Source organism: Lithobates pipiens, unplaced genomic scaffold (genome assembly GCF_037356315.1).
Source record: "Lithobates pipiens isolate NorthernLeopardFrog02 unplaced genomic scaffold, aLitPip1_a1.2 Scaffold_8, whole genome shotgun sequence".
NCBI lineage: Eukaryota > Metazoa > Chordata > Amphibia > Anura > Ranidae > Lithobates > Lithobates pipiens.
Genome location: NW_027507903.1, coordinates 241,282,826 through 242,230,325, shown reverse-complemented (window position 1 = coordinate 242,230,325; position 947,500 = coordinate 241,282,826). Strand labels below are relative to the sequence as shown.

At 42.7% G+C, this 947,500-nt stretch overlaps 3 protein-coding genes across 8 annotated transcripts; all 3 read right to left on the bottom strand.

Annotated features, from left to right (window-relative positions):
* Positions 1-91,229: 91,229 nt before the first annotated feature.
* Positions 91,230-287,844, bottom strand: PTPRB (protein tyrosine phosphatase receptor type B). 2 transcript variants are annotated; one of them, XM_077468731.1, is made up of 34 exons: positions 287,705-287,844; positions 273,302-273,691; positions 247,870-248,156; positions 208,066-208,336; positions 193,137-193,415; positions 192,278-192,535; positions 189,503-189,766; positions 188,027-188,293; positions 183,808-184,068; positions 175,553-175,819; positions 170,679-170,942; positions 165,152-165,415; positions 164,791-165,054; positions 162,863-163,126; positions 161,030-161,299; positions 159,746-160,009; positions 156,451-156,714; positions 153,990-154,271; positions 150,367-150,645; positions 149,695-149,844; positions 144,584-144,827; positions 138,748-138,854; positions 136,940-137,045; positions 134,855-134,938; positions 133,658-133,675; positions 133,487-133,568; positions 132,799-132,889; positions 131,336-131,412; positions 126,308-126,442; positions 115,612-115,734; positions 112,925-113,088; positions 107,954-108,089; positions 98,753-98,873; positions 91,230-98,666 (listed from the first exon to the last, which is right to left on the bottom strand). In XM_077468731.1, the coding sequence occupies exons 1-34, from the start codon at positions 287,769-287,771 to the stop codon at positions 98,644-98,646; spliced, it is 6,687 nt and encodes a 2,228-aa protein (XP_077324857.1). In that variant the 5' UTR covers positions 287,772-287,844; the 3' UTR covers positions 91,230-98,643. The 2 variants fall into 2 exon arrangements, with proteins under 2 accessions (XP_077324857.1, XP_077324858.1); XM_077468732.1 differs by lacking the exons at positions 247,870-248,156; positions 273,302-273,691; positions 287,705-287,844 and adding an exon at positions 208,843-210,015.
* Positions 287,845-292,883: 5,039 nt separating this feature from the next.
* Positions 292,884-597,606, bottom strand: PTPRR (protein tyrosine phosphatase receptor type R). 5 transcript variants are annotated; one of them, XM_077468720.1, is made up of 14 exons: positions 597,422-597,606; positions 563,419-563,723; positions 496,537-496,650; positions 483,690-483,845; positions 447,828-447,938; positions 418,672-418,931; positions 371,760-371,946; positions 368,336-368,420; positions 363,770-363,849; positions 357,195-357,332; positions 348,773-348,883; positions 346,447-346,604; positions 325,368-325,481; positions 292,884-295,769 (listed from the first exon to the last, which is right to left on the bottom strand). In XM_077468720.1, exons 1-14 carry the CDS (start codon positions 597,477-597,479, stop codon positions 295,676-295,678), a joined length of 1,971 nt encoding a protein of 656 aa, XP_077324846.1. In that variant the 5' UTR covers positions 597,480-597,606; the 3' UTR covers positions 292,884-295,675. The 5 variants fall into 5 exon arrangements, with proteins under 5 accessions (XP_077324846.1, XP_077324847.1, XP_077324848.1 ...); XM_077468721.1 differs by lacking the exons at positions 563,419-563,723; positions 597,422-597,606 and adding an exon at positions 501,660-501,778; XM_077468722.1 differs by lacking the exons at positions 563,419-563,723; positions 597,422-597,606 and adding an exon at positions 501,570-501,697.
* A 75,383-nt stretch (positions 597,607-672,989) lies between these two features.
* Positions 672,990-720,531, bottom strand: TSPAN8 (tetraspanin 8). The gene is made up of 8 exons (XM_077468642.1): positions 720,372-720,531; positions 705,056-705,118; positions 698,368-698,499; positions 694,643-694,717; positions 694,467-694,562; positions 693,518-693,634; positions 683,562-683,645; positions 672,990-676,931 (listed from the first exon to the last, which is right to left on the bottom strand). Exons 1-8 carry the CDS (start codon positions 720,429-720,431, stop codon positions 676,878-676,880), a joined length of 681 nt encoding a protein of 226 aa, XP_077324768.1. The 5' UTR covers positions 720,432-720,531; the 3' UTR covers positions 672,990-676,877.
* Positions 720,532-947,500: the final 226,969 nt, after the last annotated feature.

The window sequence follows — 947,500 nt, the reverse complement described above, 5'->3', positions numbered from 1 at the left end:
ATGTTATCATCTTTATATTGGAGCTTATTGCAGTATGGTGTGTTGTTCTGATCAACCTTTGAATTTGTTCAGATGTGAAATTATAACCGATCTCTTTCCCATTCTCTAATAAAATAGGGCACTCAGAACAAATTTATACATTCGGGACAACATGTGGCCCGTCTCCGGTTTGTTAGCACACTATAATTCGAAATTCGTAAGCGGGTTCACTGTCCTTATCTGATACTTCCATTTACTAATCAAATCCGTCCTTTGACGGTATCTCCATGTGGCCATTGGTATTTCCCATAGAGCCAAAATTAACTCTGCCAAGGGTAACAATTTCCCCTACGGGGCCACTCTAGCACGATTACCCTTTCGGTCCATTCCCTATTAATCAAAACTTCCCTTCTCTTCCCCAGGGGGAACCAGGGGAATCCTTTCAATGGTGTCATAGGGGATATGGGGCGATAAACTTTCCAGTATTATTCATTCTATCCTATATGGATAGTATTCTTGTTAGTGGTAATACCCATTCTGATAAACCCCTATAAGAGGCCTGGATCCACGGGGCTCCTGCCAGGTTCCTACCTGATAGTGTCTTCTCCAAAGGCACCCAAAGTTTGCTGACAGTCATGACTCCAGATCATAATACGCACCAGGGCCATGTTTATATAGTACATTGCGATGTCTGGAAGCCCGACTCCCCCCTCCCATTTACGTCTCCTCAAAACCTCATATGCCAGCCTGGGGTGCTTGTATCCCCACGCAAACGGCATAAATGCCATTCATATCTGTTGTATGTAAAACTTAATTCTAGGAATTATACTCCTTTTAAGAGCGTTTACCCTGCCCAACCATGTCAATATAACTTTTTCATCTCTGCAAGTCTTTTAATATAGATACCACCAGGGGTCCATAATTAAGATAAGGTCATATAGGTATTTTACATCCAGAGAAATATGAATCCCCAAATAGGATATAGAATCAAAGCGCCAGACAAAAGGAAAGGATTGTTGCAGAGTGGCTGTCATCCCTGAAGGAACATGGCTCGGCATCAGCACCGACTTCTCAATGTTTATTTTAAAATTGGATATATAACCAAATTTACTTATTTCTAACATCCATTCGATCAGGGATTCTTCAGGAGAGGAAAGATATATAATAATAAATCATCTGTGTAAGCTGAGATCTTGTGTTCCATTGATCCAATACAGATCCCTCTGATCTTCCTATTTCCCCTAATCGTACACAGAAAGGGCTCCAGCACCATAGCAAATAGAGACCGTGGACACCCCTGCCTAGTCCCATTCCTTATCTCAAAATTATCTGATAATCTTCCATTAACTTTAACCCTTGCTCTGGGATCCATGTATAGTGCCATCACCCAACCCAAGCACGGTGCACTCTGTCTATTTCGATCTTACCTGGGACCGATGTCCCCAGAATTGACTGGAACAGGCTGATCACTTTTGGAAACAGTTCAGCGGTTTTTTTTCAGTCACTTCCCTTATACGTATATTCTGCCTACTGCCTACAGTCTCTATTTTCATGACTATCCATCTGATCCAACAGAGAATTCAACTCATCTTCATGATATTTTGTCATATCTTGAATATCAGCCACTGTGTCTCAATGCTCCTATATCCTCCCTTAACCCCTCCGCAGCCTGTTTACATGTTGTTTCAACAGCAGTTATAAGTAACTGAATATCTATCTTTGTTGGGAGTGCTCTTAAATGTTCTCTTAAATCCCAATCCACGATTAACTCTGGTTGAGATATAATTGTAAGGCATTGCGACTGTGGGGTGAATGGCCTCAACCAGGTGTTAAATTACCCCTTCCAAAGCCAGCTGCTCCTCGGCCATGTGCAGAAGGATCATGACTGGCCATCCTCGGTCCTCACTTCAAGTCAGGGGAGCCATACTTCCTTCCCTCCTGGACCGGTGTCGTCTTTGCCGTACACCCGTGGTCCATGCTCTGCGCAGTCATGTAGGCTCTGAGCCCGTTTGCCTGGCTCTTTCCACAGCTGATGGAAGCCCACCATGCTACCTCTGCCTGTCTTCCTGGAGCCCGGGGATCACAGCGCGCTCAATCAGCATGTCTGTTTATGCCACGCCACCAGTTTATATAATTGAGCCCAGATCTGAGTGATCAGCCCCAGCAAGCAGCTCACAAAACATTCAGGGGAATTCAAAACCTTTCTGATGGCACTTTTCTGTTTCTGGTAACTTTCTGTGCATAATTTAATTTCAGGCAAGCATTTGAGCCAGTCAAATTCAAGTAGTTCTTACTATCGCCGCTTTAAGAAACTGTTGCTATGGTAGCAACAAATTCTTAAACGTTTAGTTCACAGATAAAAATGTAAAGGTAAACTAATGCTGGACACCGTCTAAGTTCCTGCTGTGCTTACCTCCAGGGTTGCTGAGCTGTCAGGACCCTGGAAGCTGGCCCTGTGGTCCGGAGGTTTAAAATCCCTAATCTTCTCCCTCCACTGCATGTAGCACTTTTGGGACAGACCAATTCTAATTGGTCACCACCATCACAGTGAATCAATCTGGTCTCACCCCAAATGCACTGCATGGGGAAGAGGAGGAAGAGTGTGGGTTTCAAATTATTGGACTGCTGAACTGACTGGAGGGGTGCTGACAGCTCAGCAACCCCAGAGGAAAGTATAGTGGGAAGGGTGTTCAGTGTTCACTTTTTTTTATTTTTATTCTTTCTGTAAAGGTGAACCAACTCTTTAAACAATTACTGTACCACTAGTTCAGATTAGGAAACTGGTGAGTGGCCAGTGTCTGTGCTGAAGGTAGTCCTTTTATATTACCACTTCTCATACAGTGCTGTACATTGGACACCTTCCCAGGTTTTGCACTGCAATTCTGACAGGTACTCTGCTCATGCACTGTTTACTCAATACAAACCCATATATCGAGAAATATACAGTGCTCGGCATACAGTGCATCTGGAAAGTATCATTCCAAAATAGATTAAATTCATTATTTTCCTCACAATTCTTCAAACAATACCCCATGATGACTACGTGAAAGAAATTGCAAATTTATTAAAAATGAAAAACGGGAAAAAAAATCCCATGTACATAAGTATTCACAGCCTTTGCTCAATACTTTGTTGAAGCACCTTTGGCACCAATTACAGCCTTTAAGTTTTTTTTGAGTATGTGTCATGTACCTGGTATCAGAGCCCAACAGCAGAAAGAGACCTCTCTTACAGCCCTGGCTCAGGGACCACTGGGGTTACAACAGTGGTTATGAGAGCGCAGTGAGGTAGGAGTGCCTTTAAGATTCTTAGTAGCTGATACAGGTGAGTAGAGATGACCTACCGGAAGAACTGGACTGTAGAAGCAGTTGGAGGCGGTGGGTCATGACCCCTGGATACTGGCGGAGACAGGATCAGGAACAGACTGGAGCAGGGTGAGACAACCCGGGTCAGCACGGGTAACGGGTAGTTAATACAGCAGGCAAAGAGTAGTCAGCAGACAGGCAGGGGTTTGGCAACAGGAGATCAACAGATTCAGATATAGCAGGGTCAAGGCAGGCCAGGTCAGCATAGGAGAAGGTAGCAGTAGTCAAATGGAGCCACTTCAGGTAATTACAACAGGTACAGGATCAGACTCCGGTAAAGCTGCAGATCAGACAGCACTGTACTAGAGCAGCTGCTGTTCTTTTAAAGGGGCACTGGCGCCAAGGCGAGTTAGCGCACGCCTGCCGCGTGTCTCTGCACACGTACATGCGCTGCTGCCCGGAACGGCGCATTCTCGTAGGAACATGTGTGCGCACGCCCAAGCATCTGCCTTGCCACAGGGTATCCCTGACAGTATGATGCTACAAGCTTGGCACACATATTTTTGGGCAGTTTCTCCCATTCTTTTTTGCAAGACCTTTCAGGCTCCATCAGATTGGATGGGGCGCATTGGTGCACAGCCATTTTCAGATCTCTCCAGAGATTTTTCAATCAGGTTCAAGTCTGGGCTCTGGCTGGGCCACTCAAGGACATTTACAGAGTTGTCCCGTAGCCACTCCTTTATTATCATGGCTGTGTGCTTATGGTCGTTGTCCTGTTGGAAGATGAACCTTCACCCCAGTCTAAGGTCTAGAGGGCTCTGGAGCAAGTTTACATCAAGGAGGTCTCTGTACATTGCTACATTTAGCTTCCCTCGATCCTGACTAGTCTCCCAGTTTCTGCCCCTGAAAAACATCCCCACAGCATGATGCTGCCAAAACCATGCTTCACTGTAGGAATGGTATTGACCAGGTGATGAGCAGTGCCTATTTCCCCCCAGACATGGTGCTTGCCATTCAGGCCAAAGAGTTCAATCTATGTTTCATCAGACCAGAGAATTGTGTTTCTCATAGACTGAGAGTCCTTCAGGTGCCTTTTGGCACACCCCAGGTGGGCTGTCATATGCCTTTTACAGAGTAGTGGCTTCTCTACCATACAAGCCTGATTGGTGGAGTGCTGCAGAGATGGATGTTCTTCTGGAAGGTTCTCCTCTCTCCACAGAGAAACGCTGGAGCTTTGTCAGAGTGATCATAGGGTTCTTGGTCACCTCCCTGACTAAGGCCCTTCTCCCCTGATTGCTCAGTTTACCCGGACCGCACGCTCCAGGAAGATTACTGGTGCTTCCAAACTTGTTGCATTTACAGATGATGGAGGCCACTGTGCTCATTGGGGCTTTCAATTCTGCAGAAAGTTTTCTGTACCCTTCCCCAGATCTGTGCCTCAATACAATCCTGTCGCAGAGATCTACAGACAATTCCTCGGTCTTCATGGCTTGGTTTGTGCCCTGACATGCTCTGTTAACTATGGAACTTTATATAGACAGGTGTATGACTTTCTAAATCATGTCCAGTCAACTGAATTTACCACAGGTGAACTCCAATTGTGGAAACATCTTAAGGATGATCAGGGGAAAACAGGATGCACATGAGCTAAATTTTGAGTGTCATGGCAAAGACTGTGACGATTTATGTACAGTGCCTTGCAAAAGTTTTTACCCCCTTGGCTTTTTACCTATTTTGTTACATTACAGCCTTTAGTTCAATGTTTTTGTAATCTGAATTATATATGATGGATACGAACACAATAGTCTGAGTCAAAGTTAGTGACGTAAAATTAGAAACCTATATACATAAAACTGTTTTTCAGAAATTAAAAACTGATAATTGGCATGTGTGTATGCATTCACCCCCTTGTTATAAAGCCCAAAAAAGCTCTGGTGCAACCAATTGCCTTCAGAGGTCACATAATTAGTCAAACGATGTCCACCTGTGTGCAATGTAAGTGTCACATGATCTGTCATTACCTATACACACATTTTTGAAAGGCCCCAGAGGCTGCAATACCTAAGCAAGAGGCACCACTAACCAAACATTGCCATGAAGACCAAGGAACTCTCCAAACAAGTAAGGGACAATGTTGTTGAGAAGTACATGTCAGGTGTAGGTTATAAAAAGAATATCCAAATCTTTGATGATCCCTAGGAGCACCATCAAATCTATCATAACCAAATGTAAAGAACAAGGCACATTAGCAAACCTGCCAAGAGACGGCCGCAAAAACTCACAGACTTGGCAAGGAGGGCATTAATCAGAGAGGCAGCACAGGGACCTAAGATAACCCTGGAGGAGCTGCAGAGTTCCACAGCAGAGACTGGAGTATATGTACATCGGATGACAGTAAGCTGCAGGCTCCATGGAGTTGGGCTTTATGGCAGAGTGGCCAGAAGAAAGCCATTACTTTCAGCAAAAAACAAAATGGCGCATTTTGAGTTTGTGAAAAGGCATGTCGGAGACTCCCAAAATGTATGGAGGAAGGTGCTCTGGTCTGATGAGACTAAAATTAAACTTTTTGGCCATCAAAGAAAATGCTATGTCTGGCGCAAACCCAACACATCACACCACCCAAAGAACACCATTCCCACAGCGACACATGGTGGTGGCAGCATCATGCTGTGGTGATGTTTTTCAGCAGTGGGGACTGGGAATCTGGTCAGAGTTGAGGGAAAGATGGATGGTGCTAAATACAGGGATATTCTTGAGCAAAACCTGTACCACTCTGTGTGTGATTTGAGGCCAGGACAGAGGTTCACCTTCTAGCAGGACAATGACCCCAAACATACTGCTAAAGTAACACTTGAGTGGTTTAAGAGGAAACATGTAAATGTGTTTGAATGGCCTAGTCAAAGCCCAGACCTCAATCCAATAAAAATTTTTGGTCAGACTTAAAGATGGCGGTTCACAAGTGCAAACCATCCAACTTGAAGGAGCTGGGGCAGTTTTGCAAGGAGGAATGGGCAAGAATCCCAGTGGTAAGATGTGGCAAGCTTCTAGAAACTTATCCAAAGCGACTTGAGCTGTGATAGCCACAAAAGGTGGCTTTATAAAGTATTGACTTTAGGGGGGTGAATAGTTAAGCACGTTGAATTTTTCTGTTATTTTGTCCTATTTGTTGTTTGCTTCACAATAAAAAAAAAAATCTTCAAAGTTGTGGGAATGTTTCTGTAAATATAATGATGCAAATCCTCAAACAATCCGTTAATTCCAGGTTGTGTGCAACAAAACATGAAAAATGCCAAGGGGGGTGAATACTTTTGCAAGGCACTGTACATGTGATATTATTTTTATTTTTAAGATATTTGCAAAGATTTCAAACTTCTTTCATTTGTCATTATGGGGTATTGTTTGTAGAATTTTGAGGAAAATAATGAATTTAATCCATTTTATGGAATAAGGCTGTAACATAACAAAATATAGAAAAAGTGAAGTGATGTGGATTTGTTTCCGCATGCACTGTAAATGAGTACACATCTTTTGAAAAATAAGATTTTAATCAATATCTCAATAAACATAAGACCAATTTCCAAAATTTTGACAAAACTGAGTTTTATAGAACATTTGTTTAGCTCATTACATGAAAGTAAGATTAATAAACTTAGATTACTAAATCTTCAGATTTACACAAATTAGTTTATGCAAAAATGAATACACCTCATAACAAAAACTACTACATTACTACTACTACTATTACATGAAATGAGTTTATGCACAATCTCAAGGCATCTAAAATAAAAAAAAATAAAAAAAAGTGATTTGCTGTACAAGCTGTTTGTACAGAAGTTGATCTACCGATGGGCTTCTGTACAACCGGTCTGTTGGATTTTTTTTATACTCAAGTCAGTGTTGATGGGGGAATTTACGCACTATGCCTTTGTATTCTGGCGGAGCTGATCTGTGTACTCTGACATCAGGGATGTCTCCCTGCTGTCAGAATACAAAGGCACAGCTAGGACATTCCCTCATTCACATCGAATGTGTACCCTGATCTTTCTTTACATTGCCATCTGCTGCATTTAGTGTGATGCAGTCTGATTCCCTGTGATTTTTACAGTCCCTAAACTCTGAGCCATGTGGCTTCTGACTTGTCAAAGTTTTTGTGTTTCAGTGTCTTTGGCATTCTATGTTCCCTATTCTTCACAATGCTATGCTTCAACAGTCCTGTGTCTTGATGTTTTTGCCCCTCCCAACTAAGCTTCACCCCTTTGACTAAGCCCCACCCTTTGAAGGAAGTGTGGCATAGCTAATACAAACGGCTGCACCACAGTTGTACTTGTTCAGGACACAGCATATGAAATTATTTTGCTGCACTGTCATATTCTTAGCACAAGTGTACTAAATCTCTTTGTGTTGCAAATAAGAACTACTTGAATTTGTTGCACACATTCGTATAAAAAATGAAAATGTTGCAGGGTTTGGTGCAAAGCTTATTATGACATACATACCGCCAGAAATGTGTCTCAAACTACAAATTTTTTAATTCAAAAGGGGTATATAAATTGGATTGTATTTTTAATTTTTAATTAACTTTGCATTGACTACAACTTCAGTCATTGACTAGCAATCCTTCAGTGGCAATTCAAAACCTGCAATCCACTTCACTTCCATGGTTTGCTACTGGTTACATTAGTGTACTGGTTAAGGCTTTCTATAGACCCCTTTTTAGTCCAGTTTCTTATCAGGAAGTAGATTCCTTAACCCAGTCATTGTGCTACAAAAGAAAGACAAACTAAAGTTATGGAGCTCAAAATCAGAACAGCATATGTTGGCACAAACTTCAATTTACAACTATTAAAAAACACATAAAAAGATTACTTTTAATTTACTTTTCTTCTATAGTAGGTTTCAGTTTTAACAGCTAAATATGGGAAAAGTTTGTGTAAACATATCCCATATCGGTCACAGTGGGATACAGAAAAAACACATAAAGCAATTTAGATTTGCACTTTGCATTGAGATTAGAAGTATATTTCTGAACATATGTTTCTTTCTGCAGTGAATATAATGTGTGGCTTGTATGGATGAGCTGTGAAATATCTGTGAAATGTCTCCCTTATACCTCAATGCTCGGGTAATTTTCATCAAACTGTCAATTGAAAGTGAGTTTTGTTGAAATTTCACCAAAAAATAAAGTTCACAGAAATTTTACTACTCATCCCTGGCTTATATTTAAAAATACGGCTGTGCCTATTAATGGCATAGAAAAAAAGATTCTAGATTATCACATTAACGTTGACAGCCAGTTACCAGAATACAATATGCCGATAAGCCAAGGTAGGCTGGTGATTCCTTAGACCCAGATCTAGTGGAACATCATAATGATTTTCTGTGACTGCAGTTGGGAATAGAATATCATTTTTTTTCCAGTCATTCATACCAGCAGTTCTTTTCCCTTACTACTCTCAGGTGTCCTTTTCTGCTTTGTGAGCGCCTCAGACTATAAAGGCATCCATAACACTATAAAGACCGAAGCTCTACCATGTAATGAATGTCTTTTGTAGACATTGTCATTTAGAGAATGGATGATGCATTGAAAGGATCAAGGAAAGTGACTAATGCTACAGTATATAATTTTGGTGGAACATATTCATTTAGTATTATTTGTGCTTTCTGGGAACATATTGAACACAGCAGACAAGTGACATTTCACCTGGAACATGTTACAGAGAGACCTTAGCCTACCTAAAAGGGTCATCGATCTTTAATTATATTTCATACCAAGTATTGACTTTTGCCAGAAACCTTAACTATCCAGTGTTTTCTTTGTTTCTTCCAAAAACAACAGTTAAAGGGGTCAAAAGAAAATAATTTTGCTCTTGCGCATTGTCTTAACAGCTAGTACAGTGTTTCGTTTAGATGCTAGTTGCTAAGCAACCAAGGGAAACATTCAATGTCGCTTTGTTGTCTCTGAAAATGTAGAGGAAATTGTCACCTCCGGGCTTTATCTTCTTGATGGAGTGAAAATGATATTTCAGCTTCACGTTCACAACCCTAGTTCTGTGTCATGCAAAGCTGGCTTTGCGATATAACCCTGTGAATCCTCTACTTTATCAACACAAATTCATTCTATTTTCACAGAAATGTTAATATGCATATAGCCGGAGTTTTTCTAAATCCTGATTAACAAAATCCTTTCTAGCCTTTCAGCTGAATCTTCAGTGAAGTGAATTAGGTTAACTTGTTCACTGCCAGATGTTACTCAAGCACACAGGAAATCAGGCCTGCTGGACATCTAGCAGATTAAATGAGTATTGAAAAAAGTCTACTGTATATCCTTCAGCTGGTGCACTTAAATTGAAGTGTTTGTGGAAAGAACTCATTCTTTCTCATTTTCCACTGCCTCAAGTATGACAATAAATGCATACAGTCAACAATAAAATAGGTTTATACAAAAAGCATGTCATTTAGCACGTTTGTACAAGAAGTACTATCCCATGGGGGTTCTTAAATTGCAGGCAGAATGCATTCACAGGTGTGAATGCACCCTAAGTTGCAGCCTGAATGGAACTAAGATGGGATATCAAACTGTTCCCAAATATACAGGGTTTGTACAAAATTATGGAAACACCATGTAAAGGAACACAGTCGTTTCTTTATAGAAAGTTACACTGAATATTGGAAACCTTCTGGAAAGGGGTTAGGACTATAATGGAAAAATTCACAAATTATCTGATTTCAGAGGATCATAGATCAATCCTGAGACCTATTGAATGCAGCTAGTAGCCGCATATTTGCAACATTGAAGACAATCTCCCCTCCCACAATCCCCATGTGGCTCAAGAGGAGATGAGAAGTTTGAAAGACCTTATGGTGATTGTGGCTCCTGCACTAATAGGAGTATTGAATAGACTGATTGAAATAAAACAAATGCTGCACACACCATATGAGCCAAACCAAATCTCATATAAAGTGCATAAGTGATAAGTATAAATGGTGCTGCGCTTCTGCCGTGAGAGTAAACGTAGGACACCGGAAGTGACGTAGCACGCACAAGGGGACCGCTCAGCGTTTGTTTATGTGCAATTGTCTCCTTCATGTTTGTGAGTAGCTTGTATTTTTAATAAATTTGTTTGTTGGAAAAAAATACTATACTATGGCTGGCTCCCTATCTGTTCTTTGAGTATCCTCCCCCAGTCACCACGGACATTGTGGGCTGCTATTAGAGAAACTGGATGGTGGTTTGTGTGTCTCCTCCCTTCCATCCATCTTAGGAGTTGCTATTCATGCTGTTTACCTTACAGCTGTAAGGTAATTGTGTAATCCACACATTAGTTGGTGAACACTTGGATGTTTTTTGGCACTGGGTTTGGCACGGTTGAACTACCTTCAGCAATCACTCAAGAACTGTTTATTGTTTGTTATATAAGAGTTTTCTTGCACTTTATATGACACTGTGTGTCCTCTATATTTATTGGGATATATATCACGGTATATATTTCACATTATATCTAATTTATAGTTGTAATTTATTTAATCACTCTGTGCACTTTATATTTATCTTTTTTGCACGTTTGCACTATATATATATATATATATATATATATATATATATATATATATATATATATATATATATATATATATATATATATATATATATATATATATTGTTTACATACATTAATTCTTGGGATTTTTAGAATACGTATATCGTTAGAGGTATTATGTAATTTTTGTACTGTATTCTAATTCAGGCTAGATGCGATTTTTTTGACTCTTTCAAATTTTTACTCTCACGGCAGAAGTGCAGCTCCATTGAAAGACCTTATCCTTCAAAAACAAACAAGAAATAGAATGAAAAACATGATTTTGTTGGAATGACTTCTTGAAAGAGAGGAAAGCCCTATGTGATATCTAGAATATAGCATCCCCTCCTCCATTGCAGAATCTCCCGCCATTTCCACTCACCCCCCTCTTCCAATTCCTACATTTCATCCTCAGCTGTCCACTTAAAGTATGGTATTGCACAGAGTACCCTTGCCCTACTTTTCTGGCATCCACCTGCCAGTGCTTTCAGCTTCTCCTCTTCTGTGTGTGCCCCCATAGCAAGCTGTATGCTATGGGGCACATGTGTGAGTGCGCTTCTTAGCCTGGATGTATGCATCCATAGACACACACAATGTGACTGCAACAGGAGCCAATGGCTCCTCTTGTGAGAGTAGGGAGTGAAAAGAGACCAGAGGCAGCCAGAGATTACGGTAAAAAGGTTTTACATTTAGAGGCACTTTGATCCTCTACCCACTGACAGTTCTTAAAATGTCTGAGAGCTGTAGCCTCCTCCTTCTTCTCCACCCCCATTTATCCTTTACTAGATCTCTTTCGCTCATATGAACCCTCAGTTTACAAGCACTTTAATCCCAATCATTAATTAATGTAAACTAGAGACCATAGCCTCCGACATGAGCTCCATCACAAAAAGGGTGCCCTACTAACAATCCTGATATACTTTAGGTAAATCGCTAAAGATTGCCATATACTATGAAATAATTATCTTGTTTCTAAGTGCATTGATAGAATGTTGTGTTGTTTCTATAGTCTTGTAATTAGTACCTTACATTTAGTTATTGTCATTATTCAGAGATATTAGATTGAACACCAATGGTTCTGTCAGAGGCTCATACGCACAAGCCCCATTTAGCTGCTTGCTCAGAGCAGCTTTGCCCAACAAAGTCCCAAAGTATAGACAAGTCACTTTGCCTTATGTTCTATTTCTTCGGTTCTTCTACACTGAAAAAAAAAGTAGGACATGTTGCATTTTTACACAGCACATTGTGAATCACTATATTGCATCACCAGTGCTGCTGTGCATTGAGAATTGTTGAGTTTAGTAAAGTTTAATAAAAAAAAAGAAAATCACAAACACTGAGATATGTTGTACAAAGTTTGTATTATGGATCCTCAATTTTAGTAGAGAACTATAAGCAGCCTGATTGATCATCACTTTTAGGCCTAGACTGCCTAGAATAAAATTATAGTTATTGTATATACACCAAGGGGTATAACATAAACTCTTCTGACTTGTTTTTGCAAAACTATTGACTTAATCATAGTTTGTTAAAAGGTAGACTGCCATGCACATACCTTATGCCACTCATATAAATATTCTGCATCTCTCTCATGCTTCAAAACATTTCCTATTGGTCCACTGGGTGATGTAAACCTGTATATAGAAGCTGTTACTGTTGACCTTCTGAAAATGCTAAAAAAGCAACAATGGCAGCTGCTCTGAAATGGCTGACTGTCATTCTGACTTTCTTGCGGCAGTACTTTAAATCACTGACATTCTCAATCTCTATACTTGTTATGGGTCACTGACTTAGTAAATATTAAAGCTATGCATAAAACAATCATCTATCATTTTCAGGAGGAGACCAGCAATGGAAGCCCTGTGTGTTTGTAAATTTGGATATTTATGACAAAGTGACAGAATTTGCATATAGCCTACCCCATCAGATCTCCTTCCTTCCCACTGTCTGTCTAAATGTTTGTGCCGACTAGTGTCAGAACTTAGACAGAGTAAAGTCATGGCACCCCCCCACGTAACAGTGTTCGGACCTGGTGATTGTCTGCTCAGCCCCTCACATAAAGAAAGTCTTGAGCCCTCTCTTACCCATAAGCCTTCACTCTGTTAGCATGGGCTCCAGCCGTGCTTAGATGTGGCAAGAGAGGGTAACTATACTTTTGTGGGGGGTGGGCTATGTGCAGACACTGTTACTTTGCCCTAAATGATTAATACATTTTTTATGAAACGAAGAATCCCCTTTAGAGTCTAGGTGTGTTTTGAATCTCTATACACGATGATCTCAGTCAGCCTTTCTCAACCAAGGTTTCGTAGAACCCTAGGGTTTCTCTGTAGATTGTGTGACAAACAGCTCCTGTCAGTTGTGGATGGAGTGTGTCTGCCACATAGGATTTTGCAGTTTATCTGATAAATGGGGACACTGAAAAGTCTGTAACATGATGCAGGGGGTTAAGCACTGGCTACACGTTGTTCCCCACCTGGGGTATAATTTGTCTTTTTATTATTAAATAAAACCACGCTAAAAATAAATCCTAACAAAGCAGCAACCCTCCTGCGAGATATACACAGTAAATGGATATTGTATTAAATAGAGTTTAGCGCAGCTCTATTTATTACTATATATTTGTCTTTTCCCTGGGTTATTCAGTTGTTGCCAGGAAAGGATGCAAGCAGGCTGTAATGAAACATGTCGGCACGTCTGAAGCAGACCCAGTGTGGTCTCATTTTGGTTTTCAACTGCGATTATCATCTCTGCAAGGGAACTTCTTGCTTTGTGTTTTGTTGCAACGCTGACCAATAAACGTGGGCAGGAAGCCCTCAAACCCACTTGACACTTGATTTACTTTTCCGTGCACTGTCTGCTTGAAGCTGAACCCCACTGTTTCTAGGGATTCTGTAATGATCAGAGGGTAGGATCGCCTGGAACTGTAAACTCAAGATCTAGCAGGCCAATGGAACAACTAAACAGGTGTACTCGGGTACTGGTCCTTACAGATGCAGGAGCAGTGTGACCGCATGCATATGGAGGCATGCCAGAGTCCAAGGATATAAGAATCTATCTTGCCTTCACCAATTGGAGGTGTATGTTGCACTGCGAGGCAGCCCCCGGTTGCTGCTCTCTAGCACGCCTGTGCAGGCACAGTGCAACCAAATGGCACACTGGAAGGGCACGGGGTACACACAGGAGACAAGAAACCAAGGAGAACTATTCAAGCTAACTAGGAAGGGACACCAGGGAAGAGGATGCAGGGAGCAAGCGAAAATTTAGGAGAGATGGGGATGCTGAGCAACTGTGCAGAGAGAGACTCAACAAGCTGGCAAGGGCTACAGGTAAACAACAAGAAAAAAATGCTGACAGACACACACAGCAACAGGAAATAAAGGAATACAATGGACAGAAACTCAAGAGAATATAACTGCACAGGGGGAAACACTGAAAAATAGGATCAAACAACGCAGCAAATTGTTTGTCCTGAGACATTTGAGAAGCATCTAGTCAAGTCAATTGATGATGGTAATGATATGTGGCAAACATGTGTTGTGACAATAGTGTTGGTTGATCCCGCAGTGATGCTGGGGGTAAGGAAGAGCTCCAGAAGAACAATCCCAGTGGTGCAGCTGAGAAAGTCTGTTCCATATTAACCTACTGTTTGAATTTCCAGTGCTTGCTCCAATCTAGTGCCCTTGTCAAGTGTGTTGCTAGGTGGTAGAAGCAAGCATCTGGCAACGCCATTCCTTCCTCTGCCTTAATGCTTTTTTTTTTATTACACTGAGCAAAATTATAAATGCAACAGTTTTGTGTTTGCTCCTATTTATCATGAGCTGAACTCAAAGATCTACGACTTTTTCTATGTACACAAAAGGCCTATTTCTCGCAAATATTCACAAATCTGTCTAAATCTGTGTTAGTGAGCACTTCTTTTTTACCAAGATAATCCATTCACCTCACAGGTGTGGCATATCAAGATGCTGATTTGAAAGCATTAGTATTGCACAGATGTCCCTTAGGCTGGCCACAATAAAGACCCACTCTAAAATGTGCATTCTTACTGTATTGCGGGCAGCCACCCCCTCTATGACTAATGGATAAATCCATGAATAGCATACCATGGCCACTGCTGCTACCCCCTATTCAGGCATCCAGCCCCCTTTTGGACGCTGGGCGCCTGAATTACAGCGGTCGGGGTGTATTTTTGCAGCACCTGATTAAAGCCATAGGCTCTAATAGGCTTCAAAAAAGGTGGACTCGGAGTGCAAAGCATTGCACTTGGAGTCCACCCAGGTGTGTTAGAAAAGTGAATGAATATTTGCTTTTCTAACACTGAACCGCTTCACCACCAATCAGGAAGTGCAAGTCTGTTACCCGTCATCTGATTGGCTGAAAGGACAGGCGCTGCTATTGGACGGAGGAGGGGAGGAGACACATGGCAGACACAGGTCGCCGCTTTCTGACCTGCTGCAAGGTCCCACAGCTCACCGCTGTCACCTGCTGCCTGACCTGCCACCAAGATAGGGTAAGTGCCGGTCAGACGGCAAGCGGGCGGGGGGGGGGGGTCACAGTGGTAGCATTTGATAGGCACAGTGGCAGCATTTGATGGGGCACAGTGGCTGCAATTAATGGGCACAGTGGCGGCATTTGATGGGCAAAGTGGCAGCATTTTATGGGCACAGTGGCTACATTTGATGGGCACAGTTTCTGCAATTGATGGCATAGTGGCTGCATTTGATGAGCACAGTGGCTGCTATTGATGGGCACAGTGGCTACAATTGATGGCACAGTGGCTGCATTTGATGGTCCCAATGAGTCTGCAATTTGTTTTTTTTCAGAATTTTTCAGTTTCTTTGCGCCCCCCCCCCAAAAAATTGTGAGCACAGTTTTACTTCCCTCCCCTAAAAGATTTCAGTTTGTTTTTCAATTGAGTTGTACAATTTATAGGTCACAAAGATATCCTGAAATTATTTATCTTTGTCTCATTTTTTTTTTACATCACAGAAACCTGAGTGTGTAGACTTTTTATATCCATTGTAGTGTTAAAAGCAATATCTCAGCAGAAAATGTCTATCACAATTTGCCTATTTTGACACTAAACCAGCTGATAATTTTATTGCACTGTAGTATTAAAGACATTTGCTCTGTGAATTCTATTCCTTGCTTTGGTGCCATCCAAAATCATAATTTAATATAAGTTTCAGAGGCTATGATTATAGAGGAACTGCAGGCTGCTCACATAATTTGTAACAAAAAACATCTTTGCCATTCTGAAGCTTCTTTCCAATCACTTTGCATATTATTTTATATATACTGTGATTGTGTACTTGCCATATATGCTGCAGAAATCCCCCTCCACTGAGTCTGGCTGCATCTATTTTAACTGTGGGCAGCGGAAGCTGCTGCCTGTTCACTTCCTGGATTTACACAGACACACAGGGGCACACCTCCAGCTCTGCAGCTCTCATTGGCCCTCTTATGACTCACCCCCCTTCCTTCCTTTCGACCAGAGTGAGAGCGAGAGCTGTGCATAATGTCATAAGCCTAGGCTAATGACCAGACAAGAAACAGGAAATTGTTATGGATGATATGTTTTTTTTAAATGCAACTCTATGGTGCATCTCTGTTGTACTTCTTCCTGTGTGGTGTTTCCTGTTCCTGCTGGGTCCTTCACTAAACGTGGCTTCTGTACAGTAAGGGCTTGTGCTGTCTCTTTACATATATCACAACAACATACGGAGATTTCTTGGGTTTGTTACATACCTAGCAAAATTCCTGCCACACTTATCTGAGGTGTGTGAGCCATTAAGGCGACTTTTGGACAAAGATGCAGTTTGGCACTGGCTTCCCAAGCATGACTGGGCAGTAGAGGATATAAAACGCTTGGTCACCTCTGCCCCAGTGTTAAAATACTATGATGTCGCAAAGCCTGTTATGATACAAAGTGACTCCAGTAAAAATGGTCTAGGTTGTTGCCTTTTGTAGAAAGGTCAGCTAGTTGCATATGGGTCCAAAGCTCTTTCCTCAGCTGAGCAAGACCATGCTCAAATTAAGGAATGTTTAAGCAATGCATTTGCTTTCCAGCATTTCCATTATTATCTTTATGGACTGGATTCAATTACAGCTGAAACTGATCACAAACCTCTGATAGCCATATTCAAAAAGCCCCTTTTGTGTGCTCCCAAGTGTTTGCAGAGCATGTCGCTTACATTGCAGCAGTACAACCTCAATATCGTCTATAAGCCAGGATGTGAAATGTATATCAGTGATACCCAGAGCAGAGCTACGTCAGATAACGGGAACAAAATTTCTTTGCTGATATCAATCAAGCAGACTATCTTAATGTCACAGATCAGCGACTACATCAACTCATACAGCACACTGACAGTGATGCAACTTTGCAAGCTTTGAAATCTATTGTTTTGAGTGGGTGGCCAGGTGAAAAAGAGGCAATACCTGGAATTGTAAGGGAATACTGGTCCTTTAGAGATGAGATTAGCATACAAACGGTATCTTGTACAAAGGTCCAAAGGTCATCGTGCCAAAGTCACTGAGAGCAGAGATGCTATTACGCATACACTCCAGCCATATTGGTAGTGAAGCATTCTACAGACAAGCTTGTGAGACTCTTTACTGGCCCAACATGCATGGCGAAATCAAAGACTTTATGAGTAATTGTCACACCTGCAACGGTTATATGCCCATTTACAACAAAAAGAAACCATGATGTCACATGAGATACCTACACATCCGTGGCAGATTATCAGTATGGACTTATTCAACAACGCAGGCAAGGAATACCTGCTATTAGTTGATCATTATTCAGACTTCTGGGAAATAGACCTTCTTCCTGACTTATCAACTAAAGCTACAATTAAGAGGTGCAAAGCTCAGTTTGCATGTCATGGCCAACCAGATACAGTGATCTCCAACAATGGCCCTCAGTTTTGCAAGCCTACAATTCACTGAATGGGAGTTTGAGCATGTTATTTCCTCACCACATCATCCACAAGCTAAAGGCAAAGCTGAATCAGCTGTAAAGATTGTTAAAAATGTATGCAAGAAAGCACAAAGTAATGGTAAAGACCCATGGGAGCCCATTTTACATTGGAGAAACACTCTGACTGAAGGTATGGATAGTAGTCTGGCACAAAGACCGATGTCAAGGAGATTAAAGAACCTCCTTAACAGTAGAAAATAGGCTGCTTGAACCCTCTGTCATACAAGGTGTTACAGAAAAGTTAAGGATTAAGAGACAAGTGTCAAAGGCACGATATGACACTTCGGCCAGCGATTTGCCAGAATTGAATATTGGGGAACGAATCCATATGAAACCATTAACTGGACTGAACAGCCGTTGGAGAATAGGTACATGCCTACAAAAGGTTGCACCATGCTCCTATCTTGTGGATGTTGAAGGATCTCTCTATCGCTGCAATCAAGTGGATTTGAGAGTGGCAGTCTGAATCTCACCCAGTATCACAAGGACATACTCACCCATTGACAGTAAGGCATGTAGAGAGGCCTCATGCCAACGGCAAATGCAGTTCTGGGCAAGCAAGTATACCCAACAGCTGTCAAGCACAGAGCATACCAGTATGTGATGAGAGGAGCCTAGTAACTTCAGAGAGGGCTAAAAGAATCTTTGCACAAGGGCCAGTCTTCATCCGTAGTGGTAGATGTTCAAAACCACCTATGAGACTTAACCTATAGAATGTGTAATTGCTTTGTCTCTTTTGAATTTCAGAGGCCTAGAGGCGATTCAGTTCGCATTGTGCGCTATACAAGTATTTCATTCATTCATTCATTCAATGTTCATTTATTAACACTAAAAGGGGAGATGTTATGGATGATATGTATCTTTAAATGCAACTCTATGGTGCATCTCTGTTGTACTTCTTCCTGTGTGGTGTTTCCTGTTTCTTCTGGGTCATTCGGTAAACATGGCTTCTGTACAGTAATGGCTTGTGCTGTCTCTTTACATATATCACATCAAACAGAAGTGGGCTGTATAAGGTATTTTCTGGCAGAAAAAAATGTTTACTATCCAAAGTTAAAACAACAAGGGCAGAAGATTTAATAGATGGAAAGTTGAAAAAATGACTGAAGATCCACTTTAAGACTGTGTTGTTGGTTAAAACAGATCTTACCCCTTGATATAATACAATGGATTCTTGATTTATACTAAGCAGTCTGGGCCTGGAAGTGCAGATTACTTGGAATCTTTTGTACATAATGTGAAGGAACTACAAATGTGCACACAGTGCAACATTTGTAACATAAATGTATGATATGGATAAACTGTCATCTTGTTTTATGCTTTGTTGCATTAGTCTCATCAGTGAACGATGATACCCGATTCATTGCTTATGGACTACTGCAATTTGCATACTCTGTGCCTAAATAAGACGACTGTAGTACAAATGAATGTATTAATGCTAATCCTACAGTAATCCAATCATTATAGATTGCCTTCACATTCTCATGAAGCAAAAAAAAAAAAAATGTATAACAGACAAATGATATAAAACAAAATTATGGAAAAATATACAATTCTACCACACACCCAAAAAAACTAGGTCTAGTTATACAACATATCAGGCCAATGCACCCAAAACAGCCCAAATCCAGGCAAAGGTTCTTTTAAAATTTTGGAGAGTGGGGAATAGTTAAATTATATATTAGGATTCAGTTTCTGTCTGTTACTACACCTTTGAGATTTTACCTAACTTTCTATGCCTATGTGATGAAAAATGGTGGTGGGGGGGGGGGGGGGGGGGTATTTGTGTCACTGAAACAGTAAGGTGGCGGCAGAATTATTATTATTTTTTTAAATATGTTTTTGTTTGTGTCTCTTTTGCCACGTACACATGATCAAACAATCCGGTGGAAAAGTCCGCCGGACAATCCCCCCGTGTGTGGGCTCCGGGAGACTTTTTTTACCCAAAAGTCCAGCGGACTAAGAAAGTAGTTTTGCACCAAAATATGTCCGCCGGACTCGCAGTCCCAGCTACCTGGAGCCGCGCTCAAAATGAAGGACTTTCCTCCGTGTGTGTGGGCAAGTCCATTCATTTCAAAAGTACGGCAGATAATCTGGCAGACTAAGTCACGTGTGTGGGCAGGCCCGCTCGTTCGGACAGTCCGGCGGACTTTATGGCGGTTTGTCCGCCAGACTAAGTCCGCCGGATAGTCTAATCGTGTGTACACGGCATTTGGGAGAAATTCCCCATAAACTGTACATGCTACACAAGCTTAGCATCATGTAAAGTACAGGACATCCTGTTATTGTTTTAACCGCTTGCCGATGGTTAAACATTTTTAACCAAGGAATGCATTAAGTTAAAATATGTTTAAACTTTAGAATCACTTTAAGCTTTGACAAAACACCTGGAAGCTGATTGGTTTCTATACAGTGCTGCATCAGGTTTTGCACTCTTCATTTTTAGTAAATCAACCTCTTAGTTTGTTTAGGCATTGTGTATCGTAAACAATTGTCATGTTTTTTTCCCCCTCTTAAATAATGTTTTCACCATTTTGTCACTTTTTATTTTTTACATCTCACCCCTATCTTCTCCAGCCTATTTTAGCCACTTCCTTTCTACTATGGCTGTGCGCCATTGTTCAGAATTGCATTTGCACCAGATCTGTGGTGCACACAGATCTGGGGCAGCTGTGCATGGTAGCCAATCAAATTCTAACATCAGCTTGTTCAATTAAGCTTTGACATTAAAACCTGGAAGCTGATTGGTTTGTATGCAAAGCTGGACCAGCTTTTGTATAATACAGTTTTAGTTAATAACCCCCAAGGTGACAATACTATGGACTGTCTATGTAGTAGGCTGTTTTCACTCTACACCCTATGCTCTAGAAAGAGGACCTTTATGGCAGGATCACCAGGTATTTGGTTTTTTTTAAACTCATGAAATGGCACTAAAATGTTAAAAGGAGATTTTGGTTATTGGGTTTATACCTACTTTAAAGTGGTTGCACACCCTGTACAACCACTTTTACCTACAGGTAAGCCTATATTAAGGCTTACCTGTGGAGGTGTCCAAAACTATTTAGGTATTGGAATGATATACTCAAGGAAATTAATAGTACCTTTGGGACCAAGCTGGACATGGATGCCACATTATGTCTGATGGGTAAAATAGAAAATAATAGTATATCTAAAAATATCAAGACGGCTGTAATAAGAGGCTTATTTCAAGCACGAAAATTAATTGCTCAAAATTGGCAATCTGTAAAGCCCCCAACAATGGGGGAATGGGGGAGGGTCATCGTTGCTAATGTATGGAGGGAAAAAGTGGTATTTACAAGACGGAAGACATTAGATAAATTCTTAAAAATGTGGACGCCATGGCTGGATAAAGTGGGGTGCCCATTATAGAGGTGAAGGGAGATTATAAAGAAAGTGTGAGGAGAGATTTAAAGTGAGATATAGCGAGGACTGGGATGGGAAGATAGGTGGTAGAGAGTGGGTAATTAATAAACATTACCTTTTTGTCTCTGAAAATTCAAACAACTAATAACGTGATAGACAGGGAAGTCTAGTTTAGGTTGCATGGGAAAGTGGGAGGGGGTAACAGGGAGGGGGGGTTTAAAAGAGGGAATTGGCACTAAATGCAGGAAGGAAAATATGATAGGTGCAGCACATAAATTATGGTTCGCCATCCCTATTCAAGGGATTATTTCCTGATATGCTGATTTGATTGATTTGCTCCCAGCATCAGTCGAGGGAGGATGGGCAAAGAGTCGAGAGGCTACTATAAGCTATAGAGGGTCTGCCCGACTCCTTCGACTGATGAGGGGAGGCAAAAATGGCATGGTTAAATGTTCCTTTTTCTGTATGTATTTGATCAAATTGTATGAGCCTCTGGAGAGGCGTTGTACTTGTATTATATGTATGAAAGAAAGAAAAATATAATAAAAAGAAAGTAGTTAAAAAAAAGGCTTACCTGTAGGTGCTGGAAATATCTCCTAAACCTCCACGGTTTAGGAGATATTTACAAAAAAGCTGCACACCGATGTCTACTGCGCATGCGCACTTTAGAAAGGGCAGATCAGGCCATTTCTAAAGGGGTCATGCCTTGACTGGCGGCTCTTGTGTGCATGCGTGGGAGTGACGTCATGAGACTCCGGCCAGACACAGTGCCAGAGTTCGTGGTCCCGGAAGGAAGAGGGATGAAGATGGACACCCGCTGCTAGTGGGGACATCGGTGACATCGCAGGCTTCTGTTTCAGGTAAGTGACATATAATGGGCTACTATGCAATGCATAGTAGCCCATTATGCTTTACCTTTGCAGGGAAATTAAGAGGAAGTAAAGCCCATCAGAGTTTACTTCCTCTTTAACACTAAAGTTTAGGTATAGCAATTTTTACATAGGTACATTGGAACAGCTTGAAGCTTTAAGAAAGTGCAAAGTGTTGCCTGAGTGGTGTCTGGGCAGAGTGATCACAATGCAGCAGGGCAGCCGCCATCGGACCTCACTGTAATAGCCGTGCCTACTACAGTGATTACCAACTTCCACAGGGATCCCACAGCTATGGCACAAAATCAACCAATTTAACTACGCAAAAATACCCATACCTAAACTTCAGCTTTAATGCTTATGTTATTTTAATAATTTTCTTCACACGAATAGAGCTTTCTTTTGGGGGTATTTAATCATTACAAACGAAAAAAAAAGAAAAAAGACTGAAAATTTTGAGGGAAAAAAAAAGTTTTTCTAAGTTTTCTGTCAGTAAATTTTGTAAATAAGTAATTTTTCTCCTTCACCGATGTGCGCTGATGAGGCAGAACTGAGGGGCACTGATAGTCTGCACTTATGGGCACTGATTAGGTGGCAATAATATGCCGCACTGATAGACACTGATAGGCGACACTGGTGGGCACCACTGTTAGGCGGCACTTGTGGGCACTGATAGGCAGAACGGATAGGCAGCACTGATGAGCAGGCACTGAAAGGCGGCACTGATTGGTGGAACTAATGGGCACTGCAGTGGCTTTCCTGTAATCAGGGCACTGCTGATCAGCGCCCTGATTACCTGCCCTGCTCTCTCCTGCTGACCGGTCCTCCTCACCACACACTATTGAGGAAAGTCGATTAACGGCACTTCCACATTTACATGTGACCGGCTGTGATTGGACACAGCCGATCACATGGTTAAAGAGCCGTGTCATCGGCTCTTTACAGAGATCAGGGTCACGCTGTGTCCTAGGAACATGGTGCTGCTATGATCGAAGTGATGTGCGCCCCTGCGGGCACGCGAGAGTGGCTTTTCTGGGACGCTGTCATATGACGTCCTCCCAGAACAAGAGCTGCAGCAAGTGGTAAAATGAACAAACAATGCACACTCTTTAAACACATTTATATTTTGCTTGCCCCGTGTCAAGTTAGGATAGTCTATGCTCGAATGCTAGATTATGGCTTCTGGAAATAACAGTGTCTGCAGTGTGGTCATTGGCCCCTACTGTAATACTACATGGGGGAAGGGGGCTGTTAAAGTGGATGCAAAGGCTGAAGGTTTTTTACCTTCATGCACTCATGCATGAAGGTAAAAAATCTTGTGTGCTGCTCTCCCTACAGCCTCCGCTAATACTACCCGATCCTGATCAGTGGTGGCTGGTGCTCAAAATTTTTGAGGGGGCGCAAACAAACTGACTGGAGAGAGGGGGCGGCACCCTTATGGATACACTGCCATTGATCCTGATCCAGAGCTGTGCATGGGAGCCTTGGCCCTCCCAGGTATCCCTCTCATAATTGGCTGAGACAGAGTAGCAGGAGCCATTGGTGGGGGGTGGTGCCAAGCCATGGTCTGTTTTTCTCATAGAAGCCAAAAAATCAGAAGCTGGTGTCACTTTAAGAATGACTGTGGCTTGTGCGTTAATGTGTGTTGTGACAAATGTGCATTTTACTGTGTGTTACTGCAATGCCTAAATGTAAATGTGCACTCAAGCTTTGTTCTTCAAGATTGGATTGAAGGATTAGAGCTCCCACCTTGTTGTATACAGTATGGTAAATCAGTACGAGGGTCCTGCAACTAGCATTTTGAGGAGGAGAGGTCAGCTCAGCAATAAAATCCTCTATATTCTCTTAGCACACATTTTTTTTTCAACAAAAATTTGGGTACCTACAGTATATATAATGGTCCTATATTATCCATGTTTATAAACCATCACCAAACTGTCACCATCAAATGGATCAGCGCATATGCAAACAACATACTGTGCATGCTTATCAGTGTCAGCACGTTTATAAAAATGTATTTTCATTATTTTGCCTTTCTTTTTATTTTTCACCTTTTTCTCTCTGCATGACGTTTGCAAATGCCATATTTGCTAGGATGTCTCTGAGCAGTGACATTTATAAAGGTCATGTCAAAGATGGCAGTTGTAAGCTGCCGTACATGCCTCCATCACTTATACTATGATATGCACAACGCTCCATCCTGGCCTGTTAGTCCTCAGAAAAAGGTGCTTGGTGCTAAACACTTTTAATGCGGAGTATAAAAATAGTGAGGAATAATTTATAAAAACATCAGGAATTTTCATATTGATTTCTTTTTGGTTATGAAATGGTTTATAGTGAGTGTGCATGGGTGTGGTAATATTGATAGAAGAAATATGTCTGTGAAGGATCCTTTTTACCCAGGTCATGGTCTCTACCTATTGGTAGTTATGCACATTTAAGTTGGCTTGTTCACTACTCATCAAACTATCTTCCTCAGAGGGTCAGGATCATACCCCAGCATTAAAAACCACATGGGTAACTCAGTCACATCACTTCAATAACTATTGAATGTGTTAACCACTTCAATACAGGACATTTATACACCCTTCCTGCTCAGACCAATTTTTAGCTTTCAGCGCTCTCACACTTTGAATGCCAATTACTCAGTCATGCCACACTGTACCCAAACAAACTGTACCCATGCAACACTGAACCCAACAAAATTTTTATCATTTTTTTCATACAAATAGAGATTTCTTTTGGTGGTATTTAATCACCACTGGGTTTTTTATTTTTTGCGACATAAGTGAAAAAAGAGCAAAAATATTAAAAAAATATTTTTTTTTTTTGTTTCTATGATAAAATTTTGAAAATAAGTCATTTTTGTTCATAAATTTTGGCCAACATTTATACTGCTACATCTCTTTGGTAAAAATAACCCAAATTTGTGGATATTATTTCGTCTCTGTGAACGTGAGTCTACAAGCTATGATGCAAATCATTGAAAATTGATCACACCTGATGCACTGATGGCCTATCTCATTTCTGGAGGCCCTGAAATATCAGGAAAGTACAAATACCCCCCAAATTACCCCTTTTTAAAAAGTAGACAGTCAAAGGTGTTTAGTAAGAGGCATGGTGTGTTTTTGGAAGTTGTCTTTCTTTCCCACAATTCTTGGGAATATTAATAATTTTTTTTTTCACAAAATTGTCATAATGACAAGTTATTTCTCACGCACAGCATATGCATACTTCCAATTACACCCAAAATACATTCTGCTACTCCTTAGTATGGCAATACCACATTTGTGGGACTTTTACGCAGCCTGGCCACACAGAGAGGTCCAACATGCAGGGGGCACCATCAGGGGTTCTAGGAGCATAAATTACACCTCTAATTTCCTAACAACCTATTACATTTTGTGAAGGCCCTGGAGCACCAGGACAGTGGAATTACCCACAGAATTACCCCTCTTTGGAAAGAAAACACCCCAACGTCTATTCTATGAGGCAGAATGTGTCTTTTGAACTGTTCATTTTTTACCATAAGTCTTCTTAAAACATGGAAAAAAAATGAAAAGTGAAAGTGGTCAGTTTATGAGATATTTCTTACTCAAAGCATCTATATAGCAAAAATGACACCCCAAAACACATTCTGCTACTCCTCCTGAATATGGCGATAAAACATGTGTGAGACTTTTACACAGCCTGGTCACATACAGAGGCCCAATGTCCAAGGAGCACTGTCAGGCATTTTTGGAGCATAAGTTACACCTCTAATTTCCTAATGACCTATCACACCTTTAAAGCACCAGGACAATGGAATTACCCATAAAATGACCCCATTTTGGAAAACAAACACCCCAATGTATATTCTATGAAGCATTATGAGTTTTTTGAATGGTTAATTTTTTTACATAAGTCTTCAGAAAATGTGGAAAGAAAATGAAAATATATATATATATATATTTTTTTTTACACAAAGTTGTCAATTTATAAGATATTTCTAACACATAGCATGTATATAGCAAAAATGACACCCCAAAACACATTCTGCTCCTCCTGAGTATGGCGATACCACATGTGTGAGACTTTTACACAGCCAGTCCACATACAAAGGCTCAACATTGAAGTAGTACCTTCAGGGGTTCTAGGAGCATAAATGACACATCTCATTTCATTTCTACCTATCACAGTTTTGAAGATACAGAACAGTAGAATTACCCACAAAATGACACCATTTTAGAAAGCAAACACCCCAACGTATATTCTGTGAGGCATGGGCTGGAGATAGATGCTCGGGTATTCTGATGGCCTTGGTCAAAAGGTACTCGGGTACTCTGATGGGCTGGTGACAGGTACTCGGTTACTCTGATGGGCTGGTGACCAGGTACTCGGGTACTCTGATGGGTAGTGACAGGTACTTAGATGGGCAGTGACAGGTACCCAGATGGGCTATGACAGGTACTCAGGTACTCAGATGGGCTGTGACAGGTACTCAGGTACTCAGATGGGCTGTGACAGGTAATCAGATGAATTGTGACAGATACTCAGATGGACTGTGACAGGTGCTCAAGTACCTGTGTACTCAAATTAACTGTGACAGGTACTTAGGTGGACTGTGACGGGTACTCAGATGGACTGTGAAAGGTACTCGGGTACTCAGATGGACTGTGACAGGAATTCAGGTACTCGGATGGACTGTGACAGGTACATTGGGTACTCAGGTACTCAGATGAACTGTGACAAGTACTCAGATGGACTGTGACAGGTACATCGGGTACTTGAGTACTCAGATAAACTGTGACGGGTACTCAAGTACTCGGGTACTCAGATGGGCTGTGACAGGTACTCGGGTACTCAGATGAACTGTGACAGGTACTCGGGTACTCGGATAAACTGTGACAGGTACTTGGGTACTCAGATGAACTGTGACAGGTACTCAGGTACACAGATGGGCTGTGACAGGTACTCAGATACTCAGATGGGCTATGACACCTAATCAGGTACTCGGGTACTCAGATAGGCTGTGACAGGTACTCGGGTACTCAGATGGGCTGTGACCAGTACTCGGGTACTCAGATGGACTGTGACAGGTACTCAGGTACTTGGGTACTTAGATGAACTGTGACAGGTACTTGGATTCTCAGATGGACGGTGACAGGTATTCGGGTACTCAGATGGACTGTGACGGGTGCTTGGGTACTTAAATGGACTGTGGTAGGTACTCAGATGGACTGTGACAGGTACATCGGGTAATCAGGTACTCTGATGAACTGTGACAGGTACTAAGGTTCTCGGGTACTCAGATGGGCTTTGACAGGTACTTGGGTACTCAGATGGGCTGTCACAGGTACTCGGGTACTCAGATGGGCTGTCACAGGTACTCGGGTACTCAGATGAACTGTGACAGGTATTCGGGTACTCAGATGGACTGTGACAGGTACTCGGGTACTCAGATGAACTGTGACAGGTACTCAGATGAACTGTGTTAGGTACTCAGGTACTTGGGTACTCAGATGAACTGTGACAGGTACTCGGGTACTCAGATATACTGTGACAGGTACTCGGGTACTCAGATGAACTGTGGCAGGTACTCAGGTACTTGGGTACTCAGATGGGCTGTGACAGGTGCTCGTGTACTCAGATGGGCTATGACCGGTACTCGGGTACTCAAATGGGCTGTGACAGGTACTCGGGTACTCAGATGGGCTGTGACAGGTACTCAGGTACTCAGATGAACTGTGACAGGTATTCAGGTACTCAGATGGACTGTGACAGGTACTCGGGTACTCAGATGAACTGTGACAGGTACTCAGATGAACTGTGACAGGTACTCAGGTTCTCGGGTACTCAGATGGGCTTTGACAGGTACTTGGGTACTCAAATGGGCTTTGACAGGTACTTGGGTACTCAGATGGGCTGTGACAGGTACTCGGGTACTCAGATGGATTGTGACAGGTACTCGGGTATTCAGATGAACTGTGACAGGTACTCAGATGAACTGTGTTAGGTACTCAGGTACTCAGGTACTCAGATGAACTGGGACAGGTACTCGGGTACTCAGATATACTGTGACAGGTACTCGGGTACTCAGATATACTGTGACAGGTACTCGGGTACTCAGATGAACTGTGGCAGGTACTCAGGTACTTGGGTACTCAGATGGGCTGTGACAGGTGCTCATGTACTCAGATGGGCTATGGCCGGTACTCGGGTACTCAAATGGGCTGTGACAGGTACTCGGGTACTCAGATGGGCTGTGACAGGTACTCGGGTTCTCAGATGGGCTGTGACAGGTACTGGGGTTAAAAAAGAGGGTAATATCCACTCTTGGTAAAGACAGCATGCAGCAGCTGAACACTATAACCCAGATATAAGGTATAAATAAATGTGTAGAAAAAAGTGCAGCTCTACAATATATGAAGAAAGTTGTTGGGCACAACTTACAAAAAAGTGCAAATTAGAGACCATATAATGTGAACAGTGTTACCATAAATCACATACAAAACAAAAAAATGCTAAATACTGGCAAAAACTTGCATAAATCGCATATAAACCAAGAAATTGCTGAATACTGCAAATAAATAAAACTTGCATAGATCAAGCAAAACTAAGGAATATACAAGACCAAAAGATATATGGAGAGTGCTACAATAAAAGTGCAAAAAATATGATGAGAAAAAATAAATATATAGTTAATATCTAAAGGAAGTCCATAAAAGTGACTAAAAAATCTTCATATGAATATGTGACTTGGTGTGATTGCTTAACCTCGTGATACCCGTCACCTCTAGTAAAAGGAAGGCTTACCAGACCGCCAGAAACCCCCTTACTCAGGGTGGTCAAAGAGCGCAAATTGGATCACAGTTCCCCAGAAATTAACTCCAGATCTCCTGGTCCTCCTTGATCTCCTGGGCATCTCTTGTCAATGACCTCTGTGTCCCGGATGGTCTCTCAATCATGGTAAGTATCCCAAGTCAAAAGTTTGTGCACATCTTGTAAAAAAGATATGATACTTCAAATAATGTGATATTGTCTCATCAAAAAGATTTATTAGAGTAAATGATACAGATGCTGTTTGGAAGCTTCCACAAGTCTCCAATTAGCTTAAAAACAGGTTTAAAACAGAGTTGCTAGCAAGTAAAAAGTCCTGTATACAGACATTTAAAAAGTGATTGCTCATGCGCAGAACGTGTGGGTGTGACTACCCAACGATCGTTTCGTCAACAACTGACGTCATCAGGGGTACGTCCACACACCTTCGCTGACCCTCTAAATACCTGTGACAGGTACTCAGGTACTCAAATGGGCTGTGACAGGTACTCGGGTACTCAGATGGCCTGTGACAGGTACTCAGGTACTCAAATGGCCTGTGACAAGTACTTTGATGGGTGGTGACAGACCCTCTTTATTGGGGGGGGGCAATCAATGTGTGTTGTGTACACTGTGAGCTGTAACGAGATGCTACCGCAATCTCCTTCTCACACACGATCCATGTGTAAGGAGGAGAACCCGGTAACATCTCGTTACCGTGGTTTGTTGACATTCTGAGACTGGCTATGATTGGACACAGCCGGTCATGTGATAAAGAGCCAATTTCATTGGCTCTTTACTGTGATCGGGGTTGGGCTGTGTCAGGGTGACAAGCCTCATCCCCGAACGCCTCTCTGTGCGCGCCCTAGCGGCGCACACGAGCGCCGTGCACATGGGCAGTACATGTGACCGGCTGTGATTGGACACAGCCGGTCACGTGGTAAAGAGCCGTTTTTACAGGGATCTGGGATGAGCCGAGGGACACATCTCATCCCCGATCACCATACTGCGGCCCGCAGGAGTGGCAAGAAACCGAGGATGTCATTTGATGCTCACCCAGCATGGGAGATCCCATCTGCAGACCTCATATGACTATAGCCTAGTATTGAAGTGGTTAAAGCAGATATATACTGTTCAAGAACATAGTCGAAGATCTGAAAGTTTGTGAAATGTACAAACACCATGGCAACATGAAGTCTTGATATGGGTGTTAAGTGTTTGAGTTACATTACACAAGGTGTGAACTATCAAGTTGTCAGGGTAAAGATGTTAAAACTACATTATATGAGGGTGGCAGTGGTGTCAAAGGGGTTGATGGTCACTTTCTTCCAAACTATTTGAGCTCTTAATCTAAACCAGGGCTCTCCAAACCGCGGCCCTCCAGCTGTTGTGGAACGACACGTCCCATGAGGCATTGCAAAACTCTGACATTCACAGACATGACTAGGCATGATGGCAGTTGTAGTTCCTGAACAACTGGAGGACCATAGTTTGGAGATCCCTGGTCTAAACCATGCACATCACTGTCCCTGAAATGTCTCTTTACCTTAAAGAAGCATTAAACCCAAAAGCAAACATTTATTATATTGTAGCTTGTCAATTCTTAGATGCAATGTCTGCATTAGATTTCATTTTTAAGTTTTCATAAAAATAATTAACATTTTAAAAACTGCACAAGCTTTTTTTAATACCTACTTGAGCCTCTTCACTGCATAGACCATTTTCTGGAAAAGATGGCTTAACTTTTAAGCTATAAGGCTGCTGCAGAGTTTACCCTCTTATGTTGGGCCAACTGCTTGTTGAGAAGTTGTTTTGTCTCAGGTCTTTGCGTTGCTCACTACACTGGAATACATATGTCAGGTATCTGCTTAGATCTCTTCTATGTGGTTGTTGGACCTTTTGAATGTACAGTGCCTTGCAAAAGTATTCACCCCCTTGGCTTTTTACCTATTTTGTTACATTGCAGCCTTTAGTTCAATGTTTTCTTTATCTGAATTATATGTGATGGATCAGAACACAATAGTCTAAGTTGAGGAAGTAAAATTAGAAAAATATATACATAAAACTATTCTTCAGAATAAAAAGACTGATAATTGGCATGTGCGTATGTATTCACCCCCTTTGTTATGAAGCCCATAAAAAGCTCTGGTACAACCAATTACCTTCAGAAGTCACATAATTAGTGAAATGATGTCCACCTGTGTGCAATCTAAGTGTCATATGATCTGTCATTACATATACATATCTTTTTGAAAGGCCCCAGAGGCTGCAACACCTAAGCAAGAGGCACCAATAACCAAACACTGTCATGAAGACCAAGGAACTCTCCAAATAAGTAAGGGACAATGAAAAGCAAAGAGGGAGGGACTTTGGGACTTTGAACAAAATTACAGCCTGGTAAGGTCCTGTATTTCCATCCCTGTCAATATGACTGTAAACAAGCAAGCAGGCCAGGAGCTAGCAAGCAAGAAGGTGCAATAATTGGTGGGTTAATAAACTGTTTAATAAGTCACATACAGTAGTAAAATACACATTCCTATTAACACTTGGCAAGACAATTGGAATGAGTAATAGCACTGATATACAGTGGTTAACATACAAAATACTAATATCATATGGCAAGGCTGATAGAATAGGTAATAAAACTGGTGAAAAAACATTGCTAGGTAAAAATAAGGGGCCACCAATATCAGAGTAGGTAAACATATATTGCACAGTAGTGCCTGCATGATCTCTGGCCTCAATATTCCTGTAATGATGGATATTCCATACACATAGTAAAATATACCACTCTCTGCCTTTCAACTTCAACCATCGAATCTTAGTGAGTACTTTGATTCTCCAGGGGGTTCATCTGCCTCTCCTGTACTCATGTTAATCATTTTGACTCATTATACTATCTTAAATTACAGAAATATGGCGTGTCCGCTCCCGATGAGTGGTCCAGAACCACGAAATGCGTCGAGCTACTAGCTACCCTTCATTCACCAATTTTGTTTATGGATTATCCCTCATTACAGGAATATTGAGGCCAGAGATTATGCAGGCATTACTGTGAAATATATGTTTACCTGACTTATTAAACAGTTTATTAACCCACCAATTATTGTTTTGCAAAACCATGCACTTCATTTAGTCCCCCATACCCCCCCCCCCCCTTCTTGCTCACTAGCTCCTTGCCTGCTTGCTTGTTTACAGTCACGTAAGGGACAATGTTGTTGAGAAGTACAAGTCAGGGTTAGGTTATAAAACAATATCCAAATCTTTGATGATCCCTAGGAGCACCATCAGATCTATCATAACCAAATGGAAAGAACATGGCTCAACAACAAACCTGCCCAGAGACGGCCGCACGCCAAAACTCACAGACCGGGGAGGAGGGCATTAATCAGAGAGGCAGCACAGAGACCTAAGGTGACCCTGGAGGAGCTGCAGAGTTCCACAGCAGAGACTGGAGTATATGTACATAGGAAGACAATAAGCCATAGAGTTGGGCTTTATGGGAGAGTGGCCAGAAGAAAGCCATTACTTTCAGCACAAAAGAAAATGGCACGTTTTTAGATTGCAAAAGGGCATGTTGAAGACTCCCAAAATGTATGGAGGAAGGTGCTCTGGTCTGATGAGACTAAAATTTTACTTTTTGGCCATCAAGAAAACTCTATGTCTGGTGCAAACCCAACATATCACATCATCCAAAGAACACCATCCCCACAGTGATACGTGTTGCTGGGTTTAAAAATGAAAGGGATATGATTGAAAATGTAGATTTCTATGCTGACTGGATCTGAAATAAAGAAAAATTTATGCCAGTTAAAAAAAATTATCACATTTTAATGATTTCCAAGATGCTATTAAAAACAGCATACGCTAGGAATTTTAAATAGGGAAGGCATAGCAGTCTGGTCTTTCAGGACACAATGGGGTTGATTTGATAAAAGTAGAGGGAAGGTGCACTTTGCAAGAGAATTTTCCCCAAAGCTTACTGAAGCTCTGCTGACTCTTCACAGCAGGAGGTGCTATATAGAGATCATATACAGTCTATCACTGCTGGCCTTACATGGATTAATTAACCAGTTCCCGACCGGCACATGCCGATGTACGTCGGCAGAACGGCACGGGCAGGCATATTGGCGTACAGGTATGTCCATTTTTAAATGCCCCCCTGCCATCGCATGCGTGCCGCCGGCGGCACGCTTGCGTGCCGGTCAAGACCCCCGTGAGTCCGGTTACGGGGCCCGCGGACTCGATCGCCGCGGGGATACCCGCGATCGTCTCACGGGGCGGCTGAACTGCCTAGCAACAATTGACGCTGATCTCTGCTCCATGTGATTGGAGCAGAGATCAGTGTTCACTAACACAAAGCCCATCCCCCCACAGTTAGTAATACACCCCTAGGAACACTTAACCACTACACTGCCAACCCCCGGTTAACCCCTTTACTGCCAGTGTAATTTACACAGGAATCAATGCATTTGTATAGCATAGATTGCTGTATAAATGACAATGGTCCCAAAAATGTGTCAAAAATGTCTGATGTGTCCGCCACAATGTCGCAGTCACAATAAAAATCGCTGATCGCCGCCATTACTAGTAAAAAAAAAAATATTAATAAAAATGCCATAAAACTATCCCCTATTTTATAAACGCTATAACTTTTGCGCAAACCAATCAATAATCGCTTATTGCGTTTTTTTTTACCAAAAATATGTAGAAGGCCTAAACTGAGGGAAAAAAATGTTTTTTTTATATATTTTTGGGGGATATTTATTATAACAAAAAAGTAAAAAATTATGCGTTTTTTTCAAAATTGTCACTCTATTTTTGTTTATAGCACAAAAAATAAAAACCGCAGGGGTGATCAAATACCCCAAAAGAAAGCTCTATTTGTGGGAAAAAAAGGGCACCAATTTTGTTGGGAGCCACGTCGCACGACCGCACAATTGTCAGTTAAAGCGACGCAGTGCCGAATCGCAAAAAGTGGTCGGGTCTTAAGCCAGCAAAATGGTCCGGTCTGAAAACGGTTAAGAACAGTCACATAACATTTTATTATTCTTATCTCAAAAGTGCACATTTTCATTAAAATCTGTTCTTCAGAATAAATTGATGTCTAGGCAAACTCTGAGCACCTTTACCAAAGCGATCGTTTTGTTTTCAGGGCTGATTAATACACATCTACCCTTAGGCCGCGTACACACGCGCGGACTGTTCGCCCAACTTTGTCCGCTGAACAGTGTTTGGGCAGACAGTCCGCTCGTGTGTGGGCTTTCAGCGGACAGTTTCAGCGGACAGTTTGACGAACAAGGTTTTACGGAATTTCCGAAAAACTGTCCGCTGAAACCTTGTTTCAGCGAACAGTCCGCTCGTGTGTAGGCTTGTTCATCAAACTAAGTTCCGCGCATGCTCAGAAAGGATTTACATGCCGAAAGTTATAATGCAGTGTATAGGACGTCGTATTTTTCGTCCCGTCGTACGTGCCGTTCACGTCATCGCGCACGGTTTCAGCAAACTGTTCGTCCGTCGTGTGTGGCCATGTCCGTCCATGCTAATTTTGAGCGGACTGTTTGCCGAAACTGTTTGACGGACAAAGTTGGGCGAACAGTCCGCGCGTGTGTACGCGGCCTTACTGTCTGCTGCAATTGTTGCCTCTTTCTTTATGACTATACAAGCCATTCTGTATTGGACTACTGCCATCTATCAACATGCTAAAATGCATTTTGGAGAAGTTATACTATCCTTTACTGCCATTTTTGAACATGATTAACTTTGCTGTCCTTTAAGAAAGATCTGTTCTTTATAAGGTTTCCCAAATATGTCAACCTGAAGACAAGAAGCATAGGGATCTATTTAGAGTAGAACTATCTGAATGACATTTTGTTTGTCGAAGCATTATTATAAATAATTACCATTTAGCATATACATTTTTTTAAATAAAATGAATAACGGTGGAAAAAGCCTGCGGGTTCTGGTTTGTCACAGAGGTGTCCGTCAATGATATTATGATTCCGTTGGGAAAAATCCTTACTAGAAAGACTTTCTTGGTAAAAATATATCGATATTTTAGACAACAATGGTGGTTACTGTGTTCATCCAGTCATCCTGATGTCCCTCAAGTAGACTTATGATGGGGCTCCTTCGAACATTGAGAGTGGTCATTCCATCACCTGCTTTGAGACACAAATAATCTCCACAAGTGATCATTCAAGGGTGCGTACATCATTTGTGTACGTTCACTTGCAACCTCCCAGATGTAAAGTAAATTACATAACCTTATTTGACACAAGGGCTTTCCCACATTTCCTCTTTTTCCCTTTTCTGTGGCTTTTCCTGTTTGTCTTAGTTTTTTGCACTCCGAGAACCATAACAAAAGATATACACTCACCGGACACTTTATTGGGTACACCTCGTTAGTACCGAGTTGGACCCTTTTTTGCCTTCAGAACTGCCTTAATTCTTCATGGCATAGATTCAACAAGGTGTTGGAAACATTCCTCAGAGATTTTTGGTCCATATTGACATGATAGCATCATGCAGTTGCTGCACATCCATGATGTGACTCTCCCAATCCACCAAATCCCAAAGATGCTCTATTGGATTGAGTTCTGGTGACTGTGGAGGCCATTGGAGTACAGTGAACTCATTGTCATGTTCAAGAAAGCAGTTTGAGATGATTTGAGCTTTGTGACATGGTGCATCCTGCTGGAAGTAGCCATCAGAAGATGAGTACACTGTAGTCATAAAGGGGTGGACATGGTCAGCAACAATACTCGGGTAGAATGTGGCGTTTAGACGATGCTCAATTGGTACTAAGGGGCCCAAAGTGTGCCAAGAAAATAGCCCCCACACCATTACACCACCACTCTGAACTGTTGATACAAGGCAGGATGGATCCATGCTTTTATGTTGTTTACACCAAATTCTGACCCTACCATTTGAATGTTGCAGCTGAAATTGAGACTTAATGGACCAAACAACATTTTTCCAATCTTCTATTGTCCAATTTTGGTGAACCTGTGTAAATCGTAGCCTCAGTTTCCTGTTCTTTTTTGACAGGAGTGGCACCCGGTGTGGTCTTCTACTGCTGTAGCGGCACCTGCTTCAAGGTTCGGTGTGTTTTGTGTTCAGAGATGGTATTCTGCGTACCTTGGTTGTAACAAGTGGTTATTTGATTTACTGTTGCCTTTCTATCATCTGGAACCAGTCTGCCCATTCTCCTCCGAATTCTGACATCAGCACAGCATTTTCCTCCACACAACTACTGCTCACTGTATGTTTTCTCTTTTTCTGACAATTCTCTGTAAACTCTAGAGATGGTTGTGCGTGAAAATCCCAGTAGATCAGCAGTTTTTGAAATACTTAGACCAGCCTGTCTGGCAGCAACAACCATGCCATGTTCATAGTCACTTAAATCCCCTTTCTTACCCATTCTGATGCTGGGTTTGAACTTCAGCAAGTCGACTTCACCACGTCTATATCCCTAAATGCATTGAGTTGCTGCTATGTGATTGGATGATTACCAATTTATGTAACAATAGTGCAGCGCTAAAAAATAAAAGTGCATTTGAGCGAATACAAACAAATACGCAGACAATTAATTATAGATAAACAATAATAATTGTGAATAAAGTTTGAAGACACATATGCAAAATTACATTTGAATAAAGTGCAATTGTGCAAACAAAAAGTTCATATAAAGCTGGATTCCATCAAAGAAAGTCCCATGGGAGAAAGGAGTGTTTGGAAATGACAATCATACACTTGACGGCTTGACACCCATCACCATAATCAAAAATGACTGACTTACTGGAAAGCCAGCGACCTCTCTTACTCAGAGGTCACACAGCGCTTGGTTGGATCTCTGATCCACTGAGAAAGAAATCCAGACATTCCTCTCCTATGGGCGTGGATGGTATACACCAGGAGGTTCACAGCAACTCAGGATACAGGATGCAGTATTAGGAAGCCTCGATAGCAGAATGTTTAGGAGACAAAAGGACTCCACATAGTGTGATACTGTCTCAATATCCGGTTTATTAAACAGTACACTTACATAAAAGTCCAAGCTATGATCATGTCACAATCAACAGATCAGACAGATGAATTCCTTGTGACTTTCGGGCAGCGATCACGCAGGCACAGCAGCATGTGTACGTAACTTTCCCTTCAACTTCAGCAAGTCGTCTTCACCATGTCTAGATGCCTAAATGCATTGAGTCAATGCCATGTCTGATTAACATTTTGTGTTACCAAGCAATTGAACAGGTGTACATAATAATGTGGCCAGTGAGTGTATATTTTAGACCAGGCTCTGATCCTCTGGTGGGCATAGGTTGTGCAAATACATTTTAATAAGAGATGATACCTACATAAATAAATATGTTAACTTATTTACCTGATTATGGTAAAATTTAGCCATGTTAAATAAAATGCTATTATAAAACAGAAATCACAAAATTCAAAAGGAAATATAGAAATAAACAATTCAGTGTTCTAACTAGAGACAAGCCAATACTTCTGGATTTGGTTTGTGGCTTGTCAAAACCAATGTAAAGTCTGAAAATTGCAAACTTAAATCCATACCCCACTGTAGTCTAATGGGGAAGGAGCAGGGGGTGAATCTTAAAATTCAGTTCTTGCAATTTTGAAGCCTAATATGCAAAATATTGTCAAAAAAGAGTGTTTATAACTCCTCCTGAAGCCCACAAAGCAGCTATTTTTGTTGGGGATGCTAATGCACCCTTCTCCTCCTCTTCAAGGCCGCAAAGCAGAACATTTTCCTCCTTCTCCTCTGCAAGGGTGTAAAGCAGCCATTTGTTTTTACTGTTTTGCTCATACACTTTTCCTTGTTCTCATTAAGGGTTCAGAGCAGCCACGTTTTTTACTCAACTGCTCATGCACCCTTTTCCTCCTCCTTAAGGGTACAGAGAAGTCACTTTTTTTTACTGTACTGTTTATGCGTCCTTTTCCTTCGTCTCCTTCTCTTCAAGAGCACAAAGCATCCCGTGCCATTTTAATGCTGCTCCAGCTCCTACACTTCAGCTAATTCCAACTGGCTATGAGTCAACTGATATCTTTGTGCTATCCCTAGGGCCTATTCACAGACCTCTGCAGTGCTGTGGTAGAAGCGAAAGATAAACATTTTCCCAAATCACTCTGCCCAGTGTCTTGATGCCAGCTTTGCCAAACACCTTTTTAAAGCTTGTGTTGTGGCCTATTCTACACCTCAATGTTAGGTAGTTTGTCACCATTATTTTGCCCAGAAGGCCATACTCTAGCCACCATTTCTTTGTACAGGAAATCATCCCTGTCCTCCACCAGCATGTGGAATTCCATGAGGCACTAGAGAAAGTTAAGGAGGAATATGAGGGAGAGTAAGGTTGGGGTGCTGGTGGTGAGGAGCAGGAGGGGGGTTGGGGTGCTGGCGGTGAAGAAGAGGAGGATTGGCAATGGGGAAGAAAATGTTGGCAGTGAGGCTAAAAGAGGAATGTTTCACCCTTCCCCAATCAAAGGGGAAAATCCAGAGGATCTACTGTCATTTGGCCAATCCAGCAGCAATGAGGAAGGGCAGGCCTAAGAAAAAATTAGGTGTACAACCCTAAAGCCATAAGGTGCTAGCTCCTCTGCAAATCACAGGAAAAGCTGCTCTTTTTTTGAAGCTTGCCAGCGCATACTCATGTGGCAAAGTTGTGTTCACTGAAGTACCACATATTTATCACTCCTATTGCCATATTTGCCATTAAATATATTTATGAAGTACAGCAAGGCCTGAAGTCGGAGACATTGTTTTTTGCACATGAAGGTAGTATGTTTTTTTAGGGGTTTTCAACAGTAGGTACAGATTAAAAAATTTTTTTATTACTACCTTTTTTTATTTAATTTTTTTATTTTTTACCTTGGTATGCCATTCCTGCCTTAGTAAAGAAAGAATTGCAGTGCAATCTGAGTACTCCCTTAACCAAAAAAAAAAAAAAAAGACCTAGGTCTGTACATTACCTTGTCCCTATGTAAAAAAAGGCTGCTCTTCCACAATACAGGGGGAAGGGCAGGCATCAGGAAATGAAATAGGGAAATTCTAAATCAGGGTATACAGGGTATTTATTTTTTCATTCAACCAGCCATTGGCTACAATCGCTGATTAAGTTCTGGTTTTCCAGCATGACCATTCAATAGAAGCTGAAAGTCAGCCAGTTCCTGTTGAATTGGACAATTTTGGTTATGTGTACACCCTGTTTAAGAATGTGGGAAGGGCCAGCAGCAGTCAAAAGATAAGCATTGGATTCTGCAGCCTTAGGCTACTCGCCATTCCCCAAATCTTCCTTTATGGTTGCACATGTAAGAGATGGCGTGGAGAGGCTCTAAGGAGCTGTTTTTTTACCTTACCAATGGTGAGGGAGCTAGTGAAGCGGCTGATAAACCAGTTCTCTTTTAAATTCTCCCAGGCGCAGGCCTGCAAGTGCTGCTAATGCACCCTTTCCTTCTTCCCCCGTAAGGGTGCATATCAGCAATTTTTTTGGACTCATAATGTGCCCTTTTTCTTCTCTGTATCCTCCTCAAGGCTGCATATCAGCTATTTCTTTTAACTGCTAGTGAAACGTTTTCCCACTCCTCTTCAAGAGGATTCTAATCTGCCCTTTTTTGTGGCCATTACTACCACAGTAGAAGCCATTATATGACCACAAGGTCTAAGGCCATTGCAATTTTTTTACAGAGTAGGTTATCCCTAGATTTCAGCAGCGCATGGAATGCCATGAGGAAGCTGATGGGCAAAGGAGGAATATGAGGAAGAGGAGTGTTGGAGTGCCGACATTTTAGGAAGAGTTTTGTGGTCCTAAAAATGAGGTGGAGCAATTTTTTTGGGAGGAGAGACTTTTAGGTGGACATTTCACCCATCACCCATCACCCGATTTAGAGTATCTGGGAAAAATCCACACTCTGAGAATGCAGCTGCTGAAACAGGGCAAAGGCCTTTGTCTGCAGCAAATCACCACACACATGTAGGGTACAGTTGTGAGCACCAAAGCACTACATATTTACTCTCCACCCCATTGCCAGAACTGAAATCATTAGGAAATCCCCTTTATTAATGCGGAACTACACTGAACCTGAGCAAAACAAACCAAAAACACAATTTAAGTCATTTTTAACCACTTGCCGCCCACCATATAGCAGAATGACGCCAATCGGCGGCTCTCCCTGTCATGGGGGGGTCTTTGCTGATAATAATCACATTGATTATCAGCACAGCCCCCATCAAAAGGTGCCAAACAGTGCCCAACACCTGCCAGCCTGTCCCCATAATAAATGCCTCTCAGTGCCCCATCAAAGTGCCAATCAGTGCCACTCAGTAATTCCTGTCAGTAGCTCCTCATGAGTGCTGCCTATCCAGTGCCACCTATCAGTGCCCATCAGTGCCGCCTATCAGTGCCCATCAGTTTTTTTTTTAATTGACGTTCTTTTTTTGTTTATAGCGCAAAAAGTAAAAACTACAGAGGTGATCAAATACCACGAAAAGAAAGCTCTATTTGTGGGAAGAAAATGATAAAAATTTAGTGTGGGTACAGTGTTGGATGTCCGCTCAATTGTCATTCAAAATGCGACAGCTCTGAAAGCTAAAAATTTTCCTGGGCAGGAAGGGGGGAAAATGCCTGGTATGGAAGTGGTTAATATTCAAAGCAAACTCACCCATCCACCCATGTCTCCATGCTATATATGCTAAACACACCCCTAGCATCCGTGGCCATCTTGAGTAAGGGCAGATGATTCATGTAGTGTATACCTCCTGGAATTCATCTGCCCTTTGCTTATGCATGCAGGCGGGGGGGGGGGGGCGATGAGAAAACCCCTCCTCCCCTCCCTAAGGCACCTGAGATGTATGATATAATTTGCCTAAGCCTGGAAAGCAGGAAGTAACTGAAGAAATGTAACTGAAGAAAAAAGTTTAACACAAGTAAATATGATATACTTTCCTATGTATTTACTAATGCCAGTAGCACAAGGATTAAAAAAAAGTCACTGTTGATTGAGAGAGTGAAGTTTAGCTTTAAATAAGGTCTGGCAGGCCTAACGTGAGAGGCCGAGGTTCTGCATGCGAGGTAGTAGTTTTATTTTATTTATTTATTTATTTATTTTTAAACAGTATTTTTTTATTCATCTCTTGTATTTTAAGGCCTTCTCTATATGTCAACCCCTCTGTTAAAGGATGGCAGTGCAGCATATATACTTTTAGAAAAAGAAAGCCCACCCGATATAAAAAATAAAAAATAATTTCCTTGCAAGATAAAGCCACCAGCTTAGACACTGCAATGGCTACAAGAAGTTCTCTTGGCGCTATCTGCACATGTTCCTCTGTTCTAAATAAGTGTTTTGATTTGGCCTTAACTGCATCCCTGGACAGTTCATTCAATGTGGAGGGTATTGATAGCATAATGGAAAAGATATACACTGACATTTCTAAAGAGCTGGAAATCTCACGCAAAAAAACTGATGAAAAGAGAAGAGGAAATAATAAACACATACATCAGATTTGTAGCAGATCAATGAAGAGCTTTGTCTTTATTGAAACTGTCAAATCAAAGTATTTATGCAATTGTTAATTCTGAAAAAATATTGTACAGTGGATCAATAAAAATCACAACGTACATGATTTAATGGCAGCCAATTAAGAAAACAATTAAAAGACTAAAAGGTCAATTGTGGTGGAAACTGCTAGTACGCAGCAACTTGTCAGAGTCAGATGAATACAATGAAACTGCGCATAGCCCATTGCCTCGCAGAAAGAAAAAACTGGCAGAGGCACAATTACATACCTCCCAGCTTTTTGAGATGCGAACGAGGGACACCTATTACCAAAGTATGTAGGCACGCCCCCTGTCATGCCCCCTTAAAGGAGAATTATACGAAAAAATAGGTTAAACCAGCAAGGGCTTTTTTTACCCTTACTATTCCTTTATATTGGCTTTTGAAGTTCACAAATGCAACAATTTCCAAATTGGATGAAAGGTTTAGCGCTGTAAAGCACTATTTGAAAGATAAAGAGTGCGTTTTATATACAACTATAATTATCAGACCAAAATGAGGGACAAATGAGAATAAAAGAGGAACAGAGGTACTTTCCAAATCAGGGACAGTCCCTCGAAATCAGGGACAGTTGGGGAGCTATGCAATTTGCTACAAGGCATGCCACATTTTAGGTGAGAGTAGCGAGAGATATGTTTCTAATAGATTAAAATGCCAGTTCCTGAAGTGCAGAAAGAACCATATTGCCACAGAAGAATGGAAAGTGGATTCTCTATGGTATCTGCATGTTGGAGAAGGTTTAAGCCATTAAATGGCCGTGGCACAGATCTTCACCAGAGTACCCTGCATGAAGTGTGACCATCTTGTTATTGTTTCTTCTCACTTACGATCACATTTCCTGAATTCATGGTAGATCTTTTTCTTCTGCCACAGATGTGTATACCAATGGAATGATTTTGCTATGGCTCTGCGTCAGTAACAAAAATATTCCCCTCAAAACAAATGGAACTCTAAATCTAAAGTGAATTGATGTGGGTGCCTAAACAAAAGATTTTCTATCCAGCTTTGTTGTGGGGATTGCATTGAGGCCAAGCAGATCAAAGCTCATGAATACTTTCTGATTGCCAAAGCAGACTTGACTCCTTTGCCTGACAAGGATGAAGAGTATTGGAATGCATCTAGAACTAAATATAATAATAAGTGCTGTATGTATTGCAATATACACGTACAATTCGTTTTATGTATTTTTTATTTTATACTTTTCTATTATAAAAGGATTATATCTTCATATTTTTTAGTGAATCCTCAATGTTGCAAAAAAAAGTTAGTTCCTCCTCTGCTTTGCATTTTGGGTCTAGATGTATACAGGGTGGGGGTGTTTCGTCACATATGGTGACCCATCACATTTGGCTACCCGCTGGACTGCGCATATGCAACGCTGCCATATGCGTTCCAACACTGTGGCGATCTGCGCTTGCGCAGAATTTTGTGCCCACACCCCTGAGTCCAGGTTCAAGCCCCACCATCCAAGTGGACATAGAGTTAGATCATAATTATGCCGAGAGAAGCGAGGCCGTGCCTGAAGCGTGGCGAGGGGCTTTGTGTTGGAACGCATATGGCGCGTTTGCGCACTCCAGCGGGTAGCAAAATGTGATGGGTAGCCGAATGTGACATGACAGGGGCTTGGGGTATTCCAGTAAGAATAGCCTGTTTGCCCTTACTTAAATTTATCAACCATCAGTTATGAATTCTCAGCGATTCAGGGCAAAGTGACAGGTTCTGCTCTGTTTAACTGTCAGAGCTATGGTTCTTAAACTCTGTTTTGGTCAGTGTTGAAGTTTACACAGGGTTAATCCTATGCTCTTCTCCCTCAAGTAACAGTGTTTGAGCTTGGGGATTGGCCTTGCATCCTGGGAGGAAGGGGAGAATGGCACATGCTCTTGCATTTTTCAGAAGTGTCATGTTTTTTTTTTCCACTACTCTAACTGATGAGTGGTTAAGGTGAGTATTGAACATTGGGGCTTTCAAGAGAACCTGTTACTTTGCCCTACAGACTCTCTTTATCGAAACAGATTAAAAATGTAATAATAGTATACCTGAACCAGCTTGGGTCAGGTCAGGTGACCTTTTTAGAGGAATTGATTATGTAATATCAATATGAAAAGTCTATTGGGGAGTGATGTTAGCCCTTGTACACACGGTCGGAGATTCCGACAACCAAATCCGTCGGATTTTGTCCGACGGATTTTGTCCGACGGATCTTGTCCGAAACTGTTGCATACACACGGCCCGACAAAGTTGTCAGAAAATCCGATCGTTCAGAACGTGATGACGTAATTTAGTTACGATGGGACTACGTTCAGGCTAGTAGCCAATAGCTTTGATGTAGGAATTTGATCTGAGCATGCGTGGCACTTTGTCCGATCGGAATTCTCTACACATGATCGGAGTATGTCCGATCGGAGCAGTTTGTCGGAAAATATTTCCGGCAAGTTGGAAAATTTGGTCCGACGGATATTCAGACGGAAACAGTCCGATGCAAACCACACACAGTCGGAATATCCGACAAAACGCTCCGATCGGACACATTCCGTCGGAATCTCCGATTGTGTGTACAAGGGCTTAGACTTTCCAGGCAGAGCCAAAGTTTGGGTAGCTGTGCCGCAGGTATGGAGCAAGCCCCATCTGGTCCATGATTCAAATGATAACTAATCAATTTTTAGTGTCTCCCTAACTCTTATTTATAGTGTGCAAGAAGAATATTGACATTTAGTTCAGTCTTCAGAATAGGTCAATTTTAACATTCGATTCATTTATATTTGTACCAAAGCGATCTATACATCTGTGGCACACAATGAGTTGTTTAAATAAATATGCAATTCATCATGCTGATCATGGCTTGCAAACATTTTTTTATTGCCTGGTGTAAAAGACAAGCCCTTGAAATTCCACAAAAAGCTTTCCTTTATTATTATAATCAAATAGCAGCTTTCATAGGCCACTCCTACCTCGGATCATTCGACATCCCTGCATATGTCATATGACCCTAGAGCAAGTGTTATGTGATCACAGCGTCAGATTTCTTGAAGCCAATATTAGGATGTCGCTGTATCATAACTGCCTATATCCTAGCAACCGAATGAAAAATGAGACACAACCAGCACGCTTACACAAGCATTTAAGAAAATTGCAGGAAACAATGGAAAAAGCATTAAAGGATATCATTTGTTAAATTAGTTACAGGAATAGGTGCTCAATCGCAGCAACAGTGTGTTTGAAAATGAAATTAGTGCAAGAGATTAAGAAGCCAAAGGGCCTTCTATTCTTATGTAAGAAGTAAATGTGAGGGTGGATGCACAATGGGTCCATTATGCAGAATAATAGCGGAGAGGAGGGACGCTAAAGGCAATATTCTGTAACTACTTTGCATCTGTTGTAGATGAAATGACATAAGGCAAGTGGGAAGAACACAATGTCAAAATAACATTGGTGTATGTGTCTACCTTTGCTGATCTTCCCTTTATTAGAATGCAGCAAGCTTTAATAATAAATGTCTATCAAAATATATCTGTGGAAGAGAATGTATTCCCTTACTATTTTCATTCTGACCATTGTTTCTTTGCTTAAAGTAGAACTCCAGCCAAAACATTTTGTTTTTGTTTTGAATGGAGCAGGCAGAACTTAAGAACTCTGTAAGGTTTTTTTTATTGCTGTCTGCATTTGAGGCTGGGAATTTTTCCTGTGTGAGTAAGGGAAAATCTAAAATGTTACAGTCATCAATCAAACAGGAGTAGAGGGGACATCCTTTGCAATCCTGGCAACATCTGTTCTAGTGACAACTGTCAAAGGTGGAATTCTCTATCACTTTCGGTTTATGTTTCTGGGACAGGAAGTGAGGATAATTCTCCCCTGTCGGGACTGAGACATCAATACAAGCCTGGCAGAGGTTCTAACTCTACTTTGTAAAAAGAAAAATGATCACACCCCCCCCCCCCCCCCCCCGAAATAACAGAGGTGTCACAAACCAGTACTCATAAAATGATGCTATGCTTCCATTTTCTGTTCTACATCATTGTGATCCAGAACACAGCACATGTAGTAAGAGGACAAGGAATGCTAGCTAATCATGATGCTGTACTTTTTAGGTTAGGACATGCAACAGTTAATTAATAGTAGCCATTAAAAAAAAAAAAAAAAAAGCACCAAAGCACTATAAATAATTCATTTAAAATAAATACCCTGCACCCCCCCCCCCATGGGAAATTCAAAAATTCATAGTAACTTACTACAGTGGTGTATTCATATGTATATTTGAATATCACATGGAGAATATTGATTTTTAACTGAATTATTTATAGTAGTGTTTGTTTGTTTTGGTTTATTGAATATCTATAAGATATTTTTACAGCTGCTCATTGGTGGGATTTAGTTGTATTTTCTAGTGCAGATTTTTTTTTTGGTTTCATAAGTAGTAGCCATGCAAGAATGACAATCCACATTTGTGTACATAACTGAGAGGCATAGTTCTTTATTAAAATAATAATTCATGATAACATTAACAATGTAATTTTGGGGGACCCCTATACCATTTTTTTTGTTCATCATTCCATCAGACCTAGAGGAAAGAATTTTAACAGCTCCTCATGCATTTTTTTTCCCTTTTTTTTTACACATTTATACTGACATTCACCTGTCAGTCAGGAATCCCGGACTGGCAGCTGAAAATACTTGACTAGGATGAGTCACTGGTTGTTAGGATGCTGGCAGGTGCCAACTCCCTACCAACCAAGAGGAAGCTGTCACAAGTGGCAGTGATAATTTGACCACTGCTAAATGTTTCACTTCACACCACACCTAGAGGTTCGTTAGGCCAAACACCCATTAATTTCACCGTTTGCACTGTATTTTCCATAACCTACACACAATGCTAAGGTCTCCTTCATATTATTTCCCCAGCTGGTCAAAGGATTTTAACCTATAGTATTAGGATATTTTCTCTATTGATGAATGCTGACTCTAAAGGTTGAATGTTTTTTAGATATTTTGCTTTTTGGACCGAACTTTAGGGACCGTTCCATTCGCCAGTGAAGTCAACAAGGAAACTATTACAAATATTATAAATGTTGAGACTAGGGATGAGCCGAACACCCCCAGGTTCAGTTCGCACCAGAACATGCGAACAGACAAAATATTTGTGCGAACATGCGAACAACTGTTAAAGTTTATGTGACACGAACATGAAAAATCAAAAGTACTAATTTTAAAAGCTTATATTCAAGTTATTGCCATAAAAAGTGTTTGGGGACCCGGGTCCTGTCCCAGGGGACATGTAAGAATGCAAAAAAAAGTTTTAAAAACGGACGGTTTTTTAAGGAGCAGTGATTTTAATAATGCTTAAAGTGAAACAATAAAAATTAAATATCGTGCCTGGGGGGTCCCCTTAGTCTGCCTGTAAAGTAACGCCTTTTTCCTATGTTCATAACAGTCGCGCAGCAAAATGACATTTGAAAAATGTCATTTAAAATTGCTCGCAGCTATAATGTATTGCCAGCAATATACATAAAAAATCATTGAAAAACATGGCGTGGGTTCCCCCCAGTCCATTACCAGGCCATTCAGGTCTAGTATGGATAGTAAGGGGATCCCCGCACCAAAAAAAAAAATGGTGTGGGGGTCCCCCCTAAAATCCATACCAGGCCCTTACCAGGTCTGGTATGGATTTTAAGGGTAACCCCACACCAAAATGGAAAAAAAAATGGTGTGGGGGGTCCCCCCAAAATCGATACCAGATCCTTAGTCGAGCACGCAACCTGGCAGGCTGCATGGGAAAAGGGGGAGATGAGAGAGCATCTCCTTCCTGAATCGTACCAGGCCACATACCCTTACCATGGGCCTCATCCCCACAACCCTTTTCTGGTGGTTGTGGGGGTCTGTGGGCGGGGGACTTATGGGAATCTGGAAGCCTCCTTTAACAAGGAGGCCCCCAGATCCTGCCCCCCCATGTGAATGGGTACCCTACCCATTCACCAAAGTGTCAAAAAAGTAAACATTACCATATATACTATATATATATATATATATATATATATATATATATATATATATATATATATATATATATATATATATATCAAATACAATGCCTGCACGCCACTAACTAAACTGCCTAATATCTCTTCATTCATTACAATATACGGTCGCCATGTAAGCAGCAGCTTTATATAGTGTGGAGTGTGGACTTAGCTCCCTGAACCATGATTGGCCAAAGGTACCCTGCCTTTGGCCAATTATAGCTCTCTCAGCAGAGCACGCTGTGATTGGCCAAAGCATGCAGGTCAGGGGCATGCTTTGGCCAATTATCATACAGCAATGCACTGCGATCTGGCAGTGCATTTTGGGGTGTTCCGCGGCACTCTAATTTCCCACGAATAGCCCATATGTTCACTTGCATTCGACTCAAACCGAGGGCTAATCCCTACTTGAGACGTTCGCAAAGCAATTTTTTGATAAATAGAGCCCCTAGTCTGTATAGCAAAGATGACAGTACAGAAGAAGCTACACTCTGATGTTCTACTATATCGGGGACACAAAATTATTTGTCCCCATTTGGATATTTTTCGAATATTAAGGTTTATTTAGGAATAACTTTAGTTAAGGCTCCTGATGATGTCTGTCTTTTGCTTTTACATGAAAGTAATGGAGCACTTAGGCATGTACAGTATATGTTTTGGTCTCAAAGTACTAAGGACTCCATGCTCTCACAGCTGAGTTGCATGATTATGAATACCTATTAACCTAGATGGAACAACAAGCTTTGGGCAAACAAGCATTTCATATAAAGGATACAGTGGCTGCATTCAAGAAGAGATTTGTCAGTTTACTAGAAGGAACACAAGCCAAAAGCATTTCATGGTTTCTCAGGCATAGTAGAAGTGTTTTTTATGTAATTTGATTGTTAGAATCTTTATCTCCAATATATGTTCACTTTAAAATACTAAAAGCATATCAAATTATTTGTAGCCAACAGGAGTTTGTACTAAAGGTGAAAACATTTTTGGCATGTACATAAAATACCTGTTTATCTTTCCTGAAATACAGTCTCTTTCACTTTCTGTAAGCTGAAAGGCAACAGAAACAAAGTTATTTCTCCCTTTTCTTCCCAGAAATTCACTGTGTAATGGAGATGAACAAAGGCAGACATCTTTGAAGTCAAACCTATGTGAAAACCATGGTTTCCTCTATAGATAGCATGGGGAAGTGAGTGGAGACATGGGATTGTACATACACACAAAACAACAAAAAAATAAAAAATAAAACACCAGATATATGAATGTAGAAAAGATTTGGCCACGGTGATTTATTAGACTTTAAATGAAACTTTAACTTGAACTTTTATTAACTTATAAACCCTACTCATAGACACCAAACAACCAACAATCTTAGTCGTCTTCAGGACTCAAGCACCATAAATCAAAGAGAATTGATCATCTCAAATCATGTGTACCACTGTCCACCCACTAAGTTGGTGACATAACCCAACCACCAGGCTTTTCCAAAGCCTGAAAATCAAACAGAAGTGGCCATCATAAATCTCATCAAACACTGTTCACCCACAAAGCAGGCAATATTACTACCAATGAGGATAAACCAGGACAGGGTAGGCGGTTAAGATGCGCTCAGCTTACTGTTGTGGATAAAACTTCTACAGGCCCTTACTCATAGTTCTGTGTAGGTAAAGGAGTCAGTCACTATTCCATTGATTAGTTGTGTCTCACCCTGGTTAGCACAGCTACATCCCCTGTCATCTTCTCCCTAGCAACTCTAGACACCCTAAAAGAATAATAAAGAGCAAGCAGACCAAACCAAATTCCTACCTTTCATATATTCGATATACTATACTGTAAAATGAATTCAAATAAAGTTGTTAAAGAAAGAAATAGGATGATAAGGGGACCTCTTTATTTTGTGGCCCTGTCAGTAAGGGGTGCATTTTTTTTTAAATTGCGTTGCTATTCTTTAAGTAAAACTGTGTGTAGGTTTGCTCTGTGTGAATGCCAGCAAAATCAAATGTTGCTAGGTTTTTTTTTCTACAGGCCACATTTTTCTAATTGAAAAGAATAGCAAGAATTGAGAAAATATCTTGTTATGGCCACTAAACAAAGCCGATTATCATAGGAAAGAAATACTTGTAATTGTTATTGTCATCTCCATCTTGTGGCCAAAATGCAGTATTTTCCTGATTCATGCTATTCTGAAAGAAAAACATCCACCCTAGAGAGAAAACAGCCTGGTAACATTTGATTTTGCCATTATTCCACAGAATGAACGTAAATGCAGTGTCCTAAGGGGAATAGTGATATTAGGGTATTAGGGTACATCTCCAGAGAGATGCTACAGTTTGGTTTTTGTATTTTGTTATGTCTGTTGTATGTACATCTTGTAGACGCTACACGTCTTTTTTTACTCATCTACATGTCTAAATTTGTAACCATTTAATAAAAAATTTTTTTTACATAAACACAGTGTGGGTGGCCTTTCAAAATCCCAATTAGGGGGTTATTTTTCTATGTTCAGTCCACCAGTAGAGGGTGCACTTGTTACAATATATTTTTTACTGTTTTTAATACATTTTATATAGATTCTATATTATATACTTTTTGATTTAACATAAGTGGTGAAATTTTGTTCATTTGGTTCTAGAACCATGTATTGACTTTTTGGTACAATATTTAAAATGATTACTAAGGATGGAAGTGGATGGGATATCCAATTTGTGGCTGTATATACAGATGACGTCAGATGTTACTGACAAAATGCGCCAGGTCGTAGGGCACGTGATAGTGATACGTCATTTCCGCTAAGTGGAACGCAGGTGGAATGCAAACGGCATACCTGCATGCTTTTTGATTTGGGCAAAGTGTTTTTACTATGCTTTCTGCCGATGCTTCTTATGGAATAAAGGGATTTTTATACTACGCAATGAGGAGCCCTTTGTTCTTGTTATCTTTTAACTATATGACCAATTGTTGGAGTATATAGTGCTGTGGACTAGTCTACCTTTAGAAGGCACACTTCCATTGGTATCTGCGCTTGATCTGACCACCTGTAATAGGTGCCAATCTACTCTGATCGATCTTTGGAGCATATTGGGTTGTGGACCAGTCTCCCTTCATAAGGCATACTTTTATTGGTATCTGCGCCTGGTTTGACTACCTGTAATGGGTGTCAGCTCCCTCTGGTGAGTAGATTGTTTGCCTGGTGGTGGTGGAAGACGTTTTCTCACCCAGATCACAGGGATTCTCATCACTCACATTGATAGAAGATTTATGGTGGTGGTTCACGGACACTTACTGTATTTATTGGCGTATAATACCCTGAAAATTGGGTGTAAATAGCATGTGCATGTTATATACTGATACTTCAATATTAGCTGCCTCGGAGGGGACAGGGAGGGGGGTGGGATGGGCGCCGTCAGATTACATACAGTGAGAATCTTCTGTTTACTAGGCGGCCTCTGTAATAGGAAGTCCCATCTCCTCTGCCCCTTTTGGACCATGTTCTGTCTATCATAGGAGATTCTCACTGTATGTAATTTCTCGGCACTTGTACCGCCCCCTCCCTGTCCCTTTTAGGCTGCAGATGGGCATTGATCAGGCTGCATTGATGGCAATGGTGAGGCTGCATTGATGTGGACTGATGAGGCTGCATTGATGGCACTTGTGAGGCTGCAGATGGGCATTCATCAAGCTGCATTGATGGCAATGGTGAGGCTGCAGATGGGCGCTGACCCTTATTTTGCTTCAAAGTTCCTTATTTAAAATGTAAAAAAAAATTCCTGAAACTTCCCTCTTAAAATGAATGTGCGTGTTATATGCCGATAAATACAGTAATTACATAGTTACATAGTTAGTCAGGTTGAAAAAAGACACAAGTCCATCCAGTTCAAGCACAAAAAAAATTATAATAACAATATCATACTATCCCATATACCCAATTCTATACCCAGAGTTGATCCAGAGGAAGGCGAAAAACCCCAGCAGAGCATGATCCAATTTGCTAAAGCAGGGGAAAAAATTCCTGATCCCCGAGAATCAGATTTTCCCTGGATCAACTTTACCTATAAATGTTAGTACCCAGTTATATTATGTACATTTAAGAAATAATCCAGGCCTTTCTTGAAGCAATCTACTGAGCTGGCCAGAACCACCTCTGGAGGGAATTTGATTTCAAATTTCTTTGGAAATTATATGGACATTTATTTTAGTGTTTTAGCATATATGTTTCTTATGAATTTCACTTATGTTTTTTTTTGCATTTTTTGGTATGTATATTTCAGTACTTAGAGCCCCGTGTGAAATTTATTTGATTTCTTTAACACATTATTAGACTTTTGGTCTCACTACCAGCTGCTCCCAAAAAGTTATTGAACACTTATTCATGTTGATTATTGTCCAGGGTGCACAGCTTATAGGTTTTTCCTATTGTTTTCATTATATGCAGCATTGCCAGGTAAAAAAAAAAAAGGGGAAACATCTAAAAAAGCAAAAACAATTGCAATCATCACATCTAAGGGCTTGCAAGCTGCAACATGTTACATGTTTGTCTTTGAGTTTAGATATGCTTTAAGTGTAAGATATATTGCTGCACATAATATCTTATCTTCATGTTGTTAAACTGATGAAAACATTTGATTTAGGTTTAATTATGATACTGTAAGGATTAAGGGGTGTCTAAACAAAATGGTTATGTCTTACTAAATACATGTATTTTTTTATCCTTCTCTTTAAAATAAGGATTCGTCATCTATTGTCACGTACTCATCAAGAAGAGGCCGCATCAGCCCTAAAAAGCAGTCTACGCCCAGAAGATTGTCTTATCAGCTGATAACACCCGGAGAATTGTCTTTCCTTTGCAAAAATGTTTTTTTTTTTACATTTGCTGATGTTTGCTCTTTTCTGTCTATAAAAGATGTAATAAAGAAGCCTCAGAGCCACAGTCAGTCAGAGACAGTCAGAGTTAACGACGGACTTCTGAGCAGAAATACTGAATAATATCTCTGTGTCTCTTTGCTTGGATAAGAACTCTAACTAACAATTGGGAAACGGTAACATAACCTGACAAATAGGTGACTTGTTGAGGTCACACCTAACATTTCTGGCGCCGCGAATAGGGACTCGCTGAAGAAACTACAAGAGGCGAACGAACATAAGGACGGAACGAAATGGTCGGGCACATCAAGAACCACAGACAAATCCTGCGCAGGTAAGAAAAGCTTTATTTTCTTATAAACTCTGTGCTTCTTAGATTTGTGCCCACCTGATCTGTCTGAATTGTTCTTCAGGTAAAAACCAACCTCTGTAGTAAGCGGGTCTTGAACTTAATATTTTGGCTTATGTTACCGTTGTTTCTTGTCTGTCTACTTGTCATCTGTCTGTTGTGAATGAGATAAGCCCTGTTTGTATGGTGTGAATTGAAACATATATCATCCCAATGGGTAACGGAATGCGCCCTTAACTCGTAAGAGTACTTTGGGGGTCCGACACTTAAGTTTGATATACGCTTTTTGATTCATGAGCCTAAAAACGGGTTGAAAGTATAAGTCCTGACTGCCTCAATAAAGCAGGAATAAGAAACGAATGCTGAGAGATTCCATGGTAATGGGACGGAAATAAGGTCTCCACAAAGTCCCGGAGACCTAGTCATATGTGTTTGGCCACCAAAAGGGAATGCTTGTATATGTTGTAGCTGTCAGTCTGGTCATAATATTTGTCAGTTGGCTAGCATATAAGGTAATTCGATTTCAGAAATCTCATCCAGGAGAGGTTTTTAGTATTTTGGCACCCTAGGAGGAGAAGGCAACGAGACACTTAGTAAGTGATCCAAACGCCACCTAGGCAGGACTGTCAAAATGGGCCAGACACATGGTAAACCCCAGGAGGAATCTCAGAAATGTTATGCTGTTAAAGACATAATTACAATGTTGTATGGGAAGGATAAGGCACAGGGCACGAATAGGATTCTCAAGAAATTGGGGATGGATGGAGAAAATGGATTAAGTGTAGAAGGTTGGGAAGAAATAAAGAAAGACAGACAGGGAGAGATATTGCAGAACAGATGGGTATCACAAATACAATGTTTAATTAAGGTTTCCAACAGGGCTGAAGAGGAGGGATGGGAGTATTGTCAGGAAAAGGGTGGATGGGATATGAAGGTCCGACACAAAAGTCTTCCTTCTGCTCCCGGCGATAGGGTAAATACGGGAGGTACTCCACCTCCTTATAACACTACCACACCAGGTAGCGAAAGACCAAAACTTTATCCTTCCTTAAGAGGAAGAGGATGGGTATGCCGAGTATGCGGTATCCAGAACCCAGACTGGGCACAGGAATGTGTGCATTGCGGCGCTCAAAGACCAGAGCCCGTAGCTCCAGTCCATAGTCGGACTAGGGTAATACAAGTAAAAAGGTCCAAATGCGGGTCAAGCAGGACAGCCACCTACAGTGACCCGACAAGTCGTTCTGAGGACATGGACACCTTGGTCGGCTGACACTCTTATGGCATTAATACAGAATGCTCCTGATCCCGTAGCAAAACCTGCCGCATTCTGTAGATTCGTGACACAATTACTAGACACACATGAAGCAACTTGGCAAGATGGGGAAGATATATGTAGACATAAAATGACACTAACAATGTTTAAACAATTCATGACTAAACTTACCCCACTTAGACCGAATGGGGATCCTACCACAGATCCACCAGGAGTACACCCCCGTCATATAGACTCTAGACCCCTGTTTATAGCTCAGTTACGAGAATTTTGCCAAGGGAAACAGCAGGAAAGGGGTTCGACAGCGCCCATAAAACAGGCCCCAGGTCAGACTGTTACAGAATTTTACCTCAACATGGAAAGCATGATGGCTGACGAAGGTCTAGATTTAGCCTTACCCGTCACCATTAGGGCTTTCAATCGACAGTTTATGGAAGGACTAGTACCCCAAATAGGTGACAAACTGAAGGCATGTACTCCCGAATGGAGAGCCATACGGGACAGAGGAACATTGTTGCAGAAAGCACAAGGCATAGAGGCTGATTTAGCAGAAACTAAACCCAGAAGGACACCGGGAGTTAACACTGTTGCCCGGGTCAATGAAGGAGGGAATTCCTCCCGTAAACCTCTTACCTGTTATTACTGCAACAAGGTGGGACATATAAAAAGAGACTGTAGGAAAAGGATAAAAGACGAACAGGAAGGAAACACGGACAGAGACACGAGGGACTACAGACAGAGGCGTACCAATGATAGGGACGATCCGACCGCATGACTTGCCCCAGTCCTAGCTGAATCAGAGAACAAAATGCTCCACATGTTGATGAAGGTGGAAGGTAAACATATTCCTTGTTTGGTTGACACAGGAGCATCACGCAGCTTATTATCTGATTCAGTAGTCCCTCCACACACGACGTCCCGTGACACCATACCCATAAGTGGTTATGACGGTCTTTTGTCCGATGCCCCACTGACTAAACCTTAAAAGGTAAAAATAGGGAGAATGGCTACCGCCTGACACTTGTGTATTGTTGCAATATGTAGATGACCTATTGTTATGTTGTCCGGATAACGATACTTGTTTAAAAGCCACTCTATCATTGTTACAATTCCTGGCTGAAAAAGGGTGCAAGGTGAATAGAACTAAGTTACAGGTATGTCAGAAAAAGGTTGTCTTTTTGGGCCACTGTATATCCCAGGGTACTCGACATCTCACTGAAGACCGAGTCCAGGCCATAAGACAAATGAATATCCCACGCAACTTTAAGCAACTTCGTATGTTTCTGGGAATGGTGTCATATTGTAGACAATGGATACCACATGCCAGTTCTCTGATGCAGCCATTATATGATTGCTTGAAAATAGTACCCTATGTACTCACAGAAGCAGGTCATGAATCTTTTAGCACCTTAAAAAGGTTACTAATTTCGGCACCTGCGATCGGGATCCCTGATTATACCAAAACATTTCATTTGTACATTGCTGAAAGCACGGGACACGCAACAGGGGTGTTGACACAACAACACATCAAACAAAGGCCGGTAGCATACTTCTCGGCGGCTCTCGATCCTGTCTCTAGAGGATCACTGTCCTGTGTACGAGCAGTTGCAGCAGTGTCAATTATCATTGACAAATCCTCAGAAATTGTCTTAGACAATCCTGTAGTGGTACATACCACACATGACATACACGCCATCTTATCACAGGTCCAACCAAAACACATATCAATGGCAAGGCAGCTGCGTCTACAATGCACTTTGCTCCTACCCCCCAATGTTACCTTTCAGCGATGCACTTCTTTTAACTTAGCACAGCTTTTACCATTACAGACAGATTTGACAGGGGGGAGTAATGATGATAATGGTGTAGATACAGCACAAGATACTCAGGATTCTGACACACTTTCATTTCATGACATAACATCTGATGAACACGATTGTTTTCAACTTATGGAACAAGAAACCACGGGGTTCCCACATGTCACAGACATACCCATTGCAAATGCAGAACACACACTGTACATAGATGGTAGTAGATTTGCCGATGACAAAGGTAAATATCACACAGGTTATGCTGTGGTAACGGACACACAGGTAATTGAGGCAAAGTCACTACCAGCACACATGTCGGCACAAGAAGCGGAACTAACCGCTCTAGAGAAAGCCCTAGAACACTTGGAGGGACAAGAAGGGAACATTTACACTGATTCCGCATACGCCTACGGTGTGGCACATGATTATGGCCACATATGGAAAGCTAGAGGTTACCTTACAGCAGCAGGCACACCTGTTAAACATGGTGAAGGAATCAAAAGAGTCCTGAACAATCTTCAAAAGGTTATAAGAGTAGCCATCATGAAGATAGCGGCACACACGAGCGCAAAAACAACTGAGGCAAAAGGAAACGCATTTGCAGATTTAACTGCAAAGAAGGCAGCTCTAGGGGAAGTAAGCCCTGAGACCTTAGCCACGGTACAGGTGAGTATGCCCGAAACCACATGGCAGCAGCTAATGGAACTACAGGAACAAGCAGGGGCTATTGAGAAGGACCGTTGGGTTAAGGAGGGAGCTGCACAAGGCCTTGACAATGTATGGAGAGAAGGAGACAAAATATGTCTACCCGGTTCTCTATACCCAGCAATGGCAGCGGCTGTTCACTTACCCACTCATGTCAGCTCCAATTCTATGTATAGGATTGTAAGCCAAGGATGGCTAGCCCCTGGATTCAGTAGTACTGCAAGGAACTACTGTGCTGCATGCCAAATCTGTCTGATTAATAACCCAGGACAGAGAGTGAAAACCCCACGTAAACATCAGGTCCGGGCCCAATATCCCTTTCAGAGACTGCAGATTGACTACATACAAATGCCTAAGAGCGGCCCCTTTGAATTTGTTCTCGTGTGCATCTGCCTATTTTCAGGCTGGTCCGAAAGTTATCCTGTGAAATCAGCTACGGCAAAAGCCACCGCCAAGAAACTGATTACTGAGCTGATACCTAGGTTTGGTCTCCCAGAAACAATAGAATCAGATAGGGGGACACATTTCACGGGAGAAATAATGCAAAATGTGATGGCAATGTTAGGGGTTCAACAAAGTTTTCATACTCCTTACCACCCACAGAGTTCAGGATCAGTAGAAAGAGTAAATGGTACAATCAAGCTGAAAATACAAAAAGCTATGCAGGAGTTGAACAAACCATGGCCTGAGTGCCTAGCTTTAGCTTTGTTCTCTATTAGGTACACCCCAACAGGAAAAACAGGGTTATCCCCATATGAAATACTGTTTGGAAGTGCACCTAGATTAGGTTTATATTTTCCTCAAAGTATGCAATTACAATGTGATAGTTTAACTACGTATGTAATACAGTTGCAACAGCGTCTGACTAAAATCCACAAGAGTGTGTATTCTTCTCTTCCAGACCCTAATTCTGTCACAGGTACACACGATCTACAACCAGGAGACTATGTGTATGTAAAGAAACATACCAGAAAGACACTGGAACCAAGGTTTGAAGGTCCTTTCCAGGTGCTATTGATTACAGCAACCTCAGTGAAATTGGAAGGGAAACCTACCTGGATCCACGCTTCTCATTGTAAAAAGGAGCCAGTTGGCAAATGACAACATGTATCTTTTTATTGTTTCAGTAATTCTGGCTAATAGTTTGGTTACCTCACAGAATAAAATACACAAGGATGAAGGATTTTCTAAAAAAATGTTATTACTGAAGTTTAAATATGCTTATGCCCAGAAGTCAGGATATGAGAAATGTTGGATTTGTAGCAAATTACACCCCAGCACAGCAAGTATACCACTGATGGCAGTTCCTATAAACTATACTGATCTTGCTAACAGTAGCATTAACATAATTAAAACAAATACCAATGAGACAGTAATGTTTAAGTCGAATGGTCTCGCCTTTTTCCCCTGATTGGTGTTTCAACTTAGGGAACACAACGGGAGGAAATGGAGAATGCCAAGACAGCAAGTTTAATTTGTCCATTGTCGTATTAAATGGAAGCTTCTACCCCAGTAATTCCAGCACACACCAGACATTATCTGACTTCCTCACTAACATTGTGGATAATAATGTTAGGTGGTTAGTATCCAACTTATCCCTCTATGGATACACCTCTCGTTATAGAAATGATATCAGTTCAAGATCAGTAGCTCTAGGAAATAATATATACATCTGTTGTGAGGATAAATGTTATACTTGGATACCTAGAAAAGCTCAGGGATGGTGCTACCTCGCAAGTTTAGTACCAGTAATGGGAGTAGTAGGTGATGAACGAGGTGATCACCTATTAGAAGCTAGCATGCATCCTAGATATCCCCTCAGGTATCGTAGTAAAAGAGAAATATTCCTGAAGAAGGACATGGCATGGGCTTGGTTCCCGTCCTGGACAGGATGGGGTATAGACTTAATGAAAAGACTAAATAACTATACAGGAATTATTAATGATGTTTTGGAGAAAAACTCTGATGATATTACTAAGTTAAATCTGGAGACCAGAGCCATCAGACAACAATTAGAATTACATGAATTAGCAATTGAAAGTATGAGTGCAGCACTGACAGGACTCTGTGAAACTACTGAGGACTATGAGTGCTGTACTTGGATACATAACACCAGTATTGAGGTACCTGATTATTATGACATCATTGCACAACACCGTACGGAAGTAAAGAATTTACAAGAGAAGGCCCGAAATATTGGTCGCGACTGGGATCCGTTTGGTGGAACTTTTAGTTTCTCAGGGTTATTCTCTTGGGTTAAGAAGGCAGCAATGACGATTATAGTGGTGCTCTTATTCGTATTTTTCTTTTATGCATGCTTTAAGTTGTTTATGTGCTTTTGCAAGAAAGCCAAGGTAAATGCTGCGGAAAAGATGGAACTTTTGTGAAGATAGGTAGATTTAGTTTCTTGACATCACCCATCTGTCAGAAAAGCCACTCTTCCTGAATTTTAGATGTTGGTACTGTCCAGGGGGATGGGTGTATACCCCTCTGACAACTCGCGGTCAGGGAGAGTACTCTGGATATAGGCTGACTAGAACTTGTTCAGGTGGACCCAGGGCAAGAGGGAGGGGTGATGTCAAAGGGGGAAATGTAAGGATTAAGGGGTGTCTAAACAAAATGGTTGACCTTATGTCTTACTAAATACATGTATTTTTTTATCCTTCTCTTTAAAATAAGGATTCGTCATCTATTGTCACGTACTCATCAAGAAGAGGCCGCATCAGCCCTAAAAAGCAGTCTACGCCCAGAAGATTGTCTTATCAGCTGATAACACCCGGAGAATTGTCTTTCCTTTGCAAAAATGTTTTTTTTTTTACATTTGCTGATGTTTGCTCTTTTCTGTCTATAAAAGATGTAATAAAGAAGCCTCAGAGCCACAGTCAGTCAGAGACAGTCAGAGTTAACGACGGACTTCTGAGCAGAAATACTGAATAATATCTCTGTGTCTCTTTGCTTGGATAAGAACTCTAACTAACAATTGGGAAACGGTAACATAACCTGACAAATAGGTGACTTGTTGAGGTCACACCTAACAATACCTACATAGACATAATACCTATTACGCTACTGGCGTTTTGCCCCTGGTGTGAATGGCAGATTCCTGCTGCTGCCATCCGCGCCAGGGCAAAATACCTGTGCAAATGTAGCCTTAATCATCATCTTAGTTTTTATAGTCCAGTTCCTTCTTATTATAAAATTTGTATAGCAATATTGCTATTCAAAACTGAGTTTGATGACAGTGGTTACAAAATGCAGCTGTGTCTCCAGAAGGCTGTTTTGTTTATGTGCATCTAGAAAAGTTAGTAAACCATTCCATTGACTCAGTTGCATTATGTAGAAAGTAGGCATAATTGTGTTTAAAGTTTCACCACAATACAGTCGTACAATGGATAGTACAAGGCCTGTAGGCATAAGAGAACAGGGTGGGCAACAAAGATGTACAAAATTGCTGCCCTACCCTGACAGAGTAATTTTTTCCCCAAAAGGTGGAGTTTTACTTTAAGTCGTTTTTGAACAATGTATTCTAAATTCTGGATTCTGCAGTAGAAACAAGAGAAAAAGGAAAGTGCGAGGAGTAGGATCTGTAACCGGTACCAGTATGGGTACATCACAAGGATGGTGATAATTAAAAAACATTATTTTTTCTCTTTTTCAAATAAGTTAAATATTGGATTCTGTCTCTGTTAAAAAAAATATATTGGATTCTGTAATGTAACCCTGTTACAAATACTAGACGTTTCTATTTTATATGAAGGGGGAATTGTTATTTGTTTGATGGGACAAATGATTGTTAAATATATTTTTTTGTCACAAAGTGCATTCCCCGGTAAAGATTGCTGCTTGCTTAACTTTAACATCAACATCAACATTAACACGACTGACACCAAAGATAGTCTGCTTTGTCTGTCATCTTTTTTTTTTGTTCTTCCATATCAAGCAGGAAAACAGCACTGTCTAATTGAGCAATTACCTCTGGTCTAGGTCAACAAAGCTGTTTCATCTTTTCCAGCACTAAATGGTGATGTCATAGACAGACAGACCTTCTCTATGTAATATAGTTCGACTTTTAAATCCCCTTCAGTGGCAGGTTTTTCTTTTTTTTTTTTTTTAGAGAATTCATGTTTAACGTAGAATGTCATTATCCAATTTTTAAAGTCAAATTTATTAAGATACAGGTTTTAACACAATTTATTCTTACCAGCATAATGCTATGCAAAATATATAAAAAAGTGAAATTTGGATATCATTTGCACTAAAAAATGTCTGTTTGCACAAACTATGATTATCCAATGGTTCTTGCTGATACTATGATACCTAACTAATCATAGGTTCACTTTTCAATACCAAGTCACAATCACACACACACACACACACAGATTAATAGCGGGGGTCAAAGCATTTGATTTCAAACCATAGGAATACAAATAGGAGTGCTAGACCAAAACCAGATAAAAGAGTACAGGATCATTTTAATTGGTGGTAAAAAAAAGTCATATAAAAACAGCCAAGACATTTTGTGACAACATCGATTCCCCTTCATCAGCGCTATATAAAAAAACATAAAAAATAGTCATAATGATTTCTATAGGTTCGTCATTATGACTATGGGGGTTATTTACGAAAGGAAAATCCACTTTGCACTGCAAGTGCACTTGAAAGTGCACTTAAAGTGCACTTGGAAGTAAAGTCGCGGTAGATCCGAGGGGGGCATGCAAGGAAAATAAAAAACAGAATTTTAGCTTGAACATGATTGGTTGATAAAATCAGCAGAGCTTCCCCTCATTTCAGATGTACCCCTTAGATTTAGAGCAACTGCACTTCCAAGTGCACTTGCAGTGCAAAGTGGATTTTCCTTTCGTAAATAGCCCCCAATGTTTTTTGTTTATTCTTGTAGCCCTGATGAAGGGAGAGTGTTGCTGCCACTGAAACGCGGAAATGCCACTGAAATGCGGAAATGAGGTATCACGTGCCCTACAACCATTTTGTCAGTAACATCTGACATCATCAGGAGTCATGTGGTTGGATGCATCATTTCCTTTATACGTTATACGTTATATATATATATATATATATACGTTATATTTGCAGCCACTTCACTCAAAAAGCAACAATGCAGGTATGATGACTTTTTCTCCCAAAAGTGGCCTTTTACCACTCCGTTCAGTACCGACCACAGGAAAATCTATATATGCAAAGAATAAAGCATGCTACAGTGCATTACCAGGCCAATTAAACAATTTGTTTATTAAAACAGCACAGTATGTCCTGCTAATGCACTATAGCGTGCTTTACTCTTTGCATATATGGGGTTTCCTGTGGTTATCACCATTGGTGGCTTGTCCATAAAGGGTGTATGGGCACCGCCTCCCCTAGCCATGCATCCGGGCCCCTGATCTACATATCAGTGGTGCTGGGCTATGGATTCCAATGCGGGGTGGCCACCCAGTTTTGTGGCCATAGCGAATAAATTTTCGTCATTTTCACATTAAATCCCTGCAAATCAGGAGGCAGGTCAGACTGTGAGACCTGTTTCCCAATTGGCCAAAGCATCAGGTGATCCTGTTGGATGCCTAGTGCCTTGGCAGAAGAGGAGACACGCGGCAGAGGAAGGCGCTGGAGGAGATGACACTGGAGCCGCCACGGCCATTGCCCGCACTTCAGGAGAGGAGGAGAGGACACCACAACCCCATGGGTAAGTGCTGGACTGCCGGGGGGTGTTTGAGTGCTGTGCCACACTGCCAGGGGGGAGGGGCGTTCTTTGTTTGCTTCCCCCCCAAAACATGAACCCAAAAGCCGCCATTGGTTGGCACTGGACTGGACAGAGTGGCAAAAGGCCACTTTTGGGAGAAAGCCATCATACCTGAATTGTTACTTTTTGAATGAAGTGGCTGAAAATATCCAGCAGATGACAAGCATACAGGGTATGACTAAGGCCTTATAGGCTGAAACGCATTAACTGACTTAATCTGCATTTGTTCACTGTGACTATTCAATAAAATTAAGAAATTTTAAGAGCAACAACCAGAGTACGGATCATTTTTTCCACATTACTCTACTCAGCCAGCAACTGTGGATCGAGTACCTGGGAGCTCTGCTATCTATGTGTTGTATGGATAGTAGCACTGACTTTTCTGTTTATACTTTGGACAAGCACACATGACCTCAAAATTTTATAAAGTCACATTTTTTGGTAAGCAGTGTGCTCTGTTTTGGTGATGTTACACTGAAGTTGGTGCAAGCAGCTTGCCGTGGATCTGCAAAGTTTATCAGGGCACAATTTTATTGGACTTTTTATATCAAATGCATATTTTATGCATATTATTTATTGCATTAGCACTTTGGAACGTGCATGTATTAATTATTCTTTGTTTATTTCTTTGAGTCCCATCCTCCTAGCAGAGCTCCTGTTTGGGGTCAGGGTGGTAGAAGGATGGTGGGGGCACGAAAATGCACCTTTGCCTATGTACACAAAAATCCCGGCATCAGTCCTGCCTGTATGTTGCAGATGCTTTTTAAATTCTACCTTATCCTATATGTCCTTGATAACTTAAGCCTCTTTCCACTTGTTTGGTACAATAAACGATAAAGACTCCTCTTTAAAGCTGGGACTCTATAATTATGCATTGTATTACACTGTGTACCAGGCAAGCTTCTAAAAATAATATCTGTAAATTATCATAACCAAGTAGATGGTGCCAAAGATCATGGAGTGAACTTGAGAATGTGTTGTAGTTATGCCAGCTTTCAGAATTTACATTATAACGATTAGAGTCATGTCTGTGAATGAAAGTGGCCTCAATTAACTAGTTAGCCCAGTGACGGGCACATCATTTCAAGATGTATTTCAATTCCTGATCTCTGACTTCTCTTGAAATGTTTTCGTTATCCATAAAGCTGGTGTTTAAAAAGTGTTAACTTTAAAGCAAGCCTGTACTTTGCAGGCACAGAGCAAAGCAAGAAGTTTGCTTTAACTTCCCTATCCCAGCAGCACATTCTCACCCACCCTTCACCACCCGTTCAACTCCTGATCTGTTGACCACTGGAAGAAAAGAAAGGAAGCTCTGTATAAGTACTGAGTCAGTCTAATCAGAGCTTACACAGGGCTGGGGTCTCTGTCCCTGGCCCCATTGTGCTGGGCCAATCACATTGTCCCAGGGTTGTCACATGAGAAGAAAGAGGAGTGAGTCACATGCTCCCTGGGGTACCATTGGACTTTGACATATGCCATGGTTTTCCCCTTCAAGTAAGCTTCTCCCTTTAGAGACCCCCAGCCTGGCCTGAGCAGTATTCTCCAGCTGCAATTCCACATACCCACCACAGGCCTTACAGCAGTATGTCCCACAGAAGTTCACATCAGTTACTGGGAGACATTCCCAATAGTGGTTAGGAGGAGGAAGAGTTCACAAGTAGAAAGCCTTTTCAGTGCTTTACTTGAGCAATCAGTGAATTCCATATTATTATTATTATACAGGATTTATATAGCACCAACAGTTTACACAGTGCTTTACAATATAAAAGAGAGAGAATACAGTTGTAATACAATAATATACAAGAGGATTAAGAGGGCCCTGCTCAGAAGAGCTTACAATGTAATAATTCCATACTTACATGCTTCAGTCAACTTGGTCCCAAGTGATGCCAGATCATAAACTATAGTTGGTGATATTAATTCATTTTTGTACTAAACTTGAGCTCTGAAAGATGTGCCCATGAAGGCAGGCAGAGGGCAAAGGACTGGTTACCAGTATTGATCAAATTGTATAAAAACAATTACAGGGCCTTAAATCAATCAAAAGTCTAATAATATAGATTCATCCATTGGGATGGGGTACCTCCGCAACTGGGGACACTCTGCTAAACAAAAACAAAAGATCGTGGGAAAGCTATAGTAGCTATCCCACAGAAAAGAAGTTGCATAAAGAGGACCAAACACGGTTTGACTGTATCAAAATGAAAATAAATATAAATGACTTTATTGAAAAATTGGATAAATATCAAAACATGGCAGGCACATACAGCCAACACCTCCAAAAAACAAATAAAAAGTTTAAAAAGAGTGGACAACTTTGTCACATAATTAGCACAGCAGGGCCCCTTCCACACATGCAAGCATTCCACGGTAAACCACAAAAGTACTTCCAGGTATCAAAGCAGAGGGAAGGCTGGCTAGGGGTTATCTGGAATCATAACTATACTTGCCTCTTACGTGGCTATTGTATACTGGGGACACCACTGGCTCCACAACTACCCTGGGAAAATCCAATAAGTCCGTCACACTATGCCTAAGTATAACTATAGGAAGTATATAAACAATTGGCTCGGAGTACATAGCCTGGCTGCAGGCTGCATCAGACTAAGCCCTTGTACACACGATTGGAGATTCTGACGGAATGTGTCCGATCGGAGCGTTTTGTTGGATATTCCGTCTGTGTGTGGTCTGCATCGGACTGTTTCCGTCGGAATATCCGTCGGACCAAATTTTCCAACTTGCCGGAAATATTTTCCGACAAAATGCTCCGATCGGACATACTCCGATCATGTGTAGAGAATTCTGATCGGACAAAGTGCCACGCATGCTCAGATCAAATTCCTACATCAAAGCTATTGGCTACTAGCCTTAACGTAGTCCCATCGTAACGAAATTACGTCATCACGTTCTGAAAGATCCGATTTTCCGACAACTTTGTCCGACCGTGTGTATGCAACAGTTTCGGACAAGATCCGTCTGACAAAATCTGACGGATTTGGTTGTCGAAATCTCCGTCCGTGTGTACAAGGGCTGAGACAGAATTGACACTGAGTATATCTCTCAAAATTAATAGCGTATCTGTCCATAATTGTGTATTCCCTCCCAGGGGCAGACTGGCAACTCATAGGGCCCCCGGGCAATAGGAGATTATGGGGCCCCCGGGCAATAGGAGAAGATGATGGGGCCCCTGGGCAATAGGAGATTATGGGGGGCCCTCAGGCAATAGATTATGGGGCCACACAGTATACACACACACACACACACACACATACAGTATACACACTATCACACAATATACAAACACAGTATATACACACAGAATACATATACTGAAAAGGTACTGGAGAGACGGGGCAGCTATACTCTTGGGATTTTTAAAAAACACTGATTTTTACATACTGTCCCTGGTTTTATTGAGGCTGGTAACCCTGATGGGGCCCCTTAGTGGCATGGGGCCCTCGGGCAGTGCCCGAGTGCCCGAATGGTCAGTCTGCCCCTGTTCCCTCCATAGTTCTTCATATTAGATCATATGGCTAGTCATTCGAACTGCCCAACATGTGGATGGTGATATGACATTCAGTCCTCATCCCAAGTCGATAGACGTTATTTGCAGTAAACCACTTGACGTCTCTTCATGCCTATAAGTCGCTGTATGGAAACTTTTTGGATAGTTATCACAGACACAAACTGACAGATTTTATATGACAGATGAGGACCTTGATCCCACCCTGAATGAACCAACTTGAATGACCACTACAGCAGAGTTCACTATATGGCAATTCTAGCAGTATCTTGAACTGATACATGAGGTATATATGTAATGACAGGGTTGCCCGGAAGCTCACACCACTCCATGGTACTGGCTCTCTGTATTTGTCTGTTCCTCTGATCATTTGCCAATATGCAGTGACTACAGATCGCTGTAGTAATGGCGGCCCGTATAGAGAGGTTCAGGTGCCACTGTCCGTATCCATGTCACTCTTTACACTGTGGAGTGTGTGTGCTCTGGAGGCTCTGCCAAAGCACAGCTTGTAACCATCTAGGTATGCTGAGACCGCATGTCAAACAACGCCGGTCCAATGGTACACATGGTGGAACACAGCGTTCAGCTCCGCTACCTTTGTCAATGCATTTCGCATACACCCACGTATGCTTCCTCAGGACGTGCGAACACTCCCTGGTCACACTATTTAAAGGAGGAGAATGCCTGTTTCCGTACCAACCTTTCTGAAGCATTTGTTTAGAGCCATGTAGTGGTAATATAGCAAAACCAATATATATATATACAGTATATATATATATATATATATATATATATATATATATATATATATATATCCAAAGGGTGAGGTGCACGCCGGTCACAATAGATCGTGTATCGCAATCAAGCCTTTCCACAGGCTTAAATATAGAGAAAGTTCAAATGGGATTGCTGCACAAAAATTCTTAAGAAATTTTGTGCAGCAATCCCATTTGAACTTTCTCTCTCTATATATATACTGTATATACATGTAAGAAACAGTTTAGACTTGTTATTTAAACAATCATTCATTCAATTATATTTACACATCTGGGAAATTTCTTGGCGCAATTTATCATAGAGATTTGATCATTTTTAATTACCCTCTATTTTTTCCTACTTAAACATTAATTTGTCCCTGGGGTAACTAGATTTCTACATTACCCCAATACCTATGAGTAAACTGGATCAAGGTTAAGGAACACTTTGAAGCTCATTTAATTATTTACCCCTTTAGGTACTAAAGATCCCGGATTTTTCCTTTCTCATTAATATTGTAATAAAATCGCCTTGTTAATTTCAGGGCAAAGAATCCCTTTACCTTGAGTCCCCTTGGTTGTCCATTGTGGTACTCTGCAAAGTGCAATCTAATGGGATTTTCCTCCTTCAAATTGATACTCTTTATGTACTCACCAACTCTGATGGGTAATTGATGTTTAGTTTTACCCACGTATATTTTGTTACAAGGGCACTCCAAGATGTACAGTATCTGCGTAGTAGCACAATTAATATACTGCTTAATATAGTATTTATTCATGCCATCAGAGACAGCGAACACCCAAGAACAATCAAAATACCTACACATTGCACGATAACCACATGGGTACATCCCCTTTAATTCTGGAAGATCTGTTAGCCAGTTTTTATTTGATGTCCTCACAAACTCAGATTGGACTAGTGTATCATTCAAATTACTTGCTCGTTTAGCTACAAGAAAAGACCTTGGGCCCACTATGGTTTTCAAATCACTGGACTGTGTATGTATGTGCCAATGGTTTTGTAGGATTTTTCCCACTTCTTCCCACTAAGCTACAAACTTAGTGATGATCCTCACCGGACCATCTGGGACTTCTGCTGAAGTCCCTCTGGTTTTGAGAAGGACACCTCTGATTTTTTCCCCTGCAATTTTTTTGGGTTACCAGTATTGCCCTTAATCTTCCAACCACTGATCTTTCCCATTTCTGACTTACCAAAGCTTGCTTTTGCACTGTGTCTCTGTATGGGGGCAGCCATCTTGGTAGAACCAGGGCTTTGCTTCCCCATATCAGAACATCCAACGAAGAAGAACAGTGAGCAGAAAAGTAGTGATATCTCCAAATCTTGTGAGTCTAGCAATAAGAGGCAGCAGTGCTTTATATCTCACACAACAGATATACAGCTATGAGATTGTAGACACTGGAGTGCCTAGGCACCCTCCCATACCAGGAAGTGCTCTGCTATTTTCAAAAGGAATTCCAGACAAGGTATATTTGCCAAGGATATTGCTTAGTCACATTTAACATTTTTAAATGCCCCTATAACATGAAAAATCCTAATTATTTTGAGTTCAGTTCCACTTTAATTGTGAGATATAACAAGGCAATACATTCTTTTTTTTTAATACTTTATTTGTGTCAGTTTTATAGAAGCACTTATGTTGATAGTCCAATAGAGGACATTCCAGAAGGTTCAGTGCCAGTCTGACACTGGATACTTGCCCAGTATAGTCACTTTCAACTGAAACGATCTCCATGTCGTATCCAATTATTATTATTTTTTTAATTATTGTATCACAACATTTTCACTTGGCTGAGAAAGAGAGAGCATATACGGTTATAAACAAGTTACATACTTTGTTTAATTAGAAATAGTAAAATGAGTCAGAAATGGGAAAAATGCAAAATATTTGAATTTATACTAATTAAACCACTGTTAAGGAGCCTCATCATCAATACATTTCAAGTATACAATTTTATTCAGTGTCCGAACCTATGTTTACATTGCTGATAACGTGACGTATCATTAAATTATTAGATAATAGCAGCTGCAGGGTTTTTATAGTGAGATATTACACATCTAAAGCTCAGTATACAACATTTTAAAAAGTCAATGTCATCACTTCATCATGAAATAAAATGGAAAATAAATATTATCCAAAGGTGGTTACGGATTCCCTCTATTTATTTCATATATGTATTAATTTGTCTATTCCTATAGTTAGCTAGTCTACTAAAACTCTGATAATGATACTGTTGCTAGCACAATAATATAAGATTAGCTATGAAAACAAACACACTGCTTAATAAAACAACATCTTATTTATTTCCCAAGAAAATAGAAAAAATGCTAACATGAAAATACTATATAGCATATAACAAAAGAACATCAAAGATACTTATCGCAAGGTTGTCCCCTTGACACGGTCTCATCAGCTGGGTTTAAGATAGTAACAGAGAGAGCTTTCAGGCACGAGCCAAGAGTGGAAAATTGTCGATTTCCCTTCTGTGTGCACTTCACATTACACATTCATTCTGACTCACTTGTAACCACACCCCACTAGCCAGCACATCTAGACTTTTGAGGAATCAAAATATTTACGGAGCAGTCCTCCTCAATTTATGATATTACTGTCCGTCCTGCTGTATTGGCCTCTAGGGGCAGCATTGTCCATGTATCATGTCTATGTGCCCTGGGTCCTGTTGATACTTTGTAACCCACCTTCATCAATCATCCGGGCAGCCATGGCCCACTTTGCAGCTTGCTTGCAAAGTGCTATCACACCAGTCAATCAGGAGCCAAGCTTTTGTTCAGCTTTCAGATGAAGATTCTGATATACTACAAAGATTTAATGTGCAACTTGTTACATTCCAGACAGCCACCAAGAATGCAGAGGCTTGGTATAGCCATAGTTCATATTTCAAACACCTCTTGTATTATGAAATAAAACATGTTGCCTTTCAACACATCATGACAATGGGAAGCATAATTTCTTCTTGTTCCAGTGGCTAAAAATTGTTGCTGCATGGCCCTGGGGAAAACTAACACATCTTTCCCTTCTGCCCCATGCCTTTAAATAAGAGGTACAGAAAGGTAAAAAAAAAGTATCAAGCTTACAAATGGGCTTTAAACTGGCCAACAGACTTAGTGCCCACCAGCATTATATTATGACACTTAAAATACTTTTTAAAGCTGAACTCCAACCTTCCCTACAGTTTTGCACAGTTTTAAAAGCTCCTTTCCTGCACTGAAAATGCTTACTCTGGTTTCCGTGCACACTGTGAGCTTCTCACAGTATGCATTGAAAGCTACAGCTATTCAGGTATAGCCTACCTCATTCCCTGGTTGGAGGATATCCAGAATTATCCTGTCCCTTCCTTCCTAGACTTACCTGGCTCACCCAAAAATGGGTGTCACCTAGGGTGGTATGCATGCATTTACAGCCAGCCTAGGAATGCCCACTCCTGTAGACTGACATCTAGCTATTAAGAAATTTTTTAATTTGCATAAATACTCCTACCAGCCATGATCTGCCAGCATTGTGTAGACAAGCAAATAAATCCAATGATGACATCACTGGGTCTTAACCACTTCCCGACCAGCGCACGACGATGTACGTCGACAGAATGGCACGGGCAGGCATATTGGCGTACAGGTATGTCCAATATTCAATGCCGCCCTGCCATCGGGAGCGCGCCGGCGGCGGCGCGCTCCCGCGCTGGTCGGGACCCCCGTGAGTCCCGTCACGGGACCCGCGGACTCGATCGCCGCGGGCATCCCCGCGATCGTCTCACGGAGCGGCCGAATGGAGGAAATGCCGTGTAAACAGCATTTCTCCATTCTGCCTAGCAACTAGTGACGCTGATCTCTGCTCCATGTGATTGGAGCAGAGATCAGTGTTCACTAAATGAAAGCCCAACCCCTCCACAGTTAGTAAATGTCCGATGGGTCCCCCACAATGTCGCAGTCACAATAAAAATCGCTGATCGCCGCCATTACTAGTAAAAAAAAATAATAAAAAATTATTAATAAAAATTCTATAAAACTATCCCTATTTTGTAAATGCTATAACTTTTGTGCAAACCAATCAATAATCGCTTATTGCGATTTTTTTTACCAAAAATATGTAGAAGAATACGTATCAGCCTAAACTGAGGGAAAAAAATGTTTTTTTTTATATATTTTTGGGGGATATTTATTACAACAAAAAGTAAAAAATAATGTGTTTTTTTCAAAATTGTCACTCTATTTTTGTTTATAGCGCAAAAAATAAAAACCGCAGGGGTGATCAAATACCACCAAAAGAAAGCTCTATTTGTGGGGAAAAAAGGACGTCAATTTTGTTTGGGAGCCATGTCGCACGACCGCGCAATTGTCGGTTAAAGCGACGCAGTGCCGAATCGCAAAAAGTGGTCTGGTCTTTGACCAGCAAAATGGTCCGGTCTGCAAGTGGTTAAACATGGTATGTTGATAATAGGTATGTTGTTTACTGACCCAGAAAATCTTATTTTATATCTTTTTTTCTCCCAGTATTCCCCTCTATTCAGGCATGGGACCTTTGACCCGTAATAATATAGATCTCCCTCTCTGCGCATACGAATATCTTATACCGTCACTTAAGGTTCAGGGCTCTCTATTAAAAAATGTATGCAGACACAAGTTCAGTGTAATAAATACACCTTATTACAGATACACCATTTTCATAACAAGCACTCATCTAGAATTTTATCTTTAGACACTCGAATTTGGGAACATTATTGCAAGATACCTAGCAGGAACAAGGGGATTTCTTGGTTTTACTCTTACCTTCAGTATGAGTCAGAACTATCCAAAACAGCTCAAATGTTAAGCTGGGAAAATTATTTTCATTTACAATTCTCATTGATTGAATGGCAGTCTGCTATTTTTCACAATTATCATAATACCCACTGCACTATCTGCTGGGACCTACCTCTTAAATTTCTCCACAGGAGCTACTTAACAACCTACAAATGATCTAAGATGTGTCCGTATTATTGACCCTTATGTTGGAGGCAGTGTGGAGCTATAGGTAACATTTGTCATGTTTTGTGGGACTGTAGGAGTAGCCACAGCTTTTGGCACTCAGTATTTACCTTTATATCTTCTGGGTTAATGGATTTCTACTCTACCCTTCTCCCCATTACTAGGCTTAACCATCAACACCATCCCAGCACAGTTGTGAACAGTGGTTAGTCATATACTAATTGCAGCCATACACTATATTGTCAAATGTATTGGGACACCTGCCTTTACATGCACATGAACCTTAAAGTGGTTGTAAACCCTTACAAACCACTTTGACCTACAGGTAAGCCTAGATTAAGGCTTACCTGTAGGTCCAAGAAATATCTCCTAAACCTATACGGTTTAGGAGATATTTGCCCGAAGACAGGCACCGGGTCGGCTCCCGTGCGCATGCGCGGGAGTGACGTCATCGAAGCTTCGCCAAATGACAGCGGCAGAGCTGCGAGACCCCACGAGAAGATGGATGCGCTGGACTACAAGGGACAGCGGTGACTTCGCTGGCTCCTGTGTCAGGTAAGTGACACATAATGGACTGCTATGCGATGCATAGTAGTCCATTATGCTTTGCCTTTGCAGGGAATGAAAGAGGAAGTAAACCCATCAGGGTTTACTTCCTCTTTAATGGTATCCCATTTTAGTCCGTAGGGTTCAATATTGAGTTGGCCCACCCTTTGCAGCTAACAGTGCACAAAGCAAGGTCCATAAAGACATGGTTGAGTGAGCTTGGGGTGGAGGAACTGGCTGACTGACTGGCCTGAGTCCTGACCTCAACTCGGTAGAACACCTTTGGAATGAATTAGAGTGGAGACTGCGAGCCAGACCTTCTCGTCCAACATGAGTGCCTGACCTCACAAATGTGCTTTTGAAAGAATAGTCAAACATTCCCATAGACACACTCTTAAACCTAGTGGACAGCCTTCCCAGAAGAGTTGAAGCTGTTATAGCGGCAAAGGGTGGGCCAAATCAATATTGAACCCTACGGACTAAGACTGGGATGCCAATAAAGTTAATGTATGTGTAAAGGCAGGCATCCCATTACTTTTGACAATATAGTGTATGACTATTACTGGCCACTGGAAATCCACAAAAGCTCCTAAACTTCCAGAAGTGGTTAATAAATGAAATATCTAGTATGAATATGAAAAACTCCCCTTAGCACCTCTGGAGGCTTTTCAGGCTAAATGGTCAATCTGGTCACAGGTGCCAATTTCTCTTTCTCGGGTTTGTAGTGTTCCATGATATATTCTGCAAATGAAGTATCCTTAAGGTGGAGATCGATTTTAATTTGTAGTGGAAATATTTCAGTTTTTTTTTATGTTCTTTTGTTGTTCCTTGTCTGTATGGTGTGCAAGCTTTTTTTGTTTTTCGAATGTTCCTTGCACGCACCTGTACAGTCCAAACTTGGTAGTTCACTATTAGAAGTGCTCTTCTTCTTTTTTTTTCTTTTTGAACACCATATGATTATCCTTTTTTCGTTTTGTAAACTAGATTTATAGTCACCTTGGAAAGTAACATGTGCACAATAACAGGCGAGATGTGATTTGTGAATTGTATTTCAGATGTTACGATGTAAATGTTTGATATTCTGATAACTACTTTTTGATAATTGCATGGTGCATGGTCAATAAAAAATTTGAACAAAAACAGAAATGTTTAAAAAAAAATAAAAAATGTCATTAGCGTGTTGGCGAGGAGGAGGGGTGGCACCAGGGAAGGGGCAAAATATAGGCAGATTAAACTTCAGCTCTATTAGTCATAAATCATTTTAAAGTAAATGCAGATGCTTATTTATTCACACATGGATGTGGTCTGTTTATAAAATGTCATCATGTATATTTTACCATTTTTATGTGACATATGAGCTCTGGCATCTCCTATTTGTAAAGTTGCTTTGGGCAATTTCGCTGCTCATTTTCAACATATTTCAACAAGAGTGGAAATAATCCATTGAAAGTTCTTTTGTGAGTAGATTTGAAAAACCCCAGGAGGAAGAGACTGGAGATAAATCTTTTCTCAGTGTGACCATTTTCCTATTGTTTTTTTGCTGCATTTTACACCTGCAATTGGACACTGCAGCTTCCCTGTAATAGCAATCCTAAATTTGAAAACCAGTTGGCAGTCTTTATAATTATGGAACCATTTTGTGAATGTAGAAAGACATTCAATGTTTTATTTAAAGTGTATTTTTGCATGAGGAGGGCTTCGAATCGCTGGCAAGTTTTTAACTGCTCTCTGGAGTTCTGTTAGAGATGTTTCCTTTTACTTACTACCCTGCAACAGTTTCATCAGACAGAAAGTGAAAAAAGAACCTGAAATGGGAAAATAGAAATAACAAGTGGTTGCAAACCTCAGACATGAAATATGAAAAAAGCACATCCGTTTATAGCGCTTACTTGTCTTAACTAAGAGAACTAAGTGCAATTTCTGTCTGCTGCTTTGTTCCTCTGCTATCTGCATGAGTCACTCATTACAAGTTTTTTCTGTCACCAACAGAAAAAAGGTGACAGGGGAGGGATCTCCAGCTGATTGGCAGCCTAAGCTCTGCTCCTGTGGGCTGTGTGGAAGGGGGTGTGTCCCTTCCCTCCACTCAGCTGTCAGAGCTCTCCTCACTAAGCCCTTCAGAGTGTAGTTTCAGCTCTCCATCCCCTTTTTTCTGACAGCTTAGACTGTATAAATTCTCAACTTTGAGCAGATGTAGAGAAAATAAGACTGCAGATAAACCTACTTATGTAGAAGGATTTATTTCATCTTTGTGTATTACCTGAGGCCAGTCAATTTATTGGGTATATGTGAGGATTTACAACCACTTTAAGGGGCTTTATACATCCCCTGCTACACTAAAAAAAAATTACCCCCACTTCTGGTTGGATAAAACCGTTGTCACTGGTACAGAAAGTTGTGGGAAATCTAACAGAGTTCAAAATAAAATAAAACCTGACTGACATTTTAATCTTTTCCCCATATAAACGAATCTAAACTAAAAAAAAAAAAAGTTTTGGCTAGTGCAAAATCAGGCTCACTTCTGCATAGAAACCAGTCAGCTTCCAAACTCAGCTTGTTCAATTACAGCAGTTGTAAAGTCTCAAGGTTTTTCACCTTAATGCATTCTATTTTTTCTATTTTTTCTTTGTGCTGCAGCTGGCCCCCAGGGCCCCCTACCTGAACCGATCTTTCCAACGAACAGAATGAGCCCAGCAGCTTCTCATTGGATAGACTGATAGCAGTATGAGCCATTGGCTCCCGCTGCTGTCAATCAAATCCAGTCACGCTGTGGGGGGGGCGGGCCAAGTCCTGCATCTGTGTCAATGGATGCAGAAGGAAAGACTCAGGAGCTCGCCCGCAAGAGTGCCCCCATGGGAAGAGGCTCTCCATGGGGGTACTCGAGAAGAGGAGGGACCAGTAGCGCTGGTGGGGGGCCCCAGAAAAGGAGGATCGGAGTGGCTTGATGCAAGACCCTTGCACAGAACAGGTATGTATAAAGTGTTTGTTATTTTAAACAAAAAGAAAACAAAACTTTACAATCACTTTAAGCCTTGGCAATAAAACCTGGAAGCTGATTCTATGCAGAAGTGAGCCTGATTTTGTCCTCTCCATCTTTAGTAAATAAACTCTATTATCTTTAAATCATGACACAATCAGTCTTATGCCCCGTACACATGATCAGACTTTGAAAACCGTGGAAGGTTGTTGGCTCAAACTTGTCTTGCATACACACAGTCACACAAATGTTGGCCAACAATTATGAACGTAGTGACGTACTAGACGTACTATGTGGTTTTTCAGCTCTTTAGCGCCACACTCTGGGGTCCTTCTGCTAATTTCACGTTAGTCCTTGGTATGTTCATCTCCGGCTGTTTGGCGCTAGTTAGTACAATCCCTATCTGCACAATCTGAGTTTCACTTCCCAAGCAGAGTAGAGCTTACGAAAGGTGTTTCTTCTTAAAATTCAAAAAGCTGAAAACATTCTTTGCACTGCACTTATCTGCAGTAAAATTGCATTGGATTAAACTTCTGTGCCGCTGCTATCAATCACAGCCAGTTAGCCAATGAGGAGGGTCGGGGTGAGCCACAACTCTGTGTGTGAATGGATACACAGAGCTGTGGCTTGGGAATGAGCCTGCTTGAGTCCCCCCATTGCAAGCCTCTTGCTGTGGGGGCAGGAGGGGGACCGAGAAGAGGACGATCGGGGCTGCTCTGTGCAAAACAACTGCACAGAGCAGGTGAGTATGACATGCTCATTATAAAAAAAAAAAAGAAAGCCTTTGTTATCACGTTGAACTGGATTTTTTTGTTCACATTCATTGCATTTAAGCTGGCCCAGTGCACCAAAGTTTCTACTCTGCTCTGCAAAATGTCCAATACTTATTTGTTTATTGCATTCTTCATATGGTTTGGACAAACATAGTTGGAGGAGGGCTACAGACTCACATCTGGTCACTGACCAAATAAAGAGAAATAAGGCATGCCATACATTACTCTTTTTTTTTCTTTTTTTCCAACCAGCGGGTTGAACGAAAAACAATGGGCCCATTCTCACATGCACATATTCAATGTGAATGGGGGAATCCTCCCCGCTGTGGTATTGTAATCTGACAGCAAGGTACCTTCCCCGCAGGCAGAATACAATGATCAGTGTTGCTGGCTATAGCCAGCGGCACTGATAGTTTGGGAAAAGCCTGACTGGCTGGTTGTACACAGGTTGATTAATAGATAAACCTATATACAGCCAGCTAGCCCATACATGGATTAAAATTCGGCCGGTCCCTGCTGAACCAGCCAAACTATGATCCATGTATGACCGACTTATGATATGCCTGTGCTCACATACAAAGACTTTACACATATAGTGTATATCACACATCAGGTGATAAAGTGGTGTGACCACATGTTAACGCTGAAAATTCAGAAACAACCCTTTGAATGCTAGTATACACCATTAAACAAGAAATCTGGATATGAGCACAGGGTTTATGCAGATGAGGAGGGAGGTGTTGGTGAGAAATAGAGGGGAGGTCTGTGTAATGCCAAACCCAAACAAAATGTACGTCCTTTTTTCCCCACAAATAGAGCTTTCTTTTGGTGGTATTTGATCACCTCTGCGGTTTTTATTTTTTTCGCTATAAAGAAGACTGACAATTTTGAAAAAAAAACACAATATCTTTTACTTTTTGCTATAATAAATACCCCAAAATTGAAAAAAATAAAATAATAAGCGTATATTGATTAGTGTTTCGCAAAAGTTATAGCGTCTACAAACTAGGGGATAGACACATTTTTGGGACCATTGACATTTATACAGAGATCAGTGCTATAAAAATGCACTGATTACTGTGTAAATGTCACTGGCAGGGAAGAAGTTAGCACTAGGGGGCATCCGCATCAGCTCCAGGGACACACTGCAGGCGCGCGCCTCCTACAGCATCTTAAAGGGCCGACGTACAGCTACGACGGCCTGCCCAGGGGAGCCATCCTGTCGCAGTATAACTGTAAAATAATACTTTCTACAATCAGTTTTGAACTTTCCTCTGGTTGGTTTGGGGTCATGTCTTTTGTCCATCAGTGCTGCCACTGATGGACAAACGTTTTCCAACTTGTCCATTTGACAGAAATTAACCTAATGATGATCGATGTTTTGGTCCATCCATGGTTAGCGTTAGGGTCAGCATTTTTGTTAATAAGGAAAATTTGAATTGCAGTCAATGAAAAGTTTGTACCACTGAAATTTGTATGATTTGTAGCTCAGTCGCAGAGCAAATGACTTTTTGCAGTATTTTAGTAGCCACTCATATTATCCAATCCAGCTGGTAAAGATCATGGGACACCAGTGATTTGTAGCTGCTTAATAGTGAGCTACAGCAGCAACACTGTAGTCATCTATAGATCACCAGAAGAAAAACACAGAGAGATTTGTAGCTGCTACAAAGTTGCTAGTGTGACATGCAGTTTACACTCTTTGTAAATCAATTTTAGATTTACCAAAAACGATGTAATATGAGGACCTACTTAGTGCCGGTTCACACAGGGGCGACTCAGATCCCACTTCAAGTCGCCCCAAGTCACCTCAGGTCGCACAACATGTAGAAATCAATGTAAGTGAATGAGAGCTGTCTTAATGCACACTACTGAAGTCGCTCCGACTTCAGAAAAGGTTCCTGTACTACTTCAATCCGACTTGTAGGCGACTGGTACCCATTGATTTCAATGGAGGTCGCCTCCAAGTCGGATTTCCGTCTATACGGATGCGACTCTCAGAGAATTATCAGCTCTCAAAAGGAGTTCCCCCCTGAGAGCTCATTCTCTGATTGGCCACGGCAAGTCGCCTGGCCTGGGGTGACTTAAAGTAGTGTTGTAAGTCGTGTCCAAGTCACGTCCAAGTCGCATCCAAGTCGCGTCCAAGTCACATCCAAGTCACGTCCAAGTCACGTCCAAGTCACGTCCAAGTTGCCTCCAAAAGTCGTGTTGCCCCTGTGTGAACCGAGCCTTACACTATCCAATCAATCTGTATCCAATTAATCAGGCCCTTGCACCAAATTTTTGTTGGTAGATTTAAAGGAGTTTGTACAATCAGATTGTAAGGTATGTGGTGAGCCTTAGGGTCGGTTCACACTGCAGGCGCGGCGAGGCGTCTCCGACTTGCCTCGCCGCGACCTGCGGCGACCTCAGCGGCGACTTGCAGAGGACTTCTGTAAAGAAGTCAATGCAAGTCGCCCCCGAAGTCGCCCAGAAGTAGTACAGGAACCTTTTTTCTGAGTCGGAGCGACTCGAGTCGCTCCTCTCAGAACGGTTCCATTGTACAGAACGGGGGCGACTTGCGGGAGCGAGGCGAGGCGAGTCGTGTCGCCTCGCATCGCCCGCTGTGTGAACCGGCCCTTAGGGTCAGGATACGGGGGGGGGGGGGTTGAAAGCCCCTTGCTGATAATATGTGTGCAAGACCTGTTTTCAGGCCTCCGAATCTTTGCATTCTTAAAGTGTTTGTAGGGGCAGAAGGTTTTTTATCTTAATGGATTCTGTCCATTAAGATAAAAAGCCTTCTGTGTGCAGCAGCCCCCCTAATACTCACTTGAGCCCCATCTCGATCCAGCAATATTGCACGCGAGACTAGGCTTTCTGGGACTCTCCTCCTCCTTGGCTGAGACAGCAGCGAAGCACCATTGGTTCCCTGTGCTGTCAATAAAAGCCAATGAGCCAATGAGGAGCGAGAAGGGGGGGCAAGCCATGGCTCTATGTCTGAATGGGCACAGGGAGCTGTGGCTCGGCTTAGGTACCCCCATAGCAAGCTGCTTGCTGGGGGGGCACTCAGCAGGAGGGAGGGGCCAGGAGCACTGAAGAGGGACCCAAGAAGAGGAGGATCTGGGCCACTGTGCAAAAGCAACTGCACAGAGCAGATAAGTATACCATGTTTGTTATTTTTAACCAAAAAACAAAAACAAAACTTTATTATCACTTTAAGGAATATTTGGTACCCACCTTGAAGATCATTGCTTCATCATTTTACACAGTGATTTATAGGTGTACAGAATGTGTCAGTTATATGATTTACAGCTCATTACTCTACAAATTACACTTTTACAGTTGGCAATATTTTCTTTTTCTTTCCCATATTTTCAAGCCATCTTGCCAAGGTTATTGCAGGCTTAATATAGTTTTCCTTTGGCAGGCTTTGATCATTCATCTCACCTGCAATATACAACCTATATAATTATCCAGCAGCATTCATTTCTGACACCTAAGGTTAACATAGCTACTAAAATGTTTATATTTAAATGAATGTATATACATTTTAAATAGGCTGTTGGGGTACTTTTCCCTCCCCCTGTCACTATTGATGGGGAACTATTTTATCCCTGTGACATAAATCATGGGGCACTATTCCTCCCTCTGACACCATTGATGGGGCACTATTCCATGAGGCACAATTGCACCCACTGACACCAACAATAAAACACCATTCCTCCTACTGACACCAACAAAGTGTACCATTCCTTCTGCTGAAACATACAATAAAAAGCATTACCCCTCTCCCACTGGCCACAGACCTCAGGTGATTTTTTACTCCCACTGCCCAACAATTTAGGGAACGTATTTACTCTGATGACCAATCTTGGGGAATTGTTTAGAACATTTTCTTTTCCCACTGGCCACATCTTAACCTTCCTAAAATATTAAAGACAATAAACTGGCCCTTTCGTTAGAAGGTCTGAGGATCGCTGGTCTAACCCCATAATTCATAATGAACCCCATAATTAATAATTCTTGTTCAAATATTTTATTGGAGAGGAGGTGAACAGAATTCAATGAACATGTCATAGAAAAATTAGTGGTACAAGAGGAATGGCACAATCAAAATGTAATTAACATGTCACAGTGGAACACAGTAAAAAGATTGGTGTAATCATCCTTCTTTAGAAATAGGGAGAAAACAATCTTAACAATAGCACAATGTGGATAAAAATTGCTTTAGAATAGCATGGTTAAGGTTTGTTGAGCCAATGCCACGGCCATGGGTTTGAACCCAGTTTAACTGAGTAGCATAATCATTTGGAACAGTAGTGTATGTAGGCCAGGGAGAGAGGTTATTGTAAGGGCATATTTTGGTTGTTTTCAGCCCTAAGTATCGGGGTGGGCTTGTGTTGTATCGTCAATGGCGATCTGGGGGACAATTGGGTATGAACTATATAACAGTTGTGATAAGCCATGAGAGTGATGAGAGAGACATGCGGAAGGGTAGTAAGTACAGAGGAGAGGAGTAGAGGTGGTGAATCATGAAAGAGTGAGAGAATAGGGGAAGAGGATGCAATCCCCGGGGGAGACTGGGTCATCTTAGGGGGTGGTGTGTACATTGCTCCTCGCTTGTACATGGAAGCCTCTATGGAAGAAGTGTATTGTCAAATTTGGAGGGTAAATAGTGTTCAACCCAAGGGCTCCAGAGATTTTTTTCATATTTAGGGATCCTATCCAACAGTCCACTTCTATTTTAGCATGAATCATAGCTTGTGTGATCCTGTTTTGGGCTAGAATACAGAGAGTGGCGATTTTCCAGGCTCTTGCCACTGTTTGCTTGGTTTTGTAACCTGGAGGGATGATTGGAACTGTTGGTGTTTGATGGTCGTGGTTTTATGTTTAGAAGTGCCACTGTGGGGTCTGGAGCAATGTGCGTATCAAACAGCTTAGAAAGGATGCAGAAGATAGCCCAGAAAACTTGGCATGCCCACAATATATGCAAGTGTGTGCCCAGGGAGTCGAAGCCCCGAAAGCACTGGGAATAGTATTGTGGCAGAAATGTAGATATCCTGGCCATAATTCATAATCCACTCTGCCCTGGTGCTCTCTCAGTTGAGGATTCTCTGGGAAGCTGCGAAGTTCACCTGTGCCTGTAAATGGATTTCATGGGAATATCTCTGTGTTGGGGAGAGTTCTTTGGAGCCATGTACAGTAGTAGACACTTATTATTGTCTTATACTTATATATTGTCTTGTAGAGATCAAAATTTCTTGTAGGAGCTGTGATCTCTTTTGTAAAGGAATCATCATGTTCAGGTCAATTTGCCTGAGTACCTGAGTTGTTAAAATATTTAACGTCACATAAATGCAAACAATTTTAGGTTGCGCGTTAAACTTACGGATATTCTATTGTACATACATGGGTAAATAAGCCTTTATATTACAGTAAACAGAGTCAGATGAGGTGAATTTCAGTTCTATTCAAGACCTCCAGAGTGAAAGCTTAGAAAAGATGACAGATGAAGCTCAGTGGTATTTAACACAATGTTATGATTGCACCACAAAATCCAATCTCTTCAGCTGAGTTGTCATTGGATTTTACAGTGACGATGACCTGCCATAGTTTCTGGAAATATCATTCCGCATCAGACTGCTGTGCACTTAATGAGAACCATGAACCAGAATAACAGCGATATTCATATAAACTTGTCTGAACACAGCCGGGTTAATCATCGTGTCAAGTAATTATTCAGGCAACCTTTACTTATTGTTGTTGTAATAACTAAGTGACAGTTTTTCGGGATACATTTTAGAATTTGCAGATAAGTTCAAAACTTTAAAGGTGAAGTCAGACTACATAAAAAGAAAATCTTCTATATTGAAGCAAATTAGTGGCATATTTAGTGAACAGAAAGTGATTAGTTGGCTGCTGATTTCCTGCTGCTTTACAATTGAATAACTATTAGATTGCTTTCCATATTAAAAGACACATTTGGCCCCCCATACCATTGCCAGATTGAATCCCATTATACACCTTGTATCTGGATTTTCATTGTTTAATGGGACGTCGAGGTCTCAGTCATTTTTATAAATGAGTCAATGAATGCTACAGCTGCCAGACCCAATCTGATTTAGCCATATAATTTATTTTAAAGAATTTGCACACTGAGGAGTTTAGCCTTAATCCTTTAACACCAGGCTAGGTACCCCTTTAAAAAAAAAAAAATCTGAATTTCACATAAGCACTGTGATTTATTGTTACAGTGATCATCTGATCAATAGTCAGTCTCACTGGCTATAATCATTGGCGGGGACCAAGAGCTGTCTTTCACAGTTTGGTCTCTGTGCTGAAAGCGTGCAGTGAGTGTGCACTAAGCACACAAACACTGGTTGCCCAGCAACACATATGTGCAGAGTGTTGGGGTCATTGCCCTTTTTCTTGCCACCGCACATATGTGGTAGGTCAGTGGTCTCCAAACTGTGGCCCAGGGGCTGGATACAGCCCTTTGCTTGCTATTATCCGTCCTTTGGGGCATTATTATCCCCCCCACTACTGTCAATAACAGTGAGGTATAGGTCCTGCAACTGACACCAACAATGGGGCACTAGTCCTCTCACTGACACCAACTATTACACACTATTCCTCCCATTGATGCCAATAATGGGGCATCATTTCTACCATTGATACCAACAATGGGGCACTATTCCTTCCACTGATACAAAGGATTGGACACTATTCCTCCCACTGACACCAACAATGGGACACTATTCTTCCCACTGATACCTATGATTGGAACTATTTCTCCCACTGACACTGACAAAGGGGCACCATTCCTCTCCCTGACACCAACAACAGGGCTCTATTCCTTCCACTGATACCAACTATGGCACACTATCCCTCCCATTGATACCAATAATGGGGCACTATTTTTCCCATTGACACCAACAATGGGGCACTATTCCTTCCACTGATACTGATGATTGGGCACTATTCCTCTCACTGACACCAATGATGGGGCACTATTCTTCCTACTGACATCCACAATGGGACACTATTCCTCCCATTGATACCAACACACAGGCAGTATTACTCGCCCTATTACCAATCATGGGGCATTGTTTAATCTCATTGACATTTTCTTCTCCCACTGGCCACAGTTCGACCCTCCTAAAGTTTGAAGGACAGTAAACTGGCTCTTTCTTTTTTAGAAAGTTTGTGCTAGGTGATCATAAAGCAGTTAAAGTAGATTTAAAGTCAAAGCATCATTACTCAGTCTTCCTTCAGTATGTGGCAGTGTTGTCGGCAGACACACACATTAATGCTGTGTGCCACTCTACTCTGCCCACAGGCCAGTGCTGCATGTTTTAAAAAAAAATCTAGCAGCAATATCTGTAGGGAGCAGGAAGGATAAAGGATTAGGAATTATTATAGGAATATGAAATTTGGTTTTAAGATCCTCATTTGCCTTCATAGACATTTTCTTTCTCTATCCACCCTTTTATCTAAATGTGCAAGGCAAAGGGATGGCTTTTGTAGGCAATCTAGGCAGGCAAATGTTCCTAGATCCACCTGCTTTTTTTTATCAAAGTCAGCTTGCCATTTACTTATATTCACTTTTCTAGTATATTTTCAAAAGTGTGCGCCCCATAAAGAGGTATGAGTATTTTTACTGTGCTGAGTAGGGCTGCAATAATATAGATGACCTGCTTGGCACATGTTAACCAGTCTGGAGTGGTGGTGCCTAAAAGACTTTCCTTTTCCTTCCAAGCACCAAACCAGACACGTTGGCTTTTACACTTTTAGATGCTGTAGGATTTTTACCTCTGTCCTTTTTGCACTTTTTTTAAAATTGTATTTTATTGTAAGTTATACAGAGTAATAAAAGTACAAAGTTTAACAGTTGATCAACATATGAGTAGACATGTGATAAGCAGGTTATCGTATTAATAGAAGGTATACAGAAGACATTTAAGAATCAGTTGAGTACATCTAACAAAGGTTTAGCAATTAAAGGTAAACGTTTGTTTTGTGTTGTTTTTGACAGGTATTTGAGCAAAGCTATGGTCAATTGTGTGTGGACAAGGCATTAGGGTTTCAGATATGTGGTAGGGCATTCATTGGATGTAGGCATTTAGGATGTTTGAGCCAAAGATTCCAGTGCTTTTGGAATTTAGGAATTTGGCATACATAAATTCCATCAGGCAGTGTTTATTCAGAAGAGCAATTAGCTCTAGGGGGGTGGGGGTTTTCCAATTTTTGGCAATAGCTAGTTGAGTAGCAATAAATATGTGGGAGATGACCGTGTGGGAAGGTCGGGCCATAAATCCATGTCCAGACCCAATAGTACCATTTGAGGTGTTATGGATACAGGAGTTGGTAGAATGGAGATGAGGAGTTTAGAGAGCATAGTAGTGGGGTCCCTGGGGTCCCACAGTTTCTCTAACAGAGATTGGTGGAGGTTGGATAGAGGTGAGTTTAGTTGGTGTGAGGTACCAGTTGTGAAATAACATTTGGACAGTTTCCCAATGTAGCACATATCTTGAGATTTTAAAAGGTGCTTGAAGTGAGTGGTACTATTGTTGGGAGGTGTAGGAGCATTCTAGTAGCTTTTCTCATTTTAACATCCCTGGGGTCATAGAAGTGTGGCAGGTATCAGTGATGAGTCTGTAGAAAAATGAGATCCCACGCCGATAAGGAGCATTTAGGTTGAAAAATCTTGTCAGATGCCATGGTAATAGGTTTTTGGACCATTTTACTTTAGATAGGATTGAGTGTGCCCTGAGGTATTTGAAAAAATCTTTAGCTCCAATATGCCGGGTGGTCTGTAGTTGTTGGAAGGACATGAGTGTGTGTGGCCTTCATATAGGTTTCCACTAATTGAGAAGCCTGTGGTGATCCAGTCAGAAAAATTGATGTTAGGTGTAAGAGTGTGCAGTGCTTCCAGAGGTATATGTGAGAGTAGACATAACAGGATGCCTTTAGAAGATTGTATAGTGGCTTTTCATGTCTTGATGGTATTGACAGTGTCAATGAATGAGTGATTCTCTTGGTATTGCAGGAGGAGGGCACTGAGAATCTGTTTGGGATGGGCGGTGAGTGCTGCGCTTTCTATTTGAAACCAGGTGGTTTGTTGCATGGGGTTCAACCAGACTTTGGCCTGGTCGAAAATTGTTGCTTTATAATATGCTAGGATGCCTGGTGTTCCCATCCGTCCAGAAGTGACGGGTTTGCATAGGGTGTTGCTTTTAAGACGATTTTCCACCCCAGATGAAAGTTGTTATGATAGACTGTAGATGCAATAGTTGTTTTTTGAGAAAGGGTATTGGCATAGTTTGGAACATATATAAGGCATGAGGGAGAAGATACATGTTGGCGAGGGCAATTTTACCTGCCCCGGAGACTGGGGTGTGTTGAAGGTCTTGCAAAGTTTTTTGAAGCTTAGATAACAGATTATTAAAGTTGATAGTTAGTAAACGTGAGGATGGGGTGACTAGTTGTATGCCCAAGTATGTGAGGATGGAGTTAGGGGTCCACAAGAAAGATGTCCGGACAGTGATGTCAGCTTTGGTGCATTGGTCAATGCCTATACCTAACATGTTAGATTTGGAGAAGTTAATTTTATATAAGGAGGCCCTACTAAATAAGTCTAAAGTGTGAAGGAGTGCAGAGAGTGAATTAATAGGGTCAGTCAGAGAGATGATGACATCTTCAGGGTAGAGGCATATTTTATGTGTTTTATCTCCGGTCATAATTCCTGATATGAGAGGGTCGTCACAGAAGGATTGGGCTAGGGGTTCCATGACAAGGGCTAATATTAAGGATGAAAGTGGACACCCTTGGCGTGTCCCATTAGAAATGTAGAAGGGGTCTGAGAGTAGTCCAGAAGTCATTACCCTGGCGCTGGGAGAGGAGTAGACGGAGAGTATTCCTTACAGGATAGTCCCGGAGAAGCCGGATTTCCATAAGACCGCTGTCAATTAGGACCAGTCCACCCTGTCAAACGCCTTCTCTACATCGAGAGAGATGAGCATAGCAGGTGTTTGATGATCATCCACCCACTGTAGTAGATCGATAAATCTGCGGGTACCGTCCGCTGCTTGTCTGACAGCCACAAAACCCACCTGGTCGATATGCACTAGTTGTGGGATAATGTTAGAAAGCCATGTAGCTAAGAGTTTGGCATATAGTTTAGTGTCAGCGTTTAGTAGGGAGATGGGTCTATAGCTGGCAGGCTCATCGGTTGGTTTGGCCGGTTTTGGGATAGTGGCATTAGTGGCATAAGTTGAAGGAGTGACATAGATGTGGGGTAAGGAGCTTAGAGAAGGTTTTATAGTACTCATTGCTGAACCCGTGAGGGCCTGGAGCTTTATGAAGTGGTAGGGCGGCAATGTCTGTTTCTACTTCTGATGGGGAGAATGGAGTTGACAGGTGATGTAACTGGTCCTGTGATAGTGGGGGAAGGTGTATGTCTTTCAGGAAGTTATCTATGTCAGCGGAGGAGGGTGGTGGGGTGGAATTGGTTAGATTTTATAATATAGAGTACTAGGAGCGGAATTGATCTGCAATGTCTTTAGGATTGGTAAGTCATGTACCGACATGGTCAGTAAGGTATGGGACTATAGTTTGTGTTAGTTTGCGTTTAAGTTGCCTGGCTAGAGATGCTCCAGGTTTGTTGTGTTGTGAATAGGATTGTAGGCGGAGGCGTTTAAGGTGGTAGTTAAAGTTTGTGTGGAGGTGGGCACTGAGAGCTTTTCTAGTTGTATGTAGGTCAGAGCTAAGCAGGGGGGAGGGTTGAAGTTTCTTTTTTTTTTTTTTGAATATGCGTATTTGCTCTAGAAGTTTGTTTATGGTGGTATTGTATTTTTTTTCTCGTGGGCCCCCATCTTAATCAGGAGGCCTCTGATGTAGACCTTGTGGGCATTCCACAGTGTGGTGGGGTTGTTTATAGACCCGACATTGGTTGTAAAATACTGTTGCAGTTCAGTAATAGAGATATTAAGACCTCCAGATGGCGGCATTTAGAATTATGAATCTGCCCTCAGGGTCTATTTCAGTGTGAAATGGTTGGAAGTTAACCGAGGAGTGTATGGCGATCATAACCCCCGCTTTTATCTTGGTGGAGTTGGTGAAGTAACATTGTGGGTATTGTTTGTGGGTACAGGAGGGGGGTTTGCTGTATGCATAATATGTCAGAAGTTTGGGCTAATGATTCCTTCCATAATTAATTTTGTTTATAAGCAGAATTTAAGCCTTTTGCGTTGATGGAAGTAAAGGTGATAGACATCTTGGCTAGTATTTAGTGGGAGTATAGGGATTACGCTTTCAGTTGTCGCACACAGATAGATGTAAGAGGTGTTAGACCTGTAATAGTATTTTTATATATATATATATATATATATATATATATATATATATATATATGTGTGAAAAACAACAAAAGAACTGTAACGTGATTGGCACTTTTTCCTTCTTGGGGGGAAAGAGTAAGGAGCACAGTCGGTATTACGCTCATCAGGGACAATTGTTGAGATGAGAGAATGCAGGCTTGTTTGTTAAAAAATTTCAGGGGGCACCTTGTGCCTCGAAGACCTAGGAAGTTTTTACCTGTGGGTGGTAGCAGAGGTGTTGCGCTGATATCCTGGGTTTGTGTTAATGGTCGCAGAAGTAGAGGGTCAAGCGGTGGTGAGGTAATTAATTAATGCAATTAATTAATGCAATTAATGCAGTTAAGCATTCGTTCGATTCCATCTTTAGGTGTGAAGATGTTGGTGTTTTGGTTCTGGTATGTGACTTCTCTCTGATCATTTATGTGACTTGTACAATGTTGAGTGATCTTTCTTCTGAAGTCATATGCCTGAGGAAGGGTCCCTATGCGGTCCCAAAATGTTGCCTTTCTATGTGATCAAAAAAGAATAAACAAACTTTGCACTATTTAACAAGCTTTTCAGTTTGCTGGAGGCATATTTCATCTATATTGTACATTAGTGGGTGATCCCTCCTGTTTTTGATCATTTATGTGATTTGTACAGTGTTGGGAAAATTGCTCTGATGTTTTAAATGACTTGTTGGTGTGATCTCTCTTCTCTCTGATCATTGATATGACTTGTAGAATCTCAGGGTAATCTCCGTGATCATTTATATGATTTGTGCAATGTCTGAATAATTGGTTCTCTATCTGATAATGTATTTAACTTAATGTCAATGTAAGCACTCTTCTCTCTGATTATTATGTGAATTCTGCAATGTCATACTCTGAATGGTCTAAATTTATCAGTGGTGTATCCCAAGGTTCAGTGTTGGAACCCTTACATTTGTATATATTTATAAATGATATAGTGTCTGGGATTAAAAGTACTATTTCAGTGTTTGCAGATGACACCAAGCTATGCAGTGGAATAAGGTCCTTACAGGATACCCCCAATTAACAAGCCAACCTCAATGCACTGTTTAATTGGGCAAGTGTGTGGCAAATGAGGTTTAATGTTGATAAATGTGAAATTATGCACTTGGGGGCTAAAAACATGCATGCATCATACAAACTAGGAGGAGAACAGCTGGGGGAGTCAATGGCAGAGAAAGATCTGGGTGTTCTGGTAGATCATAAGCTTAATAATAGCATGCAGTGTCAAACCGTGGTTTCCAACAAGCAAAATCCTTTCATGTATTAAGAGAGGTATGGACTGCAGAGAGAGAGAGAGAGAGAGAGCTATCATTTTGCCCCTGTGCAAATCATTCACCTCATCTGGAATATGCAGTTCAGTTTTAGGCACCAGTTTACAAAAAGGATATTGGGGAACTGGAGAAAGTGCTGAGAAGGGCAAACAAACTGATAAGAGGCATGGAGGAGCTCAGCTATGAGGAAAGATTAGCTGAATTATTTCTCTCTTGAAAAGTGGAAGTTAAGGGGGGATAAACATGTATAAATACATAAGTGGTCCATATAGTAACTTGGTGTTGAGTTATTCACTTTAAGGTCATCGCAGAGGACAAGGGGGCTCTCTTTACATCTAGAGGAAAAGAGATTTAATCTTCTTCACAGTAAGCCCTTGTACACACGATCTGAGATTCCGCCGGAATGTGTCTGATCGGAGCGTTTTGTTGGATATTCCGACTGTGTGTGGTCTGCATCGGACTGTTTCCGTCGGAATATCCGTCGGACCAAATTTTCCAACTTGCCAGAAATATTTTCTGACAAAATGCTCCGATCGGACATACTCCGATCATGTGTAGAGAATTTCCGATCGGACAAAGTGCCACGCATGCTCAGATCAAATTCCTACATCAAAGCTATTGGCTACTAGCCTGAACGTAGTCCCATTGTAACAAAATTATGTCATCACGTTCCGAACGATCGGATTTTCCGACAACTTTGTCCGACCGTGTGTATGCAACAGTTTCGGACAAGAGCCGTCGGACAAAATCCAACAGATTTGGTTGTCGGAATCTCCGACCATGTGTACAAGGGCTAAGAGCTGTGAACATGTGGACTAGACTTCCTCAAGAGCTGGCTCTGCCCAGCTCAGTAGATTGTTTTTTAAAAAGACCTGGATTCTTTCCTAGATACATATTATATAACGGGATACTAATACCTATGAGTAAACTTGATCCAGGCAATATCTGATTGCCTTTTGGGGGATTAGGAAGTATATTTTCCCCCTGCTGGAGCAAATTGCATCATGCTTTATTGTTTTGTTTCCTTCTTCTTGATTAACTGTGGGTATAGGATTGTGTTTACAGGATTGTATATTTTTTTCCTTCTATTAGTTGAGCTGGATGGACTTGTGTATGTTTTCAACCAGATTAACTATGTAACTATGTAATGTCAGGGTGATCTTTCACCTATCTGATCATTTATCTATCTGACTTGTACAATTTTGGGATTGTGATTTCTCTACTCTCTGATTACTTAACGACTTATACTATAATGTGGTGATCGCTCTTCTATCTAATTATTTATATAACTTATACAATTTTGGGGTGATCTCTCTTTTCTTTTATCATTATGTGACTTGTACAATGATCTCTTTTCTATCTGATCATTTATATGATGTGTACATTTTTTGGGGTTATTGTTTTTTATTTTGATCATTTGTGTAACTTGAAAAATTTTGGGGCTGAACTCCTTTCTCTACAAATTTGTATATGACTTGTACAATGTTTGCTCTTCTCTTTGATCATTTATATGACTTAAAAATGTTGAGGTTATCTCTCTTCTGCCTGATCATTTATGTGACTTATGCAACGTTGGGGTGATTTCTCTTCTCTCTGATCATTATTTTTTTGGCTTGTGCAATGCTAGGGAGCCTTCTTCTATCTAACCATTTATATGACTTGTACATAGTCAGAGTGATCTTTTTTCTCTCCAATCATTGATATGACGCACAATCTCGGGGTGATCTCTCTGTTTATCTGACAATTTCTATGATAATGTCAGGGATATTGCTTCTTTATCATTTAAATGACTTGTATAATCTCAGGGCAATCTCCTCTCTATGATGAACATTTATATGATTTGTATATTGTTGGAGTGATTGCACCTCTCTCTGATCTTTTATGGGACTTGTAAAATGTTGGTATTATTGTTCTTCTCTCTTTTCCCGTATGTGAATTGTACAATGTCAAAGTGATCTTTTTTCTCTCTGATCATTGATATGACACGCACAATCTCGGGGTGATCTCTGTCTATCTAAAAATCTCTGTGACAATATTGGGGATATTGCTGTTTTATAATTTAAATGACTTGTACAATCTCAGGGCAACCTTCCCTCTCTCTGATCATTTATATTATATGTGCAATGCTGGTATTATTACTCTTCTCTCTGATTGCGTATGTGACTTGTACAATGTCAAGGTGATCTTTCTTCTATCTGGTCATTTTTGTGACTTCTGCAATATCTGTTTTAATGCTTTTCTCACTGATCATTTATGTGACTTGTACAATGTTGGAGTGATTATTCTATCTGATCAAATTTATGACTTGTACAATGTTGGAGTGATCTCTCTCCTCTCTGATCATATATGTTTTTTACATTGTTGGGTTGATTTACCTTCTCTATAATCTGTTATGGGACTTTTACAATGTCAGGTTGATCTCTTTTCTATCTAATCCTTTATATGCTCCAATGCCAGGGTGACTGTTCTTTCTATTAATTTATGTGATATGTGTAATGTTGGGCTGATCTCTCATCTCCGATCATTTATATGACTTGTACAACATTCAGAATTTGATCATTCTTCTCTCATCTTTTCTGACTTGTACAAAGTTAGGGTGGTCTCTCTTCTCTATGATCATTGATATGACCTGTACAATATCAAGGTGATCACTCTTGACAATGCCGTCTCATTATTATTCTTCTTTCAGCTCAGTGTTAGTTAAAATGGTCATCTGTATTCACTACATGATAAGACTACACTTATACAGTAGATGCAAGCATAAACACACAGCGGACAACCTAATGTGAAGCTTATATCACTTTTATTGGTATTGAATGATACATGCAAACAGAGAGTTACTGTATGTAAACGATTTACACATGGAGTAAAAAAACACATAATATTTCTTATTACATTGTAACTGAAATAGCAGAACTGTCCAATAACACAGTATTGAACTCCCATGTTATATACAAACTGGAAATGTTGCAACAAGTATAAACACAACAAACCAAAAAAGCTTAAAAATATTCTCATTGTGCTTGGTTTCCACTTTTGTGAAAGAAGAAAAGAAGACCATTGCTACATTTGAAACGGGATTAGGAATATGATAATTCTGGATTATTTACCCCAAGTTCTCAAGACAGAAAGATAAGTGCAGCATTAACATACAAATCTGTTAAACAGTGGAGGAGTAATACTACGTTTCTCCTAATTTGATAAAAAAAAGTTTGACTTAGGTACATATATTCAAGTAGAGTTTTACATCAAATGTTTCCATAAACCCAAGAGGCATCTGTCTTGAAATAAAAATAACTCAACTCTTTTCATGTATAAGTATAGGAATGTGCTTTATTATTGGGATCATTGCTAAATCTCCAATGTATTAAAAATGATAAAATGGTAAATGCTGTTTTTTTCTTTTATTGCAGCTGTTGGGCATTATGTATAAACAAGCGCAACCTGATCACTGCTGAATATTTATTGTGCCCACACCTTGATCCCAACAGAGACCTTTTTTGAACGAAGCTTGAAAGAGGTCAATAATAATTGTCAAATACCACTTTTTTGGTGTCCATAAGTGATTTAAAACATTTGTAAGTTTTATGTGAAAACCATTTTGTGTTGCATTACTTATCATATTTGTACCCAGAAATTATTATCATTAGGCATTGACTTGAGAAGATGCTGAGCTCTGGATGAAGGGCTATGCATTTGAAACTATGCAAGGGTTAATTTTTTTTCTTAATTTTGCCTAACACTGTTGATCCAGTATTAGAAATCCAAATTCCTACTTCCCAGACCTGGTAAGACTAGAATTAAAGTAAACTTTTATGCTCAGTTAAAGGCCCACTCCTTCCAAAACCACTAACTCATGAGTGGACACTGGTCTGCAGAATCAACAAGTAGAATTTGATATTATTTGTGCCCTTTAGATGAGAACTATTCCTGTTGGTATTATATATTTTTTCCCTTTCCTGGACCCAATCTAAAATTAAAAAGCTATCATAATATTAGGCATATCACACTGACCATATCAGAAGACTAATAAATCTAGAGATATGGACAGCTGAATTATCTGTAAATCTTGACTTACCAGTAAGAGTCAAAGGGCAAATAGACAGTTCACTTTGCAATGTGAGTTGCACTTTGCCAGGGAATTTCTCCAAAGCCTTGTGAATGCAGTGACATTTTATTTTGCAAAGAATACCCAATCACATGCAAAGAAACAAAAACAAATTTTTGCATACACATGATTGGATTATGGACATCAGCAGAGCTTCACTTCATTCACTAAACTCTGGGATAAAATCCTCTTGCAAAAGAAACAGTCTGTTTGATTTTAGTAAATCAACCCCTATGTCTCCATATGGGTCAGTGATGCTGCCCATCTGAATAAAAGACTAGTAGAAACACTTACAAGTCAGGAAGGGAAATGTGAAATTTGAATTAAGAGAAGGCAAGTTGTGTATATAACTTCACCTTCCTATATCTCTGCATCATTTTTACATGCAATTACCGCTGAAAGCAAGCTCTGATTATCTATTTTTGCTGGGTTTGTAATCCAAAGTTTTTGACAAATTTACTTAGAAAGTAAAGGAGAATCCAACAGAGAGAATAACATAATGCAATTATCACCACTAATTGGGCGATCTGGGAATTCAGACACATGATCTTACCATTTCAGCTGTTTGGTACCAAACAGCTAAAAAAGAGCCAATGGATGACTGAAAACACTAGCATACATCCATAGCTAAATATAATTTTGAAGGCTCCTTTGATGTCCCACCTAAATTAATTTTATATAGATATACAATAGTGAAAACACCTTCACAGTGATAGAAAACAATAATATAATTAAAGTCTTAACACCCTTTGCAGTATGGTGTTTGGCAGTTGACTGGAAACTCTATTAACATTAAATTCTGTATTTATCAAATACACTGTTTTTATGTAACTGTATTTATTAATGCATATTAAAAATATAAGTGATATTTAAATAAATATGATTAAATATAATTTAAAAGCAAATGGTTGCTACAGTAAATCACTTAAAGCTACATATCAAACTCACATGTAACAAGTTTTAGAGCTCCTGTCTTGTAATTCTGAGGCTATATACTATTTCACTCATCCTTTTTTAACAGAAGTAGACATCAAACAACATACAGAATTGGTACTAACTAAAGTGCATACGATGTTGCAAGCAGTCTTATGCAGAGACTCTGTAGGTTATGATAGGCTTAAGCCTGGTACACACTGGGTTGAACAAAAACAAAATCTCAGCTCTAGCCACTGTACTAATGATACAACGTTACTACAATGATCTCCCTCACTGAGCTGTTGTGTTCTGACATGGGGGATGCCCCCCCTGCCAGAACACTCTGATCAGAGCTCTCTGCCAGCGCTCTCAGAGCTAAGGCTGTTAATCATAGGCTGTGCATTTTGAAGCACCACTAATCGGGTGCTTAAAAAAAACATCCCTGCCGATGTAATTCAGGCGCCCGGCATCCTGAAAGGGGCTGGACGCCTGCATAGGGGGTTGGCCATGGCGGCCGTGGATAGATTCATGCTATGCATGACTCTATCCATGATACATATAGGGGGTGGCGTGGATGGAGGGCTTATGTAGTAGTTTAGTGCAGTGAACAAAGGTGTGGTGCATCACACTGACCAAGGGAAATTACATTGTTCCATGCATGCTACACCTTTGACATGCTTTTCTTTGTTGGGATGCACCTTACATCCCGACTTATTGCCGTACAATTAATAAGGACCCATGTGTTACGGAAGTTGCTTTGTGAGCTGTACTGTTGCATCCAGTGTAATTGTTCTTCATGCTAAATGGACTCATTAAAGTAGGATCAATGGTTATTAGAAAATCAGGGACTCATAGAATGGACACCATGTGCTTGAGGCTACAGTAATTAACCTATAAATCAAGGCCGTCTATTTAGATAATGCATCAGAAGCAATACACCGAACTGTGGCTGTACATTTATGTTTTATGGCAATTTAAAAAATTATCACCCTAATTTTTTACCTAATTTTAATAATATTAGGACCTGTTTTATAGAATTCAGTTTACTCTGGCTTGTTGCATTTGCCGTTTACTGCTATAACTATTGCACAAAGTAGCATAACAACAAATACATACATATGTAACCCTTCCATGCATCTAAGGCGTGTAAAGCCTTTGTAGAAGCTCTCTGTTAGCAGTCACTGAACCAGGATGCTCATTTAACTAGTAAATAATGTGCGGAGTGCTGACCATTAGGCAATGAATATCCTAATTACCATGGTAACCAAATCTCCAACACATTTAACAAACCTTTGCTGGAAAAAGCTCATATGTATGACCCAGATTCAATCTCTAGTGTTCTGTATGCCATTTAATGTGTCAGGATGAGCGAATGAGTGAATTTAAGGTCATTAAAAAAAAACCTTCGATAATATATTACATAGCTTTATTAGGCTATACTTTAATACAAAAATATCTTTAGTATAAATCTGTATAGCAGATATAAAGCTCTTTATAAAGCTGTTGATACAAACATACACAGTTAATAAAAAACATTCATTTTCTTTTAGAATGCTGCAATTAATGACATAAATCAAAATGTCAAAGTGCTATATTTTACATTGTGAAGTCAATACCATAACATGTAAGCACATGCTTAATATCTACATATTACACATTATAGAAATGTTATATTTGTAGCTTGGTGACTAAATGCTACAAAACACATTGGCTAATGTCATAATGCTTTACCATTATTAATTATCAGCACCATTTCTTAGGTGCCAGCAATATATATCAAATCTCCCATGTTAAATTTGAAATGATACTAAGTTTTATATAGCTTATATTGAAGTTCTATGATCCGCTTTGGTCACTTAATTCCTCAAACCCACAATACAATGGCAGTATTCCTTTATAGGACTAATAAGCCTAAAATACAAGTTTCCATAAAGTAAATGTTTGCAGCGATATATGGAGACCACCATAGCTCTATCTGAACATGCTAGACGCTTGTTTATCACATTGGTCCTCCGATCTCAATACTTTGAGTCACTGCCCTGGAACACATATCTAAACAAGGAATTATTACTTCTTTGGCTTTCTTGATCTGCAAACTTGTTCCATGACATTGATTCACAAAGCAATAAAGCCAATGGGTGTACAAAATTGTCAGGCAATTAGCATTCCCAAAAAGGTGTAAGCAATGAGAGACTCTTATTTCTTTCATTTAGGCTGCTTTCAAAAGGAGTAGTTTTTAAAGTGATTTTACAGGCATTTTTGATGTGAACCAGTTTGAAGGTAGTCAAAGGCCGCGTACACACGGGCGGATTGTCTGCCCAACTTAGTCCGCTGAACAGTGTTTCAGCGGACAATCCGCTCGTGTGTGGGCTTCAGCGGACTTTTTCAGCGGATTATCTGACGAACAAAGTCTTACGGAATTTCCGTAAGACAGTCTGTCCAAACTTGGTTTCAGCGGACAGTCCGCTCGTGAGTAGGCTAGTTCGACAGACTAAGTTTGGCGCATGCTTAGAAAGGATTTACACGGCGAAGGTTGCATTGCAGTGTATTGGACGTCAAATTTTTCGTCCCCTCGTACGTGCCTTACACGTCATCGTGCAAGCTTTCAGCGGACTGTCTGCTCATCGTGTGTGGTCAAGTCCGTTCATGCAAATTTTGAACGGACTGTCTGTCGGATTGTCTGACGAACTTAGTTGGCCAGACAATCCGCCCGTGTGTACGCGGCCTTAGACAGAAGGGTTAGTAATACAAACCCCAGTATGTATGTAAAAGACCTTATGCTTGTAATTCATTGAAGATATTATTCCTATGTTATATACCAATTTAGGCTGAAGGAGATTTGTCAGTGGCATTTGACAGTATTCATTATTACTCTGCTTAACAGTAAGTGTGTTGAGAAAATACTTCCTTACAGGGCCACCTTTACCATATATTTCTGGGTAATGGTAAACTTGTGTTTAATGTCCAATAAGTTCTTCAATTCAAAGTTGTATTTTAGGATTACTGTCCTTTCATCTGAAAACATTATTTAGTAAACTTATTGCATTAGTAAACTCCTACCATTAGTAAATCCCCAAAGGTGCAGCATCTACAGAAAATAGTTATGTTTTAGGAGTTAAGGAGATTGGGGATGGGAAGTTAACACAGCAGGGGAAAGGTATGTTGGTGAAAAGCGTCAAATCCAAAGCCCTGATTCACCAAGCTGCACTAACACCTACCCTAACATTGCTTAAAGAGGTTGTAAACCTCAGAAAAAAACAAAAAACAAAAAAACATGCAAGACAAAGGCATAACTAGCTCATTATGAAATACTTACCTTAGAAGGATGCCCTGAATCGGCACCGGCACACCAAGTACACAGCCGATATCTTTCAGTTGCTTCTGGGTTTGCTGGCTCCAGCGCTGTGATTGTCTGGAGCCACGATGACGTTACTCCTGCGCATGCACGTGGGAGCCGCCGGTCACAGCACAGGCCGTTTCTTCAGTGCGCATGCGCCGATGACAACGACAGCAGCGTATATAGTGAATATCTCCTAAACTGTGCAAGTTTAGGACATATTTACAGTACCTGCAGGTAGGCCTTATTACAGGCTTTCCTGTCGGTACAAGTGGTGCAACAAAGTTTACAACCACTTTAAGGCTTGCTAAAGTGACCTCTCAAAAAATATTACTGTATATCTTTTTGAAGTCTGCTTAGCAAATTTAGGTGCCACCACAGTTGATGAGTTGGACTTAAAGTATAATTAAAGGCAAAACTTTTTTTTAGTTTTGGACAGAATGGAAAGGGGTTATTTTTTTTATTTCAGGTACTTATATAGTACTGTCAATTTACACAGCGCTTTACATATATATTGTACATTCACATCGGTCCCTGCCTTCAAGGAGCTTACAATCTAAGGTCCCTAACTCACATACATACACATACTAGGGCCAATTTAGACAGGAGCCAATTAACCTACCAGCATGTTTTTGAAGTGTGGGAGGAAACCCACGCAGGCACAGGGAGCAAATGCAAACTCCAAGCAGGTAGTGCTGTGGTTGGGTTTCAAACCCACAACCCTAGTGCTGCTAGGCGGAAGTGCTAACCACTTAGCCACTGTGCTGCTCAGGACTAGAACACTAGCCATTTTTTATTGCTGTCTGTGCCCCCTCCCCCCCCTCCTTAAAGAGATTCACCCTCTCTTTTTGTCCTGTTTACCATTATCACTGAAAGTGAAAGTAAAAGAAATTCACACATTTTGGGTTGTCCCTAGAAAAGTAATAGTGGAAAATCTTCCAATAGGGACACTAGTTCTGATGACCTAGCGGTCCCCAAGAAATTCCCTGCATTTTCAGAGATTTCCTCTCACTTCCTGTTTGACTATGGGTCAGGAAGGGACAGGGGTTATAACCCTATTTTACTCTATCCAAAATAATACAAAAAAAAAGTTTTGCCAATAAGAGACTTAAACACTTTTTTTCGTTCCCACTACACCTTCTTGAGGTTATTATATTGCTTCACCTACTTGGCAGGTAGTTGTAACTGTAACTAGCTGTGCACGTTACAAATGCTATGCCCCAAATTTTGACATACAACCCCCAATGTGCATAAAAGCCATTCAGCGTAATGTAAAATGCCCAGTAAGCATCAATAATGCATGGAATGGTATAAGTATTAAGGCAAGGTAGTGTTTTACATTTTTAAATGAGATCAATCCTGTGTTTATCCATAAAACACATTTTTCATTTAAATGGAAACACGTAAGTGCCATGGCATCCTTTTTTATAAGGTATGCTCACTATATATTTTTTTTATCATTTTAAAAATATTGTTCCTAGCCAAAGGCTGTTTGAAAGATGTGATTAAATAATATATGCATTGCTGAGATGTCAATGTTCAAATATTTCCGACACATTGACCCAATATAAAGCTTCATTCATTACAATGACAGATTTTTTATCCCTAACATCAGTTTTAACTGGAAAATAAAAACATTCTGTAGCAGTATTAGTTAAACTGTCTATAAACAAATACATATATTTACATATTTTATGAGGACGTAATGTACAGTTAAATTACATATACCTTACAAAATAGCCAAGCGAATAAATTACAGAAGACAGACAACATGGCTGGCGATACATAGTGCTCTAGAACATGTAGCTTGAGTCAGATTTTAACAGAGGACTTTAGGGATTTAATGTCTTGCATATACATTCTCTGTAAGAGAAAACAATTTAGTGAATATCTAGAAGAATAAAATATATATATGTATATATTTTCTTATTTACAGTTGAAACACTCACCTCTGTGATATTCTGGATTCACATTCTCGTATATTGGGAATAAAGGGTTGTCCTGTTCATTGCGCAGCTTTCTGGCTCTCAACACATCTCGCATGCACTGATGTAGATACAAATACTGACACTGGGAAGAAGAATATAAGGCATACTATTTTATTAGAGACATGAAATACTTTCAGTATATAATAATGTCAAAATTGTTTGAGTATATAAATAGCTTTCAATAAACCAATTCTTAACTAATAGTGTGTTGGCTTACACTGGAAAGCATCGGTTCCCCTTCCCCCCTTCACTTACTGATGTTTTGTTATTTTTCATATTTATATTTCATTATTGTATTACCCTGTTATTTTCATTTTTATACTTCCTGTAAACCTATTCCTCCTGAAGAAGCGGTTGTTATCTGCAAAACATGTAATGGAGTTGGTCTATGCTCATTGTCGACCTACTGTATCTCCTTTTCCATCTTGGAGGTGATTAAGTGTCAGTGCAACACATGTATAAACCCTTTCAATGTCACTGTATGCTAATCAAAATTCCTGTATTTTTGTATGTTAATATCTTGTCCTTTGATACATATATATTTTTTTATATAAATAAAAACGTATATTTTACTTCATGTGTACTTGTGCTGGGTATCAAGAAAGTCCATTCTTCGTTTCCTTGGAGACTATTATGGGTAATGTCTCCCTTTCTTGCTTTACATATTACTAGGATGAAGGTACCCCCCTATGGTATATGATTTCAATCCCCTAAGAGGCCTTGCTCTTGTTTACTCATAACTAAGAGATTAATAATGAAAAAATGAACCCAATGTTATCACTGTGTCTTAAAAGAAATCTCTTATAAAAACTGTATGTTAGCATTGCTGACTTTTTTTCTTGAAAATGCTAGTTATTTGTCTGTTATGCTGATCACGTAGCATCATTACCAGGAACAAATCTACCAATCAATGTGATGTTTTCGCCAATTACATTTACTACATAACTGTGGTGACTGGCCAGCTAGTGGTTAACCACATAGTTTAAAAAAAAAAATTATAATTGGACAGTGCAATTCCTGGGAATAAAGAGACATAAAACCTTATGACATTCACATTGGGCAAAGAGATGATTTAGCTGATTTGCACTTGGCAATGTTTGGTTGATCTATTTCTCCTCCACACTAAGGGCAGAAACAAAAGCAAAGGTAGGCAGTGCTATGTCAGACCAGAAAACCCTTTTCCTATTTGCAATACATATTGTAGGGTCTCCAAAACTTTTGATCATCTCCAGAAACAAGTCACATTTTCTGCACTGTGTAACAAAGTGTACTAGCCTGTAATACCCCTTTAAAATATCTTTTATATTATTTTTAAGACAGATAGAGCTTTCTTTTGGTAGCATTTAGTAACTGCTAGACTTTTTTGATGTTTTGTTATGCAAATGATAAAAATACAGAAAAATGTGAACAAAATAACTATTTTCTCTTCTCTGTATCAATAAAAGTATAAAGTAAAAATGCCAGGACAGTACAAAATCCCCCCCAATACCTCTCCTGTGCCAATTTTTTGGGGAAATTAAAAACAATGTGTTGGTATTGAGGTGGTTCAAACTTGAATCATGGTAATTGTGCACTAGATACATAAAATGCACAGGTTACACACAGTATAATGGGGGGGGGGGGGGGGGTAGAGTTAATGTACAGGTCACATACAGTGAGAGTGTGGAGAAGAAGAGGATAATGTAAGATGTGCAGGATAAGAAGGATGAATAGGTCACTGCAGAGACAGCATGGAGATTAAACAAACCCAGAACGACTGCTTCTGAAAAAGAACTACTGCTTCTGAAAAAGAACTACTAAATAATTTGGGTGGCACAGTGGTGTAATGGGTAGCACTCTCACCTAGCAGTAAAAAGGGTCGCTGGTTTGAATCCAGACCACGACACTACCGGCCTGGAGTTTGCAATGTACAGGGATAGGGATGGACTGGTGTCTTTATTCAACCTTATTAACTATGTAACTATGTAATTACTATGAATGTTTCATTAACTCATTCATTAGTACCTCCTTCCTCCCCATCCTCCATTCTAAGAGGAAAGGGAGGGCTTACTGATGTAAACACTATATTGTTTACATTGGCGGTCACTGTGATTGGTCATAACCATGATCACATTGTACAGAGCTCATAAGATCAGCTCTGCACACAGTGTCTGTCAACTGCTATTTATAAACGACGCTGCGTATATAAATCTACCACTTTGCCACTTAGTAGGTAAGAGGTTAAAGAAATATCACCTGATATTATGTTGAAACATAAGCATCAGAAACCATGTCGTTAAAGAACAAGGCATTTCAGAGCATAAACTACAAGCTTTGCAGTTTGACTACATTTTACATATGGCCACCTACCCTCTCACAGAAAAGATGTCCATAAAAGATAAAATAATAGTTTTTTGATGGAGGAATTTTTGCACCCTTTTGTGCATAAGGCCAGATGCATCAATATAAACTTTCACTTTAAATTGTCATTTTTTTAATGTGTCTTGCATTGTGAAGAAGTTATCAAATGTGCACCGACTTTATTTCTATGTGCTCTTTCTGATTCTTAGATGTTTTTATTTGTAATAATGTACAGACTACAAGCATTGCTGTGTTTCCTGTCTGACAGCTGATAAACTTCCGTCTCCATTATACAAAGGAACAAATAGATTGGAGTGGTGGTTAGATTACAGCCAGAGTGCTGATATTCTTCTTCGTACGTAAGAATGACTATCATCTCTCAGCCAGTCCCAATTCATGTCAGCCATTGACAGCTAGCATTTGTAACCTTGTACAGAAGAATGATTTTAAAAGGAAAAGTTGTATTGGGAAAGTTGTACCCAGGTAGAAATAATAAAAAAGAAAACATATCCACAATGACGGAAGAAGATATTTGTTTCTTATTGTTGAACTAAAGTTGTAGCAGACTATTTCTCTTGATCCATTACCCTCTAACCAGCCCCATCAGTTTAAGTCTAGATTATAGATTGTAAATTGTACAATCTATCTGGTAGGTATTAGTTACTGCAAAGGGAAAATGTGATGGTACTATAAAGAATGTACCTACTATTACAAATGGAAAACATAGTTCTGATAAACCCCTTGTTTCAAATAGAAAGCCTCATCTTTCATTCCCTGATATTGAATTTATGCTTAAATGCCCTTCATTTACATACAAAAAGGTAAACTTTTTTTAAAAAAGGTTGGTAATTTAAAAGCTACATTTTGGAAGTAGGTAAAATTAGATGAGATAAGACAACTTCTGGCTTCTGGAGTCTTGGGTCCTTTCAGGCCAATGGTGTCAATTCCAATTAGTAGGGATTTGGAAGAGAATGGAATAAATGTCATATTTGTGACATCTGTGTCTGTTCAGTCTTTTCCTGCATCTTGTTATGGACCCGCGTTAGATCTATGTGCAAGCACATATAAGTGGATGTGTGTCCATTTACATCCGTTTACTTCCGATCTGTCACATATAGGTTTGATAAGATGGAAAAGGAATCAAACCTTTTCTGTTTTGTTTTTTTCAGACCTAAATGGACTCGAAGGTTTTACTGTATTGGATTTTGATTCCTGTGTGGGATCAATGCTCCTGATCAAAGTATAAAACACAGAGAAAAACATACATACTGCCACTTATACCAGCCTTTGTTTATCCTTCTTCAAAAATCAAACAAAAACTGCGAAATTTCCCCGCTTATAATCAATTTAAAGTGGTTGTAAATCCTTTCATATACCCAGTGTCCTTGGGTGATATACAGAGATGAAACAAATCCTTCTACATAAACTTTATCTGTCTATCGCCAACCCTCTCTGCTCTACAACCGTTCAAAGTCCAGAATTTATAAGCTTCTCTGGGAATTCAGGAAAAAGGGGGTGGAGAGCTGAAATTACACTCTGCAGAGCTCAGCGAGGAGAGTTCTGAGAGCCGATTGGAGGGAAGGGACACACCCCCCTCCACACAGCACACAGGAACAGAGCTGAGGCTGTCAATTTGCTGGAGGTCCATCCCTGTCACCATTTTTCTCTTGGTGTCAGGAAAAAATTGCCAGAAATGGTTCATGCTGCTAGCAGAGGAACGAAGCAGCAGACAGAAATGACACTTAGCGCTTTTAATTGAGACAAGTACACACTATAGAGGGATATGCTGTCTTCATATTTCATGTCTGAGATTTACAACCACTTTAAGGGAAAATGAGGGACTCACTTCTATCAATCTCATTAAGATGGTGTCCTCAAAACTAAGTAGTAGCTACACCAACAAAGGATGGAAAACTCCCTAATGAGTCAACCATCTAAAGAAGTTCCATATGAGAACAGCTGTGGTTTTTCCAACAAGTAAACTTTATAACAAAATAACACAATCAAACAAAAAATAATGGATACATAGCAAAATAAACTTCCACCATTCACCATAAAAACAAGTGACAACGTTGTCAAATGTGGTACCAATGCCCAGGCTTTTTTTTATCTTTCTGCAAGATGTGGAAGCCATCATTGTCCCAAATTGGTTAAATCACCTCTGTCCTACTAAAATATGCCGTGACACCTAGGACTTCTCTAAAGAAAAACTGACACTCGTTCCTGTATTTTCTGTGGAATCTATCCAATGTTTTCTCTGCCAAACCCCAGTGTGATTTATTACAATACAAAATGTTCTAAGTGTTACTTGCATAAAATTTGCTTCCATTTAACAGTTAATAATATAGTGAAATTGCTTGATTTGCATTGACGCCATTACAATGCATGGTAAATGAATACCTTCTCGATGCAATGATACTCAATTGTATTGTTAATGTACAAAAACATTCTCTAAAATTAACTTAGTTATACCATTATAACACAGAAAATAGAATTTTCTTCTAGACTTAAATATAAAGAGTGTAAAATTCTCAGGAAGAAATGTTTGTGTGATGGTTGGGGTAAGATGTGTTATTATAGAAAAGTGCACTGTGCCTGGGAATACTGAATGACACTCCACTTTTCTAGATATCTTTTTGTGTGCTAAAGCTGAATATTTATGCAGAGTGGAAGAAGACAAAGTTAAAATGTAAGCTGTTGATAGAGAAGATGTTTGCACAATAAATTGGGAAAAATGGTTCATTAATCAGTTATGTAACAAAAGGGAGGTAATGTATACTGATATTAGATGGTACTTTATTCATGTAATTGATAGAACAGCCTAACATTCTGAAAGTGTTAGCAGATGAAGAAAATGACTAAGCTGTGATCAGAGATGTAGCCATGGCGTTATCAGTTTTGTCTGCATACAAAATATAATTGCATTTATTCAAAAAGCTATTTATTCTGTAATGGCATTCTCCAAATTAAAGCCCAACTCCAGTAAAAAACGTTTGAACAGAATGATGAAGGACTAGAACCCCTGTCGGGTTTCTATTGATCAAATGATAAAGTGCTGGCTCTTTTGCTGTTAAAGTGGTTGTAAAGGCAGAAGTTTTTTTTTATCTTAACTACTTTGATACAAGGCATTTTTAACTCCTCCCTGCTCAGGCCGTTTTTCAGCGATGTCGTACTTTAAATGACAATTGCGCAGTTATGCTACACTGTACCCAGTTTTCTTCACAAAAATAGAGCTTTCTTTTCGTGGTATTTAATCACCACTGTTTTTTTTATTTTTTGCTAAGAAAACAAAAAAAAACCTCAAAAAGTTTTTTTCTCCTTCACTGATGTGCGCTGATGGGGCTGCACTGATGAGGTGGCACTGAAGGGCACTGATGGGGTGCCACTGATGAGGAGGCACTAATGTGTAGCACTGATGGGCACTGATAGGTGGCATTGATATGCAGCACAAATGAGCACTGATAGAAGCACGGATGGGCACTGATAGGCACTGATAGGTGGCACTGATGGGTGGCACTGATGGGAACTGATGTACAGCACTAATGGGCACTAATGGGCGGCACTGATGGGCAGACACCGATGGTCACTGAAAGGCAGCTCTGATTGGCATACTGATGGGCACAGATTGGTCTCAGTGATCAGCACAGACTGGTGTCACTAATGGGCACAGACTGGTGTCACTGATGGGCACAGACTGGTGTCACTGATGGGCACAGAGTGGCATCACTAAAGGCGCACTGCTAGGGCTGCATTGTAATCAGGGCACTGATGATCAGTGCCCTGATTACCTTTACAAATTTTCCCTGTGAGGAGATACCGCTGATTGGCTCTCCTCTCCTCAGACTCTGTCAGTGTGAGGCAAGGAGAGCCGATAAATGGTACTTCCTTGTTTACATGTGATCGGCTGTGACTGGACACAGCTGATCACTTGGGCAAAGAGCCGCAGCTCTTTTCAGAAATCGGGGTCGCACTGTGTCCCAGGAACACAGCGCCCTCAATCGCTGCATGCCTCCGCAGGCATGCAATCTTGACTAAACTGGGTGCTGTCATATGACGCAGAGCCACACTACTCTGCTCTGCCATCATTTGATGGTGGGTGGGCGTGGTTAATGCATTCTATGCGCTAAGATAAAAACCTTCTGTGTGCAGCAGTCCTCCTCAGCCCCCCTAATACTTACCTGAGCCCAGGGGTGGACTGACTATTCGGGTACTTGGGCACTGTCCGTGGGCCCGGGATCAGTAGGGGGCCCCATGAGAGGCTCTCCCCATCCTCAGAGGTGCCCACAGCTTTACTCTTAAGGAAGAAGAAGTTTGAGGCAGGAGGAGGCAGTGAACCATGATGCTGTGGCTCATGGCGGTGGCTACTGCAGCATTGGGAGAGGTGTGACTTCTGCTGGCTGGGATAAGATGGTTGGCAGAGCCATGGGGATGAAGTCAGCCACTTCGGCCACTTCTCCTCCCAAGGGGGTCAGTGGAGGGGCGGGGCCATGGGGGGGATAGCAAGTCTGTGCTGAAGAGAGGCAACAGAGTCACCAAGTAGCAACCTACCTTGTATGCAGGTCAGTGATCACCAGGCTGCCAGAAGCTTAGTGTCTTTTTTCTATATTAGACAGTATGCAATAGCCGGTGTGATAGTGACTGTGCTCATACACTAGGTGCTATATTACCGATATATACAGTAACACTGATATCTGTACACTGAGTGACACTTAGTGTACAGATATCAATGTTATATATAGATAATAGCACTCAGTGTACCAAGGGCAGACTGACCATTCAGGCACTAGGGCACTGCAATGGTCTGGGGCCTGGGCCCACAGGAGGGTGCAGACAACAGGGAGAGGGGGACAATTGCAGGACAATACCCAATGTCTGTGTCTTTCCCTGCAGTGGCCGAAAGCTGGCTTCTCTCTCTCCCTCCCCCTGCCTTTCAGCTGCTGTAAGGTGAGACACAAACACAGGGCACCGTTCTACTGCACAAATTCCCCTTTCTGCCCTGCCTATATCTGATATATCTGTGCGCCCACCTGTGTGCCCGGGCCCCCCTCCCACAGTTCTGCTGGCCTACCTGTTCCACCAGTTGCTGCAGATAAACAGGGGGATGTGTCAGGAAGTGATCGGTAGAAGGGGCCAGTACATATGTCTTGAACCAGGCGCTTCCTTTAGTGAATGGACACAGTATGTGGTACTGATCACTCTTGAGTCCATTCATAACTGAGGCATGGTAAAATGTGTTTACTATACTTCAGTTTATGAATGAACAGGAGCCTCTGTCTCCTGTTCATTCATCTGCACTGCAGCTGAGGCTACAGAGAAAGGAATTGAAGAAATCCCTGTCTTCGGTTTCTTTCTCTGCCTTGGAGGTGACCCCCTGGCTCATACAGTGTAAATAAGCAGTTTGCTGGAGCTGTCTGTTACTCAATGTAGATGCAGCGGCTGTATAAACACAGCCGCAGGTCCTAATTTGATAAATGTGGTTTGGCCTCAAAATGCACACTATCTGTGTTGGGGGACATACACATTAGGAGCTGTGTTATACAGCTGCTGCATCCCTATAACATAAACTGCCTGCACACAGCAATAGCCACATTAAAATAAACACTGATTCACACTATACAGGCCACATCACCCAATGTGAATGAGCCCCAAGACCCCCTCCACACACAGAATTTTATTTATTATCTCAATACAGCTTTACCTTTTAGATTTAGCAGAAATTTAGTAAGTTATGTTTGTGTTCGCAAATAATATTATTAGTGTATTTTTACTGAAAACATGATTTTGATGTTTTCAGGGGGGGCCTGTCAGGTAGGTTGCATATAGCCCCATGATTTCTAACAGCAGCCCTGGCGCCCCATGAGCAGGGCCATCTTTTCACAGGGGCACCCCTGGGCACAGCCCCTGCAGTCTCCCCCCACCAACAGGCAGGCCCTTGTACTACATATGAAGAAGAAAAGAGCAGCTGTACAATCCAGGGAAAAAAGCCATATGTCCATAAAATTTGCAGCATGACCACATGGTACACAATGGCTCAGCAAATACACTTCACGCTCCTGTGCTTAGTCATTTCAGCAATAGAGCAATGATTAAGCACAGGAGTGTGAAATGCAATTGCTGAACCATTGTGTACAGTGTGGTCATGCTGCACATTTTATGGTCATGAACAAAAGTATTTGCTTTTATCCCTGGATTGTGCCGCCACTCTTTTCTTCTTCATATGCTGATCTGGTCACGGACCAGGCAGGCACCTGGGTCTATACAACAGCTAGGGGGGTTGCCTTGGAGCAGTATGTATCCAATACAGTCTTCCCTTGCACTACATAGTTAAAGGTAAATCTAAAGGATATTGAACAGCAAAAATTGTATAATATATGACCATCTTTAGTTGTAGTCATGTGCACTGGTCTATACACTGTACATAACCCATAGTCCATCTTGGGAGCAAACAAGAGAAGATGGTTATGTTCAAAAATACAATGGCACCATAGAGAGCCAACATAGCCACACACCAACAGGAAGCTGGATCACAGCAGCAAAAAAATAAAATAATAATAATAATTTAGAGATTTGGTAGCGGCTGAGAGCAATAGAATGTGTTTTTGAGGTAGAAATACATTCTTGCATAGAATTAAAGTTAACTCACTGTTTAAATACTATAGAATTGCTGAGAACACTAAAGGCTGGATTCAAGCCTCTGATTACAATATACTATTGCATTATTTCATTTTTTTCCTTTTCATTCAATTTAACCCACCAGGTCCTATGCATAGATAATTCATAATGTATACCTTGAATGAGAATGCTGTGCTTTGCCAGGCTTACCTCAGTCTGGACCATGTGAACACGGTGAAGCCGGAGATCATACACTGCCCCATAAATGTCCACTGAGTCTTTTGTATCAATTTGCTGAAGAATCCTGTCCAGAGCAATGAAGGTCCCTGTTCTGCCAACACCAGCACTGCAAACAGATCAATGAACATTAAACCTTCAATTAAATTATCAGGATATAATGTAATTCTAGATTCTATGCTATTTGGGTTTAATCTGTCTCTTTACTATACAATACAGTACATGTTATGTCAAAGCGGGACTATACTCACCTGTTCTCCAGCATTGAGATCCCCCAGCCACTGACATCTTCAGCTTGGTGGCTTCCAGGTATTGATCCCTAAACATTTTAATTGTCCAGACTGAGTTGGTTTCACTCCCGTGCATGAGCAGGAGTTTAGTCACTCGGTATTGCTGAAATTCTACACTGAGCTTCACTGTAATGCAGAAGAGACATGAGGGGGTATTTACTAAAGGCAAATCCACTTTGAATTACAAGTGGAAACTACAAGTGCAAAGTGCACTTGAAATTGCACTGAAAGTGCATTTGGAAGTGCTGTCGCTGTAGATCCGAGGGGGACATGCAAGGAAAATAAAAATCAGCATTTTAGCTTGCACATGAAGGGATAATAAAATCAACAGAGCTTCCCCTTATTTCAGATCTACCCCTTAGATTTGCAGTGACTGCACTTTCAAGTGTACTTCCAGTGCAATTTCAAGTGCACTTTGTACTTGTAGTTTGCACTTGTAGTGCAAAGTGAATTTGCCTTTCGTAAATAACCCCCATAGAAGGTTTCTTCTGCATTAAAAATCCTCCTTCCGCAATTTCTACTTTTTTCATTAAAGTTCCAAGGTAACAAATTGTGGGTAATGTATCAAGTACATTAGACAGTTATGACAGTTTGAAAAATCAGTTTTTTTGCTTAGTTGCAACCCCTGTACCTGTAATCCTGGGCAGAACGTTAATACCGATTTGCACAGGTCTGTAACAGCATGATTACTAGAGATAAAGCTCACATTACAAACAGATTGTACATTCTCCAGTAGACCTACCAACAATTATGTAGTGCAAGGATCTGCCTGACTCTACAAATTGAGAGTGTAAGTTTGTCCTCATATTTAATACAGTAGTTTCAATAAATTTAAATTTGATTTTGATTCTACGTTAAGATTGTAAAATGTATGATGAGATTAAGATTTACATCAAGATGGGATTTTCCTTTAAAAAAATTATTAAAGTCAGATTTTATTCTGTCACTAGAGCAGCAGAGAGGGTATGGGGTGGAATGGGGTGGAGTGGGGTGGCCGGTGGGGGTTATGAATGAAGCTGACAAATTGTAATAGATCAGTCTTGTATCTGACACATGTGCATCAAATGTTTACAGGTAACTAAAAATATAAAAGATCAATTTATAAACTTGCAAATATTCAGTAAAAAATTAGTTAAAAAACCATACGTGCTTCCCTTGGATTGCTCACCAATTATGGCACTAACTACATTTGTTGTCTCTGGTAATTACAGCATAGTGATCGTTATCGAGTTTTATATCTAATTGGCATAAACAGAAGTTTATGAAATCTCATCAAGATGGCTGAGCAAGCTACCAGATATTTCTCTTGAGGCTTTATTGTCAGTTCCGTAAGTCCTTGTACAATTCATTTCTATAGCAGTGCCTAACCTTAATGACAGATGTCAGTGATGATACATGTTGTCCAGGACACACTATTCAGACATTGCTAAACTTATATGGCTGTGTGACACCTCCTGTAATTGACAGAGTTTGACATTTCTCTTCTTAGAGGGAGAAATAACATACTAACATGTTATACAGTGAAATGCACCATTACGAGGTTTTGTACGTGCCTTGTGTCCGTTAGAGCAATAATGTTTATGTAATGGTACTGGTTAATTAAGAAATACCGAGGATCAAGTACAGATGTGCTTAGCATAATTAAGATAAAAGATCTCATGAACATTTATTCCCCAATAATACAACTAAAGGACTTGGAGGTTCAATATTAGGGAAAATGAGACAAAGAGTTCTAATTCTAAGCCCCTGTACACACGGTCGGACATTCTGCCAACCAAATGTGTCGGATTTTGTCCGTCGAATTTTGCCTGTCGGATCTTGTCTGAAACTGTTGCATACACACGGTCGGACTAAGTTGTCGAAAATCCGATCATTCAGAACGTGATGACGTAATTTCGTTCCGATGGGACTACGTTCAGGCTAGTAGCCAATAGCTTTGATGTAGGAATTTGATCTGAGCATGCGTGGCACTTGGTCCAATCAAAATTCTCTATACATGATCGGAGTATGTCTGATCGAACCAGTTGGTCGGAAAATATTTCCAACAAGTTGGAAAATTGGGTCCGACGGATATTCCGACGGAATCAGTCCGATGCATACCACACACAGTCGGATTATCCGACAACACGGTCCGATAGGACACATTCAGACGGATTCTCCGACCGTGTGTACAAGGGCTTAGTGTATGTATAATCAATGTATTTTTTTTTAATGGAGCGGGGAAGGATTATAACCCCTATCACATTTGTGTTGTTGTCTTTGACCCCCTGATTCACAAACTGAATCAAAGACTGAGTGGTTTCGCCCTTCTATTTTTCCTGGTGACCACCATTATTGAGTGAGAATTTTTTTTAAATCTTAGCCCTTGTACACACGGTTGGACATTCCGACGGAAAATGTCCAATCAGACCGCGTTGTCGGATAATCCGACTGTGTGTGGGCTTTATCTGACTTTTTCCGGCAGAATGTCCGACCCACAAAGTTTGAGAGCTGGATATAAAATTTTCCGACAACATGATCTGATTGGACTTTCTCCAAACTAAGCCCTTGTACACACGGTCGGAGAATCCGTCGGAATGTGTCCTATCGGACCGTGTTGTTGGATAATCCGACTGTGTGTGGTATGCATTGGACTGTTTCCGTTGGAATATCCGTCGGACCAAATTTTACAACATGTTGGAAATATTTTCCAACCAACTGGTCCGATAGAACATACTCCGTTCATGTGTAGAGAATTCCGAACGGACAAAGTGCCACGCATGCTCAGATCAAATTACGAGACCAAAGCTATTGGCTACTAGCCTGTACGTGGTCCCATCGTAACTAAATAACGTCATCACGTTACGAACGATCAGATTTTCCGACAACTTTGTCCGACCGTGTGTATGCAACACCAGTTTCAGACAAAATCCATCGGAAAAAATCAGACGGATTTTGTTGTCGGAATGTCCGACCGTGTGTACAAGGGCTTAGAGTTATCAGTAGAACAAGAGGTGATTGTCAGTCTTACATTGGTGATGCCAGTTCGAGTGACAACTGTCTGAAAAAAATTCCCTTCACTTTGTGGAGATTCTCCATTGCATCTCTGGGACAGGAAATTAAGAAAAACTCCCAAATAGCATACAGTCAGCAAAAACCTAACATGGGTTCTTAGGTCGTTTGTGCTTTATAAAAAAAAATGTTTTGGTAATACGTAGTCTGATGCTGTAAGTGTATTACTAGTAACCCATCGCAACCAACTAAAATTATCTCTACTGGAGTCATACCAGATTAAGATGAACCTTGAATGGTTTATATAGGTTTCTGAATGTCAGAAGCCGAAAACTATTGAGTAAGACCAAAAGAATCGTGGCAGTCCTGAACTGTTTGAAACTGTTTTACTTACCTACCTGTCAGGAAGCTAATACAGCTAGAGCTCATTCTCATGCAGCTAATTCTTGTTTTTGCACAGCTAATGCTCATTCCCAAGCAAATAATGCTTGCGCACTTGTACCAGCACACAGACAAGCTTGGGATAATATCCAACGTGCACTGACACGTAGGCACATTTCTGTGCAGTCCACATGCATTGGTGCCAATCTGCCTATTTAAAGGAGATCCTGGTGTGTGCTAATCTCTGGATGTTTTTCAGCTTTCCTGTAACCTGTGTTCCTGTGTTCCTGCTTGCTGACTGATCTTCTGTGGATTCTGGATACTGACCTTGGCTTGCCTCTCACTATTCTCTGCCTGCTTCCCTGGTACTGATCTCAGCTTGTCTCTGACCATTCTCTGCCTGCTTCCCTGGTACTGACCTTGGCCTGGTCCAGGACTCTGTTCTTCCTTATTCCCTGTTACTGACCTTGGCCTGCTCCTGGATTTTTCTCTGCCTGATTCCCTCATACTGAATTTGGCCTGCTATTTGACTTTGTTTTGCCTGCTTCTTGTACATGCTGCTGCCTCACTGTGTATGACCCTGGCTCACCTTGACTACTTGTCTATCTGTGGTAATCACCTGCTACCATGCTATCATCACCAGTGCTTCTTTGAAACTTGTACCTCTGTCACCACATTCAGCGGTACTTGGACCAGAGCCTCAAGGAAACCCTCTCTTCGACCTCCAACCATGTTACATGAAACCCCTCAATTCGACTATTCCTTAGTGCAGGATACATAGAGGTATCCATGTTATGCCTGTTACACTTTTAGAATATATGACTATTATAATGATTGTTTTCAACTGCTTTATACTTTGTCATCTCTGTGCTTTCAGTTGTGATTGAGATTGACTTTTGATTGTCAAAAAGCCTAATTCTTTCTTAAAAATTGGTGGCATGAACTGATTGCTATGTAAGGACCATAGAGCATTTACTGTTACTTGACTCAAGCAGTATTGAATTTTAGGGGTTCATTTACCAATACTGGAGATTACAAAATCTGGTGCAGCTGTGCATGGTAGCCAATCAGCTTTTAACTTCAGCTTGTTCAAAAAACCTGTAAGCTAGGTGATTTTCATGCAAAGCTTCGCCAGATTTTTCACTCTCCAGTTTTAGTAAATCAACCCCTTAGTGTTTTTTCTACAAAACCTGTTTTACTGTCTAAAACTACAGATCTCTACAAATGTTTGTTCTATGTGCCTATGAGACACGTTCTAGAAGTGACATAATTTTAGCCATACCTGCAATGTACCACCGTAGGACCAGTTCCTGGAGTTCTGTTTATATAATCTCTGACTGTCCTCACAAACTGAATCAAAGACTGGGTGGTTTCAGGGACTCCATGATCAGGCCACACGGTGTAATGAAAATGCCGAACCAGCCTGGCAGCATCAAGTTGATCTTCCTGTAAAAAAAACAAGAAATAAATTATATACTGTCAAAGTAAGGGGTTTTCATATATAAACCACTATAGACAGGACAAGACCTTTTTTATACAACTGCTCATTGGCATTAACATTGTTTCGTTCAAATATTGAAACGAGCATTGTTAATTTTGTACTGAAATTATTCAGTGAGCAATTCATTTGATTAAATAACTCTATTCAATGCATTGTCAGTGTGTTGTTCTTCTCTACATTTGTACACCAGTTCTTGAACACAGAAACAACCTTGTTGAATTCTTTTATAACATCATGTCAAGACAATTCTGAAAAGGTTCTAATCCTCAATGGATGATTAGAAGAGATCACATATTTTTAGAAAGTTTGTAGAGTGAGTTTGCATTGATGGACAGTAACAATTATGTCTATTATTAAAAAGCAGAACTTCTGGCTGGTTTTCAAGAGACATGATAAAAACCATCTCTATCAACAGAACAACCATCCCAGAACCGGGTTGTAGGGCCTTTGACATTATCTGTCTTACACAAATTTTGACCTTTTAACATCTCTACCCAATACCTCTACCCAACAACTGATAACAATTTACATCTTTAGCAACTTAAATCGAGGAACTAACACCCACATAGACATCCTGACTATAACTAGAAAAGGTTGGTCATACGACTTTCACACCTCCCATCCTATGCTTAGACATTCAACTTCTACCCGATTCCCTGGCAGTTAGATTAAGGTGTTTAAGATGTGGATGTAAATGCTGGGATATCTTCCTGACACTCACTGGAACTGAAGAAGTAGCTTAGTTAAACTGTGGACGGTTTTCAACATTATAGGACAAGTCTAGATGAATCTGACTAACTACTACTATTTCTTTGGTTTAAAAACTAAGCAGCATAAGGACTGCATTTATTATGACCTACAAATGTGTGCATGTCATTTGTCAACACTGGAGGGCAAAGAATGTGTCTGTGTTGCCAATAGCACAATAGCCAATGGCACTTATACCACCTTCCTGCCCAGGCCAATTTTCAGCTTTAAGTACTGTTAAACTCCGAATGACAATTGTGCAGTCATGCAACACTGTACCCAAACAACATTGTTATCATTTTTTCACACAAATAGAGCTTTCTTTTGGTGGTACTTAATTACCACTGAATTTTTTATTTGCTAAATAAATTAATAATGACTGAAAATTTTGGGAAAAAAAACCCAAAAACGTTTTCATAGTTTGTTATAACATTTTGCAAATGGGTAATTTTTCTCCTTCAGTGATATGCGCTGATGAGGCTGCCCTAATGGGCACTCATAGGCTGCACTGATGAGGTGGAACTGATGGGCATTGATGAGCACTGATTACGAGGTGGCACTGATGAGGCTGCACTTGTAGGTGGCACTGGGGGGTACTGATAGGCGGCCCTGATGGACACTGATGGGTGGCATTGATAGGTGACACTGATGAGGAAGCACTGAGGGGCACTGATTGGCAGCACTGGTGGGGACAGATTGGCAGTACTGGTGGGCAATATTGGGACTGCGCTGATAATCAGGAGATTGATAATCAGCCCTGATTATGAGTTTACATGTCCCTTTTACACAAGCCACTAATCAGCTCTCTTCTCCTCTCGCTGTCAGCATGGGGAAAGGAGTGCCAATAACCAGCTCCTATTTAGATCCATGATCAGCTGTGATTGGACACAACTGATTACGTGATAAAGAGATGCTGATTGGCTCTTTTCTTCAACCTGTGATCAGCAGTGTCCTCCAGACACTGCAATGACAGAGCGTGCCGCCTGCGCCTCGCAGTGGGCACGATTGCGGCACGCGTCCCAGAACTAGCCGGTCGCTCTGTAACCGTCATTTGGCTATAGTGCAGTTGGCAGCTAGTTAAACACTAATATTCAGAGAAATTGTACCTTTTTAACAGCCTTAGATGTATTAGCTCTGGGGGATTTATGGGAATAACACCAAACTAAACAAAAAGGGAATTGTCCCAATACATTTTATATTGGTTTGTTTGCAAGAATGAATATATGTATATAGTGTGCTTACATCCTTGGGATGTATTTCAATTGTATCCACATAATGATAAAATTCTCTACGAAGCATAAACGAAAATTGGACCCTAAGCAAAGTTTTCAGTACTGCCACATTATTTGTGATTGCTGCAATGTATAATTTTTCATAGCAGCAGGTTGTTTGTCAGGTATAACTTTCCTTCAGGCACAGTCGTGCTGTCATAGCTAAATGCCACACTGCGAACATGGCCGCCACCCCATCAATCAATCTTTTTTAGTAAGTCCTTGAGTAGATTGTGCATTTCAGAAAAAAAGCAGCCTGACCTTTTGCTAAGTATTAGGTCCACCCTTGTTGCAGCCAAAGGAACAGATCATCAATACAGAAAAGTTTTGCAAAAAATAGAATTACATATTGTGTATTCCAGCATCGATTTTAAGTGCTTGATAAATGAGACTGAGTAGCAGCAGAAACTTTCACAGTGTTTAATCTCAATATAAGGGAAAACAGCTTACACTGCAGATTTTGAATTCTCTTATTGTCCATTCGGGTAGTACAGATTCTGACAGCATTTGAACTATGAGGTCTCCGTAATATAAGGAATCTTGATCAAAAGGCCAGTAATGATCACATTTTACCTGTAGAGAGAGAAGAATTATTAACTGGTCACATATGTGTGTTTTACAAAGTAATGGCATAGTTCAACAACACTGTCAATGTAAAACAAAGAACATTGCATGGAGTCGTGCCATAGTCATGCAATCATAAGATTAAGATGCACATCTATTTGCGGTTTAAGAGTTACTAATACTGTTCATGTACATATATGAGTGTATTCATACAAACATTTATTATTTGTTATTGTATTATTGAAGCTGAACTCCAGCTTTTGTTACACCAAGTTGACCCAAATGAACAATGTCCCTCACTAACAGCACTGGATGTGCTGTATAAACTGTAGCCGTGGCTATATACAGCATACAGCACTGTGTTCTGGTTGTGTGCTGAGACCTTCCTGTCTCATACCTGGGACACAAAAGAGTCTTAGTCATTCATAGAAAGCGATGTATTCTAACAGTGAATACAAAGCTTCCTCTGATTGGCTGAGCCTGAGGTTGTGACATCATCAGCCTGCCACTCTGACTCAGCCAATCAGAAGAAGCTTTGTATTCATTGCTAGAATACATTTATTTCTATGAATGGCTGAGTGCTGCTCAGACAGACTCTATTGTGTTCCAGGTTTGAAACAGGAAGGTCTCAGCACAGAGTACAGCACACCGGGCTGTATGCTGTATGTAGCCTCTGCTACATACAGTTTATACAGCGCATCCAGCAGCCTTAAATGGCCCAAACGAACTGTGTAAAGTGTAACAGAAGCTAAAGTTCAGCTTTAAAGTGATTCTAAAGGAAATAAAAAACAAACAAACATATACTTACCTGCTCTATCCAATAGCTTATTGCTATAGGGGCACTCAAGCAGGCTCCTTCCCAAGCCGCACTCTGTGTGTCACACACAAAAGCGTGGCTTAGGCCTGACCCAAGATTTTTCCTCGCTGGCTTACTGGCTGTGATTGACAGCAGCAGGAGCCAATGGACCCCGCTGCTATGTGAGCCAGTGAGGAGAGAGAGATCCGGGAGAGCCATCGCTCTCATGCACATCGCTGGATCGAGGTGGGGCTCAGGTTACTATAAGGAGGGGGCTAGGAGTGGGAGCTGCACCCAAAAGATGAATTAAAGCGGTGATCCAGCCTAATTTTATTTTTTTAAGTCAGCAGCTATAAACACTGTAGCTGCTGAATTTTAATAAGGACACTTACCTGTCCAGGGAGCCCACGATGTCGGCCCTCCGAGGCCGATCCGTCCATCGGATCGGGTGCTGGAGCCGCTATTCAAACTAAGGGAAACAGGCAGTGGAGCCTTGCAGCTTCACTGCCCGTTTCCTACTGCGCATGTGTGAGTCGTGCGGTGCTTTGAGAATGGCCGGCAGACACACACAGGTCCCAGAAGACAGTGCTCCTCTATTTCCCAGAAGACAGCGCAAGGAGGACGAGAATGGCACAGGCGTTTCCGGTAAGTAAAAAAATGTTTTTTTGAAATGTTTTTTAATGTATTTTTAGGAGCCTGTTTATGTAATTTTTTTTTTTTAGGGTGGACCTCCGCTTTAAGATAAAAAAAACTTCAGTCTTTAGAACCATTTTAACAATTCTACATTGCCATTCAATTTATGTTTTTAGGCATTTAGGTAAAAGGAAACATCAATACAGTTATTCTACAGCACAGAATGTTTGTTGTCTCCCTGTAATACCAGCTTAAATTGTATGTAAACCTTAACAATAACCAATGTAACAATGCATATACCATAGCTGTGGGATACCTCTAGAGATTGAAAATTACTTAAGTAAACACCACTACTCCAGTGGTCTCAACTAGTTTCTGGGTCCTGTGCCAACAACTTGACACAAGTGTCTTTCACAGAATCCTTTGCATTTCCTCACTGAATGCAAAGCATTCTCTGATTGGATGGGGTGGAGAGCGAGACATCACTGCCCTGCCTCTCCTTTTGATCCAATCATAGAACAGTTTGATTGCATTGAGAAAATGTGTTCACAATGCTACAGAGCTGCCACTTGGAATGGGACATGGAAACCACTGGTAACATGGAAACCACAATGGAAATATCACTGAAGTAGCATTGTCTACTTCAGTCTTTTCAGCTTCTAGAGCAGGGATATGCAATTAGCAGACCTCCAGCTGTTGCAGAACTACAAGTCCCATGAGGCATAGCAAGGCTCTGACAGCCACAAGCATGACTCCCAGAGGCAGAGGCATGATGGGACTTGTAGTTTTGCAACAGCGGGAGGTCCACTAATTGCATATCCCCATTCTAGAGGGATCCCACAGATATGGTATATATATATATATATATATATATATATATATATATATATATATATAGTTACATTGGTCCATGCTGGACTTATGTAACTATGTAAACAATGCCATACCTGGAATTTATATTTAACAAAAGTTCTACAACAAAACATTCTATAAGCATTCCTTTTTGCAAAATGTAAGAAACGCTGCAGTTATTTTATATATTTGTTGTTTACTGCTAATATAAGATTAAAAGAAACCAAATAATAGATTAACTGCTTACTGACCAGCCGCTGTCATTATACTGCGTGAGGTCAGCACAATCCCCGCAAGCCGTTGTAGCTTTAAGTCGACTGCTTTAAGCGGGATAGCAGGTGCACATGCCCACTGCACTGCGGGGGGAGGGGGGCAATGCTCATGGCCGACGGTCGCGATCACAGTCAGCCATGACGATCGCAAGCACGAGAGGCAGAACAGGGACGTGTGTGTGTAAACACACAAATCCCTGTTCTGTTCTGTGAGAAGAGACAGATCTTGAGTTCCTAATAGCTAGGAATCACGATCTGACATCCCCTCTAGTCAGTCCCCTCCCCCTACAATTAGTCAGTCCCCTCCCCCATACAGTCAGGGAACACGGTTAACCCCTTGATCGCCCCCTAGTGTTAACCCCTTCCCTGCCAGTGACATTTATACAGTAATCAGTGCATTTTTATAGCACTGATCGTTGTATAATTGTAATTGTCCCAAAAATGTGTCAAAAGTGTATGATGTGTCCACCATAAGGTCGCAGTTATGATAAAAATCGCTGATCGCCGCCATTACTAGTAAGAAAAAAATAATAATAAAAATGTCATAAATCTATCCCCTATTTTGTAGATGCTATAACATTTGCGCAAACCAATTAATATATGCTTATTGTGATTTTTTATTACCAAAAATATGTAGAAGAATACATATCGGCCTAAACTGAGAAAAAAAATGTGCTTTTTTAAAAAAAAAATTGGGATATTTATTATAGCAAAAAGTACAAAATGTTGTGTTTTTTTTCAAAATGTGTTGCTCTTTTTTTGTTTATAGTGCAAAAAATAAAAACCTCAGAGATGATCAAATACCACCAAAAGAAAGCTCTATTCGTGGGAAAAAAAGACGACAAATTTGTTTGGGTACAGCGTCAAACGACTCTTTCAGTTAAGCGACGTAATGTCGTATCGCAAAAAATGCTCTGGTCATTGAGCAGCCAAATCTTCTGGGGCTGAAGTGGTGAATATACTAGAAAGCACAGGGTACAGTATAGCACAAACAGCATGCCAATATAATCGAGATACTGCAATGCAGTTTTACTTTTCTCTTTCTCTAGCTGTTCCATTTTTCCACCTCTAGAACACTCAGCTCTGTGACAAACTAAAAATAAACTTTCAGTAATAAAAAATGTACATTTAAAATTTCAGGACTGAAACCAAGTTATTTATGAGAGCCTTTTATTTAATTGCTTTTCTGTCCAATGACAGGTCTTCTGAAAACCGAACTGTCATTTTGGCAAAGAGGCAAACATATCAAATCTCAAACACTTTCTTTTTAGTAATGATTACAATAGGCAATGATGATCTGAAAAATGCAGCAGCCTGTAGCAATCAATCACAAGACCATAACAGTAAAATTGAAGTAGAACTCCAAGAATGATCTTTTTTTCAAACTTACATTGGTTCAGCTTGACTCAATGTAATTATCCACATCTATTAACTGGGAGGGCCAATAGGAATGCTGAAAATCACTGTAGTAGCCCAAGCTACATATAATGCTGCGATATAATGGATCCTGCTCCAGCAGCTTCCACGTTGCACACTGAATACAGGGAGTCACTCACTTTGCACTTCCACCACTTATAGAATGTCTTGTATTTTTTTTCCAATGAATGCTAAATATTATCAAAAATCCACATACATCTACTGTTGTTGTTGGGCTGCTACATACAGTTACAAAATAAAGTAAACGCTAACACCAGCCATGTACCCTCAAAAATACCCTTTATTATACAAAATATAGAATATAAAAAATATACAGGTATATCTATACCCATTAAAACCACCCACCATGCTTTTCCAAACTCCTAGAATTGCTCTTGGTATAACTAAAGTGACTACACTGACAATATATCCCATCAGGGCACCTGGAACCTAGTGCCCTAGTGCCCAATGAAGATAACATATATACCAAAGTGCATCAAAAACAAAATTGAAACATTGGATCCAGCTTGATGTCTATGGGGTAACCTAGGTTAATCCAAATACTCTGTACAGAATACAAGATATTCTCTGAATGGATTGGACCAGGTGGAGAGGAGGGCCAAATGACATCATGATCTATACCTCGCTGAATCAGATAATGCCTTGTATTCATTGAAAATAATAGAAGGAGTTCTCTGAATGGCAGCAATGCCAAGTGCGTGACCTCTTATGGTCACTGTTCAGAGGGGAAACCGCTGAAGCAGCACCAGAAGATCACGACTATTACTGTATGTACCGTGGAATACTACAGTGATTTACAGCATCCCCGGTGAATCTCTAAACATCAAATATAGATATTTACTTGAGCCAAGGTACACTAACACAAAGATCATTCCTGGACTTCAACTTTAAGTTCAGTTCATTTTTAAGGATTACTTTTCATGTTATCATTGATTTTTGCACTGCCTTACTGAATAAGCTGGTTGTATGCAACCTTTCAAGCTGCAGATTAGAACTAATCTTTGACAAAAAAAGTCCAAGAATTATAGGCACAATAAAGCTTTCTGTTTTGTTATAAGGAGTTGCTGCTGGATTCTAGTAAATGATGACGCCGCGCATGGATGGGTGCCATTATAACATACACCATAAAAGCTGCAGCTGAATTGGCGGTATATTGATCCCTTTTTTTCTCAAACCTTTGAGAGCAAAGCTGTTCACATTAAAGGGTATGCTAAGCCATAGTTTTGAATAGAGTGGGACAGGATGACAATTCCTTTGAGGTCTTTTACTACTATGGTATGGCTTTATTAGAGAGATTTACTTTTGTTTTCTGTTTGGCTTGTAATAGTTTTGCCAGAAAGGAAGTGAGGGCAAATCTGAGCAGAGACAGACAGAAATAGAAATGTGACAGGGGTTCTAGCCCTTCCCTTATCTACTAAAAACAAGCATTTTTATTTATTTCTATGTTGCTATTGGAGATTTCTTCTTACTTTCTGTCTGGGAAAAAAGGTTGGGCTGAAAGTGAGGGGAAATCTTTTGGAGACCAGACCTGTATTGCCTTTCCAACTCTATCTAAAACATGGTGTTTGTTGGACATACACTTGAAGCTCCAAATGTTGGTTATGGGCTGGTATATAGAATGTTGCTGACTACTTGCAACAATTAAAGTGTATAAAACTGCAGTAATAAGTACTTAAATGTACCCAAAATTGCTATTATCACATTAAACTACTGTCCAACATGTTATACAATTATACCACATATTAAAACTGATCATTCCCTTTTCCACTGGCAACAAAAAACAAAGCTGTAAAGTACCCTTTTCAACCTTTTTACCCTAGAGCAAGAATATGCAATTAGCGGACCTCCAGCTGTTGCAGACCTACAAGTCCCATGAGGCATAGCAAGACTCTGACAGCCAAAGCATGACACCCAGAGACAGAGGCATGATGGGACTTGTAGTTTTGCAACAGCTGGAGGTCTGCTAATTGCATATTCCTGCCCTAGAGCAATGGTTCTCAACTCCTGTCCCCAGGACCCACTAACAGGCCAGGTTTGCAAGATAACTGAAATACATCACAGGTGATATCATTTGCTGCTCAATGATTGCAGTATTCTAGTTTGCATCTCCCCAAGGTAATACTTAAAATCTGGCCTGTTAGTGGGTCCTGAGGACAGGGGTTGAGAACCACTGCCCTAGAGGAACCCTTGAAAAAAATGTTCAGGTCTTGAGGAACCCCTACTAAAACCAATTAATTTGTGGTCAGTGTCCAAACCTTAGAGTAGTGATTGGAATACCTCCCTTACTGACAGCTAAAAAGATCACTGGTGTCATACCTCTGACTCTTCCAAGTGATGTTGGCCACCAAACTATGCAGACATTATCAAATGGGAGGTCAGTCAGCCACAGTTCAAGGAAAACTCCAAAGGGACCCTGGTTGAGAATGACTGCAATTATCCATCTAGGCAATGTGGGAAGGCTGAGGTCGTTTCTAGTGGCGTGATATGTTTAAAGATGATCACATATCTGGGCATCGGACAATCTCAAAGAGTCATCTGCCCTTCTATGACCATGCCACCAAAGCAAATCTGACAAAGTTATCATAACACTTGTAATGAGAATGTAGGGCAGTTGTATGCAACTAAGCTGGAAGACATACTGGAATATATATATATATATATAGTGACAATATAAACGTATAATTCCCACATCAGTATAAATCACTACAGTTTATAAATTTGCATTGAAATACTTATATGAACCCTGACTGCTTGTAAAATGGTTTCAGGTAGATTAGTTAGGTAACTGCCACTAATTATTCTATGTGCATTAATAAGAAAACCAATAGAAGCAAACAAATCAAAGTTATTTAAACAGTTATAAAAACTTCTGTGCTTTCTTGCATATTATGCTGTGAACAATTTTTCAAAGGTTAACATGACCTTTAAAATTCCATTTTTTTCATCGTTCCTTTCTACTTGCCAGCTAAAGATACATGATAAATTATTTTAGACTGATACTTATTTTTAATGTTAAAAGTAGGCTTATTTTTATGATTCCTGTGAATGCTGTTTTTCATTTTGTGGATTTATCTCTCATTAACATCCCAATGATATGCCACCAAGCTTCTCATAACTGGATAGTTACTGAGACAAAACCAAGCAGCAAAGCAATCACCAATCTCAAAGGGCTATATTATTTTAATGAAAGGATCTTGTTTATCTATGTTCAATTGCTCTGACATCTGCTAAGTGGAAAAACTTTCCTTTACTGGAGTTTATTTATTATTTTTACTCCTTATGTTTATCACACTGACAGTGCTAATATTTATGCTTGCAATTTATTTGCTTCATTTCTCAGTAGAGTCTTTGGTTTCTTTCTCTGGCACTTAATGAAACCTTCCCAAGCCTCTTGACCCTGTTGGTGCATTATGGCTCCATAGGACTCCTGTATTATGAATGTATTAAATCAGCCTCTATTTTAGTAGCAGGTCACGTGGTCATTTTCTTCTCTAGATCTCCATGCAAAATGTCTGTAGAGCTCTACTTACAAGGAAACGACAATGATACAACACAATCTAAAACTGTGCTTATAATATCACAAAATGTTTCTTTGTACAGTCTTCTTGAAATACTAATTATCATGAGCACCAAAAATGAAAGAAATGTATGTTTCCTGTAAAAGAATTTACATCAGCAGTGATTCAACAACACCGTGATTACATTTCTTTATTCTTTTATTACATTACAATGTGTGGACAGTTTCAGTGCACTAATAATTGGGAACAGCATACTACATACATCCTTAGATGGATCACGCATCAATTTCTCCAAAAACATACAGGTAAACTATGGTGTGGTTTTAGAGTAAAAGGCTATATGTTGCTCATAATACTCTTAAGCAGTGATCATTATTGTTATATACCGTATTTATCGGCGTATAACACGCACTTTTTTCCCCTTAAAATCAGGGGAAAATCGCGGGTGCGTGTTATACGCCGATCCTCCGCGATTTCTGATCGATTTTTGGGCTCTGGGCGGCTTTCGCCCGCCTTCGGCCCTTCTCACAGCTTTCGGCTGCCTTCGGCCCTTCTCGGTGGCTTTCGGCCACCTTCGACCATTCTCGGCGGCCGAAAACCACCGAGAAGGGCCGAGAGCGGTCGAAAGCCACCGAGTAAGGCCGAAGGCAACCGAAAGCCGCCGAGTAGGGCCGAAGGCAGCCAAAAGCCGCCGAGTACGGCCGAAAGCGGCGCCATTTAAAAAAATAAATGCTAGCATCACTGAGGGGACAACGATGCACAAGGCTGCAATGATGGACAGGCTGCATGACGGACAGGCTGCAATGGCAGACAGGCTGCATTGACAAGGCTGCAATGACAAGGCTGCAATGACAAGGCTGCAATGATGGACAGGCTGCATGACAAGGCTGCAATGATGGACAGGCTGCATAACAAGGCTGCAATGATGGACAGGCTGCATGACAAGGCTGCAAATGACACTGACAAGGCTTCAGATGGACACTGATAAGGCTGCATTGATGGGCATTTAAATGTAAGTTTTTTTTTCCTTAAATTTCCCTCCTAAAAGTTTTTTCCTTAAAATTCCCTCCTAAACTCGGGGTGTATGTTATACGACGGCGCGTGTTATACACCGATAAATACAGTAATTCTTTCACATGGGGCTGTCTAACTGCAGTGTGTACTTCCCAGTATTTCAATGCACCCAGGAGGGACAGGTGCAGCATGCAGCCCCGCTGCAGGCAGCCTGTCAAAGCCTAAGGCAGGCTGCGGCTGGAGGGGGCTGCATAGTGGTACTGGTGTTTAAGGCCTTGGATTGTTCAGGGATCAGGTTCTGGGAACAAGGGTCTACAGGAACCTCTTCCAGGAACCGGCAGGGCCCTAAACGCTATTACCACTAGGTACACTGCTCAACCTCGTCCAGCTGCAGCCTGGCATAAGATTTGACAGGCTGCTTTTAGCAGGGTTGGACGCTGCTCAACCTGTCCCTCCTGGGTGCAATAAATTGTCAGGAGGAACGTAAGGGGGCTAGGAGATGATAGTTTTAGGCTTGTCCTGGGGTAATTTAGCAATAGTAGATTGTACTGTGATATATAATGATAAATGAAGAATATTTGGAGTTTAATTCATACATGTTATTGGCTAACCTACATTTTTATAGTTGTAGTTCAGCTTTCAATGAACATGAGACTCACTGATCTCAAGGGTTTACATGTTTTACTACACAATACTCCTTAAACCAATTTCTCCAGGTTCAGTTTTAGGGCCAATGGCATAATAGAATATATAATCAGTGTGGTCATTTACTAGGTTAGTACCCCCATTGCATATCTTTCTTTACTCCAGCAGTTCTATAAATATTCTTGCAGGACTACTCCTGTATCATTACGCATCAGCATAACTGTTCCATGTCGTATATGCTTGGTTCAAATAATAGGTTTAGAGGAAATCATTAGGCTTAATGGAGGGAAGCTAGAAGCAGTGAACATTTTTACATATGAAATCTTAACATGATTTTGCTAATCAGGTAATTATACTGTCGTATTAGGATTAGAAAAATTCTGTGGGCTGTCATAAAAGATTTTTCCTTATTTTGTGTGGTATCCATTGAATAGTAAACAGCTGTGTAAGCACAGCATTATTCACTAATAATTGCCCATATTTAAATTTGAACTAATCCCAAAACAGTTCATGCCATGCCTTGAATGATAATCATTACAGTTACTAGTGTGGTTATGTTAGTTTACATCCAAACTGCCAAGACATCAAATGACTGGTATAGCTGGTCATATATGCAGAACCCTGGCATTTGTATATCACACAGATGCTAAGATGGTAGCTAACTTAGCTATAAAGAATAGGAGAGCTTAGTTCCGCCTCAAGTGCAGTGACCCATAGTAACCAATCAGATTACATGTACCGGTCTGACTTCAGCAATGTAAATACTGATTAGTCAGTTGTAATTAAGAATCATCACCTTTTGTAAAGCCACAACTTTTTTTCAGTTTTGGAGTAGGATAAGGTTAGAGCCTCTATCAGTGTGTCCTTTGGGTATTTTAGCAAATGAAATGATGAAAAATCTTTCCAATGCAGACACAGTTAAAAACACATTTTAGGTAGAGCAGACAAGGGTTAGAAATGATTTGTTGTTGTTGTTTGTGTTTGTGTTTCTTTCTTAAAGACAACTATTCCCCCTATTTATAGGCATCAAAGGGCCACGAAGGGAAGACAAATCTCCCCAAGGGCCCCTTCCCACTACTGCGTTACAGTAATGCCCATGTTACAGCACCTTTACACCTTTGTGGCAGTGCTGCAAAGCACTACCATTCAAAAGAGACACAGCAGGTATGATTTTTGTCCATAGCGGTGTATTAGGCAACTCAAATAAATGAATGGGCTGCCCTAGCGCAATAAACTTTAAAAGCAAGGCACCACACCACTGTTGTGAATGGGCCCTTATGGGTTAACAGACAGGAAAAAAAAAACAAGATATTAACTCTTCTTCCACTCTATGACAAAGCAGCAAAAAAAATAAAAATAGGCTTTAATAAGATAGTTTGAGCTAAATCTAGATAAAAATGAAATCTTCCACTTACCCGTCCTTTTTCAACACACTGTGTCACCATTACAGTGTTATGGACATTTTGTTCCCAAACCATTTTCCAGAAATCATCCTTGGTACCAGGAAGAGGCCCTTGCGTAGCAATATACTCTCTGCGAAAGTTATTACCCTACAAAGAGTAAATTAAACTTTTCTATTACAAGAATGGCAACATGAAATGTAAGACATTATAAGTCTATTTTATGTGCAGCCTTTTTTGAAGTAGGTTTAGCGCACATAATTTTAGTGAATGGTATTTAATTTTTTACATAATGCAATCAATGCATGGAATATAAATTATCCTGCTTTGTAACATATTGCAGCAGCCTTGAAGCATCATACAGTAAACCTCATTATTTATAAGCTTGTGGAATCACAGTCAATGTGTCTGTAGCGAGGGTGAAGGCAATATAATATTTCCACTTGGTCTGCTACTTTGAAATGCTATGAGAAACAGGGCAGGGGGCGTATTTGGGTTGATCTACTAAAGGCAAATATGCTGTTAAATTTGCTAATTTACCCTTAGTTTAGTGATCTTAGTGAAAAATTCCCTTTGCAAAGAATAGAAGAATACCCAATGGCATGAAAGAATACACAATGATGTGCATGTGCTTGGAAGGTGAAAGTCAGCAGATTTTTACCTCCTTCACTAAGCTAAGGAAAAATTCCCTTGCAAAGTGCGCATTTGCATTAAGTAAATCAACCCCCAGAACGAATATGCAGACAAGCAAAGTTGGAAAAACATCCAGATCACGGACTCAAAGGGGTTAATATACTAAATTAGAAAGGTGAATGCTCATCTACAGAGCTTCCAACCTGACACGATCTGATAGGTACACGGCATTCTGCTCCTGGTTAACACTCTGATGACACTCATATGATATATAAGCAAAGCCTTAGCTCAGGTAAATGTAATCAGAAAGGGGGGAAAAGATCAGGAGCAGAGTATTGTGTACATACTAGAATGGGTCATATTGGGGGGAGGTCTGCACTTATTTTGGTGAGGATGGTAAACTTGGGTTTGCTTTGAACATCCAATGTCAATGCCTCATAGGCAAAGGGAATTTAAAAAAGAGCATTTTCATTGCATGACTGAAGTAAATGGAGATTTGCCTTATTCATTAAGCTAAATAAGCATTTACTTTGCAGAGTATAAATCCTCTGCTTCTTTAAATCAACCCCAAAATACTGAAGCAGGGTCTGCATGACAGCCAGACAATTAGCATTTAGTATCTAGCAATTACCATGACACTTATCATGAACCTTTCATATAATGCAAGGACTGAATGGTTAGATCAAGTGATCAGGTATGTTATCCACATGGTTAACATAATAATACTTCATGAGATAAAATATCAGAGATAGAGCAAGAGAGAGAAAGCCCTGTATAATAATACAACAAATCTCAGTAATAAACAGCTACAATATGGTACTGTACATTAATCACAAGCAAAATAAGCACCATACTAATTAATTCAATCATTCACATTCTCTTTATAAATATCTTAGGTGGTTCTTCTCTTGGTAGGGGAAATAATTATTCCGCCAAAAGTCATAGATTTAAATCTGAGAATATAAACTAAGCAGTGAACAATTCATAAAACATAAAGTACAATTAAAGCAGCAAAGCTTTTATGAAAATCAAATAAACATTCAAGCCAAGGGAGGAAAACATGAAAAAAATGAAACATGCTTATAAATGTAGTAAGCAATATAATGTGTATACTCACTACGGAAAAATACATCGTAAGGCTATTGTGAGTTATATGAGAAATAGTTGACATACTGTATGAATAGGAGGTAGTATTTAGTCTCATTCCACTGGACTTGTTCTTGTAATGTTGAAAACATATCACAGCAGGTATCATAGTCACCAAGTCACTATGTGTTCATTGTCTAAGAATAGGAAATATATGAAAGTTGTGAACTCCCTATTCTAATGACATAACCCTGTACCTTGATGTCAGGCAGTCTGCATAGACGTTAATAGTTTCCTTTACATGGCTGAAGGTGTAAATGGTTGTCACCATCCAACAAAGGAGAGAAGCAGAAGACACAGACGAATACAGTCATCCTAGGTGTACCTGGAAGGTTAGAATACCACAGAAGGTGCTTTAACAAACATTACATCCCTGTGTCTTTCAAACCCAGCACTTCACTGAAAGAGAAGATTTTTTATTTTTATTTTTGAAAGCCGATGGCGTGCAAAGCACACTCAAAAACTTCACCCGGTGCCAAAAAAATGTGCACACACATAGGGAGTGAAACACAAAAAAGTGCAAGGGGTACACAAGCCCTCTAAAATCTGAGGGCCTTGCCCTGAATCCCCCAGGGCATTAGGCTCCTGACAGGGACAAGGGTACTTAAAACATGGTCTATCTGGCCGAAACCAGACAGGCCACTTTTTCTGGAAGGTCTGCCGAAACAGACCTACCCAAGTACTAGGTAGGGCTCCCCCGAAGGGAGATCCCAGAAGAGAGAGGGCGAACTAAGCCAGAAGGCCATGTCCACCCCCTCTCAAGACTTTCAGGACAGGCCCGAGGACCTGCAACCCTACTGAAAGAGAAGATTGTGCATCCAAATGACCCAACACTGAAACACAAGTGAAGTAACGTGATATGTGCAGTGCTGTGTAGTGAGGAATGCAAAGAACTGTACATTGGGGAGACAAAACAATCTTTGCAGAAATGGATGACCAAACATAGGTGGGCAAATTCTACAAGTCAGGATTTAGCAGATTTCCTAATCATAAAAGTGGTTGTAAACCTGAGGTATAAAATCTAAACAAAGCACATCATTCTTTAGTGTGTACTTGTCTCTCTCCAAAGCTCTAAGTGGGATTTCTCTCTGGTGTCTTGTTCTTCTGTTATCTGCATGAGTCACTTCTGATGACTTTTCTCTGATACCAAGAGAAAAAAGGTGATGGGGAGGAGAGCTCCAGCTGACAGTCACAGTTGTGCATGTTTTTCATGTAGTGTGAGGAGGGGGGAGTGTCCCTTCCCTCCAATCAGGGCTCAGAGTTCTTCTCCCTTAGCTGAGCAGTTTGTGAATTCAGAACCCCGCCCACTGCTTTGTGCTACTGGAAGATGCTGGCAGATCCTGTGTAAACTGTGTTTTTTGTAGAAGGCTGTAAAGGACATGGGGTTGCAGATAAACAGGTACAATCTATGTAGGAGGATTTGTTGTATCCCTGCATATCACCTGAGGTCAGTCACTTCACTGGGTATGTGTAAAGGATTTTAACCACTTTAAGGAAAAGGGGGACTCTTTCAAGGACAATGAGATTTGGTTTGCACCCCTAAACTGGGGTGGTGGCCTTCGACACCATCTGCCTTCCAAATATAATTGTATTTGATATCTCTACCCCTGGTAATGACAAAATTCACATCTTCAGCCATGTAAATCGAATGATTAATAGATACGCAGACTTCCTGACAACAAGGGGGAGGATTATATAATTAGAACACGGTGGTCCCACAACTTTCACACCTCCCATCCTGTAGTTGAAATCAACATCTACCTTGATGCTGTCCCTGGTGAATAAATTAGAGTCACTGTGCTACCTGTGTGGATAGAAATGCTGGGTATGTTCCTGACACTGACACTGAAACTGAAGAAGCTCAATTGAATATGACTAACTACTATTAGCTAATCTAAACAAATAAAATATTTTAAACCACGCAGTGTATTGAAAAGACTGGAAACATTGGTACAATTATCTGTTGAATAAATAAGAACAGAGGAAACATTATTGAAATAGGCAGTGAAGGAGCAGAGAAAGGATATATTTAAAAAAGCAGAACTAAAGTCAGTATATTTAGCTTCTCTCTAGCATCCCAAGTCCATGAAGAGTCCCTCGCTGGCATCTCTTCGTATGCCAGTCTTCAGCCCTCTTCATTGGCAAGCCCAGGATGACATAACTCCTGAGCATGTGCAGGAGTCAGTCATCCTGGCATGCGGGGCCCTTACTGCTAAAGTATGCTGAGTTATGCATGTGCAGTTCAGTTTACATGCTGGGGAATACTGCGAGCAGGCAGTTAGGTGTATTTTATTGCAGAACAGACATTGCATGTCTCTTCTGCAATAAATAGCCTTCCGGGTGGCAAGTGTTATACAAATGCCTTCAGTTCTGCTTTAAAAGAGAGATACACAAGAGGCAGGTGTACAGAAATGAGACAGTCACTACCCAGTGCAGGGTAAGGTCTGATAACCAAGGAACTTAGAATGTTGCTACCACTCTTGCTCTGGTCCTCAGCCTACAAGATAATATTGATTCCAAAACTATGCACAGTAATCCATCAAAACAAGTAAATCCTGGTTACTTTCCATGTTAACTAAATTTTTCAGATTTTTTGCTTATTTGGCAGTTGGCTTGCTTTGCTTAGAGAATGGGCCTGGCCATATACTAATGAATTATTTAGGCTAATTAAATCATGAGATTTCTTTGGGTAAACGTAAACAGCAAAACAACAAGAGTCATGTAAAAAGAACACATTTGTCTTCAGGGTTAATATGCTAGATATTTACACTATATGGCCAAATCTTTGTGGACACCTGACCATCCCAACTGTATGAACTTGTTGGACATTCTGTTCAAAAAACATAGGCTGATCCCCCTTCACAGGTATAACCTCAACTCTTCCTGAAAGGCTCACCAGCCAAAATAGCATTTTTCTGATATCGGGTACTGATGTTGGACAAGAAGACCAGCCTTGCAGTCAAAGTTCTATTAATCTCAAAGGTGTTTAATAGGGTTGGCATCAGGCTCGGTGCAGGCCACTCAAGGTCCTCTAACAAAGGTGCACAGTCATGGAAAGGGTCTTCACCAAATTTTGTGTCACAGGGTTTGAAGTTCACAATTGTCTAAAATGTCTTTGCTATAGCATTAACAGTGTTCTTTGGTAAAAACAGCTGAACTCAATATTTTGGATTGGTGTTCACATACTTTGACTATATAATGTTTAAGTAAAGGCAGTATCAATTGAGGTAAGTCAGTATTCTGAAAAATGAAAGTGCTACTTACTGGAGTGTAGCTGGCATTAATATAGTCTGAGCATGGGTCATCATCAACATTGGAAAGTTTTACTCTTGTAAAATCATCTATTGAAAAAACATAGTTTTTTTATGATGGGTTGAGAGCACAAGTTTGATTTACAATGCCTTTGTTTAACACATAAAGGTAATATATAAACTATAATGGTAACAACCCTAATTATGATTACTGTAATGAACACTTGAAAACATGTCCTTTAAAAGCAGCAGGTTTCTGAATTCAGACTGCACTACATTTAAAAAAAGCTTAGGAGATCAGAGCTGCTTAGTGACCTTTCACCAGCAGCTAATCAGCGGAGTATTAACAGTATGACTCCTACTGATCTTTGCAGCTCACTTTGGGGAGGGCTTTAAAATATGAATATACAGTATTAACAAACATTTATATACCGTCACAGTTTTTGATTAAATATATTTTGTCAGCGTTATACATGTGATAGTTACATAGTTACATAGTTAGTCAGGTTGAAAAGTCCATCCAGCTCAACCATAAAAAATAAATAAATAAATAAATAAATAAAAGAAAACCTATAAATGTTAGTACCCAGTTATATTATGTACATTTAGAAAAGAATCCAGGCCTTTCATAAAGAAATCTACTGAGTTGGCCAGAAACCACCTCTGGAGGGAGTCTATTCTACATTTTCACAGCTCTTACTGTGAAGAAACCTTTCTGTATTTGGAGATGAAATCTCTTTTTCTCTAGACGTAAAGAGTGCCCCCTTGTCCTCAGTGTTGACCATAAAGTGAATAACTCAACACCAAGTTCATTATATGGACCCCTTATATATTTGTACATGTTGATCATATCCCCCTTAATCTCCTCTTCTCAAGAGTGAATAAATTCAGTTCCTCTAATCTTTCCTCATAGCTGAGCTCCTTCATGCCTCTTATCAGTTTGGTTGTCCTTCTCTGCACTCTCTTCAGTTCCCCGATATCTTTTTTGAGAACTGGTGCCCAAAACTGAACGGCATATTCCAGATGAGGTCTTACTAATGATTTGTACAGGGGCAAAATGATATCTCTCTCTCCGGAGTACATACCTCTCTTAATACAGGAAAGGACTTTGCTCGCTTTGGAAACCGAAGCTTGGCATTGCATGCTATTATTGAGCTTATGATCTACCAAAACCCCCAGATCCTTCTCCACCATGATTCCCCCAGTTGTACTCCCCCTAGTATGTATGATGTGTGATCTGTTATTGCAACACTGTGTCATACAATAATTGTAATATTATATCATGCAATTAACATCCTGAAATCAGTAATAAAAATAAGAGTAAAATATATAGACTTGATCATTTTGGATATGTTTTAAATGAAATCAGCAAAAGTAATGACAGAATCAAATGTATATGTGTCTATGCCTGCACTTGTTTATGTATGGCATTCCAAACGCAGTGGAGTGATGTTACAGGCCAGCAAAAATACTCACAAGGAAGTATATTGTTGTATCGATTTTTCCCTCTGTTCTCTGGTAAAAGTGCTATGTCAAAAGATTGGTTTCGACCAACATCTTTGAGGTCCTGAGTAGACAAAAGCAATGAAACGCATTTAACTTCTAATTGATTTGTTGCAGCATAGCAGTGTATTGTAGTGATTACTAAGGATGCTATTTTAAAAAGGAAAAAAAAATCACCATTTGGTAACACTATAATTTATTTATTCAATACATTTCAACTCTGAAGCAGAGAGCAATGGAAAACCTTTTCTTTGCAGACAACATCTGAATGCTTCCTGCTTGGCCAAGTTGCACTATGTGTTGTACTATGCGTCTCTTTTTACTCCCTGTTTGGATACAGTGTTGTCACACTATGAGAACTGTATACTGGACATGGCTAAACCTATTTCCGATCCTGCCCCAACCATTGCAACTTTCACCACCCTTGCTTCACACACCTACCTACAAGGCATTCTTGCAACTGTAAACAATGCTCATTATGTGGCAATATATATCTATTGCTTAACATTTTCACTCTTTCTTTTATAAGAAGGATGAGTAACCAAAACAATTTTAAAATGTTAAAATAAATAGCACGTAACTTTCTATGTACATTTCAAATAATTGTGATGTGAACAGTGACTTCAAATGACAGCTTAGTGTTTCTATCTGGAGGACTTACCTCATATTCCTGGGAAAGCAAATAGTTGGAGTCTGCTTGAAGCTTGGTGAAATGGGCTTCAAACTGGTTTGCTTTGACTGGGCTAAAATGTAATTCAAGAAGTAAAGTAAGATATAAAAAATATCATCTATAAACATTCTAAATTGTCCACATATTACATAGGGCTTTTACCTTGAACTTCTCTTGTTCCTACAAAAACAAAATAGGTGAACACATTGTTAGCAAAAGTATGATGACCTACACACAACAGTAACTAAAACGACACATTCCTAGACTTCATTCTTTCAGTTGCTAAGAAAACAAGTGCAATAAAGTGGAAATATCTTGTCTATAGGATTTCTTTAGAGACAGGTACAGAATGAATGGATTTAGTAAAAACTGACCAGGATCTTTCCCACCTTCCCTGGGGAGTTTCCCAAAACTCCCCAGCCTTTCTAATCCTGTTTGATCCATCTAAAACACAATTAAAATGTTTGCATTTTACATGCTTTTTTTTTAAGGAACATTTTTATAAGGCTGCTGTAAAGTCCATTATTTAGTGTGTTGTCAGAACACTGAACGAATAAAGAGCAGTACATGCTTTGTAGTAGTCATAATGAGGCAGTAAATGTGCTTCTGGTGCTTTTTACAGTGCTGAACATAAGATTTAACACATGTCAAATCACCAGTGCTCAATGCTGGCAGATAGAAAATATGTGTTTAATTTTTTACTATATTTGTTAATATATTCTTTTCTCTTTCTTTTATATAATATTACAATTTTGTGTATAATATGGTGTCGGTGCAAGTAATGTACCTATAAAATGGCTCCTTAGCCAGGATCTCCCATTGGGGAGATCTTTGCTCCCTCATTTGGGATCCCATTGAGGAATGAGAAGGAGACCTAACACATGTCACTGGACATGTGTTAGGTCTCTTTTGTAAGTTGAATATAGAATGTTGATTTTTTTTAAGCAGCATATTTTTGTTTTAACCGTATTATGATACCTAGATGTACTTCCACAGGACTCCCTAAACCAGTTTACCAGGGAACGTTTGACAACCTACTTGCCCACAATAAGAGGAGAGGTAGGTTGTGCACAATCCTCTTGGCACCACTACGAAGTTAGCAGAGTGAAGATGACACATCTTCTGCATACTTCAGTAATCCTTGCCTTGAAAAGTTTTCTATACCCGCTTCTTTAGATGCACTTGTTTTGTAATTTTAATTAGCTTAGTGCCCTTTCATTTACAGCACTTTTATAGACTAACGGTATATTATTATAATGCTGAAGCAATAATGGATTTTCTTTGCATTTTGAAAACCTATTAAAATTCCCTCAAATCTAAAAATAATGCCATGGCATAGGTAAGCAAAGGACATCTTACCCTTTATGTCCTACGTTTAGATGTATAGATGATGTCCTTTCTCTGCGCACATTCAGATGTGCATGCATTTGATCCTGATCATAGCTGGAATACAAGAAAGGAATGATGTATTCTGTACGCTCATGACACAAAAGAAATTACTGTATGCTATGCACCTATGACATTTGTATAACATGTAGGTTACCGGTGAATAGAAAACCTCTTCACATCCAGATCCCGCAAATTATCTTTCAAGTCTTACAATTCCCATTGCTTCTTTTCAAACCCCATCGGGCTGGTCTCGGAGCTGCCTGCTCCCTTTGTGAACATTACTTTTATTGTTCATTACAAAAAAAACAGATACAGGTACTGGCTTCTATTGTACTGTTCAAGTGAAACAAAGAAATAGGGCAGCAACACATAAGTGTACTCCACAAGCAAAAGTGGGTACACAGCATTTATTCCCACCTGAATTTATAATGGTTAAATTATAGTGCATCATAGTTTTTTTACGTGGTAATATTGAGCAATGGTAGATGAAGGCATGCCAGTGAGAAATAAAATATTTTTTTAATGGTAAAAAGGCTACTTTCACTGTTGCAGCAATATCTCTAATAATACAGGTCCTGTTGTGGAAAGGACTCATTACTTTTTTTTTGTGGGTATACAGGAGCTTTTCAGGGTTCTGGAAAGTTCATGTGTTCCCACTGATTAGTTACTTTAGAGTGTAGAGTTTACTTCATTCATAATTCAAATTTTTTCTTGATCAAACATTTTATTAAAGAATAGAATTGGTTTACAAATACCAAGAACAAAGGGGAAGAGTCTCAACAATAGAAATTGTGAAACAGAGCGCACAGTAACACATTATGAAGATTAGGACGCAGCCCTTAAAGCATGTAGGCTCCAAAGGTGAAGCTAACAAAGGCATCATAAAACATCTTATTACATACAGTTGCAGTGAGGCAAAATAGAACCAAACAATGTGATGGTGCATAAGATATAAGTTCTGATGGTTTGGGGTTCACTGAGAAGCAAACTCAATGTGATGCTAAGGAAAAAGGGAGGTAGCTGGGGGTAGAGATTGGGGACTCCATTGCTAGAAACAATAAAGGTGGGGAGGTGGTTGTCACCCTATGGAGGAACAGTGGTTTTTGAGGAGTAGTCACAGATGGTGGCCAAGCAGACTTAAATGAGCTAGCAAGCCTATATATATATATATATATATATGTGTGTGATAGGTTCCTATGTCCAACAGAATTTTAAAGGTCTGGGGGATAGAAGAGAGAAAGGGGGGGGGGGTAGAAAGCAAAAGACAGGGGAAGAGGAAAGAATGTGCCAGTGAGATAAGGGAGGATAGAGGGCAATCCCGGGGGGGGGGGGGGGTTACAGTAAAGGGAGCCTTGAAAGAAGGGTTCTGGCTTGTAATAAAGAGTATAATCGGGGGATAGTAATGTAGCATCAAAATAAGCTGGGAGGTGATCCCCTACCCAGGGTTTCCATAGATTTTCTTATTTCTTGACCTTATCGATCAGAATTGCTTCACCCTTTGGCATGGATCATGGCTCTAGTAATTCTATTCTTAGCTTCCACAATGCTAAGGTAAGGGGTATAGCCTTGGCTATAGCAGTAGTTTTTTTAGCAGTAGTGACCTGGAGTAGAGGTTTGAGTTGTTGTTAAGTCACAGCTGATGATTTTTTCATAATTCCCCTTTTAATCTACCACAGGCTGGCAGTTATGCTGGAAGACCACAAAAGGGTTGATTTATTAAAGACACATAGTTTCTTCACTTTGCAAGTGAAAATGCACTTTGCTAGGTGATTTGACCCACATCAGTTAATGTGGTGAAGGTTCAAAGAATAGCCAATCACACACAAGGAAAATATAACAACAGCATTTTTCTTTCACATGATTGGATGATGGAAGTCAGAAGAGCTTTACCTCATTCACTAATTTCTGGGACAAATTCCCTTGTAAAATGCAACTTCCCTTGCAAAATGAACAAATTATTTGCCTTTATTAAATCAACCACAAAAGTATTTATTCATTCAGAAATATGCAAATGATATAACGATCTTCTTCTGATATGATTGCTGGGATACTTACACTCTTCTGCACCTCTGACGACAAATCAGTAATGATGTGACTCCAATTAGAACAACAATGAGGAATAAACCGGCACTCACACCTTCTATGACTCCAACAAGAGGTTCTGTAAACACAAGTGTCTGAGAATTATATTTGTTCCTCCAAGAGTGTGTTTTGTGTGTGTTCCCTGAAATTTGCTCAGCATTAGCAGTACATTACAGACAGGTGCCCTTAGATTCTTACATTTCAATAACCTTTATTTCCAGTGTTGTCAAAACAGGGCCTAACAAAATAAATGTCATATCTAATATTCTGGGGCCAAAAAATATATTTGGGGAGTGCGTTTGCCAATTCACAAGATTTCTTACATAATTTACTTTTTTTTTATTTTTTATTTCTGCTTAAAGTATATCTAATGCAAAATTTTTTTGGATACAGTAGGGGATGGGTAAAACAGCCGCCTGTGCCCTATTGGGGACACTCTCTTGACTTCCTGTCCTATAGCTATTAAAAGAAATGAAAGGAAGTCTCTTCAAATTGAAGACTAAGCCCTTGTACACACGGTCGGAGATTTCCACAACCAAATCCGCTGGATTCTGCCCGTCGGATTTTATCCGTCGGATCTTGTCCGAAACTGTTGCATACACACGGTCGGACAAAGTTGGCGAAAAATCCGATCTTTCAGAACGTGATGACGTAATTTCGTTACGATGGGACTACATTCAGGCTAGTAGCCAATAGCTTGGATGTAGGAATTTGATCTGAGCATGCGTGGCACTTTGTCCGATCAAAATGCTCTACACATGATCGGATTAGGTCCGACTGGCCCAGTTGGTCGGGAAATATTTCCAACATGTTGGAAAATTGGGTCCGACGGAGATTCGGACGGAATCAGTCCGATGCATACCACACACCGTCGGATTATCCGACGAGACGGTCCGATGGGACACATTCCGACGGATTCTCCGACCTTAAGACTGTTGTCAACTAAACAAGTGTTCCTTGTTGGAAGATTTTCTCTTTATTATTGTTCTGAGGACTACTCAAATATTTTGTAAAGTATTTGTTGCCTGGACAAGAAAAGGATAAATTTCCCAAGTGGAGACACAGATACCAACAACAACTTGAGAGGCTCTAACCCTTTCACATCCTATCAAAAAATAAAAATAGAAAACAAGGTTTTAGGTTTATATACACTTCAAGGTGATGCTATGAAGAAAGAGAAGGGAGACATAGAATGATTTTCAAAGTGGGTAATCATGGCATCAAATAACTGCATTGGGCTACATTTGGTCTATCAATTAATCCTTAACTAATATCAAAATAGACTGCACACCAAATACCGTCCCTACAAATTGACAACATAGGTAATCCAGTCTATTGATTTGCAAACAGTGACCCTGATTTACTAAAGGAGTACAGCATGTTCACTTTCAAAGTGCATTTTTACTTATCTTAATATATAAGGTAAACAAAGTGAAAAATACCTTTGCAAAATATACCAAATCCTGTGCAAAAAATAAAAAGGATTTTTGTTTGCACGTAATTAGATAATTAAAGTCAGCACAACCTCATCTTATTCACTAAGGTAGGTGCAAATTCAATATGCAAGCATACAATTCACTTTAGCTAAGAAAATTTGGTAAAAAAAAAAAAAAAATGTCATTCTCTTTGCGCATGATTGGGATTTTTGCAAAAAGTGAATTTTCGATTTCTTTGACCTCATCCACTAAGATAAGTGAAAATTCACTTTGCAATCTTAACATTTAATTTGAAAGTGAATTTGCTCTATGCCTTCTATAAATCAACCCCACCGACCATCTCACCTGCTTCTGTTGTGATGGGCAATGAGAAGAAAGTATCTGTAAACAAGGGCTCTGAGAACTCCTTTAGATCATCAGAAAAGAGCTGTGTAAAGGCTCTGATACTAATCCTATAAAACAATAAAAAGAAAACATCGCTGCATAAAATATTTATCTTATGCTTTTTAAGAATGACTCAAAGTTAATTTGAAAAGGAAAAACTCTGTTATACGTAACATCAGTCATATAACAAAATTAAGTCAGTCCATCATCATTTTTAACAAACAAAAGACAAATACATGTATAATTACTATCTAAACTGAAAATACATTACTGTCATTGCACCTTGAAGTTAAAGTGATTGTAAAATTCAACATTAAAAAAACAAAAAAAATCAAAACATGCTATACTTACCTGCTCTGTGCAATGGCATTGTACAGGGTGGCCCCACACCCCCCTTTCTGGGGTCTCCCAGAAGTGCTATCGGCTCCTCCTCTTCTAAGTGTGCCCCCATATGAAACCACTTCCTATGGGGGCGCATCTGCAGGCTCGCTCCTGAGCTGGGCTGTCTGAATCTATTAACACACAGCTCCTGGCTCACAGAATTTGATTGACAGCAGCATGAGGCAATGGCTGCTGCCTCAGTGAGCAATAGGGAGTAGGGAGCCACTGCATACGAGCATAGTGCCAAATCACGAAAGGACTCCTCAAGTAAGTACGGGGGTGGGGTGGGGGGAGAGGAATATAAAAACTGGGACATCTTTTACTCTAATGTAGGGAATACATTATCGTAAAAAGAAAATCCAGCCTTTAGAACCAGTTTAATCTGTCACAAATGTAAACGCTTGTCTGTGAAGCCTCAACTGGGCATGTTTTGCAGTTGGGAAAATTAAGTGCCACTTAATAGGGTGGGCAGGCGGGAAGGTGTTAATTATATGAATTAAAAAGAAGCTTCAGTCAATTCTGCAAAAATTTAAAGTCAGCAGCTACAAGAACGGCAGCTGCTGAATTCTAATAAACAGACACTCACCAGTCCAAGGATCCAGCGTCCCCTTACCCATCTTTGGTTAAGGTGACGCTGCTACTGGCATTTTAACTGTGGGCAGCCAACTCTAACTCCTTGCAGCTTCACAGCTGGCTGCCCAACGCACATGCGTGAGCTATGCTGTGCTTTGTGACTGGTCCCACAGCCTTCTGGGACTTGTGGCATGTTCTGTAAGGTTGAGGGCAGGAAGGGAGGAGGAGAACTTACAGTGGATCTGCCGCGGTGATCTGACCGTAAGTGGAAACAGGTACCTGTCAAAACCAGGTAGCCACACCCCCCCAAAAATATTCTATATATATATATTTATATATAAATATTCTAGCAGGGGAGGGAGGAGGAAAAGTGTAACTTTCCCTTTTGGGTGAACTTCCATCTAAAATACGTAGAGTTATCATAATACAATATTTTATTTATAATAGTGGTCTTTTAATCACTGAAACCTAACTTTATTCATGTAAAGTTTACCTTTTGCACAGATGCAAACTAAAGTTGAAAAACCAAACACAAGTCAACTAAGTTCAGCCAGTAGTTTTAAAAAAAGTGGTATTTGTTGATCACTGCGTTGCAGTATTTTTTTTACAAATTCTCAAAAAACCAAAAGGAACACTTTGGAGGACAAGTGCATATGTTCTCTGTGCATGGCACAAACAATAAAAACAGAAGTGTGCTATTTTGTCAGAATTTTGGCAATGCTTTCATTGCGGTAGGAACATCTAATTTACTTGGAAATGCAGTTAGAAGCTGACAGATTTTGCAGTACAGAAAAAAAAGGTTGCTGATGATGTATTTATTGTCTTTAGAACATTTCATGCATCTGTTAATATAATATACCACTGTATGTGAATGGATCAAAACATGTTTAACAGACTTTTTTCATTAGTGAAGAACCAATATACAAAAAAAAAAAAAACAATGAACATATTAATGTTTTACTTTAAATTGGGTTTTAAATTGAAACTATGAAGTGTAACACCTCCCCTTGTAGCCCACTGACAGGTTCATGTAACTACTAGGGCTCTCCCTGTCTATTGCCTTGCTTACCTCTTCACTAGGGATGGGCCGAACACCCCCCCCCCCCCCCAGTTAGGTTCTCACCAGAACATACAAACAGGAAAAAAATGTGTATGAACATGTGAACCCTATTAAAGTCTATGGGGCACGAACATGAAAAATCTAAAGTGCTAATCTTAAAGGCTTATATCCAAGTTATTGCCCTAAATAGTGTACGAGGGCCCGGATACTGCCCCAGGGGACATGTATCAATTTTTTCAGGAACAGTGATTTTAAGAATGCTTAAAGTGAAATATCAAAAATGAAATATTCCTTTAAATATTGTGCCTGGGGGGTCACCTTAGTCTGCCTTGAAATTGCCACATCTGTCTGATGTGTTATACAGTCCCACAGCAAAATGACATTTCTAAAGGAAAACATGTAATCTAAAATTGCTTGAGGCTGTAATGTATTGCCTGCTCCCCGAATATATAGATAAAAATCAAGGAAAAAAACGGCATGGGTCCCCCCTGCCAGTCCATACCAGACCCTCTGGGTCTGGTCTGGAAATTAAGGGGAACTCCAGGCCAAAATGTAAAGAAAAACAGTGTGGGTCTTCCCCCCAAAATCCATACCGGACCCTTATCCGAGCATGCAGCCTGGGGAACAGCAGGATGGGAGGGAAAGCGAGCTCCCCCCAAACCATACCAAGCCACATGCCCTCAACATGGGGAGGGTGCTTATATATATATATATATATATATATATATATATATATATATATATAAATATATATCTATATATATATATATATATATATATATATATATATATATATATATATATACTAAACTGCCCTTAACGTTCTCTCAATCAGCTAACATTCTCTCAATCATTACACTATACACGGCCACTGTGTAAGCAGCCTTATATAGTGTTGGGTGGGGACTTAGCCCCCTGAGCCATGATTGGCTAAAGGAACCCTGCCGTTGGCCAATTATGGCTACCTCTCACAGCAAAGTGCGCGGTGATAAGCCAAAGCATGCAGGTAAGGTCTCGCAGTGCATTATGGGGCATTCCACGGCGCTCAAATTTGCCAAGAGTGCCCCATAATGTTCGCTGAACGGGTGAACACTCCCCCATGTTCAAGTCGAACTTAAGTTCGGCTCGAACATCAGGCCCATCCCTACTCTCCACCTCTCAACTACAGCAGTAAAAAAAATCCATTTGTAAGCGTCAGGTCGCTCTCCTTGGAGCTCACACAGGACTAAGGACTCTCTTACTGCCCTCTTGTGACTGCAGTGGTGGTTGATGGTGATTGGCTCCTCAGGCACACAGTGCTCTGTTGTGGGAGGGAGTTTAGTGAGTCACATGTTCCATAGGGAAAGTAAGTACATCAGGGAAGGGGAGCAGTTAAGTGAACCTGTTCATGGTCAAAGTACAGGTACATTTAAAGATCTGTGGGGTCACTTTGCTAGGACCACTGGTGATCAACTGTCTCCTTTAACCACTTTCAGACCGGACCATTTTGCTGGTCAAAGACCAGACCACTTTTTGCGATTCGGCACTGCGTCGCTTTAACTGACAATTGCGCGGTCGTGCGACGTGGCTCCCAAACAAAATTGACGTCCTTTTTTCCCACAAATAGAGCTTTCTTTTGGTGGTATTTGATCACCCCTGCGGTTTTTATTTTCTGCGCTATAAACAAAAATAGAGTGACAATTTTGAAAAAAACGCATTATTTTTTACTTTTTGTTATAATAAATATCCCCCAAAAATATATAGAAAAACATTTTTTTCCCTCAGTTTAGGCTGATACGTATTCTTCTACATATTTTTGGTAAAAAAAAATCGCAATAAGCGATTATTGATTTGTTTGCGCAAAAGTTATAGCGTTTACAAAATAGGGATAGTTTTATAGCATTTTTATTAATAATTTTTTATTATTTTTTTTTACTAGTAATGGTGGCGATCAGCGATTTTTATTGTGACTGCGACATTGTGGGGGACCCATCGGACATTTTTGACACATTTTTGGGACCATTGTCATTTATACAGTAATTGTGGGGGACCCATCGGACATTTTTGACACATTTTTGGGACCATTGTCATTTATACAGTAATCACTGCTATATAAATGCAGTGATTCCTGTGTAAATGACACTGGCAGTGAAAGGGTTAACCAGTGGGTGGCAGTGTAGGGGTTAAGTGTTCCTAGGGGTGTGTTACTAACTGTGGGGGGGTTGGGCTTTCATTTAGTGAACACTGATCTCTGCTCCAATCACATGGAGCAGAGATCAGCGTCACTAGTTGCTAGGCAGAATGGAGAAATGCTGTTTACACGGCATTTCCTCCATTCAGCCGTCCCGTGAGACGATCACGGGGATGCCCGCGACGATCGAGTCCGCGGGTCCCGACCAGCGCGGGAGCGTGCCGCCGGCGGCGCGCTCCCGATGGCAGGGCGGCATTGAAGATTGGACGTACATGTACGCCAATATGCCTGCCCGTGCCATTCTGTCGACGTACATCGTCGTGCGCTGGTTGGGAAGTGGTTAAAGAACAGCTCTGAGATTACAGGTATGCCTGTAATTGACTGGTCTGCTTTAGCACCATGCCAAACTGTTTGAAAATAAATTTTTGCAATAGATCCAATTTATTTCAGATGTTTTCTGTTTATTTGTAAAAATGAAAAAAACTATTCTAAAATCTGATAAAATACCTCCAAAAAAAGCTCTATTTGTGTGAAAAAAAGGGCAAAAATCTCTTTTGGGTACAGTGTTGCATGATCGCGCAATTGTCATTCAAAGTGCGACAACACTGAATACTGGAAATTGGCCTTGGCAGGAGGGGGTGAAAGTGCCCTGTATTGAAATGCTTTAAAAGACTAATCATGTATAAATCAGGTTCCCACCCACTCCATGAAATTGTGGAACTTTGATAGCCAACCTAATAATTTAGCCCAAATGTCCTGGTATGCTGATCATGTGATGTATTATGTCATCAACCTCCCTCCCCTTTATATATACCCTTTTTTTGGTGCCTGATTTTTTTTTATGTGTGGCTTCAATGGCTGTAAAGGCAACATGGAAACAGGAAGCAACCCGTATGCCATTTTAACAATACCAATAATGAATGGTCCAGAATGAACACTGCACTGTGAATGCAGATAATGTGAGGGTCAGGCAGTGGCAGTAAAAACTACAGTATATAATTTTAATAAGTGGAAAAGAAATAAAATTTGCAGATTACTTGCAGATAGCATTTTAATGTAACCATAATGCAAGTTCCTCGACTTTGTCCTGGAGATACAGGAGTATTATGAAAGCAGCTGAGACATCCATAAGTTACATGTGCATATGCTTTTACGGGACGAGTGCAATGTACGGAGTACAACCCACAGTGCATAAAATCTAATTTTATTGTTCAGAGTTCTCCAAAGTGATATGGGCTCTTACTATTTACAAATGCTTTTTGTTTCCACAAACTAATGTAATAATTTTCCTTGCACATCTAAGATGATAATCATTTGTATTTCAGCTTCGAGCCTACATAAAATGACTGAAAAAAGCATAGAGTGTTGTTCAATGCATGTTTGATTCTTCATTGTGGAACAAGGGGCTAAAGAAAACCTATCTGCCTACAAAAATCATTTTGCCTCATTTGTTTTTTCTTCCAGTGTTAATGATGCCCAATGTATGAAGCACAAACAGTGGACATTTCAATCAACATTTTTATATGCTAGCTTAGTGAGTTAATGAACTGTTGGAAATACAATTTCCAATATGGTTTACAATAGATGCAGGTAGCTCCTTCTACTGTTCTCACCTGTAGGATGTCCTTGGCTTTAATGGGCCATCACAGAATTTCATTTGATTGTCCTCACACTTTCCTCCCAAGATTTCCATTTCCCCACCCAGCTTTATTCTGACAGGTTGGATATTGTAGTCGGCAGTTTCCGCACATTTGCTTCCAAAGTAGTTTGTCTGATAGACTGTAATGGAGTTGTTCTTTTTGTAATCGGTATATGTTGGCAGGGGGTGAATTGGCTCTGGCTTCACATTTTCATTGCCTGTGACAGGTAGAATAATCCAGACGATCTATTAGCGTTCATTTACTCTATCACATAGCACATCACAAACTACCAGCTAAAGATATCACTCTCGTCATAATAGTACTGTTCCACGTCCTTCACACAAAGCTGCTGTCTGCAAAGTGTGCTAAAATTGCATTAATTTAGCACCTTCTATGTGTTAGGACAAATGCAAATAATTTCCAGGAAATGACGGCAAATGCAGTAGTCAAAAAAACATTTGCAATTTAATATACAGTACAGCCTTTCGGATGACAAAAAAATGCTATACTTACTGTCACAGCTAATACTAATTACATATTTATCTTAGTACTTAGTGACTATCCTCTCAAATGTCATATATTTGCTAAGTACTTTTGGCATTTGAGAATTCAGACTGAATACCGATATTTGACAAATGTTATACTTTGAAAGGTATTTCCTAAATGTGTTTATGCAATTCACTGTGAGCTGAGAAGAGGTGACTAAGCAAGGATATCTGATTAGCACGTTCTAGTAAGTTTAAGGACTTGAGAATTTTGCAACTTCATAAACTTTTTAAATACAAACTTTAATGGAGCTAATGCTTTGAGAATTGTTGTTCGGTAAATCAATTTTGTAAAGACTGACTCATATGTAGGTCTATTGTTTTACAATTTGAGGTTGATTTACTAAAGGAATGGATTACTTAGCGAAATGAATGATCATTTTGAAACACATTTTTGAAAAGCAATTATAATTTGCTTAGTAATTAAATTAAAAATGTGTTCACTTCCATTATCCAATTATGCGGAAAATGCTGCTCTTTTTTTTCCCTTAAACATTAACCACTTGCCGACCGCCGCAAGACGATATACGTCGGCAGAATGGCACGGGCAGGCATATGGGCGTATATATAAGTCCCTGCCTGCCCGCGGGTGGGGGGCCCGATCGGGCCCCCCCCCGGTGCCTGCGGCGGTCGGCATTCCTTCGAGAGCGATCCGGGATGAGGGGGCGGCCATTCATTCATGGCCACCCCCTCGCGATCGCTCTCGACGAATGGAAATCCTCCGTGACATCACTTCCTCTCCTGTAATGTAAACACAGGAGAGGAAGTGATGTATTCTCTCCTCCGTGTCGGTATTTTTCGTTCCGGCACCGAGGAGAGAGGTTCGGTGAGTTGCACCAACACACCACACATACAGTAGAACATGCCAGGCACACTCACACCCCCCCTTTACCCCCCGATCACCCCCCCAATTACCCCTGCCCCCCCAGTCACAGTGACACCAATTGCTTTTTTTTTTTTTTTTTTTTTTTTTTTGAATTGGTGTCATTTGTGACTGTAATAACTGTTAGGGCAGTTAGGGTTAGCCCCCTTTAGTTCTAATGTACCCCCCTAACCCCCCCAATAAAGGTTTAACCCCGTGATCACCCCCCGTCGCCAGTGTCACTAAGGCTGGGTTCACATTGCAGCGGTTTGAGAACGGATGTGATTCGCACCGCACTGCAGTGCAAATCACATCCGATCTCTGTGCGATTCGAGTTCAGCCATACAGATAGTATGGCTGAATTCGTGTCGCACCCGCCGCACCCGCCGCAAACTCGCACGGGACCCTTTTTTTGGTCCGCAGCAGAATCGGATCGCATGGGTGTTCACACCATGCGATCCGAGTTTGCAGATCGCACTGCGATATGCGAACTGATCTGGGGGTGTCATTATTTCACTGACACTCCCAGCAGTTCGCATAGGGCAGTGTGAACTGCCGCCGGGAGGCATGCGATGCGGGAACCCGCCGCGGATTCGTGGCGTTCCCGCATCGCTCCAGTGTGAACCCAGCCTAATAAGCGATCATTTTTCTGATCGCTGTATTAGTGTCACAGGTGACGCTAGTTAGGCAGGTAGGTATTTAGGTTCGCCGCAACTTTTTATAGCGCCAGGGACCCCCATATACTACCGCATAAAGCCCCCTGATTGCCCCCTAGTTAACCCTTTCACCAGTGATCACCATATAACTGTTACAGGTGACGCTGGTTGGTTAGTTATTTTTTTATATTTTCAGGGCACCCGCCATTTATTACCTAATAAAGGTTTAACCTTTATTTATATATAAATTTAGGGGTGTCTACTTTCCAAAATGGGGTCATTTGGGGGGGGTTTGTGCCATCTTGGCATTTTATGGCCTTCAAAACTGTAACGCCCTTAGAAAGCCTGAAGGCGGTGCTTGGTTTTCGGGGCCCCGTACGCGGCTAGGCTCCCAAAAAGTCCCACATATGTGGTATCCCCGTACTCAGGAGAAGCAGCAGAATTTATTTTGGGGTGTCATTTCACATATGCCCATGGCATGCGTGAGCAATATATCATTTAGTGACAACTTTGTGAAAAAAAAAAAAAAAAAGTTTGTAATTTTCCCGCAACTTGTGGCAAAATATAAAATATTCCATGGACTCAACATGCCTCTCAGCAAATAGCTTGGGGTGTCTACTTTCTAAAATGGGGTCATTTGTGGGGGTTTTGTGCCATCTTGGCATTTTATGGCCTTCAAAACTGTAATAGGTAGTGAGGAGTGAAGTCAAATATTTACGCCCTTAGAAAACCTGAAGGCGGTTCTTGGTTTTCGGGGCCCCGTACGTGGCTAGGCTCCCAAAAAGTCCCACATATGTGGTATCCCCGTACTCAGGAGAAGCAGCAGAATTTATTTTGGGGTGTCATTTCACATATGCCCATAGCATGTGTGAGCAATATATCATTTAGTGACAACTTTGTGAAAAAAAAATAAAAAAAAATTAAAGTTTGTAATTTTCCCGCAACTTGTGGCAAAATATAAAATATTCCATGGACTCAAAATGCCTCTCAGCAAATAGCTTGGGGTGTCTACTTTCTAAAATGGGGTCATTTGTGGGGGTTTTGTGCCATCTTGGCATTTTATGGCCTTCAAAACTGTAATAGGTAGTGAGGAGTGAAGTCAAATATTTACGCCCTTAGAAAACCTGAAGGCGGTTCTTCGCTTTCGGGGCCCCGTACGCGGCTAGGCTCCCAAAAAATCCCACACGTGTGGTATCCCCGTACTCAGGAGAAGCAGCAGAATTTATTTTGGGGTGTCATTTCACATATGCCCATAGCATGTGTGAGCAATATATCATTTAGTGACAACTTTGTGTAAAAAAAAAAAAAAAATTATTTTTTTGTCATTATTCAATCGCTTGAGGCAAAAAAATAAAATATTCGATGGGCTCAACATGCCACTTATCAATTTCCTTAGGGGGTCTACTTTCCAAAATGGGGTCATTTGGGGGGGTTTTGTACTGCCCTGCCATTTTAGCACCTCAAGAACTGAGATAGGCAGTCGTAAACTAAAAGCTGCGTAAATTCCAGAAAACGTACCTTAGTTTGTAGATGTGACAACTTTTGCGCAAACCAATAAATATACAGTTATTGACTTTTTTTTTACCAAAGACATGTGGCTGAATACATTTTGGCCTAAATGTATGACTAAAATTGAATTTATTGGATTTTTCTAATAACAAAAAGTAGAAAATATCATTTTTTTTCAAAATTTGCGGTCTTTTTCCATTTATATCGCAAAAAATAAAAATCGCAGAGGCAATCAAATACCATCAAAAGAAAGCTCTATTTGTGGGAAGAAAAGGACGCAAATTTTGTTTGGGTACAACATTGCATGACCGCGCAATTACCAGTTAAAGCAGCGCAGTGCCAAATTGTAAAAAGACCTCTGGTCATTTACCAGCAAAATGGTCCGGTCTGAAAGTGGTTAAAGTCAACAAAAATATGGTGACATATTTATTAACCTAAGCAAACATTCACTTTTCTAAGACTAGGTTCATAATACAGCAATCCAATTTTGATCTAATTTTCAGTGTGACTCTGTAGTGAGACTTGGTTTGATTTTGGATGTGGTTTGCATGTACTATATTCCATTCCCCCAACAAATTAAATTCAGAATACTTACAACAACTTACAAAGTCATCCACAACCCGACTCCCAGCTACATCACTAACCTAGTCTCAGAATACTAACCTAATCGTTCTCTTCGTTCCTCCCAAGACCTCCTGCTCTCTAGCCCCCTTGTCACCTGCTCCCATGCCCCCTTTCAGAACTTTTCCAGTACCTCTCCTATCCTATGGAACTCCCTACCCCATGTCCGATTATCTTTTACTCGGTTTGATTTTAGACGATCCCTGAAAACTCTCCTCTACAGAGAAGCCTATCCTACCCACTGTACTTTAATTTTCTCCATCAGCTCATCCCCCACAGTTATTACCTTTTGTATCACTTGACCCTCCCTTCTAGATTGTAAGATCTAATGAGCAGATTTCTCTGATTCCTCTTGTATTGAATTGTATTGTAACTGTACTGTCTGCCCTCATACTGTAAAGCACTGCGCAAACTGTTGGCGCTATATAAAGCCTGTTAAATAATAATAATACTACTTATAGGGCCAAAATTGTGCTGGAATCGCACCAAAGTAGTACAGGAATCTTTTCCAAAATTGCGTTGTCTTGAGTTGCATTGATGTGAATGGGCATAAATAAAAACAATGTCTTTCCATTGTCCTGTGATTCAGTGTGACTGAAATTGCACTTGTGTGAACCAGGCCCAAATGAACATCTATTACTCCTTTAGCAATCAACATTTTTTATCAGTTTGGATACCTTTAACACCCCTATACCATTCCATATTGCTACGTTAGGACTCTTTCTAAGCACTAATCTAAATACCAGAAGAAAATGGTTTAAAGTCATGACTAAGCTACCCAGATATCTTTGACAAATGCATTAAATAAAACAGACAGGACTGGAAGTTATATTTAGAGTATCACTTGAAGCTTTACGTATAAATTGTTTTGCAAAGGCAATAGAGGTTTACCATCTGCTTCTGACACAATCACGGTGAAGTATTTGACAGCTCCATTGGTGTCACTGAACCAGCTGCAATTAAAGCTGAAGTGAATTGATGACTTGCTAATAAAAGTATCTATTTTATTCACTCTAATATGGACAGGTGGTGTCGGAGGTCCTGAAAGAAAAAACAAACAAACAGAAAAAAATCTTTTAGTTTGGAACTACTAAACTAGTGGCAGACTTTTTGTATTGCCAAATTCTATGTACATACAGTCTGAATTTTACAGCATATATGGCTTTTATTTTATATATAGTATATGCTCTGACAAAGCTGTGCTTAATGTAGGGGCTTTTATGGTGCGAGAAATTGCATTGCAGAATTAAATTCATATGTTGTATATCAAAAAGCACATTCAATATAGAGAACAGCAATCAGGCACATAAGTATATGTCTTTCCATAGTGAATGTATACGTGAATGACTTTTTAGTAGTTTATATAGACGTTTTATTTGAACAGAACCAGAACAAGAGTTCTCTATTACAGCTGGATGTATTACATGCAATGACTCGGCATTAACTATAGGTATATGCAAAATGTATTTTAACAACAAATATGACCTCCATATAATATAACCGTGTACCTGTTTTTATTTATGTTCCATAGGAATTTAGTTGTTTTCAGATCACAGTACTTACGATCAATCATAGTTATTGTGCTCTCCTCCACCATCTGGCTGATCATGTCTGCCGAGTGCACTTTGATGGACACTACGTATCTTTTGTGTGGTTCAAGGTGCATGATTGTGAGTGTTGACCTGTGTTTTCCAATTCTTTTTGAGTATTCCACCACATCAGAGCCATTCTTTTTGTACTCTATGTTATATGCATCAAAATCAGAATCTGGGGGTGTCCATGAACAGGAGATGGCAGTGGAATTCTGAGGCCGGCAATGAAGATGTTGTATCCTGTCAGGTTCTATGAAGAAATGTAATTTGTTGTGATTATTGAATAATATAGTTCCACTATGAAATCACATACCTGTTTACATTTTTTTCGTCACAAAGTTTCACAATAATATAAATAAGTGTTTTCAACATATACTAAATTGTTGATCCAGTAACTTCTTCCTCAATGCTTGCAAAAGTTCAATTTTAAGATGACCTTACTGCTACGCAATAGGGTTGATTTACTACAAGCAAATCAGATGGATGTTCACTTTGTAAGGGAATTTTCACTTTGCCAGGGAATTTACCTTTAGCTTAGCGAATTAGGTGAAGTTCTATTGACTTCCATCATCCAATCATGTGCAAACAAATATAATTTTCTAAAATTTTCCTTGCACACGATTGGGCATTCTTTGAGATAAGAGAAAATTCCCTTGCACAGTGAACAGCCTATTTGACTTTAGTACATCACTTTTTGGTTACTTTAGTCCCTCCTCACCATAACTTTCTCTCTGATCCTCAAAGTCTGCACCATACTGGTGACTGGTAAGTGCAGTGTATTGAAGTCAATACACTAATATATTGCCAAGAAGATGGCCCACAGGCCTGAAACAGCTGTATGCAGTATGAAACTAATGGCTTTATAATAGTAGGCTGTATATACAGGATGTTATTGAAAGTACAGCTAGCCAATGGGGCAAAAATGAATGATTTGCATATCTTTGCCCACTATCCTGAAATGAGGAATAGTTATACCATTATTGTTAGGATATGTGGTTGAAAAAGAAATATATATATATATATATATATATATATATATATATATAATCTGTTCTAAGAAGGCTCTACTGTACTACACAATGGCTCAACAGAGTTTGCTTGTTTTATTTAGCACCTCCTTACTATATCTTTCTAGGTTTATACTTTCTCTTACAAGTTAGACAGGAAATAATGTTGATACAGTAGGCAGTTTATTACACCACTAAGGTAGTGCTGTCAAAGACCCTAGACTGGGCAAATTAGCACAAAACCAGACCTAAAACCTTTAACCGCTTAAGGACCGCCTCACGCTTATGTACGCCAGCAAAATGGCACGGCTGGGCACAAGAACGTACAGGTACATTGCCTTTTAGGTGCCCAGCCGTGGGTTGCGAGTGCGCCGCCGGCGGCGCACTCGCGACCAGGTCATGAGCTCCAGGGCCTAAACTGAGGAAAAACATTTTTTTTAATATATTTTTGGGGGATATTTATTAAAGCAAAATGTAAAAAAGAATGCTTTTTTTCAAAATTGTCGCTCTTTTTTTGTTTATAGCGAAAAAAATAAAAACCGCAGGGGTGATCAAATACCACCAAAAGAAAGCTCTATTTGTGGGGGAAAAAAGGACAACAATTTTGTTTTGGAGCCACATTGCACGACCGCACAATTGTCAGTTAAAGTGATGCAGTGCCGAATCGCAAAAAGGGGCTTGGTCTTTTAGCTGGAAAATGGTCCGGGCCTTAAGTGGTTAAAATGATGCTGGGTACTTATAGGTAATTAGCTAATTTATCCTCAGGTTTCCCGGTAATAATAAAAGACAAGTGGAATGGGAACTCCAGAGAAATATATATATATCTATACAAAGCAAAAACCGATATATTGGCACTCTCAGGTCTTGCAGACAGCTTTTTTTATTGTCAATGTCTTGACAAAGCTCAGTCCATCTTTCTCAAGACACTACAACATGGAGGTTGGTTTGTTCCTGCCTGTAAAACACCATGGTAAACACCAGGCAGGGATGGACCACCCTCCATATTTTAGTGTCTTGAGAAATATGGACTGAGCTCTGTGGAAACATTGACAATAAAATGCTATTGCTTTGATTTATCTAATTTGTAGGTATTGTACGTGCCTCTATACCTGTTTTAAGTATGTGTAAATATGTATATGTATATAAATATGTATATATATATGTGTATATATATATATATGTGTGTGTGTGTGTGTGTGTGTGTGTGCCAAGATAAATATAGAAGGATCTTTTACTTTTATAGCATCCATATTTATTATTTCATATAGTTTTAAAATATAGTTTTAAAATCAGTACCTGCAATCAGTAAAAGGGCATGCTCAAATCTGAGCCTAATTCATGGGTAAACTCATCCAATTTCAATTTGATATGCCCTTAAATCTAAAATATGATGTGTTAAATAAAATTGCATCTATGAAACAATTTTCCCATATAAAAAACTTCATATTAGGTGACTAAAACAGGGGTGCCCAACCTTTTGCAGAGCAAGGGCCACTTAAGCGACTTGGTAACCGGTCGTGGGCCACAATGAGCAGAGCAGGTGGATGACCGGTCCGTGCAGAGTGGACATGCACACAGCCCACTCTACTCTATGGGTCTTCCAATCCACCCTAATGGAAGGGGATTGATTCCCTTCTGTTTTTTTTTTGTTTTTTTTTAGCGAATCAGATTGGAGGTAGACGGGTGTAAAAGGACACAAATCTGTTTACATCTGCCGTTTCATAGAGGTGAATGGAGGGTTCGATTGAGTTGGATCGATTGTGTGAAAGGGGCCTTTCACACTAATGCAGCGCAGTGCACCTGTGTCTTTCCTGCGGGTTAGCTACACTTTTCCCTAGACTTCTATTATATCCTGCAGGTATGGTGCACTTCCTGAAAGCTCACCAAACACGCAGGTAATAATAGAAGTCTATGTCACGAATCAGTTTGCAAGCAGTCCAGTAACCACTGCGCAGATATGCCCATATATACACTGCAATTTTAGTAATAGACTGACCTTTAATAACAGTCTTCCATTCAGGTATCGTCTGCTCTTGCTGTCCCCGGCAGAGTACATTTGGTATCACTCCACCTGTGGCAAGAGGCGGCGCTATACAGGAAGCATCAACTTATACAGCTCTGCTCCACAGCTGCTTGCTTTGCCGGCTTCATTAACAACACAGATGGTCTGGGATGGGGGGTCTGCAACCCATGATCTGGGCTTGCCAATCTGCCATCCCACAGAAGTAGGTCACGGGCCACATCAGAGGGCTCCGCTGGCCACATGTGGCCCCAGGGCCACTGGTTGGGCACCCCTGGACTAAAACAACAGCTTGATTGCTTTTGCTGTTCTAAGATGATTTCTCAATTATCAGCAACCATATGCAAACACTACTTTGGTTTTCATAATTATTCAAATGCATAACATCAGACCTGATAGAGTAAACACAGTCTTGGCCATGGCTTACTCACAGCTGACCTGTGCAACTGCAAAGACCTTCAGGTAAGAAAAAATGCCTTCATATGACTGAGCTGAACCGATCTGAACTACGAAACACATACATAACAATCATTGTCATTTTATGTACATTTGTTTTATATGACTCACTAGTTCTTACGGAGCCAACAGCGGCCTGACTAAAAGTCTTCTTTACATTTCCACTGACACTTTTCACACTGAATTCATATAGGCGCCCAGGTTTTAGGCCAGTAACAATTCGTCCATATGACTTTCCAGTGCTGTAAGGGTTAAATATCACCAGGGGGTCAGTAGGTGTCCACTGAAGTTCAAAGTCATCATAGTCGGTCCAGTCTGGAGGGCCTTGCCAATGAATGGAAACAGAAGTATTCTTAACATCGGTAAAGGACACCAAATTTGGTGCTTGAGGAGCTAGGTAGATAAAAGCAAATGCAAAAATATTGGTTTCTATGTCATAAAGCAACATTGTTAATTTCTCTTTATTACTGAGTTACAGTGCCTTGAAAAAGTATTCACACCCCTTGAAATTTCCACATTTTGTCATGTTACAACCAAAAACGTAAATGTATTTTATTGGGATTTGATGTGATAGACCAACACAAAGTGACACAGAATTGTGAAGTGGAAGAAAAATGATAAATGGTTTTACATTTTTTTTTACAAATAAATATGTGAAAAGTATTGTGTACTTTTTCAAGGCAGTGTATGTAGGTATGGCATATATGTCATTTCACTTTCAGACTATAATCGTCTTAGAGTTACTAATCCAATAAAAATTAAGAGACTCATTAATTTGAAGAAAGAAGTTCAATAACTCCTACAGAGTTAAAATGTTCCAACTTGTAAACAATTTCCTTGATATAATTTGACCGTAATAGTGACCAAACTGTATGTAATACATACAGTAATACTTTCATCGTGGAGCTAGCTAGTGTTTCTAACCAAATGTACTGTAATAGTTAATTTCTGTGACCTTTTTAGGCCTATTTTTAAAAGCACAGAGCAAAACTAAGTATGTGTATGTAAGAAGTTTCATAACTTAACTTGACCCTCCCTCCTAGATTGTAAGCAGGGCCCTCTGATTCCCCCTGTCTTGAATTGTATTGTATTGTAATAAAGTGCTGTGTAAACAGTCAGCGCTATATAAATCCTGTATAATAAAAATAATAATAATAATAACAAATATGGGAAATAAAATCCTATGGTTGAGCATATGCCTAAAGAAAATTAGGTGCTTTATAGGTTACAGGACCAGCAAGTGTTTTTTTAAATTGTGTATTTAAAGTACAAATACTGATAATATTACAATGCAAATGGATAGTGCAAATAAACAATATGTTCTGAGTACAGAGACATTTCATTCAGAAGTGCAATAATTAGATGTGTTATGTGTCTGTGCTCTCATAAGGGCAGCAAGTATTTGACTCAAAAAGTACTTGTAAGTTTATGATTCCTTATTATGAATAAAAGGCTATGATGCCTATAAACCATAGGGAGGACATACATGATTGGATGTGGATGGTGTAATCCTCCCATGGTGCTTTTGTATTGTGCCAATGATTGGTGTTGCCTGCTATAGATGGCGGGAATGATTGTTCGGGAAAAACCCAGCAAGCTGGTTGTACGCAAGTCATTAGATAGATCAGCTTGTGTGCAACCAGCTATTCCATACATGGATGGAAATGTGGGCAGTCCCTGCTGAGTCACGCTAATTTTGATCCATGTATCGAATTTACACTGATGACAAACTTCGACTGAGCAGCTGGGTGGAAAATTGTCAGCCAAACAATTTCTGCATCCAATCAGATAGTCACTCTTTGGGTATTCAGACAGCCATGGTTGCCGGCTCTCTGACTACAACAGTGAGTATGGAGATACAGCTTGGATGTAGAAATCTATGCCTGTATGGCTAGCCTTAGGCCAGTTTAAATATTTTCTATGGATTCAGCATTCAATTGCAAATGTTTTTTGTCAGTTGAAGGCCTCAGATCAGCAAGGTGCAACATTTAAAACATTAAATACAGTGATGCCATGCAGACATGATTGCAATTTTGTTTTTGTCAATATGAAGTAGTTTTATGGCACCATTATCAGGGTAGAGATGGGTAAATTATGAAATCCATTCTCCATAGCGGGGCCTATATCTTGCTCTGCTTGGCAAATATTTGATATGCTGGGAATGAACCATCTCAATATATAGCAAGTTGTATGCCACCTGAACCAGTTTGATTATCTATTAAGAAAAAATGTGTATACACAACTTAGCTTGCACAGGCAGCATGTGGCTAAACTTGCATTAAACTCTGAGCCCTGGTTTGAAATATCGCTGTAGACACTAAATGCATTGATTTTTTTATAATTTCCACAAATTTTTGTGTTTTTCTTCTAGCATCCTTACACAATTTAAAAACATACAGGTAGGTAGATTGGCTTCTTCTCAGGTGTATATGTGTGTGTTTGTAGGTCCTTGAATTGCAGAGGACAGGTATTTAAGGTAACTGTTCTATGTACAGATAGATGAATTGGTGGTACATAACACTGCAAGAAAATAAATATATAGAATAATATTAAACAATTATGTAAGAAGTACCTGTTCTTGCATCTGCTGTAGCCTTATTAGACAAATCACCGCTGTGAGTCAATATGACCAATTTGTATATTCTCCCAGGAACCAGCTTTTGAAAATGATATTCACTAAGGTCAGTGCCTTGTAACTTTTCTTTCTGAGTGCCGTTAGGATTATGCAGTATCAGTTCATACACAGCCACATCTCCTAAAGCTAGATTCCATGTAAACCACAGGCTATCAGAAGTATTTCTGTTTGATGCTTGAAGAGATGTCACGGGGGCTGGAACTGGTAAAAAACACATCATAAATAGAATGTATATAGGACAAAGTAGTCAGTTAAAGGTTTTCTTTTTTGTCTTCTGGTATTTCAATATTCCATCTGCTCAATAACTAAAGCCATTTTGATTTATATGAAAGGGACTCTTTCTGAAAGCGATTTTTGCCATAATTATTATGTAATTATTACCGGTAAGTCTTTTTGGCATGAAACATATAATAATAAAAGTTGCCGACTGATCTTACCATTGATATTCAGTTCAAATTCACTGAACTGTGAAAATATTTATAAAGAGACCTCTAGACTAAATGCAATACTGTAGCTGTTTATGTCTTTTTTTGTTGTTTTTGGAATGCTTCTGGTAATAAAAAGTAATTCTGCATAAATAGCCTGGCCTGTTGCAGAAATAAAGTCAGTCTTTGATGATATCTTTAATTTTTACAAAGCAGTTCAATACAAGTTTAAGACTCGAATAAGGTACAAGTGAAATTCATTTTTAAAATCCCAGTTAGGTATTTGATCAGCTCAACATTTCTGTACCAAAATGCTGTGATGTGGACTGTGGTATGAATTGGCATAAGAAGTAGACACGTGCACACTGAAATATTTTGTTTCGGAATTTTGTTTTTGTCTGAAAAATAAATTTATTTAGTTACTCCCGAAATTCGTTTTTATTTATTTTGTTTTCCGTTAAAAATTGCATGCATCCAAAAATCCAAATAAATTAAGGTCGAATCTGTCATTGAAGGCTTATGGTGTCTGTCGAGTGTTCAAAGAAGATTCGACGGAGCAGCTAAACTGTATGACTCCATATAGTTTAGCTGCTCCGTCGAATCTTCTTAGAACTTTTGACAGACACCATAAGCCAAAGATTCTACGTTTGTATGTTTTTCACTGCTTTGTCGAATCTTTGTCGTTCATGTTGAATGTATATAGTTAAAACAAAAATTGGACTGGTGATAGTGATCACTGATCAGACAGGTAACAAGATAGGGTATATAGAATCTATATAGTATTTCAATCTATAATATAGATTCGGTAATAATAAATCCCCCCCCCCCCCACAACACGGGCAGCCTCTGAAGCTATCACAACACTAGCAACACTAGTATCACTATCAGGTTCACAATACTAACACAATAGCAGCAGATTATTATGAAAAAGTTAAGTTGAACTGTAGCTTGCTTCACTTTTGTTCTGCTGCTGTGCTTATGCAAAATTACTAAATAATTCTGGTTCTCTGACAAACGGACCAGCCAAGATTGACTGTCTTCTGAAATGATTCAGTGTGTGTGTCTCTCTCTGCTAGCAATCGTAAGTGAAAGTAAGTTGGCTGTATGCCTGTACTTAGTTCTAGCTATTTTACTGCTTCTCCTCTTTGGTTACAATCAGCCAATAACATTCATCATCATCATTATTTTTATTTTAGTTCGCCCACCCAATTCCAGCATCTTTTCTCTCTCTGTCAAATCTTTTCTCTCTCTGTCGAATCTTTTCTCTCTGTCGAATATTTTCTCTCTATGTAGGATAATCCTGGACTAATAGAGGTAAGGTTAGGCACATTCGACCACAGGTTCGATAGACAAAGATTGTTATTGTCAGCGTCATGTCGAATCTCCTATCTGTATTGAAATGTTGTTACAACGAAAACGAAAATAAAGCATTCATTTATGTCGGATCTTTCGTTTTTCGGATTCTGCACTTTCGTTATTGTTTGTTAAAACAATAATGAAAATACCTGAAATTCGGACAAAAATGCATTTGGATGAAAACAAATGCACATGTCTAATAAGAAGGTGAGTATTGGCCCAGTAGTTTAGGTGACAGTTAAATATCAGTTGATAGATTAGGTGATGATTTAGCCTTTGATGTTAATAGTTAATTTAGAGTTAGACTTTGAAGCTGAATTACTAATGGAGTTGGGAATGTTTACTCTGTAATTTTTTGTGAATATTCACTTCAGTTATCCAATTATGTGAAAAACAAATTTCTATTCATACATAGTTACATAAAGACACCAGTCCATCTAGTTCAACCTGAGTGAGTGTGGGTGCGTTTTTACAATTATCCCTATTTTTATTTAAGGTACCCATATAGTGCTGTCAATTTACGAAGTGCTCCACACATGCATCGCACACTCACATTGATCCCTACCCTCAAGGAGCCCACAATCCAAGGTCCCCAACTCACAAGGCAATTAACCTACCAGCATGTCTTTGGAATGTGGGAGGAGGCTGGAGTGCCCAGAGGAGGCCCACGCAGGCACAGGGAGAACATGCAAACTCCAGGTAGGTAGTGTTGCGGTTGGGATTTGAACCAGCTACCCTTTTTACTACTAGGCAAGAGTGCTACCCACTACACCACTGTGCCACCCCGATGTCCCAAAGGAACTTATTCCTTTGGACACCCAATTATGTGCAGATGAAATACATAAACAGGAATTTTCTGTTTATATGAATAGATAAATGAAATGAATATTCACACAATTAACTAGTTAAAATTACTTAATTCCTTCAGTAAACCAGCTTTCTAGTGCCAGGATTAGGGAGTTAAATGTAACTGTTAGGTTAACGGTTGAGGTCAGGGCAAAGGTAAAGGTTATGGAATAAAGAATATTCTAACCAAACTCCATTCAAAATGTTTTTTGTTTTTGTTTAGCCTTGTTCAGAATATGTCATGGTTCATACTGGTGTGTTTTCCTGCCAGGACAGGAAGTGATGGGAAATTACAATGATGACACAGATTTTAACAAAACCCTCTTTATTGTATTACGGGGATATGTGTGTTAAAGCCTATGCCAGGGTTGTATTACTTTATGTGACTTTCTGTTCTGGTGAAAACGATTCCACTTATTTCACAACAAAATGTTATCTTTGCATCTAATGTCTATTGGCCAAAATAGTTTGAAGCACTGCAAATGAATATGCCTTATTCGCCCCTATTATTTAATTTCTGTATTTTATCCTTGGTAATTGTATTATGTGCTACATAACTAAATAAGGAAAGCGAATACATGCATGTCCTGGCATACAATCATTACCTGTCCTCCCGTGGACTGAAGACTCGTTAGTCAGAGATCCACTATGAGTAACTATGACCATTTTGTAAAGGCGACCTGGCAGCAGTCCCTGAAAGGAGCAGTGTTGTAAAACTTGGTTTCCAGACTTCCTGTCATGCAGTGTATTGTCTGGGTTGTACAGGAAAATATCATAAGAGTCCAGTTCTCCCTCTGAGCTTGCCCACGTAAATGACAAACTGTCTGTGCTGTTCCCTGTGATCTTTAGATTGGTCACGGCAGCCGGAACTGAAAAATACATTAATAAAAGGAACAAAAGTGAATATAAGGCCAAAATACTTGAAGTAGCACTAAACTGAAGTTATACCAGCTAGAATATCTACCTATGATGATCTTATCATATCAATACCACAGAAAGATCCATGACAGTTTCTTAAAACATCTAATGGTTCAGAAGGTACAGTATAGTGCAACTAGTAATGTTTATATGCAAAGTTATTTTATTTATAGCAACTTAATTCCAACTAACTTTAGTCAAACCAAAGAAATGTGAAAGCCATTGTCACTGTTTAATGCGTTTTATAAGGCTGAACTCCAAGCAGGAAAGTAAACAAATGAAATACATAAATGGGAGCTGTTTTCCCTGACAAATTATTTGTATTTGTCTACTCATTCGTAAAATGTTATACATCCCTGCTACACTATACAGCCAAGCTGGTAACCTGACTTTCTCTACAACTAGTTCCCCTCACTTCCCCCCAGCCTGTAATTAGACAAATGAAGAGCAGCATTTAACTGATGAGGTCATCATTCTGCTCTCTCTTGTCAGCATGTTCTTTGCTAACACATGTACATTCAGCACATCTGCTTGGCTCAGAGCTCGAATCCTTGATCTCTACTCTATAAGATAATTACAGAAGGGTCATAACAAGCTAGTTTAGGTACTTACAATAGCTGTATTTAAATACATTTCATTTTTTTTATGATGAGCACATATTTGCATGCAATGGTGTTTTTTATATCTTCCTGAAAGTCATGATTAAATAGGCCTAATAGAAGGTTAGTTAGTAAGTTAACAGATAAATAAGATTTGTTTCAACTTGGTTGGTGATTAATTGCTTTTGACTAATGCGTATTTATATTGTGTTAAAAAACAAACAGTTTAGACAGCCTCTGGCATTCCTAATTATATGTACATGTTGTGATGAATTATTAGACTTGCACGCTCTGAATGAGTCTGCATTGTGTTCCTCTAAACTGTTCTAGTTTGTAGGTGAAGCCTATAGCCCTTGCCAAACATCTGTTTACCTGTTCTTCCTGCTGTTTCTTCTGCTGTACTGAAAAGACCGCCGCTGACTGTGAACACTCGGATCTTGTACATTTTTCCTGGAACAAGCTCTTCAAACTTATAGGATTTGGTATTAGCTGGCACAGATTTGTTATTTATTAAAACTCCCTTATCAGTAAGAAGAAGAAGATCATATCTGTCTGCAATGCCTTGTGCACTCTGCCAGCTTGCCATCAGCAAGTGACTATTGTACAAATTGTCGACTGCCAGTCTGTGAACTGTGGCTGGTACTGGAAAAAAAAAACACCTGCATGTCACACTGAATTCACTATTGGTACATTTTAATACAAAATTCTAATAGCATAGTTGAATACATCTAGCTATAAGTTACAATACGAATAGGCCAATACAGAGTGCATATATGGTTGTCACAAAGAGTAGCTTAAATAAATAAATACATGTAATAAATAAAAAAGGTACAAGAAAAACCTGCCTAACATTTAAAGACAGAAAAAAGATCAACACTTTTATTTCTTTATGGTAATGCCTGTATATACTGTATATAAATAAACATATATTGTTATACAGTTTATCATGTTGGAGAACAACTCCTCTTGGCATCTTGAAATTATCAGATTGATTAACCCTAAGCCCTTGTACACACGATCGGAGATTCTGATGGGATGTGTCCGATTGGAGCGTTTTGTCTGATATTCCGACTGTGTGTGGTCTGCATCGGACTGTTTATGTCGGAATATCCGTCGGACCAAATTTTCCAACTTGCCGGAAATATTTTATGACAAAATGCTCCGATCGGACATACTCCGATCATGTGTAGAGAATTTCCGATCGGACAAAGTGCCACGCATGCTCAGATCAAATTCCTACATCAAAGCTATTGGCTACTAGCCGGAACGTATTCCCATCGTAACGAAATTACGTCATCACGTTCTGAAAGATCGGATTTTCCAACAACTTTGTCCGACCGTGTGTATGCAACAGTTTTGGACAAGATCCTTCGGACAAAATCCGACTGACAAAATCAGACGGATTTGTTTGTCGGAATGTCCGACCGTGTGTACAAGGGCAAACTGTGATTTGATTGCGACAAAACACATTTGCAGATTCCACCAAAACTGAGATTTGATCTAGAACAGATGTTTGCAGGTTCCACCAAGTTCGAAATGTGATACATATACACTTGTAGGTTCCACAAAACACATTTAACTCTGTTCAAACAAATTTTCAGGGACAGTCAAAACTGATATTTGATCTAGATGAAAAACATATGTAGGCACTGTAATCCACTATGCAAAGTAATCCCCTTAGCCCCTTGTGAATTGACCTGATAAAGTGAACCTTTGGACCATTTTCCAATTCACCTCCGCTAATAGGAATTTGCTATTTAACTGAATGACTTAAGTACGATTTCTAATCAGTTAATCATAATTACATAATATAGCCAATAGGAACTAGTTATACCTCCAGATGGTTGAGGGATGTGATTATAAAGACATTGAAGGAATCCCTCCCAATATTTCCTAAGCTGCCATTCATATACTTACTATGGGTTTTCTCATAGACTTAGTACTCAGTAGGGAAGATTATTAACAAAAAAGCACTTTATTGGCTTTTAAGCATCCTACTAAAATGTAATTGATTTTCAAATTTTTCTCATCTTTGTTTTTACCATTGCATTTTGTTTTGAGCATAATACATTTTAAACATGTGTTTCAGCATCAATTTTGACTATATTGCTGTATGTTAAGTATATTAAATTGTGACTTGTTTTTACTGTGGTAAGTGCGTGTTATCGGTACAGACTTCTTATAAAACAAAATGTTTGGTCTTACTTGTTCTCCCAAATGCTGTCAAGTTTTTGTGCAAACCTCCACTGTTTGTCTGTACAACAATCCTGTATTGCTCTCCTGGGTCAAGATTGTTGAAGGTGTGTTCATAGATGTGCTTGGATATAGTGTGAGACTCTATCTGGTAGTTCTGGCAGAAAATGGTCACAGTATAAGAATCAACATCTCCACCTCCAGGAGTCCAGTTTACTTTCAGGCTGTTTGTTGTTCCATGTGGTGAAATGTGAATGCTCTTTACGGCACTTGGAACTAAGATAAAGCAAAGAACATATTTGGGTATTTACAACGCACATTTCACAAAAAGAGAGTAGAATTTGAGGATGCATCACTAGATAGATCTTTAGTTTGACCTAATTTAGAATACTGGGGTTTATTTACTAGGACTGGAGAGTGCAAAATATGGTACATCTGTGCATGGTAGCCAATTAGCTTCTAACTTCAGCTTATCCAATTAAGCTTTGAGAATAAAACCTGGAAGCTGATTGGTTGCTATGCAGACCTGCACCATATGTTGTACTCTTCAGTTTTAGTAAATCAACTCCACTGTGTCCAGTTCTGAAGACCTCACTTATAAAAAATATTGATGCGATAAAAAAAGTCCAGAGAAAGACAACAAAAATGGTGAAAGGTCTGAGGGATAAAATATATCAGGAGAGACGTCAGGAATGTAATACATATAGTTTGGAGCAAAGAAGGGAAAGGGGAGACATGATTGAAACCTTTACATCCATAAAGGAGGTAAATAAGATTCAGGAGAGCAGTATTATCAAAATGGTGCCAAGGTCAAGAAGACGGAACATGACTGAAACAAGGAGGAAAGTTCAAAACTAATCTTAGAAAGTATTACTTGACTGAAAGAGTAGCTGATACTGAATAGATATCCAGAAGAGGTAGGGAGTCAGTCAACAGTAAGTGGACTCAAATATGCTAGGGACAAGCATAGATCTCTACTCAGACATTAAAAAACAAAACAAAAAAAATCATATTCAATATAAACAAAAACATTTGGCAGACTCAATGGAGCACCCTTGGTTTCATCCCTTTGAGAATCATTAAATAGTCTTACTGTAGATATTTTCATTCATTGTTGTAATTACTTGAGCACACTGATAATAAAAAGCAAAACTCCTGGGTGGTGAATGTGGTTGTCATATTATAAGATAATTATGTCTTTTGCTATGAATATTGAATGGAATTTTTAATGCCTTAGTTGTGAGTTGGAAGTAATAGGTTGTAACCCCCACATTTTAGATGCTGATATCATACAATATATTGGATCCAGATCTTTGACGTGATATGTTGCACCCAGACACTGATATATTATTATACATTATCTCACCTAATCTAGCATAACAACTAAAGGTCCTATCTAGAATATTCATAGTACTAATACCTATACATTCATGTTATCTGTATTAGTTCTGACTGTCACAGAGACAATAATGGTGAAAGTGGGAGATGAAAGCATTTACAGGGCACTGTAAGGTTCCAGAAGGATGGCCTCTAATGTAAGGCACATGTCAATAGGCTTTTGCTTGCTTTAACCTGTTTTGCATTCCCATACAAGTCTTGGGCAATGCAAAATCCACTTGAAGCAATTTGAATGCAGGTCAGAAGCTGGTAAAATAGAGATCAAATTCCCAACATAAGCCCAAAGGCAGGTGATCCAGATTCTAAGAAGCTCTATTGTCTCGATGAGCTGGAGACAGTAATCAGCATCTTTAATTGTATTTATTTTCTATATTGATATTTATTTTTCTTCATATAATTTGTTATAGCTTTTCTATTACAGAATCAGTGTGTTATTTTGTTATCAATCTTGTTTTAGTGCCTGTCTCTCATTTTATACTACAGTATACATTATATGATATACGGCTAATAATAAGAGAAGTTGGTCTGTAGAAAGTTTCTACCTGTTAATCCCTCCACAAATGTTGATCTCTGTGCATCACCACTGAAGGTGAGCACAACGATTTTGTAGAGACGACCAGGGATGAGAGAAGTGAAACGGTATTCAGCAGCTGTGTTACTCAGTGTAATGGATGGAAGCACCTTCATGTCATTGTATAGGAGCTGGACTTCATAGCTATCAACATCTCCATCAGCACTTGACCAGGTTACATGGAGCTCCTCACTGCTTCTGCTGGCAAGGGTGAGCTTTTTTACAGCTTCTGGAACTAAGGAACAATTCTATTTAATACATTAACATGGTAATGGAGTCACACAATAATTACATGTTTGTATTGATGTTTAGAAAGATGTCATTATACTTACAAGTCCTGCCATTTGCTCCAGCACTGGCCTCGTACTTTCCACTCTTAGTGCTAACAGTTATGCTGTACAGTCGGCCTGGCACCAGAATCGAGAATTCACATTCATTCTCTGATTTGGAGACATTTTTGATATTAATAAAGCCATTGTTGTTTTTAATGGTCACTTGGTATTGATCAAAATCTCCAGTGGCTCGTAGCCAAGATGCTTTGAGGTAGTCACTCCTGGCTGCATTGCTCACTGTTAGCCCCTGCACAGCAGAAGGAACTGAAAAAAAATAAAGCAAGATTTATAGTTGTATTTGATGGACTTGTGTCTTTTTTTACCTAGCTGACTATGTAGTAATACATTTAATTTAAAAAGATATTACTTTAACCTTTTTTGTAGCTATTGACTTTTACGTTTTGGTAACCTGTCTGAAGCCACTCTTTAAGTCTAAAAGAAGAATTCTGGGTATAACCTTCATTTTTTTTAATCAGATAATTTTTTATTGCCATTCTTTTTCCAAACGTACATGGCAAGAGAACAAGGGATTCAATCATTACATAGAATCATATATGTGGAACACTACGATCAATCAAAATATATAAAAGCAGCAGAAGGATTGGCATATATAAGATAAACCACAATCCCTCCTTCTCTTCTCCTTTCCTTACTTTTAAACAACCAAGATGGGAGAACAACAAACAAAAAAAAAGGTAAAACCATACCCCACAAAAAAGGGGGTGTGTACACTGTATCGCTGCGATTTTTTGCAGCAAAATGAAGCACAAACAGTTAAACAGCCTCTATATGTCTGGGTATCATAGGGACATCATTATTTTTACAGCGCTGAGTAATCTTCTAAAGGTTATTATGTCATGAAACTGTGAACTACATCACCCACTACTACTTTACAGCAAATCAGAGGAGACTCTACCTCCAAGGATTCTATTCTGGACTAGAGATAATGGGGCCAGCCCAGGAGTGTCTAACCAGGCATCCCAGATTTGTTCAAATTTTTTTGGACCCCCCCCATGTTAATAGACTAATTTCTCCCTTAACAGAACCATATTAACAGCAGCAACCCATTCTCCATGAGTGGGAGGTGTCATAGAGAGCAACTTCTGCACTCGACAATAAACAGTACTCTAAGGATAGCTAGGTACGTCCGTAGCGTGTATAGTCCCTCATCTTAACCATTCTAGTAAACAAAGTTTAGGATCCATTGTAAGATTAAGGTATAAAATTTCATTAATAATTATATATTTAATAGGGTCATGAAAATTTGGATTGTGCTGTAGTTTTGCCACCATACAGTAATACAAGGGGTTGGGCACCACAATTCCACCTGCAGTTTGCTTCCTCTATACCAATGCCCAAAATATTGTGTTGTATTTTTTAAATATGTGTAAAGGGATCCAGATAGGAGCATTGTGAAGGGCATAGAGGAGTTAAGAGCCCCAAACCATTTTTACCAAGTTACATCTTCCAACTACCGATAATGGCAGTGTGATCCAAGTAGCAGTTTTTTGCAAAAAGTTATGGAGCAAAGGTGTAACATTAAGCTTTATATACGTTTCCAGATCTGGGTGAATACTGATTCCCAGATATCGGAACGTATCCACAACCCTAATCTGTGCCACAATTGGAGGTAAAGGGAATATCAGAGGATCTCTGGATCTAAGAGTTGACTTGTCCTGATTTATCATGAAACCGGAGAAGGACCCGAACTTGTGGATAAGTACCATAAAATTAGCAACAGAGCCGGTGGTATTGCCCAGGAAAAGGAGGGCATCATCGGCATATAGAGCCAATTTTTCCTCCATATCTCCCCGCTTAAATCCAACTATGCTGGGGTCCCCCCTAATCGCTGCTGCCAAGGGCTCAATTACCAAGACAAACAGTTAGTGTGACAGAGGGAACCCCTGACGTGTTCCCCTGTGTAGCTCAAATGTAGAGGATAAGGCATTTTTGATTCTAAGGTGAGCAGTGGGGGCCTTTTATAATAGCTGGAGCCAAGAAATACATGTTTGTCCCAATTTAAACTTATCTAGCACCCCTCACAGAAATCGCCACTCCATGCTATCAAACACCTTAGTGGCGTCTAATGATAAGATTGCCCTGCTATGTGTTACGTGTTATCAGTAGAGAGTTGCATGTTAATTTATAGCCTGCGGAGATTATGTGCTGTTGAGCGATTAGGAATAAACCCGGATTGATCTGGATGAATAAGTGAGGCTATAACCTTGGAGAGTCGCATTGCAAGGACTTTGGTAAGGATTTTTAAATTGGTAGTTGAAAGTAAAATGGGGCGATAGGTCTCTGGTTGATCAAAGTCCTTTTCTGGCTTCAAAAGAACTACTATTATGGCTTCATACATGGAGGGAGGAAGGGACCCCAGAGTTTTTGCAGAGTTTTTTGCGGTAAGTAATTTGGGTAAAAGTATATCTCCGAGTTCTATTCGTAATTCGTCGCTACCAGGGGCTTTAGAATTAGGGAATGTGGCCATTGCAAGCTGTAATTCCTCTAGGTAAATGGGAGCATTGAATTGCTTTCTCTCTGAGCTCTTTAGCTGTGGGAGTTGGATACTATCAAGGAAGTCAGTTAGCTCGTCCTCAGCATATGAGACCCTGGAAAAGTATACAGTAGGGTCAAATTATTGAAATTCTTGCAAAATAGAGGGTGTTTCTGTAGCTGTGTTGGGGATGGTTGCTGGGGTTTATATATCACAGATAACGTGTGTCCAGTCTTTTCCCCCTCTTTAAAAAATGTCTGAGCTGTAAAGAATAGCTTGTTATTTGCTTGCTGGTGTTGCACCGAGCGATAACATTTTGGAGCTTCTATCCATTTTTTTTTCTGTCAAGGGATTGAAGCATTTAAATAGTCCATCTCTGCCCTGTCCACAACCTCACTGGCATCTATAGCCCACTGTCTACTGGAAGATTTCATAGCGGATATCTCTTGAATACGCATCCCTCTTATATTCGCCTTTAAACTGTCCCACATAACAATTGAGGAGGTTGAGTGTCTGTTTTCAATCAAAAAGCCTGGGATTTGTGACCACATGTGGTCTGTGTTATTGAAAAGTGGACAAAGACTAAAATTATTTCGTTTCCAGTGCATAGGTAATTTAGAAGAGTACAAGGAAAGGGTTATTTGCACCAGTGAATAGTTAGATAACCCCCTAGCCAGGCACTGAACCGTAGGATTGAAAGCAAAACTTAGGTCAGTGCCTAGTGCTAAATCTATGCGCGATAAAGTGGAGTGGGTTAAAGAATGACATGAAAAGTGGGCTTTAAAGGGGTATTTGTAGCGCCATAGATCCACCAACCCAAGTTCAAGGATGTACCTGGCAAGAGCAGTGGGAACTCTAGTTCCTTGGGGGCAAATTCTTTTAGAGGTATCTAGCACACTATTGAAATCCCCTGGGACCAGAACTGGTGGGTATAAGCTTAAAGGTACATGTCTATTTTTAGCATATGTATATGCAGTAGATATCCTGCATCACAATTCTCATCCCATTTTAGTAAACCATTTTGTAAAAAAAGGAAAAAAAAAAAAAAAACACAATTTTTGTATGGGTATAGGATGTAAATGTATAGTACTGTGAATGTCCAATTTTCTTTACTTTTTTGTGCAGTATATTTTATAGATGTGGGTATAGACTTTGAGCTCAGTAATTAAGCCCATATACAGTTTGTGACAATGTTTAAATAAAATAGTATTGTCGAAAGGTGGATCCAAATGTGGCAGGCAGTAGCAATACTTTGAAACTGCTGCTAATGTCGTTTACATTTCTTGCATAGCAGATCTGTAGTATCTTAATTTTCATAATAACATTCAATACAACTTTTACAGAAATGGAAACTCATTTGAAGCATCTGTGAAAACATGAAAGGTGTTTGCTGCCCTTAATGGTTATGTATTACAATTGACTTTCTCCAGTAACATAGAGCACTTGTCTAAAATATTTATGAATAAACATGCATATTTCCTAAAGGGCCAGTAGCAATGAATGCATTATTTTATCTGCATGGAGTTTGCATGTTCTCTCTGTGCTTGTGTAGGTTTCCTCCAGGTACTCTGGTTTCTTCCCCCATTCCAAAGACATGCTGATAGGTTAATTAGCTCCTGTCTAAAATGGCCTTAGTATGTGTATGTATGCATGTGAGTTAGAGATCTTAGCCTGTAAGCTCCTTGAGGGCAAGGATGTAAATGTACAGCATGCACTGTTTCAATTGCATAGGTTATAAAAATGCCTGAAAAAAATAAATAAAAAAATAACTCTTCACTTCAGGTGTGCTCCCTATATTCAATCACAATGAATGACTAATGCCCCGTACACACGAGCGGACTTTTCGACATCCAAACTCCGACGGACTGAGTCCGGCGGACTATCCGCTCGTGTGTGGGCTGCAACGGACTTTAGCTTCGCAAAAGTCTGACGGACTTTAGAAATGAAGCATGCTTCAAATTTTCCCGACGGAACTCCGCCGGACCCGGTCCCCTTCGAAAAATTCGCTCGTGTGTGTGCTACTCCGACGGACTAAAACCGACGCTAGGGCAGCTATTGGCTACTGTCTATGAACTTCCTACGTCGAATCCAGTCGTACGTCATCACGTTCGACTCCGTCGGAGTTTGGTGTGATGGTGTGTGGTCAAGTCCGTTCGGTCGAAAAGTCCGCCAGAACTCTGGCGGAACTCCGCTAGAACTCCGTCGGAAGTCTGTCAGACTTAATCCCTCTCGTGTGTACGGGGCATAAGGCCCCATTCACATCTAGGCATTTTTCTACTCTAATGCCCCGTACACACGAGAGGGATTAAGTCTGACAGACTTCCGACGGAGTTCTAGCGGAGTTCCGCCGGAGTTCTGGCGGACTTTTCGACCGAACGGACTTGACCACACACCATCACACCAAACTCCGACGGAGTCGAACGTGATGACGTACGACTGGATTCGACGTAGGAAGTTCATAGACAGTAGCCAATAGCTGCCCTAGCGTCGGTTTTAGTCCGTCGGAGTAGCACACACACGAGCGAATTTTTCGAAGGGGACCGGGTCCGGCGGAGTTCCGTCTGGAAAATTTGAAGCATGCTTCATTTCTAAAGTCCGTCAGACTTTTGCGAAGCTAAAGTCCGTTGCAGCCCACACACGAGCGGATAGTCCGCCGGACTCAGTCCGTCGGAGTTTGGATGTCGAAAAGTCCGCTCGTGTGTACGGGGCATTAGCCTTGGCTCTAAAAATGGCCAACAAGACATATCCCATTCATTTCAATGTCCCCTGTTCACATCTGAGCGTTCTGTCGCCTAAAGCAAAACGCCCTTCGCTCAAAAAAGTACATGAGTTTCTTTTTTTTGGCAGATTACAGGCGTTTTAATTCTTTTACATTGGTGACCTTTTGAACTTCAAAATGCCTGTACAAAAACTCTTCAAAAATGCCTGTAAAATAGCAATGCCTAGATGTGAACAGAGCTTAAAAGTGTGATGTTATAATACCGAGTTTCTTTTTGTGAACCAACAATCTTTACTAAAAGACTTTTCTCTTACCTGTCCACTCTTGACTGAAAGAATAATTCTCGAATTTTCCGCTGCGGGTGGTTACAGTCACATTGTACAGGCGTCCGGGAGTGAGAGAGCTGAAGGAGCACTCAGTGACAGTTTTAGAGAGTGTAAGTGGTGGAAGAAGGAAACCATGGTGAGATAATGTTACCACATAGGCATCAACGTAGCCAACAGCTGGGAGCCAGGATATGCGGAGGTAGGCAGTTTGACCAAAGTTATTAACAGTAACGCCACTTACACTGGATGGAACTGAAAATCAGTAAGACAAATTTTGATTGTTTTAGCCATCTATTTTTTATTCACATATACATTTCACATCTTGATACATATAGTGCCCTTCATATAGAAGTTATTGGGGTAATATTGTGGGTGATATAACATACAGTTGCATAACAATAGCTATAGCAGCCCATGCAGATGCTATATGGTAGGAGGGGGCCCCATTAAGGAGGCTGTTAAGGATAACTAAACTGTGAAGTTCCTATGTATAGAAGTACTGAAGTCAGACCCCAAGACCATCACTAGTCACAGATCCCCCTGTGTGTAGTAAGAAGCATTTGCTTTGTTATCGTAGCAATGTGCATTTATTGACCTCTGAACTTCTACTACAGGTTGAATTTAACTCTGTATGTCTAATACAGTCAAACATCCCAGAGTATACCTCTCATAAAAACTTTGAGAACAGTCAAGGTTTGTAGTTCTACAAAAAAGTTTAACCAGAAGTGTGTGTATTTGTGTCATAGAATAATCATGTGCAAAATCATAAAGTATTTTGCCATAATATAAAATAACATTATGGTTTATACTGTATTATTATTAAAGTGTCTTCTATGAGATTCTGTACTCTCCTGTAATATGTAGTAATCTGTGTTGTCCCCTTCTCCACTTGTGGAATTGTAAGATCACTAAAAAACAAGTAACACAGGCAATGATCCATGCTAAAACAGAAGCAATTTTACTAGATAAACTTTCTACATTCGAATCACTGGGGCTCCCATGGATAAACCACCATCTACCATCGGGTTTTGATTGCTCCCTTCTATTACCCTGAGGATACTTACCATCTACCACATAATTTTTCATAAACAATACTTGGCTAGTTGACACACTGACCCCCTCTGGAGACACCTCCTCTCCTCCAACTTCCCTCCATAACCCACTCATCCCCACCCACCTATTATACATTTTTTCTCAAATCTCATACTACCTACGACCTATCGATCCTCCAATACATAAGAACCCAAATCAGTAAAGGCCACCCACCCATAATTTAACAATAAACCTATGATGGGTACACTTGGGATAGTTGGGACTATTGATCCTATCCCCAGGACATGCCAAGCGACATAGCCGCATCTTGACCCTAGTTAAATGAATACCTCTCCCAACTATCCAATAAATAACCATTATATTAACCAATAGGTTACTTTGTCCTCATCAGTCCCATGTTTTAAGATATATTATAATATTTTTAGTTCTAACTCAATTCTTTTAGTTATTTGTGACAGACTTATGCCATGTACACATGATCAGACATTGTAGAAAACCGAGGTGGAGCCACCAAATCAGACGATACCACATCCCAAATTAAATAGACGAATATGGAGCAGGGGGAGAGGTAACCAACCTCACGGGACTTTTAAGGGTATCAATATTATATAATGTTAGAGAGGACCCATAGTGATCAAACAACAATGACCCATGAATTAAAAATCACAAAATGTATTACAAGAGAAAATAATCAAAATATAATAAAAAACAGCATGTGTAGAAATCCATCCAATACACAATGATTTTGAAGAATTTCTTTCAAACTCAATCATGCGTTGAGTTACAAACCTTTTCTTTGACTGGCATTAAAGCCTTTGTACTTATTGCCTCCTTCCGTCCCTTTTTACTTTTTTATCTTATTTTTTATTTTTGTTTTGTTTTTATGTGTCTTTATATGTCTTTTTGATTATTTGCTAAGCAAACATATGCACTGTTCCATTTGTACTAGATTTTTGTATATATTATGTGTGGCCAATTGTTCTACAAGCTTGGGAAAATCGCTCTGTAATCTGTAATATTGATACCCTTAAAAGTCCCGTGAGGTTGGTTACCTCTCCCCCTGCTCCATATTCGTCCATGATCAGACATTGATCGGACATTTCAACAACAAAATCCATGGATTATTTCCGATGGATGTTGGCTCAAACTTGCATACACACGGTCACACAAAGTTGGTCGGAAATTGCTAACCTCAAGAACGCGGTGACGTGCAACAGGTACGACGAGCCAAGAAAAATGAAGTTCAATAGCCAGTGCAGCTCTTCTGCTTGATTCCAGGCATGCGTGGAACTTTGTGCGTCGGAATTGCGTACACACGATCGGAATTTACGACAACGGATTTTGTTGTAAAATTTGAGCTCCAGAACTCAAATTTTGTGTGACAGAAATTCTGATGGAAAATGTCCGATGGAGCCTAGGCACGGTCCAAATTTCCGACAAAAAGCTCCAATCGAACATTTTCCACCGGGAAAATCTGACCATGTGTACATGGCAATAGACTGAAGATATACCTAGTAGAATACCCACTGTATTGCATAACTTAATGCAAAATAACATTTGTTTTGTCTTAACCCCCCTGACGGTATTCCCGAGTCTGGCTCGGGGTGGAATTTTCATACCAAAAGCGGTATCCCCGAGCCAGACTCGGGACTGCATCGCTGGATCCAGGAGGATGTTTACTCACCTTCTCCCTCGGATCCAGCGTTGTCTCCCCGCTGTACGAGCGAGCCGTGTCTCGCTCGATGCATCACATCGCCGATCTCCGTGCCCTGCGAGCGTTGCGACGCACGGGGACGGAGATCGGCGCCAAATTCAAAAAGTGAAACAAACAGTAAACATACAGTATAATGTAATCTTACAGATTACATTGCTGTATGTAAATATTTCACATCCCCGTTGTCCCTAGCGGTCTGCCTAGTGTCCTGCATGCAGTTTTATGTAATAAAAACTGTTCTTTATGCCTGGAAACTGGAGATTGTCCATAGCAACCAAAACTGTCCTTTTACATCAAAAATGGTTTTAGACCAGCTAGAAAACAGCAATAATAAATTAGAATCACTCGCAGAATTGAGCGATAGCGATTTGTGGGGAGATCCGTCATCAAATACTGAAAAGTAATGACAGTGACAATTCTGCAACTGAGCAAATTTCAGTGTTTTTGATTTGATTACATTATTGAATAATTTTTATTATTGTTATATTATTATTTGGTACAATTATTTATAATTATTTATTATATTATAATTTATGATTTCATTTTTCAAACTTTATTATACCGGTGATGTCTGCTAGACTCTGGTTTGGACAAATTTAAGTGAGTTATTCCTAAGAATTGCAGGACTACAATATAAAACGCCACATTTTCATGCAAAATAATGGTACCGCTTTTAGCACCTAAAATCCGAAATAATCGTACCGCCAGGGAGGTTAATTGATTACTGAGAAGCCTTACTACCTATAACTCTTAATAACAAATAACATGTACTGTTATTCTCAATAAAATATTTGAAAAAGGAATTGTAAGATCACACTTACTACAGCACTCATAGTAATATTCACTAAAGTGTATACTCCATGCTCCTGTAAATCTGTAGGGGCCACACACATTTCAACTTTATTGTACAATCTCCTATATATGTCACGGGTCTGCTTGACTGAATACAAATTGATTGGATAGCTTAGGCATGTCCTCATAATACATAGATTTGGTATGGCTAATTTAGAGCACATGTACGTGTTCTTTATATTTCATGATTTTAGCCAACATTGCATTTATTCTTTATACTTACTTTCTTAGCATTCCAAGCACATCAGCATAGAAATATTTTATTGTACATCAATTTATTCTACATAATTTTATTGTACGTCAAGTGCTAGCTGACTGGCTACTATGCTGACCTTCTATCTTTAGCACTCTGTAAATCACTGGCCTGGACCAGGTATGCAGATGGGGAAGTCATAGTGAAATCAGAAGTCCTTATCTGCATATTTGTTCTAAATCACTGAATTGATGCAAGAGGATCAGCGCGACAGCCGGGCAACTAACATTTGGGGGATGCAACTGCATTTTTCATTATTTTCACAGGAAAGCATTCATCTATAATGGAACATAAGAATACATTTGCTGATCTCTAATACAGTTTGTGTTTTAAAAAAAACTCCTTTGCCCTCTGCTGGTCATTGAAGAAACTTCCTACAACTATGATTGTGAGTGAGAATGCACGTTATCACTTGTTGCCAAAGTGCTTTGCCACTACTTGTCCTGTCCATTGTTTTAAAGGATTTAGTTATGTCCCTTAAGTACAGGACATAATCACTTATGGGAAGGAAACTGCTTGATTAGGTTCACATAACTATGAACCTCACAAACCTGCTGATCTTGTGTAATTAAACATCCATTCTTGACTTAGGTCTAATTTCCTGTGCATAGCCTTTTCACTTAATCTGTATCCTCTCTCCTCCCTAAAGATCCTCGTAGAAATTGTTTATGTTCTTTTTTCAGTCCACACTTGCCTGTCGTCTATAATTTCAGGCAGTAGTGCTTAATTGTAAAGTTTCCAAAATTTAAGTTCCAATAGTATAAATCTGTAATAATTCAAAAGCACAGACATATACAGATATGTAGATATAGAACTATCTACATTAAAATGGGTCATTTTCAAAACTACGCTATTAAAAAGAAAAATGAAATTGATTTTTTTTTTTGGGGCGCATACGATTAGTTGATATTATTTTTTATTTACAGCTTGCCATATGACAGATGATCAATTAACTTTTACCTACATCAACATGTTATGCCGTTATTGTACCTGTTCTGGCCTCTGCTAGGGCCTGTCTTGATGAAATTCCTCCACTCACAGTTGTCACCACCACAGAGTATAAGCCTCCTGGCTTTAAGGAATGGAACTGATATTTGCTGGTGTCACTGGATACACTCTCATTCTTTATGACAATATTTTCATGTATCAGCAGGACCTGAAAAGAGTCCACGTCTCCTCGACCTCTAGTCCACTCAGTATACAGGCTGGTAGATGTCCCCATATTTGTTAAATTTAAGTTAAGAACCTGGGAAGGAACTGTATAGGAGATAAATGTTCTATTAATATATTCTCAAAGCAGCATTTTTCAGTTCTATGATCATCTATCATTTCTAATTTTTAATCTTTACTTTTCTGATATCACAATACTAAATCCTTCTAACTTACTACAAGCCTTTTTTTACACTGGCCCTTTTTTAAGTGGTTAAAGAGTAACTGTGCCCATAGACATTAGATTCCAATCTCCTGATCTGGCAAAAAAAAAAAAAAAGAGACAGATGAAAATAGTGTCATCCAGGGGAAGCACATTAGACAATTGGAGAGGTTTAAAAACCTTGTCTGATCTCCAATTCTTTCATCCCGATAAGCCACCATTATAGATGTCCCCAGTTAACATACATGTTTAGGGGCTTGGTAAAAGAAGCAGATATCTGAGGGTTTGTATATCCAGCTGCCCTTACCTATAGCTACCTTGTACATCGTTCAGCTATAACATTATGACCACCCACCATAACCCATCGAGGCATGGGCTCCACTAGACCTCTGAAGGTATGCTGTAGTAACTGGGACCAAGCTGTTAGTAGCAGATCCCTTAAGTCCTTTAAGTTGTGAGGTAGGGCCTCTATAGATCAGACTTGTTTTCCAACAGATCACACAATGCTTGGATTAAGATCTGGAGAATTTGAGGCCAAATCAAAACTTGAAAAATCATTGGTGTGTTCCTCAAACCATTCTTAAATCCATCAGACCAGCCAACCTTCTCCCATGGCCTGTGGTCCAGTTCTGAAGCTCACAGGCCCATTGTAGGTCCTTTTTTTGGCTTTGGATACAGGTCAGCATGACTACAATGCACTGTGCGTTCAGACACCTTTCTATCAGAGCTAGTATTACCTTTTAAGAGATCTTGGTTCAGACTACACAGTAGTGGCGGCCCACCCATAGGGGGCCCCTCAATCTACTCATCATAAAAAAAAAATACAGGCCCTTCAAGTGTGTATGGTACACCAGACACACAGGTGTATGGGAAGCATGATGTGTTTGCAAGCTCTTTTGGCTTCCTTTAGAAAGTCCTCAGGGCACAGAAAGGGGGGCTGTAAAGGGGGGCTCTGATGGGAACATTTGCTGTAAAGGGAGACTCTGACGAGGACATCTGCTGTAAAGGGGGATTCTGATGGGGACATCTGCTGTAAAAGGGGACTCTGATAGGGACATCTGCTGTAAATGGGACTCTGATGGGGACACCTGCTGTAAAGGGGGACCGTGATGGGGGCACCTGCTGTAAAGGGGGACTCTGATTGGGACACCTGCTGTGAAGGGGGACTCTGATGGGGACATCTGCTGTAAAGGGGGACTTTGATGGGGACCTCTGCTGTAAAGGGGGACTCTGATGGTGACATCTGCTGTGAAGGGGGACTCTGATGGGGACATCTGTTGTAAAGGGGGACTCTGATGGGGACATCTGCTGTAAAGGGGGACTCTGATGGGGACATCAGATGTAAAGGGGGGATAATGATGGGGACATCTACTGTAAAGGGGGGCTCTGATGGTGACACCTGATGTATAGGGGATGCTGACGGGGACACCTGTTGTAAAGGGGGGCACCTGCTATAAAGGGGGACTCTGATCGGGACACCTGATGTAAAGGGGGACTCTAATGAGGACACCTGATGTATAGGAGGATGCTGATCAGCATGCGCCGTAGACATCGGTACTGTCTTTCTTGCAAATTTCACGTTAACCGGGTAGATTAAGGAGATATTTCTTGCACCTACAGGTAAGCCTTAATCTAGGCTTACCTGGAGGTCAAAGTGGCCTGTAAGGATTTACAACCACTTTAAGAGGGCTGGGCTGGAAGGGAGCATTTGTTTTTTAGACCCATGCCCTGTCTATGACAGTAACTTACCATTGGTCCAAGACTCCAAGCTGTTTATTGAGCTCAGTGCCTCTGACATGGGTGTCCATTTATGAATCAGTGAAATATATTTACTGCTTCATTCTCCGGCATTCTCAGAGGAGATCTTTCTCCTTTGTGTGCCTGTTTTATGAAGCGCAGTAGATTGCTTCACCTCTGGAGGAGTGAAGTGATCTACAAACGCTTCCAACAGTAGAGAAAGGCCCCTGATACTGGAATCTTGTGAGACTTTATGAGATTACAGCACCAGAAATTCACTGAAATGTCAGTTTATTAAGCAGTGATAAATTATCACGCTCAGTACACTGATAGACGGCGTGGTTAATGTAAATAAAATAATGAGTCCCCCTACATAATATATTATTTATATATATACGGTTACAGTGTTGGGGGGGTCTGACCGAGGTAAGAGGAAATTAAAAATCTTCCTCCTTCCCCCTCCGTCCCCTTGGATTCTCTCTTCCCTCCCCGATTCTCCACCTCTGAGCTGGTGAATCAGGGAGGGTGAATTCTGACTCAGATCGCCAGTGAAGCACTTCTCCCCCGATTATCTCTGTTTCATAAACTGTTTATGGATTGTGATCAGCGGCGATCCTGGGGATCACCGCTGATCACTGCTTCATAAATGGACACCGAGAAGTGAGAGGCACTGTGAGCTCAACCTCTCAGCCTGCTGCAAACTGAGTGTGTCAGCTTGTATTTAAAGTGGCCGCTCTGTATTTAGTTTCTAACAGGCTGCGCAAGGACCATAGGCTTTTTTGTTGTTGTTTATTTTTTTAATGGTCATGGCCCTGCCTCACCTGCCTCCTCTGACTGCACTTCCCTGATACATAATTACCCGATAAATGACTATTTACAGTCCTGCATTACTAACAGTAAAATTTTTCAGTTTGTTTGTGCCCTCCCAAAAAATTTGAGCACCAGCTGCCACTGCTACACAGGCCAGCCTTCACCCCCCCATGTGCATCCCCGTGCCTTGGCCGCCCATAATCCTGTCATCAGTTCACCAGTTTTCCTTCCTTAGACCATTTTTGGTAGCTCCTCTTAACCACTGCAGACTGGGAACATCCCACAAGAGCTGCAGTTTTGGAGATGCTCTAACCTAGTCATCTAGCTATTACAATTTGGCCCTGATCAGTCCCGCAAATCCTTACGCTTGCCCATTTTTTCTCTCTTTCAACACTTCAACTTCAGGGACAACATGTTCAATTGCTGCCTAATACATCACACCTGCTTTCAGGTGCCATTGTAACAATATAATCAGTGATATTAACTTTACCTGCCAGTGGTCATAATGTTATGGCTTATCTGTGTATATAACGAAAAACCTCAGCAAGCTCTTTTTGCTTTGTAAATTATCACTTAAAATAACACAATGACATTTTACAACATCATTAGCCAATTTCATGAAAAGAAAACACATCTTAAAGTACATGTTCATTCTCCAAGGTCTCACTGTATGTAGGAACATAGCCACCCAATCCGGCTTGCTCCTGAGTTGGACTATTGGACTATGGACTATGGCCTATTGGATTTGTAATATGCATAGAGCTATGCACATGACCCAACTAACATGCATTGCTTGTTCAAAAAAAAAATAAAAAAGAAATGGGGCAAAGGAAAGATTTGGGAGCTCATGAAAGGGTATTAAAAGGAGGCAGAAAAACACAGTAAGAAACAATTCAATGGGAAATAGATTACAAGGTCATTAAGTAGTGGATCTGTAAGTTTTATTTTTGAAGAGTGACAATATAGTTTAGTGTCACTTTTTAAGCAGGGGTCAGGAACCTATGGCTCGCGAGCCAGATGTGGCTCTTTGGATGGCAGCATTTGGCTCTCACCTCTCAATCCATGGATTGCGTGGTGTGCCGATCCGCGGATTGAACCCATAGGAAAGGCCGCGGCTTCGGGTTAGCTCCGGAGTGGCGGCCATCTTTGTACACCTGGCGGCAGCCTAGGTGAGCAGCGCGCTGACGTCATCATCACCCACCTCAATTGTTCATGGATCTGCCTGCTTGTGTAGTGGTAAGCAAGCAGAGAATCGTGGGGAGATGTGGATATTACAGTGTGGGGAGATGTGGATATTACAGTGGGGGTTAGATGTAGATATTACAGTGGGGGGAGATGTGGACATTACAGTGTGGGGAGATGTGGACATTACAGTGGGGGTTAGATGTAGATATAACAGTGGGGGAGATGTGGACATTACAGTGGGGGAAGATGTGGATATTACAGTGGGGGAGATTGTTTAATTCAGAGACTTGAGCCTTGTACACATGGTCGGAGAATCCGTCGGAATGCGTCTTATCGGACCGTGTCGTCGGATAATCTGACTGTGTGTGGTATGTATCAGACTGATTCCATCCGAATCTCCGTCGGACCCAATTTTCCAACATATTGGAAATATTTTCCGACCAACTGGTTTGATCGGACATACTCCGATCATGTGTAGAGAATTTTGATCGGACCAAGTGCCACGCATGCTCAGATCAAATTCCTACATCAAAGCTATTGGCTACTAGTCCCATCGTAACGAAATTACGTCATCACGTTCTGAATGATCGGATTTTTCGACAACTTAGTCCGACCGTGTGTATGCAACAGTTTCGGACAAGATCCGACGGGCAAAATCCGACGGACAAAAATCCGACGGATTTGGTTGGCAGAATGTCCGACCGTGTGTACAGGGGCTAAGTGTACTTTAAAAGTGTTGGTCTTACATAAAATGCACACATTTACTTGTATTTTGTTTTAAACATATTGTATGGCTCTCATGGAATTACATTTTAAAATATGTGGCGTTCATGGCTCTCTCAGCCAAAAAGGTCCCCTACCCCTGCTTTAAAGCAAGGCTGGCACATGCATCAAGTTATTCTGGGGGTTTGTTCTAGGAGATCAGCCCTACCTGCTATAAAGTAAGATAACATTTTGTATCAAGACAAACATTTCTGCCACTGAGATCTAAAAATATGTTTTGTCCAGACTGCTCTAAGTGGGATTTTTTATCTTTACGTAATCCTACAGTATGATTACATGGTATTAATCTGCTCTGTAGCCCTATTTGGTATAACGCTAAAGAAGGAGTGTATGTTATCAGCCTTTTCCTTCCTGTTTCCCTTAAGCAAATTCCCTGGAGTTTTCCATCCCACCCTTCCTTTTAATTGGTCTGCTTTGCAAGTTTGTATGTATATGTGTTGAAAACTATAGCTGGTGGCCCATTGTGGAAGTTAAGATACCGTTCTGTCAACATTTATTTCAGTCTCCTATAGAGAAGAATAAATATTGTAGAAAACACATTGCTAGCCAGAAAGATGATTGGCTCTTTTGATTCGATCCACTTCAGTTAAATTTTAATACTGGAATATTTATTGGTATCTACCTGTGGTACCCCAACAGCGTAGTCTACCTGCCATTCTGAAACCAGTTCATGTGCCATTTAGATTTGGGTGGGTGCATTAGGTTGCCTTCCCTAAAAATCTTTTTTTCCTCTTGGCTCTTTGGTTAAGATTAAATGTAGTACCTGTTCTTTTTAGGTTTTGGGAACAGAACACTGTTGTCCCTTGCACTGATGCAGTAGGTGGATGCTCAGGAGGGATATTTTTCTTCCAGGTTGAATCTGACCTAGTTTACCAGGCTTGTCCTTGGTTGTAAGCAACAGTCTAAGTGCTAGATTTTGCTCATATGGATGGGGCTGCCCTTTTCTAGACAGGGACTAGGGAGTGCTAGGAGCTTCCGGTGATGTGCCCCTGGGGGTGGCTACTCATTGGAGCCATAAAAACACTATGAACTTGGGACCCCACTGAGTTTCACTGACGCTAGGTCATGGCACTACTGCCTTTCTTGCACTATGCATTTGGACTGGCTTTTTGGCTAGCCTGGAGCAATTTTTATACTGGTCAAAAGTCCTACCATGTGTTTGCCAGTTTTTAATTATTTTTCACTATTCATGCACGAGCACTTTCACTGTGTGTGTGGTTTGTTTTCCTTCACTCCACAGAGCTAGAGAGCACTGGTTTCCTGGGGCCTGCCTTGAAGTCTTTTTTGGGGGGGAAGGGAGCCTTCGCTGGTCTTTTTCTTCTCCCCAGCTGGGGGTCTCTCTTCCGGAGAGCCCTCATCTAGTACTTGGGGGACTGACTTTGCAACACCAAAAAGAAGGAGGAGATAGAGAAAGCACCATTATCTAAGTGTAGGATGTGTAACAAATTAAGCAATAAGGTAATGCACTCACAAATAACTGAGCAAAGCAGTTTCCTGTTATGAGAATGCTGAAATTAAAGTGGAAGTAAACCCATCAATTTAACAGTTTAAAAAAACAGGTACATTCCCAGCATATCCCGGGAATGTGACTGTGAAAGAGATATCACCGCTCCAGGCAGGTCAATCAGGTACAAACCTTTCCTTTAAGCTTATTTTTTTAGTATGGCTGTCCAGGACTCTTTCTCAAATACTTCATGGGAATGTAACTGTCATGTTGTTTGTGCTCTCATCCACGTGATCACATGTGCAGCACCATGGCAGTTGAAGAATAAACAGAGGCCAATATGGCAGCTTCCTTGGCTGAAAATGATAGGAGGGTTTACTTTCACTATAAGACCACATGTGAACCTATTATGATTCTGTACCGTTTCAAGGAGTGGGTGATGGATTGGAGAAATCCCAGAATCCTACGGTGAGATCATAGGAGCATGATGTCAAAATACTTGGTTGAAAGGGTGAAAATTTGACTTAATAGCATAGTTATGATCATGTATTTTAAAGATGGGCTGCCTTCTCTTTTCATCCTATGCTTTTATATTTTTGTGAATGTATAACCTTATTGCTTAATTTTTTAAAAATATTTCATGCATACTACACTTAGACAGTGGCGCTTTCCATCCTTGCTTTTGTGTTTACATGGTCATTGGTAGGAAGTACCCAAAATCTTGTCTGGAGGAGAGGCTGTAGACACTAGTGAAGTGTTATTTTTTCTACAGACTTATAATGCCACGTACACACGACCAGACTTTCCGGCAGTTAGGTCCAACGGTGTTACCGACGGACTTTCGATGGAGTTACGACAGACTTCCGAACGAACAGACTTGCCCCCACACGAACGGACTAAAGTCCGCTTGTTTTGAGCGTGATGACGTACGATGAGCATAGAAAAGGAAGTTCAATAGCCAGAAGCCAATAGCTGCCCTTGCGTGGTATTTGGTCCATTGGACCAGCATACAGACGAAAGGTTTCCCCTATAGGAATTGAGTGCATCGGACAGATTTAAAACATGTTCTATCTCTAGGTCCATCTGAATTTTTTTAAGTAAAAGGATTGGATTATCCCACACACGATCGGAATATCCGATGGAATGATTCCGTCTGACCTATTCTACTGGAAAGTCCGATTGTGTGTATGCTGCATCACTCTCTATGGACCTTCTCTGTTTCATTCGTTTTTATTAAATTTTAATGGAAGAAATGGAATACAAAACAATTTGCTTGTGCAATGCTAAGCTGTCAGGAGGGGATAGAAACCAACAATAACATCAAGATCAAATGGTCTATTAACTTTTATAGGGGCCATTCCTATACACCCCTGGGTTATTTATCTTAGGTGGGGGGCACCATGGTTACTCTCTGTGGTACCAGGTAATTCAAACATTTTTCTCAATCATGGATTTGTTTGTCCCTATACTTTACTCATGTAATTAACTGGAGGACCGGCTTTGGCTGGTTCTTAAAGAATGGAGCCCTAGTTTTGGCCAGGTGGACTAGAGTGCCTTGCACTCCAGGGGGATTCAGGGATTTAGGCCTTTTCCCTTCAGAGGATGGATGTCACTGTACCCAGGTGCACCTTTTTATGTGCTGTGGCTTCACAGTTTACTTTTTTGTTCACAAGGAAGCTGCTTTTACCTATATAATAGGACAGTGATGACAAACGTTGGCACCCCAGATGTTTTGGAACTACATTTCCCATGAAGCTCAACTACACTACAAAGTGCATGAGCATCATGGGAAATGTAGTTCCAAAACATCTGGGGTGCCAAGGTTCGCCATCACTGTAATAGGATATCACCTAAATGACTATATTCCACTATAAGGGTTTTCTTTATAACTGAAAGTTCAAAAAGCATTCTCACCTGTCCTTCCTTCAACAGAAGTCCAATTTTTGAGATCTCCACTGATACTGGTAACTTTGGCGGTATACTTTCTTCCAGGTACTAGATCAGTAAAAGTGAATTCCTTGGCTTCCTTGGCAAGAACTTTGTTGATGAGTGTAAGATCCCTGTCTGCAAGTGAAACCACATAACTGTGCCACTCTGCAAGAGGCGTTAGCCATGTCACCGTGAATGAAGACTCGTTGGCATGCTTAACTCTAAGCTGCAAGACAGACTGAGGAGCTGCGACAGAGGGAAAAATACAACCACATGAATAAAAGAAAACACTGGGAAGCTAACTTTTATATACTACTTTTCACATTTGATATTACTATTCCAAAAAGATAACAAGAAACGTGACTAAGAAATTAGTTTTCTTTATGTTAAAGGAACTCTTGGCTTGGATCTGCGGCAATTTACTAAGTAAATAAAGGAATAATTTACAACTTACTATAAAATATATTCTAGATGCAGCCATTTTGTATGAGTCATCATAACTGTAATAAAGAATAAATATAAAATTTATATGCAGCATCCAGGTGCAGTAGGTAATGAAAACTCCTAACTCTCCGCAGCTTTCTGTTAAGAGTCAGAGATTAAAATAGTAGGTGCCAAAAGAAGTGTTGATATTCCGCAGTTGATTTCTCCTCTATGGCAGCATGAACTATGAAAATAAAAGTGATTTGCATTCAGATGGCTCTACAAAACACGCTTCACGTATGATAGAATTGCTTTATTTGTGAAATTCAAAAGCCTCGGTACGGTAGTCTAAAGCCTGGCACCTCTAGATCCAAACACCTGTGTAGTCATGCTTATACTGTACTTGGCTTGGAGCGTCTATGCAGAGGTCCTTGTGTCAGAAACAGACCTATGAAGTCATAAAAGACAAAAATCTGAACTGATCTTAAAGAATATCTAAGCCCTAAAACAACAATATAACATATTGCAGATTGCCAGTCCTTAGATGTAGTAGTTGCATTTACTTATCTTTCATGCTTTTTCACTTTTTACATGTACCTAGTCGTCCTGTCAGTAACATGCTTCCTGTTCTACATTAGCAATGCTCACTCAATGTACTGCAGGGGTCTCTAACTGGTGGCCCTCCAGCTGTTGCAAAACTACAAGTCCCATCATGCCTCTGCCCATGGGAGTCATGCTTGTAACTCTCAGCCTTGCAATGCCTCATGGGACTTTCACAACAGCTGGAGGGCTGCCAGTTTGAGACCCCTGCTGTACTGCATCTATGGAGAAGCAACGTTTTCATTCTATGCTGCTCTCCGGATTTGAACTACCAAACACCTTCCCCTTTCCATTGCATAGGGGGAGTTGTTTTGTAGTTTACAGTAGGCATCTTTCAGATTTCAGCCTAACAGGCAGTTACAAGCGCACTGGATTTTTGCAAGAATCAAAATGAAATTTTCCTGTACTTACAGAAAATGTGCTTAGCCTGAAAAAAGAAAATGAATGCAACCATTACATCTAAGGGCTGGTAAGCTGAAATATATTACAATCAGTGACAAAAATCTGTACTGTGCTAAAGAAAAAAAAATATAGGCAGCTAACACAGAAAAGTAGTATAGCAAACCTTAATGTATCATACATACATATACTGTATGTATAAAAAAAGGAATAATCTGAAAATAATCTGCATGATAAAACTCAAAAAACAAATATCAATATACTACACTGATAAGTGAAAAAAAATGTCCAAAAAGAATTTCAGTGCAAAGTACAGTGCAAAAGTCTATATAAAAAACATAAAGAAATTAGATCAGATGTGCCACTCCAGTGAATATAAAGGTGTTACACTGTGTCCAGAACGCTGACTACGACCATCAAGTGAATTGCAGACTCAGAGACAATGACTGCTGTCACAGCAGCATGCAATGCTTTCAGCAAAAATGGAAAAATCCCTGGGTAAATAACAGTGATAAGCTTCCTCTAGTAACATTAGCGACATCAAGTTTTTGGATTTTGCAAAAGCATTTGATACAGTTCCCCATAAATGTTTACTGTACAAAATAAGGTCTGTTGGCATGGACCATAGGGTGAGTACATGGATTAAAAACTGGCTACAAGGGCAAGTTCAGAGGGTGGTGATAAATGGGGAGTACTCGGAATGGTCAGGGGTGGGTAGTGGGGTCCCACAGGGTTCTGCACTGGAACCAATCCTATTTAATTTATTCATAAACGACCTGGAGGATAGGGTAAACAGTTCAATCTCTGCATTTGCGGATGATATTAAGCTAAGCAGGGCAATAACCTCTCAGTAGGATATGGAGACCTTGCAAGAAGATCGGAACACATTAATGGGGTGGGCAACTACATGGCAAATGAGATTTAATGTAGAAAAATGTAAAATAATGAATTTGGGTGGCAAAAATATGAATACAATCTATACAGTGGGGGGAGAACCTCTGGGGGAATCTAGGATGGAAAAGGACCTGAGGGTCCTAGTAGATGATAGGCTCTGCAATGGAATGCAATGCCAAGCTGCTGCTAACAAAGCAAACAGAATATTGGCATGCATTAAAAAAGAGATTAACTTCAGAGATAAAACGATAATTCTCCCGCTCTACAAGACTCTGGTCCGGACGCACCTAGAGTATGCTCTCCAGTTCTGGGCACCAGTCCTCAGGAAGGATGTACTGGAAATGGAGCGAGTACAGAGAAGGGCAACAAAGCTAATCAAGGGTCTGGAGGACATTAGTTATGAAAAAAGGTTGCGAGCACTGAACTTATTCCCTCTGGAGAAGAGATGCTTGAGAGGGGATATGATTTCCATTTACAAATACCGTACTGGTGACCCCACAAAAGGGATAAAACTTTTTTCGCAGATGGGAGTTTAACAAGACATGTGGCCACTCATTAAAATGAGAGGAAAAGAGGTTTAACCTTAAACTACATAGAGGGTTCTTTACTGTAAGAGCGGCAAGGATGTGGAATTCCCTTCCACAGGCGGTGGTCTCAGGGGGGAGCATCGATAGTTTCAAGAAACTATTAGATATGCACCTGAACGACCACAACATACAGGGATATACAATGTAATACTGACATATAATCACACACATAGGTTGGACTTGTTGGACTTTTTTCAACCTCACCTACTATGTAACTATATAAAAAGCAGTTGGTGACCCAGAATCGCTCAGCAACGAGCTGAGAAATTCTGGTCACCAGTGGCTTTTTATGTAAGTTATTTATTTTGTGTTTTTTTGTTATACTTTTGGAACATTACACCTACTGCACTATGGAATATCCATCTGGGCTCCTGGCAAGTTTTATTTATTCTTAGTTGGACCTTGCTCTGAGTTGCTACAGGAAGCTTATCGCTGTTATTTACCCAGGGATTTTTCCATTTATGCTGAAAGGCGTGGATGCTGATGTAATGGCAGTCATTGATTCGGGTGGCTTTGCAATTCACTTGATGATGATGGTGGACAGCTATCTGGCCTAAGTCTGAGTAACACCTTTATATTCACTGGAGTGGTCAGACTCGCATCTGATCTATTTCCATTAAGTTTTTTATATAGACTTTTTGAATGTACTTTGCACTAAATTGTTTTTGGATGTTTTTTCACTTATCACTGTATATTGATATTTGTTTTTTGAGTTTTTTTCTCACGGATTACTGCCATATTATTCTTGATAGAATTTTTACTTAATTCAATTTGGCGCTACACTTTTTACACTTTTTTTATGCATATGAATACATTTTTTTTTGTGTTAAGCTATCCTTTAAGGCATTGATAAGCAATTAGCGGACCTCCAGCTGTTGCAAAACTACAAGTCCCATCATGCCTCTGCCTCTGGGTGTCATACTCGTGGCTGTCAGAGTCTTGCTATGCCTCATGGGACTTGTAGTTCTGCAACAGCTGGAGGCCCGCTAATTGCATATGCCTGCTTTAAGGCTTTTACCACATGTTATGTTAGGCATTGCTTCTGGACCTAAGCAGTTATAAGGCAAGACTTCAGACTACAAAATATTCACTTACTTGATTAGATGGGAATATTTTAATAAAGCAAAGCACATTGTTCAACTTTCAAAAACCATAATAGCAGTTGGGATGCTGATTGTTGTGTTTCTTCTTTTTGTTTTCTTTCTTTTTGCGAAACAAAGGGCCAACTTACTTTCTGAATTCATGTATAGTAACTAAAAACTGTTGATACTTGTTATAAACTTAATACAAATAAGGCTGACCTGTTCTGCCTTTGCAGTAAGCTTTACTTGTTAGACCTCCACTCTCCACAACAACTGTGATGTCATACTGCCTTCCAGGTATGAGTTCTGTGTCCTGGATAATATATTCCTTAATGTGCTTTTCCAGGGTCGTGTTGAGCAAAACCACATTCTGGTTGTAGAGCACCACATAGTATCTTTCCCATTCTCCAGCAGGGGGCAGCCAGCTTACACGCAGGGATCGTATGCCATTGCTGGCGGCTTTTAGATCTGAAACTCTCTCTGGGACTGGAACAGATAATGCAAAGAAGTGTAATTAGGAATGATGAAAATATTGTTTACACTTTCAATCTGAAATCTCCCAGAGGCAAATAATGTAAGCTGCCCTATACTTAATATGGATTAATAAGTTTTGTACACAAACTTATGCATTGCTATTATCTGGTATGATTATTATCATTATTATCTGGAAAAAATGGATTTTACAGGTTATGCCATGTTATTTCAAAACAAAATTAAAAATGGAGTTAACAAAAGAACATCTGTACTATAGATTTACCACCACTGGTCTCCGTAACTGTCCAGCATGGCTATGCAAACATATTGGCAATTAGAAATGTTTGACAATGGTGCAGCTATCCTGTAAAGCTAAACTCCAACAGCTAAATACACAAAAAACATATATGAGAGCTGTTTCAGCTGCTAAAGAATTCGTATTTCTGATTGTACAGTTCTGAAATGTATACAGATCTGCCATACATCATGGCTTTGTATAGCAGATGAGGAAACCTGATTTTTATGTAGTGCAAAGGGACGTTTAGATTGGCATTTTTATTGTTCACATATGCACTACCTTGGCCCTACTCTGGTCCGTTTTCAGCCCATTCAATATCACTGAAGTCAGATCAAAGTTCGATCCTCGCCCTAACCATCCGACATAGTGATTACAGCAGCAGGAAAGGGAATTTATTTTGATTGGTCAAAGGACAGTCAGACTATATCAAAGTTGGAGCAAAATCATATCCTGTTCATTCAAGTTGGGTGGAAGTAGGACCGATGTAGGACCAATGTTACAGGGCAAAGTAGGATGACATACGTACAACAGTCCTATCGTACCAGTGTGAATCTGGCCTCAAGAGGCTACTCACACACATGGGAAAGCTGGTCTCTTGCTTTCATAGGTCACTGCACAGCATTCTGCTTTGCACCATATTAGTGATAAGCTACATTTGGTTGTTAGCTGCATATGTGAAAAAATGTATATGGTGTTGAAGTTGCAAAACAGATAAGAAACAGCACGTTCATTTAATGAGTATCATTCTGTAAGTATTTGAGTAAAAATAACAACTATCTCCTGTATAACATAGAGTATATATTACTTTTACAACCAAAAGAAATGTTTTAGGGGAAAAAAATTTGTGTAATGACTGGCCTGACACAATTACATTCTGCTTTGATAGAAAAGTCATAGATGTCACACAAGAAAAGAATACTCACCAGTCCTTCCAACTGCCATCTTGTCAGTGGCTAATTCTCCAGCAATACATCTGACGTTAACCTGATAAAGACGTCCTGGTGTTAATTCATTAAAGGTGACCTCTGTAGAAGCAGCATTCAAAGTTCTGCTGTGCATTATTGAACCTTGTTCAGTCAACGAGACATTGTAAGAATCTAGCTTGCCTTCAGGTGCTTTCCAGCGAACTTTCAATGTGGTAGAACTTCCATCATTCTGCACACTTAGATTAGAGACCTGAGCAGGAGCTAACGGAGGAAGCATAAAGAACCTTAATGATTTTGTCAAGTAAGGTTAAGAACATCCAAAACCTACAAAAAGGGAGTATAGTATATACAGTACATAAAGCAAAGATACCAAAATTATCATACTCAATACTTGTTATGAGTTATTTTTGTTATAAAAAATCAAAAGAGTCTTACTTATCTAAAAAATTCCGCAAACAAAGGGAATGGCAAAAACGAAGTAAAAACTAAGAAACCGGAAGTAATTGGTTCCAGTAGAGTAGAGTTTATGTGTTTTATATTTGAATGTTTTTTTCTGATTTCCACACATGTACACACATTTTGTGTACCAAATTTTTAGTATCATAATTAAAGAATATCTAAGACAAACAAAGTATATATTGCAGCTTAATAAAGCTCAAAATGTCTGCTACACCAAATTTAATTATGGTATCATGATTCTAAATATTGCATTTTTTATTTGCCCATTTTTTGACAGAGCATCAGATTTCCCTGAGAGAGCAGAGAATTGTTTGTAGACTTGACCTGCGATAGCAGAGCATTGTCTGTAGATTTACCATTAGGTAGCAGAGCACTTTCCCTAGACCTGCCCAGAGAAAGCAGAACATTGACATGCACTGAGGTAGCATTGCAATGTCTGTAGGCGTGCCCTGAGATAGAAGATGTCTATAGACTTGTCCTGATGTAACCTAGAAAAGTGCAGAACATTGTCTGAAGAACTGCCCTGAGATAGCAGAGAATTGTTCAGAATTGTTGCCCTGAGATAATGGAGCACTTTCTGTAGACCTACCCTGGGATAGTGGATCACTTTCTGTAGACTTGCCTTGAGAAAGCAGAGCATTGTTCATAGACTTGCCCTGAGATAGCAAAGCATTGTCCATAGACTTGACCTAAAGTAGCAGAGCACTGTTCATAGACTTGCCCTCAAGATAGCAGAACACTGTCCGTAGATTTGCTCTAAAGTAGCAGAGGACTGTTTGTAGGCTTGCCCTAAGATAGCATAACACTGTCTGTAGATTTGTGCTGAGGTACCAGAGCACTGTTTATAGACTTGCCCTAAGATAGTAGAACACTGTCCATAGACCTAGATAGCAAGCAATTGAGCTGCAAGTTTGAAAATTAATTGCTAGGCTATTGCTAGACTTGCCAGGCTTCACAGGGTTGTTGCACAATTGCATTGCATGACTCCAGATCAACTTTTTTAGCAAACATTCTGCAAGTCTGCTGCAAGTTCTGGTTCAGCTATGTTGTGCAAAAGTCATCCTACCACTGGGGTCATTGTGACTTGCAGAGCTCTTGCTGTAGACTCGCCACAGCAACTTTGCTCTTGCTAGAGACTTGCCACGCAAATTTGCTAGAAATTTTTAAAAGTGTAAACTAGAACTTGTACTTCAAGTGCTCTGCAAGTGTACAACTTGCTAGTGAAAATATGTAGCAAGTTAACAGAATCACAATTCAACACTATTTCAAATTTGTGCTAAATTATCTTTGCTGTCTGGGGACTTGCCATAAGATAGTAGATAGTAGAGAATTGTTCACAGACCTGCCCTGAGATAATGGAGAACTTTCCATAGACTTACCCTGGGATAGTAAAGCACTGTCCATATACTTACCCTGAGGCAACAGAGCACTGTTCATAGACTTGCCCTGTGATAGCAGAGACTTGTCCTGAGTTAGAAATACTTTTTGTAGACTTGACATGAGATAGCAAAGCACTATGCAAAGACATGTCCTAAGATAGCAAAGCTTTGTCTTTATAGACTTTCCCTGAGATAGAAAAACATTGTCCATAGGCTTTTCCTGAAATAGTGGAGCACTTTCTCTAGACTTGCCATGCATTGTCTAGAGACTTGTCCTGAGATAAGTAGAGCAGTACATCAAAATGATTGCACTGTGCTACAAAACAGAAATCATAGCACATACACGGCAAAAACAAGTCTCTGATTATATTAAATATGTGCATGTAGATTTGTCCTGTCTGAGAAAGATCACTCAGTTGTCCATCTAGACAATTAAGATTCCTGAACATAATGAATATTAGTGGTGAATCAGCATGCACATATTCAGGAGGATCTTCGATCTGCAAGAACCAGGGGAGGGCATTCATTTGCCATGTGCATCTAATTCTTGGATTGATTTTTTTCATCTCTTAAGTCTACTATAAATGTTGCATTAATTTGAAGATGAAATAAAAAGTCAGTCCTTTCTTATGATGGTTTAAGTTAATTTCTTAGTTTCCTGTGACTAAGATTACTGCACTGACTAAGATCTTTGAAATTAGTAAACAGCATTAGCTAAATTTTACTTTAACAAAATGACAGTGCCTATAGTTCTCACATTGGAACTAGATAAACCTGGATTACAGAACTCAATCTGTGGGGTAGTATCACAGTTTTCTTAAGTGAGGACCTGCATTTAGGTAATAATCTATTTAGTATTTAGAAGAAAAAAAAACGAAATTACATAATTGATTTTGATGCTTTTTGAATTAGTATATCATGGCTCTTGGATTACCTGTTCTTACTAACTTAGAATTTCCATTCTGTAAACCTGCAGCTTCAGTGATGACTGTAATATTATAAACATGTCCTGGTAGAAGACCATGAAACGTATGCCCAGTAACATGTGCATCCACATTGATTTCATTCATTGTCCTCTCCTGACTCCATAAGATCAGCTTGTAGTTCTCTGAGATTCCAGAGCCAGGCTTCCAGGTAACTTGGATGCTGTCTATTTTACTCACAACATCAACAATCTTCACAGGCATTGGCACTAAATGGAAAGAAGACGTCTTTAACTTCATCAGTCACTGCCACCAAAATGACAAATACTTGCAAGTAACCCAATATATAGATATGCAGTTCAAATAATACATGAAACATTCACATACACAAAAGCAAAACATACAAATTAAATAAAACACAGCAACAGGGGCATTTATAAAGCAGCCCTTCGGCAACAAGAAACATATCAAACAAGCTACCCTTATTTGCTTACACCCTTAAAAGGAAAGCTGTGCTAGGAGGTAATGGAGGTTATTATTGCTGACCTCTTCTTCTGAAAAAATGAGTTCCCTGGCTGTTGTACTTCCATGTTATCAATGCTTCTTATGGCACTTACCTGGGTCAAATCTGAAGATCAGGAGTTCTGTCTTCACTCTGAAATTCTAGTCTGCCTGGTACAGGTTTACCGAGTCAGAAAGTATTGAATCCAGAGCTAGACAGGTAACTAGTATTTGAAGGTGGAAAGCAATGGCTGCCTCCAAAGTTATGGCGCTAAAAGTTTCCTTTAAGCAGTATTATTACTAGTAGTATAACAAATGCCTCCAATCATAAATCATTATAAACAGTGATAACTATAACAGGAGACTTACCTGTGGAGGCGTTGATGAAGATAGTAGGGGTGCTTTTCATTCCAGAAATAGCTTTTATAGAAACAATATATTTAGAGCCTGGATTCAGGTTTGTAAACGATGCTTCTTTTACTGTACTACTGCCAGGGACATCATTCTTTTGGACAATTTCCCTTTTATCATTAAGTAAATGCAGTTCATATTCATCTACCCATCCTAAAGATGGTTTCCAGGAGACCTGGAAACTAGTTGATGTGACTGTGTTTCTTCTTACCTCAAATTGTGATGGTGGAAGAGGGTCTAAAATAAAGGAAACAACACACAATATAAGATTCTTAATTTCGTCAATATCGTCATGCAGTCTTTTATTTGCAATGGATATCAATTTAGATGTTTATTAGGTCTACATAGGATTATGAAAAATCCTATGTGTTGTTCCTTCTCTTTGTTTCTATAATTCTACATAAGCCATGCATGGTTAAATAATATCCTGTACCTGGGATACCTCCAGAACTTTCCCATATGCAATGTTATTACCAAGTCCAAGCACATCGGTAGATGTTTGCCTGGAATCAATGAGAGCACCAATAAGCAGGTCTAGCACAAAATTGCTTAAAATGCTGAGAGATACAAGTCGGTTATTACTCCATCTATCAGAATAGGCAGGAAATGTATGTTTGTATGCACTCACTTTCGGACCTCTCTAGACATCCCAAGTGACCCTCTTCCATGGAAAAATTAATTGGCTGAGTTGGATTTTTCTGGATGATCACTATTGTTTCCCCATAAAATACAGTAAGCCAAACTCAAGGGCACCCAGCAGTGTTCCCTTCCTGTCCTCAGGATCTATCCAGACCAGAGTCAGATAATCCAAAAGGTATGTCTAGGGGGCCAACTACAACCTCTGCGTTCCTGTAATAAACCTGAAGGATAGCAAAGTTGGTCAAAACTTTACACCCTCCTGTCACTTTATAAGGGTGAACACATTTGTAGATAGCTGGTGTCTGATGGAGGGTACCATGCCAGTACAGACAATTCAATATGGTTTGCTCGGTTTGGTTCGTGTCTCTTACAATCCTTATCAATGTCAATTGAAGGGATGGGCGGAGGGGCTAAAACTGCTTGCTCAGTATTGCTCTGTATGTCTGTGGAATAACTATGTTCCACTGAACAGATGGTAAGGAGAAATATTTTCTGTGTTTCCTAATAGAAGTTCTAGTACTTTGAACATAATGTCTCTGGAGTTGTATGACATAGTTATAAAATGGTTTGCGTGCCTAGAAGGTGAGGTTAAAAAATTCAGACTTTATCTAATCTATCTGGCCCAGAAAACAAAACACTTAGTCCCTTTAACATCCGCTAGAACAAAGGAACAATGAAGTTGGGAAGTGCCTGGGCTGAGAGAGTCCTGTCTGGAAACAAACACTTAAGCCGTTTACATTGTTACAAAAATTCTTAGCTGGCAGGCAGCCATCAGTGCAATATTACACAAGTCGTGCACTGAAATAAAAAAAGCTTACAGCCATTCCTTAATGTAGGTGAATAAAACACAATGAAATAAAGATTTTTCCTAACAAATTTTTGTTGTCACCATTTTTTTCCTTGCTCGTAATTGGGTATTCTTTGCAAAGTGACATTTCACCACATTTACTAAGCTCTGGGGAAAATGTAACTGCAATAATCAGCCTATTTGCCTTTAGTAACTCAACCACATTTCTCTTCCAGCAACAATGTATACATTTCTGAAGAAAGAAAAGCAAATCCAGGCAAAATGGCTAATACCTTCCAGGAAACCTTGAATTGTATGCAATGCATGCAGCCAGATGCACAGGAAATTACACAGTGCCTTTGAACAGTACTGAAGTATCTTGTGCATGGTCCTGTGCTAAAATTAAAGCAGGTTCACACTCAGGGTTACTTAGAAACTAAAGTCGGCTGTGGATGGCATGGGAAAGAAAATTGTTGATTCCTCCACCAACACAGTCAGTGTTGATGGGGGAATCCCTCCTGTGGAGCTATTGTGTTCTACCCATGGGGGGGGTTGGTGAGGCAGGGGGAGCTGTCCAGTGGGACCCATAGTCAGAATTGTTAGTGGTTATAGCCTCTGGCAATAATCGCATAAAAAAAAAATCAGACATGTTGGTTGTACCCAAGTTGATCGATAGTTCAACATGGGTACAATCAGCCTGCCCATACATTATTTGAATCCCGGCCGGTCCCTGTTGAACTGGCTGAGATTCAAACCGTCCATGGCCAGCTTAAAAACAATACTCACACCTCAAACGTACACCATCATGAAGATAGGGATAGGGCATTGTTCTCTGAGACAGAATCACCTCTACCATCTACCATTTTGCATACACCCTTAAGTCAAACAGGAGCCAAGCACCAAAAAAAATAAACACTATAAAAACATTTGTTGCCTGAGCAGAGGAACCAGATATTGCTACAGAGGCTGCGGGTATCAGTGAATAAAACTGGTGATAGATATTAATCCCACACTTTCAATACATTTTTTTCATGCTTCCTTGGGGAGTGCCTTCTTCTGAAAATACACCTGCACTCTTAGATTCATTCATAGCATGCACATTATTATAACTATATCTATACCTCTTATTTGCAGGCACCTAGCTAGCATTAGCTCCCCTATCAGGTTTCATTATAAAATTAAGAATTTAGAATAGGAGCCATGACCTTAATCAGCCCTGGATTAGCTGCTATAGCCGGTAGTGCAGCATAATAACATGATCATGCTGCATCACATGTAGTTCAAGTGCAATTCTCACATCAAAGGTATGGAGAAGCTTTGCTACAAGTATTAACTACCATCAATTCTTCAAGTGATTTTCTCCAGTGATGGGACTCAATGTTAAAGTACACCCAAAGCCCAAACTTTTTTTTTTTGTTAAGTTTTTGGATAAATTGGTGAGGGGTTAGAACCTTTGTCTGACTGTTACTGCTGTCTGTATACTCACTAGGGAGATTCACTCTGTCTATCCTGTTGACCAATGGTACAGAGACTGAAGGTGAGCAAAAATCCCCAATTGTTGGTAGCCGCCATCTCACCTCCAAAAGGGAAATATTCAAATAGAGCCACTTGTTCCAGTGATAATTGACTAGGAGGGGATATCCCTCACTTTGAGAGATTTCCTCTTACTTTGTGTGTGTCAGATGGAAAGTAAAGGGAAATCTCCCCAATCAAGCACAAATTTCAACAAAAAAGAACTGACCCTTTAAATATTTATTTTTGTCCAAAATGAAAAAAAAAAGTTTGGGCTTTAAACATAGAGTACATTAGGTACTAATCAACCTTATTTTAATAATACATATTTGTCTAGTGTGATTTACCAACATATACAAGTTGAACTAAACAACCTTCTATGTAATCACATATGTAGAGTCTTTGAGTCAGTGAGCTTTGTGTGTTGTTTCCTAGGTCTGAAAACTGACATAACAGGGTGGTATTAGAATAAGCATGCTCTATAGAAACTGAGGGCAAGTTGTTTTTTTAAGGTATCTTTTGGACCAAAAGAACCATAGACCACTAAAATATATGAATTGTACGATTACACAAATGGAAAACTAGGTACTCAGATCCTGGTTCCACTAGGGCTGGTGTGTAGCCCACTGGTGACTTGCACTGCTACCCATCTATACATATTTGATGGAAATGAATAGTCTTAGAAAAACGTATAAAATAAATTAGCCTTATTTAAATAATCAGAATAATACTGTACTGCTTTCTAAGTATACGTACTTTGCAAAGAAATCTCTTTCATGTGATGGGAAATTTATAAAAACAGGATTTTTTGCTTACATGTTTGGTAAGATTGCAGTCAGCATTGCCTCATTTAAAGTTTAATTCCTGCTTAACACAAACTAGCATTAAAAATGCCCCCCCCCCTTTTGCTTCCTATGTTAAGTTATACATAAAAATGTGTGTACTTACCTATTTTCAGCCTGCTCCGGTCCAGTCACATGATACCTTGTGTCAGCCAGCAGAGGCTGCATGGTAGAGGAGAGGATGCTCGGCAGTCCCTCCTCTCCCCTGCAGCCGCTGCTAACTGACCCAGGGGAGCCAGATTAAGTGGACAGGCTGAAAATAGGTAAGTATACAAATTTTAAGGTTAGTCAACATAGGTAGCATAGCTGGAGGGGGTTGATTTTAAGGATAAAGTTAGGCAGGAATTCTACTTTAATTCATTGGTAAAAATTCACTTTCACTAGGTGAACAGCCACTATTACAGGTGTATTGGGGGCTCAATATATGTTGTAAAAAGCTTTTAGAGACTGAAGAAAAGTTGCACAAGACTGTTAGATTTCACTGGTCTCTCCACTAACCAATGCTCACACTGCTGACTCCTGCGGTTTGAAAAAGGTCACACAACAAGTACCATTGGGCATCCAGGGCTCTAGTTACTTATTTACACATGTCTGCATTTACTATAGAAAACTAAAATATGGAAGAACAAGCTCCTAAAAAATGAGAAAGTCATTGCTTTAACTGCAAACTATGTACTCATTGAACATACTCTAAACTTTTCCTTTTTTTAAAAGAATTTTACAACATTAAAGTATCAGTATATGTAAAGTCAAATCTGTTTTTTGTTTTGAATATAGTAGGAAAATGTAAAAACCCTGTTAAGTTTTTTTTTGTTTTTTTTTCTGTTTGTGTCCTCTTGGGAAAATTTCCCTTTACTTCCTATCCTAGAATGAGAGCAGATAGTAGGAGGAGCTGCTTCGGCAGCACAGGAATATTCCCTCTTAGTTTTCACCAGAAAGTGTCCCCATTGGAAGATTTCCTCTTTCATACTTTTCCTATTACAATTGAATGGATGGACACAATGGGGGTTATTTACTAAACCTGGAGCCTGCACAATCTGGTGCAGCTCTGCATAGAAACCAATCAGCTTCCAAGGTTTATTGTCAAAGCTTAATTGAACAAGGTGACGTTAGAAGCTGATTGGTTACCATGCACAGCTTCACCAGATTCTGAGTATACCAGTTTTTTACATCTTCCCCAATGGTCTTTAGGACCAACAGAGAGGATGAATCTTCCTATTTGGAACTTGGACAACAATACATATTTTACATTCACATTCATATTTCATATTCTATCCAAAACCCCCAAAACAACACAGTTATGGCTATACATACACTTTCATTTTAAGATTTTTGTTAACTACTTTTTGATCTGGCAACCATAGATAGATGCACTTGGTGACCCAATCTAGCAGTCTGATGATGGAAATGGGTCAGATCCATTTCACACACCTTACAACGGATTTGTATTGGATTTATTTCAGGCACTCTACAATCGATTCATATCGGATCAATTTCATACACTTTACAACTGATTCGTATCGGACTCATTTCATACATTTACAATCAGTTTGTATTGGATTTAATTCCTGCCTTTCTACAACCGATTCATATCGGATTAATTTCATATACCTTACAACCGTTTCGTATCGGATCCATTTCATACACCTTACAACCGATTCGTATCGGATTCATTTGATGCACTCTACAACCAATTTGTGTCGGATTCATTTCATACACTGTCAGGCATGGTTACAATAGTTCATGATTATAGTTCATTCCTACATACTCAATTTTCTGCTATCCTTTTCTTTTTTCACCTGCCAATAAGGCTACTTTCTTGCAGTCGTTGCAGGCATTTCTTCAGTGGCAAACAATCCGGCCACACATCATTTCTCCAGTGGCACACAATCCGGCCACACATCATTTCTCCAGTGGCACTCAAAAGATAAAAAAAGAGGAAAAACAAAACAAAACACACACACACAGGGATCACATCTTCCCCAGGGGGGCCAGTTGCATTTCAAGGGGTGGGGCAGGTCGTTTTAACAAAAAAAAAAAAAACTGGACTTATATCTCACCCTCACTACAGGTTCACGGTTTACTGAATTCCTGACTTCAGCCAACACTTCGCAAGTGGGGCGTTGAGTCAGGTGTAGTACACAGGTGTCACACTCACATAAACCTGCAGCACCCTTTAACTAAATGTTCACTTCATATACACAATTTGGGCTGCTCATTGGGCGTTAGTTACTGTCACACATTTATTTTGCATGTCACTCTGTTTTGGAAGGGCGACCTTTCACCTACACAGGCAAGGTTGCTAAACGTTGAGCTTGCTGACGGTGCAAGTATTGGCAGGCCGAGCATACGTCACAAACTACAGAATGCAACATTCCTACTTAGGCCATACCAAACTTCAGCTTCTTGCCCCAGTATGCCCTGGAGTTCTGGTCCACAGGCTTGTTCTCAGCACAGATGGGAAACCGAGCTATCGGTGACCTGGCCAGTCCTCCTGGCTCGCCTCGGTTGTCACACACTCTTGAGTTTTCTACATTTTCACTCTGCAGTGTTCAATGCTTCAGAACGCAAACCGGCTTCTAACTCCATTTCTTGTTCTTCTCATTTTCCTTCTTATCTGTTTTTCTGTATCCAGCTCCGCTCACTATCCTACTGCTACGACTCCTCTTAACACATGCACCCCCCTCTCCTTGTCTTTAGCTGGAGCCATGTCACAGGCCGGTAGTGAAGACTTTACCTCTGCCCCTCTGTCACCCTCCACGGTTTCAGAGTGTGGCAGTGTGCAGTCCCTCAGGGGATGGACCATCCCCAATATTTTACAGTAGAGCTGCGACACAGGGGTGTTCCCTACCCAGCTACAGCCAGGAAATTCAAGCTCATTAGGCTGCTCTTCCACCGACAGTGACAGCTCAGCCCAACACCCAGCAGGCATCCCTGCACTCAAATCCAGTAGCACCGATAGGAACAACAATTAGTATCCCTGGCACCATGTTGCAGTTCTATCTATCATACAGCTTACTACAGTTCAGTCTCTATCGTGAGGCATCTGCCAAAATCTACCAATCGTTACTCAGACCAATCCATTCGTATGCTCGTAGGTACTCATAACTTAGCAGATATTCTGCTTTGCATACTCTGACAGCTCATTTCACACACCCTACTGCCGGATTCGAGTCTAGGCGCTTCGGCAGCACAATGCTCAGAATCCCAAGAATCACACACAGCGGAACGACACAACACGATTCCAATTGTCATACAGCTTCCTGCAGCCCGGTCTCCATCATGATGATCAAAAGCTACCAGTCGTTACTCAGTCCGACCGTTCGTTCATCTGTACTCACAATCTAGACAATATGCAACTCAATTAGAACGATAGGACTTGCAACGTTAGCCAATGCCGGCTGCTTCACATTTGAGTCACGAGACACAGAGCTCATTTTAAAGTTGCGTGCAACCTCAAGTAGCCCAACACTTCATGACCAGGCTGAGTTGCTGGGTTTTAACCTTTTCTCACACCCGACTACCTGACTGAGTGCAGGGACCTCCTCTCAGCTGCCACCGACGGGCTAGCCATAGATACCTTATTACAGTTCAAACTGGACTGGGGGTTTATCATTGGCCCCTTTTGCTGAATCACATTTCACTACTTGGAGAGTCGGCTCTTCAAGGGCAAGTTTTCAAATAAACTTTGGTTGGTGTACAACTTGTCTGCACCTCATTGTTCCCACATCATAAGTTTAAACTCCCTAATTCCATCCGAGGAATTTTCCCTTGAATATGCATCGGTTGATCCAGCTGTTCAAGCCATTATTATCATAGGCACGGGTGCTTGGCTGTCCAGAGTAGACATTTCAGATGCGTACAAATTATTGCCCTTTGAGCCATCCCTCTGGTGGTGGCTTGGCGTTAAATGGAAAGGTTCATATTAATTCGCCACCAAGTTGACTTTCGGCTCTTAAAATGGCTGTGGCTGTCAATGACGCCCAGACGAGCCCCCGTTAGACTTGGACAAATTAAAAGGGGTTTGGCAAAATCTCAATGTGCCCATAGCAGAGCATTCAGTGGAAGCACTGGCACAGTCCATCACTTTCCCAGGTATCACTCTTGACACTCGCCCCATGCAGGTCAGCTTTCCTCCCAAAAATTGGCCCGAATAGGTTGGTTATTCATGAATTTACCCTTTCTCAAGGGTGTACTAAGAGACAGCTAGTATCCCTGCTAGGGATGCTTAATTTGCCATGAGGATTATCCCTCAGGGGCAGTCCTTCATTTCATGACTCTTGATTTTCCTTTCTCAGGTACTAAGTTCTCTCGCTGGACCCAGAAGCTATAGCAGATTTGACAATGTGGGTCGAATTTCTCGCAAACGGGTATGGCATAGCCATGTTTATTCTATCGGCATTAGCTTTATTACCTTAGGTAGTCATAGATGCCACAGGTTTCCCCTGCAATTTTTGGCCATCACTGGTTCACAGGATCATGGCCACCAGAAATCCTCCTAATCCCCGGTTTTGTCAGTCATCTTCACATTTCGAACTGCATCCCTTTGTGGTAGCTGCTCAGATCTGGGGTCATACCTGGACAGGACAAACAGTGGTCTTTGCCACAGACAGCCAAGACATGGCCGAAATTATAAATAAAGGCAGGCCCAAGTCGTTTGCCATCATGTCCTTCCTACCCAGGCTGGTGCAGTTGTGCTTGCAGCACCAATCTAGTGTTCACTCCATTTATATTTCAGACAAGTGCAATGAAGCAGCGCACGCACTGTCCCGCATTAACTTACTTTATTCTTTCAGCAGAAAGCCGACCCAACCATTTTTCCTCTCCCACCTTGGTGCAGCTGATAATAGGTTAAAGACACACCTTCACTATGCGACCCATCTCATTAATCAGTCCTTATCCTGCAACACACTGAAAGTCAATCACACTGCTGGGAAGGTGTCTCACACCATTAGGCTATAATTATCCGGCATCCAGCATTTCTTGTCCTTACAGGACCCCGGAAAGTCATCCTTATTCGCAGTCCATACACTCAAATCCATCCTGCGCGGCATCCAGAGGCATCAGCCCAAAGCCAACTGCAAATGCTTACCCGTCACATGGCTTTGAGGCCCAGCGAGTTTACCCTTAGCCTCCCCAACGGCCAGATACTGTGCAAACGGCACCTGACGCACTTTCAAGGTTATGTCATTCTACACCTTGTGGAGCCCATAACCCAACAATCAGCCCCCGGGTCGATATTAAACTCTTCCAGACCAACACATCTGGTGCCCTGTAGCAATACTTGACTGGTTACTGTCTTACCTACCTAGCCAGTCGAACTCCAGCCCATTGCTACCTTTTCTGACCAGCCCCTTGAGTGGCAGTCAGTTCATCAGGCATGTTAGGATCCTCCTAATTAACCTAGGCCTTGGCTCCCAGCCAGTATTCTGATCACTCCTATTGGATCAGAGCAGCCTCGGCTGCATCTCAGCATGGGGTACCAGACCATGTCATTAAGAATTAAGACCATGTCATGTGAAAATCCCCCTGCTTCCCTTAATACATTCCAAACCCTCAGGTAGGAATGTAGCAAGCCTTCACCTAGCTTGCTCAATAAATGTCATAGGACCAATAAAGAGGTACTACTCTATCCGAGTATTTTTGCTACTCTATCCGAGTATTTTTTACTACCCTATCCGAGTATGTTTATGTGGTTCACATCTGTCTCGGATGAAGGGCTTTGATCATAAATATAAATATATATATATATATACACATACAACAAATTATACCTAAAAGTCAATAGGGTTCTAATACAGGAGATGAATACAATGCCTACTTTAAGATAACAGACTTTACAGCATCCTGGTCATCACCTCAGAGCAGATTTTCTGACTCATATCCCCTGATTCATTTACAGTAGCAAATAAACCTCATAGGATTACAGTGGAAAGTAGCAGCTTAGGAGAAAGTCAAAAGACTCTAATGTCCCATTCTGACTTTATTTTAGGCCAGCTACTAATCACAAAATAAAAAAAATATTCCACCCACATCTCTAAATACATTTCCACAAACAGAGCCAAATTCTTGGACAGATAACAGTCCCCACCCTTACATGTGAATCTCTATATTGCGGTTTTGTTGTGCTAAATGAGCAAGGTGGATATTAATAGCTGTGTTATTCAGTTTTCTATTTCAAAATATTCACAGATGTGATACTGCAAAGAAAATTTAGGAAGCCACATTATTTATTAGATAAAACAACTTAAATAAAACAGTAAGCCCCAGGTAACACCAGTGAATCTGTCGGAGTTGCACCAATTTTGAAAGTAGTTCCTGCAAGTTCAGGTGCGACTTGCATAGACATCTGTGCATGAAGTCGCACCGATGTCTTCCAAGTCACACCCGATGTAGCACTGAAATGCTACTTTGAAATCTTGCTACTTCAAGGGAAGTAGCATGATTTCAATGTTGTGATCGGTGTGAACGGGGTGTAAATGTGACATTCGCTAAATTTTTACAAGTGGTTAATCATTCCTGTAATTTAAAACACATGCACCAGAATATCTGGTAAATGTCACATTCTTTATATATATGCCTCTAAAAATATGCCCCACATTCATAATAGGATATTTTTTTCTAATTGTGGATTTCAGTTTCAAGTAATTGACATTTATTTTAAATAGATTCCTTGAGTTCAAGTGTCACATGCAACAGGTTCCATAGAGTAAAAATCAAACGTATCCTAAAATATTCCTGCACACAGCTTTTTAAATAAAAAACTGGGACATATCAATACAGCAGAGAAGAAAATAACCAGTGTGACTGTTTTTACTACAGTGGACCATATCCATACCACATCTATACAGTGTAATGCAGAAATGTACAGGTATTGGCAGTATCCAGGGTGCAACATGAATAGTTCTTATTCACGGTTATACTACAATGTGGCTGGACAATTCATGGGTGCCAGGTCACTGTGGCAACTGAAACAATCTTTGGTGACCAATGACCATATCAGGCTGATTCTACAGATCCTTAAAAAAGTCTTTGTCCCTCACCTCCCAACCCTCTCATAACAGGGGCAGAGCAATTCAGCTATTGTAGTTCTTGGCGTGGGCTCTGGACGGGCAGCACAGTGAGGCATCCTCATACTGCAAACTATATTTCCCAGGATCCCCCATAGTGCGTTAGAGGCTCAGAAGAAGCCCATTACCCCAAGAATCTGAGAACTTTACCTAGGTGCTAATTTGCCAGCTGCACTGATTATTATTGCATTAGAGCCTTGTTATATTGTCCCACCTGCTGTGTAGCTATTTTACTATGTTGACTGAGATTGCCTTTTTTAATCTTCAGTTGTTCCTTGCTGCCCTGTACATTGACAGCAACCCCAGCCCACATTTAATCCTGCAGACTTTGATAGCTTCCCCAAAAGATGCAGACCCTTCCTATACAGAATCATATCATGGATGCACAAATGTACCTGACCCATGTCTGAAGTGGCAGCTTAAACTGTTAGATTGTGAGATGGGGCAGCAGGTTCTTGAGGTATGCACTTTGAAGCATTCTATTGGATGTTTTAAAGCACGATCATTTGTGTGTCATGAGGCGAGAACTTGAAAAAGCAGAACACTCTTCAATATTCGCAGGAAGCTGGAGAGGTAACTCAACAGGACTACTGGACTGTGTGTGCAGATGCCACTGGGGTATCTTTCAGCCCCTAAGGGAAAGTTAAAGTGTATTTAAAGACACTGGGACAGGTAGGTTATATGGTGCCTCATGGTTTCTAATGGCGGCCACACCAACAATAGCTATATCAACATGTTGGGAAAAACCCCATGCCCAAAGGTTCCCCCTCCATTCTCAAGTCAATATTTGTCAGCTTCTGGACCCTACCATGCTTGTGTTGTGAAAGACAGGGACAGCTACCGCAATGCAGGCAAGCCATGGGAAAATGTGATATTATCTGTTAATTGTTATTTATGGTTTAAAGTTGTTGTACTTGTAAAGTAATAGTCTGCTATGTATTTTATTTACTCAATTGTTAAAATAAAGCATAATTAAAATTAACAGAACAGATAGTTTTCTTTTAACTCCTGCTTAATTATTGGGTTTATTTACCAAATGTAAATGGCTTGTTTGTTCACTTTGGAAGAAAATGAGCTGAAGCTCTGCTGACTTCTATCATCCAATCATGCACAAGCAAAAATGTTTTTTTTTCCCCTTGCATGTCATTGGTTATTCATTGCAAAGTGAAATTTCGCCTCATTCTCTAAGCTAGGAAATTTCTCTTGCAAAGTAAAACTTCTCTTGCAAATTGAACAGCTTATTTGCCTTTAGTAAATCAACCCTGATGTGTCTTTCCGCTGTATAGCCATATGCAGATTCCAAAGTGCTGGCTTCCAGGTTTGCAAAGCTAGGTCCTAGCTCTGGGTGAGATTTGTTCAGGCCTGGTCAAATCAGTCTACTTCTTTCTGCTATATCGTATGAGTAATAGTGTATCAAAAACAGATGTCATCTATTTTGAGGATGTTAGATCACTAAGGCTGACAGTACATTGATAATCTGATCATTCTAGGGCCCCTTTCACATTGGGGTGGGAGCGGCATCGGCGGTAAAACAGCGCTATTTTTAGTGCCACTTTAACGTCATTTTACTGGCTGTATTCGGCCATTAGCGGGGCGGTTTTAACCCCTGCTAGCGGCTGAAAAAGGGTTTAAAACTGCCTGCAAAGTGCCGCTGCAGCGGCACTTTGCCAGTGGTATAGCCGTGCCTCCCCATTGATTTCAATGGGCAGGAGCCCCAAGGGCTTTCACACTGGAGTGGTGGAGTGGAGTGGTGCGCTGGCAGGACATTAAAAAAACTCCTGCAAGCAGCATCTTTGGAGCCACCGCAGCGGCTGTTTCAGGGTGCTTTTCAGGCGCTATTTTTAGCGCTGTAACGCCTGCACAGCGCCCCAGTGTGAAAGGGGCCTAGATCTAATCACAATCAGTTCACTCTAGACATTGATGAACATAAAAAGATTTCTCATTATTCAATACATATTTCATAGATTCAAACAATGCAGCACTTTCCTGCGACTTGTGACGTTTTTCAACTCAGGGATAGCGAAGAATTATCGCTGGGTAAAACTGGAGGATCTACATTCTAATGTTGTAAGACATACCTGATCTGTTAATCCCCAATAGAGTGCTAGTATATTTTTTTGATTCTATCTCTTTATTAGAGTTGTGCAGGTTGACAGCATGACTGAACTGGTTTCTGATATTCTCTATTCTACACCATAAAGCAAATTTGTTTCTTATCTCAGAGTAAGCAAAACCAGATCATATGTTTTTCTATGTCATTATTACTGGTAGACACTTTCTAGTACATTTCATTATATGTCTTTCCTTTAGTTGCACTTGAATGTACTCAAAACAAAAACAGGTGTCAGTGCAGCAATATTTTTGGTCACTTAAATTCTACATGAAAATGCATGTTTTTAAACATATAACACCTTGCATAGCACTGAACAGGTGAAGCTGCCTCTTTCATGGCCCTATATTATAATTCCACCCATTTTTAGACTACTCATCTTCACTGTTTTTAGGACTACAACTCTTAAAATCTATGCTTATGAATCAAAACTTAAAACATACAACAGTACAATGAGTATGTGCAAAGTGCAGTAACTCATAGCCACTTGACCTATTTATCCTTGGAACGATCTGACTGATCTGACAATAAACTAGAACCTGATTAGTGACTGTGGACTTTTGAAATTTGCACACAGTTATTGTCTGTACACTTTCTTAAAACAAAGTTGACAATACTAAAACGATAATAGTGATAGAGCAGAACTGTGGGTCTGAGCGTTCTTGATATAGGGGGCCAGAAGTGCATTCCCTGACCTCTCTAAAGTGCTGCACATAATATTATGTAAATGTATGCTATAGAAAGCTGTCAGAAAACTGTCTGCACACATACAATAGGAGATGGTCAAAGACTATAAGTGTGCTACAAAAGATGATCAGAGAATAAAAGCGTTCTACAAAAGATGGTCAGAGACTATAGGTGTGCTACAAAAGATGGTCAGAGACTATAGGTGTGCTACAAAAGATGGTCAGAGACTATAGGTGTGCTACAAAAGATGGTCAGAGACTATAGGTATGTTACAAAAGATGGTCAGAGACTATAGGTGTGCTACAAAAGATGGTCAGAGACTATAGGTGTGCTACAAAAGATGGTCAGAGACTATAGGTGTGCTACAAAAGATGGTCAGAGACTATAGGTATGTTACAAAAGATGGTCAGAGACTATAGGTGTGCTACAAAAGATGGTCAGAGACTATCGGTGTGCTACAAAAGATGGTCAGAGACTATAGGTGTGCTACAAAAGATGGTCAGAGACTATAGGTATGTTACAAAAGATGGTCAGAGACTATAGGTGTGCTACAAAAGATGGTCAGAGACTATAGGTGTGCTACAAAAGATGGTCAGAGACTATAGGTATGTTACAAAAGATGGTCAGAGACTATAGGTGTGCTACAAAAGATGGTCAGAGACTATAGGTGTGCTACAAAAGATGGTCAGAGACTATAGGTGTCCTACAAAAGATGGTCAAAAACGACAGAAATGCAGCAGAAGATGGCAAAAAACTGCAAAAAAAGTTATAGGAGTTGTTGGAGACACACAGTACATGCTTCAGGAGGCAGCCATAGACTGGAGACATAGTACATGAGACTGATAGAGGTCGCTGGTATTACTGCCTGTTCACAAATCATTTAGCATTTGCATTTCACATGGCCCCTATAAAAATTACTTGAACCCCATTTGATATTTCTCTCAGCAAAATCCATTATACTGTAAAGGTCATGATCATAGAAAGAAAAAAAGAGTAGAGATGGACAGTACAGAAAACTAACATAGCATTGAAACAATAAAGTAAACCATTTTATAACTTGATTACAGCCTAAAGAATACTTTTCCTTACTGGCCTGAGCAAGGACCTAGCTAAGGAAAATATACACTACAGTCTTCAGGGACGTCGAGGGCCGCACAATAACTGCCAAAGTGATACAATCTGGAAATCAAGTGTATAGAACCTGCAGAGAAAATATCAGCCTTGCACTTTTTTGTCATACCTGTTTGTAATGTAAAATTCTTTGTCTCTCCATCTTGCCGGGCTTCTATATTTATGTCATAAACTGTTCCTGCCTCAAGTCCAAACTGTGTGCATTCATAAGTATCATTGTTTTTTTGGATGGGATTGCATGTGGTTTGCCAAAAGTTGCTTGAGCTGCAAGTCAAACTAAAATTGCAAGTGATTCCAGGACTACTCCACTTTACATATATATATTGCGAGGAAGCTTTGCTCTCAGTAATGTTGATGGTGCATTTCACTGGCTCCACATCCTAAAAAGAAGGAAATAAAGTGTTATGGTTCAATAAAACGAATCATGCAAAAGTTTAATTTGCTAAAAATCACGAAATAACTTTTATGAGCTATTCAAGGTCACAAAATTACACAAAGAAGCCTCCAGAACAAAATGATATAGGTATTACTACAAATAATAATATTCTTATAGACCAGAACGCCACTAGTTGTGAGAGATTGTTGGTGATTAACATTATCACGTAATTAAAATAATGCTACACAGTCATTAAAAAGTCGAAAAAAAACAACAACTTATTCTAACTAAATCTAACTTAAGAGTAGTATTAGTCAGATCAGATAAAAATTCTGAAGATCATGTATCAACAGTGAAGAAAGGGATTAATTCAATGTACGTTTAGAGACAAGTGCAGTGGGATCACACCTATAATGTAGACCAGCACTAAAAATAGAGGAAAATACAGCATCGGCATCCTAATATAGAATATAGGGAAGAAGGTCCAGCTGATATTATCTGGGCACTCACCTTTATAAAGCTCAGCACAATCCACAATGACAATCCAAACACATATCTCAGCATTGCGAGAAAACTGATTTAAAATAATCCTCCGGGGATAATAAATTTCATTGCAAAATTCCAAAATAAATAATGGTCCAGGTATCCAAAGGTAGGTACAGAATAATGTTTCAAGCAATTCCATACAAGAGAAAGTTTAGAGGTATTCCCAAGTCAATGTGTAGCTGTTCTCCAAAGTTTGAAATATTCCAATGCAGCAAGAAATTTAACAAAGAATTCCTTGCAATTTTTTTCTGAATGGTGGTGCGGTAAGACATAAGGGTACTAGGAAGATTTTATTAGCAGTGGGATTTAAGAAAAGCATGTAGAAGGCAACATCTTGCAGTTTCCACATTGCCATTCTGACCCAGTCTAAACCTGTTCAGCGCTTTCCATCGACTTCCGTAAATCAAGGGTCAATTTCCTTCGCTTAATCTAGTGTAACAATAATGAGTTGAACCCATGCAGTATCCAGCCCAGGCAGAGCAACCTCCAGCACCTCCCCTCCTTGTGAGGCTGCAGAATGATCCAGGCTGTCGACTTGGCGATACCTGTAAGATACCAACCCCGCCAATTTCCTGTGGCTGCTGACCCTTCATTAACCTCCCCTGCCGGTGCCTGCCTGAATCTGAAGAAAAGTCACTTCTCTCGTTGCTCTCTGCTGTGCCAGTCCTTTGAACAGCGCAGTCCCATGCCAGCACTTTCACTTTTCTGCTCTGATCATTTTAGCTTGAACTCTTGTTTCTTTCTCCCTTTAACTTTCCTCTCCCCCACCCTTGCCTTCCTTCCTCCTATCTCCTCATTTCTCTCTCAGCCTAGTTTTCTGAGGCTATTTTTGGACCTTTTTGTTTTCTTTTAATAAAACGTTTGTCCATTATAATTTCAGTGAGCTGCCTCACCCAAAAGGTCTCTTTCACCAAGTCACTTTGGTTCTTGAATATTAAAAGTTAGGTTAATCGTGAGATTATTTTACACATTAACATTTTATGTTCATAAGACCACACTGGGAATTTTACAAACTTCAGAATTGCATAGATATATCTAATCTTTCCTCTGTGAAATACGTTTTCTAATCAAAGTCTTAGCAACTTTCAACAACAAGCAATCTAGAATCGTTTTAACAGTGACTCAACAATTTCACACTGTAGTGATAGAATTCTGCTTAAATACTGTCACTATTTTATTTTGTGTCCATAAACTGAAGTTTGTTAAAAATGACAAAAATAAACAGTTCATATTGTTATGCATGTAAAACATATAAAAGTGCTCCACTTCAGCCTTCACCAAATGCTTGGAAACACCCATAGTGCCAATCCTTCACCAATGGTAAAAATACACACTCACCAGAGGGATATGATGTCTATTACTATGGTATTTTTGAAAACAAAAGTAGCAGGACTTTAAATATGCAAAATGAGAACAAAGTCAGAATACAAATCTATATAAACTTTATTACACATAAAATATTGTCATAAACCCAATATTAAAAACATAGATGTTCATAAAGAAACTTTGCAATCAATACAAAAATATGTAAATCTGATGGATACATGTACTTGTAACTGGTCTACTCATTACGTGGGATTCCCTGCTTCTTCAGGACCATACATATATTGCAAGTGTGTTATATACAGAGTTTCTTACTCAGTAGCATAAATCATCAAAACAACAGAGGAGAGGAAAACTGGATCTGTCTCAGATGTTTTGTTTACCGGCTCATAGGATATAGTCTGGACCTATTAAGGCAGAAGTAAACATAAATATCCAAAAGGGGAAATAAATATCCGGTGTATAGCAATATACTCCAAATGATGTGAATCCCAATATCTATTTAAGACAGAGGGGATAAATCCAAAATACCAAGAAAACCAGGCATTACATATGCTGGTATTGTGGTAGGTACATATCCAGCTCTCCTCTGGCAAAGTTTGCTGTTTGATGTCTACTACTATACCTCTGGGTGTGTATTTTTACCATTGGTGAAGGATTGGCACTACGGGTGTTTCCAATCATCGGGGGAAAGGCTTAAGTGGAGCACTTTTTTATGTTTTACATGCATAACAATATATGCTGTTTATTTTTGTTGTTTTGACAAACTTCGGTTTATGGTCACATTTTCGTGAACACTTTATTATTTCAGCATTGCATTTTTGTTATATCTGGTGTATTATATATCTACACTTATTGCATGCAGCTCTTTAAATTTCACTGAAAGAGCGCTGACTTTATTTTACAAATTTTAAATTTTTTTTTTATTTTGTGTAACAAAGCCATAGATTGTGGACTGCAGTTTAATAACCTGCAATAACTAATAAGCTGAGCATGTATTATTAGTGGCTACATTAATTTACAAATTCTAATACATTGGTTAAATATTAAAAAACAAAAACAGGGTGTATAATGATTAAAATGATCTTAACTTATGCATAAAATTCCATTCCACTGCCTAGAGTTTTATACATAGTTAACAGCCTTACATAAAGTCAAAATAACCTTCTTGCTCCTTGGTCTACTAATTAAGTATTTCCAAAGATAAATGAATAGCTTGGTGCATGTGCCCTGTTGATCCATTACTCCCCAAATCCAGGCTTGGTGTTATACACCAAACAGAACACTGATGCCAGAAGGATGCCACAAACTGGACAGACACCCTGCCCATCTGTGTATAGGTTGGGTACAGAGAAGACTATTTTGGGCGAATCTTAAATCGGTAATATAATATTCACAATTCTTTGAGAAAAAAGGAGAAAAAGGATAGGATAGAGGAATTTGTGTATTTTTTTGTTATCTTTTAAGTTTAATGCAGTAGACATGTATTAGTACATACATAGGGGTTGATTTACTAAAGGCAAATAGATTGTGCACATTGCAAAGTTCAGTTGTATTCTGCAAGTACAGTTGCCCCAGAGCTTAGTGAATGAGCAGAAGCTATACTAACTTCCATCATCCAATCATGTGCAAGCAAAAATTCAGATTTTTTTCAATTTTCCTTGCACGTGATTGGGTATTCTTTGTAGAGTGAAACTTTACCTCATTTATTAAGATCTGCGGCAACTGCACTTGCAGAGTGCAACTTTACTTTGCAAAATGCACACTCTATATGCCTTTAATTAGAGCCTTCATTTACCACTGCAGTAATACATCACAGCATACAGGGATGAGTACCGATGTAGACTCTCATCTTGAAAAATACTGTTGAACTGACACTTGCTGTGTAATAGTCAATGTTTTATACAGGAAAGACACTATAATACATGCTATTTAATACCAGGAGTCTACAATCTAATGAGCCCTACCATATATGCACTTGACCAGTATCACATTAAAAGAAGAAACCAGAGAACCCAGAGGAAGGCCAAGCAATCACAAAAAGAACATAAAGTCTTGCACAGTTATTCAATTTAACCATAAATTGCAAAGTCTCTTTGTTAATACAAAGTACATGTTGCTTTTTAATGCAATTACTAAAAGGCCCAAGTGGCATCAAGTGCTACTGCTTACTCTATGATACAACATACCTGACCTATATGTAGACTCTGGGACTCCACTTAACATGCCAGCTAAAGAAAACTGACTAGTATATATTGAAATTCATCCTATATTTATCTGATTCTTTTGGGTACTGTGGATTGAAAGCTATTTCATACGTTCTCTTATCTGATCTCTACATTATCTTACCAGGAAAAATAAGTCAATGATAATTTACATAACAATGATATACAGCTAATCTAACATTTGCAGAATTTAAGGCACATTCTATGGTAAGAATCACCTTAAAGCCACTTAATATTTACATCAAACACACACAAACAAAATAAGTATTTTTTTCAGTTTAAAAAAATATAAAAAATGCAATAGTTATTGAATAATATACAATTGTAAATGCATTCATTATCGATTATCTAATTATTATATACCATAGTTAAAATGTGTTCATTTGTATTAATGACTGACTAGTGGGTCCTTGGGCAGCATGTGACTAATTGTGTGCATCAAAGCAACAAAACACTTTAAGTTCAAGAAGGCAATGTAGAAAAATGACCAAAATTATGTCTTCTATTTAACTGATAAATGTACAGAAATATGCCTTCTTACATCTTAGATTCAGTACGAGAGCTTACATTTCAGCACTGCTGCTTTGCAGCTTTGGTGCCTTGGGTTTGATTCCCAATGGACCACAATGTGGTAGGACTTTGTATGTTATCCATGTGTTTAAGGTGTTTCCTCTATGCTCTGGTTTCCTCCTACAGTTTTAAAACATACTGGCAGCATATCCGGCTGCTGACCAATTTGGCATTTGTGTGCATGACTGTTACTGGATGATTAGATCATAAACTGCACAGTCTTAGTGATGCACTCTGTCATGAGTACTCTATAAAGCAAAAATGTGTATAATGCACAAAACACAAATGATTAGGCAGGGAATGTTTAAATAAAAACTCTGCAAATCAAAAAAAATTTTAAACCAGCAAAAATCAAGTATGCTAGTCTTATAGTTTACTGGTGTTAAACAGGTGCAAGTTGAAAGCAAAGATAATGCCCCTGTATGGCTTTGTTCTAACTAGTGCAACATTTCAGGATGCACTAGTTACGGTACTTTGCGATGGCGCCCTTATACATTTCTGTAGAAATAACAGGCTTTACCCCCAAAGGAAATAGAAGTCCTTGAGTGTAGAAACCAGCCTTCAATTGTAATTTAGCAGAAAGGGGAGAAGATATATACGAAATATTATATTTCATGTTGATAAGTAACTGTTAGTTGTCCTTTAAATGTGAAATATTCCTACATGTGACATTATTTTTGGTTCAGATGCTTTTTAAATATTCCTATATTTTTACTGTGTAATAGTTGAGTCTCACTATTTGTACTTTCACATATGCAAGATCAGATCAGTATTAATAAGCTGCTTCCAAAAAATCTCAAATGATTTCTTTAATGGCAAAAATGCATAAATGTGTCTCAGTCTCTGTATGTCTGCTCAAATACAATTGAAAGTGTGTGTTCCTTTTTATTCCAACAAGGCTAGCAGGAAAGGGACCCTAATGATTTTGTTTTCGACATGGCTACATTTAATTTTTTCTAACAATGTCTTATGTTTTGCGGCCTCCCACTACCTCCAGGTACAGGGGGAGGCCATAGGCACATGTTGCACCCACTCTTATGCCAACTTGTACCTAGGGGGGTGGAGGCACTACATCTTTTCCAGCGATGATCTCTCAGTGTACCTGTGCCACATCCTATCGTGGCACAGGTACATTGATTAAATATTTATCGTTTGGAACGGTGACAAAGCTCTTTTATTGCCAAATTGAACCATAACAACTGGAATGTACAATTTACAGTGGCATTTGATCAGATACAGGTCCCTTTCTTGGATATATACATAAGGAAAGACAATGAGGGATATATATCAAGTGCTCTATATCAAAGTCCACAGCGGCAATACAATATTGTATGCCATAAGCGTGCACCTTGTCCCACTTATGCGCTCAATCCCACAAGGTCAGTACTTACGACTTAAGCATAATTGCAGTGACACTGAGATGTTTGAAACTGAGGCAAAACTTTTACGTGACAGGTTACGGGCCAGGGGGTACAGTAAGAAATGCTTAGTTATGGCCTATAATCAGACCAAAGCCAATCTAGCGATTCACTACTATTTAAAAAAAAGTCTAAAAAATGAACCGGTTTATAACTCGGTTCAATTCTCAACACAAATTACAACTGATGCATTGGTATCTGCTAACCCAGGACTCTATTGTTTCAAAGTTTGTCACTTCCCTGGCCCAACTGTCCGAACCAAATCACTGCAACGGACCTCAAAATGTGGGACATGCGCCTATTGCAAATATCTCAACATCAATAGGAAAAAAATTTTACCCAATAGGAAAAAATTAGTTCTCCAATAAATTTGTCAACTGCCACACTGGATAGTATCCCTTATGACCTGTAAGTGTGGCTCCTTCAATATAGAAAAAAATATTAGGGAGTTTTGGAGACGAATACATGATCACACCTACGCAAATGAAACTGAAGATTTTTACTCCCCCATAGGGAGGCATGCGGCCCTTGATCATTCTTACTGTACTTTTAAAGTACAATTTCTTGCACTAGAACATATCCCGTTTTGGCTCTGCATTCATTCTTCCCCTTTTTTTAGGCTTTCTTTGGAATTGCTTTTTCTGTCATTATTGGTTCCCTTTTTTTTGCACCGGTTCTTTCTCCCATTTTTGTTCAGGTGTCCCCGGATGGATGCTGCTCTAGACATCCCCTTCCGGTTCTGCAGTTGGGGGTGGGTGGAATCAGCGTCACACTGTGTTCCCGTCTTCTAGGGGGACTTTGTTCATGTGCAGGTGGTGCACGGCAATGACATTATGCATTGCTCTAGGTCATCTCTTGCATCGGTGGGTGACGCAACGATGTTGTGCATCGCGCAACACCCCGCTGTGCGCATGAGCAAGGTCATTGCCATCTTTAGTGAATGGTGCGACGCAATGATGTGTCGCATTGTGCGCCACCTCAGCCCACGCCTGCGCACATGTCGATCGGCCACTCCATCATCCAGATGGCGATAGTCACCTGCATTTCACAATGCAAATGACTTTCATGGTGGGTTTTTCCCACCATTGTGATGCTGGAAGGATGGGGTTTGGCCAAGCTTATTTAGCTTGTGAGACTAAGAGGCTGTTAGTACCAGCACATTACTTTGGATCATTGGGGACAATTTTACTGTCACAACATGGTAAGTATCAATGATATATAACACTATATTTTGGCAATTGGCACCCATTTTTGTATTTTACTTGCTACCGGTATTCTTTACAGTACACTTTCCTTGGTGTAGTCACCTACAATCACATCCAGTTTAGCACTATTGATGTATTTCACTCTCCCATGTAACTCCACATGGTTACAAATATATGACTACTCACCATTATGACCATTTTGTTTGGGGGACATAGTGCTTTTTCCTTTTCTATTGGGCGCCCCCTATAGCAGTATATTCACAATCAACTAGATTAGCCCATTCATGTACATATGGATATGTATGTATGTATGAATGTGTATATATATTAAGTGGGTGCAATCCTTTTCTCTTTCACTTTTCACTATTCCCATCACGAGAATGGGTACCTGTGTTTCATGGCATACCTCACTAGTCATTTCACCTCCCCTTTTTTATCCATATGCACATGGTGGCTCCACCTGTATATACCATGCCCATACTTTCACCTACTGCCTCACCTCATGGAATGTTTGTTTTTCCTATTTCCAGAGTAATTCCCATCTCCATGAGACACCTGGGACATTTTGGGTACTGATTTGGCCCCCCCCTCGCCTCCACAACTCCCGGAGAGGACAATATGGACCATTGGGAAACTTCCCCTATTTGTGAGGTTTATGCTATAGTATACCCCACATAGGAAAAACCTTTTGACCAAGTATGGCTTCAATGTACTTATATACATAGTTAAAAGTACCCACGGGGCAGTTAAAAGGCTCAGTTCACAAAGAGTTCTTTAGTTCCTCTTTAGGATGTAAGGTAAAATAGCGTTTTTCAAAAAAAAAATTGCAAGTCACAAATAAAACGCTACAAAAATAAGGCATTAGGTATTTCATCAAAATGTGCAGTATATATTGCATGAAACTGTTCAGTCTTTTATCTCAAGACTTGGTATGCAGTGGAATGGATACAGTAGAAAAAGATTAGAACCTCTGTCAGTTTTTATTGCTGTCTCTACCCCCATTAGGGAGATTCACTTTATTGTTACTGTTTCTCCTTATCACTGAAAGTGAAAGGAAAAGAAATTCCCCCATGTCGAGTTGACATTAAACACATTCGAATAGTGGGGAAATCTTGCCAATGGGACACAGATGGCAAAATTGAAAATGAAAAAAAACTGCCAGGGGTTCTAACCTTCCATTATTCTTCTAAAGTGAAAAAGAATGTTTTGTCTTTTGTTACACTTTCACCACCTCAGCCTCAGAAGGATTTACCCCCTTCCTGACCAGAGCCCTTTTTGCAATTCTGTACTGCGTCGCTTTAGCTGAAAATTGCACACTGTTGTACCTTTTTTAGAGCTTTCTTTTGATGGTATTTGATCACCTCTGTAATTTTTTTTTTTTTGCGCTATAAACAAAAAATGAGGGACAATTTTGAAAAAAAAAAACATTTTTTTTTTTACTTTTTGCTATAATAAATATCCCCCCAAAAAATATAAAAAAAAAAGAATTTCTTCCACAGTTTAGGCCGATACGTATTCTTCTACATATTTTTGGTAAAAAAATTGCAATAAGTGTATATTGATTGGTTTGCTCAAAAGTTATAGCGTCTACAAAATAGGGGACAGATTTATGGCATTTTTAATATAATTTTTTTTTTACTAGTAATGGTGGCGATCTGCAATTTTTATCGGGCCTGTGACATTATGGAGGACATATCAGACACTTTTGACACTATTTTGGGACCATTGGCATTAATACAAGGATCAGAGCTACATATAGCCACTGATTACTGTATAAATGACACTGGCAGGGAAGGGGTTAAACACTAGAGGGCGATCAAGGGTTTAAGTGTGTCCCAGGGAATGATTCTAACTGTGGGGGGTTGGGCTCACTACAACATGACAGAGATCACTGCTCCCGATGACAGGGAGCAGTAAATCCCTGTCATGTTGCTAGTCAGAACAGGGAAATGCCTTGTTTACATCGAGTTCGCAGGACCAGCAGGCACAATGCCGGGCATGCATGCCCGATAGGCGGAGGATTAAAAGGGATGTACAGGTACACCCATTTGCCCGCCTGTGCCATTCTGCCAACATATAGGTGTGTGCCATGGTCGGCAAGTGGTTAAAGGGATTTTTACTGTGATATTTGGTGAAGTCATTGCTATATCTTTAGACAAGTCTGTTTTTTCTTGTTAGAGAATAGCCATTTTCATTCTCTGATGTTCTTAACCACTTCAGCTCTGGAAGAATTTACTCCGTTCCTGACCAGAGCACTTTTTGCAATGCGGCACTGCGTCATTTTAACTGACAATTGCACGGTCGTGCGACGTGGCTCCTAAACAAAATTGACGTACATTTTTTCACACAAATAGAGCTTTCTTTTGGTGATATTTGATCACCCCTGCAGTTTTTACTTTTTGCGTTATAAACAAAAAATAGCGACAATTTTGAAGAAAACTCATTATTTTTTACTTTTTACTATAATAAATACCCTCAGTTTAGGCCGATACCTATTGTTCTACATATTTTTGGTAAAAAAAAAAATGGCAATAAGCATTTATTGATTGGTTTGCACAAAAATTATAGCGTCTACAAAATAGGGGATCTTTTTATGGCATTTTTATTGATAATTATTATTGGACATTTTCCATTGGAATTTCCGTCACATCTGGATCTGGATCTCAAATTTTCCGACAACAAAATCCGTTATCGGAAATTCCGATCGTGTGTACACAATTCCGACGAACAAAGTTCCACGCATGCTCGGAATCAAGCAGAAGAGCCGCACTGGCTATTGAACTTCATTTATTCTCGGCTCGTCGTACGTGTTGTACGTCACCGCGTTCTTGACGTTTGCAACTTTGTGTGACCGTGTGTATGCAAAACAAGTTTGAGCTAACATCCTTTGGAAAAAATCCATGGATTTTGTTATCGGAATGTCTGATCAATGTCCCATCGTGTGTATGGGGCATTAGAGGTATACTGTCCAGATTATTTTTGTAGCTTTAACTATGTGCAGTCTGTGGTGCCTGCTTTTATCCTTTTATTGGAATTCATTATATTGGATACATTAGGAAATAATGTAGGAGCCCGGTGTGATTGTTAGTTGTTCACCTGCATCCCCCTTTTATCTCCTTTCTTTTAATGTAATTTATAAAAAGTCATGTGGCTGCCTTTGAAGCTTGCTAGGGTAGAGGTGACAAGGTGATTGCTTCTGTCCAATGTCTTTCCTTCCTGCAGCACAAAGCTTTAAAATGTAGTAATATTATGTATCCAGCCAGTAGTGACAAATCTGTATATTTCAATTATTGGCGTTTCATGGTTCTGTGTGTTTTGGACAAAGAGTAGGGTAGGTTGGAGGAAGGTTGGAGAAAGAAAGATCCATGCATGGATCCAAATATCCATACATTTTCTAGATGTGAGCTTCAGCAGCAATGGCTGACATTGAAACATCTGAAAATATAGAGGTTTTTTTTAACACTAAAAAAAGTGTTATATTTTTATGCTTAACCACTTGCTTACTGGGCACTTAAACCCCCCTCAGTCCCAGACCAATTTTCAGCTTTCAGCGCTGATGCACTTTGAATGACAATTGCGTGGGCATACAACACTGTACCCAAATGAAATTTTTATCATTTTTTTCCCACAAATAGAGCTTTCTTTTGGTGGTATTTAATTACAGCTGGGAGTTTTATTTTTTGCTAAACAAACAAAAAAATCATGTTTAATAGTTTGTTATAAAATTTTGCAAACAGGTCATTTTTCTCCTTCATTGAAGTGCGCTGATGAGGCGGCACTGATAGGCTGCACTGGTGGGCACTGATAGGCTGCATTGGTGGGCACTGATAGGCTGCATTGGTGGGCACTGATAGGCTGCACTGGTGGGCACTGATAGGCATAGTTAAGGCGGCACTAATAGGCACAGATAAGGTGGCACCGATGGGCACAGATGGGCACAGATAAGATGGCACGGATGGGTGGCACAGATGGGTGGCACGGATGGGTGGCACTAAGGGGCACTGATAGGTACCACTGATAGATGGGACTGATGGGCACTGATAGGTGGCACTGATAGGTGGCTCTGATAGGTGGCACTGCTGGGCACTGATGGGCGGCACTGCTGGGCACTGATGGGCACTGGTAGATGACACTGATGGGCACGGATATGTGGCACTGGGGTGCAGCACCTTTGTTGAGGCAGATTGTGGGCACTGCTGGGTGGCACTGTGGGCACTGCTGGGTGGCACTGCTAGGTGGCACTGTGGGCACTGCTGGGTGGCACTGTGGGCACTGCTGGGTGGCACTATGGGCACTGCTGGGTGGCACTGATGGGGGGCACTTATTTTTTAATAATGTTTAGTGATGAGGGGGCAGGTGGGCTCTGGCAGGGCTGGCCGTGATCGGGACTGATGTCCCGATCACAGCCGCCGGTGATCGGCTCTTTTTTTTCTCCTCGTGCTGTCAGCGCGAGGAGGAATAATAGCCGATTACCGACTCCGTTATATCACATGATCAGCTGTCATTGGCTGACAGCTGATCACATGATAAGGGGTCGGGATTGACCCCTTGCTCGGATCGGTGATCAGGCGAGTCTCATAGACTCGCCGATCACAGAGCGCGCCGCGCGCGCCCCTCAGGGGGCGCGCAGGCCGCTCGTGCACGGGACGACGCCAATAGATGTAGTCCCGGCAAAGGAGATCCGCGCTGTAGCCATCATTCAGCTATAGCGCGGGTCTCAAGTGGTTAAAGTAGCGTTCAACCCCCCCCAAAAAAAAATCATGAATGTGCCTAAAATAAAAAAAATAAAAATAATTTTACTCACCTCTAAATGGCTGTTGCTAGGGGGTCCCTCGTAGTCTGCCTCTTTCAGTGCCTGAGCTCTTGACGTCACTTCCTCTCGGCGCAGGAAGGGCTCAACCCTGCCCCCTCCCTCTTGTCAATCATCTGGGACATGTGACAGGTCCCTCACCGTCTTTATACACTTTGGAATAAAATCATCCTCTATACTGCACTTATCTGAACATCAATGGATTCAATAGGATTATGCTAAGTCAGCAACTAGCCATACTGACTAGGTATAAGGAGGTTAACCACTTACAGACCGGACCATTTTGCTGGTCAAAGACCAGAACACTTTTTGCGATTCGGCACTGCGTCGCTTTAACTGACAATTGCGCGGTCGTGCGATGTGGCTCCCAAACAAAATTGACGTCCTTTTTTCCCCACAAATAGAGCTTTCTTTTGGTGGTATTTGATCACCTCTGCGGTTTTTATTTTTTGCACTATAAACAAAAATAAAGCGACAATTTTGAAAAAAACGTATTATTATTTACTTTTTGTTATAATAAATATCCCCCAAAAATATATAAAAAAACATTTTTTTTCCCTCAGTTTAGGCCGATACGTATTCTTCTACATATTTTTGGTAAAAAAAAACGCAATAAGCGATTATTGATTGGTTTGCGCAAAAGTTATAGCGTTTACAAAATAGGGATAGTTTTATGGCATTTTTATTAATAATTTTTTACTATTTTATTTTACTAGTAATGGTGGCGATCAGCGATTTTTATTGTGACTGCGACATTGTGGCGGCCACATCGGAAATTTTTGACTCATTTTTGGGACCATTGTCATTTATACAATAATCACTGCTATATAAATGCAGTGATTCCTGTGTAAATGACACTGGCAGTGAAGGGGTTAACCAGTGGGTGGCAGTGTAGGGGTTAAGTGTTCCTAGGGGTGTGTTACTAACTGTGGGGGGGCTGGGCTTTCATTTAGTGAACACTGATCTCTGCTCCAATCACATGGAGCAGAGATCAGCGTCACTAATTGCTAGGCAGAATGGAGAAATGCTGTTTACACGGCATTTCCTCCATTCAGCCATCCCGTGAGGCGATCGCTGGTGTGCCCGCAGCGAACGAGTCCGCGGGACCCGTGACCGGACTCACGGGGGTCCCGACCGGCACGCGAGCGCAGGGCGGCATTGAAGATTGGACGTACCTGTACGCCAATATGCCTGCCCGTGCCATTCTGCCGACGTACATCGGTGTGCGCTGGTCGGGAACCGGTTAAAGTATAGATAAAAGAAAACCACCTATAAGTATAATGCTGGAAACCTTTGCCACATCCCAGTACAAAAGAAAAAATTGCAAAAGAGGGTACCCCGGGGGAGTTTATGGGCAAAGAATGTTTAACCAGAAAAAGGAGTAACAAGCGTATGAAAATATAGAAAATTGATTAAATACAACACAGTACTAAAGTAGGTACATAGGGTATATCAACTGAAAAACAAATTAGTCAGACTGGATAGTTACATAATAGCTATATGCCAAAACACACAGTCAATCTCATGGTAGGAGGTCAAATGGAGTGCTTGTGCATAGAAGTCCCAACATGTTTCGGAATACAGGTATGAGTAATAAATTCCTTCTTCGGGGCTTTATTAGAAACAAGATGTTTTTTGTACCATAACTATCTTTAGTGAATTAAAGTGCACATCAGGATTCACATGAAGCAGGGGCTTCAATCCCTAGAATGCCCCATCACATAAGAGAATGCTTTGGACATTGGCTGGGGGGCTGGATATGCCTCCCCACAGCACTGATGATGTACGGTTGCTGGTGTCAAAAAGATTGAGTTGTGTGGCATGAGTGAGAAACGAAGCACCCCTGCCAGTATAGAAAACACCAGGGCCCACGAGGATGGACCACAGATGTGCGGACGAGTTCACAATGGCCGTTTGGTATAGGTATCTAAAGCATGGAGTGCAGTGCAATAAATATCTCCAGGGAATGTTACCTTTTTTTTCTTCTGGCTATGGAAATATCTTAAACCATTGCACTGTGATGGGACCCATGATGGATTATGAAGCTCTCAGAGTTCTCAGTGACAGCATTGGATACAAACTCGTTAGGCACTGGAAACCCTTGGTTATAATAAATAATGTTATTACATGACAAGACCAGCCTGATGGGTTTTCACAGATTGCCAATAGTCTGCTTCTACTTTTCTGTTTTGTTATAATCACATTATAAGTCAAAGGAATAGAATGACTCTATCAACACATTCACTTTTAATTAGAAAAGCAATTATGTATAAATGTCACACTAAGCCTGTGAGCAGAGAGTCACCACCTCATGTTAGAAGGTTCATCAATGAAGAAAGAGCTATTCATTAGCCAACGCACCTTTCACCAACATATTGGTTCTGACCTTTGTCCTGAAAGCTTATAAATCTCACATATTTCTTGATTTCCTCTTAAAATGTTTCTAAACCCAAGAACAAAAATATGATATATTGCAGACCTTACTAGTTCTTAGATATTGTGACTGCATTAGGTTTCTTTCAGTCCTTTTTTTTTCAAATGGGGATCCAGCCCATAACGCACTTTCTGTTCTAGGGTGACACCAAGCAGTTTGTTCTGCACTCCTGTGACCCGTTATCAGCTGACAGTGGGTCGAAGTCTGTTGTCAGTTGATGTTGCAGAACTGGTCAAGGCTGGGAAAAGGTAGCGACCATATGGTCAGAATCCATCCAGAACCTTAGATCATCACTTGGCTCAGCCTCTCAGTGAGCCACTGAGAGGCTGAGCCATCCGCACCTTCCTCCTCCACAGCCAAGCGCTCCACTGTTGGGCAGGAGGGGAAGAGCAGAGCAAAGAGACGATGACTGACAGCAACTAGCTCTCTGCTTATGGAGCATTGTGAACTGAGCAATCAGTGGTGTTTGATTGCTCAGTTCTCACCCTTAGAGCTGGTGAGGGACAAATGCAATATCAGACTGATGCTGCATCCACCTAGGTAAGTATGATTTGCCACAAAAACAAAAAAACATATACTTCTCTTTTAGGGACATAGCTGGATTGGTCATCAACTCAAGCAAGTAGATAAACTTGTCAGGGGATATAGAAGGCATGGACTAATAGTGAGATTTGTGGACCCTAGGATCTAAAGATGCTACAAGCACTGGTTCATGGTGAATGCAAAGTGCTCTGGAGAGGCAGGGCACAATTGTTCTTTCATGAGACCCTTTTTAAGCTGAGTTTGTGATTCTTAGCTTAGCATAAACATAAGTGGAGGTGATCAGACTGATTCTTTGAAGCAGCCTTGGGTCAGGTTGATACAAAGTCAGGTATCCACAGCTGGCCATACTCTTTCTGATGAACCGGCCAAAATTTGCTTTATGAGTAGCCCTGCCTGAAATCTTTCAATTGCAAAATCAAGAGAGCTCAAAATTGTCAGCCGGACAGCATCTGCATCCTATCAGATGCAGGCGCTGTTCAGGTATTTTGACAACCGCCAGCACTGTCTGCCAAGATACAAGAGCCAGCACTGTAGATTCATCCATCCACACTGTACACCATGGAGGAATCTGTCTTTGTTTTTTCATTCAGTCTGCAGTTTAAAGCCAGTTAAAGTTTTAAGGCCAGTTAAAGAATAAGGTTGACAGTTATTCAGAGTAAAGTGATTCATAGACAGATGGCAGTGTATAAAAGATATTATGAAAATGATGCTTACAGGTACAGGAAATGTGCTAATGTATGGTATTTGGTCCTTATCTTAACCACTTCAATACAGGGTACTTATATACCCTTCCTGCCCAGACCAATTTTTAGCTTTCAGTGCTCTCGCACTTTGAATGCCAATTACTCAGTTATGCAACACTGTACCCAAACAAAATTGTTATCTTTTTTTTTCACACAAATAGAGTTTTCTTTTGCTAGTATTTAAAGTGGTTGTAAACCCATTACAACCACTTTAACTTACAAGTAAGCCTGCGCCGTAGACATCGGGTGCAGGCACACTGAGCGTGCAGTTTCTATCGGTGATCTTGCTGTTAGTGGCTGCACCAACTCACATGCATGGGAGTGATGTCATCACGGCTCCAGCCACGATACCCGGAAGTCACTCCGGGATAGATGGCGGCATCAGAGGAGGCGAACGAGGGCCAATGCTGGGGCTTCGATCTCAGGTAAGTAATTCATAATGAGCTAGTATGCTATGCATACTAGCTCATTATGACTTTGCCTTGCAGGGTGTATGTTTTTTTTTTTTTCTTTAAAGCGGCTTTACTTTCTCTTTAATCTCCACTGGTTTTTTTTATTTTTGGCGATATAAGTGAAAAAAGAGCAAAAATTTTGAAAAAGATAAATGTTATTTCTATGATAACATTTTGCAAATAGGTAATTTTTGTTCATAAATTTAGGCCAAAATGTATACTGCTACATTTATAGTATATATTATTTGGTCTGTATGAAAGTTAGAGTCTACAATCTATGGTGCAAATCATTGAAAATTGATCACACCTGATGCACTGATGGCCTACCTCATTTCTTGAGGCCCTGAAATGTCAAGAAAGTACAAATAGCCCACAAAATGACCCCTTTTTGAAAAGTAGATAGTCCAAGGTATTTAGTAAAAAGCATGGCAAGTTTTTTGAAGTTGTAATTTTTTCTCACAATTAAATGGGAAATTTAAGAAATTATTATTATTATTATTTTTTTTTACACAATATTGATATTCATAATGAGTTATTTCTCACACAAAGAATATGCATACTTCCAATTACACCTCAAAATACATTCTGCTACTCCTCCTTAGTATGGCAATACCACATTTGTGAGACTTTTTCATAGCCTGGCCACATACCGGTAGAGAGGTCCTGCAGGCAGGATGCACCGTCAGGCATTCTAGGAGTATAAACAACACATATAATTTCCTAACAACCTATCACACTTTTGAAGGCCCTGAAGCACCAGGACAGTGGAATTACCCACAAAATGACCCCATTTTGGAAAGCAAACACCCTAACGTATATATTCTATGAGGCATGGGCTGGTGACCAGTACTAGGGTACTCTGATGGGCTGGTGACAGGTACTCAAGTTTTCTGATGGGCTGCTGACAGGTACTCGGGTACTCTGATAGGCTGGTGACAGGTACTCAGGTACTCGGGTACTCTGATGAGCTGGAGACAGGTACTTGGGTACTCTGATGGGCTAGTGACAGGTACCCAGGTACTCTGATGGTGACAGGTACTCTGATGGTAACAGGTACTCGGATACTCTGATGAGCTGGTGACAGGTACTTGGGTTCTATGATGAGCTGGTGAAAGGTACTTGGGTTCTATGAGGAGCTGGTAACAGGTACTTGGGTTCTATGATGGTGACAGGTACTCCAGTACTCTGAAGGTGACAGGTACTCAGATGGGGACAGGACTCGGGTAGTCTGATGGTGACAGGTATTTGGGTACTCTGATGGTGACAGGTGCTCTAAAGGTGATAGGTACTCGGGTACTCTGATGGTGACAGGTGCTCTAAAGGTGATAGGTACTCGGGTACTCTAATGGTGACAGGTACTCAGGTAGTCTTAAGCCCCATATACACTATCAGATTTTCTGCTGATTTTCCTTCAGATTTACCAAAACCATATAATATGAGGTCAAACCTTAGGTGTTTCAATTTGCATGCAATCAGGCAGGCCTTTGCACTACATGATTTTGGTAAATCTGAAGACAAAAATCAGCAGAAAATCTGATAGTGTGTATGGGACTTAATGGTGACAGGTACTCTGATGGTGACAGGCACTCGGGCTATGACAGGTACTCTGGTGAGCTGTGATAGGGCCTCTTTATTTGGGGGCAATCAGGCACTGTAGTGTGGTGTTAAAAAAAAAAAAAATTCCAGGCCTCCTCCTTTCTGTCCCGGAAAAAGCACTACAGCCGTTTGTTGACATTTGTGACCGACTGTGATTAGACACAGCCAATCACATGGTAAACAGCCAATTTCATTGGCTCTTTACCCTGATCAGGGATGGGCTGTGTCCAAAGGACATGCATGAGCGGTGATTACGAGCCACACACATGTGACCGACTGTGATTGGAGACAGCCGGTCACGTGGTAAAGAGCTAAATTTCATTGGCCCTTTACACTGATCCGAGGGACACTCCTCATCCCCAATTGCTGCAGAAGCCGTTAGAACTGGAGGACGTCAAATGACGTCCCGGAGGGAGGAGATGTTCCTGCCGGAGTCATTTTATAATGGCCCAGTATGGAAGTGGATAAAGCTGAACTTAGAAAACAAAAATGCCCCCCTGCAGTGGGGCTGACCCCCCCGCACAGTGGGAATTAAATGCTTGTTTAGGTCTAGGGGATCACAAAAAGCACTTTTACTTGCCTATATTCCTGCAGGATTTTCCAAGATCAGCCCCCCGCAGCCACTTGTTCCTTAAGTCGAATTCAGCTGCTTCACCAAGGACTGGACAATATCAGTATGGGCACTGCGGATGTGCAGAAGTTGATCTACCATTCGACTTCTGTACAACTACCCTGTTAGGTTTCTCCTCTTGTTCAGCACTGCAGGCTATAGTCGGCAGCGCTGATTAGTGTATTCTGACTGCAGAGAAGCTTCCCTGCTGTCAGAATACAATAACTCAGGGGAGGATTTCCCCATCTACCTCAAATGAGTGAATGGGGCAATCGAGTCAGTTTCTTTTGTTCAGCCAGCTGGTTGAACAAAAAACAGACTCATGTATTGGCTGCCTTAAGCCTAGTGCACGCTATTCATTTTTTTTTGTTCAACCCAGTAGGGCTGAATGAAAAAAGACCGACAGCTCTGGAGGAGCCATTGTACTAATAACCTGATGTTAGTACATCAATCTTCCCTGCTGTGCTATTGTGTTCTGACAGGGGGGCGGCCCCCTGCCAGAGCACTCCTGTCAGCACTCTCAGCAACTGGCTAAGAGTGCTGATCGGGAGCCAATCGGCAGACCCTTTTTGGTCTTGCTCCATCAACAGAAGCTAGCTAAATGGCTGGCTTCTGTCTGACCAACTGCAGTACACATGGGCTGAATGACGGACAGTTTCTGTTGAACCGGCCGATGCCACCTGACATTAGGCCTGTATGCACTAGGCTTTATTCTTCTGGGGTCAAATGCCCTCTGACATAATCAAGACCAATGCAGAGCCTGTAGTGCTGTATTGGACACAAGGACGTCCAGGCACAGTCAAATACCAGAATATAGGGGAACAGAGGAGAGTACTTGCTGCAGAGGAGAGGCAAAACTGCTTTTCCTTGTCCCTTAGACTTAAAAGAGCATTTGGGGCAGTGGGGTTGCCCCTGCACTGCAAGGGAGCATTTCTGTTCTCCCCAGGGAGATGGTATATAAAGTTTAATACTAGCCCCCCCAAAAAAAAAAATCAGTTTTTTACTTCTGTATAGTCTTGGAGGCAGTACCTTGCCTCTCATTTTGTCCTTGTGATGGCGGGACAAGAAATGAGGAGGTGGTTGTCACTGGAGCAAGAATAGACAGACAGTAATAATAACCTGATAGAGGTTCTAATCCCTCCCTATTTTACTGCAAAAGTGATTCAGAATTTGTCCCCACTTGAGAGATTTTTTTACACCTCCTGTTCTAAAATGGAAGTAAGGAATAATCTCCCCAATTTGGACACAGAAAGTAAAGAAGAACCTGAAGGGAGTTCTAAACCTTCCTGATCCAATCAAAGATAAAAAAGGACTGGGTGAAGATATGAGGAACGGTCATGCACCTATAAGGAAAAAGACTAAAAGAGTCAAGGTCTTCAGAGCAATATGGGGATGATTTACTAAAGGCAAATAGACTGTGCACTTGGCAAGTGCAGTTGCTCCAGAGCTTAGTAAAGGAGGTAAAGCTTAATTTTGCAATAGAAGAATATCCAATCACATGCAAGGAATCCAATCACTGCATTTTTGCTTGCACATGATTGGATGATGTAAGTTAGGAGATCTTCCCCTCATTTACTAAGCTCTAGCGCAACTGCACTTGCACTCTAGTAAACTGCACTTTAATAAATAAACCCCTATTTGTCTGTGAAAGATCTTTAATGCAAAGAATCCTCAGATGATCTAAGATTCGACTTAAAGCGGAAGTTTCACCCAAAAATGGAACTTCTGCTTTAAGGAAAGGTGACCCCCTGACATGCCCTATTTGGCATGTCATTTTTTTTGGGGGGGGAGCGGAAACCCTCTATTTAGAGGGTTCCAGCTCCCACTTCCTCCCGGGGAACCGCGGCGCCGGAAAATCACCTCTCGCCCCTCCTTCTCGGAAATCATCCGGGACACGTCACAGGTCCCAGATGATTGCCCAGCCAGTCCCAGCACGCAGTGCGGCTTGAGCATGTGCGGTGCATGCCCAGCTGTGAAGCCACAGCCGTGTGCCCACAGTGACAATGCCAGCGACGCAGAGAGGAGGGGGAGACAAGCGGGATTCATTCCCCCGCATTGATGGACCCTGGGACAGGTAAGTGTCCGATATAATAAACTGCAGTATTTGTAGCTGCTGACTTTTCATATATATATATTTTTTTAATCAGTTTTATATATAGCCTTAGAATGCAGGATCATCTTTGTACCGTGGCATTGCTGTTCCCTGATCTGGACACATCAGACACAAGACAACTACATCATAACGTATAAGGAGGAGTTTTGTATTTGCAGGTGGCCATAGAGTTGTGAAGAGGTTTACATACAATATGTTAAAACTGGTGTGGGTCCATGACCTTGGGAAATCATTAAATCTTCCACTTCCTGTATTGCTAAAAATAACCAAAAAATGCAAATCCTTTGTGAAAGGCTTCATTGTTGCTTGCATTGTTCCAAGATGAATAAAGATTCTCACTTTTGTATAAAGGAGGCGTATAATATGGCCCATAATAAATTACATACAGCAGGTACTCCATTAGTTAACATGGCTTCCTGAGCTCAATTATTTTACTGCACAGGCTGCGGAAGTTTAGGGAGTGCCCGGATATGTGTCTAATAGCAGGCTCCAGGGTCTCTAGCTGCAGACACTTTCCCAAGGTTTCCTGACATTTTTTTTTTTTTAAATACCAACTTCACTCCCTCTTTATCAGGAGGAAATGGGCCTTTGAACAACCTTTGTCTGTGCAGTTTTCAAAGCACAATCTCTAGGCTTGCTCACAGCTGCGTATTGCTGGATAAACTAAACATTTTTTTTTTCATATGCGAAGATAAAGGAATTGTTCTCTTCTGCCATGAACCATAATATACATGATGTTTGTAGATGCTGAAAGCATTGCTTTCATCAGAGGTTGCATAGGAGGCACATTCCTTTAGTGCCAATATTAGAGTATTTGGAGTCCAGAGGTTTCCTGTAGCTATTAATCCACTGATCTATAGAATATTGCAAACATCAGAAATGTATTGATTACTTGACATGCTTTGACATTTGACAAAGTCAATATCTCTTATTATATATTCCATTAACAGTAGTAGAGTGTTATACTGTGTTTGCCTTTGATTAATGCTTAAAGTTACAAAAAAAATTATACCCTTTATTGCAAGCTTTTTGGACAACTTAGGTCTTTTTCACATACATACCAGCTGCCATTTCCCTAGCTAATTAAAACAATGGCAGGCAGACAGGACAAAATACACCTATGCATTAGGGTTGCTTTGCATCACATCAAGAAATTTAGGGAATGTCACGTTGTCTAGAGTTTGCCTCAACCTGCTGCTTCCAATGGATCCAATCCCAATGCTTTCAAAACACACTCTGAATGCACCAAAAATTCTATAGGCATGTTTTATTATTTATTTAGCATGCGTTTTGATGAATTTTCTCAATATGGGAGCCCCAAGTGCAGCCCTCAACATCACCAAAGAGCCACACATGTGATTCAGTGTCAAAGACAGCAGACACACAACAAAATATAGTTAAAGGCTATTGGCATGATATATGGGATGGTCAGAGGCTGCAGACACACAACAAAATATAGTCAAAGACTATTGGCATGATATAAGGCAGTGATGGTGAAACTTGGCCCCCCAGATGTTTTGTAACCAAATTTCCCATGATGCTCAACTACACTGCAGAGTGCATGAGCATCATGGGAAATGTAGTTCCAAAACATCTGAGGTGCCATGGTTCGCCATCACTGATATAAGGGATGGTCAGAGACAGCAGACACACAACAAAATATAGTCAAAGACTATTGGCATGATATAAGTGTAGCACCCTCTAACTTAGGTAGGTAGGTGCTAGGTGTAGGTTTTGTGTAAGCTGCCAGCGCAGGTAAATTTAGGAAGGTCTATGCTGTGAGCTAGGCCTGTTTGTTTTGATCTGGGTGCAGGGGAGTAATTTAGTATAGCAGTAGGTGACTGAAATATGCCTCAGCTTTTGGGCGACTCCTCTGTTTTCAGGGAGAAGGTTCTGGAAAGGAGGCTGGGCCGAGGACTGGAGTGACATGGGATGCATGTAGGAGCCCTGATCAATTCCCAACTAGGATTGGCAGGGGGCAGGCCTCCTATATATACCCATGGTCAGCCTACTGGGGGGGGGGGGGGGGAGTTGTTGGCTGAGTGAACTAGATGATGGAGTGTTAGAGTGTCGTGTCTGAAAGTTGTACCTCAGGAGGGGAGCTCAGGAGCTGAGAGGGAGCCTCTCTTTTGCACGGTGATAGAGAGGCGTCCTGGAACAGGAGCTGGAAGAGACAGTTGGAGAGAGTCATTCAGGTGGGATCCAGGCCGGGTGTCAGTGAGTGGAAAGCACAGTGGAAAGCTCTGGAAGAGACATGCCAGGAGTTGGATGTAGAGCCACAGGGAGAGACTGTGTGTGTTATGTGTCAAGTCGCTGCAGCCAGGAGTGCAGGCAGGGTTTGCAATTGGACTTTCTGGGATCAGTAGTCCATAAAGTAGATGTATTCTTCTCAATCAAATCGGTTGCTACCACAGAGGCTGCCTGCAAAGGGCAATCAAGAAAAGACACTGGGACTTATTCAGAGTGAGGCCTAGTGATGTCATAATGGTGTGACAGGAGGCTAAATTTGGACAGTGAAGCAAGTGTTCCAAAGTAGCGTGCTGGAGAAGAGGTGAAGTTAGTGCTCCAAAGTTGTGTGCTGCATGAAGTGTGCTGAGCAAAAGACTGTCAAGTTTAGAGTCAACCATCTTTAAATTCTATAAAGAACTAATCATCTTATGGATATCCCATGTCCCTTTTCCCCAACCATGTTAATCCCCTAATAAAACAACAAAAACAAGCAATGACTAGGAAGTATGCCTAGTGGATGTCTGACCGGCAGGGTGAAATATATGGATGCTGTAACATGTAGCCACCTCATGGGGGCACCGCTACATAAGGGATGGTCAGAGACAGCAGACACACAACAGAATATAGTCAAAGACTATTGACATGATATAAGGGATGGTCATAGGCTGCAGACACACAACAGGAGATGGTCAGAGACTGTTGTAGGAGACTGAGGACATGCTTCAGGTGACATAGACTAGAAGCATAATACACGAGACTGCTAGAAATCACTACTATAACAGGACAATACAGAAACACTGATTAGTACCTGCAGGGAAAATGAGGGCCCCCAGGGCCACAGGTTTGATGCCAGTTGATTTAAAGTGCTCACTTCCCCTTGTAAAAAAAATGTGAAATCTAGAAGTGTCGTCCAAGCAGTGTTTTTTAACATGTCGTGATGCATGAGAAAGCTCATGCAAAAGAGGCCCTAGATCCCTTGGTCTTGTTTTATGCAGTTCTATATATTCTGTTTTATGGTATGATTTTTAAACAAGGAAGCTTTGCTAATTTTGTGCTCACCTGCACAGGTAGTTAGAGTAGAACTATAATCTGTGCCTCCTATTCCTACTTAAACAAGTGATTCTGGATTAGGTGAAAATAATGAATTCCTCAATGGGAAAAACTTGTCGCCAATTGAGGCTAAAGCTGCTACCATAAAGCCCAATCAGGGTCCGATAAACAAATATATACACAAACACAGGCAGCGCTATAAAATCAAATAAAATAGTAAAGATCTAAAAAAGTACAAATATTAAAAGTATTAAAAGTGTTATCATGCAGTGCAATCATATATATAATTATTTGAGTTTATAGCGCTGCCTGTGTTTGTGTATATATTTATAATCAGTATCTAATTATAAAAGAGGAGCTTCAGTCCCCCCCCCCCAAAAAAAAATAAAAGTCAACATCTACAAATACTGTTGCCACTTACTTTTAATATAGGGAATCTTACCTGTTCAGGGATCCAGTGCTGTGCTCACTGAAGCCAATTCTTCAATGGGCTTTGGGTCCAGGAGCTGGCACCTTTACTAAGGGAAACCACCAGTGAAGCCTTGTGGCTTCACAGTTGGTTTCCCCCTGCAAAAGCGCGAGTCACGCTGTGCTTTGTTAATAGTCCCGCAGTCTTCTGGGACCTGTGTTGTGTCCCAGAAGGGGGAAGGAGGCGGGGGGGGACTTTTGCTTAGATCACTGCAGCTGTTTTTCACGGGTACCCCCCCCCCCCCAAGTGGCAATTGTTAAAGAGGAGGCTTTGCATGCTTCAGGCATATGAATAGGCGAGCATGCACAAGGGAGTCGCTGTTTACGGCATGGCTCTGAAGGAACGGCACAGGTATGCTGTTCCTTCAGAGCACGTCACCGGCTGCATCTAAAGTAAATTTCTCCAAAATGGTGCACGTTTAGGAGATATTTACAGTACCTAGGTAAGCGTTATCATAGGCTTACCTATAGATAAAAAAAATACATGGGGGTTTACTCCCACTTTAATATGCTGTGCAGCATAAAAAATATGAAATACTGTGCTCTTTATTTCCCTTTATTCCCCAACAACCTGTTAGACTTACCTGTTGATCCCACAAGTCATATTCATTTTCTGTAATTGAGTGACAGCACTAACTCGTGCCTGCAAAGATTTTAACTCAACATGCGGGGGGCAGGCAGAGAGGGATGTTGTGGAAGTTTGTTTAGCTATAAGCTAGTCCCATCTTTGTTGTTTGTCTCCTAGATCTGCATGTAGCTCTTGCCTTTAATTTTGTGCAATGACACTATTGGAATGTATTTATATAAAAAAAAAAAAAGTTGGACAAATGTCACACACATTCACCCATCTGTGACAAATTCAGAATGTATTTTATTTATTAATTTGATTTCTTATAATTGACAGCCCCATCTAGTGGCCATAATGCAGTATTTTTCCTGAACTACTTCTATCAAGAAAACATTGCATTATAGCCACTTGATGGAGCTCACAATTATAGGAAATCACTGTATTAGGAAAAATGAGGACAGAATTCACCACAGCTAGACAAATGCTAGCCACATTCATCCCAATCATTTTAATAAATAGATGCCTATTATTTATAAAGATTAGTAATGAAAGAAACATATAAAAAATAAGCATGTTTATTATAACTTATTATTATATGTAATATAGATCCAGATATAAAAACACTTGCAACCAGAATAGCATAGTGCACTAGAAGTCATGAAAATGGTGGTCTATTCAGCTGCTGGCCCACTAAAGCAATGCAGCACACATGCTTTTTAGATGGGATGAGCCCACAGGACACTGCAAAACCAGCTGCCATTTTATTGAGAGAGAAAGTCAATACAGACATAGCCCACTTTTAAGTACATAATGGGGTTTATTTACTAAAGCTGGAAAGTGCAAAATCAGGCTCACTTCTGCATAGAAACCAATGAGCTTCTAACCCCAGCTTGTTCAATTAAGCTTTGGTAATAAAACCTGGAAGCTCATTGGTTTCTATGCAGAAGGGAGCCTGATTTCGCACTTTGCAGCTTTAATAAATAAACGCCATTGTGTACTTAAAAGTGCCTGTAGTGAAAGGATGCTAAAAGGCATATTATATATTCTGCTTTTTTTTTTTTTTTGCTCCGATAAATACAATCCTATACACATAATTTCTTAATTCAGATTTTGGGATTGTGATGCTTATTTTCCTTTCCTTAGGATCCACAGATGGCACACTGATGCAAAAAATTATTCAATAATGCATTGCACTGCAGTGTTTCCAAATTTTGACAGTTCCATATTTTTTTTGTAATTACTCTGCTGTACTATACTGACTGATACAGTATATGAACACAATCCAATGTAAGGGAATTTCTGAATTATCAACGGCTGTCACAGAGCTCAGCTACAATCCATGCATATCTGAGCTTGTTTAATAAAATCTGTCATATATACTGCAACACACATATGACATAAACAGCATAAACAGCATCTCTCTGACGCTGTGCCCTTTGAACATGTTATGTTCTCCAGATCTGATTATAAAATTACAGATGAAATAATGAGCATGCTTTATTATCATTTAAACCCACGTGAGCCCGGGCTAATTCTAAAGCAGCCAGATGTTACGGCTAGCAGAGAAAACTGAATACTGTGATGGAAAAAAGTGAAGAAAAAAAAAAGAGACAAAAAAGTACCTAAAAAATGAATGTAATGGCAAACATTAGAGAAAAAAAAAAATATTGCAACAACTAGGCCAACATTATACAACTGTCAAGGAAAAATGGCTACATTTTGGAGCTAAAAATGGCATACATCAGTTTATAAACAGGGTTAGTCTAATAGCAAAATATTATAATGGTGAAAAAAAGTTTACAAAAAAGATCAAAATACTAAGAAAAAATAATAGCTCGGGATATCTATAGTTTAAAGTGAAAAAAAGCAGTTTTATGTTGAGTTGACTTTTATATGTTGCGCCCATGCCTTTACAAAGATATAATGGATTTGGTCGCCCTCTAGTGTTTTCTTGTGATATTCACCTTAGGAAGCTTTTTATTCATATGCATTGATCAGTATTCACCATTACAAAGAGTGATATTGATTTTTACATTGCCCTAATAATCAAAAAGCACTGATGTGACTATTTTTGTGAGACGAGACAATAAAAGGGCCAGCTTTGTAACTCAGCAAGTGTCTATTTATAAGATGTGGCTGTCATTGTGCTGTTGAAGAAAATTATATTTACGAATTCCCTTTTCCAGCTCTCTTTTTCAGTAATAAAATGCTTGTTTGAAATTATTAATTACCTCTACGCTCAAAGATTATTGTGAGAGAGTTTCACAACCAGAGAAATATTCATTTAGTCTATTGGAAGAATGCTCTGTTTCTTAGCAGTCTAGATGGATGCGGGGTAATATATCAACGCTTTACATGGATTTCAAGACATTTGTAAAAATAAAGCCTACTGTTCACAGGTAAATGGGTGAATAATGATGATGAATGCATGTACAGTGATTCCCAAATTACAGAATGTGTTTAGGAAACGCAAATTAGGACAAAGGTTTGATAAATAGCAAAGAGTAATAAACAATGATGTACAGTAGTAAACACATTGCCATTTTTGAACAACATAGTTTAATCAGACTAAAGAAAAGTAAGAAAAATAACTGGGGATTGGTTGCTAATAATTTTTAAACAACATTACCGTTTGCATAATGTCACTATAAGGTCTCATGCACACTGGATGTTTTTGGACATTTTTACAGCAGCTGTTTTTGGCAGTAGACGTTTTTTTCTACAGTCATTAAACTCTCCATCGTGTTATCCTATGTGTCTGTGCACTCATAGGCTGTTATCAGCAGTTATGGGAAGTGGTGTTTTTGAGCAGTAAAAAACAAAACAAAATGAGTGGGTTCTGAGAGACGTTTTTCAGGTGTAAAAACGCGCAAACACTGATAAACGCTGCTAAACGTCAATAAATGCTCAAAAACTTCGCTCACCAGCGGTTTTTAACATTTTTGATCCATTGAAAATAAATAAATAAATATTTTTTCCCCTTCTTCTTCTTCTTCTTCTTCAAAAAACCGCTAAAAAACACTAACGTGGAAAAATGCTAAAAAACGCTAAAAACGCTAATAAACGCTAATAAACGCTAAAAAACGCTATTGCTAAAAATTTAAAACCTCACTGCAAAGCTACTGATGTTTTTATAACATTATTTTAACGTCCAGTGTGCATGATTCCTTAAAGTCATATATGAGCAAAAAAATATAATCTTTAGACTGGCCTTCTAGTAATTGACTTAGTAGATTACTTTCACAGCTTACTTTCCCTGTGCTGTTCATCCATTCACTTTTTATGTTATTTTTTTTTGTTTTGTTTTTTACTTTGATACTTTATAAAGGATCTTTCTGAGAAAGATATTAAATGTCATGTTTAAGGGGGCTGTGGGGAGCACAAATGTAGAAGCATCAATCGAGTTTGTAATAGCCACAATCTCCAGTGATCCTCCTCTGGTCAGTACCTAGTTTACTGCACAAGACTTAAAGTGTATCTATGGTCAAAATATAAAATTCTGTATTCATTTCCACATCGTATTGCACTTATTTCTAGCCTACTCCTATTATTCTGAATGATTTTGAAGTTTGTGAAGATCCACACACATTCACTTACTTGAAGGTAACTGTAACATGTTTTCACTATGCCCTGTGATTAGGCACTTCTGTGTCACACATTTCACAGAGCCTGCCTTCTGATACAGAGGTGCTGAGAGGATGGTTTCAGGTGCAAGTGCAGGAATCACTACTTACAGGCAGCACGGTACAATGGGATATGTAGTCATTAGAATTGGAAAGTAAACAGCAGAGGAGAAGCTGCAAAGCATTCAGGGAATCCATGGAGTAGTGGAAAGATGGCCAGCAGACAGGTAAAACTCACAACATGAAATTTGTTTTTTAATGAAAGCTTTGATATATTGGATTTGCAAAAATAGCCATTGTTTGTATTGTATTTACAATGCTGATGTTATAAAATGAAAGTGTATATTGTGACCATAGATTCCCTTTAATGCTGAAATGTAAATATCATATATTTTGCATACTTGCATTGGTCGAGCTTGGCCCAATGTATTTATACATGTGTGATGCCTGATTGATTTCTATGGAAGCTGTAAATTAAAGGGGTCGTAAAGGTTCAGTTTTGTTCATGTTATACTTACCTGCTCTGTGCAAGGGTTATGCGCAGGGCAGCCTCAAACCTTCTCTTCTGAGGTGCTATGTCGGTGCTCCTGGCTCCCCTTCATTGGGTGCCCCCATGGAGAGTCGCTTTCCATGGGGGCACCCATGCGGGTACGCTCCCGAGTCCCGCTGCTGTGTCCATGGACACAGACAGCAGGACTCACCCCTGCTCCCATGTCACTAGATTTGAATGACAGCAGCGGGAGCCAATGAGGACAGAGACATTAGCTGGAGGCCCTGGGCTCGTGCACATCACTGGAACAGATTGGCTCAGGTAAGGAAAAGGGGGGGGGCTCTGGGGGGCAGCTGAAGCAAAGAAGATTTTTTACCTTAATGCATAGAATACATAAAGGTGAAAAACTTTGAGACTTTACAATCCCTTTAGTGTAGTAGTCCAAGCTTCCAAGCTACTGGCTGTGATCTTCCAATTGCTAAGAGGTTGCCCTTGTGCATTGTGACCACAGAGAGTAACTCAATCAGCACAGACACCATTTAAAGAACGTAAGCTGCAGTGGCAATGTCATGGCACCCCAGTTTACTACAGTCCTAACTCTATATTTAAGAGTCTCCAAAGTGGGAACACATATATAATAATGGATAAATTAAGGGCAGGTGTTTCTGAAGGGAACCCACCCTTACAGGGACACACATGACACCCAAGAATAGCACAATGGCAGAGAAGTTATCCTGTGTACCCCAGCACCGTTTCACCAGCTATACAAACAAATGGCAACCACTCCAACCTATAACTGGCCTTTCCAGCAAGGATCAAATGGAAGGGCAACACGTCAAAAAAATAAACAAAAATTCCCAGTTCACCTACCGGAAAGCCATTCAATTAACCCTAGGTATACTGTTAGACAGGGCCAATTCACTTTGTTGCAGGCTGGCTGGTAAGTGAGCTGAGAATTTTTGTTTGTTTTTTTGACATATGTCACCCTTCCATGTGCTCCTTACTGTAAAGGCCAGTTATAGGTTGGGGTGGTTGCCATTTGTTTGTACCATTTCAAGAATACCTTGCATGTTTCTCAATGCATGCAAAGTGTTCTCTGATCGGACTAGGTAGAGGGGAGGGGCAATTATATTACAGTCATTCTCTAATTGGTGAGCCACCCCTTGTGGTTACTATGCAGAAGGGTAGCCACTCGGGGGAGCACCCTGACACTCACTGCCATCACTGTAGCTACTATAGTGATTTGCAGCTTCAAGAGAGACTGTACAGGTATGCATACTTACCAGCTGACCAAATGTAAGTGTGAAATATATATCATCTCTGGAATTCAGCTTGAAATAGTATTTTTTATGCAAAGGAAAAGATTTACTAAAGGTCAAGCTCACATTGCCAGGAGGGATGTGGCAGGACTGAGATAGTTAAAATGGAAGGTGAAATTAAGGTGTTGGTTAAGGGTACAAACATAATCTTGAGGCAAAAAAAAAAAAGCAGCCCCTTGTTATCCTTATTACTTTGTTATATGGATTTCTTTTTTTGTATAGAAAGAAAAAACACTGGGGAAAAAACAGAGAAAAAGAGTTTTCACTGTGGAATCCCACCAGTGGCACAATTAGTAATCAAAACATTGGCATTGTATTCATATAAGAGAAGTGTATCAATATTTTAAAGGATTGTGTGTTTACAATGGGTGAAACCTTTTACATAATCCAGTCACTTCATCTCTGCATAAATGAGATGGACAAGATGAAACCAGGTCAGAAGGTGCCTAAAGCCGCGTACACATGTGGCGGACTGTCTGGCCAACTTAGTCCATCAGACAATCCGACGGACAGTCCGTCATACTTTCGAATGAACGGACTTGCCCACACACGGCACTTTTTGAGCGGACTAATACGGCGGACTAAGTCCGCCATACTATCCGCCCTAGTTTTGAAATGAACGGACTCGCCCACACACGCGGAGGAAAGTCCGCTCATTTCCAGGTAGGCGGGGCCCGCGAAGGAGACGTCGCTGACCCCGCCGCCTGGTATGGACTTAAAGGGGAACCCCAACGCTGAAAAAAATCGGCGTGGGGGTCCCCCCCCAAGTCCACAATAGACCCTTGTCCGAGCACGCTACCCGGCCGGCCAGGAAAGGGGGGCGAGCGAGCGCCCCCCCCTCCTGAGCCATACCAGGCTGCGTGCCCTCAACATGGGGGGTGCCTTGTCCCCATGTTGATGAGGACAAGGGCCTCTTCCTGACAACCCTGGCCGTTGGTTGTCGGGGTCTGCGGGCAGGGGGCTTATCGGAATCCTACCCATTCACCTGTGAAAAAAAGTACAAAAAAAACACAACACAGGGTTAAAATGTTTTATTGCACAGCTCCGGGGGTCTTCCGTCTTCGGGGGTCTTCTCGCCGGACTCCTCCGCTATCTTCTTGTAGCTCTTTTGCTAGCGGAGGAGTCCGGCTTTCTTCCTCGCCGCCGGCCTCTTCTCCCGACTTCGGGGGTCTTGTCCCCCTCTTCGGTTCTTCTGCCGGGCCACCGCGCCTTCTTATAGCTCTTTCACATAGGGTGGGGGGCCGGTACCCGGGTGCCCCCTTATTAAAGGGGGCTCCCGGATTCCGATAAGCCCCCCGCCCGCAGACCCCGACAACCAACGGCCAGGGTTGTCGGGAAGAGGCCCTTGTCCTCATCAACATGGGGACAAGGTGCTTTGGGGTGGGGGGGCCGCGCGGCCCCCCCTTCCCCAAGGCACCCCCCCATGTTGAGGGCACGCGGCCTGGTACGGCTCAGGAGGGGGGGCGCTCGCTCGCCCCCCTTTCCTGGCCGGGCCGGGTAGCGTGCTCGGACAAGGGTCTGTTGTGGACTTGGGGGGGACCCCCACGCCGATTTTTTTCGGCGTTGGGGTTCCCCTTTAAGTCCATACCAGGCGGCGGGGCCAGCGACGTCTCCGTCGCGGGCTCCGCCTACCTGGATACCCGCTCTAAATGAGCGGACTTTTCTCCGGGCGGGAAAAGTCCGCTCATTTCAAAAGTACGGCGGACTGGCACACACGGGCGGATTGTCCGCCGAAATGCGAGTCCAGCGGATAGTATTTCCAACATTCCGAAATACTTAGTCCGCCAGACTGCACGCTGAAAAAGTCCGCTGAAGCCCACACACGAGCGGACTGTCCGCTGAAATGTGTTTCGGCGGACTAAGTAGGCCAGACAGTCCGCCCGTGTGTACGCGGCTTAAGGCTTCATGCACATGGGCCTTGTTTATCGGCGTATAACACTTATACCACTTAAAATGAGGGGAAAATCCTGTGTGCATGTTATACGCCCATCCCCGCCGATCTCCCGCTGACTGTGAGCGGAGATGAGCGAGCGCCGCCGACATACAGAAAGCCGAATCAGCGGCTGCAAAGAGACTGACAAGGCTGCAAAGGCACTGAGCAAGGCTGCAAAGGCACTGGGCAAGGCTGCAGATGGACAAGGTGCAAGACTGCAATGATGGGCAAGGCTGCAGATGGACACTGATAAGGCTGCATTGATGGGCATTTAAATGTAAGTTTTTTCCTTAAACTTCCTTCCTTAAACTTTTTTTCCTTAAAATTCCCTCCTAAACTTGGTGTGCGTGTTAAATGCCAATAAATAGGGTACCTTGTAAATACTAGTATAAAAAAAACAGTGGCTTTAGTGACCATCTTCAAAGTTTTTAACCAGATGCAAGGAGCTGTCTTGTATCCATTATGAATCTTTCAGCTCCAAGCTAGGGAGTACTAATTACATATCATAAAAAAATTAATCAACCCAGAAATGTTGTTTAAGTTACAGGTGAAGGCTACTCTACTGGCTTCTTTTATCTGTTTGGGTCTTCAGTAGTCAAATGTCTCTGCTATAGTTTCTTGGCTGATGCTTTCTTGATAATAGAACATAAATAGAAAACCTAGTAGAAAATTTTGGTGGGTGTGCAGACCAGGTTAAAAAGTGCTGACATTTCACTATTGAGAACTTGTGTATAGAAATCGACAACAAAAACTTAAATATTATGCTTGAGTGAACTGTTTGTTAATAGGAAAGCTTATGGTGAAGTGGAAGTCCGGGGTAAACCTATCTAATCTAGAATCTGCTCCCAACCCCCTTCTAACTCCCATACTACCTAGCCTGTAGAAAAAAGATGTCTATACTTACCTCTTCTCAGGGAGCTCTGGTTTGGTCATATGATCTCCCCAGCGACTGACTTCAGGGGAGAGAATAGATGGAATGCCTGGGCAGTGACGTTACCCATAGGCTTACTATCTGGCACCCATTGTAGGCTGTCCCATCTCTTCCCTGAAGCCAACTCTGGGAGCCAGTCATTTGAGAGCACAGGAGTGCCTCGAGAATTGTTAAGTATACACATCTTTTAGCAAAGCATGCTGTTACACTCTTGGTGAAAGGTGTTGGATATAAGGGACACAACATTTTTTTTACTTTCAGGCACAAAAGAGAATTGCTCCATTTCTACAGATAGACTTCCTATCAGAGAGGTACAGACATTGTCCAGTGGTCTACACAGAGCATAGGACAGTTTTTCCAGGTATAACAAGGTAACATCTGGCTTAAAGTATATGGCATGGCAGTCTTGTTTTTGTCTTGTTTTTATACTAGGTAGCAGGTAACTCAATGCTTGTAGAACATTTGGCTTATTTGCCTGCTTCATGTTCTCATTTATGACTAACATAAGAAACAGGGTAAAAAAGAGACAGGTTAGATTATTTTAATAAGTTGATGCTTTGCTATCCTTCTTTTAACCTAGGTGCCCAGTCCATGTTGCAATTCCCCCAATGGCCCACTTGTTTTAATTCTCTTTTTTTTTTTATTCACCTTCTTCTTGGACTGACTGACAAAACAATTTTCTTAAAAGTGATCCTATATCCCTATAATATTTTAATCTAGACACTTTCAGGATGTGTACTCGGGTCAAGGTCAAGAAGGGAAGTACATAAACACAAAAGCAAATATCTTAAAAAATTTAACTCTATAAATTTGCCTTTCATAGGGAATTTTTTACACATGTGGATCAAAGAGTTGCTCTCTTTTTTTCCGCTGTATTGAGATCAGTAAAGACATTAATCAATATTCACTAAGATGGATGAATTAGTTCACTCTTTTTTGGTATTTTATCTCAATAGTTTCCCCTTAAAAATGTTTAGCTCATAAAAACAAATATCACATAGGTGTGTGCCTGTATATATATTTTTTCTTTTGATTGTATTTATTTAGCATTTAACCATCATATTGCAGAGTGACGCCCCTAGCTGCCAGGGGAAAAACTCCTCCAGTGAGGGCAGGGGTAAAGCCAAGGGTAAGGAAAGACAGATCCTGGTGGTAGGGGACTCAATTAATAGGACAGAGAGGACAATCTGTCATAAAGGCCTGAAGTGCCAAACTGTATATTGTTTCCTGGGTGCTCGGGTTCGGCACAGATCTTAAAATCAGGGGAAAATCGTGGATGCATGTTATATGCTGATCCCCCCGCTAATCTCCGCTGACTGGGAGCTGAGATGAGCGAGCATCGCCGACATTCAGAAAGCCAAGTGTATTCGGCTAGACTCGGCTTCTCTCACAGTCCCGCCCCTGACTGTGAGCAGAGCGAAGTCTAGCTGAATACACTCAGCTTTCTGGTGGTAGGGGACTCAATTATTAGAAGGACAGAGAGGACAATCTGTCATAAGGGCCTGAAGCGCCAAACTGTATATTGTTTCATGGGTGCTCGGGTTCGGCACATCACAGATCTGGTGGACAGATTATTGAGAGGGGCTAGGGAAGACCCAGCTGTCATGGTACATGTTGGCACCAATGACAAAGTCAGAGAAAAATGGAGTGTCCTAAAAAATTCTTTTAGGGACTTAGGAGCTAAATTAAGGAATAGGACCTCCAAGGTAGTATTCTCAGAAATACTACCAGTACCTCGAGCCACACCAGAAAGGCAACGGGAGATTAGGGAAGTTAACAAGTGGCTGAGGAGCAGGTGTAGAAAGGAGTGGTTCGGGTTCCTGGAGAACTGGGCCGAATTCTCAGTCGGTTACCTGCTCTTTGGGAGGGACAGACTGCACCTAAATGGGGAGGGTGCAGCTCGGCTGGGAGAGAAGATGGCTGAAAAAGTAAGAGGGGCTTTTAAACTAGGCGAGGGGGGGGGGGATCCAGATGTAGAGATGGCCAGTGTGGAACAAGTTTCAGAGGGTAGTATTGGGGGCATTAGTTTAGTAAGGTGTCTAATTTACCTAACAAGGTAAGTAATTTGACAAATCCAGTTTGCAGCCTCAGAACAACCAACAAGGAGATAGTATGTGACCAGACAATAAAAACTGCAAGGCTTGTTCACTAATGCCAGGAGTCTGGCTGACATGATGGGAGAACTAGAGCTGTATGAGGAGAATTTAGATTTTGTGGGAATTTCAGGGACTTGGTTCAACAGCTCTCATGGTTGGCTGGCAACTGTTCAAGGGCATTCCCTATATAGCAGAGATAGGGAGGGTATAAAAGGTGGAGGAGTATGCCTGTATATCAAGAATAATGTGCAAGTGAATGTGAGGGGCGACATCACTAATGGAGCAAGGGAGGAGGTGGAATCCTTATCGGTAGAGCTTCAAAGGGAGGAAACCAAGGGAAAAGTAATACTGGGAATATGCTATAGGGCCCCTAACCAGAGAGAGGAGGTCGAGTCGGACCTCCTATCACAGTTTGGAATGGCGGCAAGGATGGGAAGTGTCATTATAATGGGGGATTTTAATTATCCAGACATAGACTGGGCGGAAAGAACTGCGCAAGATTCTAAGGCTTGCCATTTTCAAAATGTCTTGCAGGACAATTTTATGGGTCAGATGGTAACTGCACCAACAATAAACAAAGCGTTACTAGACCTACTGATTACTAACAATACAGACCTGATCGCAGATGTGGAAATACAGGGCAATTTAGAAAATAGCGACCACAGGTCAATTTGTTTCAGTATAAATCCCACAAATAGGAAACACAATACAAAAACACTAACATTTCAAAAGAGCAAACTTCCCTAAACACAGAAGAAAAATGGGAGTGCTTTAAGAGCATATTAAATAAAGGTATTAGCCAGTGCATTCCAACGAGAAATACATTTAAAATAGCTAACAAAAGTCATGGGTGGCTTAACTCCAATGTAAAAATGCATATAAAAGCAAAGGAGAAAGCCTTCAAAAAATACAAGGCTGAGGGGTCATCGTTAGCATTCCAACTTCACAAAGAATGTAATAAGAAATGTAGGAATGAGCCCGATGTTCTATTTGGGGTGTTCGCAGCAAGGCTGTGGAACATCCTTTAAAAGTCTATGGGAGAATTCAAATGTGCTAATTTTAAAGGCTTATATCCATGGTATTGTCATAAAAAGTGTTTGGAGACCTGGGTCCTGCCCCAGGGGACATGTATTAATGCAAAAAAAGTTTTAAAAACTGACTTTTTTTGGGAGCAGTGATCTTAATACTGCTTAAAGTGAAACAATAAAAGTGAAATATTCCTTTAAATTTCGTACCTGGGGGGTGTCTATAGTATGCCTGTAAAGTGGCACATGTTTCCCGTGTTTAGAACAGTCCGAGAGCAAAATGACATTTCTTAAGGACAAAAAGTCATTTAAAAGTACTCGTGACTATAATGAATTGTCGGTCCCGGCAATATACATAAAAGTCATTGAAAAAACGGCATGGGATTTCCCCACAGTCCATTACCAGACACTTTGGTATAAATATTAAGGGGAACCCCAAACCAAAATTTTAAGAAAATAAGTGATTTCTCTAAATACATTTCATGTATTGCATGCATGACCATCCGGGGGTAAACTTTACCAAAAATGGATTTTTGGGACATACGTAGGTTAGGAAACTTTGCACTATACAGTACTATCTGATCTGAACTATCCTTTAGGCAAAATGTATAGCACACAGAGGTAGGCAGGTACAGTCTACTTTCTCCACTGCAGGTGGCACTATTCCACAACAGCACCACAGTTAGAGAGGAAGTCAGAAGGAACATGATTCCTCTATGGTTTTCTGAGTCACTGCGGAAGCTATCTGTTTGGATGCTGCCACCCCATGTGACTCCGGTAGACCTCTTGGGTCAGACAGAGCCTTTTTAAGGCCCTGGGTCCCAGATTTGGCATGCATTTGCGAGTAATTAAACTAGGGACAGGTACCCCACATGTTACAGACAGTACTAGCTTTAGGGAAGGGTTCCAGATGAGGAGGGAAAACGTAGAGTCCAGCTTTTCTGGACTTTTTCCCAGTTTGGCACGAGACGTCCAGGCCTCATTCTGCCCCTCTCTCAACAGACGCTGTCGTTCATGCTGATATTTGCTCCTTTCACATTGCTGGAAACCGTGAGTGCACCCGGTTGGGTAGCTTTTCTACGGGGTTTGTTGTGAACTGTTACTGCATCACTTCAATACAAGTTTTATACCTCACCTGGCTGTATGAATTATCACCGCCACACATGCTGAACCAAACCTACACACACATATCACACATGGATCTGAACAAGAAGATCTGAGACTGATTTATAAAAAATCGTTTACAAAACATTCTAAAGCCGCGTACACACGGGCGGACTGTATGGCCTACTTAGTCCGTCATACAATCCGACGGACAGTCCATCATACTTTCGAATGAACGGACTTGACCACACACGGATGCACAAACAGTCCGTCGAGAGCTTGCGCGATGACGTGTACAGCACGTACGACGGGACTAGAAATAGGAAGTCCAATACACAGCAATGCAACCTTTCGCCGTGTAAATCCTTTCTGAGCATGCGCCATTCTTAGTCCCTCGAACTAGCCTACTGACGAGCGGATTGTCCGCTGAAACCAAAGTATGACGGACAGAATTTTGAAAATTCCGAAATACTTAGTACGCCAGACTGCACGCTGAAAAAGTCCGCTGAAGCCCACACACGAGTGGACTGTCCGCTGAAATGTGTTTCGACGGACTAAGTAGGCCATACAGTCCGCCCGTGTGTACGCGGCTTTAGACATACCTCCAAAAAGTAATAGGAAGGTTTTAGTATAGTATTAGGTGGCTACACATTCTGAGTAAGCGTTTAGCTTTTGATATAATGTTATTTTTACATTTTCAGCCATACTGTTCTCTATTTTCAGAATTTTACCTAAATGAGGAATTTTACATCTTCTTATGGTAGCTATTTTTGAAATAGATAGTAGTGAGCATTCCCAGCCAAATGTTAGATTAGGTTTGCACATTAAAACACAAGTTGCAGCATTACAAACTGAAAAGCATAGTATATGCTTCAAATAGGCAAACATGATTGCATCTGTGCACCAACAAAAATAGAATCACCATCTAGATAGACCATACATGCTTTCTTAAGGGGAAACTGGAATGGCTTTGAACTAATGTACACTTTTTGAAATGTATTGCTTGCAGAACTTTAACCCTTTAACGTTCTGCTCCACCGTTTGGTAGAGCACATTTTGAATCACGCTACCTCAATGAAAAATATGTGGACTTTAAAGGGTTAAACAAGAGAAAGGTTAGGGCATTGGATACTCCAAAGCACTGCACAGTAATTAGAGGACACTCTTCTGTAGGCTCACACTTCCCTTCTGAGGACAAGGTGATGGGCAGAATTCTGTGACCCTTTGAGAACAGTCTCAGTCCATAGATATCTCTAGGACTTATATCTCAAAAGCAAACAGTCACCAGGTATCAGTTCAGGGTGATTACTCACAGGTCCCCAGGACAGCTGCACATCTTCCAGCTTCCTTTGGACATTACCCAGTGAGGAAGGTAAACCTTCTCCAGACCAGATCCCTTACGGTAAAGACCCACAGCCAGCCCCTCCCAGCCAGCCCCTCCAGGGAAATCACTCCAAGCCCTCAGCTGAAACGGTTGAGGCCTCACAACCAGCTGTCAATCCACAGGCTACCTGAGAGGGGGAGCAGGTCCCTCATAAGACTTGAAACCCTCCCAGGGAGAGAGAACAATCTCTCCAGGGCTTCAGAGTGTTTATCACCTCCCCAGCCATCTTCTGGACACTCCATGGATTGGTCAGGCCATAATATGTATTCTGGCTGATCATTTTCTTCTCCCTACCTATGTTCTAGAATCTTCTTCCAGAGGCAGGGGAAGCAATCAAACTCCCAGCCTGTGAAACCTTAAAGAGACCAGAACAGACCATCACTGCTCCCTTGACTACAGAAGGAAGCAAACACTAAATTTGCCTAGCATCCTACACTAGGAGGGTGCTACATCCCCACTATAGAAGGGTATGTTTTTGGTTTATTTTTCATGTTAGAGTTTTAAAACCTATTTGATTTAGAGAAGATTCTTGAGCACTTAAAAATTATTTTTAAGATTCTGTCCTTTCAGGCTCCAAACATTATAAGCCCTACTACAAGAATAGTTGGGAGGTACTGAATGCTGAAATCTGACTAGGAGAAACAACCATTTACCATAAATATCTTATTTTTTATTTTTTATTTACAAGTTCTATGCTATTGTTATACGATACAAAGTTTAAAATGTTACCTCTTTGATTTCATTAATAAAAGGTTGTGCTGTAGTTGCATTCCAGACTTGTGTAGTAACAGTAGACCATGTATTTTCTGTAGATGGCAGACTCTCATTCTGCTGCTGGCTTTGGGTGCTGGTGTCGCTCTGGGTGCTGGTGTCGCTCTGGGTGCTGGTGTCCAGAGTCCTATGTGTGACATTAGTGTAGTTTATATCAGTGACAGTGGTAACCGATACTGATAACTGATCCGTGGTGGGTAGTAGAGTACTCCTGGTTGTAGGACTCACTGTAGTAAACTTGAGGTCTATAAAAAAAAGAAAGTGTATTGCTGTCATAAAAAATACAAATTAAATGTTCTTCAATATAAGCAGTGTTCATACAATCTAAAAGGGGTTTAATGACAGCATACGACTCTGCTGTGTTAGATGATGGGATGTGTAATCAAAACTCCAGATAAAACTTTTGTTTTTGTAAAGAGTCAACTTTTTATTGTGGTCTGTGTCCCTGTTAGGGAAATATCTACTTATTTCATCACTGTAATAAGCAATCAAAATGTAAAATAAAATCCCTGATCACCTCCCCAGAGCAGTAGTGTCACGATGGTGACACTGCACTGCTCTGGTGACATTATATAAAAAAGAGTACATTTTTTTTCACATACTGTCATCACTCATTGTCCCTAATCACTGCCGTACCACTCATATTGTCCCCAGTCACTGTCACACCAGTTACAGTGTCCCTGATTACCGCTACATCAGTCATATTGTTCCTGTTCACCACCCCACCAATCACATTATTCTTGATCACTGTCATACTGGTCATATTGTCCTTTAAAACCGCCACATCAAATGAAGTGTCTCTGATCACCGCCGCACCAGTCTGTCCCTGATCACCGCCCGCACCAGTCTGTCCCTAATCATCACCACACCAGTTACAGCACTCGTGATCACCGCCACACCAGTCCCAGTGTCCATAATCATCACCACAACAGTTCCAGTGTCCCTGATCACTACCACACCAGTTACAATGTCCTTGATATCAGTCACAGCACTCATAATGTCAATAATTAGAGATGGCCTTGCGGTTCGCCCGGCGGTCTGTTAGCGGGAAATTTTGCTCATTCGCGATTTGCCAAACCGGCGGACTTCTGCCGCTGTTCACGCGGCGGACATATGGGTTTACATTTTGAAGAACTTTGACCAGTGATGACACATCCATCATGGGGTACAGGACAGCCAATTGAGACATTTCAGCACATGGACAATTGGACATACCCCCTACCTTATAAATAGACCTGATCTGGCGGCCATTTTACATTCTGTCTTTTGTCAGTGTAGGGACAGGACGCTGTGTGGAGCAGGGACAGTCAGTTTAATCACTAACTATTACTATTAGGTCCACAAAAGTCCTTTTAAGGACTGGTATAGGTGTACAGTATATAGGGTTGTAATACACCTATAATATACTTTCTTTCAAATATACAAAGTATATTCTGGTGCACTGCTGCTGACTGCTGTGCTGCTGAGTGCACTGCTGACCGATTCTGCAGCTGTCTTTTGTCAGTGTAGGGACAGGACGCTGTGTGGAGCAGGGACAGTCAGATTAATCACTAGCTTTTACTATTAGGCCCACAAAGGTCCTTTTAAGGACTGGTATAGGTGTACTGTATATAGTGTTGTACACGTATAATATACTTTCTTTCAAATATAGAGAGTATATTATGGTGCACTGCTGACTGCTGTGCTGCTGAGTGCTGACCGATTCTGCAGCTGTCTTTTATCAGTGTAGGGACTGAGGGACAGTTTGGTGTTTGGAGCAGGGACAGTCTACAATCACTAGCTACTAGGTCCACAAAGGTCCTTTTTTTGCTGGTATCAGTGCTGGTGTCAGTGCTCTCTATCTCGGTGCTGGTGTGGTGTCAGTGCTCTCTATCATGGTGCTGGTGTGGTGTCAGTGCTCTCTATCACGGTGCTGGTGTCAGTGCTCTCTATCTTGGTGCTGGTGTGGTGTCAGTGCTCTCTATCTCGGTGCTGGTGTCAGTGCTCTCTATCACAGTGCTGGTGTCAGTGCTCTCTCTATATCTCGGTGCTGGTATCAGTGCTCTCTCTCTATCTCGGTGCTGGTGTGGTGTCAGTGCTCTATATCTCGGTGCTGGTGTCAGTGCTCTCTATCACGGTGCTGGTGTCAGTGCTCTCTATCATGGTGCTGGTGTCAGTGCTCTCTATCTCGGTGCTGGTGTCAGTGCTCTTTATCTTGATGCTGGTGTCAGTGCTCTCTATCTCGGTGCTGGTGTCAGTGCTCTCTATCACGGTGCTGGTGTCAGTGCTCTCTATCATGGTGCTGGTGTCAGTGCTCTCACGGTCCTAGTGTCATTGCTCTCTATCACGGTGCTGGTGTCAGTGCTCTCTATCTCGGTGCTGGTGTCAGTGCTCTCTATCACGGTGCTGGTGCCAGCACTCTCATGGTGGTGGTGTCAGTGCTCTCTATCACGGTGCTGGTGTCAGTGCTCTCTATCACGGTGCTGGTGTTAGTGCTCTCTATCTCGGTGCTGGTGTCAGTGCTCTCTATCTCAGTGCTGGTGTCAGTGCTCTCTATCTCGGTTCTGGTGTCAGTGCTCAGTCTCTATCATGGTGCTGGTGTCAGTGCTCAGTCTCTATTGCGGTGCTGGTTTCAGACAGTGAGGGAGATAGCAGGACCAGCACCAAGGCTGAGGATCAGCACTGGACTGGTACCTACAGACCACCGCAGTGGAGCCCTGCATAGGTGGGGGTAAGGCCTGGGCAGAGGGAGGGGCTCAAGCACAGGTTGGCACACTGGGACACTGGCACAGGACTGCGCTGCCCTGACTGTGGCACTGATCATCTCCTGCACCCCCTTCATAGCCTGCCCTGACCTTGCCTCTCCTCCATGGCCTTCATGCGCTCCTGAATTGTCAAAATTTCACAGATAAAAAAAGAATGCTTATCGTTGTCGATCCCAGATTCACTTAATACTTTTGTTATGTCCGTGTCCATGTTGTGGTACTATGTGCGCACAGCTAGTAAGTATTTTGTGGCTGAAAATATGACCTGGAGGTTTTTAAGGTTCGCCTGACATTAAAGTCAATGGGGTCCGCCGTGAACCGCAAGGAACTTTTGGCTGCGTTCGCGGTTCGCGTTCGCGAAACGTCCCATAGGAAGTTCGTCCATCACTATCAATAATCACTGCCACACCAGTCCCAGTGTCCCTGATCACTGCCACCCCAGTCATATTGTCCATAAATCACCACCATACCAGTTGCAGTGTCCCTGAACCACCACACAACATAGTGTCACCATAAGGACTTGTTCAGATGAGTGATGCTCTCTAATGAGCCATCCATGTTTGGATGGCTCTTCAGAGAGCATTGGGCAGGCAGTAAAGAGGCATTGTATTATCTTCTCACCACCTGCTTTAACCCCTTGGATCCCACACAAGCAACTCCATTCACTTGAATGGGTCACGATCAGCGGGCATACAGGGGTATAATTCCTGCCACAGCTTTGCAGCAAAGCATTGCAGTTGTGGCATGTGTACACCCTTGGCAGCTGACTCTGCAACCAAATGGGTAGCTGTTGAGGGGCAGTAAAACCGCTGTTCAACCACAAGTCTCCCCCCTCAGCGTCACGTGTAAAAGAACCCTAATAATGCAGCCAGTCACAGTTTGTGTTCATGACTGTCACCTGTACTAACCTTGCCCTGTTTATTGACTATGCTACTGCCTGTTGCCTGGACCAAGCCTTTGCCTTTTGCTGACCATGTCGCTGCCTGTTCCTGAACTGACTCATCTGCATGTCCGACAGACACCAGTCTCAGCCATCCCATGCGGACAACTGCACTCTTGTAAACACAGATACTTTTTTGTTCTTCCTTTCTTTAGCCTTTTAATTTATGGTCAGTGAACATGATATTCCTGGGGGAAGCCGTGTCCCAGTAGGCTAGGCTTGCTTGGCTTATAGAAACTGAGCCTAATAAAGGGGACACTACACTAAGCTATATTTCCCGATCAATCATATAGAGGTGACCATTACAGTTCATTGTTTTTTATACAGTTGGTTGATTTGTGTTATATACAAGATACAATATCCATTATATAATCAGTCCAGACAGTGAAAAAGTCTCACACATGTTGTATCACCATACTCGGAAGGAGTACCAGAATTTGTTTTGAGCTGTAATCCTAAGTACACCTATGCTGTGTGTGAGAAATGTCTTATTAAGTTGACTACTTTGTGCAAAAAAATTATTTTATGTTTCATTTTGTATTTTCCAAAAATTTACAGGCAAAAAATGAAGTCTTCAAAAGACTCACCGTGCCCCTTAGAAAATACCTTGGGGTGTTTTCTTTCCAAAATGTGGTCATTTTGTGAGTGTTTCCACTGTCCTGGTGCTACGGGACCTCCAAAACTGTAACAGGAAGTCAGGAAATTAGATGTGTAATTCATGTCCCTAGAACACCTAAAGGTGCTCCTTAGGCTTTAGGCCCCTCTTTGTAGCTAGCCTGTAAAAAAGTCTCACATGTGGGATACTCACATACTTGGGGGGAGTAGCAGAATGTGTTTTGGAGTGTAATTCTAAGGCCCCTTTCACATGGGAAGCCTGTGAAGTGAGATCCACTTGCTTAATGGGGGATCTCTCTACTGATCCCTACTCCATTATGCAGAACAGACGGGGACACAGCCCTCTCTGTGATAGGTAGTAAGGAAATTAGATGCATAATTTATGCTGTGTTAGACTGTGAAAAAGTCTCAGACATGTGGTATCCCTATACTCAGGGGGTGTAGCAGAATGTGTATGTGTGTGTGAGAAATAACTTGTTAAAATGGCAATTTTGTGAAACAAAAACTAATTATATTACATTTTTTCATTTTCCAAAAAATTGTGACAAAAAAATTACAACTTCAAAAAACTCACATGCATCTTATTTAATACCTTGGTCTGTTTACTTTGGAAAAAGGGGTCATGTGGGGGGTATTTGTACAGTCCTAGCATTTTAGGGCCTCAAGAAATATGATCAGGATTAACCAATTTTCAAATGTATAGACCATAGTTTGTAGATTTCTAGAACAGGGGTGCCCAACTATGTGGGCCGTCACTTACTGCTCTGGGATGGCAGGTTGGCAAGCCCAGATCACGGGTTCCCAACCAGCCATCCCTGAGCATCAATGTGAAGGCCGAATCCTGTCACAGGCGGAGTGATAACAAATGTACTCTGCCTGGGACAGGAGTGATACAAGGAGCATTGGCTCTTCTCTCTACTGCAGCCGCATGCTTCCTCTAGCGCAGGCTCCTGTTACATTGATGCTCAGGGATGGCGGGTTGGAAACCAGCCAACAAAATCCAGCAACAGTACCCACCAGCAGTACCCAGCAACCATACCCACCAGTAATACCCAGCAATAGTATGCACCAGCAGTACCCAGCAACAGTACCCACCAGCAGTACGTGCCAGCAGTACCCGCCAAAGAGTATGCGCTAGCAGTACTCACCAGCAGTACTCACCAGCAATACAAACCCGGCAGTACCAGCCAGCACTACCAGCCAGCAGTACCCACCAGTAGCACCCGCCAGCAATACCCACCAATAGTACCAGGCAGCAGTACCCACCAATAGTATACACCAGAAGTATCAGCAGTACCACCAGCATTACCCACCAGCAGTACCCAGCAACAGTACCAACCAACAGTACCCAACAGCAGTACCAGCCAGCAGTGCTTGCTAACAGTACCCACCAACAGTATCCGCCAGAGGTACCAGCCAGCAGTACCCAACAACAGTACCCACCAGCAGTACCAGCCAGCAGTACCCACCAGCAGTACCCACCAACAGTACCCACCAGCAGTACCCGCCAATAATACCCACCAGCAGTATACACCAGCAGTACCCACCAGCATTACCATCCACTGCTGGTCAACCTGTCTGTTTTTCAGGTGGACCCAATGAGACCCTCTATTTACCTCTATAGAGCGGCAGATGTAAACGGACTTGTGTCCTTTTACACCCACCTATTTCCAATTCGATCCACCTAAAAAACAGGTGACCGTCCCCTTCTGTCTGGGTGGATTGGATCGGAGGGCCCATAGAGTAGAGTGGGCCGTATCTGTGTCTGCTCTGCATATGCAGAATGGACATGGACCTGTCATCTGCCCGCTCCACTCATTGCGGTTCGCTACTGTCTACCAAGTCATTAAAGTGTCCCTCGCTCCTTAAAAGGATGGGCACCACTGCTCTAAAACTTTCAAACATACGCAATAATATATATGGGTTTGGGTTATTTTTGCCAAGGAAATGTAGCAGAATACATTTTGATCTAAATGTTTTGAGAAAGATTATTTATTTGCAAAATTTTTTACAAACATTTTTTAACAGAAACTAAAAAAACGATTTTCTGTATTTTTTCATTTATATAGCAAGATATAATGAAATATACCACCAAAAGAAAGCTCTATCTGTCTAAAAAAAAAAATTTTGATACAGTGCTGCATGACTGAGTAATTGTCATTCAATTTGTGACCGTACTGAGAGCTGAAAAAAGGCTTAGACTGGAAATGGGTGAAAGTGTCTGGACTTGAAGTAGTTAATTAGTTACCACTCAGGCAAAAGCAGATTGATGGCCGGGCAATGGTTTTATTATCCTGACTGGATGTCATATGATGTCCTGTCAGGGTGAGCCGATCATGTTCCGGTGGAGCAACGCATGGATGCGATCTGTCACTGTCAGCAATGTAATGCACTGCTATAAGCAAACAAAATGTGTAAAAAAAATAAAAATCCTGATAACTTCCCTAGAGTAGTACAATGTTACTATGGTAACATTATTTTGCTCTGGTCACAGTGTGTTAAAAAAAAACATTCGTAAAGAAAAGAAAAACAAGTAATAAAAAACTAAAATTAAAAATTATTAAAATTGTTTTTCTTTTTCTTTTGGACAGTCACCAGTCAGTGCCCCTAATTACCGCCCGACCATCATATGATAATGCTGTACTGCACCGTATGTCAAAATAAAAAAAGAGGATTTTTTTCACAATCTCTTCATTTTCCAAAACATTCTGACAAAAAAATTACAACTTCAAAAAACTCACCATGCCTCTTACTAAATACCTTGGACTGTCTGCTTTATAAAAAAAAAAGGGTCATTTGGGGGATATTTGTACTGTCCCAGCATTTTCTGCCCTCAAGAAATGAGATAGGCTGTCGTTTCATCAGGATTGATCATTTTCAGATATATATCCCATAGCTTGTGGGCTCTATAACTTTCACACAGACTAAATAATATACACCAATTTTGGTTATTTTTACCAAAGAAATGCAGTTTTTATCTATCAAAAAGTGTTTCCCAGCACTAAACCTTTCATCTAGTTTCTAAATTTGTAAATTCCAAAAGCCAATATAAAGGTATAGTAGTGGTAAAAAAAACACTTGTGGGTTTAACCAATCCTGTTTTTTTTTGTGCAATTCTCCTTTAAGGGGGTGTGGCAAGGGGTGTGTCCTATGCCTGCATACTTTTGCTGATAGGTGTCCCTCATTCCCATCTCAAAAAGTTGGGAGGTATGATACTGTCACTGGCCAACAGCAGAGTAATTTTAGCATTGCAATTGATCATCAGTAAAGGGAAATATGGCGGGGGGGGGGGGTATAATAGTATGGCTACTGACAACGATGTTGGGGGTTATTATTGCGGTCACTGACACCAATGCTGGGGATGATTATTGTGTCCACAGATACAAGTCCTAGGATTGTAATTTTGGTCAATTGTTTTCCTTGCACGTGATTGGGTATTCTTTGCAAAGTGAAGCTTTACCTTATTTACTAAGCTCTGGAGCACCTGCACTTGCAGAGGGCAACTGAAATTTGCAAAGTGCATGGCCTATTTGCCTTTAGTAAATTAACCCCAATGCACCTCAATGCACAAAAAATGCTGCTATTGTGCAGCACTCTCTACATGCCAGGGGTCATATTTGTGGCCCTCCATAATTTTCTAATTGACCACCACTGATAAAAAGTGAGCGTGTGCCATATTAATAACAGATTTCTTTCAGCACTTGTTTGGCAGATGAATAAATACGTCCTTGAACAGTGCAAATCACAGTCAAGTATCGTAACACTAAGTAAGTGTGCTGAAAGGACCTGCCTTTCCTTCCACAGGAAACTTGACGTGCCAAGTGCTGCATGAACATTTGGATGACAGTCAAACTTTTTTTTAGTGGCTCATTGAAAAGAAAGGCCTGTATATTTAACACGCAAGGTAGACTTCATGGTCACCGTGCCACATAGTGTTAAATATAATTTTCTAATTTAAATAAATATACTTTTTGCTAGGGTGGTTATCAGTTTCATGGATAGCACTATTAACCACTTGCCGACCAGCTGCCGTCATTATACTGCATCAGGTTGACTCTATTGCGCAAATCCCCATAGGTGTACGTCGATTCGTGCAATAGATACAGTGGGCGTGTGTACGGCCGGCCACACGTCCGAGTCAATGCACATGGCCCGGCGGCTGCGATGGCCATCTGTAATCGCTCCACAGAGAGGCAGAACGGGGACCTGGTAATGTAAACAAACAGATCCCCGTTCTGTCAGGGGAGTACAGAGTGATTGCCTGTTACTAGTGATTAGGAACAGCGATCTCTCTGTACTCCCTGCCAGTCCACTCCCTCCACAGGTAGAAAGCATCTCCCAGGGAACACATTAACCCCTTGATTCGCCCCTAGTGTTAAAGAGGAAGTAAACCCTGATGGGTTTTACTTCCCCTTTATTCCCCTGCAAAGTAAAAGCATAATGAGCTTCTATGCATCATATACTAGCCCATTATGTTGCATTTATCTGCAAATGAAGCCCTGCATGTCCCAGCTGGTGACATGCACATGGGAGCTGACAGTCACGGCACAGGCCCTATAGGAATTATAGGCACGTTTGCGCCCTTTCTTCAGTGTGCATGCGCCAATGACGGTGGCGCAAGCATATATGGTAAATATTTCCTGAACCATGCAGGTTTAGGAGATATTTCCAGTACCTACAGGTAAGCCTTATTATAAGCTTACCTGTAGAGAAAAGTGGATGTGTAAGGGTTTACAGCCACTTTAACCCCTTCCCTGCCAGTGACATTTACACAGTAATCAGTGCGTTTTTATAGCACTGGTCGCTGTATAAATGTCACTGGTTCCAAAAAAGTGTCAAAAGTGTCCAATCTGTCCGCCGCAATGTCGCAGTCCTGCTAAAAATCGCTGATCACCGCCATTACTAGTAAAAAAGAAATAATAATAATAAAATTGCCATAGATCTATCCCCTATTTTGTAGATGCTATTACTTTTGCGCAAACCAATCACTATACGCTTGTTGCGATTTTTTTAAATGATGTAGAATAATACAAATTGGCTTAAACTGATGAAAACATTTTTTATTTTTTTTTGGGATATTTATTATAGCAAAAATAGAAAAATATATATATTTTTTTCAATATTGTCGCTTGTTTTTTATTTATAGCACAAACAATAAAAACCGCAGAAGTGATCAAACACCACCGAAAGAAAGCTCTATTTGTGGGGAAAAAGCACATCAATTTTGTTTGGGTAGAAAGTCGCACGACCGTCCAATTGTCAGAGTGACGCAGTGCCGTATCGCAAAAAATGGCCCGGACGTTAAGGGGGTAAATCCTTCCAGGGCTGAAGTGGTTAAACAGGTCACAAATGTATTGTTTGTTTCTCTTTCTTCTTATATAATTTGAAAGGTAAATCTCTACAGTTACACCAACAGTTGGATGGATGGAGAGGGAGAGAAAGCGAGCAACTGAAAATCTCTACTTGGGTATAATACAGGATACATCTATTTAAGGTTGTAAAACAATTATATATGGTTTATAATGGCAATACTACCGTTTACTTATGTAATTATTTTATCTATTATTATTGTGTTTCCTAAATGTATTTATGATTTACCCAAAGCACAAACACTAATCTAAACCAGTTATACTGTAGTTCATAACACCACCTACTGATCAATATATTCATTAAGCAGACATTAAAAAAGTTTTTAGAGATCATATAACTAACAGATCATCTGATCAATAACCATCATTATCAACTATAGAGTAGCTGGTAGAAGGCCAAAAAGTGTGCTACAACTGTGAAAAATCAACATTATATGAGCAAGAATAATCAGAACACCTAGTACTTTCTCATACAGAAACTGCATAGAGATCTATATTACAATTAAAATGACACATTTGCCAGGTTAAAATAGTAAAAGAGAGTAGACCTTTCTCCCTTACTTTTAAACTGTTGTGCAAAATAAATGTAAAGTAGGTGACATAATGTTCTGCATGCGTATGCAAACCGTTCAAAGTGAAAAAAAAGATATCTACAAAAATATCAGCGGCCATGATAGTAAGTATATTGTACCCAGTGTATTGGGTTTTTTCACTTTTATTTTTACATATTATTTTTCTTTAAGGTCTTTTGATAGCAGACTCTGGAAGGGATCCAAAAATGAAAAAAACAAATTGGTATCCTTTAGGGTTGGTTTACACCAGAGGAAGTCCGTCCAGTGCATATTTATTCTACATCAAAAAAGCATGGATAGTGTTTAACCACTTGCCTACCGGGCACGAACACCCCCTTCCTGCCCAGGCCATTATTCAGCTTTCAGCGCTGTCGCACTTTGAATGACAACTGCGCGGTCATGCTACACTGTACCCAAACACATTTTTTATCATTTTCTTCACACAAATAGAGATTTCTTTTGGTGGTATTTAGAATATATTTTTATTAATGAATTTTCATTAATATTTTGATAAAGCAAAATAACATGACACGAGTGAGAAACAGGAGATCAGTATAGAACGTAGATAACATAGATCATATAGTAAACATGTGGCAGTAGCCATCTCCGATGAGGAAGCAGATAGTCATCACTCAAGTCAAATATTGAAATCGGAATTTATCACAAAACTAAACATTAGAACTATGTGAAAATATACCTGGACATAATATAGAGAGAAACAGACGTAGGGTTGGGTAGAAAGAAAGAGAAGAAGAGCATAGGGGAGAAAGAGGAAAGGGGGAGAGAACAAGGGGGAGGGGGGGATACAGGCTAGCTGCAGGAGGGGGGGGGTGCTGGACAGACCTTGGTGCAACAAACCCCCGTGGCGGAGTCAGGAGATAAGTCCGGGTTGGCTGTGAGGTGCCAACCTCACTTTCAGGGAGTCAGAGGTAGAGTAGTCTATCCAAATAGGCCAAAGGGCCTTAAATTTGCCAAAGGCGTCATTGTCTAGGGCTATCATCTCCTCCATGCGCGTGATGTAGTTGACCATGGAAACCCAGACTGCCAGGTGTGGAGTGGTAGTAGTTTTCCAGAATAGGGGTATAAGTTGTCTAGCGGCTGATAGGAAAAAACGCAACAGGGAGCGCTTTTGAGAAACTGGGAGCATGGACAGTAAGGCTATTTCTGGGGTGGCCGACAATTTTCAGTCATATAGGCTGTTATATATGGCAAAAACCTGCATCCATAGGGGTTGTATTGCTGCACAGTCCCACCAGACGTGTAGGTAACTTCTCTCTGCCTCTTTTGGTGGTATTTAATCACTGCTGGGTTTTTTATTTAAAAAAAAAGAAAAAGGCCAAAAATTTTGGAAAAAAACGTTTTTTTACTTTTTTCTGTCAGTAAATATTGTAACTAAGTAATTTTTCCCTTCACTGATGTGCGCTAATGAAGCAGCATCAATGCTGCTCAACTGATCAACTTATAGGCTGAACTGGTGGGCATTGATGAGGTGGCACTCATGAGGAGGCACTAGTATGCTGCACTTATGTGGTACTGATGAGCACTGATAGACAGCACTGATGGGCACTGTTAGGTGGCACTGATGGGCAATAATAGGTGGCAAGGGTGGGCACTGATAGCGGCAGTGGTGGGCACTGATAGGCGGCACTGGTGGGCACAGATAGGTGGCATGTATAGGCAGTACAGATGGGCACTGATGGGCAATAATAGGTGGCAAGGGTGGGCACTGATAGCGGAAGTGGGTGGCACTGATTGGCGACACCGATGGGCATTGATGGACAGCAGTGATGGGCATTGATGAGCAGCACTGATAGGTGGCACTGATTGCCAGCACTGACTGGCATGGCTAATGGACACTGATTTGTGGCACTTGTGGGCATTGTGGCACTGATTGCTGCCACTGGTGGGCACTGATCACTGGCATTGGTGGGCACTGTATGCTGACATTGGTGGGCGCTGTATTTTTACGCTTTATTTCTATATTGTAACCAGGCCACTGATGATCAGTGCCCTGATTACTTCCCTAGCTGTCCCCCTATGACAGTGTTTCTCAAATCCAGTCCTCAGGCCCCCCCAACAGGTCATGTTTTCAGGATTTCCCTCAGATGAAATGGCTGTGGTAATTGCTAAGGCAGTGAAACTGATCAAATCACCTGTGAAAAATAATGGAAAACCTGAAAACATGACCTGTTGGGGGGGCCTGAGGACTGGATTTGAGAAACACTGCCCTATGAGGAGATGCTGCTGATCGGCTCTCCTCTCCTCACACTCTGTCAGTGTGAGGCAAGGAGAGACAATTACCGGCATCTCCGTGTTTACATATGACCGGCTGCGATTGGACACAACCGATCACATGGTTAAAGAGCTGCGGCTCTTTACACAGTTCGGGGTTGCGCCATGTCCTGGCACCCCGTGCGGCCGCGATCACTGTGATGCACGCCCCCGTGGGCACGCGAGAGCAGCCATTCTGGGCTGCCGTCATATGACGGCGGCCCAGAACAAGGCAGCTGCACCTCCCTGCCGTTGACATTTTGACAGTGGACGGGCGGCAAGCAGTTAACATGGATTCCAATGGCCCTAGTTTACCAAAGTGCAGTGCGTTCCAATGCAGCCAACAAAAATAGAACGTGTTGCATTAATCTGCATAGAACACATCTAGAATGCAACAACACACAGAACACATCAAACGCATGGAAAAAGCACAGAAACTCATGTGACCCTAATTATAATGAAGAAAAAAAAGTAAAAAAACGCACCGCATGCATCAGAATGCATCAAAATGCATAAAAATTTATCAAAAACACATGTAAACATGCATTCAGAAATGCATCTGGAATTCAGAAAAGGTGGCGTGAACCAGCCCACCAGCTCTCCCAGTTTGGCAGACCCAGAAACAAATATTAGAATATGCCCTATAGTTCATGAAAAAATAAATCAGTGTTCAGGAAATAGAACTTGAAAATCCCACACTGCAATATGTGAGCACACTGTTAGCCTCTATGAGAGTTTTTCATTCTGTGGCTAAACACCTCTTCTTTGTTCCTGAGCATAATTTTAACAGGGATAGAAGGACCGACTGTTGAATGGGGAATATAGAAGGCTGTCTTTGATTTTTTTTTTTTTTTTTCAATTTTTCATTATATAGAGGCTATAGCAAGTATGCAGAGTTCTTACTTCATTCTGACTTCATACTTATTTCAGGTCAGTGACTCAAAGTACTGAAGCCAGAGCAAGCCAGGAAATTATCTTTGTAGAAGGAAATTAACAATGGCCACCTCCATATTTCACTCAGCTCAGGTTTCCTTTAAGTCAGCAGAATATAAAAATATTTCAAAGCGTAATTAATATCAAAAACCAAAACATTGTTTAAAATTATATTGTATTTCTCTTTTGTCTTTAACTTTTTATTGTGTGTTTTCTTTGTAATATTGGGTACAGTTTTTATCTGTTGTACAACATTGTATGTATCAAGTTACACATAAATGATCTGTTTTTCATCCTCCGTAGTTAGGGGATGCTCTTTGTAGTTAGTCCCATCCTTCCTTTTCATACTTTAGCCACCATTTACTCCATGTACTGTATTCTGCTGGAGCTAAACACACTGTGGGGTTTATTTACTAAAGCTGGAAAGTGCAAAATCTGGTGTAGCTGTACATGGTACCCAATCAACTTCTAACTTCAGCATGTTCAATTAGCACTTGCCGACCGCCGCACGCCTACTTTGGGGATGGATATTGTTGTTATAGCAGCAGCTAGCTGCCATAACCCCGGTATCCCCGTGTTTGGCCAGCGGCTACAGCGGCTACAGGATAAAAGTAGTCTCTGCGATCACTTTTATTGGTGGCGGGATACGGCCTCCCCCTCCCGCTGTGATCCGGTGCCCTCCGTGGCTTACCGGAGCCGTTGGCAGCGGCGGAGGCGATCACGTCTGTTCTCCTGTCAGGTATGGAGACGAGTGATAGTAAGATGGCCCCCACCCATCTCCATACTATAGCAGGGCGGAAGCGACGTCAAAACATCACTTCCGCCCATACTTCTTAAAGGAACATTTTCATTTTTTTGCATTTTAGTCCAAATATGAGATCTGAGGTCTTTTTGACCCCAGATCTCATATTTAAGAGGTCCTGTCATGCTTTTTTCTATTACAAGGGTGTTTACATTTCTTGTAATAGGAATAAAAGTGACACATTTAGAATTTTTTTAAAAACAGTGTAAAAATAAAAAATAAAAGGTAAAATAAATAAGATAAAAATATCATTTTTTTTTAAACGCGCCCCGTCCCACCGAGCTTGCGTGCAGAAGCAAATACATACGTGAGTAGCGCCCGCATATAAAAACGGTCTTCAAACCACACGCGATCGGTAGAACTAGAGCAATAATTCTAGCCCTAGACCTCCTCTCTAATGCAAAACATGCAATTTTTTAAATGTCGCTTATGGAGATTTTTAAGGGTAAAAGTTTGTCACCATTCTACGAGCGGCCGCAATTTTGAAGTGTGACATGTTGGGTATCAACTTTCTCGGCATAACATTATCTTTCACAATATAAAAAAAAATTGGGCAAACTTTACTGTTGTCTTATTTTTAAATTTAAAAAAATGTATTTTTTTAAAAATAAAAAGTGCGCTTGTAAGACCGCTGCGCAAATACGGTGTGACAGTATTGCAACAACCGCCATTTTATTCTCTAGGGTGTTAGAAAAAAATGTATAATGTTTGGGGGTTCTAAGTAATTTTCTAGAAAAAAAAACAGTTTTTAACTTGTAAACACCGAATCTGAAAAAGAGGCTCGGTCCGTAAGTGGTTAAGGTTTGACAATAAAACCTGAAAGCTGATTGGTTTCTATGCAGAGCTACACCAGATTTTGCATTCTCCAGTTTTAGTAAATCAACCCCTATGATTTTTTGACATATCTGATGTTCATCTGTTATGATCTGCACAAGTTTCGATTAAAGCTTTCTACGATCTGCAGGATGTCATTTGAAATTAGTCACCGTCTTCCAAGCTACTGAGACTGTAAGCTAAGCTATTTTACCACAACTGGATCAGTTATAGTGATTACATTTCAGTGCTTAGATTGCGGAATTAGAACAATACTTCTTAATTTTAAACGCTTGACAAAAATATATTAAACAAAGAAATAATATTGTATAAAACAAAATAATATTTGAAATGACTAAACCCACCAAAACACTCATTTCACTTTTGGTACAAATTTGAGATATATACTGAATAAAATTATAAACGCAACACTTTTGTGTTTGCCCCTATTTATCATGAGCTGAACTTAAAGATCTACGACTTTTTCTATGTACACAAAAGGCCTATTTCTCTCAAATGTTGTTCACTAATCTGTCTAAATCTGAGTTAGTGAGCACTTTTCCTTTGCCAAGATAATCCATCCACCTCACAGGTGTGGCAATATCAAGATGCTGATTAGACAGCATGATTATTGCACAGGTGTGCCTTATGCCACATACACACGATCGGACTATCCTGCAGACTCTGGTCCACTGGACAATCTGCACGTGTGTGGGCTCTGGCAGACTTTTTCTTCCCAAAAGTCTGGCGGATTTAGAAAGAAGTTTTGACTCAAAATTGTCCGCCAGACTGACATTCCGCCATCTGTGTGCTAGTCCAGTGGACTTTTAAAATGAACGGACTTACCCACACGCGGAGAAAAGTCAGTTAATTTTGAACATGGCTCCAGGTAGACGGGACTAGCAAAGGAAGTGAATGTCGCTGCCTCCATCGGTGAGATTGACACCTCGCTAGCCCCGTCACCTTGTATGGACTTAAAGGGGAACCCCTACGCCAAAAAAAATGCATGGGGTCCCCCCAAAGTCCATAGCAGACCCTTAACCGAGCACACAGCCTGGCCGGTCATGAAAGGGGGTGGGGACGAGCAAGCGTCCCCCCACCCCAAAACACCTTGTCCCCATGTTGATGAGGACAAGGGCCTCTTCCCAACAACCCTGGCAGTTGGTTGTCGGGGTCTGCGGGCGGGGGGCTTATCGGAATCCGGGAGTGTGCTTTAATAAGGGGCCCCCAGATACCTTCTTGAGGGGTCTTCTCGCCGGACTGACCGAAGCGAAGAGCGGGACAAGACGCCGCAGTCGGAAGAAGACCCTTGGATGGCGACGACAACGAAGAAGAAAGCCAGGCTCCTCCGCTAGTAAAAGAGCTAGCAGAAGATAGCGGAGGAGCCCGGATTTCTTCTTCATCGTCGTTGCCGTCCAAGGGTCTTCTTCCGACTGTGGCGTCTTGTCCCGCTCTTAGGTTCTTCTTGCCGGGCCTCCGCAATCTTCTTATAGCTCTTTTACTAACTTTGGCCCGTTCTTCTGTTGCTGTCGGCGCCACCGCCTTCTTCTTTTCTTCTCTTCTTCCTCACATGGTGACCCCACCACTTATGATGTCACAGTCCCGGAGGATGCTGGGACTGTGACATCATAAGGAGCGGGGTCACCATGTGACAACACTGGGTGACCCCGCCCCTTGTCCCTATATAAGTCGCCACACAACGCGTCCCTGCCATTGCGGCCAGAGAGAGCGTTGTGTCAACATCGCAAGGAAGAAGAGAAGAAGAGAAGAAGGCAGTGGTGGTGGTGGCGACAGCAACAGAAGACCGGGCCAACGCTAGTAAAAGAGCTATAAGAAGATTGCGGAGGCCCTGCAGAAAAGTCCGGTCTTGTTTGGGCAGGTCCGCTCATTTGGAAAGTCCGACGGACCTCCGCTGCAAATTAAGTATGCCGGATAGTCCGATCGTGTGTATGCGGCATTAGGCTGGCCACAATAAAGGGCCACTCTAAAATGTGCAGTTTTATCACACAGTACAATGCCACAGATGTTGTAAGTTTTGAGGGAGCGTGCAATTGGCATGCTGACTGCAGGAATGTCCACCAGAGCCGTTGCCCTTGAATTGAATGTTCATTTCTCTACCATAAGCCATCTCCAAAGGCGTTTCAGAGAATTTGGCAGTACATCCAACCTGCCTCACATCCACAGACCACGTGTAACCACACCAGCCCAGAACCTCCACATCCAGAATCTTCACCTCTAAGATAGTCTGAGATCAGCCACCTGGACAGCTGCTGCAACAATCGGTGTGCATAACCAAAGAATTTCTGCACAAACTGTCAGAAACCGTCTCAGGGAAGCTCATCTGCATGGTTATCATCCACATCGGGGTCTCGACCTCACTGCAGTGCGTCGTCGTAACCAAATTGAGTGGGCAAATGCTCACATTCGATGGAATCTGGCACTTTGGAGAGGTGTTCTCTTCATGGATGAATCCTGGTTTTCTCTGTACTGAGCATATGGCAGACAGCTTGTATGGCGTTGTGTGGGTGAGCGGTTTGCTTATGTTAGCATTGTGGATTGAGTGGCCCATGGTGGCAGTGGGGTTATGGTTTGGGCAGGTGTATGCTATGGACAACAAACACATGGGCATTTTATCAATGGCTTTTTGAATACACAGAGATACCTGAGACCCATTGTTGTGCCATTCATCCACGACCATCACCTCATGCTGCAGCATGATAATGCATGGTCCCATGCTGCTAGGATCTGTACACAATTCCCGGAAGCTGAAAACATCCCAGTTCTTGCATGACCATCATACTCATGGGACATGTCACCCACTGAGCATGTTTGGGATGCTCTGGATTGGCATATACGACAGTGTGTTCCAGTTACTGCCAATATCCAGCAACTCCTCACAGCCATTGAAGTGGAATGGACCAACGTTCCACAGGCCACAATAAACAACCTGATCAATTCTATATGAAGGAGATGTCGGAATCAGCATCTTGATATGCCACACCTGTGGGATGGATGGATTATCTCGGCAAAGTGCTCACTTACACATAATTAGACAGATTTGTGAACAATATTTGAGAGAAATAGGCCTTTTGTGTACATAGAAAAAGTCATAGCTCTTTAAGTTCAGCTCATGATAAATAGGGGCAAGCACAAAAAATAGGGGCAAGCACAGTGTAAATTACTTTTATGTTATATTTCTGAGGGACATTGTGATCTACCAAAAAATGGAGTTCCTCTAATAAGCTGTAAGAAGTTAGCACGTAACTACCAGCTCATCAAATTCTATGTTCAGGTTGCCACCCATTTTAGTTTGCCTGGGATAGTACCCATTTTGAGGGGTCTGTACCCAGTAAATAGATGTACCTGAAAATGTCCCCACCAGCAGTGGCATAGCTAGGTGGGGGCACTTGGAATGTGCCCCAAGGTGGTCATTTATGATATGCAAAGTGCAGGAACGTGTGTTCAGGTAAGTAAACACCGAACACCAATGTGTGATTATTATTGTCATCAGATTTTAGTTTTGTAGGTTGTTGTACATTATTACATTTTGCTTTGTATATTATTGTATGCACTTCTTTGACAGTAGGGTGGGATCCGTTACATTCCACTGCGGGGGACAAAAAAAGGAAGGAAGTAAAGGTAGGCTAACCTGAACAGACTTGTCCAGCAATATCAGTTCTGCACTGCTTTTCATAAACAACACCAGGGCACTGACCCAGATATTATCAACAAGCGTATTGCTGAATAAAGCAAATGTTTCTTGAAAGAAACATGGAGGCTGCCATTACAGCCTCTTGCACCAGTTCTGGGGGTTATTTTTGCTGCCAATGACACCAATGCTGGTGGCTACTAATACCCCCAATGACACTAGTGCTGTGGCATATTGTACTCCTACACTACAAGTCATTCACCATAAAGCAACTCCCACTTCATTGACCATGCCTCCAGGGGTTCAGTGGGCGCCCCCATATTTCTTTCTGATAATTTCAGGACACCCCCCCTAACTATACATGCATACTTTGATGTCGCTTATTTAAAAACTTTTGTCTTTATAAGTTGAATTTCTGCCTCTTGCTCCAAAATATATGACAAATTGTTTGAGGGAATGGTAAAAATGGAATGTGATTGTGTGGGTGTTGTCAAAAGTGGATGTGGTCAGTAGGGTACACCAAATTTAATTTGAAAAATCTGGTAACTATAATTACTATATACTGATATACAGTACTTTTCAGTTTGCTGCCCCTTTAACAGCACTCAGATAAAAAAGAGATAAGATAAAAAAAAAATTTACATCACAATCAAGTTTTAATTTTTTAATATTGCTCCTATATTTAAAAGTTTGCAACCAGCTCTTGATGGACTGTGGAGCACTTCCCTTGCTGTTGTGCTGAGGATCAGAGAGCCAACTGGCATGGACAGAACGACTGGGCTACGGGCTTTCTCACCACCCCCCCCCCCCCCCAATGTGCACAGCTGGCTGTGAGGAGAGCGGGCTCTTTGTGAATTCCCCTGCTCACCTCCTCCTCCCTGATGGCAGCATTGCAGTGGCTGTGTGTTCTCAGCTCACTTCTCCATCCCCCTCCCTCCTGGTGGCAGTGGATTGAGACAATTAGTGGCATGGAAGTGGCACTATGTATGAAGGCAGCTGCAATATATCATGAGACATATAGGCACATGAGCACCGTACAATGCAAATGAATGGGGCCCTGGGCTACAGGGGACACAAATCCCTGCACACAAAGGAGGAGAAACAAGAATTTTCCCTGGCAAATGTGGAGAGACTGGGGAGCAGACCAGGGCAGGGAACGCGACAGTGCCAAATTGCTGCTGTGGTCTGTTAATGTTGTTAGAGCTTGTGTAGTAATCTGGTGCCTTTGCTGTGCTTATGAGAGCCTGAGGTGTTGCAGAGAGATTGTTTGCTTGGCTGGGACCAGAAATGAGAGCCTGAGCCATGTAAGGATCTGATTGTAAGGACAATTCTGGGACAAGTAGTCACCAAGTGTAATGGACCTGATCTGTTGTATACCGGGAGTGGTTTTGTGAACTACTGAGCTTAGCCCATTGTTGCCCACAGTTAATGCCAATTGAGACTGCCCTGTACTTAGCAGTCTGTCAACCCTCCTGAAAGGGTCAGCTACATGTGCTCTACCTACAGAAGGGCCCCAACAAAAGCCAGCAAAAATTGACAATTAGGTATCAGGTACTCGGCAGTCACCTCCAAGTGTACCCCTTTATTAGGGACACATACAATCACCCACTAAAGGGCTGTATGCACAGAATGCACTTTGGGGCACTTTTTGAATAGCCATTGGCAAGAGTTACAGTGACACTTTTTCTTTGTGCCATTTATACTTTCACGGTTGATACAGTTCTTACTAATGCTATGTATACTAGTTTTTGGGGTCCAGTCGTATTGCGGTGTATGTCAATGACTGTAGTTGAGGTTAATATTCCCGCCTGTTAACCCAATATATTCCATGACCTGTTTATCGGTATGTGTGTTTATTTTACTTTACTATAAAATATTTACTATACCTATTATCAGTTACATGTGGCCTATTTTCTGTGAACTGTTATAAGTGGTAATATACTCACGCTTAAGTTACACCGGTGTTTAAGTACCTTCAGTCTATAACAAGGTACGCCAATTGGAATTTAGCAGTTTAAGGTTTCGTGGCAGAAGGAATGACTCATTAAACCAAGCGGCTCCTGTGGGGGTAGCTCTACAAGGGTTTCCACTTTTAACCAAAAAAATGGAGGTTCTCATTTATCCTTGTAGTTGTCCCACACTATTGTTTTTTTTTTTCCCAAAAGGATTTTATTTGTTTAATCAAACAAGTTTACAAGTTAACATGTAGTATTGTACAGGAATATGGAGAATACACAGTATGTAAAGTAATACAGGTAACAGTCCCACACTATTCTTAATCAGCAATATTTTAGAATTTCTGTTTGACACTTTGGCTACTGTTATCATCCTTTTTGTAAAGCACATCTTAACTTTTAACGTACTCTTAATCTTAACTTGTCTAAACTCTTAAATTATAATCTTACACTGTTTTTAAAGTAGGGAAGGGTTACAACCCCAGTCATATTTTTACTGTATCTGTGATTTTTGGAAAGAATTTTCACGCATCTGTCCTAACCTGGAAAATTCACTGAGTGTTCACCCATGTGAGGCCCATGTTTTGCCTGCCTGGGATGCAAAGTGTTCCATGCTTCCACATGCAGGCAGTCCCATTCATGTCAGTTGTGAAGCATCGGCTGCATAGACAAACCTGTTGCTCCCAATATGACAGCCATGTGGGTACCGGTCCCTAAATGCAGACAGTGTGCATTCAGGGACACATACCTGCACCTCACTAATGTCAAATTGGAAGCGGCAACTGTGTCCATGCAGTTGCTGGCCCTACAAGAAAAACACGGCCTCACATGGATGTATGCTTAAGTACACCTGTTTAACCACTTGCCGACCGCCTAACGCCGATGTACGTCGGCAGAATGGCACGGGCAGGCATAAGCACGTACATGTACGTGATTTGCCTCCCGCGGGTCGGGGGCCCGATCGGGCCCCCGCCCGGTGCCTGCGGCGGTCGGTTTTCGTTCGGGAGCGATCCCGGACGAGGGGACGGCCATTCATTCATGGCCACCCCCTCGCGATCGCTCCCGACGAATAGAAATCCCCGGTGACATCACTTCCTCTCCTGTAATGTAAACACAGGAGAGGAAGTGATGTATTCTCTCCTCCGTGTCGGTATTTTTCGTTCCGACACGGAGGAGAGCGGATCAGTGAGTTGCACCAACACATCCCACACACAGTAGAACATGCCAGGCACACTCACACCCCCCCTTTACCCCCCGATCACCCCCCCAATTACCCCTGCCCCCCAGTCACAGTGACACCAATGTCATTTTTTTTTTTTTTTTTTTTTTTTTTGCATTGGTGTCATTTGTGACTGTAATAACTGTTAGGGCAGTTAGAGTTAGCCCCCTTTAGTTCTAATGTACCCCCCTAACCCCCCCAATAAAGGTTTAACCCCGTGATCACCCCCCGTCGCCAGTGTCACTAAGGCTGGGTTCACATTGCAGCGGTTTATGAGAACGAATGTGATTCGCACCGCACTGCAGTGCAAATCACATCCGATCTCTGTGCGATTCGAGTTCAGCCATTCGCCGCACCCGCCGCACCCGCCACACCCGCCGCACCCGCCGCAAATTCGCACGGGACCCTTTTTTTGGCCCGCAGCAGAATCGGATCGCATGGGTGTTCACACCATGCGATCCGAGTTTGCAGATCGCACTGCGATATGCGAACTGATCTGGGGGTGTCAGTAACATTTCACTGACACTCCCAGCAGTTCGCATAGGGCAGTGTGAACTGCCGCCGGGAGGCATGCGATGCGGGAACCCGCCGCGGATTCGCGGCGTTTCCGCATCGCTCCAGTGTGAACCCAGCCTAATAAGCGATCATTTTTCTGATCGCCGTATTAGTGTCCCAGGTGACGCTAGTTAGGCAGGTAGGTATTTAGGTTCGCCGCAGCTTTTTATAGCGCCAGGGACCCCCATATACTACCGCATAAAGCCCCCTGATTGCCCCCTAGTTAACCCTTTCACCAGTGATCACCATATAACTGTTACAGGTGACGCTGGTTGGTTAGTTATTTTTTTATAGTTTCAGGGCACCCGCCATTTATTACCTAATAAAGGTTTAACCCCCTGATCACCCGGCGGGTGTCATTTGTGACTAATAACTGTTAGGGCAGTTAGGGTTAGCCCCCTTTAGTTCTAAGGTACCCCCCTAACCCCCCCAATAAAGGTTTAACCCCGTGATCACCCCCCGTCGCCAGTGTCACTAAGGCTGGGTTCAGATTGCAGCGGTTTGAGAACGGATGTGATTCGCACTGCAGTGCAAATCACATCCGATCTCTGTGCGATTCGAGTTCAGCCATTCGCCGCACCCGCCACACCCGCCGCACCCGCCGCAAATTCGCACGGGACCCTTTTTTTGGCCCGCAGCAGAATCGGATCGCATGGGTGTTCACACCATGCGATCCGAGTTTGCAGATCGCACTGCGATATGCGAACTGATCTGGGGGTGTCAGTAACATTTCACTGACACTCCCAGCAGTTCGCATAGGGCAGTGTGAACTGCCGCCGGGAGGCATGCGATGCGGGAACCCGCCGCGCATTCGTGGCGTTCCCGCATCGCTCCAGTGTGAACCCAGCCTAATAAGCGATCGTTTTTCTGATCGCTGTATTAGTGTCACAGGTGACGCTAGTTAGGCAAGTAGGTATTTAGGTTCGCCGCAGCTTTTTATAGCGCCAGGGACCCCCATATACTACCGCATAAAGCCCCCTGATTGCCCCCTAGTTAACCCTTTCACCAGTGATCACCATATAACTGTTACAGGTGACGCTGGTTGGTTAGTTATTTTTTTATAGTTTCAGGGCACCCGCCATTTATTACCTAGTCTCACTAGTGTACCCCTAAATTTAGGGGTGTCTACTTTCCAAAATGGGGTCATTTGGGGGGGGTTTGTGCCATCTTGGCATTTTATGGCCTTCAAAACTGTAACGCCCTTAGAAAGCCTGAAGGCGGTGCTTGGTTTTCGGGGCCCCGTACGCGGCTAGGCTCCCAAAAAGTCCCACATATGTGGTATCCCCGTACTCAGGAGAAGCAGCAGAATTTATTTTGGGGTGTCATTTCACATATGCCCATGGCATGCGTGAGCAATATATCATTTAGTGACAACTTTGTGAAAAAAAAAAAAAAAAAAAAAAAGTTTGTAATTTTCCCGCAACTTGTGGCAAAATATAAAATATTCCATGGACTCAACATGCCTCTCAGCAAATAGCTTGGGGTGTCTACTTTCTAAAATGGGGTCATTTGTGGGGGTTTTGTGCCATCTTGGCATTTTATGGCCTTCAAAACTGTAATAGGTAGTGAGGAGTGAAGTCAAATATTTACGCCCTTAGAAAGCCTGAAGGCGGTGCTTGGTTTTCGGGGCCCCGTACGCGGCTAGGCTCCCAAAAAGTCCCACATATGTGGTATCCCCGTACTCAGGAGAAGCAGCAGAATTTATTTTGGGGTGTCATTTCACATATGCCCATGGCATGTGTGAGCAATATATCATTTAGTGACAACTTTGTGAAAAAAAAAAAAAAAAAAAAAAAGTTTGTAATTTTCCCGCAACTTGTGGCAAAATATAAAATATTCCATGAACTCAACATGCCTCTCAGCAAATAGCTTGGGGTGTCTACTTTCTAAAATGGGGTCATTTGTGGGGGTTTTGTGCCATCTTGGCATTTTATGGCCTTCAAAACTGTAATAGGTAGTGAGAAGTGAACTCAAAAATTTACGCCCTTAGAAAGCCTGAAGGCGGTGCTTGGTTTTCGGGGCCCCGTACGCGGCTAGGCTCCCAAAAAGTCCCACATATGTGGTATCCCCGTACTCAGGAGAAGCAGCAGAATTTATTTTGGGGTGTCATTTCACATACGCCCATAGCATGTGTGAGCAATATATCATTTAGTGACAACTTTGTGTAAAAAAAAAAAAAAAATTTTTTTTTTGTCATTATTCAATCGCTTGAGGCAAAAAAATAAAATATTCAATGGGCTCAACATGCCTCTTATCAATTTCCTTAGGGGGTCTACTTTCCAAAATGGGGTCATTTGGGGGGGTTTTGTACTGCCCTGCCATTTTAGCACCTCAAGAAATGAGATAGGCAGTCGTAAACTAAAAGCTGCGTAAATTCCAGAAAACGTACCTTAGTTTGTAGATGTGACAACTTTTGCGCAAACCAATAAATATACAATTATTGACTTTTTTTTTACCAAAGACATGTGGCTGAATACATTTTGGCCTAAATGTATGACTAAAATTGAGTTTATTGGATTTTTCTAATAACAAAAAGTAGAAAATATCATTTTTTTTCAAAATTTGCGGTCTTTTTACGTTTATATCGCAAAAAATAAAAATCGCAGAGGCAATCAAATACCATCAAAAGAAAGCTCTATTTGTGGGAAGAAAAGGACGCAAATTTTGTTTGGGTACAACATTGCATGACCGCGCAATTACCAGTTAAAGCAGCGCAGTGCCAAAGTGTAAAAAGACCTCTGGTCATTTACCAGCAAAATGGTCCGGTCTGAAAGTGGTTAAATGAGGTCTAAATCTTGATCACATTAATAAAGACAGGAGTAAACAATTACAGAACTTCTAACCCTTTTCCACTTTATCCAAAGCTAAAAAAAAAGTGTATTTTAACTATGCATACATGTTAATTTCCTTTTATTCACTCTGAAGTCTAAATACCAACTATTATTGAGCTTACCTTTCTCCAGACATATATTTTTATTTGCCAGGTTCCCCTTTTCATCCACTTCTAGTTTTTTCCATGAGTTGGGGTGTTTCATTTTAACTACAACCTTTGTCCCTTGTTTTCTAAGGAATAAAGAGGTGTTTGCAACCTCAAGGAGACCTCCCTTTTCATGGCATGTCCATAAAGGAGCCTTTGCACAGTCTATAAGGATTGCTGGGCGAGAATGTGAGGGAGAAGATAAAGAGATGCTCAGGCACTTTGAAGTTTTCAAGTGTAGTAGTTTCCCTTCTTCTGTCCATTTCCATTGCTGACTGCGGTTTGTTGCATTGCATCTTCCGACATTTACAACTTTACCCCCAAAAATACATACGCTCTTCTGCTCATCAAAAATCTGAAAGCTCTCTGAAAGAGAATAAATAAATCAATGTAATTGAACAACTCATAAGCCACTCTTGAAAGAATTCATACAATTCTGTGAGCAGTCTGTTATCTCTGTATCATCCACTATCAAAATCAAGCAACAGCACACATATATTTACATATATTTACAGCCAGGATCTGGCTAGAGGATCAGCTTGTGGGCCCCAATATTATAGGTTCATAGAGCCTTGTTCAGTGGACCACCATTTACTGCCCCCATTTACTTGAGAGTTGTTAGTAGGCCCCCAGCCATTAAAAAATCCCAGCCGCTAGTGATGTCCTGCATACATTTTTTTTACAGCATGCACCACAAAACCACAAAGAGATATAAGGAATACTTTCCTCACTGGACCACTAGGACATTTTTTGGGGGGTACATGGACCCTGACAGAGAGGCCATATGGGGTCCAGTTACAGTCAGCAGTCAGCCACTAATGAACAATGCTTGGAATGGGGGGGGGCTTATTTTACAGCCAGACACTAACAACCAATTCCCAAAGACTAATAAAATGCAAAGGTTCTTTTGATTTTTAAACAATACATCATTTACCTACTACCCATCTCTAGTATCAAGAGACATGAAAATACTCTAATGCCGCGTACAGACGATCGGACATTCCGACAACAAAATCCTGGATGTATTTCCGACGGATGTTGGCTTAAACTTGTCTTACATACGCACGGTTGCACAAATGTTGTCGAAAATTTCGAACGCCAAGAACACCGTGACGTACAAGGCGTACGACGAGCCAAGAAAAATTCCAAAAAGTTCGATAGCCAGTGCGGCTCTTCTGCTTGATTCCGAGCATGCGTGGAATTTTGTACACAAGATCGGAATTTACGACAAGGGATTTTGTTGTTGGAAAATTTGAAAACCAGCTCTCAAATTTTGTTTGTCAGAAACTCTGACAAAAAATGTCCAATGGAGCCTACACACGGTCGGAATTTCCGGCAACAAGCTCACATCGAACATTTGTTGTAGGAAATTCCGACTGTGTACGCAGCATTACAGTTCTGCTATCAAATAGAAGAAAAGGTATGGACAAATATCTAGATAAAATAAACTATAAAAGAAAAGAAAGTGACATGACAACCAATCAATTCCACATTGTAATTCTTCTCTTGTAGCTTTGTTAAAATTATACATTTGTGTGGTATTCTGCTGAGACTGTGCTCATGTCTAACTGTAAGACTGCATTCTTCAGAGCCCTTTGTAGATACAATACAATGTGTTCTAAGATGTTTCAAAAAATTAGTGAACACTTATATTGAGGCGCTATAAAAGCAGTTATCCAATGCCTAAACAGACACAATACACTAAATGTATATTGCAATAAATTGTTATGAGTTTTTGGATTTAGGGAAATGAGTGTATTTGTGACACAGTGGACCTAATATTCATGGACATCAGTTCAGTTTCCTTTAGACTTTTTTTTTAAATTAAATGTGACATTAGTTAACACTTTAGGGGTCATACTGCAGTTAAAAACACCCATTTCCAAAATACTTATATGATCACTATCTTTTTTTTAATATTGTTTTTTTCTCACTTCTTGGCAATGTTGTTTACTTCTCATTGCTCCAGGAGTACAGATCACGTTCCTTTCTTATCTTTAGGAGAATGACCTTGGCCCCTGCAGGCAGGCATCCTTTTTTTCTGATTGGTGACATAAACAATTTTCATTTGGAGACCTTTGTTACCAGCTAAGGCTGGAGACACCAAACTCGAAGAAACCAAATCCAAATATAAAGTATATGAATAGCCCAAACTTTTTTTTTTTTTTTTAAATTTTTGAAACTGTAGGGAAAGGTTACAACACCTGCCAGTTTTTTTTTGCTGTCTATGTACTATTGAGGGAATTGTTCCAAAGACCAAACAGGAAGTTATTGGAACTCTCCCAAAGGTAGGGGAATGTCCTCTTTGAGAATTGTTCCTGGAACAAGTGTCCCTATGAGAGGGTTTCCCCTAACCCATAGTTTTGGGAACAATATTACAATTTTGCATTTCTCCTCACTTTCTTTTTCAGTGACAATGGTCACCAGTGTAAATAGAGGGGTGAATCTCTTCAATGGTATACAAACAACAGTAAAAGCTTGAAAAAGGCTCTATCTCTTCCCCAATACATTCTAAACTAAAAAAGGTTTTACAAGGAAACAAAGGAGGGTGCAAACGCCTAGTACATTACCTCCAACACCTTAAAAATTGATTAAAAAACCAAGATCATACTCACAATCATAAAGTAGTAACAAGCATATAAAAACACAACTCCAGCATGGTGGATAACCACATCACTGTAGTTGGAAGCTGACTTGTTTTGGGAGACAAGTCCCTTCCTCAGAGCCTTTATAGTAAAAAAAGGTTTTGCCTGGAGATACACTTTAAGAGACCACTTAAAATGGTAGACCCAATTACAGTACTAGCTTATTAGGACAGTGATATTACAGGACTTAGGCAGGACCAAATTTAACATTAGGCACAATAGGTATGTGTCTATGGGAAGCTGAGGCTAAAAGGTTGTTTTTCCCTGTATTGTTATTTACCACATTTTTTTTTCCATTATCGGTATAAAAAGCCACCTTGTATAAAGTTATTTATACAGTGTCATAATATCCTAATCCATAAAAGCATCATAAAAATAAGCTGTTTGTGTAAAAGTAGTAACTTTAGCAGAGGGGAATTAAAATGGAAACGAAAAACTTGTATACCAACAGGTTCCTTTAGTTAAATACTAGATCCATGTGTGACTAATGCCGCATAAACACGATCAGACTATCCGGCGGACTTAGTCTGGAGGACAAACCGCCATTAAGTCCGCCGGACTGTCCGAACGAGCGGACTTGCCCACACATGTGACTTTTCTGCCGTACTTTTGAAATGAACACGGCTCCAGGTAGCCAGGGCCAGCGAAGGAACCGTCGCTGGCTCCCGTCACCTGGTATGGAGTTAAAGGGGAAGCCCTACTAGGATGCTGGGACTGTGACATCATAATGGGCTGGGACATCATCCGGCGATGTCCCTATATAAGTCACTGCACGCCTCGTGCCTGTCATTGTGGCCAGAGACAGCGACGAGGCAACAGCTCAAGAAGATAAGAAGAGAAGACCGCGACAGCGGCAGCGGTGACAGCGACGACAGAAGACCGGGCCACCACTTGTAAAAGAGCTAGAAGAAGGTGCGGAGGCCCAACAAGAAGAACCGAAGAGGGGGACAAGACCCCCGAAGAGGGGGACAAGACCCCCGAAGTCGGAAGAAGAGGGCGGCGGCGACGAAGAAGAAAACCAGGCTCCTTTCACTAGCTCCTCCGCTAGTGAAAGAGCTAGCAAAAGAGCAGAAGATAGCGGAGGAGTCAGGCAAGAAGACCCCCGAAGATGGAAGAAGACCCCCGGAGCTGTGCAATAAACTATTTTAACCCTTGTGTTTTTTTTACATTTTTTTCACAGGTGAATGGGTAGGGGTACATTGTACCCCATACTCATTCACATAGGGTGGGGGGACGGTATACGGGGGCCCCCTTATTAAAGGAAAAGACCCCTGCCCGCAGACTCCAACAACCAATGGCCAGGGTTGTCGGGAAGAGGCCCTTGTCCTCATCAACATGGGGACAAGGTGCATTGGGGTGGGGGGCACGCGCCCCCCCTTCCCCAAAGCACCCCCCCATGTTGAGGACGGCCTGGTACGGCTCAGGAGGGGGGGTCGCTCGCTCATCCCCACCCCCTTTCCTGACCAGCCGGGTTGCGTGCTCGGGTAAGGGTCTGATATGGACCTAGGGGGAACCACCACACCATTTTTTCAGCATAGGGCTTCCCCTTTAACTTCATACCAGATGACGGGGCCAGCGACGCTTCATTCACTGGTCCTGGCTACCTGGAGCCACACTCAAAATGAGCGGACTTTTCTCCGTGCGGGAAAAGTCCGTTCATTTCAAAAGTACAGCGGACTAGCACACACACGGCTGTATTGTCCGCCGGACTGCGAGTGCGGCGGACATATTTTGGTGAAAAACTACTTTCTTAGTCCGCCGGACTTTTGGGTAAAAAAAGTCCGCCGGAGCCCACACTCGGGATTGTTCCACCGGATTGTTTGATCTTGTGTACATGGCATAAGACTCCAACATATTCCACTGAACCTTTTTATCAGTTAAAGAAAAGCAGGAACTGCACTGGGTCCCACATACAGTAGTACACTTGGATGAAGTGCAGGTTTTCCAAAAATGGCTGCCTGCAGGTAAACAGGTAAGGTTCAAGTTTATATTTGATATGAGTACCTACTTGATCTCAACAAGATTATCTTGTTTTGAATATGTGTGTGGGGAACTCAAGTGCAAATATTAGTTCTATAATAAGACTATATAATTATCTAATGCATACTGTGGTGTCTTATTTTGAATTATTGAAACAACGGCAAGAGCAAGCCATTCTCAATTTTTAGGCTACGTTTACATGTGCAGCCAAATTGCTACAACCTATAAATTATTCAGATTGCTTTCCAGAGGCATTGATAGGCAGTGAGGAGGTGATATGACAATTATTTTAATGGGCCAAGGTGGATGGATTTTGCTGCAAGCACAAAGCAAAACCTTGTGATCATGGAATGTGAACATCCCCATCTCCGGCCAAAAAATAAGGCTCAACCACATTTCTACCTTCTATTCCTGTTCAGACTATAATGTAAAATGTTGTATTTCACATTCGTTTCTGTCTGTGCGACAATGATCACCAGGGCAAATAAAGGAGAGGAAACTCTCCAGTGGGGGGCACAAACAGCAATAAAAACCTGATGGAGATTGTATTCTTCCCCTACTCTATCTAAAGTTATAAAAAGGTTTGTCCCTAGAAATGTGTAGGCAGGTGCAGTTTACTTTCTTTACTGCAGGTTGAGCTCAGCCCAAGCAGCTGCATTCCATCCCTTGAGATTGATGCTGTTGGAGCCTCTAAGACCTGTTGCTACATTGTTTGCTGTAACATACTGTGAATGCACCCGGTAAGGTTGACTTCATGCTAGGTCGCTGTACTGGTTTGAACTACAAATACAACATTCTGTTACTGCATCTGGACTCTGAGTGTTTACTGCTGCTGCACCATACTTCACCTCCCCACATTTGGTGGCAGTCAGTAGGGTATGTGCCTTCTTGTATCAGATGCAGAAGGAGGAGGAGGAACCATAATGGCACCATTAGGATCGGCCCTGGATCTGGTGCCACTGCCCATGTTTAATGGCTCCAATATCCCTTAGGCTGAGTGGGAGGAGAGACTAGAAAGTGTTACCATATCAGGTTCCTGCCTGGCTGATCATGGAGCTGGTCATTAAACCCTTGGAGGATAGCACCGAGCAGTGATGGTGCCAGTAGAGGATCGAGCCAGCCTGGAACAAATTGTTGCATGCCTGAAGGGCCTTTTCAGGGAAAACGTGGTGGCCCCAGAGTTGAGGCAGAGATTTTTTGTCTGGAGGTAGCAGGCTGAGAGCCTCACAAATTTTTTGGTAACACTCTAGAATCTCTGTAACTGCCAGGAGAAGAGGGTTGTATGTGGCTGTTCTGACATCACCTACTGAGGGACCAGTTTGTGGTAGGAATTAAGGCTTGCCCAGTCAGGAGAACCCCGCAGGAGTGAATCAGAGTGCAATCCTTCATCACTTATTATGATACAGTGGTGGACGCAGGTGGGCAGGAACAGCCAAATGCAAACATACATAAATAGGAGAAATTGTGCTTTTTCTGTACTGGTAAAGGGAACCTTTTACCAGTACAGATAAGCACAGTTTTTCCCATTTATGTGAGTTTGCATCTGGCTTTTAATTGTATTAATTTTTATTAAAGATTTCTGCTGCACTTAGATCAGCACCCCCTTTATTTGTTTTATTGCTTTTAAGAGACCTGCTCTGGTCTCCGGAGTAGCCTTTCTGAGTGCATGCTCTGTTACAAGATAAATTGCTGTAGACGTACCATGAACTTGTTGGCCTCCTAATCCTTTTTACTCCCATTATTGCTCTCCCCCACCCCCCTTCCCTGTTTTTGTATATTTGCCCTCAGGGAGTGAATTTTTGCAAACTGAGTCTGTATTGTGCCATATATTTATTTGTCTTTGTGTGCCTCTCTACAAGCAGCCATGGCCTCGTTAGATGAGTTACAATACAATTTACTGCTAGAACAGCTGGACATCCCCTTCCAGGACTATCTTCTATCACAATGGTTGCTGCACCAACTGCTGGAAAAGCACCTAATGGTCTTTGCCACTATTACAGAAGACTACAGTTACACAGAGGCCATTGACCACCCAATGCACATTGGAGATGCTGCATCCATCTGGTAGTCGTACTATCATATTCCCCCAGCTCTGTGCCAGGAGGTCTAGGATTTGCTCCACACCATGTTAAAAAAGCTTGGGCTGCTCTCCTGGTCCTGTTACAAGGATGAAAGTCTGCAATTCTGTGTGGATTACTGCAAACTAAATGCATGTACCCACCAGGATGCCCACCCATTTCCCTGGGTAGAGAAATCGGTTATTGGACTGGGCCAAGCCAAATACTTATCGATACTTGACTTGGCAAGTGGCTGACAGCTACCAGTGCAAGATTAAGATTGCAAAAAGACTGCCTTCATTACACCCCTGGGACTGTTCGAATTTAACCGCATGCCTTTTGGGCTAAGTAATGCCCCCAGCACTTTTCAGCACTTAATGCCTGGGAGACTTCAACTTTTAGACTGTGCTAGTTTACTTGGACGATATCATCATTTTCTCCAAGACCTTTAAAGACTATGTTAAGCATTTGGACCGGATGTTGGTGAATAATACCAAAAATGAAAGAGGAAGTGAACTGGAGCCCTAGTGAGAGCGTACTTCCTATCAGGTTAACCAACATCCCTTTCCTGCAACTCCAGTATATAACATAGTCTCAGAGGGACCCAATCCCATCAAGAGATGTGTCCTCTACAATCTGCTGAGACCCCCTGTGCTTAGAGGTACTAGTGCTACTCCGCCAGATCAAGCAGAAAGAGAGAGGTACTCGACCCTGTGGATGTCCCACCAGTGCAGGAAGTTCCTGTTCAATGGTATTTGCCTCCTCTCTTGCTTGAGCCTCCGGCCCCTACAGACTCAAAAGCAGGAAGCCCCATTACAGCAAATAAGGACAGCTCAGCAACCCCCATGCAAGCTCAACATACTGTCCAAACATGCCTGATGAATTGGACATGGACCCGGTGAAGGGGTTATGGAAGACCCAGTTGACCTTCATACACCTGCGGTCTCAGAGTCGCAACCAGAAGATGATTACTTGCAACGTGACTCCACAGAGGACAACGTTGTTCATTGCCCTTTGCGATCTAACCACAGGCAGCTCCCTGAAGAGTACTCTGATTATGCTGTTTGAATTTCATCCTGTTGTGCTGTAACTATGTTCATTGTAGTCCTCATGTTGTTCTTTACTGCCTTGCAATGTTGAGAACAACATCTCTCAATAAGGTGGAGTGGAGGTAGGTGCAGCCTACTTTCTCTACTGCAGGTGTCGCTTAACTGCAGTGGTATTGCAGAGGGGAGGAAGTTGAGAGGAACATGGTTCCTCTATGGTTTTCTGGGTCACTGGGGGAGCTATCTGGTTGGATCCTGCTGCCCCATGTGACTCTGGTGGCCATCTTGGGTCAGGTAAAGTCTAGTTAAGATCCTGGTTCCCCGGTTAAGTACGCATTTCGCGTGTGGGTAGTGTAGGGACAGGTCACCCATCTGTCATGAACAGTATTAGCGGTAGGCAGAGGTTCCAGACAAGTAGGGAAAGAACAGGGACATACTAATTTTCCTTGAAACCTCCCCATTTGGGCACAGACTGACCAGGTTGCATCCCTTCCCTTGACACTGTTGGAGCATCTGAGACCTGCTGCTACATTGATCGCTGCAACATACTTTGAGTGCACCTGGTCGGGTGGAGTTCCCGCCAGTTTGTTGTAGTGGTTTGAACTACAATTAGAATACAGTTCTCTTCCTGTATTTGGACTCTGGGTGTTTACTGCCGACACACCACGTTGCACCTCTCCAAATACACTAAAGTATTTATTTTTATTATTACATTTATAAGTATGGGAGGAGACGAAGGCAAGAAACTGATCTTCAGCACTGTGTGTTTCTAATACCATTCACTTCGCGACTATTACAAGTACTCAGAGCTTATCTTCTTATGGTTTACAGCCCCTAGAAATAGCCATGAACATCTAGTTGCAATTACCATTTGAACAGTTAAAAATTATATATAACAACTTGGTCACCTCTCCATTTCCCCAAATTGTGACTGGACTTGGATAGTAGAAGCACACTGAGGATCTCCTCACTCAGTTCAGTCTAGTTCAAAACCCTTCCATTACCAAATGAAATCTTACGGTACAGGGAATTACACAAGCCCAATAGCATGTGAAAGTACACATTCCTTTTTCTTCATTTAAAGAAAACTGCATTAATTGATGGGTTTATATCTGCCTGGAATTCAGCTTTAAGTATTTGACAAAATCTTCAGCGCCGAAAATTTCCTTGGGTGTATACACACAAAAATTTGCCAAACTCTGTTTACATTGGTGTTTTTCATAAAAAATCTGTAGGAACTTGGTACATTTCTAAGTCCAATAAATAACTAAAAAATGGAGCTCACAAATGAGAAAGTGGTCCACAGGGTTGTATCATGGTGACTGGAGGGTTACTTCAAATAGAAGCACAGATACAGCGGGTAACAACTGATACCATGATGGATTTTGCACCAAAAGATAATCATAAGGCTAGATCAAGCTCCTTTTGTAATACATGGGACTACTTTTCCTGTTGTAAGCATAATTTGCAGCCCAGTCAAAGCTAGGGTTCCAGAGAGCTGTGGAGGGTGGATACTTGGTTTCCCTAACATCAGCAGTGTTTTCTATTGTTTCTTGCAATCAAAAAATTGAGCTTGTAAGCTATTTCTAGGATCTGTTAACACGTGAACTGGTATAACACATACACTATATTACCAAAAATACTGGGACGCCCGCCTTTTCACACACATGAACTTTAATGGCATCCCAGTCTTAGTCCGTAGGGTTCAATATTGAGTTGGCCCACGCTTTGCAGCTATAAAAGCTTCAACTCTTCTGGGTAGGCTGTCACAAGGTTTAGGAGTGTGTCTATGGGAATGTTTGACCATTCTTCCAGAAGCTCATTTGTAAGGCCCCGATGACGATGAGAAGGCCTTGCTTGCAGTCTTCACTCTTCACGCTTCAGGTCAGGACTCTGTTCAGGCCGATCAAGTTCTTCCACCTTAAACTCACTCATCCATGTCTTTATGGTCCTTACTTTGTGCACTGGTGCGCACTCATGTTGGAACAGGGAGGGGCCATCTCCAAACTGTTCCCACGAGTTTGGGAGCATGAAATTATCCAAAATGTCTTGGTATGCTGACATCTTAAGAGTTCCCTTTACTGTAACTAAGGGGCCAAGCCTAACCCCTGAAAAACAACTCCACACCATAATCTCACCTCCATCAAATGATTTGGACCAGTGCACAAAGCAAGGCCCATAAAGACATGGATGAGCGAGTTTTGGGTGGAGGAACTTGACTTGCCTGCACAGAGTCCTGACCTCAACCTGATATAACACCTTTGGGATAAATTAGAATGGAGACTGTGAGACAGGCCTTCTCATTCACATTAGTGCCTGACTTCACAAATGCTCTTCTGGAAGAATGGTCAAACATTCCCATAGACACACACCTGAACCTTGTGACAGCCTACCCAGAAGAGTTGAAGCTGCTATAGCTGCAAAGGGTGGGCCAGCTCAATATTGAATCCTAAGCACTAAGGCCGCGTACACACGCGCGGACTGTTCGCCCAACCTTGTTCATCAAACAGTTTGACAAACAGTCCGCTCAAAATTAGCATGAACGGACTTGACCACACACGATGAACGAACAGTCCGCTGAAACCGTGCGTGATGACGTGAACGGCACGTACGACGGGACTAGAAAACGACGTCCTATACACTGCAATGCAACCTTCGGCGTGTAAATCCTTTCTGAGTATGCGCGGAACTTAGTTTGACGAACAAGCCTACACACGAGCGGACTGTCCGCTCAAACCAAGTTTCAGCGGACAGTTTTACGGAAATTCCGAAAAACTTTGTTCATCAGACTGTCCGCTGAAACTGTCCGCTGAAGCCCACACACGAGCGGACTGTCCGCTGAAACACTGTTCAGCGGACAAAGTTGGGCGAACAGTCCGCCCGTGTGTACGCGGCCTAAGAGTGGGATGCCATTAAAGTTCATGTGCGGGAAAGGCAGGCGTCCCAATACTTTTACTAATATAGTGTATGCGTTATGGATGTATAAGAACTGCAATACTGTAAACAGATCACATAGCACTATTTCTAACAGCAAGAACATTGGGGATAGTAAGAAACATTATGGCAGCCCACACACTGAGCATGTTTTACTTTTGGCCCTGTGAGAAGCCTGATCCAGGAGCATCTTCATACATCGGGGAGGCATCATGCATCTTTTTGATTATCCTCTTTGCAAAATACTTTTATATTGGAGTATTTTCAGTATACCAATACTCAGTTTTTTTGTTGAGCACCACTGTAAGTTGAAAGGAGGTCAGCTATTGTTAACTGTGTGGTTCATGAACTCTACAGTGAAGTCCTATGGTGAACCATTTATTAATCTCTGGTTGGTATGTATTTACTGTGCATTGAATGCAACTCAGCACAAGCATAAACCAGCTGCTAAACCCTTCTTATATATACACACATGTTAAAGAGATGCTGTCACAAACTTTTAAAAAGAATTGCTACTAAAAATTGGGACTACTAATTTGCAGCTTGTTCCTTTCTATAAACATGTTTTAATACATTTGCAATGTGCCTCTGAACTTGCTAGAAAATATTACTACTTTCAACAGAATCAAATCCTTTAGCTCAACCCCTTCCCTCTTTGCACGTCATAGCCCTGTCTAAGTATTCTCTGTGATGGCCCAGCTCCTCTTCTCCTACTTTGACCTCCTCTCATAAATGTTGTCTGCCAGGGCAGGAGTGCAGAGAAATAATATAGAGTGTGACTTTGGTGACAGCTCTGAGTCTGCTGCGGCTGCAGACATCACATACAAAATGGTGGTACCCAACAGTAGTACCAGGGCTTTTGGTTGTCTACGCCAGTGTTTCTCTACTCCAGTCCTCAAGGCGCCCCAACTGGTCATGTTTTCAGGATTTCCCTCAGATGAAACGGCTGTGGTAATTACTAAGGCAGTGAAACTGATCAAAACACCTGTACACAATAATGGATAGCCTGAAAACATGACCTGTTGGGGTGCCTTGAGGACTGGAGTTGAGAAATACTGGTCTACACAAGGTAGGCTTTTACAGGTAAAGAACATGCCTAATGTACATACACATATAATCATGGAGATAATTAATTACCATGATGATTTCCAGGGCTGTTCACATGGCCTTTTGACTTAATGTAGGGTGATGAAGCGTGTTTTATACAATATCAATTTAATGCTTCAAGTAATTTCCCTACAGTATAGACATGTGCGATTCGTTTCGTACGAATTTCCCTAAATTCGTACATTGGGGAGGATCCGAAATACGAATTGCCATGCGTCCAAATTTTGTACGAAATACGAACATTTGTTTACGAATCCCCAGGAGGAAGTCAGCACAGCACAGGGATGGCGGGAGCCCCTCATCTAACGAAAATTCGTATTTCGGATAGGAAATTCTTCAACGGAATTTCGTATTTCGGATAAAAACCAAACTTCCATCAGCATCGACTGTCATATTGAGGTATATTTTTGTCTTTAAATTCATCGTAACGAACCTAACGACAATTCGTATTTCGTATGAATTGAAATTGAATTTCTGAGTACTGCTTGGACCTTGAAGAAGGGGACATACCCCGAAAGCTTGTCCTGAAAAATTGTATGTTAGTGCAAATAAAAAAAAGTATCACGGACAGTACTCAATTTTCTCAATTTCGGACACAACATACGAAGTTCGAAATAATTTTAATATGAACCGTAACGGAACAGAACGAAACGAATTTATTGATGGCACTCATGTCTACTACATTATCCTTAGCAACCTGACTACACATCATTCCATGCAGCTCAGATGGTGGAGATTGGCAGGGCCCCTATTCTTTTGTGAAAATAATCATATCTAATAGACCCCATGCAGCTTTCCCTATTCCAATTGTGGCCTCATTCAATAGACAATGGGAGGAGTAAAGCACAAAAGCCGACCACAACAACCAATCAGCATGCATTTGCTGAAGTCAAAATCAGTCAGCATGGATTCTGATTGGTTATGTGCTTGTACAGTTTTAATGAATTACACTTAATGTTTCCTCACACTTTGTTTCCTGTATACAGGCATGCCCCACTTTTGAGTACAAAATGGGGTTTATTTACTAAAGCTCGAAAGTCCAAAATCAGGCTCACTTTTGCATAGAAACCAATGAGCTTCTAACCCCAGCTTGTTCAATTCAGCTTTGGTAATAAAACCTGGAAGCTCATTGGTTTCTATGCAGAAGTCAGCCTGATTTTGCACTTTCTAGCTTTAGTACAGGCATACCCCACTTTTAAGTACACAATGAGGTTTATTTACTAAAGCTGAAAAGTGCAAAATCAGGCTCCCTTCTGCATAGAAACCAATGAGCTTCCAGGTTTTATTACCAAAGCTTAATTGAACAAGCTGGGGTTAGAAGCTCATTGGTTTCTATGCAGAAGTGATCCTGATTTTGTACTTTGCAGCTTTAGTAAATAAACCCCATTGTGTACTTAAAAGTGGGGTATGCCTGTATGATCAGTATATGTTACACAGGCAAGACAAAATCCTAAATTACTGACACAGGCCACAAAAAATACTGGTATGCTGTAGCTTTACTTATAATAATCAGTATCTGTAGCTATATTCAGATTTATCCATATACCAGTACTTCGCACCATAATTCATGCAGAGATACAAACTGCAAACATAAAAATAAACTTTACAGCGTCTGATTAATATGTTGTAATATGGACTTTTGGCACTATTAATAACCATTTAAAATGTCCTCATAAATCATATTTCAATTTGTGGAAAAAAGTTTCCTCTTTATTGATATGAATTTTTCTAAGTCTGCTATTCAGTAATAATGATGATAAGAGGTGTTTTGTTTTGTTTTTTATCGGACTGAAATATAATGTATTCAGTAAACCATAACAACCCTTTAATAGGTAACTGAAAGTGTACTAATCAAAGCTGATTTCTGATTTACTTTTAAGGGTAGTTGTGCAACATCACTGCTATTAACAGTCTTAATAAATAAATTGACTCAGGTGCATGCAATAAATATTGAAAAATGTATATACAACACGCCACATGCTACAAGATTTAAACACAACTTGCCTCCATTATAAAGCATGGGAACCTTTTTTTTTTCTAAGCTTTTCTAATCTGCTTAACTTCACATTCAACACATTTTGTTAACACATCCTGTCATTCTAAAAACCAAATCACATATTATTAGAAGAAAAAAAAAAGCTGTGGTTTGAAGTGACAGCTATAAAGGGATGCTTCCTATGTACAGGTCATCAGTTGGTCTAATATGCCTAACATGTCAAATAGTAATATAAATAGGAATGTACATAAAATCGCTAAGGAGTATTGCATTCTATAAAAGATATCAAAGCATTTATTCATTTTTTATAAGTCCTAAACCTTTGTCCCCAAGCATTATTTAATTACCTTTATAACATTTATTGAGGCCTACTGAACAATTTGATGGCCCAAAATAATCTATACTCTTGTGCATCAAGCGCTGTGATACCATATTGTATTGCTGCATTGTATAACGCGTTTGTATCATTCCTGGCTTTCCTTCACAATGAAACAGATCTCATAGGATGTCATTGTAGAGCTGAATCATTTACTCCTTCCCTCTTATACCTGTACACATCTGGCTTAGTGATCCCCTGGCTCTCCCTCTCCCCAAACATTACAGTTGTCACTTACCTGTTCTGGGGTAAAACAAGCAGCTCACCAGCAACACACGTAAAATCACATCCATTTTCCACCTCATAGTCACTCCATGCTTCTGTCCAACAAGTTAGATAAGTGAAGCTAGCACTAGGAAGGAAATGAGCCTTCACGCAGGGAAAAAAGTCAGTGACGAGAACTTCCTTCTATTCAATTGTTTTGGGGACTCTGCTAAAGATGGCAGTCTTCAGCATTGATTTAATATCTGTACGTATGTTAGTGTCTGGACCTTCCACAGAGGTCTCACAGCAGAGCAGCCCAGACTGCTAAACAAGCACATTACTATGACCCACCAACCTTGTCCTTCCATACTGCACATGTAAACACAGGGCTGAAAGTGCCCGAGTTTAGCTAAAAGGGAAATTCTTAACTGCCATTAGATTTTTGCTGATCACTTTACTGTACAGCTGCATCTGATGCTTAGTGGTAAACGTATGAGTGCACTTAAAATGTGTTTTCTGGCTGAAAGCAGTTGTAAATCCGGATGCAATGAAACATTCATTCACACAAAAATAAAAGTTGTTGCTACTGATTTGTAAAATAAGAAAAAGTGTATTACTGGCAGCATTCAGTGCAGTTCCAACCGTCCGTTTTTAAAAGTAATGAAAATGAACATTTTATTTGATAGGCTGCTGTGGCGGATTGGACCCCGTTTTCTTTAAAGTGTATGCGTAGCCAATACTTTTTTTTGCAGATTTGGAACACTTCCAGTTCCAGAAGTCACTGTTCGACCATGAATTTTCCACCTGGCTCCTTCAACTCTGAGATTAAAATTTGGCAAGCAAAGTCCATGGATTGAATTTTGGCTGATTTAGTAGGAATCAGTTGAAATTTGAACCGTGTACGAGTTGATAGCATAACTCAGTATTCTCTTATGCCCTGTACACAAGGTCGGACATTCCGACCACAAAATCAGTCGGATTTTTTCCGACAGATTTTGGCCCAAACTTCTCTTGCATACACACGTTCGCACAAAGTTGTTGGAAAATGTGATCATTCCGAATGAGGTGATGTAGAAGACGTACGATGGGACTATAAAGAGGGCAGTAGCCAATAGCTTTCATCTTGTAATTTATTCTGAGCATGCATGGCACTTTGTCTGTCAGAATTGTCTACACACGATCGGAATTTAAACGATCGGATTTTGTTGTCGGAAAATTTTAGATCCAGCTCTCAAACTTTGTGTGTCAGAAATTCCGACGGGAAAAAGTCCGAAGGAGCCCACACACGATCGGATTTTCCGAAAAAGATCTGATCGCACATTTTCCGTCTGAAAGTCTGACCATGTGTATAGGGCATAAGATTCTTTCAGGGTCAATTGGCTCACATTTGAGATCAGTTGGGGATTAGTTTGGAATGCGTTTGAGATGTGTTTACCATGTATTTTCATTGATGTGTATAGTGGGTACAAGCAAATTAATCCGTGTCAAAAGTGACCTTAAACTAGACTTCCAGAATTTTTTTTCTGGCTTGGGGTGGCTTGGGGTAGAGTGAGAGAAGACTATAAGTTCCTTCAGATACAACAAGACAATACTAGACGTGAAAGAAATATCTGTAAATTTGAGGGAAATCCCTGCTTAACCTAAGTTTACATCTATGCGATTTGTTGTGCTTTGGTCATTGCAGAACAATGCAGGACAAGCGCAATCCCACTATTCTCTACGGGGCCCATTCATACCTATGCAAAAAACATGCAGGGGCTTGTTTTGGTGTAACATAGCAAGGGAGATTTACTAAAACTGTAGTGCAAAATCTGGTGCAGCTGTGCGTATAAACCAATTAGCTTCCAGGTTTTATTGTCAAAGCTTAATTGAACAAGCTGAAGTTAGAAGCTGATTGGATATGTCCAGTTTTAGTACATCTCCCTCAGTGTGATTTTTACCCCATAGATTTCAATGGATGAAAAAAGTATGAAAGTGTGAAAAATGCATACAAATGTACTAAAACACATTGAACTGCAAGTGTGAATCAAGTTCAAAACTGGTGTCCCCATTGGAAAATTCCAACTAAACTCATGTTTCGTTGACAGCTGTAGCATCTTGGATTTCCCATCACTCTTGGTGTCGGTGACAATGGTCATCACAATAAATACAGAAGATATATTTACTCAGCAAGTAGCAATACAAACCTGATATGGGTTCTCATCCTTCTCTATTCAATCAAAAATTCATTTAAAAAATGTTTCTTTGTACATATACTTTACATTTTTGACAACAATCTATATGCTATTTATATGTTACATCAGGTGTATGTAGGACCCAGAAAGTAACTAAATTGGTTCAAATAAAGCAAAGTACACCTGGGTTTAAGTGGAATCCCATCCATTTTTTGGATGAGTTAGGCCTTCTGTCAGGATTTTATTGCTGTTTGCCTCTAGGACTAGGAGAATCAATCTCACTTTCTACCCTAATGACTGTTGTAACTGGCACAGAAAGTGAAAGGCGATCTGAGTTGAGGGGGAATCACAAAATGGGGACACCAGTTTCAGGTAAAGCTATCAAAGTTGGAATCCTCCTCACTTGTGTTCCCTAAACAGGAAGTAAAGAAAAATCTACCCAATGGAAACACAGACAGCAACAAAAATTGGAAAGAATTTATAGTCTTTCTTCACTCTACCCCAAGCCAGAAAACTATTTCTGGAAGTCTACTTTAAAGGCTAAGTTCGCTTTTTTTTTCTAAATTCATGCTCCCCTATGCATATAGCATTCATGTACTTTTTTTGCAAAAATATCAAGGCTTTCCATTAAATCTACAGACACTTACTGTCTTCCATTCATGTTTCCAAACGTATCTATTGCTTCTGTCTTACTTCCTGATCAGACTTTAGGTCATGACACAGGAAGGAGTTGACCAGTCGACCTCATTAGCACACACCCTGCATCATCCACCCACCCACTCCCAGATGCACATTTTTTAAATGAAATGCAATCAATCAGTGATCACCCTTCTCACTAACAAAATATAAAATCAAATTGCATAGTGTATGGCCATCTTTATACAAATACATAGGAGGGAGTGGACAGAAACACTCAGCTGTCAATCCCCATTCATATCTCTGCATAGCAGGAACTTACATTCCCACATGTATTTTTTATTTTTTGCGATGGGGGAGGAGCATTTTCACTCATCACACATAGGGCAGCCCACCTGAATGGACACAACTAGTAATTTTAGGTTACAAAAGATGGTCATACACTATACAAGCTTATTGTACAATCTCATTTAGATCTGCCATCAATTATGTAGTGCAAGGGAGTGTCTGATTGGATATAGAGTGATTGGCTAGATAGGGGTTTCCTCCTATTATATAAATTTGGTAAATCTAAAGGAGATTGTATAATCAGATTGTGTAGTGTATGGCCACCTTTATACACCTAAAATTACTAGTTGCACTTTTAGTGCCATTAATTGTTAACGGCACACCAAGCATACTAGACACAGAAGCAAACACACATTTTGCCATGTGAAAAAACGAGTAGCAAATGCTGCAAAAAGCACATTAGAGAACACGCAACCCACAAAACGCCAAAATGTCCCCTAAGTCCCATATAGCACAGCCCATTAAAATCAGCAGGCTGCCCTATGCATGTCACAGGAAAAACGAGACAAAACCTTCAATCCCACTATACTAGATGTGTGTTTCCTTGCATTTCAGAAATGCGCTGCACCAAAAATCGCAGTTAAAAAACACACCAAGCTCTGCTATAAAAAAAAGGGAAGCCCATTCAGGTGGACGGGCTGCCCTATGCATGGTGAGTGAAAATGCTCCAAAAAAAACACCAAAAAACGCATGTGGGAATTTGAGTTCCCGCTATGCAGAGATGTGAACGGGGCTTGATTGCTGTGTGTTTCTGTCCACTCCCTCCTATGTATTTGTACAAAGTATATGGCCATATATTATGCAATCTGATTGTATATTGTGTTTTTAGTGAGAAGGGTGATCACTGATTGATTGCATTTCATTTAAAAAACGTGCAGCTGGGAGTGGGAGGGTGGATGAGGCAGGGTGTGTGCTAATGAGGTCAGCTGGTCAACTCCTTCCTGTGTCATGACTTAAAGTCTGTAAGGAAGAAAGGCAGAAGTAATAGATACTTTTGGAAACATGGATGGAGGACAGCAAGGTAAGTGTCTATAAATTTTATGGAAAGCTTATTAAAAATCTAATGCCCCGTACACACGACCGGACTTTTCAACATCAAAAGTCTGACGGAATGATTCCGGCAGACTATTCGATCGTGTGTGGGCTGCAACGGACTTTTGATTCGCAAAAGTCTGACAGACTTTAGAAATGAAACATGCTTCAAATTTTTATGCCAGAACTCTGCCGGACCCAGAAATCCGCTCGTGTGTGTGCTAGTCTGACGGACTAAAACCGACGCTAGGGCAGCTATTGGCTACTGGCTATGAACTTCCTTATTCTAGTCCAGTCATACGTCATCACGTTCGAATCCGTCGGACTTTGGTGTGATTGTGTGTGGCCAAGTCCGTTCATTCGGAAAGTCCGTCAGAACTCTGTCAGAACTCCGTCAGAACTCCGTCAGAACTCCGTCAGAACTCCGTCGAAAGTCTGCCGGACTTAAGTCCTGTCGTGTGTACGCGGCATTAGATATTTTTGCAAAAAAAGTACATGAATGCTATCTTGGTACATAGGGGATCTGGAATTTGGGGGAAAAAAAGGTGAACTTATCCTTTAAACATTTGCTACTCAAAATAACCAGTGTTCAAAGGCGAATAGGCTGTTACTAAAGGTGAATAGGCTTTTGACTTTGCAAGAAAAGTTCCACTTTGCAAGCGAATTTGTCTCAGAACTTAAAGTTTTACTTTGCAAAGAATACCCACATGCAAGGAAAATATAACGCAGCGTTTTTATTTGCACATGATTGGATGATCGAAGTCATCAGAGCTTCACCCTATTACTAAGCTCCCGGGGAAACTTCCCTTGCAAAGTAAATAGTTAATTTCCCCTTAGTAAATCAACCCCAATTCCTGAAATGAGATTAGTAGGCGGACAGACTGGTTTTCATTTATAATGCAGGCTAGGGTATGGACGTTCAGAAAATGCATGATATATACAAGTAACACATGTCAAACAGTGCCCTTTTTTATATTCTATCTTTCTTCAACACACTGAAAAAAGGTAAAGATTTTTGTAATATAAATAAAAACACTCCAGGTTTAATGTTACATGGTCAAACATGAAACTATCCATACAAGTTGGCATCAGTTAAATAGATTCTGCTCAATATTGCATTTCAGAAATAATATACATTGATGTAACGGTCCATAAATGCACAGAGGATGCAACATTTGTGATATATCATTAATATTTAAAGAATCATCCATGTTTAATATGTAATATGCAACATCAAGAAATAGAAAACACATGCAATCATTCAAGAAGTAAACAAACTGTACTCACTTTAGTAAAATGTACTAATATATGAAAAGTAAGGTCCAAATATAGGACATAAATATCTGATAAATTGCAGGAAATACAAACATGTGGGATCCAGAGGGGATCTATTTTGAAGTACACAGTGAGCTTCCTGTTCGCTATATCAGGCAGACTCTCCTCAGTTCAACTATTCATAGGATTTTTACTCTCTGAGTAGTGTAATATTAGATGCTTGTTGCTAAGTACCTAATTTGATATACATATCTTTCGATGTGTTGTAAACCTGGAATTAGACTTCAGGGGGCTGAGTCCTTCAATAAATTATAACATACAGCTACTGACTCTCAGCCAGAGGACAAAGGCAACTGTTTGCTTTCTGATGTCTGCAAAAGGACAATGGGGTTTATTTACTAAAGCTGCAGCCTGCAAACTCAGGCTCACTTCTGCATAGAAATCAACCAGCTTGCAGGTTTTACTGCCAAAGCTTAATTGAACAAGCTGAGGTTAGAAGCTGATTGGTTCCCAATGGGAGATGCACCATATTCTGAGTGCACTAGTTTTAGTAAATCTACCCCATTATGTATTTGTTTATCTGTTCAGTTGTTTTTTGACTCTTGGCAATTCTATAAACCAGCTCTCTATACACATAGTAGGTGAGGTTGAAAAAAGACACAAGTATATCAAGTCCAACCCATTAGTGAAAATCATAACGCGTGTCCTAGACACTCTTTAGAATTTCGTCACCCCTGTGCATGACAAGTGTGGATGTGGGATAAAGATTCATGCACCTGTCGGGAACAAAAGTATGAATCTCTTGCATGAAGGATCGGCACTGTGGCCTGAGAGTCCATACTGTGAACACACCATCCTCAGTGCCCCTTGCTAGCTAGAACACTCCAATGGCACATCTCCAGCCCTATTCATTTGCTGGTTGGGTCATGCCCTGGTTGACAGCTGAAAGTAAACAAGCGGAGATACTGGTGGCATAATTGTTCAAATATGGTCATTGTCTTATTTAGGAAACAACATAATCCAGCACCCCCACCCTTTTGTCTACGTTCAGCTGCTGGCTTGGGAATCTCACCGGCCACCGGTAGCACCAAGAAGCCCTGTGCGGGAAGCTGTCATACTCATGAGCTCAGGTGTCTCTCTGTATGCCAACTCTGGGATGGTCTTAATAACCACTAGCGCTTATGTGCAAACTGGTGGTAGTTCTTTAAGAATCTGTTGCAGTCAAAGTGATTCTGTAAAAAGAACTACTTGAGTCTGGCGAACAAGTTGGAAAGCTTTGCAAAACTATCCCAAGGCTTTGCTAAGTTTTTTGCAGGCCATTTTAAAGGGGCCATGCTGTCAAAATATCTTGTAACTCCCCCTTCCCTCTATGCCTGTTACTTTTGAAAGACTTTTCCATAGAAATTTCTTAGCAATTTTTTTTAAGAGGTAGTTGGCCAGGTCTTTCCTCAACCCTCCCCAAATTCTTGGCTTGGTCCTGGAATGCAGCATGCGATAACACATATGCACAACCATGTACTAGGGCCAATTTAGACAGGTGTCTAAAGAGAGTAAGTATCATTATGTCTTTGGAGTGTGGGTGGAAACCAGAGTATCTGGAGCATACCCACATAAATACAAGGAGAACAAAGCCCATGCAGATAGTGTCCTGGTCAAGATTCAAACCAATGACCCTAGTGCTGCAAGGCATAAGTGCCCACCCCTAAGCCACCATGGCCAAAGGATGTTAAGACAATGCTATCGGTCAGTAGACAATAGTTTTATTTCTTGCAGTATTCATATATGCTATAAAGATTTCAGGTAAAATAACTCACATGATTTACAAATACACTGTATTTAAAACCGGAGAGGAGGCGCAGCAAATAGTACAACTCACAGTATACAGCAAATGCATGTCCACTGATTAAAGTACATTGTGCTCTGCTTAAATATCCAGTTGGAAATTCACAACTGCTAATAGAACAAGACCACATCTCCATATAAAATAGTCACTGTTTCTGAACAGTTTAGAAAAAAAACAAAGAGCAAGAATTGCTTAATTAAAAATAAACTAAACATTTTACTGATAACACTAGCAGCAATAACGTTATGTGGGCAATAAACAAATTCACCACATAATAAGTAATAGCACTTAACAGATTGACAACTGACAGTCCAGTTACAAGACGCACAGTTTGCAAAAGTTTATTTGTTATACACGGAATAATTGTTAGATACCCACTTTGTCTGAAGTACATACATTCTTGGTGGCGTATAATCTTATTTTATCGGCAGTATATCCACCTTTCAGTTACATATGTAAAATCCATTTATATCTTCTACACTGTCCATCGCTTCTTGCGGAAACTGGCAGTACAGCTACATTCAAACGACACATTATTGTCCATCTCAAACTTTCCATCAAGTCCATCAAGTCTTCGTCTCTCCTGTCCACAAATCGTTTCATTGGAGCCTACCGCACTCCTTCAAGAAACTGCTGGTCGGTAATTCAATTCATTACCTTAAAGGATCAATGTTAAGCCATCTTCCAGTCCAAACATTCACTGGACCTGTTCTGCAGAAAGTCGAGTCTCATATAGGCTCAGAGCATGGTGCACAAACTGATATTGTTCACTTGTTTGGACCATTCCTCCTCTGTTTAAAGAAAATACGTAGATTATTATAGTTAATGAGAAGGCATTCATTAGATCTCAACACAAAAAATGTCTTACTAAAATAAACTAGGTAATTACATGTATTGTATTTTTCAAAATGCTCATATCGCCATAATATAAGCAAATACAAGTAATTCTTTTTAACTGAAAACATATTAAAGTGTCATTAAACTCAGACTATGAAAAACTCTCATTACATGCTTTATAACTGAGTGCGCATACTCACAAAGTCACAAATGTTATTGTTTTGTGTAGAGTGAAATATACCTGGTTGATCCTGCCTTCAGTTGTCCCTCCCGTTTTCTCTTTGTCCTCACTGCAACCTGAGATTGTGTAAACCAGCTGCTGTCCTCTACTGAGCATGCTTATATTTCAGTCCCATTCTAAGCTCTTCATTTCCTGCTTTTTCTTATCTGTACAGCCCATATAAGTGTAGAGTCACACATATAGGCTTATGCATTGCTCCCAACTGTCCCTGATTTGGAACGAATTTCATCTGTACCTCTTACCTCCTCATTTGTCACTCATTTCAGTCTGATCTATATAGTTTTATATAAAATGCAAATGTAAATGTTTTTCAGTGCTAAACCATCCAATCTTTAAATTGCTGCATTTGTACATTTCAAAAGCTGGTAAAAAGGACTAGTAGTGGTAAAAAGGCACTTGTAGGTTTAAGTAATATTTGTTTTTGTATAATTCCCTTAAAGTGGGAGTAAACTTCCACATATGAATTTTACTTATAGGTAAGCCTATAATAAGGCTTACCTGTAGGTACTGTAAATATCTCCTAAACCTTCACTGTTTAGGCGATATTTACTGTACAAGCAGCCGGTGACATCACTGGCGCATGTGCTCTGATGGAACGTCCTCCCGCCCGTCCCTTCAGAGTCTTGTGCCGTAAACGGCGGCTCCCGTGTGCATGCGTGGGAGTGACATCATCGTGGCACAGGCCACTCACACACCCAGAGTCCGCAAACCCGGAAGGAAAATGGGTGAAGATGGAAGCCCTGTCAGCAGTGACAACTTGCCACTGGAAAGGCTTCGTTCTAAGGTACGTTTTATTAATTTTGGCACTGCCTATACCACATTAATGCATAACAAATACACATTTGATGTTTAACCACTAGCTGACCAGCCACCGACGTTATACGGCGGCAGGTTGGCTCTCCTGCGCAAACTCAATGTCCACACCATCGTGGAGATCTGGGTATCTGCCTTTGTAAACAAAGTGGGTCCCGATTCTGACAGGAGACAGGACGGAGATCTACTGTTCCCAGTGATCGGGGACAGTGATCTCTGTCATATCCCTGCCAACCCACCCCCTCTACAGTTAGAACACACCCAGGGAACACAGTTAACCCCTTGATCGCCCTTTACTGGTAACCCCTTCCCTGCCAGTGTCATTTTTACATTGAGCAGTGCATTTTTCTAGCACTGATGAATATAATAATGTCAATGGTCCCCAAAAAGTGTAATTTGATTTGATCAGATTTGTCCCGCTAAAAATCGCAGATCGCAGCCATTAGTAGTAAAAACAATAATAAAAAAATAAAAGTCCCTAAATCTATCTATATAAGCTTTGCATAAACCAATCAATATACGCCTACTGCAATTTTTTTTAACCAAAAGTATGTAGAAGAATACATATCGGCCAAAACTCATGAATACATTTGTTTTGTTATATATATTTTTTTGGGGGTAATTTATTAAAGCAAAAAGTAAAAAAAAAAATTTTTTTTTTTTCAAAATTGTCGCTCTTTGTTTATAGCGCAAAAAATAAAAACCGCAGAGGTGATCAAATACCACCAAAAGAAAGCTATATCTGTAAAGAAAAAAAAGAAAATTTTGTTTGGGTACAGTATCGCACGATCGCTCAATTGTCAGTCAAAGCGACGCAGTGCCGCAACCCAAAAAAAATGGCCTGGTCATTAACCACTTCCCTACCACGCATAGTCATAACACGGTGGCAGGAACGCTTCGTCCCTCCGGGCCGCCGTCATATGACGTCTATTACTTCTGAGCCTCTAGGGGGCGCGCACACGCACCTGCGATGTCCGCTGGGCACCTGCGATTGCCCGCAAACACAGCAGGACTGTGGATCTATGTGTGTGTAAACACACAGATCCACGTGCTGTCAGAGGAGAGGAGACAGATGGTGTTTTCCCAGTACAGAGGAACACCAATTGGTCTCCTCCCCTTGTGAGTCCCCGCCCCCTACAGTTAGAATCACTCCCTAGGAAACATAATTAACCTGTCGATCACCCCCTAGTGTTAACACCTTCCCTTCCAGTCACATTTACACAGTAATCAGTGAATTTTTTTTATAGCACTGATCGCTGTATAACTGTCAATGGTCCCAAAATAGTGTCAAAAGTGTCCAAAGTGTCCGCCGCAATATCGCAGTCACAGTAAAAATCACAGATCGCCGCCATTACTAAAAAAAAAAAAAATAACAATAAAAATGCCATACATTTATCCCCTGTTTTATAGATGATATAACTTTTGCGCAAAGCAATCAATATATGTTTATTGCGTTTATTTTTACCAAAAATATGTAAAAGAATATATATCGGCCTAAACTGAGGAAAAAAAATTGTTTTTGATTTTTTTTAATGGGATATTTATTATAGCAAAAAGTAAAACATATTTTGCTCTTTTCTTGTTTATAACGCAAAAAAAAAAAAACACAGATCAAATACCACCAAAAGAAAGCTCTATTTGTGGGGGGGGGGTGATATCAAAATTTCATATGGGTACAGTGTTGCATGACCGCACAATCGTCATTCAAAGTGTAACAGCCCCGAAAGCTGAAAATTGGTCTGGGCAGGAAGGGGGTGGAAATGCCCAGTATTGAAGTGGTTAAGGGGGCAAATCCTTCTGGGGCTGAAGTGGTTAACAATGATTTATTGGGAGTTGTAGCACAGTTTTTGATATTAATAATTTAATTTGAATTGCTCTTCTTTTTTGTTTGTCATGTGATTGGCACAGCACCAATCAAGGCTGGCCAGTCACAGACTCATACTGTAGAGAGCACACATCTGCAAACTAATAGAAGCTTCTCCCAAATATATTTCCCTGTAGATGACCACACAACAGTGTTGAAGTAATAAGGTATTTAGAGGGTTAAGAAAAATACAGTGACATGATATAAATGATTTATGTGAATGAATTATGGCAATTAAAGTGGTTGTAAACCCTTACAAACCACTTTGACCTACAGGTAAGCCTAGATTAAGGCTTACCTGTAGGTCCAAGAAATATCTCATAAACCTACATGGTTTAGGAGATATTTGCGATGCATAGTAGTCCATTATGCTTTACCTTTGCAGGGAATCAAAGAGGAAGTAAACTCATCAGGGTTTACTTCCTCTTTAACACTTCTCTGTTTAGTATTTTTAGTATGTTTAGTATGTTTATGTTTTTTTAGAATGTTTAAACAAAGAACTTAACTGTACTCTGCAAGTATGAAAACCGGTCATATAGCGTGGCCCCAAAGCTGTTTTAAAATACAACCTTCCTTAAAGCTTTTAATTTTTCTGTCTAGTATGTTTGCACCCCTCCCAGCTCATGCTTGCCATATTTGCTTGTTCTTATTGTGAATATTTTTATTGCTCAACCCTGGATCATTTTTTATTACATTTTTGCATGCATGTTAAAAGGCACATTTTAGACTTGAAGATTACCTAAACCTACCAAAACAATACCGTAGATATTTTCTAGAAGCAGAGAACATTTGGAATAGAATATGGTAGTTGCAACATTTTAGATTGCACGTTTATTGCTATTACAAGGGGGCTGACAAACCTTCTATGCAATAACATATGTGGAGTGACAGGTTCTCTTTATGGAGGCATCAGGGGTCTATTAGAGCTTTAATTCCTCCTCTGCATGTCAGTCACGACCAGTGTTTCTCAACTCCAGTCCTCAAGGCGCCCTGACAGGTCATGGTTTCAGGATTTCCCTCAAATGAAACAACTGGGGTAATTACTAATGCCGGCCATACACGGTTCGAATTTCGAAAGAATTTTCTTTCGAAAATCGTATCTAAGAATTTTCGTATGAATTTCGCACCATTAGTGGGCTGCAGCAACAGCCGATTTTCGTGCGGAAATAAAATTTGAGGAATCGGACATGTTGGAAATTTTTTGAAAAACTAACGATTTTCTAATCAATGATGGGAGAATCGTGTGAGAAACGTAATAAGAAAAGAAAATGTACGGAGATAAAAGAAAATGTACGGAGATAAAAGAAAATGTACGGAGAGAAAAGAAGATTCCCAGCCAAGAAAATTCTTTTCTGTAGCAACATGAGGTGAAATTGAAGGCTTGGTCGGCCGAATTTCGAAAATCAATGGTGGCATCATTGGATCACAAAAAAAACGAATTTTCTGATTTTGAAAAGAAAATTTGTTCGAAATTCGACCGTGTATGGCCTGCATTAGGCAGTAAAACTGATCAAATCACCTGTGCAAAATAATGGAAGGCCTGAAAACATGACCTGTTGGGAAGCCTTGAATACTGAAGTTGAGAAACACTGGTCAAGAAGATCAAATACAAACAGTGCTCAATCTTATTTTTTCCAGCCAGAGGTTCCAGGTTCTGAAAGCTTTAATTTACTATAGAGCAGATCAGGAATGGATGTTCCTTCATCTGCTTCCACTCTCTCTGTTTCTTTGGGTTTTGAGGAGTGGGGGAGCCTAGGAACCAGTGGGGGGGGGGGGGGGGTCACACATACGATATTGAAAGCTTGTTTTAGCTATTTGATTGCCATGGTATGTGGAATTCATCATTATTCAATTGATCAAAGCGTTAAAGTGTATGTCAAGCCAAAAGCATTTTTTTCCTAATTTCATATATAGACAGGAAGGATAAAACTCCTGTCAGGTTTTCACTGGTATCTAGGGCTTGGTTCTAGAGACTTCCAGGGAGTCCAAGGAAAAATCTGCAACAGGGTCAAGAGCTAATACAGAACTTGCTGACAGAAGGAGACAGCAAAAGTGAGCAGAGGGATGTCTCATCACTTTACTGCTGCTCCTTCACTGCCTAATTACAGGTTGGGGTCTTGGAGATGACCTAATTATTGTTTGACTGCAGTAGAGCTAATGTGGGCAGAAGAAAAAACATACAGATTGCCATACTAACACATCCGATGTTAGTGTGGCAATCTGAGCTATTGTGTTTTGACAGGGGAACTGCCCCCCCCCCCCCTTCCCTTGCCAGAACACTGATCTGTGCCTGGCATGCTGTTACACAGCCAAATTCCAGGGAGCACTGACCCAGATTGTTGGGCTCGGCTGAGGGAGGCTTTGGCAGTAGGGATATGTGGGGCTGTGAGCTCCACTGATGCTCGGACACTGCCCCATGCAGCCTGTATAGGCTCGGTGCAGAGAAACCGAGTGGGAGAACTGAGAGCCCCAGACCTATGAGAGTGCCTCCCCTGGACCTCTGAGAGCTGGTCCCCTAGACCTCTGAAAGCCCCTGCACCTCTGAGAGTTGGAGGTGAACCTGGCTGGCCAGGTAGGTATAGCTGTGCATTGCTGAAATGTAGAATTTTAGAAATGGCTCCTATAGTCCATCTGCAGTTTCTGTTTTTCTCCTGTAGTCCATCTGCAGTCTCTGGTTATCTCCTGTAGTCCATCCACAGTCTCTGTTTATCTCCTGTAGAACATCTGCAGTCTTTGGTTTTCTCCTGTAGTCCATCTGCAGTCTCTGGTTATCTCCTGTAGTCCATCCACAGTTTCTGTTTATATACTGTAGTCCATCCACAGTCTCTGGTTATCTCCTGTAGTCCATCCGCGGTCTCTGGTTATCTCCTGTAGTCCATCCGCAGTCTCTGGTTATCTCCTGTAGTCCATCCACAGTCTCTGGTTATCTCCTGTAGTCCATCCGCAGTCTCTGTTTATCTCCTGTAGTCCATATACAGTCTCTGGTTATCTCCTGTAGTCCATCAGCAGTCTCTTTTTATCTCCTGTAATCCATTTGCAGTCTCTGGTTATCTGTGCATTTGGTTTGTGGCTACTGCGACTGTGACTTCAATGGACAAGTTTAATGGTGATGCCTATGAAACATGACATGCCGGGTTGAAGCTAAGCATCAATTTCACCGCAATATGTAGTCAACGATGCAGCTGCTATGTTCATTTAGAGATAGGTGGTTATCTCCTGTAGTCCATCCGCAGTCTCTGTTTATCTCCTGTAGTCCATCTGCAGGCTCTGGTTATCTCCTGTAGTCCATCCACAGTTTCTGTTTATATCCTGTAGTCCATCCGCAGTCTCTGGTTATCTCCTGTAGTCCATCCGCAGTCTCTGGTTATCTCCTGTAGTCCATCCACAGTCTCTGGTTATCTGTGCATTTGGTTTGTGGCTACTGCAACTGTGACTTCAATGGACAAGTTTAATGGTGATGCCTATGAAACATGACATGTCGGGTTGAAGCTAAGCATCAATTTAACCGCAATATGTAGTCAATGTTGCAGCTGCTATGTTCATTTAGAGATAGGTAGTCAAGGGTTAGTTAATCATCCTCTTTTTGCTGGCACCAAAATATGGTATGGTTTTGCTGTGATTGTTGATCGATTTATCGCACAACAAGCATCCAACACCACACCATGTTTTGGTGCCATTAAAAATGACCACAAACACATGTGCTGCATTTTTCCAGCATTGCAGTGTGATTTGGAATCCGGGCGGGGCGGCAGAATTGCAGCAATATTCTGCCTACAATCCCAAATCGCTCCATGTGTCAGGGCCCAACACAACAGAAATTATGGAAGACTCAGCCTTAGCATATTTTATAGGTACAATGAAGCCCTGGTTTTGTTTAAGCACTGCTTTTAAGCCCCTCCCACTGTCCGCTCTGTTCTGGTGGGGGGCGCATCACCCTGTCAGAACACAATAGAACAGCGGGAGAGATTACTGTACTAACACCGCGTGTGTTAGTATAGTGGTCTGTCAGGGTTTTTTTTCATTCAGCCCAGCGGGCAGTCTACCATGCCTTAGACGGCACAATAGCCAACCTCAAAGCACAGCCCGTACACGAGCGGAGCATAGGGGCAGGGCTGGCATGAAAGTAGTGGACTGGGAACTATTGGCTGAGACAGCTGGGGGGGCGGAGCCAGCGCAAGGATGCGTGCGCGCGCTACGCCCCAGCGTCCAGTTTGTTAGGGGAAGTTCACCGAGCGACATGGCATCTTCGCTGGGCGACCTGGTTCAGCAACTGCGGGCCGCGGCGGCGACGAACGGGGAGCGGTGGCTCCACGACCAGGTGGCGGCGGCCCTCGGCGAGGTACGGGACAATACGAGGATGGAGGGGGATGGATCGGCCCGGGCGCGGCGTTCCCGCCCGCCGGCCCGCTTCTCCCCTGATTCCCCCAGGGCTCCACCCAGTCGCCATGCGGGGACCGCTGGCCCCGCCCCCACGAGCCGCCCGCAAAACGGCCAGCCCGGAGGGCTGAGGAGGCCTCTGGGTGTGCTGGGGAGGGGGGGCGCAGCTCCATGAGGCCGGTGGCCGGTCCGGCGCCGGCCTCCACCAGCACGGCGTTCCGCCGCGAAGATGATCCGGGCCCCTCTCGTAGCGCAGCTGCTGCGGGGGTGGGGCCACGCCGTCGGAGGCCGTACACAGCGGCTGCGGGAAGCACACCGGTGGTGGAGGACATGTCTCCGGTGGGGCGGCGGCCGCCGCACCACAGTCTCCCAGCGTCGGCGGAAGCAGGGCCAAGCAGCCGGAAGAAAGCGGTGAAGAAGTCGGCGGCGGGGCGGAGCAGAGGACGGCCCAAGCGCACCTCGCCAGCAGCCCAGGCGGTGCCCGGTGGACGGATGTCGCCCAGGGATGGAATGGCTACCCCGGACCGGTCGGAAGGCGAGCTGTCGTCGTCAGCGGAGGAGGGACCGAGTGGCGTTCCGTCAGCGGTCGGTGAAGGTTCGGCGGCTGGAGGCGTTTCTTCCAGGCGGCCCGGTAAGTCAGATTTTATTCCGGGGTCCTTGGGGAGGGTTGGTTGGGGGGGTCGGGCAGTGAGGGGGAGGAGGGTGCATGGGGGATTGCCCGCGGCGGGGGGGATGCTGCCTCGTTTGCCCCGCATCTGGCACGGCGGGAGAGAGACCGCGTTCCGGCGGATGGGGGGCTAGCGGGCCTCCTGGCGGGCCTCAAGGATCTGGTCGGCAGACTGGAGGCTGGGGGGGCGGGTCCGGGCTCGGCGTGGACGGCTCCGCCAGTGGCTGGGGGTGTGGTAGCTGGGGCTACCCCGCCGGCTGCGGCCGGGGCGGTCACGGCTCCGGGCGCGGGGGATCAGGTGGTGGCAGCCGCGCCGGCTGCACCAGCTGGCCCCACGGGGGAAGCGGCAGGGGATGCGGGCAAGAAACAGGACCTGGTCAGGTTAGCGGATGCGGCGCGCTGCGAGGTGTATGTGTGTTTTGAGGGGCCGCTGGGGGCGCATTTGAAGCAGGGAATACGTGGAGATATTTTCTCTGCTGCCCCTGGAAAAGTTCAACCTGGATAGGGTCAAGCCGGAGGACAACAAGAAGGAGGACGAAGAGAAGAGACGGTACCGCTTGATTCCTCGGACCTTCCCGAATTGGCTGCAGGCATTCGCGATTCTCGCCAGTGTGATAGGAGAAAAGAATCCGGAGCATTGTTCGGCTCTTTTTTGCTACTTGGATGCGATAGGGGAGGCGCACAGAGTCTACGGGGGATTGGCTTGGCTGCGTTATGATGAGCAGTTTCGGCAGCGGAGGGCGATTCGACCTGCTCTTCGCTGGGATCATAAGGATATCAGTTTGTGGATGCGCCTTATGTCGTCGGCAAGGACTACGAGTCAGTTTTTTCAGGGGGGGGGGCGGTGGACCAGGGGCTTCCGGTCAATCGGCCGCTAGACGGAAGGGAGTCTGCTGGCAGTATAATGAAGGTAGTTGTAGGTTCGCAGGCAGCTGCAAATACAAGCACGAGTGCTCGGGTTGTGGAGGCGCCCACCCGGTGTCTCGCTGCTTCAAGCAAGGCAAAGGCAGGGTCGGGGAGCCTGCAAACAAGAGGGACGACGCCGGTGAGGCTGGAAAGGATGCGTCCTTTTCTCGATCGATATCCGGATAGGGAGGCGGCGGCGATTCTGGGTTTGGGGTTTGCGGTGGGTTTTCGTATTCCGGCAGTCCTGGGGACGACCCCCCCGGTGGCCAAGAATTTGCGGTCTGCCATGTTACATCCCGAAGTGGTTTCGGAGAAACTGCGGAAGGAGGTGTCATTGGGGAGGATCGCGAGCCCGTTCTCGGACCTGGTGGTATCACCCTTGGGGGTGGTTCCTAAGAAGGAACCGGGTAAGTATCGCTTAATCCACCATCTCTCCTACCCGAAGGGGGGTTCGGTGAATGATGCCATCGACCCTCGGCTTAGCGCGGTTTCCTACACATCTTTTGATGCGGCGGTGTTTTGGGTGCGGCGTTATGGCCGGGGGGCGTTGATGGCAAAAACTGATATTGAGGCGGCATTTCGCTTGCTTCCGGTGCACCCCGAGAGTTTTCGGCTTTTGGGCTGCCGGTGGCAGGAGGAGTACTATGTGGATCGGTGCTTGCCCATGGGATGCTCCATCTCGTGTGCGCTGTTTGAAAAATTCAGTTCCTTCGTGGAATGGGTGGTCAGAGACGTCGCGGGAGTGAATTCGGTCATCCACTATCTCGATGATTTCCTGTGTGTGGGTCCGGCCTCGTCTGCACTTTGCGCAGTTCTGTTGACAACGCTGGAGTGGGTGGCGCGGAGTTTCGGTATCCCTCTGGCCCCGGAAAAGACCGAACGGCCGACGACGGTGATCAGTTTTTTAGGCATTGTGTTGGACTCGGAGGTGATGGAGTGTCGCTTGCCGGCGGACAAGTTGGAGGCGCTGAAGGCGGAGATTAGAGGGTTGGTGGGTTTGCGGAAGGTACAGCTCAGGACTCTTCAGTCTGTGCTGGGTAAATTGAATTTCGCGTGCAGAATCATATCTATGGGAAGGGTCTTCAGTAGGAGGTTGGCGGCCAGTACAGGGGGGGTGGATTCTCCGAGGCACTTCGTGAGGCTGTCGAAAGAGCATCGGGAGGATCTACGGATTTGGCATGTATTCTTGGAATGTTTCAATGGGCGGGCGCTCTGGATGGCCGGGCCGGTGAGCAACTTTGATTTGGAACTTTACACGGATGCGGCGGGGTCCACGGGTTTCGGGGCCTATTTCCAAGGCAAATGGAGTGCGGGCCCATGACCGGCTGCATGGAAAGGTGGAGGGTTGCTGCGGAACATGGTGCTGTTGGAGCTTTTTCCAGTGGTACTGGCAGTGGAACTTTGGGGGGCATCCTTCCGGGATCGGAAGGTTCGCTTCCATGTGGACAATTTTGGTGTGGTGCAAGTCCTCAACCGGGTGTCCGCGGCGTCGCCGCCGGTGGTTAGGCTGCTGAGACATTTGGTACTGCGATGCATGCAATTGAACATCTTTATACATGCGGTGCACTTACCAGGGGTGGAGAATGTTGTGGCTGACGCACTGTCTCGGTTTCAGTGGGACAGATTCCGGGAGCTGGCGCCGTCCGCGGACGTTCATGGGGCTCCCTGCCCGGAGGAATTGTGGAAGATTGCGTTGGACGAACCTCATACTGGATCAGACGGTCGGTGAGTGGGGGCACTTGGTCGGCGTACGAGAAGACGTGGGCGGAATGGGAGGCGTTGGGGTTACAGGTGGGAGCGGACGAACGGGACAGGCGACTGATGGTGATCTACTTTGTTTCCCGGAACATGGAACGGGGGGTTTCAGTTTCCCGAATGGGGCAGAAATTGGCCGGTTTGGCCTTTTGGTTCAAACTGCGGGGGGAGCAGGACTTCACCAAAGATTTTTGGGTGAGGCAGGCTCTGAAGGGCTATCGGAAGGGGAAACAGGTGAAGGATGACAGGAGACCGGTGTCCTTCGAGTTGTTGGGCAGACTTTGTAGTCGGTTGGGGGTTGTGTGTTTGTCGGGTTATGAGAGGGTGTTGTTCAGGGCCGCGTTTGTGTTGGCGTTTTTTGGTGCTTTTCGTATAGGGGAACTGGTCAGCCCTTCTAAGAAGGGGCCGGGGGGTTTGTTTTTTGATGAGGTGTACTGCGGGGAGGACCGGGTGCGCATGCGGATAGGGAGGTCTAAGACGGATCAGGAGGGCAAAGGGAAGGAAGTCGTGGTGTTCGCGATTCCTGAATGCGAGCTTTGCCCGGTCTTGGTTTTGAGGGAATTTTTGTCCGCTCGGCCGGCTTGTCCGGGCCCATTGTTGATACATGGGAATGGGAAGTTTCTATCGAGATACCAGTTCGTAGGGGTCTTTCGGAAATGCCTGAAGGCGTTGGGTTTGGAAGGGGAAAAGTTTTCCTCGCACTCTTTCCGAATTGGGGCTGCGACGGAGGCTGTTCGGTGGGGTCTAGATGAGGAGGCGGTTAAGAGGATTGGCCGCTGGGAATCTCGGAGGTTTAAATCTTATGTTCGGCCTGAGTTGGTGGGTGTTTAGCTGGGAGAGCTGGGGTACGTGTTGGCATGGGTTTGTGTTTCAACATGTGCGGTTACTGTGATTTGGGTATGTGTTTTGCTTTCTTTCAGGTGCAGCGCCAGGACTGGTCTGGATTTTGGGCCATTCATACGTCTGCTGGGGAGCCAGGAGGGGTGATGTTAGGCCAGAGGGCAGACAGTTGGGGATATCCAGGCTTGAGGCATGTGTTAAATGGTTTGGGTTTCCCGGCATGCTATGGAGCAGAATGGTGCACGAAGTGTGCCGTTTTGCGGGGTTTGACAGGGCCCCGGATGTTTTAGTGTTACATGCTGGGGACAATGATTTGGGCCTCCGCACCAAGTTGGACGTCACGCGGGACATCAAATATGATTTCTTGCAACTCAGGGCGGCCTTCCCCCTCATGATTATAGTGTGGTCTGACATTGTAGCCAGAACCAAGTGGCGGTTTGCCAGGTCTGTGGACAAAACTAACAAGGCCCGCAGGAAGATTAATCAGGAGGTCAGTCGCTTCGTGGTACGCAATGGGGGGTTGGCGGTCCGGCATTTGGAGTTGGAGGTTGAGACGTGGCGGTACCTAAAAGAGGATGGTGTGCACCTCAATGATGTGGGCACTGATTTGTGGGCTTTAGGCATACAAGATGGGGCGGAGCGTGCCTTGCAGGTGTGGCGGTGCTCACAAGGATAAGGTGTTATCCTTGCTTGCGGTGGCGGGTGTTGGTCGATGCAGGTACAGGAAGATAACCCCTCCCCACAGAGAAGTTGATGCGGGACCCATTGGAGATATGGGCTCGTTGATGATATGCCATATAGTGAGGGTTGATATGGCAGATGGTGAATGGGTGCACTGCGGTAAAAGAGTTGGGTGTCTTTGAGCTAGCATGTCAGCTTGAGGCCTAGTTAAAGGAATATTACCGCAGTGCTTGGTTTGGATCGATATGCTAATGGGGTGGGGAGGGGGAATTTCCTGCAGATGACTAACGCGCTCAGGGTTTTGAAGTTTAAATGATGTTTGTTGATATTTTTGTTGATATTTTTGTTACATGTTGAAATTATTATTTTGATTAATAAAGAGGCTGCTACGGCCACAAAATACTCCAAAAGGAAGGTGTGGTCTCATTTAATGGGAAGAGGCAAGGTATGGAGTTGGGTGGGTGGCACAGTAGCTGAGGTGCATCAGTCATACTATAGTCAAGCACAGCCCGTACGCGAGCGGAGCATAGGGGCAGGGCTGGCATGAAAGTAGTGGACTGGGAACTATTGGCTGAGACAGCTGGGGGGGCGGAGCCAGCGCGAGGATGCGTGCGCGCGCTACGCCCCAGCGTCCAGTTTGTTAGAGGAAGTTCCCACCCTCCCTCCCTTACATCGGACAGAGTGGTTACGATGGGGACTCTGGGGGGGGGGGGGGGGTGACGGGCTAACTCATTTTCTTTTTCAGGTTTCCGGTGTTGGATGTCGTAGCGGTTGGCGGGTGTTGGTCGATGCAGGTACAGGAAGATAACCCCTCCCCACAGAGAAGTTGATGCGGGACCCATTGGAGATATGGGCTCGTTGATGATATGCCATATAGTGAGGGTTGATATGGCAGATGGTGAATGGGTGCACTGCGGTAAAAGAGTTGGGTGTCTTTGAGCTAGCATGTCAGCTTGAGGCCTAGTTAAAGGAATATTACCGCAGTGCTTGGTTTGGATCGATATGCTAATGGGGTGGGGAGGGGGAATTTCCTGCAGATGACTAACGCGCTCAGGGTTTTGAAGTTTAAATGATGTTTGTTGATATTTTTGTTGATATTTTTGTTACATGTTGAAATTATTATTTTGATTAATAAAGAGGCTGCTACGGCCACAAAATACTCCAAAAGGAAGGTGTGGTCTCATTTAATGGGAAGGGGCAAGGTATGGAGTTGGGTGGGTGGCACAGTAGCTGAGGTGCATCAGTCATACTATAGTCATGTGCGATGTTCATAAAACCAGAAGAAGGAAAACTGAAATCAGGTTCAATTTTCAAGAGGATCTGAGAAAATAGAATTATGCCGCATACACGCAATCGTAATTCTCGTCTGAAAAAGCTCTGATGGTTTTCCCGACGGAATTCCGACGGAACTCCGCTCAAGTTGTCTTGCCTACACACGGTCACACCAAATTCCGATTGTTTATAATGCGGTGACGTACAACACGTACGGCAGGGCTAGAAAAAGGAAGTTCAATAGCCAGTAGCCAATAGCTTTTGTCTCTTAGTTGAATCTGCGCATGCATGATTTTTGTAGTTTCGGAATTGCATATACACGATCGGAATTTCCGATAGAAAGTTTTTCCGTTGGGAAAATTGAGAACATGCTATCAATTTTTGGCTGGTGGAAATTCGGGCAGCTAAATTCCGATGGAGCATACACACGGTCACATTTTCCGATGAAAAGCACTCATCTGTCTTTTTCTGGCCGGAATTCCGATCGTGTGTACGCGGCATTAGGAATGTGATTACTTACTATGAGCAACACATAGTTTTTCCTTTTTTCCCGTCTTTATGAATTTGGCGCAATTTGCTTTATTTAAAAAGACTTTTACTTAATACCTGCTGCTGAGCCTCTCCCAGAACAAAAAATGATCTACGGCCCTGGACTTCTGTTCCACCACTGCGGGCAAACATGGATCAGAATTAATCTGGTCCCTGCTGATCCGACTGAACTTCAATCCATGTATGGCCAGCTTAAGATGTACATGATTTATCAACGTGTTCAAAAACAGGAGCTGCAGGATGGCCAGATCTAATGTTTGTTGCTCTCAATCAGCAACTGTGTGTTTCTACGTGGGCAGTGCTGGGCTTTAAAGGAAACCTATACTGTGGGAAATACAGAGACTTCCATTGCTGACTTCCTTCTGACAATGTTATGCCGCGTACACACAATCGTCTGCGGGACCACAGTACGCCGGACAATTCGATCGTGTGTGGGCTCCAGCGGACTTTTTCATTGTAAAAGCCCGGCGGACTTAGAAAGTTGTTTTGACTCAAAATATGTCTGCCGGACTTGGCTTTCAGCGGACAATCCGTTCGTCAGTGTGCTAGTCCGGCGGACTAAGAATGACGCATGCTCTGAAGCAAGTACGAGAAAGAAGCTATTGGTTACTGGCTATTGAACTTCCTTTTTCTAGTCCCATCGTACGTCATCATGTTAGAAATCGCCGGACTTTCAGAGTGTCCGTGTGTGGCCAAGTCCATTCGTTATAAAGTCCGGCGGATTGTTTGTAGGACCAATTCTGACGGACAATTCGATCGTGTGTACGCGGCATTAGTTGCCTTGCTTGTTCTGGTTTCAGTTCTCTTTGAGTCACTTACCTAGACAAAGCTCGAAGATGAAAGAAATCAGAACGCCTAATCTTCATTTCTGAGAAAGTTCTTAAACCACTGGATCTGCGTGACAGTCAGAGCCAGGGATCTAATATTGTCAGAAGAGGTCAGCAATGAAAGCCTCCAAACTGCTTTACTACAGGCTTCCTTCATATTAGATATTTCAGGCATCATTATAAATGTATTAACATGTTAAATAATTAGCAATATTCCAGTCCAATTTAGAATTAATTAGCAATGTTATCACCACTAGTTGGTGGCACAACAAACAAAACAATGCTCTCTTTTAACACTGCGCATGAAGTGATATGTAACTTACAATTACATTATCTGAACACATTCTATGCTAGTAAATGGTTTAATTGCCTTCACAGACTGTTGGTAAGTCTGAGCACCTGTGATATGGTATGCGCTCTAGGGGACTGCTTAGGCCATTTCAGCCTTAGACCTTTTCCAGACGGAGAAGCTCAAAGATCCCTGCTGATCGGAGCAGAGCAGGACAGATGTCACATCCATGTCCACTCAGTTTATGCAGAGCGGACACGAGAAGACTGAGCTCTATGGGCGGTACGGGTGTAGATGTCTATCTATCTATCTATCTATCTATCTATCGATCCTATAGGGTTGATTTAATAAAGGAAAATAGAGATGTGCATGTGCATTTGCTTTCTGCAAGTGCAGCTGCTCCAGAGCTTAGTAAACAAGGGGGGGGGGGGGGGTTCTACTGATTTCTATCATCTAATCATATGCAAGCAAAAATACTGTTGCTGTTTTCCTTGTATGTGATTTGGTATTCTTGATAAAGTGAAGCTTTGGGGTTAGTTTCCTAAACTGGAAATACGGCTACAGTGTGGGCTTACTTTGCCAGGAGGACGTCCATGGATGGAGGCGTGCTCTGTAATCGCTGATCACAGATTAGGGTAAAGGGACAATCACAGTACCCTTTTACAATGTGATCAGCTGTGTCCAATGACAGCTGATCACGATGTAATCTGCAATCTTTTCCCCATGCTGACAGCATGAGGAGAGGAGAGGGGTGCCGATAACCAGCTTGTGTTAAAGGAACATCTACACCAGGGGTCCTCAAACTTTTTAAACAGGGGGCCAGTTCACGGTCCCTCAGACCGTTGGAGGGCCGGACTATAGTAAAAAAAAAAACTATTTATAGACAGTGCTCCCCCTTTAGTACAGTGCCCCCTTTATAGACAGTGCCCCCTTTAGTAGACAGTGCTCCCCCTTTAGTACAGTGCCCCCTTTATAGACAGTGCTCCCCCTTTAGTACAGTGCCCCCTTTATAGACAGTGCTCCCCCTTTAGTACAGTGCCCCCTTTATAGACAGTGCTCCCCCTTTAGTACAGTGCCCCCTTTATAGACAGTGCTCCCCCTTTAGTACAGTGCCCCCTTTATAGAAAGTGCTCCCCCTTTAGTACAGTGCCCCCTTTATAGACAGTGCCCCCTTTAGTAGACAGTGCTCCCCCTTTATAGACAGTGCTCCCCCTTTAGTACAGTGCTCCCTTTATAGACAGTGCTCCCACTTATAGACAGTGCCCCCTTTAGTAGACAGTGCTTCCCCTTTAGTACAGTGCCCCCTTTATAGACAGTGCTCCCCCTTTAGTACAGTGCCCCCTTTATAGACAGTGCTCCCTCTTTAGTACAGTGCCCCCTTTAGTAGACAGTGCTCCCCTTTAGTACAGTGCCCCCTTTATAGACAGTGCTCCCCCTTTAGTACAGTGCCCCCTTTATAGACAGTGCTCCCCCTTTAGTACAGTGTCCCCTTTATAGACAGTGCCCCCTTTAGTAGACAGTGCTCCCCCTTTATAGACAGTGCTCCCCCTTTAGTACAGTGCCCCCTTTATAGACAGTGCTCCCCCTTATAGACAGTGCCCCCTTTAGTAGACAGTGCTTCCCCTTTAGTACAGTGCCCCCTTTATAGACAGTGCTCCCCCTTTAGTACAGTGCCCCCTTTATAGACAGTGCTCCCCCTTTAGTACAGTGCCCCCTTTAGTAGACAGTGCCCCCTTTAGTAGACAGTGCTCCCCCTTTAGTACAGTGCCCCCTTTATAGACAGTGCTCCCCCTTTAGTACAGTGCCCCCTTTACAGACAGTGCTCCCCCTTTAGTACAGTGCCCCCTTTATAGACAGTGCTCCCCTTTAGGACATTGCCCCTTTTATAGACAGTGCTCCCCCTTTAGTACAGTGCCCCCTTTAGGACATTGCCCCCTTTATAAACAGTGCTCCCCCACCCCCCCTCCTCCCTCCTCACCTGCTGTCCTCCGGCTCCGCTCTGTATAATGGCGGCACATGGAGGAGCGAGCATGTGACATACACGTCACATAGACGTCTAACACTTACCTCCTGCGCGCGTCCTTTCTTCTCCGCCTCGGTTTCCATGGGCGCACGCATGGGACGTCAGTGACGTCGCTGTGTGCGCCTACTCCCGGCGGTCCCCGCGTTTACTTTCTGTAAGGGGGGCCGCAGGGACTTTGCAGAGGCATCCTTGTGTTCCGAAAGCATCTTTCGGAACACAAGGATGTCCTGAGGCTAAAACACCCGGCGGGCTGGGTAATGCGCTCCGCGGGCCGCATGTGGCCCGCGGGCCGTAGTTTGAGGACCCCTGATCTACACTGATAATCAGGGCACTGATTATCAGTGCCCTGATTATCAGTGCAGTCCCAAGAATGCCCACCAGTGCTGCTCGTCTGTGCCCAACAGTGCTGCCAATCAGTACCCACCAGTGCTGCCAATCAGTGCCCATCAGTGTCACCTATCAGTGCAACCTATCAGTGCCCATCAGTGTCACCTATCAGTGTCCATCAGTATCACCCATTAATGTTGCCTAGCAGCACCACCTATCAGTACTCATCAGTGCCACCTATTAGTGCCCATCAGTGCAGCCTAGCAGTGCCCATCAGTGCAGCCATCAGTGTATCCGTTGAGAAAAATTACCTGTATGCAAAATTTTAACTATTGAAAAGTTGTTTTTTTTCAAGATTTTCTGTATTTTTCCCTTTGTTTAGCAAGAAATAATAAACCCAGTGGTGATGAACTACTTCCCACCGGGCCAATGTACATATACGGCCGGGTGGGAGCCGCCTCCTTCTGAAGGAGGGGGATCGCGCGTGTGTGTGCCCACGCAGCGGTGCGATCCCGATGCACTCATGTCACCCGGACACGGCGCATCTCGTGTGTCCAATCACAGCCGTCATGTGATCTAAACAAACAGCCGGTTGCTAGGCAATCGGCTCTTCTCTCCTCACACGGAAGTCGTCGCTGAGGAGAGGAGAGCAGATCGCTGCACCCGGCTGGTGATCAGTGAATATGAGCTGTTTTTACAGCTTTTTACTCGCTGATCACTAGTCTAATGAAAACCTACAGTGTAAACACACATGTCACCACAATACACATGTCCCCACACATGTCCCCAAAACACACATGTCCCCAAATAATAAAAAGACATGTCCCCAACTAAAAAAACACATGTCCCCCACATATGTCCCACTAAAATCACATGCCCAATGATTATCTGCACACATATGTACATGATCATTTGCATACATATGTCCGTGATCACACAAACCAATTATTATATACTTTTTTTGGCTTAAATTTACGACAAAATTAGATTTTATTGGATTTCTTTTAAAATAGAAAAAATAAAATATAGTTTTTTTTTCCAGATTTCTGCTTTTTTTGCGCTTATATCGCAAAAACTAAAAAACTGAGTCGTGAATAAATACCACCAAAATAAAGCTCTATTTGTGCAAACAAAATGATAAAAATTTCATTTGGGTACAGTGTACCTTGACCGCGCAATTGTCATTGAAAGTGCGAGAGCGCTGAAAGCTGAAAATTGGGCTGGGAAGGAAGGGGGCGAAAGTGCCCTGTATTGTAGTGGTTAAAGACCACCAAAATAAATCTCTATTTGTGTGAAAAAAATGATAAAAAATGTCATATGGATAAAGTGTTGCATTACTGTGCAATTGTCATTCAAAGTGTGACAGCGCTGAAAGCTGAAAATTGGCCTGGGCAGGATGAGGGTAAAAGTGCCCAGTAGGCAAGTGGTTATTTAAACAAGCTGCATTCAGAAGCTGACCATACGGAGCTGCACCAGATTGCGCACTCGCCAGTTTTAGTAAATCAACCCCTTTACCTCATTTATAATGACCTGGAGCAACCCCTATATTATGTACTATTATATATATATATATATATATATATATATATATATATAGAAAGGCCAGTATGGTGGCCTGAAATTATGGGAGGAGCCCGGTGGTGTATATAACCTGCCGTCCGCCCATCTTCCTTGTCGGTTCCGGTGCGCGATATCTGATACGTCAGATATCAAGGGCCGACTATCCAGATCAGACGCAGCGAGCCTGTTCGGCGGTTCCCGCGTTTTCGTCTTCAATTCGACAATCCCGTCTCGTCCATCAGCGTCCGTAGATTCGTCGTCGCTGTACCCATCGAATTTGTCGCTCGGGCCGGCTGTCGCAGGTAGGGCTTCGGCACCCTCTTTTCATTACGTTTTCGATGTACCGTTATTTTGCTTGTACGCACGAGCCGCTCTGTTCTGTCATATCGAATGTTTCGGTGGCCTCGTACGCTTGTCACTGTATGCTACTTTCGACGTAGGCGTTGTCATCATTCGACACGTTCGATTACACCACGACAGGCGATTCATTCGCAGCTACGGCATTCGAAACCGTTCGACTGCCCGTGCATTTCTATTGTAGCGGTCGAATCGTTCGACCCACAGCCGACTGCTTGTTACGACAAGGCAATCAGTCCGCACGTTTCGCTTGCTCTGCTCCAGTTCGAATGTGTCTCTTCATTTCTTGCAATTATGTTATGTGTCTCATTTCACCTCGTTCAAACATTTCAGTCCCAGTCATTTCTGCTGCTCCAATATCATTTCTGTCACTAGTCGCGCTCCGTCGCGAATCCTGTCGCACCGCTGGTGCACCGATTCGCTTTGAAGTGCCCCAGGGTTCGGCCTCATTTCTGTACATGCTCCAGAGACTGAATCACTTGCAGGTTCACGCTCGGTCCCAGATTCTTGTCTTTGTCATGGCATATCATTTCTGTCACTTATTACGCTCCAATTCGAATCCTGTCGCATTCCTCTATGCACCGATTCGTCCTGGTGCGCCCAGCTGCTACGCCTCATTTCAGTACATGCTCCAAAGACGGGATTCATTTGTTAGGTGCATGGGCTCGTCTTCTGATTCCAGTCTTTGTCATGGGTTTCATTTCATTTCACCTATCACGTTCCGGTACGAATAGTCATGTTCATGGACCAATTCGTCTCGGCGTGCCCCAGGAATGGCCTCATTTCAGTACATGCGCCAGAGACGGATTCATTATTTGCTACCATCGGTCCACTCGTTGAATCTTGTCTCTGTCATGGGATATCATTTCTGTCACTTATTACACTCCAATTCGAATCCTGTCGCATGTTACTATGCACCGATTCGTTCTGGCGTGCCCAGCTGCTACGCCTCATTTCAGTACATGCGCCAGAGACGGATTCATTATTTGCTACCATCAGTCCAGTCGTTGAATCTTGTCTCTGTCATGGGATATCATTTCTGTCACTTATTACACTCCGATTCGAATCTCGTTGCATTTATTTGATGCACCGATTCGTTCCGGTGTGCCCAGCTGCTACGCCTCATTTCAGTACATGCTCCAAAGACGGGATTCATTTGTTAGGTGCTTGGGCTCGTCGTCTGATTCCAGTCTTTGTCATGGGTTTCATTTCATTTCACCTATCACGTTCCGGTACGTATAGTCATGTTCATGGACCAAATTCGTTCCGGCGTGCCCCAGGAATGGCCTCATTTCAGTACATGCTCCAGGTTCCGTTTCGTGCTCGGTCGCAAGTTTGTGGCATGGCGATTCGGATCTCTGTCATGGCAGATTCACTCATTTCACGGTCACGTATTACTTCCCGCTTCTAGTCCAGTTGATTCTTCAACGTTGGATTCTTATCGGGGGGCCTTGCTCATCAGCCTCATTTCACTAAAAAAAAAAAAAAAAAAGGGGGGGGGGAAGGAAAAAAAAAAAAAAAAGGGGGAAAAAAAAAAAAAGGGGGGGGGGGGCGATTCAGGGGGGTGGGAAAGAGGAAAATTTATTTCCTTCTTTGGTGTTGTTTATCTCGTGTGTGACGTCTCACTTCCACTGTTAGCTAGCCTTCGTCAGGTGGGAGTCTCAAACAAACTTCACCTTCATCTCCTCAGGTCAGTCGAGTTCAGTAGGTCCAGCCTGCACCTGGTCAGACGGTGCCTTCTTAGGTAAGCATAATCATCTAGCGGGGAAATGCCCTTCAGCAAAGCTGCCTTCTTTGAAACAGGTATTTCTTTAGGAGTCTCCAACCAGTTGTAATCCATCTCACCCCTTATAGGTCCGTATTAGGAGAAAGAATCGCATCAGAGGGCTTGTGGCCTCGTCAGACCCAATTTCCGCCACCATGTCCCAGGCCGGCAGCGAGGACCTCACGGCTCCATTGTCTCCATCCGGTTCAGAGAATGGCAGCCAAAGGGCCTTCAGAGCTTGGACCATTCCCAGGCTAACAGCCGAGCTAAGACGCAGGGGTGTCCCCTTCCCAGCAACAGCCAGAAAGGCAGAGCTTTTCCGGCTCCTGTTTCCTCCTCCCGCGGCGGTGGAGGCTTCTACTCAGCAGGCCTCCTTAGGCTCCATCGCCTCTTCTATCTCCCAGCTCCACACCCTGGTGTCATCCATCACGACCTCGATGACAGATCTGCAGGGCCGAGTAGCCCTCCTCGAGACCCAACCCTCTGTTTCTCCGCCTGTACCAGCATCCCTACCAGTTGTGAGCCCTCCTGCAGGTATCCCCGGAGCTGCACCGATAGTGTACCCATCTCATATGGTGTCAGCAAACATCAGGAAGGACATTTTAGAGGGAAAGGACGTCAATTTGGCTTCCCTGCTGATCTCAATTCATGAGCTGGCAGAGAATAAGGCCTATACTTGGGGGGACGTATCAGTGGTCCTCAAAGCTAAGGACTCCAGATTAGATAGGAAGCTCTCAGTTACTGAGTTTACCTTAGCTTTTGGCATGATGAGGGACATCATTTGCTCGGCCTCCCCTGGCAGGAGGGAGGAGCTGGATCGGTACCTCCATGTGGTAGTTGACCTGGGCTACAAATACGGCGGATCTTCTTTTTATGACTACCACCGATCCTTCTCCGCTAAAGCAGCCGCCAGGCTTTCCCAGTTCCAGACCCCTACGGATTGGAGCACTATGGACACAGAACTGTTCTGCCGCCACTTCGCGGGGCTTCGGTCCCCTCTGTGTACAATCTGCCAGTCAGCAACACATACTGCGGCCTGGTGCGCTACCTCAGTGGCAGCCCCGCCCTTCGTCGGCCCATCTACCTCGGGGGCCGCTCAGGGCCTGCAAGTGCCAGCTCGCCCGCCACAGACCGATAAGCTAGGGCGCCCAGTTAAAACCATGGGCGGTGCTTCGATCTGCAATAATTATAACAGTGGGTCGTGTAATTTCAGCCAGTGTAGGCTGCTCCATGTGTGCACCCAATGTCATAGAGCTCACCCCCGGCTCATGTGTGAGATCAAGCAGCTCAAAAGGTCCTGACTAAGCCGGCTCAATGTGTCGTGGCTTAGCGTCTACCTATCCAGCCACCCTACCCCCTCACTGTCCACCTTCCTCGTCCAGGGCTTCACGGAAGGCTTTCACACTGGACTCATCTCTCTCCCTCACGTCACACACGAGTGACAGAACCTCCGCTCAGCAGCCACGGATGAGCTAGCCATCGACCAACTGCTGCAATCTGAACTAGATCAGGACTTTGTCATCGGCCCTTTCATACAGCCCCCATTCGTCACCTGGCGAGTCAGCCCTATTGGGCTTGTCAAGGGCAAGTTCTCTAATAAACTCAGATTGGTTTATGATTTGTCAGCGCCTCATTCCTCTACGGTCCCCAGTCTCAATTCCCTTATTCCCTCTGAGGAGTTCTCCCTTAAATATGCATCAGTAGACATGGCCATCCAGGCCATTCTTAAGACAGGCACAGGTACCTGGCTCTCCAAGGCCGACATCTCAAATGCTTTTAAACTTCTTCCTATCCATCCTTCCCTCTGGTGCTGGCATGGAATCAAGTGGAGGCAGCAGTACTACTTTGCCACTAAGCTCACGTTCGGGTCCAAGAGTAGTCCTTGGCTCTTCGACACCTTCGCACAGGCTCTTGCTTGGATCTTGTTACATGTAGCCCAGTGTCGGGAAGTCATTCATTATCTGGATGACTTCCTGCTGATAGAGCCGCCCGGCTCTCCCCCACAAGATCTGGCTAAGTTGAGGGGAGTCTTCGGTAACCTTAATGTCCCCATTGCGGAGCACAAGGTGGAGGGTCCGTCGCAGGCTATCACCTTTCTCGGGGTCAGTCTGGACACTAACACCATGCAGGCCAGCCTTCCCCCGGATAAACTGACCCGCATCAGGACGGTCCTGCGGGACTTTACTCATGCCAGGACTTGTACCAAGAGACAGCTCCAGTCCCTCCTTGGTATGCTCAATTTTGCTATGCGCATCATCCCCCAGGGGCGCTCGTTCGTGTCACGCCTGCTGGCCTTATTATCCCACTCTCAGGACCCGGAGCAAGTACTCAACCTGGATTCCGTGGCTATTGCAGACCTAGCCATGTGGGAGGAATTCCTGTCCTCCTGGAACGGAGTGTCCCTGTTCGTCCCCTCCGTGTCCGCCCTGTCACCTCGGGTGGTGACCGACGCAGCGGCCTCCACGGGCTTTGCGGCTATTTTTGGCAACCTCTGGCTCGCAGCCCCCTGGCCTCCACAGATACTGGCTATTCCTGGCTTCACTGAGACGTCCTCCCTGTTTGAGCTATATCCCATTGTAGCCGCTGCACACACCTGGGGCCGCAGCTGGTCAGGCCAGACGGTGGTCTTTTCTACAGATAACCTGGCCACTGCGGAGATTGTCAATAAAGGCAGGTCCAGATCTCTACAGATTATGTCCTTCCTGCGGCGACTGACCCAGCTCTCATTATTGTTTCAGTTCAACCTTCATTGTTCTTTTGTCCCCGGCAAATTTAATCAGGCGGCGGATGCCCTCTCCCGCTTTAACTTTGTTTCGTTTTTTGATCAGGTACCCGGAGCCGGACCAACTTCTGCAGCTATCCCGGACTGGTCTCAACTGACATTGGATTAGCCCCGCACTTGTCAGCAGCGACTCAACTTATTGACCACTCCCTCTCAGACAATACCCGCAAGGCCTATCAGTCAGCCTGGAGGGCCTTTACTCGCTTCATATCGTCCCACAATACAGAGACCTCCCGGGTCAAGCAGGTCCTTGCCTTCCTTTCCTACTGCCATTCGGACTTGGCATTATCGTTCAGCACAATCCGATTGTACTTGGCCGGGGTACAACACTTCACGTCCCTCCAGGACCCTACTAAGCCCTCCTTATTCACCTGTCACGCCGTCCGGGCACTCATGCGCGGCATTCAGAAACGTCGGCCGGTTTCCAGCATCAAACGGCTGCCTATCACGGGCGAAGTATTCAGGGACATGTCAGACATTCTGGCCTCCTCACCTTTCGGTCTCCATGTCAGTGTCGTCCTGCAAGCAGCCATACACCTGGCCTTCTACGGCTTCTTGCGGCCAGGCGAGTTTACCTGCAGTAGCCCCTCGGCACGTATGCTGTGCAAACACCATCTAGTAAGGTTTGAGGACCATTTCATCCTACATTTAGCGGTCTCAAAGACACAGCAGCTTGGCCCAGGTACGGACATACATCTCTATAAGACCCACAACCGCTGGTGTCCGGTCGCTGTCCTCACCCGCTTGCTGACCCTTTTGGCCGATCAACCAGGGACTGGCCCACTTCTCCCCTTTCACTCCAAACCTCTCAACGCAGCCCAGTTCATGGAGCATGTCAGGATACTCCTGAGCATCCTTCACCTCAATCCTGCGCACTACTCGGGACATTCGTTTCGCATCGGGGCAGCTTCAACAGCCTCCCGCCAAGGGGTCCCGGTCCACGTCATCAAAAAGTTGGGTAGATGGAAGTCCTCCTGTTTTGCCCGTTATGTACCCAATCCGCAAGTTGAGATGGCTCAGGCCTTTGTCAAACTTACCCAGTAACAATCTTGGTTCAATAAAATGCATCCCCTACCTGAGTGTTTTGCCCCCTTATTTTGGTATACCGTACGTTAGACCAGGGCACACTTTCAGGTCCATTTCAGGTAGCGAGTTTATGTTGTCCTTGTCTATCATCCTTGTCCGTATCGGTCAGAGGGCTCTTCACCATAAATAGAAAGGCCAGTATGGTGGCCTGAAATTATGGGAGGAGCCCGGTGGTGTATATAACCTGCCGTCCGCCCATCTTCCTTGTCGGTTCCGGTGCGCGATACCCGCCCACCCGTCCCCTTTTATCAGGCCTTCACTCTAGCATACTCCTCATATGAGTACTCATTTCACCCATTTCATATTCATTTCATTTTAGGGTATGCCCCCTTATTTTGGTATACCGTACGTTAGACCAGGGCACACTTTCAGGTCCATTTCAGGTAGCGAGTTTATGTTGTCCTTGTCTATCATCCTTGTCCGTATCGGTCAGAGGGCTCTTCACCATAAATATATATATATATATATATATATATATATATATATATATATATATATATATATAGATAGATAGATAGATAGATAGATAGACACACACACATGATAACTACATGTATTAAAATCTCCATTCTTTCTAGTGAGACTGTCTAACAAGTATTTCAATAGAATGACTTCTTCCATGCATGCCCCCAGCAGACTGCACAACAAAGGTCTCAGAGGGATAAGGACTGAAAAGTGTAATGATGGTCATACTCTATAGGCATGTCCAAAGTCCGGCCCGCGTTCCGGTTTCGAATGGTCCGCCTGGTAATTTAGACAAATATATCTTTTGTGGCCCCCAACGAATCCCCGAGTGTCGGGGGCCACAAAAGATATATACATGCTGGCTGCCTCGGAGGGGAGAGTGAGGGGGCGGGACAAGAGCCGGACATACAGGAGAATTTCCTGTTTACACTGCGGCCTTTGTAATAGGAAGCCCCATCTCTTGCGCTGCCATTGGACGACTGTTCTGTCCATCATAGGAGGTGGGACTTTGTATTAAAGAGGCCGTCGGGAAAAAAGATTCTCCTGTATGTAATCTGTTGGTACAGATGGGCATGGATCAGGCTGCACTGATGGCAATGGTGAGTCTGCATTCATGGCAATGGTGGTGCTGCATTTATTGAAGGCAATTTCGAATTTAATGTGTTCTTTCACAGTGTGACACTGTGGGTACATAAGATAGCAGTGTGCCAACATCCCAATAATGGATATATAGAAACTAGAGACTAAAAAAAGACTTTAAAGGCACACAGGTAGGCCATATAAAAGTAATTGCATTTGTTTATTTCTATAGACATTTAATTAAAGAAAATTATTATATATGAATGCATATAAAATACATAAAGCTCATATTACCCTGCACACAACTTTGACACCACTTAATCAAATAGAAAAAATACAATAATACGTCCAACAGGGCAACAATTGCAATTCCCATATTGTTATCCAGATGAACTATGTATAAAGTGCCATGGGTCAGGATGTGGATCTGGTCATCAAGCTGTTCACTTAGTCGCTTGACATGTTTCGCATAAAGATACGCTTCTTCAGGAGCATAAAAAGCATGTAGTCAATAATTGCAGAGATATTAATGTAATGTATTGCTGGTAAGCAAAATTGTATGGATATATCCAAGGAGAAGTGAGCACTGGCACAGGGTTAAAGATGCACAGGTGCTGGTGATATAAACCAGCATATGTGTTTTTAAAGGGCCTGTTTAAATAATGTAGAGAAACAAGCTATGGACTCATAGCACCTCAAAAGTCTTGCTATGCAGACACTGGACACCAGGGGAATGACTTTTATTCCACGGCATGGAGCTAGCCTTTGATTAAGTGGTGTCAGAGTTGTGTTGGAGTAAACTAATATGAGCTTTTTGTATTTTATTTGCATTTATATGTAATCATTTTCTTTAATTAAATGTCTATAGAAATAAACAAACCCAATTACTTTTATATGGCCTACCTGTGTGCCTTTAAAGTCCACTTTTTTTAGACTCTAGGTGCTGCATTCATGGCAATAGTGGTTCTGCATTCATAGCAATGGTAGTGCTGCTATCATGGCAATGCGGGTGCTGCATTCATGGCAATGGTGGTGCTGCATTCATGGTAATGGTGGTGCTGCATTCATGGCAATGGGGGTGCTGCATTCATGGCAATGGTGGTGCTGCATTTATGGCAATTGGGGTGCTGCATTTATGGCACTGGGGGTGCTGCATTCATGGCAATGTAGGTGCTGCATTCATGGCAATGGTGGTGCTGCATTCATGGCACCACTAATGGAAATGATGGTGCTGCATTCATGGCAAAGGGGGTGCTGCATTCATGGCAATGGTGGTGCTGCATTCATGGCAATTGGGGTGCTGCATTCATGGAAATGGTGAGTCTGCATTCATGACAATGGTGGGCTGCATTTATGCCAATGGGGGGGCTGCATTTATGGCAATGGTGGGGCTGCATTTATGGCAATGGTGGGGCTGCATTCATGGCAATGGGGGTACTGCATTCATGGTAATGGTGAGGCTGCATTCATGGCAATGGGGGTGCTGCATTCATGGCAATGGTGGGGCCGCATTCATAGCACTTGTGAGGCTGCAGATGGGCACTGATTAGGCTGCATTGATGGGCACTAACCCTTAGTTTGCTTCACAGTTCATTATTTAAAATGTAATTTTTTCCCCTGAAACCTCCCTTTTAAAGTGAAGGTGCGTGTTATACACCGATAAATATATCCAAATAACACGCCCGATCTTATCTCTTCACCGCACACAGCTACAAAGGCAAGAGAATTCTTGTTGGGCAGTGTATTAGTGCTTGGACGAACAACCTCAAATTTTAATGGTTCAAAGAATGTCGGGCAAAATGGTCGGCCCCCGCGCATGTTAACTTCATCGAATCTAGCCCTCTTTGAAAAAAGTTTGGACACTCCTGCTCTTTACAATCCGATTGTACAATCTACTTTAGAAAACTATATAATAGGATACACCTAATCTATGCAATCCACCACTACATAGTGCATGGTAGATCTAACAGAGATTGTATAGTGTATGGTGAGCTTAAAGTTGGGGATCATTTAAATGATAAAAGTACAGTTATCCATTAATGTCTATGCAGGGTAAGAGACTCTTTGCGACCTTAGCAACAGATGACATTTCTATGTAGGAAATACATTTTCCCAAATAATTAAATGATAAAACACTGTACATAATTTCTGGTGTCCAAACAATGGATGTCATAATAAAATCATAATAATAATAATACAATTAAAATAAATATAAAATGTAATAATAATACAACATATACTATAAAATATAAATATAAAATAAAAATAATAATATTAATAAAAATAAATGTCATATTAATAGGTGTCATAATAAAAAATACTATTAATTATGATAAAACAATTCCCCCTGTTTTGACCAGCAGCATTATTAAAGCATAAAGAGATTTCGCTATCTTGGAGTTATTGAAAGCAGTTCCTTGTAAAAATAAATCTTCCTGTCTAGATAGTGCTATGAGAAGTGCTAAGAACTGCCTTGTGTAGCAGAGGTGTAACTTTTGACCAGCGGTTGGACAGGATATACAGTAGCCTGCTTGGGAAATGACAGGAAAGGCTGCCTAGTATGTGTGTGAACTCACGTAGGGTGTGAACAATTTGGACATACGTAGAGAAAAAAGGAAAGATATCTTAGACTATATTTAGAAGAATCTCTCTTTACAGCTAAATCTACCAAAGTCACCTATCTAAAAACTTCACACTAAAAACATAATGAAAGGGTGGCATTAATGTTTTCCAAGTGCATCGATACGTAGGGTTATTGTTTTGTAAGGAAGGATAACCTGATTTTTACTGATCTAAGCACTGCTGAAAATAATCATTATAGAGCAGTGTTTCTCAGCCAGTACATGGACTCCAAGGGGTTATTTTCCTCTCTGAATAAAATCATTACAGTAATACAGTAGTCTAGCAAACAGTAACTTGCACATAACATTAACCAGAAAATTATTTAAATCACAAAGGATTTTTTTTTTTAAACATTTATACGCAAAGCCAGTATCATGACTCTGCATTTTAGGGTATTGTGTTAAAAAACATCCAGCTTTCTGCATCTTTTGTTTGATCTAGCACGGGTTTAGCCCTGTACATGTTTTTAATATTATTCTTCAGGATTTATATAGCGCCAACGTTTTGTACAGCACTTAACAAAGTGGAGGAAGACAGTACAGTTACAATACAATTGTACAACATTATACAATTACAGTATATAGCAGCCATAAGGCCCTGTTCCCACTTGGGGTTGCGGAAAAGAGTTTTCTGCAAGCAACACACAAAAAAATGCGACGCGAAACCCTGGCTCAGTGCCAATATCTAGGACGTGAGCTTCTTCGGTGCCTTTTTGGAGTGGAGGAGGCCCGTTCAAATAAATGATGAAGCTCTAAAAACGCACTAAAAAATGCACCAAAAATACAACTCAGTAGCGCTGCTCAAATATGAATGGGGCCTAACATTTTCACATTATAGCAGGCTGGGCCTATCATTAGCCTCCCAAAATGCAGAAACGTCTGTTGTCTCAGTATACAAATATGTACCTGTCCATCCGTAGTTTGCAGACAATGCTTAATACATCCACAACTCCTTCTTCCTTCAGCTGACGACAACCAATAGATGTAGCGATGAAGCAGCCAGTTCTTCCAATTCCAGCACTGTAATAATACAACAATTAATTAATTTTTCTTTGCATGTAATATAATCATAATAAATTTTTATATATATATATATATATATATATATATATATATATATATATATATATTTATGGCTGAAGCCCTATGACCGATACGTATACAATACAAACTTATCATGAGATACCCTATATGAAATGGACCTGAAAGTGTGCCCTGGTCTAATGGACGGTATACCAAAATAAGGGGGCATACCCAGTAATTAGAAATGAATGTGTTTGAAGAGAAATGTTTTGATAAATGCCCTAAAAAAGGGGATGGGAGGGTGGGTATTGCGCACAGGAAACCGACAAAGACCACAGGCGAGTGGGCTGGTTAAATACCCCCCGGGCTCCTCCCATAAATTCAGGCCACCATACTGGCCTTCTTACATATATATATATATATATATATATATATATATATATATAGTCTGGAGGAAAGTTAGGACTGAACTGGGAAACTATAGCCTTTTTAGGGCCATTAGCGCTGGGATAACGCACACCAACCCATGTTGGATGCATTGGTGCCCAGTCTGAATAGTAACCTTAATCACCTTCAAAACACGTCCTCTAGTGCACTGCACCAGAACACATGCTCCTGTATTGTGTGCACCAGACGTATCATTTGGTGTTGAGGCCAAATAATTCTATTTTAATCTCATCTGACCACCTTAAAGGCACCTTGAAGATTCTGAGGCCACATGGAAAATGGTGTTATGGTCAGAAGACACTAAAATTGAATTATTTGGCTGCAACATCAAACGATATGTCTGGTGGAAATCCAATACAGCTCACCATCCAAAAGCGTGGAGGTGGTGATCTCCTGTAATGGGGGTGTTTTTCTGCAGCAGGGACTGGAGCACTTCTCAGGAAAAATGGATGGTGCAAAATACCTTGAAATTCTTGAGGAAAATATGCTGCCCTCACGCACGACCCAAAGCACACAGCAAAAGGTGGCTCAACAAACTACTGACATAAGGGGGTGATCCTTTTTCCAACTCGGTGATTCTGCTTTTGAATTTTTACATTTTTTTATGACATGTTGGTGTTATAGCTTTAACTTGGATGTTATAAGTTGCACTATTAAATACAGCTAGATAAAAAAAAAACTGCGTCGGTCTTCACTTTAGGCTGCAAAGCAACAAAATGTGATTATTTTAAAGGGGGGTGATTCTTTTCTATTCCCACTGTATATGTGATTGCGATCAGCACAATGTACCTAATATTGTCAATAGATGTTAAAGTGTAACTCGGGTCAAAGCATATTTTTAGTCTTGGATAGAATGGGGAAAAGTTAAAACTACGGATAGGTCTTCTTTGCTGAGTCTTCATTGGAGAAACCTCCAACTTCCTCTTAAATTGACCACTGTCATCAGTAGGACGAGAATTGTGGAAAATACTCCTCACTAGGGACACAGCAATATAAACCAGAATGAGGTTATAACTCTGTCCAAGATAAACATGAGTTTTAAAAAGACTTATTGTTGTGCAGAGTGTAAATACAAGGGGGGCAGAAATGTTTGCTCATTACAAATTTGGATCTTGCTTCTTGCTTAGCAGGACTGCAGAGTGGTTATGCTTCTGCTAAGACTGCTAGTCTGCTATCCTGTTTGAGAATGAGTTTTTTAGGTCTCAGATGACTCGAAACAAGAAACATTTTGGTAAGGCTAAGTTAGGTTATCTAAGTTAGGTTATCTTAGCAGCTCCTAAATAGAACCTGTAACTCATTCAGGGCATATTGACAGCCCACATCTTGACCAACTTATACTCAACTTTCCCACAACCCTTATCCCCTGCTCTGTTCCTCCATAACATCCATCACTGGTGGAGCATGTTACCTCCTCCCTATGACTTGCTGAACAGCCACTCACTCAGCTAGAATGCTCTCACCTGACAAGGGGAAAGACATCATCAACCCTGTAAGCTCTGTCTAACACCATCCAATACAGAGCTTAATCAAAGCTTCTTCACACAGGGATACTGATGCCACTTCCTGATTAGTGATGGACGAACTTCCGACGGGACGTTTCGCGAACGCGAAACGCGAACGGACACAAACGTTCGCGAAAACGACCGTTCGCCGCGGGCTCCATTGACTTCAATGGGAGGCGAATTTCGCAAACCTTTAGGTCGAATTTGCGGCCACGGGGTAATTATTAGGGGGTAGCACGTAGTCCCACCACCTGGACAATAGCATAATACATGTATGAGGTGAATTTGGGATCGATAACTACAAGCATTTTTTTTTTATTTGGGAAATTGTTCTGACAATTCAGGACTATGGAGCTAATGAAGGCAATGGAGGAGAGGGAAGGTCAGGGACCAGGGTAGGCAAACAAGAGGGTGCAGGAGATACAGAGCACTGACAGCAGCACCGTAATACAGAGCACTGACATCAGCACCGTGACATACAGCGCTGACAGCAGCTCCGTGACATACAGCGCTGACAGCAGCTCCGTGACATACAGCGCTGACAGCAGCTCCGTGACATACAGCGCTGACAGCAGCTCCGTGACATACAGCGCTGACAGCAGCTCCGTGACATACAGCGCTGACAGCAGCACCGTGACATACAGCGCTGACAGCAGCTCCGTGACATACAGCGCTGACAGCAGCTCCGTGACATACAGCGCTGACAGCAGCTCCGTGACATACAGCACTGACAGCAGCTCCGTGACATACAGCGCTGACAGCAGCTCCGTGACATACAGCGCTGACAGCAGCACCGTGACATACAGCGCTGACAGCAGCTCCGTGACATACAGCGCTGACAGCAGCTCCGTGACATACAGCGCTGACAGCAGCTCCGTGACATACAGCGCTGACAGCAGCTCCGTGACATACAGCGCTGACAGCAGCTCCGTGACATACAGCGCTGACAGCAGCTCCGTGACATACAGCGCTGACAGCAGCTCCGTGACATACAGCGCTGACAGCAGCTCCGTGACATACAGCGCTGACAGCAGCTCCGTGACATACAGCGCTGACAGCAGCTCCGTGACATACAGCGCTGACAGCAGCACCGTAAGCAGCCCCAGGAGGAAGTCAGCACAGCACAGGGATGGTGTGATCCCCTCATAATAAGAACCCCCAGGAGGAAGTCAGCACAGCACAGGGATGGTGGGAGCCCCTCATAATAAGAACACCCAGGAGGAAGTCAGCACAGCACAGGGATGGTGGGAACCCCTCATAATAAGCAGCCCCAGTAGAAATATGACACCGCTCAACCTCTTCAAAGAGGAGGGTAGGGGCATATAGTACGGTGTGCTTTTTTGGGTCAGGGAAGTGAGCCAAATGAATTAAGAAGGTCTGTGTGCTTGATTCCAAAAATTGTTTATAGACATATACATGGTCTACTGATCACATGTGTTGAATTCCTCCGAGATCCATGCCTCATTCATTTTTAGAAATGTGAGGTAGTTAACACTGTGGTGAGCTAGGCGAGTACGCTTATCGGTCACAATCCCCCCTGCTGCGCTGAACGTCCTTTCGGACAGGACACTGGATGAGGGGCAAGCCAACAGTTCGATTGCAAATTGGGCAAGCTCTGGCCAGAGGTCAAGCCTGCCCACCCAGTAGTCTAGGGGTTCATCACTCCTCAGAGCGTCCACATCGGCCGTTAACCCAATGTAGTCGGACACCTGACGGTCTAGGCGTTCCCTGATGCTGGATCCGGATGACACCTGTCGATGGGTCGGCTGAAAGAATGACCTCATATCCGAAGTCACCAACACATCTTCAAACCGGCCTCTTCTTGCAGGCGCTGTTGGATTGGTACCCGCAAATCCTTCTCTGGGAGTGGGAATTGCTCCTCTGCCAGCGCACGCAAAAGCAGAATGCAGCATTTCTCGAAGCAAGGCCTGGAAGTGCTGCATTCTGACAGCCCTCTGCGACGGCGGTAACATTTCCGCCATTTTGTGTTTGTACCGGGGGTCTAAGTACGTTGCCACCCAGTACTGGTCCTTGACCCTCATGCTTTTTATACGGGGGTCCCTATTAAAACACTGGAGCATGAAGGCCCCCATTTGCACTAAAGTGGAAGCGGTGTGGTGGCCTGGCTCCTGCTCATCATCCAGGATAATGTCGTCCTCTTCATTCTCCTCTCCCCATCCTCGCACAACAGGGATCCCAGAAAGGTTTAAAGCATGCTCTTCTTGCTCCTGCTCATCCGCCCCGGCACCATCCTCCTCTGACTCCTCATCAGACTCCTGTTGTTGACTTGTCTCAGATAGAGTAGCCCCCCCTGGGAATTCATCCAGCATTGCGACTTCCTCATCTTCCCGCTCCTGCTCCTCCACAGCCTGATCAATGACACGACGCAATGCACGCTCCAGAAAGAAGGCATAAGGTACCATGTCACTGATGGCGCCATGGCTGCGACTGACCAGTTTGGTGATCTCCTCAAATGGCCGCAGAAGTCTGCATGTGTCGCGCATGAGCAGCCACTGGCGCGGTGAAAAAAAACCCAGCTCCCCAGAACCGTTTCTTTCGCAGAGTTCATACAGGTAGACGTTAACTGCACGTTTCTGCTGGAGCAGCCTATCAAGCATATAGAAGGTTGAGTTCCATCGCGTCGGGCAATCGCAAATAAGACGTCTGACCGGCAGATGGTGTCGCCGCTGAATGTCAGCAAGGCGAGCCATGGCCGTGTAAGATCTTCTGAAATGGGCCGAGATTTTCCTTGCCTGCCGCAAGATGTCCTGGACCCCAGGGTATTTGACAAGGAATCGCTGCACGACCAAGTTTAAGACGTGTGCCATGCACGGCACGTGCGTGATTTTGCCCTGTTTCAATGCGCTAAGCAGATTGGCACCGTTGTCACACACCACTTTACCAACTGTCAAATTGAGCGGTGTTAGCCACTCATCTGCCTGTGAACGCAAAGCTGAAAGGAGTGCCGGGCCAGTGTGGCTCTTTGCTTCCAGGCACAACAGACGCAGCACGGCATGGCAACGTCTCACCTGGCATGTGGAATAGGTTCTGGGGAGCTTGGGCGGTGCAGTGGAAGAGACGCTAGCAGCGGAAAAGGAGGAGGCAGCTGAGGAGGAGAGGGAGGAGGATGGAGTAGGAGGAGGAGAAGAAGAGTCAGGCCTGCATGCAATCCGTGGCGGTAAAACCAAATCTACACGGGTGCCACGGGTTACATGCTTGACGGCCGTCAGAAGGTTCACCCAGTGGGCAGTAAAACTGATATACCTTCCCTGCCCGTGTTTGCTAGACCACGTGTCTGTGGTCAGATGTATCTTGGCACCGACACTGTGTGCCAGAGATACATTCACTTGCCGCTGAACATGGCCATATAGCTCTGGGATGCCCTTCTCTGAGAAATACTTCCTTCCTGGGACCTTCCATTGTGGTGTTCCAATGGCCACAAATTTGCGAAAGGCCTCCGAGTCCACCAGTTTATATGGCAGTAGTTGGCGGGCTATGAGTTCTGACAAGCCAGCCGCCAACCGTTGGGCAAGAGGGTTATCCGGCGTCATCATTTTTTTACGCTCAAACATTAGGCCCACGGAAGCCTGCCTTTTTGCAGAAAAATGTGAGCTTGGCGTGATGGAAGGTGGAGTGGAGGACAATTGTGAGGAGAGAGGAGAAGGAGAAGTAGAAGACGAGGCTGGACGGTGAGAGCCTGCAGTGTGGCTTTGTGTGTTCCGTTGCTCCCACTGGGCTCGGTGATGGCTGCTCATGTGCCTTCTTAAGGCGGTCGTCCCTAGGTGAGTATTGGGCTTACCGCGACTAACGCGTTGACTGCAAAGATTGCAGATGGCAACGCTATTGTCAGCAGCGGACACGTTAAAAAAAGCCCACACTGCGGAGCCATGTGCCGGTGTCCTGGGAGCGCCAGATGTGACCGTACATGGTCGATGACTCGCTCCTGATACATTTGCAGTCTGCTTTGTCCCTGCTGTGCAATGTAAGTCATTGCTGCTTCTCCTCCCTATCTGCTGGTCCATATCTCCCTCTGAACTCCCCTCCTCTTCCTCTCTTGTGGGCACCCACGTGACATCACTAGACACGTCATCATCAACGTCACCTTCCCCACCGCTATAAGTAGAGTAGGCAGCAACACCGGGGACCAACCTCCTCCTTGGGCTGATCTGGGTACTGGCGTCAGACTGCTGAGTAGCGCTTGTTGCTACCTCCTCTTCCTGATCCAATACCAAGAGTGGCTGCGCATCAGAAATGTCCTCTTGATATGGATCGGAAAATAATTCCAGTGACTCAAGCGGAAGGTATGTGGTGGTGGTGGTGGTGGTCGTGTTGTTGGTGGTAGTGTCTTTGGGGGTGCACATAGCAGAGAGTGAAGAAGAGGGTGCAGATCGAGAGGATGAGGAGGGTGCAGAAGAGTAAGGCTGAGCGAGCCACTCAACCAAGTCTGGTGCATCCTTTAAAGTAATTGAACGCACCTTCTGCAACTTCCCACTTTGGCTCAAGCCTGTTGCTCCTGCCCTACCCCTACCACCCCTGCGGAAGGGCCTGCCTCTTCCTCTGCATGTCATTTTTTAAATGACCCTGTGACAAAACTCTTAGTCCCTATACCGCTGAAGGACTGCTGCAGTATAGGTGAGCGGTCAGCAGTGGTGCACGTCAACCCTATCTATTGTGGACCTATAGCGGTCCTTACAGAACAGCAGACTGTACCGCACTCAAGCCTATGTACCGTAGCACCCTATACCAAGTTACCAGTCCTTATAAGAACTTTTGTGGACCAAGCAGGTTGTGTATTAGTGTTTAGCAGACTGTACGTCAGTCCCTATACCGCTGAAGGACTGCTGCAGTATAGGGCAGCGGTCAGCAGTGGTGCACGTCAACCCTATCTATTGTGGACCGATAGCGGTCCTTACAGAACAGCAGACTGTACCGCACTCAAGCCTATGTACCGTAGCACCCTATACCAAGTTACCAGTCCTTATAAGAACTTTTGTGGACCAAGCAGGTTGTGTATTAGTGTTTAGCAGACTGTACGTCAGTCCCTATACCGCTGAAGGACTGCTGCAGTATAGGGCAGCGGTCAGCAGTGGTGCACGTCAACCCTATCTATTGTGGACCGATAGCGGTCCTTACAGAACAGCAGACTGTACCGCACTCAAGCCTATGTACCGTAGCACCCTATACCAAGTTACCAGTCCTTATAAGAACTTTTGTGGAACAAGCAGGTTGTGTGTTAGTGATTAGCAGACTGTACGTCAGTCCCTATACCGCTGAAGGACTGCTGCAGTATAGGTGAGCGGTCAGCAGTGGTGCACGTCAACCCTATCTATTGTGGACCGATAGCGGTCCTTACAGAACAGCAGACTGTACCGCACTCAAGCCTATGTACCGTAGCACCCTATACCAAGTTACCAGTCCTTATAAGAACTTTTGTGGACCAAGCAGGTTGTGTATTAGTGTTTAGCAGACTGTACGTCAGTCCCTATACCGCTGAAGGACTGCTGCAGTATAGGGCAGCGGTCAGCAGTGGTGCACGTCAACCCTATCTATTGTGGACCGATAGCGGTCCTTACAGAACAGCAGACTGTACCGCACTCAAGCCTATGTACCGTAGCACCCTATACCAAGTTACCAGTCCTTATAAGAACTTTTGTGGACCAAGCAGGTTGTGTATTAGTGTTTAGCAGACTGTACGTCAGTCCCTATACCGCTGAAGGACTGCTGCAGTATAGGGCAGCGGTCAGCAGTGGTGCACGTCAACCCTATCTATTGTGGACCGATAGCGGTCCTTACAGAACAGCAGACTGTACCGCACTCAAGCCTATGTACCGTAGCACCCTATACCAAGTTACCAGTCCTTATAAGAACTTTTGTGGAACAAGCAGGTTGTGTGTTAGTGATTAGCAGACTGTACGTCAGTCCCTATACCGCTGAAGGACTGCTGCAGTATAGGTGAGCGGTCAGCAGTGGTGCACGTCAACCCTATCTATTGTGGACCGATAGCGGTCCTTACAGAACAGCAGACTGTACCGCACTCAAGCCTATGTACCGTAGCACCCTATACCAAGTTACCAGTCCTTATAAGAACTTTTGTGGACCAAGCAGGTTGTGTATTAGTGTTTAGCAGACTGTACGTCAGTCCCTATACCGCTGAAGGACTGCTGCAGTATAGGGCAGCGGTCAGCAGTGGTGCACGTCAACCCTATCTATTGTGGACCGATAGCGGTCCTTACAGAACAGCAGACTGTACCGCACTCAAGCCTATGTACCGTAGCACCCTATACCAAGTTACCAGTCCTTATAAGAACTTTTGTGGACCAAGCAGGTTGTGTATTAGTGTTTAGCAGACTGTACGTCAGTCCCTATACCGCTGAAGGACTGCTGCAGTATAGGGCAGCGGTCAGCAGTGGTGCACGTCAACCCTATCTATTGTGGACCGATAGCGGTCCTTACAGAACAGCAGACTGTACCGCACTCAAGCCTATGTACCGTAGCACCCTATACCAAGTTACCAGTCCTTATAAGAACTTTTGTGGACCAAGCAGGTTGTGTATTAGTGTTTAGCAGACTGTACGTCAGTCCCTATACCGCTGAAGGACTGCTGCAGTATAGGGCAGCGGTCAGCAGTGGTGCACGTCAACCCTATCTATTGTGGACCGATAGCGGTCCTTACAGAACAGCAGACTGTACCGCACTCAAGCCTATGTACCGTAGCACCCTATACCAAGTTACCAGTCCTTATAAGAACTTTTGTGGAACAAGCAGGTTGTGTGTTAGTGATTAGCAGACTGTACGTCAGTCCCTATACCAATGAAGGACTGCTGCAGTATAGGGCAGCGGTCAGCAGTAGTGCACGGCAACCCTATGTATTGTGGACCGATAGCGGTCCTTACAGAACAGCAGACTGTACTGCACTCAGGCCTATGTACCGTAGCACCCTATACCAAGTTACCAGTCCTTATAAAAACTTTTGTGGACCAAGCAGGTTGTGTGTTAGTGTTTAGCAGACTGTGCGTCAGTCCCTATACCGCTGAAGGACTGCTGCAGTATAGGGCAGCGGTCAGCAGTAGTGCACGGCAACCCTATGTATTGTGGACCGATAGCGGTCCTTACAGAACAGCAGACTGTAACGCACTCAGGCCTATGTACCGTAGCACCCTATACCAAGTTACCAGTCCTTATAAGAACTTTTGTGGACCAAGCAGGTTGTGTGTTAGTGATTAGCAGACTGTACGTCAGTCCCTATACCAATGAAGGACTGCTGCAGTATAGGGCAGCGGTCAGCAGTAGTGCACGGCAACCCTATGTATTGTGGACCGATAGCGGTCCTTACAGAACAGCAGACTGTAACGCACTCAGGCCTATGTACCGTAGCACCCTATACCAAGTTACCAGTCCTTATAAAAACTTTTGTGGACCAAGCAGGTTGTGTGTTAGTGTTTAGCAGACTGTGCGTCAGTCCCTATACCGCTGAAGGACTGCTGCAGTATAGGGCAGCGGTCAGCAGTAGTGCACGGCAACCCTATGTATTGTGGACCGATAGCGGTCCTTACAGAACAGCAGACTGTAACGCACTCAGGCCTATGTACCGTAGCACCCTATACCAAGTTACCAGTCCTTATAAGAACTTTTGTGGACCAAGCAGGTTGTGTGTTAGTGATTAGCAGACTGTACGTCAGTCCCTATACCAATGAAGGACTGCTGCAGTATAGGGCAGCGGTCAGCAGTAGTGCACGGCAACCCTATGTATTGTGGACCGATAGCGGTCCTTACAGAACAGCAGACTGTAACGCACTCAGGCCTATGTACCGTAGCACCCTATACCAAGTTACCAGTCCTTATAAGAACTTTTGTGGACCAAGCAGGTTGTGTGTTAGTGATTAGCAGACTGTACGTCAGTCCCTATACCAATGAAGGACTGCTGCAGTATAGGGCAGCGGTCAGCAGTAGTGCACGGCAACCCTATGTATTGTGGACCGATAGCGGTCCTTACAGAACAGCAGACTGTAACGCACTCAGGCCTATGTACCGTAGCACCCTATACCAAGTTACCAGTCCTTATAAGAACTTTTGTGGACCAAGCAGGTTGTGTGTTAGTGATTAGCAGACTGTACGTCAGTCCCTATACCAATGAAGGACTGCTGCAGTATAGGGCAGCGGTCAGCAGTAGTGCACGGCAACCCTATGTATTGTGGACCGATAGCGGTCCTTACAGAACAGCAGACTGTACTGCACTCAGGCCTATGTACCGTAGCACCCTATACCAAGTTACCAGTCCTTATAAGAACTTTTGTGGACCAAGCAGGTTGTGTGTTAGTGATTAGCAGACTGTACGTCAGTCCCTATACCAATGAAGGACTGCTGCAGTATAGGGCAGCGGTCAGCAGTAGTGCACGGCAACCCTATGTATTGTGGACCGATAGCGGTCCTTACAGAACAGCAGACTGTACTGCACTCAGGCCTATGTACCGTAGCACCCTATACCAAGTTACCAGTCCTTATAAGAACTTTTGTGGACCAAGCAGGTTGTGTATTAGTGTTTAGCAGACTGTGCGTCAGTCCCTATACCGCTGAAGGACTGCTGCAGTATAGGGCAGCGGTCAGCAGTAGTGCACGGCAACCCTATGTATTGTGGACCGATAGCGGTCCTTACAGAACAGCAGACTGTACTGCACTCAGGCCTATGTACCGTAGCACCCTATACCAAGTTACCAGTCCTTATAAGAACTTTTGTGGACCAAGCAGGTTGTGTATTAGTGTTTAGCAGACTGTGCGTCAGTCCCTATACCGCTGAAGGACTGCTGCAGTATAGGGCAGCGGTCAGCAGTAGTGCACGGCAACCCTATGTATTGTGGACCGATAGCGGTCCTTACAGAACAGCAGACTGTACCGCACCCAAGCCTATGTACCGTAGCACCCTAGACAGACCAAGTTACCAGTCCTGATAAAGAGCTTTGTGGAACAAGTGAGTTGTGAATGATTAGCAGACTGCAGCAGAAGGGCAGCAGTCAAGTATAATATTCTTTCTATATTTGGAAGAAAGAATATTATACGTGTACAAGCCTATTACCGTACCACTGATACCAGTCCTGAAAAGAACCTTTGTGGAACTAATAGTAACAGCAAGTCTTTAAAATTATCCTCACTGCCTGACACACTGCTTCCTGCCTGTCCCTATACAAATTGGCAAAAAAGAGTAGGCTGGAACGATTAGCTGGAACAGCTCTTTTGTGGACCTGATAGTAACAGCTAATGATGATGATGATGATGATGATGAAGAAAGACTAATCTGGCTGAGCTGTCCCTAAAATAGCAGCATACAGCGCTCTGTCCCTTTATCTAAACTGACAAAAGAAACTCAGGCTGCTGACCTAACACCTATACCAGTCCTGAAAAGAACTTTTGTGTACCAAATAGCTAGCGTTTTCTCTGTCCCTACTCCACACAGGATCCTTTCCCTACAGTGACAGAAGAAAGAATGTAAAATGGCCACCGGATCGGGTGTATTTATAGGTTAGGGGGAATGTCCAAGTGTCCATGAGCTGTCATGTCTCAATTGGTTGTCCTGTAACACATGATAAACGTGTCACGAAAGGTTAAAGTTCTTGTATACATTAAACACGTAAGTCCGCCGGGGCGAACGACGGAAAAAGGCGTTCGAACCCGCGGACGGCGAAAGTCGGAAATTCGCCGCGAAACGACCGCCGGGCGAACCGTTCGGCCATCACTATTCCTGATATACAGGTGATTAACAGACTAACAGAAAGGGTATGTATGTATGTATGTGTATATATATATATATATATATATATATATATATAGTTGTGCCCATAAGTTTGCATACCCTGAATTTATGATTTATTGGCCATTTCAGAGAGTATGTATGATAACACAAAAACTTTTCTTTCACTCATGGTTATTGTTTGGCCGAACAAATTTATTATCAATCAACTGTGTTTACTCTTTTTAAATCATAATCACATCAGAATCTACTCAAAATACCCTGATCATAAGTTTACATTCCCCAGTTTTTAATACTGTGTATTGCCCCTTTTAGCATCAATGGCAGCTTGAAATCTTTTGTGGTATTTGTGGATGAGGCCCTTTATCTTCTCAGATGGTAAAGCTGCCCATTCCTCTTGGCAAAAAGGCTCCAGTTCCTGTCAATTCTTGAAATGCCCTTTTGAGATCTCCCCAGAGTGACTCAATGATATTGAGGTCAGGAGACTGAGATGGCCATTCCAGAACCTTGACTTTATTCTGCTATAGCTAATGACAGGTCGACTTGGCCTTGTGTTTTGGAGTATTGTCATGTTGGAATGTCCAAGTGCGTCCCATGTGCAGCTTCCTGGCTGATGAATGCAAATGTTCCTCCAGTATTTTTTGATAACATACTGCATTTATCTTGCCATCATCTTTGACCAAATCTCCTGTGTCTTTGTAGCTCACACTTACCCAAAACACCAGTGATCCACACCGTGTTTCACAGCAGAAATGCCTTGTTGACTCAAATGTAGCGTTTATTTTTGTGCTCAAAATGCAAAATTTTGGTCTCATCACTCAAAATGATGTTGCGCTAGAAGGTTTGAAGCTTGTCTCTGTGCTATTGTAAGGGGGATACTTTGTAGCAACGGATTTCTTCTGGCGACTCGACCATGCAGCCCATCTTTCCTCAAGTGCCTTCTTATTGTGTATCTTGAAGCAACCACACCACGTTTTTAGAGAGTCCTGTATTTCACCTGAAGTTATTTGTGGGTTTTTCTTTGCATTCCGAACTATTTTCCTGGCAGTTGTGGCTGACCGTGGTTTGGTTTCAACAGAACCTCTCATTTTCCACCTCTTGAGTTTGAACACTGTTGATTAGCATTCTCAATTCCTTGGATAACTTTTTATATTCCTTTCCTGTTTCCACAGTTCAACTACCTTTTCCTGTAGATCGATTTGGCAATTCTTTAGCTTTCCCCATAACTCAGAATAACTCAGAATCCAGAAACGTCCAGTGCAGCACTGGATGAAAGATGCATGGGTCTATCAGGAGTCCAGAAACTCATTGACCTTTTATACACACACACTATTTACAAGCAAACAGATCACAGATGAGGATGGTTACCTTTAATAGCCATTCAAACCCCTTTGTGTCAACTTATGTGCATGTTATCAGGCCAAAATTGCCAGGGTATGTAAACTTTTGATCAGAGTAAATTGGATAGTTTCTGTTGTCATTATGATTTAAAAAGAGTAAACACAGTTGACTCAGCCAAAAACTAGCCATCAGTGAAAGAAATGTTTTTTGTGTTATCATTCATATTCTTTGTAAAATGGCCAAGAAATCATAAATTTTTCCAAGGTATGTAAACTTATGAGCACAACTGTATATATATATATATATATATAAAGTTATTTATGCAGTTATGGAACAGTGAACAAGTAAAATGTCACATCCAAAATTAGAAGAATGTTGTGATAGAACATGTTCTTAGTGAGAATCAACTACAGCTTCCCTTTAGTATATAGAGCACAAGTGCACCACACTTTAGTCATTCTTCTCAAACCATCTTTCACTGTACTGCCTACTCTGTGACTACTAATATGGTGCCCATAGACATTTGATTACTAGATTACAAATAGTCAGATTGCGAGACAATGTGATGGCTGAGGGGCACTAGCAGACATCACTTGTAGGGGAAGAGGAGATCAAACATATTGGTAAGCCTTGTCTGATCGCAGCCCCCTGCCAATAAGCCAATCAATGCTGGAGGTGTTTGCAGCATGCCATTTGACTAGTCCAACCCTGCAATTTGTTTTACAGGTCAGAATAACTTGCATCCACTGCCATAGAAAAAGTTCTTTGGATAAATTCTATTTCCAATAAGGCTCCATGCACACTGAAGCTGATAAACTGCAGTTTATTGGAGTTTGGGCGTTTTTTGTAAAAGCCCATAAACTCCACTCTATGTTAGCCTATGTGTCCATGCACACATGGACGTTTTTCAGCTTTAATGAGCAGTGGAGTTTATGGGCTTTTTTCTGAACGCCAGAAATTCGCGTTCAAAGTGCCGTTTTTCAGCGGCAAAAAACGACAAACGCTCATTAACGCTCATTAACGCTCGTTCATTAGTGTTCGGCATTCTATTTTTCAATGCATTGTGGGATTTTTGGAGTGTCCTCTGTGTATTTTTATAAAAAACGCCCATTAACGCTAATGCTGTAAAACGCTCATTAACGCTCATTAACGCTAGTATAAAACGCTGTTAAAAGCAGGTTTTTCAACCAGCGTTTTCTGCCAGCAATCTGGCGTCCAGAAATGGCTTTTTTGAGCTTCAGTGTGCATGGAGCCTTAGGCCAGTTACGCCATGATCACATGGTGCACCCATTAAGCAATGCACCGGTGCATCACTGTATTCATGGCATATCTCTAAAAGCTTATTCCCTTACTGACCATAGTTCAGCAGGAGTGACTGAACAGTTTGTTTTAATTTAAATCATTATTTGATTTTGTATATATAATTTTTATTTTGGTACCAAGGCTGCTGTGGGTTGCATTGTACATATTCATTTAATCAGTTAATAGAACATAAATATCATTGAGGCAGAGCAAAAGTAGAGTGGATATGTTGTTAGAAGAAAACATGAAAAAAGGCAATTACATTAAAGATTCCATATAGTCAACCTTTTAAATACTTTTAGAAATAATAGATTACAAGGCTTTATGTGTTCTATACATACAGTATAATGAAACTATGTAAAGTTTTTTACAAAATAAAACTTTGTAATCTTTTTTTAGAGAAATATTTTGGTGGATGACTAAAAGAAGCCTTTCATTTTTTACTTTCTTGGTAGTATGCATTGGTGAAGCTATTAGCCTCCACTGTCCATTAATTTGGTTTATTTCATTGTGGTTTGTAGCTGCTTTTGTTTCTTTTTTAAAATATGAAAAAGAAGAACCTTGAGTTTAAGCCTAAAATTATGACAACGTCTAAGATGCATTTCAAAAGAAAAAATCACCCTCTAAGAGCTTGGTTTGGTTTGTTACTAAAAACTTGGCTTCCAATGTGACTTCCATTCAATGACTTCCCCCTTAAAATTAAGCCACACTTGCCCATCTTTATGACCTTGTTGTCCACTGCAAAGACAAGTGGGAGGTTGACAGGTGGGAGGGTATCAATTAAATATGTTAGGCTTAGGCCGCGTACACACGAGAGGATTGTCCGTCCAACTTAGTCAGCTGAAACGTGTTTCAGCGGACAGTCCGCTCGTGTGTGGGCTTCAGCGGACTTTTTCAGCGGACAGTCTGGCGGACTAAGTCTTTCGGAATTTCCGTAATACAGTCCGTCCAACTTTGGTTTCAGCGGACAGTCCGCTCGTGAGTAGGCTAGTTGGACGGACTATGTATGGTGCATGCTCAGAAAGGATTTACACGGCCGAAGGTTGCATTGCAGTGTATTGGACGTCGTATTTCTAGTCCCATCGTACGTGCTGTACACGTCATCGCGCAAGCTTTCAACGGACTGTCTGTTCATCGTGTGTGGTCAAGTCCGTTCATTCAAAAGTAGGACGGACTGTCTGTCGGATTGTCTGACGGACTTAGTTGGACGGACAATCCTCTCGTGTGTACGCGGCCTTAGATCCAAAGTCAGGGAAAACATGTCCCTAGTAACAAAGTGAAATCGGGAATAGAAAGGCACACAAAGAGCTTCTAAGAAAAATAACAGCAGACACGTTGCAATGACTGTCCCTAAGGAAACACTCTTTTTCTGAAAACCATTTAAAATGGCTGACTGCTTTGCTTTCAGTTATACAAGGATGCACATGCTGCTCTTATTTTCCTATAAAGACATTTTTTTTCTAGACATCCCATGTTTCCTTAGTACATTCCAATCAGTCTCCTGAACAGGAAGCAGGCCTTGTAGAGGAAAACATCTTACGTGTGTAGTCAGGATACAGAGGTATTTGTATGTGTACACTATGAAACTGACAAATTACTTTTGAAAGTAATTAGAGGTCATACCCATGTTCTCCTTTAGAAATGTTATTTTTATACGTGAGGACCAATAGTGGCCATATTCGTTGCCAGCACACTACCAGCATTTAATTTCCCGGTATTCTAGTATGTATATTTTACTCAACGATATCTACAATAAACATTGTTTTATTTTTACTTTTTTTATACGTTTTTGTCAGTGGTGGTTGGGCTCAATTCTCTTGGGGGGGGGGGTGGCCTGCGGCCCCCCAGCCAACTAACCACTCCGCACCCCCTCATCGCTCGCTCGATCACCGCTTCCTCCTATCACTTGATCATCGCATGGCCCGCCAGGCCCCCTTCCACCCCCACAATTACCCCATTCAGGTCGTAGCTCCGGTGGCTTCAGCGGCTCCTCCCTAGTCCCAGCGGTTGCTTCTCTTCACAGTCAATCAGGACTTAGGACTTGCGGCCAATCGGGTCTTAGGACTCCCGGCCGATTGGGTCTCAGGAACCGCTTTGTGATTGGCCGAGAGGAGAAACAGGAAGACAATAGCGAATATTAATTAGCTAATGTACCCCAAGCCCACCCTTTTTGAAGCCAATTAGAGCCTCAGGCTCTAATCATAATGCTTTGTAATGATGTGCTTTATAAAAAAAAAAGAAAAACCCATTGGAATCCATGTGTCCGGCACCCTGCATGTAGTTTAGGGGCCAGGCGCATTGATTAAGGGGAGTGGCAATAGCGGCCACCACTGTTTTTTGTTATGTTTCTAAATAAAATATGATCTATAAAATTTCTCCTTATTTAGTCGAAGTGAAGTAGAACAAAACACTTAAAGGGTTTGTAAAGGAAAAAACAAAAAACAAAGATCATACTTACCTGTTCTGTGCAATGGTTTTGCACATAGCAGCCTCAATTCGCCTCTTCTCGGGTTCCACACAGAAGTTTCGGGCTCTTCCCCCTTACCAAATGCCCCCATAGTAAGCCGCTTGCTATGGGGGCACTCGTGTGAGCTTGCTCCTGAGCCCCTTTCTCTGTGTCCACAGGACACAGAGAGATGGCTCAGCCCCGTTCCCTCCTCACTGGCTATGATTGACAGGAGCGGGAGCCAATGGCTCCTGCTGCTGGACCTCAACCAAAGAGGAGGAAGAGACCCCCGACAGCCGCTGCTCTTGTGCACATTGCTGGATCGAGATTGTGCTTAGGTAAATATTGGGGGGCTGGAGGGGGAGCTGCACACTGAAGGTTTTTTACTTTCATGTATAGAATACTAGAAGGTAAAAAAAAACTTCAGCCTTTAGAACCACTTTAACATACAATCATCACAAAACAGTCTACAGGCTGCTTAACCACTTGAGATCCACGCTATAGCCGAATGACGGCTACAGCGCGGACCTCCTTTGCCGGGACTACGTCGATCCCGACCCCTTATCACGTGATCAGCTGTCAGCCAATGACAGCTGATCATGTGATGCAACGGAGCCGGTAATCGGCTATTATTCCTCCTCGCGCTGACAGCGCGAGGAGAAAAAAAAAGAGCCGATCACTGGCGGCCGTGATCGGGACATCAGTCCCGATCACGGCCAGCCCTGCCAGTGCCCACCTGCCCCCTGCCAGTGCCCACCTGCCCCCTGCCAGTGCCACCTTAATAAAACATGAGTGCCCCCGTCAGTGCCACCCAGCAGTGCCCACAGTGCCACCCACAGTGCCACCCACAGTGCCCACAATCTGCCTCAACAACGGTGCTGCACCCCAGTGCCACATATCCGTGCCCATCAGTGTCATCTACCAGTGCCCATCAGTGCCCAGCAGTGCCGCCCATCAGTGCCCAGCAGTGCCACCTATCAGAGCCACCTATCAGTGCCACCTATCAGTGCCCATCAGTCCCATCTATCAGTGGTACCTATCAGTGCCCCTTAGTGCCACCCATCCGTGCCACCCATCCGTACCCATCTTTGCCCATCAGTGCCGCCTTATCTGTGCCCATCAGTACTGCCTTATCTATGCCTATCGGTGCCACCTTATCTGTGCCTATTAGTGCCGCCTTAACTATGCCTATCAGTGCCCACCAGTGCAGCCTATCAGTGCCCACCAATGCAGCCTATCAGTGCCCACCAGTGCAGCCTATCAGTGCCGCCTCATCAGCGCACTTCAATGAAGGAGAAAAATGACCTGTTTGCAAAATTTTATAACAAACTATTAAACATGATTTTTTTTTGCATCTTTTTTTGCATCTTTTTTTGTTTGTTTAGCAAAAAATAAAACTCCGAGCTGTAACTAAATACCACCAAAAGAAAGCTCTATTTGTGGGAAAAAAATGATAAAAATTTCATTTGGGTACAGTGTTGTATGCCCGCGCAATTGTCATTCAAAATGCATCAGCGCTGAAAGCTGAAAATTGGTCTGGGCATGAGGGGGGTTTAAGTGCCCAGTAAGCAAGTGGTTAAAGTTTATGTAAAGCTTTATTTCTATTTATTAACATAATGAATGTTATACTTACCTGCTCTGTGCAATGGTATTGGTATGTGGAATGGTATTGCACAGGGGGGACCCAAACCTCCTTTTCTGGGGTCCCCCACTGGTGCTTTTGGCTCCTCCTCTTTAGTGTCTGCCCCCATAGCAAGCACCTGCTATGGTGGTAGATGTACGAGCTCACTCGCGAAGACTGGCACCCGGAAGAAGTCAGGTAGAAGATGTTAGTGTCAGACTATTGAAACTAACTAACTTTAGTTCTGCTTTAATTTGTTTATCAAGTCCATCTAAATCTAGTGTATCTAAAACAGCCCATAGATTATGCAATTTTCTTTCCTTCTACCAAGGAAGAAAAGAAAATTGCTCGATTCCCCCATCAACATAGACAGTGTTAATGGGGGCATCACTCTCGCTGCGCTATTGTGTTCTGCTGGGATAGGTGGATCTGATTTTTATATTCATCCAACTGTAGAAGAGGGTGCTAATGCATTACACATGACAGAATTGCTTTAATGTGACGCTAGGTGCCTGTTTTCTAGTATTGCGCTTCGTTCTAACTGCAATGTCATGCTGTGTGAACTTATGGGAGAAGTCAGAGCAGGAATCCCATAGCTCCCAATTGTCCCTGATTTGGAGGGCCTGTCCCTGATGTGGAGCAATGTCCCTCTGTCCCTCATTCCACCTCATTTGTCCCTCATTTTGGTCTGATCTATATAGTTGTATATAAAATGCACTTTTTATCTTTCAAAAAGTGTTTCCCAGTGCTAAACCTTTCATCCAATTTCTAAATTGCTGCATTTGTACATTTTAAAAGCCGATATAAAGGAATAGTAGTGGTAAAAAAAAGTCCTGCAGTATAGATGAACATTTAAAGCAGAACTAAAGTCAAAACTTTTCTTTTTTTTTCTTTTTTGCGATCTCTGTCCGATTGGTAAGAATTCCCTATACTTCCTGTTCCATAGCCAAACCAGGAAGTGAGAGGAAATCCTTCCAATGTTGTCACCTGGGTCACCAGAACTATTGACCCCATTGGAAGATTTTCCCTCTATTCCAATTACATTACATATCCATTACAACTCTACATTTTTTTAAATGTTCTTTTATTTTGGTGATTGCAGTAACAAGAACAAATAGGGGGAATTATTATTTCTAAAAGGGACACGAACAGAAAAAAAAAAAACGAAACAAACTGAAAAATGTTCTAATCCTTTCCACTCTAAAATGAAAAATGTTTTTCGATTAGTTATACTATATGTTTATTGCTAGAAGCAATACAAAGAAAGTGTTTACATCTTCATCATGTCCACTTGTCTATGTGTACATCAGACAGTGTTACTAGATGGGTTCAGGGAGCCCTGCAGTCACCTTTAGAGAGCATTTGGGGGGGGGGGGGGGGGGTTGCTTCAAACAATATCAGAGCTCAACTAACATTTTCTCTTCTTAAAGCTTCTTTAATAATAACACACTTGGTCTTAGTGCAATGAAATAACTTGGATTGCAATAATGCAAAGTCAATTCACAAATAACCAGGGGGGAAAGCAGTCCACCTGGAAACACTCATGTCATGTACACACAGCCGTTTTTTCTGTCGGAATAAACGCTGAAGGTTTTCCAGACGGAGTTCCGACAGAGTTTCGATGAAACTGTCTTGCGTACACACGATCACACCAAAGTCCGATCGTCAAGAACGCGGTGACGTACAACACGTACGACGGGACTAGAAAAAGGAAGCTCAATAGCCAGTAGCCAATAGCCTCTGTCTCGTACTTGCTTCAGAGCATGCATTGTTTTTTGTCTGTTGGAACAGCATACAGACAAGTAGTTTTCCCGATAGGAATTGATTCAGTCGGAAATATTTAAAACATGTACTATTTCTAGGTCCGTCAGAATTTCGATGAGGCATACACGCGATCGGAATATACGATGAAAAGCTTCCGTCTGACTTTTTCTGTCAGATATTACGCTCGTGTGTACGCGGCATAACAGCTCCAACAGCGTTTAGAGAGGGGTAGAACGTGGCCTGCCCAAGCAGGCATATGTCCAGAGAATTTGTGAGCACTGTATTTTCCCTTCTTGTCAGGAACCTTTCCCTACTGCTAGTTCTATCCCTACAAGGTGGGGTACCTGTCCCTATTCTACTAACTCATAAAATGTGTGCCAAACCTGGGAATCAGGGCATTAAAATAGCTCTGGCTGACCCAAGATGGTTGCAAGAGTCACATAGGGCAGCAGCAACCAATAGGATAGCTTCCCCAGTGACCCAGGAAAGCATAGGAAACCTGTTGCTCTTGAATTACTTTCCAACTACTGTACCACTACGAAAAATCATCACCTGCAGTAGAGAAAGTAGATTGCACATGCCTGCAAATGTCTGAGGAGGATTTGGGCACCCCAATAGCATCCATTGTTAAGCATTATTGAATGTATAACAACTGTCTTGTTTGCAGTGGCCACAAGTTCAGTCCATATAACTAAAATAGGACATAAAAAAGCAATATAACTTAATGTAATATGTGAGGTTAATCATAGAGGAGGTACAGGCTTAGCAGAAGCCAAAACTGGATTACTGAGCATTACCTGCAGTGCACTACCACAGGACCTCTGCCATCAAATGCTTTTCTGTCTTCGTCCACGTCCAGCATAAGCTGAAGAAGAGGCTGAGCGCTATCTGGAGTCTTGTGATCAGGCCAGGAGGTATACCAGTAATGTTTAACAATGCGTGACTGGCTTCCTTGCTGGAAAAAATAATAATAATTTAGTAGATAACTCACTAAGAAGTACTGATATTGCAGATCTTGTGTCCACAAAGCATACATTAGATGGATCATATATCATTACACATATAGTAGTCATTACATTTGGTGGGATGACCACTTCATACATTTGTCCCATTATTACAGAGGAATCTACTTTTATACAAATATTTAGGCATTAACTTGGTTTTCTGCAATACAATATATAAATTAAATGTCAACTCGGTAAGCCCATGCAAAATTTGGGGGTTGATGCTGGTGTAAACACCCCCTTTTACATATGTGTTGGACCCTCAAGTAGTAGGATCTCCCTGCTAGAATTTCCAGTCTGCCCTACCTTCTTCCCAATGGAAAATACATTAACATGGCTGTAGCTATTGGGCAGAGCTGCTGGAGTATTATTATTATTATTATTATAATACAGGATTTATATAGCGCCAACAGTTTACGCAGCAATGTAATATAGGGAGACAATACAGTTATAATACAATAAAATACAAGAGGATTACGAGGGCCCTGCTCAGAACAGTTTACAATCTAATAGGGTGGGGCAGGTGGTACAAAAGGTTGTAACTGTGGGGAATGAGCTGTTGGAAGTGGTAGGAGATTAGTTGGAGACATGATAGGCTTGCCTGAAGTGATGTGTTTTCAGGGATCGCCTGAAGGTAGCAAGAGTAGGCGATAGCCGGACAGGTTGAGGTAGCGAGTTCCAGAGGATGGGAGAGGCTCTGGAGAAATCCTGGAGATGAGCATGGGAGGAGGAGATGAAAGCGCTTGAGAGCAGGAGGTCTTGAGTGGAGAGGATGATTTTGGTGATATTTGGAGACAAGATTATTGATGTAGCTTGTGAATGGCTTTGTATGTTGTGGTTAGTATTTTGAATTTAATTTGCTGGGTGATTGGGAGCCAGTGTAGGGACTGGAGGAGAGGATTAGCAGACACTGAATGGTTGGTAAGGTGGATAAGTCTGGCAGCAGCATTCATGATAGACTGAAGAGGGGATAGCCTATGGAGAGGCAGGCCAATGAAAAGGGGGTTGCAATAGTCAAGGCGAGAGACAACAAGGGAGTGAATGAGGAGCTTGGTGGTTTCATTTGTTAAAAAGGGGCGAGATGTTGCGGAGGTGAATTCTACAAACTTTTGACAACAATTGGCTTTGAGGCTGAAATGACAGGTCAGAGTCTTGGATTACACCAAGTACCCTGGCGTGAGGGGAGGGACTGATGGTTGCATTGTTGGTTTTGATGGAAAAGTCATGGAGGGGAACGGGCGGGGGTAATATTAATAACTCAGTTTTAGAGAGATTTTGTTTAAGGAAGTGGTGCAACATCCATGCTGATATGTCAGTTAGTAAAGTGAGAGGAGACTGAAGGCGTGAGATGAGGAGTAGACAGATAGATTTGGGTGTCATCAGCATATAGATAGAGAAGAGAAGGTGTCCAAGAACAGAGCCTTGTAGGACCCCCACAGAAAGGGGAAATGGAGAGGAGGAGACAGAGTTTTGATGACAGTGAAGGAGGGCTGTGATAAATAGGCAGAGAACCAGGATAGAGCAGAATCTCGGAGGCCAAAGGAATGTAGTTTATTGAGGAGGAGCGGGTGGTCAACAGTATCAAAGGCCGCAGAGAGGTCAAGTAGTAGGAGTATGGACTACTGGCTGTTGGTTTTAGCAGTTAGTAAATCGTTAGTGAGTTTTAATAAGGCAGTTTCTGTGGAGTGCTGCAAGCAAAAGCCAGACTGTAAGGGGTCAAGAAGGTTATTTTGACTGAGGTAGGAGCTAAGACTGTTGTAGATTAAGCGTTCTAGAAGTTTACAGGTGAATAGGAGCACTGAAGAGTACTGAAGAAATAAAGGAAGCGTGAGGGTAACTTGATCTAAAAATATGGGTGAACTACTAGCCATAGACAGCTACTTTTCTGTTGCTTATAAATAAGTCTTTTTAAGCATTCTGAAAAAAATGCAATTATAACACAATAAAACATGTTATTTTGCTGTTGCCCACCCTCATTGGGAGGTCCTGCAAAGTTTGGATCACTAATCAAAAAGGGACCAATAAATTATTTCAAAAATACTGTTTTGCCCTATAACACTATACTTAGGGCTGTATTTGCTCTGCAACATATAAAAAAAATATTTAAATAATGTATTACCTTTAATGTGAGAATTCGGATAGTATAATATTCATGTTCATTGACGCTGTTGACAAGCACTTCAACATTTCCATAAATTCCCCTCTTCTCTGGCCAGTATAGCACACATTTCTGTACAGGAAATAAAAAACATTCTGCTAAGTTAATAAATGTTTTATTGGTAATATTGATCAACTTAGTACATATAGAGAAAGTATAAACCATTATAATAACCAACCAGATCAGGATTAAGAGTGGTAAGACTAATAAAATGTGAGTTTCATCTGGTTACTATCCGTTATGGCACTTTATTCCTTTTAAACTAGGCTGCTCTTTTTTTATTCTAGCCCTAGCATTGTATGTATTTCCATTTGTTATTACTTCTCTAGTGTGACAAAACATGTTTATACCATGTACTCCACGTTCCTCAAATATACTATTTTCTTCTAACATACAATCCTTTTCAACCCACAAATCATTTCATTGTAAGTACCTAGTGCAAAATGACCATTATTATGCAACACAGTTTATCTCAATTAATATATAAAAAATAGCATATATACAGTACTAAAAAGGGGCAACTGACCTGGTAATGAGCTATGGAGAGCCACTGGAGCTTACACTTACAGGCTTAGCGCAATCATTGCCTAAAAAACTAGTAACAAGCTCCCTTATAAGATGATCAGGGGGAAAGAAAACATTGAAAAGTTCAGCTGCCACCCATTGTGGAAATGTTCACATTGTCACATTATCTGATCTGCGGTCCCTACTCCTCCCAATGAATCTAAGGGAAATTATAAGCATGGGAAACAAAGGACTAAAAATATAGCTTCACTATGACCAGCTTGTTCATTACACTCTCCTCTGCAAAAGGCTTTCATTTAAAAAAAACATGCTACTTGCTATAGTCAAGCCCTGTAGCATAGTTCAAGTCACGTGAAAAACTTGTCAGTACAAAAGTTCCAATTACATAGCTGTGAAGCTATGTACCATTAGTTAGATGCAAATCAGGCTGCTAGTTATCCTGGACAGCCAAATACGACAGCTCAGAGACAGGATTTAACACAGAAGATGGGACAGAGCTTCACTACAAACAGGCAAGCAAAACAAAAAGTCCTGTTCCTTTAAGGTATGATCTATAGCACAGTGCTTGTGCTGTGTAATTTGTCCCTTTCTATGTTGTAATATACCTGGTTGATCCTGCCTGTTTCTGTGTCCTTCAGTTTGTGCTGACCACGGTAATCATGACTGCTGAGCCATGATACGATGGTCAGGTTATGTGCCTCCCTCAGCCTGCTCTCTGCTTTGAGTGTCTCCCCTCTCCCCCAGCCTCCCTGCCTGTCAGTGTGAGAGCCTCTTTCCTCCCCATCCCTCCCACCACTATTCAGTTGCAATATGCAGCAAATATATATGTGTAGCACCCTCTAGGGTTTGCTAGAAGTAGTGTTAGAATTTAGAGTAGGTGAAAACATTGTTTAGCTCATGGCTAAACAGTTCAGGGCTGGGTGACCCATCCTGGCAGCTCTCAGGTCCCTTCCTCTGGTCTAAAAGGTTGGAGAATCTTCTAGAATAAGTGGGTAGAGGTTAGGAGGAACTGTTTTGAATACTTGAATATTTATGGAGCCTCAGCCAATCCTGGAAGGGGGCTGAGACCATTCCATAAATAGACATGGGCCATGCCAGCAAGGGCAGTTGGGTGGAAAATTAAAATACAGTGCTGAGGTGGCCCTCAGGGGTGCCCCCTAGTCTGGGGGGGGGGGGGTCCTGCCTTGGGCCAGGGGCTTGAGTGCTGGAAGGATCCTGACATAACACATGGGAGGAAGCCCTTTGTGGAAGCATGGGAGCAAGAGAGGACATTGTAAGTAGATCAGCACTGCTGGGGACTAACAAGGGAGGAGACTGCCACATGTAGCCATGGCAGTCTGAAGACAGCGGTGTGCCAAGTCTTCATCCCTTCCCTGGTAGATCTCCTGAGATTAAGCCAGGTTTTCTGGAGAAGAGTCAGTCTGGAGAACTGGTGGAGAGTTAGCCTGGAGGGCTGGTGAAAGGGCCAGCTGTTGTCAGCTAGGTTGGCCGTGCCTGAAGAAGTGGTGCTGGGAGCAGTGGCCACAGAGGAGAAGTGACAAGCTGTTTCACTACATTTTTGCTACACAACAAGGGGCTTTGAGTCCCTGCTTGTAAAGGGCTATTGCTTCAATCTGACTTCTGTTCAACCAACCTGTCAGATAGAAGCCGCTCAATCAGTGGCTGTTCAATCTCTGATTAATCCACTCTGGGTTTTTTTTTCTTTTTTCGGCTCGCTGGCTAAAGGCTGTTTATCTTTTGCTAGGCCTTGCCTGAATGACCTTCACTATGACTGAGCCCATTCTTAAATATAATATATCCTATGTTTGATCCACCCTGATATTGATTTACTTCTGTATTATGGACTATACTCATGCTACTGGACTCATATTTTTCAGTTTTAGATTACAGACAGATGTTCTAATTTTCTTCTGTGCAACTTTCTGATACAACTTGGAAGTAAAATGGTTCCAAAAGCAAAGTTTTTTTATGCTTTAAAATAAAAAAAGTTGTTTTTCTTTCCTTTTTTTTTCTTCCTTTTTGCAACAATATTACACAGAGTGGTCTTTCACCTCCGCTTCTGGAGTGATCTGCCAGCACTGTTCGCTCCTCCATTCTTCCGAGTGTAAGCCATAGACACACACAGTGTGGCTCGGCCATGCACCCTGCTCCCTCCTCTCTCCTCCCTGGATTTGACTGACAGCAGCAGGAGCCAAAGGCCTGTGCTTGTGTTTCCTTTAAGCCCAGGAAAAGAGAGCAGCGGTGCTGCAGTCAGTGACAGTGCAGGATCAGTGAGAGGAGACAGGTAAGTGCTTCGGGGGGCAAGGGGCAGAACAAGTGGTGGAATGTGTTTTATGTTAATGCAGGGAATGCATTAAGGTAAAAAAATGTTTTGACTTTAGAATCACTTTAACCTCCCTGGCGGTATGATTATTTCTGAATTTAGGTGCTGAAAGCGGTACCATTATTTTGCATGGAAATTTGGCGTTTTATATTGTAGGCCTGCAATTCTTAGGAATAACTCATCCCGGGTATGATAGTAGTTTGAAACAAAAAATCATAAATTATAATATAATAAATAACTATAACTAATTATAACAAATAATAATAAAAAATATTCAATAATGTAATCAAATCAAAAACACTGAAATTTGCTCAGTTGTAGAATTGTCGCTGTCATTAGATTTAGTGTTTGATGACGAATTTCCCCAGAAATCACTATCACTCAATTCTGCAAGTGATTATAATTTATTATCGCTGTTTTCTAGCTGGTCTATAACCACTTTTGACATAAAGAGACACTTTTTGGTTGCTATGGACAATCTCCAAATTCCAGGCAGAAAAAACTGTATTTATAAAAGTGCATGCAGGGCACTGGACAGACCACTAGGGACAAAGGGGGTGTGTAATTATTTTATACAGTACTGTAATCTGTAAGATAACAGTACTGTGTGTGTATTGCGTTTTTACTTTTTTGAATTTGGCGCCGATCTCTGCTCCCGTGCGTCGCAACGTTGCAGGGAGCGGAGCTCAGCAGCAGTCGGGTACTGTGTGAAACAAGCGGAGGACAGCTCGCACACACAGCGGGGAGGACATCGCAGGATTCAGGGGACAAGGTAAGTAACTCTCCCTGTATCCTGCAATGCCATCCCGAGTCTGGCTTGGGGTTACCGCTTATGGTACTGAAATTCCACCCCAAGCCAGACTTGGGAATATCGCCAGGAGGGTTAAACCCTTCCTGCCGACGTAACCCACATATACTGCCTCACAGTGTTGCCAACCGTCAGTATTTTTACTGGTAGCCAGTAAAAAAAACTGACAATTTTCTCCTGCCAGTAAATGCCAGTAAAAGGAAAAAGTTGCCAGTAAAAAATATGGTTGTGATGTTTGGCTCGGTCCAGAGCCGGCCAAGACCATCTGAGTCCCTGCTACAGTGTGTTCGACAGCTCTGGTGGAGGCGGTGCCTGAGCGTGTCATGTGATGTCATGGTGCAATGGAGCCAAGCAGAGCGGCCAGAGCCTCATGTGTGAAAGCCCAATTAGTCCTAAAAAAAACAAGGTCTAATCCACCTGTATACACAAAGTAGTTGTGATGATATGTATGGTTTTTATTAACACATGTCAAAATTGCTAAATTATGCTTAGGCATTTAGATTTGTTTTACCATTTGGTGTGAACGGGTTAACGTGATCCTGCAATTCAATCATTTCCAGAGACAACAAAAAATCCCTACAAATTATATTCTGGCTACCATGCATCCCATTACCATAGGTTTTTGGAGTTGGAATGCAGTGTGTTAGTGTTGTCAAAACAGTTTGCATTTCTGCAAAAAAGTTTAGCTTTTGGTCTATATGTTCAAGGAAACTGCCAAGTGGCCATTGTCCATTCACAGCCATTATCTAGATATCCTTCTTTGGAGCCAACGTTTCCTTTCTGGTAAAAGTCATCCAAACCACTGAACATCCGCTTAATCACTTTTTCAAGCAGTCAATCACTTCCATTTCCCAATCATCTATGGTATATGAATCCGGAAGCGGCAAGGATTTCATCACTTACGGTTTCGGCTGCTTGTTTACTAGATGCTACCAGCTAGTTAAGCAACCTGATCTTAGTTTGATTGGCTGCTTTAAAGGGCAGAGGAGAGATCTGGGGTCTAATAGAACAAGGCCCATGCCATCATCCCTTTCATCCCTTGTCATAGCAGTAAAATTGATTAACAAATTAAAGACAAAGGGGGTTATTTACAAAAGGCAAATCCACGTTGCACTACAAGTGGACTGCAAGTACACTGCAAGTGCACTTGAAAGTGCACTTGGAAGTGAAGTTGCTGTAAATCTGAGGGGTAGATCTGCTGATTTTATCAATCATGTGCAACCTAAAATGCTGTTTTTTATTTTCCTTGCATGCCCCCCTTAGATCTACAGCGACTGCACTTCCAAGTGCACTTTCAAGTGCACTTTCAAGTGCACTTGCAGTGTACTTGCAGTCCACTTGTAGTGCAATGTGGATTTGCCTTTTGTAAATAACCCCCACAGTGTCATAAATATATATTTAAATAGAATGAATTAAAAAAAAAGTAAGGTGTGTGCAAATATGAATGTGCACACAGGTCCCACATGCATATGTAAACAGTGATCTCACCACACATGAGGTATCTTCACGATCATCAGAATGAGAGCCATGATTCTAGTAACAGACCTCTCATTTAACTCTAAACTGGCAACCTATAAAGGCTTTAAAAGCTTTGCCTATGGGATGGACATATTTTGTCGTCATTCCATGGGCTGCGCAATTTTAAAGTATGACAAATTAGGAATCTATTTACTTTGTGTAACATCGTCTTTTATAAGGGGGTGTAACCATTTCTTTCAGTTCTATTGTAGAATGCACTTCAATGACCCGATCTAGGTCTGTAGCTCTCCTTCATTTGTGTCTTTCTGCTCCCTATTGGCACAACATATCCATCAAGAAATGTTATCAGCAAGTTAGTACTTGACATTTTGCATAGTTACATAGTAGGTATGGTTGAATAAAGACAATAGTCTATCCAGCTCAACCTGTGTAGGTGCATGTATCTCAGTGTCTATAATTATTCCCCATATCCCTGTATGTTGTGTTCTTTAAGATGTGTTCTTTAAGATGCACTTACTCCGTGCTGACACCAACAATTGTGGGAGAGAGTTCCACAACCTTATTGCCCTGACAGTGAAAAACCGTCTAACCACTTCCCGACCTCCTCACGCAGATATACTGCGGCAGAAGGGCACGTACAGGCAGATTAACTTACCTGTATGCTGCCCTTTAAGAGGCATCTTGCGGGTGCCTGTGAGCATGATCGCAGGTCCCGTGGACTCGATGTCCACGGGGATACCCACGATCGTCTCACGGAGAAGAAGAACGGGGAGATGCTAATGTAAACAAGCATTTCCCCGTTCTGCCTAGTGACACTGTCATTGATCACAGCTCCCTGTGATCGGAAGCGGTGATCAGTATCATGTCACACACGGTACCCCCACAGTTAGAATCACTACCTAGGACACACTTAACCCCTACAGCGCCACCTAGTGGTTAACCCCTTTACTGCCAGTCACATTTACACAGTAATCAATGCATTTTTAATTGCACTGATCACTGTATGAATGTAAATGGTCTCAAAATCACGCTATAAGTGTCCGATGTGTCCGCCAAAATGTTGCAGTCCCGATAAAAATCGATGATCTCTGCCATTACTAGTAAAAAAAAAAGAACAATAAAAACACTTTTTGCAATTTCTTTTACCAAAAATATGTAGAAGAATACGTATCAGCCTAAACTGAGGAAAGAAAATGTTTTTTTATATATTTTTGGGGGATATTTATTATAGCAAAAAAGTAAAAAATAATGTTTGTTGTTTTTGTTGTTGCGCAAAAAATAAAAACCGCAGAGGCGATCAAATACCACCAAAAGAAAGCTCTATTTGTGGGGAAAAAAGGACGTCAATTTTGTTTGGGAGCCACGTCGCACGACCGCGCAATTGTCAGTTAAATCAACGCAGTGCCGAATTGCAAAAAGTGCTCTGGTCTTTGGCCAGCCAAATGGTCTGGGGCTTAAGGGGTTAAGGTTAAACCGCTTCTTCTCCAATCTCATTGTGTGGCCCCATGTCTTCTGACACTCCTTGAGACTGAATAGTTTTTTCCTATGCTGGGATCACCATTTAGGTACTTGTAAATCGCTGTCAAGTCCCCTCTCAAGCATTGCTTCTCCAGCAAGAATACATTTAGTGCATGCAGGCGTTTCTCGTCCCCTTATTGATTTTGTTGCTCTTCTTTGGACTCTCTCCAGTTCCAGCACATCCCTTCTGAGGACTGGTGACCAGAACTGGACAGAGTACCCCAGATGTGGTCTAACCAGAGTTTTATAACGTGGTAGGATTATCGTTTTATCCCTGGAGTATATACCTTTTTTTATGCATGCTAATATTCTGCTGGCTTTGGTAGCTGCAGGTTGACATTGACATTGTTGACATTGCATGCTATTGATCAATCTGTCATCTACTAGGACCCCCAGATCTTTCTCGGTCCTTAAATCCCCCAGCGGTTCTTTCCCTAGTGAGTAGTTTGCATTTATGTTTTATTGCCTCCAAGTGCATTACTTTACATTTCTCCACATTGAACCTCATTTTCAATGTAGTGTCCCCCTCCTTTATTTTGTTCAGGTCTTTCTGTAAAATTTCTATATCCTGATGTGAAGTTGTTGTCCTGCTTATTTTTGTATTCTCTGCAAAAACTGAGCTTGAGCTATTTATCCCATTCTCTGTATCATTTATGAATACACTGAATAAAATTGGTCCCAAGTCAGAACCTTGGGGTACCCCACTTCCCACTCCAGAACTATCTGAGTACACGTTATTTATCACCACCCTTTGGACACGCCCCTGTAACCAGCTTTTTACCCAAGAACAAACCTTTTGGTTCTGCCTGCAGACCTCAGCTTGTAAATTAAGTGTTTATGGGGAAGTGTATCAAATGCTTTTGTAAAATCCAGATACACAAAATCCACATGCCTTCCCCTGTCTAGATGGTAGGCCACTTCCTCATAGAATGTTAGCAAATTGGTCTGACAAGAACGACCTTTCGTAAACCCATGCTGATTACTACTAATGATATTTTATTCTTCTGTACATTTTTGGATATAGGCCCTTATCATCCCCTTCAATCATTTACCAACTATTGACGTTTGGCTGACTGGCCTGTAGTTTCCAGTTGGCCATCTTGAACATGTATTGGTATAAAAATGAGAACTAGGAATTCCTGGCTTTATGCAAAAGTCTTCTAGAAGTATGTAGAGGGGTATAGTAGTGTTTAGATGGTTAAGTGAGAAACCCTATGGAAGTTTTCCTTTCGCCTTCTGTCTTTGTGACAACTAAACAGTGTGGATTTTCCACCACTTTCTGCCTCTGTAACAAATGACCATTAGGACAAATAGAGAGGACGAACCTTCCCAGGGGAGACAGAGACAGTGATAAAAACTTGAGGGTTCTTGTTCTTTCTCATTCCATTGTGAACTAAAAAGAAATGTTTCGGCTATACATAAACTTTAAGTATTCTGGAAAGTCTTTTGATAGGGCCATATTGCACTTTAACAGAATTATATCATAAAGCCCTAAAAAACAAAAACGGTGGATTTTCATATAGTTGAGCAGGTCAAACCATTAGCTAATACAATTGGACTCACTGATTAGAGTACTGGAATTCAAATAAGATATCAGAGATTGTTGACTTTTACTGTTTCATTTGATGAACTGAGGCTAAAGCAATGGTCACAATAGTTCAGGTGACCACCAGAAGAGCAGGAAAGCAGGTTAAAATGTTATTTTCATTTTTTAATTTAATGAATGTTACCTCATTTTTTTCCTTGAGCTTGGTGATCATAACAATAACAGGAACATCTTCTTGCCAAACCATTTGCCAGAAGTCATTTACTGTGTTAATCATTGGTCCTTGTGTAGCAATAAAGGTCTTCTCTGTTCCACTATAACCCTGCAGTAAATCAGAAAACTTGCATTTACTTGTACAGTGGATATACTCTATAAACATATTATATTTACATAGAAATAAACTCCAGTGAGAGGATAGAAGTCATTCTCCTAACTGGCACAAACAGATTTTGCCAAAGTGTCTCTCATGCCGAGTACACACGATCGGGCTATCCGGCGGACCAGAGTCTGCCGGACAATCCGCCCCTGTGTGGGCTCTGGCGGACTTTTTCTTCCCAAAAGTCCGCCGGACTTAGAAAGAAGTTTTGACTCAAAATTGTCCGCCGGACTGACAATCCGCCATCTGTGTTCTAGTCCGGCGGACTTTTGAAATGAACGGATTTGCCCATTCAAAAGAAGAAGAGAAGAAGGCGGTGGCGACAGATGACCGAGCCAACGCTAGTAAAAGAGCTATAAGAAGATAGCGGAGGCCCGGAAGAAGAACCGAAGAGCGGGACAAGACCCCAGAAGAGTGGGACAAGACTTGAAGTCGGAAGAAGACCCCCGGATGGCAGTGGCGATGACAAAGAAGAAAGCCGGGCTCCTTCGCTAGTAAAAGAGCTAGCAGAAGATAGCGGAGGAGTCCGGCGAGAAGACCCCCCCAAGACGGAAGAAGACCAACGGAGCTGTCGAATAAATTATTTTAAAAACTTGTGTTGTGTTTTTTTATTTACACTTTTTTCACCAGGTGAATGGATAGGGGTACATCGTACCCTATACTCATTCACATAGGGTGGGGGGCCGGTATCTGGGGGCCCCCTTATTAAAGGTGGCTCCCGGATTCCAATAAGACCCCCGTCCGCAGACCCCGACAAACAAAGGCCAGGGTTGTTGGGAAGAGGCCTTGTCCTCATCACCATTTTTTCCGCGTAGGGGTTCCCCTTTAAATATATACTAGGTGACGGGACCAGCGAGGTGTTAATCTCGCTGATGGAGGCGGTGACATTGGATTCCTTCGCTAGTTCCGTCTACCTGGAGCAACATTCAAAATGAACTGACTTTTCTCCGTGTGGGCAAGGCTGTTCATTTCAAAAGTCCGGCGGACTAGCACACAGACGGGCGGATTGTCTGCCGGACCTAGCCCACTGGAAAAGTCTTGTCATGTGTGGGCAGGTCCGTTCGTTAGGAAAAACCGGCGAACCTCAGCTGCAAAGTCCGGCGGTTTGCCTGCCAGATTAAGTCCACCGGATAGTCCGATCATGTGTACACGGCATCATGTGTTCTAAAAGTGGTGCAGCATGCGCCAAATTCATGTACTGGTTAGAACTTGTACTTTAATTTGGCACATGTGACACCACTTTTAGAATGCACATGAGACACCTTTGAAAAGTGTGTCTGCTCTGGATGCCAAAAGAGAGTTAGTTATAATTAGCACCAGTTTCATAAGATACAAACTGTCTGCATTTTTTTTTTGAATTTGACAAATTCAATGTGCCACAATGTAAAAGTGGTGCATTTTAGAGCTACCTGAATTTAGTGCACAAGTCGCTGTTGGAACCAAACGTGTCTCTGATACTTCATGAATACACTATATTGTCAAAAGTATTGAGACACCTGCCTTTACACGCACATGAACTTTAATTGCATCTCAGTCTTAGTCAGTAGGGTTAGTCAGTAGGGTTGAATATTCAGTTGGCCCATCCTTTCGCAGTTATAACAGCTTTCACTCTTCTAGGAAGGCCATCCACAAGGTTTAGGAGTGTGTCTATGGTAATGTTTGACCATTCTTTCAGAGACACATTCGTGAGGTCAGACACTGATGTGGGCAAGAAGGTCTGTCTCACAGTCTCTGCTCTAATTCATCCCAAAGCTGTTTTATCAGGTTGAGGTCAGGACTGTGCAGGCCAGTCAAGTTCCTCCACCCAAACTCGCTCATCCATCTCTTTATGAACCTTGCTTTGTGCACTGGTCCAAATCATTTGGTGGAGCACGATTATGGTGTGGGGTTGTTTTTCAGGTGTTGGACTTGACCCCTTAGTTCCAGTTAAGGCGTCAGCATACCAAGAGCATACCAAGACATTTCGGACAATTTCATGTTCCCAACTTTGTGGGAACAGTTTGCGGATGGCCCCTTCCTGTTCCAACATGAATGCGCAGCAATGCACAATGCAAGGTACTTTGCTCCCAATACTTTTGACAACATAGGGTATGTGCAATACATAAACAAGAAGGATTAATGCCAGAAAAGTGGCATAGGAGCTTTAATGAATTCCCCTCATTATCTTCTAACATTCCTATATAGCCAATCACCAGTTGCATATCGGATACTTTGTTTATCCCTAAACTAATTAGGGGTCCATGCTTCCACCATTTCTGCACTCCTATCGACAGATGAAATTTTGCTTGTTTCGGAGTAGCCTTCATGGAGGCCTTGGGGACCCTAACTTTCTCAGATATTACCATGCTGCCCAGTTGGCCCAACTCATGCTATACCACGCAAGGGTCAAGGCCGCATTATGGGTGGGTCTAAAGGCGATTGATTTACACCCCTTATCTGTGAACAACTTGCTGTGGCTGTGGTGATCCGACTGAGGTCCCATAGCTAAACCAGTAACCCAGCATTGATTTCAACTTTGGGATAAATTATGGGTTCCATTTAAACTGGCATCCCCTCACACCCCATTACTCTCCTTTTTTAAAACCACCTGGGTTTTTATCCTGCCTTCCTAGATCCATTTTCATTCCAGGCTTGGTCTGCATTAAGCCTAACCTGCATAGACACTCTTGTAACCAGTAATTCCCATAAACATTCACTGCCTAGAGAATGTTTTCGCTATCTCCAGATTGCATATTTTGCTAAAATGGTCATACACACACATTCAGCCCTACCTCTATATGAGTGTATATGTGATTCAGACCTGCATGCACCAGGAATTATATCCTGCATATAAAATCATCTAAGATCCCCACCATTCAGTTTGCCGTCCTACACTGCTCAGTGATCCCGAGACATTGAGATTGACCTGGAGGCTGAGGATTGGGATGATATCTGGGCAACCACTAAATCCTCTTCCCAAAAGAAACTACAAAGTTCTAACAAGATGGTACTTGGTCCAGGCAAGGATCTCTAAATTTCTACCAGCTCACCCCCCCCCCCCCCACGTGCACAATTTGGTGGACGTGCCCAGTAGTGCAGCAACTTTGGACCAAAATTTTCCGCATGGCCGATATACTGATCAATATTACTATAGACCCTGACCCATCTCTTGCGCTGCTAAACCATAAGACCTTATACTGTACAAGAGCTCAGCTTCCACTCATACTACAGGTCATGATGGCTGCCAAGCAAACGATAGCACAAGCTTGGAAGTCCCCAAAATTATGTGTTGTTGAAGTTAAAAACAGAATCACCCAAGCCATGATTTATAGTAAGACTGAGGCTACTATACAGAACAACGTTCCCAAAAACCTCAAAATTTGGCAACCTTGGGTGGACCATTTTTTGCCATACCCCTCCTGGATACTCTTGCTGAATCCCCTTTCCTGGCACTTATGCAGCTCGAGCTTCGGGCTCCGGATGTTCGGGCTGGTGAGCAATTTTGATTTGGAGCTGTTTACGGATGCAGCAGGGTCGACAGGTTATGGGGCATTCTACCAGGACCACTGGAGCATGGAACCTTGGCCGAGTTCCTGGTCAGACGCAGAATTTCTCCGTAACCTGGTGCTCCTGGAGCTTTTTCCTGTAGTGCTGGCAATGGAAATCTGGGGTGAATCATTTTGGATTCTGAAACTTCGGTTGAATTGTGAAAACCTGGGGGTGGTTCAAGTCATTAACTGCATCTCAGCGTCGCCAAAACCCGTGATACGGCTGCTGCGCCACATGGTGCTCCACTCCCTGCAGATTAATATTTTTCTGTATGCTGTGCACCTCCCAGGGGTTGACAATACTTTAGCTCAGTGTTCATCAATCCTGTCCTCAGGGCCCACTAACAGACCAGGTTTGCAAGATAACTGAAATACATCATAGGTGATATCATTTGCTGCTCAGTGATTGTAGTATTCTAGGCTGCATCTCCCAAAGGTAATACATAAAACCTGGCCTGTTAGTGGGCCCTGAGGACAGGGTTGATGACCACTGCTTTAGCTGAATCCTTGTCTCGATTTCAGTGGGACAGGTTACGAGAGCGGAAGTTGCATATGCCCAAGGATGCTAGGCAGCCCCTGTTCTTTGCTATTTTACAGGCCATTTTTGTGCAACTGGGCACCCTCTGTACTTCCAGGTATGAGGTCTCCTTGTTTAAGGTGGCTTTTTCCTTGGCCTTCTTTGGGGCTTTCTGGAACAGCGAGCTAGTCAGCCCTTCTAGGAAGGTTTTGGGGGGGATATTGGTGGGAGTGTGATTTGGAAGTGGAACAGGGTGCAGGTATTGCTACGCAGGTCCAAGGCAGATCAGGTGGGCAAGGGCTCATGGGTACAGCTGTTTTTCCCTGCCAGGCTCCACGGTGTGCCTGGTAGGGGTTGTATGGGAATTTTCGATGTGTGCCTTTGAGGCTCTTTCTGTTACATGGGGATGGGTCTCCATTGTCCAAGCTTCAGTTTATAGCCATTTTCAGGAAGCGGGTTTGGAGGCCAATTGGTGTGGGCTGGACGAGGCTTCTGTGAGGAGGATTGGAGGAGACTCTAGGAGATTCCATACATACATCCACCCACATTTGTTAGCTGAGATTGTCTTAGACAATCACATGGGGGGGGGGTGACCGAAAGAGGACGGGTCGCTGTGGTTCTTGCATGTGGGGTAATGTGGGGTCATTTCTTTTCTTTCTGATGGAGTGCAGATATGGCTCGTCTGGATTATGGGCCACTCATACATATTTTGGGGGGCCAGGCAGGCTGATGCTAGGCCAGATGGCAGGCAGCTAGGTATTTCAAGGTGGGAGGCATGTATTCGCTGGCTTCACGTACCAGGATGATGTGGAGCAGGGTTGTGCCGGAGGTGCATCGTTTTGCATGCCTTGACAGGCTGCCCGACATTATGGTACTCCATGTTGGAGGGAACAATCTGGGGATTCGTTCCAGTAGGGAGCTCATTCTGGATATCATGTTAGATTTCCTGCGGCTCCGTACAGCCTTCCCCGATATGCTGGTCTTGTGGTCTGACATGGTGGCTCGGACAACTTGGCGTAAGGCGAGGTCGGTTGCAAGACTCGCATAAAAGTCAATAAAGTAGTGGGCTGATTTTTTTATTCGAAATGGGGCATGGTCATTCGCCATATGGAATTAGAGACAGATACCGGGTTGTACTTAAGGGGGGATGGTGTCCATTTATCTGTGGTGAGAATAGATTTGTGGTCCCTGGGTCTACAGGATGGGATTAAATGTGCCTTAAGGGTGTGGAGGTGCCCTTAAGGGTAAAGTGTCACTCTTGCGGGCAGTAGTTTTGGTCTTTGCCGGTGTAAGCAAATACTTACGAGATGAAAGTGTAGGGGACTCATCAGTGGTATGTGCCCCTCTGGTGGATTCCAGTTAACAAGGTTTAGCTGGAATAGGGTAATGGTTGCACTGCGGGTAGTGGGGTTGTCTCCAAGCTGGTGTTCACGGCTGGAGGCCTTATCATGGTGAAGGTCCCGCAGTATAGCAGTGGAACATGTTTTAAGCCCCGTACACACGAGCGGACTTTTCAACATCCAAAGTCCGTCAGACCGAGTCCGTCAGACTATCCGATCGTGCGTGGGCTGCAACGGACTTTAGCTTCGCAAAAGTCTGACGGACTTTAGAAATGAAGCATGCTTCAAATTTTCCCGACGGAACTCCGCCGGACCCGGTCCCCTTCGAAAAATCCGCTCGTGTGTATGCTACTCCGACGGACTAAAACCGACGCTAGGGCAGCTATTGGCTACTGGCTATGAACTTCCTTATTCGAGTCGGGTCGTACGTCATCACGTTCGAATCCGTCGGAGTTTAGTGTGATCGTGTGTGGCCAAGTCCGTTCGGCCGAAAAGTCTGTCAGAACTCTGTCGGAACTCCGGCGGAACTCCTTTGGAAGTCTGTCGGACATAAGTCCTCTCGTGTGTACGGGGCATTAGAATTTTGGGGTTGCCGTCATAGACCAAAAGGCCTGAGGACTGTTCAGTTTGGTTTCAGATGTTGATGTAAAAATAATGTTATTTGAATAAGTGTTTGTTAATAAAAAAGGCTGCTATGGCCATTTGTACTCCAGTTGATGTCTGGTCTCATTAATTTAAGTAACGAGAAGGGGTGGAGTACTTATGGTCGAACAGAAAAAGAAGTTGACATCTGATCTACATGACAAAGCTTCAATCGGGCCGTATAAAAAGAGTATATTTGAATACCTAAATGATGACACATAAATTCCTTCCCTTGTGTACATAACCTTGCCCCCATCCACCAAAACATAGGAATAGCTCCATAAAGCTGTGCCCAACTTAATATAAGGCCTTTCAATTTAGATGAGGATAACAACAGCATGAACCAGCAGCACTTACCTTGATAAAATTAGCATTTATATAGGTGTTCAATGTATCCCTTCCGTTCTTTGGTTTCAAACACACTCTACTTGCTGGATCTAATGAAGTAAAGAATAAGAAAATGAATGCATTGTTATAAAGTCCAAATCCTTCAAAACAACATATATGGCTATTAAACTTTTCATACAGATTGAAGGCTGTATTATCATGTTTAAAACATGTTTTAAATTTTGTAATTCATGTTTTTTATGTTGTGATTTTTTTTACTTTGGATGGATGGTATATTTTCCTTGTTTTACTGATACATCCACTTTATTGTAAAAATATAGAACAAAAATGACTGTCAAAAATTGAAACAGCAAGTAAAGCTAAATGAACTTCAGATAAAGCTGGGAAGGGATTAGAACTTCTGCCAAGTTTTTATAACTGTCTAGGGAGATTCACCAACTGTCTTTGTTCTTGTGACCAATATGGGCGGAAAGTGATAGGAAATCAAAAATGCCACAATTATCACTGGAACTAAATCTGAGCACCACAAACCAAAAACACTATATAATTCATTTTTAATATTCACAGCAAACTATCCCATCCCTCCATGTCTCCATTCTTTATTTTCTTGAGAAATCACTTTGAGAAACACCCTCCTAGCATTTCTGGCTGTGGCCCTTTTGAGATAGGGCAAATGACTAATGTAGCATTTACTTCCTGGAATCCATCTGTCCTGAACTCAAGCATGCAAGAGAGTGTGCATAGCTGAGAAAACCCCTCCTCCCTCCTGAAGGCTCCTGGGATTAAAGACATCATTTGCCTAAGCTAAAAAACCAGGAAGTAGCTGAAGAAATGTAAAGAAAAACTTTAAAACAAGTAAATATGATGTACAGCACTTTCCTATATATTTACTAATGCTAGTAGCATGAGGTTTAAAAATAATAAATGTTGATTGGGAGAGTGAGTGCCCGTTCACACAGGGGCGACGCGACTTGCAGCGCGACTCACAGACGCGACCTGCACACGACTTCAGCGGCGACTTGCAAAATGACTTCTGTATAGAAGTCAATGCAAGTCGCCTGAAGTCGCCCCGAAAATACTACAGGAACCTTTTTCTAAGTCGGAGCGACTTGAGTCGCTCCTATTAGAACGGTTCCATAGTACAGAACGGAGCGCGACTTGTCAGGCGGCTAAGTCACCTGACAAGTCGCGGTAGTGTGAACGGGCACTGAAGTTCAAATCGGTGCGATTAAACAGGTCAAAACACATATCAAATCGCAGCCTGTTGCCGGCAATTGTAGCATCCCAATCGGTACAACGCCAATTTTGAGGTGCCGCACCGATTTCCAAAAGAAGTTCCTACATTAGTTTTGGTGACTTTTGCTCTTTACTCTGTAAAACAGACCCAAATATTGACATACTGGGGTTGTTTACTAAAGACAAATAGACTGTTCATGTTGCAAGAGAAGTTGCACTTTGCAAGGTCGTTTTTCCAGAGCTTAGTGAATGGGTTAAAGCTCTGGTGACTTCCATCATCCAATCACGTGCAAAGAAAAAAAAATGCATTTTTTTATTTTCCATGCATTGAATCAGGTATTCTTTGCGTAACAAATATTCACCACATTCACTAAGCTCTAGGGAAAATTCCCTTACAAAGTGAAATTTCCCATGCAAAGTGCACGGCCTGTTTGCCTTTTGTAAATCAGTCCCATTGTCAGAATGTATTAAATTAGATGATGGTTACAAATAAAAGAGTTGTTTTATTAAAAAATATATATATATATATTTTTTGAAACATAGCATACTTTATTTATGTAATCTAGGCAGACATCAAAGAAACTTACAAGGAAATCACTGATTATACAATAGAAGCTTTTCGTTACTACAAGCAGACAAGCTAGAGAAACAGTGACCTCTGCTGGCCACATCTGTCTAACACCAAAGGCACAAGATTTCTTTGCACTGTATAGATCTGTATCCAGATGCAACAGGAAAATTCCATATTAATATAATTTAAAGTTTTTATCTGCCTACTTATTTTTCTATGCCCCCTTTTACCCTTTAAACTAAAAAAGCAAAAACCTTTTAGGGCTGGTTTACACCATAAAAACGCACTCCAGATTTCTGCATGCATGTTTTTGACGAGTTCCAGTGCGTTTTTGATGTGTTTCTGGATGCATTCTAGGTGCTTTTTTTTCTTTTTTCCCCCCACTATACTAGGGTCCAATGCATTTTTGGTGCGTTCCAGTGCATTCCAATGCATTTTTTATGCATTTTACCGCATTCCAGTACAGTCCAGTGCAGGGAAAATGCAACATGTTCTACTATTTTTTTCTGGAACTGGAAAGCCCTGGAACTGACGGCACTTTCCATGTGTTTTTGAGGCAGAAAGAAAACCACACTGGACTACATGGGGTGTGAACTGGCCCTAATGCTGCATATACACGGTCGGAATTTCCATCAAAAAAAGTGTGATGGGAGCTTTTGGTCGGATATTCCGACCGTGTGTATGCTCCATCCAACTTTTTCTGTCTGAATTTCCTCCAGCAAAAGATTGAGAGCTGGTTCTCTCAAAAAAAGTTCCTGGCGGAAATGCCGCTCGTCTGTATGCAATTCCGATGCGCAAAAAAAACACGCATGCTCGGAAACAATTCAACGAATGCTCGGAAGCATTGAACTTAATTTTCTCAGGGTGTTGTAGTGTTGTACGTTTTGTGTGACCGTGCCTATTCAAGCTGAGCTTGAGCGGAATTCCGTCGGAAAAACCATCCAAGATTTTTCTGACGGAAATTCCGCTCGTGTGTATGGGGCATTAGTGTATATAGTGTATACTGTATAAAGCAAGCATCGAACAAGCACATTTCACTGCCTGAAAACTTCATGGTCACTGTGTATCAGTAATACAGTCACACTGATTTCACCTGTTTGCTCCTGTTATTTATCTCTTATAAAAAAAAAAGGTAAAAAAGCCATTAAAGTAGATACTACCCCTAACCTTTTTTTGCATATACATTCTACTGAGCTCCTGCAACCCATTTGCAGAGTTTTTATGATGGTGGCAATAGTAAAGCATGCATGTGCAATGAGCATCAGCATGGCTGCCTATAGTCACAACTGGAAGTACAGATGACAGGGTGACAACACATTGGGAGACAGCGACACAGTGTTGCCATTTAATAAAAGGAAGTGCCAGGAAATAAAAATCATGACTGTATTACCAAGTATTATTTGAATGGAAGCTAAATATTTATAGACAATGAAAATAACTTTTAAAATTACATTAGCATAATTACAGGAGGTTTTAGATTTACATCTTTGTGAATAAAAAAATTTGCTTTGTTGAGGATGCATGAGATTCCTTCCAAATCTCCTTGATCTGCTATTTCTATGGCCTATATTAACTTTGTCTATTTTATCTTTTCTTTTTAAATAAGGCAAATTCCCCAAATCTATCCTGACTATCTGTATGTATAAAAATGTTCTGCGCAGATATTTCAGCAGATATCAGCATTCTCAGAGGTGTAACATGACTATCTTCTATGATCGTCAGCTCCATCCAGTGGCCATAATGCACTGTTTTCCTGAAATATGTTATTTAACACAAATACTGCGTTATGGACACTAGATGGAGCTGTTGATCAAAGGACAGGGATGCCGAACCTTGGCACCCTAGATGTTTTGGAACTACATTTTCCATCATGCTCAACTACACTGCAAAGTGCATGAGCATCATGGGGAATGTAATTCCAAAACATCTGGGGTGCCAAGGTTCGTCATCACTGTCATAGGATATAATCATATTACAAACAATATGTTGATCCTTTGTTCTGCCTGTGAGAATACTTAAGATGTACTCATAGCTCATTTTTTTTTATACATAGACCCCTAAGTATAGGGCTGTTATTGCCATGGCAAGACGGCCCTCATAGTTACACAGACCTCCAATAGAGACATTTCCTTTGCTCCTCTTTAGAAACAAGCACTATCAAGGTAAAATGCACAACATCTTCTAAACTACACAAGTACATACAGTTGGAAAGAATTAAAATAGTTTTTTACGCTGTCTCTGCACCTATTGAAAAGACTTTATCTGACTTCGTGTACTTACCAGGTCTGAAAGTGAGGGGATTGTTTCCAACAGGACCCAGATTTCAATAAATGCCCTTATTTTTATTACTGCAGAGAAAGATTAGAGCTTTTGTCCTTTGCCCCTACTGATATGACTCCTATCCAGGTGACAGTGAGTATAGGCTTAATTCACAAAGCTAACACACCAGGATCTTCCCATAAAGTGAGTTACTTTCTGATGGATCCAATGAGAATTAAAAAATACAGTGACATGTCTGAAAATAAAGATCCTTATCCTTAAGTTAAAGCTTTGTGAATTAAGATCTCCGTCAGAGTTTCTAACCCCTTCCTTACTTTATCCAAGCTTAAAATATAACATCTTGCTTGTTCTGTGACTAACAATTAAAAAAAGTATGTGATTTAAAAATACTTTGTTGGAGCTCTAACAGTTTAAAAAAAGACATAAAATAAAAGCCGTAGTGCGTGTTTTTAAAAAATTCTGTATATTTTCTGCATTCACACACTTACTTGGCAGTATTGTTTTGTAGCGGTTTTTGGTTCCATGACTTGGAATATCAATTTCTTTGGGATCCATGAAGTTCATTGGTATTTCCTGATTAGGCAACAAAACAATGATATTAACAATTGCCACTTAGACTGTCCTGTAATTGTTGTATACTGTAAGTGATTTAACTTGACCTTTCTCACTTATTGTTTAGTGTAAACTGGTAAAAATATCTAGATATATTTCACTTATGTGATCATCGTGTGTATTACTTATGCATATATCTCATGGATTTTTATAACATAAAATATTATATAGAAACACATTTTTCGTTTTTTAGAATTTTTTTTTTTTTTTTTATACCTGCAGCAGTTTAAAAAGCAAACAAACATGCAGCTATGACAAATGCAGAATGCTACGTTCTATCAGGCAGAGCCCTGACACTTACATGTAGTGTCAGATCTTTCCCCTTAAGTCCCGCTCCTTTGTATTATTACTAACTTATCACTATGATGGGCTGCAGCATTGGCTAATAGGGACTGGGTGAACAAGGAGGAAAATGCAAAATACTGAATATGTAAACTTCAGATTAAAAATTTTTCAGACCCATACACCAAAAAGTTAATGCATTTTAGGGGTTAAAAGGACCCCCTAATGAAGGCTTGGCGCTGGTAAACAAAGTGTGCACTGTACTGATGAAATTGTAGGGGTCCTGAGGGATATTTAGCAAGAATATAAATATAATAGGTAGTGTTGGAAGCAACTATAATGCAATGTGAGTAAAATATTCAAGCAGCAAATAACACACTCCCAATCTAAATGTGCAGATAATTAGCATGATTGCTCCCCCTATTAGTTAGGCCCTGGGGTGATTTTTTTAATTTTTTATTTATGATGTAAGAGTCTGAATATTAGTCCATAAAGATGATTCGCACAACCTCTATTGCTCCAAAATCTTGTTTATTCAGGAAACCACAGTGTACAGTACGCAGATGCAGTTGACCCGTTTCAGCCTACACGGCTTTAATCATAATAGTCTGAATATTACAAAAATTTTATCTGGACTATACATGTTCAGCTTTTGGCACTTTCCTCATTGCACACTCAATCTCTACTTGAGCAAAGAGCCACCATTCCTGGGAGAGCCGCCTAAGGAGAATCATTCTCTCTACACCCTTGGTGCCCAACCTGTGGCCCTTTAGCACACCTACTGCACAGCCCTTAGGCTCCTGCAGACATTAGTCTGTGTTTTCCTTACCTAGGTTCTGACTTCTAGTAGTTAGGACCTAGGTAACTTCTAGTAGTTAAATAGTTTACAATCTCTTTCACGCTATTCTTCTTTTTGTCTGAGCTGTCCATTGCTTGTCTTTTGTTTTTTTTTCCTGGTTCAGAATTGGAGCTTGCTGTAATTTTTAAGTGCTCTACAGGCAGCTTAAATGTGGATGCATGGATTTGAAAAGCGGATGTAATAGCAATGATCTCTTGCTGTCTAATGCAGTATGGAGTTGGCATAAAAAGGGTTTGGGGACCCGGCTCCTGCCCCAGGGGACATGGATCAATGCCAATTTTTTTTTTTAAAACTGCTGTTTTTTCGGGAGCACTGATTTTAATGACAATTAAAGAGAAAAAAAATGAAATATTCCTTTAAATATCGTGCCTGGGGGGTGTCTATAGTATGCCTGTGAAGTGGCACGAGTTTCCTGTGTTTAGAACAGTCCCTGCACAAAATTACATTTAACGGAAAAAAAGTCATTTAAAACAGAAAAATGGCATGGGTAGCCCCCCTGCCCATTGCCAGCCCCTTTAGGTCTTGTAAGTATATTAAGGGGAACCCCGTACCCAAATTAAAAAAAGTTAAGGCGTAGGGCCCCCAGGCCCTATATACTCAGAACAGCAGTATACAGGCGGTGCAAACAAGACAGGGACTGTGTAGGTTTGTTGTGTTAAGTAGAATCTGTTTGTAATTTTGAACTGGTACATTTTTAAAGTGTAGCTCCAGTCAAAAAATCTATTTTTAAGCTTTTTGGAAAACATAGGGAAGGGTTATCACCCCTGTATATTTTTTTTTGCTGTCCGTCTTTTTTCATCTCCCTTCCTGTTGTCTCCTTCAGTTTGTAAGTAGGAGACGCTTGTAAGTTGGATGTTTGAAAGTAGGGGTCTGCCCTATATGCTCTGCAGAAATGGGGGCCTAAGGTGTCAGTGTGCCACAACACTGTAAGCCCTCAAAGTGACTCTTGGTGGGCGCTGGAGCGCCCTGCTGTGAACGATTATATCAAGAATTTTAATTACATGCCATTGTTGAACAGTGGTAGAAAAATTGGGCCTTTGGTGGTTGTGGTGGTGGTGCTGGTGCCACAACACTATAAGTCCTCACAGTTACTCTCGGTGGGTGCAGGAACGGGCCCTGTTGTGAAATATTATATCAAGAATTGTAATTACATGCCCCTTTTAAACAAGGGGCTGAGAAATTGGGCCTTAGGCACTGGTGCTGGTGCCACGACACTGCAACCTCTCCCAGATACTCTAGTTGGAGTGCAGGAATGAGCTCTGCTGCAAAGCATTGCATCAAAAATTGTAATTACATGCCCCAAGGGATGTGACATTTAAAAAAAAATTATTTGGTTACATCAGCTTCAGGTGCTTGGTAGCTGGTGGTGATCCTCGACCAACCGAGTCGGTGGACAGATGCACCCTGTGATCGGTTACAAAGCCTCCAGCAGTACTGAAGGTGCGTTCCGAAAGCACGCTGGATGCAGGACAGGCCAGTAGCTCAACTGCATACTGTGCAAGCTCTGGCTAGTGATCCATCCTCAAGACCCAGTAAGCCAGATGATTTTCGGTGGGAAAGGTGTCCAAGTCTGACCTTGCCCCTAGGTATTCCTGCACCATGTAAATCAGACGCTGGCGATGGTTGCTGGAACCGATCATACCTTGGGGCTGCGGACTAAAAAACTGTCTAAACGCATCAGTCAGACAGCCACCTTCTCCACCGCTCCTTCTGTGACTGACCGAAGCCTCAGCAACACGTGCGTTCGACTCAAAACACCGAGCTCATCCCAACTGGTAAACAGAGATTCACATCAAGTCATGCTAAAAAAAAAAAAATTTGAACACCTTCAGAGAAATTTTGCTAAAGCCATTCTGTGTTATGTAGCAAATCTGCAAGACTGCAAAGCTCAACTAAACCATGGTTAGATACATATTCATTAAAAAAAATTTGATTATTTGCTAAATCAACTATTTGTGGCCATCTGACAAGGAAGTCATTCATTATTATGAAAGTTATCATGGGATGCCATCTAAGCCTTTCTTACCCCAATCCATGCCAAAGTTTAAAAAAATAAACAAAAAGATACTATGCAAAATAAGGAATACATGGTAAAATCCTAGAGTTTCAGACAAGATGAGCACTTTTTTTTTTAATCTTCAAAACTGTTTTAATCTTACCATGAATTCAGTGTGAAGCAAGTGGGAGCTTTTAACCACATCTTGGAGCTGTTGCCTTTTCAGAACACGACTTGCTGTTTGCAGGTATTCCATAGCTACTTTTGCTCGTGGAGTAGGAGCCACAGTAAAAGGTTCAACTATCCCCAAGCCACTCATATCCAAGGTAAGTGATACATTGGAACCTCTCCTGCAACAGAAGAAAGCAAGTTGTTATGTTGTCAAGTTTTCCAGCAATGTGTTACTTCTGACAGTTAGGGGTACTTGTCTGAGGGATACAGTAAGTGCAGGGCTTTTTTTCAGCTGGAACTTGATGGAACTCAGTTCCACCACTTCTGGCTCAGGCCCTCCGTTCCCTGCTCACCACTGTCACTTGTAAACACAGAAGTTTAGCTTCTATGTTTACAAGTGACCGCTTGTCTCCCAATGGCTCCCATAGATCTGATCTCCTGAGCGACTCCCACTGAGTGCAGGATGAGGACAAGGAATATGCAGGTGCCTGGGGTGCAAAGCAGATGCCAGCACACCAGCTGAATACAGTAACAAAAGTAAGACAAAAATGTGGAAGATGGTAGAATGTTTAAGGAGGGGGAGAAGATGGAGTGGGGGCAGTGGGGGGATTGAACGCCAAGGTCAGCAGAAGAGGAGTGAAAGTGAGATGTGGATGCAGAGGTAAGCAGCTGTGGAAGTAGACTGAACTCTGCACTTAGTGTGTAGTGCACCCCTGAACTCTGCACTATATATTCAGCGCACCCCTGAACTCTGCACTATGTACATAGCACACCCCTGAACTCTACACTATGTACATAGCACACCCCTGAACTCTGCACTATGTACATAGCACACCCTTGAACTCTACACTATGTACATAGCACACCCCTGAACTCTGCACTATGTACATAGCACACCCCTGAACTCTACACTATGTACATAGCGCACACCTGAACTTGGCAAACAATTCTAACAAAAAAAAGCCCTGGATAAGTGTATTCAGGTTCAAAGATATTTCCTAAAATTTACTAGAAATAGCTGACAGGTGAAAGAGGGTTGCCCCTGTGCCATATTTGGGAAGTCTCTTCAGTTAGCAGATTTTTTAGGAGTCGTAGTCATAAGAGCCTAAAATAACCAAATCAGATGAGTAGGAATCTGCTGAAATTGCCAGGAACATTCAGGTGGATTACAGTGGCAAACAAACTCTATCAATGGGATGCACGACCCAAGCATAGTGTCACAGCTTGTGTGGACCCTGTTAGATAGCAGCAAGTAATGTGGCCTCCCCTGGGACACAGAGAATAAGGAATATCCTGTTTAGTCTTCATCAGGAAATCCAAAAGAACCTTTGCTTTTTGTTGCCCAATGCTGTGGGACTATAGCCTACAGGTTTGTCCTATTGGTGGTTAATCGTGTGCAGGTGGATAAACAAAAGAGAGTACCCAACTGACAGGTAAAGATAGGTCAAAAAATAAAGGGGGGGGGGGGGGTCATGACTAGTAGCTTTCTGAAAGACCGTTACACGATAGAATCCAGGTGATAGGCCACGTTTGTAACTAGAAAAGCAGCTTCAATCACAGACCAGAGAACTGAGCCTCCACAGAATATTAGGAAGAACACCTGACTGTTCTCTGGAAAATTAGTGATTGACTGGGCACACACTTTCAGACAGCTGTCCTAAAGAGAGCGAGTAAAAGTTTTGGATGTTCTCAACCACCACCTATTGCACCACCAGGAATTAAAAGGGTAACAAAATTTACCAGCTATTTTCCCCTTACTCTTATGTAGATATAAAAATAAACACTGAAGATTTTTACATTGATGTTGTACCTCATCAATGAGCCAATCTGTGGAGATAGAACAAAACTGCCTTCATCCATACCCTAAAAGTCTGATCAACTCAATATGACCGTTGTAGGTCTTACAAAATTATCATCATTATATATCTTATAATATTATGCTGCCATTATTGCTTTATTTTAGACCTTTTGGTTCCTACATTATTATTATTATTATTAATAACGATTTATATAGCGCCAACAGTTTATGCAGCGCTTTACAATGTATAGGGGGGACAACACAATTACAGTACAATACAAAAGGTACAGGAGGGCCCTGCTCATAGAGCTTACATTCTAAAGGGAGGGGGTGGTGGTACAAAAGGTAATAGCTGCAGAGAATGATTATATGGGGGTGGCTCGGGGACAGTTAGGTGGGTGTGGGATAGGCTTCCCTGAATAAATGAGTTTTCAGGGAACTCTTAAAGGTGGACAGGGTAGGGACTGAGCCTACAGACTGTGGCAGGGAGTTCCAGAGGATCGGAGAGGCTCTGGAGAAGTCTTGAAGGCAAGCATGAGAGGAGGTAACAAGGGAGCTAGAAAGCACAGGTATATTCTAACTTGCTTAATAACTGATAATGATGTTAAATAACTGCCTGAGGTATATTTACTCTTTAGGCAAGATTAACTTTGTAACATATGATGATCTTAAGTATCCGCAAAGAAAATAATAAAAGAAATATGAGTTTTTTTTCACAGTCCATATTTTTTTGTTAAAACTTAACTGAAGAAGCTGAAGTTAGAAGCTGATTGGCTACCATGCACAGCTGCACCAGATTTTGCACTCTCCAGTTTTAGTAAATCAACTCCTATGGATTCTAGCTGTTTGTATAGTGTAATTTTTTTTTAAATACCAATGCAATTTTCATTCAACCACTCAAAATATGAAACACCTAGTGCGTTGAATTGTCACATGTACTGTAACATCAGTGTCAGTACAATGGTCTGAGAAACTGAGAAGTACACAAATATGTCACTGCCCTAAATACCGTAATTCAGTACCCTTTTGCCCTGTTATGTTAGGAAAGGGAGTAACTTCCTCTAGTTATGTCACCTTGTAATCGCTTAGCTGGGTCCTCTGATGAATGAACAGTGATGAGTTCAAACATTCATAAGAAAGGAAGATATTCATTAACTGGAAGCATCTATTAAATTGGATCCAAACTGAAAAAGTAAAAACTTGCGAGCAGGCACGCTCTCTATTGTGTGCACACCTTGGTGTACATTTTTCATATATTTTGGTGGCTGAAGAGACCAAACCAGGCCTGGATTTGGACAAAAAATGGGCCAGTTTGTGGGGGCTGTTGATGATGTAATATCCACTGAGTCAGTCTTCCGCAGTGTAATGTAAAGGGGCACTGTGATATAAAGGGGACTTTACTGTAATGGGACAGTGTAATTATTACAGTGCCCCTTTACAGTGCAGTCCCCTTTATAGCACAATGGCCCTTTACATTACAGTGCCCCTAGCAATCGCAGCCCCCCATCACAGTGCCCCTTACAGGCATCCCCCCTCCATTTATTTTCTCTCTAAAACAGTGCTCCCTTTTACTCACTGCCTCCCCTGCAAAGTCCTACCTTCGCAGAGGCAGGATTCAGCCTGTGTGTCGTCTCCAGGAGCTGCAGACCTGGATCATGCTAACAAGGGTGGATTACCCGCTTGTTAATTTGAAAAGACTCCCACTCTCTGTGTAGATCTCTAGCTCCTCCCATCCCCTCCTCTGCTAAAAGAATGACATTGTTGGCAAGATGGGAGAGCCATGAGAGGAGACATAGGTATGGCTGCATAGCAGGAGGTGAGTGGCGACCGCACTCTGTGTCAGCCCTGTCCGGACAGTGGTCACCGTTTACCTCCCACTGTGCGGCTCGGTCATCAACAGAGGCTGCTCTTGTTAGGACATGTGGCCTGTCGGCCCCAGCCCACCAGGAAATTGCCCTGTGTGCCCTATGGTCAGTCCGGCCTGGCCTGAGTCCAGAAAAAGACCAGGTGAAGATGTCAGTTCTGATAAGGGGGCAAGAGAAGGTAAGCAAAGTTCTGTTTAACCACTTGCCGACCGCCGCACTACGATATACGTCGACAGAAAGGCACGGGCAGGCATATGAGCGTATATATACGTCCCTGCCTTCCCGCAGGTGGGGGGCCCGATCGGGCCCTCCCGGTGCCTGCGGCGGTCGGTATTCGTTCAGGAGCGATCCGGGATGAGGGGGCGGCCATTCATTCATGGCCACCCCCTCGCGATCGCTCCCGACGAATGGAAATGCTCCGTGACATCACTTCCTCTCCTGTAATGTAAACACAGGCAGAGGAAGTGATGTAATCTCTCCTCCGTGTCGGTATTTTTCGTTCCGGCACCGAGGAGAGAGGATCGGTGAGTTGCACCAACACGACACTACACAGTAGAACATGCCAGGCACACTCACACCCCCCCTTCACCCCCCCAATTACCCCTGCCCCCACAGTCACAGTGACACCAATTGCATTTTTTTTTTGCATTGGTGTCATTTGTGACTGTAATAACTGTTAGGGCAGTTAGGGTTAGCCCCCTTTAGTTCTAAGGTACCCCCCTAACCCCCCCAATAAAGGTTTAACCCCGTGATCACCCCCCGTCGCCAGTGTCACTAAGGATGGGTTCACATTGCAGCGGTTTATGAGAACGGATGTGATTCGCACCGCACTGCAGTGCAAATCACATCCGATCTCTGTGCGATTCGAGTTCAGCCATACAGATAGTATGGCTGAATTTGCGTCGCACCCGCCGCAAATTCGCACAGGACCCTTTTTTTGGTCCGCAGCAGAATCGGATCGCATGGGTGTTCACACCATGCGATCCGAGTTTGCAGATCGCACTGCGATATGCGAACTGATCTGGGGGTGTCATTAACATTTCACTGACACTCCCAGAAGTTCGCATAGGGCAGTGTGAACTGCCGCCGGGAGGCATGCGATGCGGGAACCCGCCGCGGATTCGTGGCGTTCCTGCATCGCTCCAGTGTGAACCCAGCCTCATAAGCGATCATTTTTCTGATCGCTGTATTAGTGTCACAGGTGACGCTAGTTAGGCAGGTAGGTATTTAGGTTCGCCGCAGCTTTTTATAGCGCCAGGGACCCCCATATACTACCGCATAAAGCCCCCTGATTGCCCCCTAGTTAACCCTTTCACCAGTGATCACCATATAACTGTTACAGGTGACGCTGGTTGGTTAGTTATTTTTTTATAGTTTCAGGGCACCCGCCATTTATTACCTAATAAAGGTTTAACCCCCTGATCACCCGGCGGGTGTCATTTGTGACTGTAATAACTGTTAGGGCAGTTAGGGTTAGCCCCCTTTAGTTCTAAGGTACCCCCCTAACCCCCCCAATAAAGGTTTAACCCCGTGATCACCCCCCGTCGCCAGTGTCACTAAGGCTGGGTTCACATTGCAGCGGTTTATGAGAACGGATGTGATTCGCACCGCACTGCAGTGCAAATCACATCCGATCTCTGTGCGATTCGAGTTCAGCCATACAGATAGTATGGCTGAATTCGCGTCGCACCCGCCGCAAACTCGCACGGGACCCTTTTTTTGGTCCGCAGCAGAATCGGATCGCATGGGTGTTCACACCATGCAATCCGAGTTTGCAGATCGCACTGCGATATGCGAACTGATCTGGGGGTGTCATTAACATTTCACTGACACTCCCAGCAGTTCGCATAGGGCAGTGTGAACTGCCGCCGGGAGGCTTGCGATGCGGGAACCCGCCGCGGATTCGTGGCGTTCCCGCATCGCTCCAGTGTGAACCCAGCCTAATAAGCGATCGTTTTTCTGATCGCTGTATTAGTGTCACAGGTGACGCTAGTTAGACAGGTAGGTATTTAGGTTCGCCGCAGCTTTTTATAGCGCCAGGGACACCCATATACTACCGCATAAAGCCCCCTGATTGCCCCCTAGTTAACCCTTTCACCAGTGATCACCATATAACTGTTACAGGTGACGCTGGTTGGTTAGTTATTTTTTTATAGTTTCAGGGCACCCGCCATTTATTACTTAATAAAGGTTTAACCCCCTGATCACCCGGCGGGTGATATAAGTTTGAGGGTCAGATAAGGTCTGCGTCGCCCCAGGCAGCGTCAGGTTAGTGCCAGTACCGCTAACACCCACGCACAAAGCATACACCTCCCTTAGTAATATAGTATCTGATCAGATCTATATTAGCGTCGCCAGCAGTTTAGGTTTCCCAAAACGCATTGTTAGCGGGATCAGCCCAGCTACCTGCTAGCACCTGCGTTTAGCCCCTCCGCCAAGCCCAGACCAGCCCAGCCAAGTGCAGTATTGATCGATCACTGTCACTTACAAAACACAACACACATAACTGCAGCGTTCGCAGAGTCAGGCCTGATCCCTGCGATCGCTAACAGTTTTTCTTGTAGCGTTTTGATACAGTCGCTGACAGCCTAGATGCTTTTTTACCTGTGAGTCTCACTAGTGTACCCCTAAATTTAGGGGTGTCTACTTTCCATAATGGGGTCATTTGGGGGGGGGGGGGGTTTGTGCCATGTTGGCATTTTATGGCCTTCAAAACTGTAATAGGTAGTGAGGAGTGAAGTCAAAAATTTACGCCCTTAGAAAGCCTGAAGGCGGTGCTTGGTTTTCGGGGCCCCATACGCGGCTAGGCTCCCAAAAAGTCCCACATATGTGGTATCCCCGTACTCAGGAGAAGCAGCAGAACTTATTTTGGGGTGTCATTTCACATATGCCCATAGCATGTGTGAGCAATATATCATTTAGTGACAACTTTGTGAAAAAAAAATAAAAAAAAATAAAAGTTTGTAATTTTCCCGCAACTTGTGCCAAATATAAAATATTCCATGGACTCAACATGCCTCTCAGCAAATAGCTTGGGGTGTCTACTTTCTAAAATGGGGTCATTTGTGGGGGTTTTGTGCCATCTTGGCATTTTATGGCCTTCAAACTTTGTGTAAAAAAAAATAAAAATCACTTGAGGCAAAAAAATAAAATATTCAATGGGCTCAACATGCCTCTTATCAATTTCCTTAGGGGGTCTACTTTCCAAAATGGGGTCATTTGGGGGGGGTTTTGTACTGCCCTGCCATTTTAGCACCTCAAGAAATGAGATAGGCAGTCATAAACTAAAAGCTGCGTAAATTCCAGAAAACGTACCTTAGTTTGTAGATGTGACAACTTTTGCGCAAACCAATAAATATACAGTTATTGACTTTTTTTTTACCAAAGACATGTGGCTGAATACATTTTGGCCTAAATGTATGACTAAAATTGAGTTTATTGGATTTTTCTAATAACAAAAAGTAGAAAATATCATTTTTTTTCAAAATTTGCGGTCTTTTTACGTTTATATTGCAAAAAATAAAAATCGCAGAGGCAATCAAATACCATCAAAAGAAAGCTCTATTTGTGGGAAGAAAAGGACGCAAATTTTGTTTGGGTACAACATTGCATGACCGCGCAATTACCAGTTAAAGCAGCGCAGTGCCAAATTGTAAAAAGACCTCTGGTCATTGACCAGCAAAATGGTCCGGTCTGAAAGTGGTTAAAAAGAGTCACTCAGTTTTGTAGTAAATATCTCTTTTAATGGCGACTATATCTAAAATAACGATGTCAATGGAAACAGGGATTTAAAAAAATGCCATCATTTTTAGAAGATGCTTCCTTCTGGGACGGCAGCCACGCAGACCAATTTGATGGAGTGTGTGGCGTATGGTCTAAGCACTGACAGGCTGACCCCCCACCTCTTTAACCTCTGCAGCAATGCTGGCAGCACTCATATGTCTATTTCCCAAAGACAACCTCTGGATTTGACGCTGAGCATGTGCATTGAACTTATTTGGTCGACCATGGCAAGGCCTGTTCTGAGTGGAACCTGTCCTGTTAAACCGCTGTATGGTCTTGGCCACCGTGCTGCAGCTCAGTTTCAGGGTCTTGGCAATCTTCTTTTAGCATAGGCCATCTTTATGTAGAGCAAAAATTCATTTTTTTTCAGATCCTCAGAGAGTTCTTTGCCATGAGGTGCCATGTTGAACTTCAAGTGACCAGTTTGAGAGATTGAGAGCGATAACACCAAATTTAACACACCTTCTCTCCATTCACACCTGAGACCTTGTAACACTAACGAGTCACATGACACTGGGAGGGAAAATGGCTAATTGGGCCCAATTTGGACATTTTCACTTAGGGGTGTACTCACTTTTGTTGCCAGCGGTTTAGACATTAATGGCTGTGTTGAGTTATTTTAAGGGGACAGCAAATTTACACTGTTATACAAACTGTACACTCACTACTTTACATTGTAGCAAAGTGTCATTTCTTCAGTGTCACATGAAAAGGTAAATTAAATATTTACAAAAATGTGAGGGGTGTACTCACTTTTGTGAGATACTGTATAAGCAACTTCCTTATACAGGGTAGTTAGTATAGGTCTTAGAAGGGGGGCAGGATGGGGGGGGGGGGGCGATAGGCTTTGTTAGTTCTAGCCTGGACTTCTACTTTAAGTAACACATCCAAATGAAATGTGCAGGGCTTTCAAAATAAATTAGTTCACTCATTTGACAAGAAAGAATTTCTGACAAACAATTATTCAGAAGCTCCTTGTGAACGTTCGAATAAAAATGTAACCATGTATGGCCAGCTTAAAACCCAGATATTTATGTTGTCTTTTGTTGTCTTATCTGTGAATTGTCAAATATGTTTTATTATTACTATTACTCCAGCCACAGAGGCCTTGGACCTTTATCATTGTATAGGCCACGATCATGCCTAACAAAATCTAGAATGTACTGCTATCACAGATAATTTGCCAGTAATTGAGTTTAAAATAAATTGCACAACTCCTCTTGACTTCATATACATGAGATTATGTAATATGAAACAAGTGCTCAGATAGATAATTCAAAGTCAACTTTAAGAACTTGTTGATAAGCAACTATCAGCATCACCAAAGGGAGCTAAAGATTACATGTGGCTCACAAGCCAACCAAGGAGAGGTCCGTTCTCTACAGAGGTAAAGTCCATTCCAACTCCATCCAAACTTTTTTTTGTTAGTTTTGGATAGTTAAAGTTTCAGCATGTGACTCCCTCACTTTGTGTTCATGAGATACTCATACGAGAAATTTAGGTTATGGATGTCATTAAACACTGTCAGTCAAGTTCTTATGCCCTGTACACAAAATCGGACTTTCCATCATCAAAAATTTATATTTTTGTTCAAAGGATGTTGGCTCCCACTTGTTTTGCATACACTCGGTCACACAAATGTTGGCCAACAATTATGAACGTAGTGTTGTACAAGACGTATGTGCTATCTCCATTACGAACGCTAGTTTTACAAGACCGAGCGCTTCCGGATCGTCCTTGATTCCCAGCATCCAACGGACTTGTGTACACACGATCGTAAATTCCGACAACAAACATTTGTTGGCGAAAAATTTGAGAACCTGCTAGCCAACATTTGTTGGCGCAAAGTCCGACAACAAATATCAGATGGAACATACACACAGTCGTACTTACTGCCAACAAGCTCACATCCAACATTTCCTGTCGGAAAATGCGATCGTGTGTACGTGGCATAACACTTTCTCAATTTACTAAAATGTTTGTTTTTGTTTTTTTGTTTAGTTTTGGTCTATGTCTCCAATGGACAGATATCTAGTAATTTCCTTTCTTGACAGGGAATGATGAGAAATATCCCCACCTCTCTGATAGAACAGCAATAAAACCTGACAAGGGCTCTAACTTTTCCCTGCTTTCTTGTTAATACATAATATTATGACATCCATATCAGCTATTGAGTATCTGTGTATATGTGTAATGGCAATTTAGCAGTACATCCTAGATTACGATAATCTAGGCATTTGCGAGCTACTGCCAAAATAGTAATGAGCCTGTTTAATACTCACGATTTGCATTGTTTTATGTTTTACAAGCCTCAGCAGGTCACAGCAAACTAAGGAAACTCTCATGACAAGCATTTCAAGACTAAGCTTGAAGCAATCAGTATCAGGGGAGGACAGGAATTACTTTGTATCCTGTGGCGGAAACCAACTGACATAAGAGCAGTTTGAGCTTTCCCTCTTTTAATCATACTTTCTTATGTATTGCCAACTAATTCCTTTTTCTGCCCTCAGCAACATTTAATGGTACCGCCAGGGAAACAGACTGTTTAGCATGAGATGCTTATACTACATCATCCTTTCCTGCACATTGCCCTCCTGATCGAACCATTCTTTATCTTACTCATTGACCAACTTCATGGTCATCAACATTCTTCTATTTTACCAAATAAGGATATTAGCATTTTGTCTTATGTACCTTTTATTTCATTTATTTTATAACACTATAGGGCATATTTTTGTTATTTGAAACAATTATACTGATATTTTGCATTTAATGTTATGCCCCAATAAATGAATAAACTTTTTTGTAAAACGGTTTTCTATCTAGGGCAACTGATTTTGTTTTTTAGTGTTAAAATAAGATCACTTAGCGACTCAATAATTCAAAGACTGTTATTTAGCAGTCAGAGGATCCAACCACCACCTCCTATGACCAGCTTTAGGCAAAATGAAGAGGATGGTGAAGTACATATTGCAGCAGAACATAGAAACCAATCAGATTTTAGAATACAATAGTCTAGGATTAGGCCTCATGAACACTGGACGTTTTTACAGCTGCTGTTTTTGGCTTGAGACGTTTTTCCTACAGCCAATAAACTCCCCAGCATGTTATCATATGTGCCCATGCACACATGGGCTGTTACCAGCAGTTTTTGGCTGGGCGTTTCCTGGCTGGAAAAAAACCCTGGACTAGTGGATTTTGAGAGTATTTTTTCAGCTGTATAAATGCTTTAGGCTAGGTTCACACTATTGCGATGCGGGAACGCCGCGAATCCGCGGCGTTTTCCCGCATCGCATACCTCCCGCCGGCAGTTCACACTGCCCTATGCGGACGGCTGGGGGTGTCAATGTTATGTTAATGACACCCCCAGATCCGTCGGCATATCGCAGTGCGATCTGCCGACTCGCACAGGAATCGGATCGCATGGTGTGAACCCCCATGCGATCCGATTCCGTTGCGGACCCAAAAAAGGGTCCTGTGCGAGTTTGCTGCGGGACAGCTGCGAGTTCAGCCATACTATCTGTATGGCTGAACTCGCAGTGCTACGGAGATCGGATGTGATTTGCTGTGCGAATCACATCCGGTTCTCCCCCCGCAGCGGTGTGAACCCAGCCTTAATGCTGAAAAAAGCTTAAAAACATGCAAAAACTTGCATCTTGCAACAGCATCAGTTCAGTTTTCTTGTTCCTAAACAGATTATGGTGTATATATTACACAGAGATACACAGAGTGTTTTTAATAGCTTAGCCAAACCTGTTGACTCGTTGACTTAAATACGTGCAGTCGTCTATATAGCGAGGGAATCTTGAGGGAGCCGGAAAGGTGAGGGTCGACGGGACTGCTGCTGGATACTCCTTGTTTTACTTTTCTTTCATTCTTCCCCTTTTTTTTCACTGGGGTTTTTCTTCCTTCTCTTCTTTTCTTGTTTTATTTCTTTTCCCTCTTCTTTATTTTTATTTTTTGCTACATATTCAGATGGTTAATTGGATTTTAATTGTGTATGTTTTATGAGCATTCTAGACTATTATGCCACACATTAGGTCTATATGCATCATCTATGGTTGCATTGGATTTACTGTGTTCCTTTTTTGGCGGCAGGCCCTTAACTGGTCTCTTTTATTTCCCTGTACTTGGCGATGCCACCTTGCCCCCTAGATACTACTAGTTGGCCCTCCCTTTTCCCTCCCTTTCCCTTCCTTGCATGAGTGTGATTATTTTATTTATAAACGGCAATTTGTGTGACTCAGTTTGATAGATCCAAGTTTTATTTGGTGTTGGCTTTTTCCACTGTTGTTTTTCTTATTAGCTGACAATGTCTTCTTCATTTTTACGAGGCCATCTGGATACACTTTTATAATATTGTATTATTTCCCTTGGTTGTTTGGTGAAACTTTTCAATAAAAATGATTGCAAAAGAAAAATGGAACCAAACCCTTTTTAGGAAACATTGTTGGCAGATAGACCTTTATTGCAGGAGTGACTCTGTATGACCCGTCTACAATAAGGCCGCGTACACACGGGCGGACTGTTCGCCCAACCTTGTTCGGCAAACAGTTTCATCAAACAGTCCACTCAAAATTTGCATGAGCGGACTTGCCCACACACGAGCGGACTGTTTGACGAACAAGGTTGGGCAAACAGTTCGCTCAACTTTTGAAATGAACGGACTCGCCCACGTAAGGCGGAGGCAAATCCGCCCATTTCGAGCGCGTGTACAGGTAGGCGGGGCCCGCGAAGGAGACGTCGCGGGCTCCGCCGCCTGGAATGGGCTTAAAGGGGAACCCCAACGCCGAAAAAAATCGGCGTGGGGGTTCCCCCCAAGTCCACACCAGACCCTTGTCCGAGCACGCTACCCGGCCGGCCAGGAAAGGGGGGCGAGCGAGCGCGCCCCCCCTCCTGAGCCGTACCAGGCCGCGTGCCCTCAACATGGGGGGTGCCTTGGGGAAGGGGGGGCCGCGTGGCCCCCCCACCCCAAAGCACCTTGTCCCCATGTTGATGAGGACAAGGGCCTCTTCCCGACAACCCTGGCCGTTGGTTGTCGGGGTCTGCGGGCGGGGGGCTTATCGGAATCCGGGAGCCCCCTTTAAGAAGGGGGCCCCCGGATACCGGCCCCCCACCCTATGTGAATGAGTATGGGGTACAATGTACCCCTACCCATTCACCTGTGAACTAAAGTACAATAAAAAACACAACACAGAGAAAAAATATTTTATTGCACAGCTCCGGGGGTCTTCCGTCTTCGGGGGTCTTCTCGCCGGACTCCTCCGCTATGTGTGTGTAGCTCTTTTGCTAGCGGAGGAGTCCGGCTTTCTTCCTCCCCGCCGCCGGCCTCTTCTCCCGACTTCGGGGGTCTTGTCCCCCTCTTCGGTTCTTCTGCCGGGCCACCGCGCCTGGTCCGGTGGCCCGGTCTTCTGTCGCCGTCTTCCGTTCTTCTGTCGCCGCCTTCGGTTCTTCTGCCGGGCCACCGCGCCTTCTTGTAGCTCTTTTACAGGCGGTGGCCCGGTCTTCTGTCGCCGCCGCCGCCTTCCGTTCTTGTTCTTCTTCTTGTTCTTCTTCTTCTCCTGGAGATGTTGACTCGACGATCTCTCCGGCCGGAATGCCAGAGCCGCGCTGTGCGGTCACTTATATAGTGACAATGGGGCGGTGTCACATGGTATATGTCACATGGGTTGGTCACATGGTGACCCCGCCCCCTTACGATGTCATAGTCCCCATGTGACATCAACCCATGTGACCAACCCATGTGACATATACCATGTGACACCGCCCCATTGTCACTATATAAGTGGCAGCGGAGCGTGTCCCTGGCATTCCGGCCGGAGAGCTCGTCGAGTCAACATCTCCAGGAGAAGAAGAAGAACAAGAAGAAGAACAAGAACGGAAGGCGGCGGCGGCGACAGAAGACCGGGCCACCGCCTGTAAAAGAGCTACAAGAAGGCGCGGTGGCCCGGCAGAAGAACCGAAGGCGGCGACAGAAGAACGGAAGACGGCGACAGAAGACCGGGCCACCGGACCAGGCGCGGTGGCCCGGCAGAAGAACCGAAGAGGGGGACAAGACCCCCGAAGTCGGGAGAAGAGGCCGGCGGCGGGGAGGAAGAAAGCCGGACTCCTCCGCTAGCAAAAGAGCTACACACACATAGCGGAGGAGTCCGGCGAGAAGACCCCCGAAGACGGAAGACCCCCGGAGCTGTGCAATAAAATATTTTTTCTCTGTGTTGTGTTTTTTATTGTACTTTAGTTCACAGGTGAATGGGTAGGGGTACATTGTACCCCATACTCATTCACATAGGGTGGGGGGCCGGTATCCGGGGGCCCCCTTCTTAAAGGGGGCTCCCGGATTCCGATAAGCCCCCCGCCCGCAGACCCCGACAACCAACGGCCAGGGTTGTCGGGAAGAGGCCCTTGTCCTCATCAACATGGGGACAAGGTGCTTTGGGGTGGGGGGGCCGCGCGGCCCCCCCTTCCCCAAGGCACCCCCCATGTTGAGGGCACGCGGCCTGGTACGGCTCAGGAGGGGGGGCGCGCTCGCTCGCCCCCCTTTCCTGGCCGGCCGGGTAGCGTGCTCGGACAAGGGTCTGGTGTGGACTTGGGGGGAACCCCCACGCCGATTTTTTTCGGCGTTGGGGTTCCCCTTTAAGCCCATTCCAGGCGGCGGAGCCCGCGACGTCTCCTTCGCGGGCCCCGCCTACCTGTACACGCGCTCGAAATGGGCGGACTTTCCGAGCGGGAACAGTCCGCTCATTTCGAAAGTACAGCGGACAAGCCCACACACGGGCGGACTGTTCGCTCAAACACAGTTTCAGCGGACAGTTTTTCGGAATTTCCGAAAGACTTTGTCCGTCCAACTGTCCGCTGAAACTGTCCGCTGAAAGCCCACACACGAGCGGACTGTCCGCCCAAACACTGTTCAGCGGACAAGGTTGGGCGAACAGTCCGCCCGTGTGTACGCGGCCTAAAAGATCTTCAGCTTCATTCTCATTCTTGGCATGCTTTGGTCCCATGATGAATTAAATTCTGTGTAAAAGGGTGGGAGTTACATCATCTTTAGCCTGCCAATCAAGATGACCAATGAAGCAGAACCAAGGAGAAGATTAGGCAAACATGTCAGCGGTGGCAACAGAGCACCAATGGAGCTTTTGTATTATTGGAGGGCTCCCTATTATGACTAAATCTCATGTGCCACGAAGATTTCCTCCCAGAATTCAGTGCCAATGACAATCGCCAGGCCTGAACACTGTCATATGAAGAGGAAATTGAAGTAAACTGTGTGTAAACTCCCAAATGGTTCTAAGATTAAGCATACTGATGGAGCAACAGATCAATGGGGTAATGAGGGGAAAGTAAGAATTAGTGGGTGAAGGGTTACGTAAGATCAATTATTTTGCCCTGAATGTGACAACTTCTCTTGTAACATGACCTATGGTCTTTTAAATGCTTCTAATGCCGCGTACACACGATCGGAATTCTCGTTGGAAAAAGTTCTGATGGTTTTCCCGACGGAATTCCGACGGAATTCGGCCCAAGCTGTCTTGCCTACACATGGTCACATCAAATTCCAATCATTTATAACGCGGTGACACCACGTACGACGTGACTAGAAAAAGGAAGTTCAATAGCCAGTAGCCAATAGCTTCTGTCTCGTAGTTGAATCTGAGCATGCGTGAGTTTTGGCATGTCGGAATTGCATACACACGATCGGGATTACCGATAGAAAGTTTTTCTATCGGAAAAATTGAGAGCATGCTATCAATTTTTGGCTTGCGGAAATTCAGACAGCTAAATTCCGATGGAGCATACACACGGTCGCATTTTCCGATGAAAAGCTCTCATTGGTCTTTTTCTGGCCGGAATTCCGATCGTGTATACGCGGCATCAGACATACATGTGAATTATAACAACTCAATGATAATATTTTTTTAGTTGGAACAGTAAAGCATAGTACACACAGGTGTTTTTTTTTCATTCAATCCAGTGGGCTGAATAAAAAAAAAACGTAGACGCTCGCTGTAATAACTATGCAATGTTAGAACAGCGATCTCCCTGATGAGCTTTTGTGTTTTGATAGCCCCCCGCCCCCCAGAACATGCTGGTTGAATTTTTCGATCAGCGGCTGTTTTTCCAGCATGCCCGTTTGACAGAAGTCGGACGTTTGGCTGCCTTCTGTTGGACAAGCTGCTGTACACACGGGCCAAATATCAGTCGGTTTCCGTTGATCCTGCTGATACTGGTCAATATTCGGCCCATGTGTTACCAGGCTTTACTCAGTTTGAATCCTCACTACTTGTATCAATAGAGTTAATACAGATCATAGCTACAGTTACAAGCTGCCCACACGATAAGCTCCACTTTCTTGTTTTTTCAATAAAAATCTCTACAAGATAGAATTTCTTTTGAATGAACATAGATATACAGCTAATACAGATTTTTAGACCATATCTATATTTTAAAAAACCTTTGTAATTTACACAGGCAGCAATACTGAAAATTTAAAAACATTGTTCGTCTCCTCCAATCAGATAGTTTCAACTTCTGACCTGCAATTAAATAGTGGCAGCTAGGACCTGAATAAATGGGTGTGGGCAGCTGGTATTCTCTTCTGTACTTGAATGCCATGAACTTTGCTTATGGAGAAGAAAAAAAATATCTACTTTGCTTCTAGCACACAGATCCTTGTTTTACTTCTGCAACCATCATCTGAAATGGACAACCTTAAAGTACACGTACCATGAGATATGAGCCCAGTGTAGCAACAATGATATTAGCACTATATTAATCACAAAAGAAACACCAAAGAGATAAGGAACCACATAGATGAGCTTGTGTGCTGCACCTCTATCGGAAGTGCCTTTGTTTACAGATGCCATTTGAAGTAATACAGAGACTATTTCAGAAATGATATGGAAAATGTTGACCAAAGGAGTTCTCTTTGTAATTTTATGGCCAGGAAGCATTTCTGTTCTTCTCTGGAAGTGAGTTGGGTGTTGGCTCTGAGGTTAAAAAAAAAAACCGTGAAGAGTGAAAGGGGTAGTATATTAATATTCATAAATAAAAAAGGAGAAAATGCGCTATTCAAAGAAAACTACCTGCTAAGCGGCAACTCAAAATCGTTATACTAACGACAATCAGACTTTGTATACAATGGGGAGCTGCGCTAAATATGTACAAATATAAATAAAATTTTAGTGTGTAAAAATTTGTATTCATTTTTATGCAAACCCTACATTGATGTAAAAACCAGAGTGAATCAGGTAAAAGTACAATTTAAATTAAATATATGAAAGTGGTATAAAAAAATAATATGTGAAAAATTTGATATATCACAGAAAAATATTCTGTCACCAATAAATTAATGCGTGAAAAGAAAATCTAAATTACATTCCCCAAATATTAGCAAATATACCTGGAGTAAAAATAAATATACATAAATAAATAAAACATACAAAACCCCACTCAAATATATAAATACATAAATAAATTATAACTCCATACAGTGTGTGAAAATTAGAATAAAGTGAATATGAATAGTCCACATAGATCACAAAAGGTTTGTTCTCTCTGGACGAACCAACGTGCAGTAAGATGTAACACCAAATGAGAAAACCGTGTGACCAGAATTCCGCTGAAGCACTTCCACCAATAGGTAATATAGGCCGCTTACCGGAGTGCAAGATCTCAGGGTTAAGTGAGATCAAAAACGCTTTTGCAGGTACTATGGATAGACAATCCTGGGGACCACAGCGAGCCTCTCTCTCCAGACACGGAGAGCAAGATCTCAGGGTTAAGTGAGATCAAAACGCTTTTGCAGGTACTATGGATGGACAATCCTGGGGACCACAGCGAGTCTCTCTCTCTAGATACTCCACCAGTTAAAGCCACAGAATATGTAAAAAACAGCAAGGGAACACATGCTTAGTGTAAATCCCTTTTTAATAAACTAAAAGATATAACGCAATTACACTCACATGGTCAGCATATATATCAGCACTTCTAAAAATCGAGCCGGCCAACTCTCGGCCATCGCCCGCACTTCCGGGTCTGCGTAGAACGCGGTGACGTCAGCACGCAGTTCCTCCCTACGCGTTTCGTCACTAGACGGACGTGGTCACGGGATACGTGCGGGCGGTAGCCGAGATATAATACAGGTATCTGCACCACCCTTCCCCTGAAAGGTGCCAATTGTGGCACCGGAGGGGGGGGGAATCAGATGAGTGGAAGTTCCACTTTTGGGTGGAGCTCCGCTTTAAACAGAACTGGGGGAGAAAGGGTTAGGGCGAGGACACCCTTAGGTAAATGCTATGTTAATGGTCAGACTCCGATACTTCTATAGGCAGACAGCTATACAGGTGAAGGCCTCCAGCTGGACACCACTTCTGTACAGGTAGGATCTCCTATGGCAACAGTCTTATAGAAGTTACTAACTGTAATTGTATCCAACTATTTGCGACACACACAATTCTCAGCATACTCCACAACCTCTCACTGTGGGTCTTCACTCAATGAGCTCCCAGTCTCTCTCACTAGACTTCAGATCCAATAGCCACTGTATCCCCTGAGCTCTTCCACTTTAGCACTCAGTATTTTCCTCAAGCGCCACCCCAGCTTCCTTGCTGGGTCCCTGGCTTGGCACTTACAGGTACTCCACAAGTGTCACCTCTGCTGTCCTGCTGGGTCCCTGACTTGGCACTTGCTGAAGTTTTCTCCCCTCCATCCCTGACTGGCGTGAAGTCTGCTCTGGTACGTGAAGTCTGCTTACTCATAGTGGTCTCCGGTAACAAGATAGATGGTTCCTTAGTGGTGACAGCTTCCCCTCCTCCGACTGCAACTGGTTCCCCCGGCCGGTGGAACCGTTTCATAGTTTCATAGTTAGTTAGGTTGAATAAAGACACCAGTCCATCCAGTTCAACCTGAGTGAGTGTCTACAATTGTCCCTATCCTTGTACACTCACATTGATCCCTACCCTCAAGGAGCTCACAATCCACGGTCCCCATTCATATACTAGGGCCAATTTTTGGACAGAAGCCAATTAACCTACCTGCATGTTTTTGGAGTGTGGGAGGAAACCGGAGTACCCGGAGGAAACCCACACAGGCACAGGGAGAACATGCAAACTCCAGGCAGGTAGTGTCGTGGTTGGGATTTGAACCAGCGACCCTTCTTACTGCTAGGTGAGAGTGCTAACCACTACACCACTGTGCTGACCGTTACTTCTGGTAGGACTACAAGCCCTCAGTCCCAAACCCTACACTGCTCTCCTGCTTCTGGATAGGCCCTCAGACAGCCTAGCAGCCAGATGTCCCCCGGGATAGGTCTAAGGCTTACGACCTAGCAGCCTGGGGCAACACAACACACGTCCACCCAGACAGCCATCCAGGTAGCACAGAACCCTGATCACCTGACTCCACCCAAATAAATAGGCTCTCCCAGCAGGCCAAGGGACCCAAGAAAATCCCTGCCCATTAGCTGAGAAACCCCATTCATTCATAATCTTTCCTTGCTATGTCCTTGTCTTATCCAATGTCACCAGATACCCGGCCACCCAGTGACAGAAGAGAGAAGAGCAGCAATTCCAGAATTAGGGGGAAATCAATTGATCTCGTAACAATTGGCCAAGGCAACTATCACCTGGCAACTAAATTCCATTGAATTACACTGAATGAATTTACAATAACTTGTTATAGTGAAACAGGACATTTTGCTTATACCTTTCTCTTTTCTTAAAGAGGAGTTCCGTCTAAAAAAATAAATAAATAAATAAAGTGAGCAGCTACAAATACTGCAGCTGCTGACTTTTAAAATAAGGACACTTACCTATCCAGGGCGCCCGCAATTTCCTCACTTGAAGCTGATTCATCCTCTCAGCTCTGGATGCAGGCACCGGCATTGCTAGTAAGGGAATCAGGAAGTGAAGCCTTGAGGCTTCACAGCTTGGTTCCCTACTGCGCATGCACAAGTTCTGAGTGGTCTTGTGGAACCTGTGTGTCTCTCAGAAGACAGCGGGGGGGGGGGGAGCGGAGGAGGGGCCGGACATGGAGTAGATTGCCGTGAATACTGTCGCAATATTTCACCAGAAGTAGAAGCAAATACCTGTATTAGACAGGTATCTCTCCCCTCCCCCCTGAAAGGTGTCAAATGTGACACCGGGTGGGGGGGGGGGGGAGGAATCGGGACAGAGGAAGTTCAATTTTTAGGTGGAACTCCACTTTCACAAACCGTTTGTTTTACATTGACCTTTTTCAAGCTGATGTGCAACTAGAAGTAATTTGCTTAATTATAAGAACCTTAACTTTATTTAGTGTTGTAGTAAAAAAAAAAACTGCAGTTTCTGCATCCCCTTAGAATAGAGGTTCTTAAAGCGGTTGTCACTCTAAGGAAAAATGTTTTTTTACTTTAAAGCACGATATACAGCACAGTGCGTCTGCAGTGTCATTTGTCCAACTCTATGCTTTAAAATACCTGGTTGATTCTGCCTGTTTCTGTGTCCCCTAAGTGTGCTGACCATAGTAATCGTTATTATTATTATTATTATTATACACGATTTATATTGCGCCAACAGTTTACGCAGCACTGTACAATATAAAAGGGAGAAAATACAGTTATAATACAATAAAATACAAGAGGATTAAGAGGACCCTGCTCAAAAGAGCTTACAAGCTTATATATATATATATATATATATATATATATATATTAGGGATGCACCGAATGGGTTTTTTGGTGCCGAAACCGATACCGAAAATGAAAAATACACTAGGCCGAAAACCGAAACCGATACCGAAACAGCACCAATACCGAGACTGTTTTTAAAAAATATTTTTATACAGGAGATGGTCAGAGACTGGGGACACGGTACAGGAGGTGGTCAGAGACTGGGGACATGGTACAGGAGGTGGTCAGAGACTGGGGACATGGTACAGGAGGTGCTCAGAGACTGGGGACATGGTACAGGAGGTGGTCAGAGACTGGGGACATGGTACAGGAGGTGGTCAGAGACTGGGGACATGGTACAGGAGGTGGTCAGAGACTGAGGACATGGTACAGGAGGTGGTCAGAGACTGGGGACATGGTACAGGGGGTGGTCAGAGACTGGGACTGGCGACATGGTACAGGAGGTGGTCAGAGACTGGCGGCATGGTACAGGAGGTGGTCAGAGACTGGCGGCATGGTACAGGAGAGGGTCAGAGACTGGCGACATGGTACAGGAGGTGGTCAGAGACTGGCGGCATGGTACAGTAGGTGGTCAGAGACTGGCGGCATGGTACAGGAGAGGGTCAGAGACTGGTGGCATGGTACAGGAGGTGGTCAGAGACTGGCGGCATGGTACAGGAGAGGGTCAGAGACTGGCGGCATGGTACAGGAGAGGGTCAGAGACTGGCGGCATTGGTACAGGAGGTGGTCAGAGACTGGCGACATGATAAAAGAGATCAGTGTGTTTGTCCCCTGTGCAGCCAGTGTGTTTGTCCCCTGTGCAGCCAGTGTGTTTGTCCCCTGTGCAGCCAGTGTGTTTGTCCCCCGTGCAGCCAGTGTGTTTGTCCCTGTGCAGCCAGTGTGTTTGTCCCCTGTGCAGCCAGTGTGTTTGTCCCCTGTGCAGCCAGTGTGTTTGTCCCCCGTGCAGCCAGTGTGTTTGTCCCCTGTGCAGCCAGTGTGTTTGTCCCTGTGCAGCCAGTGTGTTTGTCCCCTGTGCAGCCAGTGTGTCTGTCCCCTGTGCAGCCAGTGTGTTTGTCCCCGCGCAGCCAGTGTGTTTGTCCCCGCGCAGCCACTGTGTTTGTCCCCGTGCAGCCAGTGATGTAGCGAAGAGAGAGGAGAGCCGCCTCCGCCGTCTGGTTCAATAGAGCGCCGGGAACATCACAGCTTTAATTTCAATAGCTGTGTTTGCCCCCCCGTCGCGCGCCGTCGCATACAGCCCCTCCCCCTTGTCCGGGGAACTGTGATAGACAGATCACCCGTCCAATCTGGAAGGGTTATCTGTCTATCACAGTTCCCCGGACAAGGGGGAGGGGCTGTATGCGACGGCACGCGACGGGGGAACACACAGCTATTGAAATTAAAGCTGTGATGTTCCCGGCGCTCTACTGAGCCAGGCGGCGGAGGCGGCTCTCCTGCGTTATAGATCTCCCATGATGGGCGGCACCAGGGGCGGGGGCCCGCACCATTTTCGGCTCAATTATCGGCCGTTTTTTCCTTTCGGCAAATTGACGAAAAGGGCATTTTCGGCCGATATGTTTCGGCGGCCGAAATTTCGGTGCATCCCTAATATATATATATATATATATATATATATATATATATATATATATATATAAACATATAAACCACTTTCCACGTCTGCATGAATAGATTTCACATTGACATAAGCACAACAATTGGGTATAAGAGGCAATCATAAGAGGCTACTGATCCATGATAACGTGGTCAGTTTATGTGCCTCAGTCATCCTGCAGTCTCTCCCCCTCCCTCCCTGCCTGTCAGCTCAAGTTAGTGATATGAGAGCCGATCTGCTCCCCACCCATCCCCTCCTGCTGCTATATCAGGTGGCTGTAAAGTCACTGTCCATAATTACTAGAACCCCCTCTGTTATAGTAAGCTTTGTTGCACAGTGGATGTGTTTGTTTAAAAGTATACAGCTAAATACCTTATTTCAGAGCTTCACTGTGCGGTAACATGACCTCCTGCAGGTCTCTTTCTTTGATCTGAGGACTGCAACAGGAGGGGCTGAGATGCCCCCCTGACGTCAGCGTTGAGGAGAGGAGGAGAGCAGTGGGAGGTCACATGACCACACAGTGGCATTCTGAAATAAGGTATTTAGCTACAAAATTTAAACAAATACATCCACTGTGCAACAAAGCTTGCTATAACAGAGGGGGTTCTAGTAATTATGGACAGTGACTTTACAGCCACACGATATAGCAGCAGGAGGGGAGGGGTGGGGAGCAGATCGGCTCTCATATCACTAACTAAATTAATTTTTTAAATTATGCAGCTAAATACCTTATTTCAGAATGCCACTGTGCGGTCATGTAACTACTTGCCGACCACCCGCCGCAGTTGTACTGCAGCAGTTGGCACGGCTGCACAAATCAACGTCATTGTACGTCAGCTGTAGCAGGCCCGCACGCACGCCCGTGCCGCATTCCCGAAACCAATGTGCGTGGCCGGCAGCCACAATGTCCGCTGGCCACACATGATCGCTCACAGAGACAGAACAGGGATCTGTCAATGTAAACAGACAGACAGGGATGTAGACAAAGAGATCTGCTGTTCCTAGTGATCAGGTACAGCTTAATCTCTCTACTCCCAGTCAGTACACTCCCCCCACAGTTAGAAACATCTCCCTAGGACACATTTAACTTCTTGATTGCACCCTAGTGTTAACCCCTTCCCTGCCAGTGCCAGTGACATTTATACAGTAATTAGTGGCTTTTTTAGCTCTGATCACTGTATAAATGTTAGTGGTTCCCAAAAAGTGTCAAAAGTGTCTGATCTATCTGCCGAAATGTGGCAATCCCCCTAAAAATCACAGATCACCGCCATTAGTAGTAAAAATATATATATAATAAAAATGCCATAAATCTATCCCCTATTTTAGACGCTATAACTTTTGCGCAAACCAATCAATATACGCCTTTTGCGATTTTTTTTTTACCAAAAATATGTAGAAGAATACACATTGGCTTAAACTGGTGAAGAAATTTGTTTTTTAATTTGTTTTTTGTGTATTTATTATAGCAAAAAGTAAAAAATATAGCTTTTTTTTCAAAATTGTTGTTTTTTTTGTTTATAGCGCAAAAAATAAAAACCGCAGGGGTGATCAAATACCACCAAAAGAAAGCTCTATTTGTGGGGGGAAAAAAAAGACATTTTGTTTGGGTACAATGTTGCACAACCACGCAATTGTCAGTTAAAGCAACACTGTGTTGCTGTGTCGCAAAAAATGGCCTGGTCGCTAAGGGGGCAAATCCTTTCCGGTCCTTAAGTGGTTAAACAGACACCTGAACTCTTAATAAAGTCTCTTGATGTTACTACACATGTCACTTATGGCCATGCCTTTCTTTCTAAGGAAAAAGTATAAGGGCCCATTTACATCTGTAGAGTGCATCAACACACATGGATGAATGAATGAATGAAATACTTGTATAGCGCACAATGCAAACTGAATCGCCTCTAGGCGCTGTGGCGAGCTTTGATCATCAGCTAAAAGAGGAAGGTCTTACGTTTTTTCCTAAAAGCCAGGTGATTTTCTTCCAGATGGATGCCGATTGGTAGAGCATTCCATAGCCGAGCCATGCTTTAGCGTATGTTACAATAGGGCAGCCCTTTCATTTGAGTGGGCTACTGAATGCATTTTTAGCAGCCTAGTGCAACACAATACATGGTGGTGTATTACTATGGGGGTTATTTACTAAAGAAAAATCCACTTTGCACTGCAAGTGCACTTGGAAGTAAAGTTGCTGTAGATCTGAGGGGGAAGGAAAATGCAAGGAAAATAAAAACAGCATTTTAGCTTGCACATTGGATGATAAAATCAGCAGAGCTTCCCCTCATTTCAGATCTAACTTTCCAATGAATCTGTGTTGCAATACACTGCAAAACATTGGGGGTTATTTACGAAAGGCAAATCCACTTTGCACTGCAAGTGCACTTGGAAGTGCAGTTGCTGTAAAAAATTGAAGTGGCAGTCAGAATAAACGATACGGTAGCGACACAAACACGTATAAGGTATGTTAATCCAACGTAAAAAGAAAAGTATAAAGGAAAAGTAGTGAAATTTCCCAGTCATATGTTTGTGTTGATTTTTTGAGTTTTGTGCTTTTTCTAGTTTCTCTTGTTTTCTTTTGAAAATATCAGTAAAGGCATCAAAATGTGTCTTTTGTATATAAAGAATTGATGGTTGGCATGTTTTATTCCCAGTGGTGATGAAACGATGTCGCTAAGCATAGCAGGAAGTATTTTTTTTCTATTAATGGAATATTTAAAGGTACACTTCCCCACCAGATCAGAAAGGTAGGAGGTACTGTATGCTATTGTATTGTTTTATAACACGAGCAACGGTTATATTAATAATTCTAATCACGTCGCTCTTTTGTGGTATGTGAACTTGTCAAACAATTAGTGAAAAGTAGTGCAAAGCAGGTATTGTGATCCATTTCAGTGAGAATGGAATGTTTATTGTGTTTAAAAATATACCATAATGTGCATTGGATAAAAGGTGCATTGTATTCAAAAATAGCAGCCATTGTTGGAAAAGTTTCCGTGGTTCCAGACGTGAAACAATTCAGTAACTACACAAATATCTATGGATTTCTCAGCAATTCAGTAAATGTTATTGTTCATTAGATGTGGCAGAGGTAAGCTTCTCTTAAAAAAAAGAAAGTCAGTGTAACATAATACCCAACACTGTATTTAGAACTGTGGATTTTCTGCACATACTATGAAAAACTAGAACAAAGAAATGATAGAACTATTAAACCTAAATCCACCACTTGGTGCACTCTCTGTGTTCTGATGAAGAAACTCCTAGTGCCGAAAAGCCATTTGTTTTGTAGAACCTTCTAAAACACACAGATCAAATGCTATTTGTCAGCTCCAGCAGGCAGGGGGTTGGGTTTTGACGTCACACAGTGCACAACGTAGAGAGGAGAGCTGAGTGTAATCTGAGACATGAGTGGAGGGTAAGGACACACCTCCTCTGCACAGTCTCATATGGAAATTTCTGTTTCTTCTGTGGGCTGGAGGGGGATGGGGCCACCCCCCAAGATTCTGTGGTGTCGGAATAACCTGTCGGAAGTGACTAATGCAGATAGCCGAGGGACGAGTGAAGAGACAGAAACTACACTCAGTGCTTTGGATTGAGGCAAGTACACATTATAGAGTGATATGCTCTGCTCATTTTTTATTTCACCCCATCTAGGGTAATATTTTAGCATTTTATTTTTTTGTGAAAAGGGGAACTTGCACTTTAAGTGGCTCTGTCACTGCTCTTCATAGCAGTAGCTTGCTTTTTAAAGAGTGGCTTTAAATCAATATAACTGCGATATAACATATTGACTTCCTTAACCCCTTCCCGACCACTGCGCGCCGATACAGGTCAGCAGAATGGCACGGGTGGGAAAAAGGGCGTACAGGTACGTCCCCTTTAAGATGCAGCATTGTGGGAGTGGAAGAATGGGGAGATGCCTTTGTAAACAAGGCATTTCCCCGTTCTGCCTAGTGATATGACAGCGATCACTGCTCTCTGTGATCGGGAGCAGTGATCTCTGTCATGTGAGTAGTAGCCCTTCCCCCCACAGTTAGAATCCTTCCCTAAGACACACTTAACCCCTTGATCGCCCCCCAGTGTTTAACGCCTTCCCTGCCAGTGTCATGCACACAGTAATCAGTGCATTTTTATAGCACTGATCGCTATATGAATGACAATGGTCCCAAAATAGTGGCAAAAGTGTCTGATGTGTCCAGCATAAAGTCACAGTCACAATAAAAATCGCAGATTTCCACCATTACTAATAAAAAAATTATAATAATAAAAATACCATAAACTATCCCCTATTTTGTAGATGTTATAACTTTTGCGCAAACCAATCAATATACGCTTATTGCGATTTTTTTTACCTAAAATATGTAGAAGAATACGTATCGGCCTAAACTGAGGAAAAAAGATTTTTTTTATAGATTTTTGGGGGATATTTATTATAGCAAAACGTTTTTTTTCAACATTGTCGCTCTTTTTTTGTTTATAGCGGAAAAAAATAAAAAACATAGAGATGATCAAATACCACCAAAAGAAAACTCTATTTGTGGGGAAAAAAAGGACGTCAATTTTGTTTGGGTGCAATGTCGCACGACCACGCAATTGTCAGTTAAAACGGACTCAGTGCTCTGGTCAGGAAGGGAGTAAATCCTTTCCGGGGGCTGAAGTGGTTAAACCCAAAACCAAAAATTTCATATATTGCAGCTTACCAATCATTAGTTGAGGTGGCTGCATTCGTTTTAATTTTTAAGGATTTTTTTCCCTTTTTTTTTTAATCTGGAGATCTGGCCAGTAACACATCTCCTGTATTAGAGTGCCTACACTGAAGAAGCAGTGTTATCAGTCCAGGAGGGGAGAGCTATGCCTTGTACACACGGTCGGACATTCCAACCACAAAATCGGTCGGATTTATTCCGACAGATTTTGGCTGAAACTTGTATTGCATACACACGGTTGGACAAAGTTGTCGGAAAATCTGATCGTTCGGAACGAGGTGACGTTCGCTCCATATAAAGGGACTAGGTAGAGGCCAGTAGCCAATAGCTTTCGTCTCGTAATTTATTCTGAGCATGCATGGCACTATGTCCTCGGAATTCTCTACAAACGATTGGCAGAAGTCCGATCGTATTTTGTTGTCGGAAAATTTTAGAACCTGCTCTCAAACTTTTTCCGTCTGAATTTCCGATGGAAAAAGTCCGATAGAGTCCACACACTGTTAGTGTATTTAAATCTGCTAGTACTTCTTATGCCCTGTACACACGGTAGGAAATTCTGACGGAAAAGGTCCGATCGGATTATGTTGTCGGAAAATCCGATCGGACCTTTTCCGTCAGAATTTCCTACCGTGTGTACAGGGCATAAGAAGTACTAGCAGATTTAAATACACTAACACATTGAAGAAAACTCCAGCTAATACTTTATAAGCAGTTCCAGCAAACTGTTATTTTCTTTTGGGAGAAAGGTTTTATATAAATAAATAAAAGCTAAACCTGTCAGTGGTAAATGGTTTATCACATCCCTGTAAACTGATACATTCTGCCGGAGAGTTTGTTCTTTTGAAAAACAACAACAACTGACTTGCTAGTCAGATCACCAGATAACAATAAAAGAGAGAACACCTAAAAAAGAATACAGTCATCACATCTAATAATTGGTAAGGTGCAATATAACAAATGTTTGCTTTTAATGTTTAATGTATATAAAAAAACATAACGGTAATGCAATCCTTATTACAATTTACTTGAAAATGTTCTGAGTTGATGAATTTCTTCTTCCAGAATTCTTATCTCACTGCATTCCTTATTATATGAAACTGCTTAGGCAGCATTTCCAAGGGCTTGTTTCAAGCTCAGCCAAGAAGGAAGAGTAGAAATGAGCGGAGCATTAGCCACGTACAATCAACATGGGACTGCGCAGGGTTTCCTGTCACCTTGGGAACCACATTGATTGGTAGCGCTATTTCCTGTGTGTATAAAACACAACCAGTAGCAACTGAAGTAACAGGACAAAGTGCGAGATAAGAGGACCAGAAGTACCATACATATTGTGCTTCTGATTATGTTTTCAGGAACAGAACACAAACAAGCATCACAGACATTCTTCATAGTCTTTTTTTCCCAGGCATTTTTTTTGTTTTTTTTGTTTTACTTATTTGGACTACAAAATAAACTACAAAACAACTGTATGATCAAATGCAGTCATTAAAAATAAAAATAAAAAAATGCATACAAACCGAAAGACATGGTTAAAAGAGAAGCATGTGTAGCACCCTCCTAGTTAGGTGCTAGGCTGATGGTTACATGTAGGTCTTTTTGGGCTCCTCTGTAATTGGTGGAGCAGTGCCTATATGTTTTGGACTGATAAGGGTATTACAGGCTGCAGGCTTTATTATTTCACCCTGTCTTCTGGTAAGTTCTAGAATGGGGATCAGCAACCTGTAGATCGCGATCCACCAGTAGATTGTGAGAAGGTGACTGGTAGATCTCGGTCTGGGCTTGCTGATCCATCATTCCAGAGCATCAAACAATGCAAAGGGACTACTTGTGAAGCTGGAGCTGTAGTAGGGAACAAGAGCCGTATAATCCAATGATTCCCCATGCGGAAAGATACCAACTGCACTCCATTTCTTATCCCTGCTAGCGGTCTCCAGAGTGGTGCCAACAGTGGAAAAAAAGAGATCTTCAGGTCAGTGTGAAGCAACACACTGGGCATAATGGTATAGGGCTGCTTTCACACTGATGCACTGAGGTTTACCCACACCTGTAGCTGTAGTGTACCTGCACTTATATATTTCTAAGGGCGCTGCTGTCGAATGCAACTAAGGGCTCATTCATCGGTGCAGCAGGCACTTCTGCTCCTCTGAAAAGCCATCTGAATGTGTGTTGACAGGTGGTGAGAAGGCAATATGTTGCCTGCTCACCACCTGATTGAAACCCATGATTAACGTGCAATGCATACAATTGCAACATGGTAGTACAGCAATTAGAGGTTTAAATCAGGTGTAAGGAGGCAACACTGGGCGACACTATGCCCGGCGATCTTTGACTTCTCCTGTGTTTTTCAGGTAGATCTCGACTTCTTTAAGGTTGTCTACCCCTGTTCTAGAACACAGGAGTGGAGAAGGTCATATTAGCAGCCTGAATATTATTATTATAATACAGGTTTTATATAGCGCCAGCAATTTGCTCAGCGCTTTACAACATGAGGGCAGACATTACAGTTACATTACAATTTGGTACAAGAGGAATCAGAGGGCCCTGCTCGTTAGAGCTTACAATCTAAAAAGGAAGGGTCAATTAATACAAAAGGTGATAGCTGTGGGGGGATGAGCTTGAGGAAGTAAAACAGTGTTAGTTAGAAGCAGGATAGGCTTCTTTGAAGAGAAGGGTTTTCAGGGATCACCTAAAGATGGATAGATTAAGGGACAGTCGGACAGATTGGGGTAGGGAGTTCCAAAGGATGGGAGAAGCTCTGGAGAAATCCTGGAGGTGAGCATGGGAGGAGGTGACAAGGGAGCTAGAGAGCAGGAGGTCTTGGGATGACCGAAGAGAGCGGCTTGGTTGGTATTTTGGGACTAGGTTAGTGATGTAACTAGGGGCAGAGTTATGGATGGCTTTGTAAATTATTGTTAGTACTTTGAATTTTATTAGTTGGGTAAGTGGAAGCCAGTGGAGGGATTGGCAGAGAGGGGTGGAGGACCCCGAATGGCTGGTAAGGTGGATGAGTCTGGCAGTGGCATTCATTATGGACTGAAGGGGGGATAGTGTAGTATGTAAAGGTAATCCAATGAGGAGGGAGTTGCAGTAGTCGAGGCGAGAGATGACCAGGGAATGAATTAGAAGCTTGGTGGTGTCATTAGTTAAAAAGGGGAATATTCTGGAAATGTTGCCGAGGCTAAGGCGCCATGATTTGGACAGGGCTTGTATGTGGGCCTGAAAGGACAGTTCGGAGTCTAAGGTTACCCCTAGCACCCTGGCATGTGGGGACGGACTGATAGATGTGCTATTGATCTTGACAGAGAAGTCAGGCAAAGGGGCACGTGGGGGAGGAAATATTAAGAATATGTTTGGTATCTCATAGTCTGGGGCTTGGAGAAGGAGGAGTTCTTAGCCTGGAGGGCTGCTCCCCACCCAGAGAGCCCAGCAGAGATTTACCTGAGCTCATTGAGGTTCCAGCTATGCTAAAGCTTGGGGGCCTACCTGCTAAGAACCTCTGAAGCTGAGAAAGGGGAATTTCACCTAGGATCTGGTCTGGAGTGTCCACTAAGGAAATATCTGCCTGACAGTGGCATCCAAATATCCAAGAACTTGTTAGTACAGACCTGAGTGCAGGATCTGGTTGACTGTTGCTGCTGTTAACCTTTGGTGTACTATTGCTATGTCTATTAATAACTATATATACCCCAGTATATGTGTACAATTCCACCAGGGCTCCTACCAGGGCCCTTTGCGGACAATACTGACTTGTATGTAGGATGTATGTTCTATTATTAATCCTTTCTTACGCAAAGCTTGTATTTCTCCATACTGGTATGCATCTACTGTATGAACCTATAATTATTGTTATGGTCTGGTTGCAGCAGTTATTCTGCTCCCAATTACTTTGATTATATTACTGGTTAATTTCCAAGGGAATTCTGTTCACAGAGGACCTTTCCTGGGTGGAGGCACTGCCAATTTTATTATCAAACCCACTCTTCCCCCAATGAAGGTTCTGGTTCTCTAATTTACCTACAGGTTTAGTGCAATATCCTATGTGGGGAGAGCCATTTCTCACAACCTCTCCCTATAAGGGCTACAATAGTATGACACGAGAGGGGTCAGGAAGACTGCACGTTTTTCAAGGGTGTGTTTGAGGTGCAGTGTATAAGGAGCTCCTGGCAAAGGATGAAAGAGCTTCCTGTAGGATAGCTCCCAGGTTGCCTCCCTCAGAAACACCAATGCAGGATCCAGCTGACCAGATACCGCTTAGACAAGGGGTCACTGACTTATACAGGAGTAGGTGGAAAGTTTCTTGCAGCTTCTAAGCCCTTGTACACATGGTCGGACATTCCGACAACAAAATCCATCGGATTTTGTCCGACGGATTTTGTCCGAAACTGGTGTTGCATACGGTCGGACAAAGTTGTTGGAAAATCCGATCGTTCGTAACGTGATGACGTTATTTAGTTACGACGGGACTACGTTCAGGCTAGTAGCCAATAGTTTTGGTCTAGGAATTTGATCTGATCATGCGTGGCACTTTGTCCGATCGGAATTCTCTACAAACGATCGGATAAAGTCCGATCGGATCATGTTTTCGGAAAATTTTTATATCCAGCTCTCAAACTTTGTTGGTCGGACATTCCAACGGAAAAAGTCAGATGAAGCCCACACACGGTTGGATTATCTGACAACGCGGTCCGATCGGACATTTTCCGTCGGAATGTCCGACCGTGTGTACAAGGGCTAAGACTTTCCACTACCGAGCCCATTACAGGAACCTCTGGTCTTCTGGAAAAGCAGTTTGATTCTTTCCCAGATAATTCACACAAAATTACCAGGTCAAGGTGAAGCTACCGAAGGATCTAGCTGATGTATCACATACCTGGAACAATCTAGCTCTCTCTCTTGGTCAAAAGTACAAATATGAGCTACGTTCACAATTTAACATAAATAAAGATACCTTTTTTTTATAGAATCATAAATAATTCTTCTTACATCATAAGAAAAAGTCAACCCAGAAGTAAAAATAACTGTGACAAATCCCCACCCCGAAACTGCTTTTAAATGCACGTATTTACTGCTGCTAGCACAGCCAGGGGCCACAGGGATGTCATTCATAGTATTTGCATATGGATGCCGTCAATATTTTCTAGCATGTGAATCTGAAATTTTACCCATCTATAATTTGCTTTGAAGTTAATTAGAAAAGGGACTTGAGTTCTTCAGTTTTTAATGAATCCCATTGACAATATTTGTGGCCTCATAATATTATATTTGGCATTTATGTAACATATATGCACATCAGATATGAAACTTTTTCTCTAAAAAGCTCCTGCATCTCTATTTTGGTTAAAAAGCCTACAATAAAGAAACCATCATCAAGGTCAAAATCGACAGTAAACGTACAATTCCAACAAGGTCAGATCATTACATAGTCATCACAGGCAGTGATCTCAGATGGCATGGCTGCACACAGACACCCACACATCATGTTGCTGATTGTTAGCAACACATCCCTATGTATAATATAGGATTCCACACTGATGTTCTCTCCAGAGAACTTTTCTGGTACAATGGTGTACTTTACTTACAAAAATTATGCAGAAAATGCTTTTTTTTATCAAGTTTTATTTTTTTTATCATTTTTAAGCAGCATAGGGCATACAGTACATCCTAAGTTAGTAAAAACCAAACACAAAGCCTGTACATTAAGTGCATAAACAAGCATCAAAATCCCAAGCATGTTGATGATGACACATATTGGGACATATTGAACACAAAATGAATTGTGCTGGACAGCCCAACACATGTAGTGTGAATAGGCCCTAAGACAAAAAGAAAATCTATATGCCTATTCCCTATTAGATTTATGGCCAAAATGTTTTATCTTCAATGTTTATTTAACTGCACGATTCTCTAGTACTCAGGTTGCAATTCCAATGGTGGCCATACATGCTTCAATACATGATCAATTTACAATCGATCAATAATCAATCTATAGTTGACAACCCACTCAATCTATATGCCACACACAGACAGGAAAGAGAATTTTGAATGATAGTTAAATGAGCGCAAGTTATCGATTGCGTATCTTTTTACACCATGCAATCTTATAAAGTTATTAATCAAAATATCAAAATATGATTGTATTCATGAACTACGTATCTCAGTGCTGTCAATTGATCAGTGTTAATTTCGTCGACTAAAACGACTAAAACACGACTAAATGAATATTATTTTAGTCGACTAAAATACGACTAAAACTAAAACAACTGAGATAACTAAAATACGAATAAAACTAAAATGGTATTTTAGTCAAAAGAATAAAATGGGACTAAAACTAAAATGCCATTTTAGTCAAAAGACCAAGACTAAAAATTGAAATTTTACTTCAAAATTAACATTGGTCTGTAGTGCATATTCATACCTCAATGCCATAATAAATAACATGTTAGATTTTTCACTCCAGCAGTATATAAGGAGTTTGGAAATTGTAGAGAAATGTTAACTAATACATTACAATTTAATTACACCTATTAGATTTTAGACAACTAAAATGAGTTTTAGTCGACTAAAATGTACTGGAGATTTTAGTTGACTAAAACATAGGACATTTTAGTCGACTAAAATGTACCGGAGATTTAGACGACTAAATACGACTAAAACAATTGCAGAAGACTAAAATGGAACTAAAACTAAAATGCCATTTTAGTGCTAAGACTAAGACAAAACGAAATCAAAATCTGCTGCCAAAATGAACACTGCAATTGATGCAATAATTTTCATCCCTGGTTAGTCAACTTAGTTTGATTGAATCCAGTTGAAATTAGGTCAAAATCAATTGGACGGGAAGTTATAGCTATTTGATTTTTTTCAGATTCATCTGTTTTGATACGATCGCACATCGATTTTTAAGCAGGTTTTCCACAGAAGTGTTGGTTTTAGTTAGCAGTTGGCCCAGGCAAGGGGGAAAGAGTTAAAATGTTCTGCTGTTCCTGGGCTTTTTGAGTCCTGTCTACCCACCAGCAGGGGCATTACTAGGTCTACAAAAGATCTGGGGCTAAAGCCCATAGCAGCAAAGTAAAGAAAGACATACGCTTGGGCGAGCATACACATGTATGGATATATATATATCTACATATATCTATCTATATATCTATCTATCTATATATATATATATATATATATATATATATATATATAGATATAGATATATATGTGTAAAATTAGCTTTACATATCTGAGTATGGATCCTCCCTTACATCAGACTCCCCAGAGAGACCCTTCCTTTTATCAGGGTCCCCAGGGAGGCCCTTCCTTACATCGGGGTCCCCAGAAAGACTCCCCTTACATCAGGGTCCCCAGAGACCCTCCCCGTACATCAGGGTCTACAGAGACCCCCTTACATCAGGGTCCCCAGAGAGTCCCCCTTTACATCAGGGTCCGAGGGGGCCCCTGACTTATATCAGGGTCCCCAGAGAGCACCTTCCTTACATCAGGTTCCCCAGAGTGCCGCCCTATACATCTACAGAGAGCCCCCCTTACATCAGGGTCCCCAGAGAGCCCCTCTTACATCAGGGTCCCCAGAGAGCCGCCCTATACATCAAGGTCTACAGAGAGCCCCCCTTACATCAGGGTCCCCAGAGAGCCCACCCTTACATCAGGGTCCCCAGAAAGCCCCCCCTTACATCAGAGTCCCCAGAGAGACCCCCTTACATCAGAGTCCCCAGGGAGCCTCCTCTTACACCAGGGTCCTCAGAGAGCCTCCCCATACTTCAGGGTCTACATAGAGCTCCTTCTGTACATCGAGGTCCCCAGAGAGCCCCCAGAGAGCCCCTTCCTTACATCAGGGTGAGAGAGAGGGGGCAAGGGAGGGTGGGGGGGTTGATGAATAGCGGTGAAAGGGAGAGAGGGGTTGCCTGAGAGGGGGTGAGGAAGGGTGAGAGAGAGGGGGGTGGATGAGAGGGGGTGATAAAGAGAGAGGGGGTGAGAAAGACAGACCCCCTAGCCCTAACTGCAGTCCCTACTGTCCCAGCCCCTGTCTGTGTGGGTAGGCATGTATGATCCACCTACCTCCTGCTCATCCTCAGTCAGCCTGTTTTCTTCCTGTTAAAGTCCTGACAGTCACATCGAGCTAGGAGAGGAGGTTGGAGAAGGAGTGCAGGCTCTGGAAGGCGCCGGGAATGCTGCTAAGGGTGGCGATGAGGCCTCGTCTTCTCTCACTCCCTCCTGGGCTTTTCCTGGCCTCCCCCTACCTATTTGAAGATGCCACTGCTCTGCCCCCCACCACCACCGGACCAGCGGCAGGACGATCCAGTCCAGGACTATGACAATGGGGCTCGTGAGGCCCCACAAGCATTAACGTGTAAGAGGAGGAAGTGGAATCCTCCTCCGCTTTGAATGCTGGACAGGGAGGGAGTTTCAGCTGTGATGTCACTGGTTGCTAGATGCTAGGCAGCTCTAGCAACCAGTGGCTAAGAGTAGAGTCAGGTGGAGGCAGGGGCAGAGCCGGGACCAGCGCTACCGTGGTTCAGGCCACCCCTGTTCCCTGCATTCTGGACCGGGACATACCTGCTAACTGCAGGGAATGCACCCACCCGGTAAGAGACTACGTAAGAGACTCTGGGTTATGGGCCCCAGACTCAGGACTATAGCCCCCCCCCTAGTGACACCCCTGCCCACCAGCGATATGAATATGAGGGAAGGCTGGGTTGGGGGCTTATTTCAGCCACACTAAGCAGGACAGGCTGTGACTTTTGTGGAGGAGTACTGCTGTACATTGCAATCTGTTGGAGGCACTAGGAATCCAGAGATCAGCCAACACTTGGAGGGCGCCTAAATGGACTACTACCTTTCAGAGGTATGCCTGGGCTGGGCAGTCAGCTAGGGGTAGTTAGGGTTTTTCTAAAGCTAATGTTTATCATGGACTGTAATTCTGAAACACTTTTAAATAAAGTTGCAGCAACTGTTCTGGTCTGAAGTTATTTAAAGGGGTGCATGTTGGTTCGGGGTGTATTCAAAGGACTTGGGTAAGTAAAAAACATACGGAGTATGAAGTAAAGCCACTACCAGAGGTCTACTCAGCAGGACACACAAGAGGAGTACACTGCAGCCGGTCATGAAGCATGGTATAGGTGACATATTCTGTAGCAATGGGGCTGATGTTATGGCTCCCTCCCCAGCAGTTGATTTCCAGTAGTAATGTTACATGACCGCTGCTCCTGGGCTGTGTTGAGCATGTTTATGTTGGAAGGTATCCCCACGTGTAAGGCAAGTGGCTACGTCCACAGAAGGGATAAAAAAAAAAGTCAACGTTTATGGCCCCCATAAAATGTTTTGCATAGGAACCTAAAATTGAACTTTTTTCTGTGGTAGATTAGAGAATAGTTAGGCTGGTTCTATCTGTTCTATCCTGTTTCAATACTGTTCCTTGGAAGACAGGACACTTTAAATATATATTTACTTCTGCAAACCAAGGCACAATAATGTCAGGCTCAAACTGTTTTGCATTGAAATACAACATTTTCTCTGTGTCAGTAGAGTGATATCTGTAAACCCTTGTTTTAAAAGTTGTTGGATGTTGCAACTTAACAACTATGAATCATATTATATTATATCCTGGAGCAGTGGTTCTCCAGGACCCACTAACAGGCCAGGATTGCAATACGGGAAAACCTGACAGGTGATATCATTTGCTGCTCAGTGATTGCAGTATTCTAGTCTGCATCTCCCCAAGGTAATACTGAAAATGTGGCCTGCTAGTGGGCCCTGAGGGCAAGAATTGAGGACCACTGTCCTAGAGTTATGTGATTCCTTATCCAGAAAGATCTATAAAGAGCAAAAACTGATGTAGTACTCAACATACAATTTCTGCTCTACACATTTTCTGCCATCCTACCAATTTACTTTAGACAAGCTAAAAAGGAAGGGAGTGGTACTCATTTTCATCCTAGCATTCATCCTGTGCAGCTAAATGACCCTCTAAATAAATCCATACTGTTGCTGTATGACTAACTTTCAAACCGCCTAGAATTTTTTTTCTCAGGAAAAAAGACTTTCACATTTCAAAATGCTCAGTAAGTTTATGAAATAAGATGAGGCTGTGTGCACTACAATCATCCAGTCATGTGCTGACAAAAAACCTGTTTTTATTTCCTTTGCATATGATTGTTTTATTAGTTTAGTAGTTTTATTATTATCTAGACATGTGCAAAGTAAAATATTTTGTTTCGGAATTTCGTTTTCGTCCGAAAAATAAATGTATTTAGTTACTCCCGAAATTCGTTTTTATTTATTTCGTTTTTCGTTCAAAAATTGCATTCGTCGGAAAATCCACATGAATTACGTAAAAAAAATTTTTTTAATTTGACGCAGGGTTCCCCTTAATATCCATACCAGACCTGAAGGGCCTGGTAATTGAATTTGGGGGAATCCCACGCGTTTTTATTTATTTATTTATTTTATCAATGACTTTCAATGAGTGTTCTCTGTATTACGGGAGCCGACAATTCATAATAGCTGCGAGTGATTTTAAAGGACTTTTTTTCCCTGCAGAAATGACACTTTGTGCAGGGACAGTTCTAAGCACGGGAAACATGCGCCCCTTCACAGGCATACTATACACACCCCCCAGGTACAAATTTTAAAGGAATATTACACTTTTATTGTTTCACTTTAATCATTGTTAAAATCACTGCTCCCGGAAAAAAAACTTCAGTTTTTAAAACTTTTTTTTGCATTGATACATGTCCCCTGGGGCAGGACCCAGTCCCCAGACACTTTTTAGGGCAGTAACTTGCATATTAGCCTTTAAAATTAGCACTTTAGAATCTTTTCTCTCTGTCAAATCTTTTCTCTCTATGTCGAATATTTTCTCTATATAATCTTGGACTAATAGAGGTAAGGTTAGGCACATTCGACCACAGGTTCAATAGACCCAGATTGTTATTGTCAGAGTCACGTCGAATCTCCTATTCTATATCAAACTGTTGTAACAACGAAAACGTAAATAAAGCATTTATTTATGTTGGATCTTTCGTTTTTCGGATTCTGCACTTTCGTTAACGTTTGCCAAAACAAAAACGAAAATACCTGAAATTCGGACAAAAATGCATTCGGACGAAAACGAATGCACATGTCTATTATTATCCTCATTTCAAAGTGAACACACATTTTGCTATGTAGTGGAACCTTATGGATATATGTCTTTGCTCAACCTGATCAAAGTCAAAGTAAGCAAGTCCACTTCAGAAAGTTCTGTACAAGATGAGTGGTTTGTACTGGAGGGTGGGCTCTGTATGTGTGTGTGTGTGTGTGGAGGTGGTTGTGGTGGGGGGAGGGGATTGGGCTCCATCTTTTGGGGGACAGATCTGTACTGGGAGAAGGGGTATTTTGGTTCTACTCTATACATTGCTATACATTGTTCTGTGTGTTACGCACATCTGTCTTCTAAAAATGTGCTTTACGCACTCCTAACCTCTACATTTCATGCGTTACGTAATCTTGACCCCTGCACTCCTTGAGTTTTATATAATCCTGACCTATGAACCCTGTTTATTATGTACTCCTGACTTTTGTTACACAGTCATTACCTCTGCCCTGAGCACTGCTAATTTCTAATCCTCTGTAAGTTACTCACCTCTGGCCCCTGCACTTAGAGCCTTATACACTCCTGACCCCTGCACACTGCGCTTACGAACTCCTGACCCCTGCATTCTGTAATAATGCATTCCTGACTTCTGCAGTCTGTACTTCTGACCCCTACACTGTGTGCCTTAAGCATTCCAGACTCATGTGCTCTGTGCATTATACTTCTGCCCCTTGTGCACTGCGCGTTACACACTCTTACCCCCTATGCTCAGTGCATTAGTACTCCTGACCCCTACATTTTTTGTGTTACCTAATCCTGATCCCTGCACCCTGTGTCTTAAGCACTGTGCTCTGTGTGTTATGTATTCCTGAACCCTGTGCTCTGTGTGTTATGTATTCCTGAACCCTGTGATCTGTGCATCATGTACTCCTGACTTCTGTGCTCCATGCCTTTTGCACTACAGATCCTTGAACTGTGTGCATTACTTACGCCCAACCCTTCACTCTGTAGGATACACACTCCTGAGCCCTGCTCTATGTGAGTTACACATTCTTGAGTTCTGCGCTCTGGAGCCCTGCTGTTCTTGCATTATGCACTCCTGACTCCTTGAACTCTGTGCATTACGCATGTCTGATTGCTGCATTCTGTGTATCATACACTTCAGATGATTGTATTCTGTCCATTGCACATGCCTGACCCCTGCACTCTAAATGTTAAACACTCCTGACCTCTCTGCTCTATGTGTTATGTGCTGTGTGCCTTACGCACTCCTGAGCCCTGCAGTTAATACACTGTACACATTCTATGCACTATATACACCCTGAGGCTTGTGTTCAGTGCATTGCATGCTTCTGACCGCTGTGCTCTGTGCATTACACACTCCTGACCTGTGATCTGCGCTCTATGTGTTATACACTTTGACCCCTGCACTCTGTGCATTACTTACGCCTGACCCCTACGCTTTGTACATTATGCACTCCCGAACCCTGCTCCCTGTGAGTTACACACTACTGCCTCCTTTACCCTGTTTTTTAAAACACTCTTAAGCCATGCACCCTTTGTGTTACACACCTGTGATCACTGCACTTTGTGTATTATATACCCCTAATCCCTGCACTTCTGAATTCTGTGTCTTATGCACTCCTGAGCCCTGCAGTTTATACAGGATATGCACCCATTACACTATAATAATAATAATAATACATTTACAATATACATACTCCTGAGCTCTGTATTCTGTGCCTTATGCATGTCTGAGCCCTGTGCTCTCTGCAGTACACACTCCTGACCCCTACACTCCCTGCGTTATGCACTCCTGGCCCCTGTCCTCTGTGCCTTACACACTCCTGAGCCCTTTGCCTTATACATTCCTGAACACGCACTACGTTGTACATTTCATACTCATACAGTAACTACTTCACTCTAAGTACATTACATACTCCTGACTCCTGTACTCTTTATGCTGTAGTATACATTACATACTCCTGACTAAAGTGATTAAAGTGTCTATTGACTCAACAATGTTGGTTGCTAAGTAGTCACTTACTATTTTAATGAAGTTCCTCTTTAAAGTAGGCCATATGCAGAAAAACATAGCGTTTGTGTTGAGGTTTCTATGTGACTGGTAGACTCTTGCTTGTGGCATAGAAATTCGAGAGTATTTTCTAGGTACAATGGTTGTGGTATACTCCTAAATCTGGATTTGACCAATGCTGGTTGCTAAGTAGTCACTGACTATTTTAATGAAGTTCCTCTTTAAAGTAGGCCATATGCAGAAAAACATAGCGTTTGTGTTGAGGTTTCTATGTGACTGGTAGACTCTTGCTTGTGGCATAGAAATTAGAGAGTATTTTCTAGGTACAATGGTTGTGGCATACTCCTAAATCTGGATTTGACCAATGCTGGTTGCTAAGTAGTCACTGACTATTTTAATGAAGTTCCTCTTTAAAGTAGGCCATATGCAGAAAAACATAGCGTTTGTGTTGAATGAGGCCTTCAAGACTGAACTTCCAAAAACAAGCTTTGTGAGGAGACTCCTAAATCTGGATTTGACCTAAGGGGACATGCCAACTTGAGCATAGTTGTGATTTTTGCTGGAAAACATTAGCATGTCACTGATTTTTTAATTTTTTTTTGATAATGCTTGAGAATCTCCTAATCTAACATGAATTGCTAGTAAATCATGGTAACATATGACCGAGCAGTACAAGCCATCTGAGCAGTAAAAAACAAATATGAAGCCTGTAAGGCATGAAGATGCATTCCAGGTTCTCGGAAATGACTGAAGGCTAAAAGACGCTTGTTTCAATGTTATGTTTGAAAAGGGGCCCAAGGCTTAGTTGCTATGCCAACTTTAATACAAGTTACAAAGAATAGAATCCACAAAAACTGCATTAAACTTTCTAGTAAATTTAAACACAAATTCTTACTTGAGCCACGTCAATAGAAATTGAGTTGAGAGGTTTGCGTCCTGTGAAGTCAACAGTGAAGACTGGAGCATGAGCTGAGCTCATACCTGGCCTTTCTTTTTATTTGTGTGTGTTCTGGCTTCTAAATGCTTCCCGCAGTTAAACGAATGGTGCTGACATCATGCCATGATATATTATAGAATTAAATATATGAGGAAAACACTGTCAATTTTCAGCCAGAGGTCCCTGGTAAAGGGAAATTGTGGTTTGGTCTATATCAAATATGTCACCTGTTGACTATTGCAGGCTACATTTTACATTTTATATATTTATATTTTATATATTTAAAAAAAAAAAGTCTGGGGAGCATATTTGCATATCAATAGTTCTTTTTTAATTTGTTATTTTCATCTCTGTGTTACCTAAAGTAACCAGAACACATATGTCTTAAAATACATATCTAGGGGAAATAAACTCAAAGGACTTTATGTCAAGCTGTGATGCAAAAGGTTGTATACTTTAAGTGCTTATTTTCTGGTATGTTGTATATATTGCAGGGGTATATGTGAATTGCGGGGTGGTGCAGTGCCATTCTTTTTCTAAATGGCAATGTAATGCACATATGCAGTGAAGAAAAATGCGCAAAACAATACACAGATATGAATATTGTGTTGTGTGTTGTGGTGCATCACACACTGCCAAATACAGTGTTTTTTTTTGTTATAGGTATGTTTATTTATATAGGTATGTGCATTTTTAGCCTATTTAAAATAAGCATACTGTCTTAATGCAACATACCACACTGCATACATTTTATTCTCCCTGTGCTTTCATGATTAGGTGGCACAGTGGTGTAGTGGTTAGCACTCTCACCAACAGTAAAAAGGGTCACTGGTTCAAATCCCAACCACAGACACTACCTGCCTGGAGTTTGCATGTTCTCCCTGTGCCTGTATGGGTTTCCTCCGGGTACTCCGGTTTCCTCCCACACTCCAAAGACATGCAGGTAGGTTAATTGGCTTCTGTCCAAAATTGGCCCTAGTATATGAGTGGGGACCTTGGATTGTGGGCTCCTTGAGGGTAGGGACCAATGTGAGTGTGCAATGTACAAGGATAGGGACAATTGTAGACACTCGCTCAGGATGGACTGGTGTCTTTATTCAAACCTTACTAACTATGAAACTATGACTAATGCCGGCCATACACGGTTCAAATTTCGAAAGAATTTTCTTTCGAAAATCGTATCTAAGAATTTTCGTATGAATTTCGCACCATTAGTGGGCTGCAGCAACAGCCGATTTTCGTGCGGAAATAAAATTTGAGGAATCGGACATGTTGGAAATTTTTAGAAAAACGAACGATTTTCTAATCAATGATGGGAGAATCGTGCGAGAAACGTAATAAGAAAAGAAAATGTACGGAGATAAAAGAAAATGTACGGAGATAAAAGAAAATTTACGGAGAGAAAAGAAGATTCCCAGCTAAGAAAATGATTTTCTGTAGCAACATGAGGTGAAATTGAAGGCTTGGTCGGCCGAATTTCGAAAATTATGGTGGCATCATCGGATCACAAAAAAAACTAATTTTCTGATTTTAAAAAGAAAATTCGTTCGAAATTCGACCGTGTATGGCCTGCATAAGGCACATAGTGCATAACAGATGTCATCAGCCCATCATAATAATGACCAATATGTTCCCCAAAACCCTTCTACCCTAACTTATCTACAATAAGAAAACCAACACCAATTTGGAGTAAAACTTGGCCATAGCAGCCATTTTATTAACATATAACCAAATATAAATCATTCATTAAAACAAAAACAATATTAAAGTGGAACTGCAGTCTGCTCACAGAATTTATAATAAAAACATCTTTGCCATTCTTAAGCTTCCCTCCAACCAGTTTGCATATTATTTTATATATGCAGGCGTACCCCACTCTTAAGTACACAATGGGGTTTATTTACTAAAGATAGAAAGTGCAAAATCAGGCTCTCGTCTGCATAGAAACCAATGAGCTTCCAGATTTTATTACCAAAGCTTAATTGAACAAGCTGAGGTTAGAAGCTCATTGGTTTCTATGTGCTATAAACAAAAAAAGAGCAACAATTTTGAAAAAAAGTATTTTCTTTTTAAATTTTGCTATAATAAATATCCCCCAAAAATATATATATAAAAAAAAATTCCTCAGTTTAGGCCGTTAAGTATTCTTAAAAAAAAAATTACAATATGCGTTTATTGATTGGTTTGCGCAAAAATTATAGCGTTTACAAAATAGGGGATAGTTTTATGGCATTTTTATTAATAATTAATTTTTTACTAGTAATGGCGGCGATTAGCGATTTTTAACCACTAGGGCAGTGTAGGGGTTAAGTGTGTCCTGGGGTGTAATTCTAACTGTGGGGGGGCGTGGCTACGTGTGGCACATCACTGATCTCTGCTCCCGATCACAGGGAGAGCTGATCAGTGACACTGTCACTAGGCAGAACGGGGAGATGCTTGTTTACATTAGCATCTCCCCATTCTACCTCTTGCCGTGAGACGATCGCGGGCGGGGTATCCCCACAGACATCGTGTCCACGGGACCGGTGACCTGACTCAAGGAGCTTGCCGCAGGTGCGCACAGGAGCCTGCAGGCCGTCTCATAAAGGGCAATGTACAGGTACGTTAGTTTGCCTGTACGAGCCCTTCTGCTATCTGTACATAGGACGACAATAAGCCGTACGCTCCATAGAGTTGGGCTTTATGGCAGAGTGGCCAGAAGAAAGCCATTACTTTCAGCAAAAAACAAAATGGCATGTTTTGAGTTTGTGAAAAGGCATGTGGGAGACTCCCAAAATGTATGGAGGAAGGTGCTCTGGTCTGATGAGACTAAAATTAAACTTTTTGGCCATCAAAGAAAATGCTATGTCTGGCGCAAACCCAACACATCACACCACCCAAAGAACACCATTCCCACAGCGACACATGGTGGTGGCAGCATCATGCTGTGGGGATGTTTTTCAGCAGTCGGGACTGGGAAACTGGTCAGAGTTGAGGGAAAGATGGATGGTGCTAAATACAGGGATATTCTTGAGCAAAACCTGTACCACTCTGTGTGTGATTTGAGCCTAGGAGGTTCACCTTCCAGCAGGACAAGACCCCAAACACACTGCTAAAGCAACACTTGAGTGGATTAAGGGGAAACATGTACAGAAAAACCTTGGATTGTGAGCATAATTCGTTCCAGGAACATGCTTGCAATCCAAAACACTCGTGTGAAATGTCCATCCACAAATGGCCGTCTCCACAAGGCGATTAGAAACAAAATAAAGCAGGAACTACCGAGTATAAAAGAAGAGAGGCGCCTCTAAGTGTAGCAATATGGTTACATATAATGAAGGTACAACATTAAGGCTGGATTCACACCTATGCATTTTTAGTGCTTTTTGCATGTTGCAGATTTGTACCACAGTTCATTTAACATGGTTTCCTATGGAACACGTTCTGTTGTGCAAATCTGCAAAATGCAGAAAGCACTAAAAATGCATAGGTGTGAATCCAGCCTTAGCAACTCACATGGTTGATGATTAAAAGAGGCACATCTAAGTATGCAGGGATCCGGGTAAACCTGTCCACACAGATCATCCTCCTCACCGCTGGCTCTCACCGATGTCAGTCTGCAATAGTGACCGGGAAGACTACCCCGCAGTAGAGCGATCTGAAAGCGAGGCTTAAAGCGCTCATGGAAGGGATGATGTTGATGGTGGTGCAGGGGATGGCCTATGTGGACAGATTTACCCCGGATGCCTGCATACTTAGATGTGCCTGTTTAAATCATCAACCCTGCGACTTGCTAAATGTTGTACCTTCATTAAATGTAACCATATTGCTACACTTAGAGACATCTCTCTTCTCCTTTATACTCAGTTGTGACATGACACTACTTGTATATCAAGACATCGCTTGTATATCAAGTCAAAATGTATTTAAAAATTTAGTCTTGAAAACGCTCTCAGACCAAGTTACTCTCAAACCAAGGTTTTACTGTAAATGTATTGGAATGGCCTGGTCAAAGCCCAGACCTCAATCCAATAGAATATCTGTGGTCAGACTTAAAGATTGCTGTTCACAAGCACAAACCATCCAACATGAAGGACCTGGAGCAGTTTTGCAAGGAGAAATGGGCAAAAATCCCAGTGGTAAGATGTGGCAAGCTCATGGAGACTTATCCAAAGCGACTTGGAACTGTGATGGCCGCAAAAGGTGGCTCTACAAAGTATTGGGTGTGAATAGTTATTCACATTGACTTTTTCTGTTTTTTTATCCTATTTGTTGCTTGCTTCACAATTTAAAAAAAAAACGTGTTCAAAGTTGTGGGCATGTTCTGTAAATTAAATGATACAAATCCTCAAATAATCCATGTTAATTCCAGGCTGTGAGGCAACAAAACACGAGAAATGCCAAGGGGGTGAATATTTTGCAAGGCACTGTATGCCATTGAAAACCATATAACCTACTTTCCATGCATTTTTGATGCAGAAAAAAAGCACTGGACTGCATGTGGTGTGAACTGGCCCTAACACGAAGAGGGCTTTCTAAAGGATATATACAGATGAAGACAGCAGATATACAAGTAAAACTTATGTAGGGAGATCTATTTCATCTCTGTGTATCATCTGAGGCTGTTCACTTCCCTGAGTGTAGGAGGAGGGTTTACATCCACGTTAAGATAAAAAACCTTTTGTGTGTAGCAGCAATCCCAGCACCCCCCAAATTACTTACCTAAGCCTAATCTCTATGCAGCAATGTCCACAAATGTCTAAGCCATCTGGGACACTCCTCCTGATTGGCTGAGACACAGCAGTGGCGCCATTGGCTTCATTAAATGTAATTTAAATTTAATCAGTCAATCAGGGGGGGTAAGGGGCAGGTCTGGGTTGTGGCTCTGTGTCCGAATGGACACATGAAGCTGTGACTCGGCTCCAATGCCCCCATAGGAATCTGCTGACTGTGGGATCGCTCAATAGGAGGGAGGGGACAGGAGCAGCAAAGAGAGGCCTGAGAAGAGGAGGCTCCAGACTGCTCTGTGCAAAACCAACTGCACAGAGGAGGTAAGTATAACATGTTTGTTTTTTTAAAAACAAGACTTTACAATCACTTTAAGTGCAAACATTTTTGAACAACATTGGTCAAGTCACCGGGGTTGATTTACTAAAGACAAAGAGGGGTTGGTTTACTAAAGGAAAATAGACTGTGCACTTTGCAATGTGCCGTTGCTCCAGAGCTTAGTAAATTAGATAAATCTTGCCCACTTAAATACGAGCAGATATGGGGCAGATGGTTGGGGGATGGGGAGACATGTACTTGATATGCTGTTGTATTGATCCCTTGCCCCCTTCCCCCCTCTGTTTTTCCCTTTCTGTGCTTCCTCCACCCCATGGGCCTGCTTTTATTGTGTCCCCCTCCCTCTCCTCCTTTTTTTCTCTTTCTCTCTCCGCCTCCTGCCCCTTCCCCGGTTGACACGGATTGGTCTTACAATGATGCTACCCATCATAGGTATCTACACCCTATGCAGCGCAACTATCCCAAAGCACTCATGTATGCAACACTGCCTTGGCCAGGTTGTCCCTTATTACCTGATGTACCTTATGTATGCTTACTATGTATGTTATCTTTTCTGTTTTCTTCTTTTTGTTTTTTTCTTTGTTTTTTCAATAAAGTTTGTTTTTCAATTAAAAAAAAAAAATTAGATAAATCTTCACTTTGCAAATAACACCCAATCACGTGCAGGGAAAATAAAAAAATATGCATTTTTGCTTGCACATTATTAGAGATGAATGAAATCAGCAGAGGTTGTGCTCATTTACTAAGCTCTGGAGCAACTGCACTTGCAGAGGGCATCTGCTCTTTGCAAAGTGCACAGTCTATTTGTCTTTAGTAAATCAACTCCTATTTGTCTTTAGTAAATCAACCCCACAGACTGTGCACTTTGCAAGTGCAGTTTCACTTATTTCCCCCCAGAGCTTAGTGAATGTGCAAAGAATACCCAATAAAAAAAACAGCATTTTTGCATGCACATGATTGGATGATGGAAATCAGCAGAGCTTCATCATATTCACTAACTTCCAGGGAAAATGAATGCAACTGTACTTGCAAGGTGTCCGGTATATTAGTCTTTAGTAAATCAACTCCATTGAGTGTACTGATGGGAATTTTCGTACTAAGTTGTAGAAATTTCTGTACGAACGTTTGTTCAAAAATCTACTAGTGCTTGACCAGCTTTAGGCACAAACATTGTACATCACTACTAAGTACATAGCAAATACATAGCATATGTACTGAGCAAATATGACTGTCCTCATATGTACAGGTATGGTATTCACAGAAACAAAGGCTATTAAAACATGGACATTGATAAAATAATTTAAATGAAATACAAATAAAAAAGACTAAAGATCCCCAGTTACTACTTATTCACGCAAATCTAAAAAAATAAAAAAACTGTAATAGGACAAGTAAAAGCAGGACTTACCTTTCTTGTAGGCCCACTGGTTTCATTTTAAATGGTGATGGTCCTGCAGAAACTGGAAGTTTAATCTCGAAGGTGCTTGGACACTGCGGGTCTACAACAACATTGACGGGTTTAAGAATATGCTCAGGATGAACCATACTGCTGGAACACTTTGCTTCAAACTGTGTAGGCTGAACAGAGAGAGGCGACAGGTGTATCTCTTGGTTTTTTTTGTCCTGCCTCAATGAAACCTGGATCTTTTCTTTTAATCTGTAGAGTACCTACAGAGACAGAGAGTAAAAAAGTATCAACAATTTTCTCCTCCTACTGTATAAACAAAGCAAACAGTCACAAAAAAAAAAAAATCAGAGCCACGCATTCAGAAAAAAAGCTCCATAATTTGTGCAGTGGGAGGTTTGTTTTTTTCACTGAGAGATTTAATTTACTGTTACCGTTTATAAATACCAAACGCAGCCGCACTACATACAATTATCAATATAATATATCTACGACAGAATAATGCATGGTTTAATCATAAAATAGCATGTTTATATACAGCAAGGATGCATCATGTTAAATATTGGAAATACTTAAAGGCAGGCCTTTTTTTCTCAGAAAATAGGTGCAGGAACTCAACCAATACCCCCCCCCCCCCCCCAATAAAAAAAACTCCACCCCACACTCACACCATTCAATGTGGGAGGGCCTTAAAGGGGCATTAAATATCAAGAGTCCATTATGTACAGAGTACAGAGTTTTGGGGAGGTTACACAGAGAGTGCCGAGTTCAGGGGTGTGCTATGTACATAGTATAGAGTTCAGGGGTGCGCTATGTACAAAGTGCTATGTACAAAGTGCAGAGTTCTTGGGTGCGCTGAATATATAGTGCAGAGTTCAGGGGTGCACTATGGACAAAGTACAGAGTTCAGTCTTCTTCCATAACTGCTTACCTCTGCATCCACATCTCACTTTCACTCCCCTCTGCTGACCTTGATGTGCAATCCCCCCACCCCATCTTCTCCCCCCTCCTTAAATGCTCCACCATTTTCCATGTGTCTTACTTTTGTTGCTGTATTCAGCTGGTGTGCTGGCATCTGCTTTGCACCCCAGACACTTGCATCTCGCACTTGCACTCAGTGGGAGCCGCTCAGGAGATCAGATCTGTGGGAGCCATTGGGAGACAAGCGGTCACTTGTAAACACAGAAGCTGAACTTCTGTGTTTACAAGTGACAGTGGTGAGCAGGGAACGGAGGGCCTGAGCCAGAGGTGGTGGAACTGAGTTTCACCAAGGTCCAGCTGAAAAAAAAGCCAAGCTTAAAGGAGAGGTATTGCAAAAATATTGTTTTCTGACAACTGTCTGTGGCCAATATATGTAATTATAACATGAATTACTTTCTTCATTTTTGTTTTTATACACATTTTTGTGCCAATACTGTAGGATGGTGTTGAGAAAAACTGTTACAATGTGTACTTCTTTTTACATGGTTTAAGTAGAACTAAAGGCAAAACCCCTGTCAGGTTTTTTTGCCCATCTGTGTCCTATTGGGAAGATTTTCCTTTAATTTGCCACCCCATCGCCAAAACAGGAAGTGAGAGAATCTCTCACTTCCTGTTTTGGTGAGGGGGTGGCAAATTAAAGGGATGGCTACAAAGTGTGGGAATCCCCGGTTGTTACCAGGACTAGAAGATTTCCCCTCTATTTCTGTTCTGTGACCAACCAAAATTATTGATAATCGGTTGTGACGAACCCTTGTCCTCAACAGTTCTATGTCTGCCGTAAAAGCTTCCTCTGTCCAGAACCAGCACTATCCAAAACCCTTTAACCCACCCAGTTACCAGCCGTAACTCAGTGTAGGGTGAACATCAAACTGATTTATTATCACACATGTACACAACAGATATCCAACTCGGGACCATCAACCAGCCCTTTGGAATTCAGGGCAGGGTAAACTGTCCAATCAGCAAGGAGAGCTGTTGCCCCTGTGTGAATGGACTGTTAATGATACAGCGTGCGCTATTATCAATGGCATATTATTATCGCATGCGCCGACATATTATCTGTTGCGTTTATCCGTGCGCGGGTTCACACGCTCAATTAATAATTTATATGGCGCACAAATTAAGGTATGAACTGGCGCAGCGCACTCATCTTAGTAAATTACCCCCAATATATATATATATATATATATATATATATATATATATAGCATTCCAGTGTGGCTGTGCAGTGTGTCTAAATAGCACAGATCATAGTGGGGTTCTCAGTCACCCTGTGCCCCTAATGGACACAAGGTGATTTACACATAAGAGGGGCCAGGGGAGCTGGACACGGAGTCTCCAGAGCTCTCCAAGGTAAGCTGAGTTCCACAAACCCCCCACCCAAAGTACCTCCTGTCACACGTCTCCCCTTTTGGCAGGAGACTGGCAGGAGACACGAACACAGGAGGAGACCCCAGATGGGTTGACTCCAAAGTTAGTCAGTAGTTCCAGTCCCCCAATGCTGCTATCCACACAGTATCCCAAATAAATTGTCCCAAACATAGCATTACTCACCCAGCCAACATCTGCCTCTCTCAGAGAACATGCCCGCAGCTGGGGAGAGGCATGGACTAGCCCTTCTCCCTGGAGTCCTTTCAGCCACTGGAGTGAAGACAGGGTGACGGGGGCTCACTCCATCATGCTGTTGGGGATCTGGGACAACAGCCCAGCATCCCTGGGGTATACAAGTGGAGACTGAAGTCCCATTCACTTTTGGTATGTGAAAATCCCTCCGTGCGTGCAAAGCATGGCTGACATCCTCCTGTCTCAGTGCTGCACCATTTTCTGGGGTTGCGTCAGTGGAGACCGAAGTCCCCTCCACTTTCACAGGAACTCCCTCAGGTGTGGGGCAGAGGTCTTGGATCCTCTGTTCAGTTGCCAGCGCTTCAGCTGGAGAAGTTTGTTGTAACTCCACAGATGTTGCTGGCAGAAAATCCCAAGTCCCTGTCAGTGTTGTGAGAGAAAGGCCGACTACCTCTTCTCTCAAGAAGGCTGAAGCCACTGTAGGTGCTATGCAGAGGCCAGTGGCACTCTGCCCAGTTGCCAGCGATTTAGCTGGGAGTAGAAGCTTCACTACATCCGCCTGTTGCTGGAGAGAGGGCCGACAGTCCCGTTTCCCAGGAACTCTTTTGTTGTTGCCGGTGCTGGGCAGAGGTTGGTAGCACTCTGTCCTGTTGCCAGCAGTCCTGCTGGGGACTCCACATCATCCACTCTGGCTAACTGTTGGGGAGTGATCATCACCTTCTCACCATTGGCCCCTGGCAGTGCTGCAGGTGCGGGGCAAAGGTCTTGGACACTTTGTCCGGTGGCCAGTGCTTCAGCTGGGGAAGTCTCTGGTAACTCCACAGATGTGGCTGTTGGTGCTGGGCAGAGCTCAGTGAAGTTTGGTCCTAATACCAGCTCTTCTGCTGGAGGCTCACCAGGTTATTCTTCTTCAGCAGAACAGCCTATCAAATCCCCAATCTCTATAACTGGTGTCTAGGGATAGCGATTCACAATCTTCTGTCCGTAGAACGAAGAAGCGGTTACTGGTGTTGGGCAGAACTCAGTTATGTCTGACCTTGATGCCAGCTCCCATGCTGGGTTGGTGGCATCATTGTGGGGTGCCATCTGCTGCTGGAAAGTGACCGTCTCCTTCTCACCCTGGGCCTCCGGAAAAAAACACAGGTGTGGGGCCGAGGTCTTGAACCCTCTGTCCAGTTGTTAGCGCTTCAGCTTTGGAGATGGCAATCTCCTGAGTTTCCACTGCCAACTCTCTGGCATGCTGCTGAACGTGTTCTAGCAGTTTTCCGTATGCCTTTTCCAGATACTGTTCCTTCCTTAGCAAATAGTCCAGGTCAGGTTTAAGCTCTGAGACCCCTGCAAGACTGAGCATAGCCTCTCTGTATTCTCGCAGGTCTTCAAGGGTAGGTTCCCCTTCATCGCCAAACACAAAACAATCTGAAAGGCTCTCCCACAGCAATCCAGGGCAACCAAAGTCATATCCCTATGGAGAGCATTCTGTTGTCTGCCATTGCAGAGCCCAATAACGATTGTCCAGCTCTATCTCCTGCTGGACCATCCTGTCCAACTCAGTCACTCATTGCTCCTTTTTTACCTTTTTATTGCCAGAGCCATTTTTGCATTTTTTGCACACAAAAAAATAATTTTAGGCCTGAAGATTACACAAATCCCCCAAACATTATATTTTCTGAAAGGAGACACACTAGAGAATAAAGTAGTGATGGTTCAAATTTTTTATGTCACATGTTATTACTGCAACGGTCCAGGAAACGCAAACATTTGTGTAAAAAAAAAAGAAAAAAAACACTAAGGGGGTTATTTACTAAAGGAATCCACTTTGCACTGCAAGTTCACTTGAAAGTGCACTTGGAAGTAAAGTCGCTGTAGATCCGAGAGGGACATGCAAGAAAAATAAAAAACAGCATTTTAGCTTGCACATGATTGGATGATAAAATCAGCAGAGCTTCCACTCATATCAGATCTACAGGCATACCCCATTTTTAAGTACGCAATGAGATTTATTTACTAAAGCTGGAAAGTGCAAAATCAGTCTCACTTCTACATAGAAACCAATGAGCTTCCAGGTTTTATTACCAAAGCTTAATTGAACAAGCTGGGGTTAGAAGCTCATTGGTTTCTATGCAGAAGTGAGCCTGATTTTGCACTTTCCAGCTTTAGTAAATAAACCCCACTGTGTACTTAACAGTGGGGTATGCCTGTACCCCATAGATTTAGAGCGACTGCACTTCCAAGTGCACTTGCAGTGCAAAGTGCATTTGACTTTCGTAAATAACCCCCTAAGTGAATCTTAGGGCAAACAAATGCAATAAACTACTCACAATTTTGGCAATATATAAAAGACAAGGTTTCACTGAGTAAATAGATCCAACATGTCAAACCTTAATTTTGTGTGAAATGGCGACAAACTTCAGCACCCTGTATTTTCTATAGGCGACGGTTCAAAAGCCCCTTTAGGTATCAGTTTAGTGTTACGGAGGACGTCTTGTGCTGTTCTCATTCTGGGGTGCACGGTAATATGGAAGATGTGTATCGCAATTGACATTTCATGTGTAGGCACCCCTGACGCATGCATTTATGGTCGTACATGTGTATATGTGGGGGTGGGGGGCTTAAAAATAATTTTTGGGTGTGAGGGGGTTTATGTACTAGGGTGTAACTTTATTTTTCCAAAAAAAAAAACATTTTTTTTACTTAAGTTATTTTTTTTCATCACATAGGGGACAAAAAGTCCCCTATGTGATGATTTTAAGGTGACAGATGACACCTGCCCCCCGGCCCAGTCTGCCACTGGATAGATGGATGAGTTTGCTTTGAATAATAAAAATGAATTCATAGCTCCCAACTGTCCCTGATTTCGAGGGACTGTCCCTGATTTGGAGCAATGTCCCTCTGTCCCTCATTCCTCCTCATTTGTCCATCATTTTGGTCTGATCTATATAGATGTATATAAAATGCACTTTATTTATCAAAAAGTGTTTTTCAGCTCTAAACCTTTCATCTAATTTCTAAATTGCTGCATTTCTATATTCCAAAAGCCAATATAAAGGAATAGTAGTGGTAAAAAAAAGCACTTGTGGGTTTAACCAATCTTGTTTTTTTGTACAATTCTCCTTTAAGGGGGCGTGGCAAAGGGTGTGTCCCATGCCTGCATACTTTTGCTGATAGGTGCCCTTCATTCCCATCTCAGAAAGTTGTGAGGTATGTGAATTTAATAGCAGAGATAAGGACCACTGCTGCAAAGTGGGAAAAAGTGAATAGAATTCTAGGATGCATCACTAGAGGGATCACCAGCAGGAGTTAGAAAAATGCAACAAAACAAACATAACATATGTGCACAAATGACAGACATGCACACAGTATAAATTTGCAGATCTGTATATAAAACCATAGTAAAGCCATAGGTGTCTATTTATAAAAAATTTGCTCTGCACACATCTCACAATTTGAGCAAATGTAACAACCAATATCTCTGTAGCCAGGAGCTGGCTATTATGCCTTCAACTCAGAGACATTTTCTTCGGTTGAGTTATTAGTCTGGGGTTTTGCAGGTGTAGTGTCATATTTTGCTCCCCATCATAGAATGCTCCGGAAGTGACGTTGCGGCCAGAAATTTTGCACTGCGCATGCGCGATGCGTTCAAAATGCTTGCACCATGCGTTCCAGAGGATTTCCGACAATGTAGTTCAGTGAAACCGTCAGATAATGTCACGGGAGTGAGGGGAGGTAATCGTGACATTAACTTTAGACAGAGCAGAGAGCAGCGGAGAGAGAGCGGGTAACTGTGGCTCAGGGAGGGGATTACCTCCCCTCACTTCTCTGACATTATCTGACGGTTTCACTGGTCTGCATTGTCGCAAATCATTTAGAACGCATGGAACAAGTGTTTGGAGCGCATCGCGCATGCGCAGTGCTAAATTTTTGGCCGCAACGTCACTTCCGGAACATTCTATGATGGGGAGCAAAATATGACACTACACTGGACTCTATATGTCATTTCCTTTTCTTATGACAAAATTCAGAGCAAAGCACCATGGGATATGTAGTTCAGAATGCTGAAGTTTCAATGCCATCAGGACTGATCTGAACTAAAATTAACAGAATGCTGAGTGGACAGAACAGACTGCTGGGAAAGGATATAAAAAGGGCTAGCGCTGCCTAGATCAGCCTCTTGGGACACCGTTTGAATCTGCCAGCAGGAGGTCTGTGTGACAGTGAGCTGCTGATGATTTGTGGCCTACACAGTGGGGAACCGTTCAGCTATATCCAGAGGGATCTCTGCGGACAGCATTGCTTCTTCCTTGCAGCAGACCGGAGGGTGATCCAGATCATCCAGACAAGCCTGTACTTCAGATCCCAGTGGGCTGCAGCGTGGCAGGGCGGGTGCCAGGATACAGAGAGAGTTCCTGATAGAGTCTTCTCCATTAACTACATTGTGGCCAGCTGTATCTGAGTTGCAGAGTGGTGAGTGGGCATAGCTCAACTTGTTGTTATAAGACACTGCTTTCAGACATCATTCACACAGTTCAGCTTGATGGTACTTGCAGTTCCACTGGAAGTCGGTTCTTGTGCTATAATGAACACCGAAAGCAGACATCTATGCCTTGTTCACATTAATTCTTGTAGCTACACTGGATAACACCATTAAGATTACCTCAGTTACAATACAACAAGGACACCTTAAAGTTCTGCCAAATCTGCTATACCCTATTATCAAGGATTACCTTAGTTACAATACAACAAGGCTAGCTGAAGACATCTGGATTTCGAAAGAATTCCCCTTTTACCCTTTGTTATCCTTTTTCCTCACCTGCTCTAATTGCATCAAACTTTATTTTAAAGGGAGCCAGCCAATTTGCATATAATAAAACTGCACATTGTTTTCTTTATGTTGTTCAAGTTTAATGGCCTAAGGGTTGAGGAGACAGAGTGGAGGAGCTTCGCATAGCCCTCTATCCTCCTGCTGACCTGTTCACATAGGTGTCTGTGATTGGGTTAATATCTTTGTTTGTTTTACAGTTAAAGGAGCTTTATATCATTAGGCTGCCTTTTTCATAGGTATAGATAAAACATTTGTTAGTGTGCCTTTTTATTATCTTACAGTATTGAAATCTATTTATTTCTGTGTTCTTACCAATACAGTAAACAAACTTGAACTGTTTAATTAATACTGTGTGAGTCTTTCCTTATTAATGCATTTGGTAAGATGACTAAACCCAGGGTGTCAGAGGTAATGGAGGATTTACAGAGTCGAGGTAATCAGTGGGGTACAGAGTCTGTTAGCAGCCCTCCTGGGGGTACCGCTACACTTGTAATGTTTGTAAAATGTGTGTAATTATTTCTTTCTTGCCTTTGGCTGGGCAAGTGTAACATTCCCTAACATTTGATCCTAAGAGAAAAATAGTTATAAGAACATTTGATCATGAGAGTTAACATTCACTATAAAATTAAATAGCCTAACACTGTAGGCTAAAAACATTTTACCAGCAGGGGAAATCATATGAGAGAGACCTCTGTACTGTGTACATGTATGGAGATACTTGTACGAACAGCAGAACAAATGGGTGTTTGGTCAAGAGAACCTCCAGCTGCAGTGTAAAGTGAAACATTTATTTAAAAAAAAATAGCATGGAGTCAACCCCCCCCCCCCCCCCCCAAATCCATACCAGACCCTTCTACTCTGGTATGGTTTTCAAAGGGGGATTCCCATGCAAAAAAAAGAAGAAAAAAGTATGGGATCCACACAAAAATCCATACCAGACCCTTATCTGGGCATGCAATCTGGGTGGTCAGGAAAGAGGAGACAAGCATATGGCCCCACCACTGAACCATAACATACTAAGCCACATGCCCTCAACATAGGGGGCACGTTGCCAGGAAAGAACCACTGGCAAAGCACCTTGTTTCCATGTTGATGAGGAAAAGAGCCCTTACTTGACCTGAAAAACAAATTGTTGAGCAGACCTTAGAATGTACAATATTATCAAGTATAATATAAAGCACTTATTTAAATCGGGGGCATGCAAATATATTCTATATTACCCTTCTGGCTGAATATGGAGCATGTTAGGAGTTCTTTAAGATAGAGTTCTTCCACTTATTACACCCTTAGTCAGGATCATCCAAACACCCTGAACAGTAACTGGATAAAATATCTTTTTTCTTGCACAAGTCAATATGTGAGATGTGACATCAGTCAAAAATGATGAAGAGTTTATTTGGTGAACATCAGATATTTGGTCCTTAAGAAAATAGTCTGTATCCTGGCAGATGTACTGAATGTTATGGAAATGAATATATTATAATGTATAATGATTAACCTGGATCCTCAGCCATTTGTCAACAGGTAAACAAAGCTCTGTGTTGCACAACACTTTAAAAATACATAGGTTTCACTTTTATTTTCTACATTTATGCTGTTGGGTAAATGGTAGTGAAGATAAGTGAATAATAAGCTACATAAGGACAAGCGCATACAACTTGGGTAAATCTGGCCCCAGATTGACCGTCTCCTTAATTTTTAGGTATATTTATAAAACCTTCTATTGGTCTGTAGGTATATGCAAGTAAAGGTTGTTGGTTAAAATCTTTACCTGTAATGAATGTGAAGGTAATACAAGAGCATGGTGGATTTTTACTGGGTATAATATCTAGGCATGTTCAGGGCCATGCAGGGTTCACACCAACTCTGCATGTTTGCGATTCACAGACCAGGCAAACTAAATGCCCAGATTTGACCTGCAAACCTCTGGCTGCATTAATTTAGTGACAGCATTATTATTACCACTCAAACATTCCCTAAATTGGGCCCATGCTGAGCAACTGACCTCCTACATTCAGAATACAATAGGATATCCACCCTCTATAGGACCTGGAAGCAAGTGGAGACCACTGAAGTAGCAGTGTCCACTTCAGTGATTTGCAGCTTCCAGGGTCATACATCAGGTATGGTATTTACATAGTTACATTGGTCTAAGCTGGGCCAATGTAACTATGTATAAAATATCCTTGTGCCTTAACCCCCCTGGCGGTATTCCCGAGGCTGACTCGGGGTGGAATTTTTATACCAAAAGCGGTAACCCCGAGCCAGACTCGGGACCGCATTGCTGAATCCAGGAGGAAGTTTACTTACCTTCTCCCTTGGATCCAGCGATGTCCCCCCGCTGTACGAGCGGCTCGTCCTCCGCTTGATTCATCACGGAGCCGATCTCCATTCCCTGCGAGTGTTGCGACGCACGGGGACGGAGATCGGCGCCAAATTCAAAAAGTGAAACACACACATTACATACAGTATAATGTAATCTTACAGATTACATTGCTGTATGTATTTATTTCACATCCCCTTTGTCCCTAGTGGTCTGCCCAGTGCCCTGCATGTAGTTTTATATTATGAAAACTGTTCTTTATGCCTGGAAACTGGAGATTGTCCATAGCAACCAAAACTGTCCCTTTACATCAAAAATGATTTTAGACCAGCTAGAAAACATCGATAATAAATTAGAATCACTCGCAGAATTGAGCGATAGCGATTTGTGGGGAGATCCGTCATCAAATATTGAAAAGTGATGACAGTGACAATTCTGCAACTGAGCAAATTTCAGTGTTTTTGATTTGATTACATTATTGAATAATTTTTATTATTGTTATATTATTATTTGATACAATTATTTATACTTATTTATTATATTATAATTTATGATTTCATTTTTCAAACTTTATCATACCCGGGATGTCTACTAGACTCTGGTTTGGACAGATTTAAGTGAGTTATTGCTAAGAATTACAGGACTACAATATAAAACACCAAATTTTCATGCAAAATAATTGTACCGCTTTTAGCACCTAAAATCCGAAATAATCATACCACCAGGGAGGATAATAAAACAGCTGCTCCCCACCAAATGGTATTTATAAAATAAATGTGCTGGTACATGTTCCTCTGGGCAGTAACCAGCAACCTGGGGCTTTTGGGTGACAATCTCCTGATAATTAGCCTTGAAAATAGAGAGACCTGATTTTTAAGATTTTCTTCTCAATGGCTTCAATGGGGTTCATATTAAAGTTTGCGATTTGGGATATTTGGAAAATTTTGCCTACCTTCAAACCTGATCAGATTTGCCTACTGCTAATTATAACTTAACTTAAACTTTTCAGAACTGCATTGTAGTGATGACGGGCGGCTCTCACAGGAATAGCAACCTACCTGTACGTCACTGTATGTGATTGGACTTGCTGATCGGCTGTGTCCAATCACAGTCTAGAGCCCTGTGTTTACTAACAACACAGGGCTCTGTACAGAGGGAACAAACTCTTTGTTTATCCCAAAGAAATGTTTAATAAAAAAAGCAGCACAAAATAAACACATTACACTTGTTGGGCACACACTTGACTCCTTAATTACCCTAAGATATTAATCCCTTCCCAGCCAGTGTCGTTAGTACAGTGACAGTGTATAGTATTATCATTGATCACTGTATTAGTATCACTGGTGATGTCAGTTAGTGAGTTCCCACTCAGAGTCAGTTAGTGAAAATTGTCCACCACAATATCATAGTCTCACTATGGGTCGCTGATCACCGGCATTACTAAGTGTAAAAAAAAAATTCCAGTACATATACCATAGTTTGTAAATGCTATAAATTTCACGCAAACCAATCAATATATACATATTAGGATTATTATTACAAAATACATGTAGCAGAATACATTTTGTCCTAAATTTATAAAGAAATTTGATTTTTTATTGGATATGTTTAAGACCCCTTTCACACAAGACAGTTTTCAGGCGTTTTAGCGCTAGATATAGCACTTGAAAACTGCCTTCCATGCCATCCCGAATCTGAAAGCCCGGGCAGTGCGCTTGCAGGACATTAGAAAAAGTCCTGCAAGCAGCATCTTTGGGGTGGTTTTGGAGCACTGTATACAGAGCTCCCAAAATGCCCCTGCCCATGACAATAACATGCACGGGTGGCCCCAGTGTGAAAGGGGTCTTATAGTTGAAAGTAACTATAGTTTGTATGAAATTAAAGTTTTTTTTTTCTGTTTATATAATAAGGAAAGTGTGAAAAAAAAGATTTACATTTAATTTGGGTAGAGCATTGCATGACCGTGCAATTACCAGTTAAAGTAACGCAGTGCTAAATAGCAAAAAATAGCCTGGTTAAGAAGGGGGTAAAACTTTTCCAGAGCTCAAGTGGTTAACCTAATTTTTAATTAGGGTGTGATGGGCAGACTCCCTGGCTTTTATTCTGTATCTTGCTATGCTGGTTTGTTGGTTTTCTTAAGGTCTTTTAATGGCAATGTTCTTTTGTTTTTGCGCATTAAAGGCCTTCGGGTAAGACTGCGTAGGTTAAGCATTTTAATAAATAAATAAAGTTAATGATTTACCTACTAAGTGTAGAAAAAATCCAAAAGTTGGCAAATAATGGCTTATGATTCTTGAGACTGAATTTAATTGACAAATGTGAGTTCCAAATGTGACAGGAGTCTTCTAGAAAAAAAACTGTAGGTTGACCATTGGCTGCTTTTTAAGTATGACCGATAGGGTCATAACTTCTTGATGTCTCTCTTTGCCTGGACTCTGGGAAAGGTGGTAAAAACTCACACTAAATGTATACACATTTCTCATATCCATTTAGCAAAATTTGCTATAGCGGGGGCAAACTTTGACAGGGGGGGGTAAGTTCCCTTTAAATTTGATGAGTATACTTTAAAATTAAAATAAAACGGGTGGACGGCAGTTACTGAAATGTTAGCCAGCCTTGGAACATTCTGAACATGAAACAAAGTTGCTCTATACTCATGGTTAACAAAATATTCCATAATCAGTTTTTGCAAAGAACAATACTGTAGCACAATGCTTGCACAAGTAAAAAGTTTATTGTTTAGCAGCCTTTGACAATATAAAAGGACTGTGAGCACGGTTTTGTAAATGTCTTTCGTTTCTTGTGTATGTAGGAGGAAGCTACGCCTTGCCGACTCGATTCATTATGTACCATTTGAAAGCAATCGCCCACTGCATGGCAATGGCTGTGGTGTTCATTCAATCCACCCGATGTCATATAGACAACATGCAGCTCGGCTGTGCTATTTATAGAGCCCTGCCTTTAACCTTTTCAGGTACGTTGTTTTCCTCCAGTGCTTCAGGAGCTAGCAAGGAGTACGCAAAGCTAGAGAAGCTGCACACATATGCATGCATTATTATTATCTTCCCATTAATATTTCCATGATTGTTATTCCTATCGGCCAATGAGGCAGTCCATCATAGCCATGAGCCAATAGGCACAGAAGTTTTGTGTGTGTTGCCTTAGCCGTCTTCCAATCAGACCAGCAAAAGTACGGGATAGGGTACTAAAAGCTGCTGTAGGCATGTGCGGGCATTTCTAGGTGGCTGCACTTGATCATGGCAGCACCTTTTAGTTTTTTTTAAAAAAGTGAACCTGTCTCTTTAAAGGTGAATTGTGAGAGCAAGTTTTGGGAAAGAGTCTCTTCTTGGTGACCAGTTTGTTTAAGGTCTCTGGTTAAACCCTCTGATAACGTTCAATCACAAATGTCAGTTCTGTATAGTAGCTGGACAGAAGGTCAGTCACTTGGATTTTGTATCGAGCTGCTGCCTTCATACAGTGAACGCAGGGGGTTGCTTGCACTCCTTTAGACCTTCCTGCATACATAACTTCAACTAAGCAATGCAGAGTGGTCCTGAATCCATTTCAGCATGTATATGGACCATGAAATGACAGCAGTACACGGATGAGTTCATCACCCTGCTCTTTCCTACTGTCAGCATGCTCCCTTTCAGCACACGTAAAATCCAGCAGATTCTGCTTAAATATTTTATATCTATGTAGCAGTTCCCCCGTAGGGGCTGCTAACTGTAGTGGCCCAACTGTTACCATGCCCAGCCCAGCTGTTACTATGCCCACTCCTTAGTCACTCTCAGGCAGAAAACAGTCCATGTGCTTGTTTTTTGTTATTTTTATTAGAGAATTTACCTTGGATGGGGAAAGGGGATTATGAGATGCCCAGCAAATTGTATATCAATCAATCAGGTGGATTGTATATCAATCAATTAGGTGGACTGTATCAATCAACCGGGACCACTATGTGCACTTCTCCAATCTCCTCCTGCACAGCTCTTGCTTGCAGACTATTGCTTTCTCTCTTTCTTCCTTCTACACAACTTTTGATCTTCCAGGAGCAGCTAGCACATGTTTAGGCCCAACACTGGCTCAACCAGGCCTAAGTAACTTCGCAGGCAGGGGCCTGATGGTGTAGTAGAAAACGGGAAGTCCTTTGTGCTAGCTGCCTTCTTCAGGCCCTGCCTGCCCTCCTGGCTGCACATGTCACTCACCAGCCCTCCTGGCTGTGGCCAGTGGTTCCCTCCTGAAGACTTGCCTAGCAGTACTAGCTCCTGCTGTCCACTCTTGCTCCTCCTGTCTCTCCTGTTCAAAACCTCCACGATTTCCTGGAGGGCTCTATCCTGCACCTGAGCCCAGGCCCAAGGTCACCCCCCCCCCCAGATTGGGGAGCTCCCTCAAAGGCCCTAGTACTCCATCCTCAGGTCTTCCACCTGATAACTCCTCCCCAGCTGGGCTGATGCTAAGTATTTAAGGAGGCTTGCCCCCTGCCAATCCAGGTTGGGGATCGGTCAGGGCTCCTTAACACACCCCAGGCAGTTCCACCTCTCCTCTCCTTCTAGAATCCTCTAGAAGGAAGAGGGAGGTCTCAGTGACGCTGCCTGTCAGTCAACAGCTGGTAACTCTGAGAAAATCCCAGCCCTCACAAATCAAAACAAACAGGGTTAGCTTCCATCTAGGGCTGCTTAAATTTTCATACACTCTCAAAAATCCTAAACTAACACCTACCTAATGTAGAGGGTGCTACACTCACCCGTCGCCCCCCCCACCACCACCACCACCAAAATCCAGCTGGTCCCTCAGCTGAGAAAAAAATGAAAAATTGCACCTTGGCCAAGGAGCAAGGGCCTTCCATAAGATAAAGTGGGAGGGAAACAACTTGGATGGGGAACTGTTCAAATAAATTACGTACAAAAATATATAGAAATCTCCGGTAGATACATCTGTACAGATAGTACAACACACACCTAGCTACAGGTCCCTGCAGCTAACAGTAACACATAAACATATACATTTGAGCCAGAGCACCTCTCCCTTGAGAAAGATAATATGCCTGCAGGATATCTTGACTCCAGCCAGAGGGGATGGACAGCCATCCCATCCCAGAAGTTCCTAAAAGAAGACAAAAATAACATAACACCCTACTCTTACACCTATCTATACACTGTACAGTTTCTGTCAGGAGGGGGTTAGCATTCTGCTGACAGAAATAACTAAATATCCCATTTTAGCACACTTTTTCTTTCTGTTGTTCTGTCAGGAGCAGAAGCAGCTGGGGAAAAAAAACACAACAGTATCAAAGGGGAATAGTTCTCTTTTGGAGCTCCTTATGAAAAGGGCCCCTCCTCGGACTAGCAGGCTCCTTGAAAGAGTCCAGACCTCACCGTTCAGTGTCCTTGCAACAAGGAAACTATCCATCAGTTAGGCACATCCATGGTGACAGACCAGTCTGATCCTGCAGAAAAATTATGCTACCTTCCAGAAGTTCCTCACAGTCCCATCAGGCATAAAAACAAGGATCAGACAATCTCTTCCTGCCCCCTCCTTCTTCTTGCATAGCGACTGAATGGCTCTTTGTAGGCCGTCCTGCCTTTGCAATGAGCACTCGGTCCTTGTATATGGCTCAGCCCAGCTGCCATTCACACTAAATGTCTTTCAAGGCCTAGGCCTCTTGCTCTCTGGCACCCGCAAGGGTTTGGGAAAATGCAAAAAGTCCCAAATCATGTCATCCTTCCACTCTCCGTGGGAGTTCTCTATAAAGTCCATGATCTGGGCAGGGTCATACAGGTAATCCAGACCCCACTCCAAAGCAACCTTCATCTACACCTCCCGTTGGAATCTGGAAAACCTGGGCAGTTCTTTTGGATTTCCTTTTCCAGGGAGGACACAAGCATCCTGGACCTCATGACCCATTGCCTGCATGCAGGTGCTCTGGTCCAGGTGGTGGATGATCTGTTTAGGAAGAGCTGCCTGCTACTGATCAGTGCTCCTGATGTGTCTATGGGTCCGACGACTGGCTCCGGTCTATCTCCACTCTCAGGCTGGACTTCCAGGACCTGGGAACCTCCTGTCTCCCATTCCTCCTCTGAGCTCTCACCAAGGGATGACCGCTCTACCAGTCTCTCCAGGGATTAAAACTCAGCTTGCAGTCTGGGGGAACCCCAATCAATGGCCCGGCCCTTGCTCTCCCAGTCCAGCTCCCCTGAAGACGCGCCTCCCTCTGACACTGGCTCCCTCTGGACTAGGATGGCAAGGGGCTTAGAGTTGGCTGGCCTTTCAGGGACTTTATCTGGTTCCTGCTGGGCAGTACTTACAGACTCCAAGTTCCTGGCTAGGTCGCAGGCCACAAAAACCTCTCTCCTGCTGTCTTCTCTTTTCACAGGGGAATCACCAGGCTGTAATTCCACTCAAACTTTAGGGGATGATTCCAGGCCCTCTGTGGCCATCTGGGACTTCTGCGGCAGCAGACAACATAGTCCTGAGTGCAGGTCGACGTTGTAGTATGGTGGCTCATGCTGGCTGGATGCAACCGGGTAAATGGTTTGCCACAATGGCCGCACTGGGTCCAGGCAGTGACCACAGTGGTCGGGATCTGGCTTTCTGGGCATAGCAGGCACAACCATTCTGTCCCTTCAATCACCCCAAGGGCGAATCCCCCTGCAATGCTCCAGTCGGACATCTGTGTCCACCAGTGCCCACTCCTGCTGTTCAGGCAACCACGTTAAAGAGCCACCCTCCACCATCTTCCTTCGCCGCGTGGTGTCTGATGCTAGCAGGGAACGCTGGTTCTCCTCCAGGGCGTGGCACTGTTCCCTCACTTCCAAACAGGCTGGCATCTGCGAAACTGATAGGCAGACCCTACCAGGGCATGTTGCTGTAACCCCCTATTAGACAAACTCTGCCGGCATGCTGATACTAGCATGTTGCCAAGCACCGACTGTGCCCGAGCAACTGGAAGTAGGTGACCGCTGACTTCGCTGGTGGTTTTCGGTAACAACAATAAAATTTGTAATCAATGTTTCCCTACAGGGTACAATCTTAGCACATTCCTGCCTGCAAGCACCTGCAGGTTTACCCCGATCACCCCGGGCAACAGTAGACACTTCCAGGAGGCAGGAGTGCAGGCGTTTGGAGAAAAAGTTCAGAGGCATATTTGTAATACAGTGTGACATGTCCAGTATTAGCAGAATGCTGGACATATTTGTAATCCATGGGCAAGATCGACCACCATGGTTGCCACGGGTGACAGCACGTGAGAAGTCACTGAATTGTAGGATTAAGCACAAGTGTCCACCCAAATGCTGGTTGCGGCAACTGAGCAGCAGGCAGCAGCAATTGTTAATGGTTCCCGCTGGTTGCTATGGGCAACAACAGTTTTTTTTTTTTGCAGTACTGAATAGCAGGCCGAGAACACAAGTCCTTCCCCAGGGCTCAATTGCTCAATGGTGGAACCAAGCACAGTTCCCTGGCTTGCTAAATTTTGGTTGCTAGGGGCAATGGCTGGCAGGTCACACACGATCAGGTGGTCCCAGGCCAGAACGAGCCCCCAAATGTAGCGGTACTCCTGTAGGGGCTGCTAAGTGTACTGGCCCACATGTGACCCTGTCAAATTGTAGATTGTATATCAATCAATTAGGTGGATTGAATATCAATTAATCAGGACTACTATGCAAACTTCTCCAATCTCCTCCTGCACAACTCTTGCTTGCAGACTATTGTTCTCTCTCTCTTCCTCCTACAGAACTCTTGATATCCCAGGAGCAGCTAGCACATGTCCTGCACCTGAGCCCAGGCCCAGGGTCACCCCCCTAGATTGGGGAGCTTCCTTAAAGGTCCTGACAGCCAGCTGGTATTGTGCCAGGGACCCCCTCACAGGAGTTTTGACTTAGCTGTGTGCTGACCCCAGGTCACGACCCCCAGGTTCACCCTGCTTATGAAGAGAGTACCCGAAGACACAGTACAGACATGGATGGATGCAAGTCAGGGCGGGCAGCAGACAAACGTAATAGGTAGAACTAGCCAAGTTGGTACACAAAAGAACAGTCCATCTGAAGTCAGGTTAGGAAAGGGTGCAGGGAAGGGGCTCAGGAACAAGTTTTGCTCAAGAAACCAGAAACTGGTCTGAGTGGATTTTAAATAGGGAGACACATAGGAGGCTGGACAGGAAGTAGCAGGAAAGAAGGTATATTAACCATCAGGTGAAACTGGTGACACCCATAGCTGCAAGTCAATGCAGCAAGAGCAGAGCACAAGCATGTGGAACCACAGGTGCCAGCAGACCTACAGCAGCAAAAGGTAAAAAAACGTATTCAACCAGTAAGACACAGGTCAGCTCCACAGCTGATCTGTGACATAGTGCTCCCTCCTCAGTTCTTCCACCCGACTACTCCTCCTCAGCTGTGCTGACTTTAGGTATTTAAGGAGGCCTGCTCCCTGCCAATCCAGGTTGGGGATTGGTTAGGGCTCCTTAACACACCCCAGGGAGCTCCCCCTGTCTCCCTCTCCTTTTAGAATCCTCTAGAAGGAAGAGGGAGGTCTCAGTGACGCTGTCTGAGCCACTCCCAGCCCTTACAAATCAAAACACACAGGCCTAGCTTCCAGCTAGGCCTGCTTAAATTTGCCTACACTCACAAAAATCCTAAACGAGCACCTACCAAATGTAGAGGGTGCTACATATAGTCCAAAAGAGAGAGTGGCACTCAGGGGGTTTTGAGAGGTGAATGCACAGCGAAAAAGTGTATTCTGATGTTTCAACGAGTTACAAGCTCGTCTTCCTCAGGACAACAAACAAGTAAAGCAACACAACATATATACCCTAAAACCCCTCCCATCATTACCACCCACACGTGATGAAAGAAACAAGTGCAAATGTCAAAGTCCCAGCTAAAAACAATAACAGGCAAATGTCCAAAGATGGGAGAACAAAAATCAACAAAAAAAGCACATACATAAATGAAGGAAAAAGCCAAATCCAGGCAGTAAAGATAGATATCAGAGACAAAAAAACTGCATGACAGAAAATCACGCTGCTCAGGCAAAATGCTCACCCAAGTCCAGGCTGGAATAGGAAATCTTGTGGGTAAAGGAAAAAGTAAAAAGGGGGCGCTGCAAACCTGTGTGCAGTGAGTGTGCAACACTCACCTGAGCTCCCTCTCAATCTAGTGATGTGCACAAGAGCTGAGCCTCTCCTGGATCTCTCATTCCTCACTGGCTGAAGCAGCAGCGGATCCCATTGGCTCCTGCAACTGTCAATCACAGCCAGTAAACCAATGAGGAGAGAGTGGAGGGCGGGGCCACGCTGTGGCTCTGTTTGTCTTATGGACTCATAGAGCGGGGCTTAGGAGCGAGCACGCACCACTGCCCTGGAACAAGTGGCTTGCTATTGGGGGCACTGGCTGCAGAGGAGGAGTCATGAGTGTCAGAGGGGGACTTGAAAAGAGAAGGATCAAGGCTGCTCTGTGCAAAACAATTGCACAGAGCAGGTAAGTATAACATGTTTGTTATTTATTTATATCTTGTTAATGAAAACTTCACTTTAAGAGACAAGTCCAAAAATACACATGAACCCAGTGTAAAGTCACCAAATAAATGAGCTGAAGGTGGAAATAAACCAATATAAACAAATGAATATCTAAATGCTATTACCCAGGAAACAACAAGAAATATATGCCGGTACACCATTACCAATACTTACAAAAAAAAACCCCAAAGAGCAAAATAAAAAACAAAAACAAATGAATTCCATCCAGTCAGACATATCATTCACACTTAAGCCAATCTGCATAACCAATGATTACCAGTTTTCAGGTAATTATGCTAGCATTATTTTTAAATAAAATAATGATTTTTAGGGAACATACAGCTGGACTAAAAGGAGATTTTATATAAGTGCAAAAGGAAGACAGCTCATTAGCCACAAGCCTTCATTTGCTTAATCTGGGAGCGTGCACTTATATATCAGTAATACAGTATATATTTAAAGTATATACTGTATATATATATATATAAAATCACTCTGAACTTAATTCACATAATGCAAAAAGAGAACAAGTGTAGTAAGGTCAAGGCTTGTTTTGCAATTTGGTCAACATCCGGAGACATAACACCCATTGTGCTGATGTTGTTTACCTCCCTAGTTTGGCATTCAGGTGCAGCACACATATAGGTTCACATTACTTTGCGGAGGACAAGGAGGCGGGAGGCATGTTAAGCTGTTCTGTCTTTAACACCTGAGTAAATATTTTGGTGAAAGCTTTCATCTATACATCTGTCACATTACATAGGCTAGTATATATTTGTAGTCTGCTTTCTATTTCTTTGTAAAGAGAAAGCTAGTACTGCCTACTGCATAACATCCAGTAACTAAAATCATTAAAATGTCAATGCTTTTGGTTCAAAAAGAACTAAGACTTGGTTGGGATGCACAAAAGTATAAAAAGTGAACAACTCTCCACTAGGTGACAAAAAGGAAAAACAAATAATCATGCGGGAGTTGCACTCACAAAAAATATTGAATGCAAGATATTTCCAAGAAAGTAAAAAGTAAATATGTTCTGCTTTCCTTTAAGCATGCAAACAATATCTATAGTAATAATACTAACATAAATAATAGAAAGTAAAAAAAATGAGTGTACAATAAAACTGATATGAAAGTATTTGCGCCAAAGTGCAACAGACAATACAAAAGTCCATATCCAATGAGTCTACAGTACTCACACACACACACACACACACACACACACACACACACACACACACACACACACTGGCCCCAATGATGTCCCCTTGTGACGAAACGTGTCAGTAGGAGCCTAGCAGGCTGACAGCAGGCCCTCTGATCTGTGTATTCACAGTACTCATCAGTCTTTTTTATCAGTAAAGTGTTTTGTCCTCTGCATTTCCTATGGTCCACATATGACATTGCTGAGGACGGGACTTCATATTAAAGGGGCGTTCCAGCTGCGATTTTGTTTTTTAAAAGTCACCAGCTACAAACACCGTAGCTACTGACTTTTAATAAGGACACTTACCTGTCTAGCGAACCTGCAATGTTGGCCGCCTGAGGAATAAAGCCGCTTACGGCTTCATTCCAGTCTGTCCCTGGCCACCAGAAGTGGCGGTTTGTTGATCGGGGCTCCCGATGGAATGTGAGCCCTGGTAAGAGCGGCGGGAGGTGGGGGGGGCGTCCCCTCCCTCTCTTTCGGTATAACAGCCGAGCGGCTTTTAGCCACATTGGTTGTTATAGCTGGAAAGCTGATCGCCAGCTCTAAAAAAACAGCATAACCCCCGAAAGCCAAGTACGCACATCTGCGTACGCTCGGCAGAAAGGGGTTAAATAATAGTTTTGAGGCATGTCTGCAATTAGTTTTTTTTTTTACACAAATAAATAATTGAATGAACATTTTGTATACTTTTTGCCAAGGGTTGTAGGAGGAGACTGGACATGGAGTGCATGCAATATTCAAATTTCAGTTATGGGGATAGCAGTTTGCCTCATTAAAGAAAAAAAAAGGAGAGAGAGAAATGATATTGTATTTTTAGTCATTGTAAGCGATTTTATTATTTGAGTGTATTCCTCAAATTCTATTTTCTTTTTATATTTATATTTATACACTACCGTAGAGGGAGCTCTTCGTGACCGAGTGCTATCACTGTGTTTCCTCCATATTAATTGTTGAGAAAACATATTAACCACATAATATGCCCCAATTTGGCATCCAGGGTTAAAGAAAAGACATCTATAAATACTTTAAAAGGGGTGTCCACTCAATAATTTTTGGGGTGTGAACTACGTGAAGGTGGAAAAGGCTATAAAATCTTTAAAATATATTTAGAAAATATAGACCTTTACAGTATATGATGGAAAGCAGTCATTGACAGTTAACAAATTTAGCCATGGAAGCAGGAGAGGACAGAGAATTTTTGGCTGGGAGGCAAACACAACCAACTGGCTCTCTTATGGTAGGGCCAGATTACTGTTGGCTTAAGAATATGCACCAAAGTGTAATGTAGTGTTGCAGTAATTAGTGCCCATGGTATAGAAAATTTCCTCTTGCAACACACCTCTTTACATACAGTATATGTGTTTTAAAAAGCAGATTATTAAAGGAGGGAGTCATTTACAAGCTGAACAAGCTGACTGCTGCTGTGTGCAAATCATTTTGCTTTGTGTAAATAAAATACTAAACAAAAAAAACACGTAATAACCACATAATCACAAATCCTTTTTATTCAGCTTCCATAAACAAATTCTACAGTTTTGCATTCTTCCACTATGACTTTCTTTGCAGGTCTTAGCATTCGGTCACATAACATGTCAGAGTGGCAAAGGAAATTGGATAGAAGCCTCTGTGATCATAGGCCTGAACAGAAAGTAGGTAACAATATTCCCAGGAGCTGTCACTGACTGCAGGTCTACTTTAATCAAATTCTAAATGAAATAGTAGCCTCCAACCCATACAATATTTTATGTTAGGCTGGCTCTCCTCCACTCTGGTGTAGTCCTTCCCTCCATACCTGCATGCCAGTGCAATTCTAATTATTCTCTCTAGAACAGCCATTCTCAACCGTTTCAACACAGAGGAACCCTTGAAATAGTTCTCCGGTCTCAGGGAACCCCTGCTAAAATTAGAAATCTACAACTCATGATACAATAGGGTGATGGTCAGTGGGAAGAATGGTCCTTACACTTGTGGTCATTGGGAAGAATTACCCTTTACAGATAGCTAAAAAGATCAATGGTGTCAGTGGGAACTTATCTGAGAGTCAGAAATTGCCCAATGCTGAAGGAACCCCTAGCAACCTTTGGAGGAACCCAAGGGTTCCACGGTTCACTGGTTGAGAATCACTGCTCAAGAATGTTGGATTACCCCATGCAGACCTATCAGCAGAGAACTAGAAGTTTGACATTTTTTTTTACAGCACTAGTTTGAGTGTAAATCTTGTGACAATCAGTTTTGTTGGTTTTTTTTGTTCATACATGGTCAGCCTGATACAAAACCAGGGGCGGACTGACCATTTGGCCATTCGGGCACTGCCCGGGGGCCCCATCAGGGTTGCCAGCCTCAGTAAAATCAGGGAAAATATGTATAAATCTGTGTTTTTTTTACATCTGTCTCTGAAATGTCCCTTACCGACATCCTTTTGGTATAAAAATCCTGAGATTATAGCTGCCCCAGCTCTCCAGTACCTTCTCAGCCATCAGAAACATGTCTGTGTATACTGTGTGTACATGTATGTGTATACTGTGTTTTTGTATACCATGGGGCCCCATAATCTCTGATTGCCTTGGGGCCCCATAATCTCCTATTACCCCGGGGGCCCCATGAGTTGTCAGTCCGCCCCTGTACACAACTGTGCCAAAACCATTTGAGCACCAAAAAAACAGGACATTTTAAGAAGACTACCCACTACCCACTGCTGCCGCTCATTGCTTCCTGGTATGTGTAAGCCTGCATAGCCAGGTTATTGAGCAGATTGGAAGTGGGCATGTGACTCCTTCCCTTGCAGGTTTATGCCATAGTAACACAGGGAGGTTGATTTACTAAAGGCGAATATGCTGCGCACTGCAAGTACACTATAAGTGCAGTTGCTCTAGATCTGAGGGGAAGCTCTGCTGGTTTCCATCATCTAATCATGTTCAAACAAAAATGTAATTCTTTATTTTCCTTGCATGTGATTGAGTATTCTTTGCAAAGTAAAGTTTAACCTCATTCACTAAGCTCTGGAGCATGTACACTTGTAGTGTACAGTGTATTTGCCTTTAGTAAATCAACCCCTAAATGTGCTCCCGGTTAGTGATGGAACCAAAAAAGCTGGACACACATGCATAGATTTTCTTTCGTTCAGTCTGTGAGCTGAATGAAAGACATCTAACATATTCCTCCATCCATGCTAAACAGCGTGGACAGAAAAAGCTTCCCTTCTGGCTACTGTATTCTGACAGGTGGTACCTGTGGCTGTCAGAATGGCTGAGCCATGGGGTTTCTGTAAGTACAGATTTCAGAGTCCATATTGCTTAGCATTCTCTATTACAAAATAGTTTCATTTCAACGTTAACTGGTTCACTTTAAATTACAACTCTTCTAACAAATGTGCTGCTTATACACACTGCTCCTAGTCTCCTGTATGAAGTATTTTTATGTAATTTCTGCCTGATTGACAGTTAAGAACAGATGCATGCTGAGACACAGATTAGCGCTCATTACGCCTGAGGTGAGTGCTTTTTGTGCCTCTGCTCGTTTCTAAATGTAACTCATAAAAATATGTTAAAGGGAGCCTATCATCAATTAGATACGGTACTTATGTTAAAACTTAGTGATAATATTTACAGTTTACCTTTTTTTTATTTTTTTATACAAGTGTTGATTTCCCTGCCTCTGTACCACTTACTGAACAGCAAACAGTTCCTTCCAGGAGAAATGGCAATCGTTACATTATGTTTTTATGGTGAGAATTCCACCCATGGCCTGGGTTGCCTGTTGGGAAATGTTGAGACGAACAAAAGGAAGAGGCAGTTCAAATACTGCAGCTAGCCTTCTGACTAGAACGGAGCATTATAACTGCAATAGGCTGTAGGAGAAAAATCCATAGATCCCCCCATCAATTCTAAACAGCACAGATATATCAATTCCTTCTGACGGCTATAGTATTCTGACAGCTGGTACCTGCAGATTTCAAAATAACCAAACAGTGACTGCAGCAGATTGGCTGTAATCATAGTTATGCCCTGTACACACGACCAGACTTTCCATCAGAATAAACTCTGGCGGTCTTTCCGACTGAGTTTCCAACAGAGATCCGACCGAACGGACTTGCCTACACACAATCACACCAAAGTCCGTTTGATTCGAACACGATGACGTACGACGGGACTAGAAAAGGAAGTTCAATAGCCAGTAGCCAATAGTTGCCCTTGTGTCGTATTTGGTCCGTCGGAATAGCATACAGACGAACGGTTTTCCCGATAGGAATTGAGTCAGTCGGAAAGATTTAAAACATGTTCTATTTCTAGATCCGTCAGACTTTTTGAAAAAAAAAGTCAGCTGAAGCCCACACACGATCGGAATGAAAGGATTCCGTCTGACCTTTTCTGCCAGAAAGTCTGGTTGCGTGTACACAGCATTAGGGTGACTTTTTTCTGCTGGAATCCTTTGATTTCTTAATCAAAGTTTGTTGAAGTGGGTGGTGTTGGCAGGTGCACTCAAGTCTTGAATTTCAACTGATTCCTGGGAATCGGCAAGAAGTTGAGTCATGTATGGCCAGGTTAAGACAAGCTTACTTTGCTTCCCCCCAAAGAGGAGGGGGAACAGAAACTCTATTAACTGACAATATACAGCTTCTCATAGTGCACAAGGAATCATAGTGACCACAAAATAGGAAGTTCACCACAGAAGAGCAGACCTTTTTCTTTTTCACTGTTACAGAAAATCTCAGACCTGCAAATCTTGCAGACCTGAATTGTTCCAACCATTTAGTAAATGACAACTAATGCATGTTGAAAACGTTTTTTACTCAAGTGAGCCAATTTCACACTGGGGCTTTTCTTGCCAGTAATTTTTATTTCACTGAAAGTGACACAATCGTTCATAGATATATATATATATATATATATATATATATATATATTTCATCTCAGTGTAAAAGTCAATGTGATATAATCTAATTAAAGAGCTGGTGTAATAAAGGGTATTAGGCTACAATGCCTCCCCAAAATGATTTATGTGCCATCCTACGTATCCTTCATATAGCATTTCTTGTTATTTCCTCAATGGTAATGGTGTCCCCACCCACCCCAGTAAATTTTTGATGATGGATCTGTAAAACATGCAAAGTTGTTAACTTTCCAAAATAGGACATTTAAACCATTTTATGGTTATTATATATGAAAAATATATTTAAACGGATTACATTTTCATTAATTTGGAACTTATTTTTTTACATTTAAGGTGCAGTGAAACAATTACCATTAACTTAAAAAGTAGACTGGTAATAGTTGGGGGGTAATATTTTTATTTAATATGTAAAAAGATTGAGATAGCACAGTGACTTAGTGATTAGCACATGCAGGATTCAGGTGTTGTTGGGTTTAAATCTTGGCCAGAACACTATTTTTGTGGGATTTGCATGTTTGCGTGGGCTTCCTCTGGGTACTCTAGTTTCCCCATAAAATCCAAAGACATGCCGGTAGGTTAATTGGTCCTAGTATATGTGTAAACATTGTCAGTCCCAAGCTCAGAAATCGGGGAAGGTTGAGGAAAGACCTGGCAGCCTACCTCAAAAAAATCACCAAGAAAAATCTATGGAAAATGTTATAGTGTATAAATCATGATGCACAGAGAGTTGGTCCATAGAGCTGCATAGGACTAAATGGCTATAAACATGGCTATAAACATACATACATAGTGATTGATGGTTTTGTGCAGGTGAATAGTTCAGAAAGTCAGGTAGAGTTTTAGGGCATAACTTCCCATGACACTGCCAGGTACATTTGGCAGCTAAAAACACATAGTATGATTAGGAGAAAATTCCTATGTCAGGTACAAAATCAGTTGCTAAAAAACACACCTTGTGACATCTAAAAGTGCAAATTCTATAAATGTGTATGGCTTTTCTCATGTGAAGGTTTTATTTGTTAGTCATTTATTTTAATTATGTACATTCAAAATATAATTATAGTCATACAGACTAATGAATGGCACATTTATGAAAAAAAATAAAGAATAAAGTCAGATATAAGATGGCTTGGTGTGTAAGAGAGTTTCTAGGTTTGTTTTGAAAGCTCTAGAAGACTGCGTAGCCCCATTTAGCCCTGTGTTATTAAATTAGTAGAATTCACCCCAGCCTATCCATATCCATAGCAGAAGTCTTCTGGAACTGTATAAACAATGGTCTGTCATTCTTTAGAATTCATACCTTAAATTTTATAATACATGTTAACTGCAGCATATGTATGCTTTTGTTTTGTCTATCTGTTTCTCTAATATAGGAAGACAGCATCATGTCCTGTAGGCTGTAACAATGCCCACTTGGCCGCCATTGCTCTATCCATATAGTCTGATCTTCTGTAAATGTGTCAATCTAGAAAGATGACCATATCCGACAGATGTATGCAGTTCAGGCTCAAGCTGAATGGACAACATTTTTGGCCAAAACTACGATTCAAGAGCCACATTTTTTTGTTTCTGAAATGATCACATCTTTTATCCTCCGCAAATAATTTCTGATGGGAGAACTGTCAGACTGAAAAGTCAGCAGCAGCCCATGTACCAGTTATTAACAGAAAGATCCAAAACTAACCTTCCATGCTTACAATCTGTCCATGTATGTGAACCTATACCTATGAGACCTTGTGCACAGTTCTCATACTGTAAATGTTTTTCCAAAATCAGTGCTTTCACAACCACAATGATAATTGTGAAAATATTACATATGGGGGAGATTTACTAAAACTGGTGCACACAGAATATGGTGCAGCTGTGCTTAGCAACCAATCAGCTTCTAGGTTTTATTGTCAACGCTTAATTGAACAAGCTGAAATTAGACGCTGGTTGGTTACTATGCACAGAGGCACCAGATTATGTGTGCACCAGTTTTAGTAAATCCCTCTATACTGTATACCGCCCACAACTAGCACTACCAGTGAACAATTAATGCTTTCAAAGTAAGCAACTAAAACTATAGTGTTTTCAATTTAAAAATGAAGCAGTCATTTTTGGGAAGCCCTTTTAAAGTGAAACTATACAGTAAGAAATATGAAGGCTTCCATTAATAACCCTACCTTCTGAAAATTCTGGATCACTGGCAGCCATGCTAATCCATTGGTTTCAGTACTTTCTACAGACCTGAAATAAGTATGGAAATCAGAAGGCCTGAGTACACGCTATATACGTGTTCTTGGTATTAAGATCAGAAGTGCAGCCAGGAATCTAGCATTTCAGAAGGTCGGCAATGGCAGCTTACATGTTCCCCTTGGTACTGGTTTCTTTTTAACTACATTATTTTATTTTGATGTCACACTTTTACAAACTGCAAATATTCACTGCAGAGAAAAACCAACACTCTGCTGACGATCCATATCAAAAGTTCATTATTAAAATATGCAAATAAATGAGCACATGTTCAAGATGCAAATGCATTTCGGCTGAAAAAGCCAGAAATATGAGCTATCATTCAGGCTTTTCCAGCTGAAATGCATAAACATCTTAATCAAGTGTTAATTTATTTGCCTATTTTAATCATAAACATTTGATATGGATCTTTAGCAGAGCATTTAGCAGAGCATTTCTGTACAGTGGATGGTCATTAACGGGAGTCCAGCCAATACACCAGCGTCCTACAAGCTGGGATAGGACGAGAAGGTTGAGCATACTCATTTTTTGCTTAAATTGTAAATACGTAATAAACTATAATTGGAAGCATGTGGATAGGGGGGGAAGACACTGCGCTATATTAGAATAAGGGTGAAAAACACCACGCTATATTAGAATAAGGGTGAAAAACACCACGCTATATTAGAATAAGGGTGAAAAACACCACGCTATATTAGAATAAGGGTGAAAAACAGCTGCTAACACTTCAAACAAACAAAGCCCAAAAATATAAACAACAAAATAGTGTAGCGCTAATTTAAATAATGATATCTTCACTAAGGAAAATATCCAAATGTAAACAATCGTAAGTGCTTGTTTTTTTTAGCACTTACGATTGTTTACATTTGGATATTTTCCTTAGTGAAGATATCATTATTTAAATTAGCGCTACACTATTTTGTTGTTTATAATTGGAAGCAACTAATAAATAAATCCTAATTTTACAACTATGAACATTTCCAACACTACTATCAAAAACAAAAATAAATTAATTAATGAATTAATAAATAAATATATATTAATACCTGAGTAATTGTATGTGAATCATATATTCACAGACATCTAAATTTACATTACACTCTTTGCAGAAGTTTGTTTGATTTTTGTGCTTTCCATTAAGATAAAAAAGAAAAACGTTAAAACTGTCATGGCATATTTTGTTAGTGGACGGTAACAGGAATGATCAATACTGTAATTGCTGATCCTTGTTTAAAATGAATGTCAATTTGTTGACCTGACATATTTTAATACTTTGCTATAACACTGAAGCGTGCAAACATTTTAACATTCTTTACATCCCTTATACCCAACTATTTTAAACTGCAGCATGCAAAGTGTTATAACCAATCAGAAATATTTTTTTTTTTATTATTCTGATTGCTAAACAGATGCAAGATTAAATCTCATTGCTTGCTTTGGGTTAAATAGGAAATTTAATTAAATGAATTAAATTAAACTGCGGACAGCTCATCAAAAGAAACAAGTCTACTCCTGTTAAAGATTAGTTCAAAGGTATAGGTATAGTTTGCAATACATATTTAATGTAACAGTTTGACAGGATAGGACAACGTCTACTAAAATACATATTTTTTTATATAGATTTAGGACTCACCATTAAGCATGTGACGATTATGACAAATGTGCTGAGGAAGATAACAATAGTGTAAAAACCTTCTTTGGTCCATATTTTATCAGCTTCATGCTGTCCGTGCAGTACATTTTTCTTAAAGGTAAAGAAAAAAAGAAGAATTTAAGGACAACGAAGTAGTAACAGCGTCCAGCACTCACTTAAACATATAGAACGGTGTACAGTCAACAGAGGCTCGAATGTTAGACTTACGCATGTTTAAAAGTCTCTTTAATGCTAAAATAATCTTCCCACACATGTATTATGGTCAGATCTAACTAAAGCAAACATAGTTAATGTTTTTCTTGGAAATCACCTTGCCCATGTAGTAGGTGGGGGCTGATCACCTGTCTACCGAGGAAAGAGTTAAGACTAATCTTTCATTTTTCCTTCCCAGCCCCTCCTCTATACACCCACACACTAGTGAAGTACATGTAACCCTGCCCCGTCTTCCTACAGGTAGAAATGAAGTAATAAAGCACAAAGGTTTGTGGAACTTGAACTATTTGGATTGCAGTCGTTTGTGGTTATTATGTTCTTTACACATTCCGTCCACATGTTATTCCTTTGGTTTTCATACAAATTAGACCTCATCGTGTCTACAATCCAAGAGCAACTATAGGATACATAGATCACTGGAAGTACAAAGATACTACAAATTGTAAAATGAATGTGTGTGAGTAGGAGACAAGCTGATTATTCCTCCTTGCTGCTGCAACAATATACACAAAGTTACAGGATGCAGAAACAAAGCTATGTCATTTTATTTGAAAAGATTAATATTGTTTGATATACTGCAGATTACTAATAATAAAAAAAAAAAGTCTGAAATCATCAATCACTAAAGGGGTAGCGGCTGCTTACTTAGCAAAGTGAATGTCCTATTTGTAAAGTGAATGGTCCAATAACGTATTAAATAAGATGAAGCTGTGCTAACTTTGAATACCCAATCATATAGAAGGTAAATTAAAAAAAAAATTTTTTGCTTGCACATGATCGGATAATTTTAATTGAACACAGTTTTACTACATTCATAAAAGACATAGTTCACCTTTACCCAAAAAAACACCTATGCAGATAAGGAACATCTAAAGATAACGTTTGTGGTCAATTTTGGTTAGCTTTGACCAAAATTGAGTGATGTCCTTGTTATACAGTAGGTGTGGGCCATTTACATACCATTTACATACCTCATGAAGAGTGACTAGAAAACTTCCAGGATCTTGCTAGTACGTTGCTAAGAGAGGCCCAGCTATTACTATTCATCTTCACCATCACAGGAGTGAGCTCTTTCTCTGATTTAAACTCCCTCGTGCATTTTCTCACCCCTAATGTAGGAACTCAGAGTTTGAGAGACCGCTCTTATGATGGTGAAGGTGAACTGTAATAACTGGTAAGCCTGCCCCATACATATAAAATATGTATCTTCTTCCCTTTATTTAAGGAGACACCATCACTTTGCCCATTCAGTACAAAGCGACAGTATGATTTTAAAGGCCCAATCCCCTTGGTTAAACTTGGTGCTTTTGAGTATGGGCGAGACAGGTTTGCTTGCAATGTGATATAAATGGGGAGAGGGGGAGCACACTGGGGTTGATTTACTAAAACTGGAGATACTTTTTACTAAAATCTGATGTAGCTCCGATGCAACCAATCAGCTTCTAACTTCAACATGTTCAATTAAGCTTTCACAAAACACCTGGAAGCTGATTGGTTTCTATGCGAAGCTGCACCAGATTTTCAGCTCTCCGGTTTTAGTAATTCAACCTCACTGTCACGTTTCCCTGAATTTGCACAGTGACTGTAGCTCTTTAAAGCTGAATTCCAGGAATTCAGCCACTAACATCTGCTGGCATTCATAGGACTTAACTCCTAGTAATTCAGAGCATTTGAGAAAGTGGCTGAATTTTTGGAGTTCAGCTTTCAATTTCCATATGATGTCTGAGCTCCACTCAACAGCCAAAGTGACAGGGGTGTGAGCTTGGACTTTTTACCCTAGCTGCTATTAAGAAACCAAACTGATGCATTTATAATGGTGTAAAACGTTCAGTTTCTCTGTTAAAACCAACTGTTTGCTAACTTCCTATTTCAAAATGTGCTTTCATATTTGGCTAACAACAGTTATTCTGAAATATGTATTTGCATATATTTTACATTCCTTACAGATATTTAATCCCAATAGCCTTTATGTCTACAAACTGGAATTCAAGGTGATACAGTCAACTGGATAGAACTATTATTTTTCTAGATTAGAACCTCAGAAGTATATTCAGGTTAGTTGTTATGCTCAGAACCTCAGCTTTTTTTTTTCTCCAGTTTTCAAAAATGTCCAGTATAAACTAACAAAGGCAAACATTCTGTTATGAGTGTGCACTTCCTTAACATACTGTAAACATGTAGCTTCATTCACTGAATATGATATTCAGTAGTCTACCTTTCTTTATCGTGCATCACGGGACACAGCGCACCATAGTAATAACTATGTGGGTTATAGGCCACCTTTAGGTGAATGGACACTGGTATAACCAAAAATGAAACAGGATATATAACCCCTCCCATACCGGGAGTACCTCAGTTTTTTCGCCAGTGTCTAAGGTATTAGTAATAGTTTATGAAACGCTAAGAGAGCTCCAGTAAGCAATCCCTTGCGGGATCAAGGAGCTGTGCAAACGTATCCATCTAAAGTGCTTGAAAGCCAAAATGGATGGTACCCGGGCCTCGTGGAAGAAGAAACAAGGTGTTTGCCTTCGATGTGGTTCCCTATGCCCAGTTTCATTCAAGACTGTTGCAACACAGTATTCTGTCTGCTTGGAACAAATGGATCCAAGCCTTGGATTATCCAATGAATCTGGCTCCAAAGGTATGCCAGAGTCTCAACTGGTGGTTGATAACTAGGAATTTACAGTAGGGGAAATCCTTCATTCCAGTTTCCTGGAAAGTAGTAACAACGGATGCCAGCCTATGGGGCTGGGGAGCAGTTCTAGAGGAGACCAATGCTCAAGAGAAGTGGTCAGAGTCTGAGAAGACCTTGCCTATCAATATCCTAGAGATTCAGGCAGTACGTCTGGCTCTAATAGCATGGACGTCCAGGTTGTAGAATTCTCCTGTCAGGATACAATCCGACAGTGCCACAGCAGTGGCCTACATCAATCACCAAGGGGGCACCAGAAGCCAAGCAGCCCAAGGTGGGGGGTGGACCATATTCTGGCTTGGGCAGAGAAACATGTTCCTTGCCTATCTGCAGTTTACATTCCAGGAGTGGAAAACTGGCAGGAAGATTTTCTGAGCCATCAACGGTTGTTGCCGGGAGAATGGTCTCTATATTCCGATGTCTTTTTGGCCATATGCCAAAGATGGGGGATGCCCGACGTAGATCTATTGGTATCCAGGTTCAACTAGAAGTTGGACAACTTTGTGGCGAGAACAAGGGATCCACTTGTACTCGGAATAGATGTGTTAGTGACCCCGTGGAATCAGTTTTCACAAATGTATGCATTCCCTCCAGTTCAGCTGCTACCACAACTGTTTCACAGGATCAGGGAAGAAGGGAAGCCAATAATCCTAGTGGCCCCCACTATGGCCCAGAAGACCTTGGTATGCAGGGATCGCGAGAATGGCAGTAGGGGAGTCTTTCCAACTTGCCTGAACCTGCTGTCATAGGGACCGGTACTCTATCCTGCCTTACAAGCGCTAAATTTAACGGTGAGGCTATTGAAGCTCACATTCTATAAAATTGGGGCTTTCAGGTTCGGTAGTAACCACCCTAATTAATGGCAGAAAGGCCTATGTCACTTGGTGTGAAACCAAGGGCTGGCATCCTCGTAAGTATGTCATAGGAAGAATTCTGGCCTTTCTTCAATTAGGAGTAGAAATGAAGCTGGCCTTGAGTACAACCAAGGGTCAGGTTTCAGCCATGGCAGTATCTTTCCAAAGGCCGTTTGCTTTGCATTCTTACAAGGGGTAACTTGGATAACTCCACCAGTTAGAATACCCTTGTGCCCATGGGATTTGAATCTGGTTTTGTCGGTGTTGCAAAAACAACCCTATGAATCTATACAGAATATTCCTTTGATCCTTTTGACAATGAAATTGGTATTCCTAGTTGTGATAACCCCTGCAAGAAGAGTTGGCTGCTTTCTCCTGTAAAGAGCCATACTTAATCATTCACAAGGATAAGGTGGTGCTGCGTCCAAACGTAGTGCCTGGCTTTCATCTGATCAAGATGTTTTACCTTATTTTTTCCCAGAACATCTGAAAGCAACTGCTCAGATACAGAAAACGATGTTTTGTTTGTGTTGCCGTTAGGCCCTAGAAAGGGTCAGGCAGCATTGAAATCTATTGCTGCTAAGTGGATTTGTCAGGTGATTAGTCAGGCTTATGGCCTGAAAGGTTCCTCCCTTTAAGATTAAAGCGCACTCTACCCGGGCAGTCAGTGCTTAATGGACAGTGCATCACCAAGCCTCTGTGGCTCAGATTTGAAAGGCCGCTACTTGGTCGTCAGTACATACATTCACAAGATTTTATCAAATGGATGTAAGATGGCAGGAGGACTGCAGGCAGCAGTATAGGTCCTCACACCTGGCAGCGGCTATTTGCTTTGTGTCCCCCCCTTAGGTGGCATTGCTTTGGGACATCCCACATAGTTATTACTATGGTGCTCTGTGTCCTGTGATGTACGATAAAGAAAATAGGATTTTTATAACAGCTTACCTGTGAAATCCTTTTTTTGGAGTAAATCACGGGACACAGAGGTCCCTCCCCTCTTGTTAATCTATGTGTATATATTGCTTTGCTACAATAACTAAGGTACTCCCAGTATGGGATGGGTTATATAGGGATGGGGACTTCCTGTTTCCTAGAAAAGTATACTTACTCCAAGAAAATGATTTTACAGGTAAACTGTTATAAAAATCCTATTTTTATTAAAAATCTCACAGTGCACTGAAGTGGTCTTAACTAGTGATGGACGAACTTCCGACGGGACGTTTCGTGAACACGAACCGCAAACGCAGCCAAAAGTTCACGAACCGCAAAGTTTGCAGCGGACCCCATTGACTTTAATGGCAGGCGAACCTTAAAAACCTACAGGTCACATTTTCAGCCACAAAATACTTATTAGCTGTGCACACACTGTCCCACCATATGAACACTGACATAACAAAAGTATTAGGTGAATCTGGGATCGACAACGACAAGCATTCTTTTTTTATCTGTGAAATTTTGACAATTCAGGAGCTCATGAAGGCCATGGAGGAGAGGCATGGTCAGGGCAGGCTATGAAGGGGATGCAGGAGATGATCAGTGCCACAGTCAGGGCAGCGCAGTCCTGTGCCAGTGTCCCAGTGTGCTAACCTGTGCTTGAGCCCCTCCCTCTGCTTGGCCCTTACCCCCACCTATGCAGGGCTCCACTGCGGTGGTTCAGAGGTGCCAGTCCAGTGCTGATCCTCAGCCATGGTGCTGGCACTGCCTGCTGATTGGCTTCTCCGCTGCTATCTCCCTCACTGTCTAAAACCAGCACCGCGATAGAGACTGAGCACTGACACCAGCACTGTGATAGAGAGCACTGACACCAGCACCGAGATAGAGAGCACTGACACCACACTAGCATCGTGATAGAGAGCACTGACAACAGCAACATGATAGAGAGCACTGTTGGTGGTAGTGTCTTTGGGGGTGCACACAGCAGAGAGTGAAGAGGGTGCAGATCGAGAGGATGAGGAGGGTGCAGAAGAGTAAGGCTGAGTGAGTCACCCAACCAAGTCTGGTGCGTCCTTTGACGCAATCTCACGCACCTTCTGCAATTTGCCACTTTGGCTCAAGTCTGTTGCTCCTGCCCTACCCCTACCACCCCTGCGGAAGGGCCTGCCTCTTCCTCTGCCTGTCATTTTTTACAAGACCCCGTGACAAAAGTCTCTACAGAAGTGCAGTATGTATGTGGAAGAAGGTATATTACAGCCCGCTTCAATCTGTTGTTTTTGGAGGCCACTGGTCTATCACACCAGTTATAATACTTTTTTTTAAATTGCGTTTGTCACTCTTTGTAGTATCGCTGCAGAACCGCTCAGCAGTCACAATGCTGCACAGTGGAAATGCACTATACTATGCTTTCTATATGTGCAAGTATTTTATATGTGTATTACACCCCTATATACTGCACACCAAATAGTACACCTATATCAGTCCTTAAAAGGACCTTTGTGGACCTAGTAGCTAGTGATTTGCAGACTGTCCCTCAGTCCCTACACTGATAAAAGACAGCTGCAGAATCGGTCAGCAGTCAAGTATAATAGGCTTTCTATAGTTGAAAGAGTAAATTATACGTGTACAACCCTATATACTGTACACCTATACCAATCCTTAAAAGGACCTTTGTGGACCTAATAGTAATAGCTAGTGATTAAACTGACTGTCCCTGCTCCACACAGCATCCTGTCCCTACACTGACAAAAGACAGAATGTAAAATGGCCGCCAGATCAGGTCTATTTATAAGGTAGGGGGAATGTCCAATTGTCCATGTGCTGAAATGTTTCAATTGGCTGTCCTGTACCCCATGATGGTGTCATCATGGGTCAAAGTTCTTTCACAATGTAAACGCATATGTCCGCCGCACAAACAGTGCCAGAAGTCTGCCGGTTTGGCGAATCGCGAACATGCAAAAAATTCACCGCAAACCAACTGCAAGGCCATCCCTATTCTTAACAGACACCTAATGATGGCCACAGATTCTAAGATCAGTAAAATTGTGTGCTGTACATCTGTGTAGTGTGATTGTTTAGATGACTGGATACATTTGTAACAAATTGTTTAGGTACGACCTCACCGTACAGGTTTTGATAATTATTGTTGATCTAGAACAGTCATTCTCAAAATTTTTACACCAGAGGAACCCCTGAAATAGCTTTTGAGTCTCTGAGAACCTTTGCTAAAATGAAGTAAGTGGTAAGTGCGAAAATGCCTCTGTTGATAAGTAAGAAGGATGCAACCCTGAAACTGGTGATCAGAATGCCACATTTACAGATTGATAGCACTGCTATCAGCCTGTTCCCACATGCCAAGGTTCTTGGTGTAATCCTGAACTCTGAACTATCCTTTCAGTCCCACATCCAATCGCTGTCCAAATCTCTGCAACAGCTCCAAAATGACACCACTAAGCCCACTCCCTGGTCATCTCCCTCCTCAACTACTGCAACTCCCTCCTCACGGGATTACCTTTACATAGGCTATCTGCCCTTCAGTTCATCAAGAATGCTGCTGCCAGACTCATCTATCTTTCCAGTGTCTGCTACTCTTCTCTGTCAATCCCTCCACTGACTTCCGCTCACCCAACAAATTAAATTTAAAATACTAGCCAATCACAATTTGGCTCCCAGCTACATCAATAACCTAGTCTCAAAATACCAACCTACCCGTTCTCTTCATTCCTCCCAAGACCTCCTGCTCTCTAGCTCCCTCGTCACCTCCTCCCATGCTCGCCTCCAGGACTTTTCCCGAGCCTCAACCATTCTATGGAATTCCTTCCTATTCTGTTTGCTTTTAGAAGATCCCTGAAAACCCTCCTCTTCAGAGAAGCCTGTTCTGCCCACACCTAACAACTGTACTTTTATTTTCCCCATTAGATCACCCCCCACAGTTATCACCTTTTGTATCACTTGACCCTCCCTCCTAGATTGTAAACTCTAATGAGCAGGACCCTCTGATGCCTTCTGTATTGAATTGTATTGTAACTGTACTGCCCACCCTCATGTTGTAAAGCACTGAGCAAACTATTGGCTATATAGAAATGCTGTATAATAATAATATTATTAATTTGCAGACAGCTATTAATATCTTAGCTGTCATGCAGCTGACACTGCCTAGGAACCCCTAGAAATCTCTGGAGGAACCCAATGATTACACAGAGCCCTGGCTGAGAATGGCTGATCTAGAAAATGAAATACTGTATGATACAAAATTTGACTTTGTAGCCAACTTAACACTTTGCAATATCTTATATCCTGGTTGGTACCCTGCCATCTTACCTTTGTGGGGGTTTTCTTGTTTCATTGTGCAAAACAGAATCACCCAGCCCTAACGCTATGTCTAACAATAGTTTATTATATTAGTGGTATTTATGTAGCATTTTCATTAAAAATTCCTGTATTCAATAATGACTCACACAGTCATATATTTTTGTTGTACTCTTTTAACTCATTCAATAAAGTAAGTGGAATCAAAAAATATTTAAAAAAATGGAATACAATGTGATAAAACAAGCTTTTGAACAGCTATTCTAAAATGCTTCCTAGGGCATACTAATCTTTTTGAGTACTTGAAAATGAATTCATGTAGGGAATAGATGCTTGACTAACACTATTTTTTTTTTTTTTTACCATGAGTGTAGCTACAAAAAAAGCACAGCAGCATCTCCACCCTTTGTTTGAGGATTGAAAGTAAAGTACAACTAAAGGGGTGTATGTATACACTATATTACCAAAAGTATTGGGATGCCTGCCTCTCCACGCACATGAAATTTAATGGCATCCCAGTCTTAATACGTAAGGTTCAATACTGAGTTGGCCCACCCTTTGCAGCTAGAACAGCTTAAGCTCTTCTGGGAAGACTGTCCACAAGGTTTAGGACTTTTAAGGTTTTTTTAGTGTGTCTATTGGAATGTTTGACCATTCTTCCAGAAGTGCATTTGTGAGGTCAGTCAAGTTCCTCCACCCCAAACTTGCTCATCCGTGTCTTTATTGACCTTGCTTTGTGCACTGGTCCAAATCATTTGCTCAAGGGCGGGATTATAGTGTGGGGTTGTTTTTTCGGGGGTTGGGCTTGGCCCCTTAGTTTCAGTAAAGGGAACTCTTAAGGCATAGGCACACCAAGACATTTTGGACAATTTCATGCTCCCAACCTTGTGGGAAGAGTTGTTCCAACATGACTGGGCACCAGCGCACAAAGCAAGTCCATTAAGACACGGATGAGCGAGTTTGGGGTGGAGGAACTTGAGTGGTCTGCACAGAGTTATGACCTCAACCAGATAGAACATCTTTGGGATGAATTCGAGCAGAGACTGTGAGCCAGGCCTTTTTGCCATCATCAGTGCCTGGTCTCACAAATGTGCTTCTGGAAGAATGGTCAAACATTCCATAGGCACACTCCGAAACCTTGTGGACGGCCTTGGCAAAAGCTGTTATAGCCACAAAGGGTGGGCCAACTTAATACTGAACTCTGCAGACTTGGACTGGGATGCCATTAAAGTTCATGTGCATGGAAGGGCAGATGTCCCAATACTTTTGGTAATATAGTGTGTGTGTGTGTGTGTGTGTGTGTGTGTGTGTGTGTGTGTGTGTACATTATATTGTCAAAAGTATTGGGATGTCTGCATTACACGCACATGAACTTTAATGGCATCCCAGTCTTAGTCCGTATGGTTTAATTTTGAGTTGGCCCACCCTTTGCAGATATAACAGCTTCAACTCTTCTGGGAAGGCTGTCCACAAGGTTTAGGAGTGTGTCTATGGGAATGTTTGACCATTCTTCCAGAAGCGAACTTGTGAGGTCAGGCACTGATGTGGATGAGAAAATTTAGCTTTTTGGCCACAACCATAAGCGCTTCATTTGGAGAGTCAACAAGGCCTATGACAAAATGTACACCATTCCTACTGTGAAATACAGCGGTGGATCACTAATGTTTTGGGGATGTAGGAGCTACAAAGGCACAGGAAATTTGGTCAAAACTGATGGCAAGATGAATGTAGTAGGTTATCAAAAAATACTGGAGGAATATTTGCATTCATCAGCCAGGAAGCTGCTCATGGGACATACTTGGACATTCCAACATGACAATGATCTAAAACACAAGGCCAAGTCGACCTGTCATTGTCTACAGCAGAATAAAGTGAAGGTTCTGGAGTGTCCATTTCAGTCTCCTGACCTCAATATCATTGTACCACTCTAGGGACATCTCAAACATGCAGTTCATGCAAGACAGCCCAAGAATTTACAGGAACTGGAGGCTTTCTGCCAAGAGGAATGGACAGCTTTACTATCTGAGAAGATAAAGAGCCTCATCCACAAATACCACAAAAGAATTCAAGCTGTCATTGATGTTAAAGGGGGCAACACACATTATTAAGAACTGGGGTATATAAACTTTTGATCAGGGTCATTTGGGTAATTTCTGTTTTCATTATGATTTAAAGAGTAAACACAGTTGATTGATAATAAATAGCTTCAGCCAAACACTAACTATGAGTGAAAGAACAGTTTTTGTGTTATCATTCATATTCTCTGAAAAATTGCTAAGAAATAATGAATTCTGCCAGAGTATGTAAACTTATGAGCAAGCACAACTCTTGCTTAGGTGTTGCAGCCTCTGGGGCTTTTCAAAAAGGGTGTGTATATGTAATGTAAGATCATGTGACACTTAGAAAGCACACAGGTGGAGATAATTTCACTAATTATGTGACTTCTGAAGATAATTTGTTGCACTAGAGCTTTTTATGGGCTTCATAACAAAGGGGGGTGAATACATAAGAACATGCCAATTATCATTTTTTTATCTCTGAAGAATAGTTTTATGTATACATTTTTCTAATTTTACTTCACCAACTTAGACTATTGTGTTCTGATTCATCACATATAATTCAGATTAAAAAAAACATTGAACTAAAGGCTGTAATGTAACAAAATAGGTAAAAAGCCAAGGGGGTGAATACTTTTGCAAGGCACTGGATGTAGCTTGCCAGTCTATAACGAAAGTAATGTTTCATTAATAGAAGTAGTTACTGTTATTGAGTCCTGGCAGCTACCAACTGCACGTTGTATCATTTGTTGAATAAAGTTTCGGCACTAATGGTATGTATGTTAAGATTTTGTTTTATTTAAGTTATTCCATTTAATTGGTACCCTCTTGGCATAATTGAGAGGCGCCCTTGCCCCAGCTGCCACTGTTTTTGTTGTGGGGGTATCGGGTGGTATTGCCCCTATGTTAAAATTCCAGCTACTCATGACAGCCTACAAAATGGATGTGTATGTAATCATAAAGAGTATACAATATACTTTCTATGTAAGAAGACATACTGTTATGATGCAGCTGCTATCACAGTTTTACAAGTGATGATACAAAATGAACTTCAAGGAAAGGAATGAGGGACATCTATTATATATCTGGCCATTCAAAGACTAAACCTTTCAGATTTAACTAATATTAGTGGTTGAAAAGTAATGGGGATTGAAGAACAGAACTAGTATCAGTGTTGGGGTTGTTCATGTTCAGGACACGTTCATGTTCATTAGAACTAAAGTAGCCTGGATAAGCTGTGAAACATCATCAATATTACAAAACAAGTTCTGCCAAATCTGGCGATTACTAGCTAACATCCTGGTTCTGCTGATTTTGCAGGTATAGCGGATGTGGCGGAGGAGGATATAAGGTACACAAAACAACACATATCCAGAACAAATCAGCCTGCGTCTTACTTAGTACAGTATATTTGACAGTTTCTTTGTGCATTTGCAATCCATGGAAACCAACTAAGATGATTTTGCAAAGCTCCCACACAAATGTTACCCTGTAGATGTGTCAGATTTTCACTCAAACACAAGCACAAGGTAGGAAATTTCTTTCCCTTCACCATGAGTGGTGAACACAATGATTAGTGTTGCCAGCTATAGCGAGCTGCACTAGTCATTTGGGAAGAACCCGACAGGTTGGCTGTACAGAAGTCATTCGGTAGATCGACAAGTGTGCAACCAAGGTGTTCTTGCATGGATCGAAAAATGGCTGATCCCTGCTGAGCCGTCCAAACTGCAATCATTGTAAGGCAGGCTTAAAGTGGTTGTAAACCTCAGTCACACAATCGGAGCAAAGCACAAGTAATCTGTAGTATTTACTTATCTATCTCCAAAAGCTCAGAGTGTTGTTTCTCTCTGGTGCGTCGTTCCTCTGTTATCAGCATGAGACACTTCTGAGAAGATTTCCCAACACATGCAATAAAATTTGTGTCAGGGAGGGAGATAAGCAGGGAGCTTGTCTTTTCACAACACAATTCTTCTGCTGTGTGGAGGGGGGGGGGGGGGGGGGTGTATTTTCTTCTCCAACCAGCTCTCACACAGTGTAACTGCAGCCTATTTGCCCCCCTTAATGCTTTTCTGCCCTTTTGAAGAGGTATAGGGAAGAGAAGACTACAGATAAACAAGTAAAACTTATGAACGAGACTTTGTTTCTTCACTGTGTATCATCTGAAGCTGTTCACTTCAATGGTGTAGTGCTACCACCATGAGGGCCGCTTAAATAATTGATACCCCACTGGTTGCCCTGACCTTGCAAGTCCTCCGACACCTCTGACACCCTGGGTTCAGACATTCTTGTTGTGACCAAAGACAATTAGAGACACACACACAATCAAGTGAAACAGTTGAATCTTGTTTACTGAGGCATTTAGAGAATTAAGATTGAATAGCATAAACTTGTCACTTACTGAAAGTTTACTATGATAATAAAATTAATGGTAGAAAACAGTCAAAAAGAGACAGTAACTAATTGCAGTATGCAATGACCACTTACATAAGATCGAAACTCTGTTTAGGTTGAGATCTATGGGTACAGGCAGAAGAAGGGCAGGGGAATGACCCTCATCATGTCAGACCACTCTCTTTGGTAGCTCAACACCACAGGTCAAGAAAAAGGTATAACACTGTATTAAATTCATTGCAACCAATTTAACCTTTTAATCTTAACCCCACTCACATAATAATTAGAGTCCTGGGTGAAAATAGGGTCTTTGTGGCATTAAAAGCATTAATCTATTGTGGGCGGTGGATATGTTGTAGTCCCTTGAAAGAAAATAAGGTTGTGTGTCTTCAGCTAGCTTTTTGGTGTTATACTGGCTATGTCCTGACAAGCGGAGTGACGTAAATTAGGCTGAGGTGTCCTGGAAAGCAGGGTGATATAAAGTGAGCTTGTGGTGTCCTGAAGCAGGATAAACACTGTTGCTGCTTAGCAGTGAGTAAGGGCCGGTTCACACAGCGAGGCGCGGCGAGGCGTCTCCGACTTGCCTCGCCGCGACCTGCGGGGACCTCAGCGGCGACTTGCAGAGGACTTCTGTATAGAAGTCAATGCAAGTCGCCCCCGAAGTCGCCCAGAAGTAGTACAGGAACCTTTTTTCTGAGTCGGAGCGACTCGAGTCGCTCCTCTCAGAACGGTTCCATTGTACAGAACGGGGGCGACTTGCGGGAGCGAGGCGAGGCGAGCCGTGTCGCCTCGCATCGCCTCGCTGTGTGAACCGGCCCTAAGTGTAGAACAGAGTTCTACAGGTTTGGGCAAAAGAAAGACAACATTGTCTGTATGCAGTATCCCTTTGTGTTAAGAGTGTGGGCAAGTGCCTGCTCACCAGTCCCAATGATCTTCTATGTGAACACTCTACAACAGGCCTCTGCTTAGCCTGGCACTAGGGATGGCGCTCAATCTCGTGTCACGATGCGGTGCTGTCCAGCAGCATCTGGTGTGGATGTGATGAGAGCGGCCTCCAGGCTGCCAGTAATGACCAGAAGTGGCTGGCAGTGGATGCTCCAGTACACACGCGTGATGACTTTCCTTGCAGCACAGGCCACAACACAGCACAATCTAACACTGAGTCACTTGCCTGCAAATCCAGGCCATGGGCCCATGAGAGTGATCCCAGCCTAATCCAAGGCTTTTACCTCCCCCAGCATTCTTCTCTCTCTCCTCAGCCGGCTGGTACTTGTAGTCCGACTTGAATGCAAACACTGGTTCCTACAGGCCCCAAGATGCTTTGTTCCACTCTTTATTCACCCTGCTGGCAGGATATGATCACACAGAGTCTAAGCTGAGCACTAGAGAGGAACAGTCTCACTGCAGTAAGTGCTGCTGAGTGTCTTCTGGCAAGGCAGGTAATATTAGCCAGTTCCGGGCTACACTGGGTATATGTGAGGGTTTACAACCACTTCAGGTGCAGGTTTTATATTGTCGCAGTCAGAGGCAGCTCTTTAATTAGGCAAATTAGGCGATTGCCTTAGGCCTCGCCCACAGAAAGGGCCTCGCCATCGAGCGATTGCCTAATTTGCCTCTGAGGTGTTGTGCTGCACTGTCTGCTGCTGTGTGGAGTGTGGGGCAGACTCTCAAGTGGCGGGGTGAGCGGACGGCGGGCTGCACACAGCTGCAGACAGTGCAGAATGAGCTCCGCGGCGGTGGACGAGGGGGGGTGATAAGAGTATGTCTGTGTAATATGTATGGCTTAGGCTGCCTGCGCGTCCAATAGCAGCAGCGCCGTCCTCCGAGTCCTAGCCCTTCCTTCCCCTAACGGCAGCCCCATTGCATGCCGGGAATTGTAGTTCTCCCACAGAGCACAGGCACATAGACTTCAACCTGGCCGTCTAGTGCCTGTGCTCTGCAGAGACTACAACTCCCAGATTGCACTGCAGGGCAGAGCTAGAACTTCATGTGTTGCTTCTCCAACTGAGTCCTGCTGCCTTTACCAATTTGTCACCAAGGCGAGGAGCAGGAGCAGGTACAGTTTATAACTATTTTATATATACATGTATATATATATATATATATATATATATATATATATATATATATATATATATATATATGAAAACCTAACAACAATGCACCCCCACCAAATCTAAGAGTCCAAAGGCCATATTAACTCTGCATTGACAAGACAGTTTTATTTTCACACATTCTAAAAATAACTTTTCATCTGCTTTACTGAGGATGCTTTACAGTGGCTGCATTTGATGGGCACGGTGGCTGTGTTTGATGGCACAGTGGCTGCGTTTGATGGCACAGTGGCTGCGTTTGATGGCGCAGTGGCTGCGTTTGATGGCACGGTGGCTGCAATTGATGGGCACGGTGGCTGCGTTTGATGGCACAGTGGCTGCGTTTGATGGCACAGTGGCTGCATTTGATGGCACAGTGGCTGCATTTGATGGGCACGGTGGCTGCGCTTGATGGCGCAGTTCCTGCATTTGATGGGCACAGTGGCTGAGTTTGATGGCACGGTGGCTGCAATTGATGGGCACAGTGGCTGCGTTTGATGGCACAGTGGCTGCTTTTGATGACACAGTGGCTGCGTTTGATGGCGCAGTGGCTGCATTTGATGGGCACAGTGGCTGAGTTTGCTGGCACGGTGGCTGCAATTGATGGGCACAGTGGCTGCATTTGATGACACAGTGGCTGCTTTTGATGGCACAGTGGCTGCTTTTGATGGCACAGTGGCTGCGTTTGATGACACAGTGGCTGCGATTAATGGCACGGTGGCTGCTTTTGATGGCACAGTGGCTCCTGTGTAATTGTCCGCACACAGTCTCTGACCATCTCCTGCATCTTTGTGGCATGATTGTCTGTCAGCACCCTGTCAGTGGCTCCAACTTTTCATACCGTGTTAGCCAGGTAAGAGTTTGCTTGTCATTACCATAATAAAACCGTCTCCTGTATCATTGTCTGCAAGTCTCTGACCGTCTCCTGTATCATTGTCCACACACAGTCTCTGACCATCTCCTGATTCATTGTCCACACACAATCTCTGACCATCTCCTGTATTATTGTCCGTACACAGTCTCTGACCATCTCTTGTATCATGGATGTGAGGTCGGTGACTGTCCTTTAGCTGGGTTGGACTGTCCCTTAGCTGGGCTGCCCCTCAGCTGGATTGGGCCGTCCCTTAGCTGGGTCGGACTGTCTCTTAGGTGGATTGGAATGTCACAGTCCCATAGCTGGATTGGCATGTCCCTCATCTGATTGGCTTGTCCCTCATCTGATTGGCTTGTCCTTCATCTGATTGGACTGTCCCTCATCTGATTGGACTGTCCCTCAGCTGGATTGGATTTTCCCTTAGCTGGGTCAGACTGTCCCTTATATGGGACTGTCCCTTAGCTGGTTTGGACTGTCTTCACTAAAAGATATTGAAACATTAAAAAAATGTACTACTGTTAAAACTTCCCAGGGGGTTTGTGTATGAGCCCCAACTATAGTTAGCACATATATTGTGGTATTGTATATTGAAACAAAGGTTTTGTTTTTGTTTTGATTGGCTTTCAGTAAGTGCCTGAGAAAGGACCCTGGTATAAGTCTAATCTAATAGGGCACTCTTACACCAGGCTGTTTTCCTGCAGGCACCCTAAACAGACACCTGTTCAGAAGTGACAGGCATTTTTTGGAGCAGCACCATGGTAGTTGCAGATCAAACAGAAGCAGCTTCTTTGGCTGCACAGGATAGCAGGACTTAATTTTCTGACTAAAGTTTCAATTTAAGTTTTTTTTTTTATTGATGTTTTGCTAAAGAATACAAGAAACCGAGTTATTTTGTTACTTGAAAAATATTGCACTTTATACCTATTATGTTCCATGCACTACTGAGCAAATATTCAAAGTTACATATTTATATGTTTTTATGTTTTTCATTTTTGTAAAAAAATCACTTGTTGCATTAAACAGGTTATGTTTTAGAATATGTTGTAAAATTACTTTTTACAATGTAGAGGGGGGACAGCGCAATTACAGTACAGTTCAATACAGTTGGGACAGGAGGGCCCTGCTCAAAGAGCTTACATTCTAAAGGGAGGGGGCGGTGGTACAAAAGGTAATCGATGCAGGCAATGATTTGATGGGGGTGGCTCGGGGACAGCTGTTAGGTGTGTGTGGGATAGGCTTCCCTGAATAAGTGAATTTTCAGGGATCTCCTAAAGGTGGACAGGTTAGGGCAGTGGTGGAGCGTCCATAAGGGTGCGCCCTCTCTCTCCAGCCACCCCTCTACCACCAAAAGATAGATTCACGCATTGTATGAATCTATCTATGGCCGCCGCTGCCACCCCCTATTCAGGCTCCCATACCCTTTTTGGGTGCAGGGTGCCCGAACTGCAGTGGCAGGGGGTGTTTTTGAAGCACCTGATTAGTGCCATAGGCTCTAATAGGCGTCAAAAAAGGTGACCTGTGAGCGACATGCTGGGCGCTTGCAGGTCACTCAGCTGTGTCAGAAATGAAAATGAATATTCGCTTTCCTAACACTACACTGCCTCTCTGCCAATCAGGTGCTCGGATCTGTTACCCGTCACCTGATTGGCTGAAATGACAGGCGTCCAATGATAGCAGAGGACGGGAAGAGAGGACGGGAGAAGATATTGAGGAGCTGTCCTACCAAGACAGGTAAGTGCAGACAGCGGGCCGGCAGGGGGCCCCCCCGCAAAAATTTTGAGCACCAGCCACCACTGGGTTAGGGGCTGGTTGGATATACCGGGGCAGGGAGTTCCAAGGATGGGAGAAGCTCTGGAGAAGATCTGAAGACGAGCATGAGAGGAGGTAACAAGAGAGTTAGAGAGCAGGAGGTCCTGAGAGGAGCGGATGTTTAGATTTGGGCGATATCTGCACATGAGGTTGGTGATGTAGATGGGGGCGATGTTGTGGATGGCCTTGTATGTTGTGGTTAGCATGCTGAATTTTATACGATGGAGTAGGGGGAGCCAGTGAATGGATTAGCAGAGAGGGGCAGCAGTCACGGATTGGTTAGTGGGGTGTATTAGTCTAGCAGCAGCATTCATAACAGACTGAAGGTGGGATAGCCTGTGTAAGGGTAGGCCATTAAGGAGAGAGTTGCAGTAGTCAAAGCGGGAAATAATCAAGGAGTGAATAAGTTGCTTTGTGGTGTCATTAGTCAGGAAGGGTCGAATTCTGAAGATCTTGCGGAGGTTAAGGCGGCAGGATTTAGCCAGTGATTGGATGTGGGGGCTGAAGGAGAGGCCAGAGTCAAGGATTACATCCATATCGATATGTCATTCAGTAAGTTCATCAAGATTGCATGGATTTCTAACGGAATAACACACAGATCAGAAAAATTTACGTGGAAATCAGGAGAGTCGGTAAGTGATGAACCAGTGTTTCTCCGGCTTTGATCACCATTGCTCATGAATGTCTATGCCTTGCTCTTGGTTATGTGACCCAAGTGTATCAGCACTGTATTTTATAGCACTACCGCAGGAAATTACATCGGCAGCACCACCATGGTAACAGAAAGGTCACTATAACCTGCTCTTCAAGTTTAACCTGGTATACCTAATAAAGCAATGTGACAAAAACTTTTTTTCTGTTTTCATCATCATCCATGCTACAAAGATAATGGTTTTTTTTTTTTTTTTTTTAAGAATACAAGGTTCCAAATATAGAAACACCCTAGGGCTTATGAAAAATGATGTAAACCCAGAGGGATTGAGCAAAAAAAGGAAACTACAGTGTTATATTTCAGCAAAAAGCAATAAAAACTGCTGACGTATTTAACTAATTCAGTGATTTTAGTTTACAATTTCCCAAAAAATTAAGTAATACAATTTACAGAATAAAAATAGCCAATATATATTCTTGAATCAAAATGACAATATATTTAAAGTTGTAGCTGCTTAGGGGAATTTCAGGAATCAGGGTAAGGTGGGAATCCTGTCTCATCAGCACTCTCTATTTGGAAAAGGCATGAAATGTTACCTAGTGTAAATATAGGTAGGTTGTTGCCCATTTAGACCAATCTCTTAAACTGCAAACAAAATGTGAATGAAAGAAGCTAAAACTGGACATACACGGCTTGCATTTTGGCTGCTTTTTTCTGATATGAAGGTAGTTTAAACAAAGCATGGCCCTGTGGCTCGACAATATTTGCTTGAAAAAATCAAAGAAGCTGGTGGAGGAATTCCAGCCATGGAATGAGGCAGGCTCTATCTGACTTGATACAGCTTCTACTGTACACTGTGAGAAGCTTGCAGTGTGCAGTGAAATCAGGGTAAGCAATTTTACTACAGGAGAAGAGCCTGTACAGCTGTGCAAGAATGAATGGAAGGCTTGAATTCAGCTATGCTGCTGGTGGTGGTGGTGGGTTGGGGGGTGGCACTTAAAGTGGTTAAAGGCATGCGTGTAAGTGTAACACAGATATTTATTACCTTTCACAAAAATTACACTATTCCTAATGACAATGCTTCATCTGCTTTGCTCTCCAGACGAATTGAATCATCTTTGTTCAGGCACTATAAAGGGTCATCATATTTGGACACAGTCACAATTTTCATACTTTTGGCTCTGTATACCCCCAGAATAAAATTAGAATGAAACAAGACTTTCAGCTTAAATTCAAGGGATTGAACATAAATCTCAAGTACACATTTTAGGAACTGCAACCATTTTCATACACAGCCGCCCATTTTCAGGGTCTCAAATGTAACTGGACAAATTAATACAATCATAAATAAAATGTTAATTTTATTAACGGTTAACTTTACTGGCAATGACTGCCTGAAGTCTGGAACCCATAGACATTACCAAAGACTGGGTTTCCTTCTTTCTGATGCTTTGCCGGGCGATAACTGCAGCTGTCTTTAGTTGTTCTGTGTTTGTGGGTCTTTCTGCCTTTAGTTTTGCCTTCAGCAAGTGAAATGCATGCTCAATTGGGATGAGATCAGGTGATTAACTTGGCCATTACAGAATACTCCACTTCTTTTCCTTCAAAAAGCTCCTGGGTTGCTTTTGCAGTGTGTTTTGGATCATTGTCCATCTGTACTGTGAAGAGCCGTCCAATCAACTTTTCTGCATTTGGCTGAATCGTGGATGACAGTATATCTCTAAACACTGCAGAATTCATTTGGCTGCTTCTGTCTTCTGTCACATCAATAAACACCAATGACTCTGTGCCACTGGAAGCCATGCATGCCCATGCCATCACACTGCCTCCACCATGTTTTACAGATGACATTGTGTGCTTTCGATCATGAGCTGTTCCAAGCCTTCTCCACAATTTTTTCCCCCGTTAGTTTCATCTATCGAAAGAATGCTTTTCCAGAACTGGTCTGGCTTTTTTAGATTTTTTTTTGGCAAAGTCTAATCTGACTTTTCAATTCTTTCGGCTTATGAATGGTTTGCACCTTGTATTTTCTCCCATTAAGTCTTCGCTTGATTGTAGATTTTGACAATGATACGCCCACCTCCTGGAGAGTGTCTTTCACTTGTCTGGATGTTGTGAATGGGTTTTTCTTTACCATAGAGAGGATTCTGCCATCATCCACTACTGTTGTCTTCCGTGGATGTCCAGCCTTTTTTAAGTTGCTGAGCTCATCAGTGTGTTCTTCTTTCATCAGAATGTACCAAACTTTTGATTTGGTCACTCCTAATGTTGCTGCTATCTCTCTGATGGATTTGTTTTGTTTTTGAAGCTTTACAATGGCCTGTTTAACTTGCATGGACAGCTTCTTTGAACGCAATATGTAGGTTTACAGCAATAGATTCCAAATGCAAATACCACACTTAGAATCAACTCTTTTACCTGCTTAATTGATGAAGAAATAAAGAAGGAGTAGCCCACTCCTGGCCACGAAACTGCTTTTGATTCAATTATCCAATTACTTTTGGTCCCTTGTAAAAGGGGGGTGGCTATTCTTAAGAGCTGTAATTCCTAAACCCGATTTGGATGTACATACTCTCAAATTAAGCCTGAGAGTGTGCACTTTCAGCCCATACCCATTATATAACTATAGCTTGAATTATATATCTGACAAATCAAAAATTGTGCATGTGTACAAATATATATGGACCCAACTGTATTTCCTGTACTGTCTGGGACGCTGGCTCAGAGATGGTATAATAATGTAAATCCTGCTGCTTGTACAGATTGCATAGTATTCACACAGATCTGACACAAATCAGCCCCCTGCTACAGCCTCCCACAATGTTGCAGTGTGATATCTGGGGAGAAGTGACTAAATAATTGATTACTCTTGCCTGCAATAGACAATGTCATCTAAGCCTATCATTTGCTGGAGCTAAACAATTGTTTTTTAGAGGGAAAATGTACAGTTTTTTAAACAATTATATGGTTGCTGTATATTGTGAGATGTCAGAAATGTATTCCTGCAGATTTTTACATTTATTAAAAATAACCCTTTAACTGCTCTTCATCATGTCTAGTAATTTATGTCTAGTCCTACCATTGCTATATCTAAAGCAACTCCCTAGCTTACAATGATCACTTTATTGTACGATGGGCACAAATCTGTGTACTTCATTATTTATCTTGTATATTTTCCAACAATCATAATTGTTTCCTTGTTCAATTATTTCACCATAAAACATGTTATTTGATTTACATTAAATGTTGCACAATTCCAATACCTTTTTAATGATATAGTCAAATGACTCCACATTTTGTTCATCTTGAAATACTGCTTGGGGTCCAATTTTGCTCATGCTTAGAAATGAAAAGAAAGTTCTGCCAGGCAGACAAGTTCCACGCAGGGTAAAATGGTAATTACAATGTTCTATCCCCAGTAGGTATGTCTTTGTTTATCTCTACATCAGTATCACTATGGTGCTGCGATAGGCATATCACACTCTCTCAGGAATTCACGTTGAAAAGGGAATCTAGATGCCTGTAAAACATTTTTTTCATATGCATCTCCACCTATAAAAAGGGTTATTCATTTCACATTCAAGCGAATGAATGTGTATAGTCCAACACATCAAGACCATAAAAAGGCATATTTATTCAGTAAGCATACTCATTTACACATTGTTTTCCCATTATTGCATCATAAAGTTATCTCATATAGACTCATTTGCACATTGGGGGAGATTGACTAAAATTGGAGCACTCAGAATCTGGTGCAGCTGTGTATGGTAGCCAATCAGCTTCCAACTTCAGCTTGTTCAATTAAAACGGAACTAAATCCATTCATTTAACAGTTTAAAAAAACAGTTACATTCCTGGCACATTCCAGGATTGTAACTGACACATTGGTTGTGGTCCCAACCAGTGAAGGGACAAGGTCACTTAGAGCCCATGCCAAACTGCGCCCCTCCCCAAAAAAGTATGAACTTTATATGTGAGCAAAAATCCCCCCCACCCCAAAAAAAAGAAATTGGGCATTAATCTGCATGATAATCACCTACGCATAAATTCCCAGTACAAATGCGCCCCCCCCCCCCCCCGCTGAAATAACCCCTCTGGGCATAAATCTCTGTCCCCTCCATCCCTCAAATCCCAACAGCACAAATGCCCCCTCCCAAAAAAGAAAATCACCCCCCAGCACAAATCCTCCACCACTGAAATTTCCACTCTGAGTGCACAACCCCCCCCACTCCAAATCCCCCTCATAGCACAAATACCCATCACCCCCCTCCTAGAACAAACACCCCCCAATTATCCCTACTAGCACTAGCCCCCACCCCAAAAAAAACTGCATTTCCTCCTAGCAGAAATCCCCTTCCCCCTCTACCATATCACCTCTTCTAGCACAAACCCCCAAAATTGACCGTCTTAGCACAACTCCTCTTCTCCTATTCCCCTCTCAATACAAATCCCCCTGTATCACTGTTCTTATCACACACACTCAAATTTCCCCTCCTAAAAGAATTCTTACTACCTGCTGCCCCCAAAATTTCCACTCCCAAAACAAATCCTCTCCCCCCTCAATCTCCTCGTGGTGCCCCCCCACCTCACTTGATACCGCAGTGCCCAGTTTTAGCAAATCTCCCCCATTGTAACAATATTCTAGGTTAGAATGAGACATACAGAAACTGTTCTTTGCAAAAAAGATGAACCTTAGGGCCCAAAGCATACACTGTTGAACAGTGGATAGGGAGGAACAATGCAATGCTAAAACACATCTCGCTATTTATCTTCTTTTATATATATATATATATATATATATATATATATATATATATATATATATATATATATTTAAATCTCACAATTCTTTCCACTTCATGCACCATGGTGTTTTGCGATTCAGTATAATGCTGCACTGCGTAAAAATGCATCCTGTCCTACCTTTTTTTCAGTGCCATTGGTGTGAAATGAAACAATAGGACATAAAGCATATTGCCTTGCCTATGCATTGGGACTGCACTGGGCAATGCTGCCCAATGCAGCCCAACACATATGATAGAGGGGTGCTGCTTTGAGTACCAAACGCTTTATTTCTACAGGCTCCAGTTAAAATATTCCAGCCCTGTCTGTATTTATGATGTATTTTTTAGATGCAGAAAGAAAATGCACCTTGAAATAAACAACACGAAACACATACTGTATAATTACAAGGCACTAAGCATATAATGCTGTCTTCGAGGAAAGGTCAAAACCTTTAGAATGAACATAAGACTGGCTAAGAAGTTAAAGACGGATGCCCAGGCTACACTGTTATCTGATGTTAGGTTATTTTTCTATTGCTAAATAAGGCAGAAAGGTATAGTAAGACACTGTGGATGCGGGGAGAAATCTGTGGACTGCCATTGCTCACCTGCTCTTCTGAAAATAACTGGCTGTCAGGTTGAACCATAGGTTTCAGACTTTAATTACTTGACACAAAGCTTAAAAGTAGATTAGGAGTTCTGGTTTCCCTTGCTGGGTACTTGTTTTCTTGCTATAGCCATATTCAGGGCCGGTGCTACCACTAGGCAAACTAGGCAGCCGCCTAGGGCTCACTGCTGCCTAGGGGCGCCTGTCCGTGGGTTTCCCTCTGTGTCTGCATGCTCTGCAGGCTGCAGCATGTAACTAACTCAGTCTCAGGCAGCTGCTCCGTCCAAACCGTAGTGTAATTAGAGGCGCAGAACTGGAGCCAGCGCTAGAGGAAGAAGAGCCAATGCTTCCTGTATGGCAGCACCTTCTGTCACATAGGCAGGACAAACTGGATGGAGTCAGTGGTGGAGCCAATGGGGGCGGAAAAATTAGGTTTCGCCTAGGGTGTCAAAAATCCTTGCACCAGCACTGGCCATATTAGATAGACTAATAGAGATATAATGACATTACATTATAAGTAGCAGCAGTAAGGTCTCATGCTCTGCCTTAGCCACTTGGCTACTCTGCTGCGTAGAATGGAAAATAAAATATGCTTAATTTATCAGTATCATCTTTGTAGTATTTCTTGGTTAGTGATGTGTAAAACTGTGAGTAATACAAAGTGATCAATGTCAGGTTTTACCTATCACACTTCCCACACTGAACTGTGCACAGCTCTGGGTGCTGATTTTAAAGATAATACTTCAAAAAAGGAGAAGTTCAGTGACTACGTGCCTTGAAATGTTAACGTCTAAATGACAAGTTTGCCAGCCAGCAATATTATGGTGGGATCATGCCTTGTTGTATACAGTATTCTTAAAAGACAAGTGTGGGAATACAGAACAATAAAAAAATTACCCGAAATGCGTAAATTTTGGATGATGTTATTGCTGTAATGCTTAAATAAATATTTTCTATGGAAAAGCTGTCAAGTTGCCGGCCTGTACTTTCTATGGATCTTTTGTGAGCTTAATTAGCCAGAGCACCGACTACCCTACACATCAACTATACTATATATCGGTAGAGCTTGGGTGAGTTTTTCTCTCAATAAAAAATTATACTCATCTAGATGGCTGTAGCACTGATCCCAGCTGCAGCTGTCCCCTGCTGGCTCTATTCTGAAAAATTAGTGATCAAACACTGCTGATCGCTCAGTTCTCTCCCTCTGCTATGAGCAGAGAGCGGTGACTGTCAGTCACTGACTCTCTGCTCTGCCCCTCCAGTGCTCACTGGAGCATTGGGCTGTGGGAGTTGGCGGAAGAGGATGGCTCAGGCTCTCAGCGGCATTTTGTGAGGCTGATGGCCATGCATCTGGGTGAATCCCTACTGTAAAGTAAAGATCTTTTCTGAGCCTGAACCGGCTGAGTGACTTAAGTCAACAGCAGACTTTAGCCTGATGTAGGCTGAAGACGGGTCACAGTAGTGCAGCTTTGGCTATATTTCTCCTTTAAAGTATAACCCTTACCTTGTAAAACAATCAGTTCTATTCAAAACAGAAATGAAAAGCAAAACCTTTGTGTATGTATATATACACTCACCAGCCCCTTTATTAGGTACACCTGTTCAATTGTATGGTAATTTGCTAATCAGCCAATCAATGGCATCAACTCAACGGATTTAGGCATCTAGATGTGGTGAAGACGACTTGCTGAAGTTCAAACTGAGCATCAGAATGGGGAAGAAAGGGGATGTAAGTGACTTTGAACGTGGCAGATGGGCTGGTCTGAGTATTTCAAAAACTGCTGATCTACTGGGATTTTCATGCACAACCATCTCTGGGGTATACAGAGAATGGTCCTAAAAAGGGAAAACATCCAGTGAGCGGAAGTTGTTTGGACGAAAATGCCTTGTTGATGTCAGAGGAGAATGGGCAGAATGGTTTGAGATAATAGAAAGACAACAGTAACTCAAATAACCACGATTTACAAACAAGGTATGTAGAATACCATCTCTGAACACACAACACATCAAACCTTAAAAAAGATGGGCTACAGCAGTAGAAGACCACACCGGGTGTCACTTCTGTCAAAAGATTGGAAAAGCGTTGCCAATCAGATCAGATGGTAGGGTCAGAATTTGACAAAAACAATATGAAAGCATGGATCCATCCTGCCTTGTATCACTAGTTCAGGGTGGTGGTGTAATGGTTTGGAGGATATTTTCTTGGCACACTTTGGGCCCCTTAGTACCAAATTGAATGTAAAGGTGAACTTACACTTTAACCTTCTAAATTTAACAAGCATTTAACTCTTGCAGAGCAGGGGCCCCACTGCATGAGAAAGATTTGAGTAATTCCTGTGTTTTATTCATTTTTTTGTGGACATTTCTATCCTGGACATCTTGCCAGTAACAGGACGACTTCCTGTTACAGGGGTGACAACGTTAGCTACCGGATTGCAATGATTTGCAATGTTGTCACACTGTTATGTGGGCTTCTTTAGTTGGCCATTGGACTGACCAGTGGCAGCCCATCCATAGGGGGCGCCTGGGCACCGCCTCCCCTACTGTAGTCACAAAAAAAAAAGTAAAAAAAAAAAAGTTAAAATGGCCCCTTTAAGACATAAAAAAAGTCATTTAACATGCACTGTGGCGCCGGACGCAGTGCACTATGGGAAGCAACACGTCTATGCAATCACGAGATTGCAGACATGGTGCTTCATTTGCAGGCTCTTAAACCGCCTTGTGACGCAACACAGAACGCCAAGTAGCTTCCGCCTGTAAAATCACTGTAATTCTAGGGGCGGAGCATTGCTGTTCAATTCCCAAGGTCACTTCCGGGTTTTGTGAAACAGACGAAAGCCGAAAGTGAAGTCGGCAGCTCTGTTCGTTGGCTCGAGCGGAGCTGCAGGAGAAAGGTAAGACTCGAGCGCGCCTCTACACGGCATGACGGGCAGGTTGAAATAATTCATAAAGTCATAAAAAATAAAAACTGGAGAAGCAAGCTACTGCACTGGATTGTCACTCTGATCAGTAACTGGAACAAATGGGGCAAACATTTATTACAGGCACACATCTGCAGGGCAGGTGAAATCATGTGAGTGAAAACACACACTGATGGCCTGATGCACTTTTTATTATTCTCCTGCGTCATGGACCGACCCACCCCAGAAGGGCATGTGGTCAGAGAACCCTCCCTACCAGTTACTGGAGCTCTATTACTAGAGGGTACAGATTTTTTTTTTTTACTATAATTTTGCTGCACCATATGCCATGTATGGAATTTATTCTTAAAATCTTTTGACAAAAATGCTTTTAAGGGCCAGTTCACACTGCTGCGTGGTGCAAAATCGCATGTGATTCACACCACACTGCAGTGCAAATCACATGCGATGTCCGTGCAATGCGATTTCAGCCATACAGATAGTATGGCTTAAATCGCATTTGCAGTAAACTCATACAGGACCCTTTTTTTTTGTTCTGCACCAGAATCGTATCGCATGGGTGTTCACACCCATGCGATCCGATTCATGTCCGAACTGACAGTTCGCAGTGCGATATGCAAGCTGAAATGGGGGTGTCATTAACAATGTATTGACACTCCCCAGCAGTACGCGTATGGCAGTGTGAACTTCCGTGTGAGTCGGTTTATGACTAATGGGAGGGGGTCAAAAATGATGGGCGGGGTCTGGTGCCCCCCATCCAAAAACTTCACCAGCCGCCACTGGGACTGACCATCTGATAGACCTTATAATGGGCAACCAGAGAAGTTTTTTTATGGCAGACTGGCAAAGCTGTTTGTTTGTAAGGCAGTGGTTTAGGCTTGTCAGACTACAGGAAGTATTGCTACTAAGGAGGTAAGAAACATTGCAAATTCACACATACAAAAAATAAATTTAGGTTTTACATAGACTTGTGGAAATTGAGAGAATGTGAAGGCTGCCATTGCTAACCTCCTTCTGAATATATTAGGTGCCTGTCTGTCATAATGATCCAGTGCTTTCATTAATTTCTGAATCATAAACATGCATGCTTGTTCCAGGTCAGTGACTTAGCCAAGGCCAAGGACATTCTAAGGGCTGGATTTTTAGAAGGAGATCAGTAATAGCACCTTCATACAGCATGTCTTAGTACAGGTTTCCTTTCTTACAACATATAGGTTGAGCAACATGCTCTGTGTAATCTGCACAGATGAGTCATGAAATATTGCTCTTTGCAACACAATTGTGTGCGGTTATGAGCTACACTTGTAAAATGCACTTTGCTGGTGAATTTTTTACAAATCTTGCCTGTGATCCAGCATGAATTATGAATTTAATGAAAATTAGGTTTCATGGGGTTTTTTACAGGAGTAAATGCAGGAAACATTCTCCTGATCAGCCCCACTATTTCATTGCTTCTAAAGCGATGCAAATATAAAGAAAATGCATGTTTTGCTAATGAATGTGCTGTGAATTTTTAGTTGTAATGCCTCGTACACACGATCGGACTTTCTGACAACAAAACCATGGAATTTTACCTGAAGGGTGTTGGCTCAAACTTGTCTTGCATACACACACAGCGCCTTGAGGCGATTCAGTTCGCGTTGTGCGCTATACAAATATTTCACTCACTCACACGGTCACACAAATGTTGGCCAACAATTATGAACGTAGTGACGTATAATGCCGCGTACACACGTAGCCGACTATCCGACGGACTTAGTCTGGCGGACTTACCGCCAGACTGTCCGTTGGACTTTCCGAACGGCTACTTGCCCACACACAGCACTTTTTCAGTGGACTAATACGGCGTACTAAGTCCGCCGTACTATCCGCCCTACTTTTGAAATGAATGGACTCGCCCACGCACGCAGAGGAAAGTCCGCTCATTTCGATCGGGTCTCCAGGTAGGCGGGGCCCGCGAAGGAGACGTCGCTGGCCCCGCCACCTGGTATGGACTTAAAGGGGAACCCCAATGCCGAAAAGAATCGGAGTGGGGTTCCCCCCAGGTCCACATCAGACCCTTGTCCGAGCACGCTACCCGGCCGGCCAGGAAAGGGGGGGACAAGCAAGCGCCCCACCTCCTGAGCCGTACCAGGCCGCGTGCCCTCAACATGGGGGGTGCCTTGGGGAAGGGGGGGCGCGCAGACCCCCCACCCCAAAGTACCTTGTCCCCATGTTGATGAGGACAAGGGCCTCTTCCCGACAACCCTGGCCGTTGGATGTCGGGGTCTGCGGGCGAGGGGCTTATCGGAATCCTATATGAATCCTATATGAACCCTATGAACCCTATATATATGAATGAGTATGGGGTACAATGTACCCCTACCCATTTACCTGTAAAATAAAGTACAAAAAAAACACAACACACAAGAAAAAATAGTTTATTGCACAGCTCCGGGGGTCTTCCGTCTTCGGGGGGTCTTCTCGCCGGACTCCTCCGCTATCTTCTTGTAGCTCTTTTGCTAGCGGAGGAGTCCGGCTTTCTTCCTCGCCGCCGGCCTCTTCTTCCGACTTCGGGGGTCTTGTCCCCCTCTTCGGTTCTTCTGCCGGGCCACCGCACCTTCTTAAAGCTCTTTTACAGGCGGTGGCCCGGTCTTCTGTCGCCGCCGCCGCCTTCCGTTCTTCTTCTTCTTCTTCTTCTTCTCCAGGAGATGTTGACTCGACGATCTCTCCGGCCGCAATGCCAGGGACGCGCTGCGCTGCCATTTATATAGGGACAAGGGGCGGTGTCACATGGCTTTATGTCACATGGGTTGGTGTCACATGGTGACCCCGCCGCCTTACGATGTCACAGACCCCATGTGACATCAACCCATGTGACCAACCCATGTGACATAAAGCCATGTGACACCGCCCCTTGTCCCTATATAAATGGCAGCGCAGCGCGTCCCTGGCATTGCGGCCGGAGAGATCGTCGAGTCAACATCTCCTGGAGAAGAAGAAGAAGAAGAACGGAAGGCGGCGGCGGCGACAGAAGACCGGGCCACCGCCTGTAAAAGAGCTATAAGAAGGCACGGTGGCCCGGCAGAAGAACCGAAGAGGGGGACAAGACCCCCGAAGTCGGAAGAAGAGGCCGGAAGCGAGTAAGAAAGCCGGACTCCTCCGCTAGCAAAAGAGCTACAAGAAGATAGCGGAGGAGTCCGGCGAGAAGACCCCCGAAGACGGAAGACCCCCGGAGCTGTGCAATAAAGTATTTTATCTTGTGTGTTGTGTTTTTTTGTACTTTTATTTTACAGGTGAATGGGTAGGGGTACATTGTACCCCATACTCATTCACATAGGGTGGGGGGCCGGTATCCGGGGGCCCCTTATTAAAGGGGGCTCCCGGATTCCGATAAGCCCCCCGCCCGCAGACCCCGACAACCAACGGCCAGGGTTGTCGGGAAGAGGCCCTTGTCCTCATCAACATGGGGACAATGTGCTTTGGGGTGGGGGGGCCGCGCGGTCCCCCTTCCCCAAGGCACCCCCCATGTTGAGGGCACGTGGCCTGGTACGGCTCAGGAGGGGGGGGGGCGCTTGCTCATCCACCCCTTTCCTGGCCGGCCGGGTAGCGTGCTCGGACAAGGGTCTGATGTGGACCTGGGGGGACCCCCACGCCAATTTTTTTCGGCGCTGGGGTTCCCCTTTAAGTCCATTCCAGGTGGCGGGGCCAGCAACGTCTCCTTCGCGGGCCCCGCCTACCTGGAGACCCGCTCGAAATGAGCGGACTTTTCTCCGGGCGGGAAAAGTCCGCTCATTTCAAAAGTACGGCGGACTGGCACACACATGGCCGGATTGTCCGCCGAAATGCGAGTCAGGCGGGAAGATTGGAGTGCAAAACTACTTTCTAAGTCCGCCGTACTTTCGGGTCAAAAAAGTATGCCGGAGGCTACACACGGGGGGATTGTCCGGCGGACTTCAGTTTGCCGGACTTTTCCACCCGCTTGTTTGATCGTGTGTACGCGGCATTAGACGTACTATGTTGTTTTTCAGCTCTTTAGCGTCACCCTTTGGGCTCCTTCTACTAATTTCATGTTAGTCAAAGTCTGGTGAGTGTTGATTCGCGCTTTTCTTTTAGAATTTTTAATTTAGCACTTATCAGTTTGTTTCTGAACAGACGTTCGTCAACCAGACATGTTGAAGAATTGGAGGAAATAACGTGTTATTTATTATTGGCCTTGGATTTATTGCTTTGACATTATTTTTTTGGGTTGAATAATGATTTGATTTGGTATATTTTCTATATTTCTGGATGCATAGAATGCACTTTTTGGTTAAGTTCTATTGGCAGATAGCATGTTTATATATATATTTTTTTAATGCACAATAAAAAAATTGTGTAGAATAATACTTGACTATATGTTTTACTTCAAATGACAGTTTGGGAGTAGGCAGTTACATAAAAAAAAATACAATGTAAAATTGATACGGGACACCAACATAGTTGTATCTTTGTTCGTAAAAACTACGAGATACTGGTGTTGTGGTAACTTGCACATTAAAAAAAAAACATAATAATATTATTCTTGATATCACTAAAAAAAGCCTTTGAAAAATTGTTTGTAATAACTTCATCAGTATCACCAGCAAAGCAACTTCATTATTACAGGCATACCCCACTTTTAAAATCAGGTGCAAAGTGCAAAATCAGGCTCACTTCTGCATAGAAACTTATGAGCTTCTATCCCCAGCTTGTTCAATTAAGCTTTGGTAATAAAACCCTGGAAGCTCATTGGTTTCTATGCAGAAGTGAGCCTGATTTTGCACTTTCCAGCTTTAGTAAATAAACCCCATTGTGTACTTAAAAGCGGGGTATGCCTGTATCCCATTAACCAGTTCCTGACCGGCGCACAATGATGTACATCGGCAGAATGTCACGGGCAGGCAAACTGGCGTACAGGTACGTCCAGTTGAAATTGCCACCCTGACATCGCACGCACGCGTGCCAGTCGGGACTCCCGTGAGTCCGGTCGCAGGTCCCGCAGACTCGATCGCCGCGGGGATACCCGTGATCGTCTCACGGGGAGGCTGAACGGGGAGATGCCGATGTAAACAGCATCTCCCCATTCTGCCTAGCAACAAGTGACACTGATCTCTGCTCCCTGTGATTGGAGCATAGATCAGCGTTTACTAGCACACAGCTCAGCCCCCCACAGTTAGTAATACACCCCTAGGACACACTTAACCCCTACACTGCCACCCCCTGCCTAACCCCTTCACAACCAGTGTCATTTACATAGGAATCAGTGCATTTGTATAGCACTGATTGCTGTATAAATGACAATGGTCCATAAATTTGTCAAAAATGTCCGATGTGTCCGCCATAATGTCACAGTCACAATAAAAATCGCTGATCGCCGCCATTACTAGTAAAAAAAAAAATATTTATAAAAATGCCATAAAACTATCCCTATTTTGTAAACGCTATAAATTTTGCGCAAACCAATTAATAATCACTTATTGATATTTTTTTTACCAAAAATATGTAGAAGAATACGTATCGGCCTAAACTGAGGAAAAATTATAATTTTTTTTTATAATTTTGGGGGATATTTATTATAGCAAAAAGTAAAAAATAATGTGTTTTTTTCAAAATTGTCACTCTTTTTTTGTTTATAGCGCAAAAAATAAAAACCGTAGGGGTGATCAAATACCACCAAAAGAAAGCTCTATTTATGGGAAAAAAAGGACGTTCATTTTGTTTGGGAGCCACGTCGCACGACCGCGCAATTGTCAGTTAAAGCGACGCAGTGCCGAATCGCAAAAGGTGGTCTGGTCTTAAGCCAGCAAAATGGTCCGATCTCAAAGTGGTTAACCTCCCTGGCGGTACGATTATTTCGGATTTTAGGTGCTAAAAGCGGTACCATTATTTTGCATGAAAATTGGCGTTTTATATTGTAGTCCTGCAATTCTTAGGAATAACTCACTTAAATCTGTCCAAACCAGAGTCTAGCAGACATCCTGGGTATAATAAAGTTTGAAAAATGAAATCATAAATTATAATATAATAAATAATTATAAATAATTGTACCAAATAATAATATAACAATAATAAAAATGATTCAATAATGTAATCAAATCAAAAACACTGAAATTTGCTCAGTTGCAGAATTGTTGCTGTCATTACTTTTCAGTATTTGAGGACGGATCTCTCCACAAATCGCTATCGCTCAATTCTGCGAGTGATTCCAATTTATTATCGCTGTTTTCTAGCTGGTCTAAAACCATTTTTGATGTAAAAGGACAGTTTTGGTTGCTATGGACAATCTCCAGTTTCCAGGCATAAAGAACAGTTTTTATTACATAAAACTGCATGCAGGACACTGGGCAGACCACTAGGGACAATGGGGATGTGAAATATTTACATACAGCAATGTAATCTGTAAGATTACATTATACTGTATGTTTACTGTTTGTTTCACTTTTTGAATTTGGCGCCGATCTCCGTCCCCGTGCGTCGCAACGCTCGCAGGGCACGGAGATCGGCGATGTGATAGATCGAGCGAGACACGGCTCGCTCGTACAGCGGGGAGACAACGCTGGATCCGAGGGAGAAGGTGAGTAAACGTCCTCCTGGATCCAGCGATGCAGTCCCGAGTCTGGCTCGGGGTTACCGCTTTTGGTATGAAAATTCCACCCCGAGCCAGACTCGGGAATACCGTCAGGGGGGTTAAAGAAGAAGAGAATATGCACTGCATTTGGAGATTTCATAATTTGCCAAGTCACAAATGTTAATTCTCCATTACAAATGCTGGTTTACAAGACCGACCGCTTCTGCTTCTGAGCATGCGTGTTTGTACTTTGGACTTTTGTCCAACAGTCTTGTGTACACACGATCGGAAAATCCGACAACACACATTTGTTGGCGGAAAATTTAAAAATCTGCTAGCCAAAATTTGTTAGATGAAAGTCCAACAACAGTTGTCCAGTGGAGCATACACATGGTCGGATTGTCCACCAACAACCTCACATCCAACATTTCCCATCAGAAAGTCTGATCGTGTGTAGGAGGCATTAGTGTAGGCAGTTTACATTTCAGGGGAAATTAAAGGGGTTGTAAAACCGCAAAAAAACAAACATGTCATACCTCCACTGTGCAGTTAGTTTTGCACAGAGTGGCCCCGGTCCTCCACTTCTGGGGTCCCTTAGCGGCACTGGTGGCTCCTCCTCACATCGAGTGTCCACGTTGGAGAAGCGCTCTCAGTGGACACCTGTGCAGGCACGCTCCAGAGTCCCTCATCTGTGTCCATTCACACAGAATGCAGGATTCAGGACCCACGCCCTGGCACCGCGTCATTGGATTTGATTGACAACAACAGGAGCCAATGGCTGCGCTGCTATCAATCTATCCAATCAGGACACGAGACACCAGGTAGAGCTGGTGTGCTTGTCCCCGGTCGGAGAAAGATCGGGGTCAGGTAAGTAAATGGGGGCTGGGGGGCTGCAGCACCACAGAAGGTTTTTCGCCTTAATGTGTAGAATGCATTAAAGTGAACAACCATGAGGGTTTCCAACCATTTTAAGAAAAGAGATCTGGATTTATCCAGGTAGAGATGGCACCAGAATCAGTTAGCACAGCAGCAGCAATGGATAACAAATATGTCTATAAATATACCAACAAAAATAATTTTGTTGTGCTAGCTGAATAGAGAATAATCACATGTTCCACAAGAACTTGAATTTCATATGGTACTGTTGGGCTGGTTCACAATGAAATTGTGAGGTTAATATGCTATAATTTTGCAAGTGCAGTTGCTCCTGAGCTTATTACATAAAGTTAAAGTAGTTGCAAAGCTAAGACATGAAATATGAACAAAGCATATCTCTATAGTACATACTTGTCTCAATTAAGAGAACTAAGTTTTAATTCTGTCTGCTACTGCATTCCTCTGCTAACAGCATGTATCAATTCTGACAAGTTTTCCAGACACCAAGAGAAAAATGGTGACTAGGGAGGAAACTCCAGCACGCAGTCTGTGCCATGTGAAGGGGGGGCGTGTCCATTCCCTCCAATCAGCTCTCAGAGCTCTCCTTGCTGACCTCTGCTGAGTGTAACTTCAGCTCTCTGCCCCCTTTTTTTCTGACAGCTCAGACAAGCGGAGAAGACTATCATCACCCAAGGCTAGTCACTGGGCTTATGTAAGGGTCTATAACCACTTTAGGCTTCACTTTACAAAGAATATCCAAACTTATATAAGGAAAAAAAAATAGCATTTTTGTTTGAACATTATTGGATGAGGATAGTAAATCAATCCCTATATGTTGCATGGTGAATTTTTGCACACTGTATACTCTTTACAATGTAGTCTTTGCAGCGCTTAGGCCAGCCATACATGAATGGAAATTCGGAAGGTTCAGCAGGAACCGGCTGAATTTGGATCCATTTATGGGCTAGCTGGTTGAACACAAGTTGTTCTTTCGATTGACTTGTGTACAACCAGCGTAAAAAGTTATTCGTTAACAATCAGTGTGACCTATATCTGGCAAACACTGATCATTGTATTCTGCTGGTGGGGAAAGCCCCCCCCCCCCCCCAGGCAAAATACAATAGCTACTTGGGTTGGATTCCCCATCCACATGGGGGTGGGTGGGAGAATCGGTTCATTTTTTTTCCTTCAACCCACTGGTTTAACCAAAAAAAATAATAATCAGGCAACAGAAAAAACTCAAGCATACATCTTACCCTCCTCTTACTCTCTCCCTGTATGATAAATGTCTCTCTTTCTCTTTACCTATTTGCCAATTCACCCAACAGCTCATTTAAACTTGTGGAGCTTTCAGGGGAACAAGATGCTTTTGCTTCATGGGAAGACCATATAGACAACTCCCAAGCCTTTTTACAGCTTCTGTTCATACCAATGTCCTTTGTCCAGACAATGTCTTGCTTTTCCTTTGCAGAAGCAGGGTCCATAATAGCTTTGAAAATGCACAGGAACCAAAAAGTAGAAGAGAATTGTGTGTCAGCTGGACAACTTATTTGTCCATCTGATGAAAGAACAGGTCCTAGAAAATTCTGTTCATGGATAAAACAGCAAATAGACAGCTGCCCACTAAAATGCCAACAAAGACATAGTCCATCTTGCAAGCCCACTCATTTTTAGCACAAGGACCCCATTCAATTCTGTTTATTCCTAAACCAAAAGAGAGTGAATTTCCACATATTGAGGTGTGGATGAAATTAGCTATACAATGATGTTCTTTTAAGACCTGGTAAGATTAACTACCTCTACGATACGTTTATTGTATTTAATCCACGTACAAATGTAATATTCTCTGGTTTCTTCTGCTACTGAAAGTTTTAAAAATAAGAGCATTCCTGTAAACCATTCAGTAGTTTACCACAAGCACATTCTGTAACCACAGGTCATACCGAAAACAATCTGAACCAGAGAGGAAAAAAATGACAGTTGGAATCGAATGAGTTATTGGCAACACAGACACTTTTCTGTGCTCTAGTTCTGGAACATCAGACCCATAATGGCTACCAATAACCCAACATTCCTAGCCTTGTGCAGTTGTGGTGAACCATCACTGTTAGAAATTTGTTGATGCCTCTTGGAGACTTGAAGATACTTTTTTTCCTCTCCATTATAAATTAAATAATGTACTTTACCTTTGCTAAATAATAGGCTTACCTCTGGGGAGACCTCAGTTATTCCAAAATGGGACAATCTTTGGTGTAGGGTATGTAGGTTGAGTGACCGAAGAACTTCTGCAGATGGAAGAGCATCTGGGACGCCTATCTTTTTGTTTAGTGGAGAAATAAATAGCTCGACGCAGTTCTTCTTTCCCTGGGTGAAAAAGAAAACTGTTGAACTTCCTATCTTACTTCACACTTCAAAGCCAGCAAGAATTACCCACACATACACTGACTGCCTCTGGTTACTGAAAATTAAAAAGTTACACTGTCAAAACATTTCCCAACAACTGACAGTTACATTAGTTTGTGTTTATAAATCAGGTCAAGTTCATCCACACCATCAGTGTTTATAACGTTAATGTGGAATCCTATTCACATTTCTAAAAATCATTTTTGATCAAATGGGTAAGGGTTAGGCCTCATTCACATGCATTTTAAGAGTTCAGCAGAGGGATGCAAATGGGGTTTACATGTAATTGCACATGACGTTATTACATGTGGCTTGGAAGAGATGATTGCAGATGGAACACCGGTGGACAGGGGCGGCCATTGTCAGTCAGTACCTGTGCAGCTGTGGCCAAAAGTTTTGAAAATTACACAAATATTAATTTTCTTAAAGTCTGCTGCTTCAGTGTTTTTAGATCTTTTTGTCAGATGTTACTATGGTATACTGAATTATAATTATAACCACTTCAATACAGGGCACTTAAACACCTTCCTGCCTAGACCAATTTTGAGCTTTCAGCGCTGTCGCACTTTGAATGACAATTGCGCGGTCATGCTACACTGTACCCAAATGAAATTTTTATCATTTTTTTCCCACAAATAGAGCTTTCTTTTGGTGGTATTTGATCACCTCTGCGGTTTTTATTTTTTGTGCTACAAATAAAAAAATACCGAAAATTTTGAAAAAAAAAATGTTTTTTTTTTGTTTCAGTTTCAAAACTTTGTAAATAAGTAAGTTTTCTCCTTCACGGATGGGCACTGATGGGGCTACACTGATGGGCACTGATAAGGCGGCACTGATGGGCACCAATGAAGTGGCACTGATGAGGTGGCATTGATGGACACTGATAGGCGGCACTGATAGGCGACACTGATAGGCGACACTGATAGGCGACACGGATGGGCGACACGGATGGGCGACACGGATGGACACTGATAGGTGGCACAAATTGGCACTGATAGCTGGCACGTATTGGCATGGATGGGCGGCACAGATGGGCATGGGTAGGCGGCACAGATGGGCATGGGTAGGCGGCACAGATGGGCATTGGTAGGCGGCACAGATGGGCATGGGTGGGCACTGATAGGCGGCACAGGTGGGCACTGATAGGCGGCACAGGTGGGCACTCTTTAGCGGCACAGGTGGGCACTCATTAGCGGCACAGGTGGGCACTCATTAGCAACACAGGTGTTATACTGTACTAATGGATGCCAATCAGTGCCAAACAATAATGCATGCCAATCAGTGATGCCCATTGTGGGCACTGATTGCCATCCATTATGGGCACTGATTGGCATCCATTGTGCCTGACTGGCATCCCTGGTGGTCTAGGGAGGATTACCTCTGCTGGGCATCCCTGGTGGTCTGGTGGCGTCCCTGGTGGTCCAGTGTGGGCATCCTCGGGGGGGCTGTGCTGATAATCGATCAGCACAGACCCCCCCTGTCAGAGGAGCAGCCGATCGGCTCTCCTCTACTCGTGTCTGACAGACGCGAGTGAGGAAAAGCCGATCACCGGCTCTTCCCATTTACACTGTGATCAGCCGTGATTGGACACGGCTGATCACGTGGTAAAGAGTCTCAGTCGGAGACTTTTTACTGAGATCGTAGTTGCCGGGTGTCAGACTGACACCCCGCAACAACGATCGCCGCGATGCGCGCCCCCGGGGGCGCGCAGCGGCTCATAATCCTGATCACGTCATATGAAGTCCGGTTAGGATTATGAAACCACTTTGCCGCCGTCTATTTGTAATAGGGCGGTCGGCAAGTGGATAAGCATTTCATGAGTTTCAAAGGCTTTTATTGACAATTACATTAAGTTTATGCAAATAGTCAATATTTGCAGTGTTGACCCTTCTTTTTCAAGACCTCTGCAATTCTCCCTGGCATGCTGTCAATCAAATTTTGGGCCACATCCTTACTGATGGCAGCCCGTTCTTGCATAATCAATGTTTGGAGTTTGTCAGAATTTGTGTTTTTGTTTTGTTCACCTGCCTCTTGAGAACTGTCCACAAGTTCTCAATGGGATTAAGGTCTGGAGTGTTTCCTGGTCCAAAATTTCAATGTTCCCCAAGCCACTTAATTATCACTTTTGCCTTATGGCAAGGTGCTCCGTCATGCTGGAAAAGGCATTGTGCATCACCAAACTGTTCTTGGATAGTTGGGAGAAGTTGCTCTTGGAGGAAGTTTTTGTACCATTCTTTATTCATGGCTGTGTTCTTAGGAAAAATTGTGAATGAGCCCACTTACCTGGCTGAGAAGAAAACCCACACATGAATGGTCTCAGGATGCTTTAGTGTTGGCATGACACAGGACTGATGGTAGCACTTACCTGATGCCCCAAACAATGGGAAAGGTGATTCATCAGAGAAAATTATTTTAACCTAGTTATCAGCAGTTCAATCCTTGTACCTTTTGCAGAATATCAATCTGTCCCTGATGTTCTTCCTGGAGAGAAGTGGCTTCTTTGCTGCACTTCTTGACACCAGGCCATCCTCCAAATGTCTTCACCTCACTGTGTGTGACGATGCACTCACACCCAACTGCTGCCATTCATGAGCAAGCTCTGCACTGGTCGTGCCCCGATCCTATAGCCGAATCAACTGTAGGAGCCCATCCTGGCACTTGCTGGACTATCTTGGGCGCCATGAAGCCTTCTTCACAAATGTAGTGTACATTTTTTTATGGGATTAAGTTCATTTTCATTTAACATCCTGGAGTATATGCAAATTGCCATCATAACAACTAAGGAAGCAGACTTCATGAAAATGATTATTTGTGTCATTCTCAAAATTATTGGCCATGGCTGTACCTCCAGCAAAAGGAAACCACTGGAGTCTTGTCGCAGCTGGAGTTAAAATGCCATGTGAATGAGGACTAACTAACCAGTGTAAGGTTGTGTGTTTCCCATGTTGGGTAATTGACTTTCTTTCAATGTCACAGTTACAGCTAACAATGGAACAAGAAGCTAGGAGAACTTTCCCAATGGGGATCCCTGTTTTGATTTTCAACTGTCAAAGATAGCATTGCTACTTACTAAGGCCCCTTATATAAGGGGCAGACTTCGCCAGGAGTCCGCCTGTTCAGCGGAGAATCTGTCCGCTGATCCCCACTGAGTTAGTCTATGTCTGCTTCACTTATGCATAGCGGACCCAGACACAGCCCACTATATAAACAGACTGCCTCTCTATTTACAGGTGACTGCCAACTGATCTGATCTGCTAGTTGGATGGGGATCAGTACTGTTTTTAGAGTATCGGACTGGATGTCAGAGGGTGTAAACAGACATATGTCTGTTTACATCTGACTCTCCACAAAGGATAATGGAGGGTCTGACTAGGTCCACCTGAAAAATGGACTGGCGGACCCGATCGGTCCACCCGTGTGAAAGGGGCCTTATAGACTTTTCTGTGGTATAGGAAATGATTTGGGAATCTTACTAAGGGTGATCATGCACATTACAATCTATTTGCACAATCTCTGTTCAATCTGTAATGTTTCTGTAATGTAAATGTAATATGAAAACATACTGTACATGAACAATCCATTGAGTTTGTATCTAATTTGCAGACTCTAACCTTACATAATTAGCAATAGATCTAAAAGGAAAATATTGTGTAAATTATTGGAGGGGGAGATAAGGGACCATATTCACAAATTTCCTGATGCAAATAATATCATTAGTAGTAACCAACATGGATTTATAAAAGGCTGTTCTTGCCAGACCAACCTTTTAACATTCTATGAGGAGATGAGCTGTAATTTAGATAGAGGAAGGTCGATGGATGTGGTGTATCTAAATTTCACTATGGCATTTGATACAGTACCCCATAAACAAATAATTTACAAATTAACATATTTTTCATTGATAAAATTATATTTATTTAGATGAAAACCTGGTTGCAGGAGGCTGCCCAGAGAGTGGTAATAATGGCATACTTTCTGAATGGTCTAGCATTTTGTGTAGAGTACCACAGGGCTGTGTCTGGGGACCAATTATGTTGTATTTGCTCATAAGTAATATAGAAGTAATATAGAAGTTGGAATAAATAGGGCAATAATAATAGGAACTCTTCAGTGCCCACCAGTGCCCATCAGTGCAGCCTCATCAGCCCACATCAATGAAGAAGAAAAATTACTTATTTGCAAAAGTTTATAAAAGAAACTTGGAAAAACTTTTTTCGAAATTTTCAGCCTTTTCTCGTTTGTGTAGCAAAAAGATAAAAAATCCAGTGATGATTAAATACCACCAAAAGAAAGCTCTATCAACAGTATCTTAAAAAAAAAAAAAGTTAATTTGGGTACAGCTTTGCATGACTGTGCAATTGTCATTCAAAGTGCAACAGCACTGAAGGCTGAAAATTGGCCTGAGCAGAAAGGGAGTGAAAGTGCCCTGTATTGCAGTAGTTACAAATTAAAAAAAATAAAATAAAAATGTTCTACAATGTGAATATACCATCAATCACATCGCCGATACCCACTGAGGAAAATACCCCAACAGCCCAAATGTGATAACGACCATTCCCATAATTATAGCTGTTACCCGCAATGTAAGGGAAAAGGCAGGAATAGTGGTGACATATATTATCCAAGTATGGCCATGACCATATATAGGCAATCTCATTGCTCAAATATAGCCATGTGGTCCCCACCCCTTTGCATGTCTTGCTGGGGATTCCCTGTCATGTAATTGAAAGGGCTATGTGATGTCAGCGGCTGCTAGGAATGTGCTGGGTGTAGGCACCTGTTGCTATCTTAGTAACCCCCTTACAGCTGGAAAGTGTCTTGTTCATTCACAAAAGTCCAAACAGCAAATGTTCAGGCTGAACATATGTTCAGCTCGAACCCCCAATACACTACTACTACTACTTGAAGCATGCAGAACAAGTGTATGAACTGTCATTTCTCAGTACAGGAAGGAAGGATGGCAGCCCATACATAATCCAAAAAATGTCTTTCGCCAATGTATGTTACTGCACTATAAGGCCGCGTACACACGGGCGGACTGTTCGCCCAACCTTGTCCGCTGAACAGTGTTTGGGCGGACAGTCCGCTCGTGTGTGGGCTTTCAGCGGACAGTTTCAGCGGACAGTTGGACGGACAAAGTCTTTCGGAAATTCCGAAAAACTGTCCGCTGAAACTGTGTTTGAGCGAACAGTCCGCCCGTGTGTGGGCCTGTCCGCTGTACTTTCGAAATGAGCGGACTGTTCCCGCTCGGAAAGTCCGCCCATTTCGAGCGCGTGTACAGGTAGGCGGGGCCCGCGAAGGAGACGTCGCGGGCTCCGCCGCCTGGAATGGGCTTAAAGGGGAACCCCAACGCCGAAAAAAATCGGCGTGGGGGTTCCCCCAAAGTCCACACCAGACCCTTGTCCAAGCACGCTACCCGGCCGGCCAGGAAAGGGGGGCGAGCGAGCGCGCCCCCCCTCCTGAGCCGTACCAGGCCGCGTGCCCTCAACATGGGGGGTGCCTTGGGGAAGGGGGGGCCGCGCGACCCCCCCACCCCAAAGCACCTTGTCCCCATGTTGATGAGGACAAGGGCCTCTTCCCGACAACCCTGGCCGTTGGTTGTCGGGGTCTGCGGGCGGGGGGCTTATGGGAATCCGGGAGCCCCCTTTAAGAAGGGGGCCCCCGGATACCGGCCCCCCACCCTATGTGAATGAGTATGGGGTACAATGTACCCCTACCCATTCACCTGTGAAATAAAGTACAAAAAAAAACACAACACAGGGAAAAAATATTTTATTGCACAGCTCCGGGGGTCTTCCGTCTTCGGGGGTCTTCTCGCCGGACTCCTCCGCTATCTGTGTGTAGCTCTTTTACTAGCGGAGGAGCCCGGCTTTCTTCCTCCCCGCCGCCGGCCTCTTCTCCCGACTTCGGGGGTCTTGTCCCCCTCTTCGGTTCTTCTGCCGGGCCACCGCGCCTTCTTCTAGCTCTTTTACAGGCGGTGGCCCGGTCTTCTGTCGCCGCTGCCTTCCGTTCTTCTGTCGCCGCCTTCGGTTCTTCTGCCGGGCCACCGCGCCTTCTTGTAGCTCTTTTACAGGCGGTGGCCCGGTCTTCTGTCGCCGCTGTCGTCGCCGCCGCCGCCGCCTTCCGTTCTTGTTCTTCTTCTTGTTCTTCTTCTTCTTCTCCTGGAGATGTTGACTCGACGAGCTCTCCGGCCGGAATGCCAGAGCCGCGCTGTGCGGTCACTTATATAGTGACAATGGGGCGGTGTCACATGGTATATGTCACATGGGTTGGTCACATGGGTTGATGTCACATGGGGACTATGACATCGTAAGGGGGCGGGGTCACCATGTGACCAACCCATGTGACATATACCATGTGACACCGCCCCATTGTCACTATATAAGTGACCGCACAGCGCGGCTCTGGCATTCCGGCCGGAGAGCTCGTCGAGTCAACATCTCCAGGAGAAGAAGAAGAAGAACAAGAAGAAGAACAAGAACGGAAGGCGGCGGCGGCGACGACAGCGGCGACAGAAGACCGGGCCACCGCCTGTAAAAGAGCTACAAGAAGGCGCGGTGGCCCGGCAGAAGAACCGAAGGCGGCGACAGAAGAACGGAAGGCAGCGGCGACAGAAGACCGGGCCACCGCCTGTAAAAGAGCTAGAAGAAGGCGCGGTGGCCCGGCAGAAGAACCGAAGAGGGGGACAAGACCCCCGAAGTCGGGAGAAGAGGCCGGCGGCGGGGAGGAAGAAAGCCGGGCTCCTCCGCTAGTAAAAGAGCTACACACAGATAGCGGAGGAGTCCGGCGAGAAGACCCCCGAAGACGGAAGACCCCCGGAGCTGTGCAATAAAATATTTTTTCCCTGTGTTGTGTTTTTTTTTGTACTTTATTTCACAGGTGAATGGGTAGGGGTACATTGTACCCCATACTCATTCACATAGGGTGGGGGGCCGGTATCCGGGGGCCCCCTTCTTAAAGGGGGCTCCCGGATTCCCATAAGCCCCCCGCCCGCAGACCCCGACAACCAACGGCCAGGGTTGTCGGGAAGAGGCCCTTGTCCTCATCAACATGGGGACAAGGTGCTTTGGGGTGGGGGGGCTGCGCGGCCCCCCCTTCCCCAAGGCACCCCCCATGTTGAGGGCACGCGGCCTGGTACGGCTCAGGAGGGGGGGCGCGCTCGCTCGCCCCCCTTTCCTGGCCGGCCGGGTAGCGTGCTCGGACAAGGGTCTGGTGTGGACTTTGGGGGAACCCCCACGCCGTTTTTTTTCGGCGTTGGGGTTCCCCTTTAAGCCCATTCCAGGCGGCGGAGCCCGCGACGTCTCCTTCGCGGGCCCCGCCTACCTGTACACGCGCTCGAAATGGGCGGATTTGCCTCCGCCTTACGTGGGCGAGTCCGTTCATTTCAAAAGTTGAGCGGACTGTTTGGCAAACAGTTCGTTGAAACAGTCCGCTCGTGTGTGGGCAAGTCCGCTCATGCAAATTTTGAGCGGACTGTTTGCCGAAACTGTTTGACGAACAAGGTTGGGCAAACAGTCCGCGCGTGTGTACGCGGCCTAAGGCTTTTTTAAAATGTGCAACATTAAATAAATGCAGAGAACAGTAATTCGATCCCAAGTTTGTAGCCAGATCCATTAAAAGTGTAAACCTGATTGCTTTATATACTGTATTTAGAATATTTTGAATTGTCTTGCTCATTAATTTAGAGTATGAATATGTATTGCACTGATATTATTTTTTGCCCCATTTAAATGTAGCAACATACTTTCTAATAGAGATAATTACTGTTTCTATATGTCATAAAAACCTAAGGCCGCGTACACACGGGCGGACTGTCTGCCCAACTTAGTCTGCTGAACAGTGTTTCAGCGGACAATCCGCTCATGTGTGGGCTTCAGCGGACTTTTTCAGCGGACAGTCTGACGAACAAAGTCTTACGGAATTTCCCTAAGACAGTCCGTTCAAACTTGGTTTTGTCCGTCCAAACTTGGTTTCAGCGGACAGTCCGCTGGTGTGTAGGCAAGTTGGATGGACTAAGTATGACGCATGCTCAGAAAGGGTTTACACGGCCGAAGGTTGCATTGCAGTGTATAGGACGTCGTTTTTCTAGTCCCGTCGTACGTGCTGTACACGTCATCACGCACGCTTTCAGCGGACTGTCTGCTCATCGTGTGTGGTCAAGTCCGTTCATGCTAATTTTGAACGGACTGTTTGTCGGATTGTCTGCCGAACTTAGTTGGGCAGACAATCCGCCCGTGTGTACGTGGCCTTACAAATCCAGACATCAGTGATCCCCAGATATTGCATAAAAACAATGATGCTCGTGGATTGTTCTATTGTGATTGTAAAAGTGATGCATACAATCTGGAAGAGTTTATGTCAGCTGCAGCAAGCAATTACTGGCACCCATCTACAGATTCCATACATATAGGACACACTCATCTGCATTAAAAAAAAGTAATGTGTTCTCCATTCATCAGAGTGCAAGTTATGTCCGGTACACATGATCCAATTATCTAACGAATGATCGTCCATTTTTATTTGCATGCTAATCTCACGTCGAATCTGATGAGTTTACTAAAGTCACGAAAATTTTCGTACGACAGAATAAAAAATCGGAATTGATATCATGTGTTGTAATGCATTTGTATTGCATTTTCGAACGATGGCAGCACTGATTAAATGAAAATCGTACGATCTGGCATCATACGGAAAAAATTTGCATGCATGTCTGATAGAATATCGGATGAACTGTCCTGATCAGCTCTTGAAAGCTCTGTACTAACGATACGATTATCGTACGATCGCTTCGAAAGCGACATTTTTCGCACGATTTTCGGATCATGTGTACAGGGCTTAAGGGAACATACCAAGGCATTCACATAAGAAAACCTTTGTGAACAAAAAGGCTAATTTATTTATTTTAATAAATAGATCAGCTACTTTATACATTATTTTATATGTTTATTATTTGTTTTTAAGTCCAGCTTTTTTTGGAAGCAAAGGTGAGTAGGGAAGGGTTGTCAGTTTTTCTCTTTTGCTGTCAGTATTCCATTGGGGAGATTTCCTCTGATTTTCCATCACAGAGACACAACAAGATGTAAGAGGAAATCATTCCAAAGTGAGGGGAATAGTTTTCTAAAGAACCAGTGTCGCCATGGGAAGATTCCCCTCACCTCCCAGCTGCAGTGACAAATGTAACATTTTGGATTTCCCATTACTTTCTATGCCAGTGGCGTTGATCACAAGACAACCTGGGAGGGTGAATCTTCCCACTGAGGGCACAGCAGTAATATAAATAAGGCAGACGGTCTACCTCTCTCATCCTCTTTCCGAAACTAAAAACAAATATTTTGTCTGTTTATTGACTTTTTAATGCATCCTTTATTTATAATTCTTAAACAGTATATACAAATAATGCATTGTAGGCCAAAAAATAGAATCTATCTCACTCCACGCTGATCTGAGGAATGGCATGATGGGATTCTCTTTACCTATCTAATATAATACCTTGTATATCACTAGGTGCACACTATACGCAGGGCCGTCTTTAAGGCAGGGCAAAAGGGCAGCTGCCCTGGGCTCTGTCATTGTTGTGGGGCCCAAAGCAGCTGCCTCATACTTGCTAACTATCCCAGTTTAAATTCATTTGTTCTTTGAAGTTTTAGTCCTGTGTTGTGTCCCAATATCTCAGTGTGAAGTGCTGGTACTAATGCTGCCCATCTCTGCCCTATTGTTTTGTACAGATGACGCACCTGCAGATCCTGTATTTACATGTAAATAACCGGCATTCATATGTAAATAGCAGCAGCATTTATAAGTAAATATGCCCCCCTGCAGTGAGGAGATGATGTGCTGTAACCTCAAGCAACCAATCAGTGAGCAGTATTACTGTACAGTAATCTCTAGCAACCAATTAACAAGCAGAAATAATTTTCTGTAACCTCTAGCAACTAATCCGTGAGCCGTAATGTGTGCTGTAACCTCTAGCATCCAGTCAGTAAGCAGTAATTATATGCTGTAACCGCTGACAACCAATCACAATTGCTGCCTGATCTTATCCAGTAAACTTATTTTAAGTCTAGCTGTTATTTATGTCTCAGAGCAGGTGGAGAGTGAAACTGCATGGGGGAGGGCCCAATAATTTTTTTGCCCAGGGCCCAATCACTATTAAAGACGGCCCTGACTATACTATTGACCATCTTGTAAAACGAGGAGGACTGCCCTAAGGCATTTCATGGGTGACAATGACCATTTGTAAGAGGACCATTCAATGTTTCCATGTTGATGTTGTTGACTATTAACCATGAGTGTTCTTGTTGAAACTTTTACTGAAGAAGAGTTTTATCTGTCGCGAAACGCAAACTGCGTCGAAATACAGCAACTGATTATGCTCCACCATAGGGAAGCGCAGCCACCAAGAACCTATATTCAAGGAGTACTAGATGGTTTTGGTTATGTTCTATGTGCAGTTTTTGTATGTTTTGTATGTTTTTTGATATGTATATATAATACATTTTTTTTATATACTTTTTATAAAAATTGGGTACTGTTATAGTCCTTATATTTAGTTTGTTATGGTCCATTATTTTGTAGGCCAAAAATAGAGGCAACATTAGACCAGACTGCCTGAATTATTGTTCTTGGGTAACAGATTTGCTTATCATGGGGGAGAAAGGGAAAGCTGAAAAAGGTATCAGACAGCTGGTAAAGGTGAGGGGGCAATAAACAGGTAGTTAGGACCCAGACACTCTGGGGGTTATTTAATAAAGGAAAATCCACTTTGCACTGCAAGTGCACTTGGAAGTGCTGTCGCTGTAGATTTGAGGGGGACATGCAAGGAAAATAAAAAACAGCATTTTAGCTTGCACATGATTGGATGATAAAATCAGCAGAGCTTCCCCTCATTTCAGATCTACCCCTTATATTTAGAGCGACTACACTTCCAAGTGCACTTTCAGTGCAAAGTAGATTTGCCTTTCATAAATAACCTCCTCTATACGATGTTCACTCCCAAAGGAGCGTCCTGTGTGGACACACTTGAGTAGATATAGAGATCCTCAGTGGATGATCCCAGAAAAGACATGCACGTATTAGAAGTATGGTTATGTTGAGTTGCAGATTGCAGACTATTACACAGCTTGCATATGCACATTGGCAGTGATGCAGGATTTTTTAGATAAAGTGGATGAGTGCTCTTCCAGACATACTAGGGACCTGATGTACTGAAGGCAAATAGACTGTGCACTTTGCAAGTGCAGTTGCTCCAGAGCTTAGTAAATGAGAAGGAGCTCTGCTGCCTTCCATCATTCAAGCATATGCAAGCAAAAATGCTGTTTTTTTTATTTTCCTTGCTTGTGATTGGGTATTCTTTGCAAGGTGAAGCTTCACTTTATTTACTAAGCTCTGGAGTAACTGCACTTGCAAGATGCACAGTCTATTTATCCTTAGTAAATCCAACCAAGAGCATATCAATTTGTATGCAAGTAGACATGTTCTTTTTGTTTTATTAAAGATGCAAGCTTTCAGCATAACGAGAACAAAAAGTTCTTCAGAAAAATGGGTCTAACTTATCTTGATATAATATCTATATTGCCTAACTTAAAGTGTTCCTAAACCCAGCAGCCTGCATTCACTATATTTGGTCTCCCGCAGTACACAGAACATGGAAATGCAATTATTTTAGTAAATACAAACTGCTAAATGCCTTATCTCATCAGCAGTATATAGCGGTCTTGTGACTTCTATCAGTGTCAGGCCGAGCACTGGTTAAAGCTTGCTGGAGGAGTTTTCATTCTCCCCTGACTGCCCTGTGAGGCTGCATGAACCCTGACCCTCTGTCTGGACAGTGCTGATTGGCCCTGCACTTATCACGTGCACTTTCCCCCCCAAAAAAACTCTCTAGCAATACACACCAAATTGAGTATGTGCAGAGTGCCTCCAAAGCTCTGTACTCTCAGCTGATGTATTGGGGACAGTAAAAGAAGGGGGGATCAGAGAAGACAGGATCAAACAGCCTTTTTGCAGAGGATTAACCCCTTAGGTTCTAAAGTGAGTATAACAAGAAAGCTTTACTGCATATACCAGCTGATTTTACTGTTGTGGGTTTAGTAATAATAACATGAGTGGGTAGTAAAATGTATCACTTAAACTCTAAACTGTCCAAACAATTAATGTGGTGAACTTTATAGATAAAATTATAATGTTACAATGCTCTTAGTAAAGTACACCTGGTGAATAGGTGTTGGCATAAAACCAGTACAAAGGAAACAAGCTGTTGTATGTAGTCATTTATGCTGTTGCTGTTAATTTATTATAAGTAATGAAATAGCGGAGGCTTACACACTGTTTTATACTTAATGAGTTTGATGTAGCACTAAACACCATTTTCACCGTAATCCGGGTTCACTTGAAACAGCTAATCAAGTTTAAAGGAAATGACTAGTTTCTAAATTCCCTCAAACAGATGAAAGTTACTACTTCATGACATAAAACCCATAAAGAGTCAAGGGATTCCAGTAGTCATACACCACTGAAAAAAATAATTAAAAGCCATACAGAACACTTGCAGATAATTAATTACAACTGGCTGCAAATTGTAAAACACATTTATTCTGTACAGAAAGTAACTAACGACTAATACACCTACGACTAAAGCGATCAGTCCACTTACATTGAGCCGATTGATGTGTACTTGCTGTGGCATCAAGCCTAAAGCTGCAGCAACTCCCTGACGAAACTTCCGGAGCAATGTTGTGTTCAGCTTGTTTACATCCATTTTCAACATCTGAAAAACAAAACAAATCCCTTGATGAAACATTCAGTTCTTTAGACACAACTATACTGTTTATGATCTGTGTTTCCATTTCCTATCCTCAAAACAGCTCTATTGATTCCGTATCTATTTACATATTTCATACAGGATCAGTCACCATGGTAGCCATATGCAATCTCTTCCTCCCATCGGCCTTTAGGAACTCAATGCCAACAACCAATCTGCTGTTTTAGAAATTCTTTTTCTATTTAATGAATGTCCACACAAGTCATGGTATTCTTGTAGAATTCAGATCCTCAGTTACAGTGGAAGGGCTAGTCACCATGTTTACTCTAGTAGTACCATTCATACCTGTATACTTCGGTACTTACCTGGTTTCTTTGTAAACAACATGGAGTTCAACATTGTAATAAACAATAGTTGAAGGAAACAGAAATGCTTTCTTAATCTATATTGAATAGAGCTGTATAGATAATATGATGGAAGAATGTACAATAACTGAATAACGCCTGACAGTATAAATTCTGTTGAAACTTATCTGACCCTTACTTGATATCTGTACTTTTTTTTCTTCTTCTTCTCCTTGGTATATGGAATATGTTTATTGAAATAGAATGCCCAAACTGGGCTGGAATGGGCCAATAGGTGGGTGAGAAAGGGAGTGGGAGGGAAAGAGAGCACGGAAGGGAAGTGATGGGTAGAATCAGTGGGGTAGCCATAGGGACCCCCCTGGTACTTCCCCCTTAATAGAAAAATTGTTTGCACACTTTTTGGTTAGTTCTGTTATAGTGGCTTTTCCTTTGGGGGTTTAACCCCCCCTTTTTTGGGGGGGAGGGGGGGTATGAAGGGTCTGGATGGAGAGATCGGGTGGACTTTATAGTCGGGAGGAAGACAGGAAAAGGTATACATGTTTGAAAGTGTAAGGTTTGTACCAGCTTTCTATGTAATGTAAGCTAGTAATACGGTACATGTATTACTATGTATTAATGTAAGCTAGTAATAATGTAATACAGTGCCTTGAAAAAGTGTTCATACCCCTTACAAACCTTTATCATTTTCCTTCCACTTCACAATTATGTGACTCTTTGTGTTGGTCACTCTATCACATAAAATCCCAATAAAATACATTTACGTTTTTGGTTGTAGAATGACAAAATGTGGAACATTTCAAGGGGTATGAATAGTTTTTTAAGGCACTGTATGCATATGGCGGGGGATGGAGCCCCTCTGGACTTTTCTGATGCTTATTTTAGGAATATTACCTGTGATTTGGTGTGTTTTTGATTGTATTGTTATGTTTTTTTTCTAGATTTAATAAAAAGAATGTAAAACAACACTGCCTTCAACACTGTAATAAACAATAGAAGAACAATAACAATAACAATAACTGAATAATGTCTGACAGTATAAATTCTGGTGGGACTTTTCTGACCCTTACAGGACATCTGTATTGAGCCCAAATGAAGCTGTCATTACTGACCTGCCCTGAGAATGCTAGCTGCCTGGTTGCCATGCAAAAGTACTGTACTGGTTTCACCTTCAGTCTAGAACAAATATCATGCTTTCTGACATGTCTATGAAATGCTTCTAACATAGTCAGAAGATTAGCAATGGCATCCTTCATGTTCCTTTTAACTGTACTTCTTACTTGTAGGGATTGATATACTTAGCATTGATCAACTGGAACTCAGTGTAAGTGAATGGAGCAGGAACTTTATTTTCTTAAATTGGTTGGATATAGAGTGGTACTAAAAGTAAACCTATAGGCAAAACCTTTTTTTTGGATAGCGTAAGGAAGGCTATAACCCCTGTCAGACATATTTTTGCCATCTGTGCCCCACTGTGGACATTTCCCTTCACTTCCGTTCCCATTACCAAACAGGAAGTGGGAAGAAATCCCTGCAAATCAAGGGAATTCATTGCAGATCCCCAGACCACCAGAACTAGTGTCCCCTTTGGAAGGTTTCCCCTCTACAGTTACTCCTCGTTTAATGACCACTCGGACTTGCAACCCAAACAACACGCTATTCATCATTGTATTGTACAATACAGTGCAGAATTTTTGTTTGTGCTCTGTACTTATGCAAATTAAAACTTTATTGAGCTGGAGTTTTGTGTTTAGACCTTTTTTCACAATACAGTACAGTAGTTAAGGATGCTTAAAATATTGATTACTTGTGGTTCCTCGTTTAACAACCAATTCATTTAATGACCTAGTCACTGGAACGAACCTGTTCGTTATGTGAGGAGTACCTGTATTACTTTTCTGGGGACAACCCAAAATTTGGGTAATTTCTCTTACTTTCACCTTCAATGATAATGGTAAACATAACCACTAGAGCAGATGAATCTCCTTAATCTCCCTGGCGGTATGATTATGTGAGATTTTTGATGCTCAAAGCGGTACAAGGCGGTTTCGCATGGAAATTTGGCGTTTTATATTGTAGGCTTGTAATTCTTAGGAATAACACACTTAAATCTCCCCACACAAGAGATAAAGTAGGGTATGATAAAGTTTGAAACATGAAATCATACATTATAATAAATAACTATAAATAATTATAACAAGTAATAATATAATAATATTACAATTTATTCAATAATGTAATCAAATCAAAAACACTAAAATTTTCTCAGATGCAGAATTGTCGCTGTCGTTACTTTCAGTGTTTGATGAGGAATTTCCTCACAAATCACTATCCCTCAATTCTGCAAGTGATTCTAATTTATTATCGCCATTTTCTATCTGGTCTAAAACCGATTTTGACGTAAAGGGACACTTTTCGGTTGCTATGGACATTCTAAAGTTTCCAGGTAGAAAGCACAGTATATATAATATAAAAGTGCATGCAGGGCACTGGACAAACCAATAGGGATAAAAGGAATGTGAAATAATTTGGTACAGTAATGTAATCTGTAAGATTACCGTGCACTGTATGTGTAATGTGTTTTTCACTTTTTGAATTTGGTGCCGTGCTCCGTCCCCGTGCGCCACGGCACTCGCAAGGAACGGAGCTGGCACGCAGAACATCAAGCGGAGGACACAGTTCGCACACACAGTAGGGAGACATCGCAGGATCCTGGGGAAAAGGTAAGTAACTTTCCCTGGATCCTGCGATGCAATCCCGAGTGTGGCTCGGGGTTACTGCTTTTGGTACTGAAAATTCACCCCAAGCCACACTCGGGAATACCGCCAGGGAGGTTAACAGGGGGGCACAGACAGCAATATAAACATAACAAACATTCTAATCCCTCTCCACTCCACCCAAAACAAAAAAACAGTTTTGCATTTAGTTATACATTAAAACATGAACAGAGCTGCTCTGTTGAAAATGCATAGCATACCAGCTATCTTAGTGTGCCTGCAACATGTTCTTTGGTTTCACTAACAACCCATATTATGCAGGACTTTCTATATAAGCCTTTTTGTTATAGAGTCAAAAGTCACACCATATCCATTTTATTTCAATGTTCCCTGTTCACAGCATACATGTGTGGTGGTATGCAGAACGTAGCTCAATGGACATTGTGTGAACAAGCCCTGAAGACTGGCATTCAGCATTATGGAGGTATGTATAATATGGCTTTTCTATTTGCACAGCCATATTACCAGTTCCCTAGGATAGGCAGCTATTTAAAAACTAAGCAGACCAGATTTATTTTTCTATGCTAATGAAATAACATTTTTTTTTTTTAACAGTACAGGTTTTTACTTAAACAATATATGCCATTGTTTCAACAAAACATGAGCTATTAGTGGCACTTCAAGAAATATTTAGGAGGAACTTAGTCATTTGCTTAGTTTCGATTGCATGTGAATAGATGTTTGGTGTAAAAGTACTACTCTATATTGTGGATGAGTACAGTACACTACCAAGCATATGCAATGAATGCAGTCAAAACACAAAACGGCAACATTTTCATATTAGGTAGATCAGTCATTATCAACCATGGTTTCTACAGAGTTTTTTAGGGGGCTCCCTGAGCTGTGCCTGACTAACCTCCTATCTGATGGTGCCTGCATAGTTTTGGGTCCAGCACCACTTAGTAGAACCATCAGCATATCAATAATAATCATTTTAGCTTGTCTTCTTCTCAATGGCTACCCATTTAAGGGTTATTTTTCCCAGTGACCTGATAAATTAATTTTACCAGGAGTTCCCTGAGACCTGAATATTATTTTAAGAATTGTTTGGGGGTAAAAAAGATTGAGAAAAGCTAAAGTATATGCACCATGTTGTCTAGCTTAGGTAGGTAAAGTAAAATTCTAGTGTAAACTTGTTTTATTTTTGATAATTGGGAGGGTTATAATTTATGTCAGGTACTGCTGTCAGCATCTCCTCTGCCAAAATTTTCCAACTATTGTTGTCACCGGGAAGAAAGTGTGGGCAAATCCTTCTATTGTCTATCTGTTACAACAGATGAGGAATCATGTGTAATGCAAACACCTCTTTCAGTAAGCACTAATGAGGGTTGAAAGTGAGGTAAAATCTCTTCAACAAGGGCACAGACAGCAATAGGCGAAGGTCCATTTTAACTGCAGCATTAGGTTAACATACTTCTGCCTATGTGTCAGACGATGGCTACCTTAGGTTCAACTATTGTAAAATCAATACACACAAAATTATTCATAAAGCACTGTTTATACTGTAAACAGACTAGCAATATACTCCAGGAAAAGATCAGTGACATGCACCACCCATGGCTATACAGATGAGGTATAAATTATATCTATATGTATGTATATATATATATATATATATATATATATATATATATATATATATATATTACTGTATCTAAGGTAGCTTCCAGAAATGTTTCTATCACATTTACCTGCACAACAAGACACTAGCATCTTAAATAAGAAAGTGTGGCTAAAAAAGAAACAACTACGTTACGTTTACTTCTTCTGAAACAGGAAATCTTACCTGTCATTTGATCCTAAACCCTATATTCAATGTAATGTTAACTCAGAGAAAACAATAAATCAATGCGGAGAAGCCTTTCTGTACTCATACCTTGCTGCGTGCTCTTCTGAGGTCTCTTCTTCAGTGTTCTGTACACCTGCCTCTTAAAGGATGATGACATTGTCTATAAATTGTCTCTCTCATTAGTCTTACAATTTCCAGAGAGCCACTGGCGTATTTTTTTCACTCTTTCATTTTCAAACCAGAGGAAGCTTATATGTTATACTATTTTGCCCTCTAAAACCACAATTTTAAATATATTTGTTTAATCTGAATTAAAATAATTCTGTATTTACATCATTTTTTTTTAATAATCTGCCAGACCCAGTTTAGTTAGGGACATTTATATAGCTGAACTGGTCCTTCAAACCAGAGGAAGCTTATATGTTATACTATTTTGCCTTCTAAAACCACAATTTTAAATCTATTTGTTTAATCTGAATTAAAATAATTCTATATTTACATAATTTTTTTTATAATATGCCAAACCAAGTTTAGTTAGGGGCATTTATATAGCTGAACTGTATTACTAAAATGAAGGGGTATTATTAAAAACTGTCATGTCAGCCTTTGTTTGGTTCAATGCTCCAGTTGGAGTGTAACAAAAGCCAATTTTTCCTTTTTTTGGTCAGCGTTAGAAAACCCGTCAGGTTTTTATCTTTTTTTTCTTTCACTGCTAGGTAAATGCCACTTTATTTGTATATCCCTGCAGTACACAGAGAGCAAAATATAAGCTGTAATGGTCCATTCACACTAATGCCCTGTACGCGCGACCAGTGTTCCCCGTCGGAATAAACTCTGAAGGTTTTTACGACGGAGTTTCCCATGGAATTCCACTGAAACTGTCTTGCGTACACACGATCACACCAAAGTCCGACCGTCAAGAACGCGGTGATGTGCAGCACGTATGACGGGACTAGAAAAAAGAAGTTCAATAGCCAGTAGCCAATAGCTTCCGTCTTGTACTTGCTTCAGAGCATGCGTTGCTTTTGGTCTGTCAGAACAGCATACAGACGAGCGGTTTTCCCAATAGGAATTGGTTCCGTCGGATATATTTAGAAAATGTTCTATTTCTAGGTCCGTCAGAACAGAACAGCATACAGACGTGCAGTTTTCCCGATAGGAATTGGTTCCGTCGGATATATTTAGAAAATGTTCTATTTCTAGGTCCGTCAGAACAGCATACAGACGAGCGGTTTTCCCGATAGGAATTGATTCAGTTGGAAATATTTCGAAAATGTTCTATTTCTAGGTCCGTCAGAATTTCCAAAAAAAAAAAAGTCAGATGAGGCATACACATGATCGCGATATACGATGAAAAGCTACCGACAGACTTTTTCTGTCGGACAGTCAGCTTGTGTGTATGCGGAATTAGTGAGGCTCTTTCCAGCACTTTCCCACTGCAAGACAAAGCAATGTTTGTCTCCTGCAAGGCCAGTTCACACCAATGTATTGCAGTGGTGTGTGCTGAAAAAAAGTACAGCATGAAGTACTTTTTTGGGTACAGCACACTGCGATGGAATCCACCACCTCACATGGTGTAGCAGCCAACAGAACTTAATGAGATGTCACTTTGTGACATTTCAATAAAGTACCCTTAAAACAAAGTAAACAGTGCAATGCACCTTGCCAGCACCACTGTCACCCTACTGCAAACCAGTGGCCGCGTTCTAGCACAGCTGATGTGAACTGGCCCTAATGATTTTTAGAGAATTAAAGATAAGCTATGGCGCTATAACCCTGTGCTTGTGCAACTCTGTGCATTCAAATATGTGCTTTGGATGTGACCGTGCTAGTAAAATGTTGCTTATCTGGATCTATATAAAGTGCTGGTGCTGCCGTGCTATGCAGTGTTGCATATGTATTCCACTAGTGTTACAGATATCACATACATAGAAATTCAAAACAAAAAATTACAATTGCGCAAAAATACTGTATGAAAGTGCAAATCAATTGTTCTCAACAGTCCTTCAAAGAATCGTGCAACAACGTGTGCAAAATTGCAAAAGATTTGTACAAAAATTGTGCAAAAAATGTTAGTCCCAAAGAGCGTCCTTCAATATAAGAGAAGATTTTTTCAAATCGCATTCAGAAGTAGCTAGAAAATCGCATATTACAGTACTTCAAGGGATGTTGGTAAAATAAGGTGACTAGTGCAAGGAAGACAATATAGAGGGAAAACACTCCTCCCCGGTGCGCCACTCAGTGCTGTGAGGATATGATTGTGCTCACCAGATCAAGCACCCTCATAGGGTTAACCGAGCCTTCACAGTATAAGCCACTGTGCTGCTGTTTAGCCACTGCTGCTGGTGCGCTGGGGGAATGTTCACTCTTCACTTCCGATTATACTCCGTGGTTATATGCATGGGGGGGGGGGGGGGGGGGGAGAGAAGCATATCCATGGTACAAATACATTTTTTTAAAACATCTTTATTCCATTATAAAAGGAAAATTACTCACAAAGTGTTAAAAATTGGTTCGCGTATATGACAAACTCCGCCGGCCGTTGCTATTGTTGTGAATGGAAAGGTGCACGTCCGTGGCCATGCCCTGCGTGTTTCGTCAGAGCGACGTTTTCTGGAGCGCTCCAGAAGAGTTTGTCATATACGCAAACCAATTTTTAACACTTTGTGAGTAATTTTCCTTTTATAATGGAATAAAGATGTTTTAAAAAAACTTATTTGCACCATGGATATGCTTTTCTCTCCCCTCCCATGCATATAACCACGGAGTATAATCGGAAGTGAAGAGTGAACATTCCCCCAGCGCACCAGCAGCAGTGGCTAAACAGCAGCACAGTGGCTTATACTGTGAAGGCTCGGTTAACCCTATGAGGGTGCTTGATCTGGTGAGCACAATCATATCCTCACAGCACTGAGTGGCGCACCGGGGAGGAGTGTTTTCCCTCTATATTGTCTTCCTTGCACTAGTCACCTTATTTTACCAACATCCCTTGAAGTACTGTAATATGCGATTTTCTAGCTATTTCTGAATGCGATTTGAAAAAATCTTCTCTTATATTGAAGGACGCTCTTTGGGACTAACATTTTTTGCACAATTTTTGCACAAATCTTTTGCAATTTTGCACACGTTGTTGCACGATTCTTTGAAGGACTGTTGAGAACAATTGATTTTCACTTTTATACAGTATTTTTGCGCAATTGTAATTTTTTGTTTTGAATTTCTATGTATGTGATATCTGTAACACTAGTGGAATACATATGCAACACTACATAGCACGGCAGCACCAGCACTTTATATAGATCCAGATAAGCAACATTTTACTAGCACGGTCACATCCAAAGCACATATTTGAATGCACAGAGTTGCACAAGCACAGGGTTTTAGTGCCATAGCTTATCTTTAGATCTCTATCTTCTACCTCCTCCTTTTACTTAAGGGAGGAGGATCTAGGCACAGGCAGCTTTAACCCTTTAGTAATTTCTTTAGCAAATTTCTCCTTTTTAAGTATTTATTTTATTTTTTAAGAAACTAGTCCGTAGCGCAACTTCATTTATCTATTTTTTACCTAATGATTTTTAACCATCCCCTACTTCATCCAATAAATTGGATATCTTTTATTGGGATGTACTTCATAGGGTATTTTAACAAAATATTTTACCTACTTAACCTAAAGGCAAGAATCCTCACCTACAGTATGCTCCAACAGACCCACACCCATGAGGTCCTGGGTGGTGGTCTTTGGCCATCTTGATTGGCCTGTGCAGGGATATATCACTCCTGTGCATGAGTGGGAGTCATTTATCCCAGCACGCTGGTACCATGCCAGAAATTTACATACGCAGCTCTGTGTACATTCTTTGGAGGATTGTGAACATTTTTTTTTATTGCAGAAGAGACATTGCAATAAAGCGCCTCCCTATTAATGTTTTTATTTATTTATTTATTTAGCTTTAAGGTCTGTAAACTTAACATATGTCCAATGGGCTAGCATTTCCTGTTTCAGTAACTTGCTTCAATTTATTCTGTTCTTTTCATGTATGTATGTAGAGAACATGGAAATGGAAGCATGGCAGCTGGGATGGGAGCTGTTTGCAGTGAGATGGCAAGTCCCTTGTCAACGCAAGTTGGCTCCCTAGGGTAAGATGGCAGCTTCTTTATTATAGGTTGCTTCCTTTGCTTGTAATTTATTTAGGCTCTCCCTTATTATTGTGAGGTGTGTTTATGATGTACACAGAGAGTATTTGCATATATATCAGATAAAAATAAAGTGAACACAGTATTTTACTCTATACAGAGATATGTGTCGTGTATGTACATGCAGTATCTCACAAAAGTGAGTACACCTCTCACATTTTTGTAAATATTTTATTCTATCTTTTCATTTGACAGCACTGAAGAAATTACACTTTGCTGCAATGTAAAGTAGTGAGTGTACAGCTTGTATAACAGTGTAAATTTGCTGTCCCCTCAAAATAACTCAACACACAGACATTAATGTCTAAACCGTTGCGAACAAAAGTGAGTACACCCCTAATTGAAAATGTCCAAATTGGGCTCAAAGTGTCAATATTTTGTATGGCCACCATTATTTTGCAGCACTGCCTTAACCCTCTGGGGCAAAGAGTTCACTAGAGCTTTACAAGTTGCCACTGGAGTCCTCTTCCACTCCTCCATGATGACATCACTGAACTGGTGGATGTTAGAGACCTTGCGCTCCTACACCTTCTGTTTGAAGATGCCCCACCGATGGTCAATAGGGTTTAGGTCTGGAGACATGTTTGGCCAGTCCATCACCTTTACCCCCAGCTTCTTTAGCGCAAGGCAGTGGTTGTCTTGGAGATGTGTATGGGGTCGTTATCATATTGGAATACTGCCCTGCGGCCCAGTCTCTGTAGGGAGTGGATCATGCTCACATTCAGTATGTCACAGTACATGTTGGCATTCATGGTTTCCTCAGTAAACTGTAGCTCCCCAGTGATGGCAGCACTCATGCAGCCCCAGACCATGACACTCCCACCACCATGCTTGACTGTAGGCATGACACTCCCACCACCATGCTTGACTTGTACTCCTGACCTGGTTGCTGCCACACATGCTTGACACCATCTGAATCTAATAAGTTTATCTTGGTCTCATCAGACCACAAGACATGGTTCCAGTAATCCATGTTCTTAGTCTGCTTGCCTTTAGCAGGCATTTTGTGGGCTTTCTTGTGCATCATCTTTACAAGAGGCTTCTTTCTGGGATGACAGCCATGCAAACCAATTTGATGCAGTGTGCAACATATGGTCTGAGCACTGACAGGCTGAACTCCCATACCTTTGCAGTAATGCTGGAAGCACTCATATGTCTATTTCCCAAAGACAACCTCCGGATATGACGCTGAGCATGTGCACTCAACTTCTTTGGTCGACCATGGCGAGGCCTGTTCTGAGTGGAACCTGTCCTAGTAAAGCACTGTATGGTCTTGGCCACCATGCTGCAGCTCAGTTTCAGGGTCTTGGCAATCTTCTTATAGCCTAGGCCATCTTTATGTTGAGCAACAATTCTTTTTTTCAGATCCTCAGAAAGTTCTTTGTTATGATGTGCCATGTTGAACTTCCAGTGACCAGTATGAAAGAGTGAGAGCGATAACACCAAAAAGAAATGGAGAAGAGAAAATGGTGTTGGGGGGACACATATAAAAGATATAATAGACTGCAAAAAGGCAGAAGGGTGGTGCATCGATTGGAATGCAGATCCAGGTCCACAAGAGGCTGAAACACCTCAATCTTTTACAAGGAATTGATAACTTTTATGTCTTGCTGTAGAAATAAAATGATTCCCTTATATCCAAGATGCGCCGGTGCTGGATTCTCACTTCTTCGCTGAACTAACTAAGGGCAAGTACCACATGAGTCTGGGCACAAGCTTATGGATCTCATCCTATTGATATGGGATTTTAGAGGTAGCAGCACCTTTGCCTTTTATCAAAACACAAAGGGGGTTATTTACTAATAGAAAATCCACTTTGCCCTGCAAGTGCACTTGAAAGTGCACTTGCAATGCACTTGGAAGTAAAGTCACCATAAATCTGAGGGGGACATGCAAGGAAAATAAAAAACAACATTTTAGCTTGCACATGATTGGATGATAAAATCAGCAGAGCTTCCACTCATTTCAGATCTTCCCCTTAGATTTAGAGCGACTGCACTTCCAAGTGCATGTGCAGTGCAAAGTGGAGTTGCCTTTCGTAAAAAAAAACATTCTAAGCAGAGGTTAGAAATACGTTTTCTTTATGGCTTGGTGTTTCGAAATTAAATGTAGCAGGAAGTGAAACCTTCACAATTTTGGCCTTCAGTTATCGTGAAAAAACATAGGAATAGCAGGATTTAAGCAATAGTTTATGGAATGTGTTAATATCTATGTTTTTACACTGTCCAAGCTACCACATTTTGAAGAAAAACAGCTCATGCACAATGCATAAAGCCTTGGGATGTAAATCTAAAGCTGGGTATACCCTAGTAGATTTTCGAATGAACACTCGTACGGCTTGAGGACTGTCGTACAAAATGTCATTGGCTTATAACATTTCATTTTAGAATAAATGGACATTGCTGAACTAAATCTACATACACTGTTAGAAATGTCTTCATTATAGAAAAAATGTATATTGTACTCTGAATTTTTTTGTCACTGCGGTTGAAAGTGAATGTTGATTTGTCCCCACTAATGATTTGAAAATTGAACAAACGTTCTTAAAATGAAAAATATTCACAAAAAAATCTACTAGTGTACAGCCTGCTTTAGGCTTGCTAAACAGCCCATCTTCATTAGAATTAGAGGTTGAGACATACCTGCCTACCTATTGGTTTCTTTCCTTTACTTGTAGATTTTCTTGCAAGTTGAAAAAACTCTATAATTAGTCATAAGAGCTTTCAATGTTGAAAATGTTTGTTACAAAACCTTAGGTTAGCCTTTCTATAGCCTGATCCTTGCCTAACATTAGGTTGAATCATCAGGTCAGTGGTAGAATCGGGCCATTTATTGCCATACCTAGCTGACCTTAGCCACTTACCATACCTTTAAACTCATGTGATAAATGTGATAAAGTTAAAATGTTTCAGTGTGTATAGTGCCCACTCACCCCCCCATATACTGACCTGAGCTGGATCTCCATCCATCGATGTGCCCATATAAAGCAGGCTTTGCTGAGAGCACGAGAGCCATTGGCTCCCCCTGTTGTCAGTCAAATCATATGACAAGGGAGTGTGGGGGGGGGGGGGGGTTGGACAAACCTCATAAGACACAGACAGGAAGTGGCTTCCTATGGTGGCACACTATGGCTTCCTATGGTGGACCCTAGAAGAGAAGGATCAGGGCTACTCTAAGCAATCCCATTGCAAAGAGCAGGTAGGTAAAACATGTTTGCTATTTTAAATGAAAAGAGAAGACTTTACAAATGCTTTAAGGACAGTAACCCTTAGGCCTTAGGCACACAGCGCGTTTTTCCTTCCACTTTTAGCAGCGCCACACTTTTTTTTACAGCTTAAAAATGCCTCTTTGCGTTATTCTATGTATCCATGCACTCTATTGCTTTTAGGCGCTTTTTGTAGCAGAGGCATCCAGGAGCAGCAGAGTTTGAGCATAAAAAATGCTTCACTCTACTAAAAGCTGCTAGAATCTTATACAAACTGCAAAACACACCTTAACACTAGTGCTTGAGCATTAATACATTTCAATGGCCAGAACAAGTGATTTATTCTGGCCAATGAAAGGATTTAACATCCAAGAGCCTGACGTCTGTAAAAGCTTGTAAAATCTTGTAAAAGCTTTAGACACTTTTACAAATGTCAGGCATTTTTTCTGCAAAAAACACTGCTAACTTCTAGGTCTTGTCCAGCAAATTAGAAATACACAATTTTTTAGCAGCCACCTAATGATAGTGTAAATTTCTGTCAGCAAGTGAAATGCTTTGATTCTTAATAATGTCCAATGGTTATTAAATATGTCCACACTCAAAGCATCCTTACCACTCCAAAGGCTTTTGGAAAAGAACAACAGCATGTAATGCAAAGTTGTAAATAAACTGACAATACTGTATGTATTATACCTATCTATGCAGCAGGTGGCGCTGTAGTATTATAGTGCATAGTTCATGTTTTCTATGATATAACAAATACGAATAACAGAATGTATTGTCTATCTCAGTTCATCTACTTGTATATTCATGCTTTCTGTTCATGTTTCTCCATGCTGTAAGACATGTAAAATATTTCTCCATAAAAGTAAAGCAGTTTGCTGTATCCAAGAAGCTTCAAGCGCTTAATTGAAATACTCTGCACAATAAAGGCCACATTTCTCCCATTTCCCTATAACTGTATCTGACCCTTAGTATAAATGTAGAAAATAAATGATGGGAGTTTAACAGAATAGATAATTGGATGAATGATCACACAATTAGTAACTGTAACTTGCAGTTTACTAAAAAGATGCGATAGAAGCAATAATCCCCCCAAAAATTGTATACAGTACAGAGTAGTACAAAACAGATTATGAAAGCTGCACAGACATGGACTCTTCACAGCAATGTCTCCGTGGCTCAATTAGGGTAACATCTGACTGAGTAGCATAATCTCTCTATAAGACTCCATTACAGCAGACAGTCAAACTTAAAATAACTACCTCATTAAATCAGTTCAGAACACAATCAGTTACTTGTGATTATCCTCTTAAACAGCTTTCCTCTCAGTGACTTGCAGAGTAGCTCTGGTAACATAGGCAAACAGCTGGAGCCCGCAGACAAAAGGCCACCCCATTGGAACTGAAGTACTGTGGTAGCTATTAGGGAAGGGCACCATGCAGTTGCAGGGTCTTCTGGAGTAGCTGCATGCAATTGGGCTCCGCCCCACCTGCCCGCACACTGGTTCTGGCAGTGGAGGATTTCTCACTTGGCTACAGATCATTTGCCCAATTACATCTGCCTCATTGGGTGTGGCCTTACCAAGCTTCTGAGGCAGAGAGGCTGAGGAATTCATACTCCCTGGGCGTGTCCAGAAACACAGGAAATTGTGGGAAATGGAGTTAAAAGGTCCTGCACTTGCTTCTGAGCATGGTAAGTAAATGTGCGCTACACTAAAGTAGAATATGAAAACCTAGTCATATAAACCAACTAAGAACCCATTGAGGCATCTTCTATCTCCATGGTATTTTTTCAGGGGGGACGTGGAGGAAAGAAGCTCCAGCATCTCCAGCACTGGATGTATGTAATGGCAAGGGGTGCTGGAGTGTGCTGCAAGGTCTATTGATGCTGGCTCCTGGGGGATTTATTCGAAATGGAGGGGACCTAGTTTTGCAGGGGGTCTATTGTTGCTGGTGGGGAACCTACTGTTGCTGGGGGTGAGTCTTATATTGCTGGGGCGTCAGTTGTTGCTGGGAGAGATCTACTGTTGTGGGAGGGATCTATTATTGCTGGCTGACACAAAATCTGTTGATACTGGCTGTGGGGAGGTCTGTTGTTGCTCCCAGGAGTCTATTGTTGCTAGGGGGAAATCTTTGTTGTGTGTGGTCCATTGTTGTTAGGGGGGATCTGTTGTTCCTGGCGTGGGGCTTTATTGTTACTGGCTGCAGTGGATCTATTTTACTGCTTTTCTTGTTATCATTATCGAATTCTATGAAAATTACTTAGCACCCCAAAATTATACTTGGTTATGTATTCTCTAAAAGGGCAGTACTGGGAGGTGGGTTGAGGGTGGAACCAAGGAATGGTGCTCGGAGGTGGGTAGAGGTGGAAAAAAGGGCGTGTTCCTGCACCTATTCTCTAAGAAAAAAAGCGTTGTCTAACTCAAAATTTTACTTGCGATATACACCCTAGCTTTTCAATTTGTTCTCTGATGGTTTATATGTCAAGACTGCAGTATAAAGTAAACAAAGCCCTTAACATATAATTGTATGTCCACTTCCCACTATATACCATGAATTATACAAAAAGCATGATTTCTATGCCTGGGAGTCATAGGCGTATAGGGATGGATGAGCAGATAGTTTGTGTGTGCTCATCCCTATATGGGCGTTAATGCTCGGATGTGCCAATGTGCAGTTACCCAGAGCAATAGTCAATACAGCCAGTAAATTAAGTATTGAACATGTTCCCATTTTTCTAGGTAAATATATTTCTAAAGGTGCTATTGACATGAAATGTTCACCACATGTCAGTAACAACCCATGCAATCCATACATACAAAGAATCCAAAACAAATAAGTTCAGAAATTGAGTTATGTGTAATAAAATGGAATGACTCATTGAAAACGCTAACTGAAATTTATTTATTACTTGGTACAAAATCCTTAGTTGGTAATGACAGCTTCGAGAAGCCTTCTGCATGGCGTGCATTGTACGGCATGGCATGCATTGCTCAAGTGTGATTTTGGCCCAATCTTCCACACAAGCAGTCTTCAAATCTTGAAGGTTCTGTGGGCCTCTTCTATGAACTATGATCTTTAGTTCTTTCCATAGATTTTCTAATGGATTCAAGTCAGGTAATTGGCTGGGCCATTCTAGCAGCTTTATTTTCTTTCTTTGAAACCAGTTGAGACTTTCCTTGGCTTTGTATTTGGATCATTGTCTTGCTGGAATGTCCACCCTAGTTTCTTTTTTTTTTAAAGTGACTTTTTATTTAACCACTTCAGCCCGGACCAATTATCAGCCTAAGGACCAGAGGTCTTTTTACAATTTCGCACTGCACTGCTTTAACTGGTAATTGTGCGGTCATACAATGTTGTACCCAAACGAAATTTGCGTCCTTTTCTTCCCACAAATAGAGCTTTCTTTTGATGGTATTTGATTGCCTCTGCGATTTTTATTTTTTGCGATATAAATGGAAAAAGACCGAAAATTTTGAGAAAAAAAGATATTTCTACTTTTTGTTATAAGAAAAATCGAATAAACTCAATTTTAGTCATACATTTATGGCAAAATGTATTCAGCCACATGTCTTTAGTGAAAAAAAATGTCAATAAGCGTATATTTATTGGTTTGCGCAAAAGTTATAGCGTCTACAAACTAGAGTACATTTTCTGGAACTTACACAGCTTTTAATTTACGACTGCCTATCTCATTTCTTGAGGTGCTAAAATGGCAGGGCAGTACAACCCCCCCCCCCCCCCAAATGACCCCATTTTGGAAAGTAGACACCCCAAGGAAATTGCTGAGGGGCATGTTGAGCCCATTGAATATTTTTTTTGTCCCAAGCGATTGAATAATGACACAAAAAAAAAAAAAGTTTACAAAAAGTTGTCACTAAATTATATATTGCTCACACATGCCATAGTTATATGTGGAATTGCACCCCAAAATATATTCTGCTGCTTCTCCTGAGTACGGGGATACCACATATGTGGGACTTTTTGGGAGTCTAGCCGCGTACGGCACCCCGAAAACCAATCACTGCCTTCAGGATTTCTAAGGGTGCAAATTTTTGATTTCACTCCATACTACCTATCACAGTTTCGAAGGCCATAAAATGCCAAAATAACACAAAACCCCCCCAAATGACCCCATTTTGGAAAATAGACACCCCAAGGAAATTGCTGAGGGGCATGTTGAGCCCATTGAATATTTTTTTTTTTGTCCCAAGTAATTGAATAATGACACAAAAAAAAAAGTTTACAAAAAGTTGTCACTAAATGATATATTGCTCACACATGCCATAGTTATATGTGGAATTGCACCCCAAAATATATTCTGCTGCTTCTCCTGAGTATGAGGATACCACATATGTGGGACTTTTTGGGAGTCTAGCTGCGTACGGCACCCCAAAAACCAATCACTGCCTTCAGGGTTTCTAAGGGTGCAAATTTTTGATTTCACTCCTCACTACCTATCACAGTTTCGAAGGCCATAAAATGCCAAAATAGCACAAAACCCCCCCAAATGACCCCATTTTGGAAAGTAGACACCCCAAGCTTTTTACTGAGAGGCATGTTGAGTCCATTAAATATTTTATATTTTGCCACAAGTTGCAGGAATATTACAATTTTTTTTTTTTTTTTGCACAAAGTTGTCACTAAATGATATATTGCTCACACATGCTATGGGCATAAGTCAAATTACACCCCAACATAAATTCTGCTGCTTCTCCCGAGTACGGGGATACCACATGTGGGGGACTTTTTGGGAGCCTAGCCACGTACGGGACCCCGAAAACCAAGCATTGCCTTCCGGATTTAAATATAAAATGCTACCAAAAAAAAACTGTTAGCGATCGCAGGGATCAGGCCTGACTCTGCGAACGCTGCAGTTATGTGTTTAGTGTTTTGTAAGTGACAGTGATCAATCGATACTGCACTTGGGTGGGCTGGGCAGAGGGGCAAAACGCAAGTGCTAGCAGGTATCTGGGCTGATCCTGCTAACAATGCATTTTTTTGGAACCCTAAACTGCCGGGGACGCTAGTATAGATCTGATCAGATCAGATATTGATCTGTTCAGATTCTATACCACTACGGGAGGTTTATGCTTTGCACGTGGGTGTTAGCGGTACTGGCACTAACCTAGCGCTGCCTGGGGCGACGCAGGCCCTGACCCTAAAACCTAATTGATATCACCCGCCGGGTGATCAGGGGGTTAAACCTTTATTGGGTAATAAATGGTGGGTGCCCTGATGCTATAAAAAGCAAACTAACCAGTCACCAGTAACACTTATACGGTGATCACTGGTGAAAGGGTTAACTAGGGGCAATCAGGGGGTTCAAATTTTTATTAGGTAGTATATGGGGGTCCCTGGCGCTATATAAAAACCTGACAGGGAACCTAAATAACTAATTGGCTAACCAGCATCACCAGTGACACTTATACTGTGATCGCTGGTGAAAGCGTTAACTAGGGGCAATCAGGGGGTTAAAACCATTATTGGGTAGTATATGGGGGTACCTAGCGCTATAAAAACCTGGCGGTGAACCTAAAAAAATAACTAACTGCCTAGCGACACTAGTGACACTAATGCAGCGATCAGAAAAATGATCGCTTAGTGACACTGGCAAAAGGGGGTGAAAGGGTTAGCTAGGGGCAATCAGGGGGTTAAAACCGTTATTGGGTAGTATATGGGGGTACCTAGCGCTATAAAAACCTGGCGGTGAAGCTAAAAAAATAACTAGCTACTTAGCGGCACCAGTGACACTAATGCAGCGATCAGAAAAACGATCGCTTAGTGACACTGGCAAAATGGGGTGAAAGGGTTAACTAGGGGCAATCAGGGGGTTAAAACCCTTATTGGGTAGTATATCGGGGTACCTAGCGCCATAAAAACCTGGCGGTGAACCTAAAAAAATAACTAGCTACCTAGCGACACTAATGCAGCGATCAGAAAAATGATCGCTTAGTGACACTGGCAAAAGGGGGTGAAAGGGTTAACTAGGGGCAATCAGGGGGTTAAAACCATTATTGGGTAGTATATCGGGGTACCTAGCGCTATAAAAACCTGGTGGTGAACCTAAAAGAATAACTAGCTACCTAGCGACACTAGCGACACTAATGCAGCGATCAGAAATTAGGCAATCAGGGGCAATCAGGGGGTTAAACCTTTATTGGGGGGGTAAGGGGCTACCCTGGACCTAACACTAACTGCCCTGACAGTTTTTACTGTTACAACTGAATCAGTAAATAAATGATCACTGCAATCAGTGACACTGTGAGTGGGGGGGGGGGGGGGGGGCGGGGGGCGATCTGGGGGGTGATCGGGGGGGTTTGTGTACCTATGTGTGCCTACATGTCAGTGTAGTGTTGGTGCACACTTACTTTCACTTCTCCTCGTAGTTCGGTCAATAAGACCGCCCCGAGGAGAATGACATCACTTCCTCCCTGCCTGTGTTTACTAAACACAGTGGGAGGAAGCTTCTCATTCGCCAGGAGCGATCCAGAGGGGATGGTCAGAAACCAACGGCCATCCCCTCATCCCGGATCGCTCCTGAAGCGAAACGGACGGCCGCATCGGCTGGAAGGCAAGCACGTACATGTACGTGCTTATGCCTGTACATGCCATTGTAATGACGTACAATGGCATGCGGCGGTCCTTAAGTGGTTAAAGGTAAAAATTTGAGCATTTACAGAGATCATGAACAGTAGTAATACAGTGAAAAAAAATGGTAAAGCAACAGTATACCGTTGCATAGAAAACGTAGTCACTTCAACATGAGTTTTTACATGTGAAGAAATATGAACCCGATATGAAATTCTACACATTTTCCTGTTCGCTGGTGAGTAGTGCCTTGAGGGAGTATCTAGCATGCCATCGGTGGTAGCCAGATTATGTTGATATTGTATAGAAATTCATTGGAGTGGAAAAATGGATGGAGAAACAGTTGTAGTGTGACGTCATTTGGGAATAAGTTTGGATGATGGTTGGAGGGAAATAGCTATATCTTAGGATCGTGCCTGGCTTCTGAGTCGGGAGGTTGGAGCATGTGTGAAGTGGTTTTGTAATGTGGGTGAGTGGGTATATAACAAGAGTACCTGAGGGGGGTGCACCTTTGTTTCATCTTCATCATCCTGGTAGATGGCAGCAGATTTTTATCAAGAATGTCTTTTTTTTCATTTTTCCATTCGTCCTTGCTTCAATGACATGAAGTTTGCCAGTACCGCATGCTGAAAAACAACCCCATACCATGATGTCCCCAACTCCACACTTCACTGTTGGTATTGGGGTGTTTTTGGGGTGATGTGCAGTGCCATTTGACTTCCAATCATGGTGTGTATTATGGCATCCAAAGAGTTCAATTTTGGTCTCATCTGACCAGACTATATTCTCTCAGTATTTCACAGGCTTGTCTAAATGTTGTGCAGCAAACTTTAAAGTGGTGCCCCCCCCCCCAAAAAAAAAAAATACTAAAATTCCTAAAAAAAGAAAAAGAAAAATGTGAATTTTTTTTAAACTTACCTCTAAATGCCTGTTGCTAGGGGGTCCCTCGTGGTCTGCCTCCTTCAGTGCTTGGGCACCTGACGTCACGTCCCCTCGGCGCAGATGACTGCGCGGAGTATCGCGGCGCTGCTCGCGCATGCCCAGTGGGTGCCCGGCTGTGGCTACAGTAATAATGCTGGCGCCGCCGAGCGGAGCGGGGAAAGAGCGGAGCTTCGTTCCCCCGCATTGCTGGACCCTGTGACAGATAAGTGTCCGATTATTAAATGTCAGCAGCTGCAGTATTTGCAGCTGCTGACTTTTTTTTTTTTTTTTTTTTGAGGGGCGCCCCACTTTACAGGAGCTTCAACATGCTTTTTATTCAGCAAAAGAGTCTTGCGTGGAGAGCCTGCATACAGGACATGGTGGTTGAGTGCATTTTATATCGTTTTCTTTGAAACAATTGTACCTGCTAATTGCAGGTCTTTCTGAAGCTCTCCACAAATGGTCCTTGGCTCTTATGCCCCGTACACACGAGAGGGATTAAGTCTGACAGACCTCCAAAGGAGTTCCGCCGGAGTTCCGACGGAGTTCTGGCGGACTTTTCGACCGAACGGACTTGACCACACACCATCACACCAAACTCCGACGGAGTCGAACGTGATGACGTACGACTGGATTCGACGTAGGAAGTTCCTAGACAGTAGCCAATAGCTGCCCTAGCGTCGGTTTTAGTCCGTCAGAGTAGCACACACACGAGCGGATTTTTCAAAGGGGACCGGGTCCGGCGGAGTTCCGTCGGGAAAATTTAAAGCATGCTTCATTTCTAAAGTCCGTCAGACTTTAGCTTCGCTAAAGTCCGTTGCAGCCCACACACGATCGGATAGTCCGCCGGACTCAGTCCGTCGGAGTTTGGATGTCGAAAAGTCCGCTCGTGTGTACGGGGCATTAGACAACTCTACTTGTAATTCTTTTCACACTCCTCTGTCAGAAATCTTGCAAGGCGCTCCTGGTCGTGTCCAGTTTATGCTGAAATTATGTTCTTTCCACTTCCGGGTTACGGCCCTAACAGTGCTCACTGGAAACTTCAGAAGTTTAGAAATCCTTCTGTAACCAATGCCATAAGTATGTTTTGAAACAATAAGGTTGCAAAAGTCTTGAGAGAGCTCTTTGCTTTTACCCATCATGAGATGTTTCTTTTGTGACACCTTGGTGATGAGACACCTTTTTATAGGCGATCAGTTGAGAGAGTTGAGTGTCTTGGCTTTCCACGCCTTTTTGCACCCCCTTCTTCACGTGTTCAATACTTTTTCATTACACTTTGTTACACATAACTTAATTTCTGAACTTCTTTGTTTAATTTCTTTGTATGTCAATATTCCATGAGTTGTTATGTGGTGAACATTTCATATCAATAGCACCTTTAGAAATAGATATACCTAGAAAAATGGTGACACGTTCAATACTTATTTTACCCGCTGTATGTATACTACTTGTTTACCATCGGTTACTGCCCTCTGTATATTATCATGGCATCTTGCATGCCTTTTTTAAATAGCACATTCAAGTTTTATTTAATTGTACCACTGCCTGAAGAATCTGAAAGATGTGAGCTTTCTAATAAATGCTTTGTAAAATGTTTTCTGGCAGTCGTAGGAGTGACAGGCAGCTTGAAGAATGCACTGAACCATGAATATCACTATGCCCCGCGTAAACAAATATAACCTCTAGTGTTAAATCCAGGCACTTCAGGAATACACCACAGGGGATACATAGTAGGAGGACTGGAGGAAAGAAAACCTTGAGGAAGGAAGGAAATATCTGAAATAGCTAGTCTACAAGAAAGGCCATAAAGTAAATGATTCCCTTGGTAATGCATGGCCTCCTGTCAGACAGAGTGTAATGTTCCATTTCCACACCACACAAGCACTCTACAGTAGACGGCACAAACCTGGGACTGCACTGACGGCAGGGACTTATTCTAACACACAATGTCATGTTCTGTAGATTTGAATAAAGCTGGCATTTACTTCCAGCCTGGTGTCCAATGAAGATACTTGGGTTTCATTGTGATGTGGTAAACAGCACGCCTCCTCACCATCTGTTTCTGGGGATTTATTTCAAAAGTTATTAGAACCAATCACATGACCTGCATAAGCACATTGTAAATGATTAATAGTTGTTACATTTCAAGCAGAGGAAAATGAACAGCGCAAATAAAGGGTTCGCATGGCAAAGCAAATACCATTTAATATCAAAAGTCAGTAGCTGTTTCTTAGTCAGGGGAAGCAACGAAAAGGTTGGATGTGTTTCTAAATGTACCAAATATAGCAAATTAATTAATTAACATTTATAGGAAATAATGCTGTAGATTGTTGATTCAGAAAGTATCTGAATTTATTAGGGAATAAGGAAGACATTTCTTACTATTAACTACTTGCCATCATTAGGCTGTTTTAAAATGGCATGGATGTTATGCCGCGTACACACGATCGGAATTCTCAATCTGACTGAATTCTGCTCAAACTGTCTTGCCTACACACGGTCACACCAAATTCCGACCGTCAAGAACATGGTGACGTACAACGCGTACGACGGGACTAGAAAAAGGAAGTTCAATACATAGTAGCCATTAGCTTCCATCTCCTAGTTGAATCTCAGCATGCATGAGTTTTTGCACGTCAGCATACACACGATCGGAATTTCCGATAGAAAGTTTTTCCATTGGGAAAATTGAGAACATGCCATCAAATTTTTGCTGACGGGAATTCGGCCAGCTAAATTCCGATGGAGCATACACACGGTCACATTTTCCGATGAAAAGCTCTCATTGGTCTTTTGCTGGCCGAAATTCTGTTTGTGTGTACGTGGCATTGGATGGTTAAAACAAGCTTATGGCTGCAGTTGCAAGAAATTAAAAATAAACTGTAATTACATAAATACAAATAATAATAAAAAACGTTATTGCACACTTTTCCCTCCCATGCATACATGCAAATGCAAACAAGTGAATAGGTCTCGCACTTGTATATAAACAAGGATTGTGTTATACATGTGAGGGATTGCCATGAGGGACATCATTTACAGTTAACTGTAAAATGATAAACTGTAAAGTTTTTTAAAACTTTACCTATGAAAATAGGTACTGTAATATTTTGCCATTGCCCAGGTGTTGGCAATTGTAAGTCTTGGCATGTTTGGTATCTATTTATTCAAGGCAACCCAGACTTGCTGGTTGGAAGCTGAACAGTGGGGACCTTGAGTGGAGAATGCGCACAAGTTTTGCTTTTGACTGCTGGTGATTGCTGTGGTTTTTTTTTGGGGGGGGGGATTACTTGCAGCCTTTTTTAACACCCTTTCTGTCACTTATTAACCACTTATCTACTGGGTACTTTCAGCCCCTTCCTTCCCAAACCATTCTGCAGCTCTGTCACAATTTGAATGACAATTGCACGGTCATACAACACTGTAACAACCTGAAATGTGTATAATTTTCTTCACACAAATAGAGCTTTCTTTTGGTGGTATTTAATCACTTCTGGGATTTTTAAATTTTTCTTAGTTTCTGTCATTAAATTTTGGAAATAAGTAATTTTTCTCCTCCACTGGTTTGCGCTGATGAAGAGGCACTGATGGGCACTAATAGGTTGCACTGATGTGCACTGATGAGGTAGCACTTATGGGCACTAATGAGGTGGCACTTATGGGCACTGATTAGGTGGCATTGATGAGGAGGCACTTATATTCTGCCTTTATGGGCACTGATAGGTGGCACTGATAAGTGGCACTGGTGGGCACTGATATCTGCGACTGACGCACTAATGGGCACTGATGGGCATTAATGGGTGGCAATGTTGGGCATTGATGGGCTTTACTGATGCACATTGATGGAAATCACTAATAGCTGGCTCTGGTGGGCACTGATTGCTGACACTGGTTGGCACTGTTTGCTGGCACTAGTTGGCACTGGTTGCTGACACTGGTTAGCATGGGTTGCTGGCACTGGTGGCGCTCTAATGTAATCAGGGTACTGATCGTCAGTGCCCTGATTCCATCTCTCACGGTCCCCTATGAGGAAATTCCGCTGATCGGCTCTCCTCGCCACACACTGTCGGTATGAGGTGAGGAGAGCTGATTACCGAAACTTCCTTGTTTACATGTGACTGGCTGTGATTGGACACAGCCGATCACATGATTAATGAGCCGTGTCAGCGGGTCTTTACAGAGATTGGGGTTGCGCAATGTCCTAGCAACAGGGCGCATCCCCACGGCCGTGCAGGAGCGGACGTTCGGGTGTGCCATCATATGATGTCCACCCAAAACGAGAGCCGTACCATCCCACCGTCATTTGACAGTGCGTGGGTGGCAAGTGGTTAAACAGCTTATTTTTCTTTCCTTGCTTCAGCCTACTAATTAATGGGAGTGGTTAATTGGTCACAGGTGCTGGAGGACTATATAACCTTCTGTAGAACTAATTTTGAGCCTGCTCCTCTTTGAGCTTGCCACCTTTTTGATTGTTGGAACACTAGTGTGTGTGAATCATTAGTACCTGTGTATTGTGTGTATCTATCTCATTATATGTGGTCTGCGAGTGCACATGGTCTGCAAGTGTACGTAGGCTGCGAGTGCACGTGGTCGGAGAGTAACTGTGTATTGTATAGTATTAGTGTCAGGAAGCTAGTTGTTAGGTAATTTGGACAGGATATAATCCCCAATCCTCATTAAATTAGTAGATGCGATGCCTGGCAGGTGTGGAGATTGTACATCTTGCGGCATATATGCGTTCCTTGATCATCTGATCGAGGGCGAATACTGCTGTGCAAAATGTACATTGTTTCTCTGGAAGCCCAGGATCTGAATCTGGGGAAGCAACTGTCAGCACTGAGAAGACACTCCATACTAAAGGAGAGTGGGGAACGTACCCGGTAGATGTCGGCAAGGGCTAGTACAGAGGTAGGTGGAGACAAAGAGGTGCAGGCACTAGAAATGAGTAGATGGGTGACAGTCAGGAAGGATAGAGGGGGAAGTGCCAGGGAGGCTGATCCTGGGCCAGAGCATCCCAATAAGTACGCTCCATTGGGTGACATTGGTGAAACTGGTCAGGGACCAGCACTGCTGGAGCTGAGGGACTCTCTTAGGAGAAGAACTCCTCCAGTGAGAGTGGGGGGGGGGGGGGGGGAAGCAAAGGGACAGGATAGACAGATTCTGGTGGTAGTGGACTTAATTCTTATAAGAACAGATTTTTGGGAGGGGCATGGTGCATGTTAGCACCAATGACAAAGTCAGAGGTAGATGGAGTGTCCTAAAGAACGAGTTTAGGGACTTTGGAGCTAAATTGAGTAAAAGGACCTCCAAGGTAGTATTCTCAGGAATACTGCCAGTAAATCGAGCCACACCAGAAAGGCAGAGGGCTATTAGGGAAGTAAACAAGTGGCTGAGGAGCTGGTGTAGTAAGGAGTGGTTTGGGTTCCTGGAGAAATGAGCTGACTTTTCAGTCGGTCACCAGTTGTATAGAAGGGACGGACTTCACCTAAAAGAGGGGGGTGCAGATCTGCTTTGGAGGGGTTTTTAAACTAGGCAATGGGGGGTGGGGGTCCAGAGGTAGAGATCCCACCATTTGTAGCTATAGCAGCTTCAACTCTTCTGGGAAGGCTGTCCACAAGGTTTAGAAGTGTGTCTATGGGAATGTTTGACCATTCTTCCAGAAGTACATTTGTGAGGTCAGGCACTGATGTTGGACGAGAAGGCCTGGCTCACAGTCTCTGCTCTAATTCACTCCAAAGGTGTTTTATCAGGTTGAGGTCAGAGTTGAGGTGCAGGAAGGAAGCAATGTAAAGAGAACAGAATACTTTTTCATACATGGTACAGCAGGCACATATCAGGAATAGGAAATGCTAGGGTAACAAACACTTTAATAAAATTGGATGTAATCTGACGTCATTGGTGTGCAACTTCCTGCTTTCCTATAGATTTCATATTAACTGAGAAGCCTTTAGGCATCCTTCCCAAATGTCCCTGATTCGCTGGGACCATCCTGGAAATGGGTCCCTGTCCCAGATTTCCTACGAATTAGGGCTGAGTCCCAAAATGCCCACAGCATGTGTGGGGCATCTTGGTTTCCACACACCGTGAGCAACACCTAGTATCACAGCCGGCATCCTCCCCGGCACACACTGCAGATCGGAGTCCACTGAACCTGCCCCTTCTCTTCCTGTGTTTTTCTGTACACAGTGGAGGAGTTGGGGAACTTCAACACTACAGGCTGATCTAAGATAGGGTTGCTGCAGCAGCATAGGCTCCAAACAGTCCTGCCAGTGTGGGTAGCGGGTGCTCCAGCACTAGCAGCACTCTCCCCAATCCGCCCACTCCTGCAGTTGAATGTGCTGTGCTCTCTCTTCCACCAGCAACACCTAGCCCACCCCCCGCTCCTGTGAGATCTGGTGAACAGAGGAGGGAGGCATGGGGAAGAGGGTGAGGTGGAAGGAAGGAGCCGAGATGTGATCAAGAGGAAGGATGGAGCTGGGATGTGATCAAGGGGAAAGATGGAGCTTACAGAGGATCGGGGATGGACAGAGCTGGAATGGGATCGGGGATGAATGGAGCAGGGATGAAATCGGGGGGTGGATAGAGCCAGGATGCGATTAGGGGATAGATGGGCTGGGATGGGATCAAGGGGAAGGATGGAGCCGGGATGGGATCGAGGGATGGGTGGAGCTAGGATGGGATTCGGGGGATGGATAGAGCCAGGATGGGAGATAGGGGAAGGATGGAGCTGGGATGGATCAAGGGGAAGGATGGAGCTGGGATGGAATCAAGGGGAGGGATGGAGCTGGGATGGGATTGGGGGATGGATATAGCCGGGATGGGATCGGGGGATGGATGGAGCCCGGGAGGGATCGGGGGATGGATTGAGCTAGGATGAAATGGATGGCACTGGGATGGGATCAAGGGGATAGATGGCACCTGGATGGGACCAGGGGGAAGGATGAAGCTGGGATAGGATTGGCAGATGGATGGAGTCAGGATGGTATCAGGGATGGATGGAGTCAAGATGGTATCACGGGGAATAATGAAGTTGGGATGGGATCAGGGGATGGATGGAGCTGAGATGGGATCAGGGGAAAGATGGTGCCAGGATGGGATTAGGGGGAAGGATGGAGCTGGGATGGGATCGGTGGATGGATGGAGGCAGGATGGAATAAAGGGGAAGGATGAAGCCTAGAAGGGATTGGGGGATGGTTGGAGCTGGGATGGGATCAGGGGGATGTATGGCACTGGGATTGGATCAGGGGAAAGGATGGAGCCAGGATGGGTGGAACTATGATGGGATCAGGGGGGGTGGATGGAGCCAGGATGGGATCAAGGAGAAGGATGGAGCTGGGATGGGATCAGGGGATGGATGGAGCCGGGATTGGATCGGCATGGTGGATGGAGCTGGGATTGGATCGGCATGGTGGATGGAGCCGGAATGGGATCGGGGGAATGGATGGAGCTGGGATGGGATTGGGGGAATGGATGGAGCCACCCCCTGCATTCTGTACATCACATACTCCTGTCCCCTGCACTTTGTACAATACACACTCTTGTCCCCTGAACTCTGTACATTACACACTCCTGTCCCCTGCACTCTGTACATTACACACTCCTGTCCCCTGCATTCTGTACATTACACACTCTTGTCCCCTGCACTCTGTGCATTACACACTCCTATCACCTGCACTCTGTACATTACACACTCCTGTCCCCTGCACTCTGTGCATTATGTACTCCTGGACCATGCCCTCTGTGTGTGTCATGTACTCCTAAATTCAGCACTCACTACAGCCCTCAATGCATTACATAGTCCTAATTCTTGAACACATTGCATTACACACCCTGGCCCCTGCACTCTTATGTATCCTAAACCCAACACTGACCACAGCACTCCAAAAACCCTGTGCTCTGCTTTACCCACTCCTGCACTATATACACAATACTGTACAGTACACTTTCTATATTTCTCACCAAAGTCTTCATTGTCTCAACGGTGGCTGGTTACTATGTAGTCCCTGACTATTGTAATGACGTTCTTCTTTAAGGCAGGCTCATACAAAGCAATTAAAGCATATTTTATAGGTACAAGGAAGACTGGGTTTTGTTTAACCACATTCCTTAAGAACCTCCCACTGACAAGTGATTGGCCATGCCCACATTTTCTTGTTGGCGTGCTATGCGTGCCACAGGTCTTTTCCCATCCCAAGTTTCCCTCATTCTGAAGTTCAAATGTTGAGAGGTATGCTTTAGCATTAGAAACTTTGTTTATAGTTTTTCTATGTGTATTGAGTTTATGAAAAAAGGCCCAAGATTATACTGCAAAACTGGAGCATGTCAGGATCTTAGATGTAGGCAGTGGGTGCAGATTGTATACATACTGAGAACTAGATGACCCATTTGAAACAGTGGTCCTTTCCCTTTAGCTATTGGCCACACATATTTTTTCCATATTTTTCCCATCATCAGTAAAAAGTCATATAAACATATAGACATCTCATATAAAATCTCAAAAATATTCTCAGCCACATTAAAACAAGTAAAACAAGAAAATCTTCTGGTAACGGGGTGATTCTATCGGAGAAATGCTGCTTTAACCACTTTCAGACCGGACCATTTTGCTGGTCAAAGACCAGACCACTGTTTGCGATTCGGCACTGCGTCGCTTTAACTGACAATTGCGCGGTCGTGCGACGTGGCTCCCAAACAAAATTGACGTCCTTTTTTTCCCACAAATAGAGCTTTCTTTTGGTGGTATTTGATCACCCCTGCGGTTTTTATTTTTTGCGCTATAAACAAAAATAGAGCGACAATTTTGAAAAAAACGCATTATTTTTTACTTTTTGTTATAATAAATATCCCCCAAAAATATATAAAAAAACATTTTTTCCCTCAGTTTAGGCCGATGCGTGTTCTTCTACATATTTTTGGTAAAAAAAATCGCAATAAGCGATTATTGATTGGTTTGCGCAAAAGTTATAGCGTTTACAAAATAGGGATAGTTTTATAGCATTTTTATTAATAATTTTTTATTATTTTTTTTTACTAGTAATGGCGGCGATCAGCGATTTTTATTGTGACTGCGACATTGTGGGGGACCCATCGGACATTTTTGACACATTTTTGGGACCATTGTCATTTATACAGTAATCACTGCTATATAAATGCAGTGATTCCTGTGTAAATGACACTGGCAGTGAAGGGGTTAACCAGTGGGTGGCAGTGTAGGGGTTAAAGAGGAAGTACACCCTGATGGGTTTACTTCCTCTTTCATTCCCTGCAAAGGCAAAGCATAATGGACTACTATGCATCACATTGTAGCCCATTATGTGTCACTTACCTGACACAGGAGCCAGTGATGTCACCGCTGTCCCCTGTAGTCCGGCGCATCAATCTTTTCGGTGGGGTCTCGCAGCTCCGCCGCTGTCATTCGGCGGGGCCGCGATGACGTCACTCCCGCGCATGCGCACGGGAGCCGACACGCGCGGCTCCGTTGTTGGAAATGTCGTGCTCAGTGCGCCTGCGCGCCGCTGTCTACGGCGCATGCACCGTAGACAGCGGTACCTGTCTTCGGGCAAATATCTCCTAAACCGTATAGGTTTAGGAGATATTTCTTGGACCTACAGGTAAGCCTTAATCTAGGCTTACCTGTAGGTCAAAGTGGTTTGTAAGGGTTTACAACCACTTTAAGTGTTCCTAGGGGTGTGTTACTAACTGTGGGGGGGTTGGGCTTTCATTTAGTGAACACTGATCTCTGCTCCAATCACATGGAGCAGAGATCAGCGTCACTAGTTGCTAGGCAGAATGGAGAAATGCTGTTTACACGGTATTTCCTCCATTCAGCCGTCCCGTGAGACGATCGTGGGGATGCCCGCGGCGATCGAGTCCGCGGGGCCCGTGACCGGACTCACGGGGGTCCCGACCAGCGCGGGAGCAGGGCGGCATTGAATATTGGACGTACATGTACGCCAATATGCCTGCCCGTGCCATTCTGTCGACGTACATCGTCGTGCGCTGGTCGGGAAGTGGTTAAGCAGCAAAGGTGTGCCTACAGGGCTCAGCGATAGAAATCCAGTACTGCACACACCCAAATACCCAGATCCCCTCAGATATATATTTCTGCTGTTTTGCAGGGTGCAGTAAAGTCCCAACTAGATGGCATTGACAGGCTGGAGGTAGTCTGGAGCATGTCATTGTCCATCAGAATGTTGCAGTCAGTTGTATGATAGCTGTCTGATACCTCCTTCACAGTCTTAAAGCGGTAGTAAACCCAGTTTCAAAAAACACTTACATTCCCGGCATTCCGGAAATGATAAATTTCACATTGTTTGTGCTCTCAACCAAACTTTCAAACCATCGTGGAACTGCTGGCTGGATGATAACACAACGGCAACAGATGTAGTAAATAACCCATAGTTCGGTATGGATGTAGTATGGTTATAGGCTGACCCACCTGCTCTTATGACACTTTATCCGGTAATTTTAATACTTAGCACGAATTATCCTACAATATCCTCTCCCCACAGTGGGGTATAGATAGGCAAGTTTATGTTTGTGTTAATTTGCCCTTTTGCGGTCGGTTGCCGCATCAGAGGCAGGGTATATGTTTTGTAATGTGCTTTGTTGTGGCCTGTTGCCGCATTTGGAAGTTTACCCCTGTGTGGGAAATGTTTGGCCCCTGCGTGGGCGATTTTGTATGACACTGAAAATGCAATAAAAAAAAGATTTAATAAAAAAAAAAAAAAAAACTTTCAAACCATCCAATGGCTGGTTTCATAACTGATCACATGTGCAGCATTATGGCAGTTGAAGAATCATTAGAGGCCAAGATGGCAGCTTCATTGCCTGAAAACGATAGAAGGGTTTACTTCCACTTTAAGCTGTACATAGACTGGTTTAGCAGGGACGGCTGAATTCATGTGTGGCCTTTCCTGTTTGACAGAAGCCAATATTTAGATCAGCTTCTGTTGACCATGAATGTTGATAAAACTTTTGTTGATCACTTTTGAGAGTCCCTCTGCTAAAATACAGTATACCGGTGGCAGGTGGGGGGTGATTCCTCCATCTACTTCACTTGGGTGGATGGAGAAATCCGTTTGTTTATTTCGTTCAGCTGCTGGCTGAAAACACACAAAAAAGAATCATCTATGGCCAGGTTTAGTGTCCATGCCCTTTTCCATTTATTGAATTAAAGTGCTTTCAATCATTGTGGCTCAGCATCACACATGTGCCTTATCTAGGACCTTCCTGCATACCCACTCCACCAGACTGACATCCACCCATCATGGCATTCTGACATTTGCTCCCAAAAGCCAACCTTGTGCATGCATCAAGGCTGAGTACTCTTGAGAGTAATACTGAGGTAGAAACACAAAGATCCAGCGTCACTGGGTCTAAAATAAGGTATGTCATGAAAATAGAAAGGTTTTATTCAAAACTGATTTTTTTTTTATTAAGTTTATTTAAAACTGTTTTTTTTTAGCATGTTGATGAGGAGTGGGAAAGGAGGAACTAGGGAAGGAAAAATAAAAGCAGGTTAAACTTCAGCTTTTAGAATTGATTTTTGCATTGCATTAACACAGTACAGAGCTGCCAATGGACCCTCGTAGATTGTAATGAAAGGCAGATTTTTTTTACGATTAATATAAACTGTATTGCTAAAATTTAGTCTGTGATAACATATTTGGTGGAAACTGTACTGCTAATATAAATACTAGATGTCACTTTGCGGTTATCTTACTTAATTATATTACTGTATCACAAGCCATTGGCTCCTGCTGCTGCCAATCAAATCCAGGTGTCCAGGCGCCGAGCTGCACTGTGTGTGTCAATAACAAGGCTTGGGATTGAGCCCATATATGTGTTACTATAAGAAGTGGTTTCCCATGGTGGCACATGGAGAAGAACAGGGGCCTAGGGTGCCAGCGGGGGATCCCAGAAGAAGAGAATCGGCACTGATCTGTACAAAACATGTATAACTTTTTTTTTTTTTTTTAAAGAACCTTTACAATCACTTTAAGATAAGATTTGAAAATAAATAATGTTCCTGAAGTTTCTTATATACAGAAAATTAATTGCTTGCTTTTGTTGCCAGAAAACTCAAGGCCATGTTCTACCAACCTGCTAAAAAAGGATTTGTTGAAAATTAAAAATGATTTGTGGGTGTTATCAAAGGGAAGATGATTATTTTAGTTAAATGTCACTGGCTTCTACAGTATAAAAAGGTAAGATTTGGCACATCTGAACACTGAAGGTATAGTTAGCAATTAATACACTTGAAATCATCATGGTATCTAGAAAGGATCAAATGCAGACTCGAAATTTGGACAAACTGGACTTTGACAATACGTATGAAAGGCTTTATAACACGTAATGCAGCATGGATCACTTTTCAGAGGTGCGGCAGTTTAGATGGAAGTACACTATCCTTAAGGCCTCGTGGACACTGACGGAAAAAATCATCGTTATAAACTCACCAAAGATGCATTATTTCATGGCCCCCGACCTAGATAGACCTACTCCCCCAAAACATTTTTCTTCAGATTTATTTTCTTGGGCTCAGGTAATGGGCGTAACAGAGGTTTGGAGGTGGAAACATCCTGAGACTAGAGCGTATTCCTGTTTTTCTGCCATCTGTCTGATGTATTGCATGCATCATATTTGACCAGTGGACTCTCAGACCATTTGCTGCTACTTCTTAATATTCATCTTCCATTTTCTAGAACTGCAGTCTTATGGCGTTTGGGGGCCCACTGGTTTCTTATACTGATTTGACAGCCAGTAGATCACTAGATTAGATCTACATTGGAATAAACAAAGTTTCTTTAAACAGGGAGACCGTAATGGTCGTGATGGTGTCTGCCTCAGGTGCACTGGTCTCTTCATTATCAGATATACTAGAGGCTTTCTGTCAATATTACAGTTCCTTGTATACCTCTGTCCTGCCCTCTGATTTTCAGCCAAAGAACTTGGAATCCTGGTTGGATCCACTGGCATTTGGCTGGCTTTCAGATGGGGAAAGAGAGTCTTTGGTGAGGCTAATTACTCCAGAGGAAGTACTGAAGGTGATCAGATCTTTTCCATTGTGGAAGTCTCCAGGTCCAGATGGCCATATTACACTCCTCATATATTCCATAAAATTAATTCAGACCTTGCTCCTAGTTGTTGGTTATGTGGGGAGATCCCTAAAGACTTTACTCATATATTTTGGACCTGTCCAGCTATAGTGGGGTATTGGGATGAGATATTAGCCTTTATATTCCAAATCACTTTTATTCCATTACAACTATCAATGAGCAATATATTCCAAAGGCAGCAGGGCGTACTTTGGATGGGCTGCTTTTGTTCTATGCTCGAAAAGCTATAGCTCTCAGCTGGAAAAAGACCATCCCCCCATCACTGGCTATGTGGAAACAACTTATTAACAGTAGTCTACCATTATATAAGGAAACTAATATTAATAGAGGTTGTCTTCTTAAATATGAAAAGGTTTGGTCTAAATGGATGATGGATAACTCCACAGCCTCAGAAGACTCTTAGCCCCTGTACACACGGTCGGACATTCTGCCAACCAAATCCGTCGGATTTTCTCAGATGGATTTTGTCCGTCGGATCTTGTCCGAAACTGTTGCATACACACGGTCGGACTAAGTTGTCGAAAAATCCGATCTTTCAGAACGTGATGACATAATTTCGTTATGATGGGACTACATTCAGGCTAGTAGCCAATAGCTTTGATGTAGGAATTTTATCTGAGCATGCGTGGCACTTGGTCCGATCAAAATTCTCTACACATGATCGGAGTATGTCCGATCGAACCAGTTGGTCGGAAAATATTTCCAACAAGTTGGAAATTTGGGTCCGACGGAGATTCCGACGGAATCAGTCCGATGCATACCACACACAGTCGGATTATCCGACAACACGGTCCAATAGGACACATTCCGACAGATTCTCCGATCGTGTGTACAAGGCTTTAGAGATATATGGCCCAATCCTTGTTAGTTACTGGGCAAATGTGTATGATTATTCAAATATTTTAAGTCGACATATGTACCATAAGATTGTATTATATTTAAATCAAGCTGGCATAAATACCATGTAAGGCTAATGTATGTGTATGTTTGTGGGCTTTTTTTTTTTTTTGTGTTTTTGTCTGTGGCTTTTGCAAAATTTATAAAAACGTATATCTAAAAAAAAAAAAAAAAGATGCATTATTTCAAATTGGGTTAGGTGAGTTAGCAGTGTTTGGAGGTTGGCCATTTATTTATTAATTTGGGCAGAAATTTTATTTAATAAACACTCAAGTGCTGAACACGCCTATCGTTTATGCATGTTTAGGTGCGTATAACAGTGTTTACATGCGTTAAAAACTTTTTTTGCAGTCAAAATTCCCTCCCATGCAATTTAGGGAGTTCAGAAAACAAGAGTCTAAACCTTACCCACTTCATCCACATCTAAAAATCTAAATCTTTTGGCTGCGGTTCTACTTTAGTGCTGATTAAAAAAAATACTATTTGTGTGTGTACCAATATTAGAATTAACTTTGATTTTGATTTCCTTTATCGCACATTACTCTTAATTATGCTTTATCTCCTGCATCAGGATCAACACATAATCCCCGGCAAATTACATTTGGACTTCTTCTAGAGAAGGAAACATTACCAGATAAATAATAATGTGATAGATTCACTCTGAAGCGGAAATTAAATTTAGCTTTCATGTGTTTCTGATGGTCAGAGCTCTTGGTTATGTAAATATAGGAGAAGCTGTCCTATTTTTACCACTAATAGGTATAAATGTCATGACACAGACCATTTTCTCAAGGGTGTCTTGCTTTGCGCTTACTGTAAGTCATGGTCATAAAATAATTTTTTAGCAAAGGCCCATAGTCGTTGTGTGTAATGTGCATTGTAAATCATTTTACATGTCACTAATTCCTATCTTATGACAAACTGTGTATTGCTGTACACCTTATATCTGGGCTCAAAATTACTATCCAGGCCTTAAGAGTTACTTGCCATCAGTTGCCCCATCCAACCCCTACCCTGCCCCATCCATAATATTAACAACAACAACTTTAACAATATTAACATAAAACATATTTTATTGATCTGACTGGGTAAAATATATTTGGCTGCTATAGTCACAGTACACTTCATTACTGCCTTGTTAAGTAAATATGCGCTACGTACTAAGTGCAGGGTTGAGAGGTGCACTACATACAGAGTGCAAGTTTGAGAGGTGTGCTATGTAAAGACTGCAGGGTTGAGGGATGCGCCACATACCAAGTGCAGGGTTGAGAGGTGCACTATGTATCGAGTGCAGGGTTGAGGGGTGCGCTATGTACACACTGCAGGGTAGAGACGTGCACTACATATCAAATGCAGGGCTGAGAGGTGCGCTACGTACTGACGGCAGGGTTGAGAGGTGCGCTATGTACAGACTGCAGGGTTGAGAGGTTCGCTACGTCCAGAGTGCAGGGTTGAGGTGTACTATGTACCGAGTGCAGGATTGAGGGGTGCGCTACATACCGAATGCAAGGTTGGGAGGTGCGCTATGTACCAAGTGCAGGGTTGAGGGGTATGCTACATACAGAATGCAGGGTTGAGGGGTGCGATACGTACAGAGTGCAGGATTGAGAGGTGTGCTATGTACCAGGTGCAAGGTTGAGAGGTACGCTACATACCATGTACACGGTTGAGAGGTGCGCTATGTACCAAGTGCAGGGTTGAAAGAGTGGGGCTGCTGCAAAAGAGCAGCTACAACTTACCCGCCAGAAGCCTGCATGGATAAGAAGGAGCTTCTGCTATGGAGCTGGCAGGATCCTCTTCTCCTGACACTCTCTCTACTTGCAAAGCATCTTTATGTGATCGCGCAGTGTGTGCTGGATCAGCGCCCCCCTGCCCAAGCTGAGGGGACCGGAACCCACCCTCCCACCTGAGCTAACCCAATGCAGAGAACAGCTGGCCTGCCCCCCCAGTCTGAGCCTAGCCAGCCAGGCCACCTCCCTGCCCGATTTGAGCAGACCCTTCCAAAGTGAGAGGCCTGCCTCCCCGCTTGAGCCAAGCGCCCCGATCCCCCGCCCAGGCTGATCCGGAACACTCACTCTCAGCTTATTTCCACTCGCCTAATTCGAGCAGATTTTGAGAGCTGCTTTATACGCAATAAGCCAGTTACAGTCTATTCCATAAAAATAAACTAGAGTGGCTAAGCGGTTAGCACATCAGTCTTGAACCACTGGGCTCCTAGGTTTAAATCCCAACTAGATCACTACCTGCATGGCGTTTCCATGTTCTCCCTCTAATAGTATGGGTTCCTCCAACACTCTAAAGACATACTTGTAGGCTAATTGGCTCCCGTCTAAGTTGGCTCTAGTATGCATGTGAGATACAGACCTTAGATTGTAAGCTCCTTGAGGGCAGAGACTTGGGATGAGCTGAACACCCCCAGGTGTTTGAACAGGCAAAAAGTTCTAGCGAACATGCAAACTCTATTAAAGTCTATAGGACATGAACATGAAAAATCAAAAGTCCTCATTTTAAAAGCTTATGTGCAAGTTATTGCCATAAAAAGTGTTTGGAGACCCAGGTACTGCCCCAGGGGACATGTATCAATTCAAAAAAAGTTTTTAAAACAATATATTTTAAAGTTGTGTTTTTATTGATGCTTAAAGTGAAACAGTAAAAATAAAATATTCCTTTAAATATCATGCCTGGGGGGTCCACTTAGTCTGCCTGTAAGGTGGTGCAGTACAGATAAAAAAATGAACAAAAAGCCAATTTTTTTAAAAAAATTGGCATGGGCCCTCCCAAGAAAAACCCATACCAGACCCTTATCCAAGCATCCAACATGGGGGGGGGGGGGGTGCTTTGGGGCAGAGGGGGCTCTGCGCCCCCAAAGAACCTTGTCCCCATGTTGAGGGGGACAAGGGCCTCTTCCTGACAACCCTGGGCTGTGGTTGTCAGTGTTTGCGGGTGGAATCTGAAAGCCCCTTTAGCAAGGGGGCCCCCAGATCCTGCCCCCTCCTATGTGAATGGGCATCGTACCCCTACCCATTCACCATTCACATAACGTCAGCAGGGGCGGGGTCACCCATTACGTCACCATGTGGCCCTGCCATTGCCTATATAAAAGCTGTCAAAGCAAAGATAGAGAGCAGTAGGCGGGATGCCTCCCATGAAGGTAGAGCTTTTACTTTTTTTGCTATTTTTCAGGTCCATCGGGCAGCATGATTGACAGTGGATTTACATTGCGGGAAACTTTTTTTTCTTTTTTAATAAAGGATTTGCCAAAAACTGTCTCTTGTGGTTTTTGCTTTTTGACACTTTTTTGGTGAATGGGTAGGGGTAAGCATACACATAGGGTGGGGGGGATCTGGGCCCCCCTTGTTCTTTTTTCATTTATCTTGAAGTCTTTTAAAAATATCAATACTCCCCACTGACACCACCAATTGTGTAAGAGAGTTCCACATCCTTATCACCCTGACAGTGAAAAATAGTTACATAGTGGGTAAGAGCATTCCCACCCCTGTGTACATGTAAATTGTATCTTTCTCTCCTTGCCAGAGGAGAAAAATGTAAATAAACAAAAGTGTGTGTTAAAAAAAAATTGATAAAGAAAAGTATTTAGGTCAAAGTTTGATCTAGGTCAGGGTTAAAGTAAGGGTCAAAGGTCAAGATCAGATCAGGCTCAAGTTCAATATATTTTAGGTAGGATAAATATATAGCAAACAGAATCTAGTGCAACTGTGCATGGCAGCCAATCAGCTTCTAACTTCAGCTTGTTCAATTAAGTTGAAAAAAAAAAACTTGAAAGCTGTATTTTTTGCTTGAAAAATTACCCTAGAGAATAAAATGGTGATCGTTGCAATATTTTATGTCACACGGTATTTGCACAGAGGTCTTTCAAACACACTTTTTTGGGAAAAAAAGACACTTTCATAAATTTAAAAAAAAGTAAACAGTAACGGTAGCCCAATTTTTAAAATAAAATGTGAAAGGTGGTGTTACACCGAGTAAATTGATACCTAACATGTCATGCTTTGAAATTGTGCACGCTTGTGGAATGGCCACAAACTACGATACCTAAAAATCTCCATAGGCGACGCTTTAAATTTTTTTTTAAAGGTTAGAGTTACAGAGGAGGTCTTTTGCTAGAATTATTGCTCTCGCTCTAATGATTGAACCAATACCTCACATGTGTGGTTTAAACACCGTTTACATATGTGAGCGCGACTTGCACATGCGCTTTCTTTGCTGCGCAAGCTCACGGGGACAGGGACGCTTTAATATATATATATATATATATTTTTTTTTTACATTGTCAATTTAAAAAAAAAATTCTGATCACTTTTATTGTTGTCACAAGGAATGTAAACATCCCTTGTGACAGTAATAGTTGGTGACATGTACTCTTTATGGAGGGATTGGGGGTCTAAAAGACCCCCAATCCCTCCTTTGCACTTTAAAGTATTCAAATAATCAAAAATGGCGATTCTGAATATTGTATTTGTTTAAATCGGCTTCATTGGCAGCTGAGTAAACTGTGTTCTTACATAGGAGACTGGAACAAAGCCGTTTCTGTCTTTCTTTCAGTCTCACTCTAGCCAGCGGAAGTGCCGGATCATGGACCGGGTCTCCTGGTGGGACGGGAAGCCCAGGAAGAGCGGTGGAAGAGCGGTGGAAGAGCGGTGGAAGAGCGGTGGAAGAGCGGTGGAAGAGCGGTGGAAGGCGGCGGAAGGAGGGGACGTCCCCTTCCACTCCTTTAGGATAACAGCCAAGTGGGTTTTAGCGGCTATCGGTTTTTATCCCTAAAGAGCCGAGCGCCCGCTCTAAAAAACGGTACCGGGATGATGCCTGCAGGTGCATCATCCTGTTATAACCTCTTAAAGCCGAGGCCGCATATGCTTGTACGGTCATCGCTAAGGGGGTAAAAAAGCAAAATGCACACCATTGTTTCTGGGCCCTACTACAGGTACAAACAACAAATAACATACACATCTATAGTACTGCTGCAATTGTCAGGAGCAGGAGAATTATTTGTTTTTAGGTTGTTTGGTGGTAAGTTAAAGAAGTAGCAAGAAAAATACAGATACATTTAAAAAAAAAATATATAGTTTACTATTTTGGAACAGTTTAACTTTGAAAAAAAAAAAAAAAAACACCAAATAATGAAAGCCCAATTTGTCTTATGCCGGGTACACACGAGCGGACTTTTCAACATCAAAGGTCCGACGGAACAATTCCGGCAGACTATTCGATCGTGTGTGGGCTGCAGCAGACTTTTGATTTGCAAAAGTCTGACAGACTTTAGAAATGGAACATGTTTCAAATTTTTCCGCCAGAACTCCGCCGGACCCAGTTCCTACCGAGAAATCCGCTCGTGTGTATGCTAGTCCGACAGACAAAAACTGACGCTAGGGCAGCTATTGGCTACTGGCTATGAACTTCCTTATTCTAGTCCAGTCATACGTCATCACGTTCGAATCCGTCGGACTTTGGTGTGATCGTGTGTGGCCAAGTCCGTTCATTCGAAAATTCCGTCAGAACTCCGTCAGAACTCCATCGAAAGTCTGTCGGACCTAAGTCCGGTCGTGTGTACGCGGCATTACAGATGGCATTTAGACTGCAGAGATTGGATAACATTTTACACTAATTTAATCAATAATTTTACAAACTACTATTAAAACATGAACTTGTTCTATTAAGCAGGTTGGGTAAACCCAGCATTTCTATGTATGGAGCTAAGACTGTCTGTTTTGTTTAAGTTACACTTTCTTTGCATACATACTATTTGTATTTGTTTATTACCTTAGCATTTGGAGGCAATAATAAAAACTTCTCAATGCTAGGATTAGTCTGAATCACTGTTATCTCCTTTAATATGTGAATTAATGGACCGCATTTGGATCCCCATGGAAATCATGATGATGCAATATTTTGCTTTGCTGTTACATCAGTAAGTGAATTATAATGTGCCTGACAAACATTGCCAATTGCTTGGCATCACATCTGCTATTAAATGTTACAAAATGTTAAATAAAAGAGGTGAGTCTGATGTACGTTAGAAAACAGTCTTCTAAAAATAATTATTAAAATGTTCAGCTGTTTACTTACAAATAGTGTGATGATGCCACCTAGTGACAGTTAATAAAACTTTCCATAATAAATCAACCTTTTTACCGCCGAGGAACCCCTGGCAAAAGGTTTGAGATCTCGGGGAACCCCTAAAATAGCGTTCAGGTATATAGCTCACGGAACATTGCTGTGATTAGCGAGCTGTAATATGACAACAATTATTTTAAGAAATAGCATTAAATAATTAGAACTTACCTATTTTACGTGAGACTTGTGCTTTTTTTCTTCTGCATATAAGCAGCGTACAGAGGGCAGGAGGTCAGGACACAATACAGGGGGGGCAGCAGGGCACATTATGATGCACCACAATGGCAAATTACGGGGGGACATAGCAGAACATTGGGCACATCATAGGGCACATAGCAGAACGCGGGGCATTCAGAAGGGCATAGGGCACACAGCAGGACATGGGGCAAATCATGGGGCACAGGGCATGGTGCACACCATGGGGTAAACAGCAGAACATGGGGTACACAGAAGGGCATATCACAAGGCACACAGCAGGGCATGGGGCACACAGCATGGTATAGGGCACAGGGGGGCACATAGCAGGGTACAGGGCACAAAACACGGTGCAGGGTACACACACAACATGGTACAGGGCAGCCGATATTATACAAGCCACACAGCAATATACAGGGCACACAACAGGGCCAAAAACAGGGTACAAGGCACAGCAGAGTACAGGACACACAACATGAGACAGGGTGGTGCAGGGCACACAGCAGAATACAGGGTACACAACATGGTACAAGGCACACCAGGGCACACAATATGGTACAGGGCACACAGCAGGGCAAAAGGCAATGGCATGGTACAGGGACACAAAGTACACAACATGGTACAAGGCACAGCAGGGCACATGAGGCAACACAATATGGTACAGGGCACACAGCAGGGTATACAACATGGTACAAGGCGCATAACAGGGTAAAAGGTACATAATATGGTACAGGGCACACAGTAGGGTATGCAACATGGTACAGGGCACACAATATGGTACAGGGCACACAGCAGGGTATACAGCATTGTACAGGGCACACAATATAGTACATGGCACAGGCACACAACATGGGACATGGCGGTGTAGGGCACAAGCCACACAGCAGGGTACAGGACACGGGCACACAGCAGGACACTGGCATTCAGCAGGTTACAGGACACAGTATACAGCGGGCACAGGAAACATGAGGGTACAGATATACAGCAGGGTACATGGTACATGGCACATGACACGGGCACACAGCAGGGCACTGGCATACAGCAGGGTACATGACACGATATACAGCAGGGCACAGGAAACATGAGGATACAGGGCACGGGTGGCAGAAGGGTACAAGGCACGGGTGCAGCAGGGTACAGGGCACTGGTGGCAGCAGAGTACAGGACACGGGTAGCAAAAGAGTACAGGGCACGGGTGGCAGCAGGGTACAGGGCATGGGTAGCAGCAGAGTACAGGACATGGGTGGCAGAAGGGTACAAGGCACGGGTGCAGCAGGGTACAGGGCACTGGTGGCAGCAGAGTACAGGACACGGGTAGCAAAAGAGTACAGGGCATGGGTGGCAGCAGGGTACAGGGCATGGGTAGCAGCAGAGTACAGGACACGGGTGGTAGCAGGGTACAGGGCATGGGTGGCAGCAGGGTACAGGGCACAGGTGGCAGCAGGGTACAGGATACCTGGGGTGGATGGGAGGAAAGGAGGGGCTGACGGGAGGGATCGCGTTATGAGAGGTCTTATTACAGCGTCTTCACCGCGCTACTCTGGATGTTGGCTTAGAGTCGATCTACCCGTCAGCTGTCTGTGATTGACGGGTAGATCACCGCGGAACCCCTAGGGACTTTTCGAGGAACCCTAGGGTTCTGCAGAACCCCGGTTGAGAAACACTGATATATATATATATATATATATATATATATATATATATATATATATATATATATATATATATATATATATATATATATATTTTTTTTTTTTTTTTTTTCAAGCCTGTAGACTTTACCTTACTTATTACCCATGTGTAGGAACTGTGTCAAATGCTTTAAATTAAAATTAAAAATGGCTGATAATGGTGCAAGTGTGTTAGCCACTCACAGTCACCACCAGTGGTGCATGTGATATTTTGACAATAAAAGAGCAAACTTGGGAAATATATATTTTTCAGCTCTTGGGAACACCTGTTGAAAATAAATATATCTGCAACTCGTGGAACATTAGAATGACAACTAGATTGCAGAATGTTTTATATACAAAAATAAACATTATGACATGCCTAATATATTTCACAGGCTGGGTAGATAATTTTCCAAATCATTCTACTCTGTACAACATTTTTATTATTAATCTTGAAAAACCATTAATAATAATACCAAAAAAAGAAGAGCAGACAGTAAAAATTGTGGTATGACCTGACATTGGTGGTCAGCATAGAAGTGCCCCCTTGCATTGGTGGTCAATGTAGGTAAGAGATCAATTTGCCTTTGCTCACAAGACAAGGAACCCCTAGCATACTTAGAGTTTCACAAAACCCTGACTGGAAAAGGTTGATGTATTATTCAACAAAATATTATGCAATTATGCAAGGAATATTATGCAATCACCTCCTGCTGCATTGCTAATTTGGCGTGTTTCTTCAGATACCTGATGTTTTCAAGTATGGGGCTATGTGACCTCCTACTAGGAAGCATGCTGGAGCCTGAGCTGTCAATCATCAGCCCAAAACAATGCTACATTAGGAGAAGGAAAATGTTACCCACCCCACATAAGCTCAGACACATCTAACAATAGTGGAGTGGCAAAAGGAGTGTGGCAAAGGTTTATATAACCAGGTGGGAGATGGGAGAAGTCTAAGCCCACGTACACACGGTCGGAGATTTTGCCAACCAAATCCGTCGGATTTTGCCCGTCGGATTTAGTCCGACAGATTTTGTCCGAAACTGTTGCATACACACGGTCGGGCCAAGTTGTCGAAAAATCCGATCTTTCAGAACGTGATGACGTAATTTCGTTATGATGGGACTACATTCAGGCTAGTAGCCAATAGCTTTGATGTAGGAATTTGATCTGAGCATGCGTGGCACTTGGTCCGATGAAAAATCTGTATACATGATCGGATTAGGTCCGTCCGGCCCAGTTGGTCGGGAAATCTTTCCAACATGTTGGAAATTTGGATCGGACGGAGATTCGGACGGAATCAGTCCGATGCATACCACACACAGTCGGATTATCTGACGACGCGGTCCGATAAGACTCATTCCGACAGATTCTCCGACCGTGTGTACAAGGGCTAAGACTGCTTTCACACTGAAGTGCCAGCCGTCAGCACTAAAGCACTGCTTGTTTTAGCAGCACTTTAGCGCTATTTAAGCTGCACTTTTGCGTTGCTTTTCGGCCACTAGAGGGGAGCTTTTAACCCCCAAAAAAGGGTTAAAAACTCCTGTTCTGCGGCGCTTTCAAAATGCTTTTCAGGTGCTTTGAAAGCACTGCACATTCATTCCAATGGGCGGGGCATTTTGGGAGTGTTAAATGCAGCGCTCCCAACTTGCCCCAAAGATGCTGGACTTTTCATAACGACCCGCAAGTGCACCACCACAGTATGAAAATACACACTGCAATGAATAGGAGGTGATTTTCTGGCGATTAGCAGAGGTGCTAAAGTGCCTGAAAGCCGCCCCAGTGTGAAAGGGGTCTAAAACATGCTCATAAAATTTAAATTTGAGCAGGTACAGATTATATTTAGGGCCTCTGGATAATGTATATTTTATCTTCTAATAAAGATGCAATTTCAGTTTTGCAAATATATTAAAATAAGTCAACAAAGCCAAAATACAGATATTCAAGGTGTAACCTGAAAAAGGATTTGTAATTCTGCTAAGCCTGTCTTGTGATCCAGCACCCCTGCCAGCCAGCACAACCAAATCCACAATCTCTATGCAGGCTACACTATAACAAAGTATCATTGATGCCATAATCCTTATTATCTGTAGGCCCTTTACAAAATAATCTAGAGTGGGTGACTGGGGACAAAGAGAAAGGAAATTTATTAAATACTTTCTTCAGCTCTGTGTATACAAAGGAGCATGGGGGAGCTCATGTCCATAATGGGGGTATTGGCACAGTCCCAAATGATCCACAATGGCTCAAAGGGGACATGGTCCAGAAATATTTAAACAGGTGGATAAAGCACCTGGGCCAGGTGGCATCCACCCATGGATCCTAAAAGAATTGAGCTCTGTCATTTCAAGGCCATGGTTTCTAATATTTAGGGACTTGTTAATGACTGGAAAAATACCACTGAATTGGTGCAGGGCCAATGTGGTGCCCATATTTAAAAAGTCTTCATAAAGTAACTATAGACCTGTTAGTTTAACTTTTATAGTCAGGAAGATACTGGAGAGTTTAATAAAAGACCACATAGATGAGTTTTTGATAGGAAAAAATATTTTAAGCAACAGACAGCATGGATTCATGAAAGACAGAAGTTGTCAAACAAACCTGATTTCTTTTTATGAGGAGGTAAGTAAAACCTTGGACAGAGGGGTGGCGGTGGACGTGGTATACTTGGATTTTGCAAAAGCGTTTGACACAGTTCCCCACACACGGCTCATGTGTAAGGTAAAGTCTACAGGCTTGGAAAGATCAATTGTAAATGGATAGAAAACTGGCTAAAAGAATTCAGAGTAGTGGTTATTGATTCTTACTCTGAATGGTCTAAAGTTATCAGTGGTGTACCCCAAGGTTCAGTGCTGGCACCCTTACTTTTTAATATCTTTATAAATTATATAGGGTCTGGGATTAAAAGTAACATTTCTGTCTTGGCAAATGACACCAAGCTATGCAGTGAAATAACGTCCTTACAGGATCTCCAATTTACAAGCCGACCTCAATGCTCTGTTCAATTGGGCAACTAAGTGTCAAATGAGGTTTAATGTTGATAAATGTAAAGTTATGCACTTGGCGTCTAAAAACATGCATGCATCATACATACTAGGGGGAGTACAACTGGGGGAATCAATGGTGGAGAACAATTTGGGGGTTTTGGTAGATCATAAGCTCAATAATAGCATGCAATGCCAAGCTGCATTTTCCAAAGCGAGCAAAGTTCTTTCTTGTGTTAATAGACGTCCAGAGAGAGCGATAGAGAGAGCGATATCATTTTGCCCCTGTACAAATCTTTAGTAAGACCTCATCTGGAATATGCAGTTCCATTTTTTGCACCATTTCTTAAAAAGAATATCGGGGGAACTGGAGAAGGGCAGAGAAGGACAACCAAACTGATAAGAGGCTCAGCTATGAGGAAAGATTAGAGGAACTGAATCTATTCCCTCTTGAGAAGAGGAGATTAACGGGGGATATGATCAACATGTACAAATACATAAGGTCATCACCAAGGGCGGACTGACCATCGGGCAGTTCGGGCACTGACCGAGGGCCGTGGACAGTAGGGGGCCCCATGATAGCTTCCACTTCGGGATCCGATCTACCCGTTAGCTAGCTGTGATTGACGGGTAGATCGGGTCCCGAATACTGCTCCCTGCAGAAGAGACTGCAGTGTAAACAGACCCCGTGATGCACGTCTCCCCGCCGGCCCCTTCTTCCCTCCTATTCATTCCAGGTGCTTGTGTTTGTCATCACCTCAGATGAAGAGAGGAGGGGCTGGCGGGGAGGCACGCATGACAAGAGGTATGTTTACAGCAACTTCCCGTGCGTTAAGGTAACCTTCTGAGCAGCATAACTGGCATGTGCAGTTGCAGAGGAGAGAAATCATGAACAAAAGAAGGTGAAAATTGTATTTTTACATAAAATGTTATCCTGTTGTACTTGTAGTTCTCTACAAAGCTTCCTCTGTGAATTTCTCTAATTCTAGGAGCCTGATCATAGCTAGAAACATAATCTCTGTTATCGACGACTACAGTGAGAACCAGGGATACCTTCATGAAAGCTGTACAAACCTCTATTATTACATTGCAATTTAACCACTTAAGATACATCCTAAAATACTTGTCCTAAAATAATTTTATAGGATACATCTGCTATGCCCTTATGTCTGCCCCATGCCCTATAGTCTGCCCATACCCTGCTCTGTGCCCCATGCTCTGATATCTGTCCCATGTCCTGATATCTGTCCCATGCCCTGATTTCTGCCCATACCCTGCTGTCTGCCCCATGCCCTCTTTGCCCCATGCCCTGCCCCATGCCCTGCTGTGTGCCCCCATGCCCTGATATCTACCCCATGCCATGCTCTGTGCCCCCTTGCCCTTCTGTCTGCCCTATGCCCTGCTCCATGCCCTGCTCTGTGCCCCCATGTCCTGCTCCATGCCCCCATGTCCTGCTCTGTAACCCCATGCCCTGATTTCTGCCCCATGCCCTTCTCTGTGCCCCCATTCCATACTGACTGCCCCATGCCCTGCTCTTTGCCCCATGCCATGAGGTCTGCCCCATGCCCTGTGCTCCCATGCCCTGCTATGTACCCCATGTCCTGTTCTGTGCCCCCATGCCTTGCTCTGTGCCCCCATGCCCTGATGTCTGTCCCATGTCCTGCTCTGTGCCCCCATGCCCTGATGTCTGCCCCATGCCCTGCTCTTTGCCCCATGCTCTGATGTGTGTCCCCATGTCCTGATATCTGCCCTGTGCCCCGCTGTCTGCCCCATGCCCTGCTCCATGCCCCCACGCCCTGCTCTGTGCCCCCATGCCCTGATGTCTGCCTCATATCCTGCTCTGTGCCCCATGCCCTGCTCTGTACCCCCATGCCATGATGTCTGCCCCACACTCTGTTCTGCGCCCCATGGCCTGTGGTCTGCCCATGCCCAGATGTCTGTCCCATGCTCTGATGTGTGCCTCCATGCCCTGCTGTCTGCCCCATGCCCTGCTGTGTGTCCTAATGCCCTGCTGCCTGCCCCCATGCCCTGCTATGTGCCCCGTGATATGCCCTATTGTGTGCCCTTGTGGTGTGCCCCAGCGTGTGGCATTTATGCACTTAAGCATTTACACAAATAATATATGGTGTTAATTTACTAAAGGAATAGAGGCTGGATCATTCAGAAGATGAATTTTCACTTTTCTAAGTAATCATTATTTACTCCTTTAAAAATGAACCCCCTGGTATATTTACCAATCATTTAATAGTAGCATGTGAGGCAGATGCCATATCTTTAGAAGTCTGCTCTGGATCAATAGTTTCTCTATTGCTGGGTTACTAAAAATTCTCTTCCTAAAATGGTTATCTTGGGAGTCTCATCTTTGGAGCTCAGAAAGACCTCTACAGCAAAAAGTGCATTATACATGACCCTGCTCACATCAATTTATTAGCTCATTGACTAATGCAGGAAACATTAACATGCTGGGCTATATTATTTATAACTGGTAAGAAATGACTGGCAAACCTTTTAAAAGCTCAGACATGACAATTCTTATAAAGCATTAGCATTGATTTGGCTTTCATCAATAAAAGCTGATGAGACGCATAATCATTTTATAAACGCATACAGGACAGCATTATGTCGCCTCTTTTACAAACAGCAATCAAAAAAACCTGCAGGTTATCAAACGCTATGTTTTGATAAATACAGTGACATTTTCAGTTGCATGTCGTTTTTAGGAAAGCTGAACTGTAACTGAAGACTCAATTTATGAACTGCTAAATATGGTCATCAAAAGGTATTATCACAGATGAGACTTGATTCCCTATACATAATTTCTTTCTTTTTGCCTGAGTCCTTTTTTGTTCTGTGTATTGTACTAGAGGTGCCAGTGACATTGTTGGTTACTAAACAAATATATTAGTGTTTGAACTACAACTATGGTCCCTTAGATGCTGCTCGAGGTGTCAGTAGTGGCAAACACATGACATGACCATACACTAAGGGGACAGCCTTGTTAGGGAACAGTGACAGCTCAGCATTCTTCAATACAAATAATATTTTCTTGGGCTCTAGGGTGACGCTGGAAGCTGCAAACCAGGAAAGTGGCTTACTAACTGATTGGTTTTGGATGTGGCAGGATATGTGAGTAACAAGGCTGGCACAACAGAATAAAAAACAGCTCACATACTGTATATGCATTGAAATTGTGTATTTTTATCACCAATACAAATACAAGAAGAAAATTCATTATTCCAATTTAGAGTCCCATTAGGTATAAAAAAAAAAAATACTAAGCCAAGTAAGTATCCTATTTTTTGGAAGCATTGGCACAGATTTACAGGCATACCCCACTTTTAAGTACACAATGGGGTTTATTTACTAAAGCTCGAAAGTGCAAAATCAGGCTCACTTCTGCATAGAAACCAATGAGCTTCTAACCCCAGCTTGTTCAATTAAGCTCTGATAATAAAACCTGGAAGCTCATTGGTTTCTATGTAGAAGTGAGCCTGATTTTGCACTTTCTAGCTTTAGCAAATAAACCCCATTGTGTACTTAAGAGTGGGGTATGCCTGTATTAGGGTATACAAACAAATAAATGGTACCCTAGTGGTATTTCTATGCACCTACAAAGTACATATATGTGGACAGAGACAACAGTGTACATATGGTTGATGCACTAAGAAGGTTCTTTTTCAATGGAGTGTTCTGAACCTATAACAGCTAAAAGATGTTGAGCCTATATTGAATTTGGGTCTATCCAACCACTGTTAGCACTTTTAAGTGTTTATACTATGTAGGAAAAATACCTCATTAAAGCGGAGCTCTCAGCTGCTTCAAAAGAAAAAATACTGTAGCCGCTGACTTTTAATATTTAGACAATTACCTGTCTACGAATCCAGTGGTGTCTTTACCCCAGCTAACTTTTTAATCGGCTGTTGGGTACTGCCGCTGCCATCTCCACTAATGGAAACCCACAGTGAAGCCATGAGGCTCTACAGCTGGTTCCCTACTGCACATTCACAAAGTGCGCTGCGCTTTGTGAATGGCCCTGTGGCAGGGCAGGGTGGAGGGGAGGCCAAACGTCCTGCTGACTTCACCGTGGCAAAATCAGCCAGAAGTGGGAGTGGGTACCTATCAAAACCATGTATCTGCTCCCCCCTCCCCCCCCCCGAAAGGAGCCAAATGTGGCTGTGGAGGGGGGATGAGGCAAATAAGTGGAGCCTCCCCTTTTGGGTGGAACTCTGCTTTAAGTGCCCAGTATAATCATTTAAGGAGATTGTATAACAAAAAAAAAAAAAACAAGACCAGATTCATACCTTTGGAGTGCATTACTGCATTATGTTGCATCATAAGGCAGCCTACAGCAAGGCAGCCCACTCATTTTGAAAAGCCTGCAACACTAAAGCCGTGTATCTAGACTAATCAATAAAAAGCATCAGTGAATAATACACTGACTAATATTGCAGTGTGCATGCATGTATCCTTGTACATGCATGCACACTTTAATATTAGTCAGTGTGCATGCATGTATCCTTGTACATATGTCAAGCATCAGTCACTGTATGAGATGCCATATGCTAGTGTTTGTAATGGAAATTCCAATCATAAATACCTGTAGATGTGGTGACCTTTTTGCTACAATAACAAAGTATGTTTTTTTAAATGTATTGCTTGCATTGCAAACGGAGGAAGCACCATATGCAATTCATATTAGAGAGCAATTTTCTAGGTATGTGTGCATGTACATTTACACACACATATAGAGGTTGACTGATATATCAGCCGATATTTGGCATTTTTTAATTAATCAGCATTGGCCGATTGTGCTGATAAAAAAGGCTGATTATATCTTCAGAGCTTGCAAATGACTTCTGTAATAGAAGTCAATGCAAGTTGCCTGAAGACTTTTGTCTCCTCTCTGGGCAGTCTGCCAAGAAAAGAGCAAAGAGATACAATATTTATAATTATCAATGAACTGAACTCTGTGTGTAGGCGGTCTCAGTTTAACCATTTAAAGACTAAATCTTTTCTGACACTTGTTGCTTACAAGTAAAAATCCTGTATTTTCTGCTAGAAAATCACTTAGAACCCCCAAAAATTATATATATTTTTTTTTAGCAGAGACCCTAGGGAATAAAATAGTGGTTGTTGCAATATTTTATGAGACGCGGTATTTGCGCAGAGGTCTTTCAAACGCAATTTTTTGGAAAAAAAATACACTAATGATTTTTTTTTAAAAAGTTAGCCCATTTTTTTCGTCCAAAAGTTTTGATTACCTGTTTTTGTGTATTTAATATTTAATATATAGTTTTTTTTTAATTAATTGTTATTGGTTTCTATGCAGAAGTGAGCCTGATTTTGCACTTTCCAGCTTTAGTAAATAAACCCATTTACTTGTGGGGTATGCCTGTACTACTATTCCACTATTCCATACTATACATTAAAAATCATTTTAACTTAATAATGTCATAGCAAACAGACTTCCGAGGGCTTCACTGTGGGGCAACCCAAATGAGTAGCACATATGAAATAAAGCATCTCTGTTTTTCTAGCTGCATTTTGCTAAAAAATCCTTAAAATATTATAAAAAAAAAAAATACAGCACACAAGGACCAAAAAGGCCTTATACACGTCATATGTTAAGAACTACAGTATCAAGTGTCTTTCTGTTTAACCCTTTATTAAAACCCTTTCATGCCTAAGCATATTTCTGCTGACACGTGTTGCTTTCAAGATAAAATCTGTATTTTTTGCTAGAAAATTACTTAGAACCACCAAATATATATTTTAGCATAAAAGAATAAAAAATTACCATTGCAATGTTTTATGTCACACTGTATTTGTGCAGCGGTCTTTCAAATGCACTTTTTTGGGAAAAAAGATACTTTCATGAATAAAAAAAAAAATTAACAGTAAAGTTAGCCCAACTTTTTGTATAATTTGAAAGATAATGTTACGCTGAGTAAATAAATACCTAACATGTCATGCTTTGAAATTGTCCACACTCCTGGAATGGTGACGAACTACAATACCTAAATACCTAAATCTCCATAAAAAAAATTTAACGGTTACCAGGTTACAGAGGATATCTGATGCTAGAATTACTGTTCTCGCTCAGATGATCGTGGTAATACCTCACATGTGTGATTTGAACACCGTTTACATATGCTGGCGCAACTTGCGTGTGCATTTTCTTTGCTGTGCGAGTTCGTGGGGATTTAAAAAAAAAAATTCTTATTTATTTTATTTATTTTTATTATTTTACATTGTCTCTTTAACAAAAAAATGTGATCACTTTTATTGCTGTTACGTGGAATGTAAACATTCCTTGTGACAGTAATAGGTGGAGTCTGTATTGACTAAGGCAAACAACAGGTTGAAGGTGTTAGTTAGCCAAACCCTAGGGCTGGTTAAGCGGGACACATGGCAGTTAAGTATTTTCAGAATAACAAAGGCAATCGGTAATGAATAACAACACTTGAATATGCAAAGAATGGTAGACACTGAATAATTGAATGTGCCCAGAAAGCTCAGTGGTGGGAAGACTATGACTCGAGGGAGGCTTGACTGCAGGAAACTCTACTCCTATGGACAAAAGAGGTTAAGCACTATTTGATTCAGCTCACACTATGCAGATAATGGTATAAGTGTAGTCCAAGTGTCAGGCCTGAACACAGTCTTTGCCAACACTTTGGAGCTCAAGGTTGTTGAAGGAAAAATCATCAGAGAGGGGGAGGGGGAAGACTCAAGCAGTCAGCAATCAAGTAGTGGGTATAGCAGAAGTGGTAATTTCCTTTGTAATCTGGGTTATAATGTCTGCATGCATTGTCCATGTGCTGAGTGTTGCTGAACAAAAGGGGATCTGGGCTTGAGCCCGCTCACCAGATCATAAAGGTAGTCGGCACACACAGGAAGTGATGCAGGGTCTATACACCAGCCAATGGAAGGATGGTTGCGGTAGGTCAGTTGAATGTGAACACAGCAGTCCGGGTTGGCTCCCGCAGTGCGATTCACCAATTGCCAGAAGGGACAGATGATCTTCTAATGTCACACAGTGATGCAGGTTCACTCAGGTAGGGACAGCAATGGCTCACGGGGTCCTGGTAGGATGCAGTTTTAGCAGCTGGACAGCAGCTCTGATGCTTCCTAATGGATCCCATGGAGAAGAGAACGTGAAAACAGCTCTTTCCTATAATCCCCCTATCAATTAGAAGCTTGCTGGGAAATGTAGTCTAATGCCGCGTACACACGATCGGACTTTCCGGCGGACTAGAGTCCGTCGGACAATTCGATCGTGTGTGGGCTTCAGCGGACTTTTTCTTCCCAAAAGTCCGGTGGACCTAGAAATAAGACTTCAAATTTGTCCACTGGACTAAAACCAACACTAGGGCAGCTATTGGCTTCTGGCTATGAACTTCCTTATTCTACGTCATCACATTCGAATCCATCGGACTTTTGGAGGGATTGTGTGTGGCCAAGTCTGTCCGTTTGAAAGTCCAGCGGACCTCAGCTGCAAAGTCCGTTGGATTGTCTGCCAGACCAAGTTCGTCGAAAAAATCTGGTCGTATGTACACGGCATAAGAGAGACTAAGCAGTAGAGTTATAGCTGAACACAGGACTACAAGTCCCTCAGTCCTTTGCTTCTTGGCTCAGAAAAATTATGCAAGCAGTCATGGAACAGTCTGCAGCAATGAAGTTAATATCTACTGCATTCATATTATTGTAGCTGGCACCTGGCCACAACTGTTCCAAATAATAAATTGGCACCTGCTTTTCACAGTCTTCAATTCTGATGTGTTTCAGGGTAAATGGCCACTTATTCAGAGAATGCAAAAATTGTGTTTTGTAGTAAATAAGGCAAGAGTATAATTGTGTAACAATTTATGAAATGCTTTATAATCTCCCCAAATGACTTCCCATGTGAACTTAATGGGGTTCACTATCACATGGAGGAGGATGGTAAACCACTGCACTTGGGCCTGTAAGTTTTCAAGCACTGGCATCTGATGCAATGTGGGGCTTCCAGTTACCACCATGTGACATTAGATGGTAGTACTTGGTGGCAGAAAGTACTGCGAAGGATAAAGCCCCCTTGTAAGGCAAACTATTGAAGGAAAGTGCCAACGCATTTGGACCCCAAGTTAGCTGATGGATGTTACTAAGCATTATTCTGAGTGAATAGTTTGACCAGATTTTCACTAATAGCTAGTAAAATACTTTTAACTTTGACCAGATACATGTAACAGGTGGGAGGAAGGAACGGATTAACATGGGTTACTCAAAAAAAATGCCCTGTAACGCCTGTGGTGGTTGAAGGACTACACTTGAAGGGACACCAGCACAGCCCCGGTATATTCTTTTAGCTCAATACTGCTTATCTGCACATAGATCTGCTTTGACCCAGCGCTCTTTTCTCCCTCTTCCCTCGCTGGAGCATATCAGGCTTGAGGAGTTCATTCTCCCCCCAGTGGCGGACTTGCACCTTTCCAGCAGGGTGGGGATTCTCAAACAGAGTCAGATCCTGAAGAAAAGATGATCCGCACCGCTCTTAAAATTTTTTTGTATTTATTAACAAGCCACAGTGACCAAACGCAAATAAGAAAGGTTGACGTGTTTCAGCCTATAAGGCCTTAGTCATAACCACATTACAGACATGAAACTTTGAAATAAATAGTAGCTCTAAGGATCACTAGCTCCACCCATTAATTGTCTTAACTGATTGCAGGCAATTGCCCAAAAAAAAAGGGGGAATCAGCTACACTGCATATAAGGTGATCTATATGTATGCCACTATTTCTCACACACCTTATAGTGATAAGTACATGTATGCACACACTCGTGCATGCACTCATTCACATATACATAATTAAAACACACCAAAAAACGTTAGATACAAAAAATAAAAAAGATAATCTGGGTATGTGAAAAAAGACACCAGAGGAGGAAAAATGAGAAAGAGAGAGAAGGCTCTGGGGAGAGGCATTTTTAATGTAAGTGCAAGTCCAGATCCCACCTCAGGTTTAACCCCTGAAGCGATCTTGTTTTTAATCTAAAGATCCACTATGCTTCTCTCCCCAGTAGCCTTCTCTCCCTATCACTTCCTCTGGGTGAGTGAGACAACCGTTCTATTCCTCTAAAACGGAAAGAGGAGAGATCGCCCTGGTGACATTCCCTAAAGTGACGTGTTGCATTTGAAATATTTCTAGCGTTTGGATGTCACAATAATTATTTATGTCACAATAATGTTCCCTTATATGGGCTCTCATATTACGTGTGGTGCAGCCTACATATTGGAGGCTGCATGAAATACAGGTGATCAGGTAAATTACATAATTTGTGCCACGGTTGATGTATTGCTGTATAGTAAACTCTTCATCTGTACCTGTGGCAACAAATGTTTTACCCAGATCACACAAGCTACAGTACCTACAGGTTTTTATATGACAAGGGTAACTGCCGGGATAGGAGAGTCAGGTGGTTTGGCATTGTTTAGATGAAAATAGAGTGATAGTGCAGTCCCCAATGTGGGCACACGTCGGCTAGAAAAAAGGTAACCTGCTTGCAGAATCCCATTTAAGTCTTTATCTGTATACAATATTGGCAGATTCTTTTTTATTATTCTGACTATTTGATTATATTCTTGGGAAAATGTGGTCAGATCCTCCCCCTGCTTCTGCGGGCGCAATTTTGACACGTCCGCAGTGGGAAAGGCAGACCCGGTGACATCAGTATTTGCCGTCTGCCGGCTCCTGATTTCCAGGTTGGAGGCATTTAAGGAGGCTGATGGGGGGCTGTAGTTAGACGGCATACACCTGGGAATGTATCACCCTGCAAGCACACTAAGGTAAGCCTTTATATTGCGTAACCCCTCTATTGAGCCTAACTGACGGCACCAACCCTGTATTACAGGACACCGCAGCTCGGCTCATTATGTGTCAGGGCTGGCTTAGCCCTTCCTTCTCTGGGCTGGCTGCTCAGCTGTCAGCTAATCACCAGCTCTCATCTCTTTCCACAGTTACCCAGCTGTTCCTGATCCTGCTTGTCTGATCCGCCTACTTAAAGCTGTCCAGCTCACTTCATCTCTGCCTTCGCCTTGGTCCCATCACAAGAAACCATCTCCAGCGGTTCTGTTTAAAGACTGGTTAGCTGATATCCCTTCTAGCTCCTTATCCTGCTTGCTGTTGCTCCACTTGGATCCCTGACTTCTGGCCTGGCTGATTACCCGATCTGGTTATTGAACTCTGAACAGGCTGACTACTCGATCTGGTTACTGGACTCTGGCTATGCTTTGACTACGCTTACTCTATTTACCTTTTTATTTAATAAACAAGTGTGATTTAATTGTACTTCTGTCTCGGTCTGATTCATGGTTTCTGACATTATGTTACCTTGACCACTCATTTTGAATTTTTCTTTGATTATATATTTTAGATCAACCTTCTGAATACTCAATATATAATCAAGTTATTTTTAAATCTGTTTCCTGCTGCTTGTGTATTACCAGCCCTTTGAGCTACATTCAGTGTGCTTTTATTCCCAGGTCATACATCAAATTAACGACTCTTACTGGGTGGATAATTCCAACTCTATGCATATCACATTTTACTTTTTTATCACCCCTTTTTTCCAATTCACATAGTCACTCACTATTTTTCCTAACATGATTTTTTCCCTTTTCTCTTTTTCTCCATGTTCCTTTCTCATTTTCCCTTATCCCTCACTCTTTTTTCATCTTGCCCTTTTCCCCTCTATCCTCTAATTTTTCTCTTCTTCCTCCTCCTTTTCCTTCTCCCTTTTTCCCCCTCTTTTCTTCCCTTTTCTTCCCTATCTCCCCCCTCCTTTTTCTCCCCAAAATAACCCCCCTTCCTTGCTGCCCCATTCTTTCCCATCCCTTTGTTCCTCCTCTTCCTCTGTTCTCCTCCCCTTTCCTCGCAATTTCCTTTTTTCTGCAACCCTCTTTTCCTTTCTTCTTTTTCCTTTTTCTCAACACCCCACCTTTTCCCACTACCTTTCCCCCCCCCTTTTCTCTCTCCTCCTTTCCCTTTTTACTCTCTTTATCCTTTCTCCTTCCCTCCCCTCTTTCTCCCCTTTTCTTCCCCCCATTCCCCCTCCTCAATTCTCTCCCCCCTCTCTCACCTTCTTTCCCCTCCCCCTTCTTGTCCTTTCCCTAATTCTTACTTCTTCACCTTTTCTTTAACTTAGTTTCTCTAGGTGTGCTTGAGCATTGGACCTATACTATCATTACATGCAGATTTTTTTTTATTACTATTCTAGTCCGTCTCACATCTATAGCCTCCTGTGTCCGCCCTGGGGAGGAACACCCGACTAGGGTGTCTCCAGTGCCATTTGATGCTCTTTTGGGTTTCCATTGGTGAGTCACGCTGTTCTTTACAAAACTTCATAAATTAAGGTTCATTGGTGGCTCAGTTACAATGATAATTGATTACTTGTTCATTGATTTTTTAACTATGAGATTGTATTTACTTTTAGATGTTTTGATTGACACCTCCTGAACAAGTGACATACGTCGCAAAACTTGTTGAGGACCTCATCTGTACCTACATCATTTTGACCCACCTACCAGATGGGTTTTATAGTATTTAAGTGATAACCCAATGTAATTACATAAAACAATTCCAAGTTTGTCTTTTATGTATTTTTTCATAATAAATGTGCCAAATCTTTTTCATCTTAACCTGTCTCAGTTACTGGGTACCAAGATAGTCCTTCAACCACCACAGGCATTACTGGGCATTTTTTTGGAGTAGCCCATGTTAACGCGTTTCTTCCTCCATTGACTTAAATTAGGATGATGGTACCCACTCCTACCTATGGTATACTTTAAGTGAGGCAATACCTTTCTAACCTTCTTTTCTGTAACAGGTGGGAGTCTCTATTGGGACGACTAGAAGGTTTAGAGAAAAACAAGAATCATTTGTCCCTGCTGCAAGACACACTGGGGGTTATTTACTAAAACTGGAAAGTACAACAACTGGTTTAACTCTGCATAGAAACCAATCAGCTTCCAGGATTTATTGCCAATGCTTGATAGAGCAAGCTGAATCTAGAAGCGGATTGGCTACCATGGACAGCTGCACCAGAATCTGCATGCAGCAGTTTTAGTAAATCATCCCCAATCTAACAGGGAGTAGTCATGAAGGCCATCCTTAAATGTGAACCTCACAAAGGCTAGAACATTGATCGGTTATTTTATTTTTCTGCAAAGGAACAGGGTGTGACATTTTTTCTGGAATGGCGGCAGCTGCTTGCTTGTATATATGGGGTATGTTTAGTTAATTATTTTGCAACAAACCTAGCATAAAGAAGCTCCATCCTTCACCAAGTTTTTCTATTAAACTGGTGATGGAGAGTAAGTGCCCTGAGTTATGCTACAGATTGATATACTGTCCAGACCACTCGGCTCTCCACTTTGTTCATTAAATAGGTAACTTCATTAAGAGAAAATGGAAGCCAGTAATTGACTCTTAATGCAATATAGAAGAAGGATAAATATGAACAGGCCTAGCCAGGGAGACAACTATATATATATATATATATATATATATATATATATATATATATATATATTAGATATATAAAAATACAACATTTTTCCTGCAATAAACAAAAGTTACACTCACATGCTTATTCAGTTTTGCCCTTAATTTTGTGATGCGTGTAAATACATACACTTCTCTACTGTAGCTGTAATGACTTATAACATGATAGAAAGGGAGTTCTAGGGCCAGCAGTTACTTGGCAGATTTACTGTGACTAAGACACCAGACCACACCATTGAATTACTGTACCTCAAAGCCCTGATTAGCACCCATAATAATAGGACTTTTTGTACTCACTGTAAAATCCTTTTCTCTGTAATTCACTGGCTGACACAGCTCCTCTCTTAGCCATTGGGTTGTTAGCCTTATCACTAGGAGAATACTAGGCATTAGTTGTAACACAACACTCAAAACTCTTAGTCCCGCCCAGGGGGAGGTCCCTTGGGCTACAACCTTCCGCCCTGCCATGCAGTCATCAGTACGTCAACAAGCAGTATGACATAGAGATAAAAGGAGGGACGGGTGCTGCGGTCAGTGAATTACAGAGAAAAGTATTTTACGGCGAGTACAAAAAATCCTATTTTCTCTTATATTCATCGACCAACACATCTCCTCTCTTAGCCATTGGGACGTCCCCAAGCAGTGCCAAACGAGGGGTGGAAAAAACAGCATAAAAACTTCAACCACTGTGGCAAGTGGGAACTAGTGAAACTTTACCCACAAAAAACAACAGTGTGTGGAAAAAAAACACACAAAAACCAGGGCATCCTCAACCGGAGTGATTACTCAAAGCCGCACCAAAACTGCGGAAGTAATGCAACAGTGCATTAACATAAGAGTTCTGTGTTTTTATCTAAAAACCAGGAAAAACAGGTAATATATATTGCATATTCAATTGCAACTATACGGCCGCCTGCAAAACTTTGCGGCCAAAACAGGCAACAGAGGATGCACTGCCGTCTACCTTGTAGAACTTGGTAAACGCGTGGACAGACGACCAAGTCGCCACTTTACACACCTGAGCGACAGACGCTTGGTGTCGGAAGGCCCAAGACGTTCCGATTGCCCTTGTGGAGGGGGCCGTGACCAGAAAGGGGGGCACCTGCCCCTTCAAAGCCTAGACTTGTACCACAATCTGTCTGATCCACCTGGAAATGGTGGCCGACGAGACCGCCATGCCTTTCTTTGGACCAGCCACCGAAACAAACAGTGAGTCCAACTTTCGAAAGGGAGCCGTGGCAAACAAATACACCCTCAGAGCCCGAACCACATCCAGAGCGTGAAGGGCCATCTCCTTAGGGTGCTTCGGCTTAGGACACAGAGAGGATAATACAATGTCCTCATTGATATGAAAAGCTGAGACCACTTTTGGTAGAAAAGACGGCTGCGGACGCAACACCATTTTTTCCCTGTGGATAACCAGACAGGGCGACTTGCAGGACTTGCCAGTTCCATAACCCTCGTGGCCGAAGTGATGGCCACTAGAAAGACCACTTTCTGGGAAAGAGTCAGCAGGGGAATCTCCCTGATATTTTCAAATGGCGGCTTTTGAAGCGCCAACAACACCAGGTTCAAATCCCAAGGGGGTAACGGTGGACGCACTGGAGGGACTACATGTCGTACCCCCTGAACGAAGGTACTCACTAATGAGTAAGACACCAGGGGTCGCTGAAAAAAGACAGCCAAGGCTGAAATTTGCCCCTTAATGGTGCTTAACGCCAATTTCTGGTCTACTCCTTGCTGAAGAAACAGCAGGATCCTGGATATAGAAAAGGAACGCGGATGCCATTCTTTCTCCTCACACATGGAGATATGGTCCTTCCAGGTACGATGGTAGATTTTCCAGGAGGAACACTTTCACGCACTTAACATAGTTGGGATCACCGAGTCCGACAGACCCCGGTTCCTCAACACCTGGCTCTCAATAGCCATGCCATTAAAGGCAACAATGGTAAAGCAGGATGGAGAATTGGACCTTAAGACAGAAGGTCCTCTCGCAACGGCAGTCGCCAGGGAGCGTCTGCCACCAGATGCACCCGGTCTGCGTACCAAGGACGCTGAGGCCAATCTGGGGCAACCAGTATCACTGGGATCCCCACCTCGGCTTCCACTCTGTGAAGCAGACATGATAACAGTTTCAGTGGAGGAAAGGCGTAGATCAGCTTGTACTGATCCCACGGAGCCACCAGCGCATCTGATGCGTCTGCCCGCGGATCTCTTGTCCTGGACACGAATCTTGGCACTTTCCAATTGAGACGGGAGGCCAGCAGATCCACGTCTGCTGTGCCCCACTTCAGGCACAGTAAGCTGAATATCTCCGAATGCAACGTCCATTCTCCTGGGTCCAGCATCTGTCGACTCAGATAGTCCACCTGCCAGTTCTCCACTCCCGGGATGGAAATGGCCGACAGTGCCGGTACGTGTCGCTCTGCCCACCAAGTATGTGAGTGTCCTCCCATGCAGCGGCTGAGCTTCTTGTGCCCCCTTGGTGATTGACGTATGCCACTGCAGTGGTGTTGTCCGACTGGATCCTGATCGGATGCCCTTGCAGTTTCATCGACCATGTGGAGAGGCACAGCCTGATCACTCTCAATTCATGCAGATTGATCGGCAACTTGGATTCTTCTGTCGACCAGAGGCCCTGAGCCGACTGAACCCCCATCACTCCACCCCAGCCAGATAGACTGGCTTCCATTGTGATCACTGTCCTTCTCAGAGGTAGGAATGATTTTCCTGACTGAATCACCGGGGACCTTAACCACCATATCAGTGAGTCTCTGACTGACTGGCTCGCCTGGATCTGTCGATCCAGGGACAACTGGGATTTGTCCCATTTTGTCAAAATCTCCTTCTGCAGGACTCTGGTGTGGAACTGGACATACGGCACTGCCTCGAAGGAGGCTACCATGAGGCCCAGTACTCGCATGCAAAAGCGGAGCGACGACCACTTGAGGTTCATCAGCAGTTTTACCCCGGATCTGAGAGTCTGCAGTTTGTCTGCAGGGAGAAACACTCTCGCTTTCTTGGAGTCCAGCAGCAAGCCTAGATACTTCAGATGCTGGGTCGGTACGATTACCGACTTTTTTAGGTTCAACAGCCACCCAAATTCTTGCAGGGTCCGCATGGTGATTGTCACATCCTCCTCTAATTCTGAGGTGAAAGATGCCCTCAGGAGGAGATCGTCTCCCACGATCGCGATCCCACGTTGCCATAGCAACACCAAAACTGGAGCCAATACCTTGGTAAAGACTCGGGGGGCTGATGCCAGACCAAAAGGAAGAGCCACAAACTGATAGTGGGCTTCCCCGACTGCAAACCGCAGACATTTTTTAATGCCGAAAGCATATGGGTATGTGCAGGTACGCATCCTGGATGTCTAAGGATGCCAGGGAGTCCCCTTAAAGTAGTGCAGCGACCACTGAGCGAACTGATTCCATTATGAACCTCTGCACTTTTAAAAGTGATTTTAGGTCCAAGATTGGACGTACCCCTTCCTGGGAACCACAAACAGATTTGAGTAGAATCCTTGGAATCGTTCCGAATCCGGAACCGGTACAATCACCCCGCGATTCAACAAGTCCCTTACTGCCCTCAAGAGGTCCTCCTGGTGAGCCTCCTGGGAAGATCTGTTTGGCGGCCGAGAGAGAAACTCTATCTTGCAGCCTGTGGAAATCAGATTGCAGACCCATTGGTCGGATAACCGGGAGGACCCCCGGGCTGCAAACTCCCGAAGGCGATCCCCCACCGGCGACATGGGTGGGGGCAAACCTTCATGCGGTAGCACTTTTATTCGCAGGCTTGGTAGGCTTGCAGTTCCAGGGATGTTTTTGGCTGTCCGTGTCCGTCCTGTCGGGCTGGGGGCGTTTTGCCGAAACTCCAGGCGGACAAAAAAGCCGTTTGTGAGCGGAAAAAGAGGGCCCTTGCCTACGGCGTGGCTCCTTAGCCTTCCTGGCCTGTGGGAGTAAGGTACTCTTACCGCTGGTGGCATTTTTAATAATGTCATCCAAAGAGGCTCCAAAGAGCTTTTTTGGATGCTTGGTCAGCAGACCAGCATTTTAGCCAACTCAGGCGCTTCAGCACTACAGCTGACACTGAAGCTCTAGACACCAGAGGAAGAGTATCCAGGGCCACGTCAGAAACATACTTAAGGCCTTGCACTAGTTGGTCTGCTAGTTCCACGCAGACAGGAGAAGCCTGCTGCTCTCCCAATTCATGGTGAAAAAGTTTTGCACACTCAGTCAGTGTCTGCGACACAAGTACAGATGCCAGTACTGGTTGCACAGCTGACCCCACAAACGTAAACAGGGAATGAACCACTGCCTCGGCCTTCCTGTCCGTGAGATCCTTAAATGCAGGAGTCCCCTCAACCGGGATCGTGGTTACTTTATTTAACCTGGATACTGGGGGGCCCATGACCGGAGGAGCCGACCACTTCTCGAGAAGGCTCTTCTCAAAAGGGTAACGCCCCGCCATGTATTTGAGGACCAAAAAGGTCCTTTGCGGGCGACCCCATTCCATGTAAATGAACTTGTCAAAATAAGTCAGATACGGGAACACCTTAGGTGAATGTGCTGGCTTGCGGGGACCCAAAAGAGACCGGTACATCAGCAGAGGGATCCACTGGCTCCTGAATCTTCGGGGTATCACACACAGCTGTGATAAGTGCTCCAACAAGGGGTTTGTCGTGCCCGGACCCGGACGGGGACTCATCCTCACTGTCCGAATGGTCCTGGTCAGCATCATCTGACAAGACAGAGCAAGGGTAACCAGCCTCAGCAGGACCCAAGTCTGCATCAGAGCTCTCCCCAGGGGACGGGGGGCCGGGGCCGCTTTAGTGCACCTTTCTTCCCATGCACCACCTCCATCTTAGCAACAAACGAATTAAGGACCGCTGTCAGGTTGTCCATGGGCACTGCGCAGTCTGCAGGTGACCAGGTTGCAGTTGCCTGGATTTCGGGGGAAGAAACACCAGTTTCTGAAGCCATGCTGACCTCACCCTGTCTGCCACCTGAAGGGGACTTAGGACAGTGACAGTCCCACCCTCCTTGCTGCCGCAGGCTGAGGGGCTCTTTCCCGCCGGACTCACCACCCTGAGGAGTTCTGCGCTGTCCCACAATTAGTGCCTGTAGTCCCTGAGTGCTCCCAAGTGCAGAGGAAACCAAAGCTGTGTCGGTGGCAGTCGCCAGAAATAGTGCCAAACCGTTCTAGAAAATGTGCTCAGGCTTCAAGAAAATGGCCGCCCAGCGTCCAGTATAAAGACAGAAAACACAGGGAAAATGGCTGTGAGAGCACATGAGTCATGCTGCTGCAAGAGAATGCTGAAAACATGTTCAAGCTTCCAGAAAATGGCTGCCAGTGTCCTGAATAGGAGATCACTGGGAAAATAGCCGCTGAAGCCCAGGAAGGCATGCTGCCCTCGCCCACACCTAAAATGGCCGCCAGCAGCTCTATGAGGTACAGAAAGAAAGCGATGACAGAGAACACAGAGCCGCACCAAACAACAGCAGAACCTCACAGGCACCTTCCAGGGGCATAACACACAGGACCCAGGACACCACTAGAGCCAGCCCCCCCATCCCAGGTGAGAGCCCACAAGATAGCCCCTGTATATGCACACATACACCGCTCAGCAGCCACATGTAGCATTCCCCAAGTGGAGAGGGAGGGAAGATAGGGACAGGGAGAGAAGAGAGGGAGGTGAGGGACCCCTGAATCGACCTCCCAGGGAATGCCCAGCTGCTTAGCCCCACTGAGGCAGGGAGAGCTGTACTTACCAGTCCTGAAGAGCTGGGAGACATTGCATTGCAGAACCACTCGTCGTGACCTGCCGAGCATGTAGCTGCGGCCTGAACACGCTCGATGGCTGGACTGGGGAGACTACAAGGATAAGGGTATCCAGGCTGTCACCCAGCCGGCTGTTGATAGCAGATCACATGATCATCATCTTGCGCAAAAAGACAAGCTTCTGCATAACAAAACAAGGACCGATGGGCCCGCAGGGTTCCTAGGTCCTTCTCCTTCACTAGGCAAAATAAAACTGATGACTGCATGGCAGGGTGGAGGGTTGTAGCCCAAGGGACCGCCCCCCTGGAGAGAACTGAGAGGTTCTGAGTGTTGTGTTACAACTAATGCCTAGTATTCTCCTAGTGATAAGGCTAACAACTCAATGAGTTGTTAGCCTTAGTTAGTTGTCAGAATGAAAGTGAGGAGCTGTGTCAGTCGGTGAATATAAGAGAAATATTTATTTTCATTTATTTATTAAAGGTACTTATATTGTGGCGTCAAATCACACAGCACCTTTCACATATATATTATACATTCACATCAGTCCCTGCCCTCAAGGATCTTACAATCTAAGGTCCCTAACTCACATTCATACATACACATACTATGGCTAATTTAGACAGGAGTCAATTAACCTACCAGCATTTCTTTGGAGTGTGGGAGGAAACTGGAGTACCCGATGGAAGCCCATGCAGGCACAGGGAGAACATGCAAACTCTATGCTGTTAGTACCGTGGTTATAATAAGCACTTTTATTCTCTACTTAATGGACTCATTGTCGCATGTCACATTATATAATATACTAAATCTGTGTGCATGATTTTTTTTTTCTACAGCACTTATCAAGGTAAATGACAATCTGCTTTATACTACAGTGCAAAAAGTGCACTGTTGCAACAAAGATACAGAGAAGCCATGCACGACATATGCTACAAAATGTAATTTCCCCTTTAAAGAGAGCCTGTTGCCAAAACATTTATTTCAACAGCAATCTTCCCATTAAATTATATGTGAATCTAAATATTTTTGCCATTTTTTTTTTACTTGTAAAAACCTTCATTGTTCAGACATCCAAAAACCTTGAGAATGTTGCTGGGTAATGTCGACTGCCCCAGCAGTGCCAGAGCTGTCACTCAAGAGACACTATATAGCAGTGGTGTCAAACTCAATTTCATTGTGGGCCACATCAGCAGTATGATTGCCCTGAAAGGGCCGGTTGCATCCGGGGTGCATTAAGAAGTATATTACGTACAGAGTGAGGAGTTCAGGGGTGCACTACATACAGAGTGCAGGGTTTAGAGGTGTGCTACATACAGAGTGCAGAGTTCAGAGTTGCTCTATGTACAAAGTGCAGAGTTCAGGATTGTGTTATATACAGAGTGAAGAGTTCAAGAGTGCGCTACGTACAGAGTGCAGGGTTTAGATGTGCACGAAGTACAGAATGCAGGGTTTAGGGGTGTGCTACATGCAGCGTTCAGGAGTGTGTTATGTACAGAGTGCAGCATTCAGGGGTGCCCTATGTACAGAGTGCCGAGCTCAGGAGTGCATTGTGTACAGAGTGCAGAGTTCTGGGGTACGATATGTTCAGAGGGCAGAGTTCAGGGGTGTGATACGTACAGAGTACAGAGTTTAGGGGGGCACTACATACAGAATGCAAGGTTCAGGAGTGCATTTGCACAGTGTGCTGAGTTCAGGAGTATGCTATGTACAGAGTGCAGGGTTTAGGAGTGCACTATGCACAGTGCACAACCCCAAAAGCAATCTGCCCCCAAAGCTTCCTAGCATCTCTGCTTTCTCCTACCTGGCACAGTTCTAGTACCTCCCTGTGTAGGTGGCTCTACCTTGCCTTGCAGGGAGATTGTTCTCTTTCTCTGGAGATGAGTGCGTGCAGGGAATTGCTAAATCCGGGAGCCACTGAGAGCAAAGTTGTCCCTTGTAAACACAGGAGGCTTCTGTCTTTAAAAGTGACAGCAGGCAGCGGGAGCCAGAGGTGGTGGAATGGAGTTTTCACCACATTCTGGCTGCAAAACTGGGTGGGAGTGCAACTTAAGGCATGGGAAGCCAGATTTGGCCAGGAGGCTTTATATTTGACATATGTGTTCTATAGTATTCCCCCTTGCTCCTCCCCTACAGTAATAAAAGGCTATGTATTGATTTGAAGGGAGAAGTGAAAGCTTAGCCAGTACAGACAGTAATTAGACACTCACAGAAGAGGAGAGGGCTATGACATGCAAGGAGAGAGGGGGCTATTCTAGGAAATGGATTATTCCCGGAGCAGACAAATTTTCTAGCAAGTTCAAAAGCACATTACAACTGAATAATAAAACTATTTGTGGAAAGGAAAAAATATTAAATGCAAGCTTTAATTGTTTTTCTGTGCTTTTATCTGGAATTTTTAAGTTGGTGACAGCGGCTCTAAACTTTTATGACCCATCTTATTTAGAAATGATTTTGCTCATTAGAAATTGAAACCAGCAACATCAGAAATAGTTAATGTATTTGATTTGATTTAAGAATTAATTTGTTAAAAATTTTACTTAAAGCACAGTCACTCCAACCAAAGTAGGAGCAAGACTAGTGATGACTCCTGGTCACTGAAGAGCACTACAGATGGTCCCCCTGATTTTGGTAACAGAAATTACATTTTGTTCCCCCATACATTTCAGTGGCTGAATATTTAGAGTTTCAGGGACAAAATCTGGGATATTTTGCAGTTAGAAACAGAACTGTAAAAATTGGGGATTGTCCCTAAAATTAGGAGTAACCCTAAGATGCAGAACACTGCACTGTTCCTGGGCTGCTCCTTATACTTCTGAAGATACTATCTATGACTATGTAGCTATGGAATGTAGCTTGGCTTGAGTTTTGGATCCTACGCGTTTGAGGTGAATCCTGTGGGTTCGAAATTTGGGGTCCAGGCAAATTTATGGTGACTTTTACAGCCTGCAAGGGCCTTTGAACATCGATCAGCTGTTTTTTGAAAAGCCAAAAATGTTATGTTTTTTTTTATGTGCCATTCCACTCAATATAAAACTGGGGGCACACAGCAGTCTTAGGATTGGTGTCAGTGTACTGGAAGCCAATGAAAGGAAAGGACAGGGTAAGCTATCTGGTATCCGTTATCCAGCAGACAGGACTATTCCAGCACAACGCAAGGCATCATGTTAGTCTCTTCTGAAAACAATGCATTTCTTATGTCTGTCTATGCAGCAAAATGCTCAATTTGATGGGGCAGATTTACAGTATTCTAAGAATAGAGATGGTTCATTTAAAATTGAAAAGTTTAGAAAAATTAGGTGAAGCTGTGTTAATTTGTCCAACCAATTCCAAGGGAAATAAAAAATTTCTTTTTGCACATGATTGGACAATGGAAGTAAACAGTTTTTTTCCCCAAGATCAGTGAACTTTCGCTTTACAAAGTAAGCAAACTCTCCCCCCACTTGCATCACCTAATAAAATAATTCGATTTTTCTATTCATTCACCACTTGCTATATTCCAGCGCAGTTCTAAATTTGCCAGGTTGTTAGCCAGCAACACTTCTCAATCTTAACCTTTTCAGTATAAAGGACAATGATGTTCTTTACTCACATGGTGCACTTACCACTAAAATCACACACGATTCTGCAATGGGAAGATCTTCTATTTCAACATCCCGATCCTCTGAAGCCAGCAGATTAAGGGCTTGGTTGTGAGATGATCGGGGGAAAGCGGATTTCATATAAAGTGCAGGAAAAAGTTTACTGCCTTTCAGGTTGGATGGAGAGTGAAAATTGTGTTCAGGCATTTTCTGTCTTTCTAGGTCCAAACTTTTCTCAATACTTTGCACATGACTGTAAATAAACCTGGACTTCCCGTTCTTCCTTTCGCGGATGGCCAAGAAATTATCATTGTCTCCAGAGAAGCACTCTGTTAGGGCAAAAGGCAGAATAAAACATATTATTGTACTTAAGAAATAAAAAGCCCTGGCTCCTTTTTTTTTTTTTTGCTACATAAAAAAATAATAAAAACGTATATTTTTTCTTTATAATAAACAGAAAAGTGGAATGCAGAGCAGCTTAAAATCAAAATGATAATTTCAATATTTTTCACTAAAGGTTTTAATGATTTTTTACACAACCTCCAGTGACATTGGTGTAAAATGAACAGCCATGTCTTACAATTAAGCCTGCATTTTTAATCCCTGCCTCCCTAGCACCACTGTTCCATTTTTTCAGGTTAGAAGAGTCTGTGCCACTCTTTACCCCCCCCCCCCCCCCCCCGTGAGCACATACAGATACATAGATAGATAGTGCTTGAACTGTTTCAATCATTTACAAGTGGACTTGCCAGTAAATATCACTTTCTACAATACTTCCAATTGTTTAGAATTCACCTTATTATATAGCACCATTGAAAGACCTTGTGATTGTAGCAATTAGGAAGCAGATAACTAATGAATGCCAGAAGCATGGAGTCAATGGAATAGGCTGTATTTATTTTATGAGACATAGGGAGTTATTTACGACAGGCAAATCCACTTTGCACTAGAAAGTGCAAAATGCACTTGAAATTGCACTGAAAGTACATTTGGAAGTACAGTTGCTGTAAATCTGACGGGTAGATCTGAAATGAGGGGAAGCTCTGCTGATTTTATAATCCAATTATGTGCAAGCTAAAATGCTGTTTTTTTATTTATTTTCCTTGCCTGTTCCCCTCGGATCTACATTTAGATAGTAAGCTCTAATGAGCAGGGCCCTCTGATTCCTCTTGTATTAAATTGTAATGTAACTGTAATGTCTGCCCTCATGTTGTAAAGCGCTGCGCAAACTGTTTGTGCTATATAAAACCTGTATTATAATAATAATAATAATAATAATACAGTGACTGCACTTCCAAGTGCACTTTTAGTGCAAATTCAAGTGCACTTTGCACTTTTAGTTTGCCCTTGTAGTGCAAAGTGGATATGCCTTTAGTAAATAACCCCCATAGGGCGGATCTGTGTTTGAGCCTAACGGCTGTGAAGGACAGCAGTAGCGGACTGTCCTATGTCAAATGTATGGATGTTGGGAAGAGGCTAAAATTGATGTAGCGATCATTTCTCATCTAGTTAACATTCTAGCCCATAAGAAGGCATCTGGAAGAAGCTATTGTGCCCTATCAGTACTAATGATGGCCAGGGTCCAACCACCACAGAGGTAGACTGCCCACTTTGTGGCTGGAAGGGCAGGTAAACTACTGACTTAGCGGTGGCCCGGTCTTCTGTCGCCACTGTCGCCGTCTTCTGTTCTTCTCTTCTCTTCAGATGTTGCCTCATCGCTGCCTCTGCTCACAATGGAGGCAGCGACAAGGCAACATCTGAAGAGAAGAGAAGAACAGAAAACGGCAACAGCGGCGACAGAAGACGGGGCCACCGCTTATAAAAGAGCTAGAAGAAGGTGCGGTGGCCCGGCAAGAAGAACCGAAGAGGGGGACAAGACCCCCGAAGTCGGAAGAAGAGGGCGAGGTGGCGAAGAAGAAAGCCAGGCTCCTCTGCTAGCAAAAGAGCTAGCAGAAGATAGCGGAGGAGTCTGGCGAGAAGACCCCGGAAGACGGACAGAAGACTCCCGGAGCTGTGCAATAAACTATTTTAACCCTTGTGTGTTGTGTTTTTTTTTTACTTTTTTTTACAGGTGAATGGGTAGGGGTACATTGTACCCCATACTCATTCACATAGGGTGGGGGGCCGGTATCCGGGGCCCCCTTATTAAAGGGGGCTCCCGGATTCCGATAAGCCCCCCGCCCGCAGACCCCGACAACCAACGGCCAGGGTTGTCGGGAAGAGGCCCTTGTCCTCATCAAAATGGGGACAAGGTGCTTTGGGGTGGGGGGCCGTGCGGCCCCCCCTTCCCCAAGGCACCCCCTCATGTTGAGGGCCCGCGGCCTGGTACGGCTCGGGGCGCTCGCTTGTCCCCACCCCCTTTCCTGGCCGGCCCGGGTAGCGTGCTCGGATAAGGGTCTGATATGGACCTAGGGGGGGGCCCCACGCCGATTTTTCGGCGTAGGGGTTCCCCTTTAAGTCCATACAGGTGACGGGGCCAGCGATGCCTCCTTCACTGGCCCTGGCTACCTGGAGATGCGCTCAAAATGAGCGGACTTTTCTCCGGGCGGGAAAACTCCGTTCATTTCAAAAGTACGGCGGACTGGCACACACACGGCCGGATTGTCCGCCGAAATGCGAGTCCGGCGGACAGATTGGAGTGCAAAAATACTTTCTTAGTCCGCCGGACTTTTGGGTAAAAAAAGTCCGGCGGAGCCTACACATGGGGGGAATTGTCCGGCGGACTTGACTCCGCCGGACTTTTCCACCGGATTGTTTGATCGTGTGTACTAGGCATTAAACTACTCAGTTCTACATTTCTGGGGATGGGGCGGGTGGTTTGGAGGTACAAAGAATACTTTTCCACCAAAAAATGCAAGAAAAATGAGACTTGATGCTAGTTTTATTAGGAGCATCATAGGACCGGTGACAACCTATTGCAATTTTACAAATGGAATATTTGATTAATAGAGTACTTTTTGGTTTGGATAGGGCCCAGTATTTTTTATTTTAATATCATTTATTTGATTTATCATTTATGATTACATTTTACTGAATATACAGTACATTGTGTTAGTTCAGTATGAGTAATTGTTTGAATTAGGTGTTTCTGTGTGTGGCATAGTAGAATCCACTATAGCAGGGAAATGCAATTAGCGGACCTCCAGCTGTTGCAGAACTACAAGTCCCATGAGGCATAGCAAGACTCTGACAGCCACAAGCATGACACCCAGAGGCAGAGCATGATGGGACTTGTAGTTTTGCAACAGCTGGAGGTCCGCTAATTGCATATCCGTGCACTATAGGGAAGAAGGATAAATTATATTAAAAGGTATAATTTTGAGAAATTGGACCAGTGCACTATAGATCCAGGGACTTCCACGTGTTTTTTTATATTTTGCACTTAATAAAATCATGGTAATGCACTAAGTCTCTGCACCCTTCTCTTTTGTTTGTTTATTGTTTTTCTAGATTCCCTGATCTTGTGAGGACAGCATTGGCAGTACATTTCCATTTTGGCAAAGGTCTAATGGATATCATCTTGCATCATTTGTTTAGTTTCTCAAGTATCCCTGAGCGCTACTGTGTCAAAGTGTTGACAAACAATTGCACTGCGAGAGACAATAAGACCCAAGCCACATTGGCAGGTAAGGTGGCAATATGGAACCTTACAGTTAGAAATGTGACTTGAAGGAGGCTATGGGGTTGATTTACTAAAACTGGAGAGTGTAAAACCTGGTGCAGCTGTGTTTATGACAGACAATCACCTTCTAACTTTACCTTGTTCAATTAACCACTTGCCTACTGGACACTTTTACCCCTTCCCGCCCAGGCCAATTTTCAGATTTCGCACTTTGAATGACAATTGCGCAGTCATGCAGCGCTGTCCCTAAACACAATTTTATATATTTTTTTTGAGACAGATAGAGCTTTCTTCTGGTGATATTTGATCACCACTTGGTTTTTTATTTTTTGCTAAAAAAAAAAGAAAATAGACCAAATATTTTGAAAAAACTAAAAAGTTTTTCTTAGTTTCTATTATAAAATTTTGTAAATAAGTATTTTTTTCCTTCACTGATGTGCACTGATGAGGCTGCACTGATGGGCACAAATAGGCTGCACTGATGAGGTGGCACTGATGGGCACTGATATACAGCGCTAATGAGCAGTGATAGGCGGCACTGATGGACACTGACAGGTGGCACTGATGGGCACTAATAGGCGGCACTGATGGGCACTGAAAGGCGGACAGGATAGGCAGCACTGATGGGCATTGTTTGGTGGCCCTGATGGGTGGCACTGTTGGTCACTGATGGGCGGCACTGATGAGCAGGCACTGATGGGCACTGACTGGCATCACTGCTGGGCACTGTTGGGGCTGCACTGATAATTAGGGCACTGATGATCAGTACCCTGATCATCTGTGCAGATCACCCCTGTGAGGAAAAGCCGCTAATTGTCTCTCCTCTCCTCACCTGCTGTCAGTGTGAGGAGAGGAATGTCGATAATCTGCATTTCCTTGTTTATGTGTGATCAGCTGTGATTGGACATAGTTGATTACATGGTTAAAGAGTCTCGTCTCTTGGTAATTATGTTTGTAGTAACTCTGAGGTATACGACACAAAGAACGTGTTAAAATACTTTTGTTGCTAAGGAAATACACCTGTAAAGTTATGTAAAGACAATATTGATCAATGTCTGTATGTATCTATAACCTGATACAGAATGTCTGTTTTGTTGAAATTTAAATAAACTTTATGTTAAAAAAAAAGAGCCTGTTCATTGGCTCTTTTTATCGAGATCGGTGATGCGCTGTGTCCCAGGGACAGAGTACATCTCCGATCGCCACGCTACACACCCCACGTCCCAGAACAAGAGAGCCACCTTGTGCCCGTAATTTCACAATGGTGTCTTTAAAACTTGTCAGAAGTGATTCATGCTGTTAGAGGAATGAAGCAGCAGACAGAAATTACACTTAGTGCTCATAATTGAGACAAGTGCTCACTATAGATGATATGATTTGTTCACATTTCATGTCTGAGGTTTACAATCACTTTATCCTCCCTGGCGGTATGATTATTTCAGATTTTAGGTGCTGAAAGTGTTACAATTATTTTACATGGAAATTTGGCATTTTATATTGTAGGCCTGTAATTCTTAGAAATAATTCACTTAAATCTGTCCAAACAAGAATCGAATAGACATCCCCGGTATGATAAAATTTGAAATATGAAATCATAAATTATAATATAATATATAAAATAAATAACTATAAATAATTATAACAAATAATAATATAATAATAATGAAAATTATTCAATAATGTAATTAAATCAAAAACACTGAAATATGATGAGTTGCAGAATTATCACTGTCATTACTTTTAGTGTTTGATGATGAATTTCCCCACAAATTACTATCGCTCAATTCTCTGAGTGATTCTAATTTATTATCGCTGTTTTCTAACTGGTCTATAACCACTTTTGATGTAAACGGACACTTTTTGGTTGCTATGGACAATTTCCATTTTCCAGGCATAAAGAACAGTATTTATAATACTAAACTGCATGCAGGGCACTGGAGAAACCACTAGGGAAAAGGGGATGTATAATTATTTGATACAGTACTGTAATCTGTAAGATTACATTATACTGTATCTATACTGTGTATTTTACTTTTTGAATTTGGCGCCGAGCTCCTTCCCCGTGCGTCGCAACGCTCCCAGGGAACGGAGCCTGGCGATGTGACAGATCGAGTGGAGGACGGCTCGCTCGTACAGCGGGGGGACATCGCTGGATCCAGGGGACAAGGTAAGTAAACCTCTCCAAGCGATGCGGTCCCGAGTCTGGCTCGGGATTACCGCTTATGGTATTTAAATCTCACCCCGAGCCAGACTCGGGAATACCGCCAGGTAGGTTAAGCTTTGACAAAAAAACAAACCTGGAAGCTGATTGGTTTCTATGCTGTTTTAGTAAATCAATCCCTATGTGTCACCCCTGCTATAATAGTCCATGGCAGAAAACCATCACTATGATATACACGTTGTTCTGTTCCCTCAGTTTTGTGTCAGAGAATAAATAGTGCTTCCGCGCAGTGGTAAAGCCCAGTGTTCCTGTCACTTGGATAGGAAAAGATGTTATCATCTGGATATGGCAGTACTTTGGATCCCATGCTTATAATATGCTGCTGAAAGCCTTTGACAGCATCTTTATTTATTTTTTGCCATCTGTCAGATACAACATTGAAAACACCATTTAAAAATGAATACAAAAACTTTAAAAACTCCTTTGGGTTATTTTCCACATGATCTGTTAAGCAGGATAATTGCATCTTCTAAAGTAAACAGGTGCAAATTGATTATCGCTGCTGGGTAATATGATTGTGTGAGATGTACTGAGAAGCAATTCATAGCTTAGAACAAAAACTGTACTGTACTATCCACCCACTTACCCCACAACGATAAATCCCATCATGCCGTCTTTCATTTTTCTTGGCTAACATAACTTTTTTTGACATATTTGTTATTAGTAAGCCACTGAAAGTGTAAATGATAACAGAAAATAAACAAATATGTGTAAGATGAGTTTTTCTAATTAACAATTTTATGGTGAAATCGTGGTGCACTGTGTATCCTCGGTAATCATAAAAGGAATTAATGAGACCACGACACAAATAAGTTACTGCTTAAATATCAGCACATTTCACTCTTCCTTACATGCAAAGATAAAGCATGCACGGGATTGGTACAAAATATTACTGTAATAAAAAAGAGCTACGGGACAGCATTAAAATGAAATAACAAATCAACAAACCTAATAAGACGCTGACTTAATGATAGAAATTAGAGATGCTTCAGATTCAGCCTAATAAATGAATGTTTTAATTGGGTTACATTACTTGAAAACACAAACTACAAAATATACATGCGCTCAGGATATAAATGTGTCCCTTTATCATTTTGCAAAGTGTCCATTATTTTCGATGTATGAATCAGCAATGTATGTATTCTTGTACTTGAGTTTTAATCCATTTAGTTGCCAGAGCCTTTATATCATTTTTTTGCACACAAGTAAAAAATTATTTTAGGTTGGAAGATTACTTAAAACTCCCAAAACATTACAAGCATACCCCGCTTTTAAGTACACAATGGGGGTTATTTACTAAAGCTGGAAATTTCAAAATAAAGCTCACTTCTGCATAGAAACCAATGAGCTTCTAACCCCAGCTTGTACAATTAACCCCCCTGGCGGTATTCCCAAGTCTGGCTCGGGCTGGAATTTCAGTACCGTGAGCGGCAACCCCGAGCCAGACTCGGGATCGCATCGCTGGATACAGGGAGACTTACTTACCTTGTCCCCTCTGGATCCAGCGATGTCCTCCCCGCTGTGTGTGCGAGCCGTCCTCCGCTCGATTCACACAGTGCCCGAGTGCCACCGAGCTCCGTTCCCTGCAACGTTACGACGCATGGGAGCGGAGATCGGCGCCAAATTCAAAAAAGCAAAAATACACAATACACATACAGTACAGATTACAGTACTGTATAAAAAAAAATACACATACCCTTTGTCCCTAGTGGTCTGTCCAGTGACCTGCGTACACTTTTATATTATAAATACAGTTTTTTTCTGCCTGGAATTTGGAGATTGTCCATAGCAACCAAAAAGTGTCCCTTTATGTCAAAAGTGGTTTTAGACCAACTAGAAAACAGTGATAATAAATTAGAATCACTTGCACAATTGAGCGATAGCGATTTGTGGGGAGATCCGTTATCAAACACTAAATCTAATGACAGCGACAATTCTGCAAATGAGCAAATTTCAGTGTTTTTGGATTTGATTACATTATTGAATAATTGTTATTATTATTTATTATCATTATTTATAGTTATTTATTATATTATAAACTTTATCATACCCGGGATGTCTACTAGACTCTGGTTTGGACAGATTTGAGTGAGTTATTCCTAAGAATTGCAGGCTTACAATATAAAACGCCAAATTTCCATGCAAAATAATTGTACCGCTTTCAGCACCTAAAATCAGAAATAATCATACCGCCAGGGAGGTTAAGCTTTGGTAATAAAACCTGGAAGCTCATTAGTTTCTATTCAGAAATGAGCCTGATTTTGCACTTTCCAGCTTTCGTAAATAAACCCCATTGTGTACGTAAAGGTGGGGTATGCCTGTATATACTTTCTGAAAGCAGAGTCCCTAAAGAATAATAAAGTAATAGATACAGATTTTCATGTCACACAATATTAATGCAAGGGTTTATCAAGTGCAAAATGCTAGTAAAATATACAATCCTAATAATTTTGGGGCATACAAACGCAATATATTACTCAATTTTTGGTAAAGTGTAAAAGATGAGGTTGCCCGAGGTAAATAGATATCCAACATGTTAAACCATAAAATTATATGCACCCGTGAAACTGCAACAAACCTTGGTACCTTACATTTTCCATAGGTGATGCTTTAACCACTTCCCGCCTGGCGCACGCCGATGTACATCAGCAGAATGGCATGGAAAGGCAAATGGGCGTACAGGTACGTCCCTTTAAATTTGCCGCCGTGCCATCGCATGCACGCCGGCCGGGACCTCTGTGAGTCGGGTCACGGGTCCCGTGGACTCGAGCGCTGTGGGGATACCTGTGATGGCCTCACAGAGAGGAAGAACGAGGAGATGCTAATGTAAACAACCATCTCCCCGTTCTGCCTAGTGACAGTGACACTGATCTCTGCTTCCTGTCATCAGAAGCAGAGATCAGTGATGTGTCACACACAGCCACGCCCCCCCAGTTAGAAACACACCCCAGGACACACTTAACCCCTACAATGCCCCCAGTGGTTAACCCCTTCACTGCCAGTGTCATTTACACATGAATCAGTGCATTTGTATAGCACCGATTGCTGTATAAATGACAATGGTCCTAAAAATGTGTCAAAAATGTCCGATGTGTCCGCCATAATGTCGCAGTCATAATAAAAATCGCTGATCGCCGCCATTACTAGTGAAAAATAATAAAAATGGCATAAAACTATCCCCTATTTTGTAGACGCTATAACTTTTGTGCAAACCAATCAATAAACGCTTATTGGAAAAAAAAATGACCAAAAATATTTAGAAGAATACGTATCTGCCTAAACTGAGGAAAAAAATATTTTTTTATATATTTTTGAGGGATATTTATTATAGCAAAATTTTAAAAATAATGCGTTTTTTTTCAAAATTGTCTCTCTTTTTTTTTGTTTATAGCGCAAAAAATAAAAATCGTAGGGGTGATCAAATACCACTAAAAGAAAGCTCTATTTGTGAGAAAAAAGGGACATAAATTTTGTTTATGACCCTTGTCGCATGACCGTGCAATTGTCAGTTAAAACGACGCAGTGCCATATTACAAAAAGTGGTCTGGTCTTTGGTCAGCCAAATGGTCCAAGTGGTTAAAAGCCCCTACAAGTTATCAGTTTAGAGTTATCTATAAAGAATGAGCCTAGGAGTATTGCTCTTACTCCAGCATGTGTAGTACAATCAAATTTTTTGTGAGTAGGCACCCCAACGTTCGATTTTACATTCATATGTATGTGCAGGTGAGGGTAGGGCTCAACTTTTTTTTGTGGGGTTTTAACTGCTTGGGTGCCTTATATTTAATTACATAGGAAGAAAATGTGAAAGGTTCTTGTTAAAGCGGTGTTTCACCTGCAAAAATCTTTTTTTTTTAAGTCAGCAGCTACAAACACTGTAGCTGCTGACTTTTAATAAGGACACTTACCTGTCTGAGGTCGATCCATCCATCGGATCCGGTGCAGGCACCGCCATTCTAATCAAGGCAAATAGGCAGCTTTGTGAATGGTCGGCTGTCTTCTGGGACACACACAGGTCCCAGAAGACAGCGGGGGGGGTTCACTGAAGAAGAGGATAAGAGGTCCTGCGCCATGGACCGAATGGATCGGAAGTACAGGCTGTACTTCATAAAAAGGTATGTTAGAAAAGAAAAAAATGTTACTATCCAAAAACAAGGGGTGGAGAGGTGATGTTTCATTTAAGACCACCTCTCAAAAGTGGGTGGAACTCCACTTAAATGAGACAGCAGTGGTCTAAAAGACCCCCGATGTGTCACCTGCCCTCCAGTAAAGTTAATGGAACACAGATCTAGTCCATTAGCTTCTCCAGCCAGACCTGCCAAAGAAAGTGACACCAGATACTGAAATGAATGTTTTACACATGGCTTCAGTGTCCATAGTAGGAAGGAGAGATCATACAAAAGGAGATTAATTGATCTCCCTCCCTCCTCTTGATTAAATCTTTATTCATAACACTGAGAGGGGAAGAGCAAAGGTCTCAAATGTATTGTTTACAATTGTGATCACCGTGGCTGGCTATCTCAGTGATCACAAGGCATAGAACTATTCTGATTGGCTCTGTACATGTTGCCTGTCATCTGCACCGAGATCATAGGCATTATCTTTATTAGTACAATGTCTATGTATGTATCTATCCAGTATATGTGTCTTAACCCCTGCAATCATCTTTTCAAGGTCTGTAGAGAAATGTGAAGATGTTACAACAAGGAGATATTTCTCATTTTAAAACCTTAGCCCACCAAAGCTATCTTTAGTTATATGTGCATGTTGATCAGCTGACCTGAAGACTGTCTTTTTATATGAGAATCCAGCAATGGGATTTTACCTTCAGTATTCTTGGTTTAACCTCTCCTGCCCACTTTATAGTTACACGCTAACTGCTGAAGCACAGGGAGTCTTACACCTTCTGTTATATTCTACCAAGTGAGGAATCTCAAATAGAGAGAAAAAACTTTTTTTTTAAATAGAGGGACATAAGATGTTAGTGGGTGATTCAGCTAGTCAACATTAAATTAAGAACAGAGAGGAAAAAAAATATTTGATTCCCTGTTGATTTTGTATGTTTGCCCACTGACAAAGAAATGCTTAGTCTATAAGTTTAACGATAGGTTTATTTTTTACAGTGAGTGACAGAATAACAACAAAATAATCAAGAAAAATACATTTCAAAAAATGTATATGATTTGAATTTTACTGAGTGAAATAAATATTTGATCCCTTTGCAAAATATGACTTAGTACTTGGTGGCAAATCCCTTGTTGGCAATCACAGAGGTCAGATGTTTCTTGTAGTTGGCCACCAGGTTTGCGCACATCTCAGGAGGGATTTTGTCCTACTCCTCTTTGCAGTTCTTCTCCAAGTCATTAAGGTTTTGAGGCTGACATTTGGTAACTTCAACTTTGAGCTCCCTCCACATATTTTCTATGAGATTAAAGTCTGGAGACTGGCTAGGCCACTCCAGGACCTTAATGTGCTTCTTCTTGAACTACTGCTTTGTTGCCTTGGCCATGTGTTTTGGGTCATTGTCATGCTGGAATACTTATCCATGACCCATTTCAATGTCCTGGCTGAGGGAAGGAGGTTCTCACCCAAGATTTGATGGTACATGGCTACGTCCATCGTCCCTTTGATGCAGTGAAATTGTCCTGTCCCCTTAGCAGAAAAAAAACCACAAAGCATAATGTTTACACCTCCATGTTTGATGGCAGGGATGGTGTTCTTGGGGTCACAGGCAGCATTCCTCCTCCTCCAAACACGGCGAGTTGAGTTGATGCCAAGGAGCTTGATTTTGGTCTCATCTGACCACAATACTTTCACCTAGTTCTTCTCTGAATCATTCAGATGTTCATTAGCAAACTTCAGACGGGCCTGTACATGTGCTTTCTTGAGCAAGGGAACCTTGCGGGTGCTGCAGGATTTCAGTCCTTTAAGGAGTAGTGTGGCACCACCCACCATCCTTGGACAGACCATCTCCCCAAGCACCAAAGCCAAAAGTCTCTGAGTCATCTTCGACATAGAGATGTCAATGGATGCACAAATAGGATCAGTAGTCAGCGGATCTCGCCATCTTCTGCGCCTGCTACGTAGATTCATCCCTTTCATTCCAGAAGAGGAGAAAGCAGTAGTAGTTGGAACAATCATCAATTCTCGACTACGCAAACTCCCTCTACATAGGACTACCTAAATACCAGATTGCACGCCTACAAGTCATCCAAAACACGGCACCAAGACTGGTAACAGGAAAAAAACCCTGGCAATCCATCTCCCCATCCCTGAGGACCCTACATTGGCTAACCACAAAGGATCGGATCACATTCAAGACCCTCTGTCTCACCCACAAGGAAATGCTCCTCAACATCTATGCAAGAAAATAAAACACTACACACCCAATCGCAGTCTCCGATCAACTAACCAAAACCTCCTCCTCATCCCCAAATCCCGCTACAAATCAAAGGGAGAACGAAGATTCACAGTCCAAGGACCACGGCTATGGGATGCTCTACCCCCTAACATCCGCATGGAAGAAAACCATCGGACATTCAGAAAAAAAACTCAAGACCCACCTCTTCTAAAAAGCAGGACAACACAGGACGGATCAAGCATCTTGAGGTGATTCAGTTCTCATTTGTAGTGCTATACAGGTCATTCATTCATTCACCAATTTTTTTTTTTGGTGACTATGGTCCCTACTGCCTTGAGATCATTGACAAGATTATCCTGTGTAGTTCTGGGCTGATTCCTCACCTTTCTCATAATCATTGAAACTCCACGAGGTGAGATCTTGCATGGAGCCCCAGACTGAGGGAGATTAACAGTTATTTTGTGTTTCTTCCATTTGCAAATATTCGCACCAACTGTTGTCACCCTCTCACCAAGCTGCTTGGCGATGGACTTGTAGCCCATTCCAGCCTTGTGTAGGTCTACAATGTTGTCCCTGACATCCTTTGGTCTTGGCCATGGTGGAGAGGTTGGAATCTGATTGATTAATTGCTTCTATGGACAGGTGTCTTTTATACAGGTAACAAGCTGAGATTAGGAGCACTCCCTTTAAGAGAGAGCTCCTAATCTTATCTCGTTATCTGTATAGAAGACACGTGGAAGCCAAAAATCTAAATATTTTTGTTGTTATTCTGTCTCTCACTATTAAAATAAACCTACCAAAAAAAATTTAAATGAAAGACTGATAATTTCTTTGTCAGTGGGCAAATGTACAAAATCAGTGGGGGATCAAATACTTTTTTCCTTCACTGTATCCATTTTAGCTGGACAGACCATTTAAGCAGAATAAACTAAATCATCTTTTTTAATTGCTAAAGAAACTGCCATCTTAGCCTCTGTTTGATCTGCAGTTGCCATGGTGCTACACATGTGATCAGCTATGACACATCCATTTGATGGCTTGACAGTTCATTTGAGTCACCAACAACTGTGATGGTTATCATGTACAGATTGTCTTGAATATAACTGTTTTGGGTTACATTAGTGAATTTAGTTTTGCTTTAAATCAATGGGTTAAGGTCCACATTAAATTGATTAACCACTTCCCTCAGCTTGATGTCATATGACATGGAGGACTTAAAGTGGAGATATCTAAATGATAAGAGTAGCTACAGGTATCATCCAAATATCTTTTTTCCCATAAAATATAAAAGTCATCATAGTGGCTGTTTATCTGCTTGAATGCTTTTACAGGTGGGACGACCCCAGCCCCCCCGCTGCCCTCCTCCGGTGCTTCTCCGGTCTCGCCCATGCAATCGGGGAGCCGAAGAACAAATCCGCTGATGGTGGCGGTTTACCATAAAGCTGGGGCTAAGATGGCAGTTTCTTTGGCTTGGATAGCAGAGTTTAGTTCTGCTTTAATGTTAAAAGATAAAACAATTGGCACTTATTTGGAAATGCAACTGTTGATTGTATATTATGGTCAAATAGGAATTAGTTGCTAATTGTGTTGTATTTATAATTCAATTACTATAGGCAGCAGGCTAATTCTAGGGAACGTCTGCTTCTTCTAGGTGTGGGTGGAACACTCTCTATGAAAATGAAGCTGATTCTTTTTTCCTTTTGCTTTGAGAACAGAAGAATCCATAACCGTTTTTTTTTTGTTTTTTTTCTGTTTTAACACTCCGAGCAGTCATTATTAGATTATATCACTATTGCAAAGTTAAAGTGTAGGTTGTGTGAGGATACAAATGTTAAAAACATCTTTATCTGACACAGAGATGTATTGTCCTTTCGGCAAAATTTCAACCTTTAGTGAATCCAGGCCGGAAAATAAATGACAGATACTGTGAGTTCACATAACATTTGGAACTGCTTTAGGAAGCTGTCTATATCCTTCAGTATATTTTAGATATGTTTTATTTCAGCTTGAAACACTTATTCAAAGGAATGTTTTATGTGACTTTTTACAATACAAAAATCCATTCATTCTGTAACATCTGACATGTCAGTATGGTGTGGAACGAAAATGATACTCATTAGCCATAAACATATTTTCTCTCTCTCTCTCTCGTTCTTTGTCTCCCTTTCTCTTGGAAGGCTTTATGGTCAAAAGTATCTCAAGGTGAAACTTCTCTTGTTACTCCTAGTAACAAATTCTCATTTCTTTTTGTCATACAGCACTACAAATATGACTCCAATATTCATATAATGGCCAGATTGTTTCGTCTTTTTTGTGGAACTATGGGGTTGATTTGAATCAGGTCAGTAGGGGATGGATGTCACTTTTGTAACATATGCATCTGTTCCAATTTTTCCTCCATCTTGTGAAGGATGAAAAAAATTGCCCCATGCAGTCCCTATTTACAGGTGGATATGAGTAAATGTGCATCTGTTTGCTTCAGCGCTCATTCGATTTGTCTCCTTGTCTACATCTTTTCGAAAAAACCCTTTCTGTTTCAATTTGTAGCCCTAAACAAACTTGGATGTGGGCAGATGTAGACCACCCATCTAGATGCGTTGCATTCCCATGGATCCATATAAAAAATGGACACAGAGAGCGGTCGTCTGAAAGAGCGCTTAAGGAATGTAAGCAGCTTTCCTAACAAAGGGTTCAATTTGGAAATTGAACAGCCTCTATTTCTTTAATAAATCAAACCCTATTTTTCTCTCTCCCTGTGCTTTCCTCTCCCAATTTTCATAACTTTTTGAAAGCAAGATAAGCTGCTTGTAATATGCAATGCAATAGTGATAGGTCTTCTAAATCATAATTTCAATACACAGGACCGCTGCCAATACAGACGCAGCAGATAAATGCCTTACAATACTCCATTTATGTCAGCACCGCTGTATACCTCCACTACATTAGGCCTCTTAAAGTGGTTGTAAACCTCAGATATGACAAATGAATGAAGCATATGCTTCTATAGTGTGCACTTGCCTCAATCTAAAGCACCGTGTGTCATTTCTCTCTATAGTCTCCTTCCTCTGCTATCTGCATGAGTCACTTCTCTCTGCATGAGTTGGCACCAACCAATCTCAGGTGATGGCCATGCCCCCCTTCAACACATAACAGGTGATTGCCAGCCTCAGCAGTCAATATTTCTCTATGAGTCTATCTATAGGGGATGTGCCCATCCCCTCCACTCAGGTATCAGATTACACTAAGTCATGCGCGTAATGCAGTGTATTGTTTGATGCCAGATCCCCTCCCCCTGCCTTCTGGATCTGAGAAAGAGATTTTGATCTGTATGTTTTAGTAGGCTGTACAGTTGAGAGGGTTGTAGAGAAATAATGGAATCAAGTGAGGTTAGTCACTTCATGGGTATATGTAATGGCTGAGGACCTCTTTAACTGCTTCCCGACTGCCTCGCGCAGATATACTGTGGCAGAAGGGCACGTACAGGCAAATTTACATACCTGTACGTTGCCCTTTAAGAGGCGGCACCCGTGCAACTGCAACAAACCTTGGAACCTTGGTACCTTAAATTTCCCGACTGGCGCACGCCGATGTACGCCGATGTACGTCAGCAGAATGGCATGGAAAGGCAAATGGGCGTACAGGTATGTCCCTTTAAATTTGCCGCCGTGCCATCACATGCACGCCGGCTGGGACCTCAGTGAGTCGGGTCGCAGGTCCCGTGGACTTGTGCGCCGTAGGGGATCCCCGCGATTGTCTCACAGTGAGGAAGAACGGGGAGATGCTAATGTAAACAAGCATGTCCCCGTTCTGCCGAGTGACACTGTCACTGATCAGCTCTCCCTGTAATCAGGAGCACTGATCAGTGAAGTGTCACACACTGTTAGAATCTCTCCCTAGGGCACACTTATCTCCCACAGCGCTACCTAGTGGTTAACCCTTTCACTGCCAGTGACATTTTTACAGTAATCAATGCAATTTTTTAGCATTGATCGCTGTATCAATACCAATGGTCCCAAAAATGTGTCAAAATTGTCCCGTGTCCACCATAATGTCACAGTCATGATAAAAATTGCTGATCGCCATCATTACTAGTAAAAAAATTTTTTTATAAAAATGCTATAAAACTATCCCCTATTTTGTAAACGCTATAACTTTTGCGCAAACCAATCAATAATCGCTTAATGCAAATTGTTTTTTACCAAAAATATGTAGAAGAATATGTATCGGCCTAAACTGAGGAAAAAAATGTTTTTTTAAATATTTTTTGGGGATATTTATTATAGCAAAAAGTAAAAAATAATATGTTTTTTTTCAAAATCATTGCTATTTTTTTGTTTATAGTGCAAAAAATGAAAACCACAGAGGTGATCAAATACCACCAAAAGAAAGCTCTATTTGTGGGGAAAAAAGGACATCAATTTTGTTTGGGAGCCACGTCGCACGACCGCGCAATTGTCAGTTAAAGCGATGCAGTGCCGAATCGCAAAAAGTGGTCTGGTCTTTGACCAGCAAAATGGTCCGGTCTGTAAGTGGTTAAAAGTAGATAAAGTTGAACTAAAAGTTCTATGGTTTCAACCCATTGTGTCCCATTGGGGAGATTTCCCTCCAGTTTCTGTCCCATCGTTAAAATGCAAAGTGAGAGAAAATCCTTCCAAAGTGAAGGAATCCCTGGTCATCAACAGAACTAGTGTCCTCAATTGAAGATTTCCCCTATATTCCTGTTCTAGGGACAACCCAAAATTTGGGATTTTTTTCCACTTTCACTCTTGGACACATAGAGAGGGTGAATCTCCCAAGATTGTAACCCCTCCCCCCTCTATTCTAAAGTAGGAAATAATGCTCTGTGGGCACATCTTTGAAAAACGCCCCTAAAATTTCTGAATGAGCAGGTTTTTTTCCAAAAAGTGACTTTTCACACGCTGATTGGGGTATATTGTAGGTTTAATCCTTGCAGATATTCATTTTAAAGTCGCAAAACTTAAAGTAAGACTAAACCCATTGATTTAATAGTTTCCCAAAACAGTTACACTTAAGGCATGCCATGAATGATAAGGCATACATACATGGGCATACTTGGGCAGCTTTCTAGGGGGCACTCGAGCTGAGCCGCTGTTCTGTATGCCCATTCAGACACAGAGCTGCAGCTCGGCCCTACCCTCTCTCTCCGCACATTGGCTCACTGACTGACAGCACTGGGAGCCAATGGCAACTCTCTACTGTCTCAGTGGAGGGCACTCTCTACTGTCCCAATAAGGAGGGGGGGGTCCCAGACAGCCGAGACTCTTGTGCAACATCGCCGGATCGAGATGGGGCTCAGGTACGTATTAGGTGGGTTGAAGGGGGCTGCTGCCGACAGAAGGTTTTTGCATAGTGCATTAAGATAAAAAACTTTCTGACTTTAGAAACAGCATACACCAGTGCCAAGGCCATGTTTTACTGCATGGGGATGCACAGGTGTAAGCAGCCCTATTCATGTCAAATGGGATGCAGCAGCTACATGAACACAGCCACTGCTCCCAATTTGACATCTGTGTGAGTGGGAAAGGCCTGAAAGGCCCTTGCAGAGTGTATTGGTAATTCTTACAGTTGCTTCTGCTCTCAACTGAATTGTTCAGCCATAAAATGACTGGTATCATAGCTGATAATACGTGGAGCACCATCACAACTGCAGATCACATAAAGGTTAAGATAGCAGCTTCCTTGGCTGTAGAGAATAGGAGGGTTTAATTCCAATTTAAGCTTAAATGAGCAAGATATTAGCAGTTATTTGGAATAAAAAACATTTGCAATTAGATATATAATAAAAAAGGCACAGGTGTATGTACATGCCCAAAACAACCTGCAGTCTGGGCTGCTACAACTTATTTCCAGGCTGTTCTAATCAGGCAATGTTCCTGGTAGTATATTCTTCCTACCTCCTGCCTCCTACACTTTCCTAGTGGCCCATATCTATGACAGACTGTCTCACTGGACAATAGGAATGTGCATGGTGCTGGATTAGACAGGTAATCTTTAAAATGGCCCAAGATTTCTCCATAGCAGGGAGACTATAGGCTACTGTGGGTATGTGTAGGCAACTCTAGGTACATGTAGGAGAGTTTTACATTCTTGAAAGCTAAACTCCAGTAAGAAACTATTTTTGGGCATTTACTAAGTAAAAATAAAATGATTGGTCTCCCATGTATGGTTGGTGTCCTTCATCTCAGACACGAATGCAAGTGCCAATCTTTCAGAACTGAAAAAAACAGTTCTGGCTATCATATAGTAAATAATAGTGAGGCTATCGCTCTGCATCCTAATCTCTCCGTGTCTATTCACAAAACATCTTGTATTCTTTTCACAGAAGGGGAGAAGAGCGGGGATGATTGTCATGATCTAGTTTGTGTACACTAGCTGCTACCTTCATAGTGCATTCCCCACAAAAGTGGGGCAGTTTCATAGATGCCTTCCCTGCTGGTCCAAAGCCATTAGATATTATATACAGATATAAAAAAAAGAATAATGTATATGAGAGATAATTTAATGAAGGCCATCTTTACTCAAAAAAAATATCTCAACTGTACACAAGCCTACAGTGGGAAGATTGCCAAACTGGATAACAGGAGCAAATAAGGCTAGTCGTTGGTAAAGGAGATTTTAGGAAGCCTCTAATTGTCTGTAATAATCTCTAATCCAGGGATAAGAGTAAATGGCATTATAATAAATAAACCAGGGTTCAGATGTCAAGGTAATAGTTTTATCCCAATCAGCATTCAATATTTCTCTCCTGGATGTTGTGCTCCTCAGTTTTCACCTCAAAACATCTCTGGTCCTTTTCCATTCTGTCTGCCCCTGTCCAATGTCAGGGACAGTAGATAAAAAAGGTGTTGGGCTCTGGATCTCTTAACCACTTGCCGACTGTCTAACTGCAAATGTACATTATTACTTTGACGTTAAATACCAGGGTTATGAGGGCTAGCTGCAATATCCCCAGTATCTTTTATTCAGTCAGGCGGCCGGCTTTCAGATAAAAGTGGTCCCAGCGGCGGATTTGCCACCAGATCAGATTTATAGGTGGTGGGAGAGGTGCCCCCTCCCACCACTTCCCAGTGGTTTCTGAGCTTACCAGAGCCATCGGTCAACCTGGATGATAGTCCCCACTTGGCTCTATGCCATTAGAGCAGTAGGGATTCTCATCCAAGACTTAACAGTATGGAGAGAATGATTATCCATAGGTTGCTGTCCCAAAAGTGGTGGCCAAAGATCAGTTCTTTGCTAGAGTAAGGACTGAGTGTGCAAGGAGAGAAACCCTAAAAGCAGAACATAAAAAGTACAGATTGTATTATTTTCAGATTCTCATTTTATAAAAAGCTACCACATTTCAGGGGTTCAAAGATTCCCCTTTCGCTTGGTACTGTTGAACAACGTGTGCACTTGACTAATACAAATAGTAGGATACTATGGATTTAGGTAGTATGATAGCTCCAGATGCCAATTAGGTCAGGGGCTGACATTACACTACAGACCCAATATACTAACCTGTTAGTGACCATAAAACATTATGTGATGTAAATGCTTTTATCTAACGCATACTACTGAAGAATTTCTATCTAGAACTACACACCTCCTGCCCTTAGTGTCCCTGGGTGGCTACATCACTCCTCTATAGAATCTATTGAGGAAGCCATGGATGTCACCCTTGGCTTCTCTCTAAATAGGGACTACAAATATACCTGTATCCCTTAATTACATGGGGGACAGGGCAACTTAGAAATGATAGCTAGGAAGGCAGATATTCTTGCATACACAGGAAGTGACAAGGACACTGCAATTCTGGCAAGGGCGACAGGTATTTTCTGTATTTGCTATAAAAGTTCTTTGCTTAAAAAAAATGCAACCATCATATCTAAGGACCGTAAGTTGAAACATATTGCATTTTTCTTTTGTTGTCCTTTAACTGTAACAGAGAAAGTAGTGCACCCCTCCTGGCTGTGCTTTCTGGCAGAGTTGTATGAATCACAAAAGTGGCTGAACAGAGCTACACGTTTTTGGTAGATAAGACAGCATACACATGTGTATTTCAGCTGCATGTTTATCTTTTAATCTGAAGTACAAGGTTTTAGTACTTTTCATGAATATTGCTAAACACAAATCATTACAATTTCTATTCAGGTTTCAAGTGTTTTTTTGTGCTGACTTTATAGAAGATAAAGCAAGAGGCACTTGTGACAGGCTGATGCATGTATGAAATTCTATTAAGATGGCTCTCGAGAAGAGCGGTGACATCTGAGTCATCCCAGGCTATTACAGGCTTCCCCAGAAAACCACAGTTCTGTGAAATCTATATATAGAACTCTGGATACCTTGGGAACTGGGTCTACTTATAGCAGAAAAGAATAAAATGGGATACCTTTTCTACAGCTGTATAGATTATGCAGCCTTGCACAATGTACAGCACAAAGTAGTGAAGGAAGCTAATTACAAATATTTATTTAATGATACCTAAAAAGAATATATTCAGCATTTCTTTATAGCTACCAGTTGTGTTATCCACATGTACTAATGGTGCTATGAATTGTTCATTATCTGCCACATGAACATAACTAGCATTAAGTTAAAATATAAAACAGCGATACAGTTGGATACAGACAATACAAGCAAAATAATGACCTTGTCTGGACTAAAGAAAGAAGAAAAAAATGGCTGCACATCCAGAACTTCTGATTGCCTTTTATATTGTTTCACAAAGATAACACCAAAGACACCAAACTGTGCTCACGTAGACACGTTTCCCACATACATCTTGTGCTTAATCATTATTAATCATTATTGGTAATGATTAAGCACAAGATGTATGAGTGAAACGCATCTACGTGAGCACAGTTTGGTGTCTTTGGTGTTATCTTTGTGAAACAAAATAAAAGGCAATCGGAAGTTCTGGATGTGCAGCCATTTCTTTCTTCTTTCCAAGTTTCCCACAGAGGTGGACCAGGTGCCCCCAAGGAAAGCCCCTTTCCCTGGGGGAGGCAGGCTCACTCCCGAGTCCCAAGTCCCAACTGCTGCGTCCATTGACACGGACAGTGGGACTGAGCCCTGGCCCCCACGTCACTGGATTTGATTGACAGCAGTGGGAGCCAATGGAGGAGAGAAACAGTGGCTGGAGCAGCTGTACTTCTGTACATCGTCGGATTGGGCTCAGGTAAGAAAAAGGGGGTTCTGCAGCACAGAAGGTTTTTCACCTTAATGCATATAATGCATTAAGGTGAAAAATCTTGAGGCTTTACAACCACTTTAACCACTTGCCCATCGGGCACTTATACCCCCTTCCTAACAGGCCAATTTTCAGCTTTCAGCACTCTCACATTTTGAATGACAATTACTCAGTCATTCAACACTGTACCTATATGACATTTTTGCCTTTTTTTCAAAAAAATTTAGCTTTCTTTTGGTGGTATTTCATCACCACTGGGTATTTTTTATTTATTTTTTGCACTATAAATGAAAAAAGACAGACAATTTTGTAAAGAAAATTCACTTTTCTTCGGTTATAACAATGGCACGGACCCGACGCGCGGTGACTTATATAGGGACATCGCCGGATGATGTCCCCGCCCATTATGGTGTCACAGTCCCAGAGGATGCTGGGACTGTGACGTTATAATAGGTGGGGAAATCATCCGGTGATGTCCCTATATAAGTCACCGCGCGTCGGGTCCCTGCCATTGTGAGCGGAGGATGCGACGAGGCAACATCTGAAGAGAAGAACAGAAAAACAGAAGGCAGCGAGGACAGCGGCGACAGAAGACCGGGCCACCGCCTGTAAAAGAGCTAGAAGAAGGCACGGTGGCCCGGCAGAAGAACCGAAGAAGGGGACAAGACCCCCGAAGTCGGAAGAAGAGGCCGGCGGCGAGGAATAAAGCCAGGCTCCTCCGCTAGTAAAAGAGCTATTTTAACCCTGTGTTGTGTTTTTTTTGTACTTTTTTTCACTCATTCACATAGGGTGGGGGGCAGGTATCCGGGGCCCCCTTATTAAAGTGGGCTCCCGGATTCCGATAAGCCCCCCGCCCCTGACAACCAACGGCCAGGGTTGTCGGGAAGAGGCCCTTGTCCTCATCAACATGGGGACAAGGTGCTTTGGGGTGGGGGGGCCGCACGGCCCCCCCTTCCCCAAGGCGCCCCCCATGTTGAGGACACACGGCCTGGTACGGCTCAGGAGGGGGGGGGCGCTCGCTCGCCCCCCCCTTTCCTGGCCAGCCGGGTAGCGTGCTCGGACAAGCGTCTGATGTGGACCTGCGGGGGACCCCACGCCGTTTTTTTTTGGCGTTGGGGTTCCCCTTTAAGTCCATTCCAGGTGGCGGGGCCAGCGACGTCTCCTTCGCGGGCCCGCCTACCTGGAGACGCGCTCGAAATGAGCGGACTTTCCTCCGCGTGTGTGGGCGAGTCCGTTCATTTCAAAAGTACGGCGGATAGTACGGCGGACTTAGTACGCCGTATTAGTCCGCTGAAAAAGTGCCGTGTGTGGCCGAGTAGCCCGTTCGGAAAGTCCGACGGACAGTCCGGCGGATAGTCGGCTACGTGTGTATGCGGCATAAGACACAGCATGTGCATAACACAAATTACACCCCAAAATACATTCTGCTACTCCTCCTGAGTATGGCAATATCACATGTGAGACTTTTACACAGCATGGCCACATACAGAGGACCAACATTCAGGGGGCACGTCAGGTGCTCTAGGGACATAAAATTACAAATCAAATTTCCTAACTACCTATTATTATAACTACCTATTTTGTGAGGCACTGTAGGGCACTGCTAAGCACTGTAGTGCCACTGATGTGGCACAGATGAGCACTGATGTGGTACGGATGAGCACTTATGTGGCATGGATTAGCATGAATGACCACAGCTGAGGCACGGATGAGGCCAGATGAGGCATGGATGTGGCACTGATGGGCATGGATGAGGCACAGATGAGGCATTGATGTGGCACGGATGAGTCATGGATGTGGCACTGATGAGGCATGGATGTGGTATGGATGGGCATGAATGAGGCACGGATGAGGCACGGATGGGCATGAATGAGGCACAGATGGGCATGGATGAGGCACAGATGGGCATGAATGAGGCATGGATGAGACATGGATGAGGCATAGATAAACATGAATGAGGCACAGATGGGCATGAATGAGGCACGGATGAGGCATGAATGACCACAGCTGAGGCATGGATGAGGCCAGATGAGGCATGGATGTGGCACTGATGGGCATAAATGAGGCACGTGTGAGGCACAGATGGGCATGAATGAGGCATGGATGAGGCACAGATGGGCATGAATAAGGCACAGATGAAGCATGGATGAGGCACAAATGGGCATGAATGAGGAACAGATGAAGCATGGATGTGGCACAGATGGGAATGGTTGAGGCACATATGGGCATCAATGAGTCACAGATGGGCATGGATAAGGCACATATGGGCATTAATGAGGTACGGATGAGGCATTGATGAAGTACAGATGGGCATGAATGAGGCACAGATGATGCATGGATTAGGCACAGATGGGTATAATTGAGGCACATATGGGCATGAATGAGGCACAGATGGGCATGAATGAGGCACAGATGGGCATAAATGAGGCACGGGTGAGGCACAGGTGAGTACTGCTGCATCTCTCTCCTCTCTTTGCATGCTGTACTGATCAGTGTGTACAGTGTGCAAGAAGAGGAGAGACCTAAACCTGCACCAGTTTGTTGACAAGTGATTGCTCCGTCATTGGACGGAGTGATCGCACGGTAAAGGGGCATTGTCATTGGCCCTTTGCCCCAATCCGTGATGTGCTGGGTCCGGAGGATCCAATTAACATGGATATTCCCTGGTGCGTGCCCCAGGGGGTGCACGGGAAGTGTGATTCTGGAGGGACGTCCCTGTATGCCCTCCCAGAAGAAGCCGACCATGCTGTAGCCATCAATCGGCTATTACTCGATCGACAAGTGGTTAAAGCTGAAGGCAGCATAAAAAACCTACAAGCAGGCAAACTGTTTATTGTAGAAGAGACATGCAATGTCTCTTCTGCAATAAAATATATTTGCCCACCTGCCATCAGTTTTCTGTAGCATGAGCATGGACTTCTGTGGCATGAGCTGTGGACTTAAGACCATTGGAGAGGTAAGTATAGTGACTTTAGTTCCTCTTTAAAGTGGAACTAAACAAATTGAACTGTTTCCTATAACAGTTACATTCAAGGACTGATGTGAATGATGACTATAGCAGGTGCATTTACTCTTAAATATACTGTTAACCCATCAAATTGCTGGTGTCATAACTGATCATATGTGTATCACCATGGCAACTGCAGATCAAACAAAGGCTATGGTGGCAGCTTTCTTGGCTTTAAGGTAGGCAGATACTTATCCATCATGCCATACCATCACGGAGGAGTGTGATTGGCCCCAAATTTATTCTGCAACAGGACAACGACCCCAAACATACAGCCAATGTCATTAGGAAATATCTTCAGCATAAAGAAAAACAAAGAGTCCTGGAAATTATGGTTTGGCCCCCACAAAGTCCTGGTCTCAGCATCATCAAATCTGTCTGGGATTACATGAAGAGACAGAAGAATATGAGGCAGCCTACATCCACAGAAGATTTGTGGTTAGTTCCCCAAGATGTTTGGAACAACCTACCTGCCTAAGTTCCTTCAAAAATCATGTGCAAGTGTATCTAGAAGAATTGATGCTGTTTTAAAGGCAAAGGGTGGTCACACCTAATATTGATTTTATTTGGATTTCTCTTCTGTTCATTTACATTTACGTTTTGTTAATTGATAAAATTAAAATATAAACGCTTCTGTTACTGAAAGTATTCAAGTATTCTTAATTTATAGCATTTTTTCACACCTGTCTAAAACTTTTGCACAGTACTACATTATATATATATATATATATATATATATATATATATATATATATATATATATATATATATATATATATATATATATATATATATATATGTAGATATATCTATCTATCTATATCTATATATATATATATTCCATATTTTGTCATGTTACAACCAAAAACGTAAATGTATTTTATTGGGATTTTATGTGATAGTCCAACACAAAGTGGCACAAAATTGTGGAGTGGAAGGAAAAGTATAACTGGTTTTCCAAATTTTTTACAAATAAATATGTGAAAAGTATCAATACTTTGTAGAACCACCTTTTGCTGTAAGCCTTTTTGGGGATGTGAGAGTGACATTTTTGCCCCTTCTTCTTTGCAAAATAGCTCAAGCTCTGTCAGATTGGATGGAGGATGTCTTTGAACAGCAATTTTTAAGTCTTGCCACAGATTCTCAATTGGATTTGGGGCTGGACTTTACCTGGGCCATTCTAACACATGAATATGCTTTGAATTAAACCATTCCATTGTAGCTCTGGCTGTATGTTTAGGGTCCTTATCCTGCTGGAAGGTGAACCTGAACCAAACAGTCTCAAGTCATTTGCAAACTCTAACAGGTTTTCTTTTAAGGTTGCCCTGTATTTGGCTCTATCCATCTTCCCATCAACTCCGACCAGCTTCCCTGTCCCTGGCAGCCTCCCACAACATGATGCTATCACCACCATTGTTTTACGGTGGAAAAAGGTGTGTTCAGAGTGATGTGTAGTGTTAGTTTTCTGTCATACATAGCATTTTGCTTTTAGGCTAAAAAGTAAAATTTTGGTCTCATTTGACCAGAGCACCTTCTTCTATATGTTTGCTGTGTCCCCTACATTGCCTCTTGCAAAAAGCAAACTGGACTTCTTATGGCTTTCTTTCAGCAATGGCTTTCTTCTTGCCACTCTTCCATAAAGGCCAGATTTGTTGAATGCACAACTAATAGTTGTCCTGTGTACAGATTCTCCCACCTGAGCTGTGGATCTCTGCAGCTCCTCCAGAGCTACCATGGGTCTCTTGGCTGCTTCTCTGATTAATGCTCTCCTTGCCCGGCCTGTCAGTTTAGGTGGACGGCCATGTCTTGGTAGGTTTGCAGTTTTACCATACTCTTTCCATTTTCGGATGATGGATAGTACAGTGCTCCGTGAGATGGTCAAAGCTTGAGATATTTTTTTAAAATGTAACCCTAGTTTAAACTTCTCTACAACTTTATCCCTGACCTGCCTGGTGTGTTCTTTGGCCTTTATGATGCTGTTTGTTCACTAAAGTTCTCTAACAAACCTCTGAGGGGATCACAGAACAGCTGTAATTATACTGAGATTAAATGACACACAGGTGGACTCGATTTTCGTTAGGGGTATCAGAGTAAAGGTCTGCTGAATACAAATGCACGCCTCACTTTTCACATATTTATTTGTAAAAAAAATGGAAAACCATTTATCATTTTCCCTCCACTTTACAATTATGTGCCACTTTGCTTTGGTCTATCATATAAAATCACAATACAATATATTCACGTTTTTGGTTGTAACATGACAAAATGTGGACAATTTCATGGGGTAGGAATACTTTTTGAAGGCACTGTATAGTGTATAGTTTACAGTATATAAAATGGAATGTTCTATTCTTAAAAAATAAGAGCGCCTCTCTATAAGATTGGATATGTGAATTGTAAAAAAAAAATAAAAAATACAATGGGGTATTTTAAGTCTTTAGATCTGTATCAATTTGTACTGGATTGCAATAGCAGTCTGACCGGAAAACATTGTGGATAATCCTACTATAACAAATTGGACCCTAGATTATTTACATGATGAATATACTGTTTAAGCCTTAGGGGTATTAGCAGAGAACAGGAAATGCTTAACACCATCAATAGTTATGTAAGCTTCCATGCTGACTTTTACATAAACATTCTGGTGTGAATGGATGCTGTAGCTCTATTGTAAATGATGCACTTAAAATGCAGGTATACAATGAGAAGGCATTTTATATTTAATACAATTTCTGTAACTGTTAACAGCAAAATCCCAGTCTATCTAGATTGGCAATATAAAACCCTACTGAGTAATTAAATAAAATATAATGTATTTAGCCAAGCTACATTTTTTTTTTAATTATCATAAGCCCACATGTCATACGTACATATAATTAGTCCACAAGTTAAATGTAATAATGATGACCGATAACGGCAATGTGACCCAACAGTACTTTACTTTAGCTTACATTACACCAGCATATTAGATGGCTTATCTAAAGCTGCCCATAGATTTGGGATGAAAATTTTTGGTGGGGTATGGCAACAATAAACAAGAGCTGCGGCGATATTAGCAGAAGTCTGTGACGCCCTCCTTCCCTCCGATGCCTTCTGGTACAGATTACAGGTCCCAGAAGACTGTGGGACCATTCACAAAGGGCAACGCAGCTCATGCATGTGCAGTAGGACACCAGCTGTGAAGCCAAAACACGTCGCTGCCAGTCTCCCTTACATTAGATGTCGGCGACTGGACCTAAAACCTATTGAAAAATAGGCTCAGCTGAGGACATCGCTGGATCCCTGGACTTTTCTTATATTAAAAGTCAGCAGCTACAAACACTTTAAATTTTTTGGGGGAAGACTGGAGCTCCTCTCTACGGTCTATGGGCAACCTAAAGTGTATCTTTTTTTATCCCGATCTTGATTGCTCACATAGATACTGCTGGTCGGTATTTCCCCAGATCCAGAAATTAGCTTCCCTGCACAGAGGAAAGCCTGTGACCATTCAATGTTCGTATTTTAACTGAAGCCCAGATGGGGTGGGGGGGGGGTCTGACCCCCCAAATGTGTTGGATTTTTTTAGTATAAACTAATAAACAAATCTGGACTCTTTTTTTCCTTTGGTCTGCTGCTCCTTCCATTAGTGCAAGTTGCAGCCAGCAACAGGAACTCTACTGTAACAAGGTCATGCATTTCTTTAATGTGGAAGTAAACTCCCCTATCGTTTTCAGCCAAGGAAGCTGCCATCTTTGCCTCTGTTTAATCTTCAACTGCTATGGTGCTGCACATGTGATTCGTTATGACACCAGCCATTGGATGGTTTGATAGTTTGGCTGAGAGCACAGCCAATGTGCAGTTAGCATTCCCGGCATGCCTTTTTTTTTTAACTGTTTAAATCGATGGGTTTACTTCCACTTTAACAGTCATATCATCAGCATCACCTGAGACTGCATTTTAATACCTGTGTAGGAACGGGATGAAGAGCAGTTAGACAGCTGCAACAAATGGTCAGCTGAAAAAAAATCAAGTCAACCAATTGCCACAAGAACCCTGCACACCCTGCTAAGAACAAAACCAGCCAATGAATGGTGCAAAGAAGCAAAGAGTCACCATATACTCTAGTGTGTATACATTTATTTTATCTTACTGGTTACAATAACAGAAATGAGGAAGCATTTGGTGAGCATTCCTCAAGCTAGGAAACCACTCGTCAAATGCCTTCTCATAAAATCTGTGCAAACTAGGCCTTATGGTGGCTATACACACTTGACTTGATAAATGATGGATTTATTTTCTTATCAATCTCTTCAGATAGGAATAATCGACTTCTAGTTAATAATCAATTTGATCGATATGCCACACACACAGGAAAATGGATTTCGATCTATAGTCAAAATACAATGGAAGATTATGATCATATGTATCAATCACATATCTGTTTCCATTATGTGATCTCATAATCTGATCTATCGAAATATGATCATATTTACAAACAAAGCATATTGGTGCTACAGAGCATTGCAAATGATAAATAATTTTCTGCCCTGGCTTATGGACACAATTTGATTGAATCAAATATAACTCAATTGGAAAGGGAGTTAAGACTATTTGATTGGTTTCTAATTTGATCATTTTATGCAAATCTGCAATCAGATAATAAAATCAAAGTTTGTAGAGACTAAACAACCCCCCTACTATCCTCAGGTGGCTTCAACATATTTAACGAATAAAGGAAATGGAAGCCCTCATACACCAATCCAAAGAAAGCCCTACCAAATAAAATAAAAAACTGGTCCCTTTGGAGGCATTTTAAAGCCACCCCAGATTACCGTAACCTCGTACATCAAAAGACCAACATTAGCCCAGAGGCGGCAAACAACTCATAATACGACTCATACATGAGTCCACCAGACCCAAAAGTAAGCCACACGTTGCCTGGAAATAAACCCCCTACATAGTATTTAACAGATAATATGTTGATAGGACCATACACTAAATAAGCCATACCATACAGCTAGCCCAACCAAATTTAAAAAAACCTGGTCCTGTTGGAGGCATTTTAAAGCCACCCCAGATTACCATAACCTCATACATCAAAATACCAACATTAGCCCGGAGGCAGCAAACAACAACTCATAACATGACTCATACATGAGTCCACCAGACCCAAAAGCAAGCCACACGTTGTCTGGAAATAAACCCCCTACATATTCTTTAACAGATAATATGCTGATAGGACCATACACTAAATAAGCCATACCATACAGCTGGCCCTATTTAAGACATGAAACTCTATCCGCGGCCCTACCATGACCTGGGTTTCCCCTCACTTGGGGAAGTCCCCCTCATGGCAGTACTTAACCCCAGAAATGGCACACTGGATAATTCCTCGGACAAGCGGGTTACCCTTTTAATTTCACAGAATACAATAGCCCAGTGTGCCCACCTCCAGACACAGTCTGAACCCGATAGGGGTGTCTGCGTACCAGGGAAGCACATACGGGTTCTCAAAGCTTGCACCCTTAAAATGATCATTATAGCAAAGACCTATTCTCACCACCCAAGCAAAAAAGGGAACAAACGTAACCCAGGTGAAGAAAGTTCCATGAGTACCGACATTCTGTCCACCTCTTAAAAAAACATTATTGGAAGAAAGTACTATAGCTGTAACATGCATGTGAAAATGTACTGATTGAAGTTTGTTAATATGTGTTCTTGTTTTTGTATTGTTATACTGAAATGTCAATAAATTGTTTGAAACAGAATAAAATCAAAGGGTGTGTGCCCACCATTAGTCCTGCAGATTTTATTTTAGTGCTCACCTGGAATGTCCATGTAGGCAACCAATCACATTTCATGTATGGTTTTAAAAAAGTTTTATTCCACCTTTTTTTAAAGTCTATGCTTATATTATTACAAACAACTTGTAATGCCATATGTGAAGCTGCTGTGAGATTGCAAATGTATAAAAAAAATTGAAACATCCTATCATATGGGCTGCTCTGCTCACCTAAAAAACAGGGTGAAAATATTTGGTTAAGAGCTTTTGTTTTGGAGGGGGGGGGGGGGGTATACAACACCAAATACAATCATCTGTATGCCTCCATCTACATTAGTGTAGCGCAACAATGGGCATTGTGCTTATGGGCATTTTTTGCATGTTTTCACTCTTCACCCATAGTGCAGCCTATTAATTTCAATGGGCTGCCCTGCAGCCAACAAATACAGTAAAGAAGTTTGTGCACCTTTTTGTGTTTTGCACAATTTTTACTGTATCTTTTGTATGTTTTTCATGTGTTCTTGCATGTGTACACACAAGCTTCTTGCTTGCCATCTTTTGGGTACCTTTAGCAATGACTGGCACTATTAGTAAGAAACATTTTATGTGCATTCCCTTAATGAGGAAAATCATTGGATTTTGTGTATGCTCACATGCTACACTGGTGTGAATGTGGACTAATTATGCATATCAAATTTCCTGCAGGCTGCTGACGCATATACAACATCCTTCCTTCATGCCACTGGATACTGCCCATAGCAGCAATCTCCCAGTGCTGCAGAGGTTAACAACAGTAGCCTCCAGTCTGAAGGTCATGTGCAGCTCACCCATCCCTACCTGCCCCCTCCACCATTCACAGAACTCTGTTTACCAATGCAACACATTCTGTGATTGGGAAGGGGAGATCCTGTCATTTATCCACTCCTTCTCCATTCACATAACACGTTGCATTGTGGGACAATAATAGTACAAGTTCTGTGAATCGTCGAGGAGTAAGGAAAGGGTGGACAAGTGGAGCAAGTCTATCACACCTGTAGCAGCAGCATGAGAAGGTTGTGACTTTTGATGGGATAAATAAATAGGATGGCCCCCACCCAAAAAAAAATAATAATAATCTTCAGCTTTAAATATAATTAATACAAGCTATTTCTCAAATGACCTTTAAGAAATAGCTTGCAACATATAGAGAACACTGAAGCACCACCAGTTTTGCATAACGATTATGGTATAGCAGTGTATCAAGCCTTGCATTGAGTAATATGCTACTTGCAACACAGCAACAATGTTCTCCCAAGTAAGTCATTCAGACAGGTGAAGGATCAAACCGACTTGACAGTAATGATGGCAGATTACTTGAATGATCCATCAGAATTACCAGGTTTAAAGTATTATGCAGCAATATGGGAAGCAAAACCTATTTGTATGTCTGCTGCTTCTAAATATAGAGATGTGTTCTTCTGTGTTCACTGCACAGTCTCCCTGGTTCATGTAGATTCTTGTTTCCATTAATTCTGTATCCCTCTAATAATAAGCACACATGCCTGCCCTTGTTCTAAAGGAAACATTTGTTTTTCAAAGTAAAGTATATATGCATCTCATTTAGCATTACAAAGATCCCAAATTTGTAAACATGCAACCACAGTCAGTGATTAATAAAAAATGAATGCTTATACTGTAAGATAGAAAGCACGGTGAGACATGTTATGGCGGCACTAAAGGCAAGCCTGTATAGCATGTGCTATATACATTGTGCTACTCAATTACTGCCTGCATTCTCATTTTTTCTCCTATGCATTAGAGATAATGAACACCGAAGGGTTACATCTCATAATGTGGGTGATCTTCAAGGAAAGTATAATTTACATAACACAGATTATTTAATCTCATGTGATGCCAGAATGTATTATAAAGCTGGACATGTTAGTGAGCTGTCCATGGTGCTGATGCTGCCAGATCCAACTCCTTGGCAGATGTTAGAACAGCAGTTTACAGGAATACAGAGTGATGTATAATATACATAAACCACGACTCTTTATTTTTATAAAGTCATGATAACTGGGCTATAAGTGACAGATTACTGAGCTATTCATGGTGCTGATGCTGGTCCTGATGCTGCCAGATCCAGCTCAGATACACAGCTATGCCAGAGCAGCGGTTTGCTGGATATCCAGTGAATGTATATGCACATACCAATATTTATTTTTAATAAAGTCATGCTAACTTTGATATAATTACATCTAACAAATTAGTGAGCTGTCCATGGTCCTGATGCTGGTTCTGAAGCTGCCAGGTCCAGCTTCTTGGCAAATACACAGCTATGATATATATATATATATATATATATATATATATAAAACCAATATTAATTTAAATTAAGTCATGCTAACTTGGATATAATTACACCTAATAGATGAGTGACCTGTCCATGGTCCTGACGCTGGTACTGATGCTGCCAGATCCAGCTTCTTGGCAGATACACAGCTTTGCTAGAGCAGGAGTTTGCAGGATATATATAGTGAATGTATGATATTATATATATATATATATATATATATATATATATATATATATATATATATATATATACACCAATTTTTATTTTAATAAAGTCATGCTAACTTGGATATAATTACACCTGACAAATTAGTGAGCTGTCCATGGTCCCGATGCTGGTTCTGAAGCTGCCAGATCCAGCTTCTTGGCAGATACACAGCTATGCTAGAGCAGCAGTTTGTAGTATACATAGTGAATGTATAATATATATATATATATATATATATATATATATATATATATATATATATATATACCAATTTTAATTAAGTCATGATAACTTGGATATAATTACACCTAATAGATGAGTGACCTGTCCATGGTCCTGATGCTGGTCCTGATTCTGCCAGATACACAGCTTTGCTAGAGCAGAAGTTTGCAGGATATATATAGTGAATGTATGATATATATATTGATATATATATATATATATATATATATAAATAAACCAATTTTTATTTTAATAAAGTCTTGCTAACTTGGATATAATTACACCTGATGGATTAGTGAGCTGTCCACGGTCCTGATGCTGGTTCTGAAGCTGCCAGATCCAGCTTCTTGGCAGGTACACAGCTATGCTAGAGCAGCAGTTTTCACGATATATATAGTGAATGTATGATATATACAAACGAATATTTATTTTAATGAAGTCATACTAATTTGGATATAGTTAGACTTGACAGATTAGTAAAATGTCCATGGTCCTGATGCTGGCTCTGAAGCTGTCAGATCCAGCGTCTTGGCAGATATACATCTGTTACAGCAGCAGTTTGCAGGATATCTAGTAAATGTATGGTCTATACAAAGCAATATTTATTTTATTACAATAAAGTCTTGCTAACTTGGATATAATTACACCTGACAGATCGGTGAGCTGTCCATGATGCTGATGTTGGTTCTGAAGATGCCAGATCCAGCTTCCTGGTAGATATACATCTATGCTAGAGCAGCAGTTTGCAGCATACATAGTGAACGTATGATATATACAAACCATTCTTTATATTATTAAAGTCATGTTAATTTGGGTAGAATCACACCTGACAGCTTAGTGTGATGGCCATGGTCCTGATGCTGCTAGATCCAGCTCCTTGGCAGACCCACATCTATGGCAGAGCAGGATACCCAGTGATCCTATAATATACACGTCTTTCTGATTTTCATACACTGGCCTAGAATCCCACAAGAGTGACTTGCTGCATGGTCTTTTGGTGATGGGATATCAGTGACATGATCAATGTTATATTCCTAGCAGATGGATCAATATGTTTCCTAGCACACCCCTGCCTGGCAGAGTAATAGAAGTGGAGCACCTTACCTGCTGCAGTGAAGAGCAATAGGCAGAGGACGGGGAAGCAGCAGCAGTTGTTGTGCATGGTGAGATTGGCAGTGATTTAGAGCAGCATCCGATGTCCCTGGCAGGTAGAGAGCAGGCTGTGGCTAGCAGCAAGCAGCGCTCAGCAGTGTGTCAGGCTCCAGGCTGCTGCGATCTGCCTGCACAAGCACGTGCTCATAGCCGGCCACTCAGCTGCGACGCCTGATCCCGTGTATAGGAGAGGAGGAAGCCTGTGTGCTCATCAAACAAAGGGCAGCCAGGAGCTTCCCTGCCAAGGGCTCTTAAGTCAGGGCTTTCAGAGCTCCCACCTCCCTGGGGCTTCTGGCTTAATGCATTGCCACTGCACTGGCAGCTTCTGTTTATGATCAACTTTCTATAATAACTATGCACTATATACCAAGATAAGTGCTATATACTAGAATACTTGATCATAAATCTATAGTCATTTATATATATATATCAGATAATGGGATGCAACAGCACTAAATACACTGCAATTTTAAATGCATTCTGGAGCATTTGCACTAGATTGTCAGAAGAATGGGCAGAGAACTGCCAATACTCATCATGGCCGTATGATAGCGCACGCAGGTGGAGCGAGTTGGCGAATGCACATGCACACTGGTGCACGCATAACATGACACATGCTGGTGCCCACTAGCCTAAAAAATACTGCTGCTTTGCTGGATGATCATAGTTGCATAGTTAGTAAGGTTGAATAAAGACACCAGTCCATCCAGTTCAACCTGAGTGAGTATCTACAATTGTCCCTATCCCTGTACATTGCACACTCACATCAGTCCCAACCCTCAAGGAGCCCACAATCCAAGGTCCCCATTCATATACTAGGGTAAATTTTGGACAGAAGCCAATTAACCTACCTGCATGTCTTTGGAGTGTGGGAGGAAACCGGAGTACCTGGAGGAAACCCACACAGGCACAGGGAGAACATGCAAACTCCAGGCATGTAGTCTCGTGGTTTGGATTTGAACCAGCGACCCTTCTTACTGCTAGGCGAGAGTGCTAACCACTACACCGCTGTGCCGCCACGTCAAATGCCCCTACCCCCCCCATGCCTCTGTGTATTCTAATCTGGATTTCCTATTATCGACCTGGCTTGCCTTTGACCTGCCAAAAATTGCCTTTCACAACCAGCATTCTGTGGAACCCTAGGGTTCCTCCAGAGATTGTTGGGGTTCCATGAGCAATCAGCAAATTCGATTTTTATATAAGTAATCTCTGACAACTATGATCTTTTTAGCCATTTGTATGGATCTTCCTAATGACCACAAATGTAGGAGAAATCTTCCTAGTGACCATCACTATAAATGTATAGTGAATGTATAGTGAGCTCTAGATATAGTAGTTATTAGCAGGGGTTGCCTGAAACCCAAAAAAAGATATTAAAGGTTTCTTCATGTCAGTAGTGTTGCAACAATATTGGTATTGGTGCCAAAACTAAGCATTTACAAGAGTGCCTGAGAGCCCATTAATTTTGTATAGGCTGAAATTGCACACAAAAAATAGGTATCAGTAATTGGTATTGGTAAGTGCTTGGGGAAAAGTCAGGAGCGTATCGCGAGACAAATAAGGCATTAGCCTTGGATGTCATTTTTCAGGGGGCCGTCTCCCAGGCAGAAGTGCAGAGGCAGCTCTTTAACCACCGTTTGGTCGTTGTTCCGTGATGATGTCTGCAGCTCGTTTTTTTAGAGTCTGCAGTTGGCTCTCTTGTAATAGGATTCGGACCTCCCTTATCTCACCTCCTTCCCCAGCTCTCTCTGGCTCTCCCATCCCACCGGGAAACCTGAGCGACCAGCCGGCGCATGCACCAGCTAGCCGGACAGCCAAGCAAAGTTGGGAACTGCTTTGATTGGCTGTTCATAACAGTTAACCAAAAGCGATGACATGACATCATTTCCGGTTTACTGGAAACCACTGGCACCAGTTTTTAAACCTAAGCATTCAAAAACACTGATCTTGGTGTTTTGAATGCTTTTAAGTGCAGAGGAGGTATCTGGCGTCTTATAGACGCCAGATCTCTCCATAAAGAGTAGCTTTTACAGTCCAAGGAATGTAAACATCCTTGTGACAGCAATAAAAGTGATCAGAAAAAAAAATTTAAGCAACAGTGTAAAAATAAAAAAAGAATAAATAAATTCATTATTAAAAAAAATATATATAGTGACCTCATTCTCACACAGGCCTGTCAGGCACGCATGCAAGCAAACAATGATCGTCATACACATGTGAGGTATCATCACGAACAGCAGATCATAGGCAGTAATTCTATATATGACACTTGGACGAACCATGTCTCAGGGTCTGATGAGGAAGCAGCAGCTGTTCACTGTGAATGGCTGCCGCTTCCCCATCAGACCCTGAGACAAGAACGGTATACCGCGGTTGGGGTGAGACAAATTTAGACAGGGGGATGCTTGATTTAGTCTTGCCTAGGGCAGCACAAAACCAAAATACACCACTGGGAAAAGTATTGGTACTCGTACTTGCTCTGGAAAAACTGGTATTGATGCTTCCCTAGTGTAGCAACCTCTTGTGTGTGAGTCTGAAATTGGGTCAGGCTACTTAAGCTCAGGCTGGATAGCTCTACAGCTGCAGGTCTCTGGTACCTTCCCTTAGATCTAGAAGCTAGGAGATCCTCATCTGCATACTTAGGAGGCTCTGACCAATCCCCAGGCAAAATGTATTGGCATGTTGGATGGATCTGCCCTTACATAGGGCAGAGCCTAGGTTGCAGGGAGTCAGGTGGAAGATGGAGCTATGAAGAGGCTGTCAGTGTCCAAGGATGGGTCCCTTAGGTTTGGGGGGGGGGGGGGCTCTGTCTCTATGCTGGCTTCAAGTTGGCTTGGGAAGATCCTATAAGAAGAACAGTCTGAGAAGGATACTTGCCTAAAAAGCAGCAGAGAGCAAGGAGAGCAGAGTGAGTACATCAGCACACCCAGGGATTCACAAGGGGAGAGATTGCCACATATAGCAAGCTTTCAAAAGGACAGTGATGTGCTTAACCCTTTATCCCCTGTCCTGGGAGATCTTTGGAGCAGCCAGGTGGGCTAGTAGACAAGCAGCCGGGAGGGCTAGTAGCATCTGCAGGCTGTGGAGCTGGGAGAAGTCTTATGCCTTGTACACACGGTCGGACATTCCGACAGCAAAATCCGTCAGATTTTTTCCTACGGATTTTGTCCTAAACTGGTGTTGCATACACACGGTTGGACAAAGCTGTCAGAAAATTAGATTGTTCGGAACATGATGACGTTCGTTCGTTACGACGGGACTATGTTGAGGCTAGTAGCCAATAGCTTTGGTCTCGTAATTTGATCTGCACATGCGTGGCACCTTATCTGATCGGAATTCTCTACAAACGATTGGAAAAAGTCAGATTGGATTTTTTTGTCGGAAAATTTGAGATCCTGCTTTCAAATTTTTTTTTCCGGAATTTCCGATGGAAAAAGTCCGATAGATCCCACACATGATTGGATTTTCCAACAATATAATCCGATCTGGCCTTTTCCGGAATTTCCGACCGTGTGTACAAGGCATTACAGAGTATAGGAGATTTGTCAAAGAGGGCTGAGAGCTCCTAGTCCTCAAGGGACTTTTGACTCCTTAAAGACTGAGGGTGTTCAGGAAAGAGACCAGTCCATCATTTTTTTTTTCTGTACAGAGGAAGTTGTCCCTAATTGTTATTTTCAGTCTAGTTGGGCATCCCATAACCCCTCAACTGCATCCAAGTTGTTATCCCTAATAAAAACAACAAAACCAAACCCAGAGACTGATTTTCTGTGTCCAGATGCAAGTGTAAAATTTGTGGGAGCCAGTTACCAGCAGCCCTTGCTGGAGTAGTGCTACCCTAGTTAAACGGGTTGAGAAAGGCTTTTCTAGAAGTTGCTAGCTGTTCCATAAGCTGTGGCTAATTTACCTCCTATCTCTCATGGTGCCTGCATAGTTCTGGGTTTAACACCACATGGCAGAGTCAGAGGCATGACACTAATGATCTTTTTAGCTTGTCTGTAAGAGTGGCATCCTGACCACCAATGTAATGCGTTTCATTGACCAGCAATATAAGGGTCATTCCTCCCACTGACCCCCAGTTAATTAATTTTAGCAGGGGTTTCCTGAGACCTTAAAGCGAAATTAAAGTCGTGTTTCTCTCTCTTTTTTTTTTTTTTAAATAGCAATCATGTTATATTTACCTGCTCTGTGCAAAACCACTGCTCCTCTTCTCTGGTCCCATGCCATCGCTCCTGACCCCTCCCTGCTGCTGTGTGCCACCACAGCAAGTAGCTTGCTCTGGGGGCACCCAATCAGGCGTGCTTCCGACCCATGGCTCTGGGTGTCTATTCACACACTGAGCCGCAGCTCAGCCCCGTCCCCTCTGTCTCCTGATTGGCTCACTGGCTGTGATTGATAGCAGTGGGAGACATTGGCCAATCAAGGGTGTGAGTCCCTGGAGAGGCAAGGCTCTTGTGGATATCACTAAACCAATCGAGAGAGGGCTCAGGTAAGTATTAGTGGTGGCTGGGGGTGCTGCTGCACACAGAAGGTTTTTTTACCTTCATGCATAGATTGCGTAAAGGTAAAAAAACATTGTGCCTTTACAGCCACTTTAAGTTAATTGTATAGGGTTCCTCTGATGCAAAAAGTGTTACAAAGGCTGCCGTAAACCCTTTGCATGTTCAAGAACGTAAGAAGAAAAGTGCATGTTAAAATACAATGCTTAGAAACACAGTAGGCCAACATCAACACATATGCATTTACCTGTGCTCAATGCACACTTTGTGGTGTAAATGGACCCTTTATCCTTCCATGGATCCAAATTAGTTAATAACCTGTTTTTGATCCATGAAATGATGAATACATTTTAGTTGATGTATATTTAGTGGGGTTGCATCCCGTTATATGATATATGAATCTACAATTGAGAAGTTGAAGCCTGTTTGGTGCAAATACCCACTTCGACGTGAAAAATATCTAAAGGCAAAACAATTTTTTTAGCTACGTTTTTGGTAGTGTGGTGAGGGATTAGCACCTGTCAGGTTTTTATTGCTGTCTGTGTCCCCACTAAGAAGACCCACCCTCTCTATTTGTCCAGTTTACCCTTATTACCAAATAAATCTAAAATCCCAAAAACCTTAACTATGACTGTAAACAGATACAGCAAAATGAACGGCTCAGGAACAGCGCTGCTGTGAGTATAAAGGTGTTGTTCAGTGTTAAACTGACATGCACTTTTTTGGTAGGGCAGAGCTTGGGGTCACACACTGGATCTCAGTTTCTACAGCTCCAAAAAAGATAGGACTAAGCGCTATATGCACTTTGCACCATAGGGGGCTGGAAGATCAAGTAATACATTTATTAAAATGTATAAAGTAATAAATAATAAAGTCATAGTTCTTCTTTAAGTGAGAGGGCAAAGAGAACTGACAAAATGCCTAGGGAGGTATTAGTTAGGTGGATCAGTTAGATTGTGCTTCATTTCTGTTGCAGTGCAGTGGTGGGGTATATTCTCTTTGTGCCTGCTCCCCATTAGGGATGAGTCGAACACCCCCCGGTTCGGTTCGCACCAGAACTTGCGAACGACCCCCGCGTTCGGTACGAACGTTAGAACCCCATTGAAGTCTATGGGACTCGAACGTTCGAATTGGAAAGTGCTAATTTTAACGGCTAATATGCAAGATAGTGTCCTAAAAAGGGTTTGGGGACCTGCCTCCTGACATGGGTCACTGCAAAAAAAAGTTTTAAAAACGGCCGTTTTGGCGGGAGCACTGATTTTAATGACGATTAAAGTGAAAAAAAAAAGTGAAATATTCCTTTAAATATGGTGCCTGGGGGGTGTCTGTAGTATGCCTGTGAAGTGCCACGTGTTTCCCGTGTTTAGAACAGTCCCTGCACAAAATGACATTAACCACTTCAGATCCGCGCTATTGCCAAATGACGGCATTAGCGCGGACCTACATTTCCGGGACTACGTCTATTGACGTCGTCCCGGTTACGAGCGGCCTGCGCGCCCCCTGAGGGGCGCGCGCGGCGCGCTCTGTGATCGGCGAGTCCGTGAGACTCGCCTGATCACCGATCCGTGTAAGGGGTCGATCCCGACCCCTTATCACGTGATCAGCTGTCAGCCAATGACAGCTGATCATGTGATAGAACGGAGCCGGCTATTATTCATCAGTCCCGATCACGGCCATCAATACAAGGGACCACCTGCCACCTGCCTGTGCCCACCTGCCTCCCGCAGTGCCATCCTGAAGTAAAATAAAAGCAAAAGTAAGTGCCCCCCGTCAGTGCCCCCCGTCAGTGCCCATAGTGCCCACAGTGCCACCCACAGTGCCACCCACAGTGCCACCCACAGTACCACCCCACAGTGCCACCCCACAGTGCCACCCAATCTGCCTCAAAGGTGCTGCACCCCAGTGCCGCCCATCAGTGCCCAGCAGTGCCGCCCATCAGTGCCCAGCAGTGCCGCCCATCAGTGCCCAGCAGTGCCACCTATCAGAGCCACCTATCAGTGCCACCTATCAGTGCCCATCAGTCCCATCTATCTGTGGTACCTATCAGTGCCCATCCGTGCCACCCATCCGTGCCACTTATCCGTGCCACCCATCCGTGCCATCTTATCTGTGCCCATCTTTGCCCATCAGTGCCGCCTTATCTGTGCCCATCGGTGCCGCCTTATCTGTGCCTATTAGTGCCACCTTAACTATGCCTATCAGTGCCCACCGGTGCAGCCTATCAGTGCCCACCAATGCAGCCCATCAGTGCCCACCAATGCAGCCCATCAGTGCCCACCAATGCAGCCTATCAGTGCCGCCTAATCAGCGCACTTCAATGAAGGAGAAAAATGACCCGTTTGCAAAATTTTATAACAAACTATTAAAACATGATTTTTTTTCTTTTTTTTTTGCATCTTTTTTTGTTTGTTTAGCAAAAAATAAAACTCCGAGCTGTAACTAAATACCACCAAAAGAAAGCTCTATTTGTGGGAAAAAAATGATAAAAATTTCATTTGGGTACAGTGTTGTATGACCGCGTAATTGTCACTCAAAGTGCATCAGCGCTGAAAGCTGAAAATTGGTCTGGGACTGAGGGGGGTTTAAGTGCCCAGTAAGCAAGTGGTTAAACAGAAATAACACCATTTAAAGCGGTAGTAAACCCGCAATTAATTTTTTTATTTTTTTAAACCTGCAAAGCAAAAGGCATAATGAGTTAGTATGCACCGCATACTAGCTCATTATGAAATACTTACCTTAGAACGAGGCCCCGACATCTCGCCCGATCCACGCCGAGGGAGCCGACATGCTCCCTCGGCGTCTCTTCCGTCTGAGTGGCCGGAGCCGCGATATCGTCACTCCCGCGCATGCGCGCGGGAGATTTCAATCCGGCCGGGCGAGCGCTGCCGGATTTTCACGGAGAGAACCCCCTTGTGCGCATGCGCCGCTGCAGTCAGCGGCGCATACCGAGGGGAATATCTCCTAAACCGTACAGGTTTAGGAGATATTTTTTTTACCTACAGGTAAGCCTTATTATAGGCTTTCCTGTAGGTAAAAGTTAAAAAAGTGGGTATACAACCACTTTAAAACTGCTTGCGGTTTTAATGTTATATCTGGTTCCTGCAATATGGTTGAAAATCATTGAGAAACATGGCATGGGTAGCCCTCCCTGCCCTCCCTGCCCATTACCAGCCTATTTGGGTCTTGTACGCATATTAAGGGGAACCCCGTACCCATATTAAAAAAAGGAAATGCGTGTGGCCCCCAGGCCCTATATACTCAGAACAGCAGTATACAGGCGGTGCAAACAAGACAGGGACTGTGTAGGTTTGTTGTGTTAAGTTTGTTTTGTCGTCCATCTTTTTTCATCTCACTTGCTGCTGTCTCCTTGCGTTTGCAAGTAGGAGATGTTTGTAAGTTGGATGTTTGAAAGTAGGGGCCTGCCCTATATTATAGCGGTATGTACTAGGTACAGAGCACGCAGACAGCACGCACTATCTCCTAACACTACTGACTGCAAGCTCTATTATTAACCACTTGTTAGCCCAATGTTTGCATAAAGTGAAAGATGAAGTTATGCTGAGTAAATAGATATCAAACATGTCACTCTTCAAAATTGCACATGCCCGTGGAATGGCGCCAAACGTCGCTACTTAAAAAATCCCCATAGGCGACGCTTTAATTTTTTTTTTACTGGTTACATGTTTTGAGTTGCAGAGGAGGTCTAGGACTAGAATTATTGCTCTCGCTCTAACATTCTCGGCGATACCTCACATGTGTGGCACATGCGAGCACATGGGGACATGGGCGCTTTAATTTTTATTTTATTTTTTTATTGTTCATTTTACTTTATTTATGTTAGTTTGACATTTTTTTCCCCAAAAATATATTTTTCATCACTTTTATTCCTATTACAAGAAATGTAAACATCCCTTGTAATAGGAATATGGGGTGACAGGTCCTCTTTACAGTGAAATCTGGGGGGTCAATATGACCCCACATCTCACCTCTAGGTATTTCAGGGTATCACCGAGTATGGCTGGGTATCTCTGAGTATGGCTGGGTATGGCAATTTATGGCAGGGTATTACAGAGTATTGGCGGGGTATTGGCGGGGTACTACAGAGTAATAGCAGGGTACTGCAGAGTATTGGGGGGTACTACAGAGTAATGGCAGGGTACTGCAGAGTAATGGCAGGGTACTGCAGAGTAATGGGGGTTACTGCAGAGTAATGGGGGGTACTGCAGAGTAATGGCAGGGTACTGCACTGCAGAGTAATGGCAGGGTACTGCAGAGTATTGGGGGTACTGCAGAGTATTGGGCGTACTGCAGAGTAATGGCGGGTACTGCAGAGTATTGGGGGGTACTGCAGAGTAATGGGGGTTACTGCAGAGTAATGGGGGGTACTGCAGAGTAATGGCAGGGTACTGCACTGCAGAGTAATGGCAGGGTACTGCACTGCAGAGTAATGGCGGGGTACTGCAGAGTAATGGCAGGGTACTGCAGAGTATGCACTGGTATTGCAGAGTATTGGCAGGGAATTGAGGGGTTAAATTCGGTGAGCAGCGATGTGGGCACTGCAGATGCAGCCCACATCGCTGCTGACACCGATCTCTTTCCCCTCCGCTGTACCGATCGGTACAGAGAGGGGAGGGAGGAACAGGCGTCATAACATGACGCCGGTTTGTTTCCAAGTGATCACTCCGTCATTTGACGGAGCAATCACGTGGTAAACGGCCGCTATGAGCGGCCGTTTACCGTGATCCGTGATGCGCCGGGTCCTGTGGACCCGGCGGTCACGGATGCTCTCGAGTGCGCACACCTCGGGGCACGCGAGAGCAGAATTCTGGGAGGCCGTTAATTAACGGCCTCTCAGAGTTAAACAACCCCCCTGAAGCCGTTAATCGGCAATGGGCAGTTGTTAAGTGGTTAAAGCTAGATCACTAGCTATATAGGTGAGGTGAATATAGTGGTGTATACTGCAGTCAGGGCACAGACAACAACCACTACACAGCAGCAAGATAGGAAATCAGCCAAAAACGATTGGTGTGTACTGTGTTGAAGGTACACAGAACACCCACTGCTTCAGATGCTAAGTAACACACTACACGAGTCCGCCTCAAAGGCGGCCTTATATAGTGTGGGGCGTGCACTACACAGCCTGAGCTATGATTGGCCACAGGCAGGATGCCTGTGGCCAATCATGGCTCTCCTCGCTGCCGGCGCTGCGATTGGCCAAGCATGCGGGGTCACAGTGCATGCTTGGCCAATCATGGGACAGCAATGCACTGCGCCACCGCAGTGCATTGTGGTCCACGCGCGCGTCACTCAAATTTTGACGCGAACGGCCCAAACGTTCGGAATTCGCCGAACGGCCGAACAGCCAATGTTCGAGTCGAACGTACGTTCGACTCGAACACGAAGCTCATCCCTACTCCCCATGTTCTCAGATCATTTCTTAACCCCAAAAGTCCTTATTAGGACTACTTTCTATGTCAGCAACAAGTTTGAATGCTAGCTCTTGGACAATTGTCTTCTTAGTTGGATTTTATAAATGTTTTCTTATTCTTTCCTTTTCTTTAAATTGTAATGCCGAGTACACACGATCAGACAATCTGCCGGACTTTCCAGTGGAGGTCCGCCGGACTTTCCGAACGAGCGGACCTGCCCACACACACCCACACATGAACAGACAGGTCCACCGGACTTTCCAAATGAACGGACTTCCCCACACATAATAAGGGGGCCCCCAGATTCCGGCACCCCACCCTATGTGAATGAGTATGGGGTACGATGCACAATGCCATCAAGTCCATCAAATCTCAGTAGTTCGCAGGGTGAGAGGGCTATAAGTGTGTGTTATTTCACAGTTTAAATGTCAAGAGATTTAAATCGTATATATAATTTGTTTCCTAGGGGTCACTTCAAATTAGTTTTAAACATTGACAGGCCATTGGAGATCTCTTTAAAATTTGATTACTGAAGACACTAATCCCCAAATACTACAACACTGGAAGCGCAACAGCAGGATGGACTCCAGCTTGAAGAGGAATTGATGTCTGCACCTAAGCCTGTTTACACTGCCATCAAACTTTGCTGCCACGGGGCAGTTTTAACCCACCTAAACTTAAAGGCAGTAGCTCTGATTCGTATAGGAAATCAGTTGCCTGTCCTTTTTGCCTTTGCAGTTAGGCCTGTTTGCATAGCCATTAAACTGTGGTGCCACAAAGCAAATTGTATACCCCCAAACCTAAGGACTGTAGCTAACTTTTATAGAAAATAAGCTGCCTGTGTCTTGTATTTTTACATTTGGGCCTATTGTTACTGCTGCCAAACTATGCTTCCACTCTCTGGTTTTTACCTAACCACAATTGTGGACTTATTATTTTATAGCAAAACAGCTGCCTGTGCCTTAAAGAGGAAGTAAACCCATCATGAAGCCGCGATGACGTCACTCCCGCGCATGCGCACGGGAGTCGACACGCGCGGCAGCTCCATTCTTGGAAATGCTGCGCTCAGTGCGCCTGCGCGCTGCTGTCTACGGCGCATGTGCCGTAGACAGCGGTGCCCGTTTTCGGGCAAATATCTCCTAAACCATATAGGTTTAGGAGATATTGTTTGGACCTACAGGTAAGCCTTAATCTAGGCTTACCTGTAGGTCAAAGTGGTTTGTAAGGTCAAGTTTAATGTTCTACTGTGCAAGGTGGATGGTTCACTTCTAAACACGGGGTACTTCCTTAATGCTGATTCTCGTATGACAGTGGACCCACCTGGTCCCAGGCATTCATGGAGTTACACAGTTACATAGTTAGTGAGGTTACAAAAGGACATGAGTCCATCCAGTTCAACAAAAAATAAATAAATACAATCCCATATACACAATTCCATACCCACAGTTGATCCAGAGGAAGGCGAAAACCCCCAGAAAAGTATGATTCAATGTGCTCCAGCAGGGGGAAATAATTTCCTTCCTGATCCCCCGAGAGGCAATTGGATATTCCCTGGATCAACTTTACCTATAAATGTCATTGCCCAGATATATTATATTATGGACATTTAGGAAATAATCAAGGCCTTTTTTAAAGCAATCTACTGAGCTGGCCAGAACCACCTCTGGAAATTCAAATTTCACAGCACTTACTATGAAGAAACACCAAGTTCACTATATGGACTCATTTTGTATTTGTACATGTTGATCATATCCCACCTTAATATCCTCTTCTCAAGAGAGAATAAATTAAGTTCCTCTAGTCTTTCCTCGTAGCTGAGCTCCTCCATGCATCTTTTCAGTTTGGTTGCCCTTCTCTGCACTTTTCCTTGATATCCTTTTTGAGAACTGGTGCCCAAAACTGAACTGCATGGGGGTATTTCTCATCTTTGGAGTAGTTTTGCCCCAGTCCCACAATTTAGTTAATCCCCATCGACAGGGCGAGTAGGCTCTGTCCACAACTTGCCGCAGTCGACAGGATATGCCCCTTATATGCTCCTGACATCTAAAGTGTAATGAGATCATGGCTGTAGTTAGGACTTATCTAGGCTTGCCAAAGCTTGTCTGTCATTCCGATTTGTTCCTGTAAGAAGGTGCTGAAACATTACTGGATCCTACCTTAGCAAAGAATGGATAAAAGAGCTCAGAACCGGAAGCCCCTCTGCCTCCACTGGGTTCCAGCTGCTAAAGGTGTTCCAAATGGCACATCAGATATTGCCATAGAAACTCACCACCAAGTCGACCCAAGACTCAGCGATGGATACTGGCCTCTTCTCCCGGCCTATTGGTATGACTAACTGCTGGATCGGAAATTGGGATGTGCTTCAGCCGGTGTGCCCTAAGTGCCGGAGGCACTCATCCAATTTTTTGCCCTGGGCTCATTGTCTATCCTGTAACACCCTGCTGTGCATGAGGCTGGTAGACTCTGAGGAACTGCTGGATCTAGGAACTGATGGCCTCCCTCTGCTGTCCAACCCCACTATTGTTGCCGGGGCATCTGCCCTGCCAAGGGTGATCCTTCTCAGTACTGCATGCTGTACACTGTTCTCCGGGTCCCTCGTCAGTCAGGCCTGAGGGGCCACTCTTGGACTTCCCCAGTTTTCTGCTCACTTTTATTTAAAACAAAGCAAAATGTTCACACTTGAATCGTTTTCCCAGCAGGGGGTTCTCACCATCAATGCAACAAAACATAGAATTCAGCCTTGTGGCTCTCTTTGCAGCTTCACTGCTCAGGCCTCATGCCTTGTTCCTCCACACCATCAAACACACAGTCGCACTGCTCGTACCCAAATGCTGTACCTTTGTCAGCTTGACTGCTTCCCCTGAAGCTCCCAGCTGCTATGTCCTCACAGGCTCAGGCCTTTCTCTGTCCTGACCTGGGCAGTGCGGTGCCATGTGCACCTCACAGCTCCCTTCACACACTCACCTGTTGGGCGAGTGGGGGCCAATGACCTCTAACTCTGTCTTCAACATTAACCCAGCACACAGCTGCACCATTAGTGTGCCTGTTTTCTTGCAAAATCTGGCCTAGACCACCATTTTAAGCAGTGGCATGGGCTCGACCTCCCACAATGGATTGAGTTAAGTTGGTGGAGCCAGGTTACAATCGGTCTATGGTGCACCAAACTGGGGGGAAGCATCCAGTTATGGGAGATTGGGTCTCCTTTCCTGACTCTGCCATTTATGTTTTGAATGCACTTTACTGTGTTCTGTGCTGGTTAGCATGTTAATAATGTTTTTGCTATGCCTAAAAAAAAAAACACTGTTGATACCATGTGCTTTACATGTATTAAATGATGTGCTAAAAGGAGTATAAGCAAGTGCTTACAGGGCACTATTGAATGTATTTTAGCTGTTAAGGTATTTGCAATATATATAGATGTTTAGCTGGTTTGGGCTGCCTGGATGGGAATGGGTTATCAGTAACTGGTCTCTTTCCCAGGCTTTTCTTGGGCCCCGCCCCTTGTAGTGGGTCGATATATTTGTGAGTGGAGGGATTGGGAGGAGGCTGTTTTGCATGTACTGTGAGTACTGTGTCTGGGAAGGGGGGCTATATACTAGATGGGGGCTGTATACTGGATGCGGGGCTGTATACTGGATGGGGGGCTGTGCAGTGGGGGGCTTTGTACTGGGGAGGGGGCTGTATACTGTGCAGGGGGAGGGGGCTATATACTGGATGGGGGCTGTGAACTGGATGGGGGCTGTGTACTGGGGAGGGGGGCTGTGTACTGGATGGAGGCTGTGCACTGTGCAGAGGGAGGGGGCTGTGTACTGTGCAGGGGGAAGGGTGCTGTGTACTGGATAGGGGGCTGTGTACTGGGGAGTGGGGCTGTGTACTGTGCAGGGGGAGAGGGGGCTGTATACTGGATGGGGGGCTGTGTACCTGATGGGGACTGTATACCTGATGGGGACTGTGTACTGGGAAGAGGGGCTGTATACTGGATGCGACTGTGTACTGTGCAGGGGAAGGGTGGTGGTGTACTGTGCAGGGGAGGGGGGCTGTGTACTGTGCAGGGGGATGGGGCTGTGTACTGGATGGGGGGCTGTGTACTGGGGGGCTGTATACTGGATGGGGGCTGTGTACTGTGCAGGGGAAGAGGGGCTGTGTACTGGATGGGGGCTGTGTACTGTGAAGGGGTGCTGTATACTGGATGGGGGATGTGTACTGTGCAAGGGGAGAGGGGCTGTGTACTGCAAAGAGGGCTGTGAAAAAAAAAATCCTTGAACTTCCCTCTTATAATTGGGGTGCATGTTATTCGCCTGCGCGTGTTATATGCCAATAAATGCAGTAATCATAAATAAAATGTTATTTTTTTATATTTGGTTGAGAATCCTTAACTGGCAATGATTGCCTGAAGTCTGGACCCCTTGGACATTACAAAAAACTGTGTTTCCTCCTTTCTGATGCTTTGCCAGGCTCTAACTGTAACTTTCTTCAGTTGTTCTTTGTTTGTGGTTCTTTCTACCTAGTTTTTGCCTTCAGCAAGTGAAATGCATGCTCAATTGGGTTGAGATCAGGTGATTGGCTGATGATTGACTGATATTCCACTACTTTTCCTTCAACTTCAGCTCCTGGGTTGATTTTGCAGAGTGTTTTGGATCATTGTCCATCTGTACTGTGAAGCTGTCACGTACCTTTAAGCAGAGCCCGGAGTGCAGGGAGTGGCCTCTCGTAGACCTCTGACTCGAGAGACCCTGGTAGTGGTGACAGGGGCTCAGGAGCACAGAGGGGCACAAGTGCCTGACTGGATAGCAGATGGTAGAGGCAGAAGACCGTTGAAGGAGGAGGTGTATTGTAGTCCGGTGTCTGAATGCAGGCAAAGGTGAGATAAGGTCCAGCAGACAGCAGAAGGGTTCCTGTAGTCCAGCAACGGCATACAAGTGATTGCAGGAGGTGACAAACAACGGAGGGGTATTGTAGTCCAACAACGGATGCGGGTGCAATGGATAAGCGGAAGCGGAAGAGTCCAGTAGTCTGTGGCCAAAGGTAGAAGGCTACAAACGCAGAAGGAGTACAGCCAAATATTGCGGAGGACTGGGAGGTGTCCTGTAGTACAACAGCAAGCAACTTACAGTTGACGGATGGTGTAACAGTCCAGGTCAGGCACAGGCGGGCAGATCAGGTACAGAAACGGAATCCAGAAGAGTAGTCGGGTACAAGCCAAAGTCGGGGGGCAGGCAGCAAACAGCAGAATCTGGAACAAGCCGGGTTCGATACGGATCAGGGTACAGGTACAGGTACAGGTACAGGTTCAGGTTCAGATTCAGATACGGATCACCAGGACGCACAGGAACGCTGTTGATCAGGCAGCAAGGCAGTGAGGCATGGATCCAGTTTAAATAGCGCTATTGGCGCCAATTTGCGTCAAACGGCCGCGCGCGCACCGCCGATCGCGGTAACGCTCCTGGAACTGGGCAAGAGATCTTCTGCGACTTTCGACGCTCGGACGTCCGTGAGGAGGATCTTCCTGACATTGCCCCCCCCCAATGGGCAGCCTCCGGATGCCCAACTGGGACATCTTACCTGGGTGAGATCTTTTAAATGCCAGAACCAACCTCTTGGCGTGGATGCCAGTCTCTGGTTCCCAGGAGTTCTCTTCTGGACCATACCCCTTCCACTTCACCAGATACTGTACCTGGTTGCGTCTCTTTCTGCAATCCAAAATTGCTTCTACTTCAAACTCCTCTTCACCATTAATAAGCACAGGTTCAGGAGGGCCCACGATCGGTGAAGGGATCCTGGATTGAAGGTCTTAAGAGGGACACATGAAACACTGGGTGAATACGCAGCGATTCTGGTAATTTCAGCTCATAAGCCACATTGTTAATTTTCCTGGAAATTGGGAAAGGACCCACAAATTTTGGGCCCAGTTTTCTAGATGGGCATGTTAATTTTAGATTCAGAGTAGATAACCAAACCAAATCTCCGGGTTTTAGGTCGAGCTCCCCTCTCCTCTTTCTGTCAAAAACTGCTTTGTTGCGTTCTTGAGTTCTTGCCATCGTTTCTTGAAGCAACTTGTTATTGGTGCAGAAAAAGTCCAAAGTTTCTTGAACTGCTGGAACCGTGCATTCTGGGATATTGGCTGATAAGAACTGAGGGTGAAAACCATAGTTCGCAAAGAAGGGAGATTGATTAGTTGCAGAATGAACAGAGTTATTGTAGGAAAACTCGGCAAGTGGTAAAAGGGATACCCAATCGTCTTGCGAAAAAGAAGAATAACACCGCAAATATTGCTCAAGGGTCTGGTTCGTTCGTTCGGTCTGGCCGTTGGTCTGGGGATGATAGGCAGACGAGAACGAAAGATCAATTTTCAAGGACTTACATAAAGCTCTCCAAAATTTTGATGTAAATTGTACCCCTCGGTCGGAAACAATGTTCGCAGGTATACCGTGGAGTCTTACAATCTCCTTAATGAAGATCCTTGCGGTCTCAGGGGCAGAAGGTGTAGTGAGCCAGTGTGAGGTAGTGAGGCAGAAAGTGAGCCATTTTGGACAATCTGTCGACCACCACAAGGATAGTGGTGAAGCCTTCTGACGGAGGTAATTCTACAATAAAGTCTATGGAAATCATTTTCCAAGGCCTTTCCGGGATGGGGAGTGGTTTCAGCAACCCCCAGGCTTTGGTCTTGCTACTCTTGTTCTGGGTACAGGTAATGCAAGATTCAACATAAAGTTTACAGTCCCTTAGCAGCTGAGGCCACCAGAAGGTGCGTTGGAGAAGTTCGGCGGTCTTGTGTACCCCAAAATGACCGGCCAATTTGTGGTCGTGGCAAGACTTGAGAACAGCAACCCGTAGTTGTTGGGGCACGTAGATCTTGTTTTCATGCCATAACAAGTTATTGCTAGAGAGTAAGGTGGTGTTTGAGGGATGTGGAGCTGAAGATGAAGCCTGCTTAAGTTGGGATAGAAGATCTTCCTGGAGCATAAGGAAATTTCCGGGCGCAAGGATGGTGTCTGTGGGTTGAAGAACTTCGGGTTCTCTGAACATCCGGGATAGCGCGTCGGGTTTGGTGTTCTTTGATCCGGGCCTATAGGTTATGTGGAAGGAAAATCTTGTAAAGAACAGTGCCCATCTGGCCTGACGCGGCTTCAGCCTCTTAGCAGTCTTTAAATACTCTAAGTTCTTGTGGTCAGTGTATACCAGAATGGGATGGGCTGCTCCCTCCAGGAGATAGCGCCATTCCTCAAGTGCGACTTTGATAGCGAGTAACTCCCTGTCCCCGACATCATAATTCTTTTCCGCTTCAGACAATTTACGTGAGAAGAACGCCACTGGGTGCAATAAAGCCTTTGGGCCCTGTCTCTGAGAAAGGACTGCTCCCACTGCAACTTCGGATGCATCCACCTCAAGGATGTAGGGTAGCGCAGAATTAGGATGCTTCAGGACAGATGCTGACACAAACTGTTCTTTAAGGGAAGAAAATGCGGCCTGTGCCTCCGGAGTCCACTGGAACTTGATACCTTGTCTCGTTAATCTGGTGATTGGAGCGATGATTGTAGAAAATCCCTTGATGAATTTTCGATAAAAATTCGCAAACCCCACAAAGCGTTGAATTCCTCTTTTATCAGTAGGGGCTGGCCAGTCCAGGATGGCCAAAACTTTTTGCGGATCCATCTTGATTCCATCCACCGAAATAATCAGCCCCAAAAACTGAATGCTGCGACGTTCAAACTCGCACTTCTCAGGTTTTGCGTACAAGCCGTGTTGGCGAAGCCGAGTGAGAACCTTCTTAACGTGTTCCCTGTGAGCTGGCAGAGAGGGGGAGAAAATTAAGATGTCGTCCAGATATACTATAACAAACAGGTCGAGAAAATCTCTAAAGATATCATTCACAAAATGCTGGAAAGTCGCAGGAGCGTTGCATAGCCCAAAGGGCATTACGAGATATTCAAAATGTCCGAAGCGGGTGCGGAAGGCAGTCTTCCATTCGTCCCCGCTTCGGATACGGACCAAATTATAGGCTCCGCGAAGATCCAATTTTGTGAAGATACTAGCTGATCCAAGGCGCTGGAATAATTCGGGTACCAAAGGCAGTGGGTACCGGTTCTTGACTGTAACTTTATTTAAGTCCCGGTAGTCAACACAAGGGCGGAGAGAATGGTCCTTCTTTTCTACAAAAAAGATTCCTGCCCCAGCTGGGGACGTAGAAGGACGTATGAACCCCTTTTTCAGATTGTCGTCAATGTAAGTCCTGAGAGTCTCCAATTCCACTTCTGTTAAGGGAAATATTCTCCCGAAAGGGATTTCGGCTCCGGGAAGGATCTCAATTGGGCAATCGTAGGGTCTATGAGGGGGAAGTGTTTCTGCCCCCTTCTTGCTGAACACGTCCAGGAAGTCATGGTAGGTCTCAGGAACGTGCTGGCGAGTCTCAACATCGGTCTCCATACACATTAAATGGGGTGAAACCTTAGTTGATTCTTGAAAGCAGTGTTGACGACAATAGGGGGAGAAAAAGAAAATGTTTCCGGTGGACCAGTCTATTTGCGGGTTGTGTGCCCGAAGCCAGGGCATACCCAGTATGATAGGGAAAAGGGGAGATTCAATAATGTCCAGGCAGAGTTGTTCCTGATGGTTACCGGAAATTGTAGCAGTCAAAGGACATGTCTCTTGTGTCACTGGTCCTGATTTGATAGCTGACCCATCGGCAAGGTGTACAGACAACCCTTTCGCCCTGGGCCGTAAGGGCACTTGGAACTTTTGGGCAAACGATAAGTCCATAAATCCACTGCACGCTCCAGAATCAACTATTGCGGGGACTTGAATGTTCCCTCCGGGTAGCTGAAGAGAGACGGGAACAGCCAGGTGAGTAGCATTACTAGGCACAGCAGGTAAAACAGGAGAAGATACAGAAGAATGCTTACGGAATTTGGCAGGACAGGATCTCACGTAATGTCCGGGTTCTCCACAGTAAAGACACAGATTGTTGAGCTGCCGGCGTTGTCGTTCCTCGGTGGTGAGCGTTGGTCTAAGTAAGCCCAGTTGCATGGGTTCAGGCGTGTCAGCAGCAGGATGTGCAGGGGGATTAGGTACACGGGGTAACATCCAGACTGGTCGGGACGGCCCGGCAGTGCGTTCTGTTCTCCGTTCTCTCAAGCGTCTGTCTATCTGGATGGAGAGGTTGATAAGGGCTTCAAGAGTTGCTGGAACACCCACCCGGGCCAATTCATCCTTTAGAGGTTCAGAGAGTCCCATGCGAAACTGGTATCGCAGAGCAGCATCGTTCCAGGTAGTATCGGAACTCCAGCGCCGAAATTCAGATGCATAGTCCTCTGCCGCTCTGCGGCCTTGCTGAAGAGAATATAAAGCTGCTTCCGCTGTGGCCGCCTGTTGAGGATCCTCATAGAGCAAACCCATGGCTTGAAAAAAGGTATTCAGGTTATTAAGGCAGGCTTCCTTTTGCTCCAAAAGGCGGTGGGCCCAAGCCTGGGGCTCACCCAGTAGGAGGGAGATAACAAAACCCACCTTAGTGGATTCTAGAGAGAAAGTTCTGGGTTGAAGTGCAAAAAACAATTCACAGGCATTGCGAAAAGCTCTATACTTGCTGCGATTTCCCGAAAACCTCTCCGGAGTTGGGACCTTGGGTTCAGGGGGTAACATAACCACTGATGGCGCAGAAGAAGTTCCCGACACGGTAGGGCCTGTGGTAGATAAGACCTGGACACGCTCTTCCAATCGAGAATAGCCTTCTTGTAGAGATTTAACAGCCTGGGTAAGTCCAGCAAGATGACGGCATAAATCATCCATGGCCGAATCTCCCTGCGTGGGCTCAGACATGGCTGCCTGATACTGTCACGTACCTTTAAGCAGAGCCCGGAGTGCAGGGAGTGGCCTCTCGTAGACCTCTGACTCGAGAGACCCTGGTAGTGGTGACAGGGGCTCAGGAGCACAGAGGGGCACAAGTGCCTGACTGGATAGCAGATGGTAGAGGCAGAAGACCGTTGAAGGAGGAGGTGTATTGTAGTCCGGTGTCTGAATGCAGGCAAAGGTGAGATAAGGTCCAGCAGACAGCAGAAGGGTTCCTGTAGTCCAGCAACGGCATACAAGTGATTGCAGGAGGTGACAAACAACAGAGGGGTATTGTAGTCCAACAACGGATGCGGGTGCAATGGATAAGCGGAAGCGGAAGAGTCCAGTAGTCTGTGGCCAAAGGTAGAAGGCTACAAACGCAGAAGGAGTACAGCCAAATATTGCGGAGGACTGGGAGGTGTCCTGTAGTACAACAGCAAGCAACTTACAGTTGACGGATGGTGTAACAGTCCAGGTCAGGCACAGGCGGGCAGATCAGGTACAGAAACGGAATCCAGAAGAGTAGTCGGGTACAAGCCAAAGTCGGGGGGCAGGCAGCAAACAGCAGAATCGGGAACAAGCCGGGTTCGATACGGATCAGGGTACAGGTACAGGTACAGGTTCAGGTTCAGATTCAGTGAGGCATGGATCCAGTTTAAATAGCGCTATTGGCGCCAATTTGCGTCAAACGGCCGCGCGCGCACCCGCGTGCGCGCGGGAGCGCGCACGCGCGCACCGCCGATCGCGGTAACGCTCCTGGAACTGGGCAAGAGATCTTCTGCGACTTTCGCCGCTCGGACGTCCGTGAGGAGGATCTTCCTGACAGAAGCGCTGTCCAATCAACTTTTCTGCATTTGGCTGAATCTGGGCTGACAGTATCTCTCTAAACACTGCAGAATTCATCCGGCTGCTTCTGTCTTCTGTCACATCATCAATAAACACCAATGACTCTGTGCCACTGGAAGCCATGCATGCCCATGCCATCACACTGCCTTCACCATGTTTTTCAGATGAAAATGTGTGCTTTGGATCATCAGCTGTTCCAAGCCTTCTCCACACGTTTTTCTTCCCATCATTCTGGTACGGATTAATCTTAGTTTCATCCATCCAAAGAATGCTTTTCCACAACTGGTCTGGCTTTTTTAGATGTTTTTAGGCAAAGTGAACCCTCTATTTTTGCTCTTGTAAAGTCTTCTCTTGATTGTAGACTTTGACAATGATATATCCACCTCCTGGAGAGCGTCCTTCACTTGTCTGTATGTTGTGAATGAGTTTTTCTTTACCATAGAGAGGATCCTGCGATCATCCACCACTGTTGTCTTCGATGGATGTACAGGCCTATTTATGCTGCTGAGTTCACCAGTGCATTTTTCTTTTCTTTTTTTTTTTTGAGTTTCAAAATTCTTTTATTGAAAAGCAGTACATTACAGCTTAATGGCACCATTTCACTCTGGGACATATCATATGGATAGCAAAAATATACATCCGTGAAATAGTACATCAGATAAACATTGAAAGTAACAACATGACTAACTCAGCCTAAGTATTAGCTGTCATCAGATATAGCTGGTAAATGCACTATTGTCAAGCTTCGGTCCCGACACCCCTATCGGCTTCAGACTGTGTCAGGTTCCGAGAGAGTCTGGCGACATCCTGAGTGCTCCTACGCAATTGGGAGAGTCCTCAACTCCCGAGGAACACAGTAGTTCCCCCAAAGGTGAGGGCCCCCAGTTCATCTGAGTACCCGAGTACCTGTCACAGTCCATATGAGTACCTGAGTACCTATCACCACCCTTCAGAGTACCCAAATACCAGTCACCAGGCCATCAGAGTACCTCAATCAAAAAATATAGCTGTGCTGAAACTTATAAAACAAAATTATAAAGTGACATAATTTTTCTAATTTACAAAAAATCCCAAAAACATGCAAAAATAGTGCCAAAATAATGATTTCCAGGCATATAAGCAGTCCAAAGAAAAGGAAAGATGGATAGGATGCTGAATCTTAGTCCATTTTCGGTGACTCTCAAAAACCACCCTTTACACACGTAGCAGGTGCACCCAGAGTAGAAAGATCTGCTTATATGCCTGGAAATCATTATTTTGGCACTATTTTTGCATGTTTTTGGGATTTTTTGTAAATTAGAAAAATTATGTCACTTTATAATTTTGTTTTATAAGTTTTAGCGCAGCTATATTTTTTGATTGTTGTATATTGTGTGTGTCTCGCATTGGGTTGCAGCAAGAACTTACTACTGTCAGTATTAACACTTATATCAAGTTTTTGGTTTTATTTACACTTGATTTTTTCATATATATTTGTCTAGCACTTTGTTTAGACCAGCGCTGTTTTTCAAAGGTTTCATCAGAGTACCTGTCACCAGGCCATCAGATTACCCGAGTACCTGTCACCAGGCCATCAGATTATCCGAGTATCAGTCACCAGGCCATCAGAGTACCCAAGTACCTGTCACAGTCCATATGAGTACCTGAGTACCTATCACCACCCTTCAGAGTACCCGAATACCAGTCACCAGGCCTTTAGAGTACCTGTCACCAGGCCATCAGAGTACCCGAGAAGCCTGTCACCAGCCCATCAGAGTACCCGAGTACCTATCTGCAGCCCATCAGAGTACCCGAGTACATTTTTGCAGCCCATGCCTCATAGAATATACGTTGGGGTGTTTGCTTTCCAAAATTGGGTAATTTTGTGGGTGATTCCGCTGTCCTGGTGCTCCAGGACCTTCAAAAGTGTGATAGGTAGGAATGAAATGAGATATGTAATTTATGCTGCTAGAACGCCTGAAGATATTGCTTCAATGTTCGGCCTCTGTATGTGGCCAGGCTGTGTAAAAGTCTCACACATGTGGTATCACCATACCCAGGAAGAGTAGCAGAATGTGGTTTGGGGTGTCATTTTTACTATATACGTGCTATGTGTTAGAAATATCTTATAAATGGACAACTTTGTGTAAAAAGAAAAAAGCGTTTTCATTTGTTTTCCACATTTTCCAAAAACTTCTCGAAAAAAATGAACTGTTCAAAAGACTCATTCTGCCTCATAGATTATACATTGGGGTGTTAGCTTTCCAAAATTGGGTCATTCTGTGGGCAATTCCATTGTCCTGGTGCTCCAGGGCCTTCAAAATTGTAATACGTGGTTGAGAAATTAGTCATTTTTGCTCGCAGAATGCCTGAAGGTGCTACTTCAATGTTGGTGCTCTGTATGTGGCCAGGTTGTGTAAAAGTCTCACACATGTGGTATCACCGTACTCGGGAAGAGTAGCAGAATGTATTTTGGGGTGTAATTTGTTGTATGCATATGCTGTGTGTGAGAAATAACCTGATAATATGACAGTTTTGTAAAAAAAATTAATAAATAAAAAATCTTAATTTTGCAAAGAATTGTGAGAAAAAATTAGAACTTAAAAAAACTCACCATGCTACTTACGTAATACCTTGGAATGTCTACTTTCTAAAAAGTGGCCATTTGGGAGTGTATTTGTACTTTCCTGACTTGTTAGGCTGGATTCACACCTATGCAGTTTTAGTGCTTTTTGCATTTTGCAGATTTGCACTACAGAACGTGTTCCATAGGAAACCATGTTAAATGGACTGTAGTGCAAATCTGCAAAATGCAAAAAGCACTAAAACAGCCTAGGTGTGAATTCAGCCTTATGCCCCGTACACACGATCTGAATATCGGACGATCGTATGACCGTTTTCGGTTAATAATCGCAAGTAGAAATTGAGTAGCTAAATAAAGTCACAAAAATTCTCGTATGATAGAAAAAATAATCGGAAGTGATGTCATGTGTTGTAATGTATTTGTATTATATTTTCGGACGACAACCGTACTGACTAAAGGAAAATCGTACAATTTGGAATCGTACGAGGAAAATTTCCATGCATGTCCGATCGAATAATATCGGATGAACGGTCATGATTGGCTGTCGAAAGTTGTGTACACACGATCCGAAAATCATACGATCCTTCCTTGGACGACCGTTTTCATACGATATTCGGATTGTGTGTACGGGCCATTAGTGTCTCAAGAAATGAGATACATCTGATGTACTGAAGGCCTGATCAGATGTGATCAATTTTCAGTGATTGGCACCATAGTTTGTAGACTCTATAACTTTCACATAGACCAAATAATATACACTAATTTGGGTTATTTTTACCAAAGATATGTAGCAGTATAAATTTTGGCCAAAATTTATGAAGAAAAATTACTAATTAGCAAAATTTTATGACAGAAACAAATAAAAATTTATTTTTTCACACAATTTATGTTTTTTTATTTTATTTATAGCAAAAAAAAATAATAATCCACTAGTGATTAAATACCACTAAAAGAAAGCTCTATTTGTGTGGACAAAAGGACGAAAGTTTCATATGGGTACAGTGTTCCATGACAGAGTAATTGTCATTCAAACTGTGAGAGCACTGAAAGCTGAAAATTGGTCTGGACAGGAAGGGGGTGTAAGTGCACGGTATTGAGGTGGTTAAAGAAGACATAACAAAGGAGTAGCCCACACCTGGCCATGAAACAGCTTTTGATTCAATTGTCCAATTACTTTTGGTCCCTTGAAAAATGAAGTATGGCTATTCTTAACCACTTGCCTACTGGGCACTTAAACACCCCTCCTGCCCAGACCAATTTTCAGCTTCCAGTGCTCTCACACTTTGAATAACAATTACTCAGTCATGTAACACTGACACTTGTCCTTTTTTTCCCACAAATAGAGCTTTCTTTTGGTGGTATTTGATCACCTCTGTGTTTTTTATTTTTTGCGCTATAAATGAAAAAAGACCAAACATTTTGAAATAAAAAGCATTTTTCTTTGTTTCTGTGATAAAAATTTTCAAATGATTAATTTTTCTTTATACATTTTGGCCGCAATTTATACTGCTACATATCTTTGGTAAAAAATAACTCAAATAAGTGGATATTATTTGGTCTTTGTGAAAGTTAGAGAGTCCACAAGCTGTGGTGCGAATCGCACAAAATTGATCACATCTGATGTACTGGTGGCCGATCTCATTTCTTGTGACCCGAACATGTCAGGAAAGTACAAATACCCCCCAAATGACCCCTTTTTTGAAAGTAGACATTCCAAGGTATTTAGTAAGAGGCATAGTGAGCTTTTTGATGTTGTAATTTTTTCCCACAATTCTTTGCAAAATGAAGATTTTTTATTTTATTTTAATTATTTCCACAAAATTGTCATTGTAATAGGGTATTTCTCTCACGTGGCATGTGTATACCACAAATAATGCCCCAAAATAAATTCTGCTACTCCTCCTATGATACCACATGTGTGGGACTTTTCCACAGCCTGACCACATTGAGAGGCCTAACATGCAGGGAGCACTGTCACGTTTTCTAGGAGCATAAAGTACACATCTAGCTTGTTGACTACCTATTACACTTTTGAAGGCCCTGGAGCACCAGGACAATGACAAGTGACACTGATGTGGCACTGATGACAGATGGCACTGATAGGTGGCACTGATACATGGCACTGATGACAGATGCCACTAATACGTGGCACTGATGACACGTGACACTGACAGATGGCACTAATATGTGGCACTGAGGACAGATGGCACTTATACATGGCACTGACACGTGGCACTGATGACACGTGGCACTAATACGTGGCACTGATGACAGATGGCACTAATACCTGGCATTGATGACACGTGACACTGATGACAGATGGCACTGATACCTGGCATTGATGACACGTGACACTGATAACAGATGGCACGTGACACTGACAGGTGACACTGATGACAGATGACACTGATATGTGGCACTGATGACAGATGGCACTAATATGTGGCACTGATGACACGTGACACTGATATGGCACTGATGACAGATGGCACTATGTGGCACTGATGACAGATGGCACTATGTAGCACTGATGGCACTGATGACATGTGGCACTAATGACAGATGGCACTTATATGTGGCACTGGGGACAGATGGCACTGGGGACAGGTGGCACTGTGGACAGATGGCACTGATGACAGGTGGCACTGATGACAGATGGCACTGATGACAGGTGGCAGTGGGGGCAGATGGCACTGACAGGTGGCAGTGGGGACAGGTGGCAGTGGGGACAGATGGGCACTTTATTTTCCTTTTTCTTTTTTTTTTTACACTAACCGCTGTGAGATCTCACAGCGGTTCATCTCTCCTTCCTCACACGCTGTCTGTGTGAGGAGGGAGAGCGGCGATGAGAGATGATCTCATATGTTTACATATGAGATCATCTCTCATTGGACACACCAATCGCGCTGTAAACAGCCGCTGTGATTGGCTGTTTACAGTGATCTGTGACTGGCTGTGTCTGGGGGACATGGCTAGCACAGAACTTCCCCGATGTGCGCCCGTGGTGGCGCGCAGAGGAGAAGTAAACAGGAGGATGTCCAGGGACGGCCTCCCGGCAGTTAGCATCCGCTCTGCAGCCGTCTTTTGGCTATAGGGCGGGCGCGAAGTGGTTTAGGCCCATACACACGATCAGACTTTTTGACAACAAACATGCAAATTAGCTGTTTTGGAGCAACATCCGACCGTGTGTACTCTCTATCGGACAAACTTTTTCATTTTTCATTGGACTTTTGTTGGCTGTGCGAACGGACAAACTTTCTGCCAACAAAAAGTCAGATGGAGCAAAGTCTGTACAGAAAACCGTAGGACTTTTGTACAAAGTACAAACACGCATGCTCAGAATCAATGCAAAAGATCAGACAACAATACAGAAGTTGACCAAAGGTGGCGGTAAAGAGCAGAAAAACCACATGATTTGGTGGAAGTTCTCGGCCGACACCCTTTGTACAAAAATCCACAGGAACGTTTGTACAAAGTCCGATCATGTGTATGAGGCTTTAAGAGCTGTAATTCCTAAACCCTTCGTCTGATTTGGATGTGCATACCCTCAAATTAAACCTGAGATTGTGCACTTTCAGCCCATATCACATTATATAACTTTAGCTTGAATATGTTTTGAGAAATACCTGAAAAAATACATATGGACATAAGTGTATGTTCATAGAACGCGTTTATTTTTTTTTTTGTTTTGGATAAAATTGGGTAAGGATTAGGGCCCCAAGTATGCTATGTGGTCCTCTATTAGGCCTGATTCTCACCTATGCATTTTTAGTGCTTTTTGCATTTTGCAGATTTGCACTGCAGTCCATATAACATGGTTTCCTATGGAACATGTTCTGTAGAGCAAATCTGCAAAATGCAAAAAGCACAAAAAATGCATAGATGTGAATCAGGCCTTAGAGACACTCCCCTCAACAGTTTCTTTAAATAGGAAGTGAGGGAAAATCTTAAATAGCAACACTGACAGAAATAAAAATGCTCTGTAAAAAGCTCTTTTGAAGATTTTCTGCCACGCCTTGTCTGTTGAAATCATTATCACTGCTACAGTACAGTTGACCATATACTGCTAGAATTGCGGGTGATGCCAGCTGAATTGGCTCAAAATTTGAGCTTTGGGTGCTAATTTAGTCAGTTGGATGGAGAATTTTTGGCCAAACAGTGACTTCCAATCAGATGCAGTTACTGTAGGGTACTCAGCAGCCGCAGACACAGCTGGCTTTTGAATACAATAGTCAGCAGGGGAGATTTCTCTATCCAGGTTTTTGGGCATCAGTGACAGAATCAATTGATTTTTCTCATTCAACTTGCGAGGCTGAAGGAGAAAAGGTTCATGGCTGGGGAAATTTCTTTAAACCACTTCAATACTGGGCATTTTTGCCCCCTGCTGCCCAGGCCAATTTTCAGCTTTCAACTTTTATCATTTTTTTTTTTTTTACACAAATAGAACTTTCTTTTGGTGGTATTTAATCACTGCTGGGTTTTTTCTTTAAAAAAAATAAAATAAAATGAAAAAAGACAGAAAAACAAGCTTCTGCCAGTTCTTTGTAAATCATTTTTCTCATTCGCTGATGAGCGCTGATGATGCAGCACTGATGGGCACTGATAGGCTGCACTGATGGGCACTGATGAGGTGTCACATATGAGCACCGATGAGATGGCACTGAAGGACACAATGAGGTGGCACTGATGAGGAGGCACTAATTTGCAGCACTGATGGGCACTGATAGATGGCACTGATATGCAGCACTGATGAGCACTGATAGGCGGCACTGATGGACGACCACTGATGGGCACTGATGGGTGGCGCTGATGAGCAGGCACTGACGAGCACTGAAAGGCAGCGCTGATTGGCCTCACTGATGGGCACAGATTGGCATCAATGATGGGCACAGATTGGTGTCACTGATGGGCACCGATTGGCATCGCAGATTGTCACCGACTGGCATCACAGCTGGGCACTGCTGGGGCCGCACTGATAATCAGGACACTGATTACCTGTACAGGTCTCCCCTGATGCCACTGATTGGCTCTCTTCTACTCACACACTGTCAGTGTGAGGCGAGGAGAGCCGATTACGGGCACTTCCATGTTTACATGTGATCAGCTGTGATTGGACACAACCTATCACATGGGTAAGGAGCTACGTCATCAGCTCTCTACCAAGATTGGGGTTGTGCCGTGTCCCTGGTAGGTGACATTGTCTGGGGTGGATCCCCATCTATAAAAAAATGTGTAGGAAGGGGCCTACGAAAGTGACATCATCAAGCTGTTTGCTTCTGATTGGTCAGCAGATCGTAGGTCGGAGGGAGACCTTAAAGGAGAAGTCCAGCCTAAGATTGTTTGGCTGGACTTCTCCTATGGATCACATGACCGCAATTCATTTTGTATTCCAGTGACTCGGATTCAGCAGAGAGCAAACTCCAGGCACCATATCATTGCAACAACGGAAGTCGGGATCTGCCTGGACTGAAAAGTCGCTGAGAGCAGGAGACGGCCGCTCTGCCCCCTCCCCAGCTCAGCGCTCCAGTGAGTGTGGAGGAGCAGAGTGGAGAGATGCTGACTGACAGTCAGTAGCTCTCTGCTTGGGGAGCTGTGAGAACTGAGCCATCGGTGGTGTTTGATGGCTTGGTTCTTAGTGTAGAGGCGCCGGGGTCCGATGCTGCATCCACTTAGGTAAGTATGATGGGTGCAAAACCCCCAAACCCATACTTATCTTTTAATTCCCCATGTGTGTTTTGACCACCTATCACTTAGCAGTCACCTCTGTCTGGTAAGCATTTTCCTTTCAATAAGTTTTTATTGTGCATTATATCAAACAGAGCAGACAAAATTTTCCATACATATAAATTTGCATAAATGTGATAGAGGTGATACTGTCTAACACGGTAAAACTATAGGTGTTACATATGACACATGCGTGTCACATATGACATTAAAGAGGATCAAGATATACAGATCATTTCAGTCAACATGTCTCATCTTTATCTTCATCTGTCTCATCTTTACTCTCACATGCTAGGTAACCAACCTAGACTATTTGTAATAAGCGGTGAGTATCTCCTTGCTCAATAATAAAGAAAATACTAACAGAGAAAATGAATGAACAAAACCTGTATGGTAATAGGGCTACATTAGAAATTCTCCTGTAAGATAGATCTCTGATCTTGCATGTTAGATCAATTACTGAAGTTCAATACAAGACAGTACAAAGGAGATTTTAGCAAGGGAAAAAAGGGGAGAAGAGAAGAAGAAAAAGGAAGTAAACTTCCATTAGCTCTCCACATCTTCTGAAGCATACCTTTTCATCCTGGAATACCTATATAGGTCACCCAGGGGTCCCATGTAGAATTGAACTTAGCTGCCGTGTCAGTCAGGGAGCTCACCATTTTCTCCTGGGCCATTATCCAGGGCATTTTCTGTTTAGCTGCCGAAAAAAAAAGGGCATTTGTTTCTTTCCACACTCTTGCAATGGTCAATTTAGCACCCAAAAAGATAAAGAAGATTAAGTCCCTGGTAGCTTTATTGGTGTTGAGCAGGGATATAGAGGAGTTCTTGGGGATTTGGTATCCTGTTACCTTGCGGATCATATAGAAGATTCTGTTCCAAAATCCCCTCAGTTTTGGGCATCCCCACCAGATGTGGATCATTGATCCTGATGATGCACAGTTTCTGAAGCAGAGAGGTGAGGAGGAGAGAAACATTTTGGCTAATCTAGTTGGGACTAAGTACCATCTGGTAATCATTTTGAGGTTTGCCTCTATAAGAGCGATATTCCGTATGATTCTATGGACTCGAAAAATGTTTTTACTCCAGGTTTCGGTATTCCAGCTGATAGGGTAGTTATTCCTGCGCTGCCACTATTATGAGATAGATCGAGGAACTTCTGCGTTCACCGAGATGGATCAAACCAAATCCACTTAGTTATAACGTGAGGGTAGGTTGGTGTCACGCTGTTTTGGTTTAAGGTATTACACGGGAGGGGATAGTTCCCTATATTTCTCACTCAACAAATATGAGTGGGAGAGGTATTTCTCACTCAAAGATATGGGGGAGGGGTATTATCCCTTAACACAATATGAAACTCTTCCCCTCTAGCTAGAAGTGCATTCTCCTTTCCAATGTGTTTGGAGCTCCAGGGGACCATAGTAAATTAATACAAGAGGGGTACCATAGTGTAGTCATTTTGAATGATAACCAATTTATTAAAGAAAATTACACAAGGTACTCACAATTTTTCATTCATAAAATATCAATGTAAAAACGAGTAGTGAACTCGTATCTCTATGCAGCAGCAGAGGGCGTCTTTCCCGTCCCTACGCGTGGCATCACATCACGTGACTATGGTCCCCTGGAGCTCCAAACACATTGGAAAGGAGAAGTTTTAACCTGGAGGGAAGAACCTTAAAGAGACCTCCAGCTTAAGGCGTTTTTTGCCTTACCATAAGGTAAGGGGCCACTGCCCACCTGAGTATATGGTCACGAAAAAAGGAATCCACTGGGAAGCGGTGTTTCTCCAATCAGATTGCACAGTTACAACAAAAATACGAGCACCTTGAGGAACTATATATATATACTGTTGAAGTGCCCTCGCTGTTCCCTCCCATCACCTGTGTGTTGGACTAATTTGCTGAAGTAGATTCAGCAGCTTGCTGATCCACGTGCAGCTCACTGCACATATGAACTTGGCTCTGTAGTGTGTTTATTGTTTTGATACTTATGCACTTTTGCTTTCACATATGTTGCTCTAGAGTCTCGTTAGCGTATCGGTACCTAATCTTTATTGCACTTAGCACTTTTGGAATTGTGTGTTTTTTTAAAAAAAAGCTTCTATCTAGTGGCTCTGTAGGGTATTTACTTTTATCATTTTTTTTTCCCACACTATGTTTTGGTCTACCTTATGAAATTCACGTTTATTAATTTATTGCACTTAGCACTTCTCAGCGAGTTAAACCTTATATACCTGATTTAGAGGCTCTGTAGGGTATTTATTTTTCGTTTAGAAACAGATTTTATCATTTTATCATTTTTTCTCACATCATGTTTATTCTATCTTATGATAAGCACGTTTATTAATCTATTTTGGTCACCTGATTTCACTTTTATTTTAAATGAAGTTTTATACACTGCACCAAGAGACATGTAGTTGTTATTTATTTACCCTGGTTTTATTAGCACATAGCACTTTTTTGCTTGCTGGGTCTGCTGAAGATGACGGAGCTAAGCTTATATTTCCATTCTGGTGCATGTTTAGTCAGCTGACCATAGCTGGCTCTGCAGTGCGTTTACTTTTCTGATAATTCTTCTGACTATATTGTTCGTATTGGTGTACCACGATTACACTGAATTTACCTTTCTGGTCAAACAAGTGTTATATTTCTTGTGTGGGGTCTAGGTGCAGGCACCCCTGTAGTGCGTTTACTAATTTAAAAAAAACATCTTTTATTTTTTTTAATAGCCTGGGTTTATTTCAGTGTCTGATAATTTATATAAATATAACTGTATTATATGTCCTTCTAGCTAGAGGGGAAGAGTTTCAAATTGTGTTAAGGGATAATACCCCTCCCCCATATCTTTGAGTGAGAAATACCTCTCCCACTCATATTTGTTGAGTGAGAAATATAGGGAACTATCCCCTCCCGTGTAATACTTTAAACCAGAACAGCGCGACACCAACCTACCCTCACGATATTCCAGCTGACTTGGATTTCATTATCCCATGCGTGCATGTAAGGTAGTTCGGTCAGGTAAATAATCGAAATATCCCCCTCTGCTCTGTGCCTTGGCCGCATTATTGTTCATATGTCTTTAATCTTGAGGGTTCTGATTTGTTCTCCCCTAGGGAATTAAAAAAAAAGGAAAACTGTAGAAATCTATACCGCTTCGATTCTGGCATTTCCAGTTTCTTTTTGCAATCATTAAAGCGGACCCTTAGGAGTTAGAAAGTGTCCAGTGCAGTATAACCCCTTATCCAACCACCAGCGGAAGGCCTGTATGTTCCTACCAGGGGTAAATTTGGGGTTATGAAAAATATGTGCTAACGGTTGAATATCTGAAGTTAAGGAGGAAAGGTTTTTCAGGCTATCCCATAGGGCTATCGAGTTAGACAGCACTGGAGATATAATTGATGGGTGGTCTCTTGGAGGACACCATAGAAGAAAGGCCAACGTGTGAGTTGGGACTGCTTGACGCTCTATATGTACCCAATCAGTTTTTCCAGGCACATGTAGATTGCTGATAGTTGTGCCAAGCGTGCCGCTCGGTAGTACCACAGTAAGTTAGGAACCCCCAATCTTCCCTGTGTTCTTGGTCTATATAGACTTCTCTTCGCGAGACAGAGGTTCCCCAGATAAATTGCCTTTGAATTTTTGTAGGTGATCTGTCCTCAGGGGAATCGGGAGGGATCTAAAGAGATATAGTAATTTGGAAAGGAGTGTCATCTTGATCGTGTTTATGCTCCCTAGCCAGGACAATTTGTGGAGGGCCCAGCCTTTGAGCTCCGCTTCGAGCTTATTATACAGCGGGGGCAAGTTAACCTGATAAAGGTGTTCGACTTTCCGGGAGAGTTCTACTAATAGATAACGAATGGGGGAGTCACTCCATTCAAATTGGAGTTTTTAAGGGTCTGACCAGTTTGATGAGGGATTGTTATATTTAGAATTTGGGACTTGATTTGAGAAGTTGACCTGCAACCACCAAGGCCTTAGTAAAGTCTTCCAGTAATTTGTAGATGTTCAGGAGTGAGATTGCTGGTGATGTGACAAATAGTAATAGGTCATCTTCAAACAGGTTGCATTTATGTGTCCGCTGGCTGCAGTCGACCCCCCAAATATGAATGGCTACACCAGAGTTTAGGGATGGAGAGGGGGCATCCCTATCCCGTCCCTCTAGCTATTTTAATAGGATCAGAGTAATATCCCTGTAGTCGGACTCGTGCTTCTGGTTGGGAGTAGAGGGCCCCCATAAGACCCATGAATTTCTGACCAAAACCCCAGTGGTGCAAAATGTTGAATAGGTAGGGCCAAGAGACTGAATCAAAAGCTTTTTGTAGGTCAAGCGAAAGTAGCAGGCCCTCTCAGCTGCCCTTCCCTGCCCATTTGGATTGTAATATTGAGATGTCTATCGCCCCTTCTAATTTGCCCTGGACCTTGTCGGCCTGGGATGAATCCCATTTGGTCTTTATGAATGTACAGACCAATGAATGACGCCATGCAATCTGCTAAGATCTTGGTCAAGTTCTTCATGTTGTTGTTGATTAAAGAAATGGGCCTATAGTTCCCCCCTCCCCCTGGGCTTTGTTTGGTTTGGGTATAACAGAGATGAAAGCCGTTAAGCTGTGTCTCTAGAAGGGCACCTGAAGTTTTAGAATTGAAGAAGTTTGATAGATGTGGAGCTAGGGTCTCTGCAAACATTTTATAATATATGGCGTGGGAGCCAGATTTAGGAAGAGTCGGGCTGCATCCAGTTTATCTGTGGGCACCTGTTTGGGGTTTTGTTTATAGAGGCTTTTCAGGTTTTTGAATTCTTTTTCCAGGCTTTCAATGTCTTACATTCATTCTCTTTTAATTTGGGAGGAGATTTGGATTATTTTGCCCTGAATGGTGGCCCATAGAGTTTCAGCTGACACCCCCTCACCCCTGTTAACCTTGCCCGGGCCACTGAGGATAGATTTGTTAAGTCTCCATTGTTGGAGATTAGGACGATTGTAGCCTCTTTTTAGGGTGAGTGTGACTATAGAGTGGTCCGACTACACTGTGTCCCTTTTTGCTGATTTAACTATGACAGGGATGTTGGCAGTGGAAATGAAAATGTGATCAATTCTAGCATAGGATTGGTGTGAGCATGAGAAGTGTGTGTAATCTCTCCTAGTTGGATTAATTTCCCTCCAAGCATCATCTAAACCGAGTAGGTGAATCAGCTTGGCTATTTTTATGCTCCATATGGGGGGGGGGGGGGGGGGGGATCTGATAAGTGGGGATCCAGGGGGTCTGGATTTGTCTAGACCTTGGTCCATGCCAATATTGGAGTCGCCCCCATATATCACGGTCCCTCCCATCTAGCGTTTTAAGCATCGCTTGGAAAAAAGCTGCCTGTCCCTGATTGGGCGTATAGTATGAAATAAAAGAGTACAATTGGTCATCAATGGTGCCTTTTATGAGAATAAATCTGCCACCGAGTCATTGTCTTCTAGTTGAAGTATAAATTTGCAGTTGGTAGACATTAGGATTGCCACTCCTTTGGATTTTCCTTCCGCATTCAAAAGAAAGAAAGTGGGATATTTAGCATGCAGGAAAGAGGGGTTATACCGCATTGGGAAATGTATCTCCTGAAGTAGGACAACGTCCATTTTTGGGAATGCATAGATTGTAAAATTTTCTGTTGTTTTATCGGGGAATTCATCCTCTGCGCATTGTGTGATGCAATACGCAGTGGAGGAGAGGGAATAGCCATCAAGCAGAGGGGAAGGAATCACACCTGTTATTCTGTCATTCACCTCAGAGGATTGACTAGACTGCACGTGGGATCCCGACTCGTGTGAGTTGTGGACCTTGGTTGATGTTGTAAAGATGGAGAGCTCATGGAGACTGGCTTAAAAAGAAAATAGGTAAGAAAAGGCAAGGAAAAACAAAAGAGAAAAGTTTAGAGGGGAGCCCACTCGGGGCCCCAATGGGCAGAAGAGAAAAGTGTTCTTTCTGCCCCTAGTACCATCTATAATCTCAACCTCATCAATTGAGGTTAAGTTCCCACCAGGTGGGTATGGAGATCCATAACCATCAGGTAGGGGGAGGTGGAAAATCATGCCACCCCGGCCGAGACACACCAAAATCTGACTACAACTAGCATGTTGAAATAAACAAAAATATCCGACCCATTAAGTAGAGGTTAGGGGTTTAGGAGGGGCCACTGGGGATCAAGTGTTACTGGGGGTAGTTAAGTTGGGTGGGAGGGTGATAGTCTTGTTTATTCTTCAGGCAGGAGGGAAAGGGTGAGGGACTGGGGTAAAGTGGATAAGGTAACATGGTGAAGTAGAAGCGCGTGGCGTTCCGTAGGAAGTTCTTTCCAGTACTGGATGCTTGTAGGGTACTACAATTCCTAATCTCCTGGATCAGGACTTGGTTCCAGGTATTGGAATGTAAAGGATGTCTTCCTGGTTCTCAGGGATCGGGTATGGAAAGTATAGAAAATGTGGTGGTCATCTGGCAGGTAAAGTTATGAATTTTGAAAAAAAAGAAAGGGAACAACTGTAAAACAACTTGCGAGTGTCTCAAAAAAGGATTGTATTTGTATAGACGGTGTAATTCTTTGGAAACTGGTTGAATCCAGTATGGTAAATGAGGCAATTCGGGTACATCTTGACTCAGGGAGGTCTGCCTTCCTTAGGACACTTGAAGGTGATCACAATGGTGATATGGCGATATAGGGCTGGATTGTGTCTGACATTTGGTGGCTCCCGGTATGGAGGTTGAAAGGGTGTGCGGTGGGCCAAGCGTGATAAACCTCAGGCTCAGGAGCAGCTTCTCCCCTTCTTGTAGGTTGGAGAAGGAGTATGATTTGGATTTGAAGGAGAATTTGAGCGTGAACGGGAAGGCCAACCGGTATTTTATGTCTTTCTGTGTGAGTGGCAGTGGCAGTGGCTTCATTGACCACCGTCTTTGTATGGTCGATGGGGGGGAGATGTCTGCAAAAATCTGCATTGGATGGTTTTGGCAAAGCAGAGATGTTTGCGTGAGAGATTTTTTTCGTGATCTCCTCCTTCACTGAGTAGAAGTGTGGTTTGATCACTATGTCCTTGGGGGCTCCATCTTTCCGTGGGGGGCCCAATGCTCTGTGACTGTGAGCTCAAGCCAGTTCCAGCTTATGTGGAGGGATGTCAGGAAGGGGGTATTTAATAAAATTCTTAACTGCTGTTGAGACATCAGTCATCGTCTCCGAGAGACCCCTCATTCTGAAGTTATATCTGCGTTACTTGTTCTCGAGGTCGTCGATCCTTGACAGGGCTCCAATTGATCCTGTAAGATCCTGTAAGATATGGTCAGAGTTTTGGTTGGTCAAAGCTACTGTATTATCCAGGCTGTGTTCCATAACCCCCATTCTGTCCCCCAGGTTCTGAAAATGAGCCTTAATCTCTCCTATAATTCCAGCTACTGTGACAGTCAGGCCCCTGTCCAGTAGCTCAGATAATTTGTTGTACAGGTCCACTGTACTGATGAGAGTCTCTGTGTGAGGGAGCCTGGGCTGATGAGGAAAAGCCGGGTAAGCCTCATTTTGCCCCATAGGGGAGAATAATAAATCCTCCATTGTGTGTCCTAATAGTGATTCCGTGGAGGCAGGGGAGGGTGCCTCTGTGAGGCCAGTACTCACTGTGGGGCCTGGTGGGCATCTCCTCCTCCATGTCTGAGTCTGCCTGTGTTGGATCCGAGCAGGTTTGGTTCTTGGCTGATTTGTGGCATAGGTCTCTACTGGCCATCCCCTTGTGCATGGATTGGCTTCCGGGAGGTCTCTACTGGCTTCCCCTTGCTGGCCTGCTAGTCCCAGGCAGTCATGCAGTGTTCCGATTGGCCGGGGTGAAGGGGAGCTACTGGCTTAAGCAGCCATCTTGGAGTCTTCCATGCATGTGCCTTTCTGGTAAGCATTATAATACACTGTCTGGCTTGGGGAGCACATCAGTTCCACTGCTGCCATTCTGGCCCAGCCTCGCAGTTTCTGCACTTCTTTGTCATTCATCAAGGATCACTGAGGAGAGCACCTTATTGGATGCCCGTTGGGATTACATTTGTAGACTTATTTGCACTTTCCTTATGTCACATTTTTAGTTCCATTTTATTTGTTGTATTCACTGTTTCATTGCGCGAGCAGACTCCATGTCTGCGGGGATACCCGCGATCATCATGCGGAGAGGAAGAACGGGGAGATCCTAATGTAAACAGGCCTCTACCCGTTCTGCCTAGTGACAGTGTCACTGATCTCTGCTCCCTGTGATCAGGAGCAGAGATCAGTGATGTGCCACACATAGCCACGCCCCCCCCACAGTTGAAATAACTCCCCAGGACATACTTAACCCCTACACTGCTCCCTAGTGGTTAACCGCTTCATTGCCAGTGTAATTTACACAGGAATCAGTGCATTTGTATAGCACTGATTGCTGTATAAATGACAATGGTCCCAAAAATGTGTCAAAAATGTCCGATGTGTCCGCCATAATGCCGCAGTTACAATAAAAATCACTGATTGCTGTAATATTAATAAATATGAATAAAAATGCCATAAACCTATCCCCTATTTTGTAAACGCTATAACTTTTGCGCAAACCAAGCAATAAATGCTTATTACAATTTTTATTTTACCAAAATATGTAGAAGAATACGTATTGGCCAAAACTGAGGAAAAAAATGTTTTTTTTATATATTTTTGGGGGATATTTATTATAGCAAAATTGTCGCTATTTTTTTGGTTATAGCGCAAAAAATAAAAACCATAGGGGTGGTCAAATACCACCAAAAGAGAGCTCTATTTTTGGGAAAAAAAGGACGTAAATTTTGTTTGGGAGACACGTCACATGAACGCGCAATTGTCAGTTAAAACAACGCAGTGCCGAATCGCAAAAAGTGCTCTGGGCTTTGGCCAGCAAAATGGCCCGGGGCTTAAGTGGTGAAGAAACGGTGCACACCCTATTGTGATGTATACAAGTTAAACCATCTAATTGTTTGTAAAAAAAAAAGCTAATTGCTTTAGAAAGGAAAAAAAGTAGTACATTTTAGAATGTCTCCAAATGTCCAAATATAAATAATAAAATATTTTTCATTGGAAAAAATCTAACTAAGTCTTTGGGATCCATTATGGCTGTTTAAAATTGTGGTCAAGTCCAGGACAGGCCCACTTTAGCTCCTGGATCTCAATCGGGTTTATTCAATAAAGCTGAGTGATATTATTAATCAAGATTGCGACTTTTTGCTATGGGTTACTTTACATTGCTATTTTATTTGAATAAGCTTGGTTGTCAAACTCCCTGTTACATATTCAGTAGATATCAACATTCCAGATGTAGAGTTGGTGGGGAAGTGAGTATGCATACTGTCATAACATTTGGCAAACAGATATATGCTTAAGAGTTAGTCAGAGGTACTAAGAAGAAATTGGCTTTCACAACTCAGGAATGTGTGCCTTACATTAAAAACAGACATGTACTGGGATGGTTTGACTGACGAAATATTGTTTTAGTGGGATGATAAATGTAAAGCAAATAATCTATTCATATTTAGCGTCGGTGTTAGTAGATGAACAGAACGCAGGATGAAAATGTTTATCAGATAATTTTGTTGTTTGTTTTTTTGCATCTTTATTGCTGTGAATAAATTTAGAATACAATGAATCACTCCTGTAATACATGGAAATGTATCTTAGCAACTTTATGTACTACTAAGAGCTGAATGGTGTTAGAATAGACACCTCTAGGTGATGGGAGGTAATGGTTATTGTTGCCCATAGATTCCATAATAGGAAAGAAAAGCTCCAACTGTCAGCGTATGTTCACACCAAACAGTTGTGATCAGTGTTATGGCGTGTTTTAGTGCACTGCATCCACATAAAACCACAATGATCTGCTGCAGCATGTTGCAATGTGCTGCAGTGCAAAATATACTTCCTGCCTTATTTTTTGCTAAGCACACACCACCGCAACCTGATTGTGACACCCTGGAAAACAAGGCTGTTTGCCTGCAATGGCTAAATTTGCATTGCGCAGACACCGCATGTGATCTGGACAGCAATGCAGTGCGAATCACATGTGATGTCTGACATCGCAATAGTGCGAACCAGGGGCGGACTGACAACTCATGGGGCCCCCAGGCAATCAGAGATTATAGGGCCACACAGTATACACACACAGAATACAATCACACAGTATACACATACATCTACACACAGTATACACAGACATGTTTCTATTGTCTGAAAAGGTACTGGAGAGGTTGGGCAGCTATAATCTCAGGATTTATAGACCAAAAGGATGTCGTTAAGGGACATTTCAGAGTCAGATGTAAAAAAAACACAGATTTTTACATATTGTCCCTGGTTTTATTGAGGCTGGCAACCCTGATGGGGCCCCCTAGTGACCCGGGGCCCTCGGGCAGTGCCCAAGTGTCCGAATTGTCAGTCCGCCCCTGATGTGAACCCAGCCTAAACCTCAGAGTTTTTACCACCTGCAGTTTAAAACATTCAGTACTGCGTCCCTGAACTTCTGGTCTTCAAAGAAAAGAGTTAACACTAGACAGTGCAGTCTCAAGTTAGTCTGTTTGCTTGGAGAAGGGAGGAAGGAGAAGGAGCGAGGAGCAGGGGAGGGCATTGCCTAGGCTATAGGGCTGTGTGTTTGTATTGATGCACGCAGTGTAAGGAAGGAGACACAGCTCTAGCCCCTGAATGTGAAGATGAATCTATAGGATGCTGCATAAGAAAGGAGCCACCCTAAAACAGGAAACCTGGGGAAGCCATCATGGTACCTGCTTAAATTGTAACATAGACAAAGTTAGGAAGATAAAGAAGCTGCATGCATATAAGTCTTTAAATCAGCTGATGAACATGCTTAAAAAAATTAGGGTTTAATATAATTTTAACCTTCTCTGTATTCCTGTAATACATGCTGCTCTGTTCCTATGTCAAAGTTGAGAGCCATACATAACTCTGTGTAAGCTCCATGTCAGATGGCGCCAGCTAAAATCGACATTTTCTTCAGATGAAAGTGTTCAGGCCTGGCATTTGGCCATTTCGATCCAAATATTGCATTTAGGGAGACGTTCAATTTTCCATACAGAAGCAAAGAGTATTTACTAAGTGGTGCAATGAAGCAGAGACCTGTCATGGGAGCATGGAAAAGGGACCAGATTCTCTTAACACGGTAACTTAACAAGGAGTTGATTACTATAATGAGTGAATCCACCTGATATCATTGATTGATACAAGTTTTTGGTTTATAGACGAGCATGGAGAGGGACCAGAACTCCTGTTTTATTGATAATGAAAACAGAAGATACCCAAGCTCAACTGCACAATTGGAAAATACTTGCTGAGATTTGGTGCTCAGGCTGAGGGATCCCCACTGCCCTGTTCGTACATCCAAAGCAGAAATTTAGCCAGCAATTCAATAAATCCTTGGTATAAAACTTTATTTGGCTACATCATATACACAGGATCATTGCTGACATGTTTCAGCTATTACAGTCTTACTCATAGCATCATGCTATAATAGACAAAACATGCCAGCATTGATCCTGTGTATATGACGTAGCCAAATAAAGGATTACTAAGGATTTATCGAGTTGCTGGATACATTTCTGCTTTGGAGGTTTTTATTTCTGTTTCCCCATTAGAGAGATTTACTGTCTCTATTTGTCCTGTTTACCATTATCTCCAAGGGTAAAAGAAAATCCCAAATCTTGGGTTGTCACCAAAAATCTTTTAATGAGGACATGTCAGGGCTGGGCTTAGCCCTTCCTTCTCAGAGCTGGCCGCTCAACTGTTGGCTAATTGGCAGATCCTATCTCTTCACAGTTACTCAGCTGTTGATGATACCCTGCTCCTCAGTCCTGCCTACTTAAGCCATCTAGTTCAGAGGAGCTCTGCCTTCACCTTGGTCAACATCACAGAAACTAGAAACAGAAACTAGAAATCTCCTGCGATCCTGTTCAAGACTTGCTTTGCTGACATCCCTTCTGGCTCCAGATCCTGCTTGCTGTTCCACTAAATTGATCCCTGACTTCTGGCTTGGCTGACTATTCATTCCGGTTATTGAGCTTTGGCTATGTTTTTTTCCCCTTATTATTAAACAAGTGTGATTTAACTGTACTTCTGTCTCGGCCTGATTTCATGGTTTCTAACAGAACACTAATTTCAGTGACCCTGGTGACAACTAGAGTGCTACACCTGGATCACTGGTCTCCACAACTTTAAAAGGCACATATGATGGGGAATTTGGGTAAACAAAGCAAAAAATTGTGATTTTTTTTTTTGTGAACGAGTAGCAAAAAAAAGAGGGGTACAGTTTTTGTCTGGATGGGGTTTAAACCAGCTAGAGCCAGTAGCCAGCTTGTTCACAGAGGGACTGAAATACTAACCCAGTGATGGCGAACCTTTGCACCCCAGATGTTTTGAAACTACATTTGCCATGATGCTCAACTACACTGCAGAGTGAATGAGCTTCATGGGAAATGTAGTTTCAAAACATCTGGAGTGCCAAGGTTTGCCATCACTGTCCTAACCCATACTTTGAAGGAGGCTGATGACCCGATTTTAAGCCCTGCAATTTGCATTAGCCTTAGGCCCCATGTCCCGCTGACATAGTGCTGTGTGTATCTTTATGATAGTACTTTATATGAGGACAATAATACAGCATGGTCTTGTATCACAGCTTAAGCAATGTTACATCTAACCGTGTTTCACAAGTGCTGAAGACAATTTATTCTTCATGCGCAATATTCTCCTAAATGAATTGGTAGGTAAATCAAGTTAAACCTGAACTGTTGTGCTGACAGAGAGATGAGAAACAGCTTTATTGGGTATTTAACCACACACATATATTAAAGTACATCCATCAAAAAGATTCCTCGCAGAGCACTGGATCTGATCATCCTTTTATAACTCTGCTGTCTCCATGGTGACAGGATATTCAAAATTTTGCTGCCAGACACCTTTGCAGTTACATGGGATGATACACGTCTTGCAATAATAAAAGTTACAGCCCATTCCATCTTTTTTTTTTTTCTAAATAAAATGCATTGTATATTAAAAACAAATTTAATTGTAACGGTAATATCCTTTGTGTGATAATCATTGTTATTTGTAGCTATGTGTCTCTACACAAAAGCACGTTTTCATTTTAATAACCATTTTATGGATATTTAAGAATACACATTTTATGAGCATATACTTGCCAAATCCGACAGTCTCAGGGTAGCATTGCTCATCTGCTGGACATGTGTTTCCTTTCAATAGATGGGCACTGTGTTTTCATACCTAATTTAATACTCCTTGTTAAAACTCACATGGACTATATTACTCAAACTGTTTGTTTGACCTGGTGTGTACAATTAAAGTGTTACTAAACCCAGGAGCCTGCATTCACTATGTCTGGTCTCCTATAGTACACAGAACATGGAAATGCAATTATTTTAGTAAATATAAACTGCTAAATACCTTTTCTCATCAGCAGTTAGCCTTGTAAACACGTTCGGACATTCTGCCAACCAAATCCGTTGGATTTTGTCCGACGGATTTTGTCCGACGGATTGTGTCCGAAACTGTTGCATACACATGGTCGGACCAAGTTGTCGGAATTTGCGGTTGCCAAGAACGCGGTGACGTAAGCCGTGTACGGCGGAACTAGAAAAGGGAAGTTCAGCACCACATTTGGCACCCTTTGGGCTCCTTCTGCTGATCTCGTGTTAGTAGAAGTTTGGTGAGAGACGATTCGCGCTTTTCAGATTTGTGATTCAGATCGCTACTGCTCTTCAGTTTGTGCTTGTCTTTGTGTATCTGATAATCAGTGTGTGCAGTCATTAAGTATTTGTTGATCATTGTGGACTATATCTTGGTATAGTACGCTTTGAAAGGCATTTTTTATTGTCTGCTTGCTTCTGCTATTCAGGTCGTTCTTTCAGGCCTTGATGTTTATCGGTGCTTTCTGGTGTCCGTTCTGACGAGCCGACCGTTTTCAAACCCTGTTTCATCTACATACTCGACTTAGAGTTTGTGCTGTGCAGGGGCTTCATGTTGGGGTTCTTACTTTGACACAAGCCCAGTCCATGAACAGGGAGGGGAGGCGTTTGTGGACCAAGAATTGGTTGCGCCAGCGTGACCAGTTCTCGCACATGCCTTTGCTCCGTGAGATCCGCGAGAATAATCCTGATGATTTCAGGAATTATCTCCGGATGACGGACCCCGTTTTTCACCGTCTGCTGGCTTTTCTGACCCCTTATATCACCAGGCAGGATACCTGCATGCGGCAAGCCATCACTCCGGAGCAGAGGCTCATCTCCACGTCGCGCTACTTGGCGACTGGGAGAAGCCTCCAGGACCTCAAGTTCTCTACAGGCATCTCCCCCCAGGCTCTGGGGATCATTATTCCAGAGACCTGTTCTGCCATCATTCAGGTCCTGCAGAAGGACTATATGAAGCTAAGTTTTATCCTTAAACATCACATTCTATGTATTTCATGATTGCTAATGTCTTGCATTTCTTTCTTCATTCCCTAATTACCATTATTGCAATATGCTCTAATTCATATGCTCTGCCCCTTTGTCCTCATGCATATTTACCTCACTAACTTCCCCACCATACTCTTCTTAGCCCATAAAACTATAGTCTAGTCACTTACCAATGTTTTTTGTCAGCTCCATAGTATTGCTTTCCCCTAAACACCCCCTAAAATGTCTACAAATGTGATGTGTGTGCTTCAATTCATGCAGAGTCACATTTTTGAAATTTTTGGGGTTGTGCCAAACTCATTAGTAACCCCCCTCCCCCCAACTGCTAGCTCAGCTGATAGCAATCCTCTATCTGATGACTTTACCAAACCCAATACACACTATAACTACCTTTTTGATGATCACATTTATGGACGAATTCACCAAAGCATGTAGTGTAAGGGCCTGCCTCATTACTTTCAAATGCTATTTTTTTTTTTTACATATTAATTATCTTGATATGTAATAGCAGAATGTCAAAATGTGCTTCCATTTTGTTTTCATTTTGTTATTATGACACTTCTTACCTGTCCGGTGGGCTGCCAATAGTGTAAGTAACGAGGGGCTTCACAAAGTATCACACATTATTTAGGCATTCAGCTCTCAATCAAGTGGAGAGGGTTACCTGTCCTAAACATCCCCCCTCATTTTTTAGCAAGGGTACATCAGATGGGGGGGGGGGGGGTGATGACTCTCATAAGGGGACCTTATACTTTAGGCTTTAAATACTCATTTCCCAAAATGTTATACTAATTTTGACCAAAAATGTGGGTGTCTAATCTGCTTGCAATGTTGATTTGTCAAATTACTCATTTTTGTTCTTGTTTCACTACACAGTGTCCTTCAATGCCACAGGAAGGGCAGACTGTGGCCTCCCACTTTGCCAGTTTTTTTCAAGTTGTGCCTTTTTCACCAACAGTGCAAACCCAAGTTCAGAGCGAGATGAGGGGACAGTCTCTTCTTCAGATAATCTTATTATGTTGTGGGTCTGCTACAGACACACCTTGTTTTTGTAACTAATGTATGTAGTGCATTACTGACCAAAACCGTGCTCATTTTCTGCACCATGGCAGGAAAATGGCATGATTGTCCAAATTTACACCTCACTGTGGGTGCTTTTTACTAAAGGCACATCCACTATGCACTACAAGTGCACTGCAAAAGTACATCTGAAACTGCACTTGGAGTGCAAAGTGGAGTTGCCTTCATTAAATCGCACTCCTTCTCAGCACAAACTAAAATTTTACTACAAATACATTTTTGGCGCAATGAAAAAGGAAGCCACACATTGTTGATAATTAAACTTTTTAATACAAGCACATTCACATGTGCGTTTCAAAAAGGTTTTCACAACAAACCAAGAAATTGTGTGTATCCAAAACAGAGTTTAATCTGAATTTTGTTTACTTGTTGTTTTTGTGTAAACAGGCATGTATCAAACCTTAAAATACAGAACAAACAAAGTTCAACTTTGAAAAGTGAAGACAATATCAGACATGAGTATGTACAAACTGGGCTGATATTGCCTTCATCACATGGGGTGTGACCCCTGAAAAATCCAAATTTGGAAGATGCACACAGTGTGTCAACATGTGCTATCTCCTATCATGGGGGATCAATGTACATGCTTTGGGGCTGCAACCCCTTCATCTCAGACACTTTACACAAAACACGTACATTGATCCCCCATGATGGGAGATAGCGCATGTTGACACACTCTGTGCATCTTCCAAATTTGTAATTTCGATAAATACAACATTTTGTTTTTAAAATAGCAAAAATAAAACCCTATCTAGTTTTTGGTGTTTCACACTCTCCCCAAAACATCAATGATGTTCTTCATTTTATTTTTAACATCATTAATGTTTTGCTGTATATTTTCCAAATCCCGATTGCACCCCATTATCTCCCCAATCAGGATCTGGGCACTTTCACTGGTAAAACGGGAATCTTCTTCCACATCACCTACAAAACAAAGCAAAAAAACACACCATGTAATAAAAATATGGTGACATACATTGCTGAGCTTACCGGAAGCTGTGTTCTCCAACACTCACCTGTTGTGGTGACAATTTTCCCAACCTCCACGATTTCTCCTTCCTCCTCCTCCTCCTGCTCCTGCTCCTCTGTTTGTGCTTTTGGAAGTTGGCCTTCTTTGGGAGGGGTGTGGTCCCTGGTGTCCTCATACTTGCTGAGTCTTCTCTTCCCTATGAGAATGTAAACAAAGAATAATTAGCACACAGAGGGCAGAAATAGGAATCTGAAACATTGCTTGGAAGTGTTGTACAATTGTGTTTTTTGGCCGAGTTCCAAGGTGAGAACATTATTGGGGACACTTTGTTAAGCTGGAATACTTCCCTGCAGAACGATGTTTCTTACGAACAAATGAAACCATGAACTTGAAAGTGGCCATTTTAAAATGCACATGAATTCAACGCACATGGAGCAGTATGCAAGCAAGGATAATCATATGAACACACGACAACTACTTCCTTTTTTTAAGAACACGCTTGATCCTTAGGTACTGCTCATGCTCCCTCAGTTTCAGGTCTGACCAGCGTTTTCTCATTTGATCCTTGGATCGGCGTACCCCAAAATTCTTATGAAGACTCTTCACAACTTTAGACATGATCTTGGCCTTTCTGATATTTGGGTTTGGGTAAGGTCCATACTTCCCATCATAGTCGGTCCTGTTCAATATGTCGACCATCTCCAACATCTCTCCAAAAGACATATTTGAGGCCTTAAATCTTGTCTTCCTGGATCGGGACGTTTCAGGCTCCGGGCTTTCCTCATCCTCCTCCTCGTTAGTGGAACTATTATTAGTGCGCACCTGCGTTCTCTCCGCCATGTGCTCTCCCCACTGCGCCGGAAGCGAAGGGGCGGGGAATAGTCTAGAAAGAACGTCAGGGGCAGGCGTAGTTTCACGCATGCGCACTGTATATAAAACGCAACACGCGTGTATCGTCCGTACGATCTGGGAAGAGAGTGAGGCGTGGACGCGACGAACGTGCAAACGAAGGTAACATTTTTAACTTGGTGCTTCACTAGACTAGACTGCTTCTATATAGGCCGATGTTGGGACAAGATTAGGAGGGTTTTTAATGGCATTATTAGTATTTGAGGGTTTGTCTTGTGTTGTGTCTTGCAGACAATATGGATCCATTCCAAAACCAAAATTTTGTGGGGCTATTCCTAGAACTCTACAAGGAGATGCGTTGCCTGTGGCAGTTCCACAATGAGTTTTATGCCGACATAACAAAGAGGAACGCAGCGCTGGAGACCCCACGGCAGACATGGCCTATCTGAATAGGAAAATAGGGGCCATGAGGATTACATATTTCAGGGAGAGAAAGAAGCACCTGGAGTCCTTGAGAGCAGGAGATACAGATGCCGTTTATTACCCCAGGATGGTTCACTTTGACAGGCTGCATTTTCTGGTAGACCAGAGGGTACCCAGGCTACCACTCAGGCCACCACTCTCCAGTCTTCCTTCAAGGCGTCCTTCACCCCCAGCTGAGGCTTCCAACATCCAACCTGGGCCTTCCAGGCAGCAACATGTGGTGGGGCCCAGCTTGAGGCAGGTATTGCATTGTTTAACATATTTCTTGTGTTACATTGAATGATGTTAAATAGATGTTCTTATTGATCAGTAAGTTGTGATTTATCAAAGTGGTTTACATCTCAAGAGACAGTAGTGACCAAAAATGATTGGAACGGGAAAGAAAAATGCTGGGCTCAGAATGATAATCTGTTCTATTTGGTAACATTCAATTATCAAAAGCCAGGAGCACAAAATGGTGTGATTGATGATCAAAAAACTAAAACTATGTCCCCTTTTCATACACAGGAAGACCTCAGTCGGGGGGGGGCTGTGGCAAGTGGCAGCCAGGAGGTCGACCAATGCCCTCCTCCTCCTGCCCCAACTACAGGAGCACAGCCACAGCCTCGAAGGATTCCTGGTGGGAAGTGCCCAAGGAAAACGAGTGAGTGATATCCTGGGTTCAGTCTGGTCTGCCAGAAGATGCAGTCTCTTGAAGATCCACATCCTGGGGACATAAATGGCATCTGAATTTCCTGTTTTCTAGGACTTTGGGACCAGACTTCTCTCCCTGAGATATGTACTCCTCAGGCCACCAATTTTTTATATTCTAATTTGTTCATGTCTGCCCTGGGGGCCAAAGGCTGCACCAAAGTAACAAGTTTCTCCAGCGCTGCGTTCCTCTTTTTAGTTTATTGCGACCAAAATAAAGGTTTTTTTGATTGATGAAATACTTGTGTATGTGTTTTCCTTCCAAAAGGCCAGTTTATTTGTGAGCAGGCAGGTACATTTCCAAAAAATAAGTGAAATGAATAACAAGGGGTACCAACACTAAACAACCTCCTGTAGATTAAAAAATAAAAACAAAATACTAAAAATACAATAATGTTGTGGTAAGTTTACACACACAAAACACCCCAAAAAAAGGAGAAATTAGCAAACTGTCTTTAAAGGTGATTTTTAGGGAATCCAAAAAAAAAAACATCCAAAAAAGAATAAACAAAATCTAAAATTGTGTAGATGTGACACAAACTAAAATTGTATTGCTGAAATGATTAAAAAAAGAGTAATGAAATACGTTCGGGAGAAGTGTGTGTGACTATGAGCATCAAAAGAAGTTCGTTCTTGCAGCATTGTAAAGAACAAGAGAATGCGCTTCATGAAAGAATTTTTAACATTGCAGCGTGATGAATGTGCTATATCGCTTACGAGCAGTAGTTTTACCTGAACGAGCGCTTCCGTGTCGGAATTTGAATGTGAGCATGCGTGGCACTTTGTCCGTCGGAGTAGGCTACACATGATCGGAGTATGTCCGATCGGACCAGTTTGTCGGAAAATATTTCCAGCAAGTTGGAAAACTTGGTCCGACGGATATTCCGACGGAAACAGTCCGATGCATACCACACACAGTCGGATTATCAGACAACACGGTCCGATAAGACACATTCCGACTGATTCTCCGACCGTGTGTACAAGGGTTTAGAGCTGTCTTGTGACTTCTATCAGTGTCTGGTTAAAGCTTGTAGGATGAGTTTTCATTCTCCCCTGATTGTTCCATGAGACTGCAGGACCCCTGACCCTCTGTCTGGACAGTGCTGATTGGCCCTGTGCTAATCACATACACTCTCCCAAGTAAAAAAACTCTCTAGCAATACACACCTAACTGAGCATGTGCAGCTTTCCCCCCAAGGCTTTGTTTTATCAGCAGATAGATGGGGGACTGTGGAAGAAGGGGAAGTTCAGAGAAGACAGGATCAAATAGTCTTTTTTCTCAATGCAGAGGGTTAACAACCATGCTTTACTGCATATACAGACTGATTTTACTGTTGTGGGTCTAGTAACAATTTAAGTACAAAATCACGGTCCTATGTAAGGAGTGCCATATCAAGACATAATGTCTTCCTGCACATTACAGAGTGACCGGTCTACATTTGTCTGAAAAGATGAGGGTGACCTCTCTGATATCTCCAGCACAGGGGCCTCTGAAAGTGAAATAGATGATGCTAAGGTTCATAAGAATCTCAAATGTTTTGAAGATGTTGCTTGCAGAAGTTCAGACCAAAAATGGAAACTCCAGCAGAATGTGCTGTCAGGAGTGCTAGTTGAGTAGTCAGCAGAACCACAAGAAGAAGTAGCAAAGGGTATAGGGAAACTCTAGTCAGACCATTTGGTTCAGGACAGCACAGACCGTCAGTGACACCAGCAGGCAGGCAGCGGGGGTAGGTATCTGTAGCTGATTGTTGGGGTAGCCTGAGGCAGGCACTAGGTGATGGTATGAAGTGGAATCAGAGGCAGTAGCTGAGTTACAGAGCAAGCCAAGGTCAGTAAGGAACGGGTAGGACAGTACTAAATCATCAGCCAGAACAAGGTCTTGGATGAAGCCAATTTAAAAAACTGGGTAAACAGCAGTACAGTACAGGAACCAAAATCAAATCAAGAGAAATCTGGTTCATTAACAAGAAGCATATTCAGAGCACAGGTAGACACAAGGAACAAGCAGAAAACCAGCCAGCACTGACACTGAGTCAGGCCACCCTTTAAATAGGCCATTTGATGCCAGTGCTAAACCTGGGCATGCACAGATGTCCCTGCTAGGGTTGCCACTTTTTCTTCAAGCTAAATCCAAACACTTTAGCCATCAGAAAAACAAAGAAAAGGCGCCTCTAAGTGTAGAATTAAAAGCTGTTTAATTTCCCCAAAAAGGGTTAAAAACACTTACAAGATATGTAGACTGGCAGAGCATATCATTAATATCCATGTAGGTGGTCCGGCATGAATGCAGTGGTCACTGGCATATACCAGTTCTTTAGGCTGTGTGTGTCCAGTAGCAGGGAGGTCCAGGGGATGCCAACAGGAAAAACAGCAGGGAGCTCCAAGAGAACTGACAGGCCAGTCCGCAATCACAGTCTCAAAACACGAGGATCCTGGAAGTGACGTCAGCGGCAGGAGACAATAACCAGCAACCAGCGTGGACCACAAACAGGAAGCAAAACAGGAAGCAGTCATCAAAGAGGGACGCGTTTCGGAACATCTCATTGGTTCCTTTATCAACCATCTGGTTTTTGCTTGGTCCTGAAGTTCAGAGCGCCCTTACAAACTGTATCTAAACACTTTAGCCATGCATACTGTATTTTTTGTTTTTGTTTTAGTATACACTATTGGATTGTAACAGACCTGGGACACCTTTTGGCACTTCAAAGAGAATAGAAATGTGGCGCACATGGTGCCCCATCACCCTCCCGTCAAGCCCTATTTTGAACCACATTCCTGTTTGAATAATGTGCCTAGGTTTCAGGTGGACTGAAACCCCACACATATGATTCAAAACCTGGACTGTCTGGGTGAATCCCGGACAGGCCAAGACTCTAGTCCCTGCATGTACATAAACATTCATATATCTGTGTGCATATTTGTGCCTAGCTACATGTAAAGATATGCGCATGTGCAGGTGCCAAAGCCAGCTGGTTATCAGGTATTCCTTGATACCATCTGGTCACTGGCACTCTGTGTGCTATATCTAACTGGTGTTTCAATACACATTGGGGGTTATTCGTACAAAAGGCAAATCCACTTTGCACTGCAAGTGCACTTGGAAGTGCAGTCACTCTAAATCTAAAGGGTAGATCTGAAATGAGTGGAAGCTCTGCTGATTTTATCATCCAATCATGTGCAAGCTAAAATGCTGTTTTTTATTTTCCTTGCATGTCCCCCTCGGCCTACAGTGACTTTACTTTCGAGTGCGCTTTCAGTGCAAAGAGGATTTTCCTTTAGTAAATAACCCCCATTATTATTTTTCTGTATATTATGAAAAAGGAGAAATGAGCTATAACCAAATGAATGTGGCTGGAGCAGAGGTCATTATTGATGCTGCCCTCATTCTGTCATTGCCTTCCTGCACACACCCTTCGCAGTAGGAAAACACTTAGCACAGTCCAAACACCTGGATATTTTCCCAAGCATTGATGTTACACTAGCATCCGACTTTAAAACATGCAAGAGAAGAAGAACAGAGAGAGGTTGATTTAGAGGAGTAGTGGATGTTACCTTAGCAAAGCAAATGTTAATTAAAGTGGTTGTAAAGCCTAATTTTTTTTTTTTTAAATGAATGCATTCCTTGCATTAAAGGGTTAATCTCTTTTAAAAAAACAAAAACAAACATATCATACTTACCTCCTCTGTGCAGTTGGTTTTATACAGAGTGGCCCCGATCCTCCTCTTCTGGGGTCCTTCAGCAGCACTGGTGCTTCCTGCTCTTCTCGAGTGCCCCATCAGAGAAGTGCTCTCCTTTGGGACACCCATGTGGGCGTGCTTCCGAGTCTTGCTGCTGCGTCTATTGACACAGACAGCAAGACTCGGCCCCACCCCCCAGAGCCCGTGTTATTGTATTTGATTGACAGCAGCGGGAGCTATCAATCTATCCAATCAGGACACAAGACACCAGCCTGGAGCTAATGTGCTCATTCCCTTACCGGGAATTACGTAGCTCAGGTAAGTAAAAGGGGGGCTCGGAGCTGCTGCATGGAATGCATTAAGAGGAAAAATCTTGAGACTTTTACAACCCCTTTAATGTAAAACATTTTTTAGGTGTCAGCATCCCCCCTCACCCCTTACCTCCCCTTTACTTACCTAAGCCCTTATTTGATCCAGCGTTGTGCATGTTTGCAGCTCTTCTCTCCCCTCATTTTTGGGTCTCACTGGCTTTGCCGGGGCACCAGGAGCCATTGGCTCCCAGTAATGTCAATCAAAGCCAGTGACGAGGGAGCGGAGGGCAGGGCCGAGTCCCACTGTCTGTGTCAATGGATGCAGCAGTAGGGCTGGAGCATGCATGCGTGCCCCCATGGGAAGTGGCTTTCAATGGGGGAACTGGACAGAGGGGAGGGGCCAGGAGTGCCTGCAAGGGACCCAAACATAGGAGGTTCGTGGCTGCTCTGTGCCATTCTTTGGCACAGAGCAGGTAAGTATAGACATGTTTTAAAAATAAATACCTTTAGGCTTAGAAAATAAGTGAATCTGTACTTCAATCAATAAATTATATCTTTCCCAAATCCTGTTTTTATTTGCCTCACATGTGATTGGGAATTCAAAGTGAACACAGATCCACCTTATTTACTAACATTTACGGTTCAAAATTAACATATATCTCAAAGCTAGCAATCACGTAGCTATATGAACAACCTCTCTTGCTCTATCACATCAAACTCAGAAATAGGCAGGAAGATAGAGCGATTTCTAATCTTAAAAACATGATTTACAATCAAGGAAGAGAGGGGATCTGTTTTTTTTTCCCTTCAATTACTGCTACTTCTAGTCACACTACTACTACTACTACAACTACTACCACTACCAGCACTTAAAATAATAATACAAATACAAACTACATGTGTTTTCTTATTGTGTTTGTACTGTCAGGTATGATTTGTGTCAAGCAAGTGTATTGTGTAATTTGCATCTGATGCTTGAAACCATGTAATCAAATAGTAGATGTGTAGCATTGGCCAAGCATGTAGGAACAAGTAAGGCTAAAGGAATTTGGCATAGATGTAGAGTACACAGAAACCCTGACTTTCCTTTCATTAAAGTTAAAAAACAATTGTCAGAAATGTTTTTCATGAAGGTTAGAGGCTCAGATGGATATGTGATTTGGGCACAAGGATGACAGCATGTAGCCAGCATTTAACATCATAACCTCAACTATGGATGGGCTGGGGGAGGATGTGATGTGGGAAAGCTGGGGGAGGAGCCCGAGGCGGTGTCTGTGAGGACGGAAGGGGAGGCAGGAGATCCATGGCAGCAAGTCTGATGCAGATGCTGGTGAAGTGGGATAGAACACCGTGTTAGAGGACAGCACATGGTGACCCCCGCAGATGCCTATTCCCCATGATATTGGATCAGGAGACCAAGGAGGAGCGACTGATAGATCGGGGTGGACAGCAGTAAAGGATGCAGGAAACTGAACAGGGGTAAGTGAGAGATATCCCTGGTTCAATCAAAAAAATGGCTGCAAGAGAAAACACCTGATCCTGAGACCCCACGAGTGACTGTTGGTTGCTGGCCTCCCCTCTGTCTCCTCTATACGCCCCCCCTCTTATCTCTGCCTTTGTGTCCTCTGTATATTATGCTCTGCATACTACCCTCCAGAGCCCCTAGGTTATCCAGCGCTGTTGCATCGTGAACTGTGTTTGAACTGTGTTTGCTGTGGAAGCTAAAGAGATTTGATGACTAACTGAGGGAGAGATGCAGCAGCTGGGACTGGCTAAAATTTAACTGACTGGAGACATAAGAGAGGTCTTGATGGAGCAATGATTCTTTTTGAAACCTATGAATCTATGAGAGCTACGGAATTGAAATGTTTGTAAGAACGTACCAATGAGAGGACTTGTTTAAATGTCAATGATTGCCTAATAACCCTAGGAGTGGCTCAATTGATTAAATGCTGGAATTACTGGAAACTGCTAAACTGATAGTTGAAACTAGTACTGAGTTTTAAGCTCACTTAAGGACTAAGTATTGATACAGCTTAGTACTGACTGAAAAGGTTATGAACTATGCTAGGAACTAAGCTGCAAATTAAGTGATGAACTCTGCGATTTAACTATGCGATAAGTTCGGAGCGATATCTACTGGAGAGTAACTTTCCTTCCTGTGGTGGATAGCAGCTGATTAGATAATTGGGTTAAGCTAATATAGAGCTGCAAAAGCATAAGGACATTCCTTTTTTTTTCTTTTTTTTCCTTCGTATCTTCCCGCCTCTCTTACATTATACAGAGACCGGGAAAGAGGGATGAATGGTACGTTTTTCATAGGTTCTTTATAGGATTTTCATAGGTGCCCCAGCAAAATAAAATACAAAAAAAAAAAATCCACCAAGTTGCAGAATTTTCAATTCCATCTAAACTAGGGGGCCTGAAAGGGTTAAGTGACTGGAGACATAAGAGAGGTCTTGATGGAGCAATGATTTTGTCTGAAAACTATGAATCCAGGAGTGGCTCAATTGATTAAATGCTGGAAGTACTGGAAACTACTAAACTGATAGTTGAAACTAGTACTGAGTTTTAAGCTCACTTAAGGACTAAGTATTGATACAGCTTAGTACTGACTGAAAAGGTTATGAACTATGTTATGAACTAAGCTGCAAATTAAATGATGAACTCTGCGATTTAACTATGCGATAAGCTTGGAGCGATATTTTCTGGAGAGTAACTTTCCATTATGTGGTGGATAGCAGCTGATTAGACAATTGGATCAAGCAGAAATAGAGCTGCAAAAGTATAAGGACATTCCCCTTTTTTTTTTTTTTTCCTCTCTCTCTACGTGTCCTCCCGCCCCTCTTACGCTATATAGAGATCGGAAAAAAGGGACGAAGGGTACATTTTGTTTTTTTATTGTTCCTTTACAGGATCTTTACAGGTGCCCTAATAAAAAAAAAAAAGTAATAAAAAAAATAAAAAAAAATAAAAAATCCATCAAGTCGCAGAATTATCAATTCTTAAAGCAAAAGTGAAGAGAAGTATTCCATCTAAACTAGGGTGCCTGAGAGGTGAAACGGCAGGATATTCTTCTCTCCCCTTGCCCCTCCATTCAAATCAATAAAAGCAAAGATTGGAACCGAGAGGTACTCCCCTCTATACAGGACAACTATTTTGTCAAACAAGATAAGTGAACAAGATACATGATGAGGGGAAGATCACATAAAACAACAGAACCTAAAACCCCGAGGGAGAGTTTAAATACTAGTGTAACAGCTAGTTCAATACAAAAATACTTGACAACTAAAGAGGGTAACCAAAAAAGCCCAGATGTAGAAAAAAAAACATCCTTGCCAACCAAAAACGCAAAAAAAGAAATGGCTAAGTTAAAAGGAGCCCAAGGAGATAAAACAAGAGAAGAAACACAAACAGAGAGAGAGATGGAAACTTACGAGGGGGACGGGGAAGAACAGCGAAGTATAGCTCAAATGCCCACGAAGATCGAGATGATGGTAATGTTTGAAAGGATGGAAAGTTTAATTAAGAGTGAGATTACAAATGTCCGGATGGATCTGGGCCATTTGCTGCGGAGAGTAGAAGAGGCTGAGGAGAGAACTGAGAAACAAACACAAGAAATCGCAGAATTAAAATCGCAAGTGAAAGCACTGCAAATAAACCAAAGAAATACCTTCTATAAAATGGAAGCACAGGAAAATCAAAATAGACGCCAAAATCTAAGGATAAGAGCCCTCCCAGAGCAAAATGGAGAGAAACTGGAAGAAAAAATAAGGAAAATATTTAACCCCCTACTAGGACGAGAAGAGGACGAGGAGTTAAAGATCGATAGAGTACATAGAATTAGAAAGCCTCTAGGAATGAAGGAGGAGACCCCACGAGATGTCATTGTTAAATTCCATCGGTATACAGATAAGGAGAAAATATGGAGGAACCTCAGAGAGAAACACCCGTTGCAATACGAGCAAACAACTTTGCAAGTATTTGCGGACTTGTCAAGTGAAACATTATCCAGAAGAAGACAATTAAAACCATTACTAGAACATTTAAGACAAGCTAATATTAAATATAGTTGGGGGTTTCCTGCAGCATTGATAGTACATAGGGACGGAAAGACGGTTAGATTGAAATTTCCGGAAGAAGTACAGGACTTTTGTACAGAGTTACAGATTCCAACCATTAGTATACCTAAGCGATCGGAAAGAGAAGAAAGACTAATTGAAGAGGGAATAGGGCAGAGAGCTTAATGTAGGGGGGGGGGGGGTAGGAGGAGAGGGGGGGGAGGGGGGGCTGGTGCAATTTATTACAAAAGAAACGAGATGGGAGAGGTAAAGTAAATAAAAGTTAATGTGGGTATGGGTGGAAACGGGAAGAGCCTCCCTGGACTATCTGCTCCCTCCTCTCCCCCCCTATGTCTACCGGGCCTTCAAGGCCGGGGGGGAGTGGAGGGACACGGAATGCCAGGCTTGGAGCTTCACCCCAAGGGGTGAGGTACATATTGCAGGATGGGGATATATTCTGGATATAGGTACAAGGACCAAAGAGGGGTCTGGGAGGGTTGGGGGGAGGGTTGGGAGGAGGTTGGGAGGGGGGGTGGGAGGGGTGGGGGGAGAAAGAAGACCCGACAGCAGAGAACCTCGTTAAGTGAGAAAAGAGGAGAAACCAGCCTGACTAAAATCTATGTCTATAGTTAATTGTTTGTCATATAACGTTAGGGGGCTAAATGAATCAGCAAAGCGGTTTAAAATTCTGAAAGAAATAGAACAATATGAAGCGGGTATAGTGTTCTTACAGGAAACCCATCTATCATACGAAAGCAAGATTAGAATATACTCCCCTAGGTTCCCGGTGTGGTTTTATGGAGATTCTTACTCAAGGAACTCAAAAGGGGTATTCCATGCAGTAGATACCCCAATTAAGGAGTATAGGAATTCCCTCACAAGCTCATTAATAAACGTGGCAAAAAGCCTGATTCCGAAAAAATGGAAAGAAATAGAAGCACCCAAAGTAAAGGAATGGCTAGGAAAAGTTGAGGAAATGTATAGTATTGAAGGGCTGGGAATGGAGGAAGAAAGAGAAAGAAAGAGATTCCATGTGAAATGGAAATACTGGAAAATCTTTAGACAATCTATGATTTTTAACGAGGTAATGGGTCGGTAGGGTTGGGGAGAGGGGTGGGAGCGAGATATTTTAGAAGAACTCGAGAAGGAAAGAAAGAAAACCAGGATAATGTGAAAAATTGAAGGGCATGAATGTATTTTGGTCCTATGGTTTTCTTTTATAATACTTGATTATGTTTTGTACGCAACTTAAATGAAAAACTTAAATAAAGAATAATAAAAAAAATAACCTCAACTATGTGATGATATGTCGTCTTACACAAACTTTTGTATTATACAAATGTAAGTCATCCAACATGGGCTTAATCAGGAAAGGTAAGATGCAGGAGATATATTTTTTGGAAGCATATGGTAATCTGTAGTTAGAGATATTTTTTAATAAAAAAAGTGTAGCACCCTTTAGTTAGGTAGGTGCTAGAGTGAGGATTTCTGGTGGCAGAGTAGGTAAATTTAAGCAGGCCAAGATGGTTGCTAGGTCTGTTTGTTTTCATTCTGTGGCCACTCAGTGTTTTCATTGAGTGGCTCAGGGTAGCAGGTGACTCACAGGCCGCATCACTTCCCTGTCACCTCCCTCTTCCTTCTAGAAAGTCCTAGAAGAAAAAGAGGGGAAGAGAGGTGGGGCTGCCTGGGGTGTCTTAAGAAGCCTTGACCAATACCCAACTTGAATTGGCGGGGGGCATGCCTCCTTAAATACCTGGGGTCAGCCCAGCTGGGGAGGAGTTGTCGGGTTGAATAGCTGGAGGGAGAGTGTGGAGGTTGTCGGGGCCCACAGGGAGCTCCCCAGTCTGCCGAAGGGGGTGGTGCATCCAGGAGGAGTGACGAGATCCTGGAAGGAGAAGCACATGAGAGGACAGTGGGAGAGAGAACTTCTAAGGGTCTCCAGGGAGGACTACTGGTCGCAGCCGGGAGGGCTGGTGAGTGAGCACAATCAGGAGGACTAGGGAGGCACGCCTAAGAGAACTGGGAGATTGCAGTTAAGATGGGTGCAGAACCAGAAGAGAGGACTGAGGAAAGGGCAGTGGAAAAAGGTCATTGCAGCCAGGCTGGCTGGCAGGGTCTGAAGAAAGCTATCTGGGAGTGGTAGCTGAATAGAGGATAGCTAGCACCAGAACTATTTCTACACCACAGGGGGCCAAAAGGCAGTTTATTAAGGCCTGGCTGAATAAGTGTCAGGCCTACCCATGTGGTGCCAGCTAACCTGGAGGAGTAACAGTCTGAAGCATTTGAAATGCTGGAGAAGGAACAGTCTGCAGCAAGAAAAGTGCTGGAGGAGCAATAGTCTGCAAGCAAGGAAAGTGCTGGAGGAGACTGAAGTAGCAATATGTACAAGGTGTGTACATAGTTTGTCCCAATTGGTTCTAAAATTAACCATTTGATTGTTCTAAAGTTCACCAATTGGTTGTTTAAAATTCCTGGGCATCCTATAATTCCCAAAGCCCCATCCAAGTTTAATCCCCTCAAATAAAAACAAAAAAAACAAAGCTATGGAATAGTCTATGTCTTTGAAAGACTGAGGTATGGATGTCAGGCTGGGCAGGGTGACAGGTGAACCACAACATACAGCAACCCCTATGGGGGCATGGCTACATTTGAGGGTGTCATCCGGGATCCCCTGTCACAGTTAACATGCCAGCTGTTGCCTCTAGGAACTGAGATTGATCGAGCCGGGGAACTGTGTTTTGTTTCACCACCAGTCCAGCCTACTACTAGTGCTAATCCTGCAACTCAGGAACTGTTTACCATGTGCTGTTACCCATGGCAACCACAGCAGTCCACCGTGCCCTCGGATTACAAATGTGCACAGCGTTCTGCTATGGCTGGGCATTCTAACATGGATTATAAATATGTCCAGCGATCTGGTGTTGCTGGACAGTCTGAACTTTTGCTCTAAATTCCTGCTTTAAACAGTAAATTGTTCCTGGAACCGTCTACTGTTGCCCAGGGTGCCCAGGGTGATCAGGGGAAGGCTGAGGGTGCCTGTGGGCGGGACTGTGCTGGATGTGTTCCCTTCAGTGAGGCATGGGTTACAGTGTATTGTTTCTACCGGTAACCACCGGGGAGGTCAGTGTACATCCACTTTTAGTTGCTTGGGCACAGCCGGTGCCAAGTGACAGGCCTTGACAAATTCTGCTAGTTACAGCATGTCTGCAACAGTTTTGCCATCAGGGGGTTACAACACCATGCTCAGGGAGGGGCCTTCCTATCGGTTCTTCAGATGCCAGCATGTCTGAAAGGGCGGGGCCACACCCTAGAGGAGAAACAGCATTCCCTGTCAGCAGCAGACACCACGAAGAAGAGAGGCAAGATAGCGGAGAGCGGACACATGCTGCCCGCACTGACCCGGTTGCCTGATATGCAGGGATGAAAGCTGGTTGACACCAGTGTCTGGCTGGAGCATCGTGGGAGATTCACCCTGGGGATGATGGAAAGGATGGAACAGCTGTGCCTGCTATGCCCAAAGTGCCAGATACCAACAGCGGTGGTGAGTACCTGGCTCTGGTGTGGTTATTGCGGCGAACCGCTCACCTGGCTTGCATCCAGCCAGCAGGATCCACGATACTACCAAGTGGACCTGCTTTCAGGACTCTGCACACTACAGCTGAGGATATCCTGGAAGGCCAGAGCGGGCCTGGAGTCATCCCAGAAAGGTGGGGTCGAGTCTGAGACTGGTAACTCCCCTGCGAAGAAAAGTGACATAGGAGGGGAGGACTCTGCTATGGCTTGAGGCCTGGTCAGGGACCTGACAACTGTAAGTACTGCCCTGCAGGAGTCAGATGTCCCTGAAATGTCTGCTGCATTTATGTCCATCGCTATCCCTGACTGGAAGAAACCAGCATTGGAAGGCAGTCTGCCTTCAGGTGAGATGGAAGGGGAATATGGGGACAAAGCCATAGATTGGGGATCTCCCAAGCTGATAGCAAAGTTCTGTTCCCTAGAGAAGCTAGAGGAGTGGTCATCTCCTCAGAGCTGCTCAGAGAAGGAGTGGGAGATAGGAGGTTCCCAGGTCCTGGAGGTACCGTCTGAGGGAGGAGAGGAGCCCAGAGGAGCTACAGGAACCCCTATCTGCAGCAGACAACCTGGGCCTGCTTTGTGGACAGTCAAAAGGAATGGCAGCTGGGGAGGTCCATCTATAGGGACAGAGTGATGGTTGCCAGGATGGGACGAAATCCTGACCCGCACTTTTACGCCTGAGAGGGACTGTTGGATTACAGCCCCTATAAAGTGCCACATGGACTGCTGAGGAGTCGCAGAGTGAGTGCGTCCTTCATGTCTCCCTGACTTAGCAGAAACAGACTGGCCTGCCATCCAGGGTGCCTAACGGATGAGACATATGCAGTTGTAAGGACACTAAGGGTAAGGTCTGTTCTTGGAACTAACTCTTTAAGGAACCTGTTTGCCCCTCCCACCAGGAATCCCAAGAATAATGTCACCTTTGAAAAAAATACATATATTGTGTCTTCCTCCCTTGATGTTCTGTCAGTGGGTTATAACCCTCTTCTGACAGAACTACAGGTGAAATGTACTTTAAAAATGATGCAAAGTGTACAGATAGTGTACAAAATTTGTCCCAATTGATCGTTCTAAAATTCACCAATTGATTGTTCTAAAATTCACCAATTGGTTGTTCTAAAATTCCTGGGCATCCCATAATTCCCAAACCCCAAATCAAGTTTAATCCCCTCAAATAAAAAACAAAACAAAGCTATGGACGGGTCTGTGTCTTTGAAAGACTGAGATATGGATGTCGGGCTGGGCAGGATGACAGGTAAACCACAACAAACCCTACGGGGGCATGGCTACAAAAAAAAAAACTTTTGTTTCCCACGGAACCCATCAGGATATTATGATAATAGAGTTACAGCATCTCAACCCCCAAGTGTTGGGAATTTGAACGAGGTATACAATATATTTTTCTATGTTACATCCAGCACTTTAAATAACTTTTTGTCAAGGAGGTTTCCCTCACCTAACTTTACGCAGGATCCACTAGCTAAATTTTATATCACTAGTATTTTCCTTGCTAATGGGCAGTACAGAATTTCTCTAACTTCAGTGTGTTTCAAAACAGACAAGCCAACATGCTTTGATTTGACCCTTATTTTCTTTATACTGTGCCTTGTATATCTTGACTCTTGCCTCTTGAATCCTTCCTGCGTATATTAGCGGTCAGTATTATCCTTGTCTCTGCCTATGACTGTGTAATGGTCTTCATGAAAATATTGAAAATAAAGAATAAGAAAATAAAGAAAAATTTACTGCTAGTAGTGAAAATCTGGAGCAACAGTGGATTATATGAGTTTTTGACTATTCTTTTTTTTCCCCTTGTAGACCTGCCTTGGTAATTGTTTTACTGGCTTGTCCAGCTTCGAATAATTGCAGCAATGAACGTCTGAAAACTGTTTCCATAAATGTAATTTATTATGACAGCTTTGTGAAAACAGATCTTTATTTATCTCTGCTTGCAATTATTTGAAATGTATACTTGGGTACATAAATGTCTTTTCATAGAGAATAACGTTCAGCCAACAAAAATGCAATTTTCTCTGCTTTATTCAGGTATAATGCATAGAGTATGCTCCAATGTGTTATCTGTCATTCGCATACCTTTTCTATCCTGTGTATTACTGTATCTATGTGCTCTTATATACGCCTGTATACACCTGTTGATGGATTTTTAACAAAATTGTGTCTCCTGAAAGTTGTGGTAAAGTAGTGTCAAGAGCGTGTGTGCTCCTGCGCCATCTTAACCGCTGGTTTTAGCATCCTGGTTTTGGCTGTGATGTTCTCCTGGTCTGTCTGTCTGTCCATCTTCAAGGTGATTGATTATGGCCAGTCTATGGGTGGAGACCAAACCTGATTTAAAGAGAAAAAATTAAAAATACTGTAGCTGCTGACGCTTAATATTGGGACACGTACCTGTCCAGGGTTCTCATGATGTCGGCACCCCAGCTGATTTTCGGATCGGGTCTAGGGTGCTCACGCTGTGCTACCTACTGCGCAGGCAGCAGAGGAAGGAGGAAAGGGGCTGAACATCTAGGGGATGGTGCTGTTGCACTGTCTCCTGGAAGTGGGGAAGGGTACCTGTCAAAAAGAGGTACACGTTCCCCCCTGTCCCCTGAAAGGTGTCAAATCTGGAACCAGAGGGGGGGGGGCAGATAAGCGGAGGTTCCACTTTTGAGTGGAACTCCGCTTTAAGCTAGCCAAGCCTGTTGTCTTATGCTTGTGATATTACATTTGTAACACATTTTCCAAGCTACCTGTTTGTCTGCTCTGCTGATTGGATTTCCCTGTGTATGACCTTGGATCAGATAACAACTATTTTCTGATCTCTGCATGCCTTGTACATGGACTGTCATTGAACCTCTCTGCCTGTCTGCCAAGTAACTGTTTGCTTTGCTCAGTTTGCGCCTGCCTCAGCATGGTGGTCAGACACTATAGCATTGTGTATAAGATCTGGGGTCAACTGAGTACCAATAGGCCTGCTTGCCTTATGGGAAAGAGGGCTGCTATAGGTGAAGAACACAGATGCTAGCTATGGTGTCTGACCACCTGTGTTAGGGGTAAGCGTGATAAGTAGTAGTTATTTTTGGAGTTGCTTCCCACCAAAAATTACTACTCTTTTTACAGGTATTTTTATAGCGCTGACAATTTATCCAGTGCATTACAAGAAAGTGCTGCAAGATGAAAGCACCAACTGTGAAGTGACGGTGTTACCCTTTTGTGGTTTTTGGTGACTACAACAAAGATACAAAAACTATGATGGAATGTTTCCTCAACAGCTAAAACAGACTTTTATAATTCCAATTTCATTTTTTTTTGTTAATTTATTCTCTACCAGATAAAAAATTATGTATTGACTGTTGCAGGAAACAATTAAAGCTTTATTAAACTGATAAAAAGGTCACATTTTTCATGGCCAGCACAAACTTATAGCAGTCGTCTTATACAAACTTCTGCTAGTGTTATTTAAAGCCCTTGTCCTGGCAAACAGGCATGCTGTAAAATTCATGGGAAAAAGACAAATGTAAAGGCGCCCTTACTTTGAGAATGATTTCTATCCTTTGCTTGCTTTGGACTTTGATTTTGAAGCAACATTGTTATTTAGAGTATATTTCACTGCAGCCAAGAACAATGAGATAAGTGCTGTCTAGCTAAAATGACATTTATGGAAAATCAATATTAAGTTCATCAAAAAAAGTTTGTGGAAAAGAAAGTATACCGTAGTAGCCAAACCAACCCACTTCCAGCGCTTATGGTGAAAATTCCAAGAACTATAATATCTTAGCAGCTACTATAATAAAATTAACAAACAAAACAAAAATGTTGAATATAATGCAACATTAGCAGCGCTCGAAATCAAATTGTTATATAGTCCATGAATTTGGTGCATCATTATGATCACATAATGTAGTTACATAAAAAAACACAGATAAAAGTTCATCCATGAGTGTCCCATGCGGTATATATCTTTATTGTTTATTTGAGCGCTGCTAATGTTGTATTATATTCAGCATATTTGTTTTGAATATTAAGTTCATGTTTTAGGATTTTGTAGTAGTGACCCTGCACATACTGTATAGATCAATGCAGAAGGCCTGACATTTCGATGTATATTTACAAAGAATTGGAGTTATTTTCCCACAACCAGCAATCAGGTTTATATTCAGGGTAGGCTTGAATCTCTTTGATGGCTAAACACAATTTTTTTGTAAGAATTAAATGAGACCTCGCAGCCTTATTTATTTTTTTATTTTTTGGTAGCAGCTATAAAATGAATTACATTCTATGTAAAACCTAGCATTGAAAGTCTCTTGTTTGCGTCCTTTAAGTCTGTTGAATTTTCCATTGAAAGTATTGTCTTATATATGTTCTATAAGTGCCAAAATGCTGGTTGATCCTGTCAGGAATGCACTTATCAACTCTATGCCCTTGTACACACGGTCGGACATTCTGACAACCAAATCCGTTGGATTTTGTCCGACGGATTTTGTCAGAAACTGTTGCATACACACGGTCGGACAAAGTTGTCGGAAAATCCGATTGTACATAACGTGATGACGTTATTTCATTACGACGGGACTACGTTCAGGCTAGTAGCCAATAGCTTTGGTCTAGGAATTTGATCTGAGCATGCGTGGTACTTTGTCCGTCAGAGTAGGCTACACATGATTGGAGTATGTCCGATCGGAGCAGTTTGTCGGAAAATATTTCCAGCAAGTTGGAAAATTTGGTCCGACGGATATTCAGATGGAAACAGTCCGATGCATACCACATACAGTCGGAATATCCGACAAAGCGGTCCGATAGGACACATTCCGACGGAATCTCCGACCGTGTGTACAAGGGCTATCAGTTATTATGCCTGACCAATTCACATCTGTGGACTACAAAACACCTACCCCCATGTTATAGAAATGAGAGGGAGAAGTGTTCTGTAGTCCTAACACACTTTCTACCCTAGGCAATGTGCTACTGTCAGGATCAACAGGTGAAAATAAAGCGGCTACAGACATCATCCTGTTATTGTTTCTTTTCTGCAGGTGACTGGCTTTTATTTAAAAGTCATCCTGATGATTAATTAGCTGCTGGATGATTTTTACAGGAGGCAGGAAGGGTCGCTCCCCTCATTCCGCTGGTGCTCTACTGTTTTGGCGGAGAGTCTGGGATGAAAGCTGGCGGTCCTGCCGGCTTACCACAGAGACCATCGAGGACTGGATGGTTCCCAATGCTCTCTATAGTATAGTAAATAACAAGTATTTTTGACACATCTGGTTTCCCAGATGTAAACAGCGCCTTTTTTAAATTGGTAAAACATCTGAACACACTAATCTTGGTGTGATCATATGCTTTTAAGGGCAGAGGAGATTAGACTTGTGCACAATGGAAAATATTGTTTCGTTTCGGTTCATTGTCATTCGTAAAATACATAATTTTTGTTCTGTTATATTCGTTATGTTACGTTAATACGTTTTCGGATAATTCGTTATTTCTGTAGCGTATCGATATTTGTTATACTGAATCTCGAATCATGTCAAATTAATTTGTTATATGCGCTATCATTTTGTTCGTATTCGTTGAAATTCGATATTTATGTATGTCTATATATTCATGATAATGATTTGTAGTTTGGAAAGTCATTTTTTTATTGAATCTATCAACACACACAATGACAATATCTCTTCTCCTCTGCTCAAATATAATACAGCACCCTTCTCACTCAGTTCCCAGTAATCCAACCTCCAGCACAACTAACAACACAATTACGCGTTTCGTAATTAACGTCTTCAGCGGCGATCCTCGCCGCTGAAGGCTTTAATAATGAAAAGACATACGGCTCTTACACGCACACCATGTGACTTTCAGGAACTAGGGCTAGTGGGTGTAACGCAGCTGGCACGCACACCGCACACCACACACCCAGAGCTACCTATGCTATATTTGTTATAAAGTTGCCTCTCCACTTTGATTTTTTAACAAATTTTTTAAATAAATGAACTTACTTGGATACTACACCATGGGAGCTAATCTCTCTTTTTTATGAGGAATATTACTGCATATATCTGCCACCGATTGGACATCCAAAATCGCTTTAAGGAACTGTGGATGCTGCAGCTTGAGACCAAAGGGCCGTACTGTGGAGTTACTGGCATATTACCCCTGCAGGGGTCATAGGAGCTGGTGAGTGGCCACCCATAAGGGGGAGCATGCAAGTCACCTGTCAAGCACTGTGAGCACCAAAAGCCACCTGCAACTATTTTTCAATAACACAAACAACTGTCTATATCAGAATGGATGCACATATATGACTCTAGCAACTCCTGAGATTTTGACATTTTGTGTTTTTTGGTTTTGTTTTTTGCTTTTTATGCGATTTTGTCGCATTTTTTTGTTATTTTTTATTTTTTTTGTTTTTGGTATATATATATATATATATATATATATATATATATAAATATATATATATATATATTGGAACAGCAATGGGGGACTCTATTTACCGTGGAACTTTCACATGTTTATTAGTCATCTGACTATTCATGAACACGTTTAGGTTTAATGCCTACACATGGGAGTTCACTTATGGATTTCTTTTGGATTTATATTATAATTAATATTTTTTATGTCATTATATGTTATAATTATCTTTGGGATTTACCGGTACTCACTTTTTACCATTGTTGGTTTAGCACCAGGTACCAGATTACTCTGAGGACATAACCCCCTGTGGTATTCGTGAGGGGTCGGTTTTATGAGGAGGTCTTTTGACACTTCATTGACCCTACAGGATACAAGGCGGTTATCCCAGTGCCGAGATTTATTATTATTATCTTTCTCACATTTATATATATTTGTTCACAATTATATTGCATTAGGAGGTCCTTACAGCCTTTAAAGAGTGAATTGCTAGATCGCTCTTCAATCTACAGGTAGCTCCACTATCCCTGTCTTTACATTTTCTTTTGATCTTAGGGCTCTCATTTGGGTGCTTTTTAAGGGGGACTGCAGCCTTTTTTAATCATCCTAAGCGTGGTTTATTTTACTATTTTCTGAAAGTTTGAGATCTTGTTCTAAAATTTTCCAACAACAAAATCTGATCATTTGTAGACAATTCCGACGCACAAAGTGCCACGCATGCTCAGAATAAATTACGAGACGAAAGCTATTGGCTACTGGCCTCTTTATAATCCCATTGTAAGTGTTTTACGTCACCTCATTCTGAACGATTGTTTTTTCCGACAACTTTGTGTGACTGTGTGTATGCAAGACAAGTTTGGGCCAAAATCCGATGGATTTTGTCTTTGGAATGTCCGACTGTGTGTATAGGGCATTAGAGTCTGCAAAAGACTTGAGACTGGGGCAGCGGTTAACCTTCCAGCAGGACAACAAACCTAAACATACAGCCAGAGCTACAATGGAATGGCTTAGATCAAAGCATATTCATGTTAGAATGGCCCAATCAAAGTCCAGACCTAAATCCTAAGTCTTTTACAACCATCAACCACTCTTTTGGTAAAATAATTAACTTTCTAAGATTTGTTCTGTACTTTTCTTCTATTAGTTTGAGATCATGTCCCTGCTCAGATAGCAAGGATAACTTGCCACAAATTTGTGGCAGTGTTGAATTGTAAGCCTGTTAACTTGCTGCATGTTTTCATTGGCAAGTGGTATACTTGCAGAGCACTTGAAGAACAAGTTCCAGTTGACACGTTTCTAATTTGTAGCAAATTTGCGTGGCAAGTCTCTAGAAAGAGCAAAGTTGCAGTGGTGAGTCTACAGCAAGAGCTCTGCAAATCTACAGCATGAAAACTCAGCCACAGTGACCCCTGTGGTGGGATGACTATTTCACAACTTAACTGAACCAGAACTTGCAGCAGACTTGCAGAATGTTTGCAAAGAAAGTTGATCTGGAGTCATGCAATGCAAACTTGCTGCAATTGTGCAACACATTTGTGAAGCCTGGCAAGTCTAGCAACAGCTTAGCAAGTAATTTTCAAACTTGCACCACAATTGCTTGCTATCTGGGTGTGTTCTTATATTTAAAAATACTGCCCCCCGAACCTTACTGACACCTTTAATGTACTTAAAGGTTTCAATCATATCTCCCCTTTCCCTTCTTTGCTTCAGACTGTACATGTTCAGTTCCTGAAGATGCTCTTGATATGTTCTTTCCCCAGACCTTTTACTATTGTTGTTGCCCATCTCTGGACTAGTTTTATCAAAATAATTTTGTAAGTGAGGTCTCCAGAACTGGACACACTATTCTAAATGAGGTCTAATTACAGATCCACATAGGGAAATGAAGGTCTCCTTCCTCCTCCTGGTGATCCCTCTAGCAATAAACCTTTGAATTCTATTTGCTTTTTCCAATGCTTGGCCACGCTGCTGTTTTTGAAATCATCTCAAATAAGTACCCCCACATAAATAGCCTTAGAAGAAAAGGACATTTAAGTCCCAGCTGACACTGATGGAAATTTTTGTAAATATTTTATATCTTTTCATGTGACAACACTGAAGAAATGACACTTTGCCACAATGTAAAATAGTGAGTGTACAGCTTGTATAACAGTGTGTATTTACTGTCACCTCAATATAACTCAACACAAAGGCCTTTAATGTCTAAACCAATGGCAACAAAAGTGAGTACACCCCTAAGTAAAAATGTCCAAATTGGGCCCAAAGTGTCAATATTTTGTGTGGCCACCGTTACTTTCCAGCACTTCTTGGGCATGGAGTTCACCAGAGCTTCACAGGTTTCCACTGAAGTCCTCTTCCACTCCTCCATGACGACATCACAGAGCTGGTGGATGTTAGAGACCTTGAGCTCCTCCACCTGCGGACCAGTCTCCGAAGAGAGGGGATCATGCTCTGCTTTAGTATGTCACAGTACATGTTACCATTCATGGTTCCCTCAATGAACTGTAGCTCCCCAGTGCCGGCAGCACTCATGCAGCCTCAGACCATGACACTCCCACCACCATACTTGACTGTAGGCAGGACACACTTGTCTTTGTTCTCCTCACCTGGTTGTTACCACACACACTTGACACCATCTGAACCAAATAAGTTTATCTTGGTCTCATCAGACCACGGGACATGGTTCCAGTAATCCATAGCCTTAGTCTGCTTGCCTTCAGCAAACTGTTTGTGGGCTTTCTTGTGCATTATCTTTAGAAGAGGCTTCCTTCTAGGACGACAGCCATGCAGACCAATTTGATGCAGTGTACGGCATATGGTCTGAGCACTGACAGGCTGACCCCCCACCCCCTTCAACCTCTGCAGCAATGCTGGCAGTACTCACACATCTATTACCCAAAGACAACCGCTGGATATGACACTGAACATGTGCACTCAACTTCTTTGGTCGACCATGGCAAGGCCTATTCTGAGTGCAACCTGTCCTGTTAAACCACTGTATGGTCTTGGCCACCATGCTGCAGCTCAGTTTCAGGGTCTTGGCAATCTTCTTAAAGCCTAGGCCATTTTTATGTAGAGCAAATTGGGCCCAAAGTGTCAATATTTCGTGTGGCCACTGTTACTTTCCAGCACTGCCTTAACCTTCTTGGGCATGGAGTTCACCAGATCCTCAGAGAATTGTTTGTCATGAGGTGTTATGTTGAACTTCCAATGACCAGTATGAGAGAGTGAGAGCGATAACACCAAATTTAACACACGTGCTCCCCATTCACACCTAAGACCTTGTAACACTAAACGAGTCACATAACACCGGGGAGGGAAAATGGCTAATTGGGCCCAGTTTGGACATTTTCACTTAGGGCTGTTCTCACTTTTGAGCGGTTTAGACATTGATGGCTGTGTGTTGGGTTATTTTGAGGGGACAGAAAATTCACACTGTGATTGAATATGTACACTCCCTACTTGACATTTTAGCAAAGAGTAATTTCTTTAGTTTGTCACATGAAAAGATATAAAATATTTACAAAAATGTGAGGGGTCTACTCACTTTTGTGAGATACTGTATGAATATATGTATATGTAAATCCCACTTGGTTATATATCACATTCGAATACAATGTACTTTTGACTCTACAGATCCATTATTTGCAGAAGTATATATATATATATATATATATATATATATATATATATATAGTGGCCAAGTTTAAGGGATCAGGGATTTGTGCAAGGAAATGATCCTGATACCTAACATAACCTGGTAGATGCAAGTATCAATGTCCAGCGGCTATTGCCATCCCACAACTGATCGCTCACTGCAGGAAATAGGGTGTGTCAGTGTAGAGTGTGTCAGTGTAGAGTGTCTCTACACTGATACACCCTATTTCCTGTAGTGAGCGGTCAGTTAGATCTGTAAACAGAAAACTACATTGGATTTGAACTTGATATATACCCAAGTGGAATTTACATATACATATATATATATATATATATATACGTTTTTGAAAGAAATTCCATCAGTGTCAGCTGGGACTTGAATGTCCTTTTCCATCAAGGCTATTTATGGGTATGTCTGCGCTCCTATCCCCCTTGTCTCACATCCAGGGTGTGTGACACTCAGTTGGTCATTTTGGGCCCTATCCACACTCTTTGGATAGATTACTATCTGGAGACTACCCTACCTATATGTTTTTAGTCAGCTCTGGCTATATATGATATTTCAATTTGAAGATGTCTTTATCCCCCTGAGGAAGATCAGAACAGAATATGATCGAAAAGCATTTGAGCTCTTCTTTGAGCAGTAGCATCTAGTGTTAAGAAACTCTTTTTTGCTATCTGCATATGTAACATTGACATCTCATTCTTTGAACATCATGCATACCAGAGCTCATGCAAGTTTTAAATTATGTATTTTTCTGTATATTTGTAAGCAATAAAGAACCTTTTTTGAGTTATTCTGTTCAGTTTACTTGTTTTAGCTGCCTATAAGCCCATGGGAGCATTTTTTCTATATTACTATATTTCGGGGCTAGCAGCACTTTATCTCACTTAGGTAGGTGGGTTCCTTTTGACTACAGTACACGTAGCTGTTTGCTGTAGGCTTACCTAAACAATTCTGTTTTGGTAGGCTGCACTGCTTTTTTAATTCTTAGAAATATATAAAAAAGTATGATCGAACTGTTGCATTCCTCTTAAAAGTGTTGAAAGGAGCAGATAACAACATTGCCAATTTGGCTGCTTAAAATAGAGGCATCTGGAATCCATCATTTGTGGTTCACTCTACCTCTACCCTATATATATTGTTATAAGCCTGACTGCTTGTGTTTTCTTTAATATACTTCTATGACATCTGATATGAATGCACATGTTTCAGAAAACTTTTTATTATAAGATAAAGCATTATTTTTATTTTCTTAGTTTATATTAAAATTTCCATTTGATGATATCAGTGCAAAAAAACACTTCATGTTACACAAACATATGTTGGCAGAACGCAATTTAAAATGGAGCTATACTCACAATCAATTCAGCAATGCACTGTCCCGGAACTCCCCGCCAGTCTTGATCACGGGTTGCTGTCATTGGCAGGGCTGAGATGACATCACTCCCATGCATGCGGGGGAGTTCCGTCAGCTTCGGAGTTACCATATCTGTGTGGTTTGCTGCCCACGCACAGCTCACTGTACAGGGGCTGACAGGCGGGGAAGTAGCTTGAAAGCAGTCGAGACAAAGCTTGTATATTCTGCATTAAACTCCTGCCTGTCCACCCATTTTATTTCCCAGCACAAAGTTCCAATTAAGGCTCGTTTACAGCAGCCTGCGCTCACCTTTCTGTCTACACGTTTGCCTATATGTAGCTCGACATGCAGCTAAACCCTGCTATTCTGCAATAAGCCAGACTGAGTGTCGTTTTGAAGCTTTATTAACAAAACAGGGAGAGTCAAACTATTGAGAAAAAACAAATACAGATACATATAATCAGTATATAAAGTATACAGAAATACAATGAATAAGCTAGGCTGCAGACGACGATAAGGCCTCTTTCACACTGAGGCGCTTCTAAACTGCGAGTAAAACACTGAGCACTTTTGAAGAGCTTTTCAGGCGCTTTTGAAAAGCTTTCAATTAATTTCAATGGAGAAGGGTGTTTTTTTCACTGCCCTGCCAGCACACTTCCTCTGTGTGAAAGCATTCATTGATTTTAATGGAAATTGAAAAAAAGGTTTTCGTGAGCTTTTCATGCACTTTTTTTAACGTAATAATGTGAAAGGGGTCTAAGTAATTCTCCCAAACAATGCTGCATTTAGGGGATGCAAGCGGATGCAATTTTTAGTCCAACATGTGCTTTGATAGCTGGTTCCTTCGTTAAGTGCCGGTTGACACTTGTGCAATGTCAGACATTGCATGGGATTCGCACCGCTATATCTATGTGATGCAAATTCAGCCATACAGATTGTATGGCTGAATTTTCATTGCATTCGGACCAAAATCGTACAGGACCCTTTTTTTTGTCCGCACCAGAATCAGATCGCATGGGTGTTCACACTGCGATATGCGAACTGATCTGGGGGTGTCATTAACTTTATATTTATACTCGCAGCTGTTTGCATTGGGCAGTGCGAACTGCCTGCGAGTTCTATGCAATGCAGAAATCATCCCTGGAATCACGCTGGTTCTCTCATTGAGCTGGTGTAAACCGGCACTTATTCTCTAAGATGGAGTCTAAATTCCCAGGATGCACCTGTCTTTTCTTAGACTGAAGAATGATGGATATTTTTGTTAAAGCTGGACAGTTTCTAGATTCTGGGGAAAAAAAACTGTAAATTTACCACTGCCTCCATCTTGTGGTCAAATATGATATTGCAGACAAACAACTTAAATAATAACAAAAAAAACTACAAGGAAAAGAAATGAGTAACCTAAATGAGCAGGTATTGACATTTATAGGGGCATTCTCCATATGGTCATTATGGTTTCAAGAAATATTTGATTTATGACAAAAAAAAAAATCACATCTTGCTAAATATTTAAATGTAAAGTGTTAGCAGCTGTTAGTTTAGTTGCTGTTGTCATTATCATTGAGGAAACTTTCCTTTATTTCCTGTCAAGAAGTCTGAGAAAACCTCTAGAAAGAGAGGAGAGTTCCCCACTTAGATAGATGGCACTGAAAATGCATCTCCATAGGAAGATTTACCTTCACTTTACCTTCACTTACCTTTGCAACAAAATGTTGGATTTCCCATCACTTTTTATTTAGGTCACAATACCAATGGTCTAATTCTCCCCTTCTCTATACAAAAAAAAAACTTGTGTTTAAGGTAGGCTTGCCACAAGCAGCACAGTAAAAGCAAGTGATGGTCCAGATTTGGATTGTCTTCTCCGCAAGCACGTTTATTTTGGAAAATCACCCTATAAGTCTATTCCTTCACTCTCCTATGGAGAAGATAAATGAGAACATTGCTGTGTGTGGTTAAAGCGGGAGTCCGCCGTTTTTTTTTAAAAGCCAGCAGCTACAAATACTGCAGCTGCTGACTTTTAAAATAATGACACTTACCCGCCCAGCGCACCTGCGATGTCAGCACCCGAAGCCGATCTCTCGATCGTCTCTCGGGTGCTGCCGCCACCATCTTGGGTATGGGAATCAGGAAGTGGAGCCTTGCGGCTTCATTTCCCGGTTCCCTACTGCGCATACGCGAGTCGCGCTGCGCAATAAGGATAGTCCCCGCTGTCTCTGGCATCCGTGTGTTTCCCAGCAGGCAGCGGGGGACCTTCGGAAAGGGGCGTAGATTCTGCGGAAAGGGGCGTGCCTTCTGCAGATATCTATGCCGGAAGTGGGTGCAGATACCTGTACTGTACAGGTACCTGCACCCCCCTCCCCCCTGAAAGGTGCCAATTGTGGCGCCGGAGGGGGGGAGGGTTCCAATGAGCGGAAGCTCCACTTTAGGGTGGACCTCCGCTTTAATGCTTACAGTCACACAAGAATTGGGGTAAATCCATCGCTCTGACAATCACTTGAGGATGATGTCATCCTGAATTGTGATGAAGTTACATGTATTATATGATATACTTCATAAACAAAAGTAGTGGTTTCCTTTTAAGACAGTATAGACTAATAATATTGTAATGACGTTACATTGACAGAAAAGCCATCAATGCTAATCAGTAAAGTTGAAACTTTTATGCCTAAATCCCACATGCCTCTTATGTCTTCCTCAGTAAATGATGTTACAGTTCTGCTGACTGCACCAGATTATCTAATCTTTAAAAAATACCTAATTAAAAAGGAGGATCTCAATTTAAAATGGACTTCTTTTAAAATCACTATATATATATATATATATATATATATATATATATATATATATATATATATATATATATATATATATTTTATATATATATATATATATATATATATATATATATATATATATAAAATCACCAAGATCATACGTGTACAAAGATGCAGCCTGATGACCTTTATTCATATTTTATTATTCATTCATGACAACCCCTGTTATCTCTGTGGTAAAGGGAGCCTGTGGAGAATGCATGTTTCAATTATATAGTGTGTTTTAATAGTCACAAAATGCATGCTGGTGTGTCTTCCTGTTCATCATGGACTATTTGTCTATAGCAAGTATCTTGCTTCCTTGTATATAGTATAAAAAAACAAGTTAGACTTAGCGCAGTTTCAATGTTTTGCACTGGGGGATGTTGCCTCCAGTACTGAATTCACTTCCCTCATCCCCTCTATTGGGAGATGGTATAAAAATTCCATTGCAGCCCACTGATCAGTCACTCACTGCCATCAGTTTGGCATCACTTTCTTCTTCCACCAGCCTCCTGCAGCCCTCCTCCCACAAATCTTCGCCTTGTTCCTGCCAGTTCCCAGAGATCCTGTACTGTACCTGACTATTTGCTTAAAGAAGGACAGGCTGCAGGCATCTGAGAGACGCGCAGCAAAAGGCACACATAAGCAGCAGCAAGAACACAACATCTGCAGAAGGCACACATCAGCAGCAGCAAACACACATCAGCAGCAGCAGGCACACAACAGCAGCAGCAAACACACATCAGCAGCAGCAGGCACACATCAGAAGCAGCAGGCACACATCAGAAGCAGCAGGCACACATCAGCAGCAGCAGGCACACATCAGCAGCAGCAAGCACACATCAGCAGCAGCAAGCACACATCAGCAGCAGCATGCACACATCAGCAGCAGCAAACACACAACAGCAGCAGCAGGCACACATCAGCAGCAGCAAGCACACAACAGCAGCAGCAAGCATACAACAGCAGCAGCAGGCACACAACAGCAGCAGTACATAACAGCACCAGCAGACACAACAGTAGCAGCAGGCATACAACAGCAGCAACAGGCACAACAGCAGCAACAGGCACAACAGTAGCAGCAGGCAAACAACAGCAGCAGGCACACAACAACAGCAGCAAGCACACAACAGCAGCAGCAAGCACACAACAGCAGCAGCAGGCATAACAGCAGAAGCAGGCATAACAGCAGAAGCAGGCACAACAGCAGCAGCAGACACAACAGCAGCAGCAAGCACACAAGAGCAGCAGCAGGCACAACAGCAGCAGGAGGCACAACAGCAGTAGCAGACACAACAGCAGCAGCAACAGGCATACAACAGCAGTAGCTGCCTCAAAACTGCTGCCTCCGGAATGCCTGAATGTTTTTTTCAGATCCCAATTACATTAAAATACCACACTGCACCCATGTGGCAAGTGTTTGTCATATGGTTGTGGAGCAGGCCTATTGACTTTAATGGGTGAATTGGGCAGGTGGCACCACTTGCCAAACATGATGCTGCCACACTGAAAAATAAAGTATCCCCGCTGTGGAAATGTAGACAATGCAAGCAACAGCAATGTCATGTTGTAGGTGGGCAGTAAGTGGACAGTAAAAATTTGGATCAACCGCCTCTTTTTACTGATACTGAATAAAGTTGGTCAATTCTACATTTGGGTACTTTAGAGTCTTTCACATTTATAATTACATGATAATGTCATCAGTGCTTAAAGTGGATGTAAACCCTCACATATACCCAGTGAAGTGAACAGCCTCAGATGATACACAGGGATGAAACAAATCTCCCTTTATACGTCTTACATGTATATCTGCTGTCTTCATCTTTATATATCCTTTAGAAAGTGTACATCGTGTTAGAGATTTTATCTTTCTGTTCAGCACTGGGAGTGGATTATTGGCATACAGCCAAGACAGCTGATTGGAGGAAAGGCACACACCCCCACTCCACATTGGCACATGAAGGAAGTAATGTACAGAGCTCTGCTGTGAATAGTTCAGCTCTGTGCTAATCTATTTATAGCAACCTCCCACGACACAAACTGAAGGCTGGTTGTATCTCCCATATCAGAGAATTTGTCAAAAGTTATCAGGGTGATAACAGAGCTACCGAGCAGCAGAAACACTGCAGATATATGTGCCCAGTTCAAATTTTATGAATGAAGTTTACATCCACTTTAATGATGCAAAGTTTTACAATGATGCATAAAATCCAAGCATATATTCTACACAACGTTGAATTGTTTTAAAAAAGTTTTTATTTTTAGCAATACAAAATCAAATTACTCTTTATAAACTGTAATAAAAAAATGTCCAAAAAATGTGATACATGATATCATTCAAATTAAAGGTTTAGACCACCTTTTTACAAAAAATGAAAAGGTGTGCTAACTTACAACATCTTCCCCATCCCCATCTTTCACTGTCTGCCCCGGTCAATTAAAGGGTCTGGCACTTTAAAGCATCACTACATAGTGCCAGAGGCTGTACATAATGCAAGCAATGGTGAGCACTCATTGGTCAGCACTGGCTCCTTTAGAAGCTCCTTTTTTCCAGGATGGCAATCCAAAATGAAGCAGAGATTCTCAATGGCCAGTATGGTCACCTGGCTAGTGCTAATAAATGAGCAATCTGCTGCTGTGCAGTATTTTGTGAAGTTTTGTAAAGTGCTGTGCCATTATACCAGCTGAAAAGGGTTTCAGAAGATGGGGATCATATGAGGTACATGCAGCAGTAAACAAAGGAGTAGGGGAATGTTGTAAGTCAATTCACCTTTTTAATTTTTGGGGTGAACAGATGAACTAACTCTTTAATGCAGAAAGAAAAAACAAAAATAACATGAATGCACATGGAAGCAGACCTATTTTTAAATGTTAACTGATAGCTATAGAAACTTTCAAAGAGAACTCACACACTAGATATTAGCAAACTGCTTTCCTTGCTAGCTTATCACATATCTATAAGCACTATTCTAGTCCTCCTAAAGCATGGTAGTAGAAGAGAAAGCTCACAGGACTGCACAAAAAAGTCACCTTTTACTGTAATAGGAAAGCCAATGTATTGCATTTACAATAAAACTTCACCAAAGGCATGTCAGCAGATTGAAGTTCCACGCAGGGCTGGTGCTACCATTAGGCAAACTAGGCAGCTGCCTAGGGTGCACTGCTGCCCCTAGGGGGGCCCGGCCTCGGTGTCTGCATGCTCTACAGACTGCAGCATGTAACTAACTCAGTCTCAGGCAGCTGCTTCGTCTGGCCGGTAGTGTAATTAGAGGCGCAGCACTGGAGCAAACGCTAGAGGAAACAGAGTCGATGCTTCCTGTATAGCACCGCCTCCTGTCACATGGGCAGGGCAAAGTGGTTGGAGTCATGGGTGGAGCCAATGGCGTTTCACCTAGGGTGTCAAAAATCCTTGCACCAGCCCTGGTTCCACGTATAGCCCCACGTCCCTTGCAGAGTAGCAAACTATCCCAACTAGAAAGCAAGCTGGTGGAGAGAAGAAATGCAGTTCTCACCTATTAACATAAAGGCAGTTGGAAAGTGGAGCACTTTGTATGTCCAGAGTGTACACTCCAAAGAGGGGATGAGATTGACAGTCTGGTGACAGAAGCACCTCCAGAGAGACCTGGTGCTATATGTGGAACCTCAGCCTGCTGACAGGCCTGTAATCATGTTTTAGGATTGCATGTGCAATATATTGATTTTTAGCATAACATAATAAAAAGAGATTTTCTGCAACCCTGTGAATGCTCTTTTTTCTGTTATGTTTACGGAAAGTTATATCAATAGTTTTTCTGAGAGGTACAATAAAAATTAAAAGTAGGGTTGTTATGTTTAATGTTTTTCCATTAAAAAAAATGCTGTTCGTTGCTCCTTACACCTCTTGTTGACCAAATTGTTCAGTGCTGATGCAGGGGTAATCAGAGTTAAGATTGGCTAATACTTCCCTTCAACGGAGCCTATGTGACAAAATGCCTAGGCTTTTTATCATGTGATCTCCACTGAAAAAAGCCTGGAACAGCATCTTTGTTTGGGAAAGGTAAAGATGAACGCCAGATTTGGTTTTTATTGCATAGTCACGTTGGTCCAGCTTGGAATAATGTAAGTAAAAGTATTCTACACCTGAGGGACCAGTGTGAAAGTGGATAAACACTATAGTAGTCGGAAATGCTACAGCGAATGCTGCAGTCTTCCGGGTCCTTTTATTGAGTGGCTGACCTATTGCATAGTGAATACAATGGGTCGTTTGCTTGGCATGGTCACTATTTACAGAACACCTTGTATTTTTTTTAAAGTATACAAGGTGTTTTCCTACTGAATGAGGTGGAGATCATGACATCACCTACCTGCCTCTTAAAAGTGTCCAATCAGAGGACTCCTACAGTCATTTTCTGCTTTCACAGGGGTCCCACAGGTAGGTAATATGTAAACTTAGATTGACCCAAGCTGGAGCAATGCATTAAAAACCATACCTGGAGTTGAGCTTTAAATATACCTTTAATGAAGAGTAGTAATAATCAAACAGTTTTCAATAAAGAGTTTTTTCTTTCAATGCAATAAAGGTTGATATGTTAAAATGTGAATTTAAATTGATGCATGTATTACATTAAAAGATCTAACAAGATTGCATAAACATACCTATAAGCTTATTTAAAAGAAATGTTTTCTTCAACCTAAAGTTGTAAAAAAAAGCCAGTGCCTGCACATGTCTACTGAAGTGGTTTTAAGTTGGCATGACAATACCTAATAAAAAGTTCACAGAATCAAAAGCTGGCCACCCCCCTACATCAAGCTATTGGTTATTAAGCTTGTCCATAATGCTGAGGGACCAGGAGATAAAACGCAGGACATGGAAAGGGGAAGGCTAGTCATTCATTTTGTCTCCCATTATCTAAATATACAATCACATTGAGGGTCTGGCAGATCTGAATTAAAAAAAAAAAAAAACACACACACACACACTGGGAGATAGGTGCAGAAACCTGAGCATTACTGCTTCGCCCCAAAGCTGCTTTTCAACTTTTTGTGGATGAAAATGATTACTTTATAATAAGCCTGTGACATACCTGAACAAGTCAAACCAATCATGTGGCCTTGCTCCCTCCTGTTTCCCAAGCTTCTCCAGTGATTATAGACCCATTACCCAAGGACCAATAAGAAAAATTTGCAGATAGGAGAAGGTGGGCCTAGACCTTGACTATTACAGGAAAAGTCAACATTTGCATATCATTTCAGCTGCCTCGCGATCTACTAATTTTTGTGATGTGCACTTTTCACCAAAGGTAACCTTTGCTTATGACATTTTTATTATATACTTAGTTTAAATTGCCAAGGTTTGTGCCCAACTTACATTAATTAGAATGTTAAAAGAAACAATGATGTGCAAACTACAGAACCCTACAACAGCCAATTCCATTTAACAGATCGGGAGTAACAAGTAATGCCCCATACACGCGGTCGGAAATTCAGACGGAAAAAGTCTGACCGGATTAATTTGTCGGAAAATCTGATTGTGTCGGAATTTCCGACGGAAAAAGTTTGAGAGCTGGATCTAAAATTTTCCGACAACAAAGTTCGATCGGATTATGTTGTCAGAAAATCCGTTCGTGTTTGGGCTCTATTGGACTTTTTCTGTCGGAATTTCCGACGGAAAAAGTTTGAGAGCTGGATCTAAAATTTTCCGACAACAAAATCCGATCGGACTTTTTCCGATCATATGTAGTGAATACCGACGCACAAAGTGCCATGCATGCTCAGAAAAAATTTTGAGACGAAAGCTATTGGCTACTGGCCTCTACGTAGTCCCGTCGTACATTTTGTACGTCACCTTGTTCCGAATGATTGAATTTAATGACAACTTTGTGCGACCGTGTGTATGCAAGGCAAGTTGCAGCCAAAATCCGTCAGAATGGTCCGACCGTGTGTATGGGGCATAATTGTCAGCTGGTTGCTAAAGTACGGTAGTTAGTACTGCTTTGAGTGACTGCTGAATACGACTTACAAAATACATTTGTATGTCAGGTATATCTACAGTTTATTGTATTGAACATATATTATAACATAATGCACTTGCAGGAGTGTTCTACCAGGTTATTGCCTAGGGTAGCTTGCAGTGTCTCATCCGTTTCCTCATTTCTTTCCTATTTGGCAGTACAATGTCATAGAAAATCCAAGGCCAAAAAGCTGGAAGGACAAGACAAGCGTATGAATATTTTCCAACAATATTAGATATTTGCTTACATACTAAAAGGCAAGAAGCCAAATGAATAGCTGAAACCCATATATGAGAACTGCTTTTATTGTCAAAGAAATTGTAATTCTGTCTAGCTAGTTTGGCACATTTACTGGACAGTAAGCCTCAGTGCCCATTTAACCTGCACTGCAAGAGTAGCTCAGCTTTGTTAATAACTTTAATTAAAATCTATCCAGTTTTCCGACTGTCATCTATTTACTTACCGTACTCAACTCCAATGTTAGAATGTTCAACAAATGTTCACTACATCCAGGGCCAGTGCTACCACTAGGCAAACTAGGAAGCTGTCTAGGGCGCACTGCTGCCTAGCTGCTTGTATTCCTACTCTCTTCTCTCTGCAGCAAGCAACTCAGCATCAGAAGGCAGCTGCTGCTCCATTCTCAAATAGTGTCAGAGGCGCAGCAGCAGCGGAGGACTGTGTCTGTGTCCCGAATCCTGAATGAATGGAAGCAAGCAAACATTCATTGATGGGCACTGGTGAGGCTGCATTTGATGGGTGCTGGTGTGGCTGCATTTGATGGCCACTGGTGAGGCTGGGGCAGACAAGGGGCACCATGAATAGAGATAGTTTAAATTAACACAGTAAAATAAAAATATATTTTTTCCTGGAGTTCAGCATTAAATATGTACATTGTAACATTTTTGAACATAAATGGCAGTCTATTTTTTTCTGTTATCAGCCACTTCAAGCTGATTGCACCATTACTTGTAGGTACTCTCAGCAGGGGATTAAGAATTTTCAATGGCAAAGGCAGAGAACCAAAGAAGGTGATGATGAACTGTTCAGGCCAGGACTGGGCCATCTAGGGGTAACCCCAGGAGGCAATAACCAATGTTTCTAATATTAGAAAAAGGAAAGGGCATTGTATTTGTGTGGGTGTGGGTGCATTGACATATACTGTAATTGGGCCTTGGGATCTCATTCTAAATTAATAGCACCACAATGCACTGCACAAAGTTTTACCACACATTGCCACAACACATGTGTATACATAGGCTCTAAATCCTTCTTGTACTATACATCTTAGCTTATCTATTTTAAACCTTTAAATGTCCTTAAACATTTCACTTGAAAATACCCAAGCATATTGTAGCGGGGATATCGTTGAGTATTAATGAAATTAATGTGAAGTACAATGTAAATCTATGGACAATGTTATTCACTAGTATTGGATGCCATCTAGTGACCAAAACTGGAAATGGACTATAGCTATTTTTCTTTTCTATGGTATTGAAAGATAACAGCAAGTGACTGTGTTTACTTTGGTCATTTGACCTCATCTACCCAGGAGTCTGTGTGACCTACCCATAAACACTTTGATATGCAGTGCATGATGGGTAGGGTATAAAAGGGACTGCAGCAGCCATATTTGGTCTCTTGGAACCACATTACCTGCCTATGCGGAACTGTGTGTAAGGTTCTCAGACACATCGGTAGATAGTCACCGTGGAGTGCAAAGAGCCAAGAGCTGGTGATCAGACCGACGGGGATCGAAGACGCTTGTTGGAGCAGCGGAGAGCCGGATCCAGTCGGTGGAGTAACACGGAGCATCTGGCCTAGTCAGCGGAAGCAAGCTGCAGTTGTAGGACTCAAGCCATCACTCAGAACTCTGATCCGACTGGTGAGAAGGCCCACCGTTTAACTTATTACACGTACTTAGGCTTACTACTAGGCCCTGCTGGATAGATAATTTCTTTCCCCACCAGGTGGAGCCAGAGGATCCGGAGGGATAGACACAGGTACATTATACTGTTTACACTTTACTGTATTATGATTGCACCATAGCTGTGCCAAGGGGACAGAGTCATTCAGAAGGGGGGTTTCTCAATAGAGGGCAGGCCCAATTCAAATCAGCAGCTCCTTCGGGGGTCAGTGCTACAATATAGTGCCTCATGCTATAGATACTTGTAAAATTAGTATTTTATTATTTCCGTCAAAAGGCCAGGTTAACACATAGGCCTCATGCACACGGACGTTTTTACAGCCGCTTTTTTGAGCTTTTTTTGCAGCTTAAAAACGGCTGTCCATGTTAGTCTATGGCTTCATGCCCACCTAGACGTTTTTGAGCTGAAAATGGCATAGGCGTTTTTAAGCTGTAAAAAAAACCCAGGACCAGTGCGTTCCGTGGCGTGGAGCTAGAGCTGTAAAAACGCGAATCGCGGGAAAACGCGCAAAAACGCGCACAAACGCGCAAAAATGCGCATAAACGCGCAACATATTTTCTTTGTTTTCTGAGTCCTATAGCCAAGAGATGTGTTTCTTAAAAAAAGCTACTTAAAGCTAACGCTAAAAAACACGCAAAAACGCGCAAAAACGCCAATGCAAAACGCGGTAAAAATCACGTTTTTAACGGCGATTTTTCCAGGCGTCGGAGCTAGCTTTGCAGCCAGTTTTTTAAAACGTCCGTGTGCATGGGCACATATAGATAAGAGGTTTCTATGGTACATTTAATAAATATAGAAGTCTCATGGACAAACATTTTGTGAAACTTGAAAACATGGAGCTGTTCTGGAAAAGGAGTCTTAATGAGTCTGTTTTGAGTGTTATTGTTGTGATTAGAATGGTTCCCTTATCTATCTGTAATGATAGATGTTGATATATAAATATTGTACAATGCAACATGGAAAGGGTTAAATGCTAGTGTAAAATGTAAAGAGAAATGCTTACATCATGCATACTAAAATATTTACATATTCTGGAGAAGTAGCAAAAGCACTTTAAAAGCCCTCAGTCATCTGTGCATCTATGAGCAGTGGCGTAACTAGAACCTTCAGAGCCCCGATGCAAGAAACCATGAAGGGCCCCCCTGAACCCCAGCCAGGGCCCTTCCCTCCGAGTCCAGTGGTGGAACTCCAGGGCGTGGTCACAGGTATCATCTTTGTGAGCCCTGTAGTTCCACCACTGGTATCAGTATTTTTATTATTTTTTATTTTATTTTTAGGCGCCCCATTGGGGGACTGTCCCTAGGCAGGATGGGGTCCAAATCCCCAGAAGAGATGAGGTCCTTTTCTCCAGGGCAGATGAAGTTACTGCCCCCAGGTGAGAAGGGGTCCCTGTCCCCAGGGGAGGTGGGGGTCCCTGTCCCCACGTGAGAAGGGGTCCCTGTCCCCAGGGGGAGATGGAGGGGGTATGTAATGGTGTGTTGGGGATGGGGTCCTCTCACTCACCATGACCAAGCTGCAGGCCACACACTCATCCATGTTGGCCTGGGCTCCATCCAGTGTGCTGGATGGGTGATCAGCATATCTCCCACAAAGACCTTTCATCATCTGTGTATGACGGGGGAGGAGGGGGGCTGGCAGACAAGCCTGCAGTGTCCGGGGAGCCGTCTCTCATAGGGCTGCACTGCATCTGCGTGCTTAAAGTTTGTTTACTCGGGAGAAGTATGCAGTGCAGTGTGGGCCCGACTCAGGGGGGGCGAGACTCTGGCTGGGGAGAACAGACATCGGACTGATCACAATGCATGGAGCAGGAGAGGGGTACTCTGAGGAGCCGGCCGAGGACACAGGTCATGCGGGGAATGCACAACTAAAGAGCACCCAGTGCGATAGTCGAGCATGGAGCTCTGCTAGTCACCCTCCACCTCCAGCCACCCGTGTACATGGTGCACTTGTACCCCCAGCTGCCTTTGCTGCTGCCGGCCATATGTAGAGGGGGCTGCATGGGCCCCCTGCATCACAGGGCCCAGTTGCGGTCGTGACTGCTGCACCCCCTATAGTTACGCCCCTGTCTATGAGCATCCTGAAGAAGTTAATTTTCAAAATTCACAACACCCAGTTAACTGACTATACCTGAGGAACCAAACAAAATTTGTGGTGGTCCTGCTGGTTACACTTCACCACTTCATTCTACAAAAGTCAATCATTCAGTCGATTATTTTTGAAGGAGCCTCCTGGAAAAATGTCAGAACTCTGTTATCAACATTTGGCCAGCTTTAGAAGCTGGCTGAAACCTCACTATAGAATCTTTGTTGGAATGTTTGTGATTTAATAACTTCACACACAAAGGAAATCTAATCAGGTCTACCTGTCAGTTTTTTCAGGTGGACCTGATCAGAAAAACTATGTTAGTCAATGGGCAGCAGGACGTAAATGTAATGTCTATTTTACATCCAAAAACCTCATAGTCACTCCCTTTCCATTTTTTGACCTACAGTGGGTATAAAAAAAAGAATCACCCCTTTAAAATAATCACATTTTGTTGCTTTGCAGACTGAAATGAAGACAGACACAGTTTTTGTCTTACCAACTTGTGCAACTTATAACATCCAAGTGAAAGGTATAACACCAACATGTCCGAAAATGTCCCCCTCCTAAAAATGACTTGTAAACTCAATCAGGTGTAGCTAATTACTTTCTCAATTGCACACAAAGCCATTTGACTTTAAACTGTGATTATCTGTGGTTATTTTGATTAGCTCAGCATTAAGCCTTCGTTCACACTGAGCATGGCTTTGAAATCATGAAAGTTTATCTGAACTCGCAGGATTTCAAAGCCGCATTTCAGTTCAATTTCCAGGGAGACTCTAAAGACATTTGTGAGGAATAATGCACAGACGTCTATTGAAATCGCCCCCGAAGTCGCCAAAAGTAGTGCAGGAAATCGGTATGGCACTGCAAAGTCGCGTTGCACCGATTGGGGCGCTCCTTTTGCCGGCAATAGGCTCTGATTTGACATGCGATTTGACCTGTCAAATCATTTCGATGTGAACAGGGGTGAAAAGAGCTTTCCTAGAGCATTTCAATCCCTAAAAGTGCAACTGAAGCAATCAACTATGGGTGGCACTATCTCTGGGATCTCCAGGATAAAATTGTGGACAGGCACAAGTCAGGAGATGGATACAAAAAAAAATTCATTTTAATGCAAAAAGGCACAGTGAAGTCCATTAATAAGAAGTAGAAGGTATTTGATACAACACAGACCCTCCCTGGATCAGGGAGTCACTGCAAACTGGATGAAAGAGCCAGGAGGAAACTGGTCAGAGAGGCTACCAAAAGGCCTACAGCAACTCTGAAGCAGTTGCAGGAATTTATGACAAAGAGTGGTCATTGTGTACATGTGACAACAATATAACACATTCTCCACAAATATGGCTTGTATGGGAGGGTAGCAAGAAAAAGACAACTCCTCAAAAAAAGGCCACATGCAGTCACAACTGAGCTTTGCCAAAATGCACCTTCAAGATTCTGAGGCCACATGAAAAAGGTGTTATGGTCAAATGAGACTAACATTGAATTATTTGGCCTCAACACCAAATGATATGTTTAGTGGAAATCCAACACAGCTCACCATCCAAATAACACCATTCCTACAATAAAGCATGGAGGTGGTAATATCCTGTTTTGGGGGTGTTCCTCTGCTGCAGGGACTGGAGCATTTGTCAGGATAAAAGTAAAAATAGATGGGGCACAATACCATCAAATTCTTGAGGAAAATCTGCTGCCCTCTAACAGAAAGTTGTCAACAGGAAGGTTTAAATTCCAACATGAAAATGACCCAAAGTACACAGCAAAAATGACACCACAGTGGTTGAAAGAGAAAACTGTAAATAGTTGCAGCCCAAACCCAAAGCCCATTGAAAATCTGTGGCACATTGGTGTTATATCACTCACTTGGATGCTATAAGTTGCACTGAGCAATTACAGCTGGATAAAACAAAGGCTGTGTCTGTCTTCATTTCAGGCTGCAAAGCAACAAAATGTGATTATTTTAGAAGGGATGATTCTTTTCTATACCCACTGTAACTATGACAGGGTGAAAGCCTGTTTAAACCCAGCAACTCATAGATCCAATGAGGGTCCAGAAAGCTCCGGTTTTTAAATGCAGCAAAAAGTTAACAGACAGGAATGTCAAAGGTATTATGTTTTTTTTCCAATTTAGCATGGGATGTGTTTACGGGTCCCCTACTGAATGGAGCAAACACAGTCCATATGAAAGGGCCATTAAATCTACAGAGGTCAGGGATAAAGTGTGTTAAAGCTTTTTAACTACTGTTTAGAATATGTAAATATTTAATGCCAATCGTCTAGGCACAGGAGGAATTGAAATATACTGCTGTTCTCACTTGAAACATACACTAAGGCCGCGTACACACGCGGGGACTGTTCGCTCAACTTTGTCCGCTGAACAGTGTTTCGGCGGACAGTCCGCTCGTGTGTGGGCTTTCAGCGGACAGTTTCAGCGGACAGTCTGCTGAACAAAGTTTTTCGGAAATTCCGAAAAACTGTCCGCTGAAACTTTGTTTCAGCGAACAGTCCCCTCGTGTGTAGGCTTGTTCGTCAAACTAAGTTCCGCGCATGCTCAGAAAGAATTTACACGCCGAAGTTTGCATTGCAGTGTATAAGACGTCGTTTTCTAGTCCCGTCGTACGTGCCGTTCACGTCATCGCGCACGGTTTCAGCGGACTGTTCGTTCGTCGTGTGTGGTCAAGTCCGTCCATGCTAATTTTGAGCGGACTGTCCGCTGAAACTGTTTGACGAACAAAGTTGAGCGAACAGTCCCCGCGTGTGTACGCGGCCTTAGTATTTGTGTTAGCTGGAGTTTTAATTATTATTAGTACCTCTACCACCGCCAGTCCAAATGCAATTCCAATGATGATGAGTAGATGTTTTTCGAAGTATTCGGTGAATACAGTCTTACAAGTCTGTGAAGGGAAAAAAAAAGTGTTTTTAGAGCAGGTATTTCCACCAATCATATGTAAAGGGATGTGTTTCATTTTTTACTGTTACGTATCATTTACACCCCATAAAATAACACCCCATAAGTATTTAAGAAGGTGTTACCACCTAGATAGATGGTCGTTTCCACCCAGGATGTGTCATGGAGAGTTTTGAGGCACACACACGATGAGGCCTTTGGTGATGATTTTGGGACATACTAACACACGGCAACCCTCCTCTCTCTACTACCCTTGGATGAGACGAGTTACAAAATGTGAGTTTTTCTTCCATAGCTGTACACTCTATTTATACGTTTGGGACTAGCAGTACAACAGTGACTACCCCAACCTATAACTGGCCTTAACAACAAGGAGCAAATGGAAGGGTGACACAAAAACAAAGAAAAATTCCCAGCTCAACTTACCAACCAGCCTGCAACAAACCGAATTGTCCTGTCTAACAGGTCACGTTAAAAACAGGTTTAGTTTGCACATATTTGCAAATACATGTGTAAGCTGCAGAGGCCGTGACAAGGCACCCCAGTATTATCTGCAGCTCTAACTCTATAAATTTTGAGAGCCTCCATAGTAAGAGCACATATATAATAACGGATAGATTGAGGGTATAGCACAATGACACAATAGCACAATGGCACATTGGTACAATAGCACAATGGCAGTAAAGGCATCGTTGTCGCCCCCCCCCCCCCCCCGATAATGGGACTAGCACTATCAAAGATTTTGGACAAATGAAGAGAAAGTCACAATGAAGTGTTTTTACTGTTTACAAAGAAATTCTGCACTGTAAAAGAGTTAAATAATGTCACTTTGTATCCAAGTAATACTTAGTAAAACCATCTGCAGACAGAGTGGGTGCAGTTCATTAAAGGTTGCAGGCAGTTGGGCACAGCAGTAAAGCCCTACAATGATTCAATGACATAATGAAAGGAGTACACCCGACTTAGAGCAATAAAAGCAGAATATTCATGAAACTAAAAATGGATAAAAGTAATGCACAAATAAGAGGTAAGTAAACTAAAATCAAGTCAGATCCTATGACATTGATAATGGGAATTAGTCATAGGACCACTACCAAGGCAAGAAGAAATGGTGTTTGCCTTGTTGGGAGACTGGCAAGGTACCACAGCTATCAGCACGTCTTGACCACACCTTCTCACCCTGTGATGCATATAAAAGTAAAGTGTAACTAAAGGCAAAACTTTTTTTTAGCATTTTGGATAGAGTAACTGAGGGTTATACCCCTGTCAGGTTTCTTTTTTTTTTGCCATCTATGTCCTCCTGGGTAGATTTCCCTGGGTGTCACCAGAGTCACCAAAACTATTGTTCCTTTTGGTAGATTTTTTTTCTGGTGTCAGCCCAAAATGTGAGATTTTCTTTTGCTTTCATTTTTGATAATAACAGTAAACAGGACAAATAGAGAGGGTGAATCTCCTTAATGGGGGCACAGACAGCAATAAAAATTGACAGGGTGTTCTTTTCGTTTTAAGTGTTTATTTATGAAAGGTGCATGCAGAAATTCACAGCTTTGCAGATGCAGCTGCTGCTACAGTTACAGAGGAAAGGAAAAAAAGGGTTGAATTTCAATAGAGATGAATGCACAATACATAGCTTGTCAAACATAATATCCAATATGTTGGTGTAGTTAAAGTATGAACAGTATATCTACTTTTAGGTTTTTCCTAACGGAACGCGTTGAACAAACAAAAAAAAAACAAAAAAACATAAACCCAAAAAGAGCTAAGACTCTTTGATTACAGTGTTTATAATTGCCTCAACTTATTTGTTAATGTGTAATTCCACGTTTAAATACCAGAGGGTATATATTTGCTTGTATTGTTCAGTAGAATTATAATAATGGTAATAAAGGGGAGTGGTGATAGCCGTTAGGGGAACCTCGAAAACCAATCACCGTCTTCAGGCTTTCTAAACACGTAAATTCTTGATTTCACTCCTCACCACCTATAACAGTTTCCAACGTGCCATCAGCAGATAGCTTGGGGTGTCTACTTTCCAAAAAGGGGTCATTGGGGGGGGGAGGTTGACCTGGCCTGGTATTTTATGCACAACATTAGAAGCTTATGCCACATATCACCCACTTTTCTAACCACTTGAAGACAAAGCCCTTTCTGACACTTCTTGTTTACATGAAAAAAAGTTTTCTTTTGCTAGAACATTACTTTGAACCCCCAAACATTATTTTATTTTTTTTACACAAAGGCCCTACAGATTAAAATGGTAAGTGTTGCAATTTTTTCTCCACACAGTATTTGCGCAGTGATTTTTCAAACGCAATTTTTGGGAAAAAAAAACACTTTTTTGAATTTTAAAGCACTAAAACACACTATATTGCCCAAAAGTTTGGTAAAATATAAAATATGATCTTATGCTGAGTAGATAGATACCAAACACGACATGTTTTAAAATTGCGCACAACCGCGCAGCAGCGACAAACTACCTTTAAAAGCCTTTACCACTTTAGATTTACAGAGAAGGTCTACTGCTAAAATTACTGCCCACGATCTGACATTTGCAGTGATACCTCACATGCATGGTATAATTGCTGTTTACATATAACATGAGACAGACACTTGCGTTCACCATTGTACGCAAGCAAGGGTTGGTAGGAGTGCTTTTTTTAATTATTATTTACTTTAATTTTTTATTTTATTATTATGCTGTTCCTTTCTTTTTTTCTTTTTTTTATCATTTTTATTGTTATCACAGGGAATGTAAATATCCCCTATAATAGTCATAGGTAGTGACAGGTACTCTTTTTTTTTTTAATTGGGGTCTATTAGACTCTAGATCTCTCCTCTGCTCTCAAAGCATCTGACCACACCAAGATCGGTGTAATAAGATGCTTTCCGCTGATTTATGCATCATGAGAGCAAATGCTGTTGCTGTCAAGATAAATAAACCAGTGCTGCAGCTGAATGGCATACCTGAAAATAAAATAATGGTTAACAATAAAACACAGTAAACAGTAAAGTATAAAAGAATTTCATACCTGAAAAGCAAACATGATAAAACATAGTAACAATAAAACATTGGAGTTAAAAAAATACAGTAAAACAGAGAAAAACAATAGAGAGAGAACAATAGAGAGAATAGAGAATATATATATATATTTGAACTTTCTTTTTTTTTTACACTTTTATTTGTAACTGTAATGGTTGTAACGGTTCCAGGTTTGGGTCTCTAAAAATACAATGGCATCTTTGGGGACCCTTTGTAAGTGTGTCCTAGTCTGTGCAGTGCTGTACCTTACACTAATACTCCACCACTGTGTGGTAGCGTTCGAAACATTCCCGGATGCAGAGACCAGGTTGGTCAGGAAAGGAAGGACAACAATAGCGGGTGTTACGCCTAAATCTGCACTTGCTACAGGCATGACATCTTCTTTGGGGTGATCGATTGGTAGGGGTACCAGGGTGGACATACGGAAAATGCCTCTCATGCAGCCGGCTCAATGCACTTACATTGGGAAGTTGGGCCACAGCACCATCTGGAAACAGGACTGTGATGATCTCTTCCTGGAATTTAAGGAAGGATCCAGTTCATCCTGAAACTTTGTATAGCACATAAGCGTTCAGCAGAGCCAATTGGAATAAGTATACAGATACTTTTTTGTACCAGCGTCTGGCCTTATGGGCAATTAAATATGGCGCCATCAACTGGTCATTGAGGTCCACCCCTCCTATATTAAGGTTGCATTCGTGGACACACTATATTGCCCAAATGTTTGGTAAAATATAAAACATGATCTTATGTTGAGTAGATAGATACCAAACACGACACAACCAGTCATCGTTTGAATTTGGACTGTTGTGTCTACATGAAGGGAGGACAGAACAAAAACATTCTTATTATCCCTCCACTTCATAGCGAGCAAATTATTACATCTCACGCAGGCTCTCTCCATCAGCCTAAGACTGGAATCTACAAGCTGCTGGTGTAAGCCCCGGTGATTAGATTGCATGGTGCCACATGTGCTAATTCCATGATCAAACAAGTGACTAAAAAGGTGCACGCTTGTGTAATAATTGTCCACATACAAGTGGTACCCCTTTTCGAATAAGGGTGACACCAAGTCCCACACAATCTTACCAGTACTCCCTATGTAGTCTGGGCAGTTCCCGGCTCTACGTAACTATCTCTTCCCTCGTAAACCGTAAAACTATATGTATAGCCTGTTACCCTGTCACAGAGCTTATACATCTTGACCCCATATCTGGCACGCTTGCTGGGATGATACCGTTTGAATGACAAGCAGCCAGAAAACGTAATCAGGGACTCATCAATGTAGACAACTTGATTGGAAGTAAACAAGGCTGCAAACTGTCGGTTGAAGTGGTTTACAAGGGGCCGAATCTTGTAGAGCCCATCGTATTCAGGGTCACCCTGAGGACGACAGAGTTCATTGTCATTGAAATGCATGAACCACAAGATCTGCTTGTATTGTGTCTTGGTCATGGAGGCAGAGAACATGGGCATATGGGGAATTGGGTCAGTGGACCAATATGACCGCAACTCACTTTATTTAGTTATGCCCATGAGGAGGGATAGGCCCTGGAAGGTCCTAAATTCAGAGACCATGATGGGTCTCCAATCTCTGGCAAGGGTCAACTGGGGATTAGAAGTGATGAATTGATCGGCATTCAAATTGCTTTGGTCCACAATAGAGAGATCTTCCATGAAAAACAGTGAATAAAAATCAAGTTACCTAATATCAACTGTTTCCACCTGAATTCTGGGTTGGCCAGTGAATCAGTGAATGGGGACAGTATGGGTGCTGCAGAAGTGGTGGTCTCCCAATTCAGATTGGCAAATGCATCAGGAAGGGCACTATGGGCTCAACGGGCCTGTCTTTGTTTTCTTGGTGGCAGTGGGACAATAGTTGTGCTAGCCACCTCACCAGCTTGAACAGCACTTATGGGATTTGCCACGTCACAACATGATACTGCAGTGCTGGTTTGACTACAACCAGGATGTACTAGGCTGCTGGTGCTTGCCAGTTCACCAGAAGGATGAAGGACTAGTACTGGCTCTCTGCTCCATACGAGAGCCCTGCGGTTCTTGTACCTCAACAACAGAAGAATGGAGTCAGGTACACCTGACCTTGGCAGGGACCACAACTCCGTCATCAGAGCTATCTGTCAGGGTACCGCTGCTGTCTACAGGATCGTATTCTGAGCATGAATATGACAAATGGGTGACTTCCTCTTCACTCTCATCTGTCATGCTCAGAAATGTGTAGGCCTCTTCACTAGTGTACCTTCGATTGGACATTGTGGCATCTAAATGTACTGGTACACTAGTGAGACTCACAGGAAAAAAGAGCACCTGACTGTCAGCGACTGCTTCAAATGCTACCAAAAAAACTGCTAGTTTGCAGGGATCAGGCCTGACTCTGCGAATGCTGCAGTTATGTGTTTAGTGTTTTGTGACAGTGATCGATTGATACTGCACTTGGGTGGGCTGGGCTGGGTGGAGGGGCTTAACGCAGGTGCTAGCAGGTATCTGGGCCGTACCCCAAAAAACCCCAGATTTTTTGGGAACCCTAAATTACTTGGGACGCTAGTATAGATCTGATCAGATCAGATATTGATCCATTCAGACACTATACTACTAAGAGAGGTGTATGCTGCTAGTGCTACTGGCACTAATCTGACGCTGCCTGGGGCGACGCAGACCCTGACTGACACTAAAACCAAACTGATGTCACCCACTGGGTGATCAGGGGGTTATACCTTTATTTAGGTAATATACCGCGGATACCCTGACGGTATAAAAAAATAGCTAACTAACCAGCGTCACCCATGAAACTAATATGGTGATCACCGGTGACAGGGGTGATCAAGGGGTTAAACTTTTATTGGGAGAGGTTAGGGATGTTCCCTAAAGCTACCTGGGCCTACCACTAACTGCCCTAATGCTAATTAGTGTCACAAATGACATCAGTATAGTGATTAGTGAAAAATATGACAACTGCACTGGCTGGCACTGTGACATGGAGTGAAGGGGTTAACTGGGGGGTGATTGGGGGTGATCGGGGGTGACAAGTGTACCTACGTGTACTGGTGTTAGTGTAGTGTTGGTGCAACTTACTGTGAGATGTTCTCTCTCCTCTCTCTGGAACGAAAAGTATTCCACAAGGGGAGATGACGTCACTTCCCCTGCCCGTGTTTACACTTACAGGCAGAGGAAGGACTTCATTTGCCAGAACTGATCAGCAGGTCCAAGCCGTAAATCATTGGCCTGGACCTGAAGATTGATTGGTTCTGAAATTAATCCAATGGTCATAAGCACGGCCTGGCGGCGAGCGTGCCCCGTACATGTACGGGATTTCACACAGCAGTGCCATTGTGCCGCAGTAAATATACGCAACGCGGTCGGCAAGTGGTTAAGAGCTATGGGTGGAAAGGTTTTGACATCGCTTCAGCCCTGCAATGATATAAAGCAGGGTAGGGGCCATCTTCCCCTCACTCGGCAGCCAGCCAAACAGGGGACAGGATCCTATCCCCTCCGCAGCTGCCGGCGGCTCCGGTAAGTGGCGGAGGGCACCAGAGTTGGGCGGAAGGGTGGCCCTCTCCCGATACTGATAAAAGTGATCTCGCTGCAAATCCACTGCTGAGATCACTTTTATCCCACTGAAAAAGTGGTTACCGGTGTTATGGCAGCTAGCTGCTGCCATAACAACATTATTCCACTTCAAAGAGAGCTGTATAATGATGGTGGACGGTCCAGAAAAGGTCATTATAGGGGCGAAGAAGGAAAGAAATAAGGCCCAGAGTTGCCAGCAGGACCATATTTTCCTGAATTTGGAAAGGGTATCATTCGCTTGATTTATACGTTCTTCCATTGCTGAGATTTTCTGTATACATCCAACCCAATCTGTTATGGTTCGAGGGTTGATGGGTGTTCTAATCCCTCTTTACTCTATTCAAAACTGAAAAAGAAATTATTGCCTTTAGTTACACTTAAAGGGTTTGTACCAGACCCCCAGCCCCCTCCCCCCTTCGTTTTACTCACCTGAGCCAGTTCGTTCCCACATCAGAGACATGCACACCGTCTCCGGCCAGTGTCTTAGCTCGTAATTGGATAGATTGAGAGCAGCGCAGCCATTTGCAACTGCTGCTGTCAATCAAATCCAATGATGCAGGCGCCGGGGGGCGGTACCGAGTCCTGCTGTCTGTGTCTATGGACACAGCAGCAGGACACGGGAGCCCACCCGCACGGGTGCCACGAAGGAGAGCGCTTCTCCTACGAGTCACTCAATGCAAGGAGAATCCAGGAGCGCTGCGGAGGGACCCCAGAAGAGGAGGATCAGGGCCACTCTGTGCAAAACCAACTGCGCAGAGAGGTAAGTATAACATTTTTGTTATTTAAAAAAAAAAGAAAAAAGGGGAACCTTTAGTGTCCCTTTAAAGTTGAATGGAGAGTGCAGAGCAAATGTGTGGCCCACATGGGAAGATTTTGATGAGCTACTAGTGGCGCACATCCAATTTGTCTCTTGATCGGTGTACAGGTCAGTATAAGACTGGCACTAAAGCATTGAAGTTTTACTAAATACACAACAGTAAAATCAGTCTGTATGCAGTAAAGCATGCTTGTTGTACTCACCGTGGAACCTAAGGGGTTCATCCTCAGTATTGTGTAAAAAGGCTGTTTGAGCCTGTCTTCTGTGATCCTCCCTTTCTTCCACTGTCCCCAAACCATCTGCTGATAGTACAGAGCCCTAGGAGGCACTCTGCACATGCTCAGTTTGGTGTGCATTGCTAGAGAGTTGTACACTGGTCACTGGTCTGATCACCCCTGCTGGATGCCTGTATATGGCATCCCTGACACTAAGGAGAACCCGTTGTTTTTAAACATACAAATCAGTGTCTGCTGGTGCTCCAGCCCTGTACTTACCCCATCTAGGTCGTGGGCAGCTTTAGGCAGCTTCCCCCTGTGTCTCCTCCTCAGCGGCTTCCCACTGCAGCTCTTACTCAGCAGCCAATAGGGTCGCTTCTCCTCTCGGCCAATCGGGTTCCAGGACCTGCTTCCTGATTGGCCAGGAGGAGAATCAGAAAGACAATAGTGCATATTAATTCGCTATTGTCACACAAGTGGGTGGGCTCAGGGAGCAGTTCTCTAATCATGTGCTTCTAAAAAAGAGGGAAAAAAAAACTACTTTGCAATCCAATGCGTCTGGCACCCCCTGCTTGTAGATTATGAGCCGGGCACATGTGTTAGGGGGGCAGCCACCTACAAATACAGTTTGGTAAATTAATAGTGAGATAAGAAAATCCACAGAGCACAACACTGAGCTACTGTATTAAGCAGGAAGCATAGCAAATACGACTGCCTGCTCACTTGCATAAATGTATCAACTATACATAGAAATAAGGTTTCCAATACAATAACACACACATTTATAAAATTATTTGCAGTTCAAAAAGCTCATCTGATATACATAACATTATAAATGAATTCACATAGGATTCACATTTGTCCAGAATTCACGTTTTTCCAGTTAAAGTGGTTGTATGCTCAATTTTTTAACTTTTAACTACAGGAAAGCCTATAATAAGGCTTACCTGTAGGTAAAAAAAATATCTCCTAAACCTGTACGGTTTAGGAGATATTCCCCTCGGTATGCGCCGCTGACTGCAGCGGCGCATGCGCACAAGGGGGTTCTCGGCCTGAAAATCCGGCAGTGGCCGACCGGCCGGCATGAAATCTCCCGCGCGCATGCGCGGGAGTGACGATATCGCGGCTCCGGCCACTCACAGCGCTGGAGCCGCGATACCCGGAAGAAACGCAGAGGGAGCATGTCAGCTCCCTCGGCGTGGATTGGGCCAGATGTCGGGGCCTCGTTCTAAGGTAAGTATTTCATAATGAGCTAGTATGCAGTGCATACTAGCTCATTATGCCTTTTGCTTTGCAGGTTTAAAAAAATAAAATAAAAAATTTGCGAGTTTACTACCGCTTTAAATCTAGTTAGAAAAATGTGTGAATCTTGAGTGAATGTTATGTAAAAGTTTTGTGGAAAAAAAATGTTACTAGACACCTAGTCTTAGCCACCTGCTCAAACAGTGACTTAAAAACAAGTAAAAAACTGAACCTTGAAAATAATGTTTGTCATAGGTCTACTCTTTATTAATAGTACATCTGAACTTGCATAAAAGTACATTCATGTAAAAGTAGAAGTAAAGTAACACCACATGTCCATTGCAGATACTGCATGTAAAGGTGTCTACTCATACAGATATGATTTCTGTTTTTTTTTTATTATTATTTATTTATTTTTTGGCACCTCGACAAGTACCCCTAAGCCCTTGTACACACGGTCGGACATTCCGACGGAAAATGTCCGATCGGACCGTGTTGTCGGATAATCCGACCATGTGTGGGCTCCATCGGACTGTTTCCGTCGGAACATCCGACCGACAAAGTTTTAGAGCTGGGCTATAAAATTTTCCAACAACATGATCTGATAAGACTTTGTCCGATCGTTTGTAGAAAATTCCGATCGGACAAAGTGCCACGCATGCTCAGATCAAATTCCTAGACCAAAGCTATTGGCTACTAGCCTGAACGTAGTCCCGTCATAATGAAAAAACGTCATCACATTCAGAACGATCGGATTATCCCACAACTTGTCCGACCGTGTGTATGCAACACCGGTTTCAGACAAAATCCGTCGGACAAAATCCGACAAATTTTGTTGTCGGAATGTCCGACCGTGTGTACAAGGGCTTATTGTTATCTGGTGTCAGTCCTCTAACTTTGACAGCAGCACAAGCATATACTTTACATATCAATACTGGAAAATTTGTTTTGTTTTTTACCTGTTTATAGATTCCATTGTTCCCACATTCATCTTTGTCTACTGCTACATTGCAAGAACATGTAGGAGAATTACCCCCCCAATCCTCAATTCCTTTAACGATACCACAGCATTTACCCTGTAAGAAAATGACAAAAAAATTACTTTTTCTGATATGCATTATTTTATCTTGCTGAATAGAAATGAAATGAAATACGAAATGTTCAAAAAACTATTTAGGAAATATTAAATATGAAATGTAAAAAAAACAACAACAAAAAAAAAACAGTTACACTAGTAACCTGTATTAGGCTAAGATTATAATTATTTGTGTAGGACCTATTTGTTGTATGGCATCATCAAGGAAAAAAAGACATTGCACAGGCATCGGTTCATATTGAAATGTGGGCACTCATAAGGCATCGTGATAAACATACTAAATTTTGAATTTTACAAATGTTGAACAGCTGCTGGTAATTATATGCATTTCATTTAGAAATACTCAAAATCTCCCTCCTGAATATATTATTATGAAACATTTTATACAGCTGCAAAAAATATTTAAATAACAGGCAGGGGGCACTATGGAGACATAAACTATTTACAATGCCATTTACTGAGTTGGTTTTCCAAGTGGCAAAATGACTGGAAATTGGCAGTGAGTGAGTTTTTTATTAATATTTGATTTTAATTTAATTTGTTTAAAATTTGCATTCATTATTTTTCAGATTGTCAATGTATTTGCATTTGATACAGGGTTACATCTTCTATAACACAACTGACCATTTCCATGTATCCTTAGAGCATATAATTTCAACTCTTCTATGACACAACTGACCATTTCCATGTATCCTTAGAGCATATAATTTCAACTCTTTTGAGAGTTATTTTATTTCATAAGACTGTGATGCTTCTGGAATTTTAGAAATGTAAAAAATTTGACATGTAATCAAATAATTGTTCTATATCACCTCTTTCTGGATGTTTTCCAAGGCTTCTTTAAAGTCAACTGGTTGGCTACTTAAAGGCAAAAGTTCATGTAAAGACTGGTTTACTGCTGCGTCAATCTGGAACAAAGAAGTGCAGAAGAAAGTGAAATGTTGCTCATATGGATGCAGCAGATGTTTAATAAATGTATCCAATATACCTTTGGTTTATAGACAACTCCCAAAACGCCCGCTGTTATCTGAAGTGCCAAGATCAGAAGCAAACCAATGAAGAACTAGGCAGAAAACAGGAAAGAATGGTTAATACTGGTCACATTGCGGTAGCTGTCATTGGGGTCAATTCACAAAGTGTTAAGAGTTAAAAACGAAATAGCGGCAAATAAAATGCTGTAAAATAACACAGTAAATCAGTTGTGACAGTTCAATTCACAAAAAAAAATTGCATTAAATAATGAATGCGATATCTTTTCGAATGTTCGGTAACTACCACATTTCCTCATGCGGTAATTTAGCGTATGTGTCAGTGGTTAAGGGTTGTTTAAGGTCATTTCCTTATAACATTTTACGTTATAAATTATTTTTTTCTTCTTTTACAAAAAAATATTTTTTGATGTAACATTTTTTACAGTAATCTGTATTTGTGATTCCTCTGTGGGTGGAATCAGACCCCTCTCTGAGGGTAGTATTGTACCCCTTTCTGTGGGTACCCTGTCCTGGGAGTGTTCTGTGGGTTAAATTAGGCTCTCGTGGGTGGAATGTCCCTTTCTGAGGGTTTGAATAGGCCCCTCTTTATGGTACCACAACTGGTTACTGCCACCAAAAGGGTGGTGGTAAATATTGCACCTTTTTTTAGTTCCTGTTTCATTTGTGAATTGGGTTTAACAGATTGCCACATGATTTTTTGCGATATTTACAGATTTTTTTTGTTGTTGTTTATCGCAATATATATATATTTTTTTTAAATAAATTGGACTTTATTTACCGCATGCAATGATTTATGTAAATGAGTAACATGATACCCTCACCGCATGTGGTAAAGCTTTGTGAATTTACTCCATTGAGATTAAAGGAAAAAAGGTAACAAAACTAACAGTGTGATCAAAAAAAAAAACTTTTATCAGACTAGTTGGCTATTGAGATGCCAGTTATTATAGTTGTTACCATTAAAGAGAAAAATGGGGCATAAGAAAAGGTCCTACAACAACCAGGTAAATGTTTTATAAGAGCATTACAAATTCATATCAAGGGTCTGTCTGACTATACATTTCAAAAATACAGCTCTACCAAGCAAGGCCAGATTGATGGAAAAGAAAATAAGGCACTCCAGTGCATATGGCACATTGTACATTCAAATCAACACGCTGAAACCTAGGAGCCAATAGTAGAGTCTGATGTAAAAGGAAATTGTGCACCGAATTGTCTAAAATATTCCAACATACACAAAAGTAATTGTAGCACAGACCGGAGACTGGGCTGGCTGTTTTGTACCAGGTTTTCTATTTCCTATAAGGCACACGGCATTCGAGCACACAGTAGTTCCACAGTCTAACAACTCAAGAAACAGGCAGTGCATGCCTCTTTGTAGTTTAATGCTTATTGAACTTGGTTAGGGACACTCTCTGCTATGTCTGACCCTTCAGGGTCAAACCCCTCCTGAGACTACTGATAGATGAACTACAGCTCAGTGGGATCCAATGCAAGAGCAAATTTGAGCCAGCAAATCTGGAACAGTCTCTCCAAGGGTTAGCAAGATCAGTCTCTAGGATCTCTTGCAGGCCTGTACTGACTATGCTCTATGTACTTGAATGCTTTCGTGCAGTACCAGCCAGCTTCTATGCTGTGAGCCTCCAGGCCAGATCCTCTGTAGACTTCATCCAAACTGTTCCCAGCAACTGCAGACAGCTCTCCTTGAGCTGCGACTCCAATGGCCTCCTGCAAATTGCAGCTAAGTGACCCAGATGGTTACAGCCCTCAGGCTGGGTCTTCCCCAACAGGAAAAGGAACCTGCGGTTCTAGGTAACAGCCTATTTATACACACATCAGCCCACTACTAGTTCCTCCCCGAGATTGACTGAGGCTGTATGAATATGCAAGTTAAGGGTCTGCCTCTTCCAACCCACTAAATTCTAGACCTCACTAGAAACCAGGGGGATGTAGTTGAGCCTGCAACCATCAAAACCCAGAACAGCCAAAAGCAATCAAACTTTGCTCCACTGGCTACAGAGGAGCCAAAAACGAAATTTGCCTTAATCCTACTAGCAACCTAACAAGGAGGGTGCTACATAAGGAAAGTCATTAGTTTTACTTCTCTCTTTGTACCATGTCTTCCATTGACTAATTCACAAAGTTTGGTGTTTAAGAAATGTAATTTTTTGGGTACCCTAAATATATCCATAACCAAACCCTTTTTTTTTTTTTTTGGACAGGAAGCAAGGGGAAACAGCAACACAGGGGTAAACTGTTTTTTTTTTAGTTAAGTAGGTTAATTCTAAAAGTTTTTGTATTGTTGTATGTGTCCCTGTTGCTACTTTAAGATGCACAAGGGGATAGAAATGGATGGAACTGTTTTGGGGGGGGGGGGGGGTCAATGGGGTATAGGTCCTTTTCCTAAGGTACCAAGAAAGAAACACAAAGTGCAGCAAAAATTAAAGGGTTTTTTTTTGGTTTTCTTTTAGCTTTTGGTAGAGTAAGTATGGATTAAACCTCCTGTTATTTTATTTTTGCATTCTGTATACAACTGGTGACATTTCTGTTAACTTCTTGTCCCAGAGATACAACGAATGTGAGGGTAAATCTTCCAAAGTGAGGGGAATTCCTCTCTTATGCCACGTACACAGGTATCAGACTTTCCGGCGGACTTAGTCTGGCGGACAAACCGGCGGACTTAGTCTGGCGGACAAACCGCCGGACTGTCCGCCGGACTTTTCAAACGAGCTAATTGCCCACACACTGTACTTTTGCGGTGGACTATCCGCCATACTTTTGAAATGAACGGACTCGCCCACACACATGGAGGAAAGTCCGTTCATTTTGAACGCGGCTCCAGGTAGCTGGGACCAGCGAAGGAAGCGTCGCTGGCCCCGTCACCTGGTATGGAGTTAAAGGGGAATCCGTACGCTGAAAAAATGGTGTGGGGGTCCCCCTCTAGGTCCATATCAGACCCTTATCCGAGCACGCAACTCGGCTGGTCAGGAAAGGGAGTGGGGACGAGCAAGCGCCCCCCCTCTCCTGAGCCTTACCAGGCCGCGCGCCCTCAACATGGGGGGGTGCTTTGGGAAAAGGGGGGCCGGGCTCCTCCGCTAGTAAAAGAGCTAGCAGAAGATAGCGGAGGAGTCTGGCAAGAAGACCCCCGAAGACCTAGAGGGGGACCCCCATGCCGTTTTTTCGGCGTAGGGATTCCCCTTTAACTCCATACCAGGTGACGGGGCCACGACGCTTCCTTTGCTGGTCCCAGCTACCTGGAGCTGCGCTCAAAACGAGTGGACATTCCTCCGGCAGGAAAAGTCCGTTCATTTCAAAAGTACGGAGGATTAGCACACACACGGCCGTATTGTCCGTGGACATATTTAGGTGCAAAACTACTTTCTTAGTTCGCCAGACTTTTGGGTAAAAAAAGTCCGCCGGAGCCCAAACACGGGCAGATTGTCCGGCGGACTCAAGTCTTTTCCACCGGATTGTTTGATCGTGTGTATGCGGCTTTAGTCAGTTACCTCCATTGGAAGACTATCTATCTCTATCCAAGGCTAAGAAAAAAAATATTTTAGCAGAGATTCACTTCAAATACACAAACAGACCAAGTAAAAAAGATGCCATGATATGGTATGCGTTGTTGAAGGAAGAGTGCAGAGCTGGTATTGGAGCATTTGGTGCTATAAAAGAGATCAGCAGAACTGTATAGCAAATATTGTATAGTAAAAGTACATACCAGAATTAGAAGGCAACGACTTTCCTTTATGGCTCCACAGCATCCAAAAAATCCAAGCACCATAATTATTGCGCCAACTGCTATCAATACATCTACTCCTGACATTATACCAGTTCCTTCAAGATTTAGTTTCTAAAGAGAGAAAAATATGTTCACACATGCATGACACATCAGAAACATATAAAAATATGCATTTATTTCTTTTACACAAGTAAATAAATACAATTAACAATTATTATTAGTAATGCAGATCTCAGTTATTATAGTTAGTAAATTTAAATTTCTGATTCAAAAACGTGTTCTAATTTAAAAGAATACTTGATTGAATACATACATAATAAAACTTTATTGTCATTCTACAATATTTCTGAAACCATTTATTGTATGCCAATTTATAAAGAATAGAAACAATATTTCATGGTTGGTATTCCGTTATTAAAGGACTAGATTGAGGCAGCAAAAGGCCCCTTTCACGCGGGGGAAACTCGGGGTTTTCATCAGCAGGGATCTGTCCTCTGGTGCCCTACTGATCATAGAAGAGCGGGTGGATGACAGGTCCACGTCCTCTCAGTTTATGCAAAGCTTACACGAACAGAGCCTGCTCTGATCTATGGGTGTCCGGCTGTAAACAAACTCTGCTGTCCATTTACACCCAACTTCCACTGATCTGATTGCTTATAGAGAGGAGGACGGATATCCTTACGTTTGTTTTTAGGATCGGATAAAATTGGAGGTAGACTGGAGTAAACAGACATAAGTCACCCATAAGGGAGAAATGTACGTTTTGATCAGGTCTGCCTGATCAGAAAGGTCGTGCAAAAGGGGCCTAAAGCTCATCAAAAATCCTCTGGACAAAAAAGCAACCAAAAGTTACATTCACTGTATATATATATGTATATATATATATATATATATATATATATATATATATATATATATTTGGACAGAATATTAGCAAATAGACATGGAGATCAACTATGAGGAAAGACAAGCTGAACTGAATGTATCCATGTTGTATTGAGAGGAGGTGATTAACCACTTCAGCCTTAGAAGGTTTACCCCCTTTATGACCAGGCCATTTTTTGCGATACAACACTGTGTTACTTTACCTGCCAATTGAGCAGAAGATCTCCATCTTCCTCTCTCACAGAATGGCGGTCTGCCTTGTTTCTGTCTCTCCAGAGAATGATCGGCAGGTCCCAGTGGACATCGTGTCCGCTGGACCTTCTGATTGCCTCCTGCTGTGTCCAATCACAGTGGGAGCGGGTCGCCAGCGGCTCATGCTCACGCCCCAGACTCTGTGCACAAAATCAAGTAACTGTACGTGATTTCGGCAGGAGAGCCCCCTGGTAAAATACATTAATTGGATTAATAATTTATTTTACAAAAATAACATGGAAATCTCCTGAAGCTGCAAAGCATTTAACCACTTGGCGTCTGGGCTATAGCCAAATGATGGCCACAGTGCAGGCCTGAATTTCCAGGAGGACGTCATATGACGTCCTCCCCTTTGCACGCTCCCTGCGCGCCCTGTGATCACAGAGTCGCTGAGACTCGGGTGATCACATATCAGAGTATGGGGGCGATAGTGGCCCCTTAACACGTGATCAGCTGTCAGCCAATGACAGCTGATCACGTGATGTAAACAAAAGCTCGGTAATCTTTCTTTTTATCTCCTCACGCTTACATCGTGAGGAGAAAAAAAAAAGCCGATCATCGGCTTATGTGCAAGGGACATCGGTCCCGAAGAGGAAAGAGGCACATCTGCCTCATTTGTGCCCACAATTACCGCCTGCCAGTGCCACCTGCCAGTGTCACCTGCCAGTGCTCACTAGTGCCACCTATCAATGCCCATGAGTGCCACCTATCAATGCCCACAAGTCCCACCTATCAATGTCCACCAGTGGTGCCAGTGACTCATCAGTGCCACCTAGCAGTGCTGTCTATCAGTGTAACCTACTAGTGCCGATCAGTGCCCATTATTACCACCCATCAGTGACCATCACTGCCACCCATCGGTGACCATCACTGTCACCCATCGGTGACCATCACTGCCAGCTATCAGTGCCACATATCAGTGTAACTTCTTAGTGCTCACCAGTACCTATCAATGCCACCTCTCGGTGTCACCTCTCAGTACACACCAGTGCCGCCCACCAGTGCCACCTATCAGTGCCCACCAGTGCTGCCTTATCAGTGCCCATCAATGCAGCCCATCGATTCCCATCAGTGCTGCCCATCAGTGCAGCCTATTGATGCCCATCAGTGCAGCCTCATCAGCGTACATCAAAGAAGGAGAAAAATTACCCGCAGAATTTTTTAACAATTCTGGGCAGGAGGGGGGTTTAAGTGTCCAGTAAGCAAGTGGTTAAAGACATTTAGGTGTGGCTGGTTCTTCTTTGGAAACAAATATTTTTCTTATCATATTGCCAGTCATATTAGTTAACCATTAATACATTTGCTAAAATAATTAATCACTAACATAATACATCTGTAGGTACAGCTGCAGTAAAAATATATTATCAGCGATGCACAGATTGTTTTTCAGGAAATCAAGTTATTCCAAAGCAAGTAGGTATTCTGGGCAGGCTATTTTTTTTGCGAACCAGTCCATTCTATAAACAAGAAATGGGTTCTTTAGAACCTTTCATATGTTTACAACAGTTATGGAAGGAGGGGTTCTGTCAGCAAGTTATCAGATCACATAATGATATGGGATACCCCTCTCCCAGTGATGTTAAAAGCTTAACCACTTGAGTACCCCTTCATTACCAGGCCATTTTTCAGTTTTAGTGCTGTGATATTTTGACTGACAATGATTTTGTCATGCAACACTCTACCAAGTGAGTTATATATATATATATATATATATATACAGTGACAGTACAGTTCCCTGTCGTATTAATTGTCGCCCAGGGTTCTCAAATAGGCAGTTTGAGAGGCTCCAGGGGTATTTAATGTGGAGGAATCTGTTTTATCAGTTTCCTCCAAAGTTTGTAAAATCCATTTGGGGACCTGGAGCCCAGAGATTCCATAGCGTTATGGGTGGGATGGAATCTCCAATCCTGGGACCGGGTTTTTGGAACAGCCAGGAGTCTGGCTGGTTGATTAAGCAGGTGGGTCCTGGGCTTATAGCAGAGTTAGGATTAGGGTTCTGGGCTCCACCCAGAGAGACAGGAGGTCTCCAGGAGTCCAGAGAGTGCATGTGTGCACGAGTGAAAGCCAGAAACCCAAGTCTGAGGATCAGAGCAGTGAGGGGCTGCTTTCTAGATAGACGCTGGGTGCGTCCAAGGAGACAGATGAGAGCCTGAAGTGGAAGACCTGAGCAGCAAGGAAGCTGAAAAGAAGTGCAGCAGTTGTACGGGAACCCTGTTATATGGCCAAGAGGGCTGAAGCATAAAGCCTAAGTGGCAGTACTGATGAAGAGAGCCAGGTGGCTTGGCATTTTTCATTTGTTATTGTTTTTGGGAGAAGAACCCCTGTGTGGGCATACAAATGCATGTATGAACTTTCCTTTATTTTGTTCCTTTTAATAAAAGAGGACTACCATGCCCATAAACTAAAGTTCCTGTTCGCTGTGATCTTACTGAAAAGGCATCTACCACTGAGCTAGACATCCCCCAATGTCACGGAGCTGGTGGATGTTAGAGACCTCATGGCGCTCATCCACCTTCCATTTGAAGCTCAATAGGGTTTAGGCCTGGAGACATGCTTGGCCAGTCATCAACTTTACCCTCAGCTTCTTTAGCAATGCTGTGGTCATCTTGGAGGTGTGTTTGGGGTCGTTATCATGTTGGAATACTGCCCTGCAGCCTAGTCTCTGAAGGGAGGGGATCCTGCTCTGCTTCAGTATGTCACAGTACATGTTGGCATTCATGGTTCCCTCAATGAACTGTAGCTCCCTAGTGATGGCAGCACTCATGCAGCCCCATACCATGACACTTCCACCACCATGCTTGACTTTAAGCAAGACACACTTGTCTTTGTACTCCTCACCTGGTTGCTGCTACACACGCTTGACTCCATCTGAACCAAATAATTTTATCTTGGTCTCATCAGACCACAGGACATGGTTCCAGTAATCCATGTGTTTAGTCTGCTTTTCTTCAGCAAACTGTTTGCAGGCATTCTTGTGCATTAGATGGTGACCAGTGAATCACTTATAATTATAATTCATAAAAACTTCCAGGAACACTCCTCCACCACACCGCCATGACTGTGACTTCAATCACACACTCAGTGCACACACTCACCAGCTGTTTATGCCTCGCACTGCCGTATTTGGCTATAGACGCTTAAAGCCTCTTTTCACAGGGATGAAGTGAATTCTATGACAGAACATGTCGGGGGCATGGCTACAGAGCGATCATTGAGGTAGACACGGAACGCTGACCAGTATACACTGAGTGGCTACCAACTAGGGCTGGGATGAGGAGGAGTGAGGCATACAGCTGATATCTTGCTATCTCTTAAGCACTGGGTATGCCGTGGCCATCCTTTATCCAGCTACTTTTGGTTTTGGAGTGCTGGGCATTTATTTATGGTGTGCCTTTGATATTCCACATGTGAGTGTAATGCAGTGTAATTTTATAAGATTAAAGTGTGTGAAGGTTTTACACTATCGAAGGCTGTGCTTTTTTCATTTACATGTGGAGTGTGTAAAGAGGATTATTCGGGAGCTGTGTATTTGCCTCTGACTGACACCTGACATGCACTGTATCTCACAGTATCCCACTATAGGTCTTCACTCACTGAGCTCCCAGTCTCTCACTAGACTTCCAGATCCCAGTCATCACCGGATCTCCTGAGCTCTTCCACAGCTAACCCGCTGTATACTCCTCAAGTGTCACCCCCGCTAACCCGCTGAGTCCCTGGCTTGGCACTCGCTAAAGCTTTCCCATTTCTTCACCATCCCCAGCTGGTGCGAAGACTGCTCTGGTACTTGCTCAAGCTTTTTCACAGTAGTCTCCAGTAATAAGGTGGACGGTCCCTTAGTGGTGACTACTTTGCCTTTACCTCTGACCACAACTGGTTCCCTGTTCAGCTGAACCTCCACAACTGGATTGGACTCCAATCTTGCAGGCCCAACCCTGTGCTGCTTCTCCTGCTCCTGGATAGGCCTCAGGCAACCTAGCAGCCAGGTGTCCCCAGGCTGAGCTGTATCCCCTGATCTGTGAGGCTGAGCTGTATCCCCTGATCTGTGAGGCTGAGCTGTATCCCCTGATCTGTGAGGCTGAGCTGTATCCCCTGATCTGTGAGGCTGAGCTGTATCCCCTGATCTGTGAGGCTGAGCTGTATCCCCTGATCTGTGAGGCTGAGCTATATACTCTGTTCTGTAATGCTGGGGCTGTGTACTCTGTCCTGTGATGCTGAGCTGTAGACTCCTTTCCTTAACTCCATTTAGAATCACTGCTATTCTCCTTTACCCGTCTTCAACATTACAGAACAAGGGCAGTTGAATATGATTAACTACTGCTAGACAATGAATACATGTTTGAATTTTTTTGCCACTTTTAGAAAATCATTGCTGAGGATTGAAAAAAGGATTTTTAGCAAAAGTAAAGCTAAATTAGAGAAATGCTAGGGAAGCTAATTTTATCATTTGTGTAACTTAAAACCCAATCCTAAACTCAGCTCCCAATCTAAACTTTAACACCTAACCCTTGACCCCAACACTAAACTCCACTCTAAACCATTACTTAAGTAAAATTACACTTTTTTATCAAGTGATGAAAGTATTGGTGTCAAACGCTGTGCCAGGCCCTTTCTGATTCTAGACCTCAGCATATTGATTTGCCTACATACACATTTCAGAGATGTTTTATGTGCTACTATCTGTTGCTTTAGTGCTCAGTTACATGTCATAAATCAATAGGCTGTATTGGGCATTTGCATTTTGAATTGCAAGATATTTCAAAAATTTGGAACCATAGTCCTTCTTTCACATATGAACATTTTCATTATGAACTATCACATAAATATGACAGTGTGGGATGGGCAGGATTGTAATGTGTTTATTGGCTATAAACTGATAATACAGTGACGATAACCTCTGTAACACTTAGTTCTCACTCACACAGGAATTAAATACATTATATTGGTTTATATGACATTTCTAAATGCATATAAATGCATGTAATGATTTTAAATGGTATATTGCATACTGCGGTGTTGATTTACTAAAGGCATTAGGCATGTCCACTTTACAGATGCTCTTTTCTTTACACTCCAGTACTGAAAAATCCTTTGTTAGTTCTTTTGTTTAATGAGAGGCCTGGGGAGCTGCATTTGCCATAATCCTGTCCTTAAGCTTTTCTATTGGGACAAATCACACTGAACTTTTTGAGAAATACTTGCAGTCTTTTTCATGTATGATGTATGAATAGGAACACACAGAGAACAGAAGTGGCGTTTTCTCAAATTTGACTGCAAAAATAGAAATACACTTCAAGTATGCTTTATATGGCAATCAACTAATTATATATATCCTTTTGATGCCCACCTTTTGCCTTAAAAAATTATTTGTATATACACTACAAATATGAGCGTTTACATATTTCTAATTCATGAATTAGTTTGATTTAGCATAGTTAAATTGCCTATTCACTTTTTCAACACTATCAATTGTATAACTACAAACAATAAATCTACTATACAGTAGACCTCTGTAGGAAGGGATAAGACTTACCTGTTGAGCATCTTTACTAACACGAACATAAATGGACACGCCCAAAATCACACAGCCGCATAACTGCAAAGTAACAGAAAGTATTACTAAAATACTGCAAAACCTACTACATGCCATCAATTCAGTTTTAATGTATTAATTAAAATGCAGGCCCAAAATACTGCAAGAAGCTTTTTAGTACATGGTTTTAGTGGGTGTAGCACATGTTCAAACACAGACTGACTTGGAACTTTGACTCTTTAAAAACTTTAACTCTTTGTAAAAACTAGGAAAAATGTTTTGGCTGGACATGCAATTTAAGTAAGCAGTTAAAGATCAGCTCTAGCCAAATATACAAGACACACATGAATGCAGCTCTGCATACCTCCCAACATTTTGAGATGGGAATGAGGGACACCTACTAACAAACATATGTAGGCATAGGACACGCCCCCTGCCACACACCCTTAACGGAGATAGATAAAAAGTGCATTTTATATACAACTATACAGATCAGATCAAAATGAGGGACAAATGAGGAGGAATGAGGGACAGAGGGACATTGCTCCAAATCAGGAACAGTTCCCCAAAATCAGGGACAGTTGGAAGCTATGGCTCTGTAATCATTATACAGTTAAAATTATTTTTTAAATGCAAGCAGTGCGTTTGACCTGGTATCAGCCTTTTGCAGTGTCTGTACAGCAGGGCTGGAGTGTGAAAAGAAAAGCAGTACAAGGAGACTGTTAGTTCAGGTGCTGAAAAAGCATATTTGTAAATGACCTGGATTGGACAGCGGTTCCTGCCAAGCTGGCCCAGGGCTGGACCTAGCCCTGCTTCTTCATCAGATAGGATACGTACATCATACCTGCCAAATTGTGTCACTATCACTTTACCCAGTACTCCAATATGCTTTGCCAGAAGTCCCATTACTCCTTACAGAGCATATCACAATAGTTCTAGCAATACAACTTTTTAAACACCAGCCACTTTCCCAGACAGATGTGTTCCTCAACTGAGGGTCCTCCCTTGGGATATACTTTTAAGTCTAGGCCCTGACTGCTTTCTCACTCCAATCTAAAGACCAGCTAATGAAGTTCAGGGATAGCTTAATTCCTTCTGCATTCTCCCTTGTGGTTCCCCTTAGCTTGGGTCCTCATCTCCAACTCTGTCAGTCTAACCCTGTAGGGGCTCACCTAACTAGCACAGATCACAGACCTACATGATGTTGGTCAAGGGTCACTTATTCTAATGCTCCCTTCATACTTACATTTATTTCCATAGTTGGTGAGGTTTGAGTAAAGACACCAATGCACCCAGTTCATTGTGTGTGTGTGTATGTTATGCCACTACTATTTCTCATATCCATGAATGTTGTGTTTGCTAAGTTGTCCATCTAAACGTTTTTTTTTTAAATTACAGATACCCCCCGCTGACACCACCAACTGTGCTGCTTCTCCTTTTACTCTCCAATACATGCTAGGGGGAGGGTCCAAGACAACCTGGCTTCTGATGAATTGTATTGAATAATGCCGACCATCAGACAGAGGACATCCAGAAGCATAAAAAAGTATTACAGGGAGAAGCTCTGGATTGATGGTGAATATTGCAGCTAAAGCTGGTTTTGTTATTTCACTGTTTGATATTGTCATGTTTGCAATGAAAGCTGCAATCCATTTCTACAACAGATATGGTATGTACATTTTATCCCCTTTTAATCTGCTGTCTAAATCTATTTTATTGCTTTAGAAAATATTTGTATGTACTTTACACATAGGAATGTGTTTGATTATGCTTATTTGGTTGCATGGTTACCAAGGCTCATAAATTTCTGAAGGCATAAATGACACCAAGGTTTGCATTCTAGTTTTCAATTACCTTCATTGTAAACATAATTATTATTGAAAAAGACAGAATATCTTATATATTTTTAAAGGCACTATGAATATTGTTACCAAATATACCTGCTTACGATACCTTATCCCAACGTGTAATGCACTCATACTACTATGATACACAGGATAAGCCTCGCTGATGTATGGTTATAAATACTTGTGTGAAAAATCATGTTTGAGGAGCTCTAAAACAAGTTTGTGAGCCTAGCCCTAAGACACCCAACCAACAAAACCACATTTAAGTTGTAAAGGCCTTTAAATAGCACTTTTTATGTATTACATGTTTATTGCTTTTGCTAAACAGGAACTCTTGGAAGGTCTATATTTTTGAAAGAGATATTAAACACAGTAAACTGTCCCGAGAGATTTATCACAATTGAGGTCATAGTTGAGTAGAGGCAGAGAACCTTTTCTGCGTCTTATCTAAGTAATGGTGGTTACATGTGTTCTGATTTTTTACCATAGAATTAGTAGATCTAACTTAGATCCAACTTTTTAAAATATGACATTTTTGATGATGACTTATAATAGCAGCACAAACTACATGGCTAAAAGTTTGCAACCCTCATAGCTATACATTGGACACTCCATTTCAAAGTAGGGGTTGTTTTATTTGAAGTCAAATAGACTGTTCAATTTACTAGGGAATGGTCAAGTGTTATTAAAGGTTCGACTTTAAAAAAGCAAAAAAAAACAAACATGTCATACATACCTGCTCTGTGCTCCTGGCTCTGCCCCCATGACCAGTGCTGCCACAAGTCGCTTGCTTTGGGGGCACCGGTAAGTACTCTCTCCTGAGCCCTGCTCTATTCGTCCATAAGATACTTTTGGCTTTAGATATACTTTAAGTTATTTCCTAAAAGCTTATGATAAATATGGCTGGAACAATGTGCGCTTCTGATCCGCTCCTATAATGATTAATGTCTATATTATGTATCTCTCAGATCTCTCAGATATAATTGCTAAGTGCATTGTATGTGTAAAAAAATAAAAAAAGGGAGGGGGGGGGGGGCAAGTGGGACTATAAATGAAGCATGTCAATTGAAAATAAACATAATAAATACATGTGAGTAGAAGAAATGATTTAGATTTAATTTATAATCAATAACCCCTTAAATCTCATTGTATTTGGTTTATTCAGTTTTATATAAGCTGTATTTTACAGTATGTGAACTTATTTGATGGCCTTAAAGCAGAACTAAACTCACTCAATCAACATTAACTATTTTTAATCCTTATGCTACTAACATTACCAAATAGATAAGAAGGTATATTAACTACTTGTCCACCAGCCGCCATCATTATATAGCGGCAGGTTGGCTCTCCTGAGCAAATTGGCATAGCTGTACGGTGGCTCACCCAGGCATAGTTGCGGATGGGCACATGCGATCCCACCCGCTGCACGCTGTGGGAACGTGCCCACGGGTAGGGCGGACTCGATGTCCGCCGGTGACCCGCGATCACCTAGTACAGAGGCAGAATGGGGATCTTCCAGAGTAAACAAGGCAGATCCCAGTTCTGACAGGGGACATGACAGAGGTCTACTGTTCCCAGTAATTGGGAACAGTGATCTATATCATGTCCCTGGCAGTCCACCCCCCCCCCCTACAGTTAGAGCACACCTAGGGAACACAATTAACCCCTTGATCACCACCTAGTGTTAACCCCTTCCCTGCCAGTGTCATTTTTACATTGATCATTGCATTTTTATAACACTGATCAATGTAATAATGTCATTGATCCCCAAAAAGGGTAATTTGCCATCAGATTTGTCCGCCGCAGTGTCGCAGTCCCGCTAAAAATCGTAGATCGCTGACATTACTAGTAAAAAACAATAAAAAAACATAAAAGTCCCTAAATCTATTCCATAGTTTGTAGACTCAATATATGCCTATTGCGATTTTTTTTTTTTTTTTACCAAAAATATGTAGAAGAATATATATCGGCCTAAACTGATGAAGAAATTTTGTTTTTTTATATTTTTGGCTTGGATATGTATACAAAAAGTTAAACAAAAATTTTTTTTTTCAAAATTGTCGCTTGTTGTTTGTTAATAACTCAAAAATGAAAAAACGCAGAGGTGATCAAATACCACCAAAAGAAAGCTCTATTTGTGGGGAAAAAAAGGACACTGATTTTGTTTAAGTACAATGTCGTACTACCGAGCAATTGTCAGTTAAAATTATGCAGGGCCGTATCGCAAAAAATGGCCTGGTCATTAAGGGGGAAAACCCTTCCAGTCCTTAAGTTGTTTAACTTTTTTTTTTACATTTCTTCAGTTGCTTCCTGGTGTCTGGCCTAGTTCAAAATGAAGTGATATATACCAGGAGTCTTCATGGCAGTTTTTATTTTATCTGGTGGAGGGGAGGTGGGGATTTCTCATCTAAGCACACCCTCCTGCTTGAATGCCTGAGCTAAGGGCAGATGGATTCCAGTAAGTAAATGCTACATGAGTCTTCTGCCCTTACTTAAGATGGTTACAGAAATGCTAGGGGAGTGTTTTTCAAAGTGATCTCTCAACAAAATAAAGAATGGAGACATGGATGGATGAGTGAGTTTGCTTAAAAATGAATTAAATGACATTTTCAGTTTGTGGCGCTCGGGAAAACTTAAGCTCTGCTACAAAGTGGTTGTATAGGAAGAACGTTTTTACCCTAATGCATAGAATGCATTAAGATAAAAAAAAAATGTATGCAAGTAGCCCCCCCCCCCCATACTTACCTGAACCTGCTCTTGAGTGCACGAGTGCAGTAGCTCTCTTGGCTCTCTCCCCCCTCATTGGCACAGACACAGCAGTAGGAGCCTTTGGCTCCTGCTGCTGTCAATCACAGCCAGTGAGGAGGGAGCAGGGGCAGGACCAAGCCACACTCTGTCTTTTGGACACACAGAGAAAGCTCGGGAGCGAGAATGCGCAAGTGCACCCAGTGCAAGCAGCTTGCTATGGGGGTACACAGTGGGAGGGGGGAGCCAGGAGCATATAAAGACTGACCTGATCGAATGATGGAATGGACATAGAGACCAAGGGTAAGTGTGCAAAATATCATACAATATCTAGGGATACCAATCCTTGGAAAAAGAAAAAAGTGTTAATGAAAAACGCGTAATTTTTTTTTTTATAAATAATTGATATCCAGCACTGATCTTGTGGTTTTTCTTCAAAGCTTTTTTTTCTTTTTCTAGAAATTGGTATCCCTAGATATTGTTTGATACTTTGCACACTTACCAGTGGTTTCTTCCATCATTGGGTCAGTTCAGTCTTTATGTTTTTATGCATACAAGCATACAATCCCAGTCTATGTTGCCAATCTAGCTGCTTTTGATACATACAATTATGTAAGTGTGTATGTTTTCACATGTACAACAGTACTATATCTCTAAATCTACTCTGCCACTCCTGGACATTCATTGACATGTGTATTTGTGTTACAGCTCATATTCACCTATTCATATACTGAGACATCTAGGGACATTTACTTCCACTCATGCCATGTCTGCTGCCCGATTGTCCCCTGGTTGGGGTTGTGGTCGGCCTCTCTCCCTCAGCTCCCATGCCATGCATCAGTTGCTGCCGTCCCTGGGGGACTCCAGCCATTGGTACTCTGGCTGCATCGATTAGTGAATTTTTATTTATTTTTTTACCCCTGGCCCCTCTTACCAGTCACCTCAAACATTCATCACTGTCACATATATATTTTTCTGCTTTTTTTAGATACATCAAACATGCATCTACCCCTGAGGAAGCAAGCTACAGTCTCGCAGAAACACGTTTGATTTTTTGATGCCTATGCATACTGTATGACATTCATGCATTGATGTTAATTTTGTCATCTGCAATCTTGTTGGCTCAGCAATTGTTTACATCAGTCATGTATGTATACTATCTTTGAATAAATTGAATAAATATTTTTACTGCATTTACTCTTGTTACTTAGTGGCTAAACTGTGCTAACCTCATTTAAAGTCCCAGGGCGACTTCTTGTATATATTTGCTATTATTAGGGATGGAGGTGTGTCACTGGTGACACAAGACCTTTTCCTTTTTGTTGTAAAAAGGACAGAGAAGTCAAATTCACATATTATAGTTTTCATATAACCAAACTTCCTTTTTTTTTAAAGAGCAAAGTCTACTGAGTTCAATAATCTCTTAGCTCTGGACTGTGTAATTAAGAGGTAGGTCCATGCCTATTGTTTGTTTTTGCAATTAAGTTCCATTTCTATGTTACACACTTATCTCAAGATAAGCACCACTACTTAAATACTCCCACACACATCTACAAGGAATGGCAAACTCAGAATATGGTCCATTAAAGTGATACTAAAGGATTGTTTTTTGTTTTTTTAAATAACAAATGTATCATACTTACCTCCACTGTGCAGCTCGTTTTGCACAGAGTGGCCCTAAACATTAATTTCTGGGGTCCCTCGGCGGTTCTTGTGGTCTCCTGTCCACATCAGACAACTCCCTTGGAGAAGAGCTCTCCGGAGGGGGTTACCTTGCGGGTGTGCTCCCGAAAAAAAAGAATAAACATAAACAACTGGAAAAATGAATTCCCATTCCAAATACCATTCAATCAGAGATGCGTTTCTTACGTATAACATAAATACAGAGACAAAGTTGGAAAAAATTTGAATCACGCTAGCTATGTGACTCTAAATGTGTAAAATCAAAAATACTATAACACCTATTAATCAATTAGTGTCGAAAAAAGGGGTCAGGTACATATCATGACCAAAAGTGATGAATCTAAAAAATTATTGAGATTTAAAAAATATGTGTCCACAAATTATGAATCAATAATAAAAAACACATACAATCCATAAATGTGCACAATAAACTAGTTGAATTTAAAAGGTTGTGAACATTAAAATAACACCAGTGCACTATGAAAGGAAAGTCCATATAATGTGTGAAAGACGTCTTCAGAATTCTATAACCAGGAAACCATGTTGGGTCCACCACCAAACCAGCAGGAATAAACTCTTACCAAATCACCGTGATCCCCCATGATAGAGGATCAAGGGGCGCATGGAATAAATCATAGCTCGGCTCCAAATAAAGGCAGGCACAATCACAGGTTGCTGGAAACCACCTTACGGGCGGTGTATTTTATATGTTTTGTGTGGCCATGTATGAAGTCTACGAGTCCAGCGCTCGGCGTCCATAGAGACCGAATGCAGGACTCAGCACCATCCCCTGAGGCCCACGTCATTGGATTTGATTGACAGCAGAGGGAGCCAATGACTGCACTGTTATCAATCTATCCAATCAAGAGCTGGGAACCTATGGAGAGAGGGACGGTGGGGATGAACTGATGGAAATTCAGGGGCTCAGGTAAGTAAAACGGGGGGGGGGTGACTGCAAGGTGTTTTTTCACTTTATTGCATAGGATGCATTAAGGTGAAAAAACATGAGCCTTTAAAACACCTTTAAGTTATCTTTAATTTAGGCTCTTCTAAAGAATCCATATAATTTTCAACGAATCATGTTCCTGTGTTAGCTAGCTTATGTATTTGTCATAGGGTCCATTCACAGTTGTCCCTTCCTGACCATTGAAATGAAAATCTATCAAACAGAAATGTATCATTTTTACCATTTGGTGCATTTTAAATGGAATTGCACTCCAGAAAATCCATTTCCCAATTGTTTCTCTTTGCATAACACATAAAAATAATGCACAAAAAGGTATGCATTAACAAAGTAAAACAGCCTCACCCAAGAAACTATTTAATGCACTTTCATATTATCTGTAAGTAATAATTTGTAAAATGAGCCATTTGCAACTTAAATATATAGCTAGTGGTGCTGATCAAGAGAAAATTTTCCAACAGGCTGGTTGTATTCAAGTCGAAAGATTGACTTGTGTACAACCAGCCCGCCCACGCATGGATCAAAATTAGGCTGGTCCCTGCTGAACCAGTAAGATTTTGATCCATGTATGGCTGGCTTAAGTGTAACTGGCTTGTTGCAAAAACTGTTAAAATTCAGGATAATTTACAATGGGTGCTATTATTGTAAAAAATGCAAATTATAACCTCTGAGAGGTGTATATCAATGTTTCTCAACCTGTTTTTCAGTCAAGGCACCCTTTAAAATTCTACATAATCTCAAGGCACTCCATTCTAAAATGTAAAAAACGAAATCAATCGTTTTACATACTGCAGCAACATCCACACACATAGAAAAGCAAATACACCTTTTCGCACTGGTACTGACTAGTTTTCCAGTGTTTCTCTTCTCCCTGAGTTCCTGTCCATCACTCAGCTAATGTGACCCCAGTACTGATGGAGAGGGGCAGGAGAGTAGGGTGCCCACGTGTCCCGGATTGCCCGGGATTATCCCGTAATTTATATCTCTGTCCCCAGTCCCGGGCACCTTCATTCCGGGACAATAAAGTGTCCCGGAATGAAACTGACAATCTGGGAACAGGGGCGGACCGAGCTGCCATAGCGCTGGCTCTAGCTCCGCCTCCACCTCCTCCTGATCACTGGTTGCTATAGCCGCCTTGCGTCTGGCAATCAGTGACGTCACAGCCCAGCGTTGAATGCGGAGGAGGATTTTACATCCTCCTCGTCCGCGCTAGTGCTGCTGGGAGTCACTGCTGGTTCTTTTACCTCCGCACTTGGCTCCAGTGGCTGGCTTGCAGCTTGTGTGGGGTGTTTCTGTTCACACACACTGCGATTACATTGTGTACTGCACGGCTTCTCTCCCTTCCTCCCCCCTCCTGCCCACCTCACACTAACACATGGACTGAAGTCCCCTCCCGCTTTTCCTCGGCTCACAGACAGGAGGAGGGGGAGGAGAATGGACACAACAGGACGGGATGTTCTGATCTGAGGTTTGTACAGAATATTAATGCTTGGCACTTGCAGGAGAAGAAGACACAGAGACAGGGGGCAAGTTGTCAAAAAAGAATACTTGCAGTGATTTTGGGGGATAAGAGAATGCTGGATGTGCTAGGGGGCACTTTAGCAGAGGAGAGAAATTGTGCTGGGGGGGGGGGGGGCAGATTTTTTATTCAACCCCCCTTCCTGCACAATGTCTCTCCCCTCCCAAAGTGTGTCCTCCTAGCACATACAGCATGCTCTTATACCCCCAAATCACTGCAAGTATTCTTCTTTAAAAACTTGCCCCCTCCCCATCTTCAAAGACAAACTGGCTGCTATCACGGGGATAATTGTACTGTCTGGTATCCTTGGAACTTTGACAGACTATCAGGAGGTGCACTCCTCTTCCTCCTCTCTCCACTAACTACCCTCGCCATACACTCCGCACTCCTCCCCTGTATATATTACCCCCCTGCCATACACGCCGCACTCCTCCCCTGTACATATTACCCCCCTGCCATACACTCCGCACTCCTCCCCTGTATATATTACCCCCTTGCCATACACTCCGCACTCCTCCCCTGTACATGTTACCCCCTGCCATACACTCCGCACTCCTCTCCTGTATATATTACCCCCCTGCCATACACCCTGCACTCCTCCCCTGTACATATTACCCCCCTGCCATACACTCCGCACTCCTCCCCTGTATATATTACCCCCCTGCCATACACCCTGCACTCCTCCCCTGTACATATTACCCCCCTGCCATACTACTCCGCACTCCTCCCCTGTATATATTACCCCCCTGCCATACACCCCGCACTCCTCCCCTGTACATATTACCCCCCTGCCATACACCCCGCACTCCTCCCCTGTACATATTACCCCCCTGCCATACACTCCGCACTCCTCCCCTGTACATATTACCTCCCTGCCATACACCCCGCACTCCTCCCCTGTACATATTACCCCCTGCCATATACTCCGCACTCCTCCCCTGTACATATTACCCCCCTGCCATACACCCCGCACTCCTCCCCTGTACATATTACCCCCCTGCCATACACCCCGCACTCCTCCCCTGTACATATTACCCCCCTGCCATATACTCCGCACTCCTCCCCTGTACATATTACCCCTTGCCATACACTCCGCACTCCTCCCATGTACATATTACCCCCCTGCCATACACGCCGCACTTCTCCCATGTACATATTACCCCCCTGCCATACACCCCACACTCCTCCCATGTACATATTACCCCCCGCCATACGCTCCGCACTCCTCCCCTGTACATATTACCCCTCGCCATACACTCTGCACTCTTCCCCTGTACATATTACCCCCCGCCATACACTCCGCACTCCTCCCATGTACATATTACCCCCCGCCATACACTCCGCACTCCTCCCATGTACATATTACCCCCCTGCCATACACTCCGCACTCCTCCCCTGTACATATTACCCCCCCTGCCATACACTCCGCACTCCTCCCCTGTAAATATTACCCCCCTGCCATACACTCCACACTCCTCTCCTGTACATATTACCCCCCCGCCATACACTCCGCACTCCTCTCCTATCTCCTGTACATATTACCCCCCGCCATACATTCTGCACTCCTCTCCTGTACATACTACTCACCACCATACACTCCGCATTCCCTATTTATTAAACGTCAATTTGACGCACTTTTTTTTTTAAGGTTATTAACCGATTAATCAAAACAATAATCGGCCAACTAATCGATTATAAAAATAATCGTTAGTTGCCGCCCTAAACAACACCCCCTTTAAGCCAATATTTAGTGCAATTTAAGACATGTCCACTGTTCACCATGACACGCTTTGTGCGCCATATCGTTGTTGTTCTTAATGCCTAGGGCCCGCTTTTGATCTTGCACACAGGTCTGCTGATTTCATATGCCCCTGCCCCAAAAATTGGCAAAAAAATATGTAAAAAATCATCTTTTTTTTTTGGGGGGGGGGGGGGGGGGTGTGTCCCTGAATGGCAGTTTGGAAATGTGGTCACCCTACAGGAGAGGGACAAACAAGGATGCTGTAAAGTACCCAAAGTCCTCCTTATCAACTGATGGCATCAATGGTTGTTAGGATGCTGGAAGCTAAAAGCTCAAAGAAAATCTGTGGCTTTGTCTAACTAAAAGGCAGGCTTCATCCAGCTTCAGGCTTGTATAACATTTTTGGGCATTTTTCCAAGGCACCCCTGAAGAAATACAGTGGGGTAAAAAGGTATTTAGTCAGCCACCAATTGTGCAAGTTCTCCCACTTAAAAAGATGAGAGAGGTCTGTAATTGTCATCATAGGTATATCTCAACTATGAGAGACAAAAGGTGGAAACAAATCCAGACAATCACATCAATCACTGATTTTTTAAAGAATTTATTGCAAATTATGGTGGAAAATAAGTATTTGGTCACCTACAAACAAGCAAGATTTCTGGCTCTCACAGACCCGTACAGGCAGTCCCCTAGTTACAAACATTCGACTTACAAACGACTCCTACTTACAAACGGAGGGAGATAACAGGAAGTGAGAGGAAATCTACCCATAGGAAATGAAATTCACTTCTGTAAAAGTTATTATGGGAAAAAAGATACCTCCACGGATGCTTTATCACCAAGGCTTTTTTCCACAACAACCCAAATTTTTCAAAATCCAATTGTCATTGGGACAGAAAGTGAGGTGAAATCTTCTGAACATGGGCACAGACAGCAAAAGAAATGTTACAGGGGTGTTAACCCTTCCCTGTGCTATTCAAAAAGCTTAAAATAGTTTTTTTTTGGCTGAAGCTACACTTAAAAAATTTACCTGTTCCGACTTACAAATAGATTCAACCTAAGAACAAACCTACAGTCCCTATCGTGTTTGTAACCCGGGGACCGCCTGTATCTTCTGTCCTCCACTCATTACCTGTATTAATGGCACCTGTTTGAACTTGTTATCAGTATATAAAGACACCTGTCCCAAACCTCAAACAGTCACACTCTAAACTCCACTATGGTGAAGACAAAAGAGTTGTCGAAGAACACCAGAAACAAAATTGTAGACCTGTACCAGGCTGGGAAGACTGTATCTGCAATAAGTGGGAGAACTTGCCCAATTTGTGGCTCACTAAATACTTTTTTGCCCCACTGTATGACGGCACCCAGGTTGAAAAAGGCTGGTGTATACATATACAGTATCTCAAAAAAGTGAGTACACCCCTCACATTTTTTAATGTGAAAAAAAACTGAAGAAATGCCACTTTGCTACAATGTAAAGTAGTGAGTGTACAGCTTGTATAACAGTGTAAATTTGCTGTCCCTTCAAAATAACACAACACATTGTCTAAACCACTGGCAACAAAAATGAAAATGTCCAAATTGGGGCCAAAGTGTCAATATTTTGTGTGGCCACCATTATTTTCCAGCAATGCCTTAACCCTCTTGGCCATTAAGTTTACCAGAGCTTCACAGGTTGCCACTGGAGTCCTCTTCCACTCCTCCATTATGACATCACAAAGCTGGTTGATGTCAGAGACCTTGTGCTCCTCCACCTTCCGTTTGAGGACGCCCCACAGATTCTCAATAGAGTTTAGGTCTGGAGACATGCTTGGCCAGTCCATAACCTATACCCTCACTTTCTTTAGCAAGGCAGTGGTTGTCTTGGAGGTGTGTTTGGGGTCGTTATCATATTGCAATTCTGCCCTGCAGCCCAGTCTCCGTAGGGAGGGGATCATGCTCTGCTTCAGTATGTCACAGTACATGTTGGCATTAATGGTTCCCTCAATGAACTGTAGCTCCCTAGTCCCAGCAGCACTCATGCAGTCCCAGACAATGACACTCCCACCACCATGCTTGACTGTAGGCAAGACACACTCGCCTTTGTACTCCTCACATGGTTGCCGTCACACACACTTGAAACCATCTGAACCAAATAAGTTTATCTTGGTCTCATCAGACCACAGGACATGGTTCCAGTAATCCATGCCCATAGTCTGTCTTCAGCAAACTGTTTGTGGGCTTTCTTATGCATCATCTTTAGAAGAGGCTTCCTTCTGGGATGACAGCTATGCAGACCAATTTGATGCAGTGTGCGGCGTATGGTCTGAGCACTGACAGGCTGACACCGCACCCCTTCAACCTCTGCAGCAATGCTGGCAACACTCATATGTCTATTTCCCAAAGACAACCTCTGGATAGGATGCTGATCATGTGCACTCAACTTCTTTGGCCATGCTGAGGCTTGTTCTGAGTGGAACCTGTTCTGTTAAACTGCTGTATGGTCTTGGTCACCATACTACAGCTCAGTTTCAGGATCCTGGCACTCTTTTTATAGCCTAGGCCATCTTTTGCTAGAGCAACAATTATTTTTTTCATATTCATAGAGAGTTCTTCGCATGAGGTACCATGTTGAACTTCCGGTGACCAGTATGAGAGAGTGAGAGCGATAACACCAAATTAAAGCGGGAGTTCCGCCTTTTTTTTTTTAAGTCTGCAGCTACAAATACTGCAGCTGCTGACTTTTAAAATATGGACACTTACCCATCCAGCTCGCCTGCGATGTTCGGCACCTGAAGCCGATCTTTCAGTCGGCTCTAAGGTGCTGCCACCGCCATCTTGGGTATTGGAATCAGGAAGTGAAGCCTTGCAGCTTCACTTCCCAGTTCCCTACTGTGCATGCGTGAGTCGCACTACGCAATAATGAACGGTCCCCACTGTCACTGGGATCCGTGTTTCCCAGCAGACAGCGGGGGCCCCGCAGGAAGTGGGGTAAATACCCACAGATTCTGCGGATATCTATGCCCGGAAGTGGGTGAAGATCCCTGTATTATACAGGTATCTGTACCCCCCTCCCCCCAGAAAGGTGGCAATTGTGGCACCGGAGGGGGGGAGGGTTTACGATGAGCGGAAGTTCCACTTTAGGGTGGAAGTCCGCTTTAAACACACCTGCTCCCCATTCACACCTGAGACCTTGTAACACTAATAAGTCACATGACACTGGGGAGGGAAAATGGCTAATGGGCCCAATTTGAAATTTTCACTTAGGGGTGTACTCACTTTTGTTGTTAGGGGTTTAGACATTAATGGCTGTGTGTTGAGTTATTTTGAGGGGACGGCAAATTTACAATGTTATAGTAAGCTAGTAAGCTGTACACTCACTACTTTACATAGCAAAGTATAATTTCTTTAGTGTTGTCATATGAAAAGATATAATAAAATATTTACAAAAATGTGAGGGGTGTACTCACTTTTGTGAGATACTATATACCCATAGGCATAAATTTGAAGGTGACTATATCTGGATATAGTCACAGAAATTTATTGTGAAACTAGATTCATTGTAAAGTTTGTGAAGGTCAGTTTAGTTAACTTTGGGGGTTATTTACTAAAGGCAAATCCACTTTGCACTGCAAGTGCACTTGAAAGCACACTTGGAAGTAAAGTCGCTGTGGATCCGAGGGGGACATACAAGGGAAATAAAAAACAGTATTTTAGCTTGCGCATAATTTGGTGATAAAATCAGCAGAGCTTCCACTCATTTCAAATCTACCCCTTAGATTTAGAGCGACTGCACTTCCAAGTGCACTTTCAGTGCAGTTTGAAATGCACTTGCAGTGCAAAGTGGATTTGCCTTTCATAAATAACTCCCTTTGTGTGATTGCAGTTATCAACTCATTGAGGCAAAGCACAATATAGCTATTCTTCTTCACTACTTTACATTGTAGGCTCATCTATATTTTCTAGCTGTATGTATTTGTCTGATTGGAAACTGTTTTGCAAAGTAAAATACTATGGTTAATGCAATTCCTTTATATCTGTAAGCTCTAACGAGCAGGGCCCTCTGATCCCTCCTGACTTCTATTGTAAGTGTACTGTCCACCCTCATTTTGTAAATCGCTGCACAAACTGTTGGCACTATATAAAATCTATATAATAGTAATAATAATAATCTGCTATGGTTAAACTGAACGTGCTCAAAAAAAATCATATAAAACATACAGTATACTAGCAATGACCAGTACACAGTACACATTACCAATTAATGAAGAAAAACATGCAATATAATATATATATATATATATATATGTATATATATATAGTGTATATTGCATGTTTTTCTTTATTAATTGGTAATGTGTGTATATGTGCATATATATATATATATATATATATATATATATATATATATATATATATATATATGGCCAGTACACAGTACACATTACCAATTAATGAAGAAAAACATGCAATATAATATATATATATATATATATATATATATATATATATATATATATATATATATAGTGTATATTGCATGTTTCTCTTTATTAATTGGTATACAAATCATGCCGTTTGTTCCAAACAATTAAGACACTTATGTATACAGTTATATGTTTTAATTCTTTAAATCCTATGCTTTTATAAACTAAAATAAATGCTTTTTGGAATGCAGTTAAAAAAAGTAAAACAAGAGCAAGCAGTTTGAAAATCTGGAAATCCACTTTAAGCATTTGCAGAACATTGCTTGCATTTCCGATCTCTGTATTTTATTAATTAAACGTATATGAAAAGATAATTATCAGCAGTAATTACTGTAATTTGGAACTTACCCAGAACAAGAAGTTGAATGCAAACATAGAGTACTTGAGGCACTTATTCACCCCCGCCATTTTCTAGCTTGTTTTCGAGCTGTGTCTCAGGGAAACTGTATCACACTACCTAAATGAATGTGCCATTAAAAGCTGCACATTCAAATATAGCACTGGGCTAAATATTAACCAGGTTATTTGAGGAATGCCATTTGGTGCTGTCGCTGCCTGCATCCACTTACTTACTAATAAAACAGTTATGACTCTTTACTCTTATCAGTTTTGACTCTTTCCTCGTATGACAAACAAAGTATTGTATGCAGGAATAATACGCATAGTGCATGCAAAATTATTTTCTCTGCAGTTTTCGAAACAATGGTGCCATAGATCATATGAGTTCAGATTTTGCATTATTTATATTATAACTTTATTGTGTCAGCCTTGGCTTTATAGGTTTTATTTTAACTGAAGTGTAAAGGTGCTATTTTGGTGGCAAAATGGTAACCCACTCAATATTAGGTGGGTGGTCACAAAGTTATGGTTGATTGGTGTAACTCCTCTCCTGCTAGGGAAAAGGGAACCTACTAGTGGCCACATGAGGAATTACATAGAAGCCTCTCAAACCCTTCCTACATTTGTCAACGTTGGGGAGCTATTCCCAACACTTTCACAGCCACTGACCAGTGTATGGTGACAGTGGAGAGTCCCCCGTATCAGAGTACAATGTCCCAGCTGGGGGGGGGGGGGGGTAGACTCCATCCACCTTGTTTGTGTTGATGGAAGAATATGTTTATTTTTTTGTTATTTTTTCAGCCTGCTGACTGAATGGAAAAAAAAACGAATTGCCTACAGCAAGCATAAGGCCCCACCCTTCCTCTTTGACCCCTCCCAATTGGCAAACTTGGGCGTGGTTTCAGTGAAATAGTGGGCGTAGCTCTAAGGTGGTGTGGTTAATGTCTGAGATGAACAAGGGAGAGGGAGAGAGAGATGGAGGGACAGCAGGCCCAGATCCTACACAAAATTAGAAATATGTGTATTTTAGAAAGTTTAACAATCAGCAGATAAAGATATACCTGGTGTTAGCACTTCAATCATCCCGACACCATGGTTGTTATGGTGTCAGGATGATTGAAGCACATTATTTCTATTATAACATTGTAATATAAAATGAAATCATTCAACTCACCATAATGCAGAATCAGTGGGAGCCCTGAACGTGTCACTAGCCATGTCGTCTGCCACCAGATGCCATCAGGGGTCACCAGCCGAGTCCGTTCTTACGTCAGGTGCCCCCAGCGGAGTCCCTCCTTACATACAGCCTGTGTCCCACCAAATGCAGCCTGTGTCCCACCAAATTGCATCAGCCTGTGTCACCATCAATTGCAGCAGCATGTGTCACCATCAATTGCAGCAGCATGTGTCACCATCAATTGCAGCAGCATGTGTCACCATCAAATTGCAGCAGCATATGTCACCATCAATTGCAGCAGCATGTGTCCCACCAAATTGCAGCAGCATGTGTCACCATCAATTGCAGCAGCATGTGGCACCATAAATTACAGCAGCATGTGTCACCACCAAACTGCAGCAGCATGTGTCCCACCAAGTTGCAGCAGCATGTGTCACCACCAAATTGCAGCAGCATGCGTCCCAAATTGCAGCAGCATGTGTCCCACCAAATTTCAGCAGCATGTGTCACCATCAATTGCAGCAGGATGTGTCTCACCAAGTTGCAGCAGCATGTGTCCCACCAAGTTGCAGCAGGATGTGTCCCACCAAATTGCAGCAGCATGTGTCCCACCAAGTTGCAGCAGCATGTGTCCCACCAAGTTGCAGCAGCATGTGTCCCACCAAGTTGCAGCAGCATGTGTCCCACCAAGTTGCAGCAGCATGTGTCCCACAAAATTGCAGCAGCATGAGTCCCACCAAGTTGCAGCAGCATGTGTCCCACCAAATTGCAGCAGCATGCGTCCCACCAAATTGCAGCAGCATGCTTCCTACCAAGTTGCAGCAGCATGAGTCCCACCAAGTTGCAGTAGCATGCATCCCACCAAGTTTCAGCAGCATGTGTCACCACCAAGTTATTTCTATTATAACATTGTAATATAAAATTAAATCGTTCAACTCACCATAATGCAGAATCAGTGGGAGCCCTGAACGTGTCACAAGCCATGTCATCTGCCACCAGATGCCATCAGGGGTCACCAGCCGAGTCCATCCTTAGGTCAGGTGCCCCCAGCGGAGTCCCTCCTTACATGCAGCCTGTGTCCCACCAAATGCAGCCTGTGTCCCACCAAATTGCAGCAGCCTGTGTCACCATCAATTGCAGCAGCATATGTCACCATCAATTGCAACAGCATGTGTCACCATCAATTGCAGCAGCATGTGTCCCACTAAATTGCAGCAGCATGTATCACCATCAAATTGCAGCCACATGCATCCCACCAAATTGCAGCTGCATATGTCACCATCAATTGCAGCAGCATGTGCCCCACCAAATTGCAGCAGCATGTGTCACCACCAAATTGCATCAGCATGTGTCACCATCAATTGCAGCAGCATGTTTCACCATCAATTGCAGCAGCATGTGTCACCACTAAATTGCAGCAGCATGTGTCACCACCAAATTGCAGCAGCATGTGTCCCACCAAGTTGCAGCAGCATGCATCGCACCAAATTGCAGCAGCATGCATCCCACCAAATTGCAGCAGCATGTGTCACCGCCAAATTGCAGCAGCATGCGTCCCAAGTTGCAGCAGCATGTGTCCCACCAAATTGCAGCAGCATGTGTCACCATCAATTGCAGCAGCATGTGTCTCACCAAATAGCAGCAGCATGCGTCCCAAGTTGCAGCAGCATGTGTCCCACCAAATTGCAGCAGTATGTGTCCCACCAAATTGCAGCAGCATGCATCCCACCAAGTTGCAGCAGCATGAGTCCCACCAAGTTGCAGCAGCATGCATCCCACCAAGTTTCAGCAGCATGTGTCACCACCAAGTTATTTCTATTATAACAATGTAATATAAAATTAAATCGTTCAACTCACCATAATGCAGAATCAATGGGAGCCCTGAACGTGTCACTAGCCATGTCATCTGCCACCAGATGCCATCAGGGGTCACTACCTGAGTCCGTCCTTACGTCAGGTGCCCCCAGCGGAGTCCCTCCTTACATGCAGCCTGTGTCCCACCAAATGCAGCCTGTGTCCCACCAAATTGCAACAGCCTGTGTCACCATTAATTGCAACAGCATGTGTCACCACCAAGTTTCAGCAGCCTGTGTCACCACCAAGTTGCAGCAGCCTCACATCAAACCCGCCCTCCTCCCTTACTTGGCAGTGTGAATGAATGAATGAATGAAATACTTATATAGCGCACAATGCGAACTGAATCGCCTCTAGGCGCTGTGGCGAGCTTTGATCATCTGCTAAAAGAGGAAGGTCTTGAGTTTTTTCCTAAAAGCCAGGTGATTTTCTTCCAGGCGGATGTTGATTGGTAGAGCATTCCATAGCCGAGGCCCTTGGACAGCGAATCTCCGATCACCCTTGGATTTATACCGGGCTTTGGGCACGAGGAGGAGGTTTTTGTTGGCTGATCGAAGACTGCGGTTTGGTGTGTAATGATTTATTTTCTCCATTAGGTATTGCGGAGCTTCTCTATGCACGCATTTGTGGGTGAGGCAAAGGGTCTTGAACGTGATCCGATTTTTTACGGTTAGCCAATGTAAGCTCCTCAGTGAAGGAGAAATGGATTCCCAGGGTTTTTTTCCTGTTATCAGCCTTGCCGCCGTGTTTTGGATCAGTTGTAATCGCGCAAGTTGATATTGTGGTAATCCTATGTAAAGCGAGTTTGCGTAGTCCAGTCGTGAATTAATGATTGTTCCAACTACCACTACAACTACCAGTGTGTTGTCCTCTCCAGCGGTGTCTCCTGTGGAGAGGTCCGTCCTCTCATACTTCCAGTTTTCTCTCTCCTGGGCGCAATTGGAGAGAGAAAACAGGAAGTGACATCAACCTCAGATGTCTATCAAACCGCCCAGCCGTAGTAATATATACTACGAACGGGCGGAAACTACTCCGGGCTTCAGTGCTGCAAGGCTGGCTAAACGCCCACAAATGAAGCGCCACATCTGCAATCTCGTGATTGCATAGACATGGCACTTCCCATAGATGTGTCCTGCGTCTGAACACGGTGCACTTAAGGAACTTTTTTTTTTCTTCTTTTTTATTTAAGGGCCAGCTTTACATTTTTTTTTTTTTTTTACATTTTTTTTTTTTGACTGCCGGGGGGGGGGGGGGGGGGTGCCCAGGAGCCCCCGATGTATGGGCTGCCCCTGATTCTGGGTCTGGGGCATGCATGCATGCTGCCGCCCATCGGCTCCTGCTGTAATTGCACACAGTGGGAGCCAATCAGCAAGTCCGGCTGAAGCAATGTCCACCTGAAAGTGATTAATCATCACTTTCAGTGTCTGATGATGAATTTCCCCACGGATCACTAATGCTCAATTCTGCAAGTGTTCTAATTCAATATAGCTGGTCTAAAACCGCTTTTTACTTAGGGGGATGCTTTTCATTGTCCTGATTGTGACGTCAGACTTTGTGCAGCGCCATGTTTCAAAAATGTTCATACCCGGGATGTTTTTTAAACCAATATGCAGTGTCTAGTATTACAGTGACTAGTAATATTGCACCCTTGTTTGGACACATTTCTGTGTTTTTGGTTTGATTACATTATTGAATGAAATGTAATATTATTATATTATTATTTTTATAATTATTTGTAGTTATTTATTATATTATAATTTATGATTTTTTTTATATTTCTTTATTAGGATTATTTTATAAAACATCACAAAAAACTTAGAGCCAATCAAATTCAATTTCAATCAGAGCCATTTGTACAACAGGGCGGTGGTATTTATGATTTCGTGTTTTTTGAAACTTTATCATACCCGGGATATCTACTAGACTCTTGTTTGGACAGCTTTAAGTGAGTTATTCTTAAGAATTACAGGCCTACAATATAAAACAACAAATTTCCATGCAAAACAATGTACCGCTTTGACATTCAAAAATCAGACATAATCATACCACCAAGGAGGTTAAATAAAATAAGGGATAGGGAATAACCGTACCTTTTATATTTTATGTAAGAGATAAAAATAATAATACCATTGTTTGAAGGAACATCTAGGTATTACATACTATTCAATGCAAACAAGCCTCCTGGCCAGTCTAATTAACAGGATTTTGTGGAGTGGTACATAGTTGTTATTTCTTTAACTGCTTCAATGCTGGGCGCTTTTACCCCCTTCTTGCCAAGGCCGATTTTCAGCGCTGTCACACTTTGAATGACAATTACGCAGTCATGCAACACTGTACCAAAATGAAATTTTTATCATTTTTTTTCACACAAATAGACCTTTCTTTTGGTGGTATTTAATCACCACTGGGTTTTTATTTTTTGCTAAAAAAGCAAAAAAATACCAAAAATTTGGAAAAAAAACGTTTTTCTTAGTTTCTGTACGAAATTGTTGTATATAAATAATTTTTCTCCTTCACTGAAGTGTGCTGATGAGGCTGCACTGATAGGCACTGATAAGCTGCATTGATGGGCACTGATTAAGTGGCACTAAAGGGCACTAATGAGGTGGCACTGATGAGGAGGCACTAATATGCAGCACTGATGGGCACCAATGGGTGGCACTGATATGCAGCACTGATGAGCGCTAATAGTTATACTTATACTGATGGACACTGATAGGTGACACTGATGGGCACTGATAGGTGCCATTTATGGGCAATGATAGGCAGCACAGATAGGTCAGTGGATCTCACCATCTGCTGCGCATGCTTCGCACACTCATCCCTTTTATCCCAAAGAATGACAAAGCAGTGGTAGTTGGAACAATCATTAATTCACGACTGGACTACGCAAACTCGCTTTACATAGGATTACCACAATATCAACTTGCGTGATTACAACTGATCCAAAACACGGCGGCAAGGCTGATAACAGGAAAAAAACCCTGGGAATCCATTTCTCCTTCACTGAGGAGCTTACATTGGCTAACCGTAAAAAATTGGATCACGTTCAAGACCCTGTGCCTCACCCACAAATGCGTGCATAGAGAAGCTCCGCAATACCTAATGGAGAAAATAAATCATTACACACCAAACCGCAGTCTTCGATCAGCCAACAAAAACCTCCTCCTCGTGCCCAAAGCCCGGTATAAATCCAAGGGTGATTGGAGAATCGCTGTCCAAGGGCCTCGGCTATGGAATGCTCTACCAATCAACATCCGCGTGGAAGAAAATCACCTGGCTTTTAGGAAAAAACTCAAGACCTTCCTCAAGACCTTCCTCTTTTAGCAGATGATCAAAGCGCCTAGAGGCGATTCAGTTCGCATTGTGCGCTATACAAGTATTTCATTCATTCATTCATTCATAGGCAGCACTGATGGGCACTGAAAGGCAGCACTGACTTGCATCACGGATGGTTAATGTTTGACATCATTGATAGGTAGGCACAAATTTACATCACTTATGGGCACAGATTGGCATCACTGATGGGCACTGTTGGGGCTGCACTGATCATCAGGGTACTGATGATCAGTGTCCTGACCATTTGTACAGGTCTCCCCTGGGAGGAAATGCCACTGATCGGCTCTCCTCTCCTCACATTCTGTCAGTGTGAGGCAAGGAGTGCCAGTAACCAGCATTTCCTTATTTATATGTGATCAGCTGTGATTGGACACAGCTGATCACATGGGTAAAGAGCTGCGTCATTGGCTCTTTACCAAGATCGGAGTTGTGCCATGTCCCAGGGACACAGCGCACTCACGATTATTGCACTGTGTGCCCCCATGGGCATGCAAGCACAGTGAGACTGGGGTGACATCATATCGCGACGTCAAAGAACAAGAGAGCACCCGGCCTTGTGTCATTTGTCTATACAGCAGGCTGGGGGTGGTTAATAATCTCCTCACTGTCCAAATTACCTAGCAAACATTCAAGTTTTAATGTGTGAAAAAAGCGCTTTCTGAAAGCCCGCCGTCGATTGACGGTAGCAGAATGGCACTCCTGCGTGATCTGCCGTAGCCGTATGATGGGCGTTTTAAGGAGTATAGGGCTCGCCCGCCACATGACATAGGAGCCCATGCACGTGGCCGGTGGCCGCAATGTTCGCTGGCTACCCGTGATTGCTCCTGAGAAGCAGAGAGTGCAGATCTGTCAATGTAAACAGACTGATCTCCGTTCTGTCAGGGGTGAGGAGAGCAATCTGTTGTTCCTACTGCTTAGGAACAATGATTGGTCTCCTCCCCCTGGCAGTCCCATCCCCCACAGTTAGAATCACTCCCTAGGACACATATTTAACCCCTTGATCGCCCCCTAGTGTTAACCCCTCCCCTGCCAGTGACATTTATACAGTAATCAATGGCTATTTATAGCTCTGATCGCTGTATAAATGTTAATGGTCCCAAAATAGTGTGAAAAGTGTCCATTCTGTCCACCACAATGTCGTAGTCCCAATAAAAATCCCAGATCACCGCCATTACTAGTAAAAAAATTAAAAAATAATAACAATGCCATAAATCTAACCCCTATTTTGTAGACGCTATAGCTTTTGCCCAAACGAATCAATATACGCTTAGTGCAATTTTTTTTACCAAAAATATGTGAAAGACTACATATTGGCCTAAACTGATGAAGAAATTAGTTTTTTTATATATTTTTGGGGGATATTTATTATAGCCAAAAGTAAAAAAATATTGCTTTTTAAAAAAAATAGTCTGTCTTTTTTTGTTTACAGCACAAAAAATTGGATACAGCATCACACAAGCGCACAATTGTCAGTTAAAGTGACACAGTGCCGTATTGCAAAAAATGGCCCGTCAGGAAGGGGGTAAATTCTTCCAGGGCTGAAGTGGTTAAATATATGTGGGATCTGCTGCCCTCTACTGTTAAGTTGTAAGGCTGGCCGCAGGCCAGCCTGTATTTGTAGGAGGAGCCTGAGAGGGCTATTTAAGCCTCCTCCTCTGTCAGGGCCAGTGTCGTTAGGGTTTCTGAGTGGATGGTCGTCACTTCCAGCTCCTGCCCCCTTACTGATGGAGGATCAGTTCCTCGTCTGTCCTCATCATCCCTGGGTTCTACTTGGGCCGTCCTTGCGGCCCCATGTTCCAGCTTCATGGGGGGGGGGGGGGTGCCTGGGGAGCGTTCTCCTCCTCACACTCTCCCCTTTTGCTCATTTTTTGCAGGCGTGCAGGCCTCCCCGCTTCCCGTGGCGTTCATGCCGGGGGAGCTGGGGGGGGGTGTCCACCCGCCCGTCCTTCCAGCCTCGGTCCGCCAACCACACGGCTGTCAGAGCCCTTGACTGTTGAGCAGGGCATGAGGGTTAGATCGTGTGCTCTTGGGCACACGTGGAGGTGTGTGTCGTGGCGATCCCTTCCCTCCCTCCCCTCACTGTCACTCCAGGAACAGCTGCTCCTCCGTCCTCCTCGCTGTGCACACAGCCCGGGGCACCGGTCCCTGTACCTGCCTCCTTGGCAGCTGCCGTCCTCTTCTGGCTCACTCTGCCCATTCAGCACACATGTGAAGGCATGAGAGGCAGCCGGAGCCTCGCAGGGACATCGCGGCAGCCAGGCACCACTTGGCCAAGTTTTGGGACGCTCCGGCGAGGCGGGACAGGTGCACACCCTGCCGGGACCCCTCGGACTCCTTGGAGGCGTATTGTGCTCCACCCGCCGATTCTCCTGGTGAGGGGAGGTGGAGGTGATCGGCTGCGCCGGCTTCCCCTCCCCCTCACATATGCAAGAGTACCTGCCGATTCTCCTGGCGGGGGGAGGGGGAGGTAATCGGCCGCGCCGGCTTCCCCTCCCCCTCACATATGCAGTATACCCGCCGATTCTCCCAGCGGGGGTGAGGGGGAGGTATTCGGCTCCCCCCCCTCACATAGGCGTTTTTCGTCCGGAAAACTGATAGGAGGAAAAAAAAAAAACACACACTTGTAGTGATGTGTATGTAGCTTAGTTTAATCATGTCATTTTTCTTTGTAAAATACCATCCTTGTGTAGAGCCGCTAGATCCTCTCTCCCCTTTTTCATGTGGCGGCGGGGGAGGGGGTGATCGGCAGGGCGGCCGCCGATTCTCTTGGTGGGGGGAGGTGGAGGTAGTCGGCTGCCACCGACTCCCTTTCTCCCCTCGTGGGTATGGAGCGCCCGCCGTTTCTGCTCGTGGGGGGGAGGGGGAGGTGATCGGCTGCACCGACTCCCCCTCCCCCTCACATATGTAGGGTAACCACCGATTCTCCTGGCTGGGGGAGGGGGAGATATTCGGCCGCGCCGGCTCCCCCTCACATATGCAGGGTCAAATGCTTAATCATCTCTAAAGTGCAAGATACCTTGTTCACTAAACAACTGAGATTAAAGCGATACTGTACATAGATAAGTGCTTGCAAGGTTGGTACAAGGAATGTGATCTGAGGAATGTCCCACTGACCTGTTGTACTTCATTGTAAAGGAGAAATTGTCCTTTTCTCTGTGGATTCTACAAAATTAGGAACTAAGGAATGGAAAAAAAAAAAAAAAAAAACTAAAGACAATCAAAGGGCACCTGGAGCAATTTCACACATCTAACAATACTCCTGAGCTCCACGTGGTGGGCCTCCTGAGCTCCACGCGTTGGGTCCCCCCCCCCCCGAGCTCCACGTGGTGGGCCTCCTGAGCTCCACGCGTTGGGCCCCCCCCCCCGAGCTCCACGTGGTGGGCCTCCTGAGCTCCACGTGTTGGGTCTCCCCCCCAAGCTCCACGTGGTGGGCCTCCTGAGCGCCACGTGTTGGGTCCCCCCCTCTGAGCTCCACGTGGTGGGCCTCCTGAGCTCCACGCGTTGGGTCCCCCCCCCCCCCCGAGCTCCACGTGGTGGGCCTCCTGAGCGCCACGTATTGGGTCCCCCCCTCTGAGCTCCACGTGGTGGGCCTCCTGAGCTCCACGTGTTGGGTCTCCCCCCCAAGCTCCACGTGGTGGGCCTCCTGAGCACCACGTGTTGGGTCCCCCCCCTCTGAGCTCCACGTGGTGGGCCTCCTGAGCTCCACGTGGTGGGGCGTCCTCCTCCCCCGCCTGTGCGCCACGTGGTGGATTTCCTCCTCCCCACCCACCTGAGCTCCACGTGGTGGGCATCCCGAGCTCCACGTGGTTGATCCCCCCCTCCTGAGCTCCACCTGGTGGGCCTCCTGAGCTCCACGTGGTGGGCACCCCCCCCCCATGCTCCATGTGGTGGGTTTCCTCTCCCCACCCGCCTGAGCTCCACGTGGCGGGTCTCCCCACCCGCCTGAGCTCCACGTGGCGGGTCTCCCCACCCGCCTGAGCTCCACGTGACGGGTCTCCCCACCCGCCTGAGCTCCACGTGGCGGGTCCCCCCCCCCCCCCCACCTGAGCTCCACGTGACATTTCTGTCACAGCGCTCAGTCTAGCATTTCTGTCTCGGCGTTTCTGTCCAGCATTTCTGTTGCAGCGTTCTGTCTCAGCGTTTCTTTCTCAAGCGTTTCTGTGCGGCTTTTCCGTCACAGCGTTCTGTGCGGCTTTTCCGTCACAGCGTTCTGTGCTGCATTTCCCTCACGGCGTGCGGTGCAGAATTATTGTCACGGCGTGCTGTGCAGCATTACTGTCATAGCGTTTCTGTCCAGCATGTCTGGCATAACGTTTCTGCCCCTGGATGCCTGTCGTAGCGTTCTGCCCCGGCATGTCTGTCATAGCGTTCTGCCCCTGGACTGCTGTTGTAGTATTCTGACCCTGGACTGCTGTGAACCAGGATTTCTGTCATGGCGTTCTAAACCAGGATTTCGGTCATGGCGTTCTAAACCAGGATTTCCGTCATGGCGTTCTGAACCAGGGTGTCCGTCATGGCTTTCTGTTTTTGGGCTTTGCATTTCTGGCCAGGATTCTGCTGTTGCGTCACTGTCGCAGTTTTTCTGTTATAGCATTTCTGGCCCAGGATTTCTGGAATTTCATTTATGCCTCAGCGTTTCAGTTTTGGTTGTTGCTGTCATTGCGTTTTGCCTCTGTTTCTGTCACTTTGTTTCTGCTTCAGCGGTTAGTTTCAGCGTTTTCTGTCATGGTGTTTTTTTTTTCATCATGGCATGTTGTGTTTCTGTCTCAGCGTTTTCTGTCTCAGCGTTTTCTGTCTCAACGTTTTCTGTCTCAACGTTTTCTGTCTCAACGTTTTCTGTCTCAACGTTTTCTGTCTTTGTGTTGCTGCCAGCATGCCTGTCATGGTATTTCAGACTTGGTATTCAGTCTCAGAGTGGCATTGTTCACTCATGGCATACTCTGGTAGCCGTTCGTCCTTGTTGATTGTCATGTCCCATCGTATCGGTGTCATGTTTGTATCTGGGTCAGGTAGTTAGGGCTCACACTTCAGGATCTGTCACGTCTATAGATCCATACGGGCTGAGGTTTTCGTTTATTAATTGATTGTTGTCCTCAATCTTCTCGCCCGTATACCATACGTCATACGTTGCATGTTCATTCACCACATCTATACGACTACCCACCACGGCCTGTGGGTACACTAGCCCTGAATTTTTCAGGTAATTGCCTGTCTCTGCACTGCAGGTCACTCGGGCTCACTTACCACTTACATGTTGGGTGGGGGGGGGGTCCGTCCGTCAGGTTCTTTTAAGTGCAGTGGTCTTGACTTTTCTGCTCATGTTTCATTTTTAGTTAGGCAGCGGGTATTGTTGTTCTCATGTCTGGTCTGTCATTTCTCTAGTTTGTGTGTCAGGTTGGGGCCGTCTTGGCATCCATACCGATATCATCCATGCTTACTATCACTTCCTTCAGCCCGGCCGTTGTTAGGGGCTAGTGGATTGGTGCTGATGTCTTTTCACCACTGGGCTCACCCTTGGGTCAGAAGCAGTCAATAATTTTCCTTCAGTTGATGTCCTGTTTTGTTGAGGCCCTGGTTACTGCCCAGGGATGTATAGTCTCTCTCAGGGCGTTTGTTAAGCCATGTCCCTGTGGCGGTCCTTGGGGGCTAGGTTGGGCAGATGTCACAATGGTTTGGATGCCACTCTTGGCTCTGATCTTGTTTGACCTTATTGCCTGGAGTTCCATTTAGGGACATCTGTCCAGTCGTCTTTTCCGATCCCCGGCTTGTTCCAAGTAGGGGGGGCTTGGGTATGTCTATTATGCCATGGGGACCATTTCCCCAGGAGGGAGTTTGGCCCTGCTTGGTTCAGGTTTCTGTCCCAGCCGTTGGGTTCAGGCTGTAGCATGACCCGATCGTATCCGTTGGGACCTGGGTCCTGCGGCCGGTTTGATTTCCCCAGGTTGACAGTATTATTGCCATGGTGCATGGGCCTTATCCGCATACTCCATCACATCCATCAGGTTTCCAGCTTTTCGCACTCCTGCTAGTGGTCTTTTTGCCACTCACCCTCTTGGGGGGATATGTCTCTGGGCTATTTCATTGGGGTAGTTCATCATCTTTTGCAGGGGTTTCCTTGGGCCAGGCCTTGTTCCTTTCCCCTCGCGTATCCTCTCATTTCACAAGCAGTTCATTCTCGAGTCTGGGTGTCACGGGCATCCGGCTCAATTCAATCTTTCAGGGGATGTTCAGTTGGGTTTAGGGTAGTGTCACAGGTTCGTTAGGGGGTTCCTTCTCATCGCCAAGGCAGGAGACGGTGTGTTCTTTTGCCATTGCGAACCCTTTCCTGTTACTTGCTGGATACGTACTGCTGCCATCCGGGAGCACACCTTTATCCTTGACGGTTCATTACCTTCCCTTCTTCACCTAAATTTTGTGTCTTTTTGCCCTCTTCTCAGGCATACTGACCAGCTAGGCCAAGGCACACCTCAGGCCTTGGTTCTTAGGAGTATCACTTTTCCCGCTTGAAGACTCTGACTACAAGTTGTAAGGCTGGCCGCAGGCCAGCCTGTATTTGTAGGAGGAGCCTGAGAGGGCTATTTAAGCCTCCTCCTCTGTCAGGGCCAGTGTCGTTAGGGTTTCTGAGTTCCCACCCACCCGTTCCCCAGTTTCATACATTCTCATAGCATTTCGTTCTTATTCTTACATTCAGGGTATGCCCTCTTCTCAGGCATACTGACCAGCTAGGCCAAGGCACACCTCAGGCCTTGGTTCTTAGGAGTATCACTTTTCCCGCTTGAAGACTCTGACTACAACTGTCAATATTAAAGTGTTATGTATAATTATGTATTAGTATTTCCTGCCTCGGGGGGGGGGGGGGGGGTGGATTAAATCAACGTTTCTCAACTCCAGTCCTCAAGTACCCCCAACATGTCATGTTTTCAGGCTTTCCATTAAATTTCACAGGTGATTTGTTCAGTTTCACTGCCTTAGTAATTACCATAGCCATTACATCTGAGGGAAATCCACAAAACATGACCTGTTTTGCCACGTACACCCGAGCGGACTGTATGGCGTACTTAGTCCGTCATACAATCCGACGGACAGTCCGTCATACTTTCGACTGAACGGACTTGACCACACACGGATGCACAAACAGTCTGTCGAAAGCTTGCGCGATGACGTGTACAGCACGTACGACGGGACTAGAAATAGGAAGTCCAATACACAGCAAAGCACCCTTCCGCCGTGTAAATCCTTGCGCCATTCTTAGTCCGTCGAACTAGCCTACTGACGAGCGGATTGTCCGCTGAAACCAAAGTACGACGGACAGAATTTCGAAAAATATCCAAAATACTTAGTACGCCAGACTGCACGCTGAAAAAGTCCGCTGAAGCCCACACATGAGCGGACTGTCCGCTGAAATGTGTTTTGACGGACTAAGTATGCCATACAGTCTGCCCGTGTGTACGCGGCATTTGGGGGACTGGAGTTGAGAAACATTGACTTAAATAACCACAGAAGGATAAAGTGGAGAGAGAGAGAGAATTTGACATCAAATGTCCACATACATGAGCTGCTTTACAGAGTACTGCATTTTATCCAGACCATAAGCAGAGACCAATTGTTTGTGTGTTCTGGATTTTTAACTGTAGCTGCCCATAACCTCTTGATTGAAATCCTAGTGACAGACAAATCAGTCTGACTATTGTTATTATCTCACATGCACAGTGCCAGATAGCTAGGTCTGTGCAACTGTATGTGGTAACCTTCCAATATATTTACTGTTTATTGCAATAGAGTTTATATGCATTGTGATCAGGCACCATAGAGAATATTGTGATTTATATGCAATTCTGTGCCACTCAAGTCACAACTGAAATAGCACTAGTGTGAATCAGGCAGGGCTGTTTGAAGGAATTTGGGGGCCCCAAGCAAAATGGACAATTAGGGCCCCCCCAAACCCCCCCTGCACGCACGAACGCAAAGCCTACAGGAATCACAGCATGGCGATACAGTTTAAGTTCACCAACACGTTCTTTTTAACCCCCCTCCCTACCACCTAACGCGTGGCAGGAGATTCCGTTTTCTGTTCCCAACTGGCCGGACTGAAATGAAGTGAGCACTCAGTGTGTGCACTTCCTGTCAGTCTGGCCAGGAACAGGAAACTTAATCTCCTGTACTGCACAGAATGCAGGAGGAAGGAAGAGGAGCTTGGCCACGCTACAGGCTGCCGCTTATAGGAAGCGGTGGCCGGCGGCTTGTTTGTTTCTTGTTTTGCCTGTCCTGTCGCAACGGGCCTTTCTTAATGTGGCTTATAGTGCTTATTGCAATCACTGAATTATACTAGATATGTATCAAGTTTGAATATATATATTTTAGAACTACCTCGGCCTATTGACAAAAAAGTAATATCTCAGGGTAAATCCAGCTAATTCCACTGAATATGTAACTTGCAAATGCCTTGTCCAGTACAGACATAACAAAAAACTAAACCAATAAAACTAAGAAAACTCCATAAAAACATGTTGATATATTTATAGATAAAAAGGGAACAGTAACATGATAGGAACTGAACTTTTTTTTTTTATTTCCTGTTATATTTGCGGTGTATAAAACCAATTCTTGGATTAAGTTTGGGATTTTCTTGTATTTTATGAATAGTCACACAGTTACAATTTTTCCTTTATTTTAATAGTGGAATTGAAAGGTTCAATGTGTGTCCAGTGAATGATGAAAAAAAATCCTGTTAAATAGTAAAATTTATAGGAAAATATACTTCATAAATAGGTAGGGTTTATTTTCCTTTAACAGAACACTAAAACATATGGCTGTCATTTATCCCATGCTGGGAATATAGTAATAAAAATTATTGCAAAACATCTGGCCTACTCACACATCCAGGACCTCAGTGAAAGCGAGGAGTAGCTCAAAATTGATTGATCAGTCCATTCTCCAAAGCTGCCTACAAACACCAAAGAACCAAAGAGGAATCTTTTATGTAATGGTGATCTCCATTGGGCCGATGTTTTTGTGGCTAATATCACCACAAACAGAACATACATTTGCCTCTGCTTTAATGTGCAGCTAGCGAAGTCTGGTGCAGCTCAAAGGCCATAGAAAAGAAACAAATGTTCTATAGTTTCCTTTACATGTGCTTGAAAAAAAATCTTTTACAACAGAGATACATGGGCTGAGAATTCTACTTATCTAAAAAACAGAAATTGATTGTGCTAAGTGTCAAGATAATAACTATCAAGAAATTAGAAAAAACAACTAAATAGTGTCAGCAGCACTCACTAAATACCCACATACAGTACATATAAAAATGACAGGACGAAACGCTTCTAGTGAGGCTAGAGCGGTGATGTAATCAAACCTGCCAGGGTAGTAACTGTGCCTATTCTGTCTACATGCTTTGTTTTACCTGTCTTGTGTGAGTAGTTTTGTCACCTTAATAAATGTTGTGAGTGGGGTTTGCACTCAGGTGTGAAGTGGTATATATTTAGGCTTGATTCACATCTATGCATATTGCTTTTGAGCATTTCTGCAGTGCTTTTTGCAGTGCTTGTCTTGTTTTTGGACACAAGTTTTTACAGCGATTTTACCATGATTTTGCAGCGATTTGCGTTTTCTCTTTTTACACTGTATATGTGGTTGCTAAAGCGTGGGATTACTGAATGTAAAAAAAAAAAATTGCCAGCTAAAAAAAAAAATTGAAAGAAAAAACAGCGTGGGGTTCCCCCCAGGTCCATACCATGCCCATACCAGGCCCTTGGGTCTAGTCTGGATTTGGAGGGGATCCTCCATGCCAAATTTTTTTTTAAATGGTGTGGAGGTCCCCTCAAAATCAATACCAGACCCTTATCTGAGCATGCAGCCCGGCAGGTCAGGAAAGGGAGGGGACGAGCGAGCGCCCTCCCCTCCCCGAACCATACCAGGCCGCATGCTCTCAACATGGGGGGAAGGGTGCTTTGGGGCAGGGGGGGGGGCTCTGCGCCGTGTGAATGAGTATGGGGTACACTGTACCGCTACCCATTCACCAAAAAAGTAGTGTAGTGTGAAGAAATACAGTAGACAGTTTTTGACAAGTCTTTTATTAAAAATAATTTCTTCCTCCGGTCTTTCTCCATCTTCTCCTGTATCTTCCTCTTCCAGACTTCTCCTGCTTCTTCTTCCACTCTTCTTCTTTCTTCCGTCTTCTTTGTCCGGTGACCTTTTTCCTCTGCCACTGACGACCCTCCTACAATGCTGCGTCCAGCTGATCTGTCGGCACAGATGTCAAGCATTTTTTATATAACGATGGGGGCGTTGCCATCGGCTTATGTTATTCTGAGGCCCCGCCCCCTTGTGACATCACAGACCCATTATGCCCTGGGTGGTTATGTCACAAGGGAGCGTGGCCTCCTCACAATGTAATACGATGGCCACACCCTCATCGTTATCTAAGAAATGCTTGTCCATTGGCGCGGACAGATCAGCAGGATGCAGCATTGTAGGTGGGTCATCGGTGGGACACAGCATTGTAGGAGGGTCGTTGGGGGCAGAGGAAGAAGAACAAAAGACAAAGAGGGCGGAAGAAAGAAGAAGAGCCGAAGAAGAAGCAAAAGATGCCCGGAGGAGGATGAGAAGATGGAGGAAGACTGGAGGAAGAAGCAGGGAAGAAGAAGATATTTTTAATAAAAGACTTGTCAAAAACTGTCTACTGTATTTCTTCACACTACACTACTTTTTTTGGTGAATGGGTAGGGTAATGTACCCCACACTCATTCACATAGGGTGGAGCCGGGATCTCGGGGCCCCTTATTAAAGGGGGCTTTAGGATTCTGATAAGCCCCCCGCCCGCAGACAACCCTTGCCTGGTGGTTATCGGGAAGAGGCCCTTGTCCTCATCAACATGAGGACAAGGTGCTTTGGGGTGGAGGGGCAGAGCTAGACCCAAGGGCCTGATAAGGACCTGGGGGGGGGGGGGGGGCACACTGTTTTTTTCCCACAATTTTTATTTATTTATTTTTTACATTAAGCGGTAAAGCCCGCTGACAGCTGATGACTCATCGGATGTTAAGGATGCAGCGGCCGCTACCCGGCCCCGTCCTTAGCAACCAGCTATATACAGTGTAAAATAAAAAGGCAAAGTGAAAATCGCAGCAAAATCATGTCAAAATCACGGTAAAAACCCGGGACTTGCGCTTTGGATGCAGGTCCATTGAAGTCTATTACATGCAAAAGTCTGCTTTTTGTGGGGAAAAAAATCCCTGACCCTTTCCAAAAACGCAGAGGCACAAAAATGCATTGATGTGAACATGTTCCATAGAAACCAATGTTAACACATTTCCCTGCATTTCTGCAAAAGGCATCAAAAAATGCATTAGTGTGAATAGAGTCTTGCACGCGAGGATTTGGGCGACACCCACATCAATTGTTTTCCACTGAGAATTCTTTATTTGCACTGACGCTGCACTGTGCACGTTACTAATACATTGCCTCTGGATATTCATGAATGATTTATTTTGACATGTTAAGCACAATTTTTATACTCTGTGTAAATTAGTTGTATTATTGATGCACTGGCACTTTATTTAATAGTGCAACACAGTTGTACTTTCAAAAAATGTGCTTAACTGACAGTCATGCTGCTTATACAGCTTTGTTAACCACTTGCCGCCCGCCATATAGCAAAATGACGGTGGCAAAGTGGTTTTAATATCCTGACCGGACGTCATATGACGTGATCAGGATATTAAGCCGCTGTGCGCCCCTGGGGGTGCATATCGTGGCGATCATTGTTGCGGGTGTCAGTCTAACACCCCGCAACTACGATCTCGGTAAAGAGTCTCCGACGGAGACTCTTTACCACGTGATCAGCCCTGTCCAATCACGGCTGATCACAGTGTAAATAGGAAGAGCCGGTGATCAGCTTTTCCTCACTCGCGTCTGTCAGGCGCGAGTAGAGGAGAGATGATCGGCTGCTCCTCTGACAGGGGGGGTCTGTGCTGATCGATTATCAGCACAGCCCCCCCCCCGAGGATGCCCACACTGGACCACCAGGGATGCCACCAGACCACCAGGGGATGCCCAGCACCAGTTATGCCCCCCTAGACCACCAGGGATGCCAGCAAGTGCCCATAATGAATGCCAATCAGTGCCCATAATGGATGCCAATCAGTGCCCACAATGGGCATCACTGATTGGCATGCATTATTGTTTGGCACTGATTGGCATCCATCCCTACAATACTTTATAATCATTATCTAATAGATTACAATGCCGCCTATCAGTGCCCATCCATGCCGCCTATCAGTGCCCATCCTAGTCGCCTATCAGTGTCCATCCATGCCCATCTGTGCCGCCTATCCGTGCCCATCCGTGCCGCCCATCAGTGCCACCTATCCATGCCCACCCATGCCCATCTGTGCCGCCTATCCATGCCCATCCGTGCCGCCTATCCATGCCCATTTGTGCCACCTATCCATGCCGCCCATCCATGCCAATCCATGCCACCTATCCATGACGATCCGTGCCACCTATCAGTGCCTATTTGTGCCACCTATCAGTGTCTATCTGTGTCGCATATCAGTGCCACCTATCAGTACCGCCTATTAGTGCCACTTCATTGGTGCCACCTCATCGGTGCCCATCAGTGCCACCTTATCAGTGCCCGTCACTGCAGCCCCATCAGTGCCCATCAGTGAAGGAGAAAACTTACTTATTTACAAAGTTTTGTAACTGAAACAAAAAAAAACATGTTTTTTTTTCAAGATTTTCGGTCTTTTTTTATTTGTTTAGCAGAAAATAAAAATCCCAGAGGCAATCAAATACCACCAAAAGAAAGCTCTATTTGTGGGAACAAAATGATAAAAATTTAGTTTGGGTACAATGTAGCATGACCGCGCAATGGTCATTCAAAGTGCAACAGCGCTGAAAGCTCAAAATTGGTCTGGGCAGGAAGGTGTATAAGTGCCCAGTATTGAAGTGGTTAATTACAGAGAGAACAGGGGAGTACCATAACAGCCACTCAAATGAAATACACAGAAGAACAATTATTTTTTTTACAAATTATCTATAATACTCACAGGGTTTGGCAACTCCAAAAACCTTGTATTTCCCATTTAGATTTTTTTCCTTTTTAAAGGTTTAGTTATTAGTTGGTTGAACACAAATACACATTTGAAGAAAAAGGTCAATACAGAAGGTTCACGGATCCTTTCCTTGTTGGGGTTGCAACAGAGGTCCATTTCAAGCTAACACAGTATAGTTATCAATTCCTAGCAATTATAAAGTAACTTAGGGTCAATTGTACATATACAGTTGGGACATGTGGCCACAGTTAAAGTAGTTTTAAAGACAGAAGTTTTGTTTATCTTAATGCATTCTCTGTATTAAGATAAAAAAAAACCTTCTGTGTGCAGCAGCCCCACTAATACTTACCTGAGCCCTATCTAGATCCAGCGATGGGTCATCTGGGACTCTCCCTCCTGATTAGCTAAGACACAGCAGTGGCGCCATTGGCTCCTGCTGCTGTCAATCAAAGTCAGTGAGCCAATGAGGAGAAAAGGGAGGTGGGCCGAATTGCGGCTCTGTGTCTGAATGGACACACAGAGCAGAGGCTCAGGTGCCCCCATAGCAAGCTGCTTGCTGTGGGGGAACTCGAAAGGAGGGAGGGCCCAGGAGCACCGAAGAGGGACCCGAGAAGAGGAGGATCCGGGCTACTCTGTGCAAAACCAACTGCACAGAGGAGGTAAATAGAACATGTTTGTTATTTTTCTTGTTCAAAAGTTTTATTTTAGAAACATTAAAAGAAACAACATATACAGAATATTAGACAAAGTTATTAGAGAAACATTGAAGTACAGATGGTACAAGAAAAGAAAACATCTATAAAAGTCTTACATAGTCACGACATTAGATGACATTATAAAGACTTAAATGTGAAAACAGCTAATAACTGAGGAGTATTATTTAAAAAAAAAAAACAACAAAAAAAACTTTCTAAACCAAAGTAGATATAAATACTGTATATCTAATTGGGGGTATGTAATTATCAAAATCTTGACCGTATCTTCAAATATATGCTTATAATAGATATTGTATAATAAGGAAAGAATGGTTGTGAAAAAGATAATTGTTTTGAGAGTTCAAGGAAAGAAAAAATTATAAAAGGACATAAAGGCAAATGGGAGGGGAAGGGGGCAGAACTCCGGAGTTGTGATTTGTATATACATACTAATGTTGTAATCCTATAGAGAATCTTAATCACTATGACAAGAGTACTCGATTATCAAAAATATATATATATAATAGCTATAGTCTGTTTTGCGGCTATCAGGAATGTGAGAAATAATTTAAATTGTTTCTGACTAAGAGGGGCTGGTTTTAAATTAAGAAGAGCTAACATTGGGTCTGGTAAAATTGAACAGTCAAATAATTTTGAGATTATCAAAAAGACCTTTTTCCAAAATGTTTGCACGATTGGGCACTGCCACCAAATGTGCATATATGTGCCTTGTTCCGGAGAGCCGCAAAAACAGAGGCCAGCATTGTCTGTTGTGAATTTGGCAATTCTTGCAGGAACCAAATACCATTGTGTGAGAACTTTATACGATGTCTCAATCGCCAATATATTTGTAGAGGAAGATTTGGTGTTAGACCATATGTTAGACCAAGTTTTAGAATCAATCGTACAATCCAGATCTTTTTCGCACTTAGCAACATATGTAGGTAAAATAGTATTTGATTAAGTGATCAATTGAGTATAGACTGATGAAATATGACCTTAAGCATGTGGTTCTTTGAGGCAAAACCTTTCAAATTGAGAAATGGTGTGTAGGTTTACACTTGAATTGAGAAGGGAATATAAAAATGTTTGATCTGAAGATATCTGAATATTTCAGATTGAGCAAGTCTATATACCTCACATAGTTCTGGGAAAGGTCTTATTGAGGTAGGTGAAGTTATATTATATAGACAAATAATACCAGCCTTAAAGCAAGCTTTAAACGTTTTGGGAAATGTCCAGGCTGGGTAAAAGGCCGGATTTTTGTGAAAAGACAGTAGCGGGTTATGTGAGGATTGTAAACCATATGAGATTCTATGCCTATCCCAGATAGATAGAGAATGCTTAGAAATGGGATTATTTATAGATTTATGATCTGCAGGTTGTAACCATAATATATTGTTTATAGGGAGGGGATCGTAGTCTAAAGCTTCAATGAATACCCATATAGGAATTTCTGTAGTCGAATGATATTTCGTTAATTGAGATAGTTGAGCTGCTTTATAATATGTAGTAAGATCTGGAAATCCCAGACCACCCATGGATTTAGGGAGAACAAGTGTTTTTTTGTGTTGTAGCCTAGGTTTTATTTTCCCCCAAGTAAATTGTGTTACCGTATATACTCGAGTATAGGCCGACCCGAATATAAGCCGAGGCCCCCAATTTACCCCCAAAAAAACTGGCAAACTTATTGACTCGTGTATAAGCCGAGGGTGAGACATGCCTGTCCATCCCTGTGTGTGTGTCCGTCCATCCCTATGTGTCCGTCCATCCCTGTGTGTCCGTCCATCCCTGTGTGTCCGTCCATCCCTGTGTGTCCGTCCATCCATCCCTGTGTGTGTGTGTGTCCATCCATCCATCCATCCCTGTGTGTGTGTGTCTCCATCCATCCATCCATCCCTGTGTGTGTGTGTCTCCATCCATCCATCCATCCATCCATCCCTGTGTGTGTGTCTCCATCCATCCATCCATCCATCCCTGTGTGTGTCTCCATCCGTGTGTGTGTGTGTGTGTGTGTGTGTGTGTGTGTGTGTGTGTGTGTGTGTGTGTGTGTGTGTGTGTGTCCAGCCTACCTTTGTCCCGAGCCTCCGTCCCGTGCCTTGCCTCCTTGCCTCCGTCCCGTGCCGTGACTTGCCTCCTTGCATCCGTCCCGTGTCGTGCCGTGCCTTGCCGCCGCCGTCCCGTCCCGTCCCGTGCCGTGCCTTCCCTTGCCTCCGTCCCGTGCCCTCTTCGTCGGCGGCCATTGTAAAGTTCAAAAGCTGCGCCGCCGCCTTCGCCTGTGATAGGCGGAACACTGAATTTCCCAGCAGCCTGTGTTCCGCCTATCACAGACGTCGTATCATCCTCGTCCGTAGTACGAGGATGATACGATGTCCGTGATAGGCGGAACACAGGCTGCTGGGAAATTCAGTGTTCCGCCTATCACAGGCGAAGGCGGAGCCGGAGGCGCGGCTTTTGAATAGAATGGCCGCTGTCTGTCTGCTCGACACGCTGATCGAGCGGGCAGACAGCGATGACTCGAGTATAAGCCGAGGGGGGCACTTTCAGCCTCAAAAAAGAGGCTGAAAATCTCGGCTTATACTCGAGTATATACGGTACTTTATGTTGAATCAGTCTAAGAAAATAAATCTAAAAATTTCGGAAGAATAAACATTTTTATAATGTTAACTTTTCTGAACCATGATATCGACAGTGATGACCAATTAGATAACAAAATTGTAATATTTCTAGAGTTGGGTAATTCGCTGCAAATAATTATGGATTAGAAGTAAGTTGGACACCCAAATATGGAAGGCTATGGTCTACCCACTTAAAGGGTAGTGAATTTTGTAAAGATTGTTTATCTTTTTCGTTGAGCGAGATGTTTAATGCTAAAGATTTTTGGGTATTAACTTTAAGGCCTGAGATGAGTGAAAATTCATGTAGTACAACCATAAGGTTTGGGGCAGAAACATGTGGTGAGGATAAAAAAGGAGAATATTGTCCGTGAATAAGCATATTTTGTGGTGAAAGCCACCCAATTCAATACCAGTTATAGTAAGTTCCATCCTAATTCTTTGTGCTAGGGGTTCAATGAGTGGTGTGAATAGTAATGGTGAGAGTGAATGGCTTGGGGAGGTGACCGGATGTATGTGGGGCGTGGCGTGGTGTGAGGAGTGAGGATGAGGCTGGGTTGAGGTCAGCGAGACGCCGCCACGCTGTCTCTCCCTCGTTCTGTCTGAGTGACAGGCTGCGTAGGAACAGATGAGGTTTGCCGGAGGTCTCCAGGAGAGTGGAAGCGCCGGTATATGCCGAAGCCAGCCGACAGCGGCCGAAGATATCCTGATGTAAGCCGACGCTGGCCGCGGACCATCCGAGCGCAGGAGTGGAGGCACCGACATACATGCCGGCCGATGAGGACCTCCCGGGCGCTGTACGAGCGAAGACACCGGTATCTGCCAGCTGCTAATTTTGGTATCCGTGAGTACCCCCTGTTGGGGAAAATAGCCTGGGAATAGCCCCTCTGGAGGTGAGAAAAAATGATTTCCCCGGATAACGAACTGTAGTAGCAGCTTCATTTGTTCGTTTTCTCTGGTATACAGGAGTCTAGGCAGTAGGATGTAACCTTATGCCTCTCTATGCTTTTTTTGCTGACGGAACTGAAAGAGTACACATGCCTATACTGCTATCTATTGGTTTGTTACTAGATTCGGTATCTCTCAGGATGATAAGATCTCTCTGGTAAACTGTTTGAATGATATTCCAGTGATATTTAAAAAAAAATTTTATTAAGCTTTGCCTCCCTAAGTGCAACTGTACAACTGAATACCCACACTTATTTAAATGTCTCGTAAACGCATCTACGGACGATACAGCTAGGAACGTTTTTTAAAGAAAAAGAAAACACAGGAATATTTTTTTTATTTTTTTTTTTTGTATTTTCTTTCCCCTTCTTCTTCGCTCTCCTTACGCAGCACGGATTTACAGCAATGTCCGAAAGGCCTTAATACTAAACTCTCTCTTTTCTTTTGCTTTATTTGGGGTAACGGCTGCATATAGCATTAGTGTCATAAGTGTTATTGGCCCCCTCGTTAAAAAATTTTTTTTCTTTATTTACTTTTTTATAAGTCAATATGTCAAGGCGAAGAGGGAAGGAACAGCCGCAGCAGGAGGGTGCGGGGGTACAACATCTCCGCTCCTCCAAAGAAAAGGAAAAAAGTAATCAGGCAGCAATGTCAGCTGCAGCAAAACTAGAACGGTTTACGCATACCCCGGCCCAAACACCAACAAAAGGAGGACAGACGACACAAACTAAATCTCACCACGGGGGTCCGGCCGATAGAAAAAGCCAAGGCCAACCGGCCGCTCTGACCACGCTAGTACCTGAGGGTAAGAGCAAAAAGAGCCAGGGGGGTACCCAAGTAGATCTGGAGTCAGACGTGTCTAACAAGCCACATGAGGAGGAGGAGGCCCCAACACTGAAAGATGTATTGCAGGCGGTAAACGCATGTAAACATTCCTTGGGAGACTTGGCAGCCCAGCTAACAGGAATGAAGGAGGATATATTGTTAGTTCGACAAGACATTCAAAAAGCAGTTGAAAGAACAACCGCTCTGGAATCGAGAATTAGTCAACTGGAAGATGACTTATGCCCAATCCAGTCGGTGGTTAATAATATGCAAAAGTACTTGGACAGTCACGCTACTAAAATGGACGATTTAGAGAATAGATCTCGCAGGGACAACATTAGGTTGTTGGGCCTACCCGAGAAAAGTGAAGGCCCCGATATTATAAAATTTTTGGAGTCCTGGTTGGTAGACAAGTTCGGAAAGGAAGGTCTCTCACCCTTTTTTTCGATAGAACGAGCCCATCGGTTTCCTTTTAGAGCACCGCCACCCGAAGGGCGTCCCAGACCCGTGCTGCTGAAGCTTTTTAATTATAAGGATAAGGTGACATTAATGCGCAAGTCGAGGGAGATGGGGGATATCTCCTTTAATGGTTCAAGGATTTCACTCTACCCAGATTACTCTCCCGACTTGCAGAGACGCAGAGCGGAATTCCGGACAATTAAAGCTACTTTGCAGTCATATAAAGTATCATATGCACTTTTATATCCAGCAAGACTGCGTGTGATGACCCCAGATGGGGTACAGATTTTTGACTCTGCAGATGCGGCATTAAACTGGCTGGAAACTAATAAGGAGTCCCTACGGAGTAGCCAGGGGGAAAGGGAGGGAAGATAGCAAGGGAGGGGGGTGGTTATATGTTGATTGATAAATTTTCAGGTGGAAATGGAAGTTAAGTTTAGGCAGGATGGGGGGGGGGTCAACGGGGTGGCGTCTGTGAGTTTGGGTACTAGGTGGGTTATGGATGTTTCGGTCACGTTAAACTCCCAAAGAGAGCACCTTGTTAGGTGGAGGGAAGGGGGGGAGGGGGTGGTATTAAAAGGGAGGGTAGGACGTTTGGGAGGAAGAGGGGGGGTTGGGTTGGATGGGAGGGGAAAATTGTTAAAAAAAAGTAAACACGTGAAGGGAAAATTTGAATATAGCACGATAAATACACAAGTGAGTAAGAAAAGTAACACTAAACACAACTACAAGATACCACAAACTAGGGTTAAATTTAATTGTAAGTTGCAAATATATAAAGTATGGAAAAAGCTAAAGGAAGATGAAATGGAGGTGGGAGCACTTTTTGTATATCGGTACTCCGGTAGGGTCTATATATTATAAGAACTATGTTTATGTACATTGTTTGGTTGCGTGGCACTTTCCGCTTGTTAGTTTGTCCTTTTTTTCTGTTCGATGGTACAGATGCTACAGGCTAAAACCCTCAATATTGGGTCCTGGAATGTAAGGGGCTTGGGCACCCTGGTAAAAAAAAAAGGGGAAAAAAGAGGGGAAAAAAGAGGGGAAAAAAAAAAAAATGGTGGTTTTTGTTGTGCTGGAGAGATTTGACGTAGGACTGGTCTGTCCGCAGGAGGCTCACCTAACCAATGTGTCTAAACCACAGCTAAATAATAGGAAATACCAACAGCAGTACCATTCAGTATCTTTTGGTACCCTGGAGGGAAAATATGATAGACGCAGGATAATTGCACAAGAGAGAAAGTATATAAACATAAAGCACTATGATAAGATAATATCTGGGGTTAAATTTAACCCTGAGCTATTAATGTACAAAGTAGAGAAATATAAACTGTATATGACACTAGGATGGGTGAACTTAATAGAGATAGGTATTCTAGTAGACTTTATATTCTATAAATATCATGTAGTTGCTCTCTGTGTAACTGTGTGGCGCTCTTTGCCTGCAGGTATGTTTTCTTTTAGATCCGATGGTAAATTCGATGCAGGGTAAATCTATAAACATCGGGTCCTGGAACGTGAGGGGCCTGGGTACCCCGGTAAAAAAAGCGATAGTTTTTGCTACGCTGGAGAGATTTGATATTGGACTGGCCTGTTTGCAGGAGACCCACCTTACCAATATATCCAAATCACTGTTAATTAACAGGAAATATCGACAACAATACCACTCAGTATACTCCTCCTACTCAAGGGGGGTAAGTGTGATAATAAAGGAAGGGGTGAGTTTCTCCTGCAACCAGGTCAGCATAGACGAGCAGGGCCGATATATTTTTTTGTACGGTAAACTGGAGGGCAGTAGCTGTATCCTGGCAAATATATATATACCCCCGCCGTTTAAAATGGAAGTTATGTACAGACTGTTGGAATTCATTGGGGATAAAGAGGATACTCCAGTTATTGCGATGGGAGATTTCAATGAAGTCCTCGATGTAAATTGCGATAGGTTTCCCCCTAAGGTGCGATCCAGGGACCTAGGTGAAACTAGGCTGAGCTGCTTTCTGAATGAAATAGGCTTGATGGACCTCTGGAGAGAGAGGCACCCGAGAATTAAACAATACTCTTGCTTTTCAGGTACTTACGGTACTCTTTCTAGGATAGATATGGCTATAGGAAATGTGGAAATGGCACAAAACATAACTAAGATAGAATATATGCCTAGGGGTATCTCAGACCACTCCTTGTTAAGGGTCGTGCTTAATACGGGGATTAAAAAAAAAATTCAAGGGTGTTGGAAGATCAGCCCGTTCTGGCTCGAACTTATGAAGGACGAAGTGGAAGTTAAACTAAGCTTAAAAGAGTTTATAGGTTTTAATGCCGGCTCGGCCCCAATGAGCGTGATCTGGGATACCCTAAAAGCGTTTATTAGGGGTGTTTTGATCCAACAGGTAGCTAGAATGAAGAGAAAATCTAGATTATGGGAGGAGAATATTAGGAAGGAACTTCTAGAAGCTGAGAATGCCTATGTCTTGGACCCAACCCCAGAAAACCAAAAAATCTGGCTAAATAAACAACAAGATTATAAAATAGCAATTGTAAAAAAAGAAGAGAGTAAACGAATATTTGTGAAACAGCGCTACTTTGGGGAAGGGGAGGGGGTGGGAAGATTGCTTGCACAGGTGGTTAAGACAAACTCCTCCCCCTCACTTATTTCTAGTATTAGAAATTTAAATGGGGTGATAACATACAAGAGCGAGGAGATAGTAGAAATTTTTGGAAATTACTACAGAGAGTTGTATCAGTCACGAGGCTCAGGGGAGCAGGGGGAAATGGATAGTTTCCTGGAAAATTTAGAAATGGTGACCCTCACTCAGGAGGAACGGGAAATCTTAGATGCCCCGATAACCATTAATGAGCTACAACAGGCATTGGCTGGGATGCCAAACAATAAGGCTCCCGGCCCGGATGGGCTCCCGGTAGAAATTTACAAATATTATGGAGAACTGCTACTTCCCGAGTTGCATAAAACTTTAACAGATTTAGCGGAAGGAAGACACCTTCCGGCTTCAATGACAGAGGCAACGATCATAGTCATCCCCAAAACGGATAAGGACCCGTTGGAAGTGGCCTCATATAGGCCAATATCATTACTGAATGCGGATGAAAAAATCTTAGCTAAAGTACTTTCAAATAGGCTGAATCAGTTCATGTCAAAGCTAGTGCACCCAGATCAAACTGGGTTTATTATGGGAAGATCTACAAGTATGAACATCAGAAGAACCTTCCTAAATATGCAGATCCCAGTAGAGAATGTAGGGGCGAGGGCCATAATGTCCCTGGATGTTTCAAAGGCTTTCGACAGTTTAGAATGGAACTTCCTATGGCGGGTGTTGGAGAAAGTAGGAATGGGCCCCACCTTTATAGGCTGGATTAAAAAGATGTATAATGGCCCTAGCGCCAGGGTAAGGGCCAATGGTAGGTACTCAGAAAAAATTGAAATGAGCAGAGGGACAAGGCAAGGTTGTCCCCTGTCCCCTCTGCTCTTTGCATTGGCCATAGAGCCATTAGCCATAGCTATTAGGGCCAACTCCGGGATTGAGGGGTTTCAAAGAAGCGGAGAGAGACAGGAAAAGATTGCCTTATACGCAGATGATGTGTTATTGTTTTTGGGAGATACCGGACCATCTCTGACGCAGGCAGTAACTTTAGTAGAAGGTTTTGGAAACTTCTCAGGGCTGGCTATTAATTGGGAGAAATCTGAACTGCTTCGAGTCGACCCCCAGGATGCTGCAGTTCCGTACCCGGGGATAAGAGTAAGAGAGGTGGATGTGCTGAAGTACCTTGGCATATACTTGACATTGAACCCCGATCAATATATTAATAAAAATTTAATCCCTCTTCTGCATAAATTTAAGTGCAAATGCGACGTCTGGAGTAAACTTCCGCTTTCAGTTATGGGCCGCTGCAGCCTGATCAAGATGATCTGGCTGCCACAGCTGCTGTATGTTTTGCATAATGCGCCCGTATGGATATGCAAAAAATGGTTTAAGAAAGTAGACACCCTTTTTCGGGAACTTATCTGGAAAAGGGGTACGGCCCGGATACGACTCCAGACGTTGCAGATGCCAATAGAAAGAGGAGGCCTGGCTGTTCCCCATCCTAGGAACTATTACCTGGCGGCGCAGATGCAGCACCTGGCAGGTCACGACTCGGAGCAAGGAAGAAAGCTAAAAGAAGGGATTAGAATGATAGGAGCCCCGCATGAGTTTATAGCTGAGGTCCTGGAGGCTGACTCTTTTCAGTATAGTAATTCGATAACTAAAATGATAGGTAAGGTTTGGAAAGCGGTGAAATTAAAAATGGGTTTCTCAGGGCTGTTAGAAACCACACCCCTATGGGGCAACAAAAACTTACCTGAAATATTTAGTATCGGTAAGATTAAATCTTGGGAAAGGAAGGGTATAACCAGATTGATCCACCTTTATGATGGAGGGGTCTTAAGGACATTTTCGGACTTAAAAAAAGTCTACGATATACCACAACACTCATTCTTTAGCTACGTGCAGATAAGACATGCTTTAGCAGCACAGTTTGGGGGGAAAATGCCACCGTGGGACAAAATACCTCCACTTCAGAAGTTGCTCACCTCAGATAGTATAAAGGGGTCCATCTCAGGTATTTACAATCATTTAGGTATGAATTCTAATGATGAAATAGACCACCCGAATTTGAAGAGGAAATGGGAAGAGGACTTAGGAGAAATCTTAGATACGCAGTGGAGGAGAATAATGGAATTAGGGCCAGTGACCTCGCTCTCTCCTTCTCAAAAGATCTCACAATTGATGCTGGTGCACAGGGCTTATTATACCCCTAAAAGATTACGTCAGATGGGTAGAAGAACAGATGACAAATGTCCTAGATGTTGGGGACAGGGAGATCTCTTACACATGCTGTGGCGCTGCCCGAAGCTCTTTCGATATTGGAGAGAAGTGATGGCGACTGGCGAGTATCAATAGGATCTTTAAGTTAGAATTGGGAATGGACCCGATCTTGTGCGTACTGGGATATAGGCAAGAGCCAAGAGAAGGGAAATATGTCACGGTGGCAGTGGTAAGATGCCTGTTTCAGGCACGCAGACTGATCGCGCAAAGATGGCAAGCTGATAGTGCCCCTACAGTAGGAGAATGGACCCAAAGTATTAATGAATTAGTTTGGAAAGAGAAGACTTTGTTCGTAAGGAGAGGAAATTATAGAGTATGGAAGGGAATATGGTCTCCATGGATAACCGAGATGGGATACCCAATAGATTAGAATGAATAGGAGACATAAGGGTAGCATATTGTTGTTTACGTGCAAATGGGCGCAAGGGAGGGATGTGGAGGGGGGGGCGGGGGGGGGTTTGGGATGGGCAGGGGTAGGGCGGGTAAGGGATAAAATTTAGGTAGATTGTTGTTGTCTAGATAGGCCTCAGGAAGGCGGGTAACTTTTTTGTCGGATATTGTAATAGCAATAGCAAAAAAAAAAAAAAAAAAAAAAACATTGAAAATAAGAATTATAACCCACGATGATGAGATACGATGCTGAGATAAAAATGAGAGGCAATATGATTGTGTCTCAAGCACAGGTCTTCTGACGTGGAAAAAAAAAATAAATAAAAAAAAAATAAAAAAAAAATAAAAAATAAAAAAAATGGTGAGAGTGGGCATCCTTGACGAGTCCCCCTCTGTATATTAAACTCATCCGATTTGTACCCTGCATATTTGATATAGGCTTTGGGGTCATGATATAGTGCAGAAATCTATTGTAAAAAATGAGGGCCGAAGCCCCATTTGGTGAGGGTATAGTTCATATATGACCATGATATCATGTCAAATGCTTTCATAATGTCTAAAGAGAGAAAATAAGTGGGAATACGACATGTTTTAGTGGCATGTGACAAAAGTGTTGCACGTCTGATGTTATCTCCAGCTTGTCGAATTGGGATGAAACCTACTTGGTCGCGGTGTATAAGGTTGCCCATAATTCTGTTTAATCTATTAGCTAGAACTTTGGCTAAAATTTTTATGTCCAAATTTAATAAAGAAATAGGGTGATAATTATGCCGCGTACACACGATCAAACAAGTGGCTGGAAAAGTCCGGCAAACTCAAGTCCGCCAGACAATCCCCCCATGTGTAGCCTCCGGCATACTTTTTTGACCCGAAAGTACGGCGGACTTAGAATGCCGTGTTGCACTCCAATCTTCCCGCCGGACTCGCATTTCGGCGGACAATCTGGCCGTGTGTATGCCAGTCCGCCGTACTTTTGAAACAGACTTTTCCCGCCCGGAGAAAAGTCCGCTCATTTCGAGCGGGTCTCCAGGTAGGCGGGGTCCGCGAAGGAGACGTCGCTGGCCCCGCTGCCTGGTATGGACTTAAAGGGGAACCCCAACGCCGAAAAAAATCGGCGTGGGGGTCCCCCCCAAGTCCACAACAGACCCTTGTCCGAGCACGCTACCCGGCCGGCCAGGAAAGGGGGGGCGAGCGAGCGCCCCCCCTCCTGAGCCGTACCAGGCCGCGTGCCCACAACATGGGGGGTGCCTTGTGGAAGGGGGAGCCGCGCGCCCCCCCCCCCCACCACAAAGCACCTTGTCCCCATGTTGATGAGGACAAGGGCCTCTTCCCGACAACCCTGGCCGTTGGTTGTCGGGGTCTGCAGGCGGGGGGCTTATCGGAATCCGGGAGCCCCTTTAATAAGGTGGCCCCCGGATACTGGCCCCCCACCCTATGTGAATGAGTATAGGGTACAATGTACCCCTACCCATTTACCTGTAAAATAAAAGTACAAAAAAAACACAACACACGAGATAAAATACTTTATTGCACAGCTCCGGGGGTCTTCCGTCTTCAGGGGTCTTCTCGCTGGACTCCTCCGCTATCTTCTTGTAGCTCTTTTACTAGCGGAGGAGCCCGGCATTCTTCTTCGTCGCCGCGGCCTCTTCTTCCGACTTCGGGGGTCTTGTCCCCCTCTTCGGTTCTTCTGCCGGGCCACCGCGCCTTCTTATAGCTCTTTTACAGGCGGGTTTATGTCACATGGGTTGGTGTCACATGGTGACCCCGCCCCCTTACGATGTCACAGTCCCGGAGGATGCTGGGACTGTCGCCATGTGACATCAACCCATGTGACCAACCCATGTGACATAAACCCGTGTGACACCGCCCCTTGTCCCTATATAAGTGGCAGCGCAGCGCGTCCCTGGCATTGCGGCCGGAGAGATCGTCGAGTCAACATCTCCTGGAGAAGAAGAAGAAGAAGAAGAACGGAAGGCGGCGGCAGCGGCGGCGACAGAAGACCGGGCCACCGCCCGGAGAGATCGTCGAGTCAACATCTCCTGGAGAAGAAGAAGAAGAACGGAAGGCGGCGGCGACAGAAGACCGGGCCACCGCCTGTAAAAGAGCTATAAGAAAGCGCGGTGGCCCGGCAGAAGAACCGAAGAGGGGGACAAGACCCCCGTAGTCGGAAGAAGAGGTCGGCGGCGAGGAAGAATGCCGGACTCCTCCGCTAGCAAAAGAGCTACAAGAAGATAGCGGAGGAGTCCGGCGAGAAGACCCCCGAAGACGGAAGACCCCCGGAGCTGTGCAATAAAGTATTTTATCTCGTGTGTTGTGTTTTTTTTGTACTTTTATTTTACAGGTGAATGGGTAGGGGTACATTGTACCCCATACTCATTCACATAGGGTGGGGGGCCGGTATCCAGGGGCCCCCTTATTAAAGGGGGCTCCCGGATTCCGATTAGCCCCCCGCCCGCAGACCCCGACAACCAACGGCCAGGGTTGTCGGGAAGAGGCCCTTGTCCTCATCAACATGGGGACAAGGTGCTTTGGGGTGGGGGGGGCGCGGCCCCCCCTTCCACAAGGCACCCCCCATGTTGAGGGCACGCGGCCTGGTACGGCTCAGGGGGGGGGGCGCTAGCTCGCCCCCCCTTTCCTGGCCTGCCGGGTAGCGTGCTCGGACAAGGGTCTGTTGTGGACTTGGGGGGGACCCCCACGCCGATTTTTTTCTGCGTTGGGTTCCCCTTTAAGTCCATACCAGGCGGCGGGGCCAGCGACGTCTCCTTCGTGGGCCCCGCCTACCTGGAGACGCGCTCAAAATGAGCGGACTTTCCTCCGCGTGTGTGCGCGAGTCCGTTCATTTCAAAAGTAGGGCGGATAGTACGGCGGACTTAGTACGCCGTATTAGTCCGCTGAAAAAGTGGCGTGTGTGGGCAAGTAGCCCGTTCTGAAAGTCCGACAGACAGTCTGGCGGAAGTCCGCCAGACTAAGTACGTCGGACAGACGGCTACATGTGTACGCGGCTTTAGACTGAATTGAATCGTCTGTATGTGATTTAGGGAGCATGCAAATGATTGCGATCAGGGTTTCTCTCCTAAAAGAATGACCTTCCAAGAGGAAATTGAAAGTATTTGTCAAAACTGGTGATAAGATATCTGTGAATGTTTTATAGTAAAGAGCAGAAAATCCATCATGAGCCGGCCTCTTATTCAGTTTCTGATTTTTAATAACTTCAGATACCTCTATAATAGACACAGATTTCTCCAACAATTCCAGTTGTGTTTTAGATAATGCAGGTAGAGCTACATGAGAGAAAAAATCATTTGCTTTAGAAGGGTCCAACTCATTGTTGGAAGAGTATAAATTCTTTAATTGTGTTTTAAATTTTTGTAAGATTTTCAATTGTTTGTGTATATCTCTCTGGAAATTTTTAGACGAATAGGTTTGGTTGGATTTTGGCAAGATTTTAGTGCCCAGGCTAATAGCGTATTAGGTTTATTTGCATTCATATTAAAAGTTATGTTGTGATCTTTTGAAGATTTTATCCGTTGATTCAGTAAGGAACAAAGCAAATTCCAGTTTAGCTCTATCTAGTTTTATTTTGGATAAAGAAGAAGGGTTATGTTGGAATGCTGTGTGACATGTATTGAAGTTTGTTTCTAAAGTGTGGCAGAGGGCTTTTCGCTCTCTATTGAATACATTAGCTTGCTGTAAACATATGCTACGAAGACCAGGTTTGTGTGCTTCCCATAGCATGATTGGAGAGATGTCGGGTGTAGAATTATGTTTTAGATAATCTTTAAGTGCAATTTCAATATTGTTTTTATGAACTGGATTTTTGAGTAGAAAGTCTCTTATTAGCCATGTTGGATCTCTTTTTTTGGGATTATGGAGGCTACAGAAATGTAAATTGCACTATGGTCAGACCAAGGGACAGGGACAATTTTTGAAGATGGGATTTCTGGTATCATACCTGTGGACATAAATATATGGTCTATCCTAGAAAATGAATGATGAGGGTATGAGTAATGTGTATACTGTCGTGGTAGGATTAAATTCTCGCCAGGAATCTACTAGATTATGTTTTGCGATTAGTTTTGAGAAAGATTGTCTGTCAGATCTATGGGTCCGTGGGATTGGTGATTTATCTAAGAATGGAAAAATGGTCTGCTTAGATTCTCTGCATAAAATTATAGTACCTATTTTATGGTAGTCTATTGTTTGTAGTAAATGGGAGAGAAAAGAGTTAGGATTCTTGTTGGGGGCAAAATATGATATAATGGTGATAGCGGTATCAAGTAAATTCCCTTTAAGAATCAGATATCGGCCTTCTGGATCTTTAATTTCTTTCATTAGTGAAAATGGGGTATTACGGTGGAGTGCTATAAGCACACCACGATAAGTATAAAAGAGAATATTCCTGCGCCTAATCAAAGAGTAATCTAATTGTTGCACCGCTGCACACACTGAAATGGGGTACTTGAACCCCAATTGGAGAAGACAAAAGGTAAAAAGGTAGTGGTGCGCGGTACTATGGTGAAGAATCTAGTTAAAACAGGTTTAATATATTCAATAGGTACTCAAAAGATTCGAAGATAAATGTAATATCGTCTCCACTACAGGTAATAAATGGAACGTAGAAAAAGAAAAGACAATATATGTATATAAAAAATATAAAAAATATATATATATGTATATATAGTGAGGGACCCTCACTCCTATGCGTAGTAGTATTTTGAGTGGTAGACAAATGGATAAGAAAAACAATTAATGATAAATAAGACTGGTGGTCCCAATGCGATTTTTTAGGTAGCAGAGTTGCATAAAGTGGCAGTGCTGAATATAAAGAAAGTCCGTGAAAATAACTACTACTGTATTTGTTTCAGTGACTAAAGTACTATACATAAAATAGTGGACGAAATAAAAAATATATAAGGTGAATCACCATGCAATTTGTTAAAAAATGACGAAAAACGCATACAAAGTGCTAGTGCTGAACAATAAATAAATCTGAAAAGAAGATCTGCTAAGTCAAAGTATATGTGTAACAGTGTACAAAAGTAATCATTAGCTAGATAAGGCAAAAGATGTAAGTGATGCTTGCCTTGTGACTAAAGAAATCGCATATGGTGTTAAAGCCAAGGGAGGGTTAAGCAAAGTGACTCTGTGCGGGTGTCTTTATACCATAGACTTAAATATCGGTGCAGTGCACTAAATTGAATCATACAATCAAAGAAAATAAATCAAATTGTTGAATCAAAACAAAAACGCATAAACGATCCAAGTGTTGGTGAGAGGGAAACAACCCTCTAGGAATAATCCAAAACAGAAGGAAAAAGGTGCACAGTGTTTGAAGCTATAAAAAATATAAAAAACAACAATGGAACAGTAATCCTAGTTGAAATTGTCCATTCAGCTGGTGCAACAACAAGTGGCGATTAGCCCAAAATCGCATGTAACAAGACAGTCGCCTGCAGTGCTGGTGCTTAAAATATATGTGCACTATAAGGTAGAGATTTAAACAGTGATAATGGTGATGGTGGATATCTCCCACGTGGTCCTGTGTAATCAGAATATGGGTGTCCCCTTACCTTACAGCTGTAAGGTAACAGCATATGGTATATGTATCCTCAGGGTTCCTGGTGGTCCTTATCCCTCGAGGTCCTATTCACGTGTCCCCGTGTCCTGGCGTCTCCTGCCTACTGTGCCGTATTGGGCTCTGTAAGTGGTCCCTCAGCGGTACTTCAGCGTGGGGGGGGGAATTGGTGGTATACCTCGGCGGTTTTATGCAAGGGGTTAAACAGATAAGGAGGAAGGGAGCCCCATAGTATAGTATTTTTCAACAGTATTGAAATTTATTTATAAAAACAGCTTTGGTACTCACAAACAGACAGAGTTTTTGTATGGTGTATAAACGAGCCTCGAGCTCGATTGCGTCACTTCCGGTAGCGTCCCGACTAGTGTTCGTCACGGTCACGTGACTTCATCAGGGGATGAAGTCACTGATGAAGTCACGTGACCGTGACGAACACTAGTCGGGACGCTACCGGAAGTGACGCAATCGAGCTCGAGGCTCGCTTATACACCATACAAAAACTCTGTCTGTTTGTGAGTACCAAAGCTGTTTTTATAAATAAATTTCAATACTGTTGAAAAATACTATACTATGGGGCTCCCTTCCTCCTTATCTGTTTAACCCCTTGCATAAAACCGCCGAGGTATACCACCAATTCCCCCCCCCACGCTGAAGTACCGCTGAGGGACCACTTACAGAGCCCAATACGGCACAGTAGGCAGGAGACGCCAGGACCCGGTGTTATGGCAATTTTTATATCTCACTTAAATTACTAACGATACAAGAAAATAAGTGATTAAACCTTTGTCTACATAAGAATAAAAATGAACGATAACAGTGCGAAAAGATAAACAATTACCTTTATTTATACAGAAAAGAAACTTTAGAATAATTAGAACTTATCATATAACTCAAGTGATGTTACAAGTACAGAGCTGCTTAGACTGCCAAGATAATTTAGGTCATATGGTTACCACAGACATACACTTTCAAGATATTTATCAATATTTCAAGATAAGTCCTAAGAAAGAAATAATTCGATATAGAAAAGAGACACACGAAAGAAAGGAAGAAAGAAAGAGAGAGAGGGGGAGAGAGAGGGGGGAGAGAGAGGGGGGAGAGAGAGAGGGGGAGAGAGAGGGGGGAGAGAGAGAGGGGGAGAGAGAGGGGGGAGAGAGAGAGGGGGAGAGAGAGGGGGAGATACGTTACATGGACTTCCGGTCGCCCTCCATGGTCTAGAAAATCAAGAAAGAGCAGCTAATTTTAGCCCTATTTTATATGCATTCTGGGCCAATCAGCAGATGGAACGCACCCATTGGCTCTGAGTTGGCATCAACCTCTGACTGGCCGATTCTCAAGTCTACATGCTGATTGGTTCTAATTTCAAGCCTAGTTAAGCATCAAACTTCCAATGCCTTTAGGAGCAACTTCCTTTGATCTCTGACCCTGCCAGTTCCGACATAAGACCGGTTTAATTATCTCTGGATTTACAACCGTCAGCCCTCTTTGATACAACATAAATTAGCACTTCAAGGACTTGTGGCACAGGAAGAGGCATTATATCTGAAATGGCCATCTCTGAGAACAATAGGGTATACAAACAGCAGACCAACAGGTTTGTGTGTTTGAGATACCAAGAACAGTAAATATTCTAATATACATGTTACACATATATATATATCCAAAACAGGGCATTAATTGGTCCTCACAATGGCTTCCTTTTAAGCTCTTTGATATAAATATTATATTTCAAAATCGCTACCACAGTTCCCCCTGAAGTTCATTCTTGAACTGACACCCTGGTTCAGTGATTTTGTACCCACCCACAACAGCCCAGAAGCCCCAATCCTTCCCCACCACCACGGCCTCCTCTGTCTTTCTTGAACACGCCGGAACTCCTCCATGTAGGCTTGAGACAGCCAAAAGAAATCCTGGTGCCCTTGAGACTTCACATCCAAACCATGAGTGTCTGTACTGCAATGTTTCATCGCCCCTCTGCCTTGGACGAGCGGAACTCCAACATTGAGAGCGGGATCCTGACATATCTGGTCCTGTAACGGTTGCTCCAATTGGATCGGACCACGAGACAGCACTTTTCAGCATGGTGAAGGGCAGTTCAGGAGAGTCCTATTTGTTGCACATTTGTCTCAAGAGATGACTTGTCTCAAGGATGTCTTCTGGTGGGGGTTGGGTGAGCCTCCGGACAGTCGTGCATGAATGCAAAAAAACAACAACAAAAAAAAGGTAGAATGTCAGTGTACAGATAGTGGAGGAATGCCAGACAGGAGCAGCGTGTTGGCCATTGAGACCCAATACTTATGAGGGGTGCAATGTGGACGAGTATAGTGGGCTCCCCACAGGGAATAGAGTCCAAGCAACAGCCAGTATCATCCATGGCCCTTGATGGTAGGGATAGTCAACACTGCCTGGTATTGCCGGGTCCCTGGGTTCACCACACCTGCTCGCAGGGCTCAGGTTAAAGCAGGAAGTAGAATTACATTAAGTAAAGCAGAAATGGTAAAGCCTTCCAATTTACAGCTCATCTCTGCTATTCAACAAGAGTTCCAGAAGACTAATACATTTTACTTTTAAAGATATAGAAGAACATTATCAACTAATTGACTGGTATCATCACTTAAAGTAATTAAAGATAAGATGAAATAAAGAAAGTGGGAACAAGAAAATAAAATAAACAAAAAGAATAAAAACACATACAGGTTTAATGCTACTTCAACCCAGATGTCAAAGAACATTGAATCTGCATTCATAAAAACCCAACCGAACAATATATAACTGTCCTGAAAAATTATTACAACGTGCCCTGAAAAATGATACATTGCCGCTGTTACCGCAGCAACTTAGCAAAAAATTAAAAAGAGGAACAAAAGAATAAAAATAGGTGACTCCTCTCCCATATTAGTGATCAACAGGTGAACCGGATCACTGTCACAAAAAAATTTACAAGTCCGGTGCAAAAAGAATATTAAAAAAAAAGGAGAGAATAAAACAATGGTTGCCAAAAAACTTTTAGAATTTAGTCAAACACGACTACAGTTTGTTGCTCAAATTTTCTTAGAGGCTTTTCCCCACAATAACAAAAAGAGAAAAAAATATATAGTTCAAGGGTCCTCTTTTAAATGCGACAATACTCTACATCAGTCTCTTAATAGCTACCCACAACAGGACAGCAGCAGGGTGGAGTTTACTAAAAGCTATGGCCCTAATAAACTTTTCCCATTGAGAAACCTTAGTTGGATATATTTAGATTAACCTCTTTTGATTGTGAGCTCACCCAAATAGTCCACTTCACTCCTCCTAAGACATCCGGATTTCCAGCTCTCTTGTTACCTCCTCCCATGCCCAACATTAAGATCGCTCCAGAACCTCTGGAACTCCAACATCCCCGTATGTCCAGCCAGCACCTACCCTGACCACCACTAGGTGATCCCTAAAAAAACTTTTATTACGGGAAGCCTACCCCGCCTCCACCTAAAATGTTACCTCAGCCAGCTCCCTATTCCCAGCCGCTATTATTTTTGTACCACCCTCTTCTCCTTAGATCATAAACCCCTTGATCAGGGCCCTTCTATTTACGCCCTGCACAGACTGTTGGCACTAAATTTAAATCTAAATTCTGTTGCCCCAAACCACCCAACTACCCAACTTTTAACTCCTCCCGAATCCCAATGGAGGTTTCAATAGGGATGTCAGGATTTTTTTATAAAACCTTTCCTCTGGGGTAATAGGGGTCCACCCTTGTGTCCCTGCTATATCTATTACCAGAACAGGGGAAGATGTGCAATAGACTCCCTGAGGTAGTGTACCATGCTGAGAACAGTTCAACCCGTATAGCAGCATAGAGGGCATCACTGGACGTTTGATACCAGCACCAATACCCTTGTCTCAGGTCTCGATTATTTTTAACTTTAAGACTAGTTGGGACACTACCCCGGCCTCCATTGGACCTGATCCCCCTCCTGTGCCAGTATTATTGTCTTTTCCCATAGCACAACACCTTCCTTTCTCCAGCACTCATCAGTACCAGTCATCTGAGGCTGTCCAGACTCAAACCATCAGAACAAGATGGACTCCAGGGTGTAACACCGTAGAGTCTGATAGGATAGCACCCAGATTGACCACAATATCTGCACAACGTTCCATCCTTGCCATTAAGGATGCGAACAGTGCAAGTTAGATTTTTTTCATGATCCTGGAACGGAGTCATCAACCAATCTATTACGACTCATAGGCAACCTGGATACTACCCCCTGCCTGCCTATCCTTGCAAAGTGATGCTGGACAGAGCAAGTTGGTTTTACTAACCCCTTCCCTGATATGTAGCACAAGACCTCCCAATGTGGTCCAGAGTATCTCCAGCTCCGTAGTGTTATAAGGTACCCAGTGCCCCACCTCCAACTCCGAAGGCAGTCTCCCTTAACCCTCTCTTTTATCCTAAGTATGGGAAATGTTCTGAGTACCCGAATTGAAACCACCTGCCAACAGGTACACCTTCTCCCTCCTTTATCAATTTGGTAATCAGACCATGTTATCCTTCACTGATACAAAACAAACTGTCCACACTCTTTAGACCGGACTCCCATGAATGACAGTGGCACAGTGCAACACTGGTCTTCTTGGCACGCAGGCCATAGACCACTAGTTAAGGTACACTAGGACAGGGAGGACACTGATAGGTATTAACTGATGAGAATACAGCATGCCCACACATATATCCAAAGTGAGGGTCCTTGGAACAGCCAAGAGCACCCCATACAAACTTCCAGCACAACTTTTCTCCAGACTGAACCCAAACTATATAATACGGGGCCAGACCTATACACTTTCAACTTGTATACAATCTGGCATATAGTATGCAAACTACACATCTGCAGGTAAATCGCATGCAAGGAAATTGGAGAATAAAAAATTGCATAATGTATATCCAGCTCGAGGAACTGTTTCTACCCGACACAACTTGCCAACAGGCAAAGAAAAATCCTTTGCAGGACTAAGGCGCTGAGATCATTGAACAGTAGTAGGTACACAAGCTGACCGGTGTGCCTTGAAACACACCAATATTCATTAGGTAATTGATAACAAATAGCCACATAAAAGCAAATAAACCGGAAACTCTAGGGAAAAAAAAATAGGATTGCATGGTGACACAGAAGGAAACAGTTGTGAACTGCACTTGGGGACACCCAGATAGCTAGGCGCATTAGCATACCTTAGCCTAAGATAAAAAGCTACACTTGCAAAGAAAGCAGTGGCTGTGTGTATCTAATTACAATGACAGCAGGGGGGGGTGAAGCAGTCTTTAACACAAGTCTTGTGAGATAACATCTAATTGCTGACCCTTACCAGTTAAATCCATGGAACTACAAGTATCAACATGGCTAATCAGTGGTGCAAAGAAACTCGTTCATACCAGAGCTTCATACATGTTGGATCAGAACATACCACACACGCTTAGGTAGTCCGAAACACAGCTGATTGGGCTAACAAATAGAAGCATCCACTAGATATCGGTGCTGAAACCAGGAAAAAGAAAAAAATCGTCTATGGTGATGGTGATTTTCTTTGTTCTGTAAGCCAGGAAACCCAATTATTGAATCTGAGGGATAAAAACACCAATAAAATAAAACAATAATCAATTTTTCGCCTGAAAAAAAACTGGTTATATACCTGTGATAAGAGATTAGCATGTTAAACCAATATACATCACATTACATTACATAAATAGTGCACTTTTTTTTAAAATACCCAAAAAATTGTTGAGCTCAACTCATTAATATGTATTACTTAGTACATATTAATACCACGTGGATTTTTGTTTTATGGTATACCAATAATTCCCCCAAAAAAAAATGTATTCACCATGGTGAGAGAAAAAAATTAGCAACTTGTAATAAACCTTTCTAGCGGTTACCAATTCATCTCGCAGACCTGTCCTTTCTGGAAAAAAAACAAACACAATTTAGTAAATGCACCTTTTCAGTTCATTAGTATAAGTCTTGGCTCAGGTCATTTGCATGTCAATACAGTTTGCTTTACATTCTCACTGACCTGGTCAGAAAGAAGGGGGGTCATTAGAATCGGCTGTCAGCAGCTGAGAACAAACTTCACAGGACACATCAGTATTGCATACTCCACACCCACACTCACACAATTAGATCAAAGATGACCTCTAGATATCACACCTATTAACATTTCTATCAGAACCTGTACTTCTTGTTAAACCCATAACATCTGTTTGGTAAGTTTGAAATTCGTTGCGAGATCCATCCCATTTCATTCGCCCCTTCTCCGCCTGTATGGGGGCAATAAAAAACTCTTACCTTCCTGGGATTTATTCTTGCAGAAATGCCAGGAATGGAACATTGTTGGTACATACCTTAAGTGGGGAGGATGTCCTCCTGAATTCAGACATACCCAAATCCCTTGCTCTGTTATCTCCTGGGCAGCTGGAGTCTTATGGCCGTGTCATCTTAGTGCGATGAGCACAGTACAGATCTTCCCGTACATTAAGTTTCTTACAATACCTCTTTACAGTCCACCGATCCCAATCTTGCATAACCCAAGGCCCATATTTATTACCCATCCTTTATGGACGATGGACCTTGATTCCCCCAACCTTTTTACCGGTTGTCTTTACCCCAGAGGTAGCTACTCTCTGGCCAAGAATTGGGTTGACAGGCCCTGCCCCTGTCATCGTTGCTGCTTTTTTTTCACTACTTGTCAGAACAGTTTTTTTTTCTCGGGCTCTACGTACAGAGAACCCGGCGCGTTACTTTTTTTGGAGCGGTTATGGTTCGCGCCTTCATAACTATAACCGGCCCCGCATCTCCGATTATTGTACACGGCCTGTGCGGGCTGCTAGCGTACTACTCCGAATGTTCCCTGTTCTGACTATAGTCCTTCAAAAAATTAGCCTGGAGATTATCCAAACTATAATAGTTCAATCTCCCCGTGGACTTTTCTGAGGTATTTTAAAAGAAATGCTTAATGAAGGGCCAGTACTTCTGTTATCTCAATGATTGGCATAAACTTGTAGTACAGGAGGCCATCCACTGAGGCACACCTCATTTCTATATGATTTGTAGCATTTACAATGTTTACAGGTCTAATTACAAAGCTTACCATCCACAGTTAGCAGTTTACAAAAAGACCGATTCATACTAGGGCTGAAACAACTAATCGGCCATGAAATCAATTGACTACTACCTTCACAAATCGATCAATCGGCCAGTAACATAATGGGGTTAAAGAAACAAAATCGAGCCCTCTATTGTACAAAAAAACAACACTTTCACAGATCTACAGTACAAATTAACCCCTTATAGTAGTGACTATCTGCTCCTCCTGCACTACAAGGGAATCCTGCCTCAACGCAAAAAGGTGCCTTTTTGGTTCAACACACTTTAATGGAGAGGCTGCAGAAAAACATGCAATGCGCCCCTGCCGCAAGCCGTGTCCTCCAATCTGACGTACAACAAACTGGCTAAAATAAAATGCAAATCGCAGCAAAATCGCATGCATCAAAATCAAAAACGCACAGCAAAAAGCACTGCAGAAACAGATCAAAAGCAAACTGCATAGGCCTGCACCAAGCTCCATGCTGGCCACACATATCAACTCTCAGACGAGAAAACAGTGACGAAAAATCCATTTACATTCGCTGAATGTTTGAAATTTAACTTGTTTTTAACATCCTGTTTTTAAAATCAACATAATTTCTGAACGAAAACCACACGCACCGCCAAAAAATTCCTTTGACCAAAAAGTTCCCTATTCTCTCCAAATCTTCCCATCACTGTAGTTGCAAACAAACATTGATCCGACCCCATCAACGGTCAAAACAAATTAACCGAATGCTCCCAAAATTACATCCTTCATCACGGAAGAATTAAACAATAAACACAGTATACATCCTCTGTGTGCCACTCTGTTCCCTAACCATATAGATGGTTATTTACATTCACCACTGCATAGAACAAACCGCCTCTTTCTTCAAACCCCACATATTAACCAAATCATACACCATGCTTTCCCCAAGGTTAATCAACCAAAATAATCGCAAGAAATAATCGCCCAACCAATTGATTATGAAAACAATCGTCAGTTGCAGCCCCAATTTATACACACAAGATCATTCCGTGCGACCTAGGCTCTGTTTCCATTAATGCAACTTGTCATGCGACTTTGGACACAAAGTCGCATTACAAGTCGCAGCCCATTGATTTCAATAGCACTAGTCCCAATCAATGCGACCCAAAGCTGCAATGACTATGAAAAGGTACCTGCACCACTCCTATGCGACTCCGGATGCGACTCCGACCCAGAGTGTACATTTGGATCAAAGTCGCATTCAAAGCCACACCAAAGTCGCACCGCACAGTCACACTCTAAATCCTGAGACTTTGGAGTTGCACAAGTGGAAACCGCTCTATGCCCATCGGTGTGTGTCTCCATTACAACGGTTGGCATAATCTCATTCAAAGGGTCAACTGAAATTGCTTTCTGTCAGAGACACATATCCTTTTCTCAAAGATTCCAAATTTCACCATTATTCGCATGTACAATTTCATTTTATATATCCACATTATTCAAAATCAGTCTCATTAAAGTATTAGTACAGACAAAAGGTTATATAAATATAAACAATGTTCAAAAGAAGCTTGTTAGTTTGATGGTCCTACAGGGAAGACAGACATACAATGACATCAAGTTCTTACCGTTTCTCGAGTTTGTCTTGCCTTCCACATACAAACGTTAAGCTTCCTCACACGGGGCACCATCTGTTATGGCAATTTTTATATCTCACTTAAATTACTAACGATACAAGAAAATAAGTGATTAAACCTTTGTCTACATAAGAATAAAAATGAACGATAACAGTGCGAAAAGATAAACAATTACCTTTATTTATACAGAAAAGAAACTTTAGAATAATTAGAACTTATCATATAACTCAAGTGATGTTACAAGTACAGAGCTGCTTAGACTGCCAAGATAATTTAGGTCATATGGTTACCACAGACATACACTTTCAAGATATTTATCAATATTTCAAGATAAGTCCTAAGAAAGAAATAATTCGATATAGAAAAGAGACACACGAAAGAAAGGAAGAAAGAAAGAGAGAGAGGGGGAGAGAGAGGGGGGAGAGAGAGGGGGGAGAGAGAGAGGGGGAGAGAGAGGGGGGAGAGAGAGAGGGGGAGAGAGAGGGGGGAGAGAGAGGGGGGGAGAGAGAGGGGGAGATACGTTACATGGACTTCCGGTCGCCCTCCATGGTCTAGAAAATCAAGAAAGAGCAGCTAATTTTAGCCCTATTTTATATGCATTCTGGGCCAATCAGCAGATGGAACGCACCCATTGGCTCTGAGTTGGCATCAACCTCTGACTGGCCGATTCTCAAGTCTACATGCTGATTGGTTCTAATTTCAAGCCTAGTTAAGCATCAAACTTCCAATGCCTTTAGGAGCAACTTCCTTTGATCTCTGACCCTGCCAGTTCCGACATAAGACCGGTTTAATTATCTCTGGATTTACAACCGTCAGCCCTCTTTGATACAACATAAATTAGCACTTCAAGGACTTGTGGCACAGGAAGAGGCATTATATCTGAAATGGCCATCTCTGAGAACAATAGGGTATACAAACAGCAGACCAACAGGTTTGTGTGTTTGAGATACCAAGAACAGTAAATATTCTAATATACATGTTACACATATATATATATCCAAAACAGGGCATTAATTGGTCCTCACAATGGCTTCCTTTTAAGCTCTTTGATATAAATATTATATTTCAAAATCGCTACCACACCGGGGACACGTGAATAGGACCTCGAGGGATAAGGACCACCAGGAACCCTGAGGATACATATACCATATGCTGTTACCTTACAGCTGTAAGGTAAGGGGACACCCATATTCTGATTACACAGGACCACGTGGGAGATATCCACCATCACCATTATCACTGTTTAAATCTCTACCTTATAGTGCACATATATTTTAAGCACCAGCACTGCAGGCGACTGTCTTGTTACATGCGATTTTGGGCTAATCGCCACTTGTTGTTGCACCAGCTGAATGGACAATTTCAACTAGGATTACTGTTCCATTGTTGTTTTTTATATTTTTTATAGCTTCAAACACTGTGCACCTTTTTCCTTCTGTTTTGGATTATTCCTAGAGGGTTGTTTCCCTCTCACCAACACTTGGATCGTTTATGCGTTTTTGTTTTGATTCAACAATTTGATTTATTTTCTTTGATTGTATGATTCAATTTAGTGCACTGCACCGATATTTAAGTCTATGGTATAAAGACACCCGCACAGAGTCACTTTGCTTAACCCTCCCTTGGCTTTAACACCATATGCGATTTCTTTAGTCACAAGGCAAGCATCACTTACATCTTTTGCCTTATCTAGCTAATGATTACTTTTGTACACTGTTACACATATACTTTGACTTAGCAGATCTTCTTTTCAGATTTATTTATTGTTCAGCACTAGCACTTTGTATGCGTTTTTCGTCATTTTTTAACAAATCGCATGGTGATTTACCTTTTATATTTTTTATTTCGTCCACTATTTTATGTATAGTACTTTAGTCACTGAAACAAATACAGTAGTAGTTATTTTCACGGACCTTCTTTATATTCAGCACTGCCACTTTATGCAACTCTGCTACCTAAAAAAATCGCATTGGGACCACCAGTCTTATTTATCATTAATTGTTTTTCTTATCCATTTGTCTACCACTCAAAATACTACTACGCATAGGAGTGAAGCACACCACGATGTTTTGAGGCCGTAAATACTTGTGGCTAGGCTTTACTGAAGAATCTGGGAGAAAATTGTGTATTAAAATGGGTCTCTTGAAGACATACTATATGTGCTTTTTTGGATGGAAATGTACAAAAGGCTTTAATGCGTTTGTGTGGGATGTTAAATCCCTGAGTATTCAAGGATAGGATATTCAATGGAGCCATGGAATTGAAGGAAATGTATTTATGTTTATGTTTAAATTAAAGCAAGGATCATGTAGGAAATGATTTGTCTCCAGAGTATAGGGGGAAAGGGAAGAAAAAGAAAAAAGTAAAAAAAAACGAAGAAATAAAATGCAATTTGCATTCATCATGAAAATCTAGCATAACATATATATATTTCTAACATATCCATTGAGGGGAGAAAATATCTCCCTCCAAGGGTACATGAGCCACTGTCAACTGCCCATTAAACAGTGAGCAGCTGAGGGTAGCAAGAGAGGGTGCAAGGAACATCCCTGCAGAACATGGAGAGCCAATCATATACTTTTTAGTTTTACAAACAAAGAGCAAAATTTTGAGACAACAAAAAAGGTACCCAAGTCAAAAGTGACTTATTTCAAGTAATTGTATGATGTAAACATTGGCTGGAGGTCAAAAAATCTCGGAAGAGGCCAGCCAAAGAAAAGAAAAGTGGAAAAGTGAAAGAGTAGCCTCGGTATAAGATATTCATCAATCCATAGAATCAGCCAGATCCGGAACTGGAGATTGTATGCGACTTCTTTTATGCGAACTGTGATCTTCATCATTCCTGGGAGCAGAAGAAGAATTGCCAGCAGATGAGGATGATTTTTGGCGTATGTCGGCAAAGTCTTTGTTTGTATTTACCAGCCCTAAATTCTGCAAGGTAGTTTGCAGGTCCTTGGCAGTCCGGCACAATTATTTGTGACTTTGAAAAGTGGAACGCACAGAAAAAAGGAAAGCCCCATTGGTAAATTATGGCGTTGCGTTGTAGTATTTGAAGAAGTGGTTTCAGAGATCTTTTGTTGATTGTTATTTGTGAAAGATCTGTGAATAGTTGATAATTATGTCCTTGGAAAATTAGGGACTCTTTGTTTCTTGCTGTACTTGGCAATTGTTCCTTAGTACGGTAGAAATGTAATTTTGTGATAATGTCGCGGAGTGGACCGTCTGTTTTTTTCGGTGTTAGGGCTCTATGAAACCTGTCCATCTCAAGGTGTTCTAGCGGTATAACTGGTTGCAATTCTTGAAAAAGTGCTATCATAGCACCTTGTAAGTCAGTCACTGATTCGGGGATTCCTCTAATGCGTATATTAGAGCGTCTTGCACGATTTTTGAAGTCTTCCAATTTGGATTGTAATATGTCATTTTTCTCTTTAAGAATATCAATTTCTGAGGCAAAGTTTGATGTATTATTCTCCAAATCGTCTACTCTAATTTCAAGTGCAGACGTGCGCTGGCCTAATTCTCTAATTTCCTTAGTAAGGTTTGTAGTGATAAGGTCTGCAGTAGATTTTAGTGATTTTTGAAGCAGGTTTTCAATTTGTTTCAGTGTTACAGGAGGAGACAAGTCCTTATGTGAAGACATTTCTATGTTCTCCAATTCTACCACATTTTTATTAGAAAGGGAATTAGAGAGACTGTGTGCCTTTACTACTATTGAGTGATGTAGCAGAAGGGGCTGGCTGTTTGTCCTCCCTGCGTCTCACCTCAGAGGAGGAAGGCTTCAGTGCCATGCTGCAGTGATTGTGAGGCGGCACTTTTTTGCCTGATTATAGTTTCATATGCTTCTTTAGACCCCCCAGAATGGCTTCAATATGAGGTAGAGTGTTGTGGGCACTGAAAGGTAATATATAGGTGCGGAAGGATAAATTACCTCCGCCGATATTTGGCTTGTTCGTCCCGCGGTATACGGAGCTCTAAGCCGGCATTACCGCTCCATGTTTGTTATTTTTAAAGAAAAAAAACAAAGACTTTAGTATCACTTTAATGGTAGGTAGTGAAGACCTGGCTATCTCTGTCACTTTGAGTGAGTGGGCAGTGAAAGAATGGACAGGAAAGGACAAAGGGAAAAAAAAGGGGGTAAAAAAGGTATCTGGTCGGGAGGCTCCCAATTTAAAACAAAATGTTTTCATTCCTTTTTGTTAGATTTTTTTTCATATAGAAAAACTTTCATCCATACTTGTTCTTGTTCATTACAAACTATATCCACTTGCCAACTGCCTGACTGGGAAAATACATCATTTGTTTGATGTTTAATACCGGGGTTATGGCGGCAGCTAGATGCCATAACCCCAGCATTTTTTTTTCCTTAGACTCCGGACTTTCAGAAAAGAAAGGAATCACTTTCAGAAGTGGTGGGAAGGGGTGTCCCCCCTCCTGCCCCTTCCTGGGCTGATGATACCGATCATTGAGTCCGGCAAACCATCTGGAGGTGGTTTGCCATAGAGATAAGCGATGGCCGCCACTTATCTCTATGCCCTTGGAGGACCAGAGCCACGTCATGAGGTTCTCAGGCTATGATTTTTTTTTCTTTAAAGAAAGGATAACATTTTTTGTTTTTAATCTTTTGCTTTTAAAGGTAGAGGAGAGATTTGGGATCCTATTGACCCCAGATCTCTCCATAAAGAGGATCTGTTATACTGTATTGCTATCGCAAGGGATGCTTACATTTCTTGCGATAGCAATAAAAGTGATTAAAAAAAAGAAATTAAAGGAAAAGTGTAAAACTAAAAAAAAACTGGAATAAAATAAATAATAATGAACAAAAATGTTTTAAATTGCCCTTGCCCCCAACGTGCTCAAGTTCCTCTGTAGCCTGTAGAAATTTTGAAAGCATCGCCTATGAAGATTTTTGAGTACCGTAGCTTGGCGTTATTCCACAAGTGTGCACAGTTTTAAAGCATGACATGTTAGGTATCTATTTACTTGGCGTAACATCATCTTTCATATTATACAAAAGAACTTGGGGTATTTACTATGTTTTTTTTTCTTTTACAATATTTTTATTCAGTCAATTACAAAGTCAGCATGTGCCCTTGTAACAGGAATTATTTGCTCATTAACAAACCAGTGATGGTTCTGTTACAGCACAAAAGAGCATATTTTGATGTGAAACTTAATGTATCATTATCCATGATAGTTTAGATTTCAGCAGGTGAAAAGGGATCGTAAGGGACTTCCAAGATTTGGCTATGGATATTCTTGCTGCTACGAATATGAAGCCTATGAGTCTATGTTTTTATGTCCCCTCCACTGGGCATCCCAACAGTGCCTGTAGAGGTGATATAATAAGGTTCACTTGGATCAATGAATATATAAAGTTGTATGTACGTATCCAGAATCTTCGTACTTTCGGACATGTCCACCATATGTTGAACATGGTGCCGCCCATGTCACATCCTGTGAAACACTGTGGGGAAGCCCCCATAGGTTGCTACCCTCACCGGCACCATGTAACACTGCATATTAATATATGATCTAAATGCACACTGTACCATTTTACTCCACTCTTCGACTTCCAAGCTGATTTCTAAATCTTGCTCCCATTTTTGCATATAGAATAGCTTTATAGAAGTAGAGGATGAAATACTGTCAATTTTTGATATGTGGCCAGTGTGGTTGTCGAAAGTCCTGCAGAAATGTTCCATTGAGGTGGATGTGGTCTATTCAGAGGTGCGATACAATGTCGCCAAGTAATGCGCTATCTGAGTGTAGTGATATAGTTCTAAGTTGGGAAGATGGTACTTCTCCCAAAGTGCCTATTTCGAAAAAACACCTCTATGGTCACAGAGCTCTGCTATTCGTATCTAAACCATTATTAGTCCACCATGCAAAATTATGAAGGTGAAAACCTGGGGTGAATGAAGGATTATCAAGCAACAGAGCCAGTGGGGTGTGTAGGGATTTCAATCAATGCGTGGCCAGGTTTTTTAACTCATTAACCACTTGCTGACTGTCTCCTGTAGATATACGTCGGTAGAATGGCATGCCGTCGAGCTCCATGACTGTGCCCGCGGGACCCGCGGACTCGATGTCCACCAGGTGCCCGCGATTGTGTCACGGAGCTGAAGACTAGGCAGAATGGGGAGATGCTGTGTTTACATCTCCCCGTTCTGCCTAGTGACAGTACACATTGATCGTCTGCTCCCTGTCATCAGGAGCAGCGATCAGTGTCATCAGCGATCAGTCACTGCTAGCCCACCCCCCCGCAGTTAGAATCGCTCCCCAGGACACACTTAACCCATCGCCCTCCCCCTAGTGGTTAAACCCTTCATTGCCAGTGACATTTTTACAGTAATCAATGTAATTTTTTAGCAGTCATGATCACTGATTGACGCCATTACTAGTAAAAAAAAATATTAATAAAAATGCCATAAATCCATCCCCTATTTTGTAGACAGTATAACTTTTGCTCAAACCAATCAATTAACGCTTACTGTGATTTTTTTTACCAAATATATATATTTTTTATATATTTTTTGGGGATATTTATTATAGCAAAAAGTAAAAAATAATGTGTTTTTTTCAAAATTTGCACTCTTTTTTGGTTTATAGTGCAAAAAATAAAAACCGCACAGGTGATCAAATACCACCAAAAGAAAGCTCTATTTGTGGGAAAAAAGGGACGTAAATTTTGTTTGGGGACCATGATGCACAACCGCGCAATTGTCAGTTAAAGCAACGCAGTGCCAAATTGCTAAAAGTGCTCTGGTCTCTGGCCAGCAAAATGGTCAGGGGCTTAAGTGGTTAAAGGGCATTTTCTCCAAAAGAAAAATACGTTTGAAAAACCGCTGCGCAAAAAACGTGTGACATAAAAAATTGCAAAGACCACCATTTTATTCTCTAGGGTCTCTGCTGAAAAAATAAATATATATATATATATATATATATATATATATATATATATATATATATATATATATATATATATAAAATGTTTGGTTCTTAGTTGAGATGCACCAATACTGGCATCGGTATCGGTGCTGATACTGAGCATCGAGTACTTTGAAAATGCTCCCGATACCCAAACCGATACTTTGTGGTGCAATTTGCATCAATAAAAAATTGAATGGCCACAAATTGGGATGCAAAGAATCTTATGCCACTTGAATATGAATATGGTGCAATTCCTGTCCGAATTGCATGCGATTTCCCCCATCACTCCTATGTATGTGTGCGTGTGTGTGTATAGAAAGGGAAAAGCGCCATCTAGTGGGCAGTTTATTAAAAATGTTAGAAATCACATATTCAAATTCAGGTCAAATGCAAAATGTGCATAGTGCATAGGAACTTCTTCGCCAGCCCTATGAGCACCTCCAGTGCCAGTGATTTCCTATTATCAGCGGGACCGGAACACCTATGCAGATTTTTCATTTGACCAGATATATATTAATGTGAGTTCTAACATCTTTAATAAATGGCCCTATAGATCGTGTTTTTTTCCTTTCTATACACACACACACACACACACACACACAGACACACACAGGAGTGGTGGGGGAAATTGTGTGTGATTCAGACAGGAATCGCACCTCATTCTTGTTTAAATCACATGCGATTTTTTGCAGGGCGATTTCGCCCCATTTATTTTGTATTCACGCAAATCGTAAAGTATCGGTACTCCGTATCAGCAAGTACTTGACCTAAAGTATCAGTACTTTATGCTCACTGATAAAAAAAAGGTATCGGTGCAGCCCTAGTTCTAAGTGATATTGTAGCAAAAAATACTGATTTAAATTTGTAAATAACAAGTGTCAGCAAGTGGATAATGAATGTACCATACATGCCAACGCAAACACAAGTATAAGGAACACTGACGCTTTTATGTGCCATGGCTTGCAATGACCCGCTATCACTGATCACCTGAATATTTGAGGAGAGAATCAAACATTTTTGGATTTTACATAAACATGGCTCATGGACTGCATGATTTTTTGCAGGATATACAATTTGACTTGTATACATTTAGGAGAATTGGAATTTGCTATTTACCAAACAGATTTCCTTATAGTTAGTCAGGCACACAGGTGAGATGTTGCCCACTTTCGCCTAAAGCAACAAAGGAATTTCATGTTTGGGCATTGTCCCAGTGAAAGCGATTTCCTCAATAAGATTGCTCAGCTTCTTTTCCATAATCACTTACGGCAGGTCAGGTAAATAACGTCCATGCCAAGCACTGAAATTGCACCCCAAATATCTGACACCCATAATTTAGACACTTTTACCATAATATCAACTAAAAAAAGCAAGACAAGTTAATCTTTTCATTAGCAATATATTTATAACAGAGAGTGGTTTATTCACTAACCCAGCATACTGTAAATGCAGTCTAATCCACCTCTGTTTGAAAGTCCAGTCACTCCAGGCTCTAGATTATGCTGCATCGCTGATAGTGTCACGGTGTCACTCTTCCCTGTCTCTGCAATCTCCATGAGTAGACAAACTTTCATAATCCCCCCTTTAACATCAGAGTTCCCCCGTAAGATCAGAGCTCCTCACATCAGAATCCTCAGAGCCCCCTCACACCAATGACCTGAGAGCACCCTTTACACCAGAATCCTCAGAGCTCCCTCACACCAATGACCTGAGAGCCCCCTTCACATTAGTGTCCTCAGAGCTCCCTCACACCAATGAACTGAGAGCCCCCTTCACACCAGTGTCCTCAGAGCTCCCTCACACCAATGACCTGAGAGCCCCCTTCACATCAGTGTCCTCAGCGCTCCCTCACACCAATGACCTGAGAGCCCCCTTCACACCAGAATCCTTAGAGCTCCCTCACACCAATGACCTGAGAGCCCCCTTCACACCAGTGTCCTCAGAGCTCCCTCACACCAATGACCTGAGAGCCCCCTTCACATCAGTGTCCTCAGAGCTCCCTCACACCAATGACCCGAGAGCCCCCTTCACATCAGTGTCCTCAGAGCTCCCTCACACCAGAATCCTCAGAGCTCCCTCACACCAATGACCTGAGAGCCCCCTTCACATTAGTGTCCTCAGAGCTCCCTCACACCAATGAACTGAGAGCCCCCTTCACATCAGTGTCCTCAGAGCTCCCTCACACCAATGACCTGAGAGCCCTCTTCACATCAGTGTCCTCAGAGCTCCCTCACCCCAATGACCTGAGAGCCCTCTTCACATTAGTGTCCTCAGAGCTCCCTCACACCAATGAACTGAGAGCCCCCTTCACACCAGTGTCCTCAGAGCTCCCTCACACCAATGACCTGAGAGCCCCCTTCACATCAGTGTCCTCAGCGCTCCCTCACACCAATGACCTGAGAGCCCCCTTCACACCAGAATCCTTAGAGCTCCCTCACACCAATGACCTGAGAGCCCCCTTCACACCAGTGTCCTCAGAGCTCCCTCACACCAATGACCTGAGAGCCCCCTTCACATCAGTGTCCTCAGAGCTCCCTCACACCAATGACCCGAGAGCCCCCTTCACATCAGTGTCCTCAGAGCTCCCTCACACCAGAATCCTCAGAGCTCCCTCACACCAATGACCTGAGAGCCCCCTTCACATTAGTGTCCTCAGAGCTCCCTCACACCAATGAACTGAGAGCCCCCTTCACATCAGTGTCCTCAGAGCTCCCTCACACCAATGACCTGAGAGCCCTCTTCACATCAGTGTCCTCAGAGCTCCCTCACACCAATGACCTGAGAGCCCCCTTCACATCAGTGTCCTCAGAGCTCCTTCACACCAATGACCTGAGAGCCCCCTTCACACCAGAATCCTTAGAGCTCCCTCACACCAATGACCTGAGAGCCCCCTTCACACCAGTGTCCTCAGAGCTCCCTCACACCAATGACCTGAGAGCCCCCTTCACATCAGTGTCCTCAGAGCTCCCTCACACCAATGACCCGAGAGCTCCCTTCACATCAGTGTCCTCAGAGCTCCCTCACACCAGTGTCCTCAGAGCTCCCTCACACCAATGACCTGAGAGCCCCCTTCACATCAGTGTCCTCAGAGCTCCCTCACATCAATGACCTGAGAGCCCCCTTCACACCAGAATCCTCAGAGCTCCCTCACACCAATGACCTGAGAGCCCCCTTCACATCAGAATCCTCAGAGCCCCCTCACACCAATGACCTGAGAGCCCCCTTCACACCAGAATCCTCAGAGCTCCCTTACACCAATGACCTGAGAGCCCCCTTCACATTAGTGTCCTCAGAGCTCCCTCACACCAATGAACTGAGAGACCCCTTCACATCAGTGTCCTCAGAGCTCCCTCACACCAATGACCAGAGAGCCCTCTTCACATTAGTGTCCTCAGAGCTCCCTCACACCAATGAACTGAGAGCCCCCTTCACACCAGTGTCCTCAGAGCTCCCTCACACCAATGACCTGAGAGCCCCCTTCACATCAGTGTCCTCAGAGCTCCCTCACACCAATGACCTGAGAGCCCCCTTCACACCAGAATCCTTAGAGCTCCCTCACACCAATGACCTGAGAGCCCCCTTCACACCAGTGTCCTCAGAGCTCCCTCACACCAATGACCTGAGAGCCCCCTTCACATCAGTGTCCTCAGAGCTCCCTCACACCAATGACCCAAGAGCCCCCTTCACATCAGTGTCCTCAGAGCTCCCTCACACCAGTGTCCTCAGAGCTCCCTCACACCAATGACCTGAGAGCCCCCTTCACATCAGTGTCCTCAGAGCTCCCTTACACCAATGACCTGAGAGCCCCCTTCACACCAGAATCCTCAGAGCTCCCTCACACCAATGACCTGAGAGCCCTCTTCACACCAGAATCCTCAGAGCTCCCTCACACCAATGACCTGAGAGCCCCCTTCACATTAGTGTCCTCAGAGCTCCCTCACACCAATGAACTGAGAGCTCCCTTCACATCAGTGTCCTCAGAGCTCCCTCACACCAATGACCTGAGAGCCCTCTTCACATCAGTGTCCTCAGAGCTCCCTCGCACCAATGACCTGAGAGCCCCCTTCACACCAGAATCTTTAGAGCTCCCTCACACCAATGACCTGAGAGCCCCCTTCACAACAGTGTCCTCAGAGCTCCCTCACACCAATGATCTGAGAGCCCCCTTCACATCAGTGTCCTCAGAGCTCCCTCACACCAGTGTCCTCAGAGCTCCCTCACACCAATGACCTGAGAGCCCCCTTCACATCAGTGTCCTCAGAGCTCCCTCACACCAATGACCTGAGAGCCCCCTTCACACCAGAATCCTCAGAGCTCCCTCACACCAATGACCTGAGAGCCCCCTTCACATCAGAATCCTCACAGCCCATCCCTGAAATAGCAGATCTTGGGAATCCACACATCGGTGTCTGCAGAGTCCCCTTTACATATGTGTCATTAGAATCCCTCTCACATCAGTGTCCTCAAAGTTCACCAACATCAGAGTCCTCAAAGCCCCCTCGCATTAGAGTCCTCAGAGCCCCTCTCACGTCAGAGTCCTCAGAGCCTCCTCTCATCAGTGTCCTCAAGGCACCTCTCACTTCAGACATCAGAGTCCATGAAGTCCCCCCACACCAGAGTACCCAGAGCCCCTCATATAAGTTTCCTCCAAGCCACTCTCCCATGAGTGCCTTCAGAGTCCTTCTCACATGAGAGACCTCAAAGTCCCCCTCACATCATCAGAATCCTGTGAGCCCATCTCATATCAGTGTCTCCAGAGTCCCTCACACCAGTGTCCTCAAAATCTCCCTCACATCAGTGTCCTCAAAGTCCCACTCATATCAGCGTCACCGGAGCCCTTCTCAACCAGATTCCTCAGAGCCTCTTCAAATCAGTGTCCTCAGAGCCACCTCGCATAAGTGTCATCAAAGCCCTCCTCACATCAGTATCATCAGAGTTCCTCCACACCAGAGTCTCCAGAGCCCCCCTCCCCACATCAGTGTCCTCAAACTCCCCCTCATATCAATGTCATCAGAGCCCTTCTCCACTAGATTCCTTAGAGCCTCCTCAAATCAGTGTCCTCAGAGTCACCTTACATTAGTGTCCTCAGGGCCATCTCACATCAGTGTTCTCAAAGCCCTCCTTACATCAGTGTCATCAGAGTTCCTCCATACATCAGTGTCATCAGAGTTCCTTCACACCAGAGTCCTCAGAGCCCCCCCCCCCCCCACAGACACATAAATTAAGGGTGCTTTGATCTGCTAACCTAATTGGACTAGCCCTGTACCCTCATAAAGCGCCCCCCAGCACATATTTTACCCCCACCCCCATCTTGCACTAGCCCTCTCCCATCCCAATGCGCCCCCAGCACATATCTGACCTTCCCTTGCTAGTTCTAGCCCTCTCCCCTCCCATAGCACCCCCAGCACATATTTGACCCTCCCTTGCTAGATTTCGTTTTCCCCCCTCCCAAAGCATCCCCCTAGCACATATCTGACCCCCGCCTTCTAGCACAAGTCCTCTCCCCTCCCAAAGCACCCCCAGCACATATCCAAGCCCCCCTGCTATCTCTAGCCCTCTCCCCTGCCAAAGCATCCCCCAGCACACATCCATTCTCCCTGCAAGCACTAGCCCTCTCCCCTCCCAAAGCACCCCCAGCACATATCCAAGCCCTCCCTGCTAGCTCTAACTCTCTCCCCTCCCAAAGCCCCACATAGCATATATCTGCCCCCCTCCATCACTAGCCCTCTCCCCTCCAACAGCATCCCCCCAGCACATCCAACCCCCCTGCAAGTACTAGTCCTCTCCCCTCCCCAAGCACCACCAAGCACATATCTGACTTCCCCCCAACACTAGCCCTCTCCCCTCCCCAGCACATATCTAACTCGCTCTACCCCCCCCCCCCTGCTAGCGCTAGCCCTCTCCCTAGCACATATCTGAGCCCTGCATTTTGTGCATTATTTCTGATCCTCGCATTCCATGCAGAACACTCACAATCTGGCCACATGCACTGTTCACCATGGCATGCTATGTGCGCCACATTACTGCTCGCTTTTGGACCACCAAAAGTGCCCCAGGTCTTTTACAATCTTATAGCTAATACTCAAAAAAACAATTGCTGCTAAAGTGTTTGGGTTTGGCTTGAAGAAAAGGTGGCAATCCTAGGCGGAAGTCAAAATCAAAACTTAACTCTATGAGAATCCCAAAACACAGAGGCCCCCACCACCTGTACTGGCTTGGATGCAATTAATTTGCTGGAAAAGTATGGTGTTTCTATTGTTTTAATTGTTCTTTGCTTCTTGTATCAAAGTTATTAAAACAGGTCTCTTTCATGGGTACAAAAAAACCTATTGATATCATCAGGATTTTTTCAATCTCCGTGAGCAGTACTAGTGAGTAAAACATTTTTTTAGTGATCACCGATCACAGCAGCTGTTTTGTAGAAACGATATCTCTTACAGTGGGCCTCGTAAAATCACAGGCCTGTTTCCTCAACATTGGAGCATTCAGAGAGGAAATTGTTTGTTGCTGCTCTATACAGGAGACTACAATAGGGTACAACCAATGTCTACAAATAAAGCATGAGCAAAGAAGACCTCAGCCACTGTACCACCCCCGAGGAACAGCAAGAAGAAACTCAGTGACTGCTCAAAACATGGATAGCAGTAAGTGAACCTACAAGAAAAAAATAGAAACACACTCTGGATCATAGTGAAAGGGATGAAGGGGCATTGCGTGCATGGAAATTCAAAAGTGAGGTCTGACTTCTTTTCAGCAATATTTTCTAACCCTTTACTTTCCCCATGTTTTTTCTCTTTAAATATACTACAAGTACTAAAAAATACTTGTTGATTTGCCATAAATCCAGTGAGATCCTAGCTTTCTGTTAGAGATAAAAATAACACTGCATTGAATTCCCAAACAATGTTGCCAGCTCTGCCCAGTTTACCTATTTAGACTAGAGAACACCCCCCCCCCCCCCCTCCATTGGCATAGGGGGGAGGAATTCCATAGTCCAAGAGTGAACTTATGCACGGTGTGATAACACTTAAAAATATAAGATTTCAACTGGGAAAATAGCAAAAATATTTTATATTATTTTCTAATGGCTTGCTATATTATCACATGTTATGTTGTAAAACCCAGAAAGGTTTGAAAGCATGATGCTATGTGCCACTAACATTGGTGGTACACGGGTATGCCACAACTTGAAAAATGTTAGTGTATAGGTACTCTAAATGAAGTGTCACAGGACGCAATGCATAATGCAGACATGAACACATCTGTTTATACATCATTTCAGAAACATCTGTATTGTAAGTCTTTTTGATCTTCATTATATTACATTATTAGGTGATATACAGACAAGCACCTGCATTCAATTAAGAGACACTAAAAGAGCTGGGAAATGTATTATTTGATGTTTATAACTGCAATGTTTAACACTTTTATGGTCAGAGGTCTTTACTGTTAAATGTGTACAGAGGTACAATGTGTCCCACTATTCCAATTAAAGCCACAAGTTGAGAAAGGTACATTGTCACCACAATCCACTGCTTACTTCACTGCATGGGAATTTGTTACATTAGGGGAGTTTTCTCAATGAAATGGGCCTGTATGCAAACTGATAAGCTGGAAAACCTTCCTAGGCGAAAAATAAAGTGGGCAAAAAGTGGGCATGGTGTGCAATGTGCTAAATATTGGATGTGACTTAATAATAACCCAAAGCATTGGTGTCAGTGACCACAGCAGTAACGTCTGGCATTGGTGTCAGTGACCACAGCAGTAACGTCTGGCATTGGTGTCAGTGACCACAGCAGTAACTCTTAGCATTGGTGTCATTGACCACAGCAGTAACTCCTAGCATTAGTGTCAGTGACCACAGCAGTAACCCAATGCATTGGTGTCAGTGACCACAGCAGTAACCCAATGCATTGGTGTCAGTGACCACAGCAGTAACTCCTAGCATTGGTGTCAGTGACCACAGCAGTAACTCCTAGCATTAGTGTCAGTGACCACAGCAGTAACCCAATGCATTGGCGTCAGTGACCACAGCAGTAACCCAACGCATTGGCGTCAGTGACCACAGCAGTAACCCAACGCATTGGTGTCAGTGACCACAGCAGTAACCCAAAGCATTGGTGTCAGTAACCACAGCAGTAATTCCTAGCATTGGTGTCAGTATCCACAGCAGTAACCCAAAGCATTGGTGTCAGTAACCACAGCAATAACTCCTAGCATTGGTGTCAGTAACCACAGCAGTAACTCCTAGCATTGGTGTCAGTGACCACAGAAGTAATCCAAAGCTTTGGTGTCAGTGAACGCAGCAGCAGCCCTTAGCATTGGTGTCAGTGACCACAGCAATAACTCCTAGCATTGGTGTCAGTGACCACAGCAGTAATCCAAAGCATTGGTGTCAGTGACCACAGCAATAACTCCTAGCATTGGGGTCAGTAACCACGGCAGTAACTCCTAGCATTGGTGTCAGTGACCACAGCAGTAACCCAAAGCATTGGTGACCGCAGCGGCAGCCCCTAGCATTGCTGTCAGTGACCACAATAATAACCCCCAACATTGATATCACTCACCGCAATTATAACCCCCAGCATTACTGCCAGTGAGCACAATATTCCCTAGCATAAAGCCTGACACACACAATGAGTTTTTTTTGTTCAACCCACAAAGAAACTGTCAGCTCCAGTCCCGGCCACTGTACTAAGGATCTGACGTTAGTACAGTGCTCTCCCCGGCTGAGCTGTTGTGTTCTGACAGGGTAAGGCCCAACCCGCCACCCCCCCCCCCCCCCGCCAGAACACTCTGATCAGCGCTCTCCACCATTGGCTGAGAGCACTGATCGGGAGTCATTCACCTCCTGGTTTTCCAACATGCACATCTGAAAGAAGTCGGCCGAACTTACACGAGAGCCAAATGTCGGCTGTTTTTTTTTTTTTATATATATACAACTGGCCGATGTCTCCTGACATTCAGTCTATGTGTACGGGGCTTTAGTGTCAGTGATGGAAATAATGACACTCACATTGGTGGTCCTTGTTATACTATTTAAACCTCAATTCATTGGTAGTCCTTGGTAATGCTGTTATCCTCTTTAACCCTCCCCTTCACATTGGTGGTCACCGGCAGCAGTGTTAAATAACCCCTTCCCCCCTGTATGAGTCAGTGATGTCATACTCTCACTCTACACGCACACACGTCGTCGTCAGTCAAGAATGTGAAAAAAGTTTTAACCACATGTAGCGCCGGCTCCTGAACAGAACGCGCTATGTTTTTGAAATTTAAGGTTACACCTGAACTGCAGTTTAATTTGGGTAAAATTGTTCTAAATTTGGACCTCAGCATCAGTCTGACTGGACTATAGGATGTTCAGCCTGGCCACAGGGAACACTCTCTCTTCTGGCAGGCATGGAACCACAGTCTGGTTGGGTGCTTTAAGGTTACCTTTTCTCGGAGCCCGTCCAGTGGGAGTGTCACTCTTCCTGTGCTTTCTGGGAGAGGGTGTGATGTCACATGGTTCGGGGGTTCCGTTCCAGAAGTATGTTCTGACTCCATGGTCATGGTCCTCCTGACCAGTCCCCAGGAAGGCTATGGCCTGGGGTGTGGATCCACCCGACTTATTGTCTCGGGGCTGGCTAGCCCGAGGCAAGGAAATTAAATAGAGAATTCTGGGGTGTTTGGGTGCCATCTCCGGTCATGGAGAGGCCCAGTAACTTCGTAGCTATCCAGGGGAGGACTCTTCAGAAGAAGGCCACGTACGGGTTGGCTTCTAAGCAAGAGCCTGATGGGGCTGAAGTGAATCCAGTCTCGTGGCTATCGCCAAGCTGGCTGAAAGATCCAGGTATCACACGAGTGTTTCACAAGTTTTAGTTTCCTGCATGTTCTACAACAACGTCTGTGGCAGCGTCTTATTTCTGTATGTTCTTCAACAACTTCCATGGCAGAGACTTGTTCCAGAAGGGCCCGGGAGCGAGTGTAATAAAATGAAACTGAGCAGAGGGCCCACATGACAGCCGGGAGAAGGGGCACAGAAAGGGTTAACTTGGAAAGAGTAAGAAAGGGGGAGGAGACTATGGAAGAGAGCAGGAGGGGAGGGGGTGAGTTTATTTAAAGGGTGTGGGGTTTTCCTGGGCAGCAGAGAGGAAAGATTTTCTGCCCACCCTCCCTGTGTGTGTTTTGTCTGGTGGCTAACGCTTCTTTTTCAGGTTGCAGACACGTCATGGCAGAGGTTGCAGTGGTGGTGGTCTTGTATGGTGGTAACTGACCCATGAGATGATGTGTGGGGGACTCATTAGGGCTATGGGCTCCCTTGGTGTACAGCTAATATGGGTTAGCTGAGGATGGTAAGGTGGACACTGCGGGTAACGAGTTGTCTCCGGGCTGATGTTATCATGGCCGGAGGCCTAATATGGGAACGGGCCCGCAGTGTAGAAGTGGAACAGTTTATCTGGGGAAGTGCCGTACAAGACCACCGGGTTGAAGATGATAATCTGAGATGTTCTTATGGTTAAAGTTTTGATACATGTTTTTATATATTTGTAAATAAAGGCTGCTTTGGCCTCTTATACCCCAGGTAAAGTGTTGTCTCGTTATTTTAGTTAAGATGAAGGGGAAGACATTTGGGGGGGGTATGGTAAATGGCAGCAGCCGTTATGTAAGGAGGGTACCTCTTATCTACACTAGTCATAAGTAACGCACCTTGTTGGCTGCTAGGCCTTGTGAGAGAGGGACTATGCAACTTGAGTGAACATCCAGTTGTGAATGGCTATTCTCTGGATTTGGTCAAAGTAAGCGAGTCCTTTATTATTGACTTTGGCACTAAGAGTACCTGAACTTCCTTCCTAACCCTCTGAGCCTATTTTAAGAGACTGTTCGTTTACATTTTTTGCAAATAAAAATCCCTTTAAGCGGATCTGTCGTCAGTCTTTAAAGTTATTGGGCCATCTACCACGGGAAACCCCTAGACACAAATCGAGGAGAAGAAGGTAACGGCAAGCCCAATCAAACCAGCAGCTCCTTCGGGGGTTAGTGCTATACACAGTAATTATTTCACCCAGGTTAGGCAGTTGCAGTTCTTTACAGAATGGTTTAGGATTGACTGAGCAAAGTTTCCACGTCGCCATCATCCCATCTGCATACACACCACACCACTGGCTCAGAATTCTATACACTGGCATTGCAACCTGGGGGTGTGAACAGGGTTGGAAAAATGTGGGACAAGCTGGCAGAGCTGGAATGTAGGCACACAGGAGACTCAGACTGTTGGCAGCGCTGCTGTTGCTGTCACTACCGCTGATTTTTTTATTGAAAGCCTGTGGCATGCAAAACACACTCAAAAACTTCACCGCTGATTTTTTTTTCTTTTGAAAGCCTGTGGCATGCAAAATACACTCAAAAACTTCACCCGGTGCATAAAAAATGTGCGCACACATAAAGAGTGACACAAAAAAGTGCAGACGGGTACACAAGACCCCAAAAATTAGAGGACCTTGTCCTGAATCGCCCGGGGCGTTAGGCTCCTGACAGGGACAAGGACACTTAAAACTTGGTCTTCCTGGCCGACACCAATCAGACCCCGTTCTTTGGAAGGTCTGCCGAGACAGACCCACCCAAATACTAGGTGATGCTGCCCCAAAGGGAGACCCCAACCCTAAGGAAGAGGGCGAACTAAGCCAGAAGGCCATGCCACCCCCTCCCCAGACTTTCAGGACAGGCCCTAGAACCTGTGACCCTACTCATCACAGCAAACTGCACCAGTAGCCCAGTGTGTGCAATGAGTGCACAGTGGGCCCCGTCCCCTTTAGCGCCTGTATGTACTGCACACACTGCACACATTATAGATACTCTACTGAGCTATTTCCCACCAAAGCAAAGCAATTTGTGTAAACCAGGTTTCAACATGAAATAATTACCAGTTAACTGCCTTTAAATAGCTTTTGGCAGTTTTTCTACCCTCCTATCTTCCCTTGTACCTGTCTGCCTATAGCCAGTTGGGAAAGGGTGCTGCCAGGTTAGATTGCACACATTGAATTGGATGGATTTGGTTTATTTTACTGCAGAATTAACATATACATGACAACCACTAGAGGGAGCATTTACAAAGCTCAAGAAATACAATATTCACAAAACAGAACTGCAAGCATGTCAAATGTTTAAGCTACCTATGTCAAAAACTTACTTCCAAAATACAAAATACATGCAGCTTTCTGAAAAATAATCCTAAATTGAGAACCCACTTAACATGAATTGATGAGCCTTGGAACATGCACTATTGTTTTCCTTTAAAATAGCCTCCTTTGGTCTCTGTGTACTGTAGGTGTTCTGCTGCTAACTCGAATGAGAATTTAATAAATATGATATAAACCAATCAATCCAGAGATATGGGCTTATGATCAATATAAAAATCATGAGTCTCCATTTAACTGCTTGCCGACCAGCCGCCGCCATTCTACTGTGGCAGGTTGGCACGGTTGCATGAATCGCTGTAGGTGTACGTTGGCCACTTTAAGAGCAATAGGGGGCACGCGCACGGCGCAACGACAGGGCCATTGCACGTGGCTGGTGGCCGTGATGTATCGTTCCACAGAGAGCCAGAATGGGGATTTGGGTATGTAAGCAAGCTGTTCCTATTGATCTGCTCCTCCAGTCCCCCCACATTTAGAGACACCTCTCTAGGGAACACGTAACCCCTTGATCGCCCCCTAGTGTTAACCCCTTACCTGCCCGTGACATTATACAGTAATCAGTGGATATTTTTAGCTCTGATCGCTGTATAAATGTCACTGGTCCTAAAAAAGTGTCAAAAGTGTCCGATCTGTCCGCTGCAATGTGGCAGTCCCACTAAAAATTGCAGATCGCCGCCATTACTAGTAAAAAATTAATAAATAATATTTTTTAAAAAATCTATCCCCTATTTTGTAGACACTATAACTTTTGCGCAAACCAATCAATATACGCTTATTGCAATTTTTTACCAAAAATATGTAGAAGAATACATATTGGCCTTAAATGATGAAGATTTATTTTTTTTTGTTTTTTTTTTTAATTTGGGATATTTATTACAGCAAAAGTAAATGTTTTTTTTTTTTTTTAAATTGTCGCTCTTATTTTGTTTATATTGCAAAAAAATAAAAACCGCAGAGGTGATCAAATACCCCCAAAAGAAAGCTCTACTTGTGGGAAAAAAAGGACATTCATTTTTTTTGGGTCCAATGTTGCTCCCAGTGCAATTGTCCATTAAAGCGACGCAGTGCCGAATCACAAAAAATGGCCTGGTCATTAAGGGGGCAAATCCTTACGGTCCTTAACCACTTAACAACCGCCCTATAGCCAAATGACAGCTACAGGGCGGTTTCTTATCTCTGGGAGGCCGTCATATGACGTCCTCCCAGAATTCCGCTCTCGCGCGCCCCCTGGGGCGCGCACTCGAGAGCATCCGTGACCGCCGGGTCCACAGGACCCGGCGAATCACGGATCACGGTAAACGGCCGCTCATAGCGGCCGTTTACCACGTGATCGCTCCGTCAAATGACGGAGTGATCACTTGTAAACAAACCATAACATGACGCCGGTTCCTCCCTCCCCCTTTCTGTACCGATCGGAACAGCGGAGGGGGAAGAGATCGGTGTCAGCAGCGATGTGGGCTGCATCTGCAGTGCCCACATCGCTGCTCACCGAAAATTAACCCCTCAATTCCCTGCCATTACTCTGCATTACTCTGCAATACCCTGCCATTACTCTGCATTACTCTGCAATACCCTGCAACACTCTGCAATACTCTGCAATACTCTGCATTACTCTGCAATACTCTGCAATACTCTACAATACTCTGCATTACACTGCATTACTCTGCATTACACTGCAATACTCTGCAATACCCTGCAATACTCTGCAATACTCTGCAATACCCTGCAATACTCTGCATTACTCTGCAATACCCTGCAACACCCGCCAACACTCTGCAATGCTCTGCAACACCCGCCAATACCCTGCAACACTCTGCAATGCTCTGCAACACCCACCAATACCCTGCAACACTCTGCAAAACTCTGCAACACCCGCCAATACCCTGCAACACTCTGCAACACTCTGCAATGCTCTGCAACACCCACCAATACCCTGCAACACTCTGCAATGCTCTGCAACACCCGCCAATACCGTGCAACACTGCAATACTCTGCAACACCCTCCAATATCCTGCAATGCTCTGCAACGCAATACTCTGCAACGCCATACTCTGAGATACCCAGCCATACCCAGCCATAGTCGGTGATACCCTGTAATATCCAGCCATAGACACCCCCCCCCCCCCTCCCGCTGCCCTCCGGTGCTTCTATCGACTCGCCAATACGATCAAATCCAGAATCTTTTTTTTTTTTTTTTTCAGGCTTCCCAGCTTAGAGGTGAGATGCGGGGTCTTATTGACCCCATATCTCACTGTAAAGAGGACCTGTCATGCCATATTCCTATTACAAGGGATGTTTGCATTCCTTGTAATAGGAATAAAAGTGATCAAAAATTTTTTTGGGGGAGAAAGAAATGTCAAACTAAAATAAATAAAGTAAAATGAACAATAAATTTTTTTTTTTTTTTTAAAGCGCCCCTGTCCCCATGTGCTCGCATGCAGAAGCGTACGCATACGTAAGTCCCGCCCACATATGAAAACGGTGCTCAAACCACACATGTGAGGTATCGCTGCGAACGTTAGAGCGAGAGCAATAATTCTAGCCCTAGACCTCCTCTGTAACTCAAAACATATAACCAGTAAAAAAAAATTTAATTGTCGCCTATGGGGATTTTTAAATAGCGACGTTTGGCGCCATTCCATGAGCCTGTGCAATTTTGAAGAGTGACATGTTAGGTATCGATTTACTCAGTGTAACTTCATCTTTCACAGTATGCAAAAATTGGGCTAACTTTACTGTGTTTTTTTTTTTTTTTTAAGCACAAAACAGTTTTTTTTTCAAAAAAAAAGCATTCAAAAAATTGCTGCGCAAATAGCGTGCGAGATAAAAAGTTGCAACGACCACCATTGTATTCTCCAGGGTGTTTGCTAAAAAAAACATATATAATGTTTTGGGATTCTATGTAATTTTCTAGCAAATAAATGATGATTTTTACATGTAGGAGAGAAATGTCAGAATTGTCCTGGGTGCTCCAGAAAGCCTGATGGTGCTCCATGCATGTTGGGCCTCTGTATGTGGCCACACTGTGTAAAAGTCTCACACATGTGGTATCGCCGTACTCGGGAGTAATAGCAGAATGTGTTTGGGGGTGTAATTTGTGGTATGCATATGCTGTGTGAGAAATAAACTGATAATATGACAATTTTGTGAAAAAAAAAAAAAAAGTAAAAAAAATCTTGATTTTGCAAAGAATTGTGGGAAAAAATCACAACTTCAAAAAACTCATCATGCCTCTTACTAAATACCTTGGAATGTCTTCTTTCCAAAAAGGGGTCATTTGGGGGGTATTTGTACTTTTCTGGCATGTTAGGGTCTCAAGAATTCAAATAGGCCGTCAGTACTTCAGATGTGATCAATTTTCAGATATTGGCACCATAGCTTGTGGACTCTATAACTTTCACAAAGACCAAATAATATCCACCAATTTGTACTTATTTCTACCAAAGATATGTAGTAGTATAAATTTTGGCCAAAATTTATGAAGAAAAAATTACTAATCTGCTAAATTTTCTAACAGAAACACAGAAAAATTTATTTTTTTACAGAATTTTCTGTATTTTTTCTTTTATAGCACAAAAAATAAAAAACCCAGTGGTGATTAAATACCACCAAAAGAAAGCTCCATTTGTGTGAAAAAAAGGACAAAAATTTCATATAGGTCCAGTGTTGCATGACTGAGTAATTGTCATTCAAAATGTGAGAGCACCGAAAGCTGAAAATTGGTCTGGTTATTAAGGGTGTTTAAGTGCCCAGTGGTCAAGTGGTTAAAGTCGTTAAAATCAGAGCTAGCTCTGTTGTTTGTATTTCCGGAATAATGAGTAATGAGCATTCCACATTGGTTTGGGTATTAGAAAGTGGATAAGCCAATCTCACTTTTTAAAGGAGAGTCAAGATTTGTGTATCATTTCAGCAGCCGTTAGCTCTAGATGTCTTGACAATTTTTATACACAGGTTTCAGTATATGTAAGTTATACTTATTCCCAGTATATCCAGTCCCTGTGGCCCAAGTTAATTGCAAATTGCACAGGGTGTTGAATTTTATGATGCGACAATAGATATACAAGCCCTTCGTTTCTATTCATTACTGATCCAGCTCCAAACTGTGTGTCCCTGACTACAGCTTATCTTTCTGATAGATGCAGAATATGTGCATACCACAGCCAGACATAAATAAGAAATATAGGATGTAATAGCATTCCCTGAAGGTATCTAAATACTGTATATTCACCATCTTTTTGTGATAATCAACATCACATGTGTCCTAAACAGATATGAAAATATATGTTTTTGTAAACAATTTTAAGTGTTAAAAAACAAGATTGTCCATAAATATAAGTCCTTTAAAACTCCCAGAATTATGATGTACTTCCACAAGTGAAAAATGCTTCCATATTGTGTTCAGGTGAAAAACCTCCACCACCTGTTATGAGTACACTCTCGTCTTATGTTACTGACCTCTAAAATAAAAGGTCTTAGGCCGCGTACACACGGGCGGACTGTTCGCCCAACTTTGTCCGCTGAACAGTGTTTGGGCGGACAGTCCGCTCGTGTGTGGGCTTTCAGCGGACAGTTTCAGCGGACAGTTGGACGGACAAGGTTTTTCGGAATTTCCGAAAAACTGTCCGCTGAAACCTTGTTTCAGCGAACAGCCCGCTCGTGTGTAGGCTTGTTCGTCAAACAAAGTTGCGCGCATGCTCAGAAAGGATTTTCACGCCGAAAGCTATAATGCAGTGTATAGGACGTCGTATTTTTCGTCCCGTCGTACGTGCCGTTCACGTCATCGCGCACGGTTTCAGCAAACTGTTCGTCCGTCGTGTGTGGCCATGTCCGTCCATGCTAAGTTTGAGCGGACTGTTTGCCGAAACTGTTGGACGGACAAAGTTGGGCGAACAGTCCGCGCGTGTGTACGCGGCCTTATGTGTAAATCCCTTTTAGAGTCTAGAGAGAGCTGTCACTCCACTCATATTTCCAGATCTCACTAAACATTAAGGATCAATCCATATAACCGGATCAGAGAAATACAAAAGGAAACATCATAGTGCTCACCGCTAATCAAAATATTTATTTAAAAATGCATTCACATAAAGACAGATCACTTTCACTTTAAATCACACTCAGTGGGGAGACAATGAGCCTACCACTGCTATACAGCCTTCACTTTGCTCGTCTCTCCTGAAGCCCAGGGCAGCGTCCTCTCACCTTTTATTTTAGAGGTCATCAAGAAAAGGTGACCACATACCTATAAGAGGTGATGGAGGTGTTGCACCTAAACAGAAATATTCGTTTTTCACTTGTGGAAGTTCTTCGTGATTTGTGGGAGTTTTAAAGGACTTATATTTCTGAGCACTTTTTTTAACCCTTTTTATTGTTCAACACACATATATTTTGATGTCTTTATCTGTTTGGCACACATTGTATTGATTATCACAAGATGGTGCAGAATATGTTAAATAGCACTTGTGATTTGTGGCATAATTCAGCACAGTTGATTATATTAGTGCCACATACTTTATTTATTTATTAGTTTAGGTGTTTATTCACTTTAGGCTTGCAACTTATATATAGATTGTGCAAGAGTTCTTTTTTCCATATCTACATATTGCTAGCTATATGTAAAGCTCTGTCTGCTTGATAATAGGAAACTGTTTATAGCAGGGATATGCAATTAGCGGACCTCCAGCTGTTGCGAAACTACAAGTCCCATCATGCCTCTGCCTCTGGGTGTCATGCTTGTGGCTGTCCGAGTCTTGCTATGCCTCATGGGACTTGTAGTTCTGCAACAGCTGGAGGTCCGCTAATTGCATATCCCTGGTTTATAGTATCCTGTATACTGTAGGTAGACAACTCATTATATAGCATAGGATATTCAATGAATTTACAGGTTCAGGTAGCGGAAGGGTAATAAAACCTCAGATAACTAGGTCAATGGGCGACACAAAACATGTGATATTATTTTTTGGAGGCACATATACAAAGTACAATGAAGCTTATATCTTCAACTGAATATTTTTTTTGTAAAATCTTTATTTGTGAAAGACAAGGCAGTACATCTCAGTGAGCAGTGCCACTGGCACAAGCAAATGTTGCACACGTCATATATTTCAATGTATAAAATATGTAAAACAAACAGGTAATCCAACTAGGAGTGTGGAAGGTTTGCAATCATGTAAAAGGGCGGTGGCGGGAGCCCCCCCCCCCACCTCACCTCACCTCACAGAGGGTGAGGGAAGCTCCAATCGTCCCATTGTCTACATTTATTTGCCACCTGAAGAGGAATTGTAGTGCAGGAGCAGACTAGCCAGCCCTTCAGACAGCAAGTAGATTACAGTGTGTAATGAAGATTTAAGGATGGGTCTCCTGGGCGGAACACAAAGGGAGGGGGCAACTATAGGCCTCCAACTGACCTCTCCCCACACACCACCCATGTCAGGGTCACCCCTAGGTAAAATGTCTGCTCCATGGTGGCAAAACTATGCAAAACCCCAAGTGAGCTGGGCTGTCTCATGGTAACAAACTCTCCAGCTTGTCAGTCTAGCCGGCATGTCCACTCCCCACTCACCACCTGATAGATAAACAAATACACTACCATTGGTCGGGGACACGGTTAAGTTGAGGTAGAAGTGAGAACTGAAAGAGAAAGGTAATTTCCTTTCCTCCTCAAGCTGCTAAATTAAGTTAAATTACATTACATTAGGTCTCAATTCTAACATGTTGAGTCTGAGGGTGTCGCTTAAGGGATGGCTCTGCCAGTTCCAGTAGGGCTTTGTCCAAGCTAGAGGACACTTGCCCTGGGTCAGAGACATATGTTATCCAATCTGACCAAGTGCTGGAGAAGTGGTCCTGGTACCTCTGCAGGTGGCGATCCAGTCCTCAGCTTCCCTTATTTCACTCCCTTTAAGCCTCTATTCCTCCCTGACAGGGATTTGTGTTCATTTCCAGTATATGGGGAGAAGCCGCTTAGCTGCATTCAATAAGTGAGGCAATACACTTCTTCTATATAGGCTAACTGGTATGGGAGAAATATGCAAAAGGAAATGGACCAGGGAAAGGGGTACATCCAGGCCCATAATGCCCTTAATCTGGCACCTAATATTTTAACAATAGGGTCTAATCACCGGATAGTCCCACCAAATGTGCAGGAGTGTACCCCTGTGCCCACAACCTCTCCAGCATGGGATAGGTAAATTTGTGCTAAGTCTGCTGGCACGTGGTACCAACGCGACAGTATTTTATAATTAGTTTCCTGGGTTTTGGAGTCGATTGAGCTGGATTGGGTAAATTGGTGGGACAATTGGGTAGGGGTGAAAACTAGCTCCAGCTCTCGTTCCCAGGACCTGATGTATGTGGGTTTAACTACGGAAGTGGTAGAGCCAATCAGATGCTAGAGTTAAGAGACCATATGGGGGATTGCTTCCTCTTCTATAAAGAGGCGTTCAAAGGATATAAGGGTAGAGATACCTCGTATGGAGCGTCTATGAGACTCAAAAAAATTGTGAAGTTGATTATGTCGCCAAAAGTCCATAGGGAAACTCCTGTGCCAGTGCCGTAGGATCGCTAAGGGTAATAATTGACCATTGTGCAGACATTTACCACAGCTGGCGTTGCTATCATCCACCCAGGGGCCAAAAAGCCACCTGTTCCTCAGGAGGGAACCACAGATACTCCCCAAATGGGGCCAGTGGGGACACAGAGGGTACCAGAGTCAGTTTGGTCTTGAGGCGATTCCAGGTTGCTAATGCCTGGGTCATCAATGGGGAGGCAAAGTCTGACAACCCCCTGTGTTCACGAGCCAGCCACTGGGCATAAGACAGGTTCCTGACCGCCATGTATTTCTCCAGGGAGACCCAAAGTTTGGATTGGGTGTGGAAGTGCCAGTTGAGTTGAGTGTTCTGCTGATCCTATACCACAGGCAGGCAGCTGCTGCAGCAATTGCAATCATGTATTGTGCCACCTGCACAGTGTACACCTAAAGCTACCCCAATTGCTGGTGTTCTGCTGATCCTATACCACAGGCAGGCAGCTGCAGCAATTACAGTCAGTGTATTGTGCCACCTGCACAGTGTACACCTAAAGCTACCCTACTTGCTGGTGTTCTGCTGATGCTAATCCACAGGCAGGCAGTTGCAGCAATTACAGTCAGTGTATTGTGCCACCTGCACAGTGTACACCTAAAGCTACCCCAATTGTTGGTGTTCTGCTGATCCTATACCACAGGCAGGCAGCTGCAGCAATTAGAGTCAGTGTATTGTGCCACCTGCACAGTGTACACCTAAAGCTACCCCAATTGCTGATGTTTTGCTGATGCTATACCACAGGCAGGCAGCTGCAGCAATTATACTTGGTGTATTGTGCCACCTGCACAGTGTACGCCTAAAGCTACCCCAATTGCTGGTGTTCTGCTGATCCTATCCACAGGCAGCTGTAGCAATTACAGTCGTTGTATTGTGCCATCTGCACAGTGTACGCCTAAAGCCACCTCAATTGCTGGTGTTCTGCTGATCCTATACCACAGGCAGGCAGCTGCAGCAATTACAGTTGGTGTATTGTGCCACCTGCCCAGTGTATGCCTAAAGCTACCGCAATTGCTGGTGTTCTGCTGATCCTATCCGCAGGCAGCTGTAGCAATTAGAGTCGGTGTATTGTGCCATCTGCACAGTATGCACCTAAAGCTACCCCAATTGCTGGTGTTCTTCAGATCCTATACCACAAGCAGGCAGCTGCAGCAATTACAGTCGGTGTATTGTGTCATCTGCACAGTGTGCACTTAAAGCTACCCCAATTGCTGGTGTTCTTAAGATCCTATACCACAGGCAGGCAGCTGCAGCAATTACAGTCAGTGTATTGTGCAATCTTCACAGTGTGCACATAAAGCTACCCCAATTGCTGGTGTTCTGCTGATCTTATCCAAATTTTCGGTCTGTTTTTTCGCAGATTCTGGTGCGAACTGAACCAGGGGGTGTTCGGCTCATCCCTACTAGCCAGGAAGGGTGGGAGCTGAATACGGAGTATCTCAGATTTTGTGTAGTTAATTCTAAAGTTAGAGAGTGTCCCAAAGTGTTGGAGTTCAGGTTAGGCAAGGAGATCAGGGGCTCCGTGAGGTGGAATAGCACATCATCGGCTTGTGCTCTGCATGACCCACCTTTTAAGTCAGGTCAGCCACTAAGAGGGTGTGGTAGGCAGGGACCGAAGCCCCATGCTATATCCAACAGTCAACAAGAGAGATCATCATCTGTTAAACTAGTAGAATCGTGTGTTCTACTAGGGAGTCACGCAAAGGCACACATCTTGGCGGTGTCCATGTCCCCGCCCAAGGCAAGGGGCGAACTCAGGGGGCCTGGGACTCTCTCAGAGAGCAAAAAAATAGAAAATGAAAAAAGAAAAGTAAAAACAGGTGTGGGGAGAGTAGTGAGGGAGAGGCAGAGGGGGGTCTGCAGTCTCGCTTGCGACTTCTGAGATTGGCTGGGAGCCAGGGTTGAGGGAGTTGTATAAGGGGATATTCCTGCAGTCCCCTCCAGTCTGGAAAGTTGACTGGCTGCAGTCACAGGGTGGCCAGGAAATGTGGGAGGTCATCCTTGGTGTGTAGCGTAGCCTGTCTGCCATCTTTGGTCACCTGCAGATAGAAAGGGGAATCCCCAGTGGTAAGGCAGACCAGCTTTTTAAATAGCTTCCAACAGGGGGCGGAGGGTTCTGCGCTGCATGAGGGTACGCCTTGAAATTTCCTGGTAAAAGAGAAGGTGCACTCCATCAAAATAAAAGTACGGTTTCCCATGTATGGTTTTGCATGATCCGGTCCTGTAGTGTATACTTGTGAAGCTTACAAATGACATCTCGTTCGACCTCAATGGGCACTGTAGCAGGCAATCCTAGAATTTCCCTGAATATGTCTTCCAAAGTAGGGACAATATCTTTAGGAGCCGTGGTTTCTGGCAGGCTGCAAATGTGGATGTTTGCCCGCATGCTGCGGTTCTCAAAGTCATCCAACTGACACAATAAAATCTAAATTTTCTGATCCTGGCTTTTGCATATGCCCTGAGTAGAGAGATAGCAGCCAGGGCCTCATCAAGTCTCTGTTCCATGTTTTCCATCCTGACCCCTAATTGATTGGTGTCAACCCTGGTAGTGAATTTCTCTAAATCATCTGGGGTGGGGAGGGACCAGATATGGTGTTTTATGACCTCATCCCCTAGGAAGTCTGCCATGTCAGAGCCCCTGTCATGTGAGGCGAGGGATCCCGGGGAGACAGGAGGGGCAGAGCCATTCACCAGTCTTGGAGAGGGGATCTGGGACAACATGATCTGTTGCTGCTGGGTCGCGGCTCACTGTACAGCCTTTGTTGCTTTAGTAGCTTTTGGCGACTGCATCATCTTGGAGGCCTCATGTCCTGATCCACGGGTCCCGCCGAAGAAAGCTTCCAGGTGCTCCTGCTGGGTCCTGGCTGTCCTCGACTGCTGGGAGAGTGCCCGCCATCCCTGGGACATGTTTCCTGCCTTTCCCCCCCTCCGTGCTAATGATTAAGTGGCAGTGGACACGGAGCTGAGGAGATGCATGTCCTCACTCCTCCATAGTCAAGCCACACCCCCCCCTTCAACTGAATATTACCACACATTTCATTTTTGAAATGCTGTTCACATGAGAGACAAGAGTTTAGATAATTTTAATTTAGCTTTAATGTATATGTATTTTTTTAATTGTAGATAAGTTGGAGAAGGGGATTAAAACCCCTGTTGGTTTTTACTGCTATACATAGTTATATTAGAGAGATTCCCCATCACTTTCTGGCATGGTTATTTCAGCATCTAATACACCATATAATTATTATATATTTTGGACTCGGTGGATTTATTCTGCACTGTTATATAACTGAAGAGATTACAATGTGTGACTATATATTATTATACATTGTACATTTTCTCCCAGATAGCAAGCAATTATGCTGCAAGTTTGAAAATGACTTGCTAAGCTCTTGCTAGACTTGCCAGGCTTCACAAGTTTGTTGCACAATTGCAGCAAGTTTGCATTGCATGACTTCAGATCAACTTTCTTTGCAAACATTCTGTAAGTCTGTTGCAAGTTCTGGTTCAGTTGTGTTGCGCAATAGTTATCCCACCACTGGGGTCACTGTGGCTGAATTTTCATGTTGTTGACTTACAGAGCTCTTGCTGTAGACTCACCAATGCAACTTTGCTTTTGCTAGAGACTCGCCACACAAATTTGCTACCAATTTGGAAAAGTAAGAATGTGTGCTTTAAGTGCCCTGCAAAGGAACAACTTGCCAGTGAAAATGAGCAGCAAATTAACAAGACCTACAATTCAACACTGCCACAAATTTGTGGCAAGTTATCCTTGCTATCAGGGTTATGTATTTCTTTTGATGAGTATTTCTTTTGGATGATTGTTTTTTTTTTCTTTATAACTTAAACTTTAGCTCTGTAGATTGGTTTACTTTGTGGAGCTTTGTCTGTGTTAGCTCTTTTTGGATTAGTAAATTCTGAGGAATCTTGTATCACATATTTACTGTCTGTATCCCTGTTAGAGATTTCCCCTCACTTCTTGTTTGGTAAAATTGCTGTCTAAAATATAATCTACTTCAATCTTATTGTTATTTAAAAAAATAATTACATATTACCATTAACCACTTCAGCCCCTGAAGATTTTCCCCCTTAACCACCTCAATACAGTGCACTTACACCCCCTTCCTGACCAGACCAATTTTCAGCTTTCAGCGCTCTCACAGTTTGAATGACAATTACTCAGTCATGCAACACTGTACCCATATGAAACTTGCGTCCTTTTTTCCACACAAATAGAGCTTTCTTTTAGTGGTATTTAATCACTAGTGGGTTTTTTTATTTTTTGTGCTATAAATAAAATAAAACGTAAATTTTGTGAAAAAAATGCCTTTTTCTTTGTTTCTGTCATACATTTTTGCTAATTAGTAATTTTTCTTCATACATTTTGGCCAAAATTTATACTGCTACATATCTTTGGTAAAAATAACCCACATTAGTGTATATTATTTGGTCCTTGTGAAAGTTATAGAGTCTACAAACTATGGTGCCAATCACTGAAAATTGAACACATCTGATCAGGCCTTCAGTACATCAGGTGTATCTCATTTCTTGAGACACTTAAAGCCCCGTACACACGAGCGGACTTTTCGACATCCAAACTCCGACGGACTGAGTCCGTCAGACTATCCGATCGTGTGTGGGCTGCAACGGACTTTTGATTCGCCAAAGTCTGACGGACTTTAGAAATAAAGCATGCTTCAAATTTTCCCGACGGAACTCCGCCGGACCCGGTCCCCGTCGAAAAATCCGCTCGTGTGTATGCTACTCCGACGGACTAAAACCGACGCTAGGGCAGCTATTGGCTACTGGCTATGAACTTCCTTATTCGAATCCAGTCGTACGTCATCACGTTCGACTCCGTCGGAGTTTGGTGTGATGGTGTGTGTCCAAGTCCGTTCGGTCGAAAAGTCCGCCAGAACTCCGGCGGAATTCCGGCGGAACTCCGGCGGAACTCCTTTGGAGGTCTGTCGGAGATAAGTCCTCTCGTGTGTACGGGGCTTAACAAGTCAGGAAAGTACAAATACCCCCCAAATGACCCCTTTTTAGAAAGTAGACATTCCAATGTATTAAGTAAGTAGCATGGTGAGTTTTTTTAAGTCGTCATTTTTTCCCACAATTCTTTCCAAATGAAGATTTTTTTTTTAATTATTATTATTTTTTACAAAATTGTCATATTATCAGGTTATTTCTCACACACAGCATATGCATACAACAAATTACACCCCAAAATACATTCTGCTACTCTTCCCGAGTACGGTGATACCACATGTGTGAGACTTTTACACAGCCTGGCCACATACAGAGCACCAATATTGAAGTAGTACCTTCAGACGTTCTACGAGCAAAAATGACGCATCTCATTTCTCAACCACCTATTACACTTTTGAAGGCCCTGGAGTACCAGGACAATGGAATTTCCCATAAAATGAGCCCATTTTGGAAAGCAAACACCCCAACGTATAATCTGTGAGGCATAATGAGTCTTTTGAACGGTTCATTTTTTTACAGAAGTTTTTGGAATATGGGAAAAAAATGAAAACGCATTTTTTTTTTACACAAAGTTGTCAATTTATAAGATATTTCTAACACATAGCATGTATATAGCAAAAATTACACCCCAAAACACATTCTGCTACTCCTCTCGAGTATGGCGATACCACATGTGTAGGACTTTTACACAGCGTGGTCACATAGAGAGGCCGAACATTGAAGTAGTACGTTCAGGCGTTCTAGGAGCATAAATGACACATCTCATTTCATTCCTACCTATCACACTTTTGAAGGTCCTGGGGCACCAAGACAGGGAAATTACCCACAAAATGACCCCATTTTGGAAAGCAAACACCCCAACGTATATTCTATGAAGCATGGGCTGCAAATAGGTACTGGGGTACTCTGATGGGCTACAGATAGGTACTCTGGTACTCTGATGGCCTGGTGACAGGTACTTGATTACTCTGATGGCCTGGTGACAGGTACTTGAATACTCTGATGGCCTGGTGACAGGTACTCGGGGTACTCTGATGGCCTGGTGACAGGTACTCGGGTACTCTGATGGCCTGGTGACAGGTACTCGGGTACTCTGATGGCCTGGTGACAGGTACTCGGGTACTCTGATGGCCTGGTGACAGGTTCTCTGATGGCTTGGTGACTGGTATTTGGGTACTCTGAAGGGCGGTGACAGGTACTCAGATGGACTGTGACAGGTACTCGGGTACTCAGATGAACTGTGACAGGTACTCAGATGAACTGTGACAGGTACTCGGGTACTCAGATGAACTGTGACAGGTACTCGGGTACTCGGATGAACCGTGACAGGTACTCGGGTACTCTGATGGACCGTGACAGATACTCGGGTACTCTGATGGACCGTGACAAGTACTTGGGTACTTGGATGAACCGTGACAGGTACTCGGGTACTCTGATGGACCGTGACAAGTACTCGAGTACTTTGATGGATCGTGACAGGTACTCGGGTACTCTGATGGACCGTGACAGGTACTCGGGTACTCTGATGTGCCGTGACAGGTACTCGGTTACTCTGATGGGCTGTGACAGATACTCGGGTACTCTGATGGCCTGGTGACAGGTACTTGATTACTCTGATGGCCTGGTGACAGGTACTTGAATACTCTGATGGCCTGGTGACAGGTACTTGGGGTACTCTGATGGCCTGGTGACAGATACTCGGGTACTCTGATGGCCTGGTGACAGGTACTCGGGTACTCTGATGGCCTGGTGACAGGTTCTCTGATGGCTTGGTGACTGGTATTTGGGTACTCTGAAGGGCGGTGACAGGTACTCAGATGGACTGTGACAGGTACTCGGGTACTCAGATGAACTGTGACAGGTACTCAGATGAACTGTGACAGGTGCTCGGGTACTCAGATGAACTGTGACAGGTACTCGGGTACTCGGATGAACCGTGACAGGTACTCGGGTACTCTGATGGACCGTGACAGATACTCGGGTACTCTGATGGACCGTGACAAGTACTTGGGTACTTGGATGAACCGTGACAGGTACTTGGGTACTCTGATGGACCGTGACAAGTACTCGAGTACTCTGATGGACCGTGACAGGTACTCGGGTACTCTGATGGACCGTGACAGGTACTCGAGTATTCTGATGGGCTGTGACAGATAATCGGGTACTCTGATGGGCTGTGACAGATACTCGGGTACTCTGATGGGCTGTGACAGATACTCGGGTACTCTGATGGGCTGTGACAGATACTCGGGTACTCTGATGGACTGTGACAGGTACTCGGGTCTTCTGATGGACTGTGACAGGTACTCTGGTACTCTGATGGACTGTGACAGGTACTCAAATACTCTGATGGACTGTGACAGGTACTCAAGTACTCTGATGGACTGTGACAGGTACTCTGATGGACTGTGAGTGACAGGTACTATGAGGGGTGGTGACAGGTCCTCTTTATTTGGGGGGCGGCAATCAGTGTGATTGGTGTACACTGTAGGCGGTAACGAGATGTTACCGCAATCTCCTCCTCACACAGATCGGTGTGTGAGGAGGAGAACCCTGTAACATCTCGTTACCGCGGTTTGGTTACATTTTAGTGGGTAAACAGCCGGCCAATGGCTGTTTACCAGCATCGATGACGAGCAGTGTTCCCGGGAACACGCAGCCACCGACGTGCACGCGCAGCACGCTCGCGATTACGCGCATGCGCCGTGCACAGTGGGGGTGTGACCATCTGTGATGAAGTGGTGACAGGTACTCGGGTACTCTGATGGCCTGGTGACAGGTTCTCTGATGGCTTGGTGACTGGTATTTGGGTACTCTGAAGGACTGTGACAGGTACTCGGGTACTCAGATGAACTGTGACAGGTACTCAGATGAACTGTGACAGGTACTCGGGTACTCAGATGAACTGTGACAGGTACTCGGGTACTCGGATGAACCGTGACAGGTACTCGGGTACTCTGATGGACCGTGACAGATACTCGGGTACTCTGATGGACCAAGACAAGTACTTGGGTACTTGGATGAACCGTGACAGGTACTCGGGTACTCTGATGGACCGTGACAAGTACTCGAGTACTCTGATGGACCGTGACAGGTACTCGGGTACTCTGATGGACCGTGACAGGTACTCGGGTACTCTGATGTGCCGTGACAGGTACTCGGTTACTCTGATGGGCTGTGACAGATACTCGGGTACTCTGATGGCCTGGTGACAGGTACTTGATTACTCTGATGGCCTGGTGACAGGTACTTGAATACTCTGATGGCCTGGTGACAGGTACTCGGGGTACTCTGATGGCCTGGTGACAGGTACTCGGGGTACTCTGATGGCCTGGTGACAGGTACTCGGGTACTCTGATGGCCTGGTGACAGGTACTCGGGTACTCTGATGGCCTGGTGACAGGTACTCAGGGACTCTGATGGCCTGGTGACAGGTTCTCTGATGGCTTGGTGACTGGTATTTGGGTACTCTGAAGGGCGGTGACAGGTACTCAGATGGACTGTGACAGGTACTCGGGTACTCAGATGAACTGTGACAGGTACTCAGATGAACTGTGACAGGTACTCGGGTACTCATATGAACTGTGACAGGTACTCGGGTACTCGGATGAACCGTGACAGGTACTCGGGTACTCTGATGGACCGTGACAGATACTCGGGTACTCTGATGGACCGTGACAAGTACTTGGGTACTTGGATGAACCGTGACAGGTACTTGGGTACTCTGATGGACCGTGACAAGTACTCGAGTACTCTGATGGACCGTGACAGGTACTCGGGTACTCTGATGGACCGTGACAGGTACTCGGGTACTCTGATGTGCCGTGACAGGTACTCGGTTACTCTGATGGGCTGTGACAGATACTCGAGTACTCTGATGGGCTGTGACAGATAATCGGGTACTCTGATGGGCTGTGACAGATACTCGGGTACTCTGATGGGCTGTGACAGATACTCGGGTACTCTGATGGGCTGTGACAGATACTCGGGTACTCTGATGGACTGTGACAGGTACTCGGGTCTTCTGATGGACTGTGACAGGTACTCTGGTACTCTGATGGACTGTGACAGGTACTCAAATACTCTGATGGACTGTGACAGGTACTCAAGTACTCTGATGGACTGTGACAGGTACTCTGATGGACTGTGAGTGACAGGTACTATGAGGGGTGGTGACAGGTCCTCTTTATTTGGGGGGCGGCAATCAGTGTGATTGGTGTACACTGTAGGCGGTAACGAGATGTTACCGCAATCTCCTCCTCACACAGATCGGTGTGTGAGGAGGAGAACCCTGTAACATCTCGTTACCGCGGTTTGTTTACATTTTAGTGATCGGCTGCGAAAGGATCGCAGCCGATCACGTGGGTAAACAGCCGGCCAATGGCTGTTTACCAGCATCGATGACCAGCAGTGTTCCCGGGAACACGCAGCCACCGACGTGCACGCGCAGCACGCTCGCGATCACGCGCATGCACCGTGCACAGTGGGGGTGTGACCATCTGTGATGAAGTCACGGCCGATCACGTGGTAAACAGCCATAACCAATGGCGGTTCATGCCCTTCGGTGGCGAGCGGTGTCTCCGTGACACGCTGCCACCGAAGAAACAGGGATGTGCGCGCACGATCGCACGCATTCCCTGTTTAAACGGGAGGCCGTCATATGACGGCCTCCCGCCACAATAGGTACACCGCCTGGCCGTCATTTGAATGCCAGCGGTCAGAAAGTAGTTAATGACCAGGCCATGTTTTGCAATATGGCACTGCGTCTCTTTAACCACATGCCAGCCAGCCTCCACAGTTGGCAGAATGGCCGCCCCCCGCTCGCACCCCCACCCGATGCGAGTGCCCGTTGGTCTCGATCGCTGCCAGGCTCCCACGATCGCCGCTAAGTCACGGAGAACCCTGAGCTGGGTGTGTAAACACACAGTTGCCGGTTCTCTGAGGGGAGAACTGATAGATCATCTGTTCATAGAGAGTATGAACAGAAGATCTGTTATCTTCCCTGCACAGTCCCCATCCCCATTCACTTAGAACACAAACTAGGACACACTTAACCCCTTGACTGCCCCCTAGTGTTAACCCCTTCACTGCCAGTGACATTTTTACAGTAATCAATAAATTTTTAATAATACTGATCGCTGTATTAATGCCAATGGTCCTAAAAATGTGTCAAAAATGTCTGTCATAATGTCAGAGTCACAATAAAAATGGCAGATCGCCACCATTACTAGTAAAAAAAAAAAAAGAATAATCAAAATGCTATAAACCTATCCCCTATTTTGTAGCTGCTATAACTTTTGTGCAAACCAATCAATATACACTTATTGCGAATTTTTTTACCAAAAATATGTAGAAGAATACATATCGGCCTAAACTGAGGAAAAAAATTGTTTTTATTCTTGTTTTTTTTATTTTTGGGGGGTATTTATTATAGCAAAAAGTAAAAAATAATGTTTTTTTTCAAAGTTGCCGCTCTTTCTTTGTTTATAGTGCAAAAAATAAAAACCGCAGAGGTGACCAAATACCACCAAAATAAATCTCTATTTGTGGGAAAAAAAGTAAGTAAATTTTGTTTGGGTGCAACGTCGCACGACCACGCAGTTAAAGCGACACATTGCTGAATTTACAAAAAGTGCTCTGGTCAGGAAGGGGGTAGGCTCTTCCGGGGCTGAAGTGGTTAACTGACAATTGCGTGGATGTGCGATGTTGTACCCAAACAAAATGTATGTCCTTTTTTCCCACAAATAGAGCTTTCTTTTGGTGGTATTTGATCACCTCTGCGGGTTTTATTTTTTGCACTATAAGCAAAAAAGTGTGACAATTAAAAAAACACAATGGGCGTTATTTACTAAAGGAAAATCCACTTTGCACTGCAAATGCACTTGGAAGTAAAGTCGCTGTAGATCCGAGGGGGGCATGCAAAGAAAATAAAAAACAGCATTTTAGCTTGCACATGATTGGATGATAAAATCAGCAGAGCATCCACTCATTTCAGATCTAACCCTAAGCCCACGTACACACGGTCGGAGATTTTGCCAACCAAATCCGTCCGATTTTGCCCGTCGGATTTAGTCCGACGGATTGTGTCCGAAACTGTTGCATACACACGGTCGGGCCAAGTTGGCGAAAAAGCCGATCTTTCAGAACGTGATGACGTAATTTCATTACGATGGGACTACATTCAGGCTAGTAGCCAATAGCTTTGATGTAGGAATTTGATCTGAGCATGCGTGGCACTTGGTCCGATGAAAATGCTCTACACATGATCGGATTAGGTCCGTCCGGCCCAGTTGGTCGGGAAATATTTCCAACATGTTGGAAAATTGAGTCGGACGGAGATTCGGACAGAATCAGTCCGATGCATAACACACACTCGGATTATCCGACGACACGGTCCGATAAGACTCATCCTGACAGATTCTCCGACCGTGTGTACAAGGGCTTAGATTTAGAGGGACTGCACTTTCAAGTACACTTGCAGTGCAAAGTGGATTTGTCTTTCTTAAATAACCCCCAAAATGTTGTACTTTTTGCTATAATAAATACCCCCAAAAGTTTAAAAAAAAAAAAAAAATTTCTTCATCAGTTTAGGCCAATATATATTCCTCTACATATTTTTGGTAAATAAAAGTCACAATAAGCGTATATTACTTGGTTTGCACAAAAGTTATAGCCTACAAAATAGGGGACAGATTTATGGCATTTTTATTATTATTATTTTTTTTTTTACAAGTAATGGCGGCAATCTGCGATTTTTATCAGGACTGAGACATTACGGCGGACAAATTAGACACTTTTGACACTTTTTTGGGACCATTGACATTTATACAGCAATCAGTGCTGTAAATAGCCACTGATTACTGTATAAATGTCACTGGCAGGGAAGGGGTTAACACTAGGGGTGATCAAGGGGTTAAATGTGTTCCTTATGTGTGTTCTAACTGTGGGGGGAATGGGGCTGACTAGAGGAGGAGACTGATCATTGTTCCTACTTGGTAGGAACATACGATCGGTCTCCTCTACCCTGACAGAACCGGGATTTGTGTGTTTGCACACACAGATCCTGGTTCTCGCACTGTCACTAGCCATCGCGGGTGCCCGGCGGTCATCGCGCCTGTTGGGCACACGCATCGGCTCCGGGTACACGCTGCGGGCGCACTTGCTACAGCATCTTAAAGAGCCGACGTACAGCTATGACGGCTCGCACAGGGGAGCCAACCTGCCACAGTATAACTTGTCGGAAGGGGTTAAAACTAACTGAAGATGCTCATGTTTGTTCACCAGGGTAAGCTCTTGTCTGACTTATAAATTAAGTCAATAATAACTCAGTATGGCCCATTTACACGTTAATAAGTTGTTACAATGATAGTACAGCATGAACTGTTAGCCCTTGTACACACGGTTGTTGGAAAGCCCGATCGTGTGTGTGGGCTTTATCGGACTTTTTCTGTCGTAAAAATTTGAGAGCAGGATCTCAAATTTTCCGACAACAAAATCCGATCTGACTTTTTCCGATCGTTTGTAGAGAATTCCGATCGGACAAAGTGCCACGCATGCTCAGATCAAAGTACGAGAGCAAAGCTATTGGATACTAGCCTCAACGTAGTTCTGTCGTAACGCACGAACGTCATCACGTTACGAACGATCGGATTTTCCGACAACTTTGTCCAACTATGTGTATGCAGCACGAGTTTCGGACAAAATCCATTGGAAAAAATCAGACGGATTTTGTTTTCGGAATGTCCAACCATGTGTACAAGGGCTTACACTTGTCTGTTACACCATTGGTGGTTTAATTGAAATTAAACAGGGCCCCAACACTTCAAGAGAGCCACATAAAAGCAGTGCATTTCTGTGCATTGAGGTGCATTGCATCAAGCTGCTATTGGAAATCAATGGGCTATAATGCACCTCAATGCCCTGCTGTATTTCTTTTGCAGTGTCTCACAATGCACACAGAAGAAGAGGTTACATTACAAAAAAACTGAATTCCTGTCAGTAAGTGCAATAATAGCCCTGAGCATTGATGTCAATGAGTGCAATAATAACCCCCAACATTGGTGTCAAAGGACTCAACAATAACTCTGAGCATTAGTGTCAGTGAGTGCAATAATAACCCCCAACTTTGGTGTCAATGGACTCAAAAATAACCCTGAGCATTAGTGTGTGTGAGTGCAATAATAACCCCCAACATTGGTGTCAGGGGATGCAACAATAACCCCCAACACAGGTGTCAGGTTATGCAATAATAACCTCAGCACTGGTGTGACTGGACACAATAATAACCCCCAGCACTGGTGACAGTACAAATAACCTCGGCACATTGGTAGTCAATGGCAGTGAAATGTAATTCTCCTTCCATTGGTGGTCAGTGGCAATGAAAATTAACCCCCAAACCCTTCCTCCCCTGCATTGGTTGTCAGTTGCAGTGAATGTTAAGCCCCCAGTGGTGGTCATTACCTGATCACGTGTCCCGCACCACTCTCTTTCTGGGGCCGGGACTTTACTTATACTGAGGGAGGAGATAACTCTACCTCACAGTATAGTCTTTATTACTGTACCAGGGTCTGGAACACAGAGAATAGTCCAGCATCCGCCACTCTGCTACCCAACCCAACGGTGGCTAATACCTGGTTTGCCACATCCAGAGAGCCAGCGGGCTGTGTGCTGGGCACCAGGGTATTTTACATTTACTAAAATAGACATTGCACATGTGCCAATTCATTAAGAGAGATAAGTCAACTGAAACTTCTGTAAAATTTGGGTTTTTTTCATACATGTTGTCATCTACAAGTGGTTTGGTCTGTATTTGTCAAATCCTGACATTTTCGGGCACCTAGAATGCACAAATGCAGCCCACTTCCATCAGCCTACCAAAATCTATGATAGGCTGCTATACGAAGCAACGGGATGCTGTATGATATTGTACTGAGCGATACATGTCTTTGAAGCCATATGTGTTTGGGGACAAATGTCTGGTACACCGAATGCCTGCATTCAAGGCATCTGTCCCTAAATGCATAATGCCTTAAACATGAGTACAGTAATGCTATGTGCAGTGTCCAGTGTGAACAGCCACTGTGCATTTCAGCCTGTCATAGATTTTGGTGGGATGTAGTGATGGATGAACTTCCGACGGGACGTTTCACGAACGTGGCCAAAAAGGCAGGTCCCATTAACTTTAATGGCAGGCGAACCTTAAAAACCTCCAGGTCTTTTTTTATCTGTGAAATTTTGACAATTCAGGAGCGCATGAAGGCCATGGAGGAGAGGCAAGGTCAGGGCAGGCTATAAAGGGGGTGCAGGAGATGATCAGTGCCACAGTCAGGACAGCGCAGTCCTGTGCCAGTGTCCCAATGTGCCAACCTGTGCTTGAGCCCCTCCCTCTGCCCGGCCCTTACCCCCACCTATGCAGGGCTCCACTGCAGTGGTCCGGAGGTGCCAGTCCAGTGCTGATCCTCAGCCATGGTGCTGGCACTGCCTGCTGATTGACTTCTCCGCTGCTATCTCCCTCACTGTCTGAAACCAGCATCGCGATATAGACTGAGCACTGACACCAGCACCGTGATAGAGAGCACTGACACCAGCACCGTGATAGAGAGCACTGACACCAGCACCGTGATAGAGAGCACTTACACCAGCATCGGGATAAAGAGCACTGACACCAGCACTGAGATAGAGAGCACTGACACCAGCACCGAGATAGAGAGCACTGACACCAGCACCGTGATAGAGAGCACTGACACCAGCACCGTGAAAGAGAGCACTGACACAAACACCGTGATAGAGAGCACTGAGACCACACCAGCACTGAGATAGAGAGCACTGATACCACACCAGCACCAAGATAGAGAGAGAGCACTGACACCAGCACCAAGATAGAGAGAGAGAGCACTGACACCAGCACCGAGATAGAGAGAGAGCACTGACACCAGCACTGAGACCACACCAGCACTGTGATAGAGAGCCCTGAGACCACACCAGCACTGTGATAGAGAGCCCTGAGACCACACCAGCACTGTGATAGAGAGCACTGACACCGTCACCGTGATAGAGAACACTGACACCAGCACCATGATAGAGAGCACTGACACCAGCACCGTGAGAGCACTGAAACCAGCATCATGATAGAGAGCACTGAGACCACACCAGCACCGAGATAGAGAGCACTGACACCACACCAGCACCAAGATAGAGAGAGCACTGACACCAGCACCGAGATAGAGAGAGAGAGCACTGACACCAGCACCGTGATAGAGAGCACTGAGACAACACCAGCACCGAGATAGAGAGCACTGACACCACACCAGCACCGTGATAGAGAGCACTGACACCACACCAGCACCGTGATAGAGAGCACTGACACCACACCAGCACCGTGATAGAGAGCACTGACACCACACCAGCACCGAGATAGAGAGCACTGACACCAGCACTGATACCAGCAACTCGCTGCGGGACCCAAAAATATGACACCGCTCAACCTCTTCAAACAGGAGGGTACGGGTATATAATACGGTGTGCTTTTTTGGAAGTGAGCCAAAGCTAAAAAAAAAGGTCCGTGTGCTAGATTATATAATTCGTTTATAGAGTTATGCATATACATGGTCTACTGGTCACTTGTGTTGAATTCCTCCGAGATCCATGCCTTGTTCATTTTTATAAATGTGAGGTAGTCAACCTGTCGGTCTAGGCGTTCCCTGATGCTGGATCCGGATGAGTCCTGTCGATGGGTCGGCTGAAAAAATGATCTCATATCAGAAGTGACCAACACATCTTCAAACCGCCCTCTTCTTGCAGGCGCTGTTGGATTGGTACCCGCAACTCTTTCTCTGGGAGTGGGAATTCCTCTGCCAGCGCACGCAAAAGCAGAATGCAGCATTTCTCTAAGAAAGGCCTGTAAGTGCTCCATTCTGATAGCCCTCTGTGATGGTGGTAACATTTCCGCCATTTTGTGTTTGTACCGGGGGTCTAAGTACGTTGCCACCCAGTACTGGCCCTTGACCTTTATGCTTTTTATACGGGGGTCCCTGTTAAAACACTGGAACATGAAGGCCCCCATTTGCACTAAACTGGAAGCGGTGTGGTGGCCTCGCTCCTGCTCATCATCCAGGATAATGTCGCCCCCCCTCGTTCTCCTCTCCCCATCCACAGACAACAACAGGGATCCCAGAAAGGTTTAAAGCATGCTCTTCTTGCTCCTCCTCATCCACCCCGGCACCATCCTCCTCTGACTCCTCTTCAGACTCCTGTTGTTGACTTGTCTTAGATAGCATAGCCCCCCTGGAAATTCATCCAGCATTGCGACTTCCTCATCTTCCTGCTCCTGCTCCTCCACAGCTTGATCAATGACACAACGCAATGCACGCTCCATAAAGAAGGCATAAGGTACCATGTCACTGATGGCGCCATGGCTGTGACTGACCAGTTTGGTGATCTCATCAAATGGCTGCAGAGGTCTGCATGCATCGCGCATGAGCAGCCACTGGCGCGGTGAAAAGAAACCAAGCTCCCGAGAACCTGTTCTGCCACAGAATTTGTACAGGTAGTCGTTAACTGCACGTTTCTGCTGGAGCAGCCTATCAAGCATATAGAAGGTTGAGTTCCATCGCCTCGGGCAATCGCAAATAAGACGTCTGACTGGCAGATTGTGTCGCCGCTGAATGTCAGCAAAGCGAGCCATGGCCATGTAAGATCTTCTGAAATGGGCCGAGATTTTCCTTGCCTGCCGCAAGATGTCCTGGACCCCAGGGTATTTGACAACGAATCGCTGCACGACCAAGTTTAAGACGTGTGCCATGCATGGCACATGTGTAATTTTTCCCTGTTTCAATGCGCTAGGCAGATTGGCACCGTTGTCACACACCACTTTACCAACTGTCAAATTGAGCGGTGTTAGCCACTGATCTGCCTGTGAACGCAAAGCTGAAAGGAGTGCAGGGCCAGTGTGGCTCTTGGCTTCCAGGCACAACAGACGCAGCACAGCATGGCAACGTCTCACCTGGCATGTCGAATAGGTTCTGGGGATATTGGGCGGCGCAGCGGAAGAGTTGCTAGCAGCGGAAAAGGAGGAGTCAGCCGAGGAGGAGAGGGAGGATGGAGTAGGAGGAGGAGAAGAAGAGGCAGGCCTGCATGCAATCCATGGCGGTAAAACCAAATCTACACGGGTGCCACAGGTTACATGCTTGACGGCCATCAGAAGGCTCACCCAGTGGGCAGTAAAAGTTATATACCATCCCTGCCCGTGTTTGCTAGACCACGTGTCTGTGGTCAGATGTATCTTGGCACCGACACTGTGTGCCAGAGATACATTCACTTGCCACTGAACATGCCATGTGAGAAATACTTCCTTCCTGGGACCTTCCATTGTGGTGTTCCAATTGCCACAAATTTTCGAAAGGCCTCCGAGTCCACCAGTTTATATGGCAGTAGTTGGCGGGCTATCAGTTCTGACAAGCCAGCGGTCAACCGTTGGGCAAGAGGGTTATCCGGCGTCATCATTTTTTTACGCTCGAACATTTGGCCCATGGAAGCCTGCCCTTTTCCAGAAAAACGTGAGGACGGCATGATGGAAGGTGGAGTGGAGGACAATTGTGAGGAGAGAGGAGAAGGAGAAGTAGAAGACGAGGCTGGATGGTGAGAGCCTGGAGTGTGGCTTTGTGGGTTCTGTGGATCCCACTGGGCTCGGTGATGGCAGCTCATGTGCCTTCTTAAGGCGGTCGTCCCTAGGTCAGTGTTGGGCTTACCGCGACTTATGCGTTGACTGCAAAGGCTGCAGATGGCAACACTATTGTCAGCAGCGGACACGTAAAAAAATGCCCACACTGCGGAGCCATGTGCCGGTGTCCTGGGAGCACCAGATGTGACCGTACATGGTTGATGCCTCGCTCCTGATACATTAGCAGTCTGATTTGTCCCTCCTGTGCAATATAAGTTCCGCCTGCTTCTCCTCCCTATCTGCTAGTCCATATCTCCCTCTGAACTCCCCTTCTCTTCCTCTCTTGTGGGCACCCACGTGACATCACTAGACACGTCATCATCGACGTCACCTTCCCCACCCATATAATTAGAGATCTCGGAGTAGGCAGCAACACCGGGGACCAACCTCCTCCTTGGGCTGATGTGGGTACTGCCGTCAGACTGCTGAGTGGCGGTTGTTGCTACCTCCTCTTCCTGATCTAATGCCAAGAGTGGCTGCGCATCGGCAATGTCTTGTGATGGATCAGAAAATAATTCCTGTGACTCAAGCGGAGGGTATATGGTGGTAGTGGTGTTGGTGGTAGTGTCTTTGGGGGTGCACACAGCACAGAGTGAAGAAGATGGTGCAGATCGAGAGGATGAGGAGGGTGCAGAAGAGTAAGGCTGAGTGAGCCACTCAACCAAGTCTGGTGCGTCCTTTAACGTAATCGAACGCACCTTCTGCAATTTGCCACTTTGGCTCAAGCCTGTTGCTCTAGCCCTACCCCTACCACCCCTGCGGAAGGGCCTGCCTCTTCCTCTGCCTGTCATTTTTTAAATGACCCTGTGACAAAAGTCTCTAGAGAAGTGCAGTATATGTAGAAGAAGGTATATAACACCCCGCTTCAATCTGTCGTTTTGGGGGCCACTGGTCTATCACAACAGTTATAATACTTTTTTCTAATTGCGTTTGTCACTCTTTGTAGTATCGCTGCAGAACCGCTCAGCAGTCACAATGCTGCACAGTGGAAATGCACTATACTATGCTTTCTATATTTGAAAGTATTTTATACGTGTTTAACACCCCTATATACTTCACACCAAATAGTACACCTATACCAGTCCTTAAAAGGACCTTTGTGGACCTAATAGTAGCTAGCTAGTAGCTAGTGAATTGCAGACTGTCCCTGCTCCAAAAACCAAACTGTCCCTCCCTACACTGAGAAACGACAGCTGCAGAATCGGTCAGCACACAACAGCACAGCAGTGCAGTATAATATGCTTTCTATATTTGAAAGAAAGTATATTATACGTGTATTACACCCCTATATACTGTACACCTATACCAGTCCTTAAAAGGAGCTTTGTGTTACCTAGTAGTAGCTAGCTAGTAGCTAGTGCATTGCAGACTGTCCCTGCTCCAAACACCAAACTGTCCCTCCCTACAATGAGAAACGACAGCTGCAGAATCAGTCAGCACTCAGCAGCGCAGTATAATATGCTTTCCATATTTGAAAGAAATTATATTATACGTGTATTACAACCCCATATACTGTACACCTATACCATGCCAGTCCTTAAAAGGACCTTTATGGACCTAGTAGCTAGTGAATTGCAGACTGTCCCTCCCTACACTGATAAAAGACAGCTGCAGAATCGGTCAGCACTCAGCAGCACAGCAGTGCACCATAATATACTTTTTATATTGGAAAGAAAGTATATTATAAGTATATTACAACCCTATATACTGTACACCTATACCAGTCCTTAAAAGGACTTTTGTGGACCTAATAGTAATATCTAAGCTAGTGATTAGACTGACTGTCTCTGTTCCACACAGCGTCCTTTCCCTACACTGACAAAAGACAGAATGTAAATTGGCCGCCAGATCAGGTCTATTTATAAGGTAGGGGGTATGTCCATGTGCTGAAATGTCTCAATTGGCTGTCCTGTACCCCATGATGGATGTGTAATGGGTCAAAGTTCTTCACAATGTAAATGCATATGTCCGCCACGAACAGCACCAGACGTCCGCCGGTTTGGCGAATCGCGAACAAGCAAAATTCGCCATGAACCGACCGCCGGGCGAACCGGAAGGCCATCTCTAGTGGGATGCTTGTAGCACCTGCCAAACACTGGGATTTTTAGGTATACAGGCCAAACCTTCAGTTTACATGAGGCCTAAATGGATGTATTATTCTGACACTGAAAAATTAATTTTTCTACTCTTTGTGTGTAGTGATGTAGATGTTTTCTATATTCTCTTTTTTTATTTTGTAGGTGGGCTGTAGTTTCTGTTAGTGTTCTCTAAGAATATAGATGTTTAGCGACTCAGCCAATCAGAAAACTCTGAGCCTCGTGAGCTGACTGGGAAGGTATTAGACATCTGAAACACTTCCTGGCATTTAGTCTTCTGTCCTGGGTTTCTGTCTGCTGAGGATGCCACTGGGAGAATTGCCTTTCTCCCAAGCCTTTGGGCCTAGGAAGTGGAGTGCTACAGAAATCTCCTGTCACTTGACGGATGAGCCTGACATGCAGTGGGAACCCCGGTCCAAGGGCCACCAATGTTGGGAACAGTGGCCACCAGAGCCAGGTGGTGTATAAGTGCCTAGATTGTCTTCCGTGCAGCGGATGTTTTCAGAGTAGGCCAGCAGGTTAATGGCAGGTGTAGTCAGCTGATGCAGACAGGAAGCAGGAACAGGAAGCAGGTATGTGCAGAGCTGTAGAGACACTGGATGCGTTATCAGACAAGCCAGGTTCGGTAACAGACGATCAAGCAGGTATAAAGACAGGCAAAGAATAGTCAGGATGCAGGCAAGGTTCGGCAACAGGATATCGAGCAGAGGAGAGGTAAGTGTAGTCAAAAGGCAAGCCAAGGTCAGGATAACTGAGCGCAAACATTGGGATCTCAAAAACAGGATTTCACAGATACAAGCTGCAGATCAGACAGCAAAGTCTCTGTGCAGATGAGATGCTTAAATAGGGAAGTCTTTGGTGCCTGTCTCACCGGCGTGCACGGCTGCACGCACGCGCTTCTGCGTGCATGCACACATCCATGTGTTGTGAAGATGCCTGGCATCTCCACTCCTGGAAGGAACAATGAATACTTATTTGTTAAGCTTCTAACATCACAGAACTTAGCTGCACAGAAAAGAGAAGCTTGCTGAAAGATCTTCAGCTTCTGACACACTTTTGGATGCTGGTGTCCCACATTGCGATCTGTGGTTTTCTCTGCTCTACATCACCACTGGACACAGCAGTGACATATGGGCCAGCAAAAGTTACCACAATACGCATCAGGAAATGCCGGTATCCAGCTCTCCTGGGATAGTGTGTTTCTTTAATGAATCAATGATCCCTAGCCAGTTGGGGAAAAAAGGATGGATCAAGCATACACAGGTTCTGCAGATCAGAATTTTGAAGGTTAAAGCTGTATTAAAGCCAAAAGCAAAAATTTTATATGTTGAAGCCTACCAATCATAAGATTTAGTGACTGCATTAGCCATTTATTTTTTTGTCTTTTCCCTCTGTTTTCACCTGGTAATCTGGTCAATAACATACCTTCTGTATTAGAGTGCCCATACTCTGGGCACAGGGGGCAACTTTGGGCAGTAGCATTGTTAGTCCAGGGGGAGGGCAATGTTAGATGTACTAGTAAGTCAAACTCCAGCTCACACTACAGATACACAAGTAGTTACAGCAACAGTTTTTTTTCTTTTGGTATAAAATTTTTACATGAATAAATAAAAGTTGATTATTGCTAGCACGCCTGTCAATGGTAAAGGTTTGCTCGGTTGAAATACAATAGACCTAATGGCAGGATCACTAGGTGAAAATAAAAGGAAGAAAGCTTTAAAAAAAAACTAAAACAAATGCAGCCATCACATATAAGAATTGGTGAGCTGTAAATTAATAAATATTTACTTTTTGGGTGTAAGTATAAGGTGATTTATACACATACTTTTTACACCTTTCATATAGAGATCTCTAGAGAGTTGTGACATAAGAGAATGCGCAATAAAGAGCTTCAGTAAACAGTTACTCTAAAGCCCCATACACACTATCAGTTTTTCTGCAGAGTTTTTCCTTCAGGTTTACCAAAACCATGTAGTGCGAGGGCCGGCCTGATTGCATACAAATTGAAACTCCTAAGGTTTGACCTCATATTATATGGTTTTGGTAAATCTGAAGGAAAAAAACTCATCAGAAAAACTGATAGTGTGTATGGGGCTTTAGGTGGGAAATCAATAGGAATTGCATGGTTTACTTTAAAGTGTATGTCAGGGCAAAATAACAAAGTGCTTTTTCTTCACTGGAATTGCATGAAAAGGGTGTCAGCCTTGTCTCTTGCTAAACTATAGAATCCCAATCATCTCCTCATTTTACAAAATAGAGATTAAAGGGGTTGTAAAGCTTTGTGTTTTTTCACCTTAAAGCGGAGGTCCACCCTAAAGTGGACCTCCGCTCATCGGAACCCTCCCCCCCTCCGGCGCCACAATTGGCACCTTTCAGGGGGGAGGGGGGTGCAGATACCTGTACAGTACAGGTATCTGCACCCACTTCCGGGATAGCTCTCTGCGGAAAGGGGCATAGATTACGCCCCTTTCCGCAAGTGCCCGCCCCTTTCCGCAAGTGCCCGCTGCCTGCTGGGAAACACACAGATCCCAGAGGCAGCGGGGACCGTCCTTATTGCGCAGTGCGATTCGCGCATGCGCAGTAGGGAACCGGGAAATGAAGCCAAAAGGCTCCATTTCCTGATTCCCATACCCGAGATGGTGGCGGCAGCACCCGACAGACGATCTAGAGATCGGCTTCGGGTACCGACATCGCGGGCGCGCTGGACAGGTAATTGTCACTATTTTAAAAGTCAGCAGCTGCAGTATTTGTAGCTGCTGGCTTTAAAAAAAAAAAAAAAAAAAAAACGCGGAGTCCCGGCGGACTCCCGCTTTAATGCATCCTATGTATTAAGGTGAAAAAATACCTTGCATTCTCTGCCCCCCCCCAAGCCCATTTTTAATTACCTGAGCCCAGAATCTCTGTGCTTTCCCCCAGCTCCTGTGGGCTCTTCATTGGATGATTGGCAGCAGCACAGCCATTGGCTCCCACTGCTGTCAATCAAATCAATGACGCGGTGCACAGGGGCCGAGTGATACACTCGGCGACAATGGCCCGCAAGCTAACCCCCTTGGGAGAGCGCTTCCCAATGGGGGTTAGCTCTTGCGGGGAGGAGCTGAGACAGCCGCCGAGGGACCCCAGAAGACGAGGATCGGGGCCACTCTTTGCAAAACAAACTGCACAGTGGAGGTAAGTATGACATGTTTGTTTTTTTTTGTTTTGTTTTTTCAAAACAAACCTATACAACCCCTTTAAGTGTTGTAGTCCAGAATAAGCGGAGTAGGATGGTGGGAAGGCTAATTTGCTAATTTGACTCTCTGAGAAAATACAGGCCATCGGAATAGGGCACAGGGTAGCTATAAATTTCTCACAGCATCAATGGGCATTTTTTGCACTGATTGAATAGATATAACAAAATGCTTTCAATGGCATGTAGCGGATGACATTTTGGACAAAATGTCACTCATGTGTAAATTTAGTTTTTGCCTCAGAACCATAGGGGTTCTGAGGGTTAATTAGGTAGGTTGACCTTGGCATCAGTTTGGCCGGGCTGTGTTGGAAGTTCTGCTTGGTCATGTGGACAGTGAAGTGCACATGACAAGTTAGAACCAGGCCTGGTTGGACGTTTTGGGTATGAGCCTTCTCGGAACCAATCAGTGGGTGTGCCGGGCCTCGCTGAGGAGTCTGGGAAGGGATACTTAAGAGGTGTAAGGATCTGTCTGTTCCCGAGTCTCGGAACCGGCTGGTCTGAGGTGCAGTAACTGAGGGAGGATTCAAGGTGTCCGGGTGTGCTCTCGGCTTGGAGGGGCACCACAGCTCGTGAAAGTGACTGGGGGAGGACTCTTCGGAGGAGGGCCGACAGGTGGCATCCTGAGAAGTGCCTGGTTACTGAATTGGAGAAGGACATTGACGAATCCACACTTTTTCCAGTACTGTCAAGGAGACAGAGAACGTTCCAGGTACTGAAGAAAATGTACTCTGGCTAGAGATCTGTTCAGCCGTGAGGTACCCAGCTGCGAGTGGCTACTCTCTGGGTGGTATTAGAGACTTTGTCATGTCTGCAGTTCAAGGTGCCTGAGTTCTTCACCCTTGCCCTCTGTTCCTATACGGGACTGTGTTATTTGGATGTTACCCCTGCAAAATAAAACCTTTCAAAAGGACTTTATTGGTGTTAGCATCCAAGTTGTTGGGTATCAACCCTGGGAACCCCTATATGTGGAAGAACAAGCCAAGTGAAGGTAACCGGTAAGCCCAATAAGTCAAGGCCACCCTACAAGGGGTTATGCCACTACAGACATATTTAACAGACAAAGGGGGCAAAGTGAGAAAACAAGGGAAGTTCAACAGTGAAACAACAATTTTAAATATATATATGTATATATATAAATATATATATATATCACTCATTTCTTACCCTGACTTCATTGATGGAGTGATTTACAAGTTCTCCTCAGCATTTGATATTTTAATAAGCTCATATCCTAGCAATCTAAAAATATACACAATTCATGGTTGTTTATTGGCCACATAGTAGTATCATATAACTTAATATAAATAGGAGAAAAATACAAGATACATCTTTTCAATAAAATTATTTATTATTTTCTGCTTTTGCTTTTATTCCATCTGTTCATTCATAATAAAATATTACATAAACAAATGTAACTAATTAAAACTTTCCACCAACAGTCTCACATGTCTTGAAAAAGAATAAAAAACATTTTTATATGCAAAGTAATTAAAGTACATGAACACATACCAAGGTTGTAATATATGTTGGTTTCCATCTTTCCAGGCTCAGGATCTCTAAAAATCTTGATTGGCTGTGCCGGAGGATATAGCCAGTGGTGTATTTTGGTTTTATGCTGCCCTAAGCAAGACTAAAATTGGATGCCCCTTTAACTAAATTTGTCCCACCCCTTCCTGTTTCAGGCCCACCCCTTCATCTGTAAACCCCACCCCTTCATCTGTAAACTTCATTCCTACCTCTTTACGCCCCACCTCTTCCTCCTATTAGAGCTCCACCTCTTCAGCGGTGGGGGGAGGAATAAAGAGGGTGATGAGAGAGGGGGAGAGAGGTAGTGAGAGAGAAAGGGGGTGAGAGGGAGAGAGGGGAGTAAGAGAGGGGGGGAAGAGGTGGGGAGAGAGAGAGACGGGGTTGAGAGAGAGGGGGGGGTGGAAAGAGGTGGGGGAGAGAGGGAGGAAAAGGTAGTCGAGAGAGAGGGAGGTGATAGAGAGAGGGGGTTGAGAGAGGGATGAGAGAGAGAGAGAGGGATGAGAGAGAGAGAGATATGTGAGAGAGAGGGGGTAAGAGAGGGAGGGGGTAAGAGAGAGGGGGCTCCCTTATCCCCCCATACTAGACCAGGAGGTTCTCCAATTCCTCATGCCCCCCCCTCTCTCACCCTTCTCTCAACCCCCTCTCTCTATCACCCCCCTCTCTCTCTCGCCTACCTTTTCCTCCCTCTCTCCCCCACCTCTTTCACCCCTCCCCCTGGGACTCCGACCTGCCCTCGCAATTAAGCTACTTCTGGGATCAGAGGCAGCAGCCACCACCACCTCCTGCTTCCACTTTGCTCCCCTGTCACCGAATGGTCAGTCTGTGGCTGCCCCTGGTGTCACCCCTCTGGTGGGTGTCACCCATGTGCATCCCACACCCCCATAGTGACGCCACTGCTCGTAGTGCCCCTTATGCCTGGGGATGGCATCACCCCCCTAAAAAATGCCGCCCTAATCAAACAAATTATTTGCCTTGTGGTAGATACGCCTCTGGACATAACTCTGTATGCTTATGGCAGTTCATTCATTCCAATATGGCCAAGAATGCAAATGCGCATGTGCAGCTCAGTGTACATTCTAAACAAGCGTGGCCATAGGATCCTGTGTAGTTGCTGCTGTAATACAATAATCCTACTTATCCTTGGAAGCCTCTGATGTAAGTGTGCTTTGTTTGGAGAAAAACGTTATATAATGTTACTTTGCCCTGTGGCCCTTGGTGGCGCACACGCCCCCCGCTCGCACCCCCACCCGATGCGAGTGCCTGGCGGTCTCGATCGCTGCCAGGCTCCCACGATCGCCGCTGAGTCACGGAGAACCCGGAGCAGTGTGTGTAAACACACAGTTGCCGGTTCTCTGAGGGGAGAACTGACAGATCATCTGTTCATACAGAGTATGAACAGAAGATCTGTTATCTTCCCTGCACAGTCCCCATCCCCATTCACTTAGAACACAAACTAGGACACACTTAACCCCTTCACTGCCCCCTAGTGTTAACCCCTTCACTGCCAGTGACATTTTTACAGTAATCAATACATTTTTAATCACACTGATCGCTGTATTAATGCCAATGGTCCCAAAAATGTGTCAAAATTGTCTGTCATAATGTCGCAGTCACAATAAAAATTGCAGATCGCCACCATTACTAGTAAAAAAAGATTAATAATCAAAATGCTATAAATCTATCCCCTATTTTTTAGACGCTATAACTTTTGTATAACCAATCAATATACACTTTTTGCAATTTTTTTTTTACCAAAAATATGTAGAATACATATCGGCCTAAACTGAGGAAAAAATAGTTTTTCTTCTTGTTTTTTTTTATTTTTGGGGGATATTTATTATAGCAAAAAGTAAAAATTAATGATTTTTTTTCAAAGTTGTTGCTCTTTTTTTTGTTTATAGTGCAAAAAATAAAAACCGCAGAGGTGACCAAATACCACCAAAAGAAATCTCTATTTGTGGGAAAAAAGTAAGTCAATTTTGTTTGGGTGCAACGTCGCATGACCGTGCAGTTAAAGCGACACATTGCCGAATCACAAAAAGTGCTCTGGTCAGGAAGGGGGTAGAATCTTCCGGGGCTGAAGTGGTTAACTGACAATTGTGCGGTCGTGCGACGTTGTACCCAAACAAAATGTAAGTAATTTTTTACCCACAAATAGAGCTTTCTTTTGGTGGTATTTGATCACCTCTGCGGGTTTTTTTTTTGCAATATAAACAAAAAGCAAAAATTTGTTGGGATGTGGCCGGAGGTTTTGCTTTTGTGTTTGCAATGCACTGTAGTTCACATTGGACTTACACTGAGAGCTTTCATCATCTTGTATTAAGATTAAGAGGTTCAGGTGGACAGACACCAGGTGATGTCTCTTTTGTTTGATTGATTCATCACCTCTCCCTGCCCACTGTCATATTGCAACACTCTATATATTTATTTGTTGTCTGCCCCCATGTTAACCAGCTATGAGTAAGCACTAGCCTTAGTGCTAAACGCTACGGCTGTTAGCGTCTTTCGCTGTGATGTCATTTGCTGTGTCCTAAATATTATTTGAATAAAGCATCGTTTTAGCATTGAAGTGCTACCGTCCAGAGTTCTGTCATTATCCACATTATCTGCATGCTGTGGCTCGCACCCAGATCCCTTCACCTGGAGCAATTATCTCTGAGTTCCAAGGACCTGCCTTTGAGCGGTGGTGTATATATACCCCCAATATTTTGTACTTTTTGATATAATAAATATCCCCAAAAGTTAAAAAAAAAAAAACGAATTTCTTCATCAGTTTAAGCCAATATATATTCCTCTACATATTTTTGGTGAATAAAAGTCGCAATAAGCATATATTACTTGGTTTGCGCAAAAGTTATAGCCTATAAAATAGGGGGTAGATTTATGGCATTTTTTTATTATTATTATTTTTTTTACTATCAGGACTGAGACATTACGGAGGACAAACTGGACACTCTTGACACTTTTTTGGGACCATTGACATTTATACAGCGTTCAGTGCTGTAAATAGCCACTGATTACTGTATAAATGTCACTGGCAGAGAAGGGGTTAACACTAGGGGCGATCAAGGGGTTAAATGTGTTCCTCATGTGTGTTCTAACTTTGGGGGGAATGTGGCTGACTAGAGGAGGAGACTGATCATTGTTCCTACTTGGTAGGAACATATGATCGGTCTCCTCTCCCCTGACAGAACCAGGATTTGTGTGTTTGCACACACAGATCCTGGTTCTCGCACCGTCACTAGCCATTGCGGGTGCCCGGCGGTCATCATGCCCGTTGAGCACACACATCGGCTCCGGGGATACGCTGCAGGTGCACTTGCTACAGCGTCTTAAAGAGCTGACGTACAGCAATGACAGCTTGCGCAGGGGAGCCAACCTGCCACAGTATAACTGCGGCGGCTTGTCGGAAGGGGTTAAAACTAACTGAAGATGCTCATGTTTGTTCACCAGGGTGAGCTCTTGTCTGCTTTATAAATTAAGTCAATAATAACTTAGTATGGCCCATTTACACATTAATAAGTTGTTACAATGATAGTACAGCATGAACTGTTACACTTGTCTGTTACACCATTGGTGGTTTAATTGAAATTATACAGGGCCCCAACACTTCCAGAGAGCTACATAAAAACAGTGCATTTCTGTGCATTGAGGTGCATTGCATCAAGCTGCTATTGAAAATCAATGGGCTATAATGCACCTCAATGCCCTGCTGTATTTCTTTTGCAGTGTTTTACAATGTACACAGAAGAAGAGGTTACATTACAAAAAAACAAGAATTCCTGTCAGTAAGTGCAATAACAGCACTGAGCATTGATGTCAATGAGTGCAATAATAACCCCCAACATTGGTGTCAAAGGACTCAACAATAACTCTGAGCATTAGTGTCAGTGAGTGCAATAATAACCCCCAACATTGGTGTCAAAGGACTCAAAAATAACTCTGAACATTAGTGTCAATGAGTGCAATAATATCCCCCAACATTGGTGTCAATGGACTCAAAAATAACCCTGAGCATTAGTGTCTGTGAGTGCAAAAATAACCCCCAACATTGGTGTCAGCGAGTGCAATAATACCCCCAACAGTGATATCAGTGGATGCAATAATAACCCCCAACATTGGTGTCAGGGAATGCAACAATAACCCCCAACACAGGTGTCAGGTGATGTAATAATAACCTCGGCACTGGTGTGACTGGACACAATAATAACCCCCAGCACTGGTGGCAGTACAAATAACCTCGGCACATTGGTAGTCAATGGCAGTGAAATGTAATTTTCCTTCCATTGGTGGTCAGTGGCAATGAAAGTTAACCCCCAAACCTTCCCTCCCCTGCATTGGTTGTCAGTTGCAGTGAATGTTAAGCCCCCAGTGGTGGTCATTACCTGATCACGTGTCCCGCATCACTCTCTTTCTGGGGCCGGGACTTTACTTATATTGAAGAAGGAGATAACTCTACCTCACAGTATAGTCTTTATTTCTGTACCAGGGTCTGGAACACAGAGAATAGTCCAGCATCTGCCACTCTGCTACCCAACCGGTGGCCAATACCTGGTTTGCCACATGCAGAGAGCCGGCAGGCTGTGTGCTGGGCACCAGGGTATTTTACATTTACTAAAATAGACATTGCTCATGTGCCAATTCATTAAAGAGAGATAAGTCAACTGAAACTTCTGTAAAATGTGGGGGGGGGGGGTTTTCATACACATTTTCATCTACAGGTGGTTTGGACTGTATTTGTCAAATCCTGACATTTTCGGGCACCTAGAAGGCACAAATGCAGCCCACTTCCATCAGCCTACCAAAATCTATGATAGGCTGCAATACGAAGCAGCAGGATGCTGTATGATATTGTACTGAGCGATACATGTCTTTGAAGCCATATGTGTTTGTGGACAAATGCCTGGTACACCGAATGCCTGCATTCAAGGCATCTTTCCCTAAATGCATAATGCCTTAAACATGAGTACAGTAAGGCTCTGTGCAGTGTCCAGTGTGAACAGCCACTGTGCATTTCAGCCTGTCATAGATTTTGGTGGGATGCTTGCAGCACCTGCCAAACACTGGAATTTTTAGGTATACAGGCCAAACCTTCAGTTTACATGAGGCCTAAATGGATGTATTATTCTGACACTGAAAATGTATTTTTCCACTCTTTGTGTGTAGTGATGTAGAAACACTTCCTGGCACGTAGTCTTCCGTCCTGGGTTTCTGTCTGCTGAGAATGCCACTGGGAGAATTGCCTTTCTCCTAAGCCTTTGGGCCTAGGAAGTGGAGTGCTACAGATATCTCCTGTCACGTACTTGACGGATGAGCCTGACATGCAGTGGGGAGGCCTCGCATACAACCCCGGTCCAAGGGCCACCAATGTTGGGAACAGTGGCCACCAGAGCCAGGTTATGTACAAGTGCCTAGATCGTCTTCCGTGCAGCAGATTTTTTCAGAGTAGGCCAGCAGGTTAATGGCAGGTGTAGTCAGCTGATGCAGACAGGAAGCAGGAACAGGAAGCAGGTATGTGCAGAGCTGTGGAGAAACTGGATGCGTTGTTATACAACCCAGGTTCAGTAACAGGCGATCAAGCAGGTGTAACGACACGCAAAGAATAGTCAGGATGCAGTCAAGGTTCGGCAACAGGATATCAAGCAGAGGAGAGGTAAGTGTAGTCAAAAGGCAAGCCAAGGTCCGGATAACAGAGAGCAAACAAATTCAAACAAGCCGGGTCAAATACAGGAACAGATTGGGATCTCAGAAACAGGATTTCACAGGAACAAGTTGCAGATCAGACAGCAAAGTCTCTGTGCAGATGAGATGCTTAAATAGGAAAGTATTTTGCGCTTGTCTCACCGGCGTGCACGGCTACACGCACGCGCTCCTGCGTGCATGCGCACATTCATGTGTCATGAAGATGCCTGGCATCTCCACTCCTGGGAGGAACAATGAATACTTATTTGTTAAGCTTCTAACATCACAGAACTTAGCTGCACAGAAAAGAGAAGCTTGCTGAAAGATCTTCAGCTTCTGACACACTTTTGGATGCTGGTGTCCCACATTGCAATCTGTGGTTTTCTCTGCTCTACATCACCACTGGACACAGCAGTGACATATGGGCCAGCAAAAGTTACCACAATACGCACCAGGAAATTCCGGTATCCAGCTCTCCTGGGAGAGTGTGTTTCTTTAATGAATCAATGATCCCTATCCAGTTGGGGAAAAAAGGATGGATCAAACATACTCTGCTCTGCATGCTCTGCAGATCAGAATTTTGAAGGTCAAAGCTGTATTAAAGCCAAAACCAAAAATGTAATATGTTGCAGCCTACCAATCATAAGATTTAGTGACTGCATTAGCTTTTTTTTGGCTTTTCTCTCTGTTTTCACCTGGTAATCTGGTCAGTAACATACCTTTGTATTAGAGTGCCCATACTGTGGGCACAGGGGGCAACTTTGGGCAGTAGCATTGTTAGTCCAGGGGCAGGGCAATGTTAGCTATAATAGTATATCTAAAAAAAATGTAAGTCAAACTCCAGCTCACACTACTGTTACAGCAACAGTTTTTTTTCTTTTGGTAAAAAAGTCTTACATGAATAAATAAAAATTGATTATTGTAAGCACGCCTGTCAATGGTAAAGGGTTTGTTTTAACACTTCTACTTGAGACATTTGTGGGAGAGCTTGTTCGGTTTAAAAACAAAAGACCTAATGGCAGGATCACCAGGTGAAAATAAAAGGAAAGAAAGCTTTAAAAAAAAAATAAAACAAATGCAACCATCACATATAAGAAATGGTGAGCTGTAAATTAATAAATGTTTACTTTTGGGTTTAATTATAAGGTGATTTATACACATACTTTTTACACCTTTCATATAGAGATCTCTAGAGAGTTGTGACATAGGAGAATGCGCAATAAAAAACTTCAGTAAACAGGTAGTGATGGACGAATTTCCGACGGGACGTTTCGCGAACGCGAAACGCGAACGTGGCCGATAGTTCGTGAACCATAACATTCGCGGCGGGCCCCATTGACTTCAGTGGGAGGCGAACTTTACAAACCTACAGGTCATATTTGCAGCCACAAAATAATTGCTAGCTGAGCACACATAGTCCCATCACATGGCCAATGACATAACACATGTATGAGGTGAATCTGGGATCGACAACTACAAGCATTCTTTTTTTTATGTGAAATTCTGAAACTTCAGGACTCATGAGGCAATGGAGGCGAGGGAAGGTCAGGGTAGGCAAAGAAGAGGGTGCAGGAGATGATGATCACCAGCACCGTGATATAGAGCACTGACACCTGCACCGTGATAGAGTGATCTGACACCGGCACCGTGATAGAGAGCACTGACATCAGCAGCGTGACATAAAGCACTGACACCAGCACCGTGATATACAGCACTGACACCTGCACCGTAAGCAGCCCCAGGAGGAAGTCAGCATAGCACAGGGATGGTGGGAGCCCTTCATAATGAGCAAAGCACAGGGATGGTGGGAGCCCCTCATAATATGCACAGCAGAGGTACAGCCCCAGGAGGAAGTCAGCACAACACAGGGATGGTGGGAGCCCCTCATAATAAGCAGCCCCAGGAGGAAGTCAGCATAGCACAGGGATGTTGGGAGCCCCTCATAATAAGCAGCCCCAGGAGGAAGTCAGCATAGCACAGGGATGGTGGGAGCCCCTTATAATGAGCATAGCACAGGGATGGTGGGAGCCCCTCATAATATGCACAGCAGAGGTACAGCCCCAGGAGGAAGTCAGCACAGCACAGGGATGGTGGGAGCCCCTCATAATAAGCAGCCCCAGGAGGAAGTCAGCACAGCACAGGGATGGTGGGAGCCCCTCATAATAAGCAGCCCCAGGAGGAAGTCAGCACAGTACAGGGATGGTGGGAGCCCCTCATAATAAGCAGCCCCAGGAGGAAGTCAGCGTAGAACAGGGATGGTGGGAGCCCCTCATAATGAGCATAGCACAGGGATAGTGGGAGCCCCTCATAATATGCACAGCAGAGGTACAGCCCCAGGAGGAAGTCAGCACAGCACAGGGATGGTGGGAGCCCCTCATAATAAGCAGCCCCAGGAGGATGTCAGCATAGCACAGGGATGGTGGGAGCCCCTCATAATAAGCAGCCCCAGGAGGAAGTCAGGACAGCACAGGGATGGTGGGAGCCCCTCATAATGAGCATAGCACAGGAATGGTGGGAGCCTCTCATAATAAGCAGCCCCAGGAGGAAGTCAGCATAGAACAGGGATGGTGGGAGCCCCTCATAATGAGCATAGCACAGGGATGGTGGGAGCCCCTCATAATATGCACAGCAGAGGTACAGCCCCAGGAGGAAGTCAGCACAGCACAGCACAGGGATGGTGAACTTTACAAACATACAGGTCATATTTGCAGCCACAAAATAATTACTAGCTGTGCACACATAGTCCCACCATATGGCCAATGACATAACACATGTATGAGGTGAATCTGGGATCGACAACTACAAGCATTCTTTTTTTATATGTGAAATTCTGAAAATTCAGGACTCTTGAGACAATGGAGGCAAGGGAAGGTCAGGGTAGGCAAAGAAGTGGGTGCAGGAGATGATGATCATCACCAGCACCGTGATATAGAGCACTGACACCTGCACCGTGATAGAGTGATCTGACACCAGCACCGTGATAGAGAGCACTGACATCAGCAGCGTGACATAAAGCACTGACACCAGCACCGTGATATACCAGTCCTTAAGGATTAGCAGACTGTACCTCACTCAACCCTATATACTGTAGTACGCTATACCTTACCAGTCCTTAGAAGGACCTTTGTGCAACTAGTAGGTTGTGATTAGCAGACTGTACCTCAGTCCCTATACTGACAAAGGACTGTTGCAGAATAGGGCAGCAGTCAGCAATAGTGCACCTCAACCCTATATATTGTGGACCTATACCAGTCCTTAAGAATTAGCAGACTGTACCTCACGCAACCCTATATACTCTAGTACGCTATACCTTACCAGTCCTTAGAAGGACCTTTGTGCAACCAGTAGGTTGTGATTAGCAGACTGTACCTCACTCAACCCTATGTACTGTAGTACACTATACCTTACCAGTCCTTAGAAGGACCTTTGTGGAACTAGTAGGTTGTGATTAGCAGACTGTACCTCAGTCCCTATACTGATAAAGCACCGCTACAGAACAGGGCAGCAGTCAGCAGTAGTGCATCTTAACCCTATATATTGTGGACCTATACCAGTCCTTAAGGATTAGCAGACTGTGCCTCACTCAACCCTATATACTCTAGTACGCTATACCTTACCAGTCCTTAGAAGGACCTTTGTGGAACTAGTAGGTTGTGATTAGCAGACTGTACCTCAGTCCCTATACTCATAAAGGACTACTGTAGCAGAAGGGCAGCAGTCAAGTATAATATTCTTTCTATATTTGGAAGAAAGAATATTATACGTGTACAAGCCTATTACCATACCAGTCCTGAAAAGAACCTTTGTGGACCTAATAGTAACAGCTACTGATTAAACTGACTGTCCCTCACTGCCACACACAGCTTCCTGCCTGTCCCTATTTAAACTGACAAAACACAGGCTGCTGGAACAATAACTTGAATAGCACTCAAAACTATATCCTGTACTACTTTACCATACCAGTCCTGAAAAGGACTTTTGTGGACCTAATAGTAACAGCTAATGATTAAACTGACTGTCCCTCTCTGCAACACACAGCGTCCTATCTGTCCCTCTCTCAGCACTGACAAAAGACAATCTGCTGCAACAATGACTTGAATAGCACTGTCTCAAACCTATATCCTGAACTACACCTATACCATACCAGTCCTTAAAAGAACTTTTGTGGACCTAATAGCTAGCGATTTGGGTCACTGCAGTCTCTCCCTGCTCCACACAGCAACCTCTCCCTATAGTGACAGTAGAAAGAATGTAAAATGGCAGCCGAATTGGGTCTATTTATAAGTTAGGGGGAATGTCCAAGTGTCCATGTGCTGTAATGTCTCAATTGGCTGTCCTGTACCACATGATGAATGTGTCATCATAGGTCAAAGTTCTTTTACACAGTAAACACGTAAGTCCGCCGGGCGAACAGCGGCAATAGTCCGCCGATCGAGTGGACCGCGAACAGCCAAAATTCGCCACAAACCGACCGCCGGGCGAACCGTTTGGCCATCCCTATAAACAGGTACTCTTAGGTGGGAAAGCAATAGGAATTGCATGGTTTACTTTAAAGTATATGTCAGGGCAAAATAACAAAGTGCTTTTTCTTCACTGGAATCGCAAGAAAAGGGTGTCAGCCTTGTCTCTTGCTAAACTACAGAATCCCAATCATCTCCTCATTTTACAAAATTGAGATTAAAGGGTTTGTAAAGCTTCATGTTTTTTCACTTTAATGCATCCTATATATTAAGGTGGAAAAACACCTTGCACTCTCTGACCCCCCCGTTTTTACTTACCTGAGCCCCTAATCTCTGTGGGCGCGATCCCACGTTGCTTTCCCTCAGCTCCTGTGGGCTCTTCATTGGATGATTGATAGCAGCCATCGGCTCCTGTTGCTGTCAATCAAATCAATGACACGGAGCGCCGGGGGTGGGTCGAGTGATACACTCAGCGGCTATGGCCGCCAAGTGTATCACACGGGAGCGCACCCGCAAGCTAACACCCTTGGGAGAGCGCTTCCCAGAGGGACGTTTTGCGAACGCGACCAGAAGTTGATTTTTTACTTTAATGGCAGGTGAACCTTAAAAACCTACAGGTCATATTTTCAGCCACAAAATACTTACTAGCTGTGCACACATAGTCCCACCACATGGACACTGGCATAACAAAAGTATTAAGTGAATCTGGGATCGACAACGACAAGCATTCTTTTTTTATCTGTGAAATTTTGACAATTCAGGAGCGCATGAAGGCCATGGAGCAGAGGGAAGGTCAGGGCAGGCTATGAAAGGGGTGCAGGAGATGATCAGTGTCACAGTCAGGGCAGCGCAGTCCTGTGCCAGTGTCTCAGTGTGCCAACCTGTGCTTGAGCCCCTCCCTCTGCCTGGCCCTTACCCCCACCTATGCAGAGCTCCACTGCGGTGGTCCGGAGGTGCCAGTCCAGTGCTGATCCTCAGCCATGGTGCTGCCACTGCCTGCTGATTGGCTTCTCCGCTGCTATCTCCCTCACTGTCTGAAACCAGCACCGTGATAGAGACTGAGCACTGACACCAGCACCCTGATAGAGAGCACTGACACCAGGACCGAGATAGAGAGCACTGACACCAGCACCGTGATAGAGAGCACTGACACCAGCACTGTGATAGAGAGCACTGACACCAGCACCGTGATAGAGAGCACTGACACCAGCACCGAGATAGAGAGCACTGACACCAGTACCGAGATAGAGAGCACTGACACCAGCACCGTGATAGAGAGCACTGACACCAGCACTGAGATAGAGAGCACTGACACCACACCAGCACTGTGATAGAGAGCACTGACACCAGCACCGTGATAGAGAGCACTGCCACCAGCCCCGAGATAGAGAGCAATGACACCAGCACCGAGATAGAGAGCACTGACACCAGCACCGTAATAGAGCACTGACACCAGCACCGAGATAGAGAGCACTGACACCAGTACCGAGATAGAGAGCACTGACACCAGCACCGTGATAGAGAGCACTGACACCAGCACTGAGATAGAGAGCACTGACACCACACCAGCACTGTGATAGAGAGCACTGACACCAGCACCGTGATAGAGAGCACTGCCACCAGCCCCGAGATAGAGAGCAATGACACCAGCACCGAGATAGAGAGCACTGACACCAGCACCGAGATAGAGAGCACTGACACCAGCACCGTGATAGAGAGCACTGACACCAGCACCGAGATAGAGAGCACTGACACCACACCAACACCGCGATAGAGAGCACTGACACCAGCACCGTCATAGAGAGCACTGACACCAGCACCGAGATAGAGAGCACTGACACCAGCACCGAGATAGAGAGCACTGACACAACACCAGCACCGTGATAGAGAGCACTGACACCAGCACCGTGATAGAGAGCACTGACACCAGCACCGAGATAGAGAGCACTGACACCACACCAGCACCGTGATTCAGAGCACTGACACCAGCACCGTGATAGAGAGCACTGACACCAGCACTGAGATAGAAGCACTGACACCGGCACCGAGATAGAGAGCACTGACACCACACCAGTACCATGATAGAGTGCACTGACACCAGCACCGTGATAGAGAGCAGTGACACCAGCACTGAGATAGAGAGCACTGACACCAGCACTCTTTGTAGTATCGTTGCAGAACCGCTCATCAGTCACAATGCTGCACAGTGGAAATGCACTATACTATGCTTTCTATATGTGCAAGTATTTTATACGTGTATTACACCCCTATATACTGTAAACCAAATAGTACACCTATACCAGTAAAAGGACCTTTGTGGACCTAGTAACTAGTGATTTGCAGACTGTCCCTCAGTCCCTACACTGATAAGAGGCAGCTGCAGAATCGGTCAGCAGTCAAGTATAATAGGCTTTCTATATTTGAAAGAAAGTATATTATACATGTTGAACCCTATATACTGTACACCTATACCAGTCCTTAAAAGGACCTTTGAGGACCTAGTAGCTAGTGATTTGCAGACTGTCCCTCAGTCCCTACACTGATAAAAGACAGCTACAGAATCGATCAGCAGTGCACTCAGCAATCAGCAGCACAGCAGTCAGCAGCTGTGCACCAGAACCCTGTATACTGTACACCTATACCAGTCCTTAAAAGGACCTTTGTGGACCTAGTAGCTAGTGATTTGCAGACTGTCCCTCAGTCCCTACACTGATAAAAGACAGCTGCAGAATCGGTCAGCAGTCGAGTATAATAGGCTTTCTATATTTTAAAGAAAGTATATTATATGTGTACAACCATATATACTGTACACCTATATCAGTCCTTAAAAGGACCTTTGTGGACCTAATAGTAATAGCTAGTGACTAAACTGACTGTCCCTGCTCCACACAGCGTCCTGTCCCTACACTGACAAAAGACAGCTGCAGAATCGGTCAGCAGTGCACTCAGCAATCACCAGCACAGCAGTCAGCAGCAGTGCACCAGAACCCTATATACTGTACACCTATACCAGTCCTTAAAAAGGACTTTTGTGGACCTAATAGCTAGTGATTTGTGTCACTACAGTCTGTTCCTGCTCCACACAGCAACCTCTCCCTACACTGACAAAAGATAGAATGTAAAATGGCTGCCAGATTAGGTCTATTTATAAGGTAGGGGGAATGTCCAATTGTCCATGTGCTGAAATGTCTCAATTGGCTGTCCTGTACCCAATGATGGATGTGTCATCATGGGTCAAAGTTCTTTCACAATGTAAATGCATATGTCCGTCACGCGAACAGCGCCAGCAGTCCGCCTGTTCGGCGAATCGCGAACACGCAAAATTTGCCGCAAACCAACCGCTGGGTGAACCGCAAGGCCATCCCTAGCCGAGGCAGCCACCGAGGGACCCCAGAAGACGAGGATCGGGGCCACTCTGTGCAAAGCGAACTGCACAGTGGAGGTAAGTATGACATGTTTGTTATTTCTTTTTTCTTTTTTTTAAAACAAACTTAAACAACCCCTTTAAGTGTTGTAGTCCAGAATAAACAGGGTAGGACGGCGGGGAAGCTAATTTGCTAATTTGACTCTCGGAATAGGGCACAGGGCAGCTATAAATTTCTCACAGGATCAATGGGTAGTTTTTGCACTGATTGAATGGATATAACAAAATGCTTTCAATGGCATATTTAACAAAGGGGGCAAAGTGAGAAAACAAGGGAAGTTCAACAGTGAAACAACAATTATATATAGCATTTGATATTTGAATAAGCTCATATCCCAGAAATCTAAAAATGTACACAAATCACGGTTGTTTATTGGCCACATAGTACTATCATATGACTCAGGATAAATAGGAGAAAATTACAAGATACATCTTTGCAATAAAATTATTTATTATTTTCTGCTTTTGCTTTTTGTCCATCTGTTCATTCATAATAAAATATTACATAAACAAATGTAACTAATTAAAACTTTCCACCAACTAACAGTCTCACATGTCTTGAAAAAGAATAAAAAACATTTTTATATGCAAAGTAATTAAAGTACATGAACACATACCAAGGTTGTAATATATGTTGGTAACCGCTTAATGATCAACTTTGCAATTACCCTTGTACATTAATACTTCAAGAATAAATCAAACCACCACACCATAGCTTTGTATTCTTGTGTGTATCGTAATGAAAAAGAGAAGAGTTAAAACTCCTGACAGTTTTCTTTTTTCTTTTGTTTTGCTGTCTATGTCCCATTGGAGAGATTACACTTCACTTAATGTCCATTGATACAACAGGAAGGGGAAACCTCTCTAAAGCATGATCTTTTGACCTTTGATGCACTTTAAAATTGAAGTAAACTATCTCTCCTCACTCCCTTGCTGGCACACAAATCTTTGGCAAGTCTTTTTCCATTTCTCCTGGGGGGGAGAGAGGGGGAGAGAGGTAGTGAGAGAGAAAGGGGTGAGAGGGAGAGAGGGGTGGGGAGAGGGGGAGGGAGAGAGAGATTGGGGTTGAGAGAGAGTGGGAGGGGGGAAAGAGGTGGGGGAGAGAGGGAGGAAAAGGTAGACGAGAGAGAGAGGGGGGTGATAGAGAGAGGGGGTTGAGAGAGGGGTGAGAGAGAGAGGGATGAGAGAGAGAGAGAGAGAGAGATGTGAGAGAGGGGGTAAGAGAGGGAGGGGGTAAGAGAGAGGGGGCTCCCTTATTGTCCACATACTGCACAGTCCCCATCCCCATTCACTTAGAACACAAACTAGGACACACTTAACCCCTTCACTGCCTCCTAGTGTTAACCCCAGTGAAATTTTTACAGTAATCAATACATTTTTAATGACACTGATCGCTGTGTAGGATCCTCTGTAGTTGCTGCTGTAATACAATAATCCTACTTATCCCTTGAAGCCTCTGATGTAGTGTGCTTTGTTTTGCATTCTAATAAACTACTCTGTATATTGCATTGTGATTGCGCTTCTGGTTTTCTGTTATCCACTGCTTTGATCCCTCCCTTGTAGTTTCTAATCTGAAATGAACCAAAATCTCTAACTACCAGAAGTGGCTGTCAAATGCCTAACCTGGATCTAGCCTATGCTGTTTATTGATGTCTAATTTAAAACTAGCTATAAAATACAATACCAGAAGGTACATGGTTAGCTAAAATAACCTGAGCTGCATATAAACCAATGTTATTGCAATAAACAGGTTCACCTACTAATACACTGGATGTTGACTATTACACACATGGAGATAAGGGGATCTGAATTACTTTGTGTCCTTATTGTATTTTTAGATGCTTAGCTCAATTTTTAAGCTTTAAAAGCTGAGCCCATATGTGGTCTGCTAATTTTCAATTGTAGTACAGAATGAAAAAACTTAAACTGTTTATTTCTTTATCCTAATATTTCAGTTTTTCAAGAAGTGAAGTTCTTTCCTTGCATATACTGTATTTCAATGTTTGATCCAAATCATTTAAGTGAAAGCAATTCTATTTATGGGAACACTATGCTGCCAAAACATATCACAATCTTTGAATTAATATTGGCTTAACATTTGCAATTTCAATGTATTTTTGACACATGGCTTTGTCAGAAGGTTGTGGAAATGTAATGTTTCAGCCAAGACTTAAAATAGTGTGATGAAATGAAGAAAACGCAGAAACACTGGCAGTTGTAAGACAATAACCAAAAAACACAAAGAGTGACTTCATTCAATAAATACATTATAAGGTTTAGTCATTTACCTAAGTTGCTAGTGCATCCCTCACTTTCAATAACACTTCTTTGAGCCAATTTAATTAAATCTAATCAGATGATATATTTGTATTTGAATTTTGGAAGTATTTTGTCATACTAGACCCTGTTTTTACTTCCTTGTCCTCAATATACGGGTGACTCTATATCTTAAAATGAGCCTCACACTCACCTTACTACAGCAATGTTGATGCATATATTATATTACATAGTTCCCAACCCTAGTCAATAACTGCAGATCTGTTCAAATCAGGGTAAAGATTATAATGACAAGCAGCCACTTCTTCAGAAGAAATGGGGTTTAGTCTATACTTAAAGATGTGGCTTGCCATGTTACACATTAGTCCCAGGGTCCCCAGACTTTCTAAACAAAGGGCCAGTTTACTGTCCTTCAGTTTTTAATGGAGCCAGACTATGGCCAGTGGGGGGTAGAAAATACCCCAGTGTCAATGGGAGTAAACAATGCCTCAGGCTTGGTGGTCACTGGGAGTAAAAGAAAATGATATAGCATCTGTGATCAGTGGAAGAAATAGTGCCCAATCTTTGATATCAGTGGGAGAAATATTGACCCATCATTGGTATCAGTGGGTGGAATAGTGCCCCACCAGTGGTATTAGTGGATGAAATAGTGCCCCATCATTGGTTTAGTGGTTGGAATAATGCCCCATCATTGGTATTAGTAAATGGAATAGTGTCCATCATTGGTATCAGCGAGAGGAATAGTGCTCTATCAATGGTATCAGTGGCAAGAATTGTGCCCCACTGTCGGAGTCAGTGAGAGGAACAGTGCCATATCAGTCAGAGGAAAGGAATCAGTCAGGGAAATAGTGTCCTAAGGGCTGGATAAAGGCTAGCAAAGGGCTGCAGCTGAGCCATGGGCTGCCATTTGGAGACCATTGCGTTAGTCCAGTTTATTGACTACTATCCTTCCCTCGTCACAATACAGCCAATTTCTTCTTCTTTTCTCATTGCATTATTCACACAGATAACTGTATGGTTACCCCTTGTTCCTCTCCTTTGTTTCAGTGACCCTGTTTTTTTTATTGATCTCCAGTTTATTTTTAGTACTTACCTCCCTTGCCCTTTTCTTGTCTTTATCCTAAACAGTACTTGTAGACTTTATTGGGTGTTGTTGTGGTCTTGAGTTTGTATTTGTATGGATTTTCACCTATATATTATTTATCCAATTGGTCAAAATGATTTTTAGATATTTATTCACTTGATAGTTCATGTTGCACTTATTATGATGACTTTTATTGTACAAGCTTATGGTTGCATATTATAACTAGAGGTCGACCGATATGGGTTTTTCTCTGGCCGATGCCGATGCCGATATTTAGAAATCATGGCGGCCGATAGCCGATATATGATGCCGATTTTTTTGGGCCGATATGTTAGGCCGATTTTATTTTATTTATTTATTTTTTTCCTTTTTTATTTATTATTATTATTTTTTTTAATCCCCCTTGATCTAACACACCTTTCCCACTGGGGCGTTTTTCAGGCGCTTTTGGGCTAAAAATAGCGCCTGTAAAGTGCCTGCAAAATGGCTCACCTGCAGTCTGTGTGAAAGACAGAGTGCTTTCACACTGAGGCGATGCGCTGGCAGGATCTTAAAAAAAAGTCCTGCAAGCAGCACGTTTGGAGTGGTGTATACCGCTCCTCCACCACTCCTGCCCATTGATATGAATGGGCACCACTGCCGAAGCGCATGCAATGCGATTTGGCAGCAGTGCTTCATGGGCGCATTTAACCTCTTCCTTGGCCGCTAGTTGGGTTAGATGTGTCCCACTAGCAGCCAAATAGCACCGCTAAAATGATGGTAAAGAGCCGCTAAAACTTGCGTTTTACCATCAACGCCTGCCCGCTCCAGTGTGAAAGCAGCCTTCATAAGTGATACCGAAAATTTCTTACATTTAAACATTTATTAAACAAAACAAACCTCCAATCAGTTTACTTGTATGTATGATTTAGATAAAAAAAAAAAAAAGCTATATATTAAATAAAAACAGGTAGTCAAAACTTTTGGACGAAAAAAAAAAATGGGCTAACTTTACTGTTTTTATTTTATTTTTTAAATAGTGTATTTTTTTCCCAAAAAAAATGCATTTGAAAGACCTCTGTGCAAATGCCGTGTGACATAAAATATTGCAACAACCGCTATTTTATTCCCTAGGATCTCTGCTAAAAAAATATATATACTTTTTGGGGGGTCTAAGTGATTTTCTGGCAGAAAATACAGGATTTTTACTTGTAAGCAACAAGTGTCAGAAAAGATTTAGTCTTTAAATGGTTAAACTGAGAACTTCTACACACAGAGATGAGTTCATTCATTCAAGTGTAAACATTGTATCTTTCTGTTCTTTTCTTGGCAGCCTGCCCAGAGAGGAGGAAAGACGTTTCTATGACGACTCAGGCAACTTACACTGACTTCTATTACAGAAGTCATTTCAAAGTCCCGCTGCAGTTCTAAATCGGCTTTTTATCAGCACAATCGGCCGATGCCGATTAATTAAAAAACGGCAAATATCGGCCGATATATCGGCTGGCCGATATATTGGTCGACCTCTAATTATAACATCTATTCATTATACAGTATGTATTACATACACAAATGTATAGTTTTCGTTTTCTCTACAGGGGTTGTGCTATTTTGCCGTGCTTACTATTTTTATACCATTTCATTCATATGTGGGATGTTTTTCTTATGAATTGCTTTTAAGTTAGTGCATTATCATTTTAGTACTTATTTACAGTATATACTGTATGCATGTATTGTATGGTATATTATTGTGCCAGAGTTAGTACTATTTGTGAAAGTTTAAAGTGATATTAATGTCTCTTTAACCACTTTCAGACCAGACCATTTTGCTGGCTTAAGACCAGACCACTTTTTGCGATTCGGCACTGCGTCGCTTTAACTGACAATTATGCGGTCGTGCGATGTGGTTCCCAAACAAAATTGACGTCCTTTTTTCCCCATAAATAGAGCTTTCTTTTGGTGGTATTTGATCACCCCTGATTTTTATTGTGACTGATACATTATGGCGGACACATCAGACATTTTTGACACATTTTTGGAACCATTGTCATTTATACAGCAATCAGTGCTATACAAATTCACTGATTCCTGTGTAAATGACACTGGCAGTGAAGGGGTTAACCAGGGGGTGGCAGTGTAGGGGTTAAGTGTGTCCTAGGGGCGAGTTACTAACTGTGGGGGCTGGGCTGTGTGCTAGTGAACACTGATCTCTGCTCCAATCACAGGGAGCAGAGATCAGTGTCACTTGTTGCTAGGCAGAATGGGGAGATGCTGTTTACATCGAGTATCGAGTCCACGGGAGCCGCGACCGGACTCACAGGGGTCCCGGTGGCGTGCACGCGATGGCAGAGCAGAAATTTCAAATGGATATATCTGTACGCCAGTTTGCCTGCCTGTGCCATTCTGCTGACGTACATCGTCGTACGCCGGTCGGGAAGTGGTTAAAAACAAAAACAAAAAAACAAACACATCAAAATCACCTGTTCTGCACAGTGGTTTTGCACAGAGTAGCCCCGATCCTCCTCTTCTGAGTACCCTCGCTGGTGCTCCTGGCCCCTCCCTCCTGCTGAGTGCAGCTTGCGATGGGGGCACCCGAGCAGGCTCACTCGCCAGCTGTGGCCCACCTCTCTCTCTTGATTGGCTCAGTGGCTGTGATTGACAGCCCCTTGTGCAGATCGCTGGATTGAGAAAGGGCTCAGGTAAATTTTTTGGGGGGGCTGGGGGGGATTACTGCACAGAGTTGTTTTTTTTTTACCTTCATGCATAGAATGTATGAATGTAAAACACCTTGAGCCTTTACAACCACTTGAATGTGTTTGTTATATTACAATTAATGGCACAGAAGAACTACTGTGGGTTGATATTTAGGATGGGTTTGGAAAATGAGTTTAAGAGCCTTAATGGGCTGTGCATACAGAATTAAGCTTCTGGTCATTTTTAGAGTTGAAAAACTTTTTAAAATCTGCTTTATAAAAGAGTTATTAAAAAAAATGGCAAAAAAAAATTCCATCGTGAATTTTTCTGTAGTGGGTTTTTTTATTTTTTTATTCTTTATGTAGATTTTTTACTTTTTCAAATACTATATAAAATACATTATTCCACAATTTTCACATTTCATAATAATATCTTAATGGTTATGCATACCACACTAAGCCTTTATAACCCCTCCACCCTACCCCCCTAACCACCCACCCACCCAACCACCTCTCTTCCCTGCAGAAATCTCACGAGGTTCATAGTTGAAGCATCCTTTTCTGGATAGGTATTATCTTTTTCTGTCTTATTGTATAATTTCCTCTACGTATCTCCATGATTTTTTAAATTCTCTCCATAATGTCCATTTGTCTATAAAACCCTCTCCAGCTACTGTTTCCTCTCCCCCTTCATTAGATCTTTCCAAATTTTCTATCTCATTTACTTGAAATATCCAGTCCCGTATTTTGGGGCTCTCCGTGAGAATGAAATTAACAGTTGAAATAGTTTAAATAAATGCATCCTAGTATGAAAGATACATAGAAATAACAAAAATGCCTTGTGGTACTGAAAATGAAATGAAGAACCATTCATCCAGTAAACAATTTCAACTACTTGGATGGGATGAATAAACTCTTCTTGCTGTTATTGTTACTGTTTCTTTTTCCAACCTAGAATAATGTTTCTCAGTGAAACATCCACTGCCACTGTTTTTATTAAGTTCATTTTTTTTTTCCTAATGACTTTAGGCATTTTGTATTGGCCAACAACAAACATGCAGCAATTGTAATTTTCTCTTTATTGTACTATTATTAACCACTTACGGACCGCCCGCGCAGTTTTACAGCAGCTGTTTGAAGGAGAATATCGTTGTTATGGCAGCAGCTAGCTGCCATAACCTCGGTATCCCCTTCTTCAGCGGGCAGTCCACTACAAGATAAAAGTGGTCCCTGCTGCGGATTTGCCGCAAGATAACTTTTATCAGTGGCGGGAGAGGGGCCCCCCTCCCGCCGCGATCCGGTGCCTTCCACCGCTTACCGGAGTTGTCGGCAGCGGCGGAGGCGATCGCATCCTCCTGCTGGCTCAGTATGGAGACGAGTGAGGGGAAGATGGCCCCCACCCATCTCCATACAATTGCTGGGCGGAAGCGACCTCAAAATGTCCCTTCCGCCCCCATAGCTCTTAAAGGGCCAATTTTTTTTAAATGATTTTTTTAAATTACCATTTTTTTTATTGCATTTTAGTCTAAATATGAGGTCTGAGGACTTTTTGACCTCACATCACATATTTAAGAGGACCTGTCATATTTTTTTCTATTAGAAGGGATGTTTACATTCTTTACAATTTTCTTTTTTTTTTAAACAGTGTAAAAAAATAAAAATAAAAGTTGAAATAAATAATAATTATAATAAAACTTTTTTTAAACGGACCCGTCCCGCCGAGCTCGAGCGCAGAAGCGAATGCATATGTGAGTAGCGCCCGCATATGAAAACGGTGTTCAAACCACGCATGTGAGGTAGAGCGAGAGCAATAATACTAGTCCTAGATCTCCTCTGTAACGCAAAACATACAACCTGTACAATTTTTTCAACTGCGCTTATGGAGATTTTTAAGGGTACCGTATTTGCCGACGTATAAGACGACTTTTTACACCGGATCTACACAGCCAAAAACCGGGGGTCGTCTTATACGCCGGGTGCAGAGGTACGTGTGCTCTGTACCTGGTGAAAAAGCCGCCGGGTGATCGACATGCCGCCGGGTGCTCAGTAACGCTGTGGTCTGTGTGCCGCTCAGCCGCCGGGTGCTCAGTAACGCTGTGGTCTGTGTGCCGCTCAGCCACCGGGTGTTGCGGTGGCTGCTGAATCCATACACGGTGTGCGCCGCTCTGCCGCCGGGTGCTCGAGATGTCCAGTGTGCGCCGCTCAGCCAATCCTGGTGGGCGATGCACTCTGTTGCTGAATGCAAAGCCTGTTAAGCCTGCTCGGATTGGAGTACAGCCTCTGCCAATCCGAGTCAGGCTGATGATGTCACAGCCAATCCGAGCAGGCTTTGCATCCATCAACAGATTAGTAAAATGCATTGCCTGCCGTGATTGGCTCAGTGGTGCACACTGTATCCACACTGTATAAGTCTATATCGTTACCACAGAAACAAAATACCGGTATACCTGAATACTTTACTGTACTGTACTGTACTTTTTACATTTAAAAGCCCTTCTTTAAAAGATTTACCAGGGAGGAAGTAATGGATGCTGTTTCTCAGTGACAACTTGACAAGCAGTGACAAAGCATCATATAGGTATACTGTAACGTACCTACTAACAAAGCATCATACTCAGTGACAACTTGACAAGCAGTAACAAAGCATCATATATCATACCCTACTGTACCTACCAACAAAGCATCATATACGGTACTGTACATACTAACAAAGCATCATATATACTGTACCTACTAACAAAGCATCATACGGTATATACCGTATTGTACCTACCATACTAACAAAGCATCATATTACCGTATACTGTGTGTACCTGGCGCTACTGTACCGGAATTACAAAGCATATACTGTGTCAATCTGGCGCTACTGTACGGTACATTACACTGTGAGTACCTGGTGCTACTGTACATATGGTAACAAAGCATCATAAACTGTGTGTACCGGTAGCCAACATCCTGTACTGCACATCCAGCTCCAGATCTTCCCTTCATAAAAAAGATTTATGGTGCTTTGGAGGAGAGTAATTGTTGCCACCTACCAATTGTGGGATCTCTGGGACTTGTAGTTCACCAGTTTCCTTTTTTATTTCATAAAATTAATACCGTAGTACCTGACAGATTACAATACCTGACAGATTTCAGATTCCCTGTTGTGTGAAATGGCTGATAGACAGGGCCCCAGCGTGGCTCCAGCAAGGAGAAAGAAACATGAAGCCAGTTTCAAGCTCAAGGTTGTAAACTTTGCCAAGGAAAATAATAACTGCGCTGCTGCAAGACAATATGGAGTAACGGAAAAGATGGTCCGAGACTGGAAAGCCAAGGAAGATGCATTTAAGAGTATGCCAAGGGCTAAGTGTGCATTAAGAAGAGGCACCCCACATTGGCCAGAACTCGAGAAGCATGTAGCAGACATGGTGCATGAGCATCGTCACAATGGTTTTGTAGTGACACGAAACAGCATACGGATTTTTTCACTTCAGTGGGCCAAATCTAACCCAGATCACAGCAAAGGATTTAAGGCCACTATATCCTGGTGTTCTAGGTTCTTGGAAAGGCATGATCTGGTACTGAGGCAAAAGACCAAAATTGCACAAAAATTACCTGCAGGTCTTGACGGCAAAGTAAGTAATTTCCATCGATATGTAATAGAACAGCGCAAAAAACATGGCTATGCGTTAAGTCAGATCGGAAATATGGATGAAACTCCTATGAATTTCGACATGGTTGGAAATAAAACAGTCAATTCAAAAGGTGCTAAAACTGTTTTAATTAAAACAACAGGACATGAGAAGTCCAGTTTTACTGTGGTACTAGCATGTACAGCTGATGGTGCCAAACTAAGACCCATGATTATTTTCAAAAGAAAAACAATGCCAAAAATCAAGTTCCCCGTTGGAGTTTTTGTGCATGTGAATGAAAAAGGCTGGATGGATGAAGAAGGGGTAAAGCTATGGCTTGAACATGTATGGAGTAGACGACCAGGTGGACTTCGTCGAGAACGTAGCCTACTGGTGTGGGATATGTTCAGGGCTCATTTAACTCCCAGCACAAAGGAAAGGCTTAAAGCGGTTCTTCACCCTAAAGGGGAAGTTCCGCTAGTATTATCCCTCCCCCCCTCCGGTGCCACAATCGGCACCTTTCGGGGGGGAGGGGGGTGCAGTTACCTGGATAATCCAGGTAACTGCACCCACTTCCGGCCAGACCGCCGCATGGCTCCGCCCACCGCCGCATGGCTCCGCCCCCCCCCGTTGTGTTCTGGGAAACACACAGTTCCCAGAGACACAGCGGGGAACCAGCGCAGCGCGACTCGCGCATGCGCAGTAGGGAACCGGGCAGTGAAGCCCTCTTGCTTCACTTCCCGATTCCCTGACAGAGGATGGCGGCGGTGGCTGCAGCGAGACGAGCGATCGCTCGTCATCTGCCGCCGACATCGCTGGAACCTGGGACAGGTAAGTGTGATATTATTAAAAGTCAGCAGCTGCAATATTAGTAGCTGCTGGCTTTTAATATTTTTTTTTTTTGTGCAGCTCCTCTTTAAAAGAATAAACACTGATGCAGCGGTTATTCCTGGAGGATTGACATCTTTGGTACAGCCACTGGATGTGTGCCCAAACAAGCCATTTAAAGATCGTATTCGCGAACAGTGGAATGAGTGGATGGTTAGCGGTGAAAAGTCATTCACAAAAGGAGGAAACATGCGTGCTCCACAGTTGGATGTTTTGTGCACCTTTGTCATAAAAGCCTGGAATGATATTGATGCAGAAAAAGTCATCAAGTCTTTCAAGAAGTGTGGCATATCAAATTCATTGGATGGTATGGAGGATGATGACTTGTGGCAAGATGAAGAGGAAGCCGAAGCTGAAGCCACACCATCTGATGTGGAATTGGATCCATATGATGATTGTCTTACAAATGTACTACAAGATGTCATTGATGAACTTATGATGTCAGAGGATGAACATGAAGAGGATTTTGAAGGATTTTAAGTACCAGAAAGTCAACCATTTACATTAAAATTACCGTGTTTTAATCAAATCTGATGTTAATTCTGATGTTTTTTTTTTTGATGTTTCTGATGGTTCATTTAAATGTCCGTGTTTAAATCAAATCTGATGTTAAGTCTGTTGTTTTTTTTTTGATGTTTCTGATGGTTTATTAAAATGACCGTGTTTAAATCAAATCTGATGTTAAGTCTGATGTTTTTTTTTTAATGGTGTTGCCTCGGAAGGGGGTAGTCTTATACGGCGAGTATAGCCCAAATCGTAAGTTTTCACTGGAAAAATAGGGGGTCGTCTTATACGCCCAGTCGTCTTATACGCCGGCAAATACGGTAAATGTTTGTTGCCGTTCTACGAGCGGGCGCTATATTAAAATATTTTTTTTCCACTTTGCATAATGGCTTTAGGATCCTGTCTGTAAACATGACTGCTTTATTGCACATAGCGATGTTTCAATAGTTATTCAGTGTACTTCCCTATATGTGTCCCCTGCCTTTTGCTGTTTTGTATTCAATTTCTCCGTGCCTGCACAGTAAAATTCAATATTTGGCCTTGCATATGCAAATTAATGTACACAATAAGAGTATGGGATGGAATTTCACTCTTGTGTTCCTGAAAGGCTCCCAGCAATATGTTGTTAAAATATCCGGCACATGTTCTGTAGTGACCGGTCTGTTCTTTGAATATCATTCATGTGCAGGATATCACCACCATATTGTTGTCAGAAACCATGAATTAGACCGAGACAGAAGTACAATTAAATCACACTTGTTTATTAATAAAAATAAAAAGGTAACTAGAGTAAGCGTATCCAAAGCATAGCCAGAGTTCAGTAACCGGATCGAGTAGTCAGCCAGTCCAGAAGTCAGGGATCCAAGTGGAGCAACAGCAAGCAGGATAAAGAGCCAGAAGGGATGTCAGCAATCCAGTCTTTAAACAGACCCACAGGAGATGGTTTCTTGTGATGTGACTAAGACGAAGGCAGATATGAAGTGAGCTGGAAGGCTTTAAGTAGGCAGGTCAGACGAGCTGGATAAAGAACAGCTGGTAACTGTGGAGAGAGATGAGAACTGGCAATTAGCCGACAGCTGAGCAGCCAGCCCAGAGAAGGAAGGGCTAAGCCAGCCCTGACAATTGTGATGTGAAGAACATGGCAGTGAGCGCCAATACAGCACATGCGTTGGATATCACCACCATATTGATGGCAGCCTTTGGGGTGCAAGGGAATGTAACCAACTATTACACTGCTGATATTGACATCAGTGTACATGTATGGCCAAATAGCTTTTTTCATTTAGGTATACACCTTTTCAATCTCAGTGCCTGTGGAGCTCTAAATGCAGATGGCCCCCCCTTCAAGTGCATGTACCTAACACACATTTTAGAACCCATACTGGTGCTCAATGTGGGGCAGAAGGCTACATGGCTCCAATCAGCATGCTGTATTGTTAAAAGAATTAAGGCATAACATGACTGAACTACGCTTTACATTTTTTTAGACTAAAATTATCTAAACTGATGCTAGTCAATGTCTGATCTAGCTATCTTCCATGGAATAAAATAAGTTGTTACTGTGAGGGAAGAATCAGTGTCTGCTCCCAGCTTGTTTCTAGCAGCCAGGCAATGTAAGAAGCTTTCCATAGAGCATGTTTTGCAGGTCACCTTAGGCCGCGTACACACGGGCGCATTGTCTGCCCAACTAAGTTCGTCAGACAATCCGACAGACAGTCCGTTCAAATTTGAATGAACGGACTTGACCACACACGATGAGCAGACAGTCCACTGAAAGCGTGCGCGATGACGTGTACAGCACGTACGACGGGACTAGAAAAACGACGTCCTATACACTGCAATGCAACCTTCGGCCGTGTAAATCCTTTCTGAGCATGCGCCATACTTAGTCCGTCCAACTTGCCTACACACGAAGTTGGACAGACAATCCGCCCGTGTGTACGCGGCCTTACTCTACAAACCCCTCTCTAGACCAGAACCAGCAACAGCAGGGGGATCAAGCAAACAGAGCACTCTCATAATCTTGTTTTTTAAACAGCAAACTGTTTTTCAACTTTATGTAAGTGCAACCTATATTGTATTCATTAAACTTAAGATTTTATTACACTATGGCGATCCCTCTCGTTTCTATATGTGCCGGGCAATGAGCGGTGTGGCCGTAGGATCTTTTCAACCACTTGAATCGAGTGCCTAATAGCGATATATCCTCCAGGCGGTCCATTTGCAGAGGGAGTGTTCTCATTGTGGCGATATCTGGTCTCTGTGATGGGACCAGTCTAGCTGGTAAGCGGCAGTAGTGTTGGTGGTGGAAGCCTGTCCCTGCAATATCTGATGACACTTTTTCCTTTATTGGTGTGGTGTGTTACACATTGGAGACTACAATCAGAATTTTTGCTGACGGGGAATATGGACTAACATTTGAACACATATATATTTTTTAATATTGTTAGATACATTCATTTATTTTATTTTATTTATCTATTTCACATGGTATTTTTCGGATCATTTTAGCGCAGCTTTTTTGGAAAAATTAGTATCTGTTTTGTGGGTATCTCACTTTTAAAGTTGCAGCTGCATGTTTAATATAAGTTTCACATATTCTGTATTAGGTATGTTTTGTTTCATTAATCACATTTAAGAATAGCGCTGTATTTTTTGGGTTACACCATGTATAAATACATAAGGGGTACATATAGTGAACTTGGTGGTGAGTTATTCATTTTGATGTCATCACAGAGGACAAGGGGGTGCTCTTAACCTCTATCAGAAAAGAGATTCCATCTCCAAATACAGAAAAGTTTCTTCTGTAGGGGTCCTTTGATATGCTTCCGCCAGGTCAGGTTGAGTAAACACCTTCCTTTTAGCTCATTCTGTCAATATGTTATTACAAGCACACATAATAGAGTCACATAATGTTTATTTGCTCGTGCATTTATAGTCAATTACAAAATCTGACCTCTATATTTTGTTTTATAAAAGGTACAATAAGTGTAGCCCGTCTTGACTACAATGTAACTGCTAGTGTACTATGCTCAACTAGATAAGTATTGTTTGCATTTGGAGCAACTGGAACATCCCCTGAATTTCTATGAATTGGAAATTTGTATAAATAAAGTTGAAATTTCTCAATGAGTCTGTAAATTTAGTAAGACCACCTCCAAAAATATTACTGAAGTCTTTAAATATTTTTTGCAGAGTGTATTGGCATTTATTCTGTTAGCTGGAGCCTCAAAGGTTTAAACCCCTTGTACCCAATAAGCCTACTGCCTGTGACTTTGTAATTTTGGCGTGGGAAAAATTATTTTCTTGGCTTCATATAGAGTGGGGAAGGGTGAAAACAGGTTTTAAATGTTGTTTGTGTTTTCATAGAGGAGATTTCTTTTTAATACCTGTTCTGTCTATGACTTAGAAAGGAAAATAGGGGAAATCTTCTTCTAAGTACACATATAGCAGTAGAATACTTAGAGGTTCTAAACGTTCCTAACTCTACCAGAGATTGTTTTTTTATTGTTGCCTTTGTCCATATTAGGGAGACTTCTGCTTTCTTCTTTTGTTGTTTGACACTTGTCAAATAGCCAAAAAATAACAAGAAATTTCCCAAATAAGAACACAAATGGCAAAAAAGTTGACACGGGTTCTATTCTTTCCTCACTCTATTCCAAACTAAAAAGAAATGCTTTGGCTGAAGTTGAGCCATAAATAAGTATTGCCTCTGTTGTTTAAAGCCACCAATCAACCTTTTCCATTTTGATACATACATCATAAAGTATGATTAATGAAGATGTTCTTACTTCTCTACTGGGACTTTAAATGACATAAACTCACATAGAGAAAGCTATTCCTTTCTAGATGTCAGACATCTTATATTTATTACAGCTTAAGCCATAGCAAATAAAGTAAAATAGTATTTACATTCCTAAATGCCTTCATAGAATGTATTTTTACAGTTGCATTACACCAGATTTGAAAAATATGGCCAGCAGAATCTACAATGTCCCTAACAGTTAATGTGCCTCTAAAACATTCAATTAGAAGTGGTAAAGAAGGCTAGATCTGGCTATAAAGAAAAGGAAACTTTGCCACTGGGACCTTGCCAGAAAACTATTCCTTGAGTCACTTGACACATTTCAGATGTCATATGTTTTTTGTTAAGCATTAGAAACATGGAATGCGAAAGCACATGGTTAACACTTTAAATATGGCACATGTGTTGTCTTTCTATGAAGGAAAATAATACTGTCACTGTTAACTGATTTGCGCATGTCAAGTTTATATGCATTAAAGTTGCATGGAAGAAGGAAAGCAAATTATACAGACTCAATTCTTGTAAATGTGAACTGTTTTATTAATTTAAGAGTTTTTATTATGTTTAATCAGCCATTTGATCCAGGCATTAAACGCTAAAGCCAGCTTCCTGAGCTCATTTTTCTTCATTACAATACAGCTTGGTCTAAGCCCTTGTACACACGGTCGGAGATTCCGACGGAATGTGTCCTATCGGACCGTTTTGTCGGATATTCCGACTGTGTGTGGTCTGCGTCGGACTGTTTACTTCGGAATATCCGACGGACCAAGTTTTCCAACTTGCCGGTAAAATTTTTCTACAAAATGCTCCTATCAGACATATTCCAATCATGTGTAGCCTACTCTGGCGGACAAAGTGCCACGCATGCTCAGATCAAATTCCTAGACCAAAGCTATTGGCTACTAGCCTGAACGTAGTCCCGTCGTAACGAAATAACGTCATCATGTTATGTACAATCAGATTTTCCGACAATTTAGTCCGACCGTGTGTATGCAACATCACTTCCGAACCTCTTCTGGAATTAATCAGTCGGAATTACTCCGACGGATTTGGTTGTCGGAATCTCCGACCGTGTGTACAAGGGCTAAGACCTACCATAGCCTGTGATTGAACAATAGAGGAGTACCAGCACATCAGTAGTATCTATCATTTTTGTCCTGTCAGCAAGCTTTCAGCCACCTAATCCTAATCCAAAGTATTACAGGAAATTATACTAAAGGCAGATTTAGGTATGTATAGTAGTTGAATTTAAGAAGCACTTGAGCAACAAGCCAGACATGGATCAAAATTCAGCCAGTTCCTGCCGAACTAGCCGAACTTGGATCCATCTTTGGGCAGTTTAAGGCTTCAGGCACTCTGATACAGCTGCACTGCACTGCACTCTGAATTTCTCTAATTACTCCAACTCCAACCACCACTTTACCCTGCCAAGCTCTATATTTAACCTCTATAAACAGGGGAATGGAGACCCATGATGGCTAGACAGGGACGTCTCATCAGCTATACCAGGAAAAAGCAATATCAGAAACCCCTGTGTTAACATTCCCTTACATGTATCTATCATAATAATAGCATCAATGCATGTGAAGCCTGAAAAAAACAAATCATACTTTGTTTTCTTTCATTCATGAGCAATAATATCCTGCTTCAAAGTGATCACATGTGAATGTACATCTTGTTTAGGGTCATAATCAGGTAACAGTTCCATAGTAATATTTGTTTGTGGTCCACCTTTATATTACATTACTAGCTGTGTCTCACATTTAAAAATTCAGCTCCTTAAAGCTATAGTTTAATCAGGTGTAGTGGTACCCCATAGGGGCTGCTAAGTGATGTGGCCCATCTGTCACCATGCCCAGCCCGGCATTAAATTCCCAGACACTCCAAAACAATGAACAGTCTGCATGCTTCGTTTTTTGTTGTTTTACTTGGGAAATTCAACTTGGATGGGGATGGGAATTATGGGATGTCAGTGAAATAATAGCACAGTTGCTAGGGATCATAGGACCCTATAGTGCAGCAGAAAATATGGAAAGTCTTATTAGTGCTAGCTGTCCTTTTGGTGGACTACTGCTCCCAGTCAGTCCTCTTCAGGCCCTGCCAGCCCTCCTGGCTGCAGCTGACTGACTACACTGCCCATGACATTGAAATCCTCCCTACTGGCTCCACACCCAGCTCTGACTGTTTCCTCTCAGTCTTCTCTGGAATGCCTCTTCAGTTCTCCTGAATGCACATGTCACTCACCAGCCCTCCTGGCTGCAACCGGTAGTTCTCACCTGAAGACCTTCCCAGCAGTACCAGCTCCTGCTGTCCTTTCTGACTCATCCTGTGCCTCCGGTCCAGATCCTTCATGCTTTCTTTAAGAGCTCCATCAAGCACCCAAGTCCCAGGCCCAAGGTCACCCCCCAGACTGGCGACTCAAAGATCCTGACAGCCTAGTACACTCCATTCTCAGCTCTTCCACCCGACAACTTCTCCCCAGCTGGGCTGACCCTGAGTTTTTCAAGGAGGCCTGTCCCCTGCCAATCCTAATTGGGGATTGGTCAGGCTCTATGAGACACCTCAGACAGCTCCACCCTTCTTCCCTCCTCTTCTTTTAGAAGCTGCTAATTTGAGCCACTCCTAGCCCACACAATCCAAAACAAACAGGCCTAGCTTCCAACTACACCTGCCTAAATCTGCCTACATTACAAAAATCCTAACTTCTAGCACTTACCTAAGTAGAGGATGCTACATTCACCCCACTCCCCCCTCCCCAAATTCCAGCTGCTCCCTCAGCTGGGGAAATTTCCAAAAATGTCTCCTGTGCCCAGGATCAAGGGCATCCCATAAGATAAAATGGAAGGGGGAAACAACTTGGATGGGGAACTGTACAAATAAGATTTCTGGTAGGTATTTACATCTGTACAGAAAGAGTAACACACTCCTAGCTACAGGTCCCTGTAACTAACAATAATATGCAATACACATTTGGGTCAGAGCATCTCTCCTGGGAGAAAGATACTCTGCCCGCAGGAATTTTCTTGTCTCTAGCCGGAGGGGGTGGACAACCGTCCCATCCCAAAGGACCGCAAGAGAAGACAAAACAGTTTAACGCATCCTACGCTCAGACCTAACTATACACTGTACACAGTTTCTGTTGGGGGGGGGGGGGGGTAACATCCTGCTGATAGAAATGAAAAACAACTCAATCCAACACACAAATATTTTTCCTGTTTGTTCTGTCAGGAGGGGGTTATAGCCTGCTGACAGAAACAATGGAGAGAAAAAAACATATGAGCAAGGTAAACAGTTCTTCTTCAGAGTTCCTGATGGGAGGGTCCCTTCCCGGACAAACAGGCTCAGTATAAGAGTTCAAATATATTCAGACCTCACCCTTCCATGTCCTTTCAACAGGGGGAACCGTCCTTCAGGCACATCCAGGGTGGCAGGCCGGTCTGATCCTGCAGAAAATCAGGAGGAAATAAAAACATATTCTGCTACTCCCTAGCAGTTCATGGGTACAATCTCCATGCCAGCTGTAACTCCTCACAGTCTCCTAGGCATAGAAATGGGGGTCGGGCAACCTCTTACGGCCCCCCTCCTCCTGAATGGAGACCGAATGGCTTTTTGTAGGCCATCCTGCTTTTGCAATGAGCACCCGGTCCTTGTAAATGGGTCTCTCCAGCCACCACTCTGAATGACCTTGAAGCAGACCCAGCTCTCACTCTCCAGCACTCGCAAAGGCTTGGGGATATGCAAGAAATCCCAAATCATGTCATTCTCCCACTCTTCTCGGGAGTTCTCCACAATGTCCATGATCTGGGGAGGGACATATGGATAATCCAGACCCCACTCCAGAGCCACCCTCTTCTGCACTTCCTACCGGAACTGGGAAAACCTTGGCAATTCCTTTGGTCCTTCTTTTCCCTGGTAGGATACGTGCGTCTTGGGAACTCACAAACTTCTGACAGTAGGCTAGTGCTCTGGTCTGGGTGGTGGAGGGTCTTTTAAATACAAGCTGCCTGCTGCCGGTCAGGGCTCTTGTGGCTTCTTCAGACCCTACTACTGACTCTGGCTCCATCTTTCCGAATAGGCCTCTTGAATTTGAGATCCTCCAGTTTCCAACTCCTCTTCTGAGCTTTCACCTGGGGATGATCACTCCGCCGGTCTCTCTAGGGATCCAAACTCAGCCTGCAGTCTGGGGAAACCCCAATTAATGGCTTGGCCCTCGCTCTCTTACCTCACCTGAAGGCGCTCCTTCCTCTGACACTAGCTCCATCTGAATTAAGATGGCAAGGGGCTTTAGAGTTGGCTGCACCTCAGGGACTTTATCTGGTTCCTGCTTGGCAGTACTCAGACTTGCCAGGTCCCTGGCCAGGCCACAGGTCACAACAGTCTCTTCTCCTCCAATGTCCACTCTGTTCGCAAGGGAGTTGCTAGGCCGTGACTACACTCCCCCTTTAAAGGATGATTCTAGGACCTCTCTGGCCTTCTGGGACTTCCACAGCTGCAGGCAACAGAGTCCTGATAGCAGGTCCACAATATAGTATTGCAGCTCCTGCTGAATGGACCCCAGTCGGGTGAGTGGTTCTCCACAATGGCCGCACCGGGCCCAAGCAGTGACCACCGCAGTTGGGATCTGGCACTCTGGACATAGCAGGCACAACTCTGCTCTGTCCCATCGATCACCCCAAGTGTGAATCCCCTGCAAGACTTCAGTTGGACACCGGTATCCACCAGTGCCCGCTCCTGCATTTCAGGCAACCAAGTCAGGGTTGGGAGTATATGTCCACCCTCCGCCATCTTGCTCCGCTACCTTGCTGTCTGTTATCACCTCTCTTCCCCAGGGAGGCTTTCTGACTTCTGTGGACTTCAAGGATCTTCCCTTTTTTAGTTAATTTTTTCCCCATCTTTTGCCTTCTCTTCACTGTTTCAAGCTGCTGTTACTCTGTTTTACAGTTTGTAATCTTCTTGTAAATGGCCCATAGCTTCCATTTTTTGAAAAACAACATATTAGATAAAAATTCCTAAGGCTGTTACTTCTCACCAGCTGCTTTTCTCAAAGCATTTGCACCATTGGTTGTTCTCTGACATTTAAGGAGCTAGAGCAATCTGCAGGTAAAAATGCTGAACTTACTCCAGGCAGTAAGAAGAAAAAGTACTTTGTATAAGGTATTGGTGACTGCAGTTCATCAAGGAAAACTAAGTAGCTAGTCAGTTAAACCCAAGGAGCCAGAGGCAGTAAATTCCTGGTAAATTTGTTGTCTTGAAAAAATACTAGAGGAGGAAAATGGACCACAGAAGGATAAGCGCACTAAAGAGCAGTTATTATTTAACCTTAGGTGACCAAGGGTCATTAATGTAATTTAGCGGTTTCAGTATGTGTAAGTTAATTTGACTCTGATGCTATGATTAATGTGTATACATAAATAGTTTTTAAATTTTTTTAGGACATATGCAGTTTTTATTTGGTTGACTGTTTGAATAAATATCCAGGTTTTCTTCATGTTTTCTTAAAGTCTTAAACAAAAATTGAAAAAAGTTAATATTTTTAAGATTTTTTAAAACTTATTATTATTATTTTTTTCGATTATTATTTACATGTATTTATTGTGTTCTTACCTACTTTGAAAACCGTATTTCTTTTAGCTGGTGTTCATAAGCTTGACAACTAAAGCAAGAAGTGGTTTGTTGTCTGAGACAGCCCAGTCTGACAACTGGAAGGTGCATACCTCTGAGCCCTGCTAACTGTGAAATGTAAAACACAGATTATTGTTCTCTTACCACAAGAACCTGTGTCTGTTAACATAAATCTAAATATTATATATGTCTAGTGTTTATGGACATGTATTCTACAGTATGCAGACAGGGGTCAGAGTTTATCATAGAAGCTTTATTTATGAATGCATATTTTTTTTCCATTTTATTTTGAATTCTTTAACCACTTCAGCTCCAGAAGGATTTAGCCCCTTCCTGACCAAGCCCTTTTTTGCGATACGGCACTATATATTGAAAAGTTATAGCGTCTACAAAATAGGGGATAGATTTATGGCATTTTTATTATTTTTTTTTTATTATTAGATATGGCGGTGATCTGTGATTTTTATCATGTCTGTGACATTAAGGCGGACAGATCGGATGCTTTTGACACTATTATGGGACCATTGGCATTTATACAGCGATCAGTGCTCTAAAAATGCACTGATTACTGTGTAAATGTCATTGGCAAGGATGGGGTTAAACACTAGGGGGCGATCAAGGGATTTAAGCCCCGTACACACGAGCGGACTTTTCGACATCCAAACTCCGACGGACTGAGTCCGTCAGACTATCCGATCGTGTGTGGGCTGCAACGGACTTTTGATTCGCCAAAGTCTGACGGACTTTAGAAATGAAGCATGCTTCAAATTTTCCCGACGGAACTCCGCCGGACCCGGTCCCCGTCGAAAAATCCGCTCGTGTGTATGCTACTCCGACGGACTAAAACCGACACTAGGGCAGCTATTGGCTACTGGCTATGAACTTCCTTATTCGAATCCAGTCGTACGTCATCACGTTCGACTCCGTCGGAGTTTGGTGTGATGGTGTGTGTCCAAGTCCGTTCGGTCGAAAAGTCCGCCAGAACTCCGTCGGAATTCCGGCGGAACTCCGGCGGAACTCCTTTGGAGGTCTGTCGGAGATAAGTCCTCTCGTGTGTACGGGGCTTAACAGTGTTCCCTCAGCATGTTTTAACTGCAGGGGGGATGGGCTCACTAGAACATGACAGAGATCACTGCTCCCAATCACTAGGGAGCAGTAATGTTGCTAGGCAGAACAGCAAAATGCCTTGTTTACATCTCCCTGTTCTGCCTCTCCTTGCCATGATAACGGGCCACCAGCAGACATCAAGTCCGCAGTGCCCGCTAGCCATGGATTGCGCAGTGGTGTACGGGTATTTCGTTTTGCGCACCCATTTTACTTTGCCGATGTATATCCACAGGAGCTGGTTAACCACTTGCCTACTGGGCACTTTTGCCCCCTTCCTGCCCAGGCCGAATTTCAGATTTTACACTGTCACACTTTGAATGACAATTGCATGGTCATGCAACACTGTACCCAAACTAAATTTTTAGCATTTTTTGAGACAGATAGAGCTTTCTTTCGGTGCTATTTAATCACCATTGGATTTTGAATTTTTGCTAACAAACGAAAAATACCGAACATTTTGAAAAAAAAAAGTTTCTGGTATAATATTTTCAGGCTGCACTGATGAGGCTTTATTGATATGTGGCACTGATGGGCACTGATAGGTGGCATTGATGTGCACTGATAGGTGGCACTGATGGGCACTGATAGGCGGCACTGATAGGTGGAGCTGATGGACACTGATAGGCGGCACCGATAGGCACCAATTGGTAGCACTGATAGGCAGCACTGTTGGACACTGATAGGCGGCACTGATGGGCACTGATTGGCAGCACTGAAGGGCACAGATCGGCAACACTGAAGGCGCTGTTGGGGCTGCACTAATAATCAGGACACTGATGACCAGTGCCCCGGTTATCAGTGTAGATGTTCCCTGTGTGGCTTTGCCAGTTATTGGTTCCCCTCAAGTGCCACAAATACTGTCAGGCGCACAGGAGGCGCGATCACGGGAGGCCATCCATAGATTCCCTCCCGGCAATATGAGCCTGCATTTAGACATCTTTTGGCTATAGCGTGGATGGGAGGTGGTTAAACTATACTGAACTTTTCATCTGTTTTTAAGGATCATAATTCTGTTTCAACATTGGGCATAGTGGAAAGGCTAGAGCCTCTGTTATACATCCGTCAGTGTACCCACTGAGTAGATTTTTGGCTTCATGCTTGTTCTAATGACAGCTGTCTCCCTCAAATCCTGGAGCACTTTAAACATATAAAATTGTCATTCAGCCTGTCCAGGCTGTCTGCTGTGATAGCCACAGACTAGAGTACCAAACAAGTATAACTGGTAAAGGAGTCAATCTACTAAACTGTATAAACTATTTTAACTGTGTTTGTTATTTCATCTAACAATAATTTTCTCATGGCATAACATTCCCACGTGGAATTGATCTAACTCAGAGGGTTATGTGAACATTACTTTTTGAGATTGCTGATGACAAAATGTAGAGTACTGTGTTATTAAAAATTCTTTAGGATGGTATTAATTAACGTGCTGCCTATCTTTAACGGCTAAAATTTTTGTGTGTTTATTTTCCTCTAAAAGAATCTTAATGGTGCTGTCAACAAGCGTTCTTTCACTCTTCTATTTTACAAAAAGATCGACGTGTGTGCAACTTCATGTTCATAATTCTACAACAGTGTATGAAAAATTATTTTCAAATGTCCTGGCAAGACTCTGCTTGAATCGTGTGGGGCCAGACCACTATTTTGAAAGAATGCTTATAATATTCACTTGGGAAGGATTCTAGCTCATTGAACTTATCATACAAGATCTCTTTAGGAGGCTTACACATCCAGCTTCCCGGTGGCATACATTATATGTAGTGATTTTCTTTTTCCAGAAATAGCTGACAAGTATAAGCAAGTGTTGAAACTGCTTTACTTAAAACTAACAGTTTGTTCATGAATGTATCCCTAACTTTATTTAGCTTTTATGGCACAACATGGAAAACATATGAATCTGAAGATAATACAGTTTGGGTATTTATATACTTACTTACCTAAGGGAAGTGTATATTTTTTCCACCAAGATACTTTAAAGAAAAACAACCAAGAAAAAAGTAGGCAGGTTTGTTAGCTGGTCTAAGACACTTTGGGAACCATGAACCTACGAGTCTACCTGGCTGGTTGTCAAACCCACAGAGGGTTTTTAGAAAGAAAAATATCCTAACAAATAAAGCATAGATACCAACGATGAACTGAATACTGATACCAACTTTGACTTGAGGTATGTGGTATGGCGTTACACAAAGGCATACTCCTTCATGTAATCACCATTCTCAGTGCTGAACTGCAAATAAAAGCATCAGTGTGCAATACCAAATGGGTAAGTCATTGATGCAATAGTATTTATATGCTAGTGCAATGTTTAACTTGATAAGAAATGGTGGCTAAAGCTTGCCATACACTTCATTCAGCTCTGCAAGGTGAATGAAAAAAAATCTGACAAATTCCACCATCTATGCTTATTAGCATAGATGGGTGAATCTCCTGGTACAGCTGACAGCTGGTATTGTATATGTATGTATGTATGTTGATGGGCAAGGTTAGAGTAAATATGAAATGAGATTTCTCTTTTTCACGGTTGACTATGGAGAGATAGTCACTAGTCACAGTAGACAAAACTTTTGTACTACCTAATGGTGTGGTTCAGCGTTGACCCAGGTTGGATTCTGTGATACATACTTTTTGACAAAGTGTTAAGCACAGCAGGAAATGCGTAAGAGCTTTATCTTGTATACTGTGCTAATTAGGGAGCAAAAAAATAAACAAAATGTTCCCTTTTTCGATGTTGTCAAGGTTGGAAGCAAGTCTGGGTTCTTCTGGGCTGACCAACTTGCAACATGCATATTCCTCTTATAGGTGTTGGAGGCAATGAGGCAACCAGATCATGCTTTTTTTTCAAAGAATCGTGATTTGGATGTTAGTGTTACTAACCCCACAAAAACAAAATCAGTCTGTACAGGATATGCAGTAAAGCATGCTTGTTATACTCACTGTGGAACCTAAGGGGTTAATCCTCAGCATTGTGTAAAAAGGCAGTTTGATCCCATCTTCTCTGATCCTCTCCTTCTTCCATTGTCCCCTGAAAATTTACTGATAACACAGAGTCTATGGAGTCAGGCTGCACATGCTCAGTTTGGTGTGTATTGCTAGAGAGGTTTTTTTTCTTGCTAAAATGCATGTGATCTGCACAAGGCCAATCAGCACTGTTCAGACAGAGGGTCGGTGGTCTTGCAGTCCCATAGGACAGTCAGAAAACTCCTCCTACAAGCTTTAATCATTGCTTGGCTGGACATTGATAGAAGTCACAAGACTGTTCTAGCTGCTGATGAGAAAAGGTATTTATCTGTTTATATTTACTAAAATAATTGCATTTCCGTGTTCTGTGTACTGTGGGAGACCAGATATAGTAAATGCAGGGTCCTGGGTTTAGTAATATTTTAAATTAATGAAAAAAATTCCAATCTTCACACAATAAATTGTGTGAACATTCACCTAAATTGTGCAATCAAGTGAAAGCAAATTTCTGTTTACCGTATATACTCGAGTATAAGCCGAGATTTTCAGCCTCTTTTTTGAGGCTGAAAGTGCCCCCCTCGGCTTATACTCGAGTCATCGCTGTCTGCCCGCTCGATCAGCGTGTCGAGCAGACAGACAGCGGCCATTCTGATTCAAAAGCCGCGCCTCCGGCTCCGCCTTCGCCTGTGATAGGCGGAACACTGAATTTCCCAGCAGCCTGTGTTCCGCCTATCACGGGCGTCGTATCATCCTCGTACTACGGACGAGGATGATACGACGTCTGTGATAGGCGGAACACAGGCTGCTGGGAAATTCAGTGTTCCGCCTATCACAGGCGAAGGAGGAGGCGCGGCTTTTGAATTTTACAATGGCCGCCGACGAAGAGGGCACGGGACGGAGGCAAGGCAAGGCACGGCACGGGACGGGACGGGACGGGACGAAGGCAAGGCACGACACGGGACGGAGGCTCGGGACAAAGGCTCGGGACACAGGTAGGCTGGACACACACACACACACACACACACACACACACACACACACACACACACACACACACACACACACACACACACACATGGATGGATACACACACACACAGGGATGGATGGATGGATGGAGACACACACACACAGGGATGGATGGATGGATGGAGACACACACACACAGGGATGGATGGATGGATGGATGGAGACACACACACACAGGGATGGATGGATGGATGGATGGAGACACACACACACAGGGATGGATGGATGGATGGACACACACAGGGATGGATGGACGGACACACAGGGATGGACGGACACACAGGGACGGACGGACACACAGGGATGGACGGACACACACACAGGGATGGACAGGCATGTCTCACCCTCGGCTTATACACGAGTCAATAAGTTTGCCAGTTTTTTTGGGGGTAAATTGGGGGCCTCGGCTTATATTCGGGTCGGCCTATACTCGAGTATATACGGTACTTATTCAATCTGCAAAAGATTAGACAATTGAAGTATATTCACACAGTGTATTGTATGAAGATTTTCAACTCTATAGTAAATCAGCCCATCTGTATCATCATGCTCTTTCACCAGTGAACATCCAGTGGCCAAAACGTTCAACTTTGCACTGTAGAAAAGCTATCTTGGACGACTGCAATAATGGCAGTATTAGCCCTTTTCCCCCACGGTCGGAGATTCCTACAACCAAATCCGTCGGATTTTGTCTGACGGATTTTGTCCGAAACTGTTGTATACACACGGTCGGACAAAGTTGTCGGGAAATCCGACGTGATGACGTTATTTCGTTATGACGGGACTATGTTCACACTAGTAGCCACTAGCTTTGGTGTAGGAATTTGATCTGAGCATGTGTGGCACTTTGTCCAATCGGAATTCTCTACACATGATCGGAGTATGTCTGATCGAAGCATTTTGTCGGAAAATATTTCCGGCAAGTTGGAAAAGTTGGTCCGACGGATATTCCGACGGAAACAGTCCGATGCATACCACACACAGTCAGAATATCTGACAAAACGCTCCGATCGGACACATTCCGACGGAATCTCCGACCGTGTGTACAAGGGCTAAGGCTGGATTCACATCTATACATTTTTAGTGCTTTATGCTTTTTGCAGATTTGCACTACAGAACTTGTTCCATAGGAAACAATGTTAAATGAACTGTAGTGCAAATCTGCAAAATGCAAAAAGCACTCAAAATGCATAGGTGTGAATCCAGCCTTATGCTTTGGCAGTTTAGTGGATGAAAGGCTGTTTTAGGATCTTTGTTGGTTTGTCTTTCAACAAGGTTAACATGGTTTTGCATGTTTTTTTTCTTCCTATATAGAAAACAACATCCCGAGTTGCAGCCTTCTTATGATCTTCTGCTTCCCTGAACAATTTTGCATAACTGTGAGTGATTATAAATTGCATAATACAATTGAACATTTGTTTTAAGGAAGTTAGTAACACATTAACGCTTAATATTGCCTTCAAAGGTTATTAACATTTAAGTCTAGACAGATAATTTAACTGGATTAGATTAACTCCGCAGACTTCAATGCCTGATTTATGTGCACAATAGAGATTGCTACTAAATGACGTTTGGCACCATACTCGACAGTAAGGAAAAGAGCCCTCTCTATTTATATTAGAATGTACTGCAGATAACAAAGAGGGGAAAAAAACTAAGAGAAGTCTTGTTGGTGCAATCTTGTGTGAAAGATCTTTCAATATGCATGTATGTTCCAATTACTGTATTTATTTGCATATAACACACACTTTTTTCCCCTTAAAATCGGGGGGAAATCATGAGTGCGTGTTATACACCAATCCCCTGCCGATTGTGAGCCTCTCAGCCGCTCTCGCGGCTTTCGGACGTTCTCGGCGACTTTTGGAAACTCTCGGCGGCTTTTGGCGGCTCTTGCAGTCACAAGTGAGCCAGTGAAAGCCACCAAGAGTGGCCAAAAGCTGGAAAGAACGCCCGAGAGCTGCCAAGAACGTCCGAAAGCTGGTGAGATACACAGGACAACCGGCGCTGTATCTCGACGGTGTCATTTTTAAAGTCTGCAAATGACACTGGGGGAATGCTGCAATGACAAGGCTGCAGATGGAAACTAACAAGGCTACAATGATGGACAATGCTGCAGATGGACACTGATAAGGCTGCATTGATGGCCATTTAAATGTAAGTTTTTTCCTTAAACTTCCCTCCTAAAAGTTTTTTTCCTTAAAATTCCCTCCTAAACTTGGGGTGTGTGTTATACGCCGGCGTGTTTTATATGCCGATAAATGTGGTACATAACCATGCATTTCAATAGCTATGGGGAAGGTAGGAGGGGAGCAGATGGACTTCCAGTAATATCTTATCTCTTGGGCGAAAAGATCTACAATTGGCTCTAAATTCCAATACAACAGAACAATCCTTGTCTTAAGATCTGGCAGTCATTAGGTACTTACATGCATTTCAGATAGGGCCATTAGGGCACTGGTAGACCCAGGGTAAACATTTAAAAAATGGTCCCCCATTACTTTGTTTCATTCACCCAACATACAATGCCTGATAATAATTGATATAGAGCCAGAGCAGTAGAATGTAAATGGCTTGTAGGTCTCATGAGTTTATCTCGCCACATCCTCTCCACATCCTCTGTTATTGTCACTTTTCCCGGACATTTTGGATTTTAGCAGAATTGCATTTTAATGGAAAGAGTCTGGAATTCCAATTTTCCAGCAATCATATCATTACGTGTTTGGGCAGGATGAATTTAGATATGCATGACAGTGATGTTTCCATTCATATATATATTTATATGATACCTATAGCGAAAGGAAATGTTGCCTGCAGGGCTTTGATACATATAACTTTGTGCCTACAAAGCATCGTACCGGCCATCAGCAGATCGCGGGTGCCATGCAGGACTCCTGCAGACTTGTCAGTGTATCTGTCTGCTTGTACCTCATATGGACAGGCAGATACACAGTGACAGGAAGCTGAACAGCGCTGTGGTACTTCTTTGAGAACCCCAAGCTGATATCTGCAAGGGCTATCATGACTGTAGTTTGCCAATCCACAGTACACTGTGAATGGATGACGTGGTCAGGTGGGCAAGGCCCCGCACGGTCATGTTTTCTTTAGAAAAGATCCCCTTCTCGCTGTCAAAACAGGGATTTGGGGGTGCGGGGGCTGGTGCAATTGTAACATAGTTAGTTTCATAGTTATAGTTTCATAGTTAGTAAATTTGAATAAAGACAGCAGTCCATCCAGTTCAACCTGAGTGTCTACAATTGTCCCTATCCCTGTACATTGCACACTCACATCAGTCCCTACCCTCAAGGAGCCCACAATCCAAGATACCCATTCATATACTAGGGCCAATTTTGGACAGAAGCCAATTAACCTACCTGCATGTCTTTGGATTGTGGGAGGAAACCGGAGTACCCGGAATCTTGGCTAAGTCCATCAATCTTTCTGAAGGAGTTTGTAAGGTGATACTTTTTGAAAACAGTGGAAACACTGACAGGGAAGATAATTTGAAACAAGCTCTAACAGCAATAGAGAGTAGGATGAATTATATTTCTATTGGATGTCCTAAAACATGTGATATAGCAGTTTCTGTTTGTTTCTGTCATTTGTGTAAAATGGGTTTGACAACCTTCTCACCAATCCTTGCTTGCTGGTCTTGATTAGGGATGTTCCTGCTGTTGAAATCAAATGTAAGTGTGGCTTAAACATCGGGTGTTCGTTTGTTTGGAAATGAACCGAACATATGGGGCATCTGCATCAAATTTGAGCACCGCGGAGAGTCCCATAATGCACTGTGAGATATCAGTGCATTGACGGCTGCTGATTGCCCAAAGCATGTATCTGACCTTAATGCTTTGGCCAATCACAGCGTGATCTGCTGTGAGAGCCATGATTGGCCAAAGGCAGGGTGCCTTTGGCCAATCATGCCTCAGGGGGCTAAGTCCACGCTCCACACTATATAAGGCTGCTTACATGGTGGCCATATGTAGTGTGATACGTGGAGGAGACAGAGAACTTGAGCTAGATTAGGCAGGTTAGTTAGTGGTGTGCAGGCAGTTTAGTATATACAGTTGTGCTCTTAAGTTTACATACCCTTGCATAATTTATGATTTCTTGGCCATTTTTCAGAGAATATGAATGATAACACAAAAACTTTTCTTTCACTCATGGTTAGTGTTTGGCTGAAGCCATTTATTATGAATCAACTGTTTACATACCCCATTTCTTAACCACTTACGGACCACCCCTCGTCAGGAGCCAGCGCTACACATGCAACCTGTAAAATCTTTTAAATGTCGCCTATGGAGATTTTTAAGGGTAAAAATTTGTCGCCATTCCACGAGCGGGTGCAAGTTTGAAGCGTGACATGTTGGGTATCAATGTACTCGGCATAACATTCTTTCACAATATAAAAAAAAAATTGGGCTAACTTTACTGTTGTCTTATTTTTTTAATTAAAAAAAGTGAATTTCTTCCAAAAAAAAGCGATGTATCGATCGGCCAATCTGGATTGAGGTATAGTAACCAGATATCCAAAAACTCAGACAAATCTTCCAAAGGAAATGTGAACCGGACCTCAGGAAGAGGTCAATGAGTGTATGAGTGACACATACAATCACATCTGCCATTTCATAGAGGTGAATGGAGGGTCCGATTGAGTCGGACCGATTGTGTGAAAGGGGCCTTTCACACTAATGCAGCACAGTGCACCTGTGTCTTTCCTGCCTCGGTGCAGGTAACCTGAAGGTGCACTGCACCTGCGGATCAGTTTGAAAACAGCCCAGTAACCACTGCGCAGATATGCCCAAATATATACAATGCAATTTTAGTAATAAACTGACCTGTAAGAACAGTCTTCCATTCAGGTATCGCCTGCTGTTGCTGTCCCCGGCAGACTGCATTTGGTATCACGCTGCCTGTGGCAAGAGATGGTGCTGTACAGGAAGCATCAGCTTATACAGCTCTGCTCCACAGCTGCTTGCTTTACCAGCTTCATTAACAACACGGATTTTCTGGGATGGCGGGTCTGTAACCCATGACCTGGGCTTGGCAATCTGCCATCCCACAGAAGGAGGTCCTGGGCCACATCATAGGGCTCCACTGGCCACATGTGGCCCCCCGGGCCACTGGTTGGCACGCCTGTGCTACACTGTACCCAAATGAAAATTTTATAACTTTTTATCATTACTTTTTCCCACAAATAGAGATTCTTTTTGGTGGTATTTGATCACCTCTGGGGTTTTTATTTTTTGTTAAAAAAAAATGAAAAAAAGATCGAAATTGAATATATTCGAATAAAAATACAAAACAGTTTTATATTTTGCTATAAAATTTTGCAAACAGGTAATTTTTCTCCTTCACTGATGCACGCTGGTGAGGCTGCACTGATGGGCACTGTTAGGGTACACTGATGGTCACCGATAGGCTGCATTGATGGGCACTGATAAGGTGGCACTGGTGGGCACTGGTGGGCACTGATAGGCGGCACTGGTGGGCACTGATGAGGCATCACTGGTGGGCACGGATGAGGTGGCACTGGTGGGCACTGAGAGGTGGCACTGATTGGCGGCAATGAAGTGCATTGATAGGTGGCACTAAAGGGCACTAATAGGTGGCACTGATAGGTGGCAGTGAAGGGCACTGATGGGTGGCAGTAACTGACAGTCATGGGCACTGGTAGGTGATACTGATAGGCAGCACTGCTAGGTGGTACTGATGAGGCATTGATTGGCACCACTGGTGGGCTTAGGTAGGTGCCACTCATGGGCATTGATAGTTGGCACTGATTGGTGGCAATAATATATACTGGTGGGCACTGATATATGCACTGTGTGAGCACTGGCAGAGGGCACTGGTGGGCACAGATGAGGCGGCTGTGCCTCTTCCTCTTCGGGACCAATGTCCTTTACACAGAAAGCAGTGATCGGCTGTTTTTTCTCAGTGTGAGGAGAAAAAAAAATGATTACCGTTCTTCTGTTTACATCACGTGATCAACTGTCATTGACTGACAGCTGACACGTGGTAAGTACCAGGATCGGCCCCTTACTCCGATCTGTGATCGCCCGAGTCTTATTGACTTGGTGATCACAGAGGGGAGCGTGCAAAGGGGAGGACGTCTATTGATGGCCTCCCAGCAATGTAGGTCCGCGCTATAGAGGTCATTTGGCTAAAGTGCAGATGAGAACAGGTTAAAAAAGGGGTGAAATTTCCCAAGCTGAAAGATAACTGTAGCAAAAGCGAACGTTATGGCCACAGAATACAGTGAAGCCCCACACATAAAATGAAACATCTGATTAATTTTTATATTTCTTAACAGTTAGGACCCTTTCACATGAGCAGACTGATCGGGCCCGTCTGTCAGTTTTTTAGGCGGACTGATCGGAACATCCATTGCTCCCTATCAGCAGGGGTGATGTGCATGATTATTGCCACCATATAAAAGCATTATACAGGTTTCCTTTAATTACCCACACAATTACTAAGCTCTTTAATTGCAATACTATTAACATTTGAGTCAGAACTCATTCACACACAGCAACTTTTTGAGAAGAGAATGAGGAACACGTATGCAGGCATAGGACACACCCCCTACCATGCACCCTTAAAGGAGAATTGTAGAAAAAAACAAGATTGATCAAACCCACAAGTGCTTGTTTACCACTACAAATCCTTTATATTTACTTTTGGAATTTACACATGCAGCAATTTAGAAATTGGATGAAAGGTTTAGCACTGGAAAACACTTTTTAATAGATAAAAAGTACATTTTATATACAACTATATAGATCAGACCAAAATGAGGGACAAATGAGGTGGAATGAAGGACAGAGGGACATTGCTCCAAATCAGGGACAGTCCCTCAAAATCATAGACAGTTGGGAGCTATGACCTAGTGTAATGTAATGTGTACATGAGTTGCCATTCATTTTGAAAGGCACATACAGAATGCACCTGTCATACAGTGCACTGCATATATCCACAATGCTAGATGTGCTTTATGGTACACTGCATTACAGCAGCACACTATGGTATGAATGAGCCTTAACTTTACTTAGAATTTTTGTAAGACTGTAATCACAAATTACACAGAGACAGTATTCATTCAAAAAAATACGGTGCACAGCACACATTTCTAAAACAAATTTCTGCAATGTGCAATTTCATTTTTTTCCACCAGGGGGTGCCAAAAAGACTTGCAAGTTAAATGCAGAAATCTATAATGCTATTTTACCTCTTCCTACTGATCTGCTGTAGGGTGTGTTTTTATCTTAAGAATGGCTCTAGCAGGTGTGCAAACTACATTTGGCCCAGGAGCATGAGGTTTACAATTTTGGAATCAGGGCTATTTCTAAACATTTCAGGAGACATTATGAAGCTGCTTTTAGAATATAAAGATGTTTTCTATAGACTATTATTTCATTGGAAAAAAAAAAACAGGCAATTCACTTGTGTCAAAGCCATGTTGACTCACATACTAGGAAAAACAGATTAAAGCAAAATAAATACTTATACTTAGAATAAAAGTGAATATGCCACAACTAAGACAAGATCATTGTTGGACATAAGTAAATCAAGTCACACAAGCCAGAGCTTGCAGTAAATTCAGCCAGTGTTCTCTGGGCTAGGGCTAACCATCAGCATTAAAATTTGGAAGTGCTCAAATTTGACCCGAATTTCTAAAGTCTGAATTTGTTTGAATTGTTTTAATTTTGAATTGCATTGATATGGATGGGAAACGTTTTTTGATAGTTACTTTTAGCCCCTTAAAAGGATCGCTTGGCAAGCTAATGACATCATAATAGCATGGGAATCCTTCCCACTGTACCCTACAGAGTGTTCTGTTGTTTCTTTAGTCTAGTTTATTATTATTTTAATTTTTAAGACAATATATATGTAGCGGCCATTACCCTTTGTAGGGTGCCTTAACTTTTTTGGGCTTACCGGTTACCTCTGCTTGGCTTGTTCTTCCACGTCTAGGGGTTCCCAGGGTTGATACCCAACAACTTTGGAAGCTGACACCAATAAAGTCCTTTTGAGAGGTTTTATTTTGCAGGGGTAACATCCAACAACACAGTCTCGTATAGGAACAGAGGGCAAGGGTGAAAAACGTACGCACCTTGAACTGCAGACATAACAAAGTCTCTAGTACCACCCAGAGACTAGCCACTCACAGCTGGGCGCTTCAAGGCTGAACAAATCTCTAGTCAGAGATTATGGCAGTCAGCACTTTGATTCAGAACCTTTTTCCTCAGTACCTGGAAGGTTGTCTGTCTCCTTGAGAGTACTGAAAAAAGCGTGGATTCGTCAATATCCTTCCCAACTCAGTAACCAGGCACTTCTCAGGATGCCAGCTTGTTTGCCCTCCTCCGAAGAGTCCTCCCCGGTCACCTTCACGAGCTGTGGTGCCCCTCCAAGCCGAGAGCACACTCGGACGCCTTGAATCCTCCCTCAGTTACTGTGCCTGGTACCAGCCGGTTCCGAGACTCGGGAACAGATAGATCCTTACCCCAGACCAGGCGGGTCTATTGGGGCTAACCAACAGAAGCATGTTGCGGAGCATCGAACGCTCCGTGACCGGGACCCCTCGCAGGGCTACAGCGGTCAAGGAAACAGGAACAGACCGCTAGGGTCTCACGAACAAACCACCCGTAACATGTGACCTCAACATCTTGAGCACCCCTCCCTAGACTCCTCAGTGAGGCCCGGCACACCCACTGATTGGTTCCAAGGAAGCTGATACTCAAACCGTCCAACCAGGCCTGGTTCTGGCCTGTCATGTGCACCTCACCGTACACATGACCAGGCAGAACTCCAACACAGCCCAGCCAAACTGATGTCAAAGTTAACCTACATAATTAACCCTCAGAACCCCATTACCGTTCTGAGGTAAAAAACGAAATTTACACATGATTGACACTTTCCAAAATGTAATCCGTTACATACAGTATATGGAAAAAAAATACAACCTTTAGGACCCATTCAAACCAGAACAGGTTTCTGAAAAGGCACATTTCCTGCACTGTATGCGAATGCACTGCCCTTGCTAAATGCGCATGGGTGCCATTAACTGGTAATGGCACCCCAAATTCATCTAGCAAACACAGTGCATTTTCAGACATCCAGTACCATGCAGTTTTGTAAAATGTATGTATTCAAGTATGTTTGACAGCCCATTGAAGTGAATAGGCTTTCAGAATAAGAATGCAAAAGAATAGGATAGCACAGTGGTGAAGTGGTTAGCACTCTCACCTAGCAGCAATAGGGTCGCTGGTTCAAATCCCAACCACAGCACCGATCATTTCCTCCTACCCTCCAAAGACTTGCTGGTAGGTTAATCAGGTCCTGCCTCTAAATTGGCCTTAGTATGTGTGTAGGTGTTTGTAAGTGCATTGGGACCCTATGGGGTAAAGAACCATGCTATATCAAGATGCAACTCAAGGAACAGGCAAAAACATGTGCATGAAAAAAAAAGAAGGAAAAACACTGCGCTACCTTACAATTATAAGTGAAAAAAATAAAATTTTTATGATAAATCAAAATATTAACTGTGAACAAACACAGCCAAGCTGCTAGCACACAAACAAACCAAGTTATAAGTACAAAATATCAAAAAGTGCAGCACTGGGGTACACCTATATGAGATACTAAGTGTATAAAAAATATATATGAGTGACATCAATCAAAGTATGTGAGCAACAGTAACCAGAGTTCCAATGGTTAATTAAATGTCCACAAGTAACAATCGAACTCATAAAATTCAGATTTTTCAAACAGTCCAGAATACTGCAGATCTTGCAACCAACTGCTGGATAATCATTAGAAGAAATGGACACTCTTACCGGATGGGTTGGACACAACTACCATATAGTAATGTGTCATAAAGGCTCAGAGAGGCTCCAATGGCCCAAAAGGAAGGATCCCAGCCAGGTGATGTATCTCCTCAAGGTTGGTCATCACAATTCTCGGTTCTCCACAATCTCCAATTTAGAAAGATGGATCAGCTATCTAGGCTTGGACCTCTATGAGGCTCTACACCGGCTCACCATGGGGGGGGGGGGAGCACAAAAACAGTGCTTCGCATAGTGAAGTACAACCACTGAAGGTTTATTGTATAAAAAACGCAAACTTACATAAAAATCGCGTGATGCATAAATAAAAGAAAAGCAATGTGGGGAGCAGGAAAATGCTAGCCCTATGCGTTTCGATCGCAAAGTCGTCTACTGGGGCATGCCTTGATAGCTGATCCATCTTTCTAAATTGGAGATTGTGGAGAACCAAGGATTGTGACGACCAACCTTGAGGAGATACATCACCTGGCTGGGATCCTTCCTTTCGGGCCATTGGAGCCTCTCTGAGCCTTTATGACACATTACTATATGGTAGTTGTGTCCAACCCATCCAGTAAGAGTAGCCATCTCTTCTAATGATTATCCAGCAGTTGGTAGCAAGATCTGCAGTATTCTGGAATGTTTGAAAAATCGGAATTTTATGAGTTTGATTGTTACTTGTGGACATTTAATTAACCATTGGCATTGGAACTCTGGTTACTGTTGCTCACATACTTTGATTGATGTCACTCATATATATTTTTTATACACTTAGTATGTCATATAGGTGTACCCTAGCGCTGCACTTTTTGATATTTTTTTAAAAACATGTGCATACCGGTGTAGTGTCATATTTTGCTCCTCATCGTAGAATGTTCCGGAAGTGACGTTACGGCCAGAAATTTCACACTGTGCATGCGCGATGCATTCCAAACACTTGCGCCATGCGTTCCAAAGGATTTGCGGCAATGCAGTTCAGTGAAACCGTCAGATAATGTCACGGAAGTGACGTTAAACTTTAGATGGAACGGAGAGAGATCGGGTAACCGTGGTGGTCGGTGAGGGGATTACCTCCCCATGTGGATTCGGGGAGGGAATTATCTGACGGTTTCAGTGGTCTGCATTGCCGCAAATCCTTAAAAATAAGGAGAACAATGAAAACAATTCTGCTGTCCCTTGAAAATTTTCAGTTTGATCATTTTCATAATGTCTAAAAAACATTTAAAAAACAAACATGGCAAAAATTCTGAAAAAAAAAAACAATAAAAGACCATGTGTGATGTGTTAAAAAAACAAGAAAACAAAACAAATCAGTTAAACGTAATGCCTTCATTATGGAGGCTAAAACAAATCTTAACATATAAACACAGTTTGGGACTTCATTTGGTAGTAAGTGGTAATGGGTATCATCTGATTTTTTTTATTATCAAAGGAAAACTGGCACAAAATATAAAAAATATGTATTTTTTAAAATGTAGCTGTATATTTCTTCCTATTACCAAAACCTACTGCTGAAGAACAACCCAAAATAGATTTTCCTGCTTCTGATGATCTCAGTGATAGCACATATATGTGTGGTATTTGTTTGTACCTGTAGTATAGCCCAGAAACAATGGTGTGCCTTTTTTTTGTTTTGTTTTTTTATCCAACCTAAAACACACTGGCATTAATACTAAATTAAAAGAATATATTTTTTAAATCATATCTAAAATACACTGAGAAAAAAAACTTGGTATCTGGCTGAACATTGACTGATCTCTGTGATAGCCAATCACAAATAACATACACCAAAAAACAAGAAAAATGCTAAAAAAAAAAAAATGATGTACTTTCTTTTTAAAAATGTCATGGTGCCATTTTGACTCTTTTTTACTAAAGATCATATGAAATATGTAGAAAATGGCATTTCACGATTATTATTAAAGAAGTTTATGCAAATGTTGGGACATTCACACGACAATTTGTTTATAAAAAGACCCCAGCGTTTTGGTCTGCAGTCTGTTAAGGCAGCCTATTTTGAATGGTCCGGAAGTGTACCTTAACGCTCCACAGATCAGACATGCATTCTTTTTTAATGCCGTGCACCACAACGCACACCTCTATGTTGGACCATGCACTTTTCTGTAATGCTTAACTCTAAATGGGATCTGAACATTTTCCAGATTTGGGCTTCACATGTGAAGATTAGCATAGTTCACCAGTGCAATCTCAAAATAGTTCAAAGAATATTCCTGTCTGTGACAAAATAACTTTTCCTTTTTAACAAGCCATGATGAAAACATCACAGATTGTGGTTGTGAAATTTCACTTGAAAACACTTCTTTTAAAAATAACAATAAATTTGTTTTGGCAGATAGTACATTTGTTTCAAGCCAACGATATGGGTATTTTAACATTATTATATTACCTCAAGCATGATCGTGTTTATATTTCTTTGTGGGTTGCATTTTAGCATTTTTATTACAAACCTTAGAAAAAAGTAAGACAAGCCATAAATCATTTTGAGATGCTTGATGTATGCAAACATTTTTCTCCCAAATATAAGATTTTCAGTGTTATTTTTGTCCAGATTACCAAAAGTTTATTTCTTAGCTAGAGTACATGCATGGATCGTTAGCAATATACATAAGCTAGTGTAGTTATTCTTTCTTTTCTTGTTAGAGTTTAAACATGTTCATGTTATTGTTTTCTAATTTTGATTATTACAAAAGAAAATCATTTTCATATTCTATCACCTTTATCTTTATCTGACATCTAAAAAATATCTAAAATGTTGTGAGCTGAGACAGTTCAGGTGTACTACATGTCATTGGCATAACTATAGTCATAAAAGACATAAAGTTCCGGTGGTCAAAAAAAGTAAAACATTTTTTCTATGGTCTCTAGTTTTAGCACATAAGCAGATACACCTTGCTTAATCAATACATCCAATGCTAAGCTTTGTTCAGTTTGATACATATATGTATACAGGGCTGTCTTTAATATTGATTGGACCCTGGGCAAACATTGCTTTTGGGCCCCCCCCCAACTTAAAATCAGGTCAGGCAGCAATTGATATTGGTTGCCAGAGGTTACAGCATATCAATAATGCTCGTTGACTGAATGCTAGAGGTTACAACAAACTTTTCAATTCATCAATTAGTTGTTAGAGGTTACAGCACATGATTTCTGCTAACCGATTGGTTGCTAGAGGCTACTGCATATCCTCACCACTCACTGATTGGTTGCTAGAAATTACATGTTTACAGCTCACTCATTGGTTGCTAGAGGTTACATGCTTACCGCTCACTCATTGGTTGCTAGAGGTTACATGTTTACCGCTCACTGTTTGGTTCCTAGAGGTTACATGTTTACCACTCACTGATTGGTTGCTAGAGGTTACTGTTAATCATTACCACTTATTTATTGGTTGCTAGAGGTCACAGAACATCAATACAGCTCACTGATTGGTTGCTGAAGGTTACAGCACATCATCTCCTCACTGCCTACACACCATGGACTGGAGAGGTGAGGGGACATGCCAATAGACAGAAAATTCCTAGAACTTGCTATTGGCATGAGCAGAGCAGAGCACACACAGCTATGAAGGATAACTGAGTGCAGCTAGGAACAGAGCCCAATAGCAGCAGTATCCCTGAGGAAAGGCTACCAGAAATAAATGACTAGTTATGCCACCTGCAGTAGAGCAGTGTGGAGGGGTGAGCTATGTACAGAGTGCAGGGTTAAGGGTGCGCTATTGACAGAGTGCAGGATTTAGGGGTGAGCTGTCTACAGTGTGCAGGATTTATGGGTAAGCTGTGTAGAGAGTGCAGGATTGAGGGGTGAGCTATATACAGGGTGCAGGATTTAGGGGTGCGCTGCATACGGAGTGCAGGATTGAGGGGTGAGCTATATACATGGTGCAAGATTTAGGGGGCCGCTGTTCATGGAGTGCAGGATTGAGGGGTGAGCTATATACAGGGTTCAGGATTTAGGGGTGCGCTGCATACGGAGTGCAGGATTGAGGGGTGGGCTATATACATGGTGCAGGATTTAGGGGTGCGCTGTGTACAGAGTGCAGGATTGAGGGGTGAGCTGTGTACAGAGTCCAGCTAAATAACGTCAGAGTGGGGCTGCAGAAGAGCAGCTGTAACTTACTGAATGTCTGTGGCTTGGAACAGCTTTTGCCTGTGTACATCCCCCACCCCCTCCCTCCTCTATTCTCTCTGCTCTCTCATAGAGATTGAGAATATGTTTTGCAGAGCAGGGAGGGATGTGAACGGCCACTGGGAGGAGAGCACTGTCACTTGTAAATACAGAAACAGCTCTCCTATATTTACAAGTGACAATAGCAGGCAGCTCAGCAACCAGCGCCGGATCCCAGAGGTGGAGGAACTCCGGCTGAAAAAAGCAGACAGGCAGCACAGGCTCCAGGGGCATCTGCTTTGGGCCCCTCAACAATGGCGGGGCCCTGGGCAGATGCTCCGTTTGCTCTGCGGTAAAGACGGCCCTGTTTGTATACATTAATATATGGTCATCCTGTCAGTCAATTCCCCTTTTTTTCGGCAGCGTTACATTGTTTAAAAAGTTGAAAAAAGACACAGTTCAAGCCGTGTGTGTGTGCTGTAAGTGTATGTGATTTTTTATTCTCTAACATTTCCCAAAGTCCTGCATTCTTCTCCCTGGGGAAGACAACTAAACGTTTTCCACATTTTTAGTGCCCTAAAATTAAAGAACCCTTTCCAGAATCTAAGGTTACCCCCCATTCTTCTAAACTCAAATGGTGGCCATGTGTCATCTTCAGAAGCCTTAGAGTAAACAGTTTATTACAGGTACTGGAGTTACCTATGGTATAACTCCAGTAACTGTAATAAACAGTTTTAGAAATTGTAATAATATCCCCTCCTAAAGTGTTACAAAACCCACAACAGTAAAATCAGTGTGTATATGCCGTAACGTATGCTTGTTATACTCACTGGGGAACCTAAGGCCCCTTCCACATGGGGCCGGAGCGACGTTGGCAGTAAAACAGCACTATTTTTATTGCCGCTTTACTGTCGTTTTAGCAGTGGTATTCGGTCACTAGCGGGGCGGTTTTAACCCCCGCTAGCGGCAGAAAAAGGGTTAAAACCTCCCACATTGATTTCAATGGGTAGGAGCGGTTTAGGAGCAGTGAATAAACCACTCCTTCACTGCTCCAAAAGATGCTGCTAGCAGGACTTTTTTCACCGCCCTGCTAGCGCACCACACTGGAGTGAAAGGAGACGTTTTTTTTCAGGCGCTATATAGGCGCTTTTTTTAGCGCTGTAGCACCTGAAAACCGCCTCAGTGTGAAAGGGGCCTTAGGGATTAACCCTCTGCATTGTGTAAAAAGGCTATTTGATCCTGCCTAGAAGGGCAGCATTCTCAGTTTGGTGTGTATTGCTAGAGAATATTTTTTTTTTTGGGGGGGGGGGGGGGTGCTTGCAATCAGCACAGGGCCAATTAGCACTGTCCAGACAGAAAGTCAGGGGTCATGCAGCCTCATAAGTCTGTCAGAGGAGAATGAAAACTCCTCCTACAAGATTTAACCAGACACTGAGAGAAGTCACATGACTGTTATGCTGATGAGAAAAGGTATTTAGCAGTTTATAAATAATAAAAGAATTGCCTTTCCATTGTCTGTGTACTGTGGGCCTGATATAGTGAATACATTTCCTGTGGTCCTGCTATAGTGCAGCTAATTTCCTGGGCTTCTGTTCCCACTTTCGCATCTAGGATCTGCATTCATGCGGGTCCACACAATGCGTGAATTGCAGTCTCCACCATGCCTGGGGAACTTCCTCCCACTCCACGTGTCGGCGGCCCTCTGAAATCTGATGTCACAGCGCAGTATGACGTGGTAGCGCCAGATGCCACCAGAGTCAGGAGATCGCCCGGCTGATAGATCCCCAGCTGATTAGGCATCGTAGCTGATCTGAGGCATCTCGTCCAACACTGAGACAAGCCCCATGGTTAACTGACGCCTCTTCTCTCTACGATTGGGCCACTCTCCCTTCAGGAGGTGTGTACCACCAAACTTACTAATTCTTATATACCTTGCTAGCATTACTAGCTGCTGCTACACAGCCAGGATCTCCGAACTATCTAGGGGGATGAGGTTTTTGCTGCTTTTTGGAAGTAAGTTGATATCATTTTTTCTTTTTTACATTTCTCTTTGAATAGACATTGGAAGTGTGCCCACCAGCACACCTCACTTAAAGCTCCATACAGATGGTTTATCTCAATATCTATCTTATGTATTTGGCTAATACTACTAAGCCTCTTACCATGCTATTTTAGCTTAATTTGCTTATATGCATCAGTCTTTGCACAATCCAGACCCTTTATTTGCATAAACTAGTTTTGTCTGACTCATATATCATATTCACACATTATACTTCTTTGTCCTCAGGGGTTCCACTTTGGCTCTACGACGATCCTCATGGACTTATTTGTCTGACAACGCACATCCCTTTGTGCCAGAGAGGCATTTCCACTTCTTCTTACCTTATCCTTTGCAACTATTCCTTTTGCGATGGTTGCCCCTTGAGACGCAGACCCTAATCCAAGCAGACTCTGACATGTATTGCACTGTGTTTATGATGGTCATTTTGTAAGTATTTTTAGATTCACCATTGCCTGTCCTCCCTGTTCCTGATGCTGTTTTCACAGATTTTTGCCTGTTCATTAATAATATAATATTTGTCACATATCATATATACTATATACAATATTTTTGATCTGATACATTTCTATTTTTTTCTGTTGTGTTACTAGACAATACAGCTTGCATTAAATCATCCCCAGAAGAAGGAATTTAACTTTTTTCAAAACATGTTGGGATCTCTGAATCCATGCATAATTGATCAGCCTCCTACCATGAGACCAGCTCTTTGATTCAGAATTAATCTGTATATATTTTTTTATAATATGACCATTGTTCTTTGCTTTTAACACTGCTGTATGTATACTTTATTTTTTCCTGACAATAAATGTTGTACTTTTTTTATATATGTTTAATACTCCTATATACCATTGCTTTCTCTCTCTACATTTGGGATGTGGCTTGGGTTTTAATTGTATAGCCCACAGGTAGACTCCAATAACAATTTTTCTGATATAGTGAATACAGGGCCCTGGGTTTAGTGATATTTTAGGTACCTCTTCTCCAAAGAGAATAACTAATCTATAATTGAGCTACATAGATGAGGTCCGCAAACACTGAACTTGATCTATTAATTATAACCTCTACATCATTAAAAAACAAGCTAAACAGCTTTGACCACAAGACAGAACCCTGGGGCACCCCACTCACAACGTTAGGCCAATTAGAGAATGAGTCATTTGTCACTACTATCTGGACCCTTTCATGTAACCAGTTTCCAATCCACGGATGAGAATTTCATTAACTTCAAAATACCTTATTTTACAGATTACATCTTTATGAAGTAGAATGTCAAATGCTTTAGTGAAATCTAGATAAACTAAGACTTCCACCATCCAAATTCTCCCTTCCTCATAGAATGATAACATGTTGGTCTGACAAGAATAAACTTTCATAAATCCATACTGGGTTTACTTCCTCTTTGTCTCCCTGCAAAGTTAAAGCATAATGGGCTACTATGCATCGCACATTATGTGTCACTTACCTGACACAGGAGCCTGCAATGTCACTGCTGTCCCCTGTAGCATCCATCTTCTTGCGGGAGTGATGTCACCGCTGCTCCGGCGCTGTGAGTGGCCGGAGCAGCGATGATATCACTCCCGCACATTCACATGGGAGCTGCCACTAACGTCATATCGCCGCTAGCAGTGGCATACTCAGTGCGCCTGCGTGCCGCTGACTAAGCCGCATGCGCCATAGACATCGGTGCCTGTCTTTTTGTAAATATCTCCTAAACCGTGTAGGTTTAGGAGATATTTCTTGGACCTACAGGTAAGCCTTAATCTAGGCTTGCCTGTAGGTCAAAGTGGTTTGTAAGGGTTTACAACCACTTTAAGCAAGAAATCACAGGCCAAAAAATGTTTTGACGTTTGGGAATCCTTTATCCAAACCATACCAGTTTGTACCTGTTATGTATTAGAGTGTTATAGGGGGAAGCATTGTAAATATGTTAACTTGCTTATTGTTCTGGTAGTGCTATGTATCTTTAGTGTCTATGGTTTCTGTATGCTGTGTTTGGATATAAGTAAGAGAAGCCCTGTCCAATGCCTGTCTGTGTTAATGGTTCAAATACATTTTAAAATATACAAAACTGGCGATGAGGATGTGATTCAAGTGAATGGACACTGCAGAAACACATGAAATCAGTTGAGTGAAGAATCAAAACTTGTGTTTTAGAGAACATGAAATCAATTGAGTTAAGAATTGGTGGCCAATGCTGTGCAGAAAAGAACTGTGTTACTGAGTGTTATTGGATCTGAGGCTTTTGATATTGTCCGCTCACTGATATCTCCTGCTAAACCAAAAGACTGGCCATATGAGGAAATACTGGCACTGTTAAAAAAATATATTTTTCAGCCACTGCATCTGAAAAAGTGTGGCATTTCCACTTCAACAAAAACCAACAACTGGGTGAGAGCATTGCAACATATATTGCAGAACTGCGCAAGCTATTTGAAAAATGCAATTTTGGTGCCAGTTTACAATCCTAGCTAAGGGATAGGCTAGTGTGTGGAGTACAAGATGAAGCACTACAGAGGAGACTTCTATCCAAACAGAACTTAAAGGGGTTGTAAAGGTTTGTTTTTTTATTTTCTAAATAGGTTCCTTTAAGCTAGTGCATTGTTGGTTCACTCACCTTTTCCTTCAATTTCCCTTCTAAATGTTTTTTTTTCTTTGTCTGAATTTCTCACTTCCTGTTTCTCCTCAGTAAACTTCTCACCATCATCTGATCGGTGTTTAGTCAGCCAGAACAGCTTACTGAGGAGGAACAGGAAGTGAAAAATTCAGACAAAGAAAACAAAGAAAAAAAGAAGGGAAATCGAAGGAAAAGGTAAGTGAACCAACAATGCACTAGCTTAAAGGAACCTATTTAGAAAATAAAAAAACAAACCTTTACAACTCATTTAGCTATTATTACTGCGCAAAAGGAAGCTCTTGCATATGAGGCTGCATTACCTTCATTCAAAAGAAATTCAATCTTCATCCAGCAAAGTTAATTTACCGGATATAAATCAAGTGGCAAAGGTAAATGTTAAATAAAAGGATTTATACCAATATAATGCTGCGCTATCCAAATCTAATCATACGTTAACCGTACTAAATCATAATATTCCTGATTGCAGTTAAATAGGTGTGGTGAGATATTCTATTCCTATATAAAAAATCTAGTCAATATAATAATGCAATATTATGTGATTATAAGTTGTGATCATGAACAATTAAAAATTGCAATCCTCTCAATGACAACCTGTATAGCATACACACCTCTATATACACATGTAGCATTCATATGCAATAGAGAAATTTGCAACCCTGTGCGATAATTGCAATAAATGCAATAATTGCAGTGACAACCTATAATTTACATAAATCTATATAAAAGTGCATCAATATACAATAATCAATATAGAAATAAAGTGAACCGTGTTTAAAGGGCTCTTGTGCCAAATTATTTCATGCATTAATCTGTGTCAATAAAATCGCAGCATAAAGTCCATTCATAACAACTCCATTCTTCTGGTGCTCATTGCAGATGATAAAACAGATGATATAACAATAAAGCGCTCGTGTCCACTCTTGTGCTCTCCCTTTGGTGTATGCGCTCACCTTAGAGTGTGTGACCTTGCACCTAAGCTTGGTTAAAAAGAAACTTTTAAACCACCTCTGGGTTTATGGTCAGCATTTAGATCCTTGGATGGTTGCTTGCAGCAATATTCATATAGAAGACAGAGGAAACTGGATAGTGTATTACCGTTTTAAAAGTTTTATTGAAAATGACAATATTCCCTATATTAAGATACTCACATTTAACAGGTGCTATGAGCGCACCACTCTGTTTCAAGCCAAACAAATTTAAAGGCACTGTGCTGATGTGTCCTCTGCCGCTCTGAGAACGCTTCACTGTCTCACAAACCATCCTGTCCCCTCCCCCTCTTTAATCATCTCTAACTATCATTTGGATTTTCACATGGTAGCTCGCAAGATTCTGTTTGTTTTTTAGTTAAAAAGGACTTTCCATCACACACTGATGTTGCAGTTCCGTTTACAGGGAAGTGTTACAGCTGCAGCAGGAAACACAAGCGTAATACATGTCGTTTTAGAAATGCTGTTGTCACATGTGCAAATGTAGAGGTCGCATACAGACAGTCTGTCAGACCAAAGATCAGTCTACAAATGTGAATAAAATACCAATGGCAGCACACTCCATTAATGGGCAAATTGTTGTTCCTAATGATGAAACCCCTTGGGGCAGAGCGTTGCCCTGACAGGGTCTAGAAGGAGGTTGTGACCCAGAATTCTCAACCAGACGGGTTGTGGGGCTCCAGGGAACTTGTAACATGAAGAGTGTTTTGCAAAGTCCACTTTGGGACCTGGAGCTTGGGGATTTCTGAGAGATCCGGGTGGGATGAAATCCGTAGTCCTGGGTCCTGATTTTGAGAACAGCCAGCATACTGATTGGTCAGGTGTGTGCTGGGCTTTTAGTAGTAACCTGGCCATGGTTCTGGGCTACACCCTCGCAGATAGGAAGTCGGAGTACCAGGAGTCAGAAGGGCTCCATGTGGGAGCCAGTGCAGCCAGAGGCTTCTAGCTATATGCACCAAGATGGTTGTTGAAACTGTCTGTACGAGACAGACAAGGGCCTGGAGTGTAAGGCCAGAGCAGCAGTGCTGTAGGTGAGAGCCAACTGGGCTGAATGTCATTTTGTTGATGGAAAAAGGAATGCTGAAAACCCCTGTGATGGAAACCTATGTTTGTTTTCAGAACTTGCTTTTAATAAAATGGGCAAACAAAGCCCTTAGTGCCCGTTCACACAGGGGCGACGTGACTTGCAGCGCGTCTCACAGACGCGACCTGCACACGATTTCAGCGGCGACTTGCAAAATGACTTCTGTATAGAAGTCAATGCAAGTCGCCTGAAGTCGCCCCGAAAATACTACAGGAACCTTTTTCTAAGTCGGAGCGACTTGAGTCGCTCCTATTAGAACGGTTCCGTAGTACAGAACGGAGCGCGACTTGTCAGGCGGCTAAGTCGCCTGACAAGTCGCGGTAGTGTGAACCGGCACTTAAAAAGAAGAACCAGGGAGTGGCAGTGTCCTTAAAGCTCTACATTTGACACTTGTTCTTTACTCCCTACAAGTGTTTATACAAATGACTATGTGTATAAAGTGGAAAACTTTTCATCAGGACTGAAGAGTTACACCGAGATTGTGTTACAAGATGCTCCATGCAAAATGAAAGTAGATTGCATATTCCTTGATTTCAGAAGAAATGTTTACCTCATTATGGCCTCACAATGCTCCTTCACTAGCACCCTGTGATATCCAATTGGTTGCTTGCTTTGTGCCTGTGAAATATGGAAATTTCAGAAGATATTTACGCTTAATAATTACTAAGGAACAAAGAGCAAGTTTGTTGTGTTTGAACCACTTGGAATTTCCTTATCGGGAGTTCATAATGTAACTCCAGTTACTCTACAGAATGTGATAGAGGACTTAAGTGAACTTTTTGAAAAAGGCCTTGGCATGTATAAAGGCCCTACAGTACCCCCAGTTCGTATGAAACCACACAAAGTTGCATTAGCTCTCAGACCAAAAATTGATGATGAGATTACACGTTTTGTGGAGTAAGCTATACTTGAACCTGTAACACACCCTAAGTGGTGTACTCCAATAGTTCCAGTATTGAAGCCAAATGGTGACGTTAGAATTTGTGCTGACTATAAATGTACAATCAACAAAGCACTGCAGGAACATCGCTATCAAATTCCAGCTGTACATGAAATTCTGACTACATTAGCAAAAGGAAAGGTATTTGCCAAACTGGATATGGCACAAGCTTACCAACAATTACCTGTGGATGACAACGCTGCGGATACACAAACAATAATAACACACAAAGGAGCTTTCAACGCAAAATGTTTGCAGTTTGGAGTTTCCACTGTTCCTGGCACATTCCAGAAATGAATAGAGGACCTTGTATCTAGACTTCCAGGTGTAGTACCTTATTTTGATGATGTTCTTATTGGAGCAGATTGCATTCAGTCTTTGGCTTCACAACTTTAACTTGTTTTGAAACATTTTCTTGATGCTGGTCTCAAACTTAAAAAGGAAAAGTTTGTTTTTGGGGTAAACAGCGTGGATTTCCTTGGATACAGAATTGATGAACACAGAATCCATCCAATTGATTTTAAGGTTGACGCTATCCAATAGGGTCCGCCTCCAATCCCAACAAACACACAAGAGCTGCAAGCTTTCCTAGGGTTACTTAATTTTACCATTCTTTTCTGCCTGACAAAGCCACTGCTGCGGAACCCCTTCATTGTTTACTAGATAAAGATGTTCCATGGAAGTGGACGGTGTTCATTCTACAGCTTTCATTGTTGCAAAAAGCTGTTATCTTCTTACAGTACACTATGATTTTAAAAAAACACTGAAAAACAGGAAAATCTGGAGGGAAGATATAAATAATAAATAAGAGGGGAAGAGGGGAGAACGTACCAGATCTGTTCATACCGACAGCTTAAACAAGATGGGAACTCTAGGGAATCTAAGGGAATATAAAATGGAACACACGGTAACTGTAATTAGGAGGAAGCAAGAGAGGGTTAGAAAGGGGAAAGGGTAAGAATGAGGAATGTGGGAGAAGATTATCACTACCCCTTGGGGGATAGTGGGGTGAAAGATGCAATGGGAGGAGGGGAAGGAAGGAAGGCATGTAGGTATAGGTAAAAAGGCGAGGTAACATGGAAAGGAAGCCCTAGATGGGGGCTATAGGACCGGGTGGAGGGGACTGGGAACAGAGCTCTCGGTTCTGTGCCAAATCCAGGCCGAACCCCAAATTAGGTCTACACCCACCTGAGCCAGACGGTTGGAGGCTCAGAGGGGGTGTCTCTCTTAGGGGTATTTGGGTTTCCCTTTTTTTTTCTCTCCCTCTCTCTCCTCCCCTCCCCCTCCCCCAGGATGGAGGGGATAAGGGTGACCTCTATGAATGTTAAGGGACTTAATGTCCCTGAAAAAAGAAGGATGTTATTAAATGATTTGAAACGTCATCGTACAGATGTAGCATTTGTACAGGAAATGCATTTTAGGACGGGTGGACTCCCCGTACTTCAGAACAGATTTTTTCCCTGTGTTTATCATGCACACAATCAAGAAGCAAAATCTAAGGGGGTGTCCATTCTCATATCTAATCAGATATCTTGGTCCCTTTTGGACAAACGAGTGGATGGGAATGGACGCTTCCTATTTCTTAAAGGCCATATTGATGGAGTAAAAGTAACTTTGGCTACGATATATGCACCAAACACACAACAAGATGCTTTCTTAAATAACATTTTGAGAAAACTAGCAGAATTTGTAGAAGGAAAGTTGATTCTGGGAGGAGACTTTAATGTCTCCTTGGACCCCGGAATGGATACCTCTATGGGATCATCCTCAACCCCAGACGGTGTTAGGAAGAGGGTCAAACGGGAGATGCAGGAGATGCAGTTGGTAGATGTATGGCGGATTTTTCACGCAGGAGAAAAGGATTATACTTTTTTTTCCAACCCGCATCAACAATACTCCCGTATTGATCTATTTCTTGTGCCACACTATCTACTCACGTCGGTAATAGAAGTGACGATAGGAAATATAACCTGGTCAGACCATGCACCGGTTACATTGCAGATCTCCCTGTCTAGCCCGGCTCGCTCCTCGGGACGTAGTTGGCGTTTGAATGAAAGTCTGCTACAGAAAGCAGATATACAGGAGGATATTATAAAGGAAATGATGGAATACTTTCAGACCAACGACACCCCGGGGAGCGACCCGGGCATGATATGGGAGGCACATAAGGTGGTCATGCGGGGGATTTTGATTAAACATGGCTCCCAAATGAAAAAAGCACGAGAAACGCAGATAATAAAAATATCGGAAGAAATTCAAAAACTTGAAACGCAACATAAGAAAGTACAGACACCACTCCTAGGGAAAGATCTGGCACACTTGAGGAGGTAGATGACAGACCTTCTCCGCTATAAGGCGAAAGCGGTGATTAGGGATGAGCTTCGTGTTCGAGTCGAACGTACGTTCGACTCGAACATTGGTCGTTCGGGCGTTCGGCGAATTCCGAACGTTTGGGCCGTTCGCGGCAAAATTCGTGTGGCCCACAATGCACTGCGATGGCGCAGTGCATTGCTGGCTCATGATTGGCCAAGCATGCACTGTGACTCCGCATGCTTGGCCAATCGCAGCGCCAGCAGCGAGGAGAGCCATGATTGGCCACGGGCGTCCTGCCTGTGGCCAATCATAGCTCAGGCTGTGTAGTGCACGCCCCACACTATATAAGGCCGCCTTTGAGGCGGCCTCGTGTAGTGTGTTGGCATCTGAAGCAGTGGGTGTTCTGTGTACCTTCAACACAATTACACACCAATCGTTTTTGGCTGATTTCCTATCTTGCTCTTGTGTAGTGGTTACTGTCTGTGCCCTGACCACAGTATACACCACTATATTCACCTCACCTATATAGCTAGTGATCTAGCTTTAATAATAGAGCTTGCAGTCAGTAGTGTTAGGAGATAGTGCGTGCTGTCTGCGTGCTCTGTACCCAGTACATACCACTATAATCCACCTACATAGCTGTTCTCTATTTGAGCCCAATTGCCATCTGCAGGAGTTATTGGAAGTTGTGTGTGCTTCCAGCACAGCACAGCACAGTATACATCTGTATATACCCCTTTAACTCTGCTGTTTTCTGGTTATTGTCTGCGTGCCCTGGCCGCAGTATACACCGTGATATTCACCTCACCTATATAGCTAGTGGTCCATCTTTAATAATAGTGCTTGCAGTCAGTAGTGTCAGGAGATAGTGCGTGCTGTCTGCATGCTCTGTACCCAGTACATACCGCTATAATCCACCTACATAGCTGTTCTCTATTTGGGCCCAATTGTCATCTGCAGGAGTTATTGGAAGTTGTGTGTGCTTCCAGCACAGCACAGTATACATCTGTATATACCCCTTTAACTCTGCTGTTTTCTGGTTATTGTCTGCGTGCCCTGACCGCAGTATACACCACTATATTCACCTCACCTATATAGCTAGTGATCTATCTTTAATAATAGAGCTTGCAGTCAGTAGTGTTAGGAGATTTGGGCCCAATTGTCATCTGCAGGAGTTATTGGAAGTTGTGTGTGCTTCCAGCACAGCACAGTATACATCTGTATATACCCCTTTATCTCTGCTGTTCTATAAAAAAGGCATCTGCAGGAGTTAGTGGGTGTTGTGTGCCTCCAGCACAATATAAACTACCCAACTACTGTTTTACCCAACTCCTTTCAGGCCATTACCATGTCTGGAAGGCCAGCAAGGAGAGGCAGACAGGCGCGAGCCGATAAAAGAGGGCAAGCAGGCTCTGTGTCTAGAGACAACAGTGCTGGTCGTGGACGCGGTGCATTGTCATCAGCACGTGGCCATGGGACATGCTTGTCCTTCTTTTCTGCAGCTAGACATGTTGAACCACAACATGCCAACGACTTGGTAGAGTGGATGACCAAGCCCTCTTCATCCTCCTCATCCTCTCTCACCCAGTCTCAGGGTAGTAGCAAAGCAGCTGCCAACACATCGTCTTCCCTCCTCTCAATGTCATCATCAGTGACTCCTTCCCTAGACCCACCACGTCCTCCTGAGGAGTCTCCTGACCTCTTTAAGCACAGTGTTGGGTACATGCTCCAGGAGGATGCCCAGTGTTTGGTGGGCTCTGATGATGACACTCAGCTAGAGGAAGGCAGTAGCGTGAGCGCAGAGAGAGGGGATGCTCAAGAAGGACAGCAATCTGGCAGTCATGTTCCACAAGCTGCAGCATACTGCCAGGTTTGCTACAGCGATGAAGAGGGAGGGGATGATGAGGGCACTGACTCCACGTGGGTGCCTGGAAGGAGGGAGGAGGAGGAGGAGGAGGCACATGTCCAACGAGGCAGGATGCCCTCCGGGGGTCAGCTTAGGGGCAGCACACCAACTGAATCACACCGCAGAGCTCCGCCTGCGCAGAGTGCTTCCTCTGCGCGTTATTCTAAAAGTTCTTTGGTGTGGGCCTTTTTTGAGACGAGTGCATCAGATCGCACCGCTGCTATTTGCAACATATGTCTCAAGTGTATCTCACGTGGCCAAAACATCAGCCGCTTGGGCACCACATGCTTGACCAGACATATGTTGACCTGCCATGCAGCTCGTTGGCAAGCGTACCTCAAAGACCCACACCAAAGAACAAAGCGGACCTCTCCTTGCTCCTCATCAGCTGGCATCTCCAACCCCACTAGACCTTCAGTCCTCTCTGAAACCTGCTCTGAGAGGAATGAAGGTGTAGAATTAGGTGTGTCACAGCCAAGTGCTTCCGGGAACTCGACTAGTGGTACATCCACATCCGATTATAGCAGGCAAATGTCCCTGCCCCAGCTGCTGGACCGGCGGAAGAAGTTTACTCCCAGCCATCCACATGCCCAGCGGTTGAATGCTAGCTTGGCTAAATTGCTAGCACTTCAACTGCTGCCTTTTCAGTTGGTAGACTCGGCCCCCTTCCGTGAGTTTGTACAATGTGCGGTTCCTCAGTGGCAGGTCCCCAAACGCCACTTTTTCTCACGGAAGGCGATTCCGGCTCTCTACCGGCATGTGGAAGGCAATGTCCTTGCCTCGCTGGTCAGCGGTAAGGTGCATATTACCGCTGACTCATGGTCCAGCAGGCATGGACAGGGACGTTACCTGTCTTTCACGGCCCATTGGGTCACTCTTCTGGCTGCTGGGAAGGATGCAGGACAAGGTGCAGTAGTGTTGGAGGTTGTTCCGCCACCACGCCTCCAAAATGCTACTATTGGTTGTGACACACCTCTCTCCTCCACCCCCTCCTCTTCTTCTTCCTCCATGGCCTCTTCCAGTGCTCTGTCCTCAGAACCAGCGGTGCTCCGTAGGCGTTCCAGGGGCTACGCAAGTACGCAGGCAAAACGATGCCATGCCGTGCTTGCGCTGGTTTGTTTGGGGGACAGGAGCCACACTGGGGCGGATGTTTTGTCAGCTCTGCAGGGGCAGGCCGAGAGGTGGTTGACGCCACACCAGCTTAAGCCAGGAATGGTGGTTTGCGACAATGGCACCAACCTCCTCTCCGCCCTCCGACAGGGACAACTGACCCATGTGCCCTGTGTAGCTCACGTCCTTAACCTGGTGGTGCAGCGGTTCTTGGGCAGGTACCCCGGCTTACATGATGTCCTGAAGCAGGCCAGGAAAGTCTGTGTGCATTTCCGCCGATCATTTAATGCCTGTGCTCGGCTGGCTGAGCTCCAAAAGGAGTTGAACCTGCCCAAGAACCGCCTTATATGTGACATGCCCACCAGATGGAACTCAACATTGGCCATGCTGCAGCGGCTGCACACGCAGCAGAGGGCCATCAATGAGTACCTGTGCGACTACGGCACCAGGACAGGGTCAGGGGAGCTTGGTTTTTTCTCACCACGCCAGTGGGGCATGATCAGGGATGCATGCACTGTCCTGTCACCGTTTGAGGAGGCCACAAGGATGGTGAGCAGTGACAGTGCATGCATCAGTGACACTGTACCTCTTGTCCACCTCTTGGAGCATACGCTGCATGGAATAATGGACAGGACACTTGAGGCAGAACAGAGGCAGGAAGAGGAGGACTTCCTTGCCTCTCAAGGCCCCCTTTATCCAGACAGTGTTCCTGCTGTGCCACCCATCACACAGGAAGAGGGTGAGGAGGAGGAAGAGGAGGAGGAGGATGATTGTGTCAGCATGGAGGTGGAGGCTGGCACTCAGCATCAGCATCAGCAGCAGCAGTCTTATAGGGATGATTTACAGTCCCAAGAAACACGTGGACTTGTACGTGGCTGGGAGGAGGTAGCTGCGGATCATGTTGTCCTTAGTGACCCAGAGGACTCCGGACCGAATGCCTCAGCTAACCTACGCTGCATGGCCTCCCTGATCCTGCAAAGCCTGCGGAAGGATCCTCGTATTCTTCGGATCAAGGATAGGGACCATTACTGGCTGGCCACTCTCCTTGATCCACGGTACAAGGGTAAGGTTGCCGACCTTATCTTGCCATCGCAGAGGGAGCAGAGGATGAGACATCTCCGGGAGGCCTTGCAGAAAGCTCTGTGCAACGCGTTCCCAGAGACTGGGAGGTCACAAACTCCTGGTCCTGGACAACGTGTTGCTGAGGCATCAGTCAGAAGGAGCGGTGGAGAAGGTGGACGTCTGACTGATGCTTTCAGACAATTTTTTTAGTCCGCAGCCCCAAGGTATGATTGGTTCCAGCACCCATCGCCAGCGTCTAATTTACATAGTGCAGGAATACCTAGGGGCAAGGTCAGACTTGGACACCTTTCCCACTGAAAATCCTCTGGCTTACTGGGTCTTGAGGATGGATCACTGGCCAGAGCTTGCACAGTATGCAATTGAGCTACTGGCCTGTCCTGCATCCAGCGTTCTTTCGGAACGCACCTTCAGTGCTGCTGGTGGCTTTGTTACCGATCACAGGGTGCGCCTGTCCACCAAATCAGTTGATCGACTGACCTTCATCAAGATGAATCAGTCTTGGATCACCCACAGCTACCAAGCACCTGAAGCTGATGTAACCGAATAATTTTTTTTGAAATACCACATCCCTTCAAGACTGCCTATGCTGATGCTGAGTGACTGTCCTGTTATGTTGATTGTCTATCCTCTTCCTCCTCCGCTGATATGTTGGAAGAACATTTTTGGTTCTGGGTGATGCCAGCAGCCCAATTTTTCTGCCCCTGTTTAACAGGGCCGTTTAATTACAATTTTTGATGCAATGCTTTGCAGCAGGGCTAATTCCTGCAATAAAACTAGAGTATATGGCAGAGGTTGGAGTGTGGTGGCACCAGCACCAGTGCCTAAGGCCCAATTTTTCTGCCCCTGTTTAACAGGGGCGTTTAAGTACAATTTTTGATGCAATGCTTTGCAGCAGGGCTAATTCCTGCAATAAAACTAGAGTATATGGCAGAGGTTGCAGTGTGATGGCACCAGCACCAGTGCCTAAGGCCCAATTTTTCTGCCCCTGTTTAACAGGGGCGTTTAAGTACAATTTTTGATGCAATGCTTTGCAGCAGGGCTAATTCCTGCAATAAAACTAGAGTATATGGCAGAGGTTGCAGTGTGATGGCACCAGTGCCTAAGGCCCAATTTTTCTGCCCCTGTTTAACAGGGACATGTAATTACAATTATTGAATAATATTTCACAGGAGTGCCCCTTCCTGTGCCCACCCAGAGTAACGGTGAGGACTTAGTGTTGTGGCACCAGCACCACAACCACCAAAGGTCAATTTTTCTACCACTGTTCAACAATGGCATGTAATTACAATTCTTGATATAATCGTTCACAGCAGGGCGCTCCAGCGCCCACCAAGAGTCACTTTCAGGGCTTACAATGTTGTGGCAAAACCAACACCTTGTTCCGCCATTTCTGCAGAGCATATAGGGCAGGCCCCTACTTACTAACATCCAACTTACAAACATCAGACAGCAGCAAGTGAGATGAAAAAAGATGGACGACAAAACAAATTATACAGGGGTGATAACCCTTCCCTATGTTTTCCAAAAAGCTTAAAAATAGTATTTTTTGACTGGAGCTACACTTTAAAAATGTACCAGTTGAAAATTACAAACAGATTCAACTTAACACAACAAACCTACACAGTCCCTGTCTTGTTTGCACCGCCTGTATACTGCTGTTCTGAGTATATAGGGCCTGGGGGCCACACGCATTTCCTTTTTTTAATATGGGTACGGGGTTCCCCTTAATATGCGTACAAGACCCAAATAGGCTGGTAATGGGCAGGGAGGGCTACCCATGCCATTTTTCTGAATGATTTTCAACCATATTGCAGGAACCAGATATAACATTAAAACCGCAAGCAGTTTTAAATGGTGTTATTTCCGTTTAATGTCATTTTGTGCAGGGACTGTTCTAAATACGGGAAACATGTGGCACTTCACAGGCATACTACAGACACCCCCCAGGCACCATATTTAAAGGAATATTTCACTTTTTTTTTCACTTTAATCGTCATTAAAATCAGTGCTCCCGCCAAAACGGCCGTTTTTAAAACCTTTTTTTTGCATTGACCCATGTCCCCTGAGGCAGGAGTCAGGTCCCCAAACCCTTTTTAGGATAGTATCTTGCATATTAGCCGTTAAAATTAGCACTTTCCATTTCGAACGTTCGGGTCCCATAGACTTCAATGGGGTTCTAACGTTCGTTTCGAACGCGGGGTCCGTTCGAAAGTTCTGGTGCGAACCGAACCGGGGGGTGTTCGGCTCATCCCTAGCGGTCATACAGGCAGGGAAGAGAACAGGGTATGAACTAGGAGATAAGTGTGGTAGAGTGTTGGCGGGGAAGCTTAAGGAGAAGGGGAGGACAATCTATGTACCCAATATAAAGGGAAGAAATGGACAGCTAATTACAATGCCTAAAGATATAGCGCAGAGGTTCAAAGAATACTATGCGGCACTCTATAATCTGACATCCCCTTCCTTCCCCATGGCCAAAGTGGAGGACTATTTAGCCTCGGCAGGTCTTCATAGATTGCCCTCTCCGGTCTGTAACAGCTTAGAAATCCCAATAACTGTTGAAGAATTAAGTGTAGCAATAAAATCAGTCAAAAAAGGGAAGACACCAGGTCCGGACGGATATACAATACAATATAATAGGAACTTCTTTTCAATATTAGCCACATATTGTAAAGGTTTTCAATGCGCTCGGCCGGACTGCCGCACCCCCTCCGGATATGCTTAGGGCACATATTTCGGTTATTCCAAAGGAAGGGAAGGACCCGGCGGAGTGCGGCAGTTAACGGCCGATCTCATTGCTAAACGTGGATTTAAAACTTTTCACTAAAATATTGGCCTCCCGTCTACAATCGCACTTACATCAGCTGGTACATTTGGACCAAGTAGGGTTTATCCCCTTGCGTGAAGCGAGAGATAACGTAATCAAAGTATTAAACTTGGTACACTTTTCCAACCAAACAAAAACCCAGAGTGTCTTTTTAAGTACGGATGCAGAAAAGGCATTTGACCGAGTCAATTGGAGATTTATGTTCGCGGTATTAAGACACATGGGGGTGGGAGAGGGTATGCTACGGTGGATTGCTGGGATATATGCCTCCCCACAGGCTTTAGTGAAGGTAAATGGAGTTTTTTCAGAACCATTTAAGATCTTAAATGGAACCCGCCAGGGCTGCCCTCTCTCACCCCTATTGTTTGTCCTTTCATTAGAACCACTATTGAATAAAATCCGACAAAACCCGGGTTATCCAGGGACTCCAAATAGGGGGGCATAACTACAAAATATCAGCATATGCGGATGACCTTTTGTTTTCCCTATCCAGACCACACATCTCCTTACCAAACCTTATGGAGGAAATTGTAAGATATGGGGAGATATCAAATCTAAAAATAAATTATACAAAATCGGAGGCAATGGGGGTAGCTCTGCCCATAGGGGTACAACAGACTATACGGCCTAATTATAGCTTTAAATGGGTGAATGTAGCACTTAAGTATTTAGGTACCAGATTCCAGATAAGATGGAAAAGACTTTTACAGTAAATTTCCCCCCGTTACTACAGGAAATTCGGGTACTATTCGACAAATGGAAACAGGGATTACACTCGTGGTTTGCCAGATGTAATATTATAAAAATGAACATACTGCCAAAACTGTTATATCTATTTCAGACCTTACCTATAGATATTCCAACACCTTTTTTCCGCCAGATAGATACTCTTTTCACTAAATTTATATGGGCAAGCAAACGACCAAGGATCAATAGAAACATCATGAGAGCTCCTAAACGTTACGGCGGCCTGGCAGTACCAGATATGTTTAACCACTTCCCACCCGGCCAATGCATATATACGGCCGGGTGGGAGCCGTCTACTCCTGATAGGACGTTCAGGAACGTCATTCAGGAGTAGCGGGATCGCGCGCGCGCGCGCCCGCGCAGCGGCGCGATCCCGATGTGCTCGTGTCACCCGGACACGGCACATCTCAGATCGGCAGGAGGGCTCTGTGATTGGCCCTCCTGATCACATGACGGCCGTGTCCAATCACGGCCGTCATGTGATGTAAACAAACAGCCGGTTGCTAGGCAATCGGCTCTCCTCTCCTCATACGGAAGTCACCGCTGAGGAGAGGAGAGCAGAACGCTGCAGCCGGCTGATGATCAGTGAGTATGGGCTGCTTTTTACAGCTTTTTACTCACTGATCATCAGTGTAGTGTAAACACACAACACACCACACAGTACAAACACAGTCCCCACATATGTCCCCAAAACACACATGTCCCCAAAACATACATGTCCCCAAATAATAAAAACACATGTCCCTAATAATAAAAACATGTCCCCCACATATGTCCCACTAAAATCACATGTCCCAATGATTATCTGCACACATATGTACGTGATCACCTGCACACATATGTACATGATCATTTGCGTACATATGTCCGTGATCACACAAACCAATTATTATACACTTAACGGAATTTTTTTTACCAAAAACATGTAGCAGAATACATTTTGGCTTAAATTTATGACAAAATTTGATTTTATTGGATTTCTTTTCAAATAGAAAAAAGAAAATATCGTTTTTTTTCCAAATTTCCGCTATTTTTGCGCTTATATCGCAAAAAAAAAAAAACGGAGTCGTGAATAAATAACACCAAAATAAAGCTCTATTTGTGCGAACAAAATGATAACAATTTCATTTGGGTACAGTGTAGCATGACCGCGCAATTGTCACTGAAAGCGCTAGAGCGCTGAAAGCTGAAAATTGGGCTGGGAAGGAAGGGGGTGAAAGTGCCCTGTATTGTAGTGGTTAAATATTACCAGGCAGTACACATTGGCAGAGTGATAGACTGGTGTAGACATACAGAATCCAAATTATGGACAGAAATAGAACAAAAATGCAGTTCAATACCCCTACGCAGAGCAATCTGGTGTTATACAACATTACCAGAATTGCTTAAAAAACACCCACTTATAGGTCCAACGTTGCGGATAGGGGCTAAGATCTGTCGAAATCCTCAATTCTCTACAACAAATTCACCACTATTTCCCATTCTGGGTAACCCTAGCTTTTTACCGGGAATGGAACCAGGAGCATTTCAGGGACTTATAGAAAGGGGCTATACCCAAGCATCGCACTTTCTACAATTGGAAACATGGCCTTCGATCACACATTGACGCAACAAGGAGGTCGATATGAAATAAATTTTTGGGAGGCATTACAGTTGCGACATTTTTTTCAAACATTAGGACCGGCGACGAACTATCAAAGACAACTGACAAAGTTTGAGATATATTTTGAGGAGAAAGAGCCCCTTTCACGGGTAATCTCTAAGATATATGAATTGCTGAATGCCCCTCCAGAAGGTTTTAAAATGCCTGGAATTGAGAAATGGGAGAAAGACCTGGGAAAGACTTTTTCACCCACACAACGGCAGAAGATTATATATCTGGCATTGAACTCATCGATCTGTTCGCGGACTCAGGAATCTAATTATAAGATATTGATGCAGTGGTATTATACCCCGTCAAAACTCTGTAAGTTCTTTCCAGAGGCTTCTGACCGTTGTTGGCGGTGTAAAAAGGAACGGGGGACTTTGATGCATATATTCTGGCAATGCCCTAAGATAAGACAATATTGGCTAGAAGTACAAAAGATCTCTCAAAAATTTACATCATACCAGATCCCAGAAGACCTGGCCTTTTTTTTTGCTTCAATCGGTGATATGCCATCTAGTTAATGCAGCTAAGGTAGGAATTGCACTCAGATGGAAAGACCCCAGACCACCTTCAATTGCAATGTGGCTAAATAGAGTAAGAAACGTAGGTGCCATAGAGGACTTAGTTCTCTCTGCCCAATATGATGAAACTTGGAGATCTTGGAACTCATTTATGAATTCTGAGGAAGGGAAGAATCTGATGGGGAACATAGCAGTGGAGTGAGTCCGCACGTACTTGAATGCGTTTGAACCCCCCTATGGGGGCTGGGAAGTACTTGTCTCTTGTGGGGGGGGGGGGGGGGTGAGGGGATAGAGGAGAGGGAGAGGAGGAGGGAGGAGGGAGGGGTGGGGGATGGGGGTAAATAATAATAATAATTTTTTTTTTTTTTTTCCGTTAGTTGGGGCAATGGGAAAATAGATAAAAGATGAGGGAAGTCTGGGGGAGTTATAACTGGGGGAATTAAGAATTATAATGGATAAGAATGGAATAGATAGATAATATATATATATATATATATATATATATATATATAAATTGGAATATGCAATGTTTAAATGAAATAATTTGGTTTTATTTATATAAAAGAAGAGGAAAATGGAATATGCTCTATAGCAGTGGTCATCAACCCTGTCCTCAGGGCCCACTAACAGGCCAGGTTTGTAAGATAACTGAAATACATCACAGCTGATATCATTTGCTGCTCAGTGATTGCAGCATTCTAGTCTGCATCTCTGCAAGGTAATACATAAAACCTGGCCTGTTAGTGGGCCCTGAGGACAGGGTTGATGACCACTGCTCTATAGGATATAAGATATATCTATGTGAGAAATGAATGTCTTTGTTGCTCCCTGTAATTGTTGTTCCACCCCTCTGGACTTATGTGATATAAATAAAGAAAGTTTAAAAAAAATAAAATAAAATAAACACTGACTCTTACCTGTGATGCTTCTCCATATGGCATTGGAGCTGTATTGAGTCATGTTTTGGAAACTGGTGTTGAGGCTCCTATTGCATTTTATTCAAGGACCTTGTCTACAACAGAGAGGAAGAGGAATTATGCTCTCTTTGACAAGCAGGCTTTAGCTATTGTGTCTGGGGTAAAAAAGTTTCATGACTATTTATATGGGCGGAGGTTTACCATTGTAACAGACCATAAGCCTTTGCTGGGGTTGTTCGCCTAATGTACTCCCACTCCTCAAATTATTTCCCCAGGAATGCTCAGATGGTCACTCATGCTGAATGCTTATGACTGTGATTTTAAATATCGTCCTGGCAAGAATATCACTCATGCTGATTGTTTGAGCCAGTTGCCTTTGTTTTCTCCTGATTTCCTTGTCCCTCGTGTGACTGAAGTTCTCATGTTGGAATCCATTCCAAATCCTTACATGCTAGAGACATTGCTGGCATGACTGCTAAAGATCCCTTGCTGGACCTGTGTGCTCAATTGGATGTGGAGGGGATCAAAAGTTGAAGAGAAGTTCAAACCAATTTTAGTGCACCAACATGAGCTGTCTGCCTATAAAGTTTGCCTATTATGGGGAAACAGAGTGGTAATTCCAAAGACAGGACAAGCTCAAGAACTGCATGCTCTCCACGAAGGACATCTTGGAATAGTTCACATGAAAGCATTAGTCAGAAGTTATGTTTGGTGACTTGAATGGATGAAGTTATTGAGAAGTGGGTAAAAAAACTGTGTACAATGTCAATTCACCCGTCATACCCCACCTAAAGCCTCAGTCCATTCCTGGGAAGTGACAAGGTCACCTTGGTCACAGTTGCATATAGATTTTGCGGGGCCTTTTCAAGGACAGATGGTTTTATAGTTGTCGATTCCTTCTCAAAATGGTTGGAAGTTGCTTTAGTTCCATCCCCCAACTCAGCCACTGTCACAAGAGATTTAAGGTGGCTGTTTGCTACACATGGGTTGCCAGATACAATCTTGTCTGATAATGGAACGCAATTTACCTCCTCGGAATTCAAAAACTTTATGGCAAGCAATCTTATTTGACATGTTACGATTGCACCATTTCACCCATCATCAAATGGTCAAGCTGAACATATGGTTCAGACCACAAAGACTCATTGAAGAGAATTGTTCAAGGAGATTGGAATCAGAGACTTGCAAATTTCCTTCTGCAACAACATGTGACGCCATGCTAAAGCACTGGTTGTAGCCCAGCAGAGCTCCTGAGAGTGTTGGAGCCTGACAGTGCTGTCTATGTTAGAAACGATGCTGCTGGGCCTCATTGGATACCGGCAAAGGTGCTTGTGGCTACAGGACATTTGTCATACAAATTACAAATTACTGATGGTAGAACATTACAAAGGAACGTTGATCGGATCTGAGAAAAAAGTGGTGAAATTGTACCTACTGCTGGTTCTAGTGGTACTGGGATTCCAGTGATGCCAGATCATGGTGAACCATTGATTGATACAAGTGCTATTCCTCCAGAAAATGTTGTTGCAGAGCCAGTTTCTCTCAGTCACTCTGACATAGCACAAGAAGAAAAATTGCACCTAACTGAGGGTCCCAGGGAACTGTCTCAAACTGTGGTCCTTAGGCGTCCAAATAGAGATATTCACCCCCCCCCCCCCCAGTTGTCTCAAAGACTTTGAGGTCTAGGAGGAAGGAGTGTTATGTATTCGAGTGTTATACTGCTCTCCATCCAGTAGGGGAAAGCATTATAAATATGTTCACTTGTTTATTGTTCTGGTACAGCTATGTACCTTTAGCATCTAGGGTTCCCGTATGCTGTGTTTGGATATAAGTAAGAGTCCTGTCTAATGTCTGTCCGTGTCAATGGTTCAAATACATTTTAAAATATACAAATGTACCCAACAGTCTATAATGAAGTGTTTACAATATACCCAGTGATATCAAACTAAATTGCTAATTACTGACCCTCTAAGTTTCCTTCACTTAATTGGAAATATCTGTTAAAACCTTATAATTAAAGCCTGCCCCCTTTCCATCTCCACCAATCAATTTTTAACTGCTCATCCTGATGCGTAATGTGAAACGTTTCTCGATCCTGTTCTACTGGTTTACTTTTACTTTTTCACTTGAGCTTTTAACCATGACAGCCAACTTTGAGATGTAGCTTGTGGTATACTGGATTATCAAAGTCCACTGTGGGTCCTCAGGACTTTTTCAATAATGTGCAAATATGCAGAGCTTATGGCTGACTTACCTGTCAAAGTGCCTTTGTCGTTAGTATCCATTTAGAAGACAGAAGCTTTTATGACATTACATACACATTGAGTCTCTTGCAATAAAAACCTGCTAGCATTTTTTTAAGCACTTTAGTTCCTCTTTGACATATAAAGAGTGACAGCATACAACATGTAGGGCATTAATTTTAACATGAAACAAGACAAATTTTCACTTAAAGCAGCTGTTCACCCCAAGTAGATTATTTTATTTTATTGGATTTGAATAAATGTGAGCCACTGGGCTGGTAGCTAGTGGCTTTCAAATAATGGCGTTATATGGTCCAACTGTTATGGAAAACTAAGAACTGGTGACACCACTGGAAATACAATGGACTTCTTTTTTTCATTTTAAATGCTTTTTCTAACTATTTCCATATCTATTACATGTAGTTTATTGCGATTTGGATGAAGCTTTAGTTACTAGACCTGAATGCTATTAAACTTGCACAGCTGAGATTGTGCAGCCAAGAACTATTAGTTATGGTTCCTGGTCGTCTCTCTTGGGTCTTGTGCTGAAAATGGCATATCTAACCACTGTAAATATAAAGCATCCAAGAAGCAAGTCCAGCCCGTCTGCCGTATATCTTGATATTGGTTGCTAATGAATTAAACATTTGTTAAGTTCTACAAATATTTTGCAGATTTTAAGGCTTACAATGTACTGCATACAGTGTCCCTGTGTTTTGTGGTATTACAGGACTCTGAGTATGTTCCTTTTAGCATTCCTTAGTATCTTCTTTCAGTTATATGAATGTAAAAGACTCCAAGAGTCTTTCTGTATCATTCTACTAGAATGTCTTTTTGCAATCAGTTCAAGTTTACTTGTAAGTAGAAGGATAAAAAAGAAAACGTTATTTGGCAATATTTCCAATTTCAGTATTTTTTAGTTTGTGCTGACTTGGAACTACTAAACAATGACTTACTGAAATAAAGAAGTACAGAGAAAGGATGTAATTACACATCTATACACTGTACATTTTAGGACATACCTCCTCGTCCTTCAACACGGAGACAAGGTGCCTTGCCAGGAGGGCCCACCTGTCAAGGCATTCTTTTAGTGTGGGGGCATATGAACTTGTATGCACATGTTTGGTGCTTCGCCCCTTTTTATGGCCAGCCAGGCTGCATGCCTAAATAAGGGCCTGGTATGGATTTTGAGGGAGACCCCATGCTATTTTTTTATTGCCTTTTTTTGCATGGGCTCCACTCTAAAAGCATCTGGCCAGATGATTAATGTCAACAAACTACCTGAGGATCCTGGGTGACATCATTGACCAAAAATGGAGAAAAGATATACCTGCGCTCAAATCCCAGTAGCTTGTACATGTATTTAAACTATCAGGTGCTAAAGGGTTGTGACCACGTATTAACACCACAAATTCTGGATGGACCCTCTACACACTGCTATACACCCTCTCCAGCAAACTATGTAATGAAAAACAGGGATTTTTAGTTCACACATATTAGAACACATGCTTAACCACTTCCGGACCGGCTCACACCAATATCCGTCGGCACTTTGAAAAGGGATATTGTTGTTATGGCAGTAGCTAGCTGCCATAACCCCTGTATCTTCTTCTTCAGTAAGCAGTCCGGTTTTAGATAAAAGTGGTCTCAGATTTGCCGCAAGATCACTTTTATTTGCGAGGAGAGGGCCCTCCCTCCCGCTGCTCTCCAGTGCCCTCCGGCAGCAGCGGAGGCGATCGAATCGTTCTCAGTGTTAGGTCTGGAGACGAGTGAGGAGAAGATGGCCCCCACCTGTCTTCATTCCTTTGCAGGGCAAAAGCGACGTCAAAACGTCACTTCTGGCCCATAGCCATTAAAGGGACTGTTTTTTATTTATTTATTTTTATTGCATTTTAGTGTAAATATGAGATCTGAGGTATTTTTGATCGAAGATCTCATATTTAAGAGATCCTGTCATGCTTTTTTTATGTTACAAGGGATATTTACATTCCTTGTAATAGGAATAAAAGTGACACTTTAAAAAAAAAAAAAAAAGAACAGTGTAAAAATAAAAAATAAAGTAAAATAAGTAGTAAAAAAATAAATACAATTTTTAAACGTGCCCCGTCCCACTGAGCTCGTGTGCAGAAGCAAGCGCATATGTAAGTAGCGCCCGTATATGAAAACGGTGTTCAAACCACACGTGAGGTATCGCCGCAATTGTTAGAGTGAGAGCAATAATTATAACCCTAGACCTCCTCTGTTAACATGCAACCTGTAGATTTTTTTTAAACGTTGCCTATGGAGAGTTTAAGGGTAAGAGTTTGTCGCCATTGGGCTAATTTTACTGTTGTTTTATTTTTTAAAGCAAAAGAGTGTATTTTTTCCAAAAAAAATGCGCTTGTAAGACCTCTGAGCAAACAGGGTGTGACAGAAAGTATTGCAACAACCGCCATTTTATCCTCAAGAGTGTTAGAAAAAAATATATATAATGTTTGGGGTTTCTAAGTAATTTTTTAGCAAAAAAAATGTTTTTAACTTGTAAACACCAAATCTCTGAAAGAGGCTTGGTCCTTAAGTGGTTAACTGCTTCAGCCCCAGAAGATTTTACCCCCTTCCTGACCAGAGCACTTTATGCAATTTGGCACTGCGTCGCTTTAACTGACAATTGCGCGGTCGTGCGATGTTGCACCCAAACAAAATTGATGTACTTTTTTTCCCCACAAATAGAGGTTTCTTTTGGTGGTATTTGATTGCCTCTGTGGTTTTTATTTTTGTGCTATAAACAAAAAAGGAGCGACAATTTTGAAAAAAAGCAATATTTTTTACTTTTTGCTATAATGAATATCCCCCAAAAATATATAAAAAAGTTTAGGCCAATCTGTATTCTTCTACATATTTTTGGTAGAAAAAATCCCAATAAGCGTATATTGATTGGTTTGCTCAACAGTTATAGCGTCTACAAAATAGGGGATAGTTTTATGGTATTTTTATTATTATTATTTTTTTTTACTAGTAATGTCAGCGATCTGCAATTTTTATTGGAACTATGACATTATAGCGGACACATCGTACAATTTTGACACATTTTTGGGACCACTGGCATTTATACAGCAATCACTGCTATAAAAATGCATTGATTACTGTATAAATGTCATTGGCAGGGGTTAACACTAGGGGGCGATCAAGGGGTTAACTGCGTTCCCTAGTGTGTTCTAACTGAAGGGGGGAGGGGACTGTGTACTCTGTATGAACAGACGATCTGTCTCTTCTCCCCTCAGAGAACCGGAAACTGTGTGTTTATACACACAGATCCCGGTTCTCGGTGTGTCCGATCGATCGCTGGAGCCTGGCGGTCACAATCACTCGCATCGGCCCCTAGTTGGCGAATATGAAAGTGACGTAACATGACGGCGATTCGTACAGGCGAGCCATGTTGCCGCAGTACAAATATAGCAGCTGCTCGGCAAGCAGTTAAGCTTACCAACTGCGTCAAAGTAATCCCACTTATGGCCAGTCCTACACTGCTTTGCCACTGCAAATTCTACAGTGGACATGGGTATTCTAACATGGGTCATACTGACACAAGGTGAGAGAGAGCTATTAGGTTCAGGTCTGGTCAAATGCCTGTGCTCAAATCCCAATAGCTTGTACATGTATTTACATATTAACCACTTCAATACCAGGCACTTACCCCCCTTCCTGCCCAAGCCAATTTTCAGCTTTTAGTGCTGTCACTGTTTAAATGAAAATTGCGTGGTCTTGCTTCACTGTACCCAAACAACATTTTTAGTATTTTGTTCCCACAAATAAAGATTTCTTTTGGTGGTATTTGATCACCTCTGCTAAACAAAAAAAGTTTTTCTTCGTTTCTGTTATAAAATTTTGTAAATAAGTACTGATGGGCACTGATGAAGCTGCACTGACGGGCACTGATAAGGCACTGGTGATGGGCACTGGTAAGGTGGCACAGATGAAGTGACACTGATGAGGTGGCACTGATGGGCACTCATATGCGACACTGATGGGTATTGATAGGCAGCACTGATGGGCACTGATAGGCAGCACTGATGGACACTCATGGGTGGGACAGATGGGCACTCATAGGTGGCAGTGATGGGCACTGATAGACAACACTGATGGGCACTGAAAGGCTGCACTGATGGGTACTTATGGGTGGCACTTATGCAAACTGATAGGCAGCACTGATGGGCACTGATAGGTGGGTGCTGATGGGCATGGATGGGCACAGATAGGTGGCACTGATGGACACTGATGGGTGGCACTGATGGACACTGAAAGAGGGCACAGATGGGCATCACTGATAAAGAGGCACTGGCAGGCATTAGTGATGGGCACTGATTGGCACCATTTGTGGGCACTGATTGGCATTTTTGTAAATAAGTACGTTTTCTCCTTCACTGATGGGCACAGATAAGGTGGCACTGATGGGCACTGATGATGGGCACTGATAGGCATCACTGATGGGCACTAATAGGCGGCACTGATGGGTGGCACTGATATGCAGCACTGATGGGCTTTGCTAGGCGTCACTGATGGGCACTCATGGGTGGCACTTATTGGCACTGATGGGCACTGATAGACAACACTGATGGGCACTGAAAGGCTGCACTTATGAGTACTTGTGAGGGGCACTGATAGGCGGCACTGATGGGCACTGATAATGTGGCACTGATGGGCACTGACAATGGGCACTGATACACAGCACTGATGGGCACTGATACACGGTACTGATAGTTGGCACTGATAGGCATCACTGATGTCACTGGCAGGCATTGCTGATGGGCACTGATTGCCATCTGCCTGGGCACTGATTGCCATCTTCCTGGTGTTCAAGAGTGGCATACCTTTTGGCGTACCTTTGTGGGCATCCCTGGTGATCTGGCGGCATCCCTGGTGGTCCTGGGTGGGCATCCACAGGGGGCTGCACTGATAAACAATCAGCACAGACCCCCCCCCGTCAGGAGAGCCGTCGATCGGCTCTCTTCTACTCGTGTCAGACGCGAGTGAGGAAAAGCTGATCAACGGCTCTTCCTGTTTACATCGTGATCAGCCATGGTTGGACACGGCTGATCACGTGGTAAAGAGCCTCCGTCAGAGCTCTTTTCCAAGATTGGTGTAGCGGTGTATCAGACTGACACGCCGCACCACCGATCGCTGCAATTCATGCCCCCACGGGTGCACGCCAGCAGTTATCCTGCTGGACATCATGGATAACTGAACCACCGCCCGGCTGTCATTCTGCTATAGGCTGGGCGGGAAGTGGTTAACACTACAAAATCTGGATGGACCTTCTGCACACTGCTATAACCCTCTCCAGCAAACTATGCAATGAAAAACAGGCATTTTTAGTTCACACATATTGCAATACATGCTTAAGGTGACCAACTACATCAACCTGAACCTAGTAGCTTTCCCCCACCTTGTCTCAGTATGCCCCATGACATGGTGTCCACCATAGCATTTGCAGTTGCAAAGCAGTGTAGGACTGGTCATAAGAGGGATTACTTTGATGCAGTTGGTCAGCTTAAGCACGTATTGCAATATGTGTGAACTAAAAATCCCTGTTTTTTAATTGCATAGTTTGCTGGAGAGGGTGTATGGCAATCTGCAGAGGGTCCATGCAGAATTCGTATGGACAAAAAAGGGTCATGATCATATTTGGCCTATGTTGTCACCTGGGATGCCTGCCAACTTGTTTACAATTTGGAACAAGCCAGCAAGCAGGCAGCCTGAAACTGTCATTTAGTGCTGGCAGTAATACCACCACTATATGAATGTCTTCTGGTTGGAAATTCAAGTGGATGGAGGAACTGGCCAGGTCTGGGCATTTGGTTTACCTGTTCTACAAACTGTGAACAGTTGGGTTTGGTTGAACTCGTGGTTGACTTGAGCCAGAAGGCCATTCCTTCTATTCAGCTGTACTTGTCCTTTGTACTCCTCAGCTCCCCACCTAACAGCTTATTCTCCTGATTCCTGCTCAACTATATTTGTCCTTCCATTATTCTGAGTACTCCTTTTATAACTTTTACCCCGCTCCCGCTCAGCTGTACTTGTCCCACAATCTTCTCAGCTCTCCTTCTAATACCTTCTTCTCCTCATGCATGGTTACCTGTACTTGTGCTCCATTTCTCTTAGCTCTCCTTCTACTACCTCCTTCTCCTCATTCCATCTCAACTGTATATGCCCTTTATGCTTCTTAGCCTGGCCTCTACTGATCTCCTCACTTCTCAGCTGTGTTTAATAAGAACAGATTAATGTATGTTCTTTTTATCATGTCTGTAGACATAATGCATCAAAAATAAGTAAAATTAAAGCTGAAAGCCTGGCTTCAGCCAAACATTTTCTCATGAAAAAGGGAGTTAAGGTAGGACCTTTTGTCAGGTTATTATTTCTGTCTATGTGAATTTTCCCTGTTTCCTACCCTTGTTGGCTCAAGTGAGGGTAAGCTTCACTTCTGTCCTATAATTGTGTATATTACATAAATATGCAACCTCTTCAATATGGGAGCATATCGCTGTAAGACCCATCAAGTAAAGAGAGAGAATTTGTATTGTTGTCTCGGACCCCCTTGAGGAGATTGGATCTTATATACTGTCTCAGAGACAGTTGTCACCAACACATCGAGTAGACATCTCTGCAACGGGTACACAAATAATAATGAAAGACACACATTTTAGGTGAAAATTCACTTTACGCATAGCAGCATTATGAAATAAAATGTATATTAAAGTGTAATAAATGCTTATTCAATTGGACTTTAAACATTATTTGTGTAGACTCTTTTGGGGTGGAGGGTTATGAGAAGTGGCCCTCCCTGAACAGGATATTGCGCTAAATCTGTAGGCAAATAAGGGAACCAGAACCTTTGCTAAGTGGACGAGTGGGTTTGAGAATAATGTTGGCAGTACCTCCACCCAGGACAGGGCCTCCGTGAACAGAGGGGACTCCCTTCCTAGGAAATTGACAGTAATCTAATCAAATTAAACAGAATCATGGAAACTACTGCAACCAGCATATATCATTACCATAAGTATATAGATGCACGCTAGTATAGAAATAATGTAAGCTTTATATCCAGTGTTCAAATAGATATTATCAGCAAAGGGCCTAAGAGGGGACCTGGTAGAATTGCGCACATATACCTGGCTATTAGGGATGAGCTTCGTGTTCGAGTCGAACGTACGTTCGACTCGAACATTGGCTGTTCGGCCGTTCGGCGAATTCCGAACGTTTGGGCCGTTCGCGTCAAAATTTGAGTGGTGCGCGCGGACCACAATGCACTGCGGTGGCGCAGTGCATTGCTGGCTCATGTTTGGCCAAGCATGCACTGTGACCCCGCATGCTTGGCCAATCGTAGCGCCAGCAGCGAGGAGAGCCATGATTGGCCACACTCATCCTGCCTGTGGCCAATCATAGCTCAGGCTGTGTAGTGCACGCCCCACACTATATAAGGCCGCCTTTGAGGCGGCCTTGTGTAGTGTGTTAGCATCTGAAGCAGTGGGTGTTCTGTGTACCTTCAACACAGTACACACCGATCGTTTTTGGCTGATTTCCTATCTTGCTGCTGTGTAGTGGTTGTTGTCTGTGCCCTGACTGCAGTATACACCACTATATTCACCTCACCTATATAGCTAGTGATCTAGCTTTAACCCATTAACAACTGCCCATTGCCGATTAACGGCTTCAGGGCGGTTGTTTAACTCTGAGAGGCCGTTAATTAATGGCCTCCCAGAATTCTGCTCTTGCGCGCCCCCTGGGGCGTGCACTCGAGAGCATCCGTGACCACGTGACCACGGTAAACGGCCGCTCGTCGCGGCCGTTTACCACGTGATCGCTCCGTCAAATGACGGAGTGATCACTTGTAAACAAACCGGCGTCATGTTATGACGCCGGTTCCTCCCTCCCCTCTCTGTACCGATCGGTACAGCGGAGGGGAAAGAGATCGGTGTCAGCAGCGATGTGGGCTGCATCTGCAGTGCCCACATCGCTGCTCACCGAATTTAACTCCTCAATTCCCTGCCAATGCTCTGCAATACCAGTGCATACTCTGCAGTACCCTGCCATTACTCTGCAGTACCCCGCCATTACTCTGCAGTACCCCGCCATTACTCTGCAGTGCAGTACCCTGCCATTACTCTGCAGTACCCTGCCATTACTCTGCAGTACCCCCCATTACTCTGCAGTACCCTGCCATTACTCTGCAGTACCCCCCATTACTCTGCAGTACCCCCCAATACTCTGCAGTACCCCCCAATACTCTGCAGTACCCGCCATTACTCTGCAGTACCCCGCCATTACTCTGCAGTGCAGTACCCTGCCATTACTCTGCAGTACCCCCCATTACTCTGCAGTACCCTGCCATTACTCTGCAGTACCCCCCATTACTCTGCAGTACCCCCCAATACTCTGCAGTACCCCCCAATACTCTGCAGTACCCGCCATTACTCTGCAGTACCCCGCCATTACTCTGCAGTGCAGTACCCTGCCATTATTCTGCAGTACCCCCCATTACTCTGCAGTACCCTGCCATTACTCTGCAGTACCCCCCATTACTCTGCAGTACCCCCCAATACTCTGCAGTACCCCCCAATACTCTGCAGTACCCACCATTACTCTGCAGTACCCCGCCATTACTCTGCAGTGCAGTACCCTGCCATTACTCTGCAGTACCCTGCCATTACTCTGCAGTACCCTGCCATTACTCTGCAGTAACCCCCATTACTCTGCAGTACCCTGCCATTACTCTGGAGTACCCCCAATACTCTGTAGTACCCCGCCAATACCCCGCCAATACTCTGCAATACCCTGCCATAAATTGCCATACCCAGCCATACTCGGAGATACCCAGCCATACTCGGTGATACCCTGAAATACCCAGCCATAGACGCCCCCCACCCCTCACCGCCCTCCCGTGCTTCTACCAACTCGCCAGTACGATCAAAGCCAGAATCTTTTTTTTATTTTTTATTTCAGGCTTCCCAGCCTAGAGGTGAGATGTGGGGTCATATTGACCCCCAGATTTCACTGTAAAGAGGACCTGTCACCCCATATTCCTATTACAAGGGATGTTTACATTCCTTGTAATAGGAATAAAAGTGATCAAAAATATATTTTTGGGGAAAAAAATGTCAAACTAAAATAAATAAAGTAAAATGAACAATAAAAAAAAAAATAAAAATTTAAAGCGCCCATGTCCCCATGTGCTCGCATGCAGAAGCGAACGCATGCGTAAGCCCCGCCCACATATGAAAGCGGTGTTCAAACCACACATGTGAGGTATCGCCGAGAACGTTAGAGCGAGAGCAATAATTCTAGTCCTAGACCTCCTCTGCAACTCAAAACATGTAACCAGTAAAAAAAATTGTAAGTGTCGCCTATGGGGATTTTTCAAGTAGCGACGTTTGGCGCCATTCCACGGGCATGTGCAATTTTGAAGAGTGACATGTTTGATATCTATTTACTCAGCATAACTTCATCTTTCACTTTATGCAAACATTGGGCTAACTTTACTGTTTTTTTGTTTGTTTTTTAAGCACAAAACTGTTTTTCCCCCCAAAAAACGCGTTTGAAAAATTGCTGTGCAAATACCGTGTGAGATAAAAATTTACAACGACCACCATTGTATTCTCCAGGGTCTTTTGGTATGCATATGCTGTGTGTGTGAAATAACCTGATAATATGACAATTTTGTGGAAAAAAAAAAAGGAAATAGGCCGTCAGTACTTCAGGTGTGATCAATTTTCAGATATTGGCACCATAGCTTGTGGACTCTATAACTTTCACAAAGACCAAATAATATCCACCAATTTGTACTTATTTTTACCAAAGATATGTAGTAGTATGAATTTTGGCCAAAATTTATGAAGAAAAAATTACTAATCTGCTAAATTTTATAACAGAAACGAAGAAAAATTCATTTTTTCACAGAATTTTCGGTCTTTTTTCTTTTATAGCACAAAAAATAAAAAACTGAGAGGTGATTAAATACCACCAAAAGAAAGCTCTATTTGTGTGAAAAAAAGGACAAACATTTCCTATAGGTCCAGTGTTGCATGACTGAGTAATTGTCATTCAAAATGTGAGGGCACCGAAAGCTGAAAATTGGTCTGGTTATTAAGGGTGTTTAAGTGCCCAGTGGTCAAGTGGTTAATAATAGAGCTTGCAGTCAGTAGTGTTAGGAGATAGTGCATGCTGTCTGCGTGCTCTGTACCCAGTACATACCGCTATAATATAGGGCAGGCCCCTACTTTCAAACATCCAACCTACAAACATCTCCTACTTGCAAACGCAAGGAGACAGCAGCAAGTGAGATGAAAAAAGATGGACGACAAAACAAATTATACAGGGGTGATAACCCTTCCCTATGTTTTCCAAAAAGCTTAAAAATAGTTTTTTTGACTGGAGCTACACTTTAAAAATGTACCGGTTGAAAATTACAAACAGATTCAACTTAACACAACAAACCTACACAGTCCCTGACTTGTTTGCACCGCCTGTATACTGCTGTTCTGAGTATATAGGGCCTGGGGGCCACACGCATTTCCTTTTTTAAATATGGGTACAGGGTTCCCCTTAATATGCGTACAAGACCCAAATAGGCTGGTAATGGGCAGGGAGGGCTACCCATGCCATTTTTCTCAATGATTTTCAACCATATTGCAGGAACCAGATATAACATTAAAACCGCAAGCAGTTTTAAATGGTGTTATTTCCGTTTAATGTCATTTTGTGCAGGGACTGTTCTAAACACGGGAAACACGTGGCACTTCACAGGCATACTACAGACACCCCCCAGGCACCATATTTAAAGGAATATTTCACTTTTTTTTTTCACTTTAATCGTCATTAAAATCAGTGCTCCCGCCAAAACGGACATTTTTAAAACTTTTTTTTGCAGTGACCCATGTCCCCTGAGGCAGGAGGCAGGTCCCCAAACCCTTTTTAGGACACTATCTTGCATATTAGCCGTTAAAATTAGCACTTTCCATTTCGAACGTTCGAGTCCCATAGACTTCAATGGGGTTCGAACGTTCGTAACGAACGCGGGGATCGTTCGCAAGTTCTGGTGCGAACTGAACCGGGGGGTGTTCGGCTCATCCCTACTGGCTATAAATAGTTATTAATATAGATACCTCTAGATGAATGTTGCAGCAAACTCCAGCTGTGGGGGACCCCGAGGATGATGTGGTGTCTGTCTTTGTGTTGGAAAACTGAAGACAAGGTCTGTGGTGATGGGGAGATCCTCCAACTATTGTCCAAGCAGCCCGGAACACAACTTGTCACTGGCAAAAACTGTGGTTTGGCACTGGAACTCAGAATCAGCCCATTTACTCAGCACTTTAAACCTTATAATGTTGCATGCAACCAGATCTCTAAGTTAACGATCCCAAAGTGGCCATTGGAAGCCTAACCTGCCTCTAGCCTATGATGGTTAATGAGCACTAAGCTAAAACTAGCTAAAGAATCCCAGGCCAGAAGGAACAGTGTTAACTGGAATAACAAGAACTGTATATAAACTCTATATCAATAAACAGATTAACCTACCAGTATACTGGAAGCTGACCACTGTACATCCAATGGCACAGACCTAGCTATCTGAGACTGTGCATATGAAATAATAACAAAGAGAGGAACAGATACTGTCACAGGGATATACAGTAGATATACACTCAGCAGCTGCAGTTAAACGATTAGATCATATTTAAAATTGTAAATTGGCAGAACTCTGAGATGCACTTACCAGTTTAATTAGGTGCAGCTGTTTCTATTTTACAATATTAGATCATTGGAATACTTACATAATAGTCCATCCTGGCTTGGGGTTTAGCAGCATAAACAGGACATGTGGCTGAGACATTTTCTCTCTCTCCACTTCCTTCTTCCAGGGTTTAAAAACCAACAATCCAGGGGCAGGAAGTGCATACAAATTATATTTACAGGCATTCACGATTTCAGACCGTAGAGAGCTGCAGATCCCTACACATACCTACACATAACTTATTTAAAACCGTATTAAACCCAAAAGCAAACATGCTTTATATTGCAGCTTACCAATTCTTAGATGTGATAGCTGTCCTGCAGATGTAGCCGTTAGAGGGTTAAGACAAACCGTTTACCACTGACAGGGGTGCTTACAATGGTCCGCTTTTATTCATTTATGTAAAACCTTTATACTAAAAAGGAACAAAACTGTTGCTGTAACTGCTTATAAAGTGTTAGCTGGAGTTCCATTTCAATTTGTTTAGTGTATCCAAATCTGCTATTCCATCTAATACTTCCTTCCCCCCAAACTGACAATGGTGTCTCTGTTATTTCTTGATCCAGAATGGGGCACTTTAACCACTTGCTTACTGGGCACTTAAACACCCTTCCTGCCCAGACCAATTTTCAGCTTTCGGTGCTCTCACACTTTGAATGACAATTACTCAGTCATGCAACACTGTACCCAAATGAATTTTGTGTCCTTTTTTTCCCACAAATAGAGCTTTCTTTTGGTGGTATTTGATCACCTCTGGGGTTTTTATTTTTTGCGCTATAAATGAAAAAAGACCGAAAATTTTGAAAAAAAACGCATATTTCTTTGTTTCTGTGACAGAATTATGCAAATTATTAATTTTTCTTCATAAATTTTGGCCACAATTTATACTGCTACATGTCTTTGGTAAAAATAACCCAAATTAGTGGATATTATTTGGTCTTTGTGAAAGTTAGAGAGTCTACAAGCTGTGGTGCGAATCGCACAAAATTGATCACATCTGATGTACTGGTGGCCGATCTCATTTCTTGTGACCCAAACAAGTCAGGAAAGTACAAATACCCCCCAAATGACCCCTTTTTGGAAAGTAGACATTCCAAGGTATTTAGTAAGAGGCATGGTGAGCTTTTTGATGTTGTCATTTTTTTCCCACAATTCTTTGCAAAATGAAGATTTTTCATTTTCTTTATTTTTCTCCACAAAATTGTCATTGTAATAGGTTATTTCTCTCACGTGGCATGTGTATACCACAAATGACACCCCCCAAAAAATTCTGCTACTCCTCCTGAGTATTACAATACCACATGTGTGGGACTTTTTCGCAGCCTGGCCACATAGAGAGGCCCAACATGCAGGGAGCGCCATCACGTGTTCTAGGAGCATAAATTACACATCTAACTTGTTGACTACTTATTACACTTTTGAAATACCAGGACAATGACACGTGACACTGATGACAGATGGCACTGATACGTGGCAATGATGACACTTATACGTGGCACTGATGACACGTGGCACTGATGACAGATGACACTAATATGTGGCACTGATGACACGTGGCACTAATACGTGGCACTGATGACACGTGGCACTAATACGTGGCACTGATGACACGTGGCACTAATATGTGGCACTGATGACACGTGGCACTAATACGTGGCACTGATGACATGTGGCACTAATACGTGGCACTAATACGTGCCACCGGTGACAGATGGCACTAATACGTGGCACCAATGACACGTGACACTGATGACAGATGGCACTGATAAGTGGCATTGATGACACGTGACACTGACAACAGATGGCACGTGACACTGACAGGTGGCACTGATGACAAATGGCACTGATACGTGCCACTGATGACAGATGGCACTAATACGTGGCACTGATGACAGATGGCACTATGTGGCACTAATAACACGTGGCACTGATGACAGATGCCACTTATACGTGGCACTGATGACAGATGGCACTGGGGACAAATGGCACTGACAACAGGTGGCACTGGGGACAGATAGCACTGCGGGCAGGTGGCACTGGGGTGGGGTGGATTGCACTGGGGTGGATGGCACTGGGGCGGATGGCACTGGGGCGGATGGCACTGGGGCAGGATGGCACTGGGGCGGATGGCACTGGGGCGGATGGCACTGGGGCAGGATGGCACTGGGGCAGGATGGCACTGGGGGGGGGGGGCATGGCACTGGGGGGAGGTGGCACTGGGGGAGGATGGCTCTGGGGGAGGATGGCACTTTTTATTAAACTTTTTTTTTACTTTTTTTTTTTTTTTTTTTTTTTTTTTACACTGACGGCTGCTGCAGCCGTTCTTCTCTCCCCTCTCACACGCTGTCTGTGTGAGGAGGGAGAGCGGCGCTGAGAGATGATCTCATATGTTTACATATGAGATCATCTCCCATTGGACACGCCGATCACGCTGTAAACGGCCGCTGTGATTGGCCGTTTACAGCGATCTGTGTTTGCCTGTCCCCGGGGGACACGGCAAACACAGAACTTCCGCGATGCGCGCCCGCGGCGGCGCGCATTGCGGAAGTAAACACCAGGCCGTCCAGGGACGGCCAGGCACGGGAAGCCGCCCGCCCTAAGGCCGGCATTCGGCTATAGGGCGGGCAGGAAGCGGTTAATACAGGAGGTGTGTTACTGGCCAGTTCACCAGGTAAAAACAGAGGGGAAAAAACTAAAAAAAAAAAGAAAATGAATGTAGCTGCCACATTTAATGATTGATGAGCTGCAATACATTACATTTTTGGTTTTGGGTTTGATACCACTTTAATATTTCAGTATACTGTATTGTCATCACTGTATTCAAATCAATATTATAGCCATGGTTTTGAGAATGACACAAATATTGATTTTCACAAAGTCTGCTGCTTCTGTGTTTTTAGATCTTGTTGTCAGATGTTAGTATGGTATTCTGAAGTATTATTACAAGCATTTCATAAGTGCCAAAGGATTTTATTGACCATTACATTAAGTCTATGCAAAGAGTCAATTTATTTGCAGCATTGACCCTTCTTTTTCAAGACCTCGGTAATTCACCCTGGCATGCTGTCAGTCAACTTCTGGGCCACATTCTGACTGATGGTAGCAAATTCTTGCATAATCAATGCTTGGAGATTGTCAGAATTTGTGGGGTTTTTTGTTCACCTGCCTTTTGAGGATTGACCCCAAGTTCTCAATGGGATTAAGGTCTGGGGAGTTTCCTGGCCCCAAAATGTTGATGTTTTGTTCCCCAAGCCACTTTTGCCCTATGGCAAGGTGCTCCATCATGCTGAGAAAGGCATTGTTCCTCATTAAGCTGTTCTTGGATGGTTAGGAGAAGTTGTTCTCGGAGGATGTTATTGTACTATTCTTTATTCATGGCTGCGTTTTTAAAATTGTGAGTGAGCACACTCAGGGGCGTCACTAGGGTTGGTATCACCTGGTGTGGTAAAACATGGTGTCACCCCCCATACCCCCCTATTTTCGAGCTGGCAGCCGAGCGTTGGAGATCGTTGGTGCGTGTTGGATCGGTCAGTATTATATATAATATATCTGTGTCCAGCAGAACCCCCCCATCATCATCATCAGACCAGCTCAGGGTGGGGGTGGCTCAGTCAGCTAATATAATATAGTGAGTGTTGTCTGTCTGTTGGGGGGGGGGGGTGCACATATATTATGTTAGATATAATAGGCACAGTAGCTGTGTGAGCTGGTCTGGTGGGAGGATGGGGGTGTCTGGAGCAGATTTCTCTCTCAGGTCAGCCAGTGTGCCAGACACTGAGCGTCCTCCCACACCAGCTCTTTGGTGGTGTGCCGGTACCATGGCAAGCCCCCTCCTCACGCTGGGCTCGGGCCGGCGGTGGACACCAGGACACCCCCCCTACACCTGTTTGGAATCTGGGCGCCAGCTTGAGTCTGGAGAGGAGAGGAGGGCAGCTTCACAGAGTGCAGCCGCCTTGCCGCCCGGGTGGAGATACTGTGTAGTGACGGCATCATCATGTCTGCAGTGTGAGATGTGACAGGCTGAAGTTCGCTGGCTCAGTAAGGTAGGGAGGAGGAAGAATAAGGAGGACACACTCACACACCAGGCACGGCCGGGGCACTGGAGGTGTGTTGTTCCAGCCTGGCAGGGTGAACGGGTCAGCTGAAAAATAAATAAAAATACCAGGGCTTTCCTCACCATCGGGAGGCTGTCACCCCTCTAGCGGGTGTCACCCGGGTGCAGACCGCACCCCCCGCACCCCCCTAGCAACACCTCTGAGCACAATCCCTTGGCTGAGAAACAACCTCCCACATGAATGATCTCAGGATGCTTTACTGTTGGCATTACACAGAACTGATGGCAGCACTCACCTTTTCTTCTACAGACAAAGTTTTTTCCACACGCCTCAAAAAAAGGGAAAGGAGATTCCTGTACCTTTTGCAGAATATCAGTCTGTCCCTGATGTTTTTCCTTCTTGACACCATGCCATTCTTCAAAAGCCTTCTTTAGGCCAGAGCTGTATGTTCAAAGTGAAGGTACCTTTTTATGGTCACCCTTGGAAGCTGGGAACATGCTATACAGCTGGCTTCAACTTTTGACTGTCTTGAAGCTGAAACTTGCCCCCTTACACAGCTATGTCCCACCCCTCACAAACCAACAGACCAATAGCAGAGCCTCCGTGCCCCATCATAAGATTTCACATTGGACTAAATCTTCAAGATAGATGAGGCTTAGCTCTTAATAAAACAGAAGCCTTGGACTTCTGGTATGTCATATGCTCTTGATCCAGGGGATGCCTGTGCACACAAAAATCAATTACAGGTTCATCCAGGGTGTTTGCAGATCAGAATGGGCATAAGCTACCATTAGGAGCCAATGGCCACTACCTCATTATTTACTTCTTTGTTCTGCTCTGAGTTTGTAAGGACAGCGGCTCTGAACTTTAAATTAGTCAGACACTAACATTGTATTCAGTTTTCCAACCCAGTACTTTTGTGCTAAGTACTAATGCTAAGTACTAATTAGTAGTACAACAACTTAAAAGACCCTACATTATTTATTTTTTTCATAAGATTTGATTGTGTTTTCAAGTGCATACAGAAAAACAGTGACATGGAATGCAGTTGGTACTCTAAACAAATGATTTACTGATATCACATAATGTTAGAGAAATACCATACAGTTGCAGTGAGCATTTACTTTATTTCTATCTATCTAAACTTTAGTATTCATGTTTAATTGAATGGCTTTGTAGTAACAAATATGAATGTGCTCATCCTATTCTTGTATTAAACCCACAATGTGTACTTAGCACTGAAATCACACAATGTAGAAACATATAACTCTCCCCTTCTTTTGTTTTCTATAGTCTGGTTGTTATTGACTTCTAAGACAAAAAATGTGTATTAAATCTGACCTTAGGGTACAGCATTATGTATTTGACTTAAATTAAAAGTTCATTAAAACAGCCTTTAGGTCAGGGATATGCAATTAGCGGACCTCCAGCTGTTGCAAAACTACAAGTCCCATCATGCCTCTGCCTTTGGGTGTCAGGCTTGTGGCTGTCAGAGTCTTGCTATGCCTCATGGGACTTGTAGTTCTGCAACAGCTGGAGGTCCGCTAATTGCATATCCCTGCTTTAGGTTAAGAGATTAGTAGATCACTTACTAGCTTCACATTATATTTTACGCACATTCATTTGTCCTTATTTATCACTTGTATTATAACTAGTGTGCCTGCTAAGTAAATTTTTGAAGCAATGATGTACTTTGGACCTTGATACTTGGGGCAGATCATTTATAAAGCTCCATGTTTTATAAGACAAAGGCATTTTCAGTAGTTAGCATGAAATGAAACCTATAATACTAATGTCCAGGTAAAAAACATAGACAGTACATTTTTTAATGCCAGTTGAGACATACTTTCTTACACCAGTGGTAAGAGGAGGAGAATTGCCGAAATATTACAGAAATATTGTCCCTTATATTAGTGGTCAATAGTAAAGGGCCCCCTCACATTAGTGGTCAGTGGACAAGGATTCTTTATATAGTTGATCAGCGTAGTGTCATCTTAGAAGAGAAATGCTTACTTACATTGATGGGTGGGTAAGAAATGCTCGGCATACATTGGTGGTCAGTATCAAGAACCCAGCCCATTGATATTGGCGGATAAAGACAGGAAGAATGATGCTTATTTTGGCAGTCAGTAGTGAAGTGCCTGTTCCTGGACAAGGGCTCCTTTTAGATTAGTGATCAATATAAAGTCTCCTTAAAATAGTAGCCAGTGAGAAAAGTGCTGCCTTACAATAATGGTTAGGGCAGTGTCCTCTTAAAGTGGTGGTCAATGGAAAAGTGTCTCCAGTATTGTTCAGTGGATAATTACCCCCTTATATAGGTGGTTAGTGGAGAAATAATTCCTTACATTGGTGGTTAGTAGATACATGGCATCCTGCATTGATGGTCAGTGTATCAACCCCCACCCCCCTTCCTGCTATGATGGCAGTCAGTAGAATTGGTGGTCAGTAGTGTTATAACCTCTTTTATAAAGCTCCAAAGCACACTATCAGATTTTCTGCAGATTATTGTCTTCAGATTTACCAAAACCATGTAGTGCAAGGTCCTGCCTGATTGCATACAAATTGAAACTCCTAAGGTTTGACCTCATATTATATGGTTTTGGTAAATCTGAAGACAAAAATCAACAGGAAATGTGATAGTGTGTATGGGGTTTTAGTGAGATTTGTAATGTGTCCCCTTATATTGGAGGTTAGTAGAGAGATACCCCTTTATATAAGTGGTCAGTGGACAAATAATTCCTTACATCAGTGGTTAGTAGATACATGGCATCTTACATTTATGGTTTGTGTATTGCTCTCCCATTCCTGCTATGATGGCAGTCAGTAGAGATGTGCCCCCTTAAATTAGTGGCCAGTAGTGTTATGACCTCTTTCATTGGTGATCATTTGTAAAGTGCCCCCTTATATTGGTGGCCAGTGGGAAAAGAATCCCTTAGAATTGTTGATGACCTGCTTAACAGCAGAAATTGATATTATACTCATCCAGTTTAATTGTAGTTAAACAGCACATGTATATACAAGCACAAAATGCTCTACCCCGTCTTGTAGACTTGCAACAAGATAGAACAGCACTTGGTCAGCTTGAATACCTAAGCCCTTGTACACACGGTCGGACATTCCGACAAACAAATCCGTCGGATTTTGTCCGACGGATTTTGTTCAAAACTGTAGCATACACACAGTCGGACAAAGTTGTCAGAAAATCCGATCATACTTAATGTGATGCCGTTATTTTGTTAGGACGGGACTACGTTCAGGCTAGTAGCCAATAGCTTTGGTCTATGAATTTAATCTGAGCATGCGTGGCACTTTGTCCGATCGGAATTCTCTACACATGATCGGACAAAGTCCGATCGGATCATGTTGTCGGAAAATTTTATAGCCCAGCTGGAAAACTTGGTCCGTCGGATACTCCAACAGAAACAGTCCGATGGAGCCCACACACTGTCGGATTATCCGACAACACGGTCCTATCGGACATTGTCCATTGGAATGTCCGACCGTGTGTACAAGGGCTAATACACACAAACGTAAGGGGTGAATTAGAAAACTATGGCAGTTGTAGAAACAAAATATTTGTAATTTTAGCTCCATGCACTTAAGGTCTCATGCACACTGGGTGTTTAGCCCTGGTGCACGTGGCTCTGGCGTTTAGATACAGGCTTAGGGCACAGGTGCACTCCCGGCAGCCTGTTAAACTCTATGAAAGTCTGACAGCTGCTACAGCTGGATGGAGCTGAATGGTGCACCGGGTACTACTAACATTTACGGCAGTATGTCCCGAAGGATGAATTCCCATATTGCAGACTACTACTGCAAGCATTACATCCAGTGAACTAGCATTTTGAGAGGCAGTTTAGCTGGGGTAGCCTCCATCCTCTCTCATGGTAGGTTTCCATCAAAATGTACATGATATAATTTTATCTTGGGCATACAGTATATTTCACACGTTCTTCTTTATTTGCTTGCTCTAAGCCAATATTCTATATTTTGTTATAATAAATATGTTTTAACCATCCACTATTCATAGAAACATTTATGATGATGTCTATAACTGAAATCACCAGTTTAGGCAAATAAAAGTTTTGTTTCTGGAAAGAAAAGAAACCGTAAGCAATGAATTATGCTGAACCTTTGCCACAAAATATAATTTAGATTATGTTTAGTATTTTGTATTGTCTCCTGGGTACGTAGACCGGATTGTCTTTCACACACTTCTGATGGATTAAAAGAAGTCATTTTATGCCACAACATGCACGACCTTCAGACGGGTATGGCTTACGAAAACAAAGCCTGTAATCATGTTTTGTTTATTTAGAAATACTAATCAGCATCTGGTTTCTAAATATTACAATATTCACACAAGAATATTGCCAGCGTGTCCAATTCCATAACACAAAAATATTGGTCACCTTACTCATAGAGCCTCTGATGATGCACTTTGGTCTGGCAGCATTTGTTGCTATAAATGATGTAATGACAGCAGTAGATTTGGCATCAGCAAAGGTGCTGATCACATTACCTGTGTCCAGAGACATAATTGTAGAGCTGTTTTTTTAACTTTCTTTTAAAGCCAAACTCAGGATATCAAATATTGTCTCAATATAGGAATCGTGCATTCTTACGTCTTCTAGATCTGAGCAGTAATCCAGTGTGAAACTTTGTTTCTGTAATAAAGACTGTTCAGTGCTGCTTTGTTTCTATGTGCAGGGTGACCAGTTTAATCACTGCACCCTTGTAGTTTTTTGCAGGCAGCCTGTATTGATTGAGACCTGCTGGGTTCCACCCACAGCTCTGCTCTCTGCACAGTCTGTGTGCACAGTAAAAGAGTCGCTGCCCCTTTTGTGCCTGAAGTTCAGCTTTAAGGTACAATAGAACAGAAAAGAATACATGCAAGACTGCAGAACCAGGGTCGGTGCTGCGACTAGGCAAACTAGGCAGCCGCATAGGGTGCATTGCTGCCTAGGGCACCTGGCCACTGGTGTGGCGGCGCGGGGGGAGGATTATGTCTGTGTCTTGACTCCTGAATGAATGGAAGCAAGCAAAAATTAATTGATGGGCACTGGTAGGCTGCATTTGATGGGCGCTGGTGATGCTGCATTTGATAAGCGCTGGTGAGGCTGGCTTGATGGGCGCTGGTGAGGCTGTATTAATGGGCACTGATAGGCTGCATTGATGGGCGCTGGTAGGCTGCATTGATGGGCATTGGTGGGGCTGCATTTTATGGGTGCTGGTGAGCTGTATTTGATTGGCACATCATTAAAAAGGTGGGATATACATGGACAGGGAAAAAGGGGAAGAGTCGGGGGCGGGAAAATGAGGTTTCGCCTAGGGTGTCAAAAATCCTTGCACCAGCCCTGTGCAGAACCTTCACATGTCTCTTTCCCCCCCCCCCCCCCCAAAAAAAACAGTCCCCTGTACAGCAGATCTCAGATTGGAAGAGAGAGAAGCAGCACGTAGAGCCAATTAGCTGTGCTGCAATGCTGTGGGCGTGCTGATAGGAAGAGAGAGGAGAATGACATAGTTATGAAATCCAAAATCAACACCTGTGCTGGAAAAATCCAAAAGGGATGTACACACATGAGTTGATACCTTCCACTTGAATAACAACCATTTTGGCAATTCTGTTTAACGACAATTTGCCATGGTACCACTCGGTGTGTATTGACACTTGGCATCCAGATGGTGTAATTATTTATGTGTTTTGTATTCTGTTAATGTTTGTCTGATATGCATCACCTTGTATGCGTTTTTTAATTAGTGTGGATTCTTTCAAGGCTAGGAAATGTATCAAAAATATGATACCAAAAATGTGTAAATGTATATCCATTTACACATTTTTGGTATCATATTTTTGATACATTTCCAAAATTTAATAAAGTATTTTTATGCCAAATACCCAGCCACAATTTTTGTCATTGTAGTAACTTCTTTTCTCCCTTTGTAGCTGGTATCATGGGGATGTTTTTGATAACGTGTACAGTGGTATGTTGGGACTTTTGATCTTAAGTTAACCATACACTATACGTTTTATCAATTTCTCATTTCTTTTGATTCATTATTTATTATTATTATAATACTCGATTTATATAGCGCCAACAGTTTACAATGTATAGGGGGGGACAACACAATTACAGTACAATACAAAAGGTACAGGAGGGCCCTGCTCGTAGAGCTTACATTCTAAAGGGAGGGGGTGGTGGTACATGGTGATTCATGGTAAACAGTGTGGATGAAGGCATCTTCCCTATCAGCTATTGAATTTTGGCAGCCTGTACCCACCACTATGAGAATAACCTAACAATTTCCATTAGGTGTTTATCAGTACATTGCATTTAGCAAGAATGTCTACTGTGTCCTCATTGTCTCTAGATGTCAAGCACAAAAAAAGGAATACAACTATGAATATACATCAGGTGATGAATATTAGCAGGTGGACTGATGCATCACATGCAATTAAATGTTGAAAATGAACCAAAGAAAAGCACTATGAAGATTGAATCAGTTCCATACATTCTTGTCTATAGTTCTCTGAATTCCTCATTAACATTTGACATTTGAGCTTAATTAGTTCTATAGACTGTATTTTTAGTTTGGGTCCATGAATGTATGAGAGTACATAGCAACCATTATACCATGTTTTGGTATCTGAAATATGTATGTCCATGTTAACCACTGAAGTCAAATGATAGTACTCACTTTGATTCAGGCTTCAGAGTAGATCAAAGCCACCAGAGAAGGATTTGCCTTAGAACTTGCACACAATGAATGATTGGTATCAGCCAGAAGTAAGCATTGTTCCAAAGCTTTAGCATTCCATTTAACAGGGGATTTACCCTGTCCAATGAAAGCTGCTGAGTGACTTTAAGCATCCAGTTTAGCATCAGATGAGCAGCCAAGGCATAGCTGTTATTCAGCTGTGATCCTATAGACAGCTAGTACAGCTTACCATGTTAGTATATTGATGAATCCAGTATTATCAGTAAAACTCATATACTGTACTCAAGCAATAGAACAGCCCTAATTAATGCATTGTGACAAAGATTAATGTAGCAATGAAAGCTAAAGGGCATATGTCTCCTAAACATTTCTAAGAAACATTGGAATCCAAAAGCATTTGCTATTTACAAAAGCAAGTTACTGTTTAAAATACACCTATCAGTGGATGAAACACCAAATAACACCCTTGCTGTATAAAAGTACCCTCTGGTGCTGCAACTTACAAGTAGTGCTCCTGTCTTTTTTAACCAATTCATGCTATACCTGAAAAAGAAGAACCGAGTTTGGGATGAACGTGCCTACTATCCCTGGGCATCCACAATGACTTTTCCTGTAGCTTAAAGCAAACCTTTTAAAAAATGCTGTGACATCAGAACTTCAGGATACCTGAATGTGCCTTTAGATTTCTGTAAACTATTCACTGTGCACGTTCAGGACCCCCAGAACCTGGTGACACTCTGCTACCACTGCCCCAAAGTTCTCAAACTTTAAAGAGCTTTGGCAACCCACCTGCCACCCTGCTACCCACTTGGGTAACTCAGTAACCAGGAAAATGGTGCCCAATTGGAAAGTGATGTTTTTGTGCATTGCATGAGTTGCATAGAGCACTGATATATTTGTGTTGTTGCATAGACCATGGAATAGTGTTTATATTGGAATGCCTTTAAGAATGAATGGAGGATAGTGTAATTCGGCAAAGCTGTGTAAGGTAGTTGTGCCACATCCAATAATGGAACTATATCAAGAAGACCTATAATGGTGGACTTTACTGGCACGTACAATCAAGAATTACAAATCAAAAACAATAACTAATTGTTTTTGATTTGTAATTCTTGATTGTATGTGCCAGTAAAGTCCACCATTAGGGGTCTTCTTGATATAGTTAAGAATGAATGGAAATACACTAATTGCACATATATAAATGCCATAAATTGTGGTAATGTGCGTTAGCACACAGGTTTTCACATACCTTATCACATGTACTGTGGTGTAAGCAAGCCCTGTAGGTGAATGCAAGTGCATTTAATTGATCATTGATGTTAAGTAAAGTTGTTTTAAAGGGTCCATGTTTTTTACCCTAATGCATAGACCTTCTGTGTGTAGAGGCTCCATCCCCCAAGCCACCCCCCATACCTAGCTGAGCTCCCTATTGATCCAGTGATGTGTACGAGAGCTGAGCTTCTCCCGGGTTTCTCATTCCTTTTTTGACTGAGACAGCAGCCGGAGCTATTGGCTCCTTCTACTGTCAATCACAGCCAATGAGGAGAGAGTGGGGCGGGGGCCGAGCCACGGCTCTATGCATCTTATGGGCGCATAGAGGGAGCACACACCAGTGCCCCCAGAGCAAGCGGCTTGCTATTGGGGGCACTGGCTGAAGAGAAGGAGCCAGGAGCACCAGGGGGGAGCTGGAAAAGTACAGGATCAGAGCTGTTTTATGCTCACAGCACAGAGCAGGTAAGTATGACATTTGTTTTTTACTTTTTTAAATGAGCCTTTGATGTCTCTTTAAAAAAATAAATAAATAATACGTTCATTGGAAGCTTTTTATTTGAAGATAAATGGGCAGCAAAGTGCAATGTATGGAGTTTGTATGTTTTCTGGTGGTATGCTGGAGGCGGGCCACAACCCAAAATATGCTGGTACCTCAAATGAATTCACTTCCACTAATTGTAATATTCCTGTGTGCAATATGGACATTATTGTATACTCCTTCTGCAATAATTGATATGAATGGCTCAATGTTCTGCATTAAAATACTGCTCAGAAAAGTAACTGGACTATATAAAGAGTAAAATAATAACAATAATATAAGGCACAATAAAAAATAACATACCACTGGTAGAAATAGGTATTTTAGAAAGTATTTTCAAGCAGTTTTTTTATTTTAAAAATGAAAAGCCAAAGCGATTGCAAAGGTTGCTGTAGGCCTGTGATTTATCTTACCACTGGAGCCAGCTCATTTAAATCATATAGAAGATGAAGGTCCCAATTTTACACTGAACTTCAGAAAACTCTAGTCACGCCACTTTGTAGGAAAATTCTGGAAAATCAGCTTGACTTTTTGCCCAAGAGGTATCCCACACTTTCGCCCATTTCAACAAAGTGTAGTCATTACGCTATAAATTATGTGAGGTGCATGGTATACACGCTCCTGTCCAGACATATGTCTTACATTTATTTTTAAAGTGTGCTCTTTAACTAAAGCAGACTTCAGTTTTGTATGATAACAATGAAGGACACGGCCAAAAAGCATTTCAAAGGATCCAGACATTTAATCATGTCTTTCAGTCCCAAGAGCAACATTAAATAACTCAAAAAAGCACAATCTTTATATTAACAGACATTATGAATTAAATGAACAATATCAAAGAATCTCTTTGTTAGATACCTGCGGCACGCTTATCTGCGGGATTTGAGTTGGTTTCTGAGATTCTTCAATAAACCACAACAAACTGATAAGAAGCATAGTGAATTGTTATAAAATGTATAATGTTATGGGGTTTAGTTATAGTGTTTTTGGATTTTCTGCACTTAGCTCTCTGTGAAGATAGGCTATGTGACATGAAAAAAAGGGAACAGATGTATGCATAAATCAAATATGGAGTCATTGAGACAGTATTTCTGCAGTGGAATTTACCAAGGAACATATGTGCCAGTAGCAAACACTGAGTGGAAAGCAGAAACACTATATGTAGTTATCACATCTTTAGGTATTTTTTCATTATGCAGTAGATAAAATGTTATTATCCCCTATGGTGCTGTCTGATGAAGGTACAGACAGTTCACAAGTGGTTCACTAAAAATAATGTATGGTATGTTATTCAGTTTGCTGTCTTACTGTTATTAAGGTAATGCCTTGCAAAGGACATGTACACAGCAAAACCAAAGTATTAAAAGTGTATACAATAGGTACAGGAACCTAGAAAATCTTATAAAACACAGCATTTAAATCTTAATTCCAGGTATGGATTTTTTTTGCATAGTTAAATTGGTTTACCTTGGGTCATTGTAAGTATGCATATTCCATAGGCCTCATACACACAGACGTCTTAAAAAATGGGCTATAAAGCTAGTACCGACGCCATTAAAAACGCAATTTTATCCGCGTTCTGCATTGGCGTCAATGCGCATTTAACGGCACTAGCTTTCAGCCGGGTTTCTCTGCCTCTATTCAAAGTCAAAGGTTCTCTATGGGAGTCCATTGATTTAAATAGAAGTTGCACCAGAAATCGGATCAAGATGATCCGACTTGCGGTGCGACTTTTCTTAAGGGGAAACCCCCCCACCAAAAATTACATGATGACAAGATCCATACCAGACTCTTATCCAAGCACGCAACCCGGGAGGTCAGGAAATGGGGGGACGAGTGAGCGCTCCCTCCTGGACCATACCAGGCCACATACTCTCAACATGGGGGAGGTGGGTGCTTTGGGGCAGGGAGGGCCCTGGGTGATAACATCACAAGGGGCGTTTCCCCAAAATTACGTCATCGGATGACCCCACCCCATGCAAATATAAGTCATGGCACACAGGGGACCCAGCATTACACCGGGAGATCGCGTTGAGTCAACATCGGAAGAAGAGCAGTGGGAGAAGACCCAGCAAAAGAGCAAGAAGACAGTGGAGAGAGGAGAAGAACCGGAGAGAAGAGAAGACATTACCAGAAGAGGGAGAAGAGCCGTAGCTGCCTTAATAAAATCCTTTAAAAATCTGTGTAGTGTGTTTTATTTTTGACGCATTTTTTTTAAGGTGAATGGGTAGGGGTACGATGTGTACGATGTACACCATACTCATTCACCCAGGGTGGAGAGCTGGTATCTGGGGGCCCCCTTGTTTAGGGGGCCTTCCAGATTCCGATAAGACCCCGTCCGCAGACCCCAACAACCAATGGCAAGGGTTGTCAGGAAGAGGCCCTTGTCATGAACATGAGGACAAGGTGCTTTGGGATGGGGGCACATGTTGAGGACATGTGGCCTGATTTGCCCCTTCTTTCCTGATCTGTCGGGCTGTGTGCTTGGATAAGGGTCTGCCATGGATCTTGGGGGGGCCCCTACTCTATTTTTTTTGGTGGGGGTTTCCCCTTAAGATCCATACCAGACGGAAGGGTCTGGTATCGTCTTGGGGGGGAACCTCACGCAAAAATTTTTTGCATCGCAAGTCGGATCATCTTGATCTGACTTCTGGTGCGACTTCTATTCAAATCAATGGGCTCCCATAGGGAACCATTGATTTTGAATAAGGGCAGAGAAACGACAGACGAGGCTTAACGCTGTATATACAGCGTTAAGCCTCATTAAACTTCGTTTAACACCTTTTACCGGCATCTGGCACTTTTACAGCTCTAACGCTGGAGCCTCAGAACACGCTGGTCCTGTTTTTTTTTGGAGCTTAAAAACGCCAATGCCTGTTACAGCTCAAAAACACCATGGTGTGTATGAGGCCATTGAATAACTTGGAGTGGCATTTTCAAGCTACAAAAAAAAGCTCAAAAACGCCGCTGTAAAAACGTTTGTGTGTATGAGACCATTACTGTGGGGCAGCTGTGGAAGCAGAGAATCACTGTAGTTGTCACCACTACTACAGTAATAGCTGTTGTCTTCCAGGTCCTATGCCAATCAGCTATCCTGCTGCATAGTAACCCCAGGGGGTTGCTCACAAGGCATGGGGCAGTTCACATTTTTCATAATGAATGTAATGCCCTGAACACACGGTCAGACATTCCGACTACTAAATTCATCTGTTTTTTTCCAACGGATTTTGGCCCAAACTTGTCTTGCATACTCTCGGTCACACAAAGTTGACGGAAAATCCGATCGTTCAGAACGTGGTGACGTAGAACACGTACGACGGGACTATAAAGAGGGCAGTAGCCAATAGCTTTCATCTCGTAATTTATTCTGAGCATGCGTGGCACTTTGTCCATCGGAACTATCTACACATGATCGGAATTTAAACGATTTTGTTGTTGGAAAATTTTAGGTCCTGCTCTCGAACTTTATGTGTCGGAAATTCCAACGGAAAAAGTCAGATGGAGCCCATACACGATCGGATTTTCCGACAACACGATCCAATCGCACATTTTCCATTGGAAAGTCTGACCGTGTGTACAGGGCATAAGGCATTCTCTAATTGGACAATGTGTAGAGGCTGGGTGGTTGATGTCACACTTTACACCTTTACAATAAGAGAACACTTCCATACCTGAAATTCATCTAATAATTCACTGAAATAATTAAAGGTGCAATCACAGGTCACAAACTTATAATGTAGTCCTCCCTGCCCCTAGCACTCCCTCCCAGTGCTTAACCTTTCCCAGATCCAGTGAGATATCACAAGAATCCACAGCCACTTAACAAAATGCATTTGCATTGCACTCAAATTCATTCCTGTGGAGCCATTCATTTCTTTGGAGCTTGTACTTGCAAGCCCCAGAGAAATGTATTGACAGTACAGAACATGTGCATGAGCATAGCCAGGAGAGTATTGACCAGGTGATTTCTAGACTGGGGGCAGTGCTGGGGAGGGGGGAATAGAATAAAAGTATAACTACACCAAAGGCGCAATTACATTTCAAATATCTTTTTGCAAGTATCTAGCAAAAAGGAAAAAAAGAGTCTCCCTTGATATCGGCCTCCTTTTATCCCCTACATTGGATTACTAGCTTTGGAGTGAGAAGGGTAGGACTGTAGGCTGATCCAGCTTTCTTGTATTGAACTGGCTGTACATTTTACAGAAGGAGAGAGCAGAATCATATTTTCATCAATGTTCTGCTGTTCTTCACTGTCCAGTCACAAAGTGGAATGGGTTTTAGGACAGACAGGACTATATCCCTCAGTTGCTTCTACAGACAGAGGTAAAGTACCAAATCGATAGCAGAAGTAATTTGACAAGCAATAGTTTAGGGTGGCAGAAGTTAAAGACTGGAGCTGGTGGTAGATAGTCAATAGTTAGGGTTATTACCTTTAATGCATTCCAATGGATCTTGTCAAAAGGTAGCAACTAAAGTTTTAATGATTTTAGGCTGGTTCACAGAAATATAGCACAGGTTCAAGATTTGGAAAGCAACTCAGGAGGCCAGATCACAGACATGGGGTTCATACTTTCACAATGACAGCAAGACCCAGGCGAAAACCTATACAAACAGCAAAGAAATGATGTAACTTGCCTTTGCCTGCTGTAAAGAAAAAAACACTCTTATTCAAACTGAATGAGACATATCTTCAGAAAACTTTGGGAGGACAGTATCAAAAGTAGCCAAATGAGTGGCAGTCACTACAGACAGAAAGGAACTAGATGGAAAGAGAGTCTCTGAATGGCATGATCCTGGCTAGGGCTAGGCTCTTTAACTCCTCCTCAATAACCCATGCCGTTGCAAAGTATCAGGCAAAGCTATGTCAACAGGACCAGTTTGTGGACTGATATGCACTCTCTATATTATTTGTGGTGGGCATGGGCTCCTCAAGTCTGTGGAGTTCCTGATTCTCTTTAAGTATCATCAGATTTAAGTTTTCCCACAGGTGACACCTGATTAGCTGACAGGCAACTGAAATGAAATAGTGAATTGTCAGGCAGAAGTAAGATAGGTAAGGTTAAAGTGTAGGGCCAGCCTGAAAAAAAAAATATATAAAAAATGAAAAAAAAATCTGAAAAAAAAAAAATGAAAAAAAAATGTTTTTTTTTACTTACCAGAAATGCCTGTTGCTAGGCACATAATCCTAATCTTCCTCTTCCTCCTTCTTCTCTCCTCGTCGCGTTGTCTTCTGGGTAATGGGTCGCGCTGTGTTCTGGGAACTGTGTGTCCCAGAACACAACGCGTCCCATTCACAAAGCGCTGCGCGACTTGCGCATGCGCAGTAGGAAACGGGCAGTGAAGCCGCAAGGCTCCACTGCCTGTTTCCCTTAGAAGGAATGGCGGCACCGGGACCCGGGAGCTGAGGGACGGGTCAGCCTCGGGCGGCCGACATCGCGGGCGCCCTGGACAGGTAAGTCGGGTTATTAAGTCAGCAGCTGCAGTGTTTGCAGCTGCTGACTTTAAATTATTTTTTTTTTAAACGGCCCTCCTCTTTAAAGAGCACTGTCATCTGCCCTCTCAAAACAAAGTAACAGTGCTCACCCCCAGAGCATACTCACTTTTTCACATTCCCATGCTACCTATCTGCTGCAGGATTCCATCCTGGGTAAGTTTAGGTGTTGGATGGTGTTGTAGTGTATTTGGGTGGATGAAAAATAACTTTTGGGCCTGGTAAATGGCCCAGGCCTGAGCACTGCCACATGGGGAGAGTTTACATGCTACCCTATACCCAGAAACCCTGCTTCATTAGAACAATCGAGTGAGGACTCCAACAAAGCAAAGAGATGGCAAGAGGGGATGGATTGGTAAGTTTTCTTTGCTGGGGGGTTTTCTTTTGAAAAGTAACTACCTATGAATATGAGCCTGGCATTTATGTGAATGTTGAATGTTGTAAACTCATTATAAAGTCATTAGGGCAATATGTGAGCAAAAAATAAATAAACAAATTTTACCAAGCCCTTACCCGCTTAAATTTTTTTTGTTGAGGACCATAAAGCTAGGGCTGCAAGCAAACTTTACTAGATGGAAGCTAAAATCAGCTTTGAATGATGTACTGGGATGGCATATTAATACCCTTAACAGCTATAGTAGCAATTGACTGCAATATATACCATGTGTTGCTCCATGTCCCACATTATTTACAATGTTCTTGATTTTTAACAAAAAGAAACAATGACTTCCGGTTCCGGTGCCGCATGAAGTAGCTGTCTCTCACAACAGCTCCTGAAGCAGGACCCACAAAATGGCCTAAAAAAACTGCCTGAACCTTCACCTCTCCTCCGGGTGACCCCCCTGCATCCATGGAACGTTTTGTTGAAAAAATCAGCCGCTGATCGCAAACAGCCCAGCCGCAAATTGAGGCCCCGGTCTCGGCCCTGCCCGAACACAAGGCAGACGTGCCAGAAATGGAGGTAAGCAGCTGCACAGTAGAACAGGCCCACTGCATGGGAGCATTCCCCACTGAATGCAAATCTCCTCTCCCGATCATCGCTAAATACTTAAACTAGTCAGTCGCTATTCTGCAAAAATTCAGGCAGTCCAGATCCCTTCAGATAGATGGAATCAAGGTTCTGATTTTTGCAGCCTACTCCATTGAAGTTTCCAAAAAAGGAAAGCTTTTCAAAATGTCTGCACGGAACTCCACAAGCGCCATGTGAAATTCACCTTGGACTTTCCTGCAATCCTCTGCATTAAAGCTCCCAACGGGGACCAGCTCTACTTCCAGGATCCTTCAGAAGCGTAAGTCTTCTTGCGTACACTACCCGCAGAGTCGCACTCCAACTCCTCATACACGATTGCACTGAATACTCATCATCTGGACCAAAGAAGCCCACGGAAAGACTCTCCAAACCATCTCAAGTACTCTGGATCTGACCACCGTTTTAATCGCTGAATCTGGAGCTGCAAAATCCCACTCCGACACCAAAAGGGGGCCTGTAAGCTCCTTTGTTGGTTATCTCAGGGTGGCTTCCACCTACACAAATGTTTTCCTCTGTTAACGCCTCTGACACACTAGCAGGCCTTTGTTTTATCTTTAATCTTACTCTCCTTTTTTCCTTTTCTCTGAAATCTCCTCTGTGGCCTCACTGCATACAGCTACCTCCCTCCCTCAAAAACAAACCAGAGCTTGCTGCAATAGGTAACATTGACAATATGGGCAAGCCTCCACTACATAATTTGGGTTAGCACTGGGAGCTGGTCTATACAGTTAACTCATGCGGAAAAAAGTTCTCTGTATGTTTTGTATTTTTTTTTGTGCTTTTCCCCCCTCTAAGTTTTCACCCACTTTACACACCTCAACCCTACATCACCCGTCACACACCAGACACTCAGTAGCAGTTGACACTCATAAGATTCCGCATTAACGTTAGAGTTCCTCTCATCAGGTTAAAATCCTAGACTAACCTAATACCAGCCCAAACCCCCCTCAAAATATTCCCCCTTGTCACGTGAAAGGGCTTAGGTCCCCATCAAGAGACTTAAAATACTTTGCCATCTTAAGAGACTAAAAACCGACATTGCCCTACTTCAGGAGTCTCATCTATTGTCTCGACTTTCATTGCATGAAAAAACTTTGGGAGGGCACTTTCCTGGGATCCGATGCTGTTGGGCACAAAGTGGGTTCTCATCCTGATTCACGAAAACCTTCCGTGTGAAGCCAGGGTCGTTTCCTTACTGCACAAATTTTCCTCGATAAAATATCTCTACCAACGGTAACTCCTTCCCAACTCGAGACCTTAAATGCACCCATTTCCTGATCCAAAATATATATAAGCCTGGACCCCGATGGGTTTACAGGGGAATTCTACAAAACCCTACAAAAAATAACAGAGCCCAGCCTCCTTGAAGTCTATAGGGGCATATGGTCAAGTGGCCCCTACCTACCTACGGGGAACCAAGCCATCATCAAATTACTTTCAAAAAGAGGAAAAGACCACCTTGAACCAGGTTCCTATAGGCCCATATCACTTCTAAACCTAGACGTCAAGATCCTCTCAAAACTTGTTGCCACCAGACTTGCCACCATCATCCCCTCTATGATACACCCCGCTCAATCAGGTTTCATAAAAGGGAGAACAGCAACGTTAAATATCCAAAAAGTAATGATGGTCCTAGAACATGCCAAGTGCAGCCCAGGGGGGGACTTTGCCATCATCACTCGGAGAAAGCTTTAGACAAAAATGGGCTTTACTGGCTCCTTTAACCATCTCATGAATGCTATGTACACATCTCCCGTGGCCAGACCGGTGGTGGTTGGCCTTCTCTCCAATGAATTCCACCTCCTCAAGGGCACGAGACAGGGCTGCCCCCTCTCCCTGCTGCTCTTTAATCTTGCATTGGAACCCCTCTCGAGATATTTAACCCAAAAGGCCCCACTACACGGGATAAACATTGACGACCATGAACTACGCACCTCCCTATTCGCCAATGATGTTCTCATCTTCTCAACGAACCCCTCCTCTGACATGTCCACTATCAAAACAACATTTTATGAATTTAAACTATGTTTGGGTCTTCACATAAACTACAATAAAAGTGAAATCCTCCCCATAGGCTCCTTTTCAAATTCTCCTTGGGTCTCTCATTCGCCTTTCACAGTAGCCACATAACTTACCTAGGCATCAAAATAGGGAAGCTGCCATCTTCTATATACCACCTAAATTATCCCCCTCTGGTCAAAAAAAATCTCAAAAACTGGAAAACTGGCTTGATCTGCCTCTCTCACTACTCGGAAGATGGCACTTAGCAAAAATGGTCAGCTTTGCACGCTTATTGTATCCACTTCAAATGACCCCACTACTCCTGAAACACAAGGATATTCAGCTACTAAACAAAGCTATCTCTAAATTTATCTGGCAGAATAGGCGACCGCACATTACAGTTACAAAATTATATCTTCCCAGACGCAAAGGGGGTTTTAGTCTTCCCAATGTCAGAGCCTACAACCTAGCATGTCTTCTTTGAATAGGCCTAGATTGGATATCACAATCCTCCTGCTATTCAAACTACTCCATTGGACCACTGATGGCCCATTCTTACTCTTTAGTAGCACTCCTTTACTGCAAGTGGAAATCAATACCATCAACCATGCAACACAATCTCCTCCTACGGGACATTGCCATAGCCTGGAGAGAAGTAAGAAACTGCCTGAAGCTCTCCCCTTTCATGTGCAGACACCATCCAATCCAGGGTAACCCAAATTTCCCACTGGGGATGGAACACAAACCCTTCTCTCTTTGGCAACAAAAAAGCCCCACCAAATTCTCTACACTTTGCGACCTGAAAACGGGGCTACCCCATACCTTCACAGTCATTGCTGAAAAATTCTCTCTTCCCCAGTCATATGCTTTCCACTTTTGGCAATGGGTCAGCTTCATCCATAACTCATGCAGAGAGGAGGGAAAAAGATTCAGAGGGAATATTACATATTATCTTATCCAAGAAGTGTCCTTTACTATCTCTGACATCTACAAACCTCTCATTCAAAAGATTATGCCTACTATAGCATCCTCATGAGCAGTGAATTGGGGCAGAGACTTCCTGACACAGATATAGTAGAGAAACTCCTACTAGGCTACAACAACATTTTGCAACTGATCCCCAACGAATCTTGGAGAGAATCGCAACTGAAAATTATTCACCGTGCCTATATACCTTTCCTTTCGGAAAAAACAACCAGAACTTCGCCACATACCCTTTATGTCATCAGGCAAGACCTTCCTTGACCCATCGTTTCTGGTCTTGCACATCCATCTCCACCTTCTGGAATCAAGTCGTATCCTTCATATATGGAGTTACCCTGCAGAAACTACCGAAAGACCCTCTGCTCCTCATCTTTGGGTATTGGGACAAACAACTCGTCCTCCAACGCTGACCCCCTACACAAAGACTGGATCCTGATCTGTCTCCTGGTCCCCGGAAGATCCATTTTAAAGAATTGGACTTCCCCCTACCGTCCAAAGATCTCACAGGTCAAACAGAAGCTCCTGCAGGTATTACACAAGGACAAACTCAACACCGACCTAAAACACGGAGCCTCTAGCAAACGTCTCTACTCCAGATGGCAGGCATTCATGAAATCAACACTATCTCAAGAGGAACTCGATAACTTTGAAAATTTCTTCTCATACTATAAGGCTCCCCAACACTGCTTAGGAAAGAGGACTCCTCCAGCAATTGACTCTCTTCTGGTAGGACTCACCGTCCTCAACATCATTCATCCTCCTTCCTCACCATCATCCCAATCGAGAGCACTCAACTCATGACTAGTGTCATTTTAAAGTGTAGTTGGTGTATACCCCCCCTCCTCCCTCTCCTTTTCCACCTTGTAGTTTAGGAAACCTGCACAGAGGATCCATCGAGTTATCTGCTGCTCAGAAGCTCTCCTTTTAATGATGTTGTTTATTATCAATCCTGTTTCCCAATCCACCCATTTAAACAATGCCTAGTCAACATTGTATATGCCTAGCAAAATATGAAAATGCCTTATTGTCATTACCATATCTTGTAATGCAATTTCTTTCAATAAAATCTATTGAAATAAAAAAAAAAAGAAAAGAAGAAACAAATTGATAATTTTTAGTATTGTAAGCCCTGCCAATAGAAAGTCTCTGTTCTTGTACATTCTACAGAACATATGAGAAGTATGCCTAGACTATGAAACCAAGAAGACCGGTGGGATTTCTGTGTGTTCTAGCAGTCAAAACCAATTTGATCTAATATATTTCATGTTAGAGTACTTACACAGTGAGCAAGAGTTTGTGCTTTTTGTGGGGCATATATAAATAACTCCATTTCTTATCTAGCCAAAAGCTTACAGTAGTAGACAAGAATTTATAGTGTAGGTTAGTTTAGGTAACATTAGTAAATTGGCCCAATTTTATATTAATTATTCCATAGTAAGAGGTAAAGCTGGAAATTAACATCATGTTCAGAAATGTTTGTAATTTCTAAAGCACGGATTGCAGTCCAATTATTTCCCATCACTATTCATCACAAGCACTTTCTAACTTTAACCAAAGAAACAGGAACAGGGCTAGAGCTCATTCTTTGCATAGAGTGCAAACCATAAAGTGTTACTACTAGACTGTACAGTCCACAATCTAGGACATGAAAAGAAATAGAGATGACATATTGTTTGTGCTACAGAGATACTTGTAACCACAGAAAAATCACCCTCACCTTCAGTTCTTCTGCTTATAGTATATATTTTTTTTTTTTCATAAAAGGGTATCTACATTGTAAGGCAAGTCTGTCCAGTACTAAAAATAAATGTTTTGTCTGAATGCATACTTTAACATAGTGTTCATGGGTGAACACTGGCCAGGCAAATAAAATGTTATGACTAATAAATAAAAAAGGTGATCGGCGCAAACTATATACCATATATTACTACAAAGATGGAATAGCCTTGTTATATGTATTCTACCTCATAGATAAAGTGCAATAAATCAATAATTATACCAATACTAATGCACAGCAAATCATTTATTTGCGTAGTTTGCACAGTAGCAGTTTGCACAGCAGCTAAATAATTGCATGCACAGCAGCAATTTTCACTAGGACTCACCATTAGTATTGGTATAATTATTGATTTATTGCACTTTATCTATGAGGTAGAATACATATCAAACAGGGATATTCCATCTTTGTAGTATTATATGGTATATAGTTTGTGCTGATCACCTTTTTTATTTATTTTTGTTCACGTGCATGGCATACACCTTAGGTCTAGCAGCAATCTAACCAACATACCACATTCAGATATTTTTCACTTTGATAGCGCGAGGGAACCCCATTTTTTCTAAAATGTTATGACTTTTGTCTATTTCTGCCCCCTTATATAAATCATGCCCATAAAACCTTCTGGCTTAGGTAGAATAATGAGGCTATATATTAGTCTTTTTTATGTAGAACCTACAAAAATACAAAGGATGCTTAGGGTCCCAAAGAATCAACATTATCATATTATAATTGCTGCAAAAATATTACTTCAATATTATTTCAGTGAAGTCAATGATACCCAATAATATCTGAGTATGCAAAGGAGCATGTTCTCTTGAGTATTAGGCATTAGGCAATCTTTTTTCCAAATATTCCAGGGTATGCTGGAATAGCCATTTAGACATTAGATTGTCATTATTATCGTTGCAGGAATTGTAGCCACTTTTGGTCCCATGAGGCTGGACTGGACTGCTCCGATCACATGAGGGTCCTAATGCACGTATTGACATTGACACATGCACTGTATTTTGCACTGGTTTACATGGGAAAATGTGTGGTCCTTTTCAGTAAAAGCATCATGTAGAAAACTGGCCTTAAACAAAATAATTTATATTAGTTTCCTTTTCTGTGCTCCAGCTGAACCAACATCTACAATGACCACTGAATTGCAAAACTTCAATTTTAAACAATATGAGTCCTTCCAAATCTTTTAAAATTTCAGCACGCATAGTTTTCAGATTTTATAGTGTTGCAGTAATTTAACTTATAAAAACTTAGCTACTGCTGAATCCCGGTATATCCCATTCTTTAGATAGCATCTTACATCTACAGTATGTATCCAAGTCCACATCCATTTTCTCACCACAATGCTTAAATTGCATTTTAAGCATGGATGAGGCGTATAGATAAACTAGTTTTACTATTAAATTGTCTATGATTTTGGGCATGAGTCCCTGGAAATATTGTGTTTCTTTTAAATAGATCAAAATGATTATATTTCACACATGGCTCTGAACAATAAATGAAACTATTATGGTTTTGCGTCTGTATATAAATGAAATGTGATACAGCCTTAATCATCTAGTACAAAGAAGTACAAAGTAGTACAAAGAAGAACGTAACATATAAAAAAATCCCTCACAGGGAAAGCAGACGATACAGTCTTTTCCCCAGAGTTCAATGGATATTGAGCATTTATTAACGCATATGATAGTTGTAGACAAGGCCGTCTTTAATATTGATTGGACCCTGGGGCAAACATTTTTTTGCCCCCCCCCCCCCCCCATGCAATTTCACTCTCTATCTGCTCTGAGACATACAATAAATAGCAGCTAGACTTAAAACCAGTTTACTGTATCAGATCAGGCAGCAATTGCAATTGGTTGCCAGCAGTTTCAGCATATCATTACTGCTTACTGACTGGTTGCTAGAGGTTACAACAAATGATTACTGTACAGTATTACTACTCACTGATTGGTTGATAGAGGTTACAGCACATTATTTCCTCACTGCGGGGGGGCATGATATACATATGAATGCTGCCTTTATTTACATATCAATACTGCCAGCTGCAGCTATTTACTTATGAATGCTGGTTATTTACATGTATCTGTACACAACAATAAGGCAGAGCTGGGCAGCACTTCACACTGAAATGTTGGGACACAGCACAGGACTAAAACTTCAAAGGACAAGGGAATTTAAACTGGGATTGTTGGCAAGTATGAGGCAGCTGCTTTGGGCCCCACAACAATGACAGGGCCCAGGGCAGCTGCCCCTTTTGCCCTGCCTTAAAGAGGGCCCTGGTTGTAGAGTAATTGACTGAAGACATCTTGTTCACACCTGACATGTCACATTTTGCCACCAATACACTGTGTTTTGAAAGTCCTGTGTGTTGCCTTCTGGGTGTATTGACCTTCATTTTTCCATTCAACTTAAATGATACCCTCAAAGCAACCTTTGGTAACCTGATAATACATTTCTAAAAAATAATGGTCCTGGCCATAGAAGACAAATAATATGTCCTAACTTTACTCTCTTCAAGAGCTATCTTGAAAAATTGATTGATTGAAAAATATTCAGCAGCATACACATTTCTAGGTGTGTTAGATCCCTGCTCCCACGCTGTGAGATGTGGTTCCTCCTCCCACCTGCTATATTACGATTGTGTCCTGCAGTGATGTAGTGGCTTGCAGGAGGAAAAATAGCACAGAGAGGGGGCCAGGCATCTGATGTTGAGTCTTATGCTGAAATTTGATGAGAACAAAGAAAATTGGGCTATGGACTTTCTAGGCACAATACAACCACTTATTATTATTAAAATATAAATTTTATTTATAAAACGCACTAAAAAACAAAGTCAGTACAAAAAATGATCATCAATAATCAGAAAGACATCCCCATTTGTGTTACTGCTATTGTAAAGTAAAAATACTGTATTTGGTGGAAACCACCACACAAAGCATCTCATGAATGAAATAGTAGATAATCCAAAATGGCGGAATATCAAACAGGGTTGGAAGATGATATTATGCTCGACATGTTTCATGTGCCTTCACGCTTCTTCCGGAGCTTGTTCTGACTGACTAACAAAATAGAACACAATATAGTATAATAAACAAAAGAAAAATGTACACAGAATATAATATTCATTGATATAAAGGAAAAACCCTAAAAACTTACAACTTTAGGTATGCTTTTTTCTCCTTGCTGGTTCCTTTCCTATTTCCGTGGATACTTTGTCTGTTATTTCCACGTTGCTTAACCCTCTCATTGTATACTTTGTATTACTTATTGTTGCAGGCTCTGTGGCTCATACGCTGACATTTTCCTGTCAGGAATCCCCCTTAATTTTATTCAGTTTTTCGGCTACAATTGAGTGCTCCTTTTGTTCTAGCATTACCTGTATTGTGGCTTTACCCATCTCTGCCTCATTTTTACATCTGAAAGGGCTATTTATATTTTGAAGGTTTCGTTTGCTATTTTTGCAACCATGATGCCTAATTTTATTCTCTAACCCGATCCCTATTTCTATTTATGTTTCAGAACTATTTTTTGGCATGTGCTAATATATTAAGCGTATGGCCCTGATGGTGGCCATTGGTGTAAGTGCTCTAATACTATAATTGGTGCCCCTATAAATCGGGACCCCTCTTTTGTAGTTTGGGACTTGACTCACTCACACCTTTTGCTATATTGAGTAAGTTACTGCTTTCCTTTTATACTAGATATCTTCCTGGCTTCCCTGTAATGATTTATATTTTGTTACACACAACTTTATTGCTCTGCTGTGCAACGGTGTCTCGGGCTTATGACTGGACTGCGCTAATGGGTTTTTATGTTTTACCTTTATATCAATGAATATTATATTCTGTGTACAGTTTTCTTTTGTTTATTATACTATATTGTGTTCTATTTTGTTAGTCAGTCAGAACAAGCTCCGGAAGAAGTGTGAAGACACGCGAAACATGTCGAGCATAATATCGTCTTCCAACCCTGTTTGATGTTCCACCATTTTGGATTATCTACTATTTCATTCCTGAGAAGCTTTGTGTGGTAGTTTCCACCAAATACAGTATTTTTACTTTACAATAGCGGTAACACAAATGGGGTGTCTTTCTGATTATTGATCATTTTTTATACTCACTTTGTTTTTTAGTGTGTTTTATAAATAAAATAAATATTTTAATAATAATAAGTGGTTGTATTGTGCCTAGAAAGTCCATAGCCCAATTTTCTTTGTTCTCATCAAATTTCAAATTTAGGACATGGCACGTTGTGATTTTTATGTATCCACCATACCACATGGTGTGTTGATACATTTAAAGGTTTTTTTTCTGAGTCTTATGCTGAAAATTTTACAGCTGCCATACCTCCTGAAGGTTCAAAATTTGGATCCACTGTACTTTCTTTTGCATTTGGCATGAACCCATGCTGCAAAATTCTAGTTTTATTTCAGCCTGTCAGTGATGTGCCATGGCACTGAACACTATATTAAGACCATAGCAACCTGGCAAAACCTATAAATTGTATTAATATGTACACTGTAATACCATCATGAACAGGCTGTAATGCCATTGTTGCCTTCTTCTGGCTTTATGTTGAACAATTTCTTGCACAAGCTTGCAACAACAAAACAAAAAGGAAATAGGGTGTATGTATAGGCAAAACTTTTATTCTTAGTTTTGAGTAGGGTAGGGAAAAGTAAACACTCCTCTATCAGTTTATTTTTTGCAGTTTGTGCCCCATTGGGTATAGTTCCCTTTACTTGCTGTCTCGAAGAAACAAAAAGTGAGAGAAAGGCTATACAAAGTGAGGGAAATTCTTCTCGTAGTTGTCATCAAATCATGTCTTCATTGAAAGATTTGCCCTCACTTTTGGTTTGGTGACCTTCTGGGGTTTTCTTTTCTTTCCGTCTCAAGGACAATGGCCACCAATAAAAATTGTTTCATAGTTTCATAGTTGGTAAGGTTGACTAAAGACAGTAGCCCATCCAGTTCAACCTGTGTGGGTGTGTTTGTTAATGTTGATAATCATTTCCCATATGCCTGTATTGTATGTCGTGTTCACTAAGATGCACATCCAAGAGTCTTTTAAAATGAACTACACTTCCCACTGACACCACCGATTGTGGAAGTGAGTTCCACATCCTTATCACCCTGACAGTGAAAAAACCCCTATGCAGCTTAGGGTTAAATCGCTTCTCCTCCAGTTTCATTGTGTGGACCACAAGGTCTTTCTCCATCCTGGAGGTTCCCAGAGCTTTTCCCCCTATTAATTTGCATTCATATTTTTATCCCCCACGCGCATTACAAATTATAAATAGAGAGGAAGATCTCACCAGTAGAGACCCAGACAGCAATAAAAAAAAAAACTATTACAGGGGTTCTACTGTAACTCTTCCCTACTCCATCCAAAAGTAAAGATACATTCAACATTTTAATATTCCATTGCAATAATATTCCAAAAATTATTTTATTTATTTTGCACATAATTCAACATAAAAATAGGGTGCTGCAGTAAAAATGTCCCTTGGGGACGTATAGAAATATGCCCCTAACAGCAAGTGTGAGATAGAATGATAACCTAAATACTGCACTGCTGAGGGGTTGCAATTATGAATCCACTTTAACTGCATTATAGAGTAGACTTGATTTTAGAACCATGCTGATGCTAGCAGAATAGCATGAGTTAATGCCAAATATTATATTATCAGCTATGTGTAAAAGGTAAAATATTAAAGGAGCACAGAGCCAAATGACAACTTGCTGGTCTATAGTTCTTTTCTTAAAGGTAAAAAAATCAGTAATTTTTGTTGAGTCTTGGTCAGGATCCATTAGTTGCTTTAAAATATTTGGCAAGGATCATAAAAGTAGACAACCCAGAGTCTGCGTAGCCCAGCAGGGGATAGTAAAAGACTTTACAAAGAACACATGGAGCAGCAATAAAAGCAAAGAAGTAAAATGTTTCATGTCATGTTTGAAAACTGAACTATAGGGTGTTTGTTCCATTCCTGTGTTATGATTTGGTAATTATGTATTCCTCCTTATGCCAAAAAGGTAATATATAGCAATACCTATATAAAATGCATGTGTATATATGTAAACGTCTCTAAAACTGAAATATTAGTAAAACATCTTCATATTGTATATTTTTAATGCTTCAGAGGTTTCATGACTTTGGTGATGCACACATTTGGACTATAAACAAACCAGGTTTTCCATTACTTACTAATAGATATCACTTGGAAAGGTTTGTAGTTGAGTGCTACCATGAACCTGCCCATATGTGGTCTTTGAATAGAAAAGTTATTAACTGCAGCTATATAAACGTCCTTGCAAAATGTATTACTGACAGAAAGAAAAGACACAGCTACTATATATTTCTTCCTTTAAGCTGTTTCCAAAGCATTTAAAGGATTTCAGTGAAGATAAAAATGGCAAGAAATAATAGGTTATGCATATGTTAATGCTGAACAGAAATGCTGGTGTTGAAAAGTAAAAAAAAAATCCAACCATAATAAACATTTTAAAAATAAAAGCATTGTTAAGTATCTTCTTTTGTGTAGTTGCATTGTGTAAAATCACTTATTGTGCCCTTAGTTACACTGGAAAAATCGCAGTCACCAGTAGGCTTTGGCTTCTGCTGCAGAATCAAATTTACGTAAGAGACTGGGATGTTTATTCGGAAATTTCCCCACAAAATGAGGTATGTAATTAGTGCAAAACAGGCTGCTTCCCATTTATTGTCTTTAATATTGATTGGACCTTAGGCAAACGTATAATAAATAGCAGGAAGACTCAAAATCAGTTTACTGCAGCAGATCAGGCAGTGATTGCGATTGGTTGCCAGAGGTTACAGCATAACATTATCACTCACTGACTGGTTGCTAAAATTACAGAACACATTAGTACTCACTGATTAGTTACTAGAGGTTACAGCACATCATTTCTGTTTGCTGATTCATTTCTAGAGGTTACTGCACATCAGTACTGTTTATTGATTGGTTGCTAGACATTACTGCACATTATTACTACTCACTAATTGGTTACTAGAAGTTACTGCACATTATTACTGCTCACTGATTGGTTGCTAGAGGTTACTGCAGATCACTACTGTTTACTGGTTGGTTGCTATAGGTTACCACATATCATTACAACTCACTGAGCAATGAAGCAATCCCAGGGCAAGTAAAATGGCACATTAGTCAAGCAATTAGTCAACATGTATTGCATATTTTAAGCAGAAAGCTGGCAAGCAAGGTAGGAGCATAATGCATAATGCAGCTTAGCTTCTGGAATGATTACTCCAGAATAAAGTAACATGCTGCCGCTTTTGTAGTGTATAAGTTCACTCATTACCTCCAAGTAATGGGACCTGGCACTCTTCAATACAGGGTAAGTAGTAAGGCTAAGCATGCCACTGAAAGACTAAGACATGCATGCTTACTAGGGATGAGCCAAACACCTCCCGGTTCGCTTCGCAGCAGAACTTCCAAGCAGGCAAAAAATTTGTTCGAACACAGGAACTCCATTAAAGTCTATGGGACACGAACATGAAAACTCAAAAGGGCTAATTTTAAAGGCTTTTATGCAAGTTATTTCCATATAAAGTGTTTGGGGACCCGGGTCCTGCCCCAGGGGTCATGCATCAATGCAAAAAAGTTTTAAAACAGCAGCTTTTTCGGGGAACAGTGATTTAATAATGCGTAAAGTGAAATAATAAAAATTTAATTTTACTTTAAATATCATGCCTGGGGGTGTCCTTAGTATGCTTGTAAAGTTCCGCATCTTTCCCATGTTTATAATAGCGCCACAGTAAAATGACATTTCTTTTTTTTTTTTTGATTTATATAATCTTTATTTATTTTCCATAATAATTTTTCCATTCATAAACTTTATACAGTTAAACACTCCGTTTTCCACATTAACATTTCCCTCCCCCTCCCCCCCCCCCCCCCCACGTACATAACAGGAAGAAGCAGTGGGCCCCTCATACACAAACTATGACCGTGTTACTCTCTACACCTCTAACTTCTTATCACCTATACCACATATTCTCTCTCTCCTTCTTCCCTCCAGTCGTCATTCTCTCCAGTTCTTTATACTGTGTAACCCAACTTGTCTAACCATGGTTTCCACATTTTATTAAATTCCCTAAAATTCCCTCTCCTTACATATACTACTTTTTCCTTCCAGATCGTCTCTGTTATTAGTTGTCTCCACTCCTCTACCGATGGGGAGTTTTTTGCCTGCCACCTTTGCGCTATTAGCTTCCTTGCCTGGAACATACATCTCATTACTGCTTTATTTATACAGGCCGGCCCTCCTATTCCTTCATTCAGGCCCAATAGGCACATTCTGGTGTTCCCATCAACCGACACTCCAAATGTTTCATTCAAGTCAGCAATAACTTCTGACCAGTAACGGAACAGTTTAGGGCACCTCCAGAACATGTGCATCAGATCCCCTGTCGCCTGACATCTCGGGCAGCCATCATCTTCCCTTCGCCTAAACCTGTATAGCCTCTTCGGTGTATAATAGGCTCTATGTAGCAGCATTAGATGTGACACCCTCTGGGCTGGTGAGACAGATATCAAGTGTCCTCCCTCCAGTATCCTCATCCACTGCTCATCTGAGAATGTTCCTACTTCCTCTTCCCATTTTATTTTACTTTTAAGTTTATCTGGGGTTTCTATGCTCCCTTCACAAATATATGGATACATTTCTGCTATAAACCCTTTTGCACTATCTTCAGATTTTAATCTATTATAGATGGGGGATTTGCTCCACACTGGCCCCGGTGCACCAAATTGTTTCGATAATGCGTGTCTGATTTGTAAATATTTATAAAATGAGTGTTTTGGTAGATCATATTCCATTCTCAGTGTATTAAATGTTTTTATTATACTTCCTTCATACAACTGGGCCAGTCTGTCAATCCCCCTACTTTCCCAATCTTAAAGTCCCTTCCCTTACCGAGGAGGAGAGAGAGACAATGGAAGCCCCATTAACATTAGAAGAAATTCAATCTGCAGTGACAGCAATGGCTAACGAGAAGTCTCCAGGACCAGACGGTCTTCCATTGGAAACCTATAAATACTATGGGAAAGTACTGCTTCCAGAGTTTCTTAGAGTGTTAAATAGGGTAAAGGAGGAAGGGAGATTGCCTACCTCGATGACGGAGACAACGATAATCGTTCTGCACAAGGAGGGGAAGGATCCGTTGGAAACTAAATCTTACCGACCTATCTCACTTTTGTGCACGGACGCAAAAATACTAGCTAAGGTACTGGCGGCCAGACTGAATAAAATTATTTCCAGATTAATACATCCTGATCAGACAGGATTTATCCCCGGTAGATCAACTAGCATGAATATTAGAAGACTATACCTTAATTTACAGATACCAACGGAAAACATAGGGAAAAGGGCAATTATGGCTTTGGATGTAGTCAAAGCCTTTGATAGTCTTGAATGGAGATACATCTGGCGAGTTCTGAGAGAATTTGGCTTTGGCTCCTCATTCATTGAATGGATAAAAATCTTATACAATGGTCCTAGTGCTAGAATTAGGGTTAACAACGAGTATTCAGATAAGATATTATTAGAAAGAGGTACAAGACAGGGGTGCCCTTTGTCACCCCTGATCTTTGCCCTTGCAATGGAACCATTAGCCATTGCAATAAGATCTAATGCTGATATGGAAGGCTTTAAAAGAAAAGCGAGGGAAGAAAAGATCGCGCTATACGCCGATGATATTCTCCTCTATCTGGGGGACGTGGAGAAGTCAACCAGGCAGGGGATGAAAGTCCTCGGGGATTTTAGCAGCTTCTCGGGATTAACAATAAATTGGGAAAAATCATCTCTGATGCCTGTAGATACACTGGAGAGTCAAACTATATCGACAATCCCGCAGTTAGAAGTAGTGGAGAAAATAAAATATTTAGGAATATACATACAAAGTGATGCAAAAAGGTATATAAGTGATAATATCGCCCCCTTATTAGTTAAATTTAAAAATAAAATCGAAATCTGGAAGAAACTCCCTCTTTCGGTTGCAGGGAGATGCAATCTTATCAAAATGCTATGGATGCCACAGTTATTGTATCTGTTGCATAATGTGCCGTTATGGATACCGTATATACTCGAGTATAGGCCGACCCGAATATAAGCCGAGGCACCTACTTTTACCACAAAAAACTGGAAAAAGTTATTGACTCGAGTATAAGCCTAGGGTGGGAAATGCAGCAGCTACCGGTAAATTTCAAAAATAAAAATAGATACCAATAATGTTTTTGAATATTTATTTCAAAGAAAACCAGTAAACTATCTCTGTAAAAAAATATAAAAGTGTAAAGAGGGTCAATAAAACAATATGGTATCAACAATAACTTTAAAAGTACAAAAACCTTAGCTCATTCAGCAACCAAGCTAAAACACAAGAGTTAAAATCCTTCAAAACTGGATTCCTCATCATCTGTATGTCCAAACAGAGCTTCAGCATTAGCTGGTGTGAGATTATCAGCGTAGACATTGTCATCATCACTGAGTTCGGAGTCATCACTATCACTGCTGTCGTTCTCATACAAAGCGCTGTCTTCACTGCCATCCATAGCATTACTAATGCCACATTTCTTGAAGGCGCGTTGCACCATGTCCTCCGGAATCTCTTCCCATGCATCACGAACCCACTTTGCTATCAATTCTATGTCGGGCTTCATCAGATTTCCACCTTTTGTCAGTCGGGCTTGACCAGATGACATCCATTCATGCCACATCTTTCTCACACGGTCTTTAAAAGGTTTATTTAAACACACATCTAGCGGTTGCAATACAGATGTAAGCCCACCTGGAATAACGGCCAAAGTAACTTGAGAAGATTTTGCCATTTCTTTTATGCCATCAGATGTGTGGGCTCTGAACATATCCCAAACTAGCAATGATGGTTTTTTCTTTAAGGCTGCTCCTGGTCGTTCTTTCCAAATTTCTTCCAGCCATTTTTTTGTTCCGTCTTCATCCATCCAGCCTTTCACATGTGCGCGCACTGTAATTCGTGGTGGGAATTTGACCTTTTTAGGCAAGGTCTTTCTTTTAAAAATAATGACAGGCCGCAGCTTTGTTCCATTAGCCAAACATGACAGAACAACTGTGAAATGATTTTTTTCATTTCCTGTGGTTCTGAGAAAAATAGTTTTGTCTCCCAAACTTGCCACAGTTCTGTTGCTTGGAAGATCAAAGGTCATCGGTGTTTCATCCATATTTCCAATATCTCCCAGGTCATAGTTATGGATCCTTCTTTGTTTTATGATGAATGAATGGAATGACATCACTTTTTCATCAAGGTCTTTTGGCAACTTCTGTGAAATCTTTGTTCTTTGCCGCAAACATAGGGCAAACCTATTCATGAAGCGGGTACACCATCCTGCTGACGCAACAAATTTTTCAATGCCTGGTGCTTTTAATTTGTCATCTTTAGCCATTTGAAGGGCACGTAAGCGAATTCCCATGCGTGTTACGCAGTAACCATTTTGACGACACTCCATAACCCATTTATGCAATTCAGTCTCTAGAGCCCCATATGAAGTTGTTAAACCACGTTGAGCTTTTTTTGCCTTTGGAATCTTTTCCAAGTCAGCTTTCTTTTTCCGCCATTCCCTCACTTGTTTTTCATCAACACAAAATTCCCTACTTGCAATACTGTTATTGCTTTCTTCTGCTCTTGACACAACCTTAAGTTTGAAACCAGCTTCGAATGACCTGCGTTTTTCTTTTGGTCCAGGATTACCGGTAGAAGTGTTGGGATCCATTTCTAACAGGATAAAAAAAAAAGACTTGTTTGGGTACCTTTTGAGGCCTAATGCAGGCTGATATTACAGAAAGTGATGACATGACTGTTTGCATAGAGCAGCCTGTGTTAGGGCTCATAATATACCGTACATTCTACCAGTGTCCTGCCTGTGCCCATTAAATATACAGCCTGCCTGTGTCCATTAAATATACCGTACAGCCTGCCTGTGTCCATTAAATATACCGTACAGCCTGCCTGTGTCCATTAAATATACCGTACCGTACAGCCTGCCTGTGTCCATTAAATATACCGTACAGCCTGCCTGTGTCCATTAAATATACCGTACCGTACAGCCTGCCTGTGTCCATTAAATATACCGTACAGCCTGCCTGTGTCCATTAAATATACAGTACAGCCTGCCTGTGTCCATTAAATATACCGTACAGCCTGCCTGTGTCCATTAAATATACAGTACCCATTGTAATAATGCTCTGGATAACACATTAGACACATACCGGTATACAGCCTGCCCATTAAATATACAGTAACCATTGTGAATTTTCACTCACCTCATGATGCTGATGTCCCGCTGTGATGATGATGTCCGCAGACAGGGCCGCTGATAGAAATCATGGGGCCCCGTACAGCCTACCTGACGGGGCCCCCTTCAGCTCCACCCTGGCCCCACCCATTGCCCCTCCCCAGACCCCGGCGCCGTCTATGGATACCGTAATATAAATTTACCGTAGTGTGCTGCCATTCCAAAGGTGGGCATCGTTTTAAAGCATGGTCTGTTTGGTACCGTATCTATTCACCACTCGGTGCAACATCTTTTATATTTAACAAAAAAAAAAAAAGGGTACCGGTATTCTTTTGTGTTTACATGTGCTAGAATTCATTAAGGCTGGGTTCACACTGCTGCGGCTACGAGAACCGGATGTCATTCGCACCGCACTGCAGTGCAAAATCACATCCGATCTCTGTGCGATGCGAGTTCAGCCATACAGATAGTATGGCTGAATTCGCATCGCACCTGCCCCAAACTCGCACAGGACCCTTTTTTTTGGTCCGCAGCAGAATTGGATCGCATGGGTGTTCACACCATACGATCCGATTCCTGTCCCAGTTTGCAGATCGCACTGCGATATGCGATCTGATCTGGGGGTGTCATTAACATTTCACTGACACTCCCAGCAGTTCGCATAGGGCAGTGTGAAGTGCCGCTGGGAGGTATGCGATGTGGGAACCCGCCGCGGATTTGCGGCGTTCCCGCATCTCTGCAGTGTGAACCCAGCCTTTTGAAACATAATTTTACGGTAATAATTGCACTTTAGGCTGGGTTCACACTGCAGCGATGCGGGAACGCCGTGAATCCGCGGCGGGTTCCCGCATCGCATACCTCCCAGCGGCACTTCACACTGCCCTATGCGAACTGCTGGGAGTGTCAGTGAAATGTTAATGACACCCCCAGATCAGATCGCATATCGCAGTGCGATCTGCAAACTCGGACAGGAATCGGATCGCATGGTGTGAACACCCATGTGATCCGATTCTGCTGCAGGCCAAAAAAAGGGTCCTGTGCGAGTTTGGGCCGGATGCGATGCCAATTCAGCCATACTATCTGTATGGCTGAACTCGCATCGCACAAGGATCGCATGTGATTTGCACTGCAGTGCAGTGCGAATCACATCCAGTTCTCGTAACCTCTGCAGTGTGAACCCAGCCTTAAAGGACAAAATTGCTTAAGATTTAAAAAAAAAATCAGGATTCTATACATACAGGATTTTAATCACTAAGGTACGGTAATCAAAAAAGCAGGTCAGTTTGTGTCATACGGTATTTTTTGGCTCTCACCTCAACTTCAGGATGACTGAATCGCCCGGCCCCTGCTCTCTCTGCTTCTTGTTATGGTAGTCGTGCAGAGAGAGAGGATTGGGCATATCACTCCGCAACACACAGCAACCTATCCTAATGCTGAGCGGTGTGCGGAGCGGAGGCAGAGGATGTATTCCTCCGCGCCCGAAAAAGCAGAAAGAGTCCCCCACTGCAGTGACCTATCCTAATGCTGAGCGGTGAGCGGCGTGCGGCGCGGGTGCAGAGGATGTATTCCTCCGCGCCCGAAAAAGCAGAAAGAGTCCCCCACTGCAGTGACCTATCCTAATGCTGAGCGGTGAGCGGCGTGCGGCGCGGGTGCAGAGGATGTATTCCTCCGCGCCCGAAATAGAAGAAATAGTCCCCCCCGCCACTGCAGCCGTACAGCACATGGAGAAAAAAAAAAAAAATTTCCCGAACGAAAGGCAGCAGAGGGGATGGTGCTGAGCGGTAAACTTACACAGGGCAGTCACCAGCGTCAGCCAGCGGCATGGCCCGCCCCTTTTTCTCCTCCATCTCCGGCAAAATTTCAGTGACTCGAGTATAAGCCGAGGCGGCTTTTTTCAGCCCAAAAAGTGGACTGAAAAACTCGGCTTATACTCGAGTATATACGGTAGATATAAAGTGGTTTAAAAAAATAGAAACACTATTTAGAGAACTCATATGGAGCGGAGGTACCTCAAGAATAGGCCTACAAATTCTGCAATTACCGACAAGGAAAGGAGGAATGGCAGTACCTCACCCAAGAAGCTACTTTTTAGCTGCACAATTGCAACATCTGGGGACGAGCAATGAGCTTAGTGGAGATATAAATAGGAAGTTAATGATTACTGGGACACCTCATAAAACCATAGTAGAGGCCTTGGAGGCAAACTCATTTCCCTATAGAACGCCCACAATAAAACTCGCTCTAAAAGTATGGAAGGCAGTAAAAGCGATAAAGGGTCTAGAAGGGATGACCAAAGAAACCCCATTATGGAATAACCTGAACCTACAGGAAATGGGAATGATAGAGAGGCACAAAATGACATTTCTAAAGGAAAAAATTTCATTTAAAACTGCTTGTGGCTGTACTGTATTGTCGGATCGCGGCAATATAGATAAAAATACCAAAAATACCAAAACAAAATGGCGTAGATGTCACCTCTAAAATCCATACCAAGCCCTTCAGGTCAGGTATGGATATTAAGGGGAACCCCGCATCCAATAAAAAAAATGGCGTGGGTGTCCCCCAGGCCCCCAGGCACTATATACTCTGAACGGCAGTATATATACTATACGGCCTGCCCTATACACTCTATACACTATACAGAAAATTGGGTCTTAGGTCTTGGTGGTACCAGAACACTGTAAGCCCTCACAGTTACTCTTGTTGGGCGCAGGAACGGGCCCTGCTGTGAAACATTATATCAAGAGTTGTAATTACATGCCCCTGTTAAACCGGTTGCAGAAAAATTGGGCCTTGGGTGGTGATGGTGGTGCCACAACACTGTAACCCCTCACAGATACACTTGTTGGGCGCAGGAATGGGCCCTACTTTGAAATATTATATCAAAAATTGTAATTACACTCCCCTGTTAAACATGGGCAGAAAAATTGGGCCTTGAGTATGGTGGGGGTGCCACAACACTGTAAGCCCTCACAGTTACTCTTGTTGGATGTAGGAACGGGCCCTGCGTTGAAATATTATATCAAACATTTTAATTACATGCCCCTGTTAAACAAAAAAAAAATGGGGCCTTGGGTTGTGGTAGTGGTGGTGCCACAACACTGTAACCCTTCACATATGCTCTTGTTGGGCACAGGAATGGGCCCTGCTGTGAAATATTAGATTAAAAGTCATAATTACATGCCCCTGTTAAACAGGAGCAGAAAAATTGGGTCTTTGGTGGTGGTGGTGGTGCCCCAACACTGTAACCCCTCACAGATACTCTTGTTGAGTGCAGGAATGGGCACTGCTGTGAAATATTAGATCAAAAATTGTAATTACATGCCCCTGTTAAACAAGGGCAGAAAAATTGGGCCTTGCGTGGTGGTGCCACATCACTGTAAGTCCTCACACTTACTCTTGTTGGGCGCAGGAATTGGCCCCGCATTGAAATATCATATAAAATTTGTAATTACATGCCCCTGTTAAACATGGGCAGAAAAATTGGGTCTTGGATGGTGGTGGTGGTGCCACGACACTGTAAGCCCTCACAGTTACTCTTGTTGGGTGCAGGAATGGGCCCTGCTGTGAAATATTAGATCAAAAATTGTAATTACATGCCCCTGTTAAACAGGAGCAGAAAAATTGGGCCTGGGGCAGCGGTGGTGGTGGTGCCACAAAACTGTAACCCCTCACAGATACTCTTGTTGGACACAGAAACGGGCCCTGCGTTGAAATATTATATCAAAAATTTTAATTACATGCCCCTGTTAAACAGGGGCAAAAAAATTGGGCCTTGGGTTGTGGTAGTAGTGGTGCCACAACACTGTAACCCCTCACAGTTACTCTTGTTGACACAGGAATGGGCCCTGCTGTGAAATATTAGATTAAAAGTCGTAATTACATGCCCCTGTTAAACAGGGGCAGAAAAATTGGGCTTTGGATGGTGGTGGTGGTACCACGACACTGTAAGCCCTCACAGTTACTCTTGTTGGGTGCAGGAACGGGCTCTGCTGTGAAATATTAGATCAAAAATTGTAATTGCATGCCCCTGTTAAACATGGGCAGAAGAATTGGGCCTTGGGTGGTGGTGCCACATCACTGTAAGTCCTCACAGTTACTCTTGTTAGGTGCAGGAATGGGCCTTGCATTGAAATATATTAAAAATTGTAATTACATGCCCCTGTTAAACATGGGCAGAAAAATTGGTCCTTGGATGGTGGTGGTGGTGCCACGACATTGTAAGCCCTCACAGTTACTCTTGTTGGGTGCAGGAACGGGCCCTGCTCTGAAATATTAGATCAAAAATTGTAATTACATGCCCCTGTTAAACAGGGGCAGAAAAATTGGGCCTTGGGTGGTGGTGCCACAACACTGCAACCCCTCACAGATACTCTTGTTGGGCACAGGAATGGGCCCTGCTGTGAAATATTAGATCAAAAATTGTAATTACATGCCCCTGTTAAACAGGGACAGAAAAATTGGGCCTTCGGTGGTGGTGGTGTTGGTGCCACAACACTTTAACCCCTCACAGATATTTTTGTTGGGCGCAGGAACAGGCCCTGCTGTGAAATATATCAAAAATTTTAATTACATGCCCCTGTTGAGCAGGGGCAGAAAAATTGGGCCCTGGCTGGTGGTGTTGGTGCCACAACACTGTAAGCCCTCCCAGTTACTCTTGTTGGGAGCAGGAACAGGCTCTGCATTGAAATATTGTATCAAAATTTCTAATTACATGCTCCTGTTAAACAGGGGAAAAAACATTGGGCCTTGATGGTGGCGCCACAACACTGTAACCCTTCAAACAGGGGCAGACAAATTGGGCCTTGGGCGGTGGTGCTCGAAACCAAAAATATTGTTGGAAGCTAGCATCATCAAGATTCAGTAGGAATAGGATAGTCAGCATAGGCAGTCTTCAAGGGATCCCACATTCATAGCAAATTAAATCAGTTACAGTACATCAGCATCACGTGCTTGATAGCTGCTGATCCAAGACTGATTTATTTTTATGAATGTCAGGCTATCAAAGGAGTCTCTTTGAACAGGAGCACTCTGTGATCTGTTACAAACCCTCCTGCAGCACTGAATGTGCGTTCAAAAAGCATGCTGGATGCAGGACAGGCCAGTAGCTCAATTGCATATTGAGCAAGTTCTGGCCAGTGGTCCAACCTCAAGACCTAGTAACTCAGTGGATGCTCTGTTGGAAAGGTCTCCAAGTCTGCGCTTGCCCCTAGATATTCCTGCACCGTGTAATGCAGACGCTGGCGATGGTTACTTGAACCATTCAGAGCTTGGCGCTGAGGACTGTAAAAAAGTTTACTGGCATTGGTCAGCCGGCCACCTTCTCCACCGCTCTTCCTCTGAGTGAACGAAGACTCAGAAACACGTTGTCCAGCACCAGGAAATTGTAACCTCCCAGGGTCTGGAAACATATTGCACAAACCTTTCTTCAAGGCCTCCTGAAGATGCTTCATCCTCTGCTGCCTCTGTGAAGGCAGGATGAGTTCTGCAACCTTACCATTGTAACATGGATGAAGAAGGGTTGCCAGCCAGTAATGATCTCTGTCCTTGATATCACGAATCCTAGGGTCCTTTTGCAGGCTTTGCAGAAACAGGGAGGCCATGCAACATATGTTTGCAGAGGGATTCAATTCTGAGTCCTCTGGGTCACTAAGGATCACATGATCCGTAACTACCTCGTCCAAGCCAGGTACAACTCCTTGGTTTCTGGGAACAGAAAACTATCCCTTGAAGACTGCAGCTGAGTGTTATCCTCTACATCCATGCTGACACAATCCTCCTCCTCTTCTTCCTGTGTGTTTAGCAGGCCCGCAGGAATGCTATTGGATAAAGGGGGTCCTGAGTCCTCTGCTGTTCTCCCTCAAGTGCCCTGTCCATGATTCCATGAAGCATGTGCTCCAGCAGGAAGACTAGAGGGACAGTGTCACTGATGCATGCATTGTCTCTGCTCACCATCCTCATGGCCTCCTCAAATGGTAACAGGACAGTGCATGCATCCTTGATCAGTAGCCACTGGCGTGACGAAAAGAAATCAAGCTCCCCTGACCCTGTCCTGGTGCCATACTTGCACAGGTACTCATTGATGGCCCTCTGCTGTGTGTGCAGCCGCTGCAGTATTGCCAATGATGAGTTCCACCTGGTGGGCATGTCACAAATGAGGCTGTTGGTTGGCAGGTTTCATTCCCTTTGAATGTCAGCCAGTCGAGCACTGGCATTGTATGACCGGCAGAAATGACCACAGACTTTTCTGGCCTGCTACATGAGATCTTGTAAGCCTGGGTACCTGCTCAAGAACCGCTGCACCACCAAATTCAGGATGTGTGCCAAACGTGGAACATGGGTCAAGTATCCCTGTCGGAAGGCAGAGAGAAGGTTGGTTCCATTGTTGCATACAGCCATTCCAAGCTGAGGCAGGCATTGCGTCAACCATGTCTGAGGCTGCCCCTGCAGAGCAGACAGAATCTCTGCCCCAGTGTGGCTCCTGTCCCCTAGGCAGACCAACTCAAGCACCGCATGGTATCTTTTGGCCTGACTGCTTGTGTAGCCCCTTTAACACTTACGGAGCACCGCTGGTTCAGAGGACAAATCTGCAGAAGAGGCCATAGAGGAAGAAGAAGAGGAGGAGGTGGAGGAGAGAGCTGTGGCAGATTCACCACTAGCATTTTGGAGGAGTGCTAGTGGAACAAGCTCCAAAAACACTGAACCTGCATCCTTCCCAGCTGCCAGCAGAGTTACCCAGTGCGCGGTGAAGGAAAGGTAACATCCCTGCCCATGCCTGCTGGACCATGAATCAGCGGTAATATGAATATGAATCTTACTGCTGACCACCCTGTCCAACGAGGACAAAACATTGCCTTCCACATGCTGGTAGAAAGCCGGAATGGCCTCCCATGAAAAGAAATTATGTTTTGGAACCTGCCACCGAGGTACAGCACATTCTACAAATTCACAAAAGGGGGCAGAGTCTACCAGCTGAAAAAAGCAGCATTTGCAGTGCTAGCAATTTGGCCAAGCTAGCATTTAGATGCTGAACATGTGGATGGCTCGGACCAAAATTTTTTTTTATGTTCAGCAACTGGGGTAGAGAAATTTGCCTGCTAAAATCAAATGGTGGTGTACTGCTAGCAGATTGGCTGCAAGTACTTGGGACACCTATTGCTATACCTTCATTCCTCTCAGTGCAGGTTTTTGGGAGGACTGGAGGTATAGTAGGGTTGGAGATCCCAGATGAGGAGCAAGGAGAGGTCCATCTTTTTCTTCGATGTGGGTCTTTCAAGTGCTGTTGCCAAGGGGCAACAGGTCGTCATATGTCTGGTCAAGCATGGGGTGCCC

What these genes read in the sequence shown, in the direction of transcription:
- TSPAN8 (XM_077468642.1), bottom strand. Translation starts at nt 720,431, where the DNA reads ATGGCGGGGGTGAATAAGTGCCTCAAGTACTCTATGTTTGCATTCAAC. An exon ending in TTAGTAAAGATGCTCAACAG is followed by an intron (nt 698,500 to 705,055) that starts GTAAGTCTTATC and finishes TTCTCTCTTTAG; the next exon opens with AAACTAAATCTTGAAGGAAC. An exon ending in TGGAAAACATCCAGAAAGAG is followed by an intron (nt 693,635 to 694,466) that starts GTGATATAGAAC and finishes ATTTTCTTACAG; the next exon opens with GGTAAATGCTGTGGTATCGT.
- PTPRB (XM_077468731.1), bottom strand. Translation starts at nt 287,771, where the DNA reads ATGAGGTGGAAAATGGATGTGATTTTACGTGTGTTGCTGGTGAGCTGC. An exon ending in TTCTAAGTTAGTAAGAACAG is followed by an intron (nt 189,767 to 192,277) that starts GTAATCCAAGAG and finishes TTCCTCCGTTAG; the next exon opens with CTCCTGCTCAGGTCTCTAAT. An exon ending in TTTCAGTCAAGAGTGGACAG is followed by an intron (nt 165,416 to 170,678) that starts GTAAGAGAAAAG and finishes ATTTTTTTTCAG; the next exon opens with TTCCTTCTGCTGTGCAGGGG.
- PTPRR (XM_077468720.1), bottom strand. Translation starts at nt 597,479, where the DNA reads ATGCACAACAACTGCTGCTGCTTCCCCGTCCTCTGCCTATTGCTCTTC. An exon ending in TAAATGCTAATTTTATCAAG is followed by an intron (nt 357,333 to 363,769) that starts GTAAGTGCTGCT and finishes GATTTACTGCAG; the next exon opens with GGTTATAGTGGAACAGAGAA. An exon ending in AGCTCAAGGAAAAAAATGAG is followed by an intron (nt 348,884 to 357,194) that starts GTAACATTCATT and finishes TTTCCTGTACAG; the next exon opens with AAATGTGTGCTATACTGGCC.